Raw genomic sequence first — 1,153,433 nt, forward strand, 5'->3', positions numbered from 1 at the left:
ATTGTAAATCAACTATGTGTCAATAAAACTTTAAAAATAAAATTTTCAAAAAGATTCTTGATTCAAGCTGGAAAAAAAAGTACAGGAATACATGTCATCGTGTTGTGTGGTGCTGGTGGATGTTTTGCAGATGTTGATAGAGTCTTAACATCTGGACTGTAGGTTGTCCAGCATGGAGCTGGACACAGGGGCCAGCATTGCTGAAGAATACAGGCTGAGTGACTGGTTTGTGGTCAGTTCTATGGACAGTCACATCCAAGGCCTTTCATAAAACACTCTCTGTTTTAGGTAGATTTATTGTCTACTTGACAGGTCCTGGTGGGAAGGACTTAAAAGGGTCAGGTAGGATGAGACTCCACGACTCTTTCTTCCCGTACTGTGAGGCACTTCCCTGAAATGAGGTATCATCTTAGTTTCCGATTGCTGTGATGACAAATTATCACCAACTTAATGGCTTAAAACAATGCAAGTTTATTACCTTGCGGTTCTGGAGCTCTGAAGTCCAAAAAAGTTTCCTCTGGGCTAAAATCAAGGTGTCAGCAGAGCTATGTTCCTTCTGGAGGCTCTAGGGGGGAATCCGTTTCCTTGCCTTTTACAATTGCTGGAAGTCACCTGTATCCCTTGCCTGAGGTCCCCTTCCCTCCATCTCCAAAGCCAGCAATGTAGCACCTTCTATGCTTTCTCTGGATCTCTGCTTCTGTTGTCACAATGCCTCTCTCCCTGCTTCCATGATCACATCACCTTCTTTATCCCCACTTCTATTTTATCAGCGCCCTTGAGATTACATTGGGCCCATCCTGATCACCTAGATAACCTCCCCATTTTAAGATCCTTACCTCGTCCACACCTGCAAAGTCTCCTTTACTATGAAAGGTGACATATTCGTTAGTTCTGGGGATTAAGACATGGATGTGTTTGGAAGGCCATTATTCAATCTACCACAGATACACATCCTAATTCAGGTGATACCTACTGCAACATTAAGTTACATCAAATCACACAGAATGTTTCTCCTTTCTCACACCCATGACGTCAAGGGGAAAGTCTCAGTTGGTACTAGCACGCCTTCAGGATCTTTCTAACACTTGCTAATTTCCCCCCTTTACCCAAGAGAAGGCCTCAGGCTCAGAACTTTTAGCAGACAACATATCTTCTTGGATTCCAATAATGTTTTCACTGTATTTGTTTTTACAGTTACCTTCTATTACAAGAGTTGATAGGAGTTTTCCATTTTCAGTGGTGACTATAAAGTTACTTTTAAATTCAAGATTAAAAAGTGACTTGAGGGCTTCCCTGGTGGCGCAGTGGTTGAGAATCTGCCTGCCAGTGCAGGGGACACGGGTTCGAGCCCTGGTCTGGGAAGATCCCACATACCGCGGAGCAGCTAGGCCCGTGAGCCACAACTACTGAGCCTGCGCGTCTGGAGCCTGTGCTCCGCAACAAGAGAGGCCGCGATAGTGAGAGGCCCGCGCACCGTGATGAAGAGTGGCCCCTGCTTGCCGCAACTAGAGAAAGCCCTCACACAGAAACGAAGACCCAACACAGCCAAAAATAAATAAATAAATTAATTAATTAATAAATTTTAAAAAAAAGTGACTTGATTTTAAAATATATATTTAATGAGTAAATAGTCCAGAAAGGATACAAATAAGACAAAAATTGTGGAGACTTTTCCCAAATGGCTGAAGTTTGAGAAAACACTAGTATAGTGCAAAGAACTCCTAGTCAGAGACACAAGGCTGCACTTGCCTCCACTGGGTGACCTTGTCAAGTCCGATTCTGAATCTGTTTCTACTCTATAATACATGCATAATAAATGAAGATAATGTATGTTACCTATGGAACACACGACAGACTCCAATAAGTAGTAACTGTTATTATAATTATTTCTACGAGTGTCAATAAATCAATTTCTTTAAAAGGCTCTCTGTAATCACTGTTAATTTTTCCTCTTTCATTCTCCAGGCATGACTTTCTCACACAGTATATAGTCTCAATAGACAAGCTACTACTCTTGGTGACAAATGGCCTGGGATTACCCTGAATTCCCCTATGAAACCAATAAGGTTATTTAAAATTGAGTTTATTTAAAATATACCCCAAACATCATACCTCTTGAGTAACCCTTCTCCTGATCTGCTCTGTATCACAGGTTCCTGGCTCCTATGAGCTGGGATCCCAGGTTCTCACATAGCTGGCTGAGTTCAGCCAATGATGGTCCCATGGAAGATTACTGAACAAAAGGGAGATATTTCTCCTCCTTCCTCTTTGCCTTGAGCAATATCTCTAGCAGGGGTTATGTCTCCTCCATGGCTCTAGCCCCCAACTAGACTGGCCCACCATGGGACCCACTTCTGCCAGGTGATGCCTGCCTGGTACCACCACCTCCTCCCTATATCCCCAGCCTAGGAATGGGAGTGGTTTCCTGCTATTGCTAAACTCTGGTTGCCTCACTGATCCCTGTTTGGCTTCTCAGCTTTCCCCTCCCCTGTGTAATAAATCCCCTGCATTAAATTCCCTCTGTTGTAGACACTTGGAGAGCACTGTCTCCTGGTTGGACCCTTAAGAACCAGTGACACAAAACAAGTCACAGAAACACTCAAATGACACAAAGATCTTCTGAGATGAGTTAATATCACCACTTGTCAATCAAAAAGGGGAGAGAAAGCTGGCATCCTCGGAAATTACCCAAGTTCAGTCAGAAAGTCAAATGTACAGTCAATGACTGGTGACTTGAAAAGGCTACCTTTGGTTGTCTTTTTCAGCTGAGTTATCCTTCACATACAGTGTGCACCAGTTACTTCCCTGCTTTCATTCGCCCTCAACCCTTGATGGTTTGTTTGTTCTGTCTTTGCGGACCCCCCCTCCCTGTGCTTGAAAATGCATGACTTGTTTTACTGCTTCTAGATTTCCAAGAACTGATGGGAAATGCCTCATTCTATATGACTCTGGGCTAGTTATTTACACTTCCAGAGCCTCAGTTCCCTTATTTGTGAAATAGGAAAAATTATGGTACCCACCTCATTGGGTTGCCATGAGGATAAAATGGACACATATAGATGCTCAATATGTTAGCCATTGCTATAGTTTTGCACTGTGCCTAGATTCCCTGAAATCTCTCTGACACCTACTCTTTCTAGAGACTTCTTTGGTCTCTATCACCCTGCACTGTCCCTATCCATCTAAACTCTCCTTTTCTGTCTTCCTTATTACCTTTCATCTTTCTCCTGTCCTTAACCTTGACCTTGCTTAACCACGGGTGAATATCCTATACCCTTGATTCTCTCCCCTCCTCTCCTTTTTCTACATTTTTGTACACCCATGGTACAGCTCAAGGGTTTAACTATAACCTCTCATGTAATTCCCAAATCAGTACGCTGAACTCTGACTTCCCATTAGACTTGTATTTCCAACTGAATATGGAGGTAAAATTTAGACTTACTGAACTGAAAGGAAGTTTAGAGAGTGTCTAATCCAGGGATCTCAAACTCCATTGCCTCAGAGGGACCAGAAAGGGAACTTAAATGTGTGAAGCCAACTGGGTATAGATGACAATTGGCAACAGATATTTGGCCTCAGTATCAGGAAGACAATAGGGCATGGTGGAGGCTGTGGAAAAGCCAGGGAACATATCCATGGCCAGTCTAAAGGGGGCAGCTGATGTTCAGCGTTAGCCAAGAGCTAGAGGCAGAAATCTGGGCTTTTGTGTAAAGTCTCCCAATTTCAAAATGTTGGCAGCCAATTAAAATGTAAAACCCTGTGTAGAATAAACAAACCACATCTGCCATGAGTTTGCCTACTCGGGTCTAATGCAGTGCCCTCAATTTTTAAAGATCAAGTGACTGAAGCCCAGAAGAGTTATGTGTTGGATTTGATATTAACATGTGGATCAGCCATAACCAGAGTCCAAGTTTCCTCACTCCAAACTCCCTCAAATTCCACTTGTTCAAAAACTAACTCACCTTTTTTTTTTCCCCCAAACTTGTTCTCCCTTCCAACCAAGCTGTTTCTGAGAGCAGGTTCCTTTTTTTTTTTTTTTTAATTTTTTTTTTTTTTAATTTTTGGCTGTGTTGGGTCTTCGTTTCTGTGTGAGGGCTTTCTCTAGTTGCGGCAAGCGGGGGCCACTCTTCATCGCGGTGCGCGGGCCTCTCACTATCGCGGCCTCTCTTGTTGTGGGGCACAGGCTCCAGACGCGCAGACTCTGTAGTTGTGGCTCACGGGCCTAGTTGCTCCGCGGCATGTGGGATCTTCCCAGACCAGGGCTCGAGCCCGTGTCCCCTGCATTGGCAGGCAGATTCTCAACCACTGCGCCACCAGGGAAGCCCAAGGTTCATTTTTTATTCTGTTTTCTCAGGCTAGAAACCCAAGCCTTTTTAAAAAAAATTTTATTGAAGTATAGATGATTTACAATGTTGTGTTCATTTGTGCTGTACAGCAAAGTGATTCAGTTATACATATATATATACATTCTTTTTCATATTCTTTTCCATTATGGTTTATCACAGGATATTGAATATAGTTCCCTGTGCTATACAGTAGGGCCTTGTTGTTTATCCAGCCTATATATACTGGTTTGCATCTGCTGATCCAAAACTCCCAATCCTGCCCTCCCCCACCTCAACCTTGGCAACCACAAGTCTATTTTCTATATGTGAGTCTGAAGAAACCCAAGCTTTTGATTCGGGTCTTAAAGTTCCTGCATCTGTCCTGTCAGCGGGTTCCCTCTTTCATAGTATCTCTGCCCATCATTTTTTCTCTTCCGTTCTGACTGTCAGAACGTTACCCCTAGCCAGTCCAGGTTTCAGCTGTCCTCCTTATGCCCAGTTCCTTCCAACCACAACTGTGGGCTGTCTTAAAACAGCTCCTCTGCTTGGCATTCAAGGTTCTTCCCAAACGGGTCCTACCTAACCAGTCTTATTTCCGGTTTTCCCCGCAGGTGTATTTCTTCCCTTCCCTCCCCTCTTCACATCGTTTGTTACCCACACTCACCTCTAGGGGGAGCTCAAGACCCTCCTCCCTTTCCTCCAGTTGCCTTTGTTGACCAAAGACAATTGGACCACGTGAAAGGGCGAAGCTTTAGCACAAACTTAGAAGTAAATTCTGATTCCTTCTCCTCTGGAGAGCATCCTGGCCAGCTTCATCTATCATTAATGCTAATAAAAATGACAATCATTACAGGTACCTTTTTGTTTTGTTTTGTTTCTCATTACAGCTACCATTTTGGAGAGCAAATCAAGGTGTTTTTCCTGCAGTTTCTCATTTAATTCTCTCTAAACCTCTATGAAGTACTCTGTTCTGGAGATGAGGACACGTGGCTCAAAGAGACCAGGGGACTTGCCTGTGGGCATACGGCTAGTAAGTGGTGGAGCTGAGATGCTCCCCAGTTCTGTCTCCTCCAGAGCCCAAGCTCTTAATCTGCACGTGATGCTTTCCTACAGCTCCAGTGTAAATTCTGGTGGTGGGGCCCATGCATAACTTCTTTGTACCTCTCATACTGCCTCAGTTTTCTCATCTGTCGAGTGGCAATAATTCAACATCTGTATTAGTTTCCTAGGGCTGCCATAACAAATTACCACAAACTGGGTGGCTTAAAACAACAGCGTCAATGAATAAATCCTCTTCAGTTCTGGAGCCTAGAAGACCAAAATCCAAGTTTCAGCAGGGCCGTGTCCCTCAGAAGGCTCTAGGGAAGAATCCTTCCTTGCTGTTTCCCCAGCTTCTGGCGGTTGCCAGCAACCCTTGGTGTTCTTTGACTTGTGGCTGTATCACTCCAATCTCTTCATCTGTCATCACATGGCCTTCTTCTCTGTGTGTCTCTCTGTGTCCTCACCTCTTCTTTTTTTTTTTAATTTTTAAATTTTTTATTATTATTATTTTTTAAGGTCACACTGCACAACTTGTGGGATCTTAGTTCCCTGACCTGGGATCAAACCCAGGCCCCCTGTAGTGGAAGCGTGGAGTCCTAACCACTAGGCTACCAAGGAATTCCCCTCACGTCTTCTTATAAGGACACCAGTCATTGGATTCAGGGCCCACCCTAATCCAGCATGACCTCATATGAACTTGATTACCTCTGCAAAGGCCCTGTTTCCAAATGAGGTCACATTCACAGATTCCAGTGGACATGAGTTTGGGGTACACTATTCAACCCAGTGTACAACCTTTCAGGATTGGGGTGAAACTTAACTGGGGCCCCACATTATTTTTAAAAAATTTTTAATGGAATTATAGTTGATTTACAATGTTGTGTTAGTTTCAGGTATACCACAAAGTGATTGGAAATATATATATATATATATAAGATATATAAATATAATACATATATATATATTCTTTTTTAGATTCTTTTCCCTTATAGGTGACTACAACGTATTGAGTATAGTTCCCTGAGTATAGTTCCCCCGGTCCTTGTTGCTTACCTATTTTACATCTAGTATGGGGCCCTCTAATAAAAGGCATGCAGGGATTCAAGGTTCTTCCCAAACGGGTCCTACCTAACCAGTCTTAGTTAGGGTCCTACCTAACCAGCAAATGTTACTGCCATTCTCATCACACCTGCAGCGATAGGCTGTGATGGTCCCTTGCTATTTACCTGACTCAGATATTGGTCTCATCATAGAGTCTAGACAAGCAATTCTCCACCCTAACTGCATATCAGAATCACCTGGGACATTTTTAAGACCACTGCTCATGTCTTACCCAAGACATATCCAATCAGAAACTCCAGGGAGAATAGGTGTGCTTAATAATCTCCCCAGGTGATGGATTCTCACATGTAGAGAGGCTTGAGGGCCACTCACTGAGACTAATGGGGTTGGAGAGAAAATCCAGAATTCTACTGGCATAGTGCCTTTGGATACAGCCCTTATTTCTCTGGAACATAAGCTCAATAACAAATTAGGCTGGAGTTCTGGAAAGATAAAAAACAGTAGGTCTTGTCAGATTCAAACCTGTGTGTAGTTGATCCTTCTTGTGGGAAACAAAGCATTGTTATGATGTTAGCAAACACAGGATTTGCTTTCAATCAAACAGTACCCAGCAGGATGAAGATGGAAAAATAAAATGAAAACAGAGGAAGGGCCGGGTGTGTCTATAGAGTTTTCCAGTGAAAGCAATGGCTTTCAATTTGGTCCTGAGCCCCCAAAGGCAGAAATGTCATCCAGAGAGGGCCAGGAATCAAATGCAGTTATTGCATAAACACACGACAAATTAAAGAAAGCACAATGCAAGAGGCAGGCGCTGAAGTATGTAGCATTTTGTTGTCATTCATCATGAACTGATCCAATACCAAGGCACATGGGAAAAGTGGGCAGAATTTGAAATCTGCCCTCAAGACTCTCAACATGAGTGAGTAAGCTCGAGAAGCAACTCAATTCAATTCAACATACTGACTGAGGGCTTCCTATGTGTGAAGTTCTATTCTGGACATTTGGTATATTCTATGGAGCTTATACTTCTGCAAGGAGCTTAAATTATACATTAAATGTACAATTGAGTTCAGAGGACTGAAGCTTTAAGGAGAACCCTTATTCTTGTTGAGAAAGGGAAAAAAGGATTTTTCACAACCCGTGAACCCACAAATAGGCTGTGTCAGGATACCATCCTTTATTCCAGAATGATGATACCAACCCGAATTAGGAACCCAACTCTGGGACTCTACCACTTTCAAAGAAGACCTCTGATAGTCTGTATTAGTCCAAAGGAACAGAAAAAATAGGATGTGTAGATATACAGAAAGATTCGTTTTAAGGAATAATTGGCTCATGCAGTTATGGGGGCTGGCAAGTTCCAAATCTGTAAGGTGGGCCAGCAGGCTGGAGACCAAGGAATAGCTGATGCTGCACTTCAAATCCAAAGGCCATCTGCTGGCTGAATTCCCTCTTGCTTCGGGGAAGTCAATCTTTTGTTCTATTCAGACCTTCAACTTGATTGGATGAGGCCCGACCTCATTACTGCGGGCGATCTGCTTTGCTGAAAGTCCACTTGTTGAAATGTAAATCTCATTCAGAAACATCCTCACAGAAACATGCAGAGTAATGTTTGCCCCAATATCTGGGTCCAAGGTGGGGGTGGGGAAGCAGCCAGGTTGTCACATAAAATTAACTATCGCGCAGTCTAACCAGGAATGACCACGCTCATTAAAGTAAAGCCCAGGCACTCTTCTCTAAATGAGGCCTCAGGCTCTTAGGCCAAGCCTACCGGCTGAAATCCATAAACCAACCTGGCTCAGAATCCTAACAACCACCGTTGTCTGGTTTTACAAACCTGGGCAGGTGAGAAACGAGGGAAGAACGTAAAGAGTGAGGACCCGCTAGAACAGTGAGAAGGGACGGCTCACAGCCTGACAGTGAGGAGGAGAGAGAAGATCTATAAAAGCTCATCTGCCTAGGGCCTCTGAGTGTCAGGACAGACTGTTCTGCTTGCTTCCTGGAGTGAGGCTATAATACAGGCCAGTACAGCGATTGATGTTCTTAGTGATATACCCAAGTCTCTAAATTACAACACATTTGGATTAGCTGTTACAAGGGGTAGGATGGAAGAAAAGGGGCAGTTTTTAAAGGGTGGGGAAGGGGGCATAATAGTCACCAGCTGATATGCTGCCCAGCACAGCACTCTCCCCTCTGGTCACCAGGGGTGACCCCCTATGTGGGTTGCACGGGCCCTTCTGTTGTGGCAGAGCCAGTTACTATGGGCATGCTGGTAGGCAAGGCTGGCCCTTGGCCCAGGTGTCTGCCAGGCCATGCCTTGTGTGGAAGCTGCCAGTCTGCTAGTGGGCAGTGCTGTGCCCTGGCATGACTAGCTGCACAGCCCAGGGAGTCCTGGGGCTGGTACCAGCCTGCTGGTGGAAGTGGCTGGGTCCTGGGTTGGCTGGCTGGGGGGCCCGCGGTGTCCTTGGACTAATGCTGGCGCACTGATGGGTGGGTAAGTCCCCCCTGTTGCTAATAGGCTAGAGGGAGGATTCCAAAATGGCTCTAGCCAGCACCAGTGTCCTTATGGTAGAATGAGCTCCCCCCAAACGGCTGCCACCCGTGTCTATGTCCCCAGGGGAAGTCCCATTTGCCTCCTGCCTCACTGGGAGGCTCTCCAAGATCAGCAAGTACGTCTGACTCCTTTCAAATTAGTCTGGGTTGGGACTCAAAGCACCTGAGATTTTGTGTGCACTCTTTAAGAGTGGAGTTCCTGTTTCCTACAACCTTTTAGCTCTCCTGTATGCAAGCCCCACTGGCCTTTAAAGCCAGCCATCCTGGGGGCTGATTTTCCCAGTGTAAGACCCCCAGGCTGAGGAACCTGATGTGGAGCTAAGACTCCTCGCTCCTTGGGGAGAAACTCTGCAATGTGATTACCCTCCCGCTTGTGGGTTACCTACTCGAGGGTGGAAGGTCTGGACTATACCACATCTCCACCCCTCCTACCCATCTCGTTGTGGTTCCGTCTTCATATCTTTAGTTGTAGAGGATCTTTTTCTTTGAGTCTTCCGATCTTTCTCATCAGTGGTTGCTGTGTAAATAGTTGTAATCTTGGTGTACCTGTGGGAGGAGGTGAGATCGGTCTTCCTACTCCACCGTGTTGGCCACACATAGCAGAGTTTTAACTTATGTATGCCAATGAATTCCTTTTTCTGATCAAACCAACTTGAACTGATTTTTAGTTATCTGCAATGAAATGATACCTGGCTGATGTAAGAGGTGACACCTGAATAGAATCTTTTTTTAAAAAAAATAAATTTATTTATTTTATTTATTTATCTTTGGCTGTGTTGGGTCTTCGTAGCCGTGCGCAGGCTTTCTCTAGTTGCGGTGAGCGGGGGCTACTCTTCGTTGCGGTGCGCAGGCTTCTCATTGCGGTGGCTTCTCTTGTTGCGGAGCATGGGCTCTAGGCGCACAGGCTTCAGTAGTTGTGGCACACGGGCTTGGTTGCTCCACGGCATGTGGGATCTTCCTGGACCAGGGCTCGAACCTGTGTCCCCTGCACTGCCAGGCGGATTATTAACCACTGCACCACAAGGGAAGTCCCTAAATTTTTTATTGAAGTATAGTTGATTAAAAGAATTTTTTTTTTTTGGCTGCGCTATGTGGCTTGCAGGATCTTAGTTCCCCGACCAGGGACCGAACCCGGGGCCCTGGCAGTGAGAGCGCTGAGTCCTAACCACTGGACCACCAGGGAATTCCCTAAAAGTATCTTGAAAGAGTAGAATTTTGAGTAGAATTTTGACTAGAAAAAAATGAGTTGAAGTGTATTCCAACAACGATATTAACAATATCAATGACAGCAAAAATGTATCAAGCACTTAGTATGCTCCAGAAACTCTGCCTAGAGGATCATTTACTCCTCACAAAACCCATATGAGGTAAGCTGGGACGAAGTGAGAGAGTGGCATGGACATATATACCCTACCAAATGTAAAATAGATAGCTAGTGGGAAGCAGCCGCATAGCACAGGGAGATCAGCTTGGTGCTTTGTGACCACCTAGAGGGGTGGGATAGGGAGGGTGGGAGGGAGGGAGACGCAAGAGGGAAGAGATATGGGGATATATGTATATGTATAGCTGATTCACTTTGTTATAAAGCAGAAACTAACACACCATTGTAAAGCAATTATACTCCAATAAAGATGTTTAAAAAAACCCAAAAAACCATATGAGGTTGGTGCTGTGATTATCTCTATTTATTTATTTATTTTATTTTATTTTATTTGGCCACAGCGATGGCTTGCGGGATCTTAGTTCCACAACCAGGGATTGAACCCCGGGCCACATCCAGAGTGAAATTGCCGAGTCCTAACCACTGGACCGCCAGGAAACTCCTTTTAGATGAAGAATCAGAAGCTCAGAAAGATTAAGTGACACGCCGAAGGTCACACAGCTGAGAAGCGGACTGAACAGGCCAGCTTGCTGCTCAGGAATATGCTGTTCTTACGGTGCGTGTCTGCCCCCTCTTACCTTCCAGGCAGACAGCTGAAAATAAGAGTGTACGGGCTGAAAGAGCACAGTCGGGGAGAGTGGAAACACGGAGCTGCACAGCGACCAGGGGAGGGTGCGGCAGGCAATGAGGCTCAGAGTTTGCTGGTCCCGGTGGTGCACAAGGTGTAGCTGCAGCCATAACTATCAGGAAGTGGCACCCCTGCGGCTGACATTACCCACCATCGCCGCCCAGGTTCCAAACAGGGTTATCTTGCCAAGATAGTCATCAGCCATTTATTTCTCAAGCAACAGCCATTTGTGTCTATGCGTTAAGCCCCCTGCTTGGTGGGCAAGACAGTCAAAGTAACTGCCCTCACAAACCTTACACTTGAACTGGGAAAGACAACATGAAACCAATAGTTACATCTGTAAACATATGATACCCAACTGTGCAAAGGGCTATGACGATCATGAACAGAGTGCTATAAAAAGAAGGAGGAGGGCTTCCCTGGTGGCGCAGTGGTTGAGAGTCTGCCTGCTAATGCAGGGGACACGGGTTCGAGCCCTGGTCTGGGAGGATCCCACATGCCGCGGAGCAGCTGGGCCCGTGAGCCACAATTGCTGAGCCTGCGCGTCTGGAGCCTGTGCCCCGCGACGGGAGGGGCCGCGATAGAGAAAGGCCCGCGCACCGCGATGAAGAGTGGCCCCCGCTTGCCGCAACTGGAGAAAGCCCTCGCACGAACCGAAGACCCAACACAGCCAAAAATAAATAAATAAATAAATAAATAAGAAAATCCTTTAAAAAAAAAAAAAAAAAAAAAAAAAAAAAGAAGGAGGAAGCTCTAGTTTAGCTCCGAAGAATGTGTGCAGGTGTGTAGGGTAAGGTCTCTCCGTGGACGTATGATTTAAGCAGAGGCCTTGACATTCAAGTGAGCAGATACACTGTAAATAGAAGGAACCAAAAGTGCAAAGAGGGAAATGGATTTTCATGTTTAAGGAACATGTTTAAGGAAGACAGTGGCTGCAAAGTTAGTGGGTGAGAAGCAGGCTGGATCTCGCAGGGCCTAGAGGCCACCATTAGGACTTTTGATGCTCATTTTTTTTTTTTCTTTCCAACATTTTATTATGAAAAATTTCAAGCATGTAGAAAAGTTGAACTCGTTTTCCATTGGGCACTGTAAATCCACTATCTATTGTAGATTCTATAAATAACATTTTACTTACTGTACCTGCTTTATCACATATTCCTCCATCAGTTCATCTTATTATTTTTGATGTATTTCAAAATAAATTAGTATTGGGGATTTTTTTTCCCCTAATCTTTTGATCCTCATTTTTTGATCCTTGAACATTTCCTGAGAATTTTCTGCTGGACCAGGCCATAGGCAGTGAATAGGGATATAGTGATTAATAACGATGATAATAATAATGGCCAATATTCATTGAGTACTTACCATTTGCTATTAGAACTATTGTTTTAAGCACTTTTTCATTCCAGTACACTTTATTATTATTTTTTAATTTACTGGAGCAGAGTTGCTTTACAATGTTGTGTTAGTTTCTGCTGTACAGCAAAGTGAATCAGTTATACATATACATATATCCACTCTTTTTTAGATTTCCTTCCCATTTAGGTCAACACAGAGCATTGAATAGAGTTCCCTGTGCTATACAGTAGGCTCTCATTAGTTGTCTGTTTTATATATAGTAGTGTATATATGTCAATCCCAATCTCCCAATTCATCTCACTCACCCCCGCCTTGGGGGGAAAACATAAGTTGGTGTTCTACATCTGTGACTCTATTTCTGCTATGCAAATAAGTTCATCTGTACCATTTTTGTTTTAAGCATTTTGATGCACCAACTCATTTAAGCCTCCCAGCAATTCTGTGACCAAGATACTACTATTGTTTTTGTTTGACAGATAGGGAAATTGAGGCATGGAGAAACTAAGTAATTTTCAAGACCATACAACAAGCAAGTGGTAGCAGTCTGACTCCAGAACTCCTAGGCACTTATATTCTTAACCGCTATGATTTACTGCCTCTTATCTAAGATTAGAGGACAGTTCTCCCGGTCATTTTAGCCACCCAAACAATGCTTCAGAGGTAGGCAGCTAGTTAAGAGAATTTCCCAAACTTGGCATGTCATAAGAACTCCCAGAGGAGTTAGAAACAGAAGCTTCTCCTGGAGATTTAGACTCAGTAGGTCCACCCTGGATTTTGTATCTTTAGCAAGTTTGACAAACGCTGGCTTAGTAGTTCAGTTCAATGGCTTTTTGCTGGACAGATCCCAGTTTGGGTGGCTGGCTGCTTCACTACTTTCCTGGATGTGTGTCACCTTGTGCACACAATTTCACCTCTCTGGGCATCAGTTTCCCCTTCTGATAAATGAAGCGAACGACAGTACCATCTTCTAAGGCTGTTAAGTGGATTAAGTGAGCTGGTGCAAAGTGCTCAGAGCAACGCCTGATGCTTAGGGAGCAACGATGACAATAACGTGGCACCAAGCAAGGGCTCCTGTGCCCGTGGCGCAGAAAGCCAAACTCTGACATCAGCTGTTTGCGGCAAAGTCAGGGTTCATTTGCAGGGCGCCAACCAAGGAACTCATACTCAGAAGACCCGAACTAGCCAATGGTTTTCAGGCAAGGGATTTTAAAGACAGTATTAGGGGAGAGGGTCATAGGACGTGTGATCAGCTCGGGGACTTTCTTCTGATTGGTTGGTGGGGAGGTAACGGGGTGATGTTTCTGGAATTTCAACCTTCTGGTTCCAACCAGTTTGGAGTCTAGGCTTGTGGTCAGCTTGTAGTTACCACCCTCCACCTGGGTGGGGGGTCTTGATATGCATCAGATTGTTATCGACATCCTTTCAGAAGGAACTAGGAGTTCTGTGACTCTATTGTCTTAATCATCAACTGCTTGAGCCTGCTCCTTGGAACTCAGGAAAGGCATAGGAGTCTAAAGCCTTTTTTTCTACAAACAAGAAACAGGGGAGGGTTTCCCTGGTGGCACAGTGGTTAAGAATCCGCCTGCCAATGCAGGCGACACGGGTTCAAGCCCTGGTCCAGGAAGATCCCACATGCCGCGGAGCAACTAAGCCCATGCGCCACAACTACTGAGCCTGCGCTCTAGAGCCCGCGAGCCACAACTACTGAAGCCCGCGCACCGCAACTACTGAAGCCTGCACGCCTAGAGCCCGTGCTCCGCAACAAGAGAAGCCACTGCAATGAGAAGCCCAACGCAGCCAAATAAATAAATAAATAATAAAATTAAAAAAAAAAGCAACAGGGGACACAGTGGGGCTTTTGTACCCAGGAAGGCCCTACAGTGTCTTGCTTGGTTGCAATCTCCCCTTTTCTTTGATAGTCCTCAATCCTGAGAGGAACAGGGGCCAGACAAGAAAGAGAATAAAATTTGGCATAGTGAGATTACTTATAATTCAGTAAGGGAACTCAGTTTTAGGGGGACTTGCTTTGAAATGGAATGATGGTGACGATGATTAGGAAACTGGAGATGCCTCAGAAATGTGACAGAGATCACACCTGGTGGCTCGGAGGACTTTCCTGTCGAGTCCTCCAAGGACAGGGCCGGGTCCTTTGGACCGTAAGGTACGATTCCCAGATAAAATACAGGTCCCCACTTAAATTATTTCAGATAAACAACAAAAATTTTAGCACAAGCATCTCCCAAATTGCATAGCACATACTTATCATTCATTGCTTATCTGAAATTCCAATTTAACTAGGCGTCCTGTATTCTTATTTGTTAAACCTGCAGACCCCACTTTTAGGGAAGGGCTGCCCCCCCCACCAAACCTTGAGTCTAAAGGCACTCACTCTGCTCACGCAGGCGCCAGGCAAGTTGGCTCCCTCGCCAGGAGCCCCAGTCGATCCCAGAGGGGCCGCTCACGCTTCGGCCCCGTTCAGGCAGCACTAGTGGCGCCCCGAGCGACCGAGCCCCGCGCGCCCGCCGTCCCCGCCCCGCCCCGAGCAGAGGGCGCAGCTCCCAGCCGGGCAACCCCCAAACGGCAGTTGGGCTGTGAGGAGTCGCGTCGCTCCCTCCCACGCAGTGGACTCCTTCGAGGCCAAAAACTTGCTTGCCATGTCGGCTGCGGAGGCGGGAGGTGTTTTCCGCAGAGCTCGGGGTAGGACCCTGGACGCGTTTTCCTCAGGTACTGCCCGCCCTTCGCCTGGGAAGGGGATGGTTTCAGGGCTGCGGAACCTTCGGCGGGGAGAACGTTCGGTCGGGATGTGCGCCTCCAGCCGGACCCCAGCGGGGGCTGCACCCCGGGACAGCAATAGAAGCCGCACCTCCCGCACCTGGGGCTTCCAGGGGCGCTTTTGAAAGAAGAGTGTCTGGGCAAGAGGTCTGGTGGTGGAGCCTCGTTGGCCTTGACCAAGGTTCCCTGAGAGAAGATAGAGTGAGGCAGCAAAGCATAGTTAATAACGTGGGCTCTGCAGTTAGACTTGGTTTCCAAGCCCTGCCTTGGACACGTTGCTCAGCGAGTATTGGCCTCAGTTTCCTCATCTGTAAAAGGGGAATAATCGCAGCGAGGTTGTGTGTGGCACAGGATAAGAGCTGGGTGCACGTGAGATGCGATTATTTTTATTATGGTCATTCACCACGATGTAGTTTATACTCCATAATCATGGTTACCTTCTATAATATGAGCCATCCACCAAAATGTTAGCAGTGCCCATCAGAACTGGAGAGGGGAGGCAGAAGAGCCGTGTAGGGTTAAGTGCTTGGATTTTGGATTTAGATAATCTGCCTCGCTGTGAAAATGGGTTTGTTAATACTTACCGCATAGGGGAGGGTTAGCAGATTAAAAGGATTTCTGTAAGCAAGTGCCTGACAGGCTAGGTGCTAAGTGAATGTTAGCCCTAGAGCTATAAAAGGGACCATTGCTCCCCGTTTTATTGGTCCTCCCTGCGTCTTTTGCTGCGTGGTCAAATTCCAGCTTCTGTCACCCCGGGGCAGTCACCCCAGACACCCTGCGTGATCTGGCTTGTACTCACCTTTCTTGCTTCATGCTCACCATTCTTCCCCTTGCCCAGTTCTCCTGCTTCACTGGTTTTCTTAACTCCAGTTTTAAAGGTCCAACTCCTTTATTTCCGTAGGGCTTTTGTGCTTGCTGTTTGCTCGCCTAGCTAATAGCACTTTCTCAACCTTCACACTTTAAAGTTCAGTCACTTCCTCAGACAAATTTTCCCTGGCTACCCTTACTAAAGTGGGTTTCTCCTGTAACTCTGTTCTAAAGCCTTATTCTTTTCTTTCTTTGCAGCTGTTGGTGGGGGTGGCAAGGTTCTGGAAGAGCATGTGGAACCAGAAATCTAGCTGAGGTGGATTTTAGAAAATACAGTCTGTTGTGGTGACCATTCTCTAAATATTTTAATATGCCTTTTTCAACCTGTTTTCAAACCCAAGCTTGTGTGCCCCATGCACAGTGAGGCCAAACAAACAAAATATCAGAGTTTGGAACAGAGAAAGGTTTATTGCAGGGCTAAGCTAGGAGAACAGGTAACTCGTACTCAAAAGACCCGAGCTCTCCCTGTAGTTTTCAGGGGAGAGGTTTTTGTTTTTGCCACGCTACGTGGCTTGTGGGATCTTAGTTCCCCGACCAGGGATTGAACCCGGGCCCTGACAGTGAAAGCACAGGGTCCTAACCACTGGACCGCCAGGGAATTCCCCAATGGAGAAGCAGGGAAGAGTTTTTAAAGGCAACATTTGGGGTGACAGCTGCAGGGTGAATGACTTTCTTCTGATTGGTTGCTGGTGAGGTGACAGGATGGTGGTCCAGGAATCTCAAGCATCAGCCTTCTGGTTCTGACCAATCTGGGGTCTCCGCAGGTACTTACCATCCTTCACCTGGGTGGGGGCCTGCAGAACTTGAAGACTGTATCAGATTGTTATGCACATCTCTTGAGGGAACTAAGACTAAGGAACCAAGACTCTTTTTTTTTTAAGCATCTTTATTGGCGTATAATTGCTTTACAGTGGTGTGTTAGTTTCTGCTTTATAACAAAGTGAATCAGCTATACATATACGTATATCCCCATATCTCCTCCCTCTAGCGTCTCCCTCCCACCCTCCCTATCCCACCCCTCTAGGTGGTCACAAAGCACCGAGCTGATCTCCCTGTGCTATGCAGCTGCTTCCCACTAGCTATCTATTTTACATTTGGCAGTGTATATGTGTCCATGCCACTCTCCTACTTCGTCCCAGCTTACCCTTCCCCCTCCCCATGTCCTCAAGTCCATTCTCTACGTCTGCGTCTTTATTGCTGTCCTTCCCCTAGGTTCTTCAGAACCAATTTTTTTTTTTTAAGATTCCATATATATATGTGTTAACATACGGTATTTGTTTTTCTCTTTCTGAGTTATTTCACTCTGTATGACAGACTCTAACTCCATCCACCTCACTACAAATAACTCAATTTCGTTTCTTTTTATGGCTGAGTAATATTCCATTGTATATATGTGCCACATCTTCTTTATCCATTCATCTGTCGATGGACACTTAGGTTGCTTCCATGTCCTGGCTATTGTAATTAGAGCTGCAATGAACATTGTGGTACATGACTCTTTTTGAATTATGGTTTTCTCAGGGTATATGCCCAGTAGTGGGATTGCTGGGGTGTATGGTAGTTCTATTTTTAGTTTTTTAAGGAACCTCCATACTGTTCTCCATAGTGGCTGTATCAATTTACATTCCCACCAACAGTGCAAGAGGGTTCCCTTTTCTCCACACCCTCTCCAGCAATTATTATTTGCAGATTTTTTGATGATGGCCATTCTGACTGGTGTGAGGTGATACCTCATTGTAGTTTTGATTTGCATTTCTCTAATGATTAGTGATGTTAAGCATCCTTTCATGTCTTTGTTGGCAATCTGTATATCTTCTTTGGAGAAATGTCTATTTAAGTCTTCTGCCCATTTTTGGATTGGGTTGTTTGTTTTTTTGATATTGAGCTACATGAGCTGCTTGTAAATTTTGGAGATTAATCCTTTGTCAGTTGCTTCATTTGCAAATATTTTCTCCCATTCTGAGGGCTGTATTTTCGTCTTGTTTATGGTTTCCTTTGCTGTGCAAAGCTTTTAAGTTTCATTAGGTCCCATTTGTTTATTTTTGTTTTAATTTCCATTTCTCTAGGAGGTGGGTCAAAAAGGATCTTGCTGTGATTTATGTCATAAGAGTGTTCTGCCTATGTTTTCCTCTAAGAGTTTTATAGTGTCTGGCCTTACATTTAGGTCTTTAATCCATTTTGAGTTTATTTTTGTGTGGTGTTAGGGAGTGTTCTAATTTCATTCTTTTACATGTAGCTGTCCAGTTAGGAACTAAGACTTTTTTATCGCTGAACTATTGTTTCTTGACTGCTTTTCCTTTGTTTCTGCATTTCCTCACTTCCCTAATTAGTAACTCCTTGAATCTGCCCTTTGGAACTCAGGGAAGGTCTAGGATACTTTTTTCTTGTTTGCCTTTTTCTGCAAACAAGAAATGGGAGACATGGAAGGGCTTTTGTGCCCTGGCGGGCCCCACAGGGTCCCATTCAGTTTCAAACCAATATGAGGTTTTGGGGATTTATCCATATTGGTGTAAGTAGCTCTAGTCTGCTCATTTTCCTGCTGGGCAGTATGCCATTGTATCAGCATATATTGATACATTCTGTTGCTGGATATGCTGAGGATCTTCTTGCCTTTCCAAATCCACTCTCTCCCTGCTCCGCCATGCCCCAGGAGGTTGACCTCTTTGGGCTTCATCCGGGGGACTCCTTGCCCTCTGGCCTGCTGTTGGGTTCAGCCAGTGGGGAGTCCTGACTGGAGATTAGAGGGTGGGAAAAACAATTGTCAGGGTGTTTATTCCCCTGGTTTAGTCCCTGTGGGGTGGCCTCAGCCTGACTGTATTCCTTACCTGAAATTCACTGCTTCTTTCAAGGTAGGCTTTCTGCTGGAACTCTCTTTTCAGATATGGGTAACCACTTTCTCCCTCCTTTCAGATGTAGTTCTGCTTTTCTGTGTTGGACTACTAAACTGTCCTTTGATATTTTTCGATACTCAACTCATCCCAAGTAATCCCTTTTTAAACGCTCCTTTAATTATCCTGATTTGAGTATGCCAGCTGTTTCCTGCTAAGATCCTGATATGATGGACATTCAGTTATTCCTGTTTTTCACTCTTGGTAACGGTGCTGTTATGAACATTCTGGTACAAGCGTTCTTGTGGATACAGGGAAAAATTGCTCCAGCGCATATACCCAGAGGAGCGAAATTCTGAGTTGTAGGGTATGATCTTTTCCAGCTTTCCTAGATCTTGTCAAATCGCCTTCCAGAATGTTTGCACCAACTTATTCTCCCACTAGCAGGGTATGAGAGTTCCTTGTGACTCTGCACTATCTCTTTTCAGTTCAGAAAGTATTTATTGTGTTCCTATTGCATTCTCTAGTATCTTGTGATGAGTAAAAAAAAGTCAAGGGGAAGGCAAGGGCTCATAATCTAAGCACAGAGCTGTAGCACAAAAAATAATTCTTGGCAACTGGCGGGCTCTGTAGGCCACTGCAGTGGAAATCGGGATTTTTTTTTTTTTAAAGCTTTTTTTTTTCTTAATTAATTTATTTTATTTTATTTATTTTTGGCTGTGTTGGGTCTTAGTTGCTGTGCGTGGGCTTTCTCTAGTTGCGGCGAGCAGGGTCTACTCTTTGTTGCGGTGCAGGGGTTCTCATTGCGGTGGCTTCTCTCGTTGCGGAGCACAGGCCCTAGGCACGCGGGCTTCAGTAGTTGTGGCTCGCGGGCTCTAGAGCGCAGGCTCAGTAGCTGTGGCTCACGGGCTTCGTTGCTCCGCGGCATGTGGGATCTTCCCAGACCAGGGCTCGAACCTGTGTCCCCTGCATTGGCAGGCGGATTCTTAACCACTGCACCACCATGGAAGCCTGGGAATCGGGATTTTACACATTGGTCCTGGGTGATGGTGAGACTGTTAATTGAAGTCAGGGAGTAAGGAGTAGGGCCAGGTTTGATGGGATTAATTTGGGAAGCGGTGGCTCTGAGGTGCGGTCAGGAAATCTGAGACAACTTGCAGGGTGCGGTGCACAGCTGGGGATGGAGGTGTGGATGCCATCCACAGAGAGGCGAGTAGATGACATCGCTGTAGGAGTCGGTGGCATTCCTGAGGGGCAAGGTGTGGAGTAGTGGACGGGCTGTGTGTGTGTGTAACCTTAGGGTGTGCCGTTGTTTAGGGGGTCAGAAGAAGGAAAAGACACACTGAAGGTCTCAGAGCAGGAAGCAACCAGAAAGTTTGGAAGATAAATCCAGGAGCCGGCCTTGGTACCAAAGTTGGGGAGGAGGGCTTAAGGCTGGGTGGTCCACGGGCTCAGATGCTGCAGACATCTAGGTGAGTGTTAGCTGAGCAGAGGATGGCAGGTTTGATTGTTATGTCACCTTCAGGACAGTCTCAGTGCAGTTGTAGGGGGAAGCCTGGTGCATGGCTTTTGAGGAGTGGTGGAGATTGAGGATGCGCAGTCAGCAAAGGCAGGATTCCGTTTGGAGCCGTTTGGTGATCCAGGGTAGACATAGGGTAATAGCAGTTTGAAGGAGGAGCAATGCTGAAGGAGGGCTGAAGGGCTTGCAGTAGTAATAATGGTGGTAAGAACAACAGGAGCATCTAACGTTTATCAGGTGTTTACGGCGTGCCAGGCGCTATACTCTGTGCTGTATGTGGATTATCTCATGTAATCCTCAAGGTAGTCCTGTGAGCTAGCTATTAGGGTTATCCTCTTTTTACAGTGGGAGAAAATCGATCTCAGGAAGGCTAGGCAACTTGCCCAAGGTCACATGATTGGTCTGAGATGGATCTGGGGTTGAAAAATGCAAAAGGCAGGATAATTGTTGGAGAGCAATATCTGAGGAGATGGGAAAAGATGGCATTGAGGGCTCAGAAGAGGGGTTGGCCCTGGGAACAAATGTCTTCTTCGACCATCTCTCCCTCCTTCTATCTATTTGTTTTTCTGTCTATCCATCTATCTGCCAGACCATCCATCCACCAGTCTGTCCATCATATGTCCATCTTTTCATCTGTCTGTCCATCCATTTGTCTGTTGGTTCATCCATTTGCCCACTCATCAAATGTACTAAGCACCTCCCTTGTCCCAGGCATTGTGCTAGATCCCAGAGTGCAGTGATGAGTGAAAACCAGATGTGATTCCTCACCTCTGGCATGTAGCTACTTGGAGAGCCCAACATTAACCTGCCAGTCACACAAACCATCGTAAATCCCAGCTGTGGCAAGTGTCAGGGAAGTGAGGAATGTCACTTGTTCAGGAAGTGAGGGGCATCTTAATAAGGCCCTGCAGGGAGGGCTCCCCTGGGGAAGGGGTGTGTCATCTGATTGCTGAAGGATGAGTAGGCGGTACCTGGGCTCTGAAGGGAGGGGGAGGACCATTGTAGACCACAGGTGGAGCGAGTGTGAAAGTCTGACATGGTGGGACAGGAAAGGGAAGGGTGAGGGGAGAAAGAAGCCCCTGAGTCTGGAGCTGGGTGGTACAGGATGAGACTGGAGCATGGGGACGGGGGTCATTGGGGAGGTTTTGTCTTTAAGCTGCATGTGTGGACACAAGGACACATGATCTGATTTCCATTTTGGAAAGAATGGTCTGGCTGCAGCAGTAACAACAGAAGAGTCTCTGCTTGCGAGGAACTTGGGGTGCAATCTGATTGGAAGCTGGAGCTCAGCGAGTCGTCTTGAAGCAGCATTTCCAAGGCACACATTGTTCACTTTGAATTTGTTGACTTCCAGCAGCTGGAAGGGCGTGTGGTGGTGGGGGGGGGCTTTTGGTGGAGGTGATGGGGGCGCTGAGGTGTGAAGCTTCCTAGCCCACTGGAGCTGCCCCAGGGCTGCCGTGGGACCAGAGAGCAAGAGAGGTGCTCACCTGGAAAAGAGTGGGGTGCGGAGGGGGTGGAGAGAGACTGAGAAGATAGATTGAGATAGGAGGAGGGAAGATGACCCTGGACTTCTAGGAGTGGGGCCTGCACTTGGTCTCCTCTGTGGGTTGAGCAGCCCCAGTGGGCATGCCCAGTATGCGTCATACAGCTCAGGGCTTCTAGAGGCCCGGCCTTGGAGGGTCAGGCTCAGAACCCTTCACTAGAAGTTGAGCACATAGTCTCCCCCTGAGCTGCCTCTACTGCTGTCACTGACTTCCCTGGGTCCTAGTTCCCTGTTAGTGTTGCTGGTGACTTTGAGTGATCCTCTTGGAGGGTCCATTGCCAGTTCAGGCTCTGTGGGCAGGTGGTAAGCTGGTAGAGTTGCCCCAAGGGCAGGTTTGGAAGAGAAAGGAAAGGAACTGGCTTTTTCTGTCTCTTGCCAAAATACTCATTGCCTCTCAAAGAGGTTTTGGTGAACTCAAGCAACTGTGCCTCAAGTCACAACCCTGATAACCCTCACACTCCCTCCCGGAAGCCCCCTCCAGAATTAAACAGTTTGTTTCTCAAGTGAAGCTTGTCAGGTAAATGAAAGAGTGCTGTCTTACCCAGCTCAGGCTGCTAAAACAAACCACCATAGGCTGGATGGCTTAAAAACAACAGAAATACATTGCTCACATTCTGGAGGCTGGAAGTCCAAGGTCAAGGAACCTGCAGATTCAGTGTCTGGTGAGAACCCTCTTCCTGGTTCATAGATGGCTGTCTTTTTTTTTTTTTCTTTTTTTTAAGACTTTATTTTTTAGATCAGTTTTAGGTTCATAGCAAAATTGAGAGGAAGGTACAGAGAGTTCTCGTACATACCCTGTCCCCACACGTGCACAGCCTGCCCGTCATCAGCATCCCCCGCCAGAGTGGTATGTTTGTTACAACTGAACATACAGTGACACAACATAATCACCCAAAGTCCACAGCTTACCTTACAGTTCACTCTTAGAGTTGTACATCTTATGTACAATGTACACGTACTGTATAATAACATGTAACCATCATTATAGTAGATGGCTGTCTTCTTGCTGTGTCCTCACGTGGAGGAAATCGGGAGTGAGCGCTCTAGGGTCTCTTTCATAAGGGCAATAATCCCAGTGCTAAGCCCTCAGGATTTAATCACCTCCAAAGTCCCCATCTCCAAATATCATCACATTTGGGGTTAGATTTCAGTGTAAGAATTTTGGGGGGACACAAACAGTGCATGGCAAGCACTTTAAGACCATTTCCCCCTGATAGTTTTTGAGTAACAGTATTCCCATGCACTTCTTCCAGGAGTGTTGTGTGTGAAGCCTGGCTTCAGTCATCCGTTTCCTGTTAACACAACCTGCTAGGCTCTGTCAACAGATGTTTATAGAAAGTAAGCTGTACGTGTCTCACCTGAGAAGGCTCACAATCCTCAGACGTGTTCAAATATTCATTTTAATTAGGCAAATTAATAATTATATTTCCTTGACATGTATCCTAATTAAGACTACTTTCTCCTAACAAATAATGGTCTTTCTGAAAAGTTTACAACATCTGTTTTGAAGAAATTCTCAAAGGGAGAAATATCAAGATAAAATGTGTTTTCAAAATTACCTATATTTAATTGTTTTCAGGTCCTAATCAGTTTTTCCAGTTCATTTTACCACTGGAATATTTTCCCCCTTAGAGAACAGGGATCTTCAGTGGTTTACCTAAAATGATGATTTCCCTGGACATTTTAAACCTCTACAGCTGCTTCAGAGGAGCCAACTGTATTTACTAATTCTGAATGTTTCTTGGTCCCTTCTGGAAACCCTCTCGCAGAGAATAAGTGAAATCTCTAAAGAATAATGTACTTCATCCCTTCCAGGTCTCACCTAAGAACCTCTCTAGAAACAGTAGACCTGGAAATGTTTGTTCACGTCTGAAGAGGGTTGAAAATATTGTGGTGTAAAAAATTCTAACTTATCAATGAAGAAAATGAAATGAATGCTTTTAATTAATTTTTAAAAATTAATTATTTATTTTTGGCTGCATTGGGTCTTCGTTGCTGCGTGTGGGCTTTCTCTAGTTGCGGTGAGCGGGGGCTACTCTTCATTGCGGTGCATGGGCTTCTCATTGTGGTGGCTTCTCTTTGTTGCGGAGCATGGGCCCTAGGCGCACGGGCTTCAGTAGTTGTGGCGCATGGGCTTAGTTGCTCCGCAGCATGTGGGATCTTCCCAGACCAGGGATCAAACCCTTGTCCGCTGCATTGGCAGGCGGATTCTTAACCACTGCGCCGCCAGGGAAGTCCCTGTAAGGTCTTAAGGAATGGGACCCGCGGTCTTGCCCACTAGTTGAATGTCTGGTGACTAAAATGACACCCATCCTCAGAACAAACTTGCTGAATGAGAGGAAGAGGCAGAGCTGCATCTGCTTGCCGGGGAGGGGGAAGTGGCGTGTGAGCTGGGCCCGAAAGGATAGACAGCATCTCAGCAGGAGGAGCTGGTACAATGGAGAGCACCCCCTGGAGGAAGGGGCGGGAAAGCATGGGGCGTGTTTGAGGAGCAGATAAGGGTCCACGTGGAGGGATCCTGTGGTATGTCTTGTGCAGGGTTCTTCAGTCTCGCTGTTGACATGGGCTGGATTCTTTTGTGGGGCTGCCCTGTGTAATGTGGGATGTTTAGCACCATCCCGGCTTTTGTCCACTGGACGCCAGAAGCACCATCCCCCTCCCAGCGTGATATCCAGAAATGTCTCCAGACATCAGATGTGCCCTGGGGATCAAAATCATCCCCGGTTTAGAGCCACTGGTCTAGTGGGAACAGTAATCGGTACAGTTGGAAAAATTTCAGGCTGTGTTTTAGCACCAGGTGCGGGAATGAGCGAGGATCCACTGACATCTTCATTTAGCCCTTCACCAGATGTTTACTGAATGCCTCCCACCTGCCAGGGACCAAATGATACCATGCTGACAGAATACTGGAAAGGGAAAGCAAATGTGGGCCTTTCCTTGTGGAGATTAGAAGGTAGTGGCCCTTCAGCGAGGGATTTTGATGATCAGGGTAAGCACTTTATAAAGAGTCACGATGGCAGTGACTGGCTGAGACGGATCAGAGCAGGGAGTCCTGCATGGAGCTGTCTTGGTAGCTCCATGTGGGAATGGTGGACGCCTGACCCAAGACAGTGACGCTGTCCGTTAATGCTGAGTTAATTCTCTGACTTTATAGTCCAGTGGAGAAATGTGGCCTCTCTAGTCCCAATTTATGTATTATTTTGAGTCAGATTAGTTAACAGGAGTCAAAACATTGAATTCTTAAATATTCTTACAATGTAGTGATGTATTGTAGCTCTCACACTTCTTAACCACTATCTTGTGATTTTAACTCTGTCTTCCAAAAGTCAAACTAGATTTAGAAAATGAGACTCTTATTTATAAAAAGTAAATTAAGAAAGCTGTTTGTCATTGTATTCCACCTTGAATTATTTGGGGTTGCCTATAAAGTGGCAGGTTTAGCACATCATGAAAATATAAATTATTAGAGTATTAGGTATTAATTAGTGACATGGCTGACTCCCGTAGGCCTTTTCCTAGTTGGGTGATGGAAGTAGTGATTCATTTGCTTTTGGGGGGTGCGTTCATTATAGTTAGTCATTGATTAACTGGTAAGAATGAAAGGATCAATGCGATTTCTAATTCTTGGTGTATATTAAAAAGTCAACTTTCATTAACAATTGACAAATGTGCCCAAAAGGTATTATAAAAATGAGTGAGAGGAAATATATTGGCAGAGACAAATTCAAGAAATCATTTAGTTCGTGATATTAAAGGTGCAAACTGTGAAGAACAATTGCAGTTTGAATATCTGTTTTTCAGGTAAGATATTGGCACATAAACAGAATCTCATAGGAAGGCTTAATGGTAAAGAATCATGTGAATTTTAAAAGGTTTCTAAGATTCTTTTCTGTATACAGTTGCTTTGTACTCAGTAATGCTTAAAGGAGACTCACAGGCCTTTCCTGACCATGATTTAATACCACCCAAAATCCAATGTCCTTTTTTTCCCTCCATTTTGAAAGATTGTTTCTATGACAGTCTCTATCCATTAGCTGAAAATTGGAAGTGGCCAAATCTTGTTACTCTGTATACGACGGATGAGTCAGATTTCTTTCTAAGGCCCATTTTTTCTTTAAAAAGTATTTTTCAATTAATCTTAAAATTTGATTTAGGCTATGGTAACATACTAAATTATGGCCTTTTATTTTGGTAGCTTGGAGCTTGTTTTCTTCCAGCTTGTCATTGAGCAGACCTTGGCGCTCCTAGCCGGATGAGTCTTCTCTTTAATCTCACTTGTGTGATCACCTGCCCTGAAGTCAGGGCTCTGGGTGTAATTGGCTTGGTTCTGCCCCTCACGCCTTGTTAGTCTTGATCAAGTTATTTACCCTTAACCTTGTGAGTCTCCTCTTCTGTACCCCTAAGCAAAATGGAAGGGTTACCGTGGATAAGGGCTTCTCATCCCAGATGTCTTCAGGGGCCAGGTGTGGACCACAGTGAATTCCAGAGCATTCATGCCAGTAAAGGGGCAGTTACTGCTCAGTCCCAGCCAATCGTTGGCACACTCCATTTGGGCCTGGTGTGGCCAGATTTTCCATGAGAATCCAGAAAGCCAGTTGTATATGTGAAACTCATGCATTTAAATTGTTGGCAACAAATTCAAAATTTTATAAGCACTGCGTGTGCCAAACAGAATACACCTGCTAATCAGATCGCATCGAGAGACCTGAAGTTTGTAGTGTCTTGAGGAGACCACCAGTTAGCGTCCCACGGAAAGTAGATGTCCTGGGCCCTTGGCTGTTGGCAGGGTCTGTGAGCATCACAGCTTCCTGGGGAAAGGCTCTGAGCCTGTCAGCATTATCTTTGTGTACTGTCTTCGTATTCACCAAGACGTGCCATTTAAAGGAAACTTTTTGGAGACAAAAAATGTCTTTATGGAGGTGGGCAACTTGCAGGCAGCCTAGGGAACATTCCGTCTTCTTCATGGCTCTCTCCTCTCCAGGCCAGCCCGGCAGCACTGAGATGCTGAACAGTAGAGGCTGCTGCTCATAAACTGTGTAACCTTGAACTTGAGCCATGACTAAGATCCCTAGCCAGGCCTCAGTATTCCCTCCTTGGTTAAATGAGAGTGTTGGTTAAAGTAACTCTGAGAATCCCTCCAGCACAATTTCCAGTTCTTTAGGGGGAAACGGTGGGCTTGTATAAGGTGAGCCTTCAGCCTTCATGGGATGGGCTGCAACAAATGAGCTCACTCAGCTCAGTACAGGAGGGTCACATTAAACTTGTGGTTACCTGAGATTAGTTAATTATGTTAGTTAATATTATCATCTGTGGCAGACAGGACCTGCCTCCCTGCATGAGCCCCTGCTTTTGAGCGTGGGCTGGCCTAGCGACTTGGTTGTGACGAATTGAACCTGGTAAAAGTGATGGGCAGTCACTTCTATTATCATGTTACATAAGATCGTAACTTCCATTTACTAGCAAACCCTCTTTCTTGCCACCTCTGATGAATAAGTTTCCACGTTATGAACTGCCATGTTGGAGAGGCCCACGTGTCAAGAAACAGGTGGCCTCTGGTTGACAGCCAGGAAGGAACAGGTGCCCTCAGTCCCCCAGTCCACAACCACCTAAGTGAGCTGGGAAGCACATCCTGCCTGACCCGAGTCTTCAGATGAGACTCCAGCCGCAGCCGACACTGTGATTGCAGCTTGTGAGAGATGTTGAGCAGAAGATCCAGCTAAGCTGTGCCCAGATTCCTGACCAACAGAAAGTGTGAGATAAATAATGTGTCTTGTTTCAAGGTGCTGCATTTGTGGTGATTTGTTACATAGCAGTAGATGGCTAATACACCATCTCTTTGAATTTGTTTAAAAAATTACATTCGCTGTAGACATTCTTATTCATAGCAGATTTAAGTGTTATAGTTAAATGAATGTATGCATTATTGTGTCTTAACACTAAGAACCGTATAGGCATTATCCAGAGGTTTGTGTCAAATGTTTCGAAAGATTACAGTCTTGTTTTAGCACCATCAGGGTCAGAAATGAGATCTTAATTTAATCAACTCACTTTATCCTTTAATCCATTCATTCTAAAGTACTTAGTTTATCTCAAAAATTTGACCTTGGTCTTATCATAGTTGTCAGTTAGGGTCCCTGACTGCATTCTTGTATCAAATTTGGGCAAAAAAAAATTACCTCTCTGTTGTGCTTTTGAAAACACACATTTGTGTATGCTGCACACACACAGTTGCTAGCAGGTGCTTTCACTGTATGTCATGATGTCATGTGAAAATCTAAAGTGTTAGAACTCACTGATTAGTAATGAATTCCCTGATTAAGTTCTTACCTGGAATCTTGGAATTCTTACCAAGAAAATTGAATTGGTTTTGAAAGGTGATTTAAAGGCAGTTGATTAGACAGTAATGGATAAGACCAAGAAATGTTTAGGACCAAATACCTGAGCTGGACATAGGCAGGATGTCAGAATGAATAGGAAAATATGCAAAACAAAACCAAAATGAAACAAAAAACACAGCCACTAACAACAACAAAACCCCTCCAAGACATTGTTTCAATTTAGGGAAACAATCGCTTTACATCTGTTTGATATAAAACACATTTAAACAGGTCCTTGATTAAGTTGCATGCCAGTGCTTCTCACACTTGGATTTGCATAAAATCACCTGGGAATTTGTTGAAGTGCAGATTCTGACTCGGTAGGTCTGGGGTGGGCTTCCTAAGCTCGCAGGTGATGGTGATGTTGCTGGTCCGTGGCCACAGCTTGAGGACTGAGGTGGAGGCCTAGCCCAGCCCCCTGTGCCCAAGTACAGCCTGCATAATTGCTGCTCTCTCGTCATCCTCACCTTCTCCCTCAGCCTCCATTTCCAGGTACTTCTGCTCCTTAATTTGGGTTGTCAGTCGTTTACCAGGCTGTCTCACCTTTAGGCTCTTTGACTAGGAAAATTAAAAACAAAACAAAACAACAAGCGATAAACCACTGGACCCTTAAGTGGTTTTTAAATGCCCTGATTGTGTATCAGGTTGCTTTAGGGATGGTCCTCACCATATCCAGACTTCCACAGTTAGAGCTGCCAGAACAGTGCTTTCTGGAGTCTAAAGAGAGAAGCTGGGGCCAGACACTTGCTCTGCCCCGGAAGGGAGGCATCATCGTAAGCATTCCCAGGCCCTTGTGGGTGTCAGTCAGCTAATACCTATGCCCTGCCCTTGGGGTAATTCTGGACTTTGGTGAAATAATTTAATGCAAATGTTGTTAAGAATTCGCTTTCCTAATATAAAAGTCTGCCCTTCTGAGGGGTGGGGGAGGTATAAGTTTACAAAAGATCCCTCCATCTAGTACTAAGTCTTGCAAGCCTCAAATATCTTAAATTCAGCCTTGATTAAAATGAAGATGAGGCCAAACACCACAAACTTCTGTAGCAGGAACTTTAAGAGGCTCCAGGTGCTTTTGAGAACGCAGAACCTTGAGTCAACAGGTTGCCTTTATTAGATAGATAAGGTAGATGGAACAGTGACATGGAGCTGTCATTTATTTTAGGTCAAATCTGTTTACTTTGTGCCTTGTCATTATAAAATTGAGATTCTTTCTAAGATTTTACTTAGTAAACCAGTAATAATGAAAGATTTAATACCTCCAAAGACGACTTTTCGAGACTATGACTGTTTGTCATAGGAAACTATAATTGTTAAAACGTTCGCTGTAGAAAACTATAAATTCTGTTTGTTGTAGCAGATTGATTTATGCCCCAACTTTGGGGTGACAATCATCTCCCTGATTAATTTATCCAGTTTAAACAGCTTTGCAAACTGCCTCAGAAACAGGAACATAGCTAAAAGCATTCATCAGGGCAAAATGGTTATTATTAAAGTAAAATAAATGAACAGTGCCAACAATTAACTTTAAAACTCAAATCAGAATCTCAGTTTTTTTCATGACACCAACCTTGAGCTCTTGAAGAAGTTTTGCTGACTCCTTCCTGGCCCTTTATCTTTAAGTCTGATCTGTGTAACAGATTACCTAGAAACTTGGCAGCTTGAGAAAACTAATGTGCATTATCTATCTCCCAGTTCCCGTCAGGAATCTGGGTGCAACCTAGCAGGGTCCTTCTGCTGCAGGGTCTCATGAGGGTTCTGTCAAGGTGTCACCTGGGGTGTGGTCTCATCCAAAAGCTCACCTAGGGCGAATCCTCTTCCAAGTTTACTCACATGCTTGTTGGCAGGATTTGGTTTCTTTCAGGTTGTTGCATGGGGGACCTCTGTTTTTCACGGGCTGCTGGCCAGAGGCCTCCCTCAGTTCCTTGCCATGTTGGCCTTTCCAAGGGGCTACTCATCATGACAGCCTGTTCCCTCCAGGAGAAGGGCTCCGAGAGACAGGGAGGGAGAGCAAGGTGAAAGTCAGGGTCTTTTTTTTAGTCTAATCTCTCTCTTTTTCAAAACCACTGTATTGAGATATGATGACATGAAATGCTGTACATATTTAATGTGTACAACTCAGTGAGTTTGGGGATAAGTATAGACCTGTGAAACCATCACTACCATCAACATCTATCATAAACATCCATCTCCTCCTAAAGTTTCTTCCCGCTCCCTTTATTGTTGTTGTTGTTGTTGTTGTTGTGTGTGTGTGTGTGATAGAACACTTAAGATCTACCTTCTGTGCAAATTTTAAGTGTCCAATATAGTATTGTTAGCTATAGGCACCATCCTGTATAGCGGATCTCCAGAACTTATTTATCTTGCATAATTGAAACTTTGTACCCTTTGATCCTCCCCTCCCCATTTCCCCTACCTCCCCCCCAGCCCCTGGAAACCATCGTTCTACTCTCTGCTTCTATGAGTTTGACTATTTTGGATTCTACATACAAGTTGAGGATCATTCAGTATTTGTCTTTCTGCGACTGGCTTATTGCAGGCAGCTTAATGTCTCCAGGTCTATCCATTTTGTCCCAAATGGCAGGATTTCCTTTTTTTTAAGGCTGAATAATATTCTGTTGTATGTATATACCACTTTTTCTTTATCCATTCATCCATTGAGGAACATTTAGGTTGTTTCCATATCTTGGTCTAGCCAGTCTCTGAAGGCACATCCCGTAACTGTATTCTGCTTATTAGAAGCAGTCCAGCCCACACTCAAGGGGAGGGGATCACACAGGATGTGAGTATCAGGACTCAGGGGTCTTCGGGGGGCATTTTGGAGTCTTTCTGCCACATGTAGTAAGGGCTCAGTGAGTATGAGTCAGATCCGTTGTAGTGCTGGATTGCTGTCCTTGGCAATGAGATGCACACAGCAGGGTTTCATTGCAGTCCTTGTTCAGGAGTTTAGGTAGGTTGTGATTTGACTGAACAGCTGGCATTTTAAGCTGTAGGTCAAGAACTGGCAGGTTAACACACATACATAATTTGTTCTGGAAAGTACGGATAGGTAGTTTTGTTTGTTTACATGCTTGTCTTCTTAAGTTCTGGAAGAGGAATTAAGGAAAGGAGGCCTAAAGCCTGAGATCCATTCTAAGATGATAGTAAGCTAGGCATGGTGGGTGGAAGGGTGGCCGTGGAATTTTAAAAGCTTATGTGCTACATCTAGATCTCAGCTTAAATGACCCCACCTCAGAGAGGCCTTCCTTGTGCATCCAATTTAAATTAACCGTTGCTTTCGCCTTAATCCTCGCAGAGCCCTCAGCACCCTCCGGCTCTATTCTCTGCGAATTTCCTTGTCTGCTGTCTCGCCCCCGTGAGAACTAAGCCCACGAGAGCCGAGACCTCACCTGTCTTGGTCCACTTGCGTGTCGTCAGCACCTCGCACGGGGCCCAGCAAACAGTAGGCTCTCAGTAAATACTGAATAAATGAGTGAAATGAACACAAAGATGTGAAATGACTTCGAGGAGCTTTTGGGAAATTCTAATATCTTCATGACTTCCAAAGGAAATGCCATTCATTCAGCTCACCTGCAAAATATGTTCATTTGTTAAAAAGAAGAAAACAATCTCAAGTTTGTGGGGTAGTTTTGTCCCTGCAGCTGATGGCTGGTGTCCATGAGGCAAGTCACGTCACCTCTCTGGGCTGAGGATAAAATCTGGGCTGATGAGTGCGTGTGTTCAGACTGCTCTGTCCCCAGAACCCACTCAGGCAGAGGAGGCTATGTGTTTTCAACACTGGTCAGCCACCTGTGGTTTTGTTTGAAGAAGGGATTCTGTGGCCAAAGAAAAGTGTGAAACCCACCCACACACTGATGGGCATTCCAGCTCTGTAAATGCAGACACTGCTGGCAGTTTTTTGGGCAGATCAGGGTGGAGACCCGTGGCCCCTGAAGCTTTGGCAGAACCAATAGGAAGAGCAGCCTGATAGTTTACCTTCAGGTGACCTAAGTGCTTTCCAAGGACATAAAGAACTAAAGAATCTCATCCCCCCAGCCCTGCCCTGCAGCCTCACACCTCACCTATGCCCACATCATGCTGCCTTGGAAATGTTAGCATCATTTTTTTCCCCCCACATTAACTAAGATTTCATTTCTGGCCCTGCCTTTCCCACCAGATAGCCGGAGCTTCCGAGCTCCAAGTTTTTCTGTCACGTCCCCTGAAACAGTGCAAATTGTGCCATTAAGCCTAGCGTAAAAGATTTGAAAGCACTTCACCTCGTCGTTTAAACATAATACTTCTGGCTGCTTTCAATTTGGGGTATTTTAAATTCTAATTAAAAAACCGTTGAACATTAATATCCTCTATATAGTGCGCCGTGGTGCCTCTGTGCTCCATTTTGGCCGTCTGGCTTTTAAACAGACAGCTTGGTTGCGTAGCTGTTACGGCCCATGTGGTTTTTCCCTGGCCTTTGGGAATCACCAGGTCCAGGCATAATTAGTATAAATCAAAATCCTCTGGCTGATGACAGGAAAATGGTGTGTTTGAACAGCAGCTTATTAAAATGACCTACTTAATTTAAGAAAAATATTGTATCCACTTGCAGGGTAACCTGGGTGCTTTCCCTGACAGATTTTATAATATTTCTTCCCCCTCTTTTCTTCCTCCCTCCCTCCCTTCCTTCCTTTCATTCTTTCTTTCTTTTTTTTTTAATTAAAGAAAAGGAAAGGGAATGGAAAGGCCCATTCTACTTCATCCAAGGTGCAGACCCACAGTTTGGACTGATGAAGGCCTGGTCCACTGGGGATTGTGACAGCGGCGGTGACGAGTGGGAGCAGGAGATCCGTCTGACTGAGCAAGCCGTCCAGGCTATCAACAAGCTGAACCCCAAGCCCAAGTTCTTTGTTCTGTGCGGGGACCTCGTCCATGCCATGCCCGGTAAGACTTGGGTCGTCATTGTGACCTTGTCTTCTTCCCCCAGCCAGAAAAAAATGATTTGTCTTAAAAGACGACTCTATTCACTAACAGCTCATTCCTTCTCTTCACGATGGTTGCAGTATCATCAAACATCAGAAAATACACGCTCATTTTATTTTTAGAATTTGGCAAGATTAATCACAGTAATTAGGCAGAGCTACAGTTCTGATGGTCTGAGCTTACTATGAAAAATGGAACAGTTTCCTATGTGTCACCTTTCTTCATTTCCAGGGGACAAACTTGAACTGCTTTCAGATCCCATATCCATAAACGTAATCTTCTCCTTTCGTTTCCCTTCTTCTTGTGCTTTTATTTCTCCTGTATTTGTTAGTGCTTTTTCAGTTTCAAATGACAATCTAACTTGAACTAGATTAATTTTTTTTTAAAGTTTGTGTTACCCTATGGGACTGTAAAGTCCAAGGGCAGATTTGGGCTTCAGGTATGGCTGGATCCAGGGGCTCAGAGGTTGCTATCAGGGCTTGATCTCTTCCTCGATCAGCCTTGCTTTCCTCTGGGTTGAATTTATTCTCATGCAGGCTCTTTCCAGGTAGTGGCTCCTGGGAGCTTTAGGTTTATGTCCTTCTTACTGAAACCACAACAGAAAGAAAGTGCCTTATTCTTTTTTTTTTTTTTTTAAATTAATTAATTAATTAATTTTTGGCTGCATTGGGTCTTTGTTGCTGTGCACGGGCTTTCTCTAGTTGTGGCGAGTGGGGGCTACTCTTCATTGCGCTGTGCAGGCTTCTCATTGTGGTGGCTTCTCTTGTTGCGGAGCATGGGCTCTAGGCGCACGGGCTTCAGTAGTTGTGGCTCACGGGCTCAGTAGTCGTGGCTCGCGGGCTCTAGAGTATAGGCTCAGTAGCTGTGGCCCACGGGCTTAGTTGCTCCGCGGCATGTGGGATCTTCCCGGACCAGGGCTCGAACCCGTGTCTCCTGCATTAGCAGGCGGATTCTTAACCACTGCACCACCAGGGAAGCCCCTGAAAGTGCCTTATTCTTAGTGGTCCAATCAGAGTTACAGACCAACACCCATCCAGCTCACATAGCCCCATGAAGCCAGGGCGTGGGGTCAGCTCCCCTGCAGCCAAGTGGTCAGAAGAACAGGGTGGTTCCCCTGAAGAAAAGTGGGATAGTAGGAATGTGAACATGACAGGTCCTTTTTAGAACTCGCTTCCTTTTTTTATTCCCCTTTCCTTTGATATCCTTCTCTCCCAGGCAAAGATAAAGCCCAGTGAGCAAGTATAAGAAAGTGGAAACCGCCCCTGCCCATCTGGGAGGCAGAGCAGGCACCCAAGACCACTCTTGTCTGTGTCCTGGTCTCTGCTTAGTGGACAGAGATGACCCAAAGACCATTGCAGAAAACACTCTAGTCGCTATGGGTGTTTGTTTTTGGCTAATGTTACCTTGTAAACCAAGACTCTTGAGTCCTGCTATGATTTCTAATGTCTTTAGAAGCCAAGGCACTCTGCAGGAAGCCTGGGTACATTAATTCCTCCCCTCCAGGACTCACTTGTCTGGTAACCTACCTATCTAGAACAGTCCCAGAGTGAACGTGTGAGGATGGAGAAGGGGCTGCCCAGAATGGCTCTCCTTGAAGTCTAGGGAGTATGGCCAGCAGGGAGAACCCTCAGACCTTCCCTCGTCCTCTGTTTACTCCCATTTTACACAAAGTCAAGATTGTGAACATGCCCACAGCCCACGTCACTGACTCCCCCTCCCCCTGGAGGAACCCAGTGATGTCATCCCTGGAGAAGCAGCCTGTCCTGCTATTGGGCCTATACAGAGGCGGCAGGATGGGGAAGAGGGAAAACAAGGCAGTGGACAGAGACCTGAACTAGGGCTCATGTGGCTGGGGTGCCAGCTCCACATCTGCCACATCTACCACTGATGCACTGGGTACACTTGGCCAGACCCCTTACCTTCTTAGAGCCTCAGTTTCTGAACCAAGAGCCCATTGATGCATGTGTAGCCTCAATAGTCTGGGGCTACACAGCACAGGGCAGACGACTCTATACCTCCATGCAGGTGGTGAATATCTCAGCAGCTTGGTACAGAAATGTATTCTCAGGAAGTTGCTGAGTTTCTTTTTTTAGAGAGGTAAAATCTTAGCTGCCTATGAACTTGGCCACCCTTGGTGACTCTTGGCTGAGGGTCCTCCAGTGCTGAGATTATATAGTGCTAAAGTGACCACAGAGTACCCCGGTTTCTAAAGGAGTTAGAAATTGTAGCAGGACTTGGAGTCTTGGTTTACAAGGTAAACCAAGGTAATGTGTGAGTTGATCTAACAGATTTATGCTACTTCCAAATGGTTTGATTTGCAGTTAGCTGGTTTCTTTGGAATCATTTGGCCCGCTATGCACTGTAGCATCAGCTAGAGCTCTCCCTCTGGACAACACAGTGAACAAACTTTCATTGGACAGTTGAAACAGATTCCAAATTTACTGCTTTTCTGTCCAGTGTTTTTTTTTTTTTTTTCCTTTGAAAATAGAATATTATGAGACTCACTAGAATTATATAACATATTCTTGTAGATGTTTACTGACTTGTTCTGAATTATGTTAATGTATTCAGTCATATTTCAAAATAAGGTTTAAAATAAAAGCATTCTGTGTGATTACACTGCTTCTTAAATAAAGTGTACTGAACATAAGTAACTTAAAAGATAGAGTTTTTATGATCAACCCTACCAGTTGGTCAGAAGACCTCGAAAATGTGAACTAGCAAACTTTTGAGAACTTGTTTTATATTCATTGTGACCCGAACAGAATTCTGAAGATTTGGACTGTTTTGTGGGATTGTAACTGACCCAGTGAAAGGATTGTAACTGTTTTGAATATTGTGGTCTGAGGTTTAAACAGAACGTTTTGAATCTAGTTACCATTTTTTTTGCATTTAATTGCATTTTTTAATATGCAATTAGTGGCTTCCCCCTCATTTAGCTCATATGCAGAGGCAGACATTAGAAAAGTAATTATTTGCTTTGACTGCTTAGCACATTGTTAATTATCAAATGCATATATTAATAGGCAGATAAAATTGGAGAGCATACTTTTAATTCCACCATAAATAATATCTTGGGCCAAGTAGTTTTAAGTTCAAATTGGAGAAAAAGAACTTTACAAGTAATGCTTTTGCTAATGAAAGTCTGAATATGCTTTTCTATTGTAAATATCCATCATAATATTCATTCATCTACAAACATTTATTGTGTGCAGACTAAGTGTCAGTTACAGATGCTGTGGATACGATAGTTAGAAATGAGAGACCAGCCCTTCCACGGAGCTTAGAGTCTGGTAAGGGAAGTGTAAAACCCTGGATGGTTAAGGGGTACCATTGGTGCCAAGGCCTGCAGGAAAAAGCCTAAGAAATGCAGGACAAGGTCCATTTAGTTTTGAAACATATGCAGTTTTCATTCTGCAGGCGTCTTTTGGGTTATCTTGGTATTTTCTTATTTTATAAAGCTTCTCTGTGGGATAAACCGCAGTATAAGTAGCAAATGAAGACTTGTACAAATATTGAGACCATTGATTTTCAATCCTTCACTCTTGAGCCCAGGATGACTTTCTTCAGTCCTCCTGATGTTGAGGCATCGACCCACTGATGCTGTCCCCAGGAGCCTTATTAGGTTTCGAAAATTACATGAGAAGCTGGAATGTGATGATACAATTAGAGTGCAGGAGAGTCCCTTTAGCCTTTGGAACGGGTTGGTGTGTCTGTCCCTGTTTGGTAGCAAGGGCTATAACCAAACAAAACAGATAAAGCGGGAGGAATTCTTCCCTTGATACAAAGTCTCCTTGAAGAGTTCTGTGTTTACTGACCTCCACTGGGGCAGCTGTTACATGATGTTTCAGTTGATTCAGCCCCAGGAAGTCCTCTGTTACTTAAAGTGAGGCAAGCCTGCATTAGCATTATTTCAATAGGTGGTGTATTAGTTTCCTATGGCTGCTGTAAACAATTACTATAGACTTAGTGGTCTAAAACAACACATTTATTCTCTTATAGTTCTGGAGGACAGAGTATAAAATGGGTGTGCAGGGCCACATCCTTTCTGGGAGGTTCCAGCTTCTAGAGGCTGCGCACATGTCCTGGGTCAAGGCCCCTTCCTCTGTCTTCAAAGCCAGCAACATAGCATCTTCTCTCCTCACTGACCTTTGATTCACCCTCTCATATTCTCTCACTCCTATCCTCCTGCTTCCCTCTTATCAACACCCTTGTGATCATGTTGTCCTGTTCACGTAGCCCAGGATAATCTCTTCATCTCAAAATCCTTAACTTTATCGCATCTGCAAATTCCCTTTTGCCTGTAAGGTAACATATTCATAGATTTGGGGGACTGGGATGTGGACATCTCTGGGGGACCATTATTCAGCCAACCACAGATTGGCAAAGGATGAATTCAGGGTCTGTTATGTGCCAGGAACTGTTCTGCTAGCTCACTCATTATGGGCTTGAAAAAGTGTCATTGTTATTTCCATTTTCCCAGGGTCACTTAGCTTGTAAGTGGTGGAGTCAGGATCTTACTCAGGTCTGTCTGTTTCCAAACTGAATGCACTTCTGCTGCAGCCTTGCTCCTCAAAGGCTGGTCCTCAGAGCTGTATCCAGGAGCTTGTTTGAAATGTAGGATTTCTGTCCCACCCAGACCTAATGAGACAGAATCAGCATTCCAACAAGATCCGCAGGCTAATCTTGTGGACAATTAAGTCTGAGAAGCACTTAATAGACTGATATGCACAGTGCCCTGGGTGTTTGGCTTTTCAGTGTATTATGTACCATTTTGTGTGTATGCAAGTGGTTTGTGAAAATTCACTTTAGCTCTTAAAGATAATGGTGTTTAGCAAGAGGGCTACCTTTGCTTTAGACTTACCGTGCTCAGCTTCAAAGGGAAATGCTTTAAGTTTGTAGGTTTTTATTTTGCTTTCTAAACAACAGTTTGAATAACAAAAGCCGAATGACCCCTGCTATGCAGGGCTTCCCAAACAGAACCTGACAGAAATATTCAGGAAAGCAGCCGCACCTACATGCTTTAAAAGTATCTTTATGCAGAAAGGTCAGGAGGGCCAGCACTGGTTCTTTGGGTCCTATCTGTGTGCATGATCTCTTATCTGCCATTCCCAAGTTCACAAAGCTCTGAACACTACGCATTTTTTGCTTAAGTTCGAAACTAACTCAGTTGGCAGCAAAACTGACCTGAACTGACGTGAAGCTATTTATAGTCTCTATTTATCCTACTTAGAACATTCATACATTTTGCTAGTGAAATATTACCGTGTTCCATGACGGGGTGGTGCCAGCTGGAGGCATTATTTAATATGTGCCCTCTGCCTGGTATTGCTATTTTTCAGTTTGAAAAACTCCAGATTTCAAACCAGATCTGGCCCAAAGCATTTTGGATAAGAACACATGAATCTGCAGTGTGGATCATTTGGAATTTATAGATGGAGAAACCTTTCATCACTAGAGGCAGAAGGCTCTTCCTTCCTTCCCATTTAATGTCACACCCCCAAGTTCACTTCTGTACACCCATTGCACAGTGGCCACATTTTAGTTTCAAAGTTAAAAATGTTCCCAGGCATCTTATACTTGAATTTTGGGGACCATTCCTGTTGGGACCAAAGTGACTGAATATGAAAATGGAGTTGCGTTCAGAAATCATCCTGACAAATTGAAAGAGAGGGTATGTACACAAAGGTGATGTTTGCCACAGATAAGTGCAGACTAATCCACTTAGGTGGAAAAATCTTCACTTCAAGGTCGAGAAGGACTGGGCTTCTGCAGATATGGCTGCAAAAGGCTGGAGAGTAAGGGGATTAGTGGCATGGTGTTTAGGATGGGAGACACTCTGGGAATGTAAAGCAGAACTGCTGAATTGTGGTTTTCCTGCAAGACCCAAGCGAGACCTGAGAGGTTCTATCTCATCTAGTTTGGTAGCCCCTCATCTTAAATTAGATGTGAAGGGCTAGGCCAAGGTCCAGATAAGAGTAGCCCTGGCTAAATGGCCATCAAGACTCCTTCCCCACTTAGATTTCTAATTCTATGATGAATGGGTAGAATTGGGAAATAAAGCAAGGTGGAATGCTTTGGTGTGCTGGGCTTGAGGCAGAGAATAAGCCATTTGTCCTTCTGTGTTCACACAATCCAGGAAGGTTGGTGTTTATTTTTCCCCAGCTGGGCAGGCACAAACATGTGAATGTAATTCTGGTACAAGACAGACTATGATAAGCAAAGCCTCAGAGGCACGCTTTTGAAAACCAAAGCCAGGATTAAGGCTGTGGCCAGGAAAAGGCCTTATGTCCGCCCTCCAGCCTCTACGATTCACCTTCCCCCAAGCTGAATTCTAAGTTCCTAAAGGGCAGCGAGTGTGTGTATCTGTGTTGGTGTGTATTTACATCAAGCGCCCAACACTGTGCGCATGTGAACGGTGTGAATGAATGCAGGTCAAGTGAATCACTGTATGTTTCCCGGGGTCCTTAGCAAGTAGCTGGCACGTGGTAGGCCCCCGGTACAAATTTCTGGATTAGATGAGTAATCAATTCATTTATTTAACAAATCTGTTGAGTGCTTACTCTGAGCCAGGCACTGTTCCAGATGCCTGTGCTACATAAGTGAATAAAACAGATCAAAACCTGTGCTTGACCTAGAAATAAGGAATAGGGACACATGGGAACATGAAATTATTATTTTTTGGTCATTCTTATCTTTTGTAGGATTCAAACTCGTGTAGCTATGGATCTGTTTTGTTATTTTATTAGATTTTTAAATTATACGAGTAATATGTGAATACGTTCTCTTTATAAAGATTTAAAATCTGTATCTAGAATAAGCTGTAACCCCCAACCAGGTCCACCCCTTGGGGTCACCATAGTTAAAAGTATGTGTGTTGGTGAGCAAGCTGGTCTTACATAAATGTCATCATTCTGTGCACACTGCTCTGTGCCTCGCTTTTTCCCCTTGCATCCATCTGGAGAACCCTTTTACGCTGATACACAGAGGTTTATGTCAGGCTTTTAATAACTGCGGTGAGTTCTGTGGGTTGGAGTCTCCTAATTGGCTAGTCCTCTCTCCTCACCATCACTAGGAATGATAATCTAAACAGTGCCGCTAGCAGAGGTTCTTCTTGTGTACTCAGGTCAGCTTTTCTTTAGGCTTGAAGTCAAAATGGGTTGGCTGGGTCGGGACCTGCTCTGGCACTTGGAGGGAGTGAACGCCAGTCCGCTCTGCAGTTCCCAGGAGGACCCCTCTCAGGGACGGGCCGCACTTTCCTTCTGTACCGTCTCTTCTGTGCAGCAGCGTCTCTGCCTGCACTGCCCACCACACCCTAGGTACTCAGAAAGTTTCCGCTGAACGGAAACCCTTTTGTCCCTATTAACAGGATTTGTTCCTGTTGTTGTTGTTGTTTTTAAAAGAAGCTCAGTTAACTCATGTTCAATTCCTTGGCTGTATAATTAGCCTTGCATTGTTATTTTTAAGTGCATATTCCAGGCTCCAAGAAATGCCATGATTTAAAGACAATTTACCACACAGCTTAACGTACAGAAACATTAAAGGGGGGTTCTGTGGGTGCAAGAAAGTGACCCGCCTTGGTTGAAATATCACCAGGCCCTGGACTGGGCCAGGCTGCTGTCTTCAGCTCTTCCAGCAGGTTGTGTGCGGGCCGAATGCTGAGCCGTGGTGACCCGGAGCAATCAGCCAGCCCCGGGCTCCCGGGCTCCTTCACATCTATTATAAGCGCTGTTGAAGCATCCAGGTGATCAGAAACAATGCCTCCCTTCTGCTGGGGCTGATTGAAAGTGGTTTGAACTAATTTACCTGATATTACTAGTTAGGGAACTCCCAGCGTTACTTGCAGAGTTGTTTCTTTTTTGTTGGTGTTGTTCATGGAGAGAGGATTTTTTATTGACATACAATTGACATACAACATTATAATAGTTTCAGGTGTATAGCATAGTGATTCAATATTTGTATATACTGTGAAATGATCACAGTAAGTCTAGTTACCTTCTGTCACAATACATAGTTACAAATTTTTTTTCTTGTGACTTTTTTTTTAACATCTTTATTGGGGTATAATTGCTTTACAATGGTGTGTTAGTTTCTGCTGTGTAACGAAGTGAATCAGCTATACATATACATATATCCCCATATCCCCTCCCTCTTTCATCTCCCTCCCTCCCACCCTCCCTACCCCACCCCTCTAGGTGGTCACAAAGCACGGAGCTGATCTCCCTGTGCTATGCGGCTGCTTCCCACTAGCTATCTGTTTTACGTTTGGTAGTGTATGTATGTCCGTGCCACTGTTTCTGATGATGTGTGTGGTCTGAAGCAGCACAGCTGGGAGCGGTGATCGCCCTCCCGCCCCTACCTGCATCTGCCACGTGGCCTCATGGCAGAGGCCCTGTGCCCGCTGCTGGGCATCTCAGCTTGTTCTGTGCCCAGACCCCTTTGGCAGCTTGCTGAAGCCTCTGGACCACCTCTCATAATAATGCTTCTAAATGCATAAAATAAAATGCATGGGGTTTCTCAGAAACCAATTATATTGAAATACAGTTATCAAAATATTTTAAAATTTATTTGATAGAGTAAAATGCATGCCTCTTTGTTGATCTATTGTTATATAATACAGTCTAACAGCAAGGCTAATAACTACTGTATTTTCAAAGTGGTGCTTGAGCTTAAGCAACGTTGTGAGGTATTGCAACAACTGTAATGGAATACGAAAAATCCTCGTGATTTCTGTTGGTGGACAGAATCACAGGAGCGTGAATACCTCTGTGGCTTTCTGCCTAACTTCATAGCAGAAGGAAATGCTAAATGTCAGTTAGAGGTCAGTGAAAATGTAGGCTTTTTCCCCATCTAGGTTCACAGATCCCCGTGGACTCCAGGTTATGAGCCCTTATCCATGTGCACATGTGGATATGCTCTTGTTTGACTAGTCAGAGCTTTCTCTTCATAGTCAATGTGTGGATATTATAATTGCCCACAGTGTAAACTCAATGGCAGAAACTCTACCTTGAATTAAAGGCTAAAACGCTTCTTAATTGTAGCTAGGAAAATGTGGACCTCTGATTATTCTCTGAAAAGAAATGAGCTGAATAACAGGAGCTAGTTAACAGTTGTCTTTTGTAAATTTATTTGTTTTATTTATTTATTTTTGGCTGCGTTGGGTCTTCGTTGCTGCACGCGGGCTTTCTCTAGTGGCCAGCGGGGGCTACTCTTCGTTGCGGTGCTTGGGCTTCTCATTGAGGTGGCTTCTATTGTTGGGGAGCACGGGCTCTAGGCACTCGGGCTTCAGTAGTTGAGGCACGCGGGCTCAGTAGTTGTGGCTCGCGGGCTCTAGAGCGCAGGCTCAGTAGTTGTGGCGCACAGGCTTAGTTGTTCCGCGGCATGTGGGATCTTCCCGGACCAGGGCTCGAACCCCTGTCCCCTGCATTGGTAGGCAGATTGTTAACCACTGTGCCACCAGAGAAGTCCCTCCTGTCAGTACATTTAAAACTATTAGGCATTCTATCAGTTTCAGTGTCTTGAAGAAATTTCTCCTAGAGCCCTCTGTTTCCTGGCTCATTATTCTCTAAGCCTAACAGCTGTCATATTGGCATTTCCATCCCTGTTCTAGGGACTGACTACCTCTCTCAGGTTGGATCCCCGTTTCTTCACTTTGTAGCAGACCATGATTTTAGAGGCCATTAGGCAAAGAACCTGTGGCAGTCTGCTCCGCGACCCCGGCCAGCCCTCTGAGTGGCGCAGGCCACTGAGCAGAACAGCTAGGGAGCTCACTTCCACCCTCCCCCACATCCTGGGGGGTTTCCTGGAGGCGGCAGAGGGATGCTACAGAAGCTTGCAGAGTCCCTGGCAAACCAATACGGTGTAGACAAAACCAACGTCTTTCTAGCTTGTGCTTAGCTGATTGGAATAGTTACGTCTTTCCTTTCGTTGTTTTTGCTCTAAATACTCACTTTCTGGAATTGGGACATTTCACTTCCTTAATGGGCCTATTATCTGCAACTAAATGACATAGTAAAAAGGAGCATGATCCCAGAGGAGTTCAATTACCAGTTAATTGGTCAAGTGATCAGAATGTGAAATGAAAAAAATAATGAGAGGTTAGAAAAGGGAGCACATTTCAGGCCAAAACTGCTGAGGATGCCTATTTTGTAACTTCCAGAATTTAGACACTCACCTGCATGTTTGGAATTCTGTATCTATCACTCCCTTCAGTTCCTAAATAGTTTATTGGAAAACCATGGTAGATTCTTTTCAATATATGTTATTTGGGTTGTATAAAAAATGTACTGTTCCTTTCTTTATGTATTATTTGGGTGAAATACTGCTGTCATAATCCATAAATATTCTTGTGAAGAGATTTTGTATTGATCTGTAAGGTGGCAGCTTTAGAAATTTCACTTGGATAATATACCTTCCTTAATCTTTTTTTTTTTCCCAAAAAATATTAAAGTAAATTTTATATCATACCAAAAGCTCCTATAATTTCAAACAGTTTATTTTATTAATTGTATCCTAAGTTGGTTCACAGTACAGATTCAACAGTGATTTGCTATAAATGTCTGGGAGCAGCCAGTGTAATAAGTTGTAGCTGTTAGATGCAAAGTTAAGTGAATCTTGTTTAATATCATGTATAATTTAAAAACCTGTAGAACCAGATTAAACTTGATCTGCTAGCTGTGTGCTGCCAAATCACCACATGAGTAATGTTTATGCTTGCAAAGATTTAGATGAAATGAATTTACATACCTCAATTAATTAGGAAAAGATAATGGAAAGGATTTGAGATGGAAATGATTATGGCTCCATAAGTTCTCTGGGACTAGATGAAAGTAAATGTTTTTAATTGAAGGAGTAAATCATTTTCTTAAGTTCCACTCAAGGCTGCTTGTGCCACTGTGTCCCTAACCCTAGTGTTTTCCAGCCAGATGTCCACCTGTTCCATCATCACTGCTTGTGCCCTTGACTATTGGCAGTTGGAGTTAGGTAATTCGACCCTAATTCATTTACTCATTTGTTTGTCTGATCAATAATAGCAAATAAATGTGGAGGGTCTGCTTATGTGCCTGGCCCTGCTTAGCAAGAAACAAGCCCAGTGCCTGTCCTCAGGAAGCTTCCAGTTAGGGAGAGAGGAGGGAAGCAAAAAGCTCTATAAATGAAATAAAACAGTAGCCTTAGTGAGTGATTCCAGGCGTGGTGCGTGGTGCTGTGGGCAGATGCAGGACGCAGCCCTGACTGGTGGGTTAGCGAAGGCTGCCTTGAAACCGGAGTAATATTAGGTAGCCTCTGCCCTGCTCATCGTTCAAAAAATCAAATCAAATCAAACAGTACTAAAAGGTATTCAGGAAAATAAAAGTCAGCGTTCCAGCCACCACTGACCTACTTCTTAGAGGAAACCCATGGTTATTAATTTTTCATGAAAAATGGCAGAAAATTGTCAAGCTTATGTACACTTGCATGTAGAGTGTTTTGTAAAAAGTACAAATGGAAGAAAAAAAGACACAGCATCTGTTAATGTCATTTCTGTTGTCTTTCTGTAGCAGGAGGTATAGACATGCGTCACTCTTTTCAGTGGACAAGATACCAGCCTGTGTTTGAACTGCCCCTGACTGGGGGGCATTTATGCTGTGCCCTGTGTTCTGCGGTGACCAGTGCACCTCTGTGTGCACGAGCAGCTGTTAAGGCTGTGGCTCTGAAGTCAGCTTGCTCAGATTTACATCCTGGGTCCCTTGCTTACTGACTGGGTAACCTTGGGCAATTTACCTTATCTCTCAGTAGCTGAGTTTCCTTATCTGTAAAATGCAGATAATGATGATACTGCTTGGTAGGCTTCTCATGAAACTTAAAGTGCTCAGAACACTGTCTGGCGTTTAATACCATCCAGTAACTACAATTACTTCCACTAGTTAGGTTTTGTTTTCGTTTTTTTTTTTTTAATTTTTTTTTAAAATTTATTTATTTATTTTATTTTTGGCTGTGTTGTGTCTTCGTTTCTGTGCGAGGGCTTTCTCCAGTTGTGGCGAGCGGGGGCCACTCTTCATCGCAGTGCGCAGGCCTCTCACCGTCGCGGCCTCTCTCGTTGCGGAGCACAGGCTCCAGACGCGCAGGCTCAGCAGTTGTGGCTCACGGGCCCAGTTGCTCCGCGGCACGTGGGATCCTCCCAGACCAGGGCTCGAACCCGCATCCCCTGCATTGGCAGGCAGACTCTCAACCACCGCGCCACCAGGGAAGCCCTCGTTTTTGTTTTTAATAAAAGCTTTATCGAGATCTAATTCCCATATCATGTAATTCACCCATTTAAGGTGTGTAATTCAGTGTCTTTTTGTTTATTCACAGCATTGTGCAGACACTACCACCATCAATTTTAGAACATTTTCATCAACCCAAAAAGAAGCCTTGTTTCATACTATTAACCCCTCCTCTCCATATCCCTCCACCCCATCCTCATCCCCAGCCCTAGGCAACCACTAATCTACTTTGTGTGTTTATGGATTTGCCTGTTCTAGACATCTTGTGTAAGTGGAATCATATACTATGTGATCCTTTGTGACTGGCTTCTTTCATTGAGCATGATGTTTTCAGGGTTCATCTGTATTGTAGGAGGTGTCAGTACTTCATTCCTCTTTTATGTCTGAATAATTGTAGGGATAGACTGCATTTCATGTACCTACTTTTACTTTTTGTTGTTATTCTGTGAGATGAATTCTTAGAAATAGACTGTTGAACCAAATGTTAATATTAAGGAAAGTGGAAATTAGGCCTTTGTCCTAATATATGGTCAACTAATATATTTTATTTATTTATTTATTTTTGGCTGCATTGGGTCTTCGTTGCTGCGTGGAGGCTTTGTCTAGCTGCGGTGAGCGGGGGCTACTCTTTGTTGTGGTGCGTGGGCTTCTCATTGCGGTGGCTTCTCTTGCTGCAGAGCATGGGCTCTAGGTGCGCGGGCTTTAGTAGTTGTGGCACGTGGGCTCGGTAGTTGTGGCTCGCGGGCTCTAGAGCGCAGGCTCAGTAGTTGTGGCACACGGGCCTAGTTGCTCCGCAGCATGCGGGATCTTCCCGGACCAGGGCTCGAACCCGTGTCCCCTGCATTGGCAGGCGATTCTTAACCGCTGCACCTCCAGGGAAGTCCTCAACTAATATATTTTAATTTATAATTTTAATTTTTTGGCTGTGCCCCATGGCTTGTGGGATCTTACTGGACTGCCAGGGAAGTCCCTATATTTTAATATTTTTATTCCATTACTAAATAATATCCCTAGTGGCCCAAGAGATCAAATTTACTATATTCTTTGTATTACTCCTCCCCCCCACAAAAAGGTATAAATAAACGAGAGGGTGTTTTTAATGTGGGAATTAAAGTCCCTGGTCACTAGGTAGAAGGGAGAAGATGGGGAGTGGGCCATCTCCCTATCTTCAGGCAAACCCCAGTTTGCGATCTCAAATAGCTGAGAGCCTGTTTTTTTTTTATAAGATTCTTAACTCTTCATTTTTCCACAGTTTTTATTAAGAATATTTTTGTCTGAAAATAAAACCCAAACTTTTGGAAAATAAAGAACAAGTTTACTAAGTTTAGTTGAGTATCTGTAGCCGCCTATTATTTTTTATGTAATCACTTCAAAAAACAGTCTTCCTTGATTCCTTCCTTATCATTAAGTCAACTAAGTGGCCACCCGAAATTGGAAAGAGCTTGTTACTCTAAAGAGTAGGGCTCGTGGTCGTGCAGAGCCACTAAGGTAGCTGTATTATGATGAAAGAATAGTGCTTTTATCCCTTTTTCCAGATGAGCAAACTGTCAGGTCAGACAGCTTGCCCAGCTCCGCCTGCTGGGGAGGTGATGCTGGCGCTGAGGTCCATTCAGTAACTCAGAGCCTAGACTCCCTTTACTGGACCCTCAAGGAGTTACAGCCGTCCTAGGGTGAATTCTTTATCTGCTGCCCGCCAACAGGCCAAGGCTGCATGAAACTAGGGAGAGTGGTGCTGGAGGGGGAGGACAAGTGTTCCTTCCTTGGGGGAATCTGATGACGGCCCTAACTGTGCTTTTGGAGCTAAAACTACAAAATCTAAGATGGTCTGTCTCCGTATTTCAGATGCAGCTCTATAGTAAGGGTGAAGCCATGTTTCTGTAAGTGGAAACAGGTGCTGTTTAGTCGCAATCGAGGCCATCCTGCCAGCCCTGGGCCACCTCAGCATTATCAGCTTTAGGTTAATAGGATGATACTGGCATGGGAATTGCTCCTCTTTGTTTAATAGACCAGGGCAGCGGTACTCAAAGATGTCACATTTTAAATTTCTACTTGTCGGTAAATTAAAAGCAGTCCCCAGAGTCCCTAATCCAGGGATCTCCAAACACTTGGCACATGCTGTGGGAGCTTCGCAGCACTTCGGAGCAGAAGACAGTTTTGTTATTCTCAGTGACCAGGCCTGCTGCCCCGGGGCCACTGGGCCCCCAACAGCAGAAAAACAGACCATATCATTACAGCAGTTCCCAGACTCCTCTGAAGATGAACGTTGCCATCAGGTCCAAAATCTTAGCATTGCCATCTTAAACTCTTTGTTCATTCCGAAACACAGAAAATTTTTCTACCTGTGAAAGGCAAATTTAACCATCAATTATTTAGAAAAGACAGAACAAGGCACTTGCAATGGACATTTGTCCTTCGTCTTGACCTTCCACTACTTTGAACTGCACTTTCCCTCGGGTGTGTGTCTTGGAGGGAGGCAGAAACCACCTGCTGTGACTGAAGCTGGGTGCCCTGATGCTCTTTCCAGCCTCCCGTGCAGCTAGGACTCAGGCTGTGACCCTGTCTCAACCACCCAGACCCCCCTGAAGCAGATTTTGAATCTTCAGCTGTTGACACAGAGGGGGCAGGATCTGTCCCGGTGAAGGGGTTGGCAGCTGCGTCTACCTTCAGGGGGCAGCAGTGGGCGGGGTCCCAGCATTATTAGCGTCCAGCATCACCATCAGCCGTGTCAGCGGGCAGCCTGGGAGGGTCTGTGCCCAGGCCAGCGCTTCTCCCTGGAAGCATTTTTGAATGTGATTGGAGGTGCTGCCTTCTTAGCCTTGAGACCTGGTTCTCCAGCTCTCTGTAAGACTCCCAAGCTACCTGATATCCTTTATAAATTGCTTCTCTATTCAGACTAGCCAGAGTCAGTTGTGTGCAGCAAAGAACCTGACTGATGGAAGCTTCCACGGCGCCTTCTTCTAGTGCTGCCCAGTTACCACCCGGGGGCAGATTCCGCTCTGTGCTCCTCCCCAGGTGCTCCACTCCACCTCAGTTTCACCATGTGAAAACCGAACCTGCTCTCTTCTTAGAGCTTCCTTCTCATTGTCCCCTCAATCATAAGGATGTGACCTTTTTGAATTCATTCTTTTTTTAAAAAAAATAGTTATTGGGCTTCCCTGGTGGCGCAGTGGTTGAGAGTCTGCCTGCTAATGCAGGGGACACGGGTTCGAGCCCTGGCCTGGGAAGATCCCACATGCCGCGGAGCGGCTGGGCCCGTGAGCCACAACTGCTGAGCCTGCGCGTTTGGAGCCTGTGCTCCGCAACGAGAGAGGCCCGCGCATCGCGATGAAGAGTGGCCCCCGCTTGCCACAACTGGAGAAAGCCCTCGCACAGAAACGAAGACGCAACACAGCCAAAATCAATCAATCAATCAATCAATCAAAAACATACGCATCTGATTCAAGATCCTCATTAAAAAAAAAAAAAAAAGTTATTTATTTATTTACTTACTTGGCTGTTCCTGGTCTTCGTTGCGGCACGCGGGATCTTTAGTTGTGGCATGTGGGCTCTTTTAGTTATGGCGTGTGGGATCTAGTTCTCTGACCAGGGATCGAACCCGGGCCCCCTGCATTGGGAGTGCGGAGTCTTAACCACTGGACCACCAGGGAAGTCCCTTGAGCCATCTTGAGCCATCTTTCCCTCCCCACCCAGCTCCTGCCCAGTCCTGACCAGTCCCCCTATAGCCCTGCTTCCCCTCTGTCCTGTCAGCCCCAGACACTCACGCCAGGACTCGTGCAGCTGCCTCCTTATGCGCTCTCTACAGTGTGGCCCCTCATCAAACGGTCCCCTTCACTGCCCACCTGTTCCACCTCCTCTGTGTCACATACTCAGCCTCGTCACCCTTGTAGTGTTCTTATCACAGAATGGCCTCAGTCCTGCACCCCACCCTGCAGCATGCCTTCGCGGCTCTCCCGTGCGGAGGCGGAGCGAGTTTCCCTTGTTCCTTCCGCCTTGCCTCCGCAGAGGTGCTGGTCGGGAGCACAGGCCATGTGACCTTGACCATGTGACCTCCTCCTCTGTTAAATGAGGCTGACAGTGGTACCCACTTTAGAGGCTAGTTGTGGAGACGAGGCGAGATGACGGACGTATTGATACAAGGGCTGGCACAACACAGGCATTGAATAAACAGTGGCTGAACCGCCCCCCCCATCACCCTCAGTCTTCATTATGCTGCTGTCATTGCCGTCCTCATCATCACACCTTCTTTTGAGATTCAGCTCCACTGCCTGTCTTCTTCTTGAAAACTTCTTCAGAAGTACCAGTTTTTTAGTGATTCTTTCTGCCTTCAACTCGGTGGTCTGCTTCACTGATGTGGTTTTAAGCTCAGACCATCCTCTGCATTTGTCTGATGTGCTGTCCTTTGAAGAGTCTGGGTTTTGGAGTCAGAAGATGTGACTAATTCACCCTGTGACTTTGGGTTAGTTACTCAACTGTCTAAGCCTCAGACTCTGTAAAACATGAAAAGTGATAGCTGTATCCATGAACAGGTGGGAGGATGAACTCAGACACTGACTGGGAAACGTTTCGCACAGTATCTGGCACCTTATAAGCACTCCATCATTGTAATGACTGTTATGGTGCTGCTGCTTGTGTTTTCTCCCAGCTTGTGAACCTCTTGAAGACAGGTTCTCTGCCATTTATCCATTTGTATCCCAGAACCTACCACAGTATCTGACACATGGCAGGTGCTCAAAGCATATAAGCTTTTTGGAAAGACGGAGACCTGGGTTTAAAACTAAGTGTCATTTATGTAGAGAACAGACATGTGGACATGATGGGGGCCGGGGGAAGGGAAGGCTGGGATGAATTGGGAGATTAGGTTTGACATAAATACACTACCATGCGTAAAATAGATAGCTGGTGGGAACCTGCTGTAAAGCCTAGGAACCTCACCTTGGTGCTTTGTGATGACCTAGATGGATGGGATGGGGGGTTGGGAGGGAGGTCCAAGAGGGAGGGGATATAGGTATACATATAGCTGATTCACTTCATTGTGCAGCAGAAACTAACACAACATTGTAATGCAATTATACTCCAATTAAAAAAAAAAAAAGACTATGTGTCATTTAAGAGCTGTTTGGCTGTGGGCAAGGTCGTAGACTTCACTGAGCGTCTGCTTCCTTATCTGGAAGCCAGAGGAGATGGTATCTATGTTTCTGGGTTGTTTGGAGGATCAAACAAGATTGTTAATTACAGGGTCTGTGACAGACCTTGGTGGCAGCAGTAAGAGAGTGATGTCCTCGCTTGTTTTCCTTTATCCTCACTTGATGCCACGCTGGACCATGCAGTAGTACCCTGTCCTTTTTCCTGCAGGAAGTGGAAATGTGAGAAGTAGAAAGGGGCTTTGTTTTTTCTTTCTTTGACCTTCCAGCTCTTATTCAGAATATTCTGAACGCTTACATGGAAAAACAACAGCCAAGAGAGCCCTGTGACGAAAACTGAGTATTTGATTACATGATTCGCCCAAATGACTAGTTCCTCTTCTGCCTTTCCTTGCCATATATTTTGCTGTGCTTTAAAGCAGCCCTAGCAAGCTACCAAATTTATTTGGAAACATGGTCTTTTCAGCCAAATGCTCTGACACACCACCATCTCCTGTAAATAATGACACAGTGTTTTCATCTGGCATCATCTGGCAGCATGCTAGGAAGACTTTTTAAAAGGTTGCCATTAGGACTGGTTTGGTTGATCATTAGGACTGGTTTGATCTGGATGGAATGAAGCTCGTCACCAGTGTAAACTGTTATTCCTTCACGACACCTCTGCTGCTAAGACCCCCGTGTGGAATATCAGTGCCTGGGGTCTGAGGCTGTATCTATAAAATAGCCCAAGGCATTACGTCATGTGGGCCTTTATTTTCTTTTTCGTTTTCATTTTTGAATTTGAATATTTTTTTAAATTGAAGTATACTTGACATGTAATGTTATATTCGTTTTAGGCGTACAACATAATGATTTGATATTTGTATGTGCTGTGAAGTGATCCCCACAGTAAGTCTAGTTAACATCTGTCCCCACACAGAGCCACACAGTTTTTTTTCTTGTGGTGAGAACTTTTAAGATCTACTCTTTTAACAACTTTCAAATATGCAATACAGCATTATTAACTATAATCACCATGCTGTACATTACATTCCCGAGACTTATTTACGAGTTTTTATTTTCAAGCGTGTTAAGGTCCTTCTGTACCATTCAGGTAGGCAAACCCTATAGGCAGACTGCAAAATATGCTCTTCTAGCATCCGTGGTGATGTTTGTAGTTGCACTTTAGAGTTCTGTATTGCTCCAGTTTAGGGCAGCCAGCCAGCCAGCCTGGTTTGATGGGGACTATCCCAGTAATAGTACCAAAAAGTCTCCCATCCTGAGAAACCCCTCAGTTCTGGGCAAACTGAGATGGGTCGTCATCCTCCATGTGTTACAGTAGGGTTCTCCCAGACCTAGATGATAGTTTGTGAAGAAAAACATTTTTCAGGGCATTGTAACTAAAAACTTCAGAAGTGAGACCTGGAAAATGGTTGATCCATGCATTTAATATAAATGTTCACCACTCTATAGGAAAAAGAACCCATCGGGGACGTATTTTGGGAGAGCAGCGTAGTTGAGGTCTATAACTTCCATCTCAAGGGTTAAAGTTGTACCCTAAGCTTCCCATAATACCCTTTAATTGCTTACTTTTGTCTGATTTGTTTTGTCGATGGCTGGCTTTCCTGGCATTTCTCGGGAGGATCACTAGCTGCTGTTAAATAAATACGTCTCTGCTGCTGCTTCACCCGGAGCAGTTTGCACACACACAGCTCTGTTGCAAATCAATCCTCTCATTTGCCGCCTTTGCCCTTGTGACTTTCCGTTTGGGGCTCTTATTTAAAACCACAGCTGCCTGTGTCCACAGCTTCTCAGTATGGACAGCATGCCTTCCCAATCGCCTATCCTACAGACGTATCATTGTACTTACTTCAGAGGGTCTGCGTCTGAACCCACTTCTGCTTCTTCGAGGCACCTGGCAGAGCCCCTAGTGCAAATTTCAAATATGCCACTTAACCTGGGTATTACGTCATACTGTCTGAAACATATCTTCCAAATTTGCTGAATGTGTCTAGCCATTTTCATATGATAAAGCAACAGAGAGGGAATTAATTTTACTGTATGGATATGAACCTTCTCAAAAGTATTTATACCCATTGCCAAAGTGATCTAACTGCATAGCTGCTAGATATATAAAGATGTGTATTGAAATACTCGTAAGAGGGTCACCCTGAGAGAATTTCAGAGGTTAATCCATGAGGATCACTGTGATAGTAGTCATAAAAATGATGCAATTTCAATGCCAAAAGACACCCACTGGAGACTGTTTGACCCCATTTTTGCTGCCTCATGCCTGAGAGAGAGAGAGAGAGAGAGAGAGAGAGAGAGAGAGAGAAAGAAAGAGAGAGAAAACTGTTCATCTTAGTCTGGAATATGGCTCCTGCCCCGCCACTTCCAGCGTGCAGAAGTTTTACAGCGAGTCTGACCCCACCTTTTCCTGCTGTACTTTAATACTTTCTTTACTTTGATCTACTGTAAGGTCAAAGAAAAGCTGGTATTCTCCCTCTTGGCCTCTTTCTCAACAGGCAGTAGAGAAGTGCCTGTGAAAATTCTATTTATAATATAAATAGAATGCAGCAGAGGATCTCAGAGGGTCTCTGCACTTTATCCTTTTGTAAGGCCAAGAATGCACTTGTACTGTGCACCCATCCCCTCAGTTTGATTAATCAGATTTAGAAATTGTGCTCCCCGCATCAGTGTATTGAATAACTGCTGTTAGTCAGTGTGGGGGGAGGCTTCTCATAGGAGGAGGAACCCATCCCCCTCCCCGCAAAACCAACAAGCAGTTGCTCGTGAAAGCTGCCTTGAACTAAGAGGGCTTCATCTGGTTTTGGTTTGGCTTGAAAGCATCCTGTCAAAATGATCTAGAGACAAAGCAGGTTTTCAGACCTATATTTACTATTTCATTTGTCGTCACGCTGAGACTATGAAACCTCGAATGAGTGAATTCAAAGGGCACAGTGTACCTGGGAGTGGCTCTCCGTTATTGAGATGCAATTTGAGGACCAAATATCTCTCTGTTTTCTTCTATCTGACAAAGCGTGCCACACAAAGAAAGAAAGAATCAGAGCCTAAAAGAACCTACAGCCAGAGAGGAAAGGGGTCAAGAACCCCAGGGAGGTTGCATACATTTTAAAAGAAATGACCACAATTAAACTTTCCAGTGACGCAGAGCCTCGTTCTTGGCTGTTTTGGTTCATTCTTGTCCAGGTTCTCCATAATCCACTCTGGAGGAACAGCTGCATTTCCTCTTTTCCTGGCTCAGTCACTAAGTAGGGTTGGATTTCCCAAAGGCTAGACTCTAACCATATGGGGGTGAGGGGCTCCCACAGGGCATGTGATCCAGGCAAAGCAAGCACAGGCTCCAGGTAGAAAATAGGGCCTAGGTTCAAATCAGCCTATGTAGTGGGGACGGGATGGTGGCGTGGGCGCAGGGGATTCTGGAGAAAGAGGGGGTTTATGAGGATGTGGAAGAAAGATGATTCTATTATAAGAAAGAGAAGCCCACTCAGACTAGCTTGAGAAAAAATCAGCACTGAGGGTAGGGGTGGCAGGGGGTTGGGTCTCAGGAGGATTTCATGGAATCCAAGGGCAGGAGTGCATTGAGACCCTGGAAGGCGAGGAAGTGTGGGGACAGAGACAGGAAAGGCATCCGTCAGTGACTTGTGCCATCCCTGGGCCTACCTGGCCTCTGCTTCGTGGAAGACAGCTTTCTCGGCTTGGGTGCATGTACAGGATGATCCCCTGTCTGCCTTCACGTTATTTCACATCTCAGCTCTTCAGTGAGATGCATCGATATCAAAAGGTCCAATTTCAGACTCCCAGAAGAGAACCTGTGATTGGGTCAGCTGTGGTCAGATGTCTCCTGACACTACCCAGCCACTGCCAGGTGCTAATAAGTTCATGCTGTACAGACATGGGCGACGGGCACTTGTCCCCATAAATGTGTGCAGGTGGAGGCGGGAAGGGAGGAATGGGCTGGTGTCGTCTACCAGAAGGTATCCCAGGAATCTGCCTAGAGGAGGGAGGAGGGCATTTCAGTTTGTTGCTCAAGGTTCTTTGGCTGCAAAGCACCAGAAACCCGGTGGCCAATTTAAGAAGAAAAAAATAAAAGCAATTAATGGAAAGAATAAGAGGTGGTTCACAGGATTGAAGGAAAAGCTGAAAAATAGGCATCTGGAAAGCAGAAGGAACTGACCGGCTCTGGGGAGCTGGGAAGCAGAGCTTAATGGAAGCTCTCTCCACGGCACTGCTGTCCAGGTGCCTCTGCTTATGCATTGTTCTGATCTGGGGTCTGGTGAGGGCCCTTCTCCTGGTTTGCAGACAGCCGCCTTCTCGTTAAATCCCCACCTGTGGAGAGCAGAGAGCCTTCTCCTTAAATCCCCACATGTGGAGAGCAGAGAGGAAGCACACTCTCTCTTGGTTCGTTATCAGGGCACTAATCCCATTCATGAGACCTCTACCCTTATGATCTAATTACCTCCCAAAGCCCCCCCACCCCAAGTCTCCTAATTCCATCACATTGGGGGTTAGAATTTCAACATAGGAATTTGGTGGGGGACATAAACATTCAGTCCATAACAACATGCTAAGAAATCCAGTAATTTTTCAGAGAAATATTTTTGGTGTTTGATAAAGTAATAGGAAAATAAGAAAAAAAGATTAAAGATAAACTCACACTGTACTGAATTTATGATAGTTCAGACAGTTCAGATTTGCTTAGAAAGCTTCATTTTGCTGTCTTCAGCTTGTAAGTCTGAAAGGCAAGAGAGTTTGAAGTTTGTATTGCCACCCAGGCAGAATAAAATATATAGATAATTTTTCATACCATTCCAAACAGTCTCTCTCTGTTTATTCATTTGTTTACCTGCCAGGATAGCCCTCAAGTAACCGGTTTTCAGAGTTTAATAAATTTGATCTACTCAAGCTGACGCAAATTGATTTATTCCCACCAATCAGAAGACAACGGTGGTTGAACAGAAGGCAGTTAGGGAAAATTAAGTGGGAGCTGTCAAGATTAAACAAAGCTTCCCTATTTGTGTGGTCGAGTAATACACAACATGAGAGTTTCTTATCCTGCATGCCAGCTCATTAAAACCCGAACAGTGATTCAGGTACCACGTGTATGTTATAAACTAACATCAAGTAGGCTTTTTGAGATCCAAAGAATGTTTTTTGCCAAAATCCAGTTACAGCCCGTGATGTTCTTTGAATAGATTTTCTTTAAGAAAGAATGAGCCTTTTCATTTTAAAATAGCACTTTAACCTCTGCTCTATTCTTGTTGTGTTTGATTTTTATAAACCAGAACTAGTTTATTATGAGACACTTTTATCTTCAAGGCAAAGTTGTGTTTACTCATTAATTTAGGGTGTATTGGGAATTGCTTGGAACTGGAGGTCAGATAAAACTGGGTTTGAATTCTGGCACCACCGTCTACTAGCTTGGTGACTCTAGGAAGCTTTCTTTTTATTTCCGATTCAGTTTATTCATTGAGTTGCCTACTGTAGGCATTTCTCATATATTTTATCATCGAGTCTTCAGAATCTTACTGAGGATTAAGTATTGGGCTAAGAGTTTTAAATGAGCATTTAAAAATTTGAGCATTTTAGAAAGACTGAAAAACTAAAAAGCATAAAGAACACCAAAAAGAGCCTAGAGATTAATATAATGAATACACATGTATCTACCAGCCAGCTTACAAAATAAAACATTAACAACACTGTTGAAGCCCCCTGTGTGCCAGTTTCAGTTAGAGATTAAGGGCATGTGACAAAATCCAAATAAAAGTGGCAAATATATATTTTCCTCTTGGGTAATAAGAAGTTTTGGGGCAGGCATTCCTGGGACCCAGGCTGTTCTAGCTTTGTGCTCCTTCATCTTTAGGCTGTGGCCCTTGTTTCCATGCTTTAGAGAATGGCTGCTATAGCTGCAGCCATCACATTTGAGTTCCATGAAGGAGGAAACACTGATGGCAAAAGGGCTTTTCAGGAAGGCCCACCCAGTGACTTTCATCCCAGAGACCAGAATTGTACTGGAAATAGTAGTTACCAGCAGAGATCATGTTCACTGCCATCAAAATGTAGGTTCTGCTAGTAAGAAAAGAAGGGTTATTAGGTAGGCAGCTGGCAGCTTCTCCTTGAGAGGTAAACACTGTCCTAAATTAAGAGGTTTTTAAAAAATTGTCTCTATGTTTTTGCTGTATGTGTATGTATCCCTCAGAAATATATAGGCTTATTTTATATGTTTTTAAACTTCATGTAAATGGTATTGTATCCTGTATATGTTCTTCCACAACTTGCTTTTTTCCCTCATTCAGCTCTATGTTAAAGTCATCCACATTCACATGATCATTCTGGTTCATTTATTTTTTACTGCTGTAGAGTATTCCAGTATATGACTGTACCATAATTTACCATTATCCATTATGTTGTTGTTGGACATGTAAGATGTTTTCAGCTTTTTGCTACTATATTTATTCTCTTCTATTAATCAGTTGATTGATTTGTCTCCTTGTTATAGGTGTTGTTTTCATACTTCTTTGCAATTCTGGTAATTTTTAGCTGGATTCCAGACATAGTGAATTTTACCTGGTTGGATGCTAGATATTTTTATCTTCCTATAAATTTTTTAAAATAAATTTATTTATTTATTTATTTGTTTGTTTGTTTTTGGCTGCGTTGGGTTTTCGTTGCGGTGCGCGGGCTTCTCATTGCGGTGACTTCTCTTGTTGCAGAGCACGGGCTCTAGGCGCACGGGCTCAGTAGTTGTGGCTCGTGGTCTCTAGAGCGCAGGCTCAGTAGTTGTGATGCACAGGCTTAGTTGCTCCGTAGCATGTGGGATCTTCCCGGACCAGGGCTCGAACCTGTGTGTCCCCTGCATTGGCAGGCGGATTCTTAACCACTGCGCCACCAGGGAAGTCCCTATAAATATTTTTGAGGAGTTCTAGGACTCAGTTATTTGGAAACAGCTAATCCTTTCAGTCTTGCTTTTAAGTTTGTTATGCAGGACCAGCGCAGAGTTTGGTTTGGGACTAATTTTGCCCCCACTACCAAAGCAAACCTCTTCAGATCTTCTACCTGATTGCCCATGAATTATGAGGGTTTCCCCTCTGACGGGCGGGAATGGGAATTGTTTCTGGCCCTGTGTGAGCACTGGGGATTGTTCCCACTAGTCCTTTCAAGTGTTTCTTTCCTTGGCCTGGGATAGTTTCCTCACCTGCCTTGATCAGTTCTCACTGAAGGCTCAAGTGGGGACACTCAGCAGATATCTGGGGTTCTTTGTCAATGAGACTCTCCTTGCTTGTTCTCTGCCCTGAAACTCTTGATGCCTGGACTCCCAGCTCCATTTTCTTAACTCAGGGAGACTGGGTCTACTTGGGTCTCCCTTCCCTGCAGCATGGCCTGGAAACTGTCCGTGCAGTATCTGGGCAGTTGTAGGGCTCACCTCACTCGCTTCCTGTCTCTTATGGTCCCTGAGGGCCATGGCCCAGTTCACTGTCTTGAGTGCCATCAGGTCATATAGTTTGTCCAGTGTTTTAATTGTTCCAGGCAGAAAGGTAAACCTAGTGTCTGTTCCTCCTCCTGGGCTGGAAGCAGAAGTGAGTCCTCATTGTGGTTTTAATTTTCTTTTTGTAATTACTGGAGAGATTAAGCATCTTTTCACATGTTTTCCAACCACATGTTCATCTCAGCCTGTTTTTTTCCATTGAGATATATATGTCTTTTTCTAGTAACTTGGAATAGTTCTTTATACATTTTACAGATTAACCTTTTGTCAGCTTAAATTGGTTGTTGCTAACTTTTCTTAGATTTAATTATCTTTTCATTTTTTAAATTATATTGTTTTTTGATGAACAGAAGTTTAAAGTTTTAATATAGTCCAATTTGTCAGTTTCCTTTAATAAGGTCAGTGCATTTTGTTTTATTTTAGTTAAGAAATGCTTAACCCTGAAGTTATTCAGATATTCTACTAATATTTTCTTCTGAAAGCTTGAAAGTTTTTGTGTATTTACGTCTTTAATTCATTTGGAACTGATTTTTGTGTGTGATAGGGATAGAGACCCAATTTATTCTATTTTTTTCCAGTTGGGATTACCAGTTGCTCCATCACTGTTCAATGAATAGTCTATCTATGCAGGAAAGACTTAGCCCGGCAGGCCTGAGACTTCCCATATGAAAGCCCTGTTCACAAGTTAGGCCCTTGGCTGGCATCTGGGAACCTGGATTTTGGGAGGGTTCCCGCCATTCCCAGACCTGATAAGAGGGCCTCACTGTACCTGGATTGCACGAGCAATGTGGTTTATGCTGAACACCCCCTTTCCTTCTGCGAGTCTGGAATGTTGGTCTGTGCCAGGCAGAGGCTCCTACGTGACCAGCCCCCAGTGAGAAGCCTGGGCGCAGGGTCTCTAATGAGCTTCCTTGATACAGACACGTCACATGTGCTGTCACAGCTCATTGCTGGAGGAGGTGAGCACATCCTGTGGGAGTCCATGGGGAGAGGACTCTGGGCAGCTGGCACCTGGTTTCCTGCACACTTCACCCCGCACACCTGATCCCTTTGCTGGTCTTGCTCTGTATGCCTTTGCTGGGATGAATCACACCGTGAGTACTAGGTGCTGAGTCCTAGAAGTCCTCCTCACGAGTCATCAAACCCGGGGGTGGTCCTGAGGACCCCCAACACACTATCCTTTCCCTGCTGATGTTAAAAGAATCCTGAGAAGCAGGTATTGGGCAGTGTTCTTAACTACTGTTAAACATTAGTTTCTTTATCTAAACATCTAAGCCCCCCTTCGCTTTCAGGTGTTTTAGCTGATGCCTGGGCACATACCCTGTATCACTCAATAAATGATCATTAATAACCGTAAGAAAGGAATAGGTAAAGTGCTATGGTAGTTTGAGAAAGGTTAAATATTCAGCTGTAAATCTTTCAGATGGGCATATTTTATGTTTTTGCAATTAGTGAAATAAATTTTCCCATATCTTTCTAAGGTTAGCAATCATAATTTTTTTTTTATCATCTTGGAACATTTATAGTTCCTTTAATATCCCAAGTTAGGAATTTTCTATCTTCTTAACCTTGTCTGAGAATTTAAAATCCTGTTATTTAACATGCTTCACATTTCTGCCTTTGTGTACTGCTATGGACTGAATGTGTGTGTCCCCCCCAAATTCACAGGTTGAATTCCTAACCCCCAATGTGATAATATTAGGAGGTGGGTCGTGAGCGTGGAGCCCTCATAATTGGGCTTGGCGTTCTTATAAAAGAGACCCCAGAGAGCTCTCTTACTCCTCTTTCCGCCGTGTGAGGACATTGCCAGAAGTTAGCAACCTGCAAGAGGTTTCTCACCAGAACTTGGCCATGCTGGCTTCCTGATCTTAGACTTCCAGCTTCCAGAACCGTGAGAAATAAATTTCTGTTTTTTATGAGCCACCCAGTCTGTGGCACTTTGTTATAACAGCTGAACTAAGACTTGTCTCTATATTTCTAACATAGCAAGCCAGCTGTTCATCCAACCAGCTGCTTTTGTTCATGTAATGTTTCTGTAGGTAGTAGTTCATTATTAAGCAATTTCATTAACATGTTTTGAAAGACATGTCTACAGTTATTTAAAATATGTTTTCTACGAGTATTATGGTCATCCCTACATGTTTCTCTTCGTGTGTTTATAAGAACATCTCTATTCTGTCATGTTTTAAATACTGTTGACTTTGTTTGACCATAGGTGTGAGGTAAACAAACGTACAGTGATTGGCATTATATACTAGAAATTGTAAGTTGCAGCACAGTTAACTGTGAACCCTCTTATAAAATTCCAAGAGACGTCTTATTTGTCCATTCAGTGTATTTTGTCTCATAGGAATTCACACGCCCAACCTGCTTTTTGATAGTGATTCTCCCTGGTGGCTTGTATGAAGAGATCACTAGTGCCCAACTAATTTCTTCCCCTAATGAGGGGAAGCAAATAATCATGCCCATTTCAGAAACTGCTCTGAATTGAGCTTAATGCCTTAAATCACACCAACAGCGAACGGAGTCTCTTTATCACTCTGAACGACTGCCATGTCTCTCTGATCACATGTGATTCTCTGCAGCTTTCTAGAAACAGGTCTGTCTCAATTCACTTATCCTACAGAAAAACATCCAAAGGAGGATTTATTTTTTCTGCCCATTTTTAAAAAGTCTGATATAACACCATTCTGAGCATCTCTGGCGCCATTTATGAGGCGGGATAGTTCTTTCTGATGACTTACGCTTCTGTTCTGCCCACTATATTATAATTATCGTCCAGCTAGTTGACCTGAAGCTATTGTTATATTTTGTCACAATTGGGTCTTGTTACATTGCTGTGTCAGGCAGTTTTCCTGGTTTAAAAATGGGACTGTTACCTAGTGCAGTGCTGGCTCCTTAGAGCTATTAAGCAAATTACTTTCAAGCATGTTGAATAAGTGTGGACCCTTAGCCTTTTCTCCTCCAGTTAGGTGAGGAAAGCTGGTACATCACTCAGGAAAGTGTTTGGCTACAATTAATAGACCACCCAAGTATTGGCAGCCTAAACAAATAGGGATCTGCAGTTCAGCAGCCCAAGCAGTGCCCTCAGGGACCCAGAGTATTTCTAACTTTAAGCGCCATCATCCTTAGCATGCTGGCTTTCAAATTCCTGCTTCTTTGTCTCAGGTTGGCTGTATTGGCCACATATGGGTCCCCTTTTATAGCTTCCCTGGAACTATGCCTTTTGCACACACCTCTACCCTCACCCCACCCCCAGTGCTTGGCAGACTTCTGCTGAGGTCCCACCAGCCAGATCTGGGTCATGTGGCCATTCATGGACCCCAGGGAGTCTTGGAAAACTGGAAAGAGGAATGTGCCTATTGGTGTGGACCCATCATTGCTCTTTAGCTGGGCCCAGCACATGGTTGCCCTCAACAAAATTGGGTTTCTGTTGGCAAGGGAGGACGGAGGGTGGCTACTGGGTACACAGGTGTTAGTGTTGGCCACAGATGTGTATTCTCAATCTCTCTCTTTCTCTCATACACCACACCACACCCGCAGATAGATATCATACAACCACTAGAATCAAATCTGAACACGTCACCCCTCTGCGAGACTCACATAGCTTCCCTTGCTTTTAGGGAATAACAAAATACAGAAAAACAAAAAACACTAAATACTTAAAATAAATACAAGGTCCATAGAGGTCTGACCCTGCCCATCTCCACGGTCTGATCTTGTACTGTACTTCTCCATGCTCCCTGTGCACCAGCCCACCGTCCTTTTTTAAGATCCTCATACTTTGTACTCTCCTTCCTGCCACAGGGCCTTGCACCTGCTCTTCACTCCGCTGAGAATCCTGTCCTTTACCCCCACCTTCCTCAGCATCATCATTACCCAGTCAAGGAAGTTGCCCCTGACCACCTCAGCGGGTTCAAATGCCCTCATATATGAAGGAGAGAGTTTCAAGCACCCCCTTCTTCAAACACTAATAATATAGTCATCCCTCCTTATCCACAGGGGATTTGGTCCAGGACCCCTGCCCACTTCAGATGCTCAAATCTGTGGATTCTCAATTTCCTTATGTAAAATGATGTAGTATTTGCATATAACCTGCAAACGTCCTCCAGTATACTTTCAGTCATCTCTAGATTACTTATAATACCTAATATGATGTAAATGCTATCAAAATAGTTGTAAATACATGTAAATGCTATGTAAATAGTTGCCAGCACAGCAAATTCAAGTTTTCCTTTTTGGAACATTCTAGAATTTTTTTGCCAAATATTTTCAGTCTGCAGTTGATTGAATCCATACATTTAGAACCTGTGGATTTGGAGGGCTGACCGTACATTCTAATTTTATATTTATTTGTGAGCCCTTTTTATTGTCCTTATCCTCAGTAGACAGTAAGCTCTATGAGAGCAAACACCATTATACTCATGATTTCTATATTTAAGAATGCTTTGGTTGCAGGGTTTTTTTTTTCTTTCTTTCCTTTTTTAAGTAGCTTAAATAAGGTAGGGCTTATTTTTTCTTACATAATAACAAGCCTAAAGGTAGGCAGCTCCTGGCATTGATTAAGTAGCTTAACACTGTCATGATGGGGTCTCTGCCATGTTCTTGTTACTTTCTTCATGGTTGCAAGATGGCTGCTGTAGCCCAGCCATCTCCTCCATGTTTAAGAGAAGAAAGAAGGTAGGGAGACAGCCACTCTCTGTTTATGTCACTTTGTTACTTGGCCACTTCTAGCTAGAAAGGAGTCTGGAAACCACGTGTGTAGCTTTTCCAGCCTCTCTACTGGAAGTGAACAGGGAGAAAAAGGGAAGAAATGGGAGCTAGGCTAGCCCACAAGGAGCGGTCTGCCCCACCCCTGTTGCCCCAGTATTTACCAGAACAAGTACTTTGGTGTTAGTGGATGAGTAGGAAAAACCCACCTGCTTTGGTTATTTGTTCTTTTGTTCACTCATCCACTGTCCAGTGTGAGCCAGCCGTTAGCCACTCTCAGATACATTTTTCTTATTCTCATGGCAGTTCTGGCAAGGTAGACATTATTATACTTATTTTGCAATTAGAAATGGAATCTCAGGAAGAATAAATGACTGGCCTAAGGTTATGAAGCTCTGTAAGTGGCAGAACCAAGGCTCAAACCCAAACCTCCCTCACTCCCTCCCTCCATCCCTCCGGGTCTCACCTTCCACGATGCTACACTGCCTCTGGGATAATTACAGCTCATCCCATGAAGACTCCTGCATTTGATTTTTTTTCTACCAGGGCGCAATGATTGTTAGCCTGACAGAGTTTAGCTTCTACATTAAACATGTTTTGGCAAAAACAGGTCACTAATAATATTGCAGCTGTAATTTGGGGTGATTTTATATTTGGGGTCTAATGAGGTGACATTCATTCTATGAGCAGGGTTATAATTTTTAGTACAGGGCCTTGTATGGTAGGCTAGTTAATAAGCATTTACCCCATGGTTAGTCCATACTCTTAAGACTAAATAATTTGCATAATCTTTTCCTGTTAAGTAGGTAAGGCACTTTGCCAGGAGCTTCTGCCCTTTATTATTCTGGAAAACCCCAGCATTCTTATTTCAGGATAAATGAAACAAGGATCATCTATATTCATGTTCACAGCTTACAGTTATGCATTTGAGAACTAAAATATGTAGAGACATTTCATCCCTGCAACATGTTTTTTAATGTGTGTGGTTTTTGTGATTATAAAAGTAATAGATGCTCAGTTGAAAGAAATTTGGGAAGAAGAATAATGAGAAAAATCACTCATAATTCTATACTACCCAGAGACAGTAACTATTAACATTTTTGGCATATGTCCTTCCTAATATTTTCTTAAATTCTTTTGGCACAGCTGAGTTCATACGTTATTTGCAGTTTTGCGTGCTGCGATTTTTCATGGAACGTAAACAAACCTCCTTATTATTATAAGCGTCATTGTGAATGGCTGCATAATGTTTCTTCATTAAGAACACACCATCCTTCATAATTTTTATTTAAATGCTCACTAACAATGGTAGATCCCCTTAAGTAAAAATATTTTCAATATTATTTTTTTATACTTCAAGATAGAAACATTTTCTTGATAGATGTGCTTCAGGATCTGGCTTTTCATTTTAAGAAAGTTTGGTAAAAATGTGTTCTGTGGTGGTTCATACTAAGGTAGGTATCGTCCTCTCTTTGCCAGTGTCCCCTTTACTCCAGCAATGTTCGTTCTCTTTCTGGATGTTCGGTGTCTTCCTCATTTTATGGTTCACTGTGATTGCTTCCTATCTTCCTGGCCAGTTTTATATGTCTTGATTTCCTCCTGCCCAGCAGGCACTAGGGTGCTGACCTCAAGTCCAAATTTACCAAGACAGCAGTGGGAAAATGCATCCTCTGCTTGGCCATCCTCATTCCTCCTTTCCTCTTCCCAACATTTCTGTTCAAATTACCTCCAAATAGAGTGACTCACAAACACCTGGACCAGGGCCCTCAGAGCTGCAGAGTACCAAACTGACAGCTACTAGAATTCTGAGTAAGTGCAGCGTGTGTTTGGGGAGGGATACTGTAATTTCCGCGGCCAGGGCTGATGCTAAAGTTAGTACAGAGAAAATATTTTTGGTTGTGTTTGTTTTGGTTTTGCAGTTCAAGGCCTGGCAAATAATTTATTCTATTCTGTGATATGATGGGTGCTACAACTATGAGAACCCATCAGATGAGAGATTTTTTAATTTTTAGAAAAAAAATGTCATCTATTTCCTTCAAAAGACATCATTTCCTCCTACATGGAATGTGTAATTTGAGGAGTGATTTTTTTAGCAACAAATCTGCAGGGTGTATCCCAACCCTGTGTTATGAAGAAGAATTAAGAACTGGTACCTTGTGTTTTTCTTCCAGTTCCGAGCTCTTGCCTGTGACCTTTCATTTTCTTTCTCTGTGCCTATATGAACCTGCATATGATTGCATCACTATTATCAAATAACCTAAAGTGCTTCTGGAGTTTGCAAGTGATTGTTTCCAACACAGAAATAATTGCTGCCTTATAGAGACTTGAGTCTGATGATTTCTCTGCAGATAACTCCCATGTTCATTAGCAGAAAGCCTGCCAGTCTCCCAGCGGCTTTGTACATGCGAGTCCAGTTCCCAGGCCTGTTACTAACCGAGCATTGACAAGAACTTCAAGATCCCTCCCTGTTTTGCTCTGTCGTGTGGGCATGCCTGGGCTTTTCCAGGAGGCTGGTCTCTTAGAGGATAGTGTGACTGCACACCAGCCATGCTTTCCTCTCTCATCATGGGGATGAGGTTGTAGATTTGCAGGCTCGGGTGCTACAGAGGGTGGCTCGATGGTGAGCATAGAGTGGTCTGAGGCTGCCTTTACCGAAAGTGAGCACAGCCTTTGAGTTGTGCATTCCTTTATTCCTGCCTTTGGCACCGCATCTGGCTCTTTGTAGAAAATTATTTATAATGGAAGGGTGCCATTCCATATCCGTAGCTTAAGGAACTCCTCTTGACCCTCCACTCCCCAAACATACCCTCCCTTATTGATACATGTTTGGATTATCTCCTGGATGTTGTGATGTGAGCCTTGAACTGCTAACGTTTTCCAAAGGAAGAATAACCCACATCCTGACACATCTGCTAACAGGTCCTCTACTGCATCCCATACGGTGTTAACAATTTATCACAGATGAGCATCAGTCGTTCTTATTGTCATGATGACTTTTCCTTGGTAATTTTTATATTTTAAAAACCAGCCAGATCCTTCAGCCTTGCAGGCAGGTGTCCCCTGACACCAAGAGGATGAATACCAAGAAGTCAGAAAATTCCTCACGTGTTTCCTCCAGCTGTTCCCTTCCGCTGTTTCCTATCTGGCCTCCATCTGGTGGCTTCGAGCTCCATTGCCACCCATCTCCAGTGTCCCTTTTCTTCTTGTGGCTCAGCCGGCCCCTCTGGTCCCTGCAGCCTCGCATGGTTAATAGAATCCTTTGGTAAGGCAAGGGTAAACTTAGACCCTCTGTTAACTTTTCATTCTTCAGAAAAGTGGTGGGCAGTAAGAGCATTGCAGCTGGAGAGTTTTGTTTGTTTTTAATTTTATTGGAGTAGAGTTGATTTACAATGTTGTGTTAGTTGCAGGTGTACAGCAGAGTGATTCAGTTATACATATACATGTATTCATTCTTTTTCAGATTTTTACCCATATAGGTTATTACAGAATATTGAGTAGAGTTCCCTGTGCTCTACAGTAGGTCCTTGTTGATTATCTATTTTATATGTAGTAGTGTGTGTATGTTAATCCCAAGCTCCTAATTTATCCCTCCCCCACCCTTTCTCCTTTGGTAACCATAAGTTTGTTTTCAAAATCTGTGAGTCTGTTTTGTAGATAAGTTCATTTGTATCATTTTTAAAATTAGATTCCACATATGCATGATACCACGTATTTGTCTTTCTCTGTCTGACTTAGTTCACTTAGTACGATAATGTCTAGGTCCATCCCTGTTGCTGCAGATGGCATTATTTTGTTCTTTCTTATTTGAAACCTCAGTCCTGAACATGCCCATCCCTGCTTAAAACCCTTCAGGGGCTGCCCATTGCTCTTGGAATCCAGCCAGGCTCCTAAGGTGGGCCGCAAGGTTCTGCCTGATCTGGCCCTGCGTACTGCATCTCCTGGCCCTCTCCCCTGAGCACTCTGGCCTCCAGCCATACCAACTGCTTTTCGCTTCCTCACTGGGCCGCGTTCCTTTGCGTTCTGTTCTCACACATAGTGTTCCCTCTTCCTGAAAACTGTTCCCTCTTCCTCCTTTCCCTTCTTCCGGTACCTGAACTCCTGCTGATCCTCCGGTTATTTGTTGTCTTGCCCTCAAGTCTTTGTTCTCATGTCACCTTTCCATTGAGATTGTCTCTGATTTTAAAATTATAATTCTTCCCATCCCCACCGGCTCTCCCTAACACCTACCCTGCCTGATTTTTTTCCATCACAGTTAGTACCATCTAACATCCTACATTTTTTTACTTATTAAGCATACTTTTTTAAAGATTAATTAATTAATTTTTTTTTTTTGGCTGCATTGGGTCTTCATTGCTGCACGTCGGCTTTCTCTGGTTGCAGCGAGCGGGGCGGAGGGGCTACTCTTCGTTGCGGTGCGCGGGCTTCTCACTGCAGTGGCTTCTCCTGTTGCGAAGCGCGGGCTTCAGTAGTTGTGGCGCGCGGGCTCTAGAGTGCAGGCACACGGGCTTAGTTGCTCCACGGCATGTGGGATCTTCCCGGACCCCTGCATTGGCAGGTGGATTCTTAACCACTGTGCCACCGGGGAAGTCCCTATTAACTGTACCGATAGTCTCTCTCTGTCTCCACTATTGTGTAAGTTCCAAGAGGGCAAGAATTTTTCTTTGTTCTGTTTTCATCTCTGTTTTTGGGCCTAGCATAGTGCTGGGTCCAGAGTAGTCGTTTAGTAAATTTTTGTTAAGCTGATAGGGGGAGTATTAAATCTAAGTCACTCTTCCATTTTCTTTGTATATAGTCTTCTTTCTGGGTATTTACTTTGATTCTTTTAAACACTGGAAGTTTCTAGACAACAAGAGCCGGAATCCAAAGGTATTTAAGGCTTCCCCTCATCTGTGGACAGTGCTAAGCAATATTGGGATACGTAGCCCACTGATGGGAAGACGGTGCTCTGAAGGTCAAAGCCACCCTGGACGTAGGGGCCCCCTCCCACCCCCCACTCTCCCATGCCTACCTCAGTGCAGCAGAGTCAGAACACAGAAGTCTGGGCAGCAAGCTCAGTCAGGCTCCAAGGGCCCAGGGGCTCTTGTTTCGAAGCTGGGAGGTGGTCTGCTGTACTTATACCTCCCCCTAGGGCTGAAACGACGGCCCATAATGTTATCCAGGCCTACCTCTCTTCCACCGTTTGGTTTAATCCAAATATAACTTTCTCTCCTCACTGGGGCCCTGAGGGGGCAGGCCCTGTTTAATCTCTTATAGAAACACTTCATCAGCCTGTGAGCACAGCTTCTGGATGGAGACTTCTCATAACACCTTTGCAGACACGCCATATTCTCTTCCCTCGTTTTATTTTATTTTTATAACTAACATTTATACAGCTTGCTAGGTGCCAGGCATTGTTCTAAGTGCTTTGCAAGGATGAACTCACTTCGTCTTCATAACAGTCCTATAAAGCAGGCAGTATAATTAGACATACTGCTACACTGCGTGTAATTTATCTTTGGGGAGGGGGCACCTGGTTCTCGGTGCAAATTGCTTTACGGTCATAGGCTGCTCATCCCCTCTCTTTTCCCAAGAGCTGAAAAGGGAAAAATAATCATCGTTCCATGCAGTGCGTCAGAGAGGCAGATTTTCAGGCCCATGAAAAGGAGTTGCACCCAGGGTCTCCCGGACATCTGTATACTTGTGATGGCAGTGACTCTATTCTTCCCAGCTGACCCTTCAGACAGTCAGAAGACCCCACTTCTTCTCTGCCTGTTGGCAGGGCTCACCCCATTTCCTGCATTTCCCTGCCTTGACTGGTCTCTGAAGTCTGGTGCTGGGTGTGGGAGAGTGGTTGAGCACGGGTAAGACAGAGGAGCCCTTTAATCTCGGCCCCTGGCTGATCTCTGTTTGCCCAGAGGCTCACTTGCCTTGTGGTCTTCATGGGGTGCCCACTGTGATTTGTGACCCCCTGTGTTCGGCTTCTGCCACTTTCCTCATCTGCTCTGATGAGGGGTCATGGAGACCCTACAGACACTTCGGGGAGTTGAACTACCTTCTGAAGCCAGACATTTAAATGCCTTCAGGGACAGGAAAGTGATTTTTTTAATTATAAAAATTATTGTGTAGTGGTTTATATAGGTTATAGACTTGCTATTTTATAGAAAACAAAAATAGTTATAATAGAAAGTTTTGCTTTTATTGATTTAGTTTTTCATCTTTGTCAGTGTTACATATGCACACAGATTAATGAGTCAAATCGTACACAGGATGTTGTGAGAAGCATAGCTTACGACTTCTCACCTGCCCATTGGTCACTTCCCAGAGGCCACCACTATCAATGATTTTAGCTAATTTTGTTTACAATCACATACATAATTCTAAATAACATGTTTATGCTGCTATTTCTGGATCTGCTTATTGTTGTTTATTGAATTTGCATCTTCGTTAAATCCTAATTTTGGTTATATTGGTATATAGTGTTTCTAATAGTTCATCTATATATATATACAGTATTTTAAACACTACTCACAGCTGAGCCATTTAATAAGCCATGATTATTTCTCCTGCAAATTTTATTTGCATTTTTAAAATAAAATTTCTTAGTTTTTTAAATGTACTGGATCAACCTCAATCTCTCCTTCAAAAGGTTTAAGTGCACATACCTTTGGAAGATATGTCAATACATTAAAAAAAAATTAGGCATTCTATCAGTTTCAGCTTCTTGAAGAAATTTCTCCTAAAGCCCTCTGTTTCCTGACGGGTTATTCTCTAACAGCTGTCGTCTTCGGATTTCCATTCCTGTTCGAGGGACTGACTACCTCTCTCTCATGTTGGATCCTCTTTTCTTTCCTTTGTAGATGGATTATATCCTCTTGCAGCTTCTGGAGAAGAAATTATATCTGAAAATATATTCAGTCTACTCTCACATTAAATTGGTAGTTTGGTAGTTAGGCTGGGTATAGAATGTTAGGTAAGGAGTCATCTTTCTCTCAGAATTTCGAAAGCTTTGCTTCCTTGCCTTTGCTCGCTCAGTATGGATATTAAGATGTTTGATTCTGTTCTGATTCTTGATCCTTTATATGGCATTGGCAACATGTAGGATCTTCTCTTTGTATCCAGGGTTCTGAAATAGCACTGTGATGTACCTCGTGTGAATCTGCTTAATCTGTTTAAAGTCATGCCTTTGGTTCTGAAATCTTTTTGAATTATTTCATTGATGATTTTCCCTCTGTGATTTTTTTCTATATTCTCTGGTACTTGAATTCTTCGGATGCTGCACCTCCTATACTGGTCCTCAAATATTATTTCCTGTTTTTCCGTTTCCTTGCTTATTCTACTTTCTGAGATATTTCCTCAGCTTTATCTTTTAAGCTTTCTGCTGAGATTTTAATTTCTGCTACCATAGTTTTTATTTCCAAGAGCTTTTTCGGTCATCAAATGCCTTTTAAAAATAGCATCCTACCATTGTTTAGTGGAGGCAATATCTTCTTTTCCCTCTCTGAGAATATTAATGATAGTTTTATTTTTTCTCCAAATAGACTGTTTTCTCCCATTTTGGTTGTTTGTTGTACACTTTCCTTAGGTGTCTTCTTGACCTGGCTGCCTGCTAGTTTAAGGGTGTAGTACACACACAAAACCAGTGCAGCACTAGAAAGCTGATTGGACCCTTTTTGTAGGAGGGCTTGTATTCCAAGATCTTCACCATAGTGAAGGCTCCCCCTGTCCCCAGTATCAGTGTCTGTAGGTCTTTCTTTTTTGGCTCTTTTACTCCCATTTCCAAGGATACCTGTCACCAAAAATTCCTGGGCCTGTGAGGTTTCTGTAATGTAAAGCAGAGTTTTTTTGTTTGTTTTTCTTTGTTTTGTTTTTATAATTACCTTGTGTCCCCCTCATCAGTGCACCAAGGTATTAGGGGCTGATTAACTTTATTGCCTTTTTTTCTTTTAATTTATTATTTTTTTGGCTGCATTGGGTCTTCATTGCTGCACGCGGGCTTTTTCTAGTTGTGGCGAGCGGGGGGCTACTCTTCGTTGCGGTGCGCGGGCTTCTCATTGCAGTGGCTTCTCTTGTTTTGGAACATGGGCTCTAGGCATGTGGGCTTCAGTAGTTGTGGTGTGTAGGCTCAGTAGTTGAGGCGTGCGGGCTCTAGGGCGCACGGGCTTCAGTAGTTGTGGCTTGCAGGCTCTAGAACGCAGGCTCAGTAGTTGTGGCACATGGGCTTAGTTGCTCCGCGGCGTGTGGGATCTTCTTGGACCAGGGATCGAACCCGTGTCCCTTGCATTGGCAGGCGGATTCTTTTTTTTTTTTTAATATTAATTAATTAATTAATTAATTCATTTATTTATTTTTGGCTGTGTCGGGTCTTCGTTTCTGTGCGAGGGCTTTCTCTAGTTGCGGCGAGCGGGGGCCACTCACTGTCACGGCCTCTCTTGTTGCGGAGCACAAGCTCCAGACGTGCAGGCTCAGTAGTTGTGGCTCACGGGCCTAGTTGCTCTGCGGCATGTGGGATCTTCCCAGACCAGGGCTCAAACCCGTGTCCCCTGCATTGGCAGGCAGATTCTCAACCACTGCGCCACCAGGGAAGCCCTGGCAGGTGGATTCTTAACCACTGCGCCACCAGGGACGTCCCAAAGCAAAGTTTTTTCTTTTCATTCATTTTCTTTACTTTTTTAAAAAATTGAGGTTTAGTGTAAATAAAGTGAAATGCAATTCATGTGAAGTGAAGATCTTGAAGATGTGAGTCCACCCTTAGCCACCACTCAGAGATGGAGAACATTTGCCACACGCCAGAATCCTCCCTCGTGTCTCTTCTCTATCAATAACCTTTCTGTCACTATCAGTTGATTTTGCCTGTTCTTGAACTTAATAAAAACAGAACCGTACAGTATGTACTCTTCTGGCTTCTACTGTATATAATGTTGAAGATTCATCCATGTTATTGCATGTAGCAGCAATTAGTTCTTTGTTATTGCTATATAGTATCCATCTAGTTATTATATCATAACTTATTTACTCATTCCACTGTTGATGGTTATCTGGGTCATTTCTCTTTTGGGACTCCTATGAATAAAGCTGCCATAAACATTCTTGTTCATGTCTTTTAATAGACCTGTGCACTCATTTTCTTTGAGCGTATTCCTGGGAGGGGAATTGCTGGGCCATCACAAAGATGTAGGTTTAGCTTTGGTAAATACCACCAAAGAGTTTTCCACAGTGGTTGTACCAAGCCATTTGCTTCTTGACTTTTCCCACTGCCAGATGAATATTTAACTTTATAAATTGGCTAAGCCCATTACCACTTGTCCATCTGCTTTCTGGTTTCCAAATATCTGTGGCTGTTTTCTCTTCCCCTGTTATCTCTGTCCTGGGTAATTTACTGTCTTTACAGTAGGGTTTGTGGAAGGAACAGAGCTAAGTGTGTGTTTTCAATCCACCATCTTTAACTGGAAGCCTCTGTTGTGATTTTTTTTTTTAATTTTTAAAAATTTATTTATTTTACTTATTTTTGGCTGCGTTGGGTCTTCGTTACTGCGCGCGGGCTTTCTCTACTTGCGGCGAGCGGGGGTTACTCTTCCTTGCGGTGCGCGGGCTTCTCATTGTGGTGGCTTCTCTTGTTGCGGAGCACGGGCTCTAGGCACGCGAGCTTCAGTAGTTGTGGCTTGTGGGCTCTAGAGCTCAGGCTCAGTAGTTGTGGTGCACGGGCTTAGCTGCTCCACGGCCTGTGGGATCTTCCCAGACCAGGGATCAAACCCGTGTCCCCTGCATTGGCAGGCGGATTCTTAACCACTGTGCCACGAGGGAAGCCCCTCTGATGTGATTTTAAGATGACTTTTACTCTGTCAGTCTCACCAAACATAATTATCCCTGTGTTTTTTCTGAGTCATTTCTGCTTAATGGTTTTATACAAACGTGGTTTTGTGACTCTCAGCCTTTCACAGCTACTGTAGACATTGTTTTCTGCGTTCTGCATTGTGAACACAGTAATAAGATAATTATGATTCCATGTCTTTATCATATATAGTGATTAATAACGAACACAAACTGAAGGTATAGTCTGTTAGGATTCTTTCCCTTAAATTTTTTTCTTCAGTTTGTAAAGCTCTGAGTATACTATTGTATTTAGGATTTTTAAGCTGATCAAATAGTGTCCAAGTCTAGGCAAATCCGAATACTATAACATTCAACCTTGTAATATCCCAACATTTAACCTTGTAGCTTCCCAGAATTTAACCTTGTAGTATCCTAACATTTAACCTTGCAGTATCCCAGTATTTAACCTTGCAATAACCCAACATTTAACCTTGTAACATCCCAACATTTAACTTTGTGGTATCCGAACATTAACCTTGTAGTATCCCAGCATTTAACCTTGTAGCATCCCAACATTTAGCCTTGTAGCATCCCAACGTTTAATCTTGTAATATCCCAAGCGTGTGTCCCAGGTGTTCCCATTGCCCTTGAAACTTCTTCACCATTTTGGATTGTACACCAGGACCAGGAGGCACAGTGGAACTCCTAGAGCCGTGAATTGGGAGTCAGATCATGTTTCCCCAAAGAACCAGTGTTGTATGTTGACCCCACTGACCCTCTGGGCCCCCTGTGGGGCCTCCTTCCTATGCAGAGATGGCAACTGGCAGGGCAGGATGGCAGCAAGGAGTCCCAGACATCTTTGTTGACAGTGGTGGTGACCATGAGGCAGACAAGGTGACAGGCACCCTCAGTGCCTGAGATGCTCCCAAGCTCCCAGACTCTGGATGTCCCCGTCCATTTACCACTCAGGTTCTTCCTCAGGGGCACTAACCCTTTGTCCTGTACTTAAATTCCTCTTTGTCCATCCCTCCTGCATCACAGAACTGGCACGACCGTGTTTCTTATTCCCTGGTTACAGGTCACTTCATCTGATGTGGTTTTACTCATTAGAACAGTATTAGCATGAGGAGGGGCCCCAGTCAGCTGGTCAACCAGATGTGTCGCGTGTTGTAGTAAAGTAACAGGCTTGTCAGGGTGCAGTCATGCAGGTGCTAATTAGTGCATGGTAAGAATTCCATGAATGAGAGCTGATATTATGTTTGTTATTTCTTCTTATAGAGTGAGCTTTTGAGTAACCAGGAGAGTTATATGCTTCACTTGGTCAAACTCAGACTGTGACCTTGGCTTACCTGACTCTTCTTCGGAGTCTCAAGAATATAATCAGCCTGCAGACCCTTTATCTTTATCTTCCCTGCTTCATCATATATCAGAGATATGTTATCCCAAAACCACTAATTTCATACAGCTTACTTCTACTAATGTAACAAATAATATTTCGAAGTATAAATAACCACATACCTTTATCGACCCTCTAATCAGATGCATTTAATATACTTACTACATTACATAATACATTTCTCTCCTCTAGTGTATTAAACTCCCTTATGATCATTGTTACCTATGGGTATAAATAGTGGTTAGTTTCCTATGCTAGCTGGTAAGAGAATTTTGAAGGGAAGAAAAGACACAGAATCTGGCAACAAAAACAGAAGTCTCAAATGTTTTACTAGAAAGTAAACAGAGTGGCTAGGGAGAAAAGCTTGATTATAACTCTTATGTAGTTGAATTAGTACATTCATGTTGTGATGAAAAAAACTAGGTTTTTGTGAGTTGGCCTGAGATCTAATCACCAATTACAGTGTTATTTCTGTGACAAACCCTAGTTACATTCCAAACAGCCAGTTTATGAACGAACTTCTGCATACAATACATTTTTTTTTAATATTTATTTTGTTTATTTTATTTATTTATTTGGTTGCTCCCAGTCTTAGTTGCGCCTGGCGGGCTCCTTAGTTGTGGCATGCGAACTCTTAGTTGTGGCATGCCTGTGGGATCTAGTTCCCGGACCAGTGATCGAACCCGGGCCCCTGCATTGGGACTGCGGAGTCTTAACCACTGCGCCACCAGGGAAGTCCCCAAAGTACATTTTTAAAAAATATATTTATTTATTTAATTAATTTATTTGGTTGTGCTGGGTCTTAGTTGTGGCAGGCAGGCTCCTTAGTTGCGACGTGCATGTAGGATCTAGTTCCCTGACCAGGGAACAAACCTGGGCCCCCTGCAGTGGGAGTGCAGAGTCTTAACCACTGTGCCACCAGGGAAGTACCCCCGCAGTACATTTTTAAAATGAAGACCACTCTAAGAGGTTAAAAAAAGTTTTATAATTCTAGTGTCTTTCCCTTTTCTTTTAATACTGCTGGATGCTACAAAGGGGATAATTTACAAACTTTGCAAGTTAGTAAATCCATATTATAATGTTCATAAGTGCAGAATTATGATGAATTCAGAAACTGTAGAGCCTCATCTTTATTTGGAGAAATGACATTACTCCATCAGAATGGAATGCTTAAAAAAATTGGCTTTGATACCCAGAATCTCCCCTGCAGTTCCAGCAACCTCCCTTTGGCAGATTTGATGCTTTGGTCAAAGGATTTGCTGCTCTATATTCCCTATTACCACGACCTGCAGTGCCTGTCTGAATGATTAAATGGATTAAATGGGTGTATTTCAAGAATGTCTAGAATCCCCCTATATTTGGCACACATTTGGATGTACTAACCGTACCTCATAAACCCAGGGGTCAAGCTGTTTATGGTCGAAAGCCTGAGGGCTATTTGTTCTTTATTGTTACTGAATCGATGGTTCCTTGATCGGTGCTACGAGGATGGTCCTCAGCACCAAGTGGAAGAAGTGTCCTCCTCCTGATGGCCCCAGCATAGCCGTGTGTACACACGCTGAGCTTCGTGAGGAAAGGGACTGTGTCCATCGCACTCCTCACACTATCCAGGGCACCTAGCTGGGTACACATTATGTCATCGGTTTTTTTGTGTGCAGTTTTTGGCCACACTGCTCGTCATGCAGGATCTTGTTCCCCGACCAGAGATCGCACCCGTGCCCCTTGCAGTGGAAGTGCGAAGTCTTAACCACTGGATTGCCAGGGAAGTCCCATGTCATTGTTTTTGTTTTTTTCCATTCACTGAAAGTAGATACAGCAAGTTTCCTATTGCTACTTTATACCTGGAGAAATGAGGGCAGCCCACAGTTAAGTAAGAAGTGGTGTCATGGTGACAGGACTGTTGTCATGATGAAATATTATGTGTGAAGTGCTTTCCTTGGTGCCCTGGCAGATAGAAACCCTCACTGATGATAGCAAGGGCCATGTTTATGATTGATTGTTGCCAAAAGAGCACAGCCAGTTGGTCACAGAGTGAGATTTAGAACACCGAGTCTCCCTACTCCCGGAGTCCCCAGCAGTGAGCCCCACGATGATGCCACTCCCAGGCCAGTCCTCCATGGCTGAGCCCTGGGCTCCATGTAGCTCAGCTCTGAGTCCTCACGCCCCGTCCCCTCCCCCTGCGACTGCAGTAAGCCTTGGTTTGCTTGCCTGTAAACAGGGGTAACAGAACAATGGGATGGATGCTATGTGAACCCCAAATAGTGTGATACCAAAAAAAAAAGAAAAGCCTCTCTTTATGCTTTAGCTTTGAAGTAATACAAATCCCTTCAAATCAAACCTTTGTCAAGAACCGTGCCATTTTAGAGCTGATGAAGCTATTGATGAGTACAGTAAGTCCCCTGCATACGCACGAGTTCCATTCCAAGAGCGTGTCCGTCAAGTCCAGTTTGTTCGTGAGTCCAACAAAGTTAGCCTAACACAATCTGCTATATAGTACTGCGCTGTAATAAGTTTATAATACTTTTCACACAAATAATACATGAAAAACAAAAAATAGACATTTTTAATTTTATAGTATAACACCTTGAAAAGTACAGTAGTGTACAGTACAACAGCTGGCATACGGGGGCTGGCATCATCGAGTGAACAGGCAAGAAGAGTTACTGACTGGAGGAGGGAGAGGAGGTGGGAGATGGTAGAGCTGAAGGATCATCAGCAATAGGAGACAGAGGGCAAGCTGCAGTTTTGCTCATGCCTGACGTTGATGGCACAGGTCTGGTTCCTTGCTGGATTCAATTCTATCTACTCTCTTGAAGAAACGATCCAGTGACGTCTGGGTAGTAGCTCTTTTTTTCTCATCACAGATGACACGGTAGCGCTGGATTGCATTCTGAACAGCTGCTGCCACCTTCGTGTACCGTTCTGTGTTCGGGTCCTGTGCCTCAAAAACTAACAGTGCCTCCTCAAATAAAGAAAGTCCCCTTGCCATTTCCTGCATCGTGAATCTCTTCAGTGCTTCAGTTACTTCTTTTTCCTCTTGTCACTCCACTCTCTCAATTATTTTCACTTTTGTTTGCTTGGCACTTCTTAGCAGTACCAGCTACATCACCACTGCTTTTATGCTTGCTTCTGGACATCTTGGACTTGAAATAAAGATACTGTACTACTGTACTCTATACACTGCTATACAGTAAACTACACAGAAGCACAACCACTTGTAGAGGATGCACGCTCGTGACAATGTACGCCAGACACGTGAGCTAACTTACGTGATTGGACATGCGAACACATGTTAGCATGTTTGAAAGTTCACAACTTGAAGGTTCATATGTGGGGTACTTACTATAAATGCAAAACTCTTGGTTGCTTTTGCAAAGTGGCAGGGACACTTCAGCTGGTAAGAAGTACCATTCTGTTTCAGGCATAGTCTAGAAATATGCAAGTTGTGAATTGGGCAAGGTTTTCAGAAGATTTCTCTTGTGTAAGGTGCCACAAGGCCATCCATTGGGCCACCAAAGGGACAATGTGAGGATCAGATGGGATAAAGTATAAGAAGATGAGATTAAATTTATGAAACTTTGAATAGTTTGTGATCGGGAGAGGTGAATGGTTCAACACGCTGGTGGCCTGGCTGAAGAAAAACTCACGCCGCTGGCTGTGTGAGAACAGCTTGTCCAGGGGTGCTCGTGGCAGAGGGGCCGGTCAGGAGGGTATTGCGGTCCTCTGGGCAGTGAGCTATAACCAGGGGAGAGGAAACATGGTCTTGCCGGTTCTGGGATGCGGGAAGGATGGGTAGAGAGGAATTTAAGTAGAGGAGAAAGGGTTAGCTTTCCTGGACAGGGTGTTAGGATTTCAGTGTATGAATTTTGGGGGTGTGGGAGCGATTCAGTCCATGAGAGACAGATGCTGCTACCTGTTTACAGCTTCGCAGATTGCAAGAAGCCATACGTCATGCCTTCAGTTGCCTAAAAATTGGCCACACCTCTGTTAGGAAAAGAGACTTTAGAAGACAGAGAAACAGTGTGTGTGTGTAGAAGTTGGTTTGGAACTGGGTGGAGAAGCTGCTGGACTTCTGTTCTTGTCCGAAGGCCTGGGCTGAGGAGCAAGGGTTCTAAGGCTGCCCCGCCGAAAACCTACTGCTGAAATTAGGAAGAGGAGGGCGAGAAATGGGTGTCCCATGCATATCCCAGTATCTTCTTATTAATTTCTTTTAAGATTTTTTGATGTACACCATTTCTTTTTTAAGTCTTTACTGAATTTGTTACAATATTCCTTCTGTTTTATGTTTTGATTCTTTGGCCCTGAGGCATGTGGGATCTTAGCTCCCTGACCAGGGATCGAAGCCGCACCCCCTGCATTGGAAGGCGAAGTCTTAACCACTGGACCTCTAGGGAAGTCCCTCCTATTAATTTCTGTACTCAGCCAAATTAGACCAAATCCATACACGTATCTCCCAAGCACCTTCACTGTGCAAAGAAAATGCTGCTGGAGACCACCCATCACTTAACAGCCCAGCCTGGGGGTGCCGTGGGGAAGCCAGGGTCTGTGTGAGGTCCCAGGTGGGAGTGTGCACCTAGGAGCTGGGGCAGGCAGGAGGCTCTGTGGGTGTGAAAGGATTTGACAGAGTGCAGCAGCAGCGGTCTCTCTGCCAGGAAATCCTTCCCCATCACAGGCTGAGTCATCTGCCTCCCCTGCGCCAGCCTCAGCTGGAGAAGTCGTTTGGTTTGCAAGTAACTGCTCAGCATGGGCTTACTCGAGGGCCGCATCGATTTTGTTGTTCTTTTCGCTGCTGCTGGTATTGAACTGGGAAGTCCACTCTAGATCCCCCTGAATGAGTAGCCCATTACCTCACCTGACTGTTTCTCTACTCTTCCACTATTTCATTTAACTTTTCCTGCCAGTGGTTGAGTGTATTATCATCAGTTCTCATTTGAGTTCTTGTGCCTTCAGGGACTGGGGAATACAGAGGTCTTATTTTCATTAACTAAGCAACATCCTTTCGTGTCGCTTTGCTGCAGAGAACGTTGGTTTCCTTGTTTGTATTTAAAAAAGGAAGAAAAACTTCTTACTAAAACAGTAAATAGATTCATAACCCTGTTGAAATCATTTCGCAGTTATCTCTTATTTAGACGACCTCCCACAGAGAAGAGAAAATGCTTTGAAGGTCTCAGAGGTGGATGGTTCTTACAAGTAATCTGCTGGTGGGATTTTGCATCACTACGTATTGCTGGCTGGGGTGGGTGGTTCAAGGGAAATGGAAACAACGTGAGTTCAATGCTTGTTTCTTGTTCTATCTTTTCTGTAACCAGGCTATATTCTCCAGTGCTTTGCAGCAGCTTCTGTTTTCCTTTACTCCCAAGGGGGAAACAAATGTGTATTATCATGATGTTTTGTGCTTGGCAGGCACGCACAAAAATTTCTGCAGTAGCTGCCTGCACTTCTGGTTGAGATACACTTAAGTGACACATGGTGGGTATTTTCCCTTCAGGAGTTGGAGCCCTAGTCTGGGGGTGGAAAATGGCAATAACATGGACACCTCTGTTCTTGGAAATGAAGTAACCACTTGGGTTCTCAATAAACAATAAATTGCAGTGCGTTAAAATCCTAAGAAAAGCTACATGGCCAAGAGTTCATCTCATCCTTCCAAGGGTTTTACCATTGCTTCTGAAATATTATGGCAGTATTCCATGAATAGCCATCCCAGGTACATTCTGATGTTTACTTTTAACGTGCCATGCCCAAAAGAGTTTAATTGCGGAATAAATGAACCGGGCACGGGAGTTTTATCCTAGTAACAACATATAATTTTGTTTAATCATGTTGAGCTGTAAACTAAGCTTTGATAGACCTGTATAAAATCGAAAACCCGAGTTAATGTCAGAAGTTCAGAGAAGAAGGTTCTTTAGCTGCAACACAAATCCCCGGGAGGGAACGCTGAGAACACAGACCCTGAACGCCTCTTCGAGGAAGGCTTGCTAGCAGCTGAAGCCAAGCCACACATAGGTGTCTGATACCGGGGACAGTTAAGAAGAATACAGAAGAGAATCCAATATTTGTTTTTTACGGCAAAGGCTTCCTTCTCCACAGTGGAAAAAGCCACAGGTGAGAAAAGCCTGGTCCCACACTGCTCTGATCAGTCTCTCTGGGTTGCCATCCCCTGGGGAGAAAAGTGATGCCAAGTACTCACCAAACCTACTGCACATCCCCTGAAGATGATGAGCCTTGCAAAGACGTCTGGGCTTGTCCAGCATCTGTGTAAAGTCATCCAGTTTTGTTCAGTTCTAATGACTTTCTGATTAGAAACATAAACGTGTGTGTGTGTGCGTACACGCAATGTGATGTATGTGTAATTAACATACATGCAGTTAGTTATATGTGTTTAATTTTTAAGGTAATATATGCATATGGGGAAAAAAATCAAATCTTGTATATGGGTAAGCAATGGTAAATCAGTTGTCCCCCCGTCACCCCCAAATGGCAGTTTTCTTCCCAGAGACAGCTGTTAGTTTCTTGTGTATCTTTTCCAGATACATTTCTAAGTGTATTTGCATATTTTTTCCTTACATTTTATTTTCATAATTTTATTTACATTTTGAATAGAGAATCTATTCATATGGACCAACATCCAAAAGTTATAAAAGAATGTATAAAATATTCCCTCCTAACCCACTTTCCCTCCCTAGAGGCAACACATAGTGCCAGTTTTTAAGACATCTTTCCAGAGATAGTGTATGCACATATGTATATATATTTCTCCTTTTTCACATAAAAGGTAGCAAATTATGCACAATGCCTTGCTCTTGTTTTTTACCATAGTATAGACAGTCTACCTCATTTTTTGTGTGGCTGCATGGTATTTCATTATATGGATTGACCATAATTTATTTACCCAGTCTCCTATCTGTGTTCACTTAGGTTGTCGATTATGATAGGCTGAAGGACTGGGGTTCCAGTGAAGCGAAGGAGGCATCTAGGGAGCAGAATTTAAGAAGGCACTTGCTCTCAGGGTTGTGTAGATGCAGGGCCAGCACTTGCATAAACCCAAGAGTGAATGCCTCCTTAAATTCTGCATTCACTCTCCTCGTCCTACTCCCAGCCCTGCTATGCTCTTACAACCAGGCTGCAATAAAAATTGTTGTTTGTACCTGTTTTTTGGGCACATATTGTTGGGAAAATTCCCAGGTGTTAAGATGTTGGGGTCAAAGTATATGTGGGTTTTCAAATTTGAATAAAGGAAATCATTTACACTCCAGCCAACACTCTTAAGAGAGGTCCTGTTTCCCCATGCCCTCACCAACAAATTGTATTATTAACACTTTTTGATTGTTGCCAGTTGGATGGATAACACATCAAGAAAAATGTGGTCAAGCTAATTGTTTCAGGGATTGGGCCTGAAATCATAGTCTTGCATCTCAACATAGAAACGCATGGAGTTGACTGCAGCTCCCTCTGTCTTCCCCTGTAGTGTTCACCTGCATCTTGGCACTGACCAGGCGATGGGGTACGCACCCTTTTCCATTCATAGCCAAGAACATCAGCTGTGGAGTCAGGCTGGGTTAACCCAGGTGGGATCTAAGTTTAGGGTTGCCAGATTTAGCAAATAAAAATACAGGAATACAAATACTCCATGGGACATAATTATACTAAAAACTCATCCGTTTGCAATTCGCATGTAACTTGAGCATCCTGTATTTTATCTGGTATTCCTACCTGGGTTAAAATCCAGCTGTGCCACTTATCAACTCCGTGACCTTGAATGAGGTGCTCACCTGTGCCTCAGTTTCCTCATTTGTACTGTTAATTCTACCCCCTGGGGTTCTCCTGGGAGCAAATGAGATCATCTGTGTAAAGCACTTAGCTCAGTGCTGAGTTACAGAATAGGTATCCAAGCGTCTAAGCTCTCTTCATTACTCTGGCTTGTGCAGTCTTCACTGCCCGACATCCCAAATGGTGCCAGGTTCTCCTTCTGACCTCTGCCTTCACCCTGCTATTCCCTTTGCCTAGGAAAACACACCCGCTACCCAGCAGGCACTAATTCTTCCTAAGCCTTTTGATATTTGGTTGGAGTGTTGCTTCCTCTGACAACGCTCTCGAATACCTCCCAACTAATCAGTTACCCCCAACCCTGTGCTTCCACAGGGCCCATTGCTCCCATCACAGAACTTCACAACCCATATGGTCGCTGCCTGTTTTCATGTTGGGCCCCCTCCAGACTTTGAACTCCGTGAGAACAAAGATAACATCTAACTTATTCTGGTGTGGCCATGACCTAGCACACAGTAGGACGGCAGGTGCGCGTTGATTAAATGCCTAGCGGAAGACAAATAATTTCTCTTCTTTCAGCCCTGCAATGACTGGGGCTTTTTAGATTTTTGCCTCTGGCTTTGAAAGAGCAGTGACTATATTTGGAGTTTAACAGTGAATCTCCTATTAACTTTTCATTAGGTTGTGTATTTAAAATCCCAAATGAGACCAAAGATTGAGGGGCATAGCTGCCAGTGCCAGAGTTCAGATTGTAAAATGGAATCTTAAAGTAAAAAGAGACACTCATTCTAAATAAGACCTTTTCATGCATCTGACACCCCAGAAGCTGTGAACAGAAATGAATCGTGCTCATTTCTTCCTCTAAGAGGACTTGCCGGTACTTAGAGGTGAATCAGCTTGTAACTGTCCTGGAGCTTCTTTGTCCCTGGGCATGACATTGTCTCTTAACAGCATCAGGCTTAAGCAATGTCTTGCATGTACCAAGTGCCCAGTAGCATTTTGTTAAATTGAATATTTTATCATTATGTATGTACACACTTTATAGTAGCACCAAGATTGGCTCTAAAGAAGACAGATACCAAATAAAGGATCACTTTGGAGGGAAAAATAACTTACGGAAGACCTTGGCTAGCAGCAACAAGTCCAGATAATGGCAGAATGTTTACATGTTTTTCTCCTCCATGTTTTCTTATTCAAATGGTAAAGCTGACACGTATTTCGATGGTCTCCTTCCTTGCCATTCCTAGTATCACGGCCCTGTTCCAGTCTTTATTACCTTTTGGCTGAACCCCATAAAATCGCCTGTCTGTTGACGCCTCTTCCTCCATTCAGCTCCCTCTAAGCCCTCCCGTCTGCCTTTGGCAGATGAATCTTCTTGAGGACGTGGTCCTCCTAATGTGACACCCTTCACAGAGCACGTCAGGGTCCCACACCCCTGCTGCCTCCCTCGCCTGTGTAGTGCAGGCACACAGGTGGTCGGGACATTATTTTCAGAAGTACACATCACCTTTAATCTCTGGGCATGGGCCAACCTGCTGGGTCATGGTCCAGTCCCAGAACGGCCAGCCTGGCTGTGGGTGTGTTTGCAATGACAGAAACTCAAACAAGCTTTCCTTAAAAGCTGTAAGCTTCCTGAGTGGTAGACCTTGATCTTAGCTCTCCTTGATTCCACAGTTACCACAGGCTGATCCTAAAATTCATGTGGAAACTCAGGAGACCCAGAATAGCCAGAACAACCTTGAAAAAGAGGAACAAAATCAGAGGACGCACACCTCCTGATTTTAAACTTACTAGAAAGCTGTAGTAATCCAAACAGTGTGGTACTGGCATAAGGATAGACATTAGTGGAATAGAATTGAGAGTTCAGAAATAAGCCCTCACATTTAGGATCAATTGATTTCTGACAAGGTTGCCAAGACAATTCAGTGGGGGAAAGGGTAATCTTTACAACAACTGGTTGTTGGTGGTGCTGGTACAACTGGATATCCACATGCAAAAGAGTAGATTTGGACCCCTACCTCACACCATATTCAAAAATTATCTCAAAATGTATCAAAGACCAAATAAAAGCTAATACCGTAAAACTCTTAGAAGAAAATGTAGGCATATATCTTTGTACTAGACTTTGTATTAGACAGTGATTTCTTAGATATAATGCTAAAAGCACAAACGACAAAAGAGAAGACAGGTAAGTTGGACTTTATCAAACTTGAAAAATTTTGTGCTTCAAAAGACATTATCACGAAAGTGGAAAGACAAATCCATGGAATGGGAGAAAATATTTGCAAATTATATAGCTGATAAAGGACGAGTATCCATAATATATAAAGAGCTCTTACAACTCAGTAATGAAAAGGCAGATAACTCAGTTTGAAAATGGACAAAGGATCTCAATAAACATTTCTTCAAAGAAGGTGAACAAATGGCCAGTAAGCACGTGAAAAGATTTTCAGCATCATTAGTCATTAGGTACATGCAGATGAAAACCACAATGAGATTCCACTTTATACCCACTAGGATGGCTCTCACCAAAAAGACAGAAAATAACAGGTATTGTCAAGGATGTGGAGACGTTGGGACCCTTGTACATTGCTGGCAGGAATGTAAAATGTAAAATGGTGTTTTGGGAGACAGTCTGGTAGTTATTTAAATGATTAAACATACAGTTATGACCCAGCAATTTCAGTCTTAGAGAAATACCCAAGAGAAGTTTATAGTCGTTTATAGCAGCATTTTTCATAATAGCCAAAAAGTGGAAACACTCCAAATACCCATCAGCTGATGAATGGATAGACACAGTGTGGTGTATCTGTACAGTAGAGTATCATTCAGCAGTAAAGGAATGGAGTGCTGATACAGTCTACAACATGGATGAACCTTGGAAACATTGTTCTAAGTGAAGGAAGCTAGCCACTCAAGACCATTTATTGTAAGATTCTATTTATATGAAGCAAAAAAAGAATTAAAAACAAAAACAATACACTTTTCTGGTGCTTTCTTTTCTTTCCTCTATTTTCTGTCTTTCTGAGAGCGAAGAACTTATCTTACACATTGGCCTTGTCATTTGTTTTGTATTTGTTCCCATTAAAATTGTACTTGTTTACCTAACGATATAATTCTAGCACATTTGTAATTTTTTAAATGTCTTGATTGTTTTTCTGATTGTAAAAGTAATTCATGCTCATTATAAGAATTCAGACTTTACAGGAAACTGAAATGTTTTCTGTCATTCCATTCACCACAGATAATTACTATTAATAGTTCGTCCATATTTTTCTAGAAATTTTATCTCTGAGTATACTAACTTGTTGGCTTATTTTCAACAGAATCATATATACTGGTTCTTGCAACTTACTGTTTTCACTTAACCTCTCCGCCCAAGCCATAGCTCCCCAAGCTTTAGCAGTATATATTTACTTACCTGTTTATTATGTATTTATATTATATATTTATACACAAATATACATTTATATGATACATATTTACCGTTTATTGTTCCATAGTAAAGACACACTCCCTATTGATGAACATTTAAGTCATTTCAGATTTTTCTGTCTTCTCAAATGATGCTGCAGTGAATATACATACACACGTATATTTCTGTAGGATAAATTCTTATAAATGGAATTGCTAAGGACTAGATATGAGTTTTTAAAATTTTAAATTGATCTTTCCTAATTGGCCCCTAAAAGGAGTTTTAATTTATGATCTTAACCATTCAGTAGATGCCCTGATGGGACTGTTCTGTTTCCAATCTTCAAATGATAAAGGGCCACCAGTGACGGTGTTTCCAGAGATCTCTTAGGGCTGGCACTAGAAGTTCTCATCTTTGGCAGGTTTCACCCTCGCTACAAGTGTCTTATCATTGTCCATCCATCCATTCATCCACCTTTCTGCCGTGCCCTGTGGCTTCCAAACATCACAAGCAAATTGCCAGGTAGAGGTGAGCTGGATATTCTCCCCACCCATGTGCTAGGGTGTCAGCATGCACGTGTGTGCTGTCCTTTCCTGCACAGCTCAGGGGTCAGCAGTAGGGCCAGGGGCCAATCACCCCGAGAATAAGGAGGATACCGGGGAGATCTAAGATGATCTAATGTCTAGCTTCCCTCCTCCTTGCCTTTTCACTGGGAGGGCTGGGAGGGGAGAGGGTTAGGGCTAGGGGACAGACAGGTGAGCACATGCTACACATCGGGCACTTAATGCATGATCTCATTTATCTTACAGCATCTCCATAAAAGAGGTGATAAAATTTCCATTTTAAGGGGTAGAGGCCCAGAAGGGATTGTGCCCAAAGGACACCACCCCTCATGAAGGCAGTCTCACAACCTCTGAATCCAGAGCCCACCTGCGCTTTGGCTTGAAATGCCACCCCCAGCGTATAAGTGGAATCATATAGTATTTGTCTTTTTGTGATTGGCAAGTTATCCTTAGCATAATGTCCTCAGGATTGATCTATGTTGTAACATACGTTAGAAGTTCCTTCCTTTTTAAAGCTGAATTGTGTGTATATACCACATTTTGCTTATCCATTCATCCACTGATGGACATTTGGGTTTCCACGTTTTAGCTATTGTGAATAATGCTGCTGTGAACATGGGTGTACAGATAACTCTTCAGGACCCTGCTTTCAATTATTTTGGGTATATACCCCGAAGTGGAATTGCTGGATCATATGGTAATTCTATTTTTAATTTTTTGAGGAGCCACCATACTGTTTTCCACAGCAGCTGTTCCACTTTACATTTCTAGTAACAATGTACAAGGTTTGCATTTCTCCACATCCTCACCAACACCTGTTTTTTGTTTGTTTGTTGTAGCCGTCTTAATGGATGTGAGGTGGTATCCCATTTTGGTGTTGATTTGCATTTCCCTAATGACTAGTGAGGTTGAGCATCTTTTCATGGGTTTATTGACCATTTTTATATCCTCTTTGGAGAAGTGTCGTTTCAGTCCTTTACCCACTTTTGTGTCAGGTTGTTTGTTGTTGTTGAGTTTTAGGAGTTATCTATATATTCTGGATATTGTGCCTTATCTGATGTATGATTTGAAAATATTTTCTCCCAGAATGTAGGCTGCCTTTTTACTCTGTTGATAACGTCTTTTGATGCACAAAGTTTTTAATTATCATGAAGTCCAATTTGTCTGTTTTTTCTTATGTTGCTTGTACCAGTACATCAGATTTTATATTGAAAAAAAGCTTTTGATTTTTACCTCTAATCTATTTCTTCCCTAGTCTTTTCTGTGTCAGTAAATGACATGACTAACCTTCCAGTTGCTCAGATGTCTGGGAATTATGTTTGAGTCCTTCTCCTTCTTGTAGTCAATACAACAAAGATTTCTCTTGTTTCTACCTCCTAAATATCTCTTAAATCCTTCTATTTAAACCTCTAGTTCTTCACTGCCAGTAAATAGAAATAAAATAGATTTTTATATATTGACCTTTCATCCAGTAACCAAGCTAATTCCCCTTATTAGTTCTAGGAGCGGTTTTTTCTTTCTAGATTTGTTGGGGTTTTCTATGGAGACAGTCATATCTTCTGAGAATAGACAGTTATATTTCTTCTTTTCCAGTCTGTATGCTTTTTATTTTTTTTTCTTGCCCAATTACACTGGCCAGCACTTCCAGTATGTTGTTGAATACAAGTGGTGAGAGCAGATCTTCTTGCCTTGTTCCTAATCATAGGGGGAAAGCATTCAATCTTTCACCATTAAGTATATGTTAGCTATAGTTTTTTTTTTGTAGATGCCCTTTATCAAGTGAAGGATGTTTATTTCTCTTCCAAGTTTGCTGAGAGATTTTATCAATGTATTTTAAGGCTATTCTGAAAACAACAAGGTAATAATCTCTGCTTTAATGAACATTGCCTGTAAGTTACACATTTTGTGATACCACATCATGTTAAAAATTCAAAGTCGGGCTTCCCTGGTGGCGCAGTGGTTGAGGGTCTGCCTGCCAATGCAGGGGACACGGGTTCGAGCCCTGGTCTGGGAGGATCCCACATGCCGCAGAGCAACTGGGCCCGTGAGCCATAATTACTGAGCCTGCGCGTCTGGAGCCTGTGCTCCGCAACGAGAGAGGCCACGATAGTGAGAAGGCCCGCGCACCGCGATGAGTGGCCCCCGCTTGCCGCAACTAGAGAAAGCCCTCGCACGGAGACGAAGACCCAACACAACCATAAATAAATAAATTAAAAAAAAAATTCAAAGTCAATGAATGATGTAAATAAGTATTTTGTTATTATCTTTATAATGTTCTTTACCTCCTGGTTTAATTTTTTTTTTTTTTTTTTTTTTTTTTAAAGGAAAGAGGGTAGAGAATCACGAATGGGAGATTTTTTTTTTTTTAATTTATTTTTGGCTGTGTTGGGCCTTCGTTTCTGTGCGAGGGCTTTCTCCAGTTGCGGCAAGCGGGGGCCACTCTTCATCGCGGTGCGCGGGCCTCTCGCTATCGCGGCCTCTGTTGTTGCGGAGCATAGGCTCCAGACGCGCAGGCTCAGCAGTTGTGGCTCACGGGCCCAGTTGCTCCGTGGCATGTGGGATCTTCCCAGACCAGGGCCCGAACCCGTGTCCCCTGCATTGGCAGGCGTACTCTCAACCACTGCACCACCAGGGAAGCCCTGGTTTAATTTTAATTCATTGCATTAAAATTTTTTAAAAGATATTTTAAACACATCATAGCTTTCCATACTGCCCTGCCAGTCCCATGCAGAATTATCCTCAGTATGCAACAGGTGTGTGCTGACCTTGGGGTCCCTGTTCCCTTGGTAACCCACTTCTCAGCAGACACCCCTCATCCAGTTTGAAGACCTGCCCAGAACAATCCTTTTCCTTCTCTCTTCTGAACCATTTCTTGCAATTTTTCTTCCTTAGCCAGAGTCTTTTATTTTCCTGCCTCCTTCCCTATCTTCTCTGTGAAGCGCAGAGCCTCGCTTAATAATAATCTCATGGGAGCTCTGGATCCTTGACCAGGTTTCCATTTCTTTTCTACTCCTGGTGCTAGTGAGGTTTGGCTGTGGGCTTTGCTACAACATTATGACTTTTTTTGGAAGGTGTGCTAAGATGTGCTATAAGCTATGTTAATTCTAAGGTATTATTGATATTCTGACCCTAAAGAAATTCTGATATACACAAATGAGCGTGTTGAATGTAATGCAGATGTTTTCATTAAACTTGGCTTTTTACCATCTAGAATTTACTCCTTCACTTTGAAATTCTTATCTAAAAATTATTTATATCCCTGGAGAATGTTTTTATTCCTTCAGAAATGATTTTTTTTTTTTTTTGGCTGCGCCTCACGGCTTGCAGGATCTTAGCTCCCTGACCAGGGATTGAACCCATGCCCCCTGCAGTGGAAGTGCGGAGTCCTAACCACTGGACCACCAGGGAATTCCCCAGGAATGATACATTGATTGCTCTATGTACATGGTTGGGTTACTGATAAAGAGGGAAGAATTACTACCTTCAAGTGTGGGGTGGAGGGAAGACAGATCACCTTTTCCATACCTGTTTGTACCAAATTCTGGAAATCATCTTGGTATGAATCCTTACAGCTGCCCTCTGAATTGTGGGGTTATCATTCCCATTTCACACATACTGAGGCCAAGGCTCAGAGGACCCAGGTGACTCATTCAAGGCCACACAGCTTGTGAAGGGCAAGAGCCAAGGTCCAAACCCATGTGTCACAGACTCCCCATCCACACCTTGCCAGATGGGGGGTATAGAAAGTCCTGGAAAAGCCGCACAAGAGAGGCTTATCTTTGATTGAGGGGATCCAGGGAAGATGGGCTTCATGTCTTTTAACAGGTTATTGGGGATTATTTGTGATTTCTCCAAGAGCAGCATCCCTCTGAAGTTTGGAAACAAACAAACATCCTGTTGTTGTGTATAATTCACAGCTCTTCGCTGTAGATTGCTTTGTAGACAAGGTCTCCTTTCCAAGGTTTGAATAAGTCTGTCTTTTGAGGTGCTCATTTTTAACTTTTCTGTGTATGGTCATTAGCTACTTGAACATTCTTTGTGTCTGCCTCAGTCAGTGTATGAAGCATTGTGATGAAATGTCTTTTGAAAATCAAGAATGGGAGACACTCTGCACCCCAGTGTATTACAAAGTCCTTGTGCTGTGGATCAGGACTTCATAATACACTGTGACCAGGACACTGTAATGAGAGGCAGCACTCTGAGCCGGAGCACCAAGTTCAAGTTCTCCACTGGTTGTCAACTGAGTTAATACACGTACAGTTCTTAGTACAGTGCCTGGCCTGGAGTCAGTGCTCGGTAAATATTGGCTAGTCGAGTGTCAGAAAATCCCTAAGTCAATGGAAAGGAGGAGACAATTGTGGTAGTTTTGGGGTCTTTTAGAAAACTGGTTACGAAAAGTAGTGATAAATTACTGTTGGTTCATGGAGTCCCTTTGAGATGGTTTATCATGTTCAAGGCCGTAAAGGATTCATCCTCTCTAACTAGCAGTCTGTTCACATGGGAAAGGGACAGACCAGTGGCGTCTTAGAGGGGTTTAGAGTCAACACAGATACCCACAGTCCAAGTTCAGCTAAGGAAGCAACATCAGTCAACGGCCTCTTCAAACCAGGAGCCCCAGGGCCAGCCCAGACCAGTGAGGAAGCAGATGCTGTCTGTAGGCAAATCCCCAGCACCACCGAGGGAGAGGCTTCCTGGTCCCCAGTGCTAGGCAGGACCTGCTTCTCCCCTCGCCTGAGCTCTTTCTGTGGGGATCAGCCGGCCTTTCCCCAGTAAATTCCACTCACCCCCGAGATTGTGGTCTACTGGAAATGTAGCCGCCTGACTGGCCTCCCCTAAATTTTCTTTAATCCTTAGGATCCTGAGGCTAAGGATTTTTTTTTTAATTCTTTTTTTAAAAATGAAAATAATACATAAGCTTTTTAAAATTTAATTCTTTTTTAAAATGAAACTGATACATAAGCTTGGAAAAAGTGAGGAAGAAAGGATGGAACTTTAAAAATATAGTATAAGGGGTTTTAAACCAAATGTGAAAGTCTCCTTCACTCCCCACTTCTGTTTCCCAGATTTAACCAGAGTTGTTAGTTTCCTTTGTATCTTTGGAGAAGTTCTATCCATAATATATGAATATGTGTAAGCCTTTTTAAAATATATGTGTGATTTTTACTCCTCCATGTCTTACCTTTTTAATTTAATATATATTACAGATCTTTCCACAACATCCATACAGATCTACCTCTTTATTTTCTCTTCATTTATTTATTTTATTAGGATTAAATATAAAAATATTTCAGTGAGATATGGGAGTTCTGAACTCTTAAGTGTCTAACAACATAGCTAAAAGTAAGTGAACACCAAATGTGGCAGAATTACCAGGAGAAATCAATTGATCCATAATTAGAGTGACGACCTAACCAGGTGTTTCAGAAACTGATACAGATCAATAGGCCAAAAGCTAAGAATAATGACATAGGAGGTTTGAATCACCCCATTAACAAGTTTGATTGAGTGGAAATATGAGGGACTCTGTATTCAACAGTTAGAGAGTGCACATTCTGTACACACTCTGATGGGATATTTAGAAAAGCAGGCATATACTTGCTGTAAAGGAAATCTCACTGCTAATCTTGTGGTTGTAATTTCTGAAGTGGCTTTGTCATTTCCCTCTCTTTCTTTCCTGAGTTAGTTCTACCAGTTCCTATTTCACATCTGCCTATTTTCTGACCATCTAAACTGAATTCCTTTATTTCTGCTTTATGTTCTTCTTTCTTAGCTGTAATTGCTTTGTAAAGACTTTGCTGCTTTCTTTTTAATTCATGATGGAAATGAAATGGGGGGTATAATTTTCATCTGCTCATGGCAGCATTTTTCAGGTGAATTTTTATCATCCCTCGTGAAGGTGGGCTTCTCTCTTTCATCATTTTTCATATGCTGTCTTTGCAGGATGCTGAGCTTATTCCTCAGAACTATCAGGAATCATGTCCTTTCCCCGCTTTGCTTTTCTCAATCATGCTTAATAACATTTGATACAGATGGGTGTGCTTCTATAATTTACTTGACAGATTGTCTGACTCACTAGTTTGAAAGGAAGGGTTTGTGTCTCTTTGACTCACAGCTGACCCTGGTAGCTAAATCAGTACCTTATACATAGTCAGTACTCGATAAATATTTGTTGAATAAAGTAGCACCAAAAAAAAAAAAAAAAACAGATCTGGAATTAAATTGGTCATCTCAAAGCCCATTTATTAAGGTTTTAATACATTATTACAGGAAGCGTGGAAGCCAGGAATCTGAGGGAGGAGGGAACCCACTCTTTGTCCAAATAATCATCTCCATACTGACTCCTGAGTGCCAGGGGGAATGTGCTTCATATTAAGGCATTGAGCCCCTGCTCTCTAGCACACTGTTAGTAGAATATAAAATGCCTCTTCCCCTGTATGGGGAAGGTTTGGCAAGATACACATGCCAGTTGATGTAGCCATTTGGATTCTGAGATTTTTTCCCATAAAGGTGGTCACACAGTCTGCACGGTGGTGTGTATGGTAAGAAAAACTTAAATAGCTGTCGTTTGAAGTTAGCGTTCAGAGCTGGGTCCATACATCTCAGGGGTGCATTTGATGACCCCTTGAAACAGGGCAGAAAAGTCACAACTATTTATATTTATTTTCTAAATAAAAGATAGAAATTCAGCTTCACTAATATTTACAATTAGAATGACTCTACACCATCACTCAATCAGCAATTTTGGGTCAGATGGCCAGTTAGACACTGAATTTCCAGGGGAAGGAGGACAGAAGTTCCCACCTCACTTGTTGATTTGTTTTTAACATGTGACTGCTTTTTGCAGTTTCCATGTGTCCAGTTGAGTGGATTTCTAGATTATTCTCTAATTTGATATTATAAAGGCACAAGCAGCCTCAGCCGTCTCAGGACATGACCCTCACTCTTCCAGGGACGCCCTGGCGGAAGGAGCAGACGGAGGACCTGCAGCGGGTGCTCAGGACCGTGGACGGCGAGATCCCGCTGGTCCTCGTCAGCGGCAACCATGACGTGGGCAATGTCCCCACCCCCGAGACCATCGCGGAGTTCCAGCGGACCTGGGGAGATGACTATTTCAGCTTCTGGGCTGGGGGCGTCCTGTTCCTCGTCCTCAACTCCCAGTTCTTCTACGATGCCTCCATGTGCCCTGCCTTGAAGCAGGCCCAGGACCAGTGGCTGGACCAGCAGCTGAGCATCGCAGGGCAGCAGAAGTGCCAGCACGCCGTCGTCTTCCAGCACATCCCGCTGTTCCTGCAGAGCATCGATGAGGACGACGACTACTTCAACCTCACCAAGCTGGTGCGGAAGGAGATGGCAGACAAGTTCTCCCGAGCAGGTAGGCCTGGGGCCCCAGGTGTCTGGGTTGAAGGGTGATCTGGAGAGGCGGTGTCCAGATCCTTCTCCTGCCCCTCTGCGGCCTGGCAAAGGGGACAGAGGATGGGGCCTTGGGCAGGACTGGATTCTAATCCCAGCTCTGGCACTCATGGCTGTGTGGCCTTAGATGAGCTGCCTTGCCCTCCAAGCCTCAGCTTCCTCGTCTGTAAAGTAGGAATAGCAGAAGCAGCTCTCCCATGGGGTGGCTGTGAGGACTCAGTGAGAAGGGGCCTGGACAGGATGAGAACAGCCCCAAGCTGAGTACTGAAGTCATAGCTGCTCACAGCTGAGGATGGGGAGGGACCCTGCAGGTTGGGGGTTATTGGGGGGCGGGTCTGGTCTGAGTGTGGCTGTATGTGCCCCAGGCAAAGGAAGATGCCAGGAGTATCTTTTCTCATTTCTCTGGGAAGCAGGAACTTGCCCAAGGGCAGATGGTATTTAAGAGCCAAACTTCCTACCAGTATTAGATGTAACCCGGGAAATCCTGGAACGTGGCTGTAGGGCAGGTCCTGGAGCCTTATCAGTGTTCCTTTAGTGAGGTGGACTGAGTTCTCCTCCAGAAGTAGGAGGAGAAATCTATTTAGTCTGATCTTACCCTGCTGTGAATTTTAAGCTAATCATACATATGACACATACGTGAGCACACACACACACAATGAGGACACTCCATTTCTAGAGATCTCAGTTCCGGTGGCGCTGTGTGCACCGCCAGCCCACACACCTCATTCCTCCTCCTGGGAGCACCTGCAGCTTTCTCTCATGAGAAATAGTGCGTTCTCAGCCGGTTCCCTGCGTTACCGCTGACTTGGCAGGATTCCAATTTTGATGGCTGTTGTGTCTCTTGTTTTGGTCCTAATGCCTCCTTTCAGATCTTTCCAGAGTGTACTTCATCAAACACCTCTAAAATATAAATACATTCTTTTATTTGTTAGGGGGTAGGGAGAGGGAGGGGGCCTGACCCAATAAGTAGCAAGCATTCATTAAAAAAAAAAAGTCCTGACACTCTTTTCACCTTTGAGCATTAAATGTGTTCACATTTACTTGTGAGAAGTACAATAGGCCCTTCTGTATTTTCGAGACATTTTACAAAAAGCTTGCATAATTGGAGACGTTTTCCAACTGTTCCATGGAGGTGAAGTTGGAAAACTTTTATTAAAGCCTTTGAAATTTTATGCCATGCTTGAGTTGGTGCAGAAAACCAACTTTTTTTGTCTTTGTTGACAAGGAAATGAAGTGTCAAGATGGCATCAGCACCACCACGGAGACTGTTTTGTAACAGAGAATAATGCCAGAGAGAACACTTAATGCCACTGAAATGATTCCTTTTATATCACATGTTAAATGATGCAAATGCCGTCCCCGTGGCCGCTCTTCGTTGTCAGCCGCATCCTTGAGTGGCATGGGGTTCTGGGTTTCCGCCTGTAGGACGGAGCACATGCAGCCCAGGAGCAGCCCCAGATACTGAGACCTGGAGACGCTTATAAAGAGGGCGACCCCAGCTCTAACAGGGCATCCTCGGGGGAATCCTGCTGCCCACCCACCAGGAACCCCGGAGGGTGACATCGCATCTGGGGTGCACCAGCCACCTCCCCCGTCAGGCCTGCAGCCCTGCGAGCTCAGGGAGGATTTGTCGGCACCCCCAGAGCTGGTCTGTGTCTCGGGGGTGGGCTCCAATTGCCCCTGCTCACAGAGGCTGATATCTACCACCAGAATGACATTTTATTAATTTTTTTAAAAAAATTTTAAACATCTTTATTGGAGTATAATTGCTTTACATTGGTGTGTTAGTTTCTGCTTTATAACAAAGTGAATCAGTTATACGTATACATATATCCCCATATCTCTTCCCTCTTGCATCTCCCACTCTCCCTATCCTACCCCTCTAGGTGGTCACAAACCACCGAGCTGATCTCCCTCTGCTATGCGGCTGCTTCCCATTCGCTATCTCTTTTACATTTTATTAATTTAGAGCAAGGCTGAAATCCTCCCCTTAACCGTAGCAGTGCAGTCTCTTCCTGTAGGCAAAACAGCATGGGAGGCCAAGTTATAATCAGGAGGTTGCTTGCTGAGCATGAGACAGAGCCGAGGGACTAGTTTTCTCATCTGCTCTTTATTTTTCAACAGAAGTATAATTGATTTACAATATTGTGTTAGTTTCAAGTGTATAACATAGTGATTCAGTATTTTTGCAGATTATACTCCATTATAAATTATTACAAGATATTGGGTATAATTCCCTGTGTTGTACAGTATATCCTTGTTACTTATCTATTTTATATATCGTGGTTGGTATCTGTTAATTCCATACCCCTCATTTGTCCCTTCTCCCTTCCCTCTCCCCTTTGATAACCACAAGTTTGGTTTCTATGTCTGTAAGTCTGTTTCTGTTTTGCATATACATTCATTGGTATTATTTTTTAGATTCCACATATAAGTGATATCATATAGTATTTGTCTTTCTCTGTCTGACTTATGTCACTGGGCATCATAGTCTTTAGGTCCATCCATGTTGCTGCAGATGGCAGTATTCCTTCTTTTTTATGGCTGAGTAATATTCCTGTGTGTGTGTGTGTGTGTATCACATCTTCTTAATCCAGTTGTCTATTGATGGGCACTTGAGTTGCTTCCATGTCTTGGCTACTGTAAATAATCTTATCAGCTCTTAACGGCCTCTGGTTCTGGAACTCTGATGGATTCTTCTCCAGTAGGGCCTCCTTGCCCAGGAAGATTGATGCTTCATGTGCCTTTAATTCTACCTCTTTAATAGCTCTTCAGCCTGTCCACTTCTTTAGGCCACCATTGGCTCTCAGCTGGGTGGTAGCAACAGCTTTGACTTGGTCCCCCTGCCCCACTCTTGCCCCATTCTGGTCCTTTCTCCACTACATCCAGAGGAGTATGTAGCCCAACAGCATCTACCCTTCTGAGGCCCCTTCATACCTAGGATAAGGCTGTCCGCACCCTTTGTCACTGTCTCTGCCTCTTCCATTTCATCTGGCCAACGCCGCCTCAACTTTCTGCATGAGGCGCCCCCAGCCCTGCCCCGCCAGGCTCTTCCTCAGCTTCCCTTGCTCCCAGTGCATTTGTAAGTGTCAGCCTGCCCGAAGCCCCCCTAGACTCTCAGCAACTTGAGTGCAGGGGGCCTGGCTCAGGTCTTAGCCTATAATGAATGCTTCATCAGTGTTTGTGGAATGAGTGAAGGATGAACCTCTGATGCAGGCTCCTTCCCTGTGTTTAGCACCCGCTGTGCACCTGGCACAGAGCAGACCAGGTCCCACTTGGTGGAACTCCCGGGCGCAGCCTCTGCGTGGTGCGTTCCCAGTTTTGGGCAGACATCACGCAGCCTCCAGGTCCTTTGGTCTTGGGTCAGGCCATGCGTGTGACTCTGCTCCGACCCACATGCTGACTTTCCAGGTTCACCCAGCAGTCAGTTGCTCTCTTCCCAAGTGGCCCCCTGCTGTTCCCATCAGGCACCACCTTAACGTATGGGCAGGCGTGCTCTTCTTGGTCACTGGCCTTAGGATCTTCCCCTAGACCTGCTTGACCAGGCAGAAGCAGAGAGAAGGGTGCCCTTCCTGCAGTCACCTGTCAGTTTGAGTGGCTTCCCAAACCAGGCCCTTTGCGTAATGGCCTTTCAAACTCAGAACAAAGCATGGGCAGCGTTGGGAAGATATCGGGATCAGATGCAGTCACAGCTCCATGGCAGCCTGAGGGGCCTGCTTGGTTTGGGAGCACAGGTAGGTGGGCTGTCATGGGGAATGCAGGCCCCCACGACTCAGTAATGCCGGAGATCGCTCAGGTCACAGCCATGTAATTCTTGAACTCATTTTGGAAAGCCAGAAGTTCAGGTGACATTTTGTGAAATTCATTAACTTAAAGACCATGATCAAGTTGTGGGTGATGATGGCAGATGGTATTTAATACTGCCTCCAGCTTTTTTTCCCCACAACAATATTATTCCCTAATACTATTTTAGTCTCATTTATCTCCTTGTGCTAAAATGCCAGTACTCAAAAATATGTCAAAAGCATATCAGAATATCAGGGTAGCTTTTAATTATGATAATTGTGTTGTTATAAAATATCCTTTTAAAGAGCACATCCCTCCTCAAACCACCATGGAGGTAACACCCAGCTTCCTTCCAGCAAGCTTAATGAATAATTCTGAATCATTGTGTGGGATGAATAAATGATTTAATAATGAGCATCAATGATCATCTCACATTGTGGCATTAATTTTCTAAACGGGATGAGGTAAATGAGGAGGAGGGCTGTTACTATACAATGGGCCACCATGTGTATAGGGATGCGTTCTTTGAATCAAAGCCTCCAGCCTCCGAGCTCAGGTTTCCCTAGAAACAGATGCATTCTGTTTCTCCTTTTGAAGCTCAATAAAAAAAACCTTCTCTGTATGATGCGAAAATGTTGTCAATAGCCAGTACAAATAAACAGTTATCGGGGCAGGACAGATGCACAGATGTGAAGCGGCACAGTTATTTTCCATCTTCTTTGCTCTGCCTGAGGATAATCAATTTCATCACATCCACGGGGTGTAGAAATTGGTTTTCCCCTTAATTCACCTGATACCTAGTTGGAGTTGCAAAGACAGTAGATAATGAAATCTTGGTCGAACCTCCTGGCCATTGTCTGTATCCCTCATGCCTTTTTCAGCAGAAGGTTAATATGTGACCCAGTTAATATGGATTTCAATTTAAAAACTCAATCTTAAAAAACAAAAGTCTAGCTCTTTAACTGACCCTGTTTCCCTTGATGTCTCGATACCTTTTCTTTTTTCCATTCTCAACATAGAGATTAGAACTGTATAGTAGAAAGCCCAGAGCGAATTTGGCAATTATGAAAAATTCCAATAAGTTGATCTTTCCTGTAAAAGCTAATGAGTAATTTCACAGAATTATAGTTTCACCTCTATTTTTGCTTTTTAAAAAAAAACTAGAAAGAGATCTTAGCCCATGTACCGTTATGGTTTTAGAATTTCAAAGTTTTAAAGAACAAAAAGGTCAGGTTTCCAGGGTCTACTTAACAGGAAGGATGAAACATCAAATCCTACTCTGACATCTAATATTGAGTTGTATTGAAATTATTTGTTTCCATCCTGATTCCTCCAGGAAATGGAGTCCCAGCTTTGTTCACTTCTATAAACCCAGCCCCTAGCCTAGACTATCACATAGTAGCCTCTCAATGAATAAATATGAAATTGAGTTAAACTTGATTCATATCTACTAATCAGCAGAATCACAGGTAATGTCCATGTTACCTCTGGATTGGTATTTAAGCTGACTTTTGGATGGGAAATGCATCACCGAGAGCAGGGGTCAGCAAACTTTCCCTGCAAATGGTCAGACAGTGAACGTTTTGGGCTGTGGTCTCTGTAGCGACTGCTCAACTTGGCCTCTGTAGCATGAAAATAGCCACAAACGGTACATAAGCAAGTGGGTGTGACTGGGTTCTGGTAAAACTTTACACTAACAGGTGGTGGGCCTGCAGGCCATAGTTTTCCCATCCTTGGCTTAGAGAGACGTTCCTGATACAGTGGGAGACTCTTTCTCTCCCCTGAGACCTTGTCCACAACATGCACACGTCTAATTCCAGGCTGCTTCTGATGACCCCCCTGTCACAACTGCCGACTCACCGAAGGTCTGCCCAGAAGGGGCCCCGGGTTCCTCAGTGGAGAGCATGCCTGGGTGCAGCTCATCCCGCTGGAGGCCCATGGTGTGGTGAAGGTGGGGGGCCCCTGGGGCACTGAAAATCAAATGCTTGGGTGTTTAACATGTGTTAGAAAAAAGCTATAATTAGCTTGTCAAGTGAAAGAAAAATAATAAATGACAGGTAGCATGGGTAGTGTGCGGGTAAGGCCGAACTTGTGATGGCGGTACAAGGGGTGGCATGGTCATGAGGGTGGGCTGTAAGACTGTTTAAGGTCACAGATCAGCAGGCAGGCTTGGCTTCAGACAGACCTGGATTCAAATCCTTTGGTGCTACTCCCCAGTGAAGCGGCTTCCCGTAATCTGCTGAACATCTTTCTGCCTTAGTTTACTCTCTTGTTAAAGGAGGGTACTCGTCCTGACCTCATAGTGTTGGTGTGAGAATCAAGTAAAGGGAGGCATGTATAAGAGCACTTAGCCCCACGCCTGGGACATGGCATGTGCTTGATGAAGGGTGGTTTGTTGTCATCTGGCCCTGGACCGTGGTGCGAGCCCACAGCTGGCAAGTTAGCTTTACCCGGGGTCTGGCTTCCTCCTTTCACGAGAGCAGCGCTTCTCACTCCTGGTGCTGCCAGGAGCAGGCAGCGTCTTCTTGGGAGGGTGTACGTGAGGGGGTACACAGCACGGAGAGGCACCTCGAGTTTGGGGACGTGCCTGCAGTTTGCTAACGTAACTTTATATATTGAAAAAGGAAGAGGAATTAGCAATTCTTTTTAGGATACAAACTAAGGAAGTGAAGCTTGACAAGAAACCTCTTGGCTTCTGGGCTACTCAGGAAGATAGACTGTGTCTCAAAGAGTCTCTGAGTTTTTCGGGGTGAATGAGGAATGTACGCTATTTTCAGTTTTGTCGAAAGGGGTATTAGTTTAAAAGGTTGGGAAACATTGAACTAGATGGAAAATTCCTATGGAACTTAGTGAGAGGATTTGACTCTGCATTTATGTTTTTAAAGCACACACCTCACCGGTTAATGTGCTAATAAACACACTTTGGAATGCGTAATCTCATAGTCAGATTTTTCTGAATCCAGCAAGTGGGTCCAAAAGGCAGTGGCTGTCATCAAACAACACCTTTTGTTTGTTTTTGGCCACACGACAATGTGGGAGTCTTAGTTCCCTGACCAGGGTTGGAACCCGCACCCCCTGCAGTGGAAGCACATAGGGACCGCCAGGGAAGTCCCAATGTCCTCTGTTTAAAATGCACTAAAAAAATCTATCTCATTGGTTCTTTTTTTAACTGACTTTCAAGTGAGAACTCAACAAACAGTCCTTTTTTTGAGCATCTGTAGAATTCAGAGTTTCTGGGGGCATGTCAGCTTGAGGAATTTTACCCTCTTTAATTTACATTTGGTCTTGAATTCATCTTCCAGGTTTGGTCTGCTGTATGTTTCAATCAGTTCACCATAAAACATCATGCTTTAGTCATTTTATGTCTGTGTTTCATTCACTGTAAACCAAGATAAAAGACCAACTACGGAAGCTACATCTGGTGCGAAGTGATGGATTACATTTCTCACTTTGGAGGTATCCTTAACAGTTGGGCTAATTAAAGTTAAAATCAAGTCCTGATAGTAAATATTTATAAATTGAGAATCTGGCATGTGTATGTGTGTGCTGCTTCTTCCCAAAGTTAAGTCAGCATTTATCCATTCAACAAATAACCTGGGCCCTGTGCTGGGCACCAAGGGGAGCAATGCACAAAACAGAGTATTGTAGGTCACCCTCAAACTAAGTACTCAAAATCTTGTTGAAAAATCCCATTGCAACATTTCAAAAAGGAGCCACAAGTACATGGGAAACAGCAATGTCTGTTTAAGCGTATGAAGTCAAAATATTATATCTTTTCTTTCTAGGTCACGTTTTAAAAATAGCAATTAGTGTCACTTTCAAATGAGCGGTGGGATTCCTTTGTAAAATTGAAATATCCCTCGCTTAGCTAAACACTCTTTTTTTTGTTTTTTTGTTTTTTGTTTTTTTGTTGTTGTTGTTTTTTAATACTGCAGGTTCTTCTTAGTCATCAATTTTATACACATCAGTGTATACATGTCAGTCCCAATCACCCAATTCAGCACACCATCATCCCCACCCCACTGTGGTTTTCCCCCCTTGGTGTCCATACGTTTGTTCTCTACATCTGTGTCTCAACTTCTGCCCTGCAAACTGGCTCATCTGTACCATTTTTCTAGGTTCCATATACATGCATTAATATACGATATTTGTTTTTCTCTTTCTGACTTACTTCACTCTGTATGACAGTCTCTAGATCCATCTGCGTCTCAACAAATGACTCAATTTCGTTCCTTTTTATGGCTGAGTAATATTCCATTGTATATATGTACCACGACTTCTTTATCCATTCGTCTGTCGATGGGCATTTAGGTTGCTTCCATGACCTGGCTATTGTTAATAGTGCTGCAATGAACATTGGGGTGCATGTGTCTTTTTGAATTATGGTTTTCTCTGGGTATATGCCCAGTAGTGGGATTGCTGGATCATATGGTAATTCTATTTTTATTTTTTTAAGGAACCTACTTACTGTTCTCCATAGTGGCTGTATCAGTTTAGATTCCCACCAACAGTGCAAGAGGGTTCCCTTTTCTCCACACCCTCTCCAGCATTTGTTGTTTGTAGATTTTCTGATGATGCCCATTCTAACTGGTGTGAGGTGATACCTCATTGTAGTTTTGATTTGCCTTTCTCTAATACTTAGTGATGTTGATCAGCTTTTCATGTGCTTCTTGGCCATCTGTATGTCTTCTTTGGAGAAATGTCTATTTAGGTCTTCTGCCCATTTTTGGATTGGGTTGTTTGTTTCTTTAATATTGAGCTGCATGAGCTGTTTATATATTTTGGAGATTAATCCATTGTCCGTTGATTCATTTGCAAATATTTTTTCCCATTCTGAGGGTTGTCTTTTCGTCTTGTTTATGGTTTCCTTTGCTGTGCAAAAGCTTTGAAGTTTCATTAGGTCCCATTTGTTTATTTTTGTTTTTATTTCCATTACTCTAGGAGGTGGATCAAAAAAGATTTTGCTGTGATTTATGTCAAAGAGTGTTCTTCCTATGTTTTCCTCTAAGAGTTTTATAGTGTCTGGTCTTACATTTAGGTCTCTAATCCATTTTGAGTTTATTTTTGTGTATGGTGTTAGGGAGTATTCTAATTTCATTCTTTTACATGTAGCTGTCCAGTTTTCCCAGCACCACTTATTGAAGAGACTGTCTTTTCTCCATTGTATGTCTTTGCCTCCTTTGTCATAGGTGCGTGGGTTTATCCCTGGGCTTTCTATCTTGTTGCATTGATCTGTGTTTCTGTTTTTGTGCCAGTACCATATTGTCTTCATTACTGTAACTTTGTAGTATAGTCTGAAGTCAGGGAGTCTGATTGCTCCAGCTCTGTTTTTTTCCCTCAAGATTGTTTTGGCTATTCGGGGTCTTTTGTGTCTCCATACAAATTTTAAGATGATTTGTTCTAGTTCCATAAAAAATGCCATTTGTAATTTGATAGGGATTGCATTGAATCTGTAGATTGCTTTGGGTAGTATAGTCATTTTCACAATATTGACTCTTCCAATCCCAGAATATGGTGTATCTCTCCATCTGTTGGTATCATCTTTAATTTCTTTCATCAGTGTCTTATAGTTTTCTGCATACAGGTCTTTTGTCTCCCTAGGTAGGTTTATTCCTAGGTATTTTATTCTTTTTGTTGCAGTGGTAAATGGGAGTGTTTCCATAATTTCTCTTTCAGATTGTTCATCATTAGTGTATAGGAATGCAAGAGATTTCTGTGCATTAATTTTGTATCCTGCAACTTTACCAAATTCATTGATTAGCTCTAGTAGTTTTCTGGTGGCATCTTAGGATTCTCTATGTATAGTATCATGTCATCTGCAAACAGTGACAGTTTTACTTCTTCTTTTCCAATTTGTATTTTTAAATTTCTTTTTCTTCTCTGACTGCCATGCCTAGGAGTTCCAAAACTATGTTGAATAATAGTGGTGAGAGTGGACATCCTTGTCTCGTTCTTGATCTTAGAGGAAATGCTTTCAGTTTTTCACCATTGAGAATGATGTTTGCTGCGAGTTTGTCATATATGGCCTTTATTATGTTGAGGTAGGTTCCCTCTATGCCCACTTTCTGGAGAGTTTTTATCATAAATGGGTGTTGAATTTTGTCAAAAGCTTTTACTGCATCTATTGAGATGATCATATGGTTTTTATTCTTCAATTTGTTAATATGCTGTATCACATTGATTGATTTGCGTATATTGAAGAATCCTTGCATCCCTGGGATAAATCCCACTTGGTCGTGGTGTATGATCCTTTTAATGTGTTGTTGGATTCTGTTTGCTAGTATTTTGTTGAGGATTTTTGCATCTATATTCGTCAGTGATATTGGTCTGCAATTTTCTTTTTTTGTAGTATCTTTGTCTGGTTTTGGTATCAGGGTGATGGTGGCCTCGTAGAATGAGTTTGGGAGTGCTCCTCCCTCTGCAATTTTTTGGAAGAGTTTGAGAAGGATGGGTGTTAGCTTTTCTCTAAATGTTTGATAGAATTCACCTGTGAAGCCATCTGGTCCTGGACTTTTGTTTGTTGGAAGATTTTTAATCACAGTTTCAATTTCATTATTGTGATTGGTCTGTTCATATTTTCTGTTTCTTCCTGGTTCAGTCTTGGAAGGTTATACCTTTCTAAGAATTTGTCCATTTCTTCCAGGTTGTCCATTTTATTGGCATAGAGTTGCTTGTAGTAGTCTCTCAGGATGCTTTGTATTTCTGCAGTGTCTGTTGTAACTTCTCCTTTTTCATTTCTAATTTTATTGATTTGAGTCCTCCCCCTCTTTTTCTTGATGAGTCTGGCTAACGGTGTATCAGTTTTGTTTATCTTCTGAAAGAACCAGCTTTTAGTTTTATTGATCTTTGCTATTGTTTTCTTTGTTTCTATTTCTGCTCTGATCTTTATGATTTCTTTCCTTCTGCTAACTTTGGGTTTTGTTTGTTCTTCTTTCTCTAGTTCCTTTAGGTGTAAGGTTAGATTGTTAACTTGAGATTTTTCTTGTTTCTTTAGGTAGGCTTGTATAGCTATAAACTTCCCTCTTAGAACTGCTTTTGCTGCATCCCATAGGTTTTGGATCATCGTATTTTCATTGTCATTTGTCTCTAGGTATTTTTTGAATTCCTCTTTGATTTCTTCAGTGATCTCTTGGTTATTTAGTAACATATTGTTTAGCCTCCATGTGTTTGTGTTTTTTACGTTTTTTTCCCTGTAATTCATTTCTAATCTCATAGCATTGTGGTCAGTAAAGATGCTTGATATGATTTCAATTTTCTTAAATTCACTGAGGCTTGATTTGTGACCCACGATGTGATCTATCCTGGAGAATGTTCCGTGCGCACTTGAGAAGAAAGTGTAATCTGCTGTTTTTGGATGGAATGTCCTATAAATATCATTTAAATCTATCTGGTCTATTGTGTCATTTAAAGCTTCTGTTTCTTTATTTATTTTCATTTTGGATGATCTGTCCATTGGTGTAAGTGAGGTGTTAAAGTCCCCCACTATTATTGTGTTACTGTCGATTTCCTCTTTTATAGCTGTTAGCAGTTGCCTTATGTATTGAGGTGCTCCTATGTTGGGTGCATATATATTTATAATTGTTATATCTTCTTCTTGGATTGATCCCTTGATCATTATGTAGTGTCCTTCCTTGTCTCTTGTAACATTCTTTATTTTAAAGTCTATTTTATCTGATATGAGTATAGCTACTCTAGCTTTCTTTTGATTTCCATTTGCATGGAATATCTTTTTCCAACCCCTCACTTTCAGTCTGTATGTGTCCCTAGGTCTGAAGTGGGTCCCTTGTAGACAGCATATATATGGGTCTTGTTTTTGTATCCATTCAGCAAGCCTGTGTCTTTTGGTTGGAGCATGTAATCCATTCACGTTTAAGGTAATTATTGTGATGCATGTTCCTATTACCATTTTCTTAATTGTTTTGGGTTTGTTTTTGTAGGTCCTTTTCTTCTCTTGTGTTTCCCACTTAGAGAAGTTCCTTTAGCATTTGTTGTAGAGCTGGTTTGGTGGTGCTGAATTCTCTTAGCTTTTGCTTGTCTGTAAAGCTTTTGATTTCTCCATCAAATCTGAATGAGATCCTTGCCGGTAGAGTAATCTTGGTTGTAGGTTCTTCCCTTTCATCACTTTAAGTATATCATGCCACTCCCTTCTGGCTTGTAGCGTTTCTGCTGAGAAATCAGCTGTTAACCTTATGGGAGTTCCCTTGTATGTTATTTGTCGTTTTTCCCTTGCTGCTTTCAATAATTTTTCTTTGTCTTTAATTTTTGTCAATTTGATTACTATGTGTCTCGGTGTGTTTCTCCTTGGGTTTATCCTGTATGGGACTCTCTGCACTTCCTGGACTTGGGTGGCTATTTCCTTTCCCATGTTAGGGAAGTTTTCGACTATAATCTCTTCAAATATTTTCTCTGGTCCTTTCTCTCTCTCTTCTCCTTCTGGGACCCCTATAATGCAAATGTTGTTGTGTTTAATGTTGTCCCAGAGGTCTCTTAGGCTGTCTTCATTTCTTTTCATTCTTTTTTCTTTATTCGGTTCTGCAGCAGTGAATTCCACCATTCTGTCTTCCAGGTCACTTATCCGTTCTTCTGCCTCAGTTATTCTGCTATTGATTCCTTCTAGTGTATTGTTCATTTCAGTTATTGTATTGTTCATCTCTGTTTGTTTGTTCTTTAATTCTTCTAGGTCTTTGTTAAACATTTCTTGCATCTTCTCGATCTTTGCCTCCATTCCTTTTCCAAGGTCCTGGATCATCTTCACTTTCATTATTCTGAATTCTTTTTATGGAAGGTTGCCTATCTCCACTTCATTTAGTTGTTTTTCTGGGGTTTTGTCTTGTTCCTTCATCTGGTATATAGCCCTCTGCCTTTTCATCTTGTCTATCTTTCTGTGAATGTGGCTTTTGTTCCACAGGCTGCAGGATTGTAGTTCTGCTTTCTTCTGCTGTCTGCCCTCTGGTGCTAAACACTCTTACTTCCTATACTAGTTCAAGTATTTTTTTATTTAGTGGACTTGCCATCACTTAAAAGGCACTTGCCCCACCTATGGTTAACACTGTACATGAAAATTTAGAATATTGCTACATAAAATAAGCTGGAAATTGCTTTAGTTTTGTTTTACAATTTTACTTAACAGAAATGTTTGCATATTGATGACTCATTTGGAAGTAAAAGAATGGCACCCATTTGGGTAAAGCCTCCTATGTGCCCTATCATCACAACCCTGGGTCCTGTGATTACAGGTGTCTGCAGTCCAGGTGAGGAACCTGAGCACACAGCAGTGAGAAACCTGAGTCCATTTCAGATTTAAATTACAGACACACGAGAGGAAGGAAAAGAACTTCTCTTATATGTCTCCTTTACAGAAGGCCCTCCCCTACGCACTGGTGGAAGTGCAGGTGAGGAGTCCCTGCAGCACCGCTGCCTAGGGGGAAGGGGCCGAGTCCTGGCAGGTGTGATGCTGCCTCAGCCACCAGCCTCCTGCCGGGCCACCTGCTGGGTGGGGCCTTGTGGTCCATCTCCCTCGGGGGGCTGTAACCTCACTTCCTCCGGGATGCCACTGAAGGCACCTAATAGAGCAGTTTTTTTCTCCTGAAAAAGGCAGAAGATGAACAAGCTTCTTGAGAGCCATGGCTAATATTCAGTTTTTTTATTCCTCACGTTATTGTCAGCGGCTGCTCACATTGTCACCACAGCCTACACAGCGCCCCTCAAGGTGTTGGCGTTCTTGCCATTTTACTGACAAGCAAAGTCCTGGAGGCTGAATCGCTTCTTCAGGTCACAAAGCTAGGAAGCAGGGATAGAAGAATATCTCTGTTTTTTGTGCGGATCAGATAAGATAATCCAGTACCTTGACACAGTATCTGGTTCCTGTTAAGTGTTCAATGATGATGGTGCTATTAGTATTATCCATCTTACTATCATTGTTTTCATTATTATCATAAAAATATTTTAGGTGACTTAACATCAGAGAAATTGATATGTAAGGAATCTATTTTCTCCCTTGCACAAGTTCACACCTCTCACCCACTGCTGGTGGCTAGAGTGTTGCCGAAGTTGGAACCCAAGTCTTTCTGACTGTGTTCCTTCTACTCCTCTGCCCACCACACCAGGGTCCCACGTCCCTGAGTCAGCCCCACCATGTGCCACCAGTGGGTGCCAAAGTCCCCAGGGTAACCAACTTCCTTGACTATCAGTTTTACTTTATAAGCCATTTAAAACACAATTAACATTACATTCACATACGAATAATATTTCCCACTTATTAAATACTATGCTACAGGTACTATTGCTCTGATTTTATAGATAAGGAAACTGAGGCACAGAGAGACACCTCAGCTTACCCAGCTTCACACAGCTCGGCTCCAGTCTCAGGGCTCTGGCTCTGACCCCTGGCCTGTTAATCATGCTTTTGGGGTAATGAGTGGAATGCGCTTTGGGCAAGGTGAGAAGAGCCAGGCCAGCTTGTGTTGGGACGATTCCCACCTGCTTACAAACCACGTCCTCTCTCTACCTGCGCTCCTTCATGGGCTGCCCCGGGGAAGGAGCTGGCCCAGCCAGCCATGGAGGCTTAGAATCACAACGTCTGAAGGGGTCCTGCGGGGTGAGGGTCCAGGGAGTCCACTCAGGGTGTGGAATTCCTCTCTGGCCTCAGCAAGCAGCAGTCTTTTTTCAGAGTAAGCCCCTCACCTCATTCTTTCATCTAGAGTGGGTGGACTGTGCCTTCTGCAGACAAAGATGCTGCTTCAAACAGGAGGGATCTGTACATCCTGCCCTACCCCCCCACCCCCCGAAGACTCTGGCTGGCTCCCCTGGGATACAAGTGCAAGTGGGCTCCTATCAGAGGATTATGGGCACCAGAAAAAGCTCATTTTAAAAATGGCAGCTGTAGCTCATAGAAAATAGTGATAAAATAAAAATAAAGGTTGGTTTGAGATACTATCTTGAGGAAAGAGACAAATTATGGCAATCAGTTTATTTCAACTTGTATTTGATAAAATGTTAGTTGTTATTGCAAATATGCACCAACTCTTAGGATGAACAAAGAATGAATCAAGTGTCAATTTAGTTTCCTTGGCCTAAATTGTCTGAAATAATTGTTTGACAGCATCCTGCCTTTGACATTGGCAACAGCATAATTGAGGGTCATTTTTATAAGAGAAAAAATATTTGCAGGTTTCATCAGTTTTCTCAAGGGTCTTTTTCTGAATCTATCAATAGTCCAATTATTGCCCTTCTCTGGAACGTGTGTGCACCCGAGTGTGTGTGTGTGTATTCTGCCAGAGCCTTGTTTGTTAATGACTTCCCCTGTGATTCGGGCAGTTCCCTGGTGTCACTTTTCATTGGCTTTATATAAAATCCTGTGTCTTTGTGGTTTAACAGAAAGCTTCCTCTGCCTGGTTGTACAGGTGGGGGGGTGGGGTTTAGTAGGGGCTTGGTTTATAAGTAATCCATTCATTAATGTTTTCTTGTTACTAAGAAGTTCTCTTTTCATACAGCTAAGATCATAGCATTTTAGAAGCATAAGATAATGTCATACAGAGCATTATCTCGTGTCATTAAAAATATTCTCCAAACCACAGATGTTTTATACCATGTAGACATACCATGTTCATTAACTCTTTTGCCACTATTGGACACTTAAGTTGTGTTTGATTTTTCTCTGTGATAAATACTACTGTTATGAAGTTCTTTGTGCACAAACAGGCGCAAATCTTAAAATAAGTACGCTTACTTTTTTTTTATTTATGAAATGAATGCCTGAAATTGGTCATGGTAAGGCCAGGCGTGACCTGGAGTCATGTTTTGCTGAAGAGGTTCGACACTGACTGGAAGAGTTATGGAGCTCTTGACACTGGGGTCGGGTACTGCTTATGGTCACGTTCATCTTTGCATTTTGAACACATTGCACATGTTCTCTGCATTTGGAAACTAGGAGAACAAAGATGAGTAAGCTTTGATCTTACCCTCAAGAAGATCAATCCTAGTTTAAGCTTAAGCTCAATCCTGGGGGGCAAAGTCGGGAGGGAACCAGAGAATTACAACCAATGTGGAAGCCTTAGAGTGGGTACTTCCTGACACATTAGAGATTTGTTTTTAATATTTAAATTCCTCTCTCCATAAGTCACATTTAAAGATATGTATGTACTTTGCTTGCTACCTATTTGATAGGGGCGTGGTTTCCCTTAAGATTGTGTGAATTGTATTGCATTTCCTTTTTCCTTCTTCCTTCATTGCCTGCCCCTGCCCCGCTTCCTTCCTTTACTTTAATTCATAACAACCTTTACTTCACGGCTGTGTCTTCATGAAATTGCTCCATGAAATGTTTGATCTGGGGGCACTCATTCAGTTAATTCAGTAGATTGGAGTTTGCCTACTCTGTGCTGAGCCTGCGTATCATGGCAAAGAGTGCTTTCAAGGAAAAGAAACCTTTCTGTGTGATGGATACATCAACGCCCAGAAGCATTGTGATTAGTGGCCCTGTTTCCTATCTTCTGATCAAGGTTATAGGACAGCTGTTCTCAACCTTGTTGAAGCTACTGACCCTCTGGCCAAAGGTGCCCATTCCTTAGAGGTGAAGCCAGGCCAGGTGCCTCTGGGACAGCAGGGGCTGATCAAAGGGGACATGGGTTATAATTTTATACAAGTTATATAATTATAATTTTTTTTCCTTAAAGACTGTGAAAGGAGATCTTACAAGATGTTAATATTTATTATTTGTGGGTGGTGAGAATATAAATGTTATATTATTTTTTTTCCTCATCTGAATCTTCTAAGTTTCTCAAAAAATGAAAAAAAAATAATAAAAGAATCCCTGTAATGAAGTCAGGGTCAGGGGTTGGCAGACTGTTTCTGTAAAGGGCCAGATAGTAAATATCTTAGGCCTTGTGGGCCAAGAGGCAAAATTGAAGAGAATACATAGGGGCTTATATAAACCTAAATGTAGCCATTTAAAAATATAGGAAGCGTTCTTAGTTCACACCCCTTAAAAGCTAATAGACAGTGAGCTGTTGTTTCCCAGCCCCTGGTCTGGAAACTTAAGATCAATCTCCACTGACACTTGTATTTAAGGATAATAGTTACAGAGCCATCAATTATTTTCAAAAGATTATGCCACTTAGCATTTTCCACACTTCATATCTTCTACCCACAAATGAAAGACTAAAATCTAAGGGAGGAGGAGATTTTCTTTCTAGCTAACTATGTTTTGGGTCTTTTAATAATAGCACACTCTGCCTCTGTGGTGTTGTCTGTTTCTCACTTCCAAATTGCCTCCAAGTTGTCAGATAGACATGGCCTAAGGTTACCCAATGCCCTGCCCCCTCCTCTGTGCCAGTCACTGCCTTGGGTCTGTGCCTTGGGTCCTGTTGAATGCTTGATGCTTGAGAAAGCAATTTCACAAGCCTTAGAAAGGATGTCAAGAAGATCCTTGACAGGGACTTCCCTGGTGGCGCAGTGGTTAAGAATCCGCCTGCCAATGCAGGGGACAAGTGTTCGAGCCCTGGCCCGGGAAGATCCCACATGCCGCGGAGCAACTAAGCCCATGTGCTGCAACTACTGAGCCTGCACTCTAGAGCCCGCAAGCCACAACTTCTGAGCCCACGTGCCACAACTACTGAAGCCCGCGTGCCCAGAGCCCGTGCTCCGCAACAAGAGAAGCCACCACAATGAGAAGACCATGTACCACAACGAAGAGTAGCCCCCCCTCACCGCAACCAGAGAAAGCCCGCAAGTAGCAATGAAGACCCAATGCAGCCAAAAATAAATAAATAAATAAATAAATTTATTTAAAAAAAAAAAAAGAAGATCCCTGACAAAACAACACTCTGCTGGAGTCCTGTTGAACCCCACCCTATGAAGGAAACATCCTGGGACATTTTGTATTATCTTGTAAGAGCTTCCAAAGGCCAACTTAGGTCATGTCTAAAAGCAGATTACCAGTCACCCCAAAAGATGAGTTACTGCTCTAAAAAGGATAGGATAGTATTTGCTCCTTTTGGCTGTACGTAATCGGAAACTCCAATCTGCCCAGCTCAGAGAATAAGGAAGTTTATTATCTCGTGTGGTTCAGGCTCTCAGACAAGTCTAACTTAGGGACCAGGATCTCACTGTGATTCTGCTGTCCTGTCCCCGCCACCGCCCCCCCTTGCACACACACACCCAGTGTGGCCCTTTCTTTAGTTTGGACCTTCTCAGATGGCTGCTGTAGTTCTGGGCATAACGTTCAGACTTGACAACCCCCAAGAGGCAGAAAAGGGGGCTTTAAAAAAAAAAGAAGCAACACCTTTCCCAGGATGGACCCCCAGCAGGTATCCTCCCGCAGCGCCATACCGAGACCTGGCCACAGACCCTTTCCTAGCCCCGTGGGTGGTCGTAGGAAGAGAACTGCCTCCATCCTGGTTCTGCGGATGCAGCCCATGACCTGCCAGAGCAAAATCAGGATCCTCTTAGCAAAGAGGAAAAGGAAGGGCATGGATATCGGGAGGCAACCAGCGCTGCTTCCCACAGCAAGGAAGAAGGACCCACATTTACACTTTATTTGAGAAACAGGACCGAAAAGTGTTGTGTCCGCAGGGCTCATTAGTGAGCCCGCACTGGGGCTCAAACACATCATCTCTGAAACTCACAGCAACTCCATGAGGGATCTGTTAACACCCCCTTTTTAAAATTGGGGAAGCGTACGTTCAGGAAGGTAAAGTAGCTTGTCACGTGGCATTTAAGTGACAGACAAGATTCAACATCAGTGGTTATTCCACCATTTCTGCCTTCCACCCTCATGTAGTAACATCAGGCCTCCTTTTATAAGGAACATGGCAATTTTTTAAAAAATTAATTTATTTATTCATGGCTGTGTTGGGTCTCTGTTTCTGTGCGAGGGCTTTCTCTAGTTGTGGCGAGCGGGGGCCGCTCCTCATCGCGGCGCGCGGGCCTCTCACTATCGCGGCCTCTCTTGTTGCGGAGCACAGGCTCCAGACGTGCAGGCTCAGTAGTTGTGGCTCACGGGCCCAGTTGCTCCGCGGCATGTGGGATCTTCCCAGACCAGGGCTCGAACCCGCGTCCCCTGCATTGGCAGGCAGATTCTCAACCACTGCGCCACCAGGGAAGCCCCGGCAATTCTTTTTTAATATCAGTAAATACTGGGACTCTGCTTTTCCTTAGATAATATTGGCAGAGGGGAGATTTGAGTTTCTCCTCCAGGACACCTACTAAAATGCAGCTTATGAGTTGCCACAAATTTGATATATTCGTTCTCTATCCATCCATCCATCCTTCAACAGTCATTTATAGAGCAGCAGCCCTGTTACCTTCATTCTAGGGATGGATATTTAGTTAGATAGCCTTGGTCTCTGTCCTCACAGGCCAGCAGGGGACGCCAGGATGGGAGCAAGAAACCTCAGGACAAAAGTAGAGGAATGTGCCAAGCACGGGAGGAAGGAGAATCAGCCCAGTCCAGCTTGGCCAGGGATGTTTTCCCCGCGGGGAGGAGCAGGCAGGGTCGTAAAGGACGAATGAGAGTTCAGAAGGCAGACGTGGGCAGGAAGCGGGCACTCAAGACACAGGGCAGAGCATGGGCTGAGGTTGGAGCCACAGAACAGCCGGGCATGTACCGGGCCTGGCACTGGAGCAGCTTGGTGACCAGAGTGTGGCTCAGGTGTTGGATGACACGGAACAGGAGCCGGATCCGGCCCCAAGGTGATGGAGAAGCATGGGAAGGTTTTACGTGGAGAAGTGGCACAATCGGGTTTTGCATTTGAGAAAGACAACCCTGCCCCGTCTGTCCAGGATGCATTTTTCTTCCTTCTTTCCCTGGTTTTGTTCAGGGCACCGTATGACAGGCTGGAAACACCTACAGCCCCACTCACACCTAGTGTGGCCACATGTCCCAGTCCTGGAATTTAGCAAGTGGGGCTTCCTGGAAAGCTTTCATTGGCCCTTCCCTCTTCTTCCTGCTTGGAACTTGGACATAATGCCTGGAAGCCCTGCAGCCATCTTGCAGTCTTGAGGACAAAGCTGGGGATGGCAGAGCAGGACAGAAGGAGCCTGGATTCTTAGTGAAATTGTTGAGCAGCTGCACCCACCCTGACTGCCCACCTCCTGTCTGGTGGACAGATCAGAGATAAATACAAGCACACCCTTTGCTTGTTTAAGCCACTGACAGCTGAATGTCATCCTGACACACCTGGGGGCAGAAAGGAGGGAAGAGCAGGTGGCCACAAAGACCACCCTGAGGATGGAGAACAGAAAGGGCTGTGAGCATGTTCAGGCAGAAAAGCCGATGGGATGCACAGCCCACATCCCTGGAGCAGGTGGCTGTGTGCTGGCCCAGGGAAGCCCACGAGGAGGAGCAGGCATGGGGCGGAAGGAGTGAGTTTGCAGTACTTGCAGGGACGTCAGGAAGAGAGGTCCTCCGAGCAGTGGGAGAACTAAGTCTGGGCCGGGAAATGATTTGGGGTCGTCAGCAGGTGGGGTGACTGAGGTTACGACAGGCTGTGGTCATCCAGCGAGCAGAGAAGGGCATGGGCAGAGCCCAGGGAAGGCTGCTATCTAAAGGGCTCACGGAAAAGCACGCTAATTAGGCAAATGCTGTGTTCTTTAAGGCATCTCTGCCTGATTGGAATCTTTCTTTCCCCGGTTATTAAAACGGAAGCTGACTCTCCCAAGGTCCTGACATTTCGATGGCACAGAGCTCCCCTCGTGGACCTACCTGGTCCGAGCTAGAGCCCCTTTTCCCCAGTAAATTTCATCTTCAGCACGCTGCTCAACATCTCCCTTCCGTGGCTTGCTGCCACCTCTGTCTACCTCCCTCCAGTAATTTTGGACGGATTTCCAATTTGATACATGAGCATGCCATCAGTCAAAACAATCTTTTTAATGAGCCTCTTGTCCTGACAGCTGTGTTTAAGATAGGGCATGGAAACTGGGTAATGGAAATCTAGAAAATTGTCCGTTCTGGATTGAAACCTTACTGTGTGCCCCACGCTCCAGCTCACACACAAGCCTGCCATCTTCTTTTAAAAATAAAGAGGAAATTATGAATAGCGAAAAAGATGTAATTTGTGCAAATGAAAAAAAAGATCTTCTGATCAGAATCTTAGAGAAGGATGAGAGGAAGGTATAATTATTGAGCTTCGCCTGAGTATGTCACATGCAGCTTCCTGCCGTGTGACCTTGGGCATGGCTCTGAACCTGGGGGTGGTTGACATTGGTCCTACCTTCCAAGTGGGGGAAACTGAGGCTCAGAGAGGTGGACGCCCATGCCACGCTCACAGCTTGGCAGTGGCAGGCTGGGGTTCAAACCTTCGTCTCCTGAGCCCCTGCCCCAAGCTGCCACTGCTTTTCTACCAACCAAATATTAATATTAAGAAAATACGGTGCTCCTCTTGCATACTACACACAGGTTTTGAATTTCCAGGTCATCAGGAAAGGGGAAAATTAAAAAGTTGTTCATACCTCCCATGTAGAAGAAGAATAAAGGGGAGTGAGTCTGAAGGTGGTAGGAGCATAATTAATCCTCAGCTCCAGGTGGAGAAGCGATGCTTCACTGCAGACTCTGGAGGCTTTGCACGCATGAGGGCAGCCAGGCATCTCCAGCCCCCGAGAGGAATTATGTCCCAGCAGCACCGCTCTGTGCCTGGGACTGGGAGCTCACATTCTCCCAAGGCGGGCGCGCAGGCCTTGACAGTCGTGAGGGGGTGAAGGTGGAGATGCCGTGTGACAAACAGGAGCGGGGCCCTGCCCACCGCCTCCCGTGTGGGCGTGATGACGGATCAGTGGATCTGTCTCCACCCGCTCTTCTTGGGAACTTTTTCAGCAAAACCACTCCCTTCCTGATTAAGCTGGAAATGCACAGCCCCTCGGTGTGCTCTGAGCCACTTCTCTGCCACCGAGAATTGTGGTTTCATCCCCCCACCCTCCCACCTTCTTGTAGGAGCCTTGGGAAGGGAAGAGTATCATTTTGTTGATGATTATCTAGGAGAGGTAAAAGTGGAATTTACATGGCTATTTTTTTAGGAGAGGAAACGGGGCGGGGTGGGGGGTGGGGGGAGAAAATTTAAAACAAACAAAATCTCTTCACCTAACACCAGCTCGGACTCTATAGAGAAAAGAAATCTCTTGGCCTCGGGTGAAGGTCATTCCAATAGCTGGGCCATTACTTTCAACCCAAGCAAAACAGAAAGAGAGAGAGAGGAGAAATCCCAAGAGGAGGCTATGAATCCGCAAGACAAGCCAGATGCTTCACGCAGCATGTGGACCAGACATCTGAGCCAATGCCTGAGGTGGCCAGATGTTTGTGTGTTGCATAGCACCCACAAAAGAAAGGGTGGCATGAACCCCACCCAGGTTTCCAGCGGAGGCCCAGCCCGGGAGCACCTGGTCCCCTGGCAGTGAAGTCATCTCCAGCCTGCGGTGGCTGCTCATGCCCTTCAGAAGATTGGGGTTCAACTTCCGTAGCAGCTAACCCCCCAAACCCCGACCCCAGGTCGAGTGGTACAGAGGCAGGGCTGCCTGGCTTGGGTGCTTTTTAACCTGAGGGAGTCTTTTCTTGCGCTGTTGATCCTGCAGCAAACAGGAATGGATGGGCCCCTCCCTGGAGAGCTGGCCATTGGGGCTGAGCAAATGGACACCTTCCTCCCTGCGGGGTCACTGCCCCAGGGCCCCCGAGGCTCTCTGAGAAGCTGCACTGAGTGTCCCCAAGTACCTGAACAGTCCCTGGAGGGCCGGAAGGCTCTGAACGTCCCGACCTCCCAATGTAAAGTATAGAATGATCATCTGACAGCCTAGATTGTACACACTGCAGATACAGTTTTCAGGGTTTTATACGGTAGCTCTGAGATAGAGCCGTGTGTCCTGAGGGGAGCAATTAAAAGACATTGTTGAGTGAATAAAAGCAAGGATCAAATTCACAGCATATCCCATTTTTGTGAAATTATATGTATTTGTGTATGTGTGTATTTCTATAGACCTATATCTTACATCTGTTTTTTATTAGTACAGACATTCAGATTATCTGGACAAGACACACAGAACTCCTAAAGTGGAAAGAGAGATTTCAAGAGATTTCCCTCCTCCTCCTTTTTTTAAGTGCCTTGTATTTTTATAATATTTGATTTTATTTTTAGCAAGCATGCATTGCTTTTTGAAAAAAAACCTTTTTGTCCAGAAATATTTTCAAACTTACAGAAAAGTTGCAAGTAAAAAGAACACCTATATACTCTTTACCCAGATTTATCTGGCATTTTACCCCAATTGCTTAATTTTTTTATTATTTGCAATAGATATTGCAAGTATATTTTTCTGATCTATTTGAGGGTACGTTGCATGCATCATGTGTGTTTTATTTGCCCTTCCTTACACAAAAGGTAGGCTCCTATATATGCTTTCCTGCACATTATTCACATTTTTCTTTGCAATCATTCAGTATCAGTTCACGGAGATCTTCCTCGGTTTGTTTGTTTGTTTGTTTACAACTGTGAGTGTACCATAGTTTATTCAACTGCTCTCCTAAGGCATGCATTACTTTTGAAAGCAGAAAAACAAAGATAAATAGTAAAATGGAAAATTTAAAACCACTGAAGAGAGCAAGCTGAGGCTCTAATAGAAAGTCTGTTGTTTTTAAAGTGGGTGGGACCATGGGAGAAGCCAGGTGGCTGGTGAGCCCTTGAGCCTCACAAATAGAGCAATAGTGATGGCAAGGGGTCCACACGAAGTAACCCTCTTAGGTCGGAGTCTCTGGAGGCAGAGCCTGAGACCGGGATTGGAGGACATGTGAGGGAACAGGGAAGTAACAACGGGACAGGGCAGGCAACAGAGCTAAGAAGGATATGTGCTCAGCTGGAGTCATACTTCAGTCTGATCCAGCGGGAGCTCCAGAGCAGGGATCCCACCAGAGGTGGTCCCACGTTGAGTGGTGGTGGGGGACTTCCCCATCCCCCATATACAGTAATGTACTTTGAGAATGTCGAAGAGTTCAAATTAATACATATAATGGGTCTGGTTCCTGGTGCTTGGCCTGTAGTAGATCTTCAGCAAATGATAGCTATTACTATTATAGTCATTAGTCCCTTTATTCCTTTTTTTTTTTCATGACAGCTTTATTGACATACCATACCATTAACATACAATTCACTTATTTAAGATGTCCAGTTCAGTGGTTTTTAGTATATTCACAGAGTTGTGCGTCCATCACCAGAGTCAATCTTAAAACATTTTCATGACCCTATAAAGAGATCCTATCCCATTACCTGTCAGTGCCCCATTTCCTCCCCAACCCCTTCCTCCCTACCCCTTCCTCCCTCTCTGCCCTAGAAATCTACTTTCTGCCTCTGTAGATGTGCCTGTTGTGGACATGTCGTGTAAATGGAGTCATACGATGTATGGTTTGGGGGCTGGCCTTTTGCACGCTCGTGTTGTTCGGTCATAGGCTGTGCCGCTCCCCTGCCCCCAGCCCTCAAGGGGAGGTCAGCACTTGAGTGAGGTGGCTTTGGTTCAGTCATTCAGGGCTCCAGAGAAGGGCAGCTGTGAGCCATTAGTGGCCAACCTGCCCAGCAGCTGGCGGACGGACACACCAGCCTGTGAAGGAGCCTAGTGGGGACACCATTAGAGTCCCCCAGAGAAAATCGTGTGAATGGGCTTCGTTAAGAGTGAAATGAAAGGGATTATCCAGCGTAATAAAATAACAACAGCAGTTACTCAGGAGTTCTGGATAAACAGAAACATACTGTATGTTGTCCTGGGCAGGGTCCCTTTTTAACCTCTTCAAGGCTCTTCCTCGAAAGATCAAGCAGGGAATGGAATCTCGGTGACCAAACTCTCACACCCTTGGTGGGAATTTTAATTGGTTCATTTTCTGAAGGATCATTTGACAGTTATTTCAAAAGCCTAAACTATGGGAATATGAAAGACTAAATGATTCCCCTAAGATCAGGACTCCTGTTTTACGTCTTATTGGAGGTTCCAGCCATTACAAAAAGCATAAGGTTCAAAAGAAGAAGTAAAGCTGTCTCTATTTGCACATGATATGATTGTTTACTTAGAAAATCATAGGAATCTACAAAACAATCACTAGAACTAAAAAATGAATTTAACAAGGTCCCCAGATATAAGCTTAATAGACAAAAATCAGTTGTATTCTTAATACAATTATGTACAGTATATACTAGCAGCAAGCAACTGTCAAGTGAAATTGTAAAAATAATTCAATTTACAGTAGCACCAAAACCCATAAAATGCCTAGGAATAACAAAAGATATCTTAAGTTCTCTACCCTAAAAATTATAAAACATTACAGAGAGTAATTAAAGACCTAAGTAAATGAAAAGATAGACCAAGTTCATGGATCAGAAGACTTATTAATATGGCATTTTCCCCAACTTGACCGATAGAGTCAACATAATACCAATCAAAATTCCTGCAGTTTTATTTTGGGTAGAAATCCACAAGCTGATTCTAAAATTTCTATGGAAATGCAAAGTACCTATAATAGCAGAACAGCTTTGAAAAAGAAGAACAAAGTTGAAAGACCTATCCTATCTGATTTCAAGATCAACTATGAACCTACAGTGATCAAGACTATTAGGCATTTGGTATTAAAAGATAAATGGAGGGCTTCCCTGGTGGCGCAGTGGTTGAGAATCCGCCTGCCAATGCAGGGGATGCGGGTTTGAGCCCTGGTTTGGGAAGATCCCACATACCACAGAGCAACTGGGCCTGTGAGCCACAACCACTGAGCCTGCGCGTCTGGAGCCTGTGCTCTGCAACAAGAGAGGCCGAGATAGTGAGAGATCCATGCACCGCGATGAAGAGTGGCCCCCGCTCGCCACAACTAGAGAAAGCCCTTGCACAGAAACGAAGACCCAACACAGCCAAAAATAAATAAATAAATAAATAAATTTATTAAAAAAAAAAAAAGATAAATGGATCAGTGGAACAGAAAAGAGAGTTCAGAAATAGACCCAAATTTATATGGTTAATCAATTTTCATCAAAAGTGCTGAGGCAGTTCTGGAAACAACTTCCAGTGTCCATCAACAGTTGAATGGGTAAACAAATTATGGGATATCTGTACAATGGAATAGTTCTCAGCAATGAAAAAATGAACTATTGATACATGGATGAATCTTTCAAAATTATGCTTCCATGATTCTTTCATGAAATCTTTAAAAAGTATGCTGGATGAAAGACACCAGACCCCCCCCCAAAAGGTGTATACTGTGTGATTACATTTATATAAAATTCAAGTTAATCTATAGGAACAAAAAACAAGTTGGTGGTTGCCTGGGACAAGGATGGAGGGAGGGAGTGACTCCAGAGGAGCACCAGGAAACTGGCAGTGATGGATGCGTTCATGACCTTGATCTTGGTGGTGGTTTCCAGGAGTGTACATATGTTAAAACTGATCAAATATGCACAGTTTATGGTTCTTCAGTTATACCTTAAGCTGTACCTAAAAGGGGGAGGTGTGTTTTGACCCAGCAGTTCAACCTTCTTGTAGACTTTGGAAACTGATGACCCTGGAGCCAGCCTTTTTTATCTACTTGTATATGTGGTGTAGTTATCATTTTTGCTCTGCAAAAGTGCCTTGTTGTATTTGTGCCTTGTTGTATGATATTAATAATTAAGAACTTCTATTAAAAAATATTCAGTGCTTTAATTAATATAATAATGGCTTTCATTCATTTGGTGCCTAGTATGTGCCAGGCACAACAGAGCTGTTTCTCACAATAGCAGTTTTGCAGAGTAGCTGTTATTATCCCCATTTTATAGATGATGAAACTAAGGCCATTCAGTTAAAAAGTACCAATGAAAAAAAAAAAAAGTACCAATGCTAGAATTGGATTTCCATATCTGCCCCACACTGTTCAATATAGGCTCTAAGTGTAAAATGCACAGTGAATTTTCAAGAACTTGAGGTGGGCTCTAAGTGTAAAATACACACTGAATTTTCAAGAACTTAGTGTGGAAGTAAGGATGTAAAATTAGTAATATTTTATATACTGAATAGATGTTGAAATGATAATATTTTAGATACATTGGGTTAAATAAAATACATAGCTAAAATTAATTTCACCTGTTATTTTTTACTTTTTTTAATGGAGCTGCTAGAAAATTCAAAAATTACACGTGAGGCTCACATTACATTTCTTTTGACCAGTGCCACCTCAGAGCTCTCTCCACATCATATTGTCTATGTGAGAGACAACTAGGAGGTTAATTCAACAGCGTATATTTATATTTATTGAGTGTAAAATGTATGCTGGTTAAACTTTAGTTTTCCCTTATTGGTACATTTGTTTACTCTAAGTCCATTAGCTATTTAATGTCAAGCAAAAATTGTCAGCAAACAATTTTTTCCATATTTCAGGTCTGGATTCCTTTTTTAGATGGAAGGATGTGAACACTCTTAGTTTAAGGTAGATACAGAAGTCTCGGACCATCAGGACAGGTGCTCCTGTTTATAGAATAATTGACCAATTTTGCGTTCTTTAAAGCATTGTTCTCTTTTGGGCAAATATGCTTGTCTCTTCTGGTTGGAATGGCATCCATAGTTTTATAAACTAAACTACAAATTACTTTGTCCTTTGTTGTTTACTTTATCTGGGAGAAGCACAGAAGCTTCCAATTTTTGAAGAATCAAGAAATCGTGACTGACCTTTGATCACCCAAATGTATCTTTTAAGATGGTATGCTTTTCCCCCATTACTGGGGGTGGCCCTCCTCCCAGTTTTGTACATAAAGTTTTATTGGATCACACACTTGTGTTCACACACTTTCTGCGGCTGCTTCCATGTCACAAAGGAAGGCAGAGTTGAGTAGTTGCGACAGAGACTGAAGAGCCTAAAATACTTACTATCTGGCCCTTTACGGAAAAGGTTGGCCGACCCCGGGTCAATTAAGTTACAGGTGATCCTCAAAAGGAGGTCCATGAAAATGCCTTTAAGATCCCACTCAAGGGCTTCCCTGGTGGTGCAGTGGTTGAGAGTCTGCCTGCCAATGCAGCGGACACGGGTTCGAGCCCTGGTCTGGGAAGATCCCACGTGCCGTGAAGCAACTGGGCCCGTGAGCCACAATTACTGAGCCTGCGCATCTGGAGCCTGTGTTCCGCAACAAGAGAGGCCGCGATAGTGAGAGGCCCGCGCACCGCTATGAAGAGTGGCCCCCACTCGCCGCAACTAGAGAAAGCCCTCGCACAGAAACGAAGACCCGACACAGCCATAAATAAATAAATAAATAAAATTAAAAAAAAAAAAAAAAGATCCCACTCAAGTTAATGGGAATTTGAGGATGGGAGGGTTTGAATCAGCGAAAGGCTGAAACTGGACGTGATGGAGTGCTTTGCTCACCACAAGAGGAAGACACGACCCGAGCTGGCACTTGTCTCAAGTCCATTTCCACTTCAGCCAGACAGAGTCTAGCCTCTGGCCACGCCTCCTGGGCCCTCCAGCTGGGCCAGAATCTGACCTGGAACCCTGGTGCTGCCACCCACTGCCCTGGGAAGTACGGATAAGTTCTGCCATGTCTGGGGAGGAGTCCAAAGGCTGGAGAGGAAATGCCTGCAGGTGGCCAGTCAGCAGGAGCCGTTGTTGTTGTTGTTGCTTAGCTGCTGCTGCTTCCTGCACTCACCTGACTCCCGTTTTGTGCTCATGGTTGCGCCTTCCCTGACGGGCCTTTCTTTTACCTCCACTACGCAGGTGTTTTGGTTAGGAGCATCGACGGGGGCCAGATTCCTGGGTACAGGCTGAGTTAGGCAAACTACTGAATGTCTCTACATCTCAGTTTTCCCATCTGCAAAACTGGGATAGTAACTGTGCTTTCTTCTTAGGCAAACTGTGAGGATTCAGTGAGTTAAAAACATGTAAAGTAACTCAGAACAGTGTCTGGCGGATAGTGCGCACTCTGTAAGTAACGCTGCTGCTGCTGCTGCTTCTTCTTCTTATTATTATTACTACCCTAATCATGACCCTCCTTCCAGTCCCAGGTCAGGCACAAGCAAAGAACTGGAAGAAGCTGAGGGTGTGTTTAGGTCGAAGCCACCCCCTCCAGGAAGCCTTCTTACTGGGCCCCAGCACCATCCGTGATCCGTGGCACTTTGGACCTCCAGGGTGGTAGACAGAGCATCTACTTCTCAGTCAGTCTGATCTAGGTAACAAATCCTAGCAGTGTGACCCTGGACAAGTTACTTAACCTCTCTGTGCCTGATCCCATCATCTGTAAAAGGGGACAGGATCTTCCTCGTGGGGGTCCTCATGAGGCTTACCTGAGATGATGCACGTGCAGAGTGCTCAGCTCAGAGCAGACATTCTGTAAATAAAACACCGCTAAACCGTGTTATTTTCACTTTCTGCATTTTATTATGAAAGCACTTTACAGTACTACCCAGCTGTAGACTTTAAGCTCTTGATTGCTAGGAATGGTTGCTCTGGGTGCCCCGCTAGGCTCCACCAACACCTGGCACCGAGAGGGAGCTCTGCAAATGTTTATTGCTTCGAATTGGCTGAAGAAACAGCATCCTGCCTCAGCCGAAGAACGAGGAGCAGGCCGTTGCCTTTCTCCACGGTCCCTGGCAGCCATGGGCCATGGACACTTAGGCATCTGGAAAGATACCTGCCAGTAGAATTCTGAGCGTGATTATACTGGAATCTAGAACTCCCAAATTGGCAACTCAGTATCGTAATTTAATATGAAGAATGTCATACTGAATGAGTCAGGTGGGCCTTAACCCCGATATTGGATCAGCAGCTGACGTTCCAGCCCTGCCTAAGAAACATCTGCTTCTACCCCCACTTTGCCTCACAGCCACCCCAGGCCACTGGCCGCCAGCAGGGATCACCCTCTCCAGGCCTGCATCTTGGCTGCCTGCTGAGGAAATTCCTCACCTGCAGGAGGGATTATTTATGCCTGCTTTCTGTGTGTTCACACCAACCTTTTCCTTTTTTTAATTTTCCTTTTCTTTGTTTCTTTTATGAGTCCCATTTTTTTCCTTACCACTGAGACAGAATAAATTGAGTGTGACTAATGATTTGTGACACAAGTTTCACTGTTACAGCTGGCAATGTAAAGATGCCAAGCATTTTCATAAGTGTATACTCAGGCAGGATAAAAGTAAAAACTGCCCAATTAGCATCTGTTTACACTTTCCAAGCCTAAGTAACAAATTGTATCGGGGTGCATCCTGATTTCCTGGTTGATTTGAGGCACATTTCTGATATTAGAATATTAAATTATATGGAGATTGTATCCCAATCCTCTGATTGATTTGAAATGAATTTGAATCAGGACAGCTTAAAAATTGCATTTATAGCATCTTTATGACTTGATACCATGGAGAAATAAATATGAAGCTAATGCCATGGAGGGCGTCCTCTTGATGCAGGGGCTGTCTCTGCTGCGGATTTTCCTGGTGGTAATTTAAGGAGATGCCTGTCACCTCCTTACAGCAGTTCATAATTCAAAAACAATCTATACGTGATACTCAATTAAGGCACCATAGAGGCATGTCGGCCACAGATGACTGATGAACAGTCCGAATGGAAATTCTGCACAACTCTTGAAAACACCACTAAAATCAATCCCCCGTCAGGAAAACCATGATTTATTAATACATTCTTTTTACCTCCATCGAGTTGTGAATCAATGTGTCCCCATCAAAAGCTAGTAGAGGACTTCCCTGGTGGCGCAGTGGTTAAGAATCCGCCTGCCAATGCAGGGGACACAGGTTCGAGCCGTGATCTGGGAAGACCCCACATGCCGCGGTGCAACTAAGCCCATGCACCACAACTACTGAGCCTGCGCTTTAGGGCCTGCGAGCCACAACTACCGAGTCCGTGAGCCACAACTACCGAGTCCGCGAGCCACAACTACTGAGTCTGTGTGTCACAACTACTGAAGCCCGTGTGCCTAGAGCCCGTGCTCCACAACAAGAGAAGCCACCGCAATGAGAAGCCCACACACCGCAACAAAGAGTAGCCCCGGCTCACCGCAACTAGAGAAAACCCACGCGCAGCAACGAAGACCCAACACAGCCAAAAATTAAATTAATTAATTAACTTTTTAAAAAAAAGCTAGTAGAAAACCAACATGAGTAAAACTTCTCGCAAGTCCTGGTGGCAGGATTGTAACTCGGACAAGGGCCTGCACGTTGCAAGGCCAGCTGGTCATGTCTGTGCCCCACTCCAGCAGGGGAGCCTCGGGGCATGATGGGCACCTGCTGTTTACTGGGCACACGTTGCCAGCATCCAAGCTGTCATCCAAACCTCTCTGCCACCCGTGAGACAGGTATTATTATTGTCTTACAAATGAGGAAGTCAAGGTTCACAAAGGTCAGTAACCTGCCCAAGGTCCCAAAGGACAGAACTTGAGTCTGCAAGAACCTGAGCTCTTACATCCGAGTACCATGGTTCTAATCCTGGCTGCCCTGTTTTCTAACTGAGTAACTTTGCCTTGGTTCCTTAACTTCTCCATGCCTGGTCTTCTCATCTGTAAAATGGAGATGACTCCTGTGTCCCTAGGACAAAGGTCCATTGGGAGGATTCAGGAGATGGTGGATAAAAAGTCCTTAGGGTCCTGCTGCTGCTACCCTCGACCCACTCTGCCTCGGTGTTTGCCCTTCTTTGGGACAGAATCAGGAGACATGATTGGGGTTCAGAACTCCTGGACTTCCCAGGAGGTGGGAAGTAGAAACTCCCACTACCAAATACCAGGCTCCTGGTTCCGGTTCCAACCCAAGAAGAGGCTCCCTCACTTCCCACCTGAGTCTCATCCCTGTATTTTGCTCTTCCCTGGGCCGACTGGGAATATCCCAGAGCCTTGAACTCTGCACCAGAACCCAGGAGAGTGGAGAGTCATTCATACGTCCCTACTTTGAGACAGACTTTAGCCTCCTGCCTGACCATCCCTTTGTAAATTTATCACATGGTCATTGCCTGATTTCCTGTTCAGGACTCCAAAATGACAAGTTCCTCGTTGTAATGGGCGGGGGGGAGGGGGGATCTCTTTTACCAGAAGCAAGAAGATTCTGAACACAACGGCTATGCTTGCTGACAGCTCTTTCATCTTTATTTCTAGTCCTCTTTAGGCTTCTTTGCTCATCTAAAAATCCTCATTTGGTCACATTTTCTGTGACTTGGGACATTAACAGTAAATGATGAGCCCCCGGGGACCTGGGATGGGAAATGGATGGGACACGCTGATGGCAGAGAAGCCCAGCTCTCCACAGTCCACCGAGACCCCTTCTGAAAGGTCTGCCGGTCACTTGCACAGTCCCCATTGACACTCCTGTCTCTGCGAATGCCAACAAATAACGGCGTGAAATCTAAACATAAATGAGTTTTCACAGCTAATTACGGCTAATGCGAGCAACTTTCAAAATTGCCAAACATTCCTTCCAGAATAGTACATTTTGCAACTATGAATTAGGCATAAAGAGCCAAATTTCATAAACATAATTTAGCATACAACAAAATAATAATAATACTAAGTGCTTTCTGACTGGCCATTAACAACTCCCCGAGGTGGGTCTAATCGCACACTCTCCCATTTGGGCCTCTGACGGCACAGGCCATAAGGCTTGGAAACCCCAGGAAGGCAGTGGAGGAAGCAGTCATTTCCACGGCCCTCCGGCCTGAGTGATCAGGAGCTGTTCACTTCCCCCACTTACGGCGATACACCCAACCCAGCGGTTCCAGCTGCAGCTTTTAGCCACACAGCTCTGGCCCTGGTGTGGCAGCACCTCCGTCCCTCCTGTCATTCTTTCCCGGTCCATGTCACCTTGATGTTTGTTTGTGATCACCAAATCAATGCATGATCACTGCAAACATTACAGGAATAAAAACATAGAAAGTGATGCCCGCCCTTGCTAATCCCACCCCACCACCCTGGTGGTGAAATCACCTGTGTGAGTTTAGTGTCTGTTTCTCTCCCATTCAGCTGGGGGTACAAACACAAGCACACACCCTCTTATATGGATGTTATCTTTATTTTACAAAAACAGGATCACACAACACTTCTTTTTACATCTTGCTGTTCATACTTAATAATATATTTGGTGCCTTTCAGTGCCGGTACATGTAAATCAACCTCTTTTTAAATTTTTTTTTTAATACACATACTATAATTTATCCAGTCTCCCGTAAACGAATATTACAAACAGTGCCTCTGTGAGCACTGTATATTTGTCCCCACAGACACAACACACCTACATCTGTGGGCTTTTCTCTGGGTATCTCTGAAGGATAAATTTATATGAAAATGGTGGTGTTGGGTCCAGGGGAATGCACAGCAAAATGTGAGAACCTAATAGCACCTAATTACCCTCTGAAATGAATTGTATCTGTTTGCTTCCTAATAACAGTCAATGGAAATAGCTGTTTCTCTCCACCCTTGGCTGTTTTAAGTAGGGAAACTGGGGTCACCTTCCTTTCCATCCCTAGCCATGGTCCAGGGCTGGCAGACCCACACCTGCCCGCAGGTGGGTCTCAGTTCTTGCTGCTGGAGTGTGGCTATAATCTCCAGAGCTCTGTTCAAAGTCTCCCGGAACCCTACTAACAAGAAGGGTTAAACATTTTGATCGTATTTCCTTCATACCTTGAATCATTGTCAAATGCAGAACAGTTCTCCCACCACGAGGGTCCCTCCTGTAGCCACACCCACTCCCAGCCCCCTTCATCCCTGTCCCTAACTCCTAGCAACTATATCTATAATTTTTGTCACTTTAAGAATGTTATGTAAGTGGAATCATACAGTATGGAACCTTTTGAGTTGGCTTTTTATAAGTTTTTTCTTTTTTTTAAATTAATTAATTAATCGTTGGCTGTGTTGGGCCTTCATTGCTGCGCGCGGGCTTTCTCTAGTTGCGGCGAGCAGGGGCTACGCTTCATTGCAGTGCACGGGCTTCTCCTTTCAGTGGCTTCCGTTGTTGCGGAGCACGGGCTCTAGGCACGTGAGCTCAGTAGTTGTGGCGCACGGGCTTAGTTGCTCCGCGGCATGTGGGATCTTCCCGGACCAGGGCTCGAACCCTTGTCCTCTGCATTGGCAGGCGGATTCTTAACCACTGCGCCTCCAGGGAAGTCCCGAGTTGGCTTTTTAAAATCAGCATAATCTCCTTGATATCCACTCAAGACGTGGCATGTGTCAATAGTTGATTCCTTTTTATTGCTGAGTAGTATTCCGTTGGTGTGGGTGCCCCTTGACTGTGACCATTTCTTAGACTTTCCTTATTTTTGATGACCTTTACAGTCTTGAGAAGTACTGGTCAGGTATTTTATAGAATGTCTATTGGGATCTGTCTGATGTTTTTTTCATGCCAGAATTATGGGTTTAGGGGAGGAAGACCACACAAGTCAGTTACTGTTTTAATCCCAGTCATATCAAGGTACATACCATCAACCTGACATCTCATCACTGTTGACGTTCGTCAGTTTCTCCACTGTAAAGTTCCTTTTTTTAAAAAAAAACCCCTCTTTATACTTTACTCTTTGAAGGAAGTCGCTGTGCACAGCCTGTACCTAAGGGGTAGGGAGTTATACTCCGCCTCCTTGAAGGAGGAATTTCCACATAAATTACCTGTTAGTCTTCTGTATGGGATGTTTGTCTCTTTTCCCCACATTTATTCAGTCAGTTATTTGTATTAGTATAGACTCGTGGCTTTTTTTTTTTTTTTTTTTTTTATTTTATAGCTACTTTATTTATTTATTTATTTATTTTTGGCTGTGTTGGGTCTTCGGTTCGTGCGAGGGCTTTCTCTGGTTACGGCAAGTGGGGGCCACTCTTCATCGCGGTGCGGGGACCGCTCTTCATCGCGGTGCGCGGGCCTTTCACTATCGCGGCCCCTCCCGTTGCGGGGCACAGGCTCCAGACGCGCAGGCTCAGTAGTTGTGGCTCACGGGCCCAGCTGCTCCGTGGCATGTGGGATCTTCCCAGACCAGGGCTCGAACCCGTGTCCCCTGCATTAGCAGGCAGATTCTCAACCACTGCGCCACCAGGGAAGCCCTCGTGGCTTTTTAAATACATTTCCTGCCCCAGTCTTACAGTCACCCATTTCTCCAGGGATCCGTAGCTCCTTTTGTTGGAGAACAGAAGTAGAAACCAAGATGTGGCCGCTAGGTGTACTCCCTGCCAGGATGTGTCCTTGCTCCTAGGCACGTGCACCTGACAGAGCAAGAAGTGTGTGTCTCTCCACTAACCTGTGTACATGCACGTCTCTAAATATTTCCAGGTGTCAACAGGGTTTCCATGTTAAGGTAAACGCAAGTTCATCCTGATGTCTCCAACTCTAATCCATTACCACGTGGATCATTCTAGCCTCCTCCCCTTCCCATACGGGTTTAAAAAAAAACACAACATTTTTTTTATTGAGCTGTATAATTCACATACCGTACAATTTACTCCAAAATTCAGTGGCTTTAATATATTCACAAGACTGTGCAACCATTGCCACTGTCTAATTCCAGAGCATTTTTACCATTCTGCAAAGAAACCCTGTGCTCATTAGCAGTCATTCCCACTCCCTCTTTGCCCTCCTCACCCAGCAACCACTAATATACTTTCTTTCACTATGGATCTGCCCATTCTGGACATTTCTTATAAGTGGAGTCATACAGTACGTGGCCTTCTGCATCTGACTTCTTTAACTCGGCATAATGTTTTGAGAAGTGGTAAACTCTTAGTCTTTATATGTCCAAACATGTATCTGTTTTGCCCTTAAACTTGAATGATGGTTTAGCTAGGTACAAAGTTTGAGGTTCACAAGTACTTGCCTTCAGCATTTTGAAGGTATTACTCCCTGATTCTTTTATGGCTGAGATGCCTGCTACCTGTCTAATTGTCATTCCTTTATAGTATTTTTGCCATGATATCTTTTTTTTTTTAAATCTGTTTTTGGCTGTGTTGGGTCTTCGTTGCAGTGCGCGTGCTTCTCATTGCCGTGGCTTCTCCTGCTGCGGAGCACGGACTCTAGGCGCGCGGGCCTCAGCAGTTGTGGCTCTCGTGCTCAGCAGCCGTGGCTCGCGGGCTCCAGAGCGCAGGCTCAGTAGTTGTGGCTCACGGGCTTAATTGCTCCGCGGCATGTGGGATCTTCCCGGACCAGGGCTCGAACCCGTGTCCCCTGCATTGGCAGGCGGATTCTTAACCACTGCACCGCCAAGGAAGTCCCACCATGATATCTTTTTAAGACTTTTCTTTCTGATGCTCCATAATTTTACCATGGCATATGTCAGTATGAATTGATTTTTATTTATCCTACTTAGTACTTTTCATTTGAAGACCCATATGTTCCTTCTTTCTGGAATATTCCAAATAACCCATCCTTTGGGTTCTTTGAACTTCTCATTCTTATTGCTTATGTCTGGGTGTCTGTGTTGTTTTCTGATTCAGCTCCACATTTCTACCTTTTCATTCACTAATTCCCTGTCTGATTCGTGTCTAGTCTAGAATTTATCCCATTTATTGAGTGTTTTGTTTTGAAATTTTAATTCATATCTTTTATGTCCACCATTTCTAAATTTCCATTAACAACCCTTCTCATTCAATTCATGCCCGTTTCGTTTCACAACATCTTGTTCTTCTTAATGGATATTTGTCCTTTATTGAGTACATTTGATATCCTAAACATTTATTTTAAATATTTCTCACACAGTTTATATCATTGATTTCCCGTGAAGTGAATTCATATTCCCGATTGAAGAGTTTGAAGACTGTCTTACTTAGCGTGAAATTTTCACGGATGGTGGAATTTTTTATTTCAGGTTCAGTTTGGGTAAGAGGTATTTGCAGTGGGGGAGGCGGTGGTTTTTCCCTCACTTTTCCTCTTGACCGACTTCTCCCTGTGCAGGGGTTTTGGCCCCCGTCGGGGACCAGGCCTTACGATAGTGCTTTAGAGTCTTGGCCCCCCAGTCATCCTGGGAAAACGTGTTTCGGTTCCTTGATTTGAACCTGTGTCTGTCCTTCCTCCCTAGACCCGTGGGTTGCTATAAGCCTTCACCCAGTGCTGTGCTGGAGACAGCTCCTACCAACACATGAAAACCAATGATTAAATGTTAGAGAATTGTGTGAGTTGGTTGTTAAACAGCCATTGTTAGAATTTAATTATACAAAATCATCATTAAGTAAATTATATTAAGAAGCAAAGGTAATAAATACTCATACTCGACACTTAACCATTTTCTGATTATCTTGCTCTGTATTATTCTCACCCCTGCTCTTTGGCTGCGTACAGCTCTCGTATGTGTGTTGGGAACACTCCGTGGTGGTGGGTATGCTCCTGGACATCTCTTGACCACTCTGGTTCAGTGACATCACGTTGGTCATTTGAAATCGGCCATCGTGAGAATGTTTACTCCATGGAAATTAGTAAACATTACAAATCAGGTCCTTTTTTACTCCATGGAAATTAGTAAACATTACAAATCAGGTCCTTTTTTTTTTTTTTCTGGAGTGCTTGTACCAGGGTGTACCAGCCCACCACCACCCTGGAACAGAGCAGCCGTGGTTTCCTTCAGTCTCCTTCCATAAACGGAGGTATTAACACCACCCCTGTTTCCAGCCGGGAGCCAGCCTTTATTGCCTCATCTCAGAGAAAGTGCTTTCAATCTTGATTATCTTGTAAGAGCTCAACTCCCACTCATTACTCTGCCTTCCTGCTTTTCTTCTGGTCCATAGAGCTATTTATTTTGGTATTGAAGCTATCTCTGTCCTTTGGTTTTTGTTTTTTTTTTTTTATTTTATCCATCATAGATCTAAGTTTGGAGAGGAGGAGGTACATTAAATGTTGACCATGCTGTGCTATCTTGATTAGAACTCCATAAACATTATTATTTTTTTTCAAAAAGATTTTAATATAGCTGTCAGTAATCTTGATGCTAGACAACAAATGATTACATATACCATAGTATATGATTTACGCTTTTAAAAATTCTTTGAGGTGTACTTTCCACACCTTAGATGAATAAGATCCACCAAAAGTCCTTTAGATGACTGTTGGCTCACCAGGAAGTCCAGTCCTGGGTGGCTGATCTCTGCCACACTAAGCAACCAATGATAAGTTAAAACAGATTTTCCTAGAGTCAGGACTCCTGGCCGGGGGTAAGAACAGCTTTACACATACAAAATACCAGAAGGACATTTAAAACAGAGAAGATGTTACCTATTAAATCCCATCTCCATTTTCACAGTGAGAACACTGCAGCTTCCAAAATAAAGCTGTATCCTATGAACAATGAATAACAGGAGGAATTTGAATTGGGTGTCAATTATAGAGATTTGAGGAAGTGCTTGTAAATAGCTTGTTCTCTCGTGGTGTGGAACGTGTACCTTCTCCTTGCTGCATACATGTCTTCACGTTTTGTTATTTCACTGGCCCTATCTTTGGCTCCTGGACTCAGAGATTCCTGAGAAATATGAAGGAATTAATGAGTAAAAAGTATTTGTTTAAAAGAGAGGGACAAGTCCACCTCCTTATCCCTTCTCCTATTTCAAACCTTTTTCTCCTTCCATCCAGCTATTCTTTTATTTTATTTATTTTTTTTAACATCTTTATTGGAGTATAATTGCTTCATAATGGTGTGTTAGTTTCTGCTGTATCACAGAGTGAATCAGCTATACGTATACATATATCCCCATATCCCCTCCCTCTTGCATCTCCCTCCCACCCTCCCTAACCCACCCCTCTAGGTGGTCACAAAGCACCGAGCTGATCTCCCTGTGTTATTCGGCTGCTTCCCACTAGCTATCGGTTTTACATTTGGTAGTGTATATATGTCCATGCCACTCTCTCACTTCATCCCAGCTTACCCTTCCCCCTCCCTGTGTCCTCAAGTCCATTCTCTATGTCTGCGTCTTTATTCCTGTCCTGCCCCTAGGTTCTTCAGAACCGTTTTTTTTAGATTCCATATATATGTGTTAGCATACGGTATTTGTTTTTCTCTTTCTGACTTACTTCCCTCTGTATGACAGACTCTAGGTCCATCCACCTCACTACAAATACCTCAATTTCATTTCTCTTTATGGCTGAGTAATATTCCGTTGTATATATGTGCCGCATCTTCTTTATCCATTCATCTGTCGATGGACACTTAGTTTGCTTCCATGTCCTGGCTATTGTAAATAGAGCTGCAATGAACATTGTGGTACATGACTCTTTTTGAATTATGGTTTTCTCCAGGTATATGCCCAGCAGTGGGATTGCTGGGTCGTATGGTAGTTCTATTTTTAGTTTTTTAAGGAACCTCCATACTGTTCTCCATAGTGGCTGTATCAATTTACATTCCCACCAACAGTGCAGGAGGGTTCCCTTTGCTCCACACCCTCTCCAACATTTATTATTTGTAGACTTTTCGATGATGGCCTTTCTGACTGGTGTGAGGTGATACCTCATTGTAGTTTTGGTTTGCATTTCTTTAATGATTAGTGATGTTGAGCATCCTTTCATGTGTTTGTTGGCAATCTGTATATCTTCTTTGGAGAAATGTCTATGTAGGTCTTCTGCCCATTTTTGGATTGGGTTGTTTGTTGTTTTGATATTGAGCTGCTTGTATATTTTGGAGATTAATCCTTTGTCAGTTGCTTCATTTGCAAATATTTTCTCCTATTCTGAGGGTTGTCTTTTTGTCTTGTTTATGGTTTCCTTTGCTGTGGAAAAAGCTTTGAAGTTTTGTTAGGTCCCATTTGTTTATTTTTGTTTTAATTTCCATTTCTCTAGGAGGTGGGTCAAAAAGGATCTTGCTGTGATTTATGTCATATGAGTGTTCTGCCTATGTTTTCCTCTAAGAGTTTTATAGTGTCTGGCCTTACATTTAGGTCTTTAATCCATTTTTAGTTTATTTTTGTGTACGGTGTTAGGGAGTGTTCTAATTTCATTCTTTTACATGTAGCTGTCCAGTTTTCACAGCATCACTAATTGAAGAGGCTGTCTTTTCTCCATTGTATATTCTTGCCTCCTTTATCAAAGATAAGGTGACCTTATGTGTGTGGGTTTATCTCTGGGCTTTCTATCCTGTTCCATTGATCTATATTTCTGATAAACATTATTTTTCATAGACATGTACCTTCTACTCTATGGCTGTTTATATAGGCCTCAAAATATTTCCTTCATCTCTCCCAAAGTCATTCACCTTTTCTCCCTTCTCTCCCTGTTCCCTAGTACTTTCCTGTATGAGTTACAAGAAACAGGTTAATAATGTATTATATATATATGAATTATCCTTGAAAAGATTCTGGATGTCACATATGCTGCCTTCTTATTTATCATATGCTGAATAATATTATGCATTTACTGTAATAATATGCATTGTTCACAGAAGAAACCACTGGAGCCCCCAAGTTACCTAAATGGAAATCCTTGGCCCCCTAATGTTTTTTCCCTTCCCTGCAGGTATCAAAGCTGTGTTCTCAGGCCACTACCACAGAAATGCCGGGGGCACCTACCAGGACCTCGACATGGTGGTATCATCTGCCATCGGATGCCAGCTGGGCAAAGACACCCATGGGCTCCGAGTCGTGGTGGTCACTGCTAAGAAAATCATCCATCGATACTACAGTTTAGATGAGCTGAGTGAGAAGGGAATAGAAGACGATCTGATGGATTTGTTGAAGGAAAAATGATTGCCGATTATGATTTATTCACTTTTCACTTCTACTATTTTTTCATTTTAGAAGAAACAGCAGCTGCACACAACCCCTTATTGAAATAAAAAAGTATACCAGGCAGATTTGTGAATTTATGTCCTTTTGCTTAAATCAGAGAGCTAGGTCCTGTCGTAAATGATATTTAAAATAGAACTGCCCTCACTATGCAAAAGAGAGGGGAGGAGCCTGGAAATGAAAGAATAAATGATATTATTAGAATCTCTCTGCATGGGTGATTGAATAAGTTCTCCTAATTATGTTTTTCTCAACTCTGCTCTGAATTAGATGGTTTTCTGGCATCATATGGTAAATGTCAACCTATCGATCTCAGTCACATCCTGATATCCAAGTGTGATCTCTGATGAATCTTTGAACAAAATTCACCTGATTATAGTAAACCGTGGTTACAACTCCCAAAATGCTAGGCAAAACGAAGATCATCTCCTTCCCTTCCTGACAAAACAAATAATTGTGTTCTGTTACCAGAGCCAGAGACTCGTCTGGCTGAGGAGCTGAGTAGCCGACATTTACTGTTAAAGTCTGGGACATCTGTTATGGCCGATGATGAAGCTGATACAAGTCAAAGCTCGAGTTTACCTTCATGGCGGCTAGAAGAGTCACCTTTGCACATAAATCGTCCATATTCAAAAGCCTCATCCCGGAGACTAGAACCGAAGCCCTAAAAGGCCACCTCTGCAGTCATGGGCAGCACGTCTGATTCACTCACATTCACATTCGCTGCTGCAGTAACTCCCTCCGCAGGCGGATGTTCTCGTGTGATTGGAATCATCCTCCGTTTATGAGACTCTTAGCTCTGTCTACTTGACAGAAAACATGGGAATTGATGCAGAGTTCTTCAGAAACCAAGCAGAAATTCCTGTGGGGCAAAAACAGTGCTTTCAGCCATGTTATCTAAATTGGCACCGATTTTGATTAAATGCGCTGGTGCAGGATCCCTTGACCAAGGAGCGTGGATGGGTTAAAACCAGCATTGTCTTTGTCTAATCTACCTTGCTGCTGCTTCTCTGCGGCCCCTGACCACTGCGTAATTTTACCCATGTCGCCTTTTCCAGCAGTCATCCTGGTGGACAGGGAACCTGGGTACCCTCCATCCTGCCAGGAGAACGTCACAGCGTTACGCAGTAGCATTCAGTCATCCTAACAAAACAAAACAAAAAACCAAAAAACTGGTTGCAAATGAACTGCAAAGTCCATTAAATTAAAAGACTTTCATATTAAAAAGTTTTAGTCAATGTAGCAAACCCATGTGAAATTAAATAGAAAGATAACTGGATATATAAATTCATAAGGAACAAAAGACAAGAAGTTAATTTTACTACAGATCGGTGACACACCATAGCTCATTGTTATGTGGCAAGAAATTAAAATTTTTCAAAATTAGAATGCTCCTATTTTAGAGTTCTGCAGCATTCTTGCTTCGCATTCGTCTTTCTTTACAACAGGTAGGAATAGAAGAGATCAAGGAGAGGAATTCAGTAAGAGGCATAACCAATAAGCCATGCGTTTGAGGCCTGGGATGTGGTAACTTCAGAATCGGATGTGAGGAACGTGAACCAGGATGGTCAGTGCGGATGTGGGTCTCCTGGGGGAAACGGGGAGAGTTTAATCACCACGGACTGGAGCTCTCTTTGTCACGTCACCTGTGCAAAATGCTCTAGACTGTGGCACCTGGGTTTGGGGAAGGATATGGAAATAATTAAAAGTAATCGAAATGAAACTTCTAAATCTCCTTCTCCAAAAACCTAATAAGGAAGATAATTGATTCAAAACACAGCAAGAATATGCTACGAATAGGGAATCCTATGAAATTCTCACCATTTTTAAAGTAACCAAACAGCAGTATTCCCCAATGGTGATAGGTTCAGAAAGCAGTTAGGAAATGATGGTGTATCATTCTGATAATAATTACCAATGCCTTCACTTATGATTCCTTTTTCTTTAAAAAAAAAAAAAAAAGACATTTTTTTAAAAGTGCCTTATACTGGGATAAACAATAAAACACACCATGATCATAAGTGCTATGGTTTCGAATGTTTATTAGGTGCTAAGTACTGTTTTAAGTCCTTTGGCTCAGAGAGGTGGGGCCGCTTGGCCAAGGTCACTCAGCTCATCAGTGGGGAGCGAAGGATTGAGATGCAAGCAGTCCAGCTGTTGAGCCTACGCTCCCTAACATTATCCTCTTTCCCGGAACACGTTTTTCATGGGTGAGAGGTTTGTACCCGCTCTTGGCAACACGGCACCCAGTTAGCTGGAGGCCCTGGGACTTCATCCCAGGGTTTGTAAAGCCTAGGCAAGGCCCAGAAGCCCCTTCTCTGACACCAGGTTCAGGGTGGCAAAAGCCTGTCCAAAGGAGCAGGTCATTCCAGGCAGAGAATTTTCACTGGAGGAGATTGAAAAGCTGAATTGAACCGTAATGGGCCACAGGACACAGCTCTGGCCACAACAGTAAACACTTCATCAGATGAAGCTTCCTTCCTTGTTTATAGTTTTCACCCCAGCGGGTAGGAAGCCAGCATCTCTCTCAGGGCAGAGAGGGCCACCTAATGCTCCCCCCCTCCAATTAATCATTTTAATTGGGGAAAAAACTAAGGGGCTGCTAATGGAGGGAGCTTATTTAAAGTGATCTAGAACCAGACTGTGAGGACTCAGGGGTGGGTTTGTGGATGGCAGGTGGGGAGATGATCATCTAACTGCGTTTGGTTTTTACAGTAAGTAAGTTTATCTCGAGTCTTCAGTCATGTTTCCCCTCAAGTTGGAGAACAGGGGGGAAAAAATGTAGTAAACTTCATGGCACTAACAAACAGAACATTTCATAATATCTTGATTTTTCAGCATTGCTAGATAGTCCCTAATAGAGGGTTATGAGGCAAACACTAGTCTTAAGCCTGACTAATAACACTAGGACTGGGAAAAGAATCTAACAAAGAGTGGATATATGTATATGTATAACTGATTCACTTTGCTGTACAGCAGAAACTACCAACATTGTAAATCAACTGTACTCCAATAAAAATTACAGTATGGAGGTTCCTTAAAAAACTAAAAATAGAACTACCATATGACCCAGCAATCCCACTACTGGGCATATACCCTGAGAAAACCGTAATTCAAAAAGAGTCATGTACCACAATGTTCATTGCAGCACTATTTACAATAGCCAGGACATAGAAGCAACCTAAATGTCCATCGACAGATGAATGGATAAAGAAGATGTGGCACATATATACAATGGAATATTACTCAGCCATAAAAAGAAACGAAATTGAGTTACTTGTAGTGAGGTGGATGGACCTAGAGTCTGTCATACAGAGTGAAGTAAGTCAGAAAGAGAAAGACAAATACCATATGCTAACAGTTCTATTAAAAGCATATATATATATATATGGAATCTAAAAAAAAAAAAAAAGGTACTGATGAACCTAGTTCCAGGGCAGGAATAAAGAGGTAGACATAGAGAATGGACTTGAGGACATGGGGTGGGAGGGCGAAGCTGGGGCGAAGTGAGAGTAGCATCGACATATATATACTACCGAATGTAAAATAGTTGGCTGGTGGGAAGCAGCAGCATAGCACGGGGAGATCAGCTCGGTGCTTTGCGATGACCTAGAGGGGTGGGATAGGGAGGATGGGAGGGAGGCTCAGAAGGGAGGGGATATGGGAACATGTGTACGCATATGGCTGATTAGCCTTGTGCAACAGAAACTAACACAGTATTGTGAAGCAATTATACTCCGGTAAAGATCTATTAAAAACAAAAAAGGTACATGCACCCCTATGTTCATAGCAGCACTATAAAAAATAAACAAAAAACACTAGGACCATTTACCTTATGTACCTGCAAAAGATACTGAGTTACATATAACTGTAGAATCTATATACACATAATACAGTTTAATATTATAGTCTGTCTTCTAATGTGAAATCTTTTGAGAAAAGGTAGCAAAAACATCATTTGCATTTACTTGAACTCTTAATACTTATTCCCCAAGTAGTGTCTAAAACAGTTTTGTGCAGTCATGAAATTAAGTAGCAATATAGTATTGAGCTAAGGGGAAAAAAGAAGATTTAGGAATAAATTGTCAAGGCAAGTTCTATTAAAAGCTCTCTGTAATAGACACCAGAGATTTCTTGTTCAGATAACCTTAGCAGTTTTGGCTGCACATGCAAGAGATAGTACTTGACAGGTAATATTGATTTTTTTAATAACTGCATAAAATACTGTCTTACACCATTGGAGAGCTCTTAGGTATATTTATATATAGGCACAATGGAGGATTTTTTTCTTGGAATAATAAATGATTTCTAGCATCTTTATAGAAAACATTTTACTGACTAAATTATCTTTTTCCTTCAATGGATTTTATTTTCTTTTTTTTATTTTACCGTTTGTGACTATACACATACACACACAAATATATACAAGTCGGTTTTTTTCTTTAGATAACACCTAAAGGAACAATGTAAGTAAAAAACCTCTGTAAATAAATTGCATTGAATGTGAATATTCACAAGTTACCTTTTATTATTCTGTTCTGATATTTGTCTTTAAAAAGTAATTTTCTTCGTTAAAGGGGCTTTGCATCTCACTTAGAACAAAGTCCAGACTCCTTCCTACGACTTCCCAGGCCCCTCCCACTCTGCCCCTGCCCCACCCGCACCTCTCAGCGTCGGCTCTGCCACCCTGCCCTTGCTGAGCGTCCCACTGCCCTGTGCACTTGCTGTTTCCTCTGATGAGAATTGGCTTCCTATCATTGTGACCTCAGCTCGGAAGTCCTCAGCGTAGCCTTCCTTCCCCACCTGTCTGCGGTTACGCTCCTCAGCCCCAGGCAGCACCTCCCCACTCCCTTGTTTATTTTCTCCATAGCACGGCACTAAGACATTTGCTTGTTTTTCCTGATCTTTATATACCCCCCAACGCCCACCCCCGAATGCAAGCTTCGGAACAGCAGGGACCTTGTCTGTCTCATCAGCCATTCTTCCCAATGCCTAGAACCCTGCCTGGGACAGAAGAACTGCTCAATGAATACTTATTCCATGAATGTGGAATAAATAAGTAAAGATATATAGCAATACTAATTATCAACATTAACACAATACAGGGAGGGGAAAGAGGCCACATTCCTAAGCCTTGTGGTAGTTCTTTGGGAATCGTCCTCAAAGTTAGGTATTGTCAACAGGTCAGTAAATTACAGCATCAGTGTTACCTTTGGTTTTCCACTCACAGTGAAGAAATTGGGGATAAATAGAGAAGTGTTCTTGACGCTTAGTAATTCTAAGCCCTGCTTACTGGGCTTAGAATGAATGCTGTGCCAGTAACCAGAGCAGGTGAGCCCAGAGAAGGGACTGATTTTAGACTATAAGGTTATATGGGAATATATAAAGGAGACGGCTGGGAATACAAGTGTGGGACTCAGAAGTGAAAAATACACCTTGGAAGCGATACCCAGAGAGACTACGTGAATGAATGAGATTCCTGAGAACATTTAGCAGCACTGCAAGAGACCTAAGGACAGAACCTTGAAATAGACCTTTAGGGAACATCCTCGCTTCAGCACGAGAAGAGAAAGATGGGAGCCACGGAAGGAGTGAAGGGGAGTCTTTCTGAAAAGTTCAGACTGGTGCACACTGAATAAACAGAAAAAGGAATGGGCTCCACTCGGAGCTGAGTGCTTTTCCCCCGCAGACCAGCACTGCTGCAGATAACTATAAACTCAAAAAACCTACTTGGTGATTTGGAGAGTGAACAGAAACCAGGAGCTCAAAACTTCCCCTCTCCCTGTTCCACTTTGTCCTGAGAGCAAACCAGAGTTGTAGAGCAACGCAACTGGGATGGATAAAGTGTTTCCCCAAAACCCGCCATCTCTTTGCCCAGAGAAGCCAGGGAAGAAGCCCAGGTCACTGGAGAGTGAGGAATCCCGGAGAGCTGGGAATGGAAATCCCCTGATTTTCTATGCGAACTTCACACAGATCTCCGGCTTACCTCTAAGTATACATGAGCAGGATAGAGCAGCAAAAGCTTAAAGAATTGAACTGAGATGTTAACTACTGCTTAAGGCAAGCAACAGAGAACTTACAACTTAAGTAATCAAGTTAACTTCCTGCTAAAGCAAAAAGCCTCAACATTCAGGGGAATATAACAGAATTCCAATTCTCCACAATATGACATGCACGATTCCCAGGATACAATCCAAATCACTTGATATACAAAAAAACAAAACAAAAAGCTAACAAAAACAAGAAAATGTGATTCACTCACAAAGGAAAAGACAATCAACCTCAAGATACCCCAGATGTTGGAATTATCACACTAGGGTAGTAAAGCAGCTATGATAACAGTGCTCAGTGAAATAAAGTTAAAAAACATGCTTTAAATGAATTAATATAAAGGATATCTCACATGAGAAATAGAATGTATAAAAATAATCAAATGGAAATTTCAGAACTGAAAAAATACAATATCTGCCATTGAAAAATTCCCTGGATGGGCTTAATATCACAATGGGGATGGGTGAACATGAAGATAGATGAATAGACACCATCCAGTTTAAAGAGAAAGAGAAAAAGGGTTGGAAAAAAATTAAGCCTCAGGAGCCTGTGGGACAATGTCAAAATGTCTAATATACAGCTAGTATGAGTCCCCCAAAAGAAAGGAATCATGGAGCAGAAAATTATGTGGAGAAACTAAAGCCAACAACTGCCCATATTTGGTAAAAGACAAAAGTTTACAAATTCCAACTGCTCAGCAAACACAGAAAACACGAGCCATAAAACAAAATATTGCCAAATTGGACTTTATAAAAGATTCTGCTCTTCAAAAGACATCGCTAAGAAGATGGTAGGCAAGCCACAGGTGGGAAGGATATATTTACAACACATGTATCACATAAAAGGCTTGTATCCAGAGTATGTAAAGAACTCTTACAACTCAATTTTTAAAAGGCTAATAAAAAAGATGGGGAAAATATTTGAACAGACACTTAACAAAAGAAAATATATGAATGGCCAACAAACACATGAAAAATGCTCATCATCACAGCCAACATGCAAGTGCAAATTAAAACTACAATGAGATGCCATCTGTCACTCACCAAAATGGCTAAAATGGAGAAGATTAATACCAAATGTTAGTGAGAGTTTGGTACAACTCTGTGATAGCGATTCATAATAAGAAATACGTATTTGGTCTCATCCCTGTCCCTGGCAGAGTTCCTAAAACCCTCGGAATTTCCTAAGTGCTAAGAGAGAGGAGGATGCCTTTTGTTATTCCTAAGAAACCCCTTTCTACCACACCTGAATTTATGTTAATGGAACCAGATTAGAGGGTTGGAACTTGCAGGCCCATTGCCCATCCTCAGGGGAGGGCCAAGGGGCTGGAGATTGAATTAATCACCAGCAAGTGATGATTTAAGCAATCGTGCCAGGTAACAAAGTTTCCATAAAAACCCAAAGGATGGGATTCTTGGAGCTTCCAGGGTGATGGTGCTGGAAGCGGCACATCTGGAGAGAGCATGGACGCTCTGCCCCTTCTCACACACCATGCCCTGTGCATCTCTCATCCAAGTACTAACCAGCCTGACCTTTTGTAAATTCCGAGATCAGACGAGATTAGGCGGGTTCAGGGTAGTATAGCTGTGGATTGCCCTATGCATCTCTCCATCTGGCTGTTCCTGAGTTATATCCTTTTGTAATAAACCGATGATCTAGTAAGTAAAATGTTTCCCTGAGTTCTGTGAGCTCTCTAGCAAATTCATTTAACCCTACAAGGGCATTGTGGGAACCTCCACTTTAGAGCTGAGGAGTCAGCAGCACACATGACAACCTGGACTTGCATCTAAAGTGGGGCATGGGGCAGTCTTGTGGGACTGAACCCTTAACCTTTGGGATCTGATGTGATCTCTAGGTAGATAATCTCAGAGTTGAGGTACATTGTAGTACAACCAGCCCGTGTTGCAGAATTGCTTGGTGTGGGGAAAAGAAACCCACATGTATGGTGAGCCTAAATACCAGAAGTGAAGTATTCTGTGAATGGTGAGTAAAGAAAAACCAGCCTTTTTCTTGTACACTAACTCATATACATTCTTGGCAAGAATATTAAATGGTACGACCACGTTAGAAAAGAGTTTGATAATTTCTTAAAAAATGAAAGTCCACCATATGACCCAGCAGTTCCACTCCTAGGTATTGACCCAGGAAAAATGTAGGCTATTTCCACCAAAAATTTGTCCATAGCAGCTTATTTGTAATAATAACCCCAATCTAGAAACAACCCAAATGTCCATCAATAACTGAATGAATGAGTAAAATGTGGTACATTCCTATGATGGGATACTATTCATTAAAAGGGAACTGAAGTCGGTGGTTTTGAGATGTTCCGTCAGCTCAACATGTCAGGTCTGTATGTCGAGGACGCCATTGTGACTCCTATTGACAAGGTGGCTGCCCAGCTCCAAGCATCACATCCTTATAGAACTGTGTTCAAAGACAGGAAGACGGGGTGGTGGGGTGGGTCTTTATCTACAGAGTTGCTTTTTTCTATCTGAGGAAAGTATCTCCCGGAGACCCTCAACAGATTCTCCATAGGTCCCCTTGGCCAGAACCAGAAATGCCAACAATACAACCCAACAGCCATCCCTGATCGCAAAAAATACGGGGAGGATAAGGACCGTTGGTGACTATGAACGCTCGCCTCACTGAGTACATGGATGCCACACCACAAGTTGCTGAAGAAATGAATAGTGAGAAAGAACAGGGAATCCACAAAGACCAGTTTTTCCAGGGACCTCGGGAGGGGACTAGACTGAGAGCAAAGTGGAGAAAGTGTGAGTTGAGCATGTTAACAGAGGAAGCAGCAATCAAGAGAAGGAGGGTAAAAACAGACATGGGAAAGGAAATTACTGATGGGACAGGGATATTCATTGGAAGAGGAGCACAGCCTTGGCTGTGAGACAGGAGGGAGGAGGATGGAGAGGGTGGTGACCCTAAGAGTGGAGGAGCCTTGGGGTTGGTTGGTTGGTTGGTTGTTTGATTGACTGGTTGGTTGATTGATTGACAGGCATATTCTGTGTCCCGAGAATGCGTTTCTCAGAGGTGCTCTGTGCTTGTGCTTCATTGTGAAGAGGTGAGGCTTTCTGGATTTACACTCAGTTCACCTCTCTGTCTTGTCAGGCAAAGACCACCATCTGTATAGACTGGTGACCATCTGGCTTTCACAGAATCTCTCCCCTGGGTAGATCGTATAGGATGTGTTTTAGACATTGAAGGAGAGCACGTTCAGGGTGTGGCTTACTCCCGGGCCTATCAAAGTCTCCCCTTGGACTCTGAAGATGTTCTTTCAAGATTTCATGGAGGAATTCATCCATTTCATCTCTTATAGAATGTCTTCGAAAGACTGGATTTGCTTTTTGTGGAAACTACCAAACTGGAACATTGTATCCCTAAACCACCTATTTTCGCTGTCACAGATTACCTGAAAAGCCATGTAAATGACATTGTACGGTACTTACCATGTAGACCTGCACCTTCCTGGTCCCCCTTGTTTGTCAGAAAAGATCATGAGCCCCTGGGGACAGGACGGCCTCTTGTTGGCCGCTGAATGGAGAGCAGTGAGACAATTTAAATATTGATGTTTCCTGCATCCCGGGCAGCCCTCTCTGCTCCCTTCTGTCCTTGGGAAGCATAAGCACCAATAGCATCAATTGCTTCTTTTGTGATGACAGTTCCCACATAAGCCATTTCTAAGATGAGATGACTTCTAAGCCCATGAGTCACATCCTCCAAATGCCAACCGGACAGCATAACAGAGACCCAGAGAGGGTTCAGGCACGCCATCTCCAGAACTGAATCCATCTCCTTTCTGAAACCACTTTCTCTTCTGTTGTTCCCTGTCTTGACAAGTGCCAACACCCCCCCACCCCTGCCGTGAATCAGAAACCCAGCTTCTCCCTCTCCATCTGCCCTGTGTCCAATCTCTCACGACTCCCAACACCCCAGTGCCCCCGCAGATCCTCGGCACAGTGGTTGACAGCCCCGAAGGCAGACTCTGGACCCAAATCCCATCTGGGCCACTAGTGGTTGCCCAACTTTGGGTGTTTTTAGCCCCTGCAAACCTTCACATCCTTATCTGTAGGATAATAATGGTATGTGGGCGAGGATTAAGTGAAGCAATGCATGTCAAGCTCGTGGCAGGCACACAGTGGGCACTCAGTGAATGGCATCCCCATAGCCACGGCTTCCATCCAGGTCACTGAACCATTGCTGCAGCCTCCCAGCCCATCTCCCTGCCTCCAGTACGTCTTTCCAGGCCAGGGAGGAAAACGTGTTAATGGGACAGAGTCAGCGCATCTGGGCTTGAGTCCTGGCTCTGCCACTCACTCTCTGTGGCCTTGGGCAGGTAAGGTCCTGTTTGCGGAACTCAGTTTCTTTATCTTTAAAATGGGTACAATATAGTACCTTCCCCATAAAGATGAAATGAGCTTATTCTTTAATGTGTTAGCCTATTAGATGCAGAATGTGCACCTGTAGAGAATAACGATGCTAATCATAATCAAACTTCACAGTTTGACTCCCCACCCCGACCCCAGCATAGAGCCCAGTAGTGCATCACAAAGGGCCCACACCGCCCCAACCCCTCCTGTGCTGAGCCTCCTAGATTGGCTGCTTAAAAATAGATTTATAGGGGCTTCCCTGGTGGCACAGTGGTTAAGAATCCGCCTGCCAATGCAGGAGACATGGGTTCGAGCCCTGGTCCTGGAAGATCCTACATGCTGCGGAGCAACTAAGCCTGTGCGCCACAACTACTGAGCCTGCGCTCTAGAGCCCGCAAGCCACAACTACTGAAGCCCACTCGCCTAGAGCCCGTGCTCTGCAATGAGAGAAGCCACCGCAATGAGAAGCCCGCGCACAGCAACGAAGAGTAACCCCCTCTTGCTGCAACTAGAGACGGCCTGCGTGCAGCAACAAAGACCCAACGCAGCCAAAAATAAACCAATAAAATAAATAAATTTTAAAATAATAATAGGGACTTCCCTCGTGGCACAGTGGTTGGGAATCTGCCTGCCAATGCAGGAGACACGGGTTCGAGCCCTGGTCCAGGAAGATCCCACATGCCGCGGAGCAACTAAGCCCGTGAGCCACAACTACTGAGCCTGTGCTCTAGAGCCCGTGAGCCACAACCACTGAGCCTGAGAGCCACAACTACTGAAGCCGGCACACCTAGAGCCCATGCTCCGCAATAGGAGAAGCCACCGCAATGAGAAGCCTGCTCGCCGCAACTAGAGAAAGCCCGCGCGCAACAATGAAGACCCAACGCAGCCAAAAATAAATAAATTTATTTTAAAAATAATAATAATAATAAATAAAATAAAAATAGATTTATATTCCTGAATTCCCAGGATAACATCGTTGGTGATCATTACAACAGGCAGTGAGGATGGGCATGGCATTGGGGAAGGGCAGAGGGAAGGCAAGTGCAATGACTAGCAGAGCAGCAGTCGGTGTTTTTACAATTCCGCCTCGAAAGGAAAAAAGAAAGTGCCCTCTGGTCAGTAGGGGAGGGGGGATCCAGTGCCCTCTGGTCAGTAGGGGAGGGGGGATCCAGTGCCCTCTGGTCAGTAGGGGAGGGGGGAGCCGAGGCAGGGGGACGTCAGCTAAACGGCCCGTCACTCTTCTAATCGCTTCATGTGCCTGAGCTCACTGAATGCTGGAGACAACCCTACTAAAGTAAGTACTTTTATTATCCCCATTTTTCAGAAAAGGAAATGAAAGCACAGAAACGTTAAGGAACTTGCCCAAGATCACACAGCTCATAAGTGGCAGAGCTGGGAATCAAAACCCAGCTGTGTGTTTCCGGAACCCATGACCCCTGCACTGTCCCAGGTCTCAAAGTGGTCCTCAGGGGGCTGGCAGGGGGGCAAGCCCCCAGCCCCCTGCAGGGGAAGGAGGACCGTGTTACTGAACAGGACCCCAGCCTGTCCTCGGACGTGGAAGTCCTTCTGCTTACCTTGGAGTCAGCCTGGAAAGCAAGTTCTTTCCATGCTAAAACTATGTCTCCTCTGCCACATGGAACCAAGTTTATCCATTTAATTGTTCCATTTAGTTAGGTACTTTTTTCTCTCTCCAACAAATTCTAGCAATAAAGTCACGCATTCCCCCAAAGATCTCCAGCAGAGGGGGTTTCGGGGCCAAACCCACTCACCTATGGAGACACTGCAGCTCCTGGCGCAGATGAAAAGAAAGTTTCATTAGCTTTATTCACTTCTCCCGACGTAATTGGCCAGCAAAGTCTAAATGCTGATGTCACGACTAATTAGTGGCGGCCTCTGCCCTCCTGGTCGCAGTTTCCCGTCTGGCTTGTTTGTGTGCAGGGAGCAATGTCATAGGGAGCGTCTTTATGAACCAGCTCTCCTATGGAGATGCTCTAATTATCATTTAAGAAAACAAGCTTTTTGATGTTGTGTAGACAGTTCAGCATCATCTCCCCAACAGGGCTGGTAATTTTAACACCCTTTCAGTGCATGATGTGTTTTTCTGAAGGTGATAACACCAGATCCTGGAGAACTAGAAATTAGGAACTCATCTCTGCTTCTCTGTCCTGGACACCTCACCGATCTTGGCTCAGGTTGGGTCCTTCAAGGGCTCCAACACCAATTGTCTGCTTTGGGGTGAATTTTGCCAAGCATCAGAAATTCGGATCAAACCACCAATGCAATCATCGTGCCCCTGGGTACCATTTATTGTCATGAAATCGAACCCAGCAGAAAGGAAACCCTTTCAATACCTAAAGGATTAGAGCATATACAAATAGTAATTGATACTGAGAAATTTCACAATGTGCTTTTCTTTGAAAAGGAAAAAGCAGGGGGCTCATTTGAATTCCCCAGTGGCAGGGTTCCATTGAGCTTTGAAGGAGTACGGATTTTTAACAAAGTTAATTACAGTCTGAGAACATCAGTCTAGCAACAACACTGTCTGCTAGACAGCAGTGGATAGATATGTGATAAAGCAAATACAGCAAAACTTTAATGGCAGAACCTAGGTGGTGGGCATATTCATGTTCACTGCAAAGCCTTTACGACATTTCATTATATTTGAAATTTTTTTTTATTGTAGTATAATTGCTTTACAATGTTGTGTTAGTTTCTGCCGCACAGCGAAGTGAATCAGCCATACACATACCCACACGCCCTCCCTCTTGGACCTCACCCCTCATCCCCCACATCTAGGTCATCACAGAGCACTGAGCTGAGTTCTCTGTGCTGTATAGCAGGTTCCCACTAGCTATCTATTTTACACATGGTAGTGTATTTATGCCAATCCTAATCTCCCAGTTCATCCCACCCTCCCCTACCCCCTGGGTCCACACGTCCATTCTCTGTGTCTGCCTTTGTATTCCTGCCCTGCAGATAGGTTCATCTGTGCCATTTTTCTAGATTCCACATATATGCATTAATATATGGTATTTGTTTTTCTCTTTCTGACTTCCTTCACCCTGTATGACAGACTCTAGGTCCATCCACGTCTCTGCAAATGACCCAATTTCATTTATTTTTATGGCTGAGTAATATTCATTGCAGCACTATTTACAATAGCTAGGACATGGAAACAACCTAAATGTCCATCGACAGATGAATGGGTAAAGAAGATATATTTGAAAATTTTTCATTTAAAAATATTGAGAAAAAAGGTATCAGAACCCAAATCTCTTTCACGCCATTAAGGAACTTAACAGCTGTCAGAAAGCATTTGCTGGACAGCAGGCTCTGGGCTCTGAGCTTTACATACACATCCTATTTCATTTTCATAAGAACCCTATGAAGCCATTGCTCTTATATTCAGCTTACAGGTGCAGAAACCGAGGCTTTAGATGATAACTTGTCCAGAGTCTGCAGATGGTGGATGTCAGAGCAAATATTTAAAGTCCAGTTTTCTCCCCATTCTGTTCTTCTGCCCACAACAAGAATAGGAATGGGCTGCACTGGAAGGTCACCACCTGCCTCACTGTCTTAGTTTGGGCTGCTGTAACCAATTACCACTGACTGGGTGGCTTAAACAACAGACGGTTAGTTCTCATAGTTCTGGAGGCTGGAAAGTCTAAGATCAAGGTGCTGGCAGATCTGGTGTCTGACGAGGGACGGCTTGCTAGTTTGTGGATGGCTACCTTCTCGTTGTGTCCTCACATGGCAGAGAGCAGAGAGAGGAAGCAGGCTCTCTCCTATCTCTTTATAAGGGCACTAATCCCAATCATGAGGGCTCCACCCTAGTGATCTAATCACCTCCCAACGGCCCCATCATCAAATACCATCACCTTGGGGGTTAGGACTTCAACATAGGAATTTGGAAGGGTGGGGGAGACACAAACATTCAGTCCACAGCACTCACCTGTAATATTCATCTAGGCCAGTTGTTCTTAGCCTTCCTTTCGAGAATTTGATGCCATGTAGAATCCCTCCATCCTCCAAAGGCACATCTGCACATCATTTTACACACAAGACTAATGGGTTCATGGCCTCCCTGAGGCCCATCCATGGGCCTGAGAAGCCCCAAACCCCTTTGCTCATGACTGAATTCCCTCCACCCCACCACACATCTCTGTGTTCCAAACTTCCCCACCCTTGCTCCAACTGCTTCCCCTTCCTATTCATCAAATCCCCCTGGAATGTAAATTCCCTGAGGACAGGACACTGTCCCCTTCTCCACTGTATCTCCTTTGCCTAGACCAGCACCTGCCCAGAGTAGGTGCTCAAGAAGCATTTGTTGATTGAAAAATTCCAAAAAATATTTGTTGAGCCTTCCTACAGACTCTGGAGATAGAGTGGTGAGTAGTCACAGCCATGGTCTCCATGCTCACAGAACTATCAGAATGTGTTAGTAATTTACTGCTGTGTAACAAATCACCCCAAAACTTACCAGTTCAAAGCAATAAACATTTATTATCTTACATTTTCTGAAGGTTGGGGATATAGGAGCAGCTCTGCTGAGTGGTTCTTTTTCTTCTTTTAATATTTATTTATTTTATTTTTGGCTGCATCGGGTCTTAGTTGCGGCACGTAGGATCTTTTTGTTGCTGCACACGGGCTCTTTGTTGCAGTGTGCAGGCTTCTCTCTACTTGTGGCATGCGAGCTTCTCTCCAGTTGTGGCGCGCAGGCTCCGGAGCGCGTGGGCTCAGTAGTTGTGGCGTGTGGGCTTAGTTGCCCCGTGGCATGTGGGATCTTAGTTCCCCGTTCAGGAATTGAACCCTTGTCCCCTGCATTGGAAGGTGGATTCTTAACCACTGGACCACCAGGGAAGTCCCCTGCTGAGTGGTTCTGGCTCAGTCTGTCATGAGGTTGTTGTCAAGCTGTTGTCTGGGACAGCAGTTATCTGAAAGCTGCAGGATATGCTTCCAAGCTCACTCATGTGGCTCTTGGCAGGCCTCAACTTTTTTTTTACAAATTTATTTATTTATTTTTTAATTTTTGTCTGTTCTGGGTCTTCGTCGCTACGCATGGGCTTTCTCTAGTTGCGGCGAGCGGGGGCTACTCTTGGTTGTGGTGCGTGGGCTTCTCATTGCGGTGGCTTCTCTTGTTATGGAGCACGGGCTCTAGGCACGTGGGCTTCAGTAGCTGTGGCACGCAGGCTCTAGAGCACAGGCTCAGTAGCTGTGGCACATGGGCTTAGCTACTCCATAGCATGTGGGATCTTCCCGGACGAGGGCTCGAACCTATGTCCCCTGCATTGGCAGGTGGATTCTTAACCACTACACCACGAGGGAAGCACCAGGCCTCAACTTTTTGCTGACTGTTGGTCAGAGGCCCTAGTCCTCAACACATGGGTCTATCCATAGGCTGTCTGGAGGGTCCTTTTGACAGGATGGCTGGCATCCCCCAAAGTAAGTGACCCAAGAGAAAGAGAATCCCCAAGAGGGAAGCCTTAGTCTTTTAAAACCTAATCTTGAAGTGGCCTACCATCACTTCTGCCATATGCTATTGGTCACAGAATCCAATCCTGGTACCTTGTGGGAATAGACCCCACAAGGTGTGAATACCAGGAAGTGGAGAGTATTGGGGGCCGTCTTGGAGGCTGGCCACCACAGTCGTGGTGACAGTAATCAAATATCACACTAATGAATATACAGTTGAAAACTGAGGTGTGTGCTCTGAAAGTACAGACCCTCGTTTTGTGAAAGGAATAACATGAGGTCTAACTCAGACATAGGTGGGGGTCAGCGATGGCACTTTGACAATGGCCTCTGGGATGGCAGGAGATGATTAGTAAGAGAAATGGAGAAAGGAAACAAGGTGCCCCAGACCATTCATTCTCCATCTTGGCTGCTCACTGGAGTCATCTGGGGAGATGTTAAAAATACTGATGCCAAGAATGTACCTCCAAAGACTCTAAAAGGTCTTTGGAAGTGAAGCCTGGGCATCGGGATTTTTTTTTAACTTTCCAAATTGATTGTAATGTGCAGCCACGTTTGAGAACCCCTGTTCTAGGATAGGGGACCTGAAAGGCTGGGATGGCTGGAGGACAGAGAGGAAGTGACATGGAATAGGTAGGAGAGGTGGGAAGATGCTGGACTACATGGGGCCTCGGAGAACACGTTAGGGAGGTTGGTCTTGGAAAGTATGAGGATGGTGTGGGAGAGTGAAATGATCCAATTTACAGTTTGAAAAGATCACTCTGGCTCAGGTGGAGACTGGATTCGGGGGGGTGGCACTCAAATGCCCGTGGGGATGCCATCTGGGGATGTTCGGATAATGGTCCCACCTATGACAGAGGATGAGGACTTGGACAGAGACATGGCAGGCCGAGTCAGATGTTCTAGGTCACCAATTCTTATGATCCAATCAAAATATTTTATTTCATTAATGGGAAACTGACTTCAGAGAGGTGATGAGGCTTATTCAAGGTAATTCCACAATAGGAAAAAGCAGAAGGAAAGAGAAGCCAAGTGGGCCCTGAGAATCCAGGGTTGTGGTCCACATGATAAAGAAGATAAGAGAGGGAAAAAAAAGAAAACGATGATTAGACTATCAGACTGAGATAAAAGACACATCAAAAGCACACAGACTCCCCAATGAGAAGATCAAAAGGTTACCAGTAATTTAACGAACAGATGGTGTAATTATAAAGCTGTCAGAAATGGCAGCCGGGGTCAGCCCCATGACCCGCCCCTCCGTTCCCGGCAGGGACACTGGGGGATGGCTGGGGGAGAGCTGTCAACCTTCCTGGTGCTCTGGGGAGGATGCCGTTCCACACCCTGCTTCCCTTCCCCGCAGTGGAAACTTTGGCTTCCTCTCCAAGACAGCTGAAGCCTGTGACAGCCTGTCCCACCTCTGCAGTCACATATTAAAAGGCTATTTCCAGCATCCCACTTTTATCCACACATTAAACAGAAGGGGTCCTTCCCTTTCCCGTTGGTAATGACGCCCTGCCTCTCAAGAGGTGGCTTTTCAGTGTCTTTCCGGAGAAGAAGAGAAAGTGACTCACATCTCACAAGCCTGAAATCATTAGTTTCGGGGCAAATGCATGTAGATGTGGGTAAATGCTTTAAAGTTAATCCCTCTAGTCAATAGTCTCTACATTTATCAGGAAAGAAGTAGATGGTACAAGGTTTTAAAAGGAACACAGAGACCAGAGACAAATATTTCCATTACGTCCTGGGTTAGATCATTAAATGGGCACTAAGTTCTACTGAAGGTTTAGGGAAGAATGTATAATTCTGGAATGTTAGAGTGAGGAAGACCCTGTAAGAAAATCTAGTCTAGTCTAGTCTCTTTCCATCATCTCCCTTCTCACACCCGTGCCAGACATTTACTCCTACCAGGGGTGGTCCTGTGACTCATTTTAACCATGCGAAATACAGCAGAAGTAACAGCATGCCAGTTCTGGATCCAAGCCTCCAGAAAACCTGGCACTTTTGTGTGTGTGGGGATCCAGCCACCATGTAGAGAAGCCCAAGTCATATGAAAAGGACCACATGAGGAGAGAGAGAAAAGTGCCAGCCCTCCAGCTGTCCCCTCCAAGGCGCCACACACGCGACTGAGGTCATCTTGTCAGAACCACCATAGCCACCATTGCACTGCAGCTGCGTGAGACCAAGTGAGAGCAGCTGAAGAACCACCCAGCTGAGCACAGCCTCCCCACCGATAAGCAAATAATGGGAATGCATTTTACTGAGGAGGAAAGTGAGGCATAGAGAGGTTCAGTAAATTCCTTGAAAAACTTAATTGTGATATGAAGGGTGCATTGGTATTAACTCCAAACACAGGGACTGTTACATGTGGAGGTCCTATAGCAGGAGGGAACCATGTCATGCGAGGAACACCATGGGGATAGCGGCATTTGATGAGGCGGGCAGCACCCAGTGATTGGTCCAGGTACGGGCATGTGGGTTCTAGGTACTTTGGCCATAAGCATCTTTGCCATAGACACCTTTGCTGCAGCAATTTTTCCATAAACATTTTTGCCAAGTAACCAATTCGCCATAAGGCAATTTTGCTGTAAAAGATAAAATAATGAAAAATAAAAGAGGGACATTAAAGAGGACATGATGAAACATGAGAAATGATTAACAAAATTAAAAAGACTTTATCATGAACTACAAAATATTTGAATACATTTAAAACGTGCGTGGATTCATGGCAGTAGTGTGCAGAAAAACTGATTTTATTTTGTGGGTTGTACCAAAGCAGCTGCCTTCCAAGTCTTTTGTTCATAATATTATGCTTTTGTTTTTTTTTTTTTTGCTTGTTGATTTGTTTCCTCATTCAGCATCAGGCATTTTTGCTAAAATTTCTTCCTTCATTGAGAAGTATCAGTTTCCCAATACTAGGATGCATTTTGTAATGCAACACAAAAACCTTCTACACTGTTTGTGTTCTTGGCGTATGGTCGTATATTCATCGATAGACATTCCATAGTTCTGTGGGACATGCGGGTTCAACTCTGGTCCTTCAAAGGCCCTCGGCCTCTTTCTCCTTTGATGTAATGTATTTCAAGATAAGAAACCAACTCTTGGGCAAATCCTCATCATCAGTCAGCTCAATAACGCCATCAATAACGTCACTGATGGAGGAAGTGCTAAAAAATTTCAACCAGTTGAAAACCAAACTGTCAAAACACACTGTCAACCAGTTATTTTATCTTTGGTGACAAAATTTTCTGACAGCCATTTAGTTATGTGGCAAAATGTTTGCAGCAAAAATGGGTGAGGCAAAGAAGCTTAGGGTGAAATTTTGAGGCCTGGGGCATGTGACCCAGTTCTGGCCAACGAGATGTAAGGGGAATTCTGCAGGGGCTCTGGGGAAAGAGTTTCCTCCTTGGTTAAAAGGAATGATGTGTTCCAAGGGAACCCCGCCCTCCCTGCCTGCTTTTGGGCATCATGAGGTAGTGGCGTTCGTGCAATCCTCGGAGGGAGGTAAAACAAAACAAAACAAAAATTGCAAGGAAACTATCTCAGAGTCCATGTGGACATCATCAAAGGGCTGAATGAAGCACTTTGGAACCACCTACCCCCAGGCTGCTCATTCGAGGACAGAATAAATGTCTTTGTTGTTTGGGCCACTTTTAGCCAGGCATTCTGTTACTTGCAGCCCAAAAGTATTGCACCGTTTTTTCAGAAGAGAATTGGAGGATTGGCCAAGGGGAAACAAACAGCTGGGTGCCTGACTACCAAGCCAATGCCCTCAGCAGTCCTCCCACTCAGAAAAGCCCATGACTCAGAACTTGGTCCAGGCAGAGAGGAAGCTTTGCGAGATCATAGGGTCACGTGTACCTGGCCCCTACACACTGCAGCATCTCTTAGCCTGCAAACGAGCTGTGTTCCTGTGATGCCACCTGTGATCTATTGTATGAGTTTTGTGAACTCTTCTAGCAAATGATGGAACCCAAGGAAGGGGTCATGGGAACCTCCGATTTGCAGCCAAGTCGGACAGACTTTGTGGGTAACCTGGGGACATACTACTTTTGATCATTGTCTGAAGTTGTTGGGGACAGTCGTGTGGGATGGATCCTATAACCTGTAGGGTCTGCACTAATTCTGAGTAGTGTCAGAAGTGGACTGTAGCATACCTAGCTGGTGTTGCAGAGGATTGCCTGATATGTGAAAAACCCACACATCTGGTGTTAGAAGCAAAATGTGGTAGCAGTGAGGGAGCAGGGGAGAAACGCAGAGGTGCTTTTCCCAGAAGCCTCCTCTTCATCCCAGCCCACTGCTCGGGTCCTCTCTGAACCTTCATTTCCTCATCCATAAAATATGAATAATCAGAGCTACTTCATAGGATTGTAATCAAAATTAAAGAAGATAAATCTGGAAGCATTTTGATAAAAAAAAAGCTATTAAAAATTATGTATGGCCCTGTTTCTGTTAAACTGTGAGCAAAGAGCATTTCACCTTAAAAATTGTTTCAATCCCCAGTTCTTAGCAAAGGATTTGGCACAGGCTAGGGTGCTTGATAAATGTTTGTTAATGAAATAAATAGTTGATATTTGGTGAGCTCTTATTAGAGATTATCTCATTTAATACTTACAGCCCCTTAAGACAGATAGATGTTATAATTTTTTTCTTTTTTTTGGCCACGCCTAGTGGCTAGCAGGGTCTCAGTTCCCCGATCAGGGATTGAACCCGGACCACGGCAGTGAAAGCACCGAATCGTAACCACTAGACCACCAGGGAACTCAGATAGATATTAGTATTAATGCCATATTACAGATGAGGAAAGGAAGGCTCAGAGAAGCTGGGTCACTTTCCCGAAGTCATACAGTAAGTGGTGGAAGCAGGCCTTAAACCCTGCTATCTCTGCCCTCTGTGCTTATACCCATGACCACCACATTAGACTGGACACGGGGTGGGCTTCAAGGCACGGGAGCAACTTCCTAAACCAGGAGGAGGAGTCATGAGTTTGAAAGGACAAGTGGGCTACACGGAGGTGGCGGGAAGAAGCCGAGTGATCTGGGAGCTGATCTGGAAACTTCCGGATAGGACCTGCGCTTCCGAGTTGGCAGGGCAGGGGCTCTGCCTTCTACCCGCTCATCCCGCAAACCGCCCCCTGCAATGGGGGCTGGTGACAGATGCATCGCGACCCAGCAGACACCCCTCGCTCACCCACTTTAATTAGGAGGAGGTGTCAAGACCCATTAGGATCACCTGGGAATTCCATGCTGGGACCAGCACCTGCACACGCTCCAAACCCCAGCTAATGTTTCATCAACATTTATTCATTCGTGCATTCATTCCTTTATTGCTAGTATTTTTTTTAAGTATTAATCATTTTTATTTTTTTTTATTGAAGTGTAGTTGATTTACAATGTTGTGTTAGCTTCAGGTGTACAGCAAAGTGACTCAGTTATATATATATTCTTTTTCAGATTCATTTCCATTATAAGTTATTACAAGATATTGAATATAGTTCCCTGTAATTTTTTTAAATCAAGCAGATAATACAGCCACATGGTAAAATTGTCAAACAGCACAAGAAGATACACGACAAAAAGTAGATCCCCCTTTCACGCCAGACCTCTGAGGCCGCCTCCTCCCAAGCCATGGCTATTTTAAGTTTCTTGTGTGTCCTTCCAGAAATGTCTTATGCATACACAAATGTTTCAATGCTATTGTCTCCAATTTTTAAAAACACATACACAGGAGCCCGAGCGCTGCAGCTAAGACCTGGCGCAACCAAAAAAAAAAAAAAAAAAAAAAAAAACCACATACACACAATTTTTCCCAGTTCATAAGGCATTTTGGACATCTCCGAATAACACCACATGACGAACTGTTACATTCTTTTCATGGCTGCCCAGCACCCCATGACTTCTTGATTTCCAGGTCATCTGATGATATTTATGTTGTGCCCAATCATTCGTTATTACAAGTGATGCTTCAATGAGCTCTTTAGATCATCCGTCTTTGATTGATGCCAGAATATCCATAGGAAACCAATTTCTAGTCGTGGAAATGCTGGGTCAATGGCTAAGTGTATTTTTAATTTCAGTAGATATCACCACCCAATGCAATGTCACCAGCTCACTTTTTCCCCAAAATGTGTGAGAGTCTCTAGGGCAGGATCCACTTCACTCTATTTCCTAATATGTGGGTCCAACTTGTCTCTCTGAGATTCCACAAACGTTCCCTCAGCCCCTGCTAGGTGTCCACCTCTACCTAGATCCTCTAACACAAGTTATTAACCAGGATTATGAGGCTGGCTGGCTGGCCTTTAAAAGATTGTTTTAAAATATCATTTGGATAATATAAATAATGCATGCTCATATAAGTGATTGAAAAAACCTCCTAACAGTGAAGGGACATGTTTACGACATAATAGTAAATAGCAAATATAGAATGCCAAGAGTGATTCTTAAACTCGGGTTTGTATCAGCATCCCTGGGATCTAGTTAAAAATACAGACATCAGGACCCCAGCCCTGCAGGTCCTGACTCAGTAGGCTTGGGATAGGGCCAGGGCAAAAAATCTGTATTTTTTACAAGCTCACCAAGAGATGCTGTACATTCCTAAAATGTTATATATCCACTATAATCTCAAATATGATCAAAGAACAAAAAATGGGGTTCATCAAAGAGTGAACAATGCTTGTCTCTGGGTGGAGTGAGTCTGAGCTAGTTTCTTCTCGGTGCTTTGCTGTGTTTTCCAAATTTTCCAACTCAGAAACTTTGATGTTCAGAAAATAAAAGGATGCTCTAAAAATCTGTACCCACCTTTTCTCCCTCCCTCCACTCTTTCCTTCCTTCCTGATTCATCCTAGATTGAAGAAGACTAGAAGGGTGTGAAACTTGGTTATAATACCTGATCCTGGACTGGATGGGTTTGCCGTAAAGAACATCATTGGGGCAATTATAAAAACGTGCATAAAGTCTCTGGGTGAGAGGCGTATGGGACTTCTTTGTTATAATTGTGCAACTTTCATGTAAGTTGAAAACTCCAAGACTTTATGGAAGCATCTCACCATCACCTTGGTGAGATAATAAATCTTTTCTGTAGCTTGAATTCTAAAGCATCATAATATGCCTCCGCACTTAAAAAAAAAAGTCTAATATTGGGTCTTTCTGGAATACCTTATTGATGGAAGTCCATGCATCTTCCACCATAAAAAATATTTATCAAAGTCAGGAAATTAACATTGATGTGGTACTATTATCTAATCCATGGATCAATTTTCCCAATACTGTCTTTTACATAAAAATTTTTAAATTGTATTTTCTCATTCAGGATCCAACCCAGGATTATATATTGCATTTGGTGGTCATGTCTCTTTAATCGCCTTTCATCTAGAATGTTCCTCAGCCTTTCTTTGCTTTTCAGGACCCTGACATTTTGCAGAGTACAAGCCAATTATCGTGTAGAATGTTCCTCGATTTGGGTTTGCCTGACGTTTTCTCATCTTTAGATTCAGGTAATGCAGCTTTGGCAGGAATGCCCCAACCTGATCTTGTGTTTTTCTTTGCATGTCAGCGGAGGAGACTCACGGTGTGGCTTGTCTCATCCTGATGTCCTTAACTTTGATCGCCCAATTTAGGTGGTGCCTGCTGGTTTTCTCCACCGTCGAGTGGGCTACTTCTGCCTTTGTAACCAACCAGGAATCTGTGGGGAGTTATTCTGAGATCATATGACTATCCTTTTCCTTATCAAACTTTCACTCTTTCATTTTAGCTTTCACTGACGATTCTCCACTGAAACAAGTATTATGATGGTTGCCAAATCTTACATCATTGTTGAAAGGATTAAAAGCAAGTATATATCAAAGGACTTGACCTACTAGTTATTTTCTTTAACAAATTTATTTATTTATTTTGGCTGCATTGGGTCTTCATTGCTGCGCGCAGGCTTTCTCTAGTTGCAGTGAGCAGGGGCTACTCTTCATTGCGGTGCGCGGGCCTCATTGCGGTGGCTTCTCTTGCTGCGGAGCACGGGCTCTAGGTGGCGCAGGCTTCAGTAGTTGCAGCATGCAGGCACAGTAGTTGCAGCACGCAGGCCCTAGAGCGCACGGGCTTCAGTAGTTATGGCGCGTGGGCTCAGTAATTGCGGCTTGAGGGCTCTAGAGCGCAGGCTCAGTAGTTGTGGTGCACGGGCTTAGTTGCTCTGCGGCATGTGGAATGTTCCCAGACCAGGGCTCGAACCTGTATCCCCTGCATTGGCAGGCTGATTCTTAACCACTGTGCCAGCAGGGAAGTCCTTGACCTACTAGTTATATTTCAAGGAAAATCATGTTGTATGTCAATTATATCTCAATAAAGCTGGGGGGAAAAAAGGGAAAATATCTCAAGGAAGCAATATAAGATGTGAACAAAGATTTGCGTACAGAGATTTTCATGGCAACATTGTTAATAAGAGCAAAATTGGAAAGTCAAGCACTATAGTAAATTGATATCAAGAAATATGAGGCACTCATTTAAAGCAAGTTTTTGAAGAGATTTTCACCACCGAATGCTAAGTAATGAAAGCTAAGGTGTCAAACTACATTTGACTAAATGCAATTTGGTATCCTAACTTGGATCCTAGAACAGAAAAAGGATGTCAGTGGAAAAGCTGGTGAAATTCAGATAAAGTCTGTAGTTGAGTTAATAACAATGTACCAATATTAAATTCTTGGTTTTAATAAATGTGTCATGGTATGTAGGATATTAATATTAGGGGGAACTGGGTCTGGGCTATACCGGAACTCTCTATACTATCTTAGCAACTTTTCTGTACATCTAAAATAATTCCAAAATAAAAACTCCATTTAAAAAATTGGGAGCGATGGATCTGTTCATTATCTTCTTGTGGTGGTGACTCCATGAGTGTATACAATTGTGAAAACATTGTAAGTTATACACATCAAATATGTGCAGTTTATTATATGTTAATTATACCTTGATCGAGCTTTTTTTTTTTTTTAAGAAAAACGCTATTTGGTAAACTCTCCATTATGTTAAAATACAGGCATTAGGAAAAATACTGGATGGAAATATATCAAAATGATGTTGGTATTTGTAGCTAGTGGGATTATAGGTGACTATCATTTTATTTTTATAATTTGATGTAATTTGCAAGACGTGCAAGACTTGAATAAACAGAGGGAACCACTATTTTTAAACGGGGTGGTTTGTAATAATAAAGCTTTGCTTCCTTGTCTGTGAAGCCTCTGGCTCCTGGTAAGAGCTGATGCTATTCCCTACCTTTGCTCATTAAGACAATGCAAATAAATAAAACCTGAAGCAAGAAGAAAACCCCCCCTCACAGCCGAGGCCCCTCAGATGGCCTGGTAGTAAAGAGCCTGAAAACATGCACCTAATGCTGGAGATCTCAGAGCAGTGGTCCTGAGTTCCCTGAGTGTGTCGGGTTGCTTGTGACAATGCGGGCCCCCAGTCCCCACCAGCAGCGGCCGAGACTCGGTGGGTCTGGGGTGGGGGCAGGGGCGCGGCCGGGAATCGTTCGCCCAGCACCTCGGGTCAATCTGACCCAGGTGATGGAGATCGGGCCCTGGGGCCTGAGAGGCCAGCAACGAGTTGGCCCGAGGGTCGGCCCGGGGCTTCGCCAGGTGTGGGCCATATTACTCGGCTCTGCTTAAAGCCCACGTGACCCCCGCCCCTTGTGGCTGGGCCTTCCGGATCTCCCGCAGGCCCTGGAGGATGTCCCTGGGAGACAGAGAGGTGAGTAGCCCCCACTCCATCCACAGGGGGACATGGGTGGGGCTGGGGCAGCTCCGTGGACCTCAGACGTGTGTCTGTGACCCCGGGGACCCGGCCTTGGGCCAGGCCTCTGAGCTTTCACTCAACTTCCGGAAGCAACTCACTGCTGGAGGGTAGGGAGGAGAGGGGAAGGCGGGTGTGGTGGGATGGCCGAGGGGACAAAGGCTAGCCTGTGCCGGTGACGGGCAAGCAGAGGAGAACCCCTGGCACCTGTGACACTGCAGGGACAGGCAGGGACAGAATTGCTGGGAGAGGGAGGAGGGACCGGAGGCCCCATGCTGGATATGAAGGCTTTTTAAACCGTGAGCTCCGCACTCTGGGCCCTGTTGTTGGAGAGAGAGGAGGGCTGCGCGGAAAAGACAGCAGCCCTGTGCCTTCGTCCCCTCCACTGGCTGCGACCTAATTAGGAAGCAGCGGAGATTGCTGTGCTGGGAGCAGCTGCCACCTCCCAGGTAATAACTCAGCCTGGGGGACACAGATTTCTACGTCCCTAGCTCCGGCAGCACCTGTGTCTCCACCTGGCTCCCCTCTCTCTCCTTGACTGGGAGGTCCTCCCAGGAGGAGCCTGAGGCTTCCTGCGGCAGCCTAGCTGGGGATGCAGCAGGGCCCTGGGCAGGAAGTGGGTATCTTAAGTCCAAGAGTGGCCTTCCTGTTCATCTGCAGGCGTGGAGGTGGGCACAGAGAATCCAGATAGAGGACAGATTTTCATGGTCTGGTGGTGGCAACTGACCATCACAAGATAGCTTGAGAGAAAAGGGCTAGAGCTGCCCAAAGAAGGCGCCCCAAGCCCAGCCTGGGAGGTCAGGGAGGGTTTCCTGGAGGGGGGTAGACAAGCAAGGGTTGGCCCCTCGGAGGCAGAAATCAAGGTGGAGGTGGGAAGAATCCTCAAAGACGCTGATTCTCAAAGTGTGGTCCCCAGATCAGCAGTCGCAGCGTCGCCCAGGAGATTGTTAGAAATGCACATTCTCAGGCCCCACCCAGACCTCCTGACAAACTGAGGCTGGGGCCCAGCCATCTGGATTTTAACAAACCCTCCAGGTGATGCTAATGCACAGGACGTCTGAGAAGCAGTGTCACCTAGTTACTTAGCAACTGAAATGTCACAGCTCAGATAATCCCACCTGCCTTGTCTAGACCACAGCAGGTCTGGGTGCTCCACGGCCTGAAGCTTGTACGATTTGGTGGGCCTCTTTAAGAAAAGACTGCGGAATCATAGATGTAAAATCAGTTACTGGGTTTCGCAAGGGGCCCTTGCCAGTGGGGGAAGCCGAAACATCATTAGCTTCGTGTTAAGTTTGCCTCTGGATGGACAGCTCTCAATGTCGGCAGAGGGAAGGCAGATGCTGGAAGCAGAAAGCACAGGACCCTTTAACCCACCGGTTGGCCTGTGGTTTTGCCCCAGTGGAGAAATTCTGAGTGGCTTACGTAGACGGTCAGGAAGACGCCTTGTCGCTTGCTTACCACAGATGGTGAGGCACATCATGCTTATTAAACACAGCTGGCTGGGCCCCTGCCCAGGGTTTGACTCAGTAGGTCTGGAGTGGGAACCGAGAGTTTGCCTCTCTAGCTTCCAGGCAGGCCCAGCTACACAGTTCACAGGGTGCCTTGTTTAAATTAAGAATCTCGAGATGGTGGCAGCAGGACATGAAACCAAGCAGGGGGCCCTTCGGAGCGTAGGGCCTCGGTGACTGCATAAGCTGCACGTCTGTGAAGCCGGCCCTGCCTCCCAGGTGATGCTGATGCTGTCAGTTTGGGGCTTGCCCTTAGAGAACTACTGTCGTAGTGTCCAGAATAAGAAGAATAAGAACAGTACTTCTGGAAATGGAAGTAGCATATTCCAGTATATTCCAATGTGTGGGTTAGGACTCTACAGAACATCATTGCCTTTCATCCTCATAATTTTTCATTAATGGCCAGGTGCAGTGCTAAGCATCTTTTGTGCATCCCCTCATGAAGGGCCCTCATCAACCCTGGAAGTATAGGCAGACCTCAGATATTGCGGGTTTGGTTCCAGACCACTGCAATAAAGCGAATGTCACAATAAAGTGAGTCACACGAATTTTGTGGTTTCCCAGCACATATAAAAGTTATGTTTACACTATACTGTAGTCTAGTAAGTGTGCAGCAGTGTGTCCGGAAAGACAGTGTGCATACCTTAATTTAAAAGGACTTTATTTGTTAAAGAATGCTAACCATCACCTGAGCCTTCAGTAAGCTGTAATCTTTTTGCAATAGTAACATCAAAGATCACTGACCGGGTGTCACCATGGCAAGTAATAATATGAAATAACAATGATAATAATAATAACAATGAAAGTTTGAAATATTGCGAGAATTACCGAAATGTGACACAGACGCGTAGTGATCAAATGCTGTTGTTAAAATTGGTACCGATAGACTTGCTAGATGCAGGGCTGCCACTAATCTTCAATTTGTCTCTGCAAACAAACGTAATATCTATGAAGTGCAGTAAGATGAGGTATGACTAGTTGCCGTGTTATTCCCACTTTGCAGATGAGAAAACTGAGGTTCATCAATTTCAAATGAGCTGCGTAAGAGCCCTCAGTCAGGTCCCAACACAGGCATCCTGGCTCTAGGGACACAGACCCATCGTCTGTCTTTCCCGTCTGCCCCCTTCTTCTGCTGGCCTCATGTTTCTTAACTGAAAGAGGGTGGGCAGCACACATAAATCATAAGGCCGTATCTCAGCACCCACACAGATGGTCATCACTGTAATTTCCTGGGTACTTGCTCTGGGCTGAGTACTTTGCATACGCTTGGCTCCCTGAGGCAGGTCCTCTTTCCATTATTACAGGGGAGGGAGCTGGAGCTTGTGGCTGGCGGAATCAGGATCCTAATCTGAGTCTGCCTGATCACAGCTCTGGGGATACCCCACCACTGCGCCATGGCTGTTGCAACTCACAGGACTGACCGGGGTCTGGTGGGCAGGGCGGGGCCAACCCCCAGGCCATGGGCTTCTGAGCCACTGCTCCCAGTGAGCCCGCCTGGAGCGAGACACCTTGTAGCGGGGCCGGGTCACTGCCTGAACACACCCACGTGACCCCAGCAAGGGCGCGGAGGAGGCCCCAGCCCAGCTGGCGGCATTTTCTTCTTTATATCATGCAAGCCCATCTGACTCCCAGGTCCTGAGAGGGAATCCCCTCTCCTGATACCTGCACAGCCTCCCTGGGGGGTCTCCCCACTTTCCCTGATGCCCCCACGGTCCCTTCCCCCGTGGCAGCCAAGAAGACATCCTTGGAAGATGTCCAAAGGTCAGCTGATGCTGTTCTTTGCCTAAAGCCACGAATGGCGGCCAACTGCCCTGGACATGAAATCTGAACTCTTGTGTGGCCAGCGGACCTTCCGAGTTTGCGCCCCCACCTGCCTGTCCAGCACCCTGTTGCTCCAGCCGCGCTGGTCTGCCTGCAGCTCTGCAAGCATGCCGTGCACATCCCACCTCCGGGCCTCTGCACATCCAGTGCCCTCTGCCTGGTGTGCCTTCACCCCAGATCTTTAGTCGTTCAGATGTCAGCTTTTCGGAGAAACTCCCGACTACCCTGTACCAAGTAACCCCCTCTCTGTCGAATCACCCTTTTTTATTTTCTTCAGAGGGCTTCTTGTGATCCGAAATGACTTATTAATTTGTTGGCTTAGCTGTCAGTTTCCTTCCCCCTTCAAGTCTAAGTGCCAAGGAGGGCAGTGATTTTGTTTTCTTCTTCCTGTGTCCTTGGCACCTAACAGTGTCTGGTTCATAGGAGGTCCTCAACTACACTGTTGGCATGTAAATGCCTCTTTTCTCTCCTTGCTCGGATGGTAAACATTGACATTGCCCTGGACATCCCCCCTTTGTCTCATATTTTAGTGCCATGGCTTCAGTAAACTATGAGTAGCATCCAGAGCTGTTCCTTCAAAGTGCATCCCCAGTCTGATAACTTCCGGCCACCCTGGTCCAAACCACCACTGTTTCTTTTTTTATTATCATTATGGAGGTATAGTTAATTTACAATGTTGTGTTAGTTTCAAGTGTACAGCAAAGTGACTAAGTCACATATATTTTTCAGATTCTTTTCCGTTATAGGTTATTACGAGATACTGAGTAGAGTTCCCTGTGCTCTCCAGCAGGTCCTTGTTGGTTACCTGTTTTACATACAGTAGTGTGTATGTGTTAATCCCAGTCTAATCTCCCTCCCCCACACCCCACTCCACTATCCCCTCTGGTAACCATAAGTTTGTTTTCTACGTCTGTGAGTCTATTTCTGTTCCGTAAATAAGTTTACTTTTATCGTTTTTTTTAGATTTCACATATAAATGATATCATATGGTATCTGTCTTTCTCTGTCTGACTTCATTTAGTATGATAATCTCTAGGTCCATCCATCACCACTGCTTCTTGTCTGGACTATTCAGTAGCCTAAATGGGTTCCTGGCGTCCACTTCCCCCCTACGGTCTCTTTGCTATCAAGCCCTGACAGCAGGATTTCTCAACCTTGACTCTATTGACATATGAGGCTGGATCATCCTTTGCTGGGGGGGCGGGGTGTCCTGTGCAGTGGGGACATTTAGCATCCCTGCCTTGACCCACTAGAGTCTGGTAGCAACCCCTTGTTTGTGACAAGTCTCCAGAAATGGCCAAATGTCCCCTGGTTGAGAACCACTGCGCCTAGAGAGATCCTCCTGAAGCATGAAGTACACAGTGTTCCTCGTCTGCTCAGAACCCTCCAGAGCTTTCTGTATCACTTGGACTAGCATCCAGAGCCCTGTGTCTGACCTCATCTTCCCCCCCCTTCACTCTTCCAGCCACCATCGCCCCCTTGCTGGTTCTCAAACCCACCAGGCACCCCATTTGTACCTACAGTTCCCTTGAGAATGTCCTTCTCCAGATGTCCCCGTGCCCAGGGCTCACGGTTCCCCTCCAACCCTCAGCTCCATTGTCACCTCTGCAGAGAGGCTTTCCTGTATGTTCCATCTCTTTTTTTTTTTTTTTTAACATCTTTATTGGAGTATAATTGCTTTACAATGGTGTGTTAGTTTCTGCTTTATAACAAAATGAATCAGTTATACATATACATTTGTTCCCATATCTCTTCCCTCTTGCGTCTCCCTCCCTCCCACACTCCCTATCCCACCCCTCTAGGTGGTCACAAAGCACCAAGCTGATCTCCCTGTGCTATGCGGCTGCTTCCCACTAGCTATCTATTTTATGTTTGGTAGTGTATATATGTCCATGCCACTCTCTCACTTTGTCACAGCTTACCCTTCCCCCTCCCCATATCCTCAAGTCCATTCTCTAGTAGGTCTGTGTCTTTATTCCCGTCTTGCCCCTAGGTTCTTCATGACTTTTTTTTTTTCCTTAGATTCCATATATATGTGTTAGAATATGGTATTTGTTTTTCTCTTTCTGACTTACTTCACTCTGTATGACAGACTCTAGCTCCATCCACCTCACTACAAATAACTCAATTTCGTTTCTTTTTATGGCTGAGTAATATTCCATTGTATATATGTGCCACATCTTCTTTATCCATTCATCTGTCGATGGACACTTAGGTTGCTTCCGTGTCCTGGCTATTGTAAATAGAGCTGCAGTGAACATTTTGGTACATGACTCTTTTTGAATTATGGTTTTCTCAGGGTATATGCAGTATGTTCCATCTCAACTAGCCTGGGTCACTATGGGCCCCCTACCTTGTTCTCTTCCCTCGTAGCACTTATTACCTCCTGACATGTCGTGCTTGTTTTCCCGCTTCACACCTTCCAGGATGTGAGAGATGTGAAAGCAGAGGCTTTGCTTTGCCTGGCACATAATAGGTGCTCAGTGCCTGACAGATAAAGGGGAGAGAAACCACACTCAGAGGGCTGACTTGCAAGTCCCCCAGGCTTTAGACTTCCCAGGAATGGCTTTTGCTTGGATGTTTGTTAAGGACTCAGCACAGTGCCTGGCACATATGTTCAGTGACTGTCACCTGCCATCATTATTACCTGCAAGTCTCAGCTCCATCCTTCCATTCCCAACCCTTGTCTTCCCTGCAAGACCAAATCAGTCTCCTTGTTAAAAATCTCTCCTTGTGCCCTTCTTATGTAAGTTTTAATTATTTGTGAACTATCTGAATGTCTGTTTCACTGTGCTTATCCAGATGTGTTAAGCTCTGCTGCTGTAACAAGCAAGCACTTCATCTTATTGGCTTCACACGCCGAGGCCTCGCTCTCATGTGAAGACACTCAGCTGTGCTCCACGTGGTGACTCAGGCGCCAGGCTGGCCCCACCTGCTCAGTACTCGGCCTGTGAGGAGAGCTGAGGGTCCTGCCTCAACTCCTAAGTGGGTCAACCTGGAGCTGACAGCCTCACCTCACTGCCACTTAGAGCTTGTAGGCTGGACCCAATTACAGGGTCCCACCCACCCAGCTGCAGTGGGGCCAGGACCTGGCAGGTGAGGGAGGCAGCACGGAGACCTGGTGTCGGTACATGTTGTCAGCACAGCCACCCACTAGGGACTGAGCTCCTGCAACTGGGGATCGTGTCTGTCCTATTCCTGTATCCTGTCTGCCTAGTCAGAGCCAGACCCAGACCCATAGTAGGTGCCAAAAAGTGATGTTTGCCTGAAGGAATGAGCCTTAAAGGTGAACTCATGCTTCAGGATGGGGCTTTGTACCCTGACTCTGCGATTTGCGTACTTGCTTTGTGATCTTAGATGCACCCCAGTGTTGGTAGCTTTAGTTTTCTAATCTGTGAAATGCAGTGGGTGGCACCCAGCCTATAGGGCTGTTAACGAGACTTAGGTGTGAAGATGCATGTGCATGCTTAGTGCAGGGCAAGGGCACAGTAGGTGCTCAGTGATCCGCCCCTGACACACCTTTGAAATGGTTCCTCATATGTAGACACACAGCGATAATTAAGAATACCTTTGCCTGACACGTTATGGGTTATAATACTCAGTTATGACCACAGATCCCGAGACGGGGTTATATAAACTCAGAGGTGGAGACTGAGGCAGGGGGGAAACACCCTGCATCACCAGTCACATGGAACACAGATTCGACGATGAAATCTCAGACCCCCCCCCCACCCGCTTCCTAGCTGTTTGCTCTTAGGCAAGTCGCTTGTTCTCTATAAAGTGGGAGAAGTGATGGTTCCTATTGCAAAGGGCCTGCCACCCAGTAAAGATCTCACATGGTGGTTCCTTCAACTTGGCCTAATGACACTCTGAGAAGAAGCAACACCGTGGATGGGATCCCAATGCCCCGGATCCCCCAAGGAGGGTTGGGGGCCCCTGTGGTTGAATTCATGGGGGTGGGGGAGGGAGCCTTAACACACAAACAGAACAGAACAGCGTAGGGAAGGGGAGGACAGGGGCTAGGGACAATCAGCTCTGGTTCCAGCAGTGAGTGGCTCTGCCACTTACTGCTAGCCTGACCCTAACATGTTCCTTTCTTAAGCCTCAGTTTCCTGTCTGTAAACGGGAGGGGTATGGGTTATTTTTTTTTTTTTTTATAGCTACTTTATTTCTTTATTTCTTTATTTTTGGCTGCGTTGGGTCTTCGGTTCGTGCGAGGGCTTTCTCTAGTTACGGCAAGTGGGGGCCACTCTTCATCGCGGTGCAGGGACCGCTCTTCATCGCGGTGCGCGGGCCTTTCACTATCGCGGCCCCTCCCGTTGCGGGGCACAGGCTCCAGACGCGCAGGCTCAGTAGTTGTGGCTCACGGGCCCAGCTGCTCCGTGGTATGTGGGATCTTCCCAGACCAGGGCTCGAACCCATGTCCCCTGCATTAGCAGGCAGATTCTCAACCACTGCGCCACCAGGGAAGCCCGGGTATGGGTTATTGATAAAGAATGGAAAGCATTTGACACCGTGGTCTGCTCAACAGGTAGAACCCATTGTGCTTTATTATTATTCTTATTCTTATTCGCATTGTTCTTTACCATTTAGAACCTGAGAGAACTCAAGGTGTGCCGGTGATGGGCTGGGCTGTGGGCCTCATGGGAAGAGTAACAGCAGGAATGGAAAAGGATATCCGGATGGACCCATCCATCGAGGAGGAGGGTAGGTCTCGAAATATTCATGAATATTGGTCAGAGAGCAGCACATGTGGCTTTCAGGCTAGTGGGACTGAGAAACTGAGGTTTAATTTTAATTTAGAATAAATTTTAAAACCTGATACTCCATTCAGTTACTGGAAAAATTTTTAAGTATGTTTGGAGCAACTTGGGTACATGAATCTCCTTTTTCAACCGAAAATGTTACAAAATTTAAAATATATTTCCAATAAAAATTTAGCATCTGGATTAAGATGCTGAAAGTATAAAATTCATACTATCAAAGAATTAGTACCCCTCCAAAAAAGAATGTAAATATCTTGTTAATATTATAGCAAGTTAAAATGATAACATTTTCAATATATTGGGTTAAATAAATATATTATTAAAATTAATTTCACCTATTTTTATTTTTAACCTGGATCCTGGAAAGTATTAAATTATGTATATGGTTTGCATATATTTCCTTGGACAGCACTTCTGTAGAAGGTCCATCCCACTTTATTTTTGGCAACATTAAGTATTAATGGTATTTTAAATTTTGAACAATTTCGTAGCCAAAAAATAGTATCTCATTTGTTTTCAATTTTTCTTTCCTGAGGTGAGATGTTCTCTTGGGTTTATAAGCTTATAATTCTGGAAATTGTTTATGTCCATTTTGCTATTAGAGAATTTGTGTTTTTCATTGGATCGTGGGCGATTGTAAATGTGGTATCTATTGCTTTCGAAGTTTGTTGTCTGCCGTTTATTTTTTGCTTATATAATTTGATGTAAAGGAATTTAAAGTTTTTACGTGGTCAAATATTTCCTGTGTGTTCAAAAACCATATTGTTGGGTTTTTTTATGGTTTCATTTTTACTATTTGATTATTTCATCTGAGCTTTTTTAAAAGAATATGGTGTGAGATATTGAACTGATGAGAAATTCTGAAGGAAAAACAGCTATTTAAAAATATTTTTAATTACTCAGTATGTGCATACTTTATCTTGTTGTATTTGGGGGTTTTTTTGGGGGGTGTCATATTTTATGTCTTTATAGTTTTATCACCTTTCATAACACTTTTGCTTGTATTATCTCATGTAAGATTCAAAATAACCCAGGAAGGTAGATGGGGCATGCCACGTTACCCCATTCTATGCATATAGAAATCATAGACTTGCCCAAAGATTGCCAGTTTAGAAGTGATGGAGTTGGCACTTGAATACGGGAATTCTGATTTTTGTAACTGGATTTGTGCTGAGTCACTGGGGACCAGAAGAAATACTACTTTCTTAGGTCATTGGGTGATTCTCCAGGAACTTAAGCAGAACATTTTACTCCTGAAATTTGTTTCCTCGAGTTAAGTAGACCCAACCTCACACACCTGAGCCTGGTCCCCCACTCACATCCATTGCCTATTTTCTTAGGATTCAAGCAGCTATTTCTCAAGATCCTTTTCAAGACTTTAAACATATTGACCACTTGTGAGGTATTCTTGATCCTTTCAGAGAATTACATTCATCACAACCTGGATGTTTTAAAGGGTGGCTTAAAAGACTAAAGTCATCTTGGACCACTAGCCATGATCCCAGGTCTCCCCTCCTTTCCCTCCTCTGGTGTGATCTCTGTCGTTGGTTTAGAGTGTGCCTTTCCAGACCTTTTCCTACGTGTTAATATCCATACCCTTAGGATCTATTCTTGTTTGGTGTCAACAGTATGCATATATGATGTATGTATTGTTCTTCAACTTGCTTTGTTCACCATTTATATCTCAGAATGGTATCAGTATACTTAGACTTCTTTCTTTCTAACTGCTGTACAGTGTATTATGGTACAGATACATCAGAGTCTGTCTACTCTTTCACCCAGTGCTGGGCATTTGGATGGTCTTCTGATTTTGCTGTTACACACGATGTGATGGATACACTTGTTCAGGCTTTCTTGTTAACATGGGCAAATGCTTTTCCAGGGGGTGGTAGTTAAACCTACCTAGGGTATGCACTTATTTTACTGCCAAAATATTCTCAAAGGGTTATAGCGATTTACCACCAGCAATGTATGAAAGTAATTATCATATTTAAGTTTGGGGCAATTTAATAGGTTATTTCATTTTTTAAATTTTTATTTTTCTGATTGCTAATGAGGTTGGATGTCTTTTCATATGATCATCATCTTCTGCAAATTGGTCATTCATAACCACTGCTCAAATTTTTCCTTTTGATGTATTTGAACCAGTGTAAAAGGGCTTTCTCCCCTCCAAATTTTATATATATATATATATATATATATATGTATGTATATTCTCTAGGTAATAATTATTATTACAGATGCTACAGATATCTTCAATGTTGCTTGCCTTTTCACTTTGTTTATATTTTGTTACGCTTAACATTTTAGTAGGGTCAAATTTATCGGTTTTTTATGGCTTTTAAAACATCTTATCTCTACAGGCCTTTAAAACCCCAAAGTCAAACATTTCCTCATATTTTATTGTAATATTTTAATAGCTTTGGTTTTTACTAAAATTTATTTTCATGTGTCTTATGAGATAGGGATCCAGCTTATATTTTTTCTAAATGCCCAGCCAATTGTCTCAACACAGATTATTGAAGTGTCTGTCTTTCTCTGCTCATGTGAAATACCTCCTTTTAACATATTAAACCTTCATTTCTACTTGGGTTTGTATTCTCTTCATTGGTTTGTGTATCACAATAACTTGTATCACATAGCTTTATAATACATATATTTTTGATATCTGGTAGGAGAAGCTTCTCTTTGGTCTTTTCTCCCCCAAATTCTCTTGGCTCTTCTTTTGAATTTCAGAATAAGCTTGTCAAATTCTATGAAAAGTCTTATTGGGACTTTGGGACTGCATTAAAATTGTAAAATAATTTGGGAAGAATTGACTAACATTTTTATGTGTCTTCTCATTCATGAGCATGCTATATCACCCCACTTATAGAATTCTCTTTTTCAGTAAAGATCTAGCATTGTCTCGATAAAGATCTTATTTCTTAAAGTTTAAAGTTTTGTTATTATTCAATTTTTTAAAAATTTCCTATTGCATCTTCTACTTTGTTTTTTGTTTTTTAGATTTTAGCTTTCCATTTTTTTAATCTTCTATTTGTTTTTATGTTTGTCTAATATCTGACCAGTTTGCTCTCTTACTTATAAAGGGTTTGTCAATTTGTTCCCTTAGAATTTTCTAGGGAATATTTTCTATTATATCTTTTGTAAATAATTAGCTTTGTATCTCCCTTTCTATGTTAAAAGTTCTTCTTATTCCTCTTACATAGACTACAACTTCCAGTACAGTTTTGAAAAGTAGCAGAAAGATAGCATGAATCTTTGCATTGTCTCTAACTTTTACAAAATTATACTGGAGTCCATTTTAAGGTTATTGATTCAGTTCCATTGATGGGAGGATTAATTCTTAAACTAGTGTGACACTGCTCTATTTATTGCAGCTTTATATTGTTTTAATATATGGATGGCTTAGTCACCACCAATTATTACTCAGTTTTTCTTTAATATTGCCTTTTTATTCTTCTGATAATGTCTTTTTCTCAGCTTTAAGAACCAACAACAGCTTGGTTGGGCATTAAATTGCTACATCATGACACTTCCTCTCAAAATCCTTTAGATTTCTTTCTATTGTATTCTGATTTTTTTTTCAGAAAAATTTCTTGCCTATTGTGCGTTAACCTTTATTTTATCTCCCTGGATATTTTCAGAATTTATTTCCTCATAATAAAAACCTTAAGAATGTTCTTCAGGGCCAAATAATTTCCTCAACTATGTCTTTGTTTATTCTTTCTGTTTTAATTTCTTGGGAAAACCAACAGTTTTAAAGGTCACTCTTCTTTTTTTCTCCTCCCTAATCATCATTATCTTCTCCTTTGCTTTCTGGCCTTTCTTCTGCTTTGTGGGGCAAATGAATTGTCTGATGTGTCAGTTCCGCTTGTTACCTCCAATGCTGTTGAGTCATTGGTTCAACTTCTTCACCTCTTCTATAAAAAGGGACTCTTCGGGCATGGCTCTATTTAGACACAAATGATTTCTTAAGGTCTTTTTCATCACTAAGAACTCTTACACTAAGACTGAGAATAACAATGGAATCTTTTGCATATCTCTTTTGATTGAGTGCTCTGATACACGTCATATGATTTGATTACCACAGTCATGCATTGGAGGGATCAGTACCCCATATGTGCAGATGACGTGACCTAAGGCTGTTCTGTAGCTACTCACGTCACAACCCCTTGGTGAAGGCAGAGCCTGCGTTTCTTAACTCCTGGTCCTCAAATTAGCTGATCATTGACTTGCCCAGGTACCTTCCTAAACGTATTCTTGACAGGCTGCTTATAGGAGGTGCACACTAGGGCCTGTGAAAGGCAGGACCGCCAGTGGTCAAGAGTATAGGCTCTAGACTCAGAATGCATAGTTTAAATCTCAGATTGCCCACTGTGTATGTGAAGCCTCAGTTACTATAGCTGTGAAATGTCAAATGGATAGTAATAGTACCTACCTGTGGGATAGTGGTGAGCATTAAGATAATCCATGTGTTATGGGTTGAGTTGTGTCCCTCCCCACCTCCACCCCCCATTCATGTATGGAAGCCCTAACTGCCAATGTGACTGTATTTGGAGGGACTTCCCTGGTGGTCCAGTGGTTAGGACTCTGTGTTTCCACTGCAGGGGGCCCGGGTTCCATCCCTGGTCAGGCAACTAAGATCCCACAGGCTGCATGGCATGGCCAAAAAAAAAAAAAGAAAAAAGAAAGAAAAGAATATATGAGATGGGACATTTAAGGAGGCAATTAAGGTTAAATGAGGTCATAAGGGTGGAGCTCTCATCCAATAGAAGAGGAAGAGACACCAAAACTGTGTGCACACAAAGGAAGGGCCACACGAGGACATGGGGAGAAGGAGGCTGTCTACAAGGCAAGAAGAGAGGCCTCAGAAGAAACCAACCTTGCAGACACCTTGACCTTGGACTTCCAGCCTCCAGAACTGTGAGAGAACAAATTTCTGTTGTTTAAGCCACCCTGTCTGAGGTACTTTGTTATGGTGGCCCCAGTAGACACCTCATAAATCACAATTCCTAGCACACTGAAAGCACTCAATACATTTTGGCTTTTTCTAGTTGGTATTATCATCATAGCTATCATCATTATTGTTCCATAATCTCTTAGGATAGAAATAGACAAATCACATTTAGACCCTTTACCTCTTTTTTTTTTTTTTAACATCTTTATTGGAATATAATTGCTTTACAATGGTGTGTTAGTTTCTGCTTTATAACAAAGTGAATCAGCTATACATATACATATATCCCCATATCCCCTCCCTCTTGCGTCTCCCTCCCACCCTCCCTAACTCACCCCTCTAGGTGGACGCAAAGCACCGAGCTGATCTCCCTGTGCTATGCGGCTGCTTCCCACTAGCTATCTATTTTACATGTGGTAGTGTATATATGTCCATGCCACTCTCTCACTTCGTCCCAGCTTACCCTTCCCCCTCCCCATGTCCTCAAGTCCATTCTCTATGTCTGAGTCTTTATTTCTGTCCTGTCCCTAGGTTCTTCAGAACCTTTTTTTTTTTTTTTTAGATTCCATATATATGTGTTAGCATATGGTATTTGTTTTTCTCTTCCTGACTTACTTCACTCTGTATGACAGACTCTAGGTCCATCCACTTCACTACAAATAACTCAATTTCGTTTCTTTTTATGGCTGAGTAATATTCCCTTGTATATATGTACCACATCTTCTTTATCCATTCGTCTGTCAATGGACACTTAGGTTGCTTCCATTAGACCCTTTACCTCTTTTGCCAGCTCTTTCCTTCCTCTTCATTGAGTATTTCCTGTTGAGTCATATCCACATAGATGTGTAAAGTTACTCTTGTTTTCTTAGATAACATAGACGTTGCTAAACTAACACCATGGTCATCTATAGTTTTTTGCCCTGAGGTAAACAAAGTTGGCTGGCCGTGAAATATGAACTGTGTCCATGAGAAATCTGGGGCTCACATATCAAGAGATTAGTACATGCAGTTAAACACTCATTACATTTCAGAATCGGGGTTCTTGCTGATTTCAGGTGACAGACTGATGTTGCACAACGTTGTCAAAAACTAGCACGTGCGCCCAAAAAGAAAAGCAAGTATGCATGACTGCGGTTTTCATCCTGAGGCACCATTTTTTAAAAAAATTTTGTTGAAGTATAGTTGATTTATAATACTGTGTTAACTTCTGTTGTACAGCAAAGTGACTCAGATATATAGATAGATAGATATAGATATACAGATATTCTTTTCCATTATGGTTTATGACAGGATACTGAATATAGTTCCCTGTGCTAAACAGTAGGACCTTGTTGTTTATCCATCCTATATATAATAGTTTGCATCTGCTAATCCCAAATTCCCCATCCTTCCTTCCCCTACCCCCCTCCCTCTTGGCTACCACAGATCTGTTTTCTATGTCTGTGAGTCTGTTTCTGTTTCGTAGATATGTTCATTTATGTCATTTTTTTGGCCGTGCCTTGTGGCTTGTGGGATCTTAGGATTGAACCCAGGCCCCGACAGTGAAAGCACTAAGTCCTAACCATTGGACCACCAGGGAATTCCCAATGTCATATTTTAGAATCCACATATAAGTGATATCATATGGTATTTGTCTTTCTGATTTACTTCACTCAGTATGACAATCTCTTGGTCCATCCATGTTGCTGTAAATGGCATTATTTCATTATTTTTAATGGCTGAGTAATATTCCTGTGTGTGTGTGTATGTGTGTGTGTGTGTGTATACACACCATATCTTCCTTATCCATTCCTCTGTTGATGGACATTTAAGTTGTTTCCATGTCTTAGCTCTTGTGAATAGTGCTGCTGTGAACATAGGGGTGCATGTATCTTTTTGAATTATAGATTTGTCTGGGTATATGCCCAGGAGTGGGATTGCTGGATCATACGGCAACTATTTTTAGTTTCTTGAGGAACCTCCATACTGTTCTCCATAGTGGCTGCACCAATTTACATTCCCACCAACAGTGCAAGAGGGTTCCCTTTTCTCCACATCCTCTCCAGCATTTCTTATTTGTAGACTTTTTGATGATGGCCATTCTGACTGGTGTGAAGTGGTACCTCATTGTGGTTTTGATTTGCATTTCTCTAATAATTAGTGATGATGAGCATCTTTTCATGAAGGCACTATTTTTTTTTAAGTCTCTTCTTGGATAGCTTACCCCAGACCCTGTGGCCGTTGGAAGGTTGCTTGTGAACCAGTGGGGGGTGGTGCAGGGTGTGGAAAGGAAATGAGCAAGAATCCATCTCACAGTCCTTGAGTTCAAGGGCAGAAAAACCCAAGTGTTTCCTGGCTAACAAATGATGATCATCTCCTGGTCTGTGCAGTTCTAACGCTGGGAGCACGACCAAGGTGTGTGTGTCTCTCCCTTTTATCCACACACTCTGGTTGGAGTGTGGTTTCCGTCTTATGTATAGTTGGTATTATAATTATCAAATGTCAAAGCCGAAGGACTCGAATCTCAAGCGTCATCTAGTCCAGTGATTTTGGGGGAGAAGGGGGAAATGCAGCAAACAGCTTCCTGAGTCTGTCACCTCCTATTTCAACCAGAACAGCCCCCTTTATTAATTTTATACATATTTTGGTATGAAGCCCCAAAGTCAGCTGGGGAGTCTCCCAGCCCCTTAAGATCTAGGTAAGACTGATTTAAACCCCTATTCCATGGATTTGGGGAAATTCAAAGTACCCTCCAAGGGACTTCCCTGATGGTCCAGCAGTTAAGACTCTGCACTCCCAATGCAGGGGGCCTGGGTTCGAGCCCTGGTCAGGGAACTAGATCCTGCACGCTGCAACTAAGAGCCCGCACGCTGCAACTAAGAGCCCGCACACTGCAACTAAAGCGCCTATGCGCCGCAACTAAAGACCTGGGACAGCCAAATACATAAATAAATACTAAAAAAAAAAAAAAAAAAAGTACCCTCCGAAATTTCCCCAAATCTCTAGAGGTTTCTTATGACCTCATTGTGACCTCTTCTCTGATTTTATGCTTCCATCAAGTTCTTATCTGGGTTGAAGTGGTCAGCACACAGCCTGCTGGGCGTTCAAGGCACAGCAGACACAAAAGCACTGTGGTTCTTATTTTTTCGCCTCATGTAGCTTTTGTGTCTGCTGTGCCCTGAACGCCCAGCAGTGACCTTTCAGGGTCATCAGTGGCTATCATGAAGCCACTCCACAGGCAGGGGGACTGAGGCCAGGACCAGATGAGGGCCAGCAGGGTATAGTGGGAAGAGAGGAGGGTTTTGTGTTGGAATCCTGACTCTACGCCTTCCTGGCTCTGTGATCTTTGGCAACTTCCTTAACTTTTCCGAGCATCTTCATTCATCTGGAAGATGGAGCTAAACCCTTCTTCCTCAGAATGATTTTGAGGATTACAACAAATGCCTATCAGGCACCAGACAGGCAGTAGACACCAAATTATGGGTAAATGTCATTATCCTCCTGTCTTCAGTGCAGGTTTTGCTCACTTTCTTACAGAAGGGAGGAAGAAAGAACGCGAGCCTCATTATTTGAGATCTAATATCTGCCCCCATCCCCACAGCTGGCTTTTTAGTAAATTGCTTATAGTGTGTGGGCCTGTGGGCCAAATCCAGCCAGTCCTCCCATTTTATAGACTTTTATTTGAACATGGCCATGCCCAGGCACTCCAAGTTGAGTAGTTGAAACGAAGGTTTAACATCCTGTAATGCCTAAAATACTAACTCGCCCTTTAAGGAAAATGTTTGCCAACCCCTGGCTTAGAGCAACAAATTCTTCCTGAGCTGGGATTTACACTGTTATCAGCTTGTGTAATCAGAGCTGGCAAGGGTTCATTCGATGGGCCAAGACAGCCAATAAGGATAATTGCTATGGGCCCAGTGTTTGGAGAGGGGGTCACAGGAGCAACACACATGGCCCTGCTCTCAGGAAGCTTACGGTCCACTTTGTAGATAAAGGACGTGCGAGCCGCAGACCAGAACTTCAGTCTTGTGCACTGACTAGCTTTGACATTTTAATCTGTCTGGGCCTCAGTTTGCCCATCTATCAAATGATCATAATAATAGAACTCACCCCTTCCCTCCATATGATTGTTGTAAAGACTAAATGAGTTATTTTTTAAAAAATTCTTAACTCACACCGTATTTAGGATAAAATAATCTCTTACCCTTTTCCCAACTTTGCCTGGAAAATGGTGTCCATCCTTCTTAGAATGACCCTGAATCTGTTTGTCCTGGAGCCAGCTTCCCACCCTTCCTTCCTCCTCTTGCCTGTACATAGCATCTTCTGTCGCCAAAAGACTCAGCATCCCACCGCCGTACATTTACCTGGTTGTGGTTCCTGCCAGGTGCCCTTCCATGGACCACCCCCCCACCCACCCACCGCCTCACTGTGTGGACAGACCCTACCTGGTTACCCTGCTCTGCTTGAGAAGGCCCAGAGCCACTTTCTAGGTGGGAAACTCTGTCTGCTAAGGGCACTGCCAAGGACATCTGGGTCCCTCTAGCTCAGACCTCGAGACCGCTGTACTTTTAACTAAATTGAGGTCACCAATTCCGTCTCCCCATCCTAGTCCCGCCCCTTCCCCCAAAGCACCAGAGCAGATGGCGATCATTTTCTTTCACTGTCCTCTGCCCCCCTTCTCATTAACATGCCTCGTCCTCCGCTGGGGCCTCTCGTAGCAGATGGTAAATGACAACCCATGTTCCGCATCAAACGTTTCCCTCGGGACAGGGAAGGAGCTTGCGGTGGCTTCAAGGAGCACAGGGCAGTTTTGGAGACTCAGGGTAGGATGTGGTGGAAAGACTGTGGAAGGGGTGTTCCAAGAGCCTCAAATAAGACATCCAGTAGCTCCTCCGCCCCTCCCCAGGTCCAGGCGAGCCGCCGCCACGAACACGTGAATCTGGACCAGCACCTGGTCCGGGCCTTCGTCGCCGTCTGCTTGGATGCTGTAGTGGCCTTTCGTGTGGTCGGCCTGCCTCCAGTCCCACTTTCCCGTCTACTCTACACAGCCAGGGTGGGCTGTGTAAAAGGCAAATTTGATGAGGCCAAGCACGACCCAACTAAAATCCCCTGCAGGCTCCCCGCTGCATTGGGAATAAAGTCCATGACCCTGAATGTGGCCACCATCCACATCCACGTTCAGTGTCCGCTCCATCCTCCCGTGCAGAGAACCAACGGCTTGTAATTCCCCGGGCACCTCCTCCTAGCTCACCTTTCCACAGAGATCTCTGTGAAAACCACAGCCCCTTCCTTCTGTGGCTTGAACCTCAAGCCTTAGCTCAGATATTGCCTCCTCTAGAAATTCCCCTTGATTCTACCCCTTTCTTCTCCCCCAAGACTGGGTTTGGTGATCTTATGTTCCCATAGCCCCCAGCACCTACTATGTGCCGGGAAAGATGCTGGGTGTTTGGCGTCCCATTGCTGCTGTAACAAATTATTACTAACTTAGTGGCTTAACAACACAAAGTTATCATCTTACAGTTCTGTAGTTCAGGAGTCTGAAATGGGTCTTACTGGGCTAAAAATCACTGTGTCAGCAAGGCTACATTCCTTCTGGCTCTCTGGGAGAATGCGTTTCCTTGCCCTTTCTGCTTCTAGAGGCCACCTGCACTCCTTGGCTTGTGGCCCCTCCTGCCTCCTTCAATGCCAGTGGCAGCAGGTAGAATCCTCCTCACATCACATCTCTCTGCCCTTTTCTGTCTCTCTCTTCCATTCTGAAGGACCCTGTGACGATGCTGGGCCCACCCGGATGATCTCCCCATCTCAGATCAACTGACAAGCATCCTTCTTTCCATCTACACCTTTAACTCGCCCTTGCCACGTAACAGAACATACTCGTATGTTCCAGGGATTGGGACATGGATGTCTCTGGGGCCATTTTTCTGCCTGCCACAACTTATTAGACTTTAATCTTTGCCAGCCTGGCATGTGTAAAATGATGGATCATTATGGTTTTAATTTGGATTCACTTGATGCATATTTTGGGCTTAGATACATCAATACCGTTTTCTTAAGTGTCATTAATATTGATATTTGGGGGTGCCTTCCTGGTCTGGACCCCAAGTGAGATGGACACATGGGAAGAGCACTGAATTTGGAGTTTAGCCCTGAGCCTAAATTTGGCTGTGACTCTATCAGCTGTGTGACTGCAGACACACCTTTACTCTCTGGGTCTCATTTCTCACCTTACAGAGTGGTTTTTAAATTAATTAAAAAACAGAACAAAAACCAATGACTTTGACTTAAGCCAGGGAAGATGAACAGGATCAAGTTGGGATCTGTTGGGTGAGAATGAGAGCAGAAGACAGAGGTTCCCTGAGCAAAGGAATCCAGGATCTGGGAACCCAATAAAACACCAGCCAGCCTGTCTCTGTGGGCTTGGTTTTGCCTTGATTCTTCTCATTGTGAAGGGATAAAGTTTTGTGGTATCAGGAGACTGACCAGTAACACTCATAATTAGCCACACAGCAGCCAGCCCTTTGCCATCAGCCAAAGGTGGATTCTTCACTGTCTAAGCAGGGCTCTTGTTTGAGGTGTGGTTACAAAGAGGTTCACTTACCATAGGTAAGCTGTGTGGGTAAGAGACAGCAACCGTTTAGGGTTCTGATCCCTTTTTCTACCTACCCTTGGATAGAAATATCCTAGACCTCCATAAGGGCTGCTGGGTGTAACTGGGCAGGTCTTACATAACCCCAGGATGTCCCGTGATGGGGCAAATGGGAGATGAAACCCAACCCATTACCCACTTGCCAAGTGTGTGCATTTGAGTGTGGGGCTGCATCTGCCCAGGGGGAGACACTCGTCTTTTTCATTTGCACAAGTGCATGTTACAGGCAACCAGAGCTCTCAATGTATTTGGGGTAGTGAGGGGCAAGTTTTCCCCCAATGTCCAACAGATACCTAGAAAGCAAGCAGGGGACCCTAAAGCACTTTTCTTACTTTTTGGCCACATGTAGCAATGGACACACAGTTATTGGTGTGCTTAAAAATAAAGGACTCCATTTATAACTCAGCTGTTTCCCAAGGTAAATGGTAAATTTACAAATTGACATCATGGGACTTTGGGGTTCTCCTGAAGTCCCTCCATGACAGCCTGCCCTGTTGGGTTTGTCCCTCATGGTCTGGGTGGGGTTGCATGTAGGATGTAAAAGATCGGAAGATTGCATGGGAGGACCTAGCATGACCCGTACATGGCCCCCGGGGCCCCCAGGCAGTAAATACCCTTCCTCACCGGCCTCAGCATCCCAAATAGTCCTTTTCCTCAGGGGACCAGTGCATCATGTGCTCCAGAAAACCTGTATTTCAGTCTTGTCTTGATTAGCTTTGTTTCTTAGGTCTACAACCTTCACCCATGAACTTGATTTAATTAAACACAGAGTGTGACATCACCTTGCCAATGGCAAAGCCAGGTCACCCCAGGATGTGGTGCCGCCGCCATCATTAACTGAAATCTGTAAAGGTCTCCCAGGTGAGGCTGCCAGTGGGAATGTGTAGGTTTTCTTTCCCATCTGTAAACTGAAAATGATAAATATCACGAAGACCATTTGTGAATATTGGGAAGTTAATCTGCATAACGCACTTAGAAGAGTGCCCGGTACATAGTAAGTGCTCAATAAACAGGGGCTGCTATGATGGTGATGGAAAAGAGAAATCTACAATATGGCTTTCTCGGCACTGGAACTTTGGCTCAAGGGAACTAGAAACTTCAGGACTGGCAGAAATGTTTTTTGTTTTTGTTTTTAATTTTTAAAGCTTTTTAAAATTGAGATACAGGAAAATGCACAGATCTTAAGCATACAGTTCAATGACAGACTCACACATCTGTGTAACCCACACACTTACCAAGATATAGAATGTTTTCATCCCCGAGAAGATGGTTCATGTCCTTTTCCAGTCAACTCCCACCCCCAGCTGAGTGGCTACCATTGTTCCGATTTCTTTTGCTGTGGACTAGTTTTGCCTCTTCTAGGACTTCATGTAACAGAATCATACAGTGTGTCCTGTTTTTGAGTCCAGCCTTTTTCATGCAGCCTGTTTTCGGGTGCTTCCATGGTGTGAGTTTTATCAGCAGTCCATTCTTTTCTTGCTAAACAGTGTTCCACTGTATGAATATAGCATCATTTATCTATTCACCTGTTGTTGAGCATTTGGGTAGTTCTTGGGTTTTGGCTACAATGAATAAAGTTGCTGTGACCATTCTTGTACAAGGCTTTTTTTGGATTTGTATTTTCATTTATTTTATGAGTGAAATTTCTGGATCGTGGAGAACCTTTAGGTTTGATGTTATGAGAAACAGTCATTCTGGTTGTACCATTTTACACACCTCCACTGTGTGTGGGAGTTGAGTGGCTCTACATTCTTGCCAACATGAGGTTGATGATCTTCAATTTTAGCCATTCTGATGGGTGTGTAGTGGTATCTCATTGATTTAAAATTGCATTTCTGGGCTTCCCTGGTGGCACAGTGGTTAAGAATCCACCTGCCAATGCAGGGGACACGGGTTCAAGCCCTGGTCCGGGAAGATCCCACATGCTGCCAAACAACTAAGCCTGTGAGCCACAACTGCTGAGCCCACGTGCCACAACTACTGAAGCCCACACGCCTAGAGCCCGTGCTCTGCAATGAGAAGCCACCACAATAAGAAGCCCGAGCACCTCAACGAAGAGTAGCCCCCGCTCGCCACAACATGGCGAGAAAGCCCACGTGCCGCAACAAAGACCCAACAAGGCAAAAATAAATAAATAAATTAAATTAAATTACATTTCCTTGCAACTAGTGATATTGAAGCTTTTTCATGTGCTTATTAGACATTCACATATCTTCCTTCATAAAGAGGTCTTCAAGTCTTTTGCCCATTTTTATTTTATTGTTTTTTTTTTTGTTATTGAGTTGTAAAACTCATTTCTGTATTCTGGATACAAGTCCTTTGTCAGCTATACATATTATGATTATTTTTCTCCTAATCAGTGGCTTTTTATTTTCTTAATGATGTCCTTTGATGTACAGGATTTTTTTTAAATTAATTAATTAATTAATTAATTTATGTATGGCTGCGTTGGGTCTTCGTTGCTGCGTGCGGGCTTTCTCTAGTTGCATCGAACAGGGGCTACTCTTCGTTGCGGAGCGTGGCTCTAGGTGCGCGGGCTTCAGTAGTTGTGGCACACAGGCTTAGTTGCTCTGCGGCATGTGAGATCTTCCCAGACCAGGGATCAAACCCGTGTCCTTGCATTGGCAGGAGGATTCTTAACCACTGTGCCACCAGGGAAGTCCCTCTATTGATAATTCTTGCCTGATCCAATCTTTACTAAAATGGTTGTATCATGTTGATGTTTCACAGTCTTTATTAAGTACTTTGATAAATGTCCTACCACTGAATGTATCAACCTTTTCCTTTGTTGTTTACACATTTTGTCTTTATAAAGACTATTCTCAAAGTACTAAAGATATTTCCTAACATTTTCTTCTGAAAATTCCTTACTTATTCCTAATTATTAAGTATTTTAAACAGTATTTGAAGTATTTCAAGCAATAAAGAATAAATCAATTTCGTATACTTTAAATCTAGCAAAAATAGTATTGCTATAGTTGCCTGTTATCAGTGGGTTTTAATTTTTTTTTTTTTTTGTAAGAAGAGATGCTTTTACTTCCCTGCTTTGTCCTCCTTGTTTTTTTTTTTAATTTTTGAATTTTATTTTATTTATTTTTTATACAGCATGTTTTTTTTTCAAATTTTAAAAAGTTTTTATTATGAAAAAATTTCAGAAGAATACAAAAATAGAACAAGTGAGAATAAGTGTTCAACCTGCAATAATCCATCACTTAGCTTCAAAAATTATGAACATAAAGCCAGCTTTGTTTTATCTATATCCTACCCATTTTGGGGGGATTACTTTGCAGCTAGTCCCAGGCATTATATTATCTGTGAATAATTTGATATGGGATAAAGGAGAATTTTTTAAAGTGTAACGGGATACATGCAACTCTATACCCATAAGGCTTAAAAAATCTAGATTTAACAGATGATTCCTATCAAAATATAAATTATCAAAAACTGGTCTAAGAAAATAACAGAAAAATCAAGTAAAGCACTTGCCACAGAAGATGTAGGAAAGATGACTAAATATTTATCCCCCCAAATTTCACCAAGATCAGATGGTTTAACTCTAAAGTTTATTTAAAAAGTTAAAAAATTTAAAAGCCATATATTTCCAGTATTACTAACTCTTCCAGATCATGGAAGTATTAGTCATCAATTTTATACACATCAGTGTATACATGTCAATCCCATACAGGATTTTTTTGATGAAGTGTATTTTAACATTTTAAAACTTTTATGATAATTTCTGTGCTTTGTCTAAGGAATCTTTGCCCATCCCAAGATCACTAAGATACACTCCTATGTGTTCTAGAATATCTATAGTTTTAGCAATAACATTAGAATTTTGATCCCTCTCATTCTAATTTTTGTCTATGAAATGACGTATGGGTCAAAGTTCACTTTTTTCCTATATGGATATCTAGTTGTTCCAGCATCATTTGTTGAAAGACTTTCCTTTTTCCATTAAATTGTTTTGGTACCTTTTTAAGAAATGGGATTGATTTCATAGGTGTGAATCTACTTCAATGCTCTCCATTCTGTTCCATTGTTCTATTTGTCTATTCTTATGTCAAAGCCATACTTCTTTTCCAAAATTGTTTTGGCTTTTTTAGGTCCTTTGCATTCCCATATAAATTTTACATTCAGCATGTCAATTTCTACAAAAAATCCTACTGAAATTTTTACTGAGGTGGCATTAAATCTGTAGGTGACACCTTAACATTTGAATTTTCCAATCTGTGAACATAATATATCTCTTCATTTATTTAGATTGTTTTCTCTTAGTGATGTTTTGTAATTTTTAGTGAAGTTTTATATATCTGTTGAAATTCATCCCTATGTATTTTATGTTTTTTGATGCTATTGTAAACGGTACTTTAAAAATTTCATTTCCAATTATTCATTGCTGATATAATAGAATGATTTTTTTTGTATGCTCACCTCATACCCTGCAGTATTGCTAAATTTGCTTATTGGTTCTAGTGAGGTTTGTTTTGTTTTGTTTGGTAGATTCCTTAGGATTTTCTACATATACAATTATGTAATGTATAAATAAAGATAGTTTTAGCTCTTCCTTTCTAATTTTTATGTCTTTTATCTTTTCTTCTTTTATTGTGGTGTTTAGGACTTTCTGTAAAATGTTCAGTAGAAATCCCAATCTTATAGGGAAGCTGTTTTTCACTAGTAAGTATGATGTTAGCTGTAGGGGTTTTTAAAAAAAATAATCATGGCAATAATATTTTATTTATTTATTTAATATTTATTTATTTATTTGACTGCGCCGGCTCTTAGTTGCGGATGTGGGATCTAGTTCCCTGACCAGGGATCGAACCCGGGCCCCCTGCATTGGGAGCACAAAGTCTTAACCACTGCACAACCGCTACACCAGGGAAGTTCCCAGCTGTAGGTTTTTTGTGGATACATTTTATCTGGTTATCTGGGAGTTTTCATCATAAATGCATGTGGACTTTTTCCCCAAAGCTTTTCCTGCATCCACTGAGATGATCCAATGGTTTTTCTCTTTTACCCTCAATGTGGTGAATGGTATTGATTTTTTGAATGTCAAATCAATATTGCATTTCAGAATCAAACTCCATCTGATTCCTGGATTTGACTTTTCAATATCTTGTTTAGGATGTTTGCATATATATTTATGAGAGATAGAGGTCTCTGTAGCATTCATATTGTTTGACAAAATTCCTTAAATTTTTGATAACATTCACCACTGAAGCCCTCTGGGCCTGAAGTTTTCTTTGTGGGATGCATTTGAATTATGAATTTGAATAGTTTAATAGAGCTATTTAGATTTTCTATTCCTGGTCAGTTCCGGTAATTCGTTTCATTCAGGGAATTGATTGATTTTTTTTTTTAGTTTAAGTCGTCAAATTTATTGAAATAATTGTTCATAAAATTCTCTTGCTATCCTTTTAACATCTCTAAGATTGTAGCAATTTCCTTCTTTTTTTCCTAATGTTGATTAATTTATTTTTTTCTCTTTATATCTTAATCAGTCTAGCCTAGTGGCATATCAGTTTTATCATTATTTTCCAAGAATCAACTTTTTTTTCAACTTTTTTAAAAAAAAGTATAGTTGACCTACAATATTAGTTTCAGGGGTTCAAATAGTAATTCAATATTTTTACAGATTATACTCCATCCAAAGTTATAAAAGCTTGACTCTATTCCCTTTACTGTACATTACATCCTGTAACTTATGAAAAGATACTCAACGTCACTGATCATCAGGGAAATGTAAGTCAAAACCGCAATGAGATAACTCCTCAACTCTTTTTTTTTTTTAACATCTTTATTGGAGTATAATTGCTTTACAATGGTGTGTTAGTTTCTGCTTTATAACAAAGTGAATTAGCTATACATATACATATATCCCCATATCTCTTCCCTCTTGCGTCTCCCTCCCTCCCACCCTCCTTATCTCACCCCTCTAGGTGGTCACAAAGTACCGAGCTGATCTCCCTGTGCTATGCGGCTGCTTCCCACTGCTATCTATTTTACATTTGGTAGTGTATATATGTCCATGCCATTCTCTCACTTTGTCCCAGATTACCCTTCCCCCTCCCCGTGTCTCTTTTTTTTAATTGAAGTTTCTATTTTATGTTCTCTCTTTCATTGATTCTCATTCTCTATTGCTCCCTTCCTTCTGCTAGCTCTGGGTTTAATTTATGCTTCTTTTTCTAACGTCTTAAGATAGAGACCTGAATCACTGATTTCACAGACTTCTCCTTTTAGAGCTATACATTCCATCTAAGCACTGCTGTAACAATCGAAACCCTGCCCCAATCTTTCTTCTCCTCCGACACTCCGACACAAGTTAGACTCCTTGATTTTTCTCCCACAGGTCCCCAAGGCTCTGGTTTCTTTCATTTCCTTCTCTGCTTCAGTTTGGATAATTTCTATTGCTCTATTTTCAAGTTCATTAATCTTTCTTTCTACGCAATGTCTGATCTTCTTTTAATTCTATCTCGTGAAAAATCTCCACTTTAGATATCGTAGTTTTCAGTTCTAAAATTTCTAATTTAAAAAAAAATTTTTCATTTCTTTTTTTTAACCATTTTTAAAATTGAAATATAGTTAATTTACAATGTTGTGTTAGCTTCAGGTGTACAGCAAAGTGATTCAGATATACATATATATATGTATATGTATATTTGTGTATATGTTAATCCCAAACTCCTAAGTTATCTCCCTCCCTCCCCCGACTATCTCCTCTGGTAACCATAAGTTTGTTTTCTATGTCTGTGAGTATATTTCTGTTTTGTAAGTAAGTTCACGCATATCATTTGTTTAGGTTACATGTATAAGTGATACGGTATTTGTCTTTCTCTGTCTGACTTATTTCACTTAGTATGATAATCTCTAGGTCCATCCATGTGGCTGTAAATGGCTTTATTTCATTCTTTTTTATGGCTGAGTAATATTCCGTTGTATATATATTACCACATCTTCTTTATCCATTCATCTGTTGATGGACACTTAGGTTGTTTCCATGTCTTGGCTATTGTGAATAGTGCTGCTGTGAACACTGGGTTGCATGGATCCTTTTGAATTAGAGTTTTCTCCTGATATATGCCCAGGAGTGGGATTGCAGGATCATATGGCAACACTATTTTTAGTTTGTTAAGGAACCTCCATGCTGTTTTCCATAGGGGCTGCACCAATTTTCATTCCCACCAACAGTGTAAGAGGGTTCCTTTTTCTCCACACCCTCTCCAGCATTTATTATTTGTAATATTTTCATTTCTGTATCGAGATTCCCTATTTGTTCCCTCATCATGTTCTTAGTTTCCTTTAAATCCTGGAATATATTGATCACAGGTGTTTTAAAGTCCTTGTCTGCTGATTCCATCCCATCTTATTTCTGGATGTGTTTCTATTGACTGATGGTCCTCTGGGTGATGGTTACCTTTTCCTGCTTTTTCGTATGTAGTGTATGTTTCATTGTATGTTGGACATGATGGATTCTATGTTGCTGAGTGTCTGCATTCTTTGGTCTCAATAGAGTGTTGCTTCAGCAGGCAGTTACTTACTCGCAAATGAGCTTGATCCTTTAGAAATTTGTTAGTGTGCATCTGGACTAGCCTTTGCTCTGAGCCTAGATAAGCCCTACTCCTAAGTGCAGCCTCCCTGGGGTGTCTCCTGAAAGCTCCATGTCTTCAGTGGGGCCTCTTCGCTCTGGATGGCTGGAACACGAATGCTTCCCAGACCTCTGAGCTCTGCTATTTGTTCAGCTCACAGCTCCCTAGTATATTTATTTCCTGGGTAGTTCTTTCCCAGCAGGTGCTCACTGCCGTCGTCATGGAGGACCGGCCTTTGCATTCACAGCCTCGTGCTCAGCCAAATACTCAAGGGACCCGATGCTGATCTCTGTAGCCCCTTCTCTCCAGGACCCTTCCCCACAGATTCCAGCCAGTTCAGCTCCTCCAGTCTCTGTTTGGACTCTGCCTTCCTTTGCTGTGAACAGAAGGGATCTCAGGCGGAAAGCTGGGCACTCCCTTGTTCCCTGTGTCTCAGGGAGTCAGCTGCATGAAGTCTGGGCACAGTTATTTCATATATTTTGCCAGTATTATGGTCGTTTACGGAGGAGGGTTATTTGGGTCCCAGTTATCCCATCATGGCTGGAGGTGGAAGAGAGGGCAGTATTTCCACTTCTGAGCAGCCTGATGAGGTGAAGTACTTGTTGATAAGAGAAGTGAAGATGGAGCCAAAACCTTAGCTCACCTCTACCTCGAAGAAACACAGTGAGGACACTAGGCTCCTGGGTCTGCTTTTTCTGTTCTTCCCCTCTTGTCCTCAGGACCAGGGCGATGCTTGAAAGCTGGTTTGGCCACAATTCAGAGCCTTCCTATTGTCCTTTTCCCCCTTGAATTCTCTACCTTTCAGTTATATAGCTAATCCTTAAAATGGCCCTGAAAGCTAGGCATGGTGTCCCCATTTCACAGATGGAACAACTGAGTTTGGGGGAGATGGCTAAGCTAACAGCACTCAGCACAGCTCCTTGCCTGCAGAGGCTGTGCTCTTTCTGCTGCTTTCTGCTCTTGCCTCGCAGAAGGCAGACGTGGGTGGTTTCATGTATATTCATTCTTCTTAGTCTTGGAAGAGTCTCTGGGCTTGTCCAAGATCACAGACGCTCCTGTACCAGGAGTCCATTGCATATTTCTGACAGATGATGTCTCACCTCTACATGAAAAGAGTTTGTTGATGGAAAACTCAACCCTGATTGAGAGAAACCACAACCTTTATCTTTCTTCAAGACCTGTTTTTAAATCGAAGCATAGTTAATTTACAGTGTTGTGTTAGTTTCAAGTGTACAGCAAAGTAACTCAGTTATACACACACACACACACACATACACATATACTTTTTCAGATTCATTTCCACTATATGTTGTTACGAGATATTGAGTAGAGTTCCCTGTGCTATACTGGAGGTCCTTGTCGTTTACCTATTTTAGGTACAGTCGTGTGTATATGTTAATCCCAAACTCCTAATTTATCTCTTCCCCATCCTGCCCCTGCTATTCCCTTTGGTAACCATGAATTTGAAACCACAGCCTTTAGAGTAACACAAACCCATAGGAGACCCCTGGGAGGATTGACAGCAACAACTAGAGTATGTTCAGTGCTAAGTGTGTCCTCTAAAGGATTCTAGGCACAGGGGGGATCCAGGGATGAATGAGACACTGTCACAACACCCAAGGAGTTTAAATGTGTTTAGGGCTGGACGCTAGCCTTTCTCATCAAGGTCGGTGTCTCCAAAAGGGTTGGTATATCTTTCAGGTAGACATCACGGCGGCCACATTAAATTATCAAATCACATAAAGGGGAAGTTATTCCTTTTTCCTGTCCCTTTCTAGCCTGATCACATCAAGGAGAAACTCTCGTGTAGGTGCTAATTTGTCTTCAACACCTAATACTAATTCCCCTCCCCCCCCACCTTTTTCTTTTCTTTAACAAATTGAGAGCAGGCTTCAGACAACGCACCTTAGAAGTTAGTCGTGGGTTTTATTTACTTAAATTCAAAATATTTAGTAACAGGGTGGCATGGACGCTGACCAGTCAGAACAGATTGAGCTTGTCAGTAGCTCCCTTATTTCTCTCAAGTGATATTAGCCTTTCATTTAAGAGAGTAATAAACACTTTTCTTTTTAAAAGAAATATTCAGTAAAAAAATGAGTGGCTTTAAAGGAAAATATTAAGTAAATAATGGTACATGTGGATATAGCATAAGGCAACAGAGAGCTGCCAAAGGAGTTTTTAGAAACAGCATTATTGAGAGAGAGCTCACATAACACACAGTTTACGCCTTTAAAGCAGGCCATTCTTAGTATATTCACAGGGATGCTGCAACCGTCGTCACTATTTAATTTTACAATATTTTCATCACCCCAAAAAGAAAGCCGATACACCCATTGATCATCACTCCCCATTCCCTTCCTCGCCCCAGCCCCTGGCAACCACCAGTCTGTTTTCTGTCTCTCTGAATTTGCCTATTATGTACATTTCATATCAATGGACTCAGACAATATTTGTCCTGTTGTGTCTGGTTTTTTTTCACATGTTTTCAAGGCGCATACATGTTGTGATGGATATTGGTACTTTATTCCTTATTATAGCCAACTGTTATTCCATTGTATATGGATAGACCACATTCTTTTATACATTCATCAGCTGATGGACAGTTAGATTGTTTCTAACTTTCTAACTTTTGTTTAATGTTAATTGTTTCTAACTTTTTGGCTATTATGATTATGCTACTATGTTTGTGTACAGATTTTTGTGTGAACACATGTTTCAGTTCTCTTGGATATATACCTAGGAGAACAAGTACCGGGTTGTATAGTAACCATGTTTAAGCTTTTGAGGAACTGCAGGCTGTTTTCCAGGCAGCTGCACCTTTAACATTCCCACCAGTAATGCTTGAGTGTTCCTACCTCCCCAAATCCTTGCCAGCACTTGTTATTGTCTGTCTTTTAAATTATGACCATCCTAGTAAGTGTAGAGTGGTATCTCATTGTGGTTTCAGTTTGCATTTCCCTAGAGATTAATGCTGTTGAGTATTTTTCATGTGCTTATTGGACATTTGTCAACTTTGGAGAAATGGAGAAGGACTTTGGGTTAAAGTGTACAGCATAAACGAATTTGTGCTTTGGAAATTCACACCGGAGGGCAGGTCAGAATGCAGTGACATCATACGAAGGCTGCTGAGCACGTAACACCTTGCCTGGAATACAGCAGGTCCTCAAACCTGACTTTTCTTCCCTTTCTTCTCTATTAATCACAATTGTTTAAAAGGGGTTTTTCTTTTGGAACCAACATATGCCCCACTGAAACAGCCGCACATCAAATCTCAATCATTCATTAACCAATTCAACAAATATTTTGGAGTTACACAGAGGAGGCCACCCTTTTCTGCTGCTGGGGACAGCCTTTCAGATGTTTGAGGACAGTTGCCATGTTTCGATTCAACCTTCTCTTTCTGGGCTAAAACGGCTTTTAGGCCTTCAAACGTTGATTTTTAAGACGTAAGACCCAGACCCCTCATTATATGGTGAACTTTTCCTGGATTTTATCTAGTTTGTCATTATCTGTGTTACATAGTCTCAGCTGCAAACAAGGGACTCAGAATACCTGCAGCCTGAATAAGACAGAGACGGCTCTGCTCTGCAAAGTTGTCAAGGGCCCAGGCTCCTTCCATCTTGTTGCTCTGCCACCCCTAAGACATTGCCCTTGTCCACATGGCCCAAGATGATGGCCCCCCTTCATGGCCACACTTTAGCCAGCAGGAAGGAAGAGAAGGAGGACAAGCATCTTTCTTTTTAAAGAAATTGCACATTTCACTTCTGCTTACATCCCCTTGGCCAGAACTTGGCCACATGGCCCCACTTAACCTCAAAGAATCTGAGAAATACAGTTTATGTCCTGGGTGGGCAGGTGTCCCATAAAAATTGTGTGTTCTGTCATTATAGAAGGAGGGAAGAATGGATATTGAGGCATTTCAAGTCTCTGCCACAGTAGCCTCCAGAAACACACTGGCTGGCCATTGGGGAGGGGTCCTTGACCTTTATGTGCAGGTGGCCCATCATGTTTCCTCAGCCCATCCAATATGGATGAATTTGAATTTGGCCCAGCTAAATTCAGTAGTCTTACATAGGAAGCTCTAGAAGGGGGTGGAAGAAAAGGTGAAGGATGTATAGAAGAAAAGAAAGGCTGGAAATGGTCTCAGATGTCTTTAGCCCTGTTCTCTTGTTCTTAGTTCCAAAGCCTCTTATCATGATGAATGTGGCTGGTGACAGCTGTGAGGTTAATGGCCCTCTTGGGACAAAACTTTCTGCTGCTGGGCCTCCAATTCATGTGCTGTGATTGCTGTAATGGAGCCAGTTGAGAAGAATCTTAGAAACTGCACTTAACATAGTTGTTGCCAAGATGGAGTACACATGCCCCAGAGGACAGTTAAGACAGTTCACTGGGGAGTAGTATAAACCTAAAAGTTTCACTTTTGAAAATCTCATTCTTTGAAAACTTTTCTTTGGAGGTTGTATGTATTATAAACAGCATATTTGAACACATTTCATAATTTCTAAATTAAGAAAACTGTTGTGAGTTCATGCTCAGAAATTTGTAGACAAGGTCACATGATCAAGAGTTTTGGAAGCACACACCAAAGAGAAGCGGATGTCATTGTAGGGCCCCTCACAGGCCCCTCCTCCTCCTCCTCCTCCTCCTACTGTCCGTCAGAGCCAGCCCAGGTTCTGAGACCCTTTACCTAAAACTCTCGCATCAGAACCATGGGAGGGGGGTGTTTATCTTCCACAGTAAAGTGATAGTGGTGCTAATTCAACTCCTCCTGCTCAGGGAGTCGAGATGAATGGCATTAGAAAGGAAAGCATTTGTCTAGTGGAATCACACCATCCAGCACAAAGTATCCTCTGGCCATCAGAGGTTTTATATCCAGATAGCGTCATGATCTGCTCTCTGAACACGAGTGATCCTTGCCTCTGCTTTTCCCTTTTCCCCCCGAGTTCATTTTATTGACGATGATGGCCAGCTGCCTTGAACGAAGTCCAATTTCAATAGCAAAACACTAGACCTTGAAAGCAAACTGTAACAAGTAAAACACAGGCAGATGAGAAGCCTTCCTTTTTGATCATTGCTTATTGGTGCTTTCTCAACCATAGTCTCCTACCTTTCAATGAAATCTTTGCTGTCAGTGTAGGAGAGTAAATAAAATTGCTGGGCACAGTAGTAAAGTTTGGTTATTTTTCCTCTCGTTTAGTGTGGTATCCATCCACGTATCCATCCAACAAATGTTTATGGAGCACCTCTTCTAGGGGCTAGGAATGCAGAGAGCAAGCCAGAATCACTGCCTTGTAAAAGCGTACCTTCCATGAGTGGAGAGAGACACTAATAAATTCATAGGTAAAATATATGGTGTGATGACTATTATGGAGAAGCAAAGACAGGGCTGTGTGGAAGGAGTGTCCTGTTCAAGGGTCGTTTACAATTTTCAGCAGGGCGGTTTGGGAAGGCCTCACTGGGGGAGTGACATTCATTCCAGCAGAGACCTGAAGGAAGTTGGGGACTTTCTCAACCTCAGCACCGTGGGCATTCTAACCTGGGGAATTCTCCGTTGTGGGGGCCTGTCCTGTGCACTGTAGGATGTTTGACAGCATCCCTAGCTGATACCCACCAGATGCCAGTAGCAGCCCCCCAGGCGTGCTCATCAAAGCCATCTCCAGACATCCCAAATGTCCCCTGGGGGGCCAAGTCACACCCCAATTGCAGACTACTGCTCCAAGGCAAGAGACTCCCATGCAGACAGAACAGCAAGTGCAAAGGGCTCAGGGAGGAGAGTTCCTGCTGTGTTCTAGAAATAGCGAGGAAGCCAACGAGGATGGAGCGGAGTGAGCAAGGGGGAGAGTAGAGGGAGGTGAGGTCAGAGAGGCCTTGGAGAGCCTGGCCATTATAGGTCACTATGAATAATGCATGTATGAATATTCTTATGCCTGACTTGTATTGGACATGTGTACTAATTTCTGTTGGGTATATACCCAGGAGCAGAATTACTGGGTCTTGGGGACGCATATGTTCAACCTCAGTAGATACGTCAGTCTTCCAAAGTGTTTCTAGTGATTCGTCCTCCCACCAGCAGGATGAAAATTCTGTACCACATCCTGGCCAACACTTGCTATTTCCTGTCTTTTTCCATTTTAGGATTTTGGTAGTTGTGGAGCGCTGTCTCATTTCAGTTTTTTTTTTAAATTTATTATTTTGTATTGGAGTATAGTTGATTTACAATGTTGTATTTCAGGTGTACAGCAAAATGATTCACTTATACATATTTGTATATCTATTCTTTTTCAGATTCTTTTCCCATATAAGTTATTACAGAGTATTGAGTATAGTTCCCTGTGCTATACAGTAGGTCCAATTGTTTATCTATTTTATATATAGTAGTGTGTATATGTTAATCCCAAACTCCTAATTTATCCCTCCCCCAAACCTTTTCCCTTTGGTAACTATAGGTTTGTTTTCTATGTCTGTGAGTCTGTTTTGTCAATAAGTTCATCTGTATCATTTTTTTAGGTTCTACATATAAGTGATATCATATGATATTTGTCTTTGACTTACTTCACTTAGTATGATAATTTCTAGATCCATCCATGTTGCTGCAAATGGCATTATTTCATTCTTTTTTATGGCTGAGTAATATTCCAGTGTATATATGTACCACATCTTCTTTATCCATTCACCTGTCAATGGACATTTAGGTTGCTTCCATGTCTTGGCTATTGTAAATAGTGCTGCTGTGAACACTGGGGTGCATGTATCTATTTGAAGCATGGTTTTCTCCAGATATATGCAGTTTTAATTTATGTTTCCTTGATGACTGATGACATTTAATACTTTTTCATATGTTTTATCAGCCACTTGAGTACCCTCTTTCATGAAGCATCTGAGCAGGTGTTTTGCTCATTTTTCTGTTGGGTTGCCTGTCTTTTTCTTATTGTTTGGTAGGAGTTCTTTATCTTCTGGATCTGAGCTGTTTGTGGGTTATGTTGATTGCGAATATATTCTCCCACTCTAGGGGTTTGAAGGTTGTTATTTGATTTAGTTTTCTATTGCTGCATAGAAAATTACCTCAAACATAGCTGCTGATACACAGCACACATGTATCAGCTCACATCCGTAGATTGGAAGTCTAGCAGAGTTTGGCTAGGTTTTCTGCTCAGGGCATCACAAGCTAAATCAGGGTATCAGCAGGGTTGAGTTTTCATCTAGAAGATATGGGGAAAATCCACTTCCAAGCTCATGCTTGTTATTGGCAAATTCAGTCCCTTCTGTCTGTAGGACTGAGGTCCCCATTTCCTTGCTGGCTGTCATCTGGGAGCTGCTCCCATGTGGTCCTCTCCATCTGCAAAGGCAGCAACAGGTGCCAGATTTTTCTCATGCTTTGGACTTCTGGCCTCCTCTGTCTCTCATCTCTAGAGCCAGATTTAAAGGGCCCTTGTGATTAGGTCAGGCCCACAAGATACTCTCCCTTTCAATTAACACAAAGTCAACTGATTAGTAACCTTAATTATATCTTCAGAACCGCTTTTGTCCCTGTGTAGATAATATAATCACTGGACTGACATCCCATCATTTCATAGGTTTCACCCCCTCTAGATGGTCACTGGGGACTTAGAATCCTGCCCACCAAGTATTTAAATAGACTGATCAGAGAGGGCCTTACTGAGAAGGTGACATTTGAGCAAAGATCTAGGGACAATGTGTCCTGAGCAGAAGATATAGCAACTGCAAGGCCCTGAAGGGGGAGCGTGATACCCCAGGAGGGCAGGGTGGCTGGAGAAACTGAGGGAGGGTCTTGGGAGGGAAGGCTGGGGCTGGGGAGGAGGGTGTCCGGGGCTATGTGGTTAGTGCCTTATAGGCCATTGTTAAACATGGTAGGGTTTTTTTAAAATTAATTTTTATTGGAGTATAGTTGATTTACAATGTTGTATTAGTTTCAGGTGTGAATCAGTGAATCAGTTATATGTATACATATATCCACTCGTTTTTTTAGATTCTTTTCCCATATAGGTCATTACAGAGTATTGAGTAGAGTTCCCTGTACTATACAGTAGGTACTTATTAGTTATCTATTTTATACATAGTAGTGTGTATATGTCCATCCCAAGCTCCCAATTTTTCCCTCTACTCCTCCGTTCTCCCTGGTAACCATAATTTTGTTTTCTACATCTGTGACTCTAGAACAGGGTAGGTTTTATTGTGAGAGAAATGGGGAGAAACTGGAGGGATTTAAGAAAAAGTGACATTTTCTGATGGATTTTTTAGGCTGTTGGGTTGAGAATCATCAGTATGGGGGCAAGGGCGAGAGCTGGGGCAGTTATGAGGCTAACGCAATAATCCAGGTGAGAGGGGCAGGTGGCTTGAAGCGAGGTGGTAGCCAAGGAGGTGGTGGGAAGAGGTAGGACCCTGGATATATTTTGACAGGAATTGCTAATAAACAGAATGTGTGAGGCATGGGGGGAAAAAAGGGACTGAAAGATTAGTCCAGAGTTTCTGGCCTGCTCATTGTAGTTACTCGGGGACCCTGAGAGAGGAACAATTAGGGATGCAGCAGGCTCGCGGGGATGATCAGGAGCTCTGTTTGGACGTGTTAAGTTTGAGATGTTGATGAGATGCCTCATGGAGCTGTCAAGTGAGCAGGTGAAAATACAGGCTGGGAAGCAGGGAGCAGCATGGGTGACAGACATACATCTGGGGGTCATCAGCCTGGGGCAGCCGGGAGACCGATGCAGTCACTCATAAGTGGAGGGGAGAGGTCTGGGACCAAGCCCTGGGGTGCTCTGCAGGAAGAGGTTGTGGGGGGGATGAGGAGGAACCAGCAAGAGAGAACGGATGAGAGTATCCAGAGAAGTAGGATGGAAGCCAGGAGGGTGTGGCATCCTGTCTCCCAAGTGAAGAAAAGGTTACAAGGAGAGAATGAGCAGCTTCATCAGATGCTGTAATGGTCAAGTCACATGAGAACCAAGATTTGACCATCGGGTTTCACCATGGGGAGGTCATTGGTAATCTTAACAGAGTCGTTTGAGGTCAGAGGCTGAGAAATGCTAGATCAGAGGGGCTCAAGAGTGAGTGGGGGGCTTCCCTGGTGGCACAGTGGTTGAGAATCCGCCTGCCAATGCAGGGGACACGGGTTTGATCCCTGGTCCGGGAAGATCCCACATGCCGCAGAGAAACTAAGCCCGTGCGCCACAACTACTGAGCCTGTGCTCTAGAGCCTGTGAGCCACAACTACTGAGCCCACGTGCTGCAACTACTGAAGCCCGCATTCCTAGAGCCCATGCTCCGCAATGAGAAGCCACCGCAATGAGAAGCCTGCATACCACAACGAAGAGTAGTCCCCGCTCGCTGCAACTAGAGAAAGCCTGTGCACAGCAACGAAGACCTAATGCAGCCGAAAATAAATAAATAAATTGTTTTTTTTTTTTTTTTTTTTAAAAACCCGTTTCTTGGGGCTTCCCTGGTGGTGCAGCGGTTGAGAATCTGCCTGCCAATGCAGGGGACACGGGTTCGAGCCCTGGTCTGGAAAGATCCCACATGCCGCGGAGCAACTGGGCCCGTGAGCCACAATTACTGAGCCTGCGCGTCTGGAGCCTGTGCTCCGCAACAAGAGAGGCCGCGATAGTGAGAGGCCCGCGCACCGCGATGAAGAGTGGCCCCCGCTTGCCACAACTAGAGAAAGCGCTCGCACAGAAACAAAGACCCAACACAGGCATAAAATAAAATAAATAAATAAATAAATAATTAAAAAAAAAAAAACCCGTTTCTTAAAAAAAAAAAAGAAAGAGTGAGTGGGAGGAGAGGAATGTGGAGAACGCATTGGAGAAGAGAGCAAGTCGGGATACGACAGGTTATGCTGCAGTAACAAACATCCTCCAATGTCATTGTCTTCATACAAGTTTATTTCTTGTTCATAATATGTGTTCAGTAGAGGTCAGCAAGAGAGTGCTGGTCATTGGAGCTACCCTGTTGCCCAGGCCAGTAGAGGGTCTCTCTCAACAAAAATTTGCACCATCACAGAGGGAAGGGAGGGGAATCATGCACCAACCATGCAAGCTTCTACCTGGAATAGACATGTATCACTTCCTTTCAAATTTCACAGGCCAAAGCAAGTCACATGGCTATGCCTAACATCAAAGAGTGTCCAGAAGGAGGGAACCAGGGATATCAATGAATAGCTCTAATGAATAACACAGAAAACATAACCTGTATGTGAACTTTCTTACAAATCACTTCATTTATTCAACAAATATTGAATAATATCCCACTATGCTGGGGAGTTACTCTAGGAGCTAAGATTGTAATGGTGAGCAAGGTTGAGCTTGTGGAGTAGGGGTGGACCAGTCACGTACAAGCAAATGGTAAGATAATTCAGAATAAAATAGAACGTGATGGGGGTATGTGTGATGCTGTTTTACAACAGGATGGCCACGGACGGCTGCTCTGAGAAGAAGACACATGACTTGAGAACAGAGGATGAGAAAGATTCAGAGATGTGAGCATCAGACTAAGAGTCCAGGGTGAGGTGGGCATATCTGAGGAAGAGGAAGGAGGCCACAGGGCAGGTCATGCCAAGTCATGGGATTAGCGTAGTCAGCAGGACCCGGGAACACAGTCAGGGATTGCATTTCAACCTAAGCCCACGGAGAGCTGTGAGTGAGTTTTAAACACAGGGATGACATGATCTGATTGTATTTTTAAAACATTATTTGATCCAGTGGAATAACTCAGCAATAAGAGACTAAATTATTGATACCCACAAAACCATGGATGAGTCTCCCAAAGATTATGCCAAGTAAAAGAAGCCGGATACAATGAGTATATACTATACGATTTGATTTATATGATGTCAAGTAACAGGCAAACTAATCTATGGTGATAGAAATCAGAAAGTGGGTGCTCGGCGGGGTAGGGCGGAAATAAACTGGAAAGGGGCAGGAGAGAACTTCCTTTCTTTTTTTTTTTAGGCTTTTTTTTTTTTTTTTTTAACAATCAGATGTTATTTATTTATTTATTTATTTATGGCTGTGTTGGGTCTTCGTTTCTGTGCGAGGGCTTTCTCTAGTTGTGGCGAGCGGGGGCCACTCTTCATCGCAGTGCGCGGGCCTCTCACTATCGCGGCCTCTCTTGTTGCGGAGCACAGGCTCTAGATGCGCAGGCTCAGTAATTGTGGCTCACGGGCCTAGTTGCTCCGTGGCATGTGAGATCTTCCCAGACCAGGGCTCGAACCCGTGTCCCCTGCATTGGCAGGCAGACCCTCAACCACTGCGTCACCAGGGAAGCCCCTTTTAGGCTTTTTTAAAAAAATTGAAGTATAGTTGATTTACAATGTTGTGTTAATTTCTGCTGTACACCCAAGTGACTCAGTTATACACATATGTACATTCTTTTTTATATTCTTTTCCATTATGGTTTATCCCAGGAGATTGAATATAGTTCCCTGTGCTATACAGTAGGACCTTGTTGTTTATCCATTCTAAATGTAATAGTTTGCAGCTACTGACCCCAAACTCCCAGTCCATCCCTTCCCCTCCCCCCTCCCCCTTGACAACAACAAGTCAGTTCTCTGTCAGTGAGTCTGCTTCCGTTTCCTAGGTAGGTTCATTTGTGCCCTGTTTTAGATTCCACGTGTAAGTGATATCATATGGTATTTGTCTTTCTCTTTCTGACTTATTTCACTTAGTATGATAATCTCTAGTTGCATCCATAGGAGAGAACTTTCTGGGAAGAAGGAAATAGTCTATCTTATTAGGTGTAATATACATGTGATACACTAGTGTATATTACACACATGGCATATACATTTACATACCTACTTATATATAATTTGTATGTATTGTGTGTGTATATATGTATGTGTGTGTATACATAGGTACACACATATGTACATATGCATATGGGAATAGAACAGAGACCAGCTGGCAGGCTGCTGGGTCTCCAGGCGAGGGTGATGGTAACCTGGAGGGAGCGATGGCAGAAGCAGATAGATTTGGAGAGTGTGTTACTTTCCTGTGACTGCTGTAACAAATTACTACAAACTTTATGGCTTAAAATAACAGAAACTTATTCTCCAATAATCCTAGAGGCTACAAGTCCCAAATCAAGGTTCTGGCGGGGCCACGCTCCAGCTGAAGGCTCTAGGGAAGGGTCCTTTCCTGAGTCTTCCAGCTTCTGGTGGTGGTGGCCATCCATCCTTGGTGTTCCCCGGCCTGTAGCTGCATCACTCCAATCTCTTCATCCGTCTTCACACAGGCTTTGTCTCTGTGTGTCTTCTCTTCTTTTTATAAGGACACTAGTCACCGGAGTTAGGATACCTGACTTCAGTAACCTCATCTTAATAACTAATTACATCTGTGAAAAGCCCATTTCCAAATAAGGCCACATTCTGAGATTCAGGTAGACATGAACTTTGGGCGGACATGAAACAACCAGTATGAATAGAATTCGAAGGCAAAGTAGAAGGGACTTGCTGATGGATTGAAAGTAGTGGGACGAGGGTGACGGAAGAGGAGTCGTGTGATTCAAGTTGCAGGTTGAACAGCCCGGGGAGAGGCGCCCTTCACCTACACAGGGGAAAGGAGGAGGGGCAAGTTTGGGGGAGGCCTCAGGAGTTCCATTTGGGGCATATTTAGTTGGAGATGCCCATTAGACGTTCCTGTGGGACCTGAATGTAAACTGGGGTATTCTGAGTGTATAGACGGTAAGCAATGGGTAAGATCCTCAGAAAAGAAGAAGCCCGTACCCATTCTTGAGTCTTAATGCTGAGACGTTTCAAAATGTAGAGACGGAAGTCCCAGCAGCATTTGTGAATCTTCAAACACACAGACACAGAAATGCAAGTTACTGTAATAACAATCAAAAGGTGGGCTTTAAGACATTGTAGTTGTACTGCAGAGATAAGTCAGAATTATTGTCCACGTGTTCATGTAACTTGACAAAACAACCCACTCAAATTCACCTAATTCATTTCAAGTGGGACAGGGAAACACTTCTGTTTTGTAAAGAATGAAAAAGCTCTTACAATATTCAGCATTAGAAAATTTTCGGCCTCTGGGTGATCCAGGTTTTGCATTCCTCTTCCTAGTCAGGGTTAGGGAACCACAAAAAGAAATTTTCAAGAGACCTGCTCTCTGGCAGACACAGAACCGCCCAGCACAGAATACAGGGAGCCCCATCCTTGGAGAAAGTCTATGGAGTGCCCCTCGGGGATGAGGGTAAACTGATGTCTCATGGTCCCAGTGACGTGTTTGGGGCCCACATGCACCCCGTCCCTAGTTCAGGTTTCATAGCCACCTGGGTGGGTTGTTTAAAGATGGGTGAACCTGAGAAGACCAACACATCACCCCCATTCACAGAGCATCTGCTTGGGGGCCAGGCATGAGCTGGGATGCAGTGATCAATAAGGCTTAAGTCCGAGCCTTTACTCTCTGGGCCATTACAGTTAGGGCCAAGGTCCAATCAGCATCTTGGCCAGCTTTTCAGAGAAGTCTCATAGATGAAGGTAGATAATTGTTCCTTTTAACCAGGAGATACGGAGAAGAGTCCTAAAAGTGAGTGATCATTCACTTCACTATTCATTCACTGAACAAATATCTACTGAGTGTCTACTACGTTCCAGCAATGGGGGTGCAATGGTGCATAAAACCAACATGGTCCATTCTCTCTAGAGCAGGGGCAGCTGCCATCATAAGTAAGCAAACTTACAAATAAATGTTTAAGTATTGATATATACTACACAGTTTATGAGAGACTGGAAATAATGGTAGACCAGGAGGTCAGGAAAGGCTTCTCTGGGGAAGTGATGTTCAAGTTGGACCCAAAGAATGAGTGAGCCAGGCAGAAAAGGCAGGAAGAGCAATCCAGGCAGGGGGACCAGCATGTGCAAAGGGACCGGGGTAGGTAAGGGCTTAGCACGCTTGAGCCGTGGGACAATCAAGAAGGTGGGTGGAGGGGAGTAGAAGGGATGAGGGGAGGTGGGGAGACAGGCACAGAGAGGATTCGCGGGACTATCCTTACGTCTGCAGATGCAAACACAACCTTCAGAGACTCCAGGCCTGGGTTTCAGTCCTGCCCTCGGCTCTCACCAGTGGGGTGACCTGCGGCCCGTTGTCTTGGAACATTTGCCCTTGTGGGAGGAGCCATGAGTGCCCTTCTACCCAGATGCCTCCCCACTGGTTTGGGAAGGCTGTGAAGTCCCCAGTGCAGATATTCTTAGACTCGGCAGCAAGGCCATTTAATCTCCCTGGGCCTCAGTTTGCTCATCTGTGAGATGGGGGTAGTAACAGCGCCTGCCTTATAAGGTTGGGGTGAGGAGTGATGAGATATTTATGTGAAGGACTCCATTCAGGGCCCAGAATCTCACAGGCATTCAGTAGCTGTTTGTGCCTAATACTTCTTTTCCTGTCATCGCTGCTGTGACCTCTGCTGTCCAGGTTCTCCAGGGTGGTCCCCAGACTGGGGGAAGGGGCGTTGCCTGGGAGCTTGTTAGAAATGCACATTCTCAAGCCTCAGCCAGCTGTCCAGCAGCAGAAGTTCTGGGGGTGGGCCCAGCGACTGGGTTTTAGCAGGCCCTCTGTGTGCTGGCAATTTACTGTCAAATGTGAGGCCCACTAGGATACTGAGGGCAAGGGGTGCTTGAGCACCACTCACAGGGAGCCAGGAGCTGAGGGCCAGACGCTGGCAGCACTGAGACCCCACAAAGCCACAGAAAGTAAAAGTAGGTAAAGAAAATGTGGTTTGTCCACATAATGAAATACTATTCAGACATAAAAGGGAATGAAGTACTGACACGTGCCACAGTAGAGATGAACTTGAAAACATCATGCTTAGTGACAGAAGCCAGTCATGGACCAGAGGGGGCCAGGATCTGGTCCCCTGGGGCTGTCGGCCTCGGGTGGTCCTGTTCTCATCACGAAAGGTGCCCCGTCCCCCAAAGTGATGGGGACGATATGGATGTCCCTGAGGCGGAAGGTGGCCTCTCTGAACCTCAGCCCCAGCCAGTGTCCCAGGTGACAGCTTGTCAGGCCAGCTCAGGGGGTGTGCAAATTAAAAAACCTGTGCACACAGGACATCTACTGGATTCATCACTTAGCTGTTTCCCAGAAAACTCTGATTACATAAAGACAAAGAACACAACGTGATAAATACTGTGCCTAGGAAACAGCAAGAGAAAGGAAACAGAGCAGGGGACACAGCAGGGGGACAGATTTGCAGAAGCCAGAACGGTCACAGAATAGCGGTGTGAAATGAGAGGAAATTATTATTATAATTATTTTTTCTGGTAAAGACACATCGAGGTTGATCTGCTCATTTCCACACGCCCACAGTCCTCGGGGAGGGAGTCCAGGCAAAGGTGAGGCTTGGACACAGCAGCCCCTCCCCCACAAGCATGTTGTGCTTCTGTTTAAGGTGGCCTTCAGTGCTGTGCAGCCTTGGGCACGTTGCCATACCTCTCTGGGCCTGTTTCCTCCATGGGACGCTGTAGTGGGGCTGCCCAGTCTCCACAGCAAGGGGGGGAAAGACCATTTATTAGGCACCTGCTTTACGCTCATGCTCTGTAACTGTCCTCTCTGGGTTCTCCCGTCCACTCTGTGAGGTGAACAACATTGTTCCCACCTGACAGGTAGACTGAGGCTGCAGAGGGGTGAGCATCTGCCTGAGTCTCAATCCCTGTCCTTCCAGGATCTTTGTTGAGCTTCTTCAGAGTGTTTGGGTTTGCAAGGCGCTTCCCTTCCCCATGGGGTAGAATGGGGATGATCTGTTATCTCCACCTCGTGGGATTGTGAGGATTTTAAATAAGCTAAGGTGGCGGACGTGGAGATGTGCTAGTGCACTCGCTTTACAAAACGTTCTTGCTCCTGAAACGTGCCAGGGGCGTCTTGGCAGAGCAGTGGGGTCAGAGCAGAGAAAGTGAGGAACAAGTGTACACCCGGCAGGACTTCCCTGGTGGCGCAGTGTTTAAGAATCCACCTGCCAATGCAGGGGACACGGGTTCGAGCCCTGGTCCAGGAATATCCCACATGCTGCGGAGCAACTAAGCCCGTGCGCCACAACTACTGAGCCCATGCGCCACAACTACTGAGCCTGTGCTCTAGAGCCTGTGAGCCACAACTACTGAGCCCATGTGCCACAGCTACTGAAGCCCACGTGCCTAGAGCCCATGCTCCGCAACAAGAGAAGCCACCACAATGAGAAGCCCGCACACGGCAATGAAGACCCAACGCAGCCAAAAAAAAAAAAAAAAAAAGTGTACACCCAGCACGTGCAGCCCAGGGGAAGATACACGATCAACACGTAACGATAAATGAATGTGAGACGCTGAACAGCATCTGTGTTGGCGGATGCTGGGGATGTCTGAGCGGGGCTGGTGCTCTAAGGGCTTTGTGTGTTTTACACACTTAATACAACAACCCATAAGGACGGTGTGCTGTTATCCTCATTTCACAGATGGGGACACTGAGGCCCAGAGAGGGCAAGAGAGGCGCCCACGGTCACACAGGAGGTGGCAGAGCTGGCATGCAGGTCACTGCCTTGCAGGGGTCAATGCTTTTTCATCAGAGGTGCTCAAGGGCTTTCTTCACTCACCTAGCGTTTCTGGGTCTGAGCATCATGTTTATGTGAGTAAGCTTGAGGAACCAGTAAGTGCCGGCCGTGTCATCAATGAGGGAAATCCCAGGGGCCCTTTATGGCAGGCAGCCTTCTCAGAGGAGCCGGCCCTGCCTCTCTCTCCTTTCCTCAATGCTATCGGCCCTGGTTCGTGCCCATCTCCCTTCCCTGCGGACTGTTAGGATAAAGGCAACCACTGCAATCAAGCCAACATAGCGATAACTCAAGTCGCATGTATTTTTTGGTTTCCCAGTGCATATAAAAGTTCTGTGTACACTACACTGTAGTTTATTGTGTGCAGTACCATTATGTCTAAAAACCAATGTACATGCCTTAATTAAAAAATACTTTATTGCTAAAAATGCTGTCATCTGACAATGCAGGGATATCACAAACCTTCAATTTGTTTTTTTTTTTTAAAAAAAGTAATATCTGTGAGGTGCACTAAAACAAAGTATGCCTGGATTTTAGAAGTCGTCTGTTGCAACCCCCAGCTTGAGTAGTAATTCTCCAGCAGCCGCTTGACAGTGGTCCACTCACTTCTGTTTGATCACAAAGTTTACCTCTTTCAAGGAGTCTTTATACAGCCCATGATAAATGTTTCTGTTATAAATTTTTCCATTATATTGACTTAAAGTCTTCAAACTTCGAAGTCCAAATTAGTGACAGAGAGACCCACGGTAGCACAGGATAGAAAACACCACACATTAGTGAACTTCCATTCAACTTTTCTTTCACTATTCTTTTTTTTTTTATTATTTTTATTTATTTATTTATGGCTGTGTTGGGTCTTCGTTTCTGTGCGAGGGCTTTCTCTAGTTGTGGCAAGTGGGGGCCACTCTTCATCGCGGTGCGCGGGCCTCTCACTATCGCGGCCTCTCTTGTTGCGGAGCACAGGCTCCAGACGCGCAGGCTCAGTAATTGTGGCTCACGGGCCCAGTTGCTCCGCGGCATGTGGGATCTTCCCAGACCAGGGCTCGAACCCGTGTGCCCTGCATTAGCAGGCAGATTCTCAACCACTGCGCCACCAGGGAAGCCCTTTTCACTATTCTTTTAATGCCCTTTAGTGAAAAGAGCTAACGCTTGGGTGTGGACAGACTTGGGTTTGAATCCCTAGCCGTATACACTTGGGCAAGCTAATCACTCCTCTGGGCTTTAATAATCTCTTCTATGAAATCAGGATAATTATTTATTTTAATTGTGAAAAAGTACACATAACATAACATTTGCCGTCTTAACCATTTTTTTTTTTTAATTTATTTATTTATGGCTGTGTTGGGTCTTCGTTTCTGTGCGAGGGCTTTCTCTAGTTGAGGCAAGCGGGGGCCACTCTTCATCACGGTGCGCGGGCCTCTCACTGTCGCGGCCTCTCTTGTTGCGGAGCACAGGCTCCAGACGCGCAGGCTCAGTAGTTGTGGCTCACGGGCCCAGTTGCTCCGCGGCATGTGGGATCTTCCCAGACCAGGGCTGGAACCCGTGTCCCCTGCATTGGCAGGCAGACTCTCAACCACCGCGCCACCAGGGAAGCCCCCGTCTTAACCATTTTTAAGTATACAGTTCAGTGGCATTAAGTACATTCATATGGTTGTACAACCATCACCCCTATCTGTCTCCAGAACTTCTCCATTCTGCAAAACTAAAACTCTGTACCTATTAAACAATACTCCTCAACCCCTCTTCCCATCCCCTGGCAACCACCATTGTATTCCGTCCCTGTGAGTTTCACTATACTAAGTACCACGTGTAAGTGGAATTAGACAGTATTTGTCCTCTTGTGTCTGGCTTATTTCACTTACCATAATGTCTTCATGGTTCATCCATGTTGTAGGTTGTCAGAATTTCCTTCCTTTTTAAGGCTGAGTACTATCCATTGTATGTAAGTACTACATTTTGCTTAACCATTCTGTCGATGGACGCTTGGGTTGCTTCTATGTTTCAGATACTCTGAGTAATGCTGCTGTGTACGTGGGCATACAAATATCTCTTCAAGACCCTGCTTTTAATTCCTTTGGATATATATCCAGAAGTGGAATTGTTGAATCATGTGGTAATTCTATGTTTAATTTTTTGAGGAACCACCACACTGTTTTTATAGCAGCTGCACCATTTTACATTCCCACCAACAATGCACAAAGTTTCCAGTTTCTCTACATCCTTGCTAACACTTGTTATTTTCTGTTCGCTTTTTAAAAAATGGTAGCCATCCAGGGGCTTCCCTGGTGGCACAGTGGTTAAGAATCTGCCTGCCAATGCAGGAGACACAGGTTCGAGCCCTGGTCCGGGAAGATCCCACAAGCCACGGAGCAACTAAGCCCGTGCACCACAACTACTGAGCCTGCGCTCTAGAGCCCGCGAACCACAACTACTGAACCCACGTGCCACAACTACTGAAGCTCACACACCTAGAGCCCGTGCTCTGCAACAAGAGAAGCCACCACAATGAGAGGCCTACGCACCCCAACAAAGAGTAGACCCCGCTTGCCGCAACTAGAGAAAGCCTGCGTGCAGCAACGAAGACCCAACACAGCCAAAAATAAATAAATAAAATAAATAAATTAAGAATCTGCCTGCCAATGCAGGGGACACGGGTTTGAGCCCTGGTCCAGGAAGATCCCACATGCCGCGGAGCAACTAAGCCCATGCACCACAACTACTGAGCCTGCGCTCTAGAGCCTGCAAACCACAACTACTGAGCCCGCGTGCTACAACTACTGAAGCCTGAGCGCCTAGAGCCTGTGCTCCACAACAAGAGAAGTCATCGCGATGAGAAGCCGTGCACCACAATGAAGAGTAGCCCCTGCTAGCTGCAACTAGAGAAAGCCTGCGTGCAGCAACGAAGACCCAATGCAACCAAAAATAAGTAAAATTTAAAAATTAAAAAAATAAAATAAAATGGTAGCCATCCAAATGCGTATGAGGTGTTATCTCATTACAGTTTTGATTTGCATTTCTGTAATGATTACCGGTGTTGAGCATCTTTTCATGTGCTTTTGGTCACATGCTCTTTGTATATCTTAGGAGAACTGTCTATTCAAGTCCTTTGACCATTTTCGAATTGGGATTTTTTGTTGTTGTTGTTGAGTTTTGAGTTCTCTACATATTCTGGGTATTAATCCCTTATCACAAATTTGATTTGCCAGTATTTTCTTCCATTCTCTGGGTTGTTTTACTCTGTTGATATTGTCTTATGATGGCCAAAATTTTTAAATTTTTGGTAAGTTGAATCTATTTTTTCTTTTGTTGCTTGTGCCTTTGGTGTCATATTCAAGAAATCACTGCCAAATCAGTGTTGTGAAGCCTTCCCCCTGTGTTTTCTTCTAAGAGTTTTATACATTTATTTAGGTCTGTGATACCTTTTCAGATAATTTTAGTATATGGTGTTATGTAAGGCTCCAACTTCCTCTTCCACATGGACAACCAGTTTTCCCATTTGTTAAAAGACTGTCCTTTCCCCATCAAATGGTCTTGATACCCTTGTCAATGAATCATTTGGCCATATATGCAAGGGTTTATTTCTAGGTTCTCTATTCTATTCTATTTTTGTGTATGTCTTTCTTCACGCCACTACTGCACTTTTTTTTTTTTTAAGACTTTTTTTGATGTGGACCATTTTTAAAGTCTTTATTGAATTTGTTACAATATTGCTTCTGTTTTATGTTTTGGCCTTTTGGCTGTGATCATGTGGGATCCTAGCTCCCCAACCAGGGGTTGAACCTGCACCCCACACATTGGAAGGCAAAGTCTTAACCACTGGATTGCCAGGAAAGTCCCACTGCCACACTGTTTTGATGACCGTAGCTTTGTTAAAAGTTTTGAAATCAAGAAATGTGAGTCTTCCAGACTTGTTCTTCCTTTTCAAGATTGTTTTAGCTATTTTGGGTCCCCTGAGCTTCCGTATGAATCTTAAAATGGATTTTTTCTATTTCTGCAAAAAAAAAAAAAAAGTGATAGGGATTTTCATAGGGATTGCATTCAATCAGTCAATCACTTTGGGTAGTGACATCTTAATATTAAATCTTCTAATCCATGAAGATTACACATGGTATGTGTTTCCATTTATTTATGTCTTATCTAATTTCTTTCAGCAGTGTTTTATAGTTTATTGTACAAGTCTTTTACCTCTTTGGTTAAGTTAATACCTAAGTATTCTTTTTGATGCTATTGTGAGTTGAACTGTTTTCATAATTTTCCTTTCAGATTATTCATTGTTAATGTACAGAAATGCAACTGATTTTTGTGTGCTGACTTTGTACCCTGCTACTTTGCTGAAATTGTTTATTATCTCTAACAGTTGTGGGGTTTTTGTTTGTTTGTTTTGTTTTGCAGAATCTTTAAGGTTTTCTATGTATAAAATCCTATCATCTATGAATAGAGAGGATTTTACTTCCTCCTTTTCAATCTGCATGCTTTTTATTTCTTTTTCTTGCCTAATTGCTCTGGTTAGAACTTCCAGTACTGTGTTTGAATAGAAGTGGCAAAAGTGGACACCCTCATCTTGTTCCTGTTCTTAGAGGAAATGTTTTCAGTCTTTCACTGCTGAATATATATGGTGTTTGCTGTGGTTTTTTTTTTAATATATGGTTTTTATTATGTTGAGGTATGTTCCTTCTATTCCTAGTTTGTTGAGTGTTTTTATTATGTAAGGGTGTTGAATTTTGTCAAATGCCTTTTCTGTATCTATTGAGATGATCAAGTGGGTTTTTTCCCCTTTCAATCTGTTCATGTGGCATATTATATTAATCAATTTTCACATGCTGAACCATCTTTGCATTCCAGGAATAAATCCCACTGGGTCATGGTGTATAATATTTTTAATATGCTGCTGAATTCTTTGTGTTTTGTTGAGGATTTTTGCATCAGTGTTCACCAGGGATATTGTTTGTAGTTTTATTTTGTAGTTGTTTTGTCTGCCTTTGTATCAGGGTAATACTGCCCTCATAGAATGAGTGAGAAGTCCCTCTTCTTCAATTTTTTGGAAAAGTTTGAGGATTGGCATTAGTTCTTTAAATGTTTGGCAGAATTCACCAGGGAAGTCATCAGGTCCAGAACTTTCCTTTCTCTGGAGATTGATTACTAATTCAATCTTCTTACTAGTTATACATACGTTTATTCAGATTTTCTATTTCTTTGATCCAGTCTTGGTAGGTTTTGTGTTTCTAGAAATTTGTCCATTTCATCTAGGTTATCCAACTTGTTGGCATGAAATTGTTCATGGTACTCATAATCCTTTTATGTCTGTAGAATCAGTAGTAATGTCCCCATTTTCATTTCTGATTTTCGTAAATCGAAGCTTCTTCTTTTTTCGTTGGTCCATCTAGCTAAAGGTTTGTCAATTTTGTTGATACATTTCAACAACTTTCATTAATTTTCTCTGTTGCTTTTCCACTCTCTTTTATTTCTGCTCTAATTTTTATTATTTCCTTCCTTCCGCTAACTTTGAGTTTAGTTTGTTCTTTTTCTAGTTCCTGAAGTTGTAAATTAGAGTGCTGATTTAGGTCTTTCCAGTTTTTTAATATAAGCATTTATAGCTATAAATTTCTCCCTTGGCATTGCTTTTGCTGCATCCCATAGGTTTTGGTATGTCGTGTTTTCATTTTCATTTGTCTTGAAGTATTTTCTAATTTCCCTTTTGATTGCTTTGATCCATTGGTTGTTTGTATTGTTTTTCACAAATCTGTGAATTTTCCATTTTCCTTCTGTTCTTGATTTCTAACTTTATCCCATCAGGTTGGAGAGGACACTTTGTATGAAATCTATCTTTTAGAATCTGTTGAGACTTGTGGCCTAACATATGGTCTATCCTGGAAAATGTCCCATGTGCACTTCAGAAGCATGTATATGCCACTACTATTGGGTAAAGTGCTCTGTGTATGTCTGTTAGATTTAGTTGGTTTATTGTGTTAAATCCTCTATTTCCTCACTTATCTTCTGTCTGATCATTCTGTCCATTATTGAGAGTGGGTTATTGAAGTCATCAGCTATAACTGTAGAACTGTCTATTTCTCTGTTCAATTCTGTTAAGTTTTTGCTTTCTATTTTTTGATAATTATTATTAGGTGCATAAATGTTTATAATTGTTATATCTTCTTCCTGTATTGAAACTTTCATTAAAATCTATTTTGTCTGATATTGTATAGCCACTCCTCTTTTGGTTACTACTTGCATGGAATATCTTTTTCCATACTTTCACTTTAAATCTATTTGTGGTTTTAGATCTAAAGTGAATCTGTTGTGGACAAAATATAGTTGGATCATGTGTTTTTATTCATTCTGCCAATCTTTGTCTTGGTTGGAAAGTTTAATCCATTTAAATTTAATTACTGATAAGGAGGGACATATTCTGTCATTGCTATTCATTTTCTATATGCCTTATAGCTTTTTTGTCCCTCATTCCATGCATTGCTGTCTTTGGTGTTTAGTTTTTTGTCATGAACTGTTCCTTTCCCATCTCCTTTTGTGTATATTCTATAGCTGTTTTCTTTGTGATTACCATGAGGATTACATTTAACAACCTAAAGTTACTTTGAATAATGATTTGAATTTACATCAGCTTAATTTTAGTAACAAAAAAACCCTGCTCCTTTACAGCTCCATCCCCACCCCTTTGTACATCTTTGTACATTGTGTGCTCACAAACATAAACTAATAATTTTTTAAAATGCATTAGTCTCTTAAATTATGAAGAAAACAAAATGTGGAGTTACAAGGAGTTAAAACCAAAGTTACAAGTAATACTGGCTTTTAGACTAGCTTGTCAGTTGGGCTTGACTAGGGCTGGGTTTTTGCCAAGTAAGTGTGAAAGAGGGGCAGGGGAATCACGGATGTTCCCGAAAGGGAGCGATGATCCTCATGGCCCACAGAACCAGCACTGGGACGGGGGTGCTTGGCAAGAGTATGTGAGGAGGACAGGTTTTTAAAAATGACAGATTGCAGGCCTGAAAAGTTTGAACAGTTGTTGCGGTGAGGGCCCTAGAGCAAAGTGCTGGGGTGACAGAGTGGATCAGAGCAGAGAGTCTGACGTCAAGATTACAGAGGTGGTGCAGTGATGGCCGCCACGTTGGTCTAGAAGAGCTGCAAGTGGCACAGAGGAATAGCCTCTGGAGAGGAAGCAGCTCAGAGAAGCGAGATGCGGGGTGTGACTGGAGGGGATGGAGGGGCCCCTGAGTGAGGCGTTAATCATCAGTGAGTGAGAAGCAGCTCGGAGGTCAGTATACAAGTCCAAGCGTAGGCGTAGAGAGTGTTACAGGTGCATGGCATGAACGTCAAAGGAATTGATGTTTTTAAGGAGGCAAAGTGGTTTGAAGCAGGGAAATTGAGAATTGGGAATATGGATTGAGGGAGAATAAAAAAGACAGCCTTTCCTTGGGGGAGCTCGAGTGAATAGGGCCCTTGGGAGATAGCCATGCTTGGAGATGGCTGGGAAGCTGGAGGAGAGGTTGAGGATTATCGGGGAGTTTGTCCCGTACTGGAAGCGAGGGAGGGTAGACCAGGACAGATTAGAGTGTGGCCAAGACAGTCCAGGCTGTGGGCACGGTGGAAACAGTCCTCTGTTTCTTTTCTACCTTGAGGCTGGGGGACCTCGGGCCAGCACTCAACCTGTGCATAGTTTTCTCATCTGTTCAAATACAGGATACACTGGATTGGCATAGGGTTAAGTAACCTGGAGGCTGTAGAGCACAGGACGCAGTGCGATCCATGTACACACCCTCAGAAACCAGCGTTGGTCCCACCCCTTCTCCTGTTTTATCAGCCCAGGAGTGCCATTTCCACAGCACTGGGCTCAGCAGTCTGCAGTGCACCCTTCGTGGGGCCCTGAGCAGAATCTCCCCAGGATTTGAGGGTACGACTTTTATATACTGACTTTATGCCTAGGCTCTTATCATCCTGGTTAAAAAGGTTAAGTACCTTGCTATAGGGTATGAATTTTTAAGTCAATGTAAATTTGGGGTGGGGAGCAGGGGACAGTGTAGTATTTCTTTCTCATCCTTCAGGTCACAGCTTAAATGTCACATCTGCCAAGAGAACCCCTTGGTCTAGCCTCATGGTTCTCAAGGGGGAACCATTCCTCACTCCGGGGACGTGTGGTCAAATCTGGAGACATTGCCAGTTGTCAGTATGGAAAGGGTTCTAGGGGCATTTAGTGGGTAGAGGCCAGGGCTGCTGACCATCTAACAGTGACAGGACAGTCCCCTTGACACAGAATTGTCCAGCCCCAAATGTCAGCAGTGCTGAGGGTGAGAAAGTCTGGCCTGGACTATATACAGGAGATCCTTCCTCCAAGCCCTGCTTATTCCTTCATGGCGCTTACTGCGGTCTTGTAATTATCTGGATGGCTGACTTTAAGAAGTGTGTGTGTGTATAGACAGAGAGATGGATGGAGAGATAGATAGATAGGAAGAAATATACATATTATTGTCCATCTGCCTTACTTGGAATGTCAGTCCAAAACGGCAGGGGTCTTTTCTGTCTTGGTCACTGCTGCATGCCCAGTGCCTCGCATGATGATATATGGTAGGTGCCCAATAACTGTCTGTTTCTGAGTGAATGAATAGGAGGGGCTTTTTCCCTTCTGTATAGAATTTTGATTCTACATCTCCCATTAATACGGACCTGCCTAATAACTCAAAATAGGATTTTGCTCCACTTCAAATACAAGTGATGTTCGTCCAGTCAAATCCTGTTGTTCAGGATAACATGTGCAGTGGTGAAGGACCTTTCTGGAAGTTTTTATAACATGTATATTGAAAGTTCACCTAATCCCCAACTGCTGAAAAAAGAATGGACACAAAGAATCAGAGAGACCATAAACCGAGTATCTAATTTAGGAAATGTCACTGTTTTAATGTTGTCAGTTGTAAAGAGGTGTGTCTCGACCAGATTGTAACAAAATTACCACAGCTTATTCCAAAAGAAAATTTTAATACAAGAGAGTTTAGAAAATTAAACACATTTGTTTAAAAATTCTATCGTGTAAACCTTAACAGAGCAGGGTAGTTAAGATAATACTACGTGTTTCAGAGCGAATCCGCGGGCTTGTAGGCCTCATGTCCAGACACTAGACTCTAGATTTGTCGCCTTGTTCCCTGCGACAGACGGCTCACTGGGACCCGATCGTGGGTGACTCCGGCTGGGTCACCATGGCGCCTGTAGTCAAAAGACTCCCTCCTCCAAGAAGTGAGCATCTGATGAGCTAAGCAAAGTGTTCTACCAAATGGCGATGCCGGGGATGGTGCCACTAAGGCGGCAGAGGCAAAGACACTCTTTCCAGGGTGAATGCTAGATAACACAAAATCCACCCCCCCTCACTCCTGGCTAGGCCTGTTCTCCAGCTCATCTCTGGAGGGGCTAGCAACTCTGGGTGCAGACGTGTGATCCCCCAGTTTGTAACCTTCCACGTCCTCAGTCCCAGGTTTTGCAAGGGCGTCCCCTTGTATGGTCTCAGGTGATGGCGGAAAGAATCGTCGGAGGTGCGTGGCTTCTCCCCTTGCCGTTCATGAAGGCAGGAGGCAGACCTGACGGGATTTGAGGGCAGGCGGGGAGCCTGGGCGGGTCAGCTAGTGGTTTTCAGTGACGGTGGCAAAACATTTATGTGCCAGTAAGAAAGAAGTGAATCCCTGGACCTCGAAACACTCATGGATCCAGCCTGGCCTTCGAGTGGGGTTGCTCATCCTTGCTGTAGGCTCAACCATCTTTCAGAGAAACCAGATTTTTTTTTCCACTTCTCTTCCTAAACTGATTGATTGGGTAGATGAGGAAACCCATTTAATGCGGTTGTTAGGATTCAGAGATGAAAGTAAGGGCTCCTTGACAGACTTGAGAACTACCCGAATCAGGCCCATCCACGGCAACGGGCATGGCGGAAGGGAAGGTCAGAATCCCGCCCTGAACTGAGCAGGGGCATTTCAGTCACTGTGGGGTGAGAAGACAGCTGCTCTGCTCAGAGCACGGAGATCGGCAAGCCTCCACCCTCACTTCTATCGATCCAGTAGCCGAAGTTTTATTTTAGAAACGTAATCAAGACCACGTGTTAGGGAAACATGAAAAATGAATTTTTTGGCATGGGAATGTTAGATAAAATATACAGTGCTACAATTGTGCAAAATTAGCACAGAAGCCAATCTGAACAGCAGACATTTAATGTTAGCTTTAATGAAACAATACACAATACTGTGAAAAATGATCATTGCAAAAGGCCTTGCTTGTGGGCAGATGCCTGCGTGCCAGAAGCGCCCAGCCTGGGGGAAGGTCCAGTGTGGGTGGCAGTGTCCCGAGGGAAACACCGAGACAGGGTCAAGACAGTTAGTTATTGCCTTTGGGGTTGAAGCTTGAGCAGGGCGTGCTCCTTCTAGGACGCCTCTTAGCCGATCTGATGCTCCCAGGCAGGGTCCTTCTCTGGCAGGTCCTGGGGGATGCCCACGTGGCTTGAGGCTGAGAATCCAGCCTGTTCTTTACTGTCAGTGACACGCCCAGGCGAGGTGCCCCCTTTGGGGGAGAGCACCTCCCATGAATGGGCGCTGGTACCGAGTTGCCAGGCTGAGGGATGAAGGAAGGATGCCAGACGTGACTGGTTAGGAGAGGTCTGCCGGGGCCCGAGGTCAGGGCCTGGCCTCCAGGTGAGGGGTCCAGCTGGCGGCACCCCCTGTGAGGGTGAGCAGGTGGCGTGGGGGAGCAAGGCCTGAAACCCTGTGACCTGGTCCTCCAGTGGGCAAACTGTCTCATGAGGAAATAATAGGAGAAAAAGAGGAGGCAAGGCCACCAGCTTGCCCAGGGCCGCAGAGCCCTAGTTCAGGGTGTTTGTTAGGAGTGCTTCGGATCAACTGGGCTGGTGGGTGGGTCTTCATTCCTGTTTCCTGATTCTGAGCCCAAAACCTGGGGATTAATTCTTGGGCCTCCAGTGCCTGCTGCCTCTGGGCATTAGCTGCCGCTGTGTTATCAATCCCACGGATGTAGACAGCTTTGATTGCCTCTGTTGTTTTAAAGGCACAGCACAGCCCGGCACTACACCCAGCACTGCTGTAAAATCCAGCGGTTATCAAAGAACACATCTCAATAGGCCCCATGCTGTGTGACCAGACCTTGTCCACAAACACTGGTCCACGTCCCTCCCCCTCACCGTTCACGCCTCTTGCCAGGTCTCACAAGATGGCACTGTCTCTACAACTCAATCAGGTGATCCCTTTCGTAGCTAGGAAGCCCCTGGATGGGCCTGGTGATGGTGTTAAAGGCGACCACTGTGGGGTTTAACAGCCTCTTCCAGGAAAGCCGCCTCCTCCCCCAGGGCCTGACTGTGGAGAGATGCTGGGTTGTTTCAAGCCAGGATTCCAGACCAGCTGCAGGAGCAGGAGCTGAGAAAGCTCGCTTCTGGGTGAGGTTTACACCAGCCTCGGACCGCCCTTCCTGGGAGCTTTGGTTTTCTCTTTTAAGGAGAGATGTCTCTGCCCAGCCCTGCTTTTCCTGGGTCTCCTTTATCTGGGGGAAAAGGAGGGAGCAAACAAGATGATGGCAGAGATGGACCCGGCTGATGTTGCGTCCCATTCTGGCTGAAGCCGCCCCTGAGCAGACAGCCTGGCTTTGCAGAGGGGACCTGGAGGGGCCTCTCCCTCCCCGAACAGGTGGGGTACCAGAGGGTCAAGGCCTTCTAGAGAGACGGGCCCTTCAGCTCCTTTCAGAATGGGGGGGTGGCTTCCTCTCTCAGACGCCAACTTTGGAGGCTCCAAACAATTTTCTAATTTGATCAAGGAGAGAGAAGCAATGTCGACTGCTCCTTTCTGAAGGGCTGTCTTTCCCACTGATGGGTCCCAGGGGATATCCCACCCTCTGAATTGGATTTGGATTGATGGGGTAGATGTTGACACATCCTCAGGGGCTGGCATTTTGTGTCCCGGATCTCGGCCTGGACCTCGGTGTTTTATTCTTTCTCTAGGAGCTGGGGAGTCCGCCCCTTCTAAGTCCATCCCGCCACCCTGGAGAGCAGGGCAGGAGTATTTTGAGCAGCTGGATGGACTAATCACTGCAGAACATTCCATGTGATTCCAAAGTTAAGGCTTTGAGGAGGTGCTGTAATGTGCATGTCACATGCATGTCTGAGCTGAAATCAAAGGAATTGAAGGATCAGGGTTTCTGCAGGATCACAAAAACGGAGGTACAGATAGCAAGCAGCCTGGAGGGTCCCCGTGGGGCCCCCAGGAAAATACTTTTTACAATCCACGTTTTGGGAGAGCAGGGCAAGTTTTCCGTGAATAATTAAGCTTTAAAAAATGGGGAGGCAGAGTTTCTCCTTTTTAAATACGGGCTGCGAGTGCATTTGTATCTCCCAGCTCAGCATCTGTCTGCTGTAGCTATGGGTGCCTTTTTTTTTTGGCTCTTTTTTTTAACTCCGTGCACAGAATGTCAAAGCTGGCTCCTGGTGGGGTGGTTGGAGAAGGCGAGACCAGACTCGCACTCAGATGTGTTTCGGGTCAGGCGCCAGAAAAGGCTGGCTGGTCGGAACCCTTGGCCCTGGGGGGTGTCGGGGCAGTGGTACCATTCTGGGTCTAGTACAACCAGAGAGGAGACACCTTGGGAACAGATCCGGCTGTGCAGCCTGTCAGCTGGCATCAAACTGACTGCTGTGGAGGGACCCAAATGCGTGGGGCTGGGATCTGGGGCAGCTGGAGCTTCCGGACAGTCCCGGAGGATCTGGTCGAGGAGGGCTCTGTGTTCAAGGCAGCGCTGTGGGACTCGGGATTCCAACAAAGTGCACATGCAGCGGCTCCCTCGGCACACACGCGGGAGAGAAACCGCGCTGCCTTTCTAGGACACAGCGTCCCTCGGGTCCTCGGACCCCCACGAGCTGACATCAGGGCCCCCAGACACGCACTCCCCACTCCATCTGCAGAGAACAGCCGGCTTGTTTCGCTCACCTGGACCTGGCTCACCTGGCAGAATGTTCCCTCAGAAGTCACTCAGGCCTCCTCCGAGTCTCTGGAGGGCTGTACGTAGATGATCTCAGCTCTGCTTAACTGCTCTGATAAGTTTCCGTTTGGCTGACGGGAGGAACACGCAGCACAAACCTTCCAGGCCATTCCTTCCAGAGTTTTCCGCTATCTAGGAAACGCTCAATGATTACCCACACCGCTCACCCAGTTGTAAGCTGATGAGTGGTTAGCCTTCTACGGACCATCTTTCACACACATTTACGTCGGCTACTGTCCCCAGAAAATGCCTCTCTTTGTATCAGCAGCTGAGATTGGCTCTTGCCCGGGGTGGGAGAGAGTTCCATGATTCTGGCCAAATGGCTCTGGCCCCACGGGGCGACCTGCCGCTGCTCCTCCTCCTGTTCCACGTGCCGGGGCCCCGCTCTGAATGGGAGGAGCAGAGGCGGCGGTCTCGGGGGCACGCAGGGCCCTGCTCCCACGGACAGCGCGCTGGCCGGCAGAGGCTGTGCTGCACACCCTCGTCTTTAGGGCGTGATCATGACCTGTGCAGAGGGGACACTTGTGTCCAAGTTCACAGCCACGCTGAGCTCCTCGGAGCCCCGGGGCAAGGTCTGAAAGCCCGAGGCCCACAGAACCTTCTGGAATGCTTCCCAGAGCCGAGTCTCTAACAGCCTGAGGGCTCTCCTCTAGGCTTCCGAGGCCAGGGCCACCGACTCCTGGATAGCCCAGGCTCTCCAATACGGGTCACTGGGTGGCTGCTGATGGCTGGCCTGACCAGGTGCACATGGGCCCAGGGGGCCTCAGGTTTCCTACAGGGGCTGGTCCTTCCAGAACCAACCATAAGGAGGTAGGGAAGTTCTCCAAGAACCACAGTTCCGCATCCCTCTAATGGCTCCTTCACACGAAGGCCAACGGACTGTCTCCCCGGAGCATGGTGGCAAGAACTAGGGTGTCTACTGACCACTGGTGGGGAGAGCATGGAAAAGAACTAGCCTCCACCCAAACCCTTCACGTCCATAGGTTGTAGCAGGCAATTACATTAAACAGGGGGAAAAAAAAAAACCAGTCATTCGAATTCCCACGTGGGAAAGAGTTAAGAGGTGGTTTCTCGATGAACCTTCTGACCAACTGAGACATCAGACTTGTGCATCTCAACCAGGGGGCTCCGAGCCCGACCCAGCGCCCACCCTCCTGCCGGCCCCTGGGCTGGAGGGAGGGGAACGGCTGGCCCTCATGGCCCAGGGCAGGGCCAGGGAGAGCAGGGCCCACATGTCTGCGTCTGTCCAGCGAGGACCTGCCTTGCTCTCACATGGCCCAGTTTAATCAGGGGGTCACGGAACCGGTGGGGAAGGTGTGCTCTCTGGCGTTCACCGGGGGGACGGGGGTGTCCCTCCGAGGTGGAAGGGGCCAGCTGCCGTGGCCGGGGTGGAGGCAGCTGGCGCAGCACGTAGGGCCCGAGTCTGGGTGGCCGTCGAGGTCAGAGGTCGCCACTCTGGGGCTCCACGTTGCGCGTCTCCCTGGGGTGACCGCGGGACAGCTTGGGGAAGCGGGAAGCCACTTTGGGCCGGCTGTTCTTGGTCAGCGGTTCTCCGGGAGGGGTGACGTCACTGTAAGACAGAGCAGGGAGAATCGGGTTAAGTCAGGGTTCCAAGTGCAAATAGCTACAGGCAGGGCGGCAGGGGGCGGGGTGGACAGCGGGAGTGGCCTCCGGGGCATGGCTGCTGCCTGGCTGGGTGGCAAGAGCGGCGTGGAGAAATGGGGAGGGGCGTCCACGTTGTCGTGTGAACTTCCTGTCCGTCAGCAGCACCCAGCACAGCATTGGGGCCGCAGCTCTGGACCCGCTTTTAAGTCAACGAAAGATGGTTCTGGCCCCGGCTGTCTTCTCACCATCTTCATTGATCTTCCAGCAAAGGCACATTTCAAAGTCAAAGAAAGAAAATGCTTGGGAGAACACTGCATTTAAAAAGTCATAAAAGATGCACAAACACAGGAGAGGGAATTATGTCCGCCAACGTCCAATTGTAAGGGTGTTTACGACAGCAGTATGTAAAAGAGCCAGAAATACGGAACAACTTATGAGTCCAATGCAAGGATCACTGATACTGGATATACTGGTGAAAAAACACCTATAACCACGAGACAGCAGCAGCCGGTACGCACAGGGGCACGGGAGTGCGTTTATGAGCCAGTAAGGGCGTATGATTCCAACACAGGTTAAAGCACAGTAGGGAGGCTGTAACCCCGCCGTGTACAGAAAACACCTGAAGGATACATTTGTTTACTCTGTGAATCTTGGCGCACGCATGTGGGCCAAGCACCGTGCAAGGCACTGGGGATAAACGGTGAACAAAACGGATTCTCCCAGGACCCGTGGAGCTCACAGTCCGAAGGAGAGTTAAAAACATCACACGTTCAAAGACTTAGGTTACAAATGCCACCAGAGCCTCCCCGAGCAGGGAGCCTGGGGCACGGCAGGAAGTGCCCGAGAGCGGGCGTAGGGGGCCAGCCTGGGTGAAGCTTGGGGCCAGGAGGCTCTGGGCACCGGGGCACTCGGGGAGGCAGGGAGGGAGCAGCCGGAGGGTGAAGGGCATCTGCCGGAGGGCTCTCGGCGGCGGGGGCCCCGTGATCTGGTTGCACTGGGAAGTGCCCAATGCCAAGGCCGCTGCTCCAGGCACGCGCAGAAGCCTGGGCTGGGGCTGTGAATGCAGAGGTGGTGAACTCTGTCTTATTTCCCACGGCTGCTGTAACACATTACCACACACTTGGTGGCTTAAAACAACACGCTGTGCTGTCTTACAGTTCCAGAGGCCAGAAGTCCCAAATGGGCCTTATGAGGCTACATCCAAGGTGTACCTCTTGGAAGCTCCAAGGGAGAATCCTTCCTGGCCCTTCCCAGCCCCTGCAGGCCTCCTGCTTGCCTCAGCTCGTGGCCCCCGCCTCCATCTTCAAAGCCAACACTGCAGCATCTTCAACTCTCTTTCCCTCTGACCCTCCTGCCTCCTCCTTATAAAGACCCTTGTGATCACATTGGACCCACCTGGACATCTCCCCTCTGCCCCAATCCTTAAATCTACTGAGTCCCCTTTGCCATGTAAGGGGACACATTTATAGGTTCCAGGGGTTAGGGTACAGAATTAGTGGGGGGGGGTTGTCATTCTGTCTACCACAGACTGAAATTTGAATAGAAAGTAGAATCAACACGACTTGGTAATGGAATAATAACTGCCTCTAAATGGTGAGATCACAGCTGACAGAAAATATAAAAGAAAAATAAGAGAAAACGTTGATAATAAATATCTCACTGATACAAAATGCTTTTTAAAAACAAAGATTAAAGGTTGTTCGCACATCCTGACTGTCTCTGTGGCATCAGACTCCATGCCAAGGGCTTTCCGGACACGAGTCCTAGAGGACTCTGCAAGGGAAGACAGAGCCCAGCTAGAGCTGAGCCCCGAGGTTCAGGGAGGACACAGCCACCAGCGAGTAAGTAGCAGATCCAGAATCACCAGCAGCTGTCTCCAGAACCAGTCCAGATAAGCAAAGGAATGGATCATATCCAAAGAGAAATGGTCCCCGCAGGGGTCCCTGAAATGGCCACTTGCTTCCTGCATCTCAGGAGTGGTTCGGTTTACACGAGCTGATTTTTCACGCCTTTTCAGGGACCCAGACACTATGCTCAGTGAGATGTCCCTCATTTCCCATTTGGGACGACATCTCAGTAAGATAATAAAATGAAAAATCCTTCTAATTACCACCTTCTCCCATGGGAGCCAGGGTGTGCTTATCTTCTGTGCATGGAGGGAAGAGAAGCATCTGACCTTGAACAAAGCTGGAGCTGCTCCGAATCCTCTGGGTACCTCCTTCGGAATGGCACTGGCCACGGGCCCAAAGCTGCCACGGCCCTCTCTTCTTCCCAAACACTCACATTACCATAAGCCTCTTTATCCCTGAATGCCGCTTAGAGGTATGGGCAGAAGATGCTGGAAGGAATCTTTGCCCCCCTGTGAAGGGCTGATGATTACGAGTGTGCAGGTGGGCTCAGGTGTAAAGGTCATTGTAAACCACTGGCCTCCCCAACCTCCTCCCCTCACACTGTCCGGGGTCAGGGGTCCAGCCAGTTGCCCCTGTGCCCGTGGCTGCTGTCATCACTGGGCATGATGTGCGAGGCCAGGAGGACCTCTGCCCACAGTGACCAGAGCCCGTGGTCCCCAGAGCTGGCTCCTGGGAGAGCCCGGGAGAGGCGGGAGCCTGGCTGGTGCGAGGGGACAGTGACGAGACAGCGGGGCCAGGACTCTGGCATTTCATTTAGTTTCACCAAAGGCACCTGTGTGGGGAGTAGCGCAGCGGGTGAGGGCGGGGCCTCGGAGCCAGGACACCCTCGGGTCCCCCGCCAAGGGGCTCTGCTCGCTGCCCTCGAGCCTCGTGCCCTGGGCTGCCCGCCACACGGGGATGATGATCGCTCGGCCCTCACAGCGCCGTGGCAACGGCAGGAGGGTTCACCCCACGTGGAGCCACTAACGAGCTGCGTTTCCTTAGGCAAGTGTCTTGTTGGCTTGGAGCCAAGGCTTCTAGGGTAGAATAAATATTTATCCAAAAGAATAGAAATCAGGATCCGGAAGAACTCTCTCTGCACCCCCATGTTCACCGCAGCACTATTCACAACAGGGAAGATGTGCAAATAACCTAATCTCCGTGAATGGATAAAAAATGTGGTCCATCCATACAATGGACTATTCAAGCCTTTAAAAAAAAGAGGAAATTCTGACATATGTGAAAACACGGATGAATGCTGAGGACACTATGCTAGGTGAAATAAGCCAGTCACAAGGACAGCTACTGTATGATTCCACTTACATGAGGCATCTGAAATAGTCAAACTTGGAGAACCAAAGCCTGGAATGGTGGTTAGTAGAGGCAGGGGGAGGGGCAAGTAGGGAGTTAACTAACTGACAGGCATAATGTTGCAGTTGAATAAGATGAATGAGTTCTAAACTCAAAATGGATTAGGGACCTAAATGTAAGACTGGATACTATAAAACTCCTAGAGGAAAACATAGGCAGAACAGTCTTTGACATAAATCGCAGCAATATCTTTTGGGATCCACCTCCTAGAATAATCAAAATAAAAACAAACAACTGGGACCTAATTAAACTTAAAAGCTTTTGCACAGCAAAGGAAACCATAAACAAAACGAAAAGACAACCCACAGAATGGGAGAAAATATCTGCAAATGAAGCAACCAACAAAGGATTAATCTCCAAAATTTACAAACAGCTAGCTCATACAGCTCTGTCAAAAAACAAAAACAAAAACCCAATCAAAAAAAGGGCAGAAGACCTAAACAGACATTTCTCCAAAGAAGATATACAGATGGTCAAAAAGCACATGAAAAGATGCTCAACAACGCTAATTATTAGAGAAATTCAATTCAAAACTACAATGAGGTATCACCTCACACTGGTCAGAATGGCCATCACCAAAAAGCCTACAAACGATAAATGCTGGAGACCCTCCTACACTGTTGGTGGGAATGTAAACTGGTACAACCACAATGGAGGACAGTATGGATGTTCCTTAAAAAACTAAAAATAGAACTACAATATGATCTAGCAATCCCACTCCTGGGCATATATCCAGAGAAAACCGTAATTCAAAAAGATACATGCACTCCAGTGTTCACTGCAGCACTATTTACAATAGCCAAGACATGGAAGCAACCTAAATGTCCATCGACAGAGGAATGTTTAAAGAAAATGTGGTATATACAATGGAATATTAGCCATAAAAAAGAACGAAATAATGCCATTTGCAGCAACATGGATGGACCTAGAGATTATCATACTAAGTGAAGTAAGACAGAGAAAGACAAATATCATATGATACCACTTATATGTGGAATCTAAAAAAAATGATACAAATGAACTTATTTTCAACAGAAACAGACTCACAGACTTGGAAAACAAACTTTGGTTACCAAAGGGGAGATGTTGGGGGGAGGGATAAATTAGCAGGTTGCGATTAGCAGATACACACTACTATTGGGTTGGCCAAAAGGTTCCTTCGGTCTCTTCCGTAAGATGGCTCTAGTAGCACTTAGTTGTCTTTAAATTCATTCAAAACAATTTTGTTAGATTGTATGTGACAGCTGTCATATCAGCGTGCACTTAAAAATTAAGACTTATCAAAATTGGTGAATTTTTGTGTAGCCATTTTAATATTGAAGGTGGAAGAAAACAACATTTTCAGCATATTATGCTTTATTATCTCAAGAAAGGTTAAAACGCAACTGAAATGCAAAAAAAAGATTTGTGCAGTGTATGGAGAAGGTGCTGTGACTGATCAAACATGTCAAAAGTGGGTTGCGAAGTTTTGTGCTGGAGATTTCTCGCTGGACGATGCTCCAGGGTCGGGTAGACCAGTTGAAGTTGACAGCGATCAAATCGAGACACTAACTGAGAACAGTCAACGTTATACCACGCAAGATACAGCGAACATACTCAAAATATCCAAATCAAGCGCTGAAAATCACTTGCACCAGCTTGGTTATGTTAATCGCTTTGATGTTTGGGTTCCACGTAAGTTCAGTGAAAAAAAACCTTCTTGACCGTATTTTGACAAGCAATTCTCTACTGAAACGTAAAGAAGACGTTACATTTTTAAAACAAATTGTGACGGGCTATGAAAAGTGGATACTGTGCAATAATGTGGAACGGAAGAGATCGTGGGGCAAGCGAAATGAACCACCACCAACCACACCAAAGGCTGGTCTTCATCCAAAGAAGGTGATGCTATGTATATGGTAGGATTAGAAGGGAGTCCCCTATTGTGAGCTCCTTCCAGAAAACCAAACGACTAATTCCAACAAGTACTGCTCCCAATTAGACCAACTGAAACCAGCACTCAACGAAAAGCATCCAGAATTAGTCAACAGAAAACGCATTATCTTCCATCAGGATAACGCAAGACCGCATGTTTCTTTGATGACCAGGCAAAAACTGTTACAGCTTGGCTGGGAAGTTCTGATTCATCCGCCGTATTCACCAGACATTGCACCGTTGAATTTCCATTTATTTCCATCTTCACAAAATTCTCTTAATGGAAAAAATTTCAATTTCCTGGAAGACTGTAAAAGGCACCTGGAACAGTTCTTTTCTCAAAAAGATAAAAAGTTTTGGGAAGGCGGAATTATGAAGTCGCCTGAAAAACGGCAGATAGTAGTAGAACAAAAGGGTGAATACGTTGCTCAATAAAGTTCTTGGTGAAAGTGAAAACTGTCTTCTTTTTACTAAAAAACCCAAGGTACTTTTTGGCCAACCCAATATATATAAAATAATCAACAAGGATGTACTGTATAGCACAGGGAACTATCCTCAATATTTTGTAATAAGGGAAAAGAATCTGAAAAAGAATTTTTTCATATGTATGAAAAAATATATATGTATATATATAACTGAATCACTTTGTTGTACACCTGAAACTAACACAACATTGTAAATAAACTATACTCCAATATAAAATTTAAATTAAAAAAAAAAGAGGAATAAGCTCTAGAGACCTGCTGTACAACACTGTACCTACAGTCAACAGTCCTGTATTGTACACTTAAAATTTGTGAAGGGGGAAGGTTTCAGGTTAAATGCTCTTGCCACAAAAACAACAACAAAAAATAAGTCTAGTATTGGCAATTTCACATGGTTTAACAGTAGTATCTGAAGGCATGGGATTGTTGGTAAGTATAAACTGGGAGGTGACGGGTCCGGGGTGGATGGAGAAAAGGGTGGGGCCTGCTCTGAATGGGAAAGAGACCTGGGATTCTCCCCGGGTCCCTTCCCTCTAGTAGAGAGCCAGGGCCAAGGCCACATGCATCCCAGGACTGAGGTCCATCAGCAGAGCCCAGGACTGTGCACATGCAGCTCCAGGGAAGCAGGAAGGTCTCACGGTTGCAAGGACAGCTTTAAATAAGGACCATTGATTTTTTTTACACCAAAGCTCACTGCAGCCGCCACCTTGCATGCCATCACATTTCTGTGTCCTCAGGCTGAAATTCTCATTGCTCACGCCTTTGTTGGCCTTGTGCACTAGTGAGATTTAAAGAATAGTGCCGTTTCTTACCCAGCCCCATCGACAGAAATCAGGCCACCGAGAAGCTCTTCTTTCCTCTGGCCTGTGTTTTTATAATAAAGCAGGCTGGTGGCTCTGGATCTGGGCAGGAGCAGAACCACTGAGCAAGGTAAAATTACGTTCCTGATCCACCCGATTCTGTTTTAATGCGGGAGGTATGTCTACCCCAGTTTTGCAGACAAGAAGAGGGAAGTGTGGAGAGCAAGAAAGGCCCCACTTCCACCATAAAAATAGACTTCCAAAGGAAGTGTGGAGTAATAGAAGCTCCATATTCAAAGTCAGAAAACCTGTGTGCCTTCAGTTAGACACCTTAGGACCTTTGAGGAAGATCTATAACCTCCCCAAGACTCAGTTTTCTGATCTGTGAAATGGGCATAATATTGGTCCTTTCTAATGCTCATGTATCATCCAACACATATTTATTGAGTCTGTTACAAATAGGAATAGAGTTGGCTCTTTCAAGGCCCCTAGATCACTGAAATAAAAGAGGCACAGGCAAAGTCTGGTCAGCAAAATCTTAAGAACTTTGATGGCTGAGGCATCAATATATGAAGGGAAGTGGATAGAGGCTTTTACAAAGATTTTAAAAACTACAGAAATGTACCTCAAAACCTCCCGTTCCTTTCCCCAGCACAACTCAAGTCTTCCATCTGTCTGACCTGAGGGCAGGAGGCTGGAAGGCAGAGGAAGGAACCTTCTCTGAAGAGACCATACTAGGCTTTCTGGAACAGGTGCCCTAAAAATCTATACAGATGGAAGAGAGATGGGCGTTTGGCAGGGATGTTTGGAGCCCCCTCCTCCTGTCAGGTCTTCCGTTCCTCAGACACATTCAGCAACACTGTCTCCCCACTGCTGGCCACCATCAAGGTGCCAAGGGAGTCCGTGTCTGTGGAGGTGGCCCCTGCCAGGAGCCCCAGGGGGGACAGTTCCTTTTAATAAGCCTCTGGGGCACACTGCCATGGCCTCTCCGTCCCCGGCACACAGGTGAAATTGATCCGCTGGTCTCAACCCCTCCTCAGTGAAAATGACCATGGGGAGAGATTTGCTGTTCATTTCACTTATAAAGTGGCTTTCAAGGGCCGGTCAATATTCCATTTGCTGGGAGCTGCCTTCTGCAGCTGGGAGGGTGGCTTTGCAGGGGCCACGCCTGCTGCTGGGCTGGACCCTGGAACACAGCTGGGACTGAGCGGCCTTCTGTAGAAGGTGTGGCCGCTGTCCTCCTGTGCCCGGGTCCCTGACGGAGCCCGTGCTTGCAGGAGTTGGGAGAACTGCCTCCGGGATGTGCACACCCTGCGTCTCGCGCCCTCCGGTCTGTGGGAGGGGAGGGGAGGCCTTGCCCCCCATCAGTCAAGGTGCGCCAGGCTAGTCGGCCTTTGACTTGGCTCGCAGGCACGCCTTCAGGCTCAGGACCACACGATGGGGACCACCTCTACCCACGCACTCCGCTAACACCCACGAAGTTTTCTCTCCGTGAGCTGCGCCCGTGGATTTGAGGGAGGAGGCCCCCGTGGCACTTCCTCTCTGTTTCCTGTCCCTCGGTTTGACCTGGGTCTAAAGAGTGTCACCGTCTGGATGTGACCCAGAAATGGCCCTGGCAGTACCAAGGGTTCCCTGAAGGCAGAGCTTGGTCTGGTTCTTCTTTGGGTCCTCACAGTTCCCGACCCCAGAAAGCACTGGGTGATTTAACTCTTTTGGATGGATTAAAGAGGACCACTGCTTGTCAGGTCTTGGGCTAAAACTTACACCGATTCTCATGTAATCTGCACGCCAGCCTTGCGAAGGAGGCGTGTTTCACAGCTGGGGCCATCAAAGCGCAGAAGCCACTTGTCCGGGGTCCCCTGAGCAAGTGAGAAGCAGAGGCTGGTCTTGAACATGCAGTCTGGCCCCAGAGCGCACAAATAGATGACCCAGGAGACCACGCAGTCAGGCTGGGGCCGCTGGTACGCGTCTGAGAGGCTGCGCCTTCAGCACAGACCGTCTGACCTTTGGAAACAATTGGAACTGCGGAGGGCGTGTCTGTCACCAGGTGCCCACAAACCCCATTTCAGTAAATCCCGTACTATGTTCTCAAGATCTTTCGCACGTGCTTTCAATAGTGCTCTGACGTAACTGCTGCTCTCTGCTGACAGATTTTTAATATTTTAGCTTTAAATTTTTCTAGTCCAAGCTCTGGCCTGGTAGTTGAATACGCACGCACAAGTTAAATGACGGTACAAAGGGAAGCGGGAGGATGTAGAGAGCCCTCGCATCATTAACAAACGTAAAGAGTAGTGACACCGGGTCACTGTAGGGGAGGAAATGGAACCAATACGTGCAGGTGTGAAGAAGGGGACAGAAATAGCCTGTAATCCTGCCCTCCGTGGACGACCACTGTTTGTTAGTGCAGGAGTGTAGATTTTTCAGGTCATTTTCTATGTGCATTTCTTATGGAGGATCTTTCAATATGAAAATGGTTACTTCCTAAATAAACCTGCTTTGAAATCTGATGGTCTTTTAAATCAAGGCATTCTGTTCATGGAATGCCGCAGATGTTGGTGATGTGGCCTGGGAAACAGTGGTGACAGTGACGATGTGTCATTACAGGTCCGTTCACTGCGGGCTTGCTGTGTGGCAGGTGCAGGGCTCACCACCGTTATTTTATGCAGTTCTCTCTCCCACCAACCCTGGGAGGTAGGGACTCTGTTTTACACATGAAAACTCAAGAAGCTACCGTCTAGCGTGGCTTCCTGAGCTGCAGGGACTTGTGTGATGTCACACGTGTCCTATGTGATACAGCAGGACACACACCCAGGCCCATCTTCTCAGCCTCTCGGCTGAGTGGCAGATGACAGGGCAGTATTGACAGGAAAAAAGAGAAGGCCTACACGGCTCTGGGAAGATGCTGCAATTTGTGAACTGTCTCACCTTGAGCGAGCCTTTTCATGCTCCTCCCCCCAGTATCACTGCATCTCTATCATCATCTATTGTAAGAAGTTTCTTAGCCCGGTTCTAGGCAAAGTCTCTTAATCTATGATTGCCATCTGACAAATGGGGCTATAGGATTAAACAAGACAACACGGGGCGTGCTCTCTGTCAACGAGGGCTCTAGTTGCTGGAGGAGCTGGCAGGGCCTGAATCGTGGACAGAGGATCGTGGTGGGAGGGGCTGCATTTGAAGGTACAGCTTCTAAAGATCTACCGACGGGGCTGGGAGCCATAGGACAGAGGTGAGCCCCAGAGACAGGGAGCCTCGTTGTGGGGCTGGTGTAGCCCCCCTGGGAGAAAGATCCTGAGGACAGACCCGAGACAGGGCAGTGGCAGTGCAGCAGGGGTGGGGATGGTGATCCAAAGGTGCTGAAGAGAGAGCATCCCTAGGGCTCCGTGACCCATCAGACGGGGGAAGTGAGAGCGGGTTTCATCTGTGCTTGCAAACTGGACTACAGGGAGTGCCGAGCTTGGCGGGGAAGGTACAGAAAGTGACAGGTGGATGGGGGCATGTGTATCTCTGGGATAAATCATGCTATTAAAAAAAGTAAAGATACATTTGTCCCTTTTTGCCAGGAAGATCACACAAGTCCATACCAACACTGTACTGCCTACCTGTACTGCGCCCAGACACATCAGCTTTCATTACTTCAAGGCTACAAACCACGATAGATGAGATTCTGATCGTTACAAATGGCCGTGATGCTAACGGGGCCGCACCGGGTGCCTGGCCGGGAGCCTCTTCAGTTACAGCTCCTTGTTACCCAGAGTGCGGCTTCCGGGGCTCCTGATCTGACTCGGCTGACATTTCAGAAGGTCTGTGCATCACGTCCTAGGTTGGGGACCAGTACCTGAAAGGCTCTTCCGAAAAGGGGCTGGATCATTCTCCTGCTTGCCCCCCCTAGTACCTCCTCTGCCAGACCCTCATCTACACCCCCTCTCTGAATCCTGCCACTGACCCCTTCTCAATCCCCTTCTCACAGGTCAGCCCTCATCACATCTCCATGGTAATCACGGCCCACCCCCTCGTGGTGCTCTCCCCGATCATAAAGCCTGGCCAAACCCTACCCTGGTTAAGCCGAGCAGCAGACCAGGGAGGAAAAAGCCCAAGATGGGGCCAGCTGGCTGGCTGCGTTTTCGGTTCACGGCTAACCCTACAGGCCCCAACGATCCTGCCCCAGTTCCCCACCTGGCCCCTCCCTCTCTCGCTGAAGTGACTATTGTATTCCTTCCCTCTTCTCAGACCATCTCCATCCTGGACGCTCTGCCTGGCAGGTCACCCAGAAAGCAGCCGGGGGGCTCCTCTCCTCTCCTCTCCGTGACACAGGATCACGTATCCCTGCTCCTACTTGAGGCCAACCCCTCCATGGGGCCCAGGGGCAGTTCCCTCGGGACTTTCTCAAGGACATGGCCCTGCCCTGTCCTGCCCCCTCCTGCACCATCCCTTCAAATGTCACCATGTCCCGGTATCTCTCAGCTTAAAGCCCTCCTTGGCCTCGAGCCCCTCTGGCTACCTCCACGCTGTCAAAGCCAGCGGTCGCCCTGCCCCCCTGGCAGCAGCTCCATCCCCTTCTGACACGCCCCCGGCGCTGCTGCCTGGCCACTGAGCTGTGGAGGCTCCCAAGGCCTCGGTTCTCTCCTCATCTCTGTCTACAGCGCCTAGCTGGGGTCTCATCCGGACCCACGGCATCGCATACGTCTAAATGCCAAGGATTCCCATATTTACGCTTCAGCCCCGACTGCCCTCAAGCTCCAGAGTCACTGGACCCCGTGGACATTTTGGCATTTCCCCTTGGATGTTTGACAGGCAGCCCTATCTTGAATGTGGCCAAAATGGGAATTCTAATGTCCCCGTCCAACTTTTGTTCCTTCTCTGGTCTTCACTTTCGTAACTGGTGCAATTCCCTACCCCACTGCTCAAACCAGGACCGAACACATCCCCCTGGTGTCTCCCTTTCCCTTACATCCCACACCTAATCCATCCATGTGCCCTTTCGGCTCTACCTGTAGACACATGCTCGATACTCCACTTCTCTCCACTCCGCTGTGACCGCCCTAGGTCCGGCCACCATCACCTCTTGCCTGGACTCTCACGACAGATTCCCATGTGTTCTCCCTGCTTCCACTTGATTCCTGTGCAACTCGTCAAAGTTATCCCGTTATTTCCCCACCTCCATGGCTTCCCTCTGCATTCAGTCAAATCCTTACCAGGGCTACACCTCACCCTCACCTCCTCCAGCTGCACTGAGACCGCCTGGATTGCTCGGAAGTCCTCCTTCAAGTCTCACTCAAGTCACTGCCAGTCGTGCGCCACTGCATCACTGTTTTGGTTTCTTTACAGTACCTGTCACTCTCTGAAGTGTCATCTTTACCAACCTAAGCCCAGTGCCTAGAATTGGGCCTGGTCCACTTAACCTTTTGGGTGAGGTCAAAGTGGCCTGCAAACGCCAAGCTCATCCCCACCAGACCTTGTCCTCACCCAGCTCAGAGGGGGAGGCCTCAGAATCGGAAAGCCCCAGGCTGATACCTGACTCTAGAATGTACCAGCATGTGACTGTGAGAAAGCCATTTAACGCCTCTGTGATTCAATCCGAAAAAACAAGAGTAATAATCCATATTCACTTCTCTCATAGAAAGTGGAGGTAATATTACTTTCATGACATTGGTAATAAGAAAAATAACTGCCTCCAAAGCATCACCCAGGCTTGTCCCATCAGGCAAAAGCTATAGTGGTTATAACAGTAGGGGTGCAAAGAGAACATTAAAGTGGCATAAAATTCGGCGTGGAGGGAACAGACCTAATACCATCTGCAGAAATACGTAAAGGAAAAGACTGAGAAACGTGACTCCCTTACATGACAGACAGACTGTGAGGAGTGGGGAATGAAATGTCCAGCGTGTGTGCAGGGCTCCTACAAACCAATGAGAAAGAGGCTACAGCCCAACAGCACACAGGGGAAGGGATACAGTGAGCCCTTGACAGAAGAAAAAGAAACAGGTTTTAGGTTTTTCAGTAATTCTGCTATTTGTTCAAGCCACACTACGTGCCACGTAGCAGACAGAGCCCCTGCTCTTGGGGAGGTGGCCTCGTGACCCCAGGCACCGTCTTCTCTCGCCCGAATCCCCCTACCTGCCCTCCCGTGTCCAGCCTGCTGCTACTCTCCTCCAGCGCTGAGCAATCCAGCTAACAAAACAAGCCCGTCGTGGCACTTTGGCTCCAAAATCTCCAGTCGTTCACCTACCGCCGAGTAAAATGCTTACATGCTCTTCCAGGCCATCCCCGACTGGGCGGTCCCCTTCCTCACTCCATTCCCTGCCTCGGGCTCTGCAGCGGGGTCTGGGCGCACGCCTGTCCCGGGGCCTTAGCAGTTACCGTCTCTTCACCCCAAAGCCAGCGGGGATTTCCTGCCGGGTTCTCGCCCTCCTCCTCCAGGTCTTTCCTCTTCTGGGACGTGCTCAGTGCTGCCTTCCTTGCCACCGCCCACCTCCCACCTCTCCCCCGCTACTCTGCACTGTCATTTGGCGTGTTACGTTGATGTGGGTCTGGTTCATGGCTGTAACCCAGCGTGTAGAGACAATGACACAGTAGTACTCAAGGACGATTTGTGGAATGAATGAGTCCTAGAGAAGGACCCAACACACCCAGAGAGAGTCCCCCTCATTAGTCATCAGGAGAATGCAAACCGGCCAAAGGGGAGAGAGCCGTTACCAAGCTTTGCTGGGGATGCTGAGAAGTGTCATGCAGTTGCAAACGTACAAACCGGTGAAAGCTTTTAGGAAAGCTGAGGGAGCTGTGTGTGCATGCGTGTGCGTGTTTACACACACAAATATACACGTGCAAACCCTCTGACTAAGCAACACTACTTCTAGGCGTCCTCCTATGGAGACACTTGCGTGTGCAAGGGTGTTCAAGACAGCGTGGTTTCTAACGAGGAAGCGTGGAAATAACCTGCCTGCCCGGAGGCAGGAGACGCAGTAGATGCACGACGGCACGTGGGTAAACAGCAACGCTGCCATCACAGAGGACGCAACACACCAACGTGCACGGACAAGAAAACATTTAATAAAAACACAATAGGGGACTTCCCTGGTGGTGCAGTGGTTAAGAATCCACCTGCCAATGCAGGGGGCACGGGTTCAAACCCTGATCTGGGAAGATCCCACATGCCACGAAGCAACTAAGCCCATGCGCCACGACTACTGAGCCTGCGCTCTGGAGCCCGCGAGCCACAACTACAGAGCCCACACGCCACAACTACTGAAGCCTGCACACTGCAACAAAGAGTAGCCCCCGCTCGCTGCAGCTAGAGAAAGCCTGCGCGCAGCAACGAAGACCCAACGCGGCCAAAAAAAACAGTAAGTTAGTAAATAAATAACACAATAAAAACCAAAACATTGCATGGAAGAGCCCCTGAGCTGCTGCCTGGAGATCCCCAGCTTCACTGGGTTCCGTTTTTCTGTACGGGGATGGCGAGCACGGGCAGCTGCGCCAGGCTGAAGCCATCCAGAGCCTGAGTGGGCCTGGGGTGGCCTCAACTAGCAGGAGTGTCTCTGTGTCTGAGCTGTTTTTCAGTGATCAGATCTGCTTGTAACCAGTTCAATATACCACCGTCCCCAGCAAGCTCTGGGAATACTGTGTCTTCTCTGCTTCCCTTGTTGCTGAGTTTCCAGCCGTGTTGTGTTTCCATCCGTGTTTGCCCCACTCTCTCGATTTTGCCTTTCTGCACAGCCTGGGTACCTCCAGGCAACAGTGATCTCGAAGAGTCTCCCTCCATTTTCCCCGAGTCCCCATCCTCTAGCATTGCCCTTAGAAAGAAGTGAAGCTGGGCATTGACTAAGGAGTCAAAGAACCCCAGAGCCAGATGTCCGCGACCGCCCCAGCTTGCACCCCAAGGCGCAGCCCACACAATGGGGCAGTTCTGATGAGAGTCGGCTAATGGCATCAGAATGATCACCTCTAACTAGGCTTTTTTTTTTTTTTGGCTGCGCTGGGTCTTCGTTGCTGCGCACGGGCTTTCTCTAGTTGCGGCGAGCGGGGGCTACTCTTCATTGTGGTGCGCAGGCTTCTCATTGCGGTGGCTTCTCTTGCTGCGGAGCATGGGCTCTAGGCCTATGGGCTTAGTTGCCCCTCGGCATGCGGGATCTTCCTGGACCAGGGCTCGAACCCGTGTCCCCTGCGTTGGCAGGCGGATTCTTTACCACTGGACCACTAGGGAAGTCCCTTAGATAACTTATTAAGACAGAAGGCTGATCACAGCACACTCCCCTGATGATAGCCCTTCAGAGGCTGCCTGCTGCGCTCTGAATAAACCCCACGCTGCTTACAGCCTGCTGCCAAGGCCACGCTCCCCCCGCCAGGGCTGCACAGCACTGGACAGGGCCTCTGTGTTATCCGGAAGTGTGCCAGGCCATCCGCTGTGCGGGCCAGGGCTGAGAGCCGCAAATGTAAAGACCAGCTAAAAAGAGAATGATCCCCTTTATCTCTGAGGTCAAAGGTGGGTTTCTGGTGGGTTGGCAAACTGGTGGAACATTTGATAGTATCAGAACTCTCTGGAGAAACAATTTGAACCATCCTTGGAGGAGGGCAGGTCTGAGCACGGTGCATGGACCTTTGCCGGTGGGAGCGGCTCATGGACAGTACCGAGGGCTTTCCAGTATTTTCCCAGCAGCTGTGGGCCCTGGTTTCATCACTCCACACCGATTCAGGCCTCATCACTGGAAGATGAAGATGCTCTGCTCCTTGTACCCAGATGCACCCGCTTAGGGGCACAGATCAGTTTGCCTGAGACAGAGAAGCGCTTTCCACTTCTATGGGTCAACTGGAGATTTATTTCTATTTCAGTATAACTGACAATTCTGAGTTTCTCTTGCTGGCTTCCTCCCAGAAAGAGTCTGTTATGAAAATACTATTCAAATAAAAAAAAGTCCCGTTTAAAAAAAAAAAAAGGTAGTAGCTCCATCTTCCCAAAAAAGTTAAAGAAAATAAGGCAAAAGATATTCCTTCCTCCACCTTCCTTATCTCAACTCTTTGGCCTCAACGTACTTTTAAACAAAATTATTTCATTTGTTTTGAATAAGGAACATATAAAGTGGTGTAAAATGAAAAAGCATGCAGAGGAAATGTATAAAAACTGAGTCTCCCCACCCCCGTCCTCCAGGCAACCATGGTGACTTTTAAATGCATCTTTCTAGAGCTACCCATCACACACAGAGCATGTACACAGGTGTGCATGTATGTGTATACACACACACACACTACGTATACATACATTTCTTGTTTGCTATTTCTAAAAATGGAAATGCATGCACTGTGCTCCATCTTGCTTTTTCCTCTTAAAGATGTATCCTGGAGATTTTCCATATCACTACATATACATCAGCCCCAACGTTCTAGTTCAGGGGTGGGCCAACTTCTTCTCTAAAGGGTCTGAGAGTAAACATCTCAGGCTTCGCGGACCCTTTGGTCTCTGTTGCACCTACCCAGCTCTGTCCTTGTAGCACAAAAGCACCACAGACAGTCTGTGAATAAATGGGAGGGGATGTGTTCCAGCAAATCTTTATTTGCAAAAACAGGCAGTAGGTGGGACTTGGCTTGTGGGCCACAGTTCACTGACCCCTGTTCTAAACTCTCTGTGGCTGTCTGATCACAGCTGGATCCATCCATCAATGGCTGCATAGCACTGAGGGGGCGGGACCAGGAATGGGCCTTTCTCTGTTCTACGAGCACTTGACTGCAAACAGAAATCGGCCATCTGTTTATCACCCAACACGTTTCAAGCTGAATGTGGAAAAGATTTTGCTTGGCGACTCCGCTGGCCCCCTGAACAGCACCCAGGACGCCAAAATGCCAGGCATGGGGACTGCCTCGAGTTGGTTTAAGCAGCTCTGTTTTCTTTTCAGAGAAGCGTGCAGAGGTCGAAAGCACTGAGACTGCAGAAGGCCTGGGGTAGGAGAGGCCTGGGCTTTAGGACTGGGTCCTGGGGCAAGGTCTGAGCCCCATTCCAACCGTTCCCAGCCATGTGGGAGAATCAAAAATGAGACTAACGCAAAGCATCTTGAGGGGCCCTGGCCTGTAGATGCTCAATAGACAGCAATATGAGGATGAGGATGAAAGTTGTTGAATAAAAGGTCGAAATTCGACCCCAGGATTTTCCATCTACCATTTCCCCAAGAAATGACATCATTTAACACAAACCCAGATGCTACAATGAATAGACAGCTCCAAGTGTGGCCGTTAAGTTTCAGGACGTTCCAGGACCTGTTCACTTTTGCCCCCAGCTCTTTGCTTCATGTTGGAATGCCTGCCCAGATGTCCTGATGTGACCAGCTGTCCCTTCTTTGGACATCTCTGCTCTGACCCCTTGGCCTGTAGTTACAACCACCTGTTCAATTTTTTTTTTGCTGCCCTCAGCAAACCGAAAACACCAGGAGAGCGGGCACTCAACTATCATATTTTCTTTGGTTTCCCCAGTCACCTGGCCCATTGCAGGTCCCTGGAAAACATCAGCTGCTTGAATGAATGCGGGCATCTGCGGGACACACACCCAGGACCCTGGCTGGAGACTCAAGGAACTGAGAGAGAGCTGGCCAGGGCCATCCTCTGACCCCAAGCTCCCAAAGGTCTAGCTGGAGAGCAGGACTCACACCGACACCCTGCTGTGCTGGGACCAGATGGGGGCCTGGGCAGAGCACACTGGCCTGGCGAGTTCATGGGGCTTAAGGGGAAGAGACTGATTCAGGTCAACTTTATCGAGAGCCGACAGAAGGCACCAGACAGAGGTAACTCCCAGACGGCCTCACCCTCAAGGCACACAGGTCAGAGGAGACACAAACTGTCACCAACTGTCCCTACACTCCGGTATGAGCCAGACGATGACAGTGCTGTCGGAGAAAAGTGCCTCACCTGCCACAGAAATTCAGCAGGAAGGGCAGGTGGGGCTGGTCACATAGAAGGTGACATCTGAACTGGGCCTTGGAAGGTAGGGGATTGCAAAAGAGGATCAGGCAGGGGAGACAGCAGGATCTAGGACAGAGGGGAAACGGTGGTGTATTAGGTAGCTTGTTACAGCAGCCGTACGACCCTAACACGTACTCCCAACAACACAGATGTATTTATTCTCTTAGAATTCTGGGGATCCTAAGTTCCAGATGGGTCTCACTGGGCTAAAACCCAGGTGGTGATACTGAGTTCCTCTGCTGAGTTTATGATTAACTTCTCTATCCAAAATTTTATTCCCTTTCTTGACCCAAACCTATTCCTGTGAAGGTTGAGGAGTATCAAAGAAAAGGGGGGATTAAAACCGTATATAAACCCCAGTGTCCCTGTCCTTTGAAGTAAAAGCTTTTGCTTTAGTTTCCTGGGCCTCCCCTGCATCTCAAAGGGCTGCTGGCTCAAGAGGTAATGATTAAGGAATGTGAAGGTGTAGAAACAAAGAATAGCTGTAGGGAAAAAAATAAATAAATAAATAAAAATAAATAAAAAAATAAAAAAAAAAGAATAGCTGTAGGGCCAGGAAACTGGTAGCAATTTAGACTGTAAATTATCTGTATAGAGTCACTGAAGTCCCAGTTCCCTGAAGGATATAAAGGCCTGACACACAGTCCTAAGTTGTTTTTCCAAGAAGCAGACCCTCACCAGATGGAAACTGCTGACTGCAAGCAGGTAGATCCCAGGCCGGTTGAAGCCAGAAGATTGATGATGCTCGAAACTTCACCCTGATGCCAACCAGTCGGAGAGCTGTGCACAAGCTGATCATGCAACTGCAGCCCCCTCCCTCACACTGCCGTTAAAACCCCTTCCCGGAAAGCCATTGGGGAGTTCGGGTCTTTTGAGCATGAGCTGCCCTTTCTCCTTGCTTGGTGCCCGGCAATAAACGCTGTACTTTCCCTCACCACATCACTTTCTCCTTCACCACAATCCATAAAGCCAGTAGATTGGCTTTATTGCACACAGGTGTGTGGACCCCAGGTTCTGTAACAGTGTTGGCAGGGCTGTGTTCCTTCTGGAACTTCTGGGCGAGAATCTGTTATCTTGCCTTTTCCAGCTTCTAGGGGCCGCTTGCTATTCCTTGGCTCATGGCCTCTTCCATCTCCAAAGCCAGAAAGGGCAGGACAGGTCCCTGCCACATCGCATCACTCTGACACTGGCTGCTCTTCTGCCTCTCTCTTCCCCTTTCCAGGACCTCTGTGATTATGCTGGGCCCACCCAGGAACCTCAGGAGCATGTCTTTATGTTAAGGTCAACTGACTAGCAACTTTGATTCTCCTTTACCACATAACACATTCACAGGTTCTGGGGATTAAGACAGGGACATCTGTAGAGGGATGCTCTTCCACACACCACAGGTGGGTAATTCAGTTTAACAGCAACCACCATTCACCACCTACTATGTGCTCGGCACTTTACCTACAGTCCCATATTTAATCTCCGCAACAGCCCTATGAGGCTGATAACATTATCTCCATTTTTTTTTTTTTTGATTTTTTATTCATTTATATTTATTTTTGCTGTGTTGGGTCTTCGTTTCTGTGCGAGGGCTTTCTCCAGCTGCGGCAAGCGGGGGCCTCTCTTCATCGCGGTGCGCGGGCCTCTCACCATCGCGGCCTCTCTTGCTGCGGAGCACAGGCTCCAGACGCGCAGGCTCAGTAGTTGTGGCTCACGGGCCCAGTCGCTCCGTGGCATGTGGGATCTTCCCAGACCAGGGCTCGAACCCGTGTCCCCTGCATTGGCAGGCAGACTCTCAACCGCTGCGCCACCAGGGAAGCCCCTATCTCCATTTTATAGATGAGTCAGTGAAGGCTTGCGGGGAGACCTTGTTCTGGTCCCAGAGTTAGTAGCCGGTGATGCTGTGAGTGGACTAAAGGCAGTTTGACCACTGACTCTGCACCCTCCACCTCTGGCCTAAGCCATCTCTGGGGCTGCCCAGCATGTGAATGACCAGCCCTCAGTAAACACCCTGGCTGCAGAGTCTCTGAAGAGCTTTCCTGGTTGGCTAGAGTTCATGTGTGTTGTCACAATCTGATGCTAGGGGAATTAGGTGCATCCAGTGTAAGCCCCCTGGGTGAGGACCTTGCAAGCTTGCACCTGGTCCTCCTTGGACTCCAGCCCCTGTGGCTTTCCTGTTTGCTCATCTTCTGTTCACCAGAGTAAATCAGAGCCATGAGTGCAAGTCTATGCTGGGTCTTTGAGTTCTCCTAGTGAATCACTGGACCTGGAGGTGGTCTCTGGACCCCGGACACCCCACCCTTTCACTGCACTTATATCATGAGTTCTGGGAGAGCGGGGACCAAGGCTGCCTGGATTATTGCTCTGTCTCTGGCACAAGGAAGGGGCTCACTGGCCGCTGCACGAGGAAGCTCCTTGCCAGGACAGCCCGGCTCTAAGTCCAGCCTTTGGCCTTGTACACGAGGAGAGTGATGCGTGCAGAGTCAAGGTTAGGATACGGGTGCCCCAGTTCCCAGATGGGTCCTTGATTTCGTGTTCCCCCAAACCCAGCCCGTGTCAAATGGGGGCACTCTGCACACGCCTTCCCTACCTTCTCTCCTCCTTCAGGGGAGAGCCCAGCCTCCCAGAGGTGCTAGGAGTAGGAAAAACAAAAGCGAGAACCTTCTCTGAGGGAGAAGGGGCCTCAGCGAGCAGCGGCTGAGAGCGTCCAGCTCAGGGACTTGCTTCAGGCCGATGACATCCCGCCTGGGATCCAGCCCGACTCGGTCTGGCTCCTCTGCAGGGAATAAGAGCTCAGCCCTCTGGGAAACCACTGTACCCACTTCTCAGACACCTGCAGGCGTCAGCCCAGCACGGTGTAAGGGGGCCTCCACCAACGGGGCAGCATGTCAGTCCCCTTGACCAGAAGACGGGAGCTGCAGGAGAGACCCCACACCTCATGGCTGCAGGCCCGGCCTGTGGGGAGCCCGTCAGTGCTCTGACCCGCCTGGCCCAGGGAGGCTGCCCGCTGGGCCCCACGGGGTGCGGGATGCTGGGCTAAGGCCGTGGGTGTGGGGAGGAAGCCAGGAAAAGAAGGTTCTGCAGAGAATGCAGGCCCGATGCGTTGGCTGGGTGGCTGCCCGCAGCCTGGCCCGCACTCACAGTGCCACTCAAGCGGCTTTCAGCCCGGCTGGTCCAGCCCAAGGCCGTGGAGAAGCTCTGGACAGACTCAGAGGGACAAAAGTGCCAGGGGAACAAATTCTCCTCAAGATCAACCTGGGCAGCGGACAGGCTGCCCAGCCCTCCCGTGGTAGCCTCTAGGAATTTCCTTAGAGCGCTCACTAAAGAGAAGAAAACTAACGTACATTGAGCACCTACTGTTTGCCTAGTAACATGCCAGGCTCTTAGAGCATCATGTTTAACTGAGTGAGAGGATCTGAAGCAAATGGCCTGGGTTCACATCCCTGCTCTCACAGAGAGGCTGAGGGCCTGGGGTGGGTTCCTCACCTCGCTGTTGTGCTGTCCTCTGTGAGGTGAGGCTGGTACCACGATGGCCCTGAAGTCGAGAGAGTCAAATGAGTGAGTACACGTAAGGTGCTCAGCGCAGGCTCTGATGCAGGGAAGTTCAAATGAGTTGTTACCACTGCTGCTTCCCTTTGAGGGAGGGTAATAAGAAGCCCATCTTATAGATGAGGACACTGAGGGTCAGAGAAGACCCACGGTGAGAAATAGCGAGTGTCTCGTAAAGCAGAACTGAGACAAAGTAAGTAGAGCAGCTGGCCCGTGACCAGCCCACAGTAAGGGCACAGTAGCAGCTGACGGCCGCTCTCACGTGGAAAAAGGCAAACCAAGGTGCAGCTCCCACGCTTTCTGCACTGGAGCCCTAATAGCAGTGAACTTTCTAGGTCAGGCATGAAAGGAGCGACTTCTCTCTGTTAGGATTTCCCTGCCACCCTCTTCCTATATATACAGCAGGCATAACAGGCTGCAGCCCCGATGCTACTTTTAGCTGCAATGCAACACGACAGCCCTTGTGTAGTTTTGGGGGTGACCCTCTGAAGAGGGGCTGTGGCAGGGAATGGGAAGCCCTGGACTCTGGAGTCAGCAGGGTCTGCTTTGGAATCTCAGGCAAGTCACTTAACCTATGAAGCCTCAGCTTGCTTACCTGTAAAATGGCAACAATGGTAGCTACGTTACATGGTTGAGGATGAGAATAGAAAAGGCCTATCAAGGGTCTCTCACAGTCTCAGAGACAAGGGGCTCTCCATGAATGACAGCTACCATTACTATTATTACTACTGCCATTGTTTTATAAAAACCACAACTCAGTTTCATCTCTGGACCCAGCCCTGTTCCACTAGTACTGGCTGCCCTGGGTATGGTCTTGACAAGCATGCTGATGCCACCTCTGGGCTCAGCCAGAGAGAGGCTGTGAGTCACCAGCGGTGTCAGCCTGGGATGGCACACACCAGCGTGCTTGGGACAGTGGTCCACAGTTGGACCCAAATGGATGAGCATTCTGGGTGCCAACTCAACACGGCCGAGGTAAAGCCACTTTGGGATTGAAGCCACCTCCTCCAAGGAGCCTGCCGGACTCTGATAAATCAGCCTGTACGTGGCTGTGTTTCCTCTGACTCAAGGAAGACCCTGCTAATTCTCATCCTCTGCAAAACCTGCTCAAGGTAGGGCACGGGAGAGGGAGGGTCTTAGAGGCCCTTAGTGCAATATACCCATTTTAGAGGCCAGGAGCTGAGGCTCAGAGAGGGGAGGGACATGAGGCATCAAAGGGTTCCCTCCAGCGATTCAAGGACACGTCCAGCACCTCCTTTGCCCAGTGGACCTTCTTCCTGTCCCTGCCTGGGCTCTTTGCCTGATATCAGACGCCCTTGGCCATCTCCTGGCTTAAGAAGGGATCTTTACTAGTTTGGAAGCTGAAGAGGTAGAACGTGGCCCCAGGAGAGCATACTCTTGTTGATGTCACTGCTTCTCTCACAAGTCAAGGGTACTATTTGGAAGAGAATGACGATGATGGAGCAGGGCATATATCTAGACAAAACTCTAATTCAAAAAGGTACCTGCACTCCTATGTTCATAGCAGCACAATTCACAATAGCCAACACGTGGAAACAACCTAAATGTCCATCGACAGATGAATGGATAAAGAAGATGTGGCACATATATACAATGGAATATTACTCAGCCATAAAAAGGAACGAAATTGAATTATTTGTAGTGAGGTGGATGGACCTAGAGACTGTCATACAGAATGAAGTAAGTCAGAAAGAGAAAGATAAATACCATATATCACTTATATGTGGAATCTAAAATATGACAGAAATGAACCTATCTATGAAACAGAAACAGAATCACAGACATAGAGAACAGACTGAGGGTTGCCAAGGGTGGGGGTGGGGTGGGAGAGGGATGGAGTGGGAGGTTGGGGTTAGCAGGTGCTTGTATATATAGGATGGAGAGACCACAGGGTCCTACTGTATAACACAGAGAACTATATGCAGTATCCTATGATAAACCATAATAGAAAAGAATATTAAAAAAAGAATGTATATATATGTATAACTGAATCACTTTGCTGTACAGCAGAAATGAACACAACATTGTAAATCAACTACACCTCAATAAAAAAAAAAAAAAAAATGATGGGGCAGACCCCAGGCTGAAGCAGAGAGAGCTCCTCACGTAGGTGACAGAGAGAAGATGCTTGCAGCTTTGTGGGAAGAGCCCCGTCCGGCTTGGCCGAGGGCTTTGCCAACCTCCTCCATCCCACCACGCTTCTCTCCAGATGCTCCGAGCAGCGTCTGGAGGCTGCTGGTTACTCTCGAGGGTCCAAGACTGGTCCCCTGCACGGTGTAACGGGGAACAGCAGCTCTGGGGTGTGGACCAATACAGAAATGGACCGTTAGCGTCCTGTTACGGACGAGGCTCCAGAGAGGGCCGCTGCCACAGCACCCACGTGGCTGGCGAGTGTGTGACTGCATCTCAGGCTCAGGGCTGCCTGACGCCCAAAGGCGGCTCTTCCTACTACATCGCAGCCTCCTGGACAAAGGTCAGAGGATGTTCCCGGTGCAAAGAGCCCGGCCCTCGTTGTGTCCGCCCTCCTGCCTGGGCTCATTCTCCTTTGGTCTCCAGTTGGATCCTGCTCAGAACTCCCCGGCTTCTCCATCTTCTCGGCTGGTCCCTCTCAGGTACCAACCTCTACAAGGTGGGCCGGCAGGGCCCCATCCTCCCTCCCTAGGCAACCTCCCCCAGGCTGGTGGCCTCAGGTGCCACCTGTGTGAGATGACTCCTAAGATTCCATCCCCAGTCCAGCCCTTCATCCTGAACTCCAGGCTCTTAGACTCAGTTGCCACCCAGATGTCTGACGAGTATGGCAAACCGAACAAGTCCAAGGCCGCCTCTTGATTCCCCCGCTACCCTTGGCCATCTCCACTTTGTAAATGGCAACTCTCTTCTTCCAGTTCCTCACACCAACACCCTTGGGGCCAGCCTGACTCCTCTCTTTCCCTGAAGCCCACATTGACCCACAGGCAAATCCTGTCTGCTCTACTTTCAGGACACATCCAGAATCTGACTGCTGCTCACACCACGGCCCCTCCCGGCTGGACCCAGCCACCATCTCCTCTCGCCTCGGTGACAACATCGTCCCCTGCTTGGCCTGCCTGCTTCTCTTCTGGTCCCCTCTGATGGCTCCCACCCCAAATGGCAGCCAGAGTGCTCCCTTGACTGTCCTCATCACCTCCCTGACCTCACCTCTGACGCTCTCCCCCTCATTCACTCTGCTCCTGCTATACTGGCTTCCCTGCTGTTTTTCAAGCAGGCTGAACAGGCTCTGCCTCGGGGCCTTTGCACTTGCTGTTTCTGCAGCCTGAATCAGTCCCTCAGGTCTCCACATTGTCAAACTATGCTTGTGGCCTTCCTCCAATCATACGTGACACACCCCCAGCAGGCCTCTTCCCTTACACACTCCCTAGGGTGCCCTTTCCTGTTTTATTTTTCTCCATAGTAATTACCATCTGACATACATATGTTTACATGTTCATTTAAGGTCCATGAGGGCAGTGACTTTGTTTTAGTCACTGTTGAACTATCAGTATCTGAAATGGTGAACGTAGTAGGTGCACAATAAGTATCTGCTGGGTGGGATAGATGGACAGATGGACAGACTGAGGGATTTTCCTCCCCATCATCCCTGATCCAATCCCACCATGACCTCAGTCCCCCTCCTGTCCCAGCTGAGGCTGAAGCAGCTGTGATTATTCCTCCCTGGAACTCTGACAGATCCTGGGGAGGACCAAGCTAGCCTGAGCATACCTGTTAGTGTTTAGACTAATTCTAATCTCTTTATTTTTACGTATTTTGAAAGCAGTCCTAATCGTTTATATTTAAAATCTCCTGTAATAAATGTACCTGCGTAGAAGGTAGCTGCTCAAATGTCTCTGTAATTCTCTCATCATGTTTTCTTAGTTTTCCAGTGAAACCAACAGCTTTAATCACAGTGGTTCTATATGTATTAAGAAATAAAGTTTTTCCCCCTTTGTTCTATATCATTTAATTATCGATCGATCAAGTTAGTATTTATACTCAACTCGTATCATCCTTCTTGGGTTGAACAAAGGATGGAGAAGGGAAATTACGTGTTATCGATACTTTATGGCAGACAGCACCTGCTACACGCCTGGATGCTTCATATTCACTGCATCGGTACCCACCGCCATGCTGTGAGGTCTCGGTTATGGGCTCCATTTCATGGATGAAGAAATATGAGGTGCATAGAAGAGAATAAATTGCCGAAGGTCACGTAACTAAGTGACAGGCTGGGGACCTGGACCCAGGACTGCCCCACTCTTTCCAGTTGTATTTTACTGATATTCAGATATTCAAACTACAGTCCCCACCGAAGTAAAGAATAAATAAATAAATATCCCCAGATATCTGGGCTGCTCAGGCTCCCCTCCGAGATTCATCCCTTCCTGATAGAGGCACGCCTTGGAGATACCGTGGGTGCAGTGGTCCAGACCATCGCGATAAAGTGAGTATCACAGTAAAGCAAATCACACAAATTTTTTTGGTTTCCCAGTGCATATAAAAGTTAGGTTTGGGCTTCCCTGGTGGCGCAGTGGTTGAGAGTCTGCCTGCCGATGCAGGGGACACGGGTTCGAGCCCTGGTCTGGGAAGATCCCACGTGCCGCGGAGCAACTGGGCCCGTGAGCCACAATTACTGAGCCTGCGCATCTGGAGCCTGTGCTCCGAAACAAGAAAGGCCGCGATAGTGAGAGGCCTGCGCACTGCGATGAAGAGTGGCCCCCACTTGCCACAACTAGAGAAAGACCTCGCACAGAAACGAAGACCCAACACAGCCATAAATAAATAAATTAAAAAAAAAAAAGTTAGGTTTACACTATACTGTAGTCTATTAAGTGTGCAATAGCATTATGTCTTTAAAAAATGTACATACCTTAATTAAAAAATACTTCATTGCTAAAAAATGCTAACCATCATCTGAGCCTTCAGTGAGCTGTAATCTTTTTGCAACAGTAACATGAAAGATCACAGATCATCGTAACAGTTATAATCATGAACAAGTTTGAAATATTGTGAGAACTACCAAAATGTGACAGAGACATGCAGTGAGCAAATGCTGTTGGAAAATGGGCCAACAGACTTGCTTGATGTAGGGTGGCCACAAACCTTCAGTTGGTTAAAAAAAAAAAAAAATGCAATACCTGTGAAGCTCAATAAAATGAGGTGTGCCCGAATTTCTTCTCTCAGAAGGGTTTCCCACGCCGAAAGGTGTCACGCCCCCTCCGCCCCCAGGCAGCCCTGCGGGGTGGGGGTGGGGATGTCTGGAGAGCCAGACCACAGGGCCCCTGTGATGAGGGGGGGCCGGCCTCGCTCAGCAGCACACTGATGGTGCCCTGTGTCCCGCTGAGGCCGCGAAGTACAGATCTGGAAAACTGGCGGAGGCAGCCGGCCACAGTGGGAGGAGCCCAGGCCTGGTGCCCGCAAGACCTCACTGGCTCGGCAGAGGATGGTCCCTCCCCGCCCCCGGCAGCCTGCAGAGTGGGCGCTCAGGGTCTGATGAGGAAGCCACCCAGAGCGCCCACGTGCCCAGTGAAGGAGAGAGAGCTGGTTTTCAAAGGCTACCCCTGGGTCTCAGGCTGGAATCTAAAGGCCGCACCGTGACCCCTGAAGCCCCGGCCTAGACACTGCCCTCATCTCCTCCACCTGCCGGCCCTGGCTCACCGCCCTCACCCTCCAGCCTCACTCCTCACTCCTCTCTCCCTCCGCCCTCTTTGGTTGCCTGACTCCTGTCATCCTCCTCATTCAGCAAACACCTCCCTGACCCCAGACCAGCCGAGGCTCCCATGTCGTGTCTTAGGGCACCGCATGTGGGTCCTGTGCGGCACCTACAGGTGTAACTGACCCCTTTAACCCTTCCCTGGGTAAGGGGGTCACGGCTTGCTCTAAGGGCGGCAGTGCCAAGGGGCCACCCTCATGACACCCATCCCCAGCGGTGTAAAGCACAAGTCAGACAGACCCCTCCACTGACGGTGCCTCCTGACCCCCAACTGAGCCTCCAGGCTGACCCAAAGCTCCCTGAGGACAGAGTGTTGGTTGTGTCTTCCGAAAGCCCAGCATGGTGCCTGGGAGGGGCAGAGGGGGCTCCACATGTAGCTTTAAATAAAGGAGTTAATCTCAAAGCGGGGGGACTGCAAGTCTCCTTTTCACCCCTGCACCCTTGACTTGGCTACACTGATATCTGACAAAATAGACTTTAAATCAAAGGTTACAAAGAGAAGGACAGGGCTTCCCTGGTGGCGCAGTGGTTGAGAATCTGCCTGCCAATGCAGGGAACACGGGTTCGAGCCCTGGTGTGGGAAGATCCCACATGCCGCGGAGCAACTAGGCCCGTGCGCCACACCTACTGAGCCTGCGCGTCTGGAGCCTGTGCTCCGCAACAAGAGAGGCCGCGATAGTGAGAGACCCGCGCACCGCGATGAGGAGTGGTCCCCACTTGCCACAACTAGAGAAAGCCCTCGCACAGAAACGAAGACCCAACCCAGCCATAAATAAAAAATAAATAATTAATTAATTAAAAAAAAAAAAGTAGGCGTTTGGTTTAAAAAAAAAAAAAGAGAAGGACATTATAGGTTAACAAAAGGCTCAATACAGCAAGAAGAAATAACAATTGTAAACATTTGCCCCCCTAATAACAGACCATCAAAATATATGAAGCAAAAAAAAAAAAAAAAAAATATGAAGCAAAAATGGACAGGATCAAAGGGAGAAACAGACAGTTCTACAGTTACAGGTGGAGACTTCAATACCCCACCTCCCAACAGTAGACAAGAGCCACCAGAGGGAAGATGAGTAAGGAAACAGAAGACATAATATGATAAGCCAACTGGAGATAAGAGACGTACACAGAACACTCACCCAACCACCACACACATGCTTCTCAAGGCCACAGGGGACATTACCCAGGATAAACCATATGTTAAGCCACAAACCAAGTCTCAACAGATTTTTAAAAGATGGATTTCATACAAAGTATCTTCTTCGACCACAAGAGGATGAAGTTAGAAATCAATAACAGAAGGAAAACTGGAAAATTCACAAGTTGTTGTGGAAATTAAACACACTCTTAAACAACAATTGGATCAAAGAAGAAATCACAAGGGAAATTAGAAAATGCTTCAAGAGGAGTGAAAACAAAATCCCAATATACCAAAACCTATGGGATGCAGTGAAAGCAGTGCTAAGGGGGACATTTATAGCTATAAATGCTTATATTAAAAAGATGTAAAATCAGAACTCTAATTTTATGACTTCAGGAACTGGAAACAGAGCAAACTAAACTCAAAGTTAGCAGGAGGAAGAAAATAAGGATGAGAGCAGAGAGAGAAACAAAATAGAGAATAGAAAAGCAGTAGAGAAAATTAATGAAACCAAAAGTTGGTTCTTTGTAAAGATCAACAAAATTGACAAACCTTTAGCTAGATGGACTAAGAAAAAAAAAGACTCAAATTACTAAAATCAGAGATGAAAATATGGACATTATTACTGATTCTACAGAAATAAGAAGGATTATAAGAGTGCTATGACATACTGTATGCCAACAAATTGGATAACCTAGGTGAAATTCTTAGGACAACCTAGGACAAATTCTTAGAAACAAAAAACCTACCAAGACTGAACGTATGAAAGAAACAGGAAATCCAAATAGATGTATGACTAGTAATGAGAATAAATCAGTAACCAAAAATTTCCTGACAAAGGAAAGGCCTGGACCTGATAGCCTCACTGGTGAATTCTGCCAAACATTTAAAGAACTAATGCCAATACTTTTCAAACTTTTCCAAAAAATGGAAGAGGAGGGAACACTTCCTAACTCATCTATGAGGCCAGCACTGCCCTGGCACAAAGCCAGACAAAGACACTACAGGCTCAAATCCCTGAAGAATATTGATGCAAAAACCCTCAACAAAGCACTAGCAAACCAAATTCAGCAGCGTAGTAAAAGGATTACATACCATGACCAAGTAAGATTTATTCTTGGAACGCAAGGATAGCTCAACATACAAAAATTGATCAGTGTAATACAGCACACTAACAGAATGAAGGAGAAAAAAAGATCATCTCAATCGATGCAGAGAAAGTATTTGACAAAATTCGACACTCTTTCGCAATAAAAACACCCTTGCACCCTTGACTTCTGGAGCACAACCCTGTGCCTGACTGTGCAGCAAGGACTTTAAATGCATTCGTCTCACTCAGTCCTCTTAGCAACCCCAAGAGGGAGGAACTACAATTGTGCCCATTCTACAAAGGCGATAACTGAGGCCCAGTGAGGTTAAGTGACTCACCCAGATTCACACAGCTATTAAACAACAGAGGACTTGGTCCATGCTTTGACATCATGTCCATGCTCCTGATAATAACAACCACAGCAGCAGCAGCAGCAGCAGTGGAGATGGCAAAAGCATATACCATGTTTACCATGGGCCAGGCACTGTTCTAGGTGCAATCCTCACTACAAGCCAGCAAGCCGGGTGCTACTATTAACTCCATTTTACAGACGAGGAATCTGAGACCCGGAGAGGTGAAGTAACTTGATCAAGGTCTGATGGCTAGGTGGGGGCAGGGTCCAGGCTGGAACCCAGACCTGGCTCCCAGGCCGGCCCATGCCCTTGGTCACTGTCCTATACTGTCTGCTGAGGTGGTAACCAACCTCCCTCTTTAACTTGCACTCTGAATTATAAGGTCACCCGACCTTATAATAAGGATTAACCACACCCGAGATCACTGCTGGGAACTGTGTAGTGCAGAGGTCGTCAAGCTTTTGTGAAGGGCCAGATAGTAAATATTTTAGGCTGTAAGAGTCACACAGTCTCTGAACCACTCACCTCTGCCATTGCAGCGTGAAAGCAGCCACAGACTGTACATAACAGATGGGCGTGGCTGCGTTCCAATAAAGCTTTATCTATGAAAACAAGCAGCGAGGTGGATCTGGCCCTGGGGTTTTGTCTGTGGACCCCTAGTTTAAGCAATAATGGGGCCAGTTTTGAACCATCCACTCTCCTTTATTTGGAGGCCACAGGCCAGAGAAGGGCCACAGTCTGGGCTCAGAGGACAGAAGAAAACAGCCAGACCTTTGTTTTCTGTATGTACAGATTCTGGAGGACACAGGCGCCTCAGTCTGTTTCAAAGTAGCTCTTTCCAAAAAGCCCCGGCTGGCAGAGGCCCTCATCACTAGCTCCGACTGGGAGCCGAACGCTGGTCTCTCAGGACACACCGTCTGCAGGAGGGCAAAGTCCTGCTCGAGGCTGCAGGCCCTATAGCCAGCAAAGTGGCATTGTATCAGCCCATGAGCGGGACAGAAATAATCCCGGGGGGTGGAGCCAGGCGGGGGCGGGCTGGGAAGGTGACTGCGTACCTGGTACGTGGCAGCGAGGTGCCGCCACCTGTGTGCACTGGAGGCAATGTCGCCCCCTCCTTGGGGCTGCAGGGCCTCCATGTTTAAACAGGTCCACATGGCAAGCCAGCTACTCATCAAAAGTCTGTGGAGCTATTTGGGACCAGGGGCTTTCTCCTTGCCCCCCCCCCACCCTTTTTCCTAATCATTCCTATTTCCCTGGGGGCTAGCAGAGCGTGTGCACTTGGTAACCGTGCTAGGGGGGCGGGAAGAGCACGCCTGGGCTGTGGAGCCTCAGAATGGCTATGAAAGCCCGGTTCTGCCGCTTCCTGGCTGTGTGAGCGTGGGCAAGTTGCTTAACTTCTGTGAGCCTCAGTTTCCTCATCTGGAAATAATGTGCACACAGAATGGTGACGATAATATCTAACAGCTGCCGATTACTGGACCACCCACCACGGGCAAGGGGCAGTCCACACCCAGGTGGTGTGTGATCGCCTTGATGCGTCAGGGTTCTTCTCTGAGGGACTAGCTGCAGTGACCTTCCCCACTTCCTGGATTTCTGAGCCTGATCTACATCCCTTGCTACACCTACCCTTTGGGATTCGTGCAGCTCCAAAATTCTTCAACTTGAATATACATGAGTTAGTTATCACCCTTCCCTCGGAAGCTCTGGGCATCCCACCGAGGACATCTTGCTGAATTCCCTGGCACGAGGACTGGAAGGGTTAAGAGCTTGAGCTTCGGAATCTCGGCTCTGCCGTTCATCAGCTGTTTGACCCGCAGCAAGTGACCACACCTCTGGGCTTAATTTTCCTGCCCCTACGGAAAGGATGGTAAGTGAAGATAATTCGAGTAGTAGCTCTCTCAAGGGCTGAAGGGAGAAATAAATGGGATCTCCCACGAACCCACCAATCCCAGGGTCTGACAGAGAATAAGGAATGGCACTGATTAATAAACACCTGCAGGACAAATGAGCCACTTAATGGAGTATCCTGGGAGAACGTCCCTGGTCCGCACAGTCCGAACATAAACATTCCATCCGGGCCCCAATAAGAGACCTGCCTCTTCAGAAGACAAAGGCTAGAAAGGAAGTTTAGATTCTCCACAGATGACAGAGACTCTGAGTTTCAGCAGACAAGCCCCAGGACCCCTTCCAATATCAGCTCCCCTTTCCAACACTCTTGACGTTTGCTGCCCCGAGACTACAGTGTCTGCCTCCCCAACCTTGCCTGAGTGTCACGGGACACCTGTCCCTGGGAGCCCTGAAGCAGTTCTCAGGGACAGTCTAACACCCTGAGCTGTGCCCTGGGGGTTAAGGAACCAGGTTTCGTAGTTCCCGGTTGATGCACACACCTCCCCCTCCCTCCTGCCGTGTGTTCTAAACGACGAAACCTTATTTTAAAATCTAGGACTGTGGACTTATTTTTCACAACAGCCTTCAGCACCCGAACCTGCTGAAAGACCTTTGCCCCTGCTGACATGAGCAACAGGAATTCCTGTGGCTTCGGGATGTGACAAGTCAGAGCTGGAGGTCTGGAGTCCAGGGCCTCTGCAGTTGAGTTGTGGTGTGACCTTGGCTGAGCCCCTTCCCTCCCGTCCCCCACCTCTCTCACCGTCTCTGTTCCTCATCTGCAACAAGAGGGCACCGGATCCTACCTTTGTGACCCAGGGCAAAGGGACACGAGGGTTCCTGTAGCGTGGTAAGAGACCTTTCGGCCTAGACTGCCCTCCTCCAAATACAGAGAGAGTCCCTCACACCTCCACCCCAGGGGCTGGGAGGAAACTACCTGGGAAATCTACTCTACAATCCCAATCAAACCCATGCAACCCCCAAATCCACTAATACATCCTGGTGAACATGTTACACTCAGAATGCCCTACCAACACAGTTGGAAGCGTGTCTAAAGATAGATGACGCCTGCTGGTAGCGGTAAGGCACACCTCCCACTCCACGAGGAGTGATAAGCTGAGGCCATGCAGAAGATTCCTGCACAGAAGTGTGATCTTGTGGCTCAGTGGGCGTGGAAGGCTGGCCCAGATTCAGCTAATCAAGGCACTCCATTCCCTGGGTCACAGTGACTGGCTTGGAGACGAGCCAATGACCCAAAGCTCGGCCAATCAGAATCTTCCCTAGGACTTTGGCAGAAGCCAGTGAATAGGATACTCATTCTTCAGGACCTGCATCTGTAGGGTCCGTAAGAGCATGTAGCTGCCAGGGGCCATCTTCCATCTGATAGAGAGAACCTGCTTGAAAATGAAGCCAACACAGTGTCCTGTTGACATTATATGAACCTTTGGATCCAGCCTTTGAAGCCACCACTATCCCTGGGCTTTATAGTTACGTGAGCTAATAAGTACTTCTTTTCAGCTGAAGACAATTCCAAGTAGGTTTCTTAAATTTTACAAACCAGAGTCCCTCATGACATATATCATGATTCTGGGGCCTTTAGAGACTCGGATATTTAGCATTTTGAATGCCTGTCATGGGTCCAGATACCTTACAAGATGCCTTTACCTCATTTTTCCACTTAGCTAATAGCTTATTTTTGTAAAAAGCAGTGAGAATATAGTGTTTCCATGCACGAATGACCTTCGAGTCAGAGGCCAGGGATCAAAACCTGCCTCGGACCAAAGTCCATGCTCCTAATACTTTGCCTTCGAACAGCACAAGCTGAGGAGTTAGACCCAAGTTCAATGCCAGCTCTGAAACCTGCCAGCTGTGTGATCTTGGGCAAGTCCTTCAATCACTCGAGGCCTCAACTTCCTCATCTACAAACTGGGAATAAGGATGGGTCCCACCTCTCTTAGAATTGCAGATGAAATGAGGTCCTGCCTGTAAAGTGTGTAACACAAGGCCTGACACAACGGCAGAAGCACCGGGTGACGTGGCTGAATCTGAAGTGGTGGCTCCTTTCAGGGTCAGTCGGTCTGGGAAGAGACAATATTGCAGGATTTGAGCTAACTGGTGACTAGGCCTATCTCTGCTATACTAATTTGAAAAAAAAAAAAAAAAAGAAAGAAAAAGAAAACAGAGAGGAGCAGTGTCCCAAACAGGAACCCTTCTGGATTTATCAGATAAGTCTCCTTAAATGGACCTCTCGTCTGGGGAGGTCCCCACTGTGGGGAATCAATGGAAAGTAGCTTTTGGTTCATTACAGTAAACATTCACTGAGCATCGGCCATTGCCCAGCCCTGTGCTCCACAGCAGAGATAAAAGGCGAGGGGGGTTCCTGCCCTCTGGGTGGTTACACTGGAGCGGGTGAGAGACACACGTCCACATGGCAGGTCAGCACGAGGCACTAGTGGCCTCGATGGAGGGAAGCACACGAGGTGATGGGAATCAGGAGAGGGCCCCGCCACCCCTGCCTGATGGTGGTGGTAACAGGGTGTCAGGACAGCTAAAGGAAGACTTGACAGGGCCAGATGGAGACGTGGCCAAGGTATGAACTCGGGAGAGAGGCCGGGCCATGGAGAGAGGTTTGGCAGTCCCTGCTAGGGCAGGGTGGTTAAAAACCGCATGACAGAGTGGTTACGACCTGGGACCCTGGAGTCACACACATCTGAGTCCGAGATGCTGTCCCCATTACTCACTATGGACGGATCCTTTGGCAAGTTCATTAGCCTCTCTGAGCCTCCGTTTATTCATCTGTAAAATGGGCCTAAACATGGTAACTGCCCTCAGGGGAGTATTACAAAAATTAAGCAAGATAATTCAAGCAGACAGAGAGAATTCTGGCAGGCAGAAAGTGCTCGATAAATGCTGACTATCATAATTCCTAGTAACATTCCCCGGCACTGAGCATTCACTCCCTGACATAATACATGTTTACATAGCATACTCTTCTTTGCATGCACAACTATTCCATAATACTTTGGTGCAGAAAATGCAAAAGAAGGCGTCCAGATCTGGGGAAGACAGAATAATCTCACCCCACCCTGGGCCTCCCACCAAATGTGGCTATAAAACCTGGAGAGAATGCACGAGGCAGCTATTCAAGGAGCCTGAAAAGTCATAATAGCAGGTGGACTGGGGAAGGTGACCAGAATTTGATGAACCGTTAAACCTGAAGTGAGTTCACCATTGTTAACCTCTGGAATCCTTCAGCCTGGACTCAAGGGAGCCGGACACCTGAGAGTGGGCAGGGTTTGGACAGAGAGCACTCTGGGCAAGCCCTCTGGTTCTACTCAAGAGGCAGGAAAGGGGGTTCCTAATGGTCAGAAAGAGTAGGGGACACCCGTGTTTCTTTTCTTATTTTTTTATTTTTATTTTTGGCCGTGTTGGGTCTTGGTTGCTGCGTGTGGGCTTTCTCTAGTTGCGGCGAGCGGGGGCTACTCTTCGTTGTGGTGCGCAGGCTTCTCATCGTGGTGGCTTCTCCTGTTGCAGAGCATGGGCTCTAGGCACACAGGCTTCAGTAGTTGTGGCACGTGGGCTCAGTAGTTGTGGCTTGCGGGCTCTAGAGCGCAGGCTCAATAGTTGTGGCGCACAGGCTTAGTTGCTCCGCAGCATGTGGGATCTTCCTGGACCAGGGATCGAACCCATGTCCCCTGCACTGGCAGGTGGATTCTTAACCACTGTGCCACCAGGGAAGTCCCCCGTGTTTCTTTTCTCTCCTTCCTCTATGCTCTCATGCCTCAGTCTGGGCCTGAAGCACCTAGAACTCTGAGGGAGGGTGAGGTAAGATGAATAACAGTTCCCTAAAGATGTCCTGTATTAATCCCTGTTACTTTATATGACGAAAGGGTCTTTGCAGTTTAAGGCTTTGAGATGAGGAGGTGATCCTGGATTATCTAAGTGGGCCCAGTGTGATCACAAGGTTCTCATAAGGAGCTGGAGGTCAGAGTCACAGAGCAGCTGATGGCAGCAGAGGCTGAAGTGATGCAAGGAAGATGCCACAGCATGGGCAGCTTCTAGAAGCTGGAAAATGCAAGCAAACAGATTCTGCCCTAGAACCTCCAGAAGAAACCAGCCCTGCTGACGTCTTGACTTCAGTCCTGTGTGACCTCTAGAACTCGAAGGCAATACACTCGAGCTGTGTTAAGTCACTAAGTTTGTGGTAGGTTTGTTACAGTGGACATAGGAAACTAATACAGGGGAAATATTCTTCAAATGAAAGAGCTGTGGTCCCACAAGGGCAGGACAAACCCTCAGTGCTTTTTATCTGTCTGTCCCCCTGCACTTGGCCCTGGACACGGATACAGTCATGGGAGGTATGTGAACCTTAACCCAATCCTCACACCTTATCCAAAAGTTAACTCGAAATGAATCGCAGATCTAAATATAAAATTACAAAACTTTTATCAGAAAGCCTAGGAGAAAACCTTTGTGACCTTGGTTTAGGCAAAGAGTTCTTAGACGTGACACCAAAAGCATAACTCGCAATAGAAAAAATTAAGAAACTGAATTTCAGCAAAATTTAGAAGCTTTGTAAAGAAAAAAAAATTTTGAAAATGAGAAGACAAGCTATAGACAGGGAGAAAATGTTTGCAAATTACCTATCTGACAAAGAACTTGTATACAGAATATATAAAGAACCATCAAAGCTCAACATATCCAAAATATATAAAGGGCTCATACAACTAAATATCAAAAAAAAAACCTGATTAAAAAATGGGCAGAAGACCTGAATAGACATTTTTCCAAGGAAGACATACAGATGGCCAAGAGGCACATGGAAAGATGCTCAACATCACTACTCATTAGGGAAATGCAAATCAGAACCACAATGAGACATCACCTCACAACTGTCAGAATGGCTATTGTCAAAAACACCCACAAATAACAAATGTTGGTGAGGATGTGGAAAAAGGGAATCCTCGTTCACTGCTGGTGGGAATGTAAATCAGTACAGCCACTGTGGAAAACAGTATGGAGGTTCCTCAAAAAATTAAAAATAGAACTACTATATGATCCAGCAATTCTTCTTCTCGGTGTATATCAAGACGACAAAACCACTAATTCGAAAAGATATATGCACCTCAGTGTTCACAGCAGCATTATTTACAATAGCCAAGATATGGAAGCAACCTAAGCGTCCATCAACAGATGAATGGATAAAGAAGTTGTGGTATATACATACAATGGAATACTACTCAGCCATAAAAAAGAATGAAATTTTGCCATTTGTAACAACATATATGAACCTGGAGGATATTATGCTAAGTGAAATAAGTCAGACAAAGACAAATACTGTATGTTTTCACTTACATGTGGAATGTAAAAAATAAAGCAAACAAATGAATATAACAAAACAGAAACCGATTCACAGATATAGAGAACTAGTGGTTACCAGTGGGGGGAGGGGCTAGATACAGGAAGGGGATTGAGAGGTACAAATGACTAGGTCTAAAATAAATACGATAGGGATTTCCCTGGTGGTTCAGTGGTTAAGACTCTGTGCTCCCAATGCAAGGGGCCCAGGTTCAATCCCTGGTCAGGGAACTAGATCCCACATGCATGCCACAATTAAGGAGCCCACATGCCGCAACTAAGGAGACTGCCTGCCGCAACTAAGACCTGGCGCAACCAAATAAATAAATAAATATAAAATAAATAAGATATAAGGATGCAATGTACAGTGCAGGGAATATAACCAATATTTTATAACAACTTTAACTAGTGCATAATCTATAAAAATAGCAAATCACTATGTTGTACGCCTGAAACTAATAAAACATCATAGCATGTAAATTATATAAATCAAATATACTTAAAAAAAAAACTCAACAGTAAAACAACAAACAACCCAATTTTAAAAAATGGGCACAAGACTTGAATAGATACGTCCCCAAAGAGGACACAGCAAAGAAACATACGCACATGAAAAGATACTCCACGTCATTAGTCACTAGGGAAATACCAATGAAGACCATGACAAGATACCATGATGGATCCCTTCAAATGGCTAAAATAAAAGCTGTGACAACACCAAACACTGACGAGGGTGCAGAGCATCTGACACTCTCACACACTGATTGTGGGAATGCACAATGGCACAGCTACTCGGAGACACAGTTTGGCAGTTTTTACATTTACCATATAACACAGGCACCCCACTCTTAGGTATTACCCTAGAGAAATGAAAACTTAAGTTCACATAAAAAGCTACACACGAATGTTTATATTTGCTCCATTCAAAGTTGTTGACAACTGGAAACAACACAAGTGTCTTTTGTGAACAGATAAACAAACTATGGAATATCCATATGATGGAACACTACTCAGCAATAAAAAGGATCAGACAACTGATATACCTGCCAACCTGGGTGAATCTCAAAGGAGCTGTGCTAAGTGAGAGAATCCAGTCTCAAGAGCTTAGATACTATATGATTCCATTTAGATGACATTCTCGGAAAGACAAAACGAGTGATAAGAACAGAGCAGCGGTGGCCAGGGCTTAGGGATGGAGGAGTGTGTGACCATAAAGGGACAGCAGAAGACAGCTTTTGGGGGGTGATGGAACTGTTCTTTATTCTGATTGCGATGGTGGCTACTCAAATCTATACATGTGTTAAAATTCATAGAACTGAATACCAAAAAAAAAAAAAAAGTCAGTTTTACTATATGCTGATTTTTTTTTTTTTTTGGCTGTGCCACGCAGCTTGCAGAATTTTAGTTCCCTGACCAGGGATCGAACCCGGGTCCCGGCAGTGAAAGCGCCAAGTCCTAACCACTGGACCACCAGGGAATTCCCTGTATGCTGATTTTTAAAAGAAGTTTTTAAAAAAAGTCAAGGCAAGCGGGACTCTGGTCAATATGTGAAAGATATTAACTTGGCCCTTGCCCAGAATGCAGTGGAATGACCCCTCTCTGAGCCCCGTTGTTGATTTATGGGCTCCTGGGGCTCTAATCACTGGTCTCCCTTCCATCTTCTTACTAGTTGAAATATTGTCGTGGAACTTTACAGCTGTGTTTCCCCCGCACCCTTTCACCTTCTACCTAGAACAAGTTATTCACCTGTGGTAGTTGAACAAATGGCCCCAATTATTTGCCCTCTCTGTGTCTTGTTCTTTGCCCATGACTCTGCAGAGCTCTCCTGCTCTGACTCTGGTCTCTGCTGTGGACGTGCCTTGCCCAACGTGGGATGTTAGCAAACGTGACACAGTCAGAGCTTGGAAGGTGCTGCAGTGTTTGGGTTTTCCCTGTTCTCACTCTCTGCCATACATTCTCAGGCTGGGCCGCTGGTCCCAGCTGCCCCATTATTCCCAGTCAAGGCCATCCTGGACCAGCTGACAGCCAGCTGATCCCCCCAGGCATGGAAGCAAATGTAGCCAAGATAAGCTGAGCCTCCTAGCCCATCACCTAATATGTGAGCAATATGTTATTATTACGGTATGCCACCAAGGTGTCAAGGTTGTTTATTACACAGTGTTAACACGTGGCAGTAGGTAACTGATACATCACCCAATTAAGTAACCATTCTCAGTTACCACTCAGAGATATCATTTGAAAAGTGCAAGGGGAAATGCAGAAAGCTGTGAAATTGTTTGACCCACTGAGAAGAAAGCTGTCACCGAGGTTGATTATGATGTAGTGGAACAGAATAATTCTGCCTGCAAACAGCAGTCAACTTCTCGTGTGTTGTGGTCTCACCCCGATACTAGAAAACTTTTATTACTATTATTTTTTTTTTTTACTAACATCAAATTGGATGGAGGTTATTGTGCCAAAAATAAGTTAATCGGCTTCCCTTGCTCCAAACTTTCAGATGCTCCAATGTCTAAGAATAAAAGACATGAAGTAGGGCAAGCAATTGTGATAATCTCAAAGCTGCCAACTCAAATCATTTTGAAACTGAAGTGAGAGTCTGAACAAAGAAGTGAAATGTGACTGCAGCTAAAACCGCTCCCCTTGGAGAAGCTCCTACTAGGTGATACTTCATGTAACCCTCTTAGCAAGGCAGCAAGTTCTGTGCTACTGGCCCCGTTTTACAGATGGGGACACTGAGGCACAGAGAGGCCAAGGTCACAGGCCACTAGGTAGTGCAGTTGACATTGAACCCAGATCTGTCTGACTCCAAGTCTTGCTCTTTTTAAATATAAAAAATGTATATATGTGTATAACTGAATCACTTTGCTGTACAGCAGAAATTGACACAACATTGTAAATCAACTATACTTCAATTAAAAAAAATCTTGCTCTTTCAGTTAGATACCAAGCTGCTGCTTAAATTCTGTAAGAAATTAATAACAGAGCTCTGGCTTATCTGTTATCATGCTATCTATCCATCATACTGAACAGTTACTGGGGTGAACAGAAGGTCTGCTACTTTAGAGGAACCTGGCACTTTGCTGCCTGGTCACTGGGCTCGGCAATATAGGGCTTGGCCATGGGGCTGCCATCTTTACACTAACATGGTCACAGAGCCTTAGCCTCCCAGATCAACTTGATTGATATTTGGGGAGAAAGGGAGTGACCATGGCTGGGAGAGTCACAGAGAAATCTATACTGTCTCCCACATATCCTCAACGAGTATGCTTGCTGTGTGTTCCTCTGGCCATCATGCCATGAAAATGCCATAGCTTCAAGATCTGCCCTGATTCTGAGGAGCCAGAAATGAGCTGTGTATCTTCCTGCTAACAACAAAAGCAATCACTTTCCTCCTGCAGCCACAGCTAACCCATTAAGTGCTTACTACGTGCCTGGTGTAAGTGCTTCAGCACTGTCTTGTCAAAGCTCTGAATCAGCCTTCTGAGGGAGGGCCTATTCTCAGTCCCATTTTACAGATGGGGAAGTCAAGGCACAAAGCCCTTAAAGGGTCTGATCTGAGATTACCAAGCTAGTAAATAGCATGGCCTCGAGCGGAACTCAGGCCTGCATGACTGCATCTCTTTCTCTTAACGATGATGCCGTTAGCTTGTACCTTTAATGTGAAAGTCATAAAACACGCCGCATCCCAAACCCTGACAGAATGGCTTGCTTCCTGTCACATTAGTAATTTCTCAACCTGCCTTCCCAGAACAAGCTAGTGAGAAAAACATCCACAGCTCTGTCACAGCAGGTTCTCATGTGTGAAAAATAAAAATAAAAACAAGGGATCCTGTTCTTACTCAGCCCGTGACCTGCTTTATCTTCTGAGTGATGCTTGCTAAGCCAGCAGATGATGTGTTCAAAGGAGAGTGTTCCCAGGGCCCAAGCAGGACTTTGGTTCTCCTTTCTGGTCCAGTAAAAACATCCAGTGTTAGATTCATGAAGAACAAGAAGGGACCGAGGCTCGTGAGCAAACCGGTTCAGAATGGGGAGGGGATGGATAGTGTATAAGGAGCAGGTGTCTAAGACGGCTTTTCTCAACTGGGTCAAAGCCCTCGTGAGTTCCTGAACCCGCCTCGGCCCCATTTCCCTTCCTTTCTGCAACATTTACTTTGGGAGTTAATCCCAAAGAGGGGGAGAAGGGTCGGATCTTAGACACACCAAGCAGCGGTCCTACAACAGCTGTGCACAGTAAGAGGCCATGGTGGGGATAGGTTTAAACCAGTGGCCGTAGCCCATGCCAGAGACCCTCCAGAGGAGAGGCAGGTGGCCAAAGACAAGTGTGACAAAGCCAGGCTTCCCTTCCTAGGGGCGCGGAGGACCCACAATTAGAATCCCGAACTTGGAAACAGCCCATGAGAAGATACTTAGGAATGCTGTATCATGTGCTTAATTTTGACGTGATGGTGACACAGAGTGGAGGCTGCCAAACCATACAAACGCAGCTTACACTCCCCAGTCCACCGCCTCCAGCCGTGAGACTACAGCAGCTCACGTCACTGTCAGAGGCTCAGTTTCCTCCTCCGAATAAGAGGCAACAATAACACCAACCTCAGAGGGCAGATGTGGGGACTTAATGAAAGAACAGCTCCTGGCCCGCTTCCTGGTGTATCCTTCTTATCTCTTTCCTGGCAGTGGAACCACACGGGATTGCAGATGATTCTACAAGATCCAATGATAGACCAGCTGCTTGGGCTGGATGAGGGTTTCCCAACCTTGGCACGACTGACATTTGGGTCGGGTGGCTCTCTGCTGTGGGGGGCTGTCCTGGGCACTGCAGGATGTAGAGCAGCAGCCCTAGTCTCCACCCACTAGATTCTAGCCGCACTGCCACCCACGGCGGTGATGACCAAAAATGTCTCCATTCACTGCCAACTGTCCCTGGGGTTGGGGAAGAAGGTAATAATGCCCCTACTTGAGAACCATGAAGTCAGAGGCACAAGGAGACCCAACAGGGGTGAGAAGGGCAGGAGCAGTGAGTGAGAAGATGAGCAACGCGAACAAAATCATAGTAAAATGTCCTGCAACAGCTGCTCTGCACAAAACCCCTTCAGGTAAACTGTACTCAAGAACAGAATTTGTTCCTTGGACTTAACAGGTGAGATTACCAGACTTCCTTTTCAACCCTAACAACCTGTGACCAATTCCCTGGAATAGACACAACTGTCCTCCAAGGACCCACGTTCCTCTTACTAAGACGAAAACCACATAATTACTGGCTGCGTTCTTTTTACAGGTAAATAAGCACGGCCTATGGTTACACAAAGATGACAAGAAACAAAAGAACCACCCTGGAGAAGACGTGGGAGACTCAGGCGGGCACTTTTCCCGGAGGAGCTGAACATCCGGCTGGTCAAGGGCCTCTCTCTGGGAACACGGTGCCTTCCAGTGCCTTCCGTACAGAGGGAGAGGGCGGGGCTGACGGGCTGCGTGCACTTGGACGCTGAGCCGACGTCTACTGCCCGTGGCCTGTTCTGGTGGACCCATCACGCATCAGGCCTCGGTCAGAACCTCAGTCCTGAGCGCCTGCGGTCAGAGCTACCCTGGCAGATATCTTGTCATCACTGTCCTCTGGAACTGAGTGGATTACTGCCTGCTTCTACCCTGCATTTCTTCAGGCGTTAAACAGATTCGTCTGATGCAGGCCCTTTGGGGTCTAGAAGGCGTGTGATATACAGTGGGCCACATGCGGCCCACAGCTGTTGTGTCTGGCCCACAGACAAACTAGTTGCCAACTAATTTAAAAGTCAGATTTTATATCAAGATATGGGTTTCTGGGCTTCCCTGGTGGCGCAGTGGTTGAGAATTTGCCTGCCAATGCAGGGGACACGGGTTCGAGCCCTGGTCTGGGAGGATCCCACATGCTGCGGAGTGGCTGGGCCCGTGAGCCACAATTACTGAGCCTGCACGTCTGGAGCCTGTGCTCCACAACAAGAGAGGCCACGACAGTGAGAGGCCCATGCACCACGATGAAGAGTGACCCCCGCTCGCCGCAACTGGAGAGGGCCCTCGCCCAGAAACGAAGACCCAACACAGCCATAAATAATAAATAAATAAATAAATAGATAGATAGATAGATAGGTAGATAGATAGATAGATTAAACCCCTTTAAAAAAAAAAGATACGGGTTTCTGCTATCTCTTGGAAAATTCACAGATCGGCAACCTGCAGTCTCACTTGATGATAATCAACTAGGCTGAGCAGTGGTCAACTCTTAGATGGGGTCTCTGAGCTCCACTCCACACCCCTCCCTATTGTCACAGCTCACTGGCTTTATTCACTTACATGACCTGCCTGAACCCTATAGCCATCTGAGTTTGCCATGGTCCTCCGGTCAAGAGGGATACATTTGGGGTACTTGTCTGCCCTGTTGACCCTGGATGCTGGGAAGGTGCCAAACCCAGATAAGCAAGATGCTGAAAGGTCACAGAACTAAGTCAGGAGGCAGCCTCCCACCGGGGCATACCTGTCCCATTGAAGGCGCCAGTCCTGGTGGAGAGGCGCCTCCTTTCCCAATAATCACCTCATTAATAATGCAGGTAAGAGGTGGAAGCTAAGAGACAATGACAAAGGCTGAAATGGAAAGAAAGACGTGTACAGTTTATCCAAGTCTGTGCATGGTCCCCCTCTGAGCTGCGGGTGAGACATCAGTGCTTTGCCCCCACAGAACGCAAACAAAGCACCAACACATCAGAAAAGGAGTCAAAGAATCTGTAATCCCAGCTGACCTCAATCTGATCTGAGTTATTCCAGGACCCCTAAAGTGTCACGGTTCCTGAAAGGGGGGCCAGGTACCAGCCCCAGAGTCACCAGAGCTGACTCCCCAGGTGGAAGCTTCGACCTGTGCAAAGTGCTCCACACCAGAGTCAACTGCCCCATCCTGCGAAACTAGGCCGACGGTCCTTCAGGACCGTGGACAGCTGCCAGGCCCCGAATGGGCTCCTGCAGAGCGAGGCAGGCACACATCTCTAAGCAGGGCTGAGGAGCTGACCTGCCCCCCTCCAGGAGGCCCGACAGGCAGCTGGGGCTCTAGCAGGCACTCCCCCCCGCCGCCCTCGATGGCTGGTTCTCGGTGGCAGGGATGCCACCACAGTTGCGCCGCGCCACCTGCTCCGTGCTCCTCAGCCAGCTTGGCCGCGAGGAAGGAGGACAGCTTGCTATTCTTGCTGCTCTGGGACTAGGTATTAATTTGGCAGCTCTTTCACGCAGAGGAAGCCTTCTTTGGGAAACGCTCTCTCCCCTCGCAACCCTGACCCAGCTTTCTCCAAGTTTCCGCCTCCCCTCCCCTCTGCTGTGCTGGCTCCCGGCCTACTCTGTCCCAGCTTCCACCCTGTCACCTCCTCCTGTTTCTCTGAGCGCCCTTCCCCACCTCTGTGACACCCATTCCCCAGTTCATATTAGGAAACTGTCTCCCAAGGAGTCTTTCCAAAATCCTGAAGGACATGACTCTTTGGGATTGGAGAGCAAAAGTCAGAATCCCTGGGTGTTTTCTCGGAAATTCCCCAAATCATAAGTTATTCTTAAAATAGTCCCAACATTCTTCATACTATTTATTCATTATTGTGGAACTCTAACATGATCTGCTTAATAAATAAGAAATATCAAGTTCAGTGGTATTTCACAAAGAATCGTAGCCTAGAACAAATATTCAAATGCTGGGAAATGCTAGCGAACACTATTGGGTCATGTTCGGATAATAATGCAACATGCGAATCTCCTGTGTCCAAATTGCCCATTTAAGGACTTTCTGTGCTTCCAAAACGTATTTCTTGGAATGCCACTCACAGCAGTATACTATGTACATAAACTTATTAGTATTTATTTTATTTGCAAGAATGATTCATTGTTTGCAGCAGACAGAGCCATGAACACACTACTTATGACATGGCATCAGCTAACGGCAAGACTAAGTAAGTAGATCATGACCGTTCCTCTTCAACGAGCTCCTGTCCTGGTTCCTGGAACCATCGACCTTTGCCTTCAACTCCACGTGTGGCACTTCCTGCTCTTGCTTTTACCTCATCAGCATGGATTCCTTCAAACCAGGGATTGTTACACTTTAATTTTCACAGGAGAATGACAATACTTTTTCCTGATTTCCTGACTGATTTTCCTTGAGAACTGGAAAAACTTATGTTTCCTGAGAAACACAGTCAGGAATTCACGGCTGATGCCAAGCCACAGGCTGCAATCCTAGGAGACGCTCACCTCTCTCTCCTGCCTTCAGGACCCCACAGAGAGTGGTTTCTACATCCAACGCCTCACGCTCACCTCGCCTGCTCCCAAACCAGTTTCCCCTCTGTCCCCTTTGCCCAGATATTTAGCCTCAAAATCTTGGCATCGTCTGGTTCAGGCCCTCCCACCCTTTCTCTCGACTCTTATGAAAGCACCCTGCCCCGTCTCCCCACCACTCTCACTCCCCCCCTCCCAGCTGCCAGTGGGATCCTCCTAAAGCATGGACCTGAGCTCAGAGACCTGCAAGGGCTCCCTTCCCGGAGACCAAGATGGTATTGGTTTCCAAGACCTTCCACCCCCAGCTCCCAGCCCTGCTTTCCAGGGCATCCTGGCCACAAGGGCAGCGCTTGCTCTCCGCCAGTGGAGGACAGAGGGCCCCCCGAGCTTTGCAGCTGTTCTGCATATCTGGACAGAACACCTCCCCCTTCATGCCTAACAAAATGGTGAGTATCAAATTGGTATGAGAGGGTAGGGGTTAGTGATATCTGTCAAAATTTAAACACGCACCTGCCCCGCTTCTAAAAATAAACTCTACAGACCTACCTGCCATACTGTACATCTAGTACATCTATTTGAAACAGCCCTGGCAATACTGTTTGAGGGAGAAAAATCTGGAAACCTCCTAAGTGTTCAGATGGAGCGACGGTGAAATAAATTATGAAACAGCCATTGCAGTGAGTACTCCGTAGCTTTCAAAGGGAATGAGCCAGCTTTATTAAATTAAAAAGGCAAACTACAGAGGGCTGGGTAGAGCCTGGCTTTGGCTTACATAAGTATTGACGATTTCTGCAAAGTTACATAAGAAACTTGACAGCGATCACAGGGGTGGGGGGCACGAAGCACAGCAGAGTGGGGTGTGATGTTTACTTCTCCTTCTTATATCTTTCTGTTGCGTTTCAGGTTTTTTTTTTTTTAATACCATGATTTTATCACTTCCTCCAAAACGTCTGCTCCCCATACTCTCCTTTTCCCGTGCTCCCTGTCTGCTGGTAAAAAATAGCTACGCACATACAGAGCTTACTACACGCGAGGCGCTGCTCTACGAGCTTGACATACACGAGCTCGTGGAACCCTCTCGGCAGCCCCACGAAGGGGTGCTGGCAACATCTCCACTGCACAGAGGAAGACTCTGAGGCATGGCAGGGCTTAAGTTAGTTGCTTGAGGCCACACAGCTAGTCCATAGCAGAGCTGGGCTACAAACAGGGCAGTATGACACCTGTCTAGGCACTCTGCAAATTCCGAGTGAATGAAAACAGGAATGAGGGAAAGAAATGCTGCCATGGAATGATAACGTGACCCACACACCTGCTGACCCTGCGGGCTGGGGCACTGTCTTAGTCATATGTGTAATAATACCCCCAGCAACCTCCCCGCTACCCCAGGGGCCTACATGGAGTAGGGGCTCAGGAGACATTTGTTGACTTGAATACAGGGCTGTCTGTATGGAATAACTTGGTGCATCTCTACAGCTATATCTTGGTGCATCTCTATCCTGGTCTGTCAGGACCCCGGGTGTGTCATAATTCTCTTCTCTCACTCCCGACAGCCAGTCCTCAAATATGTCCAGGGTCCAATCACCCTGGCCAAGCCACCATCCTCCTCCTGCTGGACCCTACAAAAGCCTCCCCACCCGGCCCCCCCTGATTCCATTCTCTACCCCACATCCAGAGTGAGGTTTTAAAAACATAAACCAGGTTATGCCACATTTCTGCTCCAAACCCTTCAGTTTGGAGTAAATCCCAAAGTCATTGTTACAGCCTCCGAGGCCCTATGTGATACGGCCCTGGTGACGTTTCCAGCCTCATTCCCCTGTTCTCTCTGTTCTGGCCAAACTGGCCTTATCTGACACACCAAGCTTGCTCCTGCCTCAGGGCCTTTGCACTTACTGTTCCCTCCATCTGAACACCCTTCCCCCAGAAATTCACAAGTTCTTCCCTCAGAGAGGTCTTTCCTGACCATTTGGTGGAAACACTGCCCATGTGACTGTGACTCTCTAGTCTCTAACTATGCATTACTTTTCTTCAGAGACCTTCTTGTTTAGCAGTGTATTATATGTTTATTTGTCCATTTTCCATTTCCCCAACTCCATAAAGGTGGTTTATCCTCTTTTTTCTGTTTTGTTCTCTGTTACATCCCCAGTGCTTGTTGAGTCCTTAGTAGGTGCTCGATAAACACTGACTGGAGGAAAGAGGTGTTTGCTGAACACAAGCCCCTTTGACAGAGGCTTTCCGTCTATCCGCTCAGCAGCGTTTCTGCCCTGGAGATGTTCCAGGCTCCCCCACTTTTTCTGGGACTTGTAAAAGCTGCACCATCGTCCTCTTCTCCCTTCTCTTTGTAGAGCTGATCTCTCCCCACTTCACCACCACACAGAAAAGAAATGGCAGGAGTAGAACATAATTACTGTGACCTGTGGGATGCATAGGGGGTAGGGAGGCCACCTCAGTATCAGAGAAGAGTAGCTGTCACCCTGGTCATCTTCAGAAAGAGCGATTCATTCTGATCTCTGTGGGTGGGAGCCCTGAGGACGTGGAGGACCAGTACCCTGGGGACTGCACTTTCTCCGCATCCCTTAACACGGCCCCTGAAATAGCCAGGCCAGCAGATGGAGGTGATGAAGTGCCATTCTACATATCATCCCTCCCGGCGACAAGGTGGCAGGTCTCCCTGGGGAGGGGCCTCCGGGTAACGAGCTTCTGAGGAGTGGGCGTCCTCCTGCGGGGAGGCCTGGCCCCTGGAGGGGAGCGTTGCTGTCTAGGCCTGGCTGAGCTCTTGGGCTCCCAGAAAAGCCAGAGCCTAGCTGTCGCACCCAGTTTCCCTGGGGCAGGCCCTGAGTCACTCCATCTAGATGAGAGATCCCCACAGGGGAAGGAGGAAGGGAAAGACTGACTTTCAGAATAATTCATGTTATAAGTCAGCATTTCATGAGCACCTACTATGTGCCCTGTATCTCAGGGAAGCACAGTGGACTCTTGCCCTGGCCTGCCACTTACTCTCACAAGGACCTTAGGCAACCCACTTAAATTTCCTGGCACTCCAGTTTTTCACCTGTAGACACAGATGGATGTATGTATGTATGTATGGATGGATGGATGGATGGATGGATGGATGGATGGATGGATAGATGGATGGATGAAGAGACAGATGGAGAAATGTCTGTAGGGTTTTTGTGGGGCTTCTCTCCTGGTCTTTCTCACGAGTCTCGCTATCAACGGCCACTGACACGGAGAAGCTGCCGTGTCCTGCTCTCACACAGAATCCTCACCTAACATCCCAGCAGAACAGTGATGTCAAATACTTATCTTCCCATTTTACGCATAAGGAAACTAAGACTCAGAAAGGCTGGACCCTTGCCCGAGATCAGCCTCCTCCTTCGTGGCAGAGGTAGTGGGGAAGAGCACTGACTCCCAAATCCCCACGCGTTCCATTTGGACACCAGGGGCCTCAGACTCATTTGCCCTCGAGGGCCAGGAAGCTGAGGTGCGTCAGCGAAGCAGGTCCAGGGGCAACGCGAGAGGGAGCAACGGGAGAGGTGCCAGCTGGGGCACACTCCTCCCATCGACAGCCACTCACGTTGGTATTTTATTTTAAAACACAGCCCACACCTAACCAGTCTGCCAGTCTGGCCACACAACTGAGACTTTCTGAACAGGACCTGCACCCCTTTCTGGCCGCTGGACGCGGCAGACCACTTTGGAACCTGAAGGTGTGGATCAGCCACAAAAGCAACGTTGAGTCTAGGGTCCTAGGAAGGAACCATGTGACTCCTGTGAGCGCCCCTGGCAAAGCAGCCTGTCCGCTCGGGTCCACGTGATCCTGGCGTTACCCAGGCTGAAGCGTCTCAACCCCACGCCAAAGCCCCACTCGCTGGGAGAACATGGCAGCTCCTATTTCAGCAAAAATATATTTAACAGCTTTGAGAGTAAATATGGCAGCAGATGGGGGTGGGGAGTGGGGAAAACATCGACCGTGTTTTCTGCTGAGCATCCGGTGGAGAATTTGTGCTGTGACCTACATTACTCTGGCTTCCACCCCCGGAACTTTTCCTCTCCCCTCACGGAACGGCACAACACGATGCATCTCCCAAGGATGAATGACTCTGCAGAAAAACGTTTTAATAACGTGCTAAATGACAGCACCACAAATCACTTAAGTCTTCACCGATCTGCAGTCCAGTTCCGCAGAATGAATCCTTGGAATCCTGGTCTCCCTTCGATAATGCACCTTCAAAGGAGCACCTGACATTTCCCTAAGTAACTGCTCACATCTGCCATGTGTCACATCTTGGGGTTCGCCTTTCCCTCCAACATGCCAGGAGGATGCAAACAACACGGGGCCCCCAAAGGAAGAGGGCATTAGGGGGTGTTGTCTGCTCACTAGCTTGGGGGCAGGTTCTGGTCCCCACGTGGGCCAGACATACACAGGGTTCAAAATGGAAAAGAAATGGCCCACTTCCTACTGTCCTACTTTCTAATTCAGACTGCTGCTGGCATTAGCAAGGAAGGCAATGGGCGGCAGAGAGATCTGGAAACAAAAATTGAACCTGCTGATTCTTCAACTCTCAGATTTGTGCAGATGGCAGAATCCCTGGAAGTCATGCTGCCCCCTTGCAGAACACAGTGAAATACTGACACACTAGAAAGGAAAGACGAAATGGAAAAGTGTGTGTAAAAGCAGGTGCCATGGAGTGCTGGATTCCAGGCTGCATGAGCCTGAAGGTTTTAAGGGAGTGTGAGCAATGCATCATGGGTACCTCACAGTCAAAGCCTACTTTGCTGAGCAGCAGGTAAGAGCCGGCACCGCAAACTCAAGTGTCTCCTGGGGCCAGGCAGGTCATGCGAGTGACTGTGGGAGAAAAACAGCCAAACACTAACAGCAGGTGGCAGGGAAGGCTCGGCTCAGTGTCCAGGAGGCAGCGGAGTGGCGGGCTTAGTGGGGAGAGGGCGGCACTGTCTGACTGTAGCCAAGCGTGGTCCAGGGGGAATGCGGGTGGGTATGTGTCTGCTCTGGCTGCCATAACAAAATACCACGGACCGGATGGCTTCAGCAGCAGACAGTTATTTCTCACAGTTCTGGAGGCTGGGAAGTCCATGATCAAGGTGCCGGCAGATTCAGTTCTGGGTGAAGGCTCTCCTCTTGGCTTGCAGATGGCTGCTTTTTCACTGTGACCTCATGTGGCAGAGCAGAGAACTCTGGTGTCTCTTCCTCTTCTTCTAAGGACACTAATCCCATCATGGGGACCCACCCTTATAACCTCATCTAACCCTAATCACCTCCCAAAGGCCCCACCTCCAAATGCCACCACAGTGGGGATTAGGACTTCAACATAGGAATTTGGGGGGCACAAACATTTAGTTCATAACAGGGTGTGACCAATTCTGAGTTTTCAAGAGAAGCCTGATATATGATTTTTTTTAAAATCTGATACCTTCTAAGTTTTTGATGTTGGCCACACTTTAATTAAGAAAAAGTAATATAACATGGACCTAGAGATTACCCTATGAAGTGAAGTAAGTCAGACAGCAAAAGACAAATATCATATGATATCACTTGCATGCAGAATCTAAAAAAATGATACAAATGAACTTATTTACAAAACAGAAACAGACTCACAGACATAGAAAACAAACTTATGGTTACCAAAGGGGAGAGGTGAAGTGGGGGATAAGTTAGGAGTCCGTGATTAACAGATACACACTACTATATATAAAATAGATATTAAAAAAAGAAAAAAAGGGGCTTCCCTGGTGGCGCAGTGGTTGAGAATCTGCCTGCCGATGCAGGGGACACGGGTTCGAGCCCTGGTCTGGGAAGATCCCACATGCCGCGGAGCAACTAGGCCCGTGAGCCACAACTACTGAGCCTGCGCGTCTGGAGCCTGTGCTCCGCAACAAGAGAGGCCGCGACAGTGAGAGGCCCGCGCACCGCGATGAAGAGTGGCCCCCGCTCGCCGCAACTAGAGGAAGCCCTTGCACAGAAACGAAGACCCAACACAGCCAAAAATAAATAAATAAATAAATAAATTTATTAAAAAAAAACAAGCTAACCTTAAAAAAAAAAAAAAAAAAAAAAAAAGAAAAAAAAAAACCCAAATAACAAAACCCCACCGGAATAGTCAAATAAAACAGGTTGGAGGGTCAGGCTCCCGCCACAGGCTGCGGGTTTGTCACCCATGTCCTCAAGCCATGGGCTCTGGCACCAGACAGCCCAGGCCCCCCATGTGCTGGCAGGTAACCATGGGGTCACAAAGTAACCTCTCTGGCCTCATTTTCCTTGTCAGTATTAGGTGGAACCTTATGAAATTACCCTTTCATTGGCAACTTTGTAAGGCTCCATGTAATAAAACGAAGATATGGTGTCCACCTAATTAACAGGCTCTCAGGAAGACTGGATGAGGTGAAACCTACAGCCAGAGCTTATAGTAAATGCTCAATAAGCAAGGGGAGGAAGCAGGGCAAGGCCATCCTTAGTCAACAAGTCCACTCATGTTCAGTCGCTGAAAGGGATGCTTAGGGCCCTGAATCAGCATTTGAAAGACCTGAGGAAATCTGTTAAGATTATAATATTCACGCTTTGGGGAGTTTATTTCCTTAGTTGAGAGAGATGTTTCTTTAAGTAGGAATCTCTCAGGGTGAGATTCTGAGCTGAGACACCGGACCTGCTGTTTTCTGGGGCTGCACAGACAGGAAGTGATCACGTAGAGGCTCACCAGCACGGACAAACCGGGCTGCAGCTCACCTTCCATCACCCCCAAATGAAACAGTCTGCAAGCTCCAACCTGGAATCCCATCTCACTCAAAACAGACAAAGGAGGAGAGGGCAGCTAACCGTGGAACTGCAAGGAAAGCCGAAGGGCAAGCTAGTTTAATTTCAACTGGGGTTGAGACCAATGTTGAGTCCGGAGTCTCGTGTCAATATTGTGTCCCTTGCCACAATCTCCTACCAAAATGCTTTGTGCTTTTTAAAGCCCATGAAATTGAACCTCACATTCTCTCTGCTAATTAGGCACAAAGCTTTCTCTCTCAGCTCTCATCAATGGCAACCAGAGTGGCTGGGACTGCACAACACGCCGAGACACTTGAGTTAAAGTGCAATTGTCACAATTCGGCAGGCTCACGTTTGGTACACTCTCCACCAGAGCTGCCTGGACCCCCTGACCTGGCAGTAGGGGCACCAGCTCTCCCGTACGAGGCAGCCTCTTCTTCTCACACGTGAGGTGGGCAGCCTTTCTTAGCACTGGGGTCTCAGGACCACCTCTCGGATTCAATTTTCATCAGGAAATTTGGCCAAAACACACCTGACTCAGTGAGAGGTTGATTTCCAACACTCATCACAGGCCAGGGGGCTGCCTTTAAAAGATGAAGGGGACCTCCTCTCATGAACTACAGTGGCATTTTCAAAACAGCAAGATCAAGGCCCTAGCATCACAAATAACTGAGTAAAAGAAAAATTCAGTTTTCCATATGGTATATTCTGTTTGGGGGGGGGGGGAAAGGCATCCTTTTTTCACAGATAGCACAGTACAATTATATCTTCTCATAAAGGTCCTGAAACAATTAGAAAGACATAAGCAAGTGGCTTGGCTGCAATTTCAAAGCCCTAAGCAGGTAAGAGGGGCAGCCCTGCCGATGTCTGTCTGGTTGGAAGTTCAACTTGGAAATTCTGGAAAGTGTGATGCCAAAGGCACACCCTTCCCCCCACAGACAGACGCAGAAATAAGCCCCGGCTTGAGTCATAGCATCACCGTTAGGACAAAACAGATCCCCAAACCCTCAGCACGCCATTTTAAAGAGCTCTGGGGAAAGGAAACTCTTGCTTCATCCCAGCAAATCAGTGTTTTTCAAGTGACAAGTCCCAACCCACTTTCAGAGGCCCACAGGTTAGCTATACGGATTCTTATATCTATCGTTTCCACTGTGATGATAACGTTTTAGAAATAATATAGAGTTGACCCGTGGACAACATGGGTTTGAGTTACACAGGTCCACTTACACACAGATATTTTTCAATAAATATGTTGGAAAAATTTTTGGAGATTTGCAACAATTTGAAAAAAACTTGCAGATAAACTGCATAGCCTAGAAATATTGAAAAAAATAAGCAAAAGCTAAGTATATCATGAATGCATAAAATACAATGTAGAGATACAAATAACATACAAAATATATGTTAAGTGACTGTTTATGTCATTGGTAAGGTCAGCAGTAGGCTATAAGTATTTAAGTTTTGAGGGAGTCAAAAGTTATAAACAGATTTTCGGCTACATGGGGGGTTGGCACCTCTAACCCCTGTATTGCTCAAGGGTCGAGTGTAATTATATTCTCTGGCATCTTAAGACTTTATAAAAACCAAGGATGCTTCATCATTTGGGTTCCCTGAATCCAAGGGTGTAAATGTCGTGGTGTGATGAGAGACTTATGAGAACAGAGGGGACTGATCAGTGATAAAAGTAGTGACACCAGTGAGGCCCACCTGCCCCCAAGGTGAGGCCCAAACACATGTTTCCCAGCGACGTGACCCAAGGAAAGTCATGGCGGGGGAGGTGTGGTCAGCACGCGGACCACCGGCACGGTACACGGCATGTGGCGAGCTCAGGAGGAGCTGCTGCACACCGTCGTGAGCAAAGATTTGGTTTCAGAAAAAGTAGCATTCGCTCTGTTAACTGCTGATTCTGAATTGCAATGATTTTGTAAGTGCTTAACATGTAAACTTCTTTAATTTTCTTTTTTTTTTACTTTTATAAGACATATAAGAACAAGGAATTTATACCTAGTTTTAAGATGGTTCATACTTAGGTCATATTAATATGAAAGTAATCTAAGTCGGCACCAGTGGGAGTCTGCAAGAAGTTTCCTTGGGTTCACTGCCCACATGCTGAAGAAAGCCTGACAGAGACCACTTTAGCTCTGGAACACCTGTGAGCTGCAAGCTTTCCTTTGATCAAAATGTACCAAAGTATAAAACCACAGAGCCCTGCGTTTTTCGAAAGCCTCAATCAACAACGCTCACTTGCGGGCTCATTCTCTCGTGAGCCCTTTAAACTCCCAGATGCCTTGACCCAAGTCTCCACATCAGCACCTCGCAGGCTCTGGGGCACAGCCGGGTCCTGGGGTGTCCAGGACGCAGACACATGCAACCGCAGGAGAGAGAAGGAAGGACGTGTGGGGCGGAGCACGTGAACGTGACCGGTACTCACATAAAGAAGGGCATCAGCTGGACCAGGGTCTCTTTCTGGGGGCTGGCGGCAAACTCGGGGACCACCTGGATGACTTTGTTCATGACACTGCGCAGGTAGTTCTGGAGCTGCTTCCTGCGTTCCTCCACAAACTTGGCGTCCTGGGAAGACGGACAGACAGGTGTGCTCAGCTATGCTTTCCTCACCCACCCGGAGACAGACGACCCGGAGAACACGTAACCATCAATCATCACCACCCAGAGCGAGTGCAAGTGGTGCCTCAGGCTTTACACGTGTGATCACGTTTAATAACGGGAGATGCTCGTGATAGTATTATTGTTAAGTGGGGGAAGGCAGGTCCATGAAACTTCCTACAGTGTGTTCCCAGGAATGAATGAAATTTCAGCACCTGCAACGTGCCGAGTATGGTGCTGGGACCCGGGACAGACCATAAACACACAGGGTCACTGCTGTGGCCCTGGTAGAGGTCACGGGGCCAGTGAGGGAGACACCAATAAATCCAGTGACCACACAGGTCAGCATATAACTATTCATCACACTCAATGCCACCCTCCAGAGAGGATGCTTACTTTTGCCTTCATGGGAATTTTCTGAAATATGAATCAGTTGCCACTATTTAAGAAAGATTTCATTAACAAACAAATTCCATTTTCTCTGAAAAACTAGGAGAGGCAGCAGCACGGCCCCACCCCCAGGGCTACTCGGGGCCGGGGCTGCTCGGTGCGCCCCGAGGCAGGCGCAGGGCCCCAGATCTGCACTCAGGACCCTCCTGACTCACACCGCCACCCACCCCTGTGTCTGCCTGGCCCTCGTAGGCAGGGCCAGCTCCTAGGCGTGTGCTCTGGGCAGTCCCTCAGGGTCAGAACTCGACCTGTGTGGTGATCTGCTGGCCTCATGTTGAAACTCAGTAATTTTGGCACGAGGGACCTCACATCTGCCTGCTGCCCTGGGACCCACAGAGCCTGGAGCCTGTCCTGCCCATGCGCAGCTGCACTGGGGTCCTGGCTTAGAACCAGGAAACCAGGGCCGGTGTGGGGCAGCAAAGGCTTTCTCTGAGGAAGTAATGCTCCTTCCAGACTGAAGGCTGAGTGGGGTGAATAGGGGAGAGCAGAGCGAGGGCGGCAGGAGGAACAGGGTCACTCAGCCTCACAGGGACATGAGAGGCCTCACATGACAAATGAGGAAACTGTGGTCCAGAGCGGGGCCGGGCCGCTTGCCCACGAGGCCCCAGAGACGGAGCAGTACAATCATCCCCCACCTCCACCTCCCGCCAGCCTGGGGCTTGGGAACGGGGTGCAGAATGATCCCATGTGCTCAGAGACACCCGAGGACATGCCCGTCCCCGCAAGGCCCTGCCAAGGGCCGGAGCACAGCAGGGAGATTCCCTCTTAAGTGTTGTCAGATTTAGCGAATAAAAAGCCAGGATGCCCCGTGAAATCTGAATGTCAGATAAACAATGAATTTTTCAGTATTCATAACTCCATATTCAAAAATTCATGACTCAATAATTTTTCAGGGTTCAAGTACAGCCTATACAATAAAACCTTTCCATGTAATATTTGGGACACACTTACACTAAGAAATTATTCATTGTTTATCTGAAATTCCGATTTCACTGGGTGCCCTGTGTTTCATCTGGCGATCCTCCTCCGAGTACCGGGGGAGGAAGGAACACAGAGCACCTGCTGATCCCCAGGGGCCACTTCAAGGTCACATCAAGGTCCTCTCACCCGGAACCACCCCCTGATGCACTGCCTCAGCCAGACGTTTCTCCAGAGGGGGACGGCGCTCAAACACTGCTGCTGGCCGCTCCAACTTGACCGCCAGCGCAGTCCCAGTCTGGGGCTGAAATCTCCTGCAGCTTGGTTGGAGGGGCGCTGAGTGCGGGGAGTGAAGGCACCAGGCTAGGAGAGCCGTGGGTCTTCAGCTGGAGCTCAGCCAGTCCGGCTCCGCTCTCCCATCTGATACCAGAGTCCGCTCCACGGTCTCCAAGTTTCAACCCATCGTTAAGCAAGTAGACGCTCCTCCTTGGGAAGGTGGTCGATATGCCAGGTTAGTGCCCAGAGGAGCTAATCAGGCCTGGTTTTCAATCTGCACAAGATACCCTCAAGGATGGCTTGAGAGGCTTTGCTGTAGGAAGGCAAGAAAGGGGCTAATCATCCCTGGAAGAACTCGTGGAGATTTCTCCTTTTTCGGGGGGAAGATGCTCAAAACACTGTAAGCACCAAGGGAAGGCTGGGGGTGGCTCCTTGTGCTGCTAGTGGGGCGGGGCTGGGCTGCGGGGCCCTAGGAAGCTGAGGGTCCCCCAAGGTCAAGGTCAGAGGATGCTACCCAGGAGTCGAATCTGCCCATTTTCACATGGGCCTCTTCTCGCCCAGGTCCCAGGGCCGACAGGGACTTGGCAGAAAGGTTATCATCACCCTGGAGGAATCACAAATCCTTCCCACGTACTGATTCCTCAAGCTAGGCAGTCCCTGGAAACCCCGGCCAGCTCCTGAGAAAACCCAACTTGGCAGTAAGCTGAGTTTGACAGCCGAGCAATTTCTACCTGAGCTGTTCAGAACAAGCGATGGTATTTGTGGAGTCTTGATTCACGTTCTTCGCTCAGCACTTTCCTAGCACCGCATCTTTACAGCACAGCGGAGGCTCAGGGAGGGTAAGAAACTTGCCCTAGGGCTCAAGACCTGCAGGCGGCTGAGCAGGGTCCCAGGTCATCAATGGGTGAGCAGTCAGAGCTGCCCTCAATCCAGAAGACACTCTCCAATTTACGTAAGAAAAATCTACAGGTCCTCTAAACTGCAGGTGTCTCCCAGCCAAGATGCAGTTCACAGAACTTGCACCTGCCTGCCAGCTGTAGCAGAAGGAAGCGAGTCACTGCGGGGATGGGGGTGGTGGGGCGGGGGAGGGGGGATGCTGACGGCCAGCCTCTGCATAGATGTCTTGCCTTTGGGGCTCAATCTGATCCTGGAGGTATGGACACCTCGAGTGGCCGCACACAACTTGGCAGGACGCAGTGGGGCCGGGAAGATCTCAGAACAACTCAAGGAAGCCTATATTCTTTCCCATTACTGTCATTTCATTTTTTACTATGGAAGTTTCAAATTAGGGCAAAAAGCAGAGCGAATGGTATAATGAACCCCCATGACCCTTTATCTAATAAAGTCTTAACCCTTTTCCACATTACGTCATTTTTACCTTTTTGCGAAGGTGTTTTAAAGTAAATTATACTCATCATGACATTTTACCCCTAAACACTTCAAGGTGTATTTCTAAAATACTAAGAACATTTTCCGATTGAACCACAATACCATGATCACCTCTAACAATATGAATGATAATTTGTTGGTGTTACCTCATACCTAGTCGGTATTTGAACATTTGAATTTTCAAATGTGCCTACTGCTTCTGGGATTTTTTTTAAAAAGGGGAGGACTCCATCCCAGAATGAAGCTGGCAGTTCTCCAGCAGGTTGAACGCAGTCTTGTTCAGATCAGATTCCCCCTCGGGGATCAGTTGGGTTCTGACCAAAAGGTGAAGATGGTGGTGCCTTTTTCACCACAAGCTGCTAACAGCTTGAATGGCCTAAAAACATTAAAACCAGGGTGTATCTGCCTCAGATCCAGGTTTCTGGCCTCCCTTGAGAAATGGCCCTCATTACTGGAAGCACAGGGCTACCATCCCACCCAGCCTCCTCCCCTCAGTCCCGTCCCCGGCCTGGCCTCTGTGGGACCCCGAATTTGTACCACTTGGATTGCCTGAGGCCCTACAGAACCATCCAAGAGCTACCCTGTGAGACGATCACGTTCCAGGTGACCACGTTCCAGGGGACGTTCCCTCAGGCAGAAGAACGGCCTGCACTGCCATTGGCCAGCTCTACTGTCTGGCAGCTAAACCACGCAGAGCTGGGGTTTCTCACCTGTAAAATGGGGGTAAGGATGGTGCCTACGTCATCCATGGTAACCGAGGCTACGCGCCCGGTAGCCAACATCGCCTGCCAGGCTCTGCGACAGAAGCTGATGATTCTGGATGTTCAGCCAGGAAGCCTTCCTCAGAGTTTCTATGTGTACGGGGTGGGGACAGGCAGGCAGACAGACAGTGGGTAGCCAGGCAGGGGCAAGTGCTGGGATGTCGCCATCCATATGTGATCAGGGAAGCGCGCCGGAGGTTTGCACGAGGAACGGAGAGAGCGTTTCACTCAGAGGAGGCGACTCCTGGAGGACAGACACCTGGTCAGGGGTCTAGGTGGGTGCCCTCAGTGGGGGAAGGGCATGCCAGGCGGAGGGAACAGCAAATGCAAAGGCCGAAGGCAGAAGGGGTGCAGCCTACGGGGGCAGCAGAAGGCAGGCCCGCGGGGCTAGGCTTAGTGGTTCCCCAGCGCTGAAGCCGTAGCAGCAGCAGGATCACGCACAGCCTTGTGGACCAAGAAAGAAGCTGATGGGGGTGGGACCCAGGAGGTGCATTTAGAAAGACTGTGGGGGGGGGGGCGGGAATGAGCCATAGCAGCCTGAGGCAGAGAGATCTATCACGCCACTCCCCTGCTTGGAATTCTTCAGTGGCGTCCCGTGAGCTCTGCCCCCTCCCAACACGCACATCTAAACCCTTAGCAAGGCTCGCAGGAACCTTCTCCACGTGGCCCCAGCGTGCCCTGCCGGCCGCTTCCCTTCACGGCACCCCCCCCACCCCCGCCAGCAACACGCCCCGCGTCCTGGAGATCACAGCAGCCCCATCAACATTTGTTGTAGTAACTTAGAAATGTGGGAGGTGGACTGAGGGGCAGCAAGGCAGGCCGCCGGGGAGAACAAGCCCAGAGCAGAGACGACAAAGCCCTCTGACCGGGGAGGAAGAGGGACAGAAGCAGCTGCGAGCTCGCTCCCTGGCTCCCAACTCCCCGTGGGCGGGGAGTAAAGGGCGGACAACGGGTAATGAGTGAGCAAAGACAGCGAGCTGGTCCTGCAGGGACCCCGGCTGCCCCCCAGGACCCCTGGGAGGATGTGAGCATCCACATAGGGCCTGCCCCGCGGGGGAGGGGCCAGCACTTAAAGGGCCAAGGAACGTTTGTGAGTTTTTTGGTTGCGCTCCTAGGCGGCAGCCAAAACGCAGCATTAGAAGCGATGGGCTGGACCGAAGCCCAGCTCGTGGAATCTGCCAGACGCCTCTGGTGGCCGCTTAACGAGTCCTCGCTGCCCGTGGCCCTGCTGTCGCCTTGTGCGGCACTCCTATCATAATACTATTGTCAATTATGGTTGAGGACTAACAAAAGAACTGGGAGTTTGTCCTAGCTTTAAAAAAGAACATTCAGGACTATTTTCATGGGAGTGTTTTTTTTTTCCCTCCAGAAAAGGTTAATTTTATTTTGAGCTTCAAGAAGATAAAGATGCCGTCAAATGAAGAAGAGCTATTTTAAAAACGATGGAATGTTGTGAACAAGATGACGAGCTGCAGTTCCTGGAACCGATGCTCAGACCCCCTGCCCCCTGTGCTTTGTGACATTTTCTTTCCTGGGCCGTTCCTGACAACAGTGCTTTCCAGACCACATTCCGCCTCTCGAAGGGGACCTTCCCCACGATTCTGCACTTCCAGAGTTCCTTTTTATTTTCATCTAAGGATATCATGGTGTTTTATAAAATAAACGGAAGGTCCTGTCCATCAGGAGCAGCATGTAGCTCAGGGCCCTGTCGAGAGAGGCTGCTGCAGAATCAGCTGATCTAAGGGCACCTCAATGGCTAGAGAATTCCAGAACAATGACTAGCTTCCCAAGGAGCCCAGCATTAGTGAATGACTTCGAGTTCTAGTTTAGAGCCAACGACCCAGGTGGGACGTGCTGACGGGCTGGAATCCTGCATTCATTTATTCAATGCACTTATTCATGCGACAGATACTCCTCGGGGGGGCCCCCTGTGAGCCAGGTGCTGTGAGTGAAGGAATAAATGCAACTCGGATCCTGCCTTCACAGAGCTTACAGTCGATGGAAAAGACAGACAGATCATTACAAAACAGCACGATAAAGCCTGGAACACAGGATAAAGGTGCGCACAAGGTCTGCTGCGGGGGTGTGTGGGGAGCACGCAGGGGCACGTGGGCCCTCCCCAGGGGTCGTGTGATGTAATAGTTATCATAATAGCAGCAGCAGCAGCAGGAGAAAGTGTTAATAGTAACTTTTACCGAACATTTTCTCTGCCGGGCACTGGGCTGGTCACACTTATATGTTATTTTATTGAATTCTCAAAGGTCCACTGAGATAGGTACTTTTTAGTACTCCCATGTCAGAGAGAGCAGATGAGACTCAGAGGGGGTAAGGGCCAGTGCCCAGACACTAACGACTGAGGGGTGCAGACAGGACTCGGCCCCAGGAAGCCTGTGCCCTGCTCTAAGACGGAGGGAGAGAACCGCCCGGAGATTCCAAAGACCACAGCCAGAAGGAACCATTGGGAGTGGGGATCAGAGGGGACACTGAGAGAGGGGGAGCTGAGGGAGGGCAGGGGCAGAGCTGGGAAGTCACTTCAGAGAATCTGGACTCTGCCCTCAGGGCCACGGGTGTTTCAAGCAAGAGAGTGACAATCAGCTCTTCCTTCCGTGAGAATAAAAAGAAGATGCTTCAGTTTTAAAAAGGCCTCTTCTGTCCTGGTCACTCTATTCTGTCCCTGGAATGCTGAAACCTGCCCTTCCTCTTTCAAGTGTGGGTCGGCTGTGAGGTGTGGATGCAGCTCATCTGAACCGCAGGCCCACTCCTGTCATCCTGGGCCAAATGCTGCAACCCATGAACTCCGCTTTGTTACAAGGGTGATGCCTGGGTTCCCAACACTGACACCTGAGGGTGGTTTCTAGGGTGACCATCATGCACTTGTTAATGGGAACCTGAAAAGAGACAATGACTGTTGTTGCCACTCTAAACACTCTGGACAGAGACCTCTGAGAGCAATGAATGGCCGGGCATGAAGGACCCTCGTAGCAACTTCCCAAACATCACTGAGCCCCTCTGATAAGCGTCTGATTGGGTGATTTTAGCAAAACTACACCAAATATCTTCACTTGCTGAACTCAGAAATAATCAAACCGTGAACTTACAGAAGGAAACTCTCCTCCTAATGTTTACACAGCGGGTGGGCTCCAAGGGGTCAGCATGGAGGTCCTGATGTTCTCATCCGGGTCAAACAGACGGGGAGTAGCCTGGCTGCTTTCAACAAGTTTCGTTTAACAAGTTTTCTTCCAAGTAATCATCAGCTGGGTGGCACCGGGTGTGAATGAGAGGGGAAGGAGGAGGGCTTTCTTTGGAGCGGTTTCGGGGAGGGGATGGCAGGGGAGGGGAAAGGAAGGCCCGTGTGTCTCTAAGGCACCCTTGGTGAGAAATTCAGGCCCTAAACCTCAACAGATACCCACTAATTTAGAGGTCAGAGTCATTGCCCCTCCTGCAGGGACAGGGAAGCAAAGTCCTGTTAATTGAATTACTTTACCCCTGGCGACTCAGCTGGGCCACCATTTACCAAGCAAGTAGCTTGGTAACGGGCTGGGATGGACAGAGGAAGACAGGAAACAGGCCTAGCCCTGGGGAGCTCAGCGTCTCCCGCTTGGAACATTTACTGAGTCCCGGAGATATTACACAGTTATCCATCCAAGCAAACATTTATTTGACACCTCTCCTGCCAGGCCCAGTTAGTTGGGATGAAAAAACACCCAGTTCTTGCCCTAAAGGCATGAATGGCATCTCACTCATTCATATGTTCCAGCATCTACCAGACACCAGAGTAGAGGAGGTTCCACTTGCCCATCCACGCCTGCCCCGGACGCCCACCTCACGCCAGGGCCTGTGATGGTAAGCAGGTGCGAGAGAAGGTGAGCAGGACAGACGCCCTCACGGAGGTCGCAATCGAGAACCCCTTCCTTCTTCCAACAGTGACAGGCCAGGCCCTGGGCTGGGGGCCCCGAGATGAGATGACAAGTCCTGGTGTCAGCTCATGGGTCAGTGGTGGACAACAGGCCGGGAGGCCAGTGACAAAACTGTGGCAGAACAGGAGGAGAGCTCCTGGGGCCGGGGGGGGTGCTCCCTCTGAGCTGGGCTGGTGGGAATCAGCAGGCACTTCCGGCCTGGGTCTGGAGGGGTGGGTGGGATTTCAGCAGACGGTGATGGGAGGAAAGGCAACCAGACGGAGTGACTGAGGGGAGTGAGGGGAGCCCGGGCTCAGGGTGTGGGGTGAAATCCTCTCAGTGGGTGGAGGGCAGTGTACGGACTGAAGCAGCCTCCTTTGGAAGGAGGCCGATGGTAAGTCATGAAGTCAGTGCAAAGGGTCTGGGAGAGAGACCAGGTGCACACACTGGGGGTTCAGGAGGCCCGGAGGTCAAGACTCAGGGGAGGAATAGAAAGGAGTTGACGATTTGATGCCTGCCATGTAACATGGATCCCTCTATGTGCTTTCCATGAGTCTAGCTATTTACTCCTGTGGCCTCCAGTGAGGCTGGAATTATTACCCCCATTTCGCAGCTGGGAAAACTGAGGCTCAGATATGTTACATGCCATCAAAGCCCAAAGCCAACAAGGAGAACGTGATGGGGCTGGGGTTTGAGCTGAGGTGGTTCAACATCAGAGCCCTTGCTCCTATTCACCTGGTAACATTTTCAATAATATTTACTTAAAAGAGAAGAAGATCAACATTTCTTAAAGGCAGTGACCTCTTTACAGTCAGGAGGCACATTTACAGCTGGGAGTGCGTATAACCCCGTAAACCACTGAGCACCCCAGGCAGGCTCATCCCTGCTGCACAGGGACGGGGTGGGGGGGGAGGCGGTGACAGACAGTCGAAGAGGCTCCTGACCCTCTGCAAGGCCATACAAAAAGGGGAAGGGCCAGAATTCAAACTGTGGCCTTTCTGATCCAAACCCTACTCCTGTTTTTGCACTAAATTGTTAAATCGCCACCACCTATTTTGTGTAGAACATTGTGTGTGCGGAAGGCAAAGAAAAGCATGAACCCCCCCTTTCTAGCGGGTAACAGAAACTCCCAAGAAGCTAGAAACATCCTCACAATAGATGCATAAAGAACGACAGCAAGAACAACAATAATAACAGCAGCAGCAGCAGCAGCGGCTGACTTTTGAGTGCCTACTAAGTCCTTTACACCTATCAATCTGGTTTCATCCACAAAACGACTTTCCAAGGTAGGTTCTACCATCACCCCCATGTCATAGATGAGGAATCAGAGGTGCAGAGAAAGGAAGAGCCTTGCCCAAGCCCGTGGATCTGGAAAATTAGGGGGCCAGGATGTGGAGCCGGGTCCTCTGGCTCCATCCATGGCATATGCTAATGCTCCCATGGGAAGGGCAAGGGGCTACTGAAGACCTAACTGCCTCTACCTCCCCCATCATATCTGAAACAGGACTTCCCATACGACACACAGGAAGCTGTACGACCCTGTCGGCAGGCCCAAGGCTCTGATGGCTTCTGGGTGAGACGCTGCCTGTGACAGGAAGAGAAAGGGCAGACTCAAGGGGACACCACGGACCCCAAAGTCCTCTCCACACTTCCTTCACGAAAAAGGCCAGGGGCTTAGTGCCACACCAAATCCAAGCTTGTGCTTCCCGTTGACCCAAGAGACCCTCCTCCTCTTGTTCAAAAAGCCCCGAGTGAGGCTATGGACAAGCCCCACTGCTCACGATACCTTACTCTAAAATGGGGGAAACAGATCAGACCCTCAGGGCTGGGCAGCTCAAGGAGGGAATACAACGTGTGACAGAGCTTCGAGACTGTAAAACAGCACTTGCGTGATGTCAGTGAATTACGCTAAATGTCAGAACAGAAGATAGATCCTGACCCCCACCTGCAATGAAGGCATGCCCATTCCACACCTTGACTGCAAACACAGGAAAGAAAGCAAGTCTCTATTTCAGAAAAGGAACACGCCCCCACGCCCCCATCCCCACCTCCAGGGCTCAAGGTACATTGACATTCTCCTCCCATGTGCTTCTCAAAATGACGATAATAATAATAATAATAATAGTAATACCCTTTATTGCAAGTTTACTATGTGCTGAGCACTATGTGGAGTGTTTACCTGAATTATTTCAAAGTACTCCTGTTACAGCTCTGTGCAGTAGATACTAATATTCCCATTTTGCAGATGAAGAAACTGAGGCTCCAAGAAATAAGGTGACCCAGCTAAGGAGGAATAGAGCTGGGATTTACAGCCATGTCTGTCTTGAGTTCAGCTCATAACCAGGATGCTGTCCTGGCTCTTAGGGTCAATGTATTCACAACAGCAGGAGCCCTACAGCTTTGTTAAAAACAGGAATTAAAAAAACAAAGTAGTCCTTCAGTTCACATGGGGTGAACCAAATACCATAGCTCTAAAAACTCTCCTCTTAGCATAGAGCTACGTATTTGTGTCTGGATGAAGTCTCGTCTTTCTATCATCAGAACCCCACCTTCTGTGGGAGGGGGGATTACGGACAGAAGCTTCATAGCAGCCTCTGTTGCTCAAGATGGGCTGGATAAGGTGGCCTGTCCCCCACAGGTGGGAGCCCATCTGCAATGTCTCTTCCACCCTCCGCGGTGCCTGGCACAGGCTGGGTTCCAGATAGGACACAACAAATGATCTCCTGGCAGGACAGCAGCAGGCTCTGTCACAGCTAAAGCCTATTTTTCTCTGTTATTGACTTTGCAGCCAAGGGAAACTGCAGGCCGGACAGCTGAGTCAGGGACGGGCGAAAGGCTGGTTCATGCATTTACTGGGAAGAACTCAAGAGCGGAAAAAAAAGTCCTTGCCCTCATGCAAAAATGTCTCTTCCCAGAGTTGCGAGCTCCAGGGCCAGGAGGGGCCAGTGGGGACAGGGTCAGCTGGAAAGATGCAGCCACGACTTTAATCCCAGCAACTGCTGCCTCATGGGAAAGTGGGCCCACTGTTGCCAGATCGCCTCGATTTTTAAGTGAAATCCCAGATTTTTTTTTTTTAAATCATCCTGTTCTAAATGTCAATCATACCCTTTTTTTTTTTAAATTTTTATTTATTTATTTATTTATTTATGGCTGTGTTGGGTCTTCATTTCTGTGCGAGGGCCTTCCTCTAGTTGCGGCAAGCAGGGGCCGCTCTTCATCGCGGTGTGCGGGCCTCTCACTATCGCGGCCTCTCTTGTTGCGGAGCACAGGCTCCAGACGCGCAGGCTCAGTAGTTGTGGCACACGGGCCCAGCCGCTCCGCGGCATGTGGGATCCTCCCAGACCAGGGCTCGAACCCTTGTGCCCTGCACTGGCAGGCAGATTCTCAACCACTGCGCCACCAAGGAAGCCCCCAGATTTTTAAATACTGAAAATTATAAAAGATTTAAAGACCAGGTGGATCAAACAAAACAGAGTGCAGGCCACACAAAGCCACCAATTTCAGACGTCTGATCTAATTAGATGCTCCTTAACTTAGAATGCTTTCTACAAATTTACGGAAGCCAGGCCTAGGACCTGGGATTCTTTAGGAAAGCAGCATGGTATGTCCACAAGAATCACTCAGAGCCAGGCTCAGCCCCAGGGACTGTCTAGCTGGGTGACCCCGAGCAAGTTACTCCACCTCTCTGGACCTCAATTTCTCCACCTGTGCAACACAGATGTTAAGAGTGCCTGTCCCAGAGGATTACTGTGTGATCAAATGAGATAATGCGTTCCCAGGACACAGTAGACACTCAACACACGTGATTTCTTTTTTAGAAGCAGGCACAATTCAGGTTCCTCTGCCTTTAAAACTACCATATTCTTTAGTCTGGCAGTATTTGGTCAAAGTAAATATAGCACACTACATGACCCACTGTAAATCAATGATACTTCAATAAAATTAAAAAAATATATATATGGTACACTACGTGGCCCAGCAATTCCAGCCTGAGTATCTATCCCAGAGAAATTCTCACATGGACCATAAGGGTCACACACAAGGAGACTGCCTGCCGCGCTGTGTCTGAGTGGGGAGGAATCAGGAGCCACTTGGCGGCATCTCCGGAGTAAAGGACAAGTGGTGGGTGCGCTCCCCAAAACATACTGACCAGTTACGGAAGCAAAGCACAGGCGTACGCGGCCCCACGAGCAGAGCATAAACCGGATGCTGGGTGAAAACAGTGAAAGAATGAAGACTCGAGCACAATGCCATGTAGATCAATTAAGAACATGAATAATGCAACATATTCTAGAAGGAAACACACAAGTTTATAGCTTGAGCCAAACACGCTGGAGCGGCTACTTGTGGCAGCGAGAAGAGCAGGAGGCTGACGGGATAAGAGGTGATGAACTTGAGGCTTCAGGTTTCAGAGTGAACAGTGAGATCCACGTGTCAGGAGCTGGGCAATAGCATGAACTTGCTGTTTTGTACGTGAGGTCCAAAGAGGAAAATCAAAAAGGAGAGATGTGGTATTTTCCTGTCTGCACCTGTTTACTGCCAGGACCTCCCTCCATTGGACCCAAAGACCCCAGCGGGATCCTGGGTTCAGACGTGCCCTGCTCTGAAAAGCTCCAAGTCCAACAACTCCAGAGGCTGAGACTGAGCTGTAAAAGCCCAACCAGCAATTCAGAGTGCTCGCATGTATTTTATGTCCAGTCCTTCCTGCGGGCTCCGTGGGGCCCCTCTCTCTCCTCCATGCAATTGTTTTGCCGGCGCTGGCTCCAGACCACACAGTGATCGCCGGGCAGACAGACGGCACCCACACAGCCACTTCCTCGTTATCGACAAGAGAGTCCCCCCGCAATGCCCGGGACCCTTTCACAGCCCGTTGAAAGTGTGATGCTCATACAGGGTCTGGTTTAGAGAAGGTTTTAACAGCAGCAGCAGCAGCGGCATTATGTGGGGCCCTCTCTGTCTTAAGTGTAGCCTCTACGATCAGTATAAATCCTTAACTGCTGATGCCACAGGCTGATATGGCTGTTTGGGCAAAGAGAGGCATAAATGGAGCCAAAACGTTAATACCAGCCGGTGCGTGTCGAATGCCAGGACTTGAGTGGAGACGCTTACGAATATCATTGCTGACTGCAACTGCGTTTCATAGATGAGGCTCAGAGAAGTTAAGCACGGTGGCCAGGACCACACAGCGGAGGAGGAGCAGTGCCAGGACAGGAGCTGCCTCGAGAGCCCGTCTTCCTCAGCTCTGCTCAGCCATCACGCCCCCCGGGGAGGCCCCTCACGTGGGACACGGCTGCGAGGGACACGCAGGCGTCAAAGCCAAGGAAGAGAGGGCGGTGAGGCAGCTGCATCCCTCCCGAGAGCAAGCGGACAGAGGCCAACACCTGCCAGCCACACACCCACACTTCAGCGGCCAGGGGCGCAAGCAGGGCCAGGGCCGAGGCCTGACGCGGGAGACACAAGAGCGACAGCAACGCTGGCGAAGCAGAGGGCTCCCGCAGACCACTGCGACGCGGGGACGGGGGCCTGCAGAGCCGCTCCCCGCTTTTTAAGGGAACCTGCAAATCTGGACTGTTAGGTGAAATCTCTCAGTTCTCAGATCAGTTGGCAGCTAATTCACATGCTTGAATATGATGGTGCAGACGACATAACATACGTCCTCCGGCCGTCCAGAAGCAAGAGAATAAAATCATTAGGTCTTCAAAAACAGATCTCTGCAAAATCAGTCCCCCCAAGCTGTGCTACTGAGGCGGGGTGGGGATGGTTCCATGCTTCCAAGGGCCCAGCATCTTTCTACAGAAACAACCCAGACACCTGGGAAGGGGTGGGGCCCAGCCCACCTTCCAGAGCAGGGTTGGGACTATACACGACGGCCCGCTCCTCGGGACTCCGACCCTTGCTTGTACCCCTAGAGACTGAACACCCAGCACACGCACCGGGGCCAGACATTCAGAATACAGAATCTTTCTTAACTCTCAGAACACATTTCTCAGGGAGGTGGTGGTCTCTCCATTTTACAGGTAAGGGCACTGAGACTCCCAGAGATGAGTTAACTTGTCCATGGTCACACTAGAATGCTCAGAGCTAGAATTTTAACCCAGGTCCAGACAACTTCCAGGCCCAGCGACTCTGCTGTTCCACACTGTTCCTTTGTTTACACAGGGGAAGTTTACAACAAATCCATCCAGGGACTTCCCTGGTGGTGCAGTGGTTGAGACTTCACCTTCCAATGCAGGGGGTGCGGGTTCGATCCCTGGTCGGGGAGCTAAGATCCTACATGCCTCACGGCCAAAAAAACCAAAACATAAAACAGAAGCAGTATTGTCACAAATTCAATAAAGACTTTGAAAACGGTCTACATCAAAAAAAATCTAAAAAAAAAAAAAATCCATCCATTTCAAAAACTTTCACTGAGCCTCTACCGTGTGCCCAGTGCCACGGTGGACGCTGAGGGATGAGGACGCAGAGGGCAGGGCCCCACCGCTCGGGCCATCGGAGCTGAACACAAGCCTCCACTGTTTTACCTACAGTGCTTCTGACGCCAGATGTGTGGAGGTTTTTTTCACACCAACAACCAATTCTCAAACTTTCTGGACACCAACTGGGTGTCCAACGATTCAACTGAATTCTGACACTCACTACCTGAAATTAGCATCGGATCTCACAAGCTAAGGGCTCAGCCCCATGAGACTGCCCTCGCTTCGGAGGCCAAGGGCAAGCCTGAGCCACTGGGACATCTAACCAACTGGTTATAAATCAGTGGTTCCCACGACCCCCTTGTCAGGTTCGACAATTTGCTAGAATGGATCAGAGAACTCAGGGAAACAGCTTACATACTATTACTGGTTTATTATAAAGGATACAACTCAAGAACAGCCAAATGGAATAGATGCATATAGGGCAAGGTATTGGTGATGGGGGGGAATGGGGCTTCCATGCCCTCTCTGGGTGTACCTCCCACCCAGCACCTCCATGGGTTCACCAACTCAGAAGCTCTCCAAACGTCAGAGTTTAGGATTTTTATGGAGATCCCATTACACAGCAGTGATTGATTAAATGACCGGCCACTGGTGATAACTCAATCTCCAGCTCTTCTCCCTCCCCAGAGGCTAAAGGTTCCAACCTTCATTGTGCCTTCGTCCTTCAGGGGACCAGACCCCATCCTGAAGCTACCTGGGGCTCCGGCCACTAGTCACTTCATTAGCATACAAAAAACCCACTCTTATCACTCCAGGATTTCTAAGGGTCTTAGAAGCTCTTGTGTCAGACCAAATATTGTAACAAAAGATGCTCCTTTCACCCCTATCACTCAGGAGATTGCAAGGGTTTTATGAGCTCCCTGCCAGGAACCAGGGACAAAGAGCAAATGTGTGTTTCTTATTATATCACAATATCATAAAACCAAATGGATAAGATGAAGTTGGGAGGATAAAGGGATTATTTTAAAGTTTTACTTGGGAACTTGATTTACCCTGGACAAGGTCTCTGGAGTTTTCCTCTCCGAAGCAAAGTAAAAATAAAGTCAGAGTCAAACAAGGAACCACATGTCAAGACGTGTCCCGACTCCAGGTCTTAGCATCTTTATCTGTAAAATGAGAGTGGGTGCTGTCATCGTGCATTTATTCCACCAACACGACATGCCAGGCACTGTGCCCGGAGCTGAGGTCCAGTGGTGACTAAGACTACAGCACAGGAAGCTGGTGCTCACAAAAAACCTGTACGCTCTGTTCCATTTCTCAGTAACCTCTGCAGTGAGGCGGGGTCCCAGGACCAGTTCTGGCCAAGGGGCGGTGAACAGAAGTGGTCCCTACCAGTACTGGGAGGGGGCGGCTCAGGGCTGGTGCCTCTCCCACATCTCCCTGCAGGGGGTGCTGCAGTGACCTGGGGGCCATTACTTTGCCCTCCTCCTCTTTCTCTTCAGCGCTCCTTCAAAATGTGCTCCGCCCTTCTCCCCTCCAGCCTCAGCTGACCTGCTGATGGCAGAAGAGCTGCTGCCAACCCCACTGCACAGATGGGGCCACTGAAGCACAGACCTGCCTGGCAGCCAAGATTTAACCCAGACTCCTAGACTCAGAGTCCCTGAGAATCAAAGGGCCTTCTGATCTCATGGAGTTCAGGGGTCTTCAAAGGAGGTTCCTGAAGGGTTCCTGGAAGTGTCTTGGGTGGCAGCTCCCCTTGTGTCTGTTTAAAGAATTGCAGATGGTGATGGCGGTGACAACAACAGCTGCCCTGGACTGACAGCTCACTCTGGGCCAGGCCCAAGGGTAAACAGTTTTCATATATTACCTTGTTTAATCCTCACATCCTGGGTGGTGGGCACTATAATGAGACCCATTTGACAGATGGGGAAATTGAGGCACTGAGGTGAAGAACTTGTCCAAGGTCAAACATCCATTGAACAATGGGAACCAGAAGTCCAACCCTGGCCTGTCTACTTAATAAATAGGCAAATGTATCTCAGACTGTGGGTCCATGACATTCCCAGTTTACTCACTGCAGCATGGGGAGGTGCCACAGGGGTATGGGGTAGAGACTCCAGCTGGCTGACCCCCAAATGCATGCTCCTCCTCCAAGAGGGAGACTTGTTTCTGGAAAGCAGTGACCCAGACAGAGGCTCCACTCCCCAGCCCCTCTTGCATCTACGTGAGGCCGAGGGACTAGCACCTGCCAATCAAACGTAAGGAGAAGCAATGCTCCACTCTTGGGCCGAGGCACAAGTGTATGTGTCTTTTTCACACTCTCTCCTCCCTTCTCGACCCCTGGTGAAGTGTTCCAAGGCCCCAGGGGTCGGCAAAGTAGAGCTCGTGGGCCACTCCGGCCCGCTGCCTGTTTCCGTGGGTAGTTTCCTGGAACACAGTCCACCGGTTGTTTCTGCACCGTCTGTAGCTGCTTTCATGCTACAACAACAGGACTGAGGAGCTGCTGCTCAGACCATCGGGTCTACAAAGGCGAAAATACTTACTGTCAAAGCTCTTTACAGGAGAAGTTTGCTGAGCCCCGCCCCAGGGCATAATGAAGGCTCAGGATGGAAAGACCTTGGGCCCAGGCACAAGCCACTCCTGACCACAAACGTGGGACAACAACATCAACGAGGAACAAACTGAGAGTCTGGGGTTTAAATTTGCCACAGCAGCTGGCTCTGCCCCAACTAATACGTGCGGAGAAAGGCATGAGGTAGAGGGCTCCTTGCTACCCTGGTCACTGAGGGTCCAGCCCTGGGACAATGGGGCCAGTGCACCAATATCAGCAACTCTGCACAGTAGTAAAGATTCTCCTTCTCTGACTACACACAGCAGCCAACCCGTATTGAGGGCTAGCTCTGTGCCAGGCCCTGTGTTAGTGCTTCGAATTGGTGGTGAAGAACCTGAGATGGGGGGGGTCTGACCACCTGGGTTTGAAGCCCAGCTCTACTGCTCCCTAGATCTGTGGCCTTGGAAAAGTTACTTCAGTTTTATAATCTCTGAAAGAGGGATAATAGTAGTAGTTGCGGTACCTGGCACAAAGCAAGCACTCAGTCTGGGCTACCTGTTACCATCATTATTATCTTCTTTGTTGGACCATTTAATTTTCACAATAACCTGTGGGTTCAGTGTGATAATTATCCCCAGTGGCTGATAAGCACAAAAGACGTGGTCTTCACGCTCTAATCAGAAAAATAAATGCAAAACTGAGTGATAATTAGAAGGAAGATAGTGTGTTGTGTTGACAAGCCCCAGGAAAGGGATCAAAGAATGAGCAGGTTTCAACTAGATTTGGTGGATTGGTTGGGAGGGAGGTGTGGTTAGTATAAGTTTTCCAGGCAGGAGATCCCACCTCCCCAGCTAACTCTCTGTTACTATTCTCTTAAACTGGCCTTGTCTTAAGCCCTTGATGAAGCCTTGATGTCTTAGGTCTTTGCTGAACATAAGATTCCAAAAACAATCCCTGCTGTACCCTAAGATCCTGGAGATGTCAGTGATTTCTTTTCATCTCTTCTTTTCTGGGGTAATCAAGTGGACAATGGCCTTTGAAATCCTGGCTCCATTGCCTCTGTATCCCTTTAGATGCCTTTACTGAGGCTGTGATTGTAAGAATTTATAACAGCCAATTTTTCTTCTTTCTTACTTTTGCCTGCCCAGCAACCATCCCCTCCAAGCCTCTGTTAAGAGGACTATAATAATCCTTTCAAAGATCTCCTGTTCCTCATTTTCAGTTCATGTAGTTGGGGAAGGGCTGCCCTCCCAGCTCCAGCTGCAGAAGCAGGCACATGAGACAGATCCAGCTACTGCAATATTCCCTCTGGCCACAGAGATTGGCTGAAGGATAAGCACAGAAACAAAAGAAGTACAAAACTTGTATCCCAACAACTACAAAACATTGTTGAATGAAATCAAAGAAGACCTAAATAAATGAAAAACATCTTATGTTCATAAAAAGGAAGACTTAATATTATAAAGATGACAATAGTCCTCACACTGATCTACAGATTCAACATAATCCCTTATCAAAATCCCAGTTGCCTTTTTTACAGAATTGACAAGCTTATCCTAAAATTCATATGGAAATTTAAGGGACCCAGAAGAGTCAAACTGTCTTGAAAAAAAAGAACAAAGCTGGAGGACTGATCTCCCAATTCCAAAACTTACTACGAAAGCTACAGTAATCAAGACAGTATGGTACTCCCATGAGGACAGATATTTAGATCAATGGAAAAGAACTGAAAGTCCAGAAATAAGCTCTCACATTTATAGTCAGCTGATTTTCCACAAGGATGACAAGATAACTTAATGGGGGAAAGAACTATCTTTTCAACAAATGGTGCTGGGACAACTGGATATCCACATGCAAAAGAAAGAAGTTAGACCTCTTCTTTACACCATACACAGGAATTACCTCCAAACAAATCACAAAACTAAATGAAAGCACTAAAACTGTAAAACTGTTATAAGAAATCAGGAATAAATTTTTGTGGGCTTAGGCAAAGCTTTCTTATATATGACATCAAAAAGCATAAGGAACAAAAGAAAGAATAAGTACATTGGATTTCATCAATATTAAGAACTTCCGTGTTGCAAAGGATATCATCATGAAAGTGAAAAGACAACTCAGAATGAAAGAATATATTTGTGAGTCATCTATCCGATAAGGGACTTGTATCTAAAATACATAAAGAACTATTGCCAACTCAACAATAAAAAGACAAGTAACCCAATTTTAAAATGCAAAGGATGTGAATAGATATTTCTCCAAAGAAGATATACAAAGAAGATAAGGACATGAAAAGATGATCAATATCATTAGTCATTAGAGAAACACAAATTGAAACCACAAGGTGATACTACTTCACACCCACTAGGGTGGTGATAAAAAAAAAAAAAAAAAAAAGGAGATAATAATAAGTGCTGGTAAGAATGTGGAGAAATTAGAACCCTCATACATTGCTGATGGGAATATAAAATGGTGCAGCCATTCTGGAAAACAGACAGTTCTTCAAAATGTGTCACAAAGACTCACCATATGACCCAGCAATTCCACTCCTAGGTGGAATGAAATGAAACAAAAGAATGAAACGAAAGAGAAAGGAAAACATATGCCCACACAAACAGTTAGACGCAAAGGTCCATAGCAGAATTATTCATCATAGCCAAAAAGTGGAAACCCAAATGCCTATCAACTGATGCATGGATAAACACAACGTGCTGTATCCATACAATGGAACGGTACTTGGCAATAAAAGGAATGAAGTGCTGATACATATGACAACACAGATGAACCCTGAAAACATGCTTCTGTGAAGTCACAAAAGACTACACAGTATATGACTCCATTTATATAACATTTCCAGAGTAGGCAAATCTGTAGATAAAAAAGTAGATTAAAGCTGTTAAAAAAAAAAAAAAAAAAGAATGAGCACAACATCCAGGCAGATAAATGAAGTCTAATTCCAGAATTTTTGCTGGAACTACTGGAAAACTCTTTCTTCTGGGGTTGCTGTCGGGATGATATAAGCCTAGAGCTGCCAGAGGGTCCATCTTGGAGAAAGCTTGTCTGGGAACGAAGCCAGCACAGAGAAAGCAAAGGAGAGAGGGAAGGAGGGAAAGGGGGAGGGAGAGACAAGGTTCTGATGGGATCCTACGAGCCCTGGACCAGCTATGTCTGAAGCTGCAATCCATTCCTGCTCCTTTCAATCACATAAATCAAATTCCTCTCCCGCCTTTGCCAATCTGGGACGGTTTTTGCTCAGGTCCTCACTGAAGCTGTGGCTCTCCCTTGACATCCTCCGCTTGCTGTTCAGGTCACAGAACTCTCCTTCCCTGGGCTTCCCACCCAACCCCTCAACCCTCCCGGTGCCCAGGCTTCTCCAAAAATCCTCTGTCTCTTGCTCACAGCAGCCCTCATCAACCTCACAGCACCTCTTTTTAGCCAAAGACGTCTTCCCCACCTAGACTGCACCCAGACCAGGGCTCTATAACTCAGCTGCTTAAAAATAAACATGAGCTGTACTATTTCCAACAAGTTTTCCCACCCTATTATTTATCCAGCACCTACTTGTACAAAAAAGGAACCTGGTGGGGAAGGAATAGGGAGGAGAGCCTGGAAAGAGCAAGGCGGCTGGAAACAGCAGGGTGGGTGGCAGCCCTCCGCCAGGGCCGGGAGCGACAGGGTGTGGTGGAGAGAGACCCTGGGGACGCGAGGGAGGGGCCCTGGCAGGGCTCTCTGAATGGCCTTGGTGAAGCCCACCATCCCTTTGTCAGAAATGTGTTTTTAAATTCCCGAAACAAGATACATAGGATTAGTCAGAAAAGCTCAGCTTTTATATTTTAGGCACAGCTATCACAATTGTGATAAATCAGTGCAAGTGTTTCTTTGCTGGGGCATTAATAACAAGATCTAATGGCAGGTCTAATCACTGCCTTCAAAGTGATGATGAGCTTTAGGATAGTGAGCCATCTGCAGCAACTGTCACGTGATAGGGAAATACACATGACTGATTTCTATTGGGGACAAAGCCACAGATACCACAACCACCGTTACAGCTTGTGGTCTAAGTTCACATGTCAGTGAGATAGTAGTGAAAATAAAGTGTGATCCTTGTTCACTGATCACCTGGATTTTATCCTCAGACACTAGGATAAGAACTCCTGGGCTAGATCAGGCTGAGCCCTCGAGCAGGCCACTCTGAGCCAGTTTCCCCTCTGTAAAATGGGGCTGGGAATGGTGCCCTGCCCACTGTGGGGAGGGGATGAGAGTGGGGAGGTATAGGGGAATGGCATTAAGAGGGCAGTGTGGCCAGGAGACCCAGGAGACGGCCTAGTACCAACCACCACCAGCAGTTTCTGAGCTCACTGTGGGCCAGGCAAGTTCTAAGCCTGTGCTGTTACCTCCCTTAACCCTGGCAGCAACCTCAGGAGGGAGATGCCAGTACTTGAGGACACCAAGGCACAGCGAGGTGACATGCTGGTTTACACCAGTATATCAGGGTTCAGACTCAAGTTCAAACTCAGGGGACCCCAGACCCATGCTCTCCTCCACCACCTCTCACTCCCACCACCCCAGAGACCCAAGGGAGATAAAGGCCCAAAGGCTGAGTCGGACTTGATTTTGAGCTTGAGGCCTTGGTTGCAAACCTTGCGTGTCTATATGGAACACATTTTCAGCCCGGGTCAGGCAGTCCTGAGCCTGGAGACAACAGAGACCCTAAGTTTTCACCAAGAACTAGAATCTGTCCAGCCCAAAGAGAGGAAAAGCCAAATGAGCTTAGAAGAGAAGAGACTCTGACCCAGTCCCTAGGATAGAGCTGCCTGCAGGCCTGCGTTTGCCGCTGCCTCTGCCTGGAGTGGGCTTTCTGGGTTGTTTCCCAGCTAACTGCTACACGGCCCCCTTTATTTCACTTTAAATGTTCCTACCCGGACCCCTTGACTAAATCAGATCTTCTCTGTTATAGCTCTCTGCACTGTTCCTACATAAAAGCTCATTAAAAGCACTTGAAAGTATCTTTCTTTATAGGTTTGTTCGTTAATGTCTGCCTCTGCTAAACTAAAAGTTCCACAAGGGCAGGGACCACGTCTTTCCCTACTGACTTAAACACAATTACTTAATGAATATGAGTGAATATCACCTAAGAAGAAGGAAAAAGCAGCAAGGGACTGAGCCGGCCTGCTTCTAGGGAGCTTCCTGTTTCAACCTGGGAGGTCGAGGCTGGACACAGGTACAACCTGATGCACCAGCTTAACACACGGTGACTCTGCCCACTGACAGGTGTGGCTCAGAGCCAGCCCATCTGACAGCTTGAGCAGCGACCTTCCCCCTGGAGGGGAACAGGAAAGAGTGGTGAAGAGCCCTGCTGGAAGCATCCAGGTCAGACAGTGAACAGCAGAAACCCTGGAACACTGCTTCTCGAACTTCGGTGTGTATCAACTCACCTGGCAAGCCCGTTAAACATGCAGATTCTGAGTCAACTGGACCTGGGGGTGGGGGGGCTGGGTTTCCACATTTTTAACAGGCTCTCAGGTGAGGTGATGTCAGTGGTGCAAAAAACACACTTTAAGTGGCAAGATCTTTAGAAAAAATAGATATGAGACAGAATTTGAAACCATCTTTTGAGGTCCTATTTGATATCGTTAATCTCAAGCCAGATATTGGATGGAAACCCTGGCACAGAAACACAAGGTTGAGAGTGAGTGAGCCTGCTGAAGCCCCAAAGGGGAAATGGACTCGTCAGAAGTTCCAGTCCTGGCTCTCTGAATACCTCATCATGTTACCTCGAGCAACTTATTTCCTCTTCCTGGGCCTCTGGCCAGTGGCACCCCCATCACTGGTCTGCAGACCAGCTGTGTCAGCACTTTCCAAGGATTTTTCAAAAATACAGATTCTAGGGCTTCACCCTTAGAGATTCTAATTCAGTAGGTCTGAAGTGTGGTCTGAGCATCTGAATCTGTTTAAACCCAAGGATTCACATACACATCCAGAGTGGGAAACCATCAGACAAATGACAACCACGGTGGAACTCTCCGTGGTGCTGACCAGTGCCACGCAAAGTGGACTAAACACAGACTTAGGCGATCGCTGGGAGGCAGTAACTTCCCACTTTGTTTGAGCATCTGAACAGGTGCAGCCGTCTTTTGCCCTGCTTGGTTACCGGCTGTATTGGCACACCATCGGTCATCTGGTGCACGGCAGTGACGCCTAAACTAAGGGAAAAGGGAAAACAGTTATGCCCAATTATTTCCAAAATCAATGCATTTGAGGCATCTGCAACAGTCCCCGAAGCAATGGTGAAAGACATGATTTACAGCTCTCCAGACCTGCCTGAACACTAATGGTATTACTGAGGGAAAGGCCCCAGACAGCAAAACCATTCCTTATTTGATGCTCTAGTTTGAAGAATGCCTGTGGGAAACTCCAGTCTGCACTTTCCGTGGGGATTCCCCACTGTAAGAGGCCAGAATGAACAGAGGACGAGGGGAGAGGATAAAAGGCGGAAATGAGGATGAAGCAGAATGCCAGGGCTGGCTGGCTGGCTCATTTTTCTAGCTTCCCCCAAAGATGTATGCACCTGTCTAAAACGAACTATGGATCCATTACCCAGTGCACTGAGCTGCTTTGAACATCAAGCAGCAGCAGGTCAAGCCCAATGATAGTCCATTGCTAGCTGAAAACCTACTACCTCTCTATTTTTACCCTTGTCTTTTAAAGGGAGCCGAGTAATTTTACTTTGGTTGGCAGCAGTGGGCAAAAAAATTTATTTCTTTGTTTTTGTTTTTTAGTTGCAGGCCAAAGAAATTCCATACTGTTCAGTTCATAATTTAATATCTCCTATGACCCGGGTAACCTTTCCAGCACAGTTCTAGTGTTAAATCTCTTCTACTGAGTATGTTATTCAGAGATCATCAGAAATTATCTGTATGTTTGTTTAAGTGTATGTCATCTGTCTTCCCTCTTCATCCCCTTCTCCCCACCCCCCGAATTGTTAAGCCCTATGCAAGCAGGGCTCTTATCTGTTTAGCCTCAGTGGCTGGCACATAGTAGGTGCTCAAGAAAGAGCTGTTGAATGAATGAGTGAATGCATGATGCTCCTCTCAATAAGTCTGTAGACCTCTGTGCAGTCCTCTGGGCCAGTGTCCCCTGCTACTCATCCTCCACACTGCTTCCCAAGAAGCCTGAGGAGTCAAGCTGCTCCACGAGCTCTGCCTTCCAAAGTGCTGTTTCCTTTGCCTGGAATTCCCCACCTCATTCAACAGCTGGATCCTGTTCATCCTTCAAGGCTCTGTTCTGAAACTTCTCTGATCTCCCTCTTTCCCTTCTCCCCCAGGCTGGTCCCCCCCTTGCTGTTTTGCCTACACACACCACCCATGCCCTTTTCTCCTGGTGACAGTGCTATAATCTTCCCCTGGGAAATCAACCTTTTCCCACTCTCAGATCATGGGGTTGGGATGGGATTGATTCCACCCCTTGACTCAAGGCTGAGCACATGACCTGGCCAATCACAGTCATTATTATTGACCCTGGAATAGGCACAGGACTCAGTGAGTCCCCAGTGGCACTCACTGGGCCAATGAGCATCAGTGCTGAGACCAGAACACTGAAAAGAGATTTACTCTTTCTGCCTGAGCTGTTAAAGTCATATAGAGAAAGCCTAGAGGTGTGTGACTATCTTTGCCATGAGAGGGGAGCCTGTCTGAAAATGCAGCCAACTCAGAAAAAAAGCAGATGGAGAGAGAAACAGATAGGCAGACAGATAAGAAGCAAGAGAAACAGATCGGCAGACAGATTAGAAGCAAGACAGCAAAAGAGAAAATGACTGGCCAAAGTACTGACCTCTGATGATGTCACTGAGCTCCCGAGTCCAGCCATTCCTCAAGTCAGACCTCAACTTCTCAGTTACAGAAGCCAACGAGACCTCTTTTTAAACTAAAAATAGTTTGATTTTGGTTTCTATCACTTGCAGGGAAAAGCATCCTAGATGATGTACTCTCCCCTTTGCGCCCACAAAACCCTGGATTTAACCTTCCCCATAGCACTTACTGGGGACGGGGTGATCTACCAATTGCCCTACAAAACTGTGAGCTCCCTGAGGGCAAGAAACACATCTCATTCACCTCAGTAGCCGTAAGACTTGGTGTACCATAGATACGCAATAAAGATCTGTGAAATGAAAGAGTGAAGGAATGTTTATCTGGAAATTAACGAAGCTTTCCATTTATTTGTTTTACATTAAGGGCATCTCTGACAAGAACCCTTAGACTTCTCAGGGTCTTGGCTATTTCCAGTCTGCTCTACTCCCCTGAGTGGTTGTTTTTCAGTTCTCCAAAGTCAGAGATTCCAGAGATAACACGAAGGGGCAGATCCAAGGTGTTGAGAAAGCACATGGCCCAGGGTCCTAATATTACTGTTCTTCTTGCTCACCTGGACTTCATCCAAGGCTGAAGTCATCACTGGATCCCTACACTGTCCAGGTGAGGGGCTGGAGCACCAGGACATAAAGGATCCAACACATGCCTGAACCCATCAATTTTTCATGCTTCTGTACCTTCGCTTTCCCCTGACTGAGTGCCCTTCCCTTTCCTCTCTACTTAATTCTTCAAAGCTTACATGAAAAATTATCTTCTTCAAGGAGTCTGCCCTGAACTTCCAGGGATGACAAGTTCAAAAGCCTTCAGAGACCAGAAGCGAGAGAAGAGAGTCAGGCTGGTGACCCAGGGAGCACATGCCCCATCTTTCTTCCTCTGCTTAAAATTCCTAAATGGCTTTCTCCCCAACACACACACACACACACACACACACACACACACCCCCCTCCACACACACACCATGTTTAAACAAATCACTATAGTTATAAAATGTACAGATGCTACAAAGGGAAAAAAAAACCCCAAAACATTGGGCTGACAAAGCCCCTAATGGAGGGAGAGCATTTATTCTGGGTAGCTGGGAAAGGGTTCCCTGAGGAGGTAGAATTTAAGCTGAGGGCTGACAGATGCAAAAGACCAGTCATAGGAAGGGTGGGGGATGGAGTATTCTAGAGGAACTGTATGTGCAAAGGCCCTGAGGCATGGAAGAGCTTGAGGGTTCAGGATCTAAGAGGGGGACATGCACAGTGGCATGAGGTGGGGCAGGGATAACAGTTCCTCGGCCACCAGGACACTGAGAGGATTAGATGAAAGTGTGCAGGCCAAGTCCTCGGCACCAGGCCTGGATGGAGTTAGTGCTCAGTGAATAGCTGCTGTTCTTAGTAAGATGGGTGCTGATGTGAAGGAGGGCTTGTCTATCTCCCGCTGCTAGGAATAAGGCTGCCCAGGTCACGAGGGAGAGCTAAAAGCCAGCATCAAAGCCTTTATGATACAAAACAGTTCCCTTTTCATGGGCCTATGAGGATCAGGCACTTAACGCAAAAAAGCTTCTAAACTCAATACAAAAAGAACTTCGCTTCCCACGGAAGGCAGAAGAGCTGAGAAAGTAATGACGAGAAAGTTCCAAGGAGGTGGCTAACCTTAGCGTAGTAGTAGAGAAGACCAGCTCCCCAGAGACGCAAAGGAAGTTGTGTCCAACACTTCTCAGACACTCAAGGCTTTCTGGACCCCATCTCAGGGAGAGGAGCTGTGGAGGGGTTGACCCTGGGTGCACATTAAAGAATGTAACCTGGGGCGTCATGTTCCCTCGTGCAAATAACCACACACAGACACACACACGACACACCCCTCCACACACACACATACACCTGATCCAGCCTCTACTGATAGCGGACTTCATGCTAGTGTCTTGGTGTGTTGTATAGAGTCTGATGAGAAGTCGTTGCTCCTCTGGGAAACTGGACCAGTGAGGAAGCAGACGTGTAAACATGTGTACGCACTAAAGCATTATGGGGGCTGTGAAGGAAACGGGTGCCAAGCATGCAGGAAGCACAGGGAGGAAGAAGAGGTGGTGGGCTCTACTGTGAGGGGAGCGAGAGAGGCTTCTTGGAGATGAAGACAAGAGTTGTATCTTTTTAAAATAATGCACAAAGGGACTTCCCTGGTGGTCCAGTTGTTAAGAATACACCTGCCAATGCAGGGGACAGGGGTTCGATCCCTGGTCTGGGAAGATCCCACATGCTGCAGGGCAACTAAACCCATGCGCCACAACTACTGAGCCGGTGCTCTAGAGCCAGTGAGCTGCAACTACTGAGCCCACGTGCCGCAACTACTGAGCCCACGTGCCACAACTACTGAAGCCCGTGCGCCTAGAGCCCATGCTCCGCAACAAGAGAAACCACCACAACGAGAAGCCCATGTACCACAACGAAGAGTAGCCCCCACTCGCTGCAACTAGAGAAAGCCCACATGCAGCAACAAAGACCCAGCACAGCCAAAAGAAAAAAAAAGAATGCACAAAGGGTGGCATCCAGAAAACATAAAAAGATCATAGAAACCAATAAGGAAGATACAAGAATTCCAGTGGAAAAATGACCAAAGGATATAAACAGGCAAGAAAGGGAAGAGGAGATATGAAGGGCCAAAAATCATGAACAGATCATCAACCTTATCAGTAATCAGGCAAATATGTGAAAACCATGACAAGGTAGGTACCATCTTGTTCCCATTGTGTTGACAAAACATAAATTACAAGTGTAACGATGCCAAGTGTTGTTGAAAACAATGGGAATTCTCATCCACCTGGTTGGGAGGGAACACTTGGTGCCACCACCTGGGAGCGCAATTTGGCAACAGCTAGGGAGGTTGAAGACAAGCATGCCCTATGAGCCGGCAATCTCACTCACAGGTACATTACCTATCAGTCTAAAACACGTGTGCCAGGAGATATGGAAGGATGCTCACTGCAACACTGTTTGAGTAAGGAAAATCATAAACAAACTAAATATCACCACTCTGGGAAACTCTCTGGCAGTATCTCCTGAAGTGGAACATATGCCCATCCTCTGACCCAGCAATTCCATTCCTAAGTATAGACCCACAGAAATCAGGGCTGATCTCCACCAGAAGACATCTACATATAAGAATGTTAATTACAGCACTACGTGTAACTGAGCCAGACTGGAAGCCACACAAATATCCACCAACAGTCAAAGATTAAAAAACGTTGTGGGGCTTCCCTGGTGGCGCAGTGGTTGAGAATCTGCCTGCCAATGCAGGGGACGCGGGTTCGAGCCCTGGTCTGGGACGATCCCACATGCCACGGAGCAACTGGGCCCGTGAGCCACAATTACTGAGCCTGCGCGTCTGGAGCCTGTGCTCCGCAACAAGAGAGGCCGCGACAGTGAGAGGCCCGCGCACCGCGATGAAGAGTGACCCCCGCTTGCCACAACTAGAGAAAGCCCTCGCACAGAAACGAAGACCCAACACAGCCATAAATAAATTAAAAAAAAAAAAAAAAAGAGGTCTAACCTCATTTTAAAAAACGTTGTGATATATTCATACAATGGAATATTCTCAATGGAATTTATACAATGTGACTTACTCATACAATGGAATACTACACAGCAATTAAAAAACAAATGACTGCTCCTTGCAAGAGCACAGATGAGTCTTACAGATGTGATGCTGAGAGAAAAAAGCCAGACAAAAAGGAGGACAGAGTCTATGATCCCATTGATGTCAAGTCCTAAACCAAGCAAAACGAATCTATGGTACTACAAATCGGGAGAGTGGCCACCCCTGTGGGGAGAGTGACGAGGAGGCCTGGAGTTGAGCTAACAGCCTATTTCTTGGTCTCCGTGTTGTTAGCATAGGTGTGTTCATTTTGTGAAAATCCATCAAGCTATACACTTAAGATTGGAGGTATGTTATACCTCAATTTAAAAAATAACAACAACAAAAAAACCCACCACCACAACAGTAAGATAAATGAAGAGGGAGAGGAAGGAGAGAGAAGGGAAGAAAGAAGAACCCAGCATGCATATGTCTGAGTCATCACAGATTACAAAAGAATGGCAACCAAATTAGTGAGGATTCTCTGTAGACCTATTATTTCAAGCTAGCATTTGAGGTGTTGTGCTAACAGCTAACTGGCAGCATCTCATTGGATCATCATGGGAGCCTGTGCTGTAAGCGCCCTCGCCCCATGTGACAGCTGAGACAACTGAGTCACAGGCTTGCCTGAGGTCACGCAGCCAGTGTGTGCCAGGGACGGGGTCTGAACTGCGGCCAGTGAGACGCCACAGCCCACACGCTTAACCCCTTGGCCTCTGGCAATTTAGAAGCTAAATTGCATGGCTTCTAAAAATGTCCACAGCCCATGGAGCTGCAGAGAAAGTCAAGGGGAAATGGATGGCTTCCTCCATACATGAAGGACTCTGACCCCAGAGACCTGGTAATGGGGACAAAACTAAAATGGCAACAACTTGAGAAATTAAAGCTGTTTTTTCCCCGGCTTGCTAAAGATGAACCAAGATCGCAATACCCAGTTCTCAAATGTTAGTGGGAGTGCTGAAGGGGAAGGTAGCGATTATTCTCACTTATTGGAGACGTGAGTAAAAGCTGAGAAGTACTCTTCCGAGTTGTAAATTTTAAGCAGTTGTCCAAAAATGTGAGGGGGAAAAAGCAGATATAACGTGGTTTAAGTATATTCAGAAGGCCTTCAGAGCTAGAAGGAGAGGTTAAATGATGACGTACAAGTTATTTAACAGCCCCAGAAATATTTGAGGCAACACTTAATGCCCAGGAGTGAGTCAAGTGTGTTATAATTCATGTCAATTTCCAAACCAATTGGTCCCACACTGCTGCATCAGAGGCCTCACCAGAGGTGAGTAACGGGGAGCTGACCCATTCTGGCTGGTGAACTGGGGAAGGGGGGGAGGCCAGAGCCCAGGTGTGTCACACGGCATGGCTAATGCAACGTCACTGTAGACCCTCCTGCAAATATTCTGTGTTGGGTCTATATCCAGCTGGCAGGTAGGGCCTGAGAATCTTTCTAGGAGCAATTATCAAAGAGCTGTAAGTGTTAAGTGATGAAGGGAACTGAGGAGAAAGGGAATTGGAAGTCGTACAACGCTGACGTCACACACCGATTTCTATGTAGCTTGAGTTCATTTGTTCATCAAACATGTTTAACTCAGCACCTACTATGCGCCAGGCACTGGGTGAGATGTTGAGAAGACAAAGACTCACCAGGCCTGGTTCTGCTCTCTAATTCCATGGGCTAATGGGGGTGGGGGTGGGGGTGGAGGAGACGACTGTGCATCAGGCAGCCCAGAGGCAGCCTGGGAGAGGAACCCAGAGGAAGGATGGCTAACACTCTGAGTTCAGGTAAGGCTTCCTGGAGTAGGTGGGACCTGCAAGGTCTGTGACCTGAGACCACCAAGATGATTCTCTTGGAATCAAACTCTCCATATGCTACACGCAGAAAACACGGGGGATGGGACCAGAGCAGCAAATACACCTCTAGTTGCTGGCTCGGGATTATTCGTTTATAAAATGACCTTGATTTTTAAAAAAAATAAATTTATTTATTTTACTTATTTATTTTTGGCTGCGTTGGGTCTTTGTTGCTGTGCGCGGGCTTTCTCTAGTTGTGGTGAGTGGAGGCTACTCTTCCTTGCAGTTGTGCGGGCATCTCATTGCGGTGTCTTGTCTTTGTTGCAGAGCATGGGCTCTAGGCGCGTGGGCTTCAGTAGTTGTGTCATGCGGGCTCTAGAGCGCAGGCTCAGTAGTTGTGGTGCATGGGCTCAGGTGCTCCGCGGCATGTGGGATCTTCCCGGACCAGGGCCCGAACCCGTGTCCCCTGCATTGGCAAGCAGATTCTTAACCACTGTGCCGCTAAGGAAGCCCTGACCTTGATTCTTAAAATTGGATTTTAATTTGATGTTATAGAAAAGTCCTCCCAAGAACCCCCCGCTCATTAAATACGTATCCCTATCTGCATATGTACCCTTACACATAGTCCAGGTCTAGGGCTCAGCACTGTCTCTCTCCTGAGACAATTTTTCTGGCAAGATGACTTCGGCAACTGCTCTCCTGGAAAATATCTTAAGAGGCCTTTACTGTATTAAAGAGAAACACAGATGTGCGATGTATAATGAGCCCAATTTCTTTTTTCTTCTTGTTTAATACATTAAGTACTAGGACTATTTACACAGTGGTTGGCAGAGTGTCAAATAAGAAACAACTTTGCGTTTATGGCTTCATTCGGCTGGAGTTTCTTTTCTCTCCTAAATTTCTCTTGGAAAAACTTCAGCTTCAGGGGATGGTGTCTGAGCTCCTTGTGTCTCCGTCCCAGTTGGGTGCCGGTATCTGCACTGCCTTCTGGATCTTCTTCCACATGAGGGTGTTTCTGGCAGAATCCCGTGAGATGTTGTATCTTCACAGAGAAACCTGTGGTAACAGTGACTTCCTGCAGTACCAGCTCCTGGATTTGGGTGTGGGTTTAGAGGCTTCTGGACCAGGAGGCACAGTGCCATTAGAACGAGTCTGACTCAATCCCTAACAGGAGCCACAGGGGCCTGGGCAGTGTGTTTACAGCAACTGAGCCCGGTTTCCTCACCTATAAGACATTTTTCTATAGGGCTTGGCAACAACTTCATGATGAGAAAATGAATGCAGAGCCTCCAGTATATATGACAAGCCGGGCACAGGATGGCTGCTGGCATTACTGTACACAGAAACACAGGGTGTGGAGGTTCTGGACGGACCACCTAGGTCAGGCTCGTCCACTGCTCAGGCTCACAGTCCCAGCGTCCTCTACAGTAAGGACGCGCTTACGTGTCTGCTTGCTCTATCTCACAACCAGACCATATGCCCCTTTAACAAGCCCATACGTAGTACTTATCACATGCAAGCCAGTTGTGAGCACTTTAGAAACGTTACCACCTTAAATCCTCATAACATCACTAGGAGGGAAGTGCCATGACCATCCCTGTTACACAGAAGGGAAAGTGTGGCACAGAGAGGTCAGGTAACTTGCCCAAGGCCACACAGCTAGTGAACCAGCAAGAACTTTTTTTTTTTTTTTAACTCTCAGGGTTGGCAAAGTCCTGCAGAATGAATACATACACAAACGAACGAATGACTGAGTCTCCATACACTTAGGTTTATCAGGAAAGTGTATAAGCCTTCGGGTCAACTATGAAGGCAGCAGCTCCTGGCTCTAAAAATGGTCCCTAAGTGAGGGCAGGCGGTATGTGAGGCCTGCATGGTTCAGCAGAAGGGAGAGGCAACCGGGGGCCCCGGTGTCACCTGCTCCCTGATTTCTACACCAACGAGGTTCAGAAACTGAATTATGGAATCAATGTAAATATCCACCAACTGGGCAATGGCTAAATAATCTACTCACCCACCCTCCAGGGTCCTCTGCAGCAGATCTGTGGTGAGAGGGTGAAGGCTTAGGGCTCTGCAGACTGTCTGCCTGGGCACACACATCAGCCTTGACACTGCCGAGCGAGATGACCTTGGACAAGTCACTTCACCTCTCTGTGTCTCCATTTCCCCAGCTGTAAAGTGAGGTACTAGTAATGTTCTTTTACTCCAGGCAAGGAAAGAGGCACGAGGTAGGCAAAATAATGCCTCCCCCAGAGATGTTCTCACCTTAACCTCCAGGACCTGTGACTACATTATCTTACATGGCAAAACGGACTTTGCAAGGTGTGACTAGGGACCTTGAGATGGGGAGATGATCGACCACATCTAATCTCAAAAGTGGAGAACCTTTCCCTGCTGTGGTCAGTGGAAGATGTGACTATGGAAGAATGGTCAGAGAGATGCAGCGTGGAAGACGGCAGAAGGGGCCACAAGCCAAGGAATGCAGGAAGCCTCTAGAAGCTGCAAAAAGGCCAGGAAACAGATTCTTCCCTGGAGCCCACAGAAGGAACTGACCTGGCCAACACCTTGACTTTAGCCCAGTGAGACCTGTGTCAGACTTCTGACCTCCTGAACTACAAGACAATACATGTGTGTTGCTCTAAGCCACCAGGTCTGTGGTGTTTGTTAAGGCAGCCATAGGAGCCTAATGCAGACGCACTGAGGAAACGGGCACAAGGACGGGAAGGACGTCCCCTGAACTGCCTGCGTCCCCACCTGCTCCCTCATGTGAGATTCAGCACCGGGGCTCCTGCTGGCCCTTCGAGCATTTTCCCTCCTGCGGCAAGCAGCTCTGCTTCCCCCTCCTCGCTCTTCTCCAAGTGCACTGGAACCCTCCGCCAGCCCACAGGATTCACTAGTTTTTCTCCCTACAAGAACCTGAAGTTTGTGAAGGCAGAGACCGTACTTTAAATCATCTTCGCCTCCCCACACCTAGCAGAACACCCCTGCACTTGCAACATGTTTGCCAAGTGGAAGAATTCATCAGCCTCCGCATTCCTCCAGATGCCTGCTCATTCCCACTGCTGGCTGGGGTCCTGCCATCATCCCTGGGGCTGCATCGCAATCTATGCCTCTCGGGAGCTGCAAAGGCGCTTTCCACGGCTCAGCAAGTGCCCCTCGGTTCCTCCACCGCACACTGGTGTATGTCTTTGTAATGAGAGTTTTAATGCATAATTTCTCCAACAAGTTGAATTATCTGCAGCCCGGGGGAAAGCGATTTGCCTTGCCTTAGTGCCAAATGAACTTTCAGAGACCGACTCCATTATCCTAAGAAGGCACGACAGTCCCTCAATTCTCATTTGCTCACTGAGCAATAACGCAGACTTTTAGTAGCAACATCAAAAACACGGCCTCCACCTCAGCCCTCACGCCGGCGAAGTCCTTTTGGACAGCGAGCTCCAGCCCACACCCTCAGGTTGCTAGGCAGCCCGCTTTCCTGTCTGCAAAGGCTTGCCAGGCTCTTGCCCATTCTGCAAGAAACATTCAGCCAAAAGTGGAGTGGGAACAACCTCCAAAGATACCCTGCAAGTTATTCTACTCACTTTTGGAATTCAGATTTTTTTGAATTTGTGCCAAGACCCAGTGAAGTAAAGAAGAAAGTAAAAGGGAAACTTCCATTTAATTTCTGTTCATTTATTCATTCATTCAAGCCACGAGTGTCTCTGGTGTGTCAGATTCTATACTAGGAGCTGGAGAGAGCAGTGAACAGAAACAGACCCAGGCCCCGTTTCCTGAGCTTCCATTCCAGGGCAGAGAGATGGACGCTACTCAAGTACACAGAGAAATCATTTCCACTCATGATATGTGGCAGGAGAGGCTGGGAGAACATGAAAACAGAGTAATGGGCTAGAGAGTGGCACTGACAAAGGTGCTGGGGAAGGCTTCTCTCTGAGGAGTGGAACTGAGCTGAGACCTCACAAGCTGGAGGAGCTGTCCACGCAGAGACGGGGAAAAGCTGTTCCAGGCAGAGGGAACAGCAGGTGCAAAGGCCAGAGAATCCCATGGAAGTCTTAGGAGGTCAGAGTGGCTGGGTCTGTAGAGGGAGAGGAGGGGGGCACGAAATAAGGTAGGGGAGGAAGTGGGGGACCTATCAGGGGACGCTTCACAGGCCACAGCAAAGAGTCCTGAATTTAACTGGTACCGCTGGTGGGTTTTAATCAACAGTGATACAATCTGACTGATGTTATACAAACCTCACTCTGGCTACAGTGAGGGAAAGGGACTGTAGGCAGGGCAAGAATGGAAATATCTTTAGCAAGTGCTCTGGGCACCCTGCCCATTTATAACTAAACACATACGTGGCATATGGAGGTAAAAGAAATGATTTGGTGAAGACAAATTTTGCATCCAGAAACTATAAAATGTGTAAATTTAATCAATTTTTTAAAAGTTCAAACTGGGGTTAAGATAACATTTTACTTCTAAAGCTGGGGAAATATCTAGAAATTCAGGCTAGAAAAATACTCCTCTGATGAATTTTAAAAGGCTACACTATGTTTAATATGTCCTTGAATACTGTCCAGGACTGTGGATTCTGGAGTCAATCATTTAACGGGTCCAAGGCTTAGAGCAACAAGGTGCATGTAGCTCAATCCACCCAAGGATGTTGTGTCAACGTGCTTTAATGGTCCAAGTGGGCAAGCATTTCACTGGTGAAGTGATCCAATCAAAGAAAAGATTTTGATGTAGTACATTTTTCTGGGTCAATTTAGAATCAAAGCTCTCTAGAAAATTTGCCCTCAGGGTATCAAAGCAGGTACCCTGAGCAATCAGACCCAGTTGTGGCCAGCACAAGCTTGGTCTCTAAAGAAGAGTTCATCATTGGCCTCTGTTGGGCGCTGAAGTCCTGAATCCTGACTCATTCTGCCCTTGAAAATCAGACAGATCCTCAGATCTGTCCTGGGCATCAGCCAAAGTGTACTCTGGTGGGGGATGGGGTGTAGGGGAGTGTAGGGAATCAAACTACAGTTGGACCCCGACCAGCCAATTAAAAGCTAAAGGGCCGCACAGACGAGAAAAGAGGCTGAGACCCCAGGACAGCTCTGAGCTGTCAGATTCCTGAGTAAGAGAGGAAGCTGTCAGATCCGCCCCTGACCACGCAGGACAGGACCAAAGACCTAGTTAAGAACTAGCCAGTGCATGTGTACGAGCCGGTCATCACTGGGCCAGACCCACCAAGATGGTACCTTAATGCCAAGCTCATTCATTTGCAAATAGGGTTGTCCTGGGTGCCCTATTGATACAGATTTCACAGGCGAAAAGGCCACTGCTGCTGTAGGTCAGTCCCGGATTGACAGGGATGGGAGGACGGGGAGCAGGGCTGCAGGCGACCCACCTCGGAGGGGAAACTCCCTCGCGGTCCCTGCTCCTGGCACAGCAGCGACAGGACTGCTTCACACTCTTTCCCAGTCACGGAACTCCGGGAAGCCCCTCCTACCCCTCAGGCCTACGCTTCATCTCACTAAACCTGAGCCTCGAACACCAGCATACTTAGGACTGGTGTTGTTCTTGGCAACTTTGTCTTGTCTTAGTAAGTTTTGCGTAACTATAAGGCTTGAGGAGAGAAGGAGTGGGGAGGGCGTCCCTTTGGGCTGCAGAGAAATCATTCAGCAAGTGTGGGTCCCAAAGGTGTTCGCATCCTAATCCCAGAGCCTGAGAGCACCTTACCTTACATGGCAAAAGGGACTTTGCAGAACTTGAGGTAGGAGATGATCACAGATTATCAGGGGCAGGGGGCTGGGAGGGCACTGTGGTCACAAAGGTCCTTATTAGAGGAAGAGGAGTCAGAGAAGGAGATGTGACTATCCTGGCAGAAGCAGAGACCAGAGTGATGTGATTGCGGCTTTGAAGACAAAGGGGGCCACAAGCCAAGGGCCTCTAGAAGTTGCAAAAGGCAAGGCTCCTCTGGAGCCTCCAGAAGGAACGCAGCCCTGCCTGCGCCTTAATCGGAGCCCAGAGAGACTAGTTTTAGATAATAAACCTGAACTGTTTTAGACCACTAAATGTGTGGGAATTTGTTACAGCAGCCATAGGAAGTGAAAACACAGTGAAAGACAGACATGTCCCCAGTTCAGCCTTGTATAATTCCCTCAGTGAGACGCAGACGGGCTGCGTTCCCTGCAGGTATCGTGGAAGGGCTGCTTCCGTGTAATGCTCTCTGCAAATGAGAACATCTTATAGGGATAATATGCTGGTTATGTAGAATTTTGTTTTGTGACATTTTAAGACATTCTGGATGGGTCCCAAGATTTGTATGAGCCTGCAAGTCATTAGATTAAATCAGTATATAGTCCCCTCACCTTTTTTCATAAGAATTATTGTACTCCTTGCTATGAACAAGTATAGAATTTCTAAGTCTTCTGTTTTTATGGGCTCAACTCTACTTTTCTTCAACAGAAAAAAAAAGGAACAACAGGTTTTATTCTGGGTCTGAGATAAACCTGCTTTATAACTGTTCAAATTATGTTCCAGCACACCCTCATGTGATCAGGTTTCTAATCTGGTTTAAACACAGAAATCTCTGAAGATGTAAACAGAACGGTCAATGATAGTTTTCTCTCTGGAATTCCCAAGCGTGGGGAGTGGATTATGGAAACTCTTGCTCTGGTTTTTCTATGATAAAGACTGTAGGAAATCCTAGGCAAGGCGCCTCCTCCAGAGACAAACTAGGAAGTTCATGGCTGGTGGAATCTGCACAAGCTTTGTCAATGTGACGGCGCTTGGTCCCCTCACTTCCTGTGCTTCAGCACCACCCAGAGAGCTTGTTAACCCACCCTGCTGGGCCCCAGCCGCAGAGCCTGTATTCCAGCAGGTGCGGGATGGAGCCTGAGAATCTGTATTTCTGACAAGCTCCAGGTGAGGCCCACGCTGCTCATCAGGAGCTCAGGAGCCACCCTCCGAGAACCACAGGAGGAGAGCGATGCCTCCTATCCAAGGCCCGTTTTCTCCCCGGTCCTGAGAAGGGTCCACGGTACCTCACCTGATTCGACTGCCCCTGCCAAGCTAGTTAATACGCTGCAATTGATGAAATGTCTCTGTCTCCTACTTGACAGGAAGCCAGGGGTTCTCCGGCTTGGCTGCATCCAGGAGCCACCTGGAGAGCTTTTAAATCCCTCAGTGCCCAGGCCTCACTCCAGACCAATGAACTCAGCATGGGGCTGGGGGGTGGGCAGGTCTCAGAGTTTTTAAAGCTTCCCAAGTGATCCAGAGCGCAGCCATGATGGAGAACGGCTGCAAACGTGATGGAGGACAGAACGATGCTGGCCGGCTGAGGCAGACAACACAGTGGGGCCCGACGCCCGGCTCGGCTGTCATCTTCAGTGCCCCTTGCACTGTGACACTTAACTGATGCTCAATAAATGCTGGCTGGATGAATGAATGAACGCTAATCGACCAGCAAGCATGCGCGGGGCAAGCGCCTCCTTTCTCCAGGGTACTTGGAGAATACACAGAAACAAATTAGGTCATTATCAATGACTAAACTTCATGAGGCAGTGATAATAAAAGGAGCTCCTCTGAGAAAGCCCTGCCTGGGAAATAACTCCATATTCTTAAGTCCAAATAAATATGACAACCATGGATTAAAAACTAGAAAACATTTTTTTTTTTGGTCCAGAATAGGAGCTGGCAAACTATGCCCCACAGGCCAGATCCAGCTGACACCTCTTCTTAAAAATAAAGTTTTATTGGCACACAGACGCACCCACGTGCATCCATACTGCCTGCAGCTGCTGCCATGATGGCAGAGCTGGGTATTTTTGGCTGAAACGGTATGGTGAGCAAAGCCAAAATATTTACTCTCTGGCCTTTTAACAGAACAGGTTTGTCAGCCCCTGCCTTAGAGAAATGAGAGGATGGACATAGACAAAACATAATGCGACTGTCTTTAGGCGGGCGGAATGATGGGTGACTGTTTTCTTCATTCCTATTTTTTCTCATATTAGCCAACTTTTTGAGTTAAATAAAGGAGCACATATGTTTAAATCACCAACGGAAGGAGAAGACAGAGACACCAGTTGGAGAGTTGCCTGGCCCCGGGCAGTGACGGTACCTACCTTGTTTCCAATGGCCTTTTTGGGTGGGAAGTTGTAGGCCCTCACTTGAGGGTATCTGTTCTGTAACTTGTGGTGCAAGCTCCTGAACTCCGTGTACCGCCGGTAGACGTTCCACTCATTGTCTTTTATCCGGATGTAGACCTTTCGAGAAAAGGAAAGAGAAAGAAAATGTAAATGTCTCTTAAAGCTCTCATTACAAACGGGTGGGATTCTGGCAAGGCTCCCCCCAGGAAAACCAGCTCTGCGAGAGCAGGGCCACACCCCACCTCCCGTGTCACTGGAGGCCCAGCGCCGGCACGGAGGAGGGACTCAGTGTACTGAGTGTACCAATGGGTACACGAGAGAATGACTCCATCAGGCAGGCTGCATATTCATGAACATCAGTTTTCTAGTATCAGCAGAAATCGGCAGCCCAGTGAGTCTTAGAGACACATTTTTCACACTTTTGTCACATGCATATTGTAATGGTGACAGATTGCGGGGGAGAGGCCATTCATCCTCGCTGCCCATGTGTTTCCTCTTCTGTAAAACGGAGCTAACAGCACCTCCTCCCAAGGTGGTGCAGAGAACAGTCAGACATAGAAGCCATGCAGCTGTGCCTGGGATCACACAGACCAGCACGCGGAGGGGGCGGGATCAATCTCGGGAGGGAGGGAGGGAGGGAAGGAAGGAAGGAAGGGAGGGAGCCAGAGCTGAGATCAGCCCAACTGGATGGAAGGTCACATCAAGATGGATGAACACACTTGGGGCATGAAACTTCTTTATTATAATCAAGATGTGACTCTCAAGAGAACATTCTAGGAGTATAAAATGTAAGGGCTATTTCACCTCCTTTTTTTTTACAGGCCCTCACACCTTCCAGGGACACACAGCAGCTACGTCTCAAGGCAAAACAGAGAACTGAGAGAGAGATCAATGCATTTTTAAAAAATTACGTGAGTTAAGAATAACCCAGAGAGTGAAGTCTCTGATGATAAATAGCTATTGTAATCTGCAATCAGCAAATGTCAATACACATCTTAAAATCTCTTTAACCATAAAAGTAGGCATCTCTAATATGAATGATAAATTCTGCCTCTACATAAAAACCACCCTGTATCCCCAAATGCAGACATCACGTATTTGAACTTTGGTAAGGTAACCATCAATGTCTCTCACAATATTCTTGTGAACACGATGAAGGAAGGATAATTTAAACCAAAGAGTTCCAATCAATGGATGGAAGTTTCCAGTGGAATTAGATGGAGAAACAGAGGCCTATCAAGTTTGTTAGAAGCCCCCAAGCTTCTAACAAAGAGACAGTAAATACACTGAATGACAGGCATCAAGTGATCTCAACTGGCCTAAGGAATGAGTTTAATGCAACATGATGGAATTTTAAAAGATCAGTGTCAGATTTTACAATATAATCCAAAAAGCCAACACTGTAAGTATAAGGTGGGGGAGATACAGCACAGCAATGGCCTGTGGGACAAAGACTTAACGGATTTTAGTAAATTCAAGCTAAGTGAATAATGTGAAAGGGCCACCAAGAAAGCCTACGTACTATTTAGACCTCATTAAAAGGTATAGGATAACTTCTAGAATAAAGAGGTTGACAAGTCTTGCTCTATTCTAAATCGACCACACCAACTTAGTTAGGTTTTGGTTGCCACCTGTTAAAAGATGAACTGAAATAGGTTCAGAAAGGCCCAGATCACTTGCTACTCAAAGTGTGGTCCACAGACCAGAAGCATCGGCATCACGTGGTAAGATGGTAGAAATGCAACATCTCAGGCTCCACCCCAGGTGCACTGATTCAGAATCTGCATTTTAACCAGAACCCCCAGTGGTTCATACACACTTTAAAGTTTAGAAGCACAGGCCCTAGGAGCTGATTTGCAAACAAATTATCAGAAGGAAGATGGAAGACATTGGAGAGCGATACCCTGAGTGTCAAGATGGAGAAGGTAGAGATCTCTGAATTCCTGGGAAGGCTATAATGAGGAAGAGGAAAGACCAAGATGATGTGTCCTGGATGATTCCAGGAGACAAACTTCCAGCAGACAGAAACTAGAGAAAGACAGATTTCATTAGGAAAGAACTTTATAGCAGCCAAAGCTGCCCAGACAGGAAAAGGTATGTCTCAAAAGGTTTCTTGGCACTAGGGGTTCAAGCAGTAGTATGATGACTAATAGGACTGCTAACACAGTTATGCAAGGATTTGCTTTATAACCGTGAAGGATACATTAGACCCCAGAAGCATCTGGAAAGGCCTGGCTAATTGTGGAGAAGAGGGGCTTCAGGCATTCAATCTCCAGAGACTGAGACATGATGGATCAGTTAGTAAATAAACGCAGCAGAGCTCACAGGACTTTAATGCAGCTCATTTGGGGCATTCTTTGTGTCCTCCCGTGTCACAGCAAGTGCTAGTTGCCCACTCAGTATCCATTTCCCCCCAATATTTCCAGGGATAGCAATGTGTTCAGAAAGCAAAAAAATTTTAACTGCATTTTCCTGTGTCCCTTGCAGATAAGAGTGGCTAATGAGATGTAAGAAAGCTCTTAGGAGAGAGCTGACTCAGCTGACAAGTGTCTTTTTACTCTTCTCTCTGTCCTTTTCTTTCTTTCTCAAACACAGATGTGAAGACGGGCGCTGCAGCAGTCACTTTTTGATCATGAGGTGATCTTGAGAATGGAAGTAGAACGCTAGAAGGACCATGGGTCTCTGATGACATTATGGAGTCACCACACCAAATACTAGACTACTGATTCAAAACTTTTTTTTTTTAAACAAGAGAAATATTCACCTCTAATTTGTTCAAGCTAATGTCTTAGAGGTCTTTGTATGAGTGGCTGGATACAATTCTGCTCTGATACATCTTGAATGGACTGTATCTGCTTGTAGCATATTCTTACACAAGTTCAAATATGCCCTGGAGAGTGGCAAATTCAATTGCTTATCTGATCATCATGCACAAAACTCATTATCTAGATCAGAGGAGGTAAACTATGGCCCGTGGTTCAAATCCAGCCATATCTACTTGTTTAGCTATTGTTTACAGCTGCTTTCGCAATACAATGGCAGAGTTGAGCAGCTGCAACAAAGACCATGTGGCCTGCAAAGCTGAAAATATTTACTTTCTGGCCCTTTACAAAGTAACTTTTCTGATCCCTGATTTAGATACTCAGAAAGTCCTCATTATTGTTATTTTTCTACCAACATATCCAAATCTAGTGTGGAGAGGGGCAGTGCTTTCCAAATATTACCAGCCCTTGGGTGGGCCACATTAACCATCTGGGAACCAGGAATCGTGTTCCAAAGCTTTCCCGGTGATTCTGATGAGTGGGTGTTACAGTCTGAATGTTTGTGCCCCGCCCCCCATGTACATGTTGAAATCCTAACCCCCAGTGTGGTGGGGCATCGGGAGGTGATTAGGTCATGAGCATGGAGCCCTCATGAATAGGATTAGCGCCCTTATAAAAGCGATCCCTTGCCTCTTCTGCCATGTGAGGACAGTGAGAAGACAGCTGTCTATGAACTAGGAAGCAGGTTTTCACCAGACTCTACATCTGCTGGTGCCTTGATCTTGGACTTCCCAGCCTCCAGAACTATGGTCTATAGTTGTTACAGCAGCCCAAGTGGACTAGACAATGGGCAACTTGGGGAACCCCTGAGGTAAAGCACACACTACTCCTCCTCTCTATGTGTTTCCACGTCTATAAAATGGAGCTGATTAACAGTGCCTGCTTGCAAGGCAGTATGGACAATCTTCAGGTATATAGGCCATACAGCTATGCAAGGCATCACAAAGACCAGCAAATTGATTTGGGGAAAGAGGGAGAGGCCAGAGTTGAGATCAGCCCAACTGGATGGAAAGTCACATCCAGATGGGATAAGCATAACTGGGGCATAAAATGTCTTTACTTTCATCAAGAGAACACTCTGGGGGTACAACATATGAGGGCTGTTTCATCAGCTTTTTCCAGGCCCTCGCACCTTCTAGGGACACCCAGCAACTACATCGCAAGGGAAAACAGTGGGAGAGAGATCAATGCATTTAAAAAATTACATGAGTTAAGAACAGCCCAGAGAGTAAAATCTCCAGTGACAAATAGCTCTTATAATCTGCCATCAGTGAATGTCGATACACATCTTAAAAACCTCTCACATAACGATAAAAATTGGCAACTCTAATGTGGGTTATAAATTATGATTCTACATTTTTCATAACACATTCAAGAGCCAGATGCTTCACTCTGTGAAAGCGCTGAGTCCTTCCTGCTTCTCCGACGGCCTGTTCCTGGCTTTCCATGTGGGCACCTCTTCTGCCCATGCCTTAAAAGTGGAGGTTTTCCCAAGGCCCTCCTCTCCCCTACACAAGTGGTCCACTCCCACGTCTGCACATTTCACTCTTAGGTCAATGACTCTCAAATTTTTATCTCTAGTCTGGACCTCTGATGTAAACTCCAGACTCAGGCTTGATAAAGCTCTTCGTGTCTACATCTGCACTCAGGACCTGCACCTCGCTCTCTCAGCGAATGGACCACCGAGTTGTCTGAGTCAGAAATCTGGGCATCAGCACTGACCAGTGCTGCTCTTCACCCCCACCGCCAAGTGCTGAACAGCAGGGCCTGCCAAGCCCACCTCCAGAGCTAGCCCCGCCCCTGCCTGGACCACTATAGCAGGTTTCCAGCTGCTCTTCTGGCCTCCCTTGTTTTCCCATTCAATTCATTTTCACCTCCCTGTTCAAACTCCTTCAATGACTGTCCGTGAAGAACGCTCGTGCCAGAGACTGGGTTCGGGGGTAGGTACAGTGGGCTTGGAAGGCTCTTGCGTCATTACAATCATCTTACTTCAGGCCCCACCCCTCGCTCTGGCAAACCAGGATCATGCCAACTTGCCTGCATTTTCTTAAAATTCTTTAATTTCTTCAATTCTTATAATTAAAAAAAAATCCTTTAATTTCTTAAATCCTTAAAAATTTCTTTACAACCAGGATGCTGCCAATTTGCTTGCATTCTTTAAAACATCCTTAAAAATGTTCAGATCAGAGCAAATATCCTGTCCTAGAAATAGCATCATCCCTTGCCTTCCAACTCTCTCCGAATTGTACCCCCTGCTCTGGGGGACAGCAGGCATTCAAGAACTCAGAATTTCTGAATGCCAGGATTAGAAAGGACCTCAGAAACCATTAGTTCAACCCTTCCTTTCACAAGTCATAGGACTGCTGTGACAAATGCTCTCTCCTCATCCCATATCCTCCTTGATGTCTGGCTCCAGAGGGCCAATGGCTTGGGGAAAGCCACCTGGACTGAGGATTTGAATAAACACTCTGGAGAGAGGGAAGGTCACAGGCATGATGACCAGGGCAGGGAGGGGAGCAAGATCCTGGTGGTGGACAGGAGGGGATCTGACATCGTAACAGTGTGATCAGTAAGGAGACACAATGTATGGAGGCGGCTCAGAGCACAGACTCTGCAGCCAAACTCCCGGATTCAAACCCCGGATTCAAACCCTGGTGCACTAACTGTGTGCCCTGAGGAAGTCACTTCACTTCTCTGTGCCTCCACTTCCTCCTCTGAGAAATGAGGATATTATCTCCCTCGCTGGGTCTTGGGAGGATTAAATGAATTCACACATATAATGGGCTTAGAACAGGGCCTGGTACATAGAAGATGCCACGTAAGTGTTTGATAAATAATTTAAAATGTAACCTATTGGTTAGGTTGACACTGGGAATTGACAAAGATTTGGATTTTGTAAGTCTCTGATCTTGGTGATCGGCTTTAACATTCATCCCCTCCAATGGTTTGACTGATGGGAACTGAGCTCTACTGGGACATCGAGATGGTCTTGGCTGGCTCATGAACTGTAGGGGGATCCCAGAAACTCAGCATCTCCACCACCTACCAGTTATGTGATGTTAGGCAAATTGCTTCTTTCTGAGTCTCAGTTTACTCATCTGAGAAATGGGTATAATCCAAAAAAAACAAACCATGCCTGAAAGCATTCATAAAAATGCCATAAGCATTAACTGCTGTTGCTATTATTATTATTACTGTTATTGCTACCACCACCATCAAAAGCATGAAATTCTGCAAAGTGGAGGAAGCAGTGCTACCGAAGCCACCCCTGTCTAAGCTTTACGATCTCCACCATAGGAGCTCTGCTTAATAAAGAACAAGTATGCAGATTACTGCTGAGCCTTAGACCAAGAGCTTAGAACAAATTATGCTGTGGGTCATTAAAAACTTTAAATAAAAATACAAATTATCATGCCCCGCCCCTAAAAAGCTCCACAAACATAAATCCCCAAACACATTATTTCTCAGGAGTACATGAAAGCAGCTCTGGCCCTGAGACTGGGTGGCATGGCCCCTCTAGCCACCGTGTGTGCTCCTGGGAGGACACCTGCTTCTCCCGGGCCTCGCTTCCTCCTGCATAAAACGCAGGGGTTGAACTAGATGGCCTTAGGTCCCTTCACAGGCCCCCAGTTCTGGTCCTCTGAGTCCTCAGGTGATTCATAAACCCCATGGACGTCACTGGGCCTCTTCCACCCACATTCCACTCCCATTTCATTGCGGAGACCAAGGTGTTCACGGCATCAGGCAGGAGGTCTGACCTCGGGCTTGATTTAGGAGGATTCATACTCGAGGGGAAAGGCAACAGCAGTACCATCCCCGGAGCCTCTTTCTTGAAAGCTCAGCTGTCTGGGTCTCCCTGCCAAGCAGAAGAGCAGCCTCCTGGGAACACTGGGTGGGGAGAACTGATGCCCAAGGGGGAACCAGGGGCAGAGAGCGTTCCAGGCGCTTCCATCAAGTTTAGTGGCTGTCCTGCCTCTGCTAGCGTCGTCAGACTGAGTCCCTCTCAGAGGTGAAAAGTGGCCCGTGGGCATTTCCGGCACCAGCCTCTGTTCCAGCTGGGGGCCATTTGAGAGCGAGGGGAGGGGAGCTAGTCACGGACCCCGTGGAGACCAGCAACGCACTTCCAGTCAAGCACCCCCGTTCTCAGCTTCTGCTGTTGTCTGGATGTCGATCAAACCCTGACCTCTCCGGTTAGCAGTCAAAGTTATGAAGCTCGATGAGAAATCCAGCAAGAGCCAAGTACACTGACAGACCCAAGAGAGTAAAACAGTGTTTTCCAGAATTCCAATAAGATAAATACCTTCAGCGCTAACACTTGCCATTTATGAAGCACCTACTATGTGCTGGGCACTCCGCACGCCTCACCTCTTAGCCTCACATGAGTCTGCAAGGCACGGTGTGAACTTGCCCCTTTCTCCAGATGAAGACGTGGGCTCAGAGGGGGTGTATCACTTGTGCAGGGGAGGTGGGGAAATGGAGGACTGAACCCAGGTCTGCCTGATGGCTAAGGCCTGGCCCTTTCTATTAGAGCACATCGCTGCAGAACCCAGGCTCCTGAGGACCCCAGGGACCCCAAGCCATCAACGCTGGCAACTGGCAAAGAAGGTCCCTGCTCAATAGGTCTGAGGCCCAAACGCCCCTCGCCTGGGCAGATCACGTGTCCTCACAAGAGTCTCCTTGGTACCAGATGCTTCAATTGTGCTTTCTCATTCACGCCTCTCCCTCCAGGAACCTAATGCCATTAAAATCGCCCAGAATTACCTGAACTATCCACCCTCAACAGCCATGCTTTTAAGCATCTGAAATCGGGAAACTTTCTCTGCAAATTAAGTTGTCCTTGAATTATACTTAACCAACTGTGCACTTATTTCACTGAAGAATTCAAAGGGCTTATGTCCAAAATTATCAGGTTTTTGTTCTTGCTTTGTTTTGTTTTTTTAAAGGGCTCACCCCCTCTAAATTAAGTTTGATAGGCCCCAATTCCTGCTGCTTGAGCCGTAAGGATACTAATTCCTTGGAGGAATAAAAAGAGTTGACCTCTTCTAGCAAAACCAAGCTCCCTTTTAAAATAAGCAATAAAAAGACACTTCAAGTCCAATCTCCTCGACTCAGCAAAAGAAAAATAAAATAGGAGGGTACTATCTGTAATCAGGAATCAGGGCAAATTCTCTTTTCTCTATTTTAAGAGGAACTCCGAATCTTGAGGTTTCTTTCCCACTGGGAAGAATGAGCCCAGGGACGCCTGTAATAATCCTGGGGGGGTTGGGGGGAGAGGTTAAGTTGGGGAGGAGGCAAAACCTCAGCCTGGGGGAGCAGAATCCAGAACGAACTCTTGTGTAGACAGTGCCTCTGGGAAACACTCTCACTGAGAAGATGAAGACCGTCTGCCAGGGTGGGGCATTCCCATCAGCCCCTGTGCCCCTCACCCGTCAGCACCACCCATCCGCTCTGCGGAGCGCTCTCCCCAGCTTCTTTCACCTGCTTTTGAACTTCATCTAAATGGACTCCCACAGCGTGTGCTCCTTGGTGTCTGGCTCCTTTCACTCCATACTGTGTTTATGGGATGTTTCTATGCGGTGTGGACAGCACTCACGTGTTCGTGCTCACCGCCTGTCCACAGTACAGATACCCCACAGCCTATACACCCGCTGTGCTGGGATGGGCATTTGGGTTGTTTCCAGTTGGGGCTGTTATGGGTAAGGCAGCTCCGGACATTGATGCACTTGGCTTTTGCACTCATTTCTTTTGGGATCATAGATCTAAATGTGAAAGGTAAAATCAGAAAGCTACCAGGATAGAAACCTAGAAGGATATCTTCACGACCTTGGGGATGGGTAAGGATTCCTGCTCACAGCTCAGAAGGGCACAATTCTGGGTGCTGGAAATGTCCTATATCTCTGGGCAGTGGTTACACGGATATACACAGAAGTTAAAGTTAATTGAACTATAAATTTAAGATTTATGCATCTATGGATAAACAACAAGGTCCTAATGCACAGCACAGGGAACTATATTCAATATCCTGTGATAAACCACAATGGAAAAGAATATAAAAAAAGAATGTCTCTATGTGTATAACTGTGTCACTCTGCTGTACAGCAGAGATGGGCACAGCATTGTAAATCAACTAGACTTCAATAAAAAAAAATTATGCATCTGATGATATTTATATTAAACCTGGATGTAAAAGGGAAAGTCAAAAAAAGCCATGCCTACACTATCCTCAGGAGAGTGAGTTTTACCCTAATTTATGATGGTAGGACGTCTAAGCTAGTCTGTGAGCATCCACGTAGACCTGACACACAGTCAGATGTCAGTGCTGAGGGGGGTCCAGGGATGGGACTCTGGCCTCAGGGAGACCTGAGTCCGAATCCCAGCTCCACCTCTTGTTAGCCAAGCCATTCCGGGTAAGTTAATTCACCTCTTCACGCCTCGATTCTCTCTCTCTCTCTCTCTCTCTCTCTAAATATATATATGTATATATATATGAAGAAGGGAGGGAGCAGGCAGAGAAGGAAGAAGGAGAGAGGGAGAATGAAGATTTAAGAGCCTGTTCTCAGTGGGCTGAAGTCCCAGATCTGCTTCAAGGGTCTGCCGAGCACAGGCTCTTTAGCCAGCAGCATACTGGATGTTAGGCACGTCTGAGGCCTGTCCTGCAAGGCAGAAGAGCACAGAGAAAGGGCGTGGGCTATACAAGGAGGGAGGCCTGGATTCAAATATTCCACCTCAAGCCTCAGCTTCTCAATCTGTAAAATGGGGCCAAGACCAGTCATGTCGGGTGGTTGTGAGATGCTGTGCCTGGCAGGCAGGAAGCAATGGCAGCTGTTAATATGGTAACCCCATCACCTTCATCATCATCTGCCATTGTGGACATGAACTTCCCTATTACAGAATTAGGGGTAATTATAGGATGTGCAATCATGAAATTAAAGCAGGTAATTACCATGCCTAATTAATTGTCAAATGCTAGGCAGGCGAGGAAACAAACATAACGCACGGTCTGTGGGCTGGGCAGTTAAGCATCCCCTCTGCTTCCAAAAAACTGTCAACAGAAACAGTGGAGTTCAGTAAATGACTTTCTCGGGCGGGTTTTCAAGTATGCAAACAAAACCTAGGAAGCGCTGCTGGGGCTTCTGACTCAAAAGACGAGCTCGGTGCACAGGCCTTTATACAGCCCCTGTCACACAACACCAAGGTTCCCAGACAAGATGCTATTTTAGGACAGGGACCTCATAGGAGATACTTGATGGACGCTACAAACCTCTGCAGAAAAACCTGCTGATGTGAACGCAGCAAGAACCCTGAAATACATGTTCACTTACACACTGCTTGTTTGGAAACTTCCTTAGTCATAGATCAAATGCCCGCCTCTCCGTTTCCAGCTTCAGGTGACTTCTTGTTATCCACACTCCTCCACCTTAGAACCAAATGCTTTTTTTATGTGTACTGTGATATTCAAGAGTGAAAGCTAAATTACGTGAGCGTCCTCAGACTTAGAGAAGATGATGTACCATTTAGTAGTGCCAATCACGTGCCAGACATTTTACTTACAATTTTCACCAAAGTCCTGAAATTTTATATGCCTAAAAAATGGAGTCTTGGAGTAACTAAGCAACGTGCCCAAAACGACCCAGGGAGTGAGGAGCAGAACCAAGCTGGGCCTTGCTTTGCTGCTGCACCCGAAGCCTATGCCGCGTGGTCTCCGCCCCAGAGAAAAGCAGGCGCTATAAACTCTAAGCTCAGACGCCCTTTATGAGGATTGTTAAATGCCAAGAGTCAGACGACATGAGGATAATAAGAAAGATTCTTTTAAAAATGGCTTTAGGTTCCCAATTCACTTTGCTTCCTTAATATCCAAGGAAGGAAATGATTTGTGTTTTGGTTGGCGGCCTGTGTTAATGGATCCGAACAAAACTTTCCTCTTGGTGAAATGGCTTCATGTGTTATTAACTATAAGTGTCCCTGTTGCTAGAACAAAATGCCTGAATTACCGTATGACCACGCTGATGGAGTGATATTATTGCAGCCAAATGCCGAGAATAAGATGAATAACTTAGCCAGAAAAAACCGACTTTTTGGTTCACTGGGTTATGTAGATGAGGCAGACTTGTAAAGGTGAAAATGCATTATTTACTAAGAATCGCCAGCATCACCCCACATTCCTTTTTTTTTTTTTTTTTAAAGGATTTTCTTATTTATTTATTTATTTATTTGTTGTTTTTTTATTTTTGGCTGTGTTGGGTCTTCGGTTCGTGCGAGGGCTTTCTCCAGTTGCGGCAAGCGGGGGCCACTCTTCATCGCGGTGCGGGGACCGCTCTTCATCGCGGTGCGCGGGCCTTTCTCTATCGCGGCCCCTCCCGTCACGGGGCACAGGCTCCAGACGCGCAGGCTCAGCAATTGTGGCTCACGGGCCCAGCTGCTCCGTGGCATGTGGGATCTTCCCAGACCAGGGCTCGAACCCGTGTCCCCTGCATTAGCAGGCAGATTCTCAACCACTGCGCCACCAGGGAAGCCCCCCCACATTCCTTTTAAAGAAGGATAGAGAATGAGCAGCTCAGAAGTGGAACAGACCCCGCCCAGTCTCTGCTCCACCTGGAACGGCGACACTACAGTGATGACTGACGCTGGCTGAGAGGCAGACGCTTCGTTTCAGGGACTGCATCACGGTGTACACGCCACGTTCCAGCCTGAGCTCTACTGTCCCTGGACATGACCCCAATCTCTCGCATGGCCCGGAGGACCCTCTGCAGCAGATGGCACCTGACTTGGTTTCGGAAGTGATGAGAGCTGGACGCTGGGATCAGGGCATCGACTCTTTCTTCCAGACCCTGCTCAGGGCAGTTGCCTTCTTCCCCCACCCCCTCTGGCCCCTCATCAGAACTGGGCATTCCCTCCTCAGAGTAACCACTGGTGCCTCTTACGTACCAAGCTCAGGGCTGGGCCCCAGGGATATCACGGAGAATAAAACCAGGCGTAATCCTGCCCTCCTGGAGCCTCCAGTTGGCCAGGGAAGACAGCTGCCCTTACGCAAATAATCACACATTAATAATGAACCTATTTCACACGGGCAAGCGCTGTAAGGAAAGGGACATGGTTCCTGCAGCTACGCCAGGCCTGGGAATGGGCTTAGGTCAGCCAAGCAGGGAGGTTTGGACCTGGGACAAAAAGCAACGAGTCAGGACGGACCAGTCATGGAAGGGAAACAGCTCTGGGGCCAAGGGCGGGGCACGTTCAGAGGCCACCATCTGGCAGAAGGAGAAGTGAAAGGAGGCCGGGGCAGCCGGGCAGGAGAACAAGACGGATGTGAAAAGATGCTGGAGGTGGGCAGAGCTGGCTTTCAGATGTCACGGATTAGCAAAGCGGCTGGAGCCTCAGGGCCTTCGCTCCTGCTGCCCCCTCTGCCTGGAATGCCTGCTCCCTCCCTCCCTCCCGGAGGCTTCGGCATCAGCTGTCCCTGCTGTCCCCCAGCACCAACCAGCACCGGCACACTAGGCATTCACCTCTTCATCTGTTTGTCGTTTGGCTCTCTAAGCCAGAGGGGACGCTCCATGAGGGCAGGGACCTGGCTGATTTTATCCACTGTTGTACCCACCGCCCCAGGACAAGGAGGCCCTCAGTATACATCCACTGACAGAAATAAACTTTTAAAAAGAATGAAATGGGTGGATGGATGGAAGGACAGGTCCGACTGGACACGGGTGCTATGCTCAGATGTCGGTGAGAGCACTGCCAAGCTCAGGCCCACAAAAGCAGGATGCCTGTCACCTCCTGCATCCGTGTGTGTCCTTGATGGTCCTGCGTCCAGTACACGAAGCAGGGGCTGCTCAGAGCACAGGACGGTCATCTTGATCTAACAGATCTGGAGGGGGGATAATGAGAGCACCGATCTCCACCGTAGTGAACAACGGCAATTTACATAAAAGTGAGGGCTCTTATACTACTTTTAGATGATTGGAGGGAGAACACAGACGTAAGTCTCTAAGAGGAGAGGAAACTTTTTTTTTTTTTAAACACTACAGCCCAGGAACCACGGCTGGCCCGTTCAACTGTACTTTCATTTGCCATCTTATCTTAGGGAGGCTGAGCCACTGGTCCAACACGAGCTAGTCAGAAGGGAGTAAACACTGGCACCCAGGTCCGCCTGACTCCGGGGCCTGTGTCTTCCCGTTCCCACCCACTAAGCTGGCGACAAAAGTGGGGACTCTGGTCCCTTTGACTCGCTGAGTTCCTGACCCTGGAGCCTACCCTCTGCCTCTAAAATAAAGTCTCTGACTAGGTAAGTCATGGGCAGGACCATTTCCAGTGAAGGTCAGATACAGACGGATTCTCACAGAGGACCCATGGGGACAGTCTCCACGTTATGTCACGCCTGCTACGTTAATGGACCTTCCAACTGCCTAGGGCCCACTGAGGACCCTCTGCTCTGCCGGACGCCCACCGCGGCCCCCTCAGCCCCAATCACTGCTAACACCAGCCTCGGCCAGAGGAGGAGACAAGCGTGAAACCGCCTGTGCTCTGGGCTTCATGGCTCTGACCCCGTGCTGGGGCAGAACCCTCCCCGCCTGGGGCCGTCCCCTGCCCTTTCAAGGGAGCTGGAGAGCATAAGGAAGGCAGAGGCACCCTTCCGAGACCCCTGGACTTGAGGGCAGCTGCATCCAACAGCCGCAACTGTGAGTTCTCCCCTGTGCTGTATTCCTCTGCCATAATCCCTACACTGCTGGCCCAATTTTATTAAAAGTTCTAGCCTGGTCTCAGTTGCGCAGAGGGGACACAGGCAGCAGGCCCAGCTGTCTTTTGGGGTTTCAATAGCAAAGTTAGAGAAAGCACCGTACCACCCTCCCCCACCCCAAGCTAGAGCAAAGGTGACCACAGGTGGGCCAGGTGCCCAGGAGCCCAGCCATCTATGAGGGTCATCTTCAGCACAGGCAGCAACACCAGGGGCCCCAGAGAAAACCACAAGGGGCAGTTCCCCGTGTGCACGTGAGACAGTTCCCAGGAAACTCAGAAATAGCTGGAGCCATTGTGATGGGAGCTCATTTTCAGCAATCAAGCTGCCAGGGGCTCCAATGATCACGTTTGGGAAATTTTAAAAGGAAATATGACTTCATCCTGCAGTCACACACTGCAGTCTGGATATCTGAGTCATGCACCTCATACCCCCTGGGCCATGTGCACAGCAATAGACATCTATTTCTAAAAGCTGGCTACTCTGTAGCACTGAAATTACAAACGGAGTTTTAGACTCACTGAAAAAGCAGTGAAGTCTTCTGCTTCTCTCTTCACGGATATAAATACAGCCAAGTCTTCTGGGGTGTAGGGGAAAGGGGGAAGCAGAAGCTGGACATCTGTTTACTCTGAAATAATTTAATTTAGAGACCACTTATGATATGACAAGTATGATTCTAATCACATGTGTGTATGTGTGCAATTATATCACTGAAAATAACCAGAAGGATTCGAATCAAAACATTAACAGTGGTTGTTTTGGAATGTTGGTAAATTTTTATTATCATTATGGTTTCCCCAGTTTCTCAAATTTCTTGCTTCTATTGAATACTGACTTTGATGATAGAAAAATTAAATGATATATTTCAAGTAAGCGGGACTTCTGGTGGGCTCTGAGAAGACAATGAAGAGCTCACCCTCCCTCTTTTCTCCAAATGCAACTGGATAAATGTTAGTTGTTTTGAAACGCATGGCCACAGATGCAAAAACAGAATAATCATCTCTGTCATTTAGGAGGAAACCTGCACGAGTGAACGGGGTGGGGAAGCAGCGTCCAGGCCTGGGCTCCAGGGCCAGGATGTGAGAGGTCGCCGGGGCCCGAGGACCAGGCAGCCCTGCCCATGCAAGAGACCAAGCTGGGCATGGGTGTGAAGGCAGAACCGGGGCCCAGGATATCTGTGATACTGATCTCCATATACTCCTGCATTCTGCCAATATAACGAAATTGAAAGGAAAATGCTCTTGGAAGATATGATGTTCCCAATTGCTTCCCAGCCCCAAACAGCTGTGATATTGCTGTGACAGATGGGAAGTTATTTGTCACTCTGTATTCCCAGAGCTAAAGCCTTGGAGAAGGCTGCTGGTTGAGGGAAATAGGTTTTAAAAATAGAGTAAGTCCCTTTGCCTCAGAGAGAAGGGTCCTGGTGAGAACTTGCTCTCTGGCTTCAAAACTCTGTTTCAGTAGGAAACCAATCCTCCCTCTAACTCTCGTCTCAGCGATAAAAGAAGCAAAACCATCTGACAATGTCCTTCTAAGCTGAGCTGCACATACGCAGGTATTCAATCTACTTCAGCTCACCCAGTGTATACTGAGCACCTACTAAGTGTCGGGACCTGTGCCGGCTGCAAGGAGACGGAGGTGGACCAACAGTTTGGAACTAATGCTGCCTGGGTTCCAACCTTGAGTTCACCATCTTTATTAGCTGTGAACTTTAGTAATTTGCTAAACCTCTCCACGTGCCTTAATTTCTCAATGTAAAAATGAGGGCAATTTTAGCACCCACCTTCTAGGATTGTGTTTAAGATCGACTACTTTGCTTGGCATGTAAGTATTTAACAAAGGTTGGCTCTTACTCGCCAAAGCTCTGGCCTGCTCTAAAGGTCACACATTAGTGAGGCCGACAGACAAATAAACAGACAAAAACTATAGTCTGGTGGAATCAGTGCTACAACAGAGGGAAGCACAGGAGGCCGGGAGACAAGGAGAAGCAGCATGGAATGCAGTGTGGAGTCCATCAAGGAAAGCTTCCTGGAGGAGGTGATGTCTAAGCAAAGCCTTGAAGGGTGAGGGAAAGGAGGGAAGAGGACAATCCAGGTCAAAGCTGCCCGAGTTTTCTACTTTGCTTGATTACACGAAGACCTTTCCAAATCAAATGTTCTCGAGAATAGAGAAATAGTGAAAATGAAATCGCTATAAAAGAATTTGGTATCTGAACAAGCACTACACTCAACTCTAAAGATACCAAAGAAATGGCTACCCCCAAAAGATGGTTTTAGGGTTTCCCCTTCTGAATGAAGAGTTTCAGACACATCAGGACTATTCAGCCACATTTGGCCTCCAAAGACTTGGGCTGTGTGATCAAGCATTTTTCAAGCAAGCAGTTCTCGTGTAAACGAATGGACTGGGGAGGCAATAATTCAGCAGGGACAGCCATGAGTGTCACTTTCTAATGTGACTAAATGATCCCCCTCCCCCTCCTCCTGCTAATTGTCCTTTAAGGAACTGGAATCTGCCCTCGATGTGCAGAATTCCATCCACAGCAGCCGCAGCTCCACCGCATGCTGCCTCTGCCCCGGGCACGTCAATCCCCCGCAGGAGAGGGGTGCTTCTCTCCTGGAGGGAAACCCTGTAGGCTAGTCTAACGCTGTCCCTGGTTTTTCTCTTCCCAGTCATGGACGCTTTGACTGCCAGAAAGAAAAGCCAATGCACGACAGCTTCAGGGAAATGGGGACTTACTGGAAAGATATGAGGGTATCTCAGACAACCAAGAGCTAGACGTGCTGCTGGGCCCTCCGAGGGGCTGGCCCAGGAGCCAGAAAGCCGTCCAGAACCAGAGCAGGGGGCTGTGCGTCCTACACTCTGCTCATTCTCTCTGCACGCTTGCTTTCTCTACTTTTTGAGCGCATGGTCCAAACATGACACCCCTCAAACCCAGGCCCATATACATTCAGACTGACCCATTCATGGCTTGCCCAGTCCCAAATGTTCCAGGAGAGAGCCTCCACAGTTCCGCCAGAGAACACTGGGCGTTTCTCTCTGCTGAGCACCCATGTCCCCTCCTTCTGGCAGCAGCACCTCAATTCTCCTCTAGGGACCCATTCTCTACCCAACCGCAGTCCCTGGGCTTCCTGTGGACCCCGCTCCGGCTCTCACCCTAGAGGCAGGCATGAGATCAAGGTGTGGCCAATCAGAGCCCTGGGGGCACCACAGGAAGGGCATGTCACCTAAGCCAAGCCAATTGGGAGCTTGTATGACTGGGAAAGAGGTGAGGGGTGTTTTAGTTATATTTGGCCTTTGAGGATGTAAGCTCAGAGCTGCTGGAGACACCACAAGAAAGGGAATCTACTAGAAAATAAAGCCATAAGAGAAAGGGAGGGAGGGAGGGGAAGGAGGAGGAGGATGGAGAAAAGGAAAGGGAGGGAGAGTGGCTGAGCCCCTGGATCAAGCCACACCTGAACTCGTTAGTCACTTAAGCCAATAAATTCTGTTTTAAGACAACATTTTTTGCTATTTGCAATCAAAAGAACTCAGACCAAAAGAGAATGTGATTACCAGTATCTGTATAGTTTTCCCCTGGGTGGGTGTCCACTCTGGGCCAAGTAGCCTTGGCAAGTGCCTGCCTCTGTGTATCTGTGCAGTGTGTATGTGGGAGGAGGGGGGCAATTCCCAGAGAAGTAGAAGAAGATTGGGAAAGCACCTCCAAGGATCCCTCCTCCTTGGAGGCCTTTAGTTTATTCACACAACACGAAGCTTCTTCTGGTGTCCTTTGCAGTGACTCAGGCAAGTATGGGCTGGGATAACCTTGGAGCCAAGCCAAGAGTACAAATACTTAGCCCCTCAGTCTAGAAACAGGAAAGTGGTGACTGCCTAACAAAAAAAATATGGATAATAAATATAGGACTCTCCAATTAGAAATGATCCTTAATCACATAGCTACGAATTCCCAGGCAGTCACTGCAAAGTATTTTGGTGAGCATGTCAAGACCACATTTCTCTTCCTCCTGTGCATTCATTCAAGGTCTCTGTCTGGGTTTCTTCAAAATGCCTCAGCATCCTTGTCTTGGTGTTATGGAAACCGATCCCTCATTGAAATGCATTTAGGAGGCTTTAGTTAAATAACGTGAAAAAGATGGCGTCGAGCTCGGGCAGAAACGCTACCAGCTGCCAACTCAGCTCCACACAGACTCACAGAGGGAGTGTGGCAGATGCACCCCCGACAGGCCTGAAAGTTCCTTCACATGCTATCCACAGCCCAAGGTGAAGCTGCTGAAGCTCTCCCCAAAGCAACCCAGATGCATGTTCTTTTTTACACAGCTGTGAGCCTGTGCTTGCGGTCTTTAATCTTCCTCTTTGAAAAGCTTCCAATTTAAGAATTTTTGCACTAATCATTTCAGAGTAATGAAAAAACAAACAGAACAATAGAACATTTCAGATGAGAACTCTGTGCACCTCTAATGTTCGCTTAAAGAGGCATATTAGTCATTAGGAAGAACCCTCTTTTATCTCCCTATACAAGCAAATTTTGCCTGCTTGCAGGACACAAATATGGTAATACAGCTAATTAGGTCCATGTACTCATTTCTTCCTCATAATGATGCCAACAAGATAGCATTTTTAAAAAAGTTTCTGATGTTCAAGATGGGGCTGGGATGAACATTTGGGAATACCAGGATGTGCTGCTACTTGGTAAGGGAAAGAAAAGAGGGAAAAGGCCTTGCCTGATAGCTCAGCTTACTGCCCATTAAAGAGGGTGGCACGATGGCAAAGGAGTTGTCACAATCAACTCTGGCAATTTGATTCAAACATCCCTTTGGCACCAAGATGCACAAAGCATTTTCTCTAGAGTTGTTTGGTGGAAAGACGATGAAGGTCCCCCGCCTTCTAGGAGTTCATATGCAGGGAAGCCTCGAGCATTTCTTATCTACTCAGCCACGTCTCCCTGCAGCTAGGATTCGGACTCCTTCTCCCTTTCCTGGGTCACATACTCCCTGAAATAACTCGTAAAGCCTGGGGATTCTTTCCTGAAAAAAGACAATTATACACACATTCCACTAGGTGCACACGCGTATACACACACACACAAGCACACACAACAGCCCTACCAGGTACATACATACATGCACACACACAGCCCCATCAGGTACATACACTTTTACAAATCATCTCAGACCATTCAACAAAGTTGGGGCCCATCCAGACCCCACAGTGAGGAAGTCACCGCCGGTCAGATCTAAGAACTAGAATTCCCGAGTATTCCCCACCCTGCTCCTGTGGGCCAGTTCAGGGGCATTCACACATTCGCTCATTTACTCCTTGCAGCAACCCTGCAGGCCATGTCACATCTCTACTTTAGAAAGGGGGACACACAACCTCCGAGAGATGAGTGGGCACTTCTGGCTCCAAAAGGGTCCAAATCAGGCCCTACAGCTGCCTGAGGACACCTACAGCCCTGCTTCCAGGAAATCCTCAAGCTCCAGGTCCTAGCTGCCCACCCAAGCCCTCCCTCTATGCACGGAGTGGGAGCGGGAGCGGGGAGCGAAGGCCTGTGCCCTAACCCCAGAGGATGGCCCGGCGGCCTGGTGCGATCTAGTGGCTGAGCACCGAAGACTTCTTCTCCGGGTCCTCCTGAGATGTGCCTGAGCCCACAGCAGCTGGCAGCTCAGCTTTCTCTACAGAAAGGAACTGTGAAAACCACTCATCTGGTACCTGCTGACCCAAGTCAATGGACTTGGGCAAAAACATGTCCTCAAGTGGCCCTGGAGCAGTGGGCTGTTCCTCGGGCCCAGGACTAACTGACCTGTGTGTCACTGGGGGGCATGTCAACAACAGCAACGTTAACGGGGGCCCAACCCCTCAGCCACAACCCCCATCCTCAACTCCCAAAGTGGAAAAGCTCTGAAAACCACACAGCTCTTACTAAGTTTAGTGCAAACTCATTTGGCAGTGAGACTTGACTGAACTGAAATGAGGGTGTTTATAAACTCGACCCATCCCACTTTGTATGAATGTAACTGTTTCACTGTAAAAACACTGAAATGTCTGATTACAGGTGCTGCCACAGACCCGCTTATTATGCCCTTATTCCTTTCTCAAATTCAAAAAGAAAAGAAAAATGAAAACCTGTATCTTGAATTGTGTTGATCTCAAAAGAGTTTTGAATAATGGGTTATGGACCTTTAATAGAAGAGTCCATTTAAATGAAGTTGAACTTTATGTTTTAAAGTCAGCCCAGAGGTAAAAAGTGAGCTTGGTCAAAATTACCACCTGGAGATGTCTTAAATTGCCCATAAAGTACAGTGAACTCAGTTTGATGTACAACCCTGAGCGATAATTTGGCTATATAACCGTATAATGCACAGAGTATTATATACTATGTAAAGGCTATGTGCAAAATGTAATTTTATAAGATTTTTGATTATATAAAAGAGGCAGCTCTTTAAACACTACACTCTGGGAGCAGCTTTACATTGAAGACCAAGAAAAGGGCCAGCAGATTGTCTCCTGTATTATGCTTCTTTGAGGATACTTAATGAGAGAAAAGTAGGCTGGCTACATGATTGAAATTTTTTCTCCCTTTTTTTTTTTTGCCTACTGTGGGCCACTGAATTACTGGCCAAGTTCTTCATCCCCTCCCCGCCCCACACACATACTCCAAGTCATTCGCATGTGACTTTGCAGGTCCTTCTACTAGAGGCAGACTGTACTTCCTTTGACTTTGGGCTTGGCTGTGTTACTTGCTTTGGCCAACAGAAAATCAGCACATGTAACTCAGGCAGAGGCTTCTGCACATGCATGGTTTGGCTGGTCTTTGCACCTCTTCCGCCACCAGGAGGGCACACCCTAGTCAGTCTGCCAGTTTGAGAACGATGAGAGACATGAGGAGAGTGGACCAACTGCAGCTTGGAGCCAAGCCCAGCCTAGATTAGCCAACCCCCAGATAATCCACAGACATGTGAGCAAGAATTATTTTAAGCCACTGAGTTTGGGGGCTGTTTGTTACACCATATTACTGTGGCAGTAGCTGACTGATACACTTGGTTGGAATAGGTGAAACTGGATAAGGTGAATGCATATGAAGCTACTCTGCTGAGCACCTATGATGTGGTCACTGCTTTCCACTGTCCTAACTGCTTTCTACACATCTTATTTAATTATCCCAAGCATTTTACAGATTGGAAACTAAGGCTCAGAAGAGTTACATGACTTGCTCAAACTCACAAAGTAGAAAGTTGCAGAGCAAAGATTCTACCTCGGCCTGTCTGACCCTTCAGAGCCTGAGTTTTTTAGCTACTGTGTTACACTGTCTTTCCTCCAGCTTCCATTTTGTTGGTTGTGAAAGAGGAACCAGGGGACGAGCTCTATTGCCATGGGATCTGGGCTGGAAGGAGAAGAAATGACAACTAATATTAATTTTGTGAGTGCTGACTGTGTATCCAGAACTATGCTAAGCAATGGAGAAGAAGTAGGAGAAACAAAAGACATGAGAACTAATACTAATTATTAACAACCACCACCATTTACTAAGCACCAACTGTGTAACGAGCACTGGTGCTAAGCATTTTACTCTATACCATGTTTAATCCTCATAAAAACCCCAAGAGGCAGGTGCTATTGTTTACCCCTATCTTACAGATGAATAAACTGAGCCTCCGAGAGCCAGATCTGACAACAAAAGCCCACCGGGCTAATAATTATGCTCAACAAAAAATCTCTCCCCATTCTCACTCTTAGTTTTCAAGCATCCCTTTTAGCAGCCAAACCCCTTTTTCAAACCAAATCCTAGGTGTTAGACCTAGAGGAGCTCTGGTAAAAGCAAGGAGGAGGTCAGGGCCCCACCTGTCCCTTGCTACCTAGGGTGGATCTGAGGCACCTCAGTGGAGTGTTAGGTCATCACAATCCCAAGTCTGGAAGACCCCAGACTGGAAGATCAAGTCCACACTCCTTGATAAAGCACTTGAGTCCCCTCCCAATCTCCTCCCTGCCTGCCTCGGCAGCCCCACCCCCTCTCATTCCATGTGGTGGCCTGGACCACACACATGCTGAGCGGTCCAGAGACCCTTGAATCTTCCCTCCTCCACGCAGATGCTCCGGCCCACGTGGCTTTTGTTTACACCAGGCTCTCTGCCTGCAAGGCCTTTCCACCTTCAGTGTGCCAAGAAGAAACCCACACATTTCCCAAGACTCAACTCACTCAATGCCTGTTACCCCTCTGCAATTCTACCTCCAGGTAAAAGTGACTCGTCGGTGACTACCTAACAGTGAGCAATGGACTGATGTCTTTGACAGTGTGTGTATGTCATGTATGGCCAAGGAGTATACATGTAGACTTCTGTGCATGATACCCCGTCTAGCCCTCTGTGCAAATAAAGATTTTGTAAAGATGACCCATGATATCCACAGCAGTGAAAACTTGGAAGTCAGAGGGGTAGCATAAAAGAGAGGGAAAGAGGTGGGTACCTGGGTCCAAACTGCAGGGAGGAAAGAGACAAGGAACACCGGCTCCTGTGGAGGAAAGACTTCCAATTGCCACGGCGCCAAGAGCCAGAGCGGCAGTGGGCAGCCACTGCCACCTAGAGGTCAGTTACAGACACAGCGGATGTTGGCCAAACTCTTCCATTGTTTGCTTGGCATGTGGCTGACCAGGAATAGAAGTTCTCAATTAAAGGGCTTTTGATAGGAGCAGACCAAGGGTCTAGAAGGTCCAGCCCAGAATGTCAAGAGCTGTGGGTGCTTTAGAAAACGCCAGACATATACCAAGGTCTGACTGGCCGCGCAGATTAGACTTGGGGCTCTACTGTGGAAAAGGCAGTCTTACAGCTGGCTGACAGGCTCAGATCTTGTAGGAGGAAGAAGAACCCTGGGCAGGATAGATGAAGGCAGCTCTCTCCCTTCCCACCCCTTCTCCGGGCCACAGACAGTGACGGTTCCAAAGCACGAATCAAAGCCCTTTAATGGCGCTCCATGGAGCTCAAGTCTAATCTTAATCTGGACCTGGCTTAAAGGGCACAGCAGGATCTTCCCTTGCCCATCTCTCTCCTCAGATTCTTGTCTGGCTATTTCCCCTGGGCTATTTAAGAACCCAGCAATGAGCTGTACTGCCTAGCAGCACGTGACCTGTGTGGGAACTCATAAACAGCTGGCAAAAAAATGAACTGAACTCCAAGATCCTTAAATACTATGTGCTGTATCACCTCTAGGGTTCTGGGAAAGCAATTCTCATAACTCTTTTTCAAAGAACTTGTTGTATTGTAGCAGTTAAGAACTGCATTTGGCTCCAAAACAGCAGGGGCCTAATCATTTGGGGTTTCTTTTCTCCTGTATGAGCACTCTGGAAGGAGACAATCCAGGATTAGTACAGCTACTCCACAAAATCATCAGGGACCAAGAACTGTCCATCTTTCTGCTCTGCCATCCTTAGTCTTTGGCTGCCGTCCTCAAGGGCCAAGATGGCTGCTGGAGCTCCAGCTATCATGTCAATATTCTAGACAACAGGAAGGAGAAAAACGAGAAGGGCAAAGCATGTACCACCCAGATGAAGTATCTCCCTTTAGCAGCCCTCCTGGGAGGTCACGCCCACACGTCCAGCTATATCTCACTGGCCAGATTTTAGTCACATAGCCATATGTAGGTAGAAGGGAAGCTGAGAAATTTAGTGTTTTTCCCTTGGGCACATAGCTCTGTCACTAAAAGATAAGTGAAAAATAGATATTTTGGGCAAGCAACTAGCAGATTCTGCCACATTCCTATATACCCAAGAACTACATCTTGATGGAAGGCCAGCGGACAGAAAGAATCTAAAGACACCATCCCTGTTCTCTAAGTGCCCACAATCTGACTGAAGACTAAGACAAATGCAACTGAAGAGATAAATGACACTAGCAGGCAGGAATAAAATGGACCACAGGTCATGGTGCAGGGTGCACCCTTGGCAGGGTAAGTTCTACGCAAATAAGAAGGCAATTAATTATTGAGCACTTACTGTATACTGTGTTTTTACCTCTTAGTGTTCATAACAACCATTCAAAGGAGGTGTTATTATCCCCATTTTGCAGAAGAAAGAAACTTGGAAGGGTTATGTTTGATGTGCCCAGGGCCACACAGCCAGTGAGGATTTAGAACAAAGATGGCAGATCTGCCAAGGCTAGAGTTGCCTGCCTGCTCTAGTCCATTAGTGGTGGCTGCCTAGGGAAGGTGGTGGCTGTGTGGAGGAGGATTCTGAGAATGGGTCTGAGGTCACTGAGAAAGGTGGTGATTGATTTGTTATGTCTGCCAGGGACATGGTAATGGGGAGCTGTGGCACGAGTGCCATGTATTTCATAGTCCTGCATTCAAGACTTCCGGTGGTCGTTTTGTCTATGGAAATGCTGCATTTGCACTCTGATGTCTACGTCTGCACAGAGGGTGGGAGGGGAGGCACACACTGCCATTAGGTGAGACAGCCCCAGGTGTGCTGCTAAGAACCCTTTCTGGCTCCCGTGCTTTCAGAAAGTGGGAGCTTAGCAACTTTCTAAGATGAAGGCCACCTCTAAGCCTCAAATTATTCCTTTTACTAACAAACGGCCTCAAAAGTAACAAAAGAAGTGACAGCTACAGTCAGAACAAGGTGCAATTTTATTTTAAAACCCAACTTTAAAAGGACAGAGCCACAATCTCGGACTGGAGCAGAGGTGACAGGTCCTGTCCTGAAGCACTGTCCCTGCCAACACCCTGGCCGCCTGGCTCCTCCTCTCCCTCCCACAGGCCCATGCGACCGACACTCAGAGGGGTTCAGGCGTCACACGGGCAGGCCCCCTTTCTCCACACCCCAGTCCCCAGGGCTGGTGCCCCTCCTCTCACATCAACCCAGCCCAACTCAGCTCAGGAGCCCTGTCCTCCAAGAAGGGACCTGTCCTACCTCCCAGGCTGGGTTAGGTGACTCTCCCCTGAGCTCCAGTACTTTTACCACCAGCACCCCGTGCACGTCTGTCTTGATCTCTGGCTCTGAACTGAGCCCAGTCCCTGGCACACGGCACCTACCATTGATGGCTACCCGGCTACCCTCTATGAGAGCACACTCAGAGCCACGCATTGTACTATGTATTTTCTGCACAGCAGAGCTTCTCAACCTCAGCCCCATTGACGTTCTGGGCCAGATAACTCTCTGCTGTGGGGCTGCCCTGTGCACTACAGGATGTTTAGCAGCAAACACGGCCTCTACTTACCAGATGCCAGCAGCAGCCCCTGCCCCCAAGTTGTGACAACCAAAAGTGCCCCCAGGCATTGCCAAAGGTCCCCTTTTAGGGGCAAAATCACTCCTGGTTGAGAACTGCTGAAGGACATCTCAAGAAGCCCAGCAGCTTGCCCAGGGCCACACAGCTAGTTCCTGTGCTAATTAAGCACCTTCCAGCTGTTCTCATATCTCATCTCAGCCCCACTGTAGTCCAATGGAGTGGGTACAGCTACCCCTATCCTACAGATAACAAAACAGAGGTTCAGAGAGACTCAATAACTTTCCGAAAGTCAAACAGCTGGGAACTGCCCTTTTCTAGAACTGAATCCAGAAGGCCCATATGGCTAAAGCTGCTGGTGTATGGTCCCCCGCTTATTCTAGGACAGGAAGAGTGGGAGGTGCCCAGCAAGGCCAGTTGGTTTTAAAGCATCTGTTTCTTGAAGCAATGCAATCACAGCGTGGTGGCCTTTCGTGTTTATTTTAGTGCCAAAAGGCTGCTACATGGGGTATGTTTTGTTGGTAAAGAAAACAGAGGGGGTCACAGGTCATCCTACACACTAGGCCACCACCAGATGGTTACATGACGGGTGACAGGAGGCGGCTACCACTCGACGAATAGTCACTAGGACTCCCAACCTGAGGGCTCCTCTCCCCCCACACTAAGAATACCACCGTCAAAGGAAAGGAAACCTGAACCCGGTGCGGCGGGCAGGGAAGCTCATTTTCTATTACAGCGCATCTCCAGTTCCTCACAGCCCTGAAATTGTGTTTATGTAGCTAATGTGCACTTAGGGGAATGTGGTGAGGAGGAACGAGGACACACATCTCAAGAGTCTGGGGGCCACTGGGTAGTGAGTGGGTTGTTGAATAAATAAAAATAGCAGTAAGTACTCCTGGAGCCCTATTCAAGGGTAAAAGTGGCTACTGTTTGGGTAATAAATGGACTTTCTCCCTTGCTTGTGGAAGGTAAGCATTCAGTTTAAAATCATGGGTAAAAGCCCAGTCACGCCCCAAGACTAGGTCTCCGACTTGACCGCTCTGCACAGTGCAAATCACGTCCCTCACCAGGCGAAGGAACCATCAAGTCTGGCCGAATCTGCCTCCTCATGTGTCCTGGGTTTGTTCCCTCTTCTTCACTCCCGAGCTCAGTCCTTCATCAGCTCCTGCCAGGACCCACAAGGGCCACCCAACCAACCTCACCTTCCTCACTGCCACAGTGACTGGCCCAGATCACCGCTCACACTCCGGGCAATGCCCAAGCTCCCGGCACAGCAAAGTCCGCTTCACCAGTCTGTACTGAACGTGGGCTGCTTTGGGCCACCTGGTAAAATGATGCCCTCTGTTTCCTGTGGCTGCTCTGGATGCCATCTGTGACCCAGGCCTAAGCCAATCAGCTCATTCCCTCACTCCCTTGGCCACAGACAATGGTTCAAGAATAGGTACATGACCTCCTATGATTTGGTGAGGCTTTTGCTGGGATTACTGGGAAAACGATTCTTACTCTTTTCCCACTGATTTACAGTTGATCATATTCAGAGCTGCCACAGTTCACTTGACCCATAAGAAAGCCTGTCTGAGAATGTGTCCACAGAGAACAGAGGATGGAGATGTTGAGGGCAGGTGGACCTTGTGTGAGCCCCTGATCAACCTGTGCCTGAAGCAAGATCTACCCCCAGGACTAGTCAGTTATAAGGAATAACAAATCCCCTTTTTATTTAGGCTGGTTTGGGTTGACTTTTCTGCCACTGTCCAGTGAAAGTGCCAGATACAAATCTCATTACCCACTTTAAACACCATAATCTAGTTGTACCTGTGCCAGTAACAGCAAGAGCCATTTTTCTTGTTTGCTTTGTTATTTTTCTCTTTCTTCCCAGTATGTCCACACCCTGTTATATGGTCCCAGCATCCTGATTTTGCCCTAAGGGTCCTGCGTTAAGCCGACCTGCTCCAGCTCCAGCAGAAGAAACCAGGGCTCCGTGAGAAGTCATCAAGAGCTCCACGGCCATGATTCCTCGTGAGGCGACCCTCCACAGGGCCAGCTCTTCCGAACAGAAACATTTACTGCTGGCTCCTATTCTGAGACGTTCCTGACAAGCTCTTCCGACTCTCTTGTCTGCTCATCAAGTACGCAATGGGTGCCTCTTGGAGCGCAGGATCAATCCTCAATTACCCATTCAGTTAAAGGAGGTTAATGCATTAAATACGCCACTAGATGATAAAGCACAATTACTGACTGTGCTGTGCTTTTAGGATTTGAAGCAGAGAAGCTAAAAGGAGTTTCCTTGTCTTAAAGCAAATGGAACAGGAAGCTGCTGCTGTAATTGCACCGACCGGGGCTGCGGCGAAGCAGGGTGCAGGGTGTGCCCTGGGAGGGGCATTACTCTGGAGCTCAGCTGCACAGGTGTGAACGCAGCCCCACCCCACCGTCCATACACATGCACGCTTACCAGCTGGGTGTCCCGGGAAAGCCACCGAGCCCCGCCAGTATTCGATTTTCTCATCTGGAGAATGGAAGTAGTAACGGTACCTCCCTCCTAGGGTCGTCCTGAGGCTGGAACTGGCTAATATCCCTTAAGTGCTTAGTGCAAGAGGCTGGCACACAGCAGGCGCTATGCTGAGTATCAGCCATGTTCACAGTGACCCCTCCTCACTGTGAGGACTGGGGAGGGACCTGAGGGACTGAAGACAGAATTTCTAGACCAACTCGACACTGAGGCCACATTTCTGCAGGTGAAGAAGCTTAGCTTAGGTTCACCCAGGAAGGACTCTTATCTTAGCCGACTATTTAGTATGCTTGTTTCATTCATTCAGCCAGCCAGCCAATCAGCTGTCTATCCATCTCATAGGTACTAAGCACCTACTATGTGTCTGTGCTGTGAGAGGGGCGAGGGTCCAGGATAAAGAGCCACTGCCCCCCAGGAGCTCCCAGATGATGGAGAGACAACGGCAGGAACAGCCCATCACCACACAGCACAAACGGTGCAAAACGGAGGATGCCCCCATGGATGAGAGAGAGCCCTGAAGGGGGAGAGCAGGGGTGGCAAAGGCTTTCTGTAAAGGGCCAGCCAGTAAACATTTTAGGCTTTGTGGAATATATGGGCTCTGTTGCAAAGATTCGACTCAGCCATTGTTGCGTAAAAGTAGCCACAGATGATACGTAAGTGAATGGGTATGACCGTGTTCCAATAAAGCTTTATTTGCAAAAACTGTCAGGGGGCCAGTGTAGTCACAGGCCATAGTCTGCCGACCCTTGATCTAGAGTAACCTAGATATGATGCGCAAGACCTGCAGCGCGGGGCCGGGGCTGCGGGGAAGAGACAAAGAGATAAGAGAAGGCCTGTGACCTGGGGAGTCAGGTTTGGAGGCAGGGGAGAAAAATGTTCCCTCTCACTCAACAGGTCCAGGAGAACTGTTCCAATACCTGTGCCAGGGCGGGCCTTGAATAGTAACTCAGGTATGGATGAGAACTCCCCCAGACCACCTGATCCAGCTCAGGCCAAAGAGGAGAAGCCAACAACTGCTCCATCCCAGGATCCATGGCTAGTGCTTGATATCTGGGTCTACTCACATGTCACAGATGAGGAAACGGGCTCAGGGATCTGCCACGTGCTGGACTCAGCCACCTTTACCCCTTCGCCACCCATCACAATGGGGGATGCAGTGGTAACAAATAGCAGCAAAGGGGCAACTAGCTTTATTAAGTGCCTGCTGTGTACTAGGTGCTGTGTTAAGAACTGAAAGCTCACAACTACCCAGTGAGGAGGGTACTATCATCACCCCCTTTATACAAGTGAGGAAACTGGGGCTCCTGCAGGCTCACAAACCCAACCAAAGTCACACAGGATGGCGTCCAGCCGGGTCTGGACTGGCTCGAAAATTCATGCCCTCCTGAGCAAGATGTAGAGCTCATCAACTGGGATGCAATGGGCAGTGGGGTTTTCCAGATGAAAAGGGACAAGCTGTTGCCGTATTCATTCCTGCTTGGTTTGTCCAAGTCTCTGCAGGGAGGCTCTCTGTTCCCTGGGTCAGGGCTTCATGAAGTAGTCAGGGAGGAAGGAAGCTGCAGGAAGCAAGTGTGCCAGCCCCAAACGTGTCTCTCTGGCATGAGGATTATTTCAGGCTGATCATTTTTAAGAAACAGAAGACTCAGGAAGTCTTTCTTTTGACCTCTTCCTTGGCTGCCTAAAGAATTTGGATAAAGGGTCTGGTTCAGGAAAAAGACTGTCAGTAGAGATGTCTGCAAAGATATGGGCTAGGTGAGGGGGTACTCAGTAGGGCCTGGAGATCAGAGCCCACCTGCATCCCACTGCCTCTGCCGGGCCCAGCAAACATTTGTTTACCAAACATTTGCTTTTCCATCTCCATGTGAACAGCCTTCCTCCTGTTTAAAGTCCCAAACCCCTACCCCAATGTCCTCTTTCCTCTTTAGCTGAAGATGGTATTTAAGGTGAGGGTTTTGGCCATTTGGGCAAGTTACTCAGTTTTCCTGGGTCCCTCCGAGGTATACATGTTACTAAACTTTTGTTTGTTTTTCTCCTGTTAACCTGTCTCATGCCAATTTAATTCTTAGACCAGCCAGAAGAACCTGGAAGGGCAGAGGAAAGTTTTTTTCTCTTTCCCCACAGTTGGCATACTTGGCAGGCTAAACGTCCCTGGCTGGACTCTGCTCCCTCCGAGGCTGCTGAAGCTGAGAGATCCCAGGACATCTGACAAGCACTGGCAGAAGGAAAGAATTCTTACCATGGGACTTCCCTGGTGGCGCAGTGGTGAAGAATCTGCCTGCCAATGCAGGGGACACGGGTTCGAGCCCTGGTCTGGGAAGATCCCACATGCCGCGCAGCAACTAAGCCTGTGCGCCACAACTACTGAGCCTGCACTCTAGAGCCCACGAGCCACAGCTACTGAAGCCCGTGCATCCTAGAGCCCGCACGCCACACCTACTGAAGCCCACGCGCCTAGAGCCTGTGCTCTGCAACAAGAGAAGCCACCGCAATGAGAAGCCTGTGCACCGCAATGAAGAGTAGCCCCTGCTAGCCACAACTAGAGAAAGCCCACATGCAGCAACAAAGACCCAACACAATCAAAAAAAATTAAATAAATAAAAAAATAAAAAATAAAGAATTCTTATTATGTCAGTCTCCCAGATCTCTGCCTACAAGGTCTACCGGAAGCGAGAGTGGCAAGAGCCCTTTTTCTCTTTTCTAAGTTTAGATTTAGTAGGAGAAAATATTTGTGGAACAAGTTCTGTGGGCTTAGCAATTCTGATAAACTTTTTAGAGTATTCTAGGCTTTATTTTCTCCTTCCTTTATTTCACTGTTTTTCTTTGACTTGTCTAATGTGTTGTCATAAGAAGGAAATTCCATAGTATAGGATACAAGCTTAGGCCCTATAAGCCTGCTGCCCAGACCAGCCCGAGAGGCTGGTGAGTTTGCAGGTTTCACCCAAATGGTGTCTGTTTTGACAAATTTTACTGTAGGTTAACACATACATGAAGTAAAAGCTACTGCTAAGGGAAACCTCAGAAGTCAAAGTTGCAAAACTTGGTGGGCCTAAGCGGAGCATTATGCGCTCGTAATGCGCCATTAGGGCACCTCAAGGAGAAACCCGTGATGGGATAAGTTGGTTACGGAATGGGTTAGATAGACCCTAGGTCACCTGTCAACCTCAAGAAAATCTCCATGCAACGAGGTACACTGTAAAGCAACATACAATCCTCAATCCCGAGGCACATCCCTCCGAGGTGTTAGTTTGGTTCCAAGAGATGCAAGGCTTCGCTGTTAGTGTGTACATAAGAAAAACCACATGAGGATTTTCCTTTGGTCTTGTTCTATGTCCTGAGCTTAGTTCTATGACCAGTGAGAATATTCTCTCTGGTCTCCACCACCTGGAAGGTGCAGGTACTGGTGTGCATCTGGCGGTCAGTCAAATAGACCGGGATTCTCAGCAGCTATAGCCAGCTGGTCAGAAGCACTGGTAACACCTCTCTGTCCAGCGGAGCCAGCTCTCAGGGGAATTCGGCATCAGGGGTCCCAGTCCCTAAGGGGCCTATGTCACTTCAACCTTCATTGTTTTGTTAGTGCTGGCACTATACCATCCTTAACACCTGTGCAACCAAGGTCTCTGCTTTCTTAGACTATTTGGAGGAGTGAACTTTATGGATCTTACAAGAGCTGCATCTTTTTGAACTCTCCTTTGGGGCTACGTCTGGCAGCCCTGGTTAAGCGATAAAGAGGCTTATTGGTTCGAGTCGCTATTAAGATCCTCCTCATCAATGGCCAGATGATGGACCTTTTGAACTGGAAAAACTTCTAAATTGGTAAATTTTTAGAAAGCTCTCATTGTAAACAACTGTTTTATTGGTACCTACGGAAAGATCAAATTAAAAGGTGGATACAAAGAAATATAATGGCTAGCCTTAAGAACTCTCTTAATTAAAACAGAACAAAGAACAGTTTGAGTAGCCTCATAGCACAGGGAGATCAGCTCGGCCCTTCATGATGACCTAGAGGGGTGAGATACGGAGCGGGGGAGGGAGACACAAGAGGGAGGAGACATGGGGATATATGTGTATGTATAGCTGATTCACTTTGTTATAAAGCAGAAACTAACACACCATTTTGAAGCAATTATACTCCAAAAACGATGTTTAAAAAAAAAACCAAAATAGTTTGAGTTCAAGAAGATTTATCGAACTTGCAAACTTATGGTCTCAGCTTCCCCTCATGGGTCTTACAGATGCTAACAAAAACATTAGGTTAATACAACTCAGTAATAAACAAACAACCTTTTTAAAAAATGGGCAGAAGACCTGAATAGACATTTTTCCAAAGAGGACATGCAGTTGGCCCACAAGACATGAAAAGATGCTCAACATCACTAACCATCGGAGAAATGCAAAATGCACAATGAGATATCACCTCACACGTGTCAGACGGGCTATCATCAAAAACACCACAAATAACAAATGTTGGTGAGGATGTGGCAAAAAGGGAACTCTTGTGCACTGCTGGTGGGAATGTAAATTGGTACAGCCACTGTGGAAAACAGTATGAAGGTTCCTCAAAAAACTAAGAATAAAGCTACCACAGGATACATCAATTCCACTCCTGGGAATATATCTGGAAAAAAAACAAAAACACTAATTCGAAAAGATAAATGCACCCCAATGTTAATAGTAGCTCTATTTACAATAGGCAAGATATGGAAGCAACCTAAATGTCCAACAACAAATGAATGGATAAAGAAGATGTGGCATACATACACAGTGGAATACTATTCACCCATAAAAAAGAACGAAAATTTGACATTTGCAACAACATGGATGGACTTGGAGGGTAGTACGCTTAGTGAAATAAGTCAGACAGAGAAAGACAAGTACTCTATGTTGTCACTTATACGTAGAATCTTAAAACAAACTAGTGAATACAACACAAAAGAAACAAACTCACAGATACAGAGAACAAATGAGTGGTTACCAGTGGGGAGAGGGAAGAGTAAGGGGCAAGACAGGGGTAGGGGATTAAGAGGTACATACTATATAATAAGCTATGAGGATATATTGTACAGCACAGGAAATATGGCCAATATTTTATAATACTATAAATGAAGTATAACCTTTAAAAATTGTGTATTACTATTTTGTACACCTGAAACTTACATAATATTGTAAATCAACTATACCGCAATAAACTTTTTTAAATTAAAATTTGAACAGAAAAACAAAACCCCAAAAAACATTAGGTTAATTAACCAGACAATGGGAAGAGGTCAAGGGGAGAGTCAAGAGACTCTTCCCAACAAGGTGGAAATTTTTAATCTGTTGTTAAGAAATAAGGTAAACAAAGCAAATATTGAAAGAGGCAGAACGAAGAAGAATCAGAAAGGGAGGAGTCAGAGGACTGGTCTCAGCAGGATGGAAATCTTTAGATGGTTATTAAGAAATGGGGTAGGAACTGGCCTGGTAAAGGCCGTGAGCTCAGGCCGCCTGGGCACTGTGAGGAAGGGGGACCGAAGGAAGACACTGGAACTCACCAAAAAAGATACCCCACATCCAACGACAAAGCAGGAGCCACAATTAGACGGTAGGAGGGGCGTAATCACAATAAAATCAAATCTCATAACCACTGGGTGGCTGACTCACAAACTGGAGAACACTTATACCACAGAAGTCCAGCCACCGGAGTGAAGGTTCTGAGCCCCACGTCAGGCTTCCCAACCTGGGGGTCTGGCAACGGGAGGAGGAATTCCCAGAGAATCAGACTTTGAAGGCTAGCGGGATGTGACTGCAGGACTTCAACAGGACTGGGGGAAACAGAGACTCCAGGCTTGGAGAGCATGCACAGAGTAGTGTGTGCATCAGGACCCAGGGGGAAGGAGCAGTGACCCCACAGGAGACTGAACCAGACCTACCTGCTAGTGTTGCAGTGTCTCCTATAGAGGTGGGGGGCGGCTGTGGCTTACCGCGGGGACAAGGACACTGGCAGCAGAAGTTCTGGAAAGTACTCCTTGGCATGATCCCTCCAGGAGTCCACCATGAGCCCCACCAAAGAGCCTCTAGGCTCCAGTGCTGGGTTGCCTCAGGCCAAACAACCAACAGGGAGGGAACTCAGCCCCACCCATCAGCAGACAAGCAGATTAAAGTTTTACTGAGCTCTGCCCACCAGAGCAACTCTACCCACCACCAGCCCCTCCCATCAGGAAGTTTGCACAAGCCTCTTAGACAGCCTCATCCACCAGAGGGGAGACAGCAGAAACAAGAAGAACTACAATCCTGTAGCCTGTGGAACGAAAACCACATTCACAGAAAGATAGACAAAATGAAAAGGCAGAGGACTATGTACCAGATGAAGGAACAAGATAAAACCTCAGAAAAACAACTAAATGAAGTGGAGATAGGCAACCTTCCAGAAAAAGAATTCAGAATAATGATAGTGAAGGTGATACAGTACCTTGGAAAAAGAATGGAGGCAAAGATCGAGAAGATGCAAGATATGTTCAACAAAGACCTAGAAGAATTAAAGAACAAACACCTAGAAGAATTAAAGAACAAACAAACAGAGATGAACAATACAATAACTGAAATGAAAAATACACTAGAAAGAATCAATAGCAGAATAACTGAGGCAGAAAAACAGATAAGTGACCTGGAAGACAGAATGGTGGAATTCACTGCTGCGGAACAGAATAAAGAAAAAGAATTAAAAGAAATGAAGACAGCCTAAGAAACCTCTGGGACAACATTAAACACACCAACATTTGCATTATAGGAGTCCCAGAAGAAGAAGAGAGAGAGAAAGGACCCAAGAAAGTATCTGAAGAGATCAGAGTCGAAAACTTCCCTAACATGGGAAAGGAAATAGCCACCCAAGTCCTGGAAGCGCAGAGAGTCTCAGGCAGGATAAACCCAAGGAGAAACATGCCGAGACACAGAGTAATCAAATGGACAAAAATTAAAGACAAAGAAAAAATATTAAAAGCAACAAGTGAAAAACGACAAATAACATAAAAGGGAACTCCCATAAGGTTAACAGCTGATTTCTCAGCAGAAAATCTACAAACCAGAAGAGAGTGGCACAATATATTTAAAATGATGAAAGGGAAGAACCTACAAACAAGATTACTCTACCCAGCAAGGATCTCATTCAGATTCGATGGAGAAATCAAAAGCTTTACAGACAAGCAAAAGCTAAGAGAATTCAGCACCACCAAACCAGCTTTACAACAAATACTAAAGGAACTTCTCTAAGTGGGAAACACAAGAGAAGAAAAGGACCTACAAAAATAAACCCAAAACAATTAAGAAAATGGTCATAGGAACATACATCGCGATAATTACCTTAAACGTGAATGGATTAAATGCTCCAACCAAAAGACACAGGCTCGCTGAATGGATACAAAAACAAGACCCATATATATGCTGTTTACAGGAGACCCACTTCAGACCTAGGGGCACATACAGACTGAAAGTGAGGGGATGGAAAAAGATATTCCATGCAAATGGAAATCAAAAGAAAGCTGGAGTAGCAATACTCATATCAGATAAAATAGACTTTAAAATAAAGACTGTTACAAGAGACAAGGAAGGACACTACATAATGATCAAGGGATCAATCCAAGAAGAAAATATAACAATTATAAATATATATGCACCCAACATAGGAGCACCTCAATATATAAGGCAAATGCTAACAGCTATAAAAGAGGAAATCGACAGTAACACAATAATAGTGGGGGACTCTAACACCTCACTTACACCAACGGACAGATCATCCAGACAGAAAATGAATAAGGAAACACAAGCTTTAAATGACACAATAGACCAGATAGATTTAATTGATATTTACAGGACATTCCATTCGAAAACAGCAGATTACACTTTCTTCTCAAGTGCACACGGAACATTCTCTAGGATAGATCACATCCTGGGTCACACATCAAGCCTTGGTAAATTTAAGAACATTGAAATCATATCAAGCATCTTTTCCGACCACAATGCTATGAGATTAGAAACAAATTACAGGGGAAAAAATGTAAAAAACACAAACACATGGAGGCTAAACAATATGGTACTAAATAACCAAGAGATCACTGAAAAAATCAAAGAGGAAATCAAAGAATACCTAGAGACAAATGACAATGAAAACACGATGATCTAAAACCTATGGGATGCAGCAAAAGCAGTTCTAAGAGGGAAGTTTATAGCAATACAATCCTACCTCAAGAAACAAGAAAAATCTCAAATAAACAATCTAACCTTACACTTAAAGGAACTAGGGAAAGAAGAACAAACAAAACCCGAAGTTAGTAGAAGGAAAGAAATCATAAAGATCAGAGCAGAAATAAATGAAATAGAAACAAAGAAAACAATAGCAAAGATCAATAAAACTGAAAGCTGGTTCTTTGAAAAGATACACAAAATTGATAAACATTTAGCCAGACTCATCAAGAAAAAGAGGGAGAGGACTCAAATCAATAAAATTAGAAATGAAAAAGGAGAAGTTACAATGGACATGGCAGAAATACAAAGCATCATAAGAGACTACTACAAGCAACTCTATGCCAGTAAAATGGACAACCTGGAAGAAATGGACAAATTCTTAGAAAGCTATAACCTTCCAAGACGCACCCAGGAAGAAATAGAAAATATGAACAGACCAATCACAAGTAATGAAATGGTAACTGTGATTAAAAATCTTCCAACAAACAAAAATCCAGGACCAGATGAACTTAACAGGTGAATTCTATCAAACATTTAGAGAAGAGCTAACACCCATCCTTCTCAAACTCTTCCAAAAAATTGCAGAGGAAGGAACACTCCCAAACTCATTCTACGAGGTCACCATCACCCTGATACCAAAACCAGACAAAGATACTACAAAAAAAGAAAATTACAGACCAATATCACTGATGAACATAGATGCAAAAATCTTCAACAAAACACTAGCAAACAGAATCCAACAACACATTAAAAGGATCATACACCATGATCAAGTGGGATTTACCCCAGGGATGCAAGGATTCTTCAATATATGCAAATCAATCAATGTGATACACCATATTAACAAACTGAAGAATAAAAACCATATGATCATCTCAAGAGATGCAGAAAAAGCTTTTGACAAAATTCAACACCCATTTATGATTAAAAAAACTCTCCAGAAAGTGGGCACAGAGGGAACCTACCTCAACATAATAAAGGCCATATATGACAAACCCACAGCAAATATCATTCTCAATGGTGAAAAACTAAAACCATTTCCACTAAGATCAGGAACAAGACAAGGGTGCCCACTCTCACCACTATTATTCAACATAGCTTCAGAAGTTTTAGCCACGGCAGTCCGAGAAGAAAAAGAAATAAAAGGAATCCGACTTGGAAAAGAAGTAACACTGTCACTGTTTGCAGATGACATGATACTATACATAGAGAATCCTAAAGATGCCACCAGAAAACTACTAGAGATGATCGATGAATTTGGTAAAGTTGCAGGATACAAAATTCATGCATAGAAAACTCTGGCATTCCTATACACTAACAATGAGAGATTAAGGAAACACTCCCATTTACCACTGCAACAAAAAGAAAAAAATACCTAGGAATAAACCTACCTAAGGAGGTAAAAGACCTGTACTCAGAAAACTATAAGACACTGATGAAAGAAATCAAAGATGACACAAACAGATGGAGAGATATACCATGTTCTTGGATTGGAAGAATCAATATTGTGAAAATGACTATACTACCCAAAGCAATCTACAGATTCAATGCAATCCATATCAAATTACCAATGACATTTTTTACAAGACTAGAACAAAATATCTTAAAATTTGTGTGAAGACATAAAAGACCCCGAATAGCAAAAGCAATCTTGAGAAAGAAAAACGGAGCTGGAGGAATCAGACTCCCTGACTTCAGACTATACTACAAAGCTACAGTAATCAAGACAATATGGTACTGGCACAAAAACAGAAATATAGATCAATGGAACAGGATAGAAGGCCCAGAGGTAAACCTACGTACTTATGGTCAAGTAATCTATGACAAAGGAGGCAAGGATGTACAATAGAGAAAAGACAGTGTCTTCAATCAATGGTGCTGGGAAAACTGGACAGGTACATGTAAAAGAATGAAATTAGAACACTCCCTAACACCATACACAAAAATAAACTCAAAATGGATTAGAGACCTAAATGTAAGACCAGACACTATAAAACTCTGAGAGGAAAACATAGGAACAATTCTCTTTGACATAAATCACAGCAAGATCTTTTTTGACCCACATTCTAGAGTAATGGAAATAAAAACAAATATGAACAAATGTGACCTAATGAAACAAAAGCTTTTGCACAGCAAAGGAAACTATAAACAAGATGAAAAGACAACCCTCAGAATGGGAGAAAATATTTGCAAGCAAATCAATGGACAAAGGATTAATCTCCAAAATATATAAACAGCTCATGCAGCTCAATATTAAAAAAACAAACAACCTAATTAAAAAATGGGCAGAAAACCTAAATAGACATTTCTCCAAAGAAGACATACAGATGGCCAAGAGGCACATGAAAAGCTGCTCAACATCACTAGTTATTAAAGAAATGCAGATCAAAACTACAATGAGGTAGCACCTCACACCAGTTAGAATGGGCATCATCAGAAAACCTACAAACAACAAATGCTGGAGAGGGTGTGGAGAAAAGGGAACCCTCTTGCACTGTTGGTGGGAATGTAAATTGATACAGTCACTATGAAGAACAGTATGGGGGTTCCTTAGAAAACTAAAAATAGAATTACCATATGACCTAGCAATCCCACTACTGGGCATATACCCAGAGAAAACCATAATTCAAAAAGACACATGCACCCCAATGTTCATTGCAGCACTATTTGCAATAGCCAGGTCATGGAAGCAACCTAAATGCCCATCGACAGACGAATGGATAAAGAAGTTGTGGTACATATATACAATGGAATATTACTCAGCCATAAAAAGGAATGAAATTGGGTCATTTGTAGAGATGTGGATGGACCTAGAGACTGTCATACAGAGTGAAGTAAGTCAGAAAGAGAAAAACAAATATTGTTTATTAATGCATATATGTGGAATCTAGAAAAATGGTACAGATGAACTGGTTTGCAAGGCAGAAATAGAAACACAGATGTAGAGAACAAACGTATGGACACCAAGGGGGGAAAGCGGGGGTGGTGGTGGTGGTGGTGTGATGAATTGGGCGATTGGGATTGACATGTATACACTAATATGCATAAAATAGATAAGTAATAAGAACCTGCTGTGTAAAATAAATACATAAAATTCAAAAAAAAGAGAAAGAAATGGGGTAAATAAAACAGACATTGATGAGGTTAAAACAAAGGTTTTAATAGAGCACTACCTAAGGTAGCGTGGGTCATAGGGACCTCCTATCCATTGCCCCAACATTAAAAGGCCCCAAAGAAGTCTGCTCTGTTTATATCAGTTTGGAGAAATTTAAAAGGCTGGAAGGCAAAAATTACACTGAGAAACTTGATCGGCAATCTTTTTGGGCAACAGTTAGGCTGATTAATCAAGATTAAGACTGGCAGAAGGGCCCAGGACCCTTGGCTGGACCCCTCACTTGGGAGCCAAGGCCTTTTGCACAGAAATGGGTAAAGTGGCCATCGGGTAGAGAGAAGTTTCCAGGACTCCTTGATGTGGGAGTCCCTAAGGTGTGACACCAAAACCCACTGTAGGGTCCCCAAATTGGGCTACAGTTAGAGTGAGAAAACGTAAAAATGCAAGGATTGATCATAAAGGTTGGAATGTCTGAGTGGGTGTTACATACAGAGGGTGTGTCAGCACTGCCTGAGTGTTTTATAGGAATGGATGTTGAGTCAGGCCAGGAATGCTTCCTTTACCCAAAATTGTAAGACAGAGACTGGTTGATGGGGTCCTAGTGAAATGCACCTGTTTAGAGGTATAAGAGTTCATCGAAACCATAAGTTTGTTCTCTGTGTCTGTGAGTCTGTTTCATAGGTAAGTTCGTTTGTGTCATATTTTAGGTTCCACATATAAGCGATATCATATGCTATTTGTCTTTCTCTGTCTGACTTACTTCATTTAGTATGATCATCTCTAGGTCCATCCACATTGCTGCAAATGGCATTATTTCATGCTTTTTTATGGCTGAGTAATATTCCACTGTACATATATATATACCACTTCTTATCCATTCATCAAAGAATTACTTTGCTGTACAGCAGAAATTAACACAACATTGTAAATCAATTATACTTTTATTTTTAAAAAAAGAGTTAACAGAACTGAGGTGAAAGTTTGTAGGCACACTGGCGGGCTTTATGTAGAAAGGTTGCGTCTCTTCTGCCTGATTGCAGAGTGGGGATGGGCACTGTGTCTCACTGGGGAACGTTTCCCCTGCCTGGTGTTGTAAAACAGGGCATATAAATCCACCCTTGGGGCAACTTTAAACAAAAGTGCTAAAGGGAGGCAGTAGGGTTGCCTGAGCCCACACAGGGTGAGGTATAAGCAGGAAGTCAAGGTCCAAGGGCTAACAGAAACAACTGTCTTTCTCTTGCAAATCTCTACATAACCCACAATTTCCTGAGACTGAGCTGGGTTAATTCAAACAGTAGAACATGAAACCAAAGTTGGGGGGGGGGCGGATAAAGAGGGAAAGAATCCTTTTTTAAAAATATAGCCTACAAGAAAAGCTCTTTTGCCCAAACTCTAGACCACAGCCTCCTTGAGATTACCTGTCAAATACAAGTCTTAAAAGTTCTCTCCACAAATAGTAAAAAGGCTTTAGCCATCTGAACAGATTAACTTTTTCAAGCTGCCAGAACAAAATGTGGATCCAACTATTCTTTTACAAACTAGTAAGTTTTGTACTATTGTACCCGTCTCATGATTTAAAAAATTTTTTAATGAAAGCTTTAAGATCTTTGTCTGCATCTGTCTATATGCTCACGTGTGTGTCTATATGTGCATAGATGTGTCATTCCCCCTCCCCCGATGGTACTGCCAAAATTAATTTGTAAAAGAGATCCACTTAATCGGCTTAAACAAGCAAGTACTTACATAAAAATTCTCAAAAATATAATAGAAACTAACCCAAAAATTTTTTTCAAGTTAACATGATATAAAAGAATCTTTGGTAAACGAAAACTTATTTAAGTTTGTGGCTTAATTAAAACAAGCATGTCTTCAGAGTTATCAGCACTGGCTATAATACAGACATGCAGCTTTTATTCTACCTGGGTTATCAATCAAATAAGTTCATGTTATCTCTGTTCTAAAATTTTTCAGAAAAAAAAATATATAGCTTGAGATGATAACTGACTTTGTCTAATGTCTCATGAAAGTTTTTGCAGGTAATCTAAACATATTTGTTAGTAACAAGTAAAATTAAATAGATGTAAGCAGGATAAAAAGTTTTTAGGTGAACCTTTTAACAAAAATTATGTGTTATGGTATAGGTATACTTAAAAACAGCTTTCAAAATCTTTTTGGTTACTAGAATCCTCAAAGTTTTGCTAAGCTGAGTTAAATGATGAGTTAAGTTAAATTCACTGAATATCTAGATCATTTCCAAAGAAGACAAAAAATAAAACATTAGTTACTGAACATAAGTCTATCTACACGTGGCTTCCTATTATAGAGAAACTAAAGAAAAGTTAGGGTCTGTTAGTAACCATGTCTTGTGCCACATTGAAAGATTACACTATTTAAATGGGTATATGTTTATAGAAATTATAAAAGGTATTTATAAATATGCCAAGCCAAAAAATGCTAATAATAGTTCACGATTATTTGCTTCTTTATTTTCACAAGAAATTAAGGTTTCTAGTTAATATATGTGATTAATGTTACTAGAAATAATAAGGAAAACAATTCTGTATGCAAGGAAAGTAAAAGGTATTTTGGGCTAAGAAAAGGTATGAGATATGGAGATGCATTTTTATTGAGGGAATGAAAGTGATTTTTGCCCTACAGCTGATTATTTCTAAATGGGAAAGAGAACAAGGGACAAAAAAAATGGACACAAAGTTGTAGAAGGTTTAGGAAAAAGTAATCTTGGAAAATGAATTTTACATGTGATCACTCTGGCTAAGATAGGAATAAATTTAATCAAGTGAATGAATTTCATTATCAAAGGTACACTGATGCAAAATTAGAATCTGTTTTTTCTCTGTTAGAAAGACAAAGTTTTATTACATTATTGGTCTGTTCTTAATAAGAAACTGTAAACAAAGTTTCTTCTTTACCTTTAATGTAATCTGTCTAGAAAAAACAAAGATTCTATGTTTTGTCTTTATCAGGTTTCTAATTACTTAGAAGAAAAAAAACTTGAGTCTTTTCAATATTAAAAGAGCTAAGGCTTTTTACAACTATTTAAGTTTCTATATTTGCCTGCAAAGTCTTTGTCACCATGGTTAAATGAGCAACTAAATATTGTTTCACAATGACCTATGATCCTGTTTAATCAAGTGTTTAAAGTCTTTTGATATTTTTGACAAACTACCCCCAAATCAAATCCTACATGCTTTTTTTTTTTCCCCAACCTGAAACCAATTTTGAGGTTTTCAGAGGGCCCCTGGAACATTTCAAAGGATTTGTTCTCTCTCCTTATAAAAGGGAGATATTAAACTAATTACGCTTATTTGACATGTTAAATTACATGGGAAGCAATGTTAAATAAGAAGTAATACTAAGCTTTCTTTATGCTGTCTCTGTATAGGTATATATTATAAATGTTCCAGAAATCTTATGAAATCCCTAAAAATCTGATATATCCTGATATAATGTTGTCATCATAATTTCAACTGTTATCTTAAAACATTGTACATCACAAAAATAACTACACTTCCTTATCAAATGAACTCTAACAATGGAATGGCCATTTTTTAAGTCTTTTTTTTCTCATTTACAGACAGTTAATTGTTCTACTCAGATGCTTTTACAAAAGCTTCTTGCAAATGTATTTTATCTTCAGAAAAATTCATGGAAAGAAATCTAACAAGTACTCTAAAATACAAGTTTCCTTTTTTTTTTTTTAACATCTTTATTGGAGTATAATTGCTTTACAATGGTGTGTTAGTTTCTGCTTTCTAAACAAGTTTCTGATAACTTTCAAATCATACCACTGAACTGGGTAAGAAATTACAGAACTCTGATGGAAAAATGGATGACTTCATAAAACCACTAACAAAAGATCAAGATCAACAAGAATTAGTTACACAGGACTGAATAAACTGAGGAAAATGATTATAATTTTATGACGTTTTGTCTGAAACATTACTGGCTTTTTTAATCTTTGTTTTCCAGATATAAGGAAATCTTTCCTCTTATGCTAACCATGACTAAAGCAATTTGGTAAATTATACCTTTGTAAGCAGAATTGAAACCCTTACCTTTTTCTCTCTACATGATCCCTCCAGAATTTGGAAACTCCTAGTGAATACCCTTTTTCTCATGGCAATATAGTTATATTTACATAAGTTCAATAAGAATCTGTTCTCCTCATACCAGGACACAACTGGAAACTGGACATATTACCAAGGCTTTGACTGGAATGCCATATTTGAGAGAGACATGCATAGATTCAGATATGACCAGACAGCTTTAAAGAACTAAGGTTGACTTTATGGAGCCAATAAAGTCCTTTGGGGAAAAAAAAAAGCCTGGTACTTTGCTTACAGGGTTCCCAACAGCTTCATCAGGTAAGTTAGGAAGGTCACTTCCTGGAAGGTGCAGGAACCTCAGGATATTTTGGGGATCTCGAGAAGAGAAGAATTCATCCAAATCTATAGGTATTACAGGTCAGTCTAATAGCAAGTCTTTGGCTTGGCTTTCAGGCCTTGAGAGACATTTAGAAGTTCAGTCTGGAGACTCCTTACGCAAAGTTCTAGCAAAGCATATTTAAAAGAGCCTGTATGATCAATCACTATTCTTGCTGTACTTATGTAAACATCAATAACTGGACCAAGTTTAATGAAACTAAACTTATTTTGCAAACAAATTAGTCTTCAGTTAGCTATCCTTGGTAGAAATGAGGGTAATTTTACAGAGAAAAATTGTTTCAGTAATATACCTTTTTGGTTATTAGATCCTAATACTATCCTTTGTCTTTGAGGTTTATCATCTACCTATAAACTGGACTAGATCTTGAATTCTTATAGTTTCTTTATATCTGGCTACAACTCTCCAAACTAACATTCCTAACTTCTCCCATCCTTTTGACTTGGAATCATTAAGAGCTAAAACTGACCTTTTTCCTGAAGCCCTATAAACTGAAGCTAGACAACTTGATATAAACTTCAGAGAAATCCCCACAACAGCTCATATACAGACAACCTTTGGCCTGTTGCTGTACTGGGCCACTCAGGAAAGATCACCAGAGACATCTGTACAGCAAACTAGGAAGATCTGTCAGTCTGTCACTAGCTGCTCTCACTCCATCTGAAGATGCTTCCAGGAGGACAGCTAAAAATCTTCTCGACTGGCTGCCTTCGAAACTGAGAAACTGGGATTATGGTTTGCTCCCATCATTAGCCACTGTTTTTCTTTTGCTTCCACAGAAGTGCCTCTTATTAGACACCTGCTTGCTTGCACCAAAGGTATAACTTAGGGAGCCCACCTGCATCACCGCCTCCTGAAATGAGTTTAACTGGACTGACGTATTGTCAGGACTAAGAGACTGGTTCAGAGAGATGGAAAAACCTACAAACTCAACTCCTGGACTGTGAAACTTCTTTGGAGACATTTCAAAGGTGAGACTGTAGGAAAGCAAAATTTGCCACCCCCAAACATGTCTCTGAGGCATGAGGATTATTTTAGGCTGATTATTTTTAAGAAACAGAAGACTCAGGAAGTCTTCCTTTTTACCTTTCCTTAGCAGCCTAATGGAATCTGGATAAAGAGCCTGGCCCAGGACGAGAACTATCACTAGAGATGTCTGCAGAGAATATGGGCAAAGTGAGTGGCGGGGACTCGGCAGGGCCTGGAGATCAGAGTCCTCTCTGTGCCCCACTGTCTCTGCCCGGCCCAGCAAACATTTGTTTACCAAACATTTGCTTTTCCATCTCCATGTGAATTGCCTTCCTCCCTTCTGAAGTCCCAAACCCCCCGCCCCCCCACATCCTCTTTTGTCTTTAGCTGAAGATGGTATTTAAGGTGAGGGCTTAGGCCGTTTTGGTGGGTTACTCACTTTTACCGGGTCTCTCCCATGTATACATGTCATTAAACTTCTGTTTTTCTCCTGCTAACCCTGTCTCATGTCAATTTAATTCTTAGACCGGCCAGAGGAACCTGGAAGGGCAGGGGAAAGTTCTTTTCCTTCCTCACAGAGCCATCCAGCAGTGCAGCTCCCCCTGGCTGCACAGAACACCGTGCCCTGACATCTCAGGGCAGCACAGACGTTCCCTGACTTACGACGGTTCAGCTTAGGACTCTGACATTATGATGGCGTGAAAGGGATACAGGTTTAGCAGAAACCGTACTGCAAATTCTGAACTTTGATCGTTCCCCAGGATGGCGATACGCGGTGTGATCCTCTCTCGTGATGCTGGGTAGCAGTAGCAACCGCAGCTCCCGGTCAGCCCCGCCGTCACGAGGGGAGACAACCAGTACACTCCCAACCCCTCTGGACCCAGGCGACCATCCTGTTTGTCACTTTCAGCACAGTCTTCAGTAAATTATGTGGGATATTCCACACTTTATAACAGAATAGGCATTGTGTGAGATGTTTTCTGCCCAGCTGTGGACTAATGTAAGCGTTCCAGGTGGGCTAGGCTCAGCTATGATGGTCAGAAGGTTAGGTGTATTAAAAGCACTTTTGACTTAATTATTTTCGACTTACAAGGGGTTTCCTGGGATGCATCCCCATCATAAGCTGAGGAAGATCTGTACTGCCATGTCCCCACAGGATCCCCTGAGCCATTCCACAAGAAAGAGTGGGTTCTGTGAGGAGGAAGGCTGGCAGAGAAAACCCAGCCTGGCCTGGGGCCGCACATGATTAAGGGGAATACTCCACCTTCCTCCGAAACCTCCCTCCAGGTTCATTCTTCTCAGACGGGGATTGGCAACCCTGGGACTGCAGGCTCAGTCTGGCCTGCTGCTTGTTTTTGTGTGAGCCACAAACTAAAAATGGTTTTTGAATTTTTAAATGGCTAGGGAAAAAAAAAAAATCAAAAGAAGAATGATATTCCTGGTCATGTAAAAAGTATGTGCAATTCAAATTTCAGTGAAAACAAAACATAAACTTCTATTAGAACACAGCCACGCCCATTCATTATATATACAGACTATGAGTGCTTTGAGTCCTTGATGACAAGAACAGAGTTGAGTCCTTGAGACAGAGACCACATCGCCTGCAAAGCTTGAAATATTTACTGTCTGGCCTTTTACTGAAAACATTTGTGAGCACTTGCTCTAAAGAATACACAAAAAGATAAAGGAGAGGAAGGAAGAACAGAGACAAGGACAAGAAATGGGAGGGATGGGGCATACTTCCTGGTTTCAAAACTTATGAAAAGCCACAGGCATCAAGACAGTGTGATGCTGTCCTAAGCACAGGCATATAGATCTACGGAATAGAACTGAGAGTCTGAAAATAAACCTATTCATCTATGTTACACTGGTTTTTGACAGGAGTGCCAAGACCTTTCAATGGAGAAAGAACAGTCTTTTCAACAAACGGTGTCAGGACAAGTGGATCCACCGGCAAAAGAATGAAGTCAGATCCCTTCTTTACACCATGTACAAAAATTAAGTCAAAATAGATCAAGACCTAAATGTAAGAGCTAGAACTATAAAACTCCTAGAAGGAAAATAAGACTACATTTTCATGCCCTCGGGTTAGGCAAAGGATTCTCAGATATCATACCAAAAGCATGAGGAACAAAAGAAACAGATACATTGGAAGTCATCAAAAGTAAAAACTTTCATGCATCAAAGGACACCATCAACAAAATGAAAAGACAACCACAGGATGGGAGAAAATACTTGCAAATCTGATAAGGGACTTGTGTCCAGAATATACAACTCTTAGAACTCAAAAATAAAATAAAATAATAACCCAATTTAAAAATGGGCAAAGGATTTGAACAGACATTCCTCAAAGAAGATATACAAAAAGCTAATAAGCACATGAGAGGATGCTCAACATCATTAGCCATTAGGGAAATGAAAATTAAAACCACAATGAGATACTACTTCATACCAACAGGATGGCTATAATCAATAAAACTGATGTAGGACCCAGCAGTTCCACTCTTAGGTGTATAGCAAAGGGAACTAAAAGCAAATGCCCACACAAAACTGGTACATGATACTCACAGCAGCATTATTCATAACAGGCAAAAAGTAGAAACAACCCAAATGTCCATCATTGGATGAAGGGGGACACAAAATGTGATCCATCTATACAGTGGAATATTATTCAGCCATAAAAAGGAATGAAGCTTTGACACCTGCTACAAGATAGATGAACCTTGAAAGCACTATGCTAAGTGAAAGAAGTCAGACACAAGAAGCCACATACTGTAAGATCTGTGTGATTTCATTTATATGAAATGTCACAAAAAGGCAAGCTATACAGAAACCCACAGAGAAAGAAAGCAGATGACTGGTTTCCAGGGGTTAAGTATGAGAAGAGGTGGTGTCCTAACTGCTAGCCCCACCCTTCCCCTCATTTTCTGTGTCAAACTCTTTCAGACATGTGACCCAAACTCGGCTCAGGTGACACCTGACCTCCAAGAAGGCCTCTGCACACCCACCACCCCAGGGACCCCTCTCTCTCCACACCTGATCTCTGGCATCATGGTGGCCTGAAACACGTGATTCTTTCCCCAATGAGACCAGGAATATAGCACAGCAGGGCCTTGGTCCTCTCCGTTCCATCCCTAGCACTGTGGATGGTATCGGTCCAGGCAGTACATGGAGGTTAAAGAGAATGAATGAATGAGTGAGTGAATAAATGGAGAGAAAGGAGGAAAGGAAGAAGAGAAAAAGAGAAAGAAAGAATAGGAAGAGAAGGAGGGAGAAAGAAGTACATCAGATTCATTTTGGTTATGGTGAAACAGTATAGGAGTTCAGTAACATTTTACCAAAAAATAACAGGTCTTTGAGGCCAGGCTGTCTGCCTGTGTCTCACTCTCAGCTGGGTCTTCCAGAATCTCAGGTCTGATACCCTCCTTTCATACACTAGGAGACGTCAGCCTGCTCTAACCCTAACCCTCAAGTTCACAGACAAGGGAAGCACGGCTCCCAGAAGTGAAAGGTCACAGCCAAGGTCACCCACCACCCAGGCAGACAGTGCCCTGGAGGGATGGCCATGTCACTGCTGGCTGGGGGCCAGGGACCCAGCATCGCCCTTCCAGGCACAACTGGGGCTCAGAGAGGCTGTTCAGCCACCCCACATCCTGAGCATGGCTGGCGCCTGAGCAGTCGGGGCCGCGAATGCCTGTCTGAGCAATGCAGGCGTCTTCCTGGAAAGGGATCTGGCAGGAGGCAAGCAGTCAGGTGCCGGCTCCCCACTCCACCAGGCAGCACACACCTTACACACGGAGGTGTCACGCCTCGTGCTAACGCCAAGCTGTTGCGTCTCCTCGTGCTAAAAACGGTGCCATGTTCCTGCCTTCACTCCTTCCCTTCTCTCCAAATAGAAACGGCTGTCTGTGAGCTCCTGAACTCGCTGCCTTCTGTCGCCTGCCTGACGCCCGGCCCAGGCAGGAGACGCCGCCCTCGCGGGCCTGGGTGGGGAGCACTCAGGGCTGCAGGGCATCCCCAGAAAATGGCTTTACCCTCTGGGAAATCAACCTTGACAGATGCTGCATCTCAATACAAAGCTCTGGGGTCGAGCGTGGCCCTGACCGAGCCATGGGCCCCTCTCTTGCCCGATCCTAGCAGCGGCCCCACGAGCGAGGCCGACCTGAAGCCCGGAGACCAGCCCGGCCCCAGCACTCGAAGGGGCTGGCTTTGTGGGGTCATCACAAGGCCCTGGGGGTCGGGGGGCACTTCTGGGCACCCAGCTGTAGCTCTGAGATGGGGCACAGAGGGAAGGATGAACGAAGAGCAGCTCCCCTCCCCTCTCGCCACCAGACACGCTGCCCCGCCATTCTCGGGGTGCAGGGCTGTCCCCGGGGCCCAGGTCTCCATTCTTGGGGCTCACTGACCAGCCACTCCCTATCCGGGCAAACAGAGAAACAAGCGCAGTCACTGAGCGCTTCCTGCATTGCAGACACTCTGCTCAACCCTCTACAGCATCTACCAAGCTGCTCCTCTTACCATCCCCAGTGTACAGAGGCCTGGAGAGGCCGCACACGAGTCGGTGGGATGGGGCTTGGCTTGAGTCCACACTCCTGCTGCCCCAGCACCTCAAAGGCCCTGAAATCAACGGCATCTGGTAAACTCACCTATCCCCCTCGATCTAGGGCAGGAGTCTGGGAGGAATTAAAAGGGACGCCCCGCTTGAGGGCCTCAGCACTGGGGGCAGAGGACACACCCTCTGGCAGGCGAGTCAAGCAGAGGAGCCGAACTTCAGACAAGAAGGCAGCTCGGCTGGAATGAGAGAGGGCGGTGGGCAGAGTTGCTGATTTCCCGCTTCTGTAACAGTTCTGGGATCTGGAAGTGTTTTCATGCAAACACCCGAAAGCTGAGCGGCGCCTTTGATCCTACAGTTCTCATTATTTTCCTGTTAGGAGACTTACTAAGGAGAGTATTCCAATTAGTGGACATTAGAGCAGAGAAAGGAGGCTCATTATGTTGACTATTATTTTCCCTCAAGACATTCCCCTCTCCCACACCTTTTTTTTTTTTTTAAACTGACAAACGCTGCCGGGAACTGTGGCGCACCACGCCGTGACAGCGGTAATTACCCACGGCGGGGGCGGGGGAAGCAGACCCCTGCAGCGGCCCTAAGGCAGCGGGCCGAGCGCGCTTTCCAGAAGAGCGTGGCCGTGCGGCTGCGCAGTGCGCCCTCCTCTGGGAACCACCCCAGCCCCGTTCCACGCCTGCGGCCACGGAACCCGCCCCCATGACGCGGCCCCGGCCTGGCCGGCGCCAGCACCCCATGCCCCGTGCCCACGGCTGGCCAAAGTCTGCCCAAGGGGAGCCCCGCCAAAGCTCTTCCCTAAGAGTAATACACGGTCACAACGCTGGAGAGAGTTCTCCGCCCACCGGCCTTGCTCCCCTGAAAGAACGCAGGTCACCCAAGAAGCACGAGGAGGCTCGCGGTGACTCGTGGAGATGAAGGTGATGAGTCCAGCTTCCGGGCCTCAAGGACCAGACGCCTGCTGCCGCTCTGTGTTCTGTGAGCTTCCACGGTATTCTTCTGTGTAAAGTGATAGCTCTCTCGCCCACCTTTTTTTTTTAAACGTTTAAGCTAACCAAGCTCTTGTCATTGATATGCGAACGATCCAGACCAAGATTGCCCTGTACTTGGACTTTACGGGTTAAATAGAGGGCCTTACTCTGGGCCTATATCGTGTGAGCTGCAGCTGCGAGCACGGTGATGTTGTCTCGTGCCTCGTGTGTTGTTTCGTGGCTCCTATTTGGGGCCTTCCGTCCACTCGGGATGCCCTGCCCAAAGATCAGGGTGATCTTTGCCTGATCACCCTTCCATCAGCCCAAGCATCTCTTCTCCAGAAGGAGTCTTGCCTGAACACCCCCCTACCCGGCCCTGAGCTAAGTGCCCAAACCCTGTCCTTCTACACTGACCACGGGGTATTCCAATGACAGCATTTACCCCCCAAAAGCATCCGTTACCTCCGCCAGACTGTAAGGTTCCCTGAGGACAAGGGTCAAGTCTTAGAATACAAAGAAGTACAAAGAGCTGTTAGGTAACAATACCAGCCTGTTGAATGTGTGAATGGGGGAGACGATTCACCCGATTCACCCAGTCCGGGTTGCCAGTAAGCCCCAGGACTTACTCCCAGGCTGACCAGTGAAGAAAGGTCCTCCCCGATGACCCCGCTGGAAGCAGCTCTACATGAACAATCCCCTCCACCACATCACTCATTTTATTTGCTTCCCAGCACTGACTTGAATGAAACCACAGCGCTTGTTTATGTGTTTACGGAGCCTCTGCACCGGAATGTATGCTCCGTGGGAGGAGGGATCGTATCCATTTGTGCTCGTGAGTACATCCCCAGGGCACAGAAGAAAGTCTGGCACAGAAGGTGCTCAATAAACATTTGTTGGTGGGGTCCTTGTTTGGTTGCTTCAAAGAATGAATGAATGAACGAGTGAAAAAATAAACCACCAGAAAGCAGCTTGTGAACCACCCGTCCCTGCACTGTGAGCGTTACCTGACCAGCAGTGCCAGCTAAGGGCATGGGTGACGGCTCAGAAGACACTGGCCACAAGGGCAGCATCACTGAATTCTCAACACTCTGAAGCAGAAAACATCTACTTCGTTATTTCTTGACTTTGTTTGACTCAGGGAGAAAATGAAAAAGCATTTTACATAACACAGAAGGACTCATCTTCTGAAACTCTGCAGAAGGTCAGATTTTTATTTTTTAAGGAGGAATGAATGTTTCACTGTCTGATGTGTTCTGTCAAAGCTGGGTTTCTCATTCCACCGCAGAGCCAGAGAGTATCACTGTCACGCTGCGGATCGATAACAGCAGTGCAAGAACGGAAGGAAGGCCCCAGCCGCTGAGAATGAGACACAAGGAGGATTTCATACTCTCCTTCTCCCCCTCCTCCCAAACCCCCGTGGTTCGGTTAATGGGGTGATGCCATCTGGGTCTGCACCCATGCGACACCTGCAGGGGGCGTGTGGCCATTCCTTCCTCAGTTTGCTCTCATCTCTGGGGGCTGGGGAGCCCGCAGGACCCTCTGCCTCTCCTGCCTGCCTGGCTCATCCCGGCTCAGCGTGAAAGACTGGTTCAGGCGCCACTGCCTCCTGGAAGCTTCCATGACCTCTCACCACCACTGGCAAAGAGAGTGAGGGTCTCTCCTTATTCTCCCACAGCAGCTTCTGCAGAGCTCACTTGCGGCACTGACACTAATGAGGAGGACAGGAGTAATACAGTAACGACCATCATGTACCAAATATGAACTATACGTAGCCCAGGCACTGTACGAAGTGCTGTACATGTAATCTCATTTCATTAATTTCATTTAATCCTCATAACCCCTTTGTGAGCTTTGTACCACCATTCCCATGTTATAAATGAATAAACTGAGCCTTGGGGGTGTTATAAAACTCGCCCAAGCTTACAGCTCTCTCAGGGCAGAGGTGTGATGTCAACCCAGGAATGACCTGATTCCACAGTGTGTCTGATGTCAAGGTCACTGCTGATCTAGTCCTCTGTTCCCTGCAGCCAACAGCATGCCAAGTTATCTATGTGTCCCCTGGAGGCTGGGAACTTCACAGCCATTATTCTAAACTTCACCACAACCTGAAAGTTGGGTGATACTGCCCCCAAAGTGTAGATGAAGAAAGCAAGGCACGGGCGATTTAATAAGGTGCCTGTGGTCACAGAGCAAGAAAACAGGAGAGTCAGACTTGAACTTGTATTCATCTACTCCAGAAATCCAGGCCTTTCCTACTATATCACACTGCCGCCCCCTTCTCCAACCACAGACGTACTTAGAAAAAGAATCTAAAATACAGCATAGGCCTGAAGGATATTGTGGTTCTCTGTGATTATTCAGGACAGTGAGAAACTGGAAAAATCCTAAATGTTGAACAATAGGAATTGTTAAATTAATCAAACAGGGAAACCAGAGACTGTGGTGGCTTTAGTGCTTTGGCAGCCTACGTAAGCAAAGCAACACCTAAGCCACCGTCAGTCCCTGTAATGGCCTCAAGGCTGAGAACAACCGATCACAAATCGCCGCAAGGCTGTCCCAAATAATGCAACCACTCAAGCTATAGCCGATCACAGAATTTCCTTGCTTCACTGCCACATCCTCTCTATGAAAACCTCGCCCAGCTCCTGTTGGTGGAATGCTGAGCACCACTTCCGGTCTGGTGCTGCTTGATTGGAATCAATGTTTGTTCAAATAAACTGTTGAAAAATTTAACATGAGTCAGTTTATTTTTTATCAGAATGACCAAAGAAATTAAATTGCTATGTTAGAACATTATGCAGCTGTGAAAGATGATTCTGACATAAAGTGCAGAGTGACATGGCAAAAATTATGTGAAATTAAAAGGAGGACACAAAAGTTCAGCCATAGGATGATTCCATCTAGAGAAAACACACATAGAGAAAAGGCTGGAAGGAGATATTAATTGTAATTATATCTATGTAGTGGGACTGAGCATTTGTTTTCCTGTGTTCTTTCTTTTATTTTCCAAATTTTCTATAATGAGCATATGCTACTTTTAGCATTTTTTAAAGTGTGTTTTTTTTTTTTAAAAGCAACTGGATATTATGTACTAGGGCTGAGTCCTAGCTTATTTTAATCCTTGGAATGGACGCCATTCTGAGCTCTGATTAAGGGTAATTCAAGCCTTTGAAATGTCCAAATTGTCTCTGTTGATTTTGGGAGGCGAATAATTGCATTTTATACTAAACTTATTTGCAGCTCAAATACAGCTCAAAACCTTGTTTTGATTACTTGTTTAGGGAAAGAGTAACATCAGAAAATGTGTAAGAATCACATTTGCATGATGGGTGATGAGGCAGGGAATTACAGTTGGGGATAAAAAGAAATGGAAAAAGAAACCCTGAATATTCAACAGCATGTCCTTAATGTAAAGCCTACTCCTGCATCCACATTCAAACCCAACACAGTTTCTTTCCCCTCCACACAATCTCCTGCGTCCTCAAAAGCAAAAGGTGCATTTGGTAAATGCAGCTGGGGTCCACGTGTTTCATCTGATTTTCTTTAAGCAAACTGCCCTGGGAGCTTGCCCTCAGAATGGTTCTCCTTTCTCCTGCCTAAGAGAGCTGGCTTCTTCTTGTCTCGGCATCATTTTCAGCACAAGAGAATCCTGCTGCATGAAGTCACCAAGACACTGGAGAGGACCCCTGGGCTCTCTTCCCCGCAATCTCCCCCAGGCGTCTGGCCTTTCCTGATCACAGACCTGGGTGTTCGGTAGTTTTATTAACATCAAGCAGCTCCAAATATGGCTCATTCTTTAGGTCACTAGGTTTTTGATTAACCCCCAATTGTCAACTGAATAGAAGTTACAAAGTCAAGAGTGATTCCTGCAGCTAAAACACATTTTTCCTTTTATGAGTGATATTCTTGTTTGCTTTCCCCATTATTTGTCACAAAGAAGTGGCCATTTTTTAGATAAAGTTAGAAAAAAGATAAGGAAAAAGGAAGAAAACATACAAAATCTCACTGCCCAGAGAAAATCATCTTTGGTTCATATCAAAGACTGCAAACCTGGCAGCCCGTGCAGGTTAAAACTTTTAATTACTTGCCAACATTTAAAAATAAGAGATTTTAGTGTTTAAATCCAGATTTCCATTTAAAATAAAAGGCCTGAAAGATCAGAGGACACAGAGCCCAAATTCCTGCATGGTGACAATCGGCTGGCACTGAGAAGTAGCTGACCTGAGTCATTTCTTGCCTGGGCTCTGTGGACATCGAGGTTTACCACAGCTGGTCTAAAACTTTCCATTTCATTTTCCTTATGCTAATGTACACATTTTAAAATGTTTAGGTTTTTTTTTTAAATGGGATTAAATGATATATTCTATTTAGGTACCTATTTTCCCCTGTTTTGTCATATATAAGAAATAACCTTCCAGGGCTTCCCTGGTGGCACAGTGGTTAAGAATCCACCTGCCAATGCAGGGGACATGGGTTCGAGCCCTGGTCCAGGAAGATCCCACATGCCGCGGAGCAGCTAAGCCTGTGTGCCAGAACTACCGAGCCTGTGCTCTAGAGCCTGCGAGCCACAACGACTGAAGCCTGTGCGCCTAGAGCCCGTGGTCTGCAACATGAGAAGCCACCTCAGTGAGAAGCCCGCGCACCACAACAAAAGAGTAGCCCCGCTCGCCACGAGTAGAGGAAGCCCGCGTGCAGCAACAAAGACCCAACCCAGTCAAAAATAAAACAAATAAATTAATTAATTTAAAAAAAAAAAGAAAGAAAGAAATAACCTTCCAAGGTTGTTAGGGAACTGTGGACCGAAACTGCTCACCCTGGGCACTTGTATAAGTTGTCTCAAAACAGGAGGTCCCAACAAGGAACACAGAACTGACAAGCTGCCACCAAAACCAACCAGAAGAATTCGGGAGGGGCCGAAAAGAGGGAGGAGACGCCAGCTCATAATATGTCCTGCCAACCTGCCAAAAACCCTCATGCTGGAATCTATCTTGACTGAGAGAGGTGCACACCACCAGGAAGGGCCCTGAGTCGGGCCAAATACGGGTCAAGCAAGATGACTGGCCAGAGACAACCTGGAAACTGACCCCACCTCCATAAACCCTGAGACTGCGGGCCACAAGGCAGAGCTGTCCTATTCTCTTACCCTACTGCTCTCCGCTCCAGTGCCCTTTTCAACAAAGTCTTTTATATACTTTGTCAGTACGTGTGTCTCCTTGGACAGTTCATTTCCGAGTGTTAGACAAGAGCCCACTCTTGGGCCCTGGAAGGAGTCCCCCTCCCGGCAACAAGCTGATATAAGAGCTACATCATCATGTTTAATGGCTGTAGAACACTCATCTATCTTGGCTGATTTTTCCAAGGGTAAGCATCACTTTTTGAGGTATATCATATTACTACTCCACCAGATAGACCAGTTCCCCTCTCTGCAGGGCCCCCTCTCGCAATCCTCCCTGTAAGAGGATTATTCTTCCTGGTCCATTACCATCAGGCTTGACCATGTGTCTTGTGGAAGTGACACGTGTTACTTCTGAGCACAGGCTTTCAGAAGCAAGCGTGATCTGTCATCTTCTCTTCCTCCATGAGAGCAGGATGACCCGGCTTAGGGCTGCTTCTTTGCTTTAGATCCTGGCAGGCAGACGACATGGCGCATAAACACAGCTGACCCGGGATGGACGTGTAGCACGAGTTGGAAACAGACACATAATAAACTTAACGTCGCCCACTGCCGAGATTCGGGGAGTGTTTGTTACCACAGCATAATTTAGCCTCAGCTGATCAATACACTAAAGCATTAAAACTTTTTAGAAGTAAAATAATTAAAAAACTGAATAAAACCATCTTAAAAGGTCTCTGGCCAGTGCCCAAGCCTGGCCGTGAAGGTCTTGGCAGGATGTGGCTGGGGACAGTCGCGCCGTGCACCTGCTGGATCCAGGACAGGAGGGTCCACATTGAAACACACCAACGTTCATGGCCGAGACAGAGGTGGTTATTTGTGTCAGTGGCATCCAAAAGTAGAAGAAAGCAGTACAAAAACCAGGTAGCTTTAAGCAGCAAGATGCTCACAATACGAAAGGAACTTAGAAATGAAGAGTGACCAAGGGAGGAGCAGAGCCCCAACACCCGTGTGGTTCGTGTACGCACCGGGACACGTGCACTTTGAGTAAGAACTCTCTGAGATCAGCCATGCCTGGGTTTTGATCCCAGTTTCTCAACATGTGCTTGGTGACCTGGTTTTCTCCTCTCTTCCGGCCCCTCCACGCTCACCCTAAGCCCCGCTAGCCTAAGCAACCCACATCAGCCACACCTCACCCCCAGGCTCCCAGAGGGCTTGGTTTGGGGGGGAATTTTTTTATGGTGAAAAAAATGTATATTTAGAATAAGCTGGCTGGGACTCAAGTTTAGATGATCCCAATTTTGTTGGCAACATCCAAAGCACCATAGACAGAAACCAGTTGAACATATGCTTCTTGTCTCCATCAGGCCTGATCAGGACATTGACCTTGGCCATGTCAATGTCATGGAGCTTCTTCACAGCCTGTTTGACCTGGGGCTTGTTGGCCTTGACCTCCACAGTGAACACAAGTGTGCTGGTATCTTCCACTTTCTTCACGGCTGACTGGGCGGTCAGACGGAACTCGATGATGGTGTAGTGGTCAAACTCGTTTCTCCTGTTAACCACAATGGGCACCTCCAACAACGTGGATTAGTCTTGTCTGCTTTTGTATTTAGAGAGATGCAATCACCTGGTGTGTATTTTTCTAGCTTTCCATTCAACATTGTAAGATTCATTCATATTGTTGGATGCTGTTATAGATCTTCATTCTCCTTGCTGTCTGGTGCTCTAATGTGTGAATATGTCACAGATTATTTATCCGTTTTCTGTGGCTGGGCATGTCACAGTTGTTATTTTGCTTTTATTTATGTGGTTGATTAATATTTGTTCTCCCCTCGCTAGACTGTAACTCCATGATGAGAAGAACCTACTTTATACTTTCTCATTACTGTAATCCAATCCTAAATACAGCACCTGATCCATAACAGGAGGGAAGGCAGGAAAGAAGGGAGAGGGGGAAGGAGGCAAGTAGACAGGAAGGGAACACATGTTACCAGTATGTCCAAAGACAGGACCTCACCCCCTAATACAAGGTCTGTTTCAACAATCCAGTTAAACAATTTCCTAATTCCTGCTTGCTGTAAGCTCCTTCCCTCCTTGCATATTTCACATTAAATTAAGCCCCTAGGCTGTTATGGAATTCCTGACTCTTATTGCCAATAAAGACATTTCAGTGTTATTAGTAAACATCTGTAGGTACCAGAAGTCTCTGGCTCCCAAAAAAAGCTCCTTATCAAGATTCTAGTTGCCTGGGGAGGGACCCTAAGACAGAATATTATCATCTTCATGTTGTCAGCACATTCAAGAGAAAAAACCACTCACAGTTCAATTATCTTTGTAAAATATGCACTGGTAGAAAAAAAAAAAAAAGCAAACAACAAACACAAAACACAAAAGTCCTCCACAAGGTGGAGAACAGAAAGCGATAAGGGGGCCTCCTAGGCAGGGCTCACCTCTCAGTCAGCAGCCACACCCTAAAGGGACCCCACTCTCCACTCTGGACGGGCTGCTCTTCCTTTTACCTGCAATGGAGGTTGACAAGAGGAAGTCACAGCATGTCACGTGGGAACAGAAATTGGCTTCTGGGATTTGTATAGTACACATCATCCTTTTAAAACTGAGTCTTTTCAGTCCTACCTGTGAGGCTCTAACTCAGACACAGGCACAGGTGAGGTGACCTGTGGTCCTGATCCCCTCTGACCAACCGGTTCAGAAGACGAACTTATAACTTCACTCCATGGAGCTCATGCTCTGTGGCGAAAAGTTTGAATAGCCTGGACACGAGGCCCTTGCCCACCTCACTAGCTTCATCTTTTAGCCCACATGCCTTGACTCTTCATGGAAATTCTTGTTAAGAATTCGTTTAATAAATATCTATCGACAGGCATTGGGTTAGGCAGCAGGATACAGCAGAAAAATAAGACAGTACTCGTGGAGAAAGTGTGAGAGACAGACAATAAACAAGCAAGCACATAAATAAATGAAAGGTAAGTGCTGCAGTGCGACAGCAAGATGGGCGCACGGAGGCGATATGGGTCTATTAAGTGTCTACTGTGTGCCAGGCACCATGCTTGGCACTTTTCTTATATATCTCACTTAATTCTTGCATCAATCCTACATGTGAGGTGGTCGGTAGCTACATTTTACAGATGAGGGACACATCTGGTAAATACACACAGCTGGTAAATAACAGAGGTTGGCTTTGCTTCCTGATCCCAAGCCCAAGGTGTTAAAAGAAAAAAAACAAACAAACAAAAACCCGACTAGCAGAAGCCAAGCTGGCCACAACTTCCTTATTTTTCATGAAAAGAGCCAGAGGTACAAAGTGATGGGCACCACTCCTAAAAGCCAGGGCCGGGGTGGTTGAAATGAAAAGCAGCTAGTTTGTGCTTTTAGCAAGTCTAGGCAAAGACCTAGTCAGGTAGAGAGTACTCGCTAGGGTCCCAAGGGAGGTACGGGGACTAAATAGGGCTTTCCGTTCCCCAGCCTCTGCCAGGTCCTTAATTGTGAATGCCTGGAAACCAGCTGTAACGTGCAGAAAACCTTCTCTTAACGGTGAAAAGATTCCCAAATCTTTCTTGATATGATGGGGTATTCAAAGGGAACATGGGCCTCTTCTTATTCCTGCAGCTGTGATTAGAACTTTCCCATTGGACTGTTGTGTGAGTTTAAGGAGATTAAACGTGGTGAGAACTTGGCACAATGTCTGGTACACGAGAAGTGCTCAGGAAACACAGCTGCTCCCATCAGCAACCATCACCATCCTCAGTTATCGTCATCAACCATCACCACCATCCTCATCTTCATCCTCCTCCTCCTCATCAACCATCCCCATCCCCCCACTACCACCACCACCACCATCATCTTCATCCTCATCAGTCATCATCAACCATCCTCATCCCCCCCCACTACCACCACCACCACCATCTTCATCCTCATCAATCATCACCATCAACTGTCCTCCTCCTCCTCATCATCTATCATCCACTCCTCCTCATCTGTATTCCACATCTCTCTCCTTTCTTTCTTAGGGAAACTCAGTTAAAAAAGAGGCAGCATTTTTCTCTTAAAGAACATAGAGCTGGAAGGTCATTTAGACCTAGGTTTGCAGGTCATCCCTGCTACTCACCAGCTGTGTTACCTTGGGCAGGTTACTATACTTCTCTGACCTCCATTTATTCACCTGTAAACAGAGAGGAAAATACTTCCCCTCACAGGGTGGTGTCAGGGAATCAGAATTATGGAATCAAAGGCTCAATAATTGTAAGTGCTTACAATTAACAGTGGCCTGTGTCTCTCTTTCCCACATCTCTTTTTCACATAAAAATGGGCAGGCTCAGGGCAGACTTGGTAACATGACTCAGTTATTTACTTCCACAGTCCAGCATGAAGCTTCCTTTAAATCATGTGCTGCAAAGTGCACTCTGTTTTCCTTTCTGCGTCTTCTAATAATTGAAGTGTGCAAAGCTCGTTTCCCTCTCAGTCTTCCCCGGCTCCAGGCTGTTGTCCAGGCCATAGCAGGCTAGCAGCATCACAACCGCAGAGGTGAGATTCCTCTTTCCCACATGCACCGCCCTGTGTGACGGCCATCACACTGTCCTTCGGGACCTCCTGAGGCCCCCAGTCAAGCACCCGGCACCTTTCTCACATTCCGCTCTCTGTTGGCCCCTGAAAAAAGCAGCCCCCACGTGGCCGCCGCCTTGAGCCGCCTCGAGCCGCCTCCTCCAGCTCTAGGCAGCCGGAGCAGTCTGGCGGAACGTCACTCGGTGGGGAAGTCTGGCAAGGAGCTGGAATTCACAGTCTCTCAGGATGAGTTTGCCGGCAGCACAAGGAGGTAACCTTTAAAGGTTGGACTCAAAATGCTTTTCTGTATCTGGAAGGGGTAGAAAAAAAGATCCCAAACAAAGCAACAGGCCCTCTTTCCCCCGCAACTGACTTCCTTAGGAGACCGAGGCTTCTCCAAGCCCAGACCAGGGAGGGGAAAACAAAAACACAACAGCCTTCATGGCTGAAGTTCATCGGTTCAGATGAATGCTTACCAAGGTGATGCAAAAACCCTCCTAATGCCAGTACAGTTCAAGCTCTAAAGATCATAAGAGGACTCACCCAAGCTAGGAGAGGCATCTACTCACCAACGCACAGGGCTGTTGTTTTAAACACAGGAATGAAATAGTTATTATTCCTGCGCCGCAGGCCTTGGGAAAACACCCATCACATAAACATAAATCAGGACAGCTGACATTTGAACAGCTGCCTAATGGCTGACAAACTGTTTCTACATCTGTCTCCCTTCGCCTCGAGTGAGCATCGGGCCGGAGCGGGATCTTCAGATGAGGAAACTGCAGCTCAGCATTATGCAGTTCAGAGGCTCCAGACCGTGGTCTGGGTCTCCTGGTCACAACTAAACCTTAAAGCCCAGGAGGGACAGGCAGACACTTGTGCCCGAACACTCAATCAACTGGAATGAAGGATGGCGTAACCTGGGTTCCGGACTCCCTGCTAGAGAGGAAGCTATTTCTAGGATTGGGGGCCGCCGTGTGCCTACGAGTGCAAATGTGTGGGTGTCAAGACCCACGCCACACACATCTTCCAACCCACGACAGCCCCGTGAAGGAAGCAGCAGCCCTGTTTTTAAAGGTGAGAAATTTGTGACTTGGACAGGATAATAGAGATTCTGTTCTAAAAGGTCACCCAACTCTGAACCAAGTGGCAGATCTGGGTTCACACCTGGGCTGACTGCGGAGTCCGCATCTGGACCACCTTCTCAGCTGCCCAGGAATCCTGGTGGATGTGTACCTCTGGTGCATCACCTGCTCTCCCCTCCATGGCTGCTCTGTGTGGGTGGGCGGCCAGATGGACAGACAGACAGACCCAGCTGGCTGCAGTGCCCTGAGCCCCGCTTCCCTCTGCCCCAGCCATACCAGCCTCCCAGTTCCTCTCGTGAACCAAGCCCCTTCCTATCTCAAGGGCTATGTATGTATTGTTCCTTCTGCCTAGAATATTCCTCTTCTGGTTACTTAGCTAACTCTAAATCGCCTTTCAGGAATGAGCAGATGTCCTCTGAGGATTGCTTCCTTGCCCCCAGTTACGTGGGCCCCTTTCTGTAATCTCTGGAACCCTGTGTATGACTCCTTCACAGCACGTACAGTTTGTAATTATTTATCCCTTCAGGTATAATTTTCACATTAATATGTTTAAAGTCTCTTCTCTGATAAGATTGCAAGCTCCACTGGGGCAGGGGGATCATGTCTACAACGCTCACTGATGTATCCTCAGGGCCCAGCACAGTGCCTGACTCACATGAGTGGCCCAATGAATCCTCACTGTCTGACCTTCATAAAGCCCCTCCTGCTGATCCTAAACTCTTACTCCCAGTACCTAAGGTGTTGGGGCAGGTGCTGGGACTGGTCCTTGAGTGTGTAAAGGTGATCATGGGAAAGTTTGGGGATTACAGATGAAGGCATGGGCTACCCTTGACCACTGAACTCTAGAGAAACTAAACTACTAAACTAAACTAAACTAAACCCAAGACAGCATAATACCTGGGCAGGTAAAACTTTCTGAACCAAGGCTGGGCCAGTTACGAGCAATGAGGAAAACTGTTTGAATCAGTCAGAAAATAGATGCAGGCTGAACTTGAAAGACCAGGGGAACGATCCAGGAGGAACTGGTCCTTTAGGGAACAGTTTGATAAGAAATGTGAAATGAGAACTCTGATGAGAGGGGCCTATCAGGATACACCTGCAGTTGGAGAACTGGAGTCAAGAGTATAAAGTCAAGATGGCAGACCACAGCCCTCCCACTAGAAAAGTTCATTTGTAGGTTCATGTATTGGTTTGTTCATCCATCCATCCATCCATCCATCCATCCATCTGTCTAATACACAATGAGCTTGCCTCCCCTGTTCTAGAGGCTGGGGATACTGCAGCGAACAGAACTGATACTCAGCTGTGCCTCTGTGGACCTGACCGACCGGGTGGGCAGCGGGCCACAGCCTGTATGTGGTGGCACACCATGGGCCTGGGTCTGGACCTCAGGAGCCAGGCCCAGACTAGAGATATAAATGTGGTAGCCATGGCCATGCTGACTACATGAGAACCGTGGCATCCACTTAAGTGGCTTTCGCTGAACCGCCATGACATGGAACAAGAGCCTGGGGCATACTCCTTGCTCTGGGCCACCCTGGGTTAGGGGCAAGTCCTTCATATTAGAAAATACTATGCAGAAGCTTAAAAAGAGGAAGGAGAAGAGAGGTCTATTTACTGAGGAGGAGGGCACGTATCATATGATCCCATTTATGTCCAAGAAGAGGATGGCCAATAAATGTCTGATAAAACCACAACAGCATTCAACGGCTCCATGTAGAGCAGAAGTTCGATGTCCCGGGGGACACTGGCAATGCTTGGAGACATCTCGTGTCATCACAACTGGGGAGAAGGGAGAGGTGGGACCAGGTAAAGGCCAGGGATGCTGCTCAGCGTCCCACAATGCACAGGTGAGGCCCCATAACAAAGAAGTATCTGGCCCCAAATGTCCACTGTGCTACAGGTGAGAAACCCTGGTGTAGAGACACTTAGATGTCACCAAACTGGCTCCCGAGACAACCCCAGGCTACGAGCAGCCTGCAGGCTTTGGGGGCCATATGCTCTTTTGGCCAGTCTGACCCCCCACCCCCTTCTGCTGGTAAGAGCACCCTCATTTTCCTTTGGGGAAGCACCCTGCTCCCACTGGTCTGTAGCTTTAGGAGGAGGTATGCACGTACGGCACCCTGGTGGACACAGAGATCAGTAGACAAGGGGCATGGCCCCCACCACCGAGAGGCAGCAAGGCTCAGATCCAGGGCCCTTGTCAGCACTGGGAGAAACAGAGGCCTTTCCAGTGGGGGCAGCTGAGCTGAGGGGATGCAAGCCTGGAGGTGCCCACAGACATCCTGCCACCACAGCCTGGCCGTGAACGGAGCCAGCCCAGAGAGCAAAACAACCCTCTCCAAAGACTGGACACAGAGTCCTCATAACCTTGAGCTCCTGAAATTCAAGCTACGCACGCCCTTGGTCTTTTCCATTAGGCAGTCAATGGATGTCCTGCATTTCTTACACTGGATTGAGCTGGGTTTCCTTCTCCTACAAGGAAGACAGTGCAGGTATAGACAGGGAAGTAGTGCCCTGAACAGAAGAATCAGCTGATCAGCTAGAAGTCCACACTGCCCCAGCTGGAGGATCCCTGGCCTGGACGTGAAGGGGGATCACACTGCAGGATCAGGCTGGGTCCTGCCGAGGAGGTGGCTGCATCAGGTGCCCTGTCACCAGGCTATCAGGGACTACTCAGGTTCACCCTGCACCTCCAGCCCTCGTACCAAGACACGACTCCCCACGGAAACCTGCCCACAAGGGACCAAGCACAGGGACCAGCAAGCGGAAGCACTGGAACTGCAGAGACCAGGGGTTTCCAGCTGTGACACTGTGGATACTCGGGGTCAGATCACTGTCACGGGGGCTGTCCCCGCCACGACAATGGGCTGTGGTGTAGGAGGTTGAGTGGCATCCCGAACACCCCCGCCCCCGCATGGTCTAGCAAGAGAGATGTAAGACAAGTGCTCCTGGGGACGGGAAGAAAGAAGAGACATCTGAGCTGACTCGGAGTAGGACAGCCCCCAGGTCTTGGGACCAGCGTTGTCATCAGGCATATGGAGAAAACCCCAGAAACACAGCAGGACAGAAACTGGTGCAGAGGACCAAACCACGTCCAGAAATCCGAGACCACAACCAGACAAAACAGGTGCCCTTCCCCTTTCTTACTCACTCCACTTGGAAAACAACTTTCTGGCAAAAAAAAAATCCTCATTGTCAACACGAACACTCTATATGTGATTTGTATGGTGAACGGGGATGTTTTCTTTCCTGATCGGGTTAATTTAGGGGGCAGCGGCATATGGTTTTACAGATATTGATGAAAAGCAGTCAACTTTTTAAGAATAAAAATATCACCAACCAATTAACTCTGTACCATTTTAACTCTGTAATAGAACAATCACTGGTCATTAAAAAGCTGCAGGTGGATATCATTAGGAGTAACGAGGTAATCGTGCCAGAAAACAACATTTTCCCAGCAGGCAGGGATCCCGATTTCCAACAACTGCCATAGGCAGGCAGCTTGGGGCTGTCACATTTGCATGCGATTCGGGCTTCCAGGAGAAAAAGTGCCCCCTGCACTTTATCCTGATTCCTTCCCTTCCCGCTTCCCAAAAGCTTAGAGAAGAAAGGCTGCAGCCAAATGGAGAGAATGGGGAACACCAAGAAGCCATCCAAAGACTGAAGGTAGAAAACACTCACAGATCCGTGGTTTGCAGAACTTTTCTTCCCAGGGCAGAAGAAAGATGGGTGGATACAGGGAGTTAGGAATTTGCTCTCTGGGTCAAGGACTAAGAACAGGCAAGAAGAGAGAAGGCTGGGAAGCCAAGAAGTGGGGGGGAAGAGAGGGAGAGAGGAGTCCCAAAGAGAGAGGGAGAGAGGAGAGGAGTAAGAGGAAGGAGGGAGATGGGGGGAGGTGGAGAAGAGGGAAGCAGAATAAGAAAGAGAGAGGAGAGTAGAAAAGGAGGGACAAGAGGGGGAGGAGGGGGAGAAAGGGGGAGAAATCATGGGGCTGAGTGGAGAGAAAGCACAGAAACTCGAAGACCCCCCACGCTGACACATTAGCACTTTTTCTCTGTTCCACATCCTGCAGGGAGGTCACCATTGCCCGGCCCTCATGACAGATGCCTGGAGACAGGAGAGCCAGACAGCCCCAAAGCAGCGAGTACACCTGGCAAGAGGTGGCTCCCCGTGGAAGCTCCTTCTGGAACCAGGGCCCTCTAGACCCTGAGTATAAGGGGTATGCCACGGGGGCAACGAAGTCTGGGTTAAACACACGAAACCTGGAGCATTTTCACCGTGAACGAACTGGGGGAAACACAAAAGTGTCTGAATGACAAAACCTGGGTGGATGTGGCGTAGCATGAGCAGTGCCCACGACTGTCTCATGGGGACCGGGAGGCTGCAGTCCTCCCTGGATGGAGGCCGGGAGGGAAGGCTCTTCTGTTCCTCCTGCCACCCTGGGAGGGGCTCAGCGAATGTCCGCTGAATGAATACACACTGTGCTGTGACCCTCAACTCCTGGGCTTTCCCTGCCTCCACGCTGAGTGGACTGGACGAGAAGGTTTAAGAAGAGCTGAAGGAGACGGGGGACCATCAGTGGCCTTAGCGGTTCAGAATCTGAGCAGAGCGCGGCCGGTTCTGGATTTCCCATCTCCCCCAGGCTAACGTGAAGGGGCTGCTTGAGTCTCACACAGCTGAGGACGAAGCCACATCTCTCCATGTCCCCTGAGCCCATCTGCCAAGACAGGGGACAGGAGAGAGAGGAGGGTGGGTTCTGGCCAGAGTCTGGGAAGATGCTGCTCGCCCCACCACCCAGGCTCCCAGAGAAGCTTTACTGGGACGGTTTTCTCCCTCGTCCTCTAGCCCACGAGCTCCTCTGCGGGGGAGATGTGAATTTAATGGCCATTGCTTTTCACCACCTCGTTTAAAAAAAAAAAAAAAAAAAAAAGTCTAAACCTTGCAGGTGTATTAAATGGAAGAGTAGGCGTTCCCTGCCTGGGTTAGGGAGCACGGGGCACGCAGCCTGCGTGAGGAGAAGGATCCATCTCCTATCACCCTGGACCAGGTCGCTCTGCCGGCCTTGCTTCATGCCCTGACTGAGCGAGATCACGTCCTGGGAGGTGGGGCACCTCATTCCCCCTGCTGCACATGATGACCCACCAGCCCTACGCCAGGTGGATGGAAAGTTTGATGGATGCCGACTCCGGGCCCTGGACTTCACAGCATCCTGAAACACAAGTATCAACCCTCCTGCAAGGAGACCTACGCGGCTGAAATAACTCACGGTGGAATTTTTATATCTTTAGTTTTTGTTCAGGCAAGGGCGGGTAGGGAGAAGAAACAACCTGTTCTTCCTGTGTAATTACAAGACTTCATGGTGCTTGGAGTGGGTATGAAAAATCAAGGTTTCCAGAAGTAACTGTTGATTGCACTTCAATCAAGACTCTGAGACAGTCCTGCTGAGTCGGCAGGGAAGGCCATCTCAGCCATTCCGGGGCTCCTGCCCCCATCCCCCGCCTACCGGACACCGTGGGCACTTGTGTGGTACCCAGACCACGCAGAGGGGACCTGCAGGGACTGGCATGCTTGCTGCGGGGTCCTGGTTTCTGCTCCCGCACCACTCAAGGCAGGGGAGAGTTTTTGCCCATGCTGGGACCCCACCCTCTCTCGGAAGTCTTGCCTGTCCGGGGGCCTGGCCACTGGGAGCTTCAGTGCATTCCACATGAACCCTCACCTGCCTCCTCAGAGGCCAGCAAAAATGCAAAGGAGTCTCTCTGTAAAAAGAAACAAACTTCAGGCTTTTGAAAACAACAGCCAGGAAGGAAAGCAGCTTTGTTGGGACTTCGATTTTCACCAGAAATCTCCCTTCAGACAAGGGAGCAGAAAAGGACCAGCTGGGTGTGACTGAGGAACCTGGAAAAGGGAATTACTGGAGGGAAACAGATTCACATCTTAACCAAGTTATTTTTTTCCTAGGTTTTGTTTCTCCAGTGGTGGGGGTGAAGGTGGGATACAGGGACCAAGCTGACACAGGTCCATTCAGCTGTGCCAATGCACTACAGGAAAGGGGAAGGACTTCCAAACACCTCTCTCCCTTTTTTACGTAATTACTTACATCCTGCCTCATTTGGAAAAAAGCTTTAAGGTGGGCTTAGAAAAGGTGACACCACCATCTAAAAACAGTACGTGAAGGAGGTGACTCTGGGCCAGGCAGCTCTGAGGGCCCTGGGCTGGTGCAGGAAGCGAGGGCCAGGGGTGCCTGGAATGAGGAGGCACAAGGCTGTTTCCGCTGCCTTGACGAGCAAAATTGAACATCCTTCTCTGCCTCAGAGGCGTCACGGTCCCTTCCTCCCCTGTTTCTTCATCGAAGGAGGAGCTGGAAGACTGGGAGAGGGGCCTGGACGGGGAGGCCAGGCAGGCTTCCTGGGGGCCTGGGGAGTCTCGGCTCCAGCTGGGGCAAGGGATCCATGGCTTTGAGCTCAGAGGCCAGCTCATCAGACTGGAGGAGGCCAGCGGGGGACGGGGGCAGGGGTTGGCCAAGACACACAGCGGCGGGGCAGGCCTGGAAGCCAGGGCTCCAGAGTCCCTACGCAGTGCGCCTTCCTGAGATCAGGAGGCTAAACATTCAAGGGACGCCTGAAACCCCGGCCCTGCTGCCAGGCCTCGGCTGGGTTCTCCTTCACTCCTCCTTCCTCCCTTCTCTCTTCCACAGGGCCTCTCCGCTGGGTCCTTCCATCCCACTGCACTCTCCTGAGATACTCTCCTGCCGCCTCCCGCTTCACCCGGCTCCTCCTCCCCAGCCTCAGGTGTCCCCGCAGAGATCGCAGAGATCGCTGAGATCGCTGAACTCTGGTCTCCAAGATTAAGTCAGGCTCTCTGCTCTCCACTCCCAGGGCCCTCCCTGGACACCACCCCCGCCCCGCCCCCGCCCCTTCGTTTCCAGGGATGGTAGTTATTACCACTTGGGTCGCCTGCCTGCCATTAGGAGACACCATCCCCACGTTGGCGAGAGGGGCGTGGCCACATCCTTTGCTTTTGTACCTCCCCGTCTGAAACATTCTCCACGTTTATAATGATTAACATCCACCTTCCCCATTAGAACTTGGCTGTTTCAATCACAAGCGTACCTCGCCCAGCCCACCCTCCCTTCCCAACTAAAACCAGACACCAGTATCCCTTGCTTTTTGAAAGTTCGCTTTATGCCACTTGGCTTTTACAAAAGACCTACATTAGCACGTGTTTTCGATAACTGAAAGAAATCCGCAAAGGATTCTCGCTTTTACAAAAAAAGCTAACTGCTTCTTCACTTGACGCCATCTCAACTTACAAAAGATCTCACAGGAACGCTCTGCTTTCTGATAGAGGGGGAAACCTGTATTCAGTAAGTGACGACAGTGACCGCAGAACAGAGAAGAAACGAAAGCTGCAGATCTCCATGATGAGCAAAATTATCAGCCCCACTACTAACCTTCCAAGTCACCACCTGATGCATGCCCCGAGCACCTCTAGATAAAACTGGGGCTGTTTTGGGGCACAGTAGCTAGGAAGGGGTCTTGAGATACAACAGGAAGACAAAAGGCTCCAGGCAACACATCTGTGTCCTTCTCTGTGCTGCTGGCAGCATGTTCTTCTACAAGTCACTGCTTTTGGTTTCCTCATATAAGAAAGAAATATAAAAGGGGGCGGGTCAAAACCGGACATCCCACCCGCCAAGATGGTATATCCACCTCACCTGATTCACAAAGCCCAAGTCTGTCTTTTTTTCCCCCAGCTTTTCAAATATTAAGTTATAGTACCGAATACAGATTTCAAAATGCATGTACACACACACGTGCACACACAGAGGTGAGCTCTCTATTTTATTCAAACCCTAATATTCTATGACTTTATACACTTAGGCTGAAAGTCTCCGCCTTAATGAATTTCTCAAATTCCGAGGGACCCATAAATTCCACACACTGGTCTTTGCCATTCTCTCCACCCTGTGAGGATATTACCTTGTCACCAATATCAGCTGCCTGTGGCAGTTATGACAATGAGTGATAGGGCAATGAAACTGTGGGCAGAATTCCTTGGAGGAAACGGGTGATTTCATTGAAACATACACTTAGGGCACATGCCTGGGGGGTAGACAGTGGGCCACATGGGGGGATAACAAGAGGAACAGGCAGGATCTTGTGTGTGACCCAGAGGAAGTTATTTAACCCACGGAGTCACAGCTTCCCCATCTATAAAAACAGGGGAGATGATACCAGTGCCTATCACAGAAGGTGGCCAAAAGGATTAAATGACAATTGTGAAATAAAATTCATGTTTTACGGCAAGACGAGAAAAATTTAAACATCAAAAAATTTCTCTGCCCTTTGGCCTCCTCTCTTCCCTCTACTATGTGTTGTGTATCTGCATTAGGCATCAACCAAACCCCGCCCCCCCGCATCAGCAGAAATGCCTGCTCAACCATAAAGAGTGACATTCTCCAAGAGGGAAGAGATATGGGAACATATGTATATGTATAGCTGATTCACTTTGTTATAAAGCAGAAACTAACACACCATTGTAAAGCAATTATACTCCAATAAAGATGTTTAAAAAAAAAAAAAAAGACAGCTCCTTAGAAGATAACCTTCCTTCTTGATCTCTTTTTTTTTTTTTTAAAACATCTTTATTGGAGTATTGCTTTACAATGGTGTGTTAGTTCCTGCTTTATAACAAAGTGAATCAGCTATACATATACATATATCCCCATATCTCTTCCCTCTTGCGTCTCCCTCCCTCCCACCCTCCCTATCCCACCCCTCTAGGTGGTCACAAAGCACCGAGCTGATCTCCCTGTGTTATTCGGCTGCTTCCCACTAGCTATCTATTTTACATTCGGTAGTGTATATATGTACCTGCCACTCTCTCACTTTGTCCCAGCTTACCATTCCCCCTCCCCGTATCCTCAAGTCCATTCTCTAGTAGGTCTGCGTCTTTATTCCCATCTTGCCCCTAGGTTCTTCATGACCATTTTTTTTTCATAGATTCCATATATATGTGTTAGCATACGGTATTTTTCTCTTTCTGACTTATTTCACTCTGTATGACAGACTCTAGGTCCATCCACCTCACTACAAATAACTCAATTTCGTTTTTTTTATGGTTGAGTAATATTCCATTGTATATATGTGCCACATCTTCTTTACCCATTCATCTGTTGATGGACACTTAGGTTGCTTCCATGTCCTGGCTATTGTAAATAGAGCTGCGATGAACACTGTGGTACATGACTCTTTTTGAATTACGGTTTTCTCAGGGTATATGCCCAGTAGTGGGATTGCTGGGTCATATGGTAGTTCTATTTTTAGTTTTTTAAGGAACCTCCATACTGTTTTCCATAGTGGCTGTATCAATTTACATTCCCACCAACAGTGCAAGAGTGTTCCCTTTTCTCTACACCCTCTCCAGCATTTATTGTTTGTAGATATTTTGATGATGGCCATTCTGAATGGTGTGAGGTGATACCTCATTGTAGTTTTGATTTGCATTTCTCTAATGATTAGTGATGTTGAGCATCCTTTCATGTGTTTGCTGGCAATCTCTATATCTTCTTTGGAGAAATGTCTATTTAGGTCTTCTGCCCATTTTTGGATTGGGTTGTTTGTTTTTTTGATATTGAGCTGCATGAGCTGCTTGTAAATTTTGGAGATTAATCCTTTGTCCATTGCTTCATTTGCAAATATTTTCTCCCATTCTGAGGGTTGTCTTTTCGTCTTGCTATGGTTTCCTTTGCTGTGCAAAAGCTTTTTAGTTTCATTAGCTCCCATTTGTTTATTTTTGTTTTTATTTCCATTTCTCTAGGAGGTGGGTCAAGAAGGATCTTGCTGTGATTTATGTCATAGAGTGTTCTGCCTATGTTTTCCTCTAAGAGTTTTATAGTGTCTGGCCTTACATTTAGGTCTTTATTCCATTTTGAGTTTACTTTTGTGTATGGTGTTAGGGAGTGTTCTAATTTCATTCTTTTACATGTAGTTGTCCAGCTTTCCCAGCACCACTTATTGAAGAGGCTGTCTTTTCTCCACTGTATATTCTTGCCTCCTTTATCAAAGATAAAGTGACCATATGTGAGTGGGTTTATCTCTGGGCTTTCTATACTGTTCCATTGATCTATATTTCTGTTTTTGTGCCAGTACCATACTGTCTTGATTACTGTAGCTTTGTAGTATAGTCTGAAGTCGGGGGGCCTGATTCCTCCAGCTCCGTTTTTCTTTCTCAAGATTGCTTTGGCTATTCGGGGTCTTTTGTGTTTCCATACAAATTGTGAAATTTTTTGTTCTAGTTCTGTGAAAAATGCCAGTGGTAGTTTGATAGGGATTGCACTGAATCTGTAGATTGCTTTGGGTAGTAGAGTCATTTTCACAATGTTGATTCTTCCAATCCAAGAACATGGTATATCTCTCCACCTGTTTGTATCATCTTTAATTTCTTTCATCAGTGTCTTATAATTTTCTGCATACAGCTCTTTTGTCTCCTTAGGTAGGTTTATTCCTAGATATTTTATTCTTTTTGTTGCAATGGTAAATGGGAGTGTTTTCTTAATTTCACTTTCAGATATTTCATCATTAGTGTATAGGAATGTAAGAGATTTCTGTGTATTAATTTTTTATCCTGCTACTTTACCAAATTCATTGATTAGCTCTAGTAGTTTTCTGGTAGCATTTTTAGGATTCTCTATATATAGTATCATGTCATCTGCAAACAGTGACAGCTTTACTTCTTCTTTTCCGATTTGGATTCCTTTTATTTCTTTTTCTTCTTTGATTGCTGTGGCTAACACTTCCAAAACTATGTTGAATAATAGTGGTGAGAGTGGGCAACCTTGTCTTGTTCCTGATCTTAGTGGAAATGGTTTCAGTTTTTCACCATTGAGGACGATGTTGGCTGTGGGTTGTCATATATGGCCTTTATTATGTTGAGGTAAGTTCCCTCTATGCCTACTTTCTGGAGGGTTTTTATCATAAATGGGTGTTGAATTTTGTCAAAAGCTTTTTCTGCATCTATTGAGATGATCATATGGTTTTTCTCCTTCAGTTTGTTAATATGGTGTATCACATTGATTGATTTGCATATATTGAAGAATCCTTGCATTCTTGGGATAAACCCCACTTGATCATGGTGTATGATCCTTTTAATGTGCTGTTGGATTCTGTTTGCTAGTATTTTGTTGAGGATTTTTGCATCTATGTTCATCAGTGATATTGCCTGTAGTTTTCTTTCTTTGTGACATCTTTGTCAGGTTTTGGTATCAGGGTGATGGTGGCCTCGTAGAATGAGTTTGGGAGCGTTCCTCCCTCTGCTATATTTTGGAAGAGTTTGAGAAGGATAGGTGTTAGCTCTTCTCTAAATGTTTGACAGAATTCGCCTGTGAAGCCATCTGGTCCTGGGCTTTTGTTTGCTGGAAGATTTTTAATCACAGTTTCAATTTCAGTGCTTGTGACTGGTCTGTTCATATTTTCTATTTCTTCCTGGTTCAGTCTCGGAAGGTTGTGCATTTCTAAGAATTTGTCCATTTCTTCCAGGTTGTCTATTTTATTGGCATATAGTTGCTTGTAGTAATCTCTCATGATCCTTTGTATTTCTGCAGTGTCAGTTGTTACGTCTCCTTTTTCATTTCTAATTCTATTGATTTGAGTCTTCTCCCTTTTTTTCTTGATGAGTCTGGCTAATGGTTTATCAATTTTGTTTATCTTCTCAAAGAACCAGCTTTTAGTTTTATTGACCTTTGCTATCATTTCCTTCATTTCTTTTTCATTTATTTCTGATCTGATCTTTATGATTTCTTTCCTTCTGCTAACTTTGGGGGGGTTTTTTGTTCTTCTTTCTCTAATTGCTTTAGGTGTAAAGTTAGGTTGTTTATTTGAGATGTTTCTTGTTTCTTAAGGTAGGATTGTATTGCTCTAAACTTCCCTCTTAGAACTGCTTTTGCTGCATCCCATAGGTTTTGGGTCATCATGTTTTCATTGTCATTTGTTTCTAGGTATTTTTTTATTTCCTCTTTGATTTCTTCAGTGGTCTCTTGGTTATTAAGTAGTGTATTGTTTAGCCTCCATGTGTTTGTATTTTTTACAGACTTTTTCCTGTAATTGATATCTAGTCTCATAGCATTGTGGTCAGAAAAGATACTTGATACGATTTCAATTTTCTTAAATTTACCAAGGCTTTATTTGTGACCCAAGATGTGATCTATCCTGGAGAATGTTCCATGAGCACTTGAGAAGAAAGTGTATTCTGTTGTTTTTGGATGGAATGTCCTATAAATATCAATTAAGTCCATCTTGTTTAATGTATCATTTAAAGCTTGTTTCCTTATTTATTTTCATTTTGGATGATCTGTCCATTGCTGAAAGTGGGGTGTTAAAGTCTCCTACTATGACTGTGTTATTGTCGATTTCCTCTTTTATGGCTGTTACTATATGCCTCATGTATTGAGGTGCTCCTATGTTGGGTGCATAAATATTTACAATTGTTATATCTTCTTCTTGGATTGATCTCTTGATCATTATGTAGTGTCCTTCTTTGTCTCTTGTAATTGTCTTTATTTTAAAGTCTATTTTGTCTGATATGAAAATTGCTACTCCAGCTTTCTTTTGATTTCCATTTGCATGGAATATCTTTTTCCATCCCCTCACTTTCAGTCTGTATGTGTCCCTAGGTCTGAAGTGGGTCTCTTTTAGACAGCATATATACGGGTCTTGTTTTTGTATCCATTCAGCCAGTCTGTGTCTTTTGGTTGGAGCATTTAATTCATTTACATTTAAGGTAATTATTGATATGTATGTTCCTATTACCATTTTCTTAATTGTTTTGGGTTTGTTATTGTAGGTCTTTTCCTTCTCTTGTGTTTCCTGCCTAGAGAAGTTCCTTTAGCATTTGTTGTAAAGCTGGTTTGGTGGTGCTGAATTCTCTTAGCTTTTGCTTGTCTGTAAAGGTTTTAATTTCTCCATCAAATCTGAATGAGATCCTTGCTGGGTAGAGTAATCTTGGTTGTAGGTTTTTCCCCTTCATCACTTTAAATATGTCCTGCCACTCCCTTCTGGCTTGCAGAGTTTCTGCTGAAAGATCAGCTGTTAACCTTATGGAGATTCCCTTGTATGTTATTTGTTGTTTTTCTCTTGCTGCTTTTAATATTTTTTCTTTGTATTTAATTTTTGATAATTTGATTAATATGTGTCTTGGTGTGTTTCTCCTTGGATTTATCCTGAATGGGACTCTCTGTGCTTCCTGGACTTGATTAACTATTTCCTTTCCCATATTAGGGAAGTTTTCAACTATAATCTCTTCAAATATTTTCTCAGTCCCTTTCTTTTTCTCTTCTTCTTCTGGGACTCCTATAATTCGAATGTTGGTGCATTTAATGTTGTCCCAGAGGTCTCTGAGACTGTCCTCTATTCTTTTCATTCTTTTTTCTTTATTCTGCTCTGCAGTAGTTATTTCTACTATTTTATCTTCCAGGTCACTTATCTGTTCTTCTGCCTCAGTTATTCTGCTATTGATCCCTTTTAGAAAATTCTAAATTTCATTTATTGTGTTGTTCATCACTGTTTGTCTGCTCTTTAGTTCTTCTAGGTCCTTGTTAAACGTTTCTTATATTTTCTCCATTCTATTTTCAAGATTTTGGATCATGTTTACTATCATTATTCTGAATTCTTTTTCAGATAGACTGTCTATTTCCTCTTCATTTGTTAGGTCTGGTGGGTTTTTACCTTGCTCCTTCATCTGCTGTGTGTTTCTCTGTCTTCTCATTTTGCTTAACTTACTGTGTTTGGGGACTCCTTTTCGCAGGCTGCAGGTTCGTAGTTCCCATTGTTTTTGGTGTCTGCCCCAAGTGGCTAAGGTTGGTTCAGTGGGTTGTGTAGGCTTCCTGGTGGAGGGGACTAGTGCCTGTGTTCTGGTGGATGAGGCTGGATCTTGTCTTTCTGGTGGGCACATCCACGTCTGGTGGTGTGTTTTGGGGTGTCTGTGGCCTTATTATGATTTTAGGCAGCCTCTCTGCTAATGGGTGGGGTTGTGTTCCTGTCTTGCTAGTTGTTTGGCATAGGGTGTCCTGCACTGTAGCTTGCTGGTTGTTGAGTGGAGCTGGGTCTTGGCGTTGAGATGGAGATCTCTGGGAGATTTTCACCATTTGATATTACATGGAGCTGGGAGGTCTCTTGTGGACCAATGTCCTGAACTTGGCTCTCCCACCTCAGAGGGACAGCCCTGACGCTGGAGCACCAAGAGCCTGTCATCCACACGTCTCAGAATAAAAGGGAGAAAAAAAAGAAAGAAGAAGATAAAATAAAATAAAATAAAAAGTTATTAAAATAAAAAATAAGTATTAAAAAAATTTTTTTAATAAAAATAAAAAAGGAAGGAAAGAAAGAAAGAAAGAAAGAGGAGAGCAACCAAACCAAAAAACAAATCTACCAATGATAAGAAGCACTAAAAACTATACTAAAAAAAAGAAAAAAAAATACGGACAGACAGAACCCTAGGACAAATGATAAAAGCAAAGCTATACAGACAAAATCACACACAGAAGCATACACATACACACTCACAAAAAGAGAAAAAGGGAAAAATATATCTGTATCGTTGCTCCCAAAGTCCACCTCCTCAATTTGGGATGATTTGTTTTCTATTCAGGTATCCCACAGATGCAGGTACATCAAGTTGATTGTGGAGCTTTAATCTGCTGCTCCTGAGGCTGCTGGGAGAAATTTCCCTTTCTCTTCTTTGTTCACACAGTTCCCGGGGTTCAGCTTTGGATTTGGACCTGCCTCTGCATGTAGGTCGCCTAAGGGCGTCTGTTCTTCGCTCACACAGGACGGGGTTAAGGAGCAGCTGATTCGGGGGCTCTGGCTCACTCAGGCCGGGGGGAGGGAGGGGTACGGATGAAGGGTGAGCCTGCAGTGGCAGAGGCCGGCGTGGCATTGCACCAGCCTGAGGCGCGCCGTGCGTTCTCCCGGGGAAGTTGTCCCTGGATCACGGGACCCTGGCAGTGGCGGGCTGCACAGGCTCCCGGGAGGGGCGGTGTGGAGAGTGACCTGTGCTCACACATAGGCTTTTGGTGGCGGCAGCAGCAGCCTTAGCATCTCATGCCCGTCTCTGGGGTCCGCGCTGACAGCCACGGCTTGCGCCCGTCTCTGGAGCTCCTTTAAGCGGCGCTCTGAATCCCCTCTCCTCGTGCACCAGGAAACAAAGAGGCAAGAAAAAGTCTGCCTCTTCGGCAGCTCCAGACCTTTTCCCGGACTCCCTCCTGGCTAGCTGTGGTGCACTAGCCCCTTCAGGCTGTGTTCAAGCAGCCAACCCCAGTCCTCTCCCTGCGATCCGACCGAAGCCCGAGCCTCAGCTCCCAGCCCCGCCTGCATGGCGGGTGAGCAGACAAGCCTCTCGGGCTGGTGAGTGCTGGTCGGCGCCGATCCTCTGTGTGGGAACCTCTCCGCTGTGCCCTCCGCACCCCTGTTGCTGCGCTCTCGTCTGTGGCTCTGAAGCTCCCCGCCTCCGCCACCCACAGTCTCTGCCCGCAAAGGGGCTTCCTAGTGTGTGGAAGCTCCTCCCACTGGTGCAGGTCCCGTCCCTATTCTTTTGTCTCTGTTTTTTCTTTTTTCTTTTGCCCTACCCAGGTACGTGGGGAGTTTCTTGCCTTTTGGGAGGTCTGAGGTCTTCTGCCAGCGTTCAGTAGGTGTTCTGTAGGAGTTGTTCCACATGTGGATGTATTTCTGATGTATTTGTGGGGAGGAAGGTGATCTCCACGTCTTACTCTTCCGCCATCTTGAAGCTCCTCTCCCCTTCTTGATCTCTTAAGGGGTCATGATGACCCACCACTTTGTACTTGCACATCTGGATTGTGTCAACTGTCAATAATGCATCATTTCAGGTACAGCCCTCTGTCTCAAAAGAACTTACATAACTGTGCTTTGACTTCTAATTGGTGGAATGGTTCTCAGAGCTTTCTGAGATGCTGTTCCCGGGTTATAATCCTCAATTTGACTTGAATAAAATTTTCCATTTCTTTCTTAGATCAACTGATTTCTTTTTAATTAATTAATTAATTTATTTATTTATGGCTGCCTTGGGTCTTCGCTGCTGCGAGCGGGCTTTCTCTAGTTGTGGCGAGTGGGGGCTACTCTTTGTTGCAGTGCATGGGCTTCTCATTGCAGTTGCTTCTCTTGTTGCAGAGCATGGGCTCTAGGCACACGGGCTTCAGTAGTTGCAGCACACGGGCTCAGTAGTTGTGGCACGCAGGCTCAGTAGTTGTGGCTCACGGGCTCTAGAGCACAGGCTCAGTCGTTGTGGTGCATGGGCTTAGTTGCTCCGCGGCATGTGTGATCTTCCCAGACCAGGGCTCGAACCTGTGTTCCCCTGCATTGGCAGGCGGATTCTTAACCACTGAGCCACCAGGGAAGTCCCTCGACTGATTAATTTCTGTCAACACAATGTACGTTACAGTGCCTGTGGCAGAAGCCCGGCTGCCTACCCAACGGCCAGCTCCCTGCCTGTCTCACCTACTGGCAGAGCTCTCCACCTGCTCAGGGACTGAGACAGGGAGATGCTCATTTTCCCAGCTTTGCTTTCAGTGAGACCATGGCTACGTGACCTCACCTTGGGTCAATGGGATCTAAGGGAAGTCCACAGGAGGGCTTTAGGCAAAGATTTTTCTTTTTGATTAAAAAAATAATGTGTGAGTAAAAACCTCTCTTCTTCCCACTTGGACACTGTCTTGTAAAGAGGAAGTGCTAACAGCTCTGGAAGCCACTGATGTGATTAAGCTATTGAATACCTGAGTCCCCAACTTTTTGTTATGTATATTAACTACTATTGGTTAAGTCACTTTGAGTGAGATAATACGTTACTTGCAGCAAAAAGCATTCCTAATATAATGTTTAATACTCAATAATTTTACTAGAGTCCATTTCTACACCAATTCAGAAATGGAGATGTCCTACAAGTCCAATATAAGAATTATGGCCAATTCAGATTGCCTTAATTAGCAAAGATTGGAGATTTTACAGAGCAGATCTCAAAGGAGAAGACGTCCTTGACAATGATCAACAATAACCAAATGCCAGCTGCAGTGCCCTGTGAAGAAGACGGCCAGTAGTACATCAGAACTGGGGGTGGTACCTCCTTGAGGCCACCCCAACTGTATTCCAGCAACAGAAACCGAGAACATATATGTGTTTAGCTCATCCAGATTTACACGCCAGCTGTGCCTATGGCTCCACACAAAGAGGCAGCGTTAAACTGGGGTACCATCTTGGGAAACCTCCTTGGAGGAGGCCAAGAGGGTGATGATGCTGTGGGATCACGTACAGGCACCTTGGAGACGCTGGTGAGTAATGTCACTGGTGCAACCCAGTACTCAATAAGTAAAGACGGTACTTGAATTCAAAACAAGACTAAACCTAGCACCAACTGGGCAGCTCTGGGCTGGTGGAACTATAATGTACTAGGGCCTGGGCATTAATGCTTTCAGGCTTCCAGGGAGTCCCATTGGGAAAGTGAACTATGATCCTAGGCTTCACCTCTGAGCCCAGGTCTCTCCCTCCAGCAGAGCTCGCCCCTCTGCTAAGCCTCCATGGAGCCGCTCGACACGACCCTTGCATTTCAGCTGCTCGACGGGGCTCCGTCCCCTCACCGGACCCAGACACCTTGAGGACACAGGTATCTTGCTCCTTGCCGCCCCTAAGGAGGCTGATGTGGAGCCCTTGATCAAGTAGATGCTAAATAAAGGCTTTTTTGAGCACGCAAACGTGCCCAGAGACATTCAGTTCAACAGGGGGTAATTCTTTTATGTTTACTTTCAGGTCTAATTGCTTATCACAAGTCAAGTGGTCCTCAGGTCACTAAGGGTAGTGTCTGCACGGTAGCTGTTTGCCAGGCGCTGTGCCAACCACGTTATCCATCATCGTCTGTTGTCACTTTGCAAGGTGAGTGGTGTTCCGTCCCTCCCACCCGTACCTCTCTCTGCAGCCCTTATCTCGCGAGACTGTTCTGTTTACTCGAGAGCAACTGTCCCCCTCTAGCCTGTGAGGTTGGGAGGGTAAGTGCAATGTCGGGTCTTGCTCACCCCAGGCTCTGCAGCGTTTAGCACATGTCTGGCATCTAGTCGGCCCTCAATCCACAGCTTTGGGATAAATAAAGGAATTATACTATGAAAGGGGGGAAAAAAGTTCCTCCTGTTTGAGAAGATAAAGGCAGTAACAGAATGATAGTGACACGTATGTCCAAGGGGAGGCAAACAGGCTTTTTCCGTTTGGCTTTTTGTTTTCACCTGTATCAGGCTTTCCCAGAAGCCTTGAGCATCCCAAGAACAGCTGGAGGTTAATGTGCTGTAATCCTCAGAGGTGCGGAGGTGCTTGACTTTGTGGGATGGAAAGTTCTCAAGGAAGGAGAGAGCGAGAACAAAGGCAAAGCCTCCCACAGTTTCGCTTATCATGCAGCACAGAAGCCAATCTGGCTGGAACGAAACTCAGAAATCAAACGATCCGCCGCTGTCTTCCCCGCCTGCCTGGTTCACAGCAGGTGTGGTGGGAAGGACCTGGCGTGAATGACAGAGAATCCCTTGGGCCTCAGAGCTGGTCCCTGTGTCCCCACACCTGGAATGGTAACCGCTAGGGCGGAGGCTTCTGGTCAGCCCACGTTCCTGCAGATGCCATTCCCATTTCTGTGCGTGGCTCAAACATCCCATCCGTCTCTACTTAATGAATCCCCCCGCCTCTCGCATAGCTATACACTAAGCAGGCATAAAGATGGAACCGTAGGTAACAGCAAACTTGAGGGCCTCAAGAGTAAACCATCTTAGGACAGAGATGAAAAGGGCTGAAGCACCCAAAGACTGAGGTGGAAAAACATGACCATCCTCCAAACCACCTGCAGCCCCATGCAGCCCGCCAGACCCTGTGATCTATTATTAATACGAAAAATTATGGGCTTTCCCTGCACTGCATATATAAACATGCTCCACTAGAATAAACCTTGAAAACACCTGTCCAGGCTACACAATAACCTTTTGGGGGTGGGGGAACCTCCAACACTGAAGGAGTCTTCGTGGGGTACCGCCGCCTTTTCTCTAAGTCAAGACAGCCTCCTGTGGTCCCAAGGAAAGGGGACTTATTCTAGAAGGAAAAAGCTTTGCTGAAACAAAGCAACTTTCTTTACAAAGGAGACCTAATTAGTTGTGCTGGGCAAACGGAATATTGCACTGTAGCCAGTGTTTCTGGTGGTGAAATTCAAAGGCTGAAATAAACTCCCACGTAGAGGACTGATTCCAGCTGTACTTACACTAACAGTGCTTTTCAAAGGGAAAGACCTAAGGGTTCAGAGAGTAAGTGTATTGATGTATTATTTCATGCCGATTTAGCGGCTGTAATATTTGCATAAGGAAAAAAAATAAGTAGATTGTTTTAAGGTCTAACATGCCTTTATAAACACTACAGTAGGATATTAAGACAGTGGACCTCAAACTGGTTTGGAAGTTGGGGTATTTGGGAAATAAGAGCAAACATCTGCAAAGGTATAAAGGCTAACTGATTAACAACAAATGTCACTATGTCATGTGGGACAGAAAGTCAGACCCACTAGGACAACTGTGTATTAACACAGAGACAGAGAGAGAGAGAGAGAGAGAGGGGGAAACTGAGCAAGACCAATTAGTAAATAGGGTTCTGTTTTGTTTTGTTCCATTCTGTTTGTTACTATTTAATCATTTTGTCTCTGGCTAGTGTCTGCTGGCAGCCAAGCATTAGTTAGCAGGGGCGAGAAGTAAGAAACATTTGTGGAAGAAAAATTTAAATTGGGAAAGTTCTGGACATTAATTTTTTTTTTTAATTTTTATTTATTTATTTATTTATTTATTTATTTATGGCTGTGTTGGGTCTTCGTTTCTGTGCGAGGGTTTTCTCTAGTTGCGCAAGCGGGGGCCACTCTTCATCACAGTGAGCGGGCCTCTCACTATCGCGGCCTCTCTTGTTGCGGAGCACAGGCTCCAGACGCGCAGGCTCAGTAGTTGTGGCTCACGGGCCTAGCTGCTCTGCGGCATGTGGGATCTTCCCAGACCAGGGCTCGAACCCGTGTCCCCTGCATTGGCAGGCAGATTCTCAACCACTGCACCACCAGGGAAGCCCTGGACATCAATTTTACTTTTGCTCTGAAAATTGGTCAAAGGCTGCCATTTCTTACTTTTATGCCAGAACACACCTCAGCACCCACCTTGGGACCCAGGAGCAGAGTGTGGAAACCATGGTGTTTGGAGATACAAACTTTTTTTAATAACTTGCATTCAATCCTGTCAAGGGACAGCACTTCTGGCCAGGATCCTTTGTGCAAAATATACACCCAGACCTCTCCCACAAGACAAGTGGTGAGAGCCCAGTAACACCGGGCAGCGGGTGACCTAGCTAAGTTCTTCTGCAGTCAGAAGTGCCACAGTTCCCAAGCATCCCAGGGCAGGCTCTGGGGACCCTGCCACTGCTCAAACAAGAGGTTCTGAGAAAGCATCCGTGAAACTCTTCTGTGGCCAGAGCCGTCACGGCCAACAGGCCCTGCTTTAACAATTTTCCAAAGCAAATTTGCCCACAGTTTGGCTCCGGGTTTTGCAGGGCTCTGACGTGTATACTGCAGGGGGCCCGGAATAGATGGACAGAAAATCCCTGGCTTGGTGGCAGGGGGACCCTTGGCCCCTGGCCTCAGGGATGCAGGGGGCCATCCACACGGCGAGTTCTTGGTCAGGCTGGGCCCTTCCAAGCCAAATGCCCCATCTGCTTCTCGGATTTTTAAATCTGGACCCTGCCCACATTCACAGAATCTGTGCAAACCAGTACCTTGTCAGAAAATGCTTTGGGGGCTGAAAGTCATGTTACTGAATGAGCTGCTTCTCTGTGTCTTTGTTTTCTTATCTATAAAATGGGGATAATAAGCATTTGTTACCTCACAGGGCTGTTGTGAGGACTGAATGAGCTATTCTATGTAACATACACAGACCACTGAGAGGTGGCGTTTCCCAAATATTATTCCTTCACATAGCACTGTCCTAAACTTCTTGCTGTTTTCACTATCATACATTCAGTATTTTTCTTTAAGCTGACTCACTTTCTTTCTGCTTACATTTATTTTAAAAGGAAACTGTACATCACCGTGGTAAATGGAAAAATAGTAGAAGGCAGATGAACAGAAAACAAATACAATGAAAGAAAACAATGTAGCTAATTGAGCTGGAGTCTGTTGCCGGCCAAAGGCGTTGATCCTGGGCCTTCCTCCGTCTTTGCTAAGATGCAGGATTACAGGGCGTTAAAGGCCTAAGGGCCACGTGGAGACTTTCTCTTTCAGGTCATTGCCAGTGACTGAAGAGCTGAAAGGCGAGTGGCCTTCTCCCTGCAGAACTATTTATTGGACGTCCAGTCTCCGTCTCTCTAAAACCTCACTAAGCACACAGAAGATCACACAGAAGATCATCTTGCTTTCTGCCACTCTGGGAGAGACTGTTCTAGATCATCACCATCCAACAGAGCTTCCTGAGATGATGGAAGTGTGCTGTATCCGCGTTGTCCAATACGGTAGCCACCAGCCACATGTGGCTAAGAAAGCACTTGAAATATGGCTGGTGTGCCTGAGGAACTAGAGTTTAATTTCTTCCTATTTTGATTAAGTCAAATTTAAATGATGCCACCAATTGTGGCACAGTGGTTAAGAATCCTCCTGCCAATGCAGGGGACGCAGGTTTGAGCCCTGGTCCAGGAAGATCCCACATGCCTCAGAGCAACTAAGCCCATGCGCCACAACTACTGAAGCCCGCGCTCCAGAGCCCATGTTCCGCAACAAAGAGTATCTCCTGCTCGCAGCAACTAGAGAAAGCCCACGTGCAGCAGGGAAGGCCCAACACAGCCAAAAAAAAAAAAAAAAAAAATTTAAATGACCACACGTGGCTAGTGGCTGTCGGACTGGACAGTGCAGATCTACTGAAAAGCTACATGTGCTGATCCTTTTGTCTGGGCTCTTCAAATGAACTATGGTTCATTTTGAGCTTATGCCCTTGGCTTCCTTGGAGGGAGATCTTAAAGAAACCTGACAGTGATTTGTCATAGGGATGTAACAGGGCATCACCTACCACATTCTTTATTATTGCCTCATCTAAAGCTCTGTGAGGACATTCCTTTTAGAACTCCCTTCGAGGAACTGACATATTTTCTTCTCATTAGCAATGGAATTATCCAAAATAGCCACATTTCCATTTTCACACTGGTTGCCAGGAAGCTCAAAGGAAACTTACAAACCAATGAGAGCAATCACATAGGATCTCATATATATGTATGTATGTATATATATGATTTCCACTGTTCCCTTAATGGAAACACTCTTAGTTTACATCTTCTCTGACTCTGATATTTTATTTCTTACTTCTACTTTATCACTCTTTTCTGAGTTTCTCTAGAAATTATCTCAAGTCTTTTGTGGAATTATATAAAATGCATTTTTTTTAACTAATAAAAATAATGTCCAACAGTACCAGTATTTTACAGGAGTCACTCTCTCTCCAATCTCATTTATCATTTAAAAAACAACAAAATCCAAAAAAATCACACTGTAATGAAGACTTTCTAAAATGCTTCCAAACACATGCTCAGATTTTTCTCTTAGGTACCAACCAGAAGCGTTGTTAGCTAAAAGGAGAAAAACAGTTGCATTCAACACACTCCAAGATCAGGAGAGATTTCAGACAGCCCACAGTGTGGGACACAGCTGCTCTACGTGACGTGGGAGCTGTCAGCCTCGTGGCTCTGTGAAATCCAGGCCTCATCTTCCACACACTGGCTGGACCACACCCAGGAAAGCTCTGGAAATGGTCAAGGATGGGGAGAGTGCGGCTCGAATCCCACGGTGGCCACTGTGGAAACAATCTCCCAGGCAACGGCATATTTGCTGTGTCCATCTCATTCCTTAACTGACTTTCAGGAGCTAAAAACGGCCCCATTGCTTCCTGGGGTGAGGTGAGGGGGAGGAGTGAAAAATGAAAGGTCAAGGAAACCTCTCAAGCGATCTCGCATTTTAATTTTGCTCTAAAATAAAGCTGTCTGCTTCACTTTTTTCATTCTCCAGGCAACACCTCCCAGCATTCTGATGACCGCAAAGCAGAACTTGAAGGACGCTCAAATGAGAGATTTTTTTTGGGGGGGTGGGGTTTGGTTTGGGACAAAAGGAGAAGAGGATATTCGGAAATCTGTCATATCTAATTCTCTTTTCAAGCCAGAGCTGAGAGCATCAGGAACCCTCAGATTCTCTAACACTTATTAAAATGCTACTGTCGCCCAGCTGAACAAGTAAACTAGAGTAACTTTCCGGTGCAAACTTCCTTGCCAAACTCTAGCTCATTTGTCCGTAAGATTTCAGGTAAGAGGCGTGTGTCATGCTTAAGCCCATTCCTATATAACCCATGCCCACTGCCAGTCCTGCCATCAAAGACTAAACACGGCGATCATTTTGGAAGATGAGAAACGAATACCAAGTGCCTACTGGACACCATGTATTTCTAATCCCAACAACAACAGCTTTGCAAAGTAAGCATTATTATTATTTCTGTTTTACAGATAAGGAAACTGAGATTTACCTAAGGCCACAAAACTGAAACCAGGGCTTCTATTCTCAAGTTCAGTGTCCTTTTTGCACCACCCCAGTCTCTGGGGAAACTATCTTAATAGCTGAGAAGACTTCTTCAATGGTCAATTCCCCACTAAGAAAAATGGCAACAAAACTCAAGGCTCTTCACGGAGCTCACGGGGAATAAGAACAAAACGTAATGAAAGTTGTTGTGATATAATTCAACAGCAGAACCAGAAGTGGCTAAGAGTCAAAGTTGAAAACAAAACAGTCCCAGGACAAGTGAACACCAACAGCTGCAGATCAGGTAAGAAAAAGAAAGAGAAACAAGAAAGCCAAGAAGAGGGCAAGTAGGCAGGGCTGGAAGAGGCATCAGAAAATCAGAGAAAAGATGGAGAACTGGGGTCCCAACTGTTGGGGCAAAATCACCTCCAAAACAAAGGTCCCCTGGTTTCAGACACTCAGTCCTCAACCGGGGAGGGGGTGATCAGCTCTACCTCAAGGAAGCAGAGGGCACATCTGCAGTGTTCACTTGCCAAGTGTCTGTTGCCCCTTCTTTGGCAAAGAGTGGCCTGGTTTTCATCTGGGGAGTGCCCTCACCCCTCTCTCAGTCATATGGTCAGATGAGGTCAACTCCAACCCCAGTGCCGGTGGGGGTCACATGATTCGAACCTGGCCCATCACAGAAGTCCATCACCCAACCCTGGGGTTTAGGGATGGGCTTGGGATCCAAGACAGACTCCTGAGAGATGCCCGGACAGGCTGAGAGTCTGGTGCTGCTGGGAGGTGCCTGGTCCACCCACAGAGGGCGCCGGCCTGAAAAGGACGCCCAAGCAGAGGAAACCAGGGGAAATGGGAGCAGACATCTGACCACAGGTCCAGGCAGGTCTGAGGCCAGACCCACGCCTGGACGTTTCAGTTGCAACACAAGCCAACAAATCCCATTTCTGCTCAAGCAGTCCGAGCTGAGGGGTCACGGCCACACTAGGAGGCCCGACAGCACGAGAAAGCTCCACCCTGCCTCCTTCTGTCTGCCAGAAGGATCCTTTCCTCGGGGAGGTTGGGCAGGTGGATGCTGGCATCTGGAGGTTGTGGCTTCTACGTATGGCACTCCATCGCCAAGAGGCAAAAGCACCAGAGAGTAACAAACAAGTGTGGCCCCCAGCCCAGCAGTGACGTCTAACTGAAAACCAGGTAATTACCTGATACACGTGGAATGCATTGGCGGCTCTGCCCCGGAGAAACACTGACGGGATCCAGACGTTGATCAGCGCTCGGTTTGATCTGAACAAAAGAAACATGCAAAGTGGTCATTTCAGTTTACCAAAAAAAGGCCCACGATGTACGGCAACATCTATTACACTTAATTGTAAGCTAAAGCACCAGTTTCCATCTCATTACTTGGTCCCCCAAGATTATTTTTGAGGGACTTACTTTAAAAAATATATATAGGGCTTCCCTGGTGGCGCAGTGGTTGAGAGTCTGCCTGCCAATGCAGGGGACACGGGTTCGAGCCCTGGTCTGGGAAGATCCCACATGCCGTGGAGCAACTGGGCCCGTGAGCCACAACTACTGAGCCTGCGCATCTGGAGCCTGTGCTCCGCAACAAGAGAGGCCACGATAGTGAGAGGCCTGCACACCGCGATGAAGAGTGGCCCCCGCTCGCCGCAACTAGAGAAAGCCCTCGCACAGAAACGAAGACCCAACACAGCCAAAAATAAATAAATAAATTAAAAAAAATATATATATATATATATATTTTAAATTTATATATGCAGTTTGTATTCTGGAATGAGAAAGAGCTGCCCTTCAGTCCTTACTGAGTGAGTGGCCGTGGCCCATAGTTTATCTGACCCTCAGTTTGCTCTCCTGAAGAGGGGGACGATCACCGGAAGCCCCCCCCGAGGTGGGGGAGGGTCAGGAGCACTAGCGCCCACAGGGTTTCTGTAGCGTTCGGAGGAGTCATGCTGCCTCCTCACTGCGCCCACTTTAGACCCTGACCCCCACTTGAAGGTCAGGATCCACGAAAGAGCTCAGGAGACCAACACTCAGGCTATGCAAGAGATAGCTCTTTGGGGTGGGGGAGGGGATTCCAGGAAGCCAGGCACCAATAACCGCTCTTGCAACTTTTCCAAAAACAGTGTGTGTGGCTCGAAAAGAGCAAAATCATTTACTGAGCACGTACACTGCACGGCTCCATGCTTTCCCCTAGATTATCTCGGTTGATCCTCGCCGGCTATTTGAGAGAACTTCAAGGGTTCTTTCGGTTATGTGACAGTTCCGCCTTGCGTGATGACTTGAACCTAACTCTGAGTCACTGGGCGCACACGCCCACCACCACCACTCTTCCACCGGCCGGATCTACATCATGTGAAGCCGATAAGTTAACTGTCACCGAAGCTTCCAGATCAATCATTAACAGCTCTCACAACAGTGCTGTGCAATTCTGGAAGGGCTGGGAGGTCCTAGCCCTTGTTTCTGCTAGGAGTTGCTCCAGGGCTAAACGCTTTTCCTCGAGCTCTCCTTATCTCTAAAGAGCAGCTCTTGAAAATTCGCCAGCCTCCTGTGCTTAGAACACAGCTTGAGACACTGATGATGGAAGAGTCCATGACTCAACAGCCTCACGCTTCTCTCCTGAAGCAGCATTTCTTCTAAGCTCTGAGCCCAGGTGCTGACCGCCTTCATGGGGCAAAATACACCCTACTGATCACCTCCCCGGGGCTCCAAGTACAAACTGCCATTCTGAGGCACCAAACTGGTTTGGATAACTAATGACACCCCTCCTGGAAAGGTCCCCAAAACTGTGCTAGTGACTAGAGTGTTCCCCTTTCATTTCTGTCGGGAGGGGGAGGGGTGTACAAGTGTAACTGACACTCTGGTTTTCATTAACCTCCCAGGACTGGTGAGGGCTGGACCACCTCCCAGGGCTCCGGGAGGTCCCCCAGGTCCCCCCGTACGTGCTCTCCCTTTCAGAGCACATAGCTCGCTGTATTAGAATTGATTGTCCTTTCTCTCCTAGACTTAGAAGTGTGAGTTAAGGGAATAAAATAATGACCCCGAGTATGGAAGACCAAGTAAGTTGGAGGAGTCAAATCTACCAGGGCAGTTGGTATGAAGGGAGGGCCGGGGGAGGCTGGGGATGGAGCTGAGGTCAGCCAGGGCCTTCTCTGCAAGAGAAGAGGGACAGGGAAATGGCACTTCCCTCTGGCTTTAGTAGGGATGATCAACCTGGGGCGGGGCGAGGAGGAGAAGAGATGAGGTGGCTGGACCCGGCAGAGGTTGCCTGAGAGCAGGGACCATGGCTGATTCATCCCCTCCACCGACGACCTGGCACGACCCCTCCCCGCAGCAGGCACGTGATAAATTCTTGCTTTATGAATGAGTCCCTTGCGCCTCACGAGTGGCTCGTCTCTGGGATCCCCTCTGCGGCTTTCACTTCTCTCCCCAGCTGGTCCCCCCTTTCCCTCCACCAGGTCACCATCCCATGACCCTCTTCACTATGTACGCCCCTCCACCCCGCCCCCCAAAGGCCCATACGAAGCAAACTTGCCTTTGATTTTCATCCTGCACCTCTTAATCTCCACGACCCCCCTCACCAATCTAACAGCCACCTCCACCTCTACCGCAGCTGCCAAGCACTGCGGGGCCTCTTGATCCCCTCCGCGCTTTTCATAACCCCACTCTTGTGATCTGCGCCTTATGAATGAGGAAACTCAGGCTCAGAGAGGTTAAGTGGCTCGCCCAAGGTCACACCAGCACGAGTCCTGCAGTTAAGATTTCAACTTGGCTCAGCCTGGCTCTAACAAAATGCTCTTCCGATGCCCCGCCCCCTCTCCTGGGGAAGCTGAACCTTCCTCTACTCAGCACAACTAAATGGGAGAGGAGGGACGTTCTGCTTGCCCTTAACTCAGGACTCACTCCTCTCTTCACCAGCCCCAGGGGATTACTGGTCCAAAAACCGAGGCAACTTCATCAGAAAGAATCAGTCTGAAGACCAACTAAATTCCTTAGGGGTTATCAGCAGAGGCGCCAGACAGAATTAAATCCAATCAAAAATCAGACCAATGTACTGAACTACTGTCATTTCCAATAGCCCAGGAGTTGCAAACTCAAAATTTGAACAGGAGACACCCAGACAATGGAATGAGTGGAGTGGGCCACAGTCAGACAAAAGGGAGCAGTGGGGACTGCAGCAAGCTGACAAGCATGTGCCCTGGATGGAAGAGGCAGCTGCTGCTCAGCTCTAGCTGACGGTGGCCTTGCGGGATTTCTTCTTTTAAAGAAAATGGAGAAATTTAAATTTTCATGTGATACCTTCTGACTCTTAAATGTCAGCCAAAAAAAATTGTTTTTCAATACCCAAAGAGGGAGATAAAAACACATCTGAAGGCCAGACTCAGGCTGCAGGCAAACAACTCCCCACCTCTACAATAACCAAATCAGCCATGCAGGTTTCAACAGCGGTTGCTGGTTCCCTCTACGGTCTCCTGGGACGCAAGCCAAGTAACAGAGTCTTGTTTCTAAAGGGCCCCTCATGAGCAGATGCTGTGGACTTACATTTCAAAATCCGACAAACTCTGGTCTTCGGATGTTTGACTCAAATCTCCAGGCACCTGCCATAGGGAGAGGGGGAAGGGGAGAGAGAAAATGCATCATTGTTACCATGGTTTGCACAATCACAGGAAATTCTGCTTCTCAATGACCCCTGAGCATTTCCTGTTCAGAATGAGGTGAAGAAGCAGTCACTGGAAAGCAGTAAGAGATTTTATGGAAGGATGGTTAAAGACGGAGTTACAGTAATAAAAATATGCCACCATGAAAGATCTCAATTACCTTCACAGATAAAAAGGACTGTTAATCCTACTGAGATCATCATGGGTGTGTAAAAGCATGTAATTTTGGAGCTATAGAGGCCTAATTAGGAGCTGAGAGGCAAGGTATCAAATGTGCAAAGGCAAAAATATGCATCATCACCGTGATGACCATCACGCACAGACACACGGTGTGTAAACACAAAGGGAAATGTCTGTCCCCCAAATGGCTCTATCCTTTCCCCTCACATGTGTGACCAATTTAAGGCAGCCGAACATGACCTTCTCTTCTGACTCAGAAGGGCCCCATGAGAACAGGATTGGGTGCAAGAAACTAAAACGCCTGGCGGAATGGCAATTCTCATCCAGAGCAGACAGCGAATGGCCAGCACTTGTAGATGCTCAATAAATCATGATGTTGTCAGACCTTGGGAATGAGCTTCCTTTTGTGATAGGATCGAATTTGAACTGGAGAGAACTTAAGACTGTGGATCAAAACTAAGAAGAACCAAGAGGGATAGAGAAGGGTGCGGGGTGATGAGGGAAAGTTTCACACTGTGCACCTGTCAGGGCATTCTCCTTATCCTCAATCTTCATCAATCGTGATAAGGATCCGGGGGTGGGTAATGCTCCCTGCCCCCCAGATGAGGGAACTGAGGATCACAGAGGCTGAACTTGTCCAAGGCCACACATGTAGGAAAGGGATACGAATCCAGGTCTGTCCAGGTTTTTCTGCTACAAACCCTTAGCAAACAGAGGAAAAGCCAGCTCAAAGGTGATAGGAGAAGGTGAGACTTGGCAAAGTCTTGCCTGTACAGAGGATAAGAAGACACTAGAAGGTAGTCCTTAGAGAAACAGCAGGCTCCTTTTGGAGGCAGGAGGATGCAGTGGTTATGCAGCCTGGGCTCTGGGACCACACGGCGCAGGATCCAATCCTGAGCTCCTGACTGTGTGGCCACGAGCAAGTCACTTGACTTCTCTGCATCACACTGTCCTTGTCTGTAAAATGGGTATGTATAATACTAATACGCACAGGGTTGTTCTGAGAACAAGAGGAGTTGATACGTGTAGAGCATGTGGAACAGTGCCAGGCAGGTAGAAGGGTCTCCTTGACTGACCTGTGCGCTATAATAATATGACAACTATTGAGAAGTTGTCTGTTATCCTTGACACCAGACACGAATCTGCCTGCCATTGGGGGTGTCTCACCCCATACATGGCAGCCCTGAGGGAGAATGGCCCAAGCTGAGCCCTTTCCAGGTTCCTGGAACGAAGCAATTCAATTGGGCTCCCGGTTGCAGGCTTTGTTAAGGAGCTGCTGTTGAGAGATTCTTTCAAGCCCAACAAGGAGAAACCCGCCTAACCGCTTGAGAGAACATCAGTTTCAAAAGATCAGGAGCTCCCTGGGCTGGGGGTAGGGGTGGCCCTGCTGTTAGAGGGACTGTTATTTTCCTCTGGGTGGCTGGGGTGAGAGCTGGTACAATCTATCAGGGGAAGCCACGAGGCTGTGTGTACTGAGATCCCTAAAGACACCTACATCCTTTGACCCAGAAATCACAGTCCTCTGCTATCCAGAGAAACAAAGACGCCAACCAAAAGGATCTAAAGGTCCAACTACAGAGGAATGATTCAAGAAATTATGACATGTCCGTATGAGATGCCTGGTTTAAAAAGACACAAGTTACACACACACACACACACACACACACACACACACACACACACACTCATGAAGGTACGAGCACAAAAATAATTCTGGAAAAGGATCTAAGAAAATAACAGTGGCTATCGTTGATAACAGATTAGGAGTGGGATTGGGGAGAGAAATGATGCTTATTTTTCATTTGCTATCTTTCTGGAAGATTAAAAAAATTTATCTTTTGAGTGAATTGCTTTAAAAGAATTTAAATGTGCTTTTCAAGAATGAGATAGCATTCCACGTGCAGTTATGAAAACATCTCCAAGATGGACCATCACGTGAAAGCAAAAGCAGGCTACAGACAGTGGGTCTAATACACTACCTTGGGTGCGAAAACAGAGAATGAAGAATATCAAGTTGTATTTGTTTGTTTTTGCATCAAGAAGGTAGAGAAGTGAAGTTCAAGGCACCAATCAAAGGGGCACCAGCCTGTGGGTGCTAGGGGTGGGGGTGGGACCCAGGCAGCAGGGTGGGAGCAAGGGTATTTAGCCAACACTCTTTTGTATCGTTCGAGTTTCAAAATAATCTAATACTAACAATTAAAAATGTAAACTAAAATGCATTATCCCACCAAAAGAGTGCTTTTGATAAATGTCTAATGGCATAGAAAAAAAGCTCCTGGTCTCTGTTTAATAAAAAGCCGCTATGGGGGGGCTTCCTTGGTGGCGCAGTGGTTGAGAATCTGCCTGCCAATGCAGGGGACACGGGTTCGAGCCCTGGTCGGGGAAGATCCCACATGCCGCAGAGCAACTGGGCCCGTGAGCCACAATTGCTGAGCCTGCGCGTCTGGAGCCTGTGCTCCGCAACAAGAGAGGCCGCGATAGTGAGAGGCCCGCGCACCGCGATGAAGAGTGGCCCCCACTTGCCGCAACTGGAGAAAGCCCTCGCACAGAAACGAAGACCCAACACAGCCAAAAATAAATAAATAAATAAATAAAATTAAAAAAAAAAAAGAGTCAATTTGTATTAAAAAAAAAAAAAGCCGCTATGGGGAATTCCCCGGCGGTCCAGTGGTTAGGGCTCGGCGCTTTCACTGCCGAGGGCCTGGGTTCAATCCCTGGTTGGGAAACTAGGATCCTGCAAGCCGCAGGGCACGACCAAAAAAAAAATTTAAGAAGAAAAAAAAAAAAAGCTGCTACAGACTGCAAATGCCTAGTGCGAGTCTTAAATATAACTCATAATGACTGTGGATCAATATTAGGATGAAAGAGATCCGAAAGACAGTGGGGTATCAGAGAGAGGGCGCTCAGATGGATCTGTAGCATGGATCTGAACTTTCCTGTACTTTCTACAATGAAGATGCATTAATTGTGTAAACACTAACAGATACACATTATATTGTGTATATATACATACATAATATACGCCTGCATAATTATATACATAATACATTACGCATTACTGCGTAAAGTGAATAAAATAGTCTTTCCAATCCTCCCCCGCAGGATGGGAGAGGCTGTGCCTTCAGGGCTTCTGTTCACGGGGGATGAACGAGGGCTAAGGCTGGCTCTGAAGCGCCCCCTTCCAGACACCAGTCTCCCCTCAGCGCTTCCACATGGAACCCAGTGCCTTCTCTGGCGGGGCTGCAGGGTGGCTCTCCACCTCTCTTCTCTGAGCTTTCCCTCAGCACCTGAGCCTGGGGAAGGTTCTTTGGCACGATGTGAGGATCAGGTAAGCAGATCGGAGGAAGGACCCACAGACTGTGAAGGCACCAGTGGCATCATTACACTGCCTTTAAATGCAGCCTCGTCTCAAACGGGATGTGAACAGAGCTTGGACCCAGGGAACCTCGTTCACAAGAAGCAAGGTTCTGACTGTCTGCCCCACCAGGCTGAGGGGAAGGGTGACCAGAAGCAAAAGACAAGGTGAGGTTTTTAAGGACAGATGTCACTCTACAATGATATGAACAGAGAGCTTCTTGAAAACAATCAATTTTTAAAAGAAAGTATCTTCCTGACAGATAAATTTCCCTTCAGGGATGCTTATTTGTAGGGGGACCCTCTTGGACAATGGATGTTAAGTACCTGGGAGTTGTTAAATCCTCCCAACTCAGGAGTTGTTCTTTTTTAAAAAAATTTTTCCATTTAAAAAAAATGTTTTTCCTTTTTTTAAAATTTTAATTAATTAATTAATTAATTAATTAATTAATTTAATCTTATTTTTGGCACTTTGGGTCTTTGTTGCTGTGTGCGGGCTTTTCTCTAGTTGCAGCGAGCAGGGGCTACTCTTCATTGTGGTGTGCAGGCTTCTCATTGCGGTGGCTTCTCTTGTTGCAGAGCACGGGCTCTAGGCACATGGGCTTCCGTAGTTGTGGCACGCAGCCTCAGTAGTTGTGGCTCACAGGCTCTAGAGCACAGGCTCAGTAGTTGTGGCTCACAGGCTTAGCTGCTCCGCGGCATGTGGTATCTTTCTGGACGAGGGCTCAAACCCGTTTCCCTTGCACTGGCAGGCAGATTCTTAACCACTGTACCACCAGGGAAGCCCCCAGGAGTTTTTCTTCTGATTACTGGCATTATTGGCATCAGCAAGCCAGGAGACATTTGTGTGTCTGCCTGAGTTCAGGGAGGCTGGCTGGAAAAGGAGTCCGTGAACTTTCTGAGCTCGGTGGAATAGATCTGAAAAATCAGGCCAGGCTCTACAGCAACTGCAGGATGATAATTGATGGCCAAACTTATTAAACATCTTAACATGCTCTCTTTTCATTCTGTCTACCCAGATTGGAGCTAGATAGCATCTGGGGTTTACAGTAAGCATCCAGAAAGCTGATCTGACTTCATATTCTGGCAGTGAAAGACTTGTGGGGTAGAGATTTCGTAAGAAAAATCAACTTTCTATTGATACTGGCCACAAACATCCCTCGTGCCTTCCTGAAGCCCTGGGGAGTCTTGGAGGACACATCTCTGCAGTGGAGGGTTCTTTCGGATTCCCTCCAACATGGAGCACAAGTACGTGTGGGTGTCCTCATTTGCTTCTCCCTGGCCCTGCAGAGAAGGCGGCTCATCATCTGGCCTGCGGTCTGGGGGTTCGGGGGTCAGTATGTGAGTGCAGAGAAAGGCAGAGCCCATGGCTGGAGAAACAGAGCAGCCAGGATTTCTGGGTCTTTCTGTAGCAAACACCCCAGGCGCTGCATACACAAGGATGTGGAGGGACAGGCGAGACCCACAATCAGAATCCTTTTCCATCTCTGGGTACACAAGTCAGCCTCCACCGATCATGAAAGAAGTCACATGGCTCTCTGAAGGCCCTGCTAGAAAGCAACAAAGACGGCGGGCAGAGGAGGCCAATGTGCATTGAACATCTACTATGTGCCAATGTATTCACACATTATTAATCCTCAAATAAATACTGTGAAGGATGTATTATCGCAAGTCATGCTTCCCTCCTTTCTTCCCCCAGCCTCTTTGTACGGCTGGCTGTTTTCACATCTTTTCAGATTCAGCTAAAAGATGACCTCCTATGAGATACCTTCCCTGATCACCGGAAATAAGCAGCTTCCACACTGCCACCCTCTACCATTCCCGGTGCTCAGGCTGCAATTATTCCACACTCTGTATTGGTCCCTCCCTGCGAGCTTGGGGACAGCAGCTTCCATGAAAGGTTGTTCACACAGGCCCTGGCATGTTGTGGGCACTGACTGAGCACTTGTGACTGAGGAAACAAGTGAATGATGAGGGAAGCTCCATTTCCACGGAAGTGTCAATCAAGTTTTAAACTGCTCTGGAGCAAATTCGAAATCATCATGCATGAGAAGGATGAGTCAGTTTGGAGATAAGAGGAACCAAAGGAAGAGAACCATATTCCTTGTCTTCTAATTACAGGGCTCTTGGATTCACTGCTCAAAAGACAAGGCAAAAAGGCAGACAATACAGGACAGCAAATATTTGTCCCAATCATGAAAAAACACCCATAATTTATGTTTTCCAGTCACTTTCTCACACATTCCTCTTTTCACATAGCCTTTTCTTCAGCAATTAGCTCTCACTTTGCACTGCCAGAAACGACAACTATTTCCCATCCCACCAACACCTTGCTTTCTCTTCTCACTTTTTAAGAAGGAACAACATGTGAAATGCACGGCTCTGTCTCCAGCTTGGTCGCCGGGCCAGAGGACAAACAGGCTCAGGGCTGCTGCTTTGAACACAAAGCAGGCCTGGGCTTTCCTCCCCTCAGGGAGGCTGCTGCCAGGTCTGGACCACTTTCAGGGTTGTGTGTTTATCTGTTAATTTGTTCTTTGTTTTACAAATATACAATTAGAGGCATCAGCTGAGGCCCGAGACTCTCTACTGGGAGTAACGAACTGGCAAATAAGATCTTTAAAGGGTCTTTAATTCAATCCTCTGAGTAGCCCTGGAAGCTTGCATAAAGGCAGGCTAGCACACTTCCGTGAATTAGTTTTTGATGTGTCTGCTTTTCCCAGAAAGACTCTTGTGGGCCTCGGGAACAGTATTCTCAGAACCCCAGATGGTCTCAGGCACATACTGATTGCTCAGAGCATGTTCCCAATGGATGGATAGATGTACAGATGAACAAATAGACAGATGGGGGACGGGATGGTTGGAGGAGGGCAGGGATGAGAAGGGAGGGGGCGTGAGAAAATTATCTGATTTACTAAGAATGGACATCTAGTTTGTTTCCAAGCAATTAAGATGCATGGACAACATACGTACAAAGGGCTTGCTAAGTGGCAGTTACTCTCATCGTTCAGGGGCAGAGTTCAAGGATGTTGGACAGAACAGACAGGCGTTTGGGGCCCAGCAGTCCCCACGCACGCGTGAAGGGCCAGCTGCTCCAACACAGATGCACACGCTGTTACTCAGACATTTAGTCTGCAAATCCGTACTAGGTTCCTCTTACGGGCCAGACACTCTGGGTACCAGAGAGGCAGCAGGGAGCAGGGGAGATGAAGGCCTGGGGCCCATGGAGCACACAGTCCATCCAGGGAGACAGTCTTGAAGTAACTGATAGCACAATTACAGTGTGAAAAGCCCATGGAGAAGAATCAAGATAACTAAGGTGTCTGGGAAGGCGATTCGGGAAAGAGGTTTGGAGGGACCGGCGCTGGAGCTGAGGCCTGAGGGAGGACGGTGTGGCTCTGGTCTTTGCTCAGGTAGAGGGAAGCCTCCAAATGGATTTAAGCAACGGAGAGACTGGGCAAGTCCCCGTTTGAAAAGTCACTCTGGGCAGCAGCAAGAGGGAACAGCCAGGAAGCTGCTGAGCGAACATGCACACCCATACACACACACACTCATACGGACAAACACACATCCACATGCACGCGCACACACACAGCCATACGCACACACACCCCCATACACACACACCTATATGCACACACCCATATGTGCACACACACAGCCATACGCACACACACCCCCATACACACACCAATATACACACACACACATGCACACACACACCCATACGCACACACACCCACACCCATACGCGCACACACACCCATACGCATACCCATATGCACACACACCCGTATGCACATACCCATCCATACGCATACACCCATATGCACACACCCATACACACACACCAATATACACACACACATGCACACACCCACACACGCACACCCCCCATACACACACACACCCATATGCACACACATACACACACCCCCATACGCACACACACCCCCATACGCACACACACACATGCAGATGCCATCTCAACTTGGCACACCAGATAATTTGCCAACGTCTGCCCATTGCCTTTTCAGCAACAGATTTTTTTAAGCCTCACCTGTAAAGAAAGTACAAATCCACAAGGGTCTCCAGTTTCTCTAGGCTTAATTACTAATTAAGTAATTACTAATAGAAAGTATTCGTAATTACTAATAGAAAGCTGTTCTTCAGTTATTAATTCTCAGCCAATCTCTAGCGAAAAACTTAGGCTTCTTAAGAAGGAGCTGAGAGCATTCGACTCATCTAAACCCTCTCCTGCTACACCTGAGGACACCCAGGGCTGAGGAGTGGCTGGGTTCCCCCACTGCAGGTTTCTATGGCCCCGCACCACAGCGGGGGTCATGCCTGCTCCTGACAGATCTCCAAAGTTCCTAGTAGGTGCTGCAAGGGCTTAGTGGCCAGAGCCTCCCCTCCCCCAATGCCCTTCTTCAGCAAGAGGAGCTTCTAGGGACTTCCCTGGCTGCCCAGTGGTTACGACTCTGCACTTCCACTGCAGGGGGCACAGGGTCGATCCCTGGTTGGGGAACTAAGATCCTGCATGCCATGCAGCCAAAAAAAAAAAGAGCAGCTTCTATTATACTTTGACCCATTTCTCATATCGAGTTTCCAAGGCAGAGCTCCTTTTAAAGAAAAGGGTACACAAGCATGATTTACTTAAGAAGAAAGAAGTTTACAAAACACTCAACAAACTGCTTCATTTCACCTTTAACTCCCATTGAACAGCCAGAGAAATGGAGGCACAGAGCAACCAGAAGATGCCAAGGAGAAGCAGAGTTGTGCAAACTCTAGAATCCAAAACTGCTCTCACCAGGATTGCAGTGTAAGTGGAGAGTGAATGTAGGATTTCCTAAAATACACAGCAAACACAACTGAAACTGTCACTTAGAAATTAGCCAGGGACCACCAAGCAGCATTTAACAGCATTAAGATGTATCAAGGAGGTTTAAGCGGCAGGTCTGCGGAGCTCACTACTGCAGACAGGAGCAGATCTGAGTCTATCTGGGTTGATGCGCTGGAGACACTAGGCCGGAAGGACAACAGAAGGCCCCCTCCAGGCCTGTTACCCCAAATGCTGTCTTCCTGCAAACAGAACAGCCCTCATGAGCTCGCACAGGCAGGCGTGCTGCTGGGGGAGACCCTCCAGGGTGGGGGCTCATTCATTTTTATATTCCTGGTCCCCAAATCCAGTACCTCCCCAGAATCAAAATCAACAGTTGGCAAACTATGGCCCACAGGCCAAATCCAGCCTGCGTTTGTAAATAAATTTTCACTGGAACAGTGACACTGGTATGACATGTGTGTATGACCTATGGCTGCTGTCACACTCTATCCCCAAAGTTCAGTCCGTGTGACACAGACAGTACAACCCACAGCACCTAAAATATTTACTCTCTGGGCATTTACAGAAAAAGTTTGCCAATTTCTGCTGTCGTTGATGGTTGAACAGATGTAGAAAAATCATCAGTAATTTCAAGGAAACACTTCCTTCTTCTCGGAGGGGAGGAACAAATGTTTGAGCTTCACAGCTTCGTGAAACGACTTTCAGTACTTGAGCGTAAAGAGAGGCCCCAGATCTGGATGGAGGGGGAGGGATACGAAATGACCTTTAAGGATCCAGGCCCTTATTTACATTCATTTACATCATCCTCACAGCAACCTTTTAATATGAGGATTTCGTGTCCCATGTTCTACAAGAGGCTCAGAGAGGCTCTGCGATGTGCCCATGGACACAGCAAGAATTCAAACCCAAATTTGGCTGAAATCCGAGCTGTGCTCTTTTTACTACACATGCCGCCTCCCCCCAAAGAAACAAGGGTGCAAAACGAGAATCCAGGCTAATTCCTGAGGGAAGGAATCTGTTCCTTGTAACGGGAAATGAAGACACTCGGGCAGTCAGAACATGTATACACCTGCGCTCCCTGCGGCTACTGACACGTCTGGACTGTATTTCTGCCATTACAAGTGTGATGATTACATCAGCAGATAAGCAGGCACTGCTGACTTGCAGATAAAAGCAAAATGACTCTGGAATGTTTCCTCCCAGGGTTCTTTCTGCGGATTTAATTTCTACCCCTTCCAAATAAGAGAGCCACACCCTAGAGGCTGCTTCAGGTGCGTGAGGTGGGTTGGAGGGGTGAGTTTCTCAGGAAGTTCTTTAGTGATTCCCTTTGGCTGCCCAGGTCCTCGGGAAACACGCAGGGAGGGGCTGGTGTCTAAAGGTCAGGGAGATCCGGGCTTTGCCAGTTACTAACCGTGAAACGTATGCCCCAGTTTCCTCTTCTGTAAAGCGGGGCCAGCACTCACCCACCCCAACCTCTGCAGCGTCCTGTTTATAAGCTGCCCAGCACGCTGCCTGTGCTGTTACAGTACATCGTCCTCAGCTGCCATTTCTTACCTTCCCTGTCACCTCCCTGCGGGAAGAGGACAAAACAAGAAGGGGAACTCGGGCCAGCTCCAGACTTTAGCGACCTTGCCTTCAGCTCGGGTGTTTTTTTTAATCAGAACCCATTTCCCACTACTGAGAATTCACCATGTCTCCTGATCTGTCTCTGGGGCAGCACAGGGCCGCCCACCAGCTGCTCCGAGCAGAGCAGCACCGGCCCCACCAGCAAGAACGGGCACTCGAGCAGGCTGTCCGCGTTCTCCTCAGCCCAGCATTTCTAGCCCCATCCAGCTGTGCCACAAGGAGCAAAGAGAACTGATGTAGTCCAGTGCCCCTCCCAGCCGGTGCTAAGGCACCGAAAACTGAACGGCCAACTTGGTTTCTACACGTCAGCAACAGAAACCTAGATGCTACTCTCTTTTATTGGATCTGCCCGCTCTGCTGGAACAGAAAGCTTCCTATTTTATTTCTTACCCTTCAACTCCCCTCTTATTAAGACTGAGCTTGTATTTCCACATGTCTGTGAATATGGCCCAGGCTGAAAACGCACCTGGGGGTTTTCCCTTCCCTGTACTTTCACGATTTCGATTTTTTGGGTAAGCAAACCACTTTTATTGATTGACGTTTTGCCAAGAGGCCCAGCGTTAGCGGCAGCGCCCTGGCTGCTCTGCAGGGCATCACCCTGGCGGCCGCGGGTTGGGGGACGCGGTGGAGAGCACAGCAGCAAGGGCGCAGGGCACGGACACCAGAGCCCAGCGCCTGGGGGCCCTCTTTCCAGTGCTGTGAGCCTGGCAAGTGGCCCCACCTCTCTGTGCCTCTGTTTCCTTCTCTGCAGAATAAATACAGCAATTCCACCTCCCTCGCAGGGTTGTCCTGACAAAGAGGTGAGACAGTTGATGTCAAGTGCAGGGAAGAGAGCCCGGGAGCCGGGGCTCCAAGTGCAGCCATGGCTGCATCACCCAGAGCAGCCCAGCACACGAAGGCCCAGCGGGAGTCCTTGTAAGGCCAAGTACACTGGGCTGGGCGTGGAGGTGGATCTTATGCTTCTGGAAGGTCTGAGCGCCTCTCACTCACCACACCCACAGTGGCTCAGGTCAGTCCTGGAGGACACGGTCCATCTGGCTGCCTCACTTCCCAGCACAATGGATACCATCTGTGTCCTCTACATGAGAAAACCCAGAAAGGTGACTTTGAAAAGTCACCCAGAGGCATCTCGTCTTGTCTTTTTTGTCCATCTAGACCTATTAGCACCATTTGTCAACACGGCAGTCAGCCAAAGCACATGGCTTTTCCTTTGTTTGCATGTTTGCTCCTGAGGCTTGGGGCAGCTGGAGACCATGCTGGGAGGGGATCACAGGCCACTGGGCACAGCTCCCACGCACGTCACTCACCAGGGAGAGGGGCTGCTGGGGCCAAGCTGGGTGAGAGCCCAGGGCTCTGCCCTCCTCCCACCCACCCCAGCCCCTGTGTCCTCTTCTCAGAGGCCTGGAGCCCCGTGGGACACAGCTTGAAACCCACCACCCTGGAGAAAACCTCCAGTTCCCCGAGTAGGACAATCCCCAGGCACAGCCTCCAGGAGCTCTGGATTCACTCCTGCCACCGGCCATGTCCACTCCAGGTTCCTTCCTCACTCAATTCCCCAGACTTGTGCCTTTCAAGGTTGGCATCTTTCAAACCCTACAAGGCTGAGGTGCCTCCACTCAGCAAAGCCTTTAGAACCTGACGTTCCTCTTTTATAAAGAGAGCTGAAGGCTGCCCCGTGGTGTCCCCACGGCACTTTGTACGTGTGGCTGTTATGGCCCCTCCCACGTGCATGGAGATCACTGGTTTACTCCCTACTTCCCTAGACACCTGCAAGCTGACCGGGCACCAGGCTGTGCTTTCACTCACCTCGGACACCCAGGACCTATCATGGGGCCTGGCAACACGGTAATAATCCGTGATGACATCTATCTTTCTATCCTAACAGAAAGGTCTGGAAGGATAAGCACCAAACTCACCAGGACGGTGGTCTCTGGGGAGGGGAATGGACCTGAGGGTGACTGACAAAGAGATTTTAACATAATGTCTGAATATTTACATTCAGAACGTATTCATGTAATACATGTGCCTTCCAAAACATTTTTTTAAAATAACAGCAGCTGTAATGACTTGAATGGTGGCCCCCCAAGTGGTATGTCCGTATCTTAAGGCCCAGAACCGGTAAATGTGATTTTATTTGGAAAAACAATTTTGCAGATGTAACTAGGTTAAAGATCTCGAGATGAGATCATCCTGGATTATCCGGGTGGGCCCTAAAACCCAATGACAAGTGTCCTTAGAAGAGACACACAGAGAGAAGCAGGAGAAGGCCATGTGAAGACAGAGGCGGAGATTGGAATGACATGGCCACAAGCCAAGGAACGCTCAGGCCCGCTAGAAGCTAGAAGAGGCAGGAAGGCTCTTCCCCTGGAATCTCCAGGTCATACCTGGCCCTGCCGGTGTCCGCACTTTGATTTCAGACTTCTGGCCTCCACAACCGTGAGAGAATAAATGTGTGTCGTTTTAAGCCACCAAGCTTGTGGTGACTTGTTACATTTATTGATCTTGTGCTCCGTGCCCGGCCCTGGGTTATACATTTTAAATGCGTCATTACCCTGAGGGGTTGATACTATTATCATGCTCATTTTATAGATGAGGAAACAGACACTCAGAGAGTTGACTTAACCTGCTCAAGGGCACAGGGCTGTAAGTGCCAGAGCCAGGAGTGGACTCAGGTGTGGGGTGGAGAGTCCACACTGGGCTGTAACACGCAGTGAAAGAACACGGCTTTGGGGTTTGACAGGTCTAGGCTTGCACGCTTACTGTGCCATCCCAACCAAGGCCCCCGACCTCTCCAAGCCTCACTCTCCTCAGGTATAAAGCAGGCAAGTAATACTTCCCTGCTAGGCTTATTATGGATTAAGTGAAATAATGCAGATAGAGTCTGGTGTACTGTATCCCAGGGCTGGGTACAGAGAAGGCACTCAGCAAGCATCTCCTGAAGTCATGAATAAGGTCGGGTCAGGGTGCTACTCACAGGCAGGGAAGGTCATGTCAGAGGCCGGGGGTAGGAAATGGCTGGAAGACATGATCTTCCGTGAGGAACATGCTGACTACAGGTGCAAACTATTTCCTACATTCACTCACCCAACCCAATCCACTGTGCTATCGGCTCTCGGAAACACCAGATGGGTGGGAGGATGGATGAGTCAATCAGTTCCACAGAACAGCTCGGGCAGCTGGTCAGCCTTAGGGGTTCCACTGTGCGAGAGTAAAAGGTGATGGCATTGATGGCAGAAAGGGAGAAAGTATTCTTAAAGCTGAGCTCCTGTCCTCGAGCACTAAAAAGGCCCACTCCTGAACCAGCGCCCAGACAAGCTGCTGTGTGATGTTCAGCGATGAACACCAGCAGTAACTCCAAACCAGCACCTTCCAGAAATACTCACATGTCAAAGTTAACAGCCCTGCCGCACACACACACCAGTGCCTCCCAAAACCAGCCTAAATAATGGCCTCAGCATGGCTGGGAAGCCGCCACTTGCTGCCACTGCTGACTTAGGAAGCCCATCACCAACACCCTCAGTTAGAGCCCCAGACCTCTCCCCGCAGAGATCAGACACGACAAGCAGTCCTGCCAGGGAGAAATCTGTCTAATTTTCAATCTGTCTTTTATCAACAAGCAATAAATAATGAAGTTCTGCTCATTAAAGATGCCAGGGACAGTGCAATTTAACATCTGTTTTATAATTACATCTCCCAAAGTGCGATGTGTCCCCAATCCCCTTCGAAATTGATGACTTCCCAAGAAGATGCTTTTGGAACCAAGTCAAAGCAGCAAGAATACAGTTCTAGACCCACAGACTGGTCCCTGCTCTGTTTCTAACATGCTGAGTGGCAGCAGGCAAGCCATTTCCCTGCTCTGAGCTTCCATTTCCTCCCCAAGGAAAGGAAAAGGCAGGATAAAGGGGTGGACTGTGGCTGTTTGCTGCCCGGCACCCACCCCCCTCCCGGGAAGCCACCCCACCAAGAGATCTGTATGGAACAAACCCTACCCAGCCTTGATCCAAGGGTGAGCACCAGATAACACAGATCAGTCAGCGTATCCTGTCCTTGTGGCCACATGACTGGTTCAAGCTGGTTCAATCAGAGTGAAGCCTGGGGATTTTGCTGGCTATGGTGGACAGTCTCGTTCTTTCTCTTGATTACTGAGAAGATGGGACCATGGCTCATCCAGCTCTGAACTTTTCAGTTGCCTAATGTAACAAATTCCTTGCTCTGCTGATGCCACTTTGGCTTGGGTCCTCTGTTTCTGCCACTGAAAGCATCCTAACTGATAAAGAAACGATGATCCCTTCCAGGTGTGGCATTTATTTTATTTTATTCCATATGTTTTCCTAGGAAGGTCAAGCCCTCAAAAGAAAAACCCAAAGGAAAGCCTTCAATACCTGCTGCCAAGGAGAGACTGGAGCTACTTCAGGACACAGACCATGTCGATCTTGTCTTTGATCTCCGGTTCAAAGCATAGTACGTGGAACTCGGGAAACTGAGAAACTCCACACACATGGACTGAATGGATACATCAATCAGACGGAGGTCTGCAAACTGTGGGCCCCTAGACAAGCTTTACTTCTCTAATGAGCATCGCCATCAGAGCCACCGTAACTACTACCAGTATCACGGTTCAGTGAGTGCTACCCAGGCGCCAGGCACCAAAAGCTCTGCAGAGATTATCTGACTGAGGTCCCATCACCACCCTAGGAGGCAAGTAAGCTGCCACCTCTGGAAGTCACCAGGGCCAGCCACAAATAACTCTGCTCTTTCTAGGTGCCTGGTAGGACTGCGTGTCCTCACTCACCTGCAGTGACCTGCGTCCAGGGGACTTGCTTTGCCAATGAAATAAGAGAAAAGTGATGTGTCTCATACCCCGGTGGAAGAGAGAGTGTGTGCTCCGCCAGGCTGTTTCGTCCCCCTACCACAGCCTGGGTCTGGGTGTGAGAATGATGACAGGATGCAGCGGAGGGCCAGCAAACCGGTGAAGGACATGCAACACGGATGAGACAGAAACCACTGTTTTCTATAGTGGCATTTTGGAGTTCTTTGTTACTGCAGCATAACCCAGCCCACCCTGACCAATATACCACACCCCATTTTATAGATGGGAAAACTGAGGCTCAAAGAGGTGAAGGGCCTTGTGCCAAACCATGCTGTTACTGAAGCAGAGAGGCACGTGTAGGCCTGGAGGACACAGACTTGGCCATTGTCGCTCAAGTTCTGAGGAGTTGTGATCCACCCATGCCCCGCAACCAGATGACTCAGGGCTTTCACTACCAGCCTTGCCCACACACTCTTGGTTGGAAACCCCGGGCACTAGGAAAACAGAGGTGTTGGTCCCTCTGTACCTCAGAAACTGAGAGTCCACCCTGAAACAGCAAAACTGACAAATACCAAGTTCCCCAAACCCCAAGACATGTGAAAGTAGAGACATGTAAGAATATATACAATTCAGTATAATAATACAAAAAGAATGGAGGAGAGTGATGAAAGAAATAAAACAGAACTACTATGGAAGACCAGACCAGAGAACATCAGTATGCAGAAAGTCCTGCCATAGAATTTCCAGATCATAAATTTCTATACAATCATTTCTCTATAATCAAAAAGCAGCAGTAATTTTGACTCAAATGCCTCTTGACCAAAGAGTGAAACAACACTAGTTACAAGATTCACTGTGTCCACAAAAAAACAAACAAACAAAAACAAACAGTGAATGCTGAGAGGAAGCACAGCTTCTCCTGGCGTTAGGACCTGCAAGAACGCTCTCCCATGGGTGCCCCTCAAGGTGACAGGGATGTGGATTAGTGGGTGTCTTCAACGTAGTCCCATGCTAGGCAGCCTCCTAACATACAGCCCAGTGGCCCCCGTCCTGGCATTGGTGCCCTGTGTCATCCCTTTCCCTGAGGGTGGGTGGGCCCTACTGACTCACTTCTAACCAACAGATGAAGGCAGAAGTGATGGGAAACCAGTTCTGAGGTTAGGTTATAAAAGACCGCGACTTCCATCTTGCTGGTCTCTCTCATGTTTTCCTGGCTCGCTCACTTCAATGAAGCAAGTGGCTATGATGAACTAGGGTGGTGAGAAACGGCCTCCAGCCAACAGCCCGGGAGGAACTAAGGCCCTCAGTCTAAGAGCCCCTGAGAAACTGAGTCCTGCCAACAAGCACACAGGTGAGTATGGAAACAGACCCTTCCCCCATCAGGCCTGAGATGTCTGTGGCCCGGACCCAGAGAAAGAACCAACTAAACCACATGGATTCCTGAAACCATAAGATCATAAATGTTGCTATTTCAAAATGTTGTTTCTGCCTCTACGTTTTGGGACAATTTGTTATGCAGAAATAGACAACTAGCACAGTCCCTAAACAAGTATAATGATGAGTTTTGTTCACTGTTTCTGTGTTACCCCTTCATGAATCGTTGACATACTGCCCAATCCGTCCCAGTGATGCTATGGGAACCAAAAGAAGGGGACCTAAAACTTTGATCCTGTGATAAAACAAAGAGGAGTACTTCCCACATATCAGCCAATCACAAGGCACCGTCGTGATGTTTGCCACATTCGCGTACTACCTGCACTATTGTTTATTAATGCTATTTTTTAAATCAACTCACCTTTTTTAGTTATAAAACTTACTCAAAAGGAAATCACTCTTGGGCTTCCCTGGTGGCGCAGTGGTTGAGAATCTGCCTGCCAGTGCAGGGGACACGGGTTCGAGCCCTGGTCTGGGAAGATCCCACATGCCGCGGAGCAGCTGGGCCCGTGAGCCACAATTACTGAGCTTGCGCCTCTGGAGCCTGTGCTTCGCAACAAGAGAGGCCGCGATAGTGAGAGGCCCGTGCACCGCGATGAAGAGTGGCCCCCACTTGGCACAACCAGAGAAAGCCCTCGCACAGAAACGAAGACCCAACACAACCATAAGTAAATAAATAAATAAAATTTTTTTTAAAAAAAGGAAATCACTCTAGCAAACAGAAAACCAACTACACTTGCTATATAGAGAAGGCAAACTGAATCCAATGAAACCAAAACTCTATTAAATTCTAGGTGTCAGTGGTTCTCAACACCATCTGCGTTAGAATCACCCGAGGCAATGAGGGGGGGCCCCGACCCCACTGCAGAGATTCTCCTTCTGCGGAGCTGGGGTCTAGATACCCAAGAATAGATACTCGTAGCTTACGGGCTCTGGCGAGGGCCTGGATGCCATCAGCTCAGCTCAGCTCACATGAGCGTCTCCTCCACCACACTGCTGACTAGGAGGGCCCAGGGAACAGTCCATTCTCTGCATCACTGGTGCCCAGGTCAGCCCCCGACACATGGAGCATGCTACTGCGTATGCAGTGAATAGATAAACGTGGTATCATCCTGGATCCCGGGGATGGGCAAGATCGGACCGCTGTCCGGGGGGAGAAGTGATATTCCAGGTGGGGGCCCGGGGCAGAGGGGACAAGCCTCCTCCAGCCAGCCCTCGCTCTTCCATCAACAGTTTCCCCGGTTAAGCTCTGGCTTGTTCCCAAGCCAGAGAGGACAACACAAATTCTCTGTGACTGATGGATAATTTCATACTCAAATTGGAAACGCTTAAACTGAGACATCACGGAAATTGGGGTGGGAGACATGATAGTTCCCTGAACATGACAGCAAATAAAAAATGAAAACAGCAATGTTGATCATCTCGTGACATATAAATCCATGGTCCCTTGTTGGTGTAGGGAACTGGCATAGAATGTTTCGCTTCAGTCAAATTCATCAAGTATTTTCTTTCTTTTTTTTTTTAAATAAATTTATTTATTTTATTTATTTATTTTTGGCTGTGTTGGGTCTTCATTGCTGCACACGGGCTTTCTCTTGTTGCGGCGAGCGGGGGCTACTCTTCATTGCGGTGCGTAGGCCTCTCACTGTGGTGGCTTCTCTTGTTGTGGAGCACGGGCTCTAGACGTGTGGGCTTCAGTAGCTGTGACACGCAGGCTCAGTAGTTGTGGCTCGCGGGCTCTAGAGTGCAGGCTCAGTAGTTGTGGCACACGGGTTTAGTTGCTCCATGGCATGTGGGATCTTCCCAGACCAGGGCTCGAACCCATGTCCCCTGCACTGGCAGATGGATTCTTAACCACTGAGCCACCAGGGAAGCCCCATCAGGTATTTTCTGAGCATCCATAGTCAGGATGCTATGGTGGGAAGTGAGAACTAATATTCATTCATTCATGCCACAAATATTTAATACTCTTTACCAGGCACTGGGGACACAGTCAAGTATACAACAGACAAAGGGAGACAGCAAATCAACAGCTCTATGCCAAGCAGTGATAAATGCCATGAAGAAAAATAAAGCAGGGGGTGAAGGTGCTATTTTATTCAAGGTTATGATAAGCTGATATTTGGCCCCGACTTTGGATGATTTAGACGTATTATCTCATTTAATTCAAACCTCATACAACTCTCTCTTGTGGGCATCACCCCATTTAGGGATGCGGACATGAAGACTCAAAAAGTAAGACCTACCAGCTCCATGCTTACTAGTCCTAAGGACTTGGGGACATTATCTATCTTACTTGTGCCTTAGTTTCCTTATCTCCAAAATGGAATCAGTAATATCTACTTCATGGGCTTGCTACTACATGTAAAACACTTGGGGAAAGATTTGGTATATAAAAAGTGCTCAATAAATGTTACCTGTTGAAGGTAGGAGTGTAAATGTCACTCTCACTTTTAAGGACTTCATTATCTGATGGGGAAGCCAAAAGATACACCCATGAAACTAGTGGATGATAATATCCATGAACGCACCACACTGATTTACACCACCAGTCCCCCCGCCTGATAGGCCCATCTTCCCGACCAACTTCTACTCATCCTTCAAAACCCAAGTCAAACCTTTCTTCTCTGAAGCCTTCCAGGACAAGCCCAGCAGTTAATTAACCCAACACTGTGCCACCATTACACCTGATTCTACACAATTCTCTTATTTGTTTGTTACTTCAGTCATTCAACAAATACGTATCAAGAGCCTGCCCTCTGCCAGACCCTCCTCATACTCCACTGCAATTACGTGGTAACATGTCTCTGTGTGTCCTGCACTGGACAACAAACTTCTGTCCAGTGGCAGAAAAAAATCAACTGGGTATAAGTCAACAGAACAAATTCATTAATAAGTAAACAAAGGACAACATAAGAAAAGTAGACAAAATGGGTGGTTCAGAGGGGGAAAAGGATTACAGGAATTCAGAAGAAGTTAAAAATAGAAACAACTCAGTACTGACCAGGCCACTGAGGGCTTTAGAATGAGCTGGATTTTGAAGGGTGGGGAAGATCTGGAAGGGTGGGAAGAAAGGAGAAAGCAACACATACCCAAACTCTTACAGTAAGGATCTCTGGGAGAGGGACACTTGTATTTTATACTCTCTGCAGTTGTATAGTACTTAATTTCTTTCAAAAATAGATTCTTATATTATCTGTGTAATTTAATAAAAAAAAAAAATTTAAGCATGTCTTCTGAAAGACAAAAGGCAGAGAAGCAAGGCAATGCAAGTAGAAGGGCACGAGCAAAAGTGAGGGGCAGGATTCCACGGCCCAAGAGCGAGAGGCGAGGACAAGGCCAGAGTCAGGTCCTGCTGCAGCATCTGCCAGATTCTTTCTAAAACAAGGCTAATACTATATATAAAATAGATAAGCAACAAGGACCTACTACATAGCACAGGGAACTATACTCAATACCTTGTAATAACCTACAATGGAAAAGAATCTGAAAAAGAATATATACAACTGAATCACACTGCTGTACACCTGAAACTAACACAACACTGTAAATCAACTCTACTTCAATAGAAAAAAAAAGGCCCAAAAAAGATCTGCATCTACGGAGGCACCAGGAGCCACAGGTGGCTGCGAGCCTCGCTGTAACAGGGGAAGCAGGTGATTCTCATTGGAGGCACATGCTCTCATGCTGGCAAAGGCCATGACACCCTGGGACAGAAAAAAAAAAAAACAAACAAATCTGAGTGGACACAAGGTTTTTCTGACTTTATCAAAAGCCTTGTCAAAGTCAGATCTCAAACACCTGGTTGGCAACATCCATCACATCTCAAAACACGGCCACCCACTTCGGTGTGGATAAGGCCCAGAGGTTTTGTGTATCTGGGAGAACACAACTTGAACCCTGGTCAGCAAAATCCTTTTCCTCAGAAACAAGAGCAGCAGCTCTGCAGACCCCACAGGCAATTCCAAGATGGTACCCGTCCCCTCAGGAAGAGGTCATTTTCAAAAGAACAGGCAGCCAATGGTTTGGCTTGGTTTCCCAGAAAAGAAGACAACAACAGATCTAGGCACAATCGGCTCTGGATCCCACAAACCAGCTGACCAGGGAATCAACCTCCATGACACACACAGTAAAAACAGCCTTTATTTCCGCTGGAAGATTACATAAATCCACTTCAGGGAGATTGGGAACGCTTCCAGAACAAACTGTAAGATCCCTCTGATGCCCAGATGCCACTCTCCACTTTGGCAGCCCCAAGTTAATGATGGACCAGGAGCGAAAGAGGAAGAGATGGGCCGTTGTTTTTTTTTAAAATATTATTAAAAATAGGAAGAAATCTTTAAAACAAAAATGTGAGTCACATGCAGTTGGTGGGGGAGGAGGACTAATCAGACGGGAACTCTGTTATTGTGGAGAAAGACATTTATTAAGAAAAAAGCACATATAATATATTTAGAGGGTTTATACAAGTATAATCACGTGGTTATTACGTATCCTTGGAAATACAGTGTGTGTTAATTTAGCAGAAATGGAATCAATTAAATTAGGATTTAGATGGACATGTCTTAGTCAGTAGGACTGACAAGGCACAGTGGAAACAGGATGGAAGAGGCTGGAGAGTCTACATTTTGAGGATGACAAAAATGACATGCGTCAAGGACAGCACCACAGTCTGACAGCACGGGACAGAGGTCCAAGCCCAGGCCACATGGCTGCTTGAGCCTCAAGAACAGCTTTTCCAGGCTAACAACATAAGATTGAGACACCTACATGCCAATAAAATACACAGAGGTTAGGAGCCAAGCAACCCAAAGTCTTGAGGTTGAACCCGCAGGAGCGGTGAGGGTAGTCTGGGAGCAGCTTCCACAGAGGCAAAGAGTGAGATCAGGGCTACCATATTAAATACAGAAGAGCAGGCCTTGTTTGCACCTATAGTAGGTGTGGGTCATGAGCTCAGGATTTCAGTTCATCCAACTCCGAGTTCCTGGGTCAGATGAAAACAAAAGAAGAAAGAGCAAGCTCCTGTCAGGACGGACAGAGTGGTTAATAGAAGGGGAGCACAGGGCCTGGGAGCCCCAAGAGCTCCTTGACTGTCGCTGCCTGTGGGGGGGCCGTGAGCAGCGAACTTAAGCAGAGTGATCACGTGACCACGTGAGCAAGCAGGCAAAATCGGGGGCAAGAGTTGCTTTGTAAACCTGGCTTCTACCTCTTCTGAGTCAGTGGCAGGAAAGGTCTCTGAGTTACCTGTCTCCACGCCAAGTCACAATGCAGTCAAACCAGAGAGACGCAAGTCAGGCAAAACATATTCTGCTCTCTATCTTCTCAGGGGCGGAGCCCATGTCCTCCACAACCCTGCAGCATGCCCCACACTCTGTGTCAAAACAGCCTCACAAAACACGAGTGACAGACAGGCAGCAAATGCCTCCCTGAACCCACAGCTGAAGTCATTAGGAGCCCAATGTGCACATGTCTTGATGACTCTGTACCTTGCCAGTGCTTCCTACTTGCATCAGTAAGGGATCAGCCTTGTGGCAAAGCTTGCACGCGCTGCATCTGCCAATTGACACAAAACTCTGATCTTACTGGAAATGTAATTTCAAAGTTCCACACCCGTAAGCCTTGGGTAGCCAGGCTCTGTCTACCCAAATGCTAAACTGTAGCCCCTCAGGGCTCCCCAAAGGAACCCAACTACCCACAGCCATGAGTGAACCAGGCATAAACCAGGGGCAAGACCTGGGCACATGGGGGCAGACAGACCTGTGAGTCCAGCATTAATGCCAAGGGACGTGTGATCAGGCGGGCAATTTGCCCATCGACAGAAAAGGGTGACTGGGCTCAAAGAGGGGCTTTTATTCTCTGGCACTGAGCTCTTTAAAGTGGGTTCTGCAAGCATCTTTCCGGATGATTCTGTGACAAAAACTAATATTTCTGACTTAAGCCTCTATGTGAGACATATTTTTAGCAGCCTCTCTTAAATGGCACTTTTAAAAATAATCTCCTTCAAGACGGTAGACGATTAGAACACGGATGTCCAAGTGCCGAATTAAAAAGCCTCTTACAATTTGGAATGCGCTGTTTAGAGCTGCTGTGGGACCGCAGACAATTTGGTGCTTGATCATTAGACATTCGGCAAGTGCCACCCAGCTGAAAAATATATTTCTTTTAAGCTCTGGACTTAAATAGCATCAGCCCTCAAATGAGATCCCTCCCTCGGAAGGTTTTAAAGATACCAAGAAAGTCCCAGGAAGCATTTTATTTCAAAGTAGACCTTATTACAAAACTTGGGATGAGCTTTGTCCATCTGTCTCACCCCTGAGTTTTAAATTCCTCGTCTTTCTCTCCCACCAGCTCAGTCATTTCTATAACGGAGGGAAGGTGGCCCATGGAAACACCATGCAGCTTGCAGCGAGGATTAACGGGAAGTCTCTGGCATCCAGCAGCCTCCAGGACAGCACCTTTCTGGATGATCAGATCCTGTGGTTAACAGTGTTTCCATAGATACTGCAGGTGCGTGGCCCGACTCAGACAGCGACTGCTCCCTGAGTGGCTGTGTGCCAGCCTCTGAGAAGAGGAAAATGAACACAGCCCGTCACAGGGCGGCCATCTAGCCACAGATTAACAAAAGAAAATTCAACACAAAGTGGTAATACAGAGTGACAGATGCTGGGGCACAAAGTGCCACTGAAACAGATTAAGGGCCAGGCAGGAGCTCAGGAGGGGTGCAAGCAAGAAGGGAAGAGTCTGCAATGACTTTCGTGGAAGCTGATTCTACTGTAAGCCACTTCAGGGAACCCGAAACAGAAAGGATTTGCAGTTTTTCAAGGCAATTGCAACGAATAGCATCGTCATCATGCCACAGAGCAATGTAAACGTCTATGAAACTAGAGACAATGGGAAGGGAAGGAGGAGGGGAGAGACAGAGCTTGAGACAGTGGCAGAGACAGACTCAGAACCGGGGAGAGACAGACAGACAGAGGCAGAGAAACCAACACGCACACAGGAGGTGAAAGAGAGAGACAGGGAAAGACAGGCAGAGGCAGACCAAGAAACAAAGGAGCAGAGAGTGAGAAACAAAGAGGAGCAGGGAGAGAGAGACACAGAGACAGAAGAAGAAACAAAGAGATTAAAAAACAGAGACAGCAAAAGAGAGCACAGAGAATCCAAGAGAACCGCACAGTCCGCTGTCTGGGAGCCAGTGTGGAGGAGGCCCAAAGTGCCTGGGGTTCAGATGACTGAGACCCCGGCCAGCTGGGGAGTCAGTGGGAGGCCAGTGGGACCCAAGACTGAACGCCTGGCTGGCCACTCAGCCCCGGTAGAGCGGGGGCAGGCCCAGTGCACCCCAAGGCCAGGCAATGCCACCTCCTCCCCTCCGGGCCCTGTGAATCCCAGGCCAGGGCAGGTTCATGGGACAACCCCGCGCTGCCGGGATCTCCCTGCAGCTGGTGTGTGGGGTAACGAACATGACACATAACTCGGCCCTAACTTTCCTAAATGCACCCCTTGAAAAATATCTTAGAAAAGATGGTCCTTGGGGAAGTAATGCCTGCAAAGCATGCTGGAGCTCCCCTTCATGGACAGCCATGAGGCAGCCTGGGAGAAAGTGTTACAGCAAAGAAGCCTACTGACCGTCCTTTTTCAAGATGGTTTATCACAGCACCCCCTCCTTTTTTATATGCACCACCTGCCTGCACCCTTTGAAACATTATTCTACTCTTACGAAACTCTGCCTTCTCCAGATTCCAAATTTCCAAAGAGCCCGTCTGATATCAAGATTAAATGATCAGTAGGTTAAGAAAAAAAAAAAAAAAACCCAACCAACTTTGATGTACAAAGTGAGATGGGGAGACAAGGAAGGGGGAGACGAAGTCAGGGAGTGGAATGTGCGAGAGCTTCACCAAAGAGGGATCTGAATCTTTCAAATCCCCAGGAGGGTTGTGCTTGGAGCACAACAGACACTAAATTTTGCTTGAAATGAAAAAGGAAACAAAACAGAAGAGTAAACAGCATGGTGTTAAAGAATGAGATGGTCCTGGATCTGCAATCTGGCGCAACTGTGGAGCTGTGTGCCTCACGGTGAATCCTGAGACCTCTCTGTGCCTCGGTTTGCTAAGCTGAAAAATGGACCTTATTAGGTTCATTATATATTATACAGGGTTGTTCTGAGGGGAAAGGATAAAAATGCACGCCAACACCAAGCACATAGTACATGGCCCTCACCAAACAGACAAGGGAGGGGACAGGTGAGAGACTGGTGACAGGAGGACAAACCAACAGGGCTGGTGCTTTGAATCAGGGAAGCGATTCTACAGACCTCAAGCCACACCAGGCAGGGCGTCTTTTCTGCTTAAGTGGAGGTGACCCACTTAAACGGTACTTGGGACAAAGAAATAGAGACCCACAGAAGGGGCAGGAAAGAGAGGAATCCAACTTCAATTACATAAAGTGAGACCAAGTTTGCTTCCCCTGTGGGAACAAACTTGCACTTAAGGAGTTGTTTTGCCTTCAGCTTTCCCTGTGCTGTGACCGTAATTGACCTCTACATCCCGCCATCTTACAAGGTTCTATTTCTCTGTCTCCATTTATTATTCAAAATAGGAGCTGTTCTCCCAGAGAACTTTCTGGGCTGTAATCAAATCCTGCTAAAAGGTAAAAAAGAAAAAAAAAAACAAAAAAACAAAACTACAGCATTCATTCACATCTTAACCGGGGGCGGGGTGGGGGGTGGTGGGGGAATAATGAGAAGAGAGTCCTAAAAATACTTACATTCAAAAAGAGAAAAGGAGGGCTTCCCTGGTGGCGCTGTGGTTGAGAATCTGCCTGCCAATGCAGGGGACACGGGTTCGAGCCCTGGTCTGGGAAGATCCCACATGCCGCGGAGCAACTGGGCCCGCGAGCCACAATTACTGAGCCTGCGCGTCTGGAGCCTGTGCCCCGCAACAAGAGAGGCCGCGATAGTGAGAGGCCCGCGCACCGCGATGAAGAGTGGCCCCGCTCGCCGCAACTAGAGAAAGCGCTCGCACAGAAACGAGGACCCAACACAGCCATAAGTAAATAAATAAATAAATAAATAAAAATTTAAAAAAAAAAAAAAAGAGAAAAGGAAAAAATTCAACCCTTAATCCTTAAAATAAGGATTTAACCCTTCTCCTTAAAATAAGTGACTTCTTAAAAGTCTATAATAGCATGAAAAGACACCACTGAGAAGAAACTGTGTATCTTTAAAAAAGTTTATTATTTGGTGCGTGGGGTCATCCTCTGCTCTGTGAAAATGAAGTTCTCACTTAGCAAACATTTACGGAGCAGCTACGATGTGCCAGGCAGGGTGCTGGGCACTGGGGACTCAGAGGTGAAAACGGGGCCTCTACCACGTGCCCGCCACCAAGCACCTTTACCGGCAGCATCTCGCGGAGCCGCCCAAGCGGCTAGTGCCACGTTACTCTCCACCTGATCGAAGAGGAAACCGGGGTTTCTGAATAGGGCAGACCCGGTCCTGACCGTGAGGTCCTCAAATACTCTGGCGGTCTGGGAGGAAGGCTAGTCCGGGGTCAGCAGAAAGTGGCAACGAAGGGGTAGGGCAGCCTCCCACAAGAGAGGCCTCTCGTGGGCTCCAGAACTGAAGCTGAGTTTGCGGCTGCCTCCCTCCTCTGTCCCCGTCTGTCTGGCTCTGGGCAGATGACTGGAGCGGGCCTGAGGCAGTAACAACAAGGTCAAGATGTCCCCTTGGGGCCAATGCCCAAATGGCCAGCTCTTCCCAACAGCCTTCAGGACCGCTTTACTCCCTCCTCACTTCTGGCCATCACAACCTGCCCGCAGGAAAGGATCTGATGATGGTTCGAGCTGCCTCTGGGTAAAGGGATGTCACTGCCTTGAAGGGCAATCAGACTGGAAGCAAGAGGGAGCCTGGCAGGAGGAGAGAAGATGGGCTTTCATGTCAGAGGGGCCCAGGGAAAATCTGGACTCCACCACTTACTACCTGTGACATTCCCTCATTCACTCAATAAGTCAACTTATATTTATTGAGCACCTACTATGTGAATCAATGGGATTCAAAGGGAGCAGAAAGAGACATGGAACTTGCCCTCAAGGAGGGGCACCTCATGGAGATACTGATTAGTGAGAGATAAATGTAAAATCACAGCAAGAGAAGAAGGGAGAGATACATATAAACATCACATTCAACACGGAAAATCTGACCTGGTCGGGTTTCCTGAGGAGATGATGGGTAGATACTGAGGGGTGAGTTACCTGGGCCCAGAGCCTTATTCCAGGCAGAGGGGACAGCAGGAGCAAAGGCCCCACAGAGGGAGGAAGCAAGGGACCCGGAGCAGAAGAAAGCCGATGGGCTGGGGGCCCAGCACCGTGGTGGAATATAATGAGAAGTCCAGCGGGGCCTGAACCCTTCTGCATCTCAACTGCCATGTTTATTAAAGAGGATGCTAATCCCACTCGACTCATAGGCTTGTCTTCAAAATCAAACGAGAGAATGAAGTTCTGAAGACCCATGTGTGCCTGACACACTGTCGGAACTCCAACGGATGCTGGCGCTCAGGAAGGGTTTTCCTGCAACAGATGGAGGAGGATGGAAGAAGATGCTAGTCCTCCCAGCGCCCCGAAAGCTTGCACGACGAGATCTCTGGGTCCACACCCAGCCGAGCGGAGCCCCATGAGCTGCCAGACAACCTTCTAGTCTAAATGTGGATTTCACAAGGATGTTATTGACAGTTCTGGTGTAAAAATAAAAATGGGAAGCAACTCAGTATCCATCAATGGGGGCCTGGTTAGATAAACCTTGGTATTATCAGTTCAAAGGAATACAATGCAGCTCTTTAAAAGAAGGATGCAGGTCTACACGCGAAGTACAATAAAATGTCTAAAGTACATAGATAGGTGGGAGGAAAGTAATATACAGAACAGGGGATAGAGCCGCTACTGGTTGTTAAACATGTAGGTGTGTGCGCGCGGCTTACTCAAGCAGTGCTCATCTCTGGAAAGACAAACCCAGGACGGATCACTGTTATTGCCTCTGGGCAGGACAATAAAGGGCCCGGGATAGGAAGGAGATTTATTTTTCCCTGATCATACCCTTTTATACTACTTGGCTGTTTAGCATGGGTGTAACAAGGTTTGTCAAGAGTCCAAATTTTGACAATTTTCAATCGTTTAAAAAAAAACATATAGTCTTTCACAGCAGACAGATCCAGATCTGTCACTCCTCACCATGACTCAAAAAAACTATTAAAAAAATTATGAGACAAGAAGAAATTTGAACACCAAAATTCGTTGGTATAGACGAATTATTGATAATGGAGCCCTGACCATGATACTCTATTTGTTTTCTTCATTTTTATAGCTATACACTGAAATGTCTACAGATGAAACTGCCTTGTATTTGATTCAAACCAATATGGAAGGGAAAAGCAGGTACTGGTAACTTGAAATAAGATTGACCATGACTGACAATAGCTCATTTGAACAATGGCTACATGAGAGTGCATCACACATCCGCCGACCTTCGGGTGTTTAACATTTGACATCATAAGAAAGTTTTAAAGCAAAGAAGAAGCTATTATAAATGTGCACAGAAGGACAAGATGCTCTCAGCAACATGATTTGCAGTAGCAAAATACTGGAAACAACCTAAATGTTTATGAACACAACCAGATTTAAAGTATTGTAGTATTTCGTTCAATAGAGAATTAAAGAATCAAGAAAGTGAACAAGCTAGGTCAGGATTTCTCAACCAGGGGTGATTCTGTCCCCCAGGGGATATTTGACAATGTCTGGAGACATCTTTGGTTGCCATGACTGGGTGGGGTGCTACTGGCCTCTAGTGAGTAGGAATCAGGGATGCTGTTAAACATCCTACAATGCGCAGGACAGCCACCCCACAAAGAATTAAATGGCTCAAAGTGTCAAGAGTGCTGCAGTTTAAAACCCTCTATTAGATCTATGTGGGATGGTCCTCAAACCATAATACTAAATAAACATAAACACACACACACACACGGGGCAAACAGATATGAACAAGTATACCATGTAGGTAAAAGTTACACAAAACCGAAACTATTTATTTCTATGGAAATTTATCCATGTAGTAACTATAAAAACAGGGAGGAGGGCTTCCCTGGTGGCGCAGTGGTTGAGAATCTGCCTGCCAGTGCAGGGGACACGGGTTCGAGCCCTGGTCTGGGAAGATCCCACATGCCGTGGAGCAACTAGGCCCGTGAGCCACAATTACTGAGCCTGCGCGTCTGGAGTCTGTGCTCCGCAACAAGAGAGGCCCGTGCACCGCGATGAAGAGTGACCCCTGCTTGCGGCAACTAGAGAAAGCCCTCGCACAGAAACGAAGACCCAACACAGCCAAAAATAAATAAATAAATGAATAATAAAAATAAAGGAATTCCTTTTTAAAAAAAAAAAAAAAACAGGGAGGAGAAGGCTATATGCCAATTTCAGAATATCGATTATAGGTACAGGGCATGAAATGGTGCCAAGGGGACTTTGACAGATTCTGTAGCATTTTATTTACTTTACCCCCTCCCACCCAAAGGAAAGCAAATGTGCTAAAGGCTAATGCACGTAAAATCTAGATGGTGGCAACCTGGATACTCCCTCTTTTAGTGTCTGTACTTTTCCATACCCTTGACATTGAACAAACGTAACAGCACGGTTGTGAGCAGCAGAGGCTGGGTGGACCGACAGATGGTGTGGGCAGAATGGCAAGGCCAGGGCCTTGCCGGGTGGGAGCACTTACCGGCCCCCGAAGGTCGATGAGCTCCTGCCTCATCTGGGACACGAGGGCTTCCTTGGCCACCAGGGCCCGGTGCAGGCGCTCATTGAACTCGATCAGCTCCCCATGCATCTCTGCCACCTGCAACGCACAAGCACCACGTAGTGAGGCTCGGAGGGCAGACCCTCCCCACGATTCGCCCCGCCCTCTCCGAGCCCATCACTTGTCAGCAAGGCATCAGGAGGTTGTCGGGCTGGAAACAGTAACACTGCTTATACTTACAGATTAGCTACGCAATCCACTCAGAAGTTGAATACGTTTTTGACTTGGTTGGTTTTAACATTATGGACTCAACGGTCCCCAGTTTATGGTCACAATATGACTGTATCAGGTCATTTTTGGACCTTAGGCTTTTATTCTTAATAAATGAATAATTTTCTGGCAAAGGCTTTCTTTCTCATCCGAGTTGTGCCTGTCAAGAATTTCCCCGCTAATGGTACAAGTAGAATGACCGACCATTTCTGTTCATCAGGGCCTTGGTTCTGAAAACCAAGAAACCAGAACCGGAGCCTTGTTGAGGATGGTGACAGGGAGGGTGACAGACACACCTGCAGCAGCACAGCTGCCCTATGGTCACTGCTCATTCTATGCCAGGAAGATATTATTGCTCCTACCTCACAGAAAGAGGAACAATGTCAGAGGTGTTTAAGGAGCTGGGTCACAGTCACATAGCTAATAAAGGGCTGACTCTGCAGCCCTGGCTCTTGACCACTGGGCCACACTCCACAATCCTGCCACTCCACTGTTTAGCCCATTCAGGCCTGCCAAGAGCCTGCGAATTTATCCACGTTTCAATACTCTTGGCTGATCCCAAATAAATAAAAATGGAGGTTGCGATACGACAGCCCATGACTGATGTACAGAATCAATAACAGATCTTTCAAGCTGTAACTTACAAACAGAACAAAGATATCCCATATGGTCAAAACATACAGTAATTTCTCTGATTACAAGAGTGATCTTATTGGGACTTAAAATCAAATTCAACTGTAATTTATTTAAATGTTTTAGAGAAATGTGAGAATGTAATCTTGCCGTGCTCATCAGGAACCCTAAAGGAAGAATCTGGCGAGCATCTTACAGAGAAGCGTCCCAGAATGCAGAGGTCAAGCAGACCCCACCTAGCCCCTGTCCCTCCGCCCTTCTCAAAAGATCATCCCTCCTATACCCCAGACTTCAGCCAGGTACTTACTACATTCTATATAACACATAAATAATATCAGACCATTTATAATAAGTATTCTATGTGAAATATAAAACATACTGTCAGAATAAAGAAAGGATGTAAGGAGAAGCTTTGTGGGAAAAAAAAGAGTAACCTGACTCTTGATGCTTCAGGTGGAATAAAGGGAAGCCCTTTTTATTTTTATTTTTTGGATATGTTATATAAAGGGTAAAAGGCATAGAAGGAAATACACGAAGATATTAACATTAGTCAAGGGGTATTTTTCTTTCCATTCTTTCTACTTTTCTTTACTTTTTAGTTTCCTAATAATTTATCAGAGAGAATAACCACTTAGCCTCTTTAAAAGAATTAAAATTTTTCACCTGAAAGTAAGGGGAGCCAGGTGTAATCAACGTGAAATTTATCAGGTTCCCAGCCATAATTCTGACGCATCCATTAATTTGCTCTGTGAATCTCCACTCAAATGTCATCCCCTCTCTGTCCCTCAGATGCTCACCTTTTTCAAACCAGTGTGAAATGCGAAGTGAAAATGGCATAAAAGACACTGCAATAGCCATGCAATTAACAAATGGAGAATAAGTCACTGAGTCTTTTAACCAACGTTTTTTGGTCATACAGACCTAAAGTTAATATTCCCCGGTTGCCTTATTCCTTTTGTATAAAAAAAGCTTAAGATGATCTTTTGGCCTTTCACAAGCAAATACAACATCACTAATAATGCCTGTTCGACTCCTCCGCACAGAAATCACATAAACCCTCCATGAGCTTCCTCAGGGCTGAGAATCCATTTACCACACAGTAAGCAGGAAACATACACAACTGCCAGTATCACTGCTAAATACCAGCTAATATGCCCCCACAAAATGCAAGCTTTAAATAAGTGCCACTGTCATTTCTAAAGCAAAGCAGGGTTTTGCTTTGTTTTTGTTTTGTTTTGTTTTGTTTGGCAGTGGAAACCAGAGTGTTAAAACAATTCTCCGTAAGTGCATAAAACACTGAAACATCCCAGTTTCAAGTGGTGTTTATCATGAGCCGTCAAAACCCTGGTTCTCTTTTGCAGCCAGAGAGTAACTTGACCACATCAGACAAAGCTTTCATTTCACTAGGGAATGGGGGGAAAAATCCTATGGAACTGAGGAGACACAATTTGATGAAATAATTTCCTGCAGTCATTAAAATGGCAATGCTCATTGTTACTAGGCAAAGCTCTGAAACCCTGAATTTCTCCATTACATACATATCCCTACAAACAGTTACTGTTATAAACAGCTTTCATCTTACATAAACCATACTGAGCTTACTATTCCTCAAATAACTCTTTCCAAACTCTAGCATAACTAGAAATGAATTCAAGACTCAGAGAGAGCCTCAGAAGAGAAATGTGAGATCACAAATTGTTCCCATTATCTTCAAAATAAAAGGCAGAACCACTGCCTACCGGAATTTCTATGAGGCTCTGAGGGCATTTACAGGTTTCACCTGACCTTCTTTCGTTATTCTCCATAGCTGCAGGGAATAGGATAGAGACAGGGGCCCTCCAATCCTTTCTCCACCAAGCAGCAAGAGTGATCTTCCCAAAGCAACAGCTGATGTTGTCACCTGCTGTTTAAAACCTTCAATGCTTCTCACTGTCCTAAGGATAAAAATCCACCCTCCTTCCAGATCCGGCGCCGGCCTCTCTCCCTAACACCATCTCCTGCCCCTTTCCTCCCAACAACTCTCCCTAATGCCACTCAGCCCCGCGGGTCTTCTACATTCCATAAACATGCTGAGCTCTAGGAGGTCACCCTGTGGACAAAGAGGAGAAAGACACAACCAGCAGAGGAAACAGCAGGTGCAAAGGCCCAGAGGTTGGCAGGGAGGTAGCTGAGAGAGGCAGTTAAGGGCTCAGACTCTGGTGCAAGACTGGTCTTGGCTGGATCATTTAACAGTGTGCTCCTGTACGAGTCACTTAACCTCTGTGAGCCTGAGGCCCGTCACCTACAAAACGGGGATTAAAAACCACGCTCACCAGGACATGGCAGCAACCTAAGTGGCCATTGACAGATGAATGGATAAAGAAGATGTGGCACGTATACACAATGGAATATTACTCAGCCAAAAAAAGGAACAAAATTGAGTTATTTGCAAGTGAGATGGCCGGACCTAGAGTCTGTCATACAGAGTGAAGTAAGTCAGAAAGAGAAAAACAAATACCATATGCTAACACATATATATGGAATCTAAAAAAAAAAAAAAAGGTTCTGATGAACCTAGGGGCAGGACAGGAATAAAGACACAGACATAGAGAATGGACTTGAGGACATGGGGTGGGAGGGGGAAGCTGGGATGAAGTGAGACTAGCATCGACATATATATACTACTATATGTAAAATAGATAGCTGGTGGGAAGCAGCTGCATAGCACAGGGAGATCAGCTCGGTGTTTTGTGACCACCTAGAAGGGTGGGATAGGGAGGGTGGGAGGGAGACGCAAGAGGGAGGGGATATGGGGATATATGTATATGTATAGCTGATTCACTTTGTTATACAGCAGAAACTAACACAACATTGTAAACAATTATACTCCAGTGAAGATGTTAAAAACAAAACAAAAAAACAAAAAAAACATGCTCACTGCATGGGGCCGCCGTGTGGATGAAATGAGCTGCCGCCCTTTAGCAGGCTTGGCACATGTCTGCACGTGGCAAATGCTCAGGGAATGAAAGCTCGTTTTCCATGGTGGGTGATCACGTGAAAGGGACATGAAAGAGGAGGAGGAGGAGAGGCAGGTCTCCGGAAGCCACATGGAAAAGGGCCACATGTTCCATAACAAGGGGCTCAGACGGCTGTGGAGAGAGCCTCACCGTCTCCAAAGCGAATGTCACCAAGAGAATGGCTAACCGTCCGCCAGGCGCTGTTCTCGGTGCCGGGGCGCAGGAAAGTCATGGGGTTCACACCCTAGAGGTCAGACAAGCTGGACTAGAGCCCAGAGAGAGAGGAGGACTTGGGAGGCGGGGTATCGGGAAAGGCCTCGCCCAGAGACAACACTCAGGAGTCACGTCTCAGATCGGCCTTGACACGTGCCAGGCAGCCTGCTATGGCCGATCCACGCGCTAAATCACAGCCAGGCACTCACTGCGAGCTGGCACCATCAACGCTCAGGGCCACTTTAGAAGTCTGTCGCGTCTCTTACTACTCTCAGCAGTTGTATTTCCTTGAAAACGAATCTGAAGGCGGTTAAGGAGGAGGTGCCATTTGACAACACTAATGACGGTGACAAAGTCAGAGGCGAATGCCAGGTGGAGGTACACTGACCACAGCTGATGCAGCTTCCAACAGAGCCCAACGTGGGCCAAAGCACTGGGAACTGAGCCCCGATTCTCTGAAAGGCCCACGGGAACACGTGGATGGCAGCAGGTACGGTTCCCAAGTTATGTCTGGAAGGTGCACAACTCATGAGCTAATAAGGTGTGAATGCTTATCAGTCAACATTTGGGTCTTGTCGTTGAGGCTGGAGAGAAGACGGCAGAAAGATTTAAGAAGTTTAAGTCACTAGGCTGTTTGGCAACATCTGTCAAACTTTTGAAATCACTCACCTGTGGCTTAGCAAACCCCTGCTGTGGAGTAGCCTGTGCCTCTACTTGCACATGTGCTCAAGCAGAAGTTTAGCTCCAAATGGCTGGAACCCACCGAAATGCCCAACCACAGGGAACTGGTGAAATCTGTCAGGTTCCACTGCTCTCTCCCACTGCCTGCCACTTGGCAGACATCACTAGTCAATCACGGCTACCTTCCTCAAGAAGATACCCAGGCAGCCCTAACCAACTGATCAGTGTGTTGGCCTACGTGATGACACCTATTTAGTATCCCTGGCCTAAAGGGTCATCATTGACAGGGAAAGGCGTCATCAAGGTGACATTTGAGTTGGGGTTTGTAAGATGATGTCTTTGGAGCTTCAGGAGACTGAGCAATCCCTTCCAGCTGAGGCATCAGGGAAGATGATCTCCAAAAATAATGCGTCTGTGAAAAAGCTTTTAAGTCTGTGAAAATCCCAGGAATTATCATAATTACCTGCCAAATCATGAAATGATTATAAATTAAAAAAAAAAAGCCTCTGGCACTTCCTTTTATATCAGAATGTTCTATCTAATCACATTCAAGTAAATCTTGCTTCACTCCTCCTTTAGCTATCTAACCGAATTAGACACTTCCTGATTAATTAGACCAAGACACTCCCAAATTTTAACAGCAACTGAGACTCTTTTGGTCACATACTCAAACTCTCTGAGAATGTTCACTTGATGCCTCAGAATCTACCTCAGTTTTATAAAACACACAAACTGTTTGTGGGTCCCAGTGACACTGGCCGTGGGGAGGGATCTAGAACCTCCCTCTGCGGTGAAGACACTATGCCCACCTGGGTAAAGACAAAGCCCTAGCCAGTGCCCACTTGCCTTAATATACTTTTGAACACCAACTATTATATCCATCAGCTCATGTGACCCTCGCCACCCTCCTGTCAGGTGGGCAGGGCCTCCTATGGATGGGGCCTCGAGGCTCAGAGAGGTCAGGCTGTGAGTCGAAGGCATCAGAGTCAGAGCCACTGTCTGTGTTCCCTGCCCTCCACCCTGGGGCACAGGAGAAAGCTGAGCCCTTCAGGGGTTAAGGAGATGAGTCAGTCCCACAGAGCAGAGGGAAGCAGCACAGTGTGGACCAGTGGCTCCCAAAGCAAGCTGATCATGAGTTGCTCGGAGGGCTTCTGAGAAATGCAGATTTCTGGGCTTCACTCCCAGAAATGCTGATTCAATGTGGGGGAGTCCAGAGCAACACTTTTTAAAGACCCCAGTGACTGTGATGATCGATCAGACTTGGGAACCACTGTCAAAGACAAAGGGGAAGGATTTCACACACTCAGGTGTGAATTGCAGTGGGGCCACTCCCTAGTTTTAGAAACCTAGGTTTTTCAGTTCATCATTTGTAAAATCGGGATGTCACGGAAGCTCCTCCACTTGTCAGCTTTCAACTTCCAGATTCTCAAGGAGGTGAACAAAGGCACAGCCAGAGAAAAACCACATCAAGCCTGCCGGCCAACACCAGATGGCAGCAACCACCACGCGCAGCGCTGTTACTCCTGCGACGGCAGAGTTCAGTCTGCAACCGAGGGGGCTGTGAACTGCGGCAGGGATGTGAGCTGTCTGCTACCCACCTGAGGCAAGCACAGAAATTCACAATAAGTGTTTCGAAACATCTGAAGCAATTTCATATTGGTATGAAATCCAGGAATTCCGGAATTTTTCTAGTTGGTTTTTTTTTTTTTTTTGTATTTTACAAAAGTACCCATTTGCAATGAATTGGAAATACTTAAAAACAAACAAAACCAAAACCAAAAAACCCAAAAAACCTGGCTCTTCAGCACAGATAGTTTGAGAAGCACCTATCGACAACACAGATGCTATACTTGAAACAACGTTTTGCATTAATAATTATTAGAAACAATGACTAATAACGATGAAAAAAGCCAGAATACGGCCATTTTTGGATAAAATTTGTGAAGAGAACTGAAAAGAGAAATAAGAACCAATGTTATCAACATCTGTTGGTCTTTTAGATGTATATACCTTGTTTCCTTGTACAGAGTCAATTTAGGCTTGAAGACTAAGAAAATCAGGAACGTTAACTGAAACAACACATGTCCAGACCTAGCTGAGGTCACAGATGTCTTCAAAAAAAATTACAGCTGCCATCGCTCTCTTTGAGACTGATGGTGGGCCTTTCCCGCAGCTGCCTGATCATGCCCATCTCCCAGAGGAGGAAGGAGAGGCTCAGGAACTGAGCAGCAAACCAAAACAGAGGCACAAAGAAGGTAAACACCTTGCCCAAGGCCACACAGGAAGCAAGCAGCAGAACTGGTTTTCAAATTTCTGAGTCCATGTTTTGGACTTTCTACCCTGCTTCTCTGCATATACCATGACCAGGATGCTGAGCTGGCATCTCAAGATACCAGAGGACATGGAGAAGGTGATAAACCTGGGATCAAGTACAGAGAGCATTACCCAGGTAAGGGGCACCATCACGCAGAAGCACGCGCATACACGCGCACACTCTGGGAAAAGGCACCGTCTCTGGCTGCTCCCGAGGCCCGGTCTGGCTTATCACAGACCAGTCTGCAACCAGCCCCCTCGGAGGGACCCTGGCAGTAAGGGAAGGAGCGCCCAGGGTAAACAAGAACCTTAGCAAAGGCAGGAGCTACTGTGAAACTCAGGGTCCAAGGAGAAACCCAGAAACTTGGCCGGCAGCCAAGATGGGCCTTCTTCAAAGTGGTCATTGCTTCATGTGAAGGCACTGTGCAAACCAGTGTGTAAATGAAAATTCCAACATGAAGACATTCCAGGGGACTGTCAGGAATACTTGGAGATGTTTGGCATCAACGAGCCCTCCAAGCAGGGCCTCGAATCAGGTGCAGAAAAACGAGGGGCGTGAAGGTCAAACCCAGGTCCTGTCTATTCACTGCCGTGTGACCTCGAGTAAATTACTTCACACCTCTGACTCTTGGTATCTTCTTTGTAAAATGAGGGTATCGTTCCCTATTGTCCAGATTTGTCATGAAGAACAAAGTGATGACAGAGTTTGGGGAGCGCCCGGTGCCTGCCACAGTGAGTGATCCTTAATTTATCGTAACGGAGCGCCTCCTCGGGTCTGGCGGTGTTCCAGGTGCTTTACAGGAGCAGGCACCACCGCCTGGGAGGTCGAGCTTTATGCCCATTTTACAGAGGAGGAAAGCAAGCCTCAGCAAGGTAAAGCGATTGCCCAAAACCAGTCTGCTAGAGGGGGGCCGGTGTGATGCGGGGCTCGGGGTCCTGCATCTCCCGAGTCTCCTGTTTCCTTGTGGCTTCCAGCCCACCTTGCTCTCTGATTCTGCTGTGTGGGGCTGACCCCGGGAAGGCGTGCAGGCTCGCCCTGACGAGGCAGAGCTCTGGGATCTCGGGACTGATCCTCCTGGATCACTGTCAAGCTGCCCAGTGACAAGTTCACCGGGAGCCCAGGGAGCAGCTGCATCCTCAAGTCCACCGAGATAGCCCCATGGGGGCTCCATCCGCAGCGCCACTGAGATAAGTAGAAGCCTGCAAGGAGGCCGAGGGATAAGTTCCCGTGGAAGAGAGACTTCCTTCACCTCCTCTGTAACGAGCCGTTCTGTGCTCAGAACGCCGGGCTTGAGAGAAGGGATGCTTAAAAACATTTGGCTGGTATTATGGTTTAATGGGGGAGGAGGAAACACCCAGAACTCATTAATTACGGGAAGCCTCTGAGAAACAGATGTTATGTAACTGTTAAAGCCCAGCCACAGAGCTGCTGGGTCCCTGTCCCCGACGTTTGCCCTCATTTCTCCCGACACCCGACCATTCAGAGAATACACCGGGCAAGCTGTTGAGAAAGGTCACACACGGCAGCAGCTGCTACCCACCCAGATAACACCTTTTCTTTCCTGCTTTCCACTAATGGCCCTTAAAGAGCAAAGGCAGAATATACGGAAATGGCAATAATAAAAGAGCAGCCAACACCTTCCTGGTGGTTGTTTGAGACAAATGAGCAAGGACAAGGGAAAAAAAGCAAAAACAACCCTGAGCCCCAGCCCTCTGCTGAAAGATACGTTCCTATCAGAAGAATAACACAAGAGGCATCATGCATCTGTGGAGGTTTTTTTAAACAGGTTCCATCAACTGTCACCCATCCTGGGACTTCCCTGGCGGTCCAGTGGTTAAGGCTCCGTGCTTCCACTGCGGGGGCCACGGGTTTGATCCCTGGTCAGGGAACTAAGATCCTGCATGCCTCGCAGCACGGCCGAAAAAAAGAACCTGTCACCCATCCTGGTGGCATTACCAGAGGGGTCGCACAGCCTGGTGTTTAAGGCACAAACTCCAGAGCCCAGTGACCTGGGAATCCCCCCCTCCTAGCTGTGACTTCGGGCAAGAAGCTTTCACCAACCTGGGTCTCAGTTTCTCATTCATAAAATGAGGTTAACAGTGTAGATTTCACAGGGTTTTTGTGAGATCTGAGCAAGGTGATATATACGCAAGAGGTGCTCAGCTAGGAGCCCACAGGCACTGAGTGCTCCGTAACTGTTGGCCATTATTATGCCATTAAACCGGCACCAAGAAAAACATCCCGTGTCACTGGTCCCACAGAATCTACAGCCTTAACCACCTTCAGATCTGTCCCCACTCTTCCATCTCTGTCACCCAAGCCTTGGTTGAGAAGCCTCCCATCTCCCACCTGGACAAACACAACAGTCTCCAGCTGCCATCCCGCTGCCCTCTTGTCCTCCGCCCCACCCCCAAGCTGGCGCTCAAATGGCCTCCCTGTGACCCAAACCCGATCACATCCCTTCTCTGCTTAAAACATTTCACTGATGTTGACGAAGAAATGACAAGAGGTCTGCAATTTGCTTCAAAAGAATATGGAGGTGAAGGCAGTGGAAGGTTAGGCATGGAGTAGGATTGGCCTTGGCAGCTGGAGCCGGATGAGACCGTGTGATGGGTATAGGGGGTGCGTTACACTATTCTGCCTACATTAAATTTCTCCAGAATCCAAAGTTTAAAAATATCTTTCAGTGGCTTTCCACGAATTTCCCTGGCATGGCATACAAGCGATGGGAGGAGGGGCAAGGTGGGGAACGGAGGGAAGAGGTGGGAAGGGGAGAGAAAGAATATTTCAAGGGAAAAACCGACACTGATCATATGAGATTTCATCCTGCCCCTACACTTCCCTCTGTGCATATCTCCTAGAATCCTATCCACCCTTCAAAGATGAATTCATATCTCAGTTTACCTTACTCCCCAGATCCTTTGACACGTTCATCCATGTTCTCCATAAATGATTCCTCAAGAGTGTAAGAGCAGTTATTGTTTTCTGAGCACTTACTACATGTCAAGCACTTTCAGGGCCACAGAAAAAGGCTCTTTTGTAAGAAAAGGTGTGTCTCTGAGCGGCCACAGCCCCGCAGGGGCTCAGTGCGTAGCGCATGGGCTGGACACAGCTCCCACTGGTCCTGAGAACCACATGCCCTCGTGCAGTGTACAACCTGCACAACGACACACAGAGGCCTTAGACACTTTGCTAGGTGCCCTGCTTCTCCCATCTTACAGGGGAGGAAACAGAGGCCCAAAGCAGCTAGAACATTCGCCCATGGTCACACAGAGATGAGGGCACTAGGTGACGCCAGACCCACGCTCCGTTTCTTACACACGGCACCCACAGGAGGAGGTGTGGCCCTACGTGGCCAGCCTCCATGCACCCCAACATAGAGTGCTGCCTCCCAGGCCTGTCATGAAACGCAAGACCTCACCCGACTCCACATGTCTTCCAAGGGATGGCGGCCAAAGCCACTGACAACACCTGACACTTCTGGGGCTTATTTCTGCTGGATCAGTGAAGGGTGGGGGGCAACAGAGGAGAAGACGGTGAAGGCCCCTTTCTGTTAACACAGCAGATAATGTCATTTAGCTGCCATCGCACAGTGGTTGTAATTATAACCCATTACAAGTACAAAACACTGTGCTCGGCCGGGCTATGAAAACGGGTCAAGAATTACTTTAAAAGGCTTTGCTAGGTGTCCCTGGTGGTGCAGTGGTTAGGAATCCACCTGCCAATGCAGGGAACACGGGTTCAAGCCCTGGTCCAGGAAGATCCCACATGCCACGGAGCAACTAAGCCCGTGTGCCACAACTACTGAGCCTGCGCTCTAGAGCTGCAAGCCACAACTACTGAGCCCGCATGCCACAACTACTGAAGCCCACACGCCTAGAGCCCATGCTCCGCAACAAGAGAAGCCACCGCAATGAGAAGCCCATGCACCGCAACGAGAAGCCCGTGCACCGCAACTAAGAGTAGCCCTGGCTCGCCGCAACTAGAGAAAGCCCGCATGCAGCAACGAAGACCCAATGCAGCAATCAATCAATTTATTATTTTTTTTAAAGTCTTTAAAAAAGGCTTTGCTGCCCTCTCCTTTCAAAAGCACTGCTGTTACAGGCTTGCTCACAGAGGACAGCTATCCATTCCCAGGGATCCTGGGCTTGGAAGGCAGCTCGGTGCTGGCCTCGTCTGTCTCCCCAGCACAGAAAGCTTTCTCCAGCCTGCTGGTGGCGGGGTGGGGAGGAGGAAGGAGGTGGGGAGATGGAAGGGGTGGAAAGAGGAAGGGGAGAGGCCATCATCATCAAGAGCAAACATCTGCCGAGCGCACACCTGGGCCGGCCCCAGTTCCCAGCAGCGTCCCTCTGTGAGCTCATCCACAGACAACCTTTTGAGGCCCAGCCATGGCATTGTCTCTTCTTTAAAAATTCATCTTCAGTATCCGAAAATTCTCAGAGATTCATTCATTCAGCAAATTTCTATTTGCATCTACCAAGCCCTGTACATCTATTAAGTACTACAGACATAGTAGCAAATGAGAGAAAAATCCCTGCCTTGGTGGTTTCTCCATTCTAGTAGCGACACCGCCCCACCCCGACGAGGAGACGGAGGTGCACGGAGGTTCAGTCCTCGTCAAGACTAACGAGCTGAGGCCTTGGGCTCTGAACTTGGAGCCCACGCTCACCACCACCACGAGGGACCACCTCTTGGCTCTGGGGTGGTTCATTTATAAAGTTCCTCCTGTCTGCAGCCACTTCTGGAATGACTTCGTTCGCCTATGCAGTCATTCGCTGGTGTGCCAGGCGCTGTCCTGGGTTCTCACTGGGAGCTCACCCTCACCAATAGTGGAGCTGGCGGATATGCCACCTTCTCTCCAGGTTCTGGGCATCAGTGGTGACTCGGGGAGCTCCCTGCCCCTGAGGGATTCAGACACTGACAGTCCCCATACAGCACAGCCAGTGTCCCAGCCAGAACACAGTGGGGTCCCGGGGGCCAGAAGACTGTACACAAGGGGAGGCTTGCGGGGCGGGAGGAGGTTAGCCAGCAGGAGGCAGGAGAACCAGGACACGCCCAGGCCCGGCCGCGTCCGAACCGCAGCACTCCTGTGCCCCCCAGGCTCCTGTGCTATACAGTGGGGACCCATCGTGCTGAGCGGGCAGGGCTGGTGGGAGACCCAGATGGGACAAGAGCTGACCTCAGAGCCCCAGGCTGGCACACAGGAGGGGCTCACCCTGGGACAGCTTCTTCTCATTCTTGAGAACTGGATGCCAGACCTAGGAAGTTACATAATATCACAGATCTACCACTCGCTCCCCAATTCAGAGGTTTCTCCAGAAAATATTTCACCCTGAAGTGCTGTTTTTAAGTTTATTGTGCAGGGTGCTGGAAAGCACAGGATTTCATATAAAGATGTAAATCCTGAAGTTATGTGGCTCTTTGTCACAGTCTAATGTCTTCCAGGAATCAGGGGAGGCCGGGGCATTTTTAATCATATTCCTTCGGAAGGAATACATAGAGCCCTCCTGAATATTTTGAACACGGCTCGATAAATTATGCCCACGTTTCAAAAGAAAGACAGTAAATGAAAAACATTAAATTTTATGAGCATTGAAAAATGTTTCTCTCCCTGGATGGTCTCTTTCTCATACCAAACAGCACTGGCTTAAAGCTGAGAGGAGCCCCCTTCAGGTAACGACCGCCTTGCTTCTCCAGGGTGGACACAGTCATGCTGGGCAGTGAACTGTGGACACAGACAGCTGGACAGAAGGACACTGCTGCTCAAGTGCACGTGTGCAGTGTGGGCAGGTGCTGGAGGCTGAACTTGGAGCGCCTCCATACGGTGAAGGACGTGGACTGCCCTCCAACACCTTCCTTGTCAAAGAAACAAAGGTCTTGCCTTCAGCAAGCTAAACAGGTGATGCCTGGCCTAAAAAATTGATTGGCCTCCCACTTTCATAATGACTCAGCCCCCAAAACGCCAATGAGACATTCAGGTAGAAATCTATTTATGCCAAGAAAGAAAATGCCTCATACACCCAATTCCACAGCACGCTGAATACTCTCCACCTGCAGAGGCCTCAGAGGCTCCTCTGGAAGCTGCTGCAGAGAGAACACGAGTTTGGCTCAAGGATGCAGCAAATCAGGTTGAAGCAGCCGAGGAAGGGCCCTGGAGGTGTCACGCCACGGTGACTCAGCCCCGGAAACTTCCACTTTGCACCAGTTTCGTGGCAAGATCTGCCTGCTTCCTTGGTGCTTGTATTCCTAGAACCTGCGCTGGATTGTCCCAGACCTGGGATGAGTGCCAGCTGCCGGGTCAGGACTGCCAGTTCACAGGTTCTTCCAGGAGGCTGTCGCCCTTGCACTGCGGGGCAGACCACCCTCACTGCACAGCAGGACAATCCTTCTCATCTCCACTAAGCACCTGGATGAATGGGTTGGGAGATGGTCACAAGCTTTCTTCTTCTAAGCGAGATTTTTAAAAACCTCCTTAGATGACCTCAGCCAGTCCCACGGTTTTGGATAGCACCTGCACCCTGATGACCGCTAAATACACATCTCCCACTGGGACCCCCAGACTCATACATTCAACTGCTCATTCAGCAGCCCCACTTGGAATATTTGTTTAATTTACCATTTTATCTTTTTATCTTTTATGTTTTTGGCCGTGCGGCTTGCGGAATCTTAGTTCCTCGACCAGGGATGGAACCTGTGCCCCCTGCAGTTGAAGCGCAGAGTCCTAACCGCTGGACCGCCAGGGAATTCCCTTCACTTGCATATGTAATCGGCATCCCATACTTCAAAGGGAATGGCCTGAAAAGCCAACTCTTGATTTCCCCCCTCAAGCCTCCTCCCACTTGACAATTCCCAGCTTCCTTCCGTCTGCTCAGGCCAGAAACTTTGGAGCCACCCCGGACTCTTCTTTCTCTCATAGCCCACACGCAGTCCACAGCAAGTTCTGATGGCTTTCCTTTCAAAGCAGATCTAGAATCCAGCCACCTCTCACCACTTCCTCTGTCAGCACACCGGGCCCAGCCACCAGGCCGTCTCACCTGGACCCCAGCAAGAGCCCCCTGGCTACCATCCATCTGCTTTCAACAGACTGGTCACTGTCGCTCTGCTCAAAAACTCACCAGTGGGGACTTCCCTGGTGGTCCAGTGGTAAAGAATCTGCCTTTCCATGCAGGGGACGTGGGTTCGATCCCTGGTCTGGGAACTAAGATCCCACATGCTGCGAAGCAACTAAGCCCGCGTGTCACAACTACTGAGCTTGCGTGCCTCAACTAGAGAGCCTACGTGCCGCAAACTACAGAGCCCACGTGCCACAACTACAGAGCCTGCGTGCCACAACTAGAGAGGGAAAAAACCCGCATGCCACAACTAGAGAGAAGCTGTCACGCTACAACGAAAGATCCTGAATGCCTCAACAAGGATCCCGCATGCCACAACGAAGACACAATGAAGACCCAACGTAGCCAAAAAAAAAAAAGAAACTCACCAGTGGCTCCTGTGTCACTCAGGTCAAAGCCAAGTCCATACAACAGCCTGGGAGGCCCAGTCCATCCAGCCCATACATCTCTGACCTCGGCTCCTACAGCCCCTCCCTTCTTCACCAGCCTCATGTCTGTTTCTGAAACACCAGGGCCTTTGCAGAGGACTTCCCTCTCCCAGGTAACTAACCACCAGGCACATTCCCTCCTCCACCTTTGGGCCTTTACTCCAAGACTACCTAGCCAGCATGGCTTTCCAAGTCCACCCCGTATAAATTAGTCCTCCCAGCCCCATCACTCCCTGCGCTTGTTCTCATTTTTATGCGGCCCTCACTCCCATCTGACTACTGTTTCTTCAAACTCACTGGATCCTCACAAGGGAGAAGCGAAGGAGGGCAGCGATCTCTGGGCATGTGTGTACTGCTGTTCCCCAGGGTCTGGAACAGTGCCGGACACACAGTAAGCATGCAATAAATGTGTGTAGCATATGGGCAGAGAGGAACAGAAATTACCCATGAATGTTTTTAAATGTTAAAAAACATTCAACCACGTTAGAACTCCAGGGCTCATATCCACAGCGAATGACCTCTGCCTGCGATGAAGTTAGTGCTATAGAATGAACATTTGTGTCCCCCGACCACAATTCGTGTGTCAGAATCTAACCCCCAATGTGACGGTGTGAGGAGACGAGACCTCTGGGAGGTGATTAGGTCATGAGGGTGGAGCCCTCATGAATGGGGTTAGTGCCAGTCGTAGCCCATTCGGGCTGCTGTAACAAAATGCCACAGACTGGGTAGATGATGAAAAACAGACATTTATTTCTTATAGTTCTGGAGGCTGAAGTCCAAGATTGGGGTGCCAGCTTTGTGGGGTGAAGGCCCTCTTCTAGGGTGCAGACGGCTGACTCCTCACTGTGCCCTCATGTGGTAGAAGGAGCAAGGCTGCTCTCTCCGGGCCTCTTCCATAAGCTCACTCCTGAGGGCTCTGTCCTCATGACCTCAGCACCTCCCATGAGCCCCACGTCCTAGTACCATCACCTTGGGCGTTAGGTTTTCATCATATGGATTGGGGCAGGGGGACCACGAACACTCAGACCACAGCAGTGCCCTTTAAGAAGAGACAAGAAAGCTTGATCTCCACCACGTGAGGACACAAGAAGATGCTCATCTGCAAACCAGGAAGCTGACCCTTTCCCAAGAACTGGACCTGCTGGTGCCCTGGTCTCGGACTTCCAGCCCCCAAACTGTGAGAAATAAATGCCTGTTGTTTGTAAGGCACCCAGTCTGTGGCATTTTGTTACTGCACCCTGAACGGAGTAAGACGCCTCACTCAGGGGCTCTCCTCTGCTTGAGGAAAGAAGAGGAAGGTGATGGGGGAGGATCCAGCAAGGTGGGGACCACAAGCCTCAGGCCAGGGTCAAGGCCTGGTGGCGCTTCCCCGCTGAGCAGGGCCTGTCTTGTTGACCAGGCTGCCACAGGCCCAGCCCATGTGCTGGGACTCCCAGGTCCTGCTTGCACAACCTTGTCAGCCCAGCTCAGGTCATCGAATCACCAGCAGGAAAGCAGAAGGTGGCCGCCTCTCCCTTCCCAAGCACAGTACTTAGCAAACGACTTTAACTTGCTTTTTGCACGTCGGCATCTCCCGCCCCAAGACTGGAGGTGTTGCCGTCTGGGCAAGGGCTGCGCTTGGGCTCACTGCTCTGTCTCTGGGTCAAAACACAGCGATCTGTCCTCAAAGCCCACCGATGAATGGCCTGTCGGTCTCTGCAGGCAGCCCAGGGGCTCCGACACCGAGAAGAAGGGACGGCAATGCCTACCCCCACTCCCATCTGCTTGAGGGATGTTCTTCCACATAAATACAAGACCCCTCTCAACTCCTGCCCTAGGGGTTTCTGGAAACTTCTTTGAGGGATTTTTAAACAAACACCAATGATGTTCTGACCCAAGAGGTTTGAAATGGAAGAGACAAGAAGGCGTGTGGGTGCTGGATAGGGACAGGCTTCAGAGGCAAGGGGGCCTCAGGGAGGACAGCCTCCGTCATCCCCCCATGAGAGGGGGCCTCAGCTCCCTCACTAAAACAGGGTGACGGCGCCCACCTCATTGGGGGAGTGGGTGTGAAGAATCAATCCAATACACCGTGTACATAATGCTCCAGGGACAGAGCCGAGAACACAGCAAGCGTGCAATGGAGGGGAGTGAGGAAGAGAGGGGGAGAAAACACACGGAGGACGCACAGCCCTGGACACCCCGGCTCCAGGCCTCCGGAACGTCCACCGCAGGGAGGAAGGCTAGTTCTGAAGCTAGAGAATGCCCTGGGGCCTTTGCAACAGAGGCAACAGTGGATTTCCACATATGACATCATCTCTGAGCCACTCCCCACTGCTGAGAAATCTGTCCCCCGACATCCCAGGACCCCCACCTGGACCACCTCCATCGCCCTCTGCACAGTGGCCAGTGCCCGGCTCCTCTGAGGTCACGCGTTCTGTTCCTCTCACCAGGCGGCCCCATGTGCCAGATCCTTCCACGTTCTCTCCTCCAGAAACGTCCACGTACCTCGCCCAGCTGGATGTCATCAGTCTGCCGTGTGTCACGGACCCTCCACTCTGTGCTGTGCCCTTCCCTTCAGCCCTGTGAGCTCCCCGAGGTCAGGAATGCCGCTGCGTCCCCAGAGCACAAACCCTGTGATGCTCAGCCCAGCACACGGCACACTGGAGGCCCCTGTGTTCGGTAAGTTTCACGACTCCACGTGCAGAAAACCAGGCCCGGGGGCCCTGTAGCCAGGGCGAGAGGACCGTTCCAGCTCGACAGAACATTCCCAACAATGACTGTTAACCCTCAGCGGGACAGGAGGTGAGCTCCCTGCCACCACGGGATCCTGAGCAAAGGCTGGTCCCTGCCAACCTTCCCAGCACAATTCCACACTTTTTTGTTGTTGTTGTTAACTCGCTATGGCCCAACACAGTGGTCTCCCAGCTCTCCAAGGAGCCCTTCCCCATTCCAGAGCCTCCGTCTGCTGTTTCTTCTGCTTTCTACTCTTCCTTTCTCTCCTTCTCATCACTCGGGACTCAGTTCAAACGTCGCCTCTGCAGACAGGCCACCCTGTGTGCAGTGGCTCTTCTCAGCATGGGTTCTGTTCACCTCACGCCTGCACGGAATCCCCTTCCCGTGAGCATGGCTGGACCCAGTGACTTGCTTCTCAAAGAACAGAAGACGGAACGGCATTGAGATGCTACGGCTAAGATGAGGTTACAAAGGCTGACTTCCCTCCTGCTGTCACCCTCACAGCTGCTTGTCACCGCTCCCTACGATGGGATGCTCAGCTACGTCAGCTGTCCTGTGCATCAGGACCTGAGGCCCCAAAGGGAAGGGGCACGTGATCTGGTACTGACGGACTGGTACATACATGTGCTGGACAGCAAATTTAGCCACAAGTCAACGATAAATAACATGTTCTTTTAAACTACTAAGTTTGAGAGTAAATGTTACATAGAAATAGATTAACTTACTTGTTGATGCTTGTTTGCACTCTATTCGATTTGCTAGAATATAAACTCCATAAAGGCAAGACCAAGTCTGTTTTGTGTGTGTGTGCGCGCGCGCACACACACACACACAGACACACCAGTGCTTGACGAAGGCTCTTGATAAATATTTGTGACATGCAAAAGTGGCATCGACACAATTTCCATGGGAGTCAGCAGGTGCGGTCAGAAGGTCTTTGGTGTTAGGATTCCGTGACCTCAGCCACACTTGGAAACGCCTTCCTGGGAGAGCCTCCTGGGAAGCTCTTCCGTGGGGCTGCACACATGGGAGAGGACACTCAGCAATGATGGGCAAGGGGGGACAGCTGCCATCTGCCCACATGTGCCAAGCGCTTTACAGGAGCTGCCTCACCTCATCCTTTCACGTCAACCTCCCTCTTTAAGATGAGGAAAATGAGACCCGCAGAGCCGAAGGAACTGGCCGAAGCCACCCTGCGAGTCAGGTTCGAAGCCTGGTCTGTCTGATTCCCAAAGTGGGGAGCTACTCACTTCACAACACCGAACCTCAAATCACTGCACCGGCAAAAGGAGGCTGGGAGAGTCGCAGCGACTCTGCAGACGCCCCCTCTGTGAGCAGTTTACTCCGGGGAAGGAACTGACATGTGATTTTGGTACCGACAGAGTAATATCGACACAAGTTGCTTTGTAAATTTAGCCAGAAATGAACAGGCCTTTCAAAAACAATTTGCTGTTTTGAAAAAAGGCTTCATCCAAAGAAGAGACCTGGGCGGGGCTGGGAGGGGGGATGTCACTGCAGAGGCTCCCACCTCCGCCCCACACTCTGGGGGCTGCACGGGCCGGGTGGGTGAGGGAGGGGGGATGGAGCGCTGTTCTCCACTTTCCAACACGGCCCCTCCCTGCAGGGAAGGTGTTTTGCTCGTCAGGGAACGTGTGGAGCCAGGCTAGCGTCCATTTCCTCAGTTGCCCAGGAAGGTCTCAGCAGCTCCCGGTGGACAGGATGGCGGCCGGAAGGAGCCGCCTGTAGTCAGAGAAAACCCTGCCTGTACCAAGGACAGAGCCCTCGAGGGGATGCTGTTCAAGTGACAGGCACGTCTGAGCTCATACAGTGGCAACAGGTTTACTACATCGAAAAGTAACTTGAAGGTCACCCCCATAACCCTATGTCTCATCCAGTCCTTGACAACGCCAACCAACACACACACACACACACACACACACACACACACACACACACACACACACACACACACACACGGCCTCCAGCCTTCCATCAGCAGCTCCTTGCAATGGGCGTCTGCTGTTTACTGCCCAGCTCTTACTCCTCCTTCTTGCAATAGAACCTGGACTTGCCTTTGCAAAACCTTAGCTAAAATAACGGAGAGAGATGTTTAACTAGATGAAAAGTTAACACTTTGGTATGGCATAAAGGCCATAGGCTAGGACCAGCCTCGTGGGCCTGTGGCCAGCACACTCACACGGGGTGTGTGCTTCAAAGACGGGGAGGAACCTGCACTTGGGGCTTAATGCTCTGGGTTCACCATCTTGAAATTCTTAGTCATTTGATCTCTGAATTGCCGATTTGTACGTGAAGTCTGATGGGACCATGGAGCGTGTGTGTGAGCAGAGGACACGGGTTCTTGGCCGTCTGCTTCCCCACCCTCACAGAGCAAGCGCTGCCACGCTCCACCCCCACCCTAACACGGGCCTGCTGTGGACACGTGCCCCCATGTGTCAGGTCCCAGGCAGGGCCCCAGGTGCCTGGGAGGGTCTGCACTTGCCCTGCAAGTATCCCCACGTCCAAGGAAGGGTGACATTAAATAGCAAATACAATTTTTAAAAAACACCCCGACAGGTCAAGAGAGAGACTACAGAAGGAAGGAAGACGTTTTTACCCTGATTTTCGAACAAAGACCAGCATTTTCATCTTGCACTGGGCCCTGCAAATTATGCAGCCAGCCCTGCACCAGACAAATGACAGATCTAAGGAAAATATTTCTAGAACACAGATGACAAAGAGCCCTCACAAATGACCGAGTGCGAGGGCCCCTCTCCCTTTCTCCAGCACAGGCTTTCGGGAGGATCGCGCTCACCCCCATCCTGAGGGACTGGCTCAGGGATGACACCATCAGGAGTCTAGGAGAAGGGAGACGTTGGTGGAGGCTTCTGGAAAGAGAAGTTGGCTGCCTCCTCTGGGTGCTGTGACCGGGGGCTGGGGGCTCTGGAGCCTCTCAGGAGGTGCGTGGGGAGACAGAGGTGCACGCCTGGGAAGCAGGGGCGGGGTGGGGGTGGGGGGACTTTAGTCCTTCGTGACTGCTTCCATCTTGCTGGACCATGCCTCACCCGCCGCTGCCTTCTTCAGGACATTCTGGAAAGGCAGCTCGGAGATCAAGGCCAACAGTCAAACTGGGGCCCTGAGGAAAGTGAAGCCTCAGCGGGTGCTTTAAAAGAACCACATCTCACAGCTTTGGGAGCAATGTGGCACTGTGACATGAACGGGAGAGAAGACAAATCTAGATTTGCATCCCATAGACCGGGAGTTTGAGATTGACATGTACACACTGCTATATTTAAAATAGATAACCAATAAGGACCTACCTACTGTAGAGCACAGGGAACTCTGCTCAGTACTCTGTAACAACCTAAATGGGAAAAGAATTTGAAAAAAGATAGATACTTGTATATGTATAACTGAATCACTTTGCTGTACATCTGAAACTAACACAACATTGTTAATTGACTGTACTCCAATACAAAAAACTAAAAAAAAAAAAACAAAGTAGCTTAAAAACATTAAAAAAAAAAAAAAAAAGATTTGTATCCCAGCTCCATCACCCACTAGCTGGGTGGCCTCGAACAGGTGACATATCTTAAGCTCAGTGTGCTGTACTCCGTGTCTTTGTCTGTAAAAGGGTCTACTGCTATCTGCTGCCTAGGCTGGTTAAGAAGATAAAATCGAAAAAAAGGTTCTCCAGGGCCTGGCCAAGGCTGGTACTAAATGAACACTCGGCCCCTTTGCCCTCTGCAGCCTCCTCCAGTACCAGCCTCAGGGGACGGCTGCAGGAAGGCTCGGCTTCCCCGTACCTTGATGGTCCATGTCGAAAATGGGGCAACAAGCGATGGGTCCCTTTGGAATACACAAAGCAGGACAAATGTCACCAGTTAAAATGCAAACCCTGGGTAAAGAAAAACACAGTCTCCCAGTATCTTTTCTCTAGGACAGAACTTTAAGGTATTAGAGTCACCACAACACAAAGAGCAGCCGGTGAAAAGTGTCAGCATGCTCGGGCCAAGCCAAACAGCGTCGTGACACACATAGGGCAGTGCAAACAGAGTTTCTTCATGTCATGTCACAGTGCCACCTGCTAAAAGATTTTTTTTTTAATTCCTGCCAAGAACTTCTCTGTAGTCAAATTTATTTATGGCTCCCATGCCATCTTGAGATGCTAAGCAGAGACTCTATTTTGAACACCGTGGCTCTACCTGTGCTACACTGAGTTCCAGACCAAAACTTTCTCCCTAAAAGCTGAAAGACCACACTATTAAGTCATTTCAACCTTCTGTTAGCTACTCTGGGAACAGTCAGTGCCTCCCGGTCTCTGGTGATGGTCTAATTTAATTTGATTTAAAATGTAAATATCACGTTTTTCTACCTCCCTCGAGGCCAACCGTTTCTTCTTCAAATATGGTGACGGCTTAATAAAGACAGAAAGTGCCCTGGCCACTGTTACACGCTCAGACCCAGACAGACTGTCATCGTGGCTGTGTCTCAACCCACAGGAGGCCGGAGAGGGTCGAGGTGGTGGGTTCGACTGCCTGGGTTCAATCCTGATCCTGCCAGCTGAGAGCTATATGAGCTCGAACTAACCCTTGCTGGGCCTTAACTTCTTCATCAGTAAAACAGGCATGATCGTGGTGCCCATCCTATGGGGCTGCTGTAAGAAATAACTGAAGTAATCTGGGTGAGGCGCCCAGCACACCGTCTAGCACACAGTGAGAACGCCAACAGCATTAGCTGCTATTATGATTACTATTGGACAGCACCGCTTGGAGCCTTTTCCGATGGATGAACTGAATTCTTACACTCCACGCCGCAGCCACAGTTTCAGGTACAATTAAAGGCTGTTTTCCACGTTGGGAAGAACACCCCCGCCCCTGCCACACACACACACCTGGATTCCCAAGTCCTCGCGTATCTATAACCTGGCCATCTAAGACCCGACTGACCACGCGGATCTCCAAAGAAGCCAGGCCTTCACGGGCACCCCTGTGGGAAGTGCTGCTGACAGACCCAGCTGCCTCTCCCCTGTTGCAATTGAAGTCACTTCCCACAGAAAAAGTCGAGAAGCGATAGTCAACCAACCTCTTAGGCATCTTGGCAGATTTCATCTTCTGGCACACATATGCTGAATGAATGACACGTCTGAAAGTTTGTATATGAAATCAAACTGGAGAAACTGTTGCTTTAAAGCTTTAAAAAAAAGACGAGGAAGGCTGATAATGTAAAGCAGAGGGGGCCAATGCAAATGCCTCGACGGACCAGGCAGGCAAAATCAGGCTGGGTGGGCGAGGGATGTAGCCAGGACCGCCTCTTGGATACAGGGCAGCACCTGCTCGGCCCTGAGCGAGCACAGACCCACTGCTGTTGGATCGTTGCATGTTTTCAAGAGAAATTGGAAATCGAAGATTTTATGGGAAATTCAACAATGGGTTGTTCAACATTGTCAATAAGTTCAATTTTTAAAATGGCATTAGCCAAATGAAACAGATCTTTGGGCCTGATGTGGATTGAAGGATCTCTGGTTTAAAGGAGTCCCGCAAATGAGTTCACCTTTGAGGGGAAGAATCCTTTGTCATCAGAACCACGTCCACTTCAGCCATCGGCTTTACAAATCAAGGTTAAATGAGATAATCACGTCAAGTGCTTTAAGCAGTGCCTCGCATATGGTAACGTTCAAATGCATGCGGCTCAGTATTATTTTTCCCTGAAGCGGGACCACCTACAGGGGAAGGGGGAGCCTCACAAAAGCCAAGCCCCAGACCTCTGTCTAGAGTTTCTCCATCAAAAGGCCCATCAACAAGCAGTTGTGGTGGAAGCTGCTCCGAGCTAAAAGGGTTCATCTGTGTTGTGCTTCTTTTTAAAACATCCCATCCAAAAGCTCTCCAGACTGCCTATGGGTTTGAATCAACATTCATCATTTCACTGCACTTGTCCTCAGTCAAAACTTGAAAATCTGGAGGGGACGCTTTAGAAGGGACCCTGTCTTTGAAGTGTGATTTCCTCTTTGTTTCCTTTTAGCTGAAAGGGATGATCCATCATTTTTTTCCCCCTAAAAGGCTACCCCAAAATTAAACAACCCAGATATTTAACAGAGAGACCCATCAGCTTCAGAAGGAAACAGTAAGCATTCAGTGAGGTTGCACCCAGTGTAGTGAAATGACGGAGATAAACACGGGACGCAGAAAGGCTGCATGCATCGGGGGCGGCAGCTGCCCCTGCCACTCTCGATCGGGCCTCTGAGGACAGCAGACTGGACGTGGCCAAACGCACTCTTTTCTAAATGAGTCATTCAACACTATGGGAGCTCTCCCTTCCCACCCAGGCCCCCAAATGCAGGCTCTGTGGGGGATGGAGATGGTGGTCCAAGGAGGACCTGATCACCTGCTTGGGAAGAAACCGTTACGGATGATGTGGTGCCGTAAAAAGAACAGAGACCCCGGAGTCAGACACAAGTGGGTTTGAGCCTGGACTGTGAACCCCAAGAGGTGAGAACCTCTTGCTCACAGCTACCAGCCCAGCATCTGCAAAGGCACCGGGTTCATCACAGGCGCTTGATGAAAAGCTGCTGAATGAATGAATAAATCAACAAAGTCTGAATTCAACACTTCATCATCACAAGTCATTGGTCAAATTATTGAATGTCTCTGACCTTCAGGTTTCTTATCTCTCAAACAGGAAAACCATCATCACTGTCCAGTGACCGTAAAACATGGCGCCCAGCACAGCACAGGTGTTAATATTCACTCTCCACCCTCCATTCCTCTGTCCTTCCATCTCCTCCTGACTCGTATGAGCACATGCCAACAACATGAGCAGGGCCAACATGGGGGCCTGGAAGTTGGTCCAGGGGAGGAGCTGGCTTGGAGTTGAGGCTTGAAGGATGGGGCAGATGTCGTGAGGAGGAAGGAGGGCAGACAAAGCCAAGAGGAAAGAGCAGAAAAGCAGACAGGGCTGTGAGGACAGAGGAAGAAAGCAGAGTCTGTAGAATCAACGGTCGGAGCAGGGAAGCGACACAGATCAGGCTGGGAGGAAAATGCAGAGACAGGTGTCCATCCAGCAGCTGGAGATGCAGGCAAACCCGGCAGGTGGGCCTAAAGATGGAGTTCTCACGAGCCAGAAGCATCTGCCAAAGGACCCCAGGGGAGCCCACGGCCACCCCACCAAGCGCCAGGTCCTTCTCAAGCTTTTTGATCATGGCCTTAAATAAGATCAGGATGGGGGAGGACTGGAAGGCATCATCCAACAGGCAAAAAGGATACACAGAGAGTAACCCATTTTTAAAATACCACCAATAAAACTGATTTAACAAGACATTCCTAACAGGCATGACACTAATGAGCCATCTCGGCGAGAAGCAAATGTTAATTTGCTCAGAATCCATGGAAAACGATGGCATTGCATGCAGAGGAAAACCAGATGCAATCCTTTGGCAATGAGGTCAGGACACACATTACACACAAGCACACACACACCCCTGGTTCTGAGCCGGACTAAAAGCCCATCTCCCCTGATCCCCAATTCCTTTCTAAGGTGAGTATAACAGCAGCAGTTAACAACAACAAAAGTAACTAATGCTTATGCTGTAAATTATTTAATTCTCCAAACAACATGGTGCAATAGGTCTTCTGTTGTCCCCATTTCACAGATGGGGGAAACTGAGGCTCAGCGAGATTAAGGAACACGTCCATGATCATACAGTGTATCTGATGCCACAGCCCATGGTCCCAGCACCTATATGGAAGATATGCTGTTTCAAATGCTTTTTGAAACAAGACAGGGTACAAATAAATTTTAAAAATCAAGTTTGAGGCAGCTTCTGCAACCATTTTTTGGTACAGCTAGGCCCCGGAAATTTGTGCTAAGGGGACCCACCTGGAGCACACAGAGAAGGTGTTAGTCTTTCCTCTGTCCTGTAATCTCAGAATCTCCAGGCAGGAGGTTCTGGAAATGAAGTGTGGCCAAGTCCGGCAGCCTGGAAGTTGGGCCAGAGCAGCCGAGGCCAAGATGCTCTTTCTGGAGAAAGACCAGGCAGGCCTGGGCATCCGGGCCCGGCCCCTGCCCAGCTCACACCAGCCCAGGATCCAGAGTGGGACCCTGTGGGGTGAAGCCACAGCCCCCTGCCAGACACAGGTACAGGCTGTGGAGCAAGGAGGAAACGAAGATGAGAAACTGAACTGTTCCCAGTATGTGGAGGGGGGTTGAGGAATCCTCTAGTCACATGTAAGTGAGGAAAGGAAGCAGGAATGGGTGGACAACGTGTCCTGTATCCAGGGCTCTGCCCCAGGAGCTCAGGAAGCAAATGCAGGGAAGACACGAAACATGAAACTGCTCCAAGCTCAATCGGCAGTGAATCACAATGGGCTGAGGGAGAAATTAGAATCCATGGCTAAAAATATTTGCTGTGACTTCCTGAGCCAGGATGTCAATATCAGCTCTGGAACTTGCACAGGTGGAGGCACTGAGGCCCGGGTCCGGCACTGGGTAAGAACCAGCCTCTGGAACTCGGCTGCCCACTCAACCACCTGTCGGGATGTCACCTCGGGCTACTATTCAAACTCTCCGGGACTCAGTTTCCACACTCTGTAAAACAGTGACAGCAGTGCCTGCATCCCTCATAGAGCTGTTGGAAGGACTGAATGGCTCTCTTCCTGCAGAAAGCCTGCCTCAAAGACGGACCACACAAGTGTTAGCTATTATATAAGCATCAAGCCCATCTCAGAGGTGAGGCAACTGAGGCTCAGAGAGATTACGTCACTTGCTCCATGCCACGAGGGGGCCACTGTTCCCTGAGCAACATCTCTGTGCCACACGCTTCCCAAGTCTCCCACCAGCACCGTGAGGTCAGCGCCGCTGTCCCCCTTTTACAGACGCAGACCAAGGCCTGAGAGGTTTTGTGGCACGGTCACAAGACAGTAAGTGACGGAACAAAATTCACATCCGGATCTTCGAAAAAACAGAACGTACGTTCTTTTGACTCTATCACATGCTCTCTGACTAACGAACAACCCCAAAATGAGAAATGCCACGTAAACCACGTAGAACCAGGGTTGGCAAACCACAGCCTGCGGACCAAAGCCAGCCCATGGCCTGTTTTCTAAACAAAGTTTTACTGGAACACAGCCATGACCCTGTGTTTACACACTGTTTGTGGCTGCTTTTACGGTACAATGACAGACTGTAAGCCCACAAAGCCTAAAATACTTACTCTTTGGCTCATTATAGAGAAGGTTTGTCAACCTCTGGCTTAGAATAACGGTTGGAAGACAAGACTCCATAGGTAGTGGCCGTTATCGTCACCTCCATCGTCGTTACCATGACACACAGGACAGCACAGCGAGGAAGAGCAGAAACTCGGCCACCAGGCCAGCCTTGGTTCCAGTTGGGGTTCTGCCACCCTCACTGTGTGACCTGCGGAGACCTAGTAACCGTTCTGCACTCAGCTTCTTCGCATATGCCACAGGGATAAGACTAGCCCAGGGTCCCCAGCCTCGGCACTGTTGACATTTGGGGCCAGATAATTCGTTGCCGTGGGGCCTGTCTCCTGTTTACCGAACAGGGCTGTGCAGGGTACCAGTCACTCTCAGATCATTTACGCCACTGAAAGACACAATCGCCAAAGCCAATAGGAGAGTCCAAGTGAGGATCCAAATTATCTTCATGGGACAACTTGGTTCAATGCCTGGAATTTATTTGCCACACATTCTGCAAGGGCCTGAGACAACAAACCCCAGGAAGCCAGAGTCCCCTGCCCTAAGGGGCTTAAGGGGACATCTGCTGTTTGTGGCAGTCCGGCATCTCCTCCCATCTACTGGTGACAGCACCACATTTTGTTTTGGGAAACGCTGACTTGCCCATCTCCAGGGCGCATGACACCAGGGGTTGGCGCAAGTGTGCGGGTCTGGCCAGTCTACTGAGTCCCCCCTCCAAGTAGCCACTGAGACTCCGTCCCAGGTCTTCAGCTGGGGTTGCTGGGCTGCTAGGATGGAAGCCTGGAGCTGCGGTGCTTATTCTGCCCCTACGTGTGACGAGCGCCCGGAGGATGCAGCCAAGCGAGGAAAGGCAGCTGAGACAGCAGGGGGAGCTCGGCCTGAGGGCACCACGTCAGCACCCCAACCCAGCCAGACCTGAAGCCCCCACCGCTCTTAGAACAGTCTGTTACATGAGCCAGTAAACTGTGCTTAATGATGCCTGAATCATTTTAAGATGGGTTTCTGGCAATCATAACGAAAGGAAGCTTAACAAGTGAGACACACACCTAAAGGATAAGACACCAGACCAGTCGGCAGAGCTGTGATAGAGATGTACTCCGATTACAGGATGCCCGGGGGAAGGGATGGTTGATTCCTCTTCAAGAAAAGCCTTGACCGTGGTGAGATAAAGGAAGGTGACTGATCAGTCAGAGAGGTGGGTCCTCTGGGGACAGAGACCCACAGATCCCGGGCACCCAGGAATCGGTCACGCTCCAGGAAGCCTTGCCATCTGCAGCCTCACCCCGGCCAAGAGTCGCTGCTTCGAGGCCAGGGCCACGGCCTCTTCTTCTGTTTCCTAAGAGTTGTTGCCAGCACGAAAAATACCCTCACTGGGGGGTGTGAGGCAGCCCAGGCCTTGCTATTGAGCTTGTGGAAGAATTTTCTTTACATTTAGCTCTAAGATTCTTGAAACCACCACTGAGTCTGTTTGAGAATTAGCTGCTTGAAGAAACAATCTTTATCCAAAGACCAAGGGATACCAACAAGCTTGAAACATCTTTGGCTGAGCGTACTAACAACTGTAGCAGTAAAACAGCAAAAGCAATACAGGCAGACCTCGCATATTGCAGGTTTGGTTCCAAAACACCGCGATAAAGCAAATATTACAATAAAGTGAGGCACACAAGGCTTTTGGTTTCCCAGTGCCTATAAAAGTTACATTCACACTGTACTGTAATCTATCAAGAACGCAATAGCGGGGCTTCCCTGGTGGCTCAGTGGTTGAGAATCTGCCTGCCAATGCAGGGGACACGGGTTCGAGCCCTGGTCTGGGAAGATCCCACATGCCACGGAGCAACTGGGCCCGTGAGCCACAATTACTGAGCCTGCGCGTCTGGAGCCTGTGCTCTGCAACAAGAGAGGCCGCGATGGTGAGAGGCCCGCGCACCGCGATGAAGAGTGGTCCCCACTTGCCGCAACTAGAGAAAGCCCTCGCACAGAAACGAAGACTCAACACAGTCATAAATAAATAATTAAATAAAAGAACGTGAATTTCTTTAAAAAAAAAAAAAAAAAAAAAAAGAACGCAATAGCATTGTGTCTAAAAAAAAAAAAAAAAAAAAGAAAGACAACGTGCATATCTTAATTTAAAAATACTTGATTGCTAAAATATGCTAACCATCATCTGAGCCTTAAGTGAGTCATAGTGTTTTTTGCAATAGTAACATCAAAGATAACTGATCACAGATCACCATAACAAATATAATAATAATGAGAGTTTGAAATATTGTGAGAATTACCAAAATGTGACCCAGAGATGGGAAGTGAGCAAACGCTGTTGGAAAATGGCGCCAAGAGTTGTTTGCAGAGTTGTTCCACGCAGGGTTGCCACCAACATTCAGTTTGTAAAAACACAGTATCGGCGAAGCGCAGTACAGCCAGGTGTGACTGTGACTGTACTAAAAGGACAGCTAAAGTCCACGGACGCGCACTGTATGGAAGGCGTGAGCTAAACACTTGACACGCAGGTTCTCACAGTATCTTCCCAATACTCTAAGATAGGTGTGTGTACCTCTGTTTCCAGGTGAGCAGACTGAGGCTCAGGAAAGCAGGGATCTGCCCAGGGGCACACAGCAGCCGAGACGGCTTTGGAAAGCCAGGCCGGTCTGCTCTGGCCACCGTGACACTGTCTGAATATGGCCCCTGAGTGGGGTTGAGCTCCAAGGGAAGGTCCTGCGGAAATCGAGAGGCTCATGACCCAGGCCGGTGGCACAGAGGGCCCTGCCCGCCTGGCACTCCGTAACATGGTGCTGGGAGCTCATCCAAAACGGCCACCTCACTGGAGCAAGCCCAGCACGTGGCCCAACTCAGCACCCGCCTCCGCTTCCTCCCTGTACACACCAGTGCCCCACATTCTCTCATTTCTGCACACCTTCTCTCACTCACACACTCCGTTTTTATGTGCCTAGAGACTCCATTTGTTAGGGGCTGAATTGTGTTCCCACCAAATTCACATACTGAAATCCTAACCCCCAGCATATCAGAATGTGACTGTATTTGGAGCCAGGGTCTTTGAAGCAGTAATTAAGGTAAAATGAGGTCACTAGGATGGGCCCCAGGCCAATCCGACTGATGTTCTTAGAAGAGGCGATCAGGACACAGACGTGCACAGAGGGAAGCCCTTGTGGGGAAGGCGGCCGTCTGCAAGCCAAGGAGAGAGGCCTCAGAGGAAACCGACTCTGCTGAGACCCTGCTCTCAGCCTTCCCAGCCTCCAGGATTGGTGGAAAATAAACACCTATCATTTAAGCCACCCAGTCTGTGGTACTTTGTCATGGTGGCCTGAGCCAACTGATATCCCATCCAATATCCTCAAATTAGAGGAGTTCCCCACCTGCTGCAAAGGCTGAAGGCTCAGAAGCTTAATAAGACCCCAATCATCCACAAATAAAGCTGTCCAGGGGTTGTTACAGCACCAACGCTGACCACCCATGTGACCCACACAGAAGACGTGAAATCCTGAGCCTACAGGATCACCCCTCCCGTTTTCTAACAGAACAGCCCAGAACTCCACCTGCCTAACAGGAAGCCTCGAGTATCTCTCTCCCTTCTTAGCAGCTGCCTCCACCCCCAGTCCATTGTTTCCCAAATGTCGCTGACAATGGCCCACAGTAATAAACGGCACCTGCTCCAGCCAAATGGGGCCACCTCCACTGACCCCGGCCACCAGGCACAATCACTGCACCCCCCCATACACACACTGCTTCCGGCCCCTGTGCCCCCTTCACTGTCACCTGTGAGACTGGGTACTATTATTACCCCCATTTTACTCCAAGAAATCTAAAGCATGTGTCCAGGGTTGCAGACTCGAGAGTGACCTAGATTCAAACCCAGGCCCTCTGACGCCAGACTCCAGCTGGGGTTGGCAAACTACGGCCTGTGGGCCAAGTCCAGCCCTTCTGTACATCAAGTCTTACTGGAACACACACAGCCCTGCCCATTCCCTTCTGTGCTGTCCACACAGTGGAGTAGATGCAACAGTGACCACATGGCCATAAAGCTGAACTTATTACCTGGCCCTTTACAGAAGGTTTGCCAACCTTGCTGTAGACTCTTGACCTCACACCACGCCCACCCCATTCGACCCTTCCAGGACTCTCTCATACCCTGATAGAAGAAAACGAAAAAAGGAGAGAGAAAAAAATTGTATTTAAATATAATCCTCCTGATAAAATAAAGAGCAAACCAAATTCTCTGCAGATTCTTTTGTTCTCAGAAACTGCCAAGATGTCAACCTCACACAAGATAATAAATAAGATGAACCAGCAAAGTGCTTTCCAATATTTAATTAATGCATTTTATCTGCTTCGCCACCTGGGAACAATGGGCCACAGGTTGGAAGATCAAGTCTAAACCTTAATGCTGAATTCTTGGTTTTATAAAGTGCTTGTCACAACCTTAATATTACTTAAATGTAGCTTTTTTTTTCTGTTATTATTAATTAGGTTTTTTCCTAACAGTCAGTACCACAATTAACCTTAAAAGAAGAGCTGCCAGAATGCATTTAACTAATTTTTACAAAGCAAACCTTTTCCAAGTCACCTCGTGCTGGCTTTCCATTCCTTCCTCTTTCGGCAGATTTCCTTGTCTAATTAAAATCTGCTCCGATACCATGCAAATAAATGCCTTTGACATTCTAACAATGCTGCCGTTCTTACAAATGCCTTTCATAGGGGCCGACTGGAAGGGAGACAGTCAAAATGTAGGCATTTTTAGATTCTGATTCGTTTTTCCCGTTAGGAAGGGGCCTCAGAACTGCAGAAACAGGATAAAGTGCTGGCAAGGGCAAAACTTCACAAAGGAAAATCAGTTAAGAGTTGGGCATCGTCACGTGGTTTCTGTGCCTTTCACAAGGCAGTCGCTTTGCAACACTGCTGTAACATACCTACCATTACAGAGGATTATGTAAAGGGCCAGAGGGAGAGGGACAGCCTTCTGGGTGAAGTCCCGCAGAGCTTGTGTCCTGGGTGAAAGTTTGCTGTTATTTTCTCTGCTGCTCTAATTTCCCTCGATATCTTTCATCACCTGATGGAGTTACTGGGGTTTTAAAAACAGATGTCTAAGCAGCTAACACACCATTGTAAAGCAGTCATACTCCAATAAAGATGTTAAAAAACAAAACAAAACAACAAAAAAAAACGGATGTCTAGGTAGCTTGGGAGGTTGCAGGAATTTCCCAGAGAAATGGATTGCTGGGTCAGGAGGACCGTTTGTCAGCTGTGAGCTGTGTTCACAGCACTGGTTACCATCAAAGGGGCTATGAGATGACCAAAGAACCAAGACTTATTAAACTTCAAGGTCAACTATGTGGGGGCAAAAGCAGTGGATGGAATTAGTTAAACAGATGCACTCGGGCCAGGGATTACAAATAGGTTTTGCTTACCCTGTATAACCTACAGAAGGAAAACATCAGCCAGGTGCCGACATTTAAATGCCAAAAGCATCCCCCTGGGGCAAGAATCAGCTGGCACTGACCGAGGGCCATCCTCTTTGGACACTCCTGTCTTCTTCACAGTCCTCCCGTGGCCTCCATCCCTCGCCAATGCCCCCAGCCTGGACCTCGCTGGCGCCTGTGTTGGTGAGGCCTGCCTTCACAGCATCCAGGGACCAGTTGGTCATGAGCTGCTCTGATTTCTGAGGCTCCAAGGATACGATCCTCAAAACTAAAGGGTCCCCTAAGAGCCCAGGGAATGCTGAGAAAGGGGACTGAGTCATGAAAAAACATGGGACAGCTCAAATAACCAGCCACTAATAATAAAAAGCTTGCATCTAGCAACTGCATGTTATGTGAAGAGACTTGAAAATACGATTCCATCTAATCCCAGAAACCCTGTGAGGTAGGCTCATATTACAGATGGAGAAACTGAGGCACAGGAGTGAAGTGATAAAGTCAGTACTCAAACTCACGTCCGTCCCTCGTGACAGGCCAAGCTCTTAACCACCCCACTGGTGTTTCCCCAGGCAGGGAACTCGGAACCCAGGATCGTTTTCTGCAGTGCCTGGACACCAGAGAGAGCAACGCTGACGTCCCAAAGACAAAGTTCCTCCCTTAATACATTCTCAGTCTGTCTGAAGATTCAGTTTGGTGCTCATCTCCTTTTTTACCTCTGTGCAGGCAACAGTTTCTGGCCAGAAACTAACAGTTGTTTTGTATTCATCATGGTACTTTCGCAGTTATTTTCTCCTGATGGCAAAGGATCCTGGTTTTCTTTATAAATAAATTTACTTTAGGCAAAAAGTGAGAGCCAATTTAAAGAAAATATTAAATCAGTACTGGTGGGCAGATATGGCAAAAATCATGACAGTAGAATAGGAATGACTCAACTCAAGGTAATGGCATTAGGACGAGGCAACGGGGATGACTCAGCCTCAGGTAACTGCATCACAACGGGGGCCGTCAGAGCAGGGCGCTCGAGACAATCCACTGGGACACCAAAAGAACTGCTCCAGTTTAGATCCATTTTTACCTGTCACCTCGAAAGGTCTCAGGTTTTTGCTTTGTATGTTACAAATAATGTAACTACGTATATTGCAAACAAAGATGTACACTGCAGATTCTTTTTATCGACTGGGATATTCGATCAAAGAAGCTTGTCTACCCAGGACTAGACTCCTTGCACTTTCCCACGGGGCAGAATCCCACAAGAGCCGCAGTGATCACTAGGTGCACCCCCCGGCCCCCAGCATCCATTCCCTGCCCCTCCTGTGCTGGCCTCTGATTTCCACTGGGGACCCCATGTAATTCTGGACAAGAGGCTCCTCTCCTGGCTCCAGGGTGGAACACAGGATGATGTTAGCCAGTCGGGGAACCCTCCCCACTGCCACCACCAGCGTAGTCAGGGCCTACAGGCTCCTCCTCAGGTCCTCTGCTGGGAACACTGGGACAAACACTTGTCCTCTGTGTCTGCCCCATCTGCTTATTCACTAATCAATCTCCCAATATTTCACTGAATACAAGAATGGCCTTACCACCAATAGGTCAGCCTGGAGCCACTGGTTTTCCTAACTGTTGCACGTGGCCATGTCTAGTGCATCGGGCTCAGCTACGAAAAGGCAGCCGTTCCTGGAGAGCAGGAGAAGCTGGTGAAGAGGGAGGCCTGGAGCTGGCAGGAGGGGCATTTCAACACTATACCCTGATTTCCTCCTGGTGAGAGGTTAAAGAAACCTGCCACCAACAAACTCATTACGGCTGAGCCCAAGCAGTTCTTGCCGTCCAGGAAATTTCTAAGAGAAAGAACGTTTGTTCTTTCCTTCTTCCTGACTAAATGCCTCCACAGTCACAAAGCAAGCAGGAACCCTCCCTCCCAGGGCTGTTAAGGTGAGCCAACACATGTCGAGCACAGAGCAGATACTTCCCGTGGTTGCTGCCAATACTATTTCCTCTCCTCCTGGGGTATCAGTCTTCTCATCTGTAAAATGGGTACTAATGATCACTACCTTGTTCAGTTCCTGGGATGAGTGAATGCAGCATCACAGATAATCTGTCGCTCATGCTCTCAAGACAACAGCCCTCATCAAACGGCAGCTGGAAATGTTGTCTTGACTTTTATGAGGATCCCTCTGAAGTGGTGGGATGGGAGCTTGAAATTTTTAAACTTCCATGACTGCTTCCCTAGGAGAGACTACACGTCCTTAGAAATGAGGTTCTAACTGCTGGGTCCCACACTCTTCTCTCCCTAAGAAGTAACAGGAACAAAGCTGCATGGTTCTGCCCTCCCAACTCAATCCTCTCTCTGCACCAGAAGCAGCTCTCCTCCCTCCAGGCAGAGTCTGTATCCAAGACACACGTGCAACTCCCACCTGAGGCAGAAAGCCTCACTCTCTACCTGCTGTTCCCATTCACCCCGAGCAGATGATGCAAAATACGGTGCTCATGGGGCCTCCTGTCACCCAGAGAAAACCAAGGGTAACAACGTCCAAGGAACCTCAGGGCAGAAAACCCAGCCGGGTCCAAGGCTGCTGCTCATGGTCCAATAAGCACCTCCTGACTGCTGATTCTGGACAGAACGCGAAGGTTCCCAAGTATGTGCGTGCTCTGAGAGACGCGAATTTCAATCCCAGCTCTGCCACATGGGACTGGCTTCCAGCCACACTCAGAGGTCACGCCCTCTCCAAGCCCCACGGACTCATCTGTAAAATGGGCCAGCAATGCCCCAATCACAGAATCACTGCAAGCCAGGAGGGCAAACAGCCAGCACAGAGCCCAACACAGGTCGGAACTCCTCCATACACAGGATGATGGCACTGTGATTTCCACTGCTGACCCGGGCACTGCTATCACCTGACCCAAGCCAGGTCCCCGCCCCCCATCCCCAAGCAGCTATAAATACTAGGAAATGATAAATGCTGGCAGGTCCTGAATGAAGCCGCATGCTTCACGTGCATTAGCTCATTTCAACTTCCCAGCACATAGAGCGATGTATAATCATCACCATTTTGCAGATGAAGCAGCTGAGGCTTAGAGAGTTTAAGAAACGTGTCCGGGGTCATCCATAATAATGCTTGTTTGATTCATTTCACATTCATTCCTCATTTATTAAGTGTCCACTGTATGCAAGCCACCATGTATACAATGGTGCACAATACACACTTAGTCACTGCCTTCACAGACGGTGTCAGATATTAAACAAATGTACACTGCATTGCTCACAAAGAAAGGAAGTGAGACTGTCAAAGAGCAGGACGTGGAAATCTAAACCATGTGGGCTGCTCTCTGCGGCTTTACAAGCAGCGCTTCCCGTCTCTGGGGGATGGAGGGCGGCTGTTACTGTGGGTCTCCAGACAGAACCTAGGAAAGGCCAGCAGGTTCTCGAGTGGTTCAACGGTCTGGGCCCCAGCTGCCCAAACTCCCCAGCACCTCTAGATGAGTCGCTAAGCCCCATCATAAAAGAAAGGGACAGGAAAAGAAAGGACGGGTTGTTTGTGCGGACTGTGGGAAACAGCCATGACAGAAAGCAGGGGAAGGGATGAGGAGATGACAGAGATGATGGAGAAAGGGAATCACCCGCTCAGGGGGCAGGACCCGAGATGAGGAAGCAGGGAGCATCACGTATCCGGGCCTGTGGCCAAGTGTGGCCCCTGCCTGCCTACGGTCTGTGAGTGGAGCTCTGGGAGAGGCTGTCTCTGTGCCCTGCGGACCAGAAGAGCGCCCACCAGTTGTTTCCCTGGAGAAACCCTGGGTTCCTACAGAACATCAAGGTGGAAAGAGAAACGACTGGGGAAAAAGAAAAACAAAATACAGCTGTGATTAGATTTCCTCCAAGCAGAGCAGGTAGGAAGCAAGCTGGGCAAGAAGAGTACAAGTCAAATTTCATTTAATAAAACAATAAAGTGTGATGTGTCTAACCCCCGGGGACATGGGACTTCTGCCCTAGCCACCACTCCATGGTCTATTTTCAACCCAACAGCCAGAAGGAGCCTTTTAAACCCTGCTTCTGCTCAGAACCCTCCAATGACTTTCCAGGTGGCCTTGGAAGCTCTCACTTCCCGCCACCTTCCGAGCTCACCAGGCAGCGGCCCTGTCCTTATCATTCTATCCACACGGAGGCTGCAGGAAATGCCAAGAGGGAGAAACATGCAGAGAAACCGGGAGAAGGAAGGCGCAGAAGGCAGAGAAGGGGGTGCGCCCGCTCTGAGCCCGTGGGGGCGAGGTGGGACAGCAGTGGGAATGGAGGGAGCGCCTCAGCACTGGGCCCTGAGGTAACAGAGAATAAGACCCTGATTCCACTGAAGGGGACTTCCACAGGTGACACCAGTCGAGATACAAGTCAGCCGCGTTCCTGGGGCATGTGCCCCAAATTCTTCCACCCCTGAGGCTACCGCCAGGCCCTCCAACCTACCAGGCTTGCTCCTGCCTCTGGCCTTTGACTCTGGCTACCTGTCTGCCCGGAACACTGCACTCCTACGCCTTGTACCTCAAGCAGCACCTCCTCAGAGGACCCCTGACCATTCTCCCCAGCCCCCACCCAGCAGTCCCCCAATCGCAGCACCCCATTCTCTGCAGGATAGGTGGCTCTACCTGAAATCGGCGTGGCTCTGTATTCGTGCCTTTGTTGACTGTCTCCCCCACAAGAATGTCACCTCCATTCCAGCAGAGAACTTGTGCCTCGTGTGCCCCTTAGATCCCCGGCGCCTGGTCCAGAATATGTGATCAAAAACTTCTACTGATTTCTTTAGCATGGACGGCCCTTCACTGTCTGCTTTTGTCAGTGAAGTTTTATTGGCACTGTATCCATCTCGTAGGGTTGCCATAACAGCATACTACAGGCTGGGTGGCTTAAGGAACAGAAGTTTACTGCTCACAGCTCTGGAGGCTGGAAGTCCAAGATCAAGGTGTCAGCGGGTTTGTTTCGTCTGAGGCCTCTCTCGTTGGCCTGCAGATGGGCACCTTCTCGCTGTGACCTCATATGGCTTTTCCTCTGTGAGTGCACAGTCCTGGTGTCTCTTTGTGTGTCCAAATTTCCTCTTCTTATGAGGACATCAGTCCTATTGGCAGCTTGGGTCCCCACTCTTATGACCTCATTTAACCTTAATTACCTCCTTACAGGCCCCATGTCCACTACAGTCGCACCGGGGGGCTAGGGCTTCAACACAGGAATTTGGGGCGGGCACAGGGACACAATTCAGTACATAACAGAACACAGCCACACCCATGGTTGACATGTGGCCTCTGGCTGCTTGCATGCTGCAGCGGCAGAGTTGAGTAGTTGTGACCCAGACCCGCAGCTCTGCGCAGCAGGAAACATTTCCTATCTAGCCCTTCACAGAAGTTGGCTGACTCCTGGTCTAGAGCAAGGCTCCCGCTGCGTTTACCGTTAGAAGATTCCAGAGAAGCCCAGCGCAAAGCACTGGGACATTTTCTTTTGCTTCACAATTACCAGTAGTTTTGTCACTCCCCTGGGTCAGCTCCTGAGGCACCCATGATTGCAGAGTATGAAACCAGAGATTAAAAGCCCAAGCCCAAAAGCCATAATTAAGATACATCCAGAAAATGAGGGAAGAGAATTACCTGTCAAATGCCAGCCCCACAGCAATCTGGTAGGATACACAGTTTGCTAACAGCACCTCCATCATAATTCAGAAACCACTCAAGGACTGTTCAGAGGACAGAGGAATTTGGTGTTCCAGGCCTTCTGCGATGAGACGGAGTGATGCCAGAGGTGTCACTTTTTATTCACCAAGAGCTATCAAGGGCCCCAGACGTGCCTGGCTTCTTCTGTTCCTCCTGGGGTTTTTTTTCTTTCTGTTCAACCACAATTTCAATTACAGTCAAAGAACCTCAGTTTCAAAAGCTCACAGGGAAGAAGATGCTGAGGACCCAATTTTAGTTTTTTTAAAGCAAATCTTAACTAGTGCTTCCCATGTCCCAGACACTGCTCTTTTTCATCTCCTTTAACTCATTTAGTCCTCATGACAAACTGATGGGGTGTGTGTTGGGGGAATATTATGATCCTCATTGTACAGATGAGGAAACAGAGACTCAGAAAAGCTAAGTAGCTCAACCAAGGTCACACAGCTATGAAGTCACAGGGCCAAAATTGCAACCCAGGCTGTCTGGCTCCAGAGTCTGCCCCCAACCATCACTCTGTATTTCTTCCCTTTCAGGTGTGAGCAATGTGGATAGGTCACATCTGTGGTCCAGTCATCCACAAATGCTACAATATTCCATATAATTCTAGGAATATATATAGCAGTGAAGTCTGAAAGAACGAATGATGAGCTTAGATCCCAAAGAGCTAAGATCATAAACACTCTCTACATCATAGGAAACCATTGCTGCAGGATTCAATTTACTGAGAATCTATTACTTATGGAATCAATCTCTGAACCAGTATCAATGAGGCAGTTAGTCCATACCCAGCACTGGGTGAGTTGCAAGGGATACAATGGTGATCAAAACTGACACCACCCTGCCTTCAAGGGGCTTGCAGTCAAGTGGTGAAACAGACATAAAACAAATGCTCACATAAATAACCACAGATTAAGACCAGAGATAATGCTGCAAGGGAAAAAAACAGGATACCACAAGAAGTATGATGGGAATTGTCCTAGTTTATTCTGGTGGGTCATGGAAGGGCCCTTCTCACCTGGTGGGAATTTACCAGGTCATGGCGGCACGGGCTTTCCCAGAAGAGAGAAGGGCATGTGCAAAGGTTCTGAGCTCAGCCTGTGGTTGGGCACCACCATTTACCCTGGCAGAGACCATGAGGGAGGTGTAATTATCCTTATTTCACAGAGGCATCAACCGAGCTTCTGAAAGATTAAGACTCAGGGTCCCAAAGCTCCTACATTACAATGCCGGGATCCCAAAAGCCAGATCTTCCTGATTCCGAAGGCCATCCTGTCCCTAACAGGCAATACATCCTTCTGTCTGTGAAAGGCTTTCAAAGCCAATACGCGTATCAGGCATAACTGGTTTTCTTTTTCTTTGGATACCCACAAGAATGTCTCAGAGGAAACTATAAAAGCTCTTCTGTCTCCATCTTCTAAGAGTGGATAACATCTAGAAAAACGTTTTCACCCTTAACATGGAAGTTATTTGGTCTATAAATTTTTTAAACAATAGAACCATATGAAAGCATCCCCCACCCCCCAGTGCCCAAGCCAAGCAGCAAAGGGGGTTCCTGAGGAGGGGGAGCAGATGAGGCACCAGATCCTAGGCTCCAAAGAAACATGAGACCCTGGGCTCCCCTGCCCTGCACACCTCACCCCTGCCTCTGGCTCCTGGGGCTTTTCTGGCAAGACCTGCCTCAGTGGGACACTTCATTTTCAGCTGCATTTACAAGAAAGGCTCTTGTGCTCATAGACAGAGCTTTCTCATACACAGACCCTAACTCCCACCAAATGGCGCAGAGCTAAGGAAAAACCTTTACAATCCAGGTGCTGACTTTTCATTCAACTTGTGCTAGGCATCTGTTCTGCACCAGACCCTGGCCAAACTCTGGGAATTGAGATGGATAAGCCATAAATAAATTATGGTGCGGTAAGTGCTGGGCTAGAAGGAAGCTCAAGGGGCTGGGATGGGGGGAGCATTCACTCATTCATTCATCCATTCATTCATTCAACATCATTGATCAAGCACTGTAAGAGAGACTGCTAACTATCCCCCAATATCCTTTTTGCTTTATAGTAATAAAAGCCAGGAAATTGTGCTGGACACATGGCTGCCAGAGAAAGACTACATTTCCCGGCATCCCCTGCAGCTCAGCGTGGCCACGGGACTAAGTTCTGCCCAGTGGAATGTGAAGAAGTGATGTGGGCAACTTCTGGGTCCCACAGCCAAGGTGCTGGCTCTCCCTTCCCTGTTCTCCTTCCCGAGGGCCAGGAAAGCAATGAGATAGAAGGAACCTAGGTCCTGCGTCCCTAAATCATCTCATGGAGAAGAGCTGCCTACCTGCATGACCACTTACCAGCTCAGACTTTCATGTAAAAGAGAAGTAATTCTTCACTTTGTTTAATGCAATGATCATCTGTGTTAAGCTCATTATAACAAGCCCCACCTATGCTGCCCACCTGTTCTAGGTGCCAGAGACACAGCAGTGACAGCCAAAGTCTCTGCTCCACAGAGCTCACATCCTAACTGCAGGCAGACAAGAAACAAGTCAGACTGTGTTGCTCCGAAGGATAGAAGATGAAGGGTTTGAGATTAATCTATACGAGCATGTGCGTTCAGAAACACCCTCTCTAGGAAGTGAGAGCTCAGACCTGAATGCTGAAGAGCCGCTGGCCTTGGGGAGAATATTCCAGGCAGAGGGAACTGCAAGTACAGCAGCCCGTAGGCTTTGGGGAGACGTGAAAGGAGGCCAGTGCGGGGCTGTCCAGTGAGGAGAGAGGAGAATGAAACCAGAAATGAGGACAGAGGAATAGGCACCTAACCCAGCGAGAGAAGTCCAGGAGCTCTGCCTGGAGGAAACACCACCTGGGCAGGATCTCAAGTGATATCCACGTAGGGAGGGTGTGCTTCCATCAGAGGGAACTGTACAACAGAAGGAGCTCAGGAGGCTGCCCCGCGAGCCTTCAGTTCCCATCTGTCCCCTTTGTGATGGAACCTGCTGGAAGACCCCTGGACACATGTCCAGCAACCTCTGGAAGGGGAAGCACTGAAGGGTTGGAAAGAGAAGTTCCTAGCTCAGGGGGACTTCAGAAAACCAGAAAGCGACTCCTCTGAGCCCCTGGCAGAGTTTCAAACGAAGAGCTTGATTTTTTTAGTGATGCACCCTTGCTCTGTGGAGCTGATTATAGGTGACCAGCCCTAACTTATAACTTTCCTCTTAAAGGAAGCCTTATTTACTTTATTTTCACTACAATTTATAACTAGGTGATGGTCCTCTCAGGGAAGCCTCATCTCATTATACGCCTCCTCCCCTCCTTCCATAGCGGTTACTGAAGAAACAACAAACTTCCCCTCTGGGGGATGCGCTGCTTGCTCACAATTATCCTTCTCCGAACTGGTGGATTTTGAGTGAGTCTCTCCTGCGGCGGGGCACTGCTCCTGAGCGTGCCAGATGCCCTAGGCAGTTCCGGTCGTGCTCTTTTTTCTTTTTTAAGCAACTTTATTGAGGTTTAATTGACATACAATAAACTGCACATACTTAAGGTGTGTAATTTGCTAAGTTCTGATGTACGTTTACATGTGTGAAACCATTACCACAATCAATACCGAACACTTCCATCACCTCCAAAGTCTCCTCAGGCCCTCTGGTAATTCCCCTCTTTCTTGCCCTCCCCACCCCCCATCCCCAAGAGACCACTGATCTGCTTTCTGTCTCTGTAGGTGAGTTTGTATTTTCTAGAAGTTTCTGTAAATGGAATTATATGGCATAATATTCATTTTTGGTCTGACTTTATTGACTCAGCATAACTACTGTGAGATTCATCCATGCTGTTGCGTGTACAGTGGTTCATTCCTGTTTAATGGATGGGCATTCTACAATTTGTGTATCTCTTCACTGTCAGTAGCCATTTGGGTTTTTCCAGTTTAGGGCTATTACAAATAAAGCTGCTCCGAACATTCATGCAGAGATCTTTGTGTGGACATGCATTTCCTTCTCCTGCTAAAAACCCAGGAGTGGAATGACGACCTTGCCTCTGAAGGTGGAGTATTCTCCGTTTGGTGTTTCTCTCTTTTCAGGTTCAAATATTGGGATCAGTGTTGAGATGAGTCTCTTCAAATGCATGGATGATCTCTGATATGAGAGAACTAGAAGTGGTGCCGAGGTAAACATTGTTATTGTATTATTACTATTAACATTTTGAGCACTTAATATACATCTCAGGCTGTGATAAACACTTTCCAGTTAGTAACTAAATGAATCCTCCCAAAGCCTTATGAAGCGAGGATTATTTTCATCACCACTTTGCAGACAAGACAACCAAGGGCGAGGCTGCAGAGGTAACCTGCCCTGGGGGACCAACCCAGCAGGTCCACGTGGAGGCGGGATCCTAACCCAGGCAGTGGTGGCTCCTGAGTCCACATTCTTAACCAGTATGCTAACCTGCCTCAAAGTGCTTAAATGTATTTTAATAGCAGGCATTTGGTGGTGCTTTGTCACTTGTCGACTTGGCTAGCCTGAACTACATTTTCCAGAATTCCGTTTCCTGCAAGTTGCCAGTTAGGGTGGTCCATGAAGAGATTCCCGTGGGAGATTTGGGGGGTAGAAGTGAAGCAAGCAGCCCTTTCATGGCTCACGCACCTTCCTGCTCACCCGCTGACTCACGTCTTTGGGTGAAGCAACAGCTGGGCCTGAAACTCCTCCATCCTCCCCGGTCCTCCTCAGGGTCACCCTCTCCGGGGCGGGGCTGTGGGCTTACCTCCGTGATGAAGGGCCCAGCTGCTTCGGGGCACCCACAGCACCCCAGTGAAGGAGCAAGAACGGAAGTGGCTTTGGCCTGAGCGTGGGGCCAGCCTGCTCTTCACATCTGTCCCCCCTTCCTGGTGGCCGCCCTGAGAACTTCAAGCTCCAGCATCAGACGTGAAAACAACAGCCCTACAGAGGCTCAACCTGCTCCTGCACTTGTGTAAGGCCAAGTTCCCGGACCAAATTCTTTAACGTACGTGTGTACAGATCTCTTGGTGGTTCTGCTTCCTTTACGGAACTCTAACTGCTGCGTATTTGACTTTAGAGATATGAAGACAAAATATGACCCAGCATTGAGCTGGGACGTAAGCTGTGCAGTTGAAAGGGATGCACATGGATTTCAGGCCAAGGGTGGGGGATGATCAAAGGCAACGTGACACCCATGTTGGAGCCTTCAACTCCACTGCCTTTTCTAAAGGAAACTCTTCCAGTTTCTCCAAACCACACCACACCACACCTCCAGCCTGGGAGTCGCTGACACGGGTGATTTAAAGCTGTGAGTGTGCCCGGCCTCGTCGCCGTTCCCAGGGCGGGAGCCGCAGAGTGAGGACGACGGCGCCCTCCTCCCGAGTCCTCGTGAGCGGTCCTGCATTCAGCGCACGTCCTACAGAGGACCTGCGACGTACCAGGAACCACGGAGGCTCTGGGACACCACAGTGCACAAAGCAGTCTCTGCTCTCACGGAGCGGACGAGCGAGCTGACCAAGTCAGATGGGACAGACGTCAGCCTACGTGCCGGTGCTGGGAAGAAAATAAAGGGGTGGGGGGCACAGAGCACCGTGGGAGCCGAGGACCAGGCAGGAAGGACTTCCTGAGGGGCAGACCTTTGAGCAGAGACCATGTAACCTTCAGGGCAGTGAACGCCAGCAGGCTGTCGGCTACTGTTATATTATCAGCTACGGGCACAGGCGGGGGTGTGGGGACGGCTAGAGGTACCTGTACATCTCTCCACTCGACCACCTTGGGGACAGGACGAGGATCTCTGCTCAGTGGCTAACAAGCGCTGTCTATACCGAAGGTCTTATGAGCTGAGCACAACTCCAGCGGACCCAGAACTCTCAGGGGAACCCATCACTTCCCCTCCCTTTCTCGGGGTACACAGAAATCAGAGCGGGGCCTTGAAAACCAGAATCATTCCCAAGCCCACCTGGTAGGAAATCTTACCTTGGAGCAGTTTCTGTTGATACTAATGCCCCAAAGAGAGACAACCTTTCCATCCTAGCGAGGCTGCCTTTCACACGGTCTCTGCCGTAACCACTCGTGTTTGTCCCCTTATCCCCAGCCAGCCGTGACCTGCATTTCCCTGAATCACTCTTCTCTTTTCTACACACAGCAGGTTAATGGTCTTCTAATGGGTGTGGACATAATTGAAGCTTACATAATCACACTCATAATCGCCGTAGCGTGTCACTTTGGCTCGCTAGATAAATAAATCCTAACGTGTTGTCAAGACTCTCCAGCTGAGAAACTAACTGATGGAACTGTCTTTAATTTGTACCCGTCTAGGAACATCATTTATATGTAAATAGCAATAGTGAATATCACACATGCATTGCAGCCATCGGCCCTGTACCTACGAAGTCAAGGATTTTTTCCTGTTTTGTTCACTGTTTACCCCTGGCACCCAGAAGAGTGACTGGCACGTAGTAGGTACTCAGTACATATCTGGAGAATAAGTCCACACACATGAGGGAGAGATAATGACAGTGCCACCGAGCAGGCGTGCTGAGGCTCGAGAACAGTACCTGTCCGGGCCCATGTGGCGCCGTGGCCCAGCAACCACCGAGTGGACCTGAGTGAGGCCCAAATCAAACCCGGGACCACCCCAGGCCCTGCGGGTAAATGGGCACAATACCGACCAGTCAGTACAGACAGAGCAGAGGCTGCAGGTCCCAGAAGCCACCAGGGGAGGGGACCAGGTGGAGTGCCAGCCGGTGGGGGAAAACGAACCGCAGGTATTTGCCTGCCAGGGTCCAGCGAGGTATCCCCTCTGCTGCTGGTTGTAAAACATACTCAGGGCAGTGGTGGCTGGTAGTCTGAGAGTCTGGAGGGTCAGGGTCACTGGGGAGGTGACGGACGACACGGGGAGTCGGTGGCAGCACTTTGGCGAGAGGTGGGGGCGTATTTGACCATTTTAATGACCAGCCCGGCCGCCTCGGTGCTAAATCCAAGCCCTGACAGAAGGCAGTCGGGCACTGCCCTCTGCGGACAGGCCTCCCGGATTCCCAGAGCCACTTGGGCTGTGACACATGCCAGACCGCTCAGGAGCCCGAGTGGCCCCCACAGATTCTACGTTGATGGCTTCCTGCCTCTTCCTGGCCTAGACGTGCATCCAGCAAATGCCTACAGATGCTAGGCTGCCCGATGCTGTACCAGACACATGGGATAACATGGTGAGGAAAAGGGACCCCAACCAGCCCTCGTGACGCAGGGACCTCACGCATCTGCTCCCCTGTTCATGAGGCACGTGTGTGGTGACATGTCCACGTGCACTGACACCGCTCCCCGCGTTCATGACGTCACAGCACTCTCACTGCAGCGAGAGCAGACAGTTCTCTCCATCCCCTTGCTGCCACTGGACCCCACTGATCCCACACCCTCGGTCTGCCAGGCACCTGACATGTATAATCATTCACCCTCACGACAACATGCAGTTGGCATCATGATCCCATTTGATGGAAGAGAAAATTTAGACTTGAGACAGCTCTGAGTACCCCGAATTTGAACCTGTATCTTTCTGTCATCAAAGCCATCACAGTTTCCGGAGCTCTCTTCTGAAATCCACGTTTCATCAACTATTCAAAGACAAGGAAACTGAGGTGCAGAGGGGTGCAGGCACTCAGGGGGCCACGCTCCCACGATCCCAATGCTCTGCGTCTCAAGACAAAGCTTTGAAGAGCAGCAATTCTCCCCACCCCCACCAAGACCAACAGTCTGCCTCCTCGGGACACGGCTGCTCCCAGTGAGCTCAACGGGACAGCTCAGCTGACAAGTCTGTCCTTTGCTGTCAGATCCCTAATAACTCTTGAAGAGTTATTCCAAAGTGCTGGGGAAGCGGGATCAAACATCTTGCCGTTATCCCCGAAGGCCAGGCCACTGCAGCGGCAGCTCTGCCATCAGCGGCGTGCTCATTCGAGCCGTCACCACTAAACACAAGTTCCCTTCAGTTTCGACTAAAGGGAGTGTGGTTGTAAAGGGGGCGAAACATGCGTTCAAAGACATTTACACGCTAGCCTTGGCCAGAAAAGGACGAAGACGTCAAAAGCTCTGTAATATCTGAATTCTCCAGCCAAAGATTCTGCTATTTCAAGAAATCGCAAGATGTATTTAAAGGCCTGTTGCAAATCTGGACAGGTTACAGCTTGTTGGTACTCCACCTTGCCATGTAAAACAGGCAAGTAATTTGACCAAATTCTAAATGGGAACACTGTCTTTTCCTATATTCAAAGCCCAGAGAAGCATAATTAGGAAACTGTAATTGCAGTGTCTGAGGTTTTCAGAGCCCGGATGGGCCCCAATGTCAACAGCAATCTGCTTTTCAGGGTGGGATTGGGGTGACTAGGGGCCATGTGCAAAATTTAAGAGGGTGCCAAAAAAATCAGGCATCACGTTTTTATGCAATATTTTGAAAAATCAAAATAATGTAAAAAACCTATAATGAACAAAACAGCAAAATTTTCCATAAAAACGGGATGAGTAGTACTGATTTCTCCTTTAGCCGCAGGCTGTGATGTGACTGGGCTCTGCACTGCTGCTCTTTCTGAAGATGATAAAACATGCCCACAAAAGCAAAATGACTTGCCATTGTCACAATGTCACTGGGAACTAAATCGTCCAGGTCTCGAGGCCCCCTCTGCTCTGTGCTCTCGGGGTCCCTGCCACCTTGGGTGGGGTCACTGCACCGTCCTCCCCGCCCCCCCCCCTCCAGTCTGGATGTCACTGCTGCCAGGTGATCTTCACCAAGTGTCCATCTAACCTGGGCGGGCACAGCTCTCTGGTTGTGGTCAGGTGCTCCTCCCACATCCACAGAGGAGAGGCTGGTGGCAACCAGCAAGTTGAATTCAGCGCGCAATGTATTTCACTGGACTCCCCAGGTGTTTATGGTTAAAATCAGTTGCGAGCATTTTGAAATTAAGATTTTAGAAAAAAAAAGGAGATGTGTGACTTCTCTTAACACAGAAATGTTTTGGCAACACTGGGCCCACTCTCCCATGAGGGCGTGGAAAAAGCACAGCTCTCCGGCCAGCATCAGCCCCACCATGTGCTGGGCGATGTTCAAGGTACTGGGGACACAGCAGTGGACAAAAGTGACCAAAACACCTGCTCTCATGGAGTTTACATTCCGATGGGACACATGATGGACAGAATAGGTGAAATAAAGTAAATCAAAAGATAATTAAGATGAAAAAAAAGCAAAAGCTGGTAGAGGAGATCCGAATAGTTATCTGTAGGGGAGAGGGGAGCAGTTTTAAACAGGGTGGTCAGAAAAAGAAGGAAATCTGCCATTTGTGACAACACGGATGGACCTCGGGCAGCATTGTGCTAAGTGAAAGGAGCCAGAGAAAAACAAATACCGCGTGCTCTCGCTTATATGTGGAATCAAAAAGAGCTGAACTCATCAGAGCAGAGAGTAGAGCGATGGTTGCCGAGGGCTGGGGGAAATGGGGAGATGCTGTTCAAAGGGCACAAGCTTGCAGTTACAAGATGAGTAAGTGCTGAGGGTCTAATGTACCGCATGGTGACTGCAGTTAATAACACTGTACTGGGGACTTCCCTGGTGGTCTAGTGGTAAAGAATCCGCCTTCCAATGCAGGGCACGCGGGTTTGATCCCTGGTCAGGGAACTAAGATCCCACATGCCGCGGGGCAACTAAGCTCGTGCACCACAACTACTGAGCTCACGCGCCTCAACTAGAGAGCCTGCGTGCCGCAAACTACAGAGCCCATGCGCCCTGAGGCCTGCGCGCCACAACTAGAGAAGAGAAAAACCCGCACGCCACAACTAGAGAGAAGCCCACAGGCCGCAACAAAGATCTCATGTGCCACAACTAAGACTCGACACAGCCAAAAATAAATTAAATAAATAATAAATCTTAAAAAAAAATAACACTTTTTTGTGTTATGTTATTTTTTGTGTTGTGTTTTGTTATTTGTATTGTATGTTTGAAAGCTGTTAAGAGAGTAGATCCTAGATGTTCTGAACCACACACACACAAACAAGGAAATTTTGTGAGGGGATGGAGATGTTAACTAACCTTATTGTGGTAATCGTTTCACAATATATATGTGTATTGAATCTCCACATTGTATGCCTCTTAAAGTTACATAGATTTTGTGTCAGTAAACTCTCAATTAAGCTGGGGGAAAATAGGGTGGTCAGGGAGGGGCCTCTGAGAAGTGGGTATCTGAGTAAAGACCTGATGGAGGTGAGGGAGTGAGCCCATATCCAGGCCTGCAGTACCCCTTCTCACTCCCACCTCTTGAGGAATGTATTTAACTTCCTCGTGCCTCAGCTTCCTCATCTAGAAAATGGAAAATACAAAAATTACCTACCCTCAGAGGGTTGCTATGAGGATGAATGAAATAGTGTGTGTAAAGGGTGTATAGCATAGTGCCTGGCATGGAAATGCTCAATAAGTGCTGAAACCAGCATCCCCATCTCCGACACCATCACATCCACCACTGTCTCTACCTCCATGAATAACACCTCCATCACCACCACCTCCTCCATCAGTAATGCCTCTACCACCACCTCTACCTCCATCACCATCAACATCTTCCATCGATAACATCACCCTTTCCACCACCTCCTCCGTCAATAACACCTCCATCACCACCTCCTCCTCTGTCAGTAATGCCTCCACCACCACCACCTCCTCCGTCAGTGACACCTCCATCACCACCACCTCCTCCGTCAGTAACACCTCCATCATCACCACCTCCTCCATCAATAACACCTCTATCACCACCTCCTCCGTCAATAACACCTCCATCACCACCACCTCCTCCATCAGTAACGCCTCCACCACCACCACCTCCTCCGTCAATAATGCCTCTACCACCACCTCTACCTCCATCACCATCAACATCTTCCATCAGTAACATCACCCTTTCCATCACCACCTCCGTCAATAACACTTCCATCACCACCTCCTCCTCCATCAATAACACGTCCATCACTACCACCTCTACCTCCATTGATAACACCCCCAGCACCATCACATCCTCCATCAATGACACCACCTTCTCCACTAACACCACCTCTATCAATAACACCTTCTCCTTCTCCTCCACCACCACCATCTCTTCCTCCAACAATAGTACCACCTTCTCCATCACCTCCCCTATCACCATGAGGGTAAGGATGAAAAAAGAGATAAGCCCCTTAAACAAACCAGGCTGTTCTGGGCCTTCTTGGATCTTTCCATGCCCCAATCCACTTACACTCTGCTTCCCAACGGATGTGCTACTTCCTGGCACAGTGACTCCTTCACTACCCACTTCATGTCCAGGTAAGAGACCAATCTGTGCTGCCACAGCATCCAACACTTAAAAAAATATATATCTACTTACATTCCTGAATTTTGCATCGAACCAAAAAGCAAAGACTTTTCCAGCACTCAGCACATGGCAGGAACTATCTGGCAAACGTTTGGAGAACTGAACTCTTCCTACTACACACCTGTCCTTTTCTGACACTCATCAGCTATGAAATCATGTATGAACTATTTGTATGGGGGGGCGGTTGAAAGACCATTATATACACTGCACGCATTGACTCTAAATTCTAGTTCCTACAGATTTCAAATAATCAGAAAGCTGAAATAACTAGATTTTTTATAGTGTCACACTATGATAACTGATGTTCGTAATTATGGCCTTGAGGAAAGGCAAGCTCCTTAACTGCCTTCTAAATTATCGAAGATCAAATTATGTTCAGTTGCATTTTAGCATTAAGTGTATTTTAATTATATTCTCATTCTTGGAAAATTAGTAACCCACATGGCTGAAATACATGACCAAGGCAGCTTTGTGAATAAAACATTCTGGATAAAGCTCAGATTTCCAGAATGTTCTCACAAACCTGTATTCTAGGTAAATGAGAATTGATAATTTACATCCTCTTTTGCCAAAAATAATATGGCCACTTATAAACAGGCGTATCATGGAATAGTATTTTAAAATTAAATGAGGAAATAAAGGAGGGAGGAGAGGCAGGAGAACAGATGAAGCCAACAGCAAGGTTAGAATAGAACACATAGGCTACAATGTCTCCACTTTAGCTAATGACGAGCCCACACTTGCCTCTGAGCTTCCCAGCAGGCAAGGTGAAGAAGAAAACATGATCAGTGACAACATTCACAGCATCCAAAAGACTTGACTACTTACTCAAGAGAATCATTCCTGGGACTTATAACTATGAGAAATTTCTCTAACATAGAAATTACTCACGTTACATACGTGAGTAATCGCCAACATCCTTACCTACATGCTTGCAGAAAATACAACAATGACTTTCTGCAGGCTGTATCTCCGAACACCCCAAGGATGGAGGACAAAAACTCAAATGCCACTGAAAACACGCGAGATAGGCTGGGCTGGGGGAACATTAGGGAACAATAGGTAGTTAAGGACTGTAGTAAGCCGGAAAGCTTGCAAAGCATCTGAAGGAGGCAGCTGGAACTCAGCTCCACCCAACCGCTGCTGTGCAGGAATATGGGCCCAATGCTTCCAGACAATCCAATTTTGTAAACTGTGAAATATTTCAACCATATGAAAGAAGAAATCTCATACATACATGGAGGAAATAAATAAATAACAGTAATAAATAGCTGTGTACCCACTCACTGCCTGTATCACTTATGATACAGAACCTTCCAGGACTTTTGAGAACCTCTCCCCTGTTAGCACTACCTTGATTTTTATATTTGTAATCCCTTTGGTTTTCTGCATGGTTTACCACATGGGTGACTTCCTAACTTACCTCCAGTTCCATTCTACATTTTTCTCATCTTTATATAAATGTGTTCTGTAATTTGCCACATAATATTCCTGAGACCCACCCACGTAGATGTGCACAGCTGAGGTTCGTCCAGTGTCACTGCTGTACTGATCACTATGCCACGCCACTATTTTTTAAAATCTCCTCTCTCGCTGATGGATGTTAGAATTGCACTGAATGTTCCATCATTATGAGCAACGCTATGGACGTGGCTGTCTGTGTCTCTCCTGGTGCCTGTGGGCAAGTATTTCTCTAGGGTGGGGCTCAAATCTAGACTTTAATATTGGCCAAATTAACTTCAACTAAAAAGAACATTTGCATCAACTGTACACGTGCAAGGAAAACGCACCCATGGGCTAGATGCTGTCTATCGGCTGCTGGTCTGCAGCCTTCAACACAGGCTGACAGCTTCATGGTAAATTGCAAAAGAATAATTCTCTAAGCAGAAAGACGACTCATGCTACATGTGCTCCTGCCATGAACTAGCTTCATTCAAGGTCAAAAGGGCCTCACATGGACAGACCATCTGACCTTCAGGCAAGTGTTTGTGAATATCATTTCTTAAAAATAAGCTTTTGGAGGCTTTTGGAAGGAACAAAGTGTGACCTTATACTCGCTCACACAAACCCAGAGGGAAGACATACGTGCTACTGGCCAAGAGCCGATCCTTACCCTTTCAAGGGCTGTTGGGTTGGAAATCTGACCACCTGTCAGCAGGTCACACTGTGCACTAGAAATGGCACTACTAAAACACCCACTACTGACAATGCATCCAGAGTGGGAATTTGACTTCAATGATAAAAGTTACAAAACTCTGCAGAGGGTATGATGCCAAGTTTGAAACATTCCATACATTCCAGTCAAAAATAAGTATACAGTATGTGACAGATAACACCTATATTTATATGGTAACTATGGGAACAAAATGTCATAACAGACCCCAAAGTGTCGAGAGTGATCATCTCTGGGATGACCTGCAAGTGAATTTTTTTTTAAGTTTTACTTATCTGTAATTTTTTTCAATGATCCTGTGTTACTTTTATTCCTAGTGACAGGGGAATGTGACTAATCAAATTACCTTGACTTGCAATGGCCGTGCTCCTAAAGAGCCCAGAACGGACCCTCATGAATCAGAAAAGCTTTGAGAAAATAGTGAGATTTCTTTCAAAAGGTATTCACCCTAAAAGGTGGCCCCAAGATAGTCCACTGTGCTTTGTAAAAGGTACTACTTAGCAGAAAGCTTCCAAAATGACAGAAGAGCAGATAATACAATCAACAACGATAAACAGAAAATTATAGTATCAGTGCAAAAAAAAATATATATATATAGAGAGAGAGAGAGAGAGAGAGAGAGAGAGAAGTAGGTCTCCTTTTAACTGTGTAAGTTGCTTTTATTTTTTGGAAATAAAGTTTTCATAAATAAAGTTTTATGAGCACACAGCTGAGCCTCACTTAATTCCTCTGTGAAGTGGCAATAGTCATACTTACCCTTCACTCAAGTGTTATGAGCATTAAATACGTATTCTGCCTGGCCCGCGACAGGCACTGACTCTGACAGCGTGATGATCTCCCATCACTACCACCATCATCATCATCGAGTAGGAGAATCATCTAGATCAGGAGTTGGCACACTACCACCTGCTGGCCAAATCCCACCCGCTGCCTGATTTGATAAGTAAAGTTTTATTGGAACACAACCACGTCCATTTGTTTACATATCATCTGAGGCTGCTTTCACGCTACAATGGCAGGGGTGAGTAGCTGCAACAGATACTAGGTGGCCTGCAATGCCTAAAATACTTACCACTTGATAGAAAAAAAGTTTGCTGACGCATGATCTAAAAACTGCAAAGTCCTATACCAAAAGAAAGTTATAATTTTGATGTGTCAAAAAAGAATTGTAGGAAACTTACTTTTCTTTTCCCACATACATAAAAGCTGTTGGCACAAAGTTTTGGATGCAAAATGGTATTTTAACTGCTGACGGCCAATTTAATCCACTCAATTTTATCACTTTACATCCAAATTGACCACCACTTTGCTTTAAAATATACGCCATCAAGCAGCTCAAACCTCAAACATCAGGAAGGCAGTTGTTATGTTATTTACAGAGAAACTGACATCTTGCTCTCCTCCTGAGCTACAGCAAAGGGATGGAGGAATTTTTCCATTAATTTTAAAAGCTTTTAACTACAAAGCAGAAAAGATTTTTCAGGAAGACAAAAAGGCAATATTTTTGCATTTAAATCCAGTTTTCTTCACAAAAGGAAAATTATTTCTGCATAGTAGGAATTGGGTCATTACCCCAGAACACATTTCATTTAGAGGAGAGGAACGGAATTTAAAAGACTCATTTTCAGAAGCATTAATCTCAGGTACCTGGAAATGAAAGAGCTGGGGCACAGAAGCTGGTCTTTGTAGGAGAAAAATTTCCAAGTTTTTGTAAGACTGGTCTCCCTTCTCTATCTTCACACTGTTAAAAATGGATCTATTTTTAAAACCACCTGGAGGGCGTGGAAGAAAAAAAAAAATCAAGAGAACGCAATTTCAATCTCCTTTGCTAAAAAAGAATTATCATTCTTTGCCCAAAGCAGGCCACAGAGTTGCCTGCATGACCCAGAGAAGTAAATGAACTGGGGCATTTTAAAGGTTCTGTGAAGGGGAAAGAAATTTTTAAGAAGTACGTGTCACTGTATAAAAGAGGCTGACAGCTTGCCCTGGCGAAGCTGAGTTTTCGGTACTGAAATGGAGCCTGTGAGTCACATGGAGGAGGCCTGAGGAAACAGTGTTTTCAGGTCTGTGCTTCACCAGGTACAGAGGTAAAATTCACCTGCATCAACAGAAGTGGCGGAAAAAGCAGGATGCTGATGGGGAAAAATCAGCCACGAAGGATGTTGTGAGACAGAGTTGTTTTCTGAAAAAGAAAACTAAGAGGGCTGCGGGCAGCTTGGCAAGTGAAAGCTCTGAGGTTGGGAGGGGAGGGAGGAAGGGCCAGGGATCCCAGCAGCCCTTCCGAGCAAGACTGGCGATGACACTCAGAAAGGGTAACAGTGGATTCCGAGGAAGGCGGGAGGCAGGCCTCACTGCCCCGTAGTGGGGTGTGGGGTTCCCCAAAGAGAACCGATGAAGCCACTGCCCCTCATCCTGTCAAGTCAATCCCTGGACAGGCAGAGTGGAGAACTGAGGACGGGGGGTAGAGCGACCTCCTCTCCCTGGGGCTCCAACTACACTGGGAGCAGCAGTCCAGACCCAGAGTGGCTCAGCCCCACAGTGGTCCAGAGCAGCTCCAGTGGTGAAACAAGCCATCCTCAGCCATGTGACAGCAAGCCAGGGAGAGGTGGGGAGCCAGCCTGGGGAGGGGCCTGAACTTACCCCAGGGAGGAAGGTGTGCTCATGCCTAAGAAGAGGGACATGCAGGCACACAGGCCCAGCTATCATGCAGCACAGACAGTGCTTTCTGCTGTAGCAGTGGCAGCAGCAGCCCGAAGCTGCCCAAGTTCCCGCGGAGACGGCAGAGCGGTGATGACCATGGACTTCCCTGACCTTGGGTGGAAGGGGCGTGTCCTCGGAAACTGGGACTGGCTCACTCTCCCTGAGGAGGCATCTCCCTGAGTGCCCTCGCTAGGCCATTCTCGGCCCACCAGGGGAGGGAGGCCCAAGCAACGACGAGACATGGGGCTGCTCTGTGACTGGTGGAGCTCAGGGGTCATTCAACGCAGGAGTGTCACTGTCTGTCCCACAGCAGGTAAATAAGACAAGAGAGTCCTTCCCCACAGCACACAAGCCACCCGAGGAGAAGAGGGGTGGCAGGAAGCAATGCGGACGATTCCCCGATTGATCTGTCAGCAGTGCACATCAGAAATCAATACTTCCAGGCTACAGATGAGGACAACTGAGGCTCACAGAGGCTGGGTAACAGGGCCAGGGAACACACCTAAGGCCATCACTGGGACTCTCACACTCTGGGCAACATGGGGACAAACCACCTCCACCAGCTCCTGTAGTTCAGATTTAAGGTTCTTTTCAACAGGGAGGAGTTATGAGCTTCGGGCCTGGAATTTCACTCCCAGCTCTGCCATCTGTGTAACCTGAAGCATCGGTCATCTCACCACGCCTCATCACATCGAGTGATTCTAAGGATAAAGTGAGATAAAGTGCTCAGAAAAATGCCTGGCACGCTATAAGCATGGAACAGATGTAAGCCAGGCAGCCTGACAAGGACCTGAACCATCTCTGAGAAAGACACCTGCCCCCAAAAGAACAGAATGGCTCACAATTAATTGATAAAAAGGATTCTTTGTGCTTTTTATTTTTTCAATCCACTCAAACATGCCCCCAAAGTGGATTAAATAAAAACGCTCAACTCATTCTTTTCTACAGAGCTACTGCATCAAGGCAAGTTATTACCTGGGCTACATAATTCATTTGATTAATTTGCACGCAATGAGCCAGGAGAAGCGGCAAAACCCCAAAGTCTCTGCAAGTCCAACTTTGAGTCCATTTCGAGCTTTGCAAGAGTATTCCGCTAGAAGACAGTCATAAAATGTGTCAGGAAATAGAAATGGTGCGCTTAACCTCCAAGGAGGGCCGTCACATCTCACAGTGACACCTCTGTAAACGAAGGCACAGTCTGAACAGCGAGGTGGCAGGATCTCAGCCCCTGCAGCCACCAGAACTGGCTCAAAAAAAAAAAAAAAAAATCTGTTCTGCGGGGGTGGCAGGGAGAGAGAAACTAGGAGCTTGGGGTCAACATATACACACTACTGTATATAAAAATAGGTAAACAACAATAAAGTGTACAGCACTTTTTTTAATACATATATAAAAAACTGAATCACTTTGCTGTATACCAGAAATTAACACAACACTGTAAATTAACTATACTTCAATCTAAAAAAACAAAAAACAAAACAAAAAAACCCTCACGGTTCTACCACTTCTTTGCTGTGTGACTCAGGATATTATACTCACCCTTCCTGAACCTGTTTCCTGACCTCTTGGTGTAAGAATTAAATGAGAGGATGCAGGTGATGCCCCCGTTTAGTTTTTGACACATAGTAGGCACTTGTTAAATGGTATCAATTGTATTAATTTGTACTTAACAATTATTCATTCATTTCCAGGTGAGTGAGCCACTTTGGGGAAAATTTCGACTTATTCCACATAATAGATGGTAGCAGCAATGTTTACATACGAGCTTGGACAGAGTTAGTGGAACCTTGGCTTTTGCAAACCTATTACCAGAGCCACCGTGCTGTGTGTCAGCCTCTTGGTGCAAGAGAACAGGCAGGTGACGGAAAGTTTTAGATCCTTTAAATAAAACAAACAAGAGCATCAAGCTATTGGAGGCAAAGTCCCAAGTCTAATGAAGGGCCACTTCTAAAGTGACAGGCACCCTCAGGCAACACTTTTCACAAGATGTGCCCCAACCATACCCAAGCAAAACTGCTACAAACCTTCAAGCTGGAAGCCTTCAGGTTCCCTCCCTGAGGACCAAACTGCAGAGCCTTTTAAGAAACAGAAGTCTCTCAGCACCACCGCCTTGACCCACAAAACTACACCTTCTTGAAAAGGTCAGAAATGGCTGCCTCGGCTTTAGAAGGGTATTTCTTTCCAAAGGCCGAGAGTGGAGAGGGGGTGGCAGGTGTGGCAGTTCGCGTGTGCCTGCGTCAGGGTGAATCAGACAGACGGGAAAAGGCAAAGGAAAGAGAAAGCTTTCCAATTCTACCGTGCGCCAAAAAATAACCATTAACTGTAGGACCTGAAACAGAAAACTCTAATAGGAATGATAAACGGATAGTGCTAATAAAAAGAAAACCTGAAGGCGTCTGCCTCCGTCTCACCCTATTATATATCAGTCAGTCGCCTCCTGGGAACTTGGTCGAGCCTTTGCTCATGCTGATCCTGCAACCTGGATTACCCTGCCCTTCCCTGTCTCTCTGGCAAATTCCTGTTCTACCCTCAAAACCCAACTTAGAAATGAACAGTTCTGCAATATCTTCTCTGAGACACCCCAAACCAGGCCCCTCCACTACCAGATCTGGCGAATTCCCCTCTTCCCCGTGTTACTTCTTTTGGTTTACTGATCACTTGCTGCTATTGGCTACTGCTTTATGACGCTAACTCCCCTACCAGGCTGCGAGCCCCCTGGGGCAAGAGAGAGGTTGATTCATCAATGTATCCACTAATCTGGCACTCATTCATTCATTCATTCGTTCATCCGTTCATGCATACATGCACTCAAACATTCACTGAGCACTGAAGTGGACCTTCGTCACCTGTCCCTATAGCACCCGTTTCCTGTCCAGCAACAGTCTCCGTGTTCATTGGGAGATCCACCCCTCTCCCCAGCCCTCATTCTCCACGTCTGAATGGGGTTCTTCCCTCGGCCTCGGCACATGAGAGGGATCCTGCGATTGGGTGAAGAGGGAGAAGGGACCTAAGCTGGCTCTATCAGAGGGAACTCAAGGCTCTTCCCAGGAATCAAGAAAGAGACTCTTGTTTCTTCCCCTGAATGTGAACCTGGAAGAAAAACTATCTGCCCAGGGGTTATCACAGCCAGCTGTGATCAGGAGGGATAAACCCACCAAAATGATGTCAACCCAGACATGGTAGAGGTAAGGGCCAGAGAGAGAGAGAGACAGGAGCCTGGTAACAGAGCTCACATCCCAAGATTCAGCCACACCTAAAGCCAAACTCTCCCTTCAATCAAGAAATTCTCTTTCTAGGCATAATCAGGGTAAGCTATGCTCTGGCTGTAATAACAAGCAAACCCTGGTATCTCAGTGGCTGAACAGATATGGTCTATTCCTGCTCTCACAAAGTGTGCAGTGGGCCCAGCAGCACAACAGGGCCAATCCCTTCCAGGCGGTGACTCAGGGATCCAGGCTAGCATCACCCTGTAGCTACGCCACACGGAACACATGGCTCCCAGGGTCATCACGGCAAGGACAACGAGATCAAAGAAAATTCACACCAGCTCTTCCACGCTTCAGCCTTGGAGGACGCTCATCACTTCTACTCATAGCCCACCGGCCAGAATGAGTCACATGGTCCCAGTCTAACCTAAGGGAGACTGGGAAATGCAGCAGTCCTGCTTGTCCAGGGAGAGACAAGTGAGACAGGCCTGATGAACACACAGCACGGTCTCTGCCACAACAGGATCAGCCACACTTTCTATCACCTGCAACCAAAAGACTCCAAAATGATATATGCTGGGATCACAACAGTGAACAGGACGTGAGAACTGTCATCATGGAACCCACAGCACAGTGAGAGGTGGGGCAAAGAATGAGGGAAACAAGAACCCGCAAGACAGGCAAACACACACACGGCACAGTCAGGACGAGGAGTGGGGATGCGGGAGAGGTGGGTAGCAACAAGACACCTGGGGGTAACGGAACTTAGCTTTCGGGAGCGCAGAGGGCTGGTAGGGGAAGGGTTCTAGGGCGAGATCTGAAAGCTCAGAAGTCAGCCCAGGAAAATGGGGAGGGAAGGGGACACAGAGAAAGAATAGGGTTCCAGGTAAGAAACCAACGGGTAGAAAGGTGACACAAGCTCACGGTGAGGTGAGAAACATGGCTGCAGGGGAAGATGAGAGCCACGGCATACAGGGTCTTACGGTAACACATAAAAAAGGGGTCACGTTTTAATGACTCTACGGGCAAAGAGGAGCCACTGGAGTCTTAAGCAGGAAAACGGCCCAAGCCAGCTGGGCCTGGGGTAGTTTTTCATTATTCCGTCCACGTGCATTAAACTCACCACCTCCTTCCTCCCTGTCTCTGCATCTGCCCCCCACACCTCCAACTGCTATGGCTCCACATTGTTGGGGGCAATCCCTAGATGTTCCCGGTGGGCTGGGCTCACCACACGTGACAGCCGTGTGCCTTCACCTGGCGCATCCTCAACACCGACCTCGATAGGACAGTGCCGCCACCTATCCCCCCCCCCACCGACTGAGACCACACAACTCCTCTGGGAGCCCAAGAAGCAGCTTCAAGGAGCCACTTCCCGCCTCAAGAAGGAAAGCAAATATAAAACAGGCCCAAAATAGTGTGGGTCTGAAAAGCTGAAAACCAGCCACCACAATTACAAGTATTTTTATCCATCACCCAAAAAGGAGTAGCGGATCATTTTCCAAGTGTCTCTCTAAGGAAGTTCATCTGTTCAATCTCACGTGCTCCAGACTCCAAGGACGCAAACAGAAATGAGGCTGTAACAGGAACGGCAGCCAAAGAGAACACCCAGGGTGGAGACACCGAGCAAACAGCAGGGCCTGTGGTATCATCGCCGATGGAGGGTGGTGACCCCACCACGAGACGGGAGAAGAGACGTCCAAAGGTCTACGAGAGAAACCAGGAGATGGGCAGGGACGAGCGAGCACTAATGAGCCTGGAGTGTGGGCGTGTCTGCACAGGAGCTGGGCTGCCACCTGCCACTCCACACACCCTGCCAAGTGCAAAGGGTGACGAAAGGCCTGGGGACGTGCAGGAAAGAAAGAAGGCCCGTCCGGCGAGAAGGGCGCACTGCCCAAAGTGGAACCTTTCCCTTTGCTACGCTGGGCAGGTCACCTGAGCACACAGGAACAGGCTGGGGACACGTGATGAGCGCAAGAGGCATGGCAGCAGCAACTAACACAACACTGTAAACCAACTACACGCCAGTAAAAATTAATTTAAAAAAAGAAGCATCAGAAGAGCCCTGCCATCTGAGCAAGTGCTTGGGCTTGTGTGTGTCAATACAGCTTACAGCAGGGCTTGTGTCTGTCAGCCAGAATTTCTTCCCATTATCCCTCCTCATCCTTCAATAATTCCCTTGGGTGTGACAAGCTCGGAGCTAGCATGCTTTCATCACCGTGGCTCCCCTTAGAGTTAAAAGTTAGAGCCAGCCAGCCAGCAGGGCCTGCCTCTGTTGCAGCAGAAATAGAAATGAAGTTTTCCCTCCCCTGAGAACAAGGAAAATAAAGGCAACAGTGCCAGGCTAGAGAAGAAACATAACCTGGCCTGAAAGAGTTAATCAATCCTAGTTTTATTTTAACTGTTACTAATCTATAGTGTCTGTTGTTAGATTTGTCCTTCACAAAGCGAACCTGTCACCCCTAATCCTGTGTAATTTACATTCTGCACCTGGTATTTGCTCCCCCTGTAATCTCTTGTAGCAAATCACCCCTTGTAGCTGTTTGCTTTCCAGAAGGGAGCTGGCAGACTGATAACCCAGAGACTAATGGACCCAATTACTGGGTTTCCTGACGCCAGCGGTGACTATCTTGAAATAATGCAAGAAGAAGAAGAATGCAAGACATTCACTGTTCTGATCCTTATCACTCACTTTGGACTGTGAACTCCCCTGTAAGAATCCCTGTAATTCCGCAGAGTGGGCGCACAGTTCTTGAGGCGCTAGCCTACTGTGTCTTCCCTTTGCCTAGCAAAGAAAATAAAAAGCCTCTCTATTTCTTATCTTCCAAATTTCTGTCTCTATTTTTATTCGGCATGGGTGCACAGGGAGCCAAGATTTGGCAACAGTTCCTGTTTCTAGCTAAGCATGAGGGGAAGAGCACGAACTCTGGAGTCAGACAGCCAGGGTTACATCCTAGGTCTACACGTGAAGCCCTGGGACCTTGGGCCGGTGACTTGTCATCTCCAAGCCTTAGATGCCTCATCTGTAAGGATGCAGCAAACATTAGGTTAGACAATCCAATGTGACGCTATTAGCACAGGGCCTAAAAGTAGAATAAGCCCTCAACTTATGCTAACTGCTACTACCAACATTGTCATCGATGTTTGGGGGTTGCTTTTCTCTAAGTAAATGTCACCAAAAGCCTAAGAGGTCACAGAGTACCAAGCACATGACAGACTCTCAAAAAACACTGGTGGGAGACATTCTCTAGGATCAACAATCTAATTTCTTTAACTAATAAATTTCAAGTAAAGAAGAAAGGGAGAGAAGGGAAGATACAGATGGGAAACCTGCAGATTCAGAGAGATTTAAGAGGTCCATTAACTGATTACAATATGTGGATGGACCCCATTTGGAAACTTATTCAAACATTCGTTTGAAATGAAAATTTGAACACTCACCAGATATTTGACGATGTTAAGAAATTATTGCTAATTTTTATTTAGGTGTGATATTATAGGATTTTTTTTCTTTTAAAAAATAGGAGGACCCTTATGTTATATTAGAGATATATTTCAAAATACTTTGGGAGGAAACAACGCTGTGCTTTGAACTTGCTTCAGCGTATCTATGAGAAGCTGGGGAAGTAGGAAGATGTATGGACAAAGCGAGATTGGCCATGACTTGGCCACCATTGCTGTTGGGTGATGGGTACGTGAAAGCTCATTATATTCTTCGGGCTATTCTTACATTCAAACTTCCCATAATGAAAATATATTTTGAATAAGGGAAGAGAATGTGAAGAACATATGTGTATATATATATACACACACATATACACATACACACATATATATGTATAACTGAATCGCTATGTTGTACACCTGAAACTAACACAATATTGTAAATCAACTATACTTCAAATTTTAAAAATAGAATATTAAAAATAAGAAGAGAAAGCACACACAAAATATTTTGAATAAAGTACTGGACTGCCTGTGATCTTCATGAGGGAACTAGTTCATTCACGCACAAGGGCACAGTGGAGGCCCGTGTGCCCACGCATGCAGAAACCCAAGCACTGGGAAACCTGCAAGCCGTGGTGACACTGAGGCAGAAGACAGATGGGCCCCAAGTTAGACATTTACAACTAGCTTCCCGTTTACACTTCATAGGGCAGGAAAAAGTGGGTTGCAGGCCGGACACTTACAACTAGCCTCCTGTTTGCACTTCCTGAGACAGAAGATAGATGGGCTTGAGGTTAGACATTTAAAATCAGCCTCCTGTTTGTTCTCCAAAATGGAAGCAATGACAGAGACAGGGTAAACAGCCAAGCTTTGTCTCTTGTGGATGTCCTAAGATAACAGTCATGGCAGCAACAGGGGCAAAACCTTGTTTGAGTAAAGGATCAAGGGATCTCTGCTTCCCCCCTCCTTGGGGCAAGAGAGACACCACACATGCGCAGAAAGGCTCCTTGGGGGTCAAAAGTCAGGGGACACCTCCAGGCCATGGTGACTCTTGCTTCTCCAAGATGCCTTCACGTCAGGACCCATCTTGGCTGAGAGGTGCCTGCACCCCTAAGGGGAGGGTCCTGAGACAAATTAGCCAGGGGGGACAAAACAAGATGATTGGCCGGAAGACAAAGACCTGGAAAACTGTGCCCTTATAAAGGGTTTAAACTTCCCAGAGGCGCAACTCTCTCTCTGAGTTCACCCCTGCATCTTTCTGCATGTACTCTCTCTTTCCAATAAACTTTTTACTTTTCTCTTTACCTTCTGCCTCCTCACCTGAATTCATTCTGGACAAGACAGGCAAGAACTAGGGATCCAGGCCCTAGCTGCTGGCCCCTGTGGTCTAGTGGTTAAGACTCCCAGTCCGGACACTAAGATCTTGCTTCCAGCTACTGCTTGCTGCTGCTTGCTGCAAGCTGCCACTTACTGCTACCTGCATCTGGAATCAACACCTCCTTGTCTCCAACCTGTTCCATTTCCAAGAGTCAGTGCAGCTGTGCTGGTGACAGGGCTGTGGCTGATATTAACTGGAATTAACATAGAAAGCCAAGCAACGGGGAGGAAGACCTCGGCTTGGCCATCTCACATGAATTAGGTGCTAAGATTCCTTCCTCAGCAAACTGAGCGGGAGGAACAGGAAGCAAGGGGTCCTGCGATACTGTGATTTACTGTGGGCCACAGTTCTCAGCTCACAGCTCCCAGAACCCTTGGAATTTCCTAAGTGTTGAGAATGATAAAGGTGTCTTTTGTTATGTTAATAAGATTACTTTTAGAAGCACCTAAGGATGGGGGCTGGGTGCCAGGAGAACCAATCCTGTGATTAGAAGGTTAGAACTTTTGGTCCTACCCCCTGGCCTCCAGGGAGGGGAGAGGGGCTGGAGGTTGAGTCAATCACCAATGGTCTATGACCCAGCAATCCCACTACTGGGCATATACCCTGAGAAAACCATCATTCAAAAAGAGTCATGGGGGCTTCCCTGGTGGCACAGTGGTTGAGAATCTGCCTGCTAATGCAGGGGACACGGGTTCGAGCCCTGGTCTGGGAAGATCCCACATGCCGCAGAGGAACTAGGCCCGTGAGCCACAACTACTGAGCCTGCGCGTCTGGAGCCTGTGCTCCACAGCAAGAGATGCTGCGATAGTGAAGAGGCCCACGCACCGCGATGAAGAGTGGCCCCCGCTTGCCGCAACTAAAGCCCTGGCACAGAAACGAAGACTCAACATAGCCAAAAATAAAAATATAAAAATAAATAAATAAATAAAATATTAAAAAAAAAAAGAGTCATGTACCACAATGTTCATTGCAGCTCTATTTACAACAGCCAGGACATGGAAGCAACCTAAGTGTCCATCGACAGATGAATGGATAAAGAAGATGCGGCACATATATACAATGGAATATTACTCAGCCATAAAAAGAAACGAAATTGAGTTTTGTAGTGAGGTGGATGGACCTAGAGACTGTCATACAGAGTGAAGTAAGTCAGAAAGAGAAAAACAAATACCGTACGCTAACACATAATATATGGAACCTAAAAAAAAGAAAAAACGGTTCTGAAGAACCTAGGGGCAGGACAGGAATAAAGATGCAGACATAGAGAATGGACTTGAGGACACAGGGAAGGGGAAGGGTAAGCTGGGACGAAGTGAGAGAGTGGCATGGACATATATACACTACCGAATGTAAAATAGATACCTAGTGGGAAGCAGCTGCATAGCACAGGGAGATCAGCTCGGTGCTTTGTGACCAACTAGAGGGGTAGGATAGGGAGGGTGGGAGGGAGACGCAAGAGGGAGGAGATATGGGGATATATGTATACGTATAGCTGATTCAGTTTGTTATACAGCAGAAACTAACACACCATTGTAAAGCAATTATACTCCAATAAAGATGTTAAAAAAAAAATCACCAATGGTCAATGATTTCATCATTCCTGCCTCTGTAATGAAGCTTCTATTTTTATGGATAGGACAGGGTTCCAAGAGCTTCCAGGGTGGTGAACACATGGGGATGTGGGGAGAGTGGCGTGGCCAGAGAGGGCATGGATGCTGGTACCCTTTCCCCATACCTTGTCCTATGTATCTCTTCCATCTGGCTGTTCCTGACTTACATCCTTCTACAATATACCAGCAATCTAGTGAGTAAAATTTTGAGTTCTGTGAGACGCTCTAGCAAATTCGTCGTCTTGGGAACCTCTGATTTATAGCCAGTCAGTCAGAAGCACAGGTAACAATCTGGGCTCACAACTGGTGTCTGAAGTGGAGGGTGATCTTGTGGGACTGGCCTCTTACCTGTAGAATCTGATGCTATCTCTGGGTAGATAGTGTCAGAATTCAGTTGAATTCTCAGATACTCCGCTGGTGTGGGAAAGCCTACACACACACACACACACACACAGACACACACACGCGCTGGAATTGGGTGAGGAACCATTTTTCAGGCCCCCCAAAAGGTGCTCTGTTAAAAGAAGTCAGTCAGTCTCTCTCTCTCTTTCTCTCTTATATTCCAATCTGAGATTTGCTAGGACTGGCATGGGCCTCCTATAGAAGATTTTTTAATGGTAGTGTGGTCTTGTTTTGTTTTGTTAAGAGCTCTTATATTTTACAGATATAGCCTGAAATAGGAGTGGAATGATATGAAAACTCAGGTTTGCTTCAAAATACCACAAGAGACTGGGAGTAGGATGGGACAGAGATGATGCAAAATTGACCAGGAGTTATTAACGGTTGAAGCCAGATGATGGGTATTTAGAGGCTGATTAAACCTCTAAATTTTCCATTTTTGTATCTTTTCCATAATAAAAAGATTTTAAGAATTCCTTGGAGATTTGGCCTTGTTAGTCATTCACACTTTAGTGGGCATTACCCCTATCCCTCCAGAAGGGAGAACTCCTTACCAATTTTCATTCATACATAACAATTTTGCTTCAACACCCAGTTTTGCGTGGTGAGCAAACTTTTTTCCCCTGACGAGGTGACAGCCCAGTCTCAATCTGCTCCGTATCATGAGATATTAAAAAACAAAAACAAATTCACATCAAACTCTTCATTTTGAGCAGCAGTTTGATGGAGATGTCAGCTCAGAGTTCTGTATCCTGAGTCCTTACACGGAATCCAGTCTTTTATTTAAGAGCCTGTTTTTCTTTTGCATAAAAATGACTCCCAGATATATCAAGTGTGTTGGAACCCACTGGTGCCAATTTATGAAGCCAGTGCTGGTGGTATAACTGCCCCCAAGGTCCTGGCTGCTTCAGGAACTTTTCCATTTTATTAAAATGATGATCACATTCAGAGTTATCCACAGCGTGTGATTATGAATGTATTTTTTACCAGCTTGATGCTTAAGCTTACTTTTCCATTAATAGTAACTCTGCCATTATAATGAGAACAAATGCCGCTAATACACATTTATTTCACCCATGAGCAAAAATTCAGGGGCTAACTACATTCACACAGTAAATGATAAGTATCCTATAATTTGAAAACTCAATCAACAGCTAGCTGAGTCCTTCCACACGGGAGGAAGTAAAGGTCTGTTTGCTGAGGACGGACGGGCTGTGTTGCACACAGCGCAGAGGCGAGCAAACGACGGGGAAGCAGGGCTGTGATCAAGGCCTAGGACAGTATGCAAAAGGCAGACCAAGGAGCCCCAAAGGAGAGGAAGAGGAAACAGCATCTATGGATTGCAGACATTTACAAAACTTCACATGAACTAAGGTATTTTGGAGGTTAAGTAACAGAGATTCTAACCTGAGCTACAAAGGAATTACTGTAAACAGTCAGGAAATTAGGAGAACCTGGCCCAGAGAAGGACCTGAAACCAGAACAGCTCTGGCCAGTTCACACAGGAACAAATGGAGAGTCATCAGGACCCAGTTACTGAATAAATGGCCTCTCAAGCATTCTTGCCACTCTTGTTTAATTTAGGAGTTAAAGCCCCAACTGCCCTGGCTCAGGTCACATGCCTGCCCTGGGGCCAAAGTAGGACAAAGTACCTGAGATTTACTCTCCTACCAAGACGGCAAGACATGGCGGGGCCATCATTCCTCCAAAGGAAATCAGGACAGAAGGAAGAAAAGAAAGCACTCCTGTCCACTACCGGTCCTGAACCTGATTGTTTATATTTAATCCTCAAAGCAACCCTACCAGTAGGTATTACCAGCTCAACTTTACTGACAGAGAAACTGAGGCTTAGAGAGCTCAGGTGGCCTGCCCAGGAACGAATGCATGGCGGTGAGGGACCAATCTGAACTGAGTCTGACATGGGACACCTGTGCTCTCCAAACCACCAGCCTACAGGAGGCGATGCAGGACCAAAGTCCAAATGCCACCAACAATTCTACATTTTTCTTGATGGCAACTGCTAGAAAGCAATGGAAAAATCTCTGGAGACGAATCCAAACCAAAAGGATTGTACTTGCAGGAGGTAAAGAAGAATCTTAGAGCAGATCTATCTTGGACGCGTCCAGTATCTTTTATCCTCAAAAACCTTGGTGAGAACAAATCCATTTCCTCTAATGTGTAGCTCTTCAGGAGGGATGGGAAGTGGACAAAAGAAATTTCCGAGTGTCATCACTAACAACCCCAAAGAAAAGGGGAGGAACGTTCTAGAAGCTCCAGTTAGGTGCCCAAGCTCTGCAAGACTGCTGTTAAAGACATAGCTCTAGGAGCCCATGAGGCAGGCGTCACTCTATGTCTGCACTTCTGGCACGTCAAGCCTGTTTCCTAATGATCATAACGGACATGTCTGCCTTACCCCAGAGGCTGGGAGCTTCCCCAGAGGCAGGCAATGTGTCTTGTTCGTCTTTGTAACCTACGACAAGCCTTGGTTACACAGATGCTACCCAGGGATGAAGCATCAATGACTTTGCAATCAAAAGAAGAAGGAAAACTCAGTCTAGGGAAGAAAACGCCACTTGAGGAATGTCTCAGCTTCAGACTCACACCTCTTGTGGCTCATCTCCTAGAAGCATCAACTCTACTGCTCCCAGGGTAGGGGAGGCCACTGAGGGTAGAGAAAGGAAGTTGAAGGCTGGACCCTTAGGAGGTAGTCAGTAAGTATGTGCTACACGAGCTGGTAGCGCCCATCTGTCTCTCAAGGTCCCCTCCAGACTCTCCAAGCTCAAATTCCCCCTAAAACTGACCGCCAGAAAAACGTGTGCCTCCTCCAAAGAGCCATGCTTCCTCTTATTAGATATGGAATCCTTTCCGCCGGGATGCTCTGAGCTACAGGGGTGCCTTGTACAACCCACTCTCGGCCTGAGAGCGGAGAGAAGTCCATCCATCACTCTTTAAACATGACCCCGAACAGCCGAATCCACCTGACAGACTGTCATCCCATTTGATACTTACAGAGCTCCTACTGTATGCTGGAGCCGAATGAGGCAATGAACATACAGTAAAAAAGATAACGTCCCAGCCTGGCATTCTACTTGCAAGTGGCTTCAGAATCGAGTAGGTCCGAGCGCGGATGGGAGGCGTTCCCTCCTCCTGCAGTAACTGAGGGTGTGGGACGAGGCCCCGCCAGCACCATGCCAAACGGCCAACGTGCCATGTTTCTGTCAGCTACTGCTGGCAACCCTCACCTCCCCCCATGCATTCTCTCAAATGGGACGAGTGACTGGCCCTTCTCTTAGATGTCTCTTTTTCTCACTGAGCCTGGCCTTCCAGAACACAGCAGGATGATGGGTTTGGGCTCTGGTGCTAGATGGCCTGAGGGATTCGGACCCAGCTCTGCTTCTTACCAGCTGAGAAATCTTAGACAAGCTACTTCACTCCTCAAAACCCCATCTGTGAACAGTAACTTCCCTCAAGGAACCCTGCTGAGGATTGCAAGAGTTCATCGACTTGACGTAAAGACTTAGCACAGTAACCAGAATTGAAAGTGTGCGCTGACGGCTAGCTGCTAGTATTACAGCGGCTCTTACATAATGAGTGTTTTGATAGCAGTGTTCTTTCCCTGCCAGATTAACCTACACCTGCCAGAATTCTCTTTTCCCTCTTGTTTTCAAAAGTTGACCACCACAGGGTGTCAGGAACAATCTTTGCACAGTCTTTCCCGTCCTGGGCCCCTGATTCTCACCAGCTACTACATATGGTGTTGCTTTGGGTTCTGAGCTGTCCGTGCAGCGTGCTGTGTATGTGTGCTGGTGGGTGGAATGGTTTTAATGCTTTGAAAGACACCTAGAGAAAGAAGGTTCAGGAACTCCCTTTTCGTTGGGATGAATCACAGAAGAGTCATTCAATTGTTGGGGTATTTTAAATAGTCATATTATTTAAAATGATATGTTTTTTCTTCCTTTGCCCTTTCGAAATGGGAAGAGCAATGCCTCAACTCTTCCCCCTCATCCTTTTATTACTCCACTCCAACACACGTTTACAACTCTTTCTTGGTAAAAACCAACCCATTAATAAAATGACAGCCGAGCATCACGAAGAATGGGTTTGATTAATGCCAACAAAGAGGGTTCGGCAAAAGTCATGGTGAAATGAAACACTAATGTTATTCAGAGATGAGAGATCATTGACAGGATCTCACTTTGCAAACAAAAACAGAATGAAAAATCAGTGCGGCGTAGTAAATGCCCCTGGAGGACCATCCCTGCTTCAACCTCACCTCTCTCCCAGCTGGCTGACTACAGCCACTGACTCCACTGCTCCCAGGGCAAGAGGATCACAGAAGGATGTGAAAGAAGGCTTAAGGCTGGCAAGAGAAGTCTTTTACCCTGATGTGGGAGTTCAACAGCTACCTCTCTCACAGGCAACAAGAGCAACGACGCAAGGGGATCCGACAGTAACTTCACATCACACCTGGATCTTCCCCGCACATCGCAGCTGGAGCGCAGTGAGGTGGTGAGGCTTTCTCATGGTCAAAATGGGTGGTGACAGGGCACCCAACAAACACTGAATGAACCAACCACCCACCCAAGCAGCCGGGCCATGAATGAACTACGGTGCTTCCTCAGTGGGTCAAGCAGCCCGTCACTTCCTCCCAAGCCCCTCCGAGTTTCTGATGAGCATGCCAACCCCCCAGATCGCTGCCCCAGGCCCGGCACCCAACGGAATCCAGGGACACGTGCACTGGTCTCTAAGCCGTGCGGGTCTGACCACATCCTTACAAGTGGACACCTCGCCCTGGTTCCCCCGAAGGGACAGAAGCTCCCAACCCCCTTTCACTCTGGTAAGAACACTTCACCCTTCCTAGCTCAGCAGCCCTTCCTTCATTCAGCAAACCGGAGCCATCCCTGTCCCAGGAGAAGTTCAAATACTTTCACTCAAGGGCTATTTAGCTAAATTCACCGCCTGTCAACAAACAGTCACTGAGAATACAGAGATGAAAGGGTCTCTGCCATCCAGAGACCCGGAGTCCACTAGGATTGTCACAGTTCTGAGGGTAAGGGGCCCACTCCCCTCTCCACCCAGGCTTTCTGCCACAGCCAACTCCGGTCTCATGATCCCTCTGGATGAAGGTCCACGGATGGGCATAGTGGTGGGCAGAGACGCGCAGGGACCACCTCCCCCGTGCCCAGGCCCTCCCATCCCGGTTTTTAACTCTTCCCCCAGTTGCCTGTTTGGCTAAGACCTTGGCTTGCTTTCCCTTGAGCTCACCTGAGTTAGAACTCAGGTTGCTTCTAAAGTCAGCTCCCTTCTTTCGAGGTCATTTAGAGACAGAGGAAACAGACTACAAGGATGGCAGCCTGAACCAGAACAAGCTCAGGGGCTGCTCCTCAAAGGCCCTATCCCTGAAGCCCACCCCAGGTCAGGCACGTCTCCACGGCAACTGTGGGTGTTTTTCTGATTCCAAAAATAAAACTTACTCACCATAGAAGATTTAGAAAGTACTAAGTATAGGTGTATACTTTTATGTGTGTATGTACACAAACGTACATGACTTGTAATAAATACTACCACCACTGGATCACCACAACACATACACACACCTGTATATATATTAGTTACCTAATCAAAAACTTACTCTCCCAGCTTTACCATTGAGTATGGTGATAATTAATGGTTTCTGACAAAAACATTTGATCATACCAAAAAAGGACCTTTATTCTTCATTTACCAAGAATATTTTATCAGATATCGATGATGAGTGTTACCAAATGGACATTTTAGTACCTATCAAGATAAATATCCGGTTTTTCTCCTTTGATTTATTAATGGGTGGACTTAATGGATGAATTTCCTAATGTTAAACCATCTTAGAAATCCTAAATACATTTTAACTTTTTATATATGTTATTCCTTTAATATATGACTGAATTTGACAGAGCGATACCTTTCTTGAATTGTTATGTATCCATGCACAAATGCTACCAGTCTATACTTTTCTTGTTTCTGCTATCTTTGTCAGATTTTTTATACTGGAGTGATACACACTTGAACCAAGGTACAGATATAGATAAAAAATGCTCTAAGAAAATATAAATAGCGAAGGGCTTTTGTATACACCTTGAAGGGTGTCCTGAAAATCACCATAAAACCATCCAGGCTTGCTACCTTCTTGGGATACAGTCCTTTCTTAACTTTTATAACTTTCTTCCACAGATTTTTTTGGTCCCTTCAGGTAGCCTGCGTCATCTTCAATGAATTTTGATACTGAATGCGATCCTAGAAAACAGCCCATCTCATCCCTATTTCCCCATTTCTCAGCACAAAGTTGTATGTGATATTCTCTTCTGTTTTGAATATTCTCCAAACCCAAGGGTACAATTGTTTTCTTATTTTTCACGTTTTCTCTCTTATCTCCTTGCCACAGGTTTCTAATTAAATGATATATTTCAAAGAACCACATCTTACTTTCTTACTTTTCTCTATCAATTACAATGGTTTTATCATTTTGTGTTTTGTTTGTGGGAGGCGGAGTGTGTGACTGCTTGTTTTGCTAACATCTGTTTAACAGGCTGGGCCTATGTCTGAAAAGTCTCCAAAGCAGCCAATGTTGGGAAGAAACGCAGACTCTGCCACCCTTACCTCAATGAGCTTTCTTTCATAGGAGCTTGCTAGTTCCTCGGCAACTTCTCCCGGCTTCTGGTCAGTAACTGTAACTTCTCCATCAACATTCCAAAGATTTGGTACAACTTTAGAAAAAGAAAGACATTCCATAAGTATTTTAATAGTAATCAAAAATAATTCTCCCAGTTGAAAAAAAAAATTCTTCTTTTCCAAATGGCTTCTCCAGAGAGAAAGCTCTTGTTAAACGAGAAAAAAAAATCACAATTACTAATTACTTCAGCATTGCATCATTTTCACAGAAGTACAATAAATCAAATGATAAGCTGTATTTAAGAACAGCAATAACTGTCCTAGAGCCAGATGCACAGGAGTGTGGGGAACGATCTTGTAGCTACTTTCCATTTCAGGGGAAAACGGACAATGCTTTGGCAAATATAAGAGCCTACACTTGCATCTTTTATACTGGTCAAATTTCTTTTTCTCCAACAAAAAAGTTTTCCAGGAGATAGCGCCTGCCTAGAGCCTGAAGTGAAATGGTAACGGGGCTCAGATTACATTTAGAACCAAGGAAGCTTCTGGAAAAACTCTAAAACCAATGCACAATGACAATGCAAAGACATCTTCATGAGATACTGACTCTCAGGTCAGCACAAGAATTAGCACAGTATTTTAAGGAACCTCCATACCCTTTTCCATAGTGGCTGCACCAATTTACATTCCCACCAACAGTGGAGGAGGGTTCCCTTTTCTCCACACCCTCTCCAGCATTTATTGTTTGTAGACTTTTTAATGATGGCCATTTTGACTGGTGTGAGGTGATACCTCATTGTAGTTTTGATTTGCATTTCTCTAATAATTAGTGATATTGAGCATCTTTTCACATGCCTGTTGACCATCTATATGTCTTCTTCAGAGAAGTGTCTATTTAGGTCTTCTGCCCATTTTTTGATTGGGTTGTTTGTTTTTTTTTATATTAAGCTGTATGAGCGAAAAACAGAGTTACATATACCCAGAGAAAAATTTAATTTGAAAAGATACATGCACCCCCATGTTCATAGCAGCATGATTTACAATTGCCAAAACATGGAAGCAACCTAAGTGTCCATTGACAGATGAATGGGTAAAAAAGATGTGGTACGTATACACAATGGAATACTACTCAGCCATAAAAAAGAATGAAATAATACCATTTGCAGCAACGTGGATGGACCTAGACATTATCATACTAAGTAAAGTAAATCAGACAAAGACAAATACCATATGATATCACTTAAGTATGGAATCTAAAAAAGTGATACAAATGAACTTATTTACAAAACAGAAATAGACTCACAGACAAAGAAAACCAATTTATGGTTACCAAAGGGGAAAGGAGGGGAGGGATAAATTGGGAATTTGGGATTAACAGATACACACTATTTTATATAAAATAGGTAAACAACAAGGACCTACTGTATAGCACAAGGAACTGTAATAACCTATAATGGAAAAGAATCTGAAATATATATATATATGTATAACTGAATCACTTTGCTGCACACTTGAAGCTAACACAACATTGTAAATCAACTATACTTCAATCAAAAAACAAAAAAAAAGAATTAGCACAGTAGATGCATTGTTTCTACTATCAGGTATATACCCACATATGCTCACTTTGTAGAGAAGAGTAAAAAGATAAAAACTGGGAAAGAGCCAGATAATTCCAAGATAAGTAGGAGAAGAAGAGCAGTGGAGAACTCCTGCACGAGCAGTTAAGAAGACCCAGTAGTGTGACTATGGATTCACCCCACGTCTGAAAACAAGCATCAGGGATGCAGATGCAGATGCCTGTGTGTCCTGAGATGAGACTCCTGGATGCCCCATCAAGTGTGTTGAGACGGCAGTGAGGCAGAACAGGAAGCTAAGGTGAGCCCCCCAGTGACTGGGATTCGAGAGACACGGGCTTTGGTCAGGCACTGAGGGAGAAGTCAACACGGGGAAAAGCTGAGCAAAAATGGGGCTCGCTGCTGGGCCTGAACTGACCAGTAGCTCCACCTTCAGCCCTTCACGGAGCCTCCATCAGGCCACAGCTGGTCAGGGCCCCGGAGGTAGCAAGGCCCCTGAGTGACGATACAGAACATACTGGAATAAAACCCTAAGTGGTTTCCATCCCAGCAGTAACTATAGCTCCAGCCACTACTGCAAGGAGTGACCCAGTAACAACCTGTTAAAGTTGACAGACTGAACATGTTAATTTACCTTCACAACCTCTCAAAATCTCATTAAAATACCAATTAAAAATAATTCCTTCTAAAGGCACCACCTTTAAAGAAAAAGAGAATGAGAGAGAAAACACAACAAAATTTTAGAAGCTGAGAAGAAGGTAGGTAACTGGTGAGGAACCTGACAGACCTGAGAAAATTTCATTCTCAGCTACAAGTGGGCAACTGCAAAACACAATCTGATTAAAATGAAAAACTTGCATAAACTGCTAACACGAGACACTTCTAGGAGCGGGAGTGAACACCAGCTAAAAGTCCAAAGAAGGGATAAAAGCCTGCCTTAAGAAGCAACTAGCAGAAGACTAGGGGTTTATTCTCCAGAAAAGGTTAAAAAAAAAAAACCCCAAAAAAACAGTAGCTGCGCCTGAGTTGAGGTAGGGGTATCTTACTGAAAACAGAGGTAAAAATAATGCACACTGAACTTTTGAAGTTTTTCCATTCTTCTTCCCTCCCCACTCCCAGAGCAGCAGGCAGCAGGCATATACCTCTAAGCAAGGGAACAGAAAGTAATTTCCTAGGAATCTACCAGCCAAAGAGGAAAGGGCTCAATGTGGGAGGCTTTGCGGGAAAATGGCACAGCCCCTCACCCCACCAAGAAATGATCTGAGATAGTTTTTAATCAGTGTTTTAGTACCCCACTCTTACATCTGAGAAGACAGCCAGAAATCACCTTACGTTTGAGGCAAGCACCTAAGATGAAAGACAGGGACCAGAATAAACAAATAGAGAAATCAACACATAGGAAAGAAAAATTATTAAGTGAGAAGAACACTTCAAAAGCAAACTACCGGTAATACTCCCAGAGAGAGAGAAGAAGGTGCAGTTGAGAAACGGGAAGAGGGAGACACTTGAAAAGAACACAAAGAATGTATAAAAGCCCTTTGGAAAGCAAAACTATGAGAGCAAAAATGGAATACCGTGTATAAGGAATACATGGTAAAGAAATTTCTAGAGACTAGAGCCAGAGGATGACAAAATGGAGAACAAAAAAGGAAATCAAGAATTACCAAATGAGAAGAGCTCAAGAAAGAAAAAATAACACAGAGAGGAGGAAGTCAAAGATATAATTCAAGAAATGTCCCAGAACCATCAGACATGAGCGTTGGAAGCTGAAGAGCTCTACTGAGGATAAGCTTGATGATAAGCGATGCTCACGTGCTCACAGTGAAATTCCACAACACGGGAGACAAAGACGAGAGGGTACAAACTCCTGGAGTGGAAGCAGAATTTTTACAAAGGATAAAAAAAAATCAGAAATGGCATAGGATTTCTGAACAGCATCACTGTAAGCTAGAAAACAATGAATCTTCAATGTCCTGAGTGGAATTATTTCCAACCTGGAATGATCTGCAAAGCCAAACCATGTGAGAAGCAGGTAAAGGCATTTACAGACATGCAACCTCTCAAAAATTTTACCTCCCACCCAAAGAAAAGAAGAAATCTAGGAAGAGGAAGACAGAGATGCCAAGATATAGGAGATCCAACACAAAAGTGAGTTTGAGAAAATTCTTAATGATAACCAAAGTGGGAAGAACCTGCAGGCCATCATGGATAAATGGATAAACAAAGTGTGGTATGCCCATACAATGGGTTACTATTCAGCTTTAAAAAGGAATGAAGTACTGACACATGCCACAACATGGATGAACCTTGAAAACATGATGTTATGTGAAAAAAGCCACACACGAAAGGCCTCATACTGCATGATTCCATGAAATGTCCAGAGCGGTATTGATTTCCAAGGGCTGGGAGGAAGGAGTGATGGGGAGTGATTGCTAATGAGTATCAGGTTTCTTTCTGGGGTGATCAAAAATGTTCTGGAAATAGAAAATGATGGTTGCACAACCCTGTGAATATACCAAAACCACTGAACTGTGCACTTTAAAGGGGTGAACTGTATAGTATATGAATTATATCTCAATAAAGGAGGAGTGAATTGGAGAGTACAGGCCCACTGAGTAGTCAGGCTTCTTCCAGCTACAGGTCAGAGGACCCCAGAAGAGACTGCCTCAGGATGACACTGATGACTCAACTGTTTGAAAACACTGAGATTTATATAACTGAGGGAAAATTTGAAGTCGAATTAGTGATAAGTATGCAGAATACCAACAAAATTTAAAAAACAAAACAGATAATTATTAACTTCAAAGAAATTTACAAGTTGTCTAAAAATACTAATCATGTATCTCATGGCTCAAATGTGGAGAGCATTTTCAGCGTCATAATAATGTAATCATGGATCATGGATCGAACCAAAATGATTACATGACTGTGCTAGATTATACGACAGCTGGAGGGTGTGTGTGTGTATATGTCTGTCTGTGTGTGTACACAGTTCAAGGGCACGGAGGATCAGAGAATGCTACCTTTCATCTTCCACAATGAGAAATCAATAAACAACACCTACAACTAAAAAATCAACAAGTGGCAATAGACACACATTCAGAGATATCAAGGTAACTACTAAAACAATCAGTTAAAAAAGTCTGAAGCAGTTGCTTGTGAGGAGTGGGAAATGGGGGAAGATGGTGGCTAGAAGTATCAGGTCCTTTACCACAAGGCTATGTACAAAAGCTCAATTTTTTAAAAAACTAAACTCAATTTTATTTGGTGAAATAAAAATTTTTTTAATTTTTAAATAAAAAGCTGAGGGGCTTCCCTGGTGGCGCAGTGGTTGGGAGTCTGCCTGCCAATGCAGGGGACGCGGGTTTGAGCCCTGGTCTGGGAGGATCCCACATGCCGCAGAGCAACTAGGCCCGTGAGCCACAACTACTGAGCCTGCGCGTCTGGAGCCTGTGCTCCGCAACGGGAGAGGCCGCGACAGTGAGAGGCCCGCACACTGCGATGAGGAGTGGCCCCCGCTCACCGCAACTGGAGAAAGCCCTCGTACAGAAACAAAGACCCAACACAGCCAAAAATAAATAAATTAATTAAAGAAATGTTTAAAAATAAAAAAATGAAAAAATATAAAAAATAAAAAATAAAAAGCTGAAAGGCTGAAAGCATTTCCTCTAAGATCAGGAATAAGATAAAGATGCCCACTCCAGCCACTTTTATTCAGCACAGTATTGGAAGTCCTAGCCACGGCAATCAGACAAGAAAAAGAAATAAAAGGAATCTAAATTGGAAAGGAAGAAGTAAAACCGGCACTGTTTGCTGATGACATGATACTATACATAGAAAATCCTGAAGATACCACCAGAAAAATGACTAGAGCGCATTAATGAACTCAGTAAAGTTACAGGATATAAAAATAATATTCAGAAATCTGTTGCATTTCTCTACATTAATAATGAACTATTAATAAAGACAAATTTAAAAAACAATCCCATTTACCATCACATCAAAAAGAATAAAATGCCTAGGAATAAATCTAACCAAGGAGGCAAAAGACCTGTACTCAGAAAACTATAAGACACTGATGAAAGAAACTGAAGATAACACAAACAGACAGAAAGATACACTGTGTTCATGGATTGAAAAAATTAGTATTGTTAAAATGACCATAATACCCAAGGCAATCTACAGATTCAATGCAATCCCTATCAAAATACCAATGGCATTTTCCACAGAACTAGAATACTTCTAAAATATGTATGGAAATACAAAAGACCCCATTTAACCAAAACAATCTGGAGAAAGAACAGAGCTGGAGGCATCACACTCCTTGATTTCAGACAAGACTACAAAGCTACAGCAATCAAAACAGTACAGTACTGGCATAAAAACAGGCATATAGATCAATGGAAGAGAAGAGAGAGCCCAGAAATAAACCCACGCACTTTTGGTCAATTAATCTACAACAAAGGAGGCAAGAATATATAATGGGGAAAAGACAGTCTTTTCAATTACTGGTACTGGGAAAACTGGACAGATACATGTAAAAGAATGAAATCAGAACATTTCTCACACCATATACAAAAATAAATTCAAAATGAATTAAAGAACTAAATGTAAGACCAGAAACTATAAAACTCCTAAAAGAAAACATAGGCAGAACACTGTTTGACATAAATTGCAGTGGTATTTTTTTTGGATCTGTCTCCTAAGGCAAAGGAAACAAAAGCAAAAATAAGCAAATGGGACCTAATTAAACTTAAAAGCTTTTGCACAGCAAAGGAAACCATAAACAACAGCAAAAAAGACAACCTACTGAATAGGAGAAAATATTTGCAAATAATATAACCAACAGGGGGCTAATATCCAAAATATAAAAACAGCTCATACAACTCAATACCAAACAACAACAACAACAACCCGACTTTAAAATGGTCAGAAGATCTGAATAGACATTTTTCAAAAAGAGATATACAGATAGCAAACAGGCACACGAAAAGATGTTCAACGCTCCTAATCATCATTGAAATGCAAATCAAAACCACAATGCAGCATCACCTCACACCTATCAAAATGGCTATCATCAAGAGACCACAAATAACAAATGCTGGCAAGAATATATATTGCTGCAGCCTCTGTGAAAAACAGTATGAAGGTTCCTCAAAAAACTAAAAATAGAACTACCGGGCTTCCCTGGTGGTGCAGTGGTTGAGAGTCTGCCTGCCAATGCAGGGGACACGGGTTCGAGCCCTGGTCTGGGAAGATCCCACATGCCGCGGAGCAACTGGGCCTGTGAGCCACAACTACTGAGCCTGCGCGTCTGGAGCCTGTGCTCCGCAACAAGAGAGGCCGCGATAGTGAGAGGCCTGCGCACCACGATGAAGAGTGGCCCCCGCTCGCCGCAACTAGAGAAAGTCCTCGCACAGAAAAAAAAAGGCTCCTCTGAGGACTTCAGGTTAAAAAAAAAAAAAAAAAAATAGAACTACCATATGATCCAGCAATTCCATTCCTGGGTATTTATCTGAAGAAAATGAAAACACTAATTTGAAAAGATACAAACACCCCAGTGTTCATAGGAGCATTATTTACAATTGCCAAGATCTGGAAGCAACCTAAGTGTCCATCAACAGATGAGTGGATAAAGATGTATCTCTATAGCTTATAGATTAATATTAGGAAAGTGAGGGGAGCCATCTCATTGGTTAGACACTCCCCGCCTCTCTACTGGCAACGTGAGCTATGGCGAGGCACCAGAAGTCAGCTGTCCCTTTAGCTGAAGTTTGTACAAGCACCACCATCTGATTTGTGTATTTTCAAGTCAAGAAGATTTCATCTGCCTCGGGAGCAAGAGAACATTCAGGCGTTCAAGGAAGACAGCATAATAAAAGTGTGAGTAACGCCAAGTCATTTGAGAGCCACAAATGGCAGCTCACAGCACCATCTCACACACTCTGCACATCCTCCAGTAAACCAATCAACTTGGAGAGGACCAACTGCGATTGAATTCTGCAGGTCAAATCTGAACACCCGATACAAACATTTGTGATGATCACACTTCAAGTCTGTTGTTGTTGTTTTAAGATACCTATTTCCTGAGAGTGATCTATTAGTCTTGGAACAGAAAGACAGACAACTTAACAGCCCAGGAGGCAACTCTATTCGTGTCCAAAATAGCTCACTCTGAATTCCAGAGTACAAGACTATGCCATCTTAAACCTAAAATTGTTTCATTAACAATCTCGGTCCATATGTTGAGTTACTTTGAAAGTGTTCAGAACTTGACCTTCTGCCCTGCTCAAGCACTGCATGAAGAGGGCAGCTGCTGGTCCCCAACAGGACAGAAAGAAACTTTCACCCACATGGTTAGATATTTCAACCATGGATAAGAAACTTAAGCTGTATAGTAGCCACCCCCCACCTTATCTGCAATTTTACTTCCCACGGTTTCAGTTACCTGTGGTCAACCGTGGTCCAAAAATATTAAATGGAAAATTCCAGAAATAAATAATTTGTAAGTTTTAAATCATGCACCATTCTGAGTAGCATGGTGAAACCTTACGCTACCCTGCTCTGTCCTGCCCAGGATGTGACTCACCTCTTTGGGCAGAGTATCCAATGCTGTATATACGACCTGCCCATTAGTACAGGAAAAAAAACAGCATACATGGGATGTGGTACTATGGGCAGTTTCAGGCATCCCCTGGGCTCTTGGAACGTATCCCGGGAGGATGGGCGGGGAGGGCACTGTGTTGAAAAGACCAAAACATAAACACAGGTCCAAAAGCAAAACCGGGTAAGGGCTATATTTAATTTGCTAAACGAAATTTGAAAGCTACATCTATACACAATGGCTTCTCATATAAATAAAACAATGATATTGCTTCATCTTACACAGCACTTTGGAGCCTCCATATAGAACTCAGTCTGGCCAGCTGAGGTTTGTGCCAAAGGTGAAGCTACCTACATTGTCTGTCTAGCACAGAATGCCCCATAACCCAAGCAACCTAGTGAATATCCACATTATTCACAGGAACATCTACACTTTATTCACTTGTACATACTCTGAGTAGTCAGCAGTTTTCTCCGGTATTTCCTTGATGGCATAATTATCGAAGTTAGACTCCAAATGGAAAAAATTTGGCAAAAATAATAAGCCTTCTCTCTTTAAATCCAAATAGACACTGAAACTGTGTTTGGTAGAAGCACAAAGACACTGACTTTAAATCAGAACTATTTTTCATGTTCCAGAAGAGCTGTGGGTTTGTTAGCACCAATAGCAGGTTTAAATGAAACTTAGGGAACATGACACAGTTTTTCACCTCCTTGCTGCCTGCCGAGGCGTCTGTGATAAGTCACCTGAAATAAGCAGACACTATGCTGGTCTCACTAGCAGGCAAAGCACCAGAGAACACATGGGGGGTTTTGCCTAAATTATTTTAAGCAAAACTTCAGATACCATGGAGAGCAGCATGGCAAACAGTACGATAAGGTTACTGTTTTGCTTTCAATTTGAACAAGCTTAGCCTGACCCGGATGCAAACAGTATGAGATGCTGGTGGTGAAAGAGGATAAAGAACCATTTAAAATTCAGAGATGGTTCCCTTGAACATTCTAATACACAAAAGGAGGTGTGCCAGGTCCTATAACAGGGGGCTGGGTTTGGTGTGATGGGAATCTGGGACACGTGCAGGTTCCAAAGGAGAACAGTTCCTCCTGGGTAAGGTGACTGTGATCCTTACAAAACAGCAGGTACGCACACTTGTTCAAGCAAAGGAAACAGTCTTCATAATAACAGCATCTACCGTCCTCCAAGCACTCGCTGAGGCAGGGGGAGAGCATGGTGAATGAGACAGTGTGAGCTCTGCAATCAGACAGATATCAGGTGCAAAGTCTGGCCCCACCACTCAGCAGTGAGTGACCTTGGGCAAGTGTTGCATCCTTTCACTCAACAACTGGCTACTTAAGATTCATTACATGCCAGGTACTAGACACTAGATACTTAATACAGGGATGTATGGGGGCGGGGAGGGGGGCGGTGGGGAATGCCAGTATGAGGCTTACACTCTAGTGGGAGGAGTCAGAAAATAACTCTTTAATATGTCAGGCTGTAAGAAGTGCTCTGGGAGGGTTAAAGCATGGTGGTGGAGAAATACCAATTATATAAAGTATAAGGAAAGGCCTCACCATGGAGGTACCATCTGAGCATAGACCAGAATAAAGTGGGGGAGTGAGCCATGCAAAGCCCTGGGGGGGGGAGAGCAATCCTGGGAATGGCAAGTGCAAAGGCCCTGAGGTAGGCACAGGCCTAATGTGTTCCAGGAACAGTAGGAAGGCCAGTGTGGCTTAAGGATAATGCATGAGGAAGAGATCGACAGGAAATGAGACCACAGAGGAGATGGCAGGGGTTTGCAGGCTATGGTATTTTATTCTGAGCAAAACAGGAAGCCCCTGGAAGACTCTGAACAAAAGGTGGTACTATCAGACTTATTTTTTTTAAAGATCATTCTACTGGCTCTATGAAGGGGCAAGTGTGGAAGCTGCGAGGAGAGGTGTAGTGGCTGGGGACGTACCCAGCTCAGGTCTCCCTTCAAGGGAGAACTCACTGCTCTACCAGTAGCAAGGAATGCAGTTAGCTGACAACCGCCAGCTGCAGCCCCTTCCAGATGCGCTACTCCTCCAGGACAGCCCTAGCCAGTGGCTGAGCACAGAGAGGTACCTCGGGGCAATGTGGGACCCCTCTAATGAGCAATCCTTGCGCAGAGCTCCCCACCAAGGTGGGTGGGCAAAACTGTGTTAAATCTGCATCCAAATCTGAGGCTCTCCCTGCCCGATGCTGCCTGCCCCCTTTATATTTCACAGGCATTATCCCCCAGGGCACCTCCTGTGCCCCTAACTTTGTAGCAGCATCTTCTTCCGAGAGAATCCAGGGCACACAGCTGGTTAGGGCGCTATGGCAGTGGTCCAGGCAGGGGGCGATGATGCTGGCCTGGACCATGGGGACAGCAACGGGTGTGACAAGCAGTAGAAGAGATCGAGAAAGAAAAGCCAGATTTGATGTGGGGTTGGGTGAAGACAGGAGTCAATGTAACACCAAGATTTTTGGCCTCAGGAACCTGCAGAATGGAACCATCATCTGACTGAGCAGGGGAGACTGGGGAAAGAGCAGGGCGAGTGACCACCAGGAGTTTGGTTTTCAGACAAGCTAGGTTTGATACAACCATGTCTAAGAGGTAATATCAAAAATGCAGAAACACGTGAGTCTAGAGTTTAGGGGAGAGGTCAGGGTTGGAGACACAAAATTAGGAGACAAGAGCATCAGGATAAGAACCATAGAATTAGGTGAGACCACCTACCTTTGAAAGCTGAGTTTCCTCCTGTTGTAAAATAGTCACAGTAATAGCCCCAACCCCAAAGAACCACAGGATGAAACACCACAATGCAGGCGAAGCACTCAGCACCGTGTGCAGCCAGGAGTACAGATGTTGTTACTGTTGGGGTCACCCTTCTACCGTGCTTCTGCCTCGCCAGGCACACTGCTGAGCACATTATTATATTATGTATTGTTCTCACAATAAACGTGCACGGTAGATATTATTAACCCAGGAAAATGAGTTTCCAAGGCGTTAAGGGGCTAGCCCAAGGTCAGACAGGTACCAAAGGGGAGGTTCAGGACGAAACCCAAGCCCATGTTCCTTCCCCCACAGCACGCTCCCGCCCCAGCCCCGTCAGCAGCTGAGTAACTAAGGGAGAGTCGTTCACTCTCTGGTTCAGACCTTCGTCCAGCAGGCATTCATGAGGCCCAAAAGCTAAGGAGAGGTTGAGAGGTTTCTCTCCCCGCCCCAAGGTTACAACGCAGACAGAGGGACCCCAACACTGCCACCAGCCCCTGCACGGCTCCAGCGTCACAGAACCAGGTGTCACCAGGGCAGCAAGTTTCCGGCATCTCTCAGAAGAGCTTCTGGCAGGGCTGTCTGAGTTACCGCTGAACATGTTCAGGCTTTTTAGGGATGGGGCAACCAATGAACTTTGGCTGCTAGTCAGCTAATTTCGACCTTGAGGAAGGGAGTCCCCCAAAACTGAGAAATCTTGATTCAACCTAGAGTCTCCCATGAGAAGCCAGGCCATAGTACTTGGGAAAGAAGGTGGTGAAACAGACGAGATCGTGGCATGGAAAAGGAATGGCCGCCCCCAACTGGAGCAGGAAAAGGTTCCACCTCCCTGCCATGGTCTCAGGCTGCAGCACAGACAGAACATCTACAGGCAGCAAGAAAGGGGAAAAGCTACTGTTTACGGAGCCCGATGAGCCGATGATTCATATCATCTCATATCCGGCTCGAAATACCACTGTGCGGTATTTCCACCGCAACGATGAGGAAATGGAGGCGTGGGTTCTTTTACAACACCGTACTACAAACCCCAGTCTGCTTGATTTCAAAGCCCCATGCTCTCCCCAACTCACCACACTGCCTCCCTACCTCTTGAGCCTACTGGCCACTGTGTCACCAATTTCCACCTGTGACAGACTTCGCAGGCCACATGCTGAAACCTCAGAGGAAACCTACTTCCCTACATGCATCAAACACACACACACACACACACACACACACAAACATACACATGCTTACATTTTTGGTTGCCTGCTCACAGGTAACTATAAATTTCAAACTCTCCAGAAAGCTGAAACCTGATTCTCCAAAAACTTGATAAACACCCAGTCACCTCACAGATAGATGATTCTCTGGTTAAAATCAGGGGACACGTGATAGCCAAGCTAAGAAAATGTTACCCAACAGTGTCTTAGCACGTGACATCCACACCAACAACGTCTATCCAAGGGGTGCACGCTCGTCTGTATCCCTCAAAACAGGACCAGGAACCATGGGATCGAGAGGGATACTGTTTTTCTAACAGACAAAGAATTATATACATGATCAGAAGTACAGAAGTGTGGACAGAGACACAAGTGCATCCCTGGATTCAAACCTTAGCTCTGTCACTAAGGAGAGTGAGACCATAGGCACATGACTTCAAGTCTCTGAGCCTCAGTTTCCTCATCTGTAAAAGGGGATAATAATACCTCTTGTGAGGATTAAACAAAAGAATACAAGCTACTTTATATTCTCGCTCCAAGCACTAAAGATATGACAGTTTTTTAAAGGCAAATATAAAGTGAGAGTCTGCCTTCTTTTTCAAATCAGAAAGTCCTTTCATTAGAAGTTTCCATCTCCTCTAGGCCTTTCCAGAGAAATCTGCTCGCCTGTGTAGATGCCACATCTCTCTTCCAAGGGATCATCTAAATATATAACACATGCACAGGGACAGCTGGGAATGGCTGGTGCATAAAACCAGAACTGTCATCACACCCTTCGCCAACCACATTTTCACCTGCTCATGTGATGCAGCCTAGCAGAGGCTCTGATGGAAACTTGAGAGATGTCTTTCTCCCCCTAAGTGAAAAGCAGTTTGAGAGTGAAAACCACTCTGTTGCTGGAATAAAACAAGCAGCTGGGCATGCCAGACGGAGCAATTTCTTGCCGTGATCTAAGTGGTGCAAAAGTGTTTGCTGAACAGAACTCTGGACCTGACCACGCTCTACAGACCCACGAGGGTCAGCTTGTCAGCAATGGGACAAGATGACATGGACGGCTTCAAATGTTGTTTACAAAACTGTTCATTCCAAAACAGATATATCTAGGTTCAAGAATTCCACTAGTAGCAGAAATGTGTGTAATGTGCTTCCATTTGGGCGGAAGGGAGAGGGGAGGGAGGGAGGAGGAAAGGCACGAGCTGGACGTCTACTGGTCGTCTGAGCAAGGACACAGGGCCAACCCGAGCTGTTAACCCCGGTCACCTGGGTGTGGAGAGCAGTAGATAACAATCAGTGTTTTCACTCTAAACCTCTGAATCATTTTATTCGGAACAACAAGCACGTGTGACTTCTGCAATTCATTCTTACAGCAGCAATGCCACATTTATCAGAGGCAGGAATTGTTCATCTGTAAGCCCTGGGTTTACGGGCATCAAACCTTCCTTAGGAAATCACTGTACAACCTGCCCTTAAGAAGAGGCTCTTGGAATTTCAAAAGCCCATGTGGAAGATTTCTGTGAACTGCCTCGGTCCCTAGGACTCTGCACCATCCCACAGGCAAATGTGGTGCAGTTTTAAAAAAAGGAAATGTGTCAACAGAATGAGAAGGACACAACAGTGCAAAAGGCATAGTGCTTGACTTGGGTTCAAATGCCAGCTGGGCCCCTTTCTGCAAGGTCCTCAGCTGCCCTGAGCCCAGTCTCCTGCTTGGTAAAGAGGGGATAATCACACCCATCCTGCAGGGCAACAATGGAGGATTCCCAGAGAAAAGAGATGAAGCGGCTAGCAGAGGCCCGGTGCAGAAAACAAGCTGCATACATGGCGATGGTGGTGGGAGCTGTCAGGTAATTCACAGAACATCAGATCGTGACCTTGACCGTCTACCCAGACTAGAAGCTCCTAAAACGCAAAGGCTCCATCCTGTTTCTCTGAACCCACAAAACATCCAGAATCCAATGAGGCATAAATCAGATTCTCGATAATTCCGGGCGGACAGACACCTCTTTGAGTCTGAGTGTATCAATGTACCAAGAAAATCAGTCAGCAAAGATCTGCCACTCTTACTGGAGATGCCATCCAGCTGACGAGGCACGTTTAGCGTGGTTCTCGGAACTTGTGGTTATGTTTTCTCTTTGTTACTTTCACAGGTTTATTTTCTCAAATTATAAAAGTAACACATGATCACTGCAGGAAAAATAATCCATTTTAATATTTTCATATTAATATTTAATATTTTAATATTTGCCCCTGTTGTACATACACCATACCACTGGGACATTAACAGGGTATAAATCCAACCCAGCCGACAAGTCACAGATAATCCATTACATTTCTAGACAGTTTGCACTCTCGCCAAGGTGTGTACCCACTCACTCTCTCACTTGGCCCGTGTAACTCTTCAGGAATTGGGCGACTGGCCAAGAGGAGAAGACAATAATAACGATAGTTCATACTTACTGGATGCTTCCCAAGCACTGGCACCACGGCAAGCACCGCACGTGCGCGGGCACGCAGCATCCGCCTTCCCGTTCTGAGGCTGCTATCTGAACCACGATGCTACAACCTCTGCCCAGGAGCTCCAGCGTGGGAGCTCGGGCCTGGCACAGACACACAGGAGTCAGGACTCCAGAGGCAGAGCCTGAGCCAGCCTCAGACAACCTGGGTTTGTTCTTCTCCAGGATGCTGGGGTTTTTTCCCCCGATGCGGTGCCACGTCCCAGAAAAAAAAAAAAACGCAGGAAACCTTGATATCGTGGATGTGACTACTTATTTTCTCTTCCCCATTTCATTATAAATTCAAAAGCAATACATGAGCACAAGTTTGTAGTTTAAAAAAATTCAACCCAAGAGAACTGAAAATATACAAAAAAACTTGTCTCTAAATGTTCAAAAGGTGGAAGGAAGCAGCCCTAGTGTCCAGGGCTGAATGAATGAATAAACACAATGTGGTCTGTACATACAGTGAATAGTCATTTGGCCTTCAAAGGGCAGGAAATTCTGACCCATGCTACAACACGGAGGAACCTTGAGGACATTATGCTATGTGAAGTAAGGCAGTCACAAAAGGGCAAACACCGTATGAATCCACTTACATGCACTACCTGGATCAGTCAAATTCAGAGACAGAAAGGAAAATGGTGATTGCCAGGGGCTGAGAGGAGGGAGGAATGGGGAGTTACTGTTTAACAGAAGAGTTTCAGTTTCGTAAGATGGAAAGAGCTCTGGAGATGGATGGTGGTGATGGTTACACAGCAGTATGAATGTGCTTAATACCACCAAACTGTACATTTCAAAACAGATGGTCAATTATATGTTATATGTATTTTACCACAATTAAAAAAATGTTTTAATTCTTTTTTAAAGAATGAAGTGCTGATAGATGCCACACGTGGATGAATCTTGAAAACGTTATACTAAGTAAAAGAACCCAGATGCAAAAGGCCACATATAGTATTATTCCATTTATATGAAATGCCAGAAGAGGGAAAGCAATAGAAACAGAAGGTAATTTCTTAGTTGCCGTAGGCTGGGGCAAAGGGGCTGGGGAGTGACTGCTAACAGGTACAGGGTTTCTTTTCAGGGCAATGAAAACGGAGCGATAAAGCAGTGATGGCTGCACAACTTGGTGAATACACTAAAAAACACTGAATTGTGCACTTAAAACAGGCGAATCGTATGGTATACAAATAATATCTTAATAAAAAATTGAAATACCTAAGTACAGAGTATAGAAAGTCCAGGGCATCCTTTACCAAGGCTCACCCTCCTTCCCCCAATCCCATTGCTCCCACTATTGTCACAGGATTATTCTTCCAGGCTGTATAGTTTCCTGTGTGTTTATATATACAGATACACATACTGGTGTACTCGTACAGATTTTGATCTTCATAAACCATAAGTGGCACACGTGGCATAGCTACCTTTCCCTCCACAACCAGCGCTGACAACTGCACCCCATGGCACAGACAGACCAGCCTCATTCTTTACCGCCGCTGCATGTCTGGAAGGAACCATGATCTATTTCACCCATCTTTTATTGATCCCGATTCAAATAATGCCACATCCGCAGTCTCATACCCATCTTCTTGCTCACGCGTGTAAAGCTTTCTTCACAATGAATTCCTCAAAATGGAGCTGCTGGGTCGAGGGGTGTGCAGTTTAAATTTTGAGAGCTGACGAACTCTCCCCACCCCCCAGATTCCCACAGAGTGTCCTGTGACCCTGCACAATGACCTCACTTCCATGGGCCTCAACACCCTCACTGATGGAATCAAGCAGAAGACTTTCTGGTCAATTTTGGTTCGAATATTCATTGTTTAAACCCTAAGATCCAGGGGCAGCATGACAAAGTCACGTGGGGCTGGAGAAGGTGTGCAGACAGACAGCATGAGGCTGAAATGCACTGGGGTAAGATCTCAGGTCTCCCGGGGCCTGGCAGGCTGCAGGGCATGGACAACCCACACGGTGAGGGCCACGGGCCTGGGCTCCGTGGGGCACTTTACTCTGCCCACAGGGAACACCAGCAAGCACCTTGAGGACGCTCACCCGTCGGAAGCCCGACTGACAAAGCCAGTCGAGGAAAGCCTCACTGCAGAAGGCAAGGAAGAGGATTTCATCACGAGGAGGGGTTAGGGAAAAAAAAAAGCTCACACAATTAATGCTGAAAATTCGAAAACTGTTCCTGCTCCAGAGACCCGCAAGAGAACAGTGTCCAGGGATGCCCAGAACACAGGCAGGAAAAGAAAAATCATCATCCCTGACACTCAAGGTCACGGGGAAGTCTAATATTTCAAGGGGCGAAAAAAGATTGGTTTAGAAAGAAATCATGCTGAAAGCTCACACCTCATGAATTCAGGTCACAATGCAAAGGAAAAAGGGGTCACAGAGAAGCACAGGAGAAGTCCCGACATGGCAGCTGCCTCCTAAGGGGACAGAAGAGAAGACGAAGAAAAGCGGAGACTCGTGGAGAGGAGCAAAGGTCGGAGGGCCTCATGCGCGGGGCCGGGGGAGCAGGCTGCTGATGTGGGGACTCAGGGCAGGGGGCACGCGGGCGCAGCGGTGACCCCGGCAGAGGGGTCCACTAGGTCGGCGTGGCTCTAAGGGTGAACTGTAGGCCACCCTCATCAGAATTGCTTGGAGAGGGATGGGATGCGAGTAGGAAGTTGTTCAAAGGCAGGTTCCTGGGCCCCCACCCCGAGAAATTAATTCAATGGGTCTGAGGGAAGGGCCAGGAATCTGCATTTTTAATAAATTCCAGGGTGATTTCAATGCACACACTAAGTGTGAGAACCAGAGCATTAAGGCAATGAGAAAATGTCTTACAGACAGAGACTAGGAGATGGGAGAACAATCACATCCAGGGTTTCTCTTCCAGGGCTGGCCCCGATCCCACTCCTCAGTGCTCCCCTGCGGGGGGAGGGAAGGCAGACACACCCTCAGCACTCCCCACAGCCAGCACAGTTAGGGCTTGACAGAGCTGCAGGGGTGGGCAGAAAGAGGGAGGGTCCCACACCAGCCAGCGAGACCACGCTGCCTCCTGCCAAAGACGGGGCTGAAGGACACAGCGGCCTGGCCCACTGAGCGCTCTGCGTTCTAACACCTGGAAGCTGAGGGTGTTTCTTTCCCACGTGAGAAAGAGACCTTGACGTATTTGGAACAACAAGATGATAAACAACAAACCAGAGGCCATTTTGAAAAGCTCACAGAGATGTTCTGCAGCTCTGACAACTTCCCAGAAACCTTAATTATGTCTAAGAACCCAAAGCAAGAAAGAGTCTGGAGGAAGCAGAGGACAGAAGAGAGAGGGGAGGAGGAATCTGGGGAAGGAACTGGAACATTCCAGGCCGGAGGGCTGAATCCACCCCTCTGTCTCTGCGCTGATGGGATGTCTCTTGTCTGCTCAAGGTAGTCTCTTTGCACTTGACTATTACAGTCAGCTAATGACACAAGACAGAGGTCCTCCTCCTACTGAGATTCAAGGAAATTTCCCAAGGGAGGCCGGAAGTCCTTGAGGGTGTCTGATTGTATATTAGATGAAAAAATAACCACTCTTCCCACACTTGGCACCTCTGACTAAGAAGACATCAAATTCGGGAACCAACTCCCAAACCTTTACAAGTCCCGTGAGACATGGGCAGATGGAAAGTATTTCTTCCTCTAAGCTAATAAGGTGGAGAGACAGAGAAATTGTTAAATAATAAGAAATATATACAGGTCTTTGACCTGGTTCCTGACACCAGGCTCCTAAAACCCTTGTAAACTCCTGAGTGATAAGGCGCTAGGAGCAACTTTTATTATAATATTTGGTCTTTGATCCTGGTTCCTGACACAAAGCTCCTAAATCCCTTGGAATTTCCTGGGTGAGAGAAGTGTCTTTTGTTCTAAGGAGGTGATGCTTGGGGCGAGGGCTCCTGGATGGGAGCCGGTCACCAAAAAGATGCACATCTGGAGCTAAGTGGGGAGGTCAATGGTCACACCTGCCTCTCCCACCATGATCCCTGGCAGACTTTAAGTCCCACGTACTCAGGAACTATGTAAGTCAGACAGGAGCACCGTACCTGGCACACAGCAGGTGCTTCATGAAAAACTGTTGAATGAATGTTGACGGTCCTCTCTTTAAAATAAGAGTCTCACTGGACATCCCTGCCATTCACTGCCACGTTTCCTCGCTCTCATTTGCAGCCATCCTCCTCGAAAGAGCTGTCTATACCTGCTGTTCCCAACGCCTCTTCTCCTGTTCTGTCTTCAACGCTCTTGCTCTTGTAAATGCCACCCTAAATGCTCAGCACTAGATGGTCCCAAAGGTCACCTGCCCCCGTGTTGTTTGGCCACCAGCAGCACCTGGCACAGCTGCTCACCTCTCCTTCAAGCAGGCTCTCCGTTTGGCTTCCAGGACGCCACACTCCCTTGGTTTCCCCGCTTCCTCCCCAGGCGCTCCTTCTCCATCTCCTTTGCTGGTGCCTCCTCCTCTCCTGCATCCTCTTCCTGTGGGAGGTCCTGGGGCTCAGTCCTGGTCCATCTACACGTGCCCTCTTGGGGAGCTCTTCCAGTCTTGGGGCTTTAAATACCTTGATATGTCCACACCTTCCAAGTCTGTAGTAGCCCCGGCATCTCCTCTAAACTCTGCCTGTCTCCCTCCAGATGTCCACATGTTTCAGACTCAGCACATCCCCACCGGAAATCCTGATCACCTCACCCCCCGCCCCGCCCCGACAAAGCCTGCTCTGCCCAAAGCCAAACTCGACCTAGTCCACAGCTTCCACCCCTGCCCCCTACACTCTAGTCTCCAGACGGCAGCCAAAGCAGTGCTTGAAATCGTTAAGTCAGTCTCTCTCAAAATCCTGCAGGGGCTTCTCATTTCGCACAGAAAAAACATAACCTCCTCACCGCAGTTCACAGGGCCCTACAGGATCTGACCTGCTGGAAGCTTCTGTGACTTCACCTGATCCTACTCCCCCCCTCACCGCCTGCTTGATGGTCCTGAGACACGCCGGGCACACTCCCTCCCCAGGCTGTCACGGGGCCATCCCCTCTGCCTGGAACATTCTCCTGCCTGATGGCCACTCCTCCCCTCCTTCAAGTCTGTGCTCAAACATCACCTTCTCAGTGAAGCCCACCCTCACGTGTGGGAAGCCATCACCTCCTGAGCCCCCTCAGCCTGCTCTGTTCTTACTCTTCTTCCACAGCTACCATCACCTTCCAACCGGCCACACGTTACGTATCACACTTGGTGACTGTCATCCACCTCCCCCTAGCTGGAACATAACTCCACAAGGGCAGGAATCTTTATCTGCTCTGGTCGCCCAAATGCCCAGAAGGGTGTCCAGCCCACGACAGGCACTTAATGAATATTTATTAAAATAACGAATGAATGAATGGACGACGAATGAATGACTACATGCAGGCGAGTGCCCAGTTACCAGGGGGTTATGACCCAGATGACTGTGTCTCTCCATCTTTTTCTCTCTCATCTCGAGATCTGCCTGGCACATGGTAGGGGGTTAGAGGACTTCTGCTGAGTGAGCAAAAATAACCAGTCCTTTGGGATCGCCGGGCCCCCAGAGATGACCCAGAGACCCGAACACCACCAGCTTCTCCATCTGGGCCTGAACACTCCTCCAACCCAACCCGCACTCCTCCCACCCAACTGGAACACTCCTCCCCGACTCCGATCCTGAGCTGGCAGGCAGATCACAGAAAAGATGGCTTGGGATGAGGAGGAAGATTCGTTAAACTGGTGCTCAAATGGATCTGCTGAGCAATTAGACAGCTGGAAGACACAGCTGCTCCCTCACTGTGGGCACCACGCCACTTGGAGAGGCAGCTGGTGGCCCACTGAGGCTCCGCGTGGCTGGGCACCCAGAGTCCCTCGAGGGGCTGCTGCCTCTTAGGGGTATGACCCGAGGAGGGGAGCTTCCCTGTGATGCCTCGGGGCTGAGGCGAGCTGCCAGCCACAGCAGGAGGCAGGTGTAGGGAGGGCACCCTTCACGGAAGGAGTGAGACACAAAGGCACCCATGGGACCAGGAAATGAGCACCTGTCCACAGAGAGTTAATGGTCAGAAATAACAGGCTGATGGTCAGATTACTGTTGTTTCAGCCAGCACTGACTGAGCACGTACTATGATCTGAGCCCTGCGCACAACCTCACTGAACTCTCTCATCCATGCTATGAAGCACATGTATTTCGGAGCTACAAGAACTGAATTCCCACCAGGTCAAGAAGCCAGGTGGGGAGAGAGGGGCTGCGGGCGGGGGAGTCGCCAGGTGGGGAGCCTGGCAGCTTTGGGTTTTCCAGCTATAAACTGGGGAGGGAGTTCACGTGCTTTTGTACCAGGGAGAGGGGTAAGGTTTCCTTTAAATCTGTCACTTTGAGGTTTGAAGATGTGGCTTCGTGAACAGTCTTGTCATTCACTTTGCTTCCCAAAATCTGTATGGACTGGGGGAAACCTGGTAAGGGCAGGAGAAGAGATTATTTGTCACAATGAGTAGGGCCTGGGCTGCAATTTTCTTTCAGATTAATGGCTTCTGCATCATAAAGTTTAGGTCATTAAAAACCCTGAATAGCGTCCATTGAGGATCGATAATAGTAAGAGCCAAAATATCTATATTTACTGAGTTCTTACCTCAGTTCTAAGTGTCTGCCACACATAATCTCATTTATTTATTTTTTTTACTGAAGTATAGTTGATTTAAAGTGTCTCGGGTTACAGCAAACTGATTCAGTTATATATACATACATACAAATATATGATGTATATATATTCTTTTTCAGATTCTTTTCCATTATAGGTTATTACAAGACATTAAATACAATTTCCTGTGCTATACAGGAGGACCTTGTTGTTTATCTATTTTGTATATAGTAGTGTCTATCTGTTAATCCCAAATTCCCAATTTATCCCTCCCTCCTTTCCCCTTTGGTTACCATAAGTTTGTTTTCTCTGTCTGTGAGTCTGTTTCTGTTTTGTAAATAAGTTCGTCAGTATTTTTTTTTAGATTCCACATATAAGTGATATCATATGATATTTGTCTTTCTCTGTCTGACTTACTTCACTTAGTATGATAATCTCTAGGTCCATCCATGTTGCTGCAAATGGCATTATTTCATTCTTTTTTATGGCTGAGTAATATTCCATTGTATATACGTACTACATCTTTATCCATTCACCTGTGACACTTAGGTTGTGAGACTGCAACACTTAGGTTGCTTCCACGTCTTGGCTATTGTAAACAGCGCTGCTATGAACATTGGGGTTCGTGTATCTTTTTGAATTACAGTTTTCATCTTTTCTGGATATATGCCCAGGAGTGGGATTGCTGGGTCATACAGTAGTTCTATTTTTAGTTTTTTAAGGAGCCTCCATACTGTTCTCCACAGTGGCTGCACCAATGTACATTCTCACCAACAATGTAGAAGGGGTCCCTTTCACCACGCCCTCTCCAGCATTTATTATTTGTAGACTCTTTGATGATGGCCATTCTGACTGGTATGAGGTAGTACCTCATTGTAGTTTTGATTTGTATTTCTCTATTAATTAGCGATGTTGAGGACATATCATCTCATTTAAACCTGAGAAAAGCTCTATGAAACAGGAACTAATATTGCCCCCACTTCACAGATGGGCAAACTGAGGCAAAGGTAGTTTACTTGAGGTCAGGAAGCTAGTAAGTGGCAAAGCCAAGACTCCACCCCAGGCAGTCTGACTTCTGACTGTGCTCCTGGCCACACATAACCGTAACGACAGCCTGTGGCCCAAAGGGCAGGGCCCTGGAGGCCAGAAAGGGACTCTCAGGGAGCTCTGAGAAGGAGCAGCGGGCAGCCCTTTGTTGTGCCATTTTCCCAGCACTCCACAGTCTCCGTAAGTAATGGCAGTCTCCTGGGTGAGTGGTCTGCACCCCAGCCCCACGCTGGCTGTGAGCGACCCTGACTCCTCTTGGAAGAGAACCAAACCACTGGCAGTATCCCTGGATGCCCACAGGGCTCTTTCAGAAAATCCCTGTTTGTCTTTCTGCACTAAGCTCAGATGTCACCTCCTCCAGGAAGCCTGCCCTGGGCCACCCTTACAACCCAGCTCTGTATGCCCTCCCCATCTCACATGTGCTACAACTGGGTCAATTACCTCTCAGTGCTTCAGCCATCTGTGCACAGAGCCGTCTGCTTTCCATCTCCGGCACAAAAGTGAGTGCGTAAAGAATGGACAGAAATAATAATCTTCCCAAAACACTACCCAAGGACGTGTGTCAGGCCCTGCGATGTTCCTTCAAGAGCCTGCACCCAGGGAAGCAGGTGAGCAGAGAGTGCACACACAGCACTCCCGGGGGACCCAGCCTGCAGGACAGGCGCCCCACCCACCCAATCCGACCCATGTGCACTTCAGGCCGGCTCTTGGCCAACTGACGTCTACTTTCATTCCTTCTGGAAACCCTCTTCTCTCTGCCAGGCTCTTCCAGCTTGACGACCAACTGGCCACCTGCCCAGCTCCCACCTGTGGCCCCCCCGTCCTGGGGCTCCTCCTCAGGCACCTCGCCTCCCCAGACTGAGAAGTAAGCAAACCACTAGTCCGTCTCTCCGCGGGAGCAGGGCATGGGCCGTCCCCCCATTAACTCCTTCGGGTGCTCCATCAACCAGGCTTTCTCTCGTTTCTGGGCCTTTGCACACGCTCTTCCACTTACCTGGAACCTTCTGCCCCCTTGAGTCCATCGTGTCCTTCCAGGGCTGTTTTTCCCCGCAGGAAGCCTTTCTGGCCCACTCCTGCCACAGCCCCAAGAGAGGGCTCCCAGTGGGGCTCCCCCAGCCCGCTCCCTCACACTCCACCGAGACTGCGTCCTGACTGCTTGGTCTGCCTTCCCCACCCCCCGCCAGCCCCACGGGGGGCCTCCTGTATCCCGGGGCCCAGCACAGCGCACGTGCCCAGCAGGTGGTTAATCAGTATTTGAGAGACTTCCCTGGTGGCTCAACGGTTAAGGATCCACCTGCCTTTTCCCTGGTGGCTCAGCGGTTGAGAATCTGCCTGCCAATGCAGGGGACGCGGGTTCGAGCCCTGGTCTGGGAAGATCCCACATGCCGCGGAGCAGCTAGGCCCGTGAGCCACAGCTACTGAGCCTGCACGTCTGGGGCTTGTGCTCCGCAACAAGAGAGGCCACGACAGTGAGAGGCCTGTGCACCGCGATGAAGAGTGGCCCCCGCTCGCCGCAACTAGAGAAAGCCCTCGCACAGAAATGAAGACCCAACACAGCCAAAAATCAAGAAAGGAAGAAAGAAAGAAGCTTTCATTAAAATAAAAAAAAAAAAAAGGATCCACCTGCCAATGCAGGGGACATGGGTTCGAGCCCTGGTCCAGGAAGATTCCTCATGCCACAGAGCAACTAAGCCTGTGCACAACTACTGAGCCTGTGCTCTAGAGCCCGTGAACCACAGCTACTGAAGCCCATGCGCCTAGAGCCCATGCTCCGCAACAAGAGAAGCCACGGCAATGAGAAGCCCGTGCGCCGCAAGGAAGAGTAGCCCCCGCTCGCTGCAACTAGAGAAAAGCCTGCACACAGCAATGAAGACCCAATGCAGCCAAAAATAAATAAATAAATTTATAATAAACAAATATTTGAGAAATGAAATGAACAGTGAGCAAGGAAATGAATGGGGAAATGGGTGACAGGACAGCCCAGTACACAGATAGTTAATGGTCACCCAATAGTTTATACAGTGTTCACTATGCACCAGCAAGCAGTCTAAGAACTTTTACATATATTTCTCACCAAACTCAATAAGAACCCTATGATGTAGCCTCTGCCCCATTCTTCAGATGAGAAAAAATAGAAGCATAGGAAAATCAGAAAACTCACCTGAAGTCATACCACCGGAGGGTGGCTGAGTAAAGACTCAAACGCAGCAGGCTGATTCTAAATCCATCCCTTCAACTACATATTATCCTGCCAATGGCAGCCAGTTATACCAGTGGCCCCAAATGAACCACCCCTCCTGGTATCCCCGCCCCTGTGCAGTCACTTCCCACACCGGCCTTGACGTGGCCTGGAGACGTGCTCCAGCCAATGGGACATTAGCAAGTGTGGGACAAGTAGAGGCTTGACAAGCCTTGCACGTGGCCTTGTCCTTTGGAAATGCGCCCCCCAAACTCTGAGACCACTGGGGTGTGGACCAGGCTCGTGGAGAACACGGGAAGGAGAACTGGGCGGCCTCCGCCAACAGCCAGAACGGAGGCCCCGACACAGGGGGCTTAGCTGAGCCGGGGGGCAGCCTGCAGCCCTTCGAGCCAGGGAGCTGAGGCCTCAGACAACATGCCGCAGCACTGAGCCCTCCAGCTACGCCCTGGATGGGTTCCTGCCTCACAGAAAAGTGAGCAAATGCTACGGTCGTGGTTTTAAGTAACTGAGTTTTGAGCTGATTTGTGAAGCAAAACTAGATAACAGAAAGCAGTGCCTTCTGTGATGACTTTCACAGGCAGGATCAGGCCGACCCAGTGGGGAGCTTCTCAAGCACATACTCATTCATTCAACAAACATTCACAGAGCGCACTGTGCACTCGTCACCGCTGGGGCCCAGGATTCGGCAGAGAACGGAAGAGACAAAGCCCCTGCCCTCGAAGAGCCTCCATTCTCGTGCGGAGTCAGACGAGCCCACAGATAAATTCATTTTTATGCCAAGCAGTGGCAAGAACTCCACAGAAAAACAAAGCCATGTTAGGGGTGCTATTCTAGATAGGACGGCCTCTTGATCATGTGATATTTAAGTGCAGACCTGAAGGAAGAGGGGAAGTCATACAAAGATCTGGCAGGAAAACATTCCAGGCCACAGGGACAGCAAGAGCAAGGGCCCTGAGACTGAGCCACGCCAGAGAGGAAGGAGGGGAGGTGTCTAGGGCAGGATGGTGGTAGGAGGCAAAAAGGAAAAGGAGGGCAGGGCCAGACTGCGTGGGGCTCGGAGGGCCGTGCTCAGGGCCTGACTGCGTCCTCAGCATGAAGGGAAGCCTGAGAGACAGAGGCTAGGGAGTGACAGACTTGATGTCTCTTCTCAAATCATCACCCTGGCAGCAGAGAAGGGGCAGGCGTGGCCACAGAGGAAGCAGAGAGACCAGCAAGGAGGCATATGATGATGACTTGGGCTAGGAGGTGGGAGGGCTGAGAGATGCTCCCCTTATCCTTGTTCCCATGGTAACCCCACACTGGTCAACAACACCCAGGGGCTGACCTGTCTTTCTCTGGGATAAAAATGTGGTTGATTGCCATTCTTGCACAACTTCGGGGTTGGAACAGGAAACACATGTGGCCGCCACACAGCTGGTTTTCTTTTTTTAAGACTCGCTCCAATAGCACCTCCTGAGCATGCCACGTAAGGAACTCAACCGAAAGAAAAAGCAACCCTAGTCTGAAGACTGCTTGGAAATGGGACTTTTCAACCTTAATTGAGGCTGAAAATAAACTACACAATATTATAATGCCCTGCTGGATAACACCACTACCAAATGCAGGCCCCGCTGTGCGTTTCGTAAATGGAACATGGACCCAACGGCTCTCTGGGAGGAAACACTGCACCTGTGTCAATCACAGACCGCTGGCTCCTTTCTCATTACAAATCACTGTTCATTTCAGGCACTCATTTATTTGCTTCATGTAGAAGGGGAGCTGCTCTAAGTTGGAAGATATTTATTTTTACCCATAGAATCATTTTCAGGGAAAAGCAAAAGGAAACAGACTGTGCAGGCCATAGGAAAATAAAATTAAGTACAGGAAGAAAGACTAACGAAAGAATATAGTCTGATAAGAAAGAGTTCTATCAAAAAATGCAAGACACGGATTCCTGGTCCTATACATTTTATTTCCCACATCTCTCCTGGATCCTATGATCTTCTTTTAATTCCCATCATCTCCACCCTAAGTGTCAACCACCACACCTGGCTGGATGACGGCTGAGCGGCCCACTGGTCACCCCACCCACTGGCCTCCGCTTCTTCAATTCTCTCTCCACAGTGTGGGGAATGTGATAAGTTTAACATGCAGATCTGACCCTGTCAGTCTTCTATTCATAACTCTTCAAAGACTTTTCATTTTTCTTAGAATGAACATCAAACCCTTGCCTGGGAGCTATGGGGCCTGTGGTGTTCTGGGCCCCACGCCGTCCCCCTTGAGTTCCCAGCTCAACACACAAGCCTCTCCGCAGCCCCTCTGACCACTTCCCCTCCTTCTTCAGGCCGTAAACCTGGTGAGGAAAGGCAGACACCCTCCTCCTTTCAGATCTGAGCTCCCCCATCTCTTCCTTCAAGAAGCTGTCTCTGACCCATACAAACCCCCAACCCCCAGAGCTGAGCAGATCCTCTGAAGCTGCTGCTTTGACAGTGACTGCTGGGCCTGGGGTCATTGTTCTCAGCACACCACAAATTGCCCCTTCTGTGCTGGTCATACATAAAGGCTACTCTTTGACTCTAGGACACAATTATTAATGATCAAGCTTAGCGCTGTTTTTGATCCAAAGACTTACCCCAGCTGTGACCCACCCGGAAAGGAGGAGGGATTATTAGCTGTAACTAATTACTATTACTTCTGCCTGCCCCCAGCATCCTCTCCCTTCCTCAGACCATCCAAAGTTCTATGTCAAAACTTCTGCAAGCTACATGTTCTTAGAGCCATCAAGAGATATGCCCATCTCTGAAATAAGGGTATCACCTTATCTCACCAATAACTGAACTTATTTCAGTATTAATACATATCAGTCCAAATTACAGACTCCAAGGAGAGGGTCCACGTATGTAGACACCCTCTGGGTCATCACTAGTGCTTTACAAGGAAAGTAATAACAAAATAAAAACCCAACAGCTAACATTTATGGCGTGCTTACTACATGCCAGGCACTGTGTTAGTTACCTTTTGTGGACTCTTTTAATCTATACAAAAACTCTACAAAGTAACCATTGTTAATACTCCTATTCCACAGATGAGAAAAATAAGGCTTAAGGAAATTACAGTAAGTCCCCTACATATGAACGACTTCCATTTCGAGAGCACGTTAAGTACAGTTTGTTCATAAGTCCAACAGAGTTAGCCTAGGTACCCAACTAACACAATCAGCTATATGGTACTGCACTGTAATAGGTTTATAATACTTTTCACACAAATAATACATAAAAAACAAACACAAAAAATAAAGAAAACATTTTTAATCTTACAGTACAGTACCTTGAAAAGTACAGTAGTACCAGCTACACCACCGCTGCTTTTACGTTTGCTTCCAGACATCCTGGGCTTAAAATAAAGACACTGTACTACTGTACTCTATACAGTACAGTACACAAAAGCACAACCACTTGTAGAGGATGCACGCACGTGACAACGTACGCCAGACATGTGAACTAACTTACGTGACTGGACATGCAAACACTCGTTCTCATCTTTGAAAGTTCGCAACTGGATGGTTCGTATATAGGGGACCTACTGTATTAACCCAAGGTCAAAGGGCTGGTAAGTCCAAACATGTAACCCTTCCACTTCAAGACTTGACCCTTCAAGACGGCCAGTTCCTGTAGCAGAAACTCGGCATCCCCCTACCCAACTCACCTCTCCGCAACACACCATCAGCCACAAAACCAGCCTAACCCCAGAGCAGCCAACACAAGTGTGTTTCCAGCCAAAGAAACAGATGATGCTTCAGCAGCAAACAACTTTTGTTTCAGAATTCATTGACCGAGGCCTGTGAGTACTGCCATAAATTGGGGGTCGGGGGTGGGCAGTGATATAATAAATGGCAACCACAGGGTTTTAGTCTGGTCACAAAGGGGAAAACAAGAACAAAATTAAATGTCTTTAAGCACTATACTTTTAAACATGTTTAAGAGAACTTTCCCCTCAAACATAAATAGGAAGAGAGCATCTCCCATGCTAGAGGAAACTTAAGAAGTTGTCACTATAAATCAAAACCCAAGCAGATGGTAAGAATTAAAAGTAATCATAACAGCAGTCACGTGTATTGGGCTGTTTCTAGAGAGGGAGTCATCCCACAAAGTGCTTGACACGCACTGTCACAGCACATCATAGACCTGTATGTATCCCATCAACCTCATGAGGGCATACTCTCATGACACCATTTGTCAAAGGTGAAACTGAGGCTGGGCCACATCATGCAACTCGGCCATAGTCATGCAGCTAATAAGGAGCCATGCCAGGATTCTGCCAGGAGACTGACCGATTCCAGAGCCCAAGCTCTCAACCACCACATAAGGAATCCAACAAAAAAGCGAGACATCATTTCTCAATTTAAGTTTACCACTTAGTAGTTTTTGTAGGGGAAAAAAAAAAAATCGATGTTCTCTATCATTATAAGGAAAACATGCCCTTTCAGACTTGTTTTTAAAGCAGTGCTATAACCACTTAGACGGGTCCTACCTGAGGCCTCATGGAACAAACATTATAATTAGATCCACTAATAAGTTGCCACAACAAATCTGGAAGGAGAAACGTGACTGTTCTTTTGAGAACACAAAACTGTCATTTCAAATTAAGTAACAGTAACAAATGGTGAGAAACGTGACTCCGGGGGCGATGCACACCTGCATCTGAACATTAACCAGTGAGCCTCCTGTTAACCCATCCATCCGCACCATCCCTCCAGCCCCGGCTTCTCAGAGATGTGCAACAGTCCCGCAAAGATGGAAACCACCTTCCGTTTATTTAGATCATACTGGGCCCAAATCAGTATTGAGAAGAGGTCTTTGCTTCTAGGAAGCACAAGAAACCCTCCATTGAACACATGTCGCTTACTGGATTACATGAATGAAAAAACAGAATCGTATCTTCCATTCTCAGAATCCTAGACCCTGAAGGGGCAAGAATGCTAACCAGGATCCAGTTAAAGTCACCCAACAACCTCACATCCCACAACAGCCTCGGCCCAGAGTGTTCTTATTTAACCATCAGTAAACTCACTACAAGGCATCAGATGGTATTACCAACTGTGAAAGGAGACGCCAGGAGTTTGAGACAAACAGCCGGGTGGCAGAAAGAGAGAAGCTCAGAGGTCAGCGAGGGCCGCTGGGAAACCTGCCCCAGTATTCACGCAACAAGCCGTGTGACAGCCCAGACTAGGGACCAGGGCTTGGTCACACGCAATGCATGACGCCTGGCTGTGTCCAGCACATGCCCTAGAGTGACATCAAATGCACGTTTAGTTTATTCATGATCAACTATGTTCATGGATCCATGTGTACGTGAGAGAGATGCTGGACCTGTGCTGAAACATACATAACGAGAGGAAAAGCAGAGAAATAAAGTCAGTGCTGCCCCACAGTTCCGCTCCTCCAGCCTGTGTGTCAGGACACCCTCAGGGCAGGTGTGGGAACGGCCACTCCCCAGGGGTCAGCAGCCACGTGCTGCTCCCAGTACGAGGCTCCTGCTGAAGTGAGAGGTTGTAGGGTTTAACAAAGAGTGTGTGAGTGTGTGTGTGTGTGTGTGTGTGTGTGTGTGTGTTTATAAAATAACCTACTTCTTAAATGCCCTTAAATGCCCACCAGCCACTTCATCTGGTGTTTGACTTCAGAAACAACAATCTGTTCCACTGCTGGAAGAAAGAGCATCTCCAAAGTGGTCCCTTCCTAAGGGATCTTCCAGAGTAATTCTAATTACTGGTGACTGTCACCATCCACGCTGGTGAGAAGCAAACCTCTGCAAGAGCCACAAAGGACTCTGTGACGTTAGACAATGGACACTGGCGTGCTGAATGAGTGGACATTCATCATGACACAAACTCTTCGTAGGTAGTATCCTCCTTAATCCACATGACCTGCTAATGCAGGCGCTGAGGTCAGAACCAGGCCTGCAGTCGAAGCCTCTGGAGTCTTCTAAGTGGATGGATCTGAAACCCAACCAAACAACTGTTCAACCCAATTAAATGCCCCACAAGTTTCTGGGCCAGGATGAAGGCCTAAATAAGCTATCAGCATTCCTGGATAGACTAGAGGCATCTCTGGAGGCCACTAATGACTCAATCAAAAGGCCACTTACAATGAAGCTTGGCACACCTCTCACGGGAACACCGAAATGCCACCCAAGGCCACAGAACAATGTGCTGGAGAAACACAAATGATGAGAAAAAACTTGGAGATTAACTGTGCTTTCTGACAGTGGAACATACTTTCCTTAAACCTGTTGCTTTAACCTGTACGTACTGCCTTCTTCAAAGCACCCATCTTCCTCCGCTTGCATCCATCCCTAACCCACAGAGCCCCACTGTGACTTCCTGGTGGACCACTACCACCAACTTGCTTCGCAGCAACGTTCACACCATTGCTGTCTGCTCTGCTTCATCCTACAAGAAGTCAGCTGTAAGAGGTAAAAAACTGGCAAGAGTGTCTTCATTTTCTGGTGGATGATGTATGATTTAGATTCTCTGGTAATAATGAAAGCCAGCCACAGCAGACATAACTGAACTCCTGGGATTGGCGTCCTTCCCCCTGAAATTTAGAAGCCTAGCACTCCTTGAAAGTTGGCTGCTTTCAAGATAAAAAAGAAGGGACCTCCTTGGTGGCGCAGTGGTTAAGAATCCGCCTGCCAATGCAGGGGACACGGGTTCAATCCCTGGTCTGGGAAGATCCCACATGCCGCGGAGGAACTAAGCCCATGTGCCACAACTACTGAGCCTGCACTCTAGAGCCCGCGAGCCACAACTACAGAGCCTGCGTGCTGCAACTACTGAAGCCCATACGCCTAGAGCCCATGCTCTGCAACAAGAGAAGCCACCACAATAAGAAGCCCGCGTGCCGCAACTAGAGAAAGCCTGAGTGCCGCAACAAAGACCCAATGCAGCCAAAACTCAACCAATAAATAAATTTTTAAAAAAATGTTAAAAAGAAAAGACAAAAAGGAAGAGGGCTAGAAACATCAACACTCGCAGGATTCGAGATCAGGACTGAATGTAACTCCCCTCCTGAAAAAGTCAGGGCACTGGGTAGCTTCCTTCAACAGTCCCCTTCCTGCCCCTCACTCTCCCAAGGTGCATTTCTTGTGAATAATCTGCCACTCACAAGAAATTATTATCGACCTAAGGATCCAAGTCCTGGAGCTGCTGCAATCACCTTACAGTCACGCGGGGAGACTGACCTGTCTGATGACGGAGCCAACCTGGGCTAGAGCAAAACTGAAAGAGAGACAGAGCAAGAGAAAGACAGACAAGGAAAGAAATAGAGACAAAGAGAGATACTAATAGACAAATGCACACAAGCAGAGACAGACAGAACTAGAGACAGACTAGGTCCTGGTAACACCAAGTCCTTGATCAAGCATTGCCTGAAGCCAGAAAACCTTTGTTACGTAAATCAATAAACTCCCTTTTAATATAAAACAGGATTAGTCATTTTCAGGGTTTCCTTGCCTCAATACTAAGTCAACTATCTTCTTCTGTTTACAACAATGACTTCTATGAGACCGCCAGGCCAAGCTAGACAAGAAGAGTTTTACCCAATAATCATTAATCCTCTTAAAAGCCACCTAGGCATCTTTATGAGATTAATATTGGAATCCTAATTAATTATTTTTTAATCTACTAAATTTTAAAGCTCATCTAGAAAATAATCAAATAAACAGTTACTTTTTCCAGAACAGTAAATTGAGATTTGCCCAACACTTACACATCCTACAAAGTTATAATAATTAACATAATAAAGTACAGGTATCCACCAATAGATTCACTGCAACAGAAAAGATAACCAGACACAAGCCCTAGAATGTTGTTGTTGTTGTTTTTAAGTGTTATAACAAAGACAGAAAGGCAGTATCACAAATTACTGAAGGAGAAGAATCATTACTAAATGATGCAGAACAAAATAATTGTTTAATTAGTGGGTGAGGGCAGGAGCAGGAACAAGTCAGACCCTCTCCCTACACCTTTCACTAAAATAAATTCCAGATGTATTAAAGAGATTTAAAAGTTTAAAGTAAGTCAAATAAGGAAAACACTAGTTCTTAGTACCTGTAAGAAGTTTCTAAATCAATTAAAGAAATCACAAAGAAAAGTCAACAGATTTGATTTGGTAAATATTAAAAACCGTTATATGTCAAAAAACATTACACAGAAAAATGAACAGAAAACAAACATTTACCACAAAAGGCCAATGTTTATTCATATAAACAAGAAGGACGCCCAAATCAAAAATAGAGAACCTAAAAATCAGATGGGGAAAAAAAAAAAAGATTGACAGTAAATTGACTCTTCATAGCAAACAAACAAACAACTAATGGTCAACACACTTGGAAAAACCCAACCACTGTAGAAATATAAGATAAAACAAAATTCACCATCAAATTAGCAAAGAGTTAAAATACTAAGAATACCAGTGAGAAGCAACCAGGCGCGTGCACACGCACACATACACGTGCACACATACACACATACACACACAGCTGACATCAAATCCTCTTTCTGGAAAGCATGTTGGCAATCTTTGTCAAGAGCCTTAAATGACCTAGGGATTCTCTTCATAGGAGCTGACGCTAGAGGAACCATAAACTAAAATGTGTGCTTAAAAATAGTCACAACAGCAGTAAGAACAATAAAAACAACACCCAGCCAAAGGGAGTATGAAATACTATGCGGCCATTAAGACTGTTAAAAAAAAAACATTTAATCACCTGTAAAAATGCTCATGATATAATCCCAAGTGAAATGTGAGGATACAAAATGATATATGTAGAATGATCCAAATTTGTGTTACACAGACACATATAAAAACCAAGAAAAAAGATCAAAAATAGGTACTTGAAAGATCTTAACCATGGCTACTTCTGGGCGATGGGATTAAAAGTGATTCCTTTTTCCTTTCTTTGTCCTCGTCCCTGTTTTAAAATTTTTCTCTAATAAATGTACAGCTCTTTGTAATCAGAAAACACACAAGTACACACACACACACTTCAGTAGAAATAGCCTTGGTTTAGTAAGTCAAGATGCGGTGGACATTTCCTAGGTACACAGCACTGAGCTAGGTACTTTGAGGGACAAAAGCAAGTACTCCCTGTTCTCAAGGGGTCTGCAGTCCAGTGAGCTAGACACAACCGAGGAAATGGTGTTGACAATTTAAAAATCTCCTGGCCAACCAAATGCTAGATGCTAGGGCAGGCGTAGGCACCACCTGGTTACCCTCACGCCGTCTCTAACACATGTACCGTGTTCAGTGTACTTCTCGGCACACAGTAATCGCTCAATGAACATCGGCTGCTGCCGGCACTACCTCTACAAGCAGGGCAGGGTAGCCTGCCTGGCATCCCTCCCCTCCTTCCTCCTTCCTGGCAGAAGCCCAGTGTTATTCAAGAAGGCCACGCACTAAGCCGAGAGACCACACTTCACACCTCCCTTACATCCAAGTGGTGTCACTAGGTCTGGCCAGTAAGACAGAAACGGAAGTTGTCAGAGAGGACTCCCAAGAAAGCTCCTTCACCGATGGACAGACTGCAGTCGTGAGCCCTTTTTGTCTTCTGCTTTCTCCCGCAGACATGCGTTCAAATGAAGACTTTTAAAAACAAATACTCAAAACCTGAAAGTGACCGCCTTCCTTTCTCCAATCCCGTCTTTTGGGTCAACCAACACGATGTATTTTTTTTTTTTTCCCCTGGAGCATCAAGTTTATTAACTAGAATTGGAAGAACCAAGGAGTTCTTGGAACTAGAACTATCCCCCTCCCCCACCAACACGGAAGACAGAAGAGTGGGGGAGGGGAGACGTGCCCCAGGAGTGACAGTCCAGTCTCTCAAGTTTCACCGAGGTGGGGGTTGAGGGGCAGACCTGCAGCCACGGTGGCCTCGCTTTCGGTCGCCCGGGCTGCTCCGGACCATCCTCTGAGCTGGCCAGGGTCTTGGATACGATGCTTCTGAAGGCCGTGCAGAGAACACACTCCTCTTCCCCTGCACCGGGCCCCAGGGAGCGCGGCGGCCTGACCTTCCTGCCTCGGTCATCCATGGGGTTCACATGGGCTCACTTTATTATGACGCTTCATGCTGGGCAGCTTGCAACAAAGATGTTTCAAAATAAAGTTCCAGATTCTCCCAGCCACCCCTTGCTTTTTCTGGCTCTGGCCAGAAAGAGTGGATGAGGACACACTCTCAGGCTGCCCAGCGTGGGAGGACCTTCCAGTGTTGGACACACCCAGGGGGCAGCTGCTTCCCTCTGGGGCTCCAATCCTGCTGCTGCTGGAGGTGGATGTCCCAGTGCCACACTGGGGGGCTGGGCTGGGGGTGGCAGTCCTCACCTCCAGGCTGGGTGGGGGACAGGCAGACTCACCGGTCTTCTGCCCTGCCTGCTGGTCTTCCTGCAGCTGCACATTTTTTCTGTGGTAGAGCCACCTGGTTTGCAGGGAGGACACCACAGGGCTTGGAGAAGGCTGAAGTTCACTGCCACAGAGGTCCCCGCAAGAGAAGGGCTTCAGAGTTATGATGGAGACCTCCACCTTGGGTTTCTTGGAGCTCACACTGCCTGTCCCAGTGTCCTGGATCTGGTCGCAAGTCAAGCCCGGAGTCCTCACCATTGTCACCTCCAGGTCCTCTTCACAGGGTGGCTGGAGTGGCTCCTTCTGGCCCATGTTGACCCATGGATGCCTCATGAGGTCAGGTAAGGTGCCTCTGTCACTGGGGTTGAGGGCAATCATTTTTTGTAACAGATCCCTTATCTCCAAAGACAGATAAGGTGGGATGGGGTATTGCCCTTGTAGGATTTGCTTCCGCAGCTCCTGGAAGTCTTTTCCCACAAAGGGCTGGGACCCAGTTACCATGGTGTAGAGCACTACTCCCAGGCTCCACACGTCCACCGCAGGGCAGCTGTAGCTCTGCCCCAGGAAGAGTTCCGGGGCAGCATAAGGGTGTGTGCCGCAGATCGTGTCCAGTTGGACAGTGCCATCACACTTGTTGCTGAGGCCAAAGTCTGTAAGTTTGATATTCATGTTGGAATCAAAGAGGAGGCTCAGTGGCTTCAGGTCCCGATGCACGATGCCCCTCTGGTGGCAGTGCTGCAGGGCGGAGACCAGCTGCTGGAACGGGCCTCGGGCCTCCGCCTCTGTCATACGGCCATGGATCTTCAAATAGCGGTACATGTCCCCCCCACTGAGGTACTCCATCACCAGGATAAATGCCTCCTCTGTGTCAATCACCCCCAGCAGTTTTACAATATTGGGGTGATTCAGAGCCTTCAGACTGCACACTTCCTGGAAAAGTGCCTGGACACTTGAGAAGCTCTGACGCCTTTTCTTTATGACCTTCACAGCCACCTGTGTCCCGGTCAGAATGTGCCGGGCCAACTTCACTTTACCGAAGGTGCCTTCACCAATGGTGTGGAGGATCTCGAAGTCATCAATATGAGCCTCCTTGCCAGCAGATTTGGCTGTGAGGCCCTGCATCATGGTGATCTGCTAACTACACTGACTGACAGCACTACCTAGCAACGCTAACTACGCTAACTAACAATGCTAACTGTACTAACAGGGCTAAGTATGCTGTCTCTACTAACAATGCTAACTACGCTAACTGTACCAACAGCGCTAACTAGTACTAACTACACTAACTATGCTAATCAAGTATTAACTATACCAACAATACTCACTATGCCAACTGTAGAAAGAACAATGACACAAATAAAAAAGAGTAGAGAAAAGAGAAACGAAAATCAACAAAATGGCAGAAACAAGGAAAACACAAGCTAACTGTAGGTCCAAGGCCGTCAGGTCACCAAAAGCAGCTTCCTGGGCTCTAAGGACCAAAAACCTGGGCCCACCTTTCTCTTTCATAGGGCTTTGTGAAGTACATCACAATGGTGCACTCTGAGGTCAGAGCAAGAAATGGACCCATCACCACTGGGGATACACCACAGTGGTTTTCTCACTTTTTGAGTTCAAGGCCCCTTTACACTTAGGAAAAAGGCTCCCAAAGAAATTTTTCTTTACGTGTGTTATTAGATATTGGTATTCACTTTGTTATAAATAAAAATCTGCAGGATACTTCAGTGGCCTTTTTATTTCTAGTTTGAAAATGTGTAATAATTTTAGAGACCTCATAATGTCTACACTTGAAATGTTCAATTCCTTTTCCTTAAATTCTGGTCTCAAAATAACGTTACAACTTAACTGACTTCACGATACTATACAAAATGTTCTGTTGCATAAGACATGATACGGTACATTATGAAAGTCTATGAAGCTGAGAGAAGGTTTGCCGGGAAGGTCATTGAGCAGATTTCTCATCAGGAGCCTCGGAGGCCAGATGGCATGACTCAATGTACTTGAAGTGTTGAAGGAAAGAAACCGTCAACCAAGAATCCTATATCTAGCAAAACTTTCCTTCGAAAATGAGGGAGAAATCAAGACATTCCCAGTTAATCAAGAGTTGAGAGAGTTCTTAACCACCAGACCCGCCTGCCACAGGGAGTTCTTCAGGTTGGAGTCAAGGATCCTGGACAGTAGCTCAAAGCCTTATGAAGAAATAAAGACCTCTGGTAAAAGTAGACAGACGGGCGACGAGAAAAGCTAGTACTGTTGTAACTTTGGTTTGTAGCTCCACTTTTTGTCTTCTATTTGATTTAAGAGACTAATATATAATAAAACACACACATACAAATCAAAAAAAAAAAAAAAGATCACCTCTTCACCTAGAAAAGTTACTTCACCCCCACTTTAGCCTAACTTTGGGAATTCCCATCAACAACATTCTTCTTTCCACTGTAGGAAGCAACGCTGCCAGAAGCTATGGCAAGCAGAGCCTCTTCTCAACACGACGTATTAACTGTTGAAACAGAGCTGATGAACATTTATTTAATGAGATTTGTGTCAGATTGATATGAAGAAACCAGAGATACAAAATCCAAACCTATAGTATTGGGAAATAAATATGTAAATCAGTTCTGGGTTATCTGTGCAAGCAGAGGCAGCATATTTTAAAAACAGAGAGATCAAATTTTAAGTCACACATATTCCCCCCCACCCCCTGGCAAAAACAAGTCCTACAGGAACAGAATATTGTACTTTCCCAATAACCCCTAAATTGTTATTTATTCCTGAATCCTTACCTGTTACTATTCAGTTCCCTCAGGTTTCTGTATACTGCCAAAAAGAACTGTGATTATAGATCAGAATCTGTGCTCCAAACATACACAGACACACAGATCAAATTTACAACCTATGTTTTCATCCACATTTTATTGCATTTATGTTTTCCGTTCAAAACACTGATTAATTTTCCTTTCAATAAAAGAAGTATGGAGTGCAAATCTTTTTTACCCAAAGGTTTTTCCATTTCTTTCCTCTGTGTTATTTTGAGTCTTGCCACTGAATCAGAAAGCAAGAACCCTGAAGAACAGCCCAACGTTGCACAGGTGAAAATATATCAACATAGGAGAGTAACCTGGGAAAATGGAAAGGCAGAAATGGTGATTTCCATAATAGAGCTCCTGACAAACGCCAGCAGTAACACACAGGGAAAAATATGCCTGCACTGCTCCCATCCGACAGACCAAAAATGTACCTCAGAATGTGAAAATGAATCATTGCGGCTTTCAAACCAAATTTCAAATTAAGTACTGTAGACCCGGGGGGGACAGACTCGCAGACAGCAAGCTGGAAATCTGAGCGCTGCAGCCCAGGGACCAGTGGTTCCCGAGCGACTTCTGCCAACCTGGGTCAATCAGCGAAGAGGGATCAACAGTTTGTGTATAACATCTCTAAACTCATTAAACACCAAAGATAATCAAAGAGACAGGAAAGAAAGAAAGAGACAGGAAAGGAAGGAAATGGGGGGAGGAAGAGCAGGTCTGCTTCCAATCACTTGCAAAGATCATCTGATGGGGTAAACTGCTTAGAAGAAAAAGTGAAAAAAGAATGAAAAAAGACAGAGCGCAGGAGACAGAGAGATTCTGAGGAAACAAAGACCAAGCCAGAGGGACCTAAAGAGAGATGGAGAGAGTGAGAGACAGGAAGAGTAAGAGAAAGAGAAGAGAGAGAACCAAAAGGAGGGGGTGGGCAGAGGAGGACAGGGAGTACTGCCAGAGAGGGACACAGAGAGACACACACACACACACACACACACTCACTCAGAGACACAGAGAGATAATGGAGAAGAAAAACAGCATCAGAGAAACAAAGAAAGCATGGGTGATACCTGCCCGAATGGGAAGTCCGTTGTTCCGCCATCCACTCAGCAGATATTTTCTGAGCACCTACTATGATGCTCGGCAGGGAAACAGCTATACTCTCAATAACTCCAGTCCTGGGTGCTTGGTGACGGTTACAGAGGTGTGTAAATGCAGCATGATGGTGAGTCCAAAGAGGGAACGGACAACGCTCCATTCAAGATACCCCAAAACCACTGGGCCAGAGTCAAAGGGTACTTACTCCTTAAATATCAAATCATCTTGATATAAAATCATCTTGAGACATAAAATTAATTGACAGAAACAATGATTTAAAAACAAACTAAATTTGGTATGACACCAAAAATACAAATAACAAGGAAAAAACAGATGAACTTCATCAAAATTAAAAACATGTATGCTTTAATGACACCATCAAGAAAATGAAAAGACAACCCACAAAATGGGAGAAAACATTTGCACATCATATATCTGATAAGGGTCTTGTGTCCAGAATATACAAATAACTTTCACAACTCAACAGTAAAACAGACAGCTGAATCAAACAATGGGCAAAGGATCTGAAGAGACATCTCCCTAAAGAAGATACGCAGATGGCCAGTAAGCACAGGAAAAGATGATCAGCGTCACTTGCCATCAGGCAAATGCAAATCAAAACCACAGTGAGATACCACTTCACACCTACTAGGATGCCAGTAATAAAAAGACAGATGGTAACCAATGTTGGCAAGGATGTGGAATCACTGGAACCCTCATTCACTGCTGGTGAGAGGTACAGTCACTTTGGAAAACAGTGTGGCAGTTCCTCCAAAAGTTAAACACAGTCACCATTTGACCAGCAAGGCCACTCCTAAGTATGTACCCAAGACAAATGAAAGAACACATCCCTACAACAGCCTGTACATGAACATTCATAGCAACATTATTCACAAGAGCCAAAAAGTGGAAACAGCCCAAATGTCCATGAACTGATGAATGGATAAACTAAGATGTGGTGTTTATAATGGAACATAATTCAGTCATAAAAAGGCATGAAGTACTGATACTTGCTACCATGTTGATGAATCTTGAAAACATTGTGCTGAATGAAAGAAGCTAGACACACAAGGTCACATATTACCTCATTCTGTCTATCTAAAATGTCCAGAATAGGGACATCTCTAGAGACAGAGAGTAGATGAGTGGTTGCCAGGGGCTGGAGGGAGGAGGGTTGGGGGTGGCTGCTTCCAGTGCGGCAGCCAGAACTGGAGCGCGGAAGTACACAGATGATGACATAAGTGCCACTGGACTAAGGGGAACCAGTAGGCAACTCCAGTGCTGGAGCCGCCTGCCCCCACACCGCCTGACTGCCCAGCCCCTGAACTCCGTAGGCCTCATACCTTTGGCTGAGGCCTAAAGGATGCAGGGCGTTGGCCTGTCAGAAAGGGGAAGGAGTGGCTATTTTTTTTTTCCAGGAGGGGGTTCAAGCAAAGAAGAAAATGGTCAGTGCAAAGGTCTTTAGAGGAAAAAGAACACACCTCCTGGAAACTGGAGGAAGATAGAGACCTGTGTCGCTAGCGCAGAGAGCTAAGGGGGAAGGGGTACATGCATGGCGGGGGGCTGGGGACGAGGGGATGAGGTGGGGAGACCTCAGGCCAGGAAATGCTGACGAGAGCTGACCTCCAAGAGCAACGAGGGACCAAGGAAGGCTCTTTAGCAGTGACACGATGGTCTAATTCAATTCACACGTCTGAAAGACCAGAACCCACGAAGTTATTTTCAAGATAAAAATAGAGGTAACAGATATGAAAGCACTTTATTAACTCCAGGCACACCAATGTGAGATGGAAGAAGACTGTTCGTCAGAGTCCTTCCTGCACCAGAGGCTTGGACCGGGCTTGGACTGGCTCCATCTCAGGACAGTAGTCAGCAAACTGTTACCACATCCATTTTGCAGATAAGGAATATAAAGCTCAGAGAAGCAGCTTGTCAAGGCATGCAGCTCAAAAAAGGGTCTGGCCAGGACCCACCGTGCAGCCAGCCTCTCTCTGCCACACCTCCAGGGCTCAGCACAGAGCAAGGGCTCAAACACGGCCAGCCATCAGCACTCCTTCTACACCAGCTGTCTCCAAAGCCCTGCCTGGTTCTGACAGCAACGGGCTGCATGCGGTACTCGGTATCCAAGTCCTGTAGCTTTGGGGAAAATTACACTCTTGTGAGTAGCCAGATTTCCTCAAGTTTCAGCTACCCCACCGTGAGGCTCAGAGGGAGATTATAAACCAGAGCTGTTCTTTTGTTTCCCAAAGGAAAAGTAAGCCCAGGATTCAAGCTTTTAGACACATCCACTACCGAAGTAATTATACCATGGGAACGACGGCGGGGGATTTCATTGCAGCTGCCTGATGCTTTTTCCCCCTTAATGACCATAAGCCCCTATAAATACCTTCAAGCAAAGGCTTGAAGGTTTCATTCTCGAAATACGGCCTGTCAAAGTGCCTTAACCAGGCCATCTGCTGAAAACCTAAACTGGGGGACACTAAAAGGAGAGGACGATTTCTGACTATTTCTAGACCTTAGAACTGTGAACCCATTAGAGCAAAGAGCCAGCATCTTTATGGAGGCCAAGCCCTCATATAACCCACAGAAAAAATCCTTAAGACATAAACACCAAGGAAATGAGCTGATAATTCACCAAAAGGAAATTCAATTTATAAATACAGAAAAAAAAAGTATTCCATCTCCATAGCAACTCAGGAAGTACAAATACAACCAGCTATATTTTTGCCTACTAGAATTCAAATGGTAACCATCCATTAATGCTGGAGAGAGTGGCCACAAGGCCCTGTGGTCAGGTGACACATTCAAATGGGCACAGTCCTTCTGGGGAGCAACACGGAAATCCATAACAAAAGTCAGAAAAAAACACAGCATTTCATCCATCCATTTGGTTTGTGGTACCACATCCCCCAAATTAACTGGAAACGTGGGAAATTTTTGGATACAAAAGACATTCCCTGCAGCAATGTTCGGTAAAGTAACAGTTTAAAAAAAAAAAGCCCAAGTATAGGAAATGGACTAAATAAACTCTGGCCATCCTCTAAATGGACCATTATACAGCTGTTACAGACTGGAGTTATGCAGTCTATATAATGATAGAAAAACCCCTGAGACAGACAGTTCAGGGGAAGAAGCAAAATACAAAATTTGATGTACGGCATGAGTTCAGTAATATTTTTCAAAGGTGTCTGATGATAGGAAAAATCTTTTGAAGGAAGTCCTGTTTTCCTAATTTTCTCTAGTGAAGGGGCTCAGTGTGGTGGAAAGAGACCAAGCTTCAGAGCCCAGGAGAGTGAACTGTGCACCCTACTTAACCAGCCAGAGACTCAGTTTCTTTATTAGCCAATTTAACCTTTAAGTGACTCATTACAAAGGAAAACAAACTCTTATTCTTGAAAGCCACAACTGTTACTTGCAGCCCAAATCATTTCTAGGTGTTAGAGTAGCATTAATTCTCACTTCGGATTTGGTTTTGCATTTTTTTCCAACCTAACTCAAAGATAAACGTTTGGGACATTCAAGGCCTATCAACTGTTGGTTGGTCAAAAAACAAATGCTGAAACTTGTCCACATGCAGTTTTGTTTGATCGATCTGGGAAGTATATTGGCATTTCCACTAATGCTGAATGGGCCCTCCCAGCATCTGGGCAAGGATGATGCACCCACGTGCAGAAGAGCCCAGTTTCCACGAAAGAGCTATCACTAAAGAAACAGGGTTAGTTTGGACAATGCGATCCTGCTGTTTATGAAGGAATCTTTCCTCAGTACCGCAGAGGGCCCAGCAGATGAGTGACTAATGAAGAGAATATGATTGTTTATTTGAAAAGTGAAAAGTATTTTTTGCAACTGAGAAATCACTGCTTGACTCTTTGCCCAAACGGAAAGCCAAAAACAATGATGTTTCTCAAGTTTAAGAACCAGTTCCTGAGTCCAAAGAACAGCTTCAAATCTGTCTTCCAAGGCACTTTGCAAACAAATTTGGCAAGAAATGAAAGCTATCTAACATTTAAAGTGTTTTGGTTTTGGTTTTTAATTTGGACATCTTAGAACAAGGGCCTCAAGCTATGGCCCTCAGGCCAAATCTGGGCTAACATCAGTTTTTGTAAATAAAGTTTTATTGGTACTCAACAGTGCCTACACGTTTACATAATGTCTAGGGCTTCTTCTGTACTACAACAGCAGAGTTGAGTAGCTGTGACAAAGACTCCTCTGGCCAACAAAGCCAGAAATATTTACTATCTGGCCCTTTAGAGAAAAAGTTTGCTGATCTCTGTCCTAGAAAAAAATGAAGGCAATTCAAGTCACCTCATGGGTCCAACCAGACAAGCATGAGACCGCGGGAACTGAGCTACCTGTATAGATCTTGGCACAAGACACAGGACCACAGATGGAACTCCAAGCCAGCACAGTTAATCCCTTCTTTTTTTTTTTTTTTTTTTAATAGCTACTTTATTTATTTATTTATTTATTTTTGGCTGTGTTGGGTCTTCGGTTCGTGCGAGGGCTTTCTCTAGTTGCGGCAAGTGGGGGCCACTCTTCATCGCGGTGTGGGGACCGCTCTTCATCGCGGTGCGCGGGCCTTTCACTATTGCGGCCCCTCCCGTTGCGGGGCACAGGCTCCAGACGCGCAGGCTCAGTAGTTGTGGCCCACGGGCCCAGCCGCTCCGTGGCATGTGGGATCCTCCCAGACCAGGGCCCGAACCCGTGTCCCCTGCATTAGCAGGCAGATTCTCAACCACTGCGCCACCAGGGAAGCCCACAGTTAATCCCTTCTGATTCAGCTCACGGACACTATCCCGTGGAGACTATCCACCCAAGAAAAGCAACTCCCCAATTCAAATTCTAGGTAAATCCTGTTGATGGAAGATCTCTGCAGAACACAGAAAGGATCTTACTTGACTGAGGAAAAGGTCATTTGATAGTCTTAAAAAACACCATTCTTCAAAGGGAATAAGAAAAGATAAATATGGTATGAAGAATATTTGGGGCTATCTGATGCAGTAACTTTAAAAAGCATCCGTGCAGTTAAACAAAATCCCTATGGATCTGATTGGCTGCTTGGCCTCGGGCAGGTCAAACCTCTCTGTTTCTCCGTGTCACCCTATGTACAAAGTACAGGCTGGTTAGATGTGCTCTTGGGTCCAAATCCGGCCAAAAATTTGAGGACTGTTCTGCACTTTCATCACTCATTCGTGCATATGTTCAGACTGTATTTACTGAACACCTATTTCCATGTGCCAGGCACGCTGTTGGTGCTTTGGGTGTGGGGCCAGTAACGCAGAAAGGAATCCCGTCACCATGGAGGTTACTGTCTTCTCCAGAGACAGAGCACTAGCCCGACAACGAATAAATAAAACTAAATGCAAACAACAACAAGTTCTCCAGAGCGCTGAGACAGAGAACGTGGGGGGCTGCTGGGGCAGAACAGCCAGAAGAGGCCTCTCTGAGGAGGTGACAGCCCAGGGCCAGCCCTGAGGCATGAGGAGGAGCGGCCACGCAGGGTGCCGGGGGTGGGGACCAGGGGGGTGCAGTCTAGGAAGGGGGGAGCTCTTCCTGCTGTCACAGGACGGGAAGACTCAGAGGACGTTCGGGAGGCTCCCTGGTGTGTCCCCGGGGGCCGGGGGGGAGGGGGCGGTAGCTACACCAGCATCTCGGGCTCTGAAATGAACTTGCTCCAGTTCTGACTGTTCATAGGGCTTCGGACAGACCAAACCTCCGTGCTCCTCCGCTTTTGCACAGGGACAACGGGGAGATGGTGACTTAGGTGTGTCCCAGTCCTGAAGCGGGAAGGGCGTGGCATGCTCCAGGACCTGGTACAAGGCCAGAGGGGCAGAGAACAGCAGGTAAAGGGGGAGGGAGGCACACGACAGGGCGGGAGGGTGGGCAGGGCCCAGTCATGGTAAGGAATTCGGATTTATTTAAATTGCGATGGAAAGTCACTAAAGGGTTTGAAGCAGGGAAGGTTTTCACTTTTCAAAGATGACTGTGTTATAGAGAACAGGAAAAGAGTGGGGTAAGAAAGGAAGGTGCGGCAGAATGCCACTGTGGTCCAGGTAAGAGATAATCATGGACTCGACGGAGGTGGGGCACAGCAACTGAACTTGATCTTGAGCACCTGCTCTGAACAACTGAAAGTGGCTACCTGGACCACTGCGTTGAGAAGGATTGCGAAGCTTAGACGGGGTTCACTGGGAAAAAAGTATCTGGTTAGTGATGCCTGCCACAGGCGCAGGAGAGGGAATAACAGCAACAGATGTCAATATACATCCTCCGTCTACAGAAACTTCAAGCAGTGCTACTCACACTATAATGTGTGACAACTCACCTGCAGATCTTTAAACTACAGATTCTGAAACAGTGGGGTTAGGGTGGGGCCTGAGATTCTGCATTTCAATCATATTTCAGGGTGATGATGCTGGTGCAGAGAGGTCACTTTGAACAGCGCAGGTCTGGAGCTTGTACTCTTTTCTTCCCCCCACAGATCTGCACAGGATGAACACCAGCTCCCAGGGCTCGTCACAAAAGGACTCTCAACAAATGCTGACTGGGCCAAGTTGGGGGTCTTTTTGTTTTGTTTTGGTTTGGTTTGGTTTTGGGGGTTTTGTTCTGTTTTGTTTTGCATGTGTGTGACTTTCAGCCCTCAACTGAAATAAAAAGAACTCTGAAAAATTCCAGGTAGCTAGCCATAAAAAGCATCACCCCAGAATATCGCCAATAACATCACGCATATGTATTACACATCGTCTGTGGACCTGCACCTCATCCTTACTGAGTTGAAGATCATTTGGGTGAGGGTAAGGGTAAGAAGCGATGAAAATGCAATGAAAATGCAAAAGCTAGAAATCTGCTTAACAGGGCTGATTCTAACCACGGGGTTATTATTTGAACTCTAAGCACTGTGGAATGATTGGGAAATACGGTAAGGAAAGAAAGAGCTGCAGCTGGGTCCCCAGAAGAGCAGCACCGCGCCCCCTGCTGGACCCCCAGCTGCACTGCACGATGACAGCAAGGCTGGCTCTTCACAAAAAGCCCCAAAAGGGAGTTTGCATCCTGTGTCTGGACTCCACCACACTCCTGGTCCACAATCCCAACTACAACTATTGATAATATAAGAATTGGCCGAGTCCAAATTTCCCTCCCAAAGTCAGATCCAAATCAGCTCTAAATCAAGGATTGTAGCCAGACCCTGCTGTCTGCAGATGGGATCAGCTGGCCAGCGGACTGGGTATTAAATAAATGTTCCCCAAACCTGAAGGTTCGGTTCAAGGCATTCAGCTGCCCTGGAAACCAAAGTCTCCTTTTTACAATGAACAGAGGCCCTACAGCTCCATGCAGCTCAGTCAGTCCCAGGAGCTGCCTCCTCTGAATTACACGGTCTACAGATTCTTGTCTCTCTCTCTCTCTTTTAAACTCACAGAATTACAAAAGCCTTAATTTTTAAAGAGTTTACCTTAATAGTGCACATTCATCTTCAGGGGGCCATTAAAAAATCATGAGAACATTCTCCTGTTGCAGGGAAGTGATTCATGCTTTCTACTAGCATACACCTCAATTTCAGGCCTCTGCTGGTTACAGCATCCCAAACTCCCCGACTATATTAATTCAATTTATTCTGCACCTTTCTGAGTGGTTGCATATTAATATTATACACACACAGCGCTTTTCAGGTCTCCAGAATGTTGAACAAGACTGTTCCTTAGATAAAGTAAGAGCGAAAAGATTAATCATCACCAGGATTAATTGTGAGGAAGGAGTGGGACAGCAAAGAAGCCATTTGTACGTGAGGGATTTCATACCTAGGATGAATTCGCCTCTTGCTGGAATGCTGGGGGATGAGGGCTGAACACTGCCTGGTAAAACACAGAGGTCAATTGCTTCATCTGTCTAACTGGGGTTAGTGTAAAGGCAGGCGGGCCTCTTCATTAACTCCAGTGTATTACTGTAGAGTTAGCTACAATGAGGATGGCAAAGTAAACATGGGGCTGCAGGCTGGAAAGTCAATGAATTTTTTAACAAAGAGAGGAAGGCTTGCTGAGTTCACAGCTACAGCTGTTGAGGCTTTGCTGAGACCTGGTCAGACCCTTAGCTCAGCTCCTCAACTCCTCAAACAATTCAGGAAAGGACCTTAAACTTTCCGTGCTGCTTCTCACCCTGCACCCTGGACCTCGGCTGACCCAGATGCCTACTGCAAACTTTACAACATACCCAGGCCCAAGTATGTAAGATGCCTTTTAAAGATATAATAGGTTATATTAAGACTTCAGCCATCTTTGTCTCTGATCACCACCAAAGACTTTGTTCAGTAGAATAATGGGTGTTAGAAATGATTTTTCAGTGAAGTAAAGGGAGGTCGAGATTTACAGATTACCTAGAAATGTCTATCCAAGCTCTGTCCTTGCTTGGATAAAGTATAACATCCAGGAAGCCCAACAGCCTTCCCCCTTTGGGAGGTGCCCAGGCTGGCTTCTAACCTGGTCTTGCATGCAGCCGCCAATCGGAATCCCGGTTAACCTTAACCCATCCTGCCCTGGGATACTGTCACATCTGCCTTGGGCTCTTCCAGGAGGTACTATGGAAGCATCCAAAAGGACCCAGAGCTGGGACTCCAGCAAGCTTGTCTCAGTGGGTTATCTGGTTTTGTGCTTGCTTGCTGTTAAAAAAATTTTTTTTGACTAGAGAAAGATCAAATTCAATGACCCACCCTGCTTTTGCACAGATGGTTTCTTTAGAATTCTTCAGAAAGCTTTGACCATCTCATCCTCCCTTTTTTGACCCAGAGAATTCCTACTCAACTTTCAACCCTCAAATCAGATGGCACTTTCTCTAAGAACCTGATGCTCTCCCCAGACCCAGAACGGGCCAGGCTCTCCGCCATACTCCTGTCGCACCCAGACTCCCCTCAGTGCCATGTTAGAGAGCCTGTCACGCTGACCTGTAACTTCTTCCTACTCAGCTGTCTGTCCTTCTCGTCCATGAGCTCTGAGGGCAGTGACTTTGTCTTGTGTCTGCATTCCAGGCATTGGGTACTGGGCCTGGTCCATGGCAGGCCCTCTATAACGATGTGTCAGAGAAAGCAGTGAAGCCAGGAGAGGGAGGGAGGGAGGAAGGAAGAAATGATGGAAGGAAGGAAAGACAGAAGGAAGGAAGGAAGGAAGGAAGGGAGGGAGGGAGAGAGGGAGGGAGGGAGGGAGGGAAGAAAAGGAAGGGAAGGAAAGGAAAGGAAAGGAGAAAGGAGCAGTAGGGGAGGAGGTGTATAATTTGCCACATCTCTTCCATTCTTGAAGTCAGAAGCAGGTGCTCAGATAACCTACTACTCAAAAGGATTAGTATTTCACACGCTGAGGAAAACAATGAGAAAAAAAATCTCACCACAGCCGTCCAATAGCAAGAAACTGGGTAGGGAGGCAAGGCTAGCAGGTGCAGAGCCAGCCCCTGGATGAGGGTAAGAGCCTGGCTCTGCCCTCTCTGAGCCACGTGGGCGGACATAAGCTGCTGAGCCTCTCTGAGACTCAGTTTCTTCTTATGTAAAACAGGGGAACCACGAGAACATGCCGGAAAGTACTGCGGCACGCATTCTGAGAGATGCTGACCATGAAGCGCTCAGCCAAGAGCCCATGAGGAGAAAGCAGGCAATAAACGGTAGGTGTCATGGCTGGGGAGGGAGACAGACCCCAAGTCTAAATGCCTCACTGTGGCCCAGGAGCCGGGCCACCCACAGGGCAAAGCACAACAGCTGTCTGCAGACTGCAGGTGCTGTTTTCAATTCAATCAAGTGCCTGCTGCTCTCGCCTGATTGTTTAAAAAGCAAAGCAAGGAGCTGGGGACAGAGCTTTAGATCTCCAGACGACAAGAGTTACGGGGATCAGCTGCATAACCATGTGAATGTACTTCACACTATCGAAGTGCACACTTACAAACGGTTAAGGCGGTAAATTTTGCTATCTGTATTTTACTACGATTAAAAATAAAGTTGATTAAAAAAGAAATAGTGGGCTTCCCTGGTGGCGCAGGGGTTAAGAATCTGCCTGCCAATGCAGGGGACACGGGTTCGAGCCCTGGTCTGGGAAGATCCCACATGCCGCGGAGCAACTGGGCCCGTGCGCCACAACTACCGAGCCTGCACGTCTGGAGCCTGTGCTCTGCAACAAGAGAGGCTGCGATAATGAGAGGCCCGCGCACCACGATGAAGAGTGGCCCCCTCTTGCCACAACTGGAGAAAGCCCTCGCACAGAAATGAGGACCCAACACAGCCATAAAATAAATAAAAATAAATAAATTTTAAAAAAAGAAAAAGAAATAGCAGTGATAGTTAATGTTTCCCGAGCATCATGTCATTGGTTTCATTCTATAGTCATTACAACCCATGAGGGCGATACTGCTATCTCAGTTTTACACCTAAGAAAGCTGGGGTCCAGAGAGGGTAGGTAACTGGCCCAAGGTCACACAGCTGCTGAAGGGTAGAACTGGGCTCACCCCCACATGGTCTGGCTCCAGAAACCCTGCTCTGAACCACGAGCACACTGAGGAGAAGCATTCCAGAATTACTCATGCCCAAAGGAGGTACCAGCCAGAGTCCCAAATTTGGAATTTACAGACCTAAACTGACTCTCCAGCTCTGTCACATGCTGCGTGCAGAACCCCACACTGAGCCTCAGTTTTCTCACTTAAAAAGTGAGAAGGGTATCTACACTAGAGACCTCAGAAGGCTGGCAAAGGATGGCTAAGAGGACAGCGTCTGCAAACCACAAAGCTTCCTCCCCATGCCCCCTCCTGCAACATCACACGCTCAGGGAGAAGCCGCTCCAAAGGCACACTCAGGTGCAAACACACAGGCTGGTGGTCACCTTTTATCAAGTGAGCGTTTTTCTGTGGAAACTGTGGAAAGAAAAGTCTGAAGAAGCAAATAACCATCACCCTTACCTCCACTAGCCCTGCATCTCTGAGAAATTTCCAGGGCACCAGGGTGGCTGGAGCAAAACCAGAACAGGCAAGAGTGGCAAGAGATTAACAGGGAACGGAAGAAAGTATACAAGTGGGTGCCGGGCACTTCAGAAACCAGCAGACAGAACAAGTGCAAGGAGAACCACCGGAACCAAACATCAAACCCACAAGAACAAGGACAGTTCAATTCTTTAAGAGAGGCAGTTTAATACCAACAAATGACTGCAAGAGGGGTTGGCAAACTACACCCCCTGGGTGAAATCCAGCCTGTGGTCTATTTTATTGTAAAAACTGTACATTTTAGGAGAGGGGGGAGGGGGAGGAGGGAGGGGAGGGAATGAAAAAAAGGAGAAGAAGAGGACGAGGAGACAGACCAACTACAATGCCTAAAATACTTACTTCTGGGCCTTTACAAAAAAATAAATATTTGCCAACCTCTGGTCTCTAAGATATAATGGAAAGTAAGTACCTACTTCTTGTCATCTGAAGGCATAATGAGGTCTGTGCACATTTTGGAAGAAAAGCAAACACCAAGGCGGAGGGCTGCCCAGATGCAAGCGAGGAAGACACCGAACCATCCCCACTGTGAAGTGACATGTAATGCTACACGAGGGGTGGCGGTACACGCCAAATTGGACACAGAAGCCGGCAGCACGGTGGGCATCCAGAACCTGGCGGGAAATGGGTAGAGGTCCCAAGAGGTAAAAGTGAAAGGAGAGCTCTGGAAGACATGTCTGCGTGAATAAACGCAAGCTTGTTTGAAAACCTCTTGGGTGGGCAGATCAGGCCCCCACCCCGTGCTGTCACCAATCACTGGAAATTTACCACCACTGTTTCACCTTCCTAATTTGCTGTGTGATCTTGAGCGAGTGACTTAAGCTCTCTGTTTATGCTTCCTCACTTGCAGACTGAAGATCATAAAGCATCTAGCATATCGGATTGATGTGAGGATTAAATAAGCACATGGGCAGTTCTTCAAATGCAAAACACTACTTAAATGTTAGCCTTTTTCTTCCTTTTTTAAATCACCCTCTACCTTACATTTCGCTAACTGGTCCAGTTCAAAGACAGGGAGATGGGAGAATTCACTCCACCTGCTTTACTTGTGAGTTGATCTTAGATTGTAGAGCCAGTGATGGTGCTCTACTCACCAACTGCTCTCTTGGGGGTTCTGTAGAGCCCCCAAGAAGGGATGGGACCACGTGAGGAAGAGGCAGAAAGGGGATTAACAGACCCTGGAGAGGCAGGCAGGGGCAGGTCACGTGGGGTCCCGGCCATTGTGGTTTGTAAGGCTCCTCAATTCTTCTCGTCGCAGTGCTTCCCCACAAAGTTGCCAAGGTTAATCTCAAGAAGTAGGTTGGCCCCTATTAGCCATGAACATCCCACTTGGCCATCCTTGGGACATGAACAAGATGCGGTCCTGATTTCTCAGGCTAATTACCCAGAGACCCACCCCGGCTCACTGGACCCGGCTCACTGCCCCCACCCCCGAGCCTCCCCACTCCCTGCTCGGCTTTCTCTGTATTAACAACAAGCCTGCCATTCTGCAGAGCTACCAGAGATTACTACAGCCTGCCTTGCAGAAAATGCTGAGTGGAACGAAGGAGGAAAGAAAAAAAAAAAATTTCTCCTTTATGCGATTCATACATGGGCAAGAGCTACAAACAATTCAGGGCGCTAAAATTAATGCGCTCCCCTGCCAATGAGGAAAGGGTGAACATCAAGGCAGACTGTAATAAAAACGTATTTAATGTGTACAGCACATATTTATTCATTTTGAGAAAATCTGCAATGCTGCCACCCCCCCTTCTCCCATAAAATCTGACCATCCTACTCAGCTTCTATTCTTATCCCTTGCTCATTTGCGCAATTTTAACACTGCAGAATATAACTAGCCTAAGAATATTTTTTTTTATAATTACACCCATCACAGGAACTGTCAGTATCTAATGAAGGATAATTTCAGCTATTATAAGAAGCTTAAAAGATCATTTTCATGAATAATTCGTAATATGAATCATTAAATTCAAACAATGTCAGAAATTTCAAAAAAAGAAAAAAAAAAAGGAAAAAAATATTTTAGGCGTCTGAAAGTAACCATCCCTCTAAAGGCAGAATCCAGCTTCTGACGTACACAGAACAATACGACACATGGGGCAGATCTTCGTGTGAGGGGAGGAAACATGCAAATTGACTCATGTCACTTCCCACTTTAAATTTTTCACCAGGTTCCCCAGCCTGAGGATAAAACCCAAGCCTCTCTGCAGGTCACATGGAGTGATCCTTGCTCTGACCCTTCTCTGTCTCTCCAGCTTCTATCTTACCTCTTCCTCTCTCCAGGAAAGATAAGCTGTCTGAAAATGAAACAAACCTACCAGAACCTGAAGCAGGACAAAGGGGAAGAGAGATAAATCTTCCTGGTAAACTGCCTGTGCACCTGGATCCAGCCAGACCTGCACCCGAAGAAGTTCTGTGAGATAATACCCTTTCTTGTTGGTTTCAGTTGGCTTCATTGTTTGCCAAAGGAGAAAAAAGTTCTATTACTAAAATAAGGCTACAGGCCTCAACAGACCCAGAGGGAATAGCAGAATCACAGTTTTCATGGCTGGTCAAGGCCAAAGTCTGCAGAGCACTCAGCAGAGGACAGAGTGGGAGTTGAGGCTGAGCGGGGGGTGGTGATGTGTGTGAACACTGGGGTCAGGGGGTGGTCAGGATCAATGTATGAGCAACCGGGCTAGACCCAAGAGAGGACAAATCACCTGTGAGGCGGCTTGGCTAACAGGTATGTCCACACTGCATGGTGGCAAAGCCCCAGTATTCAGTCTCTCCCGGGAAACACACGAAAACCAAAGCACAACTCCCATTTCCAAAGGAAACTGGTCTGTATCCCACCTTGCACTAAAAAGACATTATGCATTAAAATATATATGAATTTTCATTAAGAAGAATAATGTTTTTACCTTAAATAAGGAAGGGAAGGAGGAGGAATGGCCTTGACCAACAGATAAAATACCAAACTTAACTAGATTACAAGATTCCAGAATATTACCCCTTTCTAGAAAATGGTGTTTCTCAAACCACAGGTTGTGTCCCTTTTGTAGGGTGGTGAAAATAATTCAGTGAGTCATAACTGATGTTTGTTAACATGGAGTAGAACAGGATACAAAACATGAGAATGTTTTGCCCGTAGTAAAGGTTAAGTATTATTCCAGGAAGGTTGTGTCTCAATTACCTACATACTTGAAAGTGTGTGCTTCAAAAGCCTATTTCTTACTGTGAGCCAGAGTCAAAAGGGATTGAAAATCACTTTTTTAAAAAATGTCAGATCCCAAAAAAAGATGTCAGATCCCCAAAAAATGGTGTCAGATCAGGGAGAACATTTGATGACATGACATGTTGGTTTCAAACTAAAAGGCAACTGATGGGCACAGAACCCATGCTTTCCCTCAGCGACCGTACTTCTGTAAATCTTTCCCACGTAAATGAAGCGGCCCAGGATATAAGAATACATGTATACAGGGGTTTATGAAACACTGTTTGTGATGGCAAAAACCTGGAATCAAACTAAATACCATCTATGAGGGAATGATTTTAACAATCACAGGACAGTCACATGATCAACTCTGATATGCAGATATTAAAAAGAATGACTTAGATCTGTATCTATTGATCTGGAGGAAGATTCATGACTGTTCAGTGATATGCTGTTACCTGAGAAAGCCAAAGTAGGTCAGATCGGGGGTCAGCAAACTTTCTTTAAAGGGCTAGGTGGTTTTCAGTTTTTCAGGCCATGTGTCTCTGTTGGAACCACTTAACTCCTCCATTGTATAGATAAAGCACACAGACAATACATACAAATGGATGTGGCTGTGTTCCAATAAAACTTTATTTACAAAAACCAATGGCATGCCCATGGGCCATGGTTTGCCAACCCCTGATAGAGACTGTAATCCCATTTTTTGAGGGGAAAAAAATGGAATAGGTAGAACAGGTATACTTACGTTTGCAGAATATAGATTTGCCTAAGTTCACATACATCAATTTACCCTGGTTTTCTAACGTGGGGAGCATTAAGGGAGATTAACTCCTTTATACGTCTCTGTATTATTGGGATTGTTATAAAAAAATACATATAACTCATTTTTAAAATTCCAATAAAATACTCAATTATAAAAAAACAATGTATGAAAAACAAGCTATGAAGTGATTGCTTTCACTGACATCAATTCTAATATATTAAACCAATATTTTTTATCGTTGCAAGTAACAGAAGAGACCTTCTATAATTCATATTTAATTGAATGCCAACTGTCGTACTCTCCAGATAGAAATTATCCAAGGAAGGTAGAAAGTATGATAAGTCATGGGAAACCAAGAAAATACTGTAAAGTTGATTTTCCTCTCCCTATGGGAGACTAAACGATGTAGAAAGAGCAGTTTAAAACTCGATCTCGTGAACCTGGGATCCACTGTTAACTGAGCCAGGTAGTTACTACCCGTGCCTCACAGATGGCGCAAGTGAGTTTATGCCATCTGGAAATAACACGAAGAGCATTAAGCCAAGATTTGGACCTGGGTCTCAATTCTCGTTTCATCAAATTCTCTTGGCGCTGACCTAGCTGATCAGTACGATCATGGTAAATCTAATCCTTCATGCCATGAGGGCACCCTCGATTCACAGGGGAAATAGGGCATGCGACACAAAGCAACTGGCTACCTTACTTCTGAAACATGAAGAGGAGGATGACCCCTGTTTCACCCAAACAGGGGGAGAGTTTCCAAGTGCTGAGAGGAGACCATCTTTCACATTTTACCTCTCGCCATTTCGCCACTGAAACTGACCCCATTACTGCCATTGCCCAGAAAGCTAGCACTTTGCGCCCACCTGCTCATCAAAGGCAGAGTAGCAATTAATTCACATGTGTGGCAAAAATGGCAAGTATCCCCTAATAGCCAGTGTTTCTTCTGTCGTAAGAAAAACACCAATTTTTGCTGGGCACTTGGACATCTGGGCACAAAACGAAGAGACTATGTTTCCCAGCGTCCCTTGCAGCCAGGTACGGCCACCATGAAGTGTCATGAGCTAAATGCAGAAGAAAGATTAGTGTACTTCAAGGCTTAGCAACAGAAACTATCCAAAAAATAAACATACAGAAAGGAAAAAGATAAAACACACAAAAAAGGCCAGGTTATCTGCCCAAGGTAACACTGCTGGCAAGGGGCAGAGCTAGAACCTTCTGGGACAAACCCATGGACGACACCTTCATGCTCTAACGCAGGATGGGCAGCCTTCATGAATGCTGTCCTGCTTTCCTCTGGAAAAGAGGTAAGGAAGGAGGCAAGACAGCAGTAACCAGCTTGCATGCCCATCAAACCCCACTTCCTGTCATCTTGGCACACATGTGACTGGTTACTGACAGGATCTTGGCATAATTTACAGTCATTTTATATCACTGCCTGATTTTACTGTTAAAATCCCTACCAATTATTTGTTATTGGTGTGGTTTTTTTTTTTGATGCCATCAGTTTTCTTCTTAGCCCATGAAGTCCCTGTGTCAATTAGGGGGGTAAGGGATGCCCAGACTTTTCAGGCAAGATGTGTTTATCCCAAGAGCGTTCACAGTGCATAGTGCTATACCCATCTGGAAGGATATACTCCAAAATATTAACAACGCTTGAGGATGTGTGATTTTTATTTTCTCCTTTTTTGCTTGTCTCTCTTTTTAAGTTCTCTATAATGAATATGGCTTCATTTTTTAACAAGGAAAGAAAACACAAATTGTTATTCCCCAATCAAGTTGCTAAAGACAATTTTCAGGCAAGCCTGGTGAGTTCAGCAGGCTGCTTCTGGCCCAGGGGTATATGTGTGCTTGTGTCTATTCCAAATCCTTCATTTTACTCAGAAGGAAGCCAAGACCACAGAAGCAAGGCCTCAAAACTGTGTGTGCACCATTCCTGGTTGCCACCCTGCTAATGGCATTATAATGAGACAAACCAGATGCAAATGAGGGCAAAAGTAATTAAAGGTAGAGCCGAGCTTGGCCTAATTGGCTCCACCTGGTAGAGGAGGGTTTTTTTTTTGTTTTGTTTTGGAGGGACTGGGCCTCAGAAACAGACTCTAAGTCAGAAATGGAAAGGTAATGGGGAGCACAGCATGGACCCAGAATGCCTCCCAGGAACTCGGGTCAAGGGCATCCAAGCAGCACATCACATGGCTCAGCCACATCCTCCCCTGCTCTGCGCACCAGCTTGGCTGCCTGGGAAAAAACTGGGACTGGAAAGACCAGGCACCCCCCTCTCCTGGAGCCCAGGTTACTGGACCCACCCACTCACCCCTATCTGTGACCTCCAGAGGGGCAGACACTGTGTGTCATTCACTTCTGTTTCGGGGCCTCAATGATCCGGCCCCCCACCCACCAGCTGTGTGCCTTGGGCAGAGCACTTGACCATGACGGTGGTAATAACAACAATCTAGGGCTTCCCTGGTGGCGCAGTGGTTGAGAATCTGCCTGCTAATGCAGGGGACATGGGTTCGAGCCCTGGTCTGGGAAGATCCCACATGCCGCGGAGCAACTAGGCCCGTGAGCCACAACTACTGAGCCTGCATGTCTGGAGCCCATGCTCTGCAACAAGAGGGGCCGTGATAGTGAGAGGCCAGCACACCGCGATGAAGAGCGGCCCCTGCCTGCCGCAACTAGAGGAAGCCCTTGCACAGAAACGAAGACCCAACACAGCCATAAATAAATAAATAAATAAACAAACAAACAAACAAACTTTTAAAAAATAAAATAAAATAACAACAATCTAACACAGTACATGGGAAGGGCTTTAATGTAGACAGTTTGACTCCCCTATACTCTCTCTCTGACCTTTCTTTTTTTTTTTTTTTTAAAGTATTTATTTATTTATTTATTTATGGCTGTGTTGGGTCTTCGTTTCTGTGCGAGGGCTTTCTCTAGTTGTGGCAAGCGGGGACCACTCTTCATCGCGGTGCGCGGGCCTCTCACTATCGCGGCCTCTCTTGTTGCGGAGCACAGGCTCCAGACGCGCAGGCTCAGTAATTGTGGCTCACAGGCCCAGTTGCTCCGCGGCATGTGGGATCTTCCCAGACCAGGGCTCGAACCCGTGTCCCCTGCACTGGCAGGCAGACTCTCAACCACTGCGCCACCTGGGAAGCCCTCTCTCTGACCTTTCTTGACCTCAGTTTCCCCACCTGCAAAGTGAGGATGATATAGAGTACCCACCTCACAGGAAGGTGGCCTCTTAAGCAGTTAGCACAGGACCTGGCATATGGTGCTTAACCCACACGAGTTATTATTAGCATTTAAACTCAGTAAGTCAGTCAGTCCATCACTCATCAAACATCTACTGATCACTTACCAGGGGTACGGAATCTGTTTCAGAAGCTGAGTGCACAACAGTATCAAAACCAAGTCAGTCCCCACTGTCACAGAGCTTATATCCTGGTAAATGTTTATGGAATATGTCACTAAAGAAAGGAAGAAATTAAAATTTTAAAGCACAAATTAGGCAGCAGTACTACAGATCTGGGAGTGACCAACTAGGGGAAATGATGGTGGGGATATCATTTAGGCTTCCTGGAGCAATGATATCTGTGACTAGGAGGTATACTGGGAAGGAAGAAGGAATATTCTATATTGAATGAACAGAAGGTACCAGGGTGAGAAGGCATTCCGCAGAGAGGGGTGAGAAAGGAGTGTATTTCTCCTGAAACGCAAAGAATGAAATTGAGGCCATAAACCAGTGAAATAACCCCAGACCAAGAGGTGGGCTTTATCTCTTTCTAGGATGTCTATTTTTCTATTCAGTCCAAGAAAAAAGAAAACATTTAGACAAGTCACTCTCCGCCGAGGTAGAAGCATCATTACCCACTCAAGCAAAGCAAAATGACCAGTTGCCTGATGAAAACTGTAATTAGAAACTTAAAACAGAGCAGTTTTCAGAACCAAAGTGGCATTTAACAAAACAAGCCACCTGTCAGCTTCCAGGAAGGGGAGGAGCTGAACACCAAAGGAGACACTGATTGAAAAACTGCAGGACGAGAATCACAACGCCGAGACAGCCTTAAAAAGTCACAATGACAACGATAAGTGTTATGTCTGGCCTAGTCCTCTAAGGAGGGAGCTGAAGCACTCCAAGTACTCCTGTTCTGTTTCTGGGCCAGTGTTTCCTACTGAACAATAAAAAGGATAAGAACAAAAATCATGAATCGATACTTGGTGTTTTCAGGCAATTGTTTTTGCAATGATTTAGGAGAGGAAAGCATCCTGCAGGGGATAAAATCAGGTGGAGCAAATAAAACATTATCTTGTATGGAGGTCTCCAGAGAGACATGAGCCACTTCTAGAAGCAGGGAATGGATCCTCTTGCAGCTATGACCCTGTATCGTTGAGGAAGCTTTTCCCAGTAGTGATGGCACTAAGGGGTGGCATGGGGGGACTTCAGAAACATCCTCCTCCACCCACCCCGGCAGAATTGTTATCAGCCTCACCTTCCTCAATGCCACCTGGGGCAAGGACCACGGGCTGCCTACCCGATATCCACTGTCCCTCCTTCCCTATGTGCCAGTTAAGCAACCATGTTTCCCAGCTTTCCCCACAATTAGGGGAAGCCCAACAGCATTAAGCAGAAGTCATTTGGGGCGAAAGCTGCTTAAAGAAAGCTTATGATCCTTAAAGCTTTAAATCCTTATAGAATTCAGCTGTGAAATGCACTCTCTTCCCTTCCCACTTCTGCATCTATCTGTCTGAGATACAGATGTGATGGCTGGAGCACTAGCCGCAATACATTGATAGAAACCATGAGGCAATCATGAAGATAAAAAGCCATGTACTGAGGATGGTAGAGCAAAAAGAAAACAGCAGCCTGAGTTCCCAACCGCTATGGAATCATCACACTAGCCTTGGACTAGACTACTTACTTCTAGACTTGTGTGGGATAAGAGAAAAACTTCATGGAAGTCAGTGTTGTCTAGGTTTCTTTTTCTTATGCAGCCAAATCTAGTTCTACCTGATACACTATCCCAAGGAAACATACAAATTCAATAAAAACAGAGCAAAACAATGCCTCCAAACCTCCTTTCCAACAAAACCACCAAACCCCTCCTACATAAAAATTTTGGCGTTACCCCCATTTCCCACATCACTCCAGATGCAAGATCATCTGTTTTTGCTCCCCAAATCCTCTCTTGTCAGAATTCATCTCTTATTTCTGGGGGCCTGCCCCTCTGCATTCTCAATTCAGAATGTTTGGATGGGGCTGCTCCCACCTTACGCCCTCCCTTCCAGGAAAGGGCATGTGACCATGGCTAGGCCTATCAGAGTTCTAACTCCCTCCCGCCCATGCCACCCAAGTCCCCAGAATTCGTTTAAGTGAGGCCTGCCACCCAAGCTGGGCCATCAGAATTAATCTGGAAACATCTGTGCATGCAGTCAGTAAGGACACCCTCAACTGCACTTGCAACTTTTAAGTCTTTTCATTAATCTGCAATCAATATGGAAATTGATCTGTTATACCTGGGTGGTGAGTACATTGGGTGATGGGTACATTACTTCCTGGACTTCTCCAGCAAGTCCTGATTTTAAAATATCAAAGCTTTGGCCACTGTCCCTGGAGCATCTTCCTGGTGCTTGCAGTACCGAGTGCTTAGCAAGGGCCAGGTATTGGGGCTACCTGTTCGGATTTTTATTTAAAGGTCAGGAAACTGGCTAATCACACAAATATTGTTCTACCAGCCTAATGGACTACAAAGCTTTCAAAGAGGTTTACTCTACAATTATCACCATAATTATTCACCCACTTTTCAGAAATTAATGTACAGGTGTTCTGCTAACGGTCCCTGACCTTCCATAGCCTGGACGCCCTTCAAAATGCATCTCCAATCCAAAATAATGTCAACAATTGCCTGGTACTTCACATCTGTCATCTCTTTTATACTTCAAATAATGCTAGGAAGTCAACACTATTATCTCTCTGTTCAAATAAAAACACTGAAGCTCTAAGATTAAAACTCATTCCAAGACTTCGGAGCTGGTAGATGATAGGGCTGAGGTTCAACCCAGATTCCCCCCAACAGGAAAATGTGTGCCTGCCTTTTGCCTCCAAGCCCTGCTATCGCCTTCTCCGTGCTCCTTCTCAAGGCAAAGGCTTCTCTTTACCGTGGAAGGAGGAGCCTTCATTGAGGAAGAAGAAAATGTCTACAGGACGCCTGGTCCACACACACCACTGCTACTGAGAAGCGGTGAGCCAGCGCTTCTGTTTGTCCCCAGCTGATGTCCAGTTCCAAGCACCTCATGCTCTGACCCGGCTACCCATGTGGCCCATGACCGGGTTTTGGTCACCCACTGAAGACAGGGGCATAGAGTGGGTTTTTCTCAGGGTAAAGTTAAGGGGTAGAGTCTAACCAATCAAGCCAGGCGTCCCAGGCAGAGGCTGTCCCTACAGACAAGCACCTCTCGGCCACCTGTCACACACCACCTCTGAGGCCCAGAGTGATGCAGCATATCTTACCACCTAGAACATTTCCGGGAGAATCAACTTAGGGCGCTGGGGGAAGCATGGACTTGGCATACATCTGGGTAGGAATTTTGGCTCAGCCACTTTAGAGGTGGATGACTGTAACGATTAATTTCTTGTGTCAGTGAGATTCAAGATATCTACCACAGGCCAGGAATCAAGGAGTAACTGACACATTTGAAGCACAATAGCACACATCACTTCATCAATCTGAAGGCAGTGGTTCCAAGTGGCCAAGCGCTGGGATTTTTTAAAACTCCCCAGGTGACTGAATATGGGGCCAAGACTTGAGAAGCACTGCTCCTCGTGGGGGAAGATGGGAGAGTGGTTTATAAGGAAACTAGTGGGGAAGAGCTCTCTCTTCAGTTGGGTTGCTGGGAAGATTAAACCAAGAGCTGCTGACAGCTTTCTGCCAGCATAAGAACACCTGCCTGAAAACGGAGCCAACATATGAGGGGGGGGCGGGTGTAAAGCTGGGGCACACCAGCTCACAGGAGCCTGGTGCATGTATCTCTTCCCAACTCTGCATTCAGTGACATCGTGTTGACAGCTTGAAATCAGCCACAATGGAGCACCACCACCATGGACATCAGCAAGCACTTTAAATCAGAGCCTTCTTCCCTTAGAGAGCTGGCTGTTAAACATTCACCAGCACCACACTGCCAGTATTTGGGGGCGAGGGGGAAGGGAGACAGAGTTGAGAAATGAAAAAATCAAAAACAAAAAAACCTCCTAATGATATTGTTTGAGCCCCTGGATCAAGCCATTCCTCAAGACAGGCACTCCTGGACTTCCACTGTTTTCATTTAAAACAGATTGAATTGGACTTTATGACTCTTGTAATCAAAAGAGCTCTGAATGATGAAATCCTGGAAGAGTCAAAGTCATGTGCTAACTGTAGTCACAAGGAGCCAAAACTATATGTGATCAGAAGAATCTGGTTGGAGGCACAACTGAAGGAAGCGGTTACACAGGGTACAGCACGTTATCTGTAGCCCTAGAATGAAGACCTCGCCCGCTGCTGAGCTCTCCCTGGCTGCCGTGGGTTTTCAATCACCTAAATGCCAGGAGGCCAGGTCCTATAATAGCTCCTCTTGGATTTCTGTTCATTCGTGTTATAAATCTTTATGGAGCACATCCCTTGGGTCAAGCACTGTGCCAGGCACCGTGAACACAGCAGGGAAGAGCAACAGGCAAGGTCCCTGCTCCTGTGGACTGTACACTGCAGGGTGGAACACACACAGCGAACAAGGAAGGCAATAAACCACCAGATACTGTGAGGTACTGGTAAAGGCGCTGTGATGAAGATAAAGGAACTAATGGAACAAAGAAGGAAGGAGAGGCAGGGAGGTCAGAGGAGGTGACATCTGAACAGAAACTGCCTGACAAGGCAGAATCAGCCATTCAGAGATTGAGGGAGAAGCTTTCCAGCAGAAGGACAGCAAGTGCAAAGCCCCTGATGTATTACTTAGTCAAGGCCAGTGTGGCCGGGGCCGAGAGAGGGAACAAGAGGGTGAGGGGAGGTGGGGCTGGAAAGCAGGGAAGAGCCAGATCACACCAAGTACCGCAAGCCATGGTCAGAAAGTCTGGACTGAGTTTTAAACAGCAGAGTGATGAGATCTTATCAGTGCTTCCACGAGGTCCCACGCTTATCCCACTAGAACCAGACACAGACACATACACACAAGACTCATGACCTTGCTTTCCTTGCAACCAAAGCAGCCTGCCTCAAACAAAGACATCTCCACCTCTGTGCACACAGGGGGCAAGAACATGCGGCCACCCAAGGGGAGGCGCCAACACCTGCAGTGATTGAGGCTGAAGGATGAAAGGGTACACAGCACCGCACGCACCCTTGAAACATGCCAGCTTCAGGAATCCTCTCGCCCATGACCGTCCATCTTCACAGAATTAGGCTTCTCAACTGTCCCACCCCACTTTCTGGGAGCCCACGGAAACTGAGACCCCAGGGAGGGCATGAAGCACATGCAGCAGTGGAGCGGGCATCAGTGGGCATGCCACACGCAGGCAGAGACATGACACGGGAGAGAGGTTGATGACTTCCTTTTTTTGTTTTATTTCTTTTGTTTCTTAGAGTAAACTTTTCAAATTGTTCCCAAGCCTCCCTTATCTGTCAAGTTCCTCCCACTGGATCTCCTACCCTCGCTGCCGATTACTCTGACTGCCACCAGCAACAGGCCATTTCTTCTCCCTCTGCCCCTGAGCCTACGGCAGATGAATTAAATGGCAATGCCGACAAGCACTTGCAGTGTTAAAATCCATCACCACGGAACAGGACTGCGGTGGCCAGGACAGGTGATGCCAGTGGAGTGGACCTAGTGAGACGGAGGGCAGCCGGGAGGAAGGGCCTCACACCACGGAGACAGACACTGTGGATTGGGAAAGACTCCAGAGAAATAACAGTGCTTCATGAAGACGGAATGGACTCTGCACCCAGTAAAGAGCTAATTTTTTGCCGTGGAGCACACGAGCTATGGAAACCCAACTCAAGCTCGAAAACAGGGGCAGGGGAGGTTGGTGAATTACTGCTCTTGTTAACAGTACGTTCAGGGCTGAACAGTCACTTCAGGCACTGCTGGATTCAGGGGCTCAAAGGACACGATCGGCCCCTGATTCCTCCCTGCCTCTCGGCCCAGCTTCTCTCTCCGTGTGACGGCCTCACGCCCAGGCTCCACCTGGAGACAAGGTAACCACAGTGGCCCCAGCCTTCCAGGCCCAACAGGAAAGAAAGAACTCTTGACAGCCTAGTAGAGTCCTGAGACCCAGCTGGAGCCAGTCAGCTGAGGTCAAGTGCAGAACGGAGGGTAGAGCCTCACCTATCTCACTGGGCTGACCCTGAGCGAGGACGCTGGTCTGATGAAAACTAGAGCATGTGGGACCTGACACCGCGAGGCCACAGATGTCCACCGTGCACAGGCAGACGGGAGAGGCAACCCGAGCCGTGTGACGAGGGCAGACTCATGCACTTCCGGAATCCCACGTTCGGCTGCCCCTGGTAGGAGAACCTTTTCCTTAATACAGAGAGCAAGCTCCAACTCACAGGCAAATGCTCCTTGGGAGAGCCTGGGAGAAGCCCAACATGCAGCAAAGTATTCATGAGAATAGCCCCACCCCCTGCCGCGGGACACTCAGAGAGCCCAGACCCCCCAGCTGCGCACGCAACAATGACCACACCCAAAGAGTAACAACAAGGGTCCACCGGACAGTAAGGCCACAACCCTACAGCTCTGGAGGCTTCGTCTCCAATGTCCAGAGCTGGCTGGTGACAGGAATCATCCACCAGGGCTGACACGAGTGACCCCCGGGTGGGGTGAGTGTGACCTGGGACAAGGACTTTCCTGTCTTGGCCAAACACACCTTGCACAAAGGGGTGTGGCAGAGGGGTGGTGGGCTTTCCTGTCCCAGAGGTGGCCGCAAATCAAAGACCACAGCTCTCCCTTGAGTTCCCAAGTTTGTCCACCAGGTGACCTTTGACCAAGAAAACCAACCTTTAAGACATCAACCTCCCACCACAAGCTCCATAAGGTGATTAGATGATCCCCATGTCCATCAATGATTAAGGCAATACCTCAACTTAACTGAATATTTATATGCACTCCCTATGGCTGCTGTAACAAGTTACCACAAACTTAGTGGCTTAAAATAACACAAATTTACTATCTTGAAGTTCCGGTGGTCAGAAGGCTCAAATGGGTCCTATAAGCTAGTCTCAAGGTGTCAGCAGGACTGCATTCCTTCTAGAGGCTCTAGGGGAGAACCTGTTTCCTTGTCTTTTCCAGTTCCTGGAGGATGCCCGCATTCCCTGGCTTGTGGCCCGTCCTTTATCTTCAAAGTGCATCTCTCCTACCTCTGCTCCTGTTGTCACTCCTTCTCCATCTCCAACCCTCCTGCCTTTCTCTTATAAGGGCCCTTGTGATTACACTGGGGCCATGTGGGTAAACCAGGATAATCTCTCCATGTCAAGATCCTTAAATTAATCACATCCGAAAAGTCCCTTGTGCCATGTCAGGGGGTATATTCACAGATTCTGGGGATCAGGACATGGACATCTTTGGAGGACCAACATTCTGTCCACCACAGCATTTTCTAGATCCCAGCATGTTATCTGAATTACATCTCTTAACAGCTAATCCTCACAACAACCACCTATGAAGTATATACTATTTTAATAAATCCTAATTTTACAATTGTTCCAAGGGGCCACGAGAGGTAAAGTAAGATAGTAAAAATAGTAATAATAATAATTATAACATTTATTGAGTAGCTACTACATATCAGACATTATTCTAAATGCTTTCCATGCACTAATCTATCTCATCTTCCCCCAGAACCCTGTGAGGAAGGTACTATTACAATTCCCGTTTTACAGAGGAAGAAACTGAGGCACAGGAAGTTACATGGCCTCTAAGTCAGCAGCCCCGGGCAGTGCTCAGTGTCTTTGGCACAGAAGTCATTCATTCACTAACATCCATCATGACGTGCAAGAAGAATGCAGAATGCACAGTGTTTCCCAAACGTTTTGGCCGTGACACCTTTCTCACGGGGACATGTACCGGGACTAGGATGAAGTGACCCCCTTGGAGAACGGTCGCAGCTACAGGTGAAATAAGCCTTCCTTCCATTGACACAGCCTTTCTCCAGATGGACAGGTGTAATGGAGGAGGTGTCCACTCACTGACCCACACTCCTGCCCCAGCCCCACTGCCCTGGCCTCTCCCTCAGGAGGCACCAGCAGCTGCGGTCATCACAGCTCTCAGCGAAGGCCCCCACCTTGGGCCATGTTTCCATGGGGAGACATCCATCATAATACGCTCTGGGCCTCACTCCCCACCTCCTACCTCACTGGTGAGATCCTCAATCAAATGGAGATGATGTATTAAAAAGGGAAACACCTCCACGGACTGTCTTCCCTCTTGGTCCCCACTGGGTGAGTGTAATTCTGCAGATCCAACAATGCCTCACAGTGGGGGTCCCTGGGTCTACACCTGGGAGGCAATGTACTGGGGAGTGTGATTCTGGCTTCAGGTCAAGCTGGAGTTTCCAATCAACTGACAGTAATAAAAATGTTATTTTGATCACTTTTTGTCTGATTCCTACATTGGTGTTTCATAGAGAATCTGGGGGGAAAGAATAGCCATGATTAATTATAACCTCAGAACTGAAACAAAGTTACCTACTAACCTCTTAAAGTTTGTCAACAATCTATTCTAAAGGTCCATTTTAAGTTGATTTTTTTTTTCTTAATCCTGAAGGCACTTCCCACAACAACTATGACTATAATGATCCCAATATAGCCCTCGGCCATCTATTCAACCCTGAAGGCATTTGGGGCTTAAATGACTTTTCACTCTTTTCCCTACTGATGAGCTCAGTTTCATAAACCATTTGTCGTCCAAAAGACAGAAAAATCTTTATATCCTCAAACTGAAAGTTTTCTTTTGTGGAAAATGCATTCTGAATTCCCACCTAGAATTTGGGAAGCTAGTACACATCTCTATGTCCACCTAACACCAGGAGCCAAGGAAATCATGGATCAGGAAGAAAGGACTCTCCCTCTCCAACCTCTCCCTGCCCCTGCTCCTCCAACTCCCCAGAAACCCCAAGCCCCTCCTAGCCTGGCCAGGACACCCCGAGCTACCAAAGCCTGACAGTAGGGCACCCCAAGGCACCCCAACCTGGCCAGGGCACATACTCAATAGTTTTCAACAAACTGAGTCAGCATCTGGCTGGGGTTGAGGAATGAGTCCCAATTCCTTTGAGTAGTAGATGACACACTTAAAAATTAGGTAAAAGCTCTGGAAAGGCCAGAGTGCAATTTTTGAAAGCATGCCTTTTAATGAGGCTGCTTCCTAGTGTCTGGCATACAGCCGGTGCTCACGAATATTACTTAAGTGGAAGAAGGAATAAACTGCAGGACTTAAACAAACAAGCAAACGCAGGGCATCGGTCAGTATGTGCCTGCATCTGAGGGCTTTCATAAAGACCTCCCACTAAGGATGACTCACAGATAAGGTAGATGGTCTTAAACGACCCAGTAAGAAACGGAGGGGTAAGGGACAGCAAAGAAATCGCAAAATGTGCTTCATTATCTCTGCTCTGTTCCATTTAAGGGCTATCTCATACCTAGCTTTGGCTCAGAGCATTCAGGCTGGGTCTTAGGAAAAGGGACTCTGGCTGCCGTGAGAAACCATTCTGTACGCTGTAGGTTCTGTGTACCAGTTTTGGGGGGACTCACTCCAAAAATGCTCCTACTCAGAAATGTACTTTATAGTATTGTGGTTTTTAAACCAAATGCAAGCCCAGTGGTGCTTCCCCATACCCCCTGGTTTAATTTTCTTACTGCATCAAATCAAAGCTCTGTGTGGGTAGAGAGTAGATTTCTCAAAAGATGATGGCGTGGTCCACGGATCAGCTGCAAGAGAGTCACGTATCTAGACGTGTGAATCTAGAGCCTCAACCCAGATCTCCTGAGAAGAAGCATATTTAATAGGCACCCCAGGAAAGGCCTCTGCACACTAGTTTAAGAACTTAATAAGGCAAAGAAGAGGGATTTGGAGGAAAATGACCCAAGTTCATTTCCACCCCAGATCCATGGACAAGCCAAGCCCCCTTAAGCTCTCCTGAGCCTCCAATAATGAATTTTTTTAAATAGAGGGAAAATACCTACTCATCACAGCGTTACTGAATCAAATGTGAATATATTTGAACTTGCTTGGAAAGGGTAAAGGGCTAAACATATACTATTCATTCGAAACATATAGTGAATGGAATGAATGACTGTAAAAGCCAGGTGCTGGGGGAACAAAGATGAGAAGAAGTGAAAAGGCAGAAGGCCAGGGCAGACATAACTCCACGTAATGAGATGGGTTCTGGGACACACGAGCAGTATCTGTATGAAAAGGGTGATGAGCCCTCACAGCAAGACACGATTAACTCTGCAATGGTAACCCCCAGACTGGTAACTGTTACGGACCAAGCAGGAATGAGGCGAGGTATGTTATCCAAAAAAAAAAAAAAAAAAAAAAAATCAACATGTTGAACCTGATCAAGTACAAAAGCTCCAAAGAAAATGCAAGTCTTTATGATATTGCTACGCAAGGCAAATCCAGACTCCAATCTTCTCTCTCTCTCTCTCTGACACAGAAAAGTAACTACCATTGACTGAGCACCACCTATACACCAGGTGCCATATTAGAAGCTCTGCAGTCATTGTTTCGGAAAAATCCCCGCAACAGCCCTCGTGACACTGGTGTGATTTCCTCTTACATTGGTGTGGCGGTTCCTCTTCCGGATGGCAAAGTCACTCCAGGAGGTCAAGTCACGGAGGGCGCACCTGAAGTCAAATCCAGGTCTGCTTGACTCCCAAGACCTGTGAGCGTGGCGCAGCCACCCCCCTGTTAAAATGTCCACGCTCTGAGAGCTCATTTTTAAGAAAATCTTGTAATGGTCAGCCGGTTGAAGGTTGCAAGACCCTTGCGCCAAAGTTAATTAACCATCCCTTCTTCAGGCTGACCTGAGAAACATTTTAGTAGAGGCATGACAGTTAAAGTGCAGGCAAACTGCACAGGGAGGAAGCATATAGCACCACTTTATTTAGTGAGATCTTGGTCAAACGATCATTTTTCTATCTACCTGTATTTCTGATTAAGAGTATTAATAATAATAGCTAAAATCTACTCAGTACTCACTCTATGTAGGCATTATGCTAAGATGTCTACATGGACTGCCTCATGAGGTAGGCACTGTCAACTAACCCCATTCTACAGATGAGAAAACTGAGGTACACAGAGATTAAGAAATTTAACCAGAGCTGGGGTTGGAGCCTGGTCAGCCAAACTCCATAGCTCTGATTCTCCGCCACTTTGGCGTTCTGTTGCTTTCACCCCTGGCCTGACGTGACTTAATCGTGCTAAAGGTTCACTACCTTGCAAATGTTTCAAGACTCTAGACATAAAACTCCCTAAGTACACAAACTGATACAAGTATTGCTAATAATCTGGCAAGTAAGTCTTATAATATTATGCATTTAGCAAGAATACAGAGCAGGGTTTTCCATTTAATTGATTTTCTGGAACCCTAACCAGCCCCGTTCTTCTAATTCATCTGCACATGCACTCATCCCATGCTGAGTGTCTGCTATGCCAGGCACAGGGGCGATGAAGATGAAAAGGTGTAGCCCCCTCCCCACCCAGGCTCCGTCTGCCCCTCACCTTCAGCTGTTTGACCTTCTCTTTTCAGCATCTGGACAGCTCCTACGTATTTCTTCAGTTGGACTTTGAGCACCTCGTTTTCTCTGCAGGTACAAGAATGTTAGAAAAATGTATTTAAAAATTGGCAAATTAGACCCAAGGAAGGAGAAGAATCTGTGTAAAGAAAAATACACAATGTGCATCTTATAAATATTAATATATTCTCTGTGTTAGAGATCATCGCTGGAAAAGACTATGTTAGCAAAGGCACGTTTGCAGAATGCCTTCGAGAACTGTTCATTCGTGATGGAAATAAGCATTAATTGGTTGCGGTGCGCACAGATTCAGGATGCTGACATGTGTTGCCCTCAGGCTATTTGAATCAATCTGTTAGGTGCCTATTCTGTGCCAGGCACCCTGTAGTATTCTCTCCATTTACAGAAGCACATACTAGGTACTGTTTACTTGGGGAACACTCAGTATTTTTACTAACTACTACATGCATTGGAAACTTCCTATTTGCCAGGCATCACGTGAAGTCTTTACGTATCTCATTTAATCCTTCCAAGATATATATTATCACAACACACACTTTACAGATGAGGAAAGTGAGGTATAATGAGGAGAAGCGGCTGACCAACTCCAGCGGCACCCCATGTAAGACTGCAGAACGAAACGTGGAACTCAGGCGATGACAAGACCCCACGCTACTAAATTCACTCCCCAGGTACCCCGGCTGAGGAACAGGACATGAGGGTCAGAGAGAAAACTATCATTTGTTGAGTATTTACCCACATAGCTCAGACTTTACATACGTGACCTCACTGAATCAAGCACACGTGTATTCATTCACCCATTCTTCATTCAATGGTAACACTGAATAATGAACACTGAATACCTAACGATATGTCAGGCACAATGACCCTGTAGAATTCTCCTCATTTTGCAGGAGAGGAACTGGGGCATGGAAAAGGTCACGTGGCCAATGCCAAGGTCATACGTAAGGCACACGGCCCAGACACAAGCCCAGGTCTCTCTGCCTCCGAGACCCAGAAGAGCTCTTCTCTGTCTCTTTTGGGATTCAGAACTGGTTTCTCACTGGCTACCCCAGAGACAGGTGCCTCTTCCACATCTCCTGTTCCTGCTCCTCCCCCAACAAGGTCTGGAGCCTGTGTGCTCTTACACATGCTGGAATACTTCCTCACAAAGAAAAGAGCTTTAAGACTGGGTGTCTTTTATGATTATAAAAAATAAAACGCTCATTGCAAAATACTCAATCAGAACACATTTAAGAAGAAATGTAAAAAATCCACTAAAAATTCAACACCTTGAAATAAACCCCACTATCATTTTTCTATCTGTCCTATCAGCTCTCTCTCTAGGCATGCGCGCACGCGCACACACACACACACACACACACACACAGTATATAATTATTCACAGATGAAACACCTTTCACACTCTTCTAAATTTTTTTGTTTGAAGTCTTTTTTCCTTTGTTTACTGTCACACTCATCCTTCCCCATGGTAACCAATGTTAAAAACCTGGTACACACATTTCACGCCTCCTCCATGCTCACATAGTCACTACAAACCTGATACACTTAAACAGAGTTTACTTTATGAAGCCAGACCCTATTATAAATTTTTCTGCTACTGGCTTGTCTCATTTAACAATTCACCAGGGTAAGCTTCTGACTCCATCTATTTATGGATGGAGATGCCATTCCTTGGTACGAATATGCCACACATTTGCTCAGTGGAAAAACTGCAGACTGCCCATCACAGGTTCTGTCTGTCTTCGATGCATATGACTATACCTCAGCCCACAGAGAGAGCACCTTGTTTGTATTTTGCTTTTCTGCCCTGTATTTGTCAGAAAGAACATAAGTACCAACTGCAGACACTACCATATACTTAGGTGTCACCTGAGATCTGTGCATTCATCTCAGAAGCTTGAGAGAAAGTAAAACATGGAGTCCCTTAATTATCGCCCTCCTCCTAGACAGCCTGTCACAGATGTTTCTATCCGTGGCCGCACTTTCTCTGTGACACGAAGAGTGAACGTCTGAAGCTAAACAACTAACAAGTCTTGAGAAGGTTTGTGGGAGGGAAAACACTCCCCGATGGGCATGCTGGTACAGCTGGTTTTCTTGGATCCCCTCAGCCGGATCTTGTCATTCTTCCCAGCCTACTCCTAATCCCCACATGTGAATTCCAGGCACATATTACCTTAAAACAAGGGAGAGAAAGCAACTGATGTGCATTTCTATACGGCCTAATTTAACAACGGTTCATGCAGAATGTTGTCCAAGAGGCAGAAGAGGCAGGTTCATTCAGGCAGACTGACAGGTGGGTCGTGTCCGTGTCCGGCTGCCAGGTCTCAGCTCGTTTGCTCACACCATCCAGGCCCACCCTCAGCGGCCTAGTTCATCTTCAACTCTGTAGCCAGCACTAAGATATTCAAGTGGCTGCTTTTCTTCTGGTTGGGAGTCATCTTTTAAGAGCATCTTAACGACTATCTAAGTATCAGACCTAACAGATAAAGACCAAAAACTTTAATACAAATCCAACTTCCAACAAAATGATGAGATGTCGTGGAGAATATACCACGGACGGACACCTTTAGGAACCATAAATTCATCCCGGCCAACTCTGCGCCAATGAACTTGTTTGCCTTTTGTGCGAAATGAACTTTCAGGTCAGTAGAACTGCTCCTGACTCAACCGCAAACACCTGGAGGGTACACTGACCGCCCCAAAGAGGCAGCTAGCTCCTGACCCCAGGCAAGATGAGGTCTTTTACGTTTTAATTTTTATTTTGAAGTAATTATAGATACAGAAAGTTGGAAAGATATTACTGAGAGGTCCTGTATACCCTCGGCCCAGCCTCCCCCAATGATTACATCTTCCGTAACTAGTCTGATGGCAAATCCAGGACTCCGACACGGTCACATCATGTGTGTAGTTCTATCCACCTGGTATTTTAACTGACGGTCATACCAATCTGCAGATGGGATACAGACTCAGATGAGCAGAGCAGGCAGACAGACGAGGACCATGAGTTACGCAAACCAGGCATAAGACAAGAGGGTCTACGGGGTGGGAGCTGTGGCCAACCAGAGAGTTCTTGTTCCACCAAAAGGTATTTTTTAAAAACATAACATGTTAATGGCCCAAGAAAATAATTCCCAGTCTCTGAACAACTAATTTGCAACCAGCAACAGGACTTTAATTTGTAGACAGAGGAACCATACAGAATGTACCATTCCTGATGATCAAATAAGAATGCCATTTTATTTGCCACCTCATGATACAACAGGATGGGTCAATAGCTAAGCACATCCTAACTGTGAAAGGCCTCAGAAACCCTCCGAGTGTGCGAACGAGATCGGGACTGTGGCTGAGGCTCATCCCAGCAGGGGTCTTCAACCCAGCACAGGTCACATCACGGTGCCCGTCGGTCTGAACAGGCGAGGGGCACGGTGAGCAGAGCGGACCAAACCCTGCCCAGGGCCCCAACGCATCAGCACCCACCACAGGCCCAGGCAGCCTGGATGGGGGTGGGTGGGTGGGTGTGTGTGTGTGTGTGTGTGTACACGTACGTACACACATGTGTGGTAAAGTGAGAGCCACAGAGCCCGGGAGGCTACGCACACAGGTGGGACTGACCAGACTCATCTCTGAGTGAAGTCACAGGGCTCTGACTTTTAACTTTTTTGGTTGCTGTTGTTCAGCTATGTTCTCTAATTGTCCATAACAAAATAATGTTTGAAAATAAAAGAACACTTTCATTGCCTAGTCTCTTAAAATTGTACACTTAAAAGAAAATGCTAAGAGGGGCGACGAGGCTGCTATGGGGCAGGGCCCCCTCCGCCTGCTCCCCTCTGGGGGGCGGCACCGCCCACCTCCACCCCGTCTACACTGGCTGCTTGCGAGTAAGCGAGCCTGGGAGGATGAGACCTCTGCGGGAGGCGGCACAGATGGCTGCAGCCCCGTGAGCCGGATCTTCAGGCAACTCTCTCTTCTCCACTTCATGCGGTGTCCCCCTCCCCGGCTCTCGGGCGTACACAGCCCAGGTGATCACCCATGACACCTGGCTCTTTCTGCAACCAACAGAGTCTTTTAATCAAATCCTAACACTCCATCTGGAAAACCATCTAGAAAAGCTGGGGGAAGGGGTGCTTTGTTGAAAAGGAACTGTCAGTGCTCAGACCATCTAATGAAACGGGCCACTCAGGGGTCCTGAGGGTTCAACCAGTTCCTCCACCTTCACCCCGAGGGCGGTCACTGGTGCTCCAGGTGCAGCTGGCGGACATCTCACCCTCTGAGAGCAGTCGGTGGTCCATCTGTCAACGGCTGGGCTCTCCCCAGGGATTTAGCCTTTCAGCTGCAATTTCCACATCTGCCTCAAAGGAGGATGTGGATGGGGGATGCCCTCAGCGACTGCTTTACAAGGCTGAAGATGAGAAAGCCATGGGGCGAGGGGGGATGGGGATGGGGTCCAGTCTTTATTTCGTGGCCCAGGCAACCGCGTGGGAGTCCAACCCCACTAGGGAAGATAAACCTGCAGAAACGCCCGCCCCGCCGCCTCTTTAGTAACCATCCAGTTCTTTCCACTCTGAAGGGCAGCGGGATCCAACTTCCTCGCAGTTCAATGAAAGGAGAAAAAATGCCAAGAGAATGAACTAAAACAGAATCTCCCAAACGTGGTACAGGCCCAAGATCATTTAAGGGGTTCACAAAACTTTTTCTATTTTAACACTTAAGCATTTCTTCCAGTATGTTTTTTAAAAACCGATTTTCCATTAATGGCAGTGATATAAAGAATCCTTTGGAAAGAAATGTGAAGGCTTTCAAAAGTGAGTGGACTGAAAGACAAATATTAAGGAATGAGTAACATGGGTGGTACCCATGAAGGCGGTACACATGAAGGCACTGCACAGAGACAGATCTGAGGAAGAGAATCTTTGCTTTAGATAAAATAGGGGTATAAGGAGAAGATATTTTCCTACAGTGTACTTCCCACACTGTATTCCCGGGGATGACAAACGGCTCTCAGACAGGGACGGGAGAGTAGAGTTAAATATGTTTAGGAAACGATGGCGCTAATCAACATTAGGAAATTTCCCTCTCCCTCCCCCTCCTCCCCAGGGCTCCTCAAGCCTTTAATATATTTATGTACACTGACCACCTACTAACTCCTCAAACCTCACAGTTTGTGAAATGCTGCATTTTCACCTTGGGCACAACCCTCTATGAGCGGGAGAGAAATCTCAGTGGAAAAGAACCACGTCTATGTTAGAAAAACACTGCCCACGTGGACTGCGGCAGAGGTGGGCATTTGAGATGTTTATAACTCCTTGAAATCCCTCTGTGTGAGTTACAAAGTGAGAAGCAGTTCAGTGCCAAGATCTCCTACGGGTAAGACCGGGGCCTCATTCAAAGCTCCCTACATGTGTAACAGGAAATACGCTTTTCTACCCACAACACGAGAGTATCAGCCTCCGAGTGGGGCTCTGAATGTTCAAGGTGTTGCAGACACAACGTGCTCTCGTTCAACCTGCATGGCAACTCTGCAAGAGTTATTATACTCTCATTATACAGATGAAGGAACTGATGCAGTCGATCAAAGAATTCACGCAGCTATACAAGGCACGGCCATGATTTGCACTTAAGCATCTCCAAGTCCGTGCCCTCCTTCCTCCTCCCTGCCATATACTTGGTCTCAGTGGATCATCAACAACGCCTCACAAGGTTGGTTTTAACTGGGCCCATTTTGCAGATAGGAAAGCTGAGGCCCACAGAGTGAAACAACATACACACACACCTGGGATTCCAACCCATGTCCTATAACTCCAAAGTCTCTCGCTGGGTTCATATAAATTTAGGGAATTAAATGAACTGGATAAAGTTGAAAACCTAAAGCCCTGAAAGAGTCCACTGGGAAATGAGGGCGGATAAGCATGGGTCTGCAGAATCTCTCGGCTGGTCAGACTGCTGTGCAGATGTGAACGGGATTCTCCTGATCAGCAAGCTTTGTTCAGAGGTGAAGGAACTGTCCTAGGGTTACTCAGCCTCTGCTGCCCATCAGCAGACATCTCACAAATGTAAGCAGTTGGTCCGAGGTGAGCTTTTTCCAAATGTGAATCAACAGCCTCAAGAACTGTATACCTTTTGACCCAACAACTCCACTTTGAGGAAACTATGCCCAGGAAATAAGAAGGAACAAAAGGCTCAAAACATACACATGAGGATGCTGTGAATGTTATCAGAAAGAAACTGGTTACAAATTAAATGTCTGACACTGGGGGAGTGAAGAGATAAATTATGGTGTATCCACCAGCAATAGGACACTATAAAGCTGCTGAAGTTGTGATGAATATGCATGTTAATTAACATAGATGAACATTTACAATACACCATTACGTGAATGTGGCAGAGTACAAAGAAAGTATATTTACTGTAACCTCTCATGTATATTTATTATATATAAATATATTATAAATTATAAATATATATATTTATTATATATATTATAAATATATATATTTATTAAATATTATATATATATATATTTCTAATGCAAACATGTATATGTTTGCATAAGAAATATATATATACCACAATGTTAACAGGGCTTATTTCTGAACAATGAAATTAGGAGAAAAAAAATTTAATATGCCATCAACAAACTTTACTAGCACACTAGAAAAAACAAGGTATGAAGAGTAAGGTCAGACTTACAGAAAACAAGAGCAACCCTACAGCTTAACATATACTTAGTGGTGAAAGACCGAATGGTTTCCCCATGGGACTGAGAGCAAGCTAGGAAGTCTCTCTTGCCTCGTTCTCCTATTCAGCACAGTACTGGGGTTCTAACCAGTGAAATGAGGTTTCTTTTTAAAGGGCATGCAGAATGAAGGGAAAACTAAAACTGTCCCCACTGGCAGATGACATGATTTCTTCAGAGAAAATTCCAAGAATCTACAAAAAAAATCCTAGAACAAATAAGTGACTTTTTCCAGGTCAAATACGGAAATTAACTGTATTTCTATATATTAACAATGAACAATTAGAAAGCAATATTATAAAAAGAATCATTCATCATAGTTCCAAAAGATGAAATACACAGGTGTAAATCCAACAAAACGTGCAGGATCTGTATGCTAAAAACTGTAAAACACTGATGCAAGAAATCAAAACAGAACTACGTCGATGTAAATACCAGGTTCACAGACTGTAAGACTCAAAATAGTTAAGATGTCAACACACTGATCTATAGATTGAATGCAAGTCCAATAAAAATCCCAGCAGGATATTTTATACATATACACTAGCTGATTCTAAAATTCATATGGAAAGGCCAAAAAAAAAGTATAGTAGCCAAAATCATCGTGAAATAGAAGCAAAATTTGAAGGATGCACACTACCCAATTTTAAGACTTTCCATAAAGCTATAGCAATCAAGGAATGTAGTACAGGCAAATGATAGATATAGAACCAACAGAAAGAAGAGTCCAGAAATAAACTCATACAAATATGGCCAAATAATTTTTAACCAAGGTACAAAGGCGATTCAGGAAAAAGGATGGTCTTTTCAACAGACAGTTTGGGAACAGCTGGACATGCATACGCCAAAAAGTGAACTTCAACTAATACTTCACATCTTACACAAATATTAACTCAAACTGGAAGACATATAAATGTAAAATATAAAACTATAAAACCTGAGGAAGTCTTCATGCCTAACCTGGGGTTAGGCAAAGCGTTCTTAGATTTAACACCAAAAGCATGAGCCAGAATAGAAAAAAAAAAGTTAAACTGGATTTGCTCTGTGAAAGACATAGTTAAGAGCAGAAGACAAGCTACAGATGGGGAGGAAATATTAACAAATCGGATAAACAATAAAGGACTTGTATCTGAAATAAAGAACTCCCAAAACAAACAAACAAAACATAACTACCCAATAAAAGGGGGGGAAGGGCAAAAGATTTGAACAGACAATTCACCAAAGAAGATAGACAGTAAATAAGCACATGAAAAGATGCTGATCATCATTAGTCATTAGGTAAATACAAATCAAAATCGGTGAAACAGCACTACAAACCTAGTAAAATGGCTTTAAAAACTTTTAATGACAATATCAAGTGCCAGGGGAATCTGGAGCAACTGAAACCCTCTTAACATTGCTGGCAGGAATGCACAACAGTTCGGTGACCCTGGAAAACAGCAGAGCAGCTTTTTATAAAGTTAAACAGACACCTGTCATATGACCCAGAAACTCACTTCTATTTTTCCTGGAGAAATGAATTTTATTGTTCACACAAAAATCTCTACATGAATGTTTACAGCAGCATTATTCATAATCACCAAAAACTGGGAAGGAGCTTAAAGATGGAGGAAGAGTAAGACGCGGAGATCACCTTCCTCCCCACAAATACATCAGAAATACGTCTACATGTGAAACAGCTCCTACAGGACACCTACTGAATGCTGGCAGAAGACCTCAGACCTCCCAAAAGGCAAGAAACTCCCCACGTACCTGGGTAGGGTCAAAGAAAAAGAAAAAACATAATCACCAAAAACTGGAAACAACTCAAATGCCCTTTGACGGGTAAATGGCTAAACCGTGGTCCATCCATACAAAGGGATACTGCTCGTCAGTAAGATGGAAGGGGGTAGTGACGGATGCCACAACTTGGATGAATCTCAAAAACATTAGGCTAAACGAAAGAAGCCTGTCCCAAAAGGCCACATACTCTCTGATTTCATGTATCTGACATCCTAGAAAAGGTAAAACTACAGGGGAGAAGGACAGATCAGCGGTAGACAGGAGCTAGGCGTGGGGGGAGGGTGTGACGGCAAAGGGGCGGCAGGAGGGAACTTCTGCAGGTGATGGGGCTCTGCTGTGCGCTGACTGCGGTGTGCCGGGGCGAGGGGGTTACGTTAACCTAAGCTGCTCGTCTTAAAACTCATGCAACTGTACATCTTTTTTAAAGGCGAATTCGACTGTGTGGACATTAAAACCCAAAAAATTTAGTTAATAAAAAGGAGTACGGGAGAGAGGAGGAGACGGGCCTGCCTAGAAGACAGTCCGGAGGCATCTCCCGCTGACGAGGGTCCATAACACAGGCACCTGAAAAAGACACCAGACAGCTACAGGCGTGCCAGTTTCGGGCAGGGGGACAGGAAAAGAATAACAGTTAACAAAGTCAGCATTCAACAGAGCAGACCTTTTTTCCTCCCTTCTTTTTTTTTATTTTTAATTGTGATAAAGAACATACAAAACTTACCATTTTAGCCACTTTTAAGTGTACAGCTCTGTGGCATCAAGTACCTTCACATTCTGGTGCATCCATCACCACCATCCATCTCCAGAACTCTATTCGTCTTGCAAAACAAACTCTGTACCCATTAAACAAGAACGCTCCATTCCCACCCCGACCCCCCGCCAGCCCCCCGCAACCACCATTCTACTTGCCATCTCTATGATTTATATCCTTTTAAGAAAGATGATTGAACAAATGTTACTATCAACAGTGATGCAGCTTTGAATGTGGCTTTGATGAAAGGAGATGCCAATGCAAAAATACTTGGTTTGAAACGTGGCTCCAAAGACTTGTGAGCTGTAAACAAGTGTTATTTTAGGATGTCAACACAACGGGGCCAGTCAAGCCTGGCTTGCTCAGGCTTCTGCCACACAGAGGTCTGCATGCCGCAGCTCTTCTGTGCAGTGAGAATTGATGGATGCAACGGAAGCTTCAAGTTTCCTTCCCGAGATCCTGACTTAGCTTCAGAATCAAAAACCAGCTGGTGTTCCACTCTAGATTCAACTATTTTATTACCTTTTAATTCTCTGAAAATTGACTGCTCTCATCCAGAGCATAAGATGCCTCTTAAAATCCGTATAGAACAAAGCAGGGCGTGAACATGGCTGGACAACTGGATTTAATCTCTACTGAACGTGTCACTAGTTCAACCACAACATCGGCCAGAGGGAGGCTAGAGTGTTTGCTACAAAAAGGGATCAATTCTCTCTCATTCATTCAGCAGGTATTACTGAGTGCCAGGCATTGATCTAGGTGCTAAAAATGTATAAACAAAAAGGACAAAATTCCCTGGCCTCTTGGAGCTTCATTTGTTTCCCTATTTTTTTAATTTAATTTTTCTGTTTGAATAGGTACAGGCTGCAACCCTTGAAAAGTAAAGTAAGGTTCTGTTTAACTTTTAATGATGGAAATTTAAACATATACAGAAAAGCAGACCAAACAGGACAGTGAACCTCCACGGACCCACCACCCAGCTCTCCAACTTACAGCCAGTCTCGTTTCTTTTCAAGCCTCACCTGTGTACACTCCCCTCGCCAACTTATTTTGAAGTCAATCTCAGACACAGAACATCATCCATAAAAATGTCAGGATTTACCTCTCAGTGGCAGAGTCTATTTGAACCTAATCCCAAAACCAGTGTCACACCTAAAAAAGTAACCAAATACCCTGTGTTCCCAACTGCTTCAGGTTTTTAGTTTGTTCAAACAGTATTGGCCTTATACTTTGGTGGGCTTTTACTGTAAAACACTGGATCCTTTATACACATAAAGCCAAAGAGGAAGCAGGGTGTCTGGCTCTAGAGTTACCCACATCTGGGTTCAAACACCAGTCTTGTCCCGCCCAGCTGGGCACCAATGGTTCTCTGAGCCCAGGATTCCTGAGCTCCCAAGAAGAAGGTGAGGAAATAAGCCTTGCTGGGTTGAGATGATTAGAGACAGTGGGTATAAAGTCAGTGCCCAACACCCAGAGACACTCATTAACAGTAATTCCTCTTTTTCTTTAGGAATATGCGTTAGATCCAAATCACGCAAAACCTGGGTTCCTGACAATGGCTGTGCTTTCAAGAGTTTGCTTTTCCCAGGATGCACAGAAGTGGCCTGTGCTCTCACAGCCAGCACATTCCCCTGAGGAGGGTTTTACCAGCAGGGTCATCAGAAAGCATCTGCTGAACGAGGCCTGGGCACAGGAGGCATGAGGTTACACGCAATGGGCTGCCCCCACCCCACAGTTCACCATCCAGCGGGGAGAGAAGATCAATTCTGGGAACCACGGTGCAGAGCAGGAAAGTCAACGGAAGGAGGCAGCCTAGGAAACTGGAAACCTCCAGAACCAGACAAACCTGGGTTCCGCTCTCAGCTCCAGTCCTTGCCAGGCTCTTTGATGCCACTGCACTGGTGGTGGGAGGAAGGGGAAGAGGAGCAGGAGTGGGGCGCGGGGGTGGTGGCAGTAACAGTGGGAGGAGAGGGGCAGTAGCACCATTAAACCCTTTACGGTGCTCACTGGGCAGCAAGAACTGCTTGGAACGCTTCTGCCTAGGCAATCTCTAAACTGTCCCCCAGCGATCCTAGTATTAACAACTATGTGTATTGCCCGCCCCTTGACTTGAGTTCCGATTGGTCTTACTATTTGTTTCTAACAGCAGGGATGGGCTGTCACTTCTGAGATCAGTTATAAAAAGACTATGACATCTACCTGGGATGCTCTCAGGCTCGTCCCTCTCTCTCCTTTCTCTGGTCACCCGCTGCCCTGTCCTGAGGACACCTGGGCAGGCTGAAAGAGGCCCACACAGTGAGGGATGAGGTCTGCCAGCAGCCACTTGAGTGAACTTAGAAGCAGATTTTCCAAGCCCAGCTGAGCCCTGAAATGACCGCAGCTCCACCCAATGTCCTGTCTACAACCTCATGAGAGACCCTGAGCCAGAGGCACCAGCTAAGCCGTGTCCAGATTCTTGACCCACAGAAACTCTGAGATAATATATATGTTCTTTTAATCTGCTAAATTTGGGGGTAATTTGTTACACAGTTGATAACTAACATAGCTCTACATACCTTAATTCATTTAATCCTTACAACTATTCTGTGAGGTACTTTGATCCTCAATTTTGGGCCAAGGAACAGAGAGGTAAGAATGACAAAGAGGACAAATAACATGCCGAAGGCAACTCATTCCTGACCCTCGACTCCCTCATCTGTCAAAGTCCTGCAGGCTGAGTGATTTCACATCTAGCCAACCGTGTGCAAGGTGGATGTCCTTCTCTGCAGCTCCGGCTACTCACCCAAACAATGGAAGGACACTGAGGCCTCACAGGATTGTTGCAGAAAGTATGTAATTTATTCAACAAAGGCCTTCCTAAACCCACTATATACCAGGTATTGTTTAGAACACAGAAATGGAGGGGGGAACAAGAAAGACTAAGTCTCTACACTCACGAAGTGACATTCAAAGGGGAGGTGGTCAAACCAGTCAAGGAACAGGCTTCAGATCACAGTAAGGACGATAAAAACCAAAGCCACACCTGTAAGAACAGCTAAATCCCAGAACACTGAACTCCAAACGCTGGCGAGGATGTGGAGCAACAGGAACTCTCATTCATTGCTGGTGGGGATGCAAAATGGTACAGCCGCTTTGGAAGACAGTCTGGCAGCTTCTTACAAAACTAAAATACCCTTATCATACGGTGTTTACCCATAGGAGTTGAGAACACATAACCCCACAAAACCCTATACACAATATTTAGCAGTTTTATTCATAATTGCCAAAACTTGGAGGCAATCAAGATGTCCTCTGATAGGTGAATGGATAAACAAACTGTGGTACATCCAGACAATGGAATATTATTCAGCGATGAAAAGAAATGAGCTACCAAGTTATGAAAAGACATGGAGGAAATGCATACTAAGTGAAAGAAGCCCATCTGAAAGGTTACTAACTTTATGATTCCAACTATATGACATTCTGGGAAAAGCAAAACTATGGAGACGGTAAAAAGATCAGGGGTTGCCAGGGGTCAGGAGAGAGGGATGAATAGGTGGAGCACAGAAGACTTTTAGGACAAGGAAATTAGTCTGTATGATACTGTAATGGTAGACACGTCACCCACCTGTCCAAACCCACAGAATGTCCACCACCAAGAGTGAACCCTAATGTAAACATGGACTTTGGTTAATAATAATGGATCCATGTTGTTCATCAATTGTAGCAAATGTAGCACACCAACCCGAGATGTTAATACAGGGGAAACTGGGGAGGAGGGCAGAGAAGTACATGGCAACTCTGGACTTCCTGCTCACGTTTAAAGCTGCTCCCCCAAAAGTCTATTAATTTAAAAATAAATAAATGGGGACTTCCCTGGTGGCGCAGTGGTTAAGAATCCGCCTGCCAATGCAGGGGATATGGGTTCGAGCCCTGGTCCAGGAAGCTCCCACATGCTGTGGAGCAACTAAGCCCATGCGCCACAACTACTGAGCCTGCACTCTAGAGCCCACAAGCCACAACTACTGAAGCCCGCGCGCCTAGAGCCTGTGCTCTGCAAGAAGAGAAGCCAACGCAATGAGAAGCCCGCGCACTGCAACGAAGAGTAGCCCCGCTCGCCACAACTAGAGAAAAGTCCGCACTCAGCAACGAAGACCCAACGCAGCCAAAAATAAATAAATAAATTTATTTTAAAAATAAATAAATAAATGAAGCAAGAGAAAAAGATGCAGAGTAAAGAGTATTTTAGGCAGGGTCATCTGAGAAGGCCTTTCTGAAAAGTGACAAAGAGGCAAGACCTAAAGGAAGTGGACTGTGTGACAGTGGCGAAGGGGGCAACCGGAGACCTTGCAAAAATGTGGATTCTGACTCAGCTTGTCTGGGTGGAGCCTGAGACTGCATTTCTACCAGGCCCTCTGGGAATGCCAATATCACCGGACCTTGGACCAAAAGGAACAAGTCAGGGAAAAGCCCCAAGGCCAGTGCCGGGCCTGTTCCTGGAACTCAGGGAGGCCAAGGAGGCTGGAGCAGGGAGGAATCATGCGGGACCCCAAAGTGTGAACTTTAGTGTAAGCTTAAAGGGCAGCCAGTAAAAGGTGTTAAGCAGGGGAATGGCAGGCTGTGTGGGAAAACAAAGAGTGGGGTGGAAACAGGACAAGTGTCAGACCAGAAGGAAGCTACTGTGATCATCCATCCAGGCAAGAAACGATGACGGCCAGGACCGGGAGGACTGGGGTCGTGGCAGTGGAGACAGAGAGACTATTCAGACCTCATCTCTAGGATTCCAGAAAGCCTTGCCAGCTCCCACCCCCAGCCTCAAATATGCCTGTTGGCCACCCTGCAGTTTTCTTTAAAAGCATCAGGAAAGGAAGCAGGTCATCGGGAGGTGGCAAGTACCTCTCAAACAGCTTCCAGTGACTGCAATAATTAATGTTTGTAAGTCAAAGCAATTATGCCTGCCCCACTGTCAGAACAAACAACCGGCAACCCCAGACAGCACTACTCAAAGGATAATTACTCAAAACAAAACCGAGGAACCTGTGAAGTGCATTTGGTAACTTGCAGGCATCAAAACATTGCAGTGAAACACACCTACAGGTATTCTGCCTTCCCCCACCAGACACTGGCACGAGGGTACCTCACTCAAATCAACAGTCTGGTGGGTACCAAGCAGGCACTAACCATAACCACACCTGATTACTGGAAGAATGTGGCTAGGCGACCAAGTGATCCAAAAAAAGACTGTCCCAAGCTGCCACCAACAAAAGACAGGAAGGGAGGCATAAATCCCCCGGCTCTGAGGTGTTTACAGTCACCACCAAGCTCACTGCAAAACAACACAAAGTGGAAAAGCCATTTTCCCAAAACTGTGTGCGTTCCCATTCAGTGTCTTCAGACCCCCAACTCCAGCCCCACCTCCTTTTGGGGAGCATATAACCTCTCACGCCTGTTGCTAAAGCGAGCACATGTATTTCTGCATCATCTTTCACAGGACACTTCTGCGTTCACACCCTGCCTTCCCCACGACGGTGACTGGAAGCTAACACTTGCCCAGCACTGACTGTGGACGAGAGGCGGGGGCGGGTCAGGCAGGCTCTCAGCCACCTGCAGACACAGACACCTCCAGGGAGACGCGGTAATTCTCTGGGCAGTGACAAGCAGGCAAGAGGCAGGGCTAGGACTCTAAGCCGGGCAGTGTGACGCCGGAGTCAGAACCCGACCACTCCTCTCTGCTGCCATTGTGAAACAGGAAACCATCACGAGAGGTTTGGAGCAATAAAGCCCAGGCTGCCAGCCAGCATCCAGGCAGTGAGGGTCAGGGTAGGAAGCAAAGGATGCCCTTCAGAGCGCCACGCCCAGGCCACAGTGGGGAGCCTGGCCCAGGCCTTCCCACAGGCTACTGCTCCCCAGCCCGACACACAGTGCTCTTCAGGCTGGACCCCTCCTCTCGCAGCTCCCAGGGCTCCGGAAGTAGCTCGGCAGCTCAGGCGATGGGCTAACACAGAAGCTACCCCGACCCTGGGACGTGGCCATCAGCTCCTCCCCGGCGCCCACACCAGCCGGGCTCTCGCCAAGGCTGACCCGCCTCTCCCGTCTGCCCCAGCTCCCTGGTGAACACCTACGACTTTTGCAAGAGTCTCTTCGGAGGCCGTCTTCTCTCCGAAGCCCTTCCGGCTAACTCTAGGCCCACCATCCCGGGTTGTGACCACTCCCTCTTCTGCCCCCACCTCACCCCAGACAAGCTCCGCGCTCAAGTCTAAGACTTTAATAGCCCTGGCCTGTGCTCATCTCCCCCAGCTAGGCTGTGAGACCTGGAGGAGAGAAGCTGGACCTTATCTACTCGTTTTAGCCTCTGAAACCATGGAGCAGGTATCACCATTGTCCACACTTGACCAAACAGGAAACAGAGGCTCAGGGGGGTTAGTGACAGGCTAAGGTCACTCAGGAGTAGAGCTGGAACTGGCATCTGGGGAACTTCAAAGTCCACACCCTCAAGCACTAAGCCAGGGTTCTTGCAATGGGGTCAGAGGAAGGAGGTTCTCCTACAGTGGAATCAGCTGGAGAAGCTTATTCAGAAAGCAGGTCTCTCCAAGGCCTGCTCGTCCCTTCCTGAACTGTTCAGTGAAGGCTGCTGGAGATATGAGAAGAGTGGGCAAATACCTCAATACACTGCAGACAACGCTATCAGAGGAGGGAGTAACAAACATGTACAGGGAGAAAACCAGAAGTCAACACCGTGGTGCTGGATTGGAATTCAAGGTGTTGGTGTAAACTCACGGGATCATTTCAGAAGCACCTGGAAGCCAGTTCAGAAGTGTTCCCACTGGACAAATCTGGGGCAATTTGAACAGCCAAACAGTGATGGCAATAATTATGATCTACTGAATGAAACAGGAACCCAGGAATCCAAAAATGAATAAATGGAGCATTTAATGTATAATGAGATGTTTACACAGGCTCCAACTACCGCCCCACAAAACACTAATATTGCAAAGGGGAAAAGAGTAACTTCACAGTGGAGAAAGGGCGCAGACACGCCCTTAATCAGGGGATCAACGTTAGCATGACCGTAGGAACAAACTGAAGCCATGCACCGCCCGCCAGGACGCTCTAAGAAGAACACGCGTCACCTCTGTGATATCAACACCACAGACGCAGAAACTGGATCTCATCCTGAGGAGACAGCAAACAAAGCAAACGGAGGAACAGTCTGCAAAGTAAACTGGCCTGTAATCGTCAAAGATGTCAAGGTCACGAAAGGCAGGGAAGGAGAGAAACTGTTCCAGACAGAAGAAACCTGACAATTACAGGCCCCAAGTCTGGACTCCATCATTTTGCCAGAACAGGCGTTCCTGGGACAACTGGAGAGAGCTGAACAGGAGGGGAGGACTCAATGGTAAAAACATACCGCTGTGGATTTTGATTGGTGTGTGCAATTATGTGTTTTGTTTGTAGGAAACACACCTTAATATTCTGTGGTTTAAAAAAAAAAGTGAAAAGTAGAAAGCAGACTTCCAGGCCCCGCTGTCAGCAGTCACACGCTCTGGGGTGGGCCTGGAATCTGCATTTTAACTGGCCTCCAGGACCCTTCTGGGCCACGCTCGAGCCCAAGAACCACACGCTGCCCCGTGCTCTCCTGCCGTATCCTGATCAGAATGAGAACCCAGATGAGGACAATGATCCTGCCTCTGACAGTCTTCAGAAAACAGTGGTCTCCTCTCACTCACAAGACCTCTGACTACTTCTCCTTTCTTTGCAACTGGATTCAGTAAAAGGACAGGGCCAGGGCTGCCAGGGAACTCGAATTCCAGGAAGTCTGCATTTCTCCTCGACTGTTCTCTCACTTGGGCTGTGCGGCATCTCATCTGCCAGCTGGAGGGAGTTGGGGAGCCGTGAAAAGCTTGTTTGATTTTTAGTGCTCGTTCCCCTGTTCCCATCATTTCACTATTTCTTTGATAAGCCCCATCTCATTAGCCACCTGGTAAATTCCCCTCAGAATGGCACACTGGCCCCCACATTTCATATCCAGAGCCAGGGAAAGAGCCCAAACAACTCCAGCAACTCATGAAGGTAATTAATTGCAGATGACACACACCCAAAATATCCTGAGTACAACGGGAAAATCACAGGGTTCCAAACTTAACAGCCGGAATCATACTTGACTGCCATTTCACTCACTCAAAACTGTTTCCAAAGTTACTTCTTGGTGCATTTATATATCAAGCAGGCAGCTCACTGCTCACTTCAGTCCTCTGTGCATTTAAAAGTGTTTGCTTTGAGGTCAGACAGGCCTAAATGTGAATGCTGGCTCTGCCTCTGGGTGACCTTGGGTAAGTCATCTGACCTCTCTCATCCTGGTTTTAGCAACTACAAAATGGGGTGATCAGAGAGTACCTACTTCAGAAACTAGCCCATAAAAAAGAATGAAATAATGCCATTTGCAGCAACATGGATGGACCTAGAGATTATCATACTGAATGAAGTCAGACACAGAAAGACAAATACCATATGATATGGCTTGTATGTGGAACCTAAAAAAATGGTACAAATGAACTTATTTACAAAACAGAAAGAGAGTCACAGGTGTAGAAAACAAACTTATGGTTACCAAGGGGGAGGGATAAAACGGGAAATGGGATTGACATATACACACTACTCTATATAAAACAGATAACTAATAAGAACCTACTGTATAGCACAGGGAACTCCACTCAATACTCTGTAATGACCTATATGGGAAAAGAATCTAACAAAGAGTGGATATATGTATAACTGATTCACTTTGCTATACAGCAGAAACTAACACAACATTGTAAATTAACTATACTCCAATAAAAATTAATTAAAAAAGAAACTAAAAAGAATGAAAATAAGTGCATATGCAAATGGCAATATACACAAATTTTTGACTACAGCAAATGGAGACCCCTAAACAAAACCAAAACCTTCCTGGTCTCTGCCATTATTACAAGACGCCAGCACACTGGAAAAAAGCACTGTTACAAGCTTAAGCACTATGCCTTCAGCCCTCTAACCAACCTAACCCCCAATGACGAGGCTCCCAGGAACCAAAGCTTGTCCCAATCCTTCCCCTTAATCAGCTCAGGGAAACCCCTCTCCAGACTGAGAATGAATCTTTGAACCTTTTTACCTGTCCGTGGAGGTACTGGTGCTCAACCCCACTGCCATTCAACAGCCTGCCTTGGAGCACTGAACAGTGCAGACAGGTGAGTCTCAAACAAACCTCAACAATCCTTGTTTCCACACCCATTCCTTTTTGTTTGGGCCCTTTAAGAGATACCCACCCTTTTCTTCTTAGACTCTCTGCTCCTGTTCATTTGTTGGGCTGAGATTTCCTAGAAAAATACCATGCTGGTACTTCTTTCTCGCAAAAGGGGGAAATAATCCCAGAGTCTGGTAACAGCAGTGACAGCAACAACCAAAATAGTCACTTGGGTAAATTAAATGACCCTAAAACATCTTTTATCTGTTCTGTTAGCAAAAGTAACTCAAACACTAGTCATTCATCCCTTTTAGATCCCTTGCCACCCTCCTCGTAGGCAAAGTCTGCAACAGATACTGGCAGACTCCACAGTGCACCTCCTATCAAAATCCAAAGAGATCCCGGAAAGCCTCTCCCCAAAATTAACCAGTACCCTATAAATAAAGAGGCCCTCTAGAGCATTAAGCCAACAATGGAGAACTGGAAGGCCCAAGGCCTTACTGTACCCTGCACTAGTCCCTATAACAACCCTATTTTACCCGTAAAGAAATCCAATGGCCGAAGATGGAGATTTGTCCAGGACCTCCAAATGATAAATAACATGGCCATCCTAGTTGTTCCTAACCCTCGTACATTACTGGGATCCATCCAGCTGGAAGCAAATTCTTCACAATAGTTCATTTACGCAGTGCCTTCTTTTGTATTCTGGTTGATGAAGGCTGCCTGTACCTTTTGGCTTTCACTTGGGAGGGAAGACAATTTACCTGGACAGCAATGCCTCAGGGCTTCACTGAAAGTCCTTCTTACGTTTCACAAGTCCTGAAGGTTGACCTGGATGATGTCAGGTTTCCTAGAGGCTCTACTTTGTCGCAACATTTAGACAACTTACTTCTTTGTTCTCCCTCCCAGGCCTTCTCACAGGAAGACAGCATCCATTTACCAAGACTTTAAGCCCTAAAAGGACACAAGGTCGCCAAAAGAAATTGCAGTTTGTCCAAACCCAGGTTTGGTATTCGGGTCACCTGATACCAGAACAAAGGCTACACCTAGATCCAGACCGGGTTCATAGCATCCTGAGCTTCTCAAAACCCAAAACTAAATGCCCGTTAAGAGGTTTTCTCGGGCTGGCTGGCTGTTGTCCGAATTGGATTCCAAATTTTTCTCTTACAGCCAAATCCCTGTATGTTTTACTAAAAAAATGACCATCCCAACTCGATTCTATGGGGAGAACGGGATGGCACAGCCTTTATAGCCTTAAAAGAAAGTTTAATGAACACTCCTGATATTTGGGCATCCCAAATATCAGCTTCCACCTTTCCTTTTCATGTGTGAGAAAGAAGGGAATGTTCTTGGGACACTCACTCAAAAGCACAGGGATCACCATTGGCCCAGAAGGTACTACAGCCAACAACTATACCCTGCAGCACAAGGATACCCTCCCTGCCTTAGAGCCATCCCCCCACTGCCCTTTTGGTTAAGGCCACTGAAGAAATAGTTGTAGGATCTCCTTTGACCATTTTCCTACCGCATGTAGTAGAAACCCTTCTAAATTCTCACCACACACAGCATCTTTCTGCTAGCCATCTCACCTCTTATGAGATTCTCTTATTAACCACTCCTCATATAACTCCCACTGTAATAACCTTAACCCTGCTACTCTTCTCCCATTACCAACGAAATCGCCCACAACTGCTTAACCTGGATGAATCACCTTCTGAACACCACCACCATCCCCTACCATGACCTACAAGAAACTCCTCTGAGTAATGCTGGCATCTCACAGTGTTCTGTTGGTTCTTATTTAAAATGTGACAATGGCAAATATTGTGCTGGATATGCAGTAACACTTTTTGATATAATTGAAGTGACACCCTTGCCCTTGGCTACTTGGGCCCAAGAGGCCAATTATAATGCACTTACTCAAGCCCGTACACTAGCCAGGGGGCAAGGCTGCCAACATTTATATCGATAGCAGGTATGCTTTCAGAGAAGCCCGTGACTCTGGGATGCTACGGAAGCAAAGTGGTTTCCTCACTTCCAGTGGAGATAAAGTTAAGAACAGTCCTTGGAAGCAAAGTGGTTTCCTCACTTCCAGTGGAGATAAAGTTAAGAACAGTCCTTACGTTCAGGAACTACTGGATGCCATAATCTTACCTGCTACTTTGGCTATTATTCAGATTCCAGGACATTCTAAACTTGACTCCCTGGAGACTAAGGGAAACCACCTATTGACAGTTCAGCAAAAAAGGAGCCAACTGCAGCCAAACCTCTGTCATGGTCCAAAGGGAGGTTTTTCGGAATGAAAGCTTAGAAAAACTGACTATGTAAACCCAACAATTTGCTTCAGAAAAAGAAAAACAAGATCAAAAATTCAAAAACTGCCGGTTTGACAAAAAAAAAAAAAAAAAAGGCAGCTCTGGCTCAGACCAAATAACCACTCGGTCCTACCAGAGACTTTAAAGTTCCCATTTCTGCCCACTGTACATGCCCTGAAATCACTGGTCCACCAATAAAGGCTAACTTTTATGCATCAGTGATGGTGGGGAAATATCAATAAAGCTGTAGAAAGCATTTATTTTGCCTGCCCTACCTGTCCAATACACAATTTGGGGAAACCTGTCATTCCTGTTCCTGGACATTTTAAATTACCCAATGGACCATTCAAGTTTTGGTAACTGGCTTTTATCCAGCTTCTCCCAGCTTATGGATATAAATACGTTCTGGCCATGGTTTGTATGTTTACTCATTGGACTGAAGCCTTCCCTTGTAGACAAGCTACTGTCTTTGCCGTGGCTAAAGTCCTGCTGGAAAAGCTCATTCTCACTTGGGGAACCCCTTCTGAACTTCAGTAATCAGGGAACTCAGTATACCGGCCAAATACTACAGCAGGTCTGTGCTGTTTGGCCAGTTCTGCACCACTTTCACTGTGCTGATCATCCTCAATCCTCTGGGCTAGTCACACACACTAATGGCATCATTAAGAATAAACTGGTGAAGGGACTTCCCTGGTGGCGCAGAGGTTAAGAATCTGCCTGCCAATGCAGGGGACACGGGTTCCAGCCCTGGTCCGGGAAGATACCACATGTCGCGGAGCAACTAAGCCCGTGCGCCACAACTGCTGAGCCTGCGCTCTAGAGCCCGCGAGCCACAACTACGGAGCTGCATGCCACAACTACTGAAGCCCACGTGCTGCAACTACTGAAGTCCCTGCACCTAGAGCCCGTGCTCCATAACGAAGAGTAGTCCCTGCTCACTGCAACTAGAGAAAGCCTGCGTGCAGCAACAAAGGCCCAACACGGCCAAAAATAAATAAATAAAATATTAAAAAATAAAATTAAAAAAAAAAAAGAATAAACTGGTGAAGTCTGTAGAGACTCTCCAGATACCCTGGCCAAAAGCCCTGCCACTAGTCCTTCTGACTCTTAGGCCTATAGCCCCCTTCAGGAATCATAAACTCTCACCCTTTGAAATAATCACAGGATGCCCAATGCATTTAGCTCCTGCTTCTTTTGATCCACAACTAACAAAGGAAAGCATGTATTCTACATTGTAAAGGCCTAATTGCTTCTACTACACATAACCATGCTCTGGTAGAGCACTCTTTTTTGCAGCGCGCTCCTAGGGGACAAAGATCCCAGATGTCACACCCTACAACCTAGAGATTTTGTATACTGAAAAAGCACCTCCAAAAGGACTCTCTCTCTCCAGCCTTGCTAGAAGGGCCCTTATCAGGTCCTGCTGACTAACCCTTGTGCTGCCAAACTCCAGGGAGTAGACTCCTAGATCCATATGTCACACCTAAAGAAAGCATCAAACCCTACTGGACCTACACACCATCCTGTAACCTTAAGCTGACAGCTTTCCCAAGATGTCCGGACCAGGCCTGTATACCTTTCTTTCAATATTGTCTCTTACCTTGCCTTCTCCCACTTTTCCATGAGAAATGCCCTCATCCATATTTCCCAATCCCTTACAAACGGGGGAAATCTCTCTGATCACTGGATTTGCCATCAGAAACCTCAGTCTGTGCAAGACAGCAGTGACCCTTTCGTTCATCCTATAGGTAATTTCACTGAGGTTCAAGATATTCTTTTCTCTCCAAATTGTTCCACAGGCCCATTTTATAGAGTCAGGGTGCTGAGCCTGCCTGAAATTATTCTTTGCTTCAGTTTTACCCAGCCCTGGGTGAATATTGGTATGAAAGGTTCTGTGGAGTTGGCAATGCAAGTGAGGTCATTCGTAAACTGGCTGACATATCTACATATCTAGATAACTGCTCAGGGTATAACAACATAAGGTCTGAGGCTTGGTTAAATAATGCTAATGCCTCTATGCCAATGAATGAGTCCATCAGATACTACCACTTTATGCAAGGGCTTTATGTGCACCCCCTGGTCACAACTTCATGTGTAGAAGTTTAGGGAATGGCCTTTATGCTTAAGCCACTCATTGCCTTGACAGCTGGAGAATACAAGGACAGTGTGCCCTGGCTGTATTCACTGTCCTGTTCTCCCTACAAAACCAAACAGAAGCCTCAGATTGGTTCATCCCATTCAACCTCTATAACTACCTTAAGTGAGAGCTTTCAGGAGGCATATGTGATGCTGGCTTTGCCTCTGCAGGGAGAGCTTTCTTCCCACAAATAGAAGTGAGCACCAACAAATAAGCAGAAATCTCTCTCTGACATTAGGAGAGTTAGCTGACTCCACAGCCAACACAGTTTCAGCTCAGCAATGGCCACTTAACTCATTGGATAATGGCAGACCCCTTGATTACCTACTTGCTGAGCAAGGAAGTGTCTGTGTAATAGCAAACACCTCTTGGATGTGGAAAAATGCCTTTTGGCAAGTAGAGACCCAGTTACATAAAATTAAAGAATAAGCACATTGGTTACAGCAAATTTCACCTGACAATCCACTGTCTTTTGATTTATTCAGCTGGCTTCCTTAAGATCTGGGCTCCTGGTTTGGAACCATCTTGCTAACTAGGTTTGGAATGGTTTCTTTGGTTTGTTTTTTTAAATAAATTTATTTATTTATCTTTGGCTGCGTTGGGTCTTCGTTGCTGCGCGTGGGCTTTCTCTAGTTGTGGCGAGTGGGGGCTACTCTTTGTTGCGGTGCACAGGCTTCTCATTGCAGTGGCTTCTCTTGTTGCAGAGCAGGGCTCTAGACATGCAGGCTTCAGTAGCTGTGGCATGTGGGCTCAGTAGTTGTGGCTTGCGGACTCTGGAGCGCAGTCTCAGTAGTTGTGGCGCATGGGCTTAGTTGCTCCACGGCATGTGGGATCTTCCTGGACCAGGGCCCAAACTTGTGCCCCCTGCATTGGCAGGCAGATTCTTAACCACTGCGCCACCAGGGAAGTTCCTGGAATGTTGTTTTTAATTTTGCTATGTATACTTATTGTTAAGTTCTGCACATGTTGTTTGTTGAACTTTTGTAAAAATGAGATGCCTAATAAGGTGATGCTAGCTCAGCATTTCAAGATAATTTCTAGTGCTTACAACACTGATGAAGCAGACTCCAAATATGAAAGTTCTCCCTACCACCTTTCCTTGTTACTCAAATGTGGCCTCACGAGGGTTCTGGTTTGTGTACTTTCCCACCAATATGGGACATGACAACCAGAGAAGGCCCCTCCTGGCACCGAGGGACAAACCGCTACATGTGGAGATCCTGACTCTTCATCAGCAATGCTTTTGAAAAAAGATCTTCATCAAAAGAGGGAAATGTGGAATTAATTAAAGAAACCTCAGCTAAAATTAGAGTCGGACAGGCCTGTAGGGGAAGCTCTCACATCCACCGGGCATCATCAATTACTCCTAACAGAAAGGTGTTGCCTATTTTACTATCCAGCAGGAAGAAGAAAACTTCTCTCCACCCAATGACAGCCCAGCCAATCAGAGACTGCAGTAGCCCAACCAATGAGAAGCCTCCATACTTTGGACTCCTAAATTCCTCCAATGGGCTCTTTGATTATTAGAGGCCCTCCCAACTCCCCCCGTTTCCCCATAAAAGCAAGTTCTTCAGATCTGCCTATGGTCCACTATAGTTTACAAATCCCAAATTCCAATTCCTCTGGCTACTCCCAAATAAACTTCCTTTTGATGGTAGAATAACTGGCTTTATTAAAGTTGACAGAAGTATCTGGCACATAATAAGTACTAAATAAATGTTAGCTGTTATTTTTATTATTACTGTTATTATCATTAGTCATAAATTGTAAACTAGTGCTCCACTATCACTATATTCTAACCCAAAGAGGTCTGTTTTCCCCATGGAAGCTAAGGGCTAGGGAAGACCTAGAGTGATGCTCAAGTTGTCCCTGGAAGGATGTCCAGGTCAGGCATCAATACTGAGTCCTCTTCCCCCAGCCTGTTGCCCGGATGACTCAATGCATTACCAATTAATTCAACCTCACTTCCTCAGAAAATACTTGTCTGATTTCCCAGGCTGGTGTAGGTCCCTCTAGGGATGTAACATTTCCCACATTAACTGGGACCTAAAGGAGCCTTTCACTGCACTGGGCTTCTATGGGAGCCAGTATGGAATACCCGAAGGTCTTCCATGTGACAATCTACCTTGGGGAAGAGTGAATGCAAACAGTGTCACTGCACAAGAATGGATATTCAAATAAACCAACCTCCCCAAAAGAGGGAAGAATAGGTAAGAGGAGTAGATATGAAACGACAAATTCTTTGGCTAATGGGCCCCAAGAAGAATGTATATGGCGTATAAGAGCAGAATACAGAGAGCACACAACTATCTCAAAGATTTCGGAGTTATGGACCTACAGGAGGCAGGCAAGTAACATAAAGGAGTGAATCAGGCTGGGAGCAATGCATGGCAGGCATCGGGTAAGGGGTGAAGGTCACAGTGAAGAGCACATGCCTGTATGAAGGGCACATCCACAGCTCAACACCAGGCACATGGGAGGGTGGCCCCAATGTTGCCAGATCGTCAAACTCTTCAAGAATAGCTGGAAATCTGGATTTCTCTGTGAAGTTTAGAAGTCTTAAAACACTAATTCACATTTTTTTAAAAACCTCATATGCCAAAGAAAGCACATCTGTGAGCTGGATTCCACCTGGGGCCACCAAGTGCTACCTCTGCTCTTGACTTCCACCTCTTGGTATCAAGCTTTGCCAACTACAAGACCAGAAGTCTACTCCTAGCTTGTGTCCCTTTCTTAGGCCAAGAGGAAATGGATTTAAAACTCTTGAGATCCTATCAAAAATGCATAACCCAAATCTAATCATGAGGAAACAGCTGACAAACCCAAATTGAGGGATGTCCTACAAAGCAACTGGCCAGAAGAGGAATGAAAAAATGTCAAGGCCATGAAAAACGAAGAAGCTGTGGAAGTGTTCCAGATTAAAGGAGATTAAAGAGAAGGGACAATTCAAAGCAATGGCTGGTTCTGGACCAGTGCCTGGATCAGGCAAAGAAAATGGCCATAAAAGGCTTAATTGGCCCAACTGGAGAAAAACAAATATGGCCTGTACTTTACGTAATAATATTGCATCTATGTTAAATTTCCTGAATTTTTATCATCACACTGTAGTGATGTAAGAAAGTGCCCTTGTTCTTAGGAAATACAAGTACTTAAAGGTAAAAGGTCATCATGTTCACAACTAACTCTTAAATGGGTCAGGAAAAAGGCTTACAGGGGTAAATGCAGATACAGATGATAGACAAATCTATCACAGATATGGCAACATATTAACTAGTTAATTTAGGTAACGGATACATGGGAATTCTTCTACAATTCTTGCAATTCTTCAGCAAATTTAAGATTATTTGAAAATAATAAGTTTTTTAAAAAGAAACTCTTGAAAACAAAAGACTCCCAACCAACAAAATGTGGGCTTATCATAACAGCCCACACAGTAGGGTTGCAAGGGTTAAGTGAATAGCTCATAACTGGCACTGAAAAGCCAAGAAAATCTGCTTGGTAAATATAAATACAGCACATTAAATATTAAAGAGCATCTGGGACTAACAAGGCCCAGCCATTATTATTACTTTGATAAATATTGTGGCTCAGAGGGGTGCAGCTCACAAAATCCACCCACCTCCTTTGTGGCAATGCTGGCAGGACCACTTAGAACCTAGAAGACACTTTGTGCCGCGTTCGGGAATAGGCGCGTTCAATCACTATTATTATCTCACAGCCCGCGTATCAGGAAAGGGGGGTAAAGGCCAAGAACAGGCCTCTTTCTTTCCACGAGGCAGCATGGTGTCTGGAGATTCTGATCAGCTACGGAGGAGCTGCTGTTACTGACACAGCACCTGGACAGACAGACATCCAGCATCTGACTACCAAGTGGAAAACGCAATCTGGCTCTTGAACAAGTCACAATAGTCTCATCAAATCCCAGCCTCTCGAGACCACAGGCAGCAAACAGGGACTGTGAATGAAGCAAAAATAAAAAGGTAACAACAAAATGCAGCAATGAAGGCCGAGCAGCAGAGAAAGAGAGAGAGAAAGAGAGAAAGACCACGGTTACCTAAGGAGGGTGGATATTACTGCTTATCCCAGCCACGAGGGCCATCTGGCTTGTAGACATGCTCTGTTGCCCCTCAGAGCATAAGCGAGAGGGAGGGAGAGAGAGAGAGAGAGAGAGAGAGAGAGAGGGAGAGAGAGAGAGAGAGAGAGAGAGAATGTGTGTGTGTGTGTATCTGATGTGGTTTTTTAATTAGGTGTAAATAATTAAAAATCAAGATATTTCCCTTAAAGATCTATGTTTCCAACTTATCTTGAAAAATCCAAGTGTCTGACCACATAAACCCACATGCCCTTGAGGCCACTTGTGGCTGGCACTGCTGCTTCTTCAGACAGGACAAGTGCTTTCCAGGGCTCCACGCCCCATCCTCTCACACGTGGCCTGCTTCCATTCCTATCCACTGCCATTACCCACCTGGCCCTCTGTAGGAATTCCTGTTTGAGACACGCCCCCGCCCCCGCCCCGCAGTGCACATGAACACTGCACTTCGACAAGTTCCAGAGGCAGCTGTGGGATGGGGATTGCACGGTCAAAACATGAACATGATAGAGAAGTTAGGCCACCACCGTGTTCTAAGTCCAGGTTCACACAAATAGCCCTCCCAGTGTGGTAGCTTATGGTTCGGCGACTACGGCGAAACTGCCTTTGTCCTACTCAAACAGGCACTTCTGCCTTGATGCAAAACGAGTCCCAAAAGATCTAGCCAACTAAAACGCACTTCTGAGAAAACACAATCATTTCCCTGTCAACAGCTAGTGACTGCAAGTTGACAAAGCGAAAAAGAAAACGAGCCTCCTTCAACCTGTCTGTCACTGCTGCTTGCCTTCACTGGATTAAAACATTTCAATGTGTTCAATTCCACTGCACACCTTGGTGATAAATTATTGAAAAGCTATAGAAGACACTACTAAATGTAAGTAAGGAGGGTCTGTTCTCTGGCCTCCAGGCTCCCGGCAGAATATTCAAGAGGGTCAACACAATGTGCCCGGAAGGCTCTTAAGATGGCTTTATACATGTCAGTGTCAAACATGAACGCATTCCCATGGATTCCAGCAAGCTGACCAGGCACAGCGGGCTTGAAGACCAGGTGGGAACCGGATGCCATTGGTGACAAAGGTGAATTGAAACTCTTAGGAATATAGCTACCAGCACGAAGACCCTAGGAGGTCCAAATCTGTCCTGCTCTTACTTTAACCTGGCTGCTTCCAGACCACGAGCTCCTTAAAAGCAGGCACTGGGGTCTACCCAAGCCCTGTATCCCCAACATCCAGCACAGAACATGGCACAGGATTCGGGCTGCGGTCTGATGACATGACAGCCAAAGGTGATGCATAAACCTTTTTGGATCCTGAATCTAGGGGGGACATAGCTAAAAAATACACTTTAGGAACAATTAGGGAATTGTGAATATGGACAGCATATTAGATATTATGGAATTATTGTCAATTTTCTTGGGTAGGATAATGATATTATGATACTATAGTAGACTATCCCTGTTCTTGGGAGAGAAATGTAGAAGGATTTAGGAGTAAAGAATCACAATGTCTGAAACAACTTTTATTTTTAACAGTACAGAAAAAAATACATATATATAAATATATAGGTATACACACGTTCATTCATTTGTTTATTTATTAAGAAAAAGTGAAAATAAAGACGAATGTGCAAAATATTAACAACTGGTGAATCTTAGGTAAAGGGTGTTTGTACCCAAGTTCATTGCACCAGTCTTGCACCTTTTCTGTAGGTTTGAAATTTTTAAAAATTAAACATTAAGGGAATTTTTTAAAAATAAGAAATATTTGGGCTTCCCTGGTGGCGCAGTGGTTGAGAATCTGCCTGCCAAGGCAGGGGACACGGGTTGGAGCCCTGGTCTGGGAAGACCCCACATGCCGCAGAGCAACTGGGCCTGTGAGCCACAACTACTGAGCCTGCGCGTCTGGAGCCTGTGCTCCGCAACGGGAGGGGCCGCGGTGGTGAGAGGCCCGCGCACGGCGATGAAGAGTGGCCCCCGCTTGCCGCAACTGGGGAAAGCCCTCGCACAGAAGCGAGGACCCAGCGCAGCCAAAAATAAATAAATTAATTAATTTAAAAAAAAAAAGAAAAGAAATATTTGATGAATAAATATATCCATAAGCAAAGTTCAGAATGACATTTCTGTATCCCACTGAGGATGAACAGATGAAGCCACTCAGGCTGGAGGAACTGGCAGGGGTCCTGCCGCCTGGGTCCCTCTGACAGCACTGGGGGCCGAAGGCATTGTTATCTCGGGCCCATGAGCCTCGGCAGCACCCTGGCTGGGAAGCTCTGCTCTGAATGAACCAAGGTTGTTAGGAGCCAGAAGGGTAACCACTTCTGTGACGCAAAATCAGTTCTGATACCCTGTAATCAATCAGCCTATTACCAGATGACTGTTCACCTTCAATTTCACCCTCAGGGGCAGCTTCCTTTTTTCGTGCTCTGTCTGTCTTAGAAGGGGATTCTGGGAAGACAGGCGTGATGGCAGCCTAATTTTTAATCTCTCTAAATATATATAGCAAAATCAAAAGCCTATGGGTAATACAAAAAAAGCTAGGTGACAAGGAAGCCCTGAAACCCCAAAATATAAGCAGGTAAGGACAAACCCACAGCCACAAAGCTTGCAGGGCATCAGCATCTGTGTAGGAGGACGCAGAGGGAAGCAGCAACAGGCCATCTGATGAGACACCCTGAGAAAAGAACCCCAAAAGTACCAACTAGTATTCCTGGAAAGGAAAGCATGCTGGATCAAGTTGAGAACTACAATAAAACTGGAAGAGGTTTCCCTTCTCCCAGTAGCAGGTGAGTGCAAGGGACGTAAGGTGAAGTCCAAGGGGATACGTCAGGAAGGCTCCACTCATTCTCCAAACTGGCCCCCTTGGATTTCGTTCCAGGACAGAGCCGCACAATGAGGAGGAAAAAAAGAAAAACTACCCGAGTGGAATCATAATTGAGCAATACAGAGATGCTGGAGGCAAAGGGAAGACAAGATCTAGATAAAAGTCAGGGAGGAGAACAGAACCAGGAGGTCTCAGAGCTGTGACACACCTGGCCCCTCCATGAACACAAGAGAAGGTACGAAGAGCTGCCCTCAACCTCACTCCCCTCTAAAAGTTTAGTTTCTTGACTACAAAAGAAGAAGAGCAACAAAGAAGTGGCCAGAGAAAATCCTATACAGAAGTTGCAAGAAAAAAGAGAGGAAGAAGTAGAACAATTCTACAGACAATGAAGGCATGCCAGAAATATCCATGTAACTGCAGCCTTCTATTTCAATCCAAGCTAAAAGACAACACGGAGATGGTACGAGACATGAAAGAACAACATGAACCAGAATTAGAAAAACTCAATCATGAAGTGACAAAACTCAGGAAGTTAAAGGAAAATCTTCAGAAATGAAGACCAACCTAGAAGGAACACCTAGAAGGTGAAAAGAACAAACTTAAAAAAAAAAAAAAAAACTAAAAGGAAGTGAAGAAAAGAATAAAGATTGGAGAGCAAGTGACAAACATTAAAGACAGGATCCAACATACAGAAAACCAAAAGGGAGGAAAAGCAAAGGGAAGGAACAGAGAGTAAACTATGATTCAAACCAACTTTGCTGAAATAAAGAGATTGGAAATCATATATTTGGAAGAGCCCACCAGGTACCTGAGAGTGCTAATTCTGAGTGACTAATACAAAGAGGCATCCTAGTAAAACTATTGAACTTTAAACAAAGGGAAGAACTCCTTTGGGCAACTGACTTCTAAGGGAAAGAAAAATTAGATTATCATCCAACTTCGACAACAATGCTTCCCCAAATGTAGTAACATATTTAAGAGTCTCAAGAAGATGCACCCTGAGGATTTTAGAGCCACCAAATTGATTTTCAAGTACAAACAAGTAACAACATGTAAGAACTCTGGGAATACTGGTCCGGTAAGCCCTCCCCGCAGAATCTATCAGAGGATAAGCTTAAGAGAGACAAAACCATTAGCAGGGTAGCAACAGAACTGGTGGGAAAACTTACAGAACTAAGACTAAACAAGGATGAAAGGGAAAGAGTAAAGTATGTGTTGGCTATGCACTCATATAATGTAGATACAGAATGAATATTTTTTAAGAATGGAGGAGAATGGAGAAAGCATATGCAAAATTTTTTATCTGTTCTCAGCAATTATACTGTGTTATATTCTGAGACTTTACAGATGAGCTATACATAGGAATATATACATAGATATACAAACCTATTTATTTTAAGATAAAATACCTCATTATTCATACTATTTCCAATTCTAATTTGATGAGTTTTTTACTTAACCTCTTTTATATTACAATTGTATATCTTTTTCTCTTCATACAAAGTATGTACACCAAGGATGCACAGGATAATAGAATTACCATCATAACTTGTATGCTTTATACCACTATAGATACACAACCGTCTCAGAACAACAATACTACCAGCGTAGAGACTCAAGAAGTCTATGTGTCCATTTAGCCAAATACGCTACATCCAAGTTACACGTCTATGCAATTACACAACTGTACAAAGAAAACAAAACACCATCCAAGTCAGTCCGAACTGTACAATGCTGATGACTTGGACATTATCTCAGGGTCCACAAAGACAAATGGCCACTGTCGCAAAGCAAAGGAGAAGGTAAAAAGGAGAGGACCCCATGGTATACACTGGAAAATTATGTTTTGATTCATCTTTGGTGAATCCAATCACCTACCATTCTCCTCTCCAAAATAAAGACAAAAAGGCCTATTAAACGAGCTTCCTGATTATTCCAGGTTCCATACTGTTTCCAGGACCACGAGGCCTTTTTCTGAAGGAGGTCTGGTCCTTTGTGATCCCGGGTTGACTTAAAAGAGGATGAAAGCCAGGCTGGTTTGTGGAACCTCGAGATCTGCTTGATGTCTGGATTGAGGGCTGTGCTCCATGGGACCAAAGCAATGCCTGTCTCTGACGAGCACGACTCGACCTCCCACCTCTGCCCACAGTACTAACAGCTTACACCAGCCCCCTTCCAGCACAAGAACCATCCACAGATCACGGCAAAGGGAAGGGAACAGGTTCAGAAAAGACTAGAGGAGTTGACCCCCCAGCACGGCCACGCCCTATCACCAAAAGACGCTCCTCCTGAGAGGTGCCGGCACACCTCACCCTCTGGAGCTCACAGAGCCACGTAACCTCCCGCCTCATATTCCTGCCCTTGGGCCCCTCCCGTCTCCAGTGAATGCTGATCAGATGAAAACTGTTAATACAATGACATAGAGCCTATATTGGCAAGCTGGGGAATGGCAGGGACAAGGAAGTCTAAGACAGGGTAGAGACTGTAGGTTATTGCTAGGTAGTTCTGCTCAATAGCTAGTGAGAAGCTACTCTAGTGAGAGAAGGAAAGTCAATGCTACCAACTCTTGGCTCACAGTGTCCTCCTGACAAGAATGTGAGCCCCATGAAGGCAGGGAATTTCCTCTGATTGGGAGACTGCTGGACCCCCAGTGTTGCAACTAGCACCTTACCTTACATTCAGCAGGCACCCAGCAAACACTGAATGAATGAATACTACATATGAAGCAACAGATAAAGCATTCATTCATTCATTTTAAAAAACAACTGAGAAAAGAAAATAATTGAGCACTGTATGTATACTAAAAAAATCACTGATTTGCATTCTTTAGGTGAATAAATTGTGTAATGTACAAACTGTATCTCAATAAGGCGGTTTAAAAACAAAAATGTAATTGAGCATCTGCTATATACCAGACACTGAGACAAGCACAGGGATGTGAGAGAATATAACCAACAAGGTCTGCCTCTTGAGAAGATCGATGTGGCTTTCACTTAAGACCCTATACAGACTAATACCTACACGAGGGAAGAAAAACCACAATGACAGTCATGAGGGGCCTAGTCATGTTTGGGTTATTAAAATGGAGTCATAAAATCAGAGTTTGTATCATATACAAGAATGCCAGTGACCCAGCCCAACTCCAGGCCCACCTCCATTTTTCAGCTGAGTACACTGAGGCTGTGAGTAGGACCACAGCTAGCCAATGGCCACAACCAACAGAGAAGCAGAACTGAGATGAACACCCGAGCAACCTGACCCCAGAACCAGCACACTTCCCCCCATACCACACCGCCTTGGTCATCTATCCTAGTGAGGTGCTTGCCTCCAGCAGAGACAAATGTGAGTCACTGGAAACATATAAGCATCCCACAGGGACACTGGACCTCAGAATGTGGATTACCCTGACACAGCAAGGCTCAGCTGGAGTCAACCCCTTTTGCAATTCTAAACACATATACACATAACACCTAATTTCTGGGACACACTCCTTATTTTACAGAAAAGAAAAGTGAAGCTCAGAAAGATTAATCAGAGTGCCCCAACTACTCACAGCTGGTAAGCACTGGGCCCAGGATGAACCTGTACCTGTCAAAAACTGGGAGAAGAGACAGCAGTTAAGGGTGTGTTCGTGGGACTTCCCTGGTGGCGCAGTGGTTAAGACTCTGCCTGCCAGTACAGGGGACACGGGTTTGAGCCCTGGTCCAGGAAGATCCCACATGCCGCAGAGCAACTAAGCCCGTGTGCCACAACTACTGAGCCTGCGCTCTAGAGCCCACGAGCCACAACTACTGAGCCCACGCGCCTAAAGCCCGTGCTCCGCAACAAGAAAACCCACCACAATGAGTAGCCCCCGCTTGCCGCAACTAGAGAAGCCCGTGCACAGCAGCGAAGACCCAACGCAACCCAAAATAAATAAATAAATTTATTTTTTTAAAAAAGAGTGTGTTCATCTCCTAGGGTTGCCATAACGAAACGCCACAGACTGAGTGGCTCAACAATAGATATTTATTTCTCACAGTTCTGCACACCCGAAGCCCAAGACCACGGTATGGGAGGTTTGGATTCTCCTGAGGCCTCTCTCCCAGGCTTGCAGACGGCCGCCTCCTCTCAGTGTCCTCACGCGGTCGTTCCTGTATGTGCACATCCTGGCAGCTCTTCCTCTAATAAAAACACCCGTCATATTGGAGTAGGGTCCCACCCTCATGACCTCATTTAACTTTAATCGCCTCCTTAAAGACCCTATCTCCAAATACAGTCACTTTTGGGGGTTAGAGCTTCAGCATATGAATTCTGGGAGGATATAATGCAGTCCATAGCAAATAGTGACCCACTTCTGATAGGGGGCCAAAGCCTGCTGCAAATGTATAACTGAGGCAGTGAGTAAAACGCAGTCTAGAAATAGATTAGGAACAATTTAGGTAACCCTTCCACAACAACCCTAAAAACAGAATAATCCCCAAATAATTATTCCCAAGCCAATTTCCCTTTAGAAACTACCTAAGCGGTAAATGAAATATAATTAACGATTTTTATTAGGCTTCTCAAGAGAGGACACTAAGCCATGTACTAACCCTCCCACCTCAGGGACAAAAGGATTGACATTTTTGAAATATTAACAATACTTTCAATTTACAGAACCATTTTCCTCCCCCACAAAATCCAAACAGCAAAACCACCAAACACAAAATCTCCTTAAACATACTGTTTATTACTAAGAGGAGGGAGAACACAGCAACTTTCAAACAAGCCACCCAGCACAGATTCCATTTTCATATTATTCTACAGCCTCCTAATCTTTTTTTTTTTTAATTATTTATTTATTTATTTATTTATTTATGGCTGTGTTTGGGTCTTCGTTTCTGTGCAAGGGCTTTCTCTAGTTGTGGCAAGTGGGGGCCACTCTTCATCGCGGTGCGCGGGCCTCTCATTATCGCGGCCTCTCCTGTTGCGGAGCACAGGCTCCAGATGCGCAGGCTCAGTAATTGTGGCTCACGGGCCTAGTTGCTCCGCGGCATGTGGGATCTTCCCAGACCAGGGCTCGAACCCGTGTCCCCTGCATTGGCAGGCAGATTCTCAACCACTGCGCCACCAGGGAAGCCCCTAATCTTTTTATTATTATGTATAAAGCAACAACAGAGTTGTTGTGTGGAAAATAAACCTATTCCTCCGGTTTTTAAATGAGCTTTGAGAATTCTTTTGTGCTGGTTCAAATGCCGCCTTGAAAGTTGGTGACTGCCACGCAAGCTGGTCTGTCACCGTTAAGTCCTCTCCCAGCCCAGCCGAGGTCCACCAGCGCTAAGGCTGCTACGGGGTTGGCTAAAATCCAACGACAAATCTCTCTGCCTCCTATCTGCCCGGAGCTGACAGTGGCAGCAACAACCGAGTGGGTCCGCCCTTTCCTTTGAGCAGAGGTCAAGGCTGAAAGTCTCCAATGACTCCTCTTGCCAAGATGGGACTTCTTCTCCTTGCCCTTACTTTCGTCAGTCAGAGCGGCCACAGGATAACTGCGGGCCGCTTGCTCTCTTGATGGGTTTCACTCCACCATCCCTCCCATGCGGTTATCCCAGCAGCTCAGGAGCACAGAGATGCCCAGCTGCCTCCCAGGAGATGCCATCACTGTTGGCTGCACAGTAGCAGTGGGCAGGGAGGCCGCTGACCTGCCCTGCAGTCTGAGATGGGCCTGCTGGCCCAGGTTAAGACTTCGAGCTCCTAGGGTTCACTTTTGCTGAACTGTCAACAAGCAGCAGAGGGGCGGCAACACCCACCCGAGTGTCGAGGAACTCACAACACATTAAAAGTCATAAGATAGGAAATGTCTCTGCAGGCATCTCACAGTCTGGGAGATGAAGCCTTCCCTTCTCCCAAAGGCTCCATCTAATTGGCTCCAGAAGCAGGTGTTTGGCTTCTGGTTGGCGGACAAACCTCTCCTGACCCACATGTGGAGGAAGCCGTGCATCACAGGGGACAAGGCTATAATTCCAAGCCAGAAAACCCAGACTTGAGACCTAACTCGGCACCTGTCCACTTACCAGCTCCATCAGGGGTCAGCAAACTGCAGCCCACAGACCAAATCCAGCCACCACCTGTTCTTGTAAATAAAGTTTTATTGGTACAGTCACGACCATTAGTTGATGTGTCATCTGTGGCTGCTGCTACAAGGGCAGAGTTGAGTCGCTGCAACAGAGACCAGATGGCCCACAAACCTGAAAATATTTACTATCTGGCCCTTTACAGACAGTCTGTGGACCCATGTGCCACGTGACACCTCACATAAGTTATTTTATATCTTTGAATCTGTGTCCATTATCCTTAAAATGAGAAGTGCATAACCATCCGCCCTGTGTATCTCAAAGGGTTATAAAAATCAAATTCATTCATTAAAGCATCATACTAATGACGATGACAAGTCTTTGAGCCCATGATATCTGCCAGACAAGATTCTGAGCACTTTGCCTGGATTATTTTATTTAATCCTTACAACACTATGAGGAAGGTAATATTATGAATCCATTTTATAGATGAGGACACAGAGATGACACCTCTAGTCAACAGTGGAGCTGGGGTTCAATCCCAGCTCCTAACCAATCCACCACCCTCTGCTCTTTCAGGTCCTGGGGACTCGGGAGCTGGAGCTGTTGACCACCAGAGAGCACTGAAGTGACAGATCTTAGCCCCACATGACACCCCCTGGCCTGTCTCCATGCTTTCCCTCCAGCCCTGTCCCTCTCCTTCCTTCTACTCCCTCCCCATTTAAATTGCCAAGAAGAGTTTGCCATCTTGTGTCCTCAGCTGGTGAGCAAAGCCTCAGGTGCCGATCTGCATTTCATTCGTATGCAACACTTCACATTGTGAAGTAGGTAAAAAAACAAAAAACAAAACATTTTAAAATCAGAGCGAGGAACACTTCCGGAATAAAGATTCAAAGTTTTTGATGCAATTTCAAAAAAAAAAAAGCACACGCGTCCCAGAATGATGACACCAGTAAAGTTGCAGCAGGGAGATCTGCTACGAGCTGCACAGTTTACAAAGTCAGGATTCTCATGTGATCCTCACAAAAGCACTGTGAGAGGTTGGCAGCCTTGGTGTTCATTGGAAACAAGGCCCAGAGAGGTCAAGAGACTTGCCTGAAGGCACACAGCCAGCAAGGAGCAGAGCTGAGGATTAAAATTAAGTCCTCGGGGACTTCCCTGGTGGCACAGCAGTTAAGAATCCTCTTGTCAACGCAGGGGACACAGGTCCAAGCCCTGGTCCGGGAAGATCCCACATGCCACGAAGCAACTAAGCCCGTGCACCACAACTACTGAGCCTCCACTCTAGAGCCTGTGAGCCACAACTACTGAAGCCCACGCGCCTAGAGCCCATCCTCTGCAACAAGAGAAGCCACCACAACGAGAAGCCCACACACCACAACAAAGAGTAGCCCCCGTTCGCCACAACTAGAGAAAGCCCATGCGCAGCAACGAAGACCCAACACAGCCCAAAATTAATTAATTAATTTAAAGTAAATTAAATTAAATAAAATTAAGTCCTCGACCAAATTTAACAGCTGGGCCACCCACCATGCCCTGAGTTGTGAACACAGGAGACACCTTGAAAGCGTACTTATAACAACCGTTGGAGAAATATGAATCTGATCCAAACGCCGCATTATGCCTAAAAACAAGGCTCCCTACCATTTTAGCCAGATGAAATTCCTCTATTCTTTGCTTCATAAACCTGCAATCTGGGATCCTGTGGCTGTTGGCACTTGCCAAGGTGGAGGGAACTCTTCTACTTTGGGGTCATCCCATTTCTCTTCCTCTGGAAACTGCCCCTCATGAGACTCTAGTGGGCCTGTCAATCACACAGCCCCACCTTCCCTACTAGGGGTGGGCATCTGACCCTGGCTGGCCCACCCCTCTGGAATTGAAGACTGAGCCAAGCTGCGGAGGCCCTATGACCCACACAGAGGTAGCCGGGGTCCTTCTGGGGAGGGACACATGTGCTCGCCTCGCTGAGACCCTGACCTAACAAGAAGAATGGAAGCCTGGCTCTGCCAAAGGCTACATTTGCCACCTCTGGAGAAAGCCCACCTGAGCATGACGTCAACCCAGAAGACAAGCGGAGGGGAAAGACTCAGAGGCCGGTGACGTCAGCACTGCTCTGGATCCGGATCTCTGGGAAGCCTACACCATCCCTTTGGATGTTCCCAGTTATATTAACCTGGTACGTTCCTTGGTTTTTGGTTTTGTGTGTTTTATATAAACTAATTTGATTTGCAACCCAGAATCCTCACATGCATTGTTTCCCCTACAGTCACTGTTCCTCAAGAGAACACCCACAGACAACAGAGGAGGGCTACAGCCCTGAACTACACCCTCTTCAGCAAAGAACGACAACCACATGGACTCTGGAACACGCTACAGCCAGAGCCGGGGGCTCCCGCCCTCCCTCGCAGTCTCTCTGCAACGGCACAGACTCAAGATGAGAGAGGCCACTGACACCACCTATCAAACCCACGCTCTGAGAAAGACACACCCAGACCAGACCGTTACTGCTACCTGACTCGGGCTCATCACAAGACGGAAATGACTGGGAGTGACTGCCCCCCCCCCTTTTTACAAACTTCAGCCTTTTGCAAAGGCTTATGCAACAGCAGATCCCAGAGCCGGGTTCAATTTGGTGCCCTCAGTTATCACGTGCAGATGATGCGGGCAGCTGTGTGAAACGCCCCATTAACTGCAGGAGTGATGCAATTCTGCAGGAAGCCCCTCAGCTCGTCCAAGAGCCTCTGCCAACCGGGAGGAGGGTCAGAGCCCTCCTCTGGGGTCCATCAGGAGCTGGAGAAGGAACTGCAGGCCACCAGCAGGCACCCGCGGCCCTCGTGAAAGGTCTCCCCAGCTCTCCTCCAAGCTGCCAGAGTAACCTAAGATATAAAATCACATCACTTCGCCAAGACCCGAACAGCACCAGCCATGATATTTCTCCTGGTCTCCAGAGCCATAAATAAATCCTACTACTGTCTACCTGGACATCAGTGCTCCTGGACGTCTCAGGGGCACCACAGACAGTCGAGTCCTCAGCTGGTGTCACCATCAAAACACACATGCACACACACACCCCCGCGTGCACACTCACCTTCCAGAGAAGCCCAGCCATCACCCTCCACAGCTCCCTCTTCGCAACCAATCCTCATCAGGGAGCCCGCCCCCCAATCTCCCCTCTGGGTGCCCTTCTCCACCCCCCAGCGCCCCTCGGGGACAGCCCACCTGACCTCCTGGATCACGGCCACCTCTCCTCACGGGCCCCCCCGCCCCACCCCGGGGCCACCTCGGCCGTTCTCCCACACAGCAGTGCAGTCCTCCCCACGGACAAAGGCCCGCCTCGTGCACGCTGGACTGACTGTAAGCAGCTGCCGGAACGTGCCACCAGGTCTCTGGTCTCCAGGCACTCCTCATACAACCGGGGTGCCTGAGAAGACGTCCCTCGCTGCTACCGAGCAGGCGTGTGTACACGCACACACCCGCACGCAAGGGCACGCTCACACACGAGTACATACCCGCACACGACTACCCAAGGCCCAGGGGCACAGGCCCACACACGGGCACACGAGTGCCCACCACGCCCTCCCCCCAGCCACCTTCCCCCCATGACTCCCGTCGCCCCCTGGCGCTCCAACCGATCAGACGTCACTTCCTCCAGAGACCTCCCCAAGCCCTGGGCACAGGAGGTGCTGCCCCACACCCCACGCAGCAGTCTCGGCTTGGACGTGGCAGAAGTGCTAGGTGCAGGGCAGAGGCCACCGAGTGTCACCCTCGGTACCTGGCCTCTCACCCCACAGAGCTCGGTGGCACTTTCTAAGCCCACATTCTCGTGAGGGGTTCCACAGAGGGAAGTGACCCCCACCCAGGGTCACGAGGACAAGCGGACCAGGCTCTGCCCGTGACTTCACGCCGCAGCTCTCCACTGCCACACACCTGCCCGGGTCCCCTGCGCCCACCTGCCGTCACCCTCGCGGCCCCTCTCACACCCATGTGCTCACCAGGGCTCCTCCGCCACGTGATGTGGGGGCCCTGCCATCGAGAGTCCTGTGGCTCAGTCGGGGACAATGTCAAGCCCAGAGGACGCTGGGCCATGTCTGAAGACATCTGACTGTCATGACTGGGGAGGGGGTGCTACCGGCATCCAGCGGGCGGAGGCCAGAGACGCTGCCCGGCTCCTGCAGTGCACAGGACAGCCTGTGGCACAGAATCACCACCCAGAAGTCAGGAGGGCTGAGGCCGGGAAACCCTGCTCTAGACCATAAGCCCCGGCCCCGGGGGAGAGGTCCCATCTGTCTCCTCTCCCGTTTCTTCCGGTGCCCCTGTGCAGTGGGCGCTCGCATATTTTTTACATGAACAAATTCCTCTAAATGCCCACCAAGCTCTCCCCGTCACAAAGCACGTCCACGTGTGTCCCACCCAAAGGTGAAGCCACTTCACCAAGGTCCCTCAGGTGGGAGGCCGCAGAGGCAGACCCCAGCCAGGCCCAGACTCCCCCCAGCCTGCCCCATCGACAAGCCCTACAGAGCCTCACGGGATTGTTTCTGGGAAGAAATCCCGCGACAGCTCCGCACACCATAGGCGCGTTCTGGCTTATTCGGTGTCAGAGCGTGGCTCTGGGGGCCCGCGCGCAGCTGGCCTTGCTTGTGCTTTGAGCCTACGGGGTGCTGCCCTGCTTGCAGAGGGCATCAGAGGTGCCCTCTCTGAAACCAGGGCCTGATTCCCACTACCTACACAACTAGCGTCCTGGAAACCTGTTAAACTAACAAATCCCCAGCCTGCCCCTCATACACCCTCTGGTTTACCAAGCTTGAATGAGCTGAAGTGGTTTTCCCTCCCCTCTAGTCTCTTTCTTAAATAACAGTTTTATGAAGATATAATTCACACACCATACAGTGTACCCATTTCAAGTGTATAATTTAACGATTTTTTTTCTTGGAGTATAATTGCTTTACAATGCTGTGTCAGTTTCCGTTATACAATGAAGTGAATCAGCTATACGTATACCTATATCCCCTCCCTCTCGGACCTCCCTCCTACCCCCCCGCATCCCACCCGTCTAGGTCATCACAGAGCACCGAGCTGAGCTCCCTGTACCATACTGCAGGTTCCCACTAGCTACCTATGCTACACATGGTCGTGTATTTATGTCAGTCCTAATGCAAACAGCACCACGATCCATTTTAGAACATTTCATCCTCTAAACCCCGTAGCCCTTAGCAGTGAGCTGAAGTTTTGAGGTCCCCTCCAAAGTCATCCCTCAGTTACGGCCATGATCTTCAGGAGGGGAAACCCTTTCTTGTGACTCTTCTCCCCAGTGGGTACTGTTCAGAAGTGGGGCAGCCCCCTCCCCACCCGACCCCTGGGTGCCAACCGCTCAGCCCTTTCTCGAGATGCTTCCGCGCAAGAGGAAACCAACACACAAGCAACTTTAACGCTCTCACATCATTCTCCTATGAATTTCTTTTACCCTCTAAGGGATCACTTCAGAGGGCAAGCTACCAAAGTGCATGAACAGGAATTTATGTAACCATCTAATAATAACTCAAGATGTTATCATTAAAAAATTCTAGCAGCAAAGGTGAACTCAGGAATGTGCTCGAATTGCCTCCTTGTGATGAGGGATGAAAACAAGTCGCTCTCAAGGAAGAAACAAGGAACGCAAAGTGGGTCAGGTTCCAAAAGGCACACCTGGCTCTCAAGGCCCTGGTTCACCTGTGCTACTGCCCACCCAGGGTCCAGGCTGTGTCCCAAGGACACGGGGAGCCCACGGGCCTGCCCCATTATGAGAAGATGGTTCCAGCTGGGACACTGCGTGTAAGGAGGTGGACACTGTGAGTGGAGGAACAGAACAGGAGGAACAATATGGGGTTGAGAATCAAACCTCGGTTCAGTTCTCTGCATGACCTTGCCATGTGACCTGGGACAAGGGTTCCTTCAGCTCTGAGCCTCACTTTCCTCATCTGGAAGGAGAGCTGTCCTCTCCTATTCCCTGCTGCTCACCCCCAGGCCTTTGCACATCCTGTTGCTTCTCCCTGGGGGTTCCTCCCTCAAACTTTATCTGCTCAAATATCACTTCCGTGAGAGAACTTTCCTTGACTCCCGCCCTCCACCATGTATGTTCCAGCACTAAGAGTCTCTTTTCTGCTTTCATACAGCCTACACTCTCCCTTCAGAGCACTTCTGTTTATAAACATATTTTTACTAGGGTGAGTAGCTGACTACCATCTGCCCCCCACCAGAACGTGACACGTGTTCACCGGGTCATCACTGGCTCCCAGGGCCCGGCACAGTGCTGGGCGCGCCGTAGGAACTCTGTGCTTTTATTTTTCATTGAGAGTCAGCAGAGCATGGTGGCCGAGAGCTTGGGCTCAGAGCAGGGGTTGGCAAACATTTTCAGAAAAGAGCCAGAGGTCTCTCTTACAACCACTCGATTCTGCTGCTGTGAAGCAAGAGCCACCAGAGACAATTCGTAAACGGGTGGGCATGGCTGAGTTACGGTAACACTTTATTTACAAACACAGATGGTGGCCCCACAGGCCACAGCGTGACACCTTCTGCTCTAGAGTCACGGTATGTGAGTTCAAATCCTGGCTAAGCTGCACCCCAGCAATGGTATCGATACCTTGGACAAGTGGCGTAAGGTCTCTGTGCCTCGGTCTCATCTGTCAAATCAGACTGGGCTTTGGGAGGATTAAACAATGGCTGGAACACAGTAAGCACTCAATAAATGTGAGCTGCCATGATCATTACAGTCTTAATTAATGATGGTGGGATAAGAGGATCCATGACTGTACCTCCCAACCCTAGGCACTCAGTAAGTGGTGGCTGCCATAACGGTGGCCACATTGATGAGGAGGAGGAAGATGAAGCCAACCCTGCCAAAGACAGAGGCGACCAGGTGAGCCCAGGGGAGGAACGAGAGATTTCAAGAACTCTTCTGGGGCGCACAGAGGCTCCATGACATCTGATACACGGCCAGACACCTCCAGTCACCTCCACCCTCCAGTCACCTCTCTCAGCTGACCCACCTGCTTCCCTGGCAGAGCTCAGACAAGGACCATTGGGGGACTCCAGCTGTGGGCCACCCAACCAGCTGGTACAGTCATAGGTCACTGAAATCAGATTCCTCAAGAGGCAGGGAGAGCAGGAAAAATGACATGGTACTTCAATTTCCAAATGAGGACAAGGGCCTCACCTGCTGAGAGCTGGCCAGCAAGTCAGTCTTCCTGGTTCAGCCAGCAAAGCTGAGACTTCGTTACAGGGTTCCCCGTAAAGTCAAACATTCCTTTGGATGCAAAAGAGACAGGCATCGAGCTAATGAACCACGTGGCGAGTCGTAACACAATGTCCCCGGTTGACCGCCATCACTGACCACTGGCAGACCCCTCCAAAGGGGAGGTCCATGCAGCAGTCCAAAGTTAATTTTGTTTTGCAAAATAAACATAAATAAAAGGTCCAAACAGACCAATAATGAGTTACAGTTACAAAATTCACAGCATTAAGTTAGACCAGAGAGTCTCTGGAATCACTTAATAAAAGTGTATCACGTCCTCCTGATTTTAAACACACACACACACATGCACACACACTCTCTGATGTTTGAAGCTATTGGTGGCAGTTCTCAAGCAAAAAGAGAGCCTCAGAGGGAGGAAAGACACCCAGGGTTTTCACACTTTCCATGAGTTGTGGATTTGCAATGCGCCCCCCATCCTTGCTCCCTGACGACATAGAGCAGTCACCTGGGAACTAGGTGGGGAAAGGGTGTGACGATGAAATGACCCAAATGACATAATCATCTCCAACCAAAATGAGTGCCCCACTCCTCGGCTCCAGGCGCTTGAGTCCCGCCCGCACCCAGGAGACTTAGCTGTGGGCGCCCCGTGCCTTCGCACCCGCTGGCTCCTCCGGCGTCACGGCGCAGCTCGGGAGGCTTCTTCCTCTGTGCTCCCACAGCTCCCTCCTCTCAACACCCTCCAAGACTCGCCGCCCTGCACTCCTATTGTGGCCTTCGCATTGTCTCTCCCACTGGACGGCTGCCCTCCAGGAACAGGAGCCCTGCCTGCTCACCTCCGCATCCCCAGTGCCCTGCTCAGTGCCTGGCACATGCCAGAGGCTCGGTGAACACTTGTTTCAGTAATGAACTAACGTATGTACTTCACTGACCCTCCAAACCGCATTTTTAACCTTCAGCCACATCTATACTACTACTACTACTAGTACTAGTACTACGAGTACTACCACTGTTACTGATACCCGATACTAACTAAACATGCACTACGTGATCAGAACTATCGTAAGCATGTCATACAATTCTCCCAACCACCCTCCATGGAAGCCCCACTTCACAGGGGGATCGGCCCAGAGAGGTGAGGCAAGGAGTCCAAGGTCACACAGCCCGTATGTGCAGAGCTGGGGGACTCTGGGCAGTCTGGCTCAAGACCCACCCCTTACCCGCCGGTGGGCCCGGCCTGCATACACATCAGTCCCTCTCAAGCTTTTTACCATATCCTACGGAAACCATGCTAATGTTTCCTTAATATTTTTCTAATTGACCCACTTTTTTTACATCACCTTGTCCTAAGCAATGGAATCTGAAAAGTCACAGATTTGACGGGTTATATTCTGTTTTCTAAAACTTAAATATTCATCTGTATAGCAAGAGAAACCATCCTAGTTTGCAAACTCGGGAACACAGCCCAGCACAGCAGCGCCCCCTCTGGCCAGCGCAGCCTCACTTGCAGCTTCTCATGGGGCGTGCAATCAGATTCTGAGGACATTTCCTGAATCTAACCAGTACAGGTGAGGCACTGCACTGGGCACTTGTGGGGCGCAAGGAGGGACACACACGTGAACAGGATACATCTTAGGGGGCAGCTCCGGTTCTGCTCTCATCAGGAACATTACCTCTATGCCCGGTTTTCCCCCAGGACGCTCACCTGGGAGCTGACCCCTCCACCCGCCTCACCTCCAGGGGTGGGTGTAGAATTCGGAGCTGGCTAATCAGGCCTCCACTCTCCCCAGCAATAGGGACCAACTCAGGGATGGGCCTACACTTGGCCCTAATATGAGCCAACGAGAGTCAAGCCTGAGACTTTTGATGACTGCTTAGAGTCCAGAAGCTCTGTCTTGCCCACTGGACATAACACTGAGAAAAAGGGAGGTCTGGAGCTCCTGCGGCCATCTCAGGCCTGCAAGACATGGAGAGCGGAAACTCTCTCTAGAAACGATGCCCAGACAGTGAACAGAGGTGGACCCTGGATCCATCTGTGCCTGAAGCCAAAATCTGATTCATGGGTCATGGGAGCCCATGAATCCCCTTTCTGCTTCTGTCAATTTGCACTGGATCTTCCGACACCGGCATGAGCCCTAAATGATACACAGGCCCTCCAGAAGTGCTCCGGGAATCAACGTTTACTTTTAATATTTGAATGATAAAAATAAGCCTACAAAAAAATGTTTAGCTGAATAAGCATTCGGGAACTAAAGGATAGACAATTTTGACTCATAGATCATTCTTCCCCTTTCCTTAGGCATAAGTGAGTTGACCTGAGACAAAAAATGACAGCAAGTTATCTTTTCATGCCATTAAAAGGCTGAACAGCTTGACAAGCCCTATATGTGCCACCTCATAACTAGAAAGTGCAGTGCGATAGGAAAAAGGTGTTTGCAGATGGGGTGTCACTCAAGCTACTCTCTGCTTTAGGACAATTACCCAGAAAAAGCATGTTTTGCAAGGCAGACTGAGTGATGATGACTCCAAAGCAGAAACACAGGCCTACTCTATTTACACTCGCTCCCGTGTGAAACCATGTATTTTCCACTTAATAAGTCAGTGCCTCTCCAAAAGTTCTGATAAATGCTCCTTATCTGATCCTCAAAAGACTGAACCTGATGGATTCTTGATTCATTCATATGGTGGCAATGCAAATTCAAGAACAGCCGTGGGAGAAGTGAGTCAAGAAAGCATGAATAAACACACTCCATGTGAATTTCACTGCCCAAAATAAGAAAATTCCAGGATTAAAAACAAGCCAAATGCTCAGACTGCTCACAGAGCTTTCGATTGCCAGCCCATTTCAAAGTGAGAAGTTTAAAAAAATATTAACAGCCAAAAAGGAACACACTTGTAAACAGTACTAAATCTTCTCAAAGTTGTAACGCTAGGCCAGAAGGAAAAACGCAGTGGCTCAACTTTTCTTTCTTTCTTTCTTTCCTTCCTTTCCTTCCTTCCTTTCCTCCCTTCCCTTCCCTCCCTTTCTTTTCTTTCTTTCTTCCTTCCTTCATTTATTTTTGGCTGCGTTGGGTCTTCGTTGCTGCGCGTGGGCTTCCTCTAGTTGCGGCAAGCGGGGGCTACTCATCGTTGTGGTGCTCAGGCTTCTCATTGTGATGGCTTCTCTTGTTGCCACAGGCTCTAGGCGCGTGAGCTTCAGTAGTTGTGGCTCAGGGGATCTAGAGCGCAGGCTCAGTAGTTGTGGCGCACGGGCTTAGTCGCTCCGTGGCATGTGGGATCTTCCCAGACCAGGGCTCGAACCTGTGCCCCCTGCATTGGCAGGCAGATTCGTAACCACTGTGCCACCAGGGAAGTCCCGTGGCTCAACTTCTGAAAGCCTCAAACCTACACAATCAAGGATTCCCAAGTACATCTTATAAATCCCCATTATGTAACAATTCACTATTGTACCAGTTTTCTTAAACTGGCATAACCAGCATCCTATTCACTAGAAATCGCAATTAACTGGAAATTCTGTTTCCCAGACTTCTTATGGCGGCCTCCAGGATGGGGTTCCTGGAGCGTCACCAGCCTAATTCTGTACCTCACTCCCCTTCAAGGGTTCTGCTCTGGTCACACTGGCCTTCTTTACATTCCTTACACACCTCACGCTCATTCTTACCTGAGGGCCTTTGCGTGTGCCCTTCCCTCTACCCGGACCAGTCTGCCCCCAATCTTGGGAGAGCTGGCTCCTTCTCATCTTCCCAATCCCAGCTCCTCTGTGCCCGAACCACCCCCACAAAAAGGCTTTCCCTAACTAGAAAGCAGCTGCTCCCATATGTCCCCATCAGTTTCCCATCAACCATCTCTTACTGTCTTCTCAGTACTCACAATTGCACTCTCTGCAATTTTTCAGGTACAGTTGACCCTTGACCAACGTAGGGGTTAATCCGCATATAATTCATAGTCGGTCCTCTGTATCCACGGTCCCTCTGCATCTGTGGAGTCAACCAACCATGGACCGTGTAGTACTGTAGTATTTACTATTGAAAACTATCTGCGTGTAAGTGGACCCATGCGGTTCAAACACGCATTGTTCAAGGGTCAACAGTACTTGTTTCTGTCTCTCCTCCCCACCCCACTAGAAAGTCCAGACCGGAACACTCCTCACCCACACCTGCTCATCCGTCTGCACCAAGAGTTCTGCCACCCATCACGGCAGAAACGGAATCTGCATCAGCCTCCAGTCCATTCTCTCCCACACTAAGTTCAAGGCAGGGGACAGTCCCCGGTCCCGGCTGAACATAAAGTTCAGCTTTAAGAACTATACATCGTCCCAAGACCCCACCCCAGACCAAGACCCCGCTCTTGGGCAAGAAACTTCTAGACAGTCTGTCTCCCGCTGCTACCACCCCTCCCAGGCCTCCCTCCGTACTACCCTTGATGACAATGCTTAGCTAATCACGGTACTTCAGCTCAGCCTCCTTCAGTGCCCTCCACTGCCTACAGGACAACCACCAGACCCCGAAGCACGGTACACAGGACTCTTCACAATCCGGCCTCTGTCCAGTATGCTCCTCTCGGTCACTCTGTCACCCTGGGTTGCAGTGTCCAGTTCCTTGAACATACCACACCCTCCCACCCTTCTCGAAAAGCCTTCCTCCCTGCCCTCCCCCGCCGTCCACCTGCCAAACCCCTGATCATCCTTCAAGATGCAGCTCAAGGATCCTCCCTTTGAAGACCAGTCCCTGATTTTCCCAGCAGATGAGTCAATCCAGCTGTGAGCTCCCACACGGCACTTCTCTCTGTCATCAGAACCAACAGCTGTGCTGTGCAATAAACACACACTTGGGTGTCTTCCAGGGCTGCAAAGTCAAGGGGTTTTGTCTGATTTTTCCACTGTTGCCACGGCCCGGCACAATGACCTACACAGAGGCATTCCGTAAGTGTGTGCATTCAGGGACCATTTATTACACAGCTGCCATGGGACAGGCCCCATTCATAGTCCGGGGCCCAAAGTGAGTAAGACAGTAAGGTCTCAGTGCTCACAGAGTTCTCGGTCTAGTTCAGGCTTCTCAAACTATGACCCACAAGCCAAATGCACTGCACTGCTGATTTTGTTGCTGTTCTTTAATAGCTTTATTGAGATGAAATTTACCTACCACAAATTTCTGCTCTGCCTGTTTTCGTAAATATAGTTTTACTGGAACACAGACACACCCATTCGCTCATATCTTGGCTGTGGCCACTTTCTTACTATAAAGGCAGACTTCAGTGGCTGCAACAGAGACAGTGTTCCTGCAAAGCTGCAAATATTTATTCTCTGGCCTTTTACAGAAAATGTCTGCTGACCCCTGGTCAACTTAGGAGGACGCCCTGGATGAGGCCAGCCAGCCAAACAAGTCAAAGATGATTTCAAGGTCAAAGGACTGTAGAGAAAGTAAGTCTTGGGACAAGGACAGAGGGACTGGGAGGGCAGACAGACGAGGCCCCTCTGAGGCGGTGACAGCTGCACTGAGCCTGGGTACCCAGAGAAGGACCCAACCATGCCAAGATCTGGGAAAAGAGTGTTCCTGGAGGGGAACAACCAAGTGCAAAGTCATGAAGTTAGACCAGGCCTGGCGTTTCAGTCACAGCCCAGCAGAAAACAGATGGCACAAAGGGGGAGGTCATGGGACTTAATGAAGAGACTCTTTGCCAAGGGGCAAGGTGAAGGGAAACCAGCAAGGGATGGGGAGGGACTCAGGGGCCACTCAGGGGCCGGCGATGGTGGAAACCCCTCCCCCATACTCTGCCAGGCCTGAAGGGGCAGGAGGAAGCGGTTCCCAGACCCCAGCGGCATACGGGCAGACACGTGAGGAGCTGCGGCCCCCAGGACAAGATCACAACCCACGGTCTGGCAGGCAGGGAGCTGGAGGAACAAATGCCCCAGCCTTGCCTTCCTCCTGCCAGCGCCTCCCACTGGACCGAAAGCACCCAAGCACCACTGGAAGCTGGGGGCAAGGGAGTCCAGGGACCCAGCCCATCAAGGTGCACTTCCTGGGGCTCAGAACAAGGTAGAGAAGAGTGGACAGTAAATTGGGAGGGGAAAACACAGTCTATATGACACCCTTTGTACATCAGAAGGTCAGAAAAAAAGTCGGAGTCACTTCAAGGGCTGTCAGCGGGGTTAATCATATCAACCCCAAGATTGTTGTGATGTACCAGACAGACACACTCTTCGGAGGAAAAGTATTAAGTAAATGAAAGATGAATTGTTATTACTGCATCTCTGTCAAAAATACAACTGGCGTGTGCTTTGATCAGTTATAACACGTCAGCATTCCTGAGTGGAATCAGGAAAGCAAGAAAAGGATGACTGCGTATCTTAAAATCACACACGCATTAACTGTTCCCAGCAGAGGGCCAGAGATGAAAGCAGTCAAGTCTCTACTGCTTCGGACCCAAAAGAGAAAGCCACCATGCCCATGCTGATGTTCTAACGTCATCAAGAAACAGGGAATGGCACTAACCCTTGTGCAAAGTTATTTTCTAAGTGTTTGACTAATGGTAGCTGTTATGAACATTTGATTTTGTTTAGCTTAAAATCCCCATGGACTTTTTTCTACTTTTATGGAGATATATATAATTCACAATTCACTCTTTTAAAAAGCACAATTCAGTCGTCTTTACTATATTCCCAAGGTTCTACAACCATCACCACTAATTCCAGAGCATTTTCGTCACCCCTGAAGAAACTCGTATCTATCAGCAGTCATTCCCAGCTGCCCCACACAACTCCCAGCGCCTGACAACCAGTCATCTTTCCGTCCCAGTGAATCTGCCTATTCTGGCCATCACGTGATTCTTAACTGCTTCGTTCCGACCATCTTTCTGGCTGTGACCTTTCAAAGCTGGTGGGCTGGTCAGCAGAGCACATACACTATGTAACCCAGGAGGCCGGCTGAGACGACTGAGAGAATGGACCCAAACCAAACGGAGGCCCAGCATTCTCCACCCAGACAAGAGATTTTCACTGTAAACTTGACACTTACTCCTGTGATGGCCACCTGCAGCGCAAATACGGAGAGGAAGTGGCGTGGAGGCAGTTCTTGGGGGCCAGCAGAACTGGGAATAGAACTAACTGGGGACACCCAGTCTCCCTGGCATCATGACCACACCTGCCCATCATCAAAATCCCGGTCTCATCATCCCCACGCAGTCTTAGAACCGTTTGTTTGAGATGTTTGTCTATTCTGCCCTTTCCAGAAAGGGCCTTTCTAAGGGTTCACAGAGATAGGAAAGACAAAGAATAGATTTTCACTGAAGAACCAACTCTGATCAGAAGTGACTACCTAGATACTGGAGCACTTAGATGCTAGGGATACTGGATTCTGGGGATACTAGATACTAGGGATACTGGATTCTGGGGCCATGGCAGAGAGCAGAGATTGATTAACAGTGTCTGCCACAGGCATGGGATGCAGGAGTAGCAGCAAATGACCTTGTAGTTCCATCCCTCCTTCAGGTGTTCACCAGGGGCAATGAGTCCCATACCCAGAAGGCGTGAGTTCTCCCAGTCAGTGGAGATTTCTATTCTCCTACTGGTGAGATAAACTCCTCTAATTAATACACCACTCTGCCTCCAAGGAGATGTGATCCAGGGGGCCTACATCACAAATGTGATGATGTGTTCATCGACACATTTGGTGAAATTTCTCCATCTTCGGAGGGAAAAGTTTAGTCCAAGACATCTGAAGCCAAAGCCTAGCAAGTGAAATGGTGAGAATTCTCCAGATCTGCCTGCATCTGCTCAGTGCTGGGTTCTCTGATTACTAGGGCTCAGGCCTTGCCTCTGTTCAGAGAAGCAGCCAAACGCACAGTGCTCTGAGCCACCAGCTCGGAAAGAACGGAGGGGTAGGGAACGCAGTCAACTCCCTGTAATACTCTGCAGGCTCTGCCTGCAACTGGGGATCAGGCAGAGCTGCGGATTAACTTGGCAGGGAATCATCACGCCCTCGTAGAGGAGCCAGCCATCGCTGGAACCAAAGAAGCCCTTTGTTGGACGGGTGTCCTCGTCAGGGGTCACTTGGAAGCTCCGTTTGGGCTAATTGCTAAGATAATGAACAAGATGTGCTCTCTACCAACACCCACGCCATATAAATTCCAGAGTTTTCCTGACAGGAGGACTGAACAAATCCCATTCTGAATCCACCCCCCATGATGAGGGAAACAACTTAACCCCACAGAACAAGAAGATTTCGCTTTGAGTTGGGATGAAGTTAACAATTCACTGAGCACGAACTGGGGAAAGTGGGGCAGGGTCTACATTTCAGGGCCAATAACCAGGTCTGAGCACAGGGTTACGGGCTCCATTTCGTTTCATCCTCACACCCCCATTTTACACGTGAAGGACCAGGCTCAAAGGTGCCCAGGGTCACACAGCTGGAAGTGAGGGGTCAGGACTCCATCCAGGCCAGCCTGACTGCCAAGCACATATCGCATCGTGCCTGTTGGCTGGTGTGGCCACTCGAGCAGGATAAACCAGAGAAGGTTCCAGGCCCAAAGTGCTCCAAACCACCCAGCTCAGTCCTCCCTTTTACCTTCCATCTAAGCGCAGCACCAACCTCTACTCAAACCCAAGCGAGGCCGCCTTTCACTGGAGAAGTGGGCCTGTACCAGGCCATTGAGGGGTCTGGGGTCCTTCCACCCAAGCCAGACCCTTTCCTCCACTTGTTAGTGACTGTATCCTTGGCTCGCCCCACCCCTGGGCTCTCAAGAAGATAAACTCTTAATGTCAGCTGTTCCTCCCAAAGGCTTGATAAATTGTCCATGTTCTGAATTCCCTGACTAAATACGATGTTTTTCTACAAACATCACACACAGAGTATTTCCAAGCACACACAGCTACATAATTACACTGTCGCAAACCTCCCAACCGAATCCGTATCCTCTGGGATGTAGTTTTCTCTTCTGATCAGCACAATGGCAACAAGCACCAGAGCGGCCTGGGGTGGGGAAGGGAGAGCCAGCCAGCACCAACAGGAAGTGGACAGGTGAAAATCCAGAACGAGGGCATCCAGCAGAAAGTATCGTTAGTGGAAGGGCAAGGGGGTGGGGAGTAAGAAGGAAAGCCTTGTTTAAGCTACATCGATCATCCTTCAAATTCCAAAGATGCCAATCAGCCGCTGTGTATCAGGTTCAGGCCTGAGGATGAAGAGCCAGAGATGAGGGGAAGCGCCGGGACGCCCTCCCTCACGGGACCCCAAGTCTTGTAGAGGAGACACACTCTAATCACAGATGCACACAAATACGCAATCGTAAACCAGAGTGAGGTGAGGAGGAGGGGAACAGCCTGCTCCAACTCAGGGGCCTCTGAGGGGAGGGGACGGCCTGCCCTGTATCAAGACCACTCAGGCCTAGGCCATTGGCTTCAACCTCCAAATATAAGTATGTTTTTTCTCTCTCTGGGCAACTATGGTAAGCCTGCGCCCAGTGCCCCCTAGAACACATTTCATTCCAGTGCTTTTAGAAGTCTTTTCAAGGAAGAGCAAAAGAGAACCACACTTCCAATTATTTACATGTCAAAATGCGTAGAAATAAAAAAAGAACTTTACACGTAATTGTTCTTAATGCTTTAATAGAACATTCCCCGAGAAACCACCTCCCAGCAGCTTAACCTTCAAAGTGAAAGGAAATCATCATGATTCAAACTCGAAGAAGGCAGAAGAACAGAACTGGAACACATCAGACAAACTGCCTTCTGTTTTTCTTCGATTTAAAGCTCAACAATTTGTCTTCCTATCACAATGTCTTGCTACATAAAACTTTCTGAAGAACATGCGTTCGCCATAAAGGTTCAGGGAAAGGCAAAATGTGGGCAAGTTTTTGGCCCATGTTGTAACCTGGCATGAGCCTGGCCGAGAAGTTTAGAAAGGGGAACGAGATAGAAGGTTCAGAATCAGACAATTTTGGAAGATGAAATGTCCCTCCTTGCAGCTGAAAATGAAGGATGCGACCCCTTTTAAACTATCATTCTCATTGACTAAAAACAGCCAGGGCTGGGACCAAGAAACCCTACAGTAAGAGACATGACAAGAGACACTTGTCACAAGTGACAGTTGCACAGGACAAAAACCATCTGATGACCAGGAAGAGTGGATGTCAAGGGGGCCTGACAACAGGGTCTGGAGGCAGACAGAGGTTCAAGCCCCAGCCCTGCCACTGTGCGTGTGACCTCAGGCAAGCTGCTTCATCGGTCATGAGAAAACCCCAGTCCTCAGCTTTGACTGCTGTGCGGATTAACTGAGCAGATGTATATGAGACAGAACAATCTCTGATGCACAGAAAACACTGAAAAGCTAGCTATTACAATATGTTTTGCCATAAAAGCAGCAGACTCATGGATGTAGAGAACTCGTGGTTACCAGTGGGGATGGTGGGGAGGGGCGGTATAGGTGTGGGGGAGTGGGAGGTACAAACTCTTGGGTGTAAGACAGGCTCAAGGACATACTGCACTACATGGGGAATAGAGGCAATATTTCATAACAACTGTAAATGGAAAGTTACCTTTAAAAAACTGTATAAAAATTTTTTTTTAATTTTAAATACATTTTGCCCATAATTAATGGGTAGCATCTGTTCCAGGGACCTGTGGGGCATGTGCTGCTTTCATCTCTTGGCCTGACACGGTCACCAATTAAAACAAATCGGTCTCTCTGTGCAGGATGCACGGAAGGAGCCCGAGGAAGGCCTGGCCGCCTGCTGGTTTGGGGGTGATGGCTCGCCCCACTTGTGCACGAGCAACAGGAGGTTCAGGGAAGGCAAGTGACTCCTCTCCAGATGCCACCTGAGGCAGAACCTTGAAATGACCACCTGGAGGTACCCTGGCTTCCCAATCTGTAAAGAACTTTCCTGTCCAGGATGTGGGAAGTGATGATTCAAAGGCGGGTTTGGGACCTCCTCTTAAAAGGAAAGAGTTCTCGAAACCAAGGATTCTATGACGCGGTGTCTGGAGTGTCTTACTCATGTAAACCGCCACCACCACCACGGGCACAGCTTCTGAGAGCCTGAACCACCCTTGCCAACACTGCCATTACAAAACAGAGAGAAAAGAAGAGGAACAGGAAAGGAGGAGAAACTCCCTTTTTAATACTTTTCCCCAGGAGGTGAGGGCTGCAGGCTTCCGGGCCACACACTGCAGAGGGCGCTGTGCTGTACATCGTCCACTCACTTCACACACTGGCTGGGCAGCTGCTGGGTGCCAGCACCGGGGGAACAGCGGTGGCCAAGCAGGGCTGGCCCTGGCCCTCGGGGAACCGGCACCCACGAGCGGAAGGTCTGCACCCAACAAAAACACAGAGGAACGGACAACAGTTCGTGTGAGCAATCGGGTACAAGAAGATGCCTGGGGGAGGAAGGGGGAGGCCCTCTCTTCAGAGGTGAGGCGCAGGAACAGCCACACGAAGACCTGGGGGCATGATGCTCCAGGAGGGACAGCGCAGCTCCTCGGCAGGAAGCGGGAGGTGCGGGTCAGACGGCGCGGGGCTTCAGCCACAGGAAGGAGTGCGGATTTTTTTATTCTGTGTGCAACAGAGGGTCTTAAGCATGGGAATGACAGGAGCTGATTTACACTTTAGAAAGTGAATTCAGAATTAATTCAGACGAAGCTGCTGTAAAACTTTGAGACAACCTGAGGACCTCTGAACTTAACAAACCAGATGATACCAAGGGATTGGTGCTCATTTTAGTAAGTGTGATAATAGCATTCTATGTGGTTATGTTTTTTTAAATCCGTATCTGTTAGAGACTCCTATGTAATGAAGCATTTACTGGTGACGTAATATCTAGGATTTGCTTTGAAGTACTCCAGCAAAAAACAAAGCAGACAGTGGGATGGGGTGGAAACAAGAGTGATAAAATGTGGATAAGTGCAAAGGCTGGGTGATGGGTGCGTGGGGGTTTGTTATACTCTTCCGTCTACTTTAGTATGTAATTTGAAAGGTGCCTTAAAAAATGTTAAATAAGCAACATAAGCAATCCGTTATTAAAAGTTTCACTCTATGGCCATGTGGCAGAGGGGGAAAAGGCATCTTGGCCTGGTTAAGGTCCTCTCAAAGCCAAGGTCATGTCCCCCTTAGCAATGAACCTGGAGGAAAACCCAGGTCACATCCCGCCTCATGCTCCCCATCCCAGCACATCTGTTTGTTAAACGACCACATCTCTTGTCTCTGCTGAGCAATTTCTATTTCAGATAAAGCAGCCAAAACAAATTAGCCCCAATCTGCACAGATGAACCAAAATCACAGTCTGACCCCCACTGGTGACCCAGGGACAACCTCCTTCTCGAAAGCTTGGGGCCAGCTGACCCTGTGACCGTGGTAATTACAAAGGGATGCAGGTTTGCACACACGATCTCAAGATGTGATTGATGGGCAATAATTAGCTCATTAGCTGTCCTTCCTCGGCACCGGATGTAGGTTTTTAAAGTTGCAATGCTGACTCACTCTTCAAAAGACCTGCCACTTAACAGCTTCAGGTTAACAGAGATGCACAGGTTCAGGAATGAAGTAAACGTCTGCAGTGAAAATATTGGTGCCAGCAAGGACCTGGGTTGGATCTAGTCTTCTACCTCGAGAAGCTACGGTGGGCATGTGAAGTACTTCATTTACATCCTGTTTATCCTCCCTTCACCCCCACGTAACAAAGTCAACTGGGAGAACAGACTCTCACCCAAGAAAGGGACAACCAGCATCACACTAGCCAGCGCTGATTCTACCCTCTGCCTCACCCGCCACGCTTCTCTCTGGAATTGCTGGCCCTGCTTAGAGGTGACCAGCATTGTCTCTTGCTTGAATGGCTCAAAGCACCTGAAGCCCAGACTCTCCCCTCCAAGGCTGGCCTTCTTCCATCCACTTCTCTGTGGAGCCCAGGAGGGGGAACTGTCCACAGAACAGACCTGATGCATTACCCTCCTCCTTAAAGGCCTTCCTTAGTTCCCTACTGACCAAACGCTTCACTGGGACCTTTGGACTCTGTCCCCATGTTGTCTTTCAAGACCCTTCCTTAGTCATTCCCCACACGTACCCCAGACTCCAGGACGCTGCACTGCAGCTCCCTGAAGCTTTCTCAGCATGTCCTCCTGCTTCCTGCCTCTCTCCCTTTGCACAAACTGTTCTCTCTTCCTGGAATGCCCTTCTGTGAGCTTCTGGAACACAGAGATCATGTCTTTGTCATCTGTGGATGACATCTAGAAAACATACTTGACTGAGGACAGTGATAAAAGTCTTGGGATGACATATAACAACCTCCATTTATTAACTTTCCAGGCTTCAGACACCAGGCCACGTTTCTTTACCTGCATTATATCACTTATTCCTCTCTATCACCCTTGAGGAGGTTCTATATTATCCCCATCTTATAGATTTTTTTTAATTGAGGCTCAGAGAGCTAAAGTAACTTGCCAAAGGTCACACAGCTCATACAGGGATTTGAGGCAAGGTCCTTCTGACTCAAAAGCTGTTTTGTTAATCACCACGGGGTCAATCTGATATACTGATGACCACAGAACAGAACTTAAGCTACCTCGTCACTCCATGCAACAACAGAAGTGAGGTTTTCTATGTTTAGTTTAGTTCTGTGAGAGTTTATAGTGTGCAAGGCACTGAACACACACCGCTATTTACCTTCCAAAATATCTGTTCTTCCCTTCTTCTGTTTTATTTAGGGTGACAATGTATCCTATTAAAAAACAAAAACACATTTCTCAGCATCCCTAACAGAATAAGTACAGGCCACTGAAACACAGGAGAAACTATTTTGAGTGACTTGCAGGTAACCTCCTTAAAAGCAGTTGGCACACACTCTTTTTACCCTTCCCCTGCTTCACCCTTCCTGCTGCTGAGAATGTAGATGTAATGGCTAGTGCTCTAGCAGCCATCTTAGACCATAAAGGACCTTAGAAACTTAAGCCAGAAACACAGCAGAGCAACAACAGAGAAGTAATTGACAAATACTCATTTGTTCATCTGACAAATTTCTGAGCTCTATTATGTGCCAGGCATTGCACAGGCCCCCAAGATAGATCCATCTGTGAACAGATGGGACAAAGGTCCCTGCCCCCACAAGGCCTACAGCGTAAGAGAAAAATGCAGTAACACCTGACTATAATAAGTAACATATCAGAAGATGATAAATGCTACCAAAAAAAAAAGAAAAAAGAATGGGGGGAAGGGGAGAGATTGCACTATGAGATTTGACAGACCAATGACTGAATGAGGAGGAAAACAAGAATATTTCATAAGACACAGTTAACTCCACTCCTAGCGAAACCACCTTGGGAAACGAAACAGCCTCACAAGATGGAGAAGAGCTGCAGGGACCATCTGCGGGTTTGGTTCAGCCCTAACAACTCCTTATTCCACGTTACCAGAAACGAGAGAAACGAACTCAAAGGAAAACCTGTTCCACACTAGCTGATCGTTTCTAAATTGCCTTTTCGGTGCGGCTCACATGGGGGTTTAGTAGTTCAGCAGGTGGTGTTAGAGGACCCCCGCCCTCTGCTCCAACCGTGCAGCTCAGCTCTCAGTAAGGTTACATTTGGAGCTTCCAAGAAAGACTGCATTTGAAAAAACAGTTCTGCTTAAAATAAAACATCTTTGTGATGGCTGTTTGGCGTGAGCCGCGTGATGGTAGGTGAGCATCTCACATGTCTGTGTCTGTGCCTTGTCTGTGTTTGGCACCCGGGACGAACTCGGTGAACTTTTGTTTGCTCCCAGAACAAATAAACTTTGCAAACTTCCAGAGCCACTAGACTTGACAGTCGTCTCTCTTTAAAGTGCGTTACTGCTGCTGCCAAGAATATCTCCCCTCCGCTGAGCTTCCTGCCGCTCCCCTCCCCGGCTCCAAAATAACAAGAAGTTGCTTAGCAGTGATGTCATTGCCACTGTCACCGCCTGCAGGGCATTCACATGCTGGCTATATTTAAGACCCAGACTTCATGTTCAGTGACATGGAAATTGCCACCTTGTGAATCGTACCGGAAAGGCAAGGTTTGAAAAATTATTTTCTACGGAGAACCAGGTTACCAACTCTGCCTGTTCCGAGGCAAAGAGGAAGAAGCCAGGGCGTTAAACTGAGCAAAGGGCTCCAGCTCCCGGGATCAGTGAGGTCCAGCTGTTTAATTTCAACCATTTCTCTCAAGTAACACGAACACCAACATTTGCTTGGTAGCTTCACTTCTCCCCCCCGTTGGTCTCCTTTCCTGGGCTCTTCTGTTATCCCTCAAAGCCATTCTGTTGTGTTTACTCCTCTAGACTTTTCTACCTACCTCTCGTTAGAAAAGACAGCAAATGGAGCGTTGATGAATGCTAAACACGTTTCCCTCCCCAGCAGACAATTATCATAACCTTTTAATGAGAGTTCTATCACATTGATTGGTTTGGGTAATTTTTTATCTCCTCCTGCTTCTGTGCTTTGATGGGGAAAAGTGATGGGCTAAAGACACATTTCAGACACAACCATCTCCCTTTTCCCTTAACAGCTGCCTATTTTTCGCATCTTGATGAACCACCCAATTCCGTGTCTGGTGCACATTTTGTGGGGAACATCTGGCGCCGACTACTAACGGCTCTGACGCTGAACCATTCCACGGTGGCACGTGCTTCAAAATGCAGATGTGCGTGCAAATATACCTTGCTGCTTACTCCCTAAAAATTTTAGTTCGTCAACAAAACGTGAGTCTTTGATTGGATTCGAGAAGCATTAGAGAAAATAAACAAGCACGTGGCTTTCTCCCTTGTGCGTGATTGCTTTAAGAGATGGTGCAGGGCTCCTGTTCCTCTGTCTGTTCCTGTCCATCATTTTCATTTGGAAAAAATATCTAGGAAACTGACACAGGTCACAAACTTCTGAAAGGGTCATGAAGGAATGTATACGGCTCTCCAGCGTTCATGGTTCTAAGTTCAGACATGAATGCATTTGGCATTTCCATTCTCTGGCCTGTGAGGGATTCCCGCGTCTCTGCTCCCAAAAGAAAAAATCAGCTGGGAAATCACTCATGCCAAGCATACCCGCACCTTCCACAGCCACAAAAGCAGAAGCCAAGTGGTGATGAATGATGATGGAACCAGCTAAAGCTCTAGTGGGTGGGTCCTCCTGCCTCACCCTGGAGCCAGAACCACATAACTTGTGCCATTAAAGCCTTCGTATCCTTTGCCCCATGACCTCAGTCCTGGAATACAGCCTGAGGAAAGAAACTGTCAGAGGCAGAACGAGCTACAGACAAGGGGATATCATCTGAGCCTTTATCTACAATCTCAGAAAACTAGAAGCAGCCTAAACACTAACCCACATGAAAACTGCAAAGTAAACTGTGGTGTGCTACACAGCCGTTAAAAATGCCAAGGAAGCAGGCCCTCCATAGACTGATGGGGGAAGGGGGATCAAGTCACCTCTTCTTGGAAAGGATTTTGGCAATATGAATCAAGAGTCTTTACAGATACTCATACTTTCTAAAATGAGAATTCCACTTCTAGAAATCCAGCTCAAGATTTTTTTTTAAATAAAAGAAGGAGTGGACAAAAAAATATGTTCATGGAAATACTAATTCTAAAAAGAGGGGAAGGGGGGAAATGGTTAGAAAAGGAAATGGTGTGAGAAACAAGGACATAACCCAACATGTAATTCTACATGGCCATCAAAAGTAATATCCACATAAGCGAATAGCATGAGGATATTTTACTTATATTTACTTATATTTTACTGGTTTTCAAAGCAGACCATCAACTTATGGATTCAGAATGATCTGAATTATGTAAAACGAATGTACACATAAAATAAACTGGAATAAAACACATTAACAGTAATTGTGTCCAAGTGATTTTCTTCTTTAAACTTTTCTGTTCTTCCCAGACTCAAGGATTATAATTTGTGCATTTCTTTTATATTCTAAGGGTAAAAAATCTCTACTTAAACATAGTTTGAAGTCTACAGGGAAACACATGAAAATATTACAAACAAAATAAAAATTGCCTGTATAAACCCTCCTACGCTGTTGGTGGGGATGTAAACTGGTGTAGCCACTATGGAAAACAGTATGGAGGCTCCTTAAAAAACTAAAAATAGAGATACCATATGATCCAGTAATCCCACTCCTGGGCATATATCTGAAGAAAACTCTAATTTGAAAAGATACATGCACCCTAATGTTCACTGCAGCACTATTTACAATAGCCAAGACATGGAAGCAACCTAAGTGTCCATCGACAGATGAATGGATAATGATGTGGTATATATACACAATAGAATATTACTTAGTCACAAGAAAAGAATGAAATAATGCCATTTGCAGCAACAGTGGATGGACCTAGAGATTATCATACTAAGTGAAGTGAGTCAGACAGAGAAAGACAAATATCATATGATATCACTTTTATGTGGAATCTGAAATATGACAGAGGGACTTCCCTGGCGGTCCAGTGGTTAAGACTCCACGCTTCCACTGCAGGGGGCACAGGTTCAATCCCTGGTCGGAGAACTAGGATCCCACATGCTGCATGGTGTGCCCAAAAATAAATTAATTAATTTAATTAAATAAGGCATGAATGAACTTATTTATGAAACAGAAACAGACTCACAGACATAGAAAACAAACTTATGGTTACCAAAGGGGAAAGTGTGTGTGTGTGGGGGGGGGGGGATAAATTAGGAGCTTGGGATTAACAGATACACACCACTACATATAAAATAGATAAATAACAAGGTCCTACTATATTCAATATCTTGTTATAAGGTATAATGGAAAAGAATCTGAAAAAGAATATATATATGCGTGTGTGTGTGTGTGTGTGTGTATATATATATATATATATATATATACACATACACATACATAAAATTTATCACTTTGCTGTACACCAGAAACTAACACAACATTGTAAATCAACTATGCTTCTATAAAAAAAAAATTGCATGGACACACTAATGGTGGTATAACTATGTAAAAATTGTACTTAAATGAACTAAGAATAGAAATAACTGTCATGCCAGGGTCGTGAGATTTGGGGCTCTCTTTTCCATTTCAAGTTGTTATGTTGCTTTTACAACTTAAAAGTAATTTTTTTTAAAGTTATCTTTTCCAACATTTTTTAAATTAATTAATTTATTTATTTTTGGCTGCGTTGGGTCTCTGTTGCCGTGTGCGGGCTTCTCATTATGGTGGCTTCTCTTGTTTCCGACCACGGGCTCTAGGCACGCAGGCTTCAGTAGCTGTGGCTCACGGGCTCTAGAGCACAGGCTCAGTAGTTGTGGTGCACGGGCTTAGTTGCTCCACAGCAGGTGGGATCTTCCCAGACCAGGGATCAAACCCGTGTCCCCTGCACTGGCAGGCGGATTCTTAACCACTGCACCACCAGGGAAGTCCCAAAAGTAATTTTTTTAAGCACAAAAACAAGAGCTTTCTCAAGAAATCTCACACTGGCCAGTCATGACTGAATTCCATCCCAGAATCCCCCTTGTGGGCATCTTAACCAAAAAGCATTCAACCTGATGGTGGGCAAGCAAGGCAAGCTGCAGAATGATGGGCTCGTGTTAAAAGCCCACTTGCAGATCCTCCACAACCCGCAAAAAGCAAACCTGCATGTTGTTTATAGTTCAGTTAAAAATAAAATCAAAAGCAAAAATGACAAATGTTAATAGTGCTAATTCTTATAGTGGACCATAGCATGCTTTGCTTTCTTCAAACAAGCCAACAAACAAAAACTAACTCCAAACTTGGTTCTGAGATTTAAAAAAAATCACAAGTGCCTTCACATCGTTCTAAGAGACCAGGGGTTTCGAACCACTGAAATTCCCCTTTCAGATCATCACCAGCATCTGTGTGAGCCCTGGACACTCACAGCAGCATGTGGCCTCGGGCGGCATCAGCACCACCCGGGAGCTTGTTACAAATACTCGCTCTCAGGCCCCGCCCAGGCCTGCGGAATCGGAGTCCGAGGTCCACCATGACCCACAGGTGCCTGGTGGACACGTTACGGTTTGAGACACGCTGCTCTGAGCCACGGACTGTCAACTTCGGCTGCACCTGAGCAGTCTGGGTCTTGCCTCCAGAGATTCTGATGTAATTGGTCAGGACGGCGGCCTGGTCGTAGCAGCTTTAAAAGCTCCCCTGGGACTTCCCTGGTGGCCCAGTGGTTAAGAATCCGCCTGCCAATGCAGGGGACACGGTTCGAGTCCTGGTCTGGGAGGATCCCACATGCTGCGGAGCAACTAAGCCCGTGCGCCACAACTACTGAGCCCACGTGCCACAGCTACTGAATCCCACATGCCTAGAGCCCGTGATCCGCAACAAGAGAAGCCACCGCAATGAGAAGCCCGCGCACCGCAACAAAGAGGAGCCCTCGCTCGCCACAACTAGAGAAAGCCCACGCGCAGCAACAAAGACCCAACACAACCAAAAATAAATAATAAAATAATTTTTTTCAAAAAGCTCCCCTGGTGACTGCAATGTATCTATAGCCAAGCCTAAATAAGGCATGTAGCTCCTCAGCCCAGAGAATTCTTTATTAGATAGTTAGTTACATCTGAGCAACGGCAGGCTAGATTAACTCCTGAAAGTGACTCTTTGCAGCCTTGAATGGAGGAATAACTTACTTGCGCAAAACCGGTAATAACAGTCACAGCTGGCTTTTACTAAGTACTTATGCAGGGCGCTCCCTGTGCGTAGCTCTTCTCGTGCATTATCTTTTGCATATTGATAGTATCTAGAAGGGAGGACTACTATGTGGCAGTTTTCTAGATGAGAAGCATCAGGGGTGAAATGACCAGCTGAGATCACACATCTACAAGTGGAAGGAGCACTCGCAGGGCCCTCGGAGCGAGCGCCTCCCTTCTTTTGCCCCCCTAGGGGCCTCACCCATCTTACTCTAGTCCCGGCCTTCAGAAGCTGGACTCGAGCCCAGGCTTGCCCCGCACGTCCTTCCAAGAATGGCCACCTCAACTGGAGCACAGGGAATTACTGGCCAAACGGTTAAAGTCTGTGTTTATATAGTCCTCCCCTGATTTTCAGCACCTAGAGGTTAGTCAGCTGTCTCTGGTTTCTCTGCTTGATCCAGCTTCACACAGAACAGGTGTTTGATGAGTGAATCAACCAATGAACAAATGCGTATTAACTAAGCAGCCATCTTCCCCTGGATCCCGGCAGCATTCAACTTCAGGAGACCAGCTTCTCCTCGGGTGCCATGCTGCCTCCTGCCCTGACAGGCGCGTCCTGTCCCCACCCCTGTCCCCACACGCCAGCCCCACCCCGTGCACTCCGCTCTCCTTGGCTGCTCTGGTGTAAGTCACCAAGGACCTGTCAGCTGCTGACAAGGACATGCGGAAGGATGAAGAAGAGCATAGCTCACTCAGTAGAGAGACTCAGCCGAGCGAGAGGGCCAGCAACCCTGGGGAAGGCCGCTTCGTACCCAAGGAAAAGTGAAGGACAGCAGGGGCAGGGTGGGCCAGGACACCAGGAGCTCAACGGGTAATTCCGTGTGGTCAGGGCTCGGTCCCTGGACAAGGATTCTAAAAGAGGGGCCACGTGAACACGGACCACAAGGCTCTTGAACACAAAATTCTGAAGGTACGTTTACAAACTTGAAGGTGAGAATACTGCAGAAAGGGCTAAAGCGGTGATTCTCACTGGGAGTGGACACAGTTGTAAAGCTCCCCGGGTGACTGTAAGGCACAGCAAAGCCTAAGCAAGGCCAAAGTGTCGAGATGCTTTCGGTCACCACAATGATGATGTGCTACCAGCCCTGAGAGAACTAAGGCTACGAACTGTCCTGAAAGACAAGACAGTTGCACACAACCAAGAGCAAACTACATCCTGCCATGCTTTCAGTGGTCCTGATGGCCCATTACGTGGGTGAAAAGCTTGTTTGTAATCTAAGCCTGTCCTTGAATTCATTAACTATACACTGAATAAACCAGTTTTTACCCTGGGGTCCACCCATGTTCTGCTCTTTCATTTTCTGTACTTCTTCTAAAGAGTGACTTCTGATCTTACCGCCTTTAAATCCAAACTTATGCATTTTAAGTAGGCATGAGCACTTAACTGCATCACGATTTTCTAGCAAAGCTCATGCCCAGCCAATATATACTGTAATCTACTTTGTATTACTATTATAAATTACTTTCCTATTATTTCTCCTTCATATTAGAGTTAGGGTGTTATACTGATTTTTTAAATTATTTGTGCAGGTAGGGTATGTTAGCTATGAATTTCATTTCAGGATAGTAAAGGAGTTGTTTTTTTTTAAGGGATACTGGGCTAAAATGGAGAACTATATGTCTAACGATGCCAAAGTGGCTGGACTAGGCGCTTGCTAACGAGGCCAAATTATATCAGATGTAAACATCCCACCAAGGAAAGACACGCAGAGACACTGGGAAGACCTGAAGCCCAGATTTCACCATCACTCACAGGAGGGCTGGCTCAAGAACGGCAATACCTCTACTTCGGGAAACCAACAGTCTCCAAATGTGACGAGGAGCTGAGCCCACCGCAGGGGCCGCCCACGCTCTGCCTCCCCACCACTCAGCCCCATCTGATGGGACATGCTCCCCGACTGTCCTTTTGAGGAAACGCCTCTGTCGCTTGTCCTTGCTCTGCGTGGCTAGGTGAGGAAAAGCGAGCCGCCTCCTGGCTCCAGTGGGCACGTGACCCAGGCCCGGCAGCAAAAGTAACACATCCCGCTGGGGAACTGAGAGTGAATCCCGGGACTTCCTCCCCAGCTTTCGGGAAGACGTGCTCTCCTTCCACTGGGTGCCAAGCCGACGGGATTTATGCCTAGTGCTGCCGGGGGGGGCCCTCTTGTCACCATGAGAGAAGAGCAAACCTGAGAATGAAGCTGTGAGCGAAGGAAAGAAAGGGGAGACACGGAAGGAAGTGGGTCCCGCAGGCACCCCCCCAAGCCCCTGGGTCCAGCTGGGCGGAGAGCCAGCTCTTCTCCGAAACTTTTCAGTTATACAAGCCAATCAACAGCACCTTTTCACAAGCCAGTTTTCAGCGGGTTTCCATCACTTCGTACTGAGAGATCTCACACTACCTACCTATCTTAATCGATAAGATTTAAGTAGATGGCTGAGGGGTTTCCAGAAAGCTACAAGTCACCAAGCTTGACCAGAACATCACCTTGGGGCAAATGACAACCATCGACAGACCTGAAGCTAAGCTCAGTGTGACAGTTCTGTGCTGAGGGAAGGCACTAACAGGAGGAGAGCTGTCAGGTGACCAAAGAGCTGACGTTCCTCAGTGAGACTCGGACCAAGTGGCACTGTCACTGGTCCCATGGTCCCTGTACTCCCTCATTTAACCACTATTACAGAGCACCTACCGGGTGCCAGGTGTGATGCTAGGGACAAGGAAGACAAACAAGGTAAAGCACAAAGGCATGGTCCTTGACCTCGTGGACCTTACAGCCTAAAAGCAAACACAATACAGACACACAACTGACAATACTACAACTATAGCAGGACACTGGTTCCCATGGAAGGACAGCCACAGAGGGATGTGACCTAGCCCGTGGTGGGGCAAGAGATGGTGGGCAAAGCCTTCTGTGTCAATGAGTGTTCCTGATGAAGCCAAGAAACAGAAAACCCGAATCAAAATGGCTTAACTAGCAAAGGGGATTTACTGGCCAACACAAGGGGAAAATCTGGCTTCCAGGGGAGGCTGATCTAACAGCCCTTTGCTATCATAAGGAAGAACCAGTCCTCTCACCCCTCCTTCTCCATTCCAAGCTGTAGCATAAGCTTCACCCTCAGGCTGTCTCCCTCGTGGTGGTAAAATGGCTACAGCAGTTCCAGCCTCTACACCCTCACAGCACATGTTCTAAAGGGAGCCCCTCCAGCCATCCAACAACCAAGGGACCATCTTCTTCCAAAGCCCTAGCAAACCTCAACCACATCTCCAGAATTAGATCACGTGCCCATTTCCTGAACCAAGTCCAATCACCACACCTAGCTGGGTCAAGCCATGGTTACCTGAACCAATCATTTCAGAAAGGAGATGGAATTATCTTGACCGGATTAGACAAATCAGGGCTGACCCTTGGTGCTTGGGAGAGTTCAACCCCTACCACCAACCAAGAGGAAAAAAATTGAAAAACCAAGCCATGGATGATTCTCCAGCGTGGGAAAGATCTAGGGGAGGGCTTTTCAGGAAACAATACAATGTCCACTATAGCAACTCTTCTTCTAGAACCCCACTCTCAGTTGCCTTCCCAACTCTCAGTTCTCAACCATGGGCTTTTAGAATCAGACAACAAACCAAGCGCTAATTTTTTGAAATATATATAGACAAAAATTGGACCTTATTTCTGATCTCTACTCACCCTGACTGCAGTTTTGTTTTGTTTTACGTAATGGGTTTGAAACAGTCCTCCAGAGCATGTTTCTTTCATGAGACAGAACTGAACAATGGGACATCAAAAAAGAATGACAAATTCTTCCTTTTTCAGTCTCATGTATGACTCTGCCCTCTTGGCTTTGGGACTTTATCCCAGCAGTTGCCACTGCTCCACCAGCACTAGTGTAGGGATGGCAAATTCTTGTCCATGACAGACATCACCAATCAATAACAGCACTCCCTCCTGTTGAGCCCAGATGAGACCCCAGAATCCTTCTCAACCCAGAACCCCAGTCAGCCACTCCCAGAGTTGGCAACAGGACGAAACCTACTATTGGCTTTCCCTGTCAGAGAATGTATTCCAACTGGGAGTTGGTGATGAAAAGAACCAACTCTTGGTTCCAAATGCCATCCCTAACCCACGACAGGCTCAGAATTCAAGCCAGTATCCTCCATGTTTGACTTTCTCAACTTTGACCATTTGCCCCTTGTGATTAAAAACATAATCAATGTCTTTAGATGAACACAAGATGTTTATTGTTCTTTTTCACAAAAAGCAGTCTTCATCTTTCTCCAATAATTAAAAGAAAAAAGACAAGAGACTGAGCCTTAGGACAGAAACAGAGATTTAAAGCCTTCATAGAAAGCCAATAAAGGCCTCCCAGGGGGCTGGATGGAGCGGTATGAGCAGGGCTCCCAAGGTCCTTGGTCCAGCCAACCTTACGGATCGACGGATCGTGCAGACCAGTTCTGTCTCACATGCAGAACGCTGTCACAGCAGATCACTGCTCGGCAGCCCAACAGGGACAAATAAACAAAGGGACACACACTGGGCCGGCAGGGCTGGAAAAATAACACCAGGAGGGGCTGAAGGTAAATGAAGGCCAGCGGCCAAAGCCTCCAAGATGCTTGTTGCAGGGGAAAATGGGTCAAGCGAAGGACTCACGAGATTCTGGCCAAGCCTCAGCATCCCTCGCCATGCCTGGCCAAGGCGGCAGCTAGGAAGAAGAAATCAGGGAACGCCCACTGAGCACTTATGATAATTTTCGAGCTGCGCTGAGTGCTTTAGGAGCATGAGCTCGTGTAATCTTCTCCACGATCCTATGAGGAAGCATAACAGACAGGATTCATCTGCTCCCCGCTTGCCCTGGGGACCTGGCAAGGCTGTCAGTCATGGCCTCTGTTCACTCCTGGCCACGACACGCCCAAGGAAGAGTCTTCCTGAAATGTTACATATGGACATTGGAGAGAGTCTCTTCTCTCTGGATCCTGCAGGGGGCTTGGTGTCACACAGGTCATCTTTGCTGCTGAGTGCAGAGGCACTAAGACTGACATTAACACACAGAGGACACAGAGCCAAGAGCAGGGGGGGAAGAGCACTGACCTCACGGGAGCACCCAGGTCCAGGGACCAGTTCCAGCAACACAAAATTCCCCTGCGGACCCGAGCTAATTTGGTTTGGGTTTCTGCCACCAAAGGCATGAATATTCGTGAAGACTATTATGCCCCGGTTGTAACCGGAGATCTGAGAAATTGCTGAGTGGCAGAGCCAGGAGTCTGTGCTGCTTCCCCTGCTGAGGATGAGACACGGCCCTTCCACACCAGCAGCAACCAGGACACACGCACAGCGTCCTGCCTAACGTCTCTGCACACGAGGTGTGGAGAGGGCCCCACACCCACTACCCCCTTCAAGCTTTTAAAGAGGAAGAACCAGAGTCTCAGAAGGGGGAGGGAATGACCCCAGTCACACGTCTAGTAGAGCGCCTCAGGAGGAGAAAAGCCGTGACAAAAGGGTGCTCGGAAGGCTGGTTCCGACATGAGACACAGGCAGGAGAGGCCCTGGGCAGTGCTCTGTGGAATGACCCAGCGGGTCCTCCTCAAGACACCTTCCTCACCCCCTCGGTAATCACAACAAGGAGGTCGCGTCACGGCCCTGGCAAGTTGGTTACTGAGGGAGCGATTTTACTCATGCACAGAGAGAACAACTCGCTCTGATCCCCTAATAACCACACAAGGCAGCCTGGTTAGTCGGGACTCAAGACTGTAACAGAGAGAAGACCAGTCACCACCTGGCTCAAGTAACAAAAGGAATTTATTGGCTCACATAACCGACAAATCCAGAGGAAAAGCAGCTTCAGGGAGGACGGGATCCAGGAGCTCAAACAGTATCATTAGGACCTGTTGGTTCCTCTCTCCCTCCATCTGCCACCGTGTTGTCACCATGTGGGGTCAGGATCCTCCCTCACGGCAGCAAGGACAGCTGCCAGCAACCCCTGGCTTCCATCATATCCTCCCAAGAATGCTAGAATTGGCTCTTACCAGATCAGCTTGGCCACACGCCATCCTGTGACCCAATCATGGTGGCCAAGGGATGGAACAAGCTGACTGACCAGGCCGGCATCATCCGCCCTGCTCTGGAGCTCAGGTCGGGCAGTGGTGGGGTCATTCCTGCCAAACCACAGGGACAGAATGGGGAGAAAGATGAGCCGGCCAAAGAAGACTGGGGTAGTGCTTGTCCCAGGGTGGGTGTGATAGGCAGCCTCCAAGGTGGCCCCCAATGACCCCTGCTTCTTGGTATTCCATCCATGTGTAGACCCCTCCCACGCTGAACCACGGTTGAGCTGTGTGACAACAGAATATAGCAGGTGTGATCTTGTGTCATTTCCGAGACTGGATACAAAAGCCACTGTGGTGGCTTCCACATCAGGTGTGTTCCTTTGCTCTTGGGTTACTCACTCTGGGAAGCCAGCTGCGAGGCTGTGAGCAGCCCTGTAGAGCGGCCCACATGGCAGGGAACTGAGGCCTCCTGCCAACAGCCATGTGAGGGAGATGGAAAGTGGACCCTCCAGCCCCAGTCAAGCCTTCAGACGGCCGCAGCTCTGGCCAACAGCTTGACCGCAACCTTATGAGAAACTCTGCACCATGCCCACATTCTTCACTCACAGAAACTGTAGAGGATCCTCAACGCTCACTGTTTTAAGCTGTCAAGTTTGGAGATAATTTGTTACGCAGCCAGGGGTAAATAATACAAAGAGCAGAAGCAGAAAATGTCCCCGCAATAAGCCCACAACCCTGTCCACTTGCTTCCCTCGAAGGTACTTCCGCTCAGGTAAATGTGTGTTTTCTTTCTGCTAACACCTGTCTCATAGCTTGAGCTTTCTTTTCTTTTTTTTTTTTATTGAAGTATATATAGTTGATTTACAATGTTGTGTTAGTTTCTGCTAAACAGCAAAGTGATTCAGTTATACATATATATATATTGTTTTTCATATTCTTTTCCATTTCATAGCCTGTTTATCACAGGACATTGAATATAGTTCCCCGTGCTTATACCGTAGGACCTTGCTGTTTAGCTTGCGTATTCTTAATTCCACAGGAAATAAGGCAATCAGCTATTCAGGGAATGAGACTTACCGACCCTGAACGGCAACTGATTACAATGCCTCCGCCCAGCAAGGAGCAGTGGCTTGGTGCCACAAAGGCACGGGGCTGGTTACACGACCTTGCTCTTCGTTGAGCCACGGCAGCATGAAAGGAAAGCCATTAATTTTCAGCAAAATCAATGTGTAATAAAACGCTAGGTTTGCTCAGGGATGTCCCCATTTTTACAACTCTACACTCAGAGCCAGTAAGCCCCACATCCACCCAAACACGCTTCTCAGCATTAGCGTACTCACGGCAAAAAATAATTTCACTTTCTTGAGTCGGAAATAGCCTAATTCTTAATTCTTTCTGCACCACTGCCGTTAAAATACAACTATTGATTAGGCAAGGTTTCTTAGTAATGTAATTATTATACTAGAGAAAAATGATAATGATAGTTAACATTTTTGAGCATTTATGAAGCACACTCAAGGAGCTGACATATGGTCTGTCATTTTATCATTTAACCACTCTACGAGGTGGAGACGTCTCTTATCCTCATTTCATAGCCAAGGAAACAGAGACAGAGAAGTTACGTAACCTGCTCGAGGTCCCACAGCTACTAAGCGGCAGAGCCATGATCGGACCCGCAGGATCCAACGCCAGAATCCGTGCCACCAACCACTAGGCTAACCCACCCGCATTATGAAACCTGCCACTTGGACACATGGGGACCTAGAACAGAGCAGCCCTGGTGCACGCATGCGGGTCTTGCCTCCAGCCTGTGACCCTGCACATCCTGCCTGTGTCCCTTCGGTGACAGCACCCCCCAGCCCCCAAGCCACGACTGACCAAGCGGGTCCACCACCTGACAACACTGCACTGACAGCTGCTCCTCCTGCAGCCAGAAGCCCGGAGAAAGTTCTGACGGTTGGCAGAGGTCAAGTCTGTCTGCAACACGTCAGCAGTTGAGTTTTTCAAAACTTACATATCCCACTGCTCCGTTTGCTTTCTTCTTGGTTTCTCCTTCTCAAGTGTCTGCCTGCTTTATACATGTTCCTTCTACCTGCAAACTGCAAACTTTCAGGCACCTTAAAAGCTCAGCTACCCACTGCTTAAATGGGGAGGCTTCAGATTACAAACTTGCTCAGTTAAGAAGTTATTTTTTTCTATTCCATTCATGGGCTAAATAAAATTTACCCAAAAATTATCATATACTCTAAATACATTTACTGTAAAACACTCCGATAGCACATCACTGCCCAGCGCCTTATGTACTTTCACACACAGCCCTCCTCACTGGGCCCGCGCAGGGGGTAAGATCATCCTCTCCATTTCATAAACGAGAAAACGCATGCTTGTGGCAGTGAAGCAGTTCACCCAAAGTGCACAATTCGCAAGCAATGGAGCAGGGACTCAAGGCTGAGCTGGCTCCTAACACAGTAAAAACGACAGGGGACAGAAGTCTGTCTTTCTTCGATGATTCAGAACCCGAGTCTCCACAGACTTCAGTCTTTATGAGAACATAAAACACAATTACACCACAGAACCCTAGCATGGCCAGGTAAGATGCGGGCCCGGTTGAGAAAATGCCAAGTTAGGCACCTGGGACTGTATTTAGCATAGTCATTTAACGGTCTATGATGCTCTTGAGATGTCATTTTCAAATGTGAACAAAGGAGAGAAGTTCAAATTAAAATTAAATATGGGATCACGGTGCCAACTTTCAGTTACATGTATATAACAATTACATTAGTGCCACTCACATCCGCTGACAGCACGAGAATGGTAAATGCTGCTTCTGTCGGTTTACGTAACCCTGGGCTCCCCTGCACATCCACAAGTCACGTTTATCTCCTGGTCTAATTTTAAAGTCGTTTTAAAGAATGACCTGGGCTTCCCTGGCGGCACAGTGGTTGAGAGTCTGCCTGCTAATGCAGGGGACAGGGGTTCGAGCCCTGGTCTGGGAAGATCCCACATGCCGCAGAGCAACTATGCCCGTGAGCCACAACTGCTGAGCCTGCGCGTCTGGAGCCTGTGCTTCGCAACAAGAGAGGCCACGATAGTGAGAGGCCCGCGCACCACGATGAAGAGTGGCCCCCGCTTGCCGCAACTGGAGAAAGCCCTAGCACAGAAGCGAAGACCCAACATAGCAACCAATCAATCAATCAATAAAAATAAATAAATAAATCTTAAAAAAAGCAGAAACCTACCATTTTAAAAAACAAAGAAAAAAGAATGACCTGATAAACTGCTTATTTTACCTAAAATGGGGAAAAAAACTCGAACTCAAGTGTCCAGCCATCAGAAATGATGATTTTAATATGGTGCATTAACTCAATGAAATGCCACATCCAGGCATATAGAAATGGTGACCATGAAGCTTCAGTGGTGGAGGGAGGTGGCCTAAGAAGTGACAGGCTGGAGATTTTAAGTACAGTACATAAAAATACGTTTGCATGTGAACAAATTCAGTAAAAATGTATGTTTTTATGGGAGTTGGAGCTTGGCAGGGGGCGGTTGCTTTACAGTTCTCATTATTAATAAGATATAAACAAAGTCACAGAAAAGGAGATATAATAAGATGGCTCAAATAAAAAGAGGTTCAACCATACTCTGAATTAGAGGAATGCAAATGAAAAATATTCTGCCAGCGCTGCTTTCACCTGTGATTTTACCAAAGACCCCAAAGTTGGATCCGCCCCTGGGGGCAGGGCTGTGCTGGGTGAGGCCCAGCCTCCCTGGAGGGCAGCTTGACGACCTCTATCCAACTCAGAAAGGCACTGCGCTTTGACCCAGCAATTCTACTTCCAGGAATTTCTCTGGCAAACAGAGTCATATTGGGACAAAATAACAAATGCGAAGGTTATTATTATTAGAAGAGGCAAACGGCTAGAAACCACCGGGATGCCTGGCTGCTGGCCTGCCAGCCAAATGAATCCTGGCGCAGGCGGGCAATGAGGTACCGGGAGCTGTTAGAAAGATGGCAGCTCCGTGTACTCAGCGCAGAACAACCTCTAAGCTGTGGAGGGAGTGGGGTGTAGGATACGTGACCATTTGTATCAAGGCAGAAAGGAAGGAGGGGAGGGAGGTGAAAAGGAGAAAAAGTTCGTGCGTCCGAATGTACGCACCTGCTCACGGAATGCACAGAGCATCTCTGGGACGGCAACACTGCCCACCTCCAGGGGCGAACCAGGTGGGTGGCGGAGTTTAACCATTTGTACCTTTTGGATATTGAACCATGTGCATACATACTATTCAATATTTAATGTAGTAAGTTAAAATTTCAGATGCATAAATTTTATTTCCATTGGTCACTTTTTTTTTTTTTAGTTGAAAAATATTGATGAAAGGTGCGCTTGGGGTTTGAACAAAGCCTCCCCCACCCCAGTCCCTCTGCTCTCCCCTACCTTGCCAACGCCTGGATCTTTGTGACGTGCCGCTCCTCCTGTTCGGCCACCTTCCGTTTCAAGGTGTCGACCTCCTGGCGGAGCACGGCCGAGTGCTCCATCTCACCGTCCAGCAGGTTCCGCAGTGACCTGGGAAGAGGAGGCCCACCTGTTCAGATGCTGTCAACCCGGAGTCCGTGGAGTCAAATCTTAGTTCATTCATCTTCCACAAGGCTCTGCATAAACTGCAGTTCAAGTCCATCTCATGTAAACTGATTTGAGGAGATACCAAACTCTGCTCAAGAGCCTCCGAAGCATCATTAGGATGAGCCCCCGGGGAACCATCTGTGGCCTGGCTCTGTGGCCCTGAGAGCCTGTGGGCAGCTCAAATCAAGGGAAAACAATGAGCTGAGCCAATCCCAGGCAAGCCCCCTTCAAGACATCCCACGCAGAGATGCAGCGTATTCAACCGAGACATTCTGTCACAGCCGCACTGCGTAGGAGATTCAACAAAGGAAAGGATGCCAGGACAGGCCAAAAGAACAACCTAAACCACAAAAGCAGAAGACAGGCTCCGGTTATCTGACAGACAACGGGAGTCTCATTTCTCCTTCTGCCACAAAACGCACCTTACCCCCTGCTCCATTGCCACCTCCCGGTTAAACAAGCATATAGAGTATCTCATGGAGCTATACAATTTGACATTGCATAGAACGTGTTTTATATTATATTTGGAGTGTGTTAACCTCCAGAACACACTCACTTGCATATCTGTCATCCTTGGTCTTAAACAGCAGAGAAGACAGAAGCTCTTCCAGAAATAACCACAAGTTACCACCTAGAAATGAGCCAAGCAGGGTTCTTCTGACCATCTACGTCGCTGGACCTCAAATGGCTATTTCTATAGAACATTTACTAACTTCGGTGCAGCTACATCCTAAATCTAGAGGACACCTGCCACGTGACATCAGAATATAAGCAAAAGTGTCTGAACCTCCCCACCCACACTGCTCACTGAACACCACCCCCAAGATGTGTGTTTCTGGAAAGTTTTGAGAAAATTCCCCTCTTGGGGCCTGGAAACCCCCCAACACAAACACAGTGTGATTTTTTTCTCTCGCTGGGAAGGAGAAGAAATTACCAGACAGTGATGACTGTTCTTTACAAGGTAAGACAAAACCTATGGCTTTTTCCAAGATAACGGCCCCAGCTGGATCAAGGAAAAAGCATCCTACAACGTCTACAGCCCATCACTGGAATTTATTTTCGTTGGAAAATAGCACTGTCTGAAGATTCCTTTTTTAAAAAACTCTTTTGTTTTCCAAATCACGCTTATTTGCTTTTATATGTTTCCATAAAGGATGAGGGAGAAGCTTGTCAAGCAGGGCCCAAATCGAGACTTAAAAAGGAGAATCACGACTGCATGTCACCAGGGACACAATTCCTGCTCTGAGTACAAGAATAAGAGGGTGACATGAGCGTACTCACACACACACCCGTCCCCTGGCCCCCAGGGAGGCAGCCTGTCATGCTCGCAGAGCCTCGGCAGATAACTGCAGGCACACCCCTCTACTGACCACCCTGTAGCCAAGACAAGGTCCTGGCAGTGGAGCAGCTCACATCTGGGCAGCCAAGCAGTAGCAACATGGCTAATACTTGGCTGGTATCTAGCCCTGGTTTCAAAAGGGAATCAAAATGAATAAAACCCTTTGGCCTTTCAGTGCCTGCAACTAGGCTTTTGGGGAAGTCAAAAGACTCCAAATGCCATCTTGCCCTATGTGTCCCTGACTTGAGAAAATTTTAAGTATTCTAGTGCTTGGAACATGACGGGTAGACCCTGAATTAAAGGTTACCCACTACTTGAGGAGGGTCGTGCGGTTATAGCCATGGGGATGGAGCTTCTTTTTGAGGTAGTGAAAATGTTCTAAAATTCTGGTGATGGTCGCACATATCTGTGAATATACTAAAACCCATTGAATTGAGTACTTTAAATAGGTGAATGATATGTGAATTCTATCTCAAAGGCTGTTTTTTTAAAAAAGAATTTAAAAATAAAAAAGATGGCTTTACAAACTCTCAGTTTGTTCTAAGATAGTGCGAGGATCATACGGTTTTCATTCCTTGCTAACACTCAAGCCACAATATATACGCTAAAGTGGTACATCCCAGACCAAAAAATAAGAAGTCACTGGTCACAACTCTGCCAATAAAGCAAAACTTCCTTCACGGTGATATTCCCTCTGCCCCACATGTAGAATGTCCGCGGTAGACTGCCCCTCAAGCACGGGGCTCCCGATACCTGTTCTCTTCTTCCAGCTCATCCTTCCTGGTCATCATGGCCACGATGGCCTGTCGGAGTTCACCTAAGGAAGAAAGCCAAGTCCAAATTAATCGGCAGATCCCGCCTGCTACACCGCCCCTCACCGGTCTGGATTATGTGCTATTTAGGGCCACTTGTCTAGACAAGTTCCCTTTTCCCTTTCAAAAATAATTCCTATACAGTCTAAGAGATCCAGTGGGCTCAGTCAATCACTCTCATTAGCCACACAAAACCCAAAGGCAGAGCAGGATGAGAATAACTGTGGAGGTGTTTCCTTAGTGAATATAATCAGCCGCTACAGGAGAAACAGGCTGGTAATTTCTAAGCACTTTTCCAAGTCTCTACTACCGGACAGCAACTGTTTTGAACAAGAGTATGTTCCCAGTTACAGCTGTTTATCAACCGCAGATCAGACAGATCACATGACAACTGACTCCATACCGACACAGAAATACTCAAGTTCACTAAGAGATTTGGTTTTCCTGCGCTGACTCCCATAGACTCTGACGGGGCGGGTGGGGGGGGGGGGCCTCTCCAATGCACAGTCCATAATTACCTATAGGAGTGACTCTCCTGACATCTTCAACGTTGGAAAGCAGTCACTGATAGAAAATCACCCCTTTAAAATCAATAAGCGTCTGAGTTTCCCATCTACATCAAAAACTTGTCACCGTCCACCCACGGTGGGCTGTTTACCGTAACACTCAGACCTCAAGACCAGGAATTTGTGAATTTCTCCGGGAGAGCCAGTTTTGTTCTATTTTTTTCCCTAAGGAACCCTGTGAACTTTCTGTCCCTCTTGGGACTGGCTGTGAGGAAGCTCACAGCCAAAGTTACAAGTCCAGTGAGTGCACGTGGCCCTGTGGCCTCCACGGCGTGTCCCAACCCTCCCTCTGATCGCCAACCTGTATTTCCACCTGCTGCCAATTTACATATAACCCATCTCACTCTATTTTTTTCAATCTGTTTTAATATGCCGCTTCAAGTCCTCTTTTGGGAAGAAGTATGGTTTTTGGTTTCTTTTTTTTTAGCTAAAATTTGAACGCTTCTACTTGCCAAGCTCTGTTCAAAGCCCATACTGGCGCTACCTTGTTTAGTCCTTTACACACACCTAAGAAACACTACCCCACACTGTTGGGGTACAAATAAATTGATAAGAAGGGGGAAGTGGGGGAGGAAGAGGACACAGATAAATAGGCAGGTCCCTCAGTCCCCTTATACTCAGGATGCCCGGCACAAAGAGGCCCACCAAAGACCCTGAGGCAAGAAATAGGTCCCGGGACCCATGCTGTCCTCAGGCTGCTACAGAGGAGATAAAAGCCCACAGCCCAGGTCCCAGGGGAAGAAAGGGAAGGAGGGGAATCATGAGGGCTCCTCCTCAGCTTCTGGGTCAGACACCAGAAGCCACTCTGTTCAGAAGAGATGGGACAAAAAATAGACCCTCCCTGTCTTTTCTGACCCAGAGCAAGGACGTGGGCATCACAAGGGCACGACTAGGAGGTCCAGGCCCCGGCTTCCCCATCGCACCTGTGACAGCATGAAACCTGTGGGTCACACAGTGAGAAACTGGGCCTCCTAAGGTGCTGATGAGGAGGCGTGTCTGAGGTGTCCCTCTCCTGGTGTCACCAAGGAAGATTCAAAATTCATTGGGTCGATGCGAACTTACTGAGCACCTACAAAGTCCAAGCCCTGCTCTCGGCGCTGTGGGCAGAAGGTGAACAGAGGAGACCAAAGTCTCTACCTGCAGCAGGCGGGCCTCCTCCCCAGAAGGGGGACAAACAAAGCAGCACGGAGCAGTCGTGGCCACAAGACACGCCAGGAGGAAAGCCCGGTGCGGTACACAGACGGGTGGTGGGAGGGTGCCACGTCCTGGGATGCTCTGGGAAGGCCTCTCTGGGGGACGACGTGATAGCAGAGGCCCGAGGAAGGGAGGGAGCCAGCCTGCTGCTCTGTGGGGGGAAACACTCCACACGGCACAAGGCACGTGCAAAGGCGCAGGGACAGGCGTGAGCTTGCTCACACGAGGATGGCAGGGTGAACCGAGGAAGGCAGGAGGCCCACGTGGCCCTGCCCTCAGGGAGCTTGGAAGCTCGAGGACTCGATGACGATTCTAACGCCCACCAGCTAAGCGCTCCGGGTACACTGTCTCCTTGGTGCCGCAGGGCAACTCTATGGAAACTATCTCTGAGTCCCTTTTACAGGCCTGCTAACAGGCTCAGGGAGAGGAAGTGTAAAGACACAACTGGAATCTGAGTCCAAATCTGTCCAATTCCAGCCTCTGCACTCAACCCCAGGAAACAGCGATAATTACCACCACTCACGTGCAGGGATGTAAGAGCTACTATTTCATCGACAGCGCACAGGGACATTAAGCCAGAAGAACGAACCTGAGAGGTAATTAAATAAGCTGCACAACCACACACCTTTACATGTCAGAGCCAGGAGGGAAGCCGAGGCCTCCAACTGGCTGGGGAGAAGACCCTGGTCCGTGGGACGTGTGTGCTGTGTCCAGAACCGAGGCCGCTGAGTGGCACGGGTCCAGGTAACGAGGCTGCAACCAGGACCCCTGGGGCTCAGTTCCTGGCACAGGTTGTAGAACCAGAGCCACACAGGATCCTCTGCACTTTTCGCAAGGTTTGAAAATTTGCAAAAGGGAAACAATGGGCAGAAAAAGCATTTCCAGACAAGATACTACTAAAGGTTAGAAAGAGCAGAGAGAGGGCAAGACTGGGAAGAACAGAGGGAAGGAGGGTTAGGCCCTTGGCAGAGATTTTTGTTTTGTTTTGTTTTTTAATTTTTATTGGAGTATAGTTGATTTACAATGTTGTGTTAGTTTCAGACGTAGAGCAAAGTGAATCAGTTATACATATATGTATATCCACTCTTTTTTAGGTTCTTTTCCCATGTAGGTCATTACAGAGTACTGAGAAGAGTTCCCTGTGCTCTACAGTAGGCCCTTACTAGTTACCTATTTTACCCTCAGCAGAGTTAATCAGCCTAAAGAGATAGGAAAGAGGCCGAGCCGCTGCCCTTCAGTTCCGGGGGGAAGAGAGCTGACAGCAACTCAGATAAAAGTCACTGTGTGCTGCCTGCCCGGCCACAGGCTGCCTGAAGTTACAATGGCCCCCAGCTCACACATTCATTCATTAGTAAACATCTACTGAGCACCTACCTACTGGCTACAAGGCACCTTCCCAAGGGGAGAGCCAGGCTCCCGACTTAGCTAAGGAAGGAGTCCTTAACAGTGGATTTCTTAACAGAGGACAACCACACACATTCACATGTGCCTACGAGGAGACAGCGTCTGCTTGGCTTTGCATTCTGAACGTGACCAGGTAATGAGGGCCCTGGCTCTCAGCCTCTCTGAGCCTTCCTGTCAGGCACAAGGGGTGAACGGCACCCACCTTCCCACCTCCCTGGGATGCTGTAAGGTTCAGAGGAGAGACCAGACAGGACGGTACTAAGTCAAGGCACTGCCTCTCGTGGATGGCAGTGGGGAGCACTAATAATCTAGAAGAACTCAACGTAATGCTAGATTTCACATTTTCTAACTAAAAACACTGATAAATCTGTAAAAACAAAAACCAGCCAGTAATTTAACCCCATGACACCACAGCCATGGGGGGAAAAAAAAAAAAATCAAGACTTAATATATCATTGAAGACGGGCCAGGTAGTGTCTCTTTGGTTCTTATCTTCAAGAAACCCAGAGCAGGTAGCGAGGCTGCAGCCAGGTACTGGAGACGCAGCCTCGGGAAACCGCTCCTTTACTCCAAGGCCTGTTTGAAATCTGAATCTTCTAACGAGGACTTCTTCTGGAGTTCTCAACTGGCCGAAACTTCTTATGGGAGCAAAGGACTAGATAGTCATCACTGCAACATGAGGCTAGAAGATGTGATTTTTTTTTTTTTTTTTTACATAGACTATTTTGTAAAGCGGTTTTAGGTTCCCAGCAAAATCGGGAGGAAGGTACAGAGGTTTTTCCGTCTACCAGCAGCCCCTACGCATGCACAGCCTCCCTCATTATCAACAGCCCCCACCAGAGTGGGACATTTGCTGCAACTGATGAACCCCTGCTGACCCATCATAATCACCCACAGTTACATCAGGCTTCGCTCTTGGTGCTGCATATTCCATGAGTTTGGAAAACTATGTGACAACACGTACCCCCCATGACAGCATCATTCAGAAGAGTTTCACTGCCCTAAAACTCCTCTGTGCTCTGCCTGCTCATCCCCCCTCCCCACTAGCCCCTGGGGAAATCTCCTCTTAATCAAAGGAATCATGCCAGCCTTCTGTTCTGCAGCGCATGTCACACGTGTACCTGATTCACACTAATGAGCCACGTGCACTGGATGTAAGTGGGATGAGAGCTCGGCAGAGCACACGTGCCCAGCACACGCACACCCACCACCAGGGCGCTTGGCACCGGGTACCCTGGACCCGACAGGACAGGAGGGGCGTGCTCCAGGGCCCTCAGTCCTGTGGCTGTGCCGAGCCTGTCCTGGAGGGAGCAGCTCGCTGCCCACGAACACGATCCTTATGCTGAGGTGTTGCTGCCATGCCCTCTCCTGGCGTCACCAGGCGTCACCAACCCCTTTACCTGGCCTCTACTGCAGACGGCAATCCAGCTGGGCCAGGAGCCTGTGACAGAGCCTTCCCGAGGGACTCTCCCCAAGGGATGTGACTGCACTATTTCGTCCCTCCCCACAAATGTGAGCGCCTCTCCCTGAATAAGCCCAACAGTTTTTCATTGTGGTGCAAACATTTCACATGAGCTCTCTCCTCTTCATAGATGTTAACGGCTATGCCCGGGCACAATGCTATACAGCAGGTCTCTAGGGCTGACCCGTCTTGCTTGCCTGAAGCTGTACACCCGGTGAACAGCATCCCCCCATTCCCTCCTGCCCCAGCCCCTGGCAACCCCCCTTCCACTCTCTGCATCTCAGAGTTCGACTATTTTAGATTCCTCATATAAGTGGAATTATGCGGTGTTTGTCCTTCTGGGTCCAGCGTATTTTACTTAACATAATGTCCTCCGGGTTCATCCATGTTGTCACCTACGGCAGGAATTCCTTCCTTTTTAAGGCTGAATAATATTCCAACACACTGTTGTTTCATGGATTTCCTCGTGTCACCAACCCCCTCCATCCCAATATGATAAAACCCATCTACTCAGGCCCAGATGAAAAGGCACCTCTTCTGGGAAGCCCTCCGTGATTCTCCTATCCCTCAGCATGCTGCAGAGTGTGCAGTAGCTAACCGCCTCTGTCTCCTGCAATCACCTCACAACTCCTTAAAGGCGCACAGCATGCCGTGCATCTGGGGTCCCCAGAGCTCCCACACGCCAGGAGCTTTGTCAAGGTTTATGGAAAATAAGTGATGCAGAGAGACGATTCCTATCTGAGTACAACACAACTAAAATGGAGGGCAAAGGTACCAGCTGTCACGTGGCGGGTACTTCTGTGTCTAGTAACACGTCAGCACCAAAGCCTCGTTTCAATTCTCAAGACCACCTAATGAGGACACTCAGAAACAAAGAGCAGGAACCCACACTGGGACAAGCCAAGCTGCCCGCGGGGCCCCAAGTCGCCTTCCAAACCCTCTCTAAGGCCAGAAATGGTGGAAATTGCCCTGAGCAGGTCCAAGAGCTGGAGAAAGATAAAGTGCTTCAGCGGGGACCTGCCAGGGGCAAGCAGGTCAGGTGTGGGTTCCAGTAGCTTCCATTCCAATGACAGGAGTGGGACCCATGGAAGGTTGCTACCAACAGGTCCCAGGGCTGGGGAGACCTGTGTTCAAGCCCCAGCTCAGCCACTTACTGCCTGGTAACCTCGCGCAGGTTTCCGCCTCAGCAAAACACAAAAGGGGATAAAGCCACATTTCCTGTGGGATGCTGACAGAGTAAACTGAAGTTCCCGGTGGTGTCCACACTGCAGCGAATGCAGGTTTCAGGGTCCTGTATTTCAGAGCATGATCTCTAGAGTCAGGACCTGGGTTCAAATCCTGCCTCTGCAGCTGGGTAACCTTGGGCAAGTTACCCACCCTCTCTGAGCACCTGACTCCCTTATCTACAAATGGAATCTTTACAGTCTCTATCTCACAGAAGCATTTTTGTTTTTCACAGAAGCATTGTTAAGGATTCAACGCCCAGCACATAGAAAGCCTTCAACAAATGTTACTGATCACCATAATTAGTGCCTTTCCCTTCAATGGCAGGGGCGGAAAGACGGGGGCCAAGGCAGCAGTGACCACCCAAGCACAAGTGGGTTCCCCTGGTCACATTTTCAGGAGTTACAGGATTTACTGAGCTCCTGTGTATCTCAACCTTGGGAAATAAAAAGGAATTTTTTTAAGTGGTCTATGCCCTAGAGCAGCAGACTAGACAACAGAATTTTATGAACCATCAAACCAGCTCGGCATGGGCAATGTGGGAAATCAGACCCAAAGAGTGAGGTGCCAACTGGAGGAGACTGCACAAGTGTCAGGTCAGGTTCTGGACTTTTAGGCCCAGCACGCGGGGATCCCAAACCTCACCACCCAGACTTTTGCAGCTGAAAAGCGTACAGCCCATGGGGGAAAGAAAACTTGGAGGAGGAAGTGTTTCCCAGGAGGACCCAGAAAAGGTATGAATGCTCTTTTGGCAAAGAACAGCCACGAGTAGCTGCAATGAGACGTCTTGGCCACAAGGTCACCTTGAAGGGGCCACAATCACACTGCACAGAAGCCACAGAAGCAGGGGGCTGGCCATCGCTGACTGATCCAGACCATCATCCTGTCATAACCCTTCCTTCCCCCGTCCCACACGCTGTGCATCTCCAGCCTCTTGGACCATGCCCTGTAGCTGCATCAACATCAAAATGACTGAGGACACAAATACAGGTAACGCAGTACTCTGATACCTCAAATCTTTAAAAAATAAAAATAAAAAAATCCGCCGCTGTCAGACTGTCCTCTCCGCCTTCCCCAAGTTACCATCACAGAACATTCATGGTTAATGGTGAAAAAGGCAACGGCCTGAGAGCTGGTATCCGCGCACCCCCGTAAAAAAAAAAAAAAAAAAAAAAAATCGCCCTTTTGACAGGCTTTAACTTTCTATGCATTCGCTTTGCTGACTTTCCTTGCATAGGTAATGCTGGGATTGATTTCCATACATCACGTAAACATTCTACTTCTCCAAGCTCCAGTGACACACACTGGCAGAGGCGCTCCCTAACTTGCAATTTTCTCTCCTCTCCCCAGCACCGCGCATCCCATTATTTGTTAGTCTCTATCATTGTGATTTCCTTCCTCTTTATTACCTGCCTCAACACACATTTCGAGGGACAACAGGGCAACCTTTCTGCACTGCAGCCTCTGCAGAGCCCGGCTGAATCGGGGTCTCCCTCTCTTAAGGCTGAAAGGCAAAGAATGATCCATCTCGAAATCAGTTCCTTGCCTGGCTTCAGAGAACTGAACAGCAAATCCAGTCAACAACACAGGAGAATGTTAACCGTAGGAAATCAGTCTGGGATACAGAGCATTTTGAATCACTGCAGAAAGGATGGATTTGTCCATAAATATTGCCAGGGCAGGGTACCATTTTGGGAGAAAGAAACAAGACTTAAATCTCTGCAGCTACTACATATGGAAATAAAGTTCAGACAGAATAATTTAAATATGTGAAATGCAGCAATAAAAACAATATAAATATGGGAACAAACATTTATGCCATATGTAGCAGCACAAGCCCATCTTAACATGCAAGCAAAGAACAAGTCCATTAAGGAAATGATAGTTTTGCTTTTTTTTTTTTTTTTAAACTTTTGCACACTGAGGGCCAATCTAACAAAAAACGGATCCACTGTGGAAACCAAGCTCCTAAGCAATTTGGGGCAGCGAACAGGCAGAGTGGAAAGACCACAGGTCTTCTAATCAAATCCCAGATCCCACAGGTCTCAGCTCTGGGTCCCTCCTCGCCTCTCCGTCCCCTCAGCTGGAAAAACGGTGTTAATATCACTGACCTCCCCGGACAGGGCAGAGCTCGGCGCCAGTTTTACTGGAACACAGCCCCACTGTCTGTTTACATATTGTCTACGCTGCTATCATGCTACTGAGGCAGATCTGAGCTACTGTGACAGAGACCGAGGGGCCGCACGGCCTAAAACATTTACCAGCTGGCCCTTTAAGGAAAAGTTAGGGGAACATCCAGAAGCTCTTGCCTCCGCTCCCCATGCCAGCCTTCTCCACTGCGGGCCCTCTGCGGTTAGGTGTGTGGCCTGCCAGACACGGGTGCCGACGGTGGGGCCCCATGGCTGGAACCCAAGAAGGGGCTGCGGGCCTGGCTTTAATAAATACAACACAAAAAAAAAATAAATAAATAAATAAATAAATGCAACACAGCACTGGAGCAGCTGCTGCCTCAGACACTGTGGATCCCTCTTGCCTCTTCAAAGGTCCCCTCAGTTTTGCCTCTGTCCCTCCAGCTGTCCCTGCTCAGCCTCCTGCCCTAGATCATCTTCTTCTACCCTCACCGGTTCCCCAGAGGCGAGCCAACCGAGGGCCTGCACTGCACATGGGCTGGAGCTTCAGGCATCTGTAGGGTGAGGTGGTGGTGAGACTGAGGGTGGCTGGCTGACTCTGATAGAGACTTCCAGAAGTTTGGGATGGGCCACAGTCTCCGACAAAGGAGGATGGGAGCAGAGGCGTCTGGCCCAAGAGCTAACAGTTCTAAGTCGCTCCACCAAGATCCACCTGTTGAGAGCTTAGCCAAGGACGGCTTGCTGGGTCCCTTTTGTTGCCAGGTGCAGAGGCCTGGCCAGGGAAACATGAGATGCGGGCACCAGGAAGAAGCCCACCCAAGAGAAAAGCCAATAAAGCCCCTCCGGGAGGACAAGACCACTCAACGCAGAGAGAAGGCTGAGTTTAGCCAAGTGGCTGGCATCTGAAATGTCAGGCACGAGCCACAGAGCCCTGGGCCTGATAATGGGGCAAAGCCACAGGGGATCCCAGACTCTGAAAAGGATCCCTGTTGATTCAGTAAACTCGCCACTGGCTGGCTTGGTCTCTTGCTGTACTAGTATCACCAAGACAGCTCTCTGAGAGCAGAGACCGAGCGGCCCTAGGAATGAGGCAGGCACGTCGGGACCCAGAACCCAGGCCCCTGTGAGCCCTCACATCCTCCACCCTGCTGTGCTAACCTGAGAAGATTCCGAGTTCCAGCCCATCAAGCCAAGGAGAGCTCAATGGACCCCTCCTTCCCTGAGCCCCGCCGCACCTTTTTATTTTCACCTCCATGAAAGCTCTGTCCCTCGGGGTGGACTTGTTCTTCTGCAGCTGTGGCTACCAAAGCCCCACCCCCAAGCCTGTGAGCCCCTGACAGCGGGGACCCCGGGGACCAGCACAGCCCCTGGGCACGGTACCCACAAGACCAGCAGAATGAGTCAAGGGCCGGATGAATAAATGGATTAATAAACGAGTGAATGACTGACACCCGCTGCTAAAATCTGCCCCTCACCTCCAGGAACTGAGCATGGGATGGGCCGGGCAGAAATGTCTAGTGCGTTTAATAATAAATTCAAGGCCTCGCCAGAGGAGCTAACTACCAGTTCACAGCTGTAAGTTCCTGCCCCAGTGACAGGGATTCAGGCTCAAAATGAGCTTTTTCCAATATGTGTCTCATGAATGGATACACATGGGAGGGAAGGGACGAATTCTATTTCACGACCATGACCTAAAACGGGGCAAGCCTGCAAAACCATTCCCTCCCCCTTGGCACATGAACCCAACCACACGAGTCCCAAGATCAGCAGAGCAGCGGCCAACCTCTGCTGGCCAAGGACCCAAACAGAAACAAAGACACACACCACAGAGAATGCTCTATTCTCACAATGAGAATGGGCATCAGAGGTCGCTACATAAAGTACTGAAACAGTGACATCGAGGGTGGAGGGAAGAGCCTTCTCATCTCCAGCCATTAAAGGCCCTCCAGGAGGGAAATTATCTTGAGATCAATTGATCTTCAACTCCCTTTTCAAGATTAAAGGGAGAAAACTCGATGACGGTAACTGGACATCTGGGCACGTGCGGGCATGTGCAAGCACACGCACACGCTCTCTCCCACATACATAGAGCTGTGTAATAACTCTTTGGCTTTATATAGCATCTTTTTGCGAAGACCTCAAAGAGCCTTTACAAACACTCCCCTGGGGCCCGTACTCAGTTATATTTAAAGAGAGGGCTCACGAGGGCACATGCACAGAAATAAACAGTGCTCTTCTGTGAATATATACTTAACCTACACCGCTGTTTTCCAAACTTATACTGCTTTTTATATCTTTTTCTGCCTACCCACTCCCTTTCCTTTTATCTCTAAAAGAAAGGATGAACTATATTGAGCCCAAAACATAACTTTTTAAATCGCTCTCGGGCCCATTCTAGCTTTTTGTCCTGTTTCTCTTTCCTGCCTCTCCTTTTCCCCTGCCCGCCCAGAGTTTCTGTCTTGCAATTTGTTATAATGAAAACCTTAAAATACCCCAGGACACATTCCCAGTGTTCAGATGGCCAGTGGCTGCTATGCACTGTTTCCTGTATGCCCAGCAAGGCGAGAAGCACTGGAAATACACAATCTCACTGGATTCTCACAACATCCCCGAGAAGCAAAGTTTACTACACCCATTAGATGAATCAGGAAACAGAGGCCCAGAGAAGGCAAGGGATTTGCCCCGTGCCACACAACCAGGAGGTGGCAGGGCAAGGACCCAGCCTGCTCAGGTGCCCTCGGAAGCCTGTCCCCGAGCTGCGGCCCATGCCTAGCAGTCCCCTGGAATGCAGCACACGCCCTAGAGACTCAACCAGCTCCTGCTGCATGGCCTCCAACAACCTCCCAACCTTTCCCTGCCCTCCAGGAAAATCAGGAATCTGATTAAATTCTGCCCCTCCAACACCCAACCCCACCCCCACTGTAAAACAATTGTTTCTACATAATCTGGAAAGGAGAGGAGAGGTTTGAGGAACCCATGGAAACAGAATGAGAAACAAGAAAATCACAAGGGATAAGAAACATCTCTTTCCATATCCTGATAAAGTTCTAAATCTTTGTGAACTTTTCCACCTGTGTAATTGTGGGTTTTCTTGCTCATTGGTGTGTGTGCACTCTCTCACACACGTAGGTGCACGCGCACGCACGTATAGTGTTTGTTTATAATGACTTGTAATACAAGTGTTAAGGCAGGTGTCCCCAAAGCAAATGCAGACAGGACCAAAAAGTAATGCTAGTGAATGCAGTAACGTGCTCCGAGGGACACATCCCGTGGGGACGGCGGGAAGAGGGGCAGATGTGCCCGGCGAAGGCAGCACTCCTGCCTCCAGTCCACTGTCCCACGCAGGGACGCAGCCCCGCTCTGAGAAGCCAACACCCGCATTTCTACACAAATCTGATTTTAAAGGCTGTTAACAAAGGTTTTTACCAGGCTGGCCCAACACATCACGGCTCCAGGCCCCCATCTGAGACCCTCTGCCCTGAAGTTTGAGTTCCTGACGGCCAATTATTTTGAAAACGTCAAGATAAGTGGCACACAACAATGCAGAGCCATTTCTGAAAAATCAGCTTTCTATTCCACGTCAGAGAATGTCAAAAGTGTAGAGCTGGAAGGGGCCTGAATGGGGCTCTAATGGAGGCAGAGACCCCCAGGAGATGGAGAGAACGGGCAGGGGCTGGACCCTCCAGGGCAGCAGCCCAAGAACCCCAAAGCGATTAACTCAGGGAGCAAAAAGGGTATTAGCAGCCCTGCCCTGCCCCACTCAGAAAGGCCTAGAAAAGAGAGCATCTGAGAACATACGAAATCGTCAGAAGGTTAGAAGGGGTAAATGGGGGGGGGGGTCTTAATTTCATGCTTTTCCGCATATCAAGGAGTCAAGAGCCTACATTCATTCTCTAAAAATTAAAAAGAAAAAAAAGGCATCATTCAGCTTTAAAGAGGTATCCACCAGAAGAACTAAAATCAGAAACAATTGTAAGGTGAAGTTGCTTCAAGGAGAAGAAATGGAACTGAGTATTTTATGGGCAGTAAGAAGCAGGTGGGGTGGAGGTGGGGGGATAATTGAGGTTTTTTAAAATAACGTACTGAGGTAAAAGTCACATAACATAAAATTAACCATCTGAAAGTGAACAATTCAGTGGCATTTTAGTACATTCAGAGTTTTGTGCAATCGCCACTTCTGTCTAGTCCTGACACACCTCCAGCACCCGAAAGTAAAACCCCTCCCCCACGAAGCAGCTTCTCCCACATGTGCCCCCCTCCCCAAACCCGGACAACCACTAATCTGCTTTCTGGCTCTGTGGAATTTCCTATCCAAGCTATTTCACATAAACTGCATCCTACAACATGTAACCTTTTGTATCTGGCTTCTTTCACTGAGCATAATGCTTTCAAGGTTCATCCACGTAGCAGGTGTCAGCGCTTTATTCCTTTAAATGGCTGAATAATATTCCCTTGTATGGAGAGACCACATTTTGTCCCTCCCCTCATCCACTGATGGACATCTGGGTGGTTCCTACCTTTGGGCTGTTGTGAACAGTGCTCCCGTGAACATCTGTGTACATGTACTTGAGTCCCCATTTTCAATTCTTTTGGGTCTCTGCTTGCGAGTGAAATTCTGGGGACAAGCGGTGATTCTATCTCACTTTCTGAAGAGCTGCCAAACTTTCCCACAGTGAGCAGGCATCGTGGCTTAGAATCACTACATCTCACGGAACAGTTCAGAAATCTGTATGGTGAATGTCTCCGCCCTCACCACCCAGCATGGCCAGTTCTTATTATTTTGCCATATTCTCTTCAAATATTTTTTAACAAGACATTACAGATGTAGTTGAAAAATAAATTATGGAGGGGGTTGGGAGGAAAGGGGTAGAAGCCAGCTGCTCACCCGGGTGGGGCGCTACTGCAGGGGCGGCAGGGTGTGCGCTCAGCCGTCACACACCAAGGTCGTCCTCTTCTCCTTCACCAGCACGCAAGGAGATGCTAGTTATGTGCAAAAGTGTTTTATGAGAAGGACCCAGTGAGAAACATGTAGCAGAACCAGTGAAGTGTCTGGGTTAAGGTGACAAGTGGAATACCGGTGTTAACTAGATAGTATTAGATAAATACGAAGCCATGAAAAGCAGGGCTTACCTGCTTTGTATTGCAAAGGGGCTCAATCAGCAGGCACCCAGAGAGAGATGGTACATTCTACAAAGGTGTTCACGTGGGCACTACTGAATAACTTAGGCCATCCTACTGCTATAACAGCATGATTCCACTCAGTAACATCCCCCGCCAACACACACACACACACACACACACACACACACACACACACACACACACACACACACACACACACAATCTGTGCCACGCAGTAAGGGCCAGCAAAACCTAATCTCTTTGGACAGAGCACGTCCTATCCCGCTGGGTCCCACCCGTGCCGGAGGTTTGACCGGCCTGGCTCCTGAAGCCAGGCAGATCTATAACCCCTGGGTAAACCGGGGAGCCGCCTTCTTCCTTTGGGGTGTGGAGGAGACTCCAATTCCTATCACAGGACAGGATTCCCAACCAAGAGGAAAACAATGCTGGTAGCACTGCCCTTCCCCACTAGTTCAAAGACTCCACCGCCAGAATCCTCTGGCCCCACCACTTCAGGTATGTATTAGTCAATCAGAAGTAGTTCCTCCCCAGAGAATGGTCTCTCAAGGCTGACGAGATCCTGTCAGCATCCCTGACGTCCATGGACCACCTTACTCACGAGACAAGAGGGCAACCCACCCCATTCTGCCTAGTGCAGCTCCTTCACGGGTGCAGGAGCTTTGTCCAGGGTACTGGATAACAGGTACAGAGAATGAAGTCTCCATTGAAAGAGGTGACTTTCCTGGCTTCAGGCTCTGGGAAAAGGAAAGCCTCTCTCTCCCACAGATCTCTCTCTCCAGGGTCTGGACCTGGCAGAGCCTAGAGCGGGTAAGGGAGCACCCACGTGGCGGGGGTGGGGACGGAGCAGATGGCAGACATTAGTGGAATGGTTCTCCAGCCACGCTGGACTGCATGTTAGAACCACTTAGGAAGCTAATAAACAACAACAACAACCAAAAACCGAACCTCAGATTGTACCACAGACCAGCTAATCCAGAATTGGGGTGGGACCCAGGCAGCAGTGTTTTTGTGCAAAGCTCCTCACTGATTCTGTGCAGCCATGGCTGGGAAGCAGGGCTGTAGGAGACCCCAAGCTGAAGGTGACTCAGCATGGCAGCAGTGGCAGCAGGTAACGTTCAAAATCACCTACTGTGGGCCAGGCGACATCCAGAGAACTTTACAGACATTACTTCAATCAATACTCCGAACAAGCACATGCTGTCTGAGTTCCTATTTTTCAGATGCACAAACCAAGGTTCAGAGAGGTCAAACAATCTTCTCAGGGACACACAGCTAGGAATCAGGGCACCTGCTAGGCCTGGCGCCTGTTCCTCACCACTAGGCTGCAGAGCCAGCTACAGGGGCCTCTGCCCTTGGTCCTGAACAATCACAGTGGTTTCTCTGGGGAAGTGTTTGCAGAAAGGGGGCTGATACCTATACCCCAACATTCACACAAGCCTTATTAACTATTCCAGCCTGGCCTCCGTCCAAGGCACCGCGGGAGTGTTAAAGGGGACAGAGTGCCCCCCAAGAGAAGGCATGGGGTTTCAGTGTGACAGGGGCACCCAAAAGGGAAAAGTCGATGGAGAGGAGAGACAGGGCCTCAAGGTCTAGCTGCCCCTTTGCACATGGCAATTTTTCATCCACTACCAACCTTGAAGCATAGGTCTGGGCTTGGCTGTATTAAAGGAGCCAAGTTCCTTATTTCATAGAACGGGTGGTGTCCAAGCCCATTTTACAGGTGGAAAAACCAAGACATTAAATGACTTTCCTAATAACAGCTGCTAGCAGGGCACATGCCATGTGCCAGACACTGGGTGTAACTGTGTGTGTAAATTGTCTCATTAAACCCTCCAAACAGCCCCACAAAGTAGGTGCTCAAATCAAATCCATTTTATAAATAAGGAAACGGGGACTTCCCTGGTGGCACAGTGGTTAAGAATCCGCCTGCCAATGCAGGGGACACGGGTTCGAGCCCTGGTCCAGAAGATCCCACATGCCGCGGAGCAACAAAGCCCGTGCACCACAACTACTGAGCCCGCGTGCCACAACTACTGAAGCCCATGTGCCTAGAGCCCATGCTCCACAACAAGAGAAGCCACCGCAATGAGGAGCCTGTGTACCACAACGAAGAGTAGCCCCCGCTCACTGCAATTAGAGAAAGCCTGTGCGCAGCAACAAAGACCCAACGCAGCCAAAAACAAATAATAAATAAATAAATTTATAAAAATAAATAAATAAATAAGGAAACAGACACAGAGATCAGAACATAAGCCATTTGACACTGGGACCCACAACCGTAACTACCATGTGATACTCTCCCCCCAGCCCCACCGGGGGGTCTCAGAAAGAGGAGGCCAGGGCTCCATGCCAGCCCTGTATTCTACCCCCAAAATCAACATTCTCAGGATTTTCATCTTGAGAAGAACCAAGCCTCGGCAGATTCTGGGCGGAGTCAGCTTGGCCAGAGGTCATGAACATGCTTTCCCCCCGGCTTCTCCTCATCACTCCATTAACAGCCCTCAGGAGGAGCCCTGGAGACCAACTGAGCCTGGGGATCCAGTGCTGCCTAAACGCAAGAGGCCCCCTGGATGCTGGAGGTCTGAGGGCAATCACATTCCCTTACTTTACTTAAGCTGGTTCAAGCTGGTTTCTGGCAACTGTGACCAAATGAATCATCCCTCACATGCTGCACCTTGGAACCTACATGAGGTGGCACTGGAGTCAGTGTGGCCAGCAAGCTGGGAGACACAGAGGACAAGAAAAGATGTGCAATGTGACAACAAGAACAGGTAAGGATGCCAGGTCCACAGTTGGCCCAGCCGTGCTTTAAGTATGTCACACCCACTTTGGGTCTGAGATGTTCAATCTGTAAGATGAGGAGGTTAGACAAGCTGACCCTCTGGAACCCTCCTGGCTCTGAGAGGCTGTGATCATCATGGGTAGCAGATGAGCCTCCCTAGCTTCTGGCTCCAATAAGCAAACGGGAAGCACCAGGCGTCCCCCTCATCTGCTCTACCCGCTGGCTGCCTGCACTTGGCTGGACTGTCCAGTGCAACCAGCAGAAACATGACCCTGACCTGGCTAAAGCCCCGGGTCTGCCCAGGGGGCAGCAACACCAGCACCTGCTGAGACTGGCCTCACGCACAGCAGGGTGGTGGGGTTAACTGACGGCAAGGAAGACAAATTGCATGTGAAATACCCATAAATAATCAGGACATCAGCTGCACAGCTTCCGTCCACCCTCAGGCTGTGGTATCGTATGTGTAGGCAACTGTCAAACAGACCCACACACATAACCTGCAATTAATTAGAAGCACATGGCTACTGAGAGGGCACAGGCAGACCTCACGCCAGACGGAGTCACACCAACTCTACGCTGTCCTGCTCCACACTCGGACGCTTTGATGTCTGCTACACAGAACACAAGCTCCCAGTCGCCAAGATGGCCCGGGTTCCAGGCTCAGCTCTGCCACTTACGTCCTGTGCAGCCATGGCTGTGTCACCTGCCCTCTCTGAACCTGCCCCCCCTCCTCTGAAATGGGCTTGATGGCACCGCATCCACCTCCAAGGTTACAGAGGGAGAGGAGGCACGCGGAGCTCAGTCAGCCGAAGGCGAGCTGATGTCTGGCCGAGCTGGCCCCCCTCAAGCCATGAACGCAGGGAAGCGAGGCAGAACGACGCTCCCGCGTCTTACACTTGAGGCAAGTGAGGCTCAGAAAGGTGGAGTGACACCCGAGACACACCCAGGACACAAGTGGCCGAGAAACCATACAAACAGCTGGGCTCTCCCGAGGCCGAGTCCACCACGCTGTCCCTGGGCGTCCTGTTTTCCTTCGCCACTGCCCAACACCACGCACACTCCCCCGAGCGTCCCAGCGACTCAGGAGTGGAGGCGACCTCTAACACCGGGCAGGGTACGGGAGTCACAGGTCAAGCTGCCCTCGGTGCAGGTAACAGAGACTCCCAGGCTCAGATCAGGAGGGTGTTCAGAGCCACCCCGCTGGAGGAAGAGCGTCACTGCAAACTGACCCAGCAGTGGCCTTTCGCATTCACGGATGTAACACTTCACTCCTACTGCGCCTTGAAAACCCAACTCAGCCGTTGGGGCGGCCCGAGGGCCTCAGCCAGACCTTTCACCACCTCCCCTGCTACGTGGCAAATTCTGTGAGAGGAGGAGTAAGCCTGTCACCTGTGACTCCCTCCACGCCCGGCCCACTGCTTTGCCTGACAGTTCTCCAAAGTGGAGGGGCCGTGTGGCTCGGTTCTGCTTGCAGAGATGTAAAGAGAAGTCTGCCAAGTGGGCTTGTGGGAAGGCTTCTATTTTGCTGATAAAGGGAAGAAATAGCCAGGGCTACCCCCTGCTCCCTTGCTTCCTGCTCAAAAATGGGTATGGTCGCCAGAACAGCAGCAACCATCTTGCAAACACGAGGCGACCAACATTAGGATGAAAACTAACCACCAAAGAGGTTCGGGCAGAAAGAACCTGCATCCCTGGCAGCACCGAGCTGCTGAACCAGGCCGGCAACCTCTGACGCCCACACATCCCGTTCTAGGGGGAAAATAAATGCCTGCTTAAGCCACTGTTAGTGGATTTTCAACTACTTGCAGCTGAAAGCACTGCTCACTGACTTAACAGCCTCCACACAGCACCCGTCTTGGGTCTACCTCTTTGCCTCTGAAGGCCTCTCTGGGACCAGCCGCACACGGAGCCCAGATCCCACTGGGAGCCGAGCTACCTGTCCTCCCTGAGCCTCAGTGTCCCCTGTTACAATGGGGTCACACTCCCTGTGCCACGGATTGGCCCTGGGGAGTAAACGAGATAAAATACTTGATGGGGTGTGACAATCTGCACACAGCAGGGCCTCAATATTCCCTGACTTCCCTGGGAGACAGCACAGCCAAAACACACTCCAGCTTCGTGGTCAGATGGGCTTAGGTTTGAAGCACCTGGCTCTATCAGTACCTGCTGTTTTACCTCAGGCAGATGAATTAACCTCTCTGAACCCATTTCCTCACCTGTAAAATGGGGAGATCAAATTCACCTCCTTTGGCTACTGTGGGAATTAGAGGAGAATAAGTAGAAGGCACCAGTAGGAGCGGGAAGGCCCATCCCCTCCCTCCATCCTATTCACACCCCCCACTCCAGGGCAGAATCACCCCACAGTATAACCGAGCAGGACCCTGTGGGGCCTTCCCAGACAGACCTCCACCACCACCATGTCCTCTGCCTGCCTCTTGCTTGCAGAAAAACTTTAGCCTCCTAGGCCTTCCCCAGGTTCCAAAGAATAAACTTAATCAGAGAAGTGAAAAAATGGAAAACAGCCAAGCAGGACAAAATAATAATAGTTTAGCCGTTAAACAAAGTCAAGGACCTTTAGTTCCTCCTCAAGGGCTACAGATAATATTCTGAGCCAAATCCTTTGAGCTGTTTTGCAGAGACTGAAACTCTCACCCAGTGGAAGAAGTTAACTGCGTGCTGACCACCAGCTCCTAGGCTCCAGCCAGGCTGCAACCAGAAGTTGATGATGTTGAACCCAATTACCTCACCACCAACCAATCAGAAGAATGTCCAGGAGCTGATCACATACCCCACAACCCCCCTCCCCCACCCCGAAAGCCATCCGGGAGTTCAGGCCTTTCGAGCACTAGCTGCTTGGCCTCCTTGCTTGGTGCCTGCAATAAACCCTGCACTTTCCTTCACCACGACCCAGTGTCAGTAGATTGGCTTTACTGCATGTGCGCACGCGGACCCAAGTTTGGTTCAGTAACAACAGCAAATCCTCGCCTCAGAGCAGCCAAGTTTATGCAGCTAAGTTCCTTCCGGCTCCCTTTCCCCAACATTGGGTGAGGTCAGGAAGGAAAAGCGTTGCCCCAGGTGAACAGGCTGAAAACCTCCTCCTGGCAGAAATGGTCGCCCTCGACTCAGCTGAGGATTTGCACCTAACAGAAAGCAGCCCAAGAGAATGAGCTCCCTTCTTTCGTGCTGAATCCCTGTCCCCGAGACTTAAAAGGTCGCAGAGGCAGGCCATCCTGCTTTCGGATGGTGCAGCCAGGCCTGGGACTCATACCTGGAGGCCAGCCTGGAGGCGGCATGAGGAATGACGGTGTTCTTTGGGTGCTCTTGGTGTTGAGAGTTACGACTCCCGGGCTGCATCGATTCCTCACAGTGAGACTCCAAACCCCCAATGAAACCCGAAGGAGGGAGGAGGGTGCGAGGTGGAGGCCACAGACTGCCGGCTGGCAGGCCTCCCAATGAGAACACACAAGGAAGGGCCCAGGCGCTGGAAGGAGCAGCAGGCAGGAGGCGGGCACCCCTCGAGGTAGGGGTCCCCCAAGGCCACAAAGAGAAGTGCGCTAGGCCTGAGCCCAGAGCAGGCACCCTCCTCACTCGGGCCACGGTCCATCTGCCCAGGCTGCTCCCAAAACCACGGGAGGGGAGGGGAGAGGCAGGAGCAGAAACCAGCCCCTCTGCGGGCTTCAGACCGGCAGGGGAAGCAGGCTTTAAACAAACACAGAAAGAAACCGTCACAAACTGACGCCGGGAAGGGAAAGACTAGGGAGCGAGAACCACGTGAGGGGGCGTGAACCACGTGAGGGGCATGGCCGGGCCAGGCTGAGGAAAATGAAAGTGAAAATTGGAGGTGATGAAGTAAGAGTCCTCAGGTGGGCAGAGGGGGTGGGGGGAGGAGAGCATCCAAGCAGAGGGAAGGGCCTGGTGAGTCTGAGAACTGCCCAGAGGCCAGTATGGTAGGACAGTGAGTGACAAGCACAGGGGACGGGGATGAAAAAGGGCAGACAGGTTTTAAAGGCCGTGGCAGGAATTCAGGTTTTGCCCCACGCGCAGAAAAAGACCACCGCAGGGATCAGAGAAGGGAAGGGCGGGGTGGGGGGTGGCGGGAGTTCACGTGCCTGCGCATCCCATCTTCCCAGGTAAACTGCCCTCCCGCCCAGAGGACAAGTGTGCAGCGGACAAGTCTTCAGTACCTCTTTCTAAGTGTCCTTGTACACGTTCCATTTATTAAAACCCTGGTACCCGAGGAAAAAATACCCTTTTCCGTTAATAATCAGGTTTGCTCCCCCAGGCCGCCAGCCCGTCTTTCAGGGACCCGGGGCCTACAGACCCCAGAGCTGGCTTTAGGCGCAGGCCTGGTGGGAAGTGACGGTGGACTGTGTGTCTTCAAAAGCCTTCTGGAGACCGGGAGCTAAGCAGCCAACCCCTCACCCCTGCCCCCCTCAGCGAGATGCCCTCCCGTCCTCGCAGCTCCTCGTGGTGGGGCCTCAGCGGGCCAGGAGGCGGCCCTGGAGGCTTGCTTCTGGGTTCCCCACAGCCTATGGTCTGAGGCATCTGTGTAAAACCCACTCATCTGGAGAGAAGAAAATCTGGGCCAAGTTCCACCTTGAAAGCTAGAAAATTAGTGTTTAATCAGACGAATACACAGGCACCGTGGTGGGCGGCAAGAGATATTAAACTGGGGAGGGCGGACCCCATTAGGGCCAGGGCTGGCTGAGCAGAAGTAAACAAATATATTTCCACCTCTATCCTGCCTTGGGAACCTTGTGTGGGGGGCATGCCCCGGAGCAGGGACATGGGAAGAGAGTCACCTGAGACCATCTGCAGCTTGAGACCGACAAGCCGCAGCTGAGAAGTCCCCACCAGCTCCAGCTCACGGCCCGCAGCCCCCTCCAGGTTTCCAGCACACCTGCAAACCCCGCACTCACTCTGCCCTGTGAGGAGAGCAGGCAGATGAGATCACTCCATTTTAAAGGTGAGGAAATTGGAAGCTAAAGAGGCTAACCCTGGGGTCTGCAAGGATGTCCACGTCTTCCTCGTGAGAACCTCCTGGAGCCGGGGCCGGGCTTCTCAGCTGGACAGCCTCCCACTCCCGTGTCCTCTCCATGCTTCAGGGAGTGCAGCTCCGCGGCGTGTGCACAGGGCCCCGCGTACGTGGTTAGGACCATGCCGTAGCTGGTGAACGGAGCAGAGGCTTCAGGCTTGAGCCTGGGTTCAATCCTTGCTCCAGCAAGGACCAGCTGTGTAACTCTGAGTAGCGAACCGACCTCCCTGGTCCCCAGCGGTGGCATCTGGGCACAGGGATATGATAACCCAACTCACGGGGTTGCCGAGGGGATTGAGTAAGTTACAGGCTACAAAAGCTTCTGCCCAGACACAGTAGGTGCCCCACAAGCCTGGACACCTCTAACCCTCTCCTAAAAGAGGAGAGGACACGACACCTCCAAAACCCAAAGGGTTAAGGGGCGGAGCCAGAACCAGCATCCAGGAGCTCCCAGCACACCTGCTGCCCTGGTCTCCGTGGTCAAGTCATCCTGCTTTACAGAAGTCACCGACCAAGTCTTCCCAGGGCCTGGCCTGGCACTTCCCCTGAACAGGCACCGGGCCCAGCACGCTAGCCCTAACAGCCAGGTGGCGCTCTCCCCAGCCTCACCCCAGCCCCTATTCATTTCCACCAGTGCTTCTCAAAGAGTGTCAGAGAAGGTCAGGAAAAGTCAACTTCCTGTGCCACCAGGAGGGCTTCTCGTGCCCTGAGGATTGTCCAGGAAGAGCCTGACCTTCCGTGCCAAGCCTGTCTGCCATCTCTGCTGGAGTGGCATCATTATCCTCTCTGGGACTGCAAACAGCAATTGATACATCAACGGGAAATCTCTGTGGCTTAACACTGACCTTTCCCTATTTCCTATGCTCTTCTAGCAATTCCTAATACATTTCCATTTCTATGTCTCATTCCGGGGCTGTCAGTCAATCCTTGGCCTTAAAAAAAGAAAAGCCCATGGCCGAAGTCATGTCATAGCTTCACCAGTACCTCACTCTATCACTGAAAACAAGCTCTGTAATCTCTCCAGGCTGCACTTTTTCACACACAAGATGGACAAAAGAACACCTTCCCACAGGATCATGGGGAGGATGAGTGAGGATGCGAAGGCAGAGTCCGGCCACAGGTGGGCAGTCAACACACTGACACCTACTGATTGCCTATTAATCACCTTGATTCTGTTCTGTCCACTAGACCAACAATGATGCATCACTCACGAGGGGCACCAGGCACAACGTTGCCCACACACAGCGGATGAGAGAAGAGAGATGAGACTCGACCTCTGAGCCCCCCGCCCGCCCTTAAAGAGCTTGCAGACTTGCCGAGGCGGCTGCCAGGCAAACAGTAAGCGTGGAGTGGAGTGTTGGAGACCAGCAAAGACGGCAGAGGCCGCCAAAAGCCTGTGCGGTGAGGAGGGCCAAGAAATCCTTCCTCAGAGGAAAGATGCCGCACAAAGGCTTGGAGGGTGAGCAGCAGTTACCCCAAAATTGGGTAAGACCCCCATAACAGAGAGAACTGCTTCTGTCAGGAAGTGCACACTCAACTCCCTGGGGCCAGCCGGGTGCGGCTGCGAGGAACCGGCAACGGCCTGCTACAGGGGGGCAGCCACTCTCCGGCGACCGCGGTGGTGCTGTGCAAACATGCCCGGGGACCACAGAGGTTCTGATTTCTCCACTGAGGTCAGATGCACTGGTTTATTGATGTTGTTTTTAACATGAAAATCTCCCAATGATTCAGTGTTGGCAACTACATTTCTAAAAACGTTTTCAACACCGCGCAGCCCAGACGAAACCCCTCTGCAGACCACCAGTTTGGCACCTATGGGCATAAGGGAATGCAGAAAGTGAGGGGACCACACAGTAAGCGCCAGAGAACGGTCAGCTGTTTACATGAGGGCCAAGAACACAGAATGGTGGGAGATGAGGCAGGGGCTGCTCACAGAAGGTCCCAGACTCGATCCCCAAGGATGGGCTGCCTCTGAAGGGATTTTCAAAAGTGCCACCTTTGGTGCTGGCCACGTGGATCTACATCAGTGATAACATCTCTCACTGCTATACATGCGTGCATACATGTGCAACAGCTCACATTAACAACTGGCAGAATCCAGATAAGGTCTGTAGCGGTGTCAGTTCCCTGGTTTTACCAATGTGCTATGGTTCTGTAAGATGTTATTGGGGGAAGCTTGGGGAATGGCACATGGAAATTCTCTACTACAATTTATAAATTCTTGTGAGGCTTAAAGTCTTTCAAAACAGAAAGTTTTATATATATGTGTGTGTGTGTATGTATACCCACAATTTGGGGGGATGTATGTATGTGTACATACATTTACGTGTATGTACACACACATACATATATACACATACCCCAAAAAACTGTACTGGTCAGATTGACCGTGTTGTCCTCCATCTGGAGCAGGGGCCATGCTTCTCTTGCACAGCTGGCTGCACGACCACCTGGAATAAAAACATCTCCCACCTTCTCTTGCAGCTGGATGTGACCCTCTAACTACCACCAGGCGAAGGGAGGTGGGTGGCAGCGATGTTGGAAGCCTGGTGTTTTGCCCTCAGGAGAAGGGGCCAGGCCTCCTCTCCGGCGGAAATGTCAGCAAGGACAAGGGCAACATGGGAGAAACGACGGAGCAACCACATGAAAGGACACCCGGTCCCAAGCGGCTATGTGAGAAGAAATAAAATTCTATCCCGTTTAACCCAGTGCTACACCGGGTCCTTGTCACAGAGCGACCTCCTGCCCGATATGCTAGCACATGCATCTCCTGACGAAGTGACCGATGCGTTAGCTGAGTGACTGTCCAGTCCCATCCCTCAGCCCACGCGAGCCAGGAAGAGCAGGGGAAATTTACAGAGGCCAAGCCTCTCGGGTCCTGGGTGGAAGCATCTTGTATTAAGCTGTGGTCTCGCCTCAGTGCCTCTGCCGCCTGCCCCGTGTGATTTAGATGGAGATGCGCACTCTGTCCCCGTGGAGGGGCCGTCTCGGTGAAGGTGGATGATGGAGGCTCCCCTCCGGAAAGCAGTCACTCTATCTCCTCCCACACAGACCAAACAGCATTAAAGACGTACGGTCGGGGTCCCTCGGTCCCAACTTCTCAGCTCAGTCGCCTCAACTTAATATCCACACAAAGAGGGGACTTCCCTGATAGCACAGTGGTTAAGAATCCGCCTGCCAATGCAGGGGACACGGGTTCAAGCCCTGGTCCGGGAAGATCCCACATGCCGCAGAGCAACTAAGCCCGTGCGCCACAACTACTGAGCCTGCGCTCTAGAGCCCGCGAGCCACAATTACTGCAGCTTGCGTGCCTAGAGCCCGTGCTCCGCAACAAAGAGAAGCCACCGCAATGAGAAGCCCGTGCACCGCAACAAAGAGTAGCCCCCGCTCGCCACAACTAGAAAAAGCCCGCGCACAGCAACGAAGACCCAACTCAGCCAAAAAATAAATAAATAAGTAAATAAATTTATTAAAAAACAAACAAAAAATATCCACACAAAGAGAACTCTGCCAACTCGCCTCTGCAGACTGATCGCTCCACTTCAAGGAACGCGACAGGACCAGATGATGAATCTGTGGGGGAAGGGAGGGGAACAGGAATCCCCGGAAACACAGATGGCACTTGTCGCCATTTTTTGAGCTTTCTATTGCTAACTTATTACCTGAAAAAAGACATCTGCTGTGTTGAGTGATCAGTGCTACTCAGAAGAGGAAAAAAAAAAATCTAACAGACTCAAGGGTCAAACTTCATCAAAAATTTGTTGGTGGATTTTTTTCCAAAATACTCTTTTAAAATTGGATTCTTAGTAGAGTCTGGCTTCATACTTGGGTTAACTGTGGCTCTAACTGTGAAGACAATTGTTTGCTGTGTTTCTCACATTCTGAGGACGGAGGCTGACTTCCCAGAAACTCAGTGTAAGCCTCCATCTTCTCCCTGGGTTGAATGGCCAGGAACAGGCAAAAAGAAGCATTGATAAAATGCAAGCAGGTCCGAGTTTGGAGCCAACCAGACACGCCTGCAGGAGTCAGACCAACCCCACGTTCCCGGCAGACACTGGATGTGGCGCAAGCCTTTGGCATCCTTTCCAGGTCCTTCTCCTCGGCATAATCTGTCTTTGGGACCTATCTCTGCAAGGCAAAGAAGGTTCTATGATATACGGCAATAAAGCCAAGGGTCACCAACTATTTTTATCAATGATTTTCACAGAAAAGGTAACCAATTTCCACGGTGATCGGTATGTCATCTATTCCGTCTGCTACAAAGAACCTTCCCGAATACAGTGCATGAAAATGATGCCCAAACTCAAAGCTAACCCTGGAGTAATCCTGGATGAAGCCACGCGGCCAGGCAACTCAGGTGGCAAGAACTTTTCCAAAAGCGCTGACCTCAGAGACCTCTGGCAAGGGTGATGTTTGTGTCTGGTGTCCGTTGAGAAGATTCTCCTGGCACCTAAGTGCCCACAAGCATCAAAGGACACCTTGATTTTCAAACGAGGCGCCTAACTGTCAGATGGTCTGGGATCAAGGAGTAGCCACAGTTTCAAGGAAACAAATTCTGATCTGGGGTTGCCTCCTCTGGAGTGAGAGCCTTAGTCTCCAGGCACGGGTTTCCAGTTCCAGGAAACTGAAGTGAGGAGAAGTCATTTTTTTCAAGTATATTTCATCTCTTTACCAGTAAACGTTAGAAGGGCCCTAATCACACAGTTAGGTCTCTAGGAATGAATGAATAAATTAATGATTACAAGAACATCTTGGAGAGATGATAAATGGAAACAAGGATGCATTAAAAAGACATCAAGGGACAGCTGTGACGAACTAAAGCTGCCAATATAAAATGATTAAAAGTAATTAGGGGTCAACTGTTCATTAGAGGGAGGAACACAATGAGAGAGAAACTAAAGGTTCTGAAAGGCAAAATCAGGCAAAAAGCTACCTTAGGATGTCTCAATTTAGATGAGAAAAAAATAGCAGAGCCTTGAGCAAGGAGAACAAAAGAGGTTGCCTCCTTCAGCTCAGAAAGGGCTCAAATCAGGAAGCACGATTCCTCCCCATCCTAGCGGGAAGTTAAGTGATAAGCTAAAAACTGCTCACTCAAGAAATGGTGGTTCAGGAAGAGTGTTGAGCTGCAGAAGTAACAACTAAAAGATGAAGAGGTTCTCTTAATCCTGGGAGGAACAGGGCTAGGGTAGAGAAGAGGTGGGCCAGGTCCTTCAACCATGGTCTTGTATTGCATTGATTATCTGAATTTGGAAAAAGCCCCACAGGTCATCCTCTTACACAGAGAGTCCTAGACCCACCTCCAAGTGGCCAGCATCTGCTGCCTGGACCAGCTGCTCCCCCTGCCGTCTCCCTGGCCCTCCAGCCACTCCCCCCAGTCAACTCTCCACTCAGTGGACACAGGTCAGGTGGAGTCCCTCCTCTGCTCTGAAGTCAATACGTTCCCATCTCATTCAGAGTAAAACCTAAAGCCACCCCACCTGCCCTACCCTTACCTCCTACTGTCCAAGGCTTATTCTGCTTAAGCCACACCCAGCACCCTCCTACCCCAGGGCCTTTGCACTGGCTGTCCCCTCTGCTAGGAACACCCTTCCTCACTCCTCTGGGCCTCTACTTGGAAGTCACATTATCAGATGGGCCTTCACAGACAGCAGGACCCAGAAGCCCCTCTGGCCACCCTCCGTCTATGCTCTTGTTCAGCTTCATTTTGCTTCAGACAGACCCTCACTTGATACATGTTTGTGGTCTCCATGCTCCCCCACTGGAACATAAGCTCCATGTTTCCTGCTAGAACAGTGGTTTTCACCTGAGTGGGGGTTTGCCCCCCCAAGGTACATTTGGCAATGCTGGAGACAGTTTCAGGTGTCACCGCTTGGGGGGAGGAGGGTACTGGCATCAAGTGGGAAGAGACCAGGGATGCTGGTAAACATCCTACAGTGCACGACAGCCCCACGACAGAGAATAACCCAACCCAAAGGCAACAGTGCCAAGGCTGAGATTCCTGCCCTAGAGACCCACTTGGTGCCTGGCACACAGGAGGTCCTCAGTAAATATTTGCTGCACAGATGCCTGCGTGAACACTGACGAGCCGGAGCAGCAGGGCACCAGGTTTGGGAGCCTGGGCGATGAGGTCCCACATGCTCCCGTCAAGGACTCCCCACGTGATGCTGGGCAAGCCCCTTCATCACCGAGCCTCAGCTTCTACTCATCAGTAAGACGGGGATGACAACAGAGCCACCTTATGGAGCTGGGGTGCGGTTAGATGAGGGGATAAACATAACGGCCTCAGAACGGTGCCTGGCCCACAGCGCACATCAAGTACCTACTATCACTTATTATGAGTCCCTTACACCTGGCATTTACTGTTCGTAATGCCGCCCAGAGGAATGGGTGTCTGTCGGGGGGCCGCAGATCAAAGCCTGCATCTGAATCAGCCAGGTGCCAGGGTACTAAATCACAGAGAGGGGGTGGCCGGCCGGGGGCGGGCAGGCCAGCTTCCTGAGGACACAGGCACACCTGGGCACTCGGCTTTCTCCCCACTGAGGAGCCTCCCCTGAATCAAAAGTGCCCAGAAGGCTGGTGCAGCTTCTCCCGAAATCTGATGGAAGTCTGGACAAGAGGGCCATGGCCCAGGCCGGACCGGCTGCCTTCTCAAGCTGGCAGGATGTCCCCGCACTGGGAATCAAGGCCGGCAGAGTGCTGTGGAGGGAACCCCAGGGCCAGGGAAAGCCACCCTCAGATGGGTTGCATCTGTTCCCGCTCCCTGAGGCCTCCTTGTTCGCGCTAAGTTCTGAATTCTTAGCTAAATACAGTCAGAAAACTCAGCTGGGGAGTGTGGACGTGTGGGGAGGGGAAGAGGTCAAAACCTGCCCCGGCCGTGGCCTCCCCAAACACCTGCGCCCAGGAGGACCACGTCAGGCCCACCACATGCTGAGCCGCAGGCTGCCACCTAGTGCCCCGGCCACGCAGCACCAGCTCGCTGGCCCTTCCTCAGCTGAACCCTGCTCCCTCCTAGACACGCACCCCAGGCAGCAGCTGTGCTTCAGGGAGAGGACGAGACGTGGGTTTCAAGAAAGGTCAGGGAGAAGGGTGGCATGAGAACAGGGAGCCAAGCTCTCGACGACAAGGACTGAACGCGCAGCCGCCCACCTCGCAGATTCAGGCACCATGCTTTACGTGCTTTATTTTACCAAACGTTCCCAGCAAATCTGGGAGGGATGGGTTAGCGATCCCATTTTGCAGAAGAGAGAACAGAGCCTCAGGAAAGTCACTGACCCTCGATCACCTACCTAAAAAACAGCCTTGAAATCTCAATGTCTCTTCCCAAGCAAGGAGCTTGGAGGGGAACCGCCAAGTCCCTGACTTTCCATTTCCACATGGAACAACTGCCCACCCCCTTCCCCGCCCCATCTCTCTGCTCCTCACTCACTGCTCCCAGGAGGGAGGGTGACTGGTCCCGATCAGGAGCCTGGGAGGAGGAACTGGGCGGGCTCAGCTCAGCCCCCTGTGGGTTCTCTCCCTCTCAGGGCCCAGCTGCTGCCCACCCACCATGGTGCATGCTCAGGAGCTGCCCCTGGGGGGTTCCCACCTGGCTAGTGAACTCAGGGATGGCGTTTTTTGCATGCCTGCCTGCCCACAGGCTTAAAGCTCTGTGTCCCAGTCTGCTTAATTAATAACAAAGCTACCATTTTGATCTGCATCTTTCTGTCTGTCTAGAAAAGGCGACATCTAAGCTGAGTCTTACAGGATGAAGAAGCACCACACAAAAGGGGGAGTGGGAAGTGCGCCCCGGGCATACGGACCAGCACGGACAGTCAGGGGGCACATGAACCTGACAGCTGCAGAGACCTGGAGCAGCTTAGACCTGCTGAGACATTGTGGCTTCCCAGCAAGGGGCATGGGGATGGTCAAAGGCAAGTGCCAGCTCTGTCTGTCTGACCCCCTATTCGGTCTGGCAACTGTGCTCTTCCAGATGTTGAACCGCAAAGGTCAGAGCCCTGCAGGGGGAGCTGGGGTTGAGACGAGACAGGAAGGGAAACTTCACTGTGCCCACAGCAGTATCTGTTGAGGCTTTTCCCCCACGTAAATGTATTAATATGCAATACAAAAATGTTAATAGTAATTTTTAAAGTTAATATTTAAAATCCAGGGGAGGAGGGGGAGGCGGAGGAAGAGGAGTTGAAGGAGGGGGAGGGGGAAGAATTGGGCCGGAGGGACACACAAGCGCCCCCTTCCATTTGCTGAGATCAGGCCCCCTGAGCCGAGCTGCTGCTCTTCACAGGTGGCTGTTACTACCTCCTTTTAGAAGTAAGGAAAAGGGGGTCCAAGGAGGGTAAGGAATGAGCACAGCAGACAGCAGGGCCAGGGCTGTGGGAGCTGGGGTGTTCTCACTGCCCCCCATTTTCATAACACAGGCCGGTGTCACCAGTTCCACCGACGCCCAGCCAGGAGACCCCCACCCCCAAGTCAAGCCTCGTAACTGCCCCCCTCTCGCAACTCCACAAAGCGAGCTGCCCTGGTTCTTCTGGTGGCATGTCTCAAACAAAGCTGACACTTCAAACAAGTGTGACTGATAGCTCATCCGCTGAGCAAGAAGCCTGTTTTGGATCCGCTCTGAACTGCATCAAGCCGTTACATAAGCTGCTACCAGGCCCAGCTGAGAGAGACAGAGAATGGGAGAGCTCAAGGCCAAAGTCATCCTGGCTTAGGGGTCACGAGCACCCTCACTGCAACGTGTGCAAACACATTAGGAGTCTGAGTTGCTAAGGGGGTCAGCAGGAATGCAAGAGACCCCGACTGGGAGGATGAAATTCAAAAGGAAAAAATAAAAAATCACGTTTGGCTCAAAAAAGAACCAAGAGCACAGACACGATGCTGAGACCAGGGGAGCTCACAGCCGCCCCCTGCTTAACTGCGGTCGGGGGAGAGTTTCGCAAGGGCAGTGACACCCCCTAAAGCAGGCAGTCGCCCTGCAAGAGAAGCTCATGGAAACGCCCAGGGGAGCAGGCTGGGCAGGGGCTCCAGGCAAGGCTACACACGGCTTTCCCGGACAAGCCCCTTCACCCCTCTGTAACGTGGGTACCAGAGGCCCCTCCCCTGGGATCGCTGTGGAGGGCAAGTGATCATGGCAAGGGACCAAGCAGCAGCAGCCCCATCTCTTCTGGAGACGGGAAAAGCCCCTCCAGACCGGCTGGGCGTCCTGCAGAGTTGCTCTGCCGTGGGGCCTCTGAACAGGCTGCCCCTCCCGGGTGCACCCTCCCCTCCTTGTCAAGGCTCCCTTCACTGCCCCGCAGCCACCCGAGCCCTCTCCTCCTCCATCACCCTCTCCTCAGCCAGCCCCCATCCTTAGTCCCCTCACCCTCTTGACTCTCACCGGTTTCCCCCTTGCTGCTTGGGGAGTGAGGAAACAAAGGCTGTGTTGCTTACAATCGGCCCCGGCAGTAGGTTCGAGGCCTCTGGGGTTCCAGGTAAGGGGCTGAAGCTGTACTACTGATCTGAAACTCAGATTAGGATTTCCCACTTCTGCGGGACTCATTCAGGGTGAGGGTGGGGGAAGGTCACCGGGGAGGTCACGCAGTGCCCACAGGTAACATAGAATCCATCACCCCCAAGGGCCCCAACTGCCTTCCTTTTCCCCCATCCAATGGCTCTTGGTTTCTGTATTTTATGACCACTGTTATTTCCCCTAGATTTTAAACTCCTTGCGGGCAGGGTCTCCGCAGTAAGAGCTCCTATCAACTAGGTAGCGAGCGCACTGGCATAAGCGCGCTTTATCTGTATTAACTCGTCTGGTCCTCAGAACTCTGATGCTGACTCTCTTACAATCTGCATCTGAATGATGGTGAAACTCAGCCACAGAGCTTCTGAGTGCAGAGCTGGATCACCTTCACCTTGACTCCCCAGGGTGTGGCATGTGACAGAGGCTCAGTAAATGTTTGTGGGCTGAATAATAGATCAATAAAGAATTGAGACATGTCTAAATTCCAGCTGGAACGTTCCAATTACCAAGTCAGTCGCTGAAGATCTAGCAGGTAAAATTCAGTGGGACGTTTCCCCTTTCAAGGAACTTGCCCAACACGAGGCTTTGGGTTGGTTGCACCAACTAGCTTCCCTCCGTGTGGTTCAGGGCCAGAGGGCTCGAGCACAACCAACGTGACGGCTGCTGCCCCACCACCCCCTCCTAACCTGCATCGTGAAACCCTCAGCCAGGCAGGCGGCAGCTGGGGACCTCGCCGTCTCCCTGGGAACACTTACTACAGAGCTCTCCAAGCTGCCGAGTGTTTGGAACTGCGTTGCCAGGCGACAAGCTGGACCTCCTCACTAGTATTGAGAATCCCTTCCAACAACAGCCGGGAGAAGAACAAGGCCTACTGACGACTGAGGATGTTTTTCTTGCCCCCTCTGCCCTGGCTCAAGATCAAAAGTGGGGAGAAATCAAAAGGGAACAATCACGGGCTTCCCTGGTGGCGCAGTGGTTAAGAACCTGCCTGCCAATGCAGGGGACACGGGTTCAACCCCTGTTCCGGAAAGATCCCACATGCCGCAGAGCAACTGAGCCCGTGCTCCACAACTACTGAGCCTGCGCTCTAGACCCCGCGAGCCACAACTACTGAGCCCACGTGCCACAACTACTGAAGCCCGCGCACCTAGAGCCCCTGCTCTGCAACAAGAGAAGCCACCGCAGTGAGAAGCCCACGCACCCCAAGGAAGAGTAGCCCCTGCTCGCCACAACTAGAGAAAAGCCCACACGCAGCAATGAAGGCCCAACACAGCCAAAAATAAAATAAATAAAAAACAAACAAACAAACCAAAAACAAAAACAAAAGGGAACAATCAGGCTGATTATCTGGGCTTAACTCTCTCCACTACCTATCACTGCCCACCCCCCAAAACGGAAAAAGAAGGCAATATTAGGATTCAAGTGTTGAATAAATATCTCTGGATAATCAATTATATCTCATGAAAAACAATTACAAAGGAGAACTATCTTCTAATTAACTGTATATTCCATTTCAAAACAGGACCAGACACCTAAACCTCCCCTTCAGAAAGTCACTGGCAAGGTACAGCGATAGCTGTGCTAACGGCGAGTAGGATGGTCTGTGTGTGGGTGATGTTTTCACCTAGAAAAGACCATCGTTTCCCCCACCCCCTCACCGTTAAAACAGGGCACCAGCGCTGGACATCAAAAACTGAGCCAGCAACAACCCCCAGAAGGAAAGCGGGGAGGGGGAGGCAGAGAAAGGGTCAGGGCGCCCCCTGGTGGCTCCAGTGCTGCTCTTCCTGCAACCGGCAGAGATGCATGCTGAGCCACTTTCTTGCAACTTCCAGCTCCCAGGTCATCATATTGATATATTCAAAGAAATTAATTTGAGAGTAGAAACTCATTTTCTAAAGAGGAAGTGAAGGAATGTAAGGCTGACAGGAATGCCAATAAATATCAACTGAAGGAATTTTCAATAAGTTCCAATAAAATAGCACCAATGAGCTGCACGAGCTGAGTGTGACTGCAGCTATCAGGCTGGGATCATTTATTCTGGTACCTTCTACAGGTGTTTATCCTCATGCACCCTTCAGCCCCCCTAAGTCACCTTCAGTGCAGGGGTGATGGAACTAAACAGCGCCCAAGTACACACAGAACAAACGCTTTCTGGGATCTGTCCTTTCATTCAGGTTCATTTTTATCCTGTTTCATTCCCTGAACCATGCAGGAGGCAGGTGGTTTAAAAAAAAAAAATGTATAAAATAAACTATGATTCCTGGAAAATAGCCCCACTGCCTATTCAGGGTTTCTCATCCTTGGCACTGACATTTGGGGCTGGATAATTTTCCAGTGTGGGGCCTGTCCCGTGTGCTGTAGGATGTATGGCAGCATCCCTGGGATCACCCACTAGATGCCGTAGCATCTCTACCCCAGTTGTGACAACCAAAAACGTGCCCAGACACTGCCAAATGCCCCCTGGGGGTTGAACTCGCCCCTGGCTGAGAATCACTGTCCTATCTGATCACATTTCCATTCCCGAGACCACCGGCCTCACAGAAAGAGTGTACAGCTTCATCTTCTCTAGAGGAGAGGGAAGTTAAGGAGGAGGTGCCACGGGAAGGCACCTTGAGGGGCCTCTGCAGGAGGGATGGTGTTACTAAAACAGGAAATCAGGTCTATCCACCTGCAGTTCAACAAGAAGGCCCAGATACTGTTTTCAGGATGACTAGCCAGCAATGTACCCTTTGAGGACATTAACAATGAAATACCACCTACTGGTCAGTGAGCATTTACTATGCCAGGCACCCTTCATATTCATCATGTTCTTTTCCATTTTTTCTATCGAGGTATAATTTATATAAACTATCTTGAGCATTTTTCATGTATTCATTCATTTAATCCTCACGACCCTGTCAGATGTGTACTATTAGCGGACTCATTTTACGTAGAGGAGAACACTGAGGCATGGACAGGTTAAATAACTTCCCACTGCTAATCTGTGGACGGAGGTGGCTAAAAACACAGCTAGTCTAGCTGGAAGGATCGTCAGAGAGCAGAATGGCAACAGCGAGAATAATGATATCGCAATTATTAGGGCTGCGGCAGACACTAGGTGCAATCATCACAAAGTGTTTCTTTTTTTTTTTTTTTCTAAAGTCTGCAATCCTTTGAAGGAGAGTGATGAAAGCAAAGGACCTTCTCCCCAGGAAAATCCACATATGAGCACAGACACACAAACATAATTTGCACACAACTGCAAGAGGCTTCTGAAGTCTCCCAAACTATCTATGGGCCTCCCGGGAAGCACCCAGACAATATATTCTAGGCTCTGTGCTAGACACAACATAGACTTCAGAAGAATCCTGCAAGCAGGTAATATGACCTCCATTTCATGGATTGGGAAACTGAGTTCAGAGAAGTTAAGGCCTTTGCCCAAGGTCACACAGCTCTTGAACAGCAGCACTGTGGTCTGCCTGACTCCAGCATTCCTTCCTCCCCAAAAGGCTGCCTTCACAACTCAATTCGTCCACGACCCCACACCAGGGCACTACAAAAATGAAGGATGCGCAAAGGACAGAAAGGATTTACACATCTGATCTAGCAGCACTGATGACAGAAATTTGGCAGTGACGATATAAGGGCTGCTGGCCTCGCAGAATGAAAACCTGAAGGTGACATTTGCCTTTCGCAAAGAAGACTATTCTCCTTTACACGTTCTGGAAGACAACGTCGTTTCAAAGCAGTCCCCAGGAGCCTGGACCCTCACACAGATACCATCCTGTCTCTCCAACCCGTCATGCTTCCTATATCGAACAACACCTGGCCCATAGTAGAAAAAGTTACAAGCCAAATGTCAGAGCCAGTATGTTTATGGATACCCACTCCCCCTGCCGAAGGTCACTCAAAGTCAAGGCAACAGTCAACACATTTGCAAAGGAGACAGTCAGCAAGGAGAAAATGAAGACGCCTGCCTTGCTATTGGGACAGCCAACAAGACCAGGCATGATGCTAGAAACATCCAGACTTCGACAACCGGGTTCTGGAATGGTTGCAGAAGGAGGATGTGAGTATCATGACTCTTTTCTCAGAACAGACGGCTAGAAGCGCAAGGAATCCTGGAGGGCGGCCTCCTCCACTTTACAGTTGGGGAAACTGAGGCCCAGAGAGGTGCAGGGACCCACTACTGTAAGGGCCGGAATCAGAACTAAGTGCTCCCGATACCCAGGCTGGTGCTCCTTCCACCCCAGCTGCCCCTTCCCTGACGCAACAGGGGAAAAGGGGGAACGTTCACTCACTCCTTCACTCCGCGGGCAGCTCACAGTTCTAGGTTTTTACCGCGGACCAAGCTAGAGATGCAAAGGTGATGAAAACAGACGTGGGCCCACCCTCGGGGAACTCACTTTCAATTCATTCCTACCGAAAGCCTTTGTAAATTTTTCCTGTGTGTTAGAACTAGAATAAACATTCATTCCTGCCTTCCTCGCGCCTTCAACTAAAGTGTCTTGAGCAGCAAGTCCATGGCAGGCAGGGTTTCAGGCACCGGGGCCTCGCAGTGAACAAGCTGGCCAGGCGCCTGCCCTGGAGGAGCTCACCTTCCAGGGGTGGGAAAAGAAACAAACAGTACACTCAGGCCACAGGGGCTTCGGAAGCCTGGCGCCCTCAGACACAAAGTGGGTGATAAGGCGTGGGTGATGGAAGCAGACGGGCAGTCAGGGAAGGGAAGCCTCTCCAACAGCGTCATTTCGACAGACCTGAATGCTTCCCTCCGAGGGCAGAGAATTCCAGAAGCTGAGGGTGTCCAGGAACAGCAGGGGGGTGGGGGGTGAACCCCAGCTCCCCTACATGCTCACAGTGGGACCTTCACTGCAGCCTCTCTCGGCCTCTGCTTCTCCAACTATAAAATGAAGCCAACACTCCCACTTTGCAGGGATGGTGTGAAAACTGAGTGATAGTAGAGGTACAGCCTGATTCACAGTAGGAAAATAAATGAGGAGCTATCCATATTATTAACCTTTTCCAGGCACTCCTTGAAGGAAGATCTGGAGTTGCCCCAGAAATAGGTATGAACTTGCAGGTGGATCTGATATCTGAAGCCTGCCAGATGTCATCGGAAAGAACCAGCATGGAAACGTGAGACTCCAGAATCCTAGGGGTTTGGCTCTGACTAGGGTTTACAGCGTGGACCCTTGGGGCTACTGAACAGGTTCAGAACTGATCTCCAAAGGGGGCCTCCAAAAAAGATTTCAGGAAGAGCTGGCCTCGCTGGAGTGATGCCACCAGCTGACACCCACACATGGTGAGATGACGCTGGACACGGCGCTGATTCTCTCACTGACCTGGGTCCTTGGCCTCCCCAGGCAATGACCTGGCTCTGAAGAACGAGAATGGCAATGCTCACCACCTGCGGAAGCTTCTCAATACAAGACCAACCGTACAACCCCTGGTTTGGGGCTCAGGTTTTGTGCCTTCCGGCATTAGTGCATTTAACCCTCCAGACGGCCCTGAAAAGCCAGCGTTAAGTGTCTTCATTTTACAAATGAGGAAACAGGACCCAGAGGATCTGGGAATAAAGAAAGAGCAACCTAGCTGGGAAGTACTGCAGCTGGGGCTTGACCCCAGGATGGTAGCTCCAGATGACGCCCCCCAAACCTCCCCCACTCTGCTCCCCTGCAGCCCTTAGCACGTCTCTCTGAATTAAGGGTGTCAGCACACCATACCTGGGGCACCCACTAGGGACTGTCAGCAGCTTGAGAGAGTTAGGACACCCAAGTCAACCCAGGAGTCCCCACCCTGTGAGGCACAAGGGGGGCCCTGCAACAACCACTCAGGCGAGGAAGGGCCATCAGAAAGGGGGAAGGAAGGCACACAAGCGAACAGCCTGCCCTTTGCAAGACCAAGTGGGGAAAGTCACGTCACTCCGGCCTCAGGCCCTCTGCCGGCTGCCGGCTGCACTTGGGATAAAATCCAGCATCCTCCTGCTCGGCTCTCCCCCTCACCTCTGCCCAGAAGCCACCAAACCCGGCCTAGCCCCCTCGTCCCGCAGCCTCAGTCCCACTGTCTACCAAGAGAGAGCTTCCCTGGTAACCCACCTTAAAACAGCCCCCCACATGTGTCTGTCCTCCCACTGGTGTGGCGAGTCCCCAGGGCAGGACTCTGGCCTCTTGCTCAGCAATTCACTGGCCAGGAGCAGCACAGTGTCTGTCATCTGGTCAGCACGGGCACAAAGAGTTTTGGAATGGATGAAAAAAAATCTAACAAACAGAGAAAGAAAGAAAGAGACAGAAGGAAGGAAAGAAAGGGAAAGAAAGAAAGAAAGAGGAAAAAAAGGATAAAAAGAAAGAAAGTGCACTTTTTTCTTCATCAGGACAAGCACTCCCCAAAAATTTGCTAAGAGGGCAGATCATATGTTAAGTGTTCTTAATCGTTCAATCAATGATCAATAGAGTGGGAGGAAACTTTGGGAGGTGATGGATATGTTTATGGCATAGATTGTGGTGGTACCATTTAATGAGTATTAATCATTATCATAATTATTACTGACCACCAAGAGCCCCTCCTATGCCGTCCCCATGAACCACATTTGCCTATGAGTCCTCAGTATTAGCTATCCTGCTTGTTATCACACAGACTAAAGCACTCCCGGCCAAAAGCAGAGACACCTGTTATTCCAAAAGACTCACGGCTCTGGGTCTGGGTCAGTCTCCATCACGACAGCTCACATAGCTTCTCTCTTGCCCATGACCCCCATCTGCACCCTCTTGGACCCCAGATTAGGACTCTAGGACTATTTAATCCAAAACTCTGTTGAAACATTGTTGCCACAATTTGAGTTTAAAAGAATGCCAAAAGTTAAGTGGAACTGCAAAATAGAAAATGGAATTTTATTCATGATAAAATTTGGTGTCTGGAGTAAGTCAGCTTAAACAGCAAATGATGACAAGGTGGAAAGCTATTTTGTGCCAATTCCAAGATGGTATGAGAAGGCCTGCTGGGTATTTTTAAAGGCATTAGAGGTTAACAACACGGATCTCTTGTGTCTCATTTCACTTCAAAAGTACACAACTTTCTTTTGCTTCCATTTCAGTATATCAGGCAAACTGCTTTTCTATGTACCCATTAAAAATAAGGTCATATTTTGCTCCCATAAAAGAGAGACAAAGATTTTTGAGATAAAGGTGGAGAAAAAAGAAAGGGAAAGGGAGTTAAAAGGATTTGAATAATAATCATCACCATTTATTATTTCAGGTAGATGTGCAAATGATAACCTCTGGTGAAATTCCCTAAACCATCTACAATGAAAAGCACACCAAGAGTTGCAAAGGTCATGTGTTCTGAGGAGGAAAAGGTGGCGATGGGAAAGAGAGACTACAGGGCTAGTTCCTGGACCATCCACTAGGTGGCACAGTAACCTGGACAACTTGGCCGTCACCTGGGGCATCTGGGGTGTTGGTGGAAAGGGGTGAACTAGAAAGCGGAGAAGCAGCAACCTGCAAAGAGTGGCTTGTATGGACGGGACGTCAGCAGTCCCAGCGTCACGGCCCCACTAACCCTGTGTCTCAGTCCATTCGGGCCGCAATAACAAAACACAGCCGACAGGGCGGCTTATAAACAACAGAAATGCGTTCTCACAGTTCTGGAGGCCGGAAGACCGAGGTCAGAGCACCAGCGTGGTCAGGTGAGGGCTGCAGACTCCTCGCTGTGTCCTCACACGGCAGAGGGGACAAGGGAGCTCTCTGGCACCTCTTTTGGGAGGGTTCTGCCCTCGGGACCTAATCACACCTCAAAGGCCCCCATCTCTTAATATCATCACATTGGACATTAGGATGTCAAACTATAAACTTGGGGAGGGGACACATTCAGACTCTAGTACTCAGAGTGAAAAGTGCCCCTGAAAATAAACAAGTTTGGTAAGCTCATCCTAAAAACCTAGTGTCCTCACCCAGGAATCCCTTGCTCTATTAAAAAAATAATGATGAAAATAATTTAAGGCTCTCAGACCTGGAGGCCCACCCATTACTGGCTGCACTGCATGCCCTGGCTGGGTGATGGAAGAACACTCTTTAGGTCATCTGGACTTGGGAGTCAGGAAACCTGGGTGCCTCACCAGCTTCATCACTTACTCGTCCTAGCAACCACACCCTGCACACAGTAGATGCTCAATAAATTGAATGATATCCTAGCTGTAACGCCTCGGACAAGTTATTTAACCTCACTCAGCCTGTTTTCTTAAACAAAAAGAGTGGTGTTATCTGCAGGAGGCTGCTGGGGGATTAAATGAGAAAACAGCATTTTAAACGCTTAGGCACAATGCTTGGCACGCTGTAAGATCTACTAAAGCATGTTATTATTTTACTAGGTCACATTCTTACACAATATGACTGTTGGCCCCTCCTTCTGACCTCCTCCCTGAGCCACCAGCTCCAAGATCAGCCAGGATCGACTGTTGGAGTCACATTCCCCCCTTTTCTCCTTTGCCCTCCCAAGTCAGGCAGAACACCCAATGGGGGACCACGCCCCAAGCCAACAACTCACACCGGGGATACAAAATGTTAAACAAAAGCGGGAAGAGGGGCTGCCCTGGAGGGAATGCAAAGCCACGCAACCACAAAGGATAATTTTCCAGGCCCGAAGTAGAAAAAATGCATTAACATGTTAGCACCTAGTGTTGGTGGAGGGTAAAGAAATGCAGCTGTCATATTCCTGGCAACACACTAACTCAGAACACAAGAAGCTATTGAGAACTAGCCCATGAATATGGCCCAACCTTGGCCTCCTATCTCACAAATTTACCACAAAGGAATGCTTAAGCAGAAAAAAATAATAGCCAATATTCTTAGAGTGCACTTACTAACAGCACTCTTCAATTCTTCCTTACAATGAATGAAGAAACTCACTGGGGAGAAAAAAACCCTGGCTGGTGATCCTCCCAAAAAATAACCTAGCAAATTGTAATAAATCAAGTGATGGAATATTATGCAGCCATCTGTGAACAGAGAATGTTGCCCGCCACTCCAGTTCTACAAGGATCAAGCCATTGGCAACTGCAGCTGACCCTGCAGTGGAATGCTACCCCGAGGACAATCCAGGATGGAGAAAAACAGGAAGAATTCTGTGCTTTGGATACTGGCCCTAGATAAGATGCATATCTAAGGGATCATTTCAACGAGCCCAGACGCTTGCATCTTCCCATGTGTAGAAAAGCACTAGAATCATTAACTTGAGATGTCTGGTTTTTGTGATTAGCAGTAGCCTCCTGATGTTCAACTACATGGTTTTTTTCCAGCAAAAAACTCCTATATATCCTAACTCCTCCCTTACCCCTTCTGAGCAGTTTCTCAGAGCGACCTGAGAGGCTGTGTCCTGGGCTATAGTCCTCAGTAAGATACCCAAATAAAACAACTCACAACTTTTAGGTTGTGCATTTTTCTTCAGTCAACACATTCAACAGGACAATGGGGAGATGAGGGAAAAAAGGGCAACTGTGATATATATTAAGAGCTGAATACAAAATAAGCACATCGACAATAGCTAACATTCATGACTCTTAACTCCGTGATCTAAATACTTCTCTAAGCACATCACGGTTAATCTTCACAACGACCATATGAGACAAGTATTCATCGAATCCTTATGTTTAGACAAGGAAACAAGAGCCTGGGAGGTTTAAGAACTTGAACCTGGGCAACCTGGTTTCAGAGCATGTCCTCCTAAAGCAACAGGCACGCTGCAATTCCAACCAGCTACAACTCTGCACGCCCCAAATCCAGGAGCGCAAATTCACCTGCAGGAATGGAAAGGACCTCTGAGGCAGAATTATGGGTATTTGGGTTTGCTCGTAACTGTCTTTACTACTCCCCTCAATAATTAATTTTTCGTAACAGGCTTTTGTGTTTTTTTAAGTACCAAAGGGCCTGAAGAGAGAGCAGTAATGGGGGTGTGATCACACATCTTCTCTTGGGCACTAAATAACAATAATATATGCCCCAAAAGCCTGGGACAAAACCCTTTGCCATTTCAGAGACATCCAAGGCGGGGAGGCTGCTTGGCAGAGGACTTGTCAATCACCCGCAGCGCCAAGGGTTAAGTACACAAGCTCCAGCTCGATGACAGGGCCGAGGCAGCCACCTGGCCCAGCTGGGAGCCACTCGGTGGGACGCGAGGGAAACACTCTCCGCTCCAGGGAACACAGTTGGGGTTCCTCTGCCAGGCTCTTCTGGGGTTTGTGAGAGTCGGGCATCTCCTCTGGAGTGCAATCCTAGGTGCTTCACATGCTGGGATGCAATTCTCATCCTGAACTTGGAGAGCTCTTGGGACACCACTCCTGGGACACCCGCTGTTATGGACTGAATTGCATCCCTCCCAAATTCATACGTTTTGACTGTATTTGGAGGTAGGACCTTTAAAGAGGTAATTAAAGCATCCTTATAAGAGGAAGAGACACCAGGGATGTGTGCTCACAGACAGAAGGTCATCAAGCCAGAGAGAGAGGCCTCGCCAGAAACCATGACTGCCGGCGCCTTGATCTTGGGGGACTTCCAGCCTCCGGAACTATGAGAAATAAATTTCTGTTGGCTAAGCCACCAGTCTGTGGTATTTTGTTACAACAACCCTAGCAAAGTAACACACCCTGAATACCCAGACAGACTCGCTCTTCTTATTTTTTTGCGATGACACAGGAGGCAGGGGCAGGATGGGGAGGGTACAAGTCAAAACCACCCACCGCTCAAAATTTCTCAGGATTCTGATCTCTCGTCTGGAACACCCACAGGACAGACAACAGTGCTGTCCCCTGAAGGTTCCCTGAAATTTACAGCCACCGCAGAAAACAGAACCCCCTCCCACCATACACACCCTTATCCCCCACAAACCACACTGCTACAGGGTGTCGAGGGTCAAAATGTGGATGTAGTGACATTTTTCTTCAGAGATGCAGGTTGTGAAGTCTGGGTATGCCTCTATTTGCCAAAGATACCAAATAAGAACACCGGATTTACATTTTTAGAAAAGTGTACGACTAAAAACAAGAAAAACAGTCTAAATCCCTGCCATCAACATCACTCGAGTGCGCTCAGAGGCATGTCCTTAGTGAAAACACACAAGCAGGGCCAGCACCCTCCTCAAGGTCAGAAGATGGCTGAGGGAGACCTACAGACCACGATCTCTGTCGACCCCAAGAGCAGCTGACAAAGAGAACCGTGTCTGAGATGGCGGGACCTCATGCCGGGGTGCAGGAGACCTATGCGGAAGCACAGTGCTAGGTACCACGGGGTCGGGGGAAGTGGCGGTGTGGAGACGCCTGTATCCCTACAAATGGTGCCTAGGATGAGGCGCCTACGAAGCCTGGCCTCCACATCCTCAATTTCGGGGTCTTTAGAGTAGATGCACTTCAGGGCCAGGGTAAAGTCTCACCCCTCTAGGTCAAGGTGTGACCCACGTAAAGAGGCAGCACTGCAGGTGCCAGAAAGACAAGGCATCAAATAACAGTGAACCATAGAGAGAATTCCCTTTCCCTTTTCCACTCCTTCCGATGATGTCAGGAAAAACACCTGAGTGGATTAGCACTGAGATAGCTTCTCATGCTCGGACAGGCAACAACATCCAGGCCGACTTACTAACACTGGTTCCTTTTCTTGTCTTTATTTTCACGGTTACCTGCTATTTAAGTCAACTAAGAGTGGCTCTCCGTTTACAGTAAGCACATAAAATTCCATTTTTAAATAAAGGCATTCAGGTTTTTTAGGGGCACCCATTTTTTTAAAATGTCAGGGTAGGTAATAGTACAGAGGTAAATAAATAACTGAAATTTGAAAACCAGTGACCTTAGTGCTCTTCTGGCCCGTGTGTCCCACACACTGGCAGATATAGAAATACCTGCTCAGCTGAACCCAAGCCTGAGAGGTGCTAGCGTAAACCACATGCCTTGGTTACGCACAGTGACACCACCCAATCCCCACACCCCAACCTCACAGCGCCTACTCATTTCCTTCCTCATCCTTGAATCAGAATGCTGGTTGCCCCCCGAACCCCTCCTCCTTCCTTAGCCATGGGTGGTTTTTTTTTGGCGGGGGGTGGGCAGGTGGACGGATAGGACACACTGCCTCCTTAGCAGCCAGGGGAGGCCTCGGGATGGATGCTGGCCACACAAGTGGGAACCTGTGTGCACCTTCTAGGAAGGGCCCTTACAGCTTGGGGGAGTGGAGAAGTTTACCTTTTTTGTGTCACAGACCCATTCCGCAGTCTGGTGATGAAGCCCATGGGCCTTTTCTCAGAAAAATGTTTTAAAATACATAAAATAAAACACCCAAGATTACAAAGGAAACTGATCAAATTGAAATAGAATTATTAAAATGTAAAAAGGAAAAGTGACACACTAATATACAGGATTTTTTATCACATTAAAAAACTACTGTATTTTCAAGCAGAAATGACATTGTGAGATTTTTCCATATCACTGTTGTTACAGGTGACTGTGACTTCTATCAGTGACAAAGTCACCCATTTTGCTAAGGCTACTATGGTTCCTATGGTTTGCTGCTACTTTCATAATTAAAGAAAATGCAACCTAACTGTCCATCGACAGATAAGTGGATAAAGAAGATGTGGTATACACACACACACACACACACACACACACATATACAATGGACTATTACTCAGCCATAAAAAAGAATGAACTTTTGCCATTTGCAGCAACACAGAGGGACCTGGAGGGTACTATGCTTAGTGAAATAAGTCAGACAGAAAAAGACAAATACTGTATGATATCACTTATATGTGGAATCTTAAAAATAAAACAAACAAATGAATATAACAAAACAGAAACAGACACAGAGAACAAACTAGTGGTTACCAGTGGGGAGAGGAAAGGGGGCAAGATGGGGGGAGGGGTAAGCGGTACAAACTACTATGGATAAAATAAACTACAAGGACATATTGTACAGCACAGAGACTATAGCCAATGTATTACAATAACTGTATATGAAGTATAATCTATAAAAATTTTTAATCACTATGTTGTACACCTGAAACTAATAACATTGTAAACAACTACACTTCAATTGAAAAATCAAGTAAAACAATAAAAAATAAAGGAAATACTAAATTTCAGTCAGAGGTTAGAGAAAAAAGTTGTAACTTCTTCCCCTGTGCAAGTTCAGACCCCTGAATCCTACCTGTGGAAATGGAAGAAGTCTCTCCTTTGCCCCCTCCTCCTTCCTGGTACCTGGGATGAGAATGGGATGGCTGGAGCTAAAACAGCCATTTTGGACTATGAGGCAAGATAGAAGGAGCCCTGGACTCCGATGACCATGGAGCCACATACCGGCCCAGCCTGCCTACCTCTGGACAGAGAGATGAATTCCTATCACATTAAGCCACAGTTTGCTGGTTTATTCTTTATTACATAAAGCGACTCAGACCTAACCGTAATTGCTGTTTCGCTAATACTTTTACTGAGTGGTGAGGTTGCAAACAGTTTGAACCTGATCATCAGCAACCTTCATTCATCTTCGAGAGACACTCTCTCCCTTACCTACAAAAGTGATTCCTCCAGAGCTTCAAAGGAAACCCAACTAGAAAGTTCCTCTGTAGCTGACGGCCTTGCAGGAGACAAACCCGGAAACCTTGAACGACAGAAGTTTCCCTCTGGGCTTCCCTGGTGGCGCAGCGGTTGAGAATCTGCCTGCCAATGCAGGGGTGACGGGTTCGAGCCCTGGTCTGGGAGGATCCCACATGCCGCGGAGCAACTGGGCCCGTGAGCCACAACTACTGAGCCTGTGCGTCTGGAGCCTGTGCTCCGCAACAAGAGAGGCCGCGACAGTGACAGGCCCGCGCACCACGATGAAGAGTGGCCCTCGCTTGCCGCAACTAGAGAAAGCCCTCGCACAGAAACAAGACCCAACACAGCCAAAAATAAATAAATAAATTAATTAATTAATTTAAAAAAAAAAAAAGAAGAAGAAGTTTCCCTCTGCCTCAATCCTGCTCCACCTCTGAAGCACATCCTTTAGAGTGTTCACACACCCAAGTATCAAGTTTTACACCTCAGGGAGCTTACGACCATGCACCACACTCCAAGTCCACGACCAGGCACACACACACCTGACTTCATCCCACACTCTGTAAAGTCCACGGTCACACAGGAGCAAGCGCAAAGGCACTGCCTCGATGTGCAGGCCCAAGAGTCATCCTGGCATCGGCAGAAGCTGCTCAGAAAGTACTTACTAATTGTCATGGACTCGGGCACCGAGGCAGAAGGTAACAGGCTGCTCAGAGGACTTCCTTGGCCTGGAGGACTGGCTTCCACACTGGGAAAGGCAGGCAGAGGGAAGTTACAGTCGGCCACTTAAAACACACCTCCTCACCATTCAAAAACCAGCAGGCTTTTCGCTTATTCAGGTTTAGGAACTAGAAGGAAGGGAAGGATGCCCTTTGAAACTATAGTCGGTCCTCATTTGTGGATTCCGTAGCTGCAAAGTCGCCTACTCCCTGCAGTTTACTTGTAACCCCAAAACTCCCAGCTCTCCGGTATGACGTGGTCACCCGTGAACACGCACAGAGTGGCCAAAAGGCTGTCATGGACGTGCATGCTCCCAGCTCCTGCCAAACAAGGCAAGCTCTGCCTTCTTTCAACTAACATTCTGTCCTTCTGGCGAGCTATTTAGCACCACATTGTTCACATTCTTGTGCTTTTTGTTGCTGATTTTGCATCTAAAATGGCCTCAAGCTAGTGCTGAAGTGCTGTCTGGTGTTCCTGAATGCAAGACTGTGAAGTGCCTGACGGAGAAAATACACGTGTGAGGTGGCCCTTGTTCAGGCCTAATGATAGGGCTATTGGCCTCAAGTCCACCGTCAGTGAATCAACAACATATGTTAAATACGGTGTCTTTAAACAGGAACTGGCATAAAACATAGGTATGTACTGATCTGTTGACAAAAATGTTCTGACCAGACACTCCCAGGAACCTAGGAGCAATGGTTCCATCTTAACAGAACATGACCACCACAAATGACGAGAGTTGACTGTGTAGTTACAAAGAATTTGCAACGTGGAAAAACAGCACTTCGCATCTTTCATGAAAATGGCAAGACCATAATCCGGTTACCACACCCACACCCCAGGAGGAAAAGGACCAAAACATCATGGATGAAATGGAGTTGGGGGTAAGAGTGATGTAGTTTCATGTACTGCTGCATTTTCCAAATTTTCTAAAATAAACAGCAGAAAGGTCTCAGCGTCCTGGATGGATCTGGTGACACCAACCCTTCCTGGCATCGTACTAATCGGCACGAGCCTCCTACAGGCAGTGCCATTCTCAGAGAGCAGGGCGAGACCGTAACACCAAGCATGGGTGGAGGTAAACAATGACCCCACTCTGGAGCCAAGGTTGAAAATGCAGATGCTACACCCTGGGGACACCAATTTAAACCCATAGAGAGAAGAAGGAAAAAGCTGTAAGAGCAACAAGGATCACGGTGGCATCAGGGGGTCCTCAGTGTCCATCTCAGCTCTGCCACCAAACGTCCAGTGACTCTGGACAACTCAGCTTTCCCTTGAGGTACTTTCATTTGAAAAAAACGAAAACCAATGTGGTGCTTGCTACTGAATGCCAGACTAAGCACTTCACAGATATATAATATCAAAGTGGTTTAAATATTATGTAATATTACAATTATAAATTGTAATATTAAAATTGTTCAATTGTTATCATTATCAAATACTAAAATCAAGCAAATTATGATGGCGGAGGTACCCAGATATGGTCCCCAAAGTGGAAAAAGTAAAGGTGGTATGCAAGTGAAATTTGACACATACCAAGTCTCGGGCCTGAGACCCTTGGCCACTTCGCATTCTGGGATGTTAGACCAAACCTGAACTAAATTAACTTGAAGTGAGGCCTTGCCCTTCAGTCCCAGCAGGCGCCCGCCCATCTTCAAAAAAGAATAAAAGGCAGAGTTGTAAAGAGGACAGTTCAACCCCAGAGGCAGCTTGGGGTCTGAATACTCACCTGTACCGAGGTCCAGGCTCCGAGAGGACGTGGTCATCGGGTCCCGTCCCGTTCTCCAGGCTCCCGAGGTGGGTATCTGCGCACACACAGCAACCACAGAGAGAAAGTCAGGGTTCTGTTCTCGTTTCATTCTCCCCATGAGACAAGGACACAGTGCAGACACTGGCTCACCTGCTAACTCAGTTTACTTACAAATGTTTACCCGTCTGGCACACTGGATTTTCATCTGCTCCCTGTTTCATCTCTTTGGGCCGTAATCTCAGACTTGGTATCAGTCACTGACTGGAGGCCCTATTTTCCCCCTTAACCTTTTTTTTTTCATTGAGTATAGCTAACATACAATAATATCAGTTTCAGGTGTATAGCACAGTGATTCGACATTTATATACACTACAAATTAATCACCACAATAAATGTAGTATTATCTGTCACCGACAAAGTTATTACAATATTATTTATTGACTATATTCCCTATGCTGTACGTTACATCCCATGACTTATTTATTAACCTCTTTGATCTGGAGCCACCTGGAATTATGCATGAAGTCCACATCCAGAGCCAACCTCAGAACCAGGGAATAATAAATCAGCTGTTAGATCAGCTCCCGCCTGCAGTGTCTGGAGACAGACACGCGAGGGCAGCACAGCCCAGTGACTGCTGCTTTCTACAGTGCCACTTGCCCTGCATCAAGTGGGAAAGGCATTTGGAAGAAGTGAGGCCATAAGTCATCTCTAGAAACAACAGGCAAGAGGCACTGAAGACTTTCATAGATGCATTAGCTGCTGTTCAAGTCTCTTCCCAGGAAAAAGTACAAATCCATGCCCCTGAGGCTGGCCAGTGACATTCACGCCAGTGTCATCCAGCAGAACACCTGCATGTTGGGCAAACTTCTGGTTTGTCAGCAACCCCAGCCAGGCCTGGATCAGGGACAGGGGGTGCAGGGACGGAAGGACGCACGTCCCGTTGCCCTAAGTCATCTGTCGTGTGACCTCCTCCTCCGCTTACGCCTGGTCTGGTCCTGCTCAAGATTCCCCAGCTCTTGAGAGGTTGACCTAAGGGAAACTGAAGGGGTTTTCTCTCCTTTCCTTCTACCCTGCTGTCCCCACCAGACTATTCCACTCACTCCTACCTCTTTTAAGAAGTTCACAGGGGGAAGAGAAAGTGTCCACCTCTCCGCCTCCCATTTCTCGCTCCCCAGCATCGTGGTGCGTTCAGGGTGCAGGCTCCCACCACTGGCCTGGGTTCAAGTCCCTGCTCCCCAACTTCAATCCAGCAAGTTACCCAGCCTCTTTGTGACTCGGCTGCCTCCTCTCTGAAATGGGCTGACACTAGTGCCGACCATACTTTTTTTTTTTATTGGAGTATAGTTGCTTTACAATATTGTGTTAGTTTATCTGTACAGCCAAGTGAATCAGCTATGCGTATACATATATCCCCTCTTTTCATACCACATTTTAATAACGCCCGCCACATAATTAAACTTCACATTTTATTACACACACGTTTCGGTGAGAGCGTGCAGTGAGCGGTGGCTGGTACCAGCTCGCCCTGTAACCAAGACCCCCCCCCTCCTCCTAGGAGCTCTCTGCTCTCAGCCTTCAAGACACAGTGGTCCTCCTCCCCTCACCGTCTCTTTCTCTGATTCCTGCGTGAAGGTGTCACTGGATCACGGCTCCGTGGCCTCTGACGCCCTTGGCAAACCCAGCAGAGGTGCTGGCTCCAGCTCTCGGCTCCGTGAAGGTGACAGCTCTCGAGCCCTCACCTCTGGCTAGTCCTCACCTCTGGCTAGGCCCCCAATCTTGAATCCTAAACCCACGTTTGTAACCGCCCGCCAGAAAGCTCTACTGGGATGCCGTACTGGCCTCGCAACTGACCATGACCTTGAAAACCGCTCCCGCCTCAGAAGATGGTGGCACCACCCTCCCTCCCATCCCAGACCAGTCGGTCCCACCCAGTCACCTCCCACGCCTTGCTCTCCAGCCACTTCCCCCGCCCCCCAGTTCGAGGGCTCCAGGCCCTCCCCGGGGTCTTCTGCAGCAGGCCCCCGCAGCTCTGCTTCAGCCTCCCATCTAACTCACACACAGCCGTCAGACTCCACTCCCTGAAGCAAAGACAGGACTCCAACTGCACAACGCAAATCCACGGGTGGAGTAAAGACCAGTATCGGCCACCAGGATTCCGGACACCACGCCTCCCCGGCCCAAGTGGGTTTCCCGTCATAATACACGACCCTGACCCCATGCCAGCTGTAGCGGGCCTGATGCACTGGGGCCACAGAGCGATCGCAGACACTGTCGAGGCCCCTCTTCCTCTGCCCCCAGCCAGACGTCATTTTTTCAACTGCCAGACATCCACTCCCTTCAGCATGCCCACACCCCACTCCAGCACTGATGTGCTTGCCTGAACCCCAGCTGTGGGCCTGGCTCTGACTAGGGTCAGGGTCACACTGGAAGCAAAACAGACATGGTCCTGCCCTCACGGACCTCAAAGGCTAGTGCGGGTAGGGGTTCGGGGACAGGCGTTATCAGGTAATTACACAAATACACAATTTCAGATGGTACACCGAGGTCGGAGCAGCAGAGACACCTAGGTTTACAAGAGAGTGAAAACCAAGGCCCGGGCCACGTGAGCTGGGGTGGGCGGCAGGGCCGGGGTGTCCTCTAACGCAGCAGCCCTTGGGCCGCAGCCTAAAGGCAGGAGGAGCTCGAGGGGAGGAGGAAGTGAAAGCTGGCTGGTATGGCCAGGGCAGCAGGCAGAGGGGAAACGGGAGGAGGTGAGGCTGCGGGGTGAGTGGGGGCCGGGTGGGCACAGGGAGGATTCCGGATCTGACCCTACGTGGGGGGAAGGGTCTGGAGCAGGCGAATGAGGCAATCTGATTTACATTCTAAAAAATCACTGGCTGCTGAAAGAAGGATGGATGATGGCAGACAGGGATAGAGAGCTATTGAGAGGCTATTCTGCATGAGCCCAGCGAGAGAAGGATGAGTTAGAAGAGGGTGGTGGAAGCATTCAGACCATTCATTCCTCCTCCTCTACGTTGGAGGATTAAAATGATGTCCCTGTCCCCTCCCTGCCTGTGGCACTCGCAGGGGACTCGCCTGTAGATCCCCCAGAGCCTGGCAGCGACCCAACCCCAGACCCAATGGCAGGAGTGGAAGAAATCGGGGAACACTGGACCTGATGGGGAGAGGAAGGGCCAAGGACCCGAGCTGCCCAGTGAACCAGCTCCGCATGTGCCAAAGCCCAACTCCAACCACAGGCCCTCAGCGAGCAGCAGTGACGTTTCCACGTACACGGTCAGCAGGAACGGGTGCTCTGTTCCCCTCAATTTACGATTCTCAGTTGAAAGAAACTTTGGGGACTTTTTCTCCCTGGCAGCTTCAAGCAGATGTTGGTAAACGTGCTGTGCTCTGCTGCAGGTAGTGACAGGCCCGGAGGAATGACTGGATCGAACCCTCCATCTGCTTGTCAGGGTGTCGGGTGACCCTGGGCTGGTGTCCCCTTCTCTGAGCCCCTCCCTAACCCCAAAAACGCAGCCCAAGGCATGGCCCCCCAAACCACAGAGGTGCCTCTTCCAAGGTTCAGAAGGATAATAATCCTGTGTTCAGGGTCCCCTTCTCTGCCACCTTCTCCCTCCCCAGACTTAGCTACTAAAACATCCATTCTTCCCCGCCACAGGCCTCTCTCCCTTTTTTGTATCCCCTCCCTCTTTCTCTAAATACCCCCCACGTTAAAGACATGAAATGACTCCCAGGCCAGAAAGAGAAAGGAGATCTGAACGTCACTAAAGCAGGCAAGTGTCAATCAGAAGGGACACTAGTCCAATGGAGTGAAAGAGAAGGAGTCTTGGGGAGGAATCTGGCCGCGCACGCCCAGGGCTGCCCATGGAGAGGCCGGGCCGGCAGCCAGGCCAGCCTCAGCACCACCAGCCCGCACACCTCCACGGACATGGGGCATCAGGCCAGGAGGGACTTGATGCACTTTGGCACTCCAGCCAGGACACGGCTTCCCCCAGTTGATTCTAGTATCTTCGTGCAGCCTAGAATAACGCGCCTTCCTGTGCAGTGTTCTCACCATGGTGAGTTTGCCCCTCGGGCGGTCACAAGCTCCCATGACTCCTGGCAGCTTTGTTAACAGTAAGTGAAAGAGTTGGCAGACCAGCTCACACGCAGCGTCTCTGGTGAGGACAGTCGCCATCAGCTGGAGCTGGGGTCCCACCAACAGTGGCAAGGTGGAGCCTCTGCGCCTGTGAGGCTGACAGCCCGAGGAGGGACGGTGGGAAGTCTGCGGGGGCAGGGGTGCCTCCTGGCGAGGATCCTGGAGGCCGGCCAGAAAGCCGCGTTCTGTGACTAAACCCCGATGCGAATGGCGCACAGCCAAGCCCCAGGAGCAGCCTGACACGGCAACCCAGCGACAGTTCCTGACCCAAACAAAAGGCCCGCCCGGGGGGAGCAGGATAAGGGGAATGGGGGACTGGACCCCGACTCAGATGCCGAACAAGCACTGGAAATCCTCCAGCGGTCCCACAGACAAACGTGAGGACCACCTGCTCTCTGCCAGCCACCGCCCCACCCCCCCGCCTTCTCAGACATTCTGCTCGTGTCTGCACCGCTGCTGAATGGGCAAGGGCGAGGTGACCAGACCTCCAACCCGCAGTGGCTCAGACCAAGGCTGGTCACCCGAACGGAAGGAGCTGCGGGGGCCGGCCTGGCCTGCAGACACCAGCTAGGCCCGCCAGACCGTCCCTCTCTGGGGTTTCAATCAACACCCAGACAGAAGCTCTAGTTGGTATGGAAGGACACACAGCCGAGGCAGTAGTGCTGGCACCTCAGCCAAACAGAGGCCAAACAAGAGGGCGGAGAATGATGAGGGAGCAAAGACAGACCAGGAGGGAGAGGAGATGGGGGCAGATCCCCACAAGGAAGTGTGGGGCACAGAACGAGAATGACAGCAGGACCTCGCCGGGCCCGGAGTCCCTCCATCCCAAAGTCCCAGCTTCCAGCCCACGGGCGCCCGCAAGACGACCTCAGTAGTGCAATGCCTGCAGGAAGCCTGCCTGGGGACTTCACATGTGCCCCGCACCTTGTCCCAGATTAACTCAGGGAAACTTTGCCACAAGTCTCAGATAGAGGAGGTATAACAATAACCATCCCTTCCCTCGCAGGCTGTGGTCAAGAGTGGATGAAGGGCCTGTGGTTGGAGTTGGGTTTTGGCAAATGCGGAGCTGGTTCACTGGACAGCTCGGGTCCTCGGCCCCTTCCTCTCCCCATCAGGTCCAGATCAATCACCTTACAGCCCTGGACTCACTTCAGGGCTGTCATCACCACCATCCATACTTTGCAGAAGAGGAGAACAGCCTGGCGGACGTAAGTCACTTAGCCGTACTCTCATTAGCCTCAATTTACACCGGGAACACTGCCTCACAGGGCGGTCACGTGCCCCCCTCCAACTTCTAGAGCTGGGCCTGAGCTGACCACCCCCCCAAGACTGCGCCAGTCAGCGTGCCCGCCCTGCCTCGTGCCCCAGCCAGTTTGAGTGGGTTTCTGCTCCTCACACAGTGACACGACAACGGTCTATCATCCGGTTCAGCATGTCAACAGCTTCCTGGGCAGTCGGTGGGCCCCGGCCCACGGTTCCCTAAACCTGGGCCTAGGAGGGTGAGAAGGGCACCTACACAAGGGGGCCGAGGCCTCCATGACATGCTGGTGCTGTGAGGCAGTGACGGTGACCAAGCACTTCACTGCGTCAGGCGCTGCAAACACCTACCCCACCAGGGGAGCCGGGCTCATCCATGCTCCCATCCTCGCCGCCCACCCCTCCCAATACCCCCCACCATGACCTGCTCTAGCTAAAGAAAACAATCACGAACCACAGGCAAGCCTGCTTGACCACAAGGAACAGGTCAGAAATGCTTCCCCACTTTTAAGCAAGCTACTCCCTGACCCCCAAGCACTTGGCTGCAAAGAGTACGAGGACCTTTAGAGCTACGGGTTCTGTGACCTGCTCCCTTCTCCTAAGAGGCAAAAATAATGGTCACCATTTGTGATCAGCTTGTATGTGACCAAGTTCAACAAATCACTGCCAAGAAGAAAAACAGGCCCCAGGGGCTCCCTGGTGGTTTGTCGACACTCGCTCAGGTGAGAGCACCTCAAAATACCCAGGTTCCGCAAGGAGAGCAGCCTCTGTCGCTCCTGAGCTCAACAGGCCCCGACTGCCCTGAGCCCTGGCCTCCGTGCTCACTCTCCCACTCTCCCACCCCCCCACCCGCAGACGTAACCCAGCCACTCCTGCTGCTTCTCGAGCCAGAGCTGCGACAGGAGGAAAGGAGGAATCGGGAGACACCTACCTGCAGGGCCGTAGGCGCCCACGCCACCGACCGGGAAGAGCACATCGGTGTCGCCGTGCAGCACGTGCAGTGGAGCCCAGCTGTGCATCCGGGAGAGGCAGGCGCCCCCATCTAGCGGCCTGCGGGGGGAGAACACAGCTGCACATCAGGGCCGAAAGCCCCAAGGGCCCCGAGTAGTGCAGCACCTGATGGGCCTCCACAAGCCCCCTCTTGGGAACCAACCACGCCATGAGGGGGCTGAGAACAGAAGCAGGCCCGGGTGGGAGTCGGGAGCCAGCCCTCCGCTGCTCGCTCTTTCAGCCCGTGTTTACTGAGCACCTCCTCCCTGCCCGGCAGTGCGCACACACTCTGTGCTGCCAAAGAACCAGCCAACAGTGTCCATCCTGCCCTCATGGAGCTTACAGTCTACTGGGGGAAGCGGACGTGAGGCATATAATCCCCCAAGAAGGTGTGAAATGGCAGCTCAGGTCTGTGGAGCTGGTCGGGAAGGTGGTGGAAGGCTTCCTTGAAGAAGGGAGGTTTGAGGTGAGGACGGAGGGAAGAACCAGAGTCACGGGGGCGGGAGGTGGGGGCAGCATGTGCTGGTGCTGAAGCAGGAGGAGGCCCCGTGGGCTCCAGGCTCTGAAATGACCTTGGGCTAGGGCCCCTACGCCTCGCTGGTTCTCAAACCCTCACGAGTAAAAGGACAGAACCAGACCAGATCGTGTCTGGGTCCCTTCCAAGAAAGGGGGTCAGCTCAAATATTAACCAGGCTCATATGATCTGTTATATTGTCACCTTATCCTCTGGGCAATCAGGCACCACTGACAAATACCAGGAAGCATCTGTGCAGTACTCGAAAGTTTATAAAATCACGTCGTAGATCAGTTGTAAAGAAGACCAAAGCAGATCATAATCATACCTACTTAAAGGAGGGAGAGAGGTAGGGATGATGAAGAGGAGGAGGAGGGGGAGGGAGAAAGGAGGGGAGGAGAGAGGGGGTAGGAAAACAACTCAAAGAGATCATGCGACTTGTCCAAGTTCATCACTTGGCCAGAACCAAGGCTTCAGCCCAGGTCTTCCAGAGGCAGTAGTGTTGGCACCTCATAATTCTTCTTTCGTTTAGAGCAGTAGTGTTAACAAAATTTTTCTGGAAAGGACCAGATAGTCAGTATTTTAGGCTTTGTGGCCATAAGTATACTTCTTTGTTGGTTTTTTGTTTGGTTGGTTTTTGCTTTTTACAACGCTTTAAAAAATGTAACAGCCATTCTCGTCTGGGGGCAGATTTGGCCAGCAGGCTAGTCTGTCAACTCCTCTTTTAAGGCCTGTCTGTAGACATTCTCCTTTGAGCACTCTCGAGCTTTTGGTCACACGTTTGACACGGAGCAGGACACACAGCAGGTAATAACCCTAACAGACTTTTGCCACCTGTGTCATTTAGTCCTGCAGGTAACGCACACGATGAGGCACAGAAGAGGAAGCGCCCCCCACCTGTGTGCCCAGCCGCAGAGCCAGGTTCTGGGGTGAACTTGGCTCTGCCTCTACAATCTGTAAAGAACCGCCCTCCCGGGGCTCTGATCCAGCAGTTGGCAACCAAGGGGACTACCGGACACCCAGAGGTGGCCAGGGGCGCCCCTCGGGACACAGCAGCAAAACCACAGTCCTTTCCCGGCCGCTGCACCGGCTCCAGGCAGGTGGGATTTTCTGTTGTTTCTAAGGGGACGTCTTGCCACTTTCCAGCAACACATGCAGAGCACAAAGTGAAGTCAGGTCCCACCAACTAAGGTTCGGACCCGAGTGAAAGTGGCCAAAGGCCTCCACCTCGAAAAGGAGTTACACTGAAGTGATTCCTAAAGCAGAGACCAATTCAGAATACGGGGTCAGAGTTGGGCTTAGAAACAGAACCGGTGTTGCTTTTCATTAGAAAAGTAAGACACTTATTTTAAAACCTACAAAATGCCATAAAGAGGAGGGGGAAAAATACACCCAAAGCCCCATTACCCAAAACAACTGAGGTAGACACGATTTCCATAGTGTCTTTTTTTTCTTTCTTTCCTCACGTGCTTTCCTTTACAAGGTTGTAATGAAGCTAGATGTAGGTTTTTATATTTTGCTTTTTTCATTCAATATTAATTCATAATTTCATCTTCATACTACTTAGATACTCTTAGATGTCATTTAAGATGTTTAAGATCCAGAACATTAAGATTTTAAGATTTAAACTACAAAATATTCCACTGTTAACTGCTCCTCTGTGGTTGCACATTTTCGTCGGGTTCATTGTTTAGCTTTTCTAAATTAGCATGTTGGTATCTAGATGCAGCAACCTTTTTCCTGAGGCTGGTCCTCAGGGTAGCTTCCCAGCAGTGGAATTACTAAATCAAGGGGGATAAACATTTTTAAGGCTCCTGACATTGTGCCAAACTGTTTTCCCCAAGGGCTGTGGACATGACCAGCACTCTATCAGGATGACCCTAGCACCAGCCATGCCTCATCATTATTCCACAGTTAACGTCTACTATGTGTCTGGAAGATTCCAAGCATTGAGGTCACATTGAGGGCAAGCCTTCCAGGCAGGGTGCTTCACCCAGTTCTCTTTTTAAATCTTGACGAAAACGATGGGCAAAATACAGTGTCTGGTTTTGCTTTGCGCTTGCTTAATTGCTGGTGAAGTGCAACCTTTTTCATGTTTGTAATTCTTTTTGAACTATATTTTCACCCCACTGCCCTGTTGGTGTCATGCAACACACATAAAGTGACAGGAAAACCCCTTTCTATGATAAAGATATTATATCCTCTTTTAAGAAAAAAACAGGGACTTCCCCGGCAGTCCAGTGGTTAAGCCTCTGTGCTTCCACTGCAGGGAGCGCGGGTTCGATCCCTGGTTGGGGAACTAAGATCCCGCTTGCCACCTGGTGCGGCCAATAAATAAATAAATAAATAAATACTTTAAGAAAAAAACAAAAGCAAGGTCAACACTTATAAATACTGAGGTAGTTAAAAAACTAAAAACAGAACCACCATATGACCCAGCAATCCCACTACTGGGCATATACCCTGAGAAAACCATAATTCAAAAAGAGTCATGTACCACAATGTTCATTGCAGCTCTATTTACAATAGCCAGGACATGGAAGCAACCTAGGTGTCCACTGACAGATGAATGGATAAAGAAGATGTGGCACATATATACAATGGAGTATTACTCAGCCATAAAAAGAAACGAACTTGAGTTATTTGTAGTGAGGTGGATGGACCTAGAGTCTGTCATACAGAGTGAAGTAAGTCAGAAAGAGAAAAACAAATACCGTATGCTAATACATATATATGGAGTCTAAAAAAAAATGGTTCTGAAGAACCTAGGGGCTGGACAGGAATAAAGACACAGATGTAGAGAATGGACTTGAGGACACGGGGAGGGGGAAGGGTAAGCTGGGAAGAAGTGAGAGAGTGGCATGGACATATATACACTACTAAATGTAAGATAGATAGCTAGTGGGAAGCAGCCGCATAGCACAGGGAGATCAGCTCGGTGCTTTGTGACCACCTAGAGGGGTAGGATAGGGAGGGAGGGAGGGTGGGAGGGAGACGCAAGAGGAAGGGGATATGGGGATATATGTATATGTATAGTTGATTCACTTTGTTATAAAGCAGAAACTAACATACCATTGTAAAGCAATGTTAAAAAAAAATAAAATAATATAAAATACTGAGGTAGGAGGGACAAGATTTTTCCTCAGTCATCGGACATTTTTCCTCAGTCATCAAAGAAGTGGTTTAACTGCCAGCAAGTAGAGGTGTAAACCCGATTTTTGGCCAACAGAGCATCTAAAAGACCATCAGAGCATTCGACTTTGCCAAAGGCCACTGCAACCCACCATGTGCTTCTCCCAGCCTGGCCCCCTTCCTCCCACAAACATGGCTGTGCTATTAAACTTTTAAAGTTCTGGCCCCTCCAGGATCCTAGACCTTTCACGTGAATATTAGCTTAGAAGCAAAATGAAAGTATCACTCAGTAGGCCATCTCATCATTTCTCTCTCTTTCCCCAAGAGGCTCTGCAGAATGCTCACTCAGGATCCCCTCTTTATGCCAGGGAGTGGCTGTCCGTAACCCACAGGGGGCCCAATGGCCTCAAAGGGCCCAGGCCCTGTAAAGGTCACCCTGCACTGTTTTGTGTTTCACACATCACAATGCTGGCCGCTATCCTGGCTCGCAAGCTGGCCTCCCAGCTCCAGCCTCCCCTCAATGGCACCCGTCCAGTAGGAAGAGAAATGACTGTGTTTGAGGCCAAAAAACTGATTCGTGGAGTGAATCAACTCAGAGATGCACTCACCTACAGAGACAGAGAATGCAAATGGCATTTCCTAAAAGGCCCAGAGGAAGAACTGCAGGCAGGTGTGATGGTTATGTGTCAGCTTGGCTAGGCCGTGGTACCCAGATATTTGATCAAACATTATTCTTGATGTTTCTGTACAGGTATTTGTCTTGATGAGATTAAAATTTAAGACAGGAGACTTCGAATAAAGCAGATCACCCTCCATAATTTGGGTGGGCCTCATCCAATCAGTTGAAGGCCTTAACAGAAAAAGACTGAGCTTCCCCCAAAGAAGAAGAAATTCTGCCAGCACACTGTCTTCAGACTCAAATTGCAATTCTTCCCTGGGTCTCCAGCCTGCCAGCCTACCTTGCAGATTTTGGACTTGTCAAGTTCCACAATCACATGAGCCAATTCCTTAAGATAAATCTCTCTAGATAAATACATACATACATACATACATACAAGAAACACACACACACACACATTATTGGTTCTGTTTTTCTGGAGAACCCTAATATAGCGGGTCACAAGACTGGATGCAGGTACAAAATCATTCATACACAGTAAGCAAGAACAATGCTGGAGGGAAGCTACCCTAACGTACTTTAGTAGGAGAAAAAAGCCTTGTGCACGAAAATGTTCATTTCAGAATGGCTGATGACAAAAAACAAAAACAATGCCAACAACCTAAATACTCAACAACAGGGGAACCGTCAGCAAATCATGACATTGATCTGACCGAATATCAACCAATCGAGATTCATGGCTATGTAGAAACATGGAAAATATCTGACAGTACATATAAGCTTTGGAACACAGCACAACCTAACCTTAATTCCAGTTCTTCCCACTGGTTTGACAAATCTTAACTAAAGAAACTGGTCTTTCATCCATCAGGTGGGGTTGACACCCACAAACCCCCCAGGGCAGCTCTAAGAATTAGGATACAGTGAATCTGCAGCTTGCCTCATCTGGCCTGTCCCAGATGATCGACAAGGTAATGCTACTAACATGGGCATGCATGTGAATGAGGATGAGAGTAAAAATCAAAGACAAAAACAGGGAAAGTCTCATGAGAAAGGAAAGAAAACTCCAATTCAACACATGGACGTGCAAAGCTTCGGGCTAGGGGCACACTGTGCCCCTCCACCGCACCAGGGGGTCTCGGGGTCTTCATTTTACACTTTCACGGGCTGGTTTTGAAGCCAGCCGTGACTAGGGTTGCACTGCACACTACAGAACTCAGGTGAAGAGGTCACTAGTTTATTCGGCATTAAGAGTAAGACCGGGCTTCCCTGGTGGCGCAGCGGTTGAGAATCTGCCTGCCAATGCAGGGGACACGGGTTCGAGCCCTGGTCCGGGAAGATCCCACGTGCCGCGGAGCAACTGGGCCCGTGAGCCACAATTACTGAGCCTGCGCGTCTGGAGCCTGTGCTCCGCAACAAGAGAGGCCGCGATGGTGAGAGGCCCGCGCACCGCGATGAAGAGTGGCCCCCGCTTGCCGCAACGGGAGGAAGCCCTCGCACAGAAACGAAGACCCAACACAGCCATAAGTAAATAAATAAATAAAAATAAAAAATAAATAAAAAAAAAAGAGTAAGACCAAGCACAGGAATTATTACAAGAGTTACAGTGTAAAGCAGTCACAGCTGCCTGCATTCTTTCTTGACGTGCCAGCACCAGTGCCCAAGGCCCAACACGCAGGGCCCCATTAACTGGACAACAACTCTTTCTACAAAGCAGATGCTGTTTTTCTCCTCCGTCTCACGTGAGGCCTGAAGCTCTGGGAGGTGAAGAAACTCGTCCATCCTAGTCTAACCTAAGCCACGCAGCTAGTAAATGAGAACCCAGGTTGTCTTGATTCTAAGATCCAAGCTCCTAACTATGCTTTTCTGTTTTACGCCTTCACTTGCACCAAGCCCCTCCTGCAGGTATAAAATGTACCGCAGCTCCAGTGTTAAGGTGGCGAGTGCAGGCCAGTTACTGCCGTTCACACCCCTGCAAATAAACACAGAAATTACCAGCCGGAGACTATTCTCTAGAATACCCTGCCTCTCCCCTGAGCTTCCTGGGCTAGTGGCAAGTAAGAGATGCAAGCAAAATCCAAGCAACAAAAGTGAAAGACACAGACATAAAGCAAGAATTTCAAGGCCTACATCTTGACGCCAACTTTGCAGTAAGTACCTTCAAATAGTATATATGCTCCCTTCCCCTTTGTTCTCAGGAGTGGGGCAAGCTCATGCTCCTTCTTCTGAAATCAAGATCTGAAAAATGAGTGATGCCCCAAACAAACAGAAAACTTGCAGTCTAATTTCACCTAATACTACAGAAAGAGCCAGCCACCCTTCCTCAGAAGCTTGAGCAGAACTTACTTCTCCAGCGACTCCGAGTGGCCCGGGCACTTCTTCCCAGGTGTGCTCCCGTACACGTCGTCCTCATTCTCATCCACGTCTTCATCATCGATGCTTTTCACATCGAGCTTCTGGTACCCAAACTCCCCGTTCAAAGACAGAGAATCGATTTTCCATGAGTTGCTGCTCTGACTTCCATTGGAATTTGGCCCAAAGGGGCTTTCAAAGGCCGTCATGATACTGACCGAGGAGCGGTCGGAGTTCTCCTCCGAGCTTTCCCCCGCCCCAGGGATCTTCTTAGAAACATCCCCGGAGCTCTGCTCGTCTTCCTCGTCATCAAACGAGATGATGTTGGTCACCTTCTTTTTCTTCTTCCTCTCCCTTTTACATTTGGCATCTGGCAAAAGATATGAGATAAGAAAAAGCAGGGAAGGTAAAGCGATGATGGAGCCATCCTGTCTCTAGACTGTGGAAAATCTCTACTATTCTACTAAAACATAAATCTGAGATAAACTCAGATTTCTTTTAACCCTTGGAAAAAAAATTTGTCTACAGGAGACCAAGCAAACTGGATGTGAGCCTCTACTTCTGATGTGAACATATATGCCATAGAGCATATATTACAATCATTCCTTCTAAGCAATCCTTCCAAGCACTTTGATTAAAAGGGTGAATCATTATTGAAATGATTTGTATTGCTTCACTTTGGAAGATACTCTCATGGCTGGGAGATGAGACCAAGAAAATCAGTTTGGGGATTGTAGTCGACTGTTTAACAGCCACAATTCCTCCCAGCCCAGCATGATGCCCCTTTACAGTGGGGCTTTGCTGTCCCCCATCAAGGGTGCTATCTATTTCTCCACCCTCTGGAATCTAGGCTGACTTAGCGCTCTGCTTTTAAGAACAGAATGTGGCAGAAATAACAGTGTGTGAGTTCTAGAGCCTAGGCATTACCCTCATGGAATGCTGCCCTGAAATGACCGCGGAAGAAGCTGGTCTAGCTTACTGGAGAATGAGAGACCGTGTTGGGGGAAACTGAGATGCCCCAGCCAAGAGTCAGCACCAACTCCAGGTGCATGAGTGGGGCCATCTTGAATCTTCCAGCTCAGTCACCAGCTGAATGAAGCCCCAAGAGGGATCCCAGGTGAAACCACCAGAAGAACCATCCTGCCAACCCACAGAATCATAAAAAAAATAATAAATTGTGGTTGTTTGTTTTAAGCCACTACATTTTGGAGCTGTTTGTTACACAGCAAAGGCTAACTGAAACAGAAGGTCAAGACTGCCTTGGTGACCAGCACTTAGATGAGCCAGTTGTTCACCCATCTTAATCATCAACCTTGGGTGTGAGGCACTTTGGAGCCAATTCCAAAAAGTCAAATCCGTCTAAACCAAGGTGTGACGTGGTGATGCTTCACCAGTGTGTCCAAACTCTGAGACAGTGTCAAAAGCAGGTTCCCAAAATAGATAGAAAAGGTACTCCTTTGGCCAGTTTTTTTTTTTTGGTTTTTTGTTGTTTGTTTTTTTTTTTTGTCCATGCTGCATGGCATGCTGGATCCTAGTTCCCCGACCAGGGATCAAACCCGCACCCCCTGCAGTGGAAGCACGGAGTCTTAACTACTGGACTGCCAGGGAATTCCCAAGATACTCCTTTGAGTATGCAAATTCCAGCATCTCTGGTACACAAAGTTATCAACAGTCCTGTTCCTATGTCATTCGCATGGGGTCTCTGCTCGAGAAACAGAGGGCAAGACAGATAAAACCAGTGTGCACCAAAGACTCCATGGGATTCTAAGTCTCTACCATCATGGATAATTCCAAAGGGATGACCATGATTACTGCTTTGTTTAAGGGATTTGATAATACCAGGATTAAGCCCTTATACCCAAAATTTCCAATTTTGCTGTTGCAAAATTCTGGATGTCCCAGAAAGTTCAAGGGGTATTGTAAACTTCTCACAAAATTGATCAGAACTGAATCAACTTTCCTTTGCCTCCTCACAGCCTAGAGTCAAAGCTGACCAATTCCTCCCTTCCCCCAGCCCCCACTTAAATGTCATCCCCCCAACAGTATACATTCTCTATAGTACCCTGAGCTGGGCTTTCACCCCACTTACCAGAAGGATAATTAAAGAAAAGAGTGGATGAAGGAATAAAGGAATGAAGATCAACTTCCTCTGGCTTCACGTGACCATCACACCCTCCCTTTCAGTTTGCTCTGACTGAGCTGTTGGCTTGGTTACTCTATCATCTTCACATCTCAGGAAGGCTCTCAGATCCCTTTCCAAGTGAGTAAGGGTAAGAAAGATAAACACATGGGGACTTCCCTGGTGGTCCAGTTGTTAGGACTCCATGCTTTCACTGCAGGGGGCACAGGTTCAATCCCTGGTCAGGGAACTAAGACCCTGCATGCCACACGGTGCAGCCAAAAAAAAAAAATTAAAAAGATAAACACAAACATGAACTGAAAATCCAAGTGCATCAGATTTCACTCCCCTTGGCGCTTTCAGATGACACAATCTATCATCCTCACCCAACCCTATGTCCTTCCCCGTTCTCGCTCACCGGCACTGACGTGCTTGGACACGACGGGCAGGGGGTCAGTCTCCTGCTCAGGCCTGATGAGGATGGAGACAGCCGAGGATGCCGTGATCTCCCTGAAAAGGCTGCTCACTCCTTGCGTGGATTCCTTCAGCAAGGAGGTCACATTCTGCGTGGATTCCTTCAAGAGGTCCGAGACGGTGGGAGCAAACTTACTCTGCCCGTTTAAATCCTTGTTGTCGATGTTAATCGCGAAGAGTATGGAGTTCAGACCTGCCCCCAAAAAGGGAAGAGCCTGGTGTGTCTGCTGTTCAACGGTCACACTCCAACACGATAAACAAGCTGCAGACGTTAGAGTACTCAAGAGGGTACACACTCGTCTCAAATGGTGATAAAAACCACCCACAAAACTGGGGTCAGGAGACACCCGCTATCACTGGAGTTGAGTCTTTCCAAATTCTCTCCCTATCCATCAGGAAGACAAATGCAAATAAGAAGTCAACCGTGGGGAGGTTAAGGAGTAAGTTCTGGGGTCGGACTGCCTGGGTTGAATCCCAGCACTGCCACTTACATGCTCTGAGACCTTGGTCAAGCCATTCACGACCTCTGAGCTTCAGTTTCCTTATCTATAACAGGGGGACAGCAGCATCCCTTCCAGAGTATTAAAGACCATCACCCATCGAAAACAGCTCAGTAAGCAATCAAAAAATGTGTACCAATATCATTACCAATATCACTTTCGGCAAAAACTTGCCCTGGTCTCCTATGGCCCACACAGGACATCATGGTCACCTGACTTTTCCTCATCAATGGACAAGCCTAATAACATAACTCTCAGTAGGTGGGACTCAGTGTAAACTTTGAGGGAAGAGAGAAAAAGGAGGCAACAAAGGATGTGGAAGAAAGAAGCAAGTTACCCACTTTACCCTTTGAGTGACAGTCAAATGTTAAACAATTTAACAATTCATCAACTAGCATCAGTGCAGGGCTTTCATGGTAACAAATCATGTACTTGACTCTTTCTCACATCTCATTCTCTCACAACCCTATACAGGTGACTGCCATGCTATCAGGATTCCCACGTCACAGAAGAGAAAAGTAAAGGTAAAAAAGCTCACAGGATCTGCCCCAGGCCACCTGCCAGACAGGGGCAGAGCCAGGCTTCAAAGGCAGGTCTCCTCCTCCAGTTCCCTGGATCTTTATATTACACTTGCAAAGCCACGGCCAAAACCCCTCAACCCCATGCTTTCCCAGCCAGGGTATCAAATTCTAGATAAATGGACTCAATTGCTCATCACCACTGAAGGAAGGACAGTGGCAAGTGACTCATTAATTCGGTGAGGACAGGGAAAAGCAGAGCATCCCTTGGAGTTATAAATTCACTCCCAGGCAGCCTCCTCTGCTCACCAAGCTTCACAGGAGCCCCCGCCCTTGGCCCTGGCCAGGCTTACCCGCTGCCATGGTAGGAAGCATGCTAGACCTTTCTTCATCCATCACAAAAGCCCAGTCTTCATAAAAAGTGCTGCAAATTGGAAAAGAGAGGGGAAAAACTCTGAACAGTGGTTCTCGGCATCTGTCAGCCAAACAATTCCCACATATGGCTCCCTGGACGATCCATGCCTGGTTATCCCAGAGTGGATACACGAGGTCTCTGCTGGGCTGAGGCTTCTGGTTATAAACAAAGGATTGCGCGCATATATCCTACAACTTCCTCACTGGTCCCCTGAGATCTTCAGAGTCCCCTGAGCTTGAAAGTACTGAGATAGGCATGAGATGTACACGTGGTATTTCTGAAGCAGAAAAGGAGAAGGGGACAAACAGAGGGGTGACTTCCACTCAAGCTATGTCTCTAAGAGACAGACAGGAAATCCAAGCCGGCCCACAGGGCCCCTCTGATTGGGTTAATACAAGAAGAGACAATTTCAGTAAGAAATTATAGTTCCATGGCTCCATCAACCAGAGCATTTGTATATAACACCAGCTTGGGCTGCAGCCCAAAAGCCAAGTTACCCCTGGAAAGGGCTGGGAAGCTAAAAAGGCCCACAAATCTAAACAGCAGTGGGGGAGGAGGGGGACAGAAAGGCCTACAGGTCATTCCATTGTTCAAGGTCATTCAGCAATAAATGGTACAGCCAGGGCTCCAAAGCAGGTCTCCCAGCCTCAATCCCCAGCTCTTTATCCGACCCCCGGTTAAGCAATAACAAGCAAATATCCTCACCCCCCAGACTTCCCGGCCAGGTCAGAGAACTCTAAACTAACGGAGTCAAAGCCCAATTTCACTGAAGTACAGTCAGTGACGGGTGACCTGGAGTTCAGCAAGAGACCGGATACATAACTGCTGAAGTGACTGAATACAACTAACAGAAAGAGAAAAGAAACACATCATTTTCAACATACTCAACCTGGCAAAAATGTCAGTGGAAGCACAGACTACATGTTCAAGCTGGCACTGCAACTAGACCTCTGATTCCCAAATTTGTGATTCTTTACAAATTGGAGCCAGTTTTCACGCATGTGAATGAATTTGGTTTTCCCACATCAAGTTAGAGTGGCTAGTGATTCAGGTAAGTTCAACTTTGATTCTTAACAGCTGATTCATTTCAACTGCTCACTGTTACATTCAACCTTGACAATGAGAGCACAACTCTGAACTACAGCTGTCCCTTGGTATCCATGGGGGATTGGTTCCAGGACCCACTTCGGATACCAAAACTTGCAGATGCTTATATAAAATAGTGTAGTACAATTGGCTCTCCAAATCTGCAGGTTCTGCATCCATGGATTCCACCAACCACAGATCTTAAACACAGTACTCAATCCACGGTTGGCTGAGACCACAGATGCAGAACCTGGGGATAGAGAGGGCAGACTGCACTTGTAAATGATCTGCTGGAAAGAGCTTCACAAAAAAAAAAAAAAAAAAAAAAACTATTATAAGAAACATGCGTATGTTCTCCTTAATGAAAGCTGGTTAATGCTCGGATGTACACACAGACATTCGCAGCCTCCCAACTCAGACCCTAAGCAGCACACAAGTGCAGCTGATGCCAGTCGTTCTGGGCCCCATCCCTACCATTTCATATCCACAGGGTCTGAACACACAACTGGACAAGGTACCACAAGCAACATCAATAGAAGAACTTCAAGGGTATCTTTAACAGCCTTAGTGCACAATCCCAGAACACCTAGCAAACTACTGGTAGAGAGGTGACCACAAGCAACGGAAGAAACAGAAGAGGAGACCTGAGCCGGGGAATGCACAGCAAGATGTGAAATCACGGGAATGCAGCACGGCACTAAGGAAACGCCAGCTTAATGAATTAACTGACATTTCATTGTTGAGGATCTGGGCTGATGTGGAAGTTATTCAAGGGACCAGGGCAGAATGGATCACTGTTCCTTTGCATCATCAGGTAACACAAAACAACATGTCTAGTCCACCCTTCTCAGAGGGAAAATAACAGCGAGAGAGAGAGAGAGAGAAAGGGACAGAGAGAGGAAGACAGGGAGAGGAGAAAGAGGTCACAAACACCAGCATACAAGCAAAATGACAGAAAAAATAGCAACATGTTAGCAGAGTTTTGTCTGTGTAATTTATGAGTGATTTAAGTTTTGTCCCAGAGGGTTCTACAGCATCGTCAAATGTTTCTGAAGGGAAGATGGCTGACTGTACTATCGCTGATGCATATTCAGTGCCGTCTCCCCACGGCTGTGGGATAACCGTACCTCACCCACCCTGCTGAGCTTGCCTGTGGCCGTGTAACTTGCTGGCCAATGAAGTATGAGTGGGAGTGAGCATCACGGCGGGCAGAGGCTTTAAGAGCCAGAGCTTCGCTCAGCCGCAGTCCCTTGTCCTGCCTTGGCAATCAGGAAAGCGTATGTAGAGACGGAGCCTCTGTCAGCCTGGATCCCTGAGATGAGACCTCCCACCCATGACAGACATGCAGCAGGGGGAAGAAATGAACGCGGCTGTCTCAAGCCAATGAGGTTTATACGATGCTTGTTATGGCAGCATAACCTGGCCTATACTAACTGACAGAGTGAACTTTATGATCAAGAAAAAAAGAAAACAAAATAAAACGAGATGTTGTTTTATAATAACAAATGACTTCTCTCGCCAACTTAAAACTTCCCTATTTCTTTCCATCAGTTTGGGGTTGATTAACCTCAAAAAAACCAGAAGGAGCTGTACAGTACACAGCACGCAAGGTGAGACACAACATGAAACTGGGCACTGAACACCCAACATCTAAAGAGAAAGAAATTCTGAATCCGAAAGAAACCCAGATTAAAATTCCAGCAAGTGGGGCGCAGGCTGTGTCCTAAGACAACAGCTCTCTCCACACCCCAGGCCTTAATAATCACAAGCATCTATTGAGTGCTTGCTGCATGCAGCTGTCACGCCAAGGGAGCCCTTTACAGGCATCCTCATTTAGTCTCTGGTCGACTGTCCCCACAGCACAGCTGGACAAGCTGGGGCCAGAAGAGGGGAACCCAGCCACCCCAGATGCAGGCGGGCAGACACTACAATGGTCACCCCTCGGCGCACCCCCTCCCCGAGCCCCTCTGGGGTACCTGAGCCTGCTGTGGTCGGCCAGGAGCATGTGCAGGTAGCGCTCCAGGGAGTGTTCGTTGAGGGCGCAGCGCAGCCAGGCGCGGCCGCGGCCCACGTCCGAGGCGATGTGGTGCAAGGCGTAGAAGCGCTGCAGCTCATGCTTGCTGAGGACCTCCTTCACATAGAACCAGAACACGGGCTCTGCGGAGACAGTGGGACCGCACTGTGGGGCGTGCATCGTCTGAAGAGGAACACCCTTGGGCAGTTTTTGGTTTTGTTTTTTGTATCGAAGTATAGTTGATTTACCATAATGGAGAAGAATATTAAGAAAAAAAAAAAAAAAAGAATTGTATATATGTCCATGGGCAGTTTTGAGGGTTGTAAAACAGTTACTTCTTAGCACCAAAAAGGAAGATACCCGAGAGTATATTGAAAATAAAAATGAACCCCCCATCCACCATCCAGAGGTGACCAACATTAACATTTTCAAGTTAGTCTTTTTGCCTGCACTTTGCTTTTTTATACAAAATTGACATCTGTGATAGCTGAATTATGACCCCCAAAGATAGCCATATCCTACTCCCTGGAACCTGTGCACGTTACCTTTTACAGCAAAAGAGACTTTGCAGGTGTGACAGGTCATGTCATTACAGGTGTGCAGGTGTGTCCTTACAGCGGAATGACCCCTGTAAGGATCTGGAAATGGGGAGATTATCCTGGGTAGTCTCTGGGGGCCTGACATAATCACAAGTGTCTTTAAAAGAGGGAGGGGGAAGGAGAGCTGATGCAGAAGAGAAGGTAGTGCCATGACCAGGGAAGCATAGCCTGGAGTGATACGGCCACAGCCAAGGAATGCCAGAAGCCGCCAGAAGCCGCCAGAAGCCGCCAGAAGCCGGAAGAGGCAAGGAACGGATCCTGCCCTGGAGCCTCCAGAAGGAACCAGCCCTGCCATCACCTTGACTTTAGCCCAGTGAAACTGACTTTGGACTTCTGCCCTCCATAACTATAAGAAAATTAGTTTGTGTTGTTTTAAGCCACGAACTTTGTGGTAATTTGTTAGAGCAGCCGTAAGAAATTAATACACCATCACATTGTGTGTTGTATATGTATATGTACGTATGTGTGTGTGTATATAAATACACACACACGTAGCTTTGTATCCTGACTTGTTTCTTTTCTTGTCTAGATCATGAACATTTTCCTGTAACATGTAAAGATCTCTGAGAACATGATTTTTGATGGCTCCCCAGTTAAACACAATTTATTTCAGGACTCCTGGGAACATAATATAATGCCAATTTTCCCTGTATAATGCTTTGACCATCCCTGTACATAACTCACTGTCCTTGTTTCTGGTTCCTTAGGGGAGATTTCCATAGGTCTGAGCAGATTTAAGGCTTTAAGGAAAGCTAAGAAGTTTGTTTTTATCCATAAAATAGTCATCGCGTCGCCTCACATCCTGCTTTTTTTGTCCACATGCACACAGATGTTTTTCATAGGTGTAATTCCAGTGTATACCTAATTTTGTAACCAACCTTCTTTACTTAAGGACAGTTCATCAACACTTTTCAATGCTGCCAATAGTAACGGCAACAACAGCGATAGCCGCTACTACTTATTGAGCATTAACTACGTGCCAGCCATTGCACCCAACACTTTCCATCCGACCTCAGTCCTCACAACCACCAAGGCCATCTCCATGTCAAAGACAAGGCTGAGGCCCAGGCAAGTGAAGTAACTGGCCCAGTGACACACGGTTATAAGTGGTCCAGCAGAAAGGGACCTCAGAGCTGTCTCCCTGCAAACCACTTCATCACACTGCCCTGCAAAGTGAGGGGCGCTCCGCCTCCTTGAAAAGGATCATGTTCACAACTGCTCGATATCCTGAGGGGGAAACTGCTGAGTCTCTGCTGCCAGACGGGGATTCTAATCCAGGAGCTAAAGAGGCTCAGACCCCTCTGAGAAGGTGACAAGAGCTTTGAACCTTCCTTCCAGAAGGATGTGAATACACACATCTCCATAAACTGGACAGCAAGTTGATAAGCTCACTCTAAGACTGCAGTTCAGCTCAAGTAGCACAGACTGCATTCTTCCCAGTAGCCGCAAGCTGGACGAGGCTATGGGCTGCCAGGTAGAAAAGAAGGACTCTTTCCTAACAAGCTTCCAGTCTATCAGGCAGGACAACATGTGAGGAGGTCTTCAGCGGAAGGACCCTGGGCAGGTCCCTCAACCATGCTAAGCTTCAGACTCCTCTCCCTTAAAGTAAGCCCCAAAGTACAGAATCACCTAGGGTTACTGGGGTAACTGGAGAAAAGGGGGGTAGAACACTGAGCAGGACGTCCAGCCCATGACGACCAACCACTGTTTGCTAAATAATTATCTTCTTATCCAAGAGCATTCATATTGTTTCCTCTTTTCCTTTTTCTGTTAACAGCATCTAAATGTGTATGTACTCATCAGTGTGTGTATGCATCTGTGTATCAAGTCAACCTCTGAGATCATTTAGAATAAACATCTCAGGAACGATTGGTAAAACCACCAGCAGGGCAGTTTACTCAGAATACCTTCTGTCTCAATCCCTAAAAGCCAAACTAATCCCCTTCCGAAACCCATTAGATCAGCCCAAACCGCACAAGTGCAAACAGCCTTCTTTCTACTGGAAGCCTCTCTCAGAATTTGGTGAGAGTACCACTCTGGGCCGGCCGGCTGACCAGCCAAAAACTTGTTTTGTAACCCACCAGACAACCATCAGTACATCCATCACGATTCCAATCAAGTGACTCTCACTTGCATTGTCTTTCCTGAAAACTGCAGTCACCTCCCTCTGACCCTGAGTACACATGAAACACCTCAAAGTGTGCTTTCACCTTTCAATTTCGCAAATTGCTTACCGATACAGAATCCTTCTAAAGCTTGCCTGATTGATGCTGCTGATGATCATGATTATCCCAGCAGGGCTCCGCTTCCACTGCCAGAATTAACGTGGTCCATTTAAAGCGCAGCTCACCTGCCACTTAACACTTGCAGTGTCCATAATTTAATTGGGGAATATACACTGATCTCTTGTTGCTTTAAACCAGAGGCTGATTCCAAAAGTGGGTGAGGGCTTCTGGTTCCCCCAACTCCTGAAAGCCGTCTGCCGACAAGAACAAGAGCCAAGAAGGGGGCACTGAGGTGAGCTACCTAGGGGTACCTGCTGACAGAGGATGATGAAAGCACGGGGCCTTTGGCAAAGCTTCTAACAGGCCTCAACTTTAATCGATGCCAAGAATTCAAGAATGCATACTTTGGAGGGCAAAATCCCTGGCGCGAATTCTAGTTCAGGCATTGCTTGACCTTCGGCAACATAGTTTGTCCTTCATTTTCCTCATCTGTAAAATGGGGAGAACTACCTGCCTTTGAGGTTTGCTAAGAGAGAAAAAACATGAGACAATAAAGCATGCATATGAAGTGCTTAGTACCAAGGCAGGAAAACGGCATCCCTTTCCCTTTCTTCTGGCAGCTGCACCCCTCTTTCCTAGGGGAACCGTGTTCCATTTGGTTCCCTGTGAAGTTGCTTTTAGCACTACCAAACTCTCCCTCCCACAGGGGTGGGCAGGTAACCCAAGCTAGTCAACCAGCTGGCCACAGTAGGGCGGGTGCCTCAACTTGCCTCACTCAGCATCCCCTCACCCTGGTCCTGTTTGATATTTTGTGTGACTTTTGCATGACCTTTGTGTGATGGATTTTTTTTCTGTATTAATTTTGATTTTTTAAAAATATTGCATGAAAATATTATTTATCTTGATCGCTGAGCTTTTGGTGTTCCCTTAAATTCTGTGGCTGAAGTGAGTACTTCACTGCCTCACCCTGGACCACGGGGCCCTCCCCACAACTTCTGCCTGAACTGCTAGAAGAGAAGCCTTGTCTCCCTCCAGAACTGAAGTCAGCAAACAAAGGCCCGAGGGCCAAATTCAGCATCCCCACCCCTCTTTTTGTAAATAAACTTTTTGTGTTTTTTTAAATTTATTTTTGGCTGTGTTGGGTCTTCGTTGCTGTGCGGATTTTCTCTAGGTGCGGCGAGCGGGGGCTGCTCTTCGTTGCGGTACATGGGCTTCTCATGGCGGTGGCTCCTCTTGTTGTGGAGCACGGGCTCTAGGCACACAGGCTTCAGTTGTGGTGGCACGCAGGCTCAGTAGTTGTGGCTTGCGGGCTCTAGAGCGCAGGCTCAGCAGTTGTGGCGCACGGGCTTAGTTGCTCCGCGGCACGTGGGATCTTCCCAGACCAGGGCTAGAACCCGTGTCCCCTGCATTGCCAGGCAGATTCTTAACCACTGCGCCACCAGGGAAGCCCTGTAAATAAAGTCTTACTGGAACACAGTCACGTCCATTTGTTTACAAGTCATCTGTGGCTGCTTTCCTGCTACAAAGGCAGAGCTGGGACATTGCTACAGAAACTTATGGCCCACAAAGCCTAAAATACTTACTATCTGATCCCTTAAGGAAGTTTGCCAACCGCCGTTCTAGAAGTAGGAGCTATAACTGTCGTGTAAATCTGGCGCTTCCTGAGTCCATTTCCCCTATCAGGTAGAGTAGCCCACCTGGGAAAGATGCCAACCCAGAGAGAAGCGGAACTGGGAGAGACCAAGGGACAGATGTAGGGGATGCTACTCCACTGGATCCAGCTCAACCCCTAGTTTCCTTGGTTACGTCAGTCAGTAAGTGCCCTTTGGCTGTCACTTGCAACCAGAAGAAGCCTAATGCAGGGAGCTAGGGCAGGTTCTTCAACCATCTGACAATCATTTTGGGGGCCGAGAACATGGCAGGCCCTGAGCAATGCCTGCACACATTCAAGGGGCGATGGCATCCCTCAAAAATAAACACACATACAAAAGCACTGCTCAACAATAAACAGAAAACCCAACTACAAGGACCTAGGCTCCTTGTAAACAAAGAAAGGCTTATTTTTCTTAAATACTTAGTCTGGAGGTAGACAGCTGGTTCAAAGGCTCTGTCATGGGCAGAATCTCTACCCTCTACCCTCGCTGTCTCAGAGGACTGTCAACACTCTGGGCCTCACATTCACAATTGGAGCAGAAGAAAGAGGTTAAGATGCAAGTCAGTTCTTGGGAATTCCATGGTTGTCCAGCGGTTAGGACTCCGCGCTTCCACTGCAGGGGGCAGGGGTTCGATCCCTGGTCGGGGAACTAAGATCCCACATGCTGCAGTGCAGCCAAAAATAAATTAATTAATTAAAAAAAAAAAAAAGATAAAGCCAGCTCTATCACTCCCTTTTTTCAGGCAAGGATGAGTTACCCCAGAAAAGCACAAGGGAGTGGAGAACATGTCAAGACTGGCTAAATCACGCATGAGCCATGACCTAGAGAAGGACATCCCACAGCCCCAAGCAAAATCAGGGTTCTGTTAAGCCAAAGAAGAAAAGGGGAAAGGATTCTAGGCAGGAAGCTAACAGAATCAGCCATACATCGTATCAACCATTCCAGGAACAAAAGGCAAAACCAAGTGCTTCCATATTCCAGCCTGAGACCTGGGTGAGCGCAGGTGCCCCCAAATCCCAGTCACACCCCAATCTGCATGAGCCCGACTACAAGACACAAATGCAGGGGCAAAGCAGAGTTTCCAACGAGGGGCTGTGGCTCTGTCACGTGGCCATCACCCAACCAGCCACAAGACACCTCCTGGAACTAGAACACAGGGGCTGTGCTTTAACCATGAAGAACACATAATTAAGACTTGTACGAAGTATGTAAACTTGGGACTTTTTTTTTTTTTTTTGCTTTCTTCAATTGTGGTAAAACATACATAATAAAGTTTACCACTTTAACCATTTTTCAGTGTATAATTCAGTGACATGAAGTACATTCACAAGGTCGTGCAACTATCACCATTATCCATTTCCAGAAATTTTTCATCATCCCAAACAGAAACTTCATAGCCATTAAACACTAATCCCCCCCATTCTCCCGTCCCACACCCCCTGGTAACCTCTATTCCACATACTTTCTGTCTCTACAAATTTGACTATTCTAGATTCTACATATAAGTGGAATCACACAACACGTGACCTTTTGTGACTGGTTAATTTCACTTAGCATGTTTCTAAGGTTCATCCATGTTATAGTAGGCAGCAGTACTTCATTCCTCTTTATGGCTGAATAATATTCCATTATATATAGTATATACCACACTTTGTTATCCATTCATCTGCTGTTAGACATTTGAGATGTTTCTACCTTCTGGCTTTTGTGAATAATGCTGCTATGAATATTTGTGTGCAAGTATCTGAGTCCCTGCTTTCAATTTTTTTAGGTATGCATCTAGGAGTGGAATTGCTGGATCGTTTGGTAATTCTATGTTTAACTTTTTGAAAAACCATCAAATTATTTTCCACAGTAGCTGCATCATTTTACATTGATACTTTTTTTTTTTTAGTAAAGATGGAATTGTCTTTATTTCTCTGCAACTGAAATTAACTCTATTAAATTTCCTTTCAGTTAGTTTTTAAACTCCCTTCACTCAGAAAAAAACTAAAACTTGCCAGTTTAAGGTAACTTAGCCATTTCCAGGTTTTTTTTTACTGTAGTAAAATTCACTTATAAAATTCACCATTTTAAAGTGTACAATTCAGAACTTGATACATTTTTTAAAATATTTATTTATTTAGCTGCATCGGGTCTTAGTTGTGGCACACAGGATCTTCATTGCCGCTTGCAAGATGTTTAGTTGCAGCATGCAGGATCTTTTAGTTGTGGCATGTGGGATGTAGTTCCCCAACTAGGGATCGAACCTGTGCCCCCTGCATTGGGAGCATGGAGTCTTAGCCACTGGACCACCAGGGAAGTCCCGGAACGTGATACATTTTTAAAGAATGAATATAGATTCATTCTGCTGTACACCTGAAACTAAAGCAACATTGTAAATCAACTATACCCCAACAAAAATTTTTTTAAAAAGAATGAATAAATGCACAATGATCTGAGATGCTGGATTGCTTTGGAAGACTTCAGTAGATTTAAACTTAAACATCCCTACTGACTCTACAGAACAAGTGCCAATTATCTCAGTAGAGGTGAAAGGAGATCACAAAAATAAAGCAAGAAAAGGAGGATACATTACCACTTACTGCCCGGACGTGACAGGGCTCCCCACTACCTCTCCACTTCACCTCGTCCCACTCTCCCTGTCACTCACCCTCCAACAGCCTCACTGGTCTCCTGGCCACCCCTCCAACCAGCCAAGCCTGCTCTACCTCAGGGCCCACCCAGCCATGAGAACAGAAACCACGCCAGCTAGGCCACTGAAGGAATTTCAAACAGGACATCTGTTACAGAGCTTTTGGAAGAGCCAGAAAGCCAAACAGGAGATAACGAGGGCACCCAGAGATAACTGACGTCAGAAAGCTAATCCATCCCTAAAGCCAGAGGAACAAAAGGTGTTCCCAGGCGGTGTAACCAGGGTTGCGGGCAACAGCTGGACTGTGGCAGAGGCACCTAGGAGGAAAGTGGGGGGACAAGAGGAAGGCCTGACCGGCAGCCACGGGGGACCTCCAAGGACCATGAAGGAAGCACAGCCACGGCTAGAGATGCCCCCTGAAGCAGGGCTGGGAGGAAGAAATATTCCAGCTCCCTTCTTCCTCTCACCTGTTGACCGTATCACCACCTCCCACTAAAATGATGGGCAAGGGGACCCGGGAAATAGAGTTTGCAGGGCAAGGGCAGGAAGTCAACTTGAGAGCAAACAAGAGACTGACCGCTACACGCTTTTGAACCTGTTGAACCGCCTGGGATTCCTTCCCCCAGTAACAGGATGGCTAATCCCTTCGCTTCCTTAGGTCTCTATTCAAATGTCCCCATGAAGAGGTGTCTCTGACCACTCTACAGAGAAGAGGTAAAGCTCCACCGTGGCAGACTGCTAGCTGCTCATCCAAATCTATCCTCTCTTCCTCCTGAATCCACAGACTGACTACACATCCCAGCCTGCTCTGCAGGGGCCAGGTGACTCTCAGGTGCCACTGCTCCCTGGCACCCTTCACCAGCCCGGTTCACTCATCTCTGTCAGCTGTCCGGCCCCTGTGATCATCTGAAGGCTGAGTTCCCAGCTCTAACACCTCAACAGAGCACACCTGGCCTTCACCCACGTGACACAAGGGGCTATGGTACCTCCCTTATGAACAAGTGGGAACTTTCTCCACCACTGCTAAAACCTGTGCCCTGTTTCCTTTTGGGGGTATACTCCATCCTCTGCGCAAGAGCCATTTTCATGCTGACAGAAGCGAAGCAAAGTACCCATGGAACCAACAGGCTGGATAATAACTCAAAACTGACAACTCCGAGGCCAGGTCTGAGTCTTAATTTACAGGACATCAAGATTAAATACCTGGGACTTTCCTGGTGGCGCAGTGGTTAAGAATCCGCCTGCCAATGCAGGGGACGTGGGTTCAAGCCCTGGTCCGGGAAGATCCCACATGCCGCGGAGCAACTAAGCCCGTGTGCCACAACTACTGAGCCTGCGCTCTAGAGCCTGCGAGCCACAACTACTACTGAAGCCCGTGCACCTAGAGCCTGTGCTCTGCAACAAAGACAAGCCACTGCAATGAGAAACCCTTGCACCGAACAAAGAGTAGCTCCCGCTCGCCACAGCTAGAGAAAGCCCACACACAGCAACAACAACAACAACAAAAAAAACCAACGCAGCCAAAAATAAATTAATTCATTCATTTAAAAAAAAAAAAGATTAAATACCTCTGAAACAGCCAGAGGTCCCCTTTGGCCAAGAGGCATCAGTCTGGCTACAACAAATCCTAATATGCTGGGACAGTTTCATCCCCTTTAATAAATGGCCACTGGCCCAAGCCCTCAGCCACTCCCGCAGTCAAGAACCCTCCCAGGACCCTATGGACATTGCCCAAATCCAGTGACTCACGGGTTAACACCTCGCCCGTGGGGGACAGCGCTCTGGCCCTGGCTCCCTCCCTAAGACCAGCACTTCCCCACCAGCTGCTGAACATTTTTATCGACACCCTGGACGTCTTCTCTGCCCTTTTGGCAGACATCCTCCCAACTCTCTTTCACCAGAACTAGCTGATTTGCAAGTTTGCGAATTCAACAGAGAAACACAAAGAGGGAACTGAAAACATGATAGGGATGGGAGGGTGAGGGAGTGGACTTCCCCTCACGATCAAAAGGATGGGCCTGGGGTTCTCCCGGCACATGCAGCTTCCTCTGCAAACAATTCTCTACAGAAATGAAATTGTTACCCAAGGTGCCCCGGTGAAGCAAAATATAACTTGCAATTTGAGTTAAACGCAATCAACCACTTTCAAAAATCCCCCCTGAGGATCAAGGAAGTAGGTTTCTCTAATATTACAGTTGGGGGTATATTAATACCACCTGCTTTCAACTGTGAGGATGTACAGACGGAAGGGGGTGGGGTCTGGCATCCCAGGAGAATGAGCAGCATGACCTGACATCTGGGTCCTTGAGTCATTATCCTGAACGTAGTTGCAGGCTCCTTGCAATACACTGGAGCTACAAATGTGAGCAAGGACGGAGCCAGTCCCTGACCACCGAGAGAGGGAGACAAGAGAATGGTGGTGCCACCCAGGGGTCTGGTGAGAAGAGGACTCAGGACCGTTGCGGGGTGGGGGTGGGGGGTCATCACCGATTGGAGGGGCACCATCCAGCTGAACTGGTGGGGAGCTCAAAAATGACTTTTAGAGAGAAATCTGAAACTTCAAGAGACAGTAGATCAAAACCAGGATGAGATACCACTTCACACCCATTTGAGTGGCTATTATCAAAAACACAAAAAATAACAAGTGTTGGTGAGGATGTGGAGAAATTGGGAACCCTTGTGCATTGCTGGTGGTAATTTAAAATGGAGCACCCCGGGCTTCCCTGGTGGCGCAGTGGTTGAGAGTCTGCCTGCCAATGCAGGGGACACGAGTTCGAGCCCTGGTCTGGGAAGATCCCACATGCCGCGGAGCAACTAAGCCCGTGCGCCACAATTGCTGAGCCTGCGCGTCTGGAGCCTGTGCCCCGCAACGGGAGGGGCCGCGATAGTGAAAGGCCCGCGCACCGCGATGAAGAGTGGCCCCCGCTTGCCGCAACTAGACAAAGCCCTCGCACGAACCGAAGACCCAACACAGCCAAAAATAAATAAATAAAGTAGCTATAAAACAATCGAATTCATGCTCTGCAATTCAGTTTAGCTAGTCGTTTAAAAAATCCTGTAAATAACAAACATCTTAAAATAAAAACCAAGCATGAGTTTATTCCTCTACCAACTGCCCTTTAAAAAAAAAAAAAAAGAATCCGCCTGTCAATGCGGGGAACACGGGTTCGAGCCCTGGTCCGGGAAGATCCCACATGCCGCGGAGCAACTAAGCCCGTGCGCCACAACTACCGAGCCTGCGCTCTAGAGCCTGCGAGCCACAACTACTGAGCCCATGTGCCTAGAGCCCGTGCTCGGCGACAAGAGAAGCCACCGCAATGAGAAGCCTGAGCACCACAACGAAGAGTAACCCCCACTCACCGCAACTAGAGAAAGCCCATGAGCAGCAACAAAGACCCAACACAGCCAAAAATAAATAAATAAAATAAATAAACTTTAAAAAAATAAAAAATAAAATAAAATGGAGGACCCAGTACAGAAAACAGTATGGTGGCTCTTCAAAAAATTAAACATAGAATTACTGTATGATCCAGCAATTCCACTTCTGAGTATGTAACCAAAAGAATTGAAAGCAGGGACTCGAACAGTTATCTGTACACCCATGTTCGTAGCCACACTTTTCACAATAGCCAATAAGTGGAAGCAACCCAGGTGTCCATCGACAGATGAGTGGATAAACAAAGGTGGTCTATCCATACAATGGAATATTATCCAACCTTAAAAAGGATGCATGAAGCTTGAAGACATTATGCTAAATGAAATAAGCCAAATACAAAAGGACAAATATTGTATGATTCTACTTACATGAAGTACCTAAAATAATCAAATTCATAGAGACATAAAGTAGAGTGGTGGTTGCCAGGGGCTAGTGGGAGGAGAAAATGGAGAGTTATTATTTAATGGGGGCAGGGTTTCTATTTGGGAAGATGAAAAGGTTCTGGAGATGGATGGTGTGATGGTTGTACAATGTGAATGTACTTTTATGCCTTTGAACTGTACACTTAAAAATGGTTAAAATGGTCATTTTTATGTTATGTATACTTTATGACAATTTCTAAAAGAGAGGGAGAAAAAAATTAGAAGTTTGAGCGGTTGCGGGGGAAGGAGGAGGAGGAGGAGGCTGGGAGGAAGCCCGAGGCTGGTCAGGGGACCTGGGTGAAGGGCAGAGCCATTCACTAAGCAAGGAACACAGGAGCAAACATGGGGGTGGGATAGGGATGAGAATTCAGTCGTGCAGACCTTGACAAGCCCGTGGTACATCCAAATAGGGACACTCAAGAGGAAGACCGGGAGTGATCTGCAGGAGGTATAACTAAGAGTAATCGACACACAGATAGCAATTTTCACCAAGGAATTCAGACAGTATGTGTAGAAACAAGAGTCAACAACAGAATCCGAGGATAAATAATATTTAATGTTTGAGAGTGTAGAAGGGATATGCCAGGAAGGATCTGCAAAGAAGTAGAAAGTAAGCCCAGAGGTTGTGGCATTACAGAAGAGAGTGGGAGACAAAGTGTCAAGGTCAGAGGTGCCAAAAGGCTGCTGAACAGATAAGGAAAGTTACAGTTAAATTTTACAAGACAGGCACCTCAATAATAAATGTGCCTCTGGTATGTTCTGAATCATGCCTATCACCTTGTAATAGACTGCCGACACATAACCTGATGATATTTTAGTGATTAACAAGAACATCAAACTTCAAGGTTATGCCATTGAAACGCCACTTCTCTAATCGGAATGTGTCCCCTCAAAATTCAACTCTTGAAATTCTAACCCCCAAAGATGATGGTATTAGTAGATGGGGCCTTTGGGTGGACCCTTAGGTGATGAGGGTGGAGCCCTCATGAATGGGATTAGTGCCCTGATAAAAGAGGTTCCTTCTACCATGTGAAGACACAGCAAGAAGGCACAGGCTATGAACCAGGAAAAGGAAGTACTCTGGAGTGATCCTGGTTTAAGGTACCTCGGGAATCATGAAATATAGTACTATTCACATTGAATGAGGCCCTTCCTTCCAACCAAAAGGTATTTATTGAACATATTTTTACTGAAGAACCCATATACTTCCAGACACTATGCTAGGAGCTAGAAAGTCAGGAGGCCAGATAGTCTCAGTCACAACTCTGCCTAAAAGCAGCCCTAGACACTAAGTAGATGAATGTTTGTGGCTGTGTTCCAATAAAACTTTATTTACAAAACAGGTGGTAGGACATGGTTTGCTGAGCTTTGCTCTGAGTGCTCCTAACTTACTCAATACTTGCTGCTTGGACTTCCCTGGTGGTCCAGTGGGTAAAGCTCCGTGCTTCCAATGCAGGGGGCCCGGGTTTGATCCTTGGTTGGGGAACTAGATCCCTCATGCATGCTGCAACTAAGAGTCTTCATGCCACAACTAAAGATCCCACATGCCACAACTAAGAAGTCTGCATGCCACAACTAAGAGTCCACATGAAGCAACTAAGACCCGGCACAGCCAAAATAAATAAATAAATAAATAATAAAATGCTGCTTAATTTACTCATGAGTTCAAATGGGGGGGGGGGGTCATGATCTTTCAGAGAGCCCTCTTTCTGGAAACAATATGCCATTATAAATAAAAGTAGGAGCTTCAGAATCACAATCATGTAGGCCTGCCTGAGTAGAAATCCCAGCTCTGCCACTTTTTAGCTCTGGAACACTAAGGAAATTATTTCATTTCTTTGAGCCTCATTTTCTTCACCTGTAAAATGGGAACACCGTTATTCACTATGCATAATCATTTTAGCAGTAAAGTGGAACAATGGGCGCAAAGGGTCTAACGAATCCCCTGGGTCACAAGAGCTGCTCAATATGAGTCACTAGCAAACACTAAGAAAGCCAAACCTGTGGTTCATTGAAAAGAGCAGAAAACACCCAAGTGTCATTTCCAAGATGAATGTGCTAATCACATTGTTCCTCCCATTTCTGGAGCATAGGTCTCTTTTTTTCTTTAAGTTGTCTTGCTTTTCTCTATTGTTTAAGTTAGGATGATTTTGGATGCGAGTAAAAAGAAATCCGACTCAAAATGCCTTAAAATATTAGGGAACTAATTATCTCACATAACATTAAGTCCAGAGGTAGGGCAGTTCCAGAGTTGGTTAATTCAGTAGCTCAGTGACATTATCAGGGTCCAAGTACTTTCCATCTTTCTGAGCTGCCATCCTGAATGTACCGGCTTTCATCTTCAGACTTGGTCCCTCCTCATGGTCACAACATCACTGCCACAGCTCCAAACATCACAGTCTCACAAAATAACCCAAGGCCATAAAATGAGCTTTCTTGTGTCTCTGTTTAAACAGCAAGAAGCTTTCTCAGAAGCCCGTCAGCAGACCTTTCCTTTTGGTCAGAATTGCATCACATGTCTATTCCTAAACCAACTACTGGCAGCCTGGAAATTATTATGGCTGGCCTGATCTGATCCAGATTTACTCCTCCTGTGGCTAGCCTCAGACCTGAAGCTCGTGGCCACCCAACATCAGGACAAAACCAGAGTTCTATTAGCAAGAAAGAAGGGACGGAACTGCTGGGTGGGGAATAACCAGTGTCGGCTGTAATGATTCACGCTACCTTGCATAACTGGAATGGAAAGGTTAAACAAACTGCAGGACAGGCTCGGAAAATGCAGGCTCCCATCTCACCACCGGCAAATCAACTGTCTGTGCAGATAAATCCAGTCACTTGTCAAAAGTCAGAGGAAACGGCTCTACTGGACACAGTAGGCTCTCACTTCTGGGGTCTGAATTCTAAAGGAGACACACTAGGTGACCTTATTCTAAACTTCTCTGGGTCCTGCGTAACTCAACTAACTGGACGATCTATTCAAAGGGACTGCAGTTTGGGATGCACACTGTTTCCCATGCCCGCCAAGACGGCATAACTGTTGAGCTGGCAGCATAACTGCTTAGAACGATGTTTACCTTACCAACATTTCATAGGTCAGGGATGTTTGGGTAAAAACCTCCCAAGTCAAAAACAAAAAGAAACCTGAATACTAAGCTAAAATCAAAAACAAACAAAACAAAACCCCCTAATAGACAGCAAACTAGGGAATGGGAGATATATGTGGGCACTGATTAAAATCAGCACAAAACTGAAGGAAAACTGCCTGCAAACTCCCTTTCCCAGGCTACAGTTGATCTCAGGAGGAAAAGCTGGTACCTGATTTGTAGAAAAGTAACAGAAGATGGTCACGCACAGAGGGGGCACATCTGGCCACCGGAAAAGGCACAAGCTGAAAGCATCACTCCAAGGGTCCACTGTCGGCTGTGGAAGATTAGCTTGAACCAGATCAACTCCCCCACGAAAAAAACAGCAACTGAAAAAGCCAGCCTTTTTTTTTTTTTTTTTTTAATGAAAGCAAAACTGAAGGACTAGGAGCTCTGCAAAGGCAAGAAAGACATGAGGAACTCAGATCCCAAAGAGAAGGGACGTCCACAGACATGACTCCTGTCTACAGAGCCTTATTCTGCCCTAAGGCTTTTCCCAACTACAGAGCTTCTCTGATGAGAAGTTAAGTGGAGCTTTCAGAATTCCCACAGGGTCTTTAAAAAAAAAAAAATTAGAGTTCGGGACCTGCAGATGAGGAAGGGCACTGGAAAACACCTCAGGGATTCAGCTGTGTACTGGACTGAATAGTGCCCCCCAAAATTCGTGTCCACCTGGAACCCCAGAATGGGACTTTATTTGGGGAAAGCCTCTTTGCAGGTGTAATTTGTTGAGATGAGGTCATACTGGACCTAATCTAACACGACTGGTGTCCTTCTAAGGAGAGGAGGGGACACAGAGAGACATGGACACAGAGGAAAGAAGGCCATGTGAAGACAGCGGCCAAGACTGGAGTGATAAAGCTACAAGCCAAGGAATGGCAGGGACTGCTGACAAGCACCAGAAGCTAGGAACACACCCTCCCCTCAGAGCCTTCCAGAAGGAACCAACCCTGCCGACACCTAGATTTTGGACTCCTGGCCTCCAGACTGTGAAAAAGTAAATTTCTCTCTGTTGTTTTAAGCCACCTGGTGTGTGCAAATTTGCTATGGCAACTCCAGGAAACTGATATAAGCTGGAAACCCCGAAGAACTACATCCTAGAAATACATCAGGCATCACAAATGCTAAAGGCCAGGTGTGAACTGGCTTGATCCCTTGACTGGATTAAACTGATCTCCCTCTACCCTAACTGTCTGAGAAGCAACAGTAAATCCTCTCTGAAAAAAGATACAATCATTCCAAACTTCAAATTATCTCTACGATTCTTCATACACAACATCTGGCATTCAGTCGAAAATACCAGATACATGCGAAGACAAGAATGTCTTCATTCTTGTCTTCAAAATCAAGACAAAAACAAAAAATAAGGGACTTTTGGCTACAGCCCAGTGAGAAGGTTAACAAATCCTCTCCCCCAAAAGCAACTATAAAACTGAACAAAATTGACAAAAACAACGGTTTTAGCACTCTAGAAACTGGCTTCAAAGGCTTACAACTTGAGAGGTGTTTACCCTTGAAAACTGCTGAATTTCCAATTAGAACAGTGGGAACAATAACAACAGTACAACAATAAATGGCAACCGACATTCTATCTCAAGTGTCAGGGGCGATAGGGAGGGGTGGAGACTGTGGTGACCTGGAGTACTTTTGCCCCATCTACAAAGGGCAGGGGTGCTGGGCTCCAAACAAAGTCAACAGTAAATGTAGGCCCAGAGTCACAGATCCTCAAGTTTAAGAAAATCTAGAAATCTATATTTCAACATAAAATCTCATAATTTTTAAATGTTGGCAACTTTAAAAAAAAGTTTTTTTAATACGTTGTGCAAGGGCACCAGTTTCCAAACTCAGTCCTACATGCACCCTAACTGCAGACAACCAAATGCAGTCATGCCCCTGGCAGACTCTCAGTATTATCTACTGTATTGTGATTTTCAACAGTGTCATTTTATTCAGTCATTACTCTGAAGTTCAGCTTTTCTCTCTTCATCTAGAAACAGAGCTAATGCAACAGCCTTGTGGATTAATTCACCGTTACTCATTCTCTCCTGTCACTTTCAGTTCAGTTCACTGAGTTAGAGTGGTCTACAGAGGAGCAATTATGGGCACCAGGCCTGCTGCCAGAGGAGGTGGGGAGCGGGGAAGGGCCAGGAACTTCTTGACATCAGTCTGACCTGGGTAGGAATCCTCAGCTCTGCCATTTACCAGCCATGGGAACTTGGGCCTCGTATTAACTTACTTGAGCCTCAGTGTCATCATCTGAAAAGTAAAGACACCATCACCTACGCTGGAATGTTACTGGCATGTTATCATCACGCACCAGCTCGGGCAGCCCAGAACCAAGGCCTCAAGCCCCCACCACAACCCTGCGAGGCAGGTCCCGTTATCACCCTTAGTTTACACACGAGGAAACAGAAGCTCAGAGAGGAGGTGTCCCAGAGAGCTCATGTGTGACAAGTCGCTGAGCGGGGATTTCAACCCTGCCGTCCGATCGCTAAGCTACATAGAGGGCCCAGCCCAGCAGCCAGCAGAGACAAGGGAGCAGAGCAACGCTCATCCCCGTCGGATCCTTCTCTTCAGACTTCCATTTTATTCATTCTGCCTGGCAAGGTCATCCCAATGGCTTTAAGAACAACCGTAAGAAGTCATTGATCTGATCTTTTCCAACTCTGCGCAGCTGAAGAAACACCTGCCCCCTCTCTCGTGAGGTTTTTAATCAAACATTCAATGGCAGGAAAGAGGTTTTAACCAGCCAAGGACCATCCTACACCCGTGAATGGTTAATTAACGCTGCCAACAATGATGACACAAGCCCTTGGCAACTACTCCAGGGCTAAGGTAGTTCGGCCTTTGCTTTGCTTCTAATTGGCCAGGAGGCAGCCCAGCACACCCTCCTGGGCAAAAACAAAGCCAGAGACTGCTCCTCAGCCTCTTCAGGATGCAAGTGTAGAAATCATGCTAAGATGCAGGGAAACAGCAAGAAGGCGAAGGCTGGCGATGTCTTGCAAACGTGCAGGCGCTTCTGTGGTTATCAGGGCCAAGTAACAAAAAGATAAGAATTCTAGTCTGGACGGGAATAGGTAGAGCCATTCTTCATGGTTAAAAGATCAGAGCCGCAAGAGGGGGTGAGGTGGAGAAAGAGATTAAAAGTTTAAAGGGTGTTTGGAAGAAGAGGGTAACTGGTTAAACATTTATTGGGGGGGGGGGGTGTCTATGAACTGAAGCAGGTGCTTCACATGAGAGTCTCACTGAAGCCTCCTGACAATCCCCCAGGGAGACGAGATGCTCTGCCTTTACAGGTGCAAGCAATGAAGGCACAGAGGGGCATTTTCCCAGGGTCATGCCAGACTTACCCTCAGAGTCTGACTCCAAAGCCAGGGTTGCCTCTGCCATGCCCAGGAGCTGCCCAGAGCCTGGTGGTCTATTCCACACCAGTTCCTCTGAGGTAGCTGCCCCACAGACAGGTAAGAAGGAAATGAGAAGAAACACAAGGGCCCAGCAAGCCAAGGAGGACTCTCGGAAAAGCCATGTCCTCAAACAGCCATCAACCAGCCCTACGCCATCCCCACACAGAAGCTCAGGGAAGCATCCTGTACATAAAATGCCACCGAGACGACTGAGGCTGACATCCGAGGTGGCCAAGGAGCTGGCTGTGGTTTCTACGAGGACTGAGGCCCTTGACACCGGCTCTTCTCTGAACTGGCCCCCTATGTCCCTGACTTTTAAGGAAGGGACCCGGGAACACAGAAGAAAAATCAACGGTGACAGGAATCCCTCTTGCAGCCATCCCCTGACCCCAACAGGACCCACATTCATTTCTGAAAATGAGCAACCGGTGGGATGAACAGGGATGAAAGATCTGCTGAAGGGGTGAGAGAAAAGGGAAAGGAGACGCGCCAACATGAGAGGGAAAGGCAAAGGGTTCACCTCAGTGGGCAGAGAATTTCCACAAACACCGCTACCAAACACGGTGAGCACTGATGTTTTGCTGTGAAAGGAGGTGAACTAGCAAAAGGTGACACATTTTACTCAGCAGTGACACTGATATCACAGTAACAAGAAGGACTTGGGAATTCAGGGCGGCAGCCACAAGCAGGGTCTGAAAGAACCTGCTCTTTTAAATGTGCGCGTGGGGTGGAACACACAGGATGTTGTTTATATGACATGATACACTTCAAAGTTCAGATCCAAAGCAAACCGCTTCGAACAAATCACATCTGTACCATGGAGAAGAGAGATGAAGGTCCCCACCACTCATAGGGCTATTGTGTGAACTGAGCGAGTTAATTTGTATAAAAGACTAACAAAGTGCCAGGCTTGCACTAAGTACCCATGAGCGTTGAACTATTATTATTAGCATTATCCCTGTCATTCAGAGACACAGGAGCACAGGACAAGGGAAGTGCTGTGACAATTTTAAAATGGATGGCAGCAGAACTATAAGCTCAGAGACCTGCCTGTTTTCTGCTGCTGTTATTGAAGACAGATTTAATTATGAAACGCCATGCTATCCTTGTGCATAAAGTTAGAACAGATTATTAGTTTCACAGCAATTGCCACACCATGTTGGTGAAATAAGCACCTTAGCTGCAGGTCCCCCGAGCCCCTCGGAGACCACAACACGTGGCTCTGAGAATTCTGCACAAAGGCTGACTTCATTTAAATTAAGATACTAGACAACACCCTAACTGACTGCAAGTAAGACATCCTTACCACGGATTTCCGCACCACAACGTGCCACTGGCCCCCACTAGTCCCGCACGATGACTGCCTTGCCCGCTATTAAAAAATAAACACAAATTAAAAGAGCAAGAGAAAGGAACATCCTCCGGGATGCATCAGGCCGAGCAGTACCTGTTTCGGTTTTGCTGGCGAAGCCTGCTGCCTGTTTGATCGCGGCTGCTGTTAGCGCTAATCCTCGACTCCTCTTCAAGCCATGCTGCAGGACGGCCTCAAACTGGGCACACAGACAGGTTACCCTGCGAGAGAACCAGTGATTCATCAATCCACCCTGTGAAGGCAGAGAAACAACCAGGGCGGCCCTGGCATCTCCAGGGAGCTTGTGAGGGTACACACTAGACACCTGGATTTACAGACAGGTGACTGACATGTAACTGACTCCACACCAATCTCCATTTATGTTCATTTCACATAACTTAGGGAAGCCCCACACAGTCTAGCCAAGTTCTTCAGACTGGTGAAAGCACAGTAACAATTCACAAGAAACAAGGGGATATGGAACTGGTGCCAGCCAGCAGGGGAGAAAAAAATAAAAATAAAAGCCAATTTAAAAACAAATCAGTTCCGTGTGGGGAGGGGTTGGGTGTTAATTGTATCCAATTCACAAGTTTCAACTCTAATTCATATCATGTCCTTTATGAAACAAGATTATCTTTTAAGAGATTGAATTCACCAGCCTGCCAAATTGGAAACACTGTAATTTCATGGCCTGTTACATACCCTAAAAAATAATATGAATTCTGATTCTTGTCCTTTGTTTTGTTGTAAGAGATTACATTGTGAAGTCAGATCCAGAGTTGATGGAATTGTCAATTAAGTTACAATTACTGTGCATTTAACTGAATTGATTTATCAGTAACCAAAGAAATGGGAGATTCAGGAACATGTTCACAGAGAGATGAGGTCACAGCAACTACACTCAATTCTTAACAATCCTCACAGGGTTCCTGGGCCCCCAGCCCAATCGGGTCTGTGCACTTCAGAGACCCTTGCAATCACTCATGCAGCAAATGTTAAGAAATCCTGTACTTCTCCTACGTGCCAGGCACTGTTCTAGGCTCTGAGGATATGATGGTGGGAGTGAGACAGAAAAGGTCTCTGCCTCACCACGTCTCCATGTTCTAGCAGGGGAAGATACAAAAACAAATAAGCTAACCAGACCATATCAGTTGATGAGACCTTTGAAGAAAATAAAACAGGATGAGGTGGTAGGTGGAGCCAGGGCAAGAACAGGCTTAGATTCTGTGGCCCGAATGGAGGTAACCTTAGAGTTATGACCTGGATATGACAAGAGGCAGCAGGCTGGGCAGACAGACCCAGTGCAAAGACCCTGAGGCCACCACCATCTGGCTCATCCTTGCATAACTGCAGGCATTTCCTGCTCCACCCACCCCCACACCTCTAGTTATAATACTGCAAGAGTCTATCACTCTGTGGGTGGTAAAACGTCTTCACATCCATGATTTCACTAGCTCCTCCCATCAACATTATGATATGGTTGAGGCAGGTATAATTATCTCCATTTTACACATCAAGAAACTGAGGCTTAGAGACATTTAAGAGACAGTACCTAGTAAGTACATAATTAGTAGCAACATGGGTACTCCAGCCCTACCCTACCCACCCCCATGCTGATCCAAGGTAGTTTCCACTACACCCCATGCCACCAAGACAAACATGCTTTATTCTAAGACAAAAGTCAACTCCCTCCCATATGCCACCTTTACTCAAGTCTTCTGTCTACACCAGAAAACGCTAACCCAGCATCAGCAAATACACAGCACACGAATATTTATCCTCTAGTCTGTGCCCGTGACAGACATCACTAATCCATCCCAGAATTCTAGGCTACTACTGCCAATGATCCAAGTTAGCCCTCCAGGAGTTTGGAGGAGAATGGATACATGTATATGTATGGCTGAGTCACTTTGCTGTGCACCTGAAACTATCACAACATTGTTAATCAGCTATACCCCAATATAAAATAAAAACTTTTTAAAAAAAAGTTAGTCCTCCACAGGAAGGAGCCCCACCTGGCATCCCAAACTGAACTTGTCCTCAACTACACTATTTGGTTTCCAACTCCTACCCTGTCCTCCTGGCTCCCCTGCACCTAGCTCACTCAGTGCCTGGAACACAGCGTGTGCTCCGTAAATGCTTTTTCAGTGGATAGGTAAAAGGGTGATTAACCTTGAACCCTGGGTCCCAGAATACTCCCCCACATTGAAACAACCCTTTTTGCTGTGGCAGATGTCACTCTTAAATATTAGATGTGCATATGTTAGTCTCTCTGCATATCCACACAGGCACACATCTGAGGGCTCCCTGAAAGCTGGGACACCCGCCAAAACTATCTAAATCCCACAGGAACCAAAAGCAAGGCATAGCAAAACGGAGCCTGACCAGGGCCCTGTTTCAGGGTGGGGTGGGGAGGAAGGCAAAAACCTTGGTCTGTGTTTAGAGTTCTCCATAATAAACCACATCTTTAAACGAATCATCTGCAAAAACAATGATTAACTCAACAATCCCCGTCGGTTTGTTTGGCTCCAATGCACAAGTCAGTAACTGCCCCACCAACTCTATAACATCTGGCCCCTAAGGGGAATGGAATGCAGGCGAAGAGCACAAACCCAGTCCCCAAGGTTTGCTTACATCAGCAGCATTACCTTCCAGATGCACATAGGTCACAATCAACCCAACACAGCAGAAAACCCAGGTGGGCATTAGTCCTATAATTAGTTCATTATGATGCCTGCCTTGCTGAAGGCCATTCTACTTAACACCCTCTCCATGTCCCCTTTTCACCTCCCCATTTGACCTGAGCTTATATTTACAGGTCATTCAAGACTTAGCTCAAGGGTCCCTTCCTCCAGGAAGCCTTCCTGAGTGCTTCCTCATGCTGAGCTTCCTTCTGCTGCAGCACTTGGTCAATCTCTGTTAACAATCTGCTTTCCACAGCTGTCTCCTCTTGCTAACTTGAGTTTCCAGAGAGCAAGGATCACGCCTCATTCATCTTAGTGGTGACAGCACCTAGCACAATGCCTGCCATCTGTGGTATATGTGACCAATATGGTCCCTCCCCTCGAAGAACTCAGAACATGGACTTGATGTATACTTAGGTGAGAGATGCATCTCAGGAGATCTTGTATAATTTGGAATCCAAATCCAGGTCAGTTAAGACTAGGGAACCAAGGGATTTCCCTGGTGGTCCAGTGGGTAGGATTCTGTGCTCCCAATGCAGGGGGCCCAGGTTCAATCCCTGGTCAGGGAACTAGATCCCACATGCATGCCACAACTAGGAGTCCACATGCTGCAACTAAGAAGTCCACATGCCGCAACTAAAAGACCCTGCATGCCGCAACTAAGACCTGGTGCTGCCAAAATTAATTAATAATAATAAATAAAATTTAAAAAAATAGACTAGGGAACCAAGGAGAACACACTGGTCCAACTACATGAATCTAAGCCCTTCAGCTTGTGGTGGGCACGCTATGGGCACTGATTTATAATCATGTCACCTGAAGATTTTCCATTTCTTCTCACCTTGACTCAGGCATATGATACTTTCTGCAAAAATGAAAGGGGCACCTGCTTTCACGGAGCTCATTATTTTCTCAGCTCAGTCTCTCCTGTTTCCCAGAATGCTCTCTGCTGAGTGCTCTCTGACACGCGGCAGGGGAGGGCAGGCGGTGGGAGGATTGGCTGCCTCCACGGCATTTTCTCACATCTAACTTCTACTGTAAGTTAATGAATTGGCCATGTTCTTAATTAAGCAGGGCACGTAACAGTGAATGTTTTAATTTTTTTAAAAAGCACCAGCCAAGAAAATCACTTCAAGTTTTTATGCATATAGCTGTTTACCAGATGAATGGATAAATAAAATGTGGTATATCAATACAATGGACTACTATTCAGCAATAAAAAGGAATAAAGTACTGACACATGCTGCAACAAGGATGAGCCTTGAAAATATCATGCTAAGGGAAAGAAGTCACACCCAAAAGCCATACGTTGTATGAGTCCATGAAATGTCAAGAAAAGGTAAATACATAGAAACTACAAGTAGATTAGTGTCGCCTAAGGCTGAAATCAGGAATTAACTGTAAACTGGCACAAGGGAACTCTTTGGGGCAATGAAAATGTTCTGAACCTGAATTGTGGTGATGGTTACATAACTCTATAAACTTACTTTAAAAAAAAAATCACTGCATTGTACACGTACAAGGAGTAGATTTTTATGGTAAGTAAATTAGACTTCAGTTAAGCTGTTTTTAAAAAACTGCCCTCAAGGTGCCCAGTAAAAGCTTGATGAAGGAGTGGAAAATGAAATAACCTCCTCCTGCTGACTTTAAGTCTCTCACCACCCGCCGGCACAGCTGGATATTGCACGAGCTTAACTGGTTTGCTGCTAAAATTCTGCAAGCACTGGTTTTCCTGAGCTGTGTCCTAAATTTCAAGACCGCTTAACCTGCCACATTAATCTATAATAAGAATCCTAAGAATCCTGTACTTTTTATGGCAAATGTTAGACATTTATGGCAAATATTAGACAGAAAGGATCAGCAATGAAAGCTGCATTTTAAGAACTGCATCAAATTAACCTCCTGACAGCATAACTTCAAATTGATCCTTTCACTACGTTACAGCTTTACTAGAACCTTTTGGTGAAAAGTACAATCATGAAAATGGATTGGATCATCCTCGTGTGGAAAGCTCCAATGTCACTGAGAACGGAGTCGACTGTACCCATAAAAATGGGCCATTAACAGCATTAGCCATACCTCAGATTTAAGACAGTACAATCATCAACTAAGACGGTACAATCATCAACTACAGCAAGGCCATCACATGACAGCCATTTGAAATGGGCCATGCCCTACATTTATGTGTTATAAATTTCAGAAAGGTTCACATCCTTTAACCGCTGAATTCTACTGGCAGAAATCAATCCTCGGTTGTAATCTACAAGTCAGATAAAGATTTAAGAATGAAAATATTCAAAACATTATTTACAACTGTGGAAAGTTAAAAATACATAAAGATTTGACACTTGGGGAATTGGTTAAATGATAACACAACACAAAATCGAATGCCATTTAGCCCTTATTTACCAAGAGCTTATAATGATAAGCTAACAGGTTTATAACATAAAATGAAAAATAAGCAGGGTACAAAACTGTATATTAAGTATGTTTTCAACTATGCTAAAAAAACATTCACAAAAAAATCTGAAGGGGATTTTGTGAAAAATTAAGAGTGACTTGGTAAAATAATTACTGTTGATGACTTTCTTGCCTCTATGCTTTTCTGACTTAGCTTTTTTTCTAAAACAAGCATTTAAAAAGTATTCATGTCTCAAGAACCAGAAATATTGCTACCTTGAGCTAAAAAAAATGAAAAAATATGGCATCAAAGTTATGGTGAGAAAAAAATCAAGCAACTATTAAAATGCTTACTGGAAACTTGAAATAGCATTTTTTTTTAAAGCTTGGATTATAATGTTAAGTGAAAAAAAAGCAGATCTACAAAAAGATATAAAAAGGTTTCTAACCCGCAAATTTAAAATATTGCAATAAAAGAAACTGTAACATTAAAAGCTGATTTTTTTTTAAGTCAACAAAATGGTGGAGGCGAACTACATTCACAACAGTAACAACAGTAAAATAAATCATATTTTTAATAAGAAAGATACATGTCCTATATGAAGAAAAACACAATATTCTTAAAAGGTGTAAAGCTCAAAATAAACAGAAATATTGTTTTCCTAAATGGGAAGATTTATTAAAATAAAAATCTTAATTCTTCCCAAATTAATGTATATATTTAATACAATTCCAATACTAATCACAGGAAGGACTCAGCCTAGTGTGGTTTTGGGTACAGAGATAAACAAATTGATGAAGCAGTATAGAGAATCCCCCTCCAAAAGTCCAAATGAATATGGAAATATTTTATATATAATAATGGTAGCACTTCAACTCAGATGGGCAAGAATGGGCTATTTAACCAGTGGCACTGACCCAAGTGGTTATAGGGCTGAAAGAAAATAAAAATAAACTTCTGTCTCAAACCATCACAGAGCTAAATTCCAGATGGGTTAAGATCAAAAAAATATATAAATGTAGAAAAAATGATAGAGAAAAATACAGAAGAACCTCAGGACAGTATACTCTCAAAGCAAAACTTTAAAGGTTCATAGAATTAACCACATAAAATGTTTAAATTTCAACACAGCAAAAGATATAAATATGGTAAAACAATAAAAGATACACTGGAGAAAATATTTACAGCACACAACTGAAAAAAAAATTAAGGGCCATAGTAAACGAAGAGCTTCCACAAATGGACAAAAAAAAAGACATGCAACTCAAAAAATTAAAAGACTATTAAAGAAGGTGAACCAACAAACCATGAAGGGAGGAAATACAGTTGGCCAATAAACATAGGAAAAGATATTCAGTCTCACTAGTGACCAGGAAAGTGTTGCAAATACTAAGATATCAACTTAGGACTATCAATTTCAAACCAGTCACAGATCTAGCAAGAGTACATGTAAATGGGTACTGCTGATTGGAATATAAATGTGAATTCCTACATCCTTCTGCAGAGAGACCAAGCAGTACAATTTGTTTAAATGCCTGTACCCTTTGACCCAGCAATCCTACTTCTAGGAATTTATCCTATAAAAATAAAAGCACTACTAATTAGAAAATGAGCAAAAACCATGAACAGATATTTCACCAAAGAAGATACACATGTATAAGAACAGGAAAATACGTTCAACATCATTAGCCATTGGGGAAATGCACATTAACACTACAGTGAGATATGTTTACACACCTATAGGGATGGCCAAAATAGAAAATCATGAGAGTACTAAATGCTGACAAGAATGCAGAGAAACTGGATCACTCACACGTTGCTGGTGGGAATGTAAATGGTACAGCCAGTCTGGAAAACAGTTGGCAGTTTCTTATAAAACTAAATATGCAAATATCATACAACCCAGCAATTGTACTCTTGAGTACTTATCTCAGAGAAATGAAAACTTATGTTCACACAAATAACCTGTACATAAATGTTTATAGCAGCATTATTTCCAGTAGCCAAAAACTGAAAACAATACAGATGTCCTTCAATGAATAAACAGACTGTGGTACATCCAGACCACGGAATACTACTCAGCAATAAAAAGAAACACGCTACGGATACATGCAACAATCTGGATGACTCTCAAGGAAATTACCCTGAGTGAAAAAAAAAAAAGCCAATCCCAAAAATTACACACTGTATGATTCCATTTACATAACATTCTTGGAATGATGAAATTATAGAAATGGAGAACAGATTGGTAGTTGCCAGGAGTTAGGGATGGGGAGGGAGGAGACAGGAGGGAGGTGGGCATGGTTATAAAAAAGCAACAGGAGGAACCCTGTGGTGATGAAACCATTCTGTATCTTGACTGTGGTGGGGGACACATGAACCTAGAGAGTGATAAAACTGCACAGAACTAAATACACACACACACACAAATAAGTATAAGTAAAACTAGTGAAATTTGAAATGCCAGCCTAGAATTTTACAAGATGTGACCACTGGGGAAAACTGGGTAAAGGGTAAATGGGATCTTTCTGTATTATTCACATACATACAACTGCATGTGAATCTATAATTATCTCAAAATTAAAAGTTGAAATAGGGCTCCCCTGGTGGCACAGTGTTTAAGAATCCACCTGCTAATGCAGGGGACATGGGTTTGAGCCCTGGGCCGGGAAGATCCCACATGCTGCAGAGCAACTAAGCCCGTGTGCCACAACTACTGAGCCCGCGCTCTACAGCCAGCGAGTCACAACTACTGAGCCCACGTGTTACAACTACTGAAGCCTGTGCGCCTAGAGCCCATGCTCCACAGCAAGAGAAGCCACCGCAATGAGAAGCCCACGCACTGCAACAAAGACCCAACGCAGCCATAAATAAATAAATAAAATAAATTTATTTTTTTTTAAGTTGAAATAAACAATTAAATATAAAAGCATTAGTAGGCAAAGACATACATATACACAAATATTTTTATTGCGGCATTGTTATAATAGTAAAAGCAGAAACAAAACTAGACACAACCTGAACATCCATTAACAGGAAAACAGTAAATAAGTTACAGCACCTCCACACTACAAAATATTATTTAGAAATTTTAAAAGAATGAGATGCCAGACCTAAACAACCTAGAAGCACCTTTTTTCCCCACATTTTAAGGTCTCAGAAATCCAAGCGTGCCTCATAATTGATGAAATTATCCAATTAAAACTGGCACTGGTTTTTCTTTCTTAATTACACATAAAGAAGACATGGATGGTAGGCTGCACCATTATGTTACCTATTGACCTGAAACAATGTCCATAATACATGGCCAAGTTATTAAAAAAAAAAAAAAAAAAGCAAGTTACAGTGTAATATAAATTGTATGATTCCCATTTGAAGGATGAGGGAGAGAAAGAGGAAGAGGACTGGGCTTCCATAAGCCTGTCTTCTCAATTATTTGCATCATCTACCATCAGGTGGGCAGACGTAAGCATCCTTGAAAATTCAGGCAAACTCATCTAGAGCAAGGATAATGAGGGCTGGGGTTAAGGCTGGGATCCTCCTCCTCAGCGTGACAGCACCAGCGTACAAGGCTCTCTCCCACTCCTTGCTGTGCCAGGGGTGCTGAGACCAGTGACTCAAATCAGCGCAGGGCTCTCAATTAGTCCTCCGTGCTTTGGCCTAGAGCACCCTCTCTCTGTGCTAGGTAAATGGAACGAAAGTAAATTGCAGCCCAGAGATAACGAGCCAAAAAGATCTCTGAGAAAGGTGGCATCCACCTAGAAGAAACTAAAATTGGTTTTAGTTTTATCTCAGAAACCCTACAAAGATAAATTCCAGATGGATCAAAGGCTTAACTGTACACATTAAAAATCTTGTAAGAAAATGTAAAAGACCACATGCATACTCTAACATTGAGGAAGATCTTAAAACACTGAAAACACAGAAACTGGTAGGTTGGTATATGGAATCAGTAAAAAGACATTTAACCATGTAAAAAATTTTAAATGTAGTATTGTAACAGATACTATTACCTGTGCCTACAAAGATAATGGACAGATTTGAAAAAAAATATTTGCAACGCAGAAAACAGATGAAAGGTTAATTAATTACTACAATATACAAAGAGCTCTCACAAAATGACAAGGGGACAAATAATCTAACAAGAAATTGGACAAACAGTATGAAGCAGCTTTGCACAAGAGAGCAAAGCCAAATAGCTCACAAATATTAAAAAAAAAAACTGAAATTCACTAGCAATCAACATGCAAATTAAAATGACAGTGAGCCACCACTTTTCAACCATCAGACTGACAAAACTTCAAAACAACACTCAAAACTATTATTAGGAAGTAAGAAAAGGGTAGTTTCATGCACGGCCAGTAGAAATTTTTAGAAAGACACCTGACCACAACTATTAAAAATAAACACATTCTCTTTGGCCCAGCAACCCAACCTGGAAACCTCTGCCAAACAAAATCCTTAGTACGTAAGAAAACATGCTCAAGGATGTCTGTTGTTTCACTGTCCATAGTAGTAAAAATTGGAAACAAAGTCAGTATTACTTCATAGGCAATTGTTGGTATATCTGCATCATGCAATATAATGCAGCCTTTTAAAAAGAATTTTTAGAACTCTAGCTTGGAAAGGTTTTGACAGGGTAGTGCCAAGAGAGAAAATACAGATGCAGAACATTATATATAATTCAATTTTTGTAAGACAATGGCAATAAAACCTGCGTGCGTGTGTGTGTATACACATGTATTTTAATTGTAAAAGATTAAATGAATGTGGAGAAACATACAGAACAAATGATTCTTGATCATTAACATAAGTTACCCAGAGGGAGGGAGAAGAGGATATGGTAGAGAAAGAAGAGGGGGAAAAAAACAGTTGACAAAGAACCAGAAAAAATGCAAGCTTGGTAACAGTGAAAACTCACAAGGCAGTAGTTTTCAAGATACTATCGGTGTGTGTAAAGCAACTATACTCCAATAAAAATTAATTAAAAAAAAAAGATACTGTTCGTGTGAAGGCCTGAGGATGGCAGACAGGCATGTAAAAAGAAGTCAAATGAATGTTCTACCAGAGGAACCAGAAATTAGAAAAATAACCAACTTTTAAATGGGTTAAATCATCATTTCTGACCATTTTTTAAAGTTACTAATATAAACACAGTAACTGTCTTCTCTGGGGTAGACAGACCCTCCAGCTCTGGTCTAGACACAAACACCACTTGCGATTCTTTTGGCAGATGAGGAGGAGCTTCAAAGTCAGGAACAGGAGATGGCAGCTGAGAAGGAATCAGTTGAAGAAGCCGGTAAATCAAAAGGGAAAAAGAGGATGGAGAAAAGCAAGAGCCCCTCAATGCAGAAGGGGTGAGGAAATGGTTAACGTGTATCAAGTCAGTGGCCAAGGTGGTCCAGTGGTTAAGACTCCGAGCTTCCACTGCAGGGGGCACAGGTTCAATCCCTGGTTGGGGAACTAAGATCCCACATGCTGCGCAGGGCGGTCAAACAAACAAACAAAAAAAATCAAAGTCAGTGGCCAAGGGATCTTCAAGTTTGGTTGGAGTCCATAGCCTGGGAGAAAGAAAACTCCACACCGAAAACTTCCTTTAAACAAACAACAGAGTCACAGATGTAGAACACAAACTTATGGTTACGGGTGGTGGGGAGGGAGATTGGGATTGACATACACACTACCATATATAAAACAGATAACTAATAAGGACCTACTGTATAGCATACGGAACTCTATTCAATACTCTGTAATGATGTATATGGGAAAAGAATCTAAAAAACAGTGGATATATCTATATGTGTAACTGATTCACTTTGCTGTACAGCAGAAACTAACACAACATTGTAAATCATCCACACTCCAATTAAAAAAAACAAAAACAAAAACAAATAAGATGCAGGCAACTCTGCAGTACAGATGTACCTTTGAAAAAGCAAAGGCCACTCAGAATAAAATTTACAGCCCGTTACTAGAGCCAAAAAAATAAAAATAAATAAAACAAACAAAATTTAAAACAATATACATTTGTTCTGATTTCTGGCCATCTCTTAGAGCCAGAGCATTTATGCCTCATCCCCCGCGTCAGCCAATCTTACCAAGCCTCAGTCCTAAGCCTTCCCTCCCTTCTCCCAATACCACCACCTCCACTCAGCTTCCCTGCCTACTGCACAGAGCCACGGCCTCTGGCTGCAACCCCAGGTCCCACCTCACCTGCCCATGCCCCTGGCATGCTGATCAGCAGCTACCCTCCTGAAATGCAAATCTGACAATGTCATCATCTTTCTTTCCACAGTTTGCTATGGGTATATGGTACATGACATGATTTTAGGGGGACCATAAATGAACATTTTTGGTTAATCATTTTACTATGTCAAGAAAAAAATAGAAGCAGCCATCAATCTTTGATTTCACTGACGGCTTATGACAAGACCAGAGTAGACAAGGCCTTGAAATTCCACCTCAAGCCAATCTCTGGCTCAGATGGTATACGGAAATGGCAAAAATTGTGAAAAGAGTATACGAATAGCCATAGTTTAAGAAATAATACCCTAGTGGATAAAGTTCAAACACTTCCCCATGACAGCAAGCCAAGAATCTACCGACCTTCCAGCCCAGCTCCCAACACATACAACACATCATCCATGATTCCACTCCTTTCTCACACACCCCTGCGTCTTCACATTTGCTACTCCTGCTGCCTGGAAGTCCCATCCTGCCCATTTGACCACTAAAGACCCTGTACTCGCCTCTCACGTCTATACTATGTAATTATTACCACAGGCCACCATGACTGTCTGCAATTTACATGTCCATCGCCCAGGCTCAGTTCTGAGTTCCTTGAGAAGAGCAACCATCTCGTCCAGTTTGCAGCCCCAATGCCAACCCAGTGACCTATAAACAAGCATCTGCTAAATGAAGCAATTAATGAGCAATCATTCCGGCCTTTAGTTTCCAAATTAGTCAAAACACTGGTATGTCTAGTCATAGGAAGAAAATGTATTGCATTGCGCTTACTAAGTTCTCACTGGGTGTGTCAAGCAAATAATATTACATCTAATCCTCACTTCAACCCTAGGAAGTGGGTACCACGATCATCATCTAATTTTACAGATCGTGCAAGAGAGGCCTAGAGAAGCTGAGCAAGTCCTAAATTACGCAGCTGGTAACTGGTGATCTGTGGACTGAGTGGGCATGAAGATAAGTACGCCTGACTCCAAAGCTCATACTTCATGCTCAAGGCCTCTCTCCACACCAGGATAGGGGTGATGTTGATGACGACCGTGCTTAAGTATGATTTCCTGTGGGCCTAGCACTGCTCTCAGCAACTATCAATATAAACAATATAAAGATTAAAATTCACATGGAAATGTGCTCAGATTTGCTAAATGCCCTAGGGCTCCCCATTTGCTAAAAATTATCTTTTTCAAAAAGAAATCAGGGCTTCCCTGGTGGCGCAGTGGTTGAGAATCTGCCTGCTAATGCAGGGGACACGGGTTCGAGCCCTGGTCTGGGAAGATCCCACATGCCACGGAGCGGCTGGGCCCGTGGGCCACAACTACTGAGCCTGCGCGTCTGGAGCCTGTGCCCCGCAACGGGAGGGGCCGCGATAGTGAAAGGCCCGCGCACCGCGATAAAGAGCGGTCCCCGCACCGCGATGAAGAGTGGCCCCCACTTGCCGCAACTAGAGAAAGCCCTCGCACGAACCGAAGACCCAACACAGCCAAAAATAAATAAATAAATAAATAAAGTAGCTATACAATTAAAAAAAAAAAAAAAAAAGAAATCAATTCATTTGATCAATAAAGTAAAATGAAAGAATATGCAGTGTGGAATTATCTACCACAGAGCCTCAAAGTGGAAATCAAGTGCACAGGGCTGGGGAGATGAGAAACCCAATTAATGAACCCCAGGGATTTTGCCAGGATGAGAAGGATGAGCACATCCAGTGAACACCTCAAACCACTAAGAGGCTGGTAAGAAACCTGTGACAAACTGAAGGTTAAAAAATCACGTGATGAACATCCAGAGACATGTAAAAGAGGAAAAGGAATGTCTGAAAAAGCCATTCAGTTTCATAAGCGTCCAGAGGAATACACAGGACAGTTTTCAACTGTGCTAAGAAACAACATTAGGGAACAGCAAAGAGCAGCTGTTTGTTGTCTAGCTTCCTAAAAAGTTCAAAACCGGGGCTTCCCTGGTGGCGCAGTGGTTGAGAATCTGCCTGCCAATGCAGGGCACACGGGTTCGAGCCCTGGTCTGGGGGGATCCCACATGCCGCGGAGCAACTGGGCCCGTGGGCCGCAATTACTGAGCCTGCGCATCTGGAGCCTGTGCTCCGCAACAAGAGAGGCCGCGACAGTGAGAGGCCCGCGCACCACGATGAAGAGTGGCCCCGCTCGCCGCAACTAGAGAAAGCCCTCGCACAGAAACGAAGACCCAACACAGCCAAAAATAAATAAATAAATAAATAAATTTATTAAAAAAAAAAAAAAAAGTTCAAAACCGTTCTGAATTCCTTAACAGGTAAAGAAAAATCACCAAAACAAAGCTCTCCTCCCTGGCATGTTTTGGAAGGAGAAGAAAATTCTCCTCTCCGATTTCTTCTGACATAGTCACCTGAACGAGTAACAAAAATTTACAATTTCTAAATGAGGCAAATACCCAAAGCCAACTCACTGCCACCCATAACGGCAGAGTGTCAAGACACTTCACACAAAATTATAATGGCAGTAACACAAGTGTCAAGACACTTCACACAAAATTATAATGGCAGTAACAACAGCTAACAATTTCTAGAAACTTACTAGCTACCAGGCACTGTTCTAAGGGCTGCATATGAGCTAACTCACAACTCTATGAAGTGAATACTATCGCTACTCTCCCCATGTACATACAAGGACACTGAGGCACAAGCAAGTCAGAAACCTGCCCACAGTCCAACACGACCCGGAACTGGCCACACCAGGATTCAGACTCTGAGCTCCAAACCCCACGCTCGCCCTGCTGCCCCCCAGTTTGGGTTGCTCTTTCCAATTCAATGGGAAAACTTAGCATGCTCTGTAATTCCACACGGGAAGAAGCAGCGTCTTCTGGTGGAGCACCAGCATATCTAGAGGTAACTTCCAGGGCCTGCTGAGTTCTTGGGCCATTCTTCCTAGAAGGCACACTATTCAAAAGATACAAGACAGCCTCCCCACAGGCCAGTCTGACTGACAGAACGAGGAATAATTTTAACGAAGCACAAGAATGGGTCATCCTTAGGGGAAAACAGAGCAGGGGAACAAGGCCAACAGAATGGGACGAGGAGCCCGTGCGTTATGACCGCCACCACTTCCGCCAGTTTCCGAGGACAAAATCTGATGGGAAAAAACAAGTGCTGCCTGTCATTTCCCTTCCTGTCAATGTTGTTTTATACTTCATGTGAGGACTGTTGCATCTTGCGGTGTAATCTCACGAGACCAAACAAATGTCTCAGGCACGCAAGCACTCACACACTCGGGCAGGCACACTCACACACAAGCATACTCACATTTGGGATTTTCACAGAACAATACTGTATATCATGTAGGCCCCCACACCCAACAGCTGCGGTCCAGCCCACTTTTTCTTTCCTCAACTTCTGTTGTCCACAGACACCTCGGCCACTTTTGTCACTCATGAGGATATTTCTATTATTTACTTGTCTTGAGTCCGACTCACTTTTTCGACTTGTATAAACCTGTTTTAAAAGGAAAAACTCTATCGCTATTGCAAATGCAAAGCCAGCACTGTGGGCCCTCAACAGAGTAGCCCTAAAAGTAAATGTCATCCAAATAAAGTATAAAATCCTGTCTCTGCTGCTGTCAGGGGAGGACTGTGCTTGAAACCTGTACGCTCTGTTTACAGAGAGGCGGGGGGTGTTCGAGATACTGTTTTCAACTGTATGATACTACTATTCTGGTATGTCAAAAAATGATCAAATATTGGCAATTTCATTTAATTCAGCTTAATATTAATAGCAAACCAAGTCTTTCCCCCAATATCACTGCAATTTAAAAGGAACTGAAAAGAGAATAACTGAGCTACTGGGCAATTGAAAGGAATGTAATGCTGTGATATTTAACACTTAAAATAATGTTAAGTACCTGCAATGATACAAATCTCTCATTTGGGGAAACTCCGTGCTAGGAAAACAAAAAGGGATGTGGTAGAGAGTGAGGACCAAGCTGGGAAAATACGCAGTCTGTGCTCCAGCCCCATTCCACTGCCTACAGGTATTTTCAAACCACACAGAACTGTCATGGGAAAGATTATGATATGGCAGTGACAGGGACAACTGCTGTGCATTCTGCCTCCCTATATTCACTCCACCTTCCTAACAGCACCCAGATTTCATTCTGAAGGGTTATGTCTTCCTTACTGGATACTGTCTTGGGGGGACGATGATGAACCCAAGCAGACATCTTCGCACTATGTAAGTCAACAGGGTCCCAAGAAGCTCCATCAGCCAATCCTTCTGCTGGTGGCCAGGAGGCGGCCACGTGACCTGAGACTGGTCACTCAGGTGCCTCCTCCCTGGAATGCCAACCTTGGGCAGAATGAGAGCGAGTCAGGAAACAGCTGGTGTCCACTCCTGCAGCAGGGCCTTAACTGGACCATTCCTGCTAGGAGACCATTTCACGGACCCTGTTTCCAGGTTAGGAGACTTCCAAAGCTGCTTTGACTCCTTCCTGTTTCCAAACCTGACCTGTCATCAATTCCATGAGCTCACAATATCCTCAACTGGAGTAAATTTCTGTTGCCTGTTACCAAAGAGTCCTGGCAGATACACCAGTGTACCATCCTTTCCAAGGTTCCTACTGATATTCATCCAACCAGCGAGACTCACCAGCTGCAACCAGAAGCCAACCCCTCGCAGTCCTGCCTAGAACTTTTCCTAAGATGGTAAATTTAAAATGGCATCCAGATTAGAAATGAAAAAGGAGAAGTAACAACTGATACCACAGAAATACAAAGGATCATGAGAAATTACTACAAGCAACTCTATGCCAATAAAATGGACAACCTGGAATGGACAAATTCTTAGAGAAGCACAACCGTCCGAGACCAAACCAGGAAGAAGTAGAAAATATAAACAGACCAATCACAAGCACTGAAATTGAGACTGTGATTAAAAATCTTCCAACAAACAAAAGCCCAGGACCAGATGGCTTCACCAGCGAATTCTATCAAACATTTACAGAAGAGCTAACACCTATCCTTCTCAAATACAGCAGAGGGAGGAACACTCCCAAACTCATTCTATGAGGCCACCATCACCCTGATACCAAAACCACACAAGGATGTCACAAAGAAAGAAAACTACAGGCCAATATCACTGATTAACATAGCTGCAAAAATCTTCAACAAAATACTAGCAAACAGAATCCAACAGCACATTAAAAGGATCATACACCCTGATCAAGTGGGGTTTATCCCAGGAATACAAGGATCCTTCAACATATGCAAATCAATCAAAGTGAAAAACCATATTAATAAATTGAAGGAGAAAAACCATATGATCATCTCAATAGATGCAGAGAAAGCTTTCGACAAAATTCAACACCAATTTATGATGGGTAGGCATAGAAAGTAGGCATAGAGGGAACTTACCTCAACATAATAAAGACCATATATGACAAACCCACAGCCAACATCATTCTCAATGGTGAAAAACTGAAACCAGTTCCTCTAAGATCAGGAACAAGACAAGGTTGTCCACTCTCACCACTATTATTCAACATAGTTTTGGAAGTTTTAGCCACAGCAATCAGAGAAGAAAAAGAAATAAAAGGAATCCAAATCGGAAAAGAAGAAGTAAAGCTGTCACTGTTTGCAGATGACATGATACTATACATAGAGAATCCTAAAGATGCTACCAGAAAACTACTAGAGCTAATCAATGAATTTGGTAAAGTAGCAGGATACAAAATTAATGCACAGAAATCTCTTGCATTCCTATATACTAATGATGAAACCCAACATATATATGGAATCTAAAAAAATAAATAAATAAAAAATAAAAATAAAAGGTTCTGAAGAACCTAGGGGCAGGACAGGAATAAAGACGCAGTCGTAGAGAATGGACTTGAGGACATGGGGAGGGGGAAGGGTAAGCTGGGACGAAGTGAGAGAGTGGCATGGACATATATACACTACCAAATGTAAAATAGCTAGCTAGTGGGAAGCAGCCACATAGCACAGGGAGATCAGCTCGGTGCTTTGTGACCACTTAGAGGAGTGGGATAGGGAGGGTGGGAGGGAGATGCAAGAGGGAGGGGATATGGGGATATATGTATATGTATAGCTGGTTCACTTTGTTATAAAGCAGAAACTAACACACCATTGTAAAGGAATTATACTCCAATAAAGATGTTAAAAAAAAAAAAAAAAAGAAAAAAACAGGATATAACTCAGGAACAGCCAGATGGAAGAAAGGTATGGGAAAAGAGCACAGAGCTTCCAGGCCCTCTCCCAGCACACCACTCTCCTCGCACTTCCAAGTATTCACCGACCCAGATGCTCTCTGAACCCCGTCCTCTTGGGTTTTTATGGAGGCTTCATTATATAGGCTTGACTGATTAAATCATTGACCATTGGCAACTGAACTCCATCTCCAGCCCCTCTCCCCTCCCTAGAGGTGGTGAGATGGGACTGAAAGTTCCAGCCCTCTAATAACGTGGTTGGTTCTCCTGGCAACCAGCCTCCAACTTCTGGTGCTTTCCAGAAATCACTACATTAACATAACAAAAGACACCTTTCTGGCTATCACCACTTTGGAAATTCCTGGGGTTTTAGGAGCTCAGTACCAGGAATGGGGCAAAGAACAATCATGTGTATTTCTTATTATAAATCACAGTATCACAGTAGACCTAATTCTTGGGCTTAGAAAAGTTAGTGATGCAGCTGGAAAGGGGAAGCGCCAGATTCAGGCCTTGAGAGCCCATGAACCTTCGCACCAGCCTGCCCAGGGCATCCGACAGCCCCCTGGACATGGCCCTCGGCGTCGCATGTTGTGATCACTGCCTCACTGGACTATGTTCCCAGGTGGACACGAAGCCACCTGAGGGGTAGAAATCTGTCTGAAGTATTTGGAAAGCCCCAGTGTCTGTGACACCAAGTCGGCGTTCAGTAACTAACTGCTGAACAAATGAGTAATCCAATAAGTACTTACTAAGCACTTACTATGTGTCAGGCGCTGTGGACGTAGTGTGGGCAAAACAGGCTTCTCTCCAGCTGGTCATCCAGTTGAGCAGACAGATGTAATCGATTCATCACACAGACGTGTAGTAATGAGAAACAGAGGTTTATAGACTCTAACAGTACAGAGCAGGGGTCAGCAAAATACAGCCTGAGGCCAAATCCAGGCCTTAACAGAAAGAGTTTGCCAGTCCATGGTACAGAGCAAGGAAAACAGGTCCAGATGGCCAGGGCTGGAGAGGAGTGTGGAGGATTCGTATCAGGGGTCTGGAAGGTTTCCCTGAAAAATTACTGAAAGGCTTTAAGAACAAAAAACAAAAAACAGAAAGGCCAGGGCAGGGTGGCAGGAGCAGAGAGCCAGGGGAGAGGTATGGGGCCCTCCAGGCTGCTAAGGATGTGGGCCTTTTTCCCAAAGCAAAGGGAAGCCAGTGGAAGGTTTTCCATGGGGGAGTGACCGGTGGGAATCCGCGCTCTGCAGAACCCTCTCAATGCACAGGAGGCAGGCCAAGAAGGAAGCCGGTGGCGGGTCCACGGCAACTGTCCTGGGAGCCACGTGGTGACTGGGACAGGGCAACGGCCGGAGAGCTGGAGAGAAGCGAATGGATTTGAGATCCATTCCGGTGCCAGGCCATTTGTCAGGGGTGAGGAGAGAGGTGACTTATCTTCCTTTTCAGACTTCACGACAGTTGTTTTAAAATATTCACTGACTTTCCCTCCTGAGGTTAAACTTTCTCACAGAACAATGACACCGATGTGACCTTTCCTACGTGAAGGTGGTGCCACCCTTAGCCAAACGCATTGCAAGATGAGACCAAGACTCTGATATTGAGAAGGAACCCTCTAGGGGGGAGAACACAAAAAAATGTTTTAAACCCAGCTTCCAAACCGATATAATCGCTAAAGGTGACATAACAGAGAAAGAATAGACTTTGGAGCCCAAGAAGCTAGGGTCCAACCTCCAACTCTAACATCCCCGAGATGACTCACCTAGGCTGTCTTACTTGCCCTCTCTGAGCCTCTGTTTTCTTATCTGTAAAGAACTACACCGCTGCTCCTCCTGAGGCTGCACTGAGGCTAAGAGGCGACACGAACAAAGGGCAGCTGGAACAGTGAGAGACAGTAACTATCATTATCGTTATTAAGCAGGATACTCCTTTTAGCCGGACACCAGTTACCATGGAAGGAATTAACTTTGTTAATTCTACTGTAAAACACAACAGTTTACATAATAAAAGTTGTAATAGTAAGCTCTATTATATAACAACACGTTAACCTAACATTCAGAAATGGGTTCTCTCTCTCAGGAAATGAAAAGAATAATTATGAAGAAAAGTGATAAAGAACTCCTGACTACATACACCCACACACCCACACACCCATACACACACATGCACGCACACACTCGCACACACACACCTCCTGGTTCAGGAGATCTAGGATGGGGTACAGAATTGCATTATTAATTAATAAGCCTCTCATTCTCATGCAGGTGGACCTTGGATTCCAAAATGAGAACCCCTGTGCTGACGGAGGCCAGGCCCCATAGTAAGCCCTCAGGAAGAACTGAAGCAAAAATTCAGTTTAATGATCTAATGCCACAAACATACAGAGAACCTAATGTGTGACGGGCACAGAATGTCTGTGCAAAACACTGAGAAAGAAAAAAATGGAGAAGCTGCCCCTCTGCCCTCCAAGCCCACAACCTCTTTAAACACTTGACCAGGGACTTCCCTGGTGGTGCAGTAGTTAAGAATCTGCCTTCCAATGCAGGGGACTCGGGTTCGATCCCTGGTCGGATAAATAAGATCCCACATGCCACGGGGCAACTAAACTCACGTGCTGCAATTACTGAGCCCGCGCACCCTAGAGCCCGTGCGCCACAACTAGGGAGCCTGTGTGCCACAACTACTGAACCCATGCACCCTGGAGCCCACACACCACAACGAAGAGCTCACCCGCCACAACAAAAGATCCCACATGCCGCAATGAAGATCCCATGTGCCGCAACAAAGATCCCACATGCTGCAACTAAGACCCGAGGCAGCCAAATAAATAAATAAATAAACATTTAAAAGTAAAAAAACACTTGACCGTGTGTAGTACAAAGCCACACACACACTCAACCAGACAACGAATCTCCGTGAGCACCTTCTAGATGCTTCTAGGCACTGGGGATACACCCGTGAACATGACAGCCAAACATCCCTGCCCACTGTTATGGTACGGGCGACAGAAAGAAACAAAATTAAAAAGCGTAATGGACAGTTGTTAGTTGGTGTTATGGAGAAAAACTGAGAAAGAAGCAGCAGAGAGTGTAAGGGTGGGGAGAACTGTAAATCTGCACCGGTTTCAAATAGTCCCCATAGCTCGATTAAAATGTAGCACTACACCCACTGCTCATGGCTGGTAAAGTGTCACAAAGAGAAAGGTTCTGGAAGGACAGAGAAGGGAACTGGCTGGGCTGGGTGGGTCAGGGTCAGAGGGTGGGGAACACTCGCCGTATCCAGGATGAGGTGAATGCTGAGCAAGTGAGTTCCCTTCCCTCCCCTTCCTTTGCGGGAATGTTCCTCCTGCCCCTCCAAGGCTGCAGAGCATGAATTAGCCCTGAACGACTTCACTGGGCATTTCCAGCAAATGCCTGTGTCTCCTACCTTTGCCAAAACATTTGCTTCTCCTCCTAGGCGGTGTTATAAGCTTATGCAGTCATGTCAGGTCATGAAGGGTCATGAAGGTCAATGGCCATTTTTAAGACTTTTTTTTTTTTAATTATAGAAGGGACACATGATCACAGTATAAAACATGAAAAAAATATCAGAAAGTATAAAGATTCCCAAGTCTTAACCTCAACATGACCTCTATTCACATTTCGGTATGTTTTTTTGCCAGAGTTGTTGTTTCCCATGGCGAGGATCACTCTGAATCCATGTTAACTCTGTATCCTGCTCTTCTTACTTTTACTAAATATATTATTTTTAAATCACTACATTTGCATTTTTCTGCTTAAAACAAATTCTGTATGGACATCAACGTAATGGCTATGTAACGTTCCATTCTACCGATGCACTGTAGTTTATTCACCATTTCCCAATTGTTGAGCATTCAGATTTCTGAGTTTTCATCATTATTAAATTACCATGAAAATAACTTCATGCGGAAAGTCATTTCAAGGAATTCACTCAGAGTACGTTCCTAGAAGGAGAATGACAGGAAGCTGGAAATACTTTAGACAAGCAGTCACAGCACAGATGATCTACAGATCCCCCAAATGCAATCACTGCCCCACCTGGCTGCAGCGGCAGACTACAGAAGCTGGTCAATCTCTGGCCACTTTTTTGGTCTTTGAAGGTAAAGGGTTTCAGAAGCTACATATTTACCTGCTGTCGGAATCCGAGGCGATCTCCTTTCTCCCTCCAAAGCGGATCTGGCACTGCACAGAAAAAGAAGCTGCTGAGATCAGCTGTTGGGATGGGACATACAAAACCTCCCCCACAGGCCTTCAGGGTCGCGGGGGACACAAGGCCAGGAACTCTGGGTGCCAAGTCAGGGTGTCCCCATGCCCTGGGTGTCAGCCCAAGACTTAAGATGGCGGGCACCCCAGCCTTCCAGCCGCCACTTGAAGGAAGCCCTTATCTCCAGCTCGTAGAGAAGTGAGCCTTGTGCAAAGACAACGCTGAGAGGAAAACAGAAGCACACGGCCTCCTGCAGATTCTCTAGGAAGCTTCTTCTATCTGTCAGCAGCTGACTGTCAATAACACAGAGCTCTTAACAGGCAGTAATCAAAACTTCCAAAAATCTGTGATGATGGGTCCCTTCTGACAGGGCCCAAAGTTGTTATGGCTGGCTGTAAAGTTATGACAGCATAAATCAAGCTTCAGGCAAGTCATCTGGTTGTGCTGAACCACAATTCACCCAGGGAGGGTGGAAACAAAAGCAAACTGCTCTTTTTTTTTTTTTTTTAACTGTGCTGAAATATAGACAACATAAAATTTACCGTTTTAACCATTTTTAGTTATGCAATTCAATTCACTTCACAATATTGTGCAACCATCACCCCTCTCCACTACTCTTTCCAAAGTGTAGAATCTCCACTGTGGGTAGCACGTTTGCAAGATTCCTGAATTTATTATCGTGTGTGTGTGTGTATAGACATTTAAATGACACTTTTGTCAAAACTTATGGAACTGCACACTTAAAACTGGTATATTTTATTGTATGCAAATTATACCACAATAAAGTTGATTTTTAAAAGGCATATATACAACACTTTCACCCCTCAAAATAATAATAGCAGCTCTAGGCAGAAGATCCAAGTTATTTCTGTTTAACTGCTACATTTGACGTGGCTTGACTTAACTCTTCATCTTCTTTTACTTTCCATTTCTGGAGCAAAGAAAGAAGAAACTAATAATGTGGGTTGTGCATTTATTGTGGAACAGGCGCTGGTCATGGCCCTTTACCCACTTTAATAAATGCAATTCCATCAACAGCCCTATAGAGATCGGTAACCCAATTAAAGAGAAGGACGCTCAGAGAGGCTGGATGAGTTGCCCCAGCACACACAGCTGTGAAGAGATGAAGCTGGCCTTCAACCTCAGCTACACCTGAGTCTGTGTCCTTCCCACCATACCTGGACGCCTCGAGGCTTGCGCAGATGCTAAATTCTCTGGACTCACGTCGACACTTAACAGACACTTCCATTAAAGTACATATTTATCTCCCTACATCGTGATTACACGCAGATAATTGCCAGTCGCCCCTTCCAAAATGTGAATTCCTAGGGCTGGATCCTAGCTCTGCTGCTTATTAACTATGACGTCGGCAGCAAGTTATCAGACCTGAGCTTCAGTTCTTCAGTTTCTTCATCTGTAAAATGGCAATATTTACAAGAACTATCTCACGGGGTGGTTGGAAGGATTAGATGTAAAGCACTTAGCAGAGAATCAGGCACGCGATGAATATGCAAGAAATGATGCCTGTCTGGTAGCTGCAAGCAAGCAAACTGATGCCAGCCTCATGTCAAAGCTCGCTTCCACACCCAGCCAAAAGCCAGGCATCAGAAATAGCATCAGCCAAACCAAGCAGAGCCCACCCGCGGGATCCACACGAGCCTGAGCACGGCCTCACTTCTGTTCTTGTGCTCACGGGGTCCTAACTCCAACCACGACTGCAGCACCCTTAGGAGTTGCCCTAAAACACAACTGCTTGGAAATGAGGCTCTGAAACCCACTCAATGCCCTTCTCAAGGGGACATCTGTGAAGGATGGGGCCGGGTCCTCCAGGGGATCTCCAGGATGTCAGGACACAGGAGCTCCTTTGTCCCTACCACTGATCACTATCATTTGCTGGGGAAAACGATTAGCCTCACCGTTCCCAGATACAAAGCGGGAGGAGGTCTGTGTAGATAGAAGGGCAGAAATGACTTCTTCATTGATCATCTGACACTATGACCTGACCGCAAAGTCAAACGTGAGCTTTCTTCTTACCTGTTTCACTGCATCCAGCAGTCGCTCCAGCAGAAATTGTCTTTTCATGTCATTGTTCTGTGATCCTAAAATGCAGTGAGGCTTAATTAGTTTTGTTTGACATTCGCTTTCTATTAAGACTCTCTGACATGCAGTGTACGGCTGTGCCCAACTAGCATCAGCCTTCTCTTTAGTAAAATCAATAACAAGACCAGGTATCAATAATCTACATCATTACAATGAAGTTTGACCACTTTCCTGTTACTGCAACCCAGGAAAGCAGCTAAACTAGTGTTCCCCAAATTTGGATGATGTTACTGGAATGGTCTAACTCAGGGTTTCTCGACCTTGGTGTCACTGACATTTGGACCAGATAATTCTCTGTGGTTGCCCTGTGAATTGTTAAGATGTCTGTCAGCATCCCTGGCCTCTACCCACTAGACACCACTAGCGTGCGCACACACACAGACACACAGACACACACACACACCCTAGCTGTGGCAACAAAAAATGCCTCCAGATACTGCCCCCAGTTGAGAACCAATAGTCTAACTTAAAATGTAAGTTTCCTAGTACGGCAGGCACTGCTTGTTGGCTGACCTCACCATCATCTCCAACATCATTTTTCCATGAAAAAACCTAATTACTCCTGTTCTCAGCCTCTCTTGTAAGGCTGCCCGTAAGAAGTTCTAGCTAATGACATGTAAGCAGAGAGCACTGGGAGGGATCTGGGGAAATTATGCCATCCTTATAAAAGAACAGATGTTAACGGCTTCGCTCCTTCTTCCATCCTTCGTGCCTTAATCGTAAACACATCGGGTGGAGCCAGAGCAGCATCTTGCTACCTTGAGGCAACAAGCCTGCAGCGAAGGCCAAGAGAATCACAGAGACACCAGCCCCGATGTCATTTTGCTGCTGAACCAAAGCTAGAAATCTCATACCTCTCACACAACAAACAGTTCCATTCGTTCAAGCAGTGTACATTGATTGGGCTGTTACTTACAGCCAAAAGCATTCTCAACTGATACACATGGCATACACCAAACTCCCATTTAAGAGGGTGTGGGGCAAGGACACTTCAGAGCCCCAGGCAGACCACTGTCAGAACCACATCTGATGCTCCACAAGAGACCCAGTGACTCCAATCAACAGAGACACAGCTACTTATTATGATGCACCAGACACAGAACACAGTTGTTTCAAAGGAGACCCAAACTTAGAGTTTGTACAAGGGCAGATGCTCCACACTGCAGGCCTTGAATTGCCACTGAGCTGCTTCTCTCTTGGGCAACTCAGCCGGGGCTTCACCAGGGGGTACCAGCAGGGCATCACCTTAGAGATGGTCAGTGATTCATGTAAGTCATGCCAGGGCCACCCGCTTGCTAACAACTGTGACCGTGTGGTGAGCACTTCCTGCATGCCAGGCACAAAACTGAGTCCTCTGAATGCATTGTGCCCTGTAATTTTCACAACCACCCTACCAGCCAGGTATTAGGATCCCTGAATTGCAGATGGGGAAACTGGAGCTCAGAGAAGACAAGCAATTACATGCATTGACCCACTCGGTAATTATTTACCTTCTACTGTGTGCCAGGCAATGTTCTAAGTGCTGGGGACACAGGGGTTAAATGGTATAAAAGAACCGTCTTCTCATGGAGCGAAAATTCTCTCAGGAAGAAACAAATAGCTCCTAAGTAAACTAATAAAGATGATGTTAGAGAGTCATACTAGAAAGAAAAACTAAATGGGGTGATGACAGGGAGGAAGCAAGAGGGCCACGTCAGCCGGGGCAGTCAGGGAAGGCCTCTCTGCACATGTAATATCTGAGCTGAGCCCTTTAGAACAAGAAGGAACAGCTGTGGAAAGATATGGAAGACCAGCATTCCAGGCACAGCAAACGGCCAGGGAAGAGAGGAGAGAACAGCTTGGCTTCTGGTCTTCCAGGACCCAAAGGAAGCCTCTTATGACTTGAGCAAAAAGCAGAAAAGGGGAAGCAAAGACAGGCAGGGGCCAGTAACAAAGGTCTTGTGGGCCATGATAATGGGTTTAGGTTTTGTTCTGTATTTGAATACTAATAGTTGGAACCGTTGGACATCCCTGGTGGTGCAGTGGTTAAGAATCCGCCTGCCGATGCAGGGGACACAGGTTCGAGCCCTGGTCCGGGAAGATCTCACATGCCGCGGAGCAATTAAGCCCGTGCGCTACAACTACTGAGCCTGCGCTCTAGAGCTGCAAGCCACAACTACTGAGCCCGCGTGCCACAGCCACAACTACTGAAGCCTGCACGCCTAGAGTCCGTGTTCTGCAACAAGAGAAGCCACCGCAACGAGAAGCCCGCGCACCGCAATGAAGAGTAGCCCCCACTCACCACAACTAGAGAAAAGCCTGCACACAGCAATGAAGACCCAATGCAGCCAAAAATTAATTAGTTAATTAATTAATTTTTTTAAAAAACACTTAAGAAAAAAATAGGTGGAATGGTGACCCCGACTGGAGATCGTGCCCCTCAAGGGTTGTTAGGACTACCACACGGGCTCCTGCCTCACCCCAGGCCCGGAGGTCAAACCAGTCAGTAGACTCTCCATGGACACACAGGAATACAGCTGACTTCCCAAACTCTGCCACTGTTATTTTTTCTGGAAGAGGTCTTGAGAAAGGATAGCTCACGCATCCTTCCCACCAGACCAGAGGCCATCTTGAAGCGTCACTCAGGACGGCTAGAGACCCCGCCGACCCTAGGCCCTCAACATCGCTCTTTACACCTGTGTCTATCAAATCATCCTGCTCTCCGTTTAGCAGAAGGTCCAGTTTCAGCTCTTCTCTAACACCACAACTGGGAAGTCAGGCTTGCTTTCTTCCTTCTTCCAAGTACTGCACCCAACAACTCTACCTGCCCTTGGGCAATGCCAACTGGAAACTCGACAAGGTTTTCCCCCCTGAAGTGCTTTTGCTATTCTTTCTGATCATGAAAGTAATGCATGTGATAGAACTATCATATAACCCAGCATTTCTGGGTATATACACAAAAGAATTGAAAACAGGGTCTTGAAGAGATATTTGTATGCTTATGTTCACAGCAGCATTATTCTCAGTAGCTAAAATGTGGAAGCAACCCGAGTGTATACTGACAGATGAATGGATAAGCAAAATATGTATGCATATACATACAATAGATATTATTCAGCCTTAAAAAGGAAGGAAACTGCAATATGCTACAACACAGATGAGCCTTAAGGACTTTATGCTAAGTGAAACACACCAGACACAAAGAGATAAATACCACATGATTCCACTTATATGAGGTACTAAGAGCAATCAAAATCATAGAGAAAGAAAGTGTAATGGTGGCTGTCAGAGGGACGGGAGGGGAGAGAATGGGGGTTAGGGTTTAATAGTTACACATCTGCAGTTTAACAGGATGAAAAGAGTCATGGGGATGGATGGTGGGGACGCTGCACAGCAGTGTGAAGGTATTTAACACTACCAAACTGTACACTTAAAAATGGTTAAGGGGGCTTCCCTGGTGGCGCAGTGGTTGAGAATCTGCCTGCTAATGCAGGAGACACGGGTTCGAGCCCTGGTCTGGGAAGATCCCACATGCCACGGAGCAGCTGGGCCCGTGAGCCACAGCTGCTGAGCCTGCGCGTCTGGAGCCTGTGCCCCGCAACGGGAGGGGCCGCGATAGTGAAAGGCCCGCGCACCGCGATAGTGAAAGGCCCGCGCACCGCGATGAAGAGCGGTCCCCGCACCACGATGAAGAGTGGCCCCCACTTGCCGCAACTAGAGAAAGCCCTCGCACGAACCGAAGACCCAGCACAGCCAAAAATAAATAAATAAATAAATAAATAAAATTAAAAAAAAAAAAAATGGTTAAGGGCTTTCCTGGTGGCGCAGTGGTTGAGAATCTGCCTGCCAATGCAGGGGACACGGGTTCGAGCCCTGGTCTGGGAAGATCCCACATGCCGCGGAGCAACTAGGCCCGTGAGCCACAACTACTGAGCCTGCGCGTCTGGAGCCTGTGCTCCGCAACAAGAGAGGCCGCAATAGTGAGAGGCCCGCGCACCGCGATGAAGAGTGGCCCCCGCTCGCCGCAACTAGAGAAAGCCCTCGCACAGAAATGAAGACCCAACACAGTCAAAAATTAATTAATTAATTAATTTTTTAAAAAAATGGTTAAGCTGGCAAACTCTGTTATGTGTATTTTACCACAATTAAAAAAAAGAGTACTTCATGTGAAAAAAATACAATAATAACAAATCGGGGGGAAATATACAAAGAAAATAAAAATCTCCATCATCTCTCTCCTGATAATTGTTAGCGCAGTAACTCTCAAGCTTTCACGTGCACACAAATCTCCAGGCAGGCTCTAATTCAGAAGGGCTGGGTGGGGCCTGGGGTTCTGTCTCTCTCACAAGGTCCCAGGTGACGCTGATGCTGCTAGTGCCTGACCCACCGTGAAGAGCAAGGATACAGCACCTACCCCTAATGATATGCATGATGATCCCAGATCTCTGCGACGGAACTCGTTCCACTGCTCTCTCTAGAAAGGTCAGCAGCCTCCTCTGCCTCACCCTGCAAAGCCCCTCCAACGTGGGAAGAAAGCCTGTTCTCTAGAGAGAAACAGCCTGAGGTTGTGCAGGTCTCAGCCCACCACACACCCACCCTCGCTGATGCGATCTCTCCCCAGACAAGAAGTGCACTTGAAAAAGACAGTCCTGATCCCTGCAAAGGCACCTGTGGCCATCCCAGGCCTGAACAGGGATGAAGAGAAGGGGGTCTCGTAGGGCAGAGGGAGCACGGGAGGCCTTGGGAGCATTCACCGATGGCAGGAGGTGCCCAGGAGGCCCATGGCCATGAGGAACAGTGTAAGGAGTGCTAGTGGGAAGTCACAAGGCATCAGGAGTTCTCATCCCGGCTGGGCTGCTTGCTGGTCACGTGACTCGGACAGTCACTTCCCTTCTCGCGGCACTGGTTTCTGCATGAGATCACCCCCTCCTAGCTCTGCAGTCTGCGAGTGTGGGGTGTCTGCGGAGACAGGCAGGCAGAGCAATCGATGCTACCGGGCTCTTTCCTACCTTCTCCCAGGGACCAAGAGGAGAATACAGGACCCCTCCCAGGGCAAGAAGAATCTTCCAGCCTCAACGGCTGCAACCACCCAAGAGGAACAGGGAGCCAGTGCCCACCTACTGAGCCTCAACTGTGGGCTAAGCCATTAACCGACTGGCATCTAATCCTTGACAAAGAAGGAAAGGAGGCTCCACTCAACAGAGCACCGGGGCTGAGAGGAAAAGACCTTCACCCACGGAAGTGCCGAAGGAAGGGTTCAATTTCAAGTCCGCTGCCTCGGCCATCTGTGAAATCTTGCTCACCCTCAACCCCTGTAACAAACCTGCAGTGACAGCCCCACTGCCAGTTCAGGAATGATTTCTCTATGAAACCCCAGCCTTTCTACTTCCTGCCTTCTGTAAGGGTAGCCCTGAGTCAACATTATCAACCAGATGAGCCAGAATAGGCTTCTTTTTTTTTTTTTTTTAATTGGAGTATAGTTGATTTACAATATTGTGTTCGTTTCAGATATAAAGCAAAGTGATTCACAGAACAGGCTTCCATCAAAATGAAAATAGAAAACAGAAAGGCACCCCAGGGAATACACCCAGGGTCCACAAACCTGTCAGAGAAATGCAGTGATCTCCTGAGGCTCTAACTTAGAAATCACCTGCGTTTGAAAATCAGTCACCTGGTTCAGGTGCATCGCTGTTGTCTTTCATGTTTAGAATCCTTAAGATCCCAGGGTTTCCCTGGTGGCGTAGTGGTTGAGAGTCTGCCTGCCAATGCAGCGGACACGGGTTCGAGCCCTGGTCTGGGAAGATCCCACGTGCCGCGGAGCAGCTGGGCCCGTGAGCCACAATTACTGAGCCTGCGCGTCTGGAGCCTGTGCTCCGCAACAGGAGAGGCCGCGATAGTGAGAGGCCCGCGCACCGCGATGAAGAGTGGCCCCCACTTGCCGCAACTAGAGAAAGCCCTCGCACAGAAACGAAGACCCAACACAGCCAAAAATAAATAAAAAAAAAAAACAAATACTTTAAAAAAAGTAAAAGTCTATTAATTAAAAAAAAAAACAAAACACTAGAATCCTTAAGATCCTACACTAATTTTTCCCACAAATCTCCAGCCTTCAGTGACCTCCTGGGGAGAGAGAGCAGGGATTCAGAGTAGGACAGGGCAGGTTCGAATCCTACAACATCAGCTATGTGACCAAGGACAAGTTACTTAACCCCTCTGCACCTCCTACAGCTTTTTTTCTTTTTTTTTTTTTTGCTGCATTGGGTCTTTGTTGCTGTGCGTGGGCTTTCTCTAGTTGCGGCGCGCAGGCTTCTCATTGCGGCAGCTTCTCTCGTTGCGGAGCATGGGCTCTCGGCGCATGGGCTTCAGTAGTTGTGGCTCGCGGGCCCTAGAATGCAGGCTCAGTAGTTGTGGCGCGCAGGCTTAGTTGCTCTGCGGAATGTGGGATCAAACCCATGTCCCCTGCATTGGCAGATGGATTCTTAACCAATGCACCACCAGGGAAGTCCCCTCCTACAGCTATTAATGAGTGAATGGATACCATGCACCTAGAACAGTGCCTGGTATACACCAAACACTTTATACATATTAACTATTATTGCTGTTGTTGTGGGCAATCCTATACCTCTGGCTCTAACAAGTACTTTCATCAGGCTTCCTTCTCTCCAGAGCACAGGCAAAGCAATCCAATCCTGGCCTCTGTGTTCACTGCCCTGGGGGACTGTAAAGGTGAAAAAGCTTCTCTGCCATGTGGGGAGGGGAAAACCAGCAAGATGCCCCCAAGGCACTCTACATATATCCCTTCTCCAATCCCTGCCACAACCCAGGAGGTCAAGGTAATCGTGGTGCCCGTCCACAGAGGAGTTAGGTCACTTGGGCAAGGCTGCACACACACACACAACGGTATTTCCCTGCCTCTCTACGCAGTGGCAGAGGGAAAGTCATTTCTCTGCTCGAAGGCCAATCCTTGCAATGCACTCAGCGGGCATAACGGAGAAAAGAAAAAGATGGTAAGGTTCTTTGGGTGCCCGCTGCAGGCCAGGAATTCTGCCCGAGGTCAGGCAGCAAAGCAGCGCTGAGACCCTGATCTGCCTGACCTCTTCCACACCACACTGCTGGCCTGCTGGGGGCCAGGGAAGCCTGACTGAAAAAGCGGGAACTTGAACTGTGCTTAAAAAAACAGGAAGAGCTAGAATACAGAATAGGTAAACCCATAAAGATAGAAGGCTACTGCTTAATAGGTACAGGGTGTCCTCTGGGGGTGGTGAGAGTGCTTTGTAACTAGACAGACACGGTGGTTGCACGTTACAAATGTACTAAATTGCCACTGAACTGTTCACTTTTAAATGGCTAATTGTTTATATAATTGTTAAATTTCTAACTTAACAGTTCATTGTTCTAATTGTATTAAAAGTATACATGGTTTCACGTTATCTGAAATTCACCTCCGTAAGAAAATACTTTATGGAAAGGACTGCAACAGGTAGATGAGAGCACATTCCAAGCCGAAGAAGCCACCATGGCAGGAGTCCCCTAGGGGTGGGACAAGACTTCCCATAGTGCCCAGACCGCACACTGAAACACAGGGGAGAAAAGCCAAGCTCACTCCTCTCTCACGTTTCTGATTACACCGTGGGGAGTGTCTGAGGCCAATAAGTCCTTACCTTCTGCATCAGGCAGGCCCCTAACAGGAAACAACAGGCACTCTCAAATAAGGAGGCTTCAAGGAGGTTTACTTATAAGGGGCCCTACAGAGAAGTGGTGGCGAGAAGTGATTCTCAACCAGGATTTCAACCCCCCCCCCCAAAACAGGGCATTTGGCAATGTCTAGAGACATTTTTGGCACAACTAGGGAACTGCTCCTGGCATCTACTACAGTGTACAGGACAGCCGCACACAACAATCATCCAGCCCGAATGTCAATAGTGCCGCAATTGGGAAATTCTGCCCTAACTTAAGTCTGATTGTCCCATTTCACAGATGATGAAACTGAGGCTCCGAGAAGCTAAAAAACTTAAACCTCTACTTGTGCTCTGAACCCCATCTCCTCTCACCTGCTCAAGGACATACTCCAGGGCTTCCCTGGTGGTGCCGTGGATAAGAATCTGCCTGCCAATGCAGGGGAAACAGGTTCAATCCCTGGTCCAGGAAGATCCCACATGCCGCGGAGCAACTAAGCCCGTGCGCCATAACTACTGAGCCTGTGCTCTAGAGCCCGTGAGCCACAACTACTGAGCCCACGTGCCACAACTACTGAAGCCTGCGCGCCTAGAGCCCGTGCTCTGCAACAAGAGAAGCCACCGCAATGAGAAGCCCGTGCACCACAACGAAGAGTAGCCCCCGCTTGCCGCAACTAGAGAAAGTCCACGCGCAGCAACGAAGACCCAACACAGCCAAAAATAAATAAATAATAAATAAATAAATATTAAAAAAAAAAAAAAGGACATACTCCAGCAACGGTCCCTCTTTTTCCAACATCGTCAATTCTTTCTTCTCATCTGTGCAATTCCTACAGCATACGGGGATGTCATAATACCTCCCCCCAGTTTAATAAAAGCCGTGCCTTGCTCCCACGTGCCGCTCCAGCCTCCACCTCATTTCTCTGCTGCCCTGTCCAGCACAGCTCTTCCTTCATGAGAGCGGCCAGGCCCTCTGTGAGGGCCACCCCTTCCACAATGGCTGTTCCCAGCTCTGGCCAAAGGCCCTTTTGTTCCCATCTCCTCCTGCACCGAATTATCTACACAGGGGCCATAACATCTGGAACACAACAAATGACTTACTGACATATAACAAACACATGATACAGTCAATGATATTATATGATTTGTTCAACGCACCCTGCAAAACTGCGATTAACACGGCATTTTTATGGAGCCCTGTGAGCATGTGGAGCGCTGTCTCAGATGATTTGTGTTTCTGGTTCCCCTCCTCACAGAAGGAACTCAACAACTGTTGGATCAAGACTCCGGGGTTCGGTTCTGTAGTCCCTCAAGCGGCTGCTTTAAATGGAGAGGACCAGAATGGCCTTGTGCATGCAATGCACATTGCATGAGTGAAGCACTAGTTTTGTCTGCATTAGCACATGAACAGATAAAATGGACAATCATTCACCCCCAAAGTCAGGGCACTGGGTCCCAGTATTGTGGGGTAAAGTGGCACAGCTGGAGGAGGACAAAAGGACAGACTTTCCTTCACCACACAATGGAAAGAGGCAGACTCTGCTTGGAGGCAGATGGGCTCGGGCCATCCAAGTGGCCTTGTGATGCCTGAGAACAAAGACTGGGTCAACAGTGGACTCATAAATGGGCAAAGAATTCCCTCTAGAGCAGAGGTCGGCAAATATTTTCTGTAAAGAGCAAAATGGTAAATATTTTTGGCTTTTCAAGCCAGATGGTCCCTGTCACAGCTACTCAATCAGAGTGCAAAAGCAGCCAGAGACAATAGCAAGAATGGGTATGGCTGGGTTCCAATAAAGCTTTATTTACAAAACAGGTGGCCAGCCCAGTTTGCCAATCCTTGCTGCAGAAAAAAAAAAGAAAAACTGCAGTGTGCAAATACTTTGAAGAGAAAGTGTATCTTCCCTCATGGTTGGAGAAATGCAAATTATAAACTTACCAAATCAACCACCACATGTTACCACTGTATAACTACTAAATTCACCAAGAAACATTTAAACTGAAATTCTTCATTGCTGGCAAAGCTCCAGGGAAACACAATGGTCAGGATGGCCATCATCAAAAAGTCTACAAATAACAAATGCTGGAGAGGGTGTGGAGAAAAGGGAACTCTCCTACACTGTTGGTGGGAACGTAAATTGATGCAGCCACTATGGAGAACAGTATGGAGGGTCCTTAAAAAACTAAAAATGGAGTTGCCATATGATCCAGCAAGCCCACTCCTAGGCACGTATTGGGAGAAAACTCGAATTCGAAAAGATACATGCCCCCCTATGTTCACAGTAGCACTATTTACAATAGCCAAGACATGCAAGCAGCCTAAATGTCCATCGACAGATGAATGGATAAAGAAGATGTGGTACATATACACAATGGAATACAACTCAGCCATAAAGAAGAATGAAATATTGGCATTTGCAGCAACATGGATAAATTTAGAGATTATCATACTAAGTGAAATAAATCAGACAGAGAAAGACAAATACCATGTTATCACTTATATGTGGAATCTAAAAAAAAAAAATGATACAAATGAACTTATTTACAAAACAGAACCAGACTCACAGACATAGAAAACAAACTTATGGTTACCAAAGGGGAAAGAGGGGGAGGGATAAATTAGACATTTGGAATTAACAGATATACACTACTACATACAAAGTAGATAACAAGGACCTACTGTATAGCACAGGGAACTATATTCAATATCTTATAATAACCTATGATGAAAAAGAATCTTAAAAAGAATACATATATATGTATAACAGAATAATTTTGCTGTACATCTGAAACACAACATTGTAAATCAACTATACTTCAATTTTTTTTAAAAATGAAATTCCCCATTGCTCGTAAAGCTCCAGGGATACAGGAATGCACCACTGGTAATGAGTACCAGTGCAGAGTCCTGGAAAGCAACGAGCAGGGAATACCAAAAACTACAAGAACATCAAAGCACCTTCCTGACTCCTGGGAAACTAAGCTATGGAGGAATGGGCCAGGGTGCGGGGGTTGGGATTATGAGAAAAGTAATAAGTAACTTCCTTACCAGTCTCTCTGTCTTCCAGGTACCGAGTAAGGCATTGTACATTCATCACTCACTTTCACTTCCATTTTCTGATGAGGGAATTAAGAGTCGGAGTTCAACAACTTGCTCAGGTTCTTCAAATGGGAGTTAAATCCAGGATTGCCTGAGTGCAAGTGTTTTTCCACTGCAACATGATGCCTGCCTAAACATGGTTTCAGGGGTGCAGATTTTTCCCACAGCGTTCTAGAACAGGGGTCAGCAACCTACAGCCCCCAAACTGCAGGTCTTCTAAATAAAGTTTTATTGGAACACAGCCACGTGCTTTCACTTGCGTATTGCCCGTGCTGCTTTTATACAACAGGGATGAGTAGTTGGGATGGAGACCAGATGGCCCACAAAGCAGAAAGTATTTACTATCTGGCCCTTTACAGAAAACGTTTGGCAACTCCATCCTAGAACATCATAAATGGAATTTACTTTCTTTTCCTACAATGGGAGAAAGGTTAAATAACTGCAGCATGTCAATTTAGTGGAATGTTACGCAGCATTTTTAAATAATTGTGAAGAGAAGGAACATGGGTAAATGCTATAATAAGTGAAAACACTAATTCAAATGTAGACTCAATGCAATTAGGTAAAATGCATATGCTTTGAACGTAGACAGAAGTGGAATACCTAAAAATCTAAATATTTAATATGTTAGAAAGGTATATTTATAGGTATATTGTTTTCACAATAGTCTTTAATGTCATTTGGGGGTTTTGCTTTTTTTTTTTTTTTTTTAAGGTGGAGGAGGAAACAGCAGATTCCAAACTATGCAGACACAGGCAAGGAGAAGCGGGGTGCCAGTGGGCAAGTTCCCCCCTCGTGGGAAGCCGGGGAGCACAGGCCTCTGAGGGCTTCTGGATGGGTGAGCACAAGTCAGGGCTGGGAAAGGGCCCTCACTCTCCCTGGCGGCCTCAGGCTGCTCCTCCCACAGCCCTTCCCACCTCAGCAAAAGGCATCCTCACCTGTCCAGCTGCTCAGGAGTCACCCTCGCCTCCCTCGGGTCTCTGCTGAGACATCACCTTCCCTGCGAGGTCTTCCTTGACCACCCCCCACCAAATGACAAGAGCCCTCCCTCCCCCTTCAGTTCCTCCTCCATCCAGACAACAAGCGGGACAGACGCCACCCTTGGGCTCTGGACTGGGCATATGATCCAAGCATGGGCAGCCAGAGCCACGGTGATGCGTTGGTTCCAGGATGGCCGCGAGGCCAGCCAGACCACTATGAGTCAGCCCCAGGACTTCTGCCGGAGCAACTGGAAAAGGCCTGCCCGCTTGGGTGTTGCTACATTGTAGGATGTGACCCAAGAGCTGCTAGGGGCCGTCTTGCCTCCACGGAGGGGAGGTTGCCTGAGGGTGAAGCAACAGAGAGGAAAGTATTGAGAGTTGCGAGCTGGACAGAAAGGTGGTCCTGATGACTAAGCACCAGCTGAGGCTGAAGCCAGGCTATCCCTAGACCTTTCCAGCACAAGATGCTTTAAACTCCCATTGTGTTGGAATCAGCTTCCACCACATGCAATTGAAAAGAGTCCTGGGGAATTCCCTGGCGGTCCAGTGGTTAGGACTCGGTGCTTTCACTGCTGGGGCCCGGGTTTGATCCCTGGTCGGGGAACTAAGGTCCCACAAGCTGCGTGGCGCGGCCGGGTGTGTGGGAGGAAGAGTCCTGGTTAACATACCCATTACTCTAACATTTTGGGTACATTCTTTCAATTCCCTTCAACAAACACCGACAGGACAGCCCTCTGCTAGGTGACAGAAGATGCGCCAAATCGTCATCCAACAAATGACTGCTGAATGTTGAACCCTGAATTTCTGGCCAGGCTCTGCTGCTACCACTGCCTCACTCTCACTGGTAGCATTTTTTTGCGCTGGGTCCTCATTGCTTCGCGCGCGAGGGCTTTCTCTAATTGCGGTGAGCGGGGGCTATTAATTGCTGTGCGCAGGCTTCTCACTGCGGTGGCTTCTCTTGTTGCGGAGCACGGGCTCTAGGCGCACAGGCTTCTGTAGTTGCGGCACACGGGCTTCAGTAGTTGTGGCTCACGGGCTCTAGAGTGCAGGCTTCAGTAGTTGTGGTGCACGGGCTTAGTTGCTCCGCGGCATGTGGGATCTTCCCGGATCAGGGATCGAACCTGTGTCCCCTGTATTGGCAGGCAGATTCTTAACCACTGCACCACCAGGGAAGCCCCTCACTGGTAGCGTTTTAAACAAGTGCAATCGCTTTGGCGGAAAGAGCAATCAAGAACCATCAACACTTTCATGTTAACACTACTTCAGGGAAATCATCCTAAAGACATCATCAAAAGGAAGAAAAACTACCTTGAACAAAAAATGTTCACTGCATCATTATGTATAATAGGAACAAAAAGGAAAAAAAGGTGGGGGGGGATAAGTTTCCACGAGTAAAGTCAGTAATTTAAAAGTTATGCCATATGTATAATGATGGATTACTGATGGATTATGAAGTCCATAAAAGTGATCAATATGAAGACCATGTAGCAATATGATAAAGTTTTATCCAGAAATGTTAAGGGTAAAAGCAAAATGTGAATTTATATGATAGTGATAAAATTACTTCAGCCTATGTCAACATTTCTCAAGCTTTTTCTCATTCTCTGTCAGGATCGTTTTTAGACATTTTTTCCTTAATCACCCCCGCCATGAAATTTTAATACCACAGATGTATCGTACATCATGCATATCTGTGCTTTAGACACAAGAATAGATGTTTCTCCCCCACTGGGGTGATATCACCCCGTTGAGAATGCATGGCCTGTGTGCAGGCAAGACGGTAGCAGGACGGGAGGTGCTTTATCTGGGATTATGTTCACATTGCCAGAATTTAGAGAATTTAGTTCCAAAATTTAAGACCTCTGAGCATTTGACTTCCTGTTGGTCACCCAGGCACAGCCATGCAACCGGGAAGCGGGAGAGTGGAGATCAGTGGGACTGAGGCCATTGCCACGTGCTCACAAGAGAGGCAGGCAGTCAAATGTTTGCTGACAGTGGAACAGTTTCTTCTTACAATCTGCCATAACAGATCAGCCCAGTGCCTTCACTGGGGGGGGAAAAGGTGATATCATCACTTTTTCTGCTTTGAATGACCACAGCTATTCTTTTTTCCGTTCACTCATTTCAGCTGATTCTTTTTTTAACCATTTTCTAAATTGAAGTATAGTTAATTTACAGTGTTGTGTTTCAGGTGTACAGCAAAGTGATTTGGCATATATATATATATATATATATATATATATATATATATATATATATTCTTTTTCAGATTCTTTTCCATAATAGGTTACTATAAGATATTGAATATACTTCCCTGTGCTATGCAGTAGGTCCTTGTTGTTTACCTTTTTTATATATAGTAGTGTGTATGTTATTCCCAAACTCCTAATTTATCTCCCCCTCCACCATCAGCTGATCCTTTATTCCAAATACAAGCCACTGCTGGAGATGACGCAGTCAATGCCAAAGAGAAAATCATGACCTTCAACATTCCAGAAAAATAAGAAAAAAGCTGCCAAAATGAACCTAAACATCAGACAAGACACAGCAGTAAATTACCCACTAAGCCCCCAACTCTGGTGTTTCAGGCCCTTAGAGCTTGTCTGCTTCACTCATTATTTGACCTCTCTGGGTCTGGCTTTCCCCAGGCCTTGAAATGGGGGTTTCAGGGTCTTTCTAACTTAAGAAGGATTCGTGACAGAGTAATTACTGATGGAAATGAGCATCAAGTAGCTTCAACTATAAAGTCTTACCAAAGACAGTGCTTGAGAATCACAATGACTTTCTGACCCTCCAAGTTCTACTTTCCCCAGTAAGAGCAAAAGCATTATCTGAAAATCAGAATTCCTTAGCTAGTAGAGGCAGATGATCAAGTATTCCTACCTACCGGATTCTTTAAAGAGAAACAAGTAAATCATCACACTATCACACTGGAACAACCACCCACATCCGGCAGGTATCCATCCTCCTAGCAATTTGTTTACTTCTACACACATACATGAATCCATAAACATTGTTTTATGTGCATGTTTTGATGTGCATCAAGGTATATATTTTAAATATAATTCTGTACCTTGCTTCTTTTTAGAGAACATTAATGTTGAGATATAGCCACAGTGATGTGTATAAATCTAATTTATTCCTTTTAACATCTTTGAGGTTTTCCATCATGTGACCATACCACATATATTTGTCCACTCCCCTATTAATGGTCATCTTAGTTGTTCCTGGCCCCGTGATGCCCATTTATCTTGTGCATGCATTACCTAACCATTCCACTTCCTGGTGATTTGCACTTAATGTATTTGGCCTTGTACCCATCTGACCTCTGCCTCCACTCCAATATTTTCAGCTGCAAGACACAACAGACTCTAATTGCCAATTTATAGGCTACGCGAGAAACTGAGAAACATGTCAAAGTACACCAAAAGGATTCCATCAGCAAAATCCCACAAAGAAACCTAACGGGATAAACTGTTACCCTCAAAAAAAATGGCAAGGGGGCAAAAAAAACGGGAGAGATGAAAGGGGAACCCATAGTTTAAAAAAAGACTTTGTGGGGCTTCCCTGGTGGCACAGTGGTTGAGAATCTGCCTGCCAATGCAGGGGACACGGGTTCGAGCCCTGGTCTGGGAGGATCCCACATGCCGCGGAGCAACTAGGCCCGTAAGCCACAATTACTGAGCCTGCGCGTCTGGAGCCTGTGCTCCGCAACAAGAGAGACCGCAATAATGAAAGGCCCGCGCACCGCCATGAAGAGTGGCCCCCAGTTGCCGCAACTGGAGAAAGCCCTCGCACAGAAACGAAGACCCAACACAGCCATAAATAAATAAATAAATAAATAAAAATTGTATAACTTTAAAAAAAAAAAAAGACTTTGTGCTTCAAAGGATACCATCAAGAAAGTCAAAAACAACCCACAGAACAGGAGAAAATTTTTTGCAAAGATATCTGATAAGGAACTTGTAGCCAGAAATTATATAGCATTCTTACAGCTCAACAATAAAAACAACCCAATTAAAAAAAAAAAATGGACAAAGAATCTGAACAGACATTGCTCCAGAGAAAATATACAAATGGCCAACAAGCACATGAAAAAATGCTCAATATCATTACTCATTAGGGAAATGCAAATCAAAGCCACAAAGAGATACCACTTTCCACTCACTAGAGATACCACTTTACACTCACTAGAATGGTTATTATCAAAAAGACTATTGGTGAGGGCAGGAAGAAACCAGAACCTTTTTACAGTGCTGTAAATGATGCAGGAATGGAAAATGGTGCAGCTGCTTTGGAAAACAGTCTGACAGTTCCTCAAATACACTCAGCAATTCTGCTCTTAGATATCTGTCCAAGAGAAATGAAAACATATTATCCACACAAAAATTTGTACGTGAATGTTCACAGCAGCATTATTCATAATAGCCAAAAGGTGGAAACAAGTCCATGTCTGTCAAATGATGAATGGATAAACAAAATGTGGAATATCCGTACAACAGAAAATTATTCAGTCACAAAAAGGAATAAAGTACAGATACATGCTACAACATGATGAATCTTAAAAACATGATACTTAGTGAAAAGAGACACAAAAGGTCACATATTGTATGATTTGATTTATATGAAATATCCAGAATAGGCAAATCCATAGAGAGAGAAAGTAGATTAGTGGTTGCCTGGGGCTGAAGGAACAGAAAATGAAGAAGAGCTATTAACAGGTGTGAAGTTTCTTTTCTGGAGTAATGAAAATGTTCTAAAATTTATTATGGTGATGTTTGCACAATTCTGTAAATATGTTAAACATTAAAAAAAAAGAGAGAAAGAGACCTAAAAAAATTAAAAGACAAACCAATTTGCATTGTTTAAACCATATTTAGACCCTGACTTTTAAAAATACACTATAGGGAATTCCCTGGCAGTCCAGCGGTTAGGACTCAGAGCTTTCACTGCCGGGGCCTGGGTTCAACCCCTGGTCGGGGAACTAAGATCGGGCAAGCCATGCGGCGTGGCCAAAACAAAAATACACTGTAAAATAAAATTATAGGGCAATCATGGAAATTTAACATTGAATATCTGATATTAATGAATTACCGCTCATTTCCTATAGGTATGATAATGGAATTGAGTTATTTTTTTTAAAAAGGAGTCCCTATATCTTAGAAATATTTTTTTAAAAATTTACAGATGAAATGATATAGGACTTCCCTGGTGGCGCACTGGTTAAGAATCCACCTGCCAATGCAGGGGACATGGGTTCAATCCCTGGTCTGGGAAGATCCCACATGCTGTGGAGCAACTAAGCCCGTGCACCACAAGTACTGAGCCTGCGATCTAGGGCCTGCAAGCCACAACTACTGAGCCCGCGCACCACAACTACTGAAGTCCGCGTGCTGCAACTACTGACCCGTGTGCTACAACTACTGAAGCCTGCGGGCCTAGAGCCCGTGCTCCACAAGAGAAGCCACCGCAATGAGAAGCCCGCGCACCGCAGCGAAAAGTAGCTCCCGCTCGCTGCAACTAAAGCCCGCGCACAGCAACGAAGACCCAACGCAGCCAAAAAAAAAAAAAAGAACAAGAAGAAATGATAGGATTTGCTGGGTGTCTAGGATTTGCTTCAAAATAAACTGGGGAGAGAGGTAGGAAGTAGTCAGGTATGTGGGTGAAGTGTCATGAGTTGGTAATTGTTCATTAGACTATTCTCTCCACTTTTTTTTGCTTGAAATTTTCTTTAAAAAAAATACGCAAAAGAGAGTAAATATTTCCATGCCACATTATTTTATGTGCCAATTATTAATCCCATAGGTGGAAAATACCTTGGACTTCCCCTTCCAATCCTCAGCAACCACTTTTTCTGCCTCAATTACAATCTTTCCAAAAGAAGGCTTTCATCCTTCATGGTTTTTCCTTAAAAAGCCATGTGTTGGTTTCCTTCTGTAATTTGTTTAACCTTAGACCTAATGGGGTTTCTTAACTGAATTTTAAAACTTCCTTAGTTTTGACAGTAAGTTGCTCCTTAAAGTATACATTGGTCAGTTTCCCTTGGCTTGTCAATTTCACTTGCTCCCAATGAAGACAGTAGAGAGAATGGTCCAGAACTGTGAGCTCAAGGCAGAGACTCCATGGTCACATTAAAAAGAAAAGCTTCTCGGGCTTCCCTGGTGGTGCAGTGGTTGAGAATCTGCCTGCTAATGCAGGGGACACGGGTTTGAGCCCTCATCTGGGAAGATCCCACATGCCACGGAGCAACTAGGCCCATGAGCCACAACTACTGAGCCTGCGCGTCTGGAGCCTGTGCTCCGCAACAAGAGAGGCCACGATAGTGAGAGGCCCGCGCACCACGATGAAGAGTGGCCCCCGCTTGCCGCAACTAGAGGAAGCCCTCTCACAGAAATGAAGACCCAACACAGAGAAAGGAAGGAAGGAAGGAAGGAAGGAAGGAAGGAAGGAAGGAAGGAAGGAAGGAAGGAAGGAAGGAAGGAAGGAAGGAAGGAAGGAAGGAAGGAAGGAAGGAAGGAAGGAAGGAAGGAAGGAAGAAAGAAAGAAAGAAAGAAAGAAAGAAAGAAAGAAAGAAAGAAAGAAAGAAAGAAAGAAAGAAAAAAAAAAAGAAAAGCTTCTCAGGGCGTTCTTAGCCCCAGCCCTTGTCCCAGAGCTGGGCCAGAAAACAACCCCACCTGAACCCCACAGGGATCCTTACAGAAACAATGGCAGCTCTCAAGTTCCTGACTACACACCATGTAAGGGGCACAGTACCATTCGCTTTACCTGAGTAACATTAGTCATTGCAACAACCCTAGGATACAGGTACTATTATTTATCCTCATTTTGCTGAGACTTCCAGAACGGCAGAGCAACTTGCTCTAAATCACACAGGTTTATGTGGCAGAGCAGGTATTTGAACCCAAGATGTCTGCCCACAAGGTCTGCACTTATTTCAGGCTGTACTACCTCCTGGGTGGAAACCAGCTCATGGCATCTTTGTTGTGGTATCACTAATGTTCAAGGACCAGAAACTCTAGTGAGGCCAAAAATCATCTGACAACAGAAGCTGGACTATCTCCCAGGAAAACCCCCCTCCCCAGTTCCCCCATTAGGACCATCAATTTCACAAACCTTGCTCATGAATAGCAAAACAAAAGGCACCTAAGTTATGTAAAATGATCCACAGAGTTAACTTAAAAGTTAAAGATGAAGAGAGACACATGGCCTTCACCTTGCCCCGCCTCGACCTCCAGACATGCCTGAGTCCAAGGCCAGGGCCAGCTGGGCTGGTTGCAAGGATTCTGTAGAGGCTATTCCACAGTGAGGGGAAAACAGGCAGAAGGAGGGTAGGCGGGTCCTCCTAAGTAAATCCAGATCCCAGTCAGGGCAGCTGCGAGGCTTCCCTGAGTCACTCCCATCTCTACATACTACACCCAGGAATGACTTAGCACCAAAACACCAACGGATCTCATGAGTGGAAAGGGCTGAGAACACGCGTCCAAGTCTAGGGACTAAACTTCAGAAACACTGAAGGCAAGCTGTCCACACATACCTCAAGCCTCCCACCAAAACCACCCCGCTCCCCAGTGGGAGGGACAGGGTCGGACTGGGAAGGGCAGAGGTCCCCAAATGAGTTCAGCATTGGACAAGAGGGGAAGGGGTGCTGGGCAGGACTAGGGAGACCTCAAATGAGCTAGGAAAAGAAATGGAAGGAGCTGGAGTATGAAAAAATAACCAAAATACAAGAAGCAGAACCAGAGAGGGAAAATGAGGAGAACCAAGCGTCCTCTGGAACCGAGAGCTAGCGGGGGACACAAGGCTCAGGAGGCAGCAAACTAAGAATGAGGCACTCTTTGCCTGTGTGTAGATCGGAGTGACTGGGGACAGGGGCCTGGGTGGTGGGAATGACTGGGGAGCAGGGGGACCCGCAACTGGAACTGGGACTCAGGGAGTCTAGGAGTTAGGAGGAACTGAGACACAGGAGGTCTGAGAACTGGGGGTCGGTAACTGGACTGGGAGGGACTGGGCGATCTGGGGGACAGGTGTCCAGGAGCCGGTTGTAAGTGATGGACAGGAGTCAAGGGACTAGGAGTGCCTGGACCCGGGACGCCAGAAAAGTGCAGGTGACCAGAAGCTAGGAACTGGGCGTACATGGGGGTCAGGAAACTGGGAGCGATGGGACGGGGTCCGCGAGCGAGCGGGACGCAGGGACTCGGGGGCCGGAGTGTGCAGCTGGTGCGGCGGGAGCCGGGGCGGCTGGGGCGGGTGACAGCGGCCAGGCCGCCACTCACCGCTCATGGTGCCGCTCCCCGGGCCGGTGCCTGCCGTGCCGCCGCCACTGCCGCCACTGCCGCCGCCACTGCCGCCGCAGCCCTCCAGACAGGCCAGGAGACGGTGCGCCCCGCCCCGCCTGCCGCCCCGCCCCGGAAGTAGAACCCAGCCGGCGCGGCCCCGCCCCCCGACCCGGAACGTAAACACCCGCGCCGGGCGGCAGAGTTGGGGTGATGCTCGCCGCGCCGAGTCTGCTGGACGCCCGAGGCAGACCGGAGACCCCCGCAGCGACGCCTCGCGATCAGCAAGGCGGGGACTGGACGGGACGCCTCCCCGCCATCCTGGGCTCACACCTCTGTCGGGGAGCCAGACGGGACGGTGGCCACGAGAAACGAGACAACGCGGTTCCAGAGAGCGCTAGAAGCGGAACGGGGAAATTTAAAAAGAGGAATGGGCCAAAGCGTGGGGACAGGGGAGGTGGGCTGTCCCGGGGGGCCACTCTCTGGAGACGACTTTAGAGACCTGGATGGTAAGAGGGAGACGGCCCGGGAAGATCGACGGGAAGGGTGTTCCAGAAGGAGGGGTTGACTGGAGCGAAAGGGTGAGGGAGAAGAGGTGTGAGAGAGGAGATTGAAGAGGTGGGTGGAGGGCCCTGCAGGCCGTGATGAATGGGTTGGACTTTCCTGCCTAACTCTAAGGAGATAAGAGAATGCGAAATCATTACAAGAATTTAAGGAGGGGAGTGACGCAATGTGAATTAGGTTTTAAGGTGATTCCTCTTCCTGGGTTGAGAATGAATTGTAGTGGGGCAGGGTGGAGAAGGGGCAGCTGGTTAGGGGGCCACTGCAATTGTCTGGCAAGAGATACTAGTGCCTGGGGCTAGGGTGGTGGCAGTGGTGTGAACGTAGATGGGTCGTGTTTGAAAGAAGGTCAGGTTACTGCCCCATTTTACAGATAAGGGAAAGGGGACTCAGAAAGGTTAAAGGAGTGTTTTCCCAACTTGTTTTGCCCACAACCCAGAGTAAAAGAAAATGCATTTTACACCACAACCCAGTACACAAATACATATATTTAAGAAGCTGTTTAACAAAACAATTCTGTAGGTAATGTATTCTCTTCGACTTTTCTTTTTTTCAATGCTGACTGAGACGATTGATCCACTCCTAAGTCTTGATCCACAAAACACTGAATTGAGGCCCCCACGGGGAAATGGAGCCAGAATTCCAGCCGAGTTCTGCGTGACCCACATCCCCTTGGTCTTCCTACTACATTGCCTCTCAACACATACTCTCTGGCCCCTGGGAATTTACCTTTTGGATTCAGCAGAGATCGAGAGATCTTTGGAGAAGGATGCTCTGCAGCATTATTTATAATAGAGAAAAAGTGAAAAGCACCAAAGCCAGGTTACAGAAGAATAGCTAAGCAAATCATGGCCCACCTCACAAAGAATCTCGTAGTTTAAAGTGCTAATTATAAAGGTTATGGAAATGCAAGGAAAAGCCAGTGATAACAGAATAAGTTTTAAAAAAGCCCCTTTCAGGGAATTCCCCCGTGGTCCAGTGGTTAAGCCTACATGCTTCCACTGCAGGGGGCATGGGTTTGATCCCTGGTCAGGGAACTGGTAAGATCCCACGTGCCACACGGTTTGGAAAAAAAAAAGCCCCATGCAAAATGGTCTGTACACCATGATTACAATTGTGTCAAAAGTCAAAATACAGTCATGTGCAGGGACTATGATAGAATGTAAAAATGAAAATACTTGTGTGTTTGGTTGGTGGGGTTGTTTTTCCCATTTTCAAAATTGTACTTTGTAGTTGTTGCTAATTTGTTATTCTAGTTAAAGAGTCAGTGTGTCTGAATCCCTCCTCTCCCCCGCAGAAAGCCTAGTTTAGGTCTGTCTGCCTCTGTAACTTTTGGTGAGACATCACATACTTGCTTCATGGAATTGTCATGAGGATACGTGTTATACCTTCTCCTAGCGCCCTGTACCCTTTCTTCATGGCACTTGAGATGGTACAGGTTATTGAACTCGTAGAGTGTGCTTTACATTTTCCACCACCAGCCACTCCCCTTTAAGTATTGTAATTCCTTCCTCCCGAGATTTAGCCTGGTACTGGAGGACCAAGAATCAGAAGCCTGATGTCAGCAGCTCTTCTGGGCTTTTGAAAAAATCTAAACTCATTGAGGGGGGTGAGGGGAGAAGGAAGAAGGCCTGTGAGAAACTAGGAGGAATAGTCCCAGGCCATATAACAGAAAAGGAGTGTGTGCCTGCCCTCAAAGAGACTAGACCTCAAAGCACTAATAAAAACCATGATGGCAACGTAACTAACACAAAGTACTTAACGTGAACCAGAAACTTTTCATGGGAATAAATAAATAGATAATAAATGTATGTGTATGTATATTTTCATTTAATCCTTAAAACAACATTATAAATAGATACTATTATTATCCCCATTTTACAGATGGGGAAACTGAGGCATAGAGTGGTTAAGTAACTTTCTCACAGTCACCCAATGTCTATAACTTCCTAGTAACAGAGCCTGGAGTCAAACTCCAAGAGCCAGTGCCTTCACCACTATACTGCGTTGTCTCCTATGGCCCTCAAAGGCCTGGAATGGAGCCATGATGGGCCCTGAGTGGGTAAAAAGTTCCCACCAAGTTTCTCCATACCCAAAACCTGACACAAAAGCCACAAAGCCCCAAGACCTTCAGGGTCTCTGCTGTGGTGCCAGTGGGCATCTTAACAATGATCAAAGTCAACAGATTACCAGAGGGCACTGCCTATTGCACAGCCCTTTCTGTAGCACCTCAGGACCTTTGCACAACCCAGGGAAGGCAACCCTCTCCCAATAATGACTAAGATTTTAGCCCAAAGAGATGGGGAAACTCAGAAATGGAATTAAATTGATGTGAAGAGGGAAAAGGGAATAGATCAGAATGTCTGGGTTTAAATCTGGCCCTGCCATTTACCGGCTATGTAATCTTGCTCTGACTTAGTTTCTGTCATCATCTGTAACATGCAGATAATAATGATCCACGTACCTTGTGGTTTGTTGTATATATTAAATGAGTTAGTACAGGTAAAGCACTTGGAACAACCCCTAGCACATTAGTAAGGGTAAATAAATGCTAGCTGTCATTATTATTACCTGCATGTAGGTGCAAAAATGATACCTAGTACCCATTTATCACAGTTTGCAACTACACGTTTATTTATGTGATTATAATAATGCCTGATGCCTCCATGAAGCTGAAAGCTCACAAGGTCAGGAACTGGCCATGCACTGCACACTGAATTAGTGTGGCTGGCTCTAGGCTTCTCCTGTAGATAGAAAGTACATAGGATGCTCGAGAGTCAAGTCTAGGAACCCTGAGGATGAACTGACCCTTTTATTCACTATTCCACATCGAGCTGCAAACCCATCAGATGGAACCATGTGATCATTGTGGCCACCAGCTGACCCCACAGCCACCTTCTGCCTCCCTTGGACCCACCCAGGAATTTCTGAGCCTTCTTTATGTTTCCCAGATATGCTGAGATTGTGCACTTAACACTACCTGATGGCATGAAGAGGAGTGGGCAAGTTCTAGAAGTTAGTGGTTCCAAAGCAGTGGTTCAGGTATTTGAAGGGACTTCAGGTATAGATGCCAAGAAGACATCCTGTGAGTTTACTGGGGATATTCTCCGAACGCCAGTGTCTGAGGATATGCTTGGTCGGATATTCAATGGATCAGGAAAACCCATCGACAGAGGTCCTGTTGTACTGGCTGAAGACTTCCTTGATATCGTGGGCCAGCCAATCCATCCTCAGTGTCGGATCTATCCAAAGGAGATGATTCAGACCGGCATATTGGCCATAGATGGCATGAACAGTATTGCTAGGGGGCAGAAAATTCCTATCTTCTCTGCTGCTGGCTTACCGCACAATGAAATTGCAGCTCAAATCTGTCACCAGGCTGGTTTGGTAAAAAAATCCAAAGATGTAGTGGACTACAGTGAGGAAAATTTTGTGATTGTATTTGCTGCTATGGGTGTAAACATGGAAACTGCCCGGTTCTTCAAATCTGACTTTGAAGAAAATGGCTCAATGGACAACTTCTGCCTCTTTTTGAACTTGGCTAACAACCCAACTATTGAGCGAATTATCACTCCTCGCTTGGCTCTAACCACGGCCGAGTTCCTGGCCTATCAGTGTGAGAAACATGTATTGGTTATCCTAACAGACATGAGTTCTTATGCTGAAGCACTTTGAGAGGTTTCAGCAGCCAGGGAAGAGGTTCCTGGTCGATGAGGTTTCCCAGGTTACATGTATACAGATTTAGCCACAATATATGAACGCGCTGGTAGAGTGGAAGGTAGAAATGGCTCTATTACTCAAATTCCTATTCTCACCATGCCTAACGATGATATCACTCACCCCATCCCTGACTTGACTGGATATATTACAGAGGGGCAGATCTATGTGGACAGACAGCTACACAACAGACAGATTTACCCGCCTTTTAATGTGCTGCCCTCGTTGTCTCGGTTAATGAAGTCTGCTATTGGAGAAGGTATGGCCAGAAAGGATCATGCCGATGTATCTAACCAGCTGTATGCATGCTATGCTATTGGTAAGGATGTGCAGGCCATGAAAGCCGTAGTTGGAGAAGAAGCCCTTACCTCAGATGATCTGCTTTACTTGGAATTTCTGCAGAAGTTTGAGAGGAACTTCATTGCTCAGGGTCCTTACGAAAACCGCACTGTCTATGAGACTTTGGACATTGGCTGGCAACTGCTCCGAATCTTCCCCAAAGAAATGCTGAAGAGAATCCCTCAGAGCACCTTGAGCGAATTCTACCCTCGAGACTCTGCAAAGCATTAGCTGCTACTTCATCGCTGGCTCAATGCTCTTGTGAAATACTGGTTCTGTTTTCTTTATTCCTTTTGCACTCCCCCATCCCCACCTTTGTGTTGGAGTTTACTGTGTTACCCTGTAATTAAAAACAAAGAATGGGTAAAAAAAAAAAAAAGAAAGTACATAGGATAACCTTGCTTTCCTTTAACAATAAAAAGAAATCCAGTCTGTCCTGAAATGTATGTGTGTGTGTATAGGAGAGAAGTGGTCTAGCCACAGAAATGTGTGACTATGGAATCTACACATTGCAGTGCTTTTTTTTTTTTTCAGTGAGTCAATTTAATCATGAAACCAAGGAAGTTGCCACAGCTAAGCTCCCAACAGTAAGGTAGAAAAATATATCTAACAAAGATTTTCCAGAATTAGAGAACAAAAAGCCATATCATCCACTGATAAGTACAATCATCCTAAAAAGATCTGATACATCATCCTTTTCTTCTGACAAAAGATTTTCCAAGTAGCTCTATACCATCGAAATGGTTAATTAGCTGGGAAAATTGATTTCTCCGTCCCCGTGACACTGGAGGCAGCTAGCAGGCTGTTGCAGTAGTCGTTTGTTTTCGTGGTGACAAGAATGGTTGCACCTTCCTCCATGGCTGGGAGTGGAAAGAAATGGTCAGAATCGACCTTTGGTTTGCTCCTGACACAGTCTTCACACGTACATTCTTCCACTGTGTACCCAAGGCCTCTCGAAAGAAGAGTTTCCGCACCAGTCCCGCCATTGTCGCTCTCATACAGGTCTGCATTAGCTTCCTTCTGGAGAGCCGATCCTGATTATGCAGAAACAGAACCGTTAACCTAAACTTTTCAGGGCGCATGGTTGTGCCAGACTTAGCAGCACACATCCGGGATCAAAGCATCGTGAGATGTGTCTCTTCCCACAGAACAAATAAGTGGGTCCTACACTAGAAGTCATGAACTGACAGACCATGGGCCACACTGGGTTCAAAGACATGCTTGGTTTAGGGCGTACGGTGTTTTTAAGTGTTTGCTTGTCTGTTTTACATTGGCCCACATTTGCAAAGCAAGAGATTTTACATACAAATCTAGACAACTGGTCTCTTTTTTTTTTTTTTAAGAAAACAAAATGTGGCCACTAGGAGCCAACATTCCTACACGGAAACAATTGGGAGTCGATAGCACCTGTCTCCTTCAAGCAGGGCACGGGCTCCCCTATCGCCGAAGCCTCAAGCAGCCCACTACATTCGTTTCTCACCCACTTGGCCCTTGGATGCATTAAGGTACTGAGCCTTTTTACACACGTGAAATGACAAATTACCATATGTTACAGCACACCAAAATCAGTGTTGGGTGACACTTTAGAATTCACAGTAAAGATGCTTCTCTTACAGAGCATTTTGTGGCAGATTACTTTTTTTTTTTAAATGAATCTGTCATGCTCACAGAAGGAAGGAGTCTCCGCTACATCCCCATATATGTCTATGAAGGCACGTTTACTACTTCCTCAGCCTTCTGCAGTGTAACTTCATCTTCCAAAACGTCACACTAAAGTCACTCCCCACCTGTCTCTCAGACCCCAGGCAAAAAAAGAGAAATGAGTAAATCATATGGAATAGCCATCTCCCTCCCTTTACTGCACTAGAAAGCAAATGAGGTGGACGCTTTACAGATTATGCACGGAAAATACATGCAAAAGAAATAGGGCAATGGCTGCAAAGTGTTCGGGAGTTAGATCATGGGCAAAGGTGCTGAAATATTTTGATCTTACAAAGCCTTTAAGTAGAACATTCACTTTTCTGGGACTGGTTCTCTACTGCTTAATAAAGATAAAAATCTTTGAGATGATTGCTTAAATAATCCAGGAGCAACCGGTATTCATTTCTAGCATTTTTCACAGTAAAATGTTCACCCAAGCAAACAACACTTGTATTTGTATGAAAATATGGCCACGGATCTTGCCAAATATACTTTCCCCAATAGTACCAAACCTGGCTAGCTTTTCTGATAGCATGACGTTTAATCAATGTGCTAACTTTGTCAAAGAGATGGATGTTTCCCAAGGAAGCCTCAGTACTTCAAAAGAGTAATTAGAAAAAATGTTGGGGAAGGCTGACATTGTAGGACATCAGCAAAGAAGTCGTAAAAATTGAAAAGAAAACTTGCTTCTTCCAAGAGTTCATTTAACCTGTCATCTAACACACTCAAAAGGGCCCTTACCAGATGAGACACTCAACATGAAAAAAGAAAAGGAACTGAAATTCATCATAGCCACCTCTTGGAAACAGATTTCAAAGATCAACCATCAAACCAACCTGTGTTTTTAAATTCGTCCTTTAATGGCTCGGAGCTCATCTTCCTGAGCAAGAACATCAACACGAAAACTGTCAAAGAAACTATCAAGCTGAGGCCCAAACAGGTCCAGAGAATTGCATTTGTTCCTTTCACTGAATTAAAAGAATGTCAGAGAGATAATGAACTGATAACATCATATCCACATCAAGTAAAGATTATTTGCCGTCCAATTCCCCTAATTCCTCAGCATTGACTTTTAAATTCTAAACAATACTTAACTAGGAGAGCTGATAAAAAATCTCTGCTGTTAAGATTGCAGAATAAAATTGAGTTCAGTTCTGAATAATTGTTCGTTCCTGTTGGCATTTAAATGTTGCCTAATTTTCTTCCTTTTTTTGATCCAGAAAATCTCACCACCTTCCCCGTAATACTTCTTCTTTGAATAAAGTCAATACAGAGAGAAGACGTCACACCAATGAGGAATTGTTCGAGCAGTATTACTTACTTGTATTACAATAACGCTGACATATTAGAGGAGGGGTATTAGGGCATCGAAGGTGACACGGTTTGCAAGCATTCAGCAATCTGTCAAAATATTCATTTTGGAAGCACTGTTGAGCCATCTGGAACGGGATCGCAAAAAGAAACAAGGAAACCACAGAAAGAACAGCATGGGAGGACAAGTAAAATCTCGTCGAGAATTCCCCAGCAAATGTAATGACAGCTACTAGAATGTCGAGGGAAAAAAAGAACTTCACATCAATGACTTGGTTCTTATGGGGGCTGACTCCTTGTACCGTGGCTAAGGATTTGAATACCAACACTAATTCCAGTTTCTAAGTTTGAGGCCCGGGTGGGGTAAGAGATGGAGCGTATGTAGCAAGGGCTATGGTTTATACCTGAAACAGAAACTGCTTATTTATAGAGGAAATTTCTCAGGCAGGTGACAGTTGCAGGATGTCAACAAGCCTGAGGCATCAAGCAGAAGGTTCAGTAACCATTTTTGGAGCATCTGTTTGTGAGCTGTGCTGTGTGATGGGCCCCAGGGAGAGAGATAAGACAAGGTCTGTGTCCCTCAAGAACTAAAAATCTAACAGAGGAGATAGAAATTCACTCGAATAACCACAAAGTGTAGTAGGAAGATAGAATATGAGAGGGAAGGAATATGAAGCATGCCTACCAGGTTTTAAACCTAGGAAGAATCCCAGAATTCCGACAAACAGGGATTTCTAGGGTAAAAGTTAAATTGGCAAGAGGGTTGGGGGGAAGATAGGTTTGGGACATAATAATAATATATGACTATTAATATATTATTAATATCTATGTTCCATTGTTGAAATTTTAGAAAAACAACAGTTGAGCATGTAGAAAAATTATCTGCAATCATAGCATCCAGAAATAATCACTGTTAGTATTTTGGTGTATCACACAGAGTTTGCAAACAGGCCTGCCAATGTGTTCTTTTTTTTTTTTTAATTTTTATTTTATTTTATATTACAGTATAGTTGATTTACAATGTTGTGTTGGTTTCAGGTGTAAAGCAAAGTGATTTAGTTATACATATACTTGTATCTATTCTTTTTCAGATTCTTTTCCCATAAAGGTTATTACAGAGTATTGAGTAGAGTTCTCTGTGCTATTGCCAATGTGTTCTATTTGGCCAACTCCTGGGAGGATTTCTGTAGGTGGATGGAGGGATAGATAGACAGATAAATAGATAGATAGGGAGGTGCATTTTCCTTTTTACATAAATGGAATCACATGCGTTTGTTTCTAACCATACTGAGAAATAAATCAAAATCTTACATTCCTCTAGGGTCCAGGCAGTGAGGTCAACAGGTGTGACACCCTGGGTGGGACAACCAGGAGCTGAAAGGGCTGGCCCAGCAGGTCCCACGCCCTCATGCTCCTGCCAAATGGTGACCTTTGGGAGACAGGAAAGGACACAGGAAAAGCATGATTAGAGATAGGCAAGGACAAAGATTACCCCTCCTATCAGCCAAGCAAGGAGAGCTTCAGGAAAGGAAAGAAGTGGGGTCAAATTCTGCAGAAAAGTCAGAGGTGGTGCACTAAGGAAGGGGGTCATTGGTGGCCTTTGAGTATGTCAGTGGGCATATTCTAGGTATTTAAGGAGTGGAGAGAAAGAGGAGGTGGCCAAGGTGGGCCACGCCTGGGAAGTCTGGTGGAAACCAGAACTGAGCTTCGATATCTCTTGGAAAAGAAAGCACTACTGTTTCTGACAGATGTACTGGCTCAGGTGCCTGAAGTCCCATGTAGAAGGACGTGCACTGCAACATCATTTGTATTCACAAGAGCCTGACCATCAGTGGGGAATCCACTGTAGAATACGACACAGCCATCAAAAAGAATGAGACCAATGTGCTCTGATATGAACAATACATCACCAAGTGGAAGATACAAGGTACTGAACAGTGTGTTTATAATCTTCTCTCCTGTGTTTACAAAATAAAATATGTAGAGTCTATATATAGAGATATAAACATACGCTACATCTGGAAAGATACTCAGGAGACTGATAATAATCACTGCCTCTGGCAAGAGACATAAAGTCCAGGGTGGAAGAAAATAAAAAAAACTTACTTTTCACTGCAAAATCTTTGGTACTGCTTGAATAACTTTTTTAATAATGATGATTTTTTTTTTAATAAGAATCATTTTTTTAAAGTGTGGTGTCTTAGTCCATTCAGGCTGCTATACAAAATACCATAGACTGGGTGGCTTATAAACAACAAAAATATATTTCTCACAGTTCTGGAGGCTGGGAAATCCAAGATCAAGGTGTCAGCAGATTTGGTGTCTGGTGAGAGCCCACAGAGAGCTAGCTGTCTTTTCACTATAAACTCTCATGGTGGAGGGGGCAGGAGATCTCCCTGGATTCTCTTTTATAAGGACACTAATCCCATTCATGAGGGCTCCACCCTCATGACCTAATAATCTCCCAAAGACTTCCAAATGCCATCACACTGGGGATTAGGTTTCAACATAAGAATTTGGGGTGGGGGGGCACAAACATTCAGTCTACAGCAACTGGGGAGCTTGGAGGAGGGAAAAGAGTAGAGTGAAAGAAAAGTTTTCCAAAGATGAAGAGCATAGGCTAAGGGGGGAAGAGTAAAGATTAAAGAAGTCAGAGAAATCAGTGATGGGCAGAGTCTGAGACAGTGTGAGGCCTGAAAGCCAAAGCACCAAGGAAGCCCTTCCCCGGCACCCTCACTGAGCCGTACGAGCAGTGAAGGCCTGCTGAGGTTGCTCTTAATCCCTTGTAGGCCTCGGGCGTCTTGGAAAAGCCCAGGAATGGCTCCGTCCTCAGAGAGGTCACTGCAGACATCTACTGGCATGTTGCCAAGCCTCTCAGATGTGCTGGGTGGGCTTCTAGGGACCAGGCCGGGAGGCTTCATCTTGCCTCAGGCTCTCTCCCCACAAGCATCTTCTCTCCCCCAGTTGTTTCAAGCTCGAACCAGACAGTGCAGGCCTTGGAGCAGTACCACATCAATGGATGGGCGGCCCAGAGAGGATGGTGATGCCATCCTGCTGAGGCTCCCCAGGGTAGCTCTGGTCCCTCCCCTTCCCCCGGTTTGCTGTTCAGCTTGTTCAGCTCTCTCTTTGATTCTGTGAGGAAAACCTGTGATCCTTCCAATAAAATCCCATTTTGGCTTAAGTTAGCCAGAGTCAGTTTGGGTTGGTTGCTAACAATCCAAAAATAAAAATAAAATCCTTAACCGTTTTATCCCATTCTTAACTAATTCCTCCACTCTTGCCTGAAATGTCGACAATAGACACTGATTGAGGGCCTTCCCCTTTGCTCCTCAGGATAGGGGTGACTGGTGAATTCTGGCATCTTAGGGTCAGCTGCTTCTCCTCCATGACAGGGAAGGAGGTGGGGAAACACAGACAGATAGAGATAAGTGTGCAAAAGGATTTGGGAGATGTCATACTAGTCAGGACTCTTTCCATAAGAAACGACATAAACACTGAAGTTCAAAAAGAACTTACTGGTATTATTGCTGAAAAGTCCAACGGTAAAATCAGCTTTAGTAGCTCGACTTTTGACCAAGTTTCTCTCTGTCACTTGCCTCAGCAATGCCATCTTCTGGGTCTTGGCTCCATTCCCAGGTCTTTCCCTCATGGTCACAAGAGAGCTGCAGCACTTGCAGCCCTCACACACTAATTCCTTCTAAACTCTCCCTCATCATCTCATCTGCTCCCATGTTTTTTTGTTTGCTTGTTTTTTGTTTTTTGTTTTGTTTTCATTTTTGTTTTTTTGGCCATGCCATGTGGCTTGCAGGATCTTAGTTCCCCAACCAGGGATTAAACCCATGCTCCCTGCAGTGGAAGCGCAGAGTTGGGCCACCAGGGAATTCCCTGCTCCCATGGTTTGAAACGAGTTACCTTCCAAATCTATATATCCAACTCCAACCTTGGCCCTGAAATCAAACCTATCTACCAACTGCCTACTTGGTACATCCATTTCAAGTCTAAGAGGCATCTCAAACTTTATTAAAGTGCATTTGGATTCTCCAAAAGGGAAAGAATGTATGCAGCCTTTTCAAACCTACTTGGTCATTGAATTCCTTTTTTCAAGGACCACCTATGAACATTTAGGAATATATGTTTTATGGAACATAATTTGGGAAAAATCAGGCCAGATTATCTCCACAATTTCCTCCAGTTCTCAAAGACTGTGATTTGGGGATTTAGCAGAGTGACAGTAAAACAGAAGTAGCATGGTTTTAAAGCAAGGATTTTTTTTTTAAGTTTCGTGATAAAGTTTGCTGATGTGATAACATCACCAAAAGAGTGCTGGGTCTGACCTCACTCTACACAGAAAGAACAGGGAGGAAAACCAATCCCCAAGTCAGCATCAAGCTTCAGCAGTCACTCAACGCTCTAAAGAAGCGAAGAGACGCTGCCTCAAACTTCCAAAGCCATTAGCATGTTCTGCAAGGAAAATTCCATCCATTTAAAAGATCCTTTATCCAAATTACTAAACTACCAGCAAGCTTTCACAGCAGAACACTTTGACCTTTTAGCTCTTAACTCCAAGCCAACAGTACACAAGTTCTTCCCAGGACTTCAGTAGATTTTTCACTTGGAGAGGGAAATCTAGACCTGCATTAGTCCAGGTTCTCCAGAGAAACAGAACCAACAGAATGTACATATAGAGAGAAAGAGATTTACTCTAAGAAACTGGTTCACACAATTATGGAGGCTGAGAAGTCCTAAGATGTGCAGTTGGCAAGCTGGAGACCCAGGAAAGTCAACAGCGATGGTGTAGTTTCAGTCCAAGAGCCAGCAAGCTCAAGACATAAAAAGAGCTGATGTTTCAATGTCTGAAGACAGGAAAAGACTGGTGTCCCAGCTCAATAGTCAGGCAGATCTTCAACTCTCTGGATGAGGGCAGTCTACTTTTGCTCGGTGTACTCATTCAAATGCTAATCACATCCAAAAACACCCACACAGACACACCCAGAATAATCTTTTCCCAAATATCTGGGCCCCATCAAATTGACACATAAAATTAACCATCACAAGGCCCTTGACTACACATCCAATCCTTGCCTTCTGTTGACCTCCTTGAATAACCTTTGTGCTATGCTGTTCTACCTGGTTACTGTGGGAGCTGTGTCTCCCAGAATCCCCATCCCTGCACGGTTCCAGGATAGAGCTGGCCAACAGAGGAACATGAATGAGACTGGGAAAGCGGATGGGAAGCCACAGCCACTGTTCTCCGAAGGACATCACAGTCGCATGCAGTGATGGATGGTCACAAAGATGCCTAATGGGTTCAGGTACATCCTCCTTCTCCTTTGCTCTACATGCAGCTCTTCTTCCCACCTACTGGCCGTGCTGACCAACAGCAGCCCCAGCCCCACCATCTTGCCATCAGCTTACCTGCTGATTCACAGAGGCGGGGGCCACACACAACTGTACAAGCTCCCCATCACGGCCCTCTGTTAGCAACTGGATGTTCCCGACTTCTCAGATCAACTGGTCGGTGATTCCTCTGGTCCTCACCTCCCCAGCTCCTCTCACAATTGTGGAAGGTCTGATTCCTACAATATGTCCCTTACGCTGTACCACTCATGGTGGCTCAGCTCCCCTGACCATCCTTGACTGATACACCTCTTTAATCTTGTTGTTTTGAACCTACAGTTGAAATGATTCACTAAGAACTGTCCAGATCCTGCCCACAGAGTGGCACAGCATTATGATGAAGACACCAGTTTTGGAGCCAGAAAAATCTGAAGCCCAGCTTCACAACAGTGGATCCTGTGTGGCCTTGGGCAAGTGGTCTAAACTCTCTGAGCCTCAGTTTCCTTATCTGTAACAATGTCCTTGATAATATATCAACTTCCTGGGATTGTTGCCAGGATTAAGTAAGATAATCTCTAGAACTCATAAATTTATATGCAGGACTTCCCTGGTGCTGCAGTGGTTAAGAATCCACCTGCTGATGCAGGGGACATGGGTTCAAGCCCCGGTCCGGGAAGATCCCACATGCCATGGAGCAACTAAGCCCATGCACACAACTACTGAGCCTGCGCTCTAGAGCCTGCAAGCCACAACTACTGAGCCCACGTGCCACTACTACTGAAGCCCACGCGCCTAGAGCCTATGCTCCGCAACAAGAGAAGCCACCACCATGAGAAGTCCGCGCACCACAACAAAGCGTAGCCCCCGCTCGCTGCAACTAGAGAAAGCCCGCGTGCAGCAACGAAGACCCAACACAGCCAAAAATAAATAAATAAATTTATCTTAAAAAATAATAAATTTATGTGCAAATAATTTATGAGCACAGTTCCTGGACCAGAGGAAGTGCTCAGCAAACTTTAGTGATTTTGTTATCATTAACAGGAAGCTCAGAGCCATTCAACCTCTGGGAAGGTTGTTTGCCCAAGTTTGGTTAGAGCAGTATAACCAGGGGGACACCCCACATAAATGGGATCATCCCCAAACCAAAGTCAGGAAACCAATATTATGCATTAATTGCTGGAATTTCAAATTAATTAAAATGCTAGAATTTCAAGGGATGACGAAGCAAAGGGGCACCACAAGGGTGGAAGGCAGAATGTGTTTGAGTTTGAGAGATGGGTTAAGGCAAGGGGTTAGTACTAAGGTAATGAGTAGCAGGCAAAAGTGAGCATTCTCTTTTTATAGGATGTCTGATGTGTAGCACAGAGCAGGCATAGTGGCCTATAGGAAATCTACAAGCTCAGTCCAAAACCCTTACCTTTTCCCAAAGTAGAAAAATAGCTTCCAGAAATTCAAATATCATTGCAATACTGCATCAACATCTAGATGTTTTAATGTCATTTACTTTGGTGGATGTACATGGTATTTATTATGACACATTATTTTGAGAATCATTATTTAGTGCTTTCTTTAATTAGAGAAGGTTAGACAGTTCTTATTACAGGATTTGGATTTGGATTAGGTGATTTGGGAGCCGGTGCAACAAAACAGGCTTAGCTCTGGACTGGATGTTGACAGGTTGTGGGGTTAACTCTATAACTGGGGTATAACTATGTATTAGTCAAGGTTTTCCAGAGAAGCAGAACCCATAGGAGACAGAAAGGAAGATAGATAAAGAGATGAGAGGGAGAGAGAGAGAGAGGTATTTCAAGGAATTGGCTCATGCAGTTGTGGGAGTTGGCAAGTCCAAAAATCACAGGGCAGAGCCCAGAAGGCTAAAAATGCAGGGAAGGGTTGATGTTACAGTATTGAGTCCAAAATCCAGGCAGCAAGCAAGGCAGGCTGGAAATTCTAGGGTTTCTATGTTGCAGGCTTGAGGCCAAAACTTTTTGGAGGGAGAGTAAACCTCAGTCTTTGCTCTTAAGGCCTTCAACTGATTGGATGAGGCCCACCCGCTTTATGGAGGGTAACCTGCTTTATTCAAAGTCCACTGGTTTGAATGTGAGTCGTGTCTAGAAAATATCTTCACAACAACATCTAGACTGTGTAACTCTGGTGATCATGGGAGCTGTTCCCAAGAATACAGTTCTCTCCTTCTGAGCACAAGGCAGGATTGTACTTTCCATGCCCCTCTTTGAAGTTACACATAGATGAGTAACTTGTTTTTGAATGTGAGCAGAAGGGACATGTGTACTTGAAGACAGAGGCCAGTGCTTAATTCAACCACATTCTCTTTCTCTCTGCCATGTTGAATAGCAATGCCCCAGCGGGTGACAGCTCTGTGGGCCTGGGTTCCAATGGGAGGATGATAGAGGCACAGCCCCAGCTGACCCAGTGGGAGGTTATGGGCTGAATGTTTGTGCCCCCAAATTCTTTTGGTGAAGCCCTAACTCCCAAAGTGATGGTATTTGGAGGTGAGGCCTTTAGGAGATGATTAAGTTTAGATGAGGTCATGAGAGGGGAGGCCCTTATGATGAGATCAGTGCCTTATAGATACCAGAGAACTTTCTCGAGCACTCGAGTGTCATAGGTGGACACAGGGAGAAGGCAGCCAACTGCAACCCAGGGAGCTTTCATCAGACACCAAAATCTGCTGACACCCTGATCTTGGACTTCCCAGACTCCAGAATGGTGAGAAATAAATTTCTGTTGTTTAATCCACCCAGCCTATGATATTTTGTGATAGCAACCCATGCCTCCTGAGACACGTTGCATGAATGAGATCTGGGTGATGTTTGTTACTGCAACACAACCTTGTCTATCCTGACTGATACAGAGTCCAGAGCCATGGTACTAACCATTGTGTGGCATTGCCTCTTCACTACCACTGAAAACTTCTTTATGAGCACTAAATATTTCCAAACAAACTTCTGCTAGTGTACTGCAGTCCAAAATGAAAGAAACCTCAAAAGAACACAAAACTAACAAGGACACAAAGGAACAGCGAACATTAAGGCAGAAACATTGGCCCTCTGGTGTACCCATAAACTGCCAATGATTTGGTTTCTTACTCAACTTGAAACAGAGCCTGGGGGAGTCTGGGCTTGTGCTAAGGGGAGGTGGAGGAGATGAAACAGCTCAGAGCCAGGTTCTAATGAAGCACGAGGCTCAGCATTCCTGCTGGGCGAATCCTGCAATGGCAGATTCCAATGCAAAGACCTTTTCCTCCCATCTCTCCCTCATACTCAGATCTCTGCACATCCCTCAGAAGCCTGTCTGCTCATGGACATGAAAAGGCTAATTTGATATGGGGCCAAGTCTCAAGGCCGTCTGTTAGTTTTCCAAGAAGATTCCCTTTGAAGATTCTCCTCTGAACTCCTGCCATCTCTCAGCCCTATCAGAAACGTCAGCTCTTTAGAATTTTTCAAAGTGGGTTCACTCTGATTTCCAGGGCGTCCTGACTGTTTGCAATTCTAAGACTCGTCATATCAGGGAAGTTTGATTTCTTGTTTTTCAGCCACTGACTTCTCCTCGTGACACTTTCTGTCTCCACTGTAAATACCAAAAACCACAGGACACAGAGCTTGCTGACAGTGGTGCCTGCATCATTAGATGACTTGAGAAGCAGAAACAAATCCTCCCATTCCATAAATATTGATTGTGTGCCCACTACGTACTAGGCACTATGCCAGGCACCGAGGTACACCAGCGAGTTCATTTTAGAAGTGGTTCCTGCCCTAACGGGGTTTACAGTCTGATGGGGGACACAGAAAAAAAAAAAAAAGAAACTAATAAATAAAGTACCTACTATTGTGAAAGTGCTATTAAGGAAAAAGCACGGTGCTGAGAGAGCCTGAAAGGAGGTGAGTGAGGGTGGAGGGTACAGGGGAAAGAAACTCCTCTGTTAGTCGGGGGCCCTCTGGGAAGCAGTCACCAAGATGGAATTAGATTGCGACAGGTTTTGAGGGGGGAAAACACTAGTGAAGAACACAGGGAGGGAGCCAGAGAAGGGGGGAAGAACCTTCAGACCATAATGCAGGTCTAACACCACTGAAGGAGAAGGGCAAGGAAGGGACTTGGGTAGCAAGTGTCTCAGGCTGCAGGGCAAGGTCCGGCTGATGGCGGGGGGGGCGGGGGGGCAGTTATTGAGCCAAAGTTGCTCGTGGAGGAGTCCTGGGTCTCACAGGAATGGGCCCAATGCACTAGTCCCCTGGCCGTGCTCGGGCCTGGCTGGGGGCAGCCCGGGGAAGCCAAGTCCCAGTGGGAAAGCAGTGGTGAGCAGTGGCAGCGGGAACAGTAAGGCAGGCGGGCTCCCTGCAGCACCTCCCAGGGATCACCGACGCGGCCATCAGTCTCCAGGACTGTTTGCGGAGCAGCCCTGCATGACTTCCAAGGGCCTTTCTTATGAGGGGAAACTGCTTTTTAAATTGGATGATGGGTATCTAGGGTTCATTATAATATCTTTTCTATTTTGTATATGTTATGAAAGTTTTATACTATGAAATTTAAAATTTTAGTTTAAAAGTATATGAAAGAATTTATTCCAAGGTATTAAGAAAGTGTATCTCTGAGTATCCTTTTATGGGTGATTCTTATTTTTGTCTGTATTAATTAATTTTTCCCAATAAATATATATTACTTTTACAATAATAAAAACGTTATTTTAATTATAAATTTTTTTTTAATTTATTTATTTATTTATTTTTGGCTGTGTTGGATCTCCGTTTCTGTGCGAGGGCTTTCTCTAGTTGCGGCGAGTGGGGGCCACTCTTCATCGCGGTGCGCGGGCCTCTCACTGTCGCGGCCTCTCTTGTTGCGGGGCACAGGCTCCAGACGCGCAGGCTCAGTAATTGTGGCTCACGGGCTTAGTTGCTCCGCGGCATGTGGGATCTTCCCAGACCAGGGCTCGAACCCGTGTCCCCTGCATTGGCAGGCAGATTCTCAACCACTGTGCCACCAGGGAAGCCCAATTATAAAATTTTAAGTAGGCATTTTCAAGTATTTTTTTAAAGTGTAAAGTACTTGGAACAGTAATAGTATTTATTAGTAGCACACAATTTGAGATACCTTAGGTTTAAATCCAACAAAGTCCATCTATACACCATGTTAATTCAAATAAAAATTATTTAATATCTTTTTTTAATATTTATTTATTGATTTGGTTGCACCAGGTCTTAGTTGCAGCACGCGGGCTCCTTAGTTGCAGCTCTCAGGCTCCCCAGTTGTGGCATGCGAACCCTTGGTTGCGGCATGCATGTGGGATCTAGTTCCCTCACCAGGGATCGAGCCCCAGCCCCCTGCATTGGGAGCACGGAGTCTTATCCACTGTGCCACCAGGGAAGTCCGTTATTTAAAATCTTAACCAATGACATATAGAATAAAGTCAGTGTGGTATATAGGTGAAGATCATGGTATTTAGAATCGGGCAGGCTTGGTTACATTCCAGCTGTTGGCATCTTTTAGATGTCTAACCTGAGCAAATTTCTTCGCCTCTGCAAAGGGGCCAACATCTACCCCATAGGGTTGTTGTAAGACTATTGCAAAGCAATCTATATAATACAATTATTACAGGGCCGAGAACATAGAAATAATCTCTAAGTGGCTTGTCATACATGTTGTCTGATAAATATTTTTAAAGTTTGAGTAGTTCCATAATCTACAACTTCCACATCACCTGGGTGAATATCAGGATCATTGTTAATACAATTTGTACCATGTCACCAATCAATGATCACCTACAAATATTTAATGGTATCACATGGAGTCTAATAACGTAGACATATTGTACCTCAAAAAGATTAAGAGTATCAGTTAACATGCCAAGAAAATTATTTATAAATATCCTATGGCTTAGAAAAAGAGATGGCATAATTATTTTATGGTTGTTTCTCTCTCCCGTCAAGTTCAAGAACTTTTACGTTCTCTCCTGTACTTTTGGGAAAATACTCTTTCCTAAGCTATAAATAATTTTAAAACCTACACATTTGTGATTCGATGAATTAACTAGCAGAGTGAGACTGGGCTTTCCTCCATTCCTGTTGTGAAGTCATTCAAACATCTGAAGCAAAAGTGTGTGTTTCACAACTGCTCCACTTCGGTTTCTTCATGAAGGAGATTTGGGTACAAAACGCACTGAGGGGGCTTCTCTGGTGGCACAGTGGTTAAGAATCCGCCTGCCAATGCAGGGGACACGGGTTCGAGCCCTGGTCCGGGAAGATCCCACATGCCGCGGAGCAACTAAGCCTGTGCGCCACAACTACTGAGCCTGCGCTCTAGAGCCCTCGAGCCACAATTGCTGAGCCCACGTGCCACAACTGCTGAAGCCCAGGCGCCTAGAGCCCATGCTCTGCAACAAGAGAAGCCACGACGATAAGCCCGCGCACCGCAACAAAGACCCAACACAGCCAAAGAAAAAAAAAAAAAACGCAGTGAGGAAATTGACTTTGAGAAGGAATCCCAAGCCCCAAGCAGTGGTTGTGTTCTGTGATACATATGCACTGCCATTTTATCACAATCATCTTCCGTAATGTTTCCTCTCAGGGGTGTAGAAAGCCCCAGAACAGATGCCTCTGATTAAATGTAGAGTGGGGACTTCCCTGGCGGTCCAGCGGTTAAAACTCCGCGCTTCCACCGCAGGGGCCGTGGGTTCAATCCCTGGCCGGCCAAAAGTATGTATAAATAGAGGGAGGGAGGGAGGGAGGGAGGGAGGAAGAAGAGTGAATCCCTGCCGTGACCATGACTCAAGGTGACTGTCCCTCTCTCTAGGACACAGACTGCAAAGTTGCCTGTCATGCATCTTCTTTTGATTCACCTTTTTAATACATAGTACTTTCTTTTCCTGACCTTTGCTCCTGTTTAGATGCAAGAGCGACTTCAAACCACAGGGAACGTTCCTGCATAGAATCACCACATCAAGGAGTCAGACATCCTGATTTAGGATTCTGGCAAAGCACCTGTTACTAGTCATGTGGCTTTGTCAAATTTCTTTAACTTGTCGGAGCTTTGGAGATTTGGCTACTTACTCTGTGTCAACGAAAAAAATTAATCAGTAGTCCAACTAAGAAAGAAATAGAAAATTTTATTTGAGCCAACCTAAGAATTATAATCGGGGAGACAGTCTTTCAGAAAGCTCTGAGGACTCTTCCACCCGTTAGAGGTCAAAGCACAATTATATAAGTTTTTGAGACAAAGGGTTAGAGTCAAATAACGTCTTATTGACAGTTTACACAATCCAGATCTCACATATAAAGCACTGAGTGGTAGGTCATGGGTCATCAGGGCCCCTTACAAGATTAAGAAGGAAGGTTATCTCCTAAGGAGGTCTGGTTAATGCAGATGCACAATATACACTAAGGGAGAGGGAGGAGGCCCACATGGGTCCCCAAAAAAGTTTAAATTTTTCTTGTCTTGCCATAAAATATGAATTTTATTTCACATTCTGTAAAAGAGAAACAATAATGAAATCACCTATCACATGAGTTGTTGTGAAGATTAAATGACAAAATACTTAGGACACCAGGGATGTGACTGTGAGGTGGGAATGGTCCACCCAGAGGGAAAGTATTCAATCACTGATATTGTTTAGAATTGTCTTGGGACACCACTGTAACTCAGTACCTGGCACTCAGTATGGACTCAATAGATGGCAGTCATTTAGAAGTAAAATTTAGGGAATTCCCTGGCAGTCCAGTGGTTAGGACTTGGCACTTTCACTGCTGGGGCCCAGGTTCAATCCCTGGTCTCGGAACTAAGATCCCTCAAGACATGTGGTGTGGCCAAAAAAGAAAAAAATTTTTCAATTTAATTTTAGTTCACGTCATTGTTTTACCTTATTTTATTTTAATAACAGTTCTATTGAGATAGAGTTCACATACCATAAAGTCCCTTCTCTTAAAGTGTGCAATTTGGTGGTTTTTAGTATATTCACAGAGTTATACATCAATCACCATTATCTTATTCCAGAACATTTGCATCACCCTCTAAAAAACCTCCTACCCATTAGCAGTCACTCTCCATTCTCTGGCAACCACTAATTTGCTTTCTGTCTCTATGGATTTGCTTATTCTGGACATTTCAAATGGAATCATACAACATATGGCCTTTTGCGTCTGGCTTCTTTCACTTAGCATAATGCTTTCAAAGTTCATGTGTGTTGTAGCAGGTGTTAGTACGTCTTTCCTTTTGATGGCTGAATAATGTTCTGTTGATCTACCCAAGACCAATTTTCTTTCTCCATTCATCAGTTCACGGACATTTGGGTTGTTTCCACTTCTTAGCTATTATGAATAATGCTTATGAGCATTCATGTGCAAGTCTTTATGTGGACATATATTTTCAGTTCTCTTGGGTGTATACCTAGGAGTAGAATTCTGGGCCAAATGGTAACTCTACGTATAACTTTTTTTTTTTGGCATGTGGGATCTTAGTTCCCCGAAAAAGGGATCAAACCCGTGCCCCTTGCACTGGAAGTGCAGAGTCTTAACCACTGGACTGCCAGGGAAGTCCCTATGTTTAACTTTTTGAACTGCCATCATTTTATTTAATTATTCACCATGATTTTCATCTTAGTCAACAATTCCTTGTTTCCACAACTACCTCACATCCAAGGGTATTTTATCCATAGCCAGAGACCAGTGTTTCCTGAAATGGCTTTTAAGGAACACTTCCCAAAAGATGTTCCATGAGAAATAGATCTCACATTCAAAAAAGTGTAAGAAGATGACGTATGCCACATATTGTAGACTTATAATGCAAATTTACATTGTGAAATAAAATTCATATTTTATGCCAAGACAAGAAAAATTTAAACATAAAAAATTCTTGTCTGCCCTTTGGCCACCTCTCTCCCTTCTGCTGTGCATTGTGTATCTGCATTATGCATTGACCAAACCTCCCCATCAGCAGCAACACCTGCTCAGCCATAAAGAGCAACATGCTCCCAGCATCACCAAGACAACTCCTTAAAAGATGACATTCCTTCTTGAGCTTGTGAGGGGTCACATGACCCACCCCAGTGATGCTTAGATCTGGATTATATAAACTGTCAATAATATGTGATTTGATGTACAGCTCCCTGTCTCAAAAAACTTACATAACTGTGCTTTTACTTCTAACAGGTGGAACAGTTCTCAGAGGTTTCTGAGATGCTTTTCCTGGGTTATAATCCTCAAATTTGGCTCGAATAAGATTTTCCATTTCTTTCTTATATTGGCTGATTAATTTTTCATCGACAATATATTAAATATTCTGTGAATATTCTGCATAGAGAATACTGTGGAGCTCAGTGTTTCCCAAACATATGTGATCATGGACCCCTTTTCACAGAACATCTATTAACAGAACTGATGTCCTAAGGAACCCATTTTGGGAAATGCTGTTAGAGATGTACACACCATAGGCTAAAATGTACAGGCATTTGTGACTAATCAGTGTATTTCTCCAGCCAATAAATGATTCACTCCCTTTAATGCATCTCAGTATTTGGGGGGAAGAGATAAATTTAATAGAAGTGTTTACCAATTTGAACTCCTGGAGGTGGCAGTGCCTAAAGTCACAGATTTTTCAGATATATATGCCAATAAATTCCTTTTCCTTTAAATACATGTGAGTTTCTTTTCTGTCTCTTGCATTTTAAAGAGTCCTACTAATACAATTGAGGTATTTCTGGCTTTCTCTGATAGACACTCAATCCCATCAACTGAAAATGTTACCAACAGGCTCTTTAAATAATCATGCTGAATTTAGGAGTGGCATTGCCAACCTTGGAACATTGAAAACCCCTGAACGAGAGAGCATCAGGGACTGCTTCCCTTTCCCCTCTTGTTAGCTGTTTCGCCATAGAGATGGGTCATAACAACACACTGTGTTATCAGGGCCTAGAATATCTTGGTGAAATGCCCATCAGTAGGAGAATGATTAATCAAAGTACAGTAAATGCATACTATTTAATAAAACATGAATTTTCTTTAATGATCTCCAATTACCTGACTAGCTGGATTAATCAGCTCTCACCAGTCAGTGTGATGCCCACAGCAAGAATGGGAGGAGATACTGAGCTACCACACGTAGGTGAACGTTTGTTCCTATTAGTTGAGCTGTATGCTTATCCCAAAAGTTAACTGTCTGTGTTTCCAAACCTATTTGCATTTGTACTTGTTCTTATAATTGTTTGTGTAAATATCACATAAACCAGTGAAATGTGAAAAATAAAAAGAGTTAGTGTGTATACGAAAACAAAGTTGGTTGCTTTGGAAAGACTTGATAAAAGCACATCAATTTTTATTTAGTTAAATATTCTCTCTTGGTAGAAAGCAATTCTTGAGTTTTCCTAGTTTCATTAATTTTTTTGTTTCTATCAGTATCGTGGGATATTTTGTAAGCCCCATAAACCCAAACCTCTCAGGCTGAGTGGAAACAAGTATACCATCCAAAATATGCACAAAAATGCCTCAATGCATTAGGCATTTGAAAAAAGCAACTTGTTATATATTTTCTTTGACACATTTAACGTTAGCAGAAATGTTTAATTAATGTATCCCTTCATAGAATAAAGAAAATACAATGATAATTGTCATTATGTGACAAAAAGTACATCTTACCTGAAAATTACTTTTCAGAAAACTCACTGTAGTGAAATCAACATTGAATTTATGATGGCAGACTTTTCCCTATCTATGCTGTTTTGTTTTTAACTTTATGGGCATTTTTCTTGTTTTGTTTTTGTTTTTGTTTTGTTTTTGGTTTTTGGTTTTTGGGGGTTTTTTTGGCCACGCCACACAGCTTGTGGGATCTTAGTTCCCCGACCAGGGATTGAACCCGGGCCCTTGGCAGTGAAAGTGCTGAGTCCTAACTACTGGACCACCAGGGCATTCCCTTAACTTTATGTTTTGACAGAATTTCATACTTATAGAAATGTTAACATTTTACACTTGCTCTGTAATCTTCCTCTCGCTAGAGCATGCTCTCTCTTTATATGTATAATTATTGTCATTTGTATCAACGATTTAGGAAGCAACTTTCAGACATGATACTCCTTCACCCTTAAATACTTCAGTGTGTCTTCCCTACAGACAAGGGCATTCTATCACACAGGTACAGTATGATTGTCAAAATCAGGAAATTAATATTGATAATAATTAACACTGATACTATCATCTAAGACCTTATTCAGATTTCACCAATTTCCCACTAATGTCTACAGCAAAAGGAAAAACAAATTTTCCTGGTCCAGAATCCTATCCAGGAACTGGTCTCCTTGAATCTGGAACTCTGCCTCTGTCTTTGTCTTTCACGATCTGGGCATTTCTCAAAGAGCCCAGGCCCTTGGGACTTCCTGGCAGTCCAGTGTTTAAGACACCGCACTTCCACTGCAGGGGCATGGGTTCCATCCCTGGTTGGGGAACTAAGATCCGGTATGCCGTGCAGTGAGGCCAAAAAACAGAAAAAAAAATTTTTTTAAATAACATAGGGGTGGCGTCAAGATGGCAGTGTGGGAAGACACCAAGTTAGCGTCTCCCCACAACTAGGGCGCCTGCCAGCCGCTGGTGGGGGACCCTGATGCCCAAGCAGAAAGGAGGAACCCCCAAGTGAACCTGTAGGACGTGGGGGGACAGAGGGGGAAAGAGAAGTGGAGGCCAGACAGGATCAGTGCCCCTGAGGCCAGGGAGATTAGGAGAGGTAGGCAGGAGGGGCCTTCCAGGAGGTGCGGGAGAGGAGCGGAGGGTGATCGACCAGGCCACTCGGGCCGTGGACCCTGCTGAGCTCTCAGGCGGGTCCCCTGACCTCCAAAGCCCCCTCCAGGCCTTGTAGGTCCTTGGGGCATAGGAGGGAGATCAGGGAGAGGCAGGCGGGAGGGGTCCTCTGGGAGGAGCAAGGGAGGAGTGGAGGGTGATTGCTCCGCCCACTCAGGCCCGGGGAGCCTGCTGAACTCCCAGGCCAGTTCCCTGCCCTCCAAGGTCCCCACCCCTGCTGGCCGCATTGGTCCTGGGAGCATAAGAAAAAGGCCGAGGGGAGAACAGGAGAGGCAGATGGGAGGGACCTGAGGGGCCCTCCCAGACCCCAGACCAGAGGAGCAGGAGAGGAGAGGAGGGTGTTTGCCCCACCCATTTGAGTCCAGGAAGCCTCCTGGGCTCCCAGGTGAGGTCCCCTGCCCTCTGAGACGAGGGGTGGGGGACATGCCTGGGCCCCTTCTGTTCCTGGAGCCTAAGCCCCACCCCCCAATCCCACAGGGCCTTTTCCAGCCCTGTGGGTCCTGAGCATAGGCCCCACCCACTGCCCAAACCTTGCCCTTGCTTAGGCCCCGCCCCCCACAGCCAAGGCCTTTTCCCCATTTTTTTTGTTTGTTTTGTTTTCTCTTTTCCCTCCTCTTTTTTACTATTGTGGTACTGTTGTACCTTCCAGTCATTGATTCATCTATTTTATTTTTATATTCTTTATAACATATCTGTTAGTTTCCTAGTCTAAATTTATTTTTTACTTTCTTACTGTTCTCTTTTTTTTGCCACCCCACATGGCTTGTGGGATCTTGGTTCAGGAGTCGGGGGTCAGGCCGAAGCTCCTGCAGTGGAAGCTGCATGTCAGAACCACTGAACTAACAGAGAGCCTCAGACCCCAGGAAATATTCATTGCAGTGAAGTCTCACAGAGGTCCTCATCTCAGCACCAAGACCTACCTCTGCCCAAGAGCCTACAAACTCCAGTGTTGGAAGCCTCAGGCCAAACAAGTAAGAGAGGAACACAATCCCACTCATAAAAAAAAAAAAAAAAATGAGATGACAAAAAAATATATCACAGATGAAGGAGGAAGGTAAAAACATATAAGACCAAATAAATGAAGAGGAAATAGGCAATCTACCCAAAAAAGAATTCAGAGTAATGATAGCAAAGATGACCCAGAATCTCGGAAATAGAATGGAGGCACGAATTGAGAAAATATAAGAAATGTTTAACAAAGATCTAGAAGAACTAAAGAACAAACAAACAGAGATGAACAACACAATAACTGAAATGAAAAATACACTAGGGGCTTCCCTGGTGGCGCAGTGGTTGAGAATCTGCCTGCTAATGCAGGGGACACGGGTTCGAGCCCTGGTCTGGGAAGATCCCACATGCCGCGGAGCGGCTGGGCCCGTGAGCCACAACTGCTGAGCCTGCGCGTCTGGAGCCTGTGCCCCGCAGCGGGAGGGGCCGCGGTAGTGAAAGGCCCGCGCACCGCGATGAAGAGCGGTCCCCGCACCGCGATGAAGAGTGGCCCCCGCTTGCCGCAACTGGAGAAAGCCCTCGCACGAACCGAAGACCCAACACAGCCAAAAATAAATAAATAAATAAATAAAGTAGCTATAAAAAAAAATTAAAAAAAAAAAATACACTAGAAGGAATCATTAACAGAATAACGGAGGCAGAAGAATGAATAAGTGAGCTGGAAGACAAAATGGTGGAAATAACTGCCAAGGAGCAGAATAAAGAAAAAAGAATGAAAAGAATTGAAGACAATCTCAGAGACCTCTGGGACGACACTAAACTCACCAACATTCGAATTATAGGGGTCCCAGAAGAAGAAGAGAAAAAGAAAGGGTCTGAGAAAATACCTGAAGAGATTATAGTCGAAAACTTCCCTTACATGGGAAAGGAAATAGTCACCCAAGTCCAGGAAGCACAGAGACTCCCATACAGGATAAACCCTAGGAAAAACACACCAAGACACATATTAATCAAACTAACAAAAATTAAATTCAAAGAAAAAATATTAAAAGCAGCAAGGGAAAAACAAAAAATAACATATAAAGGAATCCCCATAAGGTTATCAGCTGATTTTTCAGTGGACACTTTGCAGGCCAGAAGGGAGTGGCAGGATATACTTAAAGTGACGAAAGAGAAAAACCTACAACCAAGATTACTCTACCCAGCAAGGATCTCATTCAGATTCGATGGAGAAATCAAAAGCTTTTCAGACAAGCAAAAGCTAAGAGAATTCAGCACCACCAAACCAGCTTTACAATAAATGCTAAAAAAAACTTCTCTAGGCAGGAAACACAAGAGAAGAAAAAGACCCACAAAAACAAACTCAAAACAATTAAGAAAATGGTAATAGGAACATACATATCGATAATAACCTTGAATGTAAATGGGTTAAATGCCCCAACCAAAAGACACAGACTGGCTCAATGGATTCAAAACCAAGACCCATATACATTCTGTCTACAAGAGACCCACTTCAGACCTAGGGACACATACAGACTGAAGGTGAAGGGATGGAAAAAGATATTCCATGCAGATGAAAAACAAAAGAAAGCTGGAGTAGCAATACTCATATCTGATAAAATAGATATTAAAATAAAGACTATTACAAGAGACAAAGAAGGACACTACATAATGATCAAAGGATCAATCCAAGAAGAAGATATAACAATTATAAACGTTTATGCACCCAGCATAGGAGCACCTCAATACATAAGGCAAATGCTGACAACCATGAAAGGAGAAGTCGACAGTAACACAATAGTAGTAGGGGACTTTAACATGCCACTTACACCAATGGACAGATCATCCAAACAGAAAATAAATAAGGAAACACAAGCTTTAAATGACACAATAGACTAGATAGATTTAATTGATATTTATAGAACATTCCACCCAAAAGTGGCAGAATACAGTTTCTTCTCAACTGCAGATGGAACATTCTCCAGGATAGATCACATCTTGGGTCACAAATCAAGCCTTGGAAAATTTAAGAAAATTGAAATCGTATCAAGCATTTTTTCTGACCACAATGTTATGAGATTGGAAATCAATTACAGGAAAAAAACTGTAAAAAACACAAATACGTGGAGGCTAAACAGTGCACTACTAAATAACCAGAGATCACTGAACAAATCAAAGAAGAAATTAAAAAATACATAGAAACAAATGACAATGAATACACAATGACCCAAAACCTATGGGATGCAGCAAAAGCAGTTCTGAGAGGGAAGATTATAGCAATTCAATCTCACCTCAAGAAACAAGAAAAATCTCAAATAAACAATCTAATCCTACACTTAAAACAACTACAGAAAGAAGAACAAAGAAAACCCAAAGTCAGTAGAAGGAAAGAAATCATGAAAATCAGAGCAGAAATAAATGAAATAAAAACGAAGAAAACAAAAGCAAAGATCAATAAAACTAAAAGCTGGTTCTTTGAGAAGATAAACAAAATTGATAAACCCTTAGCAAGACTCATCAAGAAAAAAGGGAGAGGACGCAAATCAATAAAATTAGAAATGGAAAAAGAGAAATCACAACCGACACCGCAGAAATACAAAGGATTATAAGAGACTACTACAAACAACTATATTCCAATAAAATGGACAACCACAAAGAAATGGACAAATTCTTGGAAAGGTACTATTTTCCAAGACTGAACCAGGAAGAATTAGAAAATATAAACAGACCTATCACAAGTAATGACATTGATATCATAATTAAAAATCTTCCAACAAACAAAAGTCCAGGACCAGATGGCTTCACAGGTGAATTCTATCGAACATTTAGAAAAGAGCTAACACCCATCCTTCTCAAACTCTTCCAAAAAATTGTAGAGGGAGAAACACTCCCAAGTTCATTCTACAAAGCCACCATCACCCTGATACCAAAACCAGAAAAAGATATCACACAAAAAAAGAAAATTATAGACCAATATAACTGATGAACATAGATGCAAAAATCCTGAACAAAATACTAGCAAACAGAATCCAACAACACATTAAAAGGATCATACACCATGATCAAGTGGAATTTATCCCAGGTATGCAACGGTTCTTCCATACACACAAATCAATCAATGTGATGCACCAAATTAACAAATTAAGGAATAAAAACCATATGATCATCTCAATAGATGCAGAAAAAGCTTTTGACAAAATTCAACACCCATTTATGATAAAAACTCTCCAGAAAATGGGCATAGAGGGAAACTACCTCAACATAATAAAGGCCATATATGACAAACCCACAGCAAGCATCACACTCAATGGTGAAAAACTGAAAGCATTTCCACTAAGATCAGGAACAAGACAAGGATATCCACTCTCACCACTCTTATTCAACATAGTTTTGGAAGTCCTAGCCATGGCAATCAGAGAAGAAAAAGAAAAAAAAAGAAATACAAATTGGAAAAGAAGAAGTAAAACTGTCACTGTTTGTGGATGACATGATACTATACATAGAAAATCCTAAATATGCCACCAGAAAACTACTAGAACTAATCAATGAATTTGGTAAGGTTGCAGGATACAAAATTAATGCGCAGAAATCTCTGGCATTCCTATACACCAACAATGGAAAATCAGAAAGAGAAATTAAGGAGACAATCCCATTTACCATCACAACAAAAAGAATAAAATACCTAGGAATAAACCTGCCTAAGGAGGTGAAAGACTTGTACTCAGAAAACTATAAAACAGTGATGAAAGAAATCAAAGATGACATAAACAGATGGAGAAAATATACCATGTTCTTGGATTGGAAGAATCAATATTGTGAAAATGACTATATCACCCAAAGCAATCTACAGATTCAATGCAATCCCTATCAAACTACCAATGGCATTCTTCACAGAATTAGAACAAAAAATTTTACACTCCATATGGAAACATAAAAGACCCCGAATAGCCAAAGCAATCTTGGGAAAGAAAAATGGAGTTGGAGGAATCAGGCTCCTGATGTCAAACTATACCACAAAGCTACAGTAATCAAGACAGTATGGTACTGGCACAAAAACAGAAATATAGATCAATGGTACAGGAGAGAATGCCCAGAGATAAACCCACGCACATATGGTCACCTAATTTACGACAAGGGAGGCAAGAACATACAATAGAGAAAGGACAGCCTCTTCAATAAGTGGTGCTGGGAAAACTGGACTGCTACATGTAAAAGAATGAAATTAGAACACCACCTAAGACCATACACAAAAATAAACTCAAAATGGATTAAAGACCTAAATGTAAGATCAGACACTATAAAACTCTTAAAGGAAAACATAGGAAAAACACTCTTTGACATAAACCACAGCAAGATCTTTTTTGACCCACCTCCTAGAGTTTCTCCTAGCGAAATAAAAACAAATAAATGGGACTTAATTAAACAAAAGCTTTTGCACAGCAAAGGAAACCATAAACAAGACAAAAAGACAACCCTCAGAATGGGAGAAAATATTTGCAAATGAAACAACAGACAAAGGATTAATCTCCAAAATATACAAACAGCTCATGGAGCTCAATATCAAAAAAACAAACAATCCAATTAAAAAATGGGCAGAAGACCTAAATAGACATTTTACCAAGGAAGACATACAGATGGCCAAGAGGCACATGAAAAGATGCTCAACATCACTAATTAGAGAAATGCAAATCAAAACTACAATGAGGTATCACCTCACACTGGTCAGAATGGCTATTATCAAAAAAATCTAGAAACAATAAATGCTGGAAAGGGTGTGGTGAAAAGGGAACCCTCCTGCACTGTTGGTGGGAATGTAAATTGATACAACCACTATGGAAAACAGTATGGAGGTTCCTTAAAAAACTAAACATAGAACTACCATATGACCCAGCAATCCCACTACTGGGCATATACCCTGAGAAAACCATCATTCAAATAGAGACATGTACCACAATGTTCATTGCAGCACTATTTACAATAGCCAGGACATGGAACCAACCTAAATGTCCATCGACAGATGAATGGATAAAGAAGATGTGGCACATATATACAATGGAATATTACTCAACCATAAAAAGAAATGAAATTGAGTTATTTGTAGTGAGGTGGATGGACCTAGAGTCTGTCATACAGAGTGAAGTAAGTCAGAAAGAGAAAAACAAGTACCGTCTGCTAACACATATCTGTGGAATCTAAGAAAAAAAAAATGTTCTGAAGAACCTAGGGGCTGGACAGGAATAAAGATGCAGACGTAGAGAATGGACTTGAGGACATGGGGAGGGAGAAGTGTAAGCTGGGACAAAGTGAGAGAGTAGAACTGACATATATACCCTATCAAATGTAAAATAGATAGCTAGTGGGAAGCAGCCACATAGCACAGGGAGATCAGCTTGGTGCTTTGTGACCACCTAGAGGGGTGGGTAGGGAGGGCAGGAGGGAGACGCAAGAGGGAGCGGATATAGGGATATATGTATACGTATAGCTGATTCACTTTGTTATACAGCAGAAACTAACACACCATTGTAAAGCAATTATACTCCAATAAAGATGTTAAAAAAAAAAAAGAAACAAAATTGAGTTATATGCAGTGAAGTGGATGGACCTAGAGTCTGTCATACAGAGTGAAGTAAGTCAGAAAGAGAAAAAAAAATACCGTATTCTAACACATATATATGGAATCTAAAAAAAAAAAATATATATATATATATATATATATATATATATATATATATGGTACTGACGAACCTAGTTGCAGGGCAGGAATACAGATGTAGACATAGAGAATGGACTTGAGGACACGGGGTGTGAGGGGGAAGCTGGGGCGAAGTGAGAGTAACATCGACATATATACACTACCAAATGTAAAATAATTAGTCAATGGGAAGCAGCAGCATAGCACAGGGAGATCAGCTCGGTGATTTGTGACCACCTAGAGGGGTGGGATAGGGAGGGTGGGAGGGAGGCTCAAGAGGGAGGGCATATGGGGACATATATATGCATATGGCTGATTCACTTTGGAATACAACAGAAACTAACACAGTATTGTGAAGCAATTATACTCCAATAACGATCTATTAAAAAAAAATAACATAAAATTTCTTCCTGGGAATTCTCTGGTGGTCCAGTGGTTAGGACTCCATGCTCTTGCTGTGGAGGGCCTGGGTTCAATCCCTGGTGGGGAACTAAGATCCTACAAGCTGCATGGCCTATAAATAAATAAATAAATAAATAAATAATCAAAGAGCACAGGCCCATTATTTTTTAGAATGTCCCTTGCTTGGAGTTTGTCCAATGTTTTTTCCCCTGATTAGATTCAGGTTAAGCACATATGGTCAGAATACCACACATGTGATATTGGTCCTTCTCAGTGCATTATATCAAAGGCACAGGATGTATATTTGACACATTGCTGGTGACGTTAATTTGGATTATTGGTTAAGATGGTCTCAGCCAGGTTTCTCCACTCTAAAGTTATTACTTTTTAACCTTCCCGATTTATAAATATCTTGCTTGGATTTACTTTGAAACTATGCAAATATCCAGTTTCTCGTCAATCTTTCACCTACTAATTTTAGCACCCACTGAAGATTTTTGCCTGAAACACTCATCACTGTGGTGGCTGCCAGATGGTGACTTTCTAATTCCATCGTTCCCTGCACATGTGTAAGTTGGCATTGTTCTGTAAGGAAGAGCTTTCCCTGCTTACCCAGTTATTCACTCATTTATTTGTTAATATCATTATAGACAAATGGTGAACCAGGGCTCCAGGCACCTTCCATCTGACTCCACCACCTCTAACATGTGGCCTCCAAAGGCACCACAGAGAGGAAAGAAAGACTACACAGAAGAGTACACAGGGGACATTAGGGCTAGGTCTGCAAGTGACCTGTCACATTGTGATGATAAATTTTATGTGTCAGCTTGACTGGGCCACCGGGTGCCCAGATATTGGCCAAACATTGTTCTGAATGTGTCTGTGAGGGTGTTTCTGAATGAGATGAGCATTTGAGTTGGTAGACTGGGTAAAGCAGATTGCCCTCGCCAATGTGGGTTGGCCTCATCCAATCCACTGAAGACCTGGAAGGGAGAATTTGCTCTCTGTGCCTGTCTTTTTTTTTTTTTTTTAATTGGAGTATAGTTACTTTACAATGTTGTGTTAATTTCTACTGTAGAGCAAAGTGAATCAGCTATACGTATGCATACATCCCCTCTTTTTTGGATTCCCTTCCCATTTAGGTCACCACAGAGCATTGAGTAGAGTTCCCTGTGCTATACAGTAGGTTCTTATTAGTTATCTATTTTATACATAGTATCAATAATGTATATATTGTCAATCCCCATCTCCCAATTCATCCCACCCGCCCTGTGCCTGACTGTCTTGGAGCTGGGATATCAGTCTTCAGACCTGGGCTAGAACTAAACCATTGGCTTTCCTGGGTGTCCAGCTGTCTGACAACAGATCTTGGGACTTCTCAGCCTCCATAATCGCATGATCAATTCCTTACAATAAATCTCTCTCTATATATCCTATTGGTTCTGTTCCTCTGGAGAACCCTAATACACACATCTACATATTTCACATATCTTTGGTCAATCCTTGGTACCTGGCCCCCAACCTAACTGCAAGGGAGCCTGGGACCCACAGTCTTCTTGTGAGGAGATGGAATTGGTGAGCTTTGACCTACTCTTTGCCATAGTGTGTCTTTCTTATGATCCTAATTTTCAATTAAGTATTCAATGGAGAGTGCCAATTGTTTCAGTTAACAGGGTTTCTATGATCTACTCAACCATTAAAATAAGAGGGAAATTTTTCACACCAATGGGGAAAGATTGTCAAAACACGAGGTTAAGGGAAAAAAGGAAGAATACAGAACAATTGTCTAATAAGATCCCACTTACAGAAAAAGCACACACCCTACCCATGTATCCTTCCTCAGAAATCTACTGGAGGGGGTAATAAATAAACAAACCAAAAAAGAGGAAGATATGGGACCCAGGCAACAGGAAACCCAACTCAAGAGAAAGAGGAAGGAATCTGGGGGTGATGAGAAGAAAGTTCCCAGGATGGCATCTGTGCACTGGGCTTAGAGAGAAGACAGTCCCAAGTGGAGCAGGTCAAAAGGCTCCTGGAGAGTCACTCCAAGATGAGGCTATGGAAAACCTAATGCACATGGCGGTGGGGAGAGGCGGTGGGGACAGCTGGGAGAGAGAGCTTACAGCTTAATGAGTGGTAAGAATACAGAACATGACACACATGGGAAAACTTAACAATTACTAATGTCAAGAAAGTAAATTTAAAAATGGGCCCCCAAACTCCATGGTATTCAACATGGCTCAGCTGTGAAAGGCACATCCATATTTATAACAATGCAAATACTAACCTAACCAAGATTTTGGTACCACGATGACAGGAGGACAAAAGTAGGGGGGATGCTGGCGGTGGCATAAAACTGAAGTCTAAAGCCTGGTCTTCCATCCTGGGAAGTCAAAAGACAATGCCTGAAGATGAAAAAATCTGAAGTAGAAGTCTAAGCACGTTATTGAGAATTAGAGAGGGTTCAGGAACAAGTTGAAAGTGTTTACCTTAGGGCACCGTGAACAGGGAGCTAGGAATGGGGCAGGGCCTGCTGTTCTTCCTGCAGAACTTGTTTAGTGATTGGATCCTTAAACTAGCAGCATGCATAACTTAGAATTTTTTTTTAATGTAAATTAGAAATAGTGCATAAATCTGTTTCTCTATGCATATGTATGTTTACAAATGTATAGAAAATATCTGGGAGGAGATGCATGGAAGTGGTAACACTGATGCCTGTTGAACTTGGAATGAGAGGAACTAGGGTCCCAAGTTGAGAGGGCGAGGGGAGAAAAGAAGGTCAAGGAACACTCATTTTATCCGTATTATTTTCATCGTATACAAAGTGAAGGTATATTTGTGCAACCAAAGACCATTTTAGAAGATTTTACTTTTTAATAAAGTAAGACAGTGGAGAGAGTTCTCCTTTCCTACTGGGCATGGTCCAGGGCATGGTTCAATTCTCATGGCCTGGTCTGTTCCCAAGTGTCAGTAAAATCTCTAGTCTTCCTGTCAAACAGTCTCTACCTCCTCTCAGTGATTCTAGGAACCCAAGGACCCACAATGACTGCTGGGATGGGTCCAGAAATAGATATATCACAAGGCAGAAAGGTCATTACACACACACACACACACACACACACACAAGGGTGCCCTCCCAGGCTGCTGTCCTTTGGCCAAAAGCCTCTCTGTCTCTCCTATTAACTTTTAAGAGAATTTCTAATTTTAATAAATAGTAAATAATAATACTATCAAGCCATGTTCATATTTCCATTTTCCATCATCTACTACCTTCCCTGCTGGCACTATTTTTAAAACTTGCCGCATCAAACAAAAGCAGCTTCAGAGGAGCAGCGGATCACATCACAGTACTGTTCACTTCTACAGAAAGCCTGACTTTTTGAAAGAAAGCTTTTTTAAAAAGAGAGGTTCTGGGCTTCCCTGGTGGCGCAGTGGTTGAGAGTCTGCCTGCCGGTGCAGGGGACACGGGTTCGTGCCCCGGTCTGGGAAGATCCCGCATGCCACGGAGCAACTGGGCCTGTGAGCCACAACTACTGAGCCTGCGCATCTGGAGCCTGTGCTCCGCAACAAAAGAGGCCGCGACAGTGAGAGGCCCGCGCACCGCGATGAAGAGTGGTCCCCACTCGCCGCAACTGGAGAAAGCCCTCGCACAGAAACGAAGACTCAACACAGTCATAAATAAATAAATAAAAGAACGTGAATTTCTTTAAAAAAAAAAAAAAGAGAGAGAGGTTCTCACCAATTTAGCCTTTCAAATCAACGAGACCTTCCTATCTTATTAAATAGCTGGTGCTTTTGTGAGATCTCTGGGTCGATAGGAAGGTAGTTGTAATATTTAAATTCATTTCACTTATGGGCCTTTTTTAGCAGTTAATGGATATTCCCTTCACCCTGTGCTTGATTCCCCAAATCTGATGTGTTATAATGAAATTATGAATATATGAATAATTTGCACACATTAAATTTTGGAATTGCTCTGAAATGTGTTACCATGTATTTTAAACAATTTTTTTTTTTTTCGGAAATTTCCTGATTAAGAGGTTTTCAGAAATGGAGGTCATCAGTTCTGAGCCATGATTAAAATGAATTCCTTTATTTCTACATTTAAGATTATGTCTATGGTACAAATGATATAATTTTAATATAAATGTGAGCCTACATTAAGTTTTTCACTTAGTGTATTTTCATTGTGTGTTTAATGATATGCAAACTCATGCTTTCAAAATAGATGTCTTTTCCAAACTTCAACAGGCCAAAAGGCTAGGCAAACTCTGCTTTTTAATCACTTTGTTGGGCAAGCCAACTTTGAATGCGTGATTTTTCAAATGCTTTCCTCCATCTTAACAAAGGATTCATTTTATATAGCCTCGGGTATCTAGCCTCAATCCAACAGAAATGCTAACCATAATAGTGAAAGCCAGCATTCACAGTGCTCCTGTGATGCGCTGGGCGTTGTGCTTTGTGCTTTGCATTGATTCTTAGCTAATCTTCACATCAACCTGGTGAGGTAGGTGCAATTATTACTCCCATTCCACAGATGAGGAGACTGAGGCTGAGGCTGAGAGTTTATGGCAAATGCCCAAGGTCCAACAGCTAGTATAGGACAGTGGGGAAAGAATAAAGGGTTTAAAGTGGAAAAGTGAGAAGATCGGATCTCTGTTAAAAAGGGGAGGAAAAGTTAAGCAGCGCGGAGACCAGATGGAAGGCTCTTGCAAAAATTCAGAGGGAGATGACGACCAAAAGTGGGAGCGATGGACATGATACAGAGCAGTGAACACAAGACAAGCTACAGTTGATGTTATGGCTGATTATGTGGGGGAATTGATTCATCCAAAAATATTTGGTGAGTTCTTTCTGTGTTAGACCCACAGCTGGGCACTAGGGATACAAGAGAGAATAAAGAAATATGTCTTGTCAAGTGGAAGAAAAAGCATAAACAAATAAGCAAGCAAAGTAATTAACCAACTGTATTTGTTTCCTAGGTAACAACTTCCACAGCTGGGTGGCTTAATCAACAGAAATTTCTTTTCTCACAGTTCTGGAAGCCAGAAGTCTGAAAACAAGGTGTTGGCAGGGTTGGTTCTTCTGGAGACTCTGGAGAGAATCCTTCCTCACTCCTTCCACCTTCTGGGGGCTGCCAGCAATCCTTGGCATTCCTTGGCTCCAATCTCTGCCTCTGTTTTCAGAGGTATTCTTCCATGTGCAAATTTCCCTCTTCTTATAAGGCCCCTGGTCATTGGATTAGTGCCCACCCTGATCCAGTATGACCTCATCTTAACTTGATTACATCTGCAAAGAGCCTATATCCAAATAAGGCCACATTCACAGGTACTGGGGGTTAGGACTTGGACATATCTTTTTAGAGCACATAATTTAACCCAGTGATAAATTATGGGGAGGAAATGAAAGGGATGCTATTACTTTAAAAGGAGGGAGACCTGCTTAGATAATCAGGGAAGGCTTCTCTGAGGGACTAACACTTAAGCAGAACCAAAAGATAAGAAGGGCTGCTTATTGAAGAGACTGTCTTTTTGCCATTATATTGGGTTGGCTAAAAAGTTCATTCAGATTTTTCCATAACATCTTACAGAAAAACCCAAACGAACTTTTTGGCCAACCCAATATATTCTTGCCTCCTTCCTCATAGATTAATTGACCACAGGTGTGTGGGTTTATTTCTGGGCTCTCTATTCTGTTCCATTTATCTATGTGTCTGTTTTTGTGCCAGTACCATACTGTTTTGATTATAGTAAGTCCCCTACATACAAACAAATTCCATTCCAAGCGCACGTTTGTAAGTCCAATTTGTTCGTCAGTCCAACAATGTTAGCCTAGGTACCCAACTAACACAACTGGTTATATAGTACTGTATTGTAATAGGTTTATACTACTTTTACATAAATAATACATAAAAAACAAACACACACAAAAAATGAAGAAAACATTTTTAATCTTACAGTACAGTACCTTGAAAAGTACAGTAGTACAGCTGGCATACGGGGACTGGCATCATCGAGTGAACAGGCAAGAAGAGTTACTGACTGGAGGAGGGAGAGGAGGTGGGAGATGGTAGAGCTGAAGGATCGTCAGCAATAGGAGACGGAGGGCAAGCTGCAGTTTCGCTCATGCCTGATGCTGATGGCACAGGTTCTGGTTCCTTGCTGGATTCAATTCTATCTATAAGGATACTGTACTACTGTACTCTATACAGTACTGTACAGTAAAGTACACAAAAGCACAACCATGTGACACAAAGCACACACATAACAACGTACACCAGACACGTGAACTAACTTACGTGACGGGACATGCGAACACACGTTCACATCTTTGTAAGTTTGCAACTTGAAGGTTCGTATATAGAGGACTTACTGTACTGTAGCTTTGTAGAATAGCCTGAAGTCGAGGAGCATGATACCTCCAGCTTTGTTCTTTTTTCTCAAGATGGCTTTGGCATTTCAGGGTCTTTTGCGGTTCCATATAAATTTTCGAAGATATGGAAGCAACCTAAGTGTCCAGATAAATGGATGAAGAAGATGTGGTGTATATAATATATAATGGAATATTACTCACCAAAAAGAATAAAATTCTGCCATTTGCAACAATATGTGTGGACCTAGAGATTATTATGCTTAGTGAAATGAGTCAAAGACAAGTACTCTGTCATCACTTATATGCAGAATCTAAAAAATAAAACAAATGTATATAACTAAACAGAAACAGACTCACAGATATAAAGAACAAGCTAGTGGTTACCAATGGGGAGAGGGAAGTGGGGAGGGGCAGGTTAGGGGTAGGGGATTAAGAGGTACAAACTACATGTATAAAATAGATAAACAACAAGGATATATTGTACAGCACAGGGAAATATAGCTGTTGTTTTGTAATAACTTTAAATGGAGTATAATCTATAAAAATATTGAATCACTATATGGTGTACCTGAAACTAATGTAACATTATAAATCAGCTATACTTCAATTAAAGTTTTAAATAGTAAATAAATAAATAGGAAGGGCCAGACTCATAGCAGCCCAGGCAGAGGAAACTGCAAGTGCAAATGCCCTGGGGCTGGATGAACTGTGCTAACAGGTGGGAACTGAAAGAAAGCCAGCATGTCTGCAACAAAGTCCTGGTGGGCAGGCAGGGACCAGTTCCAGGCAGGGTCTTAGAGGCCAAGGGAAGGAGTTTGGATTTTTCTTACATGCAATGGGAAGACAGCCATTGAAGGATTTTAAGCAGAAGACTGACAAGATCTGATTTGTGTTTTTAGAAGCTCATTCTGCCTGTGTTGTGAGAACAGACTGCAGTGGGGAAAAAGGGGGAAGCTGCAGACAGTTATGAGGGGACTGTTACCCCTGACCTTGAGCAAGAGCCTCCAGGGTGGTGTAAGATAGACATGCAGAAGAGTCAAAAGATGTGAGGTGTGTTTTGGAGGAAACACCAATAGGATTTCCTGAAAGTTTTGAAACAATGTAGAGAGAGAATGGAGAGGTCAGTGGTGAGTGCTTGGCTACAGGGGAGGTGGTGAAGGTGAGCGTGAGTTTGTCATTTGAGAGCCCGGATGAAGGGTGATATCAAACTCACCAAAGGGCCTGGGGTTGGCGAAGGAGGGCTTCAGTGCAGAATGATGACTGAGCCCTGACACACGTGGAAGCTCCCATTTGGAAATCTGCCCATCCGGTGCCTCTATTTAATGGGTCTGAGCAGGAACAATGAAATCCAGTCTCTGGTCATCATCCAGCACTTAACACACAGGAGGGCAAATTTCTTTCTACCACGTTGACATTCCGTAGTTCCCCTGGTGGCACAGAGTCCTGGTGGCAGAGAAGACCACAGCCCCAGCACCCCCACTTGGGCAAAGTACTCGACTCTGCGTGGATGTACCGGGCTGTCCATTTGGTGGGATGGGAGAACATTCCAAAGCCCCCAGTGCTGCCCATCACTGAACTAGGAAATCACCTTCTCATTTCTAGATCCAATAGGGAAGAACAAATCTGACTCCATATTGGATCTATTTCTTTTACTTTAACCTTTGTATTCTATTGCTTTTGCTACAAGTTAATCTCGAAAGGGATGTTGCCTATAAGCTTAAATCATACATAATGGCCCATCTCTGGGAACCCTGCCTCCCACATAAAGAGCATTAAGCTAAAGTACCTTTATTTAGCTCATAGGAAACCTCCTGACCAGGCCCACCTGTGAATGGCTGCAGGAAAGAAATTAGCACATCCCCTCTGGAGTCTGACCAGAACCAGGACTTTACCCTCTCCCCTTTTAGTATAAAAGAAGCCTGAATTCTAACTCAGGGAAGATGGTTCTTTGGGACACTAGTCCACCATCTTCACAGTTTGCTGGTTTTCTGAATAAAGTTGCTATTCCTTGCCCCAACAATTCATCTCTCTATTTTATTGGCCTGTCGTGTGGCAAACAGTACGAGCTTGGACTCGGTAACATAGATAGCAGCCCAAAGAGGCCAGAAGCTGTTACTGACAAGCAGACTTTCCCTGTAGAAGCCTCCATCGCCTGGAATCTACTTCACACCTGGAAAAGTGTCATTAGCCAGTATTCATGCCAACCCCGACGTGATCTTACTTCCCTTGGATTTCCCAGGTTGGGCCTCAGAAGGGGATTTGATTGGGCAGCCTTTCTGCTATGACCTCTACCTGATATATTTGTTCTTAAAAATGAATCAAAAGGTAAGAACGATGGCCTTAGGGTCAAAACTCCAGCTTGAGGACCTGGATTCAAAATCTCAGTACTGGTACTTGCTCAAGTTATGTAACTTTCATTGAGTCCCTTAGTCTCTCTGAGAGCCTCCTATTCCTCTTGGGTAAAATAAGAATAATGAAATACCCATCTGCAGGGCGCTGGAGGGTTCAGTGAGCAAGGTGGGTAAGGCCCCAGCACCACGGAGGCCAGCACAGGGTCAAGTCATTTGTGTGGAAAGAACCAGGCTGCCAGCAGCCACTCTAGATACTGCTGCACCCCTATGGGTTCTCTGCTTCCCAAATCCCAAGGGCATCTTGGCAATAATTGGTGCTGCGTAAATGAGGAAGCAGGGTCTGGCCGGCAGTGCCCACACTGACCCCCTCAGTGCCCAGTACCCCCAGGGTGAAGCCAGCTAAGGATGGAAACTGGGAGCCTGTCAGGAGCAAGAGGAGTTTTCAGAATATGGCCTGGAGGGTCCTGGGAGAGTCCTGGGTAGGCCCTGGGCAACACTCTTGAGTCTCAGGGGCTCAGCGTGAAAGACAGAGCCCCCCACCAGCCAGATGTCAGTGCGCATCAAGATAAGTTCGCATGGAGAAAGTGCCCATCCACCTGGGTATTGTTCAAGGAAGCAAGATCCAAATGGGAAAGGGCAGAGGAAAGATTCCTGTGTGATTCATGGACCAAGGGCAATTTCCTGCCTGCCTCCGGGAAGAACAGAAAATAAGTGAAAACTTATGGTTGAAGCAAAGCTTTTGGGTCTGTGGAGATTCTGCAGTGGACCAAAGAGGCCTGGGGCTGGCTGAGTCATCCATGTGGGCGAACGTTTTGTCCTGTCTGCAAAACAGGAGCAGAGCTCCAGAGAAGGGGCACGTGAATGTGATTAAACGTTTGCCCCCCAGCAGCCTCCAAGAGGAAGGCTTCTAAACAGCATCGTTGGGTAACTTTCCATTGCCACTACCTAGAAGAACTAGGGGGAGAGATGGTGAATCTCTCATCCAAAGACAGCATCTCTCTACAACCTTAAATCTTTACAGATGAAATTATTTCCTTCAAAGTAATACAGAGCAAGTGGAAGTGGGTGGAAGGATAGATTAGACTAGTCAGTCTGAGTGGATGGGCGATTGGGATGTGGGGCATTTCTTTAAATTACTAAATGTTTGTTTTTAAATAATGAAAAGGTTTTTAAAATATAATATTCAATACCCAACATGTATGAAAAGGCTTTTTTTTTTTTTTAAGGATTTTCTTTTTTAATTAATTAATTAATTTATTTTTGTCTGTATTGGGTCTTCGGTTCGTGCGAGGGCTTTCTCCAGTTGCGGCAAGCGGGGGCCACTCTTCATCGCGGTGCGGGGACCGCTCTTCATCGCGGTGCGCGGGCCTTTCTCCATCGCGGCCCCTCCCGTTGCGGGGCACAGGCTCCAGACGCGCAGGCTCAGCAATTGTGGCTCACGGGCCCAGCTGCTCCGTGGCATGTGGGATCTTCCCAGACCAGGGCTCGAACCCGTGTCCCCTGCATTAGCAGGCAGATTCTCAACCACTGCGCCACCAGGGAAGCCCTGAAAAGGCTTTTTAAACTCAATATCCTTTAAACAAGAAAGTCTACTTTTAGGAGTTTAGCATAAAGAGATGCAATGCAGATTAGTGGAAAGAGCTATGTAGTTTATAACAGCAAAAAACTGAAAACAACCAAGATGTCTAGCAACAAGAAACTGTTTAAAGAATACTTATGGAATACTAGGCAGCTGTTTAAAGAAAAAGATGATGAGAAACAAATAAAAATTAAGAAAACATATTGGTATTTTAAGTTACAAAGGGATAATTTCCCTAACATATGAAAAAGCTCCTGCAGATCAACAATTCACCAAAAAAAAAAAAAAAAAGGCAAAGACTATGAAAAAGAAATGTGTGTGTATGTGTATTTGCACAGAGAAGCAAAGATCACAATTTGGTAACACATCTTATTGGGAATGAGAATTAGTACAATCTCTGTGGAGAAAATTTAGCAGTATCCACAGATATTGCAGTATCCGTATCTATAGCAATACTTATTGCTAAATTTACCCAGCAACACCACTTCTAGCAATTTATTCAATTTGCATAAAACAAAGGATGAACAAGCTTTTTCACTACAGCACTGTTTGTAATAGGAAGACTGGAAACAACCTAAATGTCCACAATAGGAGACTGGTTAAATAAATTGGGATGAAATCAATTCAGCAGAAGCATGAACAGTGACCAGAAGTGATCATGAGAACATGAGCACCCTGGCCCATTCACAATCCTAACCTGACCCTGAGAATTCATAGGGAATGGATTTAGGCTCAAGCCAGTCTTTTCTAGACTCCAAGGGGCAGAGTGATTCCAGATAGCACTTGGGGACATGTAAACCCTGAAGTCGACTTTTATGTTCTAACACGGAAAGATGGCCGTGAGACACTATTAAGTTGGGGGAAAGGTTACAGAATAGTAATAATTCATGCTGTCATTTCTATCTAAAATTTAAATATCATGTATCGTGTTAGTATATGCATAGGAAAAAATTGGAAGAGTATACACCAATCCATTAAAGCAGTTATTAAGTGCCTACTATGTGCTAGGTGCTGAGAACATACAGATAAATAAGGAATTAGAATGTCAATTCCATGAAGGAAGAGGACTTTGCTGTTTTGTTTCTGTTTTAGCTCCAGTGTCTGGCACATAATATATACTCAATTAATATGTATGGATTGGAAGGAAGGAAGACAGGAAGAAAGGAAGGGAGGGAGGAAGGAAGGAAGGAATGAATGGAGGGAGGGAGGGAGGGAGGAAGGAAAGAAGGAAGGAAAGGAAGGGAGGGAGGGAGAGAGGGAGAGAAGGAGGGAGAGTCCCAGCCCACTCATTGCTCACAGTTGCTCACAGCCTAGTGTAGACACAGGTGTGAGCAGATGAGACAGGGCAGCGCAGAGAACTCTGGGAGAAAAGGACTCTGAGCTAGTAGGATCTTTGCATAAACTATCTCTCATCCTTGTGTCATCACCTCCCTTTCAACAGAAGAGAAGTCAGTTGCAAAAGTCATGGCCACGGAGCCCATTTTCAAACTCAAAGCTTATCCAGCTGCTGGGCGCCCTCTTCTTTAAGAACAACACTTGGCTCTGTAAATGAGAACCAGATTATCCAGCCTGACTTGGGGCCAGGAGTGCTGGTAATGAACGCTTCCAAACTGGATCTTAGAGAGGCAGAAACTCTTGGAACAAAACGACGCATTTTGACAATTTCTGGGAGACTGGCTTCAGTCAACTCGAAGGTGACACCCAATGTCGCTATGGGGAACTACAAAGAAATCCTGAACGATGGTTCCAGAAGAGGGAGCCTTACTGGATGCTTGCCTTTCTTCGTTTTTCAGTTAACTCCATGAGGTTCTCAGGGAGGCCGTGCTAAACAGGGAGAGCTTGCCAGGGCTGTGTGAAAAGACCCTCCGACTCAAAAACCCACCCAAAGTGAAATGAACACATCCCTGGTGGAGGGGGCGGGGGTGCTATGGCTTCTCTCTGCCTGAATAAGCAGGTGACGATTTCACTACTGGGTTCTTCTCTGATTCCTTTCCTATAGCATTTGCTTAATTACAGTTGCATTTGAATAGCAGAAGCCTAAAAACTCTCCTGAGACACATTTGCGGAGGGCCCTGCAGTCATCCAGATGCAGGTAGGAATCTCTACTCTGTCTCTTACCAGCTGTGTAGCCCGGGACACATTCCTTCATCTCCCTGAGCTTCAGTTTTCTCACTCGTAAAATGGAGATGATGATACCTATTTTGCAAGATTGCCGTGTAGATTAAATGAGATGTCCTATGTGCACATAAAATAGAAAAGGCTTGGTAAGTGTTGATGTTGTTACTATTATTGGTAACATTTACTGAGTCTTTACTAAGCCTTACTAAGCCTTTGACATGTGCTGCCTTTTAAAATCCTTACAACAACCCTATGAAGTCGCTAGTATTTCTATCCTCATTGTGTAGTTGGGGAAAACTGAGGTCTGTAGGGAATGGTCAAGGTCGTGTACTAATACACAGCCAAGTTAGGATTCAAATCCAGGCTATCAACCTGAGAGCTCCCATAGTGAATCACTATTCTATAGTGGCTCCTGTATGAAATTGTTTAGGAGGCCATTCAAGATTAAATGTACCCAGGGACTTCTCTGGTGGTCCAGTGGTTAAGACTCCACACTTCCACTGGTTCCATCCCTGGTCGGGAACTAAGATCCCTCATGCTGTGCAGCCCAAAAAAAAAAGAGGCAAAGGACCTGAATAGACATTTTCTCCAAGGAAGATAAAATAGCCAGTAAATAGCCAGTAAGCACATGAAAAGATGGCCAACTGCCCAACATCATTAGCCATCGGGGAACTGCAAATCAAAACAATGATATACCACTTCAGATCCACTAAGATGATCATAAAAACAGACAACACGGACAACAACAAACATGGAAAATAACAAGTGTCGGTGAGGATTTGGAGAAATCTGAACCCCCATACCTTGCTGGTGGGAATGTCAAATGGTACAGCCAGCTTGGAAGACAAACTGGCAGTTACTCAAAAGGTTAAACATAGAGTTACCTATGACCCAGCACTTCCAGGTGTATACTCAAGAGAATTGACATAGAGTTACATATGACCCAGTATACACCAGGTATATACTCAAGAGAATTGAAAACATATGTCCACACAAAAACTTGTACATGAATATACTACCCTTACTCTCTGTTCATAGCCAAAAGGTGAAATAATCCAAATGTCCATCCATTGATGAATGGATAAACAAAATAGTATATGTATATATGTATACATGTATATAGTATATATGTATATCAACACAATGGAATATTATTCAGCCATAAAAGGAATGAAATACTGATACATACTATAACATGATGGACTATGAAAACATTATGTTCAGTGAAAGAAGTCAGTCACAAAGGACCACACATTTTATGATTCCATTTATACAAAATGTCCAGAACAGGCAAACTCAGAGAGACAGAAAGTAGATTAGCGGTTGCCAGGGACTGAGGAGTAGATGTTGGGAGGAAACGGGGAATGACTGCTAATTAGTAAGGAGATGAAGAAAATGTTCTAAAATTGGTTGTAGTGATGGTTGCCCAACTCTGAATATACAAAAAAAATGAATTGTTCACTTTAAATGTGTGAATTGTATGGTACGTGAATAAATCTCTTTTTAAAAAAAGATTCAATGTATAAGTAAATTTTAAGACCTTTGTATTTGTCACATAGCTCACACACATCAAGTAATCCTTACTGAGACACATGTCACAATTTTTACTCTGGGAAAGCAGAGTTCATGGGCCAGGTCCCAGGACAGACACCAGTTGAAAAACTAAGAACTCACCAGTGAATGACCCAACTCATTCTAGTCACATGCCAGACCCAGAGTCAGTTACCTGCGGGCTGGGGGGCTGGGCAAAGCCTATTTGGACACGTAGTGGTACGTCTCCCTTCTAGATACCTCAATTAAATTGCTCACAGACTGTCTTTATTGCTGTTCAGTGGTGCTTTACTCTCTTGATGAAAGATGGGCATGGTTCATGCTTTCCAGCAACTGTATCACAGCAGATGATCTAGCAGCTGACTTCTTATTCTTTGGACCATCCCGTCCTGTTTCTAACTGATACAATTTCTCCAGGGCTCTGGGAAGTTGGAGGAGGGGGGCATGCCTTCTCCCTTGCCCCTCACCCCTTTTCACCATCAACTTACCTGTCAGACCCTAAGCCAAAATTAAGGCTAACATTAAAATTAACCCTCCTTAGGGTCCAAATGAAATTTAGCAAATCATCAGTGTCTTAGTCTGTTTGGGCTGCTATAACAAAATACCATAGACTGGCTGCTTTATAAACAACAGAAATGTATTGCTCACAGTTCTGGAGGCTGGAAGTCCGAGATCAGGGGACCAGCATGATCAGGTAAGGTGGTGCAGAGTTCTCCCTGTGTCCCCACAAGACAGAAGGGGACAAAGGAGCTCCCTGGCGCCTCTTTTAAAAGGGCACTAATCCCATTCACAAGGGCTTGGCCCTCATGACTTAAGCACCTCCCAAACACCCCACCTCCTGATACCATCACATTTAGGGTTAGGATTTCAACATATGAATGTGGGAGAAACACAAACACTCAGACCATAGGAATCTATGAAAGTAGAAAGCAAAGATGTCTGCTGATCTAGTGAAGAGATTCCGCCTTGCCTGTCCCAAAGCTCCCACTTCCTGTGAGGAGAAGGCAGGAATGCTGTGTCACACACCTCCAGGAGACAACATTCAGATCATTGTTCCTGGAAAAGTGGAGCCCCGATTTGAGCGGGCACAGCCTACACAGCTCTAAAGAGAGGAGATACCTCTCAGAGTGGAAACAAAGGATCCCTGCACTCATCTTCATATCCTCAAAACATCACTTCACCTCCCAAAGTAGCATCGACCACACCACCTGGGGCTTTGTGGACTTGGTAAATATTTTGTTTCCCCAACAGTATTCTAAGCATTGAAGGCAGGGAAGATAACTTATTTTCCTTGGAATCTTCCACATAACCACATAAACAGTTATAAATCAAAACTTTGGACACATGGAGCAGTAGGCTGAATAACAGCCCCCCAAAGAAATCCACAGCCTAACCCCAGAACCTGTGAGTGTTACCTTACATGGCAAAAGGCACTTGGCAAATGAGTTTGCAGATTGAGTTACGGATCTTGTGATAGGGAGGTTATCATGGACTATCTGGATGGGCTCAATGCAGTCACAAGGGTCCTTATAAGAGAAAGCCATGAGGGTTAGAGTCAGAGAAGGAGAGGTGACAGCCGGAGCAGAGATTGGAGTGATGGAGGACTACGAGACAAGGAATGCGGGTGGCCTTTAGAAGCTAGAGAAGGTGAGGAAATGGATTCTCCTCTAGAGCTTCCAGAAGGAAGGCAGCCCTGCTGACCCAACTTGGACTTCTGATCTCCGGAGCTATAAGAGAATAAATTTGGTTGTTTTAAGCCATTAAGTTTATGGTGATTTGTTACAGCAGCAATAGGAAATACACATGGTAACATCTTCCTCCTCCTCTTGTTCATCATTATCTTGGTGAACACTGATTGAGTTTACTGATGTAATCTTTGTTAAAATGAATAAATGGAAGGTACTATTATTACCCCTATTTTACAGGTGAAGAAACTGAGGCTTAGGGAGATTACATAATGGAAGGTTTTGCTTTTGTTTTTGTTTTTTTGGTTGCAAACAGCAGAAAGAGACTCTGGCTAGCAGAAAGGGAGAATGACCCCAAGAAGTATGAAACATGGAGGAAGTACGATCTGGGCAACATGGCGGCCGCTGAACATGTGTCTTCCCTGGTGACACTTTGCCCTCCACTACGCCTTCTTTATGAACTTCTCGCCTTTTATTCGTGAAGTATTTGTTGAGATCTTACTATATGCCAGGCCCTAGGCTAAGCACCAGGGATATAATGTTGAACCAAAAACCAGGCACGATTCCTGCTCTCATGATGCTGTGATGCTTACAGCCAAGTGAGAAAACACATTAATCAGATCATCACCCTGAAAGATGATACATTGCAACTGTACTAACTGCTGTGAATGCAAAATTCGAGGAGTGCAAAGGACAGGGGAGCAACAGGTGAGCTGACGTGTGGGGAATGAGTAGGAGTTACTAAGTATTAAGAGTTGGAAAGGAACAGCCACCTACCCCTCAGTGGTGTCCTAGATGATAACAGAACATTTTAAAATTTTTGGTTCTCTTTCTCCATATTTAGTACCACTGCTGGAAGAGAGAGATGCAGCAATACCACATGGAACTTCCTGCTGATGATAACATTTTTTTCTATTATTTCTTTATTGTGGTTATTGTGATAAAACATATATAACATGAAATGTGCCATTTTAACGATTTTAAAGTGAACCATGCAGTGGCATTAATTACATTCAGCATGTCGTACAACCATCATCATCACTATCTCTTTCCAAAATTTTTCATCACCTCCAACTCACTAAACAATACCTCCTCATTCCCCACTTCCCCCAGCCCCGGGTAACCTCTATTCTTTCTGTCTCTATGAATTTGCCTCTTCTAGGTACCTCATATAAGTCAAGTCATACGAAATGTGTCCTTTTGTTAGCATAGTGTTTTCAAGGTGCATCCGTGTTGTGGCATGTATCAGAACTTTATTCATTTTTATGGCTGAATAATATTCCATCATATGGAGATGACACTCTAAGCCTGCATCCATTCAAATATAGTGCTAGCCTTCAAGTGAGTTTCTTCTTGGACACATCCCTATGTTTGTTTCTCTTATAGTTTCCCCCATCTGTAAACTGGGAACATTTCTTAAAGGCAAGGCACCACAGAGAAGCAAATTCTTCAGCCAAAGCTAGTCCACAATATCTTGGGGCCACACTGTAGGTGGAGCAGAAATGGATGAGATGCACAGAACTCCAGGTGTGTGTACTCCACCATCAGTACAGTCACCCCTCAGTATCCATGGGGGACTGGTTCCAGGATCCCCTCAGATACCAAAATCCGTGGATGCTCAAGTCCTTATGTAAAATGGTGTAGTATTTGCATGTAACCTACGCACATCCTCCCATATACTTTAAATCATCTCTTGATCACTTATAATACCTAATACAATGTGAATGCTATGTAAATAGTTGCCAGAGCACGTGGCAAATTCAAGTTTTGCTTTTTGGAATTATCTGGATTTTTTTTCCCCAAGTAGTTTTTTTTTTTTTTTTTTTTTTTTTTTTTTTTTTTCAAAATTGACTTTTTTTTTTTTTTTTTAAATTTTTATTTATTTATTTATGGCTGTGTTGGGTCTTCGTTTCTGTGCGAGGGCTTTCTCTAGTTGTGGCAAGCGGGGGCCGCTCTTCATCGCGGTGCGCGGGCCTCTCACAATCGCGGCCTCTCTTGTTGCGGAGCACAGGCTCCAGACGCACAGGCTCAGCAATTGTGGCTCACGGGCCTAGTCGCTCCGTGGCATGTGGGATCTTCCCAGACCAGGGCTCGAACCCGTGTCCTCTGCATTAGCAGGCAGATTCTCAACCACTGCACCACCAGGGAAGCCCTCCCCAAGTAGTTTTGATCCATGTTTGGTTGAATCCACAGATTCGGAAACTGTGGATACAAACGGCCAACTGTACTCCACCCAGCAGCCGAAATGCACCTAGGAAAAATGTTCAAATACCCACAGTCCTCCATCCCAGGCTAAAGCAGGGCTGCCAATCCTCCTGTCTCCCCAGGGCAGGCAGGCAGTAGAAATGACAAAAGCAGACTGAGCATTAGAAAACCAACACAGGCTTGAGGATAAGTGGGAGACAGTGGGGAGTGGTGGGGACTGTGGAGAACTGGAGAGAACACGGTCCCTATCTGCTCCCATCACCGCCATGTGGGAATATGAACCCAACGCTGTCAGAGCCTTCTGTTAAAATATGCTGGAAATCTGGGTTTTTATGTGAATTTGCCTGATTTTAAATGCTGGCAATTAATTTTAGAATATTAAACACAAAGCAGCCAAACAAAACATGTCTGGTGGTTGAATATAATCTGAGGATGGCCAGGTCCAAGAGCCTACTACTACGAAAAGACACAAGACCAATGCCTCTCCCCCATCAGGACCAAGAACTGATGGTAGAGGGCAAATTTCTTCTGTCTAAATTGTTGTGTGGTCTTGAGCACATCACTTCCCCATGATGGACCTCAGGACCCTTAATCTATGAAATGATGGGGTAGACCAGATGTCCTCTAAGATCTCTTCCATCTCTGATATTCTAATATTGGACCTTCTTTAAGACTCTGCCCCCAAAGAGAACCCAGGGGACAGTCTGTTTATTTTTATAATTGTGGTAAAATACACATAACATATAATTTACCATTAGTGGCATTTCGTACATTTATAACATTGTGCAACTATCACCACTATCTACCTCCAGAACACTTCTTCACCCCCAAAAATCTGTCTTCCATGTGCCTGAGTTTCAAGGAAAAGGAGGCTCATATCTGATCCTGAAATTGATTGCCTTAAGAAATAAATCAAAACCCCTTGGTAGGTGGGGTGCAAGAGAGAGGAGGAAGGGAAGGAAAGAGGAGCAAGTCACAGTGTATCAGGTGGTAGCTTAAGTCTCAGGAGCACAGCCATGCAGCCAATTGATGCCACCCGCAAGGCCAGCTCTGCTCTCCTGAGGTCTCAAAGGGGCCCTCATCACCAGCTGAGCACAGACAGAGGGCCCTTGCTGCCTTGGGCCCAGCTGTTATTTTCTATTCAAGTACAAAGCATTTCATCCAGCAGGAAAGCCCTCCCTGAGTCTGCAACTCCCTTCCCCCACCGGGGACACATCACTAGGATTAGATAGAAAGGGAAGTGCATTCATGAGTTCCTGGTTTAGGGGGACCTTCACGTGCACCCTTTGAGAGGCTGATGGTTTGAGAGCCCTGCCCATTGTAATGACAGCAGCATCCAAGTCTTTCCCTCATTAGCAGGAAGGGAAGTGAGAGCACCCAGCCCTCAAGTCTTCCTTCCTCTCCCCAGGGTGTTTGTGTAGCCAGTTTCAGGGTGAACTGACAAAAGAGGGACATGGAACAAGTTTGTCCATAAGGCTAATTGTGCCCAGTTGAAAGGCTGGACTTTTCTGAAAAGATGTTATTGGTGTTTATATGATCTTCCTTTTATGAAATGATGATGGAGTAGATGGGACTTTTAAAATTTTGTTTGGTTTTCTTTTGTTTTAATTTGGCAAAAGGAAAAGTTAACTTTGTCCTTTACCCAAATTTTTGGAAAATTCACAGATCTGTGAAATTCTAAATTCTGGTGAGACCCTGGCCTACTTGTGACTAAGAGCAGCCCCCAAGCAGGAAGGGTTACATAGGCAGGATAAGAACACCGTGCTGCTGCTTTTAATTGTCCTGATGAAGGAGCATGTCAACCCTTCAAAAAGTAAAGAGAACAGTATAACAAACCCTCATATACCATCACCTGGCTTCAAAAATTAACAACTACGGGCCAAGCTGGCTTTATTTTTACCCCCACCTACTTCCTCCTGGATTATTTTGAAGCAGTGCCCAGATATCACATCATTTCGACTGTAAATATTTCAGAACGTATGTCTAAAAGGTAAGGACTCTTTTTGAGAAAACTTAGCCAAAATACAGTATTATACCAATAAATTTTAAAATTGAAGTATATTTGATTTACAATATTGTGTTAGTTTCAGGTGTACAAAGTGATTCAGTTATAAATTTTTTCACAATTCTTTTCCATTATAGGTTATTACAAGATGTTGAATATAGTTCGCTGTGCTATACAGTAAATCCTTGTTGTTTATCTATTTTATACATACCTATAATTTCTTAATATCATCAAAGTCTTATTAGACATTCCTGACACACACACATTCTCTCTCTCTTAGTTTCTTCAAATCAGGATCCAAATAAGATCCGCACATTGCAACTGGTTGATATGCTTCTTAAGTGTCTTTTAATCTACAGGTCCTCCCTCCATCTCTTTTTTTTCGCCCCTTCCAATTTACTTGTTGAAGAATTGGGTCATCTGTCATTTGTCCTATAGAGTGCCTACATGGAGTCATTTCATATCCCCCATGGTCCTCTGTATTTCCTATTAACTGAGCGTTAGATCTACAGCCTTCTGTATATTTAGGTTCAAGTTTTTTGCCAAAAAATTATTTCAGAAATGGTGCTGAGTGTGTGTTTATCACAGGCACACAATGACTGACTGTCTTTCTGTGGTGTTAGAAGCCACTGATGCCAAGACCCACCAATTCATTAGGACTGATTCTATATTTCTATTTGGTGAGGTCATCGGGTGACCAGCTTCTCCTGGTTTGCCTGGGACTTCCCCAGTGTTATTACCTTGAGTCCTGCATCCCAGGAAACCACTCCATCCCAAGGAAACCAGGTCAGTTGGTCACGCTAGCTGAGGTTCCATGTTCTCAAGAAGTCATTCTTCCCATGACCCCTCCTTCCCTTTGCCATACTGGGCAGAGAACTCAGAGGCCAAATGTGGGTAACAGATCAGAGAATGCAGCGGTAGGGCTGCTGTATTAAGCAGCCAGTCCTGGGTGTGGTTGACACCTTAGTGGCTGCCCACTCAGCTTTCATTTCTACCTTCCTTGCGATACCCTGATTTTTGTCTAGGTAGTGATCTCTCTACCCACATCCCCAGTGCTTCAGAAGAGCTGACCACAGCCCCAGCTCTAGGGATGGGCTTTCCCTTTCCAGAACCAAGGCCCAGACCAGTAAGTACATGCCATTCCCCAAGCCGCAGCTTGGGCCAATGAATCCCAAGAAGTGGTTTGCTAGGGGCATTGGGAAAACATTCTCTCTCTTTTTTTCCCTAACATACTATGAACCATTTCAAGCACACAATTGAATGATTTTTAGTAAATTTACTTAGCTGTGCAACAATCACCACAATACAGTTTTAGAACATTTTCATCACCCCAATAAGACCCCTCATGCTCATTTATAGTCAACTCCAGTCCCACTCCAAGCCCCAGGCAACCACTAATCTATGTTCTGTCTCTATGGATTTGCCTCTCCTGAACATTTCATACAAATAGAATCATACAATGCATGGTCTTTTGTGACTGACTTCTTTTACTTAGCATATTTTTAAAGTTTATCCACATTGTAGCAGTTATCAGTACTTCACTCCTTTTTATGACCAAATAATATTTCATCATAAGGATATACCACATTTTGTTTATCCATTCATCAGTTGATGGGTTGTTTTGATTTTCTGGCTATTATGAGTAATGCTGCTGTGAACATTCTTGTACAAGTCTTTATGGGGACATATGTTTTTACTTCTCTCAATTATAAATACCTAGGAAATTGATTGATCATATGGTACATTTATGTTGACGTTTTTAATAAACTGCCAAACTGTTTTCTAAAGTGGCTGCACCATTCTACATTCCTACCAGAAACGTATGAGCGTTCCTGTTTCTCCACACCCTCACCATTTGTTAATTCCGTCTTTTTGATTATAGCCATCCTGGTAGATATGTAGTGGTATCTCGTGGTTTTAATTTGCGTTTCTGTAATGCTGAATGTTGTTTAGCATCTTTTCATAAAGCATATCCTCACTCTTAAGAGCAAGGCATGAAGAAAGAACAGTCTTGTTTCTTCTAAACAGATGTGAGGTCCATGACCTTCCCATTATTCTAGGACGAAGTGACTCAGAGGAACAGTTTCAGAGCACTGATGAAACAGTACTCAAAGTCCATCCAACCTCCAGACTCCTTCAGTCACAGGAACCAAGAAATCCTTCGTATTGTTTAAGCCAGCTTGAGTTGGATTTTCTTTAACTTGCATTCTATTGAGTAGAGTAGAGAAAGACACATTTCCTTATCAATTCTGAAGCAAACACCAAGCATTTGGAGTAAACTTTGCATGCTTGCTGAGGTGAGGACAAAGGATTCAATCCAAATAGCACAAAGGACTTGATATAGGGAAGCAACTGCCTCTAGCAGAGAGATCAAGGAATAAGAATAAAGGAAGGTAAGAGAAGAGAATGAGCTAAAAGTGGGAAGCTGAAGAAAAGAACACTAAACTGAACCACAACCAGAATATTATTTTAGCCCAAGCTAAGAAGTGTGTAAAGGTCCTTCGTAAGAAAATACAAGAAATTAATATCAGAATGAATCCCATTGTATAGAACACATAACCCACTGTGTGCCTTTCTATTTAAGTTATTAAAGTTATGGAGTTTTCATTCCATAGTATGGGTTCAGTCATTCTCTATTTACCCTTTTCTCATCTTAATAAAGTCCCAATAGCCCCAATATTGGTTAGACGTTGGATAATTAATACCTAATAGTTGCATAGATAAAATAAGATGGAGAAAACTATATGACTTTAACAGCAAATTAAGAATCCCTTCTAGGGAGGGAACTGTCTTGGTTGGTAAAGATGACTAGATAAGTGCTTGGGTCAGAAAGTGAGTCTCCTCTTTTTTCTCAGGCCTTAGGTACCAAGGCTTCAGAGGAAGTGGAAACTATCCAAAAAAACAGAAAGAGAAGAAGCTGGACTCCCCAGGGGAATCCCAGAGGGAGAGGATGGGGGGCAGAGACAGGAAAAGGAGAGGAGATACAAAGCCAGTAAGACGGTAGGAAGCTATGCACTATATGATGGAGCCACTCTCTACAATTTCCCCTAAAATCTCTGCTTGATTGGCTGTTGTGGAAACTGAAGAAGTTGAATTCACATTGGGTTTGACATGGTGTGGGAAAGAGACAGCACATAAACAAACCAGAACCCCAAGAGGCAGCGGACACCAGGAAAATGTAAACCTCCTGGGAAGAAGCAGAAATCAAGAGGAGGACTTTGGATTTCCACATGCCCTGGGGTGTAGGATGGAAGGTGTTTCTAAGACAATTTCGTATTTCATCTAGCTCTACTGTGGCAGGAAGGTCCCCAGCTGGTGTGTGAGTTACACACACATATCTGGACTAGATGAAGCCGGTGAAGCCCCTGCATCCATACGCTGGAGAGAGACCACAGCAAACTCTGGGTCCCACTCTTAGAGATGCCTATGCCCGGGGGGTTCATTCTATTCAGAGGAACTCCATACACCTTCCCCACTCTCACTGCAAGACCACTACTGTTTGCTGGCTTTCAGGCTATCCCTATCCATAGTGGAAACCTGGGTTCAAATCCCAGCTCTGACAGATACTAGCTGTGTGACCTCCAGCAAGTTACTGATCTTCTTTCTAAGCTTCAGTTTACTCATCCATAACATGGAATCAGTAAAAGTAGCTACCTAATAGGGTTGTCATGAGGAATAAATATGGTGATGCATGCAAATGGCTTAGCACAGTGCCTCACATACTATGCCATCCATTACATGTTAATTACATGTTAGCAGTTATTGTTGTTGTTGTTATTACTATTACTGTTGTCCCATCTAAGGATAAAGCAGGAGGGCAGCTGGTGGCAATAGCTTTCACAGAATTATTTAATCTCATAAAGTCCTTGATAAGGACTTTGTCATGTAGCCCAATCTCCCAGCTGATGTTTGATCCTACTAGGTTGTCTACAACACCACTCTCTTCCATCAGGTGGCCTGTTCCATCTTTTGGACCGTTGGAAAGTTCTACCTTGTTGCTGAGGACGTTTGGAGCTGCTTCCTGTGCTGAATGGTTTCCACTTACCCATCCAGATCCACTCTACCCTGCTTTCTGCCCCAGGATGCTGAGAAGTGTGGACCACATCAACAGTAGCTAATCCTTGCTCTCTTGCTCAGAGCTGGGTTCAGCCAGTTGAAGACACTGGCAGGAGAATAGCCCACAGGAGGAACGAGGCTGGGGTATAAATATCCTTAGCTCCTTCCCTGCCAAGACACGGCGTGCTGGCTGCATTCCTCTACCAAAAGCCACAGCTCTTGCCAGGCAGCCCTGTCGTACATCTATAGCTCTTTTTTCTGGGTTCTGGTAACTGGTCTCTCTGTCTGCAAATTCAAACAGGAAGGTAAGTGCTGTGATCAGGGGAGCAGAGACTGAGATGGGAGCAAAGAGAGGGGGCATCCAACTCAGACTGGGGGAATAAAGAGGGTCAGAAAATGTTTACCCACAGGCTCCTGAAATTGCAAGCCTTCTGCTCGTGATCAAAGCTAGTAATTTTCCTTATGTTTAGGCCAGAAGCATCTGGGGCCGGTGAACTGGTCTGGTTTCCAGCAATTTTCCACAGGTCGAGGTGAGCTTGGGAGGGCAGGAAGCGGTTTTGCTCACTGCTATGTCCTCAGAACCCAGCACACGGCATGAGGCTGCCAAGCTGTACAACTCCAGGGGCACCATGCGTACTTTGTATCCTCTGTGAATTGCACCCCATCGCCCGAGAAGTGCACAACATAGGGAACTCTATCAGTAGGCGCTCAATCAATACAGATCTGTCAAATAAATGGATGAGAGAATGAGCTCCAGTCCCCAAACCAAACCAGCCACAGACTCATTTCATTTGGAAGATTTCTCTATGGATCATGACAGGGAGAAAGGAAAAAAGCCTCAAGTAAGTGGTTGTGAAGTAAGTGAAAGTGGTTGCATTAGTCAGGGTTCTCCAGAAAAAGAGAACCAATAGGAGACATATATTAAAAAAAAAAAAAAAAAGCTTATCAAAAGACAACCCACTCCCACCAAATGCAGTATCTGTGAAATGCAATAAAACAAGGTATGCCTGAAATAATAATAAAAATGTCCCCCCACCACCACACACACACAGGTTTAAGGAATTGGCTCACATGATCTTGGAGGTTGAGAAGTCCCAATGTCTACAGCTGGTGAGTTGGAAACCCAGGAAAGCCGATGGTTGTAAGTTCCAGTGTGAGTCCTGAGTCCCAAGGCAGGAAGAGACAGATGTCCTGGCTTGAAAACAGCCAGGAAGAGATCATGAATTCTCCCTTACTTATCCAGTTCTCAGTTTGGAGAACTGAGTAGTTCTCCAAAGAATTGGATGAGGCCCCTCACACTGGGAAGGGCAATCCAATTTACTCAGTCTATGGATTCAAATGTGAATCTCATTCAGAAATACTCTCACAGGGCTTCCCTGGTGGCACAGTGGATAAGAATCCGCCTGCCAATGCAAGGGACACAGGTTCGAGCCCTGGTCCGGGAAGATACCACATGCCGCGGAGCAACTAAGCCCATGCGCCACAACTACTGAGCCCGCGTGCCACAACTACTGAAGCCCACACACCTAGAGCCCATGCTCCGCAACAAGGGAGGCCACCACAATGAGAAGCCCGCGCGCCACGACAAAGAGTAGTCCTCACTCGCCGCAACTAGAGAAAGCCCGTGCACAGCAACGAAGACCCAACGCAGCCATAAATAAATAAATAAATAAGTAAATAACATTTAAAAAAAGAAAAAGAAATACTCTCACAGACACATTCAGAATAAGCTTGAACCAAGTATCTGGGCACCCTGTGCCCACTTGAGTTGATACATAAAATTAACCATCACAGAGATAAAGCTTTCAAAAGCATTAGAGCCAAGAGTACCTGATGACCGGAAAGCATTTCACCTGGCTTCCTCTCACCTTTGTGGCTGGACCTCCATGTTCCTCCTCCCAAACCTCAGAGCTCCACTCAGTGATGGAACAGGCACACACAAACGCACGCACGCACGCACAGCCGTCATCACAGCCCAGGAATCATCCAGGCAGAACAATAGGAGTAACTGGGCATCCAATCTTCAATCCCACCTTCCTCCCCAACCAGGAACATTTGGTTGGTTATTCGTTTGCCCACTAGGCAGAGATGCTGGGACCACTGCCAGTTCTCTAGGAAGACAAGGCAAACGGCTGGAAACAGCCAAGAAATCTCTCCACCAGCCTCTGCCAGGTCTCCATGGTTGTACCTAAATGCCTCTGGGGGAGGGCAGAGCTGGAAGACAGCTGCCCTCCATTCAGGGGCCTGGGAGGCTGATGAACCTTCCACAGTTGGGCCGGTGAGGGGTGGTGTAAAGAGGAAGGGGCGGAAGACCATAAGAAGTGGATTTTAGTAACCACCGAATCTTACTAAATCCTCACAACTGCTACCCCGCCCTCCACTCCTCCTCTCACTCTAGTTCATTTCTTGGAGCAGAAACTGAAGCCCAAAGCAGTTAAAGGACTTGCCCCATTTCACAGATGAGGAAACTGAGGTACAGCAAGGTTAGGTGACTTAACCATGATCACAGAGCTGGCAAGTGGGGATACTTGAAAAGATGACATCAGACTTTCAAAGGAGAAAGGAAAAGGGAAAAGGCCACTGGTGGGGGAGGGGATGGAGGAGAGAGCCACCCCATTCCACAGTTTGACTTGTCCTTTAGTTTTCATTCCTATTCACCATCCCAAACCTTCTCTGAGATGCCTTTCCTGACTCCCTCCCCTCCTCCAATTCCATCCTGCAAACTGACAGCCTCAAACGAATTTTGTTATTAACACTTAAAAATTGAGAGGTTTCACACTTTAAATATCTAGATTTCTAGCCTCTCTTAAAAATGTGGGCACTTTGGTAGTCCTGGGCCAGCACTGCCCCATGGTAGGGGGAAGGGTCTGCACCATTAGCGGAGGCCTGAGCCCCACCATCTGGGTCCCTCATCCCTCAACCTGTTTGAACTCAGTTCCTTCTTGAACTCTGTTCCAGCCACATTGTCCTCTAGGCTTTTGCTCAGACATACCCCGCTCCTTTCCAACAAAGGACAGAGGCCCTGTCCTATACTCAATCTGTTCTTGGAGCCCTCCTTCCCTCGTCTCTGTCAATTGTCCCCCCACAGAGCACCCAACCCAAAAGAGCAGCATGCACCCCCCTCGTTATGGGTTGAATTGTGTCCCCCTAGAATAAGATGCATTGAAGCCTTAATTCCCAGTACCTGTGATGTGACTTTATTTGGAAATGGGGTCTTTGCTGATATAATCAGGTTAACATAAGGTCATTACGGGGCCCCTAATCCAATACTGGTGTCCTTATAAGAAGAGGGAAATTTGGACATAGTCACACAGAGAGCAGGCCCTGTGGAAACAGAGGCAGAGATTGGAGTAATGCTTCTACAAGCCAAGGAAGGCCAAGAGTTGCCAGCTATCCCCAGAAGCTAGCAGAGGCAAGGAAGGATTCTTCCTTAGAAGAATGGCAGTTTCTGAGCCAAGTCCCACCATCCTTAGTCCAACCATCCGTGGCAAGTAGGTGGAATAACTAGTACAAACACAACCATCTAGGGCCACCCCTTTTGAAAGCATATTGCGGGCACTTCCAAAGAAGGAGGAAATCGGGACTTCCCTGGTGGTCCAGTGGTTAAGACTTTGCACTTCCACTGCAGTGGGCGCAGGTTTGATCCCTGGTCAGGAAACTAAGTTCTCACATGCCGTGGGGCACGGTCAAAAGATTTTTTAAAAAAAAAGAAGAAGAAAGTCACCCAAAACAGGGAGGAAGAGAGAGGAAATGATGATGGCGTGCCCCAAAGCGCCAGTGACTAAATCCCTGGACAACATTCAACAGGTTTTTATCGAGCACCTACTCTGTGAATGCACCAGAGTTTAAACTCAGTGCCAATGGTTCAGCTAGTCTACTTAACCCACATAAAGACTATGAGTTGATAAGGTACATCCCTCACAGGAACTGAGAGTCTTGATTGTGTTCAAAACAAGTTCAAATCTCTGGCCCAGGGACGCTAGCACCCAAAAAAGCATTAAGAGACCTGAAGCAAACTTTATCACCATGAATACAGCTCTTGTTATACTACTTCCTTCTCAAATGTTCTACTGCAAATTTCTGCAGGAAGATCCCGAAGGCACTGACAACAATGATGATAATAATGGCAACAATAATAATAGTTAATATTTACAGAGGGATTAGTCTCATATTCCTGATGCCTACTAGGCATTTTTACATTCGTTTTCTCATTAAAGGGAGGCTATGATTATGATTATGATTATCATTGTGTCTCTTTATAGATGAACCTGATGCACACAGAGATTTGATTACTTATTCAGGCTGGTACATGGTGGAACAAAATCTCTCTGAGTCTAGGGCTTTAGACCATTATTTTTTTTCTCTATCTTACGCTGCAATTTAAAAAAAAGTTTTTTTTAGTAGGGGAGTGACAGGATCAGATTGGAGCTTTTTCTTTGTTTTTATAATCCTTTAATTAATTAATTTATTTATTTATTTATTTATTTAGGCCACGCCTCGCTGGCGTGCAGGATCTTAGTTCCCCAACCAGGGATCAAACCCATGCCCCCTGAGTTGGAAGCATGGAGTCTTAACCACTGGACTGCCAGGGAAGTCCCTAATTTAAAATTTTTGTGTATGTTTTATAATGCACATAATATATTAGTGCCATAGGACATGTTACATAATAAACAAATAAATATTAGGCACACACTGAAGTTTGGGTTCAACCTCAGAATTCAACCAGAATCTTAATTGACTGTAGACCCCTATTTTTTATGCTATCTTCCTAGAACTGGACCATCCATTCATGACAGCTGATGCAAGAGAATAAAATAAATGTCATGTAGATACAAGAAAAGTGGGAAGCCGGTTCACTGTCACAAAGACAAAGCCATTTTCATTTGAATATCACTGCCCAGATCTGCACAAGTCTTTTGTGTCCCTGCTACATCTAACACTTCAAGGCTGAAAAACTATGGCCAAGTGGAGACAAAAACCAAATGCATTTTCAGAAAAAAATATTCAATAACAAGGGTGTAAATATTTATCCAGGAAGTATCAGAAAATAACAGGCAAATTATCATTCTCTGATTTTATGTTTAATTAGAAACTGAATTATGGAAACACTCAGTTTATTATACACAAACAAACCTTTCAAATGAACAGTTTGGTTTGCTAACTGGAAATCAGCCAGTCTTTCCACCAAGCAATCATAAACAGACTGTAATCGCCTGTCTGGAAGTGAGATGCAAGCTTGCTGAGTCGAATGCTGCTGCTGTTATTCATTTTTTTTTAAAAGATTTTTAATTTTATGTATTTATTTACTTATTCTGGCTGTGTTGGGTCTTTGTTGCTGCATGCGGGCTTTCTCTAGTTGCGGCGAGTGGTGGCCACTCTTCGTTGCGGTGCGTAGGCTGCTCATTGCGGTGGCTTCTCTTGTTGCGGAGCACGGGCTCTAGATGCACAGGCTTCAGTAGTGGTGGCACATGGGCTCAACAGTTGTGGCGCACAGGCTTAGTTGCTCCGCGGCATGTGGGATCTTCCCGGACCAGGAATTCAACCTGTGTCCCCTGCATTGGCAGATGGATTCTTATCCACTGTGCCACCAGGGAAGTCCCTGCTGCTGTTATTAGCTTGGTGACATTAATAGCATTTAGTAAGAGCCTCGAGGATTAGCACCCACCAGCTGGGCTAATCTGACAAAGGCAATTGAAACCCCAAAGAAACAGGACACAATTATAATTTACACTGTAGGCAGCAGTGTAGGCAGTGCAACTGCTCCACAAGGCATTAGGGAATGTGGGTTGAAAGGGTCTGAAAATATATATATTCTTTGACCCAGAAGTTCACATCCAGGAATTTATTTTATAGAATTAAGGAAGCCATCAAAGATTTGGTTACAAGAATGTTCATCATCATGTTGTTTAAAACTGTGAGAAATTGGTTTAGTCAACTGTATAGAGCATCTATACAATGGAGTACTATGTAGCTGTGAAAAAAAAGATGCTACAGAACTAGATACCCTGACACATAAAGAAGAGACTTTTTTTTTTCAAAGAAGATCTGCAAATGGCAACAAACACTTCAAAAATGTTCAACATCACTAATCATTACAGAAATGCAAATCAAAACTGCAATGAGACACCATTTCAAACCCACTAGGATGGCTACTATTAAAAAAAAAAAACAAAACAGAAAACAAGTGTTGATGAGGATGTGGAGAAATTGGAACACTTACGCGCTATTGGTGGGAATATAACAGGGTGCAGCCACTGTGGAAAACGGTATGGTGATTCCTCCAAAATTTTAACTTAGAAGTACTATATGATTCAGCATTTCCACTTCTGGGTATATACGCAAAATAATTGAAAGCACGGGCTCGCTACAACATGGATGAACCTAGAGGACATTCTGCTAGGTGAAATAAGCCAAACACAAAAAAGGTAAATACTTTATGACTCCCATGTACACTTTTCTGAAGAGCAGAGATCTGCTGATCAAACCAGCACAGGATTCCAATCGCCTCGGCAGTGACATTTTTCTAGCTACAGAAATGAACTGACATTTTTCTTTCTATATCAGGTTCTTAAGATTTTTATAATTATGAGTCAGTCTTTGAGTCTGATAACCTCTGAATGATATTATGTGCTGAATAATTAAATTCTAATGGAACACAGATAGAGATGCCTCGGATCTCCTTATCTCACATTTTAACTGACGGCGCGGCGCGGTCATTATAAAATGACTAAGGGTGAGGAGTACGAGAGAGAGGAGTAAAAGACAAACACACCCTTTCTTCTCTCCGCAAAGCCTTTCTAGCAACCTCTCCCCTCAACCATCCAAGCTATCTCCCAGTACTGAGATGTCACAAGATCACCCTTGACTTAAACCCCAGGCTGTCTCATATGAATTACCACAAAGGCATCTTATCCTCTGATAACACATCTCACATCAGGCTCTGTAACTTAAGACTCCACGAGGGGGTATTTCCCTGGTGGCACAATGGTTAAGAATCCACCTGCCAATGCAGGGGACTCAGGTTTGATCCCTGGTCCAGGAAGATCCCACATGCCGCGGATCAACTAAGCCCATGACCCACAACTACTGAACCTGCGCTCTAGAGCCCGTGAGCCACAACTACTGAGCCCACATGCCGCAACTACTGAAGCCCATGCACCAAAAGCCCGTGCTCTGCAACAGGAGAAGCCACCGCAATGAGAAACGGCACACCTCAACGAAGAGTAGCCCCCGCTCGCCGCAACTAGAGGAAGCCCAGGCACAGCAACAAAGACCCAATGCAGCCAAAAATAAATTAAAAAAAAAAAAAAAAAAAAAAAAAGACTCCACGAATCCTGTACCCTTTCCAGCTTCACATGATGCCCCCTCCTCTCTGCTTTTGTTCATTTGGGTGTGACTTCACTTCCTCTTTGCACATCAAATAACTGACTCGTTTTCCAGGTCTGCAGAGGAAGACTCCGAGTGGGAAGCAGAGATACTGTGTAGATCTTCTAAACTGACCCTCCACCTAGTCCGGACTGACTGTGTGCCACTGCGCAATTACCAGTCCCCTGCTGTGCCCTTAGTATGAATTTTGATGTCCTCTGATGACCCTAGTCAACATTCTCCAAGCCATACATCATGACTTGGATGCATTCCTAGAAAGCAAACACAGCAGAGTGCTCATTGTCTGGGGCTACTGATCCCTTGGACTGTTCTCTGGGGCTGAATCAGATGTCAGCTCAAGGAGTTGCATTTCTACCTTCTTAAATTCCCTCTACAACTTTCCATAACATAAACTTTGCCTACTCACGCTGTTCAGGAGTGAAAGCTCATCAGGGCCTCAGGCCACAAAGGTCAGCTGCTATTTCCAGAAGCCTGGCATGGCACATGAATTGATTTAGGAGGAATATGAGAAGACTGTGTATGATAAAGAGGCATGCTATTAAATAACATTAAGTCACACAGTGCGACAATTATTCTCCATTCAATTACCCTTTGATTAGTTCTAGAAGACAGTCCCTGGTGAATTCTACCCTGTTTTTAACGCATCTCCAAGGCCTGCTAACCTCCACCTTGAACAAAGAGAAAATGGCCCTGAAACAGGTAATGGTATCTGGCCAAAATGTAAGAATATTTTGTTTCATTTGTATGTAGTTTTTTTTTTTTTTTAATAAATTTATTTATTTATTTATTTTTGGCTGTGTTGGGTCTTCGTTTCTGTGCGAGGGTTTTCTCTAGTTGCGGCAAGTGGGGGCCACTCTTCATCGCAGTGCGCGGGCCTGTCACTGTCGCGGCCTCTCTTGTTGCGGAGCACAGGCTCCAGACGCGCAGGCTCAGTAGTTGTGGCTCACGGGCCCAGTTGCTCCGCGACACGTGGAATCTTCCCGGACCAGGGCTCGAACCCGTGTCCCCTGCATTGGCAGGCAGATTCTCAACCACTGCGCCACCAGGGAAGCCCCTGTATGTAGTTTTTAAATTATCTTTTTTTCATGGTACGGGAGGCTTGTTTTCTATTTACTATAGTAAATAAAGTTTCCTTTTAAAATAAACTTGGTGAAGAAAGGGTGTCCATTTAAAGAAAAAAACATGAAGTAAATAATAGTACAGATGGTAAACAGATGGCAAAAATGTGAAGACTGAAGCTGGGGTCCTCGTTTGGGGTCAGACGTAATAGCACAGGGAGATCAGCTCGGTGCTTTGTGTCCCCCTAGAGGGATGGGATAGGGAGGGTGGGAGGGAGACGCAAGAGGGAGGGGATATGGGGATATACGTATACGTATAGCTGATTTACTTTGTTATACAGCAGAAACTAACACACCATTGTAAAGCAATTATACTCCAATAAAGATGTTAAAAAAAAACAAAAAAGAATGGCCTAGGTTTGAATTTTGGCTGTGCCACTTGGTAGCTCTGGGATCCTGGGCCAGTTATTTCACTTGTTTGAGGGGATAATCCATCCCTATGGAGTAGCTGCATGGATTAAATATGTGGATTAAATATGTAAGCGCATCACCAAGCAAGGTATCTGACTCATAAAAGCAGCCCACTCAGCGGATACTTTTGGTACCACTATTGCCCCGCCTAACTCTGGACCACAAGCTGTGTTTGCTTTCCGGACTGAGGAGTTTGCCTCCACAAGGGTCCATCCCTGGCCACGTAAGCAACACAGAAAAGGCTGTTTCTGGGTGAGTCCCACACTGGCACGCCTGGATGCTCTCTGCCTTCATCTCTTCCGTGGTCATCCATCAGTGGACTCTCCCAGCTCCTGACCTTCCTTCCTGAGTGCAGGCAGCCCGATCTTTTCATTCATTTCTTCATTAATGGGACACATACTTACTAAGCGCCTGTCAGGCACAGGGGAGACAGCACTGACCGTGGAAGCCGAGCCGCAGCTCTCAGAGCACCTCCACTGCGGAGGCATGCAGATGAGGAGTAATCAACAAGAAGACACAGACATGGAACACTTTCAGCTAGTTTGTGCCCTGATCTCCTCCTGAAAAGGACACTTGCTTACAATGTGAGAGCAGAAACAAGAAGGCAGAAGACAGCTTTTCCCCAGCTCACCAGGGAATGTGCATGTCAGATGACAGAAATTTTTTGTCACTCTACACGTGTCCAAGAATGACCAAGAAAGTGTTTCGAGCATTGATTTGGGGGTTACAAATAAATTCCAGCGAGCAGACGGATTCGCAAATATCGAATCTGCAAATAATGAGGACTGACTGTAGATTAGTGTGTTGTGATAGAGAGTGAGGAGGAGGGGGTTTCAGTTTTCAATGGGGAATCTCTCTGAGGAAGAGGTAACATCTCAGCTGAAACCTGAATGATGAGATGAAGCCAGTCATGTGAGGTTCAGGGGACACAGTGTGCCAGGCAGAAGGAGCAGCAAGAGTACAGGACGGGAGAAAGAAACAAGCTTGGCGAGTCGGGGAAGCAGAAAGGAGCGGCTGAAGTGTAGAGAGTAGCCCGTGATGGGGAGAGAGGCAGGAGATGAAGTTGCAGAAGTGAGGTTGGGGTGGGCTGGTCGTCAAGCCCACATAGATCCTGGCCCATCACCTATATAGAACTCAGATCTTCCTCTAGACAAGGGGCTCCTTTCTGGCCACCCCCATGGTCCTACCCTCAGCTCCTACCTCTGATGGACCCTCCCAAGTAGCTCTGGCTGGCTCCCCCTGGCATTCCAGACCCTGCTCTCTCTCTACCTTGGGCATGCTAACAAGTAGGAAGTTCTTTCTTACGTATAACCTAAATCAGTGTTGCAACAATTCAAATCCATTTTCTGTTGTCTTAAGTAACAATGTAGGGGAGTTACCATCACCATCCTTAACATATTACAATTCCTTAACATATTACAATTACCACTTTCTGAGCACAAGCAATATGCTAAGAGCTTTAAGGAAAAAGGCTCAGAGAGGTTAAGTAACTTGTCAAAAGTCACACTTTTGACACAGCTAAATGCTGCAGAAGATTCAGACCCAGTTCTATCTAACTCCAAGCTGAACTCTTTCTATTATGTTCTACTTCTCTCTCCTGGCTCTTCTCAAACGTACAGACTCTCAACACTTCTCTTTATGGATGGTCACAATAACCTGATTTATCTATATATAAACAACTAGGTGGTTCTTCTTGTTCCCCATACCTTGCCCTGTACAGGTTGAATCAAGAGTCAGTCTCTATACACACTACTATATACAAAATAGATAACCAACAAGGACCTACTGTATAGCACAGGGAACTATACTCAATATCTTATAATAACCTATAAGAGAATGTAAAAAAAATAATATATATATGTATAACTAAATCACTTTGCTGTATACCTGAAACTAACACAACATTGTAAATCAACCATATTCCAATATAAATAAATAAATAGAGTCAGTCTCTACGGCTTATTATTTGCAAAGTTTGTAATCAGCAAGAGTGGGTTCAGTGTATAACCGACGGCATATTAATATCATTTAAATCCTGAAAATAGTAGATGTGAAATAACATTTGTTAAATGAATGACAAACCAGGAAGGATCACATTCTGCTAGTTTGGCTGAGGGGACAAATGACGTGGCATTTGTCAGGCAGTAGCCATGCCCTGGCGTTTGTCATGCTGTGTCCACGTTGGGTGGACATTCTGCTACCCTTCAATAATTAGGTCATTTTCAATAAATAAAACTTATTCTGCTATAGAATTATTGGACCATACACTTCCCCAAAGTCTCTATGAATTATGCATATTATGCAGAGTTTATATTGAGGATCATTTCCCTGTGCTGAGTAATTGGACCTAAATATTGTGATAAGTCCATGCAGCCTTCCTCAATCAACAAATCTTGATATCCTTTCTCCCTTCTCCCCTTTTTATGTCTTGGTTTCTGACTTTTCTCTTGTTTCATGATTTTTGGCATTATCGTCCCTACTGTTTTATTGTAAAATGCTTCCAATCTTCTTTGGAAATTGATAGGGTTTCGAATCAGTGACATTTTTAGAATGTGCGGCCATCCTGTTGGAATCAGTGATGGTTTTAAACCACAGATTTGTTTTTAATCCAACTGATCAGAAAACAGCTTATTTGTTAAAGCAAAGCTTTAAAAGCTTCTTTACAGGAGCTAGTTTGTGCAGTTTCTGATTGAGTCCCTATGCAAGACACACGAGTGATGTTAGGATCATGTGTGAAGACGTGGAGGATGAGCCCCAGCTTTGCAGTCTGACAGATCTGGGCTCAAGTCATTCAATTTCTCTGAAGTTGAATTTTCTCCCTTGACAATGGAGATATGGCCCTTCAGGGCTGTTGTGACACTAAAGATAAATAAATTTTGAAGTTACAGTAAAGATAATAACCGCAAGAGCCAGCAATTCCACTTCTGGGTATATACCCAAAAGAATCGAGAGCCAGGACTCAAAGATACTTGTATACCAATGTTCATAGCAGCATTATTCACAATAGCCAAAAGGTGGAAACCACCAAGTGTCCATCAACAGATGAATGTGTTAGGGGAAACACTAACTGAAACCGCCCACCCTGGCCAGGCAAGATAGTAGCCACTTGCATGAGTTATCTTACAACAGCAGGTCCTGGCAAGGAACGAGGAACTAACAAGCTACCACCAAGAATTCAGGAAAGGTCAAAAGGAGAGACTCTAGTCCATATGTCCTACCAACCTCCCAGAATCCTTCTCACTGGAATCCATCTTGGCTGAGCGATGTGTGCACCACCAGGAAGGACCCTGAGTCAGAATGATTGGCCAGAGACAACCTGGAAACTAACCCCATCACCATAAAACCCGAGACTGCAAGTCACGTGGCAGAGCAGTTCTCCTGGGTTCCCTTACCCTGCTGCTCTCCTCCCGGGCACCCCTTCCCAATAAAGTCTCTTGCTTTATCAGCACGTGTGTCTCCTCAGACAATTCATTTCCGAGTGTTAGACAAGAGCCCACTCTGGGGCCCTGGAAGGGGTCCCCCTTCCTGCAACAAATGGATAAACAAAATGTGGTATAAACCTACAATGGAATATTATTCAGCCTCACAAAGGAATCGGATTCTGATACAACATGGATGAACCCTGAAAACGTGTTAAGTGAAATTAGCCAGACACAAAGGGACAAATACTGTATGATTCTACATATGAGGTGCCTAGCATAGGCAAATTAATAGAGACAAAATAAAATAGAGGTTATCAGGGGCTGGGGGAAGGGAGTTATGGCTTACAAAGTTTCTGTTAGGGATGATGAAAAAGTTCTGGAGATGGATGGTGGTGATGGTTGCAGAACAGTGTGCATGTACTTAATGCCACTGAACTAAAAGTGATTAAAATGGTAAATTTTTGTTAGGTATATTTTACCCCAATTCATTAAAAATAGAAAATTAAAGATAATAAAGATAGTTATTTTTGTTAATAAATTATAATTGCTATCATTACATATTTGTACAATATATACATGATTTAGTAGGCTAGCTGTGCAGCTTAAAACTACTGAATCTAGTCGGAGTTTTCCTCGTCTTACCTGTACCAGACCTTTCTCAGCAAGGGGTCTGTAGAAACGTGTGGGGACCCTGGAAAGAAAGGTGCAGGCTCTTAGATGTATGTAAAACATCACAAGCACTATGGTAATACCTCAGGAATAATGAACCCTGATTTCTGCAGAATGAATCAACTTTTCATCTGCGTCAGCTGATTACTATCAGACTGTCTCTGTGCTCTCTGTTATGGGTCTTTTACATTCACAAAGGGGATGTAATGAGATAATCATTAGCCCTCAGACAGCTATTTCAAATGTAAATCAATAAGCCAGTGGAACCTGGGGACTGCTGCTATTTAGACACCTTTTAATGGCCAACCTCTGCTAACCCAGGGAGAGAGTTGGGCCATGCTGGCTGAGGAAACAGGCAGCTCTTAGGGTGGTCCTGGTAGTTTCATTCTGCTTCAGGGGGACAAACCCATTTACAGGGAACCCCAGGGGGTCAGCGATCATTAAACTTCTTGGATTTTGGCCACGGAGGGCACCGGGATTACGTTGGCTAAGATCTCTGAATACAATCATTTCCTTCAGATGAATGGGCAAAGTGACATAAAAGATTTACTCAACAGAAGCATCTCTGATTCCTGGGGAAACCAGAACAACGAGTTTTCCGAGCAGTTCATTGGGAAGGTGGTTAACACACAGGAGCCGGTGAGGAAGCCAATTTCAGGACAAGAACCAGTTGATTAACCAAGACGGAGTTCTCAGGCTCAAAGTCATTGTGATCTTGTTGGCATCCCCAAGTTTTAACAATACTGTAAGCAGATAGGGTAGGGTCCCCAGAGAAACAGAAACAGGCATGGCTGTCTTGACATAAAAGAAGGCATTTTGGGGCTTCCCTGGTGGCGCAGTGGTTGAGAATCTGCCTGCTAATGCAGGGGACACGGGTTCGAGCCCTGGTCTGGGAAGATCCCACATGCCACGGAGCAGCTGGGCCCGTGAGCCACAATTGCTGAGCCTGCACGTCTGGAGCCTGTGCCCCGCGACGGGAGGGGCCGCGATAGAGAAAGGCCCGCGCACCGCGATGAAGAGCGGTCCCCGCACCGCGATGAAGAGTGGCCCCCGCTTGCCGCAACTGGAGAAAGCCCTCACACGAACCGAAGACCCAACACAGCCAAAAATAAATAAATAAATAAATAAGAAAATCCTTAAAAAAAAAAAAAAAAAATCAAATGAATTAGTTTAAAAAAAAAAAAAAAAAAAAAAGAAGGCATTTTGGGCCGAAGCCATTTTGTGATCTAAGCCTGGCCACAAGGCTTGCCCTTGAACAGGTCTCAGTAATTAGTGATCTTAAGGGAAGTGAGGGAATGAAGGAACAAAGGAAAAGCAGTCAAGAAACAATAGTTCAGCGATAAAACAGAGTCCTAGTTCCTTCTCAAGGGATACACATCACAATCTAATACAGTCTTTGAGTTCTGCAGGAACTCAGGTGGAGGACAGAATGATGTTGCCCCTCGTGACTTCAATCAACTGAAGCTTGGACTCTGTTGACCTTGGCCCCAATTCTATGCTGAATTCTCCTCTGCTCAAGCTCCTTCATGAATATGCATGTATCCTTAGCTTAAAACTTCCCCAATTTTGTTGTTCAGGGAGACATTGCTTTGGGAAAGATCCCTGGTGTTTTCTTTACTTGCTGCAGGTGATAAATCCTTCCTTTCCCTGCTCTTTGGCTTGGTTGTGTCTTTTGGCTGGACACCCACCCAGAGGCGAATCCAGTTTTTCAGGTAACAATATCACTGTCATCATCATCATCGTCATCTGCTATCAATTCAGTCTTCCCTTACCTTTTTTTTTTTTTTTTTTTTAATTTTTGGCTGCGTTGGGTCTTTGTTGCTGCGTGTGGGCTTTTCTCTAGTTGCGGCGAGCAGGGGCTACTCTTCCTTGTGGTGTGCAGGCCTCTCATTGTGGTGGCTTCTCTTGTTGCGGAGCACCGGCTCTAGGCGCGTGGGTTTCAGTAGTTGCAGCACGTGGGCTCAGTAGTTGTGGCTTGCGGCTCTAGAGCGCAGGCTCAGTAGTTGTGGCGCACAGGCTTAGTTGCTCCGCAGCATGTGGGATCTTCCCGGACCAGGACTCGAACCCGTGTCCCCTCTGTTGGCAGGCAGATTCTTAACCACTGAGCCACAAGGAAAGCCCTTTTCCCTTACCTTTTAAATCTTTTACAATGCAATCTTCTTTGTGAAGAATTGTTTATGTATTTGTGACTCATTGAGACCCCTTTTGATGTCAGCTCTTAGGTCATTTCATTTCAAACTGCATTTCCATTAATCTAGACTTAAAAAACAAACAGGGACTTCCCTGGTGGTCTAGTGGTAAAGAATCTGCCTGCCAACGTGGGTTCGATCCCTGGTCAGGGAACTAGGATTCGACATGCCGCGCGGCAACTAAACCTGTGCGCCACAACTACTGAGCTCGTGTGCCTCAACTAGAGAGCCCATGTGCCACAAACTACAGACCCTATGTGCTCTGCAGCCCGCGCCACAACTAGAGAGAGAAAACCCACATGCCACAACTAGAGAGAAGCCTGCACGCCACAACAAAGACCCAACACAGCCAAATAAATAAATAAATAAATATTTTAAAATAAATAAAAACCAAACAAATACCACGAAATTTGGTGATGGTGTCACACCTGTGAATATACTAAAAACCACTGAGTTGTACCCTTTATTGTTATTTTTTTAATATTTATTTTATTTATTTGGTTGCATTGGATCTTAGTTGCGGCTCACGGGCTCCTTAGTTGCAGCTTGCTGGCTCCTTAGTTGTGGCATGCAAACTCTTAGTTGCAGCATGCATGTGGGATCTCGTTCCTTCACCAGGGATTGAACCCAGGCCCCCTGCACTGGGAGCATGGAGTCTTAACCACTGAGCCACCAGAGAAGTCCTGAGTTGTACCCTTTAAATAGGCAAATTGTATGGCATGCAAATTAAATCTCAATAAGCTGTTAAAAACAAACAAACCACACAAAACGAGAAAGTCTAGCCAAAATGCAGAACCAGTCAATTTACCACAGTATTTGTGGCCAATTTCAACAAAATGTTTGCTGGGTGAGGAAATCAAGCAGCAAGCAGTGTATTTTCTATTCATTATTGCTATCTCGGCTGGCATGCCCCTCTGGTTCCAAATTTCTATGAATAATTCAGAGTTGGCTATATTTAGCAAGAACAAAAACTCTGGCGGGGCAGGGAGGGATAAATTAGGAGTTTGGGGTTAACATATACACACTACTATATGTAAAATAGATAACCAAAAATGACCTACTGTATAGCACTGGGAACTATACTCAATATTTTGTAATAACCCATAAGGGAAAAGAAACTGAAAAAGAATATATATATATTCTTTTCAAGAATGGTAAGGTGGGGACTTCCCTGGTGGCACAGTGGTTAAGAATCTGCCTGCCAATGCAGGGGATACAGGTTCGAGCCCTGGTTCAGGAAGATCCCACATGCTGCGGAGCAACTAAGCCCATGCGCCACAACTCCTGAGCCTACACGCCACAACTACTGAGCCCATGCGCCTAGAGCCCGTGCTCCACAACAAGAGAAGCCACCGCATTGAGAAGCTTGCACACTGCAACGAAGAGTAGCCCCCGCTCGCCGCAACTAGAGAAAGCCCACGCGCAGCAACGAAGACCCAATGGAGCCATAAATAAATAAATAAATAAATTTATTTAAAAAAAAAAAGAATGGGAAGGTGATCAAATTCTGGCCAATGACATGGGAGGAGATACCTCATAGAGGGCTTCTGGGAAAAGTGTCCTCATTCCTAGAAGAGGGCTGCAGGATGAGATGCTCTCTCTTGCTTCTCTGGACGTCTCATCTGGAACTCTCATCTGGAGTCCTGCAGCCATCTTGGGACCAGCCTGAGGATGAAGCCAACACCCAGAGCAGCAGACAGATGGAAAGATGTAGGTCGTTGGTGATGTCATTAAGCTCCCAAACAAATGGACTAAGAAGTCAGTCCTATCTTAGGGTTTATAGTTATGTAACATAATACATTTCTCATGGTTAAATCTAGTTTGAATTGAAATTTCTATAATTTGCTTCTGCAAGGATCCTGACACTTGTACAAGTACTGTCAGTGTAACAAAAAACTGGCAATAACCTAAAAGTCTATCAGTAGGGAAATGGGTAAAAAAAAAAAAAGATGTATAAATAGATGGAGTTATTGTATAGCAGTTAAAAGATAAACACATGAAATGAAAGAGATTTTGTATACTATATGTAAATCTTAAAACAACATAGTGTATCTTTCGTTGACTTGTATGTTATATGTATATAAATATGTCTTTAAATAGATTTGATGGATCACATTAAGTATATAAGAGTGGTTGCCTTTTTTAAGGGGGTAGAATAGGACAGGGTTGGGTGTAAAGAGGTGGCCTGTGCACTGGAATTGTTCTATTTCTGATCTTAAAACATGAATCAAGATAATGTTAAAAATTGACAATCCTGGACTTCCCTGGTGGGGCAGTGGTTAAGAATCCGCCTGCCAATGCAGGGGACACGGGTTCGAGCCCTGGTCCGGAGCGACAAAGCCCATGTGCCACAACTACTGAACCTGTGCTCTAGAGCCCGCAAGCCACAACTACTGGAATCTGCATGCCACAACTACTGAAGCCCGCGTGCTTAGAGCCCGTGCTCCACAACAAGAGAAGCCACGGCAATGAGAAGCCCGCGTACCGCAATGAAGAGTAGCCCCTGCTCACCGCAATTAGAGAAAAGCTTGTGCGCTGCAACAAAGACCCAACGCAGGAAGGGAGGGAGGGAGGGAGGGAGGGAGGGAGGAAGGAAAGAAGGAAGGAAGGAAGGAAGAAGGATTAAAAAAAATTTGACAATCCTGACATGCACACGCTGCTATATTTAAAATGGATAACTAACATCGACCTACTTTTAGCACCAGGAACTCTGCTCAGTATCATGTAACAACCTAAATGGGAAAAGAATTTGAAAAGGAATAGATACACGTATATGTATAACTGAAACACTCTGCTGTACACCTGAAACTAACAGAACATTGTTAATCAACTATACTCCAATACAAAATAAAAAGTTAAAAAAAAATTGACAATCCTGGGATTGTATGTAGCTATGTGAGTGTTTGTGATTCTTTGTATATTCTATATTTATAAAATCCTCAAAGGTGAAAAAAATCCCCCTCCCCCAATGCTACCCCTGGCCCAAACAAATTTAATTAAGAAAGGCAGAAAAAAAAACATTCTTTTGGTAAAGACTTGGGAACTGAGGCTAACATCTGTATAATTACAAGTGGGCTCTAAGAGTTCATGGCTTTTTGTTAGTATGAGAGTTTTTAACCTTTTAACTTTTTATTTTGAGGTAATTAGAGGCTCATAAGAATTTGCAAAAATATCCCAAGAGGTCCTATGTCCCCACTACCCAGCTTTCCCCAATGGTAACATCTTACATAACTATAGTACACTATCAAAACAAGGAAATCGACATTGCCACAATACAATTAAGTAAATTCTACACCTTACTGGGACTTCACCTGTTTGGTTGCACTGCACAGCCTGCTGGATCTCAATTCCCCAACCAGGGTTGAACCCGGGCCACAGCAGTAAAAGCTGAAAGCTTCAAATCCTAACCATTAGACCACCAGGGAACTCCCTTTAATGTCTTTAAGTTATAAAAGCAATTTGCTCATTAACCAGGGAACTCCCTTTAATGTCTTTAAGTTATAAAAGCAATTTGCTCATCAACGAATTAATGGATAAACAAGAAGTGGTACATCCATACAAGGGAATATTTCTCCACCATAAAAAGGAATGAAGTACCGATACATACTACAACATTTTGAAAACATTTTGCTAAGTGAAAGAAGCCAGATACAAAAGGTTATATATTGTATGATTCCACTTACATGAAATGACCAGATTAGGTAAATCCTAGAGACAGAAAGGAGATTGGTGGTTTTCAGGGGCACTGGGGAGAGGAGATGGGGAACATGTTCCCGTGGGAATGGGAACCGTTACCATAACAGTTACCGGTTTCCTTATGCCACGATGAAAATGTTTTGGAACTATATAGAGGTGGTAGTTGCACAACACTGTAAATGCACTAAATACCACTGGATTGTTCACTTTGAAATGGTCAGTTTTACGTTATTTGAATTTCATCTCAATAAAAACATTTTTAAAGCAATTTGCTTGTTGTAGGGAAGTCCAAACATAAAAGTATAAGCAAAGGGGCTTCCCTGGTGGCGCAGTGGTTGAGAACCTGCCTGCCAATGCAGGGGACACGGGTTCGAGCCCTGCTCTGGGAAGATCCACATGCAGCAGAGCGACTAGGCCCGTGAGCCACAACTACTGAGCCTGCGCGTCTGGAGCCTGTGCTCCACAACAAGAGAGGCCGCGATGGTGAGAGGCCCGCACACCGCGATGAAGAGTGGCCCCCACTTGCCGCAACTAGAGAAAGCCCTAGCACAGAAACGAAGACCCAGCACAGCCATAAATAAATAAATTAATTAATTAATTAAAAAAAAAAAGAGTATAAGCAAAAATTGACAATTTTTTCTTCTCCCAGCTGCTCGTCTCTCCACATCCAATCCCACCCCACAAATACACCTTCCCTTAACTGCTTAATAGGTAACAGTCCATGTTTTAAAACTCTTTATAACATACAGAGAGATACATGCGTTTCCTTCTCTCCTGAATGTTTACTGAGCACTTTATCCATGTCAGGCAGGCAATGTTGCACCTGATGGGAAACTCCATGGTGAATAAGACAGACTGATGGAATTAATTTTCTAGTAAGAGGTGGGCAGTAAGCATGGGAATGAATATGAATTTCAGATTGTGAAAAAATATGAAAAAATAAAAGTAGATAAGATGGTAGAGAGTGATGTGGTTTGGCGGAGGGCCAGGGTGGCTAGGAGAGGTCTCTGAGCTGAGGACAAAACATGTGAGCTGAATGACAACAAGCTAGAGAGGTGAAGATCTAGGGAAAGAGGATTCAAGGGAGAGGAAAAAAAGCTAGATATCTTTACAGAAATAGGAGTGTACTAGGTACACTGATCCACTAGGTACATTGTACACATATTAGATATCTTGCTTTTCCCCTACTTTGCCATATATTATACATGTATTTCCATGTTGGCCTCTCACTCTTTTTAACAGCTGCGTGTTATTCCATAATATTGGTACACCATCACTTAACCATTTCCCTGTTGATGGACATTTAGGTTGTTTCCAGTTTGGAGCTACTGCAAAAAAATGCTGGAAAGAACAGCTATTCACACTTGTGTTCATATTTCTGTAGAAAACATCTCGAGGAGTGGGACTGCTACATCAGTGTCCATTTGTGTGCACACATTTTCACCCACTAAAAGCCCAGGACAGCTTTGACTTTTCATATCAGTCTCATGTTCAGAAGCATAAAAGATAAACTCTTAGGTTAAAAAAACAAAACAAACTACTGTGTATTTGATTAAAGGTGCAAATGCTGTGACCCTGATTTAAAGGCAGAATAACTAAGCGGGGGCTTGGAAGACCACAGAGAATGAGAGAGAGAGAGAGAGAGAGAGAGAGAGAGAGAGAGAGAGAGAGAGAGAGAGAGAGACTGAGACTAGGAATGCCAGCAAGGGGGATTTGCATTGGAAGATGGGAATATCTGTGGTGAAATGGCTCAGACTTGAACAAGCATAGCTTTGCAAAGTTAAGCTGTTGTCAAGCTAAGCTTGTGTGTGTATCACAGGAAACAGCAGGGCGTCCTTGGAAAACTCTCAAAGTTGACAATCCTGTGTCTCAACAGCCCCAGATGAGTGTAAAAGGGCAGTATCGTGCCAGACTCCCTACTGATTCCTGCATTCAACATTTATTAAGAATGTTTTTTTATGCCAGGCATTATACTGGGCATTACAAATATAAAGAAGATGAATAAAGATTCTGACCTCAAGTTGCTCAGTCTTAACACAACAGTAATTATCAAGACATTGTAAATCAACTATACTTCAATTTTAAAAAAATAAAGAAAAAAGTGGGGAAAAAAATAAAGAGCTTCTCTCTTTCCTGCTTGGAACAGTGTCTCTACTCTGGCAGGTCAAGGCTTTTGAAAACAAACAGAGTGGATTCTTTCCTGAATAATTATCCTATTCAGGGACAGTTAATGACATCAACTTTTCTAAGCTGCAGTCTTAGCAGTTTCTTTGTCTCTCCAAAAAGCACCAAAAGAAACTCTGCTAATTTAATTAGATGTGAAGAACTAACCTATCAGAGTGATCACCCAGTGCCCTCCGGGTGATTCCTCTTGAAGTCTGGTATCTGATGACAAGGGTTGAAGAAGGACAGTGTGGGTCACCATCTGAGTCAGCTGCTTGTGTTGACACTTTCTTAGGAGTAGGTTGGGGAGAGCAAATCTTGAGTCAGAAGTCACTTTAGGCACTTTATTTCGGACACATTGTGTTTTCTTCTTCTTGTGACTCTGAGTCAATAGCAAGGCAGGTCTCCTATATATGAAAGAAGGTCTGATTTTTATATCAGTCATTGGTAAATTCTCTGTAAACCTGAGGGCAATCACTTAATACCCACTTTAAAGCAGGTCACATAAGAAAGATCCAGTGGGGTCTTCAGAGAACTATATTAATAGGCTGTAAGCAGATTTTTGTATTAATCAGAGGAATAAATCCTCTGTAGTGGGGAGGAAAAAAATATCAATGTCCAGAAGATTTCAGGGAGCATGAACCACAGACCTGTCGAGAAACTTAAAGCCAGCCTTGTGATAATTGAGGTCACTGGTTTCTTTACATTTATAGGGCTCAATTTCCCAAGTGTTATGTGTTAAAGAAACAAAGCATCCATCAAATTTGCTAATTTAATATTAAACACAATTTCAAACCACTTAGGACTGGTTTTCAAAGGTAACTGACAGCTTTGCTTTTGATTTGTCTCATTAGGCTGAGTCCTCTTTTACCTTTAAAATAGATGTTTAAAATTAAAATTAATATCTAGATCTAGATTTTGGACCTTAACATAAGGCTAAGAAACATTCTTTCTGTGTTCCCCCCTGTACTCTGTTATTTCTAGCTAACAGGTTAGTTGCACTCTGTCTAGACTTCTTGCAGAAAAATAACAACAATATGTTTTTCTGTCTTGGGCTCCACAAGGGTGAATTAAAAGAAAACTTAACAGGTACTTTCCTACTTCGAGCAGTTGGGTCTACGTATTTATCGTTTGCTTTTTTTCTTTCCCCATGTTTACGGAACCGCAACCTGGCAGCGTGAGATGCAGTCAATCAAGTATTTCGGGAAAACCTGAGCAAATCCGGCCATTCAAAAGAAAACCACTTCACCTGAAGGAGTATAACGACGCTGGACGCACAAAAATAACCCTGTCAGTTGGGTCCAGCTGGCTACATCATGGAATATGGCAATCTTCTGTTTAGTTTGCAAAGCCCTTGGCCGGGAGGAGGAAGGGACGGAAAAGTTTGAGTGAAGGCTTTAAATGACTAGTCATACAGTGAGTCATTGTAAGTTTCCAGTTAATAATCCCCTCTGCCGGGGTAGAACCTGGGCCGGAGCGCTTTATGAGCCACTTTGCAGTTTTAGGGGCAATGGGTCACGGTTTTATTGTCTCTTCCACCAAATGAATACAGAAAATGAAGGACGCCCTGCGTCGCCTTTGAAATGTAGGGCAAATTCTGGCTGGGGGCGGGGAGGAGGAAGGTGGAAAGAAAGAGAACACTGTACGGAGACTGTAAGGCAGGGAACGCAGAGGGCTGGTGAAAAGAGAAAGAAGGAATTTTCAGGAGTTGAAAGCTTTTTTCTCCACCTTAGCACTGCTGTTCGTTTTCCCGCGTCCTGTGTATAACAGGACGGAGCGGGCCACCGCCGCGAGCTGAGAGACTCACGGTCCGCCACCCCGCGCCGAATCGCAGCAAGGCTCGCTCCCACCCCTGCCCCCACCCGGTGACAGGTGGGGCCGCCGAGCGTCGACCAGACCTCCGCCTCCTCGCGCTGCATGCCGGGAGCCGGCGCCGCTTCCGGTTGCTCCCGGCCCCGAACTCCGACTCCCGTCGGCCCCCGGGAAAACCGCAGCGGGGTCGCGCGGGCGCTGCCGGAACTCGTAGTTCCGCCTTCTGCCGCGCTTCATAGGCGGAAACGGGGTTGACCGGGACCGAGAACTACCGAGGCGAAGGTACGGGAAGCGGCGAGGGGTCAATCTGCTCCGGGCGTGGGGTTGGCGCTGAGGCGGTCGGAGGTGGTTGGGGCTGGGTGGGAGGAGATCCGCTCGCACACACGAGGAGGGTTGAGCCGCTGCCGCCGTCGTCGTCGCGAGTGCGGAGTCGGGACTGGAGCTGCTGCCGCGACGACGCCGGGGACTGTGCCGCTAGCCCCCGGGCTTTCTGCCTCGCCGCTTCCCTGGGTCAGCGCGGCCTGCTCCTCCCCGGCCCATAGCCCCCGCCTCCATTTCCCGCCCTCTCTTTACCACACACACGGCCCCCCCGATCATGGATCCTGGCAGTGGTGGCGGCGGTGGCGGCGGCGGCGGCGGCGGGAGCAGCAGCAGCAGCGACTCAGCACCGGACTGCTGGGACCAGGCAGACATGGAAGCCCCCGGGCCGGGCCCGTGCGGCGGCGCCGGCGGTCCCTTGGCGGCGGCGGCGGCGGCCGAGGCCCAGCGTGAGCACCTCAGCGCGGCCTTCAGCCGGCAACTCAACGTCAACGCCAAGCCCTTCGTGCCCAACGTCCACGCCGCCGAGTTCGTGCCGTCCTTCCTGCGGGGCCCGGCCCAGTCGCCGGCATCCCCAGCTGGCGCCGCCGCCAACAACCACGGAGCCGGCAGCGGCGCGGGAGGCCCTTCGGGTAAAGGGCCGGGACGCGGGGCAGCCTCGGAACGCGGGAGGTAGCCGGGCTGCGAGGGCGGGAGCAGCCGGCCTGGGGGTCGGAGCTCACCTGGGATGGGGTCGAGGGCGCGCCTCGCCGGGCCGGGGACGCGTGGCCGTGGGGCCGGGCGGCACGTGGGGCGCTGACAGCGGCGCCCGCTGTCCTGGGTGGGGCGGCCCCGGGCCGGGGAGGAGGACTGCGTGGGCTGACCGCGGCGGAGGGCCGGGCGGGGCGGGAGCAGGGTGCCGGGCACACCGGAGGGGCCTGGTGTCCGCCCCTCCCCCCCGGGGCCGCAGTTCCCCGCTGGAAGTGGGAACCGTATGGGACGGAGAGGGGGACGGCCGCGGGTCAGTGCCACGAGGCCTAGAAGCGAGGACAGATGGAGCCAGGAGGAGTCGGCCGGATGGGCGTTGAGAGAGATGAGGAGTTGGGGAGGACGACTGGTCGAGTTTTCCCTTCACCTTGGGCCTAGGCGAGAGAGCGTCTCTCGCTGCAATTTCTATTACTGAAACTGTAATTACATTTAACATATCTACGGCACCGAACCGTCCTGAAGGAATCCCAGGATGCATTGCAGTCTTGCGATGGGGCAGAAACTGTTGGCTATCTATAGATCTTTTTCACCTTTATCATTTTGTAAGCTTGTGAAGTTCACAGTGTCCTAAAGTTAGAGTTCCTCACTTAACATTAAAGTGTGTAGGAGACTACGCTGATCTGTGTGCCCTTTTTTAAAGTGGGATTTGGACTCTTCTCCTTAGTTGGTGACACGTTTAGAATTTTTATGTTAAAATCGTTTGCCTTATTTAGGTTGCTTGGTGTAACTCACTCTCTGTGCTCCTGTGTCAGGAATTAGTCTGTTCAGACACCTGAGCATTTGTTATAACTTCTTAGGTGTCACGTGCCGTTTTGACCATAGCGAGTAGACAGGCTTTCTGTGGTTTCAAGTTCAGTCTTCAAAACTCTTTGTCTATTTAGGGGCTGCTTAAGTGATGGCATGCGTTCAGGTACTGATTTTGTAGGAATGTCAAATGAGTGAACTTGATTTCTGTTTAAAGTTCTATATTCTAGCATTTCTTGGATAAGTAGACATTGTAAAAGTGCTCTAGGAGTTTAGTTTCTTCAGAGGCTTTGGCTACAATTTTCTCTCTAGAGGCAAAAAGCGAGTTTGGGGAAATGTTTTTGGGAAGTATGTCTGTGAGCACATAGTTCGGATTTGCTTGTTTTATTGACTGGTATTTCTTCTACTTGTGTGAAGCCGTTGAAGTTTGCCCTTTAAATAAGGAAGCTTAGCTTTGCTTAGACCAAGTCCTTTGGGCCACATAAACTAGTTCGCTTACTAACTCCTAAAAGTGCCTCTTTCCCCAAACCTTACCATGAAGTTTGCTTTTATCCAGCCATTTTATTTTTTGGCCCTCCCTCCTAACTCTTGAGACCATCAAGGGACCATCAAGGGACCATCGTCCTTGGTAGCGTGGTCTGGAATGGTGGTCATTCTTGAGTGAGTAGGCATTGCCTCTTATGTAGAAGGACTGTCTTTTCTCTTCCTGGTATTTGCCAATTTGCAGTTTTAATCCTTTGCTCTGTGACACTGCTAGAAATTGGAGATGTAAGAATGTATAGGAAAGTGGTTGTCCCTACCTTATGGTCCCTACATTGTGGTCAGTTTTTCTTTTTTTAATTAGAAACCTATGTTGGTGTTACTGACTCTATCAGCTGCTTCTGCAAAATGCCAGTTAATGTTAAAACAACAATAGCAGCAACAACAACCCGTCTTCTGTAGGACGTCTGTTTGGAAAAGAATGGATTTTCTAAATTGAGGTCCAGAGTTAATGTGGCACCATTGGATTGCATGTTCCAGTTCATTCAGGTCCATAATTTACCAGCATCAGAGCAGAGAACTATGCTTGGAAGAAGCAGGGAAAAAATTGGAAATAGCACTTAGGTTGGAATTTACAAAGGGGAAACCATAAAGTTTGCAGGTTTTTTATACTGAGGAAATGGACTGTAGGGCTAGCATGTTTTCTTCTGTTGTTAACCCATAGCTGAAATTGGTGGTGGGTGTGTTTTTAAACTAGATACCGGGGGAGCTCTTGAAGGAATCTAGAGGTAGATCGCTAGAATGAATGACTTTTAAAATGAATGAACGACTTTTAAAATGTGTGTGTCTAGGATGAATATCTGTCATTCTCTGGAAAGAAGGCTAGTTTTCTCTTTTTTCTTCTTTCTTTCTTTTTTTTTTGAAATAGTTTCAGTGGTGCTTTGAGCAGGTAGAGGAAGATGCTTTGGCACAAAGAGTCATTCACTTTCACTGGCAGGCTGCTGGTTAATGCTTATATCCAGCTATCTCGAGTCAGAACTTGGGATTCAGTGTTGACCTTGGATCTCTCTGAAAATTTTTAATATAGGTTTCCAGAGAAATGATTAAGTAGAACTCATGTAAGTGTAATTAAATAATTCACTTAAGAGCAGTTCTCTACAGATGCAAGTAAAATGGCTAAGTGATGGTCGTTTAGAGTCCCTGAAATGAATGAAAATGTAGACAAGGGTTGTGTGTGCTAGAACAAACATTTTCTGTGATCGAATGTACTTATTTTCAGTTCCAATTTGCACCAAGTTCAGTCTTGCTCAGTCTTTTTTATTGTGAAATGAGAAACAGGTTCAGCAGTGTTAATCAGGGTTACTTGGTGTCTTGGTCTGTTTGGGCTGCTATAACAAAATACTGTAGACTTGGTAGCTTGTCAGCAACAGAAATTTATTGCTCACAGTTCTGAAGCCTGGAAGTCTGAGATCAGGGTGCCAGCCTGGATGGGTGAGGGCCCTCTTTCCTCTTCTGGATAACAGACTGCAGACTGACTTCTTTCTGTGTCCTCACAGGGCTGAAGAGGCAAAGGAGCTCTCTGGGGCCTCTTTTAGAAAGGCACTAATCCCATTCATGAGGGCTCTGCCCTCATGACCTAAGGCCTCCCAAAGGCCCCACCTAATACCATCACTTTGGGCATTAGGATTTCAACATACGAATTTTGGGAGGAACGCAAAACATTCAGGCCGTAGAATCTGGACTTTTAGACACTGCCAGAGCTTCTAAAGTAATGGTGTAGAGTTCGTAGAGTTCTTTCTGTCATCCCACCCTCAATGCCTCTCAAAACTCTGCGGTTGTAAAATGGGTATAGAATAAAAGTAGCAGTCCCCAGTGAGCCCTTAGAGGGGGCGCTTATCTCCCAAATATAACGAATTATATTGAATTTTAAAGAGAAAAGTTCTGTTTTGTAGTGTTTGGTTTTTGCTGAATGCCTTGTGGAGGAGGGACCTTTTTTTTTTTTAATGATTGTTATGATGCACATACCATAAAATTCACCTTTTAAAAGTTCAGTGGTTTTTTAGTATATTCACTAAGTTGTGCTACCGTCCCCATTTGGTGGATGCTTGTTAATCACTGAATTTTCCCAAAGGTGACCTCCTCAGGGCCCCCAGAGTAGAGAAGATCCAGAGTCAAAGTAATGGTTGTTTTGTCCTGAAGGGCTCTTACACTTTATGTTAAAGAACACCAGCTGACTGACAGTTAAGTTTACATAGATGATAGATATGGTTCTCCACTTGACACTTGTTTTTCTTTTCCTATGTGACTGAAATGCCTGCAAAAACAATTCTAATAGAAAGGATTTTTCAGGTGGGACAGTGAATGGGATAAGTGGGCTGAGGAGATCAGAGAAAGTATTGTTCCTGGAGTATTATTTCTTTTCCTACCTTGACTTACTGATTATTAGAGATCATTCGGTTTTGGCTCTTGTTTCATGATTTTACATGTTGGAACGGCTCAGGTGTGAGGATATAGGGAACAAGTGAGGGCATCCGCTAGTGCTACGCGATGTTGAGCAGCTGTTTAAACTGTTAGAAATGTTGATTGGGAGTAAACCTTTATTTTTTATTTATTTATTTTTTTGGCCATGTCACTGCATGTGGGATCTTAGTTCCCTGACCAGGGATGGAACCCGTGCCCCCTGCAGTGGAAGAGCAGAGTCATAACCACTGGACCGCCAGGGAATTCCCATGTGAATAAACCTTCTTTAGCGCAGGTTTTATTCAGTGCTTTTTGCTTTTGTGTGTGTGTTTGTGTGTCCTTTGTTTATTTTTCACCTTTTCTGGAATTGTACTGCATGAAAAGATAACAAAACGTATCACAGCGAGTTAGGGAAATATTGTAGAGAACAGATTTTAGCCTTTTTTTTTTTTGCTGGGGAGGAAATGTCTTAAAGTGTTAAAATAGCGTTGTCTTTGGAGAGAAAGGAAGGAAAAAGAGATTTGATAAACTTTTGGGGTGAGTTAGCAGTATTAGAATGAAATTTTTTGAGATGTGAATCTCTGGTTTTGCTCAGATATATGTATAGCAATTAGTGAACAGACATTTGCCTGCCTACAGAAGGCAGGATGCTGTGCTAGGCACTTGAAGTGGTACCACCAAGATGGAGAACTGGTTCTCAAGGAGTGTAAAAAGGGATCAGATACCCAATTTCCCAGTTTACTCTAATGGAAGACACTTCTTGGTAAGAGGGCCAGGTACAGGGTGTAGAGGGCTTTCAAAGCTGAGAAGAATTGTTCACAGGTACCCTTATATAAATTCAGTCGTGAAATCTTAAAACCAAAGATCTGTTTTCTACTGAGTGTTCTTTGTGAATACCATAAGATTGGAGGTGGGTTTTTTGAGCTATAATTAACATATAAAATTCATCCTTCTTGTGTTTCTGTACTTTAAGTTTGTTAGAAATTTGCTAGAGTAGAGAGCATCAGTCATCTTTACACTACTTGTAAGTAGAGGCTTGTTTATTTCATATCAAACAGCAGTGAGTTACTGTGATTCTGGCTGTCTATTGGGCATGTTAATTTAGAATTTCATCATTCTATTCACAGTTCTTAGAAATGTTGGGGAAGCAAGAATTTGGCTACTCGTTGAAGGTCCTTGATTGTTCTGAGGTCCTCAGACGCCTTTTTTAGCTGTCAGTTGCTGATTCATACCAAAGCTTCTTAAAAGTTGTGTCCTTGTTTTCAGTAGATTTTAACAAAGCGTGGCTGGACTACAGATGTGTAGTTGGTTCTTTCCATAAATTACTTTGTTCTAAGGAAACCTAGTCGTTACAGTACTCCAAGTTAAACCAGTGCCCATTATACTCTACTTCCTAGGTGAGAGAAACACTTAGCAAGGATTTTTTGAGCATCTTTCACTAGCCTAGCTTGAGAGTGGTCACACCAAATTCCAGACCACATTCTGACAAAGTAATTGTATGTCACTTCACTTGAAACAAAAAAAGCATACCTTAGCAAACGACTATGTATAAAATAAATAAACTACAAGGATATATTGTACAGCACAGGGAATATAGCCAGTATTTTATAACAACTATAAATGGAGTATAACCTTGAAAAATTGTGAATCACTGTGTTGTACACCTGAAACTTACGTAATATTGTGTATCAACTCTACCTCAATTTAAAGAAAAAAGTGCATACCTTAGAATGTCACTGGGGAAATTTCCCGGTTGACTAGTTCTATAGAACTCCAGTGGGTTACTGTACTGCTAAGTAGTCTGTGTCCATCTTCTTTGCAGAGTTTGGTTGCACATGGGTGTTTTTCTGTTTTCTTTGTACTTTTTTGTGGTATCTGAAATTAAACATCTCATTGTTTTTGCTGTAGATAGGATATAAATCATAAATAAGACTATCTTTTAGGTTTGTTTGAAAAAGAGGGGAATTTTAGTTACTCTACAGAAAAGCCTAATCAGGTTGATACGTGGCATTGCTTTAGTGACTGAGTAAATAGGTTCTTAGAAAATAGGTTCTTAGGATGTTAGGGCTAGAAATGACCTGGCAGTAATACAATCTCATTTTCAGATGAAGAAACTGAAGCCTAGAGATGCTGAGTGAATGCCTAAGGTCACTCACAGATTTAAGGACACAGTTGAGTCTAGAATCCAAATTTGCCAGCGCTAATATAGTGCTCTGTCTGCCACACCATGCTGTTTAATAATGGGGAAAAAAGGGCATGCCTAGAGCTAATTACTACAACCAGCATGGATTTTCTGAGAGAGTGGCCCTGGAATTTGCTTTTCTTTATATTTCATTCTTAAAAGTTTTTGTAATTATTATGGGGCTTTGAAATGCTCGTAATAATAAATTTATTGAGCAGTTACCACGTGGTTAATATGCCCTTATCTTCACAACAACTTCTTGAGGTATAGGTACTGTTGACCCATTTTTACAGATAAGAAAATTAAGGTTCAGAGAAGCTAAATAAACAGGTGAGGTGACATCCATGAATAAATGGAGGAGTAAGGATTAGAATCTAGGTCTGATTTCAAAGCTTATTCCTAGTAATAGTAACTCCACTAGTTTCCTTGTGATTGGATATTAAAAGATCTTTTTGGCTGAGACACTTTTTCAGAAACTGGGCCTATGAGTTTGTGCACTATGGCACCGTCTCCATGTTCTTTCTCAGTAGTAGCTGGGTGACATTGTCGTAAGTAGGCAATGCTCTAATTTAAAGTAATATTTTGAAATAACTTCTTCATACATTTTAGGAAATCATGTAGAATACTTTAAACAGCTCTGTTCACCACTGTCTGTAACATTGTGTGTGTGTTTTTTAATTATTTATTTATTTATTTATGGCTGTGTTGGGTCCTCGTTTCTGTGCGAGGGCTTTCTCCAGTTGCGGCAAGCGGGGGCCACTCTTCATCACGGTGCGCGGGCCTCTCACTATCACGGCCTCTCCTGTTGCGGAGCACAGGCTCCAGACGCTCAGGCTCAGTAATTGCGGCTCACAGGCCCAGCCGCCCCGCGGCACGCGGATCTTCCCAGACCAGGGCTCGAACCCGTGTCCCCTGCACCAGCAGGCGGACTCTCAACCACTGCGCCACCAGGGAAGCCCGTGTGTTTTTATTTTTAGAGTGTTAGGTAGTTAAGGCAAAACCGGGGACACTTGTATATGTTCTATGGGCTTTTCTTTCTGATGTCTGCCTTTACTATTTAACAGTGTTGTCTGTGGGAGAAAAATGCCTCAGCGTGCAGTTTTGGTAAGACTATATGGTCACCTGAGTGCTAGAGAATTTTAGTTTTTTATTCAAGCTGTACTTTAACATCTCTTGGATATTGTTTCTCTAACTCCTTTCTTAGAAAATCGGCACATATAAAATTGTTTTTACTCTACTGAACCCTAACGGAAACTGCCTGCATTAATTCAGTAAAAATTAACTGTATATTTATTCTATATAGTACACTGTGCCAACCTGTGGAGATCACAAGAGTAGAGAAAAAAAAGTCTCCATATTTGAGAAAACCAGTCATTCTGGCAGTCCATAATCTCCTAGGGAACAAGAACTAAGCTATGTGTGTGGGTGGATCTATAATTGAAAGAAGGGTCATATCCTAGAGGAGTTCAGAAGAGAGCTCATTAGCCCTTTGGAGTGGTGGGGTGGACCGGGAATGGGACAGAAGTGGAAAACCAGATAAGGCAAGTTCCTACCGCAGTTGAGGAGACTACTTCAGAGGAGCTAGAACTGTGTACATGTGGCTATTTAATTTTAAAATTAAATAAAATCTAAAATTCAGTTCCTTGGTCACAGTAGGTACCTTGCAAGTGCTTTAATAGCCACATGGGGCTAGTGACTATCATCACAGCACAGATATAGCACATTTCCACCATTGTAGAAACTCGTATTGCACAGAATTGTCACAGTGTTTCTCACTTCCATGCAGTGTAGGACACTTGTGACTTCTGTGACAGCACTGAAGTTGTTTTTACTTTTTTTCTTTTTTTTTTTTTTTTAATTTTTTTTTTTTTTTTGAAATTCACGGTCTTTTATTTATTTATTTATTTATCACTGTGTTGGGTCTTCGTTTCTGTGCGAGGGCTTTCTCTAGTTGTGGCAAGTGGGGACCACTCTTCATCGCGGTGCGCGGGCCTCTCACCATCGCGGCCTCTCTTGTTGCGGAGCACAGGCTCCAGACGCACAGGCTCAGTAACTGTGGCTCACGGGCCCAGTTGCTCCGTGGCATGTGGGATCTTCCCAGACCAGGGCTCGAACCCGTGTCCCCTGCATTGGCAGGCAGATTCTCAACCACTGCGCCACCAGGGAAGCCCCTACTTTTTTTCTTTAATGAACACACCATTTAGCTAACAGGCGTAAGATATTTTAGTTAGGATGGCTATTTTAAATATCTGTATTTAGTGTGTAAAGAGGATTAGAGATTGGTTTTATATCTAAAGCAGTGCAGATTTAAATTGCTTATTTATGAAATATATGGATTAAGCACTTTTCAAGAATTGGCCATACGTTTGTGTTTAAAACATGTAGCCGGAATTAAAACATGGCTTTCATTACCTGCCACATGTATGTTCTTGACTAACCTGGGCTGTACTGTGAACTGGCAAAATAGGAGTCTCCATGTTAAAGTCCTTTGATCCATGATCAAATCTTTAAAAACTTTTTTATATTCTTTAAAAAAATCGAGCTGAAATCCATATAACGTAAAATTAACCATTTTAAAGTGAACAATTCAGTGGCATTCAGTACATTGTGTTGTAAAAACCATCACCTCTGTCTAGTTTCAAAACATTTTTATCACCCCAAAAGGAAACCTGTACCCATTAAGCAGTTACTTCCCATTCCCCTTTCCTTCCAGCTTCTGGCAACCACCAATCTGCTTTCTGCCTCTCTGGATTTACCTATTCTGAATATTTCTTGTAAGTGGAATGGTATAACATGTGACCTTTTGTGACTGATTTATTTCACCATGATCAAATTTAACTAGCAATTTTAAGACCCAGATTATCATCTGTGTTAAAACACAGTCAGTACTGTTGCCCGACTGTTTTTTGGTAAAATCTTTTCTTGTTTTAAAAATTGTGGTAATAATTTTACCACAATTATTTGTTTCTTTTTTTAACTTAGGGTGTGGCAGTTTTATTCACTCATACACTCTGATAACTTTCCTACTTAATTAGAATTATTCCTTTGAACACTTGATAAGATTATGTTTCTGAACATGGAGATACCATTGGAAAATATGAAACCGTAATTTCATTCCTTGGGAGGTTTACTTTTCTTTCACTAACAGATATGAACCATGCAGGACTTGAGAAATAGTCACCTGTTTGCTAACCATAAACAAATGACTTTGGGCCTAGTAGAATGCTAAGTCCAGGATCAATAGTAGCCAGTAAATCTGGATGTGATATGCATTATGAGTAAGACCAGAGTAGAATGAACAAGAAGGGGTTGCATGTGTGTGTGTGTGTGGAGACTGGGTACAACTATATTGAGAAGCTTAAATTTAAGGAACATCTTATTATATCTGGATTTTTCTGGTTCATTATTCCAAAAACATCCATCACGTTGCAAATGTCTCTAGCATTGCCATTAAGTTTATAATGTTATCTGTGGTCTGAATGCATGGAAAGCTTTTTTCCACCATGGGAAAACTATGGTCAACTTCTTATTTGGGGCCCCTTTAATAATATCATGAGGTGTATATTAAGCATTTAATTGCTTTTGGTACTTGACTCTGTAAGCTTTATAAACTTAAAACAAACATACTATGAAAGTTAAGATACTTTGAAAAACCATGAACAGATTTTGCATTATGCATCCATGGGGGTGATCTCATGACTGATGTCACTGTCATGAGAAGTGCCTTACAGCCTAATGCATGTATTGTATATTTGTAAATTTAAGAGTTGGTTCTAGAACTAGGTGGTCAGGTGTATGTACTACTTCATTTTATAAAGCTCACTTGCAGTTTGGGTCATCTTAATAAGTGACAGGAGAGCCCACCATACCAGTTATCTCAGTCTTTTCCTGCCTTAAAACATTTGTACATCATCACTTACTCGGTTTACTTTTTCTGAGTGATTTTCAACAGGGGCTGTCTGAGGAAGGGCAAGATGGCGCTTCCATAACTTGGAAAAGCCTAGTTGAGTCTGATATGTAGTAGTTAATCTGTTTCATAGGGTCTTCAGGGGAATTACATGAGATAGCAGTTAGCACATAAGGGCTCAATACAAATTAATTGGAGTTAGGGTAATTTGCCAGCACCTTCAGCCCTACCTCCAGCACTCTTTGGATTGGTGAGTGCCTCTTATCCTGGTCCAGCCCATAATAGACACTCAGTCCATGTTAGCTGATAGAATTGAAGTGATACTCAGTCCATGTTTGGAGGTGGAGACTCATATTTGTTGAATATCTACTAGGTGCCACAAGTTATCTAATTGATACTATACAAATGTATTCTCTCATTTAATCTTGTCTGGCAGATGGCATGTCATTTCCATGATTCCAATGAAATAATTGTATCTCATAATTTATAAATGACAAGCCAGGATTTAAAGCCAGGAGTCAGCTCAGTTCTGCCCTCTTGCTACTACCCTGTGCCACCTCCTCCATCCCTAGGGTGGTATATGAACTTGATTCATTTAGCACTGCCTGGCTTTCTCTGAAAATTGAGTAGTTTTTCCTTATCTTACCTATACACTTTTTAAATAGGAAAACAAAATAAGTATCTTATGTCTGAAGTACAATTCCTGTTACCTTCCAAACTGAGTTCAAAGGATTTTTCCCCCCAGTTTCTGTTAAAATACCCTGCTTAACCACATAAGTTGGGGTCATCTTAGACTTTTCATACTTCCTTTCTTCCTACTCCTGTCAGATATTGCTCCCATTATCTTTGCACTTAACACCTCCTCTAATTGTACTGCTTATTTGTCCTGATGGGATACTTTTTGTAAGTAGTGTTTTTGGTCTTTCTGCCTTGTAGTCTTTACCTCTCTGGTTCGTCTATGCACTACCATAGAATGATCCTCCGAAGTAACACTTGGCTAGCATGTCACTTCTTTCCTCAAAAAATTGGTTGCCCTTTACCTTTCAGGGATAGAAATTACGTTTTTGTTTTTGTTTTTTTCTGGCCATGCTGTGCGGGCTTGCACAATCCCATTTCCCTGACCAGGGATTGAACCCAGGGCCATGGCAGTGAAAGCCTGGAATCCTAACTACTAGACCACCAGGGAACTCCCAGGAATTACTTTCTTCAGCACTTCATGTTATTGAAGATTGGGCCCAAAATTTTGTTGACTTATGGGTGTTAATACTTTCTGGGCAATGATTTTATTTTATTTTATTATTATTATTTTTTTTCACACAAATCAACAATGTATTTCAGTTATTTTAGATCTAATAAAATTGCAGCTGTAGAATTCCAGATTCTATCCCATAATACAATAATACTAGTGTTGATTTTATTTTTAAAATTTTTAAATTTTTTTGTTAGTTTCTACTTTATAACAAAGTGAATCAGCTGTACATATACATATATCCCCATATCTCCTCCCTCTTGCGTCTCCCTCCCATCCTCCCTATCCCACCCCTGTAGGTGGTCACAAAGCACTGAGCTGATCTCCCTGTGCTATGTGGCTGCTTCCCACTAGCTATCTATTTTACATTTGGTAGTGTATGTATGTCCATGCCACTCTCTCACTTAGTCCCAGCTTACCCTTCCCCCTCCCCATGTCCTCTGAGCAATGATTTTAAATGTGAGTTTTGCAGGTTATTCTTTATTGGTGTGCAGGATTCATGTGACTTCAAATTCTTTGATGTCTTTGTACATCTTGTGTATTCTTTAAAGCAAGAGTACTTAGATATTGGAGTATCATTTAGGTTTATCAGATATAAAAAATAAACTTATGTATTGGGGTATTAGAGTATATTTCACATACATCTCTTCCAGTGATGTCATAAGATTTGCAGTATGACACTTGTGGAAACTGGATTGTTGCTTGACCTTAGAATTCTAATATATGACAAAACTGGCATCATTGTAATCACTTTTTCTGAGATGATGTAAGGGTCTATATGCATTTCAGGGACTATATGAATGTCCTTTTAATTTTATTGGTATTGAACAGAATTTATTCAAGGATCTTGATAATACATATGATTATAGAATCTTAAAAAGGACTGATCATTGCCTTCTTGGGCTAGAGCTACCAAGGGAGAATCTAGAGAAGTAATGTGTATTTGTTGAGCAGAATCTTACTTATTTGATCTGTCCTGGGCTGCAGATTACTTTTATAATATCCGTAAAGGAAAAGTTTATGAAGCAAATTCAGACAATAAACATGGTTTTACATTTCAGTTACTGAAAATGTTTTAAAATTGGTTGTGATGGGTAGATTTTTTAGTAAGTTAAACAGAGGCTTCTAATTTGAAAGCCTAATTAGTTGCCATTGTTCTGAATTATTGAGGTTTTTGTTTTGTTATTGAACTTCTATTTTTCCTGTATTTTAAAAGATAAGTAAAATGGATGTATAGCTCTCAATTTTTAATAGAAGTTATTTCTATTAAACAGTACCTGTGGAACCTTCTCAAGAGGAACAGTCATTGTTGTGTGAAGGTAATTTTCTATGATGTGACTCTTTGAACATCTAATTCAGAAAACATTAAGTTGTCTGTGGTGTGTAAAGCTAGATACTATTTTGTAAATGTATATTATATCTCAATTTCTTGTCTAGGTTCAAATTCAGCTGTTAGCATGGAACTTTCAGAACCTGTTGGTAAGAAAATTTCTGACCATATTAATACAGTAATATGAAACTCTTTCACTCTCAAGATTTAAGGTGCAAATGTAAGTGTTATGCTTATTATAATGCCTACATTTAAAACTGAGTCTTTGCTGTTAGGATTTAGAAAGCAGAACTAATTGGGCATTAACACTGCCATGATAAATTTATTGATGGCAAATATAAAAGAATCGAATGGAGGAAATGCTAAAGTCAGTTTGAATAGTTGTACTTGATCCATTTACTTTGTGAAAATTTTTTTCCTTTTTGTAATGTTCTTACCCTTAAGGGTTTCATATTCCCAAGGTGATTAATAACGTCAATATCAAAGTTCTGTTACTTGCAGAGGAAAAAGAAAAGATCTAAATCTTTTCACACTTTTTTGTATTCTGATTTGGAACTTCCCCTTTCTTCTACTGTCAGGACATCTTGACGATGGAATAACTGGGCTGTTAGGAATGTTAGATCTGCTGTTCATGTTTTGTTTGTCCTTATGAAGATGAAGCTACGTTAAAATAGTCTCTTCTAGTCTCTGAGTCAGAGCTCTGATGTTAGCAGTGAGGCTAGCTTGTCCGTTTCTATTGTAAAAGAGATTTTCTTGCTTGTGTGTCACTAGAGGTTAGGAAATGGAACTGAATATGTTAAGTTCTATTTGTTATTTGAAAGCATCTGTGTTTTAAAGTATAGATGATAAATGTTTTTCGGAATACTAAGCTAAAATGTCTTAATTCAGTAGAAAACGGGGAGACAGAAATGTCCCCAGAAGAATCATGGGAGCACAAAGAAGAAATAAGTGAAGCAGAGCCAGGGAGTGGTTCCTTGGGAGATGGAAGGCCCACAGAGGAAAGTGCCCAGGAAATGATGGAGGAGGAAGAGGAAATACCAAAACCTAAATCTGTGGTTGCACCGCCAGGTGCTCCTAAGAAAGAACACGTAAATGTAGTATTCATTGGGCATGTAGGTAAGTTGTACTCATAGCAGTGATAAGAAATGACCAAAGTTATTGGGTACATCAAACATAGAACATCTTATTTAGCTACTCGGAAGTGTTTCGTGAAACTGAACTAAATTAATCCAAAATGTCTTGATTTTTAACTCAATAGATTTTTTTTAGCTGGCAAAACATTGCCAGTGCTTTATTTTTGAAGGTTGTGATGGCATGGAAGCTGGAAGAAAATAAGCTTCAGTATATTTGTATGTAATGCATAACTGGTCTATAGACCACTGATGATGGCTCAGCATATTATGACATGTTAATTAATAGCATAGAAAATGTGCCTATATTTTTTGTGTGAACTTCAGTTGATTTTGCGGTATTAACTTTACTAGGTAGTTTAATTTTGTGTATGCAAAAAATGAATAATTTGGAGTAACTTCTGGATGTTGTCAGGTTGCTGGTTTAGCACACAAAACCAAACCCTATTTCATTTATTCAGATATTCTCTGCCAATCTCACTTGTCAGAGAGAAGTGAGAAGAAAATAAGGGAATTATGTGCCCCTTTTTCTTCCCTTTATCTTATCTCTGCCTTGCCCTGAATTTGACGATACACCGTTCTACTTTTTTTTAGTAGCAAGAATTCCTTTGAAATTTTAAAGGAACACCTATACTGGCTAAAAGTGAAAAAGCAGACTACCTAAATGTAGTTCATGGGTCTTTGGCTACTTTTGTTCTCCTTCAAGGCTCCTCTTGGGTAATTCATATTCTGTTGCTGCTGCAGAAGGTCAAGGAGCAATCTGTTAAAGTCTTTCTTTCCTTATCAGTAAAGTAGCGCTAAGTCATTGCAGAGCTTCAGGGGGTCTTAGCTTCAAAGGGAGAAGGTGACTAACCAGAGCTTATGACCCAAATTCCTATCATTGCAGTTGCTTTTGCAAGCTGTAATTATGATGTTAAACGGACCTTTAGTTGTATTCCTATATAGTGATGGTGTTTTGTTTTTATTACACCTGCGGTTTGCCTATTGTTGATGATGTTGTTACTTTTAGATGCTGGCAAGTCAACCATTGGAGGACAAATAATGTAAGTATATTTTTTGTTAAATATCTTAAGAGTCTCATGGAACATTAATTAAATGTATTTCCAATAGCTGTCTTTTAGATTTGTGTATAAAAATATAGAGCCCTAGATTATAAGAAATCTTAGTCTGCTCTAAATATGATTTTCTTGGGAATAATGAATCTGGGGAACGGGTTTTTCCTCATTCATCAACTCCTTGAATATATGTGGATTTAATCAAAGACAGTCTGGCTAACATGCTGAATAGTTTTTTTTATCACATATAGAAGGTATCTAGGTATGAAAATGCCATGGTTGACTTTTAGTGATGTGTTCTAGAATTGAAAAATAATTAAAATGTCTTTTTAATCTCTCCTAAATTAGACTCATTTCTTTAAGCTGTGTCATCAGAGGATCCAGAGGGCATATCTTTATTGTCTTGCCTTGTTAAGTAATCTTAATCAGTAATCTTGGCAATTACTTTTGAAAATTTCCACAACAGACCATAAAGCAGGCTATTACACATCAATCCTTACCTAAGGCTCTGTGGAAGGAAGTGACAGGCCCAGTTGATGTTGTGTTTTAGGAGAGTGTATATTTTTTGCTTATGGGCTGGAAGTTTCATTGGCATTTCACCAAGATTCTATACCAAAATGGTTAGAAGTATGCACTGTAGATGACTCTGCAGAGAACACATAGAGACTAAAGCTAAGAACAGGATTTGATTTGGATTGAGTCAAGGGAAGCAGTTAGGTATTACTAAAGAATTATTTAAAAATTTATAATCTCATTTTGACTAATATTTTAAAAATATTGAAATGTATTAGTAAGACATAATTGCTTGGACAACAGTTGGAATTATTTTCTTTTATACAGTATTTACATTAGCTTTTTTAAACTTTTATTCTGAAATAATTTTAGACTTAACAGAAAGGTTGCAAAAACAGTACAGAGTTGCTATACAACTAATTTTACCATATTAAATAACCATAGTACAATCATCACAACTAGGGAGTTAACACTGGCACAATACTGTTTACTAAACTACAGCTCTTACTTGAATTTTACCAGTTTTTCCACCAGTGTCATTTTTTTCTGTTCTGGAGTTCCACATTGCATTTAATTGTTAAGTCTCCTTAGTCTCCTCCAACTTGTGACATTTTCTCAGTCTTGCCTTTCATGACCTTCATAATTTGAAGAGTGTTATTTGGTTATTTTATGAGATGCTCCTCAATTTGGGTTTGACTGATGTTAACAATTAGATTGAGGTATGCATTTTGGATAAGAATGTCACAGAAGGTATGTTGTGGTCTTAACAGAGCATCCTATCAGGGCGCACAAAATAGCAATATTCAGTATGTTTTATTTATTACTGGTGATAATAGCCATGATTACTTAGTTAAGGTGTTGTCTGCCAGAATTCTCCACTGGAAAGTTATTTTTTCCCCCATTATCTTGGGGGAAGTAATTTGAGACTGTAAATATCTTTTCCACTGGAACGTTCCATAATTTCAGCATCTACCCCAATGGTACTTGTACTTTAAAGTAGCTTTTTGTGGAGTTCAAATTCCCCTCAAAAGAGTTTTAAAGGTTTCCTAACTTCACAACTGAATAATTTGTGAGTAACTAAATGTTGTTTCTCTTTTCTTTCAACATTTTCAGGTATTTGACTGGAATGGTTGACAAAAGGACACTTGAGAAATATGAAAGAGAAGCTAAAGAAAAAAACAGAGAAACTTGGTAAACTTTTATGACACTATAAATTACTTATAAGGAAACTCTGCCTACTTAATGCTTTTGTAGTCTACTAAGATGTAAGTTCATGAGGTCTAAAATGGTGTCATAACAAAGGAAAAGTTTCCCTTCCCCTCATACTACCTAGTAGATCAGTTCCTGATGACTTCATAACTTTACACAGAGAAAATCTGGGAACATCCAAACATCCAGGATAATAATAGGAGACTTGTGGGATAAATTATAAAACATCTATTTAATTAAGTCATTACCTGGCCACTAAAATTTCATTTATAGAATTTATAGTAACCAGGAATAGAACTGATGTTACAGTGGAATTTGGGGAGAAAGCAGGTAACATAATAGCACTTAGGGTATGATCATTATGTGAATAATGAAAAAAGAATAGACGGAATTACTGACAGTGGTTGCCTTTGCATGGTGAGAGAAAGGGTCAGCTTTTTTCTTCTTTCTAACCTTATTTTTTTTAAGTTAACAAGCTTTATCTAAATAGGACATTGACGGTCTTTTTTTTTTTTTTTAATTGTATTTCTGTTAAGGGAAAAAATCCTAATCAGTATAATACTAAAAAATGGATTACTTACTATGAAATACAGATTATGTCATCTAAATTAACACCTACTGTTACAGATGGTTTAAATTTATATAAGTAATCCGTATATAGCGAAGAAATATCGAAATAATTTTTAGCAAGTAACCATTGCTCCCAAATGGTGGATTAGTGGCCTTTACTTTTGAAAGATACCCTTAGACAGCATTATTTGTATTATACTTTGTGCTAGATGATTTTTAAAATGAAATATAAAGGAACTTATTACTTAACTCATGGTGATATTGGCATTGGTACTAAATAGTCTTTCTTTGTATGTTGTCAGCTTGTTCTCATACATAATGTTTGCTTATAGAATATATAATTGACACTGGATATATATAAAAGCACTGAGTGTTTGAATCACAAGAATACAAGTTTTAGTCATTTAATTTTTATTTCTACCCAGTCCTGTTCATGATTTAAATGTTGGTAGAAGAATATTTTTAAAACTTTCATGTTCTTACCAGTATTCTTCTTACTTTAAAATTATTTCAGGTACTTATCTTGGGCCTTAGACACAAACCAGGAAGAACGAGACAAGGGTAAAACAGTAGAAGTGGGTCGTGCCTATTTTGAAACGGAAAAGAAGCATTTTACAATTCTAGATGCCCCTGGCCACAAGAGTTTTGTCCCAAATATGATTGGTGGTGCTTCTCAAGCAGATTTGGCTGTACTGGTAAGGAAAGACATTTCCAATTCATCTGTGTATTTGTTAACAGCCCAACTTAAAATGTAAACATTTGAATTTACCTTCTAAAAGCTAGAATTTAGGTTACAGTGAACTATAATATATAGTCACAATTTTCACTTTTGTCTCTCTAATCTGCCCAAGAAATCTTCATAATTTGATTTACTCATGAAAATGTTTCAGTTTTTCTCTACCCTTTATTACCTCTTACTGTGCCAGAAATTAGTGTCCACTGACTGCCAAGCCTAATCCATTTTGTACCCAGTAAGTGTACTGTGGGTACAAAAATGAATAAGAAATTATCCGTTTTAAGGTCTTCAGTCATTTTGCAATTTTTTTGGCAGGCGATGGTCAGTGTACTAGCACTAAATCACATACATATTTGAATTTTAAAATACAAAGGCATACTAGATTTTGGAGAATTGGGAATCAAGAAACATTTACCAAAATCTTAAAGCATTTAGACATTGTGATGTTCAAAAGTATGTATGTTATAACTCATTTACTTATATTTTCTTGGAAGAAGCTTCTGATAAAACTGAAAGGAAAGGTGTTTTATTGCTAGAAGAGTGTACCTGAATGTGTAAGAATAAACTGTTTGGGCTTCCCTGGTGGCGCAGTGGTTGAGAATCTGCCTGCCAATGCAGGGGACACGGGTTCGAGCCCTGGTCTGGGAAGATCCCACATGCCGCGGAGCAACTGGGCCCGTGAGCCACAATTACTAAGCCTGCGCGTCTGGAGCCTGTGCTCCGCAACAAGAGAGGCCGCGATAGTGAGAGGCCCGCGCACCGCGATGAAGAGTGGCCCGCACTTGCCACAACTAGAGAGAAAGCCCTCGCAAAGAAACGAAGACCCAACACAGCCATAAATAAATAAATAAATAAATAAATAAATAAATAAATAAATAAATAAATAAATAAATAAAATTAAAAAATATATATATATATTAAAAAAAAAAAAAAAGAGTAAACTGTTTGATTTCTTGGAATAGGTAATCTCTGCCAGGAAAGGAGAGTTTGAAACTGGATTTGAAAAAGGAGGACAGACAAGAGAACATGCAATGTTGGCAAAGACAGCAGGTGTAAAACACTTAATTGTGCTTATTAATAAGATGGATGATCCAACAGTAAATTGGAGCAATGAGAGGTAAGTTTGGATGTCTTACTGTTTTTTTTTTTTTTTTTTTATAGACATGTTAGTGGAATAAAGGATGGTTTTGTTACTGTATGTTTTCCCCTGGGGTTTTTCTAAACCTTAATTTATGTAATGTTGAAACTAGAGTTCAGTTGCTTTACATTATAATTATTTATAAATATTAATAGATATGAAGAATGTAAAGAGAAACTAGTGCCATTTTTGAAAAAAGTTGGCTTCAATCCCAAAAAGGACATTCACTTCATGCCCTGCTCAGGACTGACTGGAGCAAATCTTAAAGAGCAATCAGATTTCTGTCCTTGGTACATGTAAGTAACCTTTTTAAAAGTTTGTGTCTTAATAAGTAATTTAAGAAAATACTGACTGTAACTTTGGCATTAAAAATACCATGGGAAAAAAAAAAATACCATGACCTTTGTCTTTTAATTGGGTTGTCTTTTTGTTATTGAGTTGTTAAGGGTACTTTACTCACCTGATGTAAGTCCCTTATCAGATATGCGATTTGCAAGTATTTTCTCCCATTCTGTGGGCTGTCTTTTTACTTTCTTGATGGTGTCCTTTGAAGCACAAAAGGTCTTAATTTTGATGAAGTCTAGTTTATTTTCTTTCTTAATTGTGCTTTTGGTGTCATGCCTAGGGAAGTGTTGCCTAATCCAGTCATAAAGAGTTAGCCCTGTTACTTTCATTTAAGCCTATTGAAGCTCTTAGGGTAGTGTTTCATTTTGGATTAATTTTTTGTAAGGTAAAGTGTTGATTATTTTAGCTTTATGAGTGTTTAAATTGGGAAGTGTGAGTCTTTGATTTTTTTTTTTTTCCCCCCAAATTATTTTGGCTGTTCTGGGTCCCTTGAATATTAGGATCAGCTCATCAATTTCTGCAAAAAGGCAGCTGGGATTTTACTAAGGATTGCATTGAATTTGTAGATCGGTTTGGGGGGAGCATTGCGATCTTGGCAATGTTAAGCCTCCCAATCCATATACTGTAGTTTTAAAAGGGAAACTATTAATATTTTATAGAATCCTGATTTCAGAGCTGGAAAACTCCATAAAAATTAAGTAATAGAGTGGAGTCATTTTATTACAATATGTGGGCTATTTGCCATAAAATACTTTTCTCAATTTTAATAAAATAAGTTTATGGGGAAGCTTTTTCATTATATTGAGCTATTTTGTTATTTTGTTTTTTTAATTTTCTGAGGAATAGGTGAAATGAACTGGATAATAAAAAGGTTGAATGAGAAGAGTACATGGGTAGAATGGAAATATTGTTATAACCACTTTTTTTTGTATAAAGTTAGAGTCATGTAATTTCTTAAAATTTTAACATTTATGTTGACTCTCTATAATGGATATTTGTTATGTTCTCAGTGGATTACCATTTATTCCATATCTGGATAATTTGCCAAACTTCAATAGATCAGTTGATGGACCAATCAGGCTGCCAATTGTGGATAAGTACAAGGTACCCAAAATGTTCAAGAACTTGGGTTTTATGGGTGGTGATAAGTGGTTTTGTTTTAAATTATGAAATAACTTTAATAATTAACAACATAACATAGATGTCTCTTTTTTAATGGTTATATATTATTCAGTGATATAGATAGACCATAATTTAATCAACAAACTTAGTTTATTTCAGCTATTTTCCAGTGAGCCAATGATCAGTTTTAGAGAGAGACTCCTATAAGTAAAACTGCTGGACGGGTTTGTGTATTAAAGTTGATGGATACTGACAAACAGCCTTCCAGAATACAGTGCTAACTTACATGACCACCAGCAAGCAGTATATGAGTGCTAGTTTTCCATAGCCTCACCAACACTGGATGTTAATCTTTAGAAAAAATAAGCTTCAGTATTTTTAACTAGGTTTTTAAGTATTGCACTACCAATACGTAATATTTTGCCCTTCTCAAACACTTCATTCTTTGATTAGCTTCATGCTAAATTTCTTGAACAAGTATTTTTCTAATTTTATAAAAGAAAAGTCTCAGATATTTTTGAGAGAACCTGAATTTGAACAAATAATTCAGATCTTCAGACATAAAATTCTGCCCTGTCTCCTGCCGTGTGCTTTCTTTTTAAATCCTAAGCCTACTTATTTATTAGTATTACCTATGCTTATGACACAGATATAGAGTATTTACCTGTGTTTAAGATTAATCCTAAGCATTCTACCACTTGAGCCAAAGATTTTCTTTTATGAGTAAGCCCTGCAAGATTTCACTTTGGGTTGTTGAACTGCTGTAGAGTAGTAATAGAAGCCTGACATTTGGTTTTTCATTTTAAATTTAAACAGGATATGGGCACTGTGGTCCTGGGAAAGCTAGAATCAGGATCTATTTGTAAAGGTCAGCAGCTTGTTATGATGCCAAACAAGGTAAGAATTAGTAATGCTCTTGCTCATTTAAATTTTCTCTTGAAAATATTAGCAAGGAGCCAGAACTATTCAATCTTAGGGATTTCATTAAAAGAAACAACTTTTTAAATCCAGGATTATGTTTTATTAATGTCAAGTACAAAATTTAATCAAGAATATGTGATGTTATTTATTGACAAATGGAGAAGGGACAGTATTAGCTCCATGTTAGAGTTAAAAGGTACATCATCATGAAAGCTTCAACTCCGTTTTTTTGGGTTTTTTGTTTTTTTATTTATTTATTCTTGGCTGCATTGGGTCTTCGTTGCTGCGCACAGGGGATACTCTTAGTTGCAGTGAGCAGGCTTCTCATTGTGGTGGCTTCTCTTGTTGCAGAGCACAGGCTCTAGGCGCACGGGCTTCAGTAGTTGTAGCACGCGGGCTCAGTAGTTGTGGCTCGCGGGCTCTAGAGCACAGGCTCAGTAGTTGTGGCACACAGGCTTAGTTGCTCCGCGGCATGTGGGATCTTCCCAGACCAGGGCTTGAACCTGTGTCCCCTGCTATTGGCAGGTGGATTCTTAACCACTGTGCCACCAGGGAAGCCCAACTCCATTATTTTATAGGAAGTAAATGGTTAAGTGACTTGCTTCTGTTAACACGCTGGATTAGTAAGTGAGCCAGGGATGAAAACTCAGCTTTAATCATGATATAATTAGCTTCCTTTTATTTTTTGTACATACTTATGTTGGGTACTATAAAATAATGTGTCTAACCTATGTTCCTAATTTATTTTGGGAGAAGAGGATTTGCCTTTATCATAAATAGGTCTTTCCCTCTTTCTTTCTACCTTATTGTAATTTCTTCATTATTGGAGAGGGTTTCATTAAGTAACATGCAGAAATCTCAAGCTATTCCTTTGTGTTATTTCTGACTGCTCAGTTGCTGATAATTGCAGATGATGTGTTACTAAGAAACTGTTACCTGTTTTCCAGAGGACTTCTCTAACAATCTAGAGGTATTAGTTATGTAGGAAAATAGGCCTGAATCATCAGAACCTCCAAATAGAGACTTTAAGATCTAACTGAGAATTTCTTTTTTTTTTTTTTATAAATTTATTTATTTTTGGCTGTGTTGGGTCTTCGCTGCTGCACACAGGCTTTCTCTAGTTGTGGCGAGCGGGGCTACTCTTCGTTGCGGTGTGCGGGCTTCTCATTGTGTTGGCTTCTTTTGTTGTGGAGCACGGACTCTAGGCACGTGGGCTTCAGTAGTTGTGGTACATGGGCTCAGTAGTTGTGGTACATGGGCTCAGTAGTTGTAGCTTGTGGGCTCTAGAGCGCAGGCTGAGTAGTTGTGGCACATGGGCTTAGTTGCTCTGCGGCATGTGGGATCTTCCTGGACCAGGGCTTGAACCTGTGTGCCCTGCATTGGCAAGAGGATTCTTAACCACTGTGCCACCAAGGAGGTCCCCTGAGAATTTCTTTACCATGCTTATTACAGGAACAGTGAATTACAAAAGGTAATTGTCAGTGTACTGTTTAGGTATAATTGGAACCTTACAAATTATACTTTGGCGTTTCTTGATGCCTTGGAGATCAGAGTATCCTATCATAGTATCTTTTTTCTGAGGTAATTATCTCTGCAACTTGAAGGTCAATGATAAATGAATGGAAATAATGGTCAGTTTGAATCCTTGCTCTATTTTGTCTGTTCAGCAGTCACAGAAGTTGTGTTTGCTTGTGGAGATGGAAGCAAGGGGCTTGGGAAAGAAGAATAGGGAAGTGATTGCTTAATGCGTATAGAGTTTCCTTTTGGGGTGATGAAGGTGTTTTGGAGCCAGATACTGGTGATGGTTGTACACCATTGTGAATGTAGATGCCACTGAATTGTACAATGTATAATGGTTTAAAACGGTAAATCTTATGAGTATTTTATCACAACAGAAAGAAAAGTACTTACTATGGGCCAGTGAACCTAGAGCTGGGCTATAGCTAAAGGTAAAGGGCCTTAATATACTAGTTCTTGTAGAAGCTGTCACTTTATACTAATAACTAAGCAGGTCAGTGTAGCATACCTTACAGTTGTTAATCAAGCCTTAAAAACTCAGTTCACTGAGTTCACTAGTCCCCTGAGTCTCAGTGGAACAGAATGAAATGTTTTAAAAGATGTAGATGCCAGGCTATTTTACATTAAAAAATTAATAGGTAGGCAACCTACAGAATGTGGGTAAAAAATTATATATCATAAATCTGATAAGGGGTTACTATCCATAATATATCAAGAACTCCTACAACTCAACAACAAAAGGAAAACAAGCTGACTAAAAAATGAGCAAAGAACTTAAATAGACATTTCTACAAAGAAGATGTACAGTGGCCAAAAAACACATGAAAAGATGCTCAACGTCACTAATCATTAGGAAAATGCAAATCAGAGTCACAGTGAGATAACACCTCACACCCATCTGGATGGCTACTATCAAAAACCCCAGAAAATCACAAATGCCAGTGAGGATGTGGAGAAATTGGAACCTTTGTGCACTGTTGGCAGGAATGTAAAATTGTGCAGCTGCTGTGGAAAACATAATGGCATTTCTTCAAAAAAATTAAAAATAGAATAATCATGATCCAGCAATTCCACATCTGGGTATATACCCTAAAGAATTGAAAGCAGACCTTGAATAACTGATGCTCAGGGACTTCCCTGGTGGCGCAGTGGTTAATAATCCGCCTGCCATTGCAGGGGACACGGGTTCGAGCCCTGGTCCGGGAAAATGCCACATGCTGCGGAGCAACTAAGTCCGTGCACCACAACTACTGAGCCTGCGCTCTAGAGCCTGCACACCTAGAGCCCACGCACCTAGAGCCCGTGTTCCACAACAAGAGAAGCCACCGCAACAAGAAGCTCACGCACTGCAATGAAGAGTAGCCCCCACTCGCCGCAACTAGAGAAAGCCTGTGCACAGCAACGAAGATCCAATGCAGCCAAAAATTAATTAATTAATAAAAAACAAAGAACTGATGTTCATAGCAGCATTATTCACAATAGCCAAAACGTGGAAGCAACCTGTAGTGTCCATTGATGGATGAATGAGCAAACAAAATGTGGTGTATACGTACAACAGAATATTACCTCAGCTTAAAAAGGAAGGAAATTCTAACATAGGCTACAACATGGATGAACCTGGAGGGCATTCTACTAAGTGAAATAAGCCAGACACAAAAAGATAAATCATGTAGGACTCCACTTATGTGAGGTACTTAGAGTAGGTAAAATCCTAATACCTTTCATAAACTAAGAATTTGTTGGTCTTAATCTTAATTTTTCATAAGTATGGATTAGAGATTAGACTTGCTCTATTTTGTTTAGCTATAAAAGTCCTTATTTGGGGAGAGGAATTATTATGCTGGATTATTTGGGCAAAAAGTATTAAACAATACTTGTTTAGTTGTATATGGTGGAACTGCTAGTTTCTACCCCTTTATCCCATCACTGTAAAGAATTTGCTAGCAAATATGGCTATATTACCAGTTCTTGGAATGAATTTCAACAGACAGCTATCAGTAAGGTATAAGCTGCCTTCTGGGAAAGAAAGCCATTATTTGTGTATGTGTGTGTATGGGGAAACTACTAGAGTTTAGCAAGTGACAGTTTGTAGAATTCTGGTATGGAATATAACGATTCTGGATTCTCTACTGTATGTCTACCATCATGAGAAAGTTCATTTTTGTCTTGAAGGCTTTATTTTGTTTGTTTTCTGGCATGTGTTTTAAAAATATGAATTACCTCCAAGGGCAGAAGTGGAATAAAATGAGGGAATACTAGTGAGTATTGCTTTTAACATTTTTTTTCCCCATCTATATGCTCTTTTAAAAAAAAATTATTGTGGTAAAAGACAGATAAATTTTACCATTAATGACATTTAGGTACATTCACAGTATTGTGCAGCCATCACCACTGTCTAGTTCCAGAACATTTTCATCACCCCAAAAGGAAACTACCTATTAAACAGTCAACGTGCTTTAAAGCTTAGCTGTTCAAAAAACCTTAGAAAAGTACATTCTTTGGATGTTTGGGGGATTGATAGGTAATGGAAACTATGTCTGTTAACTCCTGGAATTTAACAGTAATAATAAAAATTACATCCATAAAATTAAAATCCAAATTTTAGATTTAATGTTGTAATTTTGAAAAAGTAAAAAAGGCAAATGCTAGTTTATACTTGTTCTATTTGGAAATTATTAGGATGTGACAGATAAATCTTCTAATTGGCAGTTTGTACTTCTAGGATATGATTTTTTTCATTAAGTTCGTGTCATACAAATGTTATAAAGTTTCTTCACACTCAAAGAATTATTTTGGCTAATCAACAACCACAGAAAAATGTGACTTGCAAGTCTTCAGCAAACAGATAATTTTCCATTCTATAATGCAGTGAATGTGTCAAAAAATCTCCAATCTTGGTTTCTTTTTAAGCACAACGTGGAAGTTCTTGGAATCCTTTCCGATGATGTAGAAACTGATTCTGTAGCCCCAGGTGAAAACCTCAAAATCAGACTGAAAGGAATTGAAGAGGAGGAGATTCTTCCAGGGTTCATACTTTGTGATCCTAATAATCTTTGTCATTCTGGTCGCACATTTGATGCCCAGGTAAACCAGTTATTGTAATTATCATGATGATGTTCACTGTCTAAATGAAACTAGAATTTAAATCTCCTTTGTCCCCATCATTGGTGACATGCCATTGTGTGCAGAAGGGGAACTGAAATAGAATAAACCATATATAGAGATCACAACTGTGATGTGTATATCTCATACACATAAAGTCTTTAAGATGGTACAAGTACTGGGTAGGTAGTATTCTTTGTAAGTTCCCTTTTGTTTTTTATTTCCTGTTGATAATATATATTGATACTTACATTTTGCTCAAAGTGTTTTTCACTTTAAGTAGAGCATAGTTGCCTTAGAAGTCATGGTTTGTCTGTTCATTCAGAGCAAATAACTTTCCAGACAGAAAAACACACGTAATTTCTCCATGTCATTAGCAACGTGACCTCCCCAGGAGAATGAAAGAGTAAGTGATTGGTACAGCTCGCAGAATTTTTGAGTTCTAAGATACGATGACTAATCAAGTTAGATTTTGATGTCAGATACAAGGTTGTTAACTTTGGACCTTGGATACTGGGAAATGGATAAAACTATAAGTTCACATCTAGGAGGAAAAAACCTAGCATGTGAGCAGCAATGATTAATTCCTTGGTGGGGAGTATAGAGGAAAGCCTTCCCAGAGAAGAAAGTCTGCCTGTGTCTTTAAAGTTTGTGTGCTTGCCAAGAAGATCAGTGAGGTAAGGATATCAAAGTTCATGCTTGGAGGTAAGGCAACCTGATCTACCACTTCTAACACAAAAATAAGTTGGTGCCCTATTGAGATTGTGAGTTACACATTCAATTCTTTTTTACCTAGGGATAAAGATGTGAATTTTTTTGTTTGACAGATAGTGATTATAGAGCACAAATCCATCATCTGCCCAGGTTATAATGCGGTGCTGCATATCCATACCTGTATTGAAGAAGTCGAAATAACAGTGAGTTTTAAGATAATTGAGGTTTTTGATTTAAGACCATTTCATCTTGATAATATTTGATCAGCAACAGTGATGTATTCTTATTTGCACTTCTAGTATTAAAGATTCTTTTATTTGACATTATTCCAATCTCATCCTTTTTTCTTGGATAGGCCTTAATCTGCTTGGTAGACAAAAAATCAGGAGAAAAAAGTAAGACTCGACCCCGTTTTGTGAAACAAGATCAAGTATGCATTGCCCGCTTGAGAACAGCAGGAACCATCTGCCTTGAGACCTTTAAAGACTTCCCTCAGATGGGTCGTTTTACTCTAAGAGATGAGGGTAAGCCTTTAAATTGATGTCTAGTGTTATATCTAAGATGCTTAGCTTTGGTAATCTTCATCTGAGTGCAGCGCACATTGCAAGTTCATAGGAAACTTGGATACTTGTTTTATAATATATTCATATAATAAATGTTTTATGAGTTGAATGAGTTGAACAGCAGACAGACTTGACCACATCTGAGTAGTGATGCTCTAGATGAATAATCTTAATTTTAATATTTTGCAAGCAGTGGGTTTTGAGAGTCATTTTATTTATTACTAAATAAGACATTTCTATGATGAAATCCTCTGTAATATGTGTGATTAAAACTCATCTTGAAGGACTCTATCCTGTAGAGCAAATTTTTTGCTAAGCAAGCCTCTGAGGTAGACATCTTTTTTTATGCTCAGAAGAAATCATTTTAAAATCAAATATGATAAACATTAACCACACTGAAATGGGGGGAGATAAAAGGGGTACACAGATTGATAGTCTTAACACCTAATATTTCAGAAGTTTAATATTCATGTTCTTTTGTGTGTGTGTCCATTTCTGCCTACCTGAATGGATTGGAACAGCTGTAATTTTCTTATCTCACAGCCATGAAACTCTGGTATCATGGAAACAAAATGACTTTTATTAAACATTTCTCTATGGATTGTTATATTAACTTAGATAACTATTTTAAGACTATGGAAAACTTTACATAAAAGTTCATGGTTCACTTGAAATACAGAATAGTCATTTCACGTATTAGTTCCAGTTTCATTCAGCAAAAACTTTACTGTATATCTACTGCATGGCAGGAGCCATGCCAAGCACTGGAAATACGATGAATATGGTCCCTGAGCCTTATTTTGGAGAAATCTGTATAAAGGTGGTATCCATTTGAAGTCATTATCTTAAAACTCTTCTTGGTGAAACTGGTTACTGGGTTTGTCCCATTAATATAACAAAATGAGAATTTTAGTTTCCTGATAAAATCAGGCAGAAGAAATTAATGTAGCAAGAATTTTTAGCCCCAGAATTTTTTTCTTTCTAAAGAGTAGTTGGCTTTTAGGTTTTTCACAAGATCTACATGGGTTTTGTATCTCTTATAATAGTACTGAGAGCCCTGTTTAACAGCTTTTAATGAGATAATTTACATACCATGAAATTGACCTGTTTTAAGTATACAATTCAGTGAATCATGTTTACAGAGTTGTACAGTCATCCCCACATTCTAATTTTATAACATCTAGAACATCTAAAAAGGAACCCTAATACCTGTTTACGAAGTCACCACCTATTCCCACCCCTAGCCTTAGGCAACCATAAATCTACTTTTTCTCTCTGTTTGCCTTTTTTGGACACGACATATAAATAGAATCATATAGTTTGTGGCCTTTAGTGTCTAGTTTATTTTACTCAGCATGTTTTTGAGGTTCAGTCATGTTGTGGCATGTACTGTATGTAATTCATTCCCTTTTATTGCCAAATAGTATTCCATTGTACGGATATCCGCATTTTACTTCTCCAAACATAGATTTTTGAAAGAAAATCATATCTTCAGTTCCCCTCCATTAATCAGAAATCATGTCTTTGATGGTAAAGCCAGTTAATTAGTAATTTACATTGTAAAATAATGATTTAAAATATGATTTAAAATAATAAGTTTTAATATCTTAAATAGCCTTGCTGTTAACTACTGAAAAGGTTTTTTAAAAATTTCATTTCTAGGTAAGACCATTGCAATTGGAAAAGTTCTGAAACTGGTTCCAGAGAAAGACTAAGCATTTTCTTGATGACGCTGCACAATACTGTGAGGAAAATTGACTGCAAAAGCCTACTTCACACCGCCTACTCTTATTTTCTGCCCATTGACAAACCTCTCCCCATGTTTTGCAAAGACAAAAATTCACAGCAAAAGTCCACATTATGTCAGCTTTCTCATATTGAGAGCTCTGCTATGCCACTGTTGAATTTTTCCCTAGATTTTTTTCTTCCCCTCTCAAACTCTGCTTCCTTGGACAGATTTGGCAATAGCTTTGTAAGTGATGTGGACATAATTGCCTACAATAATGAAAACCTACCAGGAACTTTTTTATTTTTCATTTCCCCTTAGGCATACTTAGTCTTGTTTTCCCCTAGGCAGATCATTCTGAGTGTGCGAGTGTGTGTGCACATGTTACAAAGACAACTACCATGTTAATAAAATATTCAATTTGAAACCCTTTTCGGTATTTGAATTGCTTTTGAATAATGTTTTTTATCTGGATGTAACATTGTTGCATTAGCTTTTTAACTTTACCAAGTAATTGAGTACATTTTATTACTTGGACTTTTCTAAACTTTCCTTATCCACTACTTTAAATGAGGCATTTACAAACAATGTTCAAGTTTGTATTAAAAGAAAATTAGTTTGACCCCTTCTTTTGATGGTTAATGCATACATACAATATCTTTATGCAACTGTGACACTGCTTTATTAGGTCTACCAGTTTCTGCCAATTTATATTTTAACATTTCTTAAACACAGTAAGTGGTTTTAAAATACAAGAACAGCATACTGTAGTTTTTATAAGTATAAAGCATAATAAAATTGTACCCCTACAAAAAATTCCATTAACTTGTTAAATTAATGGAATTTACAATAAAGACAGTATGTTGAGACCTGGCAGAAATGCCTCCTTTAGTATTTGTAAGAGCTGCATGCATCTAATATGAAAACTGTATCAACTGCAAGTGCCAGTTCTACAAATTACTCAGTTTATTGTTTGTTTGTATTAGTAATTTTAAAGGCTGGATGATCCTTGCTGATTAAAGCTAAATTTCATCCAGCAACTAAATGAACACATTTTTAGAACCATCAGAATCTGCACAGACTAAAGTTAACAGTGATAAATAGAATCAAGCACAGTGTAAGTTTTTCTCAATTTTTCGAAATTGACTTTTTTCTTGAAATTTGCTAAATTATGATTTGGATGAACCGCAATGCAGCATTGTGGATTTTAGATCAAAGGCTGACTTTCTGTTATAACTGTGTCACAACTTTGAAATCTTTTAATGAGAATAAATGGGGAATGGAAGGGACACTTTCTGGGTTTATTGGATGCCCCCTTTATCAAAGACTTGGCCTCTTTTAGATTCGTTTATCTCTAAATAAGATGATACTTTGTAATTGTGTATTTAATGACATGTCCCTTCCCTGTAATCTTCTGCCTCAGAAAAGAAAAGCCTAGTCAGACTGCATTTATTTCCAGTCACAAAACATAAAAATTAATCTAATCCTGTTCTCTTAACTGTAAAATTGCCATTCATTTCATGAATGAGGCCATATCTTATGGACAGAGCATAGCTACTGTCCTGCAGCGTCCTATAACTATACTCATGGCTATTAAAATTGCATGAAATTTAAATAAATTTTATTATGTCTGCAAATCTCTGGGCTTTTATTTTTCTGGGATATGTGGGAGCTTTAATCAGTGCATAGTAACTCTTTTTCTACTTCCAAGTTAATTAGAACAAAATACTAGCAATTGCTTGGATTTTAATGAATCTTTAAAAGCTCAAGAGTCATTGAAATTAATTCCAGAGATAGATTTCCATTTTTAAATTGAACACATTTTTAAAAAACCAGTTATGTTTGCTATTAAAACATTTACACTTTTAGGATATTATGTGCATGTTGCCAAGACTCAAGTAAAATGACATGGATATCAACTGTGAAGGGCCTACCTCTTAAAAAAAAAAAGAATAATTATGAAATAAAAATTTCAATGGATTCTTGTACATTTATGCAAATAAGATTATTTAGAAGAAACCTCATTGTTAATTTAACCAACACCATACATTTTTGTGGGCTTTGAAGTTCTTTGGGAAGAATGCTCACTTAAACTTGACGCATTTTAAACTCATTACACTGCCTGGTTACTTGGATGGGCAAATATGTCAAGTGAACTGGCAGTGTGTGGAGATGTTGGGCCTTTAAAAAGCAATACAGATTCCTATGCTGTCATTTTGTCTTCCGTAAGTACAAACGTGTTTATATTGTTGACAAGGCAAAAATAGGGTAATTGGCTGCAGACTTAGGATATTACAGACCTAAACATTTTTTTCCTCTTTAGCATAGATATGTTAGAATCACAATTTTCTTTGCATTAATGATGTTCTTTATACAGCTTTCATGATATATTATTTATAGTTTTTTAAATTAATGAAATGAATTTAAGAAAGATATTGAAATAAACATCTAAGTAATGGCCATTTTAAATCCTATTTCTTACTGTGGGAGAAGGGGAAATATAGCATTTGCTTCTTGTTTTTAATTTGCAAACAGAACTTATCCAATGAAAATTATGTAAAATCAAACCAAAAGAGATGGACTGAGTACATATAATGCCATGAAACTAAGTGACAAATAGTAAAGTGTTCTTGAGTAAATAAGCCCATGTATATTTGTTTTGAATTGAAAGTCTTGAAATATGTGATAATTGAATGTAAAAACTTTGTAAATTATAAAAGAATACAGGTTGTTCACTGTAACAAGAGGTAATTCATACTTGTCTGCTAGTTACATCAACTACAAGAACTGCTTTTACAATATGGGATGGACTTTGAACGTGATGCAACTGAACAGTTACAGGCATCCTCAGCTGAAGTACTGCAGATATTCTGGGTCATACTTTCAACCAGCCGCAGTTTTGCAACCCAAGAAAAAGGTGAACTTATGGTCAAAAACTGCTTCCATGATGAATTTTTGAAAAAAATCAACTAAACAACTCCCTGGCAATCTTCAGAAAACACTAGTTGTGACTGTAATTACTCCGTGGTCTTTGATGGCTGTTCCACATGACAGCACTCTAGCACCTTTCCTCATTGGCATGGACTTCCTCGTGGACTGCTGCTTCGTGGATGACAGCTTCACTGCTTTGGGTAGGAATTTAAGGTAGTCGAGGGACAGTTTTTATTGTAGCTCTTAACATCACGCAACTTTCAGCTTTTAAAAACCCTTTGTGAAAATTCTGGTAACAGCACTATAGCTCTGACTGTAGGATGACTAAATTTTCAGCGTTGGCCTATCTTATCAGAATAAACTGTGCCATTAATCCTCTCACAGACATATACACGTAAGGTAGATAGCAATCAACAGAATTTAGGGGACGATTTTCTGTCTCCAAATAATATGGCTTATATTTCCTCCAGCTAATTTTTCAGTGATTATAGCAGATGCCATCTAATACATTTATGATCTTCTTTCTCTAGAAATCTTGCCATGGCAGCAACTTGTTATATAAATGTAATTACACGTGCACAACTTTGAGTTCAAAGACTTAGTAGGTTTAAATTTAGCAGTCAGTTGGTTATATTAGATTTCATAGTAAATGGAATAGGAAGTGTTATTTTCCTGTAGTTCAGTGGATTCCATTTGAACCAATTTACTGCCAAATTTCAGGTAGGGTAAATCTGGTTCAACTAGTGATGGTTTTGGCTCTAGGATATTCTTAAATTTCCATATCCTAGAACATATTGAGTCTTCCCTTCAGTAAATACACTTTTCACATACCTCTAATCCTATGCTTCCTTGAAACAGTAATGTGCTAGCTGAGTTGTTTACTAAGAAATGTTTTAAGGGCCTGGAGGTGTGGGAGTGTTGGAGTGTTCTCCAAAATAAGGGAGAAGCAGATAGGCACCATGTCTGATTAGGCAGAAAATTAGGCAGGATTTCTTCATCAATTCTCAGAACGGTAATTGTCTTTTCTGCCTTGCCACACATGCCACTGTGCCCTTTAAACCTCAGGTTTGTGGACAGCAAAGGTAGAATTACATTTTGTGCTTCCTGAGGCTACCCTCTGCCAGGCACATTACCTTAGTGCTTCAGATGTCAGCCCAAGTCCCTGCTACCTCCTTTCCTGCTGCCCGGGAAGAGTGTTTGTGCTGGAGCTGGAGCTCCTGCACTCCTCAGGTGACCATCCACATGCATTAGGTGAAAACTGAGGTCTGAGCCCAGAAGGTCTACATTTTAAGGACTCATATGGGGCTCTCAGAAATTGACACACCTCTTAGTTAACTAGTTTCTTCTCTTTGCTCTAAAACAAATGTGGCTCTCTCTCAGGCCAGGATTTAGTGACTAGTTTTCACTAGACAGCAGGTTAATACCTAGCTCTCATTTTTTAAAAAGCAGAATTAAAGGGAACTGATTAGGTTTGCTGGGTTTTTAACCTAATTCCAAAGCATGGCAGAATGCTCTAGGTAGGAATTATGGGAATCCAAGGTAAAGAAACCTTTTTCTTATGATTTGTAGCTACCTACTGTGCCTGACTTGGTGCCTGTGTGAGGATTAAGCCCTTAGTCTGCTCTTGCAATTATTCAAATGACTGAAGTTAAAAAAATTTGCTTTTGTAATAACAATAAAAATTGTCTTCTTCCCTTTTGAAGGATTTGTCTGTTTATATCACCTGTATTGTACCATACTCTGAGTGAACTGTTTTCTCTACAATCCTCAATGTCGTGTTTGGGCATCAGACCACACATAGGCACGGTACTGCGGTGTGTACAACATTTTACACTTCATGGCCTGTGGAACCAGTTTCAGATACACAAGCTCTCTCTATCAATGCATCTTAAAGTAGAAAAATAGCATCAGTACCTTGGATGTTGTAGCTTTGTAGTGAAGAACTGTATCTCCCAGTCTAGAATAAATGATGGCCAAATTACAATGAAATTAAGTTCTATTCTTTGAGTTTAGAGAAGAGTGAGGCTACTGATAATATGTCTACTGGCAAAACAGATTAGCTAGAGAGGGCATAATGGAAGAAAACATACTGAACTTGCTTTGCACCCTTATTTGTGATTGTATTTAGGTTGAGATTTCACCCCTCTGAATTGAGCAGTACAATCCTCCTAAAGGATTTTGTGTTTGCTTATAAACTACATAAGTTACTTAGAACAAAAGCAATCTCCACCATCTTTGCTATTTCCCTGGCAAATACACTAAGTTTTAGGGTAAGAAAGCAATTTTGAAAGGATTAGATTCGTAGGAGTAATTACCATTTGTAAAGAAGGTCCAGCAAACCGGAGGTGTACACAAAGAGCGTTTTTTTATTAAGATAAAACTTGCATATGATGAAATGCACAGATCTCAAGTTTACAATGAGTCTGTCAAGTGCATACAATTATGTAAACACCCCCATCAACATACAGAACATTTTCATCACTACAGAAAGTTTCTTTCTGCCTGTTTCCAATCCATCCCTTCCTCCTGCCAAGGCAATCACGGTTCTGCCAGAGATTAGTTTTGCCTGGTTTTCTTTTTTTGGCCTCACCTTGTGGCATGTGGGATCTTAGTTCCCAGACCAGGGATGGAACCAGCAGCCCTTGCAGTGGAAGAGCAGAGTTTTAACCACTGGACCACTGGGGAAGTCTCAGTTTTGCCCATTTTTGAACTCCACATAAATGGAATCATATTATGCACCCAACTGTCTTTGTTTTGAGCATGTTTTAGAGATTAACCCACATGTCTTACCAGTAGTTTATTCTCTTTATACTTGCTGGGTAATAATTTTATTTGATGAATAGCCCATAAATTTTTGTCCGTCCTTGAAAATTTTAATTTTGTTTTCCAATTAGGATTTTTTCTCATGTTGGTTGCAAATACAAACAGCCTCGTTTGAATTTATCATTAGAAATGCAAATGAGTAAATAAACCAGAGAGAAAAGCTTTACCTCTTCTCCCTTTATCTGCTTTTGTAAAGCTGTTACCAAACAGAAACAGACTATTTAGCCTCCCCAAAGGTGAAAAAACATGAGCTCCCAATCAGTCTTGAGTGCTTGCTTCACTCTGTTCCCTTTGATGTGCCCTGTCAATTATAAAACTGGATTGTCCCTATCACACTTTCATGTTGCTAGAGGCAAATTCACCTGACTTATACCTCTACTGATTAACTCTTTTAAACCTCAGGGCTAAGTCCTTGTTTTCTTTTTTGGTAGCTTTATTTTATTAAATTACATGTATGAAGAACTTTTAGAAGTTCTTTTATTGATCCCTTATTGATGACCTAGCATAATACTTTCAGTGGCTATTGAAAACCTTCCTAATTTGAGTGAAGACGCACTTTGAACTGTCAGTAACATTCACCAGTTATGTACTGCTATGGTTAAAAGAACACAGTCCTCCAAGAAGTTGTCAGCTGCTTATCTTCAAAGATAAAAGATGATCAGTGGTACTGAAAACCCTTTCTTTTTAAAGCCTAGAAGTCACTTTTTAAAATAGCCTTAATGGGACTTCCCGGTGGTCCAGTGGCTAAGAGTCCATGCTCCTAATGCAGTGGGCCCGAGTCAATACCTGGTCAGGGAACTAGATACCACGTGCCACAACTAAAGATCCCACATCTCGCAACTAAGACCCGGCACAGCCAGATAAATAATTTTTTTTTTTTTTAAATAGCCTTAATAACATTTCTCAAGGAATATAATTCCTCTAAATTGAGACTGACTGGATTAAAAAATTGTCTACCTAAATGGTGTACAAGGAAGGGTTGGTGTACATCATGAGACTGAGCAACAAGAGGTGCTCGAGGTACCCACACAGCTATATAGGTACAAGAAGAGAGCTAAAGAGGAACAGCAAACAGGTTGATAAAGTTTCTCTACTGAAAACCTTTTCGTTTTCTTCTCTCCTTTCTGGTGATCTCATTGTTCTCTTGCTTCTCCTTCCCTAGGGCCCTCCCCATTTTTTTTTTTTAAATCAGAATCTAATAAAAATTTCTTGACTTACCAGCCTCTTCTTCCCTGCTTGAGTTTAGGTACAGGCCTCCCCTCTTTCAGGCCCTAAGATGCACATTTCACTTTCCAATCCATTTAATGACTATTTTCAGCAAAGGGCCCTGTGCTATTATGTATGTGCCAGGTACTATGTAGATATATATGTTATCTCATTTAATCTCTTAACAATTCCAATGGAGAACTAGCTTCATTTTACAGATAAAGAAATTGAGGCTTGGGAGATTAGCTAACTTGTCCAAAGCTAAATAACTAGTATATCGCTGAGTTGGGATTCAGACTCAGATCTTTCTGACCACAAAGACCATGTTCTTCCTACCTTCCTTAAAATGTCACATTCTATATTTGAGCAATATTGTTTCACCTCTTGATTCTACTATGTCTAGGTTAATATCTCCTAGCAGATTTCAATACCAGGATGAGTATCTTGAGGACACTAAGATTTTTAAAATTGCTTTTAGATAACCCAGACATGGATAATTAATTATATGGCTTGTTCGTTGTTGTTCTGTCATTTGTAATTATTCTAATTTTGCAGGGCTGTTTAGATTTACTAGTTGATTCTAGCAAATATTTATTTTCAAATAACTGGAATTTGAGCTCCATTATTAAGTTTGCTGTTCCTTAAACTTTGTTTACCATCTAGCAACATCTTCATACATTCTTTGCAGGTAGTTGCATTATGATTTATTAAACCCTTTATAAGATTATATACTACTTTGCATATAGTTAATGCCATTTTGTTAAGCAGGCAGATTTTGCAACTACTAAAAAAAAAATTTCAAGAAGTTTAAAGAGAAACCTCTTTCAGTACCTTCAGAGAAACAACTTAATAGTATTCAGTGAGACCTGGGTACTCAAAATATTGAATGCCTCTTCCTTAATGTATGTTTACTATAAAAAGAAATCATACCACAAAACTTAGTTATGGTTCCATTAGAAATGTACATGCTAATTACTTTCATTTCTTCCCAGATGTTAATGTATGTATTAATTTTTAAAAAGTAATTCACATACATGGTTCAGGATACTTATTACATTTAGTTTTCCTTTAACTCAATCTCCACAATTAGGACTACCTATAGTATTCCTTTACAAGTACAATACTATGTTCATTTTGGCTGGCAATTACATATTTAATTCTTTTAAAAATTCATTATTTTTAGTGGGTAAAGGATAGATAGGCATAAATAATGTAATTTAATATGTGGAGTCTGGATAGAGTTTACATAGTATTTATCTTGTGTGTGCTCAACAGTATCTTGAGTTTAAAAAGCTTTAAAAAGAAAAGGTAGAACTGACAGCAGTTTAAAAAAAATTTTAAGTTATTTAATTTATTAATGAAATATTTACCCCCAGACTATTGAGTGAAATTTAATAATATGGATTAGTTTTTCAGATTAGCTTGTTTTAAAGGACCATTTGGGGAATTTCCCTGGTGGTCCAGTGGTTAAGAATCCACGCTTCCACTGCAGAGGGCACGGGTTCAATCCCTGGTGGGAAAAATAAGATCCCCCATGCCGCATGGTGCGGCCAAAAATAAATAAATAAAAATAAAAGACGAACTGGTGGAGTAAAATATTTTCCAGCATAAATCCCAAAGTTAAATAACATATTGAGGCAACTATACTTACAAAGAAAAAATGGAGTACATTTCAGATTTAAAACTAGTGCTCACTAATGGCTAACTAAGGTCTTAATAAATAGCAGGCACGGATATTTAGGAAGGGATAAAATTCCTTGAGAAATTTCAGTGTACATGAGAATGGTTTCAAATACAACAGGTCAAGAAGAACAAGGATTTTTAAAAAATTATTTGACTTAAAAGGTCACTGGTGACTTTAAAGGGAATAGGAATAGTGTGATTGAAACCAAGGAGTCAGGAGAAAGCACTTGACTACAAAAGGACAAAAAAAAGGTAGCGGGAAAAAAGGAGAAGTAGCATGACACTACCTCTTAAGAACACACATGAAGCAAAGACAGCTACTGGAGAAGGGGAAAATGAGGAAAACGGAACAGGAAGAGGAAAATTAAGAGTAAAGCCTTAAGGTGGCAGAAGGATTCACAGACTCAGTGTCTGCTCACCACAGGCCAGGCATGCCCTGTGTGCACCAAAATAACTAAACCCTAGTTCTGGTCCTCAAAGATTCAATCTAGTACATAGGGAAAACAAACTAAGCAACAGTTATTATCAAAGCAGGGTGAAACACTAATTTTAAGAACTCTTCTAACTACTGCTATTCTTTCAGTTTTTAAGTAATCTGAGTTCATGTGGCATCTTATATCACCTCCTGCCTCGTATGCCTTATTTTGCCCTGTTAAGTTGTAAGCTCACTGGTGGTAAGCACCTACACACGAGTTGGGTCCTATGGATTGAAAGTGAATAGGATAAGGCCACAGACATTCAAACTCTGGAGAAATCAAAAATGCTAACAAGTAACTCAATAAATGCCATACAGAGAGATGGGCAAGTGTTATTATATACGTTATCGTTGATAGTAAAGAGAATTGTCAATATAAAGAATTCTCTGGGACACAAAAATATTTTCACTCATTTCATTTGCCTTAATGGTAAAAGTTTAAAATATACCAATGTTCCATTTTTCCTCTCTCACTCACATTCCTCATAATCCTTTACTGAAATTGCTTTCTGTAAGGTCACCATGACCTAACTGCCCAACAAACTGGCCTTTTAGAAGTTCTTCAGTATTTGACGGTATTAACACATCCTCACTTCTCCATTCCTAAGCACCCTCTTTTACATCAACTAGTTCTCTTTTACAGGCTCTTTTTCCTCCTGTCCCCTAACTGAGGGTTTCTCCATAGCCCTATTCTGACTCTCTGCTTCTTCTTTTTGCAATCTCATCTATTTCCACAGTTGTTTTTTTTTTTTCTGCTGCACCACATGGCATGCAGGATCTTAGTTCCCCGACCAGAAATCGAACCAGTGCCCCCTGCAGTGGAAGCATGGAGTCTTAACCACTGGACCACCAGGAAAGTCTCTCCACAGTTTTAACCATCACTTCCATGACTTTCACATTTCCTACTTAAGTTCAGGAACCTCTCCTCCACGTTCCAGATCCACATAGATGTACCCCTGGAACTTCAAACTCAATATTGAAAAAGAATATCATATTTTTCTTTCCAAATCTACTGCTCCTCCTGCCTTCCCAAGCTCTATTAACAAAACCACCGATTTGCCCAGTTATTCAGAATTTGGGAATAATCTGAATTTCCCTTCTTGTTTATCCAATTTTTGTTCAAGTCTTATACTTTGTCCTCACTGCTATCACGCTATTAGACCTCAATAGCTAGAAAACCACAATAGTTTCCTATTCTTGTCAACCTAAGCCCTGTCTCAGGCCGTTACAATGCATTACTCATTCTTCAAGTGAATATTCATTATGTCATATATGGGCTAGGTGCTAAGGATACAATGGTGAAGACATCATTTATAGTTTTCCTACCACTAATTGGCTCTCCCCTGCCCTCTCAGAGCTTATCCTCAAGCAGGGGAGAGCCAATTATGGTAGGACGACCTTGCAGGTGGTAGTGCTCCAGGAAAAAGTTACAGCATGTTAGAAGGTATGAAGACAAGTGGGAACTGCAGGGTTGAAACCAGGATCTAAAGACTGAAGGGGTGAGAGGCAGGGTATGAAGTCAGGGAGGTAATAAGGGAGGCAGCAAATGAAGAGTGCCTCATATGTTAAGGATGACCATATAATTTTATTTTTCAAACTGGGACACTTTTTTTCCAGGACAAATTCTAAACCAGATGGGACATCAGAAAACAAATGCACACATGGATATGTATAAGGCAAATTAAGGAATCTGTATTTCATCCTAATGACAATGATATCGCAAGGAAGTTGGTTAAGCATGATCAGGTTTGATAGGACCACATCTGCCCTTTACAAAGATCACTCCCACCTAAGGGCAAAGAACGGACTATAATATGCAAAACTGGAGGTAGGAGGACAACTTAGGAGGCTGGTACAGTAGTCTAAGAAAAAAAAGTAATGATAGTTGGCATCACGAGCTGGAAGGGATAAAAAGGATTGGATGAATGCAAGAAATATTTAAAAGAAATAAACAACAAGACTTTGTTACTGACCATATTTGGAGGATGAGGAGAAAAGAATTAAGGAGGATTCCCACATTCCGGCTTGGGCAACTAGGCAGTGAGCGTGTGGTGCCATGCACTGAGACAGAAAGCATACGAAGAGCAGGTTTGAGAGGAAGGTAACGAGTTCACGGTGGAACTTGTTTTGGGTGTGAGGTCCTAACAGGACTTGTACATCAACACAGCTGATGGGTCTGAAGATGGGAGGGCTACACATTTCCACTAGTTATCTATTTTTGGATAACAAATTACCAAGCCCAAATTTAGTGGCTTAAAATAACAAACATTTATTATCTCATAGTTTATGTGCGTGGGTCAGGAACCTGGAAGCAGCATAGCTTAGATGGTTCTGGCTCAGGATCTCTCAAAAGTCTGCAGGATTGACTGGAGGAGGATCCACTTCCAAGCTCACTTGCTGGCAGGTTGCCTGAGTAGTCTCAGGACTTGGTAGCTGCCTTCACCCAGAGCAAGTAATTTTAAACAAAGGAAAGACGGAGGGAGAGGTGGGGGGAAAGATGGAGGGGAAAAGAACACTTAAGGTCGAAACTATATTCTTTTTATAATCTAATCTCCAAAGTGACAGCCCATCACTTCCGCTCTATTCTATTTGCTAGAAGCAAGTCTACTAAGTCCAGCCCATACTCAAGGGGAGGGGAACGAAACTCCATCACTTAAGTTTCAAAGAATTTGTGGGCATATGACATTTTTTTTTAACCGCTACAATACCACAGCAATATTAGCTTTCCTAAAGCATAATTCATCACCTCCTCTTCTTCCCTAATACCAGTTCAAAAACCTTGTATCTGTATGATTTCTCCAAAATATAAACCTTCAGCTTGATAATAAATTCCTTAACCTCCCCACTCCAGCCTCATCTCCCATTTCTCCCCTCTGCACATCCCTACTCCAGTCACTTACTACTTCCTAACACCACCATCCTCTTTCACCTGAATTCATGCTGTTCCCTGGCCCGAAAGTCTGGTTCTCAAACTTGAATTCAGGTGACACAACATGTGACAGCCCCGATGCTCTCTTCAGAATACTAGGAAACAGGACTTCCCGGGTGGCACAGTGGTTAAGAACCCGCCTGCCAATGCAGGGGACAGGGGTTCGAGCCCTGGTCCGGGAAGATCCCACATGCCGCGGAGCAACTAAGCCCATGCGCCACAACTACTGAGCCTGTGGTCTAGAGCCCACAAGCCACAACTACTGAGCCCATGCGCCTACAGCCCGTGCTCTGCAACAAGAGAAGTCACCGCAGTGAGAAGCCCACGCACCCCAAGAAGAGTAGTCCCTGCTCGCCACAACTAGAGAAAGCCTGTGCACACCAACGAGGACCCAACACAGCCAAAAATAAATAAATAAAATAAATAAATTTATTTAAAAAAAAAAAGAATACTAGGAAACACAGATACATGAAGCCTAATGTGGCAATTCATAATATCATGCTAAAACGAATTCCATCTTATACTAGATTCTAAAACAGACAAGTGGGAGTAGGTGCCAAAGGTTTAGAACACTTCTACAAGTTTCTGGTTAAAGACGAAGCCAGACAGGACTTCCCAGGTGGCACAGTGGTTAAGAATCCGCCTGCCAATGCAGGTAACATGGGTTCGAGCCCTGGTCCGGGAAGATCCCACATGCCGCAGAGCAACTAAGCCCGTGCGCCACAACTACTGAGCCTGCGCTCTAGAGCCCATGCTCTGCAACAAGAGAAGCCACCGCAATGAGAAGCCCGCGCACTGCAAGGAAGACCCAACGCAGCCAAAAATAAATAAATTAATTAATTAATTAAAATAAAAAGACAAAGCCAGACATAACACTGGAAATCAGCTATACCCCAATTAAAATTTTTAAAAAAAACAAAGCCAGTATTAGAGATCAGCAGCCAAACACCCCTTCCTCCAGCTTTGGCAATATGGAAGGAGCATTTCTTTGTAAGCAACTGACATGGAAAGCATCCTACTCCCATTCTTTGATCTCTCAAAATCTTCTGTAGCTAATTGCACAAAGAACCATCCTGAATACCCATCAAAAAGCTCCTAAATTACCTCTTGTTTATCTACATGGTGAAAGGCCATACGGCTGTTAAAAAAGAGGCACAGCCTTAGCTACTGACTTGGACAACCTCCAAGATATATTAAGAGGAAAGGGCAACGTACAGAACAATGGGCGTACAGGCTACTACTTGTGTTTAAAAAACAAAAGAAAAGAAAATTGAAACCCAGCCATCGCTAAAGAGAAAGAAGTATAAGTATTTCCTAAACATGCCTAGAACACCCCTGGAAGGTTCCAGGAGAAACAGGTAACAGTGGTCACCTCTGGGGCCATGGGGAGGAAGGGAGGCGTCCTCCCGTTCTCCAGCCTGCACCTTTACGTGTACGTGCTCTTACCTCCCGCCTCTGTAAGCCCCGAAGCTCAGGAGACTGGCTCCGGCCCACCGCTCGGGCTCCACACTGCTTAACGACGCGCCTGGTGTATCCCGCGCACGAGGCCACGGAATCTTCACTAGCCAGCGGGGAGGGGCTCGCCACCCTGGCCGTGGCGGTGACGGTGGCTAGGTTCGCCCAAGGTCAGCCGGCAGGTGGGTGATGAGGCCGCACTCCCCGCGCTCCCCACGCCCCACGCCGCCAGCCTAAAGTTGGGGAGAGGGGGGCGGTCCATTGACAGCAGGTGGCCCAGCGGGTGGGCGGACAGGCCTCGTCTCCCGCCTCCGGGCGCTCGATTTCTTCCGCGGAAAAGTGAGAACGAGATGTCGCCAGGCTGCTCCCCGCGCCTCACAGACACCGGGAACAGAAGAGAAAGAGAGGCAATCCCTCTGGGAAGTGACAGACCACAGGCGGGGCGAATACCTACCTCAGTTTGCTCGCGCCCGCCAAACTCTGACGCCGCAACGCCCAGGAACTCGACCCCGCGCTCCCGGAAGTGACGCGAGGGTCTAGTCCACGCCCCCCGACTTCCGGCTACGGGCCTGGTTTCGCGCGTGCGCCTCAGGAACCAGCTCCCGGGATCCGGATGCGCGTCTCCACGAGGTGAACGCGAAATGGAGGCCTCGGCTTCTACCCCACCGTCAACCTCAGCCGCAACTTCAGCTTCGACTCCAGCGACCCCGGTCGGCCTGGAGCAGCTGGACGAAGAGCAGGTGAGTGGTCTCTGGGGAGGGGCGTTCGGAAGCGGGATGGCCATGGCCTTGGGAGGCGCGGGTGCGGAATGCGGGCTCCGCGCCTGTGTGGGCGCCTCCGGAGCTTTGGGAGGGTCGCGCGTTCGCGGTGCCCTCGGCTCGCCCGCTGCTTTGTACTCGCGGGTAGGCGCCCGCCTCCTCCAGCCCTGCGACCTGGCTCTCTTGAGTTGGATTTTTTTTTTTTTGGCCGCTCCGCGTGGCTTGCGGGATTCTAGTTCCCCGACCAGGGATCGAACCTGTGCCCCCTGCGGTGGAAGCGCGGAGTCCTAACCACTGGACCACCAGGGAAGTCCCTTATCTTGAGTTGGATTGCAGGTATAACTTGGGATCCTGGGGTGAGGTCCACCTGACTGTGCTTCCCTGCCTTTGACTTTGGCCAAGTCGCTTGATTTTTACCAGCCTCAGTAACTTCGTATTTAAAATGGGCTCTGAGAGGAGGTGATGCACCTAAAGCGCGGTAGCCAGGGAGCCTGGCACATAATAAGCGCTCAGGAAATGCTAGATGCAGGTGTATTGAGCTTTTATTGGCATTACTGCCTTCATCATCCAGGGCAGGGGAAGCACGTTCCCTCCGTCTTAGTGTTTTATATAGAAGACGCTCGTTTCTGTAGACGATGCTATTAGCGGATACTTAGGTGACTACATTCCTCTGATTACAAATTGCAGGATCCTAATGGATACAGTTGTGGAGGTTACCTGCTAAAATAGAAATTGATCAGGGACAAATTCTGGGGCGGGGGCAAGTTTTAAATTCGATTGAGATGTAATTTATTTGTGTATCTCCACCTTGCAGATTAAAAAGGCAGTAGAAGCTCTGTTGGCACATTCCAGATCCAGGAAAAACGCAAATGGATTGCTTTTGAATGAGAATGAAAATTTCTTTTTAATGGTGGTATTATGGAAAATTCCAAGTAAAGAACTGAGGGTCAGATTGTAAGTTCTGATTTTCTACCTTTGCTTTTTTTATCTGCTTGGCCATTCCATGGAACTTTAACAATCGGCAGCTTAGTTTCTGGTGGAAACTTTGCAAACTCAGGGTATGTTGAGTTGAAATAATTGTGCCCCCCAAAAACCATAGGTCTTCAGACATTCTTAAATTTTCTAGGATTTCAGATGTGCTTAAGTTTTCTAGACATGTCACCAGTTTTCTGGATGTTTGGTGGACGGTTTGACCTAAGCTGTTCTATTGAATCTGAAAACCTGGTTTTTGAGAGGACAGAGGTTAGACTAAATGAAACAGCTTCCATACTTTCATAGAATCTGTTATCTTTCCATGTCAAGATAGTTGCAAGCTAAAATTCCTGAGGTCCTGAACTCACTCCTTTATACAGAGACAATTAAAAATTTGGCAGTGATTTCCTAAGAGAAGAAAAACCCATGGTGATTGCACATTCTTATTGCTAGGACTCGTAGGTGAGAGATGCCCTCTCTGCAGAGTTGTCAGATTCAGCAAATAAAAATACAAGCAATTTTTTAGATAAGTAGGTCCCATGTAATGTTGGGGACATAATTATACTTAAAAAATGGTTCAGATTTAACTGGATGTCCTATATTCTGTCTGGTAACCCTGCCTCTCTGTGGAGTCTCTCATTCCCTGGATGTTAAAAAGCCAGCTGTGCTATAGAAAGCGGTGTGTGGGATAGTTTCTTTTTCTTTTCCCCATAAAGGTGGGGGATAGAGGTTAAGAATGATTACAAATTGGAAAGACCCTTTTGACCCTCAGGCTCTCTCTTAACTCATCCTCACAAACTGCCCCAGCCAGATTGCCTTAGTTATTGCTTTATGTATCTGGGTGCGTTCTTTATTCCATACCTCTGCCCAGGCGGGTTTTTGCTTCTGGAAAGCCCTTACTTTCTCCGGGTATTTTTCCAACTGCTCACCTCTTGGTGATTTCTGCCACTTGCCATCTCGTTTGCCAAGTCCTGCTACTGTGGATTGCTCTCTTCTTAAACTAAGGAAATGTTTCCTCAGAGCATGTAGGCCTAGGAAGTGAGCTAAACCTTTTTGAGACTCAACATAATTCATGGTTGCTGGTCCCTGTAGGTTTGCTCCGTTTTCTGTTTCAGGTCTTGAGAGTTATGTTTATGGAGCCCAGGGGTTTCTGCAAGGTAGAGTTCTGAATCAGAACTGTCCTGATGAAACTAGATTATTCTAGCACACGGTAGTACGTGTACCTATATAGCAACACGTAAAATAATAATAATTACGTGTGCACTATTTTGAGTATCTTTGATTATATTTTAAGTCTTAATTGTATCCCAAATATTAGTTGATGTTTTGGCCTGCAGATATTTGTGGTGATTTAGTATTTGAATGTTAAATCTCTCCTCTGTACCACTGAAAACTAGATATATTTTTAAATGTTCTCAGTAGTGTATTTGCTTAAAAAGCGTGAATGAAGTCTATTGAAATGACAGTGAATTTATTGTGTATTCTGTGGGATATAATCATACACATTATCAGTTATAATGCTTTATTCCTTGGTTCCTTCTCATGCATTTTGCAGGTCCTTGCCTCATGGTATTCGATCAGATTTAGCAGATATCTGTTTATTTACCAAAGATGAGCCTAATTTAACTCCCGAACAGACAGAACGTTTTTATAAGAAGCTTTTGAACAAGCATGGAGTTAAAACCATTTCTCAGGTAATGAATAGCTGTAACTGACCAATGCTAAGCTGTCCATCATGGTAGCAGCTAGCCACACGTGGCATTAAGCACTTGATACGTGGCTAGTCAGAATTAAGATGTAACACAAACACTGGATCTTAAGGATTTAATATGGAAAAAGAATATAAAATAATTTCTATAAATTACAGTTAAATATGGTATTTTAGATCTATTGTGTTCAATAAAATCTGTTATGGGGAAAAAAACCATTTCTCGGGTAGGGAGCAGGTTAATATTTTCAAGACAACTAAAAGATTGGATTCAATTGAAGTGACAAGTAATACATTCCTTTTTAACTTAATTTTCTCTTTTTAATTTAATTCTCATTGGCTTTAGGGAGGGCGTATTCCCTCTTCCCTGTGACGGATGGGCTGTTGAGGTGTGTTGACCTGAAAGCTCAACACATGCATCAGTAATGATTATATGTTGAAGATTTTACAGAACGCTGCTCCGTTGTGTCACTTCTCTCTCCTTCCAGAGCATCCTGGGTTTGCCTCTGACTTGGCACCCCTCCCCCTTTTTGTAGTCATTGGTGCGGTTTCTTTAGGTGAGGGTCCCGACGCATTTGCCCTGTGCCTGTGCTGTTTTAGATACTCACATGTTCATTAAACTGTGACTCCAGGGCATTTTAAAATCCAAATATAAATTGCCCCAGTATTTCTTCTTCTTGTTGTTCAGGTTCTTAATTTTTTGTTTTTATACCTTTTTTTCTCTCTCTCTTTTTTATCAAAGTATAGTTGGTCTACAATATTGTTAGTTTCAGGTGTACAGCATAGTGATTCAGGGTTTTTTGTTTGTTTATTTTGCAGATTATATTCTCTTATAGGTTATTACAAGATATTGGATAGTTTCCTGTGCTATACAGTAAATCCATGTTGCTTATCTATTTTATGTACAGTAGTTTGTATCTGTTGATCCCAAACTCCTAATTTGTCCCTCCCCTCCCTTTGGTAACCATAAGTTTGTTTTCTATGTCTGTGAGTCTGTTTCTGTTTGTATATACGATTCATGTTTTTACATTTTCTAGATTATCCCCCTCCGAACTTTAAAAAAGGAATATAAAGCCTATGAAGCTAAGCTCCGCCTCTTGGGTAGTTTCGACTTCTTCATTACGGATGCCAGAATCAGGCGGCTCTTACCCTCACACCTCGGGAGACATTTCTACAACAGAAAGAAGTAAGTTTCTCAGCAATGACCGGACTTTAGTAGCGTGAAATTTATGGGTGTGTATGTGCTGCTGTAAATGCCTTTGTATTTTTTTAGAGTTCCAGTACCTGTAAACCTTCAGGCCAAGAATTTGTCCAGAGAGATCAGTGACTGTATAGGGGGAACTGTCTTAAACATCTCTAAAAGTGGTTCTTGCAGGTAGGTAAAAGGCGTTAAGGTGTGCCTCTGTTTCATTTTATATTTAATAGTGATTTTATAAACTTTTTAAAATAAGATAGTGTTAATGAAACCAGACTCTTCTGTTAAAACTAAAATTCATTCTTTAGAAGTATTCAATTCTCTAGAACAGTGCTGCCCTCCAGAACTTCCCACAGTGGTGGAGATGGTCTATAGCTGTGTAGTCTCATGCGGAAGAATGAGCCACAGATGGCTGCTGAGCACTTGAAACGTGGCTTCCGCAGCTGAGGATCTGAATTTCTAACTTTACCTGATTTTAACTGACTTAAATTTTAAAAGGCACGTCTGCTGGTTTTTACTGTACTGGATGGGCATCCTTTTTTTTTTTTTGTAATTTTTTGGATGTTCCATGCGGCATGTGGGATCTTAGTTCCCCAACCAGGGATTGAACCCGCACCCCCTGCCTTGTGAGCATGGAGTCTCAACCACTGGACCACCAGGGAAGTCCCTGTACAGGGCACCTTTAGATGTTCAGGAAAACAGGAGAATAAGCCTGGTTCAGGGTGTACTTGCAGGTCAGTGACAGTGGGCACACAGAATGGGCAGAGCCCCGTCTTTGGCTGGAGGGAGGTGGGAGCATCAGCCCGTCTCATCCTCATTCTGCACTCATCCTGCCAACAGCGAGCCTGCCTTTCAGCTCCCATGGTAGGGAGAGTGGGGGCTGCCAGGACCAGCGGACCCAGTGGCTGAGCAGTGGGCACTTCTGGGCTTCCCCGTTGGCTTGCAGCAGCCCTCTGCTTCAGCTGAGGGGATGGTTTTGCTCTTGGCCAGAAGATGCTATTACACGAGCAACTGTTCGTTTTAGAGGTGGACGCTGTGTCAGGGCAGTGGAGCTATAAAGGTAGCAAGCAGTCCTCCTGGGCGTGGTTCTTTTCAGAACAGCCACTGCTGGGGGTAATTGCCCTCAGGAAAGCCTGAGGGCTGACTCAGTGACCTGTGTTTTCCAGAATGAAGGTAGAACTCCCTTTGGCCCTCCCCACTGACCCTCCCAGCCTCACACGGTTAGGTGCCAGCTCCTCGATCACCTCTTGATGGTAGGGCATATTTCAGGAGGAGGGCATTTCTAGGACATGAAGTATGATCATCTTCCTTTAAAATAAATTGGGAACCTAAAGATTTCAATGATATTACATTTAAAAAAATTTTTTTTAGGATTGTGTATTTGTATTTCTCACATACCTGTTTATGCTTTATTTTGAAAACCAAGTTATTTTTTCAGCTCTCTGTGTATAATGCTTTATTAAATTTCAGTACCATCCGCATCGGTCACACTGGGATGCAAGTTCAGCACATCGTCGAAAACGTTGTTGCCGTCACAAAAAGGCTTTCACAGAAACTGCCGGAGGTACGGTCTCGCAGATGCTTCCATTGGCCATTCGTCTAAAGGAACAAAACACCTACGGATGATGTTACTCTTCTCTCTGTTTCAGAAGTGGGAGAGCGTGAAGCTCTTGTACGTGAAGACTGAGAGATCGGTTTCCCTGCCTGTCTTTTCTTCTTTTGTCAGCAGTCGTGGTGAAGCCAGGGGACTACGCACACAAAGTCAGAAGAAAAAGGTTAGTAGAAGTTCACATCCCAGGCAGGCTTAATCAAGGCTGTAAGCGCAGCCCAGGAAGAGAGAACAAAGGCTCAGAAGGGGCCTGTGCAGTGGCAAGAGGAGCTGAGAGGAAGAGGAAAACCGAAATCGAGTCTGCAGTATTGATACACGGTTATTTATGGGCGAAATTCAAGATCGTATGAGGCTGACATACCTCTTGGTTTTGGTTTGTAGGTTTTCAGTGCTGCTGGTAATATTGCAGAAAGCCGCATGAGAGAAAATGGAACTTTTTGCTATTGGCTGGACCAATCTCCTAGTTTATTTGGTCTTTCTCCAGCCATGTTCATCCATGTGTCCAATGAGTTTTTAGACTCAGTCTTTTAATTTTTTGTCTTCTAGAAATTCTGTGTTTTGTTCTTTTTCAAATTATCGTTACCTTTTTTTGGTTTCCTGTTATCTATAAATAGTCTTCCAGTTTGTCTTAATTCTTGGAACACATTAAGCATAGTTGCTTTATTGTCTGATAATTCAAACCGTTAGGCATCTTGGTGATGCAGCGGGTTGTCTCTACCTGCTGGTTCCTATGTACTTAGTTATTGTGGACTGTATCATGGATAGTCCATTTGGAAAATTATTTGTAGAACTAACTTGAGGGGTGGGATGAAGATCTTTCCCGAGAGGATTTAGACTTACGGCAGCCAGGCACCTTGGGGCACTCTCAGCCCAGAACCACCTAGAAGCACATTCAAGGCTTGAGGTTCCCTGAATGATTCAAATCCACCCACGGTGACAGATCTTCACGGCTCTGCCCCTCGTTCATCTCTACCCTGAGGGTCCGACTCATTGGTGTCCCAGCTTATTGTAACGAGGTTTTTACTTAGAATCCCTGCCTGGTATGGACATTAGGATTTGATTTCTCCACTTCACACCCCTGCCCTCCTGTGCCCAGTCGTAACGGCTGTTAAAAGTTAGGGATCAGCAAATACTCTCGGGGCAAACGTTTCTTACAGTGTAATCAGCTCATCAGTGCTTTTATGAAAAAAGTTGTTAATATTTTACCCTACTTTGTACTTGTTTTCATAATCCAAAATAACATAAACTGCTGTTACTGGAAACAAGAAGTCTGAATTTTTTGCTGTTTGTCAGATTCAGTTGAGGGCTTTGTGACAATGTTGGAATTGCTGGTTAAAATGGAATTTTGTCATAATTATGATGTTATCTGACAGTACTCTGTGATAAGGATAATGGACCTCTAGCTATGTAAACTTGCTAGTGTGTTAACTCTCAGCCACAAACTCAGGCAGGAAAAAAATATCAGAGTATTTCGTTTTTGTAGCAGCTTCATGGAGATGTACAGTCACCCATCTCATACATGGGAAGATTAGTTCCAGGATCCCCCCCAAGGATGCCAAAATTTGTGGGTGCTAAAGTCCCTTATATAAGCCAGCATAGTATTTGCACATAAACTACACACATCCTCTGGCATCCTTTAAATCACCTCTTTTTTTCCTTAATATTTATTTATCTATCTATCTGTTTAGCTAGCTAGCTAGCTATGTAGCTGCTCCGGGTCTTAATTGCGGCACGCGGGATCTCCGTTGCCTCGTGCGGGATCTTTAGTTGCGGCATCCGGGATCTAGTTCCCCAACCAGGGATCGAACCTGGGCCCCCAGCACTCCCAGGAGCACAGAGTCTTAACCACTGGACTCCCTTTAAATCATCTTTAGATTACTTATACCTAATACAATGTGAGTGCTATGTAAGTAGTTGTCAGAGTGCAGCAAATTTAAGTTTCGCTTTTTGGAACTTTTTGGAATTTTTTTTTCCCTTGAATATTTTTGATTCACATTTGGTTGAATCTGCAGATTTGGAACCTGCATATATGGAAGTTCAACACATCACATACTATACAATTCTGGATTATTCGTAACTCACTTGTAAATGAGGTTGACTTCCACACAGCTGGTGACTACACACTTCAGCTACCCAGATTTGAATGTAATTTACCACATAAAATGCATCTTTGGCTGGGACTCTGCGACAGAACAGAGTTGGGGTTCAAGTGCTAGCGATGGGACTCATCTGCTTGGATCTTGTACAGGTCAAGGCCCTTTCAGGGAGCTTATGGATGACCTGACTGCACGTGCTAAGTCTGTGCCATTTATTCACCAACAGAAGAGTCCCCAGTACAATTATGCTTGTTTTTTTTATGGTAGGTAGCAAAGAAAAGCCAAAAGAAGAAAGAACGTCTTAAAAGACAGCAGGAGAAGAAAGGAGACAAGAAGCTTATGAAACAGGCTGGAAAGGCTGCACCAGCCCCGACTACAGATGCACCGGCCCCCAAAACTGGTGGTGCTCCAGCCCAGGACCCTGGACCCCAGAAGGAGACTGGTGGGGTGAGCGCCCCCCCTAGAGCTCAAGACGAGTCTGAAGATGAAATCCCACTGCTGGTACCAGTGAAGGAAACGCCAGCTGCAAGAAGCGTAAAGGTATTTTCATTAATATTTAATATCCATCATGGACGGATTCTGGGGCTCTGTGTGCCAGGCAGGCACTTGGTGAGGGACGGGAAGTGCTGTGCGGCTGGGAGGCATCGTTTATAGAAATCTGTTCTACCAGAGACTGTGAAGTCATGGATGAAAACTACTAGGGTAAATCCCAAGAACTCCTGGCTGACTCTGTCCCCCTCGTAAATAGTGAAGCGATGTGCAGGCAGCACAGCCTTTCGTGTACCTTGGAATCAAGGGAGACTCGGCCATATTAATAATTCTAAAAAACGTTGCCTGTGGTTTTGAAAAGCAGGTTCAGTTTCTGAAGGTGAGTCCTCAGTCACCACATAATTAGTTTCAGAAAATTTACCAAGGGAAACTTGGGTGCTGGATTCTGCCTCTGAAACCTTTCAAACACCCCACCGTGCATGGTTCTTACAGAAATCTGACTTCTTGGGTTTCAGAGGAGGTGATTTAAAGGAACTGAGTTTTTTTATTTTGGGGTGCTTTGATAATGTTTTTTTGTTTTCGTATTGTTTGTTTGGCCGCACCACGAGGCTTGCGGGATCTTAGTTCCCCAACCAGGGATCGACCGCAGACCCATGGCAGTGAAAGCGCCGACTCCTAACCACTGGACCGCCAGGGAATTCCCATTTTGATAATGTTTTTGCTCATACTCATAGTATCCATCCAACTATTGGGGGGAGACCTCTTGAAAATAAGGGGAGAAATGGGTCCCTAAGAGACTAGAGGGCTGCCCTCACCATGTGTGCATGAGACTCATGACCCCTCGGCACAGCCCATTAGGGTCAACCCAGGGCTGTTACTGCACTTTACCTATTATGTATTCTTTCCTCACAGTAATCCTTAACGTCTTCAACAGAGTTACAATTTTCCTCTGCTAGTGAAATATTCCTTTTACAGTGTCCCCAAACTGCTAGTGAGGTTTTTTTTTTAATATACTTGAAATTAATGTTGATCAGTATATTAACTATAGGCAGTATAATTGTTTCTAGAAAAAGTAAGCTGTATTTGTTATAATGGGACTGGCAGATAATGTGTTGGAAATTAAAGAGTAGAAAGCATAGCTTCCTGGGTGGGTGATACGCATCAAGAGTGTAGAAGTGTTGGGTGTTCCCTGGCAGTCCAGTGGTTAGGACTCAACGCTTTCACTGCCAGGGGCCCGGGTTCGATCCCTGGTCAGGGAACTAAGATCCCACAAGCCACAAGGCGAGGCCTAAAAAAGAGTGTAGAAGTGTTTGTGCCCTTTGAACCTATCTAGGAAATTTGATCAGGGGAAAGGTATGAAAGTTTCAGCATTGTTCACTGTAGAAGCAAAAATGAGAAAATGCTATGTACCCTTGCAGTAGTTTTTATAAAGTTATTCAAGATAACGTTTAGTACGAGTTTATAGTGCTTAGGAAATACTAATGAAATAGTTGGGGAAAGAGCATAATACTCGGCTTTTAAATACATACATACTCATGGGGAAAAGGTAGTGAATAATATTAATATTGTGTGGTAGAGTTATTAGGGAGTTTTGTTTTTTATATTTTCAATGTTTTTCAAAATTTCCGTCTGTTTTATGATAACTCAAGAGCAAAGTTTTGTTGGTTGATTTGCCTGTATAACCTGTCTCTGCGTGGGACCCAGTCTGTTGCTGGGATGTTGTCCTCGGCTCTCAGCCACATCATCTGGGCTGCTTGGGAAATCCGGGATTTCCGGTGTGGAACACGGTCCCCCTTTTTGCTAACAGGCACCCCAGTTGTTTTCACACACACTGTTTTGGAACCCCCTGCCCTAACCCCACATGCGAGGAATTTACAACTGGAGGTGAAGAAGAGTCAGGGTTAGGTCACAGGTCTGCCCACTGTGCTCCCACTGCTTCTAGGAGTCCTTCGCCCCAGCCGTAAGGAAGGATGGTTAGGCCAGGGAGGTGCCAGGGTCCTTTTTACAGTCATTAATAGTGGAGTACAGCTGCCTTTCAAAATGTTTTTGAGGCAGGAGGAAAAAGCTATTCCTCATTCATCGTGCTGCAGTTTCCCTCTTAGGGGTTCCCTAAATTTTAAGAACAGTAACTCTTAGAGTTACATCATCAGTTGTCTGTCCCGCACCCCACCCACTTTTTTCTTTTTCTTAGACACAAAAAGATGCTGCAGGAAAGAAGTCTCCAAAGAAGAGTCGTGGTCCCAACACACCTCATGGGAAGAAGAGAAAGGCCTCCCCAGCTTTGGAGACCCCAGCAGCTGCGGAGCCCAAGACCCCAGGTAAAGGCCCAGGGAAGAAGGCAAGAATCAAAGAAGAGTTGGAGAAAGAAAGAACCTCTTCGCTGGGGAAAAAAGACCCAAGACAGACTCCTAAAAAGCCAGAGGCCAAGTTCTTCACTACTGCTAGTAAATCTGCGAAAAAAACTCCCCGTACCCCCAAACAGTGGCCCAAAAAACCCAAAGTACCCCAGTCAACCTAAAATCAGAAACTCAACCAGCAGGAAACTCATCAGAGCTATCTAAAGAGCTTGTAAAAAATACCTGGGTCCTGACCCCTGTTGCAACCGCTGAGTGAGGCCTAGACTTAAATAGTTTTTAAAACCTCCACAAGTAATTCTGATACATGTTCATGGGTGTAAGAACCAGTAGTTTGAAGTAAATCCATTCATTTCATTGCTCTTCTTTGTATTTGCTAATGCAGTAGAGGGAAAATACAGTGCTTCTCTGTGGTTGTGTTTTTTATTATTAAAGTTAACATTTGTTTCTCAGTATAAAATTGGCATCCCATGTCTTGTTGGTTTTACTTGAATGCCTATGATGTGACCCTTTTCCTCATCTGCTTTAAGCCATTTGTTCACATGACAGCTCCATCACAGTAATCTGTGCAAACACATCCAAAGCTTGTTTGCAGGCCACTGATGGGCTCACTGCATGCAAGTCAGCCGTGGCCCTCATGCTGAGATGGGTCTTAGAAAAGGCCTTGGAATCAAAATTAAAATAATCGATTCCAGGACCCAGATGGTGGTCAGCCAAGGTTGCAGATCACTGAGTTAGCATACATTTGTTGGGGGAAATTAACATGGAGTCATTCACAGAGGCACTGGATCGAATCCTGAACGCTGGAGGCAAGAAAATATTTGTCTTGCATAAGCCTTTCCATCTTCCTCCAGATTCCTCCTCACCCTAAACAGACTTACTTTTATGTGACAGCTCTAGGGTAGGAAGCTTGGGAGAGTAGACTCTTAAACTTTGGGTCATTGTCAAATATCCTGAGGCAGTAAGTGACTTTTCAGGTACTTGGCCTTTCGCTGCATTTGAATTGGGGTACACATCTCTAATAGTAAGTGACATAGTCACTGTAGTATAGGAAAGGCCAAAGTGAGGCATGCTTTCAAAGGTAATTACCATTCATGAACATAACGACTAAAGGAATCAAAGCTTCAGATGGTTCTCCAGCAAGTCAAGGAGTCGAGACAGCTTTTTAAATCATGAAAGCCTCTGAAATACAAAATAATTTGTTTTTCATTCCACTGCCCTTTTAGGCTTGTAAAACTGAGTATACTACATTTAATGTAGGGGTTTAGTGTAATTGATTTGTTTACCATAGAAACTATTCACTTATTCAAAGATGAAGATTTAAGTCTACTGCTTTGCTGAGGGCAAACTTACCTACCTAATCATATAGTCTGTGCTCTCCATGACAGTTTTCTGGGGTTAGCTGTATGGTTTTTTAATCCCATCCTCTAGCCAGCTAAAGATTCTGCAACACCCAGTGGTTCTTTGGCCTGTAGCTTAGTTCCTGTTGAATACGATGCAGATGTTTACCTTCCTGTTCCACTGTGCGTCTAGTTTCCTTCTATAGAAATTCTCATAGTTCTCTATGTTGAAAAGAGCAGATTTATTTAAGTTTCTTGAGCAGGATGATAGTTTTTTGACAATTGAAGGCCACAGTTGAGTTAGAGATAATTCTGAATTGTAATGAAAATGTTCAAATCATGGTGCTAGATTTCCAAGGCTTAAGAAGTTTGGGGGGCACCTTACCTCATGGCTGCGAGGGCTGGGAGCCAATAATGGCCTATCCAGGGGCCAAGAGGAGTACTGGAAATCTGTGCAGTAAATTACATTGTTTTGTGGGATAAGAGGTTGAGTATGTGGTGTTTCAGTGGAAGTCAACACTGGGTTTTCTGGATTCATCCTTCATGCTATAGAAATTTAATAGACAAAACCAGATCTGGTGGAAGAAATTTGCCACGTTTTTGTTCTGAAGAAATACTGAATCTTAGTTAATTTGTTTTTTTTAGGAACTGTAATAAGCATGGAAAATTTAATATTTTAAATGCCTTGAATGTATTTAAGACTGTCCAAGTGTTTAATAAATGTTACATTTTATTTCATAGTCTTGAGAAATATTTGAATGCAAGTACAAAGAAATTGCGAAGTCATATTGTCTTGTCACCAGACCAGAAACACTTTATGTACTTCAGTTAATGGGTGTTTAGGGTTTAATTAGCAAAGAAGTCTTTTGCCATTTAATTAAATATTTGAAGGTTCTGCACTACCTACGTTTTTATCTCTTAAGTTTGCTATGTTTTCCTTGCCTGCAATTAGTGTGTTAGTAGTCACAGCACCAAGATTCCCAATTAGGACTTTACGAACTGCGAGAAGCCCTCATCGGTCCTTGGATCTTAAAGGAATGAATGCATGTGATAAAAGACCACAAATAAAATTTTGGTTATAGTGATTTCTGTATAATGGTCCTGGAGAGAGAAAATGGCAAATTATTTAGGTGGATATATTTAATCCCAGATTCTACATCTTAGTTAACACTATCTTAAAAGGATTAATACCTTGTTTGTATAACTCGAGGCATTTTCTATACTTGAAGCTACAGGAAATAGGGCATATGTATGATTTTGACTCACCTAAAAAGATGTCTCTTAGCTATCTAAAAGATGTTAGCTTATGTGAATCAAACAATCAACTTTTCATTACAGATTTCCCTCAAAAGCTATTCCTCCAGTGTACTCAACCTTACAATGACACAGTCTCAAAAAGTGTTGAACTCAGCTGTTGAGCTACCAAGTTTTTATTTCATTCACTCAGCCATCCACTTACCCACATACCCTTTAACCATTAAGTTCCTACAAACTGCCAAGGTACTAGATTTGAAAAACTAATACACAAAACACAGCTTTGCCCTTCAAGAGATGCCCTAGTCTAGTTAGTGGCATCCTCAGAATTTTGATACAGGGGCACAGTTTGGCTGCAAGGAGGTGGGCCCAGGGGTTAGAGAACTTCTCTTGATGTCTGTCAAGTGTTTTAAATTTAGAATATGCTTTTAGAAGGAAGTGCTAGTGGAGATCGTAGGAAGGGACTAGAAAAAGAAGAACCAGACATATAGACCAATGGAATGGAATAGAGAATCCAGAAATAATCCCTTACATTTATGCTCAGCTGATTTTTGACAAGGGTGCCAAGACAATTCAGTGGGAAAAGACAGTCTTCCAACTAATGGAAAATAAAATGGGATCCTACACCTAAATGTAAACGCTTAAAAGAAAACACAGGAGTAAATCCTCATGACCTTAGGTAAGGCAGTAGTTTCTTAGCTATGCTACCGAAGACACAAGTGCTAAAAGAAAAATTGAAAAATTGGACTTCATCCAAATTTAAAATTTCTGTGCCTTAAAAAACACCATCAAAAAAGTGAAAAGGTGGGGCTTCCCTGGTGGCACAGTGGTTGAGAATCCGCCTGCCAGTGCAGGGGACATGGGTTCGATCCCTGGTCTGGGAGGATCCCACATGCCACGGAGCAGCTAGGCCCGTGTGCCACAACTGCTGAGCCTGTGCTCTAGAGCCCGTGAACCACAACTACTGAGCCCACATGCCACAACTACTGAAGCCCGCGTGCCTAGAGCCCGTGCTCCACAATAGGAAGCCACCACGATGAGAGGCCCGCGCACGGCAACGAAGAGTGGCCCCTGCTCGCCACAACTAGAGAACACCCACACGCAGCGGCGAAGACCCAACACAGCCAAAAATAAATAACTAAAATAAATAAAAATTTTTAAAAAAAAGTGAAAAGGGAACCTACAGAATGAAAGGAAATATGTACTTGAGAAGAGATGTGTATTTAGAATATATAGACTTATAATTCAATAATAAAAAGACAATCCAATTTTTAAAATGAGGAAAGGATCAGAATGGACATTTGACCAAAGAAGGTATACAAATGGCCAACAAGCACGGAAAAGATGATCATCATTAGTGATCAGGAAAATACTAATCAAAACCACAATGAGATACCACTTCACACCACTAGGATGGCTGTAATCCAAAAGACAATAACAAGATAGATGTGGAGAAATTGCAACCCTTATTGCATTGTAAGTGGGAATATGAAATGGTGTGGCTGCTTTGGAAAACAGTCTGTCATTTCCTGAAAGGGTTTAATACATAGAGTTACCGTATCCATTCCTTTGCATACACACAAGAGCATTAAGAACATAGGTCCACAAAAAGACTTGCACCTGAATGTTTATAGCTGCACTATTCTTAATAGACAGGAAGTGAAAACAACCCAATGCCCACCAGCTGATGAATGGATAAAGAAAATGTAACATATCCATTCAATGGAATATTATTCAGTCACAAAAAGGAATGACTTACTGATACATGCTGCAACATGGATGGACCTTGAAAACACTATGGTAAGTAAAAGAAACCAGACACAAAAACCATATATTGTAAGATTTCATTTATATAAAATGTCCAGTATAGGCAAAGCCATAGAGACAGCAAGTAGATTATTGGTTGCCAAGGTCAGGGGTGGGGAGGGGATGGTAAGTGACCACTAATGGATTACAGGGTTTCTCTCTGGGGTGATGAAAATGTCCTGGAATTAGAGGTGATGGTTGTAGAGTTCTGTGAAAATACTAAAAACCACTGAATTGTACACTTGCAAAGGGTAAATTTTATGTTACATGAATTATATCTCAATATAGCTTTGATAAGAAAAATTTATGTTCACAGAAGCAAGTTCAAACTTTTCATTTACAAATAGAAAAACATATTTGGGGGTTTTATTCAATATTTAATATCACCTAATGGGGTATATTTTATTTTAATATAATTCTAGAATATAAAGAATATTTTGCATTTTCCCCACAAATCTCATATGGATGCCTCTAAATCCCTTCCAGTTTCTCTCTGTGTACCACACAGATATTGACATGTTCTAAGTATGCCCTAACGTGAGCAAACTATGTATCTACTGGGTTAGCAGAAAGGGAATAATTCTAGAGCCAGATGGAGTTGAGTCTCAATCCTAATTCTGTTGTTTCTGTACCACCACTCAACCTTAACCTCTCTGAGCCTCAGATTTCTAATTTATAAAATGGGAATTAATATACTTACTGTAGAGGTTACTCACAAGATTTAGAGTTATAAAAGTGGCATGTAGAGGGGAGGAGTCAAGATGGCGGTGTGGGAAGACGCGGAGTTAGCGTCTCCCCACAACTAGGGCACCTGCCAGCTGCTGCTGGGGGACTCTGACCCCCAAGGAGACGGAAGGAACCCCAGAGTGAACCGGTAGGATGTAGGGGGACCGAGCGGAGAGGAGAAGTGGAGGCCAGACAAGATCGGCACCCCTGAGGCTGGGGAGATCAAGAGAGGCAGGTGGGAGGGGCCCTCTGGGAGGAAAGGGAGAGGAACGGAGGGTGATCGACCAGCCCACTCGAGCCCAGGAAGCCTGCTGGGCTCCCAGGTGAGGTCCCCCGCCCTCTGAGACCAGGGGTGGGGGGCTCGCCTGGGCCCCTTCTGTTCCTGGAGCCTAAGCCCCACCCCCCACACCCCCAGGGCCTTTTCCAGCCCTGTGGGTCCTGAGCATAAGCCCCGCCCACCACCCAAACCTCACCTTTGCTTAGGCCCTGCCCCCCACAGCCAAGGCCTTTTCCCCATTTTTTTTGTTTGTTTGTTTTGTTTTCTCTTTTCCCTCCTCTTTTTTTACTATTGTGGAACTGATGTACCTTCTGGTTGTTGATTTATCTATATTTTATTTTTACATTCTTTCTAACATATCTGTTAGTTTCCTAGTCTAATTTTATTTTTTACTTTGTTATTGTTCTCTTTTTTTTTTTTTTTGGCCACCCCATGCAGATTGGGGGAATCTTGATTCACGAGCCCGGGGTCAGGCGGAGGCTCCTGCGGTGGGAGCTCTGAACCATTGGACTAATAGACAAGCTTAGACTCCAGGGAATATTCACTGGAGTGAGGTCTCACAGAGTTCCTCATCTCAGCACTAAGACCCAGCTCCACCCAATAGCCTACAAACTCCAGTGTTAGAAGCCTCAGGTCAAACAACCAGTAAAACAGGAACACAATCCCACTCATTAAAAAAAAAAAAAGAGAGACAGCAAAAATATGTCACAGATGAAGGAGCAAGGTAAAAACCTACAAGACCAAATAAAGGAAGGGGAAATAGGAAATCCACCTGAAAAAGAATTCAGAGTGATGATAGTAAAGATGATCCAGAATCTCGGAAATAGAATGGAAGCATGGATTGAGAAAATACAAGAAATGTTTAACAAAGATCTAGAAGAACTAAAGAACAAACAAACAGAGGTGAACAACACAACAACTGAAATGAAAAATATGCTGGAAGGAATCAATAACAGAATAACGGAAACAGAAGAATGAATGAGTGAGGTGGAAGACAAAATGGTGGAAATAACTACCAAGGAGCAGAATAAAGAAAAAAGAATGAAAAGAATTGAAGACAATCTCAGAGACCTCTGGGACAACACTAAACTTACCAACACTCAAATTATAGGGGTCCCAGAAGAAGAAGAGAAAAAGAAATGGTCTGAGAAAATATCTGAAGAGATTATAGTCGAAAACTTCCCTAACATGGGAAAGGAAGTAGTCACCCAAGTCCAAGAAGCACAGAGACTCCCATACAGGATAAACTCTAGGAAAAACACACCAAGACACATATTAATCAAACTAACAAAAGTTAAATTCAAAGAAAAAATATTAAAAGCAGCAAGGGAAAAACAAAAAAAAAACATACAAAGGAATCCCCATAAGGTTATCAGTTGATTTTTCAGTGGAAACGCTGCAGACCAGAAGGGAGTGGCAGGATATACTTAAAGTGATGAAAGAGAAAAACCTACAACCAAGATTACTCTACCCATCAAGGATCTCATTCAGATTTGATGGAGAACTTAAAAGCTTTTCAGACAAGCAAGAGCTAAGAGAATTCACACCAACAAACTAGCTTTACAACAAATGCTAAAGAAACTTCTCTAAGCAGGAAACACAAGAGAAGAAAAAGACCCACAAAAACAAACCCAAAACAATTAAGAAAATGGTAATAGGAACATACATATCAATAATAACCTTGAATGTAAATGGGTTAAATGCCCCAACCAAAGATACAGACTGGCTCAGTGGATACAAAAACAAGACCCATATATATACTGTCTACAAGAGACCCACTTCTGACCTAGGGACACATACAGACTGAAGGTGAAGGGAAGGAAAAAGATATTCCATACACCAACAATGAAAAATCAGAAAGAGAAATTAAGGAAACACTCCCATTTACCATTGCAACAAAAAATAAAAAATAAAATACCTAGGAATAAACCTGCCTAAGGATGTGAAAGACTTGTACTCAGAAAACTATAAAACACTGATGAAAGAAATCAAAGATGACATAAATGGAGAAATATACCATGTTCTTGGATTGGAAGAATCAATATTGTGAAAATGACTATACTACCCAAAGCAATCTACAGAATAAGTGCAATCCCTATCAGACTACCAATGGCATTCTTCACAGAATTAGAACAAAAAATCTTACAATTCGTATGGAAAAACAAAAGACCCTGAATAGCCAAAGCAATCTTGAGAAAGAAAAACAGAGTTGGATGAATCAGGCTCCCTGACTTCAAACTATACCACAAAGCTACAGTAATCAAGACAGTATGGTACTGGCACAAAAACAGAAATATAGATCAATGGTTCAGGATAGAATGCCCAGAGATAAACCCACGCACATATGGACACCTAATTTATGACAAAGGAGACAAAAACGTACAATGGAGAAAAGACAGCCTCTTCAATAAGTGGTGCTGGGAAAACTGGATAGCTACATGTAAAAGAATGAAATTAGAACAATCTCTAACACCATCCACAAAAATAAATTCAAAATGGATTAAAGACTTAAATGTAAGACCAGACACTATAAAACTTTTAGAGGAAAACATAGGAAAAACACTCTTTGACATAAACCACAGCAAAATCTTCTTTGACCCACCTCCTAGAGTAACAGAAATAAAAATAAACAAATGGGACTTAATTAAACTTAAAAGCTTTTGCACAACAAAGGAAACCACAAACAAGACAAAAAGACAGGGGCTTCCCTGGTGGCACAGTGGTTAGGAATCCGCCTGCCAATGCAGGGGACACAGGTTCGAGTCCTGGTCTAGGAAGATCCTACATGCTGCAGAGCAGCTAAGTCCGTGCACCACAACTACCGAGCCTGTGCTCTAGAGCCCATGAGCCACAACTACTGAGCCTGTGTGCCACAACTACTGAAGCCCATGCGCCTAGAGCCCATGCTTGGCAAAAAGAGAAAGCCACTGCAATGAGAAGCCTGTGCACCACAACGAAGAGTAGCCCCTGCTCGCCATAACTAAAGAAAAGCCTGTGTGCAACAACCAGGACCCAACGTGGCAAAAAAAAAAAAAAGACAAAAAGACAACCCTCAGAATGGGAGAAAACATTTGCAAATGAAACAACAAAGGATTAATCTCCAAAATATGGAAAAAGCTCATGGAGCTCAATATCAAAAAAACGAACAATACAGTTAAAAAATGGGCGGAAGACCTAAATAGACATTTCACCAAGGAAGACATACAGATGGCCAAGAGGCACATGAAAAGATGCTCAACATCACTAATTATTAGAGAAATGCAAAATCACCTCCCACCGGTTGGAATGGCCATTATCAAAAAAGCTAGAAACAATAAATACTGGAAAGGGTGTGGTGAAAAGGGAACCCTCCTACACTGTTGGTGGGAATGTAAATTGATACAACTACTATGGAAAACAGTATGGAGGTTCCTTAAAAAACTAAAATTAGAACTACCATATGACCAAGCAATCCCACTGCTGGGCATATACCCTGAGAAAACCATAATTCAAAAAGAGACATGCACCACAATGTTCACTGCAGCACTATTTACAATAGCCAGGACACAGAAGCAACCTAAGTGTCCATGGACAGATGAATGGATAAAGAAGATTGTGGCACATATATACAATGAAGTATTACTCAGCCATAAAAAGAAATTAAATGGAGTTATTTGTAGTGAGGTGGATGGACCTAGAGTCTGTTATACGGAGTGAAGTAAGTCAGAAAGAGAAAAACAATTACCGTATGCTAATGCATATCTATGGAATCTTAAAAAAAAAAGAAAAAAATAGTACTGATGAACCTAGTTGCAGGGCAGGAATAAAGAGGTAGACATAGAGAGTGGAGGTGATGACATGGGGTGGGAGGGTGAAGCTGGGGTGAAGTGAGAGTAGCATCGACATATATATACTACCGAATGCAAAATAGTTGGCTGGTGGGAAGCAGCAGCATAGCACAGGGAGATCAGCTCTGTGCTTTTCTATGACCTAGAGGGGTGGGATGGGGAGGCTGGGACGGAGGCTCAGAGGGAGAGGATATGGGGACATGGGTACACATATGGCTGATTCGCTTTGTTGTGCAACAGAAACTAACACAGTATTGTGAAGCAATTATATTCCAATAAATATCTATTAAGTAAATAAATAAATAAAGGTAAGCAAAGTTGAAAAAAGTGGCATGTAGTAGGTGCTTAATAAGTCATATCTATTTTGATGACAAGTATAAATGACGTTCCCCTTTAGAGCCTGCAATGAAGCCTTAAGCCTGCATTCTAGAATGGCTTTAGCTTTCAAGTGTTCATACCCATTGACACAGCAATTAAACTGTTAGGGATAGATAATTATTTTAGTGGAACAATCAAAGTTGCATGCCATGGTCAATATGTAACATGTACTGATTTTTAATATGGGAAAAACAACAGAAAACAGATTTAATATAGTATTACAATAAGAATTTGGTTAAATCCTTATGGTTTGGACACAGAGCAATTCATTGAAAACCTATGAAATCATTACAAATGTTATAGAAAAATATGCAAAGAAATATTTAAATTAAATGTTTAAATTAATAAACGTGGGATGTTTACTATTTATTATTAATGGGACAGAGAAAGTTACATGATATACAATCTCTTTCCAATTCTGTCTTAAAGTTAGTATGTGCACCAAAAGCACATATTAACTTGGAAAAGCTAATTTCCACAAAATGCTAATAACGGTTATCTCTGGGTGGTGAATTATAGGTTGTTTTTATTCTGTGTTTCCGTAATTTCTAAATTTTTCAAAAGGCACAGTAATTACTTTCATAATCAGAAAAAAGTGTTTAAAAAAAAAAGGAAAATTACTGAGTTTCTCTCCTTATCCTCATGACTTACTGAAAAGTTACAAGAAGTGAAACTTGTCAAAAGACACTCCTCAGCCCTCATGACAAAGAACTAGAGAGTAGAGCAAAGACATCTAGTTTTTCCATCTCAGAGTACCACCTGGTCATTCCTCATGAATCTTACATATCAGCAGTTCTTACATGTATACATGTAGGTCTTCTGTGTTGGTGGTGGTTTTTTTTTTTTTTTTTTTTTTTTTTGGTGGTTGTTTTTAAGACAATTTTTTTAGAGCAGTTTTAGGTTCACAGCAAAATTGAGCAGAATGTACAGAGATTTCTCATACACCTCCACCCCCATGCCCACCATGCATAGCCTCCCCCATCACCAACATCCCCACCAGAGTGGCGCATTTGTTACAACAGATGAACCTACACGGACACGTCATTATCACCCAAAGTCTGTAGTTTATTTTAGGGTTCACTGTTGATGTTGTATATTCTATGGGTTTGGATAAATGTTGATAATATGTATCCACCATTAGGGTATCACACACAGTATTTTCCCTGCCCTAAAAATCACCTGTGCTCCACCTAATCATCCTTCTCCCCTCCCCGCACCAGAACCCCTGACAACCACTGACCTTTTTATTGTCTCCGTAGTTTTGCCTTTTCCAAAACGTCATAGAGTTGGAATCATACAGTCGGTAGCCTTTTCAGACTGGCTTCTTTCGCTTAGTAGTAGGTGCTTAAGATTCCTCCGTGTCTTCTCATGGTTTGATGATAGCACATTTCTTTTTAGTGCTGAATAATATTCCATTGCCTGGAATATTAGCATTATTGTATGCCAAGTTCTTGGCAATTGTGAATAAAGTTGCTATCAACATTCGTGTGCAGCTTTTTGTGAGGACGTAAGTTTTCAACTCCTCTAGGTAAATACCAAGGAGTGTGATTGCTCTATCATATCATTAGAGTATGTTTAGTTTTGTAAGGAGCTGCCAAACTGTCTTCCAAATTAGTTGCACCATTTTATATTCCCATCAGCAGTAAATGAGAGATCCTCGTCAGCATTTGGTGTTGTCAGTGTTCCGGATTTTGGCCATTGTAATGGGTGTGTAGTGGTATCTCCTTGTTTTAATTTACATTTCCCTGATGACATATGATGTGGAGCATCTTTTCATGTCCTTATCTGCCATCTGTACATCTTCTTTGGTGAGGTGTCTATTAAGAGCTTTGGCTCATTTTTAAAATCAGGTCGTTTCCTTATTGTTGAGCTTTAAGGATTCTTTGTATATTGGGGAATAGCAGTCCTTTATCAGACGTGTCTTTTGCAAATATTTTCTCCCAGTCTGTGGCTTGTCTTCTCATTCTCTTGAGGTATCCTGTTTTGAAACAACCATAAATATTTGTGCTTGTTTTTTCCATCTCTGAAATGGGAATACTGCCATGAACTATTTTTAGTGTGCTCTGCAGTCTTTAGTCTGAAAATCTGTAAATAATACCCATAATTTCACCTCTCAAACATAAGCACAGTTCATGTTTTAATATTTTGATGTATTTTCTTATAATGTTTTCCCTATGCATAAGTATTTTTCTTCTAAACTATATTTTCTAACATTTCTTTAGTGAAGTTATTTTGCAGTGGACAAACGCCAGTACTCCTGCACTTTACTCCCTTAAATGTCTATCATTGAGAGCACAGAGGAAATAGGAAATTCTTGGGGGTGAGGGGTGGCACTTTTGAAAAATGCACACTCCTGGTTCCATTGCAGGCCTACTTAATCACTGGAATTACACACGGTGGGACATAGGAACCTGTGTATTTTTTGGGGTTTTGGCTGTGCTGAGTGGCATGTGGGATCTTAGTTCCCTGATCAGGGACCAAACCCATGCCCCCTGCTGTGGAATCGCAGAGTCCTAACCACTGGACCACCAGGGAAGTTTCAGGAATCTGTGTTTTTAACAAGAGGCCAGATGAGTCCTATGCTCAACGAGGTTGGGAAACACTGGTATAATGACCCTGGTAGTTAAAAGTTGCTTCCACTACATCTTTACCAAATCCTCAGCAGGTGAAATCAAATGAAACAGCCAAGTAAAAGACAGCTAGAGTAAACGATTCTTTACTTCCTCTTATTATTATTATTTTTTTACATTGGACATTTGAATGAACTATATGCATTTGGCCCCAGTCTCTCCCTGCTAGGAATTTCCTTCAAATCTATAGAATCAAGGTATTTACGTTATCGGATTAATCCAGAAAAAAAAACTAATCTGATGTGTGAAAATTGCTCCCCATGAGAACCCACGTTATTTGAATTATCCAGTCAAGAGCCTAAATCGTAAAAAAGAAACAGAATCATGTTGACTCTCTTTTCATCTAAAGACATTTCACTTGAAAGGTAACTGTCTGTTTGGGGGAAATTATTTCTTATATTTAAAAAAAAATTTAAACAGTTGCCTATTGGACCAGGTGTGAGAAACTATCATTTCTTCTATAAAATTAGTAGCTTGATTTTTGCTTAGTGTGTTGAAAGTCACTTAAAGGTGCTTCTTATAATATTATTGTTGGTTGAGCTGCATATCTTTTTATGTGTATTAACTTACATTTGCATTTCTTCAGAGGTGGGTCTCCTATTCTTATGCCTTGACTACTTTTCTATTAGGCTATTGGATTTTTGTCCTTGCTTTGCAGAAGTTCTTTGTATTTTAGGCATCTACATATGTTTTATATGTCTCTTTGTCTACATATGTTATATATATGGGTGTGTGGGTGTTAAAGATCCAAATATAACAGTTACCCTATTTTAATTAATGAAATCTTGCATCCTAAAATACTTTTTTCCTTTATGGTTCTGGGTTTCACTTTTCTAAGTAAACTTGCAATTCTTTTTTTTTTTTTTAAATTTTTATTTTTTGCAAATCTTTTTTTTTTTTTTAGTTTTTATTTTTTGCAATTCTTTTTTTTTTTTTAATTTATTTATTTATTTATTTATGGCTGTGTTGGGTCTTCGTTTCTATGTGAGGGCTTTCTCTAGTTGTGGCAAGCGGGGGCCACTCTTCATTGCGGCGCGCGGGCCTCTCACCATCGCGGCCTCTCCCGTTGCGGAGCACAGGCTCCAGACGCGCAGGCTCAGTAATTGTGGCTCACGGGCCTAGTTGCTCCGTGGCATGTGGGATCTTCCCAGACCAGGGCTCGAACGCGTGTCCCCTGCATTGGCAGGCAGATTCTCAACCACTGAGCCACCCGGGAAGCCCTGCAATTCTTTTTTGAACAAAAACTGAAAATCATGTATGCATTCAACTTAAGGAATCGGGAGGAAACTAATAAAATGCAGGAAAGGCTTTAAAAGAAGAAAGCTAAAAATAACAAATTAACAGGTAAAACCGAAAGCTGTTTCTTGAAAAAGGTGACAGATCAATAAACCCCTGTACAGACAAACAAAATAAACTTTCGGTATTTAATAACCAAGACAGGAAAAATAGGCTGGAAAAAAAATCAAAGGGAATTATGGTTGACTTCCTACCAACACATTTGAAAATCTAGATGGAATGAATATTTTGGGAACATATTAATTATCAAAACTGAATGTAGAGACAAAAACCTAAAAAGTTGGAGAATAAAGGTCGTGAGATCCATCATCGTCATCATCACCATCATCATCATATCGTGCATTGTAAATCAAAGCTTCCCAGTTTGTTTTACTAAAGTAACATTCTTAGTACTCAAACTTAATAATTTTCTCCGTCTCCTCCCTCAAAAAACCCTATAACCTGGTCTGGCTTAAAATAAATGTAAATCACCATGTACTGCTTTATAAGGATAATAAGTAGTCTAGGAGAGCTTAATTGAGGAATACAAGGATTGTTAAACGTTAGGGAATTATTGGGACTTCCTTGGTGGTCCAGTGGCTAAGACTCCGTGCTTGCAATGCAAGGGGCCCAGGTTTGATCCCTGGTCAGGGAACTAGATTCCACGTGCTGCAACTAAGACTCCGCATGCCACAACGAAGATCTCATGTGCCACAACTAAGACCAGGCGCAGCCGAATAAATAAATAAATAAATATTAAAACAAAAGCTTACTTTTTAAAAAGCAAAAGAAAAAAACAAACAAACAAAAAACATCAAGGAATTATTAAATTCCATGTCGATAAATTAAAGGAAGAAAACCATAGTAACAAATGTTAAAAGCGCAGCTACCAAACTGACCAGCAATTTGCAATTAAACATTTTAAAGGAATAACCGGCAAAGGAAACTTCTAAAGCCACAAACATCATATGAAATGCTGAATTAATAAAATGTTGCCGGGCTTCCCTGGTGGCACAGTGGTTGAGAATCTGCCTGCTAATGCAGGAAACACGGGTTCGAGCCCTGGTCTGGGAAGATCCCACATGCCGCGGAGCAGCTGGGCCCGTGAGCCACAACTACTGAGCCTGCGCGTCTGGAGCCTGTGCTCCGCAACAAGAGAGGCCACAATAGTGAGAGGCCCGCGCATTACGATGAAGAGTGGCCCCCGCTTGCCACAACTGGAGAAAGCCATAGCACAAAAACGAAGACCCAACATAGCAATCAATCAATCAATCAATAAAGAAATCTTAAAAAAAAAAAAAAAAAAAGTTGCTTATATTTAAAAAAAAAAAAAAAAAATGTTGCCGTTACAGGCAGGAAGGAGTCTGTAAAGCCAAAACCATTAATATTTGCTACAGTTTTCATCTTCAATCTTTTGTTCCTATATGCCCTAAAATATTGTCAAGAACTCTCTATCGGGCTTCCCTGGTGGTGCAGTGGTTGAGAGTCTGCCTGCCAATGCAGGGGACACGGGTCCGAGCCCTGGTCTGGGAAGATCCCACATGCCGCGGAGCAACTGGGCCCGTGAGCCACAACTACTGAGCCTGCGCGTCTGGAGCCTGTGCTCCGCAACAAGAGAGGCCACGATAGTGAGAGGCCCGCGCACCGCGATGAAGAGTGGCCCCCGCTTGCTGCAACTAGAGAAAGTCCTAGCAGAGAAACGAAGACCCAACATAGCAATCAATCAATAAATAAATAAATCTTTAAAAAAATAAAAAAAAAAAAGAACTCTCTATCACCTAGCATGTCATCTAACACCTAAAATTTTCAGTGTATACAGTTACAAAGATACAATTACTGGAAGTTGTATAAATAGTGATCTTTTAAAATAAAACCATTATTTCACTCTCAAGTATATCTTAGATTCTATATACCTAAGGGATTTGATGACCACCATCTCCCACTTCAAAAAACACACAGACCAGCTCTTAACACTTTTTCTCCTTAGATGTTTCCTTTCTGCTTCCCCCAGGGATTTTATATTAGTGTAGCATTTTTTATGCTTAACTCTTTTATTGATCATTTTATCCCATCACTCTGCCACAAAAAAAAAACATATCAATTTAAAATTTAATTTCCTATGACTATAAGTCTCTAAGTATCAACTCTGGTCTAAGGCAAAATTATAATCACTAGTATACAATTGATCAAATTGTGTATGTTATCTGTTTTAAGAGTTTTCATGGTTCACAGTTATTAGACATGCCTCTCTCAGTGAGCTAGATTTCTTACCCTGGTGCATGTTTCCACGAATGACTATTCCTTCCTGTTAGAATGAGATGGTTCAGCCTCCATTTGCCTCCTTTTTCACAGATGTAAGTGCAGAGAAAGTTCACATCGGTAGATAGAGATGGGCGGGGGCTTACAGCAGTAAAGACCAATTACAATTAGAACTGACAAAAATCCCATTTATACTAGCAGTAAGAATTGTGGCTCAATTCTTTGGCTTTGTTCAGAGTTGCTAATGCATGCCCACATTACAGTGATGTATTCCTGGATTATTTTTACTGAGCTGGAAATTCTATTAGTTCTGTCATTTGAGAGCAAGGAAGCGTTGAAAGCCAAAATTTGCAAACACCTGGCCAATTTAACAATGTTACCAGTCACTAGTCATTCACTTTCTCAGCACAGGTATCTATATTTTGAACTTATGCTAGGTTTTCTGGAGGTTTTAAAAAACAACCAAAAACCAAAACCCCGTATACTGCTTTTCCTCTCTTAAATGGAGAAGGGCAGTTGTGAAATGGGAACGCTTTACCTCTAGGTTCTTGGGCATTGCTGACTTAACAGAAAACATGCAGAAGTTGAGAACCTGAAAACTATTTCCTTAAAACTCTTATGCCTGTGTAATTCTTGGAAAGTCCCTGTATACTCCAAAGGGACTGTGCACCCCAGTTTGAAGATCATCGTTCTAGGTAATATACCAGAACAAGAACTGATGCAGCAAATAAGGTCAGGTTATAAGCACACAGTAGCTTTCCTTTATGGGAGTAAAGACCAATTACAATTAGAACTGACAAAAATCCCATTTATACTAGCAATAAGATCTATAAAACACATATAAATAAATCGAGCAAGACAGATAACTCTTACGTAGAAAGTAAGAAGTATGACGCTCTAAGGAAGGACATAGTCACCTCGGTGAGTGCAGAGAACTTCCTCTTTCCAAGGTCCCTATTGACTCGTTAAGAAGATTTGACTTTGCCCTGTAGTAGTTCTACTTCAAATCCAGTGAAAACCCAGCTTGAATAGGTGTGTTGGGGTGGTATGGGTAAGTTGAAGTCAATTCCTCTGCCAGAAAAGGAGGTATGTGAAAATAGCTAGGAAATCTCTACGCGGCTGTTGAAGGGGAAATGTTTCCCCCTAGGTCTGAAAACATGCCACAAAGCTCTACTATACGGTACAGGAAGAAACACATACACACACATGTGTAAATAAGTAGAACAGAATGGTAAGTCAAAATAGGCCTAGTGTCTTGGGGAATTTAATATCATAATAGTGTTTTTTTTAAATTAAAGGGAACAAATGAAACTTGCACTATAATGTGGGAATTCTTGGTTATTCATTTGGGGAAAAATATAGAACCATATTTCAGGCATCGTACAAATTCTGGAAAACCCAGGATTTGATCATTTTGTGTTGGACAAGGTCTTTTTTAACTTTCCTGAAGTGATGAAGAGTGGTGATTTCACAGCAAGACGTGCTCAGATTTTCACTCAGTAAATGGCTTTTGTCTGTATATGTTAAGAAAAATGATTGATTTGTGAGTTGGCTAATAAGCCCATTAATTAGAAGTCTTTTCACATGGGTTCTGGTGAAACCCAAGCAGCCCATTTCTCTGTTAAAATACCAGTCAAGCCTTGAGTTATTTTAGTGGCTGCTATTTAATTCTGCAGTTCACAAGTGATGCTTTCTACAAGTAGTAAACTCAGGAGAAGTAGCTTAGGAAAGGCAAGGGCTGGAATGAATGGTTCTACCCCAAGGTTCTTGCTTGTTAAACTTGGCACTGGGTCCCCCTACTGGCAAAAGGGAGGAAACACATTTCTCTCTCCAACTGTCCAAAGTTTCCTTCCCGTACTCCCTCTTAAATTAACCTTTCACCTAGAATTTCATCACTTGTATCTAAAGCATAAAAATCTAAACGTAGCATCGAGTAATAATGATGCTTCAGGAAGATATCATGTCAATCCCACTTTTTCAAGTACCCCTGGAGAAGCTAATCTTCGGAAGTAGTCTGTCTGGATGTCAGGAGACAGCTTCATGATATATATGGAAAGATGTACTTTAAGCCATTAAGAACTTCCCATAATGTAAGCTGACCCTCTGAGAATCTACTCGGAGGGGAACGTTCCCTCTTCCTAGAAGCCAGCTCTTTTGAATTAAGGCTTCAGGACACTTGAGAGGGTCAACATAGTTCTGATGGATAATTCAGGAAGAGGCAATTCACTACAATGTCTTCAGTAAAGACATTTCTCCTCAACCTTTTGTTATTTTTGACCTGTAATATTTTTTTCTTTCCTTAACCACTTCAGAAAAAAAAATCATGATGTTGCAGCCGGTGGGAGTTTATAACCTGAGGACTAGGTTACTAAGAAGAGGACAGGAAAAGCTCGGGTGCATGTCTAGCTCTGAATACGTGATCATTGCTTGCATAGGGTTCTTGATTCTGGGAAGGGTTGTCAATGTGTGCGACTCCTGTGACCACGTGGCTTTCTCTGGTGGATTAATGATGGTCGCCACGAGCATTTTTATTGTTGTCTTAACTGGAGGGCTAGCCCTGTGTGCAGGGAGCTAGAAGGCCCAGAGAACCACAAGCCAAGACTGGAAGCAGGAAGGAGAGGCAGAAGGACCTGAAGCCATACAGAGCCTTTAGTGACTGAGAGACCCATAGCCACACCTGGCAGCTATAACTGTATCCTAAACTCTGATATCTTCAGGCCATTGAAACTTCGATTTTAAGTCTCTTGAGCATTGATTTTTTTTTTTTAAATTTATTTATGGCTGTGTTGGTTCTTCGTTTCTGTGCGAGGGCTTTCTCTACTTGCGCAAGCGGGGGCCACTCTTCATTGCGGTGCGCGGGCCTCTCACTATCGTGGCCTTTCTTGTTGCGGAGCACAGGCTCCAGACGCGCAGGCTCACTAATTGTGGCTCACGGGCCCAGTTGCTCCGCGGCATGTGGGATCTTCCCAGACCAGGGCTCGAACCCGTGTCCCCTGCATTGGCAGGCAGATTCTCAACCACTGCGCCACCAGGGAAGCCCAGCATTGATTTTTATATACAAATAAAACCTAGCTTCTTAAAATCATTTCCTGCTTTTTGCAATGTTTTTGTTCCCAATGGCATAGATGAATTCCCCCTGCAGAAGTCCTTGTGTCTTCATGTCCCTGTCATCTGGCCAACCACTTCGCTCCTGGTGGCTGCACCTACCAACCTTTTTGCTCTCTTGCAACCATCACTGAAGATCCAGCTGCTGCCTCTCCCTCTGGCTTTTCACATCAGCTCCTGCAGATTTTAATGTGCACAGAAATGACCCATCCAAGACCTCAGGTGCCCAGGTCACAGTCTGCAGTCTCCCCATCTTATCTCTGATATCAGTTATCCACTTTCATGGTTGTTTCCTGTACCTTGTCATCACTGCTACTATGATACCCCAAACATCATTTCAGGGACCCCACTCTCCCATCACACATTCCCTCTTGTCCTCATTAACTTTCTCTTGTACTTCTCACCTGACAATTCTCCAATGTGTTGAAGTTCTTCAACTCTTCTGTGCCACAGTCTCCTTACTACCCAGAGTGCCTTGACTTTCTTCTTGTCCCTTTTGGAACAAAGCTGGAACACCCCCAACTTCTGCTTCCTTCTGAATCTACATGCCTGGTAAACACACTAGCCTGGGGTAACTGAACTTTCCACAGAGACACACATCTTGGAGCAAATCACTCAAAAAGGTTGACTGGCCTCCTTTAAAATCATGATCACCAACTTCCAAGAGCACACTCTACTGCTGTACCACCTTTCTTTTTTTTTTCTTTGTATGTTAATTTTTTTAACACCTTTATTGGAGTATAATTGCTCTACAATGGTGTGTTAGTTTCTGCTTTATAACAAAGTGAATCAGCCATACATATACATATATCCCCATATCTCTTCCTTCTTGCATCTCCCTCCTTCCCACCCTCCCTATCCCACCCCTCTAGGTGGTCACAAAGCACCGAGCTGATCTCCCTGTGCTATGTGGCTGCTTCCCACTAGCTATCTATTTTACGTTTGGTAGTGTATATATGTCCATGACACTCTCTCACTTCGTCCCAGCTTACCCTTCCCCCTCCCTGTGTCCTCAAGTCCATTCTCTATGTCTGCGCCTTTATTCCTGTCCTGCCCCTAGGCTCTTCAGAACCATTTTGTGTGGTCCCACAATGAAAGTGATTTGCCACGTCACCCACTCACCCCACAGAACCCAGCAGTCCACACACCCTACCCCACAGCCTCTGAGGGCTTCACTCTTAAACATGCAGGGAGAGCCCAGGAACTAGGAACTTTTAGCAATGCCTCTGTCGTGATCGACAAGCTCAAAGGATTTCAGAGAATCCAAAGACAGAAAGCAGGAAACAGAAAAAAAAAAACTTTCAACTTGTAATTGATGTTTTCAATAGGCAGAGAAATTGTGTAAGTAAAATAAGAGTAGGGTGTAATAAGGGATCAGTCAGGGAGAGCAAGAACTTTTAGAAATTACACATGAGAGCAGAAATTAAAATTCCAAAACTTTTTGCATGATAATGATGAGGGAATATATTAATGAGAAGCATTTATAATAAGGAAAAACTGAAAACAATGTCCAACAACAGAGAATTTAAAATACATGCATATATGAACAAGGCAAAACCTTTTACTCTCCCTAAAACTGATGTCAAAAAGAAGTAAACTCAGGCTTCCCTGGTGGCACAGTGGTTAAGAATCCGCCTGCCCATGCAGGGGACGTGGGATAGAGCCCTGGTCTGGGAAGATCCCACATGCTGCAGAGCAACTGAGCCCGTGCGCCACAGCTGCTGAAGCCCACGTGCCTAGAGCCTGTGCTCCACAACAAGAGAAGCCACTGCAATGAGAAGTCCGCGCACCACAACGAAGAGTAGCCCCCGCTCGCCACAACTAGAGAAAGCCCGCACGCAGCAACGAAGACCCAGCACAGCCCAAAAAATAAATAAATAAATAAATTTTTAAAAAAGGAAATGCAACAGGAAATCATTAACAGTGATCATTTCTGGGTAGTGGGGTAAGTAATAATCTTTATTTCTACTTGAATCATTTTATATTTTTCAAAATTTCTCCAAGGTATACGTATTTGTAAAAAAAAAAAAATTTTTTTTTTACAAAACAAAATTGCCTTTATCTATGTCAGTATCCCACTGACCTGGGAAAGGTTATAGGAAATAAAAATACATTCCCAAAAGGAAAGAATGGTTCTGTGCCCTCCAGCAACAAGGAGCTAGGAGATGGTATGTGGGTGCCCAGCAGTTCTGCCGATCTGTCATACAGGCAATTCCTCGGTATTATTTTAATATTAACTATAAACTCTGTGCTTTGGCCTCTCCATCCCTGAAATAGGAATATATGTTTTTGAAATGACTGAAGATTTGTAAGAAAAATAATATCCAAAGCCCCACTTCCCAAGCATGATGGTGTATTTTCTGTCTTTGTTTCACATGTATAGAGTTTTTCATTTCCTTCTTTTTTACCATTTATATTTTTCAAGTTTTGCTAATAAAATTTCTATTCTAATGAAAAGAAAGTTATCTCTTCTTAATTGTACTTCTTTCATTATCTACAATTATTTGTAATGGTCTCAAAATGAAAACAACCTCAATATCCATTAGTGGGGGAATGAATTCATTGGGATATACTATACCCAATAGTGGAATATTACATAAAAAGGGAGAAGCTATTGATACATAAAGCAAAAGGATGAATATCAAAATAATTATCCTAAATGAAAGAAACAAGACAGAATACATACTGAATGATGTCATATATATAAAATGATAAGTAATCTATAGTAACAAAAAGCAGATCAGTGGTTGCCTGGGGATGGGAGGGAAGGAGATGTGAATTACAAAGGGGCACAAAGAAACTTTGGGGGGCAATGGATGTGTTTATGATCTTATTTGTGCTGGTGCTTTCATTATATATAACATATGTCAAAACTCATTGAATTGCACACTTTAAATTTGTGCTGTTTTTTTTTTCTTTTTTAAAAATTTTATTTATTTATTTATATATTTTTGGCTGTGTTGGGTCTTCGTTTCTGTGCGAGGGCTTTCTCTAGTTGCGGCGAGCGGGGGCCACTCTTCATCGCGGTGCGCGGGCCTCTCACTGTCGCGGCCTCTCTTGTTGCGGAGCACAAGCTCCAGACGCGCAGGCTCAGTAGTTGTGGCTCACGGGCCTAGTTGCTCCGCGGCATGTGTGATCTTCCCAGACCAGGGCTCGAACCCATGTCCCCTGCATTGGCAGGCAGATTCCCAACCACTGTGCTACCAGGGAAGCCCCTGTGCTGTTTTTTGTACCTCATTTATACCTCCATGAAGCTGTGAATAAAGAAGCATAGAGTGAATAATTTTAAGCAGTGTTTCTACAACCTTTGCCGATATTAAGAATCTCCTAGTGCCGTGGAAAGTCCACACACCTGGTTCTGCTGCTGAGTCCTCCATGGAGCACTAGATGAATTGTGCTTTCAACAAGGGTCCCAGGATTCTCAAGCTCAGGGCAATTGGGAAACCCTGGTACAAATTGGGTGGTAGCTGAGAAGGAGGTTTCCCTCATCTTGACCAAACCATCATCAGGTGAAGACAAATGAAACCACCACCATCAACACCAAGGGGAAACAAACTTATGATTTCCTAGTGTTTCACGTAAGTGCCTGATCCTTAATCACATGTAATACGTGTCCTACCCATCTCCCCTGCAAGAAGTTTCTCGGCTCCTCAGCATCTTCTATCATTGGATTAACTGGGATGAAAGCTGATGGGTGAAAAATGCTCTCCATAGAATCCATGTTATTGCAATTATCCAATCAAGATCCTGTCTCCTATAAAAGAAACGCAGTGAGAGAGCTCTGATCGACGTTTCATCTTGGAGGGTGTTTGCCTCTTTGTTGTTAAGGAGATTCATTTAATCAGGTAAAGGAAACTATGTGTTTTTTTTGTTTTTTTAAAATGGGAATTATTTATTTATTTATGGCTGTGTTGGGTTTTCGTTTCTGTGCGAGGGCTTTCTCTAGTTGCGGCAAGTGGGGGCCACTCTTCATCACGGTGCGCAGGCCTCTCACTATCGTGGCCTCTCTTGTTGCGGAGCACAGGCTCCAGACGCGCAGGCTCAGTAGTTGTGGCTCATGGGCCTAGTTGCTCCGTGGCATGTGGGATCTTCCCAGACCAGGGCTACGAACCCGTGTCCCCTGCATTGGCAGGCAGATTCTCAACCACTGCGCCACCAGGGAAGCCCCGGAAACTACGTTTTTAAAAATATATGTTGTGGTATGTTTGAAAGTCATTAAAGATTTTTTTTTTTCTTATTACTCGGTGAACTCAGGTATGTTTAAAAAAGTTCACTGACTATTGCAATTCCTCAGATGTGTTTCCTGTTTTGCCTTTTGTTTGTTTTTCCTTATTTGTTGATGTTCTTTGTATATAGGATCTTAACTCTTTATTTTTTATTTGTGTAAAATGTATTCCTCCAGTTGGTCATTTACCATAACTTGTCTGTAATGTCTCTTGACATTCAAGGAATTTTTTTTTTTCCTTTAAAGCATCTGTTTCACTTTTTCCAAGAAAAACTTGAAAGAGTTTATTTAGCAAGACTCAAAACATGTCTTCAACCTAAGGCTCTGGGGAAAAAAAGTAATAAAACCAATAGAAATGGAGGAGGGATTTAATAAGGAAACAAAATAAATTGGAAAACTGAAACCATGCTTGATAGATAAAAGTCAAAATTAGTTCTTTTTGTGTGTGTGTGTGTCTGGCTTTTTTTCACTTAGCATAATTTTTTTTTATACATCTTTATTGGAGTATAATTGCTTTACAATGTTGTTTTAGTTTCAGAGTTAGTTCTTGAGGAAGGTGACAAGTTGCTAAACCTGGGAAGCCAAAAAATTTAGCGTTTTATGAATGAGGCAAGAAATACAGTCAGATAAAAAGAATTATAAAAAAGATCATGTAAAACTTCATGCCAATATACTTGGCATTTTAGGCAAAACGTATGGTTTTCTTTCTATTTTTTTTCTCAACCTTTATTTAAACAAATGCTAATACATTAAATCTGTCCGGCCATATTTTAGAGTTTTTAAATTTGAAATATAATTGACATGCAATATTATTATGTTAGTTTCAGGTGTACTGCTGATATTTGCATATATTATGAAATGAACACCACAATAAGTCTAGGAACCATCTGTCCCAATACAAAGTTATTAAAATATTATTGACCATATTTCTCATGCTGCATATTACATCCCTGTGGCTTATTTTATAACTGGAGGTTTGTGCCTTTAATCCCCTTCACCTGTTTCACCCACCCACTTCCCACCTCCCTCCCTTTTGGCAACCATCCCTTTGTTCTCTGTATCCATGAGTCTGTTTTCATTTTGTTTGTTTTATTTTTTTAGATTCCACATTTAAGTGAGATCACGCAGTGTTTGTCTTTGTCTGACTTATTTCATTTAGCATAATACCCTAAAACCTATGGTTTTCTTAAATAAATTACCAAAGAGTGTTACCAAAAGTTACCAAAATTGAATCAAGGAAAGGTGGAAACATCAGAACAAACCAACCTTTTTAGAAGAAATGAGAAAGGTGGTCACACATCCACCTAAGTTGGCCTGAAAGGACAAGGGCTTTTAATTCTAAAAGCTTCCCAGTCATCTTACAAAAGCAGTGTTACCCTAACCTCAGCACCCATAGAAATCCTCCCGACAAAACTAAAAATATAATGTAAAATTTCTTAGAAACGTGAGCAAATCATGTCTTTTAAAAACCTTTAATCATGATAATTTTCAAACACTTAGAAAAGTTTTAAAAAGGCACAATGAACACTCCCTACTCTCCACTTAGGTGCAACACATTGTTAATATTTTGATGTAACTGGTACAGGTGTATGTAATTTTTTTTTTTGATTTGCTGAATCATCTGAGAATAAGTTGCAGACACCATGACATTCCACTCCTGAATTCTTGAACATGCATCTCCTACAGCTAGGGACATTCCCCTACAAATCTCAATACCACCTTTGCACAAGGAGATTACCCGTATGGTTTACTATAATAAGGAATGCTGATGATGGTTTATTTCAGGAACACAAGGATGGTTCTGTATTAGGAAAATCAATGAACTTCATCATAGTAACAAAAGAAAGCAGAAAGCCCCATTTATCAGCAAATGCTGAAGAGGTATTGGAAAAAAATTCCCTAACAATTCCTGATTAAAATTTCTTAATGAAGAATAGAAATAAAATATTCAAAAGAGAACAGCAAATGACAAGCATCATAAGGAATAGTTAAAACGTTTCCGTTAAAGGGAACGTACAAAACTCTGTTGTTTCTGTGTTCTCCATTGTGTTTGAGAGCTTCAACCTCTTTGATCCCAAGGACCATAATATTTTGGGGGAACAACTCTTATTTCCCATATATTGACTTCTTCTGGTGTTCAGCATAGATTAGTCACGATGGATGTAACATCTGGCATTTTTAAAGTGCTGATACTTCTGATAGCTACACCACTTTTAAAGGTATGCATTGAATCTAAACCTTCACCAACAGCATCCATGTGAAATACACATACACAAGCTCTTCATTAACACTCTGAAACTTCGCTTCATTTCTTTTCCTTCTTTAACTTGTTTTCCGTTTCATTCACTGCCCCCAGAATTGTGTCCTAATGTAGTGTTACGCTTTAAAGTCTTTTATTTATTTTTAAAAATTTATTAATTTATTTATTTTTGGCTGTGTTGGGTCTTTGTTTCTGTGCGAGGGCTTTCTCTAGTTGCGGCAAGTGGGGGCCACTCTTCATCGCAGTGCGCGGGCCTCTCACTATCGCGGCCTCTCTTGTTGCGGAGCACAGGCTCCAGAAGCACAGGCTCAGCAATTGTGGCTCACGGGCCTAGTCGCTCCGTGGCATGTGGGATCATCCCAGACCAGGGCTCGAACCCATGTCCCCTGCATTGGCAGGCAGATTCTCAACCACTGTGCCAACAGGGAAGCCCCTAAAGTCTTTTAAAAAACATCACAATATATAGTTCTCTGGGACAAAATTATGTATATAGATTTAATTTAAAATTTTTTCTGACCATAAGGTTCTTAATGTAAAATTTCTCCTGAACTGGGTTACAACTATAATAATATATATGTGATCAAAACAACATATTACAAACTATGGTATTAAATGTAAAAAGGGAAATTTGCTTAAGAGCTGCAACTCTAGTCACACAATGTATACATTTTTTCTTTTCTTTGCTCTCTTCTTGTCATTCTTTAGTACCTGTTTGCATGTAACTTACTGCTAGAATGAGACCAGGTTCAGGATGCATTCTCTTGTTACTTTTATTTTTCATAAACAGAAGCAAAAGCAATCTTGTTCACATACATAAAACGATAGGAATGGAAAGAGTCTGATTATAGCTGTGTCACTGAATTCTTTGAATTTTGTCAAGGTTACATGCAAAAAAATCACATAATGATCATCCAGCCAGCTTTTCTTATTGAGCTGGCAACTTCATTAATTCTTCCATTTTTTTGGTAACAGGTAAGAATAAGAGACATCTACTTGCAAAAGTGTTAGTTGCCCAATCATTAGGCATTCACTTTCTTAACATAAACACCTACATTTTGAATTGTGCCTATATTTGGTGCCCCAGGTATTTTAATACCCTGTGCATTGCACCGTAGCAAGATAAATATGAATGAGAAGCTTTGCTTCTGTGAAGAGGGAGAAGGGCACCTGCCAAAGGGATGCCCTGACTGCAGGCAGGGCAGTTGTAGGAAGGATCACAGGAAGCTGAGGATGTGAAGTCTGAGGAAGCTCCCTGACAATGAGCCACCTTGTTGGTCTTTGTGTCCCTTGAGGGTACATGTGTAGTATGTCACTTTGTAGACCAGTGTTCTAGGTAACATAATAAAATAGGAAAATTAAATGGCATATGTTGGGAAAATAATTCTTTTTTTAATATTTATTTTATTTATTTGGTTGCACTGGGTCTTGGTTGCTGCTCACGGTCTCCTTAGTTGTGGCTCGCCAGCTCCTTAGTTGTGGCATGCATGTGGGATCTAGTTCCCTGACCAGGCATCGAACCTGGGCCCCCTGCCTTGGGAGTGAGGAGTCTTAACCACTGGACCACCAGGGAAGTCCCCACATCCAAGTTTAAAATGAAGAGTTTTAAAATTCTTGCCACAAATTTAAATGGCTAGCTAAAAGTAATGGTACAAAAATTCAGCAGTTTTCCTTTATGGGTATAATTAGCAGTTAGAGAATTGATAAAAATCCCACTTAAAAAATATGTGCGTTTATACACGTACATGCATACATACAGAAATGAGTTGAGCAGAAATAAAATGTTAAATAGGAAATAAGCATAACATTATAATGAAGGCTATAAGGATGAATTCAATCAGTAGAGCCCTTTAAGGAGGAAGACGATGGAAATGTAACTTTTTCCTAAGAAATCATTTTGCTATAATACAATCAAAACCCCAGTCAATCTGTTGGTTGATGGGGAAACACTCCAACCAGATCATAAAACAGGATCTAAATCACTACAGTTTAGAAGTAGCAAAGGACTAGAAAATCTCAGCATGTGGCAAACCATGTCCAAGGATATATAGTTATTCCATATGATTAAGGTGGCATTTCTAAGTAATAGGGGAGGATAAAATATTCCACAAATGGTTTACATATACTTTTCTATTCCTTTGAGGGAAAATATAGATTCTCTATAGATTCTCATTCAAGCAATGTACAAAAATTACCAATGGATGAAAATGAATAAGGAACGTATCCACATAAGACTTCATAATCTTGAAGTCGGGCATTACCTCTTAAATGTTTTTTTTTTAAATGAAGGATAGTTGATTTACAATGTTTCTGGTGCATAGCAAAGTGATTCAGTTAAACATTTATATATTTTTTCCTATTCTTTTCATTATAGGTTACTATAAGATATTGAATATAGTTAAATGTTTCTTAAAATGTAATAAAACATGCCTAGCACCAGGATTCAATTGTCAAAGGGTATTATGCTTAAGACACCAAGGTAAATAATAATAATAAATAAAAGGGAGAAGAAACTCCCTTGACTTAGTTGAGATCGTGGCTCTTAAGCACATTAGTTAGAAACCATGTCCATCATCAGGTGGGTCCTGCATGGTCCAGAGACAGCAGGCAGCCCATCTGTCTGTTAAAATGCCAGTCAAGACAAGAGTTACGTGCTGGCTCTTTCCTTGACTCTGCCCCTCCCAAGCGGCCCTTGGAAGCCTGGAGAACTCAAGACTCCCCTTCAGTTCACTCAGGCAAGGACAGGAGCATCAGTGGGAAACATCTGGAAGTTTTCTGCTCTCTTGCAGGTCAAACGTTGCACCCGGCTCCTCCTACTTGCAGAGGAGAGGAAAACACAGGTCCCTGTGCTGCAGGTCAAAGTTCCCTTGTTATGTTTTGTCTGGAGTGCACGTTGCTTTTAACATGTATTCCATTACATCTGTGTCTAAACTTTCTTTGTGTTCCATTTAATTTATATCTAATTTGTATAATAATCCTAGAATATGACTATCAGCTTAGGCTGATAGTTCAATAAAATGCAACCCGAGTCTTCTAGCAAACCTCAGGTCTATGGGTCATGCCCCAATTCCATAGTGTTCTCTGGATATAATCTAGAAGTTTGTGATAGATGGTTTCATGAAGTTTACTGAAAGAAATAGTTAAAGGAAATTAAGAATAGGTACTCATCCTCCTGGATTTTCTGTCAGTCTTCTTTGGAAGTCAATTCCCAGGTTGTCCAGAAGGTAGCCCTTTGTTTTATACCATCAGGTTACTTGGTAACTCAGTGAATATAATTGAAAATTTGATCTGAAAGCACTGTCATGCCAAATGGGGAGACAGGTTCCTGTCAACCTTTCGATTTATCTAACCCTAACTTTTTCCTACCCCTCATCCTGCAGATAAGACTCATCATGATTCTAGCAACTCAAGCTCGTAGTCAGTGGACTTGGTTTCAAAGAATAATGCAAGAATTCCACAAGCGCATCTGTTTGTTCTATACTGGATTAATAATTTTGCTCCTTGAAATTGCTGTGGTGGCCTTTTTTGCTGATCATTTACCTTTCTCCCTCTCAATGACAATTATTGCTTCCGGCATTGTTTTTATCCTCATTTCTGGAGGGATGGTTTTGTATGGATTATGCCGAAACTCAGAATACGCCCCTCTTCGACCAGAAGAATCAGTGAGGCATCGAACTGCCCAGGGTCATCCTGAGGATTTTGAAACAGAGGCAGCAACAATCAGGACCTGGCTATAATATTATATTAAACCCAGATATCATTGGGTCTTTTAACCTTCTGAAAGTTCCTTGAGTATTGTTAAAGCAGAAATAAACTCTGGCTTCTAAAAAGTTTTGTTATCGGAGTTTGGAATGTGCTTGTTCTTTCTTGCGTGTATGGAATCTTTCTTCCTGCAGAAGTCTTCTCTCTCAAATTCTTGTTGGAACTAGTTTTGTCCTGCTTGTTTCTGCAGCTCCCAACCTTCTTGTTCTCTTCCTACTATCACTGAAGGTCCAGCCGCTGCCTCTCATCTGGGTCTTCACTGTCAACTCCAGATTTTTTTTTAAATTTATTTATTATTTATTATTTATTTATGGCTGTGTTTGGTCTTCGTTTCTGCAGGAGGGCTTTCTCTAGTTGCGGCAAGCAGGGGCCACTCTTCATCATGATGCGCAGGCCTCTCACTATCGCGGCCTCTCGTTGCGGAGCACAGGCTCCAGACACGCAAGCTCAGTAGTTGTGGCTCACAGGCCAGTTGCTCCGTGGCATGTGGGATCTTCCCAGACCAGGGCTCGAACCTGTGTCCCCTGCATTAGCAGGCAGATTCTCAACCACTGCGCCACCAGGGAAGCCCAACTCCAGATTTTAACAAGTACAGAGTTGACCCCTCCAAGACCACAGGTGCCCAGCTCACAGCTCTCCTCACCTGCCATGTCCTGCTCTTCCCCCACCGGATACAAAACATGACCATGGAGGTGGGTATCTTGTCATAAGTGCTATACCTGTGGGACCCCTAGAACATCACTGCAGGCACCTCATTCCCTCACCACACATCCCTCCTCACCACACATACCTCACCTATCATTCCTGAGTACTTTCTCTCCTTCCCTTCACAGGACAATTCTTGACTGTGATGGAGCTCTCCAACCCTTTGCTTAGGTCTCCTCACTCTCACAGTGCCTTCACCTTCTTCTTGTCCCATTTGGGCTTCTTCTTTTTTTTTTTTTTTCTTTTGGCTGTGCCGTGCGGCATGCAGGATCTTCCCCGACCAGGGATGGAACCCGTCCCCCCTGTGGTGGAAGCACAGAATCTTAACCACTGGACCGCCAGGGAAGTCCTGGGCTTCTTCTTGATGTCCAAGAAAACCAGAGCCAGGAAGCAGTTAAAGCAGTAAAATCAGTGTTTACTCAGGAACTATTGCAACAGGGGAGAGAGAAGAGACCTCAGCATAGAGCTGGGCTCAATTCTGAATATGACATGGTCAAGTGGGGTTTTATAGCCCAGGAGAAGGGTGGGGGGGTGGTCACTGGATGGAAAATTACTGAGGAAACATTAGGGGTGTGTGTGTATGTAGGGGGGTGATTCTGGCTAAACCAACCTAACAGGATTCTTGCAGAAGGCAGGCCAAGGTGATCAGACATCACCTGGGTGTGGGGGGTAGGGAGATGAGGAATTTGATCAGCCGTCAAGGGTGGCGGTTTCTCACTAAACTGACTTAGCGAGATTCCTACTCAAATTGGGTGATGCAAAGACCAACACAGAAATGCAAAATTTGAGTCCTGGTTGGGAAGAGGACTCAGAGGAGCCTTTGGTCAAGGAGAGACACTTTGTCATTAGGAATACCCCTAATTTTTTGCCCCTTCTAACCCTCCAGGCCTGGGGACATCAGAACTCCACTTAAGCTATCCACTGTGTACATGACTCTATAGAGTAGAGCAAGTCATGCCAAAACGTTGACTGGCTTCTTTTCAAATCACGATCACTGCCTCAGAGGGCACTGCCCACTTCTGTTCCACCTTTTTGAGGTGTCTCCCACTCTTTCAGCCCTAATGGAGAGTGAAATCTTGTTAATATAACTGACCAAAGAGAAGTTTTTTCTCCCTCAACAGATGTATAGGGGTCCCACAATGAAATGATGACTTATGCCACCTACTCACTTAATCACCCTACAAATCCCCCCAGGGCACCAGCCCTACCCGACAGCCCTGAGTGCCTCACTCTGAAATACGAAGGGAGAGCCCAGAAACTAGGACCTTTGAGGAATGTTTCTGGCATGATCGGCAAACTCGAAGGATTTTGGAGGATGTAGAAACAGTGCAGGGAGCAGCACACAGAAAAAATATCTTTCAACTTGCATTTAACATTTTGGACATGTAGGAAACAGTGTATAAATGGAGTAAGTATAGAGTGTTACAAAGCATCACTAAAAAAAAAAGAAAAACAGCAAGAGCTCTTGGAAATCAAAAATTAGGGCAAAAATTCAAAATCCAATACTTCTGTATCATACAGGTGAGGGGATAAAGTGAAGAAGAATCATTTACAATGAAAAATACTGGAAACAAGTCCAATAATTTTTTTAAAGATGCAATAGAATAAGATAAAGCAACATTTTACCATCCCTGAACTGATGTCAGAAAGAAGTAAACATAATAAGAAATTGCCGTTAAGGTGATTGTTTCTGAGTGGTGGGGTAAGTAATGAACTTTGTTTCTAGTTGAATTGTTTTGGATTTTCCCAAAGTTTCACTAAGGCTTTTTTATTACGTGGTAGTAAAAAAAAAAACTAAATGGTTTAAAAAATAAAATTGCATATATGTATGTACATATATATACATACATACATATACATATATAGATCGATCGATCGATCTATCTCAGCTGCTCAGTGAAACATTACAGGAAATGAAAATATACTCCCCCCAAAAGTGGCAAGGAGCTAGAAGATGGTAGCCAGCTTTTCTGCCGACATCGCATACAGACCATTCCTTGGTATTGTTTTAAACACAACCATAAACTTTTTGTCTTGGCTTTTCCACCACTGAAATGGGGAAACATCTCCATGATATTTTTGAAATATCTTGCACTTCTGAAATGGAAGTTCTGTAAGAAAATATATTCAAAGCCCAGCAACTCCCAAACATAAGGATGATTGGTTTTCTGATCATCTTTTTCCCAAATATATAGGATTTAAAATTTTTAATCTATATTTCTAGTCTATGTGTATTCAAGCTTTTGTCAATAAAATTTCCTTTTCAGTAAAAAATAGTAAACTGGCATTTATCCTATCTCTTTAATTTCCTAAATGATTTGTAATGGCCCCAAACTATAAACAACCTGATATTCATAAGTAAGAAAATGGATAAACCAACAGTGATATATCCATACCTTGCAACATTTCTCAAAAAGGAACAAGCTACAGATACTCAAAACAATACGGATGAATCTCAAAATAATCATCCTAAGTGAAAAAAAAAAAACAGAAAAGATTACATACTTGACACTGTTTACATAAAATGCAAGGTGATCTTTAGAAACAGAAAGCAGATCCAGCTGTTGCTTGAATATAGGAGGGAGGGAGGTATGGATTACAAGGGGACATAAGGAAACTTTGGGGGGCAATGGATATGTTTTTCTTACTTGTGCTGATGCTTTCATGGATATACACATATGTCAAAACTCATTGAACTTTACACTTTAAATTTGTGCTGTTTTTTATACTTCATTTATACTTCCATGAAGCTGTGAATAAATAAGCACAGAGTAAATGATTTTAAGCTGTTTCCTCAACCTTTGCTGATATTAAGAAGCCCCTGGTGCCGTGGAAAGTCCGTGCTCCTGGTCCCACTGCTGGAACCTCCATGAAGCACCAGGTGAATTGTGCTTTCAACAAGGGTCCCGGGAATTCTCAGGCTCAGGGCAGCTGGGAAACCCTGGTACAAACTGGGTGGCAGCTGACAAGGAGGCTTCCCTCATCTTGACCAAACCATCATCAGGTGAAGCCAAATGAAACCACCACCATTAACAGCTCAGGGGGCAAAACAAATGATCGTTTCCTAGGCTTTATTCATGACACATTATCCTTAACCACCGTATAACAAGTGTTTGTCACCAGTCTCTCCTTTAAGAAGTTTCTCAGTCCCCCAGCATCTTCTATCATTGGATGAACTGGGAGAAAGCTAAGCTGATAGGTGAAAATGGCTCTCCATAGAATCCATGTTATTGCAATTATCCAATCAAGATCCTGTCTCCTAGAAAAGCAACACAAAGAGCTGTGCTTAGCATTTCACCTTGAAGGGTGTTTGCTGGTTTCTGTTGTGAAAGAGCTGCATTTAATGCCAGGTAAAGCACGCAACAATTTTTTTAATATTTATATAGAAGTAGTGGTGTGATTGGAAGTCATTAAGAATGTTCTTTTTCTTATGACTAGGTAAGGTCAGGGATATCTTTTGAGATTCACAGAGCATTGCAATTCCTCAGATGTAGGTTTTGTCATGCCCTTTCTCAATTTTTCTATTTTTTTCTTAATTTGTGGTATTCTTTGTATGTAATGGATTTTAACTCTTTGTCTTCTCCCTGTTGAAAATAGATTCATCCCATCCTGTCACTTTAACTTCATCTCTAGTGTTTTTTTGTTTTTTTTCTTTATGGCAGCTGTGCTAATTTTTTTCAGTAAAAACTTAAACTTTTTTCTTTATTTAGCAAGATTGAAATTACACAAAACATGCATTCAACGTAGGAATTGAAAAAAAGTTTTTTTAAACATTGGAAACGGAGGGGGAATTTAATATGGAAAAATCTAAAATTAACCAATTGGAAAGCAAACACTGTGGTTAATGGATACAACTAAAAGCTGGTTTTTGGAAAAGGAAATTATTCTATTTGGAAATAGGTGAACACTGTCAAGCCAATAAAAAACTTAGTTATTATGAATAAGACAAGAAATATTGCACAAAAAATTATTAAAAAGATAATGAACAACCTCATACCTATATACTTGACATGTTGGGTTACATGAATAATTTTCTGGAAAACAGACATTACCAAAATTAAATTTAGAAAGGACAGAAACTCCAAACAGCCCATTTTCTTCAAAGAATTTTAAAAGTTGGTCACACATTCACCTAGGGATGGCCTGAGGAGCTGATTCCTTTGAGCTGTTGGAAAGCTTTTCAATTATTTTACAAAGGTAGATTTACCCTAGTCTCAGCACCCATAAAAATCCCCACGACAAAACTGGGGCCTTGTTTAAGTTTAAAACATATATGTAAAAATTCTTAACAACACAAGCAAATAAATTCCCATCTTTTAAAAAAAAACTTAGTCATAATAGTTTTCATTCACAAAAGTTTAAATAATCAAAAGACTGCTTACCCACACTTCATTTAGATGCAACAAATTACTTGGTCATAACTGTGGTACATGTGTATATAATTATCATGATCATTATTATTATTGGAATGATTTGAAAGTTGTAGACTTCATAACATTTCACCCTTAAACACTTGAACTTACATCTACATATAAGAGCATTCGCCTACAATAACCCACTTACGTGCAGGACAATTACTGAACAGTTTTAATATAATCAGGATGCCTATGAGGGTTTATTTCAGGAACACAGAGGTGAATCCAAATTGGGAAAGTCATCAAATGTCATTGTACTAATAAAAAAAGGCAGAAAGTCCCATTTTTCAGCAAATGCTAAGAATGTATTTGAAAAAATTCCCTAGAAATTTTCATCACAGTTTGTCAAGGAAGAATAGAAATGTTCTCTAAATGTGTGAAAGAGAATCAGCATTTGCCAAAGAGCATGAGAAATGAACAGAGGGTTTCCGAGAAATGTAATATACACAGTTCTATGGTTTCCAGTGTTCTTATTCGCCACTGTGTTTGAGATCTTCAATTTCTTTGATCCCAAGAACTGTAACATTTTCGGAGGACAATTCTGTCTTTCGTTACATATTAAGTTGAGTTCTAAAGCAGTTCATCATAAATTAAATTATTCACAGCGGATGCTTTGACATATTATAAATGTTGATGTTTCAAAGTAACTGCTACACCACTTTCAAATGAATGCATTGACTTTGAATCTTTAACTCCATCAACTGTTTGAAATATACATGAACTGAGCTCTTCATCAACAATCTGAAACTTCACATCACTCCTTTACTTCAACTTGTTTTTTATTCCATGCACTCCCACCTAGAGCTGTGTCCTAATGTAATACGTTATGCCTTAAATCTTTTTTGATCAACATATCATAGTTCTCTGCAGTAAGAGTGTGTGTGTAAGCCTAAATTTAAAATTTTTTGACTGTAAGACTCTAGGTGTTAAGTTTCTTCTAAGTTACAAATACAATTAGTATACATGTGATCAAAACAATGTACTACAAATCGTGTTATTAATATGAAAAGGACACTTGGTAAGGGCTTCATTTCCAATGATGTAATAATATGTTCTTTCTTTTTTTAAATATTTATTTAATTTGTTTGTTTTTATTATTGGCTGCGTCAGATCTTCATTGCGGCATGCGGGATTCTCTGTTGCGGCACACAGGCTTCTCTCTAGTTGTGGTCCATGTGCTCAGTATGTGGCGTGCGGACTTAGTTGCCCCGTGGCATGTGGGATTTTAGTTCCCTGACCAGAGATCGAACCCGCGTCCCCTGCATTGGAAGGCGGATTCTTAACCACTGGACCACCAGGGAAGTCCCTAATATGTTCTTTCTTTAATATGTTCTTTCTTTTTTTCTTTTCCCTTTTTAAAATTCACGGTTATATAGAGAATTCTCACTGCTAGGATGAGACCAATTTCAGCATCATTACACTTCTTGCTTTTATTTTTCACAGACAAACAAAAGAAACTTGTTCACACATATAGAGAGATGGGAATGTATAGTGATGTCACTTGATATTTTGGACTCCTTCAAGGTTACATGCAGAAATCACAAAATGATCTTTTATCGAGTTATTTTCCTGAGCTGAAAACTTCATTGATTCCTCCAGTTTTTAACAGCAAAAAAAAAAAAAAAAAAAAGTGACTTCTGCTTGTAAAACTATTTGTTACCCAGTTAGTAGTCATTTATTAAGATAGAGGTCCACATTTTGAGTTGTGCCTACATTTGGTACCCTGGATTTTTTTTTTTTTTTCCGCCGTGTTGGGTCTTTCATTTCTGTGGGGGGGCTTTCTCTAGTTGCAGAGAGTGGGGGCCACTCTTCATCGCGGCGCATGGGCCTCTCACTATCGCGGCCTCTCTTGTTGCGGAACACAGGCTCCAGACGCGCAGGCTCAGTAGTTGTGGCTCACGGGCCCAGTTGCTCCACGGCATGTGGGATCTTCCCAGACTAGGGCTCGAACCCGTGTCCCCTGCACTGGCAGGCAGACTCTCAACCACTGCGCCACCAGGGAAGCCCTGGATATTTTTTTAATACCTACTCTGATGCAATGCACCACAGCAAGATAAATATGAGAGGGATGATTTTCCTCTGAAGAGGGAGAAGGGCACCTGCCAAAGGGATGCCCTGATTGCAGGCAGAGCAGCTGTAGGAAGGACAACAGGGAGCTGAGGATGTGGAGCTCGATGGAGCTTTCCAAACATGAATGGATGGTCTTTGTGTCCCTTGAGGGTACATGTGGGTTCATTTGAAGACCACTGTTCTAGACAATGTAATAAAATAGGAAAACAAAATAGTAAAATGATTGGAAAAACTATTCGTATGACTGTATACCTAGAGAATCCAGGATTCAAGTGAAGAGTTTTAGAATTAGTGCAACAAATTTAAATGGCTGGGGATAAGCAATGGTATACAACTTTAGTAGTTTTCTTTTATGGCAGTAATTGCTAGTTAGAAATAGAACGGATAAAATTCTCAATCATTATATAACGTTAATCATGTCATTTGATATAATTATGTAATTGTGTTATACACAGAAACATAAATATTAAATAAGAAATGAGCATAAAACAGTAATGAAGACTAGAAAGATGAACTCAGGAGTGAGCCCTTCCTGAAAAGGAAGACTTCTTATAAAATATAATATCTTTCTAAGAAATTGTTTCTGTCACAATTTCAGTTATAAGCCCTGACTTTTCTTCGTGTGCCAGGAGAAGTCTAACAGACAGGTTGTTGGGGAATACTTTCAACAAGATCACAAAATGGGATCTAAAACAGTACAATTTGGGACGGGCAAAAGACTAGATATAAAAGGAAGATAGGGTGTCAAAACACATCTTGTAGTATAGAGTTATTTAATATGATAGGGGTAGCAGAATTTTAAAATAATGTGCAGGGATGAAATATTCCATAAATGGTAGAGGACTACTTGGCTATTCATTTAGGAGGGAATATAGAGTTCCTTTACATGCAAAAGTACAAAAATTGTCAATGGATTAAAATGAATACCATAGTTATTAAAATGTAATGCTTTATAATCTTGAGGTGGGGTATGCCTCTTAAGTGTTTCTTGAAATGTAACAAAATGTGCCAGCACCAGGATTTGTTGATCAAATGGACTATATACCTCAGAAACTAAAGATTAATAATAAGGGACTTCCCAGGTGGTTCAGTAGTTAAGACTTCGCCTTCCAATGCAGGGGGTTCGGGTTCAATCCCTGGTCGGGGAGCTAAGATCCCACATGCCTTGTGGCTAAAAAACCAAAACATAAAACAGAAGCAATATTGTAACAAATTCATTAAAGACTTTAAAAATGGCCATCAAAAAATCTTTAAAAAAAGATTAATAAAACTAATGATGGGGAGAAGTAAATCCCTTGATTCAGTCGAGATCTTGGCTCTTAACCACATTAGTTAGAAATCATGTCCATCATCAGGTGGGTCCTGCATGGTCCAGAGACAGCAAGTGGCCCATCTGTCTGTTAAAATGCCAATCAAGACAAGAGTTACCTACTCGCTCTTTCCTTAACTCTACCCCTCCCAAGTGGCCCTTTGGAAGTCTGGTGAACTCAAGACTCCTCTTCAGTTCACTCAGGCAAGGACAAGAGCATCAGTGGGAAACACCTGGAAGCTTCCTTCAGTCTTGCAGGTTGAACATTGCACTCAGGTAGGTCCTCCTACTGGCAGAGGAGAGGAAAACACAGGTGCCTGGGCTGCAGGTCAAAGTTCCCTTGTTATGTTTTGTCTGGAGTGCATGTTGCTTTTAGCACATATTCCATTCCATTCTATTCCATCTGTGTCTAAATTGAATAATGGGGCTCTTGCTTTGTGCTCCATTTCATCTGTATCTGATTAACAATCTTAGGTATACTGCCAAGTAATGTTGATATTCCCATAAAATGCAATGTGTGTTCTGAGTCTTTACATACCTGCTAGCAAACCTCAGGACTACATGATATACCCAATTCACTAGTGGTCTCTCTGAAAAGGATCCATAATTTTGTGATAAATAGCTTCATGAAGATATTGAAAGAAACATTTAAAATAAATAAGGATTAAATGCCAATCATCCCTGATTTTCTAGCAACGTTCCTTGGAAGCCAACTCCCAGGTTGTCTTAATCACTAGCCCTTTGTATTATATCACCAGGACACTCTAACTTAGGATGAATGGAATTTGAAACTTCATCTAAAAGCAAAGCCACACGGTCAACCTTTTGATTTATCTGAACTTAACTTTTTCTTCCTCTAATCCCTGCAGCTAAAACTCATCATGATCCCATCTTTTCAAGCTAATCGTCAGTGGACCTGGTTTCAAAGAATAACGCAAGAAGAGTTTTCACATAGATTCTGGATATGCTTCTATTTGTTCTATGCTGCAACAATAATATTGTTACTCGGAGGTGTTTTGATCACTTTGTTCTCTGGCCATACCCCTTTCTCCCTTCCAAAGACAATGATTGTTACCGGCATTGTGTTTTTCTTCCTCACTGGACTGATGTACTTGCATGAAGCTAACAAGATATCAGCTTTCATACAAGAAAAATTTTCAAGGAGTAGAAGTGCTCGGGATCCTTGTGAGGCTTTAGAAATGGAGGAACCAACAGTTATCACCTGACTGTAATATTATCTTAAACCTGGAAATCCTTGGGACTTGGGGCAATTTAAAGATTTAAATAGAAATAAACTCTGGCTTTTAAAAAGCTTATTTGATTTTGGAATGTTTCTGTTCCCTATTGCCTCTTTGAAATCTTCTTGCAGAAGCTCCTGTTCTTTCAAGGTTGCACCAGATAAATTAACCAATTTTCTCTTCCCTGTTTCCGCAGCTCGCGTCCAACGATCACTGAAGATCCAGCTGCTGCCTCTCGCTCTGGCTTTTCACGCAACTCCTGCAGATTTTCATGTGCACACAGTCGACCCACCCAAGACCATAGGTGACCAGCTCATGGCCCTCCTTGCTTGCAATGCCCTGATCTTGTCCATGGTCCCGTCCTGTAACTTTTCATCACTGTTACCTGTGAGTCTCCAAAACATCCCTTCAGACATCCCTTTCTTGCACCACACAGGCCCTATCATCCTTGGTCAATTTCCCTGGCATCCCTCACCTGACCATTCTCCAATGTGATGGTGTCGTCCACCCTTCTGATGCTGAGGTCTCCTTACTCTCCCACAGTGCCTCGACGTCTTGTCTCTGTTGGGCTTCCTCTTGGAATTACCTTTTCCTCCCCTTATAACTATACATTCCTGGTGACATGTGAACCTAATTGAACCAAGCTATCCCCCTGTGTACATGAATCCAAGGAGGTAATCACTCAGTAAAGGTGACTGCTTCCTCTCAATCATGATCATTCACCGAAGGGGAATCACCACTGCTGTCCTGCTTTTCTTATGTGTCCCCAGTCCTACAGTTCAGGCGGGAGATCGGAAGAATCTTTCCTAAGTTAACTGGCCAAAGAAAAACTGTTCCTTCTCCCCTAACATGTAGGGATCCCATAATGAAAACAGTGGCTCAACCTACTCACCATGGAAATCCTGCCCTTCAACAAGCCCCACTCAACAGCCCTGAAGTCCTCACTCTGAAATGAGAAGGGAAAGCCCAGAAACTAGAACCCTTTGGGAATGCCTCTGCGATGATTTGCAAACTCAGAAGACTTTAGAGGGCACAGAGAGTGCAGGGAGCAGTAAACAGAAATATCTTTCAACTATGTAATTGATGTTTTCAGACACTTAGAACATACTGCATAATAGAAACAACAATAGGGTGTTACAAAGGATCCGTAAGAAAAAAGCAGGAGCTCTTGAATTAAAAATGAGAGCAGGGACTTCCCTGGCAGTCCAGCGGTTAAGACTTCGCCTTCCAATGGAGGGGGTGCGGGTTTGATCCCTGGTCAGGGAGCTAAGATCCCACATGCCTCGCGTCCAAAAAACCAAAACATAAAAAAACAGAAGCAATATTGTAATAAATTCAATACTTTAAAAATGGTCCACATCAAAAAAAAAATCTTAAAAAAATGAGAGCAGAACTTAAAAATCCAAAAAAGTTGTGTATGATAAATGGGAAAACTGAAAACAATGTCCAACAATGGAGAATTGTTCAAAATCTTGATACAACAGAACAAGACAATGAAATATCTTACCATCCCTAACTGATGTGAAAAAGATAGAAACAAAAAAGGAAACCATCATTAATGGTGATTGTTTCTGGGAGATGGAATAACTAATGACCCTCTTTGTGCTTGGATATTTTATTTTCCCAAATTTCCCAAGATTCTGTAATCAAAAAAAAATGTTAAAAAATAAAATTTCTTATATATCAATATCCAGGTGACCTGGTTAAAGGATACAGGACTTGAAAGTACATTTCCAAAAGGGAGAATTCGTGTGCTGTCCAGCAGCAAGGCGGGAGAGCTGGCTGTGTGGATGCCAGCCGTTGTGACAATCTTTCATATTTGCTACATTTTTTTTAAAACAACTATAAATTTTTGCCTTGAATTTTTCACCATTGAACTATCGATACATCACCTAGATGTTTTTGAAGTGTTTTACACTTTTGAGATTGAAAATCTGTGAGAAAATAATATTCAAGTCCCCACCTCCCAAACATAAGGATGGTGCATTTTCTGACAGTCTTTTTCTCTATGTGCATAGGGTGTTTCTTTTCTCTTCTTTATTACCATCTCTCATATTCAAATTTTTCCTAGCGAAATTTTTCAAATGAAAAGGGAAAAGTCATTTCTCCTTCGTTGTACCTCTTTAATTATCTAAAATTACTTGTAATAGTCTCAACTGGAAACAACCTAAATATCCATCTACAGAGGGAATGGATAAACAAACTGTGATTTATCCACATAGTGGAATACTACTCAACATGAAAACAATCTGTTGATACTCAAGACAACATGAATGAATCTCAAAATAATTATTCTGAGGGAGCAAGCCAGACAGAGAAGAGTACATGCTGGATGATGTTTATATTTTATATTTATATAAAATGAAAAATCATTTCTAATGACAGAAAGCAGATTGGTGGTTGCCTGCGAGTGGGAAGGAGGGAGGTACAAATTACAAAGAATCACAAGCCAACTCTGGGGCTGATGGGTATGTTTATTTTATCTTAATTAAGCTGATGCTCTCATGGGTTCATACATGCCAAAATTCAATGAATTGTACACTTTAAATATGTGCTGTTTTTTGTACCTCATTTGTACATTCATGAAGCTGTGAATAAAGAAGCATAGAGTGAATGATTTTAAGCAGTGTTTCCCCAACCTTTGCTGATATTAAGAAGTCCCTGGTACTGTGGGGTGTCTATGCTCCTGGTCCCACTGCTGAGTCCTCCATGAAGCACCAGGTGAATTGTGCTTTCTATAAGAGCCTCAGGAATTCTCCAGCTCAGGGAAGTTGGGAAACCCTGGTATAAAGTGGGCGGTAGAAGAGAAGGAGATTTCCCTCATCTTGACCAAACCATTATCAGGTGAAGCTGAATGAAACTGCCACCATCAACAGACAGGGAAAAACAAACCTATGATTTCCTAGTGTTTCACACAAGTACATGATCCTTAGCCACTATATAACAAGGGTTTGTTACCAGGCTCTCCTTTAAGGAATGTTCTCAGCACCCCCCCACAGCATCTTACATCATTGGATGAATTGGGAGAAAGCTAAGCCGATGGGTGAAAAAGAATAGATTCTCTCCATAGAATCCATGTTATTGCAATTATCCAATCAAGATCCTGTCTCCTATAAAAGAAACACAAAGAGCTGTGCTTGGTGTTTCATCTTGAAAGGAGTCTGACTTTTTTGGTGGTTCAAGAGCTGCGTTTCATACCAGGTAAAGGAACCTACAATTTTTTGCGTATAACTGTAGTGGTGTGCTTGGAAATCATTGTCTGGATGCTCTTTTTATCATTACTAGATGAGGTCAGGGATGTCTTTTTAGATTCATTGATCATTGCAGTTCCTCAGATGTGAGTTCCCTGTTATGTCCTTTGTCTGTTTTTCTTTCTTTTTCCTTAATTTGTTGATGTTCTTTGTTTATGAAGGATATTAACTCTTTATCCTCTATGTGTGTAAAATATATTCTTTTAATTGGTCATTTACCATAACTTTGTGATGTCATGCCCACCAAGAGATTTTTTTTTTTAAGGCATCTCTATTTCATTTTTTGAGTAAAACATAAGTGCTTTCCTTACTTAGCAAGACTGAAAATATGCATTCAGTCTAAGAAACTAGAATAAATAAAATCAATGGAAATAAAGGAGGAAATTTAAAAGCCTAGATTAAATTCAAAATCAAGTACAATACCACACTGATGGGTAAAACTAAAAGCTTGCTCTTGTAAATGGTGACAAATAGATCAACTCTGTCAAAACAAACAAACAAAAAAAAAGTGTATTTGGTGAACAATACAAGAAATATAGTCAGGTAAAAAGAATTATTAAAAAAAGGTAATATACAACTTCATATCAAAATACCTGATAATTTAGGTTAAAGGGATGGTTTCCTTGAAAAGTTACCAAAATGGATTCAAGAAGCGACAGAAAGTTGCAGCAGGCATATAAATCACTCTAGAAGATATGAGAAATGTATTCACACCTCCACCCTAAGAGCCCGAGCGGCCTATTGCTTTGCGCTCTGGAAGCTTTCCAAAGGCACCTTTTTCAAAAGGTAATGTTACCTCAGCCCCAGCACCCATAAAAATCTCCATGATGAAACTGGGGCATAGTCTAACTCAAAAACCTACATTGTAAAGTTCCTAACATAATGAGCAAATAAAATCTTACCTTTTAAAAACATTTAATCGCAATTTCCAAGTGTTAAACAAAATGTTAAAACACAATGAACACTCATCTACCCTCCTTAATATCAACAAATTAACATTTTGTTGTAACTTTGGTACATGTTCACATCATTTGTTGCTATTATTATTATTATTGCTATTATTATGGTTTGCCGAATCACTTGAGAATCAGTGGCAGACTTTACGAATTGCATGCCTAAATGCTTGAACATGCCTCTCCTGTGAAGAAGGGCCTTCTCCTACAAAAACTGAAGACCACCTTGATTAATAAAATTACTTGTACCATTTAACAAAGATGGCCATGAGTATTTATTTCAAGAACACAAGGATAGGTCTAAATGAGGAAAATTGATAAACTTCATCATATTAATAAAGTAAAGCAGAAAGTCACATTTACCAACAGTTGCTGAAAATGCATTTGACAAAATTCCCTAGCAATTTCTTATGACAAATTCTCAAAGAAGAATGGAGATGCTGATTCTAAAAAAGAGAATCTGCTAACAGCAAAGAATGTAAGAAATGGTGAAATAACCAAAGCATTTGCGCTAAAGGTAATCTACGAAGCGAGGCAGTTTTCAATTATATTCTCCTTGTGTTTGAGCTCCTCAATTTCTTTGATCTCATGCATCATAATATTTTTGGAGACAACTCCATAGTTACTTGTACATTAAGTTGCACTTCTAAAGGTTTCCATCATGTTAAATAGTCACAAAGAATGCACTCTCTGGAATTTTGTAAATGCTGACCCTTCAAAATAACTGTTATACTGTAACTGAAAGTGGGGTCCGGCTGCTCGCTGCTTAAAAGCCAATAAAGAGGCAAGGTTGGTGGAAAGGAAAGCTTGCTTTATTTTGGATGCCGGCAACCTGTCCAAAGGCCGGCTCCCCCCTCGCCCCAATAGTCATGGGGCAAGAGCTTTTATAGGTGAAGGGAGGGGGCTACACGCAGAAAGAGCACAGTCAGCTCTGAAATTGGTCATCGGTGGTCTGATCAGTGTCATCTTGATTGTTTTAAGTACAGTTAATCTTCAGTTCCAGGGTCGGTTTGTTTCCATTTCCTGAGGCCAGTTCTTGCAACTGTGGCAGCTTATGTCATGGCTACAGTCTGGTCATCAAGTAATTAACTTCTTCCACCTGGTGGAGGTTTCAGTATCTATAAGACAGCTCGCAGGATAAGGCTCAGAATATTATCTATAGCCCTCGAAGAGGAACTAAAGGTCCTTGACTATGCTTAATGACTAAACTATTATTATTTAGTCTTGTTGGACTTTTTCCTTTGTTTCTGCATTTTCTCACTTCTCTGATTAAACTTATTCTTTGTCTAAAGTTTTTCCACAGACAAAAGGCAGGCAGAGGACATGGGAGGGAAGGACCACAGGGTCCTGCTCCGTCTCAATACTATTTTTATTTATTTATTTATTTTATTTACCACTTTAACCTTTTTTAAAATATTTATTTATTTATTTGGCTGCATCAGGTCTTAGTTGCAGCACACGGGATCTTCATCACGGCATGCGGGATCTTTCGTTGTGGTGCTTGGGCTTCTCTCTAGCTGCAACTATGGGCTCCATAGTTGCAGCACGTGGGCTCTCTAGTTGTGGCGTGGGTGCAGCATATGGGATCTTAGTTCCCCGACCAGGGATCAAACCCACGTCCCCTGCACTGGAAGGCAGATTCTTAACCACTGGACCACCAGAGAAGTCCCCTTAATACTACTTTTAAATGTGTATATAAATTTGAATCTTCACCACCATCATGCATTTGAAATACACATAAACAAATTCTTCTTTAACAGTCTGAAGTTTTTCTTCATTTCCTTTTCTTTAATCTGTTCTTCCATTCCATTCAATCTCTCCTGAAATGTATCTTAATGTTATGCTTTCAAGTCCTTTTTGATCACCCATATCATTGTTCCCTACAACAAAGGTATATCCATATAGATAAACTTGGATTTAAGGCAAATTCTTCTGACCATGACGTTCTAACAGTAAAACTTTTTCTGAACTAGTTTACAATTACGATTAGTATATGATCAAAACAACATTGCTATGGTCTGAATGTGTCTCCCCCAAATTCATATGTTGAAATCCTACCCGCCCCACAAGGTGATAGTATTAGGAGGTGGGGCCTTTGGTAGGTGATTAGGTCATAAGGACTGAGATCTAATGAGTGGGATTAATGCTCTTAGAAAAGATCCCACAGGGACTTCCCTGGTGGCGCAGTGGTTAAGAATCTGCCTGCCAATGCAGGGGACACGGGTTCCAGCCCTGGTCTGGGAAGATCCCACATGCAGCAGAGCAACTAAACCCGTGTGTCACAACTACTGAGGCTGCGTGCCACAACTACTGAAGCCCGTGCACCTAGAGCCCGTGCTCTGCAACAAGAGGAGTCACTGCAATGAGAAGCCTGTGCACAGCAACAAAGAGTAGCCCCCGCTCGCCGCAACTAGAGAAAGCCCGTGCACAGCAGCAAAGACCAAATGCAGCCACAAATAAATAAATAAATAAATAAATTTATTAAAAAAAAAAAAAGGAAAAATCTGCAACCCAGGAGAAGGTTCTCACCGGTGTATGCTAGCACCCTGATCTCAGACTTGCAGCATCTAGACGGTGATCACTACATTTCTGCTGTTTATAAGCCATTTCTGTGGTATTTTGTTATAGCAGCTCCAATGGACTGAGAAAAACATATTATAAATTTGTTATTAAACATGCAGAGAAAACTTTTAAGAACTGCACCTCCAAAGAATATGTGTACCTTTTTCTTTTGTTTTCGTTGTTTTTTTAAAAAAAAAAATTTAATTAATTAATTAATTTGTTGGCCGTGTTGGGTCTTCGTTGCTGCACGCGGGCTTTCTCTAGTTGCGGCAAGCGGGGGCTACTCTTCATCATGGTGCGTGGGCTTCTCATTGCGGTGGCTTCTCTTATTGCCAAGCTCAGGCTCTAGATGCACAGGCTTCAGTAGTTGTGGCTCGTGGGCTCTAGAGCGCAGGCTCAGTAGTTGTGGCCCATGGGCTCAGCTGCTCCGTGGCATGTGGGATCTTCCCGGACCAGGGCTCAAACCCGTGTCGCCTGCATTGGCAGGCGGATTCTTAACCATTGAGCCACCAGGGAAGTCCCATGGCTTGGTTTTTGGCTCTCTCTCTATCCAATGACCTTTTGGCTTGTCCAGACCTTATCACCCATAACACAGTGCCCTGAATTCTCACTTTTAGTCATTCCAATATCTTAGGTCCTTTGTACTATTGTTCCCACTGTTGAAATTCTTTTCTCATGAGACCTCCAACTCAAAAGCTCCCAATTTTCTCACTTTCCATGAATCTTCTAGTGCCTTCCCCCCTCATCTGACTGAGACCCCATATCCCACCATCATCGCTCCCTTTCAAATACCCTCCAACTCTCCTTATCTCTCTACCTCCACTTGCTTCCTAAAATATATGAAACTTGGTCAATGTAAGAATTTATTTCTTAGATGTCTGTACTGAGGCAGCAAAACATTATGCTTTAACTGACTCATATTGATCTAAAATCAAGGTCACCCATGTCAACTGGGCATCAGACTTTTTGTCCATCCTTCTTACCAGCCCCCAACTTCTCATGGGAGATTGGGAGATTCTTTTCTCAGGAAACTTACCACCTTAAAAAGAAGAGACCTAGGCTCCCTCAGTGAAAAGTTGGTTGGCCTTTTTATGCTCCTTCTGTAAAGTTCACCAGTTGACAAGGCTGTTCACAGAGCTCCTGATTGGCTTTTCGATGCTTTATTCTTAATACAGGGAGCAAAGAATTACAGACATCTAAAGAAAGCCCTACTGTGAACGAGCCACCCAAACAAGAAGAAAAAAATGGAACTAGGAAAGAACAAAAACAATGCAGGATGACTTCCAATTTCCAACAGAAAATAAATTCCTACCTAAAAAAGCTATACCCAGCAAAATTATCAATCAAATGTGAGGTTAGAAGAGAGATGTTTTCAGACATGCAAGGTCAGAAACATTGGCTTGACATGTACTCTTTCTCAAGAAACCTCACAGAAACAAGTCCTGAAACCAACGAAGTAAAAGCTTTTTATTGAGATAGGAGATGCAGGGAGATTACACACTCTGCCCAAGGCTTTTCAGCTCTCTTCAAAAAGTCAAACCTGAGCTTTCTGGTTCTCAGTCCAGTGCTTATTTCACTAGATCACACTTTTTGCAATATTTGACTCAATATAATTGTGAGTTTTAGAATACAAGATTCTTTTTACATTGTTACAATGCTAAAGTAGGATTTCCAGTTGGTCATTGCATTTAATATTATTTAAGCACCAAAATAAAATAATCTTATAGGCCTGTTGTGGTTTCCTTGACATGTCAAATGCTACTGTCACAAACGAGTCCATGTATAACTGGTGAAATCTGGTCAATGTCTGTCTCGGTTTTTTTTTTTTTTTAATTTTATTTATTTATTTATATTTATTTTTGGCTGTGTTGGGTCTTTGTTTCTGTGCGAGGGCTTTCTCTAGTCGTGGCAAGCAGGAGCCACTCTTCATCGCGGTGCGCGGGCCTCTCACTGTCGCGGCCTCTCCTGTTGCGGAGCACAAGCTCCAGACGCGCAGGCTCAGTAGTTGTGGCTCACAGGCCTAGTTGCTCCGCGGCATGTGGGATCTTCCCCGACCAGGGCTCGAACCCGTGTGCCCTGCATTGGCAGGCAGATTCGCAACCATTGCGCCACCAGGGAAGCCCTCTGTCTTGGTTTTGATAGTATAATACACTAACCCTGGGAGAGGCTGGGGAAGAGCACACGGGACTTCCCTATACATTTCTTAGCAACCTCCTTTGAATCTATAATTATTTCAAAGTAATAAGTTAAAAAAATAAGTAATATTAAAACACAGACTATTAACATTTAAAAACCCAAGGTCAGGTTGTCTAATTTTACATTGGAAAGAAACTCCCGAAATGCTACTGTAATTATAAGAATTGGCCACAGGGTGTCACTAGTGGTCTGCCATAGCCCTCTGAAATTTTTTTTTTTTCCCCCTCTCTCTATATAAGACGTTATTCAGGAAGAAAGGACTTGCTTCATTTATTTTGGGGGGGGGGTTTACAATTTCTTTTTTTATGTATTTTGTTTTTCCTTTTATTTAGATATAATTGGCATACAGTACTGTATAAGTTTAATGTGTACAGTGTAATGATTTGGCTTACATACCTCATTAAACAGTTATCATAACAAGTTTGGTGAGCATCCATCACCTCATATACATACAAAATTAAAGCCATAGAAAAAATTTTTTCCTCGGTGAGAAATCTTAGGATTTACTTTCTTCACTTTCCAATATAACATACAGCAGTGTTAATTATATTTATCATGTTGTACATTAAGTCTCTGGTACTTATTATCCTATGACTTGACGTTTGTACCTTTTGACCACCTTCATCCAATTGGCCACTTAAAGAATAAAGAATATATAACTGCCATATTCAAACATAGTTTTTTCTGACTGGGAGCACTGGGAAATCCCAATATCCCACTCTTTTTCTAGGTGAAAACACAGAAACCCCTAAGAAAAGGAATAGAGTTTAAAGAAAGCAAATGGGACAGTCTCTAGAGGAATTTCACTTCTCAAAAGTGTGGTCCATGGACCAGTAGTGCTGGCATGGCCTAAGAATTTGTAAGATGTCCAAAAACCTCAGGCCCGACCCCAGGTATACTGAATTAGATTCCTAACAAGCTCAAAGTGTCAACGTTGCTGGTCCACCGACTACACTTTGAGTCGTAAAAATCTAGAAGAGACCAAAGAAAATAAATGGAGGCCTGGAAAATACCAGCTGCTGCCAGTACAATAAAACCGTCCTGGGACTTCCCTGGTGGCGCCGTGGTTAAGAGCCTGCCTGCCAATGCAGGGGACACGGGTTTGAGCCCTGGTCCAGGAAGACTCCGCATGCCGCGGAGCAACTAAGCCCGTGTGCCACAACTACTGAGCCTGCGCCCTAGAGCCCATGAGCCACAACTACTGAGCCCGCGTGCCACAACTACTGAAGCCTGTGTGCTTAGAGCCCGTGCTCTGCAACAAGAGAAGCCACCACCATGAGAAGCCTGTGCACCACAATGAAGAGTAGCCCCTGCTCGCCGCAACTAGAGAAAGCCCAAGAGCAGCAACGAAGACCCAACTCAGCCAAAAAAAAAAAAAAAAAAAAAAAGAGTCCTAATTTGGAGCTCACTAAATCGGAATTATAATTTTAACTTGGATTGGATTAAATATTACAAGTTGATGGTTCATGCAAAATGCATAATTATACCCACAAAATATGTTTGCACATATATGTGTATACACATAAAATATGTAAATTGTATTCCATGTTTATTATACATCAAACTTTGGTCCAATCTTGCAAAACAAAGTTTAGTGATAGCTCGTTTTAGAAACTTAGACCGAAACATCAATAATGGTTTACACTAACCTGTTGATTTTTTAAATAAAATGGTATATTCTATGATCACTTAAAGATTTTTTTTTTTTTGATGTGGACCATTTTTAAAGTCTTTATTGAATTTGTTACACTATTGCTTCTGTTTTATGTTTTGGCTTTTTGGCTGTGAGGCATGTGGGATCTTAGTTCCCCAACCAGGGATCAAACCTGCACCCCCCTGCACGGGAAGGCGAAGTCTTAACCACTGGACCACCAGGGAAGTCCCCTCTATGATCATTTAATAATTACTGAATTCCAAGAAGATACCTGGTGTCACCTTCTTTCTTTAGATTGGAGTTGCTGAAATGCCTAAAAGCAGATAGTTTCAAATGTTACCAGGATGTTCTCATTCTGAAGTAAAGCTTTCAGGGTTTAATGGGGAAACATTTTCCTTTTTTTCCCCTAGCACTTTTACTTTTTAATCTCTTGATATTGTGATTGTTTAGATCCACCTTATTTTCTTCCTGCAGTTCATGAATGCTGTTCACTTTTCCGATATCCTTTCTCAACTTTTGCATTTGACCTATAATATTCTAGTATTCCTCTGGGGTCTTTTGCCTTCCAAAATGGATTCTTAGTATGAATGGCTTTTATCTATAAAATTAACAGTTCTTCACTTTTTTTTTTTTTTTTTTTAAAGATTTATTTATTGATTAGCTGATTGATTGCTATGTTGGGTCTTCGTTTCTGTGCTAGGGCTTTCTCCAGTTGCGGCAAGCGGGGGCCACTCTTCATCGCGGTGCGCGGGCCTCTCACTATCGCGGCCTCTCTTGTTGCGGAGCACAGGCTCCAGACGCGCAGGCTCAGTAATTGTGGCTCACGGGCCTAGTTGCTCCGCGGCATGTGGGATCTTCCCAGACCAGGGCTCGAACCCGTGTCCCCTGCATTAGCAGGCAGATTCTCAACCACTGCGCCACCAAGGAAGCCCAAGTTCTTCACTTTTTAAAAGCTATTTTACTTCATAGCCTTTTAGGAATTTACTTAATTGTTTTTATGAAGTAAATAATTTCCAGAGCTTCTAATTAAAAAACAATTTTTTTTTGGTAAAAAAGCACATAACACAAAAATTTCCACCAGAACTGCTACTTTTGTTTATTAAACGTGTTGAACTTTGTCACAGAATTGGCTTCTTTGAAGGACAGTTTGCTCCCAGTTTGCTCCCTGGCTGATCACTTCTTATTGTTGACTTTTCCTTCCTTGTCTTTGCATTTTGTTGCCCGAACTTTTCTCTGATCTTATCAGTCTCTGCTTTATTTCCTCCTGGGAGGATGAATTCTATCACAGGCACATCTCAGTCACAATGGATAGAATGTTATTTGATAATTGCTTGATTTTCATAACTAAATATAAAATGTTACAAAATACTAATTCAAAAAGATACATGCACCCTAACTCATAGCAGCGTTAGCGTTATTTACAATTGCCAAGGTATGGAAGCAACGTAAGTGGCCATCAACAGATGAATGGATAAAGAAGATGTGGTATATACATATACAATGGAATACTACTTAGCTGTACAAAAGAATGTAATTTTGCCATTTACAGCCACATGGATGAACTTGGAGGACATTATGCTAAGTGAAATAGGTCAGACAGAGAAAGACAAATACTTTATGATATCACTTACATGTAGAATTTAAAAAATACAACAAACTAGTGAATAAAACAAAAAAGAAGCAGACTCACAGAAACAGAGAACAAACTAGTGGGGAGGGGGAAGTGGGGAGGGGCAATATAGGGGTGGGGAGATAAGGGTTATTATGGTATTATATGAAATCATGTGTGTGAAACTTCTGAAAATTATAAAGCATTATATAATTTAAAGAATCATTCAATAAAAAATTTTAAATAGCTTAGAAAGCTTAATGAAAAGTTATAGCCTTTTAATTGTAACAAAAACTCTATATAAAACCTTAGAGAAAAATATTAATGCCATATATACTTTAAAGGAACCCAAATGTAAAACTGAATAAATAGATATACTTTAATATTGAATAGAAATAGAAAATATTAGAATATATAAATATGTATGCATATGCAATTAAAAACATATATATAAAATGTTGCATGCATCCTTTTTGACTTTCATGTCTTCCAAGAGCCTTCATGCTCATGGAAATCTTTCAAGGTGGCCTTTTACTTTTATTTTTATTCTTTTTTGGCCAGGTGGCATGAGGGATCTTATTTCCCTGACCAGGGATCGAACCTGCGCCTCCTGCAGTGGAAGCGCAGCATCTTAACCACTGGACCAACTGGAAAGTCTCTCAAGGTGGCCTTTTAAATTCCCCTTAGGATCTCTCTGTTTCAGAGCAGTGGGTATCAAGGAGCATGTATTCATAACCAATGTCTTTCTATCTACCACCACCCATCTGATCTGCTGTACTTTGGATTAATTTCTTACTAACAAACTGTCTTTTTTAGAGAGTATTTATGTAGCAGTGGGACACGTTTCTCAGTAAATAGCTATACATCAATAAATACTAATGTAGTCAATGAAATATTTATTGAATATCTGTGTTCCAGTCTCTATGGGATATGATGTTGAGGAAAAAAGATACAGTCCCTACCCTCACGGGGCTTACAGTCTAGTGAGGGAGACAAACATGAATCAAATCATATACAAACAAATGTAACCTTGCACTTGTGTCCAGTTACAAGCGGAGGGAGGTACACGATACGCTGAGTGCCTCTGCTGGGCAGATTTGATCTATCTGGGAAAGTTAGGGAAGGTATCCCTGAGAAAGTGTCACGTGGGGAGGAGGAGGCCATGAGTTCAGCTTCTGAGATGCTGTGTTGGAAATGTTTCTGAGATATCTAAGAAGAGATACTAAGTAGGCAGTTGGACTATATTTTGGGTATGGGTTCAGAGGACTGATCTGGGCTAGAGATGTACATGGAAAAGCCATCAGCGCATAAATGACAGTGAAAGCCAGAGCTATGAATGAGATTGCCTAGGAGAGTAGAGAATTGGAACAGAAGAAGACCTATATCAGTTTATTATTTTACTAGAAATAGAGTCCCTGTTTTGGACATAGGTACTATCCACTCATAACCTTCTTTAGGTACCAGCACTCCTCCTTGGAGGAACTATCCTTCTCTGTTTCTTGGTGGGGTTGACACCATCCCCAGTTCCAGGGGTGAGTATATAATTGAAGGCCAAGTCATCACTGTCTAACACAATTGTATACAATGTAAGTGTATGACAACACAATTGTATAACATCCCCCTGGTCTCAGTGATTGATTCCAGATGGTCATATGACCCAGTTCCGGCCAGTGAGAGTCAGGCCTTGGATATTTGTGGGACTTGTTGTGGCGGCTGCTGAGAAGATGCCCCATAAGCCTGGAATGCCCCTACAAGGGGAGCACCTGCCTGAGAATGAAAAGCAGAGTTGACAGATGGAGAAAGACTGGGTTTTCTTGACATCGAGGCTGGCTTTACCTGGATGATGAAGTTACATGTGCTTATAAATTTGTTTTCTGCCTTAATCTAGGGTAAGCAGGATTCACTAGTTAAAGATCATGGCTACTAAAAAATTCTTGACATACCCATTCATGAACTTCTTTAAAGAAAATGCCAGTAAGGAATTCCCCAGTGGTCCAGTGGTTAGAACTCCAAGCTTCCACTGCCGGGGGCCCGGGTTCAATCCGTGGTCGGGGAACTAACATCCCGCAAGCCACATGGCTCGGCCAGAAAAAAAAAAGAAAGAAAGAAAGAAAGAAAGAAAATACCAGGAAAATATTGTGCTGGAGAAGGAACTCGCCCCCCAAAAGGTAACTGAATCACTAAGATTTTGGGTCCCCCTGATGAGAGGGACTTCTTTGCTAGAATTTGATGTCCTCCCAGAAAGAAAGGTGTCACACTACTGTAATGTTCACTAGGGATAAACCAGCAGACTTGAAACCAATTCCCCTGATCAAAGCTGAGGAAAAGCAAGACAGACTTTGTGCATACTGTAGATGAGATGAAGAAAATTAACATTTGAACTGAGAATAAAAGAAAGCTCTTACAAAGTCACGTTGAACCCAAGAATGTTTAAAACCTAGTTAGATATGTTGGGCTTCCCTGGTGGCACAGTGGTTAAGAATCCACTTGCCAATGCAGGGGACACGGGTTCAAGCCCTGGTCCGGGAAGATCCCACATGCCGTGGAGCAGCTAAGCCTGTGTGCTACAACTGCTGAGCCTGTGCTCTAGAGCCCGCGAGCCACAACTACTGAGCCCGTGTGCGACAACTACTGAAGCCTGTGCACCTAGAGCCCATGCTCCGCAACAAGAGAAGCCACCGCAATAAGAAGCCTGTGCGCAGCAATGAAGACCCAATGCAGCCAAAAAAAAAAAAACCACCTAGTTAGATATGTTTATTCTAGAAAAGAAACAAGAGATTTAAGTCCATCCTGTAATAAGTTTGTCTGAAATACATGAAAGATTTTTTTTTGTATTTCCATAGGAATATAATTAATTTATTTATTTGGCCACATGGTGCAGCATGCGGGATCTTAGTTCCCCGACCAGGGATTGAACTTGCGCCCCCTGCATTGGGAGCGTGGAGCCTTAGCCACTGGACCGCCAGGGAAGTCCCTATATTAATTTTTTTGGTTGCAACATACACACACACGCATGCTCCTAGAAACATCTCTCCTAATGAAGACACATGCCTTAAATATCATGCCTGAAGGATGGATGCTGAATGTTAGGGAGAAGAGCTGGCTCAGGGTTTTTTTGTTTTGTTTTGATATTTAAAATTTACAGCACAACCAGATGACCATGATTCAGATTTAGAATTTATTCACATTTATTCCTTTTTGCAAATGTCTTTAAAATACATTCATTTAAATTTTTGCTATAAATCAGTCTAGAGCAGCAGATGTAGGTCTGTGCTAAGTACATTTTATAACAACTTCACAGAAGGGAAAAATGGCTTTGGACATGTTTTTGGAAACATTCGTGTGGTTACTCAAGGGAGAACTTGTACATTTTTTATATTTATGGTTTCTGCAATTTCCTAATAAGCCTTGGCACCCTGCCAAAGGCTATAAAAGTCTGAGTAAAATTTATGATCCTTCAACATGTTTAAAAAAAAAAACACTCTATTGTAGATTAGTTGGATTAAAGGAGCCTGACAGCAATTTCCTTTAATTGAAGCAGAAAGTATCTTTTAAACCGCAGTGTCCGTGGTAAGTTTTCTTCTGATTTCATGTTAATTCTCCTCATATACACATGTCCTGAGAATCTCACATGTTAAAAGACAAAGATCTTGGACCCTACATCTTACAGATCAGGTTCCCTTAACCTGTGTTTTTGGTTCATCATAGGGGTCCCTGTGCTTTCCTGTTCTAATTATCTATTTCCCAAGCCCACCTCTTGGGGGATCAAACAGCAAGTTTAATTTTAAGTATCTTGAGTGTAGGAACCGTGACTTGTAGGTTTTGGAATTCAGCAAACTGCCCTGAATGTAGTTGGCACTTATATTTGTTGAACAGATGAACGGAGCTCCCTGGATCCCATCCACCATTCCAGAAGGACCAGTTCCAGGTGGCTTGAGTCCCAGAGGCTGGAGGCAGTAGATATTATGGGCAAGATTAATCAGAGGATGGGGGAGGAAAAGCCAGCTGAGAACAGGTATGGAGTGGAAGACAGAATGCATGGAAAAGGGACTCCTGTATTCCCAACTCAGGGCAGAAAGAAGTTGGGGAAAGAATTGGAAAGAATTCCTACTGGGAAGGCAGCACTCCTGATTTCTCATGCTCCTCTATCCCCAGAAGCTACTAGGAGTTGGATCAACTCTTTTTCTGAACGTCAAATGTGTCTCCTCAAATAAAAGCAAGCAACTGTGCTATACATTGTGGCACTAAACTTACTATGGGGGGGGGAGGGGAGCTCCAAAGAATTCCTGGAAAAAGTGCTGACAAGTAAAACATAAAGTCTATCTCATTATTCCCCCGATTATTTATGTATATGCTCCTTTTTTTTTTCCCTTGGATAACTAGGGCTCTCCTGCCTTATACAATGTTTAGGAGCCCGCCTGCAGTTAGTTACACATGTAAGTTGATGTCCATGCAGTCAGCCCATGGGCAGAGGTTTTAGCAAGCCATCTTCAGAGCTGAATAACACAAGGTAAATACCAAGAGAAAGTGGAGAGGAAGCAAATGCCTAATCCATATACCACCTAAAAAGCCAAATAAAAGAATCCAGTCAATATTTTTTGTATCTTTCTTATACTTCAGCATTTCATCAAAGCAGAATGTGGAAGAAATATAGCCCAGGTGATTCACAGTGATTAATCAATTTACTTGCTTATTCAAGAAGGAATGTAATAATATAAAATTTTTTTATGCTGCACATGTAGGTTCCAGCACAGATTTCCATATGAGTGCTGTCAAAATTCAGTGCATGTGGCTTGTCACAGTATCATGGGGTCATTTGGCAAATATTTTAACACATGCCTTTCATGTTCTGAGTTGCTATAAAATTGAAGGTTTTCCTTTTCTGGTACAGGTGTGTAATATTTGCAAATGGATCATTTTTATTTTCATTCTTATTTGAGGTTGGCCCTGTGGTCAATCCATTTCCGTAGATAATACTGTGATAGTGGCCTCAAGTTGTGGGTATATCTCTGAGGTTCCATTTTTAAGCTAGTGATTCTCAAGCATTTTGCCACCTCAGGATATCTAAGAGATCTCTCACCCTTCCGTCACGCCCCTCAAGAACAGTTTCTCTAAATGCAGTAACTCCCAGGGGTACTGGGGAGCGTGCCTCACAGTGTATGGGTGTGGGGTGGGGTGCAAGTGCACCCCGCCCAGATGATGAGGGGACTTCCCTGGTGGCACAGTGGTTAAGAATCCGCCTGCCAATGCAGGGGATGGGACACGGGTTCAATCCCTGGTCTGGGAAGATCCCACATGCTGCGGAGCAACTAAGCCCATGCGCCACAACTACTGAGCCTGCGTGCCACAACTACTGAAGCCCGCGCGCCCTAGAGCCCATGCTTCACAACGAGAGAAGCCACGGCAATGAGAAGCCCGCGCACCACAAGGAAGAGTTGGCCGCCGCAACTAGAGAAAGCCCGCGCGCAGCAACAAAGACCTAACACAGCCAAAAAAAAAAAAGAAAAAAAAGATGATGAGCTCAAGACAGATGTAAGAAACTGGCCCAGAGCCGTCCAGATGGGTAAGGAGCAAGTTGGGATTTAGCCCTTGTTTCCCAGACTCCAAAGTCCCTCTCCTTCCACCACTGTGCTACCTCATACTGACCAGATGCTTGTATCTTAGATCTTCACTGTCTTAGTTTGTACCTGCTGGTCTCACAAAATACCATAGACTGGGTGGCTTAAACAAGAGACATTTATTTCTCACAGATATGACAGCTGAGAAGTCCAAGATCAAGGTGCCAGCTGATCTGATGTCTGGTGAGACCCTCTTCCTGGCTTGCAGGTGGATGTCTTCTCCTTGTGTCCTCACATGATGGGGAGAGAAATCATCTCCTTTGTGCCTCTTTTATAAGGGCACTAATCTCATTTGTAAGGCCTCCACCCTCAAGACCTGGTCACCTCCCAAAGGCCCATCTCCTAATATCACCACATTGGGGGTTAGGATTTCTAATATATGGATTTGGGAGACAGGGACACAAACATTCATTCCAGAACATTCACTTTATGTTTATTTGGAGGAGCTTGGGTGAGAGAGAATGGTGTTTATAATGATAGAAACACTTTTTTTTTCCTTTGGAGGGGACTTAGGATGTGAACGTATAAAACAAAAACCACTTTTGTCAAGTGTGCATGCCAGCTTCAGCTGAGAATCTTGGGGAACTTTATACATGACACAGAACTACCACTGCTGTTACTGCCTGAATAGTAACAAGAGCTGCTGTCCAGAGATCTCCGTGGCCCAAGGACTCACTCCCACATTTCCAGATGAGTGCTAGGAGATGAGGTTCTTAAACTAAGATTCCTAATTTGGTGCCCAGCTGAAAGGAGAACCAAGGCAACAAAAGATAGACTTATATGTTGACTCCTTAAACAGTTGAGAATTGACAGAAGAACATGCAGAGGAGTGGAGAATCCAAGGTGAGTAGGAAGAATGGAATCACAAACTAATTCAACATACCTTAGCAAAAACAAAACCTATCTAAAAAGAACAGGTCTTGTTTGCCTTCTCTTCTTTAGAATACATATGTTCTGGTCATAAGAACTCTTCCATATATACATATGGAGATCATCCTGGATTATTTGGATGGGCTCAGTATAATCACAAGGGTGCTTATAAGGGAAAGAAGAAAGAGGGAGCATCAGAGGAGACGTGACATCAGAAGCAGAGTTAGAGAGATGCAGCCTGAGAAAGGCTTGACCAATTATTTCTGGCTTTGAAGATGATGGAAGGACCATGAGCCAAGGAAGGCAGGGAGCCCCTAGAAGCTGGGAAAGGCAAGAGAATAGAGTCTTTCCTAGAGCTTCCAGAAGGAACCAGCCCTGCCCATACCTTGACTTTAGCCCAGTGAGAACCATTTCAGATGTCAGACCTCCGGAAAGGTAAGATAATAAATGTGTTGTCTTAAGCCACTAAGTTTGTGGTGATTTGTTACAGTAGCCATAGGAAACTTATACTGTCCCATCGAGTTTTTCCTTGTACTGGCAGAATGATGTCCAGCTTCCTGTAGCTTTACAATAGCCTTCAGGGCCTGGCCCTTGCTCATCTCCTGTCTCACCTCCCTGGGACCCCACCCAGCTCTCTGTGATCCAGCCACTCTGGCCTTTCAGCATCTTCTGACTTAAAATGTTTCCTCTCTCTCCACGCACCCCTGCAGCTCATTACCTCTTGTTCATCCTGCAGATCTTAGCTCCAAGTTTCACAGGGACATCCATTTAAGAAATGTTTATAGAGTTCTAGGCACTATTCTAGGGGCTGGGAATAGAGAACAAAGCAGGAAGGGTCTCTGCTGTCCTAAGAGGGGTGGAGGAAGACCACAAACAAGTACCCAAATGATTAACTAAGGTTACATGAAGTCGTAAGAGTGCGGCCCCAATCCAAAATGACAGGTGTCCTTATAGGAAGAGAAATGCTTGTGCACAGAGGAAAGGCCATGTGAGGACACAGTGAGAAGGTGGCCACCTGCAGGCCAAGGAGAGAGTTCTTATCAGAAACCAACCCTGCCAACACAACACCCTGAGCTTGGACTTCCAGCCTCCAGAACCGTGAGAAAATGAATTCTTGTTTAAGCCTCCAGGTCTGTGGTATTTTGTTATAGCGGCCTGAGCTAGTACATCTGGTTTATAAACCTACGTCAGCCAGACGAACGTCAGAGCCACGCAGCTAGTCTCCCGGCCTCGGCTTCTCCCCTTGTCCCTCCTACGGCCCAGTCTCTGCACAGTAGCCAGAGAGAACTTCCTGAAATGTAAATCACATTGTGTCACTCCCAATTCAGACTCATTAGCACCACACAGAACAAACTCCAAATTCCAAATTGTGGCCCCTCTCTTGTCACTCAGAACTTTCTCCCCTCAAAAACACCCACCAAAGAGGCCCCTCCTGTTCCCCAGGCACCAAGCTCCAGCCTCAGGGTCTTTGCACTTGACCTTCCCTCTTCCTGGAGCACATTCTCCGTCTCTGCACGGCTGTCACCTTCTCAGATCCCCACCGCGCCCTCACTCATCCCACCTTAAGTGGAGCCCTCCCATCATGGTTTCATTACCCTGATCTAGTCTCCTTGGTTTTCACTGCCCGAAACGGTTTTTTTTTTGCATCCTTGTGGGTCCCCACCGCCACCCCCCCAACCCCTTATGAGGCAGAGACTCTGCCCGCTGTTGAGCCCCGAGCACAGTTGGCTGTTGAAAATACAGGTGTATGAGGTGACATTTGGGGGGCGGGGGGTCTGAAGGACAGGGAGTCAGGCCCTCTAGGGTCCATCGCAGAGCTGCCACGGAGCTCCGTGCTCCCCTTCCTCATCTGCGGGAAAGGGGACAACAATGGTTGCCCGGAGGCTCCACAGAGTTACAACTGGGAGAGTAGAAAGTACCCGATAAGGATTTGCTAAATAAACAGTATCTCAGGGGAGGCCTCCCGACACCCGAAACTAGGTCAGTTCCATGTTAGACGCTGTTCTAACTCCCTGCTCTTCTGCCCCGGGGCCGCTGCCGAGAAAAAACACCCACGGCGCCCATCAATTTGAATTGCATGTCCGCCCCAATCAGTTCTCAGGACGGGTGCGTCCCGGAACCGCTTGGCCCTTTATTGGCTCCACCCCGCGGCCCCAGCCCGGCTGGGACCGTGCGCCCGCTTCAGGGGCGGCCCCGGAGCCCAGAGCTGAGGGTCGCCGCCGCCCGGCCCGACGTGGCGCCGCCACCGCCCCCGGTGCCGACGCTCGCGGGCGCAGCCAATGGCGGCCTCTCCCGAGCGGCGGGCGCGGCCTCCGGCCGCCAGAGGGCGCCGCGCGGGGGCAGCGGAGCCACCGCCACCACCGGTCGCAACGGGAAGCTGCGAGCAAGCGCCCAGGCCGCCGCCGCCGCCGTTGCCCGCTCACCGCGCGCCGCTGCCTGCCCGCCGGCGCGGCCGTCCCCGCAGGTAGGTGGGCGCCGCCGGGCCCAGCCGCCCGCCTGGCCCGCGCGCCACCTCGACCCCCTGCCCGGCGCCCCCGCCCGGCGCGCGCCCGCCGCCGCCTCGTGCTCGCGCGCGGTCGGTAACGGACGCCGGGCGGGGGAGGGGCGGCGCGCCTGGCCCCCCGCGGCGAAGCGGCGGCCCTAGGGGCGGAGGGCTCGGCCACAAAGGGCGCGCGGCCCCGGCGGAGGGGCGGTCCGAGCGCGCGCCGCCGCCCGGGCCCCGCGGGCGAGTCGACGGGGGCGGGCGGGTCCCGGTGCCCTCCCTCCCTGGGGGCGGTGCGGGGCTCACCCTGGGGGCGCGTCTCCGCCAAGTGGGGCGCAGAGGGCTGCCTCTCCCTCCGTCCCAGCATGCGTTTCCGTTGGCAAAATACCTCCTCTCTGGTTAACTAAAAAAAAAAAAAAAAAAAAAAAAGGATTTTTTTTTCCCCATTATTTGTATCTGTTCCGGTGATTTAGGACCCCTAATTCAGTACCTTGGGTTTGGGGGCGGGCAGGATGCTCGCGGGGCTCTTGGCTCGTTTATTTCGGGTTACTCCCCACCACCACCACCACCCCCCCTTTTTTTTTTGCGCGGGGCGCACGTCTAGGACGCGCGGCGAATGGTTTCCTGTCTTATATTGTGGATACGGAGACGGCCGGGCTTTAGGTTTCTTTTCCCCACCCTTAAAGAATGAAGACCTGTCAGTTCCCATTAGCGTGAATTTCCTGTTGGGGACGGTCATTGCAGGGGTGTGGTCCAGCTGGAAAGCTCCGGCTGGTCCCGAGAGGTTGCGCCTACACCCTGATTGGGTGTATTTTCCCCGTCCCCCCATATGTAGTTAGGTATTTAAGAACCAAGAGTCTGCCTAAAGGCGATGTGAGCTGCCCAGGAAGGTGGCCACTGACCGCAAGGGATTCCTGAGCGCTTGGAATGTGGCTAGACCCAATGGAGATGCGCTCCCAGTGAAAAGACACACCTGATTTTAAACACTTAGTAAGGAAAAGAAAGTAAAATACCTCATTCGTAATTTTTTTCTGCTTAAATCGTACAGGTTGATATGGTAATGTTTTGAACATATTGGGTTAATGTAAATATTAAAATTAATGTCACTGGTTTCATTTTACTCATTTTTTTTAACATGGCTACTTGAAAATTTAAAATTAGATATATGACTCGCATTATATTTCTATTGGACAGTGTTCAGCCAGAGCATCAGAATGGGGGCAGGGGTAGCTGGGAGCCTATGCCATCTGCTTATTTTTAACTGCTTTTCTGATGGCATGTGGCCTCCTCTCTCTTAGCCTCTCAAGGAGCCCCCTGCTTCTTCCTTCTCACCCTCAACTGAACTGTTGAGCTGATTGCTTAATGAGGATCTTATTCTAATTTGCAGAATAATTTAAATTAGTGGACAGAATTTTCTTTGTTGAAAAAAATGTCTATCTGCTGTGTATTGTAGTCTGGAAATAGTTGTGTAAGATTCGACTCAGAATCAGATCATGAGCTATCGAAGCTGAGTATTTTCAATATTTGTGTGTGTGATGCAAAGAGCATGTTAATTTTCAGGGCCTCTGCCACCTAAATGCCTTCCTCCAAGTTACTGTGGCTTTTTCTTGGGCGCTCGTCATACCCTGACCTACACCCTTTTCCCTTCCCAGCCCTCAGATGCTGTCAGTTTTTGCCAGTAAAAATGGTGGTTGTCAACCATATGTCCCCTAATTCTTAATTTTGATTAACTGTAAAACTTGCCAGTTTGGGAGGGTTAAATCAATGTTAAGTGGGAGAGAATCAATTACTGTAGATCCTCAACTTTAGGAATGGTGAGAGTGACTTTTGGAAAGTTGTGAGCATTCCAATAAAGGACAAGGTAGAAACAGAATATGTCTGTGTTCTGTTGCCTTGGTTACTCTAGAAGGGCTTTCGAGAGAAAGTATGATGTGTGGAGACTTGACTTCCAGATAATATCTTGAGGGTTTTTTTGGTTTGTTTTTTGTTTTTAAATGAAAATACTTTTTCTCCAGAATCTTAGGATTGGAAGTGAAATTTGTTTTCTCCAAAGTGTGATGTGTTTACAAATCAAGAGGAAAACTTTAGATAGTATTTTTAGGGGGAAGAAATAGTAAAACATTAATCCAGAAGTTTAGAAGTTTATGCTTGTGACAATACATCTGTTTTATTTTTATTATCATTTTAAAATTTATTTTATTTATTTATTTTTGGCTGTATTGGGTCTTCGTTGCTGCGCGCGGGCTTCCTCTAGTTGCATCAAGCGGGGACTACTCTTCCTTGCGGTGTGCGGGCTTCTCCTTGTGATGGCTTCTCTTGTTGCGGAGCACGGGCTCTAGGCATGCGGGCTCAGTAGTTGTGGCTCGCGGGCTCTGGAGCGCAGGTTCAGTAGTTGTGGCACACGGGCTTAGTTGCTCTGTGGCATTTGGGATCTTCCCGCACCAGGGCTTGAACCCATGTTCCCTGCATTGGCAGGTGGATTCTTAACCACTGTGCCACCAGGGAAGTCCCAATACATTTGTTTTAATTCACACACACACGAAGCATATTAAGTGGAGGTGAAAATTTTCTTTGATATAAAGGAACAAGGCCACTTGTCCTTATCAGGTTTTGCCCCAACAAGAAATTTGCTTTTTAATTTTATTATGAGTTTAACGATGTGTTTTTAGTTAATTTATTACTGTTAATTCCACATACCTTTCAAAGCTTTGGGAACCAGGTAATGGATGCAGTAAGAGAGAGGCAGAAATTTTTCTGTTTCACAAATAAGGAAGTGGAACCTTTGTATTTTATTAGAATACCTGAGTCTGGAGCAGGAGAGTAATCTGGCACTTTAGAATACCTCCTGTGCAGTCCTGGACGTGTCACTGACCCAGGGTCGGGGCGCCCCTGGGCAGGCTGTTTGGAAGATTTCACATCTTTCTTGTTCATTCCTCCCATACAGGGTTCCTGTATGAGGTGAGATGTTCCCTGGGCCTTAGGAGGGCTGGGCCCTATAAGGGGCACCCGGCACATGTTATTATATCTGACAGCAAGTTCAAAATGGATAGCTTGGGGGCAGGGGTGGGAGTGTGGCAAAAATATGAAATTTCCTTCTTGATGTTGTTTAGCACAGCCTTCATCATGGGGGTTTCATTTTCAGTAAAAGGGGAAAACTGCCTCATAAAGTATCCAGTAGGAGATTGAGTGTTCCAAGAAAGTGTTAGAACATCTGTAATAATCTGTAATAATGTTTCCCTCCCTGGGTTCGTGGTCACTGAGGGATGTAATATATCCACGCGCTTTTGTTAAGTGTTACCAGAGTGAACGAACACTGTTGCAAGCTGGGGTGACAGGAACTTTAACTACTTTGTGTGCGTGTTTGTTTATGCCATTACCATGACAGGCTTGAGTCTGAGGGTAGCATTGAATACAGACTGGAAATTATAATTTTTCACTTGAAACTTAGGAATACCTTTTTAGGCAAAAATACAGGCACTGTGCTGCATTCCCTGGGGCACCTTCTCTGGTCCTGTGTGAGGGTGTCTCAGAAGTAAGGCTGTTTAATATTTATTCCTTGCATCTAAACACGTGATGTTGTGGGCGGAGCGTATTTCCATTCAAAGCTCTGGCCCCGGAGTGCTATCCTAACTCCCTGTGTCCACGCTGTGGACACCCTCTGCTTGTCTGAGTTGCTTTAAATCATGTCCCTTGCACACGTCATCGTGTGTGCCTGCGTGTGCACAGACGTGTGTTTGTCCTGTTCCTCTCGAGTGGCTTTGAAGTGCCCACCTGTCTGTCGCAGCTGCATGTGTTTTTCAGAGCCCAGCCCAGGGCCAGCATAGCCGTGCTCTACCTCCTGGCACTCGCGGTGCGGAATTGCTCTGTGGATAGGAATTCAGGCTCGGAGCCAGCCTGGCCGGCTCGGCCACTTCCAGGCTGTGTGATCCTGGACTGTTTGCGTCACTTCTCTGTGCTTCCGTTTCCTCTTAAGTACCTACCTCGCAGGGTTCTTAGGAGGATTAGATGATTTAATATGTGTAAAGAACTTCGAACAATACCCGGCGTCCACTAAGAGGCTTCAGTGTTAGCTATTATTTCCATCTCTACCGGATATTGTAGTCACATTTCGTTTCCTTGGTGTTTTCTGATAAGGGGAGCTAGTTTATGAAGTTACCATGTAAGGCCAAAATTTCATGGTTTAGCATTTCATCATTTAGTTATAGCTTTGTACTGGACTTCACTATAATGAGTTCCACCTAACAAGTACGGAATAAATATGTAAGGAATTATACTGGAGAACCAGGGGACCTTTGCTCCTGTAAAGCTTCAGAGTGAGTAACAAACTTAAAATCAGCTGATTCCAGGAAGGTGATGTATGTTCCAGCTTGTAAGAGTTTAGTTAATTGAATGAAATTCCTATCTAATTGAGTTTCTGACATATTTTATTTATTTATTTTTACTGTTCAAAGCTCCCACCCCCATCTCTTTTCCTTTTTGTTTAAGGAGGAGGTGGTGTGGCTGACTTGCTTTTCCCCTGTTGGCAATGAATGAAACCCTTCACCGCATTCCTTGAGCTGCTTACGGTTTCAGGTTTTTCTCTGTCACTGTCTCTGGTTGATTCCCACCCTATTGATTTACTCCCTGCTTTGCTCCCTAAGGAGGTGGGGTCCACCTCAGCCGGCCCTGCTGGCGTCTGGTCACATCCTCTTGGCCCCATCCTTTGGTTTGTCACGCTTGCCTTGAGTGAACGGCTGTACCCAGGTACTTTGTACAGAGCATTGTCTTTATGCTTGGCCACTTCATTCATTCTTCATTCAAGTTTTCATTGACTTGGACCCAGAGAGTGAGTAAGGTGATGAGGACTAAGAAAGATAGGGGGCCCCTGGAAGGGAATGATGGGGTGAGAGTGGGGTGTGGCGACAGAGTTGGGGGGGAGGGACGGCCTCTAAAGCTGACACTGAAGCCAAGACTCTGGGGTGAAAGGCCCGTGCAGATCTGGGGAGAGTGTCGGGGGGCAGAGGGAACAGCAGGCACGAGGTCCCAGAAGCACAGAGCCCTTGACTCATCCCAGGAACCCACAGGAAGAAGGCCAGTGCGAACGGCTGGGTGAGGGCGGCGTCACAGTCAGGAGTCTAGATTTGATTCTGAGTGCGCAGGGGACGCTGGCAGAGGATTTTAAGCAGGGCTGTAATAACCGACTTGTGCTTTTAAAGAGCATTCCTTTCAGTTTAGTGTGGGAACTGCGTGGGGGAGGGGACAGTGGAGAGAATAGGGAGCTGAGAGTAGAGGTGGGAGAGGAGGGTATTCGACATCCACCTGTGGCTCAGGCGGAGGTGGCAGAGGAGGTTTGCGAACTGACAGATTTGGGGTGTCCTGCATGTATTTTTGACAGTATCACTGATAGAGCCTTTGTCGGTGGATTGATTGGATGTGGTGAGAGAATGGTTTCTGGTTTGAGCAATTGGCCAGAAGGTGGTTTTAGTACTAAGAAGGTAAGTTTGGGCAAAAGGTTAGTCTTGGGAGGAGGGCGTAGGATTAGGGGACATTTAGTTTTTTGTTTTTTTTTTTTTTTAAAGGATTTTCTTATTTATTTATTTATTTATTTATTTTTTTGGCTGTGTTGGGTCTTCGGTTCGTGCGAGGGCTTTCTCCAGTTGCGGCAAGCGGGGGCCACTCTTCATCGCGGTGCGCGGGCCTTTCTCTATCGCGGCCCCTCCCGTCGCGGGGCACAGGCTCCAGACGCGCAGGCTCAGCAATTGTGGCTCACGGGCCCAGCTGCTCCGTGGCATGTGGGATCTTCCCAGACCAGGGCTCGAACCCGTGTCCCCTGCATCAGCAGGCAGATTCTCAACCACTGCGCCACCAGGGAAGCCCGGGACATTTAGTTTAAAACGCTGAGTAAAGGTCACAAACTGACCCAGAATTTTGTATGGGCCTTATGCATATCAGTGTAGGATAGAAGGCCTTTTTGTAAATGGTGTTTGGGCAACTCGTAGCTAATTTGGGAGGGAAATACACACGCGCACACACACACGTATCCAGTTTAAGAAAAAAAAATTTTTTAATGGAATAGTGAGAATACTAGAAGAAAATGTGGAGAATTATTTTATGATCTCAGAGTGGTGCAGGCGTTTCTGAGTATGTCAAAATCCAGAAGCCATAAAAATAAGTATTGATAAACTCAGCTACTTAAAAATAAAACTTTTTCTATCAAAAAGTACCAAAACCAGGACTTCCCTGGTGGCACAGTGGTTAAGAATCCGCCTGCCAATGCAGGGGATACGGGTTCCATCCCTGGTCGGGGAAGATCCCACATGCCGTGGAGCAGCTAAGCCCGTGTGCCTCAACTACTGAGCCTGCACTCTAGAGCCTGCGAGCCACAACTACTGAGCCCACGTGCCACAACTACTGAAGCCCGCGCACCTAGAGCTCGTACTCCGCAACAAGAGAAGCCACCGCAGTGAGAAGCCTGCGCACCGCAATGAAGAGTAGCCCCTGCTCGCTGCAACTAGAGAAAGCCTGCGCGCAGCAGCAAAGACCCGATGCAGCCAAAAAAAAAAAAATACCATAACCAATGTCAAAAGATTGACATCACGTTGGAGAAAATAATGATAACATCACAAAGGACTGCTTTCCTCAACACATAAAGAACTTCCATAGGTCCGAAAAGCTCAGCCTGGAAGAAAAATGGGTGAAGGAAATGAAACAGTTCGTGGAAAAGGAAGTGCAAACAGCTCTCAAATCTGAAGAGGTGTTCGGCCTCACTAATGATAGACTAAAACAAGCAGGACCCCAACCACAGCTGTCACACTGTTTCTCATCTCCCTGACAGCGATGGAAACATTTGATAATTTCTTGGTGGAGGGGTAAAATAGCAACCCTTGTGCACTGGTGGTGGGTAGGGTCATTTGGTAAAACTTGGCAGTAGCTGGCAAAATAAAGAAATGTACATACCCTTCATCCTACGGAAATTCTTTGAAGATATGCATATATGAAATGTTCTGTGTACCTGGTGAACTTTTAAAGATTGGAAACAACCAAAATGTCCATGACTCGGGGGCTGGTGATGTTATGGTGCGGCCATATCACGGAGCACATTGCACGGCTGTTAAAGGTAATGCAGCTTGATACGTGCTGATATGGACTGACCTTCAAGATACGAGGTACCAATTGAGAAAAGCAAGGTGCAGAACACGTTAGGAGCCCCAGTTTGTATAAAAAATAACGTATGCACAGGATATTTTTAACTTTTTATTTTGAAATAATTATAGACTCACAGGAAATTGCAAAAGTCGTATATAGAATCCCATGAACCCTTCCATCTGCTTCCCCCAGTGGCGCCATCTTGCCTAACTGTAGTGCAATAGCAACGTCAGGAAACTGACATTCATGTAATACCGTTACCCCGACTACAGACCTGACTCAGTTTTACATTCACTCGTGTGTGTATGTGCGTGCGCACGCCTGTGTGTGTATGTGTGTGTATCTGTGCAGTTTCATCCCATGTATAGATTCACGTAACTACCATTACAATCAAGATACAGCTTGGTTCACACAGTGTCTTTGTCAGGACACGTAACAGATCGGTAACAATGGTATTGATTGATTGCCTTCACAGGGCAATTGGGTGGTTGAATGACAGGGTTGGGAAGGCGACGTTGCTTTTCGCTGTCATAATATTTAAACTCCTGCTCTCCGAACAGTGTGTGATGTCTGGACACCCAAGTAGAACTACCAGGTAGAGGGTGTCTAGGAAGCTCTGCCAGGGGACAGACGTGGGGATTTGTTGGGCCCTAGATGAGTGTATTTAACACCTGGGCAGAGCAGGAGGTCCCTGAGGGGAGAGAGTGCCTGGGGGAAGGGGGGGGTCTGATGATGCCCCAGGGCCCTCACGTTTAGAGGTCAGTTGGAGATGAAGCCCCTGTTTTGAGGGGACAGTGGACACCTGTCATGTGCTGCTGAATTTGAAGAAGGAAAGTGATTGTTGGATTAACTTTTATCATATTCTTCCTCACTTGAAAATTGAGGCCAGATTTTGTTGACTGGATCTGAAAATAAGATGGTGTATAAAGCCTTTATCGTTTTCTTTTAAAATGAGATGGGGGGGTGGGGAGGCTTTATTTCACAGGTAAGACTAATCTATGGTGGAAAAAAATCAGAACAGTGATTCCTGGGCTGGGGGTGGGGCAAGGATTGGCTAGAGAAGGGGCCTGAGGGAACTTTCTGGAGTGATGGTGATGGTGTGTCTCACCACCGGGGTCTGGGTTACATGAGTGTATCGTTTGTTAGAAGTTGCCTTAAATTGTGTGCATTTTACCTTAAAAAACTGTAAACAAATGTGGAACCCCAGGTAATGATATGTATGCTGAAGTGTTTAGTGGTAAATTATAATTGATGTCTGCAACTCAGTTTACAGTTTACCAAAATTGGGTTGGTAGATGGACGGAAGTGTGGGCAGATGTAATAAATATAGCAAAATATTAATTGTAGGATATAGGTAGTATAGAGGTATATGTTATTCATTGTAAAAAAAATTTTACTGTGTGTGTAAAATTCTTCATAATAAAATTTAGGGGGAAAATCTACAGAACATGAAATGCCCTGCCATATTATATTTAAACGTCACCTGATATTATGTCTTCAAATCTTTAAACATCTAAAGGAGGCATAGTATTTCATGCTGTTAAGAATCTGCGTCTTATTTTCTCTTAATCACTTGCTTGAGTTGTCAGCTCTCTTCCACCTGCCCTTTGTCCTTAAGAGGCCAAGGTTCAAGGTTTTCGAGCACTTTCTGGAGAAATAGCTCTAAGGCTCTTAACCTGGCGGATTATCATTACCCCGGAGTTCCTTCTGAGCCAACAGATTTACTTTTTGAGTGAACCTCAAACTAATTCCCCACCCCACCAGACAGGGGTTGGGAGATGTGTGTCCTTCACGGAAGGAGAGGGGATGCTTCTTGTCTTTGGCTTCACTTCTTTTGTCCCAGTCCCTCTGGCCTGACCGCCCTGGACCCCCAAGTGCACCTCTGGGTGCCTTTGAGCTCTAAGGTTCTGACTCTGTTTTAAGTAAAATAGAAGAAAAAGGCTGGGTGACCCAGTAAGTCATCTTTCTAAGGAAGGGCTCAGAAGCTACGTAGACTTCTTTTAATACTTTATTTCTTTTCCCAGATATCATTTGTTTACAAGGTTAAAAAAAGAAGTTTTAAAGGTTTGCAGTGAAAAGACGCTGTCCCACCCCTTTCCCTGAACCCCTGGGTTTCTCTCACTGCTGTAGCTTTCTGTGATCCCATCTGGAGCTATTTTGTGTATACACAAGCAAATATGAATATATACCCCTACCCCCTTTTAAAATAACAGAACAGGGTCTTACTGTGGACACTTGCACTTTGCCTTTTTTTCCCTCCAGCACAATTTATTCAACCATTTCCTTTTTTTAAAAAAATTAATTTATTTATTTATTTTTGGCTGTGTTGGGTCTTCATTTCTGTGCGAGGGCTTTCTCTAGTTGTGGCGAGCGGGGGCCACTCCTCATCGCGGTGCGCGGGCCTCTCACTGTCGCGGCCTCTCTTGTTGCGGAGCGCAGGCTCCAGAAGCGCAGGCTCAGTAGTTGTGGCTCACGGGCTCAGTTGCTCTGCGGCATGTGGGATCTTCCCAGACCAGGACTCGAACCCGCGTCCCCTGCATTAGCAGGCAGATTCTCAACCACTGCGCCACCAGGGAAGCCCCAACCATTTCCTTTTTGACAGGCATTGAGTTAATTTCCCATCTTTTTTCTCTTAGAAATAGTGCCTCTTTAAAGAACCTTGTAAGTATTCATACATATGAATTAAAAAATTTTTTATTATGGAAATGGCCAGACATGTTCAAGTAGAAGAACAGAATGAACCCCACATACCTTCCCCTCATCCAGCTAGAGCAGTGTCCCATGTTTTTGCTACTCTTGTTTCATGCCCACCCATTTACTCCCCTTTAAGCTAGACGATCTTAAAAACAAATTCCAGAAACAATGCTGTTTTACTTCAGTATAACGGGCTTTTTAAACTTTTAATTCTGGATAATTTCAAACATAGTATTTTAAGGCAGATACCAGATACACGTGTAAATAGCAATACTTAAGTAAAGTAACCAACTTTTAGATACAAGATCAAAATATTTAGAACTGACAAATATTTAAAAGACAAATATTTAAAAGACAAAAAGCAAAAGCTACAAACTTTAGTTATCAGATAAACAAGTGCTAGGGATATAATGTACAATGTGATAAATATAATTAACACTGCTGTATGATATATATGAAAGTTGTTGAGAGAGTAGATGAGTTCTCATCACAAGGGAAAAAATGTTTTATTCTATTTCTTTAATTTTGTATCTATATGAGATGACGGATGTTCACTAAACCTATTGTGGTCATCATTTCATGATGTGTGTAAGTCACATCATTATGTTTACACCTTAAACTTATATAGTGCTGTATTTCAATGATAATCTCAATGAAACTGGAAGGAGAAAAAATAAAAGACAAAAAGTATTAGCACCAGTTATGAGCCTCCAGGGTATTCCAGCCTCCCTCCCCACTCTACACTTTGAAAAAAGGTAGACTTAAAAATAAAACTTGCTTACAAATGGTAAGCAATAATGAAATGAAAACATTTCAGCTCCGTACTTGAAACACGGGTGCCATTTCCCTGTCACATGGGTCCAAATACATGGTTTATGTGACACGATGTCCTCTCAGCATTAGCTCTCAGTAGTCCTCATCCAGGGGTGACTGTGTGGACCCCCCAGCCCCTCCCCACCCCCGCCAAGGGGCATTTAACAATATCTGGAGACACTAGTTTGTCCCAGCTGAGGGGAGGAGGTGCTGCTGGCATCCAGTGGGTAGAGGCCAGGATGCCGCCAGCATCCTGCAGTGCACAGGACGGCCCTCCGTACTAGAGAGCTATCTGGCCTGAATGGCTGAGGTTGAGAAACCCTAGTTTAGGACATTGGGAGACGATGTTTTATCCGAGATCTCTTCTCTGTGGTTCTCCCGTTGCTTCCTGGGAGCTGCTTAATGAGCGTCGACTAGTCAGGTTAAATACTAACGGTGTTGGGCTTCCCTGGTGGCGCAGTGGTTGAGAATCTGCCTGCTAATGCAGGGGACACGGGTTCGAGCCCTGGTCTGGGAAGATCCCACATGCCACGGAGCAGCTGGGCCCGTGAGCCACAACTACTGAGCCTGCGCGTCTGGAGCCTGTGCCCTGCAACGGGAGGGGCCGCGATAGTGAAAGGCCCGCGCACCGCGATGAAGAGCGGTCCCCGCACCGCGATGAGGAGTGGCCCCCACTTGCCGTAACCAGAGAAAGCCCTCGCACGAACCGAAGACCCAACACAGCCAAAAAATAAATAAATAAATAAATAAAGTAGCTATAAAATTTAAAAAAAAAAAAAAAAAAAAATACTAACGGTGTTAACATTTGCCAGTGTTACATCGAAGGTAAACCCTTACCCTCCAGAAAATTCCAATTAATGTAACTTCACTTAGATCCTTATTCTGTCAGTTGTACGAAGAAGGATTGTTTCAAAAAAACACAGATAAGGTTTAGACTCTGCTCACAAGGAAGTCAAAACCCCTCAGAGGCGAGCGGACGTGAAACCATTTTGCTTCTGGAAAGCTTCCAGAAGCAGAACAAGGTCAGGACTGTTCTCGTGGCTGCTTCCGCGTGCGTAGAGACAGGCCGGGAACAAAACCTGTCGTCGAAGGAAGGAAGGTGAAATGGGGAGAGAGAGGTGACTTTAGCGCGGGGATTGTTTAGGAGGGGCCAACAGCGACAGCGTCTGCGCGGCTGTTAAGGGGAGTGAGCGGAGTGTGGAAGCCCTCTGCTCGTGGCGCACGAGACGGTGGGGACCACAGACACGACTCAGGTGGTGTCCTCGGCGTCCAGGACCCTAGTCAAGGCGGCGGTGATGGACGTGTCCACAGCTAAGCGTGTGACAAGACCTAGATTATGGGTGTTTAACTGGGGTCCAGGAGCCCCGTGCCTTGTGTAATTTCTTGCCTGTTTCTTTCCAGATTTCTCCTTTAGAAAGTGGATGTGGGGGATAACATGTCCAGTGTGTCCGAGGAGAGAAGAAAAAGGCAGCAGAACATTAAGGAAGGACTACAGTTTATACAGTAAGGGCTCACTGCATGCCTCATGTTCTCGTCATGAAGTAACTCCTTTTGGTGTGGCTCTGCATGTAGCAGGGATTAGGAAACCTTTAGTTATGTTTCAGAAGTCCTGTTCTTTTGGGTTAGAAATTAGATATTTTTGTTCCAGCAGTATTTTCTGCTCTTGGACCTTGATTTCTTTCTGTTCTGAAGTGGATCTTGCTGTAGCTGATTTTTAGGGCTGAAATCCTTAAGTATCCTCTAAAATGTTAGACTGAGGAATTTGAACCTAATCTCGTAAGAACAGTTCTGATGAGTGAAAATCAACATCTGTCAGCACACAGGGCTTTTGTGATCGCACTCTTTCTGTTAAGAAGCTCGGTCTCTAACTGGCCTTCATGAAGCACGTCAGTGACAGGACCACAGCCCGGGTGGCCATGTCCAGGCAGAAAGGCCTCTTTGTCCCTCCTGGGAAGGGGACATTCTTCCCCTCTGTTCTATAGTAAATTGAATCAAATAGTACTAGTGGTTCTATACTATTTTAAAACTTTTTCGGCATTTGAAGAATTAGGCTGTCTTTAATCAGAAGTAGATTTGCAGGGAAAATGTTATACTTACTCAAGAAAATACAAAGGAATAGTTTTAGATTTTTTTTTTTCATGACTACAGTTATATGTGAATAATGGTCGTAAAGGAGAAGTAGGTCTTTAAAATGAGAACCTCAGTTTTAAGATGACTCCTGGGTGAACAAATCCTGATAAGAGCCTGATCATCAGAATTGATTTGTTTCTTCTCCTTAGGTCACCGCTGTCGTATCCAGGAACACAGGAACAGTATGCGGTAAGGACTCTGGGAAGGTCTGCTTGAGAACTCCACAAGTAGCCTGTGAACTGCCACATGTAGCCTGGGTTGGCAAACCCAGATGTGGCCCCCTGTCTGTTTCATAAATAAAGTTTTATTGGAACACAGCCACGCCCATTTGTCAATGTGTTATCTGTGGCTGCTTTCACGACATGGTGGTTGAGACAGAGACCTTATGGCTCACAAAGCCTCAAATCCCTACTATCTGGGCATTTACAGAAAAAGTTTGCTGACCCATGTATATATAAGACAATGTTGGTTTTTTCCGGCGTACTTGGACAGTTGTCTTATTTTTTCTTTCCTCTATTAGTGTAGTTTTGAATTAATTTCTCTTGAGCCCCTTGACAATTACTTTTAGCCTTTCATTTCATCGAAAATGAGGGGGACAGAATATGCTGAGAGGGAGAGTGCAGAGTATCTTCTGTTCTTCCTTAGAAGAGAAGTTGTAACAGAAGTAAAGAGGTGACTGGATAATTAGGGGAAAGAGCGAGAGAGGAATCTAGTTAGTTAGAGAGAAAGCCCAGCTGACTGGGTCTCGGACTAAAGGCCCTCAGTTCTGCAGACCGTTAGTTCCCCTGTGGCTTTGCATCTCTGTGGGTTGTGGTGCTTCTGAATGTCACTCCTTTCTCTCTGCCTCCCTCCCTCCCTCCCTCTCTGTTCATTTCAGTCTCTCCCTTCCTTCCTTCCTTTTCTCCAAACAGACGTAGAACTGTAAAGTATGAGGACTAGCAATCACATGGAGCAATCCTTTCATTTTACAAACGTGCAGTTGGGGTCCAGGGAGGTGAAACGGCCTGTCTCTCAAGTCACCTCAGCTGTTAAAGGTTGATCTGGACAGTTTTCTTTATTACTTTCATCAGCTTAGACGTGAATTCGTAAAATGAGACAAAGAAGAGCTGAATGTTTATCTGATCCTTTGATAGGAAAGGACTTTTAAAATCTTAGAGCAATGATAGAAATCCTGAAGGAGACTTAAGAACATTTGCCCCTACCAGAAGAGTGTGTATACTTACACAGTAAGAAAAAGGTTTGCCATCCCCTCCCCATAAATCAGTAAATGACCTGAACATTTACAAAAGAAGAAACACAAATGGTCCATAAAAATGTGGAGAAGTTCAACCTCGCTGGTAATCAGATACGCAAATAAAAAAGGGTACCGTTTTTCACCTAGAAATGTGTAGATTTTATGTGTGCGTGCTCACGCACGTGTGCACACGTGTTGGTGGAGGTGCTCTGAAGCAAGCCGCTATAAGTATTCCTTGTTGTTGCCTTTTTGGAAGACAATTTAGAAATACTAGTCAGAAGCCTTAAAATCCTCATTCCACTTGTAGGAATTTATCCCAGGCACAGAGTTGGCGATGTCAACAAATATTGACAAGGTGCTTTTGCAGCACTTCTCTTAATAATGAGACATTGAATTTTTTCTTGGAAAAAGCAAGCAAGATGAAACCCTAGCTGAAATAGCAGTGACTTGGCCTGGATTTGATAATTTCTTACGACAGTGCTTGTTGCTCTGTCAAATTATTTCCTCTGAAGTTCTAGATACAAAAATTAAAATTTGCTTACACTCTGACTTGTCCCTTGAAGGGTTTCAAGTGGTTACTTTCTTCTTTTTAGGTATATTTACGTGCTCTTGTGAGAAATCTTTTTAATGAAGGAAATGATGTTTATCGGGAACGTGATTGGAACAACTCCATGAGCCAATATTCAGAAGCTTTGAGTATAGCTGATTATGCAAAGTCTGAAGAAATTTTAATCCCTAAAGAAATCATTGAAAAACTATATATAAATCGTATTGCTTGCTATTCTAATATGGTGAGTTGTGATTTTTAAAGCAATGTTTCTAGAGAGAAAAAAGGTTTTCAATAACATGGTATACTAGCGAAAGTCAGTTTCCTAATTTCAGTTTATAAGAAAGATAAATTAACTGCTTTTAGAGTGGCCTCAAGCTTTGAAAAATCAGCTTTGGCCAAATGCTTAGGTATTTAAAAATAATTTGTTTCTTAGATACTGGTCCTTGGAGATTCCTTTTTGAGTATGGCTTTTGGTGGGGGGTGTCAGCTCATAAAAAAGTCAGCCTAGGAAGATACAGGTGTTCACAGATGGGTACAGGGTACCCATCAGGTATCTCTGCTGACAGTTTGCTTCTTAGTCAAGATTCTCTTAGGAGCTGTTTTTTTTTATAGCACAAAACAGTAGTGTAGTTAGCCTTCAAAAGAGTTAACAAGCTCTTCACATGTCTGAACTTAGAAAGCAATATTTTGATGTGCTTATAATTTTCACTATAGACATTCAGTAAAATTTAACCATGAATTTAAGAAAAGTATCCATGTTGTCACCTAGTTCTTTGCTAATGAGCATTCATTGATGATTTGTTTTCTATAATATATTCCTTCTCAACTAGCTGCTTGGGAGTTACATTTCCATTTAACATTTTAATGAGCTCCAAAAAGGGGGTAGCTACAACTGCGAGGAAAATAGGACAGGCGAGTGACACTTGGGGGCCTCAGCCATACCTGGAACGTTTTATTTCTTGAAGATCTGGGGTATTTTATGGCCAAATGTCTGGGTGGTGGGTACATGGGTAGCCACGATATTCTTTCTACTTTTGTGTATTTGAAATTTCATAATGAAAATAATTTTTAAAAAGACAAATAATACCACTAACTTTCAATTTAAAGGAAAAGTCTGAATTTGTTTCCATTTGCAGGCAGACATCATCACAAAATGTGAACTGTTTGATTGCTAACTTTATTTGGTCTTCCTCACCAGGGTTTCCACGATAAAGTTTTAGAAGACTGTGATACAGTCCTCAGTTTAAATGCCAGTAACTGCAAAGCTCTCTATCGGAAATCTAAGGCTCTAAGTGATTTAGGAAGGTACAAAGAGGCTTATGACGCTGTGGCAAAGTGCTCCTTGGCAGTGCCTCAGGTATGGAGTTTATGTTTTCGTTCATTCGTTTACATCATAACCATTTTATTGATTCTTTTTTTTTTTTAATTTTTTTTTTTAATTTATTTATTTATGGCTGTGTTGGGTCTTCGTTTCTGTGCGAGGGCTTTCTCCAGCTGCGGCAAGCGGGGGCCACTCCTACATCGCGGTGCGCGGGCCCCTCACCATCGTGGCCTCTCCTGCTGTGGAGCACAGGCTCCAGACGCGCAGGCTCAGCAATTGTGGCTCACGGGCCTAGTCGCTCCGCGGCACGTGGGATCCTCCCAGACCAGGGCTTGAACCCGTGTCCCCTGCATTGGCAGGCAGACTCTCAACCACTGCGCCACCAGGGAAGCCCATTTTATTGATTCTGTGTAGAGAAATGGCCTTAAAAAGTTACATCTTCCAGCCAGCCACCCACCTGCTGCAGTTGGGAATAATTGCCCATAAAACAAGTGTCTTGACAGAGTATAAGTTAGAACTGTTTTGCCTCTTCGTCTTTACAGTTAGTAAATATAGCCCTCCACTAATCATATATTCTCACTTTTTTCAGGATGAACATGTAATAAAACTAACTCAAGAACTAGCTCAGAAATTGGGATTTAAAATAAGAAAAGCATATGTTAGAACTGAGGTAAGGTGGAGTTCTCTCCATAAGGTATTTTTGTTTTGTTTTATAGCTTGGAGTCAGTTCTGGTTTTAAATTAGTTTCTTAATTTTCTTTCAGCTCTCACTAAAAACAGTTCCTGGGGATGGGGCTACAAAGGTAAGGTTATTACTCTTGTAAGAATCGTAATACAAAAAAAAGAAGAAGAAAAGATAGAAGCATTAGTAGTTTTGTTTCTAATATTTTTGGTTTGTGTCTATTTTGAGACCTTTTTTTAAAAATTATTTATTTATTTATTTATTTATGGCTGTGTTGGGTCTTCGTTTCTGTGCGAGGGCCCTCTCTTGTTGCGGCAAGTGGGGGCCACTCTTCATCGCGGTGCGCGGGCCTCTCATTATCGCGGCCTCTCTTGTTGCGGAGCACAGGCTCCAGACACGCAGGCTCAGTAGTTGTGGCACACGGGCCTAGTTGCTCCGCGGCATGTGGGATCTTCCCAGACCAGGGCTTGAACCTGTGTCCCCTGCATTGGCAGGCAGATTCTCAACCACTGCGCCACCAGGGAAGCCCTTTGAGACCTTTTTATTCCTGAAACACAAAAGTGGCCAGAGCTTCCTGCCCTAGAAAAAGAAAACAAACAACTCAAGTAATATCTGTTACTCTCAATCAGCATTTCCTGAAGGCCAATGGAGCATTTTACAGGATTTTAATAGATGTTAGGTTTTATTAGAAAAAGTGGGTCAGGGCCACATACTAATTTTAGGAGTCATTGGGTTAAACATAATTAACAAGTTGTTTTTTAAAGGTAAGTCTTCTTAGAGCTGTGAGGATACCACTGTGAGTTGGGGAGAGAGTGGTGGCTAGACTAGTCCCTCTGGAACTAGAAGGCTCCTGACTATCCTTTGAGAAATACTGGGCCACAAGAAACAAGTGTCAGTAGGCCAGCACCGTTTAACGCCATGTATTACAGAGGTTTACACGTTTTCTTTGTTTCTGTCTTAATGGGAAGGAGGTCAAATGTGAGAACCTGCATTGCTCTCTTAGAGTGAGTTTTATAGCTTGCTTTATGGTTTAGAGTCCTGAAAATACTATCATCTATTATTTGGTTTAATTTCTAGGCTTTGAACTCTTCTGTGGAAGATATTGAGCCAGGTACGTTTTCATACACATTCTCTTAATCTGAAAAGTGCCAGCCTTAGACGTTATGTACATTATAGTGTTGTCAAATAAGATTGCTGTGTGGTTATTAGTATTAAAACAAGAGTAATTTCAAAAACCACCTCTGTGCCTCTGGATGGGCCAGTGAGTGAGTGACAGTACTGGGTGTCAGTGAGCAATTGTTCCATACCCACTGTGGCTTCACCACCCTCTTGTAGCTCCATCCGAAAGGGGGCCAGCAGTTTTGAGAAAGAAGGAGAAGTTTTCACAAGTCAATATATCTATTCCTGTGCAAAACAAATTATTTTTAGGATTACTTGTACTCTTTTATTTGAATTGCTTTCACTGTGGTATCTATTTATTTTTATAATTGCTTTCATATTTTCACCTAGCTCTTCATTTTTTCTATTATTGGCTGTTAACACTAGTATTACATAAATACACTGAAAATAAGTGAGTACATGTCCATCCATGTTACAGATTTATTAACTCCGAGGCAAGAAGCAGTTCCTGTTGTTTCTATACCTGCATCCAGTTTTTCTCACCAAGTTGGAAATGAGCTGGCCTCAGTTCCCATTATGCCCTTAACTTCTATTTTGCCACTGCAAGTGGAAGAGAGTTCTCTGCCATCGACAGTGTTGGCAAATGGAGGAAAGATCCCCTTCAGTATGCCGGAAGCGTTTTTAGATGATGGAGATATGGTCCTTGGAGATGAAATAGATGACCTCCTTGATTCTGCACCTGAAACTAATGAAACTGTTATGGTAAATTTCAGTGTGACTCCTTTCTTCTGAAGGCAGGCTTTTTTTTTTTTTTTTTTAATCGTAGTATAACCTGCTAGATATTTTTAGTATTGACTATAGAGTAAGTTTTGGGTTTCTTGAAAATTACTTTTGTCGTTTTCCAGTGGTAACTGGCTAATTTGGTCATTTCTTTAAATAAAAAAGGGAAATGTGCTAGGAATCACATATTATGGAAACGGTAAATTTAACTTTCTGACAAAGAATAGGCATTTGACATGTAAGGCAAAATGAATTCATGGATTAAGGACTTCTCATTCCTTAAGGATAATTCTCCTATAACCATATACCATAAAGCAAGTGTCAGCAGACTTTGGTCCACAGGCCTGATCTGGCCTGCTGCCTGTTTTGTATGGCCCATGGACTAAGAATGGTTTCTAGATTTTTACATGGTTGGAAGAAAAAAAATAATAATAATAATATTTTGAGACACATGAAAATATTTCATGACACTGTAGTAACAGAGTTGACTAGTTGTAACAGAGACCGTGTAGTCCACAAAGCCTACAATATTAATATCCAGCCCTTTATAGAAAAGTTCACTGACTCCTGCCGTGAAGTATATTAAAATAGTGGCAGCAGTAGGATGATGATGGGGGGTGGAACTCAAAGCTGGTTTCCAGGGTGGGTGAAACCAGTGATGTCCCCGTGGAGCTGACAGAGAGAAGATGTAAAAGGCAGACAGATGGGGGGTTGGTTCCTACCACTTTGATCTTGGGCAGGTTATTTCACCTTTCAGTCCCTCGGTTTTCTCATCTGTACCGTGGCAGCCCTAGTAGGATACATCTCAGAGGGTTAGGAGGATTAAATAGATGGTATATGATTTATCATAGTATAAGGCACATGGAAACTCTCCAAAAATCCTCGCTCTGTGGGGGAGGGGCAAGGTAGCGTTCCATTTGTTCTTGTGAGGTTGTACATTCACATCTCCAGAAAGATGGTCCCCACTTTTCCAGGCTGCTCCAGCTCCCTTCTCTTAAGCACCCTTCCTTCCACTCCAGCCCCACACACATCCTCACAGTTCCTCTTTGATGAAGCCAGCTCTCATGTAGGGAATCCTAAGGAAGTTTTGAAAATGAACCATGAACGTCTTATTTGGATTACAGCAATATTAGACATCACACCTCCATCCTTTTTAAAAAGTAGGCTTGAGAAGAAATCAGCTCTGTAGCTTGGATTCTGCCACTGAATCTTGATTTTGATTTCAACTTTGTTATGTAACAAAATTACCCAGTGAAGTAATTTGTTTTTATATGCTGATGTTAAAAGCAGTTTGGCCAGCTTGGAACTGAGTTTCATGGACTTTAATCCGGTCTTGTTTCCTCTCCAGCCATCAGCCTTAGTCAGAGGCCCCCTCCCAACGGCCAGCGTCGCTCCGAGCATTCCCTTCTCAGCGTCTCTTTTGGGCGCCTTGCCCATCGGTGCGAGGTACGCGCCTGCACCCTCCTTCTCGGAGCTGTATCCGCCTTTGACTTCATCCTTAGAAGATTTCTGTTCTTCTCTAAATTCATTTTCAATGAGCGAATCCAAACGAGGTAAGACTCGAGCCACTTATATAAACAGTTACAGTTCATTTTCTAAAAAAGACAATTTGGTTTGACTGTTGTTTAACTAACTCCAGATAGTTGGTACTTGAATTATTTTTATTGTAGCTGAAAATACATTGTAGCTCTAAAGTCTAAACCCTCCTGTTTTAAATTCACCTGGACTTAACTGTGCCATTTTGGAGATCAAGAATCAAAGCCCTGAGAGTAGGAATGTATGTGGCACTGGTTTTTTTATAGGATAGTTTGTTAAGCTGGGTGTCCGTTGTTTTGGGGGGTGAAATGACTTTTAATGTGTTCTCTAAAAAAGGGATACCCCATCTAAAGGGTCTTAAAGACAGGTTATCCTTTTAAATTCTGAACTAGGCAAATACTTAGTTAAGACTAATTTAAAATCAGTGTTTAAAATGATAATAGATCCATCTATTTTAGGCTTCATCCATTGAGCTCAGCAAAGCATGCCTGGTGCCTTAGTTTTGCAAGGGATTGCTGAGGTTTTGGCCTGACTCCTGTGTCTGTAGTCCTAGGCTTCATATATACTTTAAACAATAACAATGAAAACCTTCATATTTTTGTGAGGCTTTGTTATGGTTAAAGGGATAAAAATCAAAATAATTGATTTGAAGATTGACAACTGAAGAAACTGAAATTTGTGGGAGACAGAAGGGCAGAGAGGAAGTAACTGAGTGGTAGACTAAGAAAAAGAAAGTAATTGAACTTTATTGATTTTCTTAATGTTATGATGAGTTCCTGCTTCATATTTTCAAAAGGAGAGGCTCCTTTCCCATTTTGAATACGAATTATTTTCTCAGTCTTTTTAACAGTCCCACTTGGTAGGCCCTGCCTTAGCTTATGTCTCTGAAAATCACTTTTTATCTAAATTTGTTTGTCTAAGGGTTATTTATGCCCTTGGTTTCTAGAGGAGAGGAAAGACTCCATAGCCCTCTTTAAGTGTCAATCATGAGCAAGAAAGCTTCTTGGAATTGGGATGGGAAAATAACGTGGGAAGCCACAGTGAGCTACTAAGCCCTGATGTTCTTATTACATGATTAGAATGAAAAGGTCTGTTGAAGTTTTTTTATTATTTTAGATCTGTCCACCTCAACTTCTAGAGAGGGAACACCGCTTAACAACAGTAATTCTTCCCTTTTACTTGTAAGTGCCACTTCCTCTTTTGTAAATACGTCGCTTAAATTGCAAATAGGTCTTTTACTTAAGTAACTGAGTTATTTGAATGAACGTGACCGCCTCCCTGAAATTTTGTGTGTGCTGTGGGAAAGAGTGCTAAAATAAGACTCTTCTGGAACATCCAGTAATAAATGCTTTGTGTTTAAGGCTGGATCTGTCATAGCAAATTAATCACAGTCGCAGGCAGTGTAAGAGGCTTTAGCACAGCGTGAACGACAAGGAAATACAAGATCAGGGCGTGAAAAACATGTTGGCTGATGAAGCAGAACGATTACCCGTCACTTATGACAACTCATGGAGCATCCAAAAACGTGGGGGAGGGGCCTAGAGACCCAAAAGAGAGGAAAATGTAGAAGGAAATGGTTTTTAAATAGAAACGCAGTTAGGACAGAATAGTCTCAACTTAAGTCTGTGCAGAATGTCTTATTTTTCAGATGCATCTGTTTCCTTCTTTAGTGATAGTGCAATATTTGTTGGCTGTTTTTTGTTTTTTTGTTTTTTGTTTTTTGTTTTCTTAATTCTTCTTGCAGATGAATGGACCAGGCAGTTTGTTTGCTTCTGAGAGTTTCCTGGGAATGTCAAGTCACCCTAGGAATGACTTCGGAAACTTTTTTGGAAGTGCAGTAACTAAACCACCTTCTTCAGTGACCCCAAGACATCCCCTTGAAGGAACCCATGAACTGAGACAAGCTTGCCAGATCTGTTTCGTAAAATCAGGTCAGGACCAAACAAAGGAGCAGACAGGATTAAAGCAGTCAATAACCTGAGAGTTCTTAGGAAACACCAGCTATTGTGATTCTTCAATCTCTGAATTCTTTCTAAAGAAGCAGCAGTTATTGATTAGGGGCCTTTGGAGTCTAATAGGATAAGCCGCTGCTCTCCTTTGATAAAATTTTATGTATAGAATCATATGGAATAGAATATTTACCTGACTATAATGTTTGTGAAAATTAAAGTACTTTCTGTTGGGTTATTTCATATCTTTATCCCTGAGTCAAGTGATATGAACACAATTTATTCTAAACTCGACCCAAGTTAATTTTCTTTCTTAGTTGCTTATTTAAATGCGTTCTTTACCTTTAGAAGCCATCAAAACTCCTATTCTAATAGTTAAATAAGGGTTATGTTTTGGGAAGACTGGTGTTTTGTCCTGATCTTTGTTTTGTCTGACAAACAGCACGAAAGGCAAAAGTTACTTCCATAGCTTGTTTACATTTGGGGGTTATGAAGATGGGATTTTTTAATGGGAATTTAATAATCATAATCCATCTGCTCACATCTGCTTATAAATGTGCCTGTAAAATGAAATGATACTTTTTGTGCATATGAGCAATCCTTTTTACATCTTTTTCAGGCCCTAAGTTAATGGATTTCACTTACCATGCTAATATAGATCATAAATGTAAGAAAGATATTTTAATTGGTAGGATAAAGAATGTTGAAGATAAATCATGGAAAAAAATACGTCCAAGACCAACAAAAACAAATTACGAAGGACCTTATTATATATGTAAAGGTATATGCTATAATTACTTAATTGGTGTACATCGCCTAAGCGAGAAATGATTTGCTACATTTGTTATAATGGTTCCAGTATTACTGTAACTAAAAATGTTTAGATAGAGTTAACAGAAAGTTCCTTGGATTGAGACATTAGTATTTTTTATATTATTTTTACCTTTGTTTTTAACTTGCTGTCTTGTGGGTATTTTATAGTTATTTATGGAAATGGGGATTTCCCCAGGTTTTAAACAGAAAACTGTCTCAAACTTTGGGTTCTCTGACATGGTCTAAACAGAATCAGAACACTGAACTAAGGCTTTGAAAATGTTGCTCTTTTAAGTTGTTTTTGAGAGAACTTAGTATTTTCATTTTTGTCAGACCACTTCACCTGAACGAGCTTTGAATGTACCTAAATGACTTTTTAAACTTAGGTGGAGTACATCCGGGTATCAATGCTTTTTTTCCCTGTCTGAAATAAAAATAATTTAGAATTGTGGTGCTGGTTTTTTGGTTTCTTTTTTAAGAGTTAATACCATCCCTGCATTGTAATACGTGTATCATGGTTTGAAGCTATCCATGAATTGTTATAAAAATTCAAGTGATGCCCTAAGCGTGTTTTTTTTTTTTTTAATACTTTTCTGATATTTTGTTGTTGTTATAAATTTATTTATTTATTTATTTATTTTTGGCTGCGTTGGGTCTTCGTTGCTGCACGCGGGCTTTCTCTAGTTGCGGCGAGTGGGGGTTACTCTTTGTTGTGGTGCGCAGGCTTCTCATTGCGATGGCTTCTCTTGTTGCGGAACACGGGCTCTAGGTGCGCGGGCTTCAGTAGTTGTGGCACGTGGGCTTCAGTAGTTGTGGCTCGTGGGTTCTAGAGCGCAGGCTCAGTAGTTGTGGCACACGGGCTTAGTTGCTCCGCAGCATGTGGGATCTTCCCAGACCAGGGATCGAACCTCTGTCCCCTGCATTGGCAGGCGGATTCTTAATCACTGTGCCACCAGGGAAGTCTCCCTAAGCGTGTTTAATATTTATTGGCTTTGAAAAAACAACAGTCCGCGTTTTAAATGTGTTTTAATTCCCTGTCTTTCTAGATGTTGCTGCCGAGGAGGAATGTAGATATTTGGGCCACTGCACATTCGCTTATTGCCAGGAAGAGATAGATGTCTGGACGCTAGAGCGAAAGGGAGCATTCAGCAGGGAGGCTTTCTTTGGTGGCAACGGAAAGATCAACCTTACCGTGTTCAGACTGCTCCAAGAGCATCTTGGAGAATTTATATTCCTTTGTGAGGTACTTTCTCCAAACCTTACTTTCTGCTGTGAAATTGGTGGTAGCTTCCGACCCGCAAGCCCAGAAGTATCAAGTACTTAGCTCTGGTCCTGCCATATGATAAAGCATCTGCTCAGCAACGGTAGCCACTGCTATTATCCAAAAGAATACTGTTAAGACTTCGTACTTACTGAGTGTTATTTGGTGTAAGCATGTAATGTATAGGTATGTACATCATAAGCATGGCACGGAAGTTCTATCTTATATTATGTTTTCATGTTAATTCTTCTTCTCTGTTTCAGAAATGTTTTGATCATAAGCCTAGAATGATAAGTAAAAGAAACAAAGATAATTCTACTTCTTGTTCTCATCCGGTTACAAAGCATGAGTTTGAAGACAATAAGTATGTTGGTAGTTTCTAATTTTTATAGTGACAACACAAGAGTCTTTTTTTAGATCCAAATTAAACCAGAGTAGTATCTGCTCAGGCATTCCCCCTCTCCTTTTGTTGTTGTTTTGAAAGATGGTGACTATTTTTAAATGGCTAATAGGTTTTGCTGAGAATTTTAAAATGAATTATTTAATTGAAATTTAATACAGAAAAGCAATACTGATTTATAGCTTCTCATGACATGGATTTAGGTATTTTATAGCTTAACATATAATTATCCCCTCCCCTCCCGAGCAAAACAATTGCATACAGTGATATATTTTTTCTGATAAAGATTTAAAATGTATTTTCAGTCTAGAACTTTACATTTTATATGTGTATGTACATTTTTTTTAAAGCTATGGCAGAACAATAGTAAAATGTCACTCCCTTTTCCTCTTAGGTGCCTTGTCCACATTTTGCGAGAGACAACAGTAAAATACTCCAAAATACGTTCTTTTCATGGTCAATGTCAGCTTGATTTATGCCGACATGAGGTTCGATATGGCTGTTTAAGGGAAGACGAATGCTTTTATGCACATAGTCTTGTAGAATTGAAAGTCTGGATATTGCAAAATGAAACAGGTAGGTTTGTGTGTGATTGAGAAATGTCTCTTCAAGAACGTCAGGGTTTATGAAGCGGTATTGGAGACCCTTCTCCATCAACCTGGTGTGGCAACACTGTTGATTTTTTCCTGAGCTTTAAACCGTGTAGTCACTTCATCTTTAGAGTGGCCTATTTTGAGTGTGGTCTCGTATAAGTAATTGCTGATACAAGTTCATGTATGAAGTATGGACTTGTGAGGAAGAAAGATTCCTCGGAAGACACCAAGAGCTATATTTGTAAATATTCCATTTTGAAAGAATAATGGGATGTTCATTCTTGGCAACAGATTATGCCAAGTGGGGTTAATTAAAGAATTGAGTCTGACTTTGCCTAGATTGGTGGCCTGTTGTTGTGTCGAGGACCTAAAAAAAGGCGTCTGCGTTTCCCAGGTATCTCACATGACGCTATTGCCCAGGAATCTAAACGATATTGGCAAAATTTGGAAGCAAACGTACCTGGAGCTCAGGTATTTTTTCCTGTGTACTTTCTGCATTTGGGATCCTTTCTGGAACGGCCTAATTGATGTTAGTTGTCGGCAGATGCAGTTAAAACTTACATACAGTCCAGTTACTTTCTTAATGTTTATTGAGTTAATTTTTTAAAAATTTATTTATTTATTTATTTATTTATTTATTTATTTTTGGCTGCATTGGGTCTTCGTTGCTGCGCGTGGGCTTTCTCAAGTTGCGGCGAGCGGGGGCTACTCTTCGTTGCGGTACACGGGCTTCTCATCGCGGTGGCTTCTCTTGTTGTGGAGCATGGGCTCTGGGCGCGCGGGCTCAGTAGTTGTGGCATGTGGGCTGAGTAGTTGTGACTTGCGGGCTCTGGAGCGCAGGCTCAGTAGTTGTGGCGCACGGGCTTAGTCGCTCTGTGGCATGTGGGTTCTTCCCAGACCAGGGCCCGAACCTATGTCCCCTGCATTGGCAGTGGGATTCTTAACCACTGTGCCATCAGGGAAGCCCCAGTTGAGTAATTCTTAATGTGAAAAAAATTCTGAATTTTAGTTGATCATATAAAAGAAAAAAAGTTAGGCAGCCCATAACACCCACCAAGAATGTAGGATAGGGAATTCCCTGGAGGTCCAGTGGTTAGGACTCCATGCTTCCACTGCAGGGGGCACGGTTTCGATCCCTGGTTGGGGAACTAAGATCCTGCAAGCCGGGTGGCATGGCCAAAAAAAGACTGTAGGATACAGTTTTCTTATTCAGCTTAATTGGCAAAACAGTTGGGGTCTCGCGCTATGGGGATCCTTGGAATAAGGGAGGTGGATTGTGTTTGTAGTTTTGCTTACTGCCCAGCCAAACTGCTTTACCCAACTACCCTCCTTCCCCTCCCTGCCAAAAATCCTAGTCATTAACTCCAAAGCTGACTTTCATAAATTGAGGTTTGGCATCTGTAATATGCTTTTATCATATTCTCTTGCATTTGGGTGGAGAACTGGAGATTTTAGTTATCAGATCATATATATATAGTGGTCAAATCATCAAACCAGACAAAAACGGAAGTTGTATGCTATTGTGAAAAAAAATGCATGGTGATTGTGTTCTCAGAAAACTGGTTTTCTGTTAAATTAAAACTAATCTTTTAATTATTTAAGGTACTTGGCAATCAAATAATGCCTGGATCCCTTAATATGAAGATAAAATTTGTGTGTGCTCAGTGTCTGAGAAATGGTCAAGTCATTGAACCAGACAAAAACAGAAAATATTGTAGTGCAAAAGCAAGGCATTCGTAAGTAGTGTGTGTGTGGAAATAGTGCCTGCTCATAATGATCTGTTTCATGGGTGTAAAATCATGCACATAAGAAAAAAAGATTAAGACTTTGAAGAGAGCAAAGGAAAGTAGACAATTTAGGAATGATTGCAAAGCAAAAGGGAAGAGATTTTTAGAATTTAGTAGCTAAGAATTCAACACAATTCAAGTGTTTTTCCTGTATTTCATCATTTCCGTGTTTAGGATTCGTAGGGAATGTTTGTTTATAATTATCGACAGGAAATGAAATGACAGAATCATAAGGCATTTCTTTTAGAAGGGTTGAGGAAAAAAAAAATCTCTGGTCCTTTAGGTACAAACTTTGTACCTGCCCCTTTATATTATGCCTTTGCCAGTGTGTTTTTGTTTTTTCTGAACTCCATTTTTCTTAGGTGGACCAAAGATCGTCGTGCGATGAGAGTGATGTCTATTGAACGTAAGAAGTGGATGAACATCCGTCCTCTCCCCACAAAGAAACAAATGCCTTTACAGTTTGATGTACATACGTAATTTTTAAGCCACTTTTTTTTTTATTAGGCATTTCAAATCATTAGAAAGTAGTAGTAATTCAGATGGAAACTGGTCCCCTTTAAATAATGCTCATCATGTTAATGAAATCAAAGTGGTCCTTTCGTTTTCCTTCCCCTTTTGAATGTGTGGTTCTGGGACAGTCTTTAGATTGATTGGAATCGTATGAGTTACTGAGGAAAAGTAAGTAGACAGTGGACTAGAGAAGAGTGATGGTCATGGCTCAGCTTATTTTCCAGATGAATTACTTTGGGAGCAAATGGGAGAGAATTTCATTTAAATTTGATTCCTCAGCTTTGCTGTCAAACCCAGGGCCTTCCGTATTATTATGGATGCTGTTGATGGGTTGTTTTTATCATGCCTGTTTCTTTCACTGAAGCGTTGGATGCTCGCTAAAGGATGCCCAACATAGGATTTTCTTGAAGTAACCCAAAGGGAAAATGCCCCATGTTAGAGCAATATGTTCCTCAAAAGCCCTTAGAATGAAAACACCAGGCCAACTTAATGTGTGGGTAGCATTTCACTCACTAGGTAGCACGTTTCAGCTTGGTCCCCCTGGTACCTTACGTGGTCTTAAAGACGATTGTCTGGGCAAAGCCCTGGAGCTGGCCCAACTTGCCTCTTCACAAGAGAGAGGGTCTGGAGGGATTTCACTGTGCGAGGGACACTTGGAGCTGACAGGGTGGAAATTTTCTGCCGCAGCGGAGGAAGTATGGAGAGAGCCTTTTGCCCAGAGAAGCAGTGCAGGTGGATTGCAGAGTCCCCATGTAACGAGGCTCCCTCTCCCAACTGCCAGAGAGTTGAGGAAGAGGAGGGTTAATTTCCCATCACCCAGGGTACCTTGCTTTTTGTAAAACTTATACAAGTTATAAGGACAGTCTTTGAAGGAGGTGGTGTGTTTGTTTATCCACAGTGGTTTCAGCCTCAGATTTGGGTGATTTAATCCGTGGGTTATGTAGGAGGGGAGTAAGGTTTATTGGAACCATTGATATCTTGTGCTTCAAAAGATAGTGGAGATTATGGGCATATTCCTCAAAACTTTGCTAAAACTAAGACGACTGGGAACAATTCTAGCTCATGAGGCAGCTGCCTAGGACCACTGATTATTCTCTCATCTTGGACGTGGTGTTCTACTTTGCAATGTTACAGGAGCTTATTTCCTCTTTTTTCCTACCATACTAGGTATTGCTAAGGGATCCTTTTTCTAAAAGAAATAGTACTCTGTGTGTGTATGTGTGTAGACAGTGTGGTGAGGTGGAGAGAGCGTGTGCTTCAGAGTCTGCCCGAAGGGCAAGTTACTCAGCCTCAGTTTGCTCATCTGTAAATGAGAATAATTGCATCCTAGGGAAGATACAGGAGATGGTGTTGTGTAAAAACCCAGCACAGAGCGGCCTTCTCCTTTATTTTCTCTTCTCCCTGCTCCTTATCGTTGAGTTTTGAAAGACGATGGTAAATGTCTACCTAGTAATACCTAAGTACTTATTGGGGATTGACTGGGAAAAGAATATAATACAGTCCATCACAAGAATGTTTTGTTGACTGTTGACTTCATGCAGAAAATTGTAAGGGTTGCAGGGGTGGGGGTCCCTGACGTTGGTCCAAGGGAGGAAAGGAGCAGTGTTAAGTGTTGACTGCTTCTTGATTTTTAGTGAAAGTCAATGCTAAGCATCTACTATTACGTAAACTAATATATAGGGCCAACTCCTGTTGAAACACGGATAAACTAAAATAAGCTAACAATTAATTGTACTAGGATTTATGCTCTATAAAGACAAGTACATTGATGATATCTAAGAATGAGCTCTTGGTGCCGGCGGTTTTCCTAGTTCTTAATAGTCATGGGTCTTAGGGGAGTCTGTGTTCTGCTGATGGCTCTCACTTTATTTTCCTACCAGTATCACTGTATTTACTCTGTAAAGTAAAAATGCAAATAACCAGAAGAGGTATTATTTGAACGCTGTATAACTGGATGGCCTGGTTAGTGGAATAATTGTCTTTGAACAACGCATAGCTAGTGAATAATGGCCAAGATTAGCTGCCAGTATTGGTGATAAGTAAATGTCCGAGATTTTTTCTGACACTGTTTAGTACCTTTGGAGGAGTCTGCAGTTTCTTTATCGCTTCCCAAGTGCTGACAAGGAGGCATCCTAGGTGTCAGGTAGGGGAGAGTAGGATCCTTCAGACTGAGGGGGCCAGAGACTTGCATTGCAGAGATAAAATGTTCTGCTGTGTTAAAAGCAGATACTCTAAATCAATGAGTTTGTTGACATTTCCTTGTAAGAAAATGTTCCATATTCCAGTTTCATACTTACTTTCTTTTGGAAATTTTCTTTTGAAAAGTTTTGAGACAGCTTAATATCATCTCATGTATTTGGGGCTTATAGTCAATTTGAATAGAAGCAAATTAATCTCCTTTTAAAATTATGTTCTCGGCATTAGCATGGATAATAATTTTTATTTTGCTTAAATGTAAAAATTAGGCAGTTTTACTAAGTGTACTCTGTCTTAAAGCATGTTCATATTTTTCTAACACAGCTGTGCAATCATATTGCTTCTGGGAAAAAATGTCAGTATGTTGGAAACTGTTCCTTTGCTCACAGTCCTGAGGAACGGGAAGTGTGGACCTACATGAAAGAGAACGGGAGTAAGTTGATGATTAACCGTGGCCTTGACACCCGTGAAATCTAGCTTGCCTGAAAGTCTCTTTCCTCTCTGTAAATATGCCAACTCACTGTGCACACAGAAAGCAGTCTGCGTTCTAAACCATTATACCATTTTATCAGTGAAGCAGAGTCTGACCTCCGATCATGTTTGCTTAGGTCAGATTCGGATACAAATACATAGGTCAGCATCCTCTGATGTCATAGGCATGATTCATGGTCTGGGGAAGTTCAGTGCTTCTGTGAGCTCCTTTTGTGAATAGTCACCCCTGAATTAATCAGGTTATAATTGGAGGTCTCTTCAAGGACCCCTTACTGGTAGAACAGGCCCACATTCAAAGGCCCGAGGAGAGAATGTTTGTCTTGGTCAAACGTCAGGTTTATTGTGAGAGCCTTTGAGAGGAACCTCAGACAACCTTTCACTTCCAACCAGAAAAGGTTTTGCTACCAGGATTATTGTTCTTCAGTCTTAAGTAAACTGATGGAAATTTACCGACTGCTTAAGATCTGTGATCTCTGGATTACAAGAAGCCATCTGATTTAAGCATGTCACCTGTCGTATTTCAACCATGTAAAAATTCAGTGACTTGTGTGGACAGGACTCCTTCTTACTTGGAGTGGGGACATAGAGTTGGGCCTTACTGAAGGTGTCCTTGCAAATCAGGGCTCTTGCAGTGATTCCTGCTACCACTGGTCTGAAGGAAGAAGAATTTCCTAGTTTACCTCTAATCATAGAAACACTTGGGCAGGCAGTAAAGCCGAGTTTTGACCAGATCCTCATTACCAGATTTTTTTTTAAACTCAGTGGCTCTCAACTGGGGATGAATTTTGCCACACACACACCTCTCTCCCCTTGGGGACACTTGGCAACATCTGGACATTGTCATGACTTGTAGGGCTGTGCTACTGGCAGCTAGTGGGTAGAGGCCAGGGGTGTTGTTAAACATCCTACACGCACAAGATTGCCACCGACAGCGAAGAGTTTTCTGGCTCAGAACGTTGGCGGTGCTGAGGTTGAGAAACCTTGGTTTTATCGCTTGATAGTAATGCCGGATACACTTGTTCCAGTAGCTTGCAGCCACTGCCCAGCACCTGGTCATGGCTGTGTTGTTGTAAGTTGCACCCCAGCATGTCGGTCTTCTGGGACTGTGGCTCAACTGACGGGCTCCTACCAGGGTCAGAATCTCGGTCCTTATAGTAGGTTTCTCAGTAGACAGTGAGGAGCCGTGTAAGCAGCCTGTGTGGTTACAGCAGCGGTAGCAAGTGTTTAACGTGGGGCATCGTGAAGCCGTGCCGAGGCTTTCCTTTTCAGCAATGCCCTTGAAATGGTTTCTGAATTTTAAACACCCCCATAGTGTCTTGCAAATGCAGGGAGGAGTTAATCTTGAAAGCTAACTATTAAAAAAAAAAAAAGAAAACTAACGTTTGTGGTCTTACAGTCCTGAATTTGGTTCTCACCCCTGAGAGTCTGGAAATGGACTGTCTCTCCGTGTCTCAATACGATCAGTTTCCATTCAGCGCTCTCAAGTTTCTTTTGAAAATTGCACCGACTGATACCAAAAGAGTGCGAGTTCTTGTGTGTATTTAAATGGCGTATTTAAATATTTGCCACTGAAAGGAGTTCATTTTTCTTTAGTACAAGATATGGAGCAGTTTTATGAACTCTGGCTAAAGAGCCAAAAAAATGAAAAAAGCGATGATGTAGCCAGTCAGTCAAACAAAGAAAATGGAAAACAAATTCACATGCCGACAGATTACGCGGAAGTTACTGTAAGTACCCCAGGTTGGTTCCCCTCACCTTTGCTTCCAGGCCTTTCTTTTCTTTCCCACCTTCTCCAAAACCTGGCTCCCTCGCCCCCGGTCTGCCCTCCCCCTTACCTTCATCTTCTCTCCACGCTGGCTCTCCACTGTTAGTTTAAGTCTCTTCATCCTAAAAATGCCTTTCCTGGATCTTTTTTCCAACCGTGGAGCCAGGAAGTTGTGAGTCCGAGTCCTGCTTCTGTCTCCTTACTAGCCTGTGACGCGGGGCAGGTTACTGACCGTCTCTGAGGGGTTTGCTTGTGATGGAGCCATGAAGTGTGCTGAGCCTGCGGGTTTATCCCAGTGCCGGCCCACGGAAAGTGCTCAGGAAATGTGGGGTCCCCGTCCCCCAAGTCCTCTTGTTCTCTCATCACCGTCCTGTAGTCTGGCCTCTGCCTCTGGGTTCTACAGAGACGTTAAGTCACCTGTGGTCTTTTACTGTTTTGGCTGTCTTTTAAATTTTTCAAAGAAGTGAAGGGGGTGGTATAATGACTGTCTTGAGCCCACCATCCCAGGTGAACCGATGTTAACAGTTTGTTGTGTTTGCTTCTGTAAAGTAAATAAAATGTCACAGATAAAGTGGGAACCCCAGTTGTCCCCCTTTCCCAGAGGGACCAGATCCAGTGTATATTTTTCCAGGCCATGTTTACATATCTTGGACTATTTATTCCTAACCTATTGCTCTGCCTGGCATGTTTTTTTCAAACTGACAGGCGTATGCATTACTCTGCTCCTTGTTTCTTGTTTTGTTTTTTGTCCCTTCTCCGTATTGAGTCATTCAGATGTGGGTCATGGACACGTCTTTGTGCACGATACGCCCTGTGAACCCTGCTTTCTCTGCCAAGGCTCAGCACTGATCTCCTCACCACCTTTTCTTAAGTACTACCAGGGTTTCCAGAGCCAGGGTCACCCCAACTTGCTGGGTCATGAGGTTGACCTGTCTCTGCAAACCTGTTCTTACCCAGTGTTGCAGGGCATTTGGGAAATAGTCAACACTACTGAAACACTGCACGCTTGCATATGTGGGAGCACAGGGTTCCTAATGTGTGGGTCTGTGCCCCCAGGGAGGTGTCTTCCCAGCACGTGTACTTCCCTGGCCCCTGGCACAAGTCCTGGCCCATAGTAGGGGCTCAGTTCATGTGCAAGGATGGAGTTGCTCGTCCTTCTGCAGTGGGCGAGTCCCAGGTTTTCACATCCTCTCTGCTTTCCCTTGTGGTATGAATCTTCCCCGGAATCCTTGTTTGAACCTGGCCCCTTGTCCTGCCGACAGACTCCCTTGTTTGCACACCAGCTCCTTGCCAGAGCCTGCCTGGACCCCTGGCCCGGTCCGTCGCCCCTGCTCTCTGCTTCCTGTGTGCTGGCCGCCCTCTCCTTGGTCCTGCTCTTGACTTTGAGTTTTACGTTCTCACCCAGCATCCCCCACTGGACGGGCTCCCCAAGAGTAGAGTCTGGGTCTTGGGTGGAGTCGTTTCTAGTTGTTCTGGTGCCTGAACACAGGTGACCCGTCGGGCCACACAGACAGCAGCCACTGACGGGATGCGTGTCTTCCGTGCACTCTAGGTGGACTTCCACTGCTGGATGTGTGGGAAGAACTGCAACAGTGAGAAGCAGTGGCAGGGCCACATCTCCTCGGAGAAGCACAAGGAGAAGGTTTTCCACACTGAAGATGACCAGTACTGCTGGCAGCACCGCTTTCCAACAGGATATTTTAGTATTTGCGATAGGTACGTGGGTCTCTTCAGTTTCCCACATGAAAACTGCTGACCTTGTGAGTAGACAGAGTATCTGGGTGATAAAATCTTCTAATCCTGGATGCTTGGATTTGAGCTCAAAGTTTAGTTGCTCCTTGAACATTTCTTCACTCTTCTGCGTTACATGAAAAGATTCACTAGTCTGCCGGTACTGGCGTGAAAGTCTTAAAGATAACCAAATAGGGAAATAAGTTCATTCAAGCTTGCCCAAATGATCTCTGAACTGGCAGTGGAGATTCTCTGACCCTTCACAATAATCTTTCTCGTAGTAGATGTTCATCAGTTTTGAAACTGCCTTTGAATTATATTCCAAGTATAAATCTGGAACTTTCTCAGGTCAAAGGAAAATATTAGTATTTTAAGTTTACTTAGAAAATTTTTCAGTGAAAAGCTAGATAATTTTGAATTGCTCCTCATTTTGTTGTTGCTGTTTCTATTTGACTTCCAAACTTAGATCCATGTGATACATAGAATTATTGAAGATATTTTTTACTTCCTGCCCCTTCTGATTTCTTTCCACTGCATCAAGAAGGAGCGTAGTCTTTTTTCCCCCAACAATCTGTGTTTTTCATTAAATAGTGCATTTAAATAGTTTAAAGTACTAATTATTGTAGATGTCAAGGCAATAAAATATTCATTTTTCTAGGATTAACATTTCGAGCTAAAAGTTTAATGCAAACCATAAAGGTAGTGAAGAGCACATTTTAAAGATTTTTATAAACAACTGGTGGAAGCTTACCAAGCTGGTGGACGCTTACCAAGCTGACTTGTCCTAACAGGTATATGAATGGTACCTGCACGGAAGGAAGCAGCTGTAAATTTGCACATGGCAATGCTGAACTTCATGAATGGGAAGAGAGAAGAGATGCCCTAAAGATGAAGCTCAACAAAGCACGAAAAGATCACTTAATTGCCCCCAATGATAATGACTTTGGAAAATATAGTTTTTTGTTTAAAGATTTAAACTAATATGCTGGCTTTTATGTATGTTACCTAATCAGAGCATTGACCAGAAAAATTGAAAGTGTTGTAAGGCACGTAGCAGAGGAGCTGCAGATTTTCTGCTTGTATTGGCGTCTCTCGTCCCTCCTGAGCAGCAACCCACAGTAGGTAGGAAAACGGGCTGTTTGACAGGCTTGGCCAGGCTCTCACGGCATCAAATGGCAAAGCGACCGCTACTGGTTGCCATCTGTTGAACAGACTTTTGGACGAATTGTGTTGGGGAAGAGGATAAGGTTATGTTGAGGACGACTTCTTGAGTTGGTCCTTCAGATAAGAATCATGATGGTGAGAGAGAAACACTGTACTAGGATCAGAACACATGATGGATGAAAATTCTTCACATGTTTTAAGAGGAATGAATTTGTCTAATATAATAAAGTTTGCTACTTATCTGTATGTAGGTTGCTAAAAAGGATTTTCTTAACTCAGATTTTAAGCCAAATAACCATTTAACACTAGTATATGTTAAATGGGGTATTTTTCTGTATTTGTATGTTTCACTATAATAAGGGAACTGAGGATAATGTGCATTGAGAATATTTTGAAAAATAATCAGTTGACTCAAATTTTATTTCTTGGTCTTTTGCTGTTTAAATGATGATTTTGAAAGATTAAACTTGTACTGTTGGTATTGTGTAGTGTATGGACCAATACTGCCCGTAATAAAGATTTTATATACAGATGTCTTTCATTTTTTTGGTGTGGTCCTTGCCAGTTCCTTAAAGAATTGTTAAAACTGGGTACTAGGGCTTCCCTGGTGGCGCAGTGGTTTGAGAATCTGCCTGCTAATGCAGGGGACACGGGTTCGAGCCCTGGTCTGGGAAGATCCCACATGCCGCGGAGCAACTAGGCCCGTGAGCAACAAGTACTGAGCCTGCGCGTCTGGAGCCTGTGCTCCGCAACAAGAGGCCACGATAGTGAGAGGCCCGCGCACCGCGATGAAGAGTGGCCCCCGCTTGCCGCAACTAGAGAAAGCTCTCGCGCAGAAACAAAGACCCAACACAGCCAAAAATAAATAAGTAAATAAATTAATTAAAAAAAACAAAAAAACTGGGTAATAAAATCACAAGGTTAGACTTTTTTTTTTTTTTTTTCTTGGCCGCACCGCTCGGCTTGCGGGATCCCAGTTCCCCGACAACCAGGGATCGAACCTGGGCCCTCAGCAGTGAAAGCGTGGACTCCTACCCACTGGACTGCCAGGGAATTCCCTAGATTTTTTTTTAAAACACTTTTCATTTAAGCAATTAATGACAGAAGGCAAATTAGAGAGACATGGCAGCAACTTTCACTCTGTCCCACTCTCCTCCGATTCAGGTTGCTAAGAGGCTTCTCTTATTGACTGACATGCTAACCCCTCTGGGGGCTCTTCTGTGTCTCATTCAGATGAATGCCCAGCAAGGGGACACACGGTCAGCTAAGACGTGGGCTGTGGGATTCCACAGACACAACTGTCTAGCACAGCGCCTCCCATAGGGCCGTTTCGGTTGTTGAAAGACCACTGAAGTTGTGGTCAGGATGGGCTTGCAGAGACAAGGAAGGGGCTGAGCTGTCCTGAGACCCAGATCTGCTCCTGACCTGGCGAGCTAGGGAGAAGAGTCATTGTCAGGGTTTGAGGGCCGCCACCTCACAAGGACACTGCCAGTGCAGAGTCCCTGTTGGGGGTGGGAGTCAGAAGGAATGGCTGATGGGCTCGAAAGTCACTTCTTCATGAAAACCTTGAGTCAGTGGGGTTTGTGGCAAACAGAAAAGGGTCTTTGTTCAGTGCGAGTCCCGCCTGGGTGGGGGGAGCATGGCTGCAAGTAGAGAGACGAGAGAGAAGCGGTGCCTTCAGCAGAACCAGAGGCTGCAGAGTGAAAGGCAAGCCCGGGGGACTCCTTGAAGACCGCAGGAGACTGGTTTCCCTCCCATGAATGGAAGGCAGTTGGGACCAGTTTTATTTGGCAGGTGCATTAGGAGTGCATCTTATTTGCCAAATAAGTAATCTGTTTCTGTAGAGCAGACTGGCAGTGTTATCATTCTGCTAGGTCTCCTTAGTCTGATGGCCTTCATGATGTTTTTCTTCTCCATCCTTTTATCCTCTCTTTCCAGGGAGAACAGATGTTAAAAAGCTGTCTCTGGTGCTCTGTTTTAGCTTGCAGTTTAACAAGTTGGTTGTCTGAACCTTTGGAATCTAGGCTAGAAACTTAGAAGTTTGACCGGTCAAGACGAAAATTGTTTGTTTTCCACACCCACATCCCCACCTCAAATTCTCTGTGCCTGGGCTTTCTTGCAGTTCTCTGTGCTCTGAACTATCCTTTCAGTAAATTCTATTTCTGCCTAAATCATCCAGTTTTTTGCCTCATTTCGGCTAAGAACCCCCCTGGCCACAGCCTTGGTCTCAGCATCAGGAAGTCAATGCGAATTATTCCATAGTGAAGTCACACCTCCACCCTAGAAGCGAAGAGGAGAACGAGGTGTGAGGGGGAGAAAAGGGCAAGGAAAAAAAAGTATGAAAGAGCAAAGCCCGAATATTAACAGCAGACAAAACTAATAACTGGCATGTCTACTTGGACATGTTTATCTCCATATCTCCTCCAGGGTGGATTTTTTTCAACATTTAACAAATTGAGATACAATTTTTATAACAAAAGTTTTACCATTTTAAAGTACAAATCCATGGTTTTAGTAGATTCCAAATGTGCTACAATCACCACAATGAATTTTAGTGTATTTCATTACCTAAAACAAAACCAAACCAAACCCACACCCTAGTCTACCCACTCCCCCTGCTTTTCAAGCTGTAGGCAACTGCTCAACTGCATTGAGCCACAACTAATGAGCCTGTGTGCCACAACTACTGAAGCCCGTGTGCCTAGAGCACTGCTCCACAACAAGAGAAGCCACTGCAATGAGCAGCCCGTGCACCGCAACGAAGAGTAGCCCCCACTCGCCACAACTAGAGAAAGCCCACACGCAGCAACAAAGACCCAACACAACCAAAAATAAAAAAAAAACAAGCATTAGATGTTTTATACATATATATGCTATATATATGTATATATACGTACAATGGAATATTAACTCAGCCATAAAAAAGAATGAAATATTGCCATTTGCAGCAACATGGATGGGGCACAGGATATTAACGCTTAGAGAACTAAGAGAAATATACTATATAATATCCATTATATGTGGAACCTAAAAAAATAATACAAATGAATCTATATACAAAACAGAAACAGACAGACACAGAAAAACTTACGGTTATCAAGGGAGAGAGGGAGGGAGGGAAGGAACAATTAGGAGTATGGGATCAACAGATACAAACTACATAAAATAGATAAGCAACAAGGATTTACTATACCTTGTATATAGCACAGGGAATTACCCAATATCTTGTAATAACCTATAATGGAACATAATCTGCAAAAAACCACTATGCTGTACACCTGAGACTAACACAATATTGTAAATCAACTGTACTTCAACTTTTAAAAAATTTAGTTGAAACTACAGAATGTAAAATATGGGTTTTCTTGTGTAAGAAACACTGACAATACCAAACCAGAGACTCAGATTTAAGGAAACTGGTGAGTGACTTCCCTGGTGGCACAGTGGTTAAGAATCCACCTGCCAATACAGAGGACATGGGTTCAAGCCCCGGTCCGGGAAGATGCCGCATGCCGCGGATCAGTTAAGCCCGTGTGCCACAACTACTGAGCCTGCGCTCTAGAGCCCGTGCTCCGCAAGAAGAGAAGCCACCGCAATGAGAAACCCACGCACCGCAACGAAGGGTAGTCCCTGCTCGCCGCAACTAGAGAAAGCCCACACATGGCAACAAAGACCCAACGCAGCCAAAAATAATAAATAAATAAATAAAATTTATATCTCTAAAAAAAGGAAACTGCTGAAAGGACAAAGTAGAATAAAATATTTGAAGCAAGTGATACTGAGTTACCATAGCAACTCACTTTTAAAAATAACCAAATTTGGCTTAGAAACAATAGTAATGAGACAGTTAAAAAGACAGAATTACAAAATTTGGAGCAGGGGAAAAATGATTATTAGCACACGAAAGAAAAAAAAAAAGAGCTCTGATTAAGAAAAAAATTTACAAGCATTATTTCTCTCCGATTCTAAGAAAAGGATTAATACCTGGGAGAAATATATGTAATCTTCCCCCTGCCCCCTACTCAAATGCCACCACCTTGACCATGGTATAAAAAGTGGCCATGAAAGCTCAGATACTGGTTGATGTGGACTAGTTAGGGCTGACGTAGCCTTGAAGAGCAGTGCCGCCTGACCCAGATGGCCTGGTGTAATCTGAAATGAATTTATCACCGTTTCAGGAGAACATCTAGGGCCAGAGCAGCAGCCAGATGTCTAGAAAGAGAATAGTAAAGGAAACATCCTTTTATTGATCCAGGGTGGTTTCCTGGCCTGTAAGACGCCGCCCTGCATTGCCATAAGATATTGTGGGTCTCATGAGATAACCCACAGGCAGCAAAAGTACTTTGAACCTTATAAAGGCCTGTGCAAACAACAGGTGTCTTACGGAAGAGTAGTGTGGATTCTGTTCTAGCAACCTACAGTGAATGGGTACCGGTGACTTTGGACCATATTTGTTTTTGTTAGTAATATACTATGTAACTCAAATCTACACAAAGAAATCAAGAGAACTAGAAACGGTAAATAAGGTTAATATTTTTTTAAAAACTAGAAATACATTTTTTCTCTTCTAGCTTCTTCCAATAAGATTATATAAAACAATAATATAACACTATATTATTCAGTTTGTAGTAGATTAAAAAAAGAGTAATAATAGCATAAAAAAGGGAGGAGGAAACGGAGCTGTACTGGAGCAGTTTCCGTATCTTACTGGAATTAAGTTAGTATAAATCTGAAGTAACTAAAAAAAAAAAAAAAAGTTTTAAATCATTAAAGGAATTAATAATGTTTTAGAAAAGATCCACTTAATACAAAAGAAGGAAATAAAGAACAAAGAGATGTAGAAACCAAAGAGCAAAATGGCAGGTGAATATGAGCTACCATGTTGGGCCTCCGCGGTTAACACACTTAATGCTCTGGGTCACCTACGAAGGTGACCATTCGTAGCACATTTTACATCCCTGGAAAATCTGCACCGGGGTCATGCGGCTGGCTTGCGGCACAGGTAGGGTCTCATCTTCTGGTTTTTTGGTTTTTTTGCGTGGCATCATACTGCCTTAGTTCCCTCCGAGTTTTATCTGCCTGGTTTGTAGTTACTGACAACGGAAGTCGAGTCTAGATCTGTGGCCCCAGCAATTTGGTAATTATGGACATTCTCTTAGCTCCAGGTACACTTGTCCCAGGGAAACAATCCCTTCCTGTCACTCTCAACTCACATTTCATCCTTCTCCGACTTGTTTTTAATCACAAAAACTTATTTAGAGGGACTTACCTGGTGGCGCAGTGGTTAAGACTCCGCCTGCCACTGCAGGGGACACGGGTTCGAGTCCTGATCCAGGAAGATCCCACATGCCGCAAAGCAACTAAGCCCGTGCGCCACAACTACTGAGCCTGCAAGCCACAACTACTGAGCCCGTGTACCACAACTACTTAAGCCCTTATGCCCAAATCCCATGCTCTGCAACAAGAAGCCACTGCAATGAGAAGCCCGCGCACCACAACGAAGAGTAGCTCCCACTCGCCAGAACTAGAGAAAGCCCGCGCAGCAACAAAGACTCAACGCGGCCAAAAATAATTAAAAAAAAAAAAACTTACTTAGTAAGGACCTAACATTTAGAGTCACAGAGGATTTAGAGTCAACAGTGTGTCGCTGGAGCGGCTTGTTAACCAAATTGCCCTTAAGCCTGAATTCCTCACATACTAGCTTTGTGGCCGCAGTCACGTGGCTTTTCCAAGCCTCGGTTTTCCCCCCTGTGAAGTGAGTACAGGCTGTACAGACCCTCCTCCCAGGGGTGTGATGTAGGGACATGGTGCTCAGGCGCACAGCACTTCACTGGTGCAGGAAATGGACACTGGGAGACGACAGTCACTAAAATTTATTGAGTACTCACTATCGGCCCGGCAGTTTCCATCAATGACCTCACTTAATTCTCAAAGCAGGGCTTCCCTGGTGGCGCAGTGGTTATGAATTCGCCTGCCAATGCAGGGGACACGGGTTTGAGCCCTGGTCCAGGAAGATCCCTCATGCCGCGGAGCAACTGAGCCCATGTGCCACAACTACTGAGTCTGCACGCTAGAGCCCACGAGCGACAACTACTGAGCCCATGTGCCACAAGTACTGAAGCCCGCACACCTAGATAGAGCCCGTGCTCCGCAATGAGAATCCACTGTAATAAGCCCACGCACTGCAACAAAGAGTAGCCTCCGCTTGCCGCAACTAGAGAAAGCCTGTGCACAGTAACGAAGACCCAACACAGCCACAAATAAATAAAATAAATTTATATAAAACAAAATCCTCAAAGCAGCTCTGTGAGGGTGGTACTGATATCACCCCCATTTTACAGATGTGTAAACCGAGGCCGTGACCTCTCCCGCCTCACTCCTGGATCCGCGGGCACTTCTCGCCTCTGTACGTGTTTTCCTTTCATTAAGCGGGGACAATAAATGGCACCTACATCCTCCGGAGCCTGTAGTGATATTAGCATACACGACTGCTGTCATCATCACGGCTCTTTAAACTCAAGGAGCCAAGCGCGGACTCCCTGGAGCCCGGAGCTGCTGAGGTCTGCGCTGGCTGGATGCCGGGATAGGAGTCGCCGGATGCTAGGCGCCGGCGCCTGCGCAGACTCAGTGGACTGGGTACCGTCGCGAGCATGTGGCTACGGCGGCTTCGGCGCATACGTCAGGGACGGGGGCGGGGCCTGTGGGACTTCGCCGCGGCTGCCCCGCAGCCAGCGGGGAACGGGTCCGCGCAGACTCCGTAAGCGAGGGGGCGTGGCTCTCTGGGGGCGGGACTGATGGGTGGTGTCCACGCAGCCTCTCGGGTGGGGGCGGAGCCCCCTGCGCGTGGGCGGGCGCCGCGGCTGCGGCGGGGCTGACGTGGACCGTCCGGGTTAGCTGGCTCGGCGAGTTGCGGGATTGGGGAGCGACGGGCCGGGCCGGGCCTTCGGGCCCTTGGCGGCGGCGGTATAAAGCCGGCGACGGGGAGCATGTAATGTCGGAATGCGGAGGCCGCGGCGGCGGCGGCAGCAGCAGCGACGACGCCGAGGACGAGGGTGGCGGTGGCGGCGGCCGCGCGGGCTCCGGCTCCCTCAGCCCGGCCCCGGCTGCTTCCTCGGAGGGCCGGCTCCGCCGCGGGCTGCGCGGCGCCTCCCTCATGGCGCGCCGGCGGCCCGAACTGCTCTGCGGGGCCGTGGCGCTCGGCTGCGCGCTGCTCCTCGCACTCAAGTTCACCTGCAGGTGAGGCGGCCCGCACCCCGGGCCCGGCGCCCCCTCGGCCCGGCGGGCGGCGCGTAGCCGGCTTGGGTCTCGGGGTCGAGGGTCGTAGCGGCCTCCCGGGAAGTCGGGCCTGACTTTGCCTGGAGCGATGGACTTGACCCTCCTCCAGCATGCGGCCATGCCCGCCGCGTTCCCTTCTCTCCGGCCAGCGAGCCATAAGGCGAGGTTTTGGGGTGCTGCCCGGCGCCCCTTCCTCCCATTTTAATACCGAGGAAGGCGGGCCAGGTTTCGAGCTGCTTGTCAGCTGTTGGGGTTTCTTGAGGGTGCACCTGTCACTTCTGCCCAGGCTGCAGGACCCTCATTTATCACCCATTTTATTTCCCTTATGCCTAGGCTAGGCGTAGACAACCTTTAGCGTCCCACATGTTGAGAATTCATGCACTCATCGATATAGCGATTATTATCCGCACCTGCTGTGTGCGGAGCGCTCATCCAGGTGAGCGATGAAGATAAAAAGTCCCTGTTCTCCATTCCAGGGGGTGGTACAGACAGTAAATAAGAAAACTTAATATAATTTTAAAGAGCTTCGGTAAGTGCTGTGCGGGGAATAGAAGCGAAGAGGGTGGGGCAGAAAGGCCTTCCTAAGGGAGCTAGATAGGAAACGCACCCACGAAGGGGAAGGAGCCAGCATTGGGGAGATCTGGGGGAAGCGTCCAGGGGAGAGGAAGGAGCAAGTGCAAAGGTCCTTTGACCTGAGGCTGGACAAGGCTGCTGTTTTCCTGGAACTGGAAGGAAGGCCTGAGTAGGCTGGAGTGTAGTGAACAGGAAGAGTGAGAGTTAATGTCTCTCTTTGGGAAAGGACACAAATAGAAAATTTACTTTAAATTTCAGGAGTACTTTCGGGCTCCCAAATCCACAGTGTATCTCTTGGGACTCCAATATATAAATCTGTGGTGCCGCTGACTGGCATATTGGCCGGCCACGAGGAAGATTTCAAGTTGGAACATTATTATTGAGTCTGTTAAGGACAATATGTGGCCCCTGTTGTCAAAGAGATGTCAAAGGATTGGGGATTGTAGTGGAAGGAACAAATTATAATAACTATCATTGAGCATTTGCTATGTGCCAGGTGCTATACTACCAGCGGGGTTTCTCAGCCTTGGTACTGTTGATATCTTGGGTCAGATAATCCTTGTTGTGGCGGGCTGTCCTGTACATTATGGGATGTTTAGCGGCATCCCTGGCCTCCACCTACTACATGCCAGTACCTACTACCTGCTCCTACCCCTCCACCCCAGTGTGACAACCACAAGTGTCTCCAGACAGTACCAAATGCCCTCTGGGGAACAGAATCGCCTGTTCGAGAACTACAGATTACATGAATGCATTCATTCACTTAACACGTGATCTGAGAGCCTAGTATGGATCACTTAAGTCTCAATCCAGTAAAGTCTGGATATACATACTCTTAACCCTTCCAATTTACACACGAAGGAGTGGAGCTTTGGTCATGATGCAAAACTTGCCCCAAATCACATCCGCCTAATAAGTGGCTGAACTGGAATTTGAATCCTTTATTGTCAGGAATTAGTCTCTTTACCTTGTTCTTTATCACGTCCTGTACAAGGAAATTAGACAAAGTATTTTACAAGGTAGAATATTGCAAGGTGGTATTTGGATTCAGATTAGGAGGAGAGGTTTTCTCTCCTGCAAGGGTTGGGGGGCTTACTTGCATCACTTTGTCCATCTATAGTAAAAACCTGCAGTGTTTGCTCTGAGAGAACAGGGCTTAATAGATACGAAAGTGCTTTGAGATTTTCAGGAAGATGGAAGAGTGTAAATCCAATTACTAGAGCAGACTGAGCAAGGTCCCCACGTACTTCAGGCAAGGAGAGTGAACCAGTGAACAGGCTGCTTGCCTATCCAGCTTCTTTGTGTGCCACTGGCAAATTTCACAGTCTTTTAATAGACTCAGATTGATTTTTTTTAGAGTCTCCTTTGATGGAATGGTGTCATGATACTACTTTACCGCTCTGCAACTGACTCTAACATTTCTGCCACTCTTTTCCTATTTTACTTTTAAGATCTTTGTGTTAATGAGGACAGAGGCTTAAAGGAGAGTAGAATTTTTTTAAAATTAATTTTTATTAATAGCTCCAGGCCTGAAATAGGTGACAGCCCTCTTCACTGTCTTGTTGCTTAGCTGAGTTCAAATCAGATAGCATTAAGAAAAGGTTGATTTGGGGTTGAAACACTATGAATAACTGTGCATTTCTGGGCACCTAAATCTCTATCCTACCTGCTTTTCTATGCATTGAATCTCCATGACTTCATCCTCGCTTTCCTTTTACCCTGATTTGTGTGTGTGTTTTTTTGTGGGGAAAAAAATTGTGTGTGTTTGTGTGTTTGTCTCTATTATCTCTATATGTATTTTGCTTTGTATATTCATTTTGCTGTATTTCGTTTTGTAAGCTCAAAGCTGCTTCAGATCCTTTGGGAGGAAGTGTAGAGTATGAGTCTCATACAAAAATTGGGAGTTGCAACAGGCCTTCCTTGTTTGCAACCAACTCTTGAGTTTTTGGTGCCTGAGATTTACACTTCAAGGCTGCAGGAAATCTTTGATCTAGGTATAGTTTCTCAAAAACGAGAGCGAATTTAGGAGTTAAATGGAAACTCGTGAATGTTGCTGTCGGGGCAGAGGCGTATGTTCCTCTGCCCTGGTTAATGTTTGCTTTTTGGCGGGCGGAGGGTTTGTCTGGCTCGTTTACTTGAGGAGCTGCTCTGAGCATGCAGCGCAACAGTGCTAAGTTGATGATTATCCTCTGTCTGACTGTCACAGACCTACGTTTCCCCTCAGATTGCGTATTTAACTTTTAAGACGAAATTTGAATAGTAGAAAAATAATACCTCCAAAGAGGAGCATTTTGGACTTGCTGAGAAATGTGTCACTTATTTGCTGCAAGACCTCCCTCCCATCTGCATGACTGTCTTTTTTTTTTTTTTTTCTTGTTGAAAGATGTTTATTCAGTGTCATAACTCAGGAATAAGATGCAATCAAATAGAGGTATCAAACTATGACTTGGCTCGTGGTTGCCATTTACTTTTTTTTTTTTTTTTTTTTTCCGAACTGTGTTTTTTCTTTTTTTAATTTATTTTTTATTTATTTATTTTTGGCTGTGTTGGGTCTTCGTTTCTGTGCGAGGGCTCTCTCCAGCTGCGGCAAGTGGGGGCCACTCTTCATCGCGGTGCGCGGGCCTCTCACCACTGTGGCCTCTCTTCCTACGGAGCACAGGCTCCAGACGCACAGGCTCAGCAGTTGTGGCCCACGGGTCCAGCCGCTCCGCGGCACGTGGGATCCTCCCAGACCAGGGCTCGAACCTGTGTCCCCCGCATTAGCAGGCAGATTCTCAACCACTGCGCCGCCAGGGAAGCCCTACTTTTTTTTTTTTTATCTCTTCTTTTTAACATCTTTATTGGAGTATAATTGCTTTATAACGGTGTGTTAGTTTCTGCTTTATAACAAAGTGAATCAGTTATACATATACATATGTTCCCATATCTCTTCCCTCTTGCATCTCTCTCCCTCCCACCCTCCCTACCCCACCCCTCTAGGTGGTCACAAAGCACCGAGCTGATCTCCCTGTGCTATGCGGCTGCTTCCCACTAGCTATCTATTTTACATTTGGCAGTGTATATATGTCCATGACACTCTCACTTTGTCACAGCTTACCCTTCCCCCTCCCCATATCCTCAAGTCCATTCTCTATTAGGTCTGTGTCTTTATTCCCGTCTTAATGACTGTCTTCTTGTCACTCAGGTCTTAGCTTAAAAGATACCACCCTGCCCACCACCCCATCGAGGAGCTTCCAGGTCTCCTGTCTCATCACTGTGTTAAATTCTCCACAGAACATGATCATTTTGTGTGGTTTTATGTTTGTTTACATGTTTGGTTGTTTGCCTGTCTCCCTCCCTGAGAAAAGAAGCCCCTTGAGAACATGTGCTCCCTCCTATAGCCTTGGTTCCTGTAGAGCAGTGCCTGAAGCACAGTAGCATTTGCTTACTGAACTTTTTTTTTTTTTGAATTATTGTGTAAGTGACTGTTTTTCAGATTATGAAGATATTTTACATAGACAGACCTCCCTGATTGCAGAGTTAAAATGTTAGTGTGAGTGTATAAATAGGAGATTTGCATTTAATAGCAACCTTTAACGGCATTACTTTATGATGTTAATAATTTTTGGTTAAAATGGGGAAGCAATATATATAAAACTGTCTTAACTCAGGAAGCTGACACCTTTTAGATGTAGAGAAGGGGGTGGACTCTTTTCCTCAAACTAAGTGACCCAAGGCTCTTAGAGTAGCTTAGGTCTTGGGTATTTGTGTGATTTCTCTTTTGATCCTAAATATCTGGCTGTCTGCTGCGTATCTCAGAGCTAGCAGCACATTCCTTCCTGTTCCTCCTTCTTTCTACTTTGCTATATTCTGAGAAACCAGATTATCGAGTTCATTTGCATACGTATAAAGTTAGAACACAATTAGGTGTTCCTTAGAATCACCCCTAGTAAGGCAAATGGACCTTCTGACGCTTTTTTTAATAAATAAATGTATTTATTTATTTACGGTTGCGTTGGGTCTGTGTTGCTGCGCGTGGGCTTTCTCTAGTTGTGGCGAGCGGGGGCTACTCTTCTTTGAGGTGTGGTGGCTTCTCTTGTTGCGGAGCATGTGCTCTAGGTGGGCGGGCTTCAGTAGTTGTGGCACGCGGGCTCAGTAGTTGTGGCTCGCGGACTCCAGAGCGCAGGCTCAGTAGTTGTGGCACACGGGCTTAGTTGCTCCATGGCATGTGGGATCTTCCCGGACCAGGGCTCAAACCCATGTCCCCTGCATTGGCAGGCGGGTTCTTAACCACTGCACCACCAGGGAAGTCTCTGACATTTTGATTCTTTCAGATTGTTCTTAATAATATAATATACGTCTGTATGGATTTATGTTTAATTTGCTTTCACATAGGTTCAGGTAAGGTGTAGGGTAGGTTTGTTCATTTCACAAATTACTGAACTTCAGAGTACTGGGAACTGCTAAACAGTGAGGATATGACAGTGAAAAAGAGAGCCAGGATCCTTGCCCTCATGGAGTTAATAAACAGGTAAAATAAGTAAGTTACAGATTATGGTGAGGGCTATGAAAGCAACTTCTCAACGGGAAGCTGAGATAAAAAAAATTTGAGAGCCGCCTGCTTGTGGTAGACTCATCAGAGCAATCCTCACCAAGGAGGTGACACACCAGCAAAGCTTTTTGCTAATCAACTTCATTGTAGTATAATTTACGTTCAGTAAAATTCACACATTTTACATGTATAGGTCCATGACTTTTGGCAAATGTAACCATCTCCATTCTCTTAGTCAAGATATAGAACATTTCCTTGTCCCCAGAAAATTTCCTCAGTACCCCTCTGCAGTTAGCCTTCCTGCTCCACTCCCAGCTCTAGACAACCACTGATGTGATTTATTTCGTAATAGATTGGTTTTGCCTGTTTTGGAATTTCATATAAATGCACTCATATGTGTTCTTTAGTGTCTGACTTCTTTCATTCAGTATAATTATTTTGAAACTCATCCAGTTATAGTGTGTATCAGTTCTTTTTTTTTATTGCTGAGTAGCATTTAATTGTAAGAATACACCCCAGTTTATCCTTTCACCTAGTGAGTTACTACAGCTTTTTTATGCTTACTATTTATGTGGTTTATTTTTTCCCATCCTTATGTCTTTATGTTCAGAATGCTTTTAGATGGCATATGGTTGGGTTTTGCTTCATTATCCAGCCTGGCAATCTCTTCCTCTTAATTGGGTGGTTTAGTCCTTTCATATTTAATGTAATTATTGATATGGTTGGGTTTATGTCTACCTTCTGGCTATTTGTTTTCCATTCGTACCTTCTGGTTTTTGTTCCTTTCTTGGTCCTTTTCTGCTTTCTTCCCCGCCCCCCCGGCACCGTGGGGCCTGCAGGATCTTAGTCCCCCAACTAGGGACTGAACCCAGGCCCTCGGCAGTGAAAGCAGAGTCCCAACCACTGGACTGCCAGGGAATCACCTCTTTTGGGTTAATTGAATATTTTCTAGGGTTCCATTTTTATTTCCTCTATTGGTTTCTTAGCTAAGCTGCTATAATGGTTTTATACTATTTTGATGCAGATATGTGGACAGCTCAAGGCATTTACTAGGATTCTTTAACTTGGTGGGGTGCAGCTTGAACCGAGACCTTTTTGTCTTGATGGGGGAATAGTGGCAGCTCTGTGACTTCTGACTACTTGTTTAGTTATATTTTCTTTCTCCTCCTGACCTTCTGGGAATCTCAAATACATACTTAGGAAACCTGTTTTCCAGTAAAATGGGCTGTTGCTTTGTTATTCATCTTTATTAACCTTCGGATCATGACATATATCTGGAGAAATCTACATTATTATTTAATTATTACTTTTGCCTGAGTGCCCTGGATAACTACAGGCCAACTCCAGCCAATAAACTAAACATGAGTTGATTGTAAGCATTTCCCATGCCTATTAGTGGTGCCACATGTGCTCCTTCCCCTTAATTCTGGGTGACTCACTGGTGGCTCTGAAACCCTGGAGATCAGTGGCTTTTGTGGAGAGCAAGGCTGCGGAGAGATGAGGATGGAGTCTTTTGGGTGGGGGAGGAAAGGATCTGGATTATTCAGAGACACCATTCTCAACTCATCCTGGTGGTCTAGTGGTTAGGATTTGGTGCTCTCTCAAAGACACCCTTCTCTTCTGCTCTCCACTGCCCTCCCACCCCATACCTGGGCAGACATTGTTAAGAATCATTTTTGTGGACTTCCCTGGTGGCGCAGTGGTTAAGAATCCGCCTGCCAATGCAGGGGACACTGGTTCAAGCCCTGGTCCGGGAAGATCCCACATGCCGCGGAGCAACTAAGCCCATGTGCCACAACTGCTGAGCCCGCAAGCCACACTACTGAGCCTGTGTGCCACAACTACTGAAACCCGTGCGCCTAGAGCCCTTGCTCCGCAACAAGAGAAGCCACCGCAATGAGAAGCCCGTGCACAGCAAAGAAGAGTAGCCCTGCTCGCCGCCACTAGAGAAAGCCCGCGCACAGCAACGAAGACCCAACACAGCCAAAAATAAATAAATAAAATAAATTTTTAAAAAATCGTTTTTGTTATTTATTTATTTATGTTTTTAAATTTTTGGCTGCGTTGGGTCATCGTTGTTGTGTGCGGGCTTTCTCTGGTGGCGGCAAGCGGGGGCTACTCTTCATTGTGGTGCGCAGGCTTCTCATTGCTGTGGTTTCTCTTGTTGCAGAGCACGGGCTCTAGGTGCGCGGGCTCTAGAGTGCAGGCTGAGTAGTTGTGGTGCACGGGCTTAGTTGCTCCGAGGCATGGTATCATCCCGGTCCAGGGATCAAATGCGTGTCCCCTGCACTGGCAGGCGGATTCTTAACCACCACACCACTGGGGAAGTCCAAGAATCGTTTTAACATGTTATTCATGTCTTGCATTCTCTCAGCCAAATGTTGCCTTAACTTAGCACAAAATATTACTTTTATACTCCAGGACAGTGTTTTGGGAACTCCATTTTCTTTTTTGAAAGAAGACTTTTCTTTTAAGCTTCATTTTTCTTCCACACAGAGCTGTTGTTAGAAGAAGATAAACAATCTTGTTTGTGTTTGCTCTTTTTCTAGTCGAGCGAAAGATGTGATAATTCCAGCAAAGCCACCTGTCAGCTTTTTCTCCTCGAGGTCTCCGGTTCTTGACCTCTTCCAGGGGCAGCTGGACTACGCAGAGCACATTCGCCAGGATTCGGAGGTGGTGCTCCTGTTCTTCTACGCTCCGTGGTGTGGGCAGTCCATCGCCGCCAGGGCAGAAATTGAACAAGTAGCGAGTCAGCTTTCAGACCAGGTAATGCTGACCTTCAGCCTGAGAATCAAACGACCGTCAGTTCCTGTGCAGGGCTGGTTATCCCCATAGAGACACCTTACCCAGATGGCTGATTTTGCCAGGGTGAAGGCCAGGAGCCTTACTTCGTAAATTGTAAAGCCTTCTGTAAAGAAATAGAATTTCTGACTGTGATGGTCATAGTTGGTCAGAGGCAGGAGAGGGAGGAGATTCTGCAATTCCTTGTGATGCAGGCCAGTGCTTATCTCAGGGTGCCATGCTGTTTGGCTTCGGTGGGAAGACTGAAGATCCTCATTGAATGTACATTTGATATTTGCTGATTAGTCATTTTATGTAAGAGAAATTTATGTATCATGAGTACAGTGTAACTATGCAGACCTTTTAAATCCCGGGACCAGAACTATGTTCAACAGATACTTAATGAATGCCACCTTTGTGTTAGATAAGAGGGATATATAGGCAATGGATATATATGCCTTCTGTCTGGCAGTGGTTTTAAATCCAGTGGATCCCCATTGTCCTTATGTATGTATTTTATGATGTCCCTTTTTCTGTCCTCAAAAGGAATTCATAGATGATAAAACTTCCCTGTACATATAATTTCAAAATAGCCAATCTAATGTGCTAATTGAAACATAAAGATGGCGGAAAAAGAAAAGTGGTGTATAATTAAATCACATGTTGTTTCAGTATGTAAGTGCTGTACCTTTATGTAGAACCACTGTGAATGGGACAGTTACAAATGCAGGCCCATAAAAGTAGGATGTGTTGACAACTTAGGTGCCATGAGGGCATTGCTCTCAGTGATTTGATTTTTCTAAATGGTGAACAGCTCTTGGTAAAGTTCTGAACCAAACAAAGTACTTTCTGCCTTCAATTAAAAAGAAGTTGCCTTCCAAGAAATTCAGTGAACACAAAAGCCATGCTTTGGATTCACATATAAAATGGAGTTAGGTTCTGAGCTTGAATAATAACAAGCAGGTTTCCTTCAACATTAGTATTTGGCAGGACATTTAAAACTGCTCTGGGTGATGCGGATGACTATTCCCTGTGCAGAGCACTTTTGAACATTGCAGGATATGTACCACAGCCTCTGCCTACTACATGCCCTATAGCTCCTCCCAGTCACTGCAACCGGCAGAAAAGCATCCCACAGGTTCTAAGAGGCTGCTGCTGACACCCACTGATCTGGGGTAACTTGTGGTGCAGCTGAGTTCCAGAAGTTCATTTGGAACTCTCAGTTGGTTTTTCTTAGAAACAATGTTATAAAAGGTGGCTAGGCTTCCTGCCCAGCCTGGCAAAGCCTTTTTAACTGTTTTATATCCCTGAATGTGTAGTACCAAGTAGTATTTAAATAGAACTCTTCATTCCCTATAACATTGATTCTGAGGGGGTTGTGATTTTGTGTTCCAGCTTTGGACCCATGGAATTGATCTATTCCTTGTCTTCCCTTTACCCCCCTCTCTCACCCCCCTTAAAAATGGCTGATAGTAACCAATCTGGCACTTGCAGGGAGGAAAGGACTCTAAGGGAGCACTGGGAGGCAAGCTTAAAGGAAATCACCACTTTGTCAGTCATTCCCCAAGTTTTCTGAATTCAGAGAACTTGTGGGGAAAAAGGGGAGAATCTGTTGTATTTTAGGGTAAGTGTCAATTACTTGTTATCTTACTGTCAGCCTAGGGAATATGTCCTTCAGAGTGACTGTAGGGATGGTGTGCTGGTGTGCAGGCCCATGCTGTTCCTCAGGACAGCCCTGCAAGCTGATGCTGGTAGCCTTGTTCCTCTGAAGCAGGACCTCAGGTTTAGAGGGCAGAGAGGTTTGTTAAAGGTCACGGGACAAGTGGTAGAGGTTACAGTGCCATCCACAACCGATGGGCTCTGCTTTTTTCAAAAAATTTTTTCAGCTTCTTCTAAATTGAGGGCTTATTGCTCTATGTTCTCAATAGGGAAAAGGACTGGGTTTATTTTTGGAAACAGGCAAAAATTTTTTGCGCCACATTACTTAGTAAAATTAGCATACACGGTAGATTGTGCCCTATTTTTGAGATGTCAACCTTAGTAAAGATATTGTTGCTCTTCTTTCTAATAGATAGACTATAAAAGGAGCTCTTGAGAGTTTCCACTAAGTTTTGAGCAACATTGCTATCTAAATATAAGGCATCTGAAAGTGACTTTTAATTTGTAGTCTTCATATGTTTTCAATATTTTATTATAAAAATTTTAAAATACATAGCAAAGGTGACATATACCTGCCACTTAAATTCTATCACCATTTTATTATACTTGTTTTATCATGTGTTTATTCATCTTACCATCCCTCTAATCAGTGGTTCCCCACTAGAGGCAGTTTTGTCTCTCAGGGAACCTTTGGGACTGTGGAGAGGTCTTTGGTTGTCACCACTTGAGGGGGAATGCTACTGGCATATAATGGGTAGAAGCCAGGGATCCTACACCATGCTGCATCCAGTGTGTGGGACAGCCTCCCCTCCCCCAACCCCCAACAAAAACAAACATCACATCAGCAAAAAACCCTGTAACAATTCAAGCCCAAAATGTCAGTAGTAGCAAAGGTGAGACACTCTGCTACAATCTAACTGTTAATCCAACTTATTTTGGGTACATTTCAAAGTAAATTGTGGACATTGGGATACTCCTCCTTAAATACTTTAGCATTTACCTATAAATACATACTTAATCCATATTTTGCTATCTAATGGTACATTTTAGAGCATAGCTCTAGTCATCTATTATCTTTATTAGTTTTTAATATAGTTATTAAAAATGGTCCTTTGAAATTTGTGATATTTCATCTGTAGGTAAGATTGTTTTCCTTCTCAGATGCTCTGTTTGACTAACAAAAGACACATCCTACTACTGAGTTTTAGTGTAATCATGCTTAGAAAAAGTTTGTTGGTGTCATTCACTTCAGAATTTGAAGCAAATCATTCTCCTCTTGGGCCAGACTCCAAAATATTCGGAGTCCTAGCTGGACACTGTGGACAGGTGTCTTTCTTTGTCCTTGTCGTGGTAAATGATGACATTCTTTGAACACTCAAAACAATTTTTTTTAATACTTTCTGTTTCAGAGAGGAATTGTTCCATTTCTATAATTTTATCTTTTAAATCTTGGCAATTTTTCAGTTGCTATTTATAGTCATTTGAAACCTTCTTTGACTTGCAGGTGTTGTTTGTCGCAGTTAACTGTTGGTGGAATCAGGGGAAATGCAGAAAACAGAAACACTTCTTTTATTTTCCTGTAATATATCTGTATCATCGGAGGTAAGAACTTTCAAGTAGCATTTCTAATTCCAATTAAGTTTATCAGTTTAAAAGTGAATTTTGTTATATTCACTGTAGAGAATTGAGAAAATACAGATAAGCAAAAATAAGTAAATAAAAGGATCTGTGATTTTATTAGCCATTCATAATCACTGTGTGTTTTGATTTATATCCTCCTGTGACTATACATATCCACCCCCCCTTTTTAAATTAAAAAATGGGATCATGTAGTAATACTGTCTCTTCAACTGCTTTTTCTTTCTTTTGTGAACACTTTTTCATGTCATTACATATTCGATAGCATTGTTTTTATTATACCAGTTACTCCATTGTGTGGCTGAACATTTCAAATGTTCGAAAAGTATTTTATGGTGTAAAAATATACAGAAGTCCTTATCCCATTACCTGGCAGCATAGCATAGTCAAGAGGGTATCTAACATCTTTTCAAATTGGGAAGAAAAAGACTACAAGTCCGCAATCCTATAATCTATCATTCTGAAATCCAGAGAGCTTTTAAAACCTGAAAGACTTCGTGAACTTTGTCCCCAAATGCATTCATCTGGCCTGAAGTACCAAGAGGCCACCTATAGTCTTTATACCACATCAGGTGCCACTGTACTCGTTTTGCTGCAGAAATACTGGTGTTTGATTTTGGAGAACTGCCCAGACCTTGCTGTGGGTGTTATGTCTAAAATCTGACTTGAAGGATTTTGGAGACAGGAGATGGGATTCTGGACTCTGTGTAGTGTAATTGGCTTGAAGTTTGTTACTGTTTGTAATTGGCTTGAAGTTTGTTACTGTAAAATGGTTTAAGAAGAGTTCACCAGTAAGAGCTTTACTTTTTTAGGCTTTATTTCCTCCCTCTAAAATTCCTGGGCCTTAATCAATGGGGATTTATTACAAACATCACCAGACCATCATTTGTGGATTATCTGTCATCTTTCAGCTCACTCCCATGTCTCTAACATAAACTTTGTGTGGAACAGAATGTTGTTTCTCAGGAGCTATTAAATAGTATTTGTGCAAAAACATGCTTTCCTACCCTATCTCCACCCTCAAATTTTCCTCTGGATATAAGAACAGTTTCTCAGAATGACTTTCTGATGGTTACTTTTTTTCTTTTTCCTAAAAGGTAAGTATAAGGTGTTACACTTGAAGGATCTCAAAGTCAGTGCTGTGTAATGGGCGATAAGCTTTCCCTGGAGAGATCCCTGCATTTCTTTTTTTCAAAATAGGAAATAGGGCACAGATGGCTAGCAGGGAGTGTAGGTCGTGCAACTGTATGTAACCAAGCCAGCTGCCCAGAGGTAGACTTAACTTGATGTGACATTAAAATCACAAGAGTTCCCTTGAATTGAGTACAAATGTCATTTTGGGATACGTGGGTGTGTAACATTGTCTTACACTATTTGTTTTCTTAGTTTTATGGAAAGATTGGAAGGACACGAAAGGAACTTTAGAAATACTTAGTCCAACCCTCTCATTTTACACATGAGGAATTTGAGGCTGGTACTTGCCTTGAAGTGCTTGCCCCTCATCTTTGCCTGTTAAACTTTTACAACTTTTACTTGTTTAAGTCAGTTCAGACCCGTTAATACCCGTTTCAACATCTACCATTCCCGATGTTCCAAAAATAGAAGAAAGTGCTAAGGCATAGAGATACCCAAAGGTAGCCTTTTCATATTCTATTTAAGAATCTTCAAGTCCTCTATTTTATACATACACATATGAATGAATGTGTTCCTTCAACTAAACTCTCTTGTGAGCATTTGGTAGTCTTGAGGTTCTTTTGGCCAATGGTGGTTGCACATATGGCCCTTGAGTCTCATCACTGGACAGACCACTGCTGTTTGTGTGTGTTCTTGCTGCTGCTGTTTGTGTAATGGCTTAACTAGTAGTAGCTGCTTACAGAAATTAACAGGCTTTTCTGTTTTGTGAAAGTAGATTCCATTTTTTGGCTTGTATTGATGCCAGTTACAAAGGCAGTTTATAACAGGCTCTGAAGCAGGGAGTAGTTGTCTCAAAACACTCTGTGCAAAGTTCAGCTTGTCCTAAGGCAATGGCTATAGTGTGTTGGCAAAACGTGTCCTACATCCTGCATCCTGGGATCGTCTCATTACGAGTCACTGGGACCCTTGTAACACGGTACCAGGGAACCTCAGCAGAGCCTGTTTGCTTGAGTAACGAGGTTTCCAGATCACTTGCCTCCTTTTTGCTCAACAAAATAAGTTATCAGATGATATTTTTGATTTCTTCCTTTAAATTAAAAATTGGTGGTGGTTGATGGGGTTGGTGGTGGTAGTAATTTTAAAACTTGAATTAGTTAACAAATGAGTTGTAGTAAGTCTTGAATTGACAGAATTGTTCACCCAGTCTCTCAGCTGTGCATGTAGAATGCTATTTTTACTTTTTTCATGCTAATATTCCTCTGTATGGTATCATATTCTGCAGTGCACACCGAAGAATTGTGTTTATCTCATCACATTATATGTGTGTGTTAATTTCTGTAACCATATTTTATAGTTATGTGATCACCATTTATACATTTCTTTACTGTGCTCTATTGTTGCTATTAACGGTAGGCTTAATGTCAATTTCTATTTAGAGAGAAGAATGGTTATGGAATTGGTGAATTTCACCGTACTCCCTCACCCCCACCACATACCATCCAATTATATTTGAGCAGTGTCTCTTTTGTGCAAGATTGAAGAAAGCCATGTGAGGATTCTGATTAGCTTAGGAGGATAACTGAATGTTGGAAGCATTGCTTAGCAATACTAAATCAAATTCCTGTGCATTCCCAAGCACAACTGGAGGGGAAAATAAGATCGTTTGTATAGGTCCCTGATTTCATACCTTCATATAATTTTTTGTTGTTGTAATAAAGCTTTAAATAGGTTTAAGTTTCATTTAGTGATCCTTTGTGTAAGTGCATCTAAAAATATTTAATAACTACTTTTTAGTAGGCCAAGGACCAACTGCTCAACTTGTTCCTTATTTTGGAGTGACTTGGAAAGTCTGCCCCTACCTCCCCCCCACCCCCAATTGAATTGTGTAGTTAAGATCCTGGAATCCTTTGGCATTTGGTCAGTTTCCAGGGTTGCCTGTCTGTTTTGTTTTGTTTTTTAAAGAAATATTGTGAGAATTAATTTTTTTCAGAGACTAGAATGAATGTTCTTTGCTCTGAAATTCAGTTTGCAGAATTACGCTCATATAAAAAAGTAACGGCCACTTGTACCCCCCCCTTACATAAAATGCTTGTTCTTAATTGGCCCTCCAGTTACCTCCTGAGACAAGGAAGGCTACTTACATATGAAACAGTTGGGATCCTAAAGCAAGACTTTTTCATTTTGTGATGTTGATGATTTCAGGTATATATTACAGATTTAATGCATGGTGTATTTTTAATTTTTATTTTTTTGGCACTAGTTTTGGACCAGTCGAATACAAAGGCCCCATGAGTGCTGTTTACATTGAGAAGTTTGTCCGCCGGGTGATGAAACCACTTCTCTACATCCCATCTCAATCAGAATTACTAGATTTTCTCTCAAACTATGAGGTACCTATCTTTCCTATCTTCTGCCATTCCCCCAGGCTTCACTGGGTTGCATTGGATTGTTTATATTTAGAAGAATCTTTATACCTCCTGATTTGTAGCAATTAAAAGATCACATTAGAGATAAGCCCCAATTAAATGCTTTTTGAGATACTTGATTATAGGGATAGTTTGGCCAAGTGAGTTTTTAGAGAGTAAAATACTTGCAAAACCTTGTCTATTTTTTATTCAGGAATTTTTAACAAACTTTCAGTTTGTCTCACAATTAAGTTAGAGTATGTAAAAATTAACTTATAGTTTGTATGCAGCTAGAGATTTCTAAAAATTTTATTTGTTGCTTACAGCATTTGACTCTGAGATCTCTGGTTTTTCTTGTCAGTTGTAGTTTAGCTTTAAAAAAGCAAAACAGAACTAGGAATATGTTCCTTTCTGTTTTATTAAGTGCGTAACAATTTCAAGGTTCATTAACAGAAAGTTTCCTAACATGGCTTCTCTACTGCTTTGCCATTGCCAGTCAACCCCTGATGGATTATTTTGGTAAGATCCTCATTGCGTGTTCAGGACAGCTTATTGAGAGGCCAGTAGAAAGCTTAAAACAATCTCAGTAAATTATAAAAATAGTTCCACAAAGAAATTCATTGGATCAAGTGTAAAATCATACTGGGGCACAAGTAAAAATGATACTTAGCTACAACAAAATCAAGACCATAAGTACCTGACAGAGATAAAAACCATATGAATCCACACCTCAGTAATTCAGAATTTAGCAATTGTCACTCGGTTGAAGTTTACCTTTTGCACTATGTATATTTTATGTAGCTAGGATGTGAATTTTTTTCCCTAGAACGTCATTTACAGCTTTTTTCAATTATGTTAGGAACACTTTGTGTTAACTATTAGCAGGTTCTCTAAGCAGCAGTGTTACTGTCTAGTTATTCTGCTTGTAGTTCTCAGATGTGCATTAGGGTGAATGCTTCCTGACTCTCGTGTGGATAAAGGGTGGGTTTCCGTGCCCCTCATGGGCTTGCTCCCGTTTTGCCTGGGAGGCTGGTGGGCAGGAGCTATAGTAGGAGGCAGGGCGCCTGGGCCTAATCCCTTTGGCAGCACTAACTGGGTCTGTGACTTGGGGCAGGTCACTCATCTGTCAGGCGTCAGGGCCCGGGAACAGGGTTTTCTTGAGACTCCTTTTAACTTTTAGGTGCAATGATTGCGTGATGTGGGTTTTCACATAGATTTGCACTAGTTGACAAGCAGTCACTGGAGGTGGTCCAGCAAAATGGTGACGAATCAGGACTTGGACAGACTTGAATCCAAACTCATCTCCACCTTATTAGCTGTGTGGCCTCCGGCTAGTATTATACTTAACCTCTTTATGCCTCCATTTCCTCATCTGTAAAACAGGGGTTAGATGAGATTAAAAAAAAAAAAAATGCCTGCTAGGATGTAGTCCTAATAAATGAAAATTTATCAGTGATAATGACGTTGTGGAAAAATCCTGGATGTTTAGCACTACTGAGAGAGCTCAAAATGTGCACAACACCTGCCGGAATTCCCAACTTATATTGATATAAACACCTTTTGTTTGTTTTGTACTTAAGATGATAAAAAATGACCTGTAAGGGCCAAGAGTTCTTCCTTCAGCTTAGCTTCTGTTGGGACTTTTATAGAACACCATGCCCAGTTTGGTACCCTCTGTTTTTTTCTTTAAATTTTCAGTCAGTGTCTTCTAAAAAATAAAGAAATGGGAGAAGAGCTATGGAACATCGAATAGCATACAGCATGTACTTAACCTGCACCAAAAGAGTGTGGAAAAAATTGAGATTGTTTAGCCTTAAAAGAGCACAGAGAGGTGGCTTTATTAGTATATCCAGCTCTGTCAGAGATTTGTATCCAGAGAGTTCTGAGCCAGTTCTTAGCAGAGGTCATGTGATAAGACGGACTCAGCTAGCACTCTGGACGCCTGGGTTTTAGCCCTGACAGAAATCTGTGATTTCTGCATTTTATGCAGATTTCTCATCTCTGAAATAAGGAAGTTGGCTCAGATAATCCCTCCTGACTGTTGGCTTTGGTGAAGTTTAGAGGCTGGAAAGAGGCAGACAGAAGAAGGTTCATCATTTGTGGTTGGGAAAGTATTTTTGACACAATGCCTTTGAGCATCTGTGTCAGAGATCTTTCTACTCCTTTTTTATTTATTGCCTCTAAGATGTTTGTAGTGTCTTTGTAGTTGGATCTGCAGGGGAGACAAGCGCATGGTTATGACTGAGCAGCCAGGATGATTCCTGACCTTGAGCCTCTGCATTCTTTGTACCTGCTTTCCAGCAGCACTTTCAGAGATTATGCTCCAAGTCTGACACTGAGTCCACACGACATTACTCAAGGTTGTTTTTTGGCAGCCCACTTAATTAGAAGATGTACAGCAATGATGAGACTGCCTTTAAGATGAGACCCAAGAGAGTGCTGCCAAGCTGGGATGCTGTATAGCTTCTGTCAGCCTTTTAAGTGCCTCCCGAAAGCTGTAGATGGCCTTTATCGTGTTAGAATCATCTTTGCTGGGCTTATTTTCACGGAGATGAAATTGTTGGGTTGGCAAGAGGCAGTATTTGATTAATTGTGAAGGGACTCGGGAGTCAAGCCCGGCATGGTTTCAAATGTGAAGCCATTTATCTTGTGAAACATACCAAATACTGCCTAGAAAGAAGTGATATCAATTTCATTTACTCTCTGTAAGATAACATAAAGACAACATTCCAGATCCAGAAGTGAAACCACTGTCATGGTTTTTGATAGTTGAATAAATAGGAAAGATAAAGGAATTTTGGGAGGCCCCACTCTGGAGCATAATATACTTTTAGACATTCCTCTAAGTTAAGGTTTCTCAACCTCAGCATTATTGACATTGGGAATCGATAATTCTGTGTTGTCGGGGGCCGTCCTGTGCTTTGCAGGATGTTTAGCAGCATCCTTGGCCTCCACCTACTAGTTACCAGTAGCACCCCCCTCTTACTTGTGCCAACCCAAAATATCCAGGCATTGTCAAATGTCCCTTAGGGGGGCAAAATCACCTCAGTTGAGAGCCACTGCTCTCAATTATTGTTTCCCCAAATAAGGCCTTAAGGATGCCCCACAGGTCTTAGTATGAACACGTTTTTTCATGTAGCACACAGAATGCCACAATCTAATTGTTGCAAGTTTATCTGCTTATAACAGTATCAGTAGAAAGAAGATGAAAATTAAGCAGTGCCTTAACTAGAAAATTCTGGAGTGTTACCTGTGGGGAGCTAGAGCCAGGAGTGAGTTATGTTGTCATCAATAGATGTTCCTGATATTCAACTTTCTACTCAAATTGTCTGTACCACAATCCCCCCCCTAAAAAGTATGCATCCTAAATGTGTTAAGGGTATTGATGATTTAAAGAAGTCTTAGTATGAAAGATACTTGTTTTGATCAAGAGCCTTGTCTCCTAATTTATATTTTTTATATAGATTTCAATATCAAATGTGTTTAAATTTAGGTATACCAAAATTGGGCTGAAATAATTATTTAATGTTTCTGTGGCACTTCTAAGGTTTGTTAGGATGGCTTTGTTTTTTTGCTTCTGTCTCTAGATGTGTTTGTGACGTCTTATAGGAGTGCATTTGATAATTTCCCCCTCATTTTAAAAAAACACATTGATTACTCATAAGTTTGTCTCTAATCCAGATATTTGTGAACAGTTTGGATCGTCATAAGATTGTGTAGTTAGGGTTTATTACTTGGGAAGTGATGATACCCTGAAATTAACAACTTTCTATATTGACATAAACTTTTATTATACATATACTGAACTCTATTCACATATGCTTCTATTGCTATTATAAAGAGGAATGCTCTAATTCTAGCTTGGTTTGAATTTTTGTAAGTCCTACAGATGAATCAGTCCTTTTAAAAGCCTGTTTCAGATGATTTGATAATGAATTACCTAGAAGAGTAGAAGTTTTTAACCAATGGAAAATGTTTTATTTGACTTAGATATCTCAAACCTACCCAAATCAGATTGTGCATCATTCTCTATACTTTTATGTTTATAAAATATGACACTGAAACCAGATGCAATTTTTTTTTTTTAATTTATTTGGCTGCATCGGGTCTTAGTTGCGGCACGTGGGATCTTCCTTGCGGCATGCGGGATCTTTCATTGCGGCGCGCGGGCTCTTTGTTGTGGTGCACGGGTTTCTCTCTAGTTGTGGCGTGGGGGCTCTAGAGTGAGCGGGCTCAGTAGTTCTGGTGCACAGGCTCTCTAGTTGTGGCACACAGGCTTAGTCGCCCCACAGCAGGTGGGATCTTAGTTCCCCCAGATGTAATTTTTAGGAAAACAATTTTGCCTTTAATTTACTGAACATTGTAGAAAGACATTAAAAGAGTGACTGTTACAAATACTTGACTCTGTAGATTCCAAAATACTTTAGACATTATTAACAAACAAACAAAAAATGAGTAGACTATGCATTGGTAAGTGCCCTTCAGTTTTCAAGTGCTTTTACTTCTAATCTTCCCAACAGCCATGTGAGATAGATGGAAATTGTAGATCCTTTCAACAGATTAAGAAGATAAGGTACAGACTGGATGTGATGTACCCCTAAGTGGACACTGGACTGTAGCCTAGGTCTTTTGGCTCCCAAAATTCTTCCTTGTACATAAAGGAATGTTTAAGGTCTCTGACTTGAAACTTCACTATGTATCTAGAGGTTAAAACTTTGAATGTTTAATTACTTAATGTCATTTTTGAATCTTCCTTTTTCATGAAAGAAAAATTTTGAAAGTCAGCTTCTTAATTTGACTGTTAACTTTTTTCCTTCATCTTTAGGAATGGTTCTAAGAATAATTAGTGATAAAGGATGGGCCGTGGCTATTGACTTACTGTTCAAACAGTAGAGTTTTACCATTTACTGTTATTAATTGGGTCATTAGCATTTATTCTACAGAACTGGGAGTGTTCTATGTATGATAATCACAGTATTGAGGCTGGGTAGAGTCCAGAATTTTCTTCCCAGATATGCACTGAAATCATACCTGCCTTATAAATAATGAATGTAGCTAAAACTAAGTGGACTTTCTGGTGGACACCACAGAGGGAGATCAGGAACCTTAAATTTATTTATTTATTTATGGCTGTGTTGGGTCTTCGTTTCTGTGCGAGGGCCCTCTCCAGTTGCGGCAAGCGGGGGCCACTCTTCATCGCGGTGCGCGGGCCTCCCACTGTCGCGGCCTCTCTCGTTGCGGAGCACAGGCTCCAGACGCGCAGGCTCAGCAACTGTGGCTCATGGGCCCAGCCGCTCCGCGGCATGTGGGATCCTCCCAGACCAGGGCCCGAACCCGCGTCCCCTGCACTGGCAGGCAGACTCCCAACCACTGCGCCACCAGGGAAGCCCCAGGAACTTTAAGTCATCTTGTTGCAAACCATGTTAAGAAATTCTGCTTTCTTCATTTACTCCAGTTGTAGACTTCCTCTTCCTTGAAAGTTCTTCCTGCATATTTAAGATACAGACAGGACAATTTAATTTATTACTTGTGGACAACATAGGCAGACATAACCCAGTGTCATTTTTATTTTGGATAGACATTAAGTTGATTGGAAAGGGAATAGGACTAAATATGGTAATGTCACTTTCACAGTCACAGTTTTAGGGCTCATTTGTCGGTATTTTTTAGACATATTTGTCTTAAGTATTGGTAGCTTCTACATCAATAATGCTTTCTTTTTTATATTTTAAAGAATGTGACAGAATTATCTGATTTGTACCTTATAATCTACCCACCAAATGCCAACAGTATTATTTAGAACTCTTATATCTGTAGCCAAAATATTTTTGAAATCTTTTCATGAATTTCTATAATTTATCTATTTAAGAGCAGTGATTTAGCACACATCCATTCATTTGTTCTTAGCAGTTTTGGTAAACCAAGTTGTTTTAAGTGAGATAGGAGAAGGCTTGGGAATTGTTTGGAGGGAGAAGCAGGGCATTGGGTAAATTGCCAGGTGACAGAAACCTGAGCACTTTGGAGAAAAACCTAGTAGACTGCCTGGTACCTGCTGTTATCTTGTTGTTTGTTAGTAAAAGGGTTGTTTGTACCCTGGATGTTGCACACATAACTTGATACTGTTTCTGTTAATTCATAGTTCTATACGACTGTGAATTAAGTAGCTTTAAATTTTCTAAGTGTGAGTTAACATTAATGCAGAAATATTTCAATTGCCATTGAGGAAAAAACACACCGAGGTAACTATTCTCTTGGCCACTAGAGGGCATGTACACCATCTGCTGAAATTTATGCCATACTGCAAATGGTGCTCACTTAGGAAAATAAATATTTTATGCCAATGAGGATGTGCTAGCCTCCTATGAATATACTATTTCCAGGCTCCTCATTATAGTAGGTACTGAATATACTGTACATCATTAAATGGAGTTGAAACACACAAACCGGGTCAAGTTATAATCTGGTACTTATGTTTTGTTCTTCACTAAATTGTAAACTTGGTGAGGAGGAGCTTTGTCTTATTTATCTTTTTATCCCCATTCAGTCTTTAACAAATGTTTATTTTGTGCCTGCTTTGTGCCAGGCACTGTCTGAGCTGCAAATGTAGTGATGAACAAGAGAGAGCTTGTGTTTCATGGAGTTAAAATATGGAGATAGGGGACTTTCCTGGCAGTCCAGCGGTTAAGACTCCGCGCTTCCAATGCAGGGGGCGCAGGCTTGATCCCGGTCGGGAAACTAAGATCCCACGTGCTGTGCGGTGTGCAAAAAAAAAAAAAAAAAAAAATGTGGAGATAGACAACAAACAGGAAAATAAACAAGATGTAGGGGGATGGGTAGTATCCCCCCAAAATTTGTGTCCAGCCAGAAGCTCAGAATGTGGCCTTATTTGGAAATAGGGTCTGTACAGATGTCATTAGTTAAGGATCTCAAGATGAAATCATCCTGGATTTAGAATGGGTCCTAAATCCACAGGGAAGAAGGCCCTGTGAACATGAAGGCAGGGACCAGACTGATGCAGCCTCAAGCCAAGGAATGCCTGGAGCCACCAAAAGCTAGGAAAGAGGCAAGGAAGGATTCTTCCCTAGAGCCTCCAGAGAGAACACAGTCCTGCTGCCACCTTGATTTGGGGCTGCTAGCCTCCAGAACTGTGAGAATAAATTTCTGTTGTTTTAAGCCACCAAGTTTGTGATAATTTGTTACGGCAGCCCTAGGAAACAACATACAAGGTAATATTAGGTAATAAGTGCTACAAAGAGAAATAAAGACGGGTGATAAGATAGATATGAGGGCAGGGAGGGTGGGCATAACTATTTTAGAAGACAGAGAAGACCTCTCTGAGGAAATGACATTTGAGCAGATACTTAGAGTGAAGCCTGTGTGCTATGATCCATCCCTGAGGAAATTTGGGGAAAGCGCTCCAGGAAGCAGGAGCAGTGACTGCAAAGGTCCTGAGGGAGGAACAGGATGGGGGGGCCGGAGCAGAGAGGAGAGCGGTAGGAGATGAGGGCACAGAGGTGTCTTGTGACTGTGGTGCGTCCTGATTACACCTTTGATTAGTTGGGCAAATGAAGGAAAGAGGAATGCTGGCAGTTAGGTTCCTGTGGCTGTTCTAGTCACCTGGCAGCCGTCCAGGCATTTGGGAGGGACTGATGGAAACACTGCAGCTGGAACCTGGGGTTGGACCATCTTTACATGTTGGTGAGCATCAGAGCGAGGAGGGACAGCCTGCGTGCCAGCAGGCTTCCACTCCAGCCTCAGCCCAGGGTCAGGCTGGCTCACGTGCTCGGCCCGCTCATCTGAAAGAGAGCCTCCAAAGTAAGAGGCAGGGGCCAAGGTGTCTGCTTTGAACCAGCCCCTGGGTTTATTTGCAACCCAGCAAACGAGGGGTGTAGACCTATGTGAATATGCATGTGTTTTGTTCCCCAAACTTCCCTTTTTCCAGATTTAAGAAAGAACTGTGGAGGAAACTCTGAAATGTATAATCATTTCTCAAATACAGCTTTGGCTGGAGAGACACTGAAACTTTGGGGAAATGATTGCAAAATTTATTTTACCTAAAGCGTAACCAGAGCCAGTTTAATAACTTTTAAATGATAATTTGCAATAGAAATAAACAGATAACTATCACTTCACTTTATTTCCTCTTATTGTTTTGAAATGTTAATTTTAAGTTATATCCTTAAACATGCCACTTTTCAAAATCTAATACAGACTCACAGTATTGTGGATATTTGAAAAATAGTACCTAAAATATACTTTGCCTGTTTCTTGTGTTTTATTTTTTATATATATATATTTTTTAATTAATTAATTTATTTATTTTTGGCTACATTGGGTCTTCGTTGCTGCACGCGGGCTTGGGCTTTCTCTAGTTGCGGAGAGTAGGGGCTACTCTTCGTTGTGGTGCACGGGCTTCTCATCGCGGTGGTTTATCTTGTTGCGGAGCACGGGCTCTAGGCGTGCGGGCTTCAGTAGCTGCGGCTCGCGGGCTGTAGAGCACGGGCTCAGTAGTTGTGGCACACGGGCTTAGTTGCTCTGCGGCATGTGGGATCTTCCCGGGCCGGGGTTCGAACCCATGTCCCCTGCGTTGGCAGGCAGATTCTTAACCACTGCACCACCCGGGAAACCCGTCTTGTGTTTCAAAGAGCTAGTATTTTATAATTTATACAACCTTTAATCCTCTCATATAGTTGTTTAATCTTATGATCTTCATTTCTTTGGCAACGAAAAGTAAAAATAATTTTACTTATGGGGTTGTTTGTATTGTTTGTGGAATTTCTTTGGTCAAACTACTTGGAAATTTTAGTACCAGGTCTTCTGAGGATACAGGCTCTTCCACCGAAGCTATGTAGCCCCTTGGAAAACTGCAGCAGTGGTGCCATCAACAAGAATAAACCCTTACACTGTAGAAAGGTCCGTAAAGGACCCCTGCAAATGGTCTAACCTTTATTCATTTTTAAAGGTTTAATCTGGGTTTCTCATGAAGACTCAGAATTCACATCGTTTTTACTTCCATTAATGTGTATTTACATAAACACATATGTCGTTGCATACATGCATGTAGAGAGATACATGTTTATGGGCTATATGTCTCCTGCTGTGAAGCCACCTTAGATAACATGATGGGAGAAGAGGGTGAAACTCACCTCATTTAATTATTAGCCATGAAACATTTCCTAATATTTAGAACCAATTATTCCATTTGGTTTTGGTTTAGGAGATTGGTCAGAATTGAAATAAACTAATGAGTCTATTTTCTTTATGTTACTTTTCATTTTTATCTTGTATCCAGTATTAACTAAGTGACTAAAATTTCTGAAGATCTTGTCTTCCTTTGTTCATGGTAGAAAGGCTTATACACCATCATAGCCTGGTTTGAAAACTTAAGAACCCAAACACTGTGTAATTCTACATTGAGCCAATTCTGGATCAGCTTGTTGAAAACATTTTAAGGAGTTTAGCAAAAGAAAATCCTGTTTCAGTGACTTTACTTTCTGATTTCCTCAGTTGTTTGAGAAATTAGTTATTTGCTAGATTTTTTTAGATGTTAAGATTAAACATTCTGAGTATCTCAGTTTCTACCAGAGTGAAAACCAATTGATCTGTTTAAAATGGAATCTTACTAGAATTAATAGGTGATTTAGATTTGAAAGATAGTATGTTCCACTACAATCAGAAATTTCCTCTTTTATACAACATACCGATTTTAAACTTTACCAACAGGTTACATTTCTGTTTTACTTTTTGGATCTGACTTTGTCCCAATGATCAAATCACCTCCAAAATTATTTATTAAAAACATAGTGCTGTGTGTTTTAGGGCTAGAAAGGACTCTTTACATTTTCCAAGTGCTTTATAGTTCATCAGGCTCATTCTTCTCAGTAACCCCATGATGAATGGTCCCCATTTGCCAGATAAGGAAACTGAGCTTCACACTGAAGCATTCACTCAGTATCATTTAACTGTCAGACTTGAGCTTAAGTCTTCTGACTCCAAGCCCAGCGCTCTTTCCTTAAGGATCTCACAGTTGGGCTTTTAAAACATATAGAACAAAACCAGACAGAACGAGTGCCTACGAGCCTTTCTAAGAAGGAAGAAATTATTCTGAACAAGAAGGCAGAATGTGTCTGGTGGGGACAGTTAATTGGTTTGGCAGAATGGAGGGGTATTCTGTGCTAAGCTTAGAGAAATGGAATGAGCAGGTGGAAATTGGGGTGGAGGAGCGAGAGGGCTCTCGGCCGACTGACCTGACAAGAGAGGAGGGGTGCCATTGTGGAATGCTGGGCTTTGCGTGTGGTGGGGAAGAAGGAGCCCATCAAAGGATGACCTTGAACAACAGTGGAGCCAGTCAGAGGTAGCCTGATTTCCAGTAAGTGTGAAGGTGTGTTTGGAGTGAGGCGCACGGTGAAGAGATTGAGGAAGAAATGTAAGAAAGGTTACAAATCATTGACCTAGTTTGCCTGGAGTTGCTAAACAAAAGCAAGTGAGTGCTTGAACTTGACAGTGAGGTTTCAAACCAGGGATGTAGGAGAACTGTCCACAGAGGGTGGAAAGACCTGCTTAGGAAGTTTCAGCTCTGAATTGCCTCTGTAAAAGCTGCTGCCACTCCATCCCTTGCCTTGTTTGTCTAAATGGAGGGAAAGGTCAGCCCTAACCGGCAGCTTTTTTCAAAGGCTTATTAGGCTTTTTAAAAAATGAAATGCAGGGGGCTTCCCTGGTGGCGCAGTGATTGAGAATCTGCCTGCCAATGCAGGAGACACGGGTTCGAGCCCTGGTCTGGGAGGATCCCACATGCCGCGGAGCAACTGGGCCCGTGAGCCACAATTACTGAGCCTGCACGTCTGGAGCCTGTGCCCTGCAACACGAGAGGCCGCGACAGTGAGAGGCCCGTGCACCGCGATGAAGAGTGGCCCCCGCTTGCCACAACTAGAGAAAGTCCTCGCACAGAAACGAAGACCCAACACAGCCAAAAATAAATAAATAAATAAATTAATTTTAAAAAAATGAAATGCAACAAATTGCAGTTGTTAAATTATAATGGCATGTCTTTCTTGTTTTGAAATATTTCCCTTTACGCAGTGACCAATGATACCCCAGGCACCTAATTCTGCTCTTGTTCTGCAGCCTGGAGTACTCGGGTACTTTGAGTTCAGTGGCTCACCCCAGCCTCCTGGTTATTTGACCTTCTTCACTTCAGCATTACATTCATTAAAGAAAGGTAAACATGATTCATATTAAGACATTAGTACTTTAACAGAAATGTTTGTATATTGATATTTTCTGTTGCATATGTTATCTTTATGATTATATATTTTAGTTTTCTTGATTCTTTTTCTCTGTATTTGTGTTAAATAATTATGTTATTTTATGGTGCACTGGCAAACAAAATTTTGTGCTATTTCAAGTATAGTCTCTTAAATGTTTAGAGACTATTATTTTTTAAAATGTAGCTTGATCACAGCGTCTGCAATGATATATTTTGCACTTCAAATTGTATTATATCATAATCTCTTTTTTTGTGTGGCATTACAAATCTTGGTCAAAGTTTTCAGTGGTTGTATTGTCAGTTGGATGTATCATAATTTAGGAATACATTTTCTTCAAGAAGTATTTCTATAAGGATGAAAGTCATGTCACATAGCATAAGCCTACTGCCAGGTTCACTATTCTCAAATCCATATATATTTTTTTACTTAGCTAAATCACGTATTATTTGAGTGTCCTACTTTTTAAATTAAACATTTTTCATGTTGCCCATTTTTTCGTGTTGCTCCATGTTCTTTCTCTATATCAGCCATGACCTTATGTCAGTTCTCTTTTAGATACTTTGATCTGCTCCTCATCTCCTTGTTACCACTCTGGTCCAAGCCCCTTTCCCACCCCTACCCTAGGCCAGTGGGTACTTAACTGGTGTCCAGTCTCGCCCCTCCTTCCTCACACTAGGGCCTTTGTGCTAGTCCTTCTTCCTGAAATGTGCCCTCTCCCTCCCCAGGGCCCAGCTGTCCACCTGTCGAACCCCTGTTCATCCTTCAGATTCCAGCTCAAATATCACCTCCACAGTCTACCCCCCTGGAGAGAGATTTGTTGTTTTCTTTTATAGCACTCAACATAGTTTGTATTTATTGGGTTGGCCAAAATGTTCATTCGCGTTTTTCTATAACATCTTATGGAAAAACCTGAATGAACTTTTTGGCCCACCCAATATGTGTATAGCTATGAGATGATTTGTTTACTGTCTGTCATCTTCCCTGGGCTGGGAGATTTCTGAGGATGGGGATCGTCTATCTTCAGTTTAGTGTTCTTTCTCCAGCATCTGGCACATAGCAGGGACTCAATCACTATTTGCCAAATGAGTGATCAGATTGATGGCCATGTCATCTTTCCCTCAGTAGGTCAGCCAAAAATATGTAGTCATCCTCCTATTACTGGATATTACATTGCTTCAATATTTTGAGAGGGTATTATAGTAGTATACTATTAATACGTCAAATAATTATATTACTGGTTATTTTAATATGTCCATTGTCTTAAGGTTTTATGCATAGAGAATCTACTGTATTCATGCTTTTCATGCAGGGGACTCTGGGAGAGGAACTCAAGCTGTCACATTAGGTGTGTCTTCTGTCTACTTGAAAGACTTTGAGCTGCACAGCTTCAGGTGACTAAGAAGGCTCAGTGAGTCAGAGTTTGAATTTTAAAAACAAAATACTACCAACTTAAATAAGCTTAAGCAGATAGATGTTCAAAAATCTTATTAGAAAACCAAATAAAGTCCTTTGAAGATTATGTATAAAAGGGTAACCTAGAGTCAATCACTAAAATGATGGCAGCATTCAAGTACTTGAGTTGGAGAAGCTATTTCAAGATTTGGAAGGATGTTTTGTTATCCAGCTGGCTTATATTGTGTGTTTATGATTCATCTTTTTCATTCAGAGGTTTCCAAAATTTTGCTTCTTTTTGGAAAAACCTTTCTAAGTATAAGATAGTAGCCTTTTTTCCTCCCTTTTTTTTTTTTTTTTTTTAGGTATAGTTGACTTACCCTTGCTTTTTTCTTTTCTTTTTTTTTAAGCAAGGAAGGTAATAAATGGATAAAAACTACTTGAAGGTACAAAACGATCCTTTTGGTCAAATCACTAATTTTCACAAATGATTACATGAAATTTCTTCTCAGAATAAATCTAGCTCAATATACCTGTACTACATTTCTTCCCTCTCTTGTGATTCTAGTTGGGTCTTATAAAATCCTGTTGCATATGAACTTTGCAAGAACTGAGTTCATTCTAATTAATAATTCTTCACCCCATTTTTGTGGGTAAACTCCCACTTAAGCTTAATGAACCATTTTTAGAAGAAAAAGACAAATTTGGAAGGATTACCTAAAATAAATCTTGCCTTGAGCATCTGGGTTTTTTTCCCCTTTTCTTTCTCCTACCCTGAAGTCAAATGGTATTTTACCTATTATTAATAGCCAATGTTAAGTAAGAGAAACACGTGCAGACTTTTTTTTTAATGGGACAGTTTGGAATGTAAATTCTAGGTCATTGTTGTGTTTCTATTGTGTACACAAATTGAGGCCTGAGGAACATTTGACACACTTAACATTTGGTATAGAGAGCTTAACTGACGAAGTGTTTAGTCTGTTGTGGTAGAAAGCAGATGTCCTGGTTCACCAAGCCACAAGCATATATAAAATACACATCTTTCCATTGCCTAAATGTTTTTTTTTTTTTAATTGCCTTAAAAATAACCAGGACACTCTCTAACATTCGTTTCTTGAAGCTAGCTGGCCATCGGTCTACAGATATTTTGAGAATGTACCATATATGAAGCATCCTGCCTGGGTGCTGTGGGGTTGCTGAGAGGGGACATCTCAGTTACCTGTGTCCTTTACCTATTGTTCTCCAACTTGGTGCTGATTCGTCAGTTGATGTCGGCCCTCCTCTTAAGTGGTGTGGGCAGTAACCCTTTTGTTATATTTCTGTCCATTATTTTCCTAGCCATTTTACCTGTATCATTTTTTATTTAGCAGTTCTATATTTTCATGTAGTTAAACCTGTGGTTCTTTTTCTTGATTTTTTTTTTTTTAGAAAAATCTAGTCACTAATTAGTTCACTTCTTTTTGAATTTTAAAGTTATTTGGCACTTTATGCTGCCTGTATTTACTTTGGCTTAAAATACAGAGCACAATTGATTTTCCTCCCTTCTTATTGGCTAATCAGTTAGCACCATTCACAGAATAAAGCTTTCTTTATCCTTCATCTTGATGATGCCTGTTTTATCACAGAATATTTTCTAATATGTAATTGGGTCTGTTTCTGTGTTTTCTCTTGGTCTAGATCCATCCCTCTTTTTATACGAGTAAATATAATTTCATTTTTTACGTTGTAAGTAGTTACCTGGTGAACTCTGGACTCCGCGTCCTCTAGTTCTGATGTTTTATGGAATATTCTTTTATATCCATCTATGCATTTGGCTGAATTTGGGTTGGAATTTTATTAAATGTTTAAGTTGACGTAGAGGTAATTGACATGTTCATAAAACTTAGCTTCCCTTTCTAGCATCACAGCATGATATTAATTTATTCAAACCTTCCTTTCAATTTTTTGTAAAAGGTCTTACACATCCCTCATTAATGGTTAATCCTTTTAAAGTGCTGAATGATTAACTGTGGGCTGGCAGTCTGTGTGTTTCAGGATCCTAGGGAAGCCCATCTCTTGTACTTCTTCACTCTTCCCAGACTGCAGAGCCTGTTCCTCTTGGAGCCTTTCCAGACAGGCCTAAAGAAAATTTGCCCAAAGAAAATTTGGTAGAGGGGTTGATATTTTTAAGTTGCTTACTTGATTTTCTTCCATCTTATGATTATTTCATTATTTGCTGTAAAAATATGTTCTGGTAAAATGTTGTTATATTCTGTTATGCTTCAGTGACCTTTTTAAAAGAGAAAATTTGCAACAAATTTTGTTCAAAAGGGATGCAGTGCCGCCTGGGGGACAAGCAGTGGCCTGGGATCTGGCAGTATCTGGTCCTTAGCTTTTGTCTGCCCCTGGCAGGGTTATAAACTTGAACAAAACATTTAACTTCTCTGTGTTTGAGTTTCTCTGTCTGTAAAGTTGGAGAGGGTGGAGGTAAGGGTAAATGCTTGTTTTACAAGGCCACATCATGTGTGAAGTATGTTGTGTGTGAATAAAATAATAGTCTGAAAATCTGTAGCAGTTTAATGAGAAAGCCATTGGCTGAAAGCACCTGAAGTAAGTACTGTGTCTGTTTTCTTAAAAGCATCTACACCAGATAGTGTATGTACCTTGACCGACCAGCAGACACAGGTCTTCCTCTTCCCTTTTCCTGGAGCACTCCATACCTGCTGTTTTTTGTGTAGTTGGCCCTCCGTATCCACAGGTTCTTTACTTCTGGATCCAGCCAATCCTGGATCGAAAATATTAGGAAAAAGAAAATTCCGGAAAGTTCCAAAAAGCAAAAATTGAATGTATCGTGTACCTGGCAACTACTTCCATAGCATTACGTTGTAATTGCAACTGTTTACTTAGCATTTACAGTCTATTAGTTGTTATAAGTAAACTAGATTTGATTTAAAGTATACCAGAGGATGTGTATAGGTTACATGCAAATACTATGCCATTTTATATAAGGGACTTGAGCATCCGTGGATTTTGGTATCCAAGGGAAGTGGGGGGCTGAAACCAATTCCCTGTGGACACCAAGGGATGACAGTACTGCATGGTGTTCTCGCTGTGGGACTGACTGCATGTCTGTCCCACCAGAATTTGAGCTGGTTTGTTCAGACAGTATTTATTGAGCGCCTTGAGGCCAAGGTTTTGTTGTCTTTCTCCTACAACTCGAACAATTTAGCTAAAAGTTTGAATGAATGACTAGTTAAAGGATACTTTACCTTGAAATTGCTCAGGTTGGAGTGATTTTGGCAGAGGGATGTTGAGTCATTTTGGATCCCCTGCCACCACCACTTCTCCTCATGCCTGGCCTTTCAGGTTCCATAGACCAGTGTGCAGGAATCACTCCCACTGGACTGGATGGAGTCCCTGCCTGGCTCATTCTTCTTACTCTTTCTTCTTGGCTTCTCCCAGTCCCCTGACACTAGAATCCTCATGGATTGAATTGAAATTCACATGATACTTAAATGTCATCTTCAAAATACACTAAATTATTAACTAAAGACGTCGTTTCCACTCCCTTCATTCACCTTTAGGAATTCCTAAACATAGTTGACAGGGAACCTGTGGCATTAGTTTTCTAAGGAACACCTTTGGAAAATACTGTTGTAATGAATTTTTTTTAATAGGAATTTTTTAGAGGAAGAAGTAATTCCAGTGTAGGGTTCCTCTACTCCACCAGGTGGCATCTGATGGTGCTGTGATTTGCTGGTAGAATTGAGTCAGGACGCAAAAAGCTCCCTCCTCCATATCCTTATTCACAAACAAAGCTTTTGCACTTTTCTGTTAGATTGTGAAACTTTGTACAACATCAAGAGGTCTGAAAAGTAGGATTTTCTTATCCTGAAAGTGACATTCTTAAAGTCATTGAAAAAACAAGGGATTGACTTCTTAGGCAAGGTTGACTCTGAAATTGCTTTATTTTTTCAGGTTCCTGGGTCTCACTCTTGGGAGTTTGGACCAAGCATTAGGTTTAACTATTCTCCGTGAATGAAACAGGTTCTAGGTCACTGGTTTTCCCACGTAATCTCATTTGTTGTCACTATACTCACTTAAAGAGGGAAATCTTTTTCTAACTAACTGCCTGTGTTCTGAGGCCCTCTGGGTACTGATTAATACACATTAGAAATTCCATACCTTTTGTTCCCATACCTAAAATTGACTTTTTAATTATGTTGCTATTATTTTAGCGAGGATGTGATCATATTTCATAGGAAATGCTTTTATTCCTATTATGACATCTCTCAAGCCTTGTAAGTGCTGCTAGATAAGCACTAAGGCCAAAAACAGACATCCCCGCACTTTGAATTAGCTTCAGCAGCATGACATTAATTCAACAAACATTTGAGGATCCACTTTGTGCTACAGCTGTAAAGAGGAGTAAAACTTGTTCCTTACCATCAGGGTGCCACCAGCTAGTGTGGCCAACAGGTGGGCTTACCCACAATGTGAGTGCAGTGACACGTCTGTGACAGGCTTCGTCGGAGCACGGAGGTGGGGCGTGTGGATCAGGTCAGGGAAGACTGGAGGTGGGGAGGATTTCCCAGGAGAATAAGGGGTCAGCTTTCAGGTAAGTGTGTAAGGAATGAGAGAGTGGAAGATAGGCGGCGTTGAGAAGAGCAAAAGGTGTGCGGAGAGCTCAGAACTATATTTAGTGCCCATTTGTAGATATTTTGATTCCTTGAACCCATGTATTTGAAAAGTTACACCATCTTTACTTTCTAATTGTCTTGTGGTATTTTCTGTCTTTTTAAAGGTATCCTGTTTTAGTAGTGTGTATGTGTGTGTTTTGATTTTTGATCCTATTTCTTCAAGGTTCTTGGGGGGTTTTGGTTTTTTTGGTTTGTTTAAGCTGAAATAAGACTCCTAGACAAAGAACCAAAAACACTAAAATCTTAGAAACCTCTCAGGGATCACCTTCTATAATAAAGTCACAAACTTATAGTGAAACGACTTGACTCGGTGCAGACAAACCCCGTTCTGGTCTCCACTTGACCACTTGTTATGCAACGTTGAGCCTGATAAGCTGATACTGGGTGGAACACTTTACCTGGATGATCCAGTCTTCAGTGCCACTCTTTGAAGTAGAAGCTGTTATTATCTCAGTGTTACTATCTCAGGTGAGGAAACTGAGGCTTGGAGGAGGTTATTAACAGCCTCCAAGACACTGTGAGGCAGGACAGTGGCTCCCCAGAGATGTCCACATTCTCATCCCCAGGACCTGTGAATATGTTACATTACATGGCAAGAGGAAATGAGGTTGCCTATGGATTTGGGTTGCTAATCAGCTGAGATTGAGAAAGGGAGATTATCCTGGATTATCTGACTAGGCCCAGTGTAATCAGAATGATGCTTAAAAGTGGCATCGAGAGGCAAAGAATAGTGTCAGAGTGATGCAGTGTGAGAAGGACTTGTCCGGCCATTACTGGTTTTGAAGACGGAAGGGGCCACAAGCCAGTGCAGGTAGCCTCAAGCCAAGGAATGCAGGTAGCCTCTAAATGGTAGGAAAGGCAAGGAGATGCATTCTCCCCTAGAGCCTCCAGAAGGAACATTACCTGCTGCACCTTGATTTTAGCCCATTGAGGCCCATTTTGGACTTCGACCTCTAGAACTGTAAGATAAATTTTTGTTTTTTTAAGCTACTAAGTTAGTGGTAATTTGTTACAGCAGAAATAGCAACTTAGGGCTTCCCTGGTGGTGCAGTGGTTAAGAATCTGCCTGCCAATGCAAGGGACATGGGTTCGAGCCCTGGCCTGGGAGGATCCCATGTGCCGTGGAGCAACTAAGCCCGTGCGCTACAACTACTGAGCCTGAGCTCTACAGCCCACAAGCCACAACTACTGAGCCCATGTGCCACAACTACTGAAGCTTGCGTGCCTAGAGCCCGTGCTCCACAACGAGAAGCCACGACAATGAGAGGCCCGCGCACTGCAGCAAAGAGTAGCCCCCACTTACCACAACTAAAGAAAGCTTGTGCACAGCAACGAAGACCCAACACAGCCAAAAATAAATAAATAAATTTATAAAAAAAATAAAATAAAATAAAATGAAAATGACTGCCTATTTGTTAAAAAAAACAAAACAAAACAAAACAAAACAAAACAAAAAGAAATAGCAACTTAATATAGTCACGTACCAGTAAACGAGGAGTGAGATAGGAATCCAGGACCACATCACTCCATCTGCCTCTGTACCCTCCGGAGGTGGGGCAGGTGGCACAATATGGTGATTCCTACCTCCTGGTCTTTGCCCATGATACTGCTTAAAATGCAAGGCCTTGCCCTAGTTATTATCTGCCTTCCTAATTTTTCAAGGCCTAACTGAAGTCCTCTGGGATTTGTAAATATTGCCCAGCCAGCATGATGTCTGGCACACTGTGGACATCAAGTGGAGATTTCCATCCACTGGCTCCCTTCTTGGAACTCCCGTTGCACTCATTGGCTGTGTCTCCCACTTAGCAACCAACGTTGTTTTCTGATTTTCCCTTAGACTTTAGTATCTTCCTAACAAGTAGTCAGAGACTGTCCTGATCAGTCATGTTAGTGGCAGATGTCCTGTGTGACCACAGCTCACCAGTCACCCCTTCTCACTGGTCTTCAGGTTCCCCATCTGCAGGATGAGGGAACTTTGCCCTAGTTGCCTCTAAAGGAAACTTCAGCTTGAAAATGCATTGGCCTTTGGCTTGTTTTTTTTAGACCTGGGAGCTAAGAATTGTTTTTATATTTGTAAAGAGTTATTTAAAAAAAAAAGAATATGTGACACCTATGCTAGACCCTAAGAGCAGCATAAGAGGGGATGGAGGAGGGATTTCTAAGCAGATGTGTTTCTTTTGGGAAGTCTTTCCCTCCCTGAGGGTGTTTTTTTTTAAAAAAAGAATTTAATTGAAGTACACACAAGGGACGTATTTGAATTGATCATTTTAATATTATGCTCTGGTTAAATGAGAACAATGGTGTGAGGGTGTTAAGTTTACTGTCATGTTAGTATATAGAACAGTGCATATTTAGTTCTATAGTTTATGTTCCCCTAAAATGATGTATTTGGAACTATATTTTTCTTTCCCTCCTCCCTAACTCACAAGAAAGAGAAAAATCACAGCTAAGGAGTTACATGTTTACTTAGAGTTTAGCAGTATTTTGGCATGTACCAGAGTGTGCATATTGTATCTCTGGTGCCCATATGCCAGATTTTTTTCTAGATAATTGCTTTGTGCTTTATATTAAGAATTTTGAGGGAGTTCCCTGGTGGTCTAGTGGTCAGGATTCAGTGCTTTCACTGCCGTGGCCCGGGTTCAATCCCTGGTTGGGGAACTGAGATCCTACAAGGCATGCGGCGCAGCCGAAAAAAGAAAAAAGAATTTTGACAGTATACAAATCTCAGAGTCAGATTTCTGTGGGAAAAAATGCAAGCCATAGCTATAGTTCATACATTGAAAACAAACATTTCTATAAACTATTGCATTTCTTTGAAGATTTTTTCATTTTGATGAATGCATTTAAAGTGTGTGAAGTGTGTGAAGTCATCATCTAGCGAATGATGATGAATCACCATGTAAATGCTGAGTAATCTTGGAGGGGCTGTTGTTATTCCTTTTTATATAATCCTGTTGTTTTCCTTTTTCTTCCTTGTCCAAAACCATGTAAAGAAGAGTGGGAAAGTAGAAGTTAATAAAAATGGCAGAGTATAGAGTAAAATGAGAATCGTTGGAAGGCTGGAAGGTACCACAATACAGGTTTGCCTTTGGGAATGTCACTACTTCCCAGAGTAAAGAAGTGAGAGAATTTTTCCCAGGGAGTAAATAACTTCTTAGCCATGCAGATTAAAAGCCATGTGACTTAATCCAGTGGTATTCAGTTTTGAAGTATTTCATGGTTTATTTGTTAGCAGTTTCCTCTATCAGTATTTTTCTTGACCTGATATTCCATTTTGTCCTATGATCCCTGAGAGATTAGCTCACATGAAAGGCTCCTGGAGAGCAGATGGCCAGTCCTGATGTAAAAATTTCCATGTTGTTCAGTTCCAGCATTTCTGCTCATTATTTCATTGTATCCTTGGGTACCTTACTTTGTAGGACACCAAGCGCTGTTTACTCTAGCCCTCTGAGAGAGAATTTCAGAAGCTCGGCAGTTTATACCCAGAGTCACAAGGTTTCGAGCCCCACCTTTTCCTTTCCGAAGGAGAGAGTGGGACACATTCTTAAAAATAATCATTCTCTGCTCTTGGATTCTTAAAAATAATCATTCACGAAAAAATCTTTGTCTTATGTATCCTTCCCAGATAACTGTCCATTATTAAGATTTACTGGCTAATGGGCTTATTATCTTAGCCTGATCTTCTTCCTGAGTTACATGAATCCTGCTTTTTCATCATTGCCACCTTGGCACAGTCCGGTAGAACTATAAGATGAACCACGGAGGTATTTAAAAATTTCCTGGTGGCTGCGTTAAAATTTAAGAAGAAATAGGTAAAATTAATTTAATAATTTATATTTTGTTTAACCCAGTGTACCCAAATTATTAGCATTTCAACATGTAATCAGCATAAAAACTATTGAGATATTTTACTTTTTTTTTTTTTTGAACTAATTCTTTTATACTTAACAGCCCCATCTCAATTCAGCTGCTAAATGTTCATTGGAAATACTTGATCTGTATTTAGAGTTTATAAAATTTACAGTTGAAAAAGTGATTTATATACCAAATATTTATATTGTTTCATTTTACTTATTTATTTTTATTGAAATATAGTTGATTTACAATATTATATTAGCTTCAGGTTACATACCCATGTTGTCTTAAACATACTTAAACATTTTCCGATGACTGAGTTGAGTATCACTTTTACATTAAATTAATTAAAATCAAATAAAGTTAAAATTTAGTCCCTCGGTTGCTCATATTTCAAGCGCTCATTAGCCACATATGGTTAGTGGCTACGACACAGGACCGTGCACTCAGGGCCTAGGCCTCATTATCCAAGTATCCCGGGGAAAACAGTTATTTCCTAAGATACTGAGTCTCCTTCCTGCAGGCACATCCTTGAGTTAACGCTTCAGAGTGTCCTCCTGGTAGTCTTGGTAATCTGGTAGTTGCTGAGTGCGAATTGTGTAGCTTTGCTTCTGGCAGGACCCTTTATTATTAACTTTAAAGCACAGTTAAAAATCTATTAGTGGAAAATAATCTGAAATATATATATATATATATATATATACATATATATGTATACACACACACATATGTACATATCTGAATCACTTTGCTGTACACTTGAAACTTATACAATATTGTAAATCAACTATACTTCAATAAAAAGAAAAAACTATTCTCTTTTGCTAACAAAAGAAACAAATTCTTGTTCTTTCTGGCATGTTTGAGAATTTTAATATTTCGCCTCACTGAGGTCTTGCCTCAGAATGTGTTTGCTTTACCTTAATACTGAACTGAAGTTTTAATACTAAAAATTGAATTTAAAGCAATGGTTTTAAGCAAAACAAAGTAGTCTGATATTAAAACTTTAAGCAGTGGCCAAAAACAAAAAACCTGAATGCACACCAGAAAGGTCACAAGTGAGCCAGATGATTCTGAATGGAAACCAGATGGAATTTCAGATCTTTCCATTCTCGATGCAGCCTTGGTGGTTGCTGCGAGGTAAATGGTGACGGTGGTGTGTGGAAGGTACAAGAAGGTCAGCGGAAGCTCCACCTACGGGGGCATAGGAAGCAGGGGTAGAGCATTCTGTTAGCGGCAGAAGAGAACCCTAGCCTCATAAAAGATAGCAAAGGGTAAACCTACAATACATGCTAAAAGTAGACAAGGTTTAATGGATCAAAGAAAGGCTGTTTGTTACTCAAAGCACACAAACAGCGAATCAGCATGATAGTATTCATTCTGCTCACCCCACGTCTCGTGGGGAGCCTAGTGGTGACTGTGTGTGCAGTGGGTTGCCTTGTAGCTGAGGGACACAGGACCAAGGACTCAGCACCTTGTGTAGCAGACGACAGTCTTCATGCTGTGGTCACCTTGACCTACTTAGTGTCTGAGTGACCAGCTACAGAAACTGCTCAGTAACTACTGCCTTCACCCGGATGCTCTTTCAAGATGTTGTTACATCTTGCAGCTGTCTTTCTGACACCTTGCACTGGATGGTTAATAGAGACTACAACTGGCCAGTTACCTGGCTAACAGTTTATTGAAAAATTTTTTATTTCTTTATTGTGTTGAGGTAGGTTCCCTCTTTGCCCACTTTCTGAAGAGTTTTTATCATAAATGGGTGTTGAATTTTGTCAAAAGCTTTTTCTGCATCTATTGAGATGCTCGTATGGTTTTTATTCTTCAATTTGTTAATATGGTGTACCACATTGATTGATTTGCATATATTGAAGAATCCTTGCATCCCTGGGATAAATCCCACTTGATCATGGTGTATGATCCTTTTAATTTGTTGTTGGATTCTGTTTGCTAGTATTTTGCTGAGGATTTTTACATCTGTATTCATCAGTGATACTGGTGTGTAATTTTCTTTTTTTGTAGTATCTTTGTCTGGTTTTGGTATCAGGGTGATGGTGGCCTCATAGAATGAGTTTGGGAGTGTTCCTTCCTCTGCAATTTTTTGAAAGAGTTTGAGAAGGATGGGTGTTAGCTCATCTCTAAATGTTTGATAGAATTCACCTGTGAAGCCATCTGGTCCTGGACTTTTGCTTGTTGGACGATTTTTAATCACAGTTTCAATTTCATTACTTGTGATTGGTCTGTTCATATTTTCTGTTTGTTCCTTGGTTCAGTCTTGGAAGGTTATACCTTTCTAAGAATTTGTCCGTTTCTTCCAGGTTGTCCATTGTATTGGCATAGAGTTCTTGTAGTAGTCTCTTAGGATGCTTTGTATTTCTGCAGTGTCTGTTGTAACTTCTCCTTTTTCATTTCTAATTTTATTGATTTGAGTCCTCTCCCTCTTGATGAGTCTGGCTAATGGTTTATCTTTTTTTTTTTTTAATTTATTTTATTTATTTATTTTTGGTTGCGTTGGATTTTCATCGCTGCATGCGGGCTTTCTCTAGTTGCGGCAAGCAGGGGCTACTCTTTGCGACACACAGGCTTCTCATTGCGGTGGCTTCTCGTTGGGGAGCATGGGCTCTAGGCGTGCAGGCTCAGTTGCCCCACGGCACGTGGGATCTTCCCAGACCAGGGCTCAAACCCGTGTCCCTTGCATTGGCAGGCAGATTCTTAACCACTGCACCACCAGGGAAGTCCCGGTTTATCAATTTTGTTTGTCTTCTCAAAGAACCAGCTTTTAGTTTTATTGATCTTTGCTATTGTTTTCTTTGTTTCTATTTCATTTATTTCTGCTCTGATCTTTATGATTTCTTTCCTTCTGCTAACTTTGGGTTTTGTTTGTTCTTCTTTCTCTAGTTCCTTTAGGTGCAAGATTAGATTATTTATTTGAGATTTCTCTTATTTCTTGAGGTAGGCTTGTGTAGCTATAAACTTCCCTCTTAGAACTGCTTTTGCTGCGTCCCATAGGTTTTGGATCGTCGTGTTTTCATTGTCATTTGTCTCTAGGTATTTTTTGATTTCCTCTTTGATTTCTTCAGTGATCTCTTGGTTATTTAGTAATGTATTGTTTAGCTTCCATGTGTTTGTGTTTTTTACGTTTTTTTTCCCTGTAATTCATTTCTAATCTCATAGCATTGTAGTCAGAAAAGATACTTGATATGATTTCAATTTTCTTAAATTCACTGAGGCTTGATTTGTGACCCAAGATGTGATCTATCCTGGAGAATGTTCCGTGTGCACTTGAGAAGAAAGTGTAACGTGCTGTTTTTGGATGGAATGTCCTATAAATATCAGTTAAATCTATCTGGTCTATTGTGTCATTTAAAGCTTGTGTTTCCTTATTAATTTTCTGTTTGGATGATCTGTCCATTGGTATAAGTGAGGTGTTATTAAAGTCCCCCACTATTACTGTGTTACTGTCGATTTTCTCTTTTATAGCTGTTAGCAGTTGCCTTATGTATTGAGGTGCTCCTATGTTGGGTGCATATATATTTATAATTGTTATATCTTCTTGGATTGATCCCTTGATCATTATGTAGTGTCCTTCCTTGTCTCTTGTAACATTCTTTATTTTAAAGTCTATTTTATCTGATACGAGTATTGCTACTCCAGCTTTCTTTTGATTTCCATTTGCATGGAATATCTTCTTCCATCCCCTCACTTTCAGTCTGTATGTGTCCCTAGGTCTGAAGTGGGTCTCTTGTAGACAGCATATATATGGGTCTTGTTTTTGTAACCATTCAGCAAGCCTGTGTCTTGTGGTTGGAGCATTTAATCCATTCACGTTTAAGGTAGTTATCGATATGTATGTTCCTATTACCATTTTCTTAATTGTTTTGGGTTTGTTTTTGTAGGTCCTTTTCTTCTCTTGTGTTTCCCACTTAGAGAGGTTCCTTTAGCATTTGTTGTAGAGCTGGTTTGGTGGTGCTGAACTCTCTTAGCTTTTGCTTGTCTGTAAAGCTTTTGATTTCTCCATCGAATCTGAATGAGATCCTTGCCGGGTGGAGTAATCTTGGTTGTACGTTCTTCCCTTTCATCACTTTAAGTATATAATGCCACTCCCTTCTGGCTTGTAGAGTTTCTGCTGAGAAATCAGCTGTTAACCTTATGGGAGTTCCCTTGTATGTTATTTGTCATTTTTCCCTTGTTGCTTTCAATAATTTTTCTTTGTCTTTAATTTTTGCCACTTTGATTACTACGTGTCCCGGCGTGTTTCTCCTTGGGTTTATCCTGTATGGGACTCTCTGCGCTTCCTGGACTTGGGTGGCTATTTCCTTTCCCATGTTAGGGAAGTTTTCGACTCTAATCTCTTCAAATATTTTCTCGGGTCCTTTCTCTCTCTCTTCTCCTTCTGGGACCCCTATAATGTGAATGTTTTTGCGTTTAATTGTTGTCCCAGAGGTCTCTTAGGCTGTCTTCATTTCTTTTCATTCTTTTTTCTTTAGTCTGTTCCACAGCAGTGAATTCCACCATTCTGTCTTCCAGGTCACTTATCCGTTCTTCTGCCTGTTATTCTGCTATTGATTCCTTCTAGTGTAGTTTTCATTTCAGTTATTTTATTGTTCATCTCTGTTTGTTTGTTCTTTAATTCTTCTAGGTCTTTGTTAAACATTTCTTGCATCTTCTCAATCTTTGCCTCCATTCTTTTTCCGAGGTCCTGGATCATCTTCACTATCATTACTCTGAATTCTTTTTCTGGAAGGTTGCCTATCTCCACTTCATTAAGTTGTTTTTCTGGAGTTTTATCTTGTTCCTTCATCTGGTACATAGCCCTCTGCCTTTTCATCTTGTCTATCTTTCTGTGAATGTGGTTTTTGTTCCACAGGCTGCAGGATTGTAGTTCTGCTGTCTGCCCTCTGGTGGATAAGGCTATCTAAGAGCCTTGTGCAAGTTTGGAAATTTTATTATTATTATTATTAACTGAATAAGATCATGCCATTGTTGGACCATTGTTGGGGGAGGGGAGAGCATGATTCTGAATTTATTTTTAATTATTAACACATTCAAAGACCTTAATTAAAATATTAAAGCTTCATTAATTTTAGGACAAAATTACTCATTTTATAAATGACAAAGGCCCCTATTGTATAAAGCCCTGGAGCCCTGCTTAACAGAATGTTCTGGATATGGAGATGAGAAGTGTTATTTTCTTGTGTCATTTTGGTACTGTAAACTTCCTCTGCTAATTCATGTACTCCTTGTACACATGGGACTGCAAACTTAAGCTGCTTTGTCCAGCAAGATTTCCACTATATGCAGGAACTTTTAAAATGTGTGATTTTTATAAATTTCTCTGTAAAAAATAAAGTTTTGAAATTGTAACATGTTTGGGTGTGTTAGAATCTGCTCTGTGCAGGCGGCTGTCGATTCTTATTAATGCAGTTAAATAGGTTTTTGAATTACCCCTTTCAACTTTTGAGTCAAGCTGTCACTACTTATTCCTCTGCTCCAATAAATCATGTTGGTGACTTTGGTGGACTATCAAATGAGTTTCCTACTGGCTGCTATTCCTTCACTCCTCTCTTTATCGATGCCAGTCTACCAAAATTCAGCCCTCTCCTGGAGAGTGGTGTCTTTGCTTCTACCAATTCATATCATCTCTTGGGTTCTGCTTTTTCTTCTGACAGCTTTGGAATCTGAACTTACATGCTATGCCATTTTTTAAAATTTAAATTTTGAACCAATTTTATGCTTGCAGAAAAGTTGGAAGAATAGAACAGGGAGTTTCCTAACGTCCTGCCTTCACTTAGCTTCCCCCATTGTTAACATATTATTTAACCATTTGTTAGGGTGCTTTTGCCAAACCTAAGAAATTAACACTGGTACAGGATTATTAACTAAACTGCAGACGTTATTGAATTTTGCCAGTGTTTTCACTAATGACTGTTTTCTGTTCCAGGATCTGATCTGGGATCTCACATCACATTTAATTAGTCTCCTCCTATAACAATTCCTCACTCCTTGTCTTTCATGATATTGACACTTTTGAAAAATACTGGTCGTCTATTTTGTTGCTCAACTTGTTCTGGCTTTGGCCATTAGGAGCATCTTGGGTTGGCGCCTGTGTCCTTTGAATATATCCCCCTCCTTTTATGAGCACATCTTTCGTTCTGACTCGACAGGGTGTTTCAGGCTCATCTTATACTTCCTTTGCCCCAGCTCTGGGATCAGCCTCTTCTCCAAGAAGCCCTGGTTTCTTTTTATTGGAGAGTGACATTTAGAAACGCAGATCTGGGTACAATATATGCTCTTCAGTATCAGGTGTCATTACTTCTAGGCCCTTTCAGCAGACAGAGCTAGGACATATACGTATTTATACCCACACACATGCATGCCTCTATAGTTCTGTATCTATTATCTGTGTCATAAGTCGTAAGGTTATATGAAAGGTCATAAGTTTACACTAATTTCTTCTGATTCCAATCTAACACCGCAGAGTTCATTTTAGCTTTCCCCTCTTCATATGTAACTTTTCTCCTGCCCTGAGAAGCCTGGCTCTCATAGTCTTTAGTTTTACAGTATTCAGTCAAGATACCGTTTGCCGTTCTCTTCTGGTTCCGTTCTTTCTCCCCACTCAGCAGCCCTTCACTGAGGCGGGATGCATTTGCAGTACAGCTGGGTGGGTTTGTTAGTGCTTGTGTTCCCCACTGGGTCCCCACACATGCTGGTTGGTTTCATGATTTTAGTTTTTGAGTGTGTGAAGGCTGTGAGCTTTGCCAATGTTCTGATACTCAGAGGAAGGTCAGGCTGCCTCACCCCTGTTCTCCAGTTCCCATTACCCACCCCCCTTTGCCACCCACCCTATAAATAAGCCATTTCCATCATTTCTGGTTTATTCTTTTTGTTTCTTTAATATTTATTTATTTACTTATTTTTATTTGGCTGTGCCAGGTCTTAGAATTGCGATGCACGGGATCTTTGTTGCAGCACGTGGGATCCAGTTCCCCGACCAGGGATTGAACCCGGGCCCCCTGCATTGGGAGTGTGGAGTCTTAGCCACTGTGCCACCAAGGAAGCCCCATGTCTGATTTACTCTTCTTGTGTTTCTTTGGTTTTGTGCCATTTTAAACTCATCAGGTTTGTGCTAGATTGTCCAGCTGCCGTTAGGGTCACGGGCACTCTCCCCTCATCCTCAACAGCCACTCCTCCTCTGAGAGGAAGACGCCGCCACTGCTGGAAGGTGGGCCGTGTGGTTAAGCTAGAAACTTCGTGTGTTCAGCACCTTCATATTTTAACTACTTAGATATCAGTTGGTAGCATTTAAAGTTTAACTGAGATTTTATTTAACGTTTGCTAATAAAGCAGAAAGGGGATAGGAAAGAATGCACCTTTTCCTACACCGTCTTACCCACCTCCTTTAATACTAGATATTTTAGTCAATTTTTAATCACACAAATACTACATTAAATATACTCCTTGGGGGGGAAAAGAAAGCTTCACACCTAAGGATAAAGTCCCCTTTGATCGCCATCCCCCAACACAAAACAATTGTTATTATCCTTTCAGATTCTGTATACATTTCTAAACATACGTGCCTGTAGGGGAAAACATTTTATGTGTGATGCTTTTTTCCACATAAAAGGTATACTTTATCTTTCTTCAGCTTGCTTTTTTACTCATATGTGTCTTAGAAAATCTATTCATGTTGTATAGATAGCCCTGTCCCACTGTTTTTACTGCAGAGTATTTCTTGGTGACTGTCCTTGCGTGTCTCTTGGTGCACATGTGTAGACACTAAGAAGTGGAGCTGTGGGGCCGCAGGCTGTGTCACTACAGCAGATTGCTCTCCCAGGCGGCTGCCATTTTACCCTTTCCACCAACTTTGCATCAGAGGACTCGTTCCTCTGCTGGTCATCAATATTTGATATTTCCTGTGTCTCAAATTTTGGGCATTTTGAAGGTGAAAAGTGGCATTTTGTTCTCATTTGCTTTCCTCTGAAATAGTGAGGTTGAGTGTATTTTTAGCCTTTTTACATTTACTTTTCTGTGATTTGTCCATTTTTAACTGCTTTCTTTTTCTTACTAATTTGTATGAGTTACTATATATGCTAGATTGATTCATTTAACTAATACTTATTAATCAAGAGATCAATATGCATATGCCCAGACACTGCTTTAGGTGCTGGGGTAACAGCAATAAACAAGGTTTCTAATTTCACAGAACTTAAGAGGAAGTTGGACCAAAGAAAATCTAAATAAATCAGTAGGATTATGTACCTGTTAATAAGTGCTATTAAAAAATTAGAGTAATGGTAGAGAGAGGACCTGAATCAGGAGGGAGCCCCAGTTTCCCCTTCCAGACCATCCTCTGAGTGTTTGTCCGGAGGCGGGTGGTCAGGGAGGGCTTCTCAGAGAAGGTGGGGTCAGAGCCGAGATCTGAATGATGAGAAGGAATTGGCCGTGGAAGTGTCCAGACAGAACAGCATGTGCCTGGGCTCCCAGGTGGGGCTAGTGAGTCGGGGGGACATTGACAGACACAGCGAAAGTGCTTGTCAGAGACAGGTGCGCAGGAGTAGACATGAGGTCTGTTTCAGGAGGTTGTTTCTTCGGCTTCTCCTTTTCTGTCTAGGATAGGTCCCCAAAAAGAGCTTTGCCCTGGGGAATTTGTGCGTCAGGATTTGATCACTGGGTTTTGTGGTTGTTTTAAGGCATAGGCTTTTTCTTTTTAATAAAGGAAAATTTTCTGTTTCAGATTACCTAGGAACAGTACGATTTGGGGTTATCACAAATAAACATCTTGCGAAACTGGTATCCTTAGTACACTCTGGAAGTGTGTATTTACATAGACATTTCAACACATCACTTGTAAGTATTTTGAAATCACGTTTATATTAGCGCAGTGGTTCTTAACCTTGTTTGGATCACAGACGTCTTTGAGAATTGGATAAAATCTATGGATACTCTCCCTAGGAGAGTGCACATGATTTTATATTGCAAACTGAGAGTCCCTACAGTCCCTCTGTAGAGCCCATGCCCCTGGTTTAGAACCCATGCATTAGAGGGCTCTTGGATTTAACATCTAGAAATTCTGTTTATATTCTTAGATTTTGATACAGCCTTGTTAGTTTTCCTTCTTGGGTGAAATTGCAGAGTTACTCTGTTGGAGAAGTGTTACTCTGGGCCCATGTTCTCAGAGGTTAAGCTTCCTTTGGGCAGTGTTCTCTGTTCATTTGTTCCATTTATCAAGAGTAGTAATGTGACATGCTTTTCTCCTTTAGCTGATGAAATGGATTTTGAAGTTCTTGTCAAGTCACAGTGAGAAGTTGTTGGCTTTCCGCCCCAGAGAGCCTCGCTTTCCATTGTTGTCTTTGTTCCCTGATTTTATTTGCTTTCTGGTGGACCAGCCCCAACTCAGCGATTTCTGAGCTTTTGACCTGTATCCTGCTTAGTCCTGTGCTTCTGCTCTGTTTATTGCTTACTTCCTCAGTCCCAGCACTGAGTTGATTTTTCTTCAGTATTTTCTCTCTCTGACTTCATTGATGGTGTCAGTGACTTACAGGTCGAGTGAAGACCAGATCTCCTGTACCCAGTGTGTGCCCAGCCCTTTAATCCCACGCTCCCCTTGGCTCAGCGTGCAAGCCTCATGCTGTTAGACCCTCCCGGGCGGCGCCCTCAGTACCAGTCACCCTGGCTTCTGCATATCTCTATATCCCAGATGGCTTTACTTCTCGCAGTTTATATTCCCAAAGTCAAATGTATTTACGTGTGTTCCAGATAGAAATGTTGATTACGATGATTATGTTTTTTCAGACTCCCACCATCCCACTTTGGGAATCACCACTGTGATGGTTTCTCCCACCACCCACCCCACTCTCCTTGTTTCTCTGTCTAAGCTTCTTTTGACTTCATCTGCCTTTGCTATCATTTTCCTTCATCCTTCCTTTACAGCATGCTATACAACCAACATATATCATGTTTATGTATAGTAAAGGGTACTGAGGAAGAAATTTTAAATAGACGGAGAAAAGAAGGTAGGACTGAGAATGATACTGAAAAAGATATTGGGCTTACTGCATCAATTCCATAGTTTTTAAGGTTGGTTGGTTGGTGTAGCAGCAGAATTCCTTTTAGCAAATGAAATATTACTGGGATACCAGTGTTTTAAAAAAATAAAAGCAGTGGACATCTTTATTGTAAGCCAATTTAAACCTCTATTTTGGGGAGTGTAAAATATCTCATTTTGTGGAACTCTCCAAAGCATTCTGTGGGGAGTTTTGTTTGAAACCCAGTGATTTATATCACTGGAATTTCAAAAATAATTTTGTGTTGACGTACTCTTGATTATTATAGGAAAACAAAGCAAAAAATCTAGGTGTATCTCTCCTTCATTCTGTACACATAAAATGTGATCCGTGGCCTTGTACAAGTTCTAGGTCACTCATGGATTCATGCAAATATTTGTTGAGTTCCCGCTCTGTGCCAGGTGTTCTAGTCACTGAGGGTACATGTGAGCAAGGCAGATCCAAACTTCTGCCCTAACAGAGGGTCCACAGGGACCAAGTTAAACATGATTTTGCCAAGGTAAAAATTATCCTTGACTCCACCATTTCTGTTCTCTTAGAGCTCCCCTTGCGCAGGGTGGTAGAGGTCATTGTTGCCAGCAGCAGGCAGGGAGACTTATTTGTTGATAGACGAGTCTGTCTAAAGGGAAAAAGATGAACCACATGATATGGAAGTCACCTCTTACAGCTGCTTTTGCTTTTCCGAGCTGCTAGTGAGGAAGCGCTCTGTCTGGAGAAGTAGAGCCAGGGTTTAGCTGCACAGGCAGGGACAGGTCGTGTCACTGCTCTGAGCCTCATTTTCCTCACCTGTGAAGTGTGGGGTTGAGGACGGGACTGATGTGCTTTGATCCTGTCCTGCCTTTTATCCTCTGTGCGTTTGTCCTTCCCAGGTCTTTCCCAGGGAGGTCATCAACTACACAGCTGAGAACATCTATAAGTGGGCCTTAGAAAACCGAGAGACGCTCCTTCGATGGCTGCGGCCACACGGCGGCAAGAGTCTCCTGCTGAACAATGAACTGAAGAAGGGACCAGCACTTTTTGTATTTATACCTTTTAATCCCTTAGCCGAAAGTCATCCTTTAATAGATGAGGTAAGAGTCATAATGGTGAAAGGTGTCTCGTAAGGAGTCGGAGAAACTCATTAACTTAGCCTTTTCTCATTCTGCGATCAGAGTAGTTTCCCCTAGTCGCCAAGCGGCCGCCAGGAGCAGCTGCTATGTTTCTGTGGCGTTACTCCTTTCTCCTGTTAAGTGGGCAGGAGAGCCCGTGCCTTGGGTAGGACTCACCACAGCCTCTCTGGCCACATTACTGACAGCTGCTCAGGTCGGGGTGAGTCGGAGGGGACAGGGAAGGCAAACTGTGCCTCTCTGGAAAAGGACCAGATGGCCCTCTTCCTGCGGTGACGGATGCCTGGGAGAGGGGCAGAGGGGATGGACAACACAGGCAGGCTTTAGTGTGGCCTTTGGGATGCTGTTGTCGCGGGGGTTCGATCAGACTGTTGGCCCTGGCCACCCTCAGCCCAGCAGCCAGCAGCGGTGGTGGTGACCTTGGGATCCCACGATTTTCTAAACCTTGCATGTCTCACAGAGCAGTTTTCGGAGACAACCGCCATCAGGAGTCAGCCCCTCCCTGCTGCCTTTTCTGCTTCATCTGGTGCATTCACTGTCTCTGGGTGTGAGTTTATTTTATACATGGGATCGTTTGGAGGCACTTACAGAGAGCAATAACAATCAGCCGAGAGCGCCTGGGATTGCTAAATTGGATTTACTGGGGGTTTTATTTTTTCCTTCCCTCAAGGATCCCTTAATTGGCCAAAACCAATTTCAGACACAGCCAGTGCATCACTGGCCAGGCTGCCTGGGTGCTGCCTCTCCCGAGCCCTCCCCGTGAGCCTGACGGCCTGCTCTCCGGGGGGAGCCGGGAGGCCAGGCCAGACCCCTCACGGGGCTGCTCTGGGGCCTCCTTGTGGAAGTTATTACCCCTGCTGGGCGCCTTCTGAGTGAATGCTGCTACCACGGCTTAGAGGAGGAAAGAGGAGAAGATGAAATAGCTTTGTTTATTCTCTGATTAGGGAGGACTTGAAGTAATAAGACTTAATTTCTTTAGAAAATCTTCACTACACAGTTATTTTATGAACTAAGACACTCTTTCTTTACTAAGACACTCTAGTATTAAGAGCCCTTAAAGCTCTTTGTAGGAAAGGTGGGGTTTTCAACCAAGGTATTAGCCATGGTTGTGGATTTTTACTTTAACTTTTAAAGTTTCCTCCTGGAGAGTTCTGTCTTGTCTGGCTTGGGCATGTTGGGGTTCTGGGTTGGGTGGTATTTTGTGACTGGAGCCCAGTTCCTCTGGGGGGGTTGTGCTTGGATTTAGACACCTGGTGGGAGACACTTGCTTTCCAACTCTTTGTTTCTGGGTGAGTGTCTCGCCTATCTCCCCGTACTCCTCTGTCTTTGTTTATCAAGGTTTTGCCCACAGCTCCTTTCCTCCGGGCTCTTAGTGTCCCCGTGAGGTGAAGAGAGTCCCTTAATCACAGCCTGTGGTTAAACCAGGTGGCATCTTAGCAGTGTTATGGATTACTCAGCCAAGTGCAGTACGTTTCCCTGTTCATTTCAGGCCCCTTTAGAAAACGTTTATGGAGCACTGTGCCAGGGAGCCACGGTGGAGAAAGATGGAGAAGGCAGAGCCTTGGTCTCATGGTCTCGGAGGCCTGTCTGGTAGGGGAGCAAGAACCTGCTTGTAATTCAAGGCAGAGGGTGCTCAGCCCCAGGAGGAACTGGAGGAGAGTGGGTGCTGTCCCGGGAAGCTGGGGGCTGGGCAGGAGGGAGGCAGGACGGGGCTGTGGGAGGGGTGAGTGTTTGAGACAGGCCTTCAGGGGTGGCCAGGATTGTGATGGGCTGAGAGAAACTTAAGGGAAGGAATAGCCTGAGCAAAGGCACGGGGGTGGGCAGGGGGCGACGGGTTTAGATATTAGGAAATAGGACAGGTTGTATGGTCTCCATAAAGGACTGATTGAAGAAGACCCAGAAAAAAAACGTTGTAGGAGAGGCTTTTGGGTGCTTCTTTGAGGACTCCAGGATCAATCATAGCCATCCAAGTCTGATAATGGAGCGCTGTCAGCAGAGCTGTGTTACCATTATTAAAGTTTTCCTAGCAGCTGTGTTCCAGAAAAGTGAGAAGTAGGAAGATGCTGAACTTGGACGGTGGTGTTGGGGATGGGAAGTGGGGCATGTGACCATGGAAAGAGTGACACAGCGACTAGAAGTAAGGAAGTCATCCTCGGGGTTGGGCGGGGTGGGAGGGCTGAACACCTCCCTTACATGAGGGTGAGTTCTAAACTCAAAGGCTCCTTGACCCCAAAAGAATTTAAGCCTTAAGCCTTATTTTTCTATTATGCTTTTAGGCCCAACTTTGGGCAGGCAATGGAGGAGGCCTGCCTTGTCGAGAAGAGAGTGGTCATTGTAGAGTCGGGGCGGGGGGGTCAGGCAGTAAGGGACGGCCACATGGGGACCGTCCTGTGAGGCCCAGGCCGGGACTAGGCAGCTGCTCTTCCGCACGTGTGCCCCACCCCGCCCCCCGGCAGAGCACGGCCTGCACCGCGCGCGGCATCAGGCCCCTGACCCCAGCGTCTCCAGAGAGTCCTGGAGAGGTCATGAGACATCTCAGTGTGCTTATCAAAAGAAATTCTTAGTGCAGCCAGAAGAGACTCTGTGTGGGTTCTTAGCTTGTTTTTTAAAATTATTTTTTATTAATTAATTAATTTTATTTTTGGCTGTGTTGGGTCTTCGTTACTGCACGGGGGCTTTCTCAAGTTGCGGTGCGCAGGCTTCTCATTGTGGTGGCTTCTCTTGTTGCGGAGCACGGGCTCTAGGCGCGCAGGCTTCAACAGTTGCGGCGCGCGGGCTCTAGAGCGCAGGCTCAGTAGTTGTGGCGCACAGGCTTAGCTGCTCCGCGGCATGTGGGATCTTCCCGGACCAGGGCTCAAACCCGTGTCCCCTGCATTGGTGGGTGGATTCTTAACCACTGCGCCACCAGGGAAGTCCCGGGTTCTTAGCTTTCACAGCGCTACTCTGAGGCGTCCACTGCGTATGAGTCTGGGGGACAAAGGCATCTTGTCCAGACTTACAGATTTCTCCGATTAACGAAAATGGAAGGAAGCATTTATAGTGCAAACATTTAAAGTTTTTTGCCAATTTTTCCTTATTAGTTGACATGAAATTAAATATGACATCAAGTGATTCACATACGGGATGTAACTGGAGTGCCTTTTCAAAACTGCCTGTTATGAAAAAGGAACATAACAGTAAAAACTGGTTCAGTTTAGAGGAGAAAACTAAGAACTCCTCACTTTTCAGGGGCATTACTGTATAAAATATTTTCTTCACTTAAGAATATCCTTTACACGGCTGCTTTGTTTGTGAGAGACATTAAGAATGAAAGAGATGAGGAAGGAAGACCTCATAAGGAGTTTTGCTGTCCTCAGTGTACTCCTACTTGCACTTTTCATAAAAACGCACGGTAAATACAGTCGCCCCCTGGTATCCACAATGGGGTTGGTTCCAGGCCCCCTGCAGATACCAAAATCCAACATGCTCAAGTTCCATATGTAAAACGGCATAGTATTTGTATATAACCTATGCACATCTTCCCGTATATTTTATTTTATTTTATTTTTTTAAATATAAACGGTCCAGCATTTTATAGCTACTTTATTTATTTATTTATTTATTTTATTTTTGGCTGTGTTGGGTCTTCGGTTCGTGCGAGGGCTTTCTCTAGTTGCGGCAAGCGGGGGCCACTCTTCATCGCGGTGCGGGGACCGCTCTTCATCGCGGTACGCGGGCCTTTCACTATCGCGGCCCCTCCCGTTGCGGGGCACAGGCTCCAGACGCACAGGCTCAGTAGTTGTGGCTCACGGGCCCAGTTGCTCCGTGGCATGTGGGATCTTCCCAAACCAGGGCTCGAACCCGTGTCCCCTGCATTAGCAGGCAGATTCTCAACCACTGCGCCACCAGGGAAGCCCCCCGTATATTTTAAATCGTCTCTAAGATTACTTATGATACCTGATGTAATATAAATGGTATGTAAATAGTTGCCTATGTGCAGCAAATTCAAGCTTTCTTTTCTGGCATTTTTCCCCCTGAATATTTTCGATCCATGGTTGTTTGAATTGCAGATACAGAACCCGAGGATATGGAGAGCTGACTGTACTTGAATTTTTGTGGGTTTTGGCGGGGGGGACTGGGGGTGGTAATCTATTATGTCTTTGAATATAAAGTAGTACTAGGATGGGGCAAGAGGGCAGCTGGGCTATTTATGAATCATACGGGCTTGACCTTTTTAGCGTAACGTGCTGTCAGAGCCTTATCCTTTAAAAAGGGCTGAGATGTTTTTGTATGGGGGAAAAAACCAAAACACTGGTTTATCATCTCAAGTAACCTTTTTTATGCCCAAGAACTATTCAAACAATCTGTTTTTCTGTACAAACGCATATGTCTTAAATTAACTCTGTCTATAAGTATCATATGTTATAAAATTTGGGTTTTCTTTTAAATTGGAAAAGCACTTATTAAATGGTTTTCACACACACACACACGAACACACACACTTTAATGAAACAAAATCCTGAGTGACTTGACACCTTTTAACTAACCTTGGTGGGATTTAAGTTAGCACACAGTTCTGTTTTAGGGAGTATAAATGCCTTTGGATTATAATGACTTGCTCATCTTTTTCATTGACCTGGGGTGGCTGTTGGGTGGTGAAAGGTACTCAGTTCGGAAATGGAAGAGTCTTGGAATGAAATGTGAAATGTGAATCTAAATGGCTAACACTGATCTGAGGGTAAAGCGGTTCATCTCCCCGAGAAGCGGGAGCGTGTACGATATCCTGAGATGCCCTTCGTTCACCAGCTGTTTATCGACCATTTGTTATGTTCCGGGCTCTGAGCTAGGCTGCGGGGATAGCAGGATAAATCAAACATGGTCCCTGCCCGTGAGGATCCATAAGCCTGTGGGGAAGAGGGACGTCTTGACAGACAGTTGGGAGACTGTCTGGGAAGGGCTTCTGGAACTAACCCTGAAGATGTAGACTCTTCCTGGGGGAGGGGGGGTGTTAGCTTTGTTGGAGCAGCCATCCTGGTGCAGCGTCTTGGGGAGTGTTGAGGTTTGTCAGATGGAGGAGGCCCCGGCCAGGCCTCTGAAGGCAAGGCATCGTGGAAGGGCCTGGCTGGTCTAAAGGTGGTGGGGTGACACCGGAAAGGCAGACGCAGGTCAGATTATGTTAGGGTTACCCTCCAGGTAATAGGGAGCCGTCGAATGTCATTTAGCAGAGGAGTCTCCTGCTTAGGGTTGTATTTTTAAAAATAAGTGGTGGCAGTGTGGAGGCTCAGTTAAGGTGGGGGAGAGAAAAAGGGGGCGCTCTGTGACCCGTGAGGGCCTGAGTTGAGGCAGTGACTGTGAGGATGCAAAGGGGGGCTGCTTCGTGATGCTGAAGTCATAGCTGGCTGCATTGGAGGCTTGGGTGGTGCAGAGGAGAAATTGAGGGTCAGCTGATTTTTCCAGTTTGGTGATGCCATTTTCCAGAAAAGGTGGTACAGGAGGAGGAAGGCGAGATGGATGAGTATGGTTTGGAAGAGGCCGAATTCGTAGCCTCCTGTGAGGCATGAATTTATTTGGAAACATGTGCTGTGAAATATTTGATCCACTTGTTAGGTGGATCAACAAGTGGATCAAATATTTGGGAAATTTTTAGACTGTTACTTAAGATGAAGAAAGAAGACATCGTCTGGAAGAGTTTTAAGGATGTAAAGGAAAGTGCACTCAACTGGGCATTGAGATTTAAATTCTGTTCCTGGTTCTTTGATGTGTGTCGGGGTGAGCCACTTCACCCCATCACGGGGTAGACTGACTTCTCCCTCTAAGACCCCTTCCGTCTCTGAACAGGCGGTTCAGTATTTGTTAACAGAGTGACAGGATCTGAAAAATAACCCAAGCCTCTTTATTAATAGCTTTTGGTGTGATAGCTTCCTGTTTGATGCTGTGTTTCCAGCCAGGATTCCTTCTTGTGAATCAGGCAAGATGCTTTCCAGGTCTAAAAGCCACGGGGTCTGTCCCTCAGTCACCCCCACACCTCTCATGAGCTCCGCCCTGTGTTTCAGATCACCGAAGTGGCCTTGGAGTACAACAACTGTCACGGGGACCAGGTGGTGGAGCGGCTCCTTCAGCACCTGCGGCGAGTGGACGCCCCGGTGTTCAAGTCTCTGGCACCTGAGCCCCCGGCCCAGCTACCGGACCCGCCGCTGATAACGGAGTCCCCCTGCTGCAACACCGTGGTGCTGCCCCAGTGGCACTCCATCTCCAGGACCCACAACGTGTGTGAACTGTGTGTCAACCAGACCGCCGGCGGCCTCAGGCCAAGGTCGGTCAGCATGCCCCAGTGCAGCTTTTTCGAGATGGCAGCAGCTCTGGATTCTTTCTACCTCAAGGAGCAGACCTTTTATCATGTGGCATCAGACAGCATAGAATGCAGGAATTTTCTAAGTTTCTATAGCCCTTTCAGCTACTACACTGCATGTTGCAGGACCATAAACAGGGGCGTGACAGGCTTCATTGATTCTGAACAAGATGTCTTTGAAACCCCGACCATTGCATTTTCTTCCCTTGAGAAGAAATGTGAGGTTGATACCCCAAGCTCCGTTCCTCACATTGAGGAGAACAGGTATCTCTTTCCTGAACTGGACGTGGATAGCACAAGCTTCATAGGCCTGAGCTGCAGAACCAACAAGACCCTGAACATCTACCTTTTGGATTCCAATTTATTTTGGTTGTATGCAGAGAGGCTGGGTGCTCCGAGCGCTGCTCGGGTGAAAGGATTTGCTGCAATTGTTGACGTGAAAGAAGAGTCTCACTATGTCTTGGATCCAAAACAAGCTCTTATGAAGTTCACCCTAGGTACTGTGGGCAGTTTCCTTCCCCAAGCCTAATGCTTTGCTTAACTTAACATAGGTAACTTTTATTTAGGGATCTCATTACGGTTGGCTCTTAGTGCATTTGAAATCTTTAGACTGCAGCTGGTCATAATTTTAAAAGAAGCTAATTTTGTATATTAAATGGAATAGAAACTTCCTAACTCCAAATTTTGGATAAGTTTGTCACTTAGCCCTTGGGGGCTAAGAGTCCAGCGTTCCTGATCGGCAGCGCCTGCCACATTTCCATGGTCGCGCGAGCTGCGGCCAGTGGGAACCTGGCCTCTGTGACGGACAGGGTGGTGGAGAGCGGGTCGGGTGGTAACTCCCCAGGGGCTGATGAACGTGAGCCCCAACAGTGGCTTCATTCGAAAGGTACTTAAACAGAAAGCAGTGAAACAATAGAACCGCCTGACCCCCCTTTTTGTCTCACAGGTTTAACTGTCTAGGCATCAAGGCCACCAGACCTAGTTTGTTCTGCTGCTCTTTTATAACAAGTTGAGAACTGCTGCTCTGACCTTGGGTGCCTAGATTGTAACAAACAAGTGTCAAGTGCAATAAACAAGTGTCAGGTTGCAAACCAGCAAAACCCACTTTTTTTTGGGGGGGTGGCGGGTAAGGCCCCATTATGGGAGTGCATCCGAGAGCTTGCCCTTAGGCTTGGCAGCAGCAGTGAACTAACCGATGCTGTCTTGTTCCCAGGGCTTTGCTGCCATCCTTGATGTGCACACAAGGAAGTGAGAATTCAAAAGCCGTGTTAGTTCAGCCTCGTTGGAAACATGGGGGAAAGTTAGCATTTGCCAAATGGAGACAGGAGGAATTTGGTGGGGAGGGAAACCTTTTATTTTCAAGTTTTGGAGAGTATGAAAGCAAGAGTAAAATCAAAGCCCCTAAATGAGAGTCATTTTAGCTGCTGTCCTTTAAGTCCAGGTGAAGCTTGTTTCTTACATTAGACACGTTAAAAGGTTTATATTAATAAAAGGCTTTATATTATAAACACGAAGCCTCCTGAGTGCTTAGAGGAACCCTGTGACCAGTCACTTTATGAAGTGTGTACTCTTTTGATACTACAAATTGCTCCTAATTCATGTTTCCTAAAGTTACATTTTACTGTACTGAGTTTTCTGAAAATGAAACAAGCCTGTATTTTTAAAGTAAGTATTTATTGGATTTTCCTGCATTCTGTTCTAACACGCAAGCATTCAGTGAGCTAGCTCATGATGTGTGCATCTTGAATTTAATGGTAATCTGATAGAAGCCTTCTTCCGATTTTCTTTTCATCTTCTGTTATCTCCTCTGAAACATCTAGCTCCGTTGTTCTTTGTGCTGTGGTTGGTGACAAAATTTGTCAGGGTCCTCGTCCAAAAACATTCACTGTGCATCGTTGTTGTTTTGGAGAGTTGACTCTTAAGTCAGCTGTCTCTGGGTCAGTTTCAGAATTTAGGCTTCGTTCAGATTAGTAAATAATTCTTGGTTTTATGTTTCAAAAACATAGCCAACTAAGTATCAGTCAGATGTTGATGATGGATTCTCTTCACAAGACCTTCCTCCTTTCCTCCTCTCTCCACGGAACATATCATTGTTCACTAGGGCCTCGCAATGGAGAGAAAAAAGAAGAAAAAAAGAAGTGAAACTCAGATTAGTGCTGCTCCAGATGATACAAAGGAATCTGAAGATAGTAGAGTTGGTGGGGAGGGTAAAACTGTTGGTTCAGTTTAGGGTTTGGGATTATTTATGGGTTTTATTTATGTTTTTCCACTAAATATAATTGAGTTTATTTTTCTTAACCTTTTAAGAAAGAAACTTGAAGGACTTTAATAAAGGAAACAAAAACCATAGCTCCTTATCCTTAAATTAATGAGTATTTAAACACCTTCCCCATTACGGTAGCTTGTGCAATTACTGCATCAGTAGTTATGCTTAAAGGTCTTGGTATAGTAGGTTGAAATCTCCATGGTGACATGTTGGTGACTTATGCAGTCTCAGGTGTCCATTTTTGGACCAGTGTTGTTTTTAAAAGGAACATCGAATTCCTAGTCCCTGCATAGTAGAACATGGAACACTGAGTGGTGCTTTGTTAGCTAAAGTGCTGTCTGCTGAGTTACTACTGCCAAAGCTACCCCCTGTCCCCCCGGGTGGCTTCGTTCAGGGTTTTGCCTGTAGGTGAAGTGTTAAAAATGTGGGCCTGTGAAGCCAGCCCAATTTTTTAGATGTAGAGTTTAAAGTAGGCCAGCTACTCTCCTTGTACTGAGAGAAGAGCTGATCTCATTTTCTCCTTATTTTTAGAGTCTTTCATTCAAAACTTCAGCGTTCTCTACAGTCCCTTGAAAAGGCATCTTATTGGAAGTGACTCTGCCCAGTTCCCATCTCAACGTTTAATCACTGAAGTGACAACTGATACCTTTTGGGAAGTAGTCCTTCAAAAACAGGTATGGAATCATGAGGGAGGCAAAAATCAAGCCATTTGTCCCTATTATAATAATTTCCAAAGCTGCAGTCATTGGGGTGAGCAGTTGGGCTTTTTTTGTTTGTTTGTTTTAATTTATTTATTTATTTTTGGCTGCGTTGGGTCTTTGTTGCTGCGCGTGGGCTTTCTCTAGTTGCGGCGAGCAGGGGCTAACTCTTCATTGCAGTGCGCGGGCTTCTCATTGCGGTGGCTTCTCTCGTTGCGGAGCACGGGCTTTAGGCACGCAGGCTTCAGTAGCTGTGGCTTGTGGGCTTACCTGCTGTGCGGCATGTGGGATCTTCCCAGACCAGGACTTGAACCCGTGTTCCCTGCATTGGCAGGCGGATTCTTAACCACTGCGCCACCCGGGGGCGGTTGGTTTTGATGTACAAAAGATGGACCACATGACAGTCTTACTGCAGAACATGTGAATTACATGGTGGTTTTGTGATTGTAAAATGTCCTTAAGAAAACACATAGGGCCTCCCTGGTGGCGCAGTGGTTAAGAATCTGCCTGCCAATGCAGGGGACACAGGTTCGAGCCCTCGTCTGGGAAGATCCCACGTGCCACGGAGCAACTGAGCCCGCACGCCACAACTACTGAAGCCCAGGCGCCTAGAGCCCGTGCTCCGCAACAAGAGAAGCCACCGCAATGAGAAGCTCGCGCACTGCATCGAAGAGTAGCCCCTGCTTGCCGAAACTAGAGAAAGCCCGCGTGCAGCAACGAAGACCCAATGCATCCAAAAATATAAATAAATAAATTTATTTAAAAAAAAAAAGAAATCACATAATTGAAAATACCTGAAGATTAAATTTTCACTGTAATTAGTGCATGAGCAACATTTATTGAATGCCTGCCAGGTTCTAAGCACAGTGAGGACCTGAGCAGCCCAGTAACAGCCATCTTCCTCTTCCCATAGGATGTGTTGCTGCTTTATTATGCACAGTGGTGCGGCTTCTGTCCAGCCCTCAATCACGTCTTTATCCAGCTAGCTCGGCTCCTGCCCACGGATACATTCACTGTGGCGAGGTAAGGAAGCCCGTGCTGCAGCGCTGTGTGCCTGCCTTCACTCCTCCTTATAGCTTAGCCGTTACGGCCTGCAAGGGTCTGCCCATTTTCTGTTGACCTTGGGTAAGATTTGGTTGATTGTCAGCTTAAAGCTGTGAGCAAAACCTATGGGAGGCACAGTTTTCCTGATGAATGCTGAGTGTTCCTTCCATGATGTTGAGTGTGTTTAGTCCTGATTGAGTTCATAGGAGGGTGAGTGCAGTTCTGAGGGATTAGTGCTGACCTGGTTGCTCGGATAGCCCCCCAAGTGGCCAGCTTTCTGGAATACATGGCACTGGGGCCTTGGCCCAGCAAAAGGGGGCCAGTCCCTGGTGTGCTGCCAACCAGCCCTGGGACCTGGAGCAAATCTCCCCACCAGGCCTCCTTTCCCTCCTCATTCCTAAAAGTAAGAGGCAAGATTGGCTGATACCTGCATGTTCTAGTTTTGTGATTCCTTGGTACTGTATGTGTATGTGTAGCAAACAAAAAAATATTAAACCATTGTTTTGTAAAAACAAGGCTCAAAGAGTTTTTGGATCAGGTAGTAGGCAGTCTGAGATGAAAATTATTTAGACTTAAGCTATATCTTCTCCCTGTCACCAAAAAAAAAAAAAAAAAAAAAACCCTTCAGATAGAATAAATATAAAAGATCAAATCATAGAAAAAATAACAGAAGCTAGAATATTGGATTTGCTAGTTCCTTTGAGGGGTGAAAACTTGCCAAAATGAAGCAGTTGAAAAAATAATGCAAGAAAGATGAACAGATTTCACTAGAAAAATGTGCAACGAAAATAAAACTGACTTACAAAAGGACGATAGCTATATTTTACAGCATATATGTCTTAACCTTTTGTGTGTGCTGTAAGTAATGATTAGAGCCACACTTGAGGAGTTACTATGCTGCGAGATTTTTATATATACATATTACCTGACTTAATCCTTAGACCATTCAGTGGAGCAGGTATGATTGCCACTCTCTTTCTACTGAGGAGGAAACTGAGGCTCAGAAAGATGAGGCAGCTCGCCCAGAGTTACACAGCCTGTAAATGAGGGAGCAGGGTTCAGAATCAGGTGTGCGTGCTCCAGACCCTGAGAAATTAAAATGGTTTAAGAAAACTGCTGAGAGCAAAATGTGGTTTGTACATATAATGGAATATTATTCAGCCTTAAAAATTAGGAAGGAAATTCTGACACATGCTGCAACATGAGTGAACCTTGAGGATATTAATGCTGAGTGAAATGAGTCACAAAAGGACAAACACTGTATGGTTTCCCTTATATGAGGCACCAAGAGTAGTCAGATTCATAGACACAGCAGAATGGTGGTTGCCAAGAGATGGGGGGAGGGGAGAAGGGGGAGGAGTTGTTTAATGGGGTCAGTTTCAGTTTTGCAAGATGAGAGAGCTCTGGAGATGGATGGTGGTGATGGGTGCACAGCATTATGAATGTGCTTAATACCACTGCACTGTACACTTAGAAATGGCCAAGATGGTAAATGTTATGTATATTTTACCACAATTAAAAAAAATGGGGGATGGAGGGAGAAACAGCTGAGAAGGACTGCCATGTGAAGAAAGGTCATGAACAGGCTTTTCATGTAAGAGAAGAGAGTAAATAAACAAGTGGGGAAATTATAGTCTAGTAAATGTAAATTAAAACAATAACGAAGTGTCATTTACACTTATTAAATTAACGAATACTCTTAAGTGGTAGAATCTTGTGTTGATAAAATAAAATTGGCACAGTCAGATGTAGCTAATAGAATAAGTAAATTGGCATAAACTTTTTGGAAAGCATTTTAGCAACATTTTAACAAAAATGGTTATACATTTTTTGATCCAGTTAATTTCACTTTGGGGAATTAAGGAAGTAGGACTTCCAGAGAAGCATGTGCTGGTCATTGCAGCATTATTTATATCCAACAGTAGAAAAATGGTTAAGTAAATTATGGTTGGGCATTTGATGGGATTTTTGCCCCTTTGTTAGAACAACGCTTTTCATACAATTAACTGAAAAGAATAGGGTATGAAATATGATTGCTGCTCTTATCAGTATGTAGGCATATACACCAAAGCCTGAATGAAAATCCCAGAAAGAAGGTCCCGATTAGCACAATGGGATTCTGAGTGGATGTTTACAAATGTTTTTCTTTTAATTTTACAGTTTGGTTTTTCTTTGAAGTAAAAATCAGGAGAAAGAAACACTTGATCATAGAATAAACTGTTCAACACCATTTGTTTAAAAAATAGAAACTCTGATGTTCTAGGTGGGCTTTCACAGGCAGAGAGGCAGGAGTACTGTTCTGTTAATGAAGCTATTTAAAACCATTATGATTTGGTTATGTCAATTTTTTTTAAAGTGTATTTTATGCTTTTGCACAAATGCGAGGCACTGATTTCCCCCCCTTCCCCACTCTGCCCCCAATTATACTTTTCTGAAAACTCCTGTCAAGTTAATGATTCAAAACATTTCCACCTGTTTTATGCACTATTTGTGAATATTGACACCTGGCCTAGCAGCCCTCCATGCTGCTTCGCTTCCTCCTTCTGGGATGTTCTTTTTGCTTCAACTGAGCAGTCCCTGGGGGCAGGTGGGGAGACACTCCTGCAGGCCCAGCTCAGTGCGGGCTGCAGGAGGGGCCCCCACCTAGTTCAGTAGTAATTAAGCACAGGTTGGCTCATTTAGCACAGATGTCATTTCCTGTATTAGAAAATTTATCTAAAATCTGCTTAGAAAATACAACTTTCTTGGCCTCTGTCTAGACTTACAAAATGTAGAATATAATCTTCCTTATCTTGTTTTCTTACATTTTCAGAGGCTCAATGTGTTTTGCTCAATGATTTCCTTTTTCCAGAGCTGATTCAATGGTTAAGGTACTTGCCCAGATTTGGTCAGGTGCGTGGAATACTCCTGAGGTGTCAGCGAGCCTTTTTTGAGGGGGGATTCTACTTTTACTTTCAAGACATGACATTTCCCTCAGTGAGTTAGGTGGGCAGTTGCACGTCCTGGAAGTCTCGCTGCTGCTCCCACAAGCTGCGCCTGCCTTACACCCGGTGGTGCACTCACCGCCAGGGGCCAGTCTTGTGTGGGCGCAGACAGTGCCCTGGGTTCTTCAATTATTTGAGAAGATCCTTTCAAGTTGGAGTTTCTTGGGCTGATCTTTTGCTTTTTCTGTTCTTTCCCTTTGCCAGGATTGATGTATCTCAGAATGATCTTCCTTGGGAATTTATGGTTGACCGTCTTCCTACTGTCTTATTTTTCCCCTGTAACAGGTAATGCTGAATTTTTTCAATATTTGGGCAGATGGGATTCTTTTGCTGAAAATGAAATGGGTTTAAGGTACTTCACAGAAGTGAAATGTACATCATTTTTTATTACTAAAGTATTTAGAATAAAATGTATTGTTCAAAAAATGTGCCACTGGGAACCAAGGGTAAAAGGGCTTTGGTGTCATGATGTCAGGTGTGGTAGTTTTTGTAAGTTTGCCCCCTCCCAGAGTGTGTTTTACACGAAGTATGAATGTGGCCACTGGAACTTGTTCACCTTCTTGGCCTTATGAGCACACAGTGAGTGCTGAGATTGACAGCAAAGAGCCCCAGGTTCACGTAGGGCAAAACAACAGCTCACTGTTGGGCCTCACGGGGAGTCAGGCCCGGCCTGCCCGCTTCCGCGTGAGTCATTTGTCATTGAGCCCTGCGGATGGCCACCTCGGCCCCCTGGTACAAGGAGGAAACGGAGGCCCTTCTACCCACTGCACCCGCATACTGGGGTTCAAGAAGCCTTCTCCCCAGTTGTGCAGACTTCTGTGAATGTCACCTGACGGGGCTGTCACCTTGATCTCTTCATATTTGTCTAAGTGGTGCTCCAAGGTGAGTGATCAGGGCAGCTTCCCTGAAAGCCCAGCGAGCAGGGATGGGCCGTTAGCAAGGGGACGTGACCTGGCAGTTAGTGAATGTGGATCCAGATGTTTTGGTAGAAGGGAAATTAACTCTTGGCCTTTTAAAGCCTGATAAACCAGATGTTCTCTTGGTACAGATTCCTGTTTGTTTTTAAAAGGATGGGTCCTCAGGGACCCAGTCACATGGCTTTGACAATATCTTTATAGGGAAAAGCATTTGCAGGATGATTTTAGTGACGTTCCCTAACTCACATGTCTTTTATTCTCTGGCGCTCGCTTTTACTGTTTATTGCAGCCACTGCCATGCTCTTCATGTTTCTCTAGGAGAGTGCTTCCTTCATGTGTACTGAATCATTTCCTTGGTTTTTCCTCCTTATCTCAAAGAATTTTTGCTGGAATACTTCCTGTGGTAGTAGGGTCTTGTCAAACCACGCACTAAAAACAGAGTGTGACTCACCCAGTTCTACTGCTGACTGTATTGTGACGATCCTTTTTCTTTTTAAGAAGTGTCTCAGGTGCCACACGGTCCAGGAACCATGGACAATTAACACAAGTAATTTCATCGTGTGTGGGACAGAGGTGGGGCATGAAGTTTAGCACACCATAATTTTCAAATTTCAGTCATAGTTGGAAAAAACATTGACGTCCTAACACCCAGCACATGCCTTTGCACAAAGAGGTTCTCAGCAGCTGGAATTGTTTCGCGTTTGGGTCGAGTGCCTTTCATTCTGAGGTTGCCTGATGGAGTCAGCATAGAGATGAGCTCATTTTCCATGCCCTGCAGGAAGGTCGCTGCTACAGCCTCTTCCTAGTTCCCTTGTATTGAGAAGTCAAGAAAGTAAATACTGAATAGGAGTAGACTGTCCAGTTCCATTCTAATGCAGAGAGCTTGGTAAACCAAAGCCTTACTGCTTTGGAATGGAATTTTTCTTATTTCCTAAAAATAAATGGTAATCAGAAGTGAAGCAAGCTCTTCATTAACTGGTCGAAAGTGAGTGTTCAGTTCACTCAGAAGGTAAAGGGCAAAAAGCTGACAGCTCACAAAAGAGGAAACAAAAAACTGGTAATAAGCAGTAAGACCTTCTTCACAGGGCACATGCTTATGTCATTTTTAGTGAAAAGAATATAAAAGTATATATGCATTTTGGTAAAATATAAATTTACACATGGCACTGGGTTAAAATGTGTGCAGAAGGGAAGGTATCAAGATGTTGACGACGATAATTTTGGAGGAGTGAAGGTTACCAGTGGTCACGGGGGTGCCTCTTGTATGCTTTTTATATCCTTTGCAAATGGTCCTCAGTGAGCACGTCGTTTGTATTTTATGATCATGAAAGAAACCGTAGGAAAGAGCTTGTCCTCTGCCACAGTGCACAGCCTGGACTACCTCCTGCTCCCAGCAGGGCCGCCTTCTTGTGCCGGGGCACCTTAGAACCACTCTTCTTCCCCCACTCTGTGTGACCTTCCAAAATGCAGGTGCTCTGGCCCGGCTCTGGGCCAGGAGATCAGAAGCGGGTGGGGGGTTCATTCTGATGTGTCCCCTGGGGAAGGACCTCGCTTCTTTAGAGGAGCAGCCCACCTTCCCTCAGTATTATAGCCCCTCTTTGGAGCAGATAACTTCTACCCCATTGGTCACTTTGTATTTAGCCTTTGACATGCTAGAGGTGCGTACACATACTCCTGGTGAACTGAGACCAGAGTCCAATAAACAGTGGGACCTTCTACCACTACACTTTCAAAATGATTACCATTTTGGAAGCAGTTTGTTGACGCTCTGTACCCTTGCGACTTCTAAGAAGTTGGAAAGCATTTTAGCACACCCATCAGGTAGGTTCATGGAGATTGCTCCAGAAACTCTAAAATAGCACGTTTACCGGTATCGTTTTCTGTCCTGTAAATGTCTCCAGATACACACACTAAGCTCTTTGCTGGGGATGATGCACATTTGCTCTGCCTAGAAGAGCAGGTTGTGTTGCAGAACTTAGGGGTGGATCCAGCCTCTGCTTGTCCGTCCTCACCCGCACTTCACAGGGGCCAGGATGTTCTTAGTTGTCAGTTGAATGGCTGGGAGGCCCCACTTGGAGAAAGCTTAGATGTTAAGAAAACTATGCTTTAAAGGAAGGCGTGGTTATATACGTACCCCCAAAGTTTAAAAATTATTCCATTTACCTGAAAGTTTCCATAAATGTATAAAATGGGACATATCTGATTTTAATTTCCCTGTGATTTTTATTTCATAGGGAAAGGGCTACCCTTTGATAGAACACCTTTTGTCTTTTCTTAGGTGTTTGGCCACTGGCTTTGTGTGTGGAGAGGGTGTGCAACCTCTTAATGAGGGGTTTCTGGTTAGTTTCTCTAAGGAACCATGTGGTGGTGGTGTTTTTTTTTTTCAAGCTAACATTCCCTGAGCCTTCAGGTAACTCATGCAGTCCTTACAGCAGTCCTCTGGGGGTAGATGAGACTCATATTCCCCCCTTTACAGACAAAGCAGTGCAGGCCACAGAGGAGTCCTGTGAGGCCCCGGAGGCAGGTGGGCCCTGGAGTCGTGCCCTTCACCTCCACTCCTTTAATACTGGATGGTGTCTGCCCCCCTCATGCTAAAGCTGCTGGTTTGGATTTATTGCAGCCAGGTGGTGTATACACAGGTAAATGTATCTGTGGCAGAAATTTTGGTCATCAAGACAATTGGATGACAAGTTCTAAAAAGGAATTTTGTACATCAGGACTTGCAGCAAAGCTTTGGGGAAAATCCCCTTCATATGTCACCCTCCTTCCTTATTCTCTGCTCTCAGGGCCCGGCAACCTTAATTCCTCAGAGCCCCTTGGTCTGTTTGTCAAGGGTGGGGCTCCAGTAGCACCTCCACCATCGTGACAATAAAATGTGTCTCCAGATGTTGCCCAGTGTCCCCTGGGGAAGGGAGGGTACAGTTACCCCAGTTGAGAACTCTTGCCTTGGATAGTGTGTAATAAATGCTTGCTGAAGAGCCAGGCTGAGTGTTGGAGGTTTTTCCCATCTCGCCAAGCATTGTCGATGGCCACAATAGTGACGTGGGTGGCAGTCCTGCCCCCGGACACCCTTCCTGACACGCCACTGGGCGTCTGAGAGCACACGGAGGCCCCTCTGCCCTGAGTTCTTATCTTTCTTGGAAGGTTGTGAACAGAAACTGAGCTCTTTGTCCTCAGGAACAGACACACCTTTGAGATAAACCACCTTAATTACAGAAGCAGCATATGGGACATCCTCAGCTTTGTAGAAAATTTTTTGCCAGATGACATTTTTCATGCTGACTTCCTTTTGGTAAGAAATAAGCAGCTTGACCTTCGGCGGCAGTCTGGTTTTGGACTAAGAATGTTGGTGTGACTCTCTTATCTTTGACTCCTTTCCCTTTCTCTCCAGAAAGGACCTAAGTGTGAAATACCCCGAAGACCTTCCCATCACCCTTCCAAATCTGCTGAGGTTCATTTTGCATCACTCAGACCCTGCTTCTGCCCCCCAGAACTTGGTTAACCCTCCTACCAAAGAGTGTCTTCAGAGAGAGGCCGTCCTGCAGCAGGGGCACATCTCCCATCTGGAGAGGGAGATCCAGAAGCTGAGGGCGGAGATCAGCGCCCTGCAGCAGGCGCAGGGGCAGGTGGAGGCCTGGCTCTCGAGCACGCGCAGGGACGAGCAGCAGCTGCGGCGGCGGCAGCACACGCTGGAGAGGCAGCGCAGCCTGCTCCAGCGGCACAGCGAGCAGCTGCAGGCCCTGCACGAGCAGAAGAGCCGGCAGCTTGAGGAGGTGGCCCGCCAGCTCCAGGAGCTGGCCGATGCCTCGGAGAACCTCCTCACCGAGAACACCTGGCTCAAGATCCTCGTGGCCACCATGGAGCAGAAACTGGAGGGCAGGGACGGGGCCGAAGGCCGTGCTCCCCCGGACGAGGCGCGATCGGACTACCGCAAGCCCTCGGGCGCCCCCCGGCTACCAGCCAGCACCCCTCCGCCTTCCAACGTCAGCTCCACGCTGGCCTCCGAAAGGAGCACCGAGAACAGGACAGACTAACTTTGAAAATGACACGAAGAAATCAGAGGTGAAGACTGTACATTGCGAATATATTTATGCAAATTTTATTGAAATTTATTGTAAATAAAGATTTTCTCAGTGGTCTAGAAAATCAGCTTGAATGTCGTTCAGCTTTTATTGAACAGGGGTGACATCCCCTCCACTTATTGCACAAACTTGGTAGCTTTGAGACAGAAACAGTAGCACAGTCCACTTGAAGACTGGTCTGAAAAGTTAGTCCATATTTTAGTGGCTCAGTGTCGGCGTTCCCTCCCCATCCCCCTGCTGTTGCTTCTGCGATGACATGCAGAATGAAAGGCTGATGTCCTGACTGACTAGTCAGAAAACTTGGACGCAACAGTTGGGCTATTCAGAAAGAATTCAATGAGAGGTCATAACTTAACTAAGCCATTTGAGTGTGTGGCTCTGGTGTCTATGCTAAAAAAAGTAGCTGTTGACCAAGAACAGTGAGAGCTGTTATGTGGTTGGTCACCAGTTCTGCAGGCACTTCCACTTGCCTCCAGAGACCCCACTAGTGCCCCACCATGCCTGTGACCCTCACCCGGCACTGACGCCATGCTGCTGGACCTGATGCAAATGGCACAGATGTCGTAGGATAAGGAACCTCCAGGAGTGAAACTGAGGAGAAAGTGATGCTTCATCTTTTCAAAACTGAAACTGCACCGGCACAGTAAGAAGCTCAGGGCGAGTTTGACAGTCAAGCAATGGTCATTGTCAGGGTCAGGCTCAGGGACTGAAAATGCAAGTCCCCGGAGCTCCTCGGTTACTTGGGTAAAGGAAAGACAGCCTTAGGTGCAGGCTGCCGGCTGCAGAAAGTAGAGGTAGAAAGCCTGAAGTTCTGAAACGTGAGGGGAATGGATCGAACACCCCTACACCTGCCCCATTTTTCTTATGTCCTTCATTAGGAAATACACCTCCCTGACCTTCCAGTTGACCCCTTTAGAACTTCTGACCCCTCCTCCCGCCCACACCCTGTGTGCTGCTTACAGGCCCTTCTGCTGGTCTCCAGCCTGACTCATGCTTGGCCATCCCCAGGTGGGGGCCAAAGGCATTTCCTCCCCTGTACTAAAGCCCGGCCGCCTTCTAAGGATTCCTTAGTAGCCCACGTGTGCTGTCTCAATCCTGCCTTCAGCTCAAATGGCCTAACTAGCTACTCCTCCCCTCCCCCCAAGCTATACCTTAATGTTTGACCGTTAAGTTAGGGGTACGCCGCTAAAAGAAGTGTTCCTTAAGCTCCCTCCTAGGGGTTCTAGAAAGTTGATTAGTTCAACATGCTTTTTAGAGGAGATTTGGATAGGCCAGAGGGGCCGCCTTCCGCCTGACCAGGAGGCCAGAGCTTTGAGGGGGAGCTGGGAATCGGGGGCAGCCCCTGGCCACCCGGGAGCTCCCTGCCCATGCTGCTGGCAAGGCGGCTCAAGTGCTGAGGGCCAGCGCTCCCCAGCTCACCCGGGGCTGGCCTCCAGTTTATTCCCGAGGATGCAGACACAAGTCACATTTTAATCATGATAGCTTAGGGTGTGCTTACAGTGGTGGGATTAAAAACCTAAGCAAGTTCACTGAAGTACACACAAGGGACATCTCGGAGGGGCGGGGTGGGAATCACTGGCCTGACCAAGAGCCACCAAACGCGTCACCTTTGCAAAAACCAAATCCTGAACCTGAAACTCACTCTCCCCCCAGCCGCCTCCCCTGGGCGCCCACTAAGCACAGGCTGCTGGGGGCTCCTGTGTGCAGAGGCACACAAGAAGTGACACTTGGCGCTCTTAGAGCAAGGTCAGGGGACCCTCCTTCTAGGTGGCCCACTGAGGAAAATGAAATCCAGGACCCAGCAGGTGGGTGGGAATCTGGGAGGAAAGGAAGCGAATTTGTGAAAAGGGCGGGGAGAAGAAACCAAGCGCCCCCCGCCGCCCCCTCCAGTGCGGAAAATATTAAATACAACAACAAACAAAAAGCACAATGTTCTCTCCTTCCTGGGCCAACTGGGTTTGGGATACAGGTAGCCACCGCGGCTCTGGTGTCTCTAGCGAAGCCTGTGCTCAGTAAAGCTGGGTGGGGGGCAGGGTGCTCAGCATGCTCAAGACCATGGGGGCCAGAAACTGCTCTGCCACTAGGACGCCTGGCAGCCTCGGGACTCGGGCCTCGTGCCCTGACTCGTCCTTCACCGGCTCCCAAGCAGCTGCAGTAGCTTCCTTGCAATCACTCCACCAGCAACAGGAACTGGCATTTAACAACCTCATCTACCTAGAGCAGGAGGGGGTGGGATGTGCTGCCGCTCCCATTCATTGCTCACGAAGCAGAAATCGCCAAAGCACCCCAACGGGTCAGCCGCGAGACTTAAAGCCGACGTGTCACGTCCTCTACATACACACGTGTATCTGAGGCCCCTGCCAAGTGCAATGTGGGCCTTACAAGTCTAAGACCCTCCCTCCCGCCTTGACTCAGCGTTAGTACGGACAGTCCCATGTGCTCTATATTTTTAAAAAATCAGCAAAAGAGGCTTAAGCACGTGCTTCTGGGGCCTATTTACAGTTCACAGGCTTGTGAGTTCACGCGTTACAGTAGTAGCTCCATCGAAAACAGGCTCAGCTAAACATTCAAGTAACAAAAGCGCCGTGGGGCCGTGAGCCCCAGCAAGGTCAGGCCTGCCCACTGCCTGCAATGGGCAGTCCTACCAGGAGGCTGAGGGGTTGCCCAGTGCCACTGAGCCCTGGCTCAGGACCGCCGGGACCCCAGGAGTCGGTGCATGCGATGACGAAGCCCGGCGAGGCCATGCCAGCAAGCGTCAACCCTTCCTCTCAGATGGCAGCACGTCTGTGGTTTCGTCCCTACTGCGCCTCTCGGCTGGCGGCGGACAGGCCCAGGAGCCTCCGCATCCCGGCTCAGCCGTGGACTTCAGGGCCGTTGGGGGTCAGCTTGGCCTTCCTCTCCACGCACGGTCCCTTGGCCGAGTACTGCACCAGCAGGAAGGGCTCCTTGGTCTCGCCATCCCCCACGATGCTCTCCTCGTCCTCCGACTGGCTGATGCGCTGCAGCCGCAGGTAGCACCAGCAGCCCAGGATCAAGGCCCCCAGGGCAGCGATGGCGATGAGGATGACGATGACCGTGACCACACCGGTGGTGGGGCTGTGGTCCATGATGGACATGGTTAGCGCTTGAGCGGAGGGGACCCCTCTGCAGGAAGGTCTTGGTGGGGACGGCTCAGCGAGGCTGGAACCCAGGCTGGACACGAGAGCCCTGAAAGAAAGAGCAAGATGAGGCTACGCCGGGGAGTCCGCCGGGGACCCTGACAGCCCACACACTCGGGCTTGCTCTTCCATGGGGTCTATTTTTAATCATTTCTTAAGCCTGACCGTCCTGCCCTCATCCTAGTGAGAAACAGGCTGGTTGGCATTTGCTGGGTTTTTTTGTTCACGATGCCACCAGCGTTCCCCTCGCTCACCCCAGCCACTTTCATTTAATACCTTCAGTGCCTCTGCTACCAGACAGGCGGTCATCCTCCCTCAGCACAAACCTGACAGGAAGGAGAGGGGGCACCCGAGACCTCCGTCACCACTGCAGCAGAGGCTGAAAGAGGGTCTCTTTAAGGTGAATGTTTTAGAACTCCAGCACCACTAGGTGTTCAGTAACTGCTCACAGATTGAAAGTGCTTCAGGGACTTCCCTGGTGGCGCAGTGGTTAAGAATCCGCCTGCCAATGCAGGGGACACGGGTTTGAGCCCTGGTCCGGGAAGATCCCACATGCCGCGGAGCAACTAAGCCTGTGCGCCACAACTACTGAGCCTGCGCTCTAGGGCCCGTGAGCCACAACTACTGAAGCCCGTGCACCTAGAGCCCATGCTCCACAACATGAGAAGCCACCGCGATGAGAAGCCCGCGCACTGCACCGAAGAGTAGCCCCTGCTCGCCGCAACTAGAGAAAGCCTGTGCGTGGCAACGAAGACCCGATGCAGCCAAAAATAAATTAAAAAAAAAAGAAAGTGCTTCAAGACGGCCAGAGATGAGGGATTCAAAAGCAGGGAAATGACATCAGCCCCTCTCATGAACAGGGGACATATATAGCTCAAAGAGTCTTCTGGAACACCTGTGAGAGAGTGCAGCCGACAACAGCCTTTGCCTGCAAAGAAGCTGTAGCTGACCTGGCTCTGGAAAAACTTTGAGGAGGGCAGGGGAGAGCGGGACAGACCAGCCTCTGCCGGCGTCTTGGTGCAGGAGCCAGACCACAAACGGGTCAATATGCCAAACACCTGTCACTACAAATGCAGGAATGCAATGCTGGGAACGTAGGGGACCAGATGCCACGATGCTAAACTGGGCGGGGCAGGCGAAACTCAGGGAAGTGATGCTGATGAGATGTGCATGTGCGGGAAAGCCAGCCCCTGAAGAGCGTTCCCGGCAGGGGAACACCGTCTGCTAAGGCTCTGAAGGCAGGAGGGACCGCTGGCAAGTGCGAGGAGCCGAGGGAGCCGCCGGTGGCTGCAGCTGGAGATCAGCTGGTTTGGGTGGGGGCGGGGAGGGGGTGTACGTGCCCCAAGTCCCAGGCAGCGACAACCCACTGAGATTGGAGGTGGTGGCTCCCCTGGGTCCCAAGACCGACCTTGCACTTTAAAAATTTCTCCTGCCTGACCGTAAACGGAGCAAATAATAGTAACTAACACCCAGGTGGTTACGAGGATGCCTGCGACGCCTGGGCACAGTGGGGGCAGAGTCGATGCTCAGCTGTCTGAATCTGTTTTTTTTTTTTGGAGAAGACAGACATCAGTGCAGGTAGACATCATTGGAAGCAGAAGGTTTTTCCCTCCAGACAGGATGGAACCTGCCCTCCTGGAGCAATGACAGCTTAATTAGAAATGATTCTTATCCACACCAGGGAGCCCTCCACCCCAACCCCAGGGCCAGGTTTGCCTGAAGGTCAAAGGCAGCTAAGTCAACGCCCGTTGAGTCTGTCCGGGGACCGGGCCCTGAGAAAACCCTACAGACCACCAGAACTGCCCTGCTCCCACACCCATCTGTGCAGAGGGGTCCTAGTCAGGAGGGGGCGACATCCCTGGAGTCTGCCCCCTTCTTACTGCCCCCAGGGTCAAGCCGCTGCCATCACTCTCAACAGGCTCCCTGGTCCACCTGTGGGGGCCACTGCAGCCAGTGCCCCTGTCATTCAGAGGAAAGACCCCAAGTCCCTGCAGTGACGAGACCTGACGAAGCATCTCCACCCCTGCTCCTCTCCCGCTGACCCCACGCTCCTTCCTGCCTCCAGACCTTTGCCCAGCCAGGTCCCTCTGCCCAAATGCTCTGCTCCCCTTACCCTTGTGCAGTGGTTCTCAAGTGGGCGCAGCCGTGCCCCCCAGGGGACATGTGGCAACGTCTGGAGACATTTTTGATTATAACAGCTAGTGTGTGTGTGGGTGCTACTGTATCAAGTGGATGGAGACCAGGGATGCTGGTAAACCTGTCACATGGCATGGGACAGCTCCCCAAAGACCCCAGACAAACATCAACATGTGGAGGCTGCCCTGGTTATTAACTCCAGCTCAGGCGGGGAGCCTTCCTGACCCCGCGGCCCAGGAAGTCCTCTTCGTCCTGTGGCTGCACTCCCTCCTACCCTCCCTCCAGGGCACCAGCCTCAACGTGCAAGCCTGGCTTCTGTGTCAGAGCCATCGGGTTGGCATCTGCCTCCCCTGTTGGGCCGTGTGCTCCGTGAGTGGCCCTGCACACTTCTGTGCCCACCCAGAGGCCTCTGGCGTCTCCCCTGCCACCATCAGCTCCCACAGCTCTGCTCAGCCTGTCCTCTTGGGCCTCCACATGGAGCAGGTGATTCCCCCCAACCCCCAGAGAGCCTGCTGGCTGCAGCTGGGTGAACCTGCCCCAACCCCTGGGCTCTCGTCCCGCTCGGGAGCACACCTGGCTGCCCGTCCCTCCCCGCCTCACCCTCTCCACTGGCCCTTGTGTCCAGCGCCTGCTGGGGTGCCTGCCCTCCCCCTGGGTTCCTGACAGGAAGGCAAGTCAGTGTCAATGCAGAAGGGGAAGTGTGTGTGTTTGGGGAGCAGGGGGTGGTTCAGGGGCAGGAAGAGGGAAATCAAACAATGGCAGCAAGACCTGGGGAGGGGCGACCCCAGGGGCCAAACCAGCTGAGGAGCCCAGGAAGTGCCTCTGAGTGCTGGGGTGGGGGTGGGGGCGCAGAACAAGCGGTCCCGGGACCAACAACCAACCAGCAAACTGAGGCAGCGGTAGCCCCAGCTCCAAGGACCCTCTGAGAGGAGCGGTGACCTCAAAACCCTGTCTGCTGCCCCTGCCCCAGGTCAGGAGGAGCGGGCAGAGCCAGGTGACCAGGCCACAGTCATGCCTTGCCTGCGGTCCCTGGCCCTCCCTTGAATGTGTTTGTTCCTTCACTCAGCAAGTATTTCCTGAGAACCTATCTTTTAAAAACTCTGATCATGTCATCCCCTGCTCAGAACCCTCCCTGGTACCAGCAGAGAATCCAAATTCCGTTTCCCCAGCTTCTTCACACCCTTCCGCCCCCCCACTCAAGGCCTCTGCACTTTCTATTCCTTCTGCCTGGAGTGTTCTTCCCTGAGTGTCCCGTGACTGGTTCCTTCCCATCAGACGGGACTTCCTCAGAAGGTGTCTCTTGGGGGCTGCCTTCCCAGATCACCCAGGCTCCAGACGCAGCCCACCCCCACTGGCCATCGTCTCGTACTACTTCCTCTTGTTTCCTGGCGCTCTGCCACGTGAAATTCTCTTGGGTCAGGGAAGGTGTTTCCCTGGCTGCCGTCTCCTTCCCGCAGTGGACGCTGAGCCTGTAGGAGGGCACTGTCCATCTTGCCCACTGCTGGATCCCCAGCCCTATTACCAGCACACAGCAGGTGCTCAATGAATGTCTGCTGACCGCCCACTCCAAGCCTGGGGAGGCAGTAATCAGAGGAGACCTTGCTTGCATGGGGATCACGGTTGGCAGCCCCCACCCCTGAATGCCCCCAAATCTCAAAGCCACCACGGGTCCCCTCAAGGGAGCTGGCAGCCTGCGTGGAAGGACAGGCTGCAGGCTGAGCATGGGGGCAGGAGCCACGTGTGCAAGTGGGTCCCAGGCAGGCCTGGCCCAAGCCCACGGAGGGGCAGCTGTCACCGCACGAGCTGTGGGGAGGGGAGGGGAGGGGAGGGAAGATGCCACTGAGATGCAGATCCCAGAGGAACCTGAAGCATGAGGGCGGCCAGCCAGTTCCCTCTGAACCCTCTTGGCCTGGGCTGTACCCCACCCCTTGCTTCCTCTCTTCAGGGCCTCCCTCCTGCCCCTCCAAGCTAAGATGTCTCCTGCAAGTCAGCTGACCCCTCACCCTGATCCAGGAAAGCACACAGGGCAGGACGCGGAGGACCACAGCTTGGGCTAGGTAGATGCCCAGGATGGCACGTGGGAAACCTGGACCCCCTTAGAACAATCACCAAAGCAGTTAACACTTATGCCATACCATCATCTACTCCTCCCAACAAGCCCGTGTCTAGCGCTGCTCACCGTTACCATCCAAGTTTCACAGGTGAGGAAACTAAGGCGTGGAGAGCTTGAATGGATCGTCCAAGAGTGAACTTGGACAGAATAAAGGAGGATGGGACCCAGAAGTGGGGCCCAGCAGAATAAAGGGAGGGGTCTTCTAAGTGCAGAGGGTCAGGCCAGCCTGGGAGCCAGAGCACAGCCGAGGACTGTAGTCTCCGGGCACTCTAGGGGTGGGCGACGGGCCATGCTCCCCCAACCTCTGTAGCATCTCCTTGCCAGCTCCCTCAGTCAGGACGAAAGCTGGCACTGGAAGCCCAAGGCCATCTGGACCCCCCAGACACACAGTGCCAATCCTCCACCCTCCCTCCGCCCTCCTGCTCCCACCTCCCTCGGACGGATCTCAACAAGCTCTAAAGCCCAGCGTCTGCTGACACCACCCCTCTGACTTCTCCCCCGCCCCACCCCCAACCGCCGATGGGTTCAGAGGACAGACCCTGCATCGGCCACCAGCAAGCTGAGGGCAGGCATCCCCCACTGTCCTGCTGCCCTCGGAGGCCCACGGCTTAGGTCTTCCCCAATGTTGGGTTGGGTTCTAGTTACCCCTGCCTCTTCAGGGGACCCCAAAATGAAGCCTTAACCCCACTCCACAGGTCCCTTCACACACTCAAGGCCCAGTGGAACCCAGCCAGCAGCAGAGCAGATAAGAGTCCCCTCCTTTGCCCCACACCATCCCTCCACTCACTATCATTAGCTGTTGTGACCCAGCCAAGCAAGCTGCTCCTAATGGCCTCAGTTTCTCAGCCTGCAAAATGGGAAAGAGGCCTTGACCTCAGCAGCCAGGTTGTGGGGAGGCTGAGAAGTGATAAGAAATGTGAAAACAGAAGGGCTATGGGGCCACCGGGTTTGTGTGTCACCAGGCACCACACCTTCCTGGGTGTCACAGGGTCGCCCCTCACTCCCCCCGAAGGACCTGCTCCCAGGAGGGTACAGGGCCTGGTCCAGGCCCAGTGCCACAAATAGCGCCTTCCTCAGGGACACGCTGCCACCTTCTTCTCGCTTAACTGGGCACATCATGAGTGTCACCCAGCCCAGCTGGACACCAGCTTGCCACCCCTCCCCCCCTGCAGCCTCCACCTTCTGGGGCTGCCCTGCTTACAGGGGACCCACCACCTCCGCAGGGATGAAGCCATGCCCCTTCCCCCAACAAAGCCATCTATCAGGTGTGCCAGCAAACCAGGCTCTTCGGGGGACCCCAGTTCACAAACCGGAAACATTTCCTGCCCAGTTTCTGATTAGAAACATAGGACTGTGGGGAGGACGGGGCATGACAAGGGGGCAGGTGGCATATCTGCTCTGTGCCAGGCCTGAGCAGACGCTGGGACCCAAGGAAGCATCACACAGGCCCCTGCCCTCCAAAAGCCAGGGCAAGAACAGTGGGGATGCGGATGAGAGACTGACAATCATTGGGCTGTGCCCAGCTCTGTGGCCAGTGTCACCTCACCCTCACCACCCACCCATTACACCACGGTCCTCCCGGAGAGGAAACTTGCACCAGCACCCACCAGGTTCCCCTGTGCAGAAGAGGAAGCTGGCGCAGGCAGAACCCCAGGGACTGCCCCAAGGTCAGTGCGAGTCTCCTGTGCCCCCACCCTGTGAATCAGCCACTGGCTATTCTCACAGGCTGCCCCAGGCTCAGCTCACTTGCCAAACAACTTTGGTAATAACAGTAGACGCCTGGCAAAAGTTGGCAATAATTACTATGTGCCAGACACTGGGCTGAACACTTCACACAGATAATCTCCTTTCAGCATCAAAACAACCCTAGAGTTATTACTATGCCCGCTTTGCAGATAAAGAATCTGTGGCTCAGAAAAGTTAAATCAATTGCCCAAGGTCACACAGCCCAAAAGTAACTGCGCAGGGATTCAAACCCAGGTAGCCTGGATCCAGAATCTGGGATTTCAACTGTGACACTAAAATGTCATATTATTTGACCCCCGCCTCCCCGCTCCCTTGCCTGAGGGGCCAAGGCGGACAAGTGAACCCCAGTCCGCCCCCACCCGAAGAGTCTGGGTGACTGGGGTGGACGGCTCTATGCTGGGGACACAGGGATGATAAGCGCCCCGGCAGCTCCCGCGTGCCAAGCGCGGGCGACGTGCAGGCGCAGTGCCAGGCGCGCTCCACGCACCCTCTCATTTAACCCTGCCAGGCGACTCCGTCGTCTCCCCGACTCTACCAAAGAGCTAAGCGAGGCTGGAGGGAGGAAGGAGCTCGGCCCAGGGGGCGACAGCTGGAGGGGAAACGACAGCTGGAGAGGCAACTCCAGTCGGCTTGACTTGGCGCGGGGGAAGCTTAGGGGACGGGGGACTACGAGACTCAGTCATGCCCACGCCGCGCAGTCACCACCGACGGAACCGGGCACCAAACGCCGCAGCCCGTCCTCAGTTTCCCCACCTGCGAAATGGGCGCCAGACGTCGCCAGGACCCCCACCCCTACCCCCTGCAGCCCTCCTGACCACTCTGGAGGTTGCCAGGATCCCCGCCTCCTGTTATTTTAAAAAATCCCTAAGTGTCCGGAGGAGACCCGCGGCCAGCCTGGGGCGCAGAACTGCGGGCCGCGGTGAGGGGCATGCACTGGGTTGGGGGGGACACCAGCTCGCTGCAAAGCCGCCGCCGCCCCCCGCCGCCTCCTTTGTCCCGATCTCGCCGCAGCGCAGCGGACAAAGAACCCCCGCCCGCGGGCGCGGCCCCCCGGAACAGACCCTCCCCCCGAAGCCGCGCCCCCGCCCGGGCTGCCCCTCCCCCACCTCAGAGACCCCCCCCGCGCGCCCCCACCCCATCCGGGGCGGCCCCTTCCCCTCCTGCAGGCCCCCGCCGGGCCCAAGCGCCCGGCCCGCCCGACCCCTCTCACCATGGCGCCGCCCGCAGCCCGGCCCGATCGCCCCGATCGTCCCGCAGCCCTGCGGGCCCGGCTCCGCCCGCCCGCCCGCCAGCCAGCCAGCCGCCAGCCAGCCAGCCAGCCCGGTCCGGCCGCAGCGCACAGTCCGGACGCAGGAGCCCCTCTCTGCGGCGGGCGGGGTATCTCCGGCTCCGCTCCGGACGGGGGCGGGGCCCTCCTAGAACAGCCAATGGGAGTCCGCGCTGGGACGGCTGGGCGGGGCGGGCCGGGGCGGGGTCACGTGCGCGCGGGGCGGGGGCTGAGCGCAGCTGGCAGAGCTGGGGGCGGGGCGCGGGTTCGGCCTCCTAGCGCGCCGATTGGGCGCGGGTGGGTGCGAGGCCCGGGCCGGGAGCCCAGCCTCCAACGCCCCAGAGGCTCCCCTTACTCCCGCCAGCTTACGGAGGGGAAAACTGAGGTGCACTGCAGGTAAGAGTGTGGCACGCTGCCCGGAAGCAGGGGGCGGCAGCATCCCGGGCAGGAGCAAAAGATAGGCAGGACCCCTAAGTTAAATGTCCTTCCTTGGGGAGGGAGCTGGTTGTTCACTCGTTTATTAGTTCATTAATTCGTCATCCATCTGTCCATTCATTCAACCTTTATGGAACACCGACCATGTGCCGGGTACACCAGTGGTCGCGGGTACAGCCACAAGCAAGACAGATAAGGACCCTGCCCTCACAGAGCTCTCATTTTGCTGCGGGCTGAAGCTGTGGGGAATTTGCAGCCTCTTGGCCTCTTATAATCATGGTTATTTAATTTAATAACTCCGCGATTAGGCCCTCACCAAGAGCTATGCCCTGTACTCAGCTCTCAACACATTTCATGGAGACAACGGGGAAAGGGAGAGCTACTCATTTTCCAGTTGACGCTCCAGAGGGCTGAAGTACCATAGCCCGCATATAATGAGGGCAGGATTGGAGGCCACGCCTGTCTGCCTGGGAGTTACTGCCGGTTAGTCCACTTGTTCACCCAAGAAGGCGGTCCAGCAGGAGGACACTCCCCCTCGTGCCCAGCCAGGGCCCATAAGAGGGGCAAGGGTGGGTACTTCAAGGCCTCTGTGGCCCAAGTTCCCTTTATCGCCACCTCTGGCTTGGAAGGCAGGAGCAGGGAGGTGGAGCCCCTCATCCTGGAAGCTGGGAGTCTTGTCTGGAAATGTCTTTGCCAGCCTCAAGCAGAGGCCTCTGGGAGAAGATGGAGGGCCCAGCTCTCAAGGCCATAGTCGCCACGCTGTCGCTGGTCTCTCCTTCCTGCTTCAAATGCGCCAAGCTGTTTCCCACCTCTGGGCCTTTGCCTGTGCTGTTTCCTTCAGCTGAAACATTCTTCCACTCCCATCTTTCGGAGGGCCCTCCCTGATATCCACCTAGCGCGGTCCCTTTGTTATTTTCCCGCCTGTGCGTTGCGAAATTGTACATTTGCAAGAGTGTATGATGCGTGCCTGTGGAGTGAATGAATGAATGGGCAGACTGCAGACCTCCAGGTCTGGCCCTGCTGCGCCCTAGCCAAGAGGCCAGGCCCAGGATGTGAGCTGTAAGAGGGGAAAGTAAGAGGGGACAGAGAGTCAGAGGGGTTTCCAGCTCCAGGTCAGCTCCCCAGAGGCCAGAGCCAGACAGCCCAGAACGATTCCTGCTCCTGAGTCTGCGTGGCGCGGCCCTCAAGGGCTCCTGCCCCATTAGCCACACCAGGGAGCCCAGGGTGAAAGGAAGCAGGTTCTTCCCACAGACCCAGTTTCAGCGGCCTCTGCGGTCCCAGCCTCAAGTAGCCAAAGACCTCATTAGTGGTGAGCACTTGAGAGGAGCAGCCTCAGAGCCCCAGAGCCAGGGTTGTCAAAGAAATGACAGGGGAAGCAGGGACACTTTGGGGGAACAGGTTCTGGGAGGAAAAAACCAGAGGGGGAATGCAGCATAGCATAGCAGATGAGCGTCAGACTGCCCGGCTGCAGTGCAGCCTTTCCTGCTGGGTAGCTTTAGAAAAGCACCCTAATCTCTCTGTCCCTCAGTTCCATCATCTGAAAAATGGGGGTGACAGTAAGTTGACCTCACAGGGCGGTTGTGAGTACCACAAGGGCTTGTGCAGAGGAAACAATTTCACTCACTCTTAACATTAGTAATAGGGTTGAACAGTAATGGGGTTGAACCTGGGCTCCCCCATTTGGATCTTGGGCAAATCACTGCATTTCTGTGAGCCTCAGGCTCCTGGTCTTCACAGTGACAACCCACCTCTGGGGCCCTGAGAGGTGGGGGACTGGGAATAGCCCACCTGGGTCCAGCCATCCCTCTTGCCCAGAGTGAGTTGCTTCAATAATAATAACAATGAATGAATAATAATAGCAGCAAACCCTGTTCTGAACACTACGTATGCATAAATTCATTTTAATCCCCATTTTACAGATGGGGAAACTGAGGCACAGAGTGGCACATGTGCACAGAAATCACCTGGGGGGTCTTGTTAAAATGTAGATACTTAGTAGGTCGGGGCCTGAGCTTCTGCATTTCTCACAAGCTCCCAGGTGGTACTGATGGTTTGGGGACCACACTTTGAGCAGCAAGGGGCTAATGCGTTTGCTAAAGGTCACAGGTGGTATGCAACAAGCCTGGATCTGAGCCCGCACAGTAGGCTGCCGAGTCCTGCACTTAACCGCCACCATAACTGCCTGCCCCAGCCCTAGCTTTCTCCCCTACAAAGAGGCAGGAAGTATAGCTCCCCTCCCCAAGCCCATTTCCTCTCTCGGGGCCCCTACCACCTCCCTCCATTGGTGACATCTGGCCTGTAGAACCTCCCTGCCCCCAGCATCCCAAGGGTCCTCCTATAGATGACATGGAGGTTTTCAGATGCTCATTAGCCAGGAAGATAATTAAGGGCGAGGGCTGAGATCACCCTGGCTCCCTGGGGCTTGCTGGGGCCCAGCCGGGCCTGCCCTGTGCCAGGCTGGCCCTGTGCCTGCTTCCCTTGGGGCACGGAGGGACTGGGACAAGGGTGGGGTTTGCTGGGGAGTAGAGAGGCCTCAGCCAGCCTCCGGGGAAACTCCAGTGGGGCCTCCTTGCCAAGCCCACAGCTCTTAGGGTTCCAGGCCTAAAAATGAAATGAAAACTGCTTGGCCAGTGGGAAGTTCCCCAAAGGGAGAGAAGTGAGCCGCTGGTGAGTTCTGCAGGGCGAGGTTAGGCGGGACACAGAGAGGGCGCCATCTTGTTCTGAATCACACAGCAATCCTGGTCAAGGAGAGAAATCCTCCCTTGCTGGTGGGTGGCTTTAACATCTCTCTAGCACTGGCTCGGCTCCCTTATAACCAGGAGGGAGCAGACCTCAGGCTGACAGTCTTGGGCAATCCACACTCTTGATCTAGAATTTAACAACGTGTTGTTTTTCTGCAGTTTATGTTACTTTCTATTTTTGGCACAGATATTGCTTTTCCATTTTTGATAGTGACATACCCATTTGTTTTTATTTATTTATTAAAAAACATTTTTTTTTTGGCCGCTCCATGTGGCTTGCGGGATCTTAGTTCCCCTACCAGGGATTGAACCCAGAACCACGGCAGTGAAAGCACCAAGTCCTAACCACTGGACTGCCAGGGAGTTCCCCCTCTCTTCCTTTTTAATTCAGTCTATTCAGGGGAAAAAAATAAGTGAGTTAATTTAAAGCAAAATGTAACAGAAGTAACTGGAGATGGTAGGGGGATATGGAAGCAGTGAGGACAGTGGAAGACGGATGGCTGAAGTGGGGAACCTGCCAGAGGTGAACCCCACAGCCGCTCACAGCCCAATCCTCTTACTGCAGGGCCAGACAGAGCCCCCGGCCGGGACGGAGACATCCCATGGGCTCCTGTGTTGACCGGAAGAGTCCAGCTGGGTTGTCATGGGTTGAGGGCGGCCTGGGTTGGCTCCGGTCTTCATTCCTGGAGTCTGTGTTATCAGCGTGATGAGGGGCAGACTTGGGGAGGGGGGAGGGCAGGACTGTCCTGAGCCGCTCCCTGCCCTGAGCCTGCCCTGCGTTCCCACGGGCGGTACCCACCCCCTGAAACACACACGTACACCTGGGCACTGGCGCCCCTTCATCACCCATTCACTAAATCATTCATTTATTCACTCACTTTTTCATTCATTCAGCCAATCTTTATGGAGCACCTCCTCTGTGCCAAGCACTGTGCTAGTTCCCGGGGAGACAGGTGTGAATCAGACAGGAAACTCAGCCCTCACGGGGTTCACAGTCTCCTGGGGGAAGACAGATGATAAACACAGAAATGAGTACACTATAGGGGTTATCAGACAGTGTATGCGCTAGGGAAAAAGGGAAAGACAGTAAGGTGAGAGGTGTGGTGGCAGGGGCTCTCTGAGAAGGTGTGCCCCGAGCTGGGAGCATGCAGCCTCGTCCTGGCACCAGAGAAACTCACAGACGTGGAAGCAGGCAGACAGCGAGCTGTGCAGGGATCCCTTTTATTTTGATTTTAAGTAATTTTTTAATGAAACTTCAGGTACAGAGAATGATGGACTGATCATAATCCAGATCATGGCGTATTCTCTTTGGTCTTACATGACCTGCTTTTCTTAAAAATTTCCACAGTTATTTTAATCACATGATACACACCAAGTAACCCATTAATCGAAAGCCAGAACCCTAACAGTGGCCCAAGTCCAGTCTTGAGGTTTCCCCATCCCATCCCCCACCCCGTGGTCCCCATCACCTTGGGTCCTGTCTTCATTACTCCATGCTTTCCTTCTTGTATGGTTTTATCCTCAAAGTGTGTGTGTATATATATATATAGTTTTTTTAAAAATCTATTTATTTATTTTTGGCTGCGTTGGGTCTTTGTTTCTGCGCAAAGGCTTTCTCTAGCTGTGGCAAATAGGGGCTACTCTTTGTTGCGGTGTACGGGCTTATTGCGGTGGCTTCTCTTGTTGCGGAGCCCGGGCTCTAGGCACGCAGCCTCCAGTAGCTGTGGCGCAAGGACTCACTAGTTGTGGCGCATGGGCTTAGTTGCTCTGAGGCATGTGGGATCTTCCCGGACCAGGGCTCGAACCCGTGTCCCCTGCATTGGCAGGCAGATTCTTAACCACTGCACCACCAGGGAAGTCCCTCAAAGTATATATTTTTTATGTTAGTTTCTTCTTACTAACTTTATTAAAAGGCTATGTTAGCTTCCCCAGGGCTGCTGGAAGCAATTCCCACAAACTGGATGGCTTAAAACAATAGAAATTTATTCTCTCACAGTTCTGGAGGCTAAAAGTTCAAAATCAAGGTGCTGGCAGAGCCATGTTCCCTCTGAAGCCTTTAGGGAAGGATCTGCTCCATGCTTCTCTCCTGGCTTCTGGTGGTTGCCAGCAATCCTTGGCAATCCTTGGCTTGTAGGTGCATCACTCCAGCCCCTGCCTCTGTCTTCACATGCCTTCTCCTCTGTGTGTCATCACCTCTCCTTTTTCCCCCCAACATTATTGAGGAATAATTGCCAAATATGATTTAAAGTGTACAGTGTGATACTTTGATATAATACACATTGGGGAATGACTACCCAGATGAAGATAATTAACATATTCGTCACTTCACATAGTTAACTCCCTGTGTGTGTGTGTGTGTGTGTGTGTGCACACGCACCTGTGTGCACATGGTGGGAATGTTTAAGATCTACTCTCAGCAACTTTCAAGTATACAATAGTGAATTATTAACTATAGTCACCACGCTGTACCTTAGATCCTCAGAACTTATTCTTGTAACTTATTCTTGTACCCTTTGACCTACATCTCCTCATTTCCCCCTTCCCCCAGCCCCTGGCAACCACCATTCTATTTTCTGTTTCTATGAAATCAGCTTGCTTTCTTTCTTTCTCTCTTTCTTTCTATCTCTCTTTACCTCTTTCTCTCTTTCTTCTCCACATATAAGTGATAACCATACAGTATTTGTCTTTCTCTGTCTGGCTTATTTCACTTAACATCTGGTGGAATAATATTACAGTGTGTATGTATGTATATATATGTATACATATATATGTGTATGTATATGTATATATACATATATATATGTGTATGTATATATATGCCACATTTTCTTTATTCATTCATCCATTGAAGGACATTTAGGTTGTTTCCATATCTTGGCTATCATGAATAGTACTGCAGTAAACATGGGAGTTCAGATATCTCTTCAAGATACTGGTTTCATTTCCTTTGGATATATACCCAGGAGTGAGATTGCTGGATCATATGATAGTTCTATTTTTAATTTTTTGAGGAGCCTCCATACTGTTCTCCATGGTGGCTGCACCAATTTACGCCAACAGTGCACGAGGGTTCCCTTTTCTCCGCGTCCTCCCCAACATTTGTTATCTCTTGTCTTTTTGATGATATCCATCCTAACAGGTGTGAGGTGATATCTCATTGAGATTTTTTTTTTTTTTTTTTTTAATTTATTTATTTATTTTTGGCTGAGTTGAGTCTTTGTTGCTGCGCGTGGGCGTTTCTCTAGTTGCAGCGAGTGGGGGCTACTCTTCGTTGCGGTGCGCGGGCTTCTCATTGCAGTGGCTTCTCTTGTTGCAGAGCACGGGCTCTCGGTGCGCGGGCTTCAGTAGTTGTGGCTCGTGGGCTCTAGAGCGCAGGCTCAGTAGTTATCTCATTGAGATTTTGATTTGCTTTTCCCCAATGATTAGTGATGTTGAGCACCTTTCCATGTACCTATTGGCCATTTGAATGTCTTCTTTGGAAAAATGTCTATTCGGGTCCTTTGCCCATTTAAAAAATTGTATTATTTACTTTTTTTTTTTTTTTTTTTGCTATTGAGTTGTGTGAGTTCTTTGTATGTTTTGGATATCAACCCCTTGTCAGATATATGGTTTGCAAATATTTTCTCCCATTCTGTAGGTTGCCTTTCATTTTGTTGATTGTTTCCTTTGCTGTGCAGAAGCTCTTTAGTTTGATGTAGTCCCACTTGTTTATTTTAGTTTTTATTGCCTGTGCTTTTGGGTCTTATCCAAGAAATCATTGCCAAGAGCAATGTCAAAGAGCTTTTTCTGTATATTTTCTTCTAGGAGTTTTATGGTTTCAGGTCTTACATTTAAGTCTTTGATCCATTTTGAGTTAATTTTTGTGAGTGGTGGAAGACTGGGGTCCAGTTTCATTGTTTGGCATGTGGATATCCAGTTTTCCCAGCACCATTTATTGAAGAGACGGTCCTTTCTCAAACATTGTGTGTTCTTGTCACCTTGTCAAAAATCAGTTGACTGTGTGCGTGGATTTATGTCTAGGCTCTCTATTCATTTTTTACTGGTCTCTGTACCTAGTTTTATGCCAGTATGTTTTATTATAGCTTTGTAACATAGTTTGAAATCAGGAAGTGTGATGCCTTCAGCTTTGTTCTTCTTTCTTAAGATTGCTTTGACTATTTGGCATCTTTTGTGGTTCCATACAAATTTTAAGGTAGTTTTTTAAATTTCTGTGAAAAATGCCGTGGGAATTTTGATAGGGATTGCATTGAATCTATAGATCACTTTAGATAGTTTGCACATTTTCACAATATTAATTCTTCCAATCCGAGAATACGAGAGAGCTTTCCATTTATTTGTGTCTTCTTCAGTTTCTTTCATCAGGGTTTTGTTTGTTTGTTTGTTTTGTCTTATAGCTTTTAGTGTACAGGTCTTTCACCTCCTTGGTTAAATTTATTCCTAAGTATTTTATCATTTTTTGATGCTATTGTAAATGGGATTGCTTTCTTAATTTCTCTTTCAGATAGTTCATTGTTAGTATATAGAAACACAAATGATTTTTGTATGTTGATTTTGTATCCTGCAACTTTACTGAATTCATTTATTAGTTCTAATAGCTTTTGGATGGAGTCTTTAGGGTTTTCTATACATAAGATCATATCATCTGCAAACAGATAATTTTACTTCTTCCTTTCCAATATGGATGCCTTTTATTTCTTTTGTTTGCCTGATTGTTACAGCTTGGACCTCCTCTTCTTCTTATAAGGACACCAGTCATTGGATTTAGGGCCCATTGTAACCCATAGGACCTCATCTAAACTTAACTAATCACGTCTGCAAAGACCCTATTTCCAAGTAAGGTCACATTTCCAGGTACCAGGGATTGGGACTTCAGTGTTTCTCTTCAGGGACACAATTCAACCCATAACAAAGGGAATCCAGATAACCTAAGAAAGAGTATCAAGCTGTCTGACTCTTATGGGGCTTAATTTCTTTAATAGTCTACGTATAGTTAAGATTGGCCCATATTGAGGTTCACTTGTTTTAACTGTTGTGTTATATGTCCACTAGGTCTGTATACCGTGGCTGACCCATCTGCTGTCCTGTGGGTGGCCTTTTGGGTAGTGTCCAGGTGTCTGCTAATTTACAGTGCTGTTTGGGCATTCTCATAAGTGGCTGTTAGTACGCATGCAAGAGTTTCTCTGGGATGTTTACCCAGAAATGGAATCACTGGGACTCAGAATACGTGAATGTTTCACTTTTCTGAGATGATAACAAGGTACTTTATGTGGCAGTGCACTAATTACACTCCCGCCAGCAGCATGTACGATCCACATCCTCTCCGACACTTGGTATTATTAGATTTAAAAATGTTTTCCAGTTGAGTGTGAAATTGTTGCCAGCTGAGATCTTTTTTTTAATTAATTAATTTATTTATTTATTTATTTATTTTTGGCTGTGTTGGGTCTTCGTTTCTGTGCGAGGGCTGTCTCTAGTTGCGGCGAGCTGGGGCCACTCTTCATCGCGGTGCGCGGGCCTTTCACTGTCGCGGCCTCTCTTGTTGCGGAGCACAGGCTCCAGACGCGCAGGCTCAGTAGCTGTGGCTCACGGGCCCAGTTGCTCCGCGGCATGTGGGATCCTCCCATACCAGGGCTTGAACCCGTGTCCCCTGTATTGGCAGGCAGATTCTCAACCACTGTGCCACCAGGGAAGCCCTCCAGCTGAGATCTTGATTTGCGTTTCTTGATCACTAATGATGTTGAACGTCTTTGTCAACACAGGTCTAAAATATATTCACCTATATTTCCTACTAAGGTTCTGAAGCTTTGGTTTTGACATTTAAGTCCGTAATCTATCACCTTTCCATCATTAAGTTCCAAAGGATACTTACCTCTAATTCCTACAAAAAATTTTCAAGTGGTTTTTATTTGTTTGTTTGTTTTTGGCATTTAAGCCCTTAATCTGGAGTTGATTTTTGTGTAAGGAGGGATGGGTCGTATAATCTTAGGAGCTTTTGTAAAGTGACAAGTGTATTTTGGGGACAGTGGGGCAGGATGTTTGACTGGGACTCTTGAATGTACTGGAAATTGTTCACTGGATGTTGAGTTCAAATTCTGCTCTTCCCGCGGACTGCCTTTGCGATCTTATACTTCATCTCCGTGATCCTCGGTTTCTCATCTGTAAAATGAGAATTATAGCAGATACTGCCCTTGGTTGCCATAAGGATTGCATAAGACAAATTACGCAGGAAGCTTCCCACATTGCCGGGTACACAGCATAAGAACACTAACTAGCATTTATTGAGTACTTACCATGTGCCAGGTGATGCCAAGCACTTTACATGTGTTATTTACTCACTTAACCCCCGACAACTCCATGAAGTCGATGGTATTTTCCACACTTTACAGACAAGAAAACTGAGTCTCAAATAGGATGAGTGAGTCCCCCAAGAGCACAATGCTAGCATATGTCAGAGGACTTAAACCCTGGCAGTCTGGCTACAGAGCCCTCACCCATCACCACCACACATCAAAGCCATTCCCTCCCTCCCTCCCTCACCCTCCAGAATCTAGTCTCTGGGCCCTGCTTCTCCAGGAGGAAGGGTCTAGAGGTTGAAATGAGGAAGTGATAGGCAGTGGGGTTGACCCCTGATTCCCCGGTGGCCCCTGCCTTTGACTCTGAGGCTGGGAAGAGGCTGGGGATGGAGGGGAGAGGCGGGGCCTCCTGGTGGGGAAGTCCATCCATCTTACCCCTCCCCAGAGGTAGCTGGCCATCACAGTGGAGATGAATCACAGGCCACAGTGTTCTCCCCGGTGTCATCCATTATTCACAGCTGCCATCCCGGGCCTGGGGTTGCTTTGGGGTCAGGCAGGAATTATTTCCAAGGCCCAGCTCTTAGGCGCTTTTATCCACAGCTGAGCCTGACCACAAGCAACTTTCTTCTCTAGATCTGAGGGCAGAGGACTTTCCACCGAGAGGGGACAGAGACTCCAGCATGAGTTAACAGGCCTGCGACCCACTGACAGACAAAGCACTTGGGGCTGTGTTTGAGCCCAGCTCTGCCACTTTCCTGTTACCTTCTTGGGGCCTCAATTTTCTAATCTGTAAAATGGGAATAACTGGCTCCACTTTGCTAAAAGATTTAGAAATAATCTACAACTAGATGCATGAGTGGCCCATAGCTGGGCTTGAGCATCAGAGTTGCTATTGTGACATTTGCTTTTTCAGTGATTGTCTCCCAGGCCCTGCTGGGAATGTGGAGATGGTGTGACCCTTTAAAGTTCACCAAGTAATTTTTTTTCAGTTTTATTGAAGTATACTTGATTTACAATGTTGTGTTAATTTCTGCTCTATAGCAAAGTGATTCAATTATGTATATATTCTTTTTCATATTCTTTTCCATTATGGTTTATCACAGGATATTGAATATAGTTCCCTGTGCTATACAGTAGGACCTTGTTGTTTATCCATCCTATATGTAATAGTTTGCACCTGCTAATCCCCAGCTCCCAATCCTTCCCTCCCCCACCCCCTTCTGCCTTGGCAATCACAAGTCTGTTCTCTATGTCTGTGAGTCTGTTTCTGTTTTGTAGATAGGTTCATTTGAGTTGCATTTTAGATTCCACATTTAAGTGATATCATATGGTATTTGTCTTTCTCTTTCTGACTTCCTTTGCTTAGTGTGATAATCTCTAGGTCCATCCATGTTGCTGTAAATGGCATTATTTCTTTTTTATGGCTGAGTAGTATTCCATTATATGTAGGTGTGTATGTGTGTATATATATACCACATCTTCTTTATCCGTTCATCTGTCAATGGATATTTAGGTTGTTTCACAATAGCCAAAAGGCTATTGTGAATAGTGCTGCTGTGAACATAGGGGTACATTTATCTTTTTAAATTATAGTTTTGTCTGGATATATGCACAGGAGTGGGATTGCTGGATCATATGGCAACTGTATTTTTAGTTTTTCACCAAGTAATTCTCATTTGCATCCAGGATTGAAACCATTGTCTTCACCTTGGACTTCTTAAGAGTGGCCCCTCAACAAATAAAATGCAATGAAGAAATAAACAATTAGAGAGGGGGGTACCTATAATTCTGTAGCTCTCAACGTGTGGTCCCCAGCATCACCTGGGAGCTTGTTAGAAATGCACATCCTGGGACTTTCCTGATGGTCCAGTGGGTAAGACTCTGTACTCTCAGTGCAGGGGGCCCGGGTTTGATCCCTGGTCGGGGAACTAGAGCCCATGTGCATGCCGCAACTGAAGAGTTTGAATGCCACAACTAAGAAGCCCGCATACCGCAACTAAAAGATTGTGCTTGCCCCAACGAAGATCCTGCGTGCCGCAACTAAGACCTGGCGCAGCCAAAATAAAATAAACAAATAAATGTTAATTTTTTTAAAATGCACATCCTTGGGCCCCACCCAAGCCTGCTGGATCAGGAGCTCTGGGGGTGGAGCCTAGTGAGTTGTGTTTTAACAGTTCCTCCAGGAGAGTCTGGTGCACACACAAATGTGAGACCCACTGCTCCCTCTCCTTTGCTCACTTTGATGACACAGGTTGCCATGTTGTGAGCTGCCACGTTGGAGGGGCCCACGTGGAAAGGAGCTGAATGCTGTCAACATGTACTGAGGGAGCTTGGAAGCTGGATCCTTGCCCAGTCATGCCTGCAGGTGAGACCATAGCCCCACCGACACTTAGATTACAGTGGGAAACTCTTAAGGGTTCTCACTGGAGGAAGTCACGCCCAGATTCCTGCCCAACAAAAACTATGGGATAGTAAATGTTTGTTGTTTTAAGTGCTACGTTCTGTGGAAATTCATTATGCAGCAAATAGATAACTAATATGGTGGATATTGGCAGGAGGGAGAGAGATGGGTGGTGGGAGGGAATAGAAGGATATACTGGAGTAATCTAAAGTCTACTTTAATGTATATGGATAACAGATTCATTTTGCTGTACACCTGCAACTAACACAACATTGTAAATCAACTCTACCCCAATAAAAATTTTAAAATAAAAAAATAAAATAGAAAGACAACAACAACAACAAAATAAAGTCTACAATAAAAGGGGTTTAAGAAACATAAACTGATTTCAATGTGCAGACCTTGTTTGGATCCTGATTGAACATATTAACTGTTTTGTTTTAAGTTGATATTTAGGGGATGTGACCACCAAGGGGATCCTGGATGATATTAAGCTGTTATTGTTCACTTTTATTTGGTGTGACAGTGGCTCTGTGGTTATGTTTTGAAAAAGAGGCTTTGTCTTTTGGAGAAACATATTGAACTAGTTACAGATGAAGTGATACTCTGTTGGGGAATTGCTTTAAAATAGTCAGGGTGGGGAGGGGGTAAATGTGAAAGAAAATGATGAGTTGATGGTTGGGGAGGGGAGGGGACAGTGCTTGGAGGCTCCCTTTACTGTTCTCTGTGTTTTTGTATATGTTTGAAATTTTCCATGGTAAAAAGTTTGAAAAATGGGAATTCCCTGGCTGTCCAGTGCTTAGGACGCTGTGCTTCCACTGCAGGGGTGTGCGTTCGATCCCTGTTTGGGGAACTAAGATTTTGCATGTCCTGCGGTGTGGCTGAAAAAAAAAGTTTGAAAAATGGAGCGAGCCCAATGTGCCCATTGTATAGATGGACAAAGCAAACCCCAGGCAGGAGGATTGGAGGGACCTGGGGGGGCACCTTAGGTTGTTGACACTGGGGGGCTGTCCCTGGGCCCAGCCCTGTGTTTTGTTCATCCTGGGGAGGGGGCTTGTGCAGGAGACTCTGGGACCTGCTTCCCTGCCTGAGCCTGGGGTGTGGAGAGGAATCTCCCCCATCATCCGAGACTCAGCTTTCGGGCAGCTCGTGGCTGACACGCTCCATCTGAGGGCACCTGGTGGCTGACTATTGTGTGCATACCTGCGAGAGGCATCTTTTAATTTTTTTTATTATTTATTTATTTATTTATTTATTTTTGGCTGCGCTGGGTCTTTGTTGCTGCGCTCAGGCTTTCTCTCGTTGCGGTGGGCTGGGGCTACTCTTCATTGCAGTGCACGGGCTTCTCATTGCGGTGGCTTCTCTTGTGGAGCACGGGCTCTAGGCGCGCGGGCTTCAGTAGTTGTGGCTCACGGGCTCTAGAGCGCAGGCTCAGTAGTTGTGGCCCACGGGCTTAGTTACTCTGTGACATGTGGGATCTTCCCGGACCAGGGATCGAACCCGTGTCCCCTGCGTTGGCAGGCGGATTCTTAACCACTGCGCCACCAGGGAAGTCCAAGAGGCATCTTTTAAGTGTATGGGGGGGGCGACTCTTATTTTGTCTTAATATATTAAGTCATCACAAAGGGAGTGTTTGATTGTATTTTATTTTAGATCTCTCGTTCTCTCTCTTTTTTTAAGAAGATACTTGCTCATGGTAAACTCAAAGGGAATACGGTGCAAAGCCAGTCACCCTTCCTCCCGTCTTCCAGTCACTTCCCAAAGACAACTATTTTAATTGATCTATTCAACAGATATTTATTGAGCACCTACTATGTGCCAGGCACTGTGCCAGGCTATGGTGTCAGAAAGTATGATGTCAGCCACCAATGAGAGCTGCACATGAAATTTAAAATTTTCCAAGAGCCACATTTAAAAAGTAAAAAGAAGCAGGTGAAATTAATTTTATTGAAATAATAATATATTTCTTTAACCCAGTATATCCAAACCTAGTATATGGAATCAATACAAAAATTATTAATGAAATTTTAATGATCTTTTCATGGTGTATTAGTTAGCTCAGGCTGCAATAACAAAATACCACAGGTGGGGTGGCTTAAATAACAGAAATTTATTTTCTCACAGTTCTGGAGGCTGGTAGTCCAAGATCAAGGTGCTGGCAGGGTTGGTTTCTTCTGAGGGAGGCCTCTCTCCTTGGCTTGCAGACAGCTACCTTCTTGCTGTGTCCACACATGGTCTTTTCTCTGTGTGTGTGCTCGGTCCCTGGTTTCTCTCAGTGTCCTAATCTCCTCTTCTTGTAAAGACACCAGTCAGGTTGGATTAGGGCCCACCCTAATAGCCTCATTTTACCTTAATTACCTCTTTAAATGCCCTGTCTCCAAACACAGTCGTATTCTGAGGAAATGGGGGTTAGGTCTTCAACATATACATTTGGAAGGGGGGACACAATTCAGTCCATGACACACACTGAGTCTTCAAAACCCAATGTGGATTTGATTCACATATCACATCTCAGTTCCGACCAGCCCAGTGTCAAGGGTTCAAGCAACACATGTGGCTGGTGATTGACCCGTTGGACAGCAAAGTTCTGGGTGTGGGAGTCACAACAGCAAACACAACAGGCGGACATCCCTGCCCTCATGGGGCTTCCATTCTACTGGAGGGGATGGACAATAAATACAGAAGTAACATGCATCATATACCATACACGTTTGGGAGAAAACCAGAGGAAAAGGGGAGGAGGTGGGGGTCCAGGTGTGCATGCTCCGTCTTCTCTGTGCGTCCTTCCAGAGCTATCCTGTTTGGACACAGCAGATGGATGGATGGATGGATGGATGGATGAATGGCTGAATATATGGATGGATAAAGATATATCCCTATTTTAAAAGCACAGATGGTAATATTCTATACATGGTGTTCTATTCTTTGCTTTTCTCACTTGAAAATATATCTTGAAATTCACTCCTGATCATCACACATAGACGTGCCTTATTCTTTCTGATTTAGTGATTTTAAAGGATAATTTGAAACATATGAAGACACAGTTCTGCTGAGCCAGAATGACAAGCTGGTGTTTGTTGAGCGCTGACTGTCCTGAGCGCCAGTCTGCTCATCTGACCCTCCCCACACCCCCCGTAAGGTGGGTGCTGTTTCCAGAAGAGAATTTCAGTTCACGGGCAGCTTTTATAAACAGGTGGATAATAACAACTACTGACTTCAGAGAAATGTCAAGTCCCAGATCGCGCTACTGACGAATGATAGGGTCTGAGAGATCTTCCTGCTGAAGTTAACAGAATGATAAAATTCTAATGTGTAGTATTATCGTTACATTAATATGTACTATCATTATAATATATAGGAATATCTTAACATAATATATTAACCTATTATATTAATATATAATGAAAATAGATATGTAATTTATTGAAAATATTGAATGTATTATATCTATAACAAAATCTATACGGTAATATTTAGAGGAAGAGAAATAATTGAGAGAAAATACTGGGAAAACAACAAAGCCAGGAAGAGCTGAGAGGCTGCTCTCGCACAAATTGAGCCTGGAGCCCGCAGGCTCAGGGCCGGCGCTGGGGCTGTGCTCGGGGATGAGCTTGTGGCTGAGGCCCTGGGGTCCAGGGGTGCAGGCAGGACTCTGCCCCCTTGGATCTCACTCCAGTCAAGGGGAAGCTTCCGGAAGGGAAAGTGGTACCAGGAATGAAGATGGGACCTGCCTGCCAGCCTCCGCATGTGAGGTGAGAGGTGGGCAAAGGCCACAGCCCACCCTCTGAGCCCCAGAACCCTCTGCGCCCGGCAAGGTGCTCCCTCCTGTTTATGGGGGTCCTGCACCAGCAGCTCTGTCAGGGAATCCTCAGGACCTCTGCAAAGACTGGGATTCCAGGCAGTGTGCCTGCCTGACAGAGCACCCCTGTAACTGCGGAACGGGCTGATGGGGTGTGCAGCCGCAGGACCTGCCTCAGAACAGAGCCAGCAGTCCCCTCAGACAGGGGCTGCTGCTGTTGTGACAGTCCCGAGCCTGACGGGCCCTGTGCTGGAAACAGACTGCCCCACGTGGGACAGGCTCTGCAAGGAACACACTCTGGGCTCTGAGTCACACAGCCTGTGGCTTCAAGCCCGGCTCTGACTCAGCTCAGCTGCAAGACCCCAGTCTCCGAGCCTCGGTTTCTCTATCTGTAGCATGGACATCGTACACAGGCAGCTAAGCGCTTGGTGAGAACTGGCTGAGAGCGAGGGTTGTGCAAGAAAATGAGACTCATTTCTGAGCAGAGCTGGTGCCTCCTGGGGCTCCCTGGTTCCCAATGCATGGAGGAAAATCCTCCCACACTGCCCTCGGCCCCTGCCAAACCCTGTCCCTGCTGCTCTGGCCCCAGAGGGAGGGAGTTGGAGCTGGTGAGCGTGATTCTGGCAGGTCCTGACCTGTCCTAGTGGGGAGACCACAGGGGAGGGAGGCAGGAAGGTAGCTCTGGGTCCTGAGCATCTCCATCTGCCCTTGTATCCTCCACCCCTTCCTCCCTCCCTGCACTGCAGCCATGCTCAGCCACTGCGGTTCCCTGATGCCTCCTGTCTCCTCCTGTCTCAGGGCCTTTGCACAGGCTGTTCCCACGACTGGGGTTCCCTTCCCCCTCTTTTCTCAGACTTCCACTCACTGTTCAAGTCTTGAGAAGCCCTCCCTGAGGTCCTGCTCTGTGGCCGCTGCCCAGCCCGGGTCTCACTGTAGTGTGTGGTCCCCAGCAGGCTGAGCCCCCTGAGGGCCAGGATCAGGTCTATGCCAGCTTGGTAGCCCAGAGACAGTGGATTCTCAGCAAATGTTTATGGAGAGCAAATGCACGAAGGAATGCGCATGTCTCCGCTGCATCCAGACTTTGATGCACCAGGTGCAGTGCTGAGAGAGGCAGGTAAGAGAAGGTTCCCAGTCTCAGCACATTTCAGTCTAAGGGGAGGCAGACATTAAACATAATTATACAGTCACCCTGAACAATCCCCGAAGGCAAATACGGTGCCCTGAGAGTGTGTAGAGGGATGCGACCTTGACAGGGACCTGAGGTTTCCTGGAAGACGTGATGTTTGAGGCCTGATCTGAAAGCTGAGCGAGGACAACTAACTGAGCAGAGAGAGGCAGAAAGATCTTTCCAGGCAGAGGGAGCCACACGTGCAAAGGCCCAGTGGTCAAGAAACACCCAGAGGGGAGTATGTGTGAGACGCTGCGGGCCACGGAGTTCAAGGTCGGGGTGGAAAGGTCAGGTAGCGGGGAGGGTGGCTGAGCTTTACCCTCAAAGCAACGCAAGGACATGAAAGGGTTTCATCCTCCCTGGGAAGATGGGTGGGACCCAAATTAAATTTTAAAGAGCTGGCTGTGTCTGCCTCATGGAGAACAGATCAGAGGGGCCGGGAGAGCAGGGGGGAGGGCCCTGCAGCCCATGAAGGACTTGGACTGAGGCAGGGATGGACAGGTGTGGAGGATTTTTAGCAAAGAGCCAGCCGACAGGCCCAGCCATGGGGAGTCTGCAGAGAGAGCAGAGGGGGGATTCAGGGTGAGGCCTGGTGTCCTGCCCTAAGCAGGGCCGGGCCAGCTGGAAGCAGCCTGTTCTCAGGAGGACGGTCTGACGAACCTCCGGGACCCTGGCCACCCACTGGCCACCAACCAGCCAAGAGCCCCCTGGCCAGAGCCACGGGCCTGGGGACACGAGGAGTGCTGACCCTGCCCCCGTGGACGACACATTCCAGGAGACAAGAGTCTTCTAGCTCCTTTGAGCGCCGCCCTGCCCTGGAGTTGCTGAGTGACCATCTCTGGGCTGGAGCCTTGCCTGCCTTGCTGGCTGAGAGCCAGAGGCTCATTCCCTTCCTTGGGGATCAAGGGCTCCTAGAGGCCTCCTCCCAGGAAGCCCCCACCCAGGCTCAGCCCAGCCCCACCCCTGGGAATGTCCATTAGACCACTCAGGATGCACATGCCAAGTCCTGGGGACAGAGCATGAACAAGGAGACAAGATCCCTGCCCGCAGGCGCCTGACAGTCTAGAGGGGGAGGCCAGGAACACGAAAACACATTGATAAATACGTCATGAAATATAACTTCAGAGACCGATAAATGCTCTAACGAGTGATGTGATAGAGACTCGGGGAGGGTGGGCTGGGGGCTACGTGAGAGAGGGGGTCAGGGTGGTGCCTCATCTGAGGATGCAAACAAGACAGTCATGGAAACGCATTGTTTGGGGGGGGAGAACAGTCAAGGCAAAGGCTTGAGGTGGGACCAAAGAGGCCAGGGGGGCTGGGAGGGAAAGAAGTGGTGGGAGAAGGGGACTGAGCGGTGGACCAGGCCTGGATGGCACTTGTGAGCATGGCACTGGGGAGGCCTGGTGGGTTTCAGGCAGGGGTGATGGGCTCCATGCCCCTGACCTACCAGAATCTCCCTTCTTGCTCAGCCTGGAAACCCCCTTACCCGTAGTTCCCTATTTTAGCCCTTTCTAGCCCCTCTGCTTCCTTCACCCCCATTACACGTACTTCCTGGGCTGGAATTTCCCAAAGATGTGCAGCCAGGGAGGGGAACTAACACCCATCATTGTCAAGGCCACCGTGCATGGACCTCCTACCGTGAGCCATGCCTCATGCTGGGCGTGCTCTGACCTGGCCCCTCACACGGACCCTTCAGGTTTTACAGACCAGGAGACCCATATGCAGTGTGACTTGCCTCAGGCCATGTGGCCCGAAGGCAGGAGCCAAGATTTGAACCCAGCTCAGTCTCATCTGGAAGGTTTGTCAAATCCTATTCAAGCCTCGCAAGAGTTTCGTGATGGTGGGAGATCCAGATTCTTCCGCCCCTTTCCTGCCTGCCTTCCTTCATTTGGTAAATGTCACCACCAGCTCCCCAGTTGCTGGGCCAGACGCCCCAGAGCCATTCTGATCCCTTGGCTGCCCCCCTCTTCCAGGGGCCGGTCATTAAATGCCCCTTGACGGGCCTTGTTGCAGCTTTAACACCCAGTGTATCTGGCTAGTGGTTCTCTCTCCCTCCCTCCTGAGAAAAAAGGAGGAAATTAAATTGTGGCACGTTATCATCGACCTAGAGAGAGCCGCACGGAGGTCTGCGGTCACCTTTCTCTAAAGAGGTACTTCGCATGATCGCAGTAAATGCAGTGGGTCTGGAGCCGAGGCCAGCTGGCTGGTCCCTGGTGTCCCTAAAGAACGCTGCAGGACGGGCTGGCTGCTCCCACCCCAGAGGAGCTGTGGGGAGGTGGTGGTCCCCACAGCCCACCCCTTCTGCCAGAAGAGAAGTCACAGGGTCTGAGTCACTACCCCACCCCTTCCTTGAAGTGGCCTCTTTGGGGGCAACGTTCTAAAACCGATTATGGTGATGGATGACACAGAAAAACCCACTGAATTTTACTCTTTAAATGGGGCAATTGCATGGTATGTGAATTATAGCTCAATATATCTATTTAAAACAACAACAACAAAGCCAGGTGCTCTGTGTCTTCCCCAGGGGGTCCAGATCGGCTCAGACAAATGAAATGTGAAAAAAAAATCATGGGAACACTCAAATATTACCTGATAGCAATAATCAGAGCTAACGTTTCTTTAGTGCTGGTGACATGCTGGTTAACTCCTGTGACTCTCACCACAATTCTATCAGGCAGACATTATTACACCCCCCCTTGACAGATGGGGAAACTGAGGCACACAGTGGGACTGTGAGTGGCCAAGGTCACCCGCAAAGAAGTGTCAGAGCAAGGTTTGAACTCCACAGTCTAGCTCCAGTATCCTCACATCTGTCCCTGATACAGACAAGAGTAAACAGGATAAGAGTTTAATCAGTAAGTGTCCCCAGCCCAAGAGTGCCCCCCCCCATGTTCTTATCAGCATCGGTAAACCACAGGCTGCTCTAGTTCTAGACACCGTGCTTTTACTGGAATCATGTGAAGTATATCTTTTTCTAATGATTTTTAAAAAAATTTTTATTGGAGTATAGTTGCTTTACAGTGTTGTGTTAGTTTCTGCTGTATGGTAAATTGAATCACTTATACGTATACATATCCCCTTTTTTGGATTTCCTTCCCAGATCATTGAGTAGAGTTCCCTGTGCTATACAGTAGGTTCTCATTAGTTATCTATTTTATACATAGTGTTGTATATATCTAATTATTTTTTAATTGAAGTATATTTGATTTACAATGTTGTGTTAGTTCCAGGTGTACAGCAAAGTAATTCAGTTATACATACATATATATTTTTTTCAGATTCTTTTCCCTTATAGGTTATTACAAAATACTGAATGTAGTTCCCTGTGCTACACAGTAGGTCCTTGTTTATTTATTTTATATGTAGTAGTGTGTATATGTTAATCCCAAACTTTTAATTTATCTCTCTCCCCCGACCCCTTTCCCCTTTGGTAACCATAAGTTTGTTTTCTATGTCTGTGGGTTTATTTCTGTTTTGTATATAAGTTCATTTGTATCAAATTTTTTTAGATTCCACATATAAGCAATATCATATATTTGTCCTTGTCTGACTTACTTAACTCAGTATAATAATCTCTAGGTCCATCCATGTTGCTGCAAATGGCATATTTCATTCTTCTTTATGGCTGAGTAGTATTCCATCGTATAAATGTACCACATCTTCTTTATTCATTCATCTGTCAGTGGACGTTTAGGTTGCTTCCATGTCTTGGCTATTGTGAATAGTGCTGCAGTGAACATAGGGGTGCATGTATCTTTTCGAATTATGACTTTTGGCCAGGAGTGGCATTGCAGGATCATATAGTAGCTCTAGTTTTAGTTTTTTAAGGAACCTCCATATCTTTTGAGAAAGGTGCACCTTCCTCTAAATCATCTGGTTGCAGCTCTGCCCCCACCCGTTTCCCCGCCTGCCCCCTGCTGGATTCTTCTATCACAAATCATATCATCTAAGCATTTCATTCATAAATTCTTCAGAATGTATCTCTGTGATATGAACTTTCTTAAATAACCACATTTTCTTTTAATCACCACTTTCACATCACACCTACAAGAAGTTCATGATTCTGTAATATCCTCTCGAATCCCATCTTTCCCCCCACCCCGTTTGTTTTCTGAATGTGTTTAATGGTTTAAATCAAGAGACAAAGTCTGTACATTGCATTTGGCTGGTATTTCTCTTAAATCCCTTGTAAGCTATAACGATTCTCTCTTTTATTTCCTTGCCTTTTAGTCGCTGCAGAGAGTGTGAGATCCTTGCTCTTAAGCATTGATTTGCTGCCTCTTAAACAGCCTCCAGCAGAAAGTGGAGGGCTGGGCTGGGGGGTAGAGGGGGCAGGGAATGGTGGGGGCTTGGCCCAGCCTCCAGGCCTTGTGGAGAGCCTGGTATTTCCACCTTACTGGTTATCTAAAAAGAAATAAAATCAGGCCTAGGTAGAAAAGGGAGGCACATTGATGATGGCAGAAACTAAATATATTCATTTGCCCATTTGTCACAAATGCTGTCAATCCCACCTTCAAAGCACGTCTGGAATCTGCCCTTTCTCTCTTGCAGTGGATTGGAGGAGGCGAGGGAGGAAGCAGGGAGGGGGGTGAGTGGGAGGCTTCCACAGTCCAGGTGAGAGCTGATGGTGGCCTGGGCCAGGGTGGTGGCTTTCGGTGAAGAGGGAACAGATTGCAGGAGTGTTCTGGAGGTAGAATTGGTCGGGTGCAGTGGCTGTATGGACACGGAGGGCAGGAGATGTCCAGGGTGCTTTGGATGGCAGGCTCCTTTCTCTTTGGGGAAAGCAGCCTTCTTGCCTCAAGCTCGTGTACGCAGACCCCTCCTCCAAGCTCCCAGCTGAAGCTGGGGAGATGACACACACCAAAATGAGGGTAACTCACTCCTCAGCATGGACCACCAGCACCCCACGCTCAGCCTTCCAAAGAGAACGAGCCAACAGAGGAAAGAGAGAGGGTGGGGCAAGGGCACGGATGCCAGAATCAGCCTCTTCCCAAGCGCCATGAGCTTGGAGAGCTCAATATCTCTCCGAGCCTTAGTTTCCCCATCTGAGCAATAGGAATGCCCATTCCCACCTGGCTGGGCATTGTGAGGAAGTAAATCGTGAGCTGCTCTGAAATGGTGGTCTTGAGGAAGAGAGCCCAGGTGGCCCCAAGAGAGTCAGGAGGATGTGAGGGGTGGCTGTAGGGAGGCTGAGCATTATGGGAGCGTGGTCTGCAGCTGACCAGGGTGTGGGGCCGAGCACATCCTGACTGGTCCTTGATCCCCACTGGGGTCAGCCTCTGAGCACCCTGGTTATAGGCACAGGTGGCCCAGCAAGGAGGGAAGTGATTGGGGGTGCTCTCTGTGGTTCTGAACACTCCCCAGACTGGCCTCTGCCAAGCCTTGGGCCACTTTCTTTATTTCCCTTTTCTACTTCGATGCTGATCATCCTGCATTAATGAAAAGGCAGCGTAGAACATGGCTAAGGGCATGGATTCAAATCCTCACTCAGCCATCTAACTGCTGCATGATCTTAGGCAATTTACTTCATCGCATGGGACTCAGTTTGCTCATCTATAAAACGAGCATAATCATACAAATCTCATAACAAGCTTATTGTGAGGATTAAACGATGTTAAGCAATTTTCCTAAGGGTGAGTTAATACTCGTAAAGTGCTTAGAACCGTGCCCAGCACAAGTAAACGGGAGTCCCTTCCCCCTGCATCCTGCGTCCTTTCGACATGACCTCTGTAGTCTTTGACAGTTTTCCTGATGTATGGATGCCATGTCCCAGATTCATCTCATGCATTTTCTACCCGGAATCAGCTGTTTCTCAGAGGAGCCCTGTTCCTTTTGGCAATAAATGGGAGTTAGGAATCACAATCTAGACATTAGGGATGCTCATTCCCACTGGGTTATCATTGCATCTAGGCTTAAAGCTGGAGACAATGATAATTATCATTCACATTTAAGATGACAAGGTTTTCAGTTAACTTATTTGATTTATGTATCTCTTTTTTTATTTTTACACAGAAAATCTTTGTTCCTAACAATATTAATCCAATTTCTTATCTTCTTTATCCTATATTATAAAGCAGACAGTTTCAACCTAATAATACCCATATAGTCACTACCTGTAAGATGACTGAGTGCTGTTGAAGATTTCATTGTGCTCCTGTTTCTTTGTGATTCTGTGGTCCTTAGGTTAAAGCCCACTAGGGATGTACAATCAAAATGCTGTTTTAAAGTCACTTCCAATAATCCTTCTTAGTGTGTTTGCCAAGTTGACATTTAGTCAGGTTTACTCATTTCTGTTGGGTATTTTTATTTTAAGGGATTGCTTTTTTTGTCTTGGCTTTACAATTTTGTAAGTTTGCATTTACAAACTACATACTCTAAAACCAGATACACTCAGTGAAATCCAGCTTCCACATCTTTCCCTTTCGCTAATTACCTCTCTCCCCATAGGTAACAACTTTTGTTAGCTTCTGCTTTATCTTTCCATTGTTTCTTTTTGAAAATATAAGCAAATGTATACACACCCCACACATATTCAGAAGATAGAATACTTTGCATACACAGTTCTGCTCCTTGGATTTTATTTTTGCTTTTTTTCACTTAATCATATATCCTGGAGATCATTCCAGTGCAGGATTGAGAGAGCATCTTTGTTCCTTTTCACAGCTGTGTAGCGCTCTCTCGTGTGGATGTCCATTTTATTCAACCAGTTTCCTCTTGGTACATGTTTGTATTGTTTCCACTCTTTGCTGATACTATTAGTGCTGCAGTGACAACAACAAAACCTTGTGCATACATGGATTTGTATTTTGGGGACCAATTCTTAGGTACTCTCATGGGATTAAAAAAACAACAACTGTCTCTTAAGACTTTAATTTTTTGAAGCAGTTTCAGGTTCACAGCGAAACTGAGAGGACCTCGTGGGATTTTCAGTCATAACTGTGATACGTGTTACCCAGGAGTTCATGGTGCTATGGGCGTGCATAACAGCTGTGCTCGTGTGTGGGTGGAGGTGCCACTTACTGAGACAGGAAGCACCGCGGGGCTCCTTTTAACCTTGTGCTGTGTGGTTTAACAAGCGAGCTACCCTTTGTGCATGGTGGAGGGAGCAGGATTCCGGGTGTGGGAACTGAGGCTGAGGTATGGAGGAGCATGCAGACAGCAGCAGCAGCAGCGAAGCTCCAATTTCAGCTGAATGGGAGGCCCCAGACTGTTCTTGGAGAAGGGGGCAGGGTGGGTCTGGCACACCTGGCACTCCCAACTCCAGCTCCTTCTGAAGGGACTGCCTGGATCTCCCAGGCAGGAAGCAGGTCGGGGAGGGGACCAATGTCCACCACTGCTGACTGCAGTCCCCTCTGAACCCCGGCTGGGATAAGTGACCCCCCTGCAGGCCGGGGGAAGGCAGACTGAACCTGGCCCAGACTTGGGAGACACACTGACCTGGGTTCAAATCCCAGCTCTGCTCTGTGACCTTGGGCAAGTTGCTTAACGTCTCTGAGCCTGTTTCCTCCTCTGTCCAATGGGGATGAGGCAGGACCTGCCTCACTATGGTGAGGACACTGTGGGAGTGTGCATGTGAAGTGCCTGGCTGGGGCCTGGCACATAGTAGGTGCTCCCCACTGAGGAACAGCCTCCCCTACTGCTCTGTGGCAGGGCTGGGGCTCAGCCTTTGGGAGCCCTTGTTCCTACCTTCTCTGAGCTGGAGCAGCTAGAGAAACCCACTCACTTGTAGATAGTGGAGGAACCCATGGGCACGGGAGTCAGATGGCTGAGGTTCAAATCCTGACCTTGGCACTTCCTCTCTAGCTGACTTTTTCACCTCTCTGATCCTCAGTTTCCCCATCTGTCAAATGGGGGTGATGAGACCACCTGCCTCACAGCAGTGTTGGGAGAAAGAATCGATCTCAGACATTTAAATTGCTCAGTCCGGTGCTGGGCGTGTAGTAAGTGCTGACTAATGTCACAAGAACCATGATTGGTCTGGGCATCCCACAGGGGGGGATACTGTCTGTGGTCAGCTGGACAGGCCAGTGCCTGAGGGGCGCCAGGACAGGGGGCAGGGGGTGTGCAGGCTTTGCAGCCCCTGAGCGGGCAGGCACATGGGCACTGGTAAAGGAACATCTTTTTAAGAAGGGAAACTCAGGACTCTTATACAAATATAAAACCTTTGAACATATGTCAAAGATTTTATTTGACTCATGAATTTATGAGGGAACTAGTAAGATGTTACAGCCAATTCAAAGGCGGATTAAAAAACGCACGCACACATATACACACACACACACACACACACACAAACGCAGGCAATTAGGAGTGCTGAAATGAACTTACAAATAGGTGCAAAACTGGTCAGTGTGCGCAGGGCAAAAATCAATTGTGTCTCTACCGGATGCAAGTAATTTACATTTCTATGGAGGAGAATAATTGGCATTACAATCGGTTTTCTACATCGTGAGAAATACCTTGAAGATGATGAAAGGCCAAGATAACCCAGAAGGGTGCACTAGGCAAGACACCAGTCATCTTTTTTGCCCATTTCAAAGCCTTTCATAATTTTCCACACACACACACACACACACACACACACACACACACACAGTCACAATCACTAACAAATGCAGCCATTCACACACATCCACATCACCTACAAGCCTCACACTGTGTGTGTGTCTCGTGTATCTCGCTGACTTTCGCTCTTTTGCGCTGATAGTGGTTCAGGCTCCCACCTCCACGCTGTTGCTCACGGTGCTCCCCCTGCTAAGCACACATCCCCCTCAGTCCTCTGCCCACCCGCATCTTGCCCATCTCTCAAAGCTCCCAAGGAATGCCTCTCTGAGCAGGAATCCCTCTTTCCCCTCCACCCCGGTCCTTATTTCCCTGTGTCTTCCATGTACTTCCACTCAGGCACCTGTGTAGGGTAGAAGGCGCGTGGATTCCAGAATCGCTCAGTCTGGGTCTGAGTCCCAGCTGTGGCACTTCCCCGCCGCGTGACTGTGGGCAAGTCACAGCATCTCTCTGAACCTCCGTCTCCCCACATATGAAGTGGGATGATAACAGAACCAACCTCATGGCTTGTGTTTGTTTGTTTTCTTGATGTGGACCGTTTTTAAAGTCTTTATTGAATTTGTTACGCTATTGCTTCTGTTTTATGTTTTGGTTTTTTGGCTGCGAGACATGTGGGATCTTAGCTCCCCGACCAGGGGTCGAACCCGCACCCCCTGCATTGGAAGGCAACGTCTTAACCACTGGACCGCCAGGGAAGTCCCCCCTCATGGGTTGTTTTTGTTTTGTTTTGTTTTGATGATTAAATTAGCAGAGGCAGGGAATGCGCTTGGCAGAGGGTCTGAACACACAGTAAACACTCAATAGAGGTCAGCTGTCATTGCTGCTGTGAAAATAAGGCTCCTAATTCCCTTTGACTGGGTGGCCTGCAAAAGGCCTCTGTCAGCAGGTCAGTTGTAGGGGTGTCCCCCCCTAACAACTGGAGTGGAGGGTCTCCCCTACCTGCCCCCACCCAGCTGCTGTCCATTTCCAGAACTGGGGTTAAGCAGAGAGGCTGCCGGGAACCCCAGCCCCGGGGTGGGTGCTGGGGCTGTTGGCTGCAGCTGGGCTGAAGTCCCCTGGGCTGCGGTGATGGATGGGGGGTCTGGTCGGAAGTGGCTGCTCTGGACAACAGCTGGCCAGATGCTGATGGATGTCACTGGGGAGCAGGGATGCAGGGAGGATTGCAGAGACTGAGGGGCCGAGAGAGGCTAAAGCCCAGACCCTGGAAAAGCCTGCCTGGGGCTCAGCTGGAAGAGCAGACTGGAGGCCAGTGTTAGGCACAGAGGGCCCAGTGGGGGGTGGAGGGGGTGGAGGGTGGGCACTGGAGACTTTGGGCACTGTGTGTCCTGGACACTCCCTCCTAGAATCCCATCATGAAGGCTAAACACCTAAAGGTCCCATGAGCTTTGACATAAGGCTTTCGGGGTCCAGGCTATAAACCAAGAGCAATGTGATCCCAGTCAATCCTTATAACCACCTGGGCAATGGCTTAATATTTTCCCAAGTTTGCCTGTGGAGAAACAGGCTTAGATGGGGTCAAAGGAGCCATGATCTGTGTCAGAGCAAAGCCTTTTCTACCTCCCATGAAGCCAAGGGGTCCTCCAAGTAGCACTCAAGAACCCTTCCTTGTGATCACCAGTTCTAACTTGCTTGTTCAAATTCTTTCATTCATTCATTCATTTATTTATTCATCCATCCACCAAACCCCAACTGACTTCTTCCTCCATGCCGGGCAGTGGTTGGGTGCCAGGGATACCCGAGTACTCAGACACAGCCCCTGACCTCACAGCGCTCAGTCCCCAAGGTCAGACAGACCAAAGCCACGCTATCCCAACTCAAGACCTTGAGGGTATGGGGTGGTCAGGGATGGCTTCCTGGAGGAGTTGGATCCCGAGCAGATGCCTGAAGGACAAGTCAAAGGAGGGACCCACTCTTCTCTGGGCAGGGCAGGGCAAGGCAGGGAGTGGGAAGGAAAGAAGGCTTTTTAGCAGTGGGGACATTTGAGCTGTATCCTGAATGACAAATAGTGGACAGAGATACAGGCAATGTCTTCCAGCAGCAGGAATAGCACATGCAAAGGCCCAGATTTGGGAATCACCATAGGGTGAGGGGGTACAGAGGGTGCCAGTGGATTCATATGCAGGAGCCCAGGATGGAAAAAGAGATGGTAAATCATTGGATCAGAGACAAGACAGGGCCCAGGTCTAACAGGTTTTTTGTTTTTTTGCGTTTTTTTTGTGATACAATTGACATGTAATATTGTATTAGTTCCAGGTATACAACATAATGATTTGATATATGTATATATTGTAAAATGACACCACGATAAGTTTAGTTAACATTCATCACCTCGCATAGTTACATTTTTTTTCTTGTGATGAGAACTTTTTAAGATCTCCTCTCTTAGCAGCTTTCAACTATACAAACATTATTGTTAACTATAATCACCAAGCTGTATGTTATATTCCCAGAACTTATTTATCTTATAAGTGGAAGTTTGTACCTTTTGACCCCCTTCACCCATTTCATGCCTCCCCAGCCCTACCTGCCCCCCTGGCCTCTGGCAATCACCAATCTGTTTTCTGTATCATTCGGCTTTTTTAGATTGCACATATAAAGTGAGATCATACAGTATTTTTCTTTCTTTGTCTGACTTATTTCACTCAGCATAATGCCCTCAAGGTCCATCCATGTTGTAACAAATGGCAAGATTTCATTCTTTTTTATGGCTGGGTACTATTCCGTTGTATATGTATACCACATTTTCTTTATCCATTCATCCATCGATGGACACTTCGGTGGTTTCCATGTCTTGGCTACTGTAAGTAACGCTGCAATGAAAATGCAGATATCTTTTCGAGATAGTGGTTTAATTTCCTTAGGATATATACCCAGGAGTGGAATTGCTGGATCATATGGTATTTAGATTTTTAATTTTTTGAGGAGCCTGCATACTGTTTTCCATAGTGGCTGAGCCAAGTTGCATTCCCACCAACTATGCACTAGAGTTCGCTTTCCTCCACATCCTCGCCAGCCCTTGTTAGCTCTTGTCTTTTTGATAATAGCCATTCTGACAGATATGAGGGAAAAGGTTTTGAATGCTGTGAAGGGTGTGACTTTATCGATAGAGGACCACTGAGTATTGCAAGCAGGAGAGTTACTCATGAGATCAGTGTTTTAGAAAGAGAACCCTGGCTGGAGTTAGGAGGGTGGATTAAAGTGGAGACTGGAGGCCACTTGAAGGCCTAGGCAGTGATTCAGGAGAGAGGCTGAAGGCCCAGCCCGGGCAGAGATGGGTGGGTGGACACAACAGCATTGAGGATGCAGAGTGGACAAGGCTGGAGGCAGTAATTTCCTGGGCAAATGTTACCACAGAGACGCCTAGATGTCCTCCTCACCTGTTTATATGCATTTTATAAATGACAAAGCATTGGGTTAAGTTTTGAGGGGTTCAGTGGCACACTTGAGGTTCCATTAGCAGGTGGTAGAGCCGGGATGGGAACCCAGGAATGCTGGTCTAGAAAACTAGTTCTCGTCTCCTTCTGGGTGCTTTCAGCCAAGTTGCCCTCCCACACATGACCTGCAGGGGGTGGCAGAGAGCAGGGGACGCGCCACGGAGGCCGCGAGGCCCCCGTCAGAGGCGGCTGGGCCAGCTGCGTCCGGGTTGGAAGCAGGGGACTGGGCAGCTCCCGGGCAGTCAGCTCTTACCCCCAGTTTACAGAGGAGGACCCCCAGGCCCAGAGAGCAGGAAGGGCTCTCCCAAGGGGTGGATCAGTCTCTCAGGATATCCCCCCGCCCCCAGTCCAGTGCTCTTGCCGGGGAACCTGAGCTACATTTCCCAGGGCACCAGGGGGACCTTAGAGGCTAAGAGTGGGGTCCAGGACTCCCAGACTTTCCTTCAGGAGTAGCCCCCCAGGTTTCACCACTGCCCAGCCCAGCCCCGCTAGGAGGCAGGGGGATGATGAAGATAAGCCTCAGGATGTGGTCCGGGGAGTGAGCCAAGACTCCCTTAAAGATATATTCAGGCTTCTCCCAGTGGGTGGGTGCCCACCAGGCCCCGTATAAAGGGCGCTGGGGGAGGGCCGACGACAGGTGGCGCCCTTCTGGCTGGGGCGTCCTGCGGTTCATCTCCAGACCTTTTCCATTTTCTAACTCCAGGTTTCCGGAGCAGCGGCAGCTGAAGGTCCGCGCCGCGGGATGTCTCCCCGCGGGTGGGTGGGGCCCCGTGGGTTGAGAGCGGGGGATCCAGGCTGCTATAATTTCCCCGCCTCCGTGGCCTGGGTGTCTTCCTGCTTGCCAGCAGTTAGCTTTAGCAAGCCAGCTCAGGGGTGGCTGGGGAGGGAGGTGAGAAGTGGGTTCAGACCCAGCAGCTGCCACTCACAGCATGTGACCTGGGGCTCCACTCGCCTCTCTGAGCCTCTTCTGTAAATTGGGGAGGCTGAGCCCCATTTTGCCAGAAAGCACCCTTTTATGTGAAATAAAAATACCCCACATAGGCCTGGCACACAGAGGGGGCTCTGACTCTCTCTGGCAAATCCCATATGGCCAGCTGGAGCCTGCAGTGGTGAAACCAGGATTAGGGCTTTGCTGATAGAAAGTTAAAAAAATATATATCACATATATATATGAGGTAGTTTTTTTAATTTGGAGGAGAGATGAATTTCCCACACAAAAGAATTCCAAATTATTTACCTCGATCAGCCAGGTGATCAAGGTCACCACCAACGATGGTAGGTCATCTTCAGGGCACGTACCCTTGATATGATGGTGATGAAAATGGCCTTTCACCTCTGGGGTCTTCCTCCCAAAATACACAACCCGCACGGCATGCGGGATCTGAGTTCCCCGACCAGGGATCCAACCCATCCCCCCTGCAGTAGAAGTGGAGTCTTAACCGCTGGACGGCCAGGGAAGTCCGACGGCCAGGGAAGTCCCACAACCCATTCTAATCATGAGAAAACCATCAGACAAATCCCAGTTGAGGGACTTGACAAATATTCCTGAAAAGTGTCAAGGTGATCAAAAACCAGGAAAGTCTGAGAAACTGTCACAGCCCAGAGGAACCTACATGTAATGTGGTGTCCTGGATGGGATCCTGGAACAGAAAAAAGACTTTAGGAAATAAACTAAGGAAATCTGAATAAAGCACAGACTTTAGTAAATAATAATGTATCAATGTTAATAACAGGGGAAGCTGGATGTGAGTATATGGAATTCTCTGTGCTCCTTTCACAATTTTTCTCTAAATCTAAAACTATTCTAAAATTTAAAGTTTATTTAAAAAAATTGCGGTTGGACATGAGATGGCTAACTTTTTATTTTACCTAGTGAAGACATTAAAAACTTCACCAACGACCTCCCCTCACCGATTGTTTCATAAAAGCAAGGAGGTTCATAACAGCAGGAAGGTCTCCGTCTCAGAATGGACAAGAGTCGAAATGGAGTAAGTCCAGGTTAATGAAGAATTCAGACTCTTTATATTTCTCATTTTGCCCAGGACGCATGAGAAGTTGGGGCCTGGAGAATGTGGGCAGGGGGAGAAATGGTAGAAGGAAACCATAGCTGAGAACACCAGACACTGGACCAAAGCTGATGTGTGATGTATAGTGTAAGGTTCTTGGGGGGAGTGATGGGTGGCAGGGTTGGCAGGCGATGGGGCTTCCGGGCCAGTAGGGTGACCAGGCATCCCGCCTGCCTAGGACTGAGGGGTTTCCTGGGCCCTGCACCTTCAGTTTTAAAACTGGGACAGTCCTGGGCAAGCTGGATTGGTGGGTCACCCTAACCCAGCAGGTGGGCCGGGGGATGGGAGAGAGCACAGGCCTGTCCTGAGGGGACAGCAGATCTCTCAGCAGCTGTCTCTAAACTCCTGGAAAGGGAAAGACAAGCTCTGTGTGGCTAGATCGTGTGATTTTTATTATTTTTTTCAAGAGAAGCTAGAAATCCATTTTTTTTTTTTTTAACACAAAAAACCCTGAAGTTTCAAATGTTTGCAGCTAATTCAAGCAACTATGAAATGCTTTTCAGGCCAAACCAGAGTGCGCTTCACATTGGCCCCCAGGCTGCCAGTTTGGGACCTCTGAGAAGACCTCTGATTTGGAGCCTTGAGCTGGTCCCTTGGCTCCTCTGAGCCTCGGTTTCCCTGACTGTGAAATGGGAACAATTTTGCCTCCTCCAGGGCTGTGTGATCTGTCTGCAAGTCAGGTGCTCAGGCTGGCACATAGGAAGCTCTCAATCAATGGGAGTTACCAAGAAAACAGTCTAGTGGCAACAATGGAAATGTCCATCAATGGATGAACAGACACACAGAATGCGGTCTATCCATACAATGGAATATTATTCAGCCTTTAAGAGGAATGCAGCCCTGTTAAAAACACGGATAAATCTTGAAAACATTATGCGAAGTGAAAGAAGCTAGTCACCAAAGACCAGAGACTGTATGATTCCATTTACATGAAACATTCAGAATAGGCAAATCCATAAAGACAGAAATTAGTGGTTGTCAGGGGCTTGGAGAGTTGGGGGAAAACGAGGGTGGGGTGGGGTGATTGCCAATGGTTTTGGGAAGGGTGATGAGAATATTCTCAAATGGATTGTGAGGATGGTTGCACAGTTCTAGGAATATACTCAAAGCCATTGAACTGTACGCTGTGAGAGAGTGAATTGTACGGTATGTGCATTCTATCTCAGCTGGTCCTCCTTCTGGCCCCGCCCCAGCTCCCTGTGTAACCTTGAGCATAGTATTCCCCTCACCCCCGGGCCCCCAGTTCCTGCCTGGAGAACACAGGTGCTGAATCAGGTACGTTCTGAGGCTGCATCCAGCTCTGACAGCTTATGATTTTACTATGACAGATGGTTATGTATTCACCAGGGCCACCTGCCCACTGAGACCCGGGATAATACGGGCCAAAGGTGGCCCATCAGCTCGGAAACCTGTCATTCTGCGCATGCCTGACAGACCACGGGGATGGGAAGGAGTCAAGCGGACCCCGGTGGAAACCCACAGATGTTTGCTGTTGATGACAGACATGTCAACAGATGGAATTAAAGAATTTGCCAGCAGCTGTTGCCTGTTTACCAAAACTTCCTCAATGAAGCTCACCTTCAGCTCATGGAGGTGGCTGCTTGGGCCCCAAGTCAGGGATGCCTGGCTCTGATGGCCACTCACCTGCTGTGTGGCCCGGGGAAAGTCCCTTGGCCTCTCTGAGCTTCAGATTCTGCATGTGTGAAAGGGAGGTGGTAACGCCTCCCTCCTGGGATGGTGCCGAGGATTCAAGATGATAACGTCTAGAGCCCTTGGCGTCGGGTCAGCACCAGGTAGATGCCCAGTCTGTGGCAGCTGTTCTGATTCTTTAACCTCTCTCGGCCTCCGTTTCCCCATCTGTAATCGGACAGGGTTTATCTAGATCAGTGGTTCTCAGCTGGTGGGGGTGGTGATTGTAACCCTGACGACTTGGATGGCTGTTGCAGCTGCAGGGTGGGGAGCGCTGCCGTTATCTAGTGGGTAGAATGCAGAGGTGCTGCTGACACCCGACAGTGCATGGTACAGCCCTCCCCAGCAGAGGGTTCTCCAGCCCCAGATGTCACTATGGCTGATATCGAGAAACCCTGGACTAAGCTCATCTCTACGTTTCCCTCCAGCTGTAGAAGATGTTTGGGTTTGATCTGCATTGCCTCGTGCTGGGAAGGGGTCTGGGGTGTGCAGTCTTTTAACCTGGACTTGGCCTCATAGAATGGCCTTGGGCCTAGAACACTTCCTTAGCAGGAACTAAAGAGGCCCCTCAGCCTCATCGCCTTGTGTGAGGATGTCGTTCCTGTTTCAGACCCAATGTGTGCCCCTTTGCCCTGCTTAAGTGTGCGTGTGCGTCACGTGGCACCTGGCCAACCCCACTGCTGTACCCGTCCGCTGTGGGGAGGGAATGGGGTCCTTTGTTCTGCCACAGAGGAGGGGTGCGTGCATCGGTTGGCAGGAGGGACCCGCTACTACGGGGGGCCGTATATATTTATTATTATGCAGTGTATTGTCTTTCTCCCGCCTAGAGTGTCAGCTCCAGGGGTTGTGTCTGTTCTGCTCCTGGCAGGATCTTCTGTGCACAGCACAGTGCCTGGCATGTAGTAAGTGCTCACTAAATGCTTTTGGACAGAGTTTGTGACCGTTGTCCTGACGTGGGCGGAGAGGGGAGAGGGAAGTGGTCAGATTTGCTGATGGCAGAGGAAAGATCTCCCCCAGCCCACCTCCTCCCCTCCTTTGAAAAGTCTCAGCCAGGATGGAGGGGTGTGGCTAGGCCTGGGGGCCCTGAGTGGGCTCCTCCCCGGGGGAGATGCTTGTCCCTTGGGGTCACACCAGGAAGGGAGGGGAAGCCACTCCTTCAGGTCCTCGGAGTGTGACTCACGGGTGCCCTTGGTCTTGTTCTCACCCATCACAAACCTTGTTCTGGTCTTGTGCTAAGAGCAGTTTCTCGGGAGCCAGGCAGAGTTGTGCCTCGGTTTCTTTGTCTGTACCATTGAGATAATACTAGTGTCTCATCAGTAGATTGCTGTGAAGATTCTGCAAGTGAATATAGAACAGGACCTGGCATGCAGGAAGCCTGCATAAGATGTGCTGGGATTATTTGTAGAATTTCTTGCCTATGTGTTTATGGAGGATCTCTGAATCTGGAAGAAGATTCCAAGGTTCTTTCCCATATGACCAGCACTTCCACTCCTAGGTGTGGACCCAAGAGAAGTAGAAACACACAGAAATTTGTACAGGGAGGTTCGTAGTGGCATTATTCATAATACCAAAAGGAGGGACCAACCCAGATGTCAGTCAGCCGGATGAGTAGATAAACAAAATGTGGTGTATCTGTACCATGAAATGTTACTGGTCAATAAAAAGAAATGAAGTATTTTATTTTTATTTTTTTATTGAAGTATAGTTGATTTACAATTTTGTGTTAGTTTTAGGTGTACAGCAAAGTGACCTATATATAGTCTATATATATCCAGTTATACCTATATATATCTATATTCTTCTTCAGATTCTTTTCCATTTTAGGTTATTACAAAAAAATGTTGAATAGAATTCCCTGTGCTATACAGTAGGTCCTTGTTGGTTATCTATTTTATATATAGTAGTGTGTATCTGTTAATCCCAAACTCCTAATTTATCCCTCCCCAAGAAATGAAGTACTGATACGTGCTACAACATGGGTGAACCTTGACAACATGATGCTAAAGACACAAAAGGCCCCAAAGTACATGATTCCACTCATAGGAAATGTCCAGAATAGGCAAATCTATAGAGACAAAAAGATTAGTGGGTGCTTAAGGCTATGGGGAGAGGGCACAAGGAACAGGGAGGTGATAATAAAAGGTATGGGGTTTCTTTCTGAGGTGATGAAAATGTTCTAAAATTGACTGTGTGATGTTTGCACAACTCTGAATATACTAAAAATCATTGAAATGTAGACTCTGAATGGGTGAACTGTATGGTATGTGAATTATATCTTGGCTATTAGAAAAAAGAAAAAGGATTCCAAGGCTCTCGGCTGAGCCAGACCCATTTTTCAGGGTATTTCTTTAAAAGTCACACACTTGGCCTCCAGGGGGCCGTGTCCAGCTGGTGATAAATCAGTATTTTTATTTCTGTTCTGCTCCGCAGTGACCCAGGTTCCTTTATCTGCCTTGCTCACATCTGTCGCCAGCATTTCACGTGTATATCACCTGCTTTCTCACACTCACCGTAGTTGTCTGGGTCCCTTGGCTGTGTCCTCATCTGCCTCCAGTCTGTCTGGCTATCTGTCCATCCCTCAGCGTCAGTCCCTCATTCCAGCTCCGTTTACTCTTTCAAAGGGGCTCCTGTGGATAGGGGATCAGGCAGGGCCAAGGCAGGAGGCCATACAAGTGAATAAAATGACCAGTTATACAAATGCCGGGAGAGCCGGAGGCCTGGGAAAGCAGCCCTGGGGCAGGAAGGTGGTTGCAGACCCGTGTCCTTGGCCCAGAGGTCACAGTGTGGGTCAGCCCGCCTGCTCCTGACCAACTGTGCAAAAGCCAAGAGTCGCTGATGAAGGAGGAGGTCAGGTGCAGAGGGAAGCTCATGCGCCCTGGAGATGCACTGGGTTCGAATCCCACCCCTGTCAGCCCCCGACTGTGGACTCTGTGCAAATGGTCTCCCTTATCCAAGCCTCAGTTCCCTCCTCTGTAAAACAGGGCTAACAATAGCACGTAGCTCATAGGTTTGTTGTTAAAAAAACGAAAGGCAGTGACGTGTTCTAAACACTTGGCGCGTGGTGGAGTGTGGATTGCGATCAGCTGGAATGCTGCGTGTAAGGCTCTGCAGTTCCAGCCCCGAGGTAATTCTGGCCAGCTGTGTGACCCTGGGCAAAGCCCTCAACCTCTCTGAGCCCTGTTTCTGCATCCGTGAAGTGGAGATAACAGTTCTGCCCATTTCACGAGGGTGGAGGTGAGGACTCAGCACAATAGACACCTAGTGGGCCTGGCTCTTCTGGGTATAATGACCGGGTTCTCTCCCTCCGCAAGGAACAGGGGTCCAGGCTGCCCACCCCAAACCAGCTGTGTCCTCTCTGGGCTTGCTTCCTTCCTCCGTGGCAGTATCTTGCCAGTGAGCCGACTTGAATACCGCCGAGCTGTGTGGAGGGGAGAAACAGGCTGGGATGAGTTTGGAATGGATGTCATGGAGTCACGCTTACCAGCGATGCCGTTCTACACCCTGGCTGTGACTCAGCTGTTAAGACGTGATTTCCCATCCCATGGGGGGTTCTTGTGACCTGCCAGAGGGGCCATCCTGAGCCCCCATCCCAGCATCGAATGAAAAGACCTCGCAGCCAGTCCCTCCACTGGCACAGGGGTGACCGTGATTGGGATGAAGGGCAGTGATTCATGGAGCCTTCAGCTGCCTGTGTCACCAGGGCTGGTGGCAAATCAAAGAGGAAGTCATCCAGAGCTCTGTCTGCATGGCATGTGCCCCCTTGTCCTTATGAAATATTTCATAATAATAACCTCAGCCTGGCTCTGCCACCCACTGTGTATGTGACCCGTGAAGTCACCTCATCTCTGCTCTGGCTTCCCAGGCTGCAAAATGAGCGTTGGGACCAGACCCCATTTGTTCCTTCACTGATTCCAGCATTTGGTCATTCCACAAACACTTGTTGACGCACCTGCCAGGTGTGCCTGCTGGGGGATCCAGCTGTGAGCACCTGACGAGGTCCCCGTCCTTACAGCCCGGACATTCCAGTGGGGGGACAGTCAACAGACAAGCAGGTCCAAACTGACAAGTTGTGGGGCCCAGAGGGAGAAGAGCCATGTGCTGTGACCTGGGGCAGGGAGGCACTGATGTGGGCTGAGCCCTGAAGCATGGGAAGGAGCCGGCTGTGCAGGGCTTGGGGGGTGGGAGGGGGCAGGAGGGCAGGGGAGCAGCAGGTCGCTGGAGGGAGCTCTGTGGGCAGGAGAGGGTAGGTGCCATCAGCTGGGACTCACGAGACCACGTGAGGAGTTCGTGCTTCATGCTCGGGCTCGTGGGGACAGCACCACAGGACCCCTGGCTGGGGAGGGACATGATTGCATTTCCCAGGAAACCATCTCTGGCCTCCCAGACATCTGCTCTGGGGTCTCTGGTGTCCCATCCACTGTGCTGAGCTCTGGATGCAGATGATAATTATGATAGTTAAATAGTGTTGAGCTCTTACTGTGTGCCAGGTGTCATGATAAGCCCCTATATATATATATAAATGTGTGTGTGTGTGTATGTGTGTGTTTTTAATTTTTATTGGGGTATAGTTGGCTTTACAATGGGGGGTTTTTTTGTTTGTTTTTTGGTTTTTGTTTTTTTTTTTTAACTTTTATTGGGGTACAGTTGATTTACAATGTTGTGTGCATGTGTGTGTTTCTTAATTTAAAAATCACTGTGGGAGTTCCCTGGTGGCCTAGTGATTAGGATTCTGGGCTTTCACCCATAGTCCGGGTTCAATCCCCGGTTGGGTAACTTGAGATCCCACAAGCTGTGCGATGCAGCCAAAATAAACAAATAAATAAAAAATTAAAAAAATCACTTTGACCTCATGATGATTCTGTGAGATAGACCTATCATTATCCCCATTTTACAGGTGGGGAAACTGAGGCACAGAGAAGTCAAGTGACTTGCCCCAGGTCACACAGTTGATAGTGAGGGGAAGGGTTGGAGAGAAAGGGCCTGACGCCAGAGACACTTATGACTGCGGAGGAAGCATTGTCAAGCTTGAGTGTCTGGCTGGGTGACTGGTGGGTGGTGATGCCCTGAGGACGTGGGGCACCTGGGGGAGGAGCAGCTCTCCTGGGTAGAGATGCTGGTGAGCAGTACTGTACCCTCTCTGGTAGGAATTTGTTTATTGGAATGGAGCACCTGGGTTTCTGACCCTTCCTCAAAGAGGCAGCACAGAGTGGTGGTCAAGACTATGGGTCCTGAGCTGTGTGACTTTCGAGCAGGCACTTAACTTCTCTGTGCTTCAGTTTTCTTATCAGTGAATTAGGAAATGTGATGATAGCTCCTTCTTCAAGGATGAGTAGGGATGAAATGAGATGATGTTTGTCTGGTGACAGCACCTGGAACATGCTTAAAATATGTTAATAAGGAAGAAAAAGGCTCAGACCTGGAGAGGTGAGCAGTACAAGAGGAGCCCCAATCCAGGAAATGCCTCGCAATAAGTTGCTGACGATAGTGACAGCTGGCCCTGCCTGGCCCCACCTCCCAGAGCCCAGGTATCCCCCCTCCCAAGCTGCCTTTGGGGTAAATATCCAGGGTGCTCAGACCCTGACTTAACTCCATGCCACTCTCTGGCCAGAGGATAGAGCCACTGTCACTTTGGCCAGATTCCTCCCGAGGTCTCCTTACTCTGGAGCAGGGCCCAGAGGGACCAAACCTTGTGCCTGCCCCAGTCAGGGCAGGGGCCACTGCCCACAAGAAGGGCCAGGCGACTGTCACATGGTGCCTCATGTTTTTGTGATTACCATCTGTTTGTGGCAGAATCATCTGAAAACAGGAAGGTCCTGGTCAGAAACCACGTGATTCTCAAAGGGCTGGAGGGCAGGGGACCCAGCTGGGACATCCTGATTCACTGAGGACTCTTCTGGGGTCCAGGCACCCCTTCCAAAAATATCCTTTGTTTTGTTCTGAAAGATGTACCTGAATTTATTTCTGTTGATTTAAGACTGGATATTTCTTCTAAAAAATATATATATTTAAAATTTTCTTTTTATTTATTTACTTATTTTTATTTTTGGCTGCGTTGGGTCTTTGTTGCTGCACACGGGCTTCCTCTAGTTGCGGCGAGCTGGGGCTACTCTTCTTTGCAGTGCGCGGCCTTCTCATTGCGGTGGCTTCTCTTGATGCGGAGCACGGGCTCTAGGTGCGCGGGCTTCAGTAGTTGTGGCACGCAGGCTCAGTAGTTGTGGCTCACGGGCTCTAGAGTGCAGGCTCAGTAGTTGTGGCACACGGGCTTAGTTGCTCCGCGGCATGTGGGATCTTCCCACCAGGGCTCGAACCTATGTCCCCATGCATTGGCAGGCAGATTCTTAACCACTGCGCCACCAGGGAAGTCCTAAAAAATATTTTTATTTTATGAAGATTTTATTTTATTTCCAAATATCTTAAACACTAGTTTGACATCGTATCTCCCAGAGGTACAGAGCACAAGAAAAATGGAAAAAGCAGGTACTCCCCCAAAGGTAAGCAAAGGGCAACAATTATTCCCTTGGCATATCCATGTCTGGTCAACCACTGAAAGAAGAAGAATAATTCTAGAAGTGTAAGAGAAATGCATGCAGCTTGGTAAACTCAGAATTTTCACAGTGGACACTTCTTTAAACCAGTCTTACCCAGTAGAAATATAACTAATTTAGCCACATATGTCATCTTAATTTTCTTATAGCTGCATTTAAAAAAAAATAGATGCAGGGGAAATTAATTTTAACAATATATTTTATTTAATCTGATATATCCAAAATATTAACATTTCAACATGTAATCAATATTTTAAAATATTCCAGAGCTATTTTCCATTCTCTTTTTTTGGTACTAAGTCTTCAAAATCCGGTGTATATTTTACAGCACATCTCAGATCTGACCAGTTGTATTTCAGCTGCTCAGTGGCCACCGGTGGCCAGTGGGCATCACATGGACAATACAGCCTAGACATTGAACTTTCTTTATAGGGAAAACTTAATTTCTCCCCCTTAATGTTATAGTTACTTAAGTCCTGCATTATGTATCTGCTTTTGGTGCTTCTTTTGTTCATTTTCTTCTCTATATATACTCTGACTTTGATAAGGACTCAATGATAAAGATGATCTTTAAGATGAGTCTTCTTTCTTTCTTCAGGCTTTGAATGTCTTTTTCTTTCTCGGCTTCATCCTTTTCTCTCTTTTAGAAATCTTTCCCCCAACATTTTATTGTGAAAATGTTCAAACATACAGAAAAGTTGAAAGACTTGAGCAGTGAACACCCAGATAGCATGTTGTTATATCTATCCATCCATCCATCCCTCATGCCTCCATCCCTCTACTCATCTTTTCATCCATCCATCCCTTCATCCCTCCATCCCTCTCTCCATCCATCCCTCTACCCCTCTCTCCATCCCTTCATCCACCCATCCCTCCATCCCTTCATCCATCCATCCATCCCTCCATCTCTCCATTCCTCCATCTCTCTGTCTTTCCATCCATCTATAACTCTATCTAGCCATTTTATTTTATTTTTTGATAAATTTCAAAATAAGTTGCTAACATCAGTACCCGTCCCTTTAAACACTTTGGCATGTATTTTTTGGCATGTATTTTAATAACTAAGTTTAATATTCAGAATAGTCTTTTTCAATGCAAAAAAACCCCCACAAAGGTTACAAAAGAAGCCAGCTATGTCATATATATGACAGTCATGGGAGATAAAAATACTTGCGATTCTTGTTGGTGACAAAGTCACAGGTCCATGGATGTTGCTACCTCAGGAATTGAAGTTAGACACTAAATTTCAGTTACAGGCTAGTGAAAAAAAAAAACGTAATTTTTTTCCTATCCAGATCTACAGATCCTCTGAATTTGAGGACCCCTACTCAGTTCTTATTTCATAAAAACCAAATAAATCATTGCTGTTACCATGTTAAGGCAAATGCTACCCATGGCATATTCTTCCTGAGCGCTTGTTATATGCATTATCTCATTTAATCCTCACACCATCCCCATGAGGATAAAAGAAAGCTGTCTACTCACAACACTTCTGACACCAAATATGTGGGGTTTTCCTCCACACCAACCAATTCTCTAATTCTCCAGACACCAACCAGGTGTCATATAATTCAATTCAATTCTGACACCACCTACCTGGAGTTGGGTATCAGACCACAGGTTAGGGCTCAGTCCCACAGACTGCCCGCACTTCAGATGCCAGCCACAGGAGCTCCCCAGAGCGCCCCTACTTCTGTCTGACTTGCCCACAAAGTCAGAGGTTCTCACAGCCCCCGCCCAGGTTTGATAATTTGGTGGAATGGCTCCCAAAACTCAGGAACACTTGCATTTACCAGCTTATCAGAAAGGATATGATAAAGGATACAGGTGAACAGCCAGATAAAGAGATACACAGGGTAAGGTCTGGAAGGGTCCTGAGCACAGGAGCTTCTGTCCCCATGGAGATGGGGTTCACCACCCTCCCAGCACATGGATGTGTTCAGCCCAGAAGCTCTCCGAGCCCCGTACTTTGGGGATTTTTATCGCGGCTTCATCATGTAGGCATGATGGATCATTGACTCAGTCTCCAGTCCTTCTCCCTTCCCTGAGGATGGGGGTGAGGCTGAAAGCTCCAAGCTTCTAATCATGGTTTGGTCTTTTTGGTGACCAGCCCTCACCCCGGGTGCCCACCAAGAGCCACCTCATTAGAACAAAACACTCTCCTATCACTCAGGAGATTACAAGGGTTTTAGGAGCTCTGTGTCAGGAACTGGGGGCAGAGACCAAATATCTATTTCTTTCTTTTTTTTTTTTTTTAAGACGTTGTGGATTTTTTTTTTTTTTTGGCTATTTATTTATTTATTTATGGCTGTGTTGGGTCTTCGTTTCTGTGCGAGGGCTTTCTCTAGTTGCGGCGAGCGGGGGCCACTCTTCATCGCGGTGTGCGGGCTCTCACTGTCGCGGCCTCTCTTGTTGCAGAGCACAAGCTCCAGACGCGCATGCTCAGTAGTTGTGGCGCACGGGCCCAGTTGCTCCGCGGCATGTGGGATCTTCCCAGACCAGGGCTCAAACCTGTGTCCCCTGCATTGGCAGGCAGATTCTCAACCACTGCACCACCAGGGAAGCCCCAAATGTCTATTTCTTATTATGTCACAGGGGGTGGAGAACTATTATCAGCCCATCTTACAGCTGAGGAGACTGAGGCCCAGAGAGGGAGTGTGATGTGCTCAGGTGCCTGGCTAGCAGGTGACGGAGCTGAGTCCTCCATTGGATTGTTTTACTCACTCCCCACAGCAGTCTTAGGGGGCTGTGATGAGCCCTGGACCCAGCAGCCAGCAACAGAAACAGACCCGGCTGATATAAGGCAAAAGGAATCTCTTGGAAAAGGAAGAAAACTGGAGAACTCAGCCCCAGTGCTGACTACGGCCTAGAAAGTGGGCAGCAGACTCATGCCTGGAAACTTCAGATGGGGTTCTGCCCCACGGCTGCAGGCCTGGCCCCAGGGGTGGGTGTCCCTGCCACCCTCTCCCTGTGGTGGAGCTCCCATCCCTATTTCTTAGTGGCACTAGTGCCACTCTGGGACCTGTGTACTGATTGCCCCAGCCAGGGGCATGTGCCCGCATCCTAGCTGCCAGGAGGCTGACAAAACACCAGGCTGCCATCCTCAGGGTCCCCAGTGGGAAGCAGGGCTTTCTCCCACTGAGACCCATGAAGGTGGAAATTTCTTCAAGCGTGGGGAGGGGCGCAGCCTGGGCAGCCCCAAACAACGCCCAGTGCAGATGGCACTGTTCTTACCCCCTTTACAGACGAGCACATTGAGGCTCAGGGAGGACGGGGACCCCGCCTGTCTAGCTCTTCCCTGCCCTCCTGCTTCCTCTCCCAGAAACACCCAGGGTCTTTGCGCTGCTGCCCCGAATCCACTCTTCCCAGTGTGGCAATGCTGGGGGCCGGCCCACAGCACAGGCCTTGGGAGAGTAAAAACCCTGGAGTCCTGGGTCAGAAGTGCCCCTTGTGGTCCCACAGACAAAAGGTTTCAATCTACAGGGTCAGGGGTTGGGCACTGATGGCAAAAGGTGTCGCCCGCCCTGGTGACGCTGATCCTTAATCTGGATGAGGGAGGTGGGAGGGAGCTGCTGCAGTTTGGGTTTGTGATCTGTTTTCCCTGGTGGGGGGGGGCGGTGTGAGTGTGTGTGTGTGTGACAGAGAGAGACAGAGAGAGGAGTGGGGAGAGGAGTGGGCTCAGAGGCTGCTGGGACCTGGGCTTCGTTTCCCACTTTGGGGAATGGGGCCCAGCAGAGGGGGATGCAGGGAGGTGGGGGGGAGAAGGGTCCCAGGCTGTGCAGCTGAGAGTCCTGATTCCAGACTCTGGGCCGGGCAGGGAGCAGTGGGGTGTCTGGTCAGACAGACAGAAACCAGCCTGTGTGTGACAGCATGTTATAACCTGAGAGATGACACAGGCGCCTCTCAAGAGTCAGGGAAGGACTCTGGTGCCTCTGGCCACGGCCAGATGTGTCTCATACACAGCTGGGCAATGGAGGGGAGGGGAAGTACTGAAAAGGAAGTGAACCAGATGCAGGGCTGGCTGGGATGGTTCCCCTGGGTGGGTTGGTGTCTGTGTGCATGCATGTGGGTACGTGTGTGAGCATCACTTTGCACGCCTGCGTGTGGCGTACGTGCATCCAGTTTTATATTGTGAGTGTGTATCTGTGTACGTGTGTGTGTGTGAATGCCTCTTGGTTTGTGTGCACGTAGGTACCCATGTATCTGTGGGTACGTGTGTGAGCATCACTTTGTGTGCACGCCTGCGTGTGGCGTACGTGCATCCCGTTTTATATCGTGAGTGTGTATCTGTGTACGTGTGTGTGTGTGAGTGCCTCTTGGGGTGTGTGCACGTAGGTACCCACGTATCTGTGTATCTATTTGCATGTGAGTTTTTATTCGGGGTTACATATGTCTCTCTACATGTGTCCCTGCGTGCAGGTACGTAGCCTCATACATACCTGTGTGTTTATATCATAATCATAGCAAACATCTGTAGGGCCCATCGTGGCGCCATCCTTTCCTGTCTAAGAGCAAACCTCCAGGAATGACCGTCCCAGCGACTGCCCTGGGCCTCCCCCACCCACGGCCCCAGGCCGCAGAGGGCCTGTGTTTCCTTCACTGGGGACCCAGAGGGGGCGGGGGCCGCTGTGGGAATTCCTGCAGAATTCTAGGCATTCAGCCTTTTGGGGGTCGGGGAGGCGCATGGAAAACTCCGACCGCTGGTGGGGGCTGAGGGCATGGCGTGGTCATGCGGACAGGGGCCGGACTCTCCGTCCTCGAGGGAGCAGGGCCGGTGGCGTTTGCAGAACCAAAAGCAGGGCCTGGGCGGCGTCTGCCTTGGACCTGGATTCCGGCCAGCAGCCTGGTCTGGCTTGGCGAGGCCTCCCCAGACCGGTCCAAGGGACCCCATGCGCCAGGATGCTGGCCCAGAGGGTCCAGAGAGGCTCCAGGGATCACAGGGTCAGAGACAGCTATTTGTCCTGAGTGGGACCTGCGTGGCCTCGCAGCCTCCCTGGCTGCTTCCTCCTCTGTAAATGGGGTTTCCAGTGGGGAATGAAGCCTGGTGGCCTCTCTGTCCCTGCTGATCTCTGTGCCTGCCCGTCTCCTCCTCTCCCTGGGCAAGCCCCCCTCCTCATCTTTCTCAGCCCCGTGGAGGCGGGGCAGCTGATGGCTTGTTCCTGCTCACCTGTAGTGCAGTGATAGTAACCCCCTAAAAGATATGTCCACATCCTAACCCCGGTACCTGTAAATGTGACCTTATTTGGAAATAGGGTCTTTGCAAATGTCATCAAATTAGGAATCTTGAGATGAGATCATCCTGGATTTAGGATGGGCCCTAAATCCAGTGACTGGTGTCTTTATAAGAGAAAGGAGATGGTGGGGGGGTGGAATTTGAGGCGCAGAGACGCAGAGGGGAAGGCCATGTGAAGACGGAGGCAGAGATGGGAGTGATGCCGCCGAACGCCGAGGAGTGCCTGGAGCCCTGGAAGCTGGAAGAGGCAAGAAGAATTGACCCCTAAAGCCTCCAGATGGAGCATAACCCCAGTAACACCTTGATTTCAAACTTTTGGCTTCCAGAGCTGTGAGAGAATGCATTTCTGTTGTTTTAAGCCAGGTTGTGGTAATTTGTTGCAGCAGCCCCAGGAAACTGAAACACCACCGCCCCACGCAGTGCACAGTTCACTGTAGCCTGGTCATTTGTTTTCTGTTTAATCCCTATTCCACCACCTGCTGTGGGCAGGTAACTTTAACCGTGTTGGGCCTCAGCTTCCACAAATGTAAAACAGGGAAAATAATAATAAAAATGCTCAGGTGATGCTTAGCCGAGCTGGGTACATCCAGAGCAGCAATGATTGTTATTATCATGGCTATTTCTACTCGTGGGATGGTACCTATCATCCATGCATCCAAAGCAATGGCCAATTTTAATTTGGTGGGGAGGGTGTATATTACAGATAAGTATATCTGGGAATGTTTGGCTGTCACAAACCATGGTCAAAGTCAGCTTAGAGGACAGTGTCACTGGCTTAGCGTGTTGCTTGGTGCAACATAAGTGGATATAATTTGTGGCGGCACCTGATTAGTCACTGGCCAAGGGGGGGCCGCCCACCCCACTCACTGGCTTTCATTCCTTCATGCCACACCGATTTCCTGAGCATCTACACTGTATCTGGCACAGCCAACACCAAGTCAGTCAAGGCTGACGGCTGCCCTCTGGGCTGCTCTGTCTTGTTGGGGAGGCAAGTGAACAAGGAGGGAGATGGCACAGGGTGGGGAGGTGGGAAGGGAACGGGAAGGAGGGGCCCACCCACAGGAGCCGGGGTCAGGGAAGGCTTCCTGGAGCCAGGGGAGGCCTGAGGCCAGAGCAGGAGGACAGTAGCCCTGGAGAAGGAGGGGAAGGCCTTCCAGGCAGAGAGAACAGCACATGCAAAGGCCCAGGGACAGGACCATGTGGAACAATGGGAGAGGTGTTCTGAGCAGCCAGGGTACAGGGTACAGGGTACATGGTGAGCACTGAGGCCCACGAGGCCTCCCCCTTGAGCATGGCCTACGAGGGGCTGGGACTTGTCCTCCGGGTCTTAGGGGTCATTGGAGGATTTGAAGCAATTCTGGTTCAAGGCTAAGACCAGACCTCCTCCATCTCTTACTGAGTTGCTCCTCTGTTAGAAGCACCCCACCCCCCTCCAGTTTTGTGTTCCAGACCTGATTCTCATGCCAATCAGGGTACTTTTCCACCCAGAGGGACTGAGAGTGGGAAGGACAGTGGGGAGCCAGGAATCCCCAGCAAAGAAGGTTTAGACACCCCAAAAGCCAGGGGTCTGGTAACGCCTGGCACACGTAGAAGGTCAGTCAGTGTCTGTAGGTGTTGGGAAGACACAGGAAGACCCCCTGCGCCCCCATACACCCCAGAACTTCCACCATGGCCCTCAGGCCCGGGACACTCAGAGATGTGTACAAAGCTGAGACTTGTGGGGCACCCACCACACGCTGGGCTCTGGATGGAGGGGCACCTAACACACGATCATGCTTCATCCACCCTCGTCCTGGGAGCTGCGCACCTCTGCAGGTCCCGATGGGTGCCTGAGGTGTCCCAGAGCCCGGATTCGAACCCAGCTCTGCCTGCCCCCAAGGCTCTGGGCTCTCAACCGCTGTGCTATGCCGTCACTGGTGGATCCTCATCCCCGCCAGGTGCAACCCTTCCCTGAAAGCAGGTGTGTGGTCCCGAGGAGGAAGGAAGGGGCTGCCCAAATCCTCTTTACCAGGCTGCTGTGTGCCAGCTGCCCTGAGTGTTGGCGGCCAGTGACTCACAGCCATCTCCCCCACCCCCTTACCCACGCTCCGCTCCAGCCCAGAGGGAATGACACCACCTCCTCCTGAGAACCTCCCCCTCAAAAAGCCGCGTGCACCCAAATCCCCATCTCGGGCTCTGTCTCTTGGGAACCTAACCTAAGATGAAGTTGTGTCTGATTTCCCCAACTGAGAATCTTCCCGTACACCCTAGGTCCTTCCAGAAAGAGTCTTGCCTCTTTGGCTCATCCAGAGGTTCCTCATCTGGCCCCTACTGACCTGCCTCCTCGCATCTGAAGTCCTGTGCTAGCCCATCACTCGGTAAGAAGGGGCAAGAACAGCTTCTTTGGGCGTTCTCTGTAGAGGCGAGATCTCCGGCAGCCTCTTGTGCATTGTAAGCATTTTTTGGGTGTTGATTTGGCTGGACATTCTGTAAGGTGTTTTCTTGGAGCTCTAGAAAACCCAGCTCCCAGGATTCTGAGCTGGAGGAGAAAGGAGCAATGGCACAGACAGGCTTTTCACATGAATGTGGAAAATCTGTGGAGGCCTAGAGTATAGCAAGTTCTCTGGGGCCACACCAACCTCAGGGTTGTTTGGGGCTGGGATGAGTAATGTTTGTCAGCCAGGATAACCTGCTTGAGAAATGAACCAGGGCTTCTTTTAGCCATTGAGTCATCACAAAAGAATGAGAGATATTTTCCCTCCCTCCAACCCTCTCAAGGACCAACTTTGCATTCTGAAGGGCTGTGTTTGTCTTGGGCCAGTGGAGAATCAACGGGCCTTGGTTTTTTTGAAGTCTAGTACATTAGTCAGGATTCATCTAGCTGCAAATAACAGAATCCCACTGAAATTAGCTTACATTGAAGCAAAATGTATTGTTTTGTGTCCCTGGAAAGTCAGGAGTGCAACAGCTTCAGGCACAGCTGGATCCAGGGGCTCAGGCAGGTTGTTGGGAATCTGTCTCTGTCTCTTGACTCTGCTTTCATTTGTGGGGGCTTAATTCTTAGGTGGGCTCTCACCATCTGCTGGCAAAGATGGTGCATCGTAGGCCAGGCTTCCATCTCACCAGCCTAGTGGAGATTTCCTCTTATTGAAGAGGAAATCATACATTTCCTCTTTGGCTCAGCTTAAGTCACATGCTCATTACTGAAGCAGTCACCATGGCCAGCCTTGGTCATGTGCACAACTCAGCTCCAAGAGCCTGGGGTGGGGCTAGGAAGGGAAGCTTTGGCAGCACAGGTAAGAGATATTGTCTACACCTGGGGCCATAGGGGGATGGAACCAGGCTATCTGGGAGAAGCTTGTGGGAACTATCTGGGGAAACAAGCTTTTGAGTGGCAAAAGCCTGCCCCCCTGGTAAGGGGGATCAGATCCCAATTTCATCAGACTTAGGAAAGTAATGAGATTTTTCTCACAAGTATTGGGTTGGTCAAAAAGTTCATTCGGGTTTTTCCATAACATCTTTTTTTTTTTTTTTTTTTTTTTTTTTCCACACACACACACTGTATTTTATATTTACAAGAGATAAATAGACTGACACCAAGCATTGTACATGGATGACCACAACAAAAGCAACAATGATTGCAATTACCAAACATGAAACACACTTATACTATGTCATAATATTGACATTCAGTCCAGTAATCCTCCACTGTAACAGCTCCTTTACTTTGCAGTGAAAATTGATTTGTATATTCTTTGCCTCTGAGTCCTTGTGGGATTTTTTTTTTTTTAATTCAGACAGAAAGTCACATAAATTATACTCATCCTCATCAGTTCACTCAGTCCCATGTAATTAATTTCTTTTTTTTTTTCATCTTGATCTTTTGTTAGCACTTTTATGAGTTCATCAGTTTTTCATTAGAGTTCTGAAAATGCTTATTCATTCAGTTCAGCAGTACAGTCAGTTACCAGAAACCTGTACTTGTCAGAGTCTTTTCCATGAATTTCTTGAAGATGAAACCCTTTTATAGGAACATATTTGCAAAATCATCAGAGTACACCCAGAACTGTCTGTAAATGACAAAAGACTTAAACATGACCATGGTTAAAGATTTGAAGAAAGTTCATAATAATGCAGTTGACAAGAAAATTAGTTATTTCTGAGATATACATTTTAAAGTAATAACTAGGATTATTACTTATAACATTATACCAGAACATATAAGATTTTTAGACGTTTCCTGTAATGTCTGAAACATTTATATTAACATATTTCCATACATATTTCCATACAAATACAAATATAAGATTTTTAGAAATTTCATGTAATGTCTGAAACATTTATATTAACATATTTCCATACATATTTCCATACAAATACAAATATAAGATTTTTAGAAATTTCATGTAATGTCTGAAACATTTATATTAACATATTTCCATACATATTTCCATACAAATACAAATATAAGATTTTTAGAAATTTCATGTAATGTCTGAAACATTTATATTAACATATTTCCATACAAATAACCCAATGAAAGTTTAGTATTAGTTGTTTTGTTTGTTTTTTTATACTGCAGGTTCTTATTAGGCATCAGTTTTATACACATCAGTGTATACATGTCAATCCCAATCGCCCAATTCAGCACACCACCATCCCCACCTCACCGCAGTTTTCCCCCCTTGGTGTCCATATGTCCATTCTCTACATCTGTGTCTCAACTTCTGCCCTGCAAACTGGCTCATCTGTACCATTTTTCTAGGTTCCACATACATGCATTAATATACGATATTTGTTATTCTCTTTCTGACTTACTTCACTCTGTATGACAGTCTCTAGATCCATCCACGTCTCAACAAATGACTCAATTTCGTTCCTTTTTATGGCTGAGTAATATTCCATTGTATATATGTACCACACCTTCTTTATCCATTCGTCTGTTGATGGGCATTTAGGTTGCTTCCATGACCTGGCTATTGTAAATAGTGCTGCAATGAACATTCGGGTGCATGTGTCTTTTTGAATTACGGTTTTCTCTGGGTATATGCCCAGTAGTGGGATTGCTGGGTCATATGGTAATTCTATTTTTAGTTTTTTAAGGCACCTCCATATTGTTCTCCATAGTGGCTGTATCAATTTACATTCCCACCAACAGTGCAAGAGGGTTCCCTTTTCTCCACACCCTCTCCAGCATTTGTTGTTTGTAGATTTTCTGATGATGCCCATTCTAACAGGAGTGAGGTGATACCTCATTGTAGTTTTTTTTTTTTTTTTTTTTTTTTTTTTTACAAGAGATAGATAGACTGACACCAAGCATTGTACATGGATGACCACAACAAAAGCAACAATGATTGCAATTACCAAACATGAAACACACTTATACTATGTCATAACATTGACATTCAGTCCAGTAATCCTCCACTGTAACAGCTCCTTTACTTTGCAGTGAAAATTGATTTGTATATTCTTTTCCTCTGAGTCCTTGTGGGATTTTTTTTTTTTAATTCAGACAGAAAGTCACAAAAATTATACTCATCCATATCAGTTCACTCAGTCCCATGTAATTAATTTCTTTTTTTTCATCTTGATCTTTTGTTAGCACTTTTATGAGTTCATCAGTTTTTCATTAGAGTTCTGAAAATGCTTATTCATTCAGTTCAGCAGTACAGTCAGTTACCAGAAACCTGTACTTGTCAGAGTCTTTTCCATGAATTTCTTGAAGATGAAACTCTTTTATAGGAACATATTTGCAAAATCATCAGAGTACACCCAGAACTGTCTGTAAATGACAAAAGACTTAAAAATGACCATGGTTAAAGATTTGATGAAAGTTCATAATAATGCAGTTGACAAGAAAATTAGTTATTTCTGAGATATACATTTTAAAGTAATAACTAGGATTATTACTTATAACATTATACCAGAACATATAAGATTTTTAGATGTTTCCTGTAATGTCTGAAACATTTATATTAACATATTTCCATACAAATACAAATATAAGATTTTTAGAAATTTCATGTAATGTCTGAAACATTTATATTAACATATTTCCATACATATTTCCATACAAATACAAATATAAGATTTTTAGAAATTTCATGTAATGTCTGAAACATTTATATTAACATATTTCCATACATATTTCCATACAAATACAAATATAAGATTTTTAGAAATTTCATGTAATGTCTGAAACATTTATATTAACATATTTCCATACATATTTCCATACAAATACAAATATAAGATTTTTAGAAATTTCATGTACTGTCTGAAACATTTATATTAACATATTTCCATACATATTTCCATACAAATACAAATATAAGATTTTTAGAAATTTCATGTAATGTCTGAAACATTTATATTAACATATTTCCATACAAATAACCCAATGAAAGTTTAGTATTAGTTGTTTTGTTTGTTTTTTTATACTGCAGGTTCTTATTAGGCATCAGTTTTATACACATCAGTGTATACATGTCAATCCCAATCGCCCAATTCAGCACATCACCATCCCCACCTCATCGCAGTTTTCCCCCCTTGGTGTCCATATGTCCATTCTCTACATCTGTGTCTCAACTTCTGCCCTGCAAACTGGCTCATCTGTACCATTTTTCTACATTCCACATACATGCATTAACATACGATATTTGTTTTTCTCTTTCTGACTTACTTCACTCTGTATGACAGTCTCTAGATCCATCCACTTCTCAACAAATGACTCAATTTCGTTCCTTTTTATGGCTGAATAATATTCCATCGTATATATGTACCACAACTTCTTTATCCATTTGTCTGTTGATGGGCATTTAGGTTGCTTCCATGACCTGGCTATTGTAAATAGTGCTGCAATGAACATTCGGGTGCACGTGTCTTTTTGAATTACGGTTTTCTCTGGGTATATGCCCAGTAGTGGGATTGCTGGGTCATATGGTAATTCTATTTTTAGTTTTTTAAGGCACCTCCATATTGTTCTCCATAGTGGCTGTATCAATTTACATTCCCACCAACAGTGCAAGAGGGTTCCCTTTTCTCCACACCCTCTCCAGCATTTGTTGTTTGTAGATTTTCTGATGATGCCCATTCTAACAGGAGTGAGGTGATACCTCATTGTAGTTTTTTTTTTTTTTTTTTTTTTTTTTTTACAAGAGATAGATAGACTGACACCAAGCATTGTACATGGATGACCACAACAAAAGCAACAATGATTGCAATTACCAAACATGAAACACACTTATACTATGTCATAACATTGACATTCAGTCCAGTAATCCTCCACTGTAACAGCTCCTTTACTTTGCAGTGAAAATTGATTTGTATATTCTTTTCCTCTGAGTCCTTGTGGGATTTTTTTTTTTTTAATTCAGACAGAAAGTCACAAAAATTATACTCATCCTCATCAGTTCACTCAGTCCCATGTAATTAATTTCTTTTTTTTCATCTTGATCTTTTGTTAGCACTTTTATGAGTTCATCAGTTTTTCATTAGAGTTCTGAAAATGCTTATTCATTCAGTTCAGCAGTACAGTCAGTTACCAGAAACCTGTACTTGTCAGAGTCTTTTCCATGAATTTCTTGAAGATGAAACTCTTTTATAGGAACATATTTGCAAAATCATCAGAGTACACCCAGAACTGTCTGTAAATGACAAAAGACTTAAAAATGACCATGGTTAAAGATTTGATGAAAGTTCATAATAATGCAGTTGACAAGAAAATTAGTTATTTCTGAGATATACATTTTAAAGTAATAACTAGGATTATTACTTATAACATTATACCAGAACATATAAGATTTTTAGATGTTTCCTGTAATGTCTGAAACATTTATATTAACATATTTCCATACAAATACAAATATAAGATTTTTAGAAATTTCATGTAATGTCTGAAACATTTATATTAACATATTTCCATACATATTTCCATACAAATACAAATATAAGATTTTTAGAAATTTCATGTAATGTCTGAAACATTTATATTAACATATTTCCATACATATTTCCATACAAATACAAATATAAGATTTTTAGAAATTTCATGTAATGTCTGAAACATTTATATTAACATATTTCCATACATATTTCCATACAAATACAAATATAAGATTTTTAGAAATTTCATGTACTGTCTGAAACATTTATATTAACATATTTCCATACATATTTCCATACAAATACAAATATAAGATTTTTAGAAATTTCATGTAATGTCTGAAACATTTATATTAACATATTTCCATACAAATAACCCAATGAAAGTTTAGTATTAGTTGTTTTGTTTGTTTTTTTATACTGCAGGTTCTTATTAGGCATCAGTTTTATACACATCAGTGTATACATGTCAATCCCAATCGCCCAATTCAGCACATCACCATCCCCACCTCATCGCAGTTTTCCCCCCTTGGTGTCCATATGTCCATTCTCTACATCTGTGTCTCAACTTCTGCCCTGCAAACTGGCTCATCTGTACCATTTTTCTACATTCCACATACATGCATTAACATACGATATTTGTTTTTCTCTTTCTGACTTACTTCACTCTGTATGACAGTCTCTAGATCCATCCACTTCTCAACAAATGACTCAATTTCGTTCCTTTTTATGGCTGAATAATATTCCATCGTATATATGTACCACAACTTCTTTATCCATTTGTCTGTTGATGGGCATTTAGGTTGCTTCTATGACCTGGCTATTGTAAATAGTGCTGCAATGAACATTCGGGTGCACGTGTCTTTTTGAATTACGGTTTTCTCTGGGTATATGCCCAGTAGTGGGATTGCTGGGTCATATGGTAATTCTATTTTTAGTTTTTTAAGGCACCTCCATATTGTTCTCCATAGTGGCTGTATCAATTTACATTCCCACCAACAGTGCAAGAGGGTTCCCTTTTCTCCACACCCTCTCCAGCATTTGTTGTTTGTAGATTTTCTGATGATGCCCATTCTAACAGGAGTGAGGTGATACCTCATTGTAGTTTTTTTTTTTTTTTTTTTTTTTTTTACAAGAGATAGATAGACTGACACCAAGCATTGTACATGGATGACCACAACAAAAGCAACAATGATTGCAATTACCAAACATGAAACACACTTATACTATGTCATAACATTGACATTCAGTCCAGTAATCCTCCACTGTAACAGCTCCTTTACTTTGCAGTGAAAATTGATTTGTATATTCTTTTCCTCTGAGTCCTTGTGGGATTTTTTTTTTTTTAATTCAGACAGAAAGTCACAAAAATTATACTCATCCTCATCAGTTCACTCAGTCCCATGTAATTAATTTCTTTTTTTTCATCTTGATCTTTTGTTAGCACTTTTATGAGTTCATCAGTTTTTCATTAGAGTTCTGAAAATGCTTATTCATTCAGTTCAGCAGTACAGTCAGTTACCAGAAACCTGTACTTGTCAGAGTCTTTTCCATGAATTTCTTGAAGATGAAACTCTTTTATAGGAACATATTTGCAAAATCATCAGAGTACACCCAGAACTGTCTGTAAATGACAAAAGACTTAAAAATGACCATGGTTAAAGATTTGATGAAAGTTCATAATAATGCAGTTGACAAGAAAATTAGTTATTTCTGAGATATACATTTTAAAGTAATAACTAGGATTATTACTTATAACATTATACCAGAACATATAAGATTTTTAGATGTTTCCTGTAATGTCTGAAACATTTATATTAACATATTTCCATACAAATACAAATATAAGATTTTTAGAAATTTCATGTAATGTCTGAAACATTTATATTAACATATTTCCATACATATTTCCATACAAATACAAATATAAGATTTTTAGAAATTTCATGTAATGTCTGAAACATTTATATTAACATATTTCCATACATATTTCCATACAAATACAAATATAAGATTTTTAGAAATTTCATGTAATGTCTGAAACATTTATATTAACATATTTCCATACATATTTCCATACAAATACAAATATAAGATTTTTAGAAATTTCATGTACTGTCTGAAACATTTATATTAACATATTTCCATACATATTTCCATACAAATACAAATATAAGATTTTTAGAAATTTCATGTAATGTCTGAAACATTTATATTAACATATTTCCATACAAATAACCCAATGAAAGTTTAGTATTAGTTGTTTTGTTTGTTTTTTTATACTGCAGGTTCTTATTAGGCATCAGTTTTATACACATCAGTGTATACATGTCAATCCCAATCGCCCAATTCAGCACATCACCATCCCCACCTCATCGCAGTTTTCCCCCCTTGGTGTCCATATGTCCATTCTCTACATCTGTGTCTCAACTTCTGCCCTGCAAACTGGCTCATCTGTACCATTTTTCTACATTCCACATACATGCATTAACATACGATATTTGTTTTTCTCTTTCTGACTTACTTCACTCTGTATGACAGTCTCTAGATCCATCCACTTCTCAACAAATGACTCAATTTCGTTCCTTTTTATGGCTGAATAATATTCCATCGTATATATGTACCACAACTTCTTTATCCATTTGTCTGTTGATGGGCATTTAGGTTGCTTCCATGACCTGGCTATTGTAAATAGTGCTGCAATGAACATTCGGGTGCACGTGTCTTTTTGAATTACGGTTTTCTCTGGGTATATGCCCAGTAGTGGGATTGCTGGGTCATATGGTAATTCTATTTTTAGTTTTTTAAGGCACCTCCATATTGTTCTCCATAGTGGCTGTATCAATTTACATTCCCACCAACAGTGCAAGAGGGTTCCCTTTTCTCCACACCCTCTCCAGCATTTGTTGTTTGTAGATTTTCTGATGATGCCCATTCTAACAGGAGTGAGGTGATACCTCATTGTAGTTTTTTTTTTTTTTTTTTTTTTTTTTTTTACAAGAGATAGATAGACTGACACCAAGCATTGTACATGGATGACCACAACAAAAGCAACAATGATTGCAATTACCAAACATGAAACACACTTATACTATGTCATAACATTGACATTCAGTCCAGTAATCCTCCACTGTAACAGCTCCTTTACTTTGCAGTGAAAATTGATTTGTATATTCTTTTCCTCTGAGTCCTTGTGGGATTTTTTTTTTTTTAATTCAGACAGAAAGTCACAAAAATTATACTCATCCTCATCAGTTCACTCAGTCCCATGTAATTAATTTCTTTTTTTTCATCTTGATCTTTTGTTAGCACTTTTATGAGTTCATCAGTTTTTCATTAGAGTTCTGAAAATGCTTATTCATTCAGTTCAGCAGTACAGTCAGTTACCAGAAACCTGTACTTGTCAGAGTCTTTTCCATGAATTTCTTGAAGATGAAACTCTTTTATAGGAACATATTTGCAAAATCATCAGAGTACACCCAGAACTGTCTGTAAATGACAAAAGACTTAAAAATGACCATGGTTAAAGATTTGATGAAAGTTCATAATAATGCAGTTGACAAGAAAATTAGTTATTTCTGAGATATACATTTTAAAGTAATAACTAGGATTATTACTTATAACATTATACCAGAACATATAAGATTTTTAGATGTTTCCTGTAATGTCTGAAACATTTATATTAACATATTTCCATACAAATACAAATATAAGATTTTTAGAAATTTCATGTAATGTCTGAAACATTTATATTAACATATTTCCATACATATTTCCATACAAATACAAATATAAGATTTTTAGAAATTTCATGTAATGTCTGAAACATTTATATTAACATATTTCCATACATATTTCCATACAAATACAAATATAAGATTTTTAGAAATTTCATGTAATGTCTGAAACATTTATATTAACATATTTCCATACATATTTCCATACAAATACAAATATAAGATTTTTAGAAATTTCATGTACTGTCTGAAACATTTATATTAACATATTTCCATACATATTTCCATACAAATACAAATATAAGATTTTTAGAAATTTCATGTAATGTCTGAAACATTTATATTAACATATTTCCATACAAATAACCCAATGAAAGTTTAGTATTAGTTGTTTTGTTTGATTTTTTATACTGCAGGTTCTTATTAGGCATCAGTTTTATACACATCAGTGTATACATGTCAATCCCAATCGCCCAATTCAGCACATCACCATCCCCACCTCATCGCAGTTTTCCCCCCTTGGTGTCCATATGTCCATTCTCTACATCTGTGTCTCAACTTCTGCCCTGCAAACTGGCTCATCTGTACCATTTTTCTACATTCCACATACATGCATTAACATACGATATTTGTTTTTCTCTTTCTGACTTACTTCACTCTGTATGACAGTCTCTAGATCCATCCACTTCTCAACAAATGACTCAATTTCGTTCCTTTTTATGGCTGAATAATATTCCATCGTATATATGTACCACAACTTCTTTATCCATTTGTCTGTTGATGGGCATTTAGGTTGCTTCCATGACCTGGCTATTGTAAATAGTGCTGCAATGAACATTCGGGTGCACGTGTCTTTTTGAATTACGGTTTTCTCTGGGTATATGCCCAGTAGTGGGATTGCTGGGTCATATGGTAATTCTATTTTTAGTTTTTTAAGGCACCTCCATATTGTTCTCCATAGTGGCTGTATCAATTTACATTCCCACCAACAGTGCAAGAGGGTTCCCTTTTCTCCACACCCTCTCCAGCATTTGTTGTTTGTAGATTTTCTGATGATGCCCATTCTAACAGGAGTGAGGTGATACCTCATTGTAGTTTTTTTTTTTTTTTTTTTTTTTTTTTTTACAAGAGATAGATAGACTGACACCAAGCATTGTACATGGATGACCACAACAAAAGCAACAATGATTGCAATTACCAAACATGAAACACACTTATACTATGTCATAACATTGACATTCAGTCCAGTAATCCTCCACTGTAACAGCTCCTTTACTTTGCAGTGAAAATTGATTTGTATATTCTTTTCCTCTGAGTCCTTGTGGGATTTTTTTTTTTTTAATTCAGACAGAAAGTCACAAAAATTATACTCATCCTCATCAGTTCACTCAGTCCCATGTAATTAATTTCTTTTTTTTCATCTTGATCTTTTGTTAGCACTTTTATGAGTTCATCAGTTTTTCATTAGAGTTCTGAAAATGCTTATTCATTCAGTTCAGCAGTACAGTCAGTTACCAGAAACCTGTACTTGTCAGAGTCTTTTCCATGAATTTCTTGAAGATGAAACTCTTTTATAGGAACATATTTGCAAAATCATCAGAGTACACCCAGAACTGTCTGTAAATGACAAAAGACTTAAAAATGACCATGGTTAAAGATTTGATGAAAGTTCATAATAATGCAGTTGACAAGAAAATTAGTTATTTCTGAGATATACATTTTAAAGTAATAACTAGGATTATTACTTATAACATTATACCAGAACATATAAGATTTTTAGATGTTTCCTGTAATGTCTGAAACATTTATATTAACATATTTCCATACAAATACAAATATAAGATTTTTAGAAATTTCATGTAATGTCTGAAACATTTATATTAACATATTTCCATACATATTTCCATACAAATACAAATATAAGATTTTTAGAAATTTCATGTAATGTCTGAAACATTTATATTAACATATTTCCATACATATTTCCATACAAATACAAATATAAGATTTTTAGAAATTTCATGTAATGTCTGAAACATTTATATTAACATATTTCCATACATATTTCCATACAAATACAAATATAAGATTTTTAGAAATTTCATGTACTGTCTGAAACATTTATATTAACATATTTCCATACATATTTCCATACAAATACAAATATAAGATTTTTAGAAATTTCATGTAATGTCTGAAACATTTATATTAACATATTTCCATACAAATAACCCAATGAAAGTTTAGTATTAGTTGTTTTGTTTGTTTTTTTATACTGCAGGTTCTTATTAGGCATCAGTTTTATACACATCAGTGTATACATGTCAATCCCAATCGCCCAATTCAGCACATCACCATCCCCACCTCATCGCAGTTTTCCCCCCTTGGTGTCCATATGTCCATTCTCTACATCTGTGTCTCAACTTCTGCCCTGCAAACTGGCTCATCTGTACCATTTTTCTACATTCCACATACATGCATTAACATACGATATTTGTTTTTCTCTTTCTGACTTACTTCACTCTGTATGACAGTCTCTAGATCCATCCACTTCTCAACAAATGACTCAATTTCGTTCCTTTTTATGGCTGAATAATATTCCATCGTATATATGTACCACAACTTCTTTATCCATTTGTCTGTTGATGGGCATTTAGGTTGCTTCCATGACCTGGCTATTGTAAATAGTGCTGCAATGAACATTCGGGTGCACGTGTCTTTTTGAATTACGGTTTTCTCTGGGTATATGCCCAGTAGTGGGATTGCTGGGTCATATGGTAATTCTATTTTTAGTTTTTTAAGGCACCTCCATATTGTTCTCCATAGTGGCTGTATCAATTTACATTCCCACCAACAGTGCAAGAGGGTTCCCTTTTCTCCACACCCTCTCCAGCATTTGTTGTTTGTAGATTTTCTGATGATGCCCATTCTAACAGGAGTGAGGTGATACCTCATTGTAGTTTTTTTTTTTTTTTTTTTTTTTTTTTTTACAAGAGATAGATAGACTGACACCAAGCATTGTACATGGATGACCACAACAAAAGCAACAATGATTGCAATTACCAAACATGAAACACACTTATACTATGTCATAACATTGACATTCAGTCCAGTAATCCTCCACTGTAACAGCTCCTTTACTTTGCAGTGAAAATTGATTTGTATATTCTTTTCCTCTGAGTCCTTGTGGGATTTTTTTTTTTTTAATTCAGACAGAAAGTCACAAAAATTATACTCATCCTCATCAGTTCACTCAGTCCCATGTAATTAATTTCTTTTTTTTCATCTTGATCTTTTGTTAGCACTTTTATGAGTTCATCAGTTTTTCATTAGAGTTCTGAAAATGCTTATTCATTCAGTTCAGCAGTACAGTCAGTTACCAGAAACCTGTACTTGTCAGAGTCTTTTCCATGAATTTCTTGAAGATGAAACTCTTTTATAGGAACATATTTGCAAAATCATCAGAGTACACCCAGAACTGTCTGTAAATGACAAAAGACTTAAAAATGACCATGGTTAAAGATTTGATGAAAGTTCATAATAATGCAGTTGACAAGAAAATTAGTTATTTCTGAGATATACATTTTAAAGTAATAACTAGGATTATTACTTATAACATTATACCAGAACATATAAGATTTTTAGATGTTTCCTGTAATGTCTGAAACATTTATATTAACATATTTCCATACAAATACAAATATAAGATTTTTAGAAATTTCATGTAATGTCTGAAACATTTATATTAACATATTTCCATACATATTTCCATACAAATACAAATATAAGATTTTTAGAAATTTCATGTAATGTCTGAAACATTTATATTAACATATTTCCATACATATTTCCATACAAATACAAATATAAGATTTTTAGAAATTTCATGTAATGTCTGAAACATTTATATTAACATATTTCCATACATATTTCCATACAAATACAAATATAAGATTTTTAGAAATTTCATGTACTGTCTGAAACATTTATATTAACATATTTCCATACATATTTCCATACAAATACAAATATAAGATTTTTAGAAATTTCATGTAATGTCTGAAACATTTATATTAACATATTTCCATACAAATAACCCAATGAAAGTTTAGTATTAGTTGTTTTGTTTGTTTTTTTATACTGCAGGTTCTTATTAGGCATCAGTTTTATACACATCAGTGTATACATGTCAATCCCAATCGCCCAATTCAGCACATCACCATCCCCACCTCATCGCAGTTTTCCCCCCTTGGTGTCCATATGTCCATTCTCTACATCTGTGTCTCAACTTCTGCCCTGCAAACTGGCTCATCTGTACCATTTTTCTACATTCCACATACATGCATTAACATACGATATTTGTTTTTCTCTTTCTGACTTACTTCACTCTGTATGACAGTCTCTAGATCCATCCACTTCTCAACAAATGACTCAATTTCGTTCCTTTTTATGGCTGAATAATATTCCATCGTATATATGTACCACAACTTCTTTATCCATTTGTCTGTTGATGGGCATTTAGGTTGCTTCCATGACCTGGCTATTGTAAATAGTGCTGCAATGAACATTCGGGTGCACGTGTCTTTTTGAATTACGGTTTTCTCTGGGTATATGCCCAGTAGTGGGATTGCTGGGTCATATGGTAATTCTATTTTTAGTTTTTTAAGGCACCTCCATATTGTTCTCCATAGTGGCTGTATCAATTTACATTCCCACCAACAGTGCAAGAGGGTTCCCTTTTCTCCACACCCTCTCCAGCATTTGTTGTTTGTAGATTTTCTGATGATGCCCATTCTAACAGGAGTGAGGTGATACCTCATTGTAGTTTTGATTTGCATTTCTCTAATAATTAGTGATGTTGAGCATCTTTTCATGTGCTTCGTGGCCGTCTGTATGTCTTCTTTGGAGAAATGTCTATTTAGGTCTTCTGCCCATTTTTGGATTGGGGTGTTTGTTTCTTTGATATTGAGCTGAATGAGCTGTTTATATATTTTGGAGATTAATCCTTTGTCCGTTGATTCATTTGCAAATATTTTCTCCCATTCTGAGGGTTGTCTTTTCGTCTTGTTTATGGTTTCCTTTGCTGTGCAAAAGCTTTGAAGTTTCATTAGGTCCCACTTGTTTATTTTTGTTTTTATTTCCATTACTCTAGGAGGTGGATCGAAAAAGATCTTGCTGTGATTTATGTCAAAGAGTGTTCTTCCTATGTTTTCCTCTAAGAGTTTTATAGTGTCCAGTCTTATATTTAGGTCTCTAATCCATTTTGAGTTTATTTTTGTGTATGGTGTTAGGGAGTATTCTAATTTCATTCTTTTACATGTGGCTGTCCAGTTTTCCCAGCACCACTTATTAAAGAGACTGTCTTTTCTCCATTGTATATCTTTGCCTCCTTTGTCATAGATTAGTTGACCATAGGTGCGTGGGTTAATCTCTGGGCTTTCTATCTTGTTCCATTGATCTATGTTTCTGTTTTTGTGCCAGTACCATATTGTCTTGATTACTGTAGCTTTGTAGTATAGTCTGAAGTCAGGGAGTCTGATTCCTCCAGCTCCATTTTTTTGCCTCAAGACTGCTTTGGCTATTCGGGGTCTTTTGTGTCTCCATACAAATTTTAAGATGATTTGTTCTAGCTCCGTAAAAAATGCCATTGGTAATTTGATAGGGATTGCATTGAATCTGTAGATTGCTTTGGGTAGTATACTCATTTTCACAATGTTGATTCTTCCAATCCAAGAACATGGTATATCTCTCCATCTGTTGGTATCATCTTTAATTTCTTTCATCAGTGTCTTATAGTTTTCTGCATACAGGTCTTTTGTCTCCCTAGGTAGGTTTATTCCTAGGTATTTTATTCTTTTTGTTGCAATGGTAAATGGGAGTGTTTCCATAATTTCTCTTTCAGATTTTTCATCATTAGTGTATAGGAATGCAAGAGATTTCTGTGCATTAATTTTGTAACCTGCAACTTTACCATATTCATTAATTAGCTCTAGCAGTTTTCTGGTGGCAGTTTTAGGATTCTCTATGTATAGTATCATGTCATCCGCAAACAGTGACAGTTTTACTTCTTCTTTTCCAATTTGTATTCCTTTTATTTCTTTTTCTTCTCTGATTGCCGTGGCTAGGACTTCCAGAACTATGTTGAATAATAGTGGTGAGAGTGGACATCCTTGTCTCGTTCCTGATCTTAGAGGAAATGCTTTCAGTTTTTCACCATTGAGAATGATGTTTGCTGTGGGTTTGTCATATATGGCCTTTATTATGTTGAGGTAGGTTCCCTCTATGCCCACTTTCTGGAGAGTTTTTATCATAAATGGGTGTTGAATTTTGTCAAAAGCTTTTTCTGCATCTATTGAGATGATCATATGGTTTTTATTCTTCAATTTGTTAATATGGTGTATCACATTGATTGATTTGCGTATATTGAAGAATCCTTGCATCCCTGGGATAAATCCCACTTGATCGTGGTGTATGATCCTTTTAATGTGTTGTTGGATTCTGTTTGCTAGTATTTTGTTGAGGATTTTTGCATCTATATTCATCAGTGATATTGGTCTGTAATTTTCTTTTTTTGTAGTGTCTTTGTCTGGTTTTGGTATCACGGTGATGGTGGCCTCATAGAATGAGTTTGGGAGAGTTCCTTCCTCTGCAATTTTTTGGAAGAGTTTGAGAAGGATGGGTGTTAGCTCTTCTCTAAATGTTTGATAGAATTCACCTGTGAAGCCATCTGGTCCTGGACTTTTGTTTGTTGGAAGATTTTTAATCACAGTTTCAATTTCATTACTTGTGATTGGTCTGTTGATATTTTCTGTTTCTTCCTGGTTCAGTCTTGGAAGGTTATACCTTTCTAAGAATTTGTCCATTTCTTCCAGGTTGTCCATTTTATTGGCATAAAGTTGCTTGTAGTAGTCTCTTAGGATGTTTTGTATTTCTGCGGTGTCTGTTGTAACTTCTCCTTTTTCATTTCTGATTTTATTGATTTGAGTCCTCTCCCTCTTTTTCTTGATGAGTCTGGCTAATGGCTTATCAATTTTGTTTATCTTCTCAAAGAACCAACTTTTAGTTTTATTGATCTTTGCTATTGTTTTCTTTGTTTCTATTTCATTTATTTCTGCTCTGATCTTTATGATTTCTTTCCTTCTGCTAACTTTGGGTTTTGTTTGTTCTTCTTTCTCTAGTTTCTTTAGGTGTAAAGTTAGATTGTTTACTTGAGATTTTTCTTGTTTCTTTAGGTAGGCTTGTATAGCTATAAACTTCCCTCTTAGAACCGCTTTTGCTGCATCCCATAGGTTTTGGGTCGTCGTGTTTTCATTGTCATTTGTCTCTAGGTATTTTTTTATTTCCTGTTTGATTTCTTCAGTGATCTCTTGGTTATTTAGTAACGTATTGTTTAGCCTCCATGTGTTTGTCTTTTTTACGTTTTTTTCCCTGTAATTCATTTCTAATCTCATAGCGTTGTGGTCAGAAAAGATGCTTGATATGATTTCAATTTTCTTAAATTTACTGAGGCTTGATTTGTGACCCAAGATGTGATCTATCCTGGAGAATGTTCCGTGTGCACTTGAGAAGAACGTGTAATCTGCCGTTTTTGGATGGAATGTCCTATATATATCAGTTAAATCTATCTGGTCTATTGTGTCATTTAAAGCTTCTGTTTCCTTATTTATTTTCATTTTGGATGATCTGTCCATTGGTGTAAGTGAGGTGTTAAAGTCCCCCACTATTATTGTGTTACTGTCGATTTCCTCTTTTATAGCTGTTAGCAGTTGCCTTATGTATTGAGGTGCTCCTATGTTGGGTGCATATATATTTATAATTGTTATATCTTCTTCTTGGATTGATCCCTGGATCATTATGTAGTGTCCTTCCTTGTCTCTTGTAACATTCTTTATTTTAAAGTCTATTTTATCTGATATGAGTATAGCTACTCCAGCTTTCTTTTGATTTCCATTTGCATGGAATATCTTTTTCCATCCCCTCACTTTCAGTCTGTATGTGTCCCTAGGTCTGAAGTGGGTCTCTTGTAGACAGCATATATATGGGTCTTGTTTTTGTATCCATTCAGCCAGTCTATGTCTTTTGGTTGGGGCATTTAATCCATTCACGTTTAAGGTAATTATCGATATGTATGTTCCTATGACCATTTTCTTAATTGTTTTGGGTTTGTTTTTGTAGGTCCTTTTCTTCTCTTGTGTTTCCCACTTAGAGAAGTTCCTTTAGCATTTGTTGTAGAGCTGGTTTGGTGGTGCTGAATTCTCTTAGCTTTTGCTTGTCTGTAAAGCTTTTGATTTCTCCATCAAATCTAAATGAGATCCTTGCTGGGTAGAGTAATCTTGGTTGTAGGTTCTTCCCTTTCATCACTTTAAGTATTTCATGCCACTCCCTTCTGGCTTGCAGAGTTTCTGCTGAGAAATCAGCTGTTAACCTTATGGGGGTTCCCTTGTATGTTATTTGTCGTTTTTCCCTTGCTGCTTTCAATAATTTTTCTTTGTCTTTAATTTTTGCCACTTTGATTACTATGTGTCTCGGCGTGTTTCTCCTTGGGTTTATTCTGTATGGGACTCTCTGTGCTTCCTGGACTTGGGTGGCTATTTCCTTTCCCATGTTAGGGAAGTTTTCGATTATAATCTCTTCAAATATTTTCTCTGGTCCTTTCTCTCTCTCTTCTCCTTCTGGGACCCCTATAATGCGAATGTTGTTGCGTTTAATGTTGTCCCAGAGGTCTCTTAGGCTGTCTTCATTTCTTTTTATTCTTTTTTCTTTAGTCTGTTCCGCAGCAGTGAATTCCACCATTCTGTCTTCCAGGTCACTTATCCGTTCTTCTGCCTCAGTTATTCTGCTATTGATTCCTTCTAGTGTAGTTTTCATTTCAGTTATTGTATTGGTCATCTCTGTTTGTTTGTTCTTTAATTCTTCTAGGTCTTTGTTAATCATTTCTTGCATCTTCTCAATCTTTGCCTCCATTCTTATTCCGAGGTCCTGGATCATCTTCACTATCATTATTCTGAATTCTTTTTCTGGAAGGTTGCCTATCTCCACTTCATTTAGTTGTTTTTCTGGGGTTTTTTCTTGTTCCTTCATCTGGTACATAGCCCTCTGCCTTTTCATCTTCTCTGTCTTTCTGTAACTGTGGTTTTTGGTCCACAGGCTGCAGGATTGTAGTTTTTCTTGCTTCTGTTGTCTGCCCTCTGGTGGTTGAGGCTATCTAAGAGGCTTGATGGGAGGCTCTGGTGGTGGGTAGAGCTGACTGTTGCTGTGGCGGTCAGAGCTCAGTAAAACCTTAATCCACTTGACTGTTGATGGGTGGGGCTGGGTTCCCTCCCTGTTGCTGTGGCGATCAGAGCCCAGTAAAACCTTAATCCACTTGACTGTTGATGGGTGGGGCTGGGTTCCCTCCCTGTTGGTTGTTTTGCCTGAGGCAACCCAACACTGGAGCCTACCCGTGCTCTTTGGTGGGGTTAATGGCAGACTCTGGGAGGGCTCACGCCAGGGAGAACTTCCCAGGACCTCTGCTGCCAGTGTCCTTATCCCCACGGTGAAACAGAGCCACCACTTGCCTCTGCAGGAGACCCCCCAACACCAGCAGGTACGTCTGGTTCAGTCTCCCCCAGGGTCACTGCTCCTTCCCCTGGGTCCCGATGCACACATTACTTTGTGTGTGCCCTCCAAGAGTGGGGTCTCTGTTTCCCCCAGTCCTGTCACAGTCCTGCAATCAATTCCCACTAGACTTCAAAGTCTGATTCTCTAGGAATTCCTCCTCCCTTTGCCGGACCCCCAGGTTGGGAAGCCTGAGGTGGGGCTCAGAACCTTCACTCCAGTGGGTGGACTTCTGTGGTATAAGTGTTCGCCAGTCTGTGAGTCACCCACCCAGCAGTTATGGGATTTGATTTTACTCTGATTGCGCCCCTCCTACCGTCTCACTGTGGCTTCTCCTCTGTCCTTGGACGTGGGGTGTCCTCCTTGGTGAAGTCCAGGGTCTTCCTGTCAATGATTGTCCAGCAGCCAGTTGTGATTCTGGTGCTCTCGCAAGAGGGAGTGAGAGCACGTCCTTCTACTCCGCCATCTTGGTTAATCTCCCATAACATCTTAACATCTTTTGGGCAACCCAGTATTGTGGAACTGACTCACACCATTTGGAGGAGTAAGTCCTAAATTCTGGGACTTTCCTTAATCAGCCTAACCATAGTGATTGGTCAAAGGATGGGCACATGACCCAAGCTGGACCAGTGAAATTCAGTCATGGGACTTTTGCTAAAACTCTTGGGAAAGAGGTATTCTCTTTCCACCAGGGTCGCTTGGTGACTGGAATCTTGGAACTGCTGGGTACCATCTTTGCAACCATAAGAGAAGGGCCTGACTGAGAATGAAACAGTCACAGAGGAGAGCAGAGAAGAGATGGAGAGATTCCCATGACAGCATTTGAGCTCCTGGATCCAGACATGTCTGAGGTCCTTACCATGAACTTTTCAAACATGTAAATTCCCTTTGCTGTGGGTTTCTGTCCCTTGCAACCAAAAGATACCTTAATCATACAATGCTATACAGCTGTTTGGGTCATGATGAGGATTGCATGAGTTAAAGATATATGAAAATATGTGGCTCATAGGGAGCCCGTTAAAGGTCCACTTTCAGGAATTTCTCTTCTCCTCCCCCTGACGGAATATAGTTCCAACTGAAAATCTACTGAACGTATTAAACAATTTAGAAGAGGCACAGAAGGGTTTGGCTGGTTGTAGAACAATAAACACACAGAACCCAAATTTTACATCACCCGCCTGTACTCGACACCCTGTATTCTTAATTTAAATCCTGAGAAGGCAGCAGAAAAGCGATGGCTTTAAATAACCATGTGAAATAGGGCAAAAACAATCTCGAGAGACACCCATTTTGTTTTCTCTGCAAGAGGAAGGAAGGGGGCATTGTAGGGAGATGGAAATCTGTAAAGACAGCCTCCCCATCTGCACAGAATTAAAAAGGAGTTCACAGGCGTGGGGTCTAGAAGTGGCTCTCTCATGACTGCCCCCTCGGGGCACTCCAGCCGCCCCGAGTTTGTTTTTCCTGGGCCTGAGCTTAGATGTCAGGCAGGCGGAGGGGTCCTGGGATTTCTCCCCAGCCTGGCGAGCCTGGGGAGGCTGCAGGCAGCTCAGGGTCTGCGTGTTTAGAAAAGCATTCGGACTGATTGTTTACTCTGGGTCTACTCCCGGCCCACGGGCGGCCACGCAGGGCTTTCCAGATGCTTCCAGCTGGGGTCTCGTAAACAGGCCGTACTGCCCGGCCCACCGCGGGCCTCCCCCGCCTGTCCCCACCCAGGCCGCCTGATCGGGTTGCCAAAAAGCCCCTCTGACCAAGTCCCCGCTTACAGTTTTCTGTGTCTCCTCCACCCGCCACCAACAGCCCTGACCTGGCAGGTCGAGGGCCAGGGCCGGCTCACAGACATGTTTTGTTTTGTTCTGTTTTATTTTGTTCTGTATTGTTTAATTTGAGTTGGCAATGAAGGTTTCATAGGAAAGGTTTCATAGGAAAGTCTGGATTTTGGTTTCTCTTTGAAAAACATTGGAAGGTCTTGCAATACAGGGCCTGCCTTCCCATCCAGCAAACACTGGCTGCAGCTATAAGGAACAGTTGGTCCCTTACTCAGTCCCTTGCCTAAATTTCAGTTGCCCCAGAAGCAGGCTCTGAGGCCAGGATCTTAGTGCAAGTAGTTGATTAGGGAGGGGATCCCAGGAAGAGCTGGTGGGAGACGGGGAGAGAGGCGGGGAAGGAAGGAGCTAGCGCAGGGTGCTGGGTGTGGGCGAGCAGTCACTGCTGTGGGCAGCTGGGGTGCAATCCCACTGGGGACATCTGGGGACGTCTGCCGCCCGAGGGGCCAGGGAACTGGGGTGTCTCCTGCCAGCACCTGTCTGTTCTTGGTAGAAGCCTGCATCCGGGGTATTAGCTCCCTGGCACTGCCAGTCGGCCCAAGAGAAAAACCTCAGGTAGAAAGTCACAGACGGAGAAGCATCATAGGCGCTGATGACAGTGCCTGCTGCACCCTTTAGACGGCCCTGCCTTCCAGTTTGCCCCACTCCCTCTGTTCCCTGTTGTCTGTCTCCCAGACAGGAGGCTGAGTGTTGGTTCCTTACGTCTTCATACTTGTGCTGCTGATTTTCTTACAGAAGAGAAACGTCCCTCTGCCCATATCACCTTCAAAAGTGGGAGAGTGAAATATAGCTAAGAATGCCCCGTGCTTATAATTACACTCTGCTCACTTCTCCTATTTCTGTTGCTGGCCTGGCCGCTGAAGGGGGCTGCGTTGGCAGCCTCTCACCCACAGAGCAAAGCACCTGTCATTCACGTGACGTGCAGGGCCCTTGGGGTGCTGGCTTTCACCTGGTAGCTCCCTTGGAGCTTCTTCCTCTGAGCCCAGGGTGGTGACCGGCTCTCAGCCCTGGGCAGCCCCCCAGAAATACTCCATCCATCCGGAAGCAAGGGCATCACCCGTGTCTACTACCAGCAACAGTCATCTTGCTCTCAGCCCATCCACGCAACAAAGCCCAGAGGAATCCCTCAAACACACCTTCTGAGTCTCCCACTCCAACTGGGTGTCCAGCAATTCAATTCTGACACTAACTAGAATTAGACCTCACAGGTTAAGGACTCAGTCCCACAAGACGCCCCCCATTTCAGACGCCAGCCACAAATGGGATCCCCAGGCTACCTGTACTTCTGCCCGGCTGACTATAGATTTGAGGGTTGCCACAACATCCCTCATTCAGGTTTGATTATTTGCTAGAAGGACTTAAAGAACTCAGGAAAGAGCTATCCTTACTATTACATATTACAGTTCACTATAAGGAGACAGATGAATGGCCAGAGGAAGAGGGAAATAGGGTCTGAAGGGTCCCAAGCACAGGGGCCTCTGTCCACTTGGAGTTGGGAGGGTGTGCCACCCTCCCGGCACATGGATGTGTTTACCAACCCGGAAGCCCCCTGAACCCCATTATTTAGGGGTTTTTATTGAGGTTTGATTACACAGGCACAAGTGATTAAATCATTGGCCATTGGTGATTGATCTCAATCTCCAGCCTCTTTTCTCAGGAGATGGGGCTGAAAGTCCCCACCCTGTAATCACTTGGCCGGTTTTTCTGGCTACCAGCCCCCCTCCTGAAGCTTTCTAGCCCCGACCCCTGGAGTTCTCATTAGCATACAAAAGACATTCTTATCACTGAGGAAATTCCAAGGATTTTAGGGGCTTTGTGCCAGGAATGGGGCAAAGACCAAACAGATATATATTTTTAAAATTATATCATACACGCCCACACACAGGCACACACGCACGCACACACATCTCTCCTTTTCCACTGAGTTGCTGCCCAGGCCATTCAGACCCCAGGGCAGAATGGGGCTCCCAGAGTTGCTTTTCTTCCTGGGGTCCCTGTTTTTTCCTTCCTTCTCCCAGCATATATGTTTACTGAGCATGCACTTTGTGACAGGGCTGAGTCGGGTGCTGGAGAAAATGCTGGGGGTGAAGCGCACAGACCTGGCTCTGGCGCGCGGGGGTTGCCTGGCCCCAACCGGTAGCACTCCACGAGGTCCTGGAAGCCGGGCATCCACTGGCATGAAGTAGCCACTTAAGTCCCTGCTGTGTGACTAGAATAGGGAAATCCATAGGGACTGAAAGCAGATTAGTGGTGGCTGGGGACTGGGGAGAGAGGGGAGTGACTGCTAATTGGTTGTTGACTTTAAAAATGAGACAGCTAGTTATTTTTACCAGCAAATGGGTTTATTGGGGAATAGAGAATTGCAATTCGTGACAAGTGTGTTATAGCAAAAAATATAGGCAAGTCCAGAGAAAGCAGAAGAACATTCTTTCATAGAGGAGAAGGGGGAGTTGGGCAGGGCTGTTATAAACAAAGAGCCCATTGGAGGAAGCTGGGAGTTCGAAGTGTAGTGGCTTTTCTCTGGCTGAATTGTTACGGTCTCTCATTGGCTGGGCTGTTGCCGGGCAAGGAGAAAAATCTTCCTTCCTCCTGCTGGGGTAGTAAAGTAGTAACTCTCTTCCTGTTTGGAGTCTACAGACAGCAACATGTGATAGGGCTTGAGAGCTCCCCCTTCCTGCCTTCCTGACTCCAACTTAAATGAGGTTTCATTTGGTCCTCAGGGTACTTGGAGTGATGGAAATGTTCTAGAACTAGGTAGTAGTGATGCTTGCACAACATTGTGAATGTACTGAATGCCAGCAAATTGCCAGGGCCCACCTGTATAATCCAGGATGATCTCACCTCGAGAGTCGTTTTTTTTTTTTTTTAATGATTTTTTTTTCTTTTTTTGGCTGTGCTGCACTGCTTGCGGGATCTCAGTTCCCTGACCAGGATTGAACCTGTGTCCTCGGCAGTGAAAGCGCCAAGTCCTAACCACTGGACCACCGTGGAATTCCCTCAAGAGTCTTAATTACATCTGCAAAGATCCTTTTTCCAAATAGAATCACATTCACGGGTTCTGGGTAGACATATCTTTGGGGGAAGGGTCTCCATTCCACCCTTACACTCTCCCCATCTCTGGGAGGGAGGACTGGCCAGAGCAGACAAGACCCCAGAGACTCCATGAGCAAATCACACACGGAAGTTACATTGGGGGGGGTGCTTTGCAGCGAAAGGTTTACTTTCCAGTGGCTCCTCTGAAGAAGCCAGAAGGCTTGCCTCTTTCTGGGGCCTTGCTGTCTAACGAGGGAGTCACCAACCCCAGGTGGCTGCTGAAACTTGAGATGTGGCTGGTCTGCATTGAGCTGTGGTGCAGTGTCCAACACACACCAGATTCCAAAGACTTTGCATGGAAAAAAGAATGTAAAATATTATATCTCATTCATAACTTCTTATATCAATTATGTGTTGAAATAATAACACTTTGGTTAGGCTGGGTTAAAAAATATATCATTCAAATTAAGTTCACTCATTTATTTTTATTGCTTTTTTTTTCCTTTTGGCCTCGCTGCACGGCTTGTGGAATCTGAGTTCCCCGACCAGGGATTGAACCCAGGCCCCCGCAATGAAAGCACCGAGTCCTAACCACTGGACCACCAGGGAATTCCCATATTTTTATTGTTTTAAATTGCAGTAAAATTCATACAACATAAAATCAACCATTTTAAAGTAAACAATTTACTGGCATTCAGTACATTCACAATGTTGTGCAAGCATCACCACTACCTAGTTCTAGAACATTTCCATCACCCCAAGTACCCTGAGGACCAAATG

General features: G+C 45.4%; 9 protein-coding genes across 30 annotated transcripts; 6 read left to right on the plus strand and 3 right to left on the minus strand.

Moving 5' to 3' along the window:
• The first annotated feature begins 14,859 nt into the window (after nucleotides 1-14,859).
• CPPED1 (calcineurin like phosphoesterase domain containing 1) lies at nucleotides 14,860-205,603 on the plus strand. 4 transcript variants are annotated; one of them, XM_057528886.1, is made up of 5 exons: nucleotides 14,860-15,073; nucleotides 32,948-33,166; nucleotides 92,664-93,086; nucleotides 167,128-167,241; nucleotides 205,268-205,603. In XM_057528886.1, exons 1-5 carry the CDS (start codon nucleotides 15,004-15,006, stop codon nucleotides 205,300-205,302), a joined length of 861 nt encoding a protein of 286 aa, XP_057384869.1. In that variant the 5' UTR covers nucleotides 14,860-15,003; the 3' UTR covers nucleotides 205,303-205,603. The 4 variants fall into 4 exon arrangements, with proteins under 4 accessions (XP_057384869.1, XP_007188435.1, XP_007188439.1 ...); XM_007188373.2 differs by lacking the exons at nucleotides 167,128-167,241; nucleotides 205,268-205,603 and adding an exon at nucleotides 133,265-136,073; XM_007188374.3 differs by lacking the exons at nucleotides 14,860-15,073; nucleotides 167,128-167,241; nucleotides 205,268-205,603 and adding exons at nucleotides 31,545-31,911; nucleotides 133,265-136,080.
• Nucleotides 205,604-211,888: 6,285 nt separating this feature from the next.
• Nucleotides 211,889-771,498, minus strand: SNX29 (sorting nexin 29). 10 transcript variants are annotated; one of them, XR_003623948.2, is made up of 22 exons: nucleotides 762,086-762,146; nucleotides 751,319-751,383; nucleotides 749,210-749,262; nucleotides 727,626-727,750; nucleotides 708,622-708,802; nucleotides 705,498-705,568; nucleotides 704,071-704,319; nucleotides 701,528-701,903; nucleotides 694,858-694,976; nucleotides 688,511-688,586; nucleotides 686,727-686,809; nucleotides 642,026-642,089; nucleotides 639,748-639,876; nucleotides 566,504-566,586; nucleotides 497,975-498,081; nucleotides 427,389-427,505; nucleotides 398,275-398,330; nucleotides 394,920-395,001; nucleotides 309,786-309,926; nucleotides 271,604-271,743; nucleotides 215,985-217,591; nucleotides 211,889-214,536 (listed from the first exon to the last, which is right to left on the minus strand). XR_003623948.2 is itself a non-coding variant. In XM_057528881.1 (21 exons), exons 1-21 carry the CDS (start codon nucleotides 771,394-771,396, stop codon nucleotides 217,462-217,464), a joined length of 2,454 nt encoding a protein of 817 aa, XP_057384864.1. In that variant the 5' UTR covers nucleotides 771,397-771,498; the 3' UTR covers nucleotides 211,889-217,461. The 10 variants fall into 10 exon arrangements, 7 of the variants coding, with proteins under 7 accessions (XP_057384864.1, XP_057384865.1, XP_057384863.1 ...); XR_003623947.2 differs by having other exon boundaries at nucleotides 211,889-215,155; XR_009005356.1 differs by having other exon boundaries at nucleotides 215,970-217,591.
• A 3,204-nt stretch (nucleotides 771,499-774,702) lies between these two features.
• On the plus strand, nucleotides 774,703-776,374 carry LOC102997552 (V-type proton ATPase subunit B, brain isoform). The gene is given in 1 exon segment (XM_057530269.1): nucleotides 774,703-776,374. A coding segment is annotated over 1 exon segment (774 nt). The 5' UTR covers nucleotides 774,703-774,890; the 3' UTR covers nucleotides 775,665-776,374.
• Nucleotides 776,375-776,554: 180 nt separating this feature from the next.
• On the minus strand, nucleotides 776,555-893,760 carry TNFRSF17 (TNF receptor superfamily member 17). Of its 6 annotated transcripts, XM_057529124.1 has the most exons (12): nucleotides 893,247-893,760; nucleotides 856,448-856,598; nucleotides 848,331-848,569; nucleotides 844,997-845,035; nucleotides 843,837-843,968; nucleotides 840,088-840,136; nucleotides 810,772-810,886; nucleotides 809,559-809,693; nucleotides 780,330-780,447; nucleotides 779,029-779,146; nucleotides 778,544-778,675; nucleotides 776,555-777,040 (listed from the first exon to the last, which is right to left on the minus strand). In XM_057529124.1, exons 10-12 carry the CDS (start codon nucleotides 779,144-779,146, stop codon nucleotides 776,751-776,753), a joined length of 540 nt encoding a protein of 179 aa, XP_057385107.1. In that variant the 5' UTR covers nucleotides 780,330-780,447; nucleotides 809,559-809,693; nucleotides 810,772-810,886; nucleotides 840,088-840,136; nucleotides 843,837-843,968; nucleotides 844,997-845,035; nucleotides 848,331-848,569; nucleotides 856,448-856,598; nucleotides 893,247-893,760; the 3' UTR covers nucleotides 776,555-776,750. The 6 variants fall into 6 exon arrangements, 3 of the variants coding, with proteins under 3 accessions (XP_057385107.1, XP_057385108.1, XP_007188445.1); XM_057529125.1 differs by lacking the exons at nucleotides 809,559-809,693; nucleotides 810,772-810,886; nucleotides 840,088-840,136; ... (1 more) ...; nucleotides 844,997-845,035; nucleotides 848,331-848,569; XR_009005402.1 differs by lacking the exons at nucleotides 776,555-777,040; nucleotides 778,544-778,675; nucleotides 779,029-779,146; ... (3 more) ...; nucleotides 856,448-856,598; nucleotides 893,247-893,760 and adding exons at nucleotides 823,114-825,260; nucleotides 851,015-851,244.
• On the plus strand, nucleotides 850,168-884,386 carry GSPT1 (G1 to S phase transition 1). Of its 3 annotated transcripts, none has more exons than XM_057529123.1 (15): nucleotides 850,168-850,256; nucleotides 863,336-863,380; nucleotides 863,499-863,540; nucleotides 864,280-864,507; nucleotides 865,531-865,564; nucleotides 867,203-867,280; nucleotides 868,383-868,563; nucleotides 869,567-869,721; nucleotides 869,898-870,038; nucleotides 871,098-871,191; nucleotides 872,026-872,106; nucleotides 876,559-876,732; nucleotides 877,578-877,667; nucleotides 877,820-877,988; nucleotides 879,690-884,386. In XM_057529123.1, the coding sequence occupies exons 3-15, from the start codon at nucleotides 863,519-863,521 to the stop codon at nucleotides 879,740-879,742; spliced, it is 1,500 nt and encodes a 499-aa protein (XP_057385106.1). In that variant the 5' UTR covers nucleotides 850,168-850,256; nucleotides 863,336-863,380; nucleotides 863,499-863,518; the 3' UTR covers nucleotides 879,743-884,386. The 3 variants fall into 3 exon arrangements, with proteins under 3 accessions (XP_057385106.1, XP_057385105.1, XP_057385104.1); XM_057529122.1 differs by lacking the exon at nucleotides 850,168-850,256 and adding an exon at nucleotides 850,342-850,924 and having other exon boundaries at nucleotides 864,283-864,507; XM_057529121.1 differs by lacking the exon at nucleotides 850,168-850,256 and adding an exon at nucleotides 850,343-850,924.
• A 65-nt stretch (nucleotides 893,761-893,825) lies between the features above and the next one.
• Nucleotides 893,826-906,514, plus strand: RSL1D1 (ribosomal L1 domain containing 1). The gene is made up of 9 exons (XM_007198591.2): nucleotides 893,826-893,995; nucleotides 894,828-894,967; nucleotides 896,541-896,679; nucleotides 897,731-897,879; nucleotides 897,967-898,068; nucleotides 899,359-899,452; nucleotides 899,538-899,663; nucleotides 901,861-902,133; nucleotides 904,274-906,514. Exons 1-9 carry the CDS (start codon nucleotides 893,897-893,899, stop codon nucleotides 904,598-904,600), a joined length of 1,449 nt encoding a protein of 482 aa, XP_007198653.2. The 5' UTR covers nucleotides 893,826-893,896; the 3' UTR covers nucleotides 904,601-906,514.
• A 57,780-nt stretch (nucleotides 906,515-964,294) lies between these two features.
• On the plus strand, nucleotides 964,295-999,666 carry ZC3H7A (zinc finger CCCH-type containing 7A). Of its 2 annotated transcripts, XM_057528945.1 has the most exons (23): nucleotides 964,309-964,471; nucleotides 976,523-976,624; nucleotides 977,401-977,440; nucleotides 979,079-979,276; nucleotides 980,234-980,392; nucleotides 980,946-981,026; nucleotides 981,120-981,158; nucleotides 982,115-982,148; nucleotides 982,635-982,918; nucleotides 984,285-984,489; nucleotides 985,589-985,653; nucleotides 986,217-986,403; nucleotides 987,041-987,202; nucleotides 988,281-988,477; nucleotides 988,759-988,859; nucleotides 989,290-989,471; nucleotides 989,883-989,959; nucleotides 991,091-991,224; nucleotides 991,638-991,743; nucleotides 994,309-994,417; nucleotides 996,070-996,203; nucleotides 997,794-997,957; nucleotides 998,764-999,666. In XM_057528945.1, exons 2-23 carry the CDS (start codon nucleotides 976,557-976,559, stop codon nucleotides 998,951-998,953), a joined length of 2,916 nt encoding a protein of 971 aa, XP_057384928.1. In that variant the 5' UTR covers nucleotides 964,309-964,471; nucleotides 976,523-976,556; the 3' UTR covers nucleotides 998,954-999,666. The 2 variants fall into 2 exon arrangements, with proteins under 2 accessions (XP_057384929.1, XP_057384928.1); XM_057528946.1 differs by lacking the exon at nucleotides 979,079-979,276 and having other exon boundaries at nucleotides 964,295-964,471.
• Nucleotides 999,667-1,006,004: 6,338 nt separating this feature from the next.
• On the plus strand, nucleotides 1,006,005-1,071,881 carry TXNDC11 (thioredoxin domain containing 11). Of its 2 annotated transcripts, XM_057528514.1 has the most exons (12): nucleotides 1,006,005-1,006,372; nucleotides 1,014,065-1,014,281; nucleotides 1,017,460-1,017,557; nucleotides 1,020,988-1,021,117; nucleotides 1,032,257-1,032,350; nucleotides 1,051,060-1,051,172; nucleotides 1,053,259-1,053,459; nucleotides 1,059,528-1,060,320; nucleotides 1,062,621-1,062,763; nucleotides 1,063,701-1,063,810; nucleotides 1,067,020-1,067,100; nucleotides 1,071,124-1,071,881. In XM_057528514.1, the coding sequence occupies exons 1-12, from the start codon at nucleotides 1,006,128-1,006,130 to the stop codon at nucleotides 1,071,764-1,071,766; spliced, it is 2,868 nt and encodes a 955-aa protein (XP_057384497.1). In that variant the 5' UTR covers nucleotides 1,006,005-1,006,127; the 3' UTR covers nucleotides 1,071,767-1,071,881. The 2 variants fall into 2 exon arrangements, with proteins under 2 accessions (XP_057384497.1, XP_007188448.2); XM_007188386.2 differs by lacking the exons at nucleotides 1,006,005-1,006,372; nucleotides 1,020,988-1,021,117 and having other exon boundaries at nucleotides 1,014,143-1,014,281.
• Nucleotides 1,071,882-1,073,264: 1,383 nt separating this feature from the next.
• Nucleotides 1,073,265-1,082,339, minus strand: SNN (stannin). Its single transcript, XM_057528515.1, has 2 exons — nucleotides 1,082,178-1,082,339; nucleotides 1,073,265-1,075,021 (listed from the first exon to the last, which is right to left on the minus strand). The coding sequence occupies exon 2, from the start codon at nucleotides 1,074,928-1,074,930 to the stop codon at nucleotides 1,074,667-1,074,669; it is 264 nt and encodes an 87-aa protein (XP_057384498.1). The 5' UTR covers nucleotides 1,074,931-1,075,021; nucleotides 1,082,178-1,082,339; the 3' UTR covers nucleotides 1,073,265-1,074,666.
• Between the last annotated feature and the right edge of the window lie 71,094 nt (nucleotides 1,082,340-1,153,433).

The sequence above is a fragment of the Balaenoptera acutorostrata genome, chromosome 15 (genome assembly GCF_949987535.1).
Source record: "Balaenoptera acutorostrata chromosome 15, mBalAcu1.1, whole genome shotgun sequence".
NCBI lineage: Eukaryota > Metazoa > Chordata > Mammalia > Artiodactyla > Balaenopteridae > Balaenoptera > Balaenoptera acutorostrata.

Bases quoted from the DNA above. Each gene is read 5' to 3' on its own strand.
- ZC3H7A (XM_057528945.1), top strand. From the start codon at position 976,557: ATGTCCAGTGTGTCCGAGGAGAGAAGAAAAAGGCAGCAGAACATTAAG. The intron at 980,393-980,945 runs GTATGGAGTTTA...CACTTTTTTCAG, and splicing joins GCTCCTTGGCAGTGCCTCAG to GATGAACATGTAATAAAACT. The intron at 994,418-996,069 runs GTAAGTTGATGA...ATTTTTCTTTAG, and splicing joins CTACATGAAAGAGAACGGGA to TACAAGATATGGAGCAGTTT.
- RSL1D1 (XM_007198591.2), top strand. From the start codon at position 893,897: ATGGAGGCCTCGGCTTCTACCCCACCGTCAACCTCAGCCGCAACTTCA. The intron at 894,968-896,540 runs GTAAGTTCTGAT...TGCATTTTGCAG, and splicing joins AAAGAACTGAGGGTCAGATT to GTCCTTGCCTCATGGTATTC. The intron at 902,134-904,273 runs GTATTTTCATTA...TCTTTTTCTTAG, and splicing joins CAGCTGCAAGAAGCGTAAAG to ACACAAAAAGATGCTGCAGG.
- SNN (XM_057528515.1), bottom strand. From the start codon at position 1,074,930: ATGTCCATCATGGACCACAGCCCCACCACCGGTGTGGTCACGGTCATC.
- TXNDC11 (XM_057528514.1), top strand. From the start codon at position 1,006,128: ATGTCGGAATGCGGAGGCCGCGGCGGCGGCGGCAGCAGCAGCGACGAC. The intron at 1,014,282-1,017,459 runs GTAATGCTGACC...TTTGACTTGCAG, and splicing joins CGAGTCAGCTTTCAGACCAG to GTGTTGTTTGTCGCAGTTAA. The intron at 1,053,460-1,059,527 runs GTAAGAGTCATA...CCTGTGTTTCAG, and splicing joins GTCATCCTTTAATAGATGAG to ATCACCGAAGTGGCCTTGGA.
- SNX29 (XM_057528880.1), bottom strand. From the start codon at position 762,131: ATGAATGTACAATGCCTTACTCGGTACCTGGAAGACAGAGAGACTG. The intron at 708,803-727,625 runs GTACTGCTCGGC...CTGTCTCCGCAG, and splicing joins CGCCAGCAAAACCGAAACAG to AGCCCGTGTTCTGGTTCTAT. The intron at 688,587-694,857 runs GTAGGTGTCTCC...GTGTGTGCGCAG, and splicing joins GGGCGCCTACGGCCCTGCAG to ATACCCACCTCGGGAGCCTG.
- TNFRSF17 (XM_057529125.1), bottom strand. From the start codon at position 779,146: ATGGCTCAACAGTGCTTCCAAAATGAATATTTTGACAGATTGCTGAAT. The intron at 778,676-779,028 runs GTAAGTAATACT...CTTTTAATTCAG, and splicing joins TCAGCGTTATTGTAATACAA to TGAAAGGAACAAATGCAATT. The intron at 777,041-778,543 runs GTTGGTTTGATG...CTGCATAATCAG, and splicing joins GGACGAATTTAAAAACACAG to GATCGGCTCTCCAGAAGGAA.
- CPPED1 (XM_007188373.2), top strand. From the start codon at position 15,004: ATGTCGGCTGCGGAGGCGGGAGGTGTTTTCCGCAGAGCTCGGGGTAGG. The intron at 15,074-32,947 runs GTACTGCCCGCC...TTTTAATTAAAG, and splicing joins CCTGGACGCGTTTTCCTCAG to AAAAGGAAAGGGAATGGAAA. The intron at 33,167-92,663 runs GTAAGACTTGGG...TCACTCTTCCAG, and splicing joins CCTCGTCCATGCCATGCCCG to GGACGCCCTGGCGGAAGGAG.
- GSPT1 (XM_057529121.1), top strand. From the start codon at position 850,570: ATGGATCCTGGCAGTGGTGGCGGCGGTGGCGGCGGCGGCGGCGGCGGG. The intron at 864,508-865,530 runs GTAAGTTGTACT...TGTTACTTTTAG, and splicing joins AGTATTCATTGGGCATGTAG to ATGCTGGCAAGTCAACCATT. The intron at 869,722-869,897 runs GTAAGTTTGGAT...AAATATTAATAG, and splicing joins GTAAATTGGAGCAATGAGAG to ATATGAAGAATGTAAAGAGA.